The sequence below is a fragment of the Cervus elaphus genome, chromosome 4 (assembly GCF_910594005.1).
Source record: "Cervus elaphus chromosome 4, mCerEla1.1, whole genome shotgun sequence".
Classification (NCBI taxonomy): domain Eukaryota; kingdom Metazoa; phylum Chordata; class Mammalia; order Artiodactyla; family Cervidae; genus Cervus; species Cervus elaphus.
Genome location: NC_057818.1, coordinates 57,855,924 through 58,980,003, shown reverse-complemented (window position 1 = coordinate 58,980,003; position 1,124,080 = coordinate 57,855,924). Strand labels below are relative to the sequence as shown.

General features: G+C 42.8%; 29 protein-coding genes, 1 long non-coding RNA gene, 12 other non-coding genes and 18 pseudogenes across 52 annotated transcripts; 25 read left to right on the top strand and 35 right to left on the bottom strand.

Moving 5' to 3' along the window:
• Positions 1 to 9,717: 9,717 nt before the first annotated feature.
• Positions 9,718 to 34,748, bottom strand: LOC122692812 (zinc finger protein 2 homolog). Its single transcript, XM_043900635.1, has 4 exons — positions 34,179 to 34,748; positions 27,692 to 27,890; positions 26,751 to 26,808; positions 9,718 to 10,719 (listed from the first exon to the last, which is right to left on the bottom strand). The coding sequence occupies exons 1-4, from the start codon at positions 34,746 to 34,748 to the stop codon at positions 9,951 to 9,953; spliced, it is 1,596 nt and encodes a 531-aa protein (XP_043756570.1). The 3' UTR covers positions 9,718 to 9,950.
• On the bottom strand, positions 10,972 to 16,672 carry LOC122691429 (putative protein ZNF720). Its single transcript, XM_043897985.1, has 4 exons — positions 16,528 to 16,672; positions 14,992 to 15,084; positions 11,666 to 11,965; positions 10,972 to 10,988 (listed from the first exon to the last, which is right to left on the bottom strand). Exons 1-4 carry the CDS (start codon positions 16,670 to 16,672, stop codon positions 10,972 to 10,974), a joined length of 555 nt encoding a protein of 184 aa, XP_043753920.1.
• A 4,554-nt stretch (positions 34,749 to 39,302) lies between the features above and the next one.
• Positions 39,303 to 39,375, top strand: TRNAG-UCC. The gene has a single exon. It is a non-coding gene; the product is annotated as a tRNA-Gly (tRNA).
• A 2,114-nt stretch (positions 39,376 to 41,489) lies between these two features.
• LOC122692443 (putative protein ZNF720) lies at positions 41,490 to 64,755 on the top strand. Of its 3 annotated transcripts, none has more exons than XR_006340656.1 (3): positions 41,490 to 41,538; positions 45,351 to 45,477; positions 64,674 to 64,755. XR_006340656.1 is itself a non-coding variant. In XM_043900007.1 (3 exons), exons 1-3 carry the CDS (start codon positions 45,333 to 45,335, stop codon positions 57,733 to 57,735), a joined length of 252 nt encoding a protein of 83 aa, XP_043755942.1. In that variant the 5' UTR covers positions 44,993 to 45,332; the 3' UTR covers positions 57,736 to 57,794. The 3 variants fall into 3 exon arrangements, 1 of the variants encoding a protein (XP_043755942.1); XM_043900007.1 differs by lacking the exons at positions 41,490 to 41,538; positions 64,674 to 64,755 and adding exons at positions 46,910 to 47,002; positions 57,722 to 57,794 and having other exon boundaries at positions 44,993 to 45,477; XR_006340657.1 differs by lacking the exons at positions 41,490 to 41,538; positions 45,351 to 45,477; positions 64,674 to 64,755 and adding exons at positions 46,764 to 47,002; positions 50,037 to 50,278.
• Positions 62,869 to 63,713, bottom strand: LOC122692425 (mediator of RNA polymerase II transcription subunit 4-like). Its single transcript, XM_043900001.1, has one exon. It carries the CDS (start codon positions 63,711 to 63,713, stop codon positions 62,904 to 62,906), a length of 810 nt encoding a protein of 269 aa, XP_043755936.1. The 3' UTR covers positions 62,869 to 62,903.
• A 4,500-nt stretch (positions 64,756 to 69,255) lies between the features above and the next one.
• On the top strand, positions 69,256 to 92,584 carry LOC122692811 (zinc finger protein 729-like). Its single transcript, XM_043900634.1, is given in 3 exon segments — positions 69,256 to 69,552; positions 69,637 to 70,843; positions 90,848 to 92,584. Coding segments are annotated over 3 exon segments (2,796 nt in total). The 3' UTR covers positions 92,140 to 92,584.
• LOC122691428 (zinc finger protein 736-like) lies at positions 84,875 to 90,712 on the top strand. Its single transcript, XM_043897984.1, has 4 exons — positions 84,875 to 85,076; positions 86,498 to 86,590; positions 89,621 to 89,998; positions 90,561 to 90,712. Exons 1-4 carry the CDS (start codon positions 84,932 to 84,934, stop codon positions 90,710 to 90,712), a joined length of 768 nt encoding a protein of 255 aa, XP_043753919.1. The 5' UTR covers positions 84,875 to 84,931.
• Positions 92,585 to 104,454: 11,870 nt separating the features above from the next.
• TRNAG-UCC lies at positions 104,455 to 104,527 on the top strand. Its single transcript has one exon. It is a non-coding gene; the product is annotated as a tRNA-Gly (tRNA).
• A 5,618-nt stretch (positions 104,528 to 110,145) lies between these two features.
• Positions 110,146 to 122,945, top strand: LOC122692442 (putative protein ZNF720). Its single transcript, XM_043900006.1, has 3 exons — positions 110,146 to 110,628; positions 112,061 to 112,153; positions 122,873 to 122,945. Exons 1-3 carry the CDS (start codon positions 110,484 to 110,486, stop codon positions 122,884 to 122,886), a joined length of 252 nt encoding a protein of 83 aa, XP_043755941.1. The 5' UTR covers positions 110,146 to 110,483; the 3' UTR covers positions 122,887 to 122,945.
• LOC122692449 lies at positions 122,884 to 157,734 on the top strand (annotated as a pseudogene).
• LOC122691427 lies at positions 126,828 to 136,110 on the top strand (annotated as a pseudogene).
• LOC122692424 (mediator of RNA polymerase II transcription subunit 4-like) lies at positions 128,020 to 128,864 on the bottom strand. Its single transcript, XM_043900000.1, has one exon. It carries the CDS (start codon positions 128,862 to 128,864, stop codon positions 128,055 to 128,057), a length of 810 nt encoding a protein of 269 aa, XP_043755935.1. The 3' UTR covers positions 128,020 to 128,054.
• An 11,871-nt stretch (positions 157,735 to 169,605) lies between the features above and the next one.
• Positions 169,606 to 169,678, top strand: TRNAG-UCC. The gene has a single exon. It is a non-coding gene; the product is annotated as a tRNA-Gly (tRNA).
• A 5,961-nt stretch (positions 169,679 to 175,639) lies between these two features.
• Positions 175,640 to 740,211, top strand: LOC122692415 (zinc finger protein 345-like). Its single transcript, XM_043899991.1, has 6 exons — positions 175,640 to 175,765; positions 177,198 to 177,290; positions 187,130 to 187,263; positions 191,125 to 191,251; positions 192,666 to 192,758; positions 736,682 to 740,211. Exons 3-6 carry the CDS (start codon positions 187,156 to 187,158, stop codon positions 738,856 to 738,858), a joined length of 2,505 nt encoding a protein of 834 aa, XP_043755926.1. The 5' UTR covers positions 175,640 to 175,765; positions 177,198 to 177,290; positions 187,130 to 187,155; the 3' UTR covers positions 738,859 to 740,211.
• LOC122692809 (zinc finger protein 501-like) lies at positions 179,866 to 198,447 on the top strand. The gene is given in 2 exon segments (XM_043900633.1): positions 179,866 to 181,373; positions 197,554 to 198,447. A coding segment is annotated over 1 exon segment (1,422 nt). The 3' UTR covers positions 181,288 to 181,373; positions 197,554 to 198,447.
• LOC122692420 (oocyte zinc finger protein XlCOF19-like) lies at positions 196,490 to 197,554 on the top strand. Its single transcript, XM_043899996.1, has one exon. It carries the CDS (start codon positions 196,526 to 196,528, stop codon positions 197,465 to 197,467), a length of 942 nt encoding a protein of 313 aa, XP_043755931.1. The 5' UTR covers positions 196,490 to 196,525; the 3' UTR covers positions 197,468 to 197,554.
• LOC122692452 lies at positions 216,217 to 216,755 on the top strand. The gene is made up of 2 exons (XR_006340662.1): positions 216,217 to 216,361; positions 216,612 to 216,755. It is a non-coding gene; the product is annotated as an uncharacterized LOC122692452 (long non-coding RNA).
• LOC122692444 (thymosin beta-4-like) lies at positions 216,500 to 783,504 on the bottom strand. The gene is made up of 2 exons (XM_043900008.1): positions 783,388 to 783,504; positions 216,500 to 217,095 (listed from the first exon to the last, which is right to left on the bottom strand). Exons 1-2 carry the CDS (start codon positions 783,424 to 783,426, stop codon positions 216,910 to 216,912), a joined length of 225 nt encoding a protein of 74 aa, XP_043755943.1. The 5' UTR covers positions 783,427 to 783,504; the 3' UTR covers positions 216,500 to 216,909.
• Positions 236,688 to 237,606, bottom strand: LOC122692429 (annotated as a pseudogene).
• LOC122691426 lies at positions 244,646 to 329,010 on the bottom strand (annotated as a pseudogene).
• On the top strand, positions 281,519 to 282,471 carry LOC122692435 (annotated as a pseudogene). Its single transcript, XR_006340651.1, has one exon. The product of XR_006340651.1 is annotated as a bax inhibitor 1-like (transcript).
• Positions 326,727 to 326,809, bottom strand: LOC122692970. Its single transcript, XR_006340777.1, has one exon.
• LOC122692982 lies at positions 326,881 to 327,022 on the bottom strand. The gene has a single exon (XR_006340789.1).
• LOC122691425 lies at positions 354,673 to 404,193 on the bottom strand (annotated as a pseudogene).
• On the top strand, positions 384,190 to 385,153 carry LOC122692433 (annotated as a pseudogene). The gene has a single exon (XR_006340649.1). The product of XR_006340649.1 is annotated as a bax inhibitor 1-like (transcript).
• On the bottom strand, positions 410,486 to 557,953 carry LOC122692418 (zinc finger protein 501-like). The gene is made up of 7 exons (XM_043899994.1): positions 557,415 to 557,953; positions 554,891 to 555,007; positions 422,158 to 422,291; positions 417,501 to 417,627; positions 415,968 to 416,064; positions 415,913 to 415,915; positions 410,486 to 411,609 (listed from the first exon to the last, which is right to left on the bottom strand). The coding sequence occupies exons 3-7, from the start codon at positions 422,263 to 422,265 to the stop codon at positions 410,511 to 410,513; spliced, it is 1,434 nt and encodes a 477-aa protein (XP_043755929.1). The 5' UTR covers positions 422,266 to 422,291; positions 554,891 to 555,007; positions 557,415 to 557,953; the 3' UTR covers positions 410,486 to 410,510.
• LOC122692426 lies at positions 443,936 to 444,765 on the bottom strand (annotated as a pseudogene).
• Positions 451,814 to 453,046, bottom strand: LOC122691424 (zinc finger protein 239-like). The gene is made up of 2 exons (XM_043897982.1): positions 451,984 to 453,046; positions 451,814 to 451,902 (listed from the first exon to the last, which is right to left on the bottom strand). The coding sequence occupies exons 1-2, from the start codon at positions 453,044 to 453,046 to the stop codon at positions 451,814 to 451,816; spliced, it is 1,152 nt and encodes a 383-aa protein (XP_043753917.1).
• Positions 483,146 to 484,109, top strand: LOC122692437 (annotated as a pseudogene). Its single transcript, XR_006340653.1, has one exon. The product of XR_006340653.1 is annotated as a bax inhibitor 1-like (transcript).
• LOC122691423 (zinc finger protein 736-like) lies at positions 498,568 to 513,263 on the bottom strand. Its single transcript, XM_043897981.1, has 6 exons — positions 513,183 to 513,263; positions 511,582 to 511,715; positions 507,635 to 507,761; positions 506,128 to 506,220; positions 502,376 to 503,098; positions 498,568 to 498,599 (listed from the first exon to the last, which is right to left on the bottom strand). Exons 2-6 carry the CDS (start codon positions 511,687 to 511,689, stop codon positions 498,568 to 498,570), a joined length of 1,083 nt encoding a protein of 360 aa, XP_043753916.1. The 5' UTR covers positions 511,690 to 511,715; positions 513,183 to 513,263.
• On the bottom strand, positions 516,423 to 581,866 carry LOC122692448 (zinc finger protein 107-like). Its single transcript, XM_043900012.1, is given in 6 exon segments — positions 516,423 to 517,505; positions 517,508 to 518,742; positions 541,542 to 544,070; positions 547,100 to 547,192; positions 548,614 to 548,740; positions 581,606 to 581,866. Coding segments are annotated over 6 exon segments (4,140 nt in total). The 5' UTR covers positions 581,714 to 581,866; the 3' UTR covers positions 516,423 to 517,457.
• Positions 518,990 to 527,019, bottom strand: LOC122691422 (zinc finger protein 267-like). Its single transcript, XM_043897980.1, has 4 exons — positions 526,988 to 527,019; positions 523,078 to 523,204; positions 521,553 to 521,645; positions 518,990 to 519,654 (listed from the first exon to the last, which is right to left on the bottom strand). Exons 1-4 carry the CDS (start codon positions 527,000 to 527,002, stop codon positions 518,990 to 518,992), a joined length of 900 nt encoding a protein of 299 aa, XP_043753915.1. The 5' UTR covers positions 527,003 to 527,019.
• Positions 529,167 to 529,239, bottom strand: TRNAG-UCC. Its single transcript has one exon. It is a non-coding gene; the product is annotated as a tRNA-Gly (tRNA).
• LOC122692416 (zinc finger protein 93-like) lies at positions 562,710 to 578,162 on the bottom strand. The gene is made up of 4 exons (XM_043899992.1): positions 578,115 to 578,162; positions 577,642 to 577,768; positions 574,710 to 574,792; positions 562,710 to 564,094 (listed from the first exon to the last, which is right to left on the bottom strand). The coding sequence occupies exons 1-4, from the start codon at positions 578,148 to 578,150 to the stop codon at positions 562,808 to 562,810; spliced, it is 1,533 nt and encodes a 510-aa protein (XP_043755927.1). The 5' UTR covers positions 578,151 to 578,162; the 3' UTR covers positions 562,710 to 562,807.
• On the top strand, positions 575,753 to 576,575 carry LOC122692421 (mediator of RNA polymerase II transcription subunit 4-like). The gene has a single exon (XM_043899998.1). The coding sequence runs from the start codon at positions 575,753 to 575,755 to the stop codon at positions 576,560 to 576,562; it is 810 nt and encodes a 269-aa protein (XP_043755933.1). The 3' UTR covers positions 576,563 to 576,575.
• LOC122692431 lies at positions 595,681 to 596,418 on the bottom strand (annotated as a pseudogene).
• Positions 638,495 to 639,383, top strand: LOC122692432 (annotated as a pseudogene). Its single transcript, XR_006340648.1, has one exon. The product of XR_006340648.1 is annotated as a bax inhibitor 1-like (transcript).
• On the bottom strand, positions 667,303 to 667,385 carry LOC122692964. Its single transcript, XR_006340771.1, has one exon.
• On the bottom strand, positions 667,461 to 667,602 carry LOC122692981. The gene has a single exon (XR_006340788.1).
• On the bottom strand, positions 680,424 to 1,025,081 carry LOC122691420 (putative protein ZNF720). Its single transcript, XM_043897979.1, has 7 exons — positions 1,024,609 to 1,025,081; positions 690,599 to 690,629; positions 690,361 to 690,494; positions 686,232 to 686,358; positions 684,696 to 684,788; positions 681,370 to 681,669; positions 680,424 to 680,437 (listed from the first exon to the last, which is right to left on the bottom strand). Exons 3-7 carry the CDS (start codon positions 690,466 to 690,468, stop codon positions 680,424 to 680,426), a joined length of 642 nt encoding a protein of 213 aa, XP_043753914.1. The 5' UTR covers positions 690,469 to 690,494; positions 690,599 to 690,629; positions 1,024,609 to 1,025,081.
• On the top strand, positions 703,051 to 718,087 carry LOC122691419 (zinc finger protein 93-like; the record flags this gene model as incomplete). The annotated part of the gene is given in 3 exon segments (XM_043897978.1): positions 703,051 to 703,168; positions 706,018 to 706,100; positions 716,717 to 718,087. Coding segments are annotated over 3 exon segments (1,572 nt in total), but the record flags the coding sequence as incomplete, so codon positions are not given.
• LOC122692423 lies at positions 703,729 to 705,057 on the bottom strand (annotated as a pseudogene).
• Positions 731,928 to 736,682, top strand: LOC122692440 (putative protein ZNF720). Its single transcript, XM_043900004.1, has 3 exons — positions 731,928 to 732,138; positions 733,560 to 733,652; positions 736,441 to 736,682. Exons 1-3 carry the CDS (start codon positions 731,994 to 731,996, stop codon positions 736,593 to 736,595), a joined length of 393 nt encoding a protein of 130 aa, XP_043755939.1. The 5' UTR covers positions 731,928 to 731,993; the 3' UTR covers positions 736,596 to 736,682.
• Positions 751,499 to 751,571, top strand: TRNAG-UCC. Its single transcript has one exon. It is a non-coding gene; the product is annotated as a tRNA-Gly (tRNA).
• LOC122692808 (zinc finger protein 239-like) lies at positions 808,171 to 809,151 on the bottom strand. The gene has a single exon (XM_043900632.1). The coding sequence runs from the start codon at positions 809,149 to 809,151 to the stop codon at positions 808,171 to 808,173; it is 981 nt and encodes a 326-aa protein (XP_043756567.1).
• Positions 841,180 to 842,133, top strand: LOC122692436 (annotated as a pseudogene). The gene has a single exon (XR_006340652.1). The product of XR_006340652.1 is annotated as a bax inhibitor 1-like (transcript).
• LOC122692807 lies at positions 851,079 to 852,711 on the bottom strand (annotated as a pseudogene).
• Positions 874,684 to 876,120, bottom strand: LOC122692806 (zinc finger protein 420-like). Its single transcript, XM_043900631.1, has one exon. The coding sequence runs from the start codon at positions 876,118 to 876,120 to the stop codon at positions 874,753 to 874,755; it is 1,368 nt and encodes a 455-aa protein (XP_043756566.1). The 3' UTR covers positions 874,684 to 874,752.
• On the bottom strand, positions 885,645 to 885,727 carry LOC122692967. Its single transcript, XR_006340774.1, has one exon.
• Positions 885,803 to 885,944, bottom strand: LOC122692979. The gene has a single exon (XR_006340786.1).
• On the bottom strand, positions 888,001 to 1,024,681 carry LOC122692441 (putative protein ZNF720). 2 transcript variants are annotated; one of them, XR_006340655.1, is made up of 7 exons: positions 1,024,543 to 1,024,681; positions 1,022,024 to 1,022,140; positions 978,705 to 978,838; positions 974,758 to 974,884; positions 973,251 to 973,343; positions 891,890 to 892,023; positions 888,001 to 888,028 (listed from the first exon to the last, which is right to left on the bottom strand). XR_006340655.1 is itself a non-coding variant. In XM_043900005.1 (6 exons), the coding sequence occupies exons 3-6, from the start codon at positions 978,810 to 978,812 to the stop codon at positions 892,010 to 892,012; spliced, it is 342 nt and encodes a 113-aa protein (XP_043755940.1). In that variant the 5' UTR covers positions 978,813 to 978,838; positions 1,022,024 to 1,022,140; positions 1,024,543 to 1,024,681; the 3' UTR covers positions 891,826 to 892,009. The 2 variants fall into 2 exon arrangements, 1 of the variants encoding a protein (XP_043755940.1); XM_043900005.1 differs by lacking the exon at positions 888,001 to 888,028 and having other exon boundaries at positions 891,826 to 892,023.
• LOC122692427 lies at positions 905,921 to 906,665 on the bottom strand (annotated as a pseudogene).
• Positions 950,260 to 951,223, top strand: LOC122692434 (annotated as a pseudogene). The gene has a single exon (XR_006340650.1). The product of XR_006340650.1 is annotated as a bax inhibitor 1-like (transcript).
• On the bottom strand, positions 983,546 to 1,048,999 carry LOC122692447 (zinc finger protein 721-like). Its single transcript, XM_043900010.1, is given in 6 exon segments — positions 983,546 to 984,628; positions 984,631 to 985,865; positions 1,008,673 to 1,011,201; positions 1,014,231 to 1,014,323; positions 1,015,745 to 1,015,871; positions 1,048,739 to 1,048,999. Coding segments are annotated over 6 exon segments (4,140 nt in total). The 5' UTR covers positions 1,048,847 to 1,048,999; the 3' UTR covers positions 983,546 to 984,580.
• TRNAG-UCC lies at positions 996,290 to 996,362 on the bottom strand. The gene has a single exon. It is a non-coding gene; the product is annotated as a tRNA-Gly (tRNA).
• LOC122692417 (zinc finger protein 93-like) lies at positions 1,029,837 to 1,045,295 on the bottom strand. Its single transcript, XM_043899993.1, has 4 exons — positions 1,045,248 to 1,045,295; positions 1,044,775 to 1,044,901; positions 1,041,843 to 1,041,925; positions 1,029,837 to 1,031,221 (listed from the first exon to the last, which is right to left on the bottom strand). The coding sequence occupies exons 1-4, from the start codon at positions 1,045,281 to 1,045,283 to the stop codon at positions 1,029,935 to 1,029,937; spliced, it is 1,533 nt and encodes a 510-aa protein (XP_043755928.1). The 5' UTR covers positions 1,045,284 to 1,045,295; the 3' UTR covers positions 1,029,837 to 1,029,934.
• Positions 1,042,886 to 1,043,695, top strand: LOC122692422 (mediator of RNA polymerase II transcription subunit 4-like). The gene has a single exon (XM_043899999.1). The coding sequence runs from the start codon at positions 1,042,886 to 1,042,888 to the stop codon at positions 1,043,693 to 1,043,695; it is 810 nt and encodes a 269-aa protein (XP_043755934.1).
• A 13,792-nt stretch (positions 1,049,000 to 1,062,791) lies between the features above and the next one.
• LOC122692430 lies at positions 1,062,792 to 1,063,536 on the bottom strand (annotated as a pseudogene).
• A 7,135-nt stretch (positions 1,063,537 to 1,070,671) lies between these two features.
• On the bottom strand, positions 1,070,672 to 1,120,639 carry LOC122692805 (zinc finger protein 420-like). The gene is given in 10 exon segments (XM_043900630.1): positions 1,070,672 to 1,070,822; positions 1,070,905 to 1,071,600; positions 1,111,081 to 1,111,178; positions 1,111,180 to 1,112,265; positions 1,112,422 to 1,112,885; positions 1,114,200 to 1,114,334; positions 1,114,983 to 1,115,123; positions 1,116,949 to 1,117,047; positions 1,118,052 to 1,118,178; positions 1,120,625 to 1,120,639. Coding segments are annotated over 10 exon segments (3,012 nt in total).
• LOC122692438 lies at positions 1,100,431 to 1,101,384 on the top strand (annotated as a pseudogene). Its single transcript, XR_006340654.1, has one exon. The product of XR_006340654.1 is annotated as a bax inhibitor 1-like (transcript).
• Positions 1,120,640 to 1,124,080: the final 3,441 nt, after the last annotated feature.

Sequence of the window (1,124,080 nt, the reverse complement as noted above, 5' to 3'; positions counted from 1 at the left end):
GCAGGCCAGATTCCCATAGTTCTCTAACATCACGTCCCTGTACAATTCCCGCTAACCGAGGTCCAGGCATTCCCCCTCCTCTTGCGTGAAATCTATGGTCACATCCTGGAATGTCGGCAGCCCCTGAAATATAAAGGACATGAGCCATGTGGACCTGGGAAGACTTCCTAATGTGACCCAAGATGAAACCAGCAAGAGAAATGGTTCTGATTTAGGAGAATGTCTGGTGTTACACAAGAATATAATTTTTATACTGCTGTATGTTCCACTGTATTTCTAACCCCAGGAAAAGAGAATGAGACATGATCCACAGACCACTATAGAAAGTATTCTGATCTGGAAGAGAAATTAGAAAACAATCACATCAACACTGACCTATCTATTTTTGAGAGTTGTACTCGTGTGACACAGGATAAACTGTCTATCAACGAAATCAAGTTAGTCACTCAGTCATGTCTGATTCTTTCTGACCCCATGGACTGTAGCATGCCAGGCTTCTCTGTCCATGGGATTTTTCAGGCAAGAATACTGCAGTGAGTTGCCATTTCCTTCTCCAGGGGAATCTTCCCCACCAAGGGATCAGACCCGCGTCTCCACATTGCAGGCAGATTCTTCACCATCTGAGCCACCAGGGAAGCCCCCTATCAAGGAACCAGGAAATATTTTTAAAAAGCATGATGCTCTGATCTAAGAGTTCTGGAGTGGGGCCAATGTGCTGCATTTTTAACAAGCTTATTTTAACTACTAAAGTTGAAAATTCTGATACATGAATGACCGTTGTATATAGCAAAGAGGTAGACCTCTAAGGTAAGAATTGATACTTAACTTTGAATTTTCAGTGTTTTACAAAATTGACAGGTCAGATAGAATAGTACCCATAGCAGTAATAATCCTTTGAACTATTTACTATATATTATATGTCTTTCTAAAAGTTTTTACAGGGTCTTGAATGCATCACATAAATAATAGAAAAAACAACATTGTTGTTCCACCGTTTTGCAAATATTTTAACAAACATTCATTAAATGACAGATCTTGAATTTGCTTCAGTTTATGTGAACTAAAATTTACCTAGTAAAACACAAATACACAGAGACAACACTAAAGAAAGTGTATATGAGTTTTTCTAGGGTCTTCCCTGGTACTCTGAGCTCCCAAGTCAGGGGGCTGGTTTCAGTCCCTTGTTAGAGAACTAGATCCCACACGCCACAGCTAAAGTTTGCCTGCTGCAACAAAGTCTCCCACATGGCTCCAAGATTCTGCAGGCTACGAACAAGACACAACTCAGCCAAACATAAATACGTGTATTTTTTAAAAAGAACTTTATATAACTGGGGAGAATACCAAAACAAGAAAAAAAAATATTTTAACATTTTCCTGCAATTGACATATATTACAATGAGACTGTATACTTACTAAGAGTATTAAGGAAAAGCTAACATTCACAAAACTAAGATCACGGCATCCGGTCCCATCACTTCATGGCAAATAGATGGGGAAAGAGTGGAAACAGTGGCTGACTTTATTTTGGGGGGCTCCAAAATCACTGCAGATGCTGACTGCAGCCACGAAATAAAAAGACGCTTATTCCTTGGAAGGAAAGTTATGACCAACCTAGGCAGCACATTAAAAAGCAGAAACATTACTCTGTCCACAAAGGTCCATCTAGTCAAGGTTATGGTTTTTCCAGTAGTCATGTACGGATGTGAGAGTTGGACTATAAAGAAAGCTGAGCACAGAAGAATTGATGCTTTTGAACTGTGGTGTTGAAGAAGACTCTTGAGAGTCCCTTGGACTGCAAGAGATGCAATCAGTCCATCCTCAAGGAAATCAGTCTGGATGTTAACTGGAAGGACTGATGTTCAAGCTGAAATGCCAATATTTTGGCCATCTCATGTGACAAACTGACTCATTTGAAAAGACCCTGATGCTGGGAAAGATTGAAGGCAGGAGGAAAAGGGGATGACAGAGGATGAGATGCTTAGATGGCATCACTGACTCAATGGACATGAGTTTGGGTAAACTCCAGGAGTTGGTGATGGACAGGGAGACCTGGAGTGCTGCGGTTCATGGGGTCGCAAAGAGTCAGACACGAACGAGCGACTGAACTGAACTGATTCATATTCAGTTCAGTTCAGTTCAGCTGAGTTCATTCATATTCATGTCAATAAAATCGATATTCATGTCAATAAAGTCAGTTCATGTTCAGTTCAGTTCAGTCATTCATATTCATATCAATAAAATCGAGATTATTTTTAATGAGTTAAAATATATACATCTACTTGTGGATGATATTCTTTGTATATTTTAAATACACTAGGGTGCAAACATATACAATGGTATAAGATAAATTAGAGCGCTTGGTTCTGAAACTTTAATTTCTTGAAAAACTGTATCATTTTGTTGAGCTGTATCTTAGAAATTCAACACAGGTGAAAACAGATTAGCACCAATAGGATTGTTACAAATATTCTGTAAAAAAATGTAAAAATGTGAGTAAGAAGACTATGTCTGTGATATGAGCGTGGAGTGTACTGGAAACATCACATTTGGGCTTGAGTGATGAAAACTCCCACTCCCAAAACCCAGTATCTATCATCAACACAGTGAGTGTTCATTGTCCAAAGCAAAGAGAAACCAAGAAGATGTGGAGTTTCTCCATTAAGTGTGAGGGTTTTCACCTGATCCTCATTCCATTTTTCCACAGCCTTGTTTAAAGACAGAGGGGGAAAAAAAATGAACTTTATAGCCTGATAATCTCAGAGAAATCACCAGAGCCAGTGGACATCATCTGTCATGGTGTAAATGGATCACAGGGAAGATGCACTATCAGAACCTGGGCATTTCGGAAAAATAAGGAAATTATAACTTGAACCTGACATAAAAAATATCAGTTTTATGCAAAATTCATTTCATATATACATCCTCTGTTTTGTATCCTAACAGTGTTGTCACGCGAGTGTATGTTCCTCGGTTCTTTGTCTCATCACAACGAAAATTTGGAGTGACGGACATTAAAGCCCCTTGGCGGGTCACAGCTCTCGGAGGACAGACCCTGTTATAGCTCTTAAATGAATCAGTGTTACAGCTCTATTTATTTAGATAATAGCCAGAAAATCCATCTTGTAGTTGTGAGGACATGTCGATCCCAAGACACAAAGAGAAGATCACCCGATCGCGCGGGAGAGAGAGAGAGACAAGGAGGAAGAGGGCTTTGGCTCCTCTTTTTATCTCTTTCTCTGCCCCTGGGCCTTTCTTATGTAAATCCGGCCTAGGCAGGCGCGTTGTTTGTTTTACCCGAGGTTCTCACTCCAGTCCCAGACCTTCCTTGTTCTATTTTCGCGGGCTTTCCCTTCCAGGTCTTTTAGCCACCGCCATTTTGGACTCTTTTTCCCTATTCTACCTACCTAACAACGAGTTTAACTAGTAAGTCTTAGCATTACAGAGGACAGTATCTCCTAGTTTTCTTTTTATTTCTGAGCATTTTCTGAAAAATTCTGGATCACTGAGTTTATTCAATATATAAGGGCATTTTCTAACTCCTAAAGAGCTGAAATTGCATCCACATGTAAACTCATCATGGCATTTCCCCTAGTTCCCTAAGATCCCAACACCGAACCACATCCCAATGGGAATCTCGGATACCAGTGCCTCTCCGTGTTTCTCTCTCACAAAGGGAATATATTCACCAGTTGAAAGTCGCTAATTCATAAGTTGAGAATTCGTCATGCTCCGTAGAAAGCCAGGATACAGACAAGGGAGACAAGATTCGGGGACCAAAGGGAGAAGTGGTCTAAAGAGCCAGGCTTCACTATGATAAGAAGAAAAGAAAAAATAAAGAAGTTGATAACAAACACCCAGGCAGAAAAGTTAGAAGCAGAGAACTAAAGGTGTGCAGGTTCTCAGTCCAGGCATTTCAGGAAGAAAAGCAGACACAGCCCCACACCCGGGACAGGACACGTACCTGAGAAGCTGCCATTTCCTCCTCTTCTTCCTCCTGCTCTGCGTCTTCTCTGGGGATGTTACGTCGCAAACTCACATCTGCATCTTGAGAAAATACCTTCAAAGGCATCCATGCAGCTGTTTAACCTGCAACTGCTGCAGGGAAAGAGAAGAAAAAGTTTTCCTGTTTCCCTCACCCTTTTCTGAGCTCCTTCTCGACTTTCTGTGTTCCCAATCTGTAGTGGGGAATCAAGACTAACCTGATACTGCTAATCGCATCCTGGTGCTCTACACTATTTGCAGATCGTCCGGGCTAGTTCTTCTTCCTTTTCGAGTTACAGAGAACAGTTCACGAGAGACAGTGGACCCTCCTTCTGTACTACCGGACCCACCCTAGGAGGGTTGAGAAAAAAATGTAAGAGGAAGACCCTCATTCAGAGCCCTGAGGGGAAACCTCACACCTGAGACCTCAGGAAGGGAGGGTTTAGGGAGGGAACTTCTAGAAACAAAGAAGGTCAACCTGATTCCCTGGGGAGGGGCTCTTTCTAGGATGGGTGTGGTGGTCCAGAGCCTGCCTGTACCCTTGGGGTCTGGGAGGGGAGAGGTGAGTGGTGGGAATCACCTGGGGGTCTTGGGTTCCTGCCAGGCTCTACTTGCAGAATTCTTCCCAAAGATCTCCCCTTTCCTTAGTTTTTTTTCACCTGCCTCTGCAGCCTGGGGACACAGGTTTTCACAAAATGATTTGCTTTGTGACCACCTCTCTGCAAGCTTGGCAGCTCCAACTTCAGAGACCAGGAGCCTGGAGGCATTTCCATCCCCGCTTTCTTGGAGAAGAAACCAGGGGAAGCAGGAGGCCTGGCGTGCTGCAGTCCAGGGCGAATGAGCACTTGAACTGAACTGAACTGAACTGAGCTGGACACGCTAGGTTCACAGTACCTATGGGCAGAGCCAAATGCCTCTGAAAATGATGCCCTAAATGCTATCTGATGACCAACCAAGAAAGTAATGATCCGTGTTGTCATAAGTTACATTAAACATGAATTAACACCTGAGAATGTTGTTGCTCTACTTCCTGTGTGTGTTTTCCTAGGTTTTATGAATCAACTGCTACAGTTCGTTGTCTCCTCCATTTAGAGAGCTCTATTTTCCCACATCTTTAAAGCATAATGAGCAAGGAAAAATTAAAGATAGAAGCATATTCATCTTTCTCATATTATATATTCTAAAAAATATTCAGTCTGCATTCACCAGTACCAACTTTGTAGAAGATTTATTTCACTGCAGATTTGAGAATAAAGTATAGACATTTCCCATATACCTGTTGTTCCCACATGTGGACAATCTCCCTACTTAGCTTTCCCCACCAGAGTGAGCATTTGTTACCACTGCTGAATCTACGTGGGCAATAAATAGATAAACCCTCTAGTTCAACCCTCTGTTCCTGTTTTAGGAATGTGCACTCCATACCTCTAGATAAATGTTTAATAACATGTGTCCATCGTGACAGTTTAACACAAATTATTTCATGGTCCTGAAAGTTCTCTAGACTTAGGATATGCATAGTCCCTCCTTTGAATCCTACAGTAATCATGGACCTTTTTAATCTCTTCTTTATTTCTTACTAGATTCCAAGGTGACTGAGTGGTAAGGAATCTGCCTGCTGATACAGGTCATCCAGGTGATGCGGGTTCGATCCGTAGGTCAGGAAGATCCCCTGGAGGAAGAGATGGCAACACACTCCAGTATCCTTTCCTAGGAAATCAATGGAGAGAGGTGAGCATGGCAGGCTACAGCCCCTGGGATCACAGATACTCAGACACAACTGAGCACATATAAGAACATTTACCTACACCAGAAAGTCTTATTGTAAAAATCCTACTTTTTGTAGCATTTTCAAATGGGCTTCTTTCACTTAGTAATGAAGGAGGAAACAGACAGAGCTGGACTCCGTCTTAGGCCAGGCTGTGAGCATTAGGCTAAAGGCATGGTCACCCTCCCAGTGGACTCTGAACTTTGTGCCCTGGTGTCTATAGAAATGGCATACCAATGGAAAATCAGATCCCACCCTGCCCCCCCATAAAAGAGCCTCAGGACTTGTACTTGGACTCTGTTGCCCAAAAGAATATGGTAATTATCTCTGTAATACAACAAAATGGTAATTTCCATTCTGTTTATTGGGATATGACCACAGGCCTGTTGATAAATATCCACTGTTTATTTAGTCCTGTGACACAAGAATCATGGGTTAACTTTGATCATATCTCTCTTTTACCTTGTCCAGACTAGTTTCAAGGAGTTGGGGAGGTGGGTTTCAGCAAGTACACTTAGGGTATATAAAGTTTTCACAACCACTGTTTGGGGACCTTGGATAAGAGACTCTGCCTTGGCCCCGCCAGTGTAATAAACTGCACTCCACTATCTGCATTGTCCTTCTGAGTCAGTTTGTTTCCCAGAACACATGGCTAAAACAGTAAAATGCATGGAATGATTGTCAATGTATTTTATGCCTTAAAGCTTAACATGCAAAAGCTTAAGAACTACCTCTGCGCCTATATTCCTGCTCAGTAAATAAGTTCATCAATACCATTTTTTAAATTCCATACATATCTGTTAAGACAATATTTGCACAAATATAGAGATCAGACATGGACACAGCAGGAGAAGAGGGGGACCAATTGAAAGGGTACCATTGACATATGTACACCACCATGGGTAAAACGTTGGAGAAGACTCTTGAGAGTCCCTTGGACTGCAGGGAGATCCAACCAGTCCATCCTAGAGGAAATCAGTCCTGATATTCTTTGGAAGGACTGATGTTGAAGCTGAAACTTCAATACTTTGGCAATCTGATGTGAAGAAGTGACTCATTTGAAGAGCCCCTGACGCTGGGACAGATTGAAAGGGGGAGAAGAAGGGGCCGACAGAGGATGGGGTGGTTGGATGGCATCACTGACTCAGTGGACATGAGTTTGAGCAAGCTCCAGGAGTTGGTGATGGACAGGGAGACCTGGCGTGCTGCACTCCATGGGGTCGCAGAGTCAGACACAAGTGAGCAACTGAACTGAACTGATGGTTAAAATAGGTAGCTGGTGGAAAGCTGCTGTTTACCACAGGGAGCTCAGCTTGGCGGTCTGTGCTGAGTAGAGGGGTGAAATGCAGACCACGGGAGGGAGGGCCAAGAGGGAGAAGATTTATGTATACTTACTGCTGATTGACGATGTCATACAGCACAAACCAGCAGAACATTGTAAAGCAATTATATTTCTATATATATATATATATATATATATATATATATATATATATATATATATATGTCTCAAAAGGAGAAAAAGCTAAACAGACTGGTCACCGGGTGGTGGAGAATCCATCTGACAGTGCAGGGGACAAGGGCCTCATCCCTGGTCCAGGAATACTCCACATTCTGTGGGGAGACTAAGCCTGTGCCCCACAGCTGCTGAGGCTGGGTGGGGCAGCTTGCTCTTTTCATGGGCAATAGGCAAAAGAAAGATGCTCACCAGTGATAAACAATAAGAAATACAGAGCAAAGCTACAGTGATGTATGACCTCATGCCAGTCAGAAGAACAATGAGCAAAAAGCCCACTAATAACATCATAAACGCTGAAGGGGCTTGGAGATCAGGGAACCTCCTACATGGCTGGAGGGAATGTAAGCTGGTGCAGTCACGTGGGTGTACCGTGTGGAAGTTCCTTAAAAAACATAACCTCCTGACATTTAAGGAAATGAATTCCATGAAAGTAGACAAAACAGATTAATCAACAAATTGACAAGTTTTATAGTTTTTAGTAAATCATCTGCAATTCTGAAATGACCAGTTTTGATCTAGCATTTCTAAATTCTCTAAGTTAAATGTGTAAGAATACACATACACTCACATATTCTGTCTTGGTTTTCTCACTGCTAACATGCTTACCTTCAGATATTTATATCTTGTATTCAATGTGTGTTATATAAATCATATTATGTATATATCTTCAGATATTTATATATTGCATTCAAAGTATGCCAAAGCCGTGAGAAAACAGTTCCTTTAAGCCTTACAAGACACATGTCCTAAGAATTATACAGGGTAAGATTTTATAAATATTGGTTCAGAATTTTCCCAACATGGCTTTTGATTATTCTTTTTGTGACTTTGTTAAACTTACATTTGCTTCAATGATCCCCTGAAAAGTTTTAGCTAACAGAAGAACAAAGGACAATTGCACCAGGTGAGTTTATCACTCCAGGTCCTCAGAGAATTCACAGCAAGCCTTGAGGGCCCCTGAGGAAGGACAAGGATAGAACCAAGCAGAGAAAATTCCAGTACTTGGGGTTCAGACCTGACCCTGGGTTAAGTACTGTGGGTCCCACAGGCTGAGTGTGGAGGGGTCCATTCAAACAAAGACCAGCAGGATGCTGGTGAGCTATGAGGGGATCACTGAAGGGGAGCCTGTGCAGTAGACCCTGGGGTTCAGCAAGACTGCTGGTCCCAAGGAAGGGGTCATCTAGGGCAGGTGCTCACAGGACTGGCTGCTGTGAGTTCAAGGACCTGCAGGCTGTCTGCTCCCCAGACAGACGCTGAGGCAGCAACTGCATCGAGCAGTTCAGGGGAGCTCTCAACAGTACTCTGTATGATCCTTCTTACTAGAACCACCACAATGTCCAAGTAGATAAAAATGGGAGTGGAGACACAACGTAGAAATGGTGGGAAACATATGAAGTTATGAGAGGTTTAACGGCAGTAAGGAACTAATTTCTACAGATGCCATCGCCCTCTGCTTCAAATAGTTTATCATTACGTTACCTTTCCTGCAACCTTAAATAGGTGGGAGAGGTTAATGCTGGTGGTGCATTAACCCTTCCTTCATTCCACATCAATTGTAACACTGAAAAACCATTGACTTTTATTAATTAAGATACATTAATTTTACACAGATGGAATAAAACCTTTTACAATTGTTTTTTGATCCTTGATTAAAATACACATTTCAAGCTTCTAAAAACTTTCCTGTTTCTCTGATGAAATGATCTGAGAATGTGATTGATATGGTTTACAAAATGGAGGCTAATTTAGTAAACATGGATGGACATTCATTATATTAATGACTTTTCCAGAAAGAGTTTTCTATACTTACATCAGACAGAAGAGAAGATGTCCTTCCTTCAAGCCTGCCAGATAAGATGCATGATTTCTCTATGTAGCTGTTATAAAAATACCTTCGATTTCCATGAACTATCCTTGTTTTGATTAAAAAGCAACTGACATAATTACTGAAAACTTAGAGCAAACTTCTGTCTTACTTTGAATTATTCCCTGAACACTTACATCATGGTGACCACTGAGGTGTTTGACATCAGTGAGAAATACCTCCATCCAGAGGTTTAGTGTGTATATAACATGACTATGTTCTTAATCATATAAATTGGAGAATAAATGTAAATGATTCCCACTTCATATAGAAGGGCTTTTCTTACCATTGGCCAACAACCATCAACAACATAAGTTCATATATACAATAGAAACAAATCACAAAATGTACTAATTTCAGAGTTGAATTACATTCGTTTTGGTTCCTTAATAATCTCAAATAACGTTAACATAAACAGGGATACATTAATAATAATTATACCTCTGCATATATCCACCCCTTCATCTTGTGATACATACTAACATATCAAGTTTGGATGTATTTTACTTATGGGATACTTGCTAGAGTGTTTCTGCTTAGAGTAAATATTCAACAAAAGTGGTACGAATGACATGCTTTCTAGTATGAATTCTCTAGTATTGAGTTACTTTTGATGTTTGATTAAGCAGTTTTCTACATTTTTTTATTTCATTCATGTAACTTTCCAAAGAAAACACTCGTTTTTTCAAAATTGTATATTTAGGACCAAGTTTTTTACTACTGATTCATTTCTAGGGTTTCTCTGCAGTATGAATTCTCTGATTGTGAGTGAGGTGATGGCTGTGATGAAATGCTTTGCCACATTCCTTGCATTTCTAACATTTCTCTGCAGTATGAACTCTCTGATGTCGAGAAAGACCTGTACTCTGGGAAAAGGCTTTGCCACAGTCTGTACATTTATAAGGTTTCTCCCCAGTATGGATTCGTTGATGCTGAGTAAGAAGTGAAAAATAGATAAAGGCTTTGCCACATTCTGTACATTTATAAGGTCTTTCCCCGGTATGGATTCGCTGATGTTGAGTTAAATTTGAACTCTGCTTAAAAGCCTTGCCACATGCTATACATTTATAAGGTCTCTCCCCAGTATGGATTCGTTGATGTCGAGTGAGAGAAGAATAACGGATAAAGGCTTTGCCACATGTGGTACATTTATGAGGTCTCTCCCCAGTATGGATTCGTTGATGTTGAGTTAAAGTTGAACTCTCCTTAAAACCCTTGCCACATGCTGTACATTTATAAGGTGTCTCCCCAGTATGAATTCGTTGATGTCGAGTAAGAAGCGAATAATTGATAAAGGCTTTGCCACAGTCTGTACATTTATATGGTCTCTCCCCAGTATGGATTCGCAGATGTGGAGTTAAAGCTGAACTTTGCTTAAAAGCCTTGCCACATGCTGTACATTTATAAGGTCTCTCCCCAGTATGGGTTCGCTGATGGTGAGTTAAAGCTGAAATCTGCTTAAACGCCTTGCTACATGCTGTACATTTATAAGGTCTCTCCCCAGTATGGATTCGCTGATGTTGAGTTAAAGTTGAACTCTTCTTAAAAGCCTTCCCACATGCTGTACACTTATAAGGTCTCTCCCTAGTATGAATTTGCTGATGTTGAGTAACACATGAACAGCAGATAAAGGCTTTGCCACATTCTGTACATTCGTATGGTTTTTCCCCAGCATGGATTCCCAGATGTTCAGTTAAATATGAACTCTGATTAAAGGTTTGGCCACATGCTATACATTTGAAATTTTTCCTTCCTGTATGAATTTTCCTATGTCTACTTAGATTTGGTGAGCTACTAAAGACTTTTCCACATGTATTACACTTGCAATGTTTCCGCTTAGTCTGAATATTCTGCTGTTGAATAACTTTTGAAGACTGGTTAAAAACCTTACCATAATCATAACAATTATAAGTCTTCTCTCCAACATCAATACGGTTATAAGTATTAATAGTAAGATATGAGCTTTGATAAAATATATCCCTACACTTATGATGTTCAGAATTCTTATCTGAAAGTTGATGTCCCTGTTCTTTCACGAGATATGAGACTTGATCAACATTATGCCCAGGTTCATTGCATGAAGAGCTTCTCATTCCATCATGCATACTCTTGTAATTATTGGGGGTAGAGCTCCTGCTTAAGGCATTACTCATTTTGTTACACTTGTAAAGTTGTTCCACACTAATTATACCTCCATATGTATTGAACAATGATGGCTGAGTAAGTAGTCTCCCATTATTATCACCATTACAGATTGTGGAACAAGGAGACAATAGCTCCTGGTTGAAGAACAAGAAACCCTTGTTAAAGGATCCCTCAAATTGATTGTATTGGGAACTTTTCCCCTCATGTTTAATTTTCTGGTTTCCAGACATGTTTGAATGTATATTTAATAGACAGCTATGCTCAGAGTATAGGTTTGAATGAGTATTTGCAGTAGAGACTAGATGACTTTCCAGATTTTCCACATTTACCTTCAGAGAACATGTATGTTTCAAAAGATGATGTGGATCTTTGCTGACAAATATACACTTATCTGCAAATGTTAATGATTGAAATTCGTCATCTGAAATTGGTTTTTCCTTATTTGATTCACATCCTTGATTTCTTTTGATGGGAATGTTTACTTTATGGGAAACAGAACCAACTTGGTTGTGTCCATCATAACATGCTCTCCGCTCTTTATATGCCCTCATAGATTCCCAGTCGTTGGTTAAATGTAAATTTGCAAGGTGAAATCTTTCATATATTCCTAGCTTTGCTGTTGGGAGTAAATCTTCTAAGCCTGGCTTTTGGGTCCTCAAACCCTGGGTGTCGTGAGAAGACACAGCTGAAAGATACCAAATGATAAGTTATTTTACTTACTATTCTTGGGGAATATAGTTTACAATTTACATAAAATTGGCATACACTTGGCTAGATTAAGCCTAAAACCGAGATAGAAGGAGTCAAGATGGCAGAGGATTCGGAAGACGTGGAGTTCATCCCTCTCCACAAAAGCATCAAGAATACATCTTGAAGTGGAAAACTTCTCACAGAGCCCTGAGGAACACGGGCAGAGGAACTTGGACACCTGAAAGGACAAGAAAGATCCCTGCTGAGCCAGGTAGGACAAGGGAGAGATGGAGGAAAGGGAAGAGGAAAAGAAGTAGCATGGGACCTTCAAAACCCTGGGGGGACCTGAAGAGAGGAGAGGTCTCCACATCCAGGGAAGCCCCTCACTGGGGGGAGTTCAGTTGGGACAGACGGGTAGCGCGTCCTCTGTGGGAAGAGAACACAGCCACGAGTGTGCAGGACAGAGTGAGACCTGTGCGCAGGGTACTGACCCCTGCCCTGCCCACCCAGCCTGAGAGGGTGTCCTCCACTGCAGACAAGGGCTGGGTGCTGGAACGCGGGGTTCGGAGAGCAGACCCAGGCAGAGGACTGCGGTTGGCCGAGAGGAGACATCCTGAGTGGACGGGAGGGAGGGAGGAGCTCTGCAAATGGGATGCTTGTGGAGGAAGCCTGAACCACCAGAGAAGCAGAGCGGTGCTGTTGAGTGATGCCTGAAGGGAAGAACCTCCTTGCAGCCTCTCTGCCCCTGTGCCTGTCCCTGCCTCTCCAGGCACTAGGAATGGCTCCACCTAGGTGGGTGATCTCACGACCCCCAAAGCTGCTTCCTCCTCCCCAGCTGCCTCTCCACCAGGGTAGACTCATGGGCTCCAGGGGCACCTTCAGAGCACAGGCCTGTGGGTGGTCCCAATGCACAGGTGGTGCTGAAACCACAGCTGAGCCCCAAGGCCCTGCCACTAAGCAAGAAGAGCTGAGACCTCTCCTTGCATCTGTACAAACCATGGTGTTCCACCCCACAACTGGCTTGGTAAACTCAGCCCCAAGAGAACATCTGGATGGAAATGAGTCTCTGGCAGTCAAGACCAGTCTGGCTTTAGCAACTGTAGACGTTGTAGGCATGCACATGAGGCATTTGGGCCAGGTCACAGTCTACATTGCCCCAATGGCACAACAGCGGGTCCAGCTCAACAATGAATGTACACCTGGGATATGACTACAGTGGATCTCTGCTGGTGACCTGGTGAAAACAACATCTGAGAGACACCAGGGTCAAGTGCCAGCATACCCATGGTTCAGGTGGTGCCAAGATCAATGCCAACACAGGGTGACAGGCGAGCTCGCACAGCACATGAAAGATGACACGCAGGGCACTCTCCGAGGAGAACATCCCCAGAGGAGCAACACTCAGCGGCTTCCCTCCCAGTGGGTCTGCTCCAGTCCCACTAGATCAGAAGCACCACAGATCAGAGCAGAGCTAATTTCAGATCTGGGGCCTCTGCTCCACCAATCAAGAAGCAGACCCCGCCACAGACAGTGACAGCCACAGAGGAAAGGCAAAGCGGCCCTCAATATCCGGGCAGACTCTGGTCACAATAGTAACAATCAAGCCCCTCTCAAGGGCATAAGGGCACAAGTCTCTGGACCACCTCACCCACCAGGGAGCAGACACCAGAGCAAGAGGAACTAGGATCTGCAGCCTGCAGAACAGAGACCACAAACACAGAACATTGGACAAGATGAGATGACAAAGGAGTATGGTGCAGAGGAGAAGTCAAGATAGAAACCTGCAGGAACAATGAAGTGAGGAGAAGTTGAGGAGTGTCATGATTAATTTTTGCTTGAAGTAATCAAATTTAGAAACAAATCGTTTTCACAAATGCTAATGCCTACTTATTATTTAACCCACTTACCACTCATGTTGTTATCGGAGCATGTTCTAATAGAGTCTAAAATAGTAAATGATATTGAGCTAGAACTAATCAGAAATAGATGGCATAAATGATAAAGTCCTGGGATGTTTCATAACAAACAAGATAGATTTAATAAGGTAAGAGTTCTTAACAAATCAAATGAGAAGTGAGACTTGAAAAATATGGTGAGAACACGGGGAACTCTACTCAATGCTCTGTGGTGGCCTCAATGGGAAGGAAATCTAATCAAGAAAGGAAATGTGTATGTGTATTACTTATTCTTTCTGTATAGCAAAACTAACATAACATTGTAAAATAGCATTTTGGAACAGAAAAATTTGTTCTTAAAGATGTCTCTATATAATCTATAAACTTAATAGTGGAGAACCATCAGAAAAAAGTACTGTGGGAAATGTTCCAAACTCCAATGTCAGTAATTTGTTTAAGAACTCTGTGAGTTAAATAAATATATTAAAGCATTTTAGCATTAATGAATTGGGACAAATATACTTAACACATTTAATGTTAGTTCATGTAAAAAAAGAGAATCTTTAACATAAAATTCAGATTTACATTTTCTCATTTTAGTGAGGTGTCTTATACAGTGAAGAATTTGAGTATGATATTTCTAAGGTCATATGTGTAGTTTCCAGTGGACTGGAAATTATATGGCAGAAAACAAAAAACATCTGGCCCCAGTATGCCTACAAGTTTGGCAATTTTTTCACAGCTCCACCCACACACTTCTGACTAGGGACAGAACCAGCACTTTTAAAAGGGCTTAATATAGTTACTCAGAAATATGCAGATTTCCTAAAACCTCCCCAAAATGGACGAGTTATCAGGTCATGCAGGTTGTTACAAGCCAAGACAAGTATTTTGGTTCTAACTGTAAATATGAAAATTAATCACTGGAGAAAAATACACAAATGATGAAAAGAATCAGGAATGGGTCAGGAGATGACGCTCTATGACAGTGACAGAAATAAACCTAGGCTAATCCAAAATCGTCTCCACTGAAGCAGATCTTCTCAAACCACACGACAAAGTATGACTTCCTCCCCAATGATTGTCCCTCTCACCTGACTCATCTGCTTCATCCATAGACACATACCTGGGTGTATGGCTATCTCCATTCTCCTTACATCCCAGGGATCCTTCATTTGCTCCAGAAATGTGACCAGGTCCGGCTTAGAGACCACAAGACCTGTTCATGCGAAAAAGGAATATGTGTTTTCTGAGATATTCATCAATTTCCAATTAAATATGTATTCAGGTAAGAGAGAAGTCAAGGTAGAAAGTTAAAATAGCATTAAGAAAAAGAATTTCACCAAATAGTTTATTGGAAGCATATTTAAAAGACAAATGCATCAAAATCAGATTCTGATATTATGCTCAAGTACTACTAAGGCAAAAGCAGGTAGTGGAATTCTGGTTTTAAGAGGAGAGTGGCACTATTTGATACCACAGAACTTACAGAATTACCAGGAACATACAGTGAAGTATATGCAGGTCAAGAAGCAACAGATGGAATTGTACACTGAACAGTTGACTGGTTGCAGATTGGGAAAGGGGTACATCAAGACTGTACATTGACACCCTGCTTATTTAATTTCTATGCAGAGTACATCATGCGAAATGCTGGCGGGGATGAATCACACCCTGGAATCAAGATTACCAGGAGAGATATCAACAACTTCAGATAGACAGATGACATCACACTAATGGCAGAAATAGAAGAGGAACGAAAAAGCCTCTTGATGGGGGTGAAAGAGGAGAGTGAAAAAGCTGGCTTAAAACTCAACATTCAGAAAACTAAGATCATGGCATCCAATCTCATCGCTTCATGGCAAATAGATAGGGGAAAAGTGGAAACAGTGACAGATTTAATTTTGGCAGGGGGCGGGGGCTCCAAAATTACTGCAGATGGTGACTGCAGCCATGAAATTAAAAGTTGCTTGCCCTTTGGAAGAAAAGCTATGACGAAGACAGCATATTAAAAACAGAGACATCACTTTGCCAACAAAGGTCCGTATAGTCAATGCTATGGTTTTTTCAATAGTCATGAACGGATGTGATATTTGGAACATAAAGAAGGCTGAGCACCAAAGAACTGATGTCTTTGAACTGTGGCGCTGGAGAAGACTCTTGAGAGTCCCTTGGTCAGCAAGGAGATCACACCAGTCCATCCTAAAGCAATCAACCCTGAATATTCATTGGAAGGACTGATGCTGAAGCTCCAATACTTCCAATACACCTGATGTGAAGAGCCAATTCATTGGAAAAGACCCTGATGCTGGGAAAGATTGAGTACAGGGGAAGGGAGTGGCAAAAGATGAGATGGTTGAATAGCATTATTGACTCAATGGATATGAATGTGAGCAAACTCTGGGAGTTAAAGAAGGCTAGGGAAGCCTGGCTTGCTGCGTTCCACAGGATCGCAAAGAGTTGGACATGACTTAGCTGCTGAAGAACAAGAAGGCAGGTTATATGAAAAAAGAAGGTTACTATACCCTGGAAAGTAGGGATCTTAACCTCTACTGGACAAAGCAGAAAATTCCAGGAGACATTCTAGAATGAATGAACCAAAACCCTGAGATTTTTGGAATTTGGGGGTTTTTGAGGGATTTTATAAGCCAGTGATCCTCACCCAAGCAGGCCAGATTCCCGTAGTTCTCTAACATCACGTCCCTGTACAATTCCCGCTGACCGAGGTCCAGGCATTCCCACTCCTCTTGCGTGAAATCTATGGTCACATCCTGGAATGTCAGCAGCCCCTGAAATACAAAGGACATGAGCCACGTGGACCTGGGAAGACTTCCTAATGTGACTCAAGATGAAACCAGCAAGAGAAATGGTTCTGGTTTAGGAGAATGTCTGGTGTTACACAAGAATATAATTTTTATTCTACCGTATTTTCCACTGTATTTCTAACTCCAGGAAAAGAGAATGAAATCTGATCCACAGACCACTATAGAAACTATTCTGATCTGGAAGAGAAATTATAAAACAATCACATCAACACTGACTTATCTATTTTTGAGAGTTGTACTCCTGTGACCCAGGATAAACTGTCTATCAAGGAAAGCATGTTAGTCACTCAGTCATGTCTGATTCTTTCCGACCCCATGGACTGTAGCATGCCAGGCTTCTCTGTCCATGTGATTTTTCAGGCAAGAATACTGCAGTGAGTTGCCATTTCCTTCTCCACGGGAATCTTCCCCACCAGGGGATCGGACCCGGGTCTCCCACATTGCAGGCAGATTCTTCACCATCTGAGTCACCAGGGAAGCCCCCTATCAAGGAAACAGGAAATATTTTTAAAAAGCATGCTCTGATCTAAGAGTTCTGGAGTGGGGCCAATGTGCCACATTTTTAACAAGCTTATTTTAACTAGTAATGTTGAAAATTCTGACACATGAATGACCGTTCTGAAAAGCAAAGAGGTTGACCAGTAAGGTAAGAATTTATACTTAACATTGAATTTTAAGTGTTTTACAAAATTGACAGGTCTGACAGAATAGTACCCATAGCAGCAATCATCCTTTCAACTATTTAGTATATACTATATGTCTTTCTAAAAGTTTTTACAGGGTCTTGAATGTACCACATAAATAATATAAAATCAACATTCTTGTTCCACCGTTTTGCAAATATTTTAACAAACATTCATTAAATGACAGATCTTGAATTTGCTTCAGTTTATCTGAACTAAAATTTACCTAGTAAAACACAATTACCCATGGACAACACTAAAAAAAGTGTATAGGAGTTTTTCTAGGGTCTTCCCTGGTACTCTGAGCTCCCAAGTCAGGGGGCTGGTTTCAGTCCCTTGTTAGAGAACTAGATGCCACATGCCACAGCTAAAGTTTGCCTGCTGCAACAAAGTCTCCCACATGGCTCCAAGATTCTGTACGCTACAACCAAGACACTACTCAGCCAAACATAAATACGTGTATTTTTTAAAAAGAACTTTATATAACTGGTGAGAATACCACAACAAGAAAATAAAAATAATTTTAACATTTTCATGCATGCAGACATATATTAAAATGAGACTATATACTTACAAAGAGTATTAAGGAGAAGCTAACATTCAGAAAACTAAGATGACAGCATCCAGTCCCATCACTTCATGGCAAATAGATGGGGAAAGAGTGGAAACAGTGGCTGACTTTATTTTGGGGGGCTCCAAAATCACTGCAGATGGTGACTGCAGCCACGAAATTAAAAGACGCTTACTCCTTGGAGGGAAAGTTATGACCAACCTAGACAGCATATTAAAATGCAGAAACATTACTTTGTCCACAAAGGTCCGTCTAGTCAAGGCTATGGATTTTCCAGTAGTCATGTATGGATGTGAGAGTTGGACTATAAAAAAAGCTGAGCAGAGAAGAATTGCTGCTTTTGAAATGTGGTGTTGGAGGACTCTTGAGAGTCCCTTGGACTGCAAGGAGATGCAATCAGTCCATCCTAAAGGAAATCAGTCTGGATGTTCATTGGAAGGATGGATGTTCAAGCTGAAACTCCAATATTTTGGCCATCTGATGCGAAAAACTGACTCATCTGAAAAGACCCTGATGTTGGGAAAGATTGAAGGCAGGAGGAGAAGGGGACGAGAGAGGATGAGATGGTTAGATGGCATCACTGACTCAATGGACATGAGTTTGGGTAAACTCCAGGAGTTGGTGATGGACAGGGAGACCTGGAGTGCTGCGGTTCATGGGGTCGCAAAGGGTCAGACAAGAATGAGCTGCTGAACTGAACTGATTCATGTACAGTTCAGTTCAGTTCAGCTGAATTCATTCATATTCATGTCAATAAAATCGATATTCATGTCAATAAAATCAGTTCATGTTCAGTTCAGTTCAGTCATTCATACTCATGTCAATAAAATCGAGATTATTATTATTATTATTGATGTTTAATTATTTTTGGCTGCACTGGGTCTTTGTTTTTGCCCTCAGACTTAGTTGCTCTATGGCATGTGGGATCTTCCCATACTAGGGATCAAACCTGTGTCCCAGGCATTGCAAAGCAGACTCTTAACCACTGAACCATGAGAGAAGCCCCGAGAGATTGTTTTTAATGGGTTAAAATATATATATCTACTTGTGGATGTGATTCTTTGTATATTTTAAATACACAAGGGTGCAAACATATACAATGGTATGAGATAAATTAGAGATCTTGGTTCTGAAATTTTAATTTCTTGAAAAACTGGATCATTTTGTTGAGCTATATCTTAGACATTCAACACAGGTGAAAACAGACTAGCACCAATAGGATTGTTTCAAATATTTTGATAAAAAAATGCAAAAATGTGAGTAAGACCATGTCTGTGATATTAGCGTGGAGTGTACTGGAAACATCACACTTGGGCTTGAGTGATGAAAACTCCCACTCCCAAAACCCAGTATCTATCTTTAACACAGTGAGTATTCATTTTCCAAATCAAAGAGAAACCAAGAAGATGTGGAGTGTCTCCATTAACTGTGAGAGTTTTCACATGTTCCTCATTCCATTTGTCCACAGCCTTGTTTAAAGACAGAGGGGGAAGAAATGAACTTTATAGCCTGATAATCTCAGAGAAATCACCAGAGCCAGTGGACATCATCTGTCATGGTGTAAATGGATCACACGGAAGATGCACTATCAGAACCTGGGCATTTCGGAAAAAATAAAGAAATTATAACTTGAACCTGACATAAAAAATATCAGTTTTATGCAAAATTCATTTCATATAAACTTCCTCTGTTTTGTATCCTAACAATGTTGTCACGCGAGTGTATGTTCCTGGGTTCTTTGTCTCGTCACAACGAAAATTTGGAGTGACGGACATTAAAGCCCCTTGGCGGGTCACAGCTCTCAGAGGACAGACCGTGTTATAGCTCTTAAATAAATCAGCGTTACAGCTCTATTTATTTAGATAATACCTGGAAAATCCATCTTTGAGTTGTGAGGACAGTTCGATCCAAAGACACGGAGAGAAGATCGCCCCATCACGCGGGGGGGAGAGAGAGAGAGAGAAGAAGGAAGAGGGCTTTGGCTCCTATTTTTATCTGTTTCTCTGCCCCTGGGTTTGTCTTATGTAAATCGGGCCTAGGCAGGCGCCTTGTTTGTTTTACCTGAGGTTCTCATTCCAGTCCTAGGACCTTCTTTTGTTCTATTTTCGCGGGCTTTCCCTTCCAGGTCTTTTAGCCACCGCCATTTTGGACTCTTTTTCTCTATTTTAACTACGTAACAATGTGTTTAACTACTAAGTCTTAGCGTTACAGAGGACAGTATCGCCTAGTTTTCTTTTTATTTCTGAGCATTTTGTGAAAAATTCTGGATCACTGAGTTTATTCAATATATAAGGGCATTTTATAACTCCTAAAGAGCTGAAATGGCATCCATATGTAAACTCATCATGGCATTTCCCCTAGTTCCCTAAGATCCCAACACCGAACCACATCCCAGTGCGAATCTCGGATACTAGTGCCTCTCACAAAGGGAATATATTCACTAGTTGAAAGTCGCTAATTCATGCTGAGAATTCATCATGCTCCGTAGAAAGCCAGGATACAGACAAGGGAGACAAGATTCTGGGACTCAAGGAAGAAGTGGTCTAAAGAGCCAGGCTTCACTATGATAAGAAGAAAAGGAAAAATAAAGAAGTTGATAACAGACACGCAGGCAGAAAAGTTAGAAGCAGAGAACTAAAGGTGTGCAGGTTCTCAGTCCAGGCATTTCAGGAAGAAAAGCAGACACAGCCCCAGACCCGGGACAGAACACGTACCTGAGAAGCTGCCATTTCCTCCTCTTCTTCCTCCTGCTCTGCGTCTTCTCTGGGGATGTTACATCCCAAACTCACATCTGCATCTTGAGAAAATGCATTCAAAGTCATCCATGCAGCTGTTTAACCTGCAACTGCTGTAGGGAAAGAGAAGAAAACGTTTTCCTGTTTCCCTCACCCTTTTCTGAGCTCCTTCTTGACATTCTGTATTCCCAATCTGTAGTGGGGAATCAAGACTAACCTGATAATGCTAATCACATCCTGGTGCTCTACACTATTTGCAGATCGTCCGGGCTAGTTCTTCTCCTTCGTTTTCGAGTTACAGAGAACAGTTCACGAGAGACAGTGGACCCTACTTCTGTACTACCTGACCCACCCTAGGAGGGTTGTGAAAGAAATGTAAGAGGAAGACCCGCATTCAGAGCCCTGAGGGGAAACCTCACACCTGAGACCTCAGGAAGGGAGGGTTTAGGGAGGGAACTTCTAGAAACAAAGAAGGTCAACCTGATTCCCTGGGGAGGGGCTCTTTCTAGGATGGGTGTGGCCGTCCACAGCCTGCCTGTCACCTTGGGGGCTGGGAGGGGAGAGGTGAGTGTTTGGTCAGAATCACCTGGGGGTCTTGGGTTCCTGCCAGGCTCTACTTGCAGAATTCTTCCCAAAGATCTCCCCTGTCCTTAGTTTTTTTTCACCCCCCTCTGCAGCCTGGGGACACAGGTTTTCACAAAATGATTTGCTTTGTGACCACCTCTCTGCAGGCGTGACAGCTCCAACTTCAGAGACCAAGAGCCTGGAGGCACTTCCATCCCCGCTTTCTTGGAGAAGAAACCAGGGGCAGCAGGAGGCCTGGCGTGCTGCAGTCCAGGGCGAATGAGCACTTGAACTGAACTGAACTGAGCAGGACACTCTAGGTTCACAGTGCGTATGGGACGAGTCAAATGCCTCTGAGAACGATGCCCTAAATGCTATCTGATGTCCAGCCAAGAAGTAATGATCGGTGTTGTCATAAGTTACATCACACAGGAGTTAACACCTGAGAATGTTGTTGCTCTACTTCCTGTGTGTGTTTTCCTAGGTTTTATGAATCAACTGCTACAGTTCGTTGTCTCCTCCATTTAGAGAGCTCTATTTTCCCACATCTTTAAAGCATAATGAGCAAGGAAAAATTAAAGATAGAAGCATATTCATCTTTCTCATATTATATATTCTAAAAAATATTCAGTCTGCATTCACCAGTACCAACTTTGTAGAAGATTTATTTCACTGCAGATTTGAGAATAAAGTATAGACATTTCCCATATACCTGTTGTTCCCACATGTGGACAATCTCCCTACTTAGCTTTCCCCACCAGAGTGAGCATTTGTTACCACTGCTGAATCTACGTGGGCAGTAAATAAATACACTCTCTAGTTTAACCCTCTGTTCCTGTTTTAGGAATGTGCACTCCATACCTCTAGATAAATGTTTAATAACATGTGTCCATCATGACAGTTTAACAAATTATTTCATGGTCCTGAAAGTTCTCTAGACTTAGGATATTCATAGTCCCTCCTTTGAAACCCACAGTAATCATGGACCTTTTAAATCTCTTCTATATTTCTTACTAGATTCCAAGGTGACTGAGTGGTAAGGAATCTGCCTGCCGATGCAGGACATCCAGGTGATGCAGGTTCAGTCCATGGGTCAGGAAGATCCCCTGGAGGAAGAGATGGCAACCCACTCCAGTATCCTTTCCTGGGAAATCAATGAAGAGAGGTGAGCCTGGCAGGCTACAGCCCCTGGGATCACAGATACTCAGACACAGCTGAGCACACATAAGAACATTTACCTACACCAAAAACTCATATTGTAAAAATCCTACTTTCTGTAGCATTTTCAAATGGGCTTCTGTCACTTGGTAATGAAGGAGGAAACAGAGAGAGCTGGACTCCGTCATAGGCCAGGCTGTGAGCATTAGGCTACACGCACGGTCACCCTCCCAGTGGACTCTGAACTTTGCGCCCCTACGTCTATAGAAATGGCTTACCAATGGAAAATCAGATCCCACCCCACCCCCCCATAAAACAGCCTCAAGACTTCTCCTTGGACTCTGTTGCCTAAAAGAATATGTTAATTATCTCTGTAACAAAACAAAGTGATGAATTCCATTCTGTTTATTGGGATATGACCACAGGCCTGTTGATAAATATCCACTGTTTATTTAGTCCTGTGACACAATAATCATGGGTTAACTTTGATCCTATCTCTCTTTTACCTTGTCTAGACTAGTTTCAAGGAATTTGGGGAGGTGGGTTTGAGCAAGTACACTTAGGGTATATAAAGTTTTCACAAACACTGTTTGGGGTCCTTGGATAAGAGGAGACTGTCCCTTGGCCCCACCGCTATAATAAACTACACTCCGCTATCTGCATTGTCCTTCTGAGTCAGTTTGTTTCCCAGAACACATGGCTACAACAGTAAAATGCATGCAATGATTGTCAATGCATTTTATGCCTTGAAAGCTTCACATGCAAAAGCGTAAGAACTATCTCTGTGCCTATATTCCTGCTCAGTAAATAAGTTCATCAATACCATTTTTTAAATGCCATACATATCTGTTAAGACAATATTTGTACAAATATAGAGATCAGACGTGGACACAGCAGGAGAAGAAGAGGGGGACAAATTGAAAGGGTACCACTGACATATATACACCACCATGAATAAAATGTTGGAGAAGACTCTTGAGAGTCCCTTGGACTGCAAGGAGATCCAACCAGTCCATCCGAAAGGAAATCAGTCCTGAATATTCATTGGAAGGAATGATGTTGAAGCTGAAACTTTTATATTTTGGCCACCTGATGTGAAGAACTGACTCATTTGAAGAGACACTGATGCTGGGAAAGGTTGAAGGGGGGAGGAGAAGGGTACAACAGAGGATGCGGTGTTTGGATGGCATCACTGACTCAATGGACATGAGTTTGAGCAAGGTCCAGGATTTGTTGATGGACAGGGAGACCTGGCATGAAGCAGTCCATGGGGTCACAAAGAGCCAGACACGACTGAGCAACTGAACTGAACTGATGGTGAAAATAGGTAGATGGTCGGAAGCTGCTGTTTACCACAGTGGGCTCAGCTTGGTGCTGTGTGCTGACCAGAGGGGTGAAATGGAGACCACGGGAAGGAGGTCGAAGAGGGAGTAGATTTATGTATAGTTATGGCTGATTGACGATTTCATACAGCACAAACCAGCACAGCATTGTAAAGCAATATATATTCCAATAAATAAATATGTGCAGACATATATATATATATATATATATATTATGTCTCAAAAGGGAAAAAAAGCTAAACCGATTGGTCACCGGTGGTGGAGAATCCATCTGACACTGCGGGGGACAAAAGCCTCATCCCTGGTCCAGGAATACTCCACATGCTGTGGGGAGACTAAGCCTGTGCCCCACAGCTGCTGAGGCTGGGCGGGGCAGCTTGCTCTTTTCCATGGGCAGGAAGCAAAAGAAATATGCTCACCACCCCTAAACAATAAGGAATGCAAAAGAAAGCTACAGGGATGTATCACCGCATGCAAGGCAGAATAACAATCCGCAAAAAGCCCACTAATAATATCACAAAAACTGAAGGGGTTTGGAGATCAGGGAACCTCCTACATGGCTGGAGGGAATGTAAGCTGGTGCAGTCACGTGGGTGTACCGTGTGGAAGTTCCTTAAAAAACATAACCTCCTGACATTTAAGGAAATGAATTCCATGAAAAGTAGACAAAACATATTAATCAACAAATTGACAAGCTTTACAGTTTTTAGTAAATCATCTGCAATTCTGAAATGACCAGTTTTGATCTAGCATTTCTAAATTCTCTAAGTTAAATGTGTAGGAATACACATACACTCACATATTCCTACTTGGTTTTCTCACTAACATGTATACCTTCAGATATTTATATCTTGTATTCAATGTGTGTTATATAAATCATATTATGTATATATCTTCAGATATTTATATATTGCATTCAAAGTATGCCAAAGCCATGAGAAAACAGTTCCTTTAAGCCTTACAAGACACATGTGCTAAGAATGATACAGGGTAAGATTTTATAAATCTTGGTTCAGAATTTTACCATCATGGCTTTTGACCATTCTTTTTGTGACTTTGTTAAACTTACATTTGCTTAAATGTGCCCCTGAAAAGTTTTAGCTAACAGAAGAACAAAGGACAATTGCAGCAGGTGAGTTTATCACTCCAGGTCCTCAGAGAACTCACAGCAAGCCTTGAGGGCCCCTGAGGAAGGTCAAGGCTCGAACCAGGCTGAGAAAATTCCAGTACTTGGGGTTCAAATCTGACTCTGGGTGAAGTGCTGTGGGTCCCACACGCTGAGTGTGGAGGGGTCCATTCAAACAAAGACCAGCAGGATGCTGGTGAGCTCTGAGGGTATCACTGAAGGGGGGCCTGTGCAGTAGACCCTGGGGTTCAGCAAGACTGCTGGTCCCAAGGAAGGGGTCATCTAGTGCAGGTGCTCACAGGACTGGCTGGTGTGAGTTCAAGGACCTGCAGGCTGTCTGCTCCCCAGACAGACGCTGAGGCAGCAACAGCATGGAGCAGTTCAGGGGAGCTCTCAACAGTACTCTGTATGATCCTTCTTACTAGAACCACCACGATGTCCAAGTAGATAAAAATCAAAGAGGACACACAACGTAGAAGTGGTGGGAAATATATGAAGTTATGAGAGGTTTAACGGCAGTAAGGAACTAATTTCTACAGATGCCATCCCCCTGTGCTACAAAGAGTTTATCATTAAGTTACCTTTCCTGCAACCTGAAATAGGTGGGAGAGGTTAATGCTGGTGGTGCATTAACCCTTCATTCATTCCACATCAATTGCAACACTGAAAAACCATTCCCTTTATTAATTAAGGTACATTAATTTTACACAGATGGAATAAAACCTTTTACATTTGTTGTTTGATCCTTGATTATAATACATATTACAAGCTTCTAAAAACTTTCCTGTTTCTCTGATGAAATATTCTGAGAATGTGATTTATATGGTTTACAAAATGGAGGGTAATTTAGTAAATATGGATGGACAGTAATTATATTAATATGATTTTTCCAGAAAGAGTTTTCTATACTTATATCAGATAGAAGAGAAGGTGTCCTTCCTTCAAGCCTGCCAGATAATATGCATGATTTCTCTATGTTGCTGTTATAAAAATACCAACGATTTTCATGAACTATCCTTCTTTTATGCTTCAAAAGCAAGTGACATAATTATTGAAAACTTAGAGCAAACTTCTGTCTTACTTTGAATTATTCCCTGAACACTTACATCATGGTGACCACAGAGGTGTTTGACATCAGTGAGAAATACCTCCATTCAGAGGTTTAGTGTGTATATAACATGACTGTGTTCTTAATCTTATAAATTGGAGAATAAATGTAAATAATTCCCACTTCATATAGAAGGGCTTCTCTTACCATTGGGCAACAACCGTCAAAAACATAAGTTCATATATACAGTAGAAACAAATCACAGCATGTAGTAATTTGAGAGTTGAATTACATTCGTTTTGGTTCCTTAATAATCTCAAATAACTTAACATAAACAAGGATACATTAATAATAATTATACCTCTGCAAATATCCACCCCTTCATCTTGTGATCCATACTAACATATCAATTTTGTATGTGTTTTACTTATGGAATACTTGCTACAGTGTTTCTGCTTCGAGTAATTCAACAAAAGTGGTACTAATGACATGCTTTCTAGTATGAATTCTATGGTATCGAGTTACTTTTGATGTTTGATTAAGCAGTTTTCTACATTTTTTTTATTTCATTCATGTATCTTTCCAAAGAAAACACTGGTTTTTTCAAAACTGTATATTTGGGACCAACTTTTTTTTATCACTGATTCATTTCTAGGGTTTCTCTGCAGTATGTCTTCTCTGACTGTGAGTGAGGTGATGGCTGTGATGAAATCCTTTGCCACATTCCTTACATTTCTAACATTTATCTGCAATATGATGCCTCTGATGTCAAGAAAGACCTGAACTCTGCAAAAAGCCTTTGCCAGAGTCTGTACATTTATAAGGTCTTTCCCCAGTATGAATTCGCTGATGTTGAGTTAAATTTGAACTCTGCTTAAAAGCCTTGCCACATGCTGTATATTTTTATTTATTTATTTATTTATTTTATTTTTTTAATAATCTTTTTTTTTTTATTAGTTGGAGGCTAATTACTTCACAACATTTCAGTGGGTTTTGTCATACATTGATATGAATCAGCCATAGAGTTACACGTATTCCCCATCCCGATCCCCTCTCCCACCTCCCTCTCCACCCGATTCCTCTGGGTCTTCCCAGTGCACCAGGCCCGAGCACTTGTCTCATGCATCCAACCTGGGCTGGTGATCTGTTTCACCATAGATAATATACATACTGTTCTTTCGAAACATCCCACCCTCCCCTTCTCCCACAGAGTTCAAAAGACTGTTCTGTACTTCTGTGTCTCTTTTTCTGTTTTGCATATAGGGTTATCGTTACCGTCTTTCTAAATTCCATATATATGTGTTAGTATGCTGTAATGTTCTTTATCTTTCTGGCTTACTTCACTCTGTATAATGGGCTCCAGTTTCATCCATCTCATTAGAACTGATTCAAATGAATTCTTTTTAACGGCTGAGTAATATTCCATGGTGTATATGTACCACAGCTTCCTTATCCATTCATCTGCTGATGGGCATCTACATTGCTTCCATGTCCTGGCTATTATAAACAGCCATGCTGTATATTTATAAGGTCTCTCCCCAGTATGGATTCGCTGATGTCGAGTAAGAAAAGAATAACGGATAAAGGCTTTGCCAGATGCTGTACATTTATAAGGTCTCTCCGCAGTATGGATTCGTTGATGTGGAGTAAGAAGTGAATAATTGATAAACGCTTTGCCACATTCTGTACATTTATAACGTCTCTCCCCAGTATGGATTCGCTGAGGTTCAGTTAAAGCTGAACGCTGCTTAAAAGCCTTGCCACATGCTGTACATTTATAAGGTCTCTCCCCAGAATGGATTCGTTCATGTCGAGTAAGAACTGAATAATTGATAAAGGCTTTGCCACATTCTGTACATTTATAAGGTCTCTCCCCTGTATGGATTCGGTGATGTTTAGTTAAACCTGAACGCTGCTTAAAAGCCTTGCCACATGCTGTACATTTATAAGGTCCCTCCCTAGTATGAATTTGCTGATGTTGAGTAACACATGAACAGCAGATAAAGACTTTGTCACATTCCGTACATTTGTATGGTTTCTCCCCAGCATGGATTCCCAGATGTTCAGTTAAATATGAACTCTGATTAAAGGTTTGGCCACATGCTGTACATTTGAAATCTTTCCTTCCTGTATGGATTTTCCTATGTCTACTTAGATTTGGTGAGTTTCTAAAGACTTTTCCACATGTATTACACTAGCAATGTTTCCACTTAGTCTGAATATTCTGCTGTTGAATAACTTTTGAAGACTGGTTAAAAGCTTTACCATAATCATAACAATTATAAGTCTTCTCTCCAATATCCATACTCTTATAAGTATTAATAGTAAGATTTGAGCTTTGATAAAACATATTCCTACACTTCTGATGTTTAGAATTGTTGTCTGAAAATTGATGTCCCTGTTGTTTCACGAGATATGAGTCTTGGTCAACATTATGCCCAGTTTCATTGCATGAAGAGCTTCTCATTCCATCATGTATACTCTTGTAATTATTGGGGGTAGAGCTCCTGCTTAAGGCATTACTCATTTTGTTACACTTGGAAAGTTGTTCCACACTAATTATACCTCCACATGTATTGAACAATGATGTTTGAATAAGGTGTCTCCCCTTATTATCAACATTACACATTTTGGAACAAGGAAAAAAGAGTTGTTGGTTGAAGAACAAGAAACCCTTGTCAAAGGATCCCTCAAATTGACTGTATTGGGAATTTTTCCCCTCATGTTTAAGTTTCCCCTCATGTTTAAGTTTCTGGTTTCCAGACATGTTTGAATGTATATTTAATAGACAGCTATGCTCAGAGTATAGGTTTGAATGAGTATTTGCAGTAGAGACTAGATGACTTTCCAGATTATCCACATGTCCCTTCAGAGAACATGTATGTTTCAAGAGATGATGTGGGTCATTGCTGACAAATATACACTTAACTGCAGATGTTGATGACTGAAATTGGTCATCTGAAATTTTTTTTCCTTATTTGATTCACATCCTTGATTTCTTTTGGCGGTAATGTTTACTTTATGGGAAACTGTACCAACTTGGTTGTGTCCATCATAACATGCTCTCCGCTCTTTATATGCCCTCATAGATTCCCAGTCCTTGGTTAAATGTAAACTTGCAAGGTGAAATCTTTCATATATTCCTAGCTTTGCTGTTGGGAGTAAATCTTCTAAGCCTGGCTTTTGGGTCTTCAAACCTTGGGTGTTGTGAGAAGACACAGCTGATTTTAAAAAAAGAAGAAGAAGAAGAAGACACAGCTGAAAGATACCAAATGATAAGTTATTCTACTTACTATTCTTGGGGAATATAGTTTACAATTTACATAAAATTGGCATACACTTGGCTAGATTAACCCTAAAACTGAGATAGAAGGAGTCAAGATGGCAGAGGATTCGGAAGACATGGAGTTCATCTCTCTCTACAAAAGCATCAAGAATACATTTTGAAGTGGAAAACTTCTCACAGAGCCCTGAGGAACACGGGCAGAGGAACTTGGACACCTGAAAGTACAAGAAAGAGTCCTGCTGAGCCAGGTAGGACAAGAGAGTGATGGAGGAAAGGGGAGAGGAAAAGAAGCCGATGGGACCTGCAAATCTCTGGGGGGATCTGAAGAGAGGAGAGGTCTCCACATCCAGGAAAGCCCCTCACTGGGGGGAGCTCAGTTCGGGCAGAAGGGGAGCCTTGTTCTCTGTGGGAAGAGAACTCGGCAACGAGTGTGCAGGACAGAGTGAGACCTGTACGCAGGGTACTGACCCCTGCCCTGCCCACCCAGCCTGAGAGGGTATCCTCCGCTGCAGACAAGGGCTGGGTGCTGGAACGTGGGGTTTGGAGAGCAGACCCAGGTAGAGGACTGCGGTTGGCCATAAGGAGACATCCTGAGTGGACGGGAGGGAGGGAAGAGCTCTGCAAATGGAATGCTTGTGGAGGAAGCCTGAACCACCAGAGAAGCAGAGCGGGGCTGTTGGGTCATGCCCGGGGTGGGGGAAGAACCTCCTTGCAGCCTCTCTTCCCCTGTGCCTGTCCCTGCCTCTCCAGGCACTAGGAATGGCTCCCACCTAGGTGGTGATCTCACGACCCCCACAGCTGCTTCCTCCTCCCCAGCTGCCTCCCCACCAGGGTAGACTCATGGGCCCCAGGGGCACCTTCAGAGCACACGCCTGTGGGTGGTCCCAATGCACAGGTGGTGCTGAAACCACAGCTGAGCGCCAAGGCCCTGCCATTACGCAAGAAAAGCTGAGACCTCTCCTTGCATCTGTACAAACCATGGTATTCCACCCCACAACTGGCTTGGTAAACTCAGCCCCAAGAGAACATCTGGATGGAAATGAGTCTCTGGCAGTCAAGACCAGTCTGGCTTTAGCAACTGTAGACGTTGTAGGCCCACACATGAGACATTTGGGTCAGGTCACAGTGTCCATTGCCCCCATAGCACCACAGCGAGTCCAGCTCCACAATGAATGTACACCTGGGATATGACTACAGTGGATCTCTGCTGGTGACCTGGTGAAAACAACATCTGAGAGACACCAGGGTCAAGTGCCAGCATACCCATGGTTCAGGTGGCGCCAAGATCAATGCCAACACAGGGTCACAGGCAAGCTCGCACAGCACATGAAAGATGACACGCAGAACACTCTCCGAGGAGAACATCCCCAGAGGAGCAACACTCAGTGGCTTCCCTCCCAGTGGGTGTGCTCCAGTCCCACTAGATCAGAAGCACCACAGATCAGAGCAGAGCTCATTTCAGATCTGGGGCCTCTGCTCCACCAATCAGGAGTGACACCACAGACAGTGACAACCACAGAGGAAAGGTGAAGCGGACTTCAAGATCCGGGCAGGCTCTGGTCACAATAGTAACAATCAACCCCCTCTCAAGGGCATAAGGGCACAAGTCTCTGGACCGCCTCACCCACCAGAGAGCAGACACCAGAGCAAAAGGAACTAGGATCTGCAGCCTGCAGAAGAGAGACCACAAACACAGAACATTGGACAAGATGAGATGACAAAGGAGTATGGTGCAGAGGAGAAGTCAAGATAGAAACCTAGAGGAACAACAAAGCGAGGAGCAGTTGAGCAGTGTAATGTTTATTTTTTGCTTTAAGTAATCAAATTTACGAACAAAACGTTTTCACAAATGCTAATGCCTACTAATTATTTAACCCACTTACCACTCATGTTGTCATCTGAGCATGTTCTAATAGAGTCTAAAATAGTAAATGCTATTGACCTAGAACTAATCAGAAATAGATGGCATAAACGATAAAATCCTGGGATATTTCATAACAAACAAGATAGATTTAATAAGGTAAGAGTTCTTAACAAATCAAATGAGAAGTGAGACTTGAAAAATATGGTGAGAACACAGAGAACTCTACTCAATGCTCTGTGGTGACCTCGATGGGATGAAAATCTAATCAAGAAGGGAAATGTGTATATGTATCACTTATTCTTTCTGTATAGCAAAGCTAACATAACACTGTAAAATAGCATTTTTGGAACAGAAAAATTTGTTCTTAAAGATTTCTCTATATAATCTATAAGCTTAATAGTGAAGAACAATCAGAAAAAAGCACTGTGGGAAATGTTCTAAACTCCCACGTCAATAATTTGTTTAAAAACTCTGTGAGTTAAATAAACATATTAAAGCATTTTAGCATTAATGAATTGGGACAAATTTACTTAACACATTTAATGTTAGTTCATATAAAAAAAGAGAACCTTTAACATAAAATTCAGATTTGCATTTTCTCATTTTAGTGAGGTGTCTTATGCAGTGAAGAAAGAATTTCAGTATGATATTTCTAAGGTCATATGTGTAGTTTCCAGTGGACTGGAAATTATATGGTAGTGTTATAGCCACACTTTCCGGGAAACAGACTCACTCAGAAGGACAATGCAGATAGTGGAGTGCAGTTTATTACGGCGGCGGGCCCAAGGCAGAGTCTCCTCTTAGCCAAGGACCCCGTCCAGCATTTGTGAAAATCTTTTATACCCCATGCGTACGTGTCCAAACCCACCACCTACCCCTTGTGTACGTGTCTAAACCCACCACCTACCCCATGTGTAAGTGTCCAAACAGTAAATAGTCAATAAGCCCGCAGTTACATTCCAACCAGTTAATAATCGATAAGCCTGTGATTACATCCTGATAGATACGAAAAAAGTTTATGACCTGTCCGGAGACAGGGGTGATTACGGTATGCTTCCTCTTAGGCAATGAGTAGCCTGGATGTGATCTTCAAGATTCCCCTGTCTGGAGGGGGTCTTATCCTTCCATTGTCGTCCCCACAGGCACTAAGCTGAGAGTTCAGAGTCCGCTGGAGAGGCAGCCGAGCACAGCCAGCACGGACAGGCCTGAGATGGAGTTCAGGCCCTATGAATTCCTTCTTCATTCCCCCCTCTTGATGCTCTTAGTTTCCATAAGGAGCATCACTCATTGAGATATATTGTACCTCAGCCCTCCTGTCACCCACATGAGAGAATGCTATCAACCTCTGGGTTACAAAGTTCACAAGACATTGTAGGAAGCAGGGCCCACAGAGCAGTATGATTAAGAGTACTATAACAACAGTTACAATGGTTTTCCACCAGTCTCCCTTTACCCAGGACAGAACTGAAGTCCAAAAGGGAATATTTTCATTAGACATGGCTTTCACTTGATTTTGCATATCCTTCAAGGTAGTAGATACATTTCCAGACAGGTCAGGGATGTACACACAACACTCGACTTTAATTACGGCACAAGTCCCTCCTTGGGCTGCTGTGAGTATGTCTAATGCCATCCTATTTTGAATTACTGCCTTCCTCATCTGAATTTGTTCTTCATTCAAAGCTTGAATGGCTTTTGTACTGTCTAAGAGGGCCTGTTTAGTGAAATTAGTTAAGGCCTCTACCTTAACCATGATATCTGTTGCTCCTACAGAGGGTACAAACAAGGCAGCAAGATAGTCATACCATTGGAACACAGATTGTGTCCTTCTTGCATGCGGATGAGGCAGGTTTACTGGAGGCTGGTGTAGGCCAGGCTTAATACTGCCATGGGCGAAAGCAAATCCTAATGTGCAACGCCCCACCCAGCCAACTGGTAACCATGGCCATAAGTTAAGCCCACAGAGCCACTGGGTCCCATTGGGGGCTACCCAGCGGATTCCAGGATTATATTTCCAGTAGGAACCGGGCCACTGAACAGACTGATTGGGGTGATAGGTAACTTCCAAGACTTGTTTACATTGTTCAGGGGGCAAATAACCCATATATTTTAATTCTTTTGGGTCTAGGGGGTGGTCTCCAAATCCAACTTTCTGTTCTTTTTGTTCCCAGCAAATAGTAGCAGGGGTAATCAACTGTCCTTTCTCAGGAGTCATCCAGAAATATTCATCCCAGGCCTGGTAGTATTGCTCAAGGTACCGGGAGGCCTGTCCCCCTTTTGTAAGAGAACCCTTCTCCTTTTTATTTTTCATATATGAGGTATAAGCCTTTGTTACTTCCATAAGGCTGGTGTTCATGTTAAATGTAACCCTATGTCCGTGGCCCATTGATGGCTTCTTTTTACACCAGGAGAGCAAAGAAAGGTTATGATTGGTGAGAGAGAGAAAAGTTCCTTTCTGTTGCTCTAAGAAGGAACACAGTGGTATAAACTCCCCATAATGGAGTGGCGATACCCACCAGGGGAGTCCGTCCATTACTGACAGGGGCATGGCCCCACATACCCAACAGTTGGAGGAGTTGTGGAAGTTCGCGTAAGAATGTGCCCACGAGATGAAGACGTTGTCCTGTGCAGGAACACTGGTCAGGTTCAGAATTGCGTTGATGAGGCCGAGCAGCAGGAGTCGTTTACCCAGCTCCATCCTGTAGAGGGCTCGTCCGGGATCTCGTTCTCTTCTTCCTCTTCAGAATGATCTTGGTTCCCCGTGGGTCGGTGGAGTCCTCCTGGGTGGTCCACTCAGCGTCTTCTGGGTCAGTGTTGTATGCCTTCTTCGCTCTGGTATGATGGATCCAAGGGGCAATGCCTGCAACTTTAACTGCGGTAGGAGTGGTTAAAACAACAGTATAAGGACATTTCCACCGGGGGGCTAGGGAGTCATGTTTCCAGTCTTTCACCCATACCTGGTCCCCTGGTATAAACTCATGCATTTGCTCCCCCAAGGGGAACGGTATTCTTTCTTGCACAAACTTAGTTACTTGATTAATTACCTTACCTAGTTGTTCCATCTGCTGTGATATGCCGTCTCCTCCTACCTGAAGTATATCAGTTGTTACCTGTCTTATTATGGGAGGAGGCCTCCCATACACAATTTCATAGGGAGAGTAGCCATGGGACCGTGGGGTCATCCTGAGTTTGAGCAAGGCCATGGGAAGTAAATCCACCCAGGAACAGTCAGTCTCTATAATCCACTTAGAAAATGTCTCCTTTAGTGTCCAGTTAGTTCGTTCTACCATTCCGGAGCTCTGAGGCCGGTAGGCAGTGTGTAACTTCCATTTTACATTCATGGCTTTACTTACTCGTTGTATCAGATCCGATATGAAGGCTGGCCCGTAATCTGATCCTATGCTGGTGGGGAATCCAAATTGAGGAACTATCTCCCTAAGCAGGCTCCGAGCCACTTCTGATGCTCTTTCAGTTCGGGTGGGGAAGGCCTCCACCCATCCCGAGAATGTACATACCAAGACCAACAGGTAACGAAAATGACGATATGGCTTCATCTCAGCGAAGGCCACTTCCAGATGTTCAAAAGGAAGGGTACCTTTTAATTGGAAGCCTGGGGGTTTTGGTCTGCACCCTGGAGCGGCATCAATCTGAGAGCAGGCGTTACAATTTTGGGATTCCATTCTACATAGAGAGGAGAGGCGAGGAACCAGAAAATACCTTCGGATCAAGTCCTCCAGTTTGTCATGTCCTAGGTGAGTCATACGATGAGCTTAGCTCACCAGAGAGGGGGCCATCCTTTCAGGCACTAGTAGCTTACCACCTGGCAGTTCCCACCATCCTTTCTCTGTTTTGGTGGCTCCCTCCGCTTCAGCTAGCTGGTTTTGAGCCTTGGTGTATGTCGGGGAGTCTAGGGCCAGCTCGGGTAGCTCAACTAGGACAAATGTCCTCATGGAGATTTCCCCAGATTCTTTCCTGTCCTCGGCTGCTCGCCTGGCGGTCTCATCAGCCAGCCTATTTCCTCGAGCCTGTGGGGTGTCTTCCTTCTGGTGCCCACGGCAGTGCATGACTGCTACCTCCGTGGGGCTCCAGACAGTGTCTAACAGAATCAGGATCTCTTCCTTATTCTTAATGTCCTTTCCATTGGCCGTTAGAAGGCCTCTCTCCCGGTATAGCGCCCCATGTACGTGGAGTGTAGCGAAAGCATACTGGGAGTCAGTGTAGACGTTCGCTCTCTTGCCCTTTGACAGCTGCAGTGCCCGGAATAAGGCCCATAACTCTGCTCGTTGGGCTGACCAGTGTTGTGGCAAGGGGCCGGCCTCTATAACAGTCCTCTCTGTAACTACAGCATAGCCTGAGAGTCGCTGTCCTAGCTTTACCAGGCTGGTGCCATCAGTATACAGAGTCCAGTCAGGATTTGAAATTGGCCTGTCTCAGAGGTCTGGACGGCTAGCATAGACCTCGTCTAAGACTTCCTTGCAATCGTGAGTGGGTCCTCCTTCTCCCACTGGGAGAAGCGTTGCCGGGCTTAAACCCTGGCAAGGTTCAATACGGAGGTTGGGGTTTTCACATAGCAGTCCCTGGTATTGAATAATCCGGGAATTTGACAGCCATTTGTGGGGGTCTCCTCGAAGGGGTGTTGACTTCATGTGGGACCTTTACGATCACGTCCTGGCCAAAAGTCAGCTTTGTGGCCTCACGTACCAGTAAGGCGACTGCGGCCACTGCCCGCAGACAGCCAGGCCAACCGGTGGCAACGTGACCAAGTCGCTTTGAAAGATAAGCTATTGGCCTGTCCCACGTTCCCAAGGTTTGAGTCAAAACCCCCATGGCTGTTTTATCTTTCTCAGTCACATACAAGGTGAATGGTTTGGTGAGGTCTGGGAATCCCAAGGCGGGGGCGGAGGTGGTTGCTAGCCTCAGCTCCTCAACGGCTTCCTGCTGTTTTTCAGTCCAGTTTACAGGATTTTCTTCAGGCCCTGTCAGGAGCTCAAATAAGGGCTGGGCTATTTGAGAGTACCTTGGAATCCAAATCCTGCAGAATCCAGTGGTCCCTAGGAACTCCCTGACTTGCCGCCGAGTCTTAGGCGTGGGGAGCCTCAGAATTACTTCCTTTCTAGATTGGTCCAGCAACCTTGTGCCTTCCCTTAAGACAAACCCCAAATACTTTACCTTCTCCTTGCAGATTTGTGCCTTTTTCCTGGACACTCGGTATCCCGCTTCTGCCAGCAATTGGAGGAGCGCTCGGGTCCCTTCCCAGCATTCTTCCCAGGTCTCAGCGGCCAGCAACAGGTCGTCCACATATTGCAGGAGCCAACATCCATACCTTTCAGGCTGGAAAGGTTCCAGGTCCGAGGCCAAGGCTTCTCCAAAGATGGCTGGCTCGTTTTTGAATCCTTGCGGGAGGCGAGTCCAGGTGAGCTGCTGCTTATTGCCTCCGATGGGGTCCTCCCATTCAAAGGCAAAGATGGGTTGTGATGCTAGGCGTATACAGAAAAAGGCATCTTTGAGGTCCAAACAAGTATAGATCCTTGTCTTAGGTGGGAGGAGACTAAGTAAGGTATAGGGGTTTGGGACGGTCGGGTGCAGAGTTACAGCGGCCTGATTGACCAATCTAGATCCTGCACAGGCCTATAGTCTTGTCCTCCTTCCTTTTTTACCAGCAAGATTGGTGTGTTCCAGGCTGATTGACATTCCACCAGGATGCCTGCCTGTTTTAGCCTGTTGATGTGAGGCAGAATCTCAGTTCGGGCTTCTATGGGTATTGGGTATTGACACTTTCTCACTGGGGTTGCGCCAGGTTTGAGTTCTATTATTACAGGGGCTTGGTGTCTAGCTAGCCCAGGGGGGTTATCTTCGGCCCAGACCTCAGGGAACAGCTGAGTCAGCCTTCTCTCCAACTCTGTTGCCTGGTCTTGTTTATCTCCAGGAGGCTCATGTAGCCTCCATTCGTCTTGAGGGGGCACAGAGAGGGAGAGTAAGTAGGTTGTTGTGCCCACCCGAAAAGTGGACCTCTCTTCAGGAGAGAAAGTCACTTGTGCTCCCAGTTTGGAGAGTAAGTCTCTCCCCAGCAGGGGTACTGGGCACTCAGGGATATAGAGGAACTCATGAGTCACTTGGTGACCCCCCATCTGACATTTTCTGGGCTGGCAAAACGACTTAACCATTTCTTCTCCTGAAACCCCAGTTACAGCAGCAGTCCTTTTAGACCGTGGCGCCACTGGTTTAGTTACCACAGACAATTCTGCCCCGGTGTCCACCATAAAGTCAATGTCTTGGTCCCCAATTTTTAAAGTTACCATGGGCTCTCAGGGACCTGATGTCTTTGAGCCCCGGCGTCCCTATTCAGTCTCTATGTTAGTGAGTTCTGCAACTGGGAGGGATTTATTTTCCCTTCTTCCTTCTGGGCACTCATTCTTCCAATGGCCAAACCCGCGGCATCGGGCACATTGATTTGGCTGTAATGGAGCCCGTGGCCTCCGTTGGGACCGGTTGGAGGGCTGTCCTGACCTCGAAGCTAGGGGGGTCTTCTTTGCTCTGGCGGTGGAAAAGTCTCCGGAAGACTTTCCAAGCGCAGCAGCCAACATTGCAAACCTCTCATCTGTTCTCCTCTGCTCGTCTTTATCCCTCTTCTCGTATTTCTTTTCTATTTCCGCGTCCCTATTCCGGAACACCTTGTCTGCTATCTCAATCAACTGAGAGCTAGACATGGATAGAACTCCCTCGGTCTTTTGAAGCTTTCGTTTTATGTCAGGAAATGCTTGCGAGATGAATGACGAATTTATAACAATCTGGGAGCCCGTAGCTTCTGGATCTATGGGTGTATAGAGTCTGTAGGCCTCACAAAGCCTCTCGTAAAATTCGGAGGGTGACTCGTTTCCCTTCTGAACTATTCCGGCCGGTTTAGACATGTCCATCGGCCTCCGGGCTCCCCTTCTAAGCCCTTGTATAATCGCTGTCCCGTATCTTTCTAATTGGATTTTTCCCTCCTCTGTATTATAGTCCCAGTTAGGTCTGTCAGTGGGGAAGGCTTGTTCTATCCACCTCTCTGGGTTAGCAGTGCCCTCAGGGACCATCTCCTGTAACCATTTCCTTGCCTCAGCGTTGATCCTGTATCTCTCTTCTGTACTGAAGAGGGATGATAGTAATTGCATTATATCGTCCCAGGTTGGTAGATGAGTGCGGAAAATAGTCTCCATTAGTCTAGTCATACGCTTGGGTTCCAACGAGTAAGAGGGGGTGTGTTTTTGCCAGTTCAGTATATCAGTTGATGAAAAGGGCTGATAGTAATAGGTTACAGGAGCTTGGTGATAATTACCATCCTCCCCTATCACTGGGGGTTGCTGAACTTCTCTGAAGGGCATCTGCAAGGGTATTTTTTCCTCTGGCTCTTTTGCAGAGCGGAGCCTTTGTTTAATTCCAGTGGTTCCTCCCCGTCGTCCGTGAGTACTTACTGGGAGTGGAGGGTAGAGTTTAGGGAAAGTAGGAGCAGCATCCGGGGTGGTAGAGTCCGGTGGGCTCATTGCCCCTCCAGTTGAGGTTGGAGCCTGCTGGGAGGGTGGCTCTACAACCTGTGGAGCTGTCAGGACCCCTGAGGAGTCCGGGAGGCTTACCGGTCCCTGGCTGCTTCCTCCGGTGGCCACGGTGTTACTAGCTGGCAGAACCATCATCCAATACGGAGGTCGGGGAAGCTCATCTCCTTCAGGGTCCTGTAAAATTTCCTTCTCATCCTTGGTTATCTTTTGAGCCATCAAGATTTTTCCTTCCCCGCCATGAGCATAAAAACGGGCCCATTTGGGGGGGTCTTGGGCTATTCCCAGCCAAGAGTCTATGTACGGGAACTGATCAGGGTGTCCGGGCTTTCCCGTAACTATAGCATAGACTGCCTTTATGAGATTTAAGTCCATAGTTCCCTCTGGTGGCCAGCCAACTCCCACTGAAGGCCATTCGACTTCACAAAGGGTACGCAGCCGGCCGGGTGTCATTTTCTTCCCATAGTCTCCATCGAATCCTTTCTTAAAATTCTTAATCATATTCTCCAATACAGTGGCCTTCCTCCCATTTTCTTACCTCTGGATTCCCACGTCCCAGGGCCTTCCTGAGAAGCCAATTTACCTGTCTCCACTGGCAGGGGAGATGATGGGTCACACAGCAGATGGGTACCTCCTGGGGGAGGGCAGAATACGAGCATGCAGAAATCAATATCCTCTTTGTAAAAAAAAGAAAAACCTGGGACTTCCCTGGTGGTTCAGTGGCTAAGACTCTGTGCTTCCAATGCAGGGGGCCCGGGTTCAAACCCTGGTCAGGGAACAAGATCCCATGTGCTGTAACTAAGACCTCATGCAGTCAAATAAATAAATAAATATATATTAAAAAAAAAGAAGAAAAAAAGAAAAACCTGTGGCGACAGCTCGGCACGTTCCCTAGGACGGCGTGGACACACCTCCTGACTGGCCTTCTTAAACCCTAAGTCCCTCTCTTCATCCCTGGCACGGCCGTCGGCCTCAGTGCCGAGCAGCTATTGTCACCAACCCAAACCAGTTTCCTATGCGGCTCCCTTCTGGTCCCTCCAGGGGGGTGATCAGGCCCCCTCTTCCACCCTGCTGGGTGGGCTCCTCCTCACCTGAGCGCTCAGTTCCCTGCTGCCGTTCACTACCTGCCAAAGCGAAGAAACCGGGCTTTGAAAGGCTGAATACTTCCAGAGGGGCGAGGCGCCTTCCCCCCTCTAGGAGATTCAAGCTACAAAGCCTCGGGGTGGCCTCAAATGAGACCTGTCTCCTCAAAGTGAGGAGTTTCCCGGCCAATGCACCAAATGTTATAGCCACGCTTTCAGGGAAACAGACTCACTCAGAAGGACAATGCAGATAGTGGAGTGCAGTTTATTACGGCGGCGGGCCCAAGGCAGAGTCTCCTCTTAGCCAAGGACCCCGTCCAGCGTTTGTGAAAATCTTTTATACCCCATGTGTACGTGTCCAAACCCACTACCCCAATTCCCTTGAGACTTACATAAACAAAGGAAGGGTAAATACAACTACAGTAACCCCATCATTCACGTGTTATGTGTTCAAACAGTCAATAATCAATAAGCCCGCAGTTACATTCCAAATAGTTAATAACCGATAAGCCTGTGCTTACATTGTGATAGATAGTGTCCGGAGGCAGGGGTGATTAGTGTCTGTTTTCTCTTCTTCAAGATTCCCCTGTCCAGAGGGGGGTCTTATCCTTCCATTATCATTCCCACAGGCGCTAAGCACAGAGTTCAGAGTCCACTGGAGAGGTGGCCACCCACGATCAGCACAGACAGGCCTGAGATGGACTCCAGGCCCTATGAATTCCTTCTTCAATTGGACTTTAAAGATGTGGGAAAATAGAGCTCTCTAAATGGAGCAGAGAATGAACTGTAGCAGTTGATTCATAAAACCTAGAAAAACACACACAGGAAGTAGAGCAACAACATTCTCAGGTGTTAATTCATGTGTGATGTAACTTATGACAACACCGATCATTATCAGATAGCATTTAGGGCATCGTTTTCAGAGGCATTTGGCTCAGCCCATACGCACTGTGAACCTAGCGTGTCCTGCTCAGTTCAGTTCAGTTCAGTCGCTCAGTCGCCCTGGACTGCAACACGCCAGGCCTCCTGCTGCCCCTGGTTTCTTTTCCAAGAAAGCGGGGATGGAAATGCTTCCAGGCTCCTGGTCTCTGAAGTTGGAGCTGCCACGCCTGCAGAGAGGTGGTCACAAAAAGCAAATCATTTTGTGAAAACCTGTGTCCCCAGGCTGCAGAGGCGGGTGAAAAAAAACTAAGGACAGGGGAGATCTTTGGGAAGAATTCTGCAAGTAGAGCCTGGCAGGAACCCAAGACCCCCAGGTGATTCTGACCAAACACTCACCTCTCCCCTCCCAGCCCCCAAGGGTACAGGCAGGCTGTGGACCACCACACCCATCCTAGAAAGAGCCCCTCCCCAGGGAATCAGGTTGACCTTCTTTGTTTCTAGAAGTTCCCTCCCTAAACCCTCCCTTCCTGAGGTCTCAGGTGTGAGGTTTCCCCTCAGGGCTCTGAATGCGGGTCTTCCTCTTATATTTCTTTCACAACCCTCCTAGGGTGGGTCAGCTAGCCCAGAAGTAGGGTCCACTGTCTCTCGTGAACTGTTCTCTGTAACTCGAAAAGGAAGGAGAAGAACTAGCCCGGACGATCTGCAAATAGGGTAGAGCACCAGGATGTGATTAGCATTATCAGGTTAGTCTTGATTCCCCACTACAGATTGGGAACACAGAAAGTCGAGAAGGAGCTCAGAAAAGGGTGAGGGAAACAGGAAAACTTCTTCTGTTTCCCTGCAGCAGTTGCAGGTTAAACAGCTGCATGGATGCCTTTGAAGGTATTTTCTCAAATGCAGATGTGAGTTTTCGATGTAGCATCCCCAGAGAAGACGCAGAGCAGGAGGAAGAAGAGGAGGAAATGGCAGCTTCTCAGGTACGTGTTCTGTCCCGGGTCTGGGGCTGTGTCTGCTTTTCTTCCTGAAATGCCTGGACTGAGAACCTGCAAACCTTTAGGTCTCTGCTTCTAACTTTTGTGCCTGGGTGTTTGTTATCAACTTCTTTATTTTTTCCTTTTCTTCTTATCATAGTGAAGCCTGGCTCTTTAGACCACTTCTCTCTTGAGTCGCAGAATCTTGTCTCCCTTGTCTGTATCCTGGCTTTCTATGGAGCATGATGAATTCTCAACATGAATTAGCGACTTTCAACGGGTCAATATATTCCCTTTGTGAGAAGCACTGGTATCCGAGATTCGCACTGGGATGTGGTTCGGTGTTGGGATCTTAGGGAACTAGGGGAAATGCCGTGATGAGTTTACATATGGATGCCATTTCAGCTTTTTAGGAGTTATAAAATGCCCTTATATATTGAATAAACTCAGTCATCCAGAATTTTTCAAAAAATGCTCATAAGTAAAAAGAAAACTAGGAGATACTGTCCTCTGTAATGCTAAGACTTAGTAGTGAAACACATTGTTAGGTAGTTAGAATAGGGAAAAAGAGTCCAAAATGGCAGTGGCTAAAAGACCTGGAAGGGGAAGCCCGCGAAAATAGAACAAAGGAAGGTCCGACGACTGGAATGAGAACCTCAGGTAAAACAAACAACGCGCCTGCCTAGGCCCGATTTACATAAGACAGACCCAGGGGCAGAGAAACAGGTAAAAAGAGGAGTCAAAGCCCTCTTCCTTCTTCTCTCTCTCTCTCTCCCCCGCGCGATGGGGCGATCTTCTCTTCGTGTCTTTGGATCGACCTGTCCTCACAACTCGAAGATGGATTTTCCGGGTATTATCTAAATAAATAGAGCTGTCACACTGATTTATTTAAGAGCTATAACACGGTCTGTCCTCTGAGAGCTGTGACCCGCCAAGGGGCTTTAATGTCCGTTACTCCAAATTTTCGTTGTGACGAGACAAAGAACCCAGGAACATACACTCGCGTGACAACATTGTTAGGATACAAAACAGAGGAAGTATATATGAAATGAATTTTGCATAAAACTGATATTTTTTATGTCACTTCAAGTTATAAATTCCTTATTTTTTCCGAAATGCCCAGGTTCTGATACTGCATCTGCCGTGCATTTAACCATGACAGATGATGTCCACTGGCTCTGGTGATTTCTCTGAGATTATCAGGCTATAGAGTTCGTTTTTCTTTCCCTCTGTCTTTAAACAAGGCTGTGGAAAAATGGAATGAGGAACATGTGAAAACCCTCACAGTTAATGGAGAAAGTCCACATCTTCTTGGTTTCTCTTTGCTTTGGAAAATGAACACTCACTGTGTTGATGATAGATACTGGGTTTTGGGAGTGGGAGTTTTCATCACTCAAGCCCAAGTGTGATGTTTCCAGTACACTCCACGCTCATATCACAGACAAAGTCTTACTCACATTTTTGCATTTTTTTATAAAAATATTTGCAACAATCTTATTGGTGCTAGTCTGTTTTCACCTGTGTTGAATGTCTAAGATACAGCTCAACAAAATGATCCAGTTTTTCAAGAAATTAAAGTTTCAGAACCAAGAGCTCTAATTTATCTCATACCATTGTATATGTCTGCACCCTTGTGTATTTAAAATATACAAAGAATATCATCCACAAGCAGATGTATATATTTTAACCCATTAAAAAGAATCTCGATTTTATTGACATGAGTAGGAATGGCTGAACTGAACATGAACTGATTTTATTGACATGAATATCGATTTTATTGACATGAATATGAACGAACTCTGCTGAACTGAACTGAACTGAACATGAATCAGTTCATTTCAGTCGCTCATTCGTGTCTGACTCTTTGCGACCCCATGAACCGCAGCACTCCAGGTCTCCCTGTCCATCACCAACTCCTAGACTTTACCCAAACTCATGTCCATTGAGTCAGTGATGCCATGTAACCATCTCATCCTCTGTCGTCCCCTTCTCCTCCTGCCTTCAATCTTTCCCAGCATCAGGGTCTTTTCAAATGAGTCAGTTTTTCACATCAGATGGCCAAAATATTGGAGTTTCAGCTTGAACATCCGTCCTTCCAATGAACATCCAGACTGATTTCCTTTAGGATGGACTGATTGCATCTCCTTGCAGTCCAAGGCACTCTCAAGAGTCCTCCAACACCACAGTTCAAAAGCATCAATTCTTCTCTGCTCAGCTTTTTTTATAGTCCAACTCTCACATCCATACATGACTACTGGAAAATTCATAGCCTTGACTAGACGGACCTTTGTGGACAAAGTAATGTTTCTGCTTTTTAATATGCTGCCTAGGTTGGTCATAACTTTCCTTCCAAGGAGTAAGCGTCTTTTAATTTCGTGGCTGCAGTCACCATCTGCAGTGATTTTGGAGCCCCCCCAAAATAAAGTCAGCCAATGTTTCCACTCTTTCCCCATCTATTTGCCATGAAGTGATGGGACTGGATGCCATCATCTTAGTTTTCTGAATGTTAGCTTCTCCTTAATACTCTTTGTAAGTATATAGTCTCATTTTAATATATATGTCTGTATGCATGAAAATGTTTCTCTTTTACTTGTTGTGGTATTCTCCCCAGTTATATAAAGTTCTTTTTAAAAAATACACATATTTATGTTTGCCTGAGTTTTGTCTTGGTTGTAGCCTACAGAATCTTGGAGCCATGTGGGAGACTTTGTTGCAGCAGGCAAACTTTAGATGTGGGTGTGGCATCTAGTTCTCTGACAAGGGACTGAACCCAGCCCCCTGACTTGGGAGCTCAGACTACCAGGGAAGACCCTAGAAAAACTCCTATATACTTTTTTTAGTGTTGTCCCTGGGTAATTGTGTTTTACTAGTTAAATTTTAGTTCAGATAAACTGAAGCAAATTCAAGATTTGTCATTTAATGAATGTTTGTTAAAATATTTGGAAAACGGTGGAACAACAATGTAGTTGATTTTATATTATTTATGTGATGCATTCAAGACCCTGTAAAAACTTTTAGAAAGACATATAGTATATACTAAATAGTTGAAAGGATGATTGCTGCTATGGGTACTATTCTATCAGACCTGTCAATTTTGTAAAACACTTAAAATTCAATGTTAAGTATAAATTCTTACCTTACTGGTCAACCTCTTTGCTTTTCAGAACGGTCATTCATGTGTCAGAATTTTCAACATTACTAGTTAAAATAAGCTTGTTAAAAATGTGGCACATTGGCCCCACTCCAGAACTCTTAGATCAGAGCATGCTTTTTAAAAATATTTCCTGTTTCCTTGATAGGGGGCTTCCCTGGTGACTCAGATGGTGAAGAATCAGCCTGCAATGTGGGAGACCCGGGTCCAATCCCCTGGTGGGGAAGATTCCCATGGAGAAGGAAATGGCAACTCACTGCAGTATTCTTGCCTGAAAAATCACATGGACAGAGAATCCTGGCATGCTACAGTCCATGGGGTCGGAAAGAATCAGACATGACTGAGTGACTAACATGGTTTTCTTGATAGACAGTTTATCCTGGGTCACAGGAGTACAAGTCTCAAAAATAGATAAGTCAGTGTTGATGCGATTGTTTTATAATTTCTCTTCCAGATCAGAATAGTTTCTGTAGTGGTCTGTGGATCATGTCTCATTCTCTTTTCCTGGAGTTAGAAATACAGTGGAAAATACGGCAGTATAAAAATTATATTCCTGTGTAACACCAGACATTCTCCTAAATCAGAACCATTTCTCTTGCTGGTTTCATCTTGGGTCACATTAGGAAGTCTTCCCAGGTCCACGTGGCTTATGTCCTTTGTATTTCAGGGGCTGCTGACATTCCAGGATGTGACCGTAGATTTCACTCAAGACGAGTGGGAATGCCTGGACCTCAGTCAGCGGGAATTGTACAGGGACGTGATGTTAGAGAACTACGGGAATCTGGCCTGCTTGGGTGAGGATCACTCGCTTATAAAATCCCTCAAAAACCCCAAAATTCCAAAAATCTCAGGGTTTTTGTTCATTCATTCTAGAATGTCTCCTGGAATTTTCTGCTTTGTCCAGTAGAGGTTAAGATTCCTACTTTCCAGGGGAAAGTAACCTTCTTTCTTGATATAACCTGCCTTCTTGTTCTTCAGTCGCTAAGTCATGTCCAACTCTTTGCGATCCTGTGGAATGCAGCAAGCCAGGCTTCCCTAGCCTTCTTTAACTCCCAGAGTTTGCTCACATTCATATCCATTGAGTCAATAATGCTATTCAACCATCTCATCTTCTGCCACTCCCTTCCCCTGTACTCAATCTTTCCCAGCATCAGGGTCTTTTCCAATGAATTGGCTCTTCGCATCAGGTGGCCGAAGTATTGGAGCTTCAGCATCAGTCCTTCCAATGAATATTCAGGGTTGATTTCTTTAGAATTGACTGGTGTGATCTCCTTGCTGACCAAGGGACTCTCAAGAGTCTTCTCCAGCACCACAGTTCGAAGGCATCAATTCTTTGATGCTCAGCCTTCTTTATGTTCCATATACCACATCCATACATGACTATTGAAAAAACCATACCTTTGACCTTTGTTGGCAAAGTGATGTCTCTGCTTTTAATATGCTGTCTTTGTCATAGCTTTTCTTCCAAAGGGCAAGCATCTTTTAATTTCATGGCTGCAGTCACCATCTGCAGTAATTTTGGAGCCCCCGCCCCATCCCAAAATTAAATCTGTCACTTTTCCCCTATCTATTTGCCATGACATGATGAGACTGGATGCCATGATCTTAGTTTTCTGAATGTTGAGTTTTAAGCCAGCTTCTTCACTCTCCTCTTTCACCCCCATCAAGAGGCTTTTTCGTTCCTCTTCAAGTTCTGCCATTAGAGTGATATCATGTGCGTGCCTGAGGTTGTTGATATCTCTCCTGGTAATCTTGATTCCAGGGTGTGATTCATCCAGCCCAGCATTTCACAAGATGTACTCTGCATAGAAATTAAATCAGCAGGGTGTCAATGTACGGTCTTGATGAACTCCTTTCCCAATCTGCAACCAGTCAACTGTTCCATGTACGATTCCATCTGTTGCTTCTTGACCTTTGTATACTTCATTTTAGCTTTACCATTTAGGTGGTAATTCTGTAAGTTCTGTTGTATCAAATAGTGCCACTCTCCTCTTAAAACCGGAATTCCACTAACTGCTTTTGCTTTAGTAGAACTTGAGCATAATATCAAAATCTGATTCTGATGCATTTGTCTTTTAAAGATGCTTCCAAAAAACTATTTGGTGAAATTCTTTTTCTTAATGCTATTTTAACTTTCTACCTTGACTTCTCTCTCACCTGAATACATATTGGATTGGAAATTGATGAATATCTCAGAAAACACATATTCCTTTTTCTGATGAACAGGTCTTGTGGTCTCTAAGCCGGGCCTGGTCAAGTTTCTGGAGCAAATGAAGGATCCCTGGGATGTAAGGAGAATGGAGACAGCCATACACCCAGGTATGTGTCTATGGATGAAGCAGATTAAGTCAGGTGAGAGGGACAAGCATTGGGGAGGAAGTCATATTTTGTCATGTGGTTTGAGAAGATCTGCTTCAGTGGAGATGATTTTGGATTAGCCTAGGTTTATTTCTGTCACTGTCATAGAGCATCATCTCCTGACCCATTCCTGATTCTTTTCATCATTTGTGTATTTTTCTCCAGTGATTAATTTTCATATTTACAGTTAGAACCAAAATACTTGTCTTGGCCTGGAACAACCTCTATGACCTGATAACTCGTCCATTTTGGGGCGGTTTTAGGAAATCTGCATATTTCTGAGTAACTATATTAAGCCCTTTTAAAAGTGCTGATTCTGTCCCTAGTCAGAAGTGTGTGGGTGGAGCTGTGAAAAAATTGCCAAACTTCTAGGAATACTGGGGACAGATGTTTTTTGAATTCTACCATATAATTTCCAGTCCACTGGAAACTATACATATGACCTTAGAAATATCATAGTCAAATTCTTTCTTCACTGCATAAGACACCTCATTAAAATGAGAGAATGCAAATCTGAATTTTAGGTTACGTCTTCTCTTTTTTTATATGAACTAACATTAAATGTGTTAAGTATATTTGTCCCAATTCATTAATGCTAAAATGCTTTAATATATTTATTTAACTCACAGAGTTTTTAAACAAATTACTGACACTGGAGTTTAGAACATTTCCCACAGTGCTTTTTTCTGATTGTTCTTCACTATTAAGCTTATAGATGATATAGAGAAATCCTTAAGAAGAAATTTTTCTGTTCCAAAAATGCTATTTTCCAATGTTATGTTAGTTTTGCTATACAGAAAGAATAAGTGATGCACATACACATTTCCTTTCTTGATTAGATTTCCTTCCCATCTAGGTCACCACAGAGCATTGAGTAGAGTTCCCTGTGTTCTCACCATATTTTTCAAGTCTCACTTCTCATTTGATTTGTTAAGAACTCTTAGCTTATTAAATCTATCTTGTTTTTTATGAAACATCCCAGGACTTTATCATTTATGCCATCTATTTCTGATTAGTTCTACCTCAATATCATTTACTATTTTAGACTCTATTAGAACATGCTCCGATAACAACATGAGTGGTAAGTGGGTTAAATAATTAGTAGGCATTAGCATTTGTGAAAACATTTTGTTTGTAAATTTGATTACTTAAAGCAAAAATTAACCATTACACTGCTCAACTTCTCCTCGCTTCCTTGTTCCTGCAGGTTTCTATCTTGACTTCTCCTCTGCACCATACTCCTCTGTCATCTCATCTTGTCCAATGTTCTGTGTTTGTGGTCTCTGTTCTGCAGGCTGCAGATCCTAGTTCCTCTTGCTATGGTGTCTGCTCCCTGGCGGGTGAGGTGGTCCTGAGACTTGTGCCCTTATGCCCTTGAGAGGGGCTTGATTGTTACTATTGTGACCAGAGCCTGCCCGGATCCTGAGGGCCGCTTCACCTTTCCTCTGTGGCTGTAACTGTTTGTGGAGGGGTCTGCTTCCTGATTGGTGGAGCAGAGGCCCCAGATCTGAAATGAGCTCTGCTCTGATCTGTGGTGCTGCTGATCTAGTGGAACTGGTGCACACCCCCTGGGAGGGAAGCCGCTGAGTGTTGCTCCTCTGGGGATGTTCTTCTCGGAGAGTGCTCTGCGTGTCATCTTTCATGTGCTGTGCGAGCTCTCGTGTGACCCTGTGTTGGCATTGATCTTGGCGCCACCTGAACCATGGGTATGCTGGCACTTGACCCTGGTGTCTCTTAGATGTTATTTTCACCAGGTCACCAGCAGAGATCCACTGTAGTCATATCCCAGGTGTACATTCATTGTGGAGCTGGACCCGCTGCGGTGCTATGGGGGCAATGTAGACTGTGACCTGGGCCAAATGCCTCATGTGTCTGCCTACAAAGTCTACAGTTGCTAAAGCCAGACTGGTCTTGATTGCCAGAGCCTCATTTCCATCCAGATGTTCTGTTGGGGCTGAGTTTACCAAGCCAGTTGTGGGGTGTAACACCATGGTTTGTACAGATGCAAGGAGAGGTCTCAGCTTTTCTTGCTTAGTGGCAGGGACTTGGGGCTCAGCTGTGGTTTCAGCACCACCTGTACATTGGGACCACCCACAGGCGTGTGCTCTGAAGGTGCCACTGGAGCCCATGAGACTACCATGGTGGGGAGGAGGATGGGGAGGAGGAAGCAGCTGTGGGGGTCATGAGATCACCCACATAGCTGCGAGCCATTTCTCGTGTCTGGAGAGGCAGGGACAGGCACAGGGGGAGAGAGGTTGCAAGGAGGTTCTTCCCTTCAGGCATCACTCAGCAGCCCCACTTTGCTTCTCTGGTGGTTCAGGCTTCCTCCACAAGCATCCCATTTGCAGAGCTCCTCCCTCCCTCCTGTCCACTCAGGATGTCTCCTTATGGCCAACCGTAGTCCTCTACCTGGGTCTGCTCTCCGAAACCCACGTTCCAGCACCCAGCCCTTGTCTGCATCGGAGGACACCCTCTCAGGCTGGGTGGGCAGGGCAAGGGTCAGTACCTTGCGTACAGGTCTCACTCTGTCCTGCACGCTGGTTGCCGTGTTCTCTTCCCACAGAGGACGAGGCTCCCCGTCTGTCCCAACTGAGCTCCCCCCAGTGAGGGTCTTCCCTGGATGTGGAGACCTCTCCTCTCTTCAGATCCCCCCAGGTTTTTGTGGGTCCCATCCTGCTTCTTTTCCTCTCCCCTTTCCTCCTTCTCTCTCTTGTCCTACCTGGCTCAGCAGGGATCTTTCTTGTCCTTTCAGCTGTCCAAGTTCCTCTGCCCGTGTTCCGCAGGGCTCTGTGAGAAGTTTTCCACTTCAAGATGTATTCTTGATGCTTTGGTGGAGAGAGATGAACTCCACGTCTTCCGAATCCTCTACCATCTTGACTCCTTCTATCTCGGTTTTAGGCTTAATCTAGCCAAGTGTATGCCAATTTTATGTAAATTGTAAACTATATTCCCCAAGAATAGTAAGTAGAATAACTTATTATTTGGTATCTTTCAGCTGTGTCTTCTCACGACACCCAGGGTTTGAGGACCCAAAAGCCAGGCTTAGAAGATTTACTCCCAACAGCAAAGCTAGGAATATATGAAAGATTTCACCTTGCAAATTTACATTTAACCAACGACTGGGAATCTATGAGGGCATATAAAGAGCGGAGAGCATGTTATGATGGACACAACCAAGTTGGTACAGTTTCCCATAAAGTAAACATTCCCATCAAAAGAAATCAAGGATGTGAATCAAATAAGGAAAAACCAATTTCATGTGACCACTTTCAGTCATCAACATCTGCAGATAACTGTATATTTGTCAGGAAAAATCCACATCATCTCTTGAAACATACATCTTCTCTGAAGGGAAATGAGGAAAATTTGGAAAGTCATCTAGTCTCTACTGCAAATACTCATTCAAACCTATACTTTGAGCATAGGTGTGTATTAAATATACATTCAAACATGTCTGGAAACCAGAAACTTAAACATGAGGGGGAAAATCCCCAATACAATCAATCTGAGGGATCCTTTAACAAGGGTTTATTGTTCTTCAACCAGCAACTATTTTCTCCTTGTTGCAAAATCTGTAATGTTGAAAATAATGGGAGAGACCTTATTCAACCGTCATTGTTCAATACATATGGAGGTATAATTAGTGTGGAACAACTTTACAAGTGTAACAAAATGAGGAATGCCTTAAGCAGGAGCTCTACCCCCAACAAATACAAGCGTATACCTGATAGAATGAGAAGCTCTTCATGCAATGAAACTGGGCATAATGTTGACCAAGACTCATATCTCATGAAACAACAGGGACATCAATTTTCAGACAACAATTCTAAACATCATAAGTGTAGGAATATATTTTATCAAAGCTCAAATCTTACTATTAATACTTATAAGAATATGGATGTTGGACAGAAGACTTATAATTGTTATGATTATGGTAAAGTTTTTAACCAGTCTCCAAAACTTATTCAACAGCAGAATATTCAGACTAAGTGGAAACATTGCAAGTGTAATACATGTGGAAAAGTCTTTAGTAACTCACCAAATCGAAGTAGACATAGGAAAATTCATACAGGAAGAAAATATTTCAAATGTTCAGCATGTGGGCAAACCTTTAATCAGAGTTCATATTTAACTGAACATCTGGGAATCCATGCTGGGAAGAAACTATACAAATGTACAGAATGTGAGAAAGTCTTTATCTGCTGTTCATGTGTTACTCAACATCAGCAAATTCACACTAGGGAGAGACCTTATAAATGTACAGACTGTGGCAAAGCCTTTATCCATTTTTCACTTCTTACTCGACATCAACGAATACATTCTGGGGAGAGACCTTATAAATGTACAGCATGTTGCAAAGCCTTTATCCGTTATTCACTTCTTACTCGACATCAACGAATCCATACTGGGGAGAGACCTTATAAATGTACAGCATGTGGCAAGGCTTTTAAGCACAGTTCAAGTTTAACTCAACATCAGCGAATCCATACTGGGGAGAGACCTTATAAATGTACAGCATGTGGCAAAGCCTTTATCCGTTATTCACTTCTTACTCGACATCAACGAATCCATACTGGGGAGAGACCTTATAAATGTACAGCATGTGGCAAGGCTTTTAAGCACAGTTCAAATTTAACTCAACATCAGCGAATCCATACTGGGGAGAGACCTTATAAATGTACAGCATGTGGCAAGGCTTTTAAGCACACTTCAAATTTAACTCAACATCAGCGAATCCATACTGGGGAAAGGCCTTATAAATGTACAGACTGTGGCAAATCCTTTTCCCACAATTCAGGTCTTTCTAGACATCAGAGAGTTCATACTGCAGAGAAATGTTAAAAATGTAAGGAATGTGGCTGAGAATTTCATCACAGCCATCACCTCACTCACAATCAGAGAATACATAGTGCAGAGAAACCCTAGAAATGAATCAGTGATAAAAAAAAAAAAAAAAATTTGGTCCTAAATATACAATTTTGAAAAAAACCAGTGTTTTCTTTGGAAAGGTACATGAATGAAATAGAAAAATGTAGAAAACTGCTTAATCAAACGTAACTCAGTACCAGAGAATTCATACTAGAAAGCATTTCATTAGTACCACTTTTGTTGAATTACTCGAAGCAGAAACACTGTAGCAAGTATTCCATAAGTAAAACACATACAAAATTGATATGTTAGTATGGATCACAAGATGAAGGCGTGGATATTTGCAGAGGTATAATTATTATTAATGTATCCTTGTTTATGTTAATGTTATTTGAGATTATTAAGGAACGAAAAGGAATGTATTTCAACTCTCAAATTACTACATGCTGTGATTTGTTTCTACTGTATATATGAACTTATGTTTTTGATGGTTGTTGCGCAATGGTAAGAGAAGCCCTTCTATATGAAGTGGGAATCATTTACATTTATTCTCCAATTTATAAGATTAAGAACACAGTCATGTTATATACACACTAAACCTCTGAATGGAGGTATTTGTCACTGATGTCAAACACCTCTGTGGTCACCATGATGTAAGTGATCAGGGAATAATTCAAAGTAAGACAGAAGTTTGCTCTAAGTTTTCAATAATTATGTTACTTGCTTTTTAAGCATAAAACAAGGATAGTTCATGAAAATCGAAGGTATTTTTATAACAGCAACATAGAGAAATCATGCATATTATCTGGCAGGGTTGAAGTAAAGACACCTCTTCTATCTGATGTAAGTATAGAAAACTCTGGAAAAGTCATATTAATATAATTAATGTCCATCCATGTTTACTAAATTAGCCTCCATTTTGTAAACCATATAAATCACATTATCAGATCATTTCATCAGAGAAACAGGACAGTTTTTAGAAGCTTGTAATGTGTATTTTAATCAAGGATCAAACAACAATTGTAAAAGGTTTTATTCCACCTGTGCAAAATTAATGTATCTTAATAAAAGTGAATGGTTTTTCAGTGTTACAATTGATGTGGAATGAATGAAGGGTTAACCCACCACCAGCATTAACGTCTCCCACCTATTTAAGGTTGCAGGAAAGGTAACGTAATAATAAACTATTTAAAGCACAGGGGGATGGCATCTGTAGAAATTAGTTCCTTACTACCATTAAACCTCTCATAACTTCATATATTTCCCACCATTTCTATGTTGTATCTCCACTCCCATTTTTATCTACTTGGACATCGTGGTGTTTCTAATAAGAAGGATCATACAGAGTACTGTTGAGAGCTCCCCTGAACTGCTCCATGCTGTTGCTGCCTCAGCGTCTGTCTGGGGAGCAGGCAGCCTACAGGTCCTTGAACTCACACCAGCCAGTCCTGTGAGCACCTGCACTAGATGACCCCTTCCTTGGGACCAGCAGTCTTGCTGAACCCCAGGGTCTATTGCACAGGCCCCCCTTCAGTGTTACCCTCAGAGCTCACCAGCATCCTGCTCGTCTTTGTTTGAATGGACCCATCTATACTCAGCGTGTGGGACCCACAGCACTTTACCCAGGGTCAGGTCTGAACCCCAAGTACTGGAAGTTTCTCTGCCTGGTTCTAGCCTGGACCTTCCTCAGGGGACCTCAAGGCTTGCTGTGAATTTTCTGAGGACCTAGAATCATAAACTCACCTGCTGCAATTGTCCTTTGTTCTTCTTTTAGCTAAAACTTTTCAGGGGCTCATTTAAGCAAATGTAAGTTTAACAAAGTCACAAAAAGAATAGTCAAAAGCCATGATGGTAAAATTCTGAACCAAGATTTATAAAATCTTACCCTGTATCATTCTTAGCACATGTGTCTTGTAAGGCTTAAAGGAACTGTTTTCTCATGGCTTTGGCATACTTTGAATGCAATATATAAATATCTGAAGATATATACATAATATGATTTATATAACACACATTGAATACAAGATATAAATATCTGAAGGTATACATGTTAGTGAGAAAACCAAGTAGGAATATGTGAGTGTATGTGTATTCCTACACATTTAACTTAGAGAATTTAGAAATGCTAGATCAAAACTGGTCCTTTCAGAATTGCAGAGGATTTACTAAAACCTCTAAAGCTTGTCAATTTGTTGATTAATATGTTTTGTCTACTTTTCATGGAATTCATTGCCTTAAATGTCAGGAGGTTATGTTTTTTAAGGAACTTCCACACGGTCCTCTCACGTGACTGCACCAGCTTACAATCCCTCCAGCCATGTAGGAGGTTCCCTGATCTCCAAACCCCTTCAGTGTTTGTGATATTGTTTGTGGGCTTTTTGCGCATTGTTATTCCGCCTTGCATGCGGTGATACATCCCTGTAGCTTCTTTTGCATTCCTTAGTGTTTAGGGGTGGTGAGCATATTTCTTTTGCCTCCTGCCCATGGAAAAGAGCAAGCTGCCCCGCCCAGCCTCAGCAGCTGTGGGGTACAGGCTTAGTCTCCCCACAGCATGTGGAGTATTCCTGGACCAGGGATCAGGCTTTTGTCCCCCGCAGTGTCAGATGGATTCTCCACCACCGGTGACCAATCTGTTTAGCTTTTTTCCCTTTTGAGACATATATATATATATATATACATATTTATTTATTGGAATATATATTGCTTTACAATGCTGTGCTGGTTTGTGCTGTATGAAATCGTCAATCAGCCATAACTATACATAAATCTACTCCCTCTTCGACCTCCTTCCCGTGGTCTCCATTTCACCCCTCTGGTCAGCACAGAGCGCCAAGCTGAGCTCCCTGTGGTAAACAGCAGCTTCCGACCATCTACCTATTTTCACCATCAGTTCAGTTCAGTTGCTCAGTCGTGTCTGGCTCTTTGTGACCCCATGGACTGCTGCATGCCAGGTCTCCCTGTCCATCAACAAATCCTGGACCTTGCTCAAACTCATGTCCATTGAGTCAGTGATGCCATCCAACCATCTCATCCTCTGTCGTCCCCTTCTCCTCCCCTCTTTAACCTTTCCCAACATCAGGGTCTCTTCCAATGAGTCAGTTCTTCACATCAGGTGGCCAAAATATAGAAGTTTCAGCTTCAACATCATTCCTTCCAATGAATATTCAGGACTGATTTCCTTTCGGATGGACTGGTTGGATCTCCTTGCAGTCCAAGGGACTCTCAAGAATCTTCTCCAACATTTTATTCATGGTGGTGTATATATGCCAGTGGTACCCTTTCAATTTGTCCCCCTCTTCTTCTCCTGCTGTGTCCACGTCTGATCTCTATATTTGTACAAATATTGTCTTAACAGATATGTATGGAACTTAAAAAATGGTATTGATAAACTTATTTACTGAGCAGGAATATAGGCGCAGAGATAGTTCTTAAGCTTTTGCATGTTAAGCTTTCAAGGCATAAAATACATTGACAATCATTCCATGCATTTTACTGTTGTAGCCGTGTGTTCTGGGAAACAAACTGACTCAGAAGGACAATGCAGATAGCGGAGTGTAGTTTATTACACCGATGGGGCCAAGGCACAGTCTCCTCTTAGCCAAGGACCCCAAACAGTGTTTGTGAAAACTTTATATACCCTAAGTGTACTTGCTCAAACCCACCTCCCCAACTCCTTGAACCTAGTCTGGACAAGGTAAAAGAGAGATATGATCAAAGTTAACCCATGATTCTTGTGTCACAGGACTAAAGGAACAGTGGATATTTATCAACAGGCCTGTGGTCATATCCCAATAAATAGAATGGAATTCACCACTTTGTTTTGTTACAGAGATAATTAACATATTCTTTTAGGCAACAGAGTCCAAGGAGAAGTCTTGAGGCTCTTTTATGGGGGGGCGGGGTGGGATCTGATTTTCCATTGGTATGCCATTTCTATAGACGCCAGGGTACAAAGTTCAGAGTCCACTTGGAGGGTGACCATGGGTGTAGCCTAATGCTCACTGCCTGGCCTAAGACGGAGTCCAGCTGTCTCTGTTTCCTCCTTCATTACCAAGTGAAAGAAGCCCATTTGAAAATGTTACAAAAAGTAGGATTTTTACAATATGACTTTTTGGTGTAGGTAAATGTTCTTATGTGTGCTTAGTTGTGTCTGAGTATCTGTGATCCCAGGGGCTGTAGCCTGCCAGGCTCACCTCTGTCCATACATTTCCCAGGAAAGGATACTGGAGTTGGTTGCCATCTTTTCCTCCAGGGGATCTTCCTGACCCAAGGATTGAACCCGCATCACCTGGATGTCCTGCATCGGCAGGCAGATTCCTTACCACTCAGTTACCTGGGAATCTAGTAAGAAATATAGAAGAGATTAAAAAAGTCCATGATTACTGTGGGTTTCAAAGGAGCGACTATGAATATCCTCAGTCTAGAGAACTTTCAGGACCATGAAATAATTTGTGTTAAACTGTCATGATGGACACATGTTATTAAAGATTTATCCAGAGGTATGGAGTACACATTTCTAAAAGAGGAACAAAGGGGTAAACTAGAGAGTGTATCTATTTACTGCCCACGTAGATTCAGCAGTGGTAGCAAATGCTCACTCTGGTGGGGAAAGCTAAGTAAGGAGATTGTCCACATGTGGGAACAAGAGGTATATGGGAAATGTCTATACTTTATTCTCAAATCTGCAGTGAAATAAATCTTCTACAAAGTTGGTACTGGTGAATGCAGACTGAATATTTTTTAGAATATATAATATGAGAAATATGAATATGCTTCTATCTTTAATTTTTCCTTGGTCATTATGCTTTAAAGATGTGGGAAAATAGAGCTCTCTAAATGGAGGAGACAACGAACTGTAGCAGTTGATTCATAAAACCTAGAAAAACACAGACAGGAAGTAGAGCAACAACATTCTCAGGTGTTAATTCATGTGTGATGTAACTTATGACAACACGGATCATTACTTCTTGGTTGGTCATCAGATAGCATTTAGGGCATCGTTTTCAGAGGCATTTGACTCCGCCCATACGCACTGTGAACCTAGCGTGTCCTGCTCAGTTCAGTTCAGCTCAGTTGCTCAGTCCCCGTGGACTGCAGCACGCCACGTCTCCTGCTGCCCCTGGTTTCTTCTCCAAGAAAGCGGGGATGGAAGTGCCTCCAGGCTCTTGGTCTCTGAAGTTGGAGGTGCCACGCCTGCAGAGAGGTGGTCACAAAGCAAATCATTTTGTGAAAACCTGTGTCCCCAGGCTGCAGAGGGGGGTGAAAAAAAACTAAGGACAGGGGAGATCTTTGGGAAGAATTCTGCAAGTAAAGCCTGGCAGGAACCCAAGACCCCCAGGTGATGCCCACCAAACACTCACCTCTCCCCTCCCAGCCCCCAAGGATACAGGCAGGCTGTGGATGACCACACCCATCCTAGAAAGAGCCCCTCCCCAGGGAATCAGGTTGACCTTCTTTGTTTCTAGAAGTTCCCTCCCTAAACCCTCCCTTCCTGAGGTCTCAGGTGTGAGGTTTTCCCTCAGGGCTCTGAATGCGGGTCTTCCTCTTACGTTTCTTTCACAACCCTCTTAGGGTGGGTCCGGTAGTACAGAAGGAGGGCCCACTGTTTCTCGTGAACTGTTCTCTGTAACTCGAAAAGGAAGGAGAAGAACTAGCCCCGAAGATCTGCAAATAGTGTAGAGCACCAGGATGTGATTAGCATTATCAGGTTAGTCTTGATTCCCCACTACAGATTGGGAACACAGAAAGTCGAGAAGGAGCTCAGAAAAGGGTGAGGGAAACAGGAAAACCTTTTCTTCTCTTTCCCTGCAGCAGTTGCAGGTTAAACAGCTGCATGGATGCCTTTGAAGGTATTTTCTCAAGATGCAGATGTGAGTTTGGGATGTAACATCCCCAGAGAAGACGCAGAGCAGGAGGAAGAAGAGGAGGAAATGGCAGCTTCTCAGGTACGAGTCCTGTCCCGGGTCTGGGGCTGTGTCTGCTTTTCTTCCTGAAATGCCTGGACTGAGAACCTGCACACCTTTAGTTCTCTGCTTCTAACTTTTCTGCCTGGGTGTTTGTTATCAACTTCTTTAGTTTTTCCTTTTCTTCTTATCATAGTGAAGCCTGGCTCTTTAGACCACTTCTTCCTTGTGTCCCAGAATCTTGTCTCTCTTGTGTGTATCCTGGCTTTCTACGGAGCATGATGAATTCTCAGCATGAATTAGCGACTTTCAACTGCTGAATATATTCCCTTTGTGAGAGAGAAGCACGGAGAGGCACTGGTATCCTAGATTCCCACTGGGATGTGGTTCGGTGTTGGGATCTTAGGGAACTAGGGGAAATGGCATGATGAGTTTACATGGGGATGCAATTTCAGCTCTTTAGGAGTTAGAAAATGCCCTTATATATTGAATAAACTCAGTGATCCAGAATTTTTCAGAAAATGCTCAGAAATAAAAAGAAAACTAGGAGATACTGTCCTCTGTAATGCTAAGACTTACTAGTTAAACACATTGTTAGGTAGTTAGAATAGGGAAAAAGAGTCCAAAATGGCAGTGGCTAAAAGACCTGGAAGGGAAAGCCTGAAAAAAACAGAACAAAGGTAGGTCAGAGGACCGGAGTGAGAATCTCAGGTAAAACAACGCGCCTGCCTAGGCCTAATTTACATTAGACAGACCCAGGGGCCGAGAAACAGATAAAAATAGGAGCCAAATCCTCTTCCTTCTTGTCTCCATCTCTCTCTCTCCCGCGCGATGGGGTGATCTCCTCGCGTCTTGGGATCGACATGTCCTCACAACTCAAAGATGGGTTTTCCGGGTATTATCTAAATAAATAGAGCTCTAACACTGATTTATTTAAGAGCTATAACACGGCCTGTCCTCTGAGAGCTGTGACCCGCCAAGGGGCGTTAATGTCCGTTACTCCAAATTTTCGTTGTGACGAGACAAAGAACCCAGGAACAGACACTCGCGTGACAACATTGTTAGGATACAAAACAGAGGAAGTATATATGAAATGAATTTTGCATAAAACTGATATTTTTTATGTTAGGTTCAAGTTAGAATTTCCTTGTTTTTTCTGACATGCCCAGGTTCTGATAGTGCATCTTCCGTGTGATCCATTTACACCATGACAGATGATCTCCACTGGCTCTGGTGATTTCTCTGAGATTATCAGGCTATAACGTTCATTTTGTTTCCCTCTGTCTTTAAACAAGGCTGTGGAAAAATGGAATGAGGAACATGTGAAAACCCTCACACTTAATGGAGAAACTCCACATCTTCTTGGTTTCTCTTTGCTTTGGAAAATGAACACTCACTGTGTTGATGATCGATACTGGGTTTGGGGAGTGAGAGTTTTCATCACTCAAGCCCAAGTGTGATGTTTCCAGTACACTCCTCGCTCATATCACAGACATAGTCTTCTTACTCACATTTTTGCATTTTTTTGTCAAAATATTTGCAAAGATCCTATTGGTGCTAATCTGTTTTCACCTGTGTTGAATTTCTAAGATACAGCTCAACAAAATGATACAGTTTTTCAAGAAATTAAAGTTTCAGAGCCAAGAGCTTTAATTTATCTCATACCATTGTATATGTTTGCCCCCTAGTGTATTTAAAATATACAAAGAATATCTTCCACAAGTAGATGTATATATTTTAACCCATTAAAAATAATGTCGATTTTATTGACATGAATAGGAATGACTGAACTGAACTGAACATGAACTCATTTTATTGACACGAATATCAATTTTATTGACATGAATATGAATGAACTCAGCTGAACTGAACTGAACTGTACATGAATCACTTCAGTTCCGTTGCTCATTCGTGTCTCACTCCTTGTGACCCCATGAACCGCAGCACTCCAGGTCTCCCTGTCCATCACCAACTCCTGGAGTGTATCCAAACTCATGTCCATTGAATCAATGATGCCATCTAACCATCTCATCCTCTGTCGTCCGCTTCTCCTCCTGCCTTCAATCTTTCCCAGCATCAGGGTCTTTTCAAATGAGTCAGTTTTGCGCATCAGATGGCCAAAATATTGGAGTTTCAGCTTGAACATCAGTCTTTCCAATGAACATCCAGACTGACTTCCTTTAGGATGGACTGGTTGGATCTCCTTGCAGTCCAAGGGACTCTCAAGAGTCTTCTGCAACACCACAGTTCAAAAGCATCAATTCTTTTATGCTCAGCTTTCTTTATAGTCCAACTCTCACATCCATACATGACTACTGGAAAAACCATATCCTTGACTAGACGGACCTTTGCGGACAGAGTAATGTTTCTGCTTTTTAATATGCTGCCTAGGTTGGTCATAACTTTCCTTGCAAGGAGTAAGCGTCTTTTAATTTCGTGGCTGCAGTCACCATCTGCAGGGATTTTGGAGCCCCCAAAAAGAAAGTCAGCCACTGTTTCCACTCTTTCCCCATCTATTTGCCATGAAGTGAGGGGACCAGGTGCTGTGATCTTAGTTTTCTGAATGTTAGCTTTTTCTTAATACTCTTAGTAAGTATACAGTCTCATTGTAATATGTCTGTATGCATGAAAATGTTAAAAGTATTTTTTTTTCTTGTTTTGGTATTCTCCCCAGTTATATAAAGTTCTTTAAAAAAAAAAAATACACGTATTTATGTTTGGCTGAGTTGTGTCTTGGTCGTAGCGTGCAGAATCTTGGAGCCATGTAGGGGACTTTGTTGCAGCAGCCAAACTTTAGCTGTGGTGTGTGGGATCTAGTTCTCTAACAAGGGACTGAACCCAGCCTCCTGACTTGGGAGCTCAGACTACCAGGGAAGACCCTAGAAAAACTCGCATACACTTTCTTTAGTGTTGACTCTGTGTATTTGTGTTTTACTAGTTAAATTTTAGTTCACATGAACTGAAGCAAATTCAAGATCTGTCATTTAATGAATGTTTGACAAAATATTTGCAAAACGGTGGAACAACAATTGTTGATTTTATATTATTTATGTGATGCATTCAAGAACCTGTAAAAACTTTTAGAAAGACATATAGTATATACTAAATACTTCAAAGGATTATTGCTGCTATCGGTAGTATTCTATCAGACCTCTCAATTTTGTAAAACACTTAAAATTCAAAGTTAAGTATTAATTCTTACCTTAGTGGTCTACTTCTTTGCTATTCAGAACGGTCATTCATGTATCAGAATTTTCAACATTACTAGTTAAAATAAGCTTGTTAAAAATGCGGCACATTGGCTCCACTACAGTACTCTTAGATCAGAGCATGCTTTTTTAAAATATTTCCTGTTTCCTTGATAGGGGGCTTCCCTGGTGGCTCAGATGGTGAAGAATCTGCCTGCAAAGTGGGAGACCCAGGCCCGATCCCTTGGTGGGGAAGATTCCCCTGGAGAAGGAAATGGCAACTCACTCCAGTATTCTTGCCTGAAAAATCGCATGGACAGAGAGTCCTGGCATGCTACAGTCCATGGGGTCGGAAAGAATCAGACATGACTGAGTGACTAACATGCTTTCCTTGATAGACAGTTTATCCTGGGTCACAGGAGTACAACTCTCAAAAATAGATGTCAGTGTTGATGTGATTCTTTTATAATTTCTCTTCCAGATCAGAATAGTTTCTATAGTGGTCTGTGGATCATATCTCATTCTCTTTTCCTGGAGTTAGAAATACAGTGGAAAATACGGTAGTATAAAAATTATATTCTTGTGTAACACCAGACATTCTCCTAAATCAAAACCGTTTCTCTTGCTGGTTTCATCTGGGTCACATTAGGAAGTCTTCCCTGGTCAACATGGCTCATGTCCTTTATATTTCAGGGGCTGCTGACATTCCAGGATGTGACCATAGATTTCACTCAAGAGGAGTGGGAATGCCTGGACCTCGGTCAGCGGGAATTGTACAGGGACGTGATGTCAGAGAACTACGGGAATCTGGCCTGCTTGGGTGAGGATCACTTGCTTCCAGAATCCCTTATGTATCCTCAGAGTTTTTGTTCATTCATTCTAGAATGTCTCCTGGAATTTTCTGCTTTGTCCAGTAGAGGTTAAGATCCCTACTTTCCAGAGGAAAGTAACCTTCTTTCTTGATGTAACCTGCCTCCTTGTTGTTCAGTTGCTAAGTGATGTCCAACTCTTTGCGGTCCCGTGGAATGCAGCAAGCCAGGCTTCCCTAGCCTTCTTTAACTCTCAGAGTTTGCTCAAATTCATATCCACTGAGTCAATACTGCTCTTCAACCATCTCATCTTCTGCCACTCCCTTCTCCTGCCCTCAATCTTTCCCAGAATCAGGGACTTTTCCAATGAATTGGCTCTTCGCATCAGGTTGCCAAAGTATTGGAGCTTCAGTACCAGTCCTTCCAATGAATATTCAGGGTTGATTTCTTTAGGATTGACTGGTGTGATCTCCTTGCTGACCAAGGGACTCTCAGGAGTCTTCTCCAGCACCTTAGTTCGAAGGCATCAATTCTTTGGTGCTCAGTCTTCTTCTTCTTCTTCTTCTTTTTTTTTTTTTTTTACAAACAAAAATAAGTTTATTTACAAAAAATACAATAATTACAAGGAGTATAAATTGAGATGATTTCTCCTCTTCCTGTGACAAAAAGTAATAGCCTTTACTTTCAGATGAGGGTTTCTGTTATATAATGCACACTCTGTGATCGGGTGCTCTTGTTTATGCTTTTCTAAATAACTTCAGGAAGCCTACTAATGATAGGTACGTGGGTCATTTCCCTCAAATCTTATTTCCAGTACTATGCACAAGTCCAACACAATTGGAACAGAACAAGGTAAGACAGCATTGAACTGAAAAAGCTTTACCCCAACAGTAAAGTGTGATTTTTCTTTAAGTATTAACCTAGTGGTTTAGAACTGAAACCTAATTTTCGGCTTTAATAAAAAAGTCCACTATGATTTTTAATGGGCAGAACAATTCTACAGCCAACATCACCTGGCTAGCTTTCCACATTGACCTAATAAGAAACAGATTTCTATAGTATTCAATTCTGTTTGCTTTTCATCTTATGGTTTCTAATCAGAGTCACTGGTGCTGCTTGAGGAGTCCGTTGACATAACCTCTACATCGTCCTCGTTTTCTTTGTTGTGCCCTGGAGGTTCCAACAGAAAGTCATGACTGTGGTTTGGTGGCAACCTATTTATCGCCATATCATTTGACTGCCAGGGATACTGTGGAGCAAGGACATCTGGCAGTCTGCCCGCTGCAAGTGCGTCCCCTGGGAGATGACCATTTACTCCATTAGTGGAAGGATTGTTCATCTGACCCAGTAATCCACTTCTCATCTCCAAATCTGTTGGGTCTGGTCTCCGTGGGTCCCCTGGGACCCAGGTCAGTGGGGCACACACAGCATTACTTGCACTAATCCTATGTGCATACTTAATCATTTCTTCAGAGGAAATAGCACCTTTTCTTGCTTTTTCTATTGACTTGAGTTTTTCTATTGCTTGGTAAACAGCTGTTGCCAGTATCTGTTCTGCTTCCTTTAGCTGTTTTTGTAGTTGCTGAATATCACTGTCTCTCTTTTCTACTTCTTTTTCTAAAACTTGCATTTCATGATGGGCTTTTCCCTGATTAAGTGCCAATTTCATTAGTTCCTGAAATTCCCCATCTCTGTGAATTAACAACTCCAGGACCTGGTTCTCCTCTCCAGACTGTAGCAACTTTTGGTTTCTTGAAATTGCCAGCATTTCTACAAGTTCTCTCGACCAGACCTCCAGATCTTCCAGCGCTGACAGCAGCCGCTCTCGCGTGCTGTTACCGCCGGCAGCTCCTAAGCCGCCGCCCGGCCGCTCCTCCGTCTCGCCACTCGCTGCCGCCGCCATGCTGCCCACAGACCAGCGTGCACGCAGCTCTGGTGCTCAGCCTTCTTTATGTTCCAAATATCACATCCATACATGACTATTGAAAAATCCATAGCTTTGACTATACAGACCTTTGTTGGCAAAGTGATGTCTGTGCTTTTTACTATGCTGTCTTTGTCATAGCTTTTCTTCCAAAGGGCAAGCATCTTTTATCTTTTTATTTTTTGGCAAGCATCTTTTAATGTCATGGCTGCAGTCACCATCTGCAGTAATTTTGGAGCCCACCCCCCTTCCCAAAACTAAATCTGTCACTGTTTCCACTTTTCACCTATCTATTTGCCGTGAAGTGATGAGACTGGATGCCATGATCTTAGTTTTCTGAATGTGGAGTTTTAAGCCAGCTTTTTCACTCTCCTCTTTCACCCCCATCAAGAGGCTTTTTAGTTCCTCTTCAAGTTCTGCCATTAGAGTGATATCATCTGTATATCTGACGTTGTTGATATCTCTCCTGGTAATCTTGATTCCAGGTTGTGAATCATCCAGCCCAGCATTTCACATGATGTTCTCTGCATAGAAATTAAATAAGCAGAGTGGCATTGTACAGCCTTGATGTACTCCTTTCCCATTCTGCCACCAGTCAACTGTTCCATGTACGATTCGAACTGTTGCTTCTTGACCTGCATATTCTTCATTCTAGGTTCGTGGTAATTCTGTAAGTTCTGTGGTATCAAATAGTGCCACTCGCCTCTTAAAACTGGAATTCCACTACCTGGTTTTGCCTTAGTAGTACTTGAGCATAATATCAGAATCTGATTCTGATGCATTTGTCTTATAAAGATGCTTCCAATAAATTATTTGGTGAAATCATTTTTTTAATGCTATTTTAGCTTTCTACCTTGACTTCTCTCTCACCTGAAATCATATTGGATTGGAAATTGATGAATATCTCAGAAAACACATATTCCTTTTTCTGATGAACAGGTCTTGTGGTCTCTAAGCCAGACCTGGTCACATTTCTGGAGCAAATGAAGGATCCCTGGGATGTAAGGAGAATGGAGACAGCCGTATACCCAGGTATGTATCTATGGATGAAGCAGATAATTCGGGTGAGAGGGACAAGCATTGTGGAGGAAGTCATACTTTGTCGTGTGGTTTGAGAAGATCTGCTTCAGTGGAGACGATTTTGGATTAGCCTAGGTTTATTTCTGTCACTGTCATAGAGCGTCATCTCCTGACCCATTCCTGATTCTTTTTATCACTTGTATATTTTTCTCCAGTGATTAATTTTCACATTCACAGTTAGAACCGAAATATTAATCTTTGCCTGGAACAACCTGCATGACCTGATAATTCGTCCATTTTGGGGAGGTTTTAGAAAATCTGTGCATATTTCTGAGTAACTATATTAAGCCCTTTTAAAAGTGCTGATTCTGTCTCTAGTCAGAAGGGTGTGGATGGAGCTGTGAAAAAATTGCCAAACTTGTAGGCATACTGGGGACAGATGTTTTTTGTTTTCTACCGTATAATTTCCAGTGCACTGGAAACTACACATATGCCCTTAGAAATTTCATAATCAGATTCTTTCTTCACTGCATTGTGACAGCCACGCTTTCTGGGAAACAAACTCACTCACAAGAACAATGCAGATAGTGGAGTGCAGTTTATTACACCAGCGGGCCCAAGGCAGAGTCTCCTCGTAGCCAAGGACCCTGACCAGCATTTGTCAAAATCTTTTATACCCCATGTGTTCATGTCCAAACCCACCACCCCAATCCCTTGATGCTTACAAAGAAAGGGTAAGTACAATCACAATAACCCCATCATTCACTTGTTATGTGTTCAAACAGTTAATCATCAATAAGCCCACGGTTACATTCCAACCAGTTAATAACCGGTAAGCCTGTGCTTACATTCTGATAGATAGTGTCCAGAGGCAGGGGTGATTATTGTCTGTCTTCTCTTAGGTGATGAGTAACCTGGATATGATCGTCAAGGTTTGCCTGTCCGGAGGGGGTCTTATCCTTCCATTGTCGTTCCCACAGGCACTAAGCAGAGAGTTCAGAGTCCACTGGAGAGGTGGCCGAGCACGATCAGCACAGACAGGCCTGAGATGGAGTCCAGGCCCTGTGAATTCCTTCTTCACATAAGACACCTCACTAAAATGAGAAAATGCAAATATGAATTTTATGTGAAAGTTTCTCTTTTCTTTATATGAACTAACATTAAATATGTTAAGTATATATGTGCCAATTCATTAATGCTAGAATGCTTTAATATATTTATTTAACTCACAGAGTTTTTAAAGAAATTATTGACGTGGGAGTTTATAACATGTCCCACAGTGCTTTTTTCTGATTGTTCATCACTATTAAACTTATAGATTATATAGAGAAATCTTTAAGAAGAAATTTTTCTGTTCCAATAATGCTATTTTACAATGTTATGTTAGTTTTGCTATACAGAAAGAATAAGTGATACATATACACATTTCCCTTCTTGATTAGATTTCCTTCCCATCTAGTTCACCACAGAGCATTGAGTAGAGTTCCCTGTGTTCTCACCATATTTTTCAAGTCTCACTTCTCATTTGATTTGTTAAGAACTCTTACCTTATTAAATCTATCTTTTTGTTATGAAACATCCCAGGACTTTATCGTTCATGCCATCTTTTTCTGATTAGTTCTAGCTCAATATCATTTACTATTTTAGACTCCATTAGAACATGCTCAGATAACAACATGAGTGGTAAGTGGGTTAAATAATAAGTAGGCATTAGCATTTGTGAAAACGTTTTGTTTGTTAATTTGATTACTTCAAGCAAAAATTAATCATTACACTCCTCAACTTCTCCTCGCTTCGTTGTTCCTGTAGGTTTCTATCTTGACTTCTCCTCTGCACCATGCTCCTCTGTCACCTCATCTTGTCCAATGTTCTGTGTTTGTGGTCTCTCTTCTGCAGGCTGCAGATCCTAGTTCCTCTTGCTCTGGTGTCTGCTCCCTGGTGGGTGAGGTGGTCCAGAGACTTGTGCCCTTATCCCCTTGAGAGGGGGTTGATTGTTACTATTGTGACCAGAGCCTGCCTGGATCTTGAAGTCCGCTTCACCTTTCCTCTGTGGCCGTCACTGTCTGTGGCGGGCTCTGTTTCCTGATTGGTGGAGCAGAGGCCCCAGATCTGAAATGAGCTCTGCTCTGATCTGTGGTGCTTCTGATCTGGTGGGACTGGAGCACACCCGCTGAGAGGGAAGCCACTGAGTGTTGCTCCTCTGGGGATGTTCTCCTTGGAGAGTGCTCTGCGTGTCATCTTTCATGTGCTGTGCCAGCTCTCCTGTGACCCTGTGTTGGCATTGATCTTGGCCCCACCTGAACCATGGGTATGTTGGCACTTGACCCTGGTGTCTCTCAGATGTTGTTTTCACCAGGTCACCAGCAGAGATCCACTGTAATCATATCCCAGGTGTACATTGATTGTGGAGCTGAACCTGCTGTGGTGCTATGGGGGCAAAGTAGACTGACCTGGCCCAAATGCCTCATGTGCATGCCTACAAAGTCTACAGTTGCTAAAGCCAGACTGGTTTTGACTGCCAGAGCCTCATTTCCATCCAGATGTTCTGTTGGGGTTGAGTTTACCAAGCCAATTGTGGGGTGTATTACCATGGTTTGTACAGATGCAAGAAGAGATCTCAGCTTTTCTTGCCTAATGGCAGGGCCTTGGCGCTCAGCTGTGGTTTCAGCATCACCTATACATTGGGACCACCCACAGGCGTGTGTTCTGAATGTGCCCCTGGAGCCCATGAGTCTACCCTGGTGGGGAGGTGGCTGGGGAGGAGGAAGCAGCTGTGGGGGTCGTGAGATCACCCGCCTAGCTGGGACCCATGCCTAGTGCCTGGAGAGTCCGGAACAGGCAGAGGGGCAGAGAGGCTGCAAAGAGGTTCTTTCCTTCGGGCACCACTCAACAGCGCCGCTCTGCTTCTCTGGTGGTTCAGGCTTCCTCCACAAGCATCCCATTTGCACAGCTCCTCCCTCCCTCCCATCCCCTCAGGATGTCTACTCACGGCAAACACAGTCCTCTACCTGGGTCTGCTCTCAGAACGCCACGTTCCAGCACCCAGCCCTTGTCTGCAGTGGAGGACACCCTCTCAGGCTGGGTGGGCAGGGCAGGGGACAGTACCCTGCGTACAGGTCTCACTCTGTCCTGCACGCTGGTTGCCGTGTTCTCTTCCCACAGAGAACGAGGCTCCCCTTGTGTCCCAACTGAGCTCCCACCAATGAGGGGCTTCCTTGGATGTGGAGACCTCTCCTCTCTTCAGATCCCCCCAGGGTTGTGCGGGTCCCATCCGGCTTCTTTTCCTCTTCCCTTTCCTCCATCTCTCCCTTGTCCTACCTGGCTCAGCAGGAATCTTTCTTGTCCTTTCAGGTGTCCAAGTTCCTCTGCCCGTGTTCCTCAGGGCTCTGTGAGAATTTTTCCACTTCAAGATGTATTCTTGATGCTTTGGTGGAGAGAGATGAACTCCACGTCTTCCGAATCCTCTGCCATCTTGACTCCTTCTATCTCGGTTTTAGGCTTAATCTAGCCAAGTGTATGCCAATTTTATGCAATTATGTAAATTGTAAACTATATTCCACAACAATAGTAAGTAGAATAACTTATTATTTGGTATCTTTCAGCTGTGTCTTCTCTCGACACCCAGGGTTTGAGGTCCCAAAAGCCAGGCTTAGAAGATTTACTCCCAACAGCAAAGCTAGGAATATATGAAAGATTTCACCTTGCAAATTTACATTTAACCAAAGGCTGGGAATATATGAGGGCATGTAAAGAGCCCAGAGCATGTTATGATGGACACAACCAAGTTGGTTCAGTTTCCCATAAAGTAAACATTACCGCCAAAAGAAATCAAGGATGTGAATCAAATAAGGAAAAACCAATTTCAGATGACCAGTTTCAGCCACCAACATCTGCAGATAAGTGGATATTTGTCAGCAAAGATCCACATCATCTCTTGAAACATACATGTTCTCTGAAGGGAAATGTAGAAAATCTGGAAAGTCATCTAGTCTCTACTGCAAATACTCATTCAAACCTATACTCTGAGCATAGGTGTCTATTAAATATACATTCAAGCATGTCTGGAAACCAGAAAGTTAAACATGAGGGGGAAAATTCCCAATACAATCAATTTGAGGGATCCTTTAACAAGGGTTTCTTGTTCTTCAACCAACAACTCTTTTCTCCTTGTTCCAAAATCTGGAATGTTGATAATAATGGGAGAGACCTTATTCAACCATCATTGTTCAATACATATGGACGTATAATTAGTGTGGAAGAACTTTCCAAGTGTAACAAAATGAGTAATGCCTTAAGCAGGAGCTCTACCCCCAATAATTACAAGAGTATACATGATGGAATGAGAAGCTCTTCATGCAATGAAACTGGCCATAATGTTGACCAAGACTCATATCTCCTGAAACAACAGGGACATCAATTTTCAGACAACAATTCTAAACATCATAAGTGTAGGAATATGTTTTGTCAAAGCTCAAATCTTACTATTAATACTTATAAGAGTATGGATATTGGAGAGAAGACCTATAATTGTTATGATTATGGTAAAGTTTTTAAGCAATCTTCAAAACTTATTCAACAGCAGATAATTCAGAGTAAGCGGAAACATCACAAGTGTAATACATGTGGAAAAGTCTTTAGTAACTCACCAAATCGAAGTAGAGATAGGAAAGTTCATACAGGAAGGAAACAATTCAAATGTACAGCATGTGGCCAAACCTTTAATCAGAGTTCATATTTAACTGAGCATCTGGGAATCCATGCTGGGGAGAAACCATACAAATGTACAGAATGTGGCAAAGTCTTTATCTGCTGTTCATGTGTTACACAACATCAGCAAATTCATACTGGGGAGAGACCTTATAAATGTACAGCATGTGGCAAGGCTTTTAAGGAGATTTCAACTTTAACTCAACATCAGCGAATCCATACTGGGGAGAGACCTTATAAATGTACAGCATGTGGCAAGGCTTTTAAGCAAAGTTCAGCTTTAACTGAACATCAGCGAATCCATACTGGGGAGAGACCTTATAAATGTGCATCATGTGGTAAGGCTTTTAAGCAAAGTTCAGCTTTAACTAAACATCAGCGAATCCATACTGGGGAGAGACCTTATAAATGTACAGCATGTGGCAAGGCTTTTAAGGGGAGTTCAACTTTAACTCAACATCAGAGAATCCATACTGGGGAGAGACTATATAAATGTACAGCATGTGGCAAGGCTTTTAAGCGGAGTTCAACTTTAACTCAACATCAGCGAATCCATACTGGGGAGAGACCTTATAAATGTACAGCATGTGGCAAGGCTTTTAAGCGGAGTTCAGCTTTAACTGAACATCACCGAATCCATACCGGGGAGAGACCTTATAAATGTACAGAATGTGGCAAAGCCTTTCTCCTTTATTCACTTCTTACTCGACATCAACGAATCCATACTGGGGAGAGACCTTATAAATGTACAGCATGTGGCAAAGCCTTTCTCCTTTATTCACTTCTTACTCGACATCAACGAATCCATACTGGGGAGAGACCTTATAAATGTACAGCATGTGGCAAAGCTTTTAACCGTTATTATTTTCTTACTCGACATCAGCGAATACATACTGGGGAGAGACCTTATGAATGTACAGCATGCGGCAAGGCTTTTAAGCAGAGTTCAGATTTAACTCAACATCAGCGAATCCATACGGGAGAAAGACCTTATAAATGTACAGAATGTGGCAAAGCCTTTATCCGTTATTCTTTTCTCACTCGACATCAACGAATCCATACTGGGGAGAGACCTTATAAATGTACAGCATGTGGCAAGGCTTTTAAGGAGATTTCAACTTTAACTGAACATCAGCGAATCCATACTGGGGAGAGGCCTTATAAATGTACAGCATGTGGCAAGGCTTTTAAGCAAAGTTCAACTTTAACTAAACATCAGCGAATCCATACTAGGGAGAGACCTTCTAAATGTACAGACTGTGGCAAAGCCTTTATCAATTATTCACTTCTTACTCAACATCAGCGAATCCATACTGGGGAGAGACCTTATAAATGTACAGCATGTGGCAAAGCCTTTTCCCAGAGTTCAGGTCTTTCTCGACATCAGAGAGTTCATGCTGCAGAGAAATTTTAGAAATATAAGGAATGTGGCAAAGGATTTCCTCACAGCCATCACCTCACTCACAATCAGAGAATTCATACTGCAGAGAAACCCTAGAAATGAATCAGTGACAAAAACATTGGTCCTAAATATACAATGTTGAAAAAACGAGTGTTTTCTTTGGAAAGATACATGAATGAAATAAAAAAAAGTAGAGAACTGCTTAATCAAACATCAAATGTAACTCAATACCAGAGAATTCATACTAGAAAGCATGTCATCAGTACCACTTTTGTTGAATTACTCTAAGCAGAAACACTGTAGCAAGTATTCCATAAGTAAAACACATACAAAATTGATATGTTAGTATGGATCGCAAGATGAAGGGGTGGATATTTGCAGAGGTATAATTATTATTAACGTATCCTTGCTTATGTTGACGTTATTTGAGATTATTAAGGAACCAAAACGAATGTAATTCAACTCTCAAATTACTACATGCTGTGATTTGTTTTTACTTTATATATAAACTTATGTTTTTGATGGTTGTTGCCCAATGGTAAGAGAAGCCCTTCTGTATTAAGTGGGAATCATTTACATTTATTCTCCAATTTATAAGATTAAGAACACAGTCGTGTTATATACACACTAAACCTCTGAATGGAGGTATTTGTCACTGATGTCAAACACCTCAGTGGTCACCATTATGTAAGTGTTCAGGGAATAATTCAAAGTAAGACAGAAGTTTGCTCTAAGTTTTCAATAATTATGTCACTTGCTCTCTAAGCATAAAAGAAGGATAGTTCATGAAAATTGAAGGTATTTTTATAACATCAACATAGAGAAATCATGCATATTATCTGGCAGGCTTGAAGGAAGGACACCTTCTCTTCTATCTGATGTAAGTATAGAAAACTCTTTCTGGAAAAGTCATATTAATATAATTAATATCCATCCATGTTTGGTAAATTAGCCTCCATTTTATAAACCATATAAATCACATTCTCAGATCATTTCATCAGAGAAACAGGACAGTTTTTAGAAGCTTGTAATGTGTATTTTAATCAAGGATCAAACAACAATTGTAAAAGGTTTTATTCTATCTGTGTAAAATTAATGTACCTTAATTAATAAAAGTGAATGGTTTCTCAGTGTTACAATTGATGTGGAATGAATGAAAGGTTAACGCACCACCAGCATTAACCTCTCCCACCTATTTAAGGTTGCAGGAAAGGTAACTTAATGATAAACTATTTGAAGCACAGGGGGATGGCATCTGTAGAAATTAGTTCCTTACTGCCGTTAAACCTCTCATAACTTCATATATTTCCCACCATTTCTACATTGTATCTCCTCTCCAATTTTTATCTACATGGACATCGTGGTGGTTCTAATAAGAAGGATCATACAGAGTACTGTTGAGAGCTCCCCTGAACTGCTCCATGCTGTTGCTGCCTCAGCATCTGTCTGGGGAGCAGGCAGCCTGCAGGTCTTGAACTCACACCAGCCAGTCCTGTGAGCACCTGCACTAGATGACCCCTTCCTTGGGACCAGCAGTCTTGCTGAACCCCAGGGTCTACTGCACAGGCCCCCCCTTCAGTGACACCCTCAGAGCTCCGTGAAATCATGCTCGTCTTTGTTTGAATGGACCCATCCACACTCAGCGTGTGGGGTCCAGAGCAGTTCACCCAGGGTCAGGTCTGAACCCCAAGTACTGGAATTTTCTCTGCCTGGTTCTAGCCTTGACCTTCCTCAGGGGACCTCAAGGCTTGCTGTGAGTTCTCTGAGGACCTAGAGTCATAAACTCACCTGCTGCAATTGTCCTTTGTTCTTCTTTTAGCTAAAACTTTTCAGGGGCTCATTTAAGCAAATGTAAGTTTAACAAAGTCACAAAAAGAATAATCAACAGCCATGATGGGAAAATTGTGAACCAAGATTTATAAAATCTTACCCTGTATCATTCTTAGCACATGTGTCTTGTAAGGCTTAAAGGACCTGTTTTCTCATGGCTTTCTCATACTTTGAATGCAATATATAAATATCTGAAGATATATACATAATATGATTTATATAACACACATTGATTACAGGATATAAATATCTGAAGGTATACATGTTAGCAGTGAGAAAACCAAGAAGGAATATGTGAGTGTATGTGTATTCTTACACATTTAACTTAGAGAATTTAGAAATGCCAGATCAAAACTGGTCATTTCAGAATTGCAGATGATTTACTAAAAACTATAAAACTTGTCAATTTGTTGATTAATCTGTTTTGTCTACTTTTCATGGAATTCATTTCCTTAAATGCCAGGAGGTTATGTTTTTTAAGGAACTTCAACACCATCCTCCCTCATGACTGCACCAGTTTACATTTCCTCCAGCAATGTAGGAGGTTCCCTGATCTCCAAGCCCCTTCAGAGTTTGTGATATTATTAGTGGGCTTTTTGCTCATTGTTATTCTGACTGGCATGTGGTGATACATCCCTGTACCTTTGTTCTGCATTTCTTATTGTTTAGCGGTGGTGAGCATCTTTCTTTTGCCTCCTGCCCATCGAAAAGAATAAGCTGCCCGCCCAGCCTCAGGAGCTGTGGGGCACAGGCTTAGTCTCCCCACAGCATGTGGAGTATTCCTGGACCAGGGATGAGGCCCTTGTCCCCTGCACTGTCAGATGGATTCTCCACCCCTGGGTGACCAGTCTGTTTAGCTTTTTTCCCTTTGGGACAAATATATATATATATATATATAATTTATTTATTTATTGGAATATAATTGCTTTAAATATTGTGCTATTTTTGCTGTATGAAGTCATCAGTCAGCTGTAAGTATACATAAGTGTTCTCCCTCTTGGCCCTCCCTCCCGTGGTCGCCGTTTCACCCCTCTCCTCAGCACAGAGCATCAAGCTAAACTCGCTGTGGTAAACAGCAGCTTCCCACCAGCTACCTATTTTAACCATCAGTTCAGTTCAGTTGCTCAGTCGTGTCTGGCTCTTTGAGACCCCATGGAGTGCTGCACGCCAGGTCTCCCTGTCCATCAACAAATCCTGGACCTTGCTCAAACTCATGTCCATTGAGTCAGTGATGCCATCCAACCACCTCATCCTCTGTCGTCCCCTTTTCCTCCCCCTTTCAATCTTTCCCAGCATCAGGGTCTCTTGAAATGAGTCAGTTCTTCACATCAGATGGCCAAAGTATTGAACTTTCAGCTTCAACATCACTCCTTCCAATGAATATCAGGACTGATTTCTTTAGGATGGACTGGTTGGATCTCCTTTTAGTCCATGGGACTCCCAAGAGTCTTCTCCAAAGTTTTATCCACGGTGGTGTATATATGTCAATGGTCCTTTCAATTGGTCCCCCTCTTCTCCTGCTGTGTCCATGTCTGATCTCTATATTTGTGCAAATATTGCCTTAACAGATATGTATGGAATTTAAAATATGGTATTGATGAACTTATTTACTGAGCAGGAATATAGGCGCAGAGGTAGTTCTTCAGCTTTTGCATTTTAAGCTTTCAAGGCATAAAATACATTGACAATCATTCCATGCATTTGACGGTTGTAGCCATGTGTTCTGGGAAACAAACTGACTCAGAAGGACAATGCAGATAGTGGAGTGCAGTTTATTACACCGGCGGGGCCAAGGCAGAGTCTCCTCTTAGCCAAGGACCCTGAACAGTTTTTGTGAAAACTGTATATACCCTCGTGAACTTGCTCAAACCCACCTCCCCAAATTCCTTGAAACTAGTCTGGACAAGGTAAAAGAGAGATACAATCAAAGTTAACCCATGATTCATGTGTCACAAGACTAAATGAACAGTGGATATTTATCAACAGGCCTGTGGTCATAGCCCGATAAACAGAATGGAATTCACTACTTTGTTCTGTTGCAGAGATAATTAACATATTCTTTTAGGCAACAGAGTCCAAGTACAAGTCCTGAGGCTCTTTTATGAGTGGGCGGGGTGGGATCTGATTTTCCATTGGTATGCCATTTCTACAGACACCGGGGCGCAAAGTTCAGAATCAAGTGGGAGGGTGACCGTGCGTGTAGCCTAATGCTCACAGCCTGGCCTAAGACGGAGTCCAGCTCTGTCTGTTTCCTCCTTCATTACTAAGTGAAAGAAGCCCATTTGAAAATGCTACAAAAAGTAGGATTTCTACAATATGACTTTTGGTGTAGGTAAATGTTCTTATGTGTGCTCAGTTTTGTCTGAGTATCTGTGATTCCAGGGGCTGTAGCCTGCCAGGCTCACCTCTGTCCATAGATTTCCCAGGAAAGGATACTGGAGTGGGTTGCCATCTCTTCTTCCAGGGGATCTTCCTGACCCAGGGGTTGAACCCGCATCACATGGATGTCCTGCATCTGCAGGCAGATTCCTCATCACTCAGTCACCTGGGAATCTAGTAAGAAATATAGAAGAGATTTAAAAGGTCCATGATTACTGTGGGTTTCAAAAGAGGGACTATGAATATCCTAAGTCTAGAGAACTTTTAGGACCATGAAATAATTTGTGTTAAACTGTCATGATGGACACATGTTATTAAACATTTATCTAGAGGTATGGAGTGCACATTCCTACAAGAGGAACAAAGGGGTAAACTAGAGAGTTGATCTCTTTACTGCCCATGTAGATTCATCAGTGGTAACAAATGCTCACTCTGGTGGGGAAAGCTAAGTAGGGAGATTGTCCACATGTGGGAACAAGAGGTATATGGGAAATGTCATACTTTATTCTCATTTCTGCTCTGAAACTAAATCTTGTACAAAGTTTGTACTGGTGAATGCAGACTGAATATTTTTTAGAATACATAATATGAGAAAGATCAATATGTTTCTATCTTTAATTTTTCCTTGGTCATTATACTTTAAAGATGTGGGAAAATAGAGCTCTCTAAATTTAAATTTAAGAAAAATTTAAAACAACTCCATTTTAGATACCATTACAATTCTGAGCGAGAACCCCTCCCGAGAAGAAGAGAAAAAAACTTCGTCAAACCAACCAATCAGAAGGAGACGAGTTACCCTCCACCCCTAGGTAATCGAGAAGGGCGGAAGAAGTCCCTCACCCCACCCCCATCCCACCAAGACTTCCTGCTTCCCCGGCTGCACAGTATACACTAGCCGATCCCCCTAAGTTTTCCTTCCCGCGCACCGTAGGAATTAGCCAATCCCCTTAAGCTTCCCTTCCCGCCATCCCTGCTAGACAGGATAAAAGAGACTCGCCGCTTTCTCTCGGGGCTCCTTCACCATTGTGTGAAGAGGGTCCCTGCTCCAGCTTGTAATACAGTTCTTCATTGCTTTTGCATCCATGCGCGGCTCCTGTCGTGTTTGGAGGAATTCTGCAATCCGGGTACAACATATGGAGGCTCGTCCGGGATCCCCCGAGCCCTTCAGGACCCGCGCTTCGGAGGACGAACGGCCGGTAAGCAATAACAGCAGGTGCATCTGTATCAAAGGGGGTCCAATCTGTATCTGTCTGTAGCTGGAAATCAAACCTAGGCGGACGCGCCGATAATGGTCTCCAGCAGTGGGCCGGAGGAGACGTCTTCCAGCTCCCACTCTGTAGTCCCGTATATATATATACCTGTGCGGGGACTACTCTGTACTTTCTTTCTCGGGATTGCGCGCTCTGTTATTTGTCTGGTGTGTTGTCTTGTTTGTTCATTGTGTGACTGACTGACGAGGGGACAGGCCCAAACTAGATGCTCTCCGCTTACCTTAATAACTGGATTCAGGGTCCAGAGTACTCAGGGGCCAGCTTGTCTGCCAATGGACCAGACCCAGCGGCCGCAAATGGGACCCTTTTGTCCCTGGTCTCCTCCTGACGCAGACAACTGGCCAGAGTGCCCCGACCGGTAAGGAACATGAGACTTCATTAACCTCTCTCCGCTTCCCTCTCTCTTTCCTCTCCTTAGCCATTCCTATCCTTCCCGTTTTTCTAGTCCCCCGGTCCTGGATGCAGGAATCTGGTCGAAGGGCCTCAGCTTGAGTTGAGGGTTGGAGACTGATCACCTCCTCTGGGCAGAGAACTCGAATTTTCTGATCTGGTTTCTGGCAGGGCCGAGTTCCAGTCCTCCCTTTTCTGGAAGCCCAGGGAAAAGTCCCGTAATGCCTGGGTGTCTGGAGGTGGCAGGAGACGTCTTAAGTCCACCCCTTTTGCCCCTCTTTCCCTCCTCCTCCTCCTTCTTCTTTCAACCTGGCTTTTTTTCCTCCTTTTAAAATCTTTGAAGACATCTGAAGTTTTGTGTCTCTGTAGAAGGTTTTCTGAGAGACTGTATTCTTGTATTTAAGGGAGTGTCTGATGAAGACTTCCAGGTTTATATGTGTGTTTTAACTCTGTTCTGTGTTGTGATTTGTGACAGCTATTTTGCTTTGTCTGACCAACATTTAGACCTGCCGCCATTTTGTTAAAACTTGGTTTTCTTTCCCTGTGCCTTGAGACCAGGGCTCTCAAGAACACTTATTTAGACCATCTGAGACTGAGAGAAAAAAAAAAAAAGAAAAAAAAGCCTTTTAAAATGTTATTTGTTTAAATTTTATATTGTAATATCTAATTTATGACCAAACTTAGAAAATGAAGATAGATCTTGCCCTGTGTCTGTCTAAATATGTTTTGGTATGTCTTTGTCTCTGAAAAATATTTTTAGGTTAATTTGTAAATGGCTTAAATTTTAAGCCAATTTAATTGGCTTAAAAAAGGGGGGGGGGGGTAAGCGCTTACAAATCTAATAATTCTAAATTAAACAATAAATTCCAGGTTCAGGTGAACTGAGAGATATTCAGTATTAAATACCTGATATTAATGTTTGTTTGTTGCCCTATCTAATACAGACATGTCTTAGAGTAATTAACATTAAGTGAAATATTTTCATTGTACCTAGGTTTAATATAAGTTAAATATTATACCTGTTACAAGTTTGTCGACAAAGAAATTACCTTGAGTAAAAAAAAAAAAACTTGTAAAAAATGTAAATGAGGTATGAGTTTGTATATAAACTCTATTAAAAAATAATTATTCCTTAAGAATATCTATTTAAAATAGTCTCTCCAGATTAGGGTAACTTGAATTTCTAAGGGTTGTGCTAAACTAAGTATTGAAAGTCTATTAAATAATTAGGTCATTGCCAAATGAAATAAGATTTTGAAACATTTACTACTAAACACTGATTTCCTTTTACAGAAAAACTAAAGAGATTTGGGACTATAAATGAATAATGTTTGATGCCATCCTAAAATGTTTTAAGAAAACAAGGGTTTTAAAAATTATCACTGGCATTTATGCTCACCAATCTATAAAATGCTAATATAAAAGTTAGCTCTTGGTTGCTAAAAGAAAGCAAGAAGTATGCTTTCAGTAAAAAAAAAAAAGTGTTAAAAAATACTAAAAAGAGTTATGCATGATCAGGATTTTCTAAAATTAGATTACAGTTAGTTAAATAAATAGATTTTGTTATAAATGACACAGTCATAAAAAACTGGTTAGAGCCAATTAGGTAAAGCTTTTAATTAATCTTTTCGATAAAACTTCCTGAATCGAATTCTTTTAAATTTCCCTTGACATCTAGCTAGCTTTGGGGTGTTTCAGAGGGCCCCTGAAACATCCCAAAGAGAGATATTAAACTGTTTATTTGGTTGGTTAAATTAAAAAAAAAAAAAAAAAGAGTTCACCTAGATTTGTTAGGCAAAATCTGTGATAAGCCTTTGGTGTGAGTTTCCCAGCCCTGTTTTATATTAAAAGTTCAGTCTGAGATCCTACAAGTGTTTCAGCAAAATAAAAAGTCTATGATCAATTCTGTTATGTGATATTAATGTAAAAGTTTGTTTCTGAAGCTTATCTCAGTAATCTATCTTTGGATGACGGTCAGATGCCTGATGACCTGCAAGCAGGACTGAAAAAAGACAATTTAAGAGACTGTCTCCAACCTGGATAAGAGGACTTTTTATCAGGTACTCTTAATTAGCTCATGCACAATAAAACTAAAGAGAAATTAACTCTTAGATTAATTCCCACTTCCAGAGGCCCCTACACTGGACTGGTCTATAGAAAAGACAGCTGACCTGATCTCACCTTAAAATGATGCTCAAACAGGAAATACTACAGTACACCAGGATGAAAAGACAACGACATCAGAGGTAGACAGTTTGTCCAAGATGCTGGACCTGATTCATATGATCGTTTATAGTGTTCTCTTGACTTCTTAGACCTTTGTGTATAAATCAAATGCTTTTCTATCATAGGCCTGATTCTATGCCAGTTTTAAAAATCAATCCAATTGTTGGGTTTGTGGCCAATCACCTGTATCTAGTTCTGGGTTACTTTGGTAAATTTCTCTACTACAAGACTCTAACTGGTTGACCCTGAAAAAATTAACTTGAAAAAATTATAGTCATATTCAGGTCACTGTGATATTACTAGATGAGATCCCCTCACCAGGCCAATTAATAATGCCTACTCTGACTCTGGCCATAAATTTGAGCCTTTTTCTATTCCTCAACCTCAATCAGAGCAAAAAAAAAAAAAAAAAAAAGGTTTTTAGCAAAAGAAAAAAATCTCCCACAATTATAAGATAAATTTATATAGATAACACCAGGCTATGGTAATTTAGGTTTAAAGTCTCCTCTGTGTTAAAAACAATTAAATCATACTAAAAATAATCAGTCTAGTAACACTAGAAAACTGGGCTGTGTGCCTTATAGATGGTGGTGCTAATGTATAATTTCTCTGAAAGATAAATGTTCGTGCAGAGTAGACTAAGTCAGATGACCTGAGATATACTGGGCTACATCTAATAGAAGCTCGTACATCTTACTCGTGACTTTGCTAGTACTGCTGGCTATGTTCTCTGTATTTCACCTGTTTTACAAAATTGCCATTTCTTACAGTGCCAAATGTGTGACTGAGGCCTCTGATAACATAATATATAGTTCCCTATGAGATCAATAATGATGGCAGTGTAACTCTAGATATGAGAAAAAAACAACAAGAGGGAATGTTTTCCTGGACCAAGAGGCTAGTAAGACAGGTGGTCCAGAGAATTTTAGATACTGTTTTATGGCCTTGTCCAGTAACAGCACATTGAGTGGCCAGTCAACAAAATCTTTGCCAAACCTGAGAATAGACATTCTCAGCACCATGGGATAAAATGGTCATGAAATGCCCCCCTCAAAGTCGTGGTCAAGTTTATGAACAAAAAGGGGCTCTGCCAACTGAAGATTGACACTTGCCATCTACAGCTACAGCGATTATATCATGGCCACTGCAACTGCTGACTTTCAACGGCCCTGAAAGGAGTTCAGGGTGAAGATCAAGAATGACACACTCGATGCTCTGGAAAAAACTGGCAGAACAGGCCTTCAGATAGTTAGATCTTTTCAAGAGAATTTATGAGTCCCAATTCTTGCATCTTCTCATACCTAGAGAAACACTGACATCATTAATGGTGCCATCTGCTTTGGCTATTAAAAAATTTTACAATTAAAAGTCAAAATAGAGTACTCAGCGATGGTTCAGACATCCTGGGAAATAACCAGGTGTTACTATGAGTGCAATTTCAGATTAGACATTGTATTGCTAAACACTTGAGTTTTCTGAGTCGTGTCAGGCTTAAATGCCACCATTCTCAAAACAATGTCTGCTAGAAGCTAGTAACTTCTACCTTACTTTTTATAAAACTAAGCAACTGGCCACCTGGCTAAAAGTCTCCCCGAAGTGCCAGGTCCAGACTGGGTTTCAGGCCTATTCTTCTAAAAAAAAAAAAAAAAAATATTTTGTCTATTAAAACTCCAGTTATCCCTTCTCCAGCTACTACTAACTGGGTATGTTACAACAAAATGGCAGACCAAGGGATTGAGATTTTAATCATACAAGGCTCAGGTCTAAGACTTGAGCCCCGTTTTGACAAATATCACAGTCATAGTTGCCCTGTTCCCTAAATTAAAACTGAGCAGGACTCTGTGGGGTGGCAACTCTGGAGTACAGATCTGCTGTACTGTAAAATATAGGCTTTATTCAGCCTCCTTCACCTTCCCTGAGTTCCAAAGGGTAGATTCAAACAATTGCTAATCAAGAAAGGAAAAAAATACAAAAACAGAGGGGAAACAATCAAATGGTGGTACAGCCTTGAGACGGGTCCTGGTTCCTACTCAAAGAAATATGTATAACAATGTCTTTGAGTTCTTCTACAGAACTGGAGCCCATCCAGGTGAAAGATGGTAACTTCAGACTAAACACAAGATTCCTAGAACACAGCTCTGTTGCTTGACCACCAGCCAATCATCCCAGTGGTGCCTCCTGTTTCTGGGGACCAGTGATGACCATCCTGTTAGGTCTCCTGTTTGGCCCCTGTCTATTTTATCTCTAAGAGGCGCCAACAGTTTCAAACTAAGTTGCAGTTATTATAAGAGTACAAGCTGGTTTCAGATATAAAACACCCCAACTTAGATCAGGTAGAGAGAGACTTCTGCTCTGCTAGGCAGGCCTACGCCCAGGCACAGCAGGAATAAATTACAGAAGAAAGAGACCTCCGCCCCAATTCCCAAAAAGCGTCTTGAGTATGAAGTCTCTCAAGAGAGAGTTATTAAGAAAAACACACTGCCTGTCCGTCCACCGTCCACCTGGAAGGGAAAGTCCGCGAAAATAGAACAAAGGAAGGTCCGACGACCAGAGTGAGAACCTCATGTAAAACAAACAACGCTCCTGCCTAGGCCCGATTTACATAACAGAGGCCCAGGGGCAGAGAAACATATAAAAAGAGGAGTCAAAGCCCTCTTCCTTCTTCTCTCTCTCTCCCCCCCCCCCCGCATGATGGGGCGATCTTCTCTTTGTGTCTTGGGAATCGACATGTCCTCACAACTCGAAGATGGATTTTCCGGCTATTATCTAAATAAATAGAGCTGTAACACTGATTTATTTAAGAGCTATAACACGGTCTGTCCTCCGAGAGCCGTGGCCCGCCAAGGGGCTTTAATGTCCGTCACTCCAAATTTTTGTTGTAACGAGACAAAGAACCGAAGAACCGACAGTCGCGTGACAACATTGTTAGGATACAAAACAGAGGAAGTATATATGAAATGAATTTTGCATAAAACTGATATTTTTTATGTTAGGTTCAAGTTAGAATTTCCTTGTTTTTTCTGACATGCCCAGGTTCTGATAGTGCATCTTCCGTGTGATCCATTTACACCATGACAGATGATGTCCACTGTCTCTGGTGATTTCTCTGAGATTATCAGGCTATAGAGTTCATTTTTTTCCCCTCTGTCTTTAGACAAGGCTGTGGAAAAATGGAATGAGGAACATGTGAAAACCCTCACAGTTAATGGAGAAACTCCACATCTTCTTGGTTTCTCTTTGCTTTGGAAAATGAACACTCACTGTGTTGATGATAGAAACTGGGTTTTGGGAGTGGGAGTTTTCATCACTCAAGCCCAAGTGTGATGTTTCCAGTACACTCCTCGCTCATATCATAGACATAGTCTTCCTACTCACATTTTTGCACTTTTTTTGTTTTTTGCCATCTATTTATTTATTTTTTTTATTATTAGTTGGAGGCTAATTACTTCACAACATTTCAGTGGGTTTTGTCATACATTGATATGAATCAGCCATAGATTTACACGTATTCCCCATCCCGATCCCCCCTCCCACCTCCCTCTCCACCCGATTCCTCTGGGTCTTCCCAGTGCACCAGGCCCGAGCACTTGTCTCATGCATCCCACCTGGGCTGGTCATCTGTTTCACCATAGATACATTTTTGCACTTCTTTATCAAAATATTTGCAACAATTCTATTGGTGCTAATCTGTTTTCACCTGTGTTGAATTTCTAAGATACAGCTCAACAAAACGATACAGTTTTTCAAGAAATAAAAGTTTCATAACCAAGAGCTCTAATTTATCTTATACCATTGTATATGTTTGCACCCTAGTGTATTTAAAATATACAAAGAATATCTTCCACAAGTAGATGTATATATTTTAACCCATTAAAAAGAATCTTGATTTCATTGACATGAATAGGAAAGCCTGAAGTGAACTGAACATGAACTGATTTTATTGACATGAATACTGATTTTATTGACATAAATATGAATGAACTCAGCTGAACTGAACTGAACATGAATCAGTTCAGTTCCGTCGCTCATTCGTGTCTGACTCTTTGCAACCCCATGAACCGCAGCATTCCAGGTCTCCCTGTACATCACCAACTCCTGGAGTTTACCCAAACTCATGTCCATTGAGTCAGTGATGCCATCTAACCATCTCATCCTCTGTCGTCCCCTTCTCCTCCCTTCAATCTTTCCCAGCATCAGGGTCTTTTCAAATGAGTCATTCGCATCAGATGGCCAAAATATTGGAGTTTCAGCTTGAACATCCGTCTTTCCAATGAACATCCAGACTGATTTCCTTGAGGATGGACTGATTGCATCTCCTTGCAGTCCAAGGGACTCTCAAGAGTCTTCTCCAACACTACAGTTCAAAACCATCAATTCTTCTGTGCTTAGCTTTCTTTATAGTCTAACTCTCACATCCATACATGACTAGTGGAAAAACCATAGCCTTGCCTAGATGGACCTTTGTGGACAGAGTAATGTTTCTGGTTCTTAGTGTGCTGTCTAGGTTGGTCATAACTTTCCTTCCAAGGAGTAAGCATCTTTTAATTTCGTGGCTGCAGTCACCATCTGCAGTGATTTTGGAGCCCCCAAAAAGAAAGTCAGCCACTGTTTCCACTCTTTCCCCATCTATTTGCCATGAAGTGATGGGGCTGGATGCTGTCATCTTAGTTTTCTGAATGTTAGCTTTTCTTTAATAGTGTTAGTAAGTATATAGTCAATTAAATATATGTCTCTTTGCATGAAAATGTTAAAAGTATTTTTTTTTCTTGTTTTGGTATTCTCCCCAGTTATATAAAGTTCTTTAAAAAAAATACACGTATTTATGTTTGGCTGAGTTGTGTCTTGGTTGTAGCCTACAGAATCTTGGAGCCATGTGGGAGACTTTGTTGCAGCAGGCAAACTTTAGCTGTGGGTGTGGCATCTAGTTCTCTGACAAGGGACTGAACCCAGCCCCCTGACTTGGGAGCTAAGACTACCAGGGAAGACCCTAGAAAAACTATACACTTTCTTTAGTGTTGTCTCTGTGTATTTGTGTTTTACTAGTTAAATTTTAGTTCACATAAACTGAAGCAAATTCAAGATCTGTCATTTAATGAATGTTTGACAAAATATTTGCAAAACGGTGGAACAATAATGTTTTTGATTTTATATTATCTATGTGATGCATTCAAGACCCTGTAAAAACTTTTAGAAAGGCATATAGTATATATTAAGTAGTTCAAAGGATTATTGATGCTATCGGTAGTATTCTATCAGACCTGTCAATTTTGTAAAACACTTAAAATTCAAAGTTAAGTGTAAATTCTTACCTTAGTGGTCTACCTCTTTGCTATTCAGAACGGTCATTCATGTATCAGAATTTTCAAGATTACTAGTTAAAATAAGCTTGTTAAAAATGCGGCACATTGGCCCCACTGCAGAACTCTTAGATCAGAGCATCATGCTTTTTAAAAATGTTTCCTGTTTCCTTGATGGGGGGCTTCCCTGGTAGCTCAGATGGTGAAGAATCTGCCTGCAATGTGGGAGACCCGGGTCTGATTCCTTGGTGGGGAAGATTCCCCTGGAGAAGGAAATGGCAACTCACTGCAGTATTCTTGCCTGAAAAATCCCATGGACAGAGAAGCCTGGCATGCTACAGTCCATGGGGTCAGAAAGAATCAGACATGACTGAGTGACTAACATGCTTTCCTTGATAGACAGTTAATCCTGTGCCACACGAGTTCAACTTTCAAAAATAGATAAGTCAGTGTTGATGGATTGTTTTATAATTTCTCTTCCATCAGAATAGTTTCTACAGTGGTCTGTAGATCATATCTCATTCCGTTCCCTGGGGTGAGAAATACAGTGGAAAATACGGCAGTATAAAAATTATATTCCTGTGTAACACCAGACATTCTCCTAAATCAGAACCATTTCTCTGGCTGGTTTCATCTTGGGTCACATTAGATAGTCTTCCCAGGTTCACGTGGTTCATGTCCTTTATATTTCAGGGGCTGCTGACATTCCAGGATGTGACCATAGATTTCACTCAAGAGGAGTGGGAATGCCTGGACCCCGGTCAGCGGGAATTGTACCGGGACGTGATGTTAGAGAACTACGGGAATCTGGCCTGCTTGGGTGAGGATAACTTGCTTCCAGAATCCCTTATATATTCTCAGGGTTTTGGTTCATTCATTCTAGAATGTCTCCTGGAATTTTCTGCTTTGTCCAGTAGAGGTTAAGATCCCTACTTTCCAGGGGAAAGTAACCTTCTTTCTTGATGTAACCTGTCTCCTTGTTGTTCAGTTGCTAAGTGATGTCCAACTCTTTGCGATCCCGTGGAATGCAGCAAGCCAGGCTTCCCTAGCCTTCTTTAACTCCCAGAGTTTGCTCACATTCATATCCACTGAGTCAATAATGCTATTCAACCATCTCATCTTCTGCCACTCCCTTCCCCTGTACTCAATCTTTCCCAGCATCAGGGTCTTTTCCAATGAATTGGCTCTCACAGTCAGGTTGCCAAAGTATTGGAGCTTCAGCATCAGTCCTTCCAATGAATATTCAGGGTTGATTTCTTTAAGATTGACTGGTGTGATCTCCTTGCTGACCAAGGGACTCTCAAGACTCTTCTCCAGCACCACAGTTCAAAGGCATCAATTCTTTGGTGCTCAGCCTACTTTATGTTCCAAATATCACATCCATACATGACTATTGAAAAAACCACAGCTTTGACTTTACGGTCCTTTGTTGGCAAAGTGATGTCTCTGCTTTTTAATATGCTGTCTTTGTCATAGCTTTTCTTCCAAAGGGCAAGCATCTTTTAATTTCATGGCTGCAGTCACCATCTGCAGTTATTTTGGAGGCCCCACCCCCTCCTAAAATTAAATCTGTCACTGTTTCCACTTTTCCCCTGTCTATTTGCCATGACATGATGAGACTGGATGCCATGATCTTAGTTTTCTGAATGTTGAGTTTTAAGCCAGCTTCTTCACTCTCCTCTTTCACCCCCATCAAGAGGCTTTTTCGTTCCTCTTCAAGTTCTGCCATTAGAGTGATATCATGTGCGTGCCTGAGGTTGTTGATATCTCTCCTGGTAATCTTGATTCCAGGTTGTGAATCATCCAGCCCAGCATTTCGCATGATGTACTCTGCATAGAAATTAAATAAGCAAGGTGGCAATGTACAGCCTTGATGTACTCCTTTCCCAATCTGCAACCAGTCAACTGTTCCATGTACGATTCTAATTGTTGCTTCTTGACCTGCATTCATTCTAGGTTCGTGGTAATTCTGTAAGTTCTGTGGTATCAAATAGTGCCACTCTCCTCTTAAAACTGGAATTCCACTACCTGGTTTTGCCTTAGTAGTACTTGAGCATAATATCAGAATCTGATTCTGATGCATTTGTCTTTTAAAGATGCTTCCAAAAAACTATTTGGTGAAATTCTTTTTCTTAATGCTATTTTAACTTTCTACCTTGACTTCTCTCTCACCTGAATACATATTGGATTGGAAATTGATGAATATCTCGGAAAACACATATTCCTTTTTCTGATGAACAGGTCTTGTGGTCTCTAAGCCGGACCTGGTCACGTTTCTGGAGGAAATGAAGGATCCCTGGGATGTAAGGAGAATGGAGACAGCCATACACCCAGGTATGTGTCTATGGATGAAGCAGATAAGTCAGGTGAGAGGGCCAAGCATTGGGGAGGAAATCAGACTTTGCCATGTGGTTTGAGAAGATCTGCTTCAGTGGAGATGATTTTGGATTAGCCTAGGTTTATTTCTGTCACCGTCATAGAGCGTCATCTCCTGACCCATTCCTGATTCTTTTCATCATTTGTGTATTTTTCTCCAGTGATTAATTTTCACATTCACAGTTAGAACCAAAATAATTGTCTTGGCCTGGAGCAACCTGCATGACCTGATAACTCGTCCATTTTGGGGGGTTTTTAGAAAATCTGCATATTTCTGAATAACTATATTAACCCCTTTTAAAAGTGAAGATTCTGTCCCAAATCAGAAGTGTGTGGGTGGAGCTGTGAAAAAATTGCCATACTTGTAGGAATACTGGGGACAGATGTTTTTTGTTTTCTACCATATAATTTCCAGTGCACTGGAAACTACACATATGACCTTAGAAATATCATACTCAAATTCTTGCTTCACTGTATAAGACACCTCACTAAAATCATAAAATGCAAATCTGAATTTTAAAAGTTTCTCTTTTTTTCATATGAACTAACATTAAAGGTGTTAAGTATATTTATCCCAATTCATTACTGCTAAAATGCTTTAATATATTTATTTAACTCGCAGAGTTTTTAAAGAAATTATTGACATGGGAGTTTAAAACATTTCCCACAGTGCTTTTTTCTGATTGTTATTCACTATCAAGCCTATAAATTATATAGAGAAATATTTAAGAAGAAATTTTTCTGTTCCAATAATGCTATTTTACAATGTTATGTTATGTTAGTTTTGCTATACAGAAAGAATAAGTGATGCATATACACATTTCCCTTCTTGATTAGATTTCCTTCCCATCTAGTTCACCACAGAGCATTGAGTAGAGTTCCCTGTGTTCTCACCATATTTTTCAAGTCTCACTTCTCATTTGATTTGTTAAGAACTCTTACCTTGTTAAATCTATCTTGTTTCTTATGAAACATCCCAGAACTTTATCGTTTATGCCATCTATTTCTGATTAGTTCTAGGTCAGTAGCATTTACTATTTTAGACTCTATTAGAACATGCTCAGATATCAACATGAGTGGTAAGTGGATTCAATAATTAGTAGGCATTAGCATTTGTGAAAATGTTTTGTCTGTAAATTTGATTACTTAAAGCAAACATTACTCATGACACTGCTCAACTGCTCCTCACTTTGTTGTTCCTGTAGGTTTCTATCTTGACTTCTCCTCTGCACCATGCTCCTTTGTCATCTCATCTTGTCCAATGTTCTGTGTTTGTGGTCTCTGTTCTGCAGGCTGCAGATCCTAGTTCCTCTTGCTCTGGTGTCTGCTCCCTGGTGGGTGAGGCGGTTCAGAGACTTGTGCCCTTATCCCCTTGAGAGGGGGTTGATTGTTACTATTGTGACCAGAGCCTGCCCGGATCCTGAGGGCCGCTTCGCCTTTCCTCTGTGGCTGTCACTGTCTGTGGCGGGCTCTGCTTCCTGATTGGTGGAGCAGAGGTCCAGATCTGAAATGAGCTCTGCTCTGATCTGTGGTGCTTCTGATCTAGTGGGACTGGAGCACACCCACTGGGAGGGAAGCCACTGAGTGTTGCTCCTCTGGGGATGTTCTCCTCGGAGAGTGCTCTGCGTGTCATCTTTCATGTGCTGTGCGACCTCTCGTGTGACCCTGTGTTGGCATTGATCTTGGCCCCACCTGAACCATGGGTATGTTGGCACTTCACCCTGGTGTCTCTCAGATGTTGTTTTCACCAGGTCACCAGCAGAGATCCACTGTAATCATATCCCAGGTGCACATTCATTGTGGAGCTGGACCCGCTGCGGTGCTATGGGGGCAATGTAGACTGTGACCTGGCCCAAATGCCTCATGTGCATGCCTACAAAGTCTACAGTGGCTAAATCCAGACTGGTCTTGACTGCCAGAGCCTCATTTCCATCCAGAAGTTCTGTTGGGGCTGAGTTTACCAAGCCAGTTATGGGATGTAAGACCGTGGTTTGTACAGATGCAAGGAGAGGTCTCAGCTTTTCTTGCTTAGTGCAGGGCCTTGGGGCTCAGCTGTGGTTTCAGTACCACCTGTACATTGGGACCACCCACAGGCCTGTGCCCTGAAGGTGCCCCTGGAGCCCATGAGTCTACCCTGGTAGGGAGGAGGCTGGGGAGGAGGAAGCAGCTGTGGGGGCCATGAGATCACCCACCTAGGTGGGAGACACCCCTAGTGCCTGGAGAGGCAGGGACAGGCACAGGGGCAGAGAGGCTGCAAGGAGGTTCTTCCCTTCGGGCATCACTCAACAGCGCCGCTCTGCTTCTCTGGTGGTTCAGGCTTCCTCCACAAGCATCCCATTTGCACAGCTCCTCCCTCCATCCCGTCCCCTCAGGATGTCTCATCACGGCCACCCGCAGTCATCTGCCTGGTTCTGCTCTCCAAACCCCACGTTCCAGCACCTAGCCCTTGTCTGCAGCGGAGGACACCCTCTCAGGCTGGGTGGGCAGGGCAGGGGACAGTACCCTGCGTACAGGTCTCACTCTGTCCTGCACGCTGGTTGCCGTGTTCTCTTCCCACAGAGGACGCGCTCCCGGTCTGTCCCAACTGAAGTCCCCCCAGTGAGGGGCTTCCCTGGATGTGGAGACCTCTCCTCTCTTCAGATCCCCCCAGGGTTTTGTGGGTCCCATCCGGCTTCTTTTCCTCTCCCCTTTCCTCCATCTCTCTCTTGTCCTACCTGGCTCAGCAGGGATCTTTCTTGTCCTTTCAGGTGTCCAAGTTCCTCTGCCCGTGTTCCTCAGGGCTCTGAGAATTTTTCCACTTCAAGATGTATTCTTGATGCTTTCGTGGAGAGAGATGAACTCCACGTCTTCCGAATCCTCTGCCATCTTGACTCCTTCTATCTCAGTTTTCAGCTTAATCTAGCCAAGTGTATGCCAGTTTTATGTAAATTGTAATCTATATTCCCCAAGAATAGTAAGTAGAATTAATAATTATTTGGTATCTTTCAGCTGTGTCTTCTCACGACACCCAGGGTTTGAGGACCCAAAAGCCAGGCTTAGAAGATTTACTCCCAACAGCAAAGCTAGGAATATATGAAAGATTTCACCTTGCAAATTTACATTTAACCAAAGACTGGGAATCTATGAGGGCATGTAAAGAGCGGAGAGCATGTTATGATGGACACAACCAAGTTGGTACAGTTTCCCATAAAGTAAACATTACCGCCAAAAGAAATCAAGGATGTGAATCAAATAAGGAAAAACCAATTTCAGATGACCAATTTCAGTCATCAACATCTGCAGATGAGTGTATATTTGTCAGCAAAGATCTACATCATCTCTTGAAACATACATGTCCTCTGAAGGGAAATATGGAAAATCTGGAAAGTCATCTAGTCTCTACTGCAAATACTCATTCCAACCTATACTCTGAGCATAGCTGTCTATTAAATATAGATTCAAACATGTCTGGAGACCAGAAACTTAAACATGAGGGGGGAAATTCTCAATACAATCAATTTGAGGGATCCTTTAACAAGGGTTTCTTGTTTTTCAACCAACAACTATTGTCTCCTTGTTCCAAAGTGTGGAATGTTGATTATAATGGAAGACACCTTATTCAACCGTCATTATTCAATACATATGGAGGTATAATTAGTGTGGAACAACTTTACAAGTGTAACAAAATGAGGAATGCCTTAAGCAGGAGCTCTACCCCGAATAATTACAAGAGTATACATGATGGAATGAGAAGCTCTTCATGCAATGAAACTGGCCATAATGTTGACCAAGACTCATATCTCCTGAAACAACAGGGACATCAATTTTCAGACAACAATTCTAAACATCATAAGTGTAGGAATATGTTTTGTCAAAGCTCAAATCTTACTATTAATACTTATAAGAGTATGGATATTGGAGAGAAGACTTATGATTGTTATGATTATAGTAAAGTTGTTAACCAGTCTTCAAAACTTATTCAACAGCAGAATATTCAGACTGAGCAGAAACATTGCAAGTGTAATACCTGTGGAAAAGTCTGTAGTAACTCACCAAATCGAAGCAGACATACGAAAATTCATTCAAGAAGGAAAGATTTGAGATGTACAGCATGTGGCAAAGCCTTTAATCAGAGTTCATATTTAACTGAACATCAGCGAATCCTTACTGGGGAGAAACCATACAAATGTACAGAATGTGGCAAAGCCTTTATCCATTATTCACTACTTACTCAACATCAACGAGTCCATACTGGGGAGAGACCTTATAAATGTACAGCATGTGGCAAGGCTTTTAAGCAGAGTTCAACTTTGACTCAACATCAACGAATCCATACTGGGGAGAGACCGTATAAATGTACAACATGTGGCAAGGCTTTTAAGGACATTTCAACTTTAACTCAACATCAGCGAATCCATACTGGGGAGAGACCTTATAAATGTAAAGCATGTGGCAAGGGTTTTAAGCAGCGTTCAGGTTTAACTGAACATTACCAAATCCATACTGGGGACAGACCTTATAAATGTACAGAATGTGGCAAAGCCTTTATCAGTTGTTCACTTCTTATGCGACATCAACGAATCCATACTGGGGAGAGACCTTATAAATGTACTGAATGTGGCAAAGCCTTTATGAATTATTCACATCTTACTCGACATGAACGAATCCATACTGGGAAGAGACCTTATAAATGTACAGCATGTGGCAAGGCTTTTAAGGAGATTTCAACTTTAACTCAACATCAGCGAATCCATACTGGGGAGAGACCTTATAAATGTACAGCATGTGGCAAGACTTTTAAGCAGCGTTCAGGTTTAACTGAACATCACCAAATCCATAGTGGGGAGAGACCATATAAATGTACAGCATGTGGCAAAGCCTTTATCAATTGTTCACTTCTTACGCGACATCAGCGAATCCATACTGGGGAGAGACCTTATAAATGTACAGAATGTGGCAAAGCCTTTATGTATTATTCACATCTTAATCGACATGAACGAATCCATACTGGGAAGAGACCTTATAAATGTACAGCATGTGGCAACGCTTTTAAGGAGATTTCAACCTTAACTCAACATCAGCGAATCCATACTGGGGAGAGACCTTATAAATGTAAAGCATGTGGCAAGGCTTTTAAGCAGCGTTCAGCTTTAACTGAACATCACCGAATCCATACTGGGGAGTGACCTTATAAATCTACAGCATGTGGCAAAGCCTTTATCAATTGTTCACTTCTTACGCGACATCAGCGAATCCATACTGGGGAGAGACCTTATAAATGTACAGCATGTGGCAAGGCTTTTAAGCAGAGTTCCAATTTAAGTCAACATCAGCGAATCCATATCGGGGAAAGACCTTATAAATGTACAGACTCTGGCAAATCCTTTTCCCAGAGTTCAGGTCTTTCTCTACATCAGAGAGATCATACTGCAGAGAAATGTTAGAAATGTAAGGAGTGTGGCAAAGCATTTCATCACAGTCATCACCTCACTCACAATCAAAGAATACATAGTGCAGAGAAACCCTAGAAATGAATCAGTGATAAAAAAAAAAGTTGGTCCCAAATATACAATTTTGAAAAAACGAGTGTTTTCTTTGGAAAGATACATGAGTGAAATTAAAAAAATGTAAAAAACTGCTTAATCAAACATCAAAAGTAACTCAATACCAGAAAATTCATCCTAGAAAGCATGTCATTAGTACCACTTTTCTTGAATTAGTCTCAGCAGAAACACTGTAGCAAGTATTCCATAAGTAAAACACATACAAATATGATATGTTAGTATGGATCACAAGATGAAGGGGTGGACATTTGCAGAGGTATAATTATTATTAATGTATCCTTGTCTATGTTAAGTTATTTCAGATTATTAAGGACCCAAAACGAATGTAATTCAACTCTCAAATTACTACATGCTGTGATTTGTTTCTACTCTATATATGAACTTCTGTTTGTGATGGTTGTTGCCCAATGGTAAGAGAAGCCCTTCTATATGAAGTGGGAATCATTTACATTTATTCTCCAATTTATAAGATTAAGAACACAGTCGTGTTATATACACACTAAACCTCTGAATGGAGGTATTTGTCACTGATGTCAAACACCTCAGTGGTCACCATTATGTAAGTGTTCAGGGAATAATTCAAAGTAAGACAGAAGTTTGTTCTAAGTTTTCAATAATTATGTCACTTGCTTTTTAAGCATAAAAGAAGGATAGTTCATGAAAATCTAAGGTATTTTTATAACATCAACATAGAGAAATCATGCATATTATCTGGCAGGCTTGAAGTAAGGACACCTTCTCTTCTATCTGATGTAAGTATAGAAAACTCTTTCTGGAAAAGTCATATTAATATAATGAATGTCCATCCATGTTTAGTAAATTAGCTTCCATTTTGTAAACCATATAAATCACATTCTCAGATCATTTCATCAGAGAAACAGGAAAGTTTTTAGAAGCTTGTAATGTGTATTTTAATCAAGGATCAAACAACAATTGAAAAAGGTTTTATTCCATCTGTGTAAAATTAATGTATCTTAATTAATAAAAGTCAATGGTTTTTCAGTGTTACATATGATGTGGAATGAATGAAGGGTTAACGCACCTCCAGCATTAACCTCTCCCACCTATTTAAGGTTGCAGGAAAGGTAACGTAATGATAAACTATTTGAAGCACAGGGGGATGGCATCTGTAGAAATTAGTTCCTTCCTGCCATTAAACCTCTCATAACTTCATATATTTCCCACCATTTCTATGTTGTATCTCCTCTCCAATTTTTATTGACTTGGACATCATGGTGGTTCTAATAAGAAGGATCATACAGAGTACTGTTGAGAGCTCCCCTGAACTGCTCCATGCTGTTGCTGCCTCAGCGTCTGTCTGGGGAGCAGGCAGCCTGCAGGTCCGTGAACTCACAGCAGCCAGTCCTGTGAGAACCTGCACTAGATGACCCCTTCCTCGGGACCAGCAGTCTTGCTGAACCCCAGGGTCTACTGCACAGCCCCCACCCCCTCCCCGCCTTCAGTGATCCCCTCTGAGCTCACCAGCATCCTGCTCGTCTTTGTTTGAATGGACCACTCCACACTCAGCCTGTGGCACCCACAGCACTTCACCCAGGGTCAGGTCTGAACCCCAAGTACTGGAATTTTCTCTGCCTGGTTCTAGCCTTGACCTTCCTCAGGGGCCCTCAAGGCTTGCTGTGCATTCTCTGAGGACTTAGAGTCATAAACTCACCTGGTGCAATTGTCCTTTGTTCTTCTGTTCGCTAAAACTTTTCAGGGGCTCATTTAAGCAAATGTAAGTTTAACAAAGTCACAGAAAGAATAGGCAAAAGCTATGATGGGAAAATTCGGAGCCAAGATTTCTAAAATCTTACCCTGTATAATTCTTAGCCACATGTGTGTTGTAAGGCTTAAAGGAACTGTTTTCTCATGGCTTTGGCATACTTTGAATGCAATATATAAATATCTGAAGATATATACATAATATGATTTATATAACACACATTGAATACAAGATATTAATATCTGAAGGTAAACATGTTAGTGAGAAGACCAAGAAGGAATATGTGAGTGTATGTGTATTCCTACACATTTAACTTAGAGAATTTAGAAATGCTAGATCAAAACTGGTCATTTCAGAATTGCAGATGATTTACTAAAAACTGTAAAGCTTGTCAATTTGTCGATTAATCTGTTTTGTCTACTTTTCATGGAATTCATTTCCTTAAATATCAGGAGGTTATGTTTTTTAAGGAACTTCCACACGGTCCTCCCACGTGACTGCACCAGCTTACATTCTCTCCAGCCATGTAGGAGGTTCACTGATCTCCAAGCCCCTTCAGCGTTTGTGATATTATTAATGGGCGTTTTGCTCATTGTTCTGACTGGCATGCGGTGATACATCCCTGTAGCTTTGTTCTGCATTTCTTATTGTTTAGCGGTGGTGAGCATCTTTCTTTTGCCTCCTGCCCATGGAAAAGAGCAAGCTGCCCCGCCCAGCCTCAGCAGCTGTGGGGCACAGGCTTAGTCTCCCCACAGCATGTGGAGTATTCCTGGACCAGGGATGAGGCCATTTCCCCCCCACAGTGTCAGATGGATTCTCCACCACCGGTGACCAGTCTGTTTAGCTTTTTTCCCCTTTTGAGACATATATATATATATATATATGACATATGTATATATATATATACACGCATTGGAATATAATTGCTTTACAATGTTGTGCTGATTTGTGCTGTATGAAATCATCATTCAGCCATAACTATACATAAATCTACTCCCTCTTCGACCTCCTTCCCGTGGTCTCCATTTCACCCCTCTGGTCAGCACAGAGCGCCAAGCTGAGCTCCCTGTGGTAAACAGCAGCTTCCGACCATCTACCTATTTTCACCATCAGTTCAGTTCAGTTGCTCAGTCGTGCCTGACTCTTTGTGACCCCATGGACTGCTGCATGCCAGGTCTCCCTGTCCATCAACAAATCCTGGACCTTGCTCAAACTCATGTCCATTGAGTCAGTGATGCCATCCAACCACCTCATCCTCTGTCGTCCCCTTCTCCTCCTCCCTTCAATCCTTCCCAGTGTCAACATCTCTTCAAATGAGTCAGTTCTTCACATCAGGTGGCCAAAATATAGAAGTTTCAGCTTCAACATCATTCCTTCCAATAGATATTCAGGACTGATTTCCTTTAGGATGGACCGGTTGGATCTCCTTGCAGTCCAAGGGACTCTCAAGAGTCTTCTCCAATGTTTTACCCATGGTGGTGTACATATGTCAATGGTACCCTTTCAATTGGTCCCCCTCTTCTTCTCCTGCTGTGTCCACGTCTGATCTCTATATTTGTACAAATATTGTCTTAACAGATATGTATGGAACTTAAAAAATGGTATTGATGAACTTATTTACTGAGCAGGAATACAGGCGCAGAGGTAGTTCTTAAGCTTTTGCATGTTAAGCATTCAAGACATAAAATACATTGACAATCATTCCATGCATTTGATTGTTGTAGCCATGTGTTCTGGGAAACAAACTGACTAAGAAGGACAATGCAGATAGTGGAGTGTAGTTTATTACACCGGCGGGGCCAAGGCAGAGTCTCCTCTTAGCCAGGGACCCCAAACAGTGTTTGTGAAAACTTTATATACCCTAAGTGTACTTGCTCAAACCCACCTCCCCAAATTCCTTGAAACTAGTCTGGACAAGGTAAAAGAGAGATACGATCAAAGTTAACCCATGATTCTTGTGCCACAGGACTAAATAAACAGTGGATATTTATCAACAGGCCTGTGGTCATATCCCAATAAACAGAATGGAATTCACCACTTTGTTCTGTTACAGAGATAATTAACATATTCTTTTAGGCAACAGAGTCCAAGTAGAAGTCTTGAGGCTCTTTTATCGGGGGGCCGGGGTGGAATCTGATTTTACATTGGTATGCCTTTTCCATATACACCGGGGTGCAAAGTTCAGAGTCCACTGGGAGGGTGACCGTGCGTGTAGCCTAATGCTCACAGCCTGGCCTAAGACGGAGTTCAGCTCTGTCTGTTTCCTCCTTCATTACCAAGTGAAAGAAGCCCATTTGAAAATGCTACAAAAGGTAGGATTTCTACAATATGACTTTTGGTGTAGGTAAATGTTCTCATGTGTGCTCAGTTGTGTCTGAGTATTTGTGATCCCAGGAGCTGTAGCTTGCCAGGCTCACCTCTGTCCATACATTTCCCAGGAAAGGATACTGGAGTGGGTTGCCATCTTTTCTTCCAGGGGATCTTCCTGACCCAAGGACTGAACCCGCATCACCTGGATGTCCTGCATCGGCAGGCAGATTCCTTACCACTCAGTCACCTGGGAATCTAGTAAGAAATATAGAAGAGATTTAAAAGGTCCATGATTACTGTGGGTTTCAAAGGAGGGACTATGAATATCCTAAGTCTAGAGAACTTTCTGGACCATGAAATAATTTGTGTTAAACTGTCATGCTGGACACATGTTATTAAACATTTATCTAGAGGTATGGAGTGCACATTCCTAAAAGAGGAACACAGGGGTAAACTAGAGAGTTTATCTATTTACTGCCCATGTGGATTCATCAGTGGTAACAAATGCTCACTCTGGTGGGGAAAGCTAAGTAGGGAGATTGTCCACATGTCGACATATATGGGAGGTATATGGGAAATGTCTAAACTTTATTCTCATTTCTGCTGTGAAACTAAATCTTCTACAAAGTTGGTACTGGTGAATGCAGACTGAATATTTTTTAGAATACATAATATGAGAAAGATGAATATGCTTCTATCTTTAATTTTTCCTTGCTCATTGTGTTATAGCCACGTTTTCTGGGAAACAGACTCACTCAGAAGGACAATGCAGATAGTGGAGTGCAGTTTATTACACCGGCGGGCCCAAGGCAGAGTCTCCTCTTAGCCAAGGACCCCGTCCAGCATTTGTGAAAATCTTTTATACCCCATGTGTACGTGTCCAAACCCACTACCCCAATTCCCTTGAGACTTACATAAACAAAGGAAGGGTAAATACAACTACAATAACCCCATCATTCGCGTGTTATGTGTTCAAACAGTCAATAATCAATAAGCCCACAGTTACATTCCAAATAGTTAATAACCGATAAGCCTGTGCTTACATTGTGATAGATAGTGTCCGGAGGCAGGGGTGATTAGCGTCTGTTTTCTCTTCTTCAAGATTCCCCTGCCCAGAGGGGGTCTTATCCTTCCATTATCATTCCCACAGGCGCTAAGCACAGAGTTCAGAGTCCACTGGAGAGGTGGCCACGCACGATCAGCACAGACAGGCCTGAGATGGAGTCCAGGCCCTATGAATTCCTTCTTCATTCCCCCCTCTTGATGCTCTTAGTTTCCATAACGAGCATCATTTATTGAGATATTGTACCTTAGCCCTCCTGTCACCCACATGAGAGAATGCTATCAACCTCTGGGTTACAAAATTCACAAGACATTGTAGGAAGCAGGGCCCACAGAGCAGTATGATTAAGATTACTATAACAACAGTTACAATGGTTTTCCACCAGTCTCCCTTTGCCCAGGAGAGAACTGAAGTCCAAAAGGGAATATTTTCATTAGACATGGCTTTCTCTTGATTTTGCCTATCCTTCAAGGCAGTAGATACATTTCCAGACAGGTCAGGGATATACACACAACATTCGATTTTAATTACGGCGCAAGTCCTTCCTTGGGCTGCTGTGAGTATGTCTAATGCCATCCTATTTTGAATTACTGCCTTCCTCATCTGAATTTGTTCTTCGTTCAAAGCTTGAATGGCTTTTGTACTGTCTAAGAGGGCCTGTTTAGTGAAATTAGTTAAGGCCTCTACCTTAACCATGATATCTGTTGTTCCTACAGAGGGTACAAACAAGGCAGCAAGATAGTCATACCATTGGAACACAGATCGTGTCCATCTTGCATGCAGATAAGGCAGGTTTACTGGAGGCTGGTGTAGGCCAGGCTTAATACTGCCATGGGCGAAAGCAAATCCTAATGTGCAATGCCCCACCCAGCCAACTGGTAACCATGGCCATAAGTTAAGCCCACAGAGCCACTGGGTCCCATTGGGGGCTACCCAGCGGATTCCAGGATTATATTTCCAGTCGGAACCGGGCCACTGAACAGACTGATTGGGGTGATAGGTAACTTCCAAGACTTGTTTACATTATTCAGGGGGCAAATAACCCATATATTTTAATTCTTTTGGGTCTAGGGGGTGGTCTCCAAATCCAACTTTCTGTTCTTTTTGTTCCCAGCAAATAGTAGCAGGGGTAATCAACTGTCCTTTCTCAGGAGTCATCCAGAAATATTCATCCCAGGCCTGGTAGTATTGCTCAAGGTACTGGGAGGCCTGTCCCCCTTTTGTAAGAGAACCCTTCTCCTTTTTATTTTTCATATATGAGGTATAAGCCTTTGTTACTTCCATAAGGCTGGTGTTCATGTTAAATGTAACCCTATGTCCGTGGCCCATTGATGGCTCCTTTTTACACCAGGAGAGCAAAGAAAGGTTATGATTGGTGAGAGAGAGAAAAGTTCCTTTCTGTTGCTCTAAGAAGGAACACAGTGGTATAAACTCCCCATAACGGAGTGGCGATACCCACCAGGGGAGTCCGTCCATTACTGACAGGGGCATGGCCCCACATACCCAACAGTTGGAGGAGTTGTGGAAGTTCGCGTAAGAATGTGCCCACGAGATGAAGACGTTGTCCTGTGCAGGAACACTGGTCAGGTTCAGAATTGCGTTGATGAGGCCGAGCAGCAGGAGTCGTTTACCCAGCTCCATCCTGTAGAAGGCTCGTCTGGGATCTCGTTCTCTTCTTCCTCTTCAGAATGATCTTGGTTCCCCGTGGGTCGGTGGGGTCCTCCTGGGTGGTCCACTCAGCGTCTTCCGGGTCAGTGTTGTATGCCTTCTTCGCTCTGGTGTGATGGATCCAAGGGGCAATGCCTGCAACTTTAACTGCGGTAGGAGTGGTTAAAACAACAGTATAAGGACCTTTCCACCGGGGGGCTAGGGAGTCATGTTTCCAGTCTTTCACCCATACCTGGTCCCCTGGTATAAACTCATGCATTTGCTCCCCCAAGGGGAACGGTATTCTTTCTTGCACAAACTTAGTTACTTGATTAATTACCTTACCTAGTTGTTCCATCTGCTGTGATATCCCGTCTCCTCCTACCTGAAGTATATCAGTTGTTACCTGTCTTATTATGGGAGGAGGCCTCCCATACACAATTTCATAGGGAGAGTAGCCATGGGACCGTGGGGTCATCCTGAGTTTGAGCAAGGCCATGGGAAGTAAATCCACCCAGGAACAGTCAGTCTCTATAATCCACTTAGAAAATGTCTCCTTTAGTGTCCAGTTAGTTCGTTCTACCATTCCGGAGCTCTGAGGCCGGTAGGCAGTGTGTAACTTCCATTTTACATTCATGGCTTTACTTACTCGTTGTATCAGATCCGATATGAAGGCTGGCCCGTAATCTGATCCTATGCTGGTGGGGAATCCAAATCGAGGAACTATCTCCCTAAGCAGGCTCCGAGCCACTTCTGATGCTCTTTCAGTTCGGGTGGGGAAGGCCTCCACCCATCCCGAGAATGTACATACCAAGACCAACAGGTAATGAAAATGACGATATGGCTTCATCTCAGCGAAGGCCACTTCCAGATGTTCAAAAGGAGGGGTACCTTTTAATTGGATGCCTGGGGGTTTTGGTCTGCACCCTGGAGCAGCGTTAATCTGAGAGCAGGCGTTACAATTTTGGGATTCCATTCTACATAGAGAGGAGAGGCGAGGAACCAGAAAATACCTTCGGATCAAGTCCTCCAGTTTGTCATGTCCTAGGTGAGTCATACGATGAGCTTGGCTCACCAGAGAGGGGGCCATCCTTTCAGGCACTAGTAGCTTACCACCTGGCAGTTCCCACCATCCTTTCTCTGTTTTGGTGGCTCCCTCCGCTTCAGCTAGCTGGTTTTGAGCCTTGGTGTATGTCGGGGAGTCTAGGGCCAGCTCGGGTAGCTCAGCTAGGACAAATGTCCTCATGGGGATTTCCCCGGATTCTTTCCTGTCCTCGGCTGCTCGCCGGGCGGTCTCATCAGCCAGCCTATTTCCTCAAGCCTGTGGGGTGTCTTCCTTCTGGTGCCCATGGCAGTGCATGACTGCTACCTCCGTGGGGCTCCAGACAGCGTCTAACAGAATCAAGATCTCTTCCTTATTCTTAATGTCCTTTCCATTGGCCGTTAGAAGGCCTCTCTCCCGGTATAGCGCCCCATGTACGTGGAGTGTAGCGAAAGGATACCGGGGGTCAGGGTAGACGTTCACTCTCTTGCCCTTTGACAGCTGCAGTGCCCGGACTAAGGCCCATGACTCTGCTCGTTGGGCTGACCAGTGTTGTGGCAAGGGGCCGGCCTCTATAACAGTCCTCTCTGTAACTACAGCATAGCCTGAGAGTCGCTGTCCTAGCTTTACCAGGCTGGTGCCATCAGTATACAGAGTCCAGTCAGGATTTGAAATTGGCCTGTCTCGGAGGTCTGGACGGCTAGCATAGACCTCCTCTAAGACTTCCTTGCAATCGTGAGTGGGTCCTCCTTCTCCCACTGGGAGAAGCGTTGCCGGGCTTAAACCCTGGCAAGGTTCAATACGGAGGTTGGGGTTTTCACATTGCAGTCCCTGGTATTGAATAATCCGGGAATTTGACAGCCATTTGTGGGGGTCTCCTCGAAGGGGTGTTGACTTCATGTGGGACCTTTACGATCACGTCCTGGCCAAAAGTCAGCTTTGTGGCCTCACGTACCAGTAAGGCGACTGCGGCCACTGCCCGCAGACAGCCAGGCCAACCGGTGGCAACGTGACCAAGTCGCTTTGAAAGATAAGCTATTGGCCTGTCCCACGTTCCCAAGGTTTGAGTCAAAACCCCCATGGCTGTTTTATCTTTCTCAGTCACATACAAGGTGAATGGTTTGGTGAGGTCTGGCAATCCCAAGGCGGGGGCGGAGGTGGTTGCTAGCCTCAGCTCCTCAAAGGCTTCCTGCTGTTTTTCAGTCCAGTTTACAGGATTTTCTTCAGGCCCTGTCAGGAGCTCAAATAAGGGCTGGGCTATTTGAGAGTACCTTGGAATCCAAATCCTGCAGAATCCAGTGGTCCCTAGGAACTCCCTGACTTGCCGCCGAGTCTTAGGCGTGGGGAGCCTCAGAATTACTTCCTTTCTAGATTGGTCCAGCAACCTTGTGCCTTCCCTTAAGACAAACCCCAAATACTTTACCTTCTCCTTGCAGATTTGTGCCTTTTTCCTGGACACTCGGTATCCCGCTTCTGCCAGCAATTGGAGGAGCGCTCGGGTCCCTTCCCAGCATTCTTCCCAGGTCTCAGCGGCCAGCAACAGGTCGTCCACATATTGCAGGAGCCAACATCCATACCTTTCAGGCTGGAAAGGTTCCAGGTCCGAGGCCAAGGCTTCTCCAAAGATGGCTGGCTCGTTTTTGAATCCTTGCGGGAGGCGAGTCCAGGTGAGCTGCTGCTTATTGCCTCCGATGGGGTCCTCCCATTCAAAGGCAAAGATGGGTTGTGATGCAGGTGCTAGGCGTATACAGAAAAAGGCATCTTTGAGGTCCAAACAAGTATAGATCCTTGTCTTAGGTGGGAGGAGACTAAGTAAGGTATAGGGGTTTGGGACGGTCGGGTGCAGAGTTACAGCGGCCTGATTGACCAATCTAGATCCTGCACAGGCCTATAGTCTTGTCCTCCTTCCTTTTTTACCAGCAAGATTGGTGTGTTCCAGGCTGATTGACATTCCACCAGGATGCCTGCCTGTTTTAGCCTGTTGATGTGAGGCAGAATCTCAGTTCGGGCTTCTATGGGTATTGGGTATTGACACTTTCTCACTGGGGTTGCGCCAGGTTTGAGTTCTATTATTACAGGGGCTTGGTGTCTAGCTAGCCCAGGGGGGTTATCTTCGGCCCAGACCTCAGGGAACAGCTGAGTCAGCCTTCTCTCCAACTCTGTTGCCTGGTCTTGTTTATCTCCAGGAGGCTCATGTAGCCTCCATTCGTCTTGAGGGGGCACAGAGAGGGAGAGTAAGTAGGTTGTTGTGCCCACCCGAAAAGTGGACCTCTCTTCAGGAGAGAAAGTCACTTGTGCTCCCAGTTTGGAGAGTAAGTCTCTCCCCAGCAGGGGTACTGGGCACTCAGGGATATAGAGGAACTCATGAGTCACTTGGTGACCCCCCATCTGACATTTTCTGGGCTGGCAAAACGACTTAACCATTTCTTCTCCTGAAACCCCAGTTACAGCAGCAGTCCTTTTAGACCGTGGCGCCACTGGTTTAGTTACCACAGACAATTCTGCCCCGGTGTCCACCATAAAGTCAATGTCTTGGTCCCCAATTTTTAAAGTTACCATGGGCTCTCAGGGACCTGATGTCTTTGAGCCCCGGCGTCCCTATTCAGTCTCTATGTTAGTGAGTTCTGCAACTGGGAGGGATTTATTTTCCCTTCTTCCTTCTGGGCACTCATTCTTCCAATGGCCAAACCCGCGGCATCGGGCACATTGATTTGGCTGTAATGGAGCCCGTGGCCTCCGTTGGGACCGGTTGGAGGGCTGTCCTGACCTCGAAGCTAGGGGGGTCTTCTTTGCTCTGGCGGTGGAAAAGTCTCCGGAAGACTTTCCAAGCGCAGCAGCCAACATTGCAAACCTCTCATCTGTTCTCCTCTGCTCGTCTTTATCCCTCTTCTCGTATTTCTTTTCTATTTCCGCGTCCCTATTCCGGAACACCTTGTCTGCTATCTCAATCAACTGAGAGCTAGACATGGATAGAACTCCCTCGGTCTTTTGAAGCTTTCGTTTTATGTCAGGAAATGCTTGCGAGATGAATGACGAATTTATAACAATCTGGGAGCCCGTAGCTTCTGGATCTATGGGTGTATAGAGTCTGTAGGCCTCACAAAGCCTCTCGTAAAATTCGGAGGGTGACTCGTTTCCCTTCTGAACTATTCCGGCCGGTTTAGACATGTCCATCGGCCTCCGGGCTCCCCTTCTAAGCCCTTGTATAATCGCTGTCCCGTATCTTTCTAATTGGATTTTTCCCTCCTCTGTATTATAGTCCCAGTTAGGTCTGTCAGTGGGGAAGGCTTGTTCTATCCACCTCTCTGGGTTAGCAGTGCCCTCAGGGACCATCTCCTGTAACCATTTCCTTGCCTCAGCGTTGATCCTGTATCTCTCTTCTGTACTGAAGAGGGATGATAGTAATTGCATTATATCGTCCCAGGTTGGTAGATGAGTGCGGAAAATAGTCTCCATTAGTCTAGTCATACGCTTGGGTTCCAACGAGTAAGAGGGGGTGTGTTTTTGCCAGTTCAGTATATCAGTTGATGAAAAGGGCTGATAGTAATAGGTTACAGGAGCTTGGTGATAATTACCATCCTCCCCTATCACTGGGGGTTGCTGAACTTCTCTGAAGGGCATCTGCAAGGGTATTTTTTCCTCTGGCTCTTTTGCAGAGCGGAGCCTTTGTTTAATTCCAGTGGTTCCTCCCCGTCGTCCGTGAGTACTTACTGGGAGTGGAGGGTAGAGTTTAGGGAAAGTAGGAGCAGCATCCGGGGTGGTAGAGTCCGGTGGGCTCATTGCCCCTCCAGTTGAGGTTGGAGCCTGCTGGGAGGGTGGCTCTACAACCTGTGGAGCTGTCAGGACCCCTGAGGAGTCCGGGAGGCTTACCGGTCCCTGGCTGCTTCCTCCGGTGGCCACGGTGTTACTAGCTGGCAGAACCATCATCCAATACGGAGGTCGGGGAAGCTCATCTCCTTCAGGGTCCTGTAAAATTTCCTTCTCATCCTTGGTTATCTTTTGAGCCATCAAGATTTTTCCTTCCCCGCCATGAGCATAAAAACGGGCCCATTTGGGGGGGTCTTGGGCTATTCCCAGCCAAGAGTCTATGTACGGGAACTGATCAGGGTGTCCGGGCTTTCCCGTAACTATAGCATAGACTGCCTTTATGAGATTTAAGTCCATAGTTCCCTCTGGTGGCCAGCCAACTCCCACTGAAGGCCATTCGACTTCACAAAGGGTACGCAGCCGGCCGGGTGTCATTTTCTTCCCATAGTCTCCATCGAATCCTTTCTTAAAATTCTTAATCATATTCTCCAATACAGTGGCCTTCCTCCCATTTTCTTACCTCTGGATTCCCACGTCCCAGGGCCTTCCTGAGAAGCCAATTTACCTGTCTCCACTGGCAGGGGAGATGATGGGTCACACAGCAGATGGGTACCTCCTGGGGGAGGGCAGAATACGAGCATGCAGAAATCAATATCCTCTTTGTAAAAAAAAGAAAAACCTGGGACTTCCCTGGTGGTTCAGTGGCTAAGACTCTGTGCTTCCAATGCAGGGGGCCCGGGTTCAAACCCTGGTCAGGGAACAAGATCCCATGTGCTGTAACTAAGACCTCATGCAGTCAAATAAATAAATAAATATATATTAAAAAAAAAGAAGAAAAAAAGAAAAACCTGTGGCGACAGCTCGGCACGTTCCCTAGGACGGCGTGGACACACCTCCTGACTGGCCTTCTTAAACCCTAAGTCCCTCTCTTCATCCCTGGCACGGCCGTCGGCCTCAGTGCCGAGCAGCTATTGTCACCAACCCAAACCAGTTTCCTATGCGGCTCCCTTCTGGTCCCTCCAGGGGGGTGATCAGGCCCCCTCTTCCACCCTGCTGGGTGGGCTCCTCCTCACCTGAGCGCTCAGTTCCCTGCTGCCGTTCACTACCTGCCAAAGCGAAGAAACCGGGCTTTGAAAGGCTGAATACTTCCAGAGGGGCGAGGCGCCTTCCCCCCTCTAGGAGATTCAAGCTACAAAGCCTCGGGGTGGCCTCAAATGAGACCTGTCTCCTCAAAGTGAGGAGTTTCCCGGCCAATGCACCAAATGTTATAGCCACGCTTTCAGGGAAACAGACTCACTCAGAAGGACAATGCAGATAGTGGAGTGCAGTTTATTACGGCGGCGGGCCCAAGGCAGAGTCTCCTCTTAGCCAAGGACCCCGTCCAGCGTTTGTGAAAATCTTTTATACCCCATGTGTACGTGTCCAAACCCACTACCCCAATTCCCTTGAGACTTACATAAACAAAGGAAGGGTAAATACAACTACAGTAACCCCATCATTCACGTGTTATGTGTTCAAACAGTCAATAATCAATAAGCCCGCAGTTACATTCCAAATAGTTAATAACCGATAAGCCTGTGCTTACATTGTGATAGATAGTGTCCGGAGGCAGGGGTGATTAGTGTCTGTTTTCTCTTCTTCAAGATTCCCCTGTCCAGAGGGGGGTCTTATCCTTCCATTATCATTCCCACAGGCGCTAAGCACAGAGTTCAGAGTCCACTGGAGAGGTGGCCACCCACGATCAGCACAGACAGGCCTGAGATGGACTCCAGGCCCTATGAATTCCTTCTTCAATTGGACTTTAAAGATGTGGGAAAATAGAGCTCTCTAAATGGAGCAGAGAATGAACTGTAGCAGTTGATTCATAAAACCTAGAAAAACACACACAGGAAGTAGAGCAACAACATTCTCAGGTGTTAATTCATGTGTGATGTAACTTATGACAACACCGATCATTATCAGATAGCATTTAGGGCATCGTTTTCAGAGGCATTTGGCTCAGCCCATACGCACTGTGAACCTAGCGTGTCCTGCTCAGTTCAGTTCAGTTCAGTCGCTCAGTCGCCCTGGACTGCAACACGCCAGGCCTCCTGCTGCCCCTGGTTTCTTTTCCAAGAAAGCGGGGATGGAAATGCTTCCAGGCTCCTGGTCTCTGAAGTTGGAGCTGCCACGCCTGCAGAGAGGTGGTCACAAAAAGCAAATCATTTTGTGAAAACCTGTGTCCCCAGGCTGCAGAGGCGGGTGAAAAAAAACTAAGGACAGGGGAGATCTTTGGGAAGAATTCTGCAAGTAGAGCCTGGCAGGAACCCAAGACCCCCAGGTGATTCTGACCAAACACTCACCTCTCCCCTCCCAGCCCCCAAGGGTACAGGCAGGCTGTGGACCACCACACCCATCCTAGAAAGAGCCCCTCCCCAGGGAATCAGGTTGACCTTCTTTGTTTCTAGAAGTTCCCTCCCTAAACCCTCCCTTCCTGAGGTCTCAGGTGTGAGGTTTCCCCTCAGGGCTCTGAATGCGGGTCTTCCTCTTATATTTCTTTCACAACCCTCCTAGGGTGGGTCAGCTAGCCCAGAAGTAGGGTCCACTGTCTCTCGTGAACTGTTCTCTGTAACTCGAAAAGGAAGGAGAAGAACTAGCCCGGACGATCTGCAAATAGGGTAGAGCACCAGGATGTGATTAGCATTATCAGGTTAGTCTTGATTCCCCACTACAGATTGGGAACACAGAAAGTCGAGAAGGAGCTCAGAAAAGGGTGAGGGAAACAGGAAAACTTCTTCTGTTTCCCTGCAGCAGTTGCAGGTTAAACAGCTGCATGGATGCCTTTGAAGGTATTTTCTCAAATGCAGATGTGAGTTTTCGATGTAGCATCCCCAGAGAAGACGCAGAGCAGGAGGAAGAAGAGGAGGAAATGGCAGCTTCTCAGGTACGTGTTCTGTCCCGGGTCTGGGGCTGTGTCTGCTTTTCTTCCTGAAATGCCTGGACTGAGAACCTGCAAACCTTTAGGTCTCTGCTTCTAACTTTTGTGCCTGGGTGTTTGTTATCAACTTCTTTATTTTTTCCTTTTCTTCTTATCATAGTGAAGCCTGGCTCTTTAGACCACTTCTCTCTTGAGTCGCAGAATCTTGTCTCCCTTGTCTGTATCCTGGCTTTCTATGGAGCATGATGAATTCTCAACATGAATTAGCGACTTTCAACGGGTCAATATATTCCCTTTGTGAGAAGCACTGGTATCCGAGATTCGCACTGGGATGTGGTTCGGTGTTGGGATCTTAGGGAACTAGGGGAAATGCCGTGATGAGTTTACATATGGATGCCATTTCAGCTTTTTAGGAGTTATAAAATGCCCTTATATATTGAATAAACTCAGTCATCCAGAATTTTTCAAAAAATGCTCATAAGTAAAAAGAAAACTAGGAGATACTGTCCTCTGTAATGCTAAGACTTAGTAGTGAAACACATTGTTAGGTAGTTAGAATAGGGAAAAAGAGTCCAAAATGGCAGTGGCTAAAAGACCTGGAAGGGGAAGCCCGCGAAAATAGAACAAAGGAAGGTCCGACGACTGGAATGAGAACCTCAGGTAAAACAAACAACGCGCCTGCCTAGGCCCGATTTACATAAGACAGACCCAGGGGCAGAGAAACAGGTAAAAAGAGGAGTCAAAGCCCTCTTCCTTCTTCTCTCTCTCTCTCTCCCCCGCGCGATGGGGCGATCTTCTCTTCGTGTCTTTGGATCGACCTGTCCTCACAACTCGAAGATGGATTTTCCGGGTATTATCTAAATAAATAGAGCTGTCACACTGATTTATTTAAGAGCTATAACACGGTCTGTCCTCTGAGAGCTGTGACCCGCCAAGGGGCTTTAATGTCCGTTACTCCAAATTTTCGTTGTGACGAGACAAAGAACCCAGGAACATACACTCGCGTGACAACATTGTTAGGATACAAAACAGAGGAAGTATATATGAAATGAATTTTGCATAAAACTGATATTTTTTATGTCACTTCAAGTTATAAATTCCTTATTTTTTCCGAAATGCCCAGGTTCTGATACTGCATCTGCCGTGCATTTAACCATGACAGATGATGTCCACTGGCTCTGGTGATTTCTCTGAGATTATCAGGCTATAGAGTTCGTTTTTCTTTCCCTCTGTCTTTAAACAAGGCTGTGGAAAAATGGAATGAGGAACATGTGAAAACCCTCACAGTTAATGGAGAAAGTCCACATCTTCTTGGTTTCTCTTTGCTTTGGAAAATGAACACTCACTGTGTTGATGATAGATACTGGGTTTTGGGAGTGGGAGTTTTCATCACTCAAGCCCAAGTGTGATGTTTCCAGTACACTCCACGCTCATATCACAGACAAAGTCTTACTCACATTTTTGCATTTTTTTATAAAAATATTTGCAACAATCTTATTGGTGCTAGTCTGTTTTCACCTGTGTTGAATGTCTAAGATACAGCTCAACAAAATGATCCAGTTTTTCAAGAAATTAAAGTTTCAGAACCAAGAGCTCTAATTTATCTCATACCATTGTATATGTCTGCACCCTTGTGTATTTAAAATATACAAAGAATATCATCCACAAGCAGATGTATATATTTTAACCCATTAAAAAGAATCTCGATTTTATTGACATGAGTAGGAATGGCTGAACTGAACATGAACTGATTTTATTGACATGAATATCGATTTTATTGACATGAATATGAACGAACTCTGCTGAACTGAACTGAACTGAACATGAATCAGTTCATTTCAGTCGCTCATTCGTGTCTGACTCTTTGCGACCCCATGAACCGCAGCACTCCAGGTCTCCCTGTCCATCACCAACTCCTAGACTTTACCCAAACTCATGTCCATTGAGTCAGTGATGCCATGTAACCATCTCATCCTCTGTCGTCCCCTTCTCCTCCTGCCTTCAATCTTTCCCAGCATCAGGGTCTTTTCAAATGAGTCAGTTTTTCACATCAGATGGCCAAAATATTGGAGTTTCAGCTTGAACATCCGTCCTTCCAATGAACATCCAGACTGATTTCCTTTAGGATGGACTGATTGCATCTCCTTGCAGTCCAAGGCACTCTCAAGAGTCCTCCAACACCACAGTTCAAAAGCATCAATTCTTCTCTGCTCAGCTTTTTTTATAGTCCAACTCTCACATCCATACATGACTACTGGAAAATTCATAGCCTTGACTAGACGGACCTTTGTGGACAAAGTAATGTTTCTGCTTTTTAATATGCTGCCTAGGTTGGTCATAACTTTCCTTCCAAGGAGTAAGCGTCTTTTAATTTCGTGGCTGCAGTCACCATCTGCAGTGATTTTGGAGCCCCCCAAAATAAAGTCAGCCAATGTTTCCACTCTTTCCCCATCTATTTGCCATGAAGTGATGGGACTGGATGCCATCATCTTAGTTTTCTGAATGTTAGCTTCTCCTTAATACTCTTTGTAAGTATATAGTCTCATTTTAATATATATGTCTGTATGCATGAAAATGTTTCTCTTTTACTTGTTGTGGTATTCTCCCCAGTTATATAAAGTTCTTTTTAAAAAATACACATATTTATGTTTGCCTGAGTTTTGTCTTGGTTGTAGCCTACAGAATCTTGGAGCCATGTGGGAGACTTTGTTGCAGCAGGCAAACTTTAGATGTGGGTGTGGCATCTAGTTCTCTGACAAGGGACTGAACCCAGCCCCCTGACTTGGGAGCTCAGACTACCAGGGAAGACCCTAGAAAAACTCCTATATACTTTTTTTAGTGTTGTCCCTGGGTAATTGTGTTTTACTAGTTAAATTTTAGTTCAGATAAACTGAAGCAAATTCAAGATTTGTCATTTAATGAATGTTTGTTAAAATATTTGGAAAACGGTGGAACAACAATGTAGTTGATTTTATATTATTTATGTGATGCATTCAAGACCCTGTAAAAACTTTTAGAAAGACATATAGTATATACTAAATAGTTGAAAGGATGATTGCTGCTATGGGTACTATTCTATCAGACCTGTCAATTTTGTAAAACACTTAAAATTCAATGTTAAGTATAAATTCTTACCTTACTGGTCAACCTCTTTGCTTTTCAGAACGGTCATTCATGTGTCAGAATTTTCAACATTACTAGTTAAAATAAGCTTGTTAAAAATGTGGCACATTGGCCCCACTCCAGAACTCTTAGATCAGAGCATGCTTTTTAAAAATATTTCCTGTTTCCTTGATAGGGGGCTTCCCTGGTGACTCAGATGGTGAAGAATCAGCCTGCAATGTGGGAGACCCGGGTCCAATCCCCTGGTGGGGAAGATTCCCATGGAGAAGGAAATGGCAACTCACTGCAGTATTCTTGCCTGAAAAATCACATGGACAGAGAATCCTGGCATGCTACAGTCCATGGGGTCGGAAAGAATCAGACATGACTGAGTGACTAACATGGTTTTCTTGATAGACAGTTTATCCTGGGTCACAGGAGTACAAGTCTCAAAAATAGATAAGTCAGTGTTGATGCGATTGTTTTATAATTTCTCTTCCAGATCAGAATAGTTTCTGTAGTGGTCTGTGGATCATGTCTCATTCTCTTTTCCTGGAGTTAGAAATACAGTGGAAAATACGGCAGTATAAAAATTATATTCCTGTGTAACACCAGACATTCTCCTAAATCAGAACCATTTCTCTTGCTGGTTTCATCTTGGGTCACATTAGGAAGTCTTCCCAGGTCCACGTGGCTTATGTCCTTTGTATTTCAGGGGCTGCTGACATTCCAGGATGTGACCGTAGATTTCACTCAAGACGAGTGGGAATGCCTGGACCTCAGTCAGCGGGAATTGTACAGGGACGTGATGTTAGAGAACTACGGGAATCTGGCCTGCTTGGGTGAGGATCACTCGCTTATAAAATCCCTCAAAAACCCCAAAATTCCAAAAATCTCAGGGTTTTTGTTCATTCATTCTAGAATGTCTCCTGGAATTTTCTGCTTTGTCCAGTAGAGGTTAAGATTCCTACTTTCCAGGGGAAAGTAACCTTCTTTCTTGATATAACCTGCCTTCTTGTTCTTCAGTCGCTAAGTCATGTCCAACTCTTTGCGATCCTGTGGAATGCAGCAAGCCAGGCTTCCCTAGCCTTCTTTAACTCCCAGAGTTTGCTCACATTCATATCCATTGAGTCAATAATGCTATTCAACCATCTCATCTTCTGCCACTCCCTTCCCCTGTACTCAATCTTTCCCAGCATCAGGGTCTTTTCCAATGAATTGGCTCTTCGCATCAGGTGGCCGAAGTATTGGAGCTTCAGCATCAGTCCTTCCAATGAATATTCAGGGTTGATTTCTTTAGAATTGACTGGTGTGATCTCCTTGCTGACCAAGGGACTCTCAAGAGTCTTCTCCAGCACCACAGTTCGAAGGCATCAATTCTTTGATGCTCAGCCTTCTTTATGTTCCATATACCACATCCATACATGACTATTGAAAAAACCATACCTTTGACCTTTGTTGGCAAAGTGATGTCTCTGCTTTTAATATGCTGTCTTTGTCATAGCTTTTCTTCCAAAGGGCAAGCATCTTTTAATTTCATGGCTGCAGTCACCATCTGCAGTAATTTTGGAGCCCCCGCCCCATCCCAAAATTAAATCTGTCACTTTTCCCCTATCTATTTGCCATGACATGATGAGACTGGATGCCATGATCTTAGTTTTCTGAATGTTGAGTTTTAAGCCAGCTTCTTCACTCTCCTCTTTCACCCCCATCAAGAGGCTTTTTCGTTCCTCTTCAAGTTCTGCCATTAGAGTGATATCATGTGCGTGCCTGAGGTTGTTGATATCTCTCCTGGTAATCTTGATTCCAGGGTGTGATTCATCCAGCCCAGCATTTCACAAGATGTACTCTGCATAGAAATTAAATCAGCAGGGTGTCAATGTACGGTCTTGATGAACTCCTTTCCCAATCTGCAACCAGTCAACTGTTCCATGTACGATTCCATCTGTTGCTTCTTGACCTTTGTATACTTCATTTTAGCTTTACCATTTAGGTGGTAATTCTGTAAGTTCTGTTGTATCAAATAGTGCCACTCTCCTCTTAAAACCGGAATTCCACTAACTGCTTTTGCTTTAGTAGAACTTGAGCATAATATCAAAATCTGATTCTGATGCATTTGTCTTTTAAAGATGCTTCCAAAAAACTATTTGGTGAAATTCTTTTTCTTAATGCTATTTTAACTTTCTACCTTGACTTCTCTCTCACCTGAATACATATTGGATTGGAAATTGATGAATATCTCAGAAAACACATATTCCTTTTTCTGATGAACAGGTCTTGTGGTCTCTAAGCCGGGCCTGGTCAAGTTTCTGGAGCAAATGAAGGATCCCTGGGATGTAAGGAGAATGGAGACAGCCATACACCCAGGTATGTGTCTATGGATGAAGCAGATTAAGTCAGGTGAGAGGGACAAGCATTGGGGAGGAAGTCATATTTTGTCATGTGGTTTGAGAAGATCTGCTTCAGTGGAGATGATTTTGGATTAGCCTAGGTTTATTTCTGTCACTGTCATAGAGCATCATCTCCTGACCCATTCCTGATTCTTTTCATCATTTGTGTATTTTTCTCCAGTGATTAATTTTCATATTTACAGTTAGAACCAAAATACTTGTCTTGGCCTGGAACAACCTCTATGACCTGATAACTCGTCCATTTTGGGGCGGTTTTAGGAAATCTGCATATTTCTGAGTAACTATATTAAGCCCTTTTAAAAGTGCTGATTCTGTCCCTAGTCAGAAGTGTGTGGGTGGAGCTGTGAAAAAATTGCCAAACTTCTAGGAATACTGGGGACAGATGTTTTTTGAATTCTACCATATAATTTCCAGTCCACTGGAAACTATACATATGACCTTAGAAATATCATAGTCAAATTCTTTCTTCACTGCATAAGACACCTCATTAAAATGAGAGAATGCAAATCTGAATTTTAGGTTACGTCTTCTCTTTTTTTATATGAACTAACATTAAATGTGTTAAGTATATTTGTCCCAATTCATTAATGCTAAAATGCTTTAATATATTTATTTAACTCACAGAGTTTTTAAACAAATTACTGACACTGGAGTTTAGAACATTTCCCACAGTGCTTTTTTCTGATTGTTCTTCACTATTAAGCTTATAGATGATATAGAGAAATCCTTAAGAAGAAATTTTTCTGTTCCAAAAATGCTATTTTCCAATGTTATGTTAGTTTTGCTATACAGAAAGAATAAGTGATGCACATACACATTTCCTTTCTTGATTAGATTTCCTTCCCATCTAGGTCACCACAGAGCATTGAGTAGAGTTCCCTGTGTTCTCACCATATTTTTCAAGTCTCACTTCTCATTTGATTTGTTAAGAACTCTTAGCTTATTAAATCTATCTTGTTTTTTATGAAACATCCCAGGACTTTATCATTTATGCCATCTATTTCTGATTAGTTCTACCTCAATATCATTTACTATTTTAGACTCTATTAGAACATGCTCCGATAACAACATGAGTGGTAAGTGGGTTAAATAATTAGTAGGCATTAGCATTTGTGAAAACATTTTGTTTGTAAATTTGATTACTTAAAGCAAAAATTAACCATTACACTGCTCAACTTCTCCTCGCTTCCTTGTTCCTGCAGGTTTCTATCTTGACTTCTCCTCTGCACCATACTCCTCTGTCATCTCATCTTGTCCAATGTTCTGTGTTTGTGGTCTCTGTTCTGCAGGCTGCAGATCCTAGTTCCTCTTGCTATGGTGTCTGCTCCCTGGCGGGTGAGGTGGTCCTGAGACTTGTGCCCTTATGCCCTTGAGAGGGGCTTGATTGTTACTATTGTGACCAGAGCCTGCCCGGATCCTGAGGGCCGCTTCACCTTTCCTCTGTGGCTGTAACTGTTTGTGGAGGGGTCTGCTTCCTGATTGGTGGAGCAGAGGCCCCAGATCTGAAATGAGCTCTGCTCTGATCTGTGGTGCTGCTGATCTAGTGGAACTGGTGCACACCCCCTGGGAGGGAAGCCGCTGAGTGTTGCTCCTCTGGGGATGTTCTTCTCGGAGAGTGCTCTGCGTGTCATCTTTCATGTGCTGTGCGAGCTCTCGTGTGACCCTGTGTTGGCATTGATCTTGGCGCCACCTGAACCATGGGTATGCTGGCACTTGACCCTGGTGTCTCTTAGATGTTATTTTCACCAGGTCACCAGCAGAGATCCACTGTAGTCATATCCCAGGTGTACATTCATTGTGGAGCTGGACCCGCTGCGGTGCTATGGGGGCAATGTAGACTGTGACCTGGGCCAAATGCCTCATGTGTCTGCCTACAAAGTCTACAGTTGCTAAAGCCAGACTGGTCTTGATTGCCAGAGCCTCATTTCCATCCAGATGTTCTGTTGGGGCTGAGTTTACCAAGCCAGTTGTGGGGTGTAACACCATGGTTTGTACAGATGCAAGGAGAGGTCTCAGCTTTTCTTGCTTAGTGGCAGGGACTTGGGGCTCAGCTGTGGTTTCAGCACCACCTGTACATTGGGACCACCCACAGGCGTGTGCTCTGAAGGTGCCACTGGAGCCCATGAGACTACCATGGTGGGGAGGAGGATGGGGAGGAGGAAGCAGCTGTGGGGGTCATGAGATCACCCACATAGCTGCGAGCCATTTCTCGTGTCTGGAGAGGCAGGGACAGGCACAGGGGGAGAGAGGTTGCAAGGAGGTTCTTCCCTTCAGGCATCACTCAGCAGCCCCACTTTGCTTCTCTGGTGGTTCAGGCTTCCTCCACAAGCATCCCATTTGCAGAGCTCCTCCCTCCCTCCTGTCCACTCAGGATGTCTCCTTATGGCCAACCGTAGTCCTCTACCTGGGTCTGCTCTCCGAAACCCACGTTCCAGCACCCAGCCCTTGTCTGCATCGGAGGACACCCTCTCAGGCTGGGTGGGCAGGGCAAGGGTCAGTACCTTGCGTACAGGTCTCACTCTGTCCTGCACGCTGGTTGCCGTGTTCTCTTCCCACAGAGGACGAGGCTCCCCGTCTGTCCCAACTGAGCTCCCCCCAGTGAGGGTCTTCCCTGGATGTGGAGACCTCTCCTCTCTTCAGATCCCCCCAGGTTTTTGTGGGTCCCATCCTGCTTCTTTTCCTCTCCCCTTTCCTCCTTCTCTCTCTTGTCCTACCTGGCTCAGCAGGGATCTTTCTTGTCCTTTCAGCTGTCCAAGTTCCTCTGCCCGTGTTCCGCAGGGCTCTGTGAGAAGTTTTCCACTTCAAGATGTATTCTTGATGCTTTGGTGGAGAGAGATGAACTCCACGTCTTCCGAATCCTCTACCATCTTGACTCCTTCTATCTCGGTTTTAGGCTTAATCTAGCCAAGTGTATGCCAATTTTATGTAAATTGTAAACTATATTCCCCAAGAATAGTAAGTAGAATAACTTATTATTTGGTATCTTTCAGCTGTGTCTTCTCACGACACCCAGGGTTTGAGGACCCAAAAGCCAGGCTTAGAAGATTTACTCCCAACAGCAAAGCTAGGAATATATGAAAGATTTCACCTTGCAAATTTACATTTAACCAACGACTGGGAATCTATGAGGGCATATAAAGAGCGGAGAGCATGTTATGATGGACACAACCAAGTTGGTACAGTTTCCCATAAAGTAAACATTCCCATCAAAAGAAATCAAGGATGTGAATCAAATAAGGAAAAACCAATTTCATGTGACCACTTTCAGTCATCAACATCTGCAGATAACTGTATATTTGTCAGGAAAAATCCACATCATCTCTTGAAACATACATCTTCTCTGAAGGGAAATGAGGAAAATTTGGAAAGTCATCTAGTCTCTACTGCAAATACTCATTCAAACCTATACTTTGAGCATAGGTGTGTATTAAATATACATTCAAACATGTCTGGAAACCAGAAACTTAAACATGAGGGGGAAAATCCCCAATACAATCAATCTGAGGGATCCTTTAACAAGGGTTTATTGTTCTTCAACCAGCAACTATTTTCTCCTTGTTGCAAAATCTGTAATGTTGAAAATAATGGGAGAGACCTTATTCAACCGTCATTGTTCAATACATATGGAGGTATAATTAGTGTGGAACAACTTTACAAGTGTAACAAAATGAAGAATGCCTTAAGCAGGAGCTCTACCCCCAACAAATACAAGCGTATACCTGATAGAATGAGAAGCTCTTCATGCAATGAAACTGGGCATAATGTTGACCAAGACTCATATCTCATGAAACAACAGGGACATCAATTTTCAGACAACAATTCTAAACATCATAAGTGTAGGAATATATTTTATCAAAGCTCAAATCTTACTATTAATACTTATAAGAATATGGATGTTGGACAGAAGACTTATAATTGTTATGATTATGGTAAAGTTTTTAACCAGTCTCCAAAACTTATTCAACAGCAGAATATTCAGACTAAGTGGAAACATTGCAAGTGTAATACATGTGGAAAAGTCTTTAGTAACTCACCAAATCGAAGTAGACATAGGAAAATTCATACAGGAAGAAAATATTTCAAATGTTCAGCATGTGGGCAAACCTTTAATCAGAGTTCATATTTAACTGAACATCTGGGAATCCATGCTGGGAAGAAACTATACAAATGTACAGAATGTGAGAAAGTCTTTATCTGCTGTTCATGTGTTACTCAACATCAGCAAATTCACACTAGGGAGAGACCTTATAAATGTACAGACTGTGGCAAAGCCTTTATCCATTTTTCACTTCTTACTCGACATCAACGAATACATTCTGGGGAGAGACCTTATAAATGTACAGCATGTTGCAAAGCCTTTATCCGTTATTCACTTCTTACTCGACATCAACGAATCCATACTGGGGAGAGACCTTATAAATGTACAGCATGTGGCAAGGCTTTTAAGCACAGTTCAAGTTTAACTCAACATCAGCGAATCCATACTGGGGAGAGACCTTATAAATGTACAGCATGTGGCAAAGCCTTTATCCGTTATTCACTTCTTACTCGACATCAACGAATCCATACTGGGGAGAGACCTTATAAATGTACAGCATGTGGCAAGGCTTTTAAGCACAGTTCAAATTTAACTCAACATCAGCGAATCCATACTGGGGAGAGACCTTATAAATGTACAGCATGTGGCAAGGCTTTTAAGCACACTTCAAATTTAACTCAACATCAGCGAATCCATACTGGGGAAAGGCCTTATAAATGTACAGACTGTGGCAAATCCTTTTCCCACAATTCAGGTCTTTCTAGACATCAGAGAGTTCATACTGCAGAGAAATGTTAAAAATGTAAGGAATGTGGCTGAGAATTTCATCACAGCCATCACCTCACTCACAATCAGAGAATACATAGTGCAGAGAAACCCTAGAAATGAATCAGTGATAAAAAAAAAAAAAAAAATTTGGTCCTAAATATACAATTTTGAAAAAAACCAGTGTTTTCTTTGGAAAGGTACATGAATGAAATAGAAAAATGTAGAAAACTGCTTAATCAAACGTAACTCAGTACCAGAGAATTCATACTAGAAAGCATTTCATTAGTACCACTTTTGTTGAATTACTCGAAGCAGAAACACTGTAGCAAGTATTCCATAAGTAAAACACATACAAAATTGATATGTTAGTATGGATCACAAGATGAAGGCGTGGATATTTGCAGAGGTATAATTATTATTAATGTATCCTTGTTTATGTTAATGTTATTTGAGATTATTAAGGAACGAAAAGGAATGTATTTCAACTCTCAAATTACTACATGCTGTGATTTGTTTCTACTGTATATATGAACTTATGTTTTTGATGGTTGTTGCGCAATGGTAAGAGAAGCCCTTCTATATGAAGTGGGAATCATTTACATTTATTCTCCAATTTATAAGATTAAGAACACAGTCATGTTATATACACACTAAACCTCTGAATGGAGGTATTTGTCACTGATGTCAAACACCTCTGTGGTCACCATGATGTAAGTGATCAGGGAATAATTCAAAGTAAGACAGAAGTTTGCTCTAAGTTTTCAATAATTATGTTACTTGCTTTTTAAGCATAAAACAAGGATAGTTCATGAAAATCGAAGGTATTTTTATAACAGCAACATAGAGAAATCATGCATATTATCTGGCAGGGTTGAAGTAAAGACACCTCTTCTATCTGATGTAAGTATAGAAAACTCTGGAAAAGTCATATTAATATAATTAATGTCCATCCATGTTTACTAAATTAGCCTCCATTTTGTAAACCATATAAATCACATTATCAGATCATTTCATCAGAGAAACAGGACAGTTTTTAGAAGCTTGTAATGTGTATTTTAATCAAGGATCAAACAACAATTGTAAAAGGTTTTATTCCACCTGTGCAAAATTAATGTATCTTAATAAAAGTGAATGGTTTTTCAGTGTTACAATTGATGTGGAATGAATGAAGGGTTAACCCACCACCAGCATTAACGTCTCCCACCTATTTAAGGTTGCAGGAAAGGTAACGTAATAATAAACTATTTAAAGCACAGGGGGATGGCATCTGTAGAAATTAGTTCCTTACTACCATTAAACCTCTCATAACTTCATATATTTCCCACCATTTCTATGTTGTATCTCCACTCCCATTTTTATCTACTTGGACATCGTGGTGTTTCTAATAAGAAGGATCATACAGAGTACTGTTGAGAGCTCCCCTGAACTGCTCCATGCTGTTGCTGCCTCAGCGTCTGTCTGGGGAGCAGGCAGCCTACAGGTCCTTGAACTCACACCAGCCAGTCCTGTGAGCACCTGCACTAGATGACCCCTTCCTTGGGACCAGCAGTCTTGCTGAACCCCAGGGTCTATTGCACAGGCCCCCCTTCAGTGTTACCCTCAGAGCTCACCAGCATCCTGCTCGTCTTTGTTTGAATGGACCCATCTATACTCAGCGTGTGGGACCCACAGCACTTTACCCAGGGTCAGGTCTGAACCCCAAGTACTGGAAGTTTCTCTGCCTGGTTCTAGCCTGGACCTTCCTCAGGGGACCTCAAGGCTTGCTGTGAATTTTCTGAGGACCTAGAATCATAAACTCACCTGCTGCAATTGTCCTTTGTTCTTCTTTTAGCTAAAACTTTTCAGGGGCTCATTTAAGCAAATGTAAGTTTAACAAAGTCACAAAAAGAATAGTCAAAAGCCATGATGGTAAAATTCTGAACCAAGATTTATAAAATCTTACCCTGTATCATTCTTAGCACATGTGTCTTGTAAGGCTTAAAGGAACTGTTTTCTCATGGCTTTGGCATACTTTGAATGCAATATATAAATATCTGAAGATATATACATAATATGATTTATATAACACACATTGAATACAAGATATAAATATCTGAAGGTATACATGTTAGTGAGAAAACCAAGTAGGAATATGTGAGTGTATGTGTATTCCTACACATTTAACTTAGAGAATTTAGAAATGCTAGATCAAAACTGGTCCTTTCAGAATTGCAGAGGATTTACTAAAACCTCTAAAGCTTGTCAATTTGTTGATTAATATGTTTTGTCTACTTTTCATGGAATTCATTGCCTTAAATGTCAGGAGGTTATGTTTTTTAAGGAACTTCCACACGGTCCTCTCACGTGACTGCACCAGCTTACAATCCCTCCAGCCATGTAGGAGGTTCCCTGATCTCCAAACCCCTTCAGTGTTTGTGATATTGTTTGTGGGCTTTTTGCGCATTGTTATTCCGCCTTGCATGCGGTGATACATCCCTGTAGCTTCTTTTGCATTCCTTAGTGTTTAGGGGTGGTGAGCATATTTCTTTTGCCTCCTGCCCATGGAAAAGAGCAAGCTGCCCCGCCCAGCCTCAGCAGCTGTGGGGTACAGGCTTAGTCTCCCCACAGCATGTGGAGTATTCCTGGACCAGGGATCAGGCTTTTGTCCCCCGCAGTGTCAGATGGATTCTCCACCACCGGTGACCAATCTGTTTAGCTTTTTTCCCTTTTGAGACATATATATATATATATATACATATTTATTTATTGGAATATATATTGCTTTACAATGCTGTGCTGGTTTGTGCTGTATGAAATCGTCAATCAGCCATAACTATACATAAATCTACTCCCTCTTCGACCTCCTTCCCGTGGTCTCCATTTCACCCCTCTGGTCAGCACAGAGCGCCAAGCTGAGCTCCCTGTGGTAAACAGCAGCTTCCGACCATCTACCTATTTTCACCATCAGTTCAGTTCAGTTGCTCAGTCGTGTCTGGCTCTTTGTGACCCCATGGACTGCTGCATGCCAGGTCTCCCTGTCCATCAACAAATCCTGGACCTTGCTCAAACTCATGTCCATTGAGTCAGTGATGCCATCCAACCATCTCATCCTCTGTCGTCCCCTTCTCCTCCCCTCTTTAACCTTTCCCAACATCAGGGTCTCTTCCAATGAGTCAGTTCTTCACATCAGGTGGCCAAAATATAGAAGTTTCAGCTTCAACATCATTCCTTCCAATGAATATTCAGGACTGATTTCCTTTCGGATGGACTGGTTGGATCTCCTTGCAGTCCAAGGGACTCTCAAGAATCTTCTCCAACATTTTATTCATGGTGGTGTATATATGCCAGTGGTACCCTTTCAATTTGTCCCCCTCTTCTTCTCCTGCTGTGTCCACGTCTGATCTCTATATTTGTACAAATATTGTCTTAACAGATATGTATGGAACTTAAAAAATGGTATTGATAAACTTATTTACTGAGCAGGAATATAGGCGCAGAGATAGTTCTTAAGCTTTTGCATGTTAAGCTTTCAAGGCATAAAATACATTGACAATCATTCCATGCATTTTACTGTTGTAGCCGTGTGTTCTGGGAAACAAACTGACTCAGAAGGACAATGCAGATAGCGGAGTGTAGTTTATTACACCGATGGGGCCAAGGCACAGTCTCCTCTTAGCCAAGGACCCCAAACAGTGTTTGTGAAAACTTTATATACCCTAAGTGTACTTGCTCAAACCCACCTCCCCAACTCCTTGAACCTAGTCTGGACAAGGTAAAAGAGAGATATGATCAAAGTTAACCCATGATTCTTGTGTCACAGGACTAAAGGAACAGTGGATATTTATCAACAGGCCTGTGGTCATATCCCAATAAATAGAATGGAATTCACCACTTTGTTTTGTTACAGAGATAATTAACATATTCTTTTAGGCAACAGAGTCCAAGGAGAAGTCTTGAGGCTCTTTTATGGGGGGGCGGGGTGGGATCTGATTTTCCATTGGTATGCCATTTCTATAGACGCCAGGGTACAAAGTTCAGAGTCCACTTGGAGGGTGACCATGGGTGTAGCCTAATGCTCACTGCCTGGCCTAAGACGGAGTCCAGCTGTCTCTGTTTCCTCCTTCATTACCAAGTGAAAGAAGCCCATTTGAAAATGTTACAAAAAGTAGGATTTTTACAATATGACTTTTTGGTGTAGGTAAATGTTCTTATGTGTGCTTAGTTGTGTCTGAGTATCTGTGATCCCAGGGGCTGTAGCCTGCCAGGCTCACCTCTGTCCATACATTTCCCAGGAAAGGATACTGGAGTTGGTTGCCATCTTTTCCTCCAGGGGATCTTCCTGACCCAAGGATTGAACCCGCATCACCTGGATGTCCTGCATCGGCAGGCAGATTCCTTACCACTCAGTTACCTGGGAATCTAGTAAGAAATATAGAAGAGATTTAAAAAGTCCATGATTACTGTGGGTTTCAAAGGAGCGACTATGAATATCCTCAGTCTAGAGAACTTTCAGGACCATGAAATAATTTGTGTTAAACTGTCATGATGGACACATGTTATTAAAGATTTATCCAGAGGTATGGAGTACACATTTCTAAAAGAGGAACAAAGGGGTAAACTAGAGAGTGTATCTATTTACTGCCCACGTAGATTCAGCAGTGGTAGCAAATGCTCACTCTGGTGGGGAAAGCTAAGTAAGGAGATTGTCCACATGTGGGAACAAGAGGTATATGGGAAATGTCTATACTTTATTCTCAAATCTGCAGTGAAATAAATCTTCTACAAAGTTGGTACTGGTGAATGCAGACTGAATATTTTTTAGAATATATAATATGAGAAATATGAATATGCTTCTATCTTTAATTTTTCCTTGGTCATTATGCTTTAAAGATGTGGGAAAATAGAGCTCTCTAAATGGAGGAGACAACGAACTGTAGCAGTTGATTCATAAAACCTAGAAAAACACAGACAGGAAGTAGAGCAACAACATTCTCAGGTGTTAATTCATGTGTGATGTAACTTATGACAACACGGATCATTACTTCTTGGTTGGTCATCAGATAGCATTTAGGGCATCGTTTTCAGAGGCATTTGACTCCGCCCATACGCACTGTGAACCTAGCGTGTCCTGCTCAGTTCAGTTCAGCTCAGTTGCTCAGTCCCCGTGGACTGCAGCACGCCACGTCTCCTGCTGCCCCTGGTTTCTTCTCCAAGAAAGCGGGGATGGAAGTGCCTCCAGGCTCTTGGTCTCTGAAGTTGGAGGTGCCACGCCTGCAGAGAGGTGGTCACAAAGCAAATCATTTTGTGAAAACCTGTGTCCCCAGGCTGCAGAGGGGGGTGAAAAAAAACTAAGGACAGGGGAGATCTTTGGGAAGAATTCTGCAAGTAAAGCCTGGCAGGAACCCAAGACCCCCAGGTGATGCCCACCAAACACTCACCTCTCCCCTCCCAGCCCCCAAGGATACAGGCAGGCTGTGGATGACCACACCCATCCTAGAAAGAGCCCCTCCCCAGGGAATCAGGTTGACCTTCTTTGTTTCTAGAAGTTCCCTCCCTAAACCCTCCCTTCCTGAGGTCTCAGGTGTGAGGTTTTCCCTCAGGGCTCTGAATGCGGGTCTTCCTCTTACGTTTCTTTCACAACCCTCTTAGGGTGGGTCCGGTAGTACAGAAGGAGGGCCCACTGTTTCTCGTGAACTGTTCTCTGTAACTCGAAAAGGAAGGAGAAGAACTAGCCCCGAAGATCTGCAAATAGTGTAGAGCACCAGGATGTGATTAGCATTATCAGGTTAGTCTTGATTCCCCACTACAGATTGGGAACACAGAAAGTCGAGAAGGAGCTCAGAAAAGGGTGAGGGAAACAGGAAAACCTTTTCTTCTCTTTCCCTGCAGCAGTTGCAGGTTAAACAGCTGCATGGATGCCTTTGAAGGTATTTTCTCAAGATGCAGATGTGAGTTTGGGATGTAACATCCCCAGAGAAGACGCAGAGCAGGAGGAAGAAGAGGAGGAAATGGCAGCTTCTCAGGTACGAGTCCTGTCCCGGGTCTGGGGCTGTGTCTGCTTTTCTTCCTGAAATGCCTGGACTGAGAACCTGCACACCTTTAGTTCTCTGCTTCTAACTTTTCTGCCTGGGTGTTTGTTATCAACTTCTTTAGTTTTTCCTTTTCTTCTTATCATAGTGAAGCCTGGCTCTTTAGACCACTTCTTCCTTGTGTCCCAGAATCTTGTCTCTCTTGTGTGTATCCTGGCTTTCTACGGAGCATGATGAATTCTCAGCATGAATTAGCGACTTTCAACTGCTGAATATATTCCCTTTGTGAGAGAGAAGCACGGAGAGGCACTGGTATCCTAGATTCCCACTGGGATGTGGTTCGGTGTTGGGATCTTAGGGAACTAGGGGAAATGGCATGATGAGTTTACATGGGGATGCAATTTCAGCTCTTTAGGAGTTAGAAAATGCCCTTATATATTGAATAAACTCAGTGATCCAGAATTTTTCAGAAAATGCTCAGAAATAAAAAGAAAACTAGGAGATACTGTCCTCTGTAATGCTAAGACTTACTAGTTAAACACATTGTTAGGTAGTTAGAATAGGGAAAAAGAGTCCAAAATGGCAGTGGCTAAAAGACCTGGAAGGGAAAGCCTGAAAAAAACAGAACAAAGGTAGGTCAGAGGACCGGAGTGAGAATCTCAGGTAAAACAACGCGCCTGCCTAGGCCTAATTTACATTAGACAGACCCAGGGGCCGAGAAACAGATAAAAATAGGAGCCAAATCCTCTTCCTTCTTGTCTCCATCTCTCTCTCTCCCGCGCGATGGGGTGATCTCCTCGCGTCTTGGGATCGACATGTCCTCACAACTCAAAGATGGGTTTTCCGGGTATTATCTAAATAAATAGAGCTCTAACACTGATTTATTTAAGAGCTATAACACGGCCTGTCCTCTGAGAGCTGTGACCCGCCAAGGGGCGTTAATGTCCGTTACTCCAAATTTTCGTTGTGACGAGACAAAGAACCCAGGAACAGACACTCGCGTGACAACATTGTTAGGATACAAAACAGAGGAAGTATATATGAAATGAATTTTGCATAAAACTGATATTTTTTATGTTAGGTTCAAGTTAGAATTTCCTTGTTTTTTCTGACATGCCCAGGTTCTGATAGTGCATCTTCCGTGTGATCCATTTACACCATGACAGATGATCTCCACTGGCTCTGGTGATTTCTCTGAGATTATCAGGCTATAACGTTCATTTTGTTTCCCTCTGTCTTTAAACAAGGCTGTGGAAAAATGGAATGAGGAACATGTGAAAACCCTCACACTTAATGGAGAAACTCCACATCTTCTTGGTTTCTCTTTGCTTTGGAAAATGAACACTCACTGTGTTGATGATCGATACTGGGTTTGGGGAGTGAGAGTTTTCATCACTCAAGCCCAAGTGTGATGTTTCCAGTACACTCCTCGCTCATATCACAGACATAGTCTTCTTACTCACATTTTTGCATTTTTTTGTCAAAATATTTGCAAAGATCCTATTGGTGCTAATCTGTTTTCACCTGTGTTGAATTTCTAAGATACAGCTCAACAAAATGATACAGTTTTTCAAGAAATTAAAGTTTCAGAGCCAAGAGCTTTAATTTATCTCATACCATTGTATATGTTTGCCCCCTAGTGTATTTAAAATATACAAAGAATATCTTCCACAAGTAGATGTATATATTTTAACCCATTAAAAATAATGTCGATTTTATTGACATGAATAGGAATGACTGAACTGAACTGAACATGAACTCATTTTATTGACACGAATATCAATTTTATTGACATGAATATGAATGAACTCAGCTGAACTGAACTGAACTGTACATGAATCACTTCAGTTCCGTTGCTCATTCGTGTCTCACTCCTTGTGACCCCATGAACCGCAGCACTCCAGGTCTCCCTGTCCATCACCAACTCCTGGAGTGTATCCAAACTCATGTCCATTGAATCAATGATGCCATCTAACCATCTCATCCTCTGTCGTCCGCTTCTCCTCCTGCCTTCAATCTTTCCCAGCATCAGGGTCTTTTCAAATGAGTCAGTTTTGCGCATCAGATGGCCAAAATATTGGAGTTTCAGCTTGAACATCAGTCTTTCCAATGAACATCCAGACTGACTTCCTTTAGGATGGACTGGTTGGATCTCCTTGCAGTCCAAGGGACTCTCAAGAGTCTTCTGCAACACCACAGTTCAAAAGCATCAATTCTTTTATGCTCAGCTTTCTTTATAGTCCAACTCTCACATCCATACATGACTACTGGAAAAACCATATCCTTGACTAGACGGACCTTTGCGGACAGAGTAATGTTTCTGCTTTTTAATATGCTGCCTAGGTTGGTCATAACTTTCCTTGCAAGGAGTAAGCGTCTTTTAATTTCGTGGCTGCAGTCACCATCTGCAGGGATTTTGGAGCCCCCAAAAAGAAAGTCAGCCACTGTTTCCACTCTTTCCCCATCTATTTGCCATGAAGTGAGGGGACCAGGTGCTGTGATCTTAGTTTTCTGAATGTTAGCTTTTTCTTAATACTCTTAGTAAGTATACAGTCTCATTGTAATATGTCTGTATGCATGAAAATGTTAAAAGTATTTTTTTTTCTTGTTTTGGTATTCTCCCCAGTTATATAAAGTTCTTTAAAAAAAAAAAATACACGTATTTATGTTTGGCTGAGTTGTGTCTTGGTCGTAGCGTGCAGAATCTTGGAGCCATGTAGGGGACTTTGTTGCAGCAGCCAAACTTTAGCTGTGGTGTGTGGGATCTAGTTCTCTAACAAGGGACTGAACCCAGCCTCCTGACTTGGGAGCTCAGACTACCAGGGAAGACCCTAGAAAAACTCGCATACACTTTCTTTAGTGTTGACTCTGTGTATTTGTGTTTTACTAGTTAAATTTTAGTTCACATGAACTGAAGCAAATTCAAGATCTGTCATTTAATGAATGTTTGACAAAATATTTGCAAAACGGTGGAACAACAATTGTTGATTTTATATTATTTATGTGATGCATTCAAGAACCTGTAAAAACTTTTAGAAAGACATATAGTATATACTAAATACTTCAAAGGATTATTGCTGCTATCGGTAGTATTCTATCAGACCTCTCAATTTTGTAAAACACTTAAAATTCAAAGTTAAGTATTAATTCTTACCTTAGTGGTCTACTTCTTTGCTATTCAGAACGGTCATTCATGTATCAGAATTTTCAACATTACTAGTTAAAATAAGCTTGTTAAAAATGCGGCACATTGGCTCCACTACAGTACTCTTAGATCAGAGCATGCTTTTTTAAAATATTTCCTGTTTCCTTGATAGGGGGCTTCCCTGGTGGCTCAGATGGTGAAGAATCTGCCTGCAAAGTGGGAGACCCAGGCCCGATCCCTTGGTGGGGAAGATTCCCCTGGAGAAGGAAATGGCAACTCACTCCAGTATTCTTGCCTGAAAAATCGCATGGACAGAGAGTCCTGGCATGCTACAGTCCATGGGGTCGGAAAGAATCAGACATGACTGAGTGACTAACATGCTTTCCTTGATAGACAGTTTATCCTGGGTCACAGGAGTACAACTCTCAAAAATAGATGTCAGTGTTGATGTGATTCTTTTATAATTTCTCTTCCAGATCAGAATAGTTTCTATAGTGGTCTGTGGATCATATCTCATTCTCTTTTCCTGGAGTTAGAAATACAGTGGAAAATACGGTAGTATAAAAATTATATTCTTGTGTAACACCAGACATTCTCCTAAATCAAAACCGTTTCTCTTGCTGGTTTCATCTGGGTCACATTAGGAAGTCTTCCCTGGTCAACATGGCTCATGTCCTTTATATTTCAGGGGCTGCTGACATTCCAGGATGTGACCATAGATTTCACTCAAGAGGAGTGGGAATGCCTGGACCTCGGTCAGCGGGAATTGTACAGGGACGTGATGTCAGAGAACTACGGGAATCTGGCCTGCTTGGGTGAGGATCACTTGCTTCCAGAATCCCTTATGTATCCTCAGAGTTTTTGTTCATTCATTCTAGAATGTCTCCTGGAATTTTCTGCTTTGTCCAGTAGAGGTTAAGATCCCTACTTTCCAGAGGAAAGTAACCTTCTTTCTTGATGTAACCTGCCTCCTTGTTGTTCAGTTGCTAAGTGATGTCCAACTCTTTGCGGTCCCGTGGAATGCAGCAAGCCAGGCTTCCCTAGCCTTCTTTAACTCTCAGAGTTTGCTCAAATTCATATCCACTGAGTCAATACTGCTCTTCAACCATCTCATCTTCTGCCACTCCCTTCTCCTGCCCTCAATCTTTCCCAGAATCAGGGACTTTTCCAATGAATTGGCTCTTCGCATCAGGTTGCCAAAGTATTGGAGCTTCAGTACCAGTCCTTCCAATGAATATTCAGGGTTGATTTCTTTAGGATTGACTGGTGTGATCTCCTTGCTGACCAAGGGACTCTCAGGAGTCTTCTCCAGCACCTTAGTTCGAAGGCATCAATTCTTTGGTGCTCAGTCTTCTTCTTCTTCTTCTTCTTTTTTTTTTTTTTTTACAAACAAAAATAAGTTTATTTACAAAAAATACAATAATTACAAGGAGTATAAATTGAGATGATTTCTCCTCTTCCTGTGACAAAAAGTAATAGCCTTTACTTTCAGATGAGGGTTTCTGTTATATAATGCACACTCTGTGATCGGGTGCTCTTGTTTATGCTTTTCTAAATAACTTCAGGAAGCCTACTAATGATAGGTACGTGGGTCATTTCCCTCAAATCTTATTTCCAGTACTATGCACAAGTCCAACACAATTGGAACAGAACAAGGTAAGACAGCATTGAACTGAAAAAGCTTTACCCCAACAGTAAAGTGTGATTTTTCTTTAAGTATTAACCTAGTGGTTTAGAACTGAAACCTAATTTTCGGCTTTAATAAAAAAGTCCACTATGATTTTTAATGGGCAGAACAATTCTACAGCCAACATCACCTGGCTAGCTTTCCACATTGACCTAATAAGAAACAGATTTCTATAGTATTCAATTCTGTTTGCTTTTCATCTTATGGTTTCTAATCAGAGTCACTGGTGCTGCTTGAGGAGTCCGTTGACATAACCTCTACATCGTCCTCGTTTTCTTTGTTGTGCCCTGGAGGTTCCAACAGAAAGTCATGACTGTGGTTTGGTGGCAACCTATTTATCGCCATATCATTTGACTGCCAGGGATACTGTGGAGCAAGGACATCTGGCAGTCTGCCCGCTGCAAGTGCGTCCCCTGGGAGATGACCATTTACTCCATTAGTGGAAGGATTGTTCATCTGACCCAGTAATCCACTTCTCATCTCCAAATCTGTTGGGTCTGGTCTCCGTGGGTCCCCTGGGACCCAGGTCAGTGGGGCACACACAGCATTACTTGCACTAATCCTATGTGCATACTTAATCATTTCTTCAGAGGAAATAGCACCTTTTCTTGCTTTTTCTATTGACTTGAGTTTTTCTATTGCTTGGTAAACAGCTGTTGCCAGTATCTGTTCTGCTTCCTTTAGCTGTTTTTGTAGTTGCTGAATATCACTGTCTCTCTTTTCTACTTCTTTTTCTAAAACTTGCATTTCATGATGGGCTTTTCCCTGATTAAGTGCCAATTTCATTAGTTCCTGAAATTCCCCATCTCTGTGAATTAACAACTCCAGGACCTGGTTCTCCTCTCCAGACTGTAGCAACTTTTGGTTTCTTGAAATTGCCAGCATTTCTACAAGTTCTCTCGACCAGACCTCCAGATCTTCCAGCGCTGACAGCAGCCGCTCTCGCGTGCTGTTACCGCCGGCAGCTCCTAAGCCGCCGCCCGGCCGCTCCTCCGTCTCGCCACTCGCTGCCGCCGCCATGCTGCCCACAGACCAGCGTGCACGCAGCTCTGGTGCTCAGCCTTCTTTATGTTCCAAATATCACATCCATACATGACTATTGAAAAATCCATAGCTTTGACTATACAGACCTTTGTTGGCAAAGTGATGTCTGTGCTTTTTACTATGCTGTCTTTGTCATAGCTTTTCTTCCAAAGGGCAAGCATCTTTTATCTTTTTATTTTTTGGCAAGCATCTTTTAATGTCATGGCTGCAGTCACCATCTGCAGTAATTTTGGAGCCCACCCCCCTTCCCAAAACTAAATCTGTCACTGTTTCCACTTTTCACCTATCTATTTGCCGTGAAGTGATGAGACTGGATGCCATGATCTTAGTTTTCTGAATGTGGAGTTTTAAGCCAGCTTTTTCACTCTCCTCTTTCACCCCCATCAAGAGGCTTTTTAGTTCCTCTTCAAGTTCTGCCATTAGAGTGATATCATCTGTATATCTGACGTTGTTGATATCTCTCCTGGTAATCTTGATTCCAGGTTGTGAATCATCCAGCCCAGCATTTCACATGATGTTCTCTGCATAGAAATTAAATAAGCAGAGTGGCATTGTACAGCCTTGATGTACTCCTTTCCCATTCTGCCACCAGTCAACTGTTCCATGTACGATTCGAACTGTTGCTTCTTGACCTGCATATTCTTCATTCTAGGTTCGTGGTAATTCTGTAAGTTCTGTGGTATCAAATAGTGCCACTCGCCTCTTAAAACTGGAATTCCACTACCTGGTTTTGCCTTAGTAGTACTTGAGCATAATATCAGAATCTGATTCTGATGCATTTGTCTTATAAAGATGCTTCCAATAAATTATTTGGTGAAATCATTTTTTTAATGCTATTTTAGCTTTCTACCTTGACTTCTCTCTCACCTGAAATCATATTGGATTGGAAATTGATGAATATCTCAGAAAACACATATTCCTTTTTCTGATGAACAGGTCTTGTGGTCTCTAAGCCAGACCTGGTCACATTTCTGGAGCAAATGAAGGATCCCTGGGATGTAAGGAGAATGGAGACAGCCGTATACCCAGGTATGTATCTATGGATGAAGCAGATAATTCGGGTGAGAGGGACAAGCATTGTGGAGGAAGTCATACTTTGTCGTGTGGTTTGAGAAGATCTGCTTCAGTGGAGACGATTTTGGATTAGCCTAGGTTTATTTCTGTCACTGTCATAGAGCGTCATCTCCTGACCCATTCCTGATTCTTTTTATCACTTGTATATTTTTCTCCAGTGATTAATTTTCACATTCACAGTTAGAACCGAAATATTAATCTTTGCCTGGAACAACCTGCATGACCTGATAATTCGTCCATTTTGGGGAGGTTTTAGAAAATCTGTGCATATTTCTGAGTAACTATATTAAGCCCTTTTAAAAGTGCTGATTCTGTCTCTAGTCAGAAGGGTGTGGATGGAGCTGTGAAAAAATTGCCAAACTTGTAGGCATACTGGGGACAGATGTTTTTTGTTTTCTACCGTATAATTTCCAGTGCACTGGAAACTACACATATGCCCTTAGAAATTTCATAATCAGATTCTTTCTTCACTGCATTGTGACAGCCACGCTTTCTGGGAAACAAACTCACTCACAAGAACAATGCAGATAGTGGAGTGCAGTTTATTACACCAGCGGGCCCAAGGCAGAGTCTCCTCGTAGCCAAGGACCCTGACCAGCATTTGTCAAAATCTTTTATACCCCATGTGTTCATGTCCAAACCCACCACCCCAATCCCTTGATGCTTACAAAGAAAGGGTAAGTACAATCACAATAACCCCATCATTCACTTGTTATGTGTTCAAACAGTTAATCATCAATAAGCCCACGGTTACATTCCAACCAGTTAATAACCGGTAAGCCTGTGCTTACATTCTGATAGATAGTGTCCAGAGGCAGGGGTGATTATTGTCTGTCTTCTCTTAGGTGATGAGTAACCTGGATATGATCGTCAAGGTTTGCCTGTCCGGAGGGGGTCTTATCCTTCCATTGTCGTTCCCACAGGCACTAAGCAGAGAGTTCAGAGTCCACTGGAGAGGTGGCCGAGCACGATCAGCACAGACAGGCCTGAGATGGAGTCCAGGCCCTGTGAATTCCTTCTTCACATAAGACACCTCACTAAAATGAGAAAATGCAAATATGAATTTTATGTGAAAGTTTCTCTTTTCTTTATATGAACTAACATTAAATATGTTAAGTATATATGTGCCAATTCATTAATGCTAGAATGCTTTAATATATTTATTTAACTCACAGAGTTTTTAAAGAAATTATTGACGTGGGAGTTTATAACATGTCCCACAGTGCTTTTTTCTGATTGTTCATCACTATTAAACTTATAGATTATATAGAGAAATCTTTAAGAAGAAATTTTTCTGTTCCAATAATGCTATTTTACAATGTTATGTTAGTTTTGCTATACAGAAAGAATAAGTGATACATATACACATTTCCCTTCTTGATTAGATTTCCTTCCCATCTAGTTCACCACAGAGCATTGAGTAGAGTTCCCTGTGTTCTCACCATATTTTTCAAGTCTCACTTCTCATTTGATTTGTTAAGAACTCTTACCTTATTAAATCTATCTTTTTGTTATGAAACATCCCAGGACTTTATCGTTCATGCCATCTTTTTCTGATTAGTTCTAGCTCAATATCATTTACTATTTTAGACTCCATTAGAACATGCTCAGATAACAACATGAGTGGTAAGTGGGTTAAATAATAAGTAGGCATTAGCATTTGTGAAAACGTTTTGTTTGTTAATTTGATTACTTCAAGCAAAAATTAATCATTACACTCCTCAACTTCTCCTCGCTTCGTTGTTCCTGTAGGTTTCTATCTTGACTTCTCCTCTGCACCATGCTCCTCTGTCACCTCATCTTGTCCAATGTTCTGTGTTTGTGGTCTCTCTTCTGCAGGCTGCAGATCCTAGTTCCTCTTGCTCTGGTGTCTGCTCCCTGGTGGGTGAGGTGGTCCAGAGACTTGTGCCCTTATCCCCTTGAGAGGGGGTTGATTGTTACTATTGTGACCAGAGCCTGCCTGGATCTTGAAGTCCGCTTCACCTTTCCTCTGTGGCCGTCACTGTCTGTGGCGGGCTCTGTTTCCTGATTGGTGGAGCAGAGGCCCCAGATCTGAAATGAGCTCTGCTCTGATCTGTGGTGCTTCTGATCTGGTGGGACTGGAGCACACCCGCTGAGAGGGAAGCCACTGAGTGTTGCTCCTCTGGGGATGTTCTCCTTGGAGAGTGCTCTGCGTGTCATCTTTCATGTGCTGTGCCAGCTCTCCTGTGACCCTGTGTTGGCATTGATCTTGGCCCCACCTGAACCATGGGTATGTTGGCACTTGACCCTGGTGTCTCTCAGATGTTGTTTTCACCAGGTCACCAGCAGAGATCCACTGTAATCATATCCCAGGTGTACATTGATTGTGGAGCTGAACCTGCTGTGGTGCTATGGGGGCAAAGTAGACTGACCTGGCCCAAATGCCTCATGTGCATGCCTACAAAGTCTACAGTTGCTAAAGCCAGACTGGTTTTGACTGCCAGAGCCTCATTTCCATCCAGATGTTCTGTTGGGGTTGAGTTTACCAAGCCAATTGTGGGGTGTATTACCATGGTTTGTACAGATGCAAGAAGAGATCTCAGCTTTTCTTGCCTAATGGCAGGGCCTTGGCGCTCAGCTGTGGTTTCAGCATCACCTATACATTGGGACCACCCACAGGCGTGTGTTCTGAATGTGCCCCTGGAGCCCATGAGTCTACCCTGGTGGGGAGGTGGCTGGGGAGGAGGAAGCAGCTGTGGGGGTCGTGAGATCACCCGCCTAGCTGGGACCCATGCCTAGTGCCTGGAGAGTCCGGAACAGGCAGAGGGGCAGAGAGGCTGCAAAGAGGTTCTTTCCTTCGGGCACCACTCAACAGCGCCGCTCTGCTTCTCTGGTGGTTCAGGCTTCCTCCACAAGCATCCCATTTGCACAGCTCCTCCCTCCCTCCCATCCCCTCAGGATGTCTACTCACGGCAAACACAGTCCTCTACCTGGGTCTGCTCTCAGAACGCCACGTTCCAGCACCCAGCCCTTGTCTGCAGTGGAGGACACCCTCTCAGGCTGGGTGGGCAGGGCAGGGGACAGTACCCTGCGTACAGGTCTCACTCTGTCCTGCACGCTGGTTGCCGTGTTCTCTTCCCACAGAGAACGAGGCTCCCCTTGTGTCCCAACTGAGCTCCCACCAATGAGGGGCTTCCTTGGATGTGGAGACCTCTCCTCTCTTCAGATCCCCCCAGGGTTGTGCGGGTCCCATCCGGCTTCTTTTCCTCTTCCCTTTCCTCCATCTCTCCCTTGTCCTACCTGGCTCAGCAGGAATCTTTCTTGTCCTTTCAGGTGTCCAAGTTCCTCTGCCCGTGTTCCTCAGGGCTCTGTGAGAATTTTTCCACTTCAAGATGTATTCTTGATGCTTTGGTGGAGAGAGATGAACTCCACGTCTTCCGAATCCTCTGCCATCTTGACTCCTTCTATCTCGGTTTTAGGCTTAATCTAGCCAAGTGTATGCCAATTTTATGCAATTATGTAAATTGTAAACTATATTCCACAACAATAGTAAGTAGAATAACTTATTATTTGGTATCTTTCAGCTGTGTCTTCTCTCGACACCCAGGGTTTGAGGTCCCAAAAGCCAGGCTTAGAAGATTTACTCCCAACAGCAAAGCTAGGAATATATGAAAGATTTCACCTTGCAAATTTACATTTAACCAAAGGCTGGGAATATATGAGGGCATGTAAAGAGCCCAGAGCATGTTATGATGGACACAACCAAGTTGGTTCAGTTTCCCATAAAGTAAACATTACCGCCAAAAGAAATCAAGGATGTGAATCAAATAAGGAAAAACCAATTTCAGATGACCAGTTTCAGCCACCAACATCTGCAGATAAGTGGATATTTGTCAGCAAAGATCCACATCATCTCTTGAAACATACATGTTCTCTGAAGGGAAATGTAGAAAATCTGGAAAGTCATCTAGTCTCTACTGCAAATACTCATTCAAACCTATACTCTGAGCATAGGTGTCTATTAAATATACATTCAAGCATGTCTGGAAACCAGAAAGTTAAACATGAGGGGGAAAATTCCCAATACAATCAATTTGAGGGATCCTTTAACAAGGGTTTCTTGTTCTTCAACCAACAACTCTTTTCTCCTTGTTCCAAAATCTGGAATGTTGATAATAATGGGAGAGACCTTATTCAACCATCATTGTTCAATACATATGGACGTATAATTAGTGTGGAAGAACTTTCCAAGTGTAACAAAATGAGTAATGCCTTAAGCAGGAGCTCTACCCCCAATAATTACAAGAGTATACATGATGGAATGAGAAGCTCTTCATGCAATGAAACTGGCCATAATGTTGACCAAGACTCATATCTCCTGAAACAACAGGGACATCAATTTTCAGACAACAATTCTAAACATCATAAGTGTAGGAATATGTTTTGTCAAAGCTCAAATCTTACTATTAATACTTATAAGAGTATGGATATTGGAGAGAAGACCTATAATTGTTATGATTATGGTAAAGTTTTTAAGCAATCTTCAAAACTTATTCAACAGCAGATAATTCAGAGTAAGCGGAAACATCACAAGTGTAATACATGTGGAAAAGTCTTTAGTAACTCACCAAATCGAAGTAGAGATAGGAAAGTTCATACAGGAAGGAAACAATTCAAATGTACAGCATGTGGCCAAACCTTTAATCAGAGTTCATATTTAACTGAGCATCTGGGAATCCATGCTGGGGAGAAACCATACAAATGTACAGAATGTGGCAAAGTCTTTATCTGCTGTTCATGTGTTACACAACATCAGCAAATTCATACTGGGGAGAGACCTTATAAATGTACAGCATGTGGCAAGGCTTTTAAGGAGATTTCAACTTTAACTCAACATCAGCGAATCCATACTGGGGAGAGACCTTATAAATGTACAGCATGTGGCAAGGCTTTTAAGCAAAGTTCAGCTTTAACTGAACATCAGCGAATCCATACTGGGGAGAGACCTTATAAATGTGCATCATGTGGTAAGGCTTTTAAGCAAAGTTCAGCTTTAACTAAACATCAGCGAATCCATACTGGGGAGAGACCTTATAAATGTACAGCATGTGGCAAGGCTTTTAAGGGGAGTTCAACTTTAACTCAACATCAGAGAATCCATACTGGGGAGAGACTATATAAATGTACAGCATGTGGCAAGGCTTTTAAGCGGAGTTCAACTTTAACTCAACATCAGCGAATCCATACTGGGGAGAGACCTTATAAATGTACAGCATGTGGCAAGGCTTTTAAGCGGAGTTCAGCTTTAACTGAACATCACCGAATCCATACCGGGGAGAGACCTTATAAATGTACAGAATGTGGCAAAGCCTTTCTCCTTTATTCACTTCTTACTCGACATCAACGAATCCATACTGGGGAGAGACCTTATAAATGTACAGCATGTGGCAAAGCCTTTCTCCTTTATTCACTTCTTACTCGACATCAACGAATCCATACTGGGGAGAGACCTTATAAATGTACAGCATGTGGCAAAGCTTTTAACCGTTATTATTTTCTTACTCGACATCAGCGAATACATACTGGGGAGAGACCTTATGAATGTACAGCATGCGGCAAGGCTTTTAAGCAGAGTTCAGATTTAACTCAACATCAGCGAATCCATACGGGAGAAAGACCTTATAAATGTACAGAATGTGGCAAAGCCTTTATCCGTTATTCTTTTCTCACTCGACATCAACGAATCCATACTGGGGAGAGACCTTATAAATGTACAGCATGTGGCAAGGCTTTTAAGGAGATTTCAACTTTAACTGAACATCAGCGAATCCATACTGGGGAGAGGCCTTATAAATGTACAGCATGTGGCAAGGCTTTTAAGCAAAGTTCAACTTTAACTAAACATCAGCGAATCCATACTAGGGAGAGACCTTCTAAATGTACAGACTGTGGCAAAGCCTTTATCAATTATTCACTTCTTACTCAACATCAGCGAATCCATACTGGGGAGAGACCTTATAAATGTACAGCATGTGGCAAAGCCTTTTCCCAGAGTTCAGGTCTTTCTCGACATCAGAGAGTTCATGCTGCAGAGAAATTTTAGAAATATAAGGAATGTGGCAAAGGATTTCCTCACAGCCATCACCTCACTCACAATCAGAGAATTCATACTGCAGAGAAACCCTAGAAATGAATCAGTGACAAAAACATTGGTCCTAAATATACAATGTTGAAAAAACGAGTGTTTTCTTTGGAAAGATACATGAATGAAATAAAAAAAAGTAGAGAACTGCTTAATCAAACATCAAATGTAACTCAATACCAGAGAATTCATACTAGAAAGCATGTCATCAGTACCACTTTTGTTGAATTACTCTAAGCAGAAACACTGTAGCAAGTATTCCATAAGTAAAACACATACAAAATTGATATGTTAGTATGGATCGCAAGATGAAGGGGTGGATATTTGCAGAGGTATAATTATTATTAACGTATCCTTGCTTATGTTGACGTTATTTGAGATTATTAAGGAACCAAAACGAATGTAATTCAACTCTCAAATTACTACATGCTGTGATTTGTTTTTACTTTATATATAAACTTATGTTTTTGATGGTTGTTGCCCAATGGTAAGAGAAGCCCTTCTGTATTAAGTGGGAATCATTTACATTTATTCTCCAATTTATAAGATTAAGAACACAGTCGTGTTATATACACACTAAACCTCTGAATGGAGGTATTTGTCACTGATGTCAAACACCTCAGTGGTCACCATTATGTAAGTGTTCAGGGAATAATTCAAAGTAAGACAGAAGTTTGCTCTAAGTTTTCAATAATTATGTCACTTGCTCTCTAAGCATAAAAGAAGGATAGTTCATGAAAATTGAAGGTATTTTTATAACATCAACATAGAGAAATCATGCATATTATCTGGCAGGCTTGAAGGAAGGACACCTTCTCTTCTATCTGATGTAAGTATAGAAAACTCTTTCTGGAAAAGTCATATTAATATAATTAATATCCATCCATGTTTGGTAAATTAGCCTCCATTTTATAAACCATATAAATCACATTCTCAGATCATTTCATCAGAGAAACAGGACAGTTTTTAGAAGCTTGTAATGTGTATTTTAATCAAGGATCAAACAACAATTGTAAAAGGTTTTATTCTATCTGTGTAAAATTAATGTACCTTAATTAATAAAAGTGAATGGTTTCTCAGTGTTACAATTGATGTGGAATGAATGAAAGGTTAACGCACCACCAGCATTAACCTCTCCCACCTATTTAAGGTTGCAGGAAAGGTAACTTAATGATAAACTATTTGAAGCACAGGGGGATGGCATCTGTAGAAATTAGTTCCTTACTGCCGTTAAACCTCTCATAACTTCATATATTTCCCACCATTTCTACATTGTATCTCCTCTCCAATTTTTATCTACATGGACATCGTGGTGGTTCTAATAAGAAGGATCATACAGAGTACTGTTGAGAGCTCCCCTGAACTGCTCCATGCTGTTGCTGCCTCAGCATCTGTCTGGGGAGCAGGCAGCCTGCAGGTCTTGAACTCACACCAGCCAGTCCTGTGAGCACCTGCACTAGATGACCCCTTCCTTGGGACCAGCAGTCTTGCTGAACCCCAGGGTCTACTGCACAGGCCCCCCCTTCAGTGACACCCTCAGAGCTCCGCGAAATCATGCTCGTCTTTGTTTGAATGGACCCATCCACACTCAGCGTGTGGGGTCCAGAGCAGTTCACCCAGGGTCAGGTCTGAACCCCAAGTACTGGAATTTTCTCTGCCTGGTTCTAGCCTTGACCTTCCTCAGGGGACCTCAAGGCTTGCTGTGAGTTCTCTGAGGACCTAGAGTCATAAACTCACCTGCTGCAATTGTCCTTTGTTCTTCTTTTAGCTAAAACTTTTCAGGGGCTCATTTAAGCAAATGTAAGTTTAACAAAGTCACAAAAAGAATAATCAACAGCCATGATGGGAAAATTGTGAACCAAGATTTATAAAATCTTACCCTGTATCATTCTTAGCACATGTGTCTTGTAAGGCTTAAAGGACCTGTTTTCTCATGGCTTTCTCATACTTTGAATGCAATATATAAATATCTGAAGATATATACATAATATGATTTATATAACACACATTGATTACAGGATATAAATATCTGAAGGTATACATGTTAGCAGTGAGAAAACCAAGAAGGAATATGTGAGTGTATGTGTATTCTTACACATTTAACTTAGAGAATTTAGAAATGCCAGATCAAAACTGGTCATTTCAGAATTGCAGATGATTTACTAAAAACTATAAAACTTGTCAATTTGTTGATTAATCTGTTTTGTCTACTTTTCATGGAATTCATTTCCTTAAATGCCAGGAGGTTATGTTTTTTAAGGAACTTCAACACCATCCTCCCTCATGACTGCACCAGTTTACATTTCCTCCAGCAATGTAGGAGGTTCCCTGATCTCCAAGCCCCTTCAGAGTTTGTGATATTATTAGTGGGCTTTTTGCTCATTGTTATTCTGACTGGCATGTGGTGATACATCCCTGTACCTTTGTTCTGCATTTCTTATTGTTTAGCGGTGGTGAGCATCTTTCTTTTGCCTCCTGCCCATCGAAAAGAATAAGCTGCCCGCCCAGCCTCAGGAGCTGTGGGGCACAGGCTTAGTCTCCCCACAGCATGTGGAGTATTCCTGGACCAGGGATGAGGCCCTTGTCCCCTGCACTGTCAGATGGATTCTCCACCCCTGGGTGACCAGTCTGTTTAGCTTTTTTCCCTTTGGGACAAATATATATATATATATATATAATTTATTTATTTATTGGAATATAATTGCTTTAAATATTGTGCTATTTTTGCTGTATGAAGTCATCAGTCAGCTGTAAGTATACATAAGTGTTCTCCCTCTTGGCCCTCCCTCCCGTGGTCGCCGTTTCACCCCTCTCCTCAGCACAGAGCATCAAGCTAAACTCGCTGTGGTAAACAGCAGCTTCCCACCAGCTACCTATTTTAACCATCAGTTCAGTTCAGTTGCTCAGTCGTGTCTGGCTCTTTGAGACCCCATGGAGTGCTGCACGCCAGGTCTCCCTGTCCATCAACAAATCCTGGACCTTGCTCAAACTCATGTCCATTGAGTCAGTGATGCCATCCAACCACCTCATCCTCTGTCGTCCCCTTTTCCTCCCCCTTTCAATCTTTCCCAGCATCAGGGTCTCTTGAAATGAGTCAGTTCTTCACATCAGATGGCCAAAGTATTGAACTTTCAGCTTCAACATCACTCCTTCCAATGAATATCAGGACTGATTTCTTTAGGATGGACTGGTTGGATCTCCTTTTAGTCCATGGGACTCCCAAGAGTCTTCTCCAAAGTTTTATCCACGGTGGTGTATATATGTCAATGGTCCTTTCAATTGGTCCCCCTCTTCTCCTGCTGTGTCCATGTCTGATCTCTATATTTGTGCAAATATTGTCTTAACAGATATGTATGGAATTTAAAATATGGTATTGATGAACTTATTTACTGAGCAGGAATATAGGCGCAGAGGTAGTTCTTCAGCTTTTGCATTTTAAGCTTTCAAGGCATAAAATACATTGACAATCATTCCATGCATTTGACGGTTGTAGCCATGTGTTCTGGGAAACAAACTGACTCAGAAGGACAATGCAGATAGTGGAGTGCAGTTTATTACACCGGCGGGGCCAAGGCAGAGTCTCCTCTTAGCCAAGGACCCTGAACAGTTTTTGTGAAAACTGTATATACCCTCGTGAACTTGCTCAAACCCACCTCCCCAAATTCCTTGAAACTAGTCTGGACAAGGTAAAAGAGAGATACAATCAAAGTTAACCCATGATTCATGTGTCACAAGACTAAATGAACAGTGGATATTTATCAACAGGCCTGTGGTCATAGCCCGATAAACAGAATGGAATTCACTACTTTGTTCTGTTGCAGAGATAATTAACATATTCTTTTAGGCAACAGAGTCCAAGTACAAGTCCTGAGGCTCTTTTATGAGTGGGCGGGGTGGGATCTGATTTTCCATTGGTATGCCATTTCTACAGACACCGGGGCGCAAAGTTCAGAATCAAGTGGGAGGGTGACCGTGCGTGTAGCCTAATGCTCACAGCCTGGCCTAAGACGGAGTCCAGCTCTGTCTGTTTCCTCCTTCATTACTAAGTGAAAGAAGCCCATTTGAAAATGCTACAAAAAGTAGGATTTCTACAATATGACTTTTGGTGTAGGTAAATGTTCTTATGTGTGCTCAGTTTTGTCTGAGTATCTGTGATTCCAGGGGCTGTAGCCTGCCAGGCTCACCTCTGTCCATAGATTTCCCAGGAAAGGATACTGGAGTGGGTTGCCATCTCTTCTTCCAGGGGATCTTCCTGACCCAGGGGTTGAACCCGCATCACATGGATGTCCTGCATCTGCAGGCAGATTCCTCATCACTCAGTCACCTGGGAATCTAGTAAGAAATATAGAAGAGATTTAAAAGGTCCATGATTACTGTGGGTTTCAAAAGAGGGACTATGAATATCCTAAGTCTAGAGAACTTTTAGGACCATGAAATAATTTGTGTTAAACTGTCATGATGGACACATGTTATTAAACATTTATCTAGAGGTATGGAGTGCACATTCCTACAAGAGGAACAAAGGGGTAAACTAGAGAGTTGATCTCTTTACTGCCCATGTAGATTCATCAGTGGTAACAAATGCTCACTCTGGTGGGGAAAGCTAAGTAGGGAGATTGTCCACATGTGGGAACAAGAGGTATATGGGAAATGTCATACTTTATTCTCATTTCTGCTCTGAAACTAAATCTTGTACAAAGTTTGTACTGGTGAATGCAGACTGAATATTTTTTAGAATACATAATATGAGAAAGATCAATATGTTTCTATCTTTAATTTTTCCTTGGTCATTATACTTTAAAGATGTGGGAAAATAGAGCTCTCTAAATTTAAATTTAAGAAAAATTTAAAACAACTCCATTTTAGATACCATTACAATTCTGAGCGAGAACCCCTCCCGAGAAGAAGAGAAAAAAACTTCGTCAAACCAACCAATCAGAAGGAGACGAGTTACCCTCCACCCCTAGGTAATCGAGAAGGGCGGAAGAAGTCCCTCACCCCACCCCCATCCCACCAAGACTTCCTGCTTCCCCGGCTGCACAGTATACACTAGCCGATCCCCCTAAGTTTTCCTTCCCGCGCACCGTAGGAATTAGCCAATCCCCTTAAGCTTCCCTTCCCGCCATCCCTGCTAGACAGGATAAAAGAGACTCGCCGCTTTCTCTCGGGGCTCCTTCACCATTGTGTGAAGAGGGTCCCTGCTCCAGCTTGTAATACAGTTCTTCATTGCTTTTGCATCCATGCGCGGCTCCTGTCGTGTTTGGAGGAATTCTGCAATCCGGGTACAACATATGGAGGCTCGTCCGGGATCCCCCGAGCCCTTCAGGACCCGCGCTTCGGAGGACGAACGGCCGGTAAGCAATAACAGCAGGTGCATCTGTATCAAAGGGGGTCCAATCTGTATCTGTCTGTAGCTGGAAATCAAACCTAGGCGGACGCGCCGATAATGGTCTCCAGCAGTGGGCCGGAGGAGACGTCTTCCAGCTCCCACTCTGTAGTCCCGTATATATATATACCTGTGCGGGGACTACTCTGTACTTTCTTTCTCGGGATTGCGCGCTCTGTTATTTGTCTGGTGTGTTGTCTTGTTTGTTCATTGTGTGACTGACTGACGAGGGGACAGGCCCAAACTAGATGCTCTCCGCTTACCTTAATAACTGGATTCAGGGTCCAGAGTACTCAGGGGCCAGCTTGTCTGCCAATGGACCAGACCCAGCGGCCGCAAATGGGACCCTTTTGTCCCTGGTCTCCTCCTGACGCAGACAACTGGCCAGAGTGCCCCGACCGGTAAGGAACATGAGACTTCATTAACCTCTCTCCGCTTCCCTCTCTCTTTCCTCTCCTTAGCCATTCCTATCCTTCCCGTTTTTCTAGTCCCCCGGTCCTGGATGCAGGAATCTGGTCGAAGGGCCTCAGCTTGAGTTGAGGGTTGGAGACTGATCACCTCCTCTGGGCAGAGAACTCGAATTTTCTGATCTGGTTTCTGGCAGGGCCGAGTTCCAGTCCTCCCTTTTCTGGAAGCCCAGGGAAAAGTCCCGTAATGCCTGGGTGTCTGGAGGTGGCAGGAGACGTCTTAAGTCCACCCCTTTTGCCCCTCTTTCCCTCCTCCTCCTCCTTCTTCTTTCAACCTGGCTTTTTTTCCTCCTTTTAAAATCTTTGAAGACATCTGAAGTTTTGTGTCTCTGTAGAAGGTTTTCTGAGAGACTGTATTCTTGTATTTAAGGGAGTGTCTGATGAAGACTTCCAGGTTTATATGTGTGTTTTAACTCTGTTCTGTGTTGTGATTTGTGACAGCTATTTTGCTTTGTCTGACCAACATTTAGACCTGCCGCCATTTTGTTAAAACTTGGTTTTCTTTCCCTGTGCCTTGAGACCAGGGCTCTCAAGAACACTTATTTAGACCATCTGAGACTGAGAGAAAAAAAAAAAAAGAAAAAAAAGCCTTTTAAAATGTTATTTGTTTAAATTTTATATTGTAATATCTAATTTATGACCAAACTTAGAAAATGAAGATAGATCTTGCCCTGTGTCTGTCTAAATATGTTTTGGTATGTCTTTGTCTCTGAAAAATATTTTTAGGTTAATTTGTAAATGGCTTAAATTTTAAGCCAATTTAATTGGCTTAAAAAAGGGGGGGGGGGTAAGCGCTTACAAATCTAATAATTCTAAATTAAACAATAAATTCCAGGTTCAGGTGAACTGAGAGATATTCAGTATTAAATACCTGATATTAATGTTTGTTTGTTGCCCTATCTAATACAGACATGTCTTAGAGTAATTAACATTAAGTGAAATATTTTCATTGTACCTAGGTTTAATATAAGTTAAATATTATACCTGTTACAAGTTTGTCGACAAAGAAATTACCTTGAGTAAAAAAAAAAAAAACTTGTAAAAAATGTAAATGAGGTATGAGTTTGTATATAAACTCTATTAAAAAATAATTATTCCTTAAGAATATCTATTTAAAATAGTCTCTCCAGATTAGGGTAACTTGAATTTCTAAGGGTTGTGCTAAACTAAGTATTGAAAGTCTATTAAATAATTAGGTCATTGCCAAATGAAATAAGATTTTGAAACATTTACTACTAAACACTGATTTCCTTTTACAGAAAAACTAAAGAGATTTGGGACTATAAATGAATAATGTTTGATGCCATCCTAAAATGTTTTAAGAAAACAAGGGTTTTAAAAATTATCACTGGCATTTATGCTCACCAATCTATAAAATGCTAATATAAAAGTTAGCTCTTGGTTGCTAAAAGAAAGCAAGAAGTATGCTTTCAGTAAAAAAAAAAAAGTGTTAAAAAATACTAAAAAGAGTTATGCATGATCAGGATTTTCTAAAATTAGATTACAGTTAGTTAAATAAATAGATTTTGTTATAAATGACACAGTCATAAAAAACTGGTTAGAGCCAATTAGGTAAAGCTTTTAATTAATCTTTTCGATAAAACTTCCTGAATCGAATTCTTTTAAATTTCCCTTGACATCTAGCTAGCTTTGGGGTGTTTCAGAGGGCCCCTGAAACATCCCAAAGAGAGATATTAAACTGTTTATTTGGTTGGTTAAATTAAAAAAAAAAAAAAAAAGAGTTCACCTAGATTTGTTAGGCAAAATCTGTGATAAGCCTTTGGTGTGAGTTTCCCAGCCCTGTTTTATATTAAAAGTTCAGTCTGAGATCCTACAAGTGTTTCAGCAAAATAAAAAGTCTATGATCAATTCTGTTATGTGATATTAATGTAAAAGTTTGTTTCTGAAGCTTATCTCAGTAATCTATCTTTGGATGACGGTCAGATGCCTGATGACCTGCAAGCAGGACTGAAAAAAGACAATTTAAGAGACTGTCTCCAACCTGGATAAGAGGACTTTTTATCAGGTACTCTTAATTAGCTCATGCACAATAAAACTAAAGAGAAATTAACTCTTAGATTAATTCCCACTTCCAGAGGCCCCTACACTGGACTGGTCTATAGAAAAGACAGCTGACCTGATCTCACCTTAAAATGATGCTCAAACAGGAAATACTACAGTACACCAGGATGAAAAGACAACGACATCAGAGGTAGACAGTTTGTCCAAGATGCTGGACCTGATTCATATGATCGTTTATAGTGTTCTCTTGACTTCTTAGACCTTTGTGTATAAATCAAATGCTTTTCTATCATAGGCCTGATTCTATGCCAGTTTTAAAAATCAATCCAATTGTTGGGTTTGTGGCCAATCACCTGTATCTAGTTCTGGGTTACTTTGGTAAATTTCTCTACTACAAGACTCTAACTGGTTGACCCTGAAAAAATTAACTTGAAAAAATTATAGTCATATTCAGGTCACTGTGATATTACTAGATGAGATCCCCTCACCAGGCCAATTAATAATGCCTACTCTGACTCTGGCCATAAATTTGAGCCTTTTTCTATTCCTCAACCTCAATCAGAGCAAAAAAAAAAAAAAAAAAAAGGTTTTTAGCAAAAGAAAAAAATCTCCCACAATTATAAGATAAATTTATATAGATAACACCAGGCTATGGTAATTTAGGTTTAAAGTCTCCTCTGTGTTAAAAACAATTAAATCATACTAAAAATAATCAGTCTAGTAACACTAGAAAACTGGGCTGTGTGCCTTATAGATGGTGGTGCTAATGTATAATTTCTCTGAAAGATAAATGTTCGTGCAGAGTAGACTAAGTCAGATGACCTGAGATATACTGGGCTACATCTAATAGAAGCTCGTACATCTTACTCGTGACTTTGCTAGTACTGCTGGCTATGTTCTCTGTATTTCACCTGTTTTACAAAATTGCCATTTCTTACAGTGCCAAATGTGTGACTGAGGCCTCTGATAACATAATATATAGTTCCCTATGAGATCAATAATGATGGCAGTGTAACTCTAGATATGAGAAAAAAACAACAAGAGGGAATGTTTTCCTGGACCAAGAGGCTAGTAAGACAGGTGGTCCAGAGAATTTTAGATACTGTTTTATGGCCTTGTCCAGTAACAGCACATTGAGTGGCCAGTCAACAAAATCTTTGCCAAACCTGAGAATAGACATTCTCAGCACCATGGGATAAAATGGTCATGAAATGCCCCCCTCAAAGTCGTGGTCAAGTTTATGAACAAAAAGGGGCTCTGCCAACTGAAGATTGACACTTGCCATCTACAGCTACAGCGATTATATCATGGCCACTGCAACTGCTGACTTTCAACGGCCCTGAAAGGAGTTCAGGGTGAAGATCAAGAATGACACACTCGATGCTCTGGAAAAAACTGGCAGAACAGGCCTTCAGATAGTTAGATCTTTTCAAGAGAATTTATGAGTCCCAATTCTTGCATCTTCTCATACCTAGAGAAACACTGACATCATTAATGGTGCCATCTGCTTTGGCTATTAAAAAATTTTACAATTAAAAGTCAAAATAGAGTACTCAGCGATGGTTCAGACATCCTGGGAAATAACCAGGTGTTACTATGAGTGCAATTTCAGATTAGACATTGTATTGCTAAACACTTGAGTTTTCTGAGTCGTGTCAGGCTTAAATGCCACCATTCTCAAAACAATGTCTGCTAGAAGCTAGTAACTTCTACCTTACTTTTTATAAAACTAAGCAACTGGCCACCTGGCTAAAAGTCTCCCCGAAGTGCCAGGTCCAGACTGGGTTTCAGGCCTATTCTTCTAAAAAAAAAAAAAAAAAATATTTTGTCTATTAAAACTCCAGTTATCCCTTCTCCAGCTACTACTAACTGGGTATGTTACAACAAAATGGCAGACCAAGGGATTGAGATTTTAATCATACAAGGCTCAGGTCTAAGACTTGAGCCCCGTTTTGACAAATATCACAGTCATAGTTGCCCTGTTCCCTAAATTAAAACTGAGCAGGACTCTGTGGGGTGGCAACTCTGGAGTACAGATCTGCTGTACTGTAAAATATAGGCTTTATTCAGCCTCCTTCACCTTCCCTGAGTTCCAAAGGGTAGATTCAAACAATTGCTAATCAAGAAAGGAAAAAAATACAAAAACAGAGGGGAAACAATCAAATGGTGGTACAGCCTTGAGACGGGTCCTGGTTCCTACTCAAAGAAATATGTATAACAATGTCTTTGAGTTCTTCTACAGAACTGGAGCCCATCCAGGTGAAAGATGGTAACTTCAGACTAAACACAAGATTCCTAGAACACAGCTCTGTTGCTTGACCACCAGCCAATCATCCCAGTGGTGCCTCCTGTTTCTGGGGACCAGTGATGACCATCCTGTTAGGTCTCCTGTTTGGCCCCTGTCTATTTTATCTCTAAGAGGCGCCAACAGTTTCAAACTAAGTTGCAGTTATTATAAGAGTACAAGCTGGTTTCAGATATAAAACACCCCAACTTAGATCAGGTAGAGAGAGACTTCTGCTCTGCTAGGCAGGCCTACGCCCAGGCACAGCAGGAATAAATTACAGAAGAAAGAGACCTCCGCCCCAATTCCCAAAAAGCGTCTTGAGTATGAAGTCTCTCAAGAGAGAGTTATTAAGAAAAACACACTGCCTGTCCGTCCACCGTCCACCTGGAAGGGAAAGTCCGCGAAAATAGAACAAAGGAAGGTCCGACGACCAGAGTGAGAACCTCATGTAAAACAAACAACGCTCCTGCCTAGGCCCGATTTACATAACAGAGGCCCAGGGGCAGAGAAACATATAAAAAGAGGAGTCAAAGCCCTCTTCCTTCTTCTCTCTCTCCCCCCCCCCCCCCGCATGATGGGGCGATCTTCTCTTTGTGTCTTGGGAATCGACATGTCCTCACAACTCGAAGATGGATTTTCCGGCTATTATCTAAATAAATAGAGCTGTAACACTGATTTATTTAAGAGCTATAACACGGTCTGTCCTCCGAGAGCCGTGGCCCGCCAAGGGGCTTTAATGTCCGTCACTCCAAATTTTTGTTGTAACGAGACAAAGAACCGAAGAACCGACAGTCGCGTGACAACATTGTTAGGATACAAAACAGAGGAAGTATATATGAAATGAATTTTGCATAAAACTGATATTTTTTATGTTAGGTTCAAGTTAGAATTTCCTTGTTTTTTCTGACATGCCCAGGTTCTGATAGTGCATCTTCCGTGTGATCCATTTACACCATGACAGATGATGTCCACTGTCTCTGGTGATTTCTCTGAGATTATCAGGCTATAGAGTTCATTTTTTTCCCCTCTGTCTTTAGACAAGGCTGTGGAAAAATGGAATGAGGAACATGTGAAAACCCTCACAGTTAATGGAGAAACTCCACATCTTCTTGGTTTCTCTTTGCTTTGGAAAATGAACACTCACTGTGTTGATGATAGAAACTGGGTTTTGGGAGTGGGAGTTTTCATCACTCAAGCCCAAGTGTGATGTTTCCAGTACACTCCTCGCTCATATCATAGACATAGTCTTCCTACTCACATTTTTGCACTTTTTTTGTTTTTTGCCATCTATTTATTTATTTTTTTTATTATTAGTTGGAGGCTAATTACTTCACAACATTTCAGTGGGTTTTGTCATACATTGATATGAATCAGCCATAGATTTACACGTATTCCCCATCCCGATCCCCCCTCCCACCTCCCTCTCCACCCGATTCCTCTGGGTCTTCCCAGTGCACCAGGCCCGAGCACTTGTCTCATGCATCCCACCTGGGCTGGTCATCTGTTTCACCATAGATACATTTTTGCACTTCTTTATCAAAATATTTGCAACAATTCTATTGGTGCTAATCTGTTTTCACCTGTGTTGAATTTCTAAGATACAGCTCAACAAAACGATACAGTTTTTCAAGAAATAAAAGTTTCATAACCAAGAGCTCTAATTTATCTTATACCATTGTATATGTTTGCACCCTAGTGTATTTAAAATATACAAAGAATATCTTCCACAAGTAGATGTATATATTTTAACCCATTAAAAAGAATCTTGATTTCATTGACATGAATAGGAAAGCCTGAAGTGAACTGAACATGAACTGATTTTATTGACATGAATACTGATTTTATTGACATAAATATGAATGAACTCAGCTGAACTGAACTGAACATGAATCAGTTCAGTTCCGTCGCTCATTCGTGTCTGACTCTTTGCAACCCCATGAACCGCAGCATTCCAGGTCTCCCTGTACATCACCAACTCCTGGAGTTTACCCAAACTCATGTCCATTGAGTCAGTGATGCCATCTAACCATCTCATCCTCTGTCGTCCCCTTCTCCTCCCTTCAATCTTTCCCAGCATCAGGGTCTTTTCAAATGAGTCATTCGCATCAGATGGCCAAAATATTGGAGTTTCAGCTTGAACATCCGTCTTTCCAATGAACATCCAGACTGATTTCCTTGAGGATGGACTGATTGCATCTCCTTGCAGTCCAAGGGACTCTCAAGAGTCTTCTCCAACACTACAGTTCAAAACCATCAATTCTTCTGTGCTTAGCTTTCTTTATAGTCTAACTCTCACATCCATACATGACTAGTGGAAAAACCATAGCCTTGCCTAGATGGACCTTTGTGGACAGAGTAATGTTTCTGGTTCTTAGTGTGCTGTCTAGGTTGGTCATAACTTTCCTTCCAAGGAGTAAGCATCTTTTAATTTCGTGGCTGCAGTCACCATCTGCAGTGATTTTGGAGCCCCCAAAAAGAAAGTCAGCCACTGTTTCCACTCTTTCCCCATCTATTTGCCATGAAGTGATGGGGCTGGATGCTGTCATCTTAGTTTTCTGAATGTTAGCTTTTCTTTAATAGTGTTAGTAAGTATATAGTCAATTAAATATATGTCTCTTTGCATGAAAATGTTAAAAGTATTTTTTTTTCTTGTTTTGGTATTCTCCCCAGTTATATAAAGTTCTTTAAAAAAAATACACGTATTTATGTTTGGCTGAGTTGTGTCTTGGTTGTAGCCTACAGAATCTTGGAGCCATGTGGGAGACTTTGTTGCAGCAGGCAAACTTTAGCTGTGGGTGTGGCATCTAGTTCTCTGACAAGGGACTGAACCCAGCCCCCTGACTTGGGAGCTAAGACTACCAGGGAAGACCCTAGAAAAACTATACACTTTCTTTAGTGTTGTCTCTGTGTATTTGTGTTTTACTAGTTAAATTTTAGTTCACATAAACTGAAGCAAATTCAAGATCTGTCATTTAATGAATGTTTGACAAAATATTTGCAAAACGGTGGAACAATAATGTTTTTGATTTTATATTATCTATGTGATGCATTCAAGACCCTGTAAAAACTTTTAGAAAGGCATATAGTATATATTAAGTAGTTCAAAGGATTATTGATGCTATCGGTAGTATTCTATCAGACCTGTCAATTTTGTAAAACACTTAAAATTCAAAGTTAAGTGTAAATTCTTACCTTAGTGGTCTACCTCTTTGCTATTCAGAACGGTCATTCATGTATCAGAATTTTCAAGATTACTAGTTAAAATAAGCTTGTTAAAAATGCGGCACATTGGCCCCACTGCAGAACTCTTAGATCAGAGCATCATGCTTTTTAAAAATGTTTCCTGTTTCCTTGATGGGGGGCTTCCCTGGTAGCTCAGATGGTGAAGAATCTGCCTGCAATGTGGGAGACCCGGGTCTGATTCCTTGGTGGGGAAGATTCCCCTGGAGAAGGAAATGGCAACTCACTGCAGTATTCTTGCCTGAAAAATCCCATGGACAGAGAAGCCTGGCATGCTACAGTCCATGGGGTCAGAAAGAATCAGACATGACTGAGTGACTAACATGCTTTCCTTGATAGACAGTTAATCCTGTGCCACACGAGTTCAACTTTCAAAAATAGATAAGTCAGTGTTGATGGATTGTTTTATAATTTCTCTTCCATCAGAATAGTTTCTACAGTGGTCTGTAGATCATATCTCATTCCGTTCCCTGGGGTGAGAAATACAGTGGAAAATACGGCAGTATAAAAATTATATTCCTGTGTAACACCAGACATTCTCCTAAATCAGAACCATTTCTCTGGCTGGTTTCATCTTGGGTCACATTAGATAGTCTTCCCAGGTTCACGTGGTTCATGTCCTTTATATTTCAGGGGCTGCTGACATTCCAGGATGTGACCATAGATTTCACTCAAGAGGAGTGGGAATGCCTGGACCCCGGTCAGCGGGAATTGTACCGGGACGTGATGTTAGAGAACTACGGGAATCTGGCCTGCTTGGGTGAGGATAACTTGCTTCCAGAATCCCTTATATATTCTCAGGGTTTTGGTTCATTCATTCTAGAATGTCTCCTGGAATTTTCTGCTTTGTCCAGTAGAGGTTAAGATCCCTACTTTCCAGGGGAAAGTAACCTTCTTTCTTGATGTAACCTGTCTCCTTGTTGTTCAGTTGCTAAGTGATGTCCAACTCTTTGCGATCCCGTGGAATGCAGCAAGCCAGGCTTCCCTAGCCTTCTTTAACTCCCAGAGTTTGCTCACATTCATATCCACTGAGTCAATAATGCTATTCAACCATCTCATCTTCTGCCACTCCCTTCCCCTGTACTCAATCTTTCCCAGCATCAGGGTCTTTTCCAATGAATTGGCTCTCACAGTCAGGTTGCCAAAGTATTGGAGCTTCAGCATCAGTCCTTCCAATGAATATTCAGGGTTGATTTCTTTAAGATTGACTGGTGTGATCTCCTTGCTGACCAAGGGACTCTCAAGACTCTTCTCCAGCACCACAGTTCAAAGGCATCAATTCTTTGGTGCTCAGCCTACTTTATGTTCCAAATATCACATCCATACATGACTATTGAAAAAACCACAGCTTTGACTTTACGGTCCTTTGTTGGCAAAGTGATGTCTCTGCTTTTTAATATGCTGTCTTTGTCATAGCTTTTCTTCCAAAGGGCAAGCATCTTTTAATTTCATGGCTGCAGTCACCATCTGCAGTTATTTTGGAGGCCCCACCCCCTCCTAAAATTAAATCTGTCACTGTTTCCACTTTTCCCCTGTCTATTTGCCATGACATGATGAGACTGGATGCCATGATCTTAGTTTTCTGAATGTTGAGTTTTAAGCCAGCTTCTTCACTCTCCTCTTTCACCCCCATCAAGAGGCTTTTTCGTTCCTCTTCAAGTTCTGCCATTAGAGTGATATCATGTGCGTGCCTGAGGTTGTTGATATCTCTCCTGGTAATCTTGATTCCAGGTTGTGAATCATCCAGCCCAGCATTTCGCATGATGTACTCTGCATAGAAATTAAATAAGCAAGGTGGCAATGTACAGCCTTGATGTACTCCTTTCCCAATCTGCAACCAGTCAACTGTTCCATGTACGATTCTAATTGTTGCTTCTTGACCTGCATTCATTCTAGGTTCGTGGTAATTCTGTAAGTTCTGTGGTATCAAATAGTGCCACTCTCCTCTTAAAACTGGAATTCCACTACCTGGTTTTGCCTTAGTAGTACTTGAGCATAATATCAGAATCTGATTCTGATGCATTTGTCTTTTAAAGATGCTTCCAAAAAACTATTTGGTGAAATTCTTTTTCTTAATGCTATTTTAACTTTCTACCTTGACTTCTCTCTCACCTGAATACATATTGGATTGGAAATTGATGAATATCTCGGAAAACACATATTCCTTTTTCTGATGAACAGGTCTTGTGGTCTCTAAGCCGGACCTGGTCACGTTTCTGGAGGAAATGAAGGATCCCTGGGATGTAAGGAGAATGGAGACAGCCATACACCCAGGTATGTGTCTATGGATGAAGCAGATAAGTCAGGTGAGAGGGCCAAGCATTGGGGAGGAAATCAGACTTTGCCATGTGGTTTGAGAAGATCTGCTTCAGTGGAGATGATTTTGGATTAGCCTAGGTTTATTTCTGTCACCGTCATAGAGCGTCATCTCCTGACCCATTCCTGATTCTTTTCATCATTTGTGTATTTTTCTCCAGTGATTAATTTTCACATTCACAGTTAGAACCAAAATAATTGTCTTGGCCTGGAGCAACCTGCATGACCTGATAACTCGTCCATTTTGGGGGGTTTTTAGAAAATCTGCATATTTCTGAATAACTATATTAACCCCTTTTAAAAGTGAAGATTCTGTCCCAAATCAGAAGTGTGTGGGTGGAGCTGTGAAAAAATTGCCATACTTGTAGGAATACTGGGGACAGATGTTTTTTGTTTTCTACCATATAATTTCCAGTGCACTGGAAACTACACATATGACCTTAGAAATATCATACTCAAATTCTTGCTTCACTGTATAAGACACCTCACTAAAATCATAAAATGCAAATCTGAATTTTAAAAGTTTCTCTTTTTTTCATATGAACTAACATTAAAGGTGTTAAGTATATTTATCCCAATTCATTACTGCTAAAATGCTTTAATATATTTATTTAACTCGCAGAGTTTTTAAAGAAATTATTGACATGGGAGTTTAAAACATTTCCCACAGTGCTTTTTTCTGATTGTTATTCACTATCAAGCCTATAAATTATATAGAGAAATATTTAAGAAGAAATTTTTCTGTTCCAATAATGCTATTTTACAATGTTATGTTATGTTAGTTTTGCTATACAGAAAGAATAAGTGATGCATATACACATTTCCCTTCTTGATTAGATTTCCTTCCCATCTAGTTCACCACAGAGCATTGAGTAGAGTTCCCTGTGTTCTCACCATATTTTTCAAGTCTCACTTCTCATTTGATTTGTTAAGAACTCTTACCTTGTTAAATCTATCTTGTTTCTTATGAAACATCCCAGAACTTTATCGTTTATGCCATCTATTTCTGATTAGTTCTAGGTCAGTAGCATTTACTATTTTAGACTCTATTAGAACATGCTCAGATATCAACATGAGTGGTAAGTGGATTCAATAATTAGTAGGCATTAGCATTTGTGAAAATGTTTTGTCTGTAAATTTGATTACTTAAAGCAAACATTACTCATGACACTGCTCAACTGCTCCTCACTTTGTTGTTCCTGTAGGTTTCTATCTTGACTTCTCCTCTGCACCATGCTCCTTTGTCATCTCATCTTGTCCAATGTTCTGTGTTTGTGGTCTCTGTTCTGCAGGCTGCAGATCCTAGTTCCTCTTGCTCTGGTGTCTGCTCCCTGGTGGGTGAGGCGGTTCAGAGACTTGTGCCCTTATCCCCTTGAGAGGGGGTTGATTGTTACTATTGTGACCAGAGCCTGCCCGGATCCTGAGGGCCGCTTCGCCTTTCCTCTGTGGCTGTCACTGTCTGTGGCGGGCTCTGCTTCCTGATTGGTGGAGCAGAGGTCCAGATCTGAAATGAGCTCTGCTCTGATCTGTGGTGCTTCTGATCTAGTGGGACTGGAGCACACCCACTGGGAGGGAAGCCACTGAGTGTTGCTCCTCTGGGGATGTTCTCCTCGGAGAGTGCTCTGCGTGTCATCTTTCATGTGCTGTGCGACCTCTCGTGTGACCCTGTGTTGGCATTGATCTTGGCCCCACCTGAACCATGGGTATGTTGGCACTTCACCCTGGTGTCTCTCAGATGTTGTTTTCACCAGGTCACCAGCAGAGATCCACTGTAATCATATCCCAGGTGCACATTCATTGTGGAGCTGGACCCGCTGCGGTGCTATGGGGGCAATGTAGACTGTGACCTGGCCCAAATGCCTCATGTGCATGCCTACAAAGTCTACAGTGGCTAAATCCAGACTGGTCTTGACTGCCAGAGCCTCATTTCCATCCAGAAGTTCTGTTGGGGCTGAGTTTACCAAGCCAGTTATGGGATGTAAGACCGTGGTTTGTACAGATGCAAGGAGAGGTCTCAGCTTTTCTTGCTTAGTGCAGGGCCTTGGGGCTCAGCTGTGGTTTCAGTACCACCTGTACATTGGGACCACCCACAGGCCTGTGCCCTGAAGGTGCCCCTGGAGCCCATGAGTCTACCCTGGTAGGGAGGAGGCTGGGGAGGAGGAAGCAGCTGTGGGGGCCATGAGATCACCCACCTAGGTGGGAGACACCCCTAGTGCCTGGAGAGGCAGGGACAGGCACAGGGGCAGAGAGGCTGCAAGGAGGTTCTTCCCTTCGGGCATCACTCAACAGCGCCGCTCTGCTTCTCTGGTGGTTCAGGCTTCCTCCACAAGCATCCCATTTGCACAGCTCCTCCCTCCATCCCGTCCCCTCAGGATGTCTCATCACGGCCACCCGCAGTCATCTGCCTGGTTCTGCTCTCCAAACCCCACGTTCCAGCACCTAGCCCTTGTCTGCAGCGGAGGACACCCTCTCAGGCTGGGTGGGCAGGGCAGGGGACAGTACCCTGCGTACAGGTCTCACTCTGTCCTGCACGCTGGTTGCCGTGTTCTCTTCCCACAGAGGACGCGCTCCCGGTCTGTCCCAACTGAAGTCCCCCCAGTGAGGGGCTTCCCTGGATGTGGAGACCTCTCCTCTCTTCAGATCCCCCCAGGGTTTTGTGGGTCCCATCCGGCTTCTTTTCCTCTCCCCTTTCCTCCATCTCTCTCTTGTCCTACCTGGCTCAGCAGGGATCTTTCTTGTCCTTTCAGGTGTCCAAGTTCCTCTGCCCGTGTTCCTCAGGGCTCTGAGAATTTTTCCACTTCAAGATGTATTCTTGATGCTTTCGTGGAGAGAGATGAACTCCACGTCTTCCGAATCCTCTGCCATCTTGACTCCTTCTATCTCAGTTTTCAGCTTAATCTAGCCAAGTGTATGCCAGTTTTATGTAAATTGTAATCTATATTCCCCAAGAATAGTAAGTAGAATTAATAATTATTTGGTATCTTTCAGCTGTGTCTTCTCACGACACCCAGGGTTTGAGGACCCAAAAGCCAGGCTTAGAAGATTTACTCCCAACAGCAAAGCTAGGAATATATGAAAGATTTCACCTTGCAAATTTACATTTAACCAAAGACTGGGAATCTATGAGGGCATGTAAAGAGCGGAGAGCATGTTATGATGGACACAACCAAGTTGGTACAGTTTCCCATAAAGTAAACATTACCGCCAAAAGAAATCAAGGATGTGAATCAAATAAGGAAAAACCAATTTCAGATGACCAATTTCAGTCATCAACATCTGCAGATGAGTGTATATTTGTCAGCAAAGATCTACATCATCTCTTGAAACATACATGTCCTCTGAAGGGAAATATGGAAAATCTGGAAAGTCATCTAGTCTCTACTGCAAATACTCATTCCAACCTATACTCTGAGCATAGCTGTCTATTAAATATAGATTCAAACATGTCTGGAGACCAGAAACTTAAACATGAGGGGGGAAATTCTCAATACAATCAATTTGAGGGATCCTTTAACAAGGGTTTCTTGTTTTTCAACCAACAACTATTGTCTCCTTGTTCCAAAGTGTGGAATGTTGATTATAATGGAAGACACCTTATTCAACCGTCATTATTCAATACATATGGAGGTATAATTAGTGTGGAACAACTTTACAAGTGTAACAAAATGAGGAATGCCTTAAGCAGGAGCTCTACCCCGAATAATTACAAGAGTATACATGATGGAATGAGAAGCTCTTCATGCAATGAAACTGGCCATAATGTTGACCAAGACTCATATCTCCTGAAACAACAGGGACATCAATTTTCAGACAACAATTCTAAACATCATAAGTGTAGGAATATGTTTTGTCAAAGCTCAAATCTTACTATTAATACTTATAAGAGTATGGATATTGGAGAGAAGACTTATGATTGTTATGATTATAGTAAAGTTGTTAACCAGTCTTCAAAACTTATTCAACAGCAGAATATTCAGACTGAGCAGAAACATTGCAAGTGTAATACCTGTGGAAAAGTCTGTAGTAACTCACCAAATCGAAGCAGACATACGAAAATTCATTCAAGAAGGAAAGATTTGAGATGTACAGCATGTGGCAAAGCCTTTAATCAGAGTTCATATTTAACTGAACATCAGCGAATCCTTACTGGGGAGAAACCATACAAATGTACAGAATGTGGCAAAGCCTTTATCCATTATTCACTACTTACTCAACATCAACGAGTCCATACTGGGGAGAGACCTTATAAATGTACAGCATGTGGCAAGGCTTTTAAGCAGAGTTCAACTTTGACTCAACATCAACGAATCCATACTGGGGAGAGACCGTATAAATGTACAACATGTGGCAAGGCTTTTAAGGACATTTCAACTTTAACTCAACATCAGCGAATCCATACTGGGGAGAGACCTTATAAATGTAAAGCATGTGGCAAGGGTTTTAAGCAGCGTTCAGGTTTAACTGAACATTACCAAATCCATACTGGGGACAGACCTTATAAATGTACAGAATGTGGCAAAGCCTTTATCAGTTGTTCACTTCTTATGCGACATCAACGAATCCATACTGGGGAGAGACCTTATAAATGTACTGAATGTGGCAAAGCCTTTATGAATTATTCACATCTTACTCGACATGAACGAATCCATACTGGGAAGAGACCTTATAAATGTACAGCATGTGGCAAGGCTTTTAAGGAGATTTCAACTTTAACTCAACATCAGCGAATCCATACTGGGGAGAGACCTTATAAATGTACAGCATGTGGCAAGACTTTTAAGCAGCGTTCAGGTTTAACTGAACATCACCAAATCCATAGTGGGGAGAGACCATATAAATGTACAGCATGTGGCAAAGCCTTTATCAGTTGTTCACTTCTTACGCGACATCAGCGAATCCATACTGGGGAGAGACCTTATAAATGTACAGAATGTGGCAAAGCCTTTATGTATTATTCACATCTTAATCGACATGAACGAATCCATACTGGGAAGAGACCTTATAAATGTACAGCATGTGGCAACGCTTTTAAGGAGATTTCAACCTTAACTCAACATCAGCGAATCCATACTGGGGAGAGACCTTATAAATGTAAAGCATGTGGCAAGGCTTTTAAGCAGCGTTCAGCTTTAACTGAACATCACCGAATCCATACTGGGGAGTGACCTTATAAATCTACAGCATGTGGCAAAGCCTTTATCAATTGTTCACTTCTTACGCGACATCAGCGAATCCATACTGGGGAGAGACCTTATAAATGTACAGCATGTGGCAAGGCTTTTAAGCAGAGTTCCAATTTAAGTCAACATCAGCGAATCCATATCGGGGAAAGACCTTATAAATGTACAGACTCTGGCAAATCCTTTTCCCAGAGTTCAGGTCTTTCTCTACATCAGAGAGATCATACTGCAGAGAAATGTTAGAAATGTAAGGAGTGTGGCAAAGCATTTCATCACAGTCATCACCTCACTCACAATCAAAGAATACATAGTGCAGAGAAACCCTAGAAATGAATCAGTGATAAAAAAAAAAGTTGGTCCCAAATATACAATTTTGAAAAAACGAGTGTTTTCTTTGGAAAGATACATGAGTGAAATTAAAAAAATGTAAAAAACTGCTTAATCAAACATCAAAAGTAACTCAATACCAGAAAATTCATCCTAGAAAGCATGTCATTAGTACCACTTTTCTTGAATTAGTCTCAGCAGAAACACTGTAGCAAGTATTCCATAAGTAAAACACATACAAATATGATATGTTAGTATGGATCACAAGATGAAGGGGTGGACATTTGCAGAGGTATAATTATTATTAATGTATCCTTGTCTATGTTAAGTTATTTCAGATTATTAAGGACCCAAAACGAATGTAATTCAACTCTCAAATTACTACATGCTGTGATTTGTTTCTACTCTATATATGAACTTCTGTTTGTGATGGTTGTTGCCCAATGGTAAGAGAAGCCCTTCTATATGAAGTGGGAATCATTTACATTTATTCTCCAATTTATAAGATTAAGAACACAGTCGTGTTATATACACACTAAACCTCTGAATGGAGGTATTTGTCACTGATGTCAAACACCTCAGTGGTCACCATTATGTAAGTGTTCAGGGAATAATTCAAAGTAAGACAGAAGTTTGTTCTAAGTTTTCAATAATTATGTCACTTGCTTTTTAAGCATAAAAGAAGGATAGTTCATGAAAATCTAAGGTATTTTTATAACATCAACATAGAGAAATCATGCATATTATCTGGCAGGCTTGAAGTAAGGACACCTTCTCTTCTATCTGATGTAAGTATAGAAAACTCTTTCTGGAAAAGTCATATTAATATAATGAATGTCCATCCATGTTTAGTAAATTAGCTTCCATTTTGTAAACCATATAAATCACATTCTCAGATCATTTCATCAGAGAAACAGGAAAGTTTTTAGAAGCTTGTAATGTGTATTTTAATCAAGGATCAAACAACAATTGAAAAAGGTTTTATTCCATCTGTGTAAAATTAATGTATCTTAATTAATAAAAGTCAATGGTTTTTCAGTGTTACATATGATGTGGAATGAATGAAGGGTTAACGCACCTCCAGCATTAACCTCTCCCACCTATTTAAGGTTGCAGGAAAGGTAACGTAATGATAAACTATTTGAAGCACAGGGGGATGGCATCTGTAGAAATTAGTTCCTTCCTGCCATTAAACCTCTCATAACTTCATATATTTCCCACCATTTCTATGTTGTATCTCCTCTCCAATTTTTATTGACTTGGACATCATGGTGGTTCTAATAAGAAGGATCATACAGAGTACTGTTGAGAGCTCCCCTGAACTGCTCCATGCTGTTGCTGCCTCAGCGTCTGTCTGGGGAGCAGGCAGCCTGCAGGTCCGTGAACTCACAGCAGCCAGTCCTGTGAGAACCTGCACTAGATGACCCCTTCCTCGGGACCAGCAGTCTTGCTGAACCCCAGGGTCTACTGCACAGCCCCCACCCCCTCCCCGCCTTCAGTGATCCCCTCTGAGCTCACCAGCATCCTGCTCGTCTTTGTTTGAATGGACCACTCCACACTCAGCCTGTGGCACCCACAGCACTTCACCCAGGGTCAGGTCTGAACCCCAAGTACTGGAATTTTCTCTGCCTGGTTCTAGCCTTGACCTTCCTCAGGGGCCCTCAAGGCTTGCTGTGCATTCTCTGAGGACTTAGAGTCATAAACTCACCTGGTGCAATTGTCCTTTGTTCTTCTGTTCGCTAAAACTTTTCAGGGGCTCATTTAAGCAAATGTAAGTTTAACAAAGTCACAGAAAGAATAGGCAAAAGCTATGATGGGAAAATTCGGAGCCAAGATTTCTAAAATCTTACCCTGTATAATTCTTAGCCACATGTGTGTTGTAAGGCTTAAAGGAACTGTTTTCTCATGGCTTTGGCATACTTTGAATGCAATATATAAATATCTGAAGATATATACATAATATGATTTATATAACACACATTGAATACAAGATATTAATATCTGAAGGTAAACATGTTAGTGAGAAGACCAAGAAGGAATATGTGAGTGTATGTGTATTCCTACACATTTAACTTAGAGAATTTAGAAATGCTAGATCAAAACTGGTCATTTCAGAATTGCAGATGATTTACTAAAAACTGTAAAGCTTGTCAATTTGTCGATTAATCTGTTTTGTCTACTTTTCATGGAATTCATTTCCTTAAATATCAGGAGGTTATGTTTTTTAAGGAACTTCCACACGGTCCTCCCACGTGACTGCACCAGCTTACATTCTCTCCAGCCATGTAGGAGGTTCACTGATCTCCAAGCCCCTTCAGCGTTTGTGATATTATTAATGGGCGTTTTGCTCATTGTTCTGACTGGCATGCGGTGATACATCCCTGTAGCTTTGTTCTGCATTTCTTATTGTTTAGCGGTGGTGAGCATCTTTCTTTTGCCTCCTGCCCATGGAAAAGAGCAAGCTGCCCCGCCCAGCCTCAGCAGCTGTGGGGCACAGGCTTAGTCTCCCCACAGCATGTGGAGTATTCCTGGACCAGGGATGAGGCCATTTCCCCCCCACAGTGTCAGATGGATTCTCCACCACCGGTGACCAGTCTGTTTAGCTTTTTTCCCCTTTTGAGACATATATATATATATATATATGACATATGTATATATATATATACACGCATTGGAATATAATTGCTTTACAATGTTGTGCTGATTTGTGCTGTATGAAATCATCATTCAGCCATAACTATACATAAATCTACTCCCTCTTCGACCTCCTTCCCGTGGTCTCCATTTCACCCCTCTGGTCAGCACAGAGCGCCAAGCTGAGCTCCCTGTGGTAAACAGCAGCTTCCGACCATCTACCTATTTTCACCATCAGTTCAGTTCAGTTGCTCAGTCGTGCCTGACTCTTTGTGACCCCATGGACTGCTGCATGCCAGGTCTCCCTGTCCATCAACAAATCCTGGACCTTGCTCAAACTCATGTCCATTGAGTCAGTGATGCCATCCAACCACCTCATCCTCTGTCGTCCCCTTCTCCTCCTCCCTTCAATCCTTCCCAGTGTCAACATCTCTTCAAATGAGTCAGTTCTTCACATCAGGTGGCCAAAATATAGAAGTTTCAGCTTCAACATCATTCCTTCCAATAGATATTCAGGACTGATTTCCTTTAGGATGGACCGGTTGGATCTCCTTGCAGTCCAAGGGACTCTCAAGAGTCTTCTCCAATGTTTTACCCATGGTGGTGTACATATGTCAATGGTACCCTTTCAATTGGTCCCCCTCTTCTTCTCCTGCTGTGTCCACGTCTGATCTCTATATTTGTACAAATATTGTCTTAACAGATATGTATGGAACTTAAAAAATGGTATTGATGAACTTATTTACTGAGCAGGAATACAGGCGCAGAGGTAGTTCTTAAGCTTTTGCATGTTAAGCATTCAAGACATAAAATACATTGACAATCATTCCATGCATTTGATTGTTGTAGCCATGTGTTCTGGGAAACAAACTGACTAAGAAGGACAATGCAGATAGTGGAGTGTAGTTTATTACACCGGCGGGGCCAAGGCAGAGTCTCCTCTTAGCCAGGGACCCCAAACAGTGTTTGTGAAAACTTTATATACCCTAAGTGTACTTGCTCAAACCCACCTCCCCAAATTCCTTGAAACTAGTCTGGACAAGGTAAAAGAGAGATACGATCAAAGTTAACCCATGATTCTTGTGCCACAGGACTAAATAAACAGTGGATATTTATCAACAGGCCTGTGGTCATATCCCAATAAACAGAATGGAATTCACCACTTTGTTCTGTTACAGAGATAATTAACATATTCTTTTAGGCAACAGAGTCCAAGTAGAAGTCTTGAGGCTCTTTTATCGGGGGGCCGGGGTGGAATCTGATTTTACATTGGTATGCCTTTTCCATATACACCGGGGTGCAAAGTTCAGAGTCCACTGGGAGGGTGACCGTGCGTGTAGCCTAATGCTCACAGCCTGGCCTAAGACGGAGTTCAGCTCTGTCTGTTTCCTCCTTCATTACCAAGTGAAAGAAGCCCATTTGAAAATGCTACAAAAGGTAGGATTTCTACAATATGACTTTTGGTGTAGGTAAATGTTCTCATGTGTGCTCAGTTGTGTCTGAGTATTTGTGATCCCAGGAGCTGTAGCTTGCCAGGCTCACCTCTGTCCATACATTTCCCAGGAAAGGATACTGGAGTGGGTTGCCATCTTTTCTTCCAGGGGATCTTCCTGACCCAAGGACTGAACCCGCATCACCTGGATGTCCTGCATCGGCAGGCAGATTCCTTACCACTCAGTCACCTGGGAATCTAGTAAGAAATATAGAAGAGATTTAAAAGGTCCATGATTACTGTGGGTTTCAAAGGAGGGACTATGAATATCCTAAGTCTAGAGAACTTTCTGGACCATGAAATAATTTGTGTTAAACTGTCATGCTGGACACATGTTATTAAACATTTATCTAGAGGTATGGAGTGCACATTCCTAAAAGAGGAACACAGGGGTAAACTAGAGAGTTTATCTATTTACTGCCCATGTGGATTCATCAGTGGTAACAAATGCTCACTCTGGTGGGGAAAGCTAAGTAGGGAGATTGTCCACATGTCGACATATATGGGAGGTATATGGGAAATGTCTAAACTTTATTCTCATTTCTGCTGTGAAACTAAATCTTCTACAAAGTTGGTACTGGTGAATGCAGACTGAATATTTTTTAGAATACATAATATGAGAAAGATGAATATGCTTCTATCTTTAATTTTTCCTTGCTCATTGTGTTATAGCCACGTTTTCTGGGAAACAGACTCACTCAGAAGGACAATGCAGATAGTGGAGTGCAGTTTATTACACCGGCGGGCCCAAGGCAGAGTCTCCTCTTAGCCAAGGACCCCGTCCAGCATTTGTGAAAATCTTTTATACCCCATGTGTACGTGTCCAAACCCACTACCCCAATTCCCTTGAGACTTACATAAACAAAGGAAGGGTAAATACAACTACAATAACCCCATCATTCGCGTGTTATGTGTTCAAACAGTCAATAATCAATAAGCCCACAGTTACATTCCAAATAGTTAATAACCGATAAGCCTGTGCTTACATTGTGATAGATAGTGTCCGGAGGCAGGGGTGATTAGCGTCTGTTTTCTCTTCTTCAAGATTCCCCTGCCCAGAGGGGGTCTTATCCTTCCATTATCATTCCCACAGGCGCTAAGCACAGAGTTCAGAGTCCACTGGAGAGGTGGCCACGCACGATCAGCACAGACAGGCCTGAGATGGAGTCCAGGCCCTATGAATTCCTTCTTCATTCCCCCCTCTTGATGCTCTTAGTTTCCATAACGAGCATCATTTATTGAGATATTGTACCTTAGCCCTCCTGTCACCCACATGAGAGAATGCTATCAACCTCTGGGTTACAAAATTCACAAGACATTGTAGGAAGCAGGGCCCACAGAGCAGTATGATTAAGATTACTATAACAACAGTTACAATGGTTTTCCACCAGTCTCCCTTTGCCCAGGAGAGAACTGAAGTCCAAAAGGGAATATTTTCATTAGACATGGCTTTCTCTTGATTTTGCCTATCCTTCAAGGCAGTAGATACATTTCCAGACAGGTCAGGGATATACACACAACATTCGATTTTAATTACGGCGCAAGTCCTTCCTTGGGCTGCTGTGAGTATGTCTAATGCCATCCTATTTTGAATTACTGCCTTCCTCATCTGAATTTGTTCTTCGTTCAAAGCTTGAATGGCTTTTGTACTGTCTAAGAGGGCCTGTTTAGTGAAATTAGTTAAGGCCTCTACCTTAACCATGATATCTGTTGTTCCTACAGAGGGTACAAACAAGGCAGCAAGATAGTCATACCATTGGAACACAGATCGTGTCCATCTTGCATGCAGATAAGGCAGGTTTACTGGAGGCTGGTGTAGGCCAGGCTTAATACTGCCATGGGCGAAAGCAAATCCTAATGTGCAATGCCCCACCCAGCCAACTGGTAACCATGGCCATAAGTTAAGCCCACAGAGCCACTGGGTCCCATTGGGGGCTACCCAGCGGATTCCAGGATTATATTTCCAGTCGGAACCGGGCCACTGAACAGACTGATTGGGGTGATAGGTAACTTCCAAGACTTGTTTACATTATTCAGGGGGCAAATAACCCATATATTTTAATTCTTTTGGGTCTAGGGGGTGGTCTCCAAATCCAACTTTCTGTTCTTTTTGTTCCCAGCAAATAGTAGCAGGGGTAATCAACTGTCCTTTCTCAGGAGTCATCCAGAAATATTCATCCCAGGCCTGGTAGTATTGCTCAAGGTACTGGGAGGCCTGTCCCCCTTTTGTAAGAGAACCCTTCTCCTTTTTATTTTTCATATATGAGGTATAAGCCTTTGTTACTTCCATAAGGCTGGTGTTCATGTTAAATGTAACCCTATGTCCGTGGCCCATTGATGGCTCCTTTTTACACCAGGAGAGCAAAGAAAGGTTATGATTGGTGAGAGAGAGAAAAGTTCCTTTCTGTTGCTCTAAGAAGGAACACAGTGGTATAAACTCCCCATAACGGAGTGGCGATACCCACCAGGGGAGTCCGTCCATTACTGACAGGGGCATGGCCCCACATACCCAACAGTTGGAGGAGTTGTGGAAGTTCGCGTAAGAATGTGCCCACGAGATGAAGACGTTGTCCTGTGCAGGAACACTGGTCAGGTTCAGAATTGCGTTGATGAGGCCGAGCAGCAGGAGTCGTTTACCCAGCTCCATCCTGTAGAAGGCTCGTCTGGGATCTCGTTCTCTTCTTCCTCTTCAGAATGATCTTGGTTCCCCGTGGGTCGGTGGGGTCCTCCTGGGTGGTCCACTCAGCGTCTTCCGGGTCAGTGTTGTATGCCTTCTTCGCTCTGGTGTGATGGATCCAAGGGGCAATGCCTGCAACTTTAACTGCGGTAGGAGTGGTTAAAACAACAGTATAAGGACCTTTCCACCGGGGGGCTAGGGAGTCATGTTTCCAGTCTTTCACCCATACCTGGTCCCCTGGTATAAACTCATGCATTTGCTCCCCCAAGGGGAACGGTATTCTTTCTTGCACAAACTTAGTTACTTGATTAATTACCTTACCTAGTTGTTCCATCTGCTGTGATATCCCGTCTCCTCCTACCTGAAGTATATCAGTTGTTACCTGTCTTATTATGGGAGGAGGCCTCCCATACACAATTTCATAGGGAGAGTAGCCATGGGACCGTGGGGTCATCCTGAGTTTGAGCAAGGCCATGGGAAGTAAATCCACCCAGGAACAGTCAGTCTCTATAATCCACTTAGAAAATGTCTCCTTTAGTGTCCAGTTAGTTCGTTCTACCATTCCGGAGCTCTGAGGCCGGTAGGCAGTGTGTAACTTCCATTTTACATTCATGGCTTTACTTACTCGTTGTATCAGATCCGATATGAAGGCTGGCCCGTAATCTGATCCTATGCTGGTGGGGAATCCAAATCGAGGAACTATCTCCCTAAGCAGGCTCCGAGCCACTTCTGATGCTCTTTCAGTTCGGGTGGGGAAGGCCTCCACCCATCCCGAGAATGTACATACCAAGACCAACAGGTAATGAAAATGACGATATGGCTTCATCTCAGCGAAGGCCACTTCCAGATGTTCAAAAGGAGGGGTACCTTTTAATTGGATGCCTGGGGGTTTTGGTCTGCACCCTGGAGCAGCGTTAATCTGAGAGCAGGCGTTACAATTTTGGGATTCCATTCTACATAGAGAGGAGAGGCGAGGAACCAGAAAATACCTTCGGATCAAGTCCTCCAGTTTGTCATGTCCTAGGTGAGTCATACGATGAGCTTGGCTCACCAGAGAGGGGGCCATCCTTTCAGGCACTAGTAGCTTACCACCTGGCAGTTCCCACCATCCTTTCTCTGTTTTGGTGGCTCCCTCCGCTTCAGCTAGCTGGTTTTGAGCCTTGGTGTATGTCGGGGAGTCTAGGGCCAGCTCGGGTAGCTCAGCTAGGACAAATGTCCTCATGGGGATTTCCCCGGATTCTTTCCTGTCCTCGGCTGCTCGCCGGGCGGTCTCATCAGCCAGCCTATTTCCTCAAGCCTGTGGGGTGTCTTCCTTCTGGTGCCCATGGCAGTGCATGACTGCTACCTCCGTGGGGCTCCAGACAGCGTCTAACAGAATCAAGATCTCTTCCTTATTCTTAATGTCCTTTCCATTGGCCGTTAGAAGGCCTCTCTCCCGGTATAGCGCCCCATGTACGTGGAGTGTAGCGAAAGGATACCGGGGGTCAGGGTAGACGTTCACTCTCTTGCCCTTTGACAGCTGCAGTGCCCGGACTAAGGCCCATGACTCTGCTCGTTGGGCTGACCAGTGTTGTGGCAAGGGGCCGGCCTCTATAACAGTCCTCTCTGTAACTACAGCATAGCCTGAGAGTCGCTGTCCTAGCTTTACCAGGCTGGTGCCATCAGTATACAGAGTCCAGTCAGGATTTGAAATTGGCCTGTCTCGGAGGTCTGGACGGCTAGCATAGACCTCCTCTAAGACTTCCTTGCAATCGTGAGTGGGTCCTCCTTCTCCCACTGGGAGAAGCGTTGCCGGGCTTAAACCCTGGCAAGGTTCAATACGGAGGTTGGGGTTTTCACATTGCAGTCCCTGGTATTGAATAATCCGGGAATTTGACAGCCATTTGTGGGGGTCTCCTCGAAGGGGTGTTGACTTCATGTGGGACCTTTACGATCACGTCCTGGCCAAAAGTCAGCTTTGTGGCCTCACGTACCAGTAAGGCGACTGCGGCCACTGCCCGCAGACAGCCAGGCCAACCGGTGGCAACGTGACCAAGTCGCTTTGAAAGATAAGCTATTGGCCTGTCCCACGTTCCCAAGGTTTGAGTCAAAACCCCCATGGCTGTTTTATCTTTCTCAGTCACATACAAGGTGAATGGTTTGGTGAGGTCTGGCAATCCCAAGGCGGGGGCGGAGGTGGTTGCTAGCCTCAGCTCCTCAACGGCTTCCTGCTGTTTTTCAGTCCAGTTTACAGGATTTTCTTCAGGCCCTGTCAGGAGCTCAAATAAGGGCTGGGCTATTTGAGAGTACCTTGGAATCCAAATCCTGCAGAATCCAGTGGTCCCTAGGAACTCCCTGACTTGCCGCCGAGTCTTAGGCGTGGGGAGCCTCAGAATTACTTCCTTTCTAGATTGGTCCAGCAACCTTGTGCCTTCCCTTAAGACAAACCCCAAATACTTTACCTTCTCCTTGCAGATTTGTGCCTTTTTCCTGGACACTCGGTATCCCGCTTCTGCCAGCAATTGGAGGAGCGCTCGGGTCCCTTCCCAGCATTCTTCCCAGGTCTCAGCGGCCAGCAACAGGTCGTCCACATATTGCAGGAGCCAACATCCATACCTTTCAGGCTGGAAAGGTTCCAGGTCCGAGGCCAAGGCTTCTCCAAAGATGGCTGGCTCGTTTTTGAATCCTTGCGGGAGGCGAGTCCAGGTGAGCTGCTGCTTATTGCCTCCGATGGGGTCCTCCCATTCAAAGGCAAAGATGGGTTGTGATGCAGGTGCTAGGCGTATACAGAAAAAGGCATCTTTGAGGTCCAAACAAGTATAGATCCTTGTCTTAGGTGGGAGGAGACTAAGTAAGGTATAGGGGTTTGGGACGGTCGGGTGCAGAGTTACAGCGGCCTGATTGACCAATCTAGATCCTGCACAGGCCTATAGTCTTGTCCTCCTTCCTTTTTTACCAGCAAGATTGGTGTGTTCCAGGCTGATTGACATTCCACCAGGATGCCTGCCTGTTTTAGCCTGTTGATGTGAGGCAGAATCTCAGTTCGGGCTTCTATGGGTATTGGGTATTGACACTTTCTCACTGGGGTTGCGCCAGGTTTGAGTTCTATTATTACAGGGGCTTGGTGTCTAGCTAGCCCAGGGGGGTTATCTTCGGCCCAGACCTCAGGGAACAGCTGAGTCAGCCTTCTCTCCAACTCTGTTGCCTGGTCTTGTTTATCTCCAGGAGGCTCATGTAGCCTCCATTCGTCTTGAGGGGGCACAGAGAGGGAGAGTAAGTAGGTTGTTGTGCCCACCCGAAAAGTGGACCTCTCTTCAGGAGAGAAAGTCACTTGTGCTCCCAGTTTGGAGAGTAAGTCTCTCCCCAGCAGGGGTACTGGGCACTCAGGGATATAGAGGAACTCATGAGTCACTTGGTGACCCCCCATCTGACATTTTCTGGGCTGGCAAAACGACTTAACCATTTCTTCTCCTGAAACCCCAGTTACAGCAGCAGTCCTTTTAGACCGTGGCGCCACTGGTTTAGTTACCACAGACAATTCTGCCCCGGTGTCCACCATAAAGTCAATGTCTTGGTCCCCAATTTTTAAAGTTACCATGGGCTCTCAGGGACCTGATGTCTTTGAGCCCCGGCGTCCCTATTCAGTCTCTATGTTAGTGAGTTCTGCAACTGGGAGGGATTTATTTTCCCTTCTTCCTTCTGGGCACTCATTCTTCCAATGGCCAAACCCGCGGCATCGGGCACATTGATTTGGCTGTAATGGAGCCCGTGGCCTCCGTTGGGACCGGTTGGAGGGCTGTCCTGACCTCGAAGCTAGGGGGGTCTTCTTTGCTCTGGCGGTGGAAAAGTCTCCGGAAGACTTTCCAAGCGCAGCAGCCAACATTGCAAACCTCTCATCTGTTCTCCTCTGCTCGTCTTTATCCCTCTTCTCGTATTTCTTTTCTATTTCCGCGTCCCTATTCCGGAACACCTTGTCTGCTATCTCAATCAACTGAGAGCTAGACATGGATAGAACTCCCTCGGTCTTTTGAAGCTTTCGTTTTATGTCAGGAAATGCTTGCGAGATGAATGACGAATTTATAACAATCTGGGAGCCCGTAGCTTCTGGATCTATGGGTGTATAGAGTCTGTAGGCCTCACAAAGCCTCTCGTAAAATTCGGAGGGTGACTCGTTTCCCTTCTGAACTATTCCGGCCGGTTTAGACATGTCCATCGGCCTCCGGGCTCCCCTTCTAAGCCCTTGTATAATCGCTGTCCCGTATCTTTCTAATTGGATTTTTCCCTCCTCTGTATTATAGTCCCAGTTAGGTCTGTCAGTGGGGAAGGCTTGTTCTATCCACCTCTCTGGGTTAGCAGTGCCCTCAGGGACCATCTCCTGTAACCATTTCCTTGCCTCAGCGTTGATCCTGTATCTCTCTTCTGTACTGAAGAGGGATGATAGTAATTGCATTATATCGTCCCAGGTTGGTAGATGAGTGCGGAAAATAGTCTCCATTAGTCTAGTCATACGCTTGGGTTCCAACGAGTAAGAGGGGGTGTGTTTTTGCCAGTTCAGTATATCAGTTGATGAAAAGGGCTGATAGTAATAGGTTACAGGAGCTTGGTGATAATTACCATCCTCCCCTATCACTGGGGGTTGCTGAACTTCTCTGAAGGGCATCTGCAAGGGTATTTTTTCCTCTGGCTCTTTTGCAGAGCGGAGCCTTTGTTTAATTCCAGTGGTTCCTCCCCGTCGTCCGTGAGTACTTACTGGGAGTGGAGGGTAGAGTTTAGGGAAAGTAGGAGCAGCATCCGGGGTGGTAGAGTCCGGTGGGCTCATTGCCCCTCCAGTTGAGGTTGGAGCCTGCTGGGAGGGTGGCTCTACAACCTGTGGAGCTGTCAGGACCCCTGAGGAGTCCGGGAGGCTTACCGGTCCCTGGCTGCTTCCTCCGGTGGCCACGGTGTTACTAGCTGGCAGAACCATCATCCAATACGGAGGTCGGGGAAGCTCATCTCCTTCAGGGTCCTGTAAAATTTCCTTCTCATCCTTGGTTATCTTTTGAGCCATCAAGATTTTTCCTTCCCCGCCATGAGCATAAAAACGGGCCCATTTGGGGGGGTCTTGGGCTATTCCCAGCCAAGAGTCTATGTACGGGAACTGATCAGGGTGTCCGGGCTTTCCCGTAACTATAGCATAGACTGCCTTTATGAGATTTAAGTCCATAGTTCCCTCTGGTGGCCAGCCAACTCCCACTGAAGGCCATTCGACTTCACAAAGGGTACGCAGCCGGCCGGGTGTCATTTTCTTCCCATAGTCTCCATCGAATCCTTTCTTAAAATTCTTAATCATATTCTCCAATACAGTGGCCTTCCTCCCATTTTCTTACCTCTGGATTCCCACGTCCCAGGGCCTTCCTGAGAAGCCAATTTACCTGTCTCCACTGGCAGGGGAGATGATGGGTCACACAGCAGATGGGTACCTCCTGGGGGAGGGCAGAATACGAGCATGCAGAAATCAATATCCTCTTTGTAAAAAAAAGAAAAACCTGGGACTTCCCTGGTGGTTCAGTGGCTAAGACTCTGTGCTTCCAATGCAGGGGGCCCGGGTTCAAACCCTGGTCAGGGAACAAGATCCCATGTGCTGTAACTAAGACCTCATGCAGTCAAATAAATAAATAAATATATATTAAAAAAAAAGAAGAAAAAAAGAAAAACCTGTGGCGACAGCTCGGCACGTTCCCTAGGACGGCGTGGACACACCTCCTGACTGGCCTTCTTAAACCCTAAGTCCCTCTCTTCATCCCTGGCACGGCCGTCGGCCTCAGTGCCGAGCAGCTATTGTCACCAACCCAAACCAGTTTCCTATGCGGCTCCCTTCTGGTCCCTCCAGGGGGGTGATCAGGCCCCCTCTTCCACCCTGCTGGGTGGGCTCCTCCTCACCTGAGCGCTCAGTTCCCTGCTGCCGTTCACTACCTGCCAAAGCGAAGAAACCGGGCTTTGAAAGGCTGAATACTTCCAGAGGGGCGAGGAGCCTTCCCCCCTCTAGGAGATTCAAGCTACAAAGCCTCGGGGTGGCCTCAAATGAGACCTGTCTCCTCAAAGTGAGGAGTTTCCCGGCCAATGCACCAAATGTTATAGCCACGCTTTCAGGGAAACAGACTCACTCAGAAGGACAATGCAGATAGTGGAGTGCAGTTTATTACGGCGGCGGGCCCAAGGCAGAGTCTCCTCTTAGCCAAGGACCCCGTCCAGCATTTATGAAAATCTTTTATACCCCATGTGTACGTGTCCAAACCCACTACCCCAATTCCCTTGAGACTTACATAAACAAAGGAAGGGTAAATACAACTACAGTAACCCCATCATTCACGTGTTATGTGTTCAAACAGTCAATAATCAATAAGCCCGCAGTTACATTCCAAATAGTTAATAACCGATAAGCCTGTGCTTACATTGTGATAGATAGTGTCCGGAGGCAGGGGTGATTAGTGTCTGTTTTCTCTTCTTCAAGATTCCCCTGCCCAGAGGGGGGGTCTTATCCTTCCATTATCATTCCCACAGGCGCTAAGCACAGAGTTCAGAGTCCACTGGAGAGGTGGCCACGCACGATCACCACAGACAGGCCTGAGATGGACTCCAGGCCCTATGAATTCCTTCTTCAATTGTACTTTAAAGATGTGGGAAAATAGAGCTCTCTAAATGGAGCAGAGAATGAACTGTAGCAGTTGATTCATAAAACCTAGAAAAACACAAACAGGAAGTAGAGCAACAACATTCTCAGGTGTTAATTCATGTGTGATGTAACTTATGACAACACCGATCATTACTTCCTTGGTTGGTCATCAGATAGCATTTAGGGCATCGTTTTCAGAGGCATTTGGCTCAGCCCATACGCACTGTGAACCTAGCGTGTCCTGCTCAGTTCAGTTCAGTTCAGTCGCTCAGTCGCCCTGGACTGCAACACGCCAGGCCTCCTGCTGCCCCTGGTTTCTTTTCCAAGAAAGCGGGGATGGAAATGCTTCCAGGCTCCTGGTCTCTGAAGTTGGAGCTGCCACGCCTGCAGAGAGGTGGTCACAAAAAGCAAATCATTTTGTGAAAACCTGTGTCCCCAGGCTGCAGAGGCGGGTGAAAAAAAACTAAGGACAGGGGAGATCTTTGGGAAGAATTCTGCAAGTAAAGCCTGGCAGGAACCCAAGACCCCCAGGTGATTCTGACCAAACACTCACCTCTCCCCTCCCAGCCCCCAAGGGTACAGGCAGGCTGTGGACCACCACACCCATCCTAGAAAGAGCCCCTCCCCAGGGAATCAGGTTGACCTTCTTTGTTTCTAGAAGTTCCCTCCCTAAACCCTCCCTTCCTGAGGTCTCAGGTGTGAGGTTTCCCCTCAGGGCTCTGAATGCGGGTCTTCCTCTTACATTTCTTTCACAACCCTCCTAGGGTGGGTCAGCTAGCCCAGAAGTAGGGTCCACTGTCTCTCGTGAACTGTTCTCTGTAACTCGAAAAGGAAGGAGAAGAACTAGCCCGGACGATCTGCAAATAGGGTAGAGCACCAGGATGTGATTAGCATTATCAGGTTAGTCTTGATTCCCCACTACAGATTGGGAACACAGAAAGTCGAAAAGGAGCTCAGAAAAGGGTGAGGGAAACAGGAAAACTTCTTCTGTTTCCCTGCAGCAGTTGCAGGTTAAACAGCTGCATGGATGCCTTTGAAGGTATTTTCTCAAGATGCAGATGTGAGTTTGGGATGTAACATCCCCAGAGAAGACGCAGAGCAGGAGGAAGAAGAGGAGGAAATGGCAGCTTCTCAGGTACGTGTCCTGTCCCGGGTCTGGGGCTGTGTCTGCTTTTCTTCCTGAAATGCCTGGACTGAGAACCTGCACACCTTTAGTTCTCTGCTTCTAACTTTTCTGCCTGGGTGTTTGTTATCAACTTCTATTTTTTCCTTTTCTTCTTATCATAGTGAAGCCTGGCTCTTTAGACCACTTCTTCCTTGAGTCCCAGAATCTTGTCTGTCTTTTCTGTATCCTGGCTTTCTATGGAGCATGATGAATTCTCAACATGAATTAGCGACTTTCAACTGGTGAATATATTCCCTTTGTGAGAGGCACTAGTATCCGAGATTCGCACTGGGATGTGGTTCGGTGTTGGGATCTTAGGGAACTAGGGGAAATGCCATAATGAGTTTACATATGGATGCCATTTCAGCTTTTTAGGAGTTAGAAAATGCCCTTATATATTGAATAAACTCAGTGATCCAGAATTTTTCAGAAAATGCTCAGAAATAAAAAGAAAACTAGGAGATACTGTCCTCTGTAATGCTAAGACTTAGTAGTTAAACACATTGTTAGGTAGTTAGAATAGGGAAAAAGAGTCCAAAATGGCAGTGGCTAAAAGACCTGGAAGGGGAAGCCCGCGAAAATAGAACAAAGGAAGGTCCGAGGACTGGAATGAAAACCTCAGGTAAAACAAACAACGCGCCTGCCTAGGCCCGATTTACATAAGACAGACCCAGGGGCAGAGAAACAGATAAAAACAGGAGCCAAAGCCCTCTTCCTTCTCTCTCTCTCTCTCTCCCGCGCGATGGGGCGATCTTCTCTTCGTGTCTTTGGATAGACCTGTCCTCACAACTCGAAGATGGATTTTCCGGCTATTATCTAAATGAATAGAGCTGTCACACTGATTTATTTAAGAGCTATAACACGGTCTGTCCTCTGAGAGCTGTGACCCGCCAAGGGGCTTTAATGTCCGTTACTCCAAATTTTCGTTGTGACGAGACAAAGAACCCAGGAACATACACTCGCGTGACAACATTGTTAGGATACAAAACAGAGGAAGTATATATGAAATGAATTTTGCATAAAACTGATATTTTTTATGTCACTTCAAGTTATAAATTCCTTATTTTTTCCGAAATGCCCAGGTTCTGATAGTGCATCTGCCGTGCATTCACACCATGACAGATGATGTCCACTGGCTCTGGTGATTTCTCTGAGATTATCAGGCTATAGAGTTCGTTTTTCTTTCCCTCTGTCTTTAAACAAGGCTGTGGAAAAATGGAATGAGGAACATGTGAAAACCCTCACAGTTAATGGAGAAAGTCCACATCTTCTTGGTTTCTCTTTGCTTTGGAAAATGAACACTCACTGTGTTGATGATAGATACTGGGTTTTGGGAGTGGGAGTTTTCATCACTCAAGCCCAAGTGTGATGTTTCCAGTACACTCCACGCTCATATCACAGACAAAGTCTTACTCACATTTTTGCATTTTTTTATAAAACTATTTGCAAGAATCCTATTGGTGCTAGTCTGTTTTCACCTGTGTTGAATGTCTAAGATACAGCTCAACAAAATGATCCAGTTTTTCAAGAAATTAAAGTTTCAGAACCAAGAGCTCTAATTTATCTCATACCATTGTATATGTCTGCACCCTTGTGTATTTAAAATATACAAAGAATATCATCCACAAGCAGATGTATATATTTTAACCCATTAAAAAGAATCTCGATTAACTGAACATGAACTGATTTTATTGACATGAATATCGATTTTATTGACATGAATATGAATGAACTCTGCTGAACTGAACTGAACTGAACATGAATCAGTTCATTTCAGTCGCTCATTCGTGTCTGACTCTTTGCGACCCCATGAACCGCAGCACTCCAGGTCTCCCTGTCCATCACCAACTCCTGGACTTTACCCAAACTCATGTCCATTGAGTCAGTGATGCCATCTAACCATCTCATCCTCTGTCGTCCCCTTCTCCTCCTGCCTTCAATCTTTCCCAGCATCAGGGTCTTTTCAGATGAGTCAGTTTTTCACATCAGATGGCCAAAATATTGGAGTTTCAGCTTGAACATCCGTCCTTCCAATGAACATCCAGACTGATTTCCTTTAGGATGGACTGATTGCATCTCCTTGCAGTCCAAGGGACTCTCAAGAGTCCTCCAACACCACATTTCAAAAGCAGCAATTCTTCTCTGCTCAGCTTTTTTTATAGTCCAACTCTCACATCCATACATGACTACTGGAAAATTCATAGCCTTGACTAGACGGACCTTTGTGGACAAAGTAATGTTTCTGCTTTTTAATATGCTGCCTAGGTTGGTCATAACTTTCCTTGCAAGGAGTAAGCATCTTTTAATTTCGTGGCTGCAGTCACCATCTGCAGTGATTTTGGAGCCCCCCAAAAAAAGTCAGCCAGTGTTTCCACTCTTTCCCCATCTATTTGCCATGAAGTGATGGGACCGGATGCCATCATCTTAGTTTTCTGAATGTTAGCTTCTCCTTAATACTCTTTGTAAGTATATAGTCTCATTTTAATATATATGTCTGTATGCATGAAAATGTTTCTCTTTTTCTTGTTTTGGTATTCTCCCCAGTTATATAAAGTTCTTTTTAAAAAATACACGTATTTATGTTTGCCTGAGTTTTGTCTTGGTTGTAGCCTACAGAATCTTGGAGCCATGTGGGAGACTTTGTTGCAGCAGGCAAACTTTAGCTGTGGGTGTGGCATCTAGTTCTCTGACAAGGGACTGAACCCAGCCTCCTGACTTGGGAGCTAAGACCACCAGGGAAGACCCTAGAAAAACTCCTATACACTTTTTTTAGTGATGTCCATGGGTAATTGTGTTTTACTAGTTAAATTTTAGTTCAGATAAACTGAAGCAAATTCAAGATCTGTCATTTAATGAATGTTTGTTAAAATATTTGCAAACCGGTGGAACAACAATGTAGTTGATTTTATATTATTTATGTGATGCATTCAAGACCCTGTAAAAACTTTTAGAAAGACATATAGTATATACTATAGTTGAAAGGATGATTGCTGCTATGGGTACTATTCTGTCAGACCTGTCAATTTTGTAAAACACTTAAAATTCAATGTTAAGTATAAGTTCTTACCTTACTGGTCAACCTCTTTGCTTTTCAGAACGGTCATTCATGTGTCAGAATTTTCAACATTACTAGTTAAAATAAGCTTGTTAAAAATGTGGCACATTGGCCCCACTCCAGAACTCTTAGATCAGAGCATGCTTTTTAAAAATATTTCCTGTTTCCTTGATAGGGGGCTTCCCTGGTGACTCAGATGGTGAAGAATCTGCCTGCAATGTGGGAGACCCGGGTCCGATCCCCTGGTGGGGAAGATTCCCATGGAGAAGGAAATGGCAACTCACTCCAGTATTCTTGCCTGAAAAATCACATGGACAGAGAAGCCTGGCATGCTACAGTCCATGGGGTCGGAAAGAATCAGACATGACTGAGTTACTAACATGCTTTTCTTGATAGACAGTTTATCCTGGGTCACAGGAGTACAACTCTCAAAAATAGATAAGTCAGTGTTGATGGGATTGTTTTATAATTTCTCTTCCAGATCAGAATAGTTTCTATAGTGGTCTGTGGATCATATCTCATTCTCTTTTCCTGGGGTTAGAAATACTGTGGAAAATACGGCAGTATAAAAATTATATTCCTGTGTAACACCAGACATTCTCCTAAATCAAAACCATTTCTCTTGCTGGTTTCATCTTGGGTCACATTAGGAAGTCTTCCCAGGTCCACGTGGCTCATGTCCTTTATATTTCAGGGGCTGCTGACATTCCAGGATGTGACCATAGATTTCACTCAAGAGGAGTGGGAATGCCTGGACCTCGGTCAGCGGGAATTGTACAGGGACGTGATGTTAGAGAACTATGGGAATCTGGCCTGCTTGGGTGAGGATCACTCGCTTATACAATCCCTCAAAAACCCCAAAATTCCAAAAATCTCAGGGTTTTGGTTCATTCAGTCTAGAATGTCTCCTGGAATTTTCTGCTTTGTCCAGTAGAGGTTAAGATTCCTACTTTCTAGGGGAAAGTAACCTTCTTTCTTGATATAACCTGCCTTCTTGTTCTTCAGTCGCTAAGTCATGTCCAACTCTTTGCGATCCCATGGAATGCAGCAAGCCAGGCTTCCCTAGCCTTCTTTAACTCCCAGAGTTTGCTCACATTCATATCCACTGAGTCAATAATGCTATTCAACCATCTCATCTTCTGCCACTCCCTTCCCCTGTACTCAATCTTTCCCAGCATCAGGGTCTTTTCCAATGAATTGGCTCTTCGCATCAGGTGGCCGAAGTATTGGAGCTTCAGCATCAGTCCTTCCAATGAATATTCAGGGTTGATTTCTTTAGAATTGACTGGTGTGATCTCCTTGCTGACCAAGGGACTCTCAAGAGTCTTCTCCAGCACCACAGTTCGAAGGCATCAATTCTTTGATGCTCAGCCTTCTTTATGTTCCAAATACCACATCCATACATGACTATTGAAAAAACCATACCTTTGACCTTTGTTGGCAAAGTGATGTCTCTGCTTTTAATATGCTGTCTTTCTCATAGCTTTTCTTCCAAAAGGCAAGCATCTTTTAATTTCATGGCTGCAGTCACCATCTGCAGTAATTTTGGAGCCCCCGCCCCATTCCAAAATTAAATCTGTCACTTTTCCCCTATCTATTTGCCATGAAGTGATGAGACTGGATGCCATGATCTTAGTTTTCTGAATGTTGAGTTTTAAGCCAGCTTTTTCACTCTCCTCTTTCACCCCCATCAAGAGGCTTTTTCGTTCCTCTTCAAGTTCTGCCATTAGAGTGATATCATGTGTCTATCTGACGTTGTTGATATCTCTCCTGGTAATCTTGATTCCAGGGTGTGATTCATCCAGCCCAGCATTTCACAAGATGTACTCTGCATAGAAATTAAATAAGCAGGGTGTCAATGTACGGTCTTGATGTACTCCTTTCCCAATCTGCAACCAGTAAACTGTTCCATGTACGATTCCATCTGTTGCTTCTTGACCTTTGTATACTTCATTTTAGCTTTACCATTTAGGTGGTAATTCTGTAAGTTCTGTGGTATCAAATAGTGCCACTCTCCTCTTAAAACCGGAATTCCACTACCTGCTTTTGCCTTAGTAGTACTTGAGCATAATATCAGAATCTGATTCTGATGCATTTGTCTTTTAAAGATGCTTCCAATAAACTATTTGGTGAAATTCTTTTTCTTAATGCTATTTTAACTTTCTACCTTGACTTCTCTCTCACCTGAATACATATTGGATTGGAAATTGATGAATATCTCAGAAAACACATATTCCTTTTTCTGATGAACAGGTCTAGTGGTCTCTAAGCCGGGCCTGGTCAAGTTTCTGGAGGAAATGAAGGATCCCTGGGATGTAAGGAGAATGGAGACAGCCATACACCCAGGTATGTGTCTATGGATGAAGCAGATAAGTCAGGTGAGACGAACAAGCATTGGGGAGGAAGTCATATTTTGTCGTGTGGTTTGAGAAGATCTGCTTCAGTGGAGATGATTTTGGATTAGCCTAGGTTTATTTCTGTCACTGTCATAGAGCATCATCTCCTGACCCATTCCTGATTCTTTTCATCATTTGTGTATTTTTCTCCAGTGATTAATTTTCATATTTACAGTTAGAACCAAAATACTTGTCTTGGCCTGGAACAACCTCTATGACCTGATAACTCGTCCATTTTGGGGCGGTTTTAGGAAATCTGCATATTTCTGAGTAACTATATTAAGCCCTTTTAAAAGTGCTGATTCTGTCCCTAGTCAGAAGTGTGTGGGTGGAGCTGTGAAAAAATTGCCAAACTTCTAGGAATACTGGGGACAGATGTTTTTTGAATTCTACCATATAATTTCCAGTCTACTGGAAACTACACATATGACCTTAGAAATTTCATAGTCAAATTCTTTCTTCACTGCATAAGACACCTCATTGAAATGAGAGAATGCAAATCTGAATTTTATGTTAAAGATTCTCTTTTTTTATATGAGCTAACATTAAGTGTGTTAAGTATATTTGTCCCAATTCATTAATGCTAAAATGCTTTAATATATTTATTTAACTCACAGAGTTCTTAAACAAATTACTGACATTGGAGTTTAGAACATTTCCCACAGTGCTTTTTTCTGATTGTTCTTCACTATTAAGCTTATAGATTATATAGAGAAATCTTTAAGAAGAAATTTTTCTGTTCCAATAATGCTATTTTCCAATGTTATGTTAGTTTTGCTATACAGAAAGAATAAGTGATACACATACACATTTCCTTTCTTGATTAGATTTCCTTCCCATCTAGGTCACCACAGAGCATTGAGTAGAGTTCCCTGTGTTCTCACCATATTTTTCAAGTCTCACTTCTCATTTGATTTGTTAAGAACTCTTAGCTTATTAAATCTATCTTGTTTTTTATGAAACATCCCAGGACTTTATCATTTATGCCATCTATTTCTGATTAGTTCTAGGTCAATATCATTTACTATTTTAGACTCTATTAGAACATGCTCCGATAACAACATGAGTGGTAAGTGGGTTAAATAATAAGTAGGCATTAGCATTTGTGAAAATGTTTTGTCTGTAAATTTGATTACTTCAAGCAAAAATTACTCATGACACTGCTCAACTGCTCCTCGCTTCATTGTTCCTGCAGGTTTCTATCTTGACTTCTCCTCTGCACCATACTCCTCTGTCATCTCATCTTGTCCAATGTTCTGTGTTTGTGGTCTCTGTTCTGCAGGCTGCAGATCCTAGTTCCTCTTGCTCTGGTGTCTGCTCCCTGGTGGGTGAGGTGGTCCAGAGACTTGTGCCCTTATGCCCTTGAGAGGGGGTTGATTGTTACTATTGTGACCAGAGCCTGCCCGGATCCTGAGGGCCCCTTCGCCTTTCCTCTGTGGCTGTCACTGTCTGTGGGGGGTCTGCTTCCTGATTAGTGGAGCAGAGGCCCCAGGTCTGAAATGAGCTCTGCTCTGATCTGTGGTGCTTCTGATCTAGTGGGACTGGAGCACACCCACTGGGAGGGAAGCCACTGAGTGTTGCTCCTCTGAGGATGTTCTGCTCGGAGAGTGCTCTGCATGTCATCTTTCATGTGCTGTGCGAGCTCTCGTGTGACCCTGTGTTGGCATTGATCTTGGCCCCACCTGAACCATGGGTATTCTCCACGTCTTCCGAATCCTCTGCCATCTTAACTCCTTCTATCTCGGTCTTAGGCTTAATCTAGCCAAGTGTATGCCAATTTTAAGTAAATTGTAAACTCTATTCCCCAAGAATAGTAAGTAGAATTACTTATTATTTGGTATCTTTCAGCTGTGTCTTCTCACGACACCCAGGGTTTGAGGACCCAAAATCCAGGCTTAGAAGATTTACTCCCAACGGCAAAGCTAGGAATATATGAAAGATTTCACCTTAGAAATTTACATTTAACCAAGGACTGGGAATCTATGAGGGCATATAAAGAGCGGAGAGCATGTTATGATGGACACAACCAAGTTGGTACAGTTTCCCATAAAGTAAACATTTCCGCCAAAAGAAATCAAGGATGTGAATCAAATAAGGAAAAACCAATTTCAGATGACGAATTTCAGTCATCAACATTTGAAGTTAAGCGTATATTTGTCAGCAAAGATCCTCATCATCTCTTGAAACATACATGTTCTCTGAAGGGAAATGTGGAAAATCTGGAAGGTCATCTAGTCTCTACTGCAAATGCTCATTCAAACCTATACTCTGAGCATAGCTGTCTATTAAATATACATTCAAACATGTCTGGAAACCAGAAACTTAAACATGAGGGGGGAAATTCCCAATACAATCAATTTGAGGGATCCTTTAACAAGGATTTCTTGTTCTTCAACCAGGAACTACTGTCTCCTTGTTCCAAAATCTGTAATGGTGATAATAATGGGAGAGACCTTACTCAGCCATCATTGTTCAATACATATAGAGGTATAATTAGTGTTGAACAACTTTACAAGTGTAACAAAATGAGTAATGCCTTAAGCAGGAGCTCTACCCCCAATAATTACAAGAGTATGCATGATGGAATGAGAAGCTCTTCATGCAATGAAACTGGGCATAGTGTTGACCAAGTTTCATATCTCGTGAAAGAACAGGGACATCAATTTTCAGATGAGAATTCTGAACATAATAAGTGTAGGGATATATTTTATCAAAGCTCAAATCTTACTATTGATACTTATAAGAGTATTGATGTTGGAGAGAAGACTTATAATTGTTATGATTATGGTAAAGTTTTTAACCAGTCTTCAAAACTTATTCAGCAGCAGAATATTCAGAGTAAGCAGAAACACTGCAAGTGTAATACATGTGGAAAAGTCTTTAGTAACTCACCAAATCTAAGTAGACATAGGAAAATTCATACAGGAAGGAAAGATTTCAAATGTTCAACATGTGGCCAAACCTTTAATCAGAGTTCATATTTAACTGAACATCTGCGAATCCATACTGGGCAGAAACCATACGAATGTACAGAATGTGGCAAAGGCTTTAACTGCTGTTCATGTGTTACTCAACATCAGCAAATTCATACCAGGGAGAGAGCTTATAAATGTACAGCATGTGGGAAGGCTTTTAAGAAGAGTTCAACTTTAACTCAACATCAGCGAATCCATACTGGGGAGAGACCTTATAAATGTACAGCATGTGGCAAGGCGTTTAACCAGATTTCAAGTTTAACTCTACATCAGCGAACCCATACTGGGGAGAGACCTTATAAATGTACAGCATGTGGCAAGGCTTTTAAGCAAAGTTCAGCTTTAACTCCACATCTGCGAATCCATACTGGTGAGAGACCATATAAATGTACAGCATGTGGCAAAGCCTTTATCAATTATTCACTTCTTACTCAACATCAATGAATCCATACTGGGGAGACACCTTATAAATGTGCAGAATGTGGCAAAGCCTTTATCAATTATTCACTTCTTACTCGCCATCAACAAATTCATACTGGGGAGACACCTTATAAATGTACAGCATGTGGCAAGGCTTTTAACCAGAGTTCAACTTTAACTCAACATCAACGAATCCATACTGGGGAGAGACCTCATAAATGTACAGCATGTGGCAAAGCCTTTATCCGTTATTCTTTTCTCACTCGACATCAACGAATCCATAGTGGGGAGAGACCTTATAAATGTACAGCATGTGGCAAGGCTTTTAAGCAGAGTTCAAATTTAACTCAACATCAGCGAATCCATACCGGGGAAAGACCTTATAAATGTACAGAATGTGGCAAAGCCTTTAACCATTATTCATTTCTTATTCAACATCAACGAATCCATACTGGGGAGAGACCTTATAAATGTACGGACTGTGGCAAAGCCTTTTCCCAGAGTTCAGGTCTTTCTCGACATCAGAGAGTTCATGCTGCAGAGAAATGTTAGAAATGTAAGGAATGTGGCAAAGGATTTCCTCACAGCCATCACCTCACTCACAATCAGAGAATTCATACTGCAGAGAAACCCTAGAAATGAATCGGTGATTAAAAAAAAAAAAAAGTTTGTCCTCAATATACAGTTTTGAAAAAATGAGTGTTTTCTTTGGAAAGATACATGAATGAAATAGAAAAATGTAGAAAACTGCTTAATCAAACATCAAATGTAACTCAATACCAGAGAATTCATCCTAGAAAGCATGTCATTAGTACCACTTTTGTTGAATTACTCTCAGCAGAAACACTGTAGCAAGTATTCCATAAGTAAAACACATACAAAATTGATATGTTAGTATGGATCACAAGATGAAGGGGTGGATATTTGCAGAGGTATAATTATTATTAATGTATCCCTGTTTATGTTAACGTTATTTGAGATTATTAAGGAACCAAAACGAATGTAATTCAATTCTGAAATTACTACATTTTGTGATTTGTTTCTATTGTATATATGAACTTACGTTGTTGATGGTTGTTGCCAAATGGTAAGAGAAGCCCTTCTATATTAAGTGGGAATCATTTACATTTATTCTCCAATTTATAAGATTAAGAACATAGTCATGTTATATACACACTAAAGCTCTGAATGGAGGTATTTCTCACTGATGTCAAACACCTCTGTGGTCACCATAATGTAACTGTTCAGGAAAGATTTCAAAGTAAGACAGAAGTTTGCTCTAAGTTTTCAATAATTATGTCAGTTGCTTTTTAATCATAAAACAAAGATAGTTCATGAAAATCTAAGGTATTTTGATAACAGCAATATAGAGAAATCATGCATATTATCTGGCAGGCTTGAAGTAGGGACACCTTCTCTTCTATCTGATGTAAGTACAGAAAACTCTTTCTGGAAAAGTCATATTAATATAATTAATGTCCATCCATGTTTACTAAATTAGCCTCCATTTTGTAAATCATATACATTACATTCTCAGATCATTTCATCAAAGAAACAGGACAGTTTTTAGAAGCTTGTAATATGTATTTTAATCAAGGATCAAAAAACAATTGTAAAAGGTTTTATTCCATCTGTGTAAAATTAATGTATGTTAATTAATAAAAGTGAATGGTTTTTCAGTGTTACAATTGATGTGGAATGAATGAAGAATTAATGCACCACCAGCATTAACCTCTCCCACCTATTTCAGGTTGCAGGAAAGGTAACCTAATGATAAAGTATTTGAAGGACAGGGGGATGACATCTGTAGAAATTAGTTCCTTACTGCCGTTAAACCTCTCATAACTTCATATATTTCCCACCATTTCTATGTTGTATCTCCACTCCCATTTTTATCTACTTGGACATCGTGCTGGTTCTAATAAGAAGGATCATACAGAGTGCTGTTGAGTGCTTCCCTGAACTGCTCGATGCAGTTGCTGCCTCAGCGTCTGTCTGGGGAGCAGACAGCCTGAAGGTCCTTGAACTCACACCAACCAGTCCTGTGAGCACCTGTACTAGATGACCCCTTCTTTCGGACCAACAGTCTTGCTGAACCCCAGGGTCTACTGCACAGGCCCCCCCTTCAGTGATACACTCAGACCTCACCAGAATGCTGCTCGTCTTTCTTTGAATGGACCCCTCCACACTCAGCCTGTGGGACCCACCAGCACTTCACCCAGGGTCAGGTCTGAACCCCAAGTACTGGAATTTTCTCTGCCTGGTTCTAGCCTTGACCTTCCTCAGGGGCCCTCAAGGCTTGCTGTGAATTCTCTGAGGACCTAGAGTCATAAACTCACCTGGTGCAATTGTCCTTTGTTCTTCTGTTCGCTAAAACTTTTCAGGGGCTCATTTAAGCAAATGGAAGTTTAACAAAGTCACAAAAAGAATAATCAAAAGCCATGATGCAAAAATTCTTAACCAAGATGTATAAAATCTTACCCTGTATAAATCTTAGCACATGTGTCTTGTAAGGCTTAAAGGAACTGTTTTCTCATGGCTTTGGCATACTTTGAATGCAATATATAAATATCTGAAGATATATACATAATATAATTTATATAACACACATTGAATACAAGATATAAATATCTGAAAATATACATGTTAGCAATGAGAAAACCAAGAAGGAATATGTGAGTGTATGTGTATTCTTACACATTTAACTTAGAGAATTTAGAAATGCTAGATCAAAACTGGTCATATCTGAATTGTAGTTGATTTACTAAAAACTATAAAACTTGTCAATTTGTTGATTAATCTGTTTTGTCTACTTTTCATGGAATTCATTTCCTTAAATGTCAGTCGGTTATGTTTTTAAGGAACTTCCACATGGTCTATCCACGTGACTGCCACAGCTTATATTCCCTCCAGCCATGTAGGAGGTTCCTTTATCTCCAAACCCCTTCAGCGTTTATGATATTATTAGTGGGCTTTTTGCTCATTGTTCTTCTGACTGGCATGAGGTCATACATCACTGTAGCTTTGTTCTGCGTTTCTTATTGTTTATCGCTGGTGAGCATCTTTCTTTTGCCTCTTGCCCATGGAAAAGAGCAAGCTGCCCCACCCAGCCTCAGCAGCTGTGGGGCACAGGGTTAGTCTCCCCACAGCATGTGGAGTATTCCTGGACCGGGGATGAGGCCCTTGTCTCCTGCACTGTCAGATGGATTCTCTACCACCGGGTGACGAGTCTGTTCAGCTTTTTTTTCCCTTTTGAGACATATATATATTTTATTTATTGGAATATAATTGCTTTACAATATTGTGTTAGTTTGTGTTGTATGACATCGTCAATCAGCCGTAGGTATACATAAATCTCCCTCTTGCCCCTCCCTCCCGTGGTCTTCGTTTCACCCCTCTACTCAGCACAGACCACCAAGCTGAGCTCCCTGCGGCAAACAGCAGCTTCCCACCAGCTACCTATTTTAACCATCGGTTCAGTTTAGTTGCTCAGTCGTGTCTGACTCTGCGACCCCATGGAGTGCAGCACGCCAGGTGTCCCTCTCCATCACCAACTCCTGGAGCTTGCTCAAACTGATGTCCATTGAGTCAGTGATGCCATCCAACCACCTCATCCTCTGTCGGCCCCTTCTCTTCCCACTTTCAATCTTTCCCAGCGTCAGGGACTCTTCAAATGAGTCACTTCTTCACATCAGATGGCAAAAGTATTGAGGTTTCAGCTTCAACATCAGTCCTTCCAAAGAATATCAGGACTGATTTCCTCTAGGATGGACTGGTTGGATCTCCCTGCAGTCCAAGGGACTCTCAAGAGTCTTCTCCAACGTTTTACCCATGGTGGTGTACATATGTCAATGGTACCCTTTCAATTGGTCCCCCTCTTCTTCTCCTGCTGTGTCCACGTCTGATCTCTATATTTGTGCAAATATTGTCTTAACAGATATGTACAGAATTTCAAAAATGGTATTGATGAACTTATTTACTGAGCAGGAATATAGGCGCAGATGTAGTTCTTAAGCTTTTGCATGTTAAGCTTTCAAGGCATAAAATTCATTGACAATCATTCCACGCATTTTACTGTTCTAGCCATGCGTTCTGGGAAACAAACTGACTCAGAAGGACAATGCAGATATTGGAGTGCAGTTTATTACACCGCCGGGGCCAAGGCAGAGTCTCCTCTTAGCAAGGACCCCGAACAATTTTTGAGAAAACTTTATATACTCTAAGTGTACTTGCTCAAACCCACCTCCCCAACTCCTTGAAACTAGTCTGGACAAGGTGAAAGAGAGATAGGATCAAAGTTAACCCATGATTCATGTGTCACAGGACTGAATAAACAGTGGATATTTATCAACAGGCCTGTGGTCATATCCCAATAAACAGAATGGAATTTATCACTTTGTTCTGTTACAGAGATGATTAACATATTCTTTTAGGCAACAGAGTCCAAGTACAAGTCCTGAGGCTCTTTCATGGGGGAGCAGGAGGGGGGATCTGATTTTCCATTGGTATGCCATTTCTACAGACACCAGGGCACAAGGTTCATAGTCCACTGGGAGGATGACCATGCCTTTAGCCTAATGCTCACAACCTGGTCTAAGATGGAGTCCAGCTCTGTCTGTTTCCTCCTTCATTACTAAGTGAAAGAAACCCATTTGAAAATGCTACAAAAAGTAGGATTTTTACAATAAGACTTTCTGGTGTAGGTAAATGTTCCTAAGTGTGCTCAGTTGTGTCTGAGTATCTGTGATCCCAGGGGCTGTAGCCTGCCATGCTCACCTCTCTCCATTGATTTCCCAGGAAAGGATACTGGAGTGGGTTGCCATCTCTTCCTCCAGGGGATCTTCCTGACCCACAGATCGAACCCGCATCACCTCGATGACCTGTATCAGCAGGCAGATTCCTTACCACTCAGTCACCTGGGAATCTAGTAAGAAATATAGAAGAGATTAAAAAGGTCAATGATTACTGTGGGATTCAAAGGAGGAACTATGAATATCCTAAGTCTAGAGAACTTTCAGGACCATGAAATAATTTGTGTTCAACTGTCATGATGGACACACGTTATTAAACATTTATCTAGAGGTATGGAGTGCACATTCCTAAAACAGGAACAGAGGGTTAAACTAGAGAGTGTATCTATTTACTGCCCACGTAGATTCATCAGTGGTAACAAATGCTCACTCTGGTGGGGAAAGCTAAGTAGGGAGATTGTCCACATGTGGGAACAACAGGTATATGGGAAATGTCTATACTATATTCTCAAATCTGCAGTGAAATAAATCTTTTACAAAGTTGGTACTGGTGAATGCAGACTGAATATTTTTTAGAATATATAATATGAGAAAGATGAATATGCATCTATCTTTAATTTTTCCTTGGTCATTATGCTTTAAAGATGTGGGAAAATAGAGCTCTCTAAATGAAGCAGACAACGACCTGTAGCAGTTGATTCATAAAACCTAGGAAAACACACAGGAAGTAAACCAACAACATTCTCAGGTGTTTATTCATGTTTAATGTAACGTATGACAACACCGATCATTACTTCCTTGGTTGGTCATCAGATAGCATTTAGGGCATTGTTTTCAGAGGCATTAGACTCCGCCCATATGCACTGTGAACCTAGTGTGTTCAGCTCAGTTCAGTTCAGTTCAGTTCAGGTGCTCAGTCGCCCTGGACTGCAGCTCGCCAGGCCTCCTGCTGCCCCTGGTTTCTTCTCCAAGAAAGCGGGGATGGAAGTGCCTCCAGGCTCTTGGTCTCTGAAGTTGGAGGTGCGACACCTGCAGAGAGGTGGTCAGATAGCAAATCATTTTGTGAAAACCTGTGTCCCCAGGCTGCAGAGGCGGGTGAACAAAACTAAGGACAGGGGAGACCTTTGGGAAGAATTCTGCAAGTAAAGCCTGGCAGGAACCCAAGACCCCCAGGTGATTCCCACCAAACACTCACCTCTCCCCTCCCAGCCCCCAAGGGTACAGGCAGGCTCTGGACCACCACACCCATCCTAGAAAGAGCCCCTCCCCAGGGAATCAAGTTGACCTTCTTTGCTTCTAGAAGTTCCCTCCCTAAACCCTCCCTTCCTGAGGTCTTAGGTGTGAGCTTTCCCCTCAGGGCTCTGAATGCGGGTCTTCCTCTTACATTTCTTTCACAACCCTCCTAGGGTGGGTCCGGTAGTACAGAAGGAGGGCCCACTGTCTCTCGAGAACTGTTCTCTGTAACTCGAAAAGGAAGGAGAAGAACTAGCCCAGACGATCTGCAAATAGTGTAGAGCACCAGGATGTGATTAGCATTATCAGGTTAGTCTTGATTCCCCACTACAGATTGGGAACACAGAAAGTCGAGGAGATCAGAAAAGGGTGAGGGAAACAGGAAAACTTTTTCTTCTCTTTCCCTGCAGCAGTTGCAGGTTAAACAGCTGCATGGATGCCTTTGAAGGTATTTTCTCAAGATGCAGATGTGAGTTTGCGACGTAACATCCCCAGAGAAGACGCAGAGCAGGAGGAAGAAGAGGAGGAAATGGCAGCTTCTCAGGTACGAGTCCTGTCCCGGGTCTGGGGCTGTGTCTGCTTTTCTTCCTGAAATGCCTGGACTGAGAACCTGCACACCTTTAGTTCTCTGCTTCTAACTTTTCTGCCTGCGTGTCTGTTATCAACTTCTTTATTTTTTCCTTTTCTTCTTATCATAGTGAAGCCTGGCTCTTTAGACCACTTCTTCCTTGAGTCCCAGAATCTTGTCTCTCTTGTGTGTATCCTGGCTTTCTACGGAGCATGGTGAATTCTCAGCATGAATTAGCGACTTTCAACTGCTGAATATATTCCCTTTGTGAGAGGCACTAGTATCCGAGATTCGCACTGGGATGTGGTTCGGTGTTGGGATCTTAGGGAACTAGGGGAAATGCCATGATGAGTTTACATATGGATGCCATTTCAGCTTTTTAGGAGTTAGAGAATGCCCTTATATATTGAATAAACTCAGTGATCCAGAATTTTTCACAAAATGCTCAGAAATAAAAAGAAAACTAGGAGATACTGTCCTCTGTAATGCTAAGACTTAGTAGTTAAACACATTGTTAGGTAGTTAGAATAGGGAAAAAGAGTCCAAAATGGCAGTGGCTAAAAGACCTGGAAGGGGAAGCCCGCGAAAATAGAACAAAGGAAGGTCCTAGGACTGGAGTGAGAACCTCAGGTAAAAGAAAAAAAGCGCCTGCCTAGGCCCGATTTACATAAGACAGACCCAGGGGCAGAGAAACAGATAAAAACAGGAGCCAAAGCCCTCTTCCTTCTTCTCTCTCTCTCTCTCCCCCCCGCGTGATGGGGCGATCTTCTCTCCGTGTCTTGGGATCGACATGTCCTCACAACTCAAAGATGGATTTTCCAGCTATTATCTAAATAAATAGAGCTGTAACACTGATTTATTTAAGAGCTATAACACGGTCTGTCCTCTGAGAGCCGTGACCCACCAAGGGGCTTTAATGTCCGTAACTCCAAATTTTTGTTGTGACGAGACAAAGAACCCAGGAACATACACTTGCGTGACAACATTGTAAGGATACAAAACAGAGTAAGTATATATGAAATGAATTTTGCATAACACTGATATTTTTTATGTCAGGTTCAAGCTATAAATTCCTTATTTTTTCCGAAATGCCCAGGTTCTGATAGTGCATCTTCCCTGTGATCCATTTACACCATGACAGATGATGTCCACTGGCTCTGGTGATTTCTCTGAGATTATCAGGCTATAGAGTTCATTTTTTTTCCCCCTCTGTCTTTAGACAAGGCTGTGGACAAATGGAATGAGGAACATGTGAAAACCCTCAGTTAATGGAGACACTCCACATCTTCTTGGTTTCTCTTTGCTTCGGAAAATGAACACTCACTCACTGTGTTAAGGATAGATACTGGGTTTTGGGAGTGGGAGTTTTCATCACTCAAGCCCAAGTGTGATGTTTCCAGTACACTCCACGCTCATATCACAGACAAAGTCTTACTCACATCTTTGAATTTTTTTTTTTTTTTTGAATTTTTTTATCAAAATATTTGCAACAATCTTATTGGTGCTAGTCTGTTTTCACCTGTGTTGAATGTCTAAGATACAGCTCTATAAAATGATACAGTTTTTCAAGAAATTAAAGTTTCAGAACCAAGAGCTCTAATTTATCATATTCCATTGTATATGTTTGCACCCTAGTGTATTTAAAATATACAAAGAATATCATCCACAAGTAGATGTATATATTTTAACCCATTAAAAAGAATCTCAATTTTATTGACATGAATATGAATGACTGAGCTGAACTGAACTGAACTTATTTTATTGACATGAATATCGATTTTATTGACATGAATATGAATGAACTCTGCTGAACTGAACTGAACTGAACATGAATCAGTTCAGTTCAGTCCAGTCGCTCATTCGTGTCTGACTCTTTGCGACCCCATGAACCGCAGCACTCCAGGTCTCCCTGTACATCACCAACTCCTGGAGTTTACCCAAACTCATGTCCATTGAGTCAGTGATGCCATCTAAGCATCTCATCCTTTGTCGTCCCCTTCTCCTGCCTTCAATCTTTCCCAACATCAGGGTCTTTTCAAATGAGTCAGTTTTTCGCATCGGATGGCCAAAATATTGGAGTTTCAGCTTGAACATCAGTCCTTCCAATGAACTTCCAGACTGATTTCCTTTAGGATGGACTGATTGCATCTCCTTGCAGTCCAAGGGACTCTCAAGAGTCTTCTCCAACACCACAGTTCAAAAGCATCAATTCTTCTGTGCTCAGCTTTCTTTATAGCCCAACTCTCACATCCATACATGACTATTGGAAAAACCATAGCCTTGACTAGACGGACTTTTGTGGACAGAATAATGTTTCTTCTTTTTAATATGCTGTCTAGGTTGGTCATAACTTTCCTTCCAAGGAGTAAGCATCTTTTAATTTCGTGGCTGCAGTCACCATCTACAGTGATTTTGAAGCCACCAAAAATAAAGTCAGCCAGTGTTTCCACTCTTTCCCCATCTATTTGCTATGAAGTGATGGGACCAGATGCCGTCATCTTAGTTTTCTAATGTTAGCTTTTCCTTAATACTCTTAGACAGTATGTAGTCTCATTTTAATATATGTCTGTATGCAGGAAAATGTTAAAATTATTTTTTTCCCTTGTTTTGGTATTCTCCCCAGTTATATAAAGTTCTTCTTAAAAAAATACACGTATTTATGTTTGACTGAGTTGTGTCTTGGTTGTAGCCTGCAGAATCTTGAAGCCATGTGGGAGACTTTGTTGCAGCAGGCAAACTTTAGCTGTGGTGTGTGGCATCTTGTTCTCTAACAAGGGACTGAACCCAGCCCCCTGACTTGGGAGCTAAGACTACCAGGGAAGACCCTAGAAAAACTCCTATACACTTTCTTTAATGTTGTCTCTGTGTATTTGTGTTTTACCAGTTAAATTTTAGTTCACATAAACTGAAGCAAAATTCAAGATCTGTCATTTAATGAATGTTTGACAAAATATTTGCAAAACGGTGGAACAACAATGTTGTTGATTTTATATTATTTATGTGATGCATTCAAGACCCTGTAAAAACTTTTAGAAAGACATATAGTATATACTAAATAGTTGAAAGGATTATTGCTGCTATGGGTACTATTGTATCAGACCTGTCAGTTTTGTGAAACACTTAAAATTCAATGTTAAGTATCAATTCTTACCTTAGCGGTCTATGTCTTTGCTATTCAGAACGGTCATTCATGTATCAGAATTTTCAATATTACTAGTTAAAATAAGCTTGTTAAAAATGTGGCACATTGGCCCCACTCCAGAATTCTTAGATCAGAGCATCATGCTTTTAAAAAATATTTCCTGTTTCCTTGATAAGGGGCTTCCCTGGTGGCTCAGATGGTGAAGAATCTGCCTGCAGTGTGGGAGCCCCGGGTCCGATTCCTTGGTGGGGAAGATTCCCCTGGAGAAGGAAATGGCAACTCACTGCAGTATTCTTGCCTGAAAAAATCCCATGGACAGAGAAGCCTGGCATGCTACAGTCCATGGGGTCGGAAAGAATCAGACATGACTGAGTGACTAACATGCTTTCCTTGATAGACAGTTTATCCTGGGTCACAGGAGTACAACTCTCAAAAATAGATAAGTGAGTGTTGATGTGATTCTTTTATAATTTTTCTTCCAGATCAGAATAGTTTTTATAGTGGTCTGTGGATCATGTCTCATTCTCTTTTCCTGGGGTTATAAATACTGTGGAACATACAGCAGTATAAAAATTATATTCTTGTGTAACACCAGACATTCTCCTAAATCAAAACGATTTCTCTTGCTGGTTTCATCTTGGGTCACATTAGGAAGTCTTCCCAGGTCCACGTGGCTCATGTCCTTTATATTTCAGGGGCTGCTGACATTCCAGGATGTGACCATAGATTTCACTCAAGAGGAGTGGGAATACCTGGACCCCGGTCAGCGGGAATTGTACAGGGACGTGATGTTAGAGAACTACGGGAATCTGGCCTGCTTGGGTGAGGATCACTTGCTTCCAGAATCTCTTATGTATCCTCAGGGTTTTGGTTCCTTCATTCTACAATGTTTCCTGGAATTTTCTGCTTTGTCCAGTAGAGGTTAAGATCCCTACTTTCTAGGGGAAAGTAACCTTCTTTCTTGATGTAATCTGCCTCCTTGTTGTTCAGTCGCTAAGTCATGTTCAACTCTTTGCGATCCCGTGGAATGCAGCAAGCCAGGCTTCCCTAGCCTTCTTTAACTCCCAGAGTTTGCTCACATTCATATCCACTGAGTCAATAATGCTATTCAACCATCTCATCTTCTGCCATTCCCTCTCCTGCCCTCAATCTTTCCCAGCATCAGGGTCTTTTCCAATGAATTGGCTCTTCGCATCAGGTGGCCGAAGTATTGGAGCTTCAGCATCAGTCCTTCCAATGAATATTCAGGGTTGATTTCTTTAGGATTGACTGGTGTGATCTCCTTGCTGACCAAGGGACTCTCAAGAGTCTTCTCCAGCACCACAGTTCAAAGGCATCAATTCTTTGATGCTCAGCCTTCTTTATGTTCCAAATATCACATCCATACATGACTATTGAAAAAACCATACCTTTGACCTTTGTTGGCAAAGTGATGTCTCTGCTTTTTAATATGCTGTCCTTGTCATAGCTTTTCTTCCAAAGGGCAAGCATGTTTTAATTTTATGGCTGCAGTCACCATCTGCAGTAATTTTGGAGCCCACCCCTCTCCCAAAATTAAATTTGTCACTGTTTTCACTTTTCCCCTATCTATTTGCCATGAAGTGATGAGACTGGATGCCATGATCTTAGTTTTCTGAATGTTGAGTTTTAAGCCAGCTTTTTCACTCTCCTCTTTCACCCCCATCAAGAGCCTTTTTAGTTCCTCTTCAATTTGTGCCATTAGAGTGATATCATCTGTATATCTTAGGTTGTTGATATCTCTCCTGGTAATCTTGATTCCAGGTTGTGATTCATCCAGCCCAGCATTTCGCATGATGTACTCTGCATAGAAATTAAATAAGAAGGGTGGCCATGTACACCCTTGATGTACTCCTTTCCCAATCTGCAACTAGTCAACTGTTCCATGTACAATTCTAACTGTTGCTTCTTGACCTGCATATTCTTCATTCTAGGTTGGTGGTAATTCTGTAAGTTCTGTGGTATCAAATAGTGCCACTCTCCTCTTAAAACCAGAACTCCACTACCTGCTTTTGCCTTAGTAGTACTTGAGCATAATATCAGAATCTGATTTTGATGCATTTGTCTTTTAAAGATGCTTCCAATAAACTATTTGGTGAAATCATTTTTTTTATGCTATTTTAACTTTCTACCTTGTCTTCTCTCTCACCTGAATACATATTGGATTGGAAATTGATGAATTTCTCAGAAAACACACATTCCTTTTTCTGATGAACAGGTCTTGTGGTCTCTAAGCCGGACCTGGTCAAGTTTCTGGAGCAAATGAAGGATCCCTGGGATGTAAGGAGAATGGAGACAGCCATACACCCAGGTATGTGTCTATGGATGAAGCAGATAAGTCAGGTGAGAGGGACAAGCATTGGGGAGGAAGTCATACTTTGTCGTGTGGTTTGAGAAAATCTGCTTCAGTGGAGATGATTTTGGATTAGCCTAGGTTTATTTCTGTCACTGTCATAGAGCGTCATCTCCTGACCCATTCCTGATTCTTTTTATCATTTGTGTATTTTTCTCTAGTGATTAATTTTCATACTTGCACTTAGAACCAAAATTCTTGTCTTGGCCTGGAACAACCTGCATGACCTGATAACTCGTCCATTTTGGGGAGGTTGTAGAAAATCTGCATGTTTCTGAGTAACTATATTAAGCCCTTTTAAAAGTGCTGATTCTGTCCCTAGTCAGAAGTGTGTGGGTGGAGCTATGAAAAAACTGCCAAACTTCTAGGAATACTGGGGACAGATGTTTTTTGTTTTCTACCATATAATTTCCAGTGCACTGGAAACTACACATATGACCTTAGAAATAACATACTCAATTTCTTTCTTCACTGCATAAGACACCTCACTAAAATGAGAAAATGCAAATCTGAATTTTATGTTAAAGTTTCTCTTTTTTTATGTGAACTAACATTAAATGTGTTAAGTATATTTGTCCCAATTCATTAATGCTAAAATGCTTTAATATATTTATTTAACTCACAGAGTTTTTAAAGAGATTATTGACATGGGAGTTTAGAACATTTCCCACAGTGGTTTTTTCTGATTGTTCTCCACTATTAAGCTTATAGATTATATAGAGAAATCTTTAAGAAGAAATTTTTCTGTTCCAAAAATGCTATTTTACAATGTTATGTGAGGTTTGCTATACAGAAAGAATAAGTGATACATATACACATTTCCCTTCTTGAGGAGATTTCCTTCCCATCTAGGTCACCACAGAGCATTGAGTAGAGTTCCCTGTGTTCTCACCATATTTTTCAAGTCTCACTTCTCATGTGATTTGTTAAGAACTTTTACCTTATTAAATCTATCTTGTTTGTTGTGAAACATCCCAGGACTTTATCGTTTCTGCCATCTATTTCTGATTAGTTCTAGGTCAAAATCATTTACTATTTTAGACTCTATTAGAACATGCTCAGATAACATGAGTGGTAAGTGGGTTAAATAATTAGTAGGCATTAGCATTTGTGAAAACATTTTGTTTGTAAATTTGATTACTTAAAGCAAAAATTAACCATTACACTGCTCAACTTTTCCTCGCTTCCTTGTTCCTGCAGGTTTCTATCTTGACTTCTCCTCTGCACCATACTCCTCTATCATCTCATCTTGTCCAATGTTCTGTGTTTGTGGTCTCTGTTCTGCAGGCTGCAGATCCTAGTTCCTCTTGCTATGGTGTTTGCTCCCTGGCGGGTGAGGTGGTCCTGAGACTTGTGCCCTTATGCCCTTGAGAGGGGGTTGATTGTTACTATTGTGACCAGAGCCTGCCCGGATCCTGAGGGCCCCTTCGCCTTTCCTCTGTGGCTGTCACTGTCTGTGGAGGGGTCTGCTTCCTGATTTGTGGAGCAGAGACCCCAGATCTGAAATGAGCTCTGCTCTGATCTGTGGTGCTGCTGATCTAGTGGAACTGGTGCACACCCCCTGGGAGGGAATCCACTGAGTGTTGCTCCTCTGGGGATGTTCTCCTCAGAGAGTGCTCTGCATGTCATCTTTCATGTGCTGTGCGAGCTCTCGTGTGACCCTATGTAGGCATTGATCTTGGCCGCACCTCAACCATAGGTATGCTGGCACTTGACCCTGGTGTCTCTTAGATGTTATTTTCACCAGGTCACCAGCAGAGATCCACTGTAGTCATATCCCAGGTGTACATTCATTGTGGAGCTGGACCCACTGTGGTGCTATGGGGGCAATGTAGACTGTGACCTGGCCCAAATGCCTCATGTGTGTGCCTACAAAGTCTACAGTTACTACAGCCAGACTGGTCTTGATTGCCAGAGCCTCATTTCCATCCAGATGTTCTGTTGGGGCTGAGTTTACCAAGCCAGTTGTGGGGTGTAACACCATGGTTTGTATAGATGCAAGGAGAGGTCTCAGCTTTTCTTGCTTAGTGGCAGGGACTTGGGGCTCAGCTGTGGTTTCAGCACCACCTGTACATTGGGACCACCCACAGGCGTGTGCTGTGAACATTCCCCTGGAGCCCATGAGACTACCATGGTGGGGAGGAGGATGGGGAGGAGGAAGCAGCTGTGGAGGTCATGAGATCACCCACATAGCTGCGAGCCATTCCTCATGTCTGGAGAGGCAGGGACAGGCACAGGGGCAGAGAGGTTGCAAGGAGGTTCTTCCCTTCGGGCATCACTCAGCAGCCCCGCTTTGCTTCTCTGGTGGTTCAGGCTTCCTCCACAAGCATCCCATTTGCAGAGCTCCTCCCTCCCTCCCGTCCACTCAGGATGTCTCCTTATGGCCAACTGTAGTCCTCTACCTGGGTCTGCTCTCTGAAACCCACGTTCCAGCACCCAGCCCTTGTCTGCATCGGAGGACACCCTCTCAGGCTGGGTGGGCAGGGCAAGGGTCAGTACCCTGCGTACAGGTCTCACTCTGTCCTGCACGCTGGTTGCCGTGTTCTCTTCCCACAGAGGACGAGGCTCCCCGTCTGTCCCAACTGAGCTCCCCCCAGTGAGGGTCTTCCCTGGATGTGGAGACCTCTCCTCTCTTCAGATCCCCCCAGGGTTGTGCGGGTCCCATCCGGCTTCTTTTCCTCTCCCCTTTCCTCCATCTCTCTCTTGTCCTACCTGGCTCAGCAGGGATCTTTCTTGTCCTTTCAGGTGTCCAAGTTCCTCTGCCCGTGTTCCTCAGGGCTCTGTGAGAATTTTTCCACTTCAAGATGTATTCTTGATGCTTTGGTGGAGAGAGATGAACTCCACGTCTTCCGAATCCTCTACCATCTTGACTCCTTCTATCTCGGTTTTAGGCTTAATCTAGCCAAGTGTATGCCAATTTTAAGTAAATTGTAAACTATATTCCCCAAGAATAGTAAGTAAAATAACTTATCATTTGGTATCTTTCAGCTGTGTCTTCTCACGACACCCAGGGTTTGAGGACCCAAAAGCCAGGCTTAGAAGATTTACTCCCAACAGCAAAGCTAGGAATATATGAAAGATTTCACCTTGCAAATTTACATTTAACCAACGACTGGGAATCTATGAGGGCATATAAAGAGCGGAGAGCATGTTATGATGGACACAACCAAGTTGGTTCTGTTTCCCATAAAGTAAACATTCCCATCAAAAGAAATCAAGGATGTGAATCAAATAAGGAAAAACCAATTTCAGGTGACCACTTTCAGTCATCAACATCTGCAGATAAGTGGATATTTGTCAGGAAAAATCCACATCATCTCTTGAAACATACATGTCCTCTGAAGGGAAATGTAGAAAATCTGGAACGTCATCTAGTCTCTACTGCAAATACTCATTCAAACCTATACTCTGAGCATAGGTGTCTATTAAATATACATTCAAACATGTCTGGAAACGAGAAAGTTAAAAATGAGGGGGAAAATCCCCAATACAATCAATTTGAGGGATCCTTTAACAAGGGTTTCTTGTTCTTCAACCAGCAACTATTTTCTCCTTGTTGCAAAATCTGTAATGTTGAAAATAATGGGAGAGACCTTATTCAACCATCATTATTCAATACATATGGAGGTATAATTAGTGCGGAACAACTTTCCAAGTGTAACAAAATGAGGAATGCTGTAAGCAGGAGCTCTACCCCCAACAAATACAAGAGTATACCTGATAGAATGAGAAGCTCTTCATGCAATGAAACTGGGCATAATGTTGACCAAGACTCATATCTCATGAAACAACAGGGACATCAATTTTCAGACAACAATTCTAAACATCATAAGTGTAGGAATATATTTTATCAAAGCTCAAATCTTACTATTAATACTTATAAGAATATGGATGTTGGAGAGAAGACTTATAATTGTTATGATTATGGTAAAGTTTTTAACCAGTCTCCAAAACTTATTCAACAGCAGAATATTCAGACTAAGCAGAAACATTGCAAGTGTAATACATGTGGAAAAGTCTTTAGTAACTCACCAAATCTAAGTAGACATAGGAAAATTCATACAGGAAGAAAATATTTCAAATGTATAGCATGTGGCCAAACCTTTAATCAGAGTTCATATTTAACTGAACATCTGGGAATCCATGCTGGGAAGAAACTATACAAATGTACAGAATGTGAGAAAGTCTTTATCTGCTGTTCATGTGTTACTCAACATCAGCAAATTCACACTAGGGAGAGACCTTATAAATGTACAGACTGTGGCAAAGCCTTTATCCATTTTTCACTTCTTACTCGACATCAACGAATACATTCTGGGGAGACACCTTATAAATGTACAGCATGTTGCAAAGCCTTTATCCGTTATTCACTTCTTACTCGACATCAACGAATCCATACTGGGGAGAGACCTTATAAATGTACAGCATGTGGCAAGGCTTTTAAGCACAGTTCAAATTTAACTCAACATCACCGAATCCATACTGGGGAGAGACCTTATAAATGTACAGCATGTGGCAAGGCTTTTAAGCACACTTCAAATTTAACTCAACATCAGCGAATCCATACCGGGGAAAGGCCTTATAAATGTACAGACTGTGGCAAATCCTTTTCCCACAAATCAGGTCTTTCTCGACATCAGAGAGTTCATACTGCAGAGAAATGTTAGAAATGTAAGGAATGTGGCCGAGAATTTCATCACAGCCATCACCTCACTCACAATCAGAGAATACATACTGCAGAGAAACCCTAGAAATGAATCAGTGATAAAAAAAAAATTTGGTCCTAAATATACAATTTTGAAAAAAACCAGAGTTTTCTTTGGAAAGGTACATGAATGAAATAGAAAAATGTAGAAAACTGCTTAATCAAACGTAACTCAGTACCAGAGAATTCATACTAGAAAGCATTTCATTAGTACCACTTTTGTTGAATTACTCAAAGCAGAAACACTGTAGCAAGTATTCCATAAGTAAAACACATACAAAATTGATATGTTAGTATGGATCACAAGATGAAGGGGTGGATATTTGCAGAGGTATAATTATTATTAATGTATCCTTGTTTATGTTAATGTTATTTGAGATTATTAAGGAACGAAAAGGAATGTATTTCAACTCTCAAATTACTACATGCTGTGATTTGTTTCTACTGTATATATGAACTTATGTTTTTGATGGTTGTTGCGCAATGGTAAGAGAAGCCCTTCTATATGAAGTGGGAATCATTTACATTTATTCTCCAATTTATAAGATTAAGAACACAGTCATGTTATATACACACTAAACCTCTGAATGGAGGTATTTGTCACTGATGTCAAACACCTCTGTGGTCACCATGATGTAAGTGATCAGGGAATAATTCAAAGTAAGACAGAAGTTTGCTCTAAGTTTTCAATAATTATGTCAGTTGCTTTTTAAGCATAAAACAAGGATAGTTCATGAAAATCTAAGGTATTTTTATAACAGCAACATAGAGAAATCATGCATATTATCTGGCAGGGTTGAAGTAAAGACACCTCTTCTATCTGATGTAAGTGTAGAAAACTCTGGAAAAGTCATATTAATATAATTAATGTCCATCCATGTTTACTAAATTAGCCTCCATTTTGTAAACCATATCAATCACATTCTCAGATCATTTCATCAAAGAAACAGGACAGTTTTTAGAAGCTTGTAATATGTATTTTAATCAAGGATCAAACAACAATTGTAAAAGGTTTTGTTCCACCTGTGCAAAATTAATGTATCTTAATATAAGTGAATGGTTTTTCAGTGTGGCAATTGATGTGGAATGAATGAAGGGTTAACGCACCACCAGCATTAACGTCTCCCACCTATTTAAGGTTGCAGGAAAGGTAACGTAATGATAAACTATTTGAAGCACAGGGGGATGACATCTGTAGAAATTAGTTCCTTACTGCCATTAAACCTCTCATAACTTCATATGTTTCCCACCATTTCTACGTTGTATCTCCTCTTTCATTTTTATCTACTTGGACATCGTGGTGGTTCTAATAAGAAGGATCATACAGAGTACTGTTGAGAGCTCCCCTGAACTGCTCCATGCTGTTGCTGCCTCAGCATCTGTCTGGGGAGCAGGCAGCCTGCAGGTCCTTGAACTCACACCAGCCAGTCCTGTGAGCACCTGCCCTAGATGACCCCTGCCTTGGGACCAGCAGTCTTGGTGAACCCCAGGGTCTACTGCACAGGCTCCCCTTCAGTGATACCCTCAGAGCTCACCAGAATCTTGCTCGACTTTCTTTGAATGGACCCCTCCACACTCAGCCTGTGGGACCCACAGCACTTCACCCAGGGTCAGGTCTGAACCTCAAGTACTGGAAGTTTCTCTGCCTGGTTCTAGCCTTGACCTTCCTCAGGGGCCCTCAAGGCTTGCTGTGAATTCTCTGAGGACCTAGAGTCATAAACTCACCTGCTGCAATTGTCGTTTGTTGTCCTGTTAGTTAAAACTTTTCAGGGGCTCATTTAAGCAAATGTAAGTTTAACAAAGTCACAAAAAGAATAATCAACAGCCATGATGGGAAAATTCTGAACCAAGATTTATAAAATCTTACCCTGTATCATTCTTAGCACATGTGTCTTGTAAGGCTTAAAGGAGCTGTTTTCTCATGGCTTTCACATACTTTGAATGCAATATATAAATATCTGAAGATATATACATAATATGATTTATATAACACATTAAATACAAGATATAAATATCTGAAGTAAACATGTTAGCAGTGAGAAACCCAAGAAAGAATATGTCAGTGTATGTGTACTCTTACATGTTTAACTTAGAGAATTTAAAAATGCTAGGTCAAAGCTGGTCATTTCAGAATTGCAGATGATTTATTAGAAACTATAAAACTTGTCAATTTGTTGATTAATCTACTTTTCATGGAATTCATTTCCTTAAATGTCAGTCGGTTATGTTTTTTAAGGAACTTCCACACTGTCCACCCAGGTGACTGCACCAGCTTACATTCCCTCCAGCAATGTAGGAGGTTCCCTGATCTCCAAGCCCCTTCAGCGTTTATGATATTCTTAGTGGGCTTTTTGCTCATTGTTCTTCTGGCTGGCATGCCTTGATACATCCCTGTAGCTTTGTTCTGCATTTCTTATTCTTTAGCGGTGGTGAGCATCTTTCTTTTGCCTCCTTCCCATGGAAAAGAGCAAGCTGCCCCGCCCAGCCTCAGCAGCTGTGGGGCACAGGCTTAGTCTCCCCACAGCATGTGGAGTATTCCTGGACCAGGCATGAAGCCCTTGTCCCTTGCAGTCTCAGATGGATTCTCCACCACCGGGTGACCAGTCTGTTTAGCTTTTTTTCCTTTTGAGACATATATATATATTTATTTATTTATTGGAATATAATTGCTTTACAATGTTGTGCTAGTTTGTGCTGTATGATATCATCAATCAGCCGGAAGTATACGTAAATCTTCTCCCTCTTGGCCCTCCCTCCCGTGGTCTCCGTTTCACCCCTCTCCTCAGCACAGAGCACCAAGCTGCGCTCCCTGTGGTAAACAGCAGCTTCCCACCAGCTACCTATTTTAATCATCAGTTCAGTTCAGTTGCTCAGTCGTGTCTGACTCTTTCCGACCCCATGGATTGCTGCAGGCCAGGTCTCCCTGTCCATTACCAACTCCTGGAGCTTGCTCAAGCTCATGTCCATTGAGTCAGTGATGCCATCTAACCACCTCATCGTCTGTCGGCCACTTCTCCTCCCCCTTTCAATCTGTCCCAGCGTCAGGGGCTCTTCAAATGAGTCACTTCTTCACATCAGATTGCCAAAGTATTGAAGTTTCAGCTTCAACATCAGTCCTTCCAATGAATATCAAGACTGATTTCCTTTCGGATGGACTGGTTGGATCTCCCTGCAGTCCAAGGGACTCTCAGGAGTCTTCTCCAACGTTTTACCCATGGTGGTGTATATATGTCAGTTGTACCCTTTCAATTGGTCCCCCTCTTCTTCTCCTGCTGTGTCCATGTCTGATCTCTATATTTGTGCAAATATTGCCTTAACAGATATGTATGGAATTTAAAATATGGTATTGATGAACTTATTTACTGAGCAGGAATATAGGCACAGAGGTAGTTCTTAAGCTTTTGCATGTTAAGCTTTCAAGGCATAAAATACATTCCGTACATTTTATGGCTGTAGCCATGTGTTCTGGAAAACAAACTGACTCAGAAGGACAATGCAGTGCAGTGGAGTGCAGTTTATTATACCGGTGGGGCCAAGGCAGAGTCTCCTCTTAGCCAAGGACCCCGAACAGTTTTTGTGAAAACTTTATATACCCTAAGTGTACTTGCTCAAACCCACCTCCCCAAATTCCTTGAAACTAGTCTGGAGAAGGTAAAAGAGAGATAGGATCAAAGTTAACCCATGATTCATGTGTCACAGGACTGAATAAACAGTGGATATTTATCAACAGTCCTGTGGTCATATCCCAATAAACAGAATGGAATTTACCACTTTCTTCTGTTACAGAGATAATTAACATATTGTTTTAGGCAACAGAGTCCTAGTACAAGTACTGAGGCTTTTGGGGCGGGGGGGTGGGGGTGGGGCGGGGTGGGATCTGATTTTCCTTTGGTGTGCCATTTCTACAGACACCGGGGCGCAAAGTAAAGAGTCCACTGGGAGGGTGACCGTGCGTGTAGCCTAATGCTCACAGCCTGGCCTAAGACAGAGTCCAGCTCTCTCTGTTTCCTCCTTCATTACTAAGTGAAAGAAGCCCATTTGAAAATGCTACAAAAAGTAGGATATTTACAATATGGCTTTTTGGTGTAGGTAAATGTTCATATGTGCTCAGTTGTGTCTGAGTATCTGTGATCCCAGGGGCTGTAGCCTGCCAGGCTCACCTCTGTCCATAGATTTCCCAGGAAAGGATACTGGAGTGGGTTGCCATCTCTTCCTCCAGGGGATATTCGTGACCCAAGGGTTGAACCTGCATCACCTGGATGTCCTGCATCGGCAGGGAGATTCCTTACCACTCAGTCACCTGGGAATCTAGTAAGAAATATAGAAGAGATTGAAAAGGTCCATGATTACTGTGGGTTTCGAAGGAGGGACTATGAATATCCTCAGTCTAGAGAACTTTCCAGACCATGAAATAATTTGTGTTAAACTGTCATGATGGACACATGTTACTAAACATTTATCTAGAGGTATGGAGTGCACATTCCTAAAAGAGGAACACAGGGGTAAACTAGAGAGTTGATCTATTTACTGCCCATGTAGATTCATCAGTGGTAACAAATGCTCACTCTGGTGGGGAAAGCTAAGTAGGGAGATTGTCCACATGTGGGAACAAGAGGTATATGGGAAATGTCTATACTTTATTCTGAATTCTACTGTGAAATAAATCTTCTACAAACTTGGTATTGGTGAATGCAGACTGAATATTTTTTAGAATATATAATATGAGAAAGATGAATATGCTTCTATCTTTAATTTTTCCTTGGTCATTATGCTTTAAAGATGTGGGAAAATAGAGCTCTCTAAATGGAGCAGACAACGAACTGGAGCAGTTGATTCATAAAACCTAGAAAAACACACACAGGAAGTAGAGCAGCAACATTCTCAGGTGTTAAATCATGTTTAATGCAACTTATCAGAACACCGAACATTACTTCCTTGGTTGGTCATCAGATAGCATTCAGGGCATCATTTTCAGTGGCGTTTGGCTCCGCCCAAACGCACTGTGAACCTAGCGGGTCCTGCTCACTTCAGTTCGGTTCAGTCGCTCAGTCGCCCTGGACTGCATCTCGCCAGGCCTCCTGCTGCCCCTGGTTTCCTCTCCAAGAAATTGGGGATGGAAATGCCTCCAGGCTCCTGGTCTCTGAAATTGCAGGTGCCACGCCTGCAGAGAGGTGGTCACAAAGCAAATCATTTCGTGAAAACCTGTGTCCCCAGGCTGCAGAGGGGGGTGAACAAAACTAAGGACAGGGGAGACCTTTGGGAAGAATTCTGCAAGTAAAGCCTGGCAGGAACCCAAGACCCCCAGGTGATTCCCACCACTCACTCACCTCTCCCCTCCCAGACCCCAAGGGTACAGGCAGGCTCTGGACCACCACACCCATCCTAGAAAGAGCCCCTCCCCAGGGAATCAGGTTGACCTTCTTTGCTTCTAGAAGTTCCCTCCCTAAACCCTCCCTTCCTGAGGTCTCAGGTGTGAGGTTTCCCCTCAGGGCTCTGAATGGGGGTCTTCCTCTTACGTTTCTTTCACAACCTTCCTAGGGTGGGTAAGGTAGTAGAGAAGCAGGGTCCACTGTCTCTCGTGAACTGTTCTCTGTAACTTGAAAAGGAAGGAGAAGAACTAGCCCAGACGATCTGCAAATAGTGTAGAGCACCAGGATGTGATTAGCATTATCAGGTTAGTCTTGATTCCCCATTACAGATTGGGAACACAGAAAGTCGAGAAGGAGCTCAGAAAAGGGTGAGGGAAACAGGAAAACTTTTTCTTCTCTTTCCCTGCAGCAGTTGCAGGTTAAAGAGCTGCATGGATGTCTTTGAAGGTATTTTCTCAAGATGCAGATGTGAGTTTGTGACGTAACATCCCCAGAGAAGACGCAGAGCAGGAGGAAGGAGGAAATGTCAGCTTCTCAGGTACGTGTCCTATCCCGGGTGTGGGGCTGTGTCTGCTTTTCTTCCTGAAATGCCTGGACTGAGAACTTGCAAACCTTTAGTTCTCTGCTTCTAACTTTTCTGCCTGGGTGTTTGTTATCAAGTTCTTTATTTTTTTCCTTTTCTTCTTATCTTAGTGAAGCCTGGCTCTTTAGACCACTTCTCCCTTGTGTCCCAGAATCTTGTCTCCCTTGTCTGTATCCTGGCTTTCTATGGAGCATGATGAATTCTCAACATGAATTAGCGACTTTCAACTGGTGAATATATTCCCTTTGTGAGAGAGAAACACGGAGAGACACTGGTATCCGAGATTCCTATTGGGATGTGGTTCGGTGTTGGGATCTTAGGGAACTAGGGGAAATGCCATGATGAGTTTACATGGGGATGCAATTTCAGCTCTTTAGGAGTTAGAAAATGCCCTTATATATTGAATAAGCTCAGTGATCGAGAATTTTTCAGAAAATGCTCAGAAATAAAAAGAAAACTAAGAGATACTGTCCTCTGTAATGCTAAGACTTACTAGTTAAAACACAATGTTAGGTAGTTAGAGTAGGGAAAAAGAGTCTAAAATGGAGGTGGCTAAAAGACCTGGAAGGGAAAGCCCGCGAAAATAGAACAAAGGAAGGTCTGAGGACTGGAGTGAGAACCTCAGGTAAAGCAAACAATTTTTTTTCTTTGTTTACATAAGATTTACATAAGACAGACCCGGGGCAGAGAAACAGATAAAAAGAGGAGCCAAAGGCCTCTTCCTTCTTCCCTTTGTCTCTCTCTCCCGAGCTATGGGGTTATCATTTTTTGAAACATACACGTTCTCTGAAGGTGAATGTGGAAAATCTGGAAAGTCATCCAGTCTCTACTGCAAATACTCATTCAAACCACTCTGAACACAGGCTTCAGTTACACATACATTCAAGCACGTCTGAAAACCAGAAATTTAAAAATGATGGGGAAAACTCACAATATAATCAATTTGAGGGGTCTGTGAGCAAGGGGTCATTATTCTTCCACCAACAGACAGTTTCTCTCTGTTCCAAAGTGTGTAATGTTGATAATAATGGGAAAGTGTTAATCCCACCATCATTGTTCAATACACATCATGATATGGTTAATATGGAACAACTTCTCACATGTAACAACACGAATCAGGCCTTAAGTAAGAGCTCTACCCCCAATAATTACAAGAATATTTACGATGGAGTGAGAAGCTATTCATGCAATGAAACTGGATCTAAAATTGAACAAGACTCTAACCCTATGAAACATCAGGGACCTCAATCTTCAGACAAGGATTCTAAAAATAGTACATGTAGGAATATCTTTTATCAAGCATCAGGTCTTCCACTAAAGAAGAGTACACATACAGGAGAGAAGACTTATAATTGTGAATATAGTGATAGTTCTAATCAGTCTTCAAATCTTACTCAACAGCAGAATATTCAGGATCCGCAGAAAAGTTACAAGTGTAAGAAATGTGAGAAAGCCTTTACTAACTCATCCAGTCTAAGTAGACACAGGAAAATTCATTCAAGATGGAAACCTTTTATAGGTACATATAAATGTAAAAAGTGTGGCAAAGCCTTTAATCAGAAGTCAAATCTTACTCAGCACCAGAGAATTCATACTGGAGAGAATGAATAAATTCTCTTATAAATGTAATCCTTATAAATGTAAGGATTGTGGCAAAGAATTTAACCAGTGCTCAGGTCTCACTTACCATCAGAAAATTCATACTGGAGACAAGCCTTATAAATGTAAGGATTGTGGCAAAGCATTTAGACAGCACTCATGTCTTACTAAACAGCAAGTAATCCATACTGGAGAGAAATCTTATAAATGTAAAGAATGTAGAAAAGCCTTCAGTCACTACTCAACTCTTACTAAACACCAGCGAATTCATACTGGAGAGAAGCCTTATAAATGTAAGGATTGTGGCAAAGAATTTAACCAGTGCTCAGGTCCTACTTACCATCAGAGAATTCATACTGGAGAGAAACCTTATAAATGTACAGAATGTGGGAAATCCTTTAGTCAGAACTCAACTCTTACTCAACGCCAGTGAATTCATACTGGGGAGAGGCCTTATAAATGTAAGGATTGTGGCAAAGACTTTAGCAAGCACTCAGGTCTTACTTACCATCAGAGAATTCATACTGCAGAGAAACCTTATAAATGTAAAGAATGCGGAAAAGCCTTCAGTCACCACTCAAGTCTTATTCAACACCAGCGAATTCATAACGGAGAGAAACCTTACAAATGTAAAGAATGTGGAAAGCCTTTATCAAGAACTCACATCTTACTCAACATCAGAGAATTCATACTGGAAGAAAAACCTTATAAATGTAAGGAAAGTGGCAAAGGCTTTAACCAGAGCTCTCACCTTACTAAACATCAGAAAGCACGTACTGGAGAGAAACTCTAGTAATAAAATAAGTGATGGAAGAGGTTTGTCCTAAACATACACTTCAGAAAATACAGGACGGTTTATTTAAGAAAGATAAGAAATGACATAAAACAATGTAGAAAAGTATTTAAAGAAAGTTAAATCTAAATAAATACCAGATATTGCACACTAGAAAAAGTGAAAGTTGCTCAGTTGTGTCCAACTCTGCAACCCCAGGGACTGTGTCCATGGAATTCTCCAGGCCAGAATACTGGAGTGGGAGGTGGATTCTTTACCAACTGAGCTTTCAGGGAAGCCTGCACACTAGAAAGCATTTCATCAATCCTGTTTTTTGAAGTTCTCTTCAGGAGAAGTATTGTAGATAGTAATCCATAGTTAAAACATAGAAAATTGATATGTTAGTATGGGTCACAAGATGAAGGGTTGGTATTTAGAAATGTACAAATATTAGCAATATATCTTTGCTTATATTGACACGATTTGTGATTATTTGAAAACCAAGATATGCTATTGAACTCTCAAATTACTCCATGCTGCTATGCTTCATTTTTAGTGTGTATGCAAAGTTACATTTTTGATGATTGCTACTCAAAGATGAGAGAAGGCCATCTATCCTAGAGAGAAGTCATTTATATTTATTCTCCATTAGGAGATTAAGGACACAGTGATGTAGCATGTACACTGAACATTTAAATGGAGGTGTTAGTCATTCTTGTCAAACATCCCTATAGGTCACCATGAAGTAAGTGTCCAGGGAGTAATTCCACATATTAAAGTAAGATGCACATTTTCAATAGTTATGTCACTTGCATTTTAAGGAAAATACACTGACAGTTCACTGAACTCTTGATGTAGCTTTATAATATCAACAGATGTCATGAATATTAGTTGACATGTTTCAAATAAAGATACCTCTGATACCCTAGAAATGTATGGAAACCCTTCTCAGAAAAGTCATGTAATTAGTGTACATCTTGTTTCATTTGTAAATGATTAGCCTCCATTTTGTAACCGTAGAAATCACAGTTCTGAGATCATTGTATCAGAGGAATGAATATCGTTGTTTATGCTTGTAATCTGTATTTAATCAGTTACACAGTGGATTGGAAAAGGTTTTATTCTTTCTATGTGTGATAGTACATGTTAATAAAACTGATGGTTTCTTGTGATAAAGCCGGAATGTAATGAATGAAGTGTCAACCTACCGATTTAAGGTTGCAGGGAAGAATACCTAACAATAAACTCTTTGTTAGCACAGAGGGATGATATCTGTAACAATTAGTTTCCTTACTGCCTTTACGCCTCAAATAATTGGATATTTCCCATCATTTCTCCTTTGTACTTTCCCCTCCTCTCTGTAACTGCTGGGACATTGTGATGGTTCCAATAAGGATTATACAGAGTACTGTTGAGTGCTCCCCTGACCTGCTCCATGCTGTTGCTGCCTCAGCATCTGTCTGGGGAGCAGCATCTGCAGGTCCTTGAACTCACACCAGCCAGTCCTGTGAGCACCTGCTCTAGACAACCACCCACCTTGTGATCAGCAGTCTTGCTGAACCCCAGGTTCTACTTCACAGGCTCCCCACTTCAATGCCACCCTCACAGTGCTCACCAGATTCCTGCTCCCCTTGGTTTGAATAGACCCATCCACACTCAGCCTGGGGAGCCCACAGCACTTCACCCAGGGTGTCTTATAAAGGCCTGAACACCAAGTACTGGAACTTTCTCTGCTTGGTCCTAACCTTGACCTAAGAAATTCCTGCCCTAAACCCTCCCCTTCTGAGAGGTCTCAGCTGTGCTGAGTGTGAGGGCTGAAGCTCAGGGCTCCTGAGTGTGGGTCTTGGGGGAGAAGCATCAGAACAAACAGAATTTGCTAAAGACTCATTTCATGGCCCCACTTCAGACCTGCAGATTCATAACTTCTTAGGGTGGGGACCTGACCTCGAGGGGCTCATATTCACTGAAGTGGTTCAGAAAGAATCTTTTAAGTGGTTTCAACCTGGTTTGCTATCAATATCACATGACCAGTGTTAAGGGATAGCCTCCCCGGTGCCCTCCCCACAGAGTGCTCTCGGTCCTGTGGGAGCATCAGTGTGGTGTGTAGGAAGTGCTCCAGGGGATTCTAAGGGGAGGCCCGGGATAAGGACGCGGCTCCTGGTGCATTTGTGAGAGCTGAGGCCCGGTTTCAGTCCAAGAAGAGGCCGCAGGGTTGGTCTAGCTGGATTTGGACCGGGAAGTCAACTCACATCATCTGTGTGAGCAGAGGGTTAGGAGCTCTCTATGGGGAGAGAACAATCAAGAAATTAGTTCACAGACTGGTCTCCAGGTAGGAAGTGATTGTTCCTGAATCTCTCCTGAGACAGAGGACAGGAGAGGTGAGTCTTTTCAGCTTTTCAAGGTCCTTCTGTCTGTAGTGGTGAAGTAGTTGCAGGTTTAAGAGCTGTGCGGATGCCTTTGAAGGTATTTTCTCACGATGCAGAGATACGTTCGCTGCATAACATCCCCAGAGAAGACGCAGAGCAGGAGGAAGAAGAGGAGGAGATGGCAGCTTCTCAGGTACATGTCCTGTCCTGGGTCTGGGGCTGTGTCTGCTTTTCCTCCTGAAATGCCTGGACTGAGGGAACCTGCAAACCTTTAGTTCTCGGCTTCTAAGTTTTCTGCCTGGGGCGTTTGTTATCAACTTCTTATTTTTTCCTTTTCTTACCATAGTGAGGACCGGCTCTTTAGACCACTTCTCCCTTGTGTCCCAGAACCTTGTCTCCCTTGTCTGTAGGGAGCATGATGAATTCTGGCTTTCTATAGAGCATGATGAATTCTCAACCTGAATTAGTGACTTTCAACTAGTGAGAATATTCCCTTTGTGAGAAATAAACATGGGGAGGCATAGGTTCTGAGATTCCCATTGGCATGTGGTTCAGTCTTGGGATCTTAGAGAAGTAGGGGAAATTAGTGATGAATTTACTTGTATACGCAACTTCAGACATTTAGAACAGGATTAAGAAATTGTCCTTTATGAACAGAATTACTGCAGTGGTCCAGAGTTCCACAGGAAGTTTGGGGGAAAGAAGGAGAAAAGTATGAGAGAGTGTTCTCCACATTGGCAGGAAGGACTCACTCTTAAGTGTAGCCTTAGGATACAGAACATGGAAGTTATGTAAGAAGAGAATTTTGCATAAAACTGGTATTTTTCAGGATTCAGATCACTGCTAACATTTATACCATTACACCTCACGTTTTCTGGTTCAGGTGCTTCTGTGATACTGCAACTGGGATGTTCTTGCTTTCTGTCATTAAAATGGATTTTTGAAAGATTTAGTGAGGGATGTGTATAAGCTGACAAAATTAATGTAGCAAACCACACCTTCTTAGTTCTGTTTGCTTTGGAAAATGAACACTCACCTGTGTTTAGTAAGGTTCTTGCTTTTGGGGAATGGAGGTTTTCATCACTCAAGCCCAGGTCTGATCATTTCCGTTAATAATATACTCTGTGCTCATTTTCCAGACAGAAATCTTATCACATCTTTGTGTTTTCTACAATATTTACAAGAATGTTATTACTTATGTATGTTTAACTGTTAAATCTAAAATATGATTCAACACACATGATAGAGGTTTTCAAAGGAATAAAAGATTCAGAACCAAGAGCTCTAATTTATTTTATGTCTTTGTGTTCTTGCACTGTAATGTATTTGTAAAATATAGATTATTGCCACAAATAAATTATAAGATTTAAGCACAGAAATCTACTCCTGATTTTATAAACATGAATAATTTTTCTCCCAAATAGTGTATGGTTGTGTGCATGAAAATGTTAACAGTATATGACATTTTTTCTGTTTTTGATATTTTTGCCAGTTACCTCAACTGGTAAAACATCCATTAGAGTGGTCTCTGTGTTCAGTTCAGTCGCTCAGTCAGGTCTCTGTGTTGACTTAATTCTTTTTACATAAAATTGAGCTCAGATCCATTGAAGTAAATCCCAAGCTCTACCATTTTCTGAATATTTGATCAAATATTCCAAACCATTTTGAAGAGCAATATTTTTGATATAAAATTATTTATATGGCTCATTCAAGGTTAAAAAAATAAAACACTGTTAGAAAGTTCTATAGTTCAAAAATAGGCAAAAAGATTGTTTTCTCTGCTTACTAATCTATTAAACCTGTAAAATCTGTAAAGTGCATAATGTTCAATAATAACTATGAATTCTTATCTGGCTCTTTTCAGTTCAGTTCAGTTGCTCAGTTGTGTCCGACTCTCTGCAACCCCATGGACTGCAGCACATCTGACAATCACCAACTCCCGGAGCTTACTCAACCATATGTCCGCTGAGTCAGTGATGCCATCTAACCATCTCATCCTCTGTCATCCCCTTCTCCTCCCGCCTTCAACCTTTCCCAGCATCAGGGTCTTTTCAAATGAGTCCGTTCTTCACATCAGGTGGCCAAGGTATTGGAGTTTCAGCTTCAGCATCAATCCTTCCAATGAATATTCAGGACTGATCTCCTTTAGGATGGACTGGTTGGATGTCCTGGGGACTCCCAAGAGTCTTCTCCAACACCACCGTTCAAAAGCATCAATTCTTTGGCACTCAGCTTTCTTTATAGTCCAACTCTCACATCCATATATGACTGCTAGAAAAAACATAGCTTTGACTAGACAGACCTTTGCTGACAAAGTAATGTCTCTGCTTTTTTATATGCTGTCTAAGTTGGTCATAGTTTTTCTTCCAAGGAGCAAGCGTTTTAATTTCATGGCTGCAGTCACCATCTGCAGTGATTTTGGAGCCCAAAACAATAAAGTCTCTCACTGTTTCCATTGTTCCCCCATCTATTCGCCATGACATGATGAGACTGGATTCCATGGCTATCGGCCATGGCTCTTTGACCTCCGTGCTATTCACAATGGCCATTTATCAACCAGACATTTAGTTAAAACTAAGCTTGTTCAAGATGAAAAACTGTGGCCCCACCCTAGAATTCTTGACTCACAATGTGCTTTTAAAAAAAATTCCTGCTTTGACTGATATTTATCCTGTGGAACACAAGGAAAATCCTCAAAAGTAAATATGCCTCTGTTGATCACATTTAATAGTTTTTCTCCCAGATGAATGAATGAATCGTAGTCTCTCAGTCATGTCCCACTCTTCGTGACCCCATGGACTATATAGCCTGCCAGGTTCCTCTCTCCATAAGATTCTCCAGGCAAGAATACTGGAGTGGGTTGCCATTTCCTTCTCCAGGGATCTTCCCAACCCAGGGATCGAATCCAGGTCACCCGCATTGTAGACAGATTCTTTACCGTCTGAGCCAGCAGGGAAGTCAAAGTGGCTTTGTGGATCATATGTCATCCTGTTTTCTTCAGGTTAGAAATATGGTAGCACATATTGCTATCTAAAAAAGTATATTATTGCATAACATCAGACACTCTTCTCATTGAAAAACTAGTTCTCTGAACTGGCTGTTTTCATCTTGGGTCACATAAGGAAGTCTTCCCACAGTCACATGGCATACATACTTTGCATTTCAGGGATGGCTGACATTCCAGGGTCTGGCCATAGACTTCACTCAAGAGTGAGAGAGTCAGTTCCAAAAGAAAAAAAAAAAGAGAGAGAGTCAGTTCCTAGGTAGGTTGATAAGAAGTCTGGGGTTCCCCAAGGAGAGAGGGGTCTGGAATTCTCAAGGAAGAGGAAAGGACAGACTTTTTTGTTTACATTCCTTAGGCTTCATCAATTACATAACTCAGTTTAAACTGTACTAGGGATTATACAACAACACTGTATCCTGCTTGAGGACAGTTTCTCTTTCCTGAAAAGCCTTCTGGCTAATCCTGTTATCTTAAAGTGTAAATTATGGGAGTGGGTCTAGTAAGATCTTTACAACCTCCAGACATTCTTTTGATTCTTTGTGATGACTAATTAAAAGGTATTTAACTCCCTTGCCAACACTAGTGAGTGGGCACTCTTTCTGCCCCCTTCTGATGTCTATTTCAGACGCTTTCTCTACCTCTTTTATACTTTAATAAAACTCTATCACACAAAAGCTCTGAGTGATCAAGCCTCATCTCTGGCCCCAGATAGAATTCTTCTTCGGAGGCCAAGAAGCCCGGCATCTCTGTAGTTCAGCAACAACCTTTCAAGAGGAGCGGGAATGCCTGGACCTCGGTCAGTGGAAATTGTCCAGGGATGTGATGTTACAGAACTACTGGAACCTGGCCTGCTTGGGTGAGGATAGCTTCCTTCCAGAATCCCTTATCTACCCTCAGGGTTTGGGTTCCTTCACTTGTAGAATGTCTCCTGGAGTCTCCTGCATCCTACGATCTCTGCTACTGAGGAATAAATGGGAGTTTGTGAGTACAGACAGAAAGCTTCATGATGATTCACATGATTCTAACCTTCTTCTTTCTTGAGTGCTCTGCCTCCTTCGCTCTAGACTAGTGGTCACTCTAACTTTACTGGTATAAAGTCATGCTGCCCTCCTCATAAAGACAGAGGTCCACCCTTATTTTTGGCTGAGTGTTATTCTGATAGAGACCGCAGGATCTGGGTTTTAGCTATTGCCTACTACTGTAAAGGTGCTTTCTATAAAGCTTTTTGGGAAGTCACATTCTAGACTCTTTACACATTCTACAATGCCTTCCTCTCTCACGAGACCGCAATGTTGTTCAGTCACTGAGTCGTTTCCGACTCTTTGTGACCCCATGGACTGCAGCACGTCAGGCCTCCCTGTCCATCACCAACTCCCAGAGCTTGTTCAAACTCATGTCCATTGAGTTGATGATGCCAACTAACCATCTCATCCTCTGTCGCCCCCTTCTTCTCCTGCCTTCAATCTTTCCCAGCATCAGGGTCTTTTCCAATGAGTTGGCTCTTAGCATCAGGTGGCCAAAGTACTGGAGTTTCAGCTTCAGCATCAGTCCTTCCAATGAATATTCAGCACTGATTTCCTTTAGGATGGACTGGTTTGATCTCCTGGCTATTCGAGGGACTCTCAAGAGTCTTCTCCAACACCACAGTTCAAAAGCATCAGTTCTTCGGCACTCAGCCTTCTTTATGGTCCAAACCTCACATCCATACATGACTACTGGAAAAACCATAGCTTTGACTAGACACCACTTTGTTGGCAAAGTGATGTGTCTGCTTTTTAGCATGCTGTCTAGGTTTGTCACAGCTTTTCTTCCAAGGAGCAAGCATCTTTTAATTTCATGGCTGCAGTCACCCAGTTCAGTGATTTTGGAGTCCAAGGAAATAAAGTCTCTCACTGTTACCATTGTTTCCCCTTTCCTTTGACATGAAGAGATGGGACTGGATGCCATGATCTTAGTTTTTTGAATTTTGAGTATTAAGCCAGCTTTTTCACTCTCCTCTTTCACTTTCATTGAGAGGCTCCTTAGTTCCTCTTTGCTTTCTGCCTTAAGGGTGGTGTCATCTGCATATCTGAGGTTATTGATATTTTTCCTGGCAATCTTGATTCCAGCTTGAGCCTCATCCAACCCAGCATTTTGCATAATGTTATCCGCATATAAGTTAAATAAGCAGGTGACAATATACAGCCTTGATGTACTCCTTTCCCAATTTGGAACCAGTTCATTGTTCCATGTTCAGTTCTAACTGTTTCTTCTTGACCTGCATGCCAGTTCCTCAGTAAGCAGATCAGGTGGTCTGGTATTCCCATCTCTTTCAGAATTTTCCACAGTTTGTTGTGATCCACACAAAGCCTTTAGCATAATCAATGAAGCAGAAGTAGATATTTTCTGGAATTCTCTTGCTTTTTCTATGATCCAACGGATGTTGGCAATTTCATCTCTGACTCATCTGCCTTTTCTAAATCCAGCTTGTACATCTGGACATTCTCAGTTCACATACTGTTGAAGCCTAGCTTGAAGGATTTTGAGCATTACCTTTCTGGCAAGTAAAATGAGTGCAACTGTGCAGAAGTTTGAACATTCTTTGGCACTGATCTTCTTTGGGATTGGAGTGAAAGCTGATCTTTTCCAACCTGTGGCCACTGCTGTGTTTTCCAAATTTGCTGGCATACTGCGTGCAGCAGTTTCACAGCATCATCTTTTAGAATTTGCAATAGCTCGGCTGGAAATCCGTCATCTCCAATAGCTCTGTTTATAGTGATGCTTCCTAAGACCCACTTGACTTCTCACTCCAGGATTTCTGACTCTAGGTGAGTGATCACACCATCAGCTTATCTGATGTGACAAGATCTTTTTAGTTTAGTTCATCTGTGTATTTTCACCACCTCTCCTTAATAGTCAAGTCCAACTCTTTGTGACCCCATGGACTACACAGTCTGTCGAATTCTCGAGGCCAGAATACTGGAGTGGGTAGCCCTTCCTTCTCCAGGGAACCTTCCCAACCCAGGGTTCGAACCTAGGTCTCCCACATTGCAGGAGGATTCTGTACCCGCTGAGCCACTGGGGACGCCCAGTATAGTTCATCTCTGTATCCTTGCCACTTGTCCTCATTATCTTCTGCTTTTGTTAGGGCCATACTGTTTCTGTCCTTTATTATGCCCATCTTTGCATGAAGTGTTCCCTTGATATCTCTCTTTCTCTTTTTTTATTTTTTGGTTAATTTTTATTTTCTATTGGAGTAGAGTTGATTTCTTTTGTGTTTGTTTTACGTTTACAAGAACATTATTCAGTTATACACAGATGTATATCTCCTCTGTTCTTTTTTGTGGTCTTTTCCCATATAGGTTGTTCCAGTGTATCTGGCCACTTCCCTGTGCTATGTGGTAGGTCCACTGGCATTATCTATATGATAAAAAGTAGTGTGTTTTTGTTAATAGCAATCTCTAAATGTCTCCCTGCCACTACATTTTTTTAAAAAGTTGTAAGTTGGGTTTCTACGTCTGTGAGTCTGTTTCTGTTGATAGTTAATTTGTATAAATTTATAGATGCCCCCTCTAAGTGATACTTCTTCTTTCATCTCTGACTTCACTGAGTATGATAAGTTCTCAGTCCATCCATGCTCCTGAAAATGTCATTCATTCATTCTTTTGGAGTGTATTCCAGTGTTTAGATGGACATGAGACTCTTCATTTCTCTATAGATGGAACTTTGGTTGATGCTCTGTCTTAGATATTGTTAATAGTGCTGCCCTGAAAATAGAGGTGCAACTATCATTTTAAATCATGATTTTCTCTGGGTCTAAGGCAAGGGGTGGGCTTGCCAGATCGTGTGGTATGTCTATATTTAGTGTTTTAAGGAATTTCCACACTCCTATCCTAGTGGCTTCACCCACTCAATTACACTCCCACCCACAATGTAGGAGGATTCTCCATGACCCTTGCCCTCAGCAACAATTAACCTTTGAAGACCTTTTGGAAGATGGATGTTCTGTGGGGTATGAGGTGATACCTCACTGCAGTTTTGATTAGCACTTCTCTAAATATGATCCTGAGCATCTTTTCATGTGTTTTATGGCCATCTGGATGCCTTCCTTGGAGAAATATCCATTTAGATCTTTGTCGGTTTTTCTATTGGACTGATAGGGTTTTTTTATGCAGCTTTATTATGAGCTGCGTGAGCAGTTTGCATGTTGGAAGATGAATTCATTATTTTAAACATCTGTTGCAAACATTTATTTTCCCATTCTGAGGGTTGTCTTTTTCTTTCTTTTAGGATTGCCCTTGCAGTGCAAAAGCTTTTTAGGTGATGAAGTGCCTTTTTAAAGTTTTGTTTTAGTTTTAATTATTCTTGTTATGCCCGATGTCTGAATCCCCGAGCGGGAAGAGAGAAGGCTTCCAAGACAATGCAACTCTCAAAAAAGGGAAGTTTATTGCTGGCTTGAGTCAGGGCTTACTGCTGCAACCAACGCAGTGGTGCAGGGTCAGAAAGCGCTGAGCCCAAGCTGTTACCCAATTTATAAGGCGTGCATAAGCCGTTGGTAGCTGGCTTAAGTGGATTGGTTACATGTTTGCAAAGTAATCTTATTGGCTCAAACCTTCGCGGGCTTTTTTCAAACTTGGGCATTCTCAGGCTTTTCAGCTTTCCCCTGATAGGTTCCCTTTTTCTTGCTAGGCACATGTTGATTGGCTGGCTCCAGGTGGCCTGATAATCATGTTACCTGGAAAACCAGGCCTACTGCTAATCTAGGCTGCCTGTCATGGCGCAGCCTCACAGTTACCGCTGATAAATCTACATGGGCAGTAAATAGATAAACTCTCTAGTTTACCCCTGTGTTCCTCTTCTAGGAATGTGCACTCCATACCTCTAGATAAGTGGTTAATAACATGTGTCCATCGTGACAGTTTAACAGAAATTATTTCATGGTCCAGAAAGTTCTCTAGACTTAGGTATTCATAGTCCCTCCTTTGAAATCCATGGTAATCATGGACCTTTTCAATCTCTTCTATATTTCTTACTAGATTCCCAGGTGACTGAGTGGTAAGGAATCTGCCTGCCGATGCAGGACATCCACGTGATGTGGGTTCGATCCTTGGGTCAGGAAGATCCCCTGGAAGAAGAGATGGCAACCCACTCCAGTATCCTTTCCTGGGAAATCTATGGACAGAGGTGAGCCTGGCAGGCTACAGCCCCTGGGATCACAAATACTCAGACACAACTGAGCACACATAAGTACATTTACCTACACCAAAAAGTCATATTGTAAAAATCCTACTTTTTCTAGCATTTTCTTTTTTTTTTTTTTTCCAGGTTTTAAAACTTTTTATTTGCATATTAAAAGAATTGTGCATTCCAATAATTAAAATCATTTGAACAACAACAACAAAAAATGGCACTCTGATTAAACTTTATTTTACAGCCCGCAGAACACCTTGGACCAGCTTTTTACTCTAGAATTCACTGTCGTCCCGCCCAGCTTCCTCCTTCACCAACATGCAAGTTCTTTTCCTTCCCTGCCAGCCACATAGACAGATGGGAGAGGCAGGCGCGGCCTACGTTGTCAGTAGTTCTCCATTCTTTGATGTGAAAAGGGGTAGCACAGTCATTTAAACTCGATCCAACCTCTTTGCATTTTACAAAGTTAAACAGATAAAAGAAGTAAAATAAGAAGGCAATGCTTGTGGAATGTACAGTGCACACTGGCGGCGCACGCTTCATTACCACTCGCCTGCTTGCTTCTCCTGTTCAATCGTTTCTTTCCAAGGCAGTGGGTTTTTCTCTTGCGTTTCCATTTTCTTCAATTTCGACTTATCGAACTTCTCAATCTCCGCCATATCGGGCTTGTTAGACATTGTTGCAGAGGGCAGGGAGCGAGCTGCGAGCGAGTGAAGTCTGGTCTGCGCTGTGGCCGCTGCCGAGTCTAGCATTTTCAAATGGGCTTCTTTCACTTAGTAATGAAAGAGGAAACAGACAGAGCTGAACTCCGTCTTAGGCCAGGCTGTGAGCATTAGGCTACACGCATGGTCACCCTCCCAGTGGACTCTGAACTTTGCGACCGGGTGTCTATAGAAATGGCATACCAATGGAAAATCAGATCCCACCCGCCCCCCACCCCCCCATAAAAGAGCCTCAATACTTCTACTTGGACTCTATTGCCTAAAAGAATATGTTAATCATCTCTGTAACAGAACAAAGTGATAAATTCCATTCTGTTTACTGGGATATGACCACAGGCCTGTTGATAAATATCCACTGTTTATTTAGTCCTGTATGCCTTGAAAGCTTAACATGCAAAAGCTTAAGAACTACCTCTGTGCCTATATTCCTGCTGAGTAAATAAGTTCATCAATACCATTTTTTAAATTCCATACATATCTGTTAAGGCAATACTTGCACAAATATAGAGATCAGACGTGGTCACAGCAGGAGAAGAAGAGGGGGACCAATTGAAAGGGTACCATTGACATATGTACACCACCATGGGTAAAACGTTGGAGAAGACTCTTGAGAGTCCCTTGGACTGCAAGCAGATCCAAAGAGATAAAGGAAATCAGTCCTGATATTCATTGGAAGGACTGATGTTGAAGCTGAAATTTCAATACTTTGACCATCTGATGTGAAGAACTGACTCATTTGAAGAGACCCTGACGCTGGGACAGATTGAAAGGGGGAGGGGATGGGGACGACAGAGGATGAGGTGGTTGGATGGCATCATTGACTCAGTGGACATGAGTTTGAGCAAGCTCCAGGAGTTGGTGATGGACAGGGAGACCTGGCGTGCAGCACTCCATGGGGTCTCAAAGAGTCAGACACGACTGAGCAAGTGAACTGAATTGACGGTGAAAATAGGTAGCTGGTGGGAAGCTGCTGTTTACCACAGGGAGCTCAGCTTGGTGCTCTGTGCTGAGCAGAGGGGCGAAACGGAGACCACGGGAGGGAGGGCCAAGAGGGAGAAGATTTATGTATACTTACGGCTGATTGACAATGTCATACAGCACAAACTAGCACAACATTGTAAAGCAATTATATTCCAATAAGTAAATATATATCTATATGTCTCAAAAGGAAAAAATGCTAAACATACTGGTCACCCGGTGGTGGAGAATCCATCTCACACTGCAGGGGACAAGGGCTTCATCCCTGGTGCAGGAATACTCCACATGCTGTCAGGAGACTAAGCCTGTGCCCCAGAGCTGCTGAGGCTGGGTGGGGCAGCTTGCTCTTTTCGATGGGCAGGAGGCAAAAGAAAGATGCTCACCAGTGATAAACAATAAGAAATACAGAGCAAAGCTACAGGGATGTATCACTGCATGCCAGTCAGAAGAACAATGAGCAAAAAGCCCACTAATAATATAATAAACGCTGAAGGGGCTTGGAGATCAGGGAACCTCCTACATGGCTGGAGGGAATGTAAGCTGGTGCAGTCACGTGGCTGGACTGTGTGGAAGTTCCTTAAAAAACATAACCTCCTGACATTTAAGGAAATGAATTCTATGAAAAGTAGACAAAACAGATTAATCAACAAATTGACAAGTTTTATAGTTTTTAGTAAATCATCTGCAATTCTGAAATGACCAGTTTTGATCTAGCATTTCTAAATTCTCTAAGTTAAATATGTAAGAATACACATACACTCACATATTCCTTCTTGGTTTTCTCATTGCTAACATGTATACCTTCAGATATTTATATCTTGTATTCAATGTGTGTTATATAAATCATATTATGTATATATCTTCAGATATTTATATATTGCATTCAAAGTATGCCAAAGCCATGAGAAAACAGTTCCTTTAGCCTTACAAGACACATGTGCTAAGAATGATACAGGGTAAGATTTTATAAATCTTGGTTCACAATTTTCCCGTTATAGCTTTTGATTATTCTTTTTGTGACTTTGTTAAACTTACATTTGCTTAAATGTGCCCCTGAAAAGTTTTAGCTAACAGAAGAACAAAGGACAATTGCAGCAGATGAGTTTATGACTTTAGGTCCTCAGAGAATTCACAGCAAGCCTTGAGGGCCCCTGAGGAAGGTCAAGGCTAGAACCAGGCCGAGAAAATTCCAGTACTTGGGGTTCAGACCTGACCCTGGGTGAAGTGCTGTGTGTGGCACAGGCTGAGTGTAGAGGGGTCCATTCAAAGAAAGACGAGCAGGATTCTCATGAGGTCTGAGTGTATCACTGAAGGGGGGCCTGTGCAGTAGACCCTGGGGTTCAGCATGACTGCTGGTCCCAAGGAAGGTGGTCATTAGTGCAGGTGCTCACAGGACTGGCTGCTGTGAGTTCAAGGACCTGCAGGCTGCCTGCTCCCCAGACAGACGCTGAGGCAGCAACAGCATGGAGCAGTTCAGGGGAGCTCTCAACAGTACTCTGTATGATCCTTCTTATTAAAACCACCATGATGTCCAAGTAGATAAAAATCAAAGAGGAGATATAACGTAGATATGGTGGGAAATATATGAAGTTATGAGAGGTTTAATGGCAGGAAGGAACTAATTTCTACAGATGTCATCCCCCTGTGCTTCAAATAGTTTATCATTACGTTACCTTTCCTGCAACCTTAAATAGGTGGGAGAGGTTAATGCTGGTGGTGCGTTAACCCTTCATTCATTCCACATCAATTGTAACACTGAAAAACCATTCACTTTTATTCATTAAGATACATTAATTTTACACAGATGGAATAAAACCTTTTCCAATTGTTGTTTGATCCTTGATTAAAATACACATTACAAGCTTCTAAAAACTTTCCTGTTTCTCTGATGAAATGATCTGAGAATGTGATTTATATGGTTTATAAAATGGAGGCTAATTTACTAAACATGGATGGGCATTCATTATATTAATATGACTTTTCCAGAAAGAGTTTTCTATACTTACATCAGATAGAAGAGAAGGTGTCCTTACTTCAAGCCTGCCAGATAATATGCATGATTTCTCTATGTTGCTGTTATAAAAATACCTTAGATTTTCATGAACAATCCTTCTTTTTTGCTTAAAAAGCAAGTGACATAATTATTGAAAACTTAGAGCAAACTTCTGTCTTACTTTGAATTATTCCCTGAACACTTACATCATGGTGACCACAGAGGTGTTTGACATCAGTGAGAAATACCTCCATTCAGAGGTTTAGTGTGTATATAACATGACTGTGTTCTTCATCTTATAAATTGGAGAATAAATGTAAGTGATTCCCACTTCATATAGAAGGGCTTCTCTTACCATTGGGCAACAACCATCAAAAACATAAGTTCATATATACAGTAGAAACAAATCACTGCTGCTCTGGAGCCATTCCCCTCGGAGAGTGTTCTGTGCGTCAGCTCCATGCCTTGTGCAAGCTCCTATAGACCCTGGTTGGCACTGCCCTTGGCCCCACCTCAACCATGGGCATGCTGGCACATGGCCCTGGTGTCTCTCAGATGTTGTTTTCACCAGGTCACCAGCATAGATCCAAGTCAGGGCCCAGGATTGCATTCATGGAGCTGGACCTGCTGTGGTGCCATGCGGGCAGCTCAGACTCTGGCTTGGTCCAGCTCCCTCAAGTACAAGCTCACAGAGTCTACAGTTGCTCAAGCTACACCTTTCAGGACTGTTGGAGTCCTTATTGTCTAATCAGGCTTTCTGTAGGTGCTGAGTTGACAAAGCCACTCGTGGGGGTATAAAATCGTGGCCTGTGCAGCTGTGAGATTTCACTTTTTCTTCCTTAGATGCACGACCCTGGGGCTCAGTTGTGCTTTCTGCCCCTCTGTGCGCTTGGGCCCCCCACAGGCGCCTGTTCCTAGGGCTACCCTGGAGCACAGGAGTCCAGCCTGGTGGGGAGGGTCATGGGGGAGGAGGTGGCAGCTGGGGTCGTGAGATCACCCCACCCGGTGGGAGTGCCTGCTAGTGCCTGGCCAGGAGGGGCTGGCATAGGAGGAGAGGGGCTGCAGTGGTGGTTCTTCCCTGCGGGCCTCACTCGACGACGCTGCTCTGCGCTTTGGTGGTTCAGGCTTCCTCCCCAAGCATCCTGTTTGCAGAGCTCCTTCCTCCCTCCCGTCCCTTCAGGTGTCTCCTCACAGCCAACAGCAGTCCTCTGCCTGGGTCTGCTCTCCAAACCCCACATTTGAGGACCCAGCCCTTGTGTGCAATGGTGGACACCCTCTCAGGCTTGGGGGAGCAGGGCTGGGGTCAGTACCACCTGCGGAGGTCTCACTCTGTCCTGCCTGCCTCTGACTGGTGCTGCCTTCTCTTCCCATCAGAGAATGAGGCTCCCTTCCATCCCGGTGAGCTCCCCTCTAGGGCTGCAGGTCCCGCCCCACTTCCTCTCCTCTTCCCTTTCCTTCATTTTCTTTGGTCCCACCTGACTAACAGAATCTTCCTTGTCCTTTTAGGTGTCCATGGTCCTCTGCTGGTGTTCAGTAGGAACTCTGTGAGAATTATTCCATTTGTAGACGTATTCTTGATGCATTCGTGTAGAAAGATGAATTTCATGTCTTCCGAATCCTCTGTCATCTTGACTTCTTCCTTCTCTGTTTCATTCTTAATCTAGCTAAGGGTGTATCAGTTTTTTGTAAATTGAAAACCATATTCACTGAGAATAGTAAGTAGAAGAACTTGTTATTTGCCCTTTCAGCTGCATCTTCTCTGCACACCCAGTGTGTGATGCCAAGAAATCCAGGCTTCAAAGATTTACGTCCAATAGAAAATCAAAAATTATATGAAATATTTCACCTTGTAAATTTACCTTTAATGAAAGACTGGGAACATACGAGGGGATGTGAAGGGCAGAGAGGATGTTATGATGGACATAACCAAACTGGAACAGTTTCTCATAATGTAAACATTACTGCCAAGAGAAATCAAGGATGTGAATCAAATGTAGGAAAGTTCTTAATCAGTAATCAAATCTAAATAAGTATTAGAGAATGTGCACTAGAAAGCATTTCATCAGTTGCTCTTCTCTGCTTTCACTCTAAAGGAGAATCACCGTATATGAACTTATGTTTCTGATGGTTGATGCCTCAAAGATAAGAGAAGCCCTTGTGTATTAGGAGGGCATGATTTATATTTATTCTTCATTAGAAGATTTAGGACACAGTAATGCAAAATGTACAGTGAACATCTAAATGGAGGCGTTCTGTCATTGAAGTCAAACATCCCTGGAGGTCACCATGACGTCAGTGATCAGGGAATGATTCTCTGTGTTAAAGTAACACAGGTTTTTTCCAAGTTTTCACTAGTTATGTCACTTGTTTTTTGAAGATGAAACAATGACAGTTCACTGAAATCTTGGTATATCTTTATAGTATCACTGAAATCTTGATGTATCTCAATAATATCAACAGAAATATATCAACAATAACAGTTCACTGAAATCTCAATTTATCTTTGTAATATCTTTATAATATCAACAGAATATTAGTTGACATGGCTGAAATAATGACATCTTCTCTGATACCCTAGAAAAGTACTGGACACCCTTCCTGGAAAAGTCATGTGATTAATGTAGGTTCCTGTTTATGAAACAATTAGCCTCCATTCTGTACACCATAGAAATACTTTTCTCAGATCATTATATCAAAGGAATGAATATCTTTCTCTATGCTTATAATTGATTATCTTGATCAAGGATCCCACAGTGAACTGTAAAATGTTTTATGTCGATTGTATGTGCTATTAATATATGTTAATTAATAAACTGAGTGGTTTTTAGTGTTACAGTTGATGTGGAATGAAGTGTTAACCCACCACCAACTTTAACCTCTCCCACCTTGTTTAAGGTTGCAGGGAAGAAATGGAGCATAACCTATTTGCTAGCACAGACGGATGGCATCTATAGAAATTAGTTTCCTTTCTGGCCTTAATCCTCACATAATGTCACATATTTTCCATAATTTCTACAGTGTACCTTCCCCACCCCCCTCTGTAACTGCTGGGATGTTGTGATGGTTCTAATAAGGATCATACAGAGTACTGTTGAGAGCTCCCCTGAACTGCTCCATGCTGTTGCTGCCTCAGCGTCTGTCTGGGGAGCAGGCAGCCTGCAGGTCCTTGAACTCATACCAGCCAGTCCTGTGAGCACCTGCACTAGACGACCCCCTTCCTTGAGATCAGCAGTCTTGCTGAACCCCAGGGCTTACTTCACAGGCCTCCCTTCAATGAGCTCACCAGAATCCTGCTCCTCTGGTTTGAATGGACCCATCCACACTCAGCCTGGGGAGCCCAGAGCACTTCACCCAGGGTCACTTAGAAAGGCCTGAATCCCCAGTACTGCAGCTTTCTCTGCCTGGTTCTCGCCTTGACCTCCCTCAGGGGGCCCTCAAGGCTTGTAGTTAATTCACTCAAGACCTTGAGTAATAAACTCATCTCTATCAATTTCCATTGTGCTTTTATGTTGAACTGAGACTCTCCATTCTTGCTGGAGGTTCCTTTTAACAAATGTAAATTTAAGAAAGTCACAAAAATATAATTAAAGCCATATTTATCAAAATCTGGAATCATTTATACAATTTTATGCTATATATTTCTTTGCACATGTTCTGTGTCTCAACTTATGGAACACAGTATTTCATGGCTTTGACCTACACTGAATGCAAAATGTAAATATATGAAGGTGTATTTTAAGAGTGTGAAACCTAAGAAGAAAAGCAGTGTGGGTATATGTGTTTATACACATGTCTTTTGCAGCGTTCAGAAATGTTAAATCAAAACTGGTCATTTCATAACTTTTGATGAGTTACTAACTAAAAGCCTTAGAATCATAAAGTAAATCTAATTTGTTTACTTTTCGTTGAATTCATTTCTCTCATATTTCATGAATCCTTGTTTTGAGATTCTTTCCATCCAGATCCTGTTTTGCTTGCTGGCCTGTTAATTATGAAAAATTTATTTTGTGGGGTTTTTTTTTTTTTTTTTAGTTCAAAATTTATGAACTAAATTATGAACTTTACTTATCTGCTCAAGGATTTTAAGAATAGCTTTTATTAAATTTCATGGGGGTCAGAAATTAGTTTCAAGATGAGATTAATTTCCCTATGAGCATATTAATTTGATTTTGTTTAATACGTTCCATTCCTTCCTTCTTAATTTGAGAGGAGCACTAAGAGAATCTTTTTTTTTCTGATTGTTTCTTTCATTTCTTATAATTGACTTCATCAGGGTTAAACAGTTTATTGTGACAATTGATCAGGAGAAAATCTGGAAACTTCATAAGTGATCGTGTTGCTTAGGCAATTATAAGAAGTGAACAAACACAGTGAAGCTGATGGGTACATTACAGAGTATCTGTAATTAAAAGAAAAATACTTCAGGGGCTTCCCTGGAGACTCAGGGGTAAAGAATCTGCCTACTAAGACAAAGAGTTGGACATGACTAAGGAACTGAACAACAAAAACAAGGCAGAAGACACAGGTTCGATCCCTGATCTGGGAAGATCCCTCACCAGTTCAGTTCAGTCGCTCACTTGTGTCTGACTGTTTGTGACCCCATGAACCTCAGCACGCCAGGCCTCCCTGTCCATCACCAACTCCTGGAATCCACCCAAACCCATGTCCATCGAGTTGGTGATGCCATCCAACCATCTCATCCTCTGTCGTCCCCTTCTCCTCCTGCCTTCAATCTTTCCCAGCATCAGGGTCTTTTCAAATCAGCCAGCTCTCCACATCAGGTGGCCAAAGTATTGGAGTTTCATCTTCAGCATCAGTCCTTCCAATGAATACCCAGGACTATCTCCTTTAGGATGGACTGGTTGGACCTCCTTGCAGTCCAAGGGACTCTCAAGAGTCTTCTCCAACACCACAGTTCAAAAGCATCAATTCTTTGGCGCTCAGCTTTCTTTATAGTCCAAATCTCACATCCATACATGACCACCGGAAAAGCCATAGCCTTGACTAGATGGACCTTTGCTGACAAAGTAATGTCTCTGCTTTTTAATATGCTATCTAGGTTGGTCATAACTTGCCTTCTAAGGAGTAAGCATCTTTTAATTTCATGGCTGCAGTCACCATCTGCAGTGATTTTGGAGCCCAGAAAAATAAAGTCAACCACTGTTTTCACTGTTTCCCCATCTGTTTGCCATGAAGTGATGGGACCAGATGCCATGATCTTAGTTTTCTGAATGTTGAGCTTTAAGCAAACTTTTTCACTCTCCTCTTTCACTTTCATCAAGAGGCTCTTTAGTTTTCTTCATTTTCTGCCATAATGGTGGTGTCATCTGCATGTCTGAGGTTATTGATATTTCTCCCAGCAATCTTGATTCCAGCTTGTGCTTCATCCCGCCCAGCATTTCTCATGATGTACTCTGCATATAAGTTAAATAAGCAGGGTGACAATGTACAGCCTTGACGTACTCCTTTTCCTATTTGGAACCAAGAACCCGTGGCCAGAGCCCACGTGCTGCAACTCCTGAGCCCACACACCTGGGACCCCTGCTCCCCAACAAGAGATGCCACCGCAATGAGAAGCCCACAACCGCAGCTAGAGAGTAGCCCTACCTCACTGCAGCTCGAGAAAAGACCACACAGCAATGCAGACCTGGCACAGCAAAAGATAAATAAATACAATGAGTTTTAAAAAAGAAAAAGAATTCAATAGATCGAGGCTGTAATCTGAAGTAAGAGATAGAAAATACACAGGATGAAGAATTCCTCGTGTGGAGAGAGGGTACCTGCTGTCTTGTTGCACAACTGAGACCCTAAATTTAGGAGAAAAATCTACGTGTTTTATTGCTGAGTTATCTCCAGTTTTTGTATTTTCCTTGTAGGTATTTTTGCTACACCAGTCACAGTCTCGATCCTTCCTTGTCTGTGTTATGACTACAGAGCTCTTGGTGTTCTCACGTACGTGTGTCATCCATGCAGGACTCGATCGAAATTTATGAGTGCTTTTGAATTTTTCTCATGCATTGAGAAATTAATGTTAACTGAAGAAATTGATGCCACTTAGGAGATTTGAATGAAAATTTCTGATCACTTAAGTGAGATAAAAGGGGAAAAACATAAAGTTGTAGAGGTTTCATTCAGGCAGTTATAACTGACCAAGATATGCAAGAACACGCTTTTTCTAAAATTTTTATTTATTTATTTATTTTTGGCTGTGCTGGGTCTTCTTTGCTGCCCAGGCTTTTCTGTGGTTGCTGCACGCAGGGGCTCCTCTCTAGTTGCGAAGAGGGGAGCTACTCTTCCTTGAAGTGTGTGGGCTTCTCATTGCAGTGGCTTCTCTTGTTGCGGAGCACAGGCTCTAGGGCACACAGGCTTCAGTAGTTGCAGCTCCTGGGCTCAGTAGTTGTGGCTCCCGGGCCCTAGAGCACAGAATCAATAGTTACGGTGCAGGGGTTTAGTTGCTCCAAGGTATGTGGGATCTTCTTGGATCAGGGATTGAACCTGTGTCTCCTGCATTGGCACAAGGATTTTTTTACCCACTGAACCACCAAGGAAGCCCCAGATGCTGTGTGTGATGCTGCTTTTCCTTAGTGAGGAACACACAACCCATTGAGAGCTCACATGAGAGCTCTCTGGAAATGCATGGCGGAAACTGCAAGGAAGCTCTCTTTGATCCCTCCAAAGTCTTAGGCTGCTGGTGGAGGGGGGGTGTGTTCTGATGAACAGATGACAGAGATGAGAATGTGGCAAATACAGTAGGTTTCTGAGAATCTGGGAAATCAAATTCTGTCCTCCTGAGTTAGGAGAGTTTCTGGGTAGCACAGAGGACTAACACCACTAGACAGAGGTTATTATACTTTCCCAGACTTAGATCTGGGAAAAAGGGAAACAGTGGCAGACTTTATTTTCTTGGGCTCCAAGATCACTGCATACGGTTACTGCAGCCATGAAATTAAAAGACGCTTGCTCCTTGGGAGAAAAGCTATGACAGTTCCTTTTAGTCGCTCAGTCGTGTCTGACCCTTTGTGACCCCATGGACTGCAGCATACCACGTTTCCATGTCCATCACCAACACCTGGAGCTTGCTCAAACTCATGTCCATCGAGTCAGTGATGACATCCAACCCTCTTATCCTCTGTTGTCCCCTTCTCTTCCCACCTTCAATCTTTCCCAGCATAAGGGTCTATTCCAACGAGTCAGTTCTTTAAATCAGGTGGCCAAAGTATTGGAGTTTCAGCTTCAGCATCAGTCCTTCCAATGAACATTCAGGACTGATTTCCTTTAGGACTGACTGGTTTGATCTCCTTGCAGTCCAAGGGACTCTCAAGAGTCTTCTCCAACACCACAGTTCAAAAGCAATAATTCTTTGGCACTCAGCTTTCCTTATGGTCCAACTCTCGCATCCATACATGACTACTGGAAAAACCACAGCTTTGACTAGACGGACCTTTGTTGGCAAAGTAATGTCTTTGCTTTTTAATATGCTGTCTAGATTGGTCATAGTTTTTCTTCCAAGGAGCAAGTGTCTTTTAATTTTATGACTGCAGTCAGCATTTGCAGTGATTTTGAAGTCCAAGAAAATAGTCTGTCACTGTTTCCATTGCTTCCCTATCTATTTGCCATGAAGTGATGGCACTGGATGCCATGATCTTAGTTTTTTCATTGTTGAGTTTTAAGCCAGCTTTTTCACTCTCCTCTTTCACTTTCATCAAGAGGCTCTTCAGTTCCTTTTCACTTTCTGCCATAAGAGTGGTATCATCTGCATATCTGAGGCTATTGTTATTTCTCCCAGTAATCATGATTCCAGCTTGTGCTTCATCCAGCCCTGCATTTTGCATGATGTATTCCGCATGTAAATTAAGTAGACAGGGTGACAATATACAGCCTTAAGGTCCTCCTTTCCCAATTTGGAACCAGTCCGTTTTTCCATGTCCAGTTCTAACTGTTGCCTCTTGACCTGCATATAGATTTCTCAGGAAGCAGGTAAAGTGGTCTGGTATTCCCATCTCGTTAAGAATTTTCCACAGTTTGTTGGGATCCACACAGTCAAAACAAACATAGCATATTAAAAAGTGGAGGCATCACTTTGTCAACAAAGGTCTATGTAGTCAAAACTATGGTTTTTCCAGTAGTCATATACGGATGTGAGTTGGACTATAAAGAAGGCTGAGTGCCGAAGAATTGATGCTTTCAAACTGTGGTGCTAGAGAAGACCCTTGAGAGTCCCTTGGACTGCAAAGAGATCAAATCAGTCAGTCCTAAAGGAAATCAACCCTGAATATTCATTGAAAGGACTGATGATGAAGCTGAAACTCCAATACTTTGGCTACTTGATGCAAAGAGTAGACTCACTGGAAACGACCCTGATGTTGGAAAAGATTGAAGGCAGGAGGAGAAGGGGATGACAGAGAATGAGATGGTTGGATGGCATCATGGACTCGATGGACAGGAGTTTGAGCAAGCTCCAGGCGTTGATGATAGACAGGGAAGCGTGGTATGCTGCAGTCCATGGGATCGCAAAGAGTTGGACACGACTGAGCAACTGAACAAGACAGCATCTGTTAAAACTTACTATTGGGGGTACTTTTAGAGGGAGAAATTTATAAATTTCCATCTTTCTGTGGATATTTTTCTATTTAGATTTTCTGTAATTACTTGGGAATGGGTTCATATTGGTAAAATATATTTTAGTGGAAAACATCCTTATCACCACCCAAAATTGAAAATTAATTGGCATTGAGGTGGACAAATATATGCAATAATTTTTAACATAAAAATTTCTGTCAAAAAAAAAAATTCTGTCATCATGGTCTTCCTTTTAATTATAGGGCTTAGAAATCCTCAGGCACTTTGGTTCTATTTCTCTGATCATACTTAAGTGATGCTGAAGCTCAGGGATCAGGAAAGAACTCACTGTTGGGTAGAAAAATTTCTCAGAGGAACAGAGAAGTCAGCACAATACAAGAGTTTCATTGCCAGGCTCTCAGCTGTCAACTCAGCATTTCCTGCTCATTCCATATGAGAACCTGTCTGCCTCCCCAGATCGCATAAAAGAAAAAGCCTCTCAGGGCACTGCAGTGGTCTCTTTGGGAATAACAAGTTGATTGTAGTTTTTTTAGGGGGAGGGTAATTAACAGTTTTTAGAAAGTTAATTACAAGTTTTACACAAGTATGCTTTTGTTCCATGAGCCTACCTTCTCATTGCAGCTAAAAGTGAAAAGATAATCGCAATTCTGAGGGAAGGGGAGGTCACAGAATCACAAATGCATATCTAGGGGTGTGACAGCCTTCATCTAACACAGGTGCTGATATTCAAACCAGCACACCTCCTCCCAGAGTGTACTGGCAACAGAAAGGAGTCAGATACCGATTTTCTATTTCAATCTGAGAGGAAGAGTCTACAGACAAGGAGTATCAGGGCTAAGTGGTTATTTCAGAAAAAAAGAAATTCTTTAGCATTCAAATCTAGTCCATTGCCAAAGCCACACAGAAGGAAAGAAGGATTCTGACTCTTGAGCTGGACTAGTAAAGAGAGGCCAGGACTAGAGATCCAACAGCCATCCATGACCGCTCTGAACTTATAATTTAATGTAATCCACAATGACTTTGATTCCTGGCATTGACTGCGAGTGACAATGCAGCTTAGACTTTTAATTTTCTTAAGAACCGTAGGGTTTTCCCTTTTATTTGTTTATTTTTGGTTGCACTGAGTCTTCATTGCTGCGTGGGCTTTCTCTAGTTGGGGTGAGCCGGGGCTACTCCTTGCTGTGGTGTCCAGGCTTCTCATTGCAGTGGCTTCTCTTGCTGCAGATCACAGATTCCAGGCGCTCAGCCTTCAGTATCTGCAGCATGTGGGTTCAGTAGTTTGGTGTGCCGCTCTAGAGAGCAGGCTCAAAAGTGCCGGCGCACAGGCTTAGCTGCTCGAGGACGTGTGGAACCTTCCTGGACCAAGGATGGACCCCGTGTCCCCGCACCGGCAGGTGGATTCTTATCCACTGTGGCACCAGGGGAGTCCTTAAGAACTGTAGTTTTGAGCTCAGTCTGAAGTTCCGCCTCGTTTACTGAAACCATAGATTAAATTCAGGGTTATTGCAGGTGTGCGTGCCTATGACACCTTCTGCTTCTAGTAATGAGTAAGATGAATCTACAAGTCACTGAGTCCTGTGCAGAAATGGTGAACCCAGATGACAGTTCCTGGTATAAAATTATTTGCTTTATCTCTGAGTATACGAAGTGCTTGATGGAGACAGTAATTGTTACCTCCTGAAAATGTCTTTGATCTGTTAAGTTGATGAGACTGTTTTCCCTATTGAAGAAAAGGAATCGGCACATAAGAAAAGTGTACATTTATAATAATGAGTTTCAGATAGCCCCAGTCAGGCTCAAATATACCATGATGCTTTCACTCATCTAAAAATATTCTACTATCAATTGTTGTTGTTGTTTAGTTGTAAGTCATGTCCAACTCTTTGTGACCCCATGGACTATAGCCCACCAGCTTCCTCTGTCATTGGGATTTCCCAGGCAAGAATACTGGAGTGGGTTGCCGTTTCTTTCTCCAGGGGATCTTCCTGACCTGGGGATTGAACCCATGTCTCCTGCGTTGGCAGGAAGTTTCTTTACCACTGAGCCACCAGGGAAGCCCAAAATATAATGACACATTACCAAGAGAGCTCAATATCTATTTAAACTATTGCGAGAACAGAGCTACCTGGATTTGTCAGATATCACAGTGATTAAATGTGCTAGATTTGTTACCAGCCAAGTCAGGTTTAAGTCCTTTCTTGCCTGTGGTGGTTTAGTTGCTAAGTCATTCCAGGTTTCCCTGCCCTGTTTCATCTCCCTGAATTTGCTCAAACTCATGTCCATTGAGTCAGTGATGCCATCCAACCATCTCATCCTCTGTCACCTCCTTTTCCTCCTGCCCTCAATCTTTCCCAACATCAGGCTCTTTTCCAGTTACTTAGCTCTTCACCTCAGGTGGCCAAAGTATTGGAGCTTCAGCCTCAGCATCCGTCCTTCCAATGACTATTCAGGGTTCAGTTCCTTTAAGATTGACTGATTTGATCTCCTTGCTGCCCAAGGGACTCTTATGAGTCTTCTACAGCACACAGTTTGAAAGCATCAATTCTTTGACCCTCAGCCTTCTTCAGGGTCCAACTTTCACATGCATACATGATTACTGGAAGAACCATAGCTTTGACTATAGGGACCTTTGTCAGCAAACTGATGTCTCCACTTTTTAGTATGCTGTCTAGACCTTCATAGCAGTGGTTCACTCATTTATAAGAGCTCTTTTTTTTTTTTCAGATTTTTTTCTGCTTTTATTTTATTCATTTTAAGTTAATTTTTTATTTGAGTATGTCGGGGCAGTCTCAGCGTGGGTTGGAAAAGAATTTCCAGACACAGAGTATTTCAGAAGGGGATGCATTTATTAAGAGCAGGGAGCAGAAGTAATGAAGGTGCTACAAATGCAGCTGGCTGGAGGGAGACTGTGCTTTTCGTGGGTTAGCAGCTGATTTTTACAGCCTCAAGACAAAGAAAATTCCTGCTGGAAGGCTAGCACTAGGTTATTGGATAGGGCACTATAGTGGCTACCAGGATGGGCATTTTTGCCTAATTTGGTGTTAAGTCTGCTGGTGATGATGGAAGGGGGTGGGGGCAGAGCTTTTGGCAATGGTTACAAAGGGGTTTTTCCAGCAGTCACATACGGATGTGAGGGTTAGACTGTAAAGAAGGCTTGAGTGCCGAAGAATTGATGCTTTCGAACTCCGGGGCTAGAGAAGACTCTTGAGAGTCCCTTAACAGCAAGGAGATCAAACCAGTCAAGCCTAAAGGAAGTCAACCCTGAATATTCATTGGAAGGACTGATTCTGAAGCTGAAGCTCCAATATTTGGCCACCTGATGTGAACAGCCAATTCACTGGCCCTGATGCTGGAAAAGATTGAGGGTAGGAGGAGAAGGGGACAACAGAGAATGAGATGGTTGGATGGCATCACCAACTCACTGGATATGAGTTGAGCAAACTCTGGGAGATACCGAAGGACAGGGAAAGCTGGTGTGCTGCAGTCCATGGAGTCACAAAGAGTCAGACACAACTGAGCGACTGAACAACAATGACCAAGGGGCTCAGACAGTTCCAGAGATGACCTTGTTTCTGGGCTCCATGTCTGAGGCCTTGGGGCAAGACTCTACAGAGCATAGTTGATTTATAACGATGCATTCGTTTCTGCAGTACAGCAAAGTGAATCAGTATACGTATACATTTATCCACTCTCTTTTAGATTCTTTTCCCGTATAGATCATCCCAGAGTACTGAGTAGACTTTCTGTGCTGTGTGGGAGGTCTTGTCAGTTGTCTATTTTACATATAGCTGTGTGTATATGGGGCTTTCCTGGTGGCTCATATGGTAAGGAATGGGTCAGGAAGATCCCCTGGAGAAGGGCATGGCAACCCACTCCAGAATTCTTGCTTGGAGAATTCCATGGATAGAGGAGCCTGGCGGAGTGCAGTCCATGGGGTCACAAAGAGTCAGACATGACTGACAACTAACACTTTCACTACTTCAGCGTATATATGTCTATCCCAATTTTCCAATTTATCCCTCCCCAACTTCCCCCTCAGTAATTATGTTTGTTTTCTACATCTGTGATTCAATTTTTATTTCATATATAGGTTAATTTGTACATTTTTTTTTTAGATTCCACATATAAGTGATATCTTATGATATATATAAGAGCTCTTTAAAATTTGTATATTAAAATCTCGGAAATCTCTTAGTAAAATAAAAACAGGAAGGTAATATATCTCTGTGGAAATGAATAATAAGTGGACAACATTAAATTTCACTTGGTGTAACACATGTGGCCCATGCCTCATTTTTCTATGCAGGAAACTCTAGCTCAGAAGGCAAATATCCTTCACAGAGAACTGGAAGAATGGCCACCAGAGATTTTGCAATAGAATTGATCTTCTTATCCCAGAATGTATTTGGAATCCTGGGAAATTTCTCTCTTCTTTACCATTATCTCTTCCTTCACTTTGCTGGTGCAGGCTAAGATCCACAGATCTGATCGTTGAGTATCTGCTTATAGCCCACTCCTTGGTCATGCTCTCTACAGGAACCCCAAGGACAATGGAAGTGTTTGGGTGGAAATATTTTCTCAATGATTCTGAATGCAAAATTGTTTACTACATCCACAGAGAGGCCAGGGGAGTGTCCGTTGGTAGCACCTGCCTCTTGAGTGTCTGCCAGGCCATCACCATCAGTCCCAGGAACTCCACGTGGGAACAGCTTAAAATGAAAGCTCCCAAGTACACTGGATCTGCTATTTTCCTCTGCTGGGTTGTGCACATGCTGATAAATATTCTATTTACTAGGTATGTGAAAGATCATTGGAGTAACAGAAACATCACAAAGAAGAAAGATTTGGGATTGTGTTATGGTGTGATTCATAATAGAATCAAAGTTTTACTGAGTGTAGGATGGTTTTTACTTCCTGCTGTTTCATGTCTGATGCTCACAATCTGGTTCAGAGGCTCCATGGTTTTCATCTTGTACAGGTACAAGCAAAGGGTACAATATATTCATAGGGCCAGCATCTCTTCAAGATCCTCCCCCGAATCTAGAGCTACCTAGAGCATCCTGGTCCTGGTGAGCATCTTTGTGTCTTTGTACAGTGTCTCCTCCATGTTTCACATTTGTTTGGCTCTTTTTAACAATCCCAGCTGGTGGCTGGTGACTTCTGCTGCACCCATTACTGCATACTTCCCAACTGTAAGCCCCTACATTCTCATGAGTCATGGTTGCAGAGTACCCAGGCTCTCCTTTTCTTGGATAAAGATGAAATAATCACCTAATCTTATGTTGTTCAGTCACTAAGTTGTGTCCAACTCTTTGCGACCCCATGGACTGCACCACACCAGGCTCCCCTGTCCTTTACTATCCCCAGGAGTTTGCCCAAATTCATGTCCATTGAATTGGTGATGATATCTAACCATGTCATCCTCTGCCACCACCTTCTCCTCCTGCCCTCAATCTTTCCCAGCATCAGGGTCTTTTCCAATGAGTCAGCTCTTTATATCAGGTGGCCAAAGTATTGGAGCTTCAGCTTCAGCATCAGTCCTTCCAGTGAATATTCAGGGTTGATTTCCTCTAGGATTGACTGGTTTGATCTCCTTGCTGTCCAAGGGACTGTTAAGAGTCCTCTCTAAAAACCCACTGCAATGTTGTGACGTAATTAGCCTCCAACTAATAAAAATAAATGAAAAAAAAAAAAAAAAGGAAAAAAAAAAAGAGTCCTCTCTAGCACCACAGTTTGAAAGCACCAGTTCTTCAGCACTCAGCCTTCTTTATGGTCCAACTCTCACATCCATACATGACTACTGGAAAAACCAGAGCCTTGACTAGATGGACGTTTGTTGGCAAAGTAATGTCTCTGCTTTTTAATATGCTGTCTAGGTTGGTCATAGCTTTTCTTCCATGGAGCAAATGTCTTTTAATTTTGTGGCTGCAGTCACCATCCACAGTGGTTTTTGAGCCCAAGAAAGTAAAGTCTGTCTCTTGCTAGGGTTCAAAAGGGGGTCATAGTGTATAGTTTAACAATGGTCCATTTTGGTGACCTGACAAATGGGATGAAGTCACAGTGACCAAATTGCTCTCATGGGCATCCTGTTCTTTTCTTTTTTTTTTTAATTTTATTAATCTCCTTTATTTTTGTAATGAACACAATAACGAACTGTCATAGCTTGCTACATTACAGAGTCTAGTAAATGGAAGACAGGCAGACAGGCAGACCGAGATCTCTTCCTGTGTCAATCACAGAGCCGGTGCGTGCCAGTGAAGCAGGAACTGTGCGTCAAACCACCACTGAACCCCAAATCTGGTCACTCAAAAAAGCAGCACCGACAGATGCAGAACTCCCAGTGGGCCTCTCTGACAAGCCTCTTTCTGGCCAGGTATGCCTTCCAGAACCCAGGGCCCAAATCAGTTAAGGCTTGCTCAGATTTCTGAGTTTTCCAGAAGACATTCTAAATATTTACAGTTTTATGGTTTCAAGTAGTTATTCAGTCAGAAAAAGGTCCAAAGTTTATTTGATCATAAAGTTTCCCTGCAAGAGCCTTCCAGTTTTTTAGGTAAAATGAAGCACAGAGTTTATTTGATCATTAAAGTTCCCTGCAAAAGCTTTCCAGTTTTAGTTAAAATGAAGGACAACCACATCAGGAAAAGCTTTTTGAAAACCCTAAGAGACTGCAGCAAACAGCTAACACCGAGAATACAGTTTCTACATGAAAACTCATGGGGAGGGAGCCCCTGGTTGGGAAGGTGAACCAGAAGGGGAGAGGGGGGCTGATCCGATGGGGTGCCCAGGGGTCCGGAGGGCAGGGGCCAGAGGGCGTGCTCCCTGCCTGGAGGCGCAGCTGAAGAATGCCTAAGACACAACGTGGTGAGTCCTGGAGTCCTGTCACTCAGCATGGTCAGCGACTGTAAGCGAACATGAACTCTCTCCACGCATCCGTTCCAGTTCCCAGCTCTGCAAACGCAGCAGCAACAGAGAAGAGGAGGGGATCTTCTCTGGGTGTTCACTACATCTTCACAGCAGAGACTCAGCAGCCTTCCAAAAGGGGGAGGCTCCTTTGACACACCCGGCAACACCTAGCAAATGTTATTATTATTGATCTCCGTAGAGTTAGGAGCATCGAAAAAAAGAAATTCTGCTTCAAGTTGCAGGTGTGCAATCTTGAGAAGTACTTTAAAAGAAAAAAAAAAAAAGTGCCTGAAAAAATTCCAATTCTACCTCAAAGGAGGAAGGAAAGCCATCCCAGGCCAGCAGCTCCTGGTGAGGGACCCGATGGGAGGGCTGCCCTGGGCACCTTCATGCCCCCAGCCAAGGGCCACCAGGAAGTCCTCCTGTGGGGGATACAGCACCCTGCTCCTGAAGAATGCCCCTGGCGCACTGCCTCCAGTGAGGTCACCTGGTGGACCAGGCCGGAGCGGGTGCCAGAAGCCTTTGGTATCAGCCTCCACTGGGCCTTTCTCCAGGCCCAACTCCTCTGCCCACCCAGCACCTAGTTGTGAGAGGTTGTGGGTACACCATGGGTACCCAGAACTGTCTGACCTGGCGGGAGGAGGGACATGAAGACAGAAGATGCCTCTGGCTTGAGGGGGGAGGGGGATGTCACCTTTGACCTTAAACTCATGCAGTCGAGGTTGTGTAAGGGATACAGAAATGTTTCAGTTCATGGAAAGTGAAAGTGAAAAAAGTGTTAGTCGCTCAGTCGTGTCCCACTCTCTGTGACCCCATGGACCGTAGCCCGCCAGGCTCCTCTGTCCATGGGATTCTCCAGGCAAGAGTACTGGAGTGGGCTGCCATGCCCTTGGCCAGGGGATGTTCCCAACCCAGGCACCGAACCCAGGTCTCCCGCATTGCAGGCGGATTCTTTCCCATTTGAGCCACCAAGCCCCACTCCATGGAAGCAGACCCCAAATCAGAGGCCTTCAGATTCCTGATCTGGTTAGTGGGCAGCATCATACTTCAACTTGTGATTTCAGTTTGATTAGACTGTTATTAGGCAGCGTACACATTTGCTAAGGGGAAAAAATCCTAGAGCAAATGTTAAAAAAGATGAAGTACCAGAAAAATTTCAAAGACATCAATCAGTTCATTGACACGGTCCCAAGAGAAACTTCATCAAAAAGCTTCAAGTCAAAGATAATTCCACTGACGACAAACTTAAACCAAAAACGGAATCATGATTTTTCTGAATTTTGGATAATCTTCAAATTTCTCATGGTACCACTTGTGATGTTGCTGAGCCCTGATGAACAGGACACAGAAGGTGAACACAGCGAAAGCCCAGCCCTGAATGGACCAGCTGGCGAGGGCGTAGCCACACCACTCCACGACTTCTCTAAAGTAGTTGGCCGCAGATATGTATTCAAACAAGCCCCCTCTTGGTATTTTATAGCCAGTCTCCCCTGGTTTCCTGAGGTTCTTTAGGACATGATCTGAATGGATGTTAATTAGCATGCCTGTCAACCACAAGCCGGAACCTGTTAGAAACCGGGGGTCTCTGAGCCAGTCGTCCGCGTACACTGCGTACTGACTCAGATACCTGCTCTGCAGGTAGCCGTTATAGGTGCAGAAGATGAACGCCAACAGGAAGGCATACAGCGGCGTGGGCTTCCCTCCGTTGCGCATAGTGGACCAGGAACATGGCCAGGAGGATGCAGTTAGGCCAGCGGTTGAGGCGCTCGGCCGGCGCGCCCGCGCCCGCGCACGCGAGGAGCGGCAGGGCCAGCGAGGGCAGCTCCTGCACCGCCCAGGCGGCCCGCGCCGGCAGCCCGAAGGCGGAGCCGGGCGACGCGTAGCGCCCGTAGGGCGAGCCCCGCAGCTTCAGCAGCACATAGCGCACGACGCCCAGGGCGCATTCCAGGTAGGCGAGCGCGTCCAGCAGGAACCGCTCGGCCAGCTCCATGGTGGGGGACGGCAGGCGTGCTCCATGGCCCGGCGGCTGCGTCGGGCCACATATAGGGCGGCGGCGGCTGCGGGCGGGGTGCTGTGGGGGGCGGGAGGCGCGGTTGCCTGAGGCCGGCGCCCGCTGTCAGAGCCCTGGGGGGGCCCGTGCGGGCGGCCCCGGAGCCACGCGCCACCCCCATCCTGTTCTTTTCTTAAGGTGATATCCTGTTTTTTCCTGCTGATGTCCTGTTTTACCAGTTTATTAAGACTTGCCAGTTTCTCAAGACTACGTGATCCCCGGACCATGAGACCCCTTTGACTCCCTAGTAACAAGACCCCAGCTGCAGGCTAAAGATACCCTAAGGCCCCCTCCCTTCGGGACGCAATTCCCCATCGACAAGGTATAAGAAGGGATGGCTGTAAAGGGAGAACACTGGCTTCTCTCGAAAGGCAGCCCCTTCTCTCTTCCTGCAATAAAGCTTTCTCTGCCGGATTGCCCAGTTCACTCTCCTTCTCTCCGCGCTAGTCTGTCATCACCGTTTCCGCTTTCTCCCCATCAATTTGCTGTGAAGTGATGGGAGTGTGTGTCATGATCTTAGTTTTTTGAATGTTGAGTTTAAAGTAAGTAAAAAAAAAAAAAAGGAAAAATATCGTATATCAACACATGTATGTGGAGTCTAGAAAAAAGGTGTAGATGATCCTATTTTCAAAGTAGAAGCAGACACAAAGACATAGAGAAGAAATGTATGGACACCCAGGAGGGAAAGGGGGTGAGGGGGATGAATTGGGAGATGGGGATTGACACCTATACACTCTTGATGCTATGTATAAAATGGATAACTGATGAGAACGTGCTCTATAGCACGGAGTACTCAATGCTCTGTGCTGACCTGAGTCAGAACGAAGCCCAAAACGGAGCGGGTATATGTATGTGTATGACTGATTTATTTTTCTGTGCAGTAGAAACTAACACAACTTTATAAAGCAACTATGCTCTAGTAAAACTTAATTTAAAAAATTTCAGTGTTATCCAAGGATTAGCAGAGGTGGGGCTATGAATATTCTGTGTCTAGAGGATTTTCTGGACAGTGAAAACGATTTGTGGAAAACTTTTATTTTTTTAACAGTTAATTTTTTAATTCAAAGAGTTTGAATTCTAAAAGAACAGTCAATAAAATGGGTGCCAGGTGTCTCAAGAAATATTCAGTCCCTTGAGCTCCGTGTGCCATTAAACTTGGAAGTATTGACAGGTACACTGAGACGGGTCTTTGGTTTCCATATTATTAAGTATGGATACTATAAAATTCTTAGAGGAAAACATAGGCAGAACATTATTTGACATAAATCTCAGCAACATCTTTTTCAATCCATCTACTAAGATGGAAGTAGAAGCAAAAACAAACAAGTTAGACCAAACTTAACTCAAAAGTTTTTGCACAGCAAAGGAAACCACAAATAAAAAGCCCACAGAATGGGAGAAAATATTTGTGACTGACAAGGAATTAGTCTCCAAAATTTACAAATAGTTCATGTAACTGAATATCCAAAAAACAAACAATACAATCAAAAAATGGGCAGAAGACCTAAACAGACATTTCTCCAAAGAAGACATACAGATGGCCAAGAGGCACATGAAAAGATGCTCAACATCACTAATTATTGCATGCATGCATGCTAAGTCACTTCAGTCATGTCTGACTCTGTGTGACCCCATGGACTGCAGCCCACCAGACTCCCCTGTCCACGGGATTCTCCAGGCAAGAATACTGGAGTGGGTTGCCATTTCCTTCTCCATTGTCTGAAAGGTAACCAAAGGTAATTAAGCCCAGAAGCAAGCTGAGAAAAAAGAAAAAAACAAACCATTAAAAAACCAGAACTACTTCAATTACTCCTTTTTGAGCTAGTACTCCCATGCTGGTTCCAAGGGTGGGGAGAATTCCCTGACAGCCAAATGTACATCTTTGTTACAGATAAAGTTAGTTTTAACTCTTGGAGACTCTCACCCCCTTTTCACTAGATGATCACTAATTATTAGAGAAATGCAAATCGAAACTGCAGTGAGATATCACCTTACAACAGAATGCCCATCATCAAAAAAGTCTACAAATAATAGTGCTAAAGAGGGTCTGGAGAAAAGAGAACCCTCCTTGGTGGGAACATCACTGTTAGAAAGAATGTACACTGGTACAGTCAAAGCGGAGAACAGTATGGAGTTTCCTTTAAAAAAAAAAAGTAAACAAAAATAAATGGAAAACTTATCAAGTTTGATTATTAATAAATTCAAAGCTTATAAATAATGGATACATGTCATTATATGTTTCTCGAGTGTCACAAACTGTACAACCCTGAAAGTGAACTATAAAGTAAACTATGGACCCTAAATACTTATGATGTCACTATAGATTCATCAGTAGTAACAGAAGTACCCCTATGGTGGAGGAGGATAATAAAGAAGGAGGTAATATGTATATGGGAATAAGAAGCATATGAAAATTTCTGTACCTTTCTCTGAATTTTGCTGTGAAACTAAACCTTCTCTAAAAAAAATCTTTAAACTTTAAAAAATACACTGTTATTGGGGCATGCACACTTGATAGGATCTTTTTAAAAAGATTTAATGCTCTCAAATAATATTTAAAGAATGGATATGTTTCCCTTGTTTTATTTTTACCTCAATTAATGCACTTTATAGATGTGATAAAATATCAGGTAAAGAGTAGGGACAGAACAAACTATAGCCACATAATTCTTTTATTTTTTTAAATATTTGTTTGATTGATTGAGTCAGGTCCTAGTTGTGGGAGCATGGGCTTAGTTGCCCTGTGGCATGTGGGATCCTAGTTCCCTGACCAGGGATGAAACCCACGTCCTCTGCTTTGCAAGGCAGATTCTTAACCGTTCACCCACCAGGGAAATCCCCCAAACAATTCTTAAAATATAGAAACACACATACAATAGGGCAGCAACACCAAAAAAACTCTCATCTTCAAATTCAGTTACAATGTGCCTTATCACTTAATACTGATCACTACTTCCTTTGTGTATTATCAAATACACATTTAAGGCATCATGTCCAAAGGCTTTGGTCCCTTCCCATTTTAATCCATCCTCCATGACTGCCTTTGGTTCATTTTCAGAGAAAGCTGTGATGTAAATACCTTGGCGTCCCCGGGTCTCTGAAGATGGAGGCCCCCTCACCTACAGATAGGTGGTCACAATGCAAATCATTTTGGGAATGCCTGTGGCCCCAGGGGTCTTCCCAGGTGGCTCTGTGGTAAAGAATCCGCCTGCCATGCAGGAGACCCAGGAGACGCGGGATCGATCCCTGGGTCAGGAAGATCCCCTGAAGGGAATGACAACCCACGCCAGTATTCCTGCTGGGAAACCCCAAGGGCAGAGGAGCCTGGAGGGCTATAGCCCACGGGGTCACGGAAGAGCGGACACGGCTGAGCTCCTGAGCACGGAAGCACGTGGCCCCGAGGAGGGGAGGGGGAGACAGGACCCGGGACTCGGGGTAACTTTGGAAGATCTGGGAGAGCAAGCCTCACCCCGCCAAGGGCATCATGTGACTTTGTCCTCCACTCGCCTCCGCCTCCCCTTCCGCAAGCGCAGCTCGAGGCCACGGAGGGCCGCCCCCAGGAGGAGCCCCTCCCGGGCATCAGGCGGGCCGAGCCGGCGTTCTCAGAGGTTCCAGCCCCGCGCCCTCACCGGCTCAGGGCTCCCAGGGGTGCTGTGTGCGATGGCTCCGGCTCAGAGCCACGGAAGACGGGTGTTACAGGAGCCGCGTCAGCACCCACAGGGGCTCGTTCAACGTGCCGGCTCACGGCTTCCCCTCAAACCGGCCAACTCACAACTTAGACTGGGGAGGCTTTGTATCCACTTTAAGGCTGCAGAGAACATCTTCAGGGAAGCGGTTCTCATCTGGGGGCCCAGGAGGCCCCTCCTCGCAACCTCCGGCCCCTGCTCCCGGGGGAGCAGCCGCGCCGCTCCTCTTCCTCCAGGCGAGGCCCGGGCTGAACGCGGGGCTTCGGCGCGTCTGCGAGGGCTCAGCGCCAGCTTCAGGCCCGGAGGGGCGGCGGGGTCTGCTGGGCCGGGGTCGGGAGGCGGACGCCGGTGCCGCTCACCGGTCCCGTGCTAGCGGAATCCGGGGAGCGAACACGTGTGGACACAAAGGAGGGCTTGACGGCGCGTCTCCGGGAGGAGCTGATCGTCCTCAATCTCTCCTGAGACAAGGCCAGGAGAGGTGGGCCTTCTCGGCTTTTCAAGCTCCTCCTGCCTGTGGGCGTGTGGGGAGCAGGCGAAGGCGCCCTGCTGACGCCTTGGAAGGTGTAATCTCAGGACGCTGAGATGATTCTTCCCCAGGACCTGAGGAGAAAACGACCCAGGGCAGGAGGAAAAGAGGAGGAAATGGCCGCTTCTCGGGTAAACGTCTGTCCTGGCTCAGAGGCTGTGTCTGCTTTTCCTCCTGAAATGCCCTGCATTAACAGTTTATAAACCATTCATTCTCTACTTGTGATGTTGCCTGTTGAGGTGGTTTTCAACTGCTAAATTTTTCCCTTTTTATTCTGATGATGGCCAATATCAGAGCTTTAGAATGTTTCTCCCTCATGTCCCAGAGCCTTTTCTCAGGTGTGTCTCTGCATCAAGGCTGCCTGGAGAACTTGAAGCATCTTCACCGAGAATTAATGACTTTCCTTGTGGCTAAGAATGCTCCTGCCAACGCAGGGGACACGGGTTCCATGCCCCGGCCATTAAGATCCCATGGGCCGCGGAGCAGCTAAGCCCGGGCCCACAAGTACTGAGCCTGCGCTCTGGAGCCCTGGAGCTGCAACTGCTGAAGTGTGTGCCCTGGAGCCCGCGCTGCACAAGGAGAGAAGCCCCCGCAGTGAGAAGCCCGTGCACCACACCTAGAGAAAAGCCCGCAGAGCAACAGAGACCCAGCTTAGCCGGAAATAAATGAATGAATAAATCAAAATAGAAGGACCTGGGATTTAGGAGGATGGCTGGCTATAAAGGCTGCTAGGGAAGACCTATGAGGAATTTACATTTGCTTATGAATTTGCAGGCTGTTATCTAGCACGTGTGCTTATGTGAATAACTGGTGTCAAAGCAAGGCACGTGCAGGCCACCAGTCTACACAAATGATGCTAAGGCAGCAATATTATGGTCAGTGTAAGTAACTCTCACCAATACTCCTATGCAATCCATATTGTAACCATCATAATGTCCCAGTAGTTAAAAACGAGGAAATGATGCACTGTACCATTTATGGAAAATACGATCTCAAGTTATTTGAGGGTTATGGCCAGTAGAAAAAGAGGAGTTACTATGAGATGTCATTCTGCGTGCATCCTAAGTCACTTCAGACATGTCCAACTCTTTGTGGCCACATGGACTGTAGCCTGCCAGACTTCTCTGTCCATGGGATTCTCCAGGCAAGAATACTGGAATGGGTTGCCCTGCCCTCCTCCAGGGGATCTTCCAGACCCAGGGATCGAACCAGCATCTCTTATGTCTCTTGCATTGGCAGACAAATTCTTTACCACTAGCACTACCTGGGAAGCCCCATGAGATGTCATCTTACTGTGTTACAGATACTTTCTACTCACCATCAGTTAGTGATGACTTAAAAAAAAACCCAGGGGGATGCTAATGCTTGTATCAATGTTAACATTGGTGGTGGGATACATGTGTGCATGCTCAGTTGTGTCTGACTCTTTGCAACCCCATGGACTGGAGCTCACCATCCTCCTCTGTCAATGGGATTTCCCATGGCAAAAATATTGGAGTGGGTTGCCATTTCCTTCTCCAGGGGATCTTCCTGACCCAGGGATCAAACCTACATCTCCTGTGTCTCCTGCATTGGCAGACAGGTTCTTTACCACTGAACCACCTGGAAGCTTGTTACTGATAAGAACACTTCATCAATTATATATAAAGTTTAATATATGAAAAGCCGTTCACTTTTATTAATTAACTTATAGTAAGTTCACACATAATCTAAATAAAACTTTCCAAAGTTTATAATCTTTGATCAAAATACAGATTACAAGCATTTGGACACATTCTTGTTCTTCTGATACAATGGTCAGAGAAATGTGATATTTATGGTTTACAAAACAGAGCCATAATTTAGTAAATAAGGATTAATTACATTAATTACATGACATTTCAGGAAAAGATTACATAGATTTTTCTTGGGTATCTGTGAAGATTTCCTGATTGCTACCATGTCAACTAAAATTCATGACTTCTAGTTATTGCTGTTATAAACATACGTCAAGATTTCAGTGAACTGCCATCTTTATATCCATAAAAAACCATTGGCACACCTATTTAAAATTTAGACTCTCTTACTTTAATACAAAGAATTATTCTCTGAACACTTACCTAATGGTGACATAGAGGGATGTTTTAAACAATGACAGTCATCACCTTCATTTAGACTTCCACTATACATTTCACATTACAAGATCCTTAATAGTCCATAGAAAAGTAGATAAAAATTATTTCCACCTAATATAGAAGGGTCTTGTTTAACTTTGAGGCAGCAAAGACCAAGAATATTAGTTTTTAAAAAAGCATATTAGTTCACATACATACTAGAAACAAAGGTCTAGCCTGTAGTAATTTGAAAGTTGAGTTATATTAAATTTTATTTTCACATAATGTCAATATGAACAAGGATACAATGATAATAATTATATTGTCCAACATCTCTCACCTTGATCCTATGGTCCAAGTAACAAATAATTTTTCTAAGTGTTTTAACTATGGATTATTTTCTGTAATATCCTGATTTAAAGTAATACCAGAAAAGGGTTATTGACTGAATGCTATCTTTGATGAACTCTCTGATATTTATTTAGACCTGAGTTTTTAAATTCGTTTTGTACATTTCTCACAGCATTAATTAAACGTTCTTCCCAGGATGAACCCTCTGGCATTTTCTGATGTGTATGCTTAGGACAAACCTGTTTCATCACTTATTACGTTTGTAGGGTCTGTCTCCAGCACACGCTCTCTGATGCTGAGTGAGCTGACGGTTCACTTCAAGGCTCTGTCACATTATTTATATTTGTAAGACTACTTGGCAGTATGAATTATTTTATGGCAAGTAAGGTTTGAGTGTCAGTTAAAAGCTTTGCCTCATTCTTTACATTTGTATGGGTTCTCCCCAGTATGAATTCGCCTATGTTTATTAAGGTTTGAACTCTGATTAAAGGCTTTGCCACATTCTGTACATTTGTATAATTTCTTCCCAGTATGAATTCTCTGATGATGGATAAGGTTTGAGTGCTGATTAAAGGCTTTGTTACTTTCTGTACATTTATAAGGCTTCTCCCCAGCATGAATTCTCTGATGTCGATTAAGGTTTGAGCAATTGCTAAAAGCTTTGCCACATTGTTTACATTTGTATGGTTTCTCCCCAGTATGGATTCGCTGATGTCGATTAAGATTTGAGCAATTGCTAAAAGCTTTGCCACATTGTTTACACTTGTATGGTTTCTCCCCAGTATGGATTCGCTGATGTTGAGTAAGTGCCGTACTTTGGTTAAAAGCTTTCCCACAATTCTGACATTTATATGGCTTCTCCCCAGTATGGATTCGCTGATGTCGAGTAAGTGCCCTACTTTGGTTAAAAGCTTTCCCACAATTCTGACATTTATATGGTTTCTCCCCAGTATGGATTCGCTGATGTCGAGTAAGTGCCGTACTTTGGTTGAAAGCTTTCCCACAATTCGGACATTTATATGGTTTTTCCCCAGTGTGGATTCGCCTATGTTGATTAAGGTTTGAATTCCGAGTAAAGGCTTTGCCACATTCTGTACATTTGTAAGTCTTCTCTGCAGTATGAGTTCTGAGATGTCGAGTAAGGTTTGAGGGCTTGCTAAAGGTTTTGCCACATTCTGTGCATTGGTTAGGTTTCCCTCCAGTATGGGTTTTCCTGTGTCCGTTTAGATTTGATAATTGAGGAAAGACTTTCCCACATTTATTCCACTTGCAGTGTTCCCCCTTAGCATGAATACTCGGATGTTGAGTAAGTTGTGATGACTGGTTAGAAACTTGACCACATTCACTAAATTTGTAATTATTTTCTTCAGTGTGGATATTCCTATCTGTAATAAGATTTGAGCTTTGATAAAAGACATTTCTACATTCATCCCTTTCATCATGGTTCTCTGAACACTGAGTTCTCTGATGATTCATGAGACCTGAGTCTTGGTCAAAGTGATTCCCAGGTTCAAGGCATGGGTAGATTCTGGCTCCATCATATATACTGTTGTAATAACTGAAGATGGAGTTCTCGCTTAAGGCCTCACTCGTTGGATTACACATGGAAGGTTGTTCCGCATTATCTGTACTATGATACCCATTGAATGACGGCGGCCAGATAAAGACTCTCTCATTATTATCGACGTAACAGATATTGGAATAGGAAGAAAATGTTTGTTGGTGGAAAAGTAATGAGCCCTCACTAAAGGATCTCTCAACTTGATCATAGTGAGATTTTCTTCCTTCATTTTCAAATCTCTGGCTTTCAGACATGCATGACTGACTGTTTAATTCAAACCTGTATTCATGCTGGTTTGAGTGATTATTTGTAGCATAGACTAGATGACTTTCCATGTTTTCAAAATTTCACATCAGAGAATAGGAGTTTTTTTTTTTTAATCATATGGGTCCTTGCTTACAAAAACATATTTTTCTGCCGAACTTATTGACTTCAAATGGGATTTTTCCCAATTTGACACATATCCTCAATTTCTTTTGGCAATCATGTTTTCATCATGGATAATTGTCCCGATTTGGTTACATCTAAAACAACATCTTTTTGCCCTTCACAGGCCCCCTTACTTTCCCAGTCTTTCATTAAGTACAGATTTCCAAGCTGAGAGCTCTCAGAACTTCCCAGCACCTCACACATGAATCTCCTATGCACGGCTTCTTTGGGAACAAACCCTGGGTGTCATGAGAAGATATCACTGAAAGATAACAAATAAACGAGATCCCACTTAGTATTTTGAGCGAATATGCTTTACAGTTGTATGCAATACTGACAAACCCTTAGCTAGATTAATAAGAGGTGAGATGCAAGTATGATCAGAAGTAAAAAACAACGGCCCTGTACATGTTACATAGAACAAAAAGTAATTCTATCAGGTTACGATGAATGATACTATACCGAAGAGTTGAATACCTCAAAGAAAGATTCAATTCTTAGAAACACAGAACACCTTAGATGTTAGCATGAGTGAATTAAAAAATTATAACACAACTAAAACTATTAATAAAGAGTAAAAAAGTAATTTAAAAAATCCCTGGAGTAGATGAATTAACTGGAAAGTTTCAGCAACCTTTCAAGAAAAATAAATATCAATTCTCCATAGTGGATCACCATGTACACACTACTATATTTAAAATGGATAGCCAACAAGTTCCTACTGTACGGCAGAGGGAACTCTGCTCAATGTCATGTGGCAGCCTGGATGGGAGGGGAATCTGGGGGAGAAAGGACACATGTACATGGATGGCTGAGTCACTCTGCTGCCCATAACATTGTTCATTGGTTATACTCCAGTACAAAATAAAAGAACAGTAAAAAATATTTCTGTGAGTTAATAGATATATTAAATGGTTTTAGCATTGATGAGTTGGGGTAAATGCACTTAAAATGTCTAAAATTTGCTTATAGGAAGTAAAAATTGGGAGGTAGAAATTGGGGATTACATTTTATGATCTCAGGGACTGAGTCTGAACTTCGGAGAGCCATGTTTGAAGTTTCCATTGGAAACTGGAAAGCAGGAAGCATGTATCTGTTCCCAGTATTTCTGGAATTTTGTCAACCAATCCCAGCATCTCTACAACTCTCCTCACACGTTTTTGACTTGAGGCAGAGTCAGGAATTTGGAAAGGCCTTAAGGCAGACTTTGTCAGAACTGTGAGCAGCTTTTCCTAGGTCCCCCAAAGCAGCGAGAGTATGCAGGTCCCCAGAGACCAGGAGGAAGGTTTTGGCTCTCAGTGAAAGTGAGGGAAAAACCACTGGAGCTGAAGAAGAACACACAGAGGTTAAAGAGCAGGAGAACGGGGAAGGTCATGTCCCTCTTTGACAGAAATAAACCCAGGCTTCTCATTCTAGTGAAGCAGGCCTCCCCAAACCACCTGAATAAGTCTGGCTTCCTCTGTGGTCTTTGGACCCCTCACCTGTGTCATCTGCTTCATTCATTCACACCTAGCGCTGGGATTCTTCCTTTACTCCAAAGGGACCTGCTCGTTATAAAAATGAACACAATTAGGACTTTGGGTTTAACATATGCACTCTAGTATGTACAAAAACAACCAACAAGGATCTGCTGCGTAGCCCAGGGAACTATTCTCAACATTTGTAATAACCCATAAGGGAAAAGTGTCTGACTTGACTAATGAAAGCCTCTCCTTACAAAACTCAGTATCTCTCCTGAACACAGCTGAGTGCTCATATTTCAGAGCCAATGAGCAGCAAAGAGACACGAGGAGGAAATGGAGTTTCCACCTTAACTGTGTTGGATTGTGCACCCCCCTCACTACGTCTTTCCAAGATTTTATTAAAGATAAACAGAAAAAAATGGAACTTCATGGTGTGAGAATCTAGCAGAAAACACCCGAATCGGTGACCATCAGGTGTAATGGGATAAACTGGTGTCAGGTGAGAGAAACACTCGAGAAGACACATGGTCTCTGCTCAGGTACTTTCGGCAAAATTAAGGAAATCTCAATGTATCTTGAGAAAATTTCAGTTGTATGCATTTTTACTCCAAAAATACCTCCCCTGTTCTGTATCCCTAATAGCACATTTAAACAATAGACCTTTCTTACCAGTGTAGAGAATAGTCAGATTTTTTTCAAAAATCTCTAAGGAATTCTAGACTGTGAGGAAAGCTGAGTGCCGAAAAATTGATGCTTTTGAACTACGATGTTGGAGGAGACTCTTAAGAGTCCCTTGGACTGCAAGGAGATCCAACCAGTCCATCCTGAAGGAGATCAGTCCTGGGTGTTCATTGGAAGGACTGATGCTGAAGCTGAAACTCCAGTACTTTGGCCACCTCATGCGAAGAGTTGACTCATTGGAAAAGACCCTGATGCTGGGAGGGATTGGGGGCAGGAGGAGAAGGGGATGACAGAGGATGAGATGGCTGGATGGCGTCACCGACTCGATGCGCATGAGTTTGAGTAAACTCCAAGAGTTGGTGATGGACAGGGAGGCCTGGCGTGCTGCGATTCACGGGGTCGCAAAGAGTCGGACACGACTGAGCGACTGAACTGTTCAGTTCAGTGTAGTCACTCAGTCCTGTCCGACTCTTTGCGACCCCATCCCATCCCAAGGGGAATTCTGCATATCAATGTGTTCCCTTGTTGATCTTTCCAAAAGGGAATATTTTGAAAAACTGAAAGCTGTTAATTCCCGCTGGGAATGCTTCATGCCCTGTAGGGAGCCTGGAGGCAGAAAAGGAGAAGAGGCCCATGCACAGAGAAGAGCCTGACTGTGACTCATAAAATAAAAGAAAAAATAGGATTTAATAGTTGAAAACCACCTCGCCAGGCAAGAATATCAGAAAAAGAGAATTAAAGATGTGTAAGTTTTCAATCCAGGGCATTTAAGGAGGAAACAGCAGACACAGCCTCTCACCTGGATCAGGACATTCCCCTGAGAAGCTGCCATTCCCTCCTCTTCTTCCTCCTGCCCTGGGTCGTTTTCGCATCACGACTGTGGAGGAATCACCTCAGCATCGTGAGATTACACCTCCAGAGGTGCCAGCAGAGCTCCTTCGCCTGCTCCCAACACCCCCACAGGCAGAAGGACCTTGAAAAGCGAGAAAGGCCGACCTCTCCTGTCCTTCGTCTCAGGAGAGATGCAGGACAATCAGCTCCTCCGTGGAGACCAATCTATCAAATTGTTGTTGCTGTCGTCTACTCTTCTTTCTTCATATAAATTCCCCCAAATTGTGCTCACACGGGTGTGTGGGCTGCACTGACTTGCCCCTTTAAAGCCCACGCAGAGCAGAACTTGCTGCCTCTCCGCGGACTGACGCCGGGCCTCAGGTCTCACAAATGGACCAGGGGCCGCGTCCTTAACCCGGGCCCCCCCTTAGAGTCCCCTGGAGCACTTCCTACACACCACACTGGTGCTCCCACAGGACTAATAGAGAACTCTGGGGAGGGCACCGGGGAGGTCATTTACTAACACTGGTCACGTGACCCTGATGGGAAACAGATGGAAACCACTTAGCCAATGGTTCAGATTCTTTATGAACCATTTCAGTGAATATGAACCCCTCGAGGTCAGGTCCCCACTCTAAGAAGTTACGAATCTGCAGGTCTGAAGTGGGGCCATGAAATGAGTCTTCAGCAAGTTCCCTGTCTGTTCTGATGCTTCTCCCCCAAGACCCACACTCAGGAGCCCTGAGCTTCAGTCCTCACACTCTGCACAGCTGAGACCTCTCAGGAGGGGAGGGTTTAGGGTGGGAATTTCTGAGGGAGGTCAAGGCTAGAACCAGGCAGAGAAAGCTGCAATACTTGGGGCTCAGGCCTTTCTAAGTGACCCTGGGTGAAGCGCTGTGGTTCCCCAGGCTGAGTGTGGATGGGTCCATTCAAACCAGAGGAGCAGGATTCTGGTGATCTCTGAGGGTGTCACTGAAGGGGGGCCTGTGAAGTAGGCCCTGGGGTTCAGCAAGACTGCTGGTCTCAAGGAAGGGGTCACCTAGAGCAGGTGCTCACAGGACTGGCTGGTGTGAGTTCAAGGACCTGCAGGTTGCCTGCTCCCCAGACAGACGCTGAGGCAGCAACAGCATGGAGCAGTTCAGGGGAGCTCTCAACAGTACTCTGTATGATCCTTCTTATTAGAACCGTCACCATGCCCCAGCAGTTACGGGGGCGCAGGGGAAGGTACATGTAGAAATGATGGAAAATATATCATCACATTATTTGAGGGTTAAGGGTAGTAAGGTAACTAATTGTTACAGATGCTATCCTCTGTGCTACCTAATAGTTTATTATTACAATCTCTCCCCCGTAACCCTAAAGAAGGTGGGAGAGGTTAATGTTGGCGGTGGGTTAACACTTCATTCATTACACATCAACTTTATTGGCAGAAACCATTCAATTTTAATTAACATATATGAATATCACACATAGTCATAATAAAACCTTTTACAATCCACTGCATGACCTTAATTAAAATACAGATTTACAAACATAGACAACAATATTCATTTCTCTGATACAATGATCTGAGAATTGTGACTTCTGTGGTTACAAAATAGAGGCTAATCATTTAATAAACAGATGTAACTAGCTACATGACTCTTCTGGGAAGCCTTTCACATACTTTTCTAGGGTTATCAGAGATGACGTTATCGCAAACATGTAAACTAATATTCTTGACTTCGGTTGATATGATAAAGATACATCAAGATTCCAGTGAACTGTCATTGTCTTATCCTTAATAAGCAAATGACATAACTATTGAAAATTTAGAACAATCCTTTGTCTTACTTTGATGCATGGAATTAATTCCAATACATTCTTTGATATTTATTTAGATTTGATTAAATACTTTGCTACTTTTTTTTTTAACATCATTCACTTGTCTTTCTGGTATAAATCCTCTCTTGTTTTCTAAACTACATTTGGGATGAACCTCTTTCATCACTTATTACATTACTAGAGTTTCTCTCCAGAGTGTACACTGCATATGCATTAAATAAGCAGGGTGATGATATACAGCCTTGACATTCTCCTTTCCCAATTTGGAACCAGTCTGTTGTTCCATGTCCAGTTCTAACTGTTGCTTCTTGACCTGCATACAGGTTTCTCAGGGGGCAGCTAAGGTGGTCTGGTATTCTCATCTGTTTAAGAATTTTCCACAGTTTGTTGTGATCCACAGAGTCAAATGCTTTAGTGTAGTCAATAAAGCAGAAGTGGATGTTTTTCTGGAATTCCCTTTTTCTATGATCCAATGAATGTTGGCAATTTAATCTGCATTGTCCAAATCCAGCTGTACATCTGGAAGTTCTCAGTTCATGTACAGTTGAAGGCTGGCTTGAAGGATTTTGAGCATTACCTTGGTAGCATGTGAAATGAGTGCTATTGTGCAGTAGTTTGAACACTCTTTAGCTTTGCCCTTCTTTGGGACTGGAATGAAAACTGATCTTTTCCAGTCCTGTGGCCACTGCTGAGTTTTCCAAATTTGCTGGCATACCTAGTGAAGCACTTTCAGAGCATCATCTTTTAGGATTTAAAATAGCTCAGCTGGAATTCCATCACCTCCACTAGCCTTGTTGGTAGTAATTCTAAGGCCCAGTTGACTTCACACTCCAGGATGTCTGGCTCTAGGTGAGTGACATCATTGTGGTTATCTGGGTCATTAAGACCTTTTTTGTACAGTTCTTCTGTGTATTCCTGCCACCTCTTCTTAGTCTCCTCTGCTTCTGTTAGGTCCATACAATTTCTGTCCTTTATTGAGCCCATCTTTGCATGAAATGTTCCCTTGGTATCTCTGATTTTCTTGAAGAGATGTCTAGTCTTTCCCATTCTATTGTTTTCTTCTATTTTTTTGCATTGATCACTGAGGAAGGCTTTCTTATCTCTCCTTGCTGTTCTTTGGAACTCTGCATTCAAATGGGAATATCTTTCCTTTTCTCCTTTGCCTTTTGCTTCTCTTCTCTTCTCAGCTATTTGTAAGGCCTCCTCAGACAGCCATTTGGCCTTTTTGCATTCTTTTTTGGGAGGATGGTCTTGATCCCTGTCTCCTGTACAGTGTCACGAACCTCCGTCCATAGTTCCTCAGGCACTCTGTCTGTCAGATCTAACCCCTTGAATCTACTGTCACTTCCACTGTATAATCATGTTGTTGTTCAGTCGCTCAGCTGTGTCTGACTTTGCAGTCCCATGGACTGCACCACACCAGGCTTCCCTGTCCATCACCAACTCTGGAGCTTGCTCAAACATGTCCATTGAGTTGGCGATGCTATCCCTTATCTTGTTCTCTTTCGTCCCCTTCTCCTCCTGCCCTCAATCTTTCCCAGCATCAGGGTCTTTCCCAATGAGTCAGCTCTTTGCATCAGGTGGCCAAAGTATTGGAGTTTCAGCTTCAGCATCAGTACTTCCAGTGAGAATTAGGACTGATTTCCTTTAGGATGGACTGGTTGGATGTCCTTGCAGTCCAAGGGACTCTCAAGAGTCTTCTCCAACACCACAGTTCAAAAGCATCAATTCTTCGGCGCTCAGCTTTCTTTATAGTCTAACTCTCACATCCATACATGACCACTGGAAAAACCAAAGCTTTGACTAGACAGACCTTTGTTAGCAAAGTAATGTCTCTGCTTTTTTTTTCTTCTGCTTTTTAATATGTTGTCTAGGTTGGTCATAACTTTTCTCTCACAGAGCAAGTGTCTTTTAATTTCATGGCTGCAGTCACCATCTGCAGTGATTTTGGAGCCCCCCAAAATTAGTTTTGTTTTTATTTCATTACTCTAAGAGGTGGATCCAAAAAGAGTTGCGGTTTATATCAAAGCATGTTCTGTCTGTCCTACTTATATTCTCCTCAAGAGGTTGAGATCATCAGCCCTCTTTTGAGCTCTTTCATCAGTTTGGAGTTTCTTTTTCTGTCTGGAGTTAGGGAGTGTGGTAATTTCATTCTTTTCATTTGAGAAATCTCTTCACTGTCCTACAGTCTGGCTGTTAACAATTGACATTGCCAGCATCAGTGTAGGAGCGGTCCCTTCTCTCTACAACCCTTTCCAGCATTTATTGGTTTTACTTTTATTTCATTTTATTTTTTTGTTTGTTCATTGGTTTTATACTTTTTGCCAATGTCCATTCTGACCTGTGTGAGTTTTGATTGGCATTTCTCTTAAGAGTTCGCCATGTTGAAATATTTTCATATGATTTTTTAAAAACCGGTGTGAGTAAAACTGACCTCTGGAGATTGTCCACTTGACCGACTGCCCTGTTTTAAATTCTTTTTTTTAGGATCTACCCGAGGACATTTGTTGGGAATGGGTGTTTTTCTCCTCACAGCCCCCGTAGGCCTGGGGAATATGAAGTGCCCATGAGCAGAGGTTTTTCAGTCGTTACCAAAAGTGGCCACAAGGCGGCAGCATTTCTTCACGCGCCACTGTTCCGGGTTTCGTTTGTTTTTAGTGTTTATTTTCTGCTGGAGTAGAGTTGATTTCCGATGTGTTTGTTTTAAGTGTACGGGAACTTGGTTTAGTTGCACATGAACGTACCTCTGTTCTCTTTCGGGTTCTTTCCCTATATTGGTTCTCTCGGTGTGTTCAGTAGACTTCCCCGTGCTGTTCCGTTATTTTGGATTATCTATCTGATAATAAGCAGTGAGTGTGTTAATCCCAACCTCTTAATGTCTTCCTTCCCCTACCTTTAAAAAAAGTAATCATAAGTGAGTTTTCTGAGTCTGCTTCTGTTTAAAAATTAGTTCATTTTAATGAACTTATAGATTCCACCTGTAAGTGATGTATTTCTTTCCTTCTCTGACTGACTTCACTCAATGTAACAAAGCTCTCGGTCCATCCATGGTGCTGCCAGCGGCGTTTTTCGTTCTGTTGATGGCTGAGTGTGTTCAGTGTACAAATGAACCTTTTACTTTTCATTTCTCTATTGATGGATATTTTGGTTGATGCTGCTTTGGATATTGCCAATAATGCTGCCCTGAAGAGAGGGCTGCGAGTATCATTTTAAATTAATATTCTTTCCGGATCTAACCCAAGGAGGGGGCTTGCCGGAACATGTACTAAGTCTATAGTTAGTGTTTTAAGGAATGTCCATACTGTTTTCCTCCGTGGCTGCACCCGCCGATTTCCCTCCCCTCCCACAGTGTAGGAGGATTCCCTGTTCCCCTCACCCTCGGCAGCACCTAATATTTGTAAATTGTTTGGATGTCAGCTATGCTGAGGGGTGTGAGGTGATACCATGGCGCAGTTTTGATTTGCATTTCGCCAGTTAGTTAGTGACGTCGAGCATCTTTCCAGGTGTTCTGTGGCCGCCAGGATGCCTTCTTTGGACAAAGGCCCATTTAGATCTTTGGCCCATTTTTCTAATGGGATTTTTTTTTTTTTTTTTAATTGAGCTGCATGAGCTGTTTGTATGTTTTGGAGATAAATTCCTTGTTTCTAAATTCATTTCCAAACATTTTTTTTTTTCCCATTCCAAGGGTTTCTTTTTTAGTTTGGTTTACAGTTTCCCTTGCAGTGCAAAAGCTTTTGAGGTTGGAGACTCTTTTGTTGAGTTTTGTTTAATTTTTCATTATTCTAAAAGTAGATCGAAAAGGGTTTGCTGTGGTTTATGTCAAAGCGTGTTTTCTCTATAATTTCCTCAAGAGGTTTAGAGTAATTGTCCCTCCATTAAGCTCTTTAATTGATTTGGAGTTACTTTTTCTGTATGAGGATAGGGAATGTCACAATTTCATTCACTGTTATCTCACTCGTTGTTATCTTGTTATCTTCTCCTCTGTACCGACTCTTTTTTTTTTTTTTTTTTTTTTGTACCGACTCTTAACAATTTAACTTGGTAGCGTCCGTGCAGGAGAATTCCCTTCTCTCCAAAACCTTCCAGCATTTATTGTTTGTGAACTTTTTGACAAAGGTCATTTTGACCCGTGTGAGGCAACACCTCGGGGTTTTGGTTTGCGCTTTGGTAAGACTGCAGGATGTGGAGGCTTTGCGTGTGATTAAAAAAAAAAAAGTGTGAGTAAAACTAACCTACTGAGATTGGCTTCTTGACCGTCTGCCCTCTTTTGACTTCTTTTTCCAGGACCCATCCGAGGACACTTATTGAGGACAGGTGTTTTTTCGTTAAATTCCTGCAGGCCTGGTAAAGAATGAAGTGCCCTTCCGCACAGGTTTCTCAGTTGCTGTTGCCAGACGTGGCCACAAGGCGGCAGCATTTCCTCGTGCTTCACTTTTTTTTTTTTTTAATTTAGTGTTTGTTTTCTGTTGGAATACAGATTTCTGGAATCTGGAATATTTCTGTTCGAATTCCTGTTGTGCTTGTTTTAGGTTTACAAGAACTTGATTCAGTTATACGTAGATGTATATCTATTCTCTTCTTTTTAGGGTTTTTTTTTTCCCCATATATGTTATTTCAGGGCTTTCATTATGCTTCCGTGCTATTCAGTAGGGTTTTTTTTTTTTTTTTTGGATTATCTGTCTGATAATAAGTAGTAGATATATGTAAATTCCAGCCTCTTAATGTCTCCCTGCCCCTACGTTTTTTGAAATAATCATAGGTGGGTTTTATTAGTCTGAGTCTATTTCTTTTTATAAATCTGTTGACTTGAAAGAATTTATAGATTCCACCTGTAAGTGATATAATATTTCCCTTTCCCTCTCTGACTTCTCTCAGTAGGATAAATCTCTTGGTCCATCTATGCCATTAATGACATTTTGTTGTTGTGTTTCTTTCTGATGGCTGAGTGTATTCCAGTGTCTAGATGGATCAGTTACTCTTCATTTCTCTCTATTGATGGACATTTTGGTTGAAGTGCTGTCTTGGAATTGGTGAATAGTGCTGCCATGAAAACAGAGGAGAAAGTATCACTTTAAATTATGATTTTATCCAGATCTAAGGGAAGGAGTGGGCTTGCCTCATCAAGTGGTAACTATACTTAGTGCTTTAAGGAATCTCCATACTGTTTTTCTTAGTGGCCGCACCCTCTCATTTCCATCCCCGCCCACAGTACAGGAGGAGTCCCTGCTCCCCTTGTCCTCGGAAGCACTGAATCTTTATAGATCTTTTAGAGGATGGTCATTCTGAGGGGGTGAGCTGATACCTCGTTGCAGTTTGATTGGCATTTCTCTAACAGTGATGCTGAGCATCTTTTCACGGGCTTTATGGCCATCTCGATGCCTTCTTTGAAGATACATCCATTTAGATCTTCGGCCCATTTTTTCTCTTGGGTTGACTGTTTTTTGATATTGAGCTGCAGGACCTGTTTGCATGTTTTGGAGATGAATATGTTGCTTTTAAATGCGGTTGCATTTCCCCCCTGATGTTCAGGGTTTTCTTTTTCTTTCAGTTTGAGTTTCCGTTGCTATGCAAAAGCTTTTGAAGTTAATGAAGTCCCTTTTGTTGAGCTTTAGTTTCCATTATTTTAAGAGTGGATCCAAAAAGAATTTGCTGCGATTGTGTCAAACCGTGTTCTGCCTATATTTTCCTTAAGAGGGTTAGAGTAATCTTCCCTCAATTTAGAACTTTAATCGATTTGAAATGTCTTTTTCTGTAATTGGTTAGGGACTGTCGGTTTCATCATTTTTCACTTGTTTAAGGAACCTTCACCCTGTCCTCCATGCTGGTTGTTAGCACTTTGCCAGCATCAGTGTAGAAAGATTCCCTTTTCTCCACAACTGCTCCAGCATTTATTGTTTGTACACTCTTTGACAAAGGCCATTTAACCAATGTGAGGAGATACTTCCTTGTAGTTTTGATTTGGGTTTCTACAAGATTTCATGATGTGAAGGGCGTTCATGTGATTTTTTTTTTTTAAACAGTGTGAGTAAAACTGACCTCTCAAGGTTGGCCTCTGGACCATCTGCTCTGTTTTAAATTCTTTCCCCAGGACCTACGAGGGCATGAGTTGAGGACAGGTGTTTTTTCCTTACATTCAAGCAGGCCTGACGAATATTAAGTGCCCATCAGCGCAGGTTTTTCAGTTGCTCTTACCAAAAGCGGCCGCAAGGTGGCAGCATTTCTTCATGCCCACCAGCGCCTTAGGGCAAGTCCTGTTCTGGGGTGTTAATTAGAATGGATACACCCAAGGCTGTTTCTCCTTACTTCTCCCTGATGAGCCTTTATCCCCGGACAGATCTCAACGACTGCCACACCCCTTTGCAGAAGGAGCTGTCCTCTGTCAGTGGGGTGACCCTAAGGAAGGAGGCTGGAGGTGGGAACCCCACCACCAGGAGACACGGAGCCCAGGGCACTTTGCAAAGCTCTTCCAGCCCAGAGACCCCACCATCCTTCGGGGGCACCAGGGTTGGTTCTGCTGCAGGAGGGTCCCCTGGATCTGGAGACTGTGGGCTCATGCAGACGGGAACAGGCGGTCCCGGTCCACGGGGTGGGGGGCTGTTTTCCTGGCACACGCTCCCCAGCGCCCTCAGCCCCAGGACAGCCCAGCCCGGGGTCCCAGCCTGCTCAGACTCCAGGGTGTGACACCAGCCCAGGTCCCCAAGGCCTGAGGGGAACAGAGTCAGCAGTTCTTTTCTCTTTTTTAAAAAATGGTTTTTTTTGAATTGTAGTTTACAGGTGCGTTACCTTGTGGTGGCTTGTACGGCAACTTGATTCATTTATTCAAGGACGTACATATATTCTTTATTGGTTTCTTTTCCCACAGAGGTTATTACAGAGTGTTGAGAGGGTTTCTTGTGCTCTGTGGTGGGTCCTTGTGAATTATTTTAGAAGTATAAATAGTACTGTGTTTGTTATTATCAACCTGCTAATTTCTTCCTGCCCCCCATATTTCACTTTGAGGAACCATAAGTTTATTTTCTAAGTCTGTGATGCTGTTTCTGTTTTGTAAAGAAGTTCACTTGTATCCATGTTTAGATTCCACCTGGAAGTGGCTTTGCTTCTCGCCTCTGGCCCCTGGTGGTCTGGCGGGGAGCACGCTTGGTTCTCATCCGGGCTCCCCTCATTCAATTCAGGCTGCTGGCTACACTTAGGACAGGAGCTCCGATTTTCCCTTGTGACCCTACTGGTGCTGCGGCTCTGCTATTTCTTTCTCTGCCTGATTTACACAGCGGTTGTTTCTTGCATTACCAAACATATGAGCCTCTGATGAAACAATGACATATAATTCCTTAGGCGCTCAATGATGGTAATGGCTTAACTTTACATTTGGGAAGAAGCTCCAAGTGGGAATATTTTCATAGACCACAGAGGCTGGAGAGACAGGTGGTCCAGCAGCTCTTGGCTACTGCGTTATGGCCTCGTCCAGTGACGTTGCACTGAGTGCCCTGTCAGCGGGATCTCTGCCAGGCCTGGGAACAAACATTCCTAGCACCATGGCTCAAACCGGATGTGAAATGCCACCAAAACTGTGGTCAGACTTATGGCCATGAAGGGGCCATGCTGACAGGAAGCTGGCACCTGCTGTCTGCTCCTGCGAAGATTAAATCAGGAGCCACTGCCATTGTTGACCTTCAGCAATCCCTGAAAGGCTTGGAGAGGGGAGATCAGGAACGAGGCATCTGTGCTCTGGGAAAACTGGCAGAACAAGCCTTCAGATAGTTAGATGTTTTCAGGTAAAGATTTTCATGAGCCCAGATTCCTGCCTCTTCTCATGCCTAGAGAAGCACTAAAATTAGTAACTGTGACAACTGCTCTGGGTTTTGTGATTTATTTGTGTTCTAATAATACCACATCAGAGGTTAAACTCTATTTAGATAAATCTAGACAACTGGCTACCAGGCTAAAGGTCTCCTTGAAGTGCTAGGTCTAGACTGGAATTCAAGCTTACTCTCCTGGGGGGGAAAAAAAATGAGAGATCTACTTTGCTTATTAATGTTCAGGTTTTCACTCCTCCAACTACTTCGACTGAGTCTCTCACACCTCCCTTAGTCACTCTGGGCTAATACAAACGACGTCAAAGTATGTGAGACCACAGCAGAAGGCTCCATTCCCTTGGAGAGGGTAGCACAAGTGCTGACTCTGTCTAGATCAAAATTGCTAAACAGCATAACCTGGCTCTCACTCCTGCTTGGGCCCTTGGTCACAGTAATTCTTTTGCTGATCTTTGGCTCCTGCCTTTCTAAATCTCCTTGTTAAATTTGCCTCTTTCAGATTACTACAGTTTCACATCAAGATAGTGGTGATGCAGAGATTCCAGCCAATTCTCAGAACAGATCCTGTGGGAATAACAACAGAAGTCACCCTGGGGTCCCTTGATGAGACAGGGCGAGAGCTCTGTGACCCCAGCTAGGTGGGGTCTACAGTCCCATGCCAGCCTGAAGAAGCTACAGAAGAGAGACCTCCGCCTTCATCTTCCCAATAAACAATTTTTTGGTTCGTGTCTCTCAGAGGGACTTAAGGTAGAAGACAGAGGGCCCCCAGGCTGGACAGCTGGTCTGTCGAGTGGAGTAAGTTGAAGCTTTGTTCTCACCCAGACACTCCAAGGACAGAGCTAGCGGCAGAAGCTGAGCCCTGCTGGGGTAAAGAGATAAAATGCCCAGTCCTGAGGACAAGGAAAGCTTCCCTCTCGGCACACGTGCAGGAGGGCTACTTGGGGCTGAGAGAAGCATGTGGCCCCATCCCACAGGAAGTGTGGACACACACCACAGGCCTGTGTGGGGGATCACCATGAGGAAAAGGCTGTACATGCGTGCTGGGGAGGGTCCAGGGAAGAGTGGGTGTGGAAAAGAAACAAGGTAAGAGGCCAAAGGCAAACAGGAGCCCAGGCGGACGTCCAGGGCGGGGAAGTAGCACCGAGTGCTGGCACGGCAGGCACGGTGCTGACGAGCGCAAAGGCCTCAGTGAGGACCGGCGGCAGGCTTCAGGCCAGAGTCGGGCCTCAGAGCCAGTCGGGCCTTGTGAGAACCAGGGTAGAGCCACATGAGAACCGGAATCTTACCTCAGTGAGGACCGGCGGCAGGCTTCAGGCCAGAGTCGGGCCTCAGAGCCAGTGGGCCTTGTGAGAACCAGGGTAGAGCCGTGTGAGAACCGGAATCTTACCTCAGTGAGGACCGGCGGCAGGCTTCAGACCAGAGTCGGGCCTCAGAGCCAGTCAGGCCTTGTGAGAACCAGGGTAGAGCCGTGTGAGAACCGGAATCTTACCTCAGTGAGGACCGGCGGCAGGCTTCAGGCCAGAGTCGGGCCTCAGAGCCAGTCGGGCCTAGTGAGAACCAGGGTAGAGCCACATGAGAACCGGAATCAGTGAGGACCTGATTCCGAAACCAGTGAGGGGAGGGGCGGGGTCCCTGGGGAGGAGAGGGGAGGCAGGGCCTCCGGGGAGAAGCAGGGTGGGGTGGGGTCCTGCCAAGGTGGGGCCTCCGGGGAGGGGGCTGTGAGGTGGGGCCTTAGTGATTTGGGTCTTAGGCTCTTGTCCACTACCTTTCAGAGAACAGTTGTTGAGAGTAAGGTTCTTTTTCTTTAAGTAGGCCCCAGGCTTGGTGAGGGCCTTCCCAGTGGCTCCGCAGTAAAGAATCTGCCTGAGATGTAGAAAACTCAGGAGACGTCACTGGTTGGATGCCTGGGTCAGGAAGATACCTCAAGGGGGGCATGGAAACCCATTCCAGAATTCCTACCTGGAGAATCCAACGGACAGAGACTGGCGGGCCACAGTCCACAGCGTCACAAAGAATCAGACACGACTGAAATCAACTGAGCGCACACGCAGGCTTGGTGGATGTTAACTGCCCCCAGATTTTCCAAGTCGTTTTTACCAGGGTCAGGCCTAACTTGTACCAGAGTCAGGATTAAGCCAGAACCACAGTCAGGCCTGCGGGTGGACCACGGTCAGGCCCAAGTGTGGACCAGAGTCAGGCCTCAGTGTGGACCAGGGTCGGGCCCGCCTGTGGACCAGGGTCGGGCTTTAGCATGGTCCACAGTGAGCCCTTAGTGTGGCAGGACCAAAATCAGGCCTTAGTGTGAATCAGAGTGAGGCCTTAGCATGGTCTAGAGTCAGGCCAAAGTCAGTACCAGAGTCTGGCCTTATACTGGACCAGAGTCTGCCTGAGTGTGGACCAGAGTCAGGCCTGAGTGTGGAACCCAGTCTACCTGATGCATGACTGTTACCCACTTAGGTCTGGCTCTGGTCCAGACCTAGACCTGACTCTGGTCGACACTCAGTACAGACTCGGGTCCACACTAAGGCCTGACTCTAGTTCGCACCAAGTCTGGTCAATGCCAAGGCCTGTCTGTTCTACACTAAGGCCTGAATCTGCTACTCACTAAGGCCCGTACATCATAAATCACTTCAACCTCAAATAAGTTATAATTAGAGCTGGCATGAGCTTAGTCAGAAACTGACAGAAAATTTCAAAGCTATTATCCAGCAATAAAAAATAAATTAAAAACGCTTATATGTGTATGAATTTTCATTGATTGGGCTCCCATGCCTGGGGAGAGATCTGGAGAAAAACTAATATTTTAGAAGACAGCCACACCCCAGCGATATCGGCAGCTCTAGGTTCAATAACCAAGACGGTGAAGCAACCGACGTTCAGAAGGAGAGATGACAGAGAGAAAAGACGCAGTACAGACACACAAGGCGATGTTATTCTACCACAACATGCGATGAAATAATGCCTTTTCCAGCCGTGGTGACAGAAAACGTACGATCGTGATCTCGGGGAGACCGCCGTGAGCGGGCCTGGAGAGAGATCTCGGCTCCCTGCCCGGAGTTGAACCAGGGCGCCCTGGATGAAAAGCAGGCCTGCCACCCACGAGACCGCCGGTGGCCAGAGTGTAGAAGCAAAGTGACCTTTGGTCATTCCCTGGTTTGAACCCAAGAATATTTTAAGGAGGCAAGAGGTGTAAATGTGTATAGAAGTCCATTGTTATCGACACAGCATAACATCTGGGAGAGCGTACAGAAACACAGGGTGTTTAAGACAGGAGCGGCGCAGACATGCAGAACCAAGAGAAGTGTGTGTGTGTCCTGAGGAGGAGCCAGGGGGAGACGATGTAAGTCCCTCATTCAGGACCGTCCTTCTGGGTCTTCGGTTACCTTTGGCCGATCACCTTGTCTCTTTTTGCACACCTGACTGGTCCCTGCACCCTCCCCACGACGTGGGCACAACATTTGCTAAGACTGATCCCCCCACAGAGGCCTGTGGGTGCATGTCCACACTTATTATGAGATGGGGCCCCCTCCCTTTTCGGCCATAAAGGCGCCTTCCTGCCCTTGTACAGGGCAGTCTTCTTTGACCTCAGGAGTGGGCCCCTTATCTCTTCACTCCAGCAGACTTCAGCTTCTGCCACTAGATTTGTCCTTGGAGTGTGTGAGTGAGAACAAAGCTGCCATTTCACTCCACTTGACAAACACCAGCTGTCCAGCCCACAGGCCCCTCTATCTCCTACGTCAAATCCCACTGAGAGACATGAACCCCAAAAATCTTTATTGGGAGGCTGAAGGGCGAAGGTCTGTCTTCTGTAGCTTCTCCAGGCTGGCGTGGGGCTCGTAGACCTTACCTAGCTGGGGGCACGGAGCTCTCACCCTGTCTCATTCAGGGGCCCAGGGTGACTTCTGTTGTTAATCCCACAGGGTCTGTTCCGAGGAGTAGCTGGAACCATTATCTTGATGGGAAACCATCATAATCTGAAAGAGACAAACACAACAAGTGGATTTAAAAAGCCAGGGGCCAGAGATATGTGATAAATTATCACAAATTATTGTGAGCAGGAGCTATAGCAGGAGTAAGAACCAGGTTACATTTCTTAGCAATTTTGATCCTGGTTCAGATAGAGTCACACTGGTGATACCCTCTCCAAAGGCATGGAGCCTTCGGCGGTGGTCTCACATGCTTTTATGTCTTTGTATTAGCCCAGAGTGACTGATGTAGGTGTGACAGACTCAGTTTCAAGTAGTTGGAGGAGTGAAAACCTGAACATTCATATAAAAAATCAATCACAATTTTTCCCCAGTTGAAGAAGCTGGAATCCCAGTTTAGACCTGGCACTTCAAGGAGACCTGTAGCCTGGTAGCCAGTTGTCTAGTTTTATCTAAGTAGGTTCTAACCTTTGATTCACATATTGATTCACATATTAATCAGAGCAGTTGTCACTGTTACTGACTTTAGTGCTCCTCTAGGTATGAGAAGAGACAAAATCTGGGCTCATGAAAATCTTTGCCTGAGAGTATCTAACTATCTGAAGGCCTGTTCTGCCAGCTTTTCCCAGAGCACAGATGCCTCGTTCCTGATCTCCCCCCTCAATACCTTTCAGGGCGTGTTGCAGGGCAGATGCTGCAGCAGGTCCGGATCTAATCCTAGCAGAGGCAGATGGCAAGTGCTCGTTTTCAGTTGGCATGGCCCATTTGTGGCCATAAATTTGACCATGGTTTTGGGGGCATATCACGTCCATTTTGTCCCATGGTGCTAGGAATGCTCATTCTTAGGTCTGGCAAAGATTCTGCTGACAGGCCACTAACCCAAGAAACAGGAGCCAATAGACCCTGGATCGCCTGTCTCACCTGCCTCTATGGTCCATGAAAACGTCCCCTCTTGTTGCTTCTTCCCACACCTAGAGTTCCACCATCACCCTCACTGATCTCATATCATCATTTTATCAGCCGCTCAGTCATGCATTCAGTAATGCAAGAAACAATTGTGGAAAGCAGGCAGAAAGGCAAATAATATAGCTAGCAGTATTAGTAGGATCATAAGTAAGAATTTGAGAACCTGTTTTAAGTATAGTCAATATGCAACTTGGATGAAATGGACAAATTCTTAGAAAAGTATAACTTTCCAAAACTGAACCAGGAAGAAATAGAAGATCTTAACAGAACCATCACAAGCAAGGAAATTGAAACTGTAATCAGAAATCTTCCAGCAAACAAAAGCCCAGGACCAGATGGCTTCACAGCTGAATTCTACCAAAAATTTAGAGAAGAGCTAACATCTGTCTTACTCAAACTCTTCCAGAAAATTGCAGAAGAAGGTAAACTTCCAAACTCATTCTATGAGGCTGCCATCACCATAATTCCAAAACCAGACAAAGATGCCACAAAAAAAGAAAACTACAGGCCAATATCACTGATGAACATAGATGCAAAAATCGTTAACAAAATTCTAGCAAACAGAATCCAACAACATATTAAAAAAAATCATACACCACGACCAAGTGGGCTTTATCCCAGGAATGCAAGGATTCTTTAATATCCGCAAATCAACCAATGTAATACACCACATTAACAAATTGAAAGATAAAAACCATATGATTATCTCAATAGATGCAGAGAAAACCTTTGACAAAATTCAACACCCATTTAAGATTAAAACTCTCCAGAAAGCAGGCATAGAAGGAAGATACCTCAACATAATAAAAGCTATATATGACAAACCCACAGCAAGCATCACCCTCAATGGTGAAAAATTGAAAACATTCCCCCTGAAATCAGGAACAAGACAAGGGTGTCCACTCTCACCACTATTATTCAACATAGTTTTGGAAGTTTTGGCCACAGCAATCAGAGCAGAAAAAGAAGTAAAAGGAATCCAGATAGGAAAAGAAGAAGTGAAACTCTCACTGTTTGCAGATGACATGATCCTCTACATAGAAAACCCTAAAGACTCTTCTAGAAAATTACTAGAGCTAATCAATGAATATAGTAAAGTGGCAGGATATAAAATTAACACACAGAAATCCCTTGCATTCCTATATACTAACAGTGAAAAAACAGAAAGAGAAATTAAGGAAACAATACCATTCACCATTGCAACAAAAAGAATAAAATACTTAGGAGTATATCTACCTAAAGAAACAAAAGACCTATACATAGAAAACTATAAAACACTGATGAAAGAAATCAAAGAGGACACAAACAGATGGAGAAACATACCATGTTCATGGATTGGAAGAATCAATATTGTCAAAATGGCTATTCTACCCAAAGCAATCTATAGATTCAGTGCAATCCCTATCAAGCTACCAACGGTATTTTTCACAGAACTAGAACAAATAATTTCACAATTTGTATGGAAATACAAAAAACCTCAAATAGCCAAAGTAATCTTGAGAAAGAAGAAGGGAACTGGAGGAATCAACCTGCCTGACCTCAGACTCTACTAGAAAGCCACAGTCATCAAGACAGTATGGTACTGGCACAAAGACAGAAATATAGATCAATGGAACAGAATAGAAATCCCAGAGATAAATCCACGAACCTATGGACACCTTATCTTCGACAAAGGAGGCAAGGATATACAATGGAAAAAAGACAACCTCTTTAACAAGTGGTGCTGGGAAAACTGGTCAACCACTTGTAAAAGAATGAAACTAGAACACTTTCTAACACCATACACAAAAATAAACTCAAAATGGATTAAAGATCTAAATGTAAGACCAGAAACTATAAAACTCCTAGAGGAGAACATAGGCAAAACACTCTCCGACATAAATCACAGCAAGATCCTCTATGACCCACCTCCCAGAATATTGGAAATAAAAGCAAAAATAAATAAATGGGACCTAATGAAACTTAAAAGCTTTTGCACAACAGAGGAAACTATAAGTAAGGTGAAAAGACAGCCCTCAGATTGGGAGAAAATAATAGCAAATGAAGCAACAGAAAAAGGATTAATCTCAAACATATACAAGCAACTCCTGCAGCTCAATTCCAGAAAAATAAATGACCCAATAAAAAAATGGGCCAAAGAACTAAACAGACATTTCTCCAAAGAAGACATACAGATGGCTAACAAACACATGAAAAGATGCTCAACATCACTCATTATAAGAGAAATGCAAATCAAAACCACAGTGAGGTACCATTACATGCCAGTCAGGATGGCTGCTATCCAAAAGTCTACAAGCAATAAATGCTGGAGAGGGTGTGGAGAAAAGGGAACCCTCTTACCCTGTTGGTGGGAATGCAAACTAGTACAGCCACTATGGAAAACAGTGTGGAGATTTCTTAAAAAACTGGAAATAGAACTGCCATATGACCCAGCAATCCCACTTCTGGGCATACACACTGAGGAAACCAGATCTGAAAGAGACACGTACAGCCCAATGTTCATCACAGCACTGTTTATAATAGCCAGGACATGGAAGCAACCTAGATGCCCATCAGCAGATGAATGGATAAGGAAGCTGTGGTACATATACACCATGGAATATTACTCAGCCGTTAAAAAGAATTCATTTGAATCAGTTCTAATGAGATGGATGAAACTGGAGCCCATTATACAGAGTGAAGTAAGCCAGAAAGATAAAGAACATTACAGCATACTAACACATATATATGGAATTTAGAAAGATGGTAATGATAACCCTATATGCAAAACAGAAAAAGAGACACAGAAGTACAGAACAGACTTTTGGACTCTGTGGGAGAAGGTGAGGGTGGGATGTTTCGAAAGAACAGCATGTATATTATCTATAGTGAAACAGATCACCAGCCCAGGTGGGATGCATGAGACAAGTACTCGGGCCTGGTGCACTGGGAAGACCCAGAGGAATCGGGTGGAGAGGGAGGTGGGAGGGGGGATCGGGATTGGGAATACATGTAAATCCATGGCTGATTCATGTCAATGTATGACAAAACCCACTGCAATGTTGTGAAGTAATTAGCCTCCAACTAATTAAAAAAAAAAAAGTATAGTCAATATGTCCCAGGTCCTCTGACTTCATTTGTTAAGTAATTGTAGCCTGGTGTTAATCTCCTGGCTATAGATCATGGAGATTTTAACTTGTATCCAAAGATTGATTACTGAGATAAGTTTTAGAAATGAACTTAGAGAGCCCCTTAATAATTCAGGTAACTCTCATTAGCATTATAACATAAAAGCAAGGAACTATGTCATAAGAGTTTCTTAGTAAACATAGACCTTAATTAACAAAACTAGAATTTAATATTTAGTGAATCATATTTTCTTTCTAAAATTGCCTCCATTTTCATTAAACTAGGCCAAGACTAATTTGTTTTAAAAATAAGTTTGGTGTGCTGACCACACAGCTTCTTCTATACTGACTCTGCTGTAATTCCTCAGGAGTCTGAGACTAAATTCCCCAAAGGCCTCTCAAGGCCAAGAATTTATTAATTTGTTCTACTTTTCCCCATTTATAAATGACTGACTAGAGAATAGAATTATCATTACTTTTTTACAACAAAAATATTTCCAGTCTTTATATTCTTCTCTCACTGACAGCACATATCCGACTTGCTATACACACTCAAACATTTTCCTTGTCACTTTAGTAGATTTGAGTCCATAAATTTTAACCTTAAAAAATTAACCCCTAGTGAAAACCAAGATGAAAGCAACTGTGAACTATTTGTTGCATTGGCAGTCTCTTATTAGCAAACTCAAGAACATATTCTAGAAACTCTAAAAACATGTATTTTTCCAAAGTACAGTTTTTCTCAATGTAATACAAGGCACATGTCTAATAGATATACATCTATGTATAACTGACTCAAGTTCCTGAAAACCAAAAACAAACAACATCGGAAATCACGTCTACTCCAATAGAATATAAAAATTTAAATAACCAAAGTAATAAAAAGAGTGGGGCATGAAGAAATGTTGCCACCTTGTGGCCCCTTTGGGTAGCAACAACTTAAAACCTGTGAAGATGGGGACGTATTATTCTTGAGGCCTTCAGGGATGCAAGGAATAAACACCTGTTGTCAACAAATGACCTTAGGTAGATCCTGGAAAAAGAATTCAAAACCTGGCAATTGGTCAAGAAGCCAACCTTGGGAGGTAAGTTTTACTCAAATTCTTCCAAAATAATCACATGAAAAGATTTCAGTATCACTAAAACTTACAGAAATTCAAATCAAAAGTACAATGAGGAATCACCTCACTCCGATCAGAATGGCCATTGGCAAAAAGTCTACAAACAGTAAATGCTGGAGAGGGTGTGGGGAAATGGGAACCCTCCTACACTGATGCTGGCAAGGTAACCTGTTAACCGTCAGTATGGATGACAAGGTGGAGGTTCTTCAAACAAGTGAAAAGATGATGAAATCACTACACTGCTTAACCCATGCAGAAAAACATACGCCAAATCAATTAAAGATCTAAATGGAGGGATGGATACTATAAAGCTTTTGAGGAAAATATACAGAACATGCTTTGATATAAATTGCAGCCAGTTCTTTTTGGATTCATTCTTAGAATAATAAAATAAACTAAACAAATGGGACCTCATCAACCTTAAAAGCATTTGAGCAGCAATGTAAACCATAAATGAAAGAAAAAGACAATCCTCAGAATGGGTGAAAAAAAAGTGTTTGCAAATGGAGATACAAGGAATTCATCTCCAAAACATGCAAACACTCCATGCAGCTCAATTTAAGAAGAAAGAGAAAAGAAAAATGGGCCAAAGATCTAAATGGGCATTTCTCCAAAGAAGGCATCCAGAGAAGGCATCTAGGTGGCCATAAAGTACGTGAAAAGATGCTCAGCGTCCCTAATCATTAGAAAAATGCAAATCAGAAGTTCAGTGAGGTATCACTTCTCACCAGTCAACATGGCCCCCTCAAAAATTCGACAATAAATGCTGGAGGGGGTGTGGAGAGAAGGGAACCCTCCTTCCCTGTGGGTAGAAATGTAAATCAGTGCATCCACTCTGGAGGGGCTTTCAGACACTCCACAACAAAGTACCACGTGACCCAGCCATCCCACGCCTGGGCATGGATCCTGGGAAAACCAAAATTTCAAAACATACTGCACACCAACCATCATGGCATCACTGGATACAATCACCAAGATACAAAAGAAACCTAAGTGTAGAAGACAGATGAATGGTTAAAGAAGATGGGGTTCAGATACTGTGGCATTACCCAGCCAAAAAAGATGAAAGAATGCCACTTCCAGTCACAGGAAAGAACTAGAGATGTCACACTAGGTGAAGTAATTGAGACAAAGTATCACATGTTATCACTTCTAGGTGGAATCCAAACATGGAAACAAATGAACTTCTTTACAAAACAATAACAGCTTCATACACTTAGTAAAGAAACTTATGGTTACCAAAAATGAAAGGCGGGGTACAGGGAGAAATATATGTTGAGAATAACATATACACACTGGAAATAATCCATAAGGACCCACTGTAGATCACAAGGAACCCTACTTTGACTCTATAAATAACCTATATGAGAAAAAGAACCCAAAAAGAACACATATACATCTATATATAAATGAATAATGTTGCTTTACACATTAAAAAAAACACAACAATGCAAGTCATCTATATACTCAAGTTCAAAATAAACATTAAAAAGAACAGCAGAGAAAGAAAGACAAAAGAACTGCTGGCTCTGTTCCCCTCAGGCCTTGGGGACCTGGGCTGGGTCACATCCCTCGGGCCTGAGCAGGCTGGGTCCCCAGGCGGGACTGTCCTGGGGCTGAGGGCGCTGGGGAGGATATGCCAGCCAATGAGCCCCCCACCCCGATGGACATGGGCTTCCTGTTCCCCTCTGCATGAGTCCACAGTCTCCAGATCCAGGGGACCCTCCTGCAGCAGAACTAAATCTAGTGCCCCCAAAGGATGGTGGGTTCTCTGGGCTGGAAGAGCTTTGCAAAGTCCCCTGGGCCCCGTGTCACCTGGTGGCGGGGTTCCCACCTCCAGCCTCCTTCCTTAGGGTCACCCCACTGAGAGGACAGCTCTCTCTGCAGAGCGGTGTTGCAATCATTGGGATCGCCTGGGGGATGAAGCGTAAGGGGGAAGAAGTAAGGAGACACAAGCCTTAGGGCTTCCCGGGTGGCGCTAGCGGTAAAGAATCCACCAGCCAATGCAGGAAACATAAGAGAAGCGGGTTCAACCCCTGGGTCGGGAAGATCCCAACAAGTAATTCATCTGCAAAACAAGCAAACAGCACATGCAGCTCAATAAAAAAGAAAAAAAAGAAAACACAACAGAAATGGACCAAAGATCTAAATGGATGTTTTTTTCAAAGAAAGTATCCAGGTGGCCAAAAGGCACATGAAAAGGTGCTCAGCATCACTAATGACTGGAGAAATGCAAATCAAAACGATGATGAGGTATGAGCTAAAATCACTGAGATTGGCTATCCTCCAAAAGATCTACAAAGATTAAACTCTGCTCAGAGCCTGGGGAAAAGGAATCCTTCTACCCTGGAGGCAGGGTGGGTGCGGCCAAGAAGAAAAACATGGAGATTCCTTAAAACGCTAAACAGGGAGTTACTAACACCCTGGAAGCCAACTCCTTGCCTTAGATCCGGAAAAAATAAAAAATTTAAATGATATGTGCGTGTACCCTTATTTTTAGGACAGCACTATTGACTATATTGAAGACAGTATCAAACAAAATGTCCATCAATAGAGAAATGAAAGTAACTCGTCCATCTAGACAGTGGAATACATTCAACCAGCAATAGAAAGAGAAAGTGGCATTGGCAAAAGCGTGCATGGGCTGCGGGGACATAAGGAAAAAACACCTGTCCTCAACTTGTGCCCTTGGGTGGGTCCGCGGAAAAGAAGAAAACCGGGCAGGTTGTCAATAGGCCAGTCTTGAGAGGTCGGTTTTAATCACAGTTTTCTTTTTTAAAAAAAATCACATGGAAACCTTTCAACATGAAGTAATTTTAGAGAAATTCAAATCAAAATTACAACTAAATATGAGCTAACCCCAGCCAGAATGGCTTGTGTCAAAAACTCTACAAACAGTAAATGGTGGAGAGGTTTCGGAGGAAAAGAAATTCTCCCACAATGATGCTGGCAATGTCAGCTGTTAACAGCCAGAGCAGAGGACAACGCGGAGGTTCCTTAAGTGAAAAGTGAATGAAACTACGTCTCTCCCTAACCTCATGCAGAAAAGAAACTCCAAATCTATTAAAGAACTAAATGGAGCGATGGATACTCTAAACTTCTTGTGGAAAATATAGGCAAAACAGGTTTTGAAGTAAATCACAGCAAGTTCTTGGTTTTGCTCTTAGAATAACAAAAAAACCCCCGAAAGACAAAAAACCTCAACAAAAGTAACCTCATTAACCTCACAAGCTTTCGCACAGCAAGGATCAACCTAAGTGAAAGAAAAAGATAACATTTAAATTGGGGGAAATGGTTACAATCGATTTTAAAAACGACTTGCTGCTGCTGCTAAGTCGCTTCTGTCGTGTTCGACTCTGTGCGACCCCACAGACGGCAGCCCACCAGGCTCCTCTGTCCCTGGGATTCTCCAGGCAAGAACACTGGAGTGGATTGCCATTTCCTTCTCCGTAAAAACAAGGTATTCATCTCCAAAAACATGCAAACAGTTCATTCAGCTCAATATCAAAAGACAATCAATAGAAATACAGGCCAAAGATCTAAATAGACCTGTGTCTTCAGATGGCATCCAGATGGCCATAGAATATATGAAAGATGCTCAGCATCACTGTTAGAGAAACGCCCATCAAAACTGCAACGTGGCATCAACGCACAGCCCTCAGAATGGCCATCTTCCAAAAGATCTACAAAGATTAAATGATGCGGAAGGAGAGGCAAACAGGAAATCTTCCTACACTGTGGGCGGGGATGTAAATGGGTGGGGGCATCAATGAAAGAAAGCAGTATGAAGATGCCTGAAACACACTAATCCTAGTTATTGCACAATCGGGCAAGCCCACCCATTGCCTTAGGTCCGGAGAAAACCATAATTTAAAACGATACTTGCAACCCTATTTTCAAGGCGGCAATATTGACAATATTTAATAGAGAGCTTCCCCAGTGGCTCAGCTGGTAAAGAATCTGCCTGCAATGCGGGAGACCTGGATTCGATCCCTGGGTTGGGGAGATCCCCTGGAGGAGGGCGTGGCAACCCCCTCCGGTATTCTTGCCTGGAGAATCCCCCAAAACAGCAGAGCCTGGCGGGCTACAGGCCATGGGGTCGCAGAGAGTCAGACACGACTGAGCGACTAAGCCCAGCACAATAAAGAGCGTCAGTCGAAATGTCCATCAATAGAGAAATAAAGTCACTGACCCATCTACACACGGGAATCACTCAGCTGTCAAAAAAAAGCGAAAAAATATCATTGTCAGCAGCATGGACGGACCGAGATTTATCATACTCAGTGAAGTCGGTCAGGAAGGGAAAGAAATACATCACTTACAGGTGGAATCTATAAATTCATACGAATGAAAGAATTCATTAAGAGAAACAGACTCTCAGACTTAGAAAACCAACATGATTATTTAAAAAAACAAAACAAAACAGAGAGGCAGACACTAAGAGGTTGGGATTAACACGTACCTACAACGTATTATCAGATAATCCAAAAGGACCTCCTGAATAACACAGAGATGTCTACCAAACACCCTGAAAGAACCGACCTGGGACAAACCAGAAAAAGAATAGATACAGTTCTCTGTGTAACTGAATCAAGTTCCTGCAAACCCGAAACAAACACAACAACGGAAATCCACTCTACTCCAAGAGAAAATAAATATTAATTTAGCCAACAAAACAAAGCCGCGGGACATGAAGGTGTGCTGCCGCCTTGTGGCCGCTTTTGGTAACAACAGCGGGGAAACTGCAGGCGGCCCTTAACATTCACAGGACCGAGCGGCTGCAGGAAGGGACGCCTCTCCCCGACTGACGTCCTCGCTGGGTTGGGGGGAAAATTCAGAACACGGCCAATGATCACAGGGCCGATCTCAAAAGACCAGCTTTACTCACACTGTTTTTAAAAATATCGCATGAAAAGCTTTCAGCTTCGTGAAATATTACAGAACTGTAAATTAAAAAAAAAAATACAAGGAGATATCAGGTCAAACGGTCAGAACGGCCTTTGCCAAAAAAGCCTTAAAAGCGATAACGGCTGGAGAGGTTGTGGAGAAAAGGGCGCCTCCTACGCTGAGGCTGGGACTGGAAGTTGTTAACAGCCACGATCGAGGACGGGGTGGAGGGTCCTTCAACTTGTGAAAACTGAAGGAATTTACACCTCTCCCTAACTGCTTACAGATGAAGGAACTTCAAATCGACTAAAGAGTTTTATATGTAGGGACGATTCCTCTAAATCTCTTGAGGAAAATATATGCAGAACACACATTGACATAAATCACAGCAAGTTCTTTTTGGATCTACACTCAGAATTGTTTTAAAACAAAAAAAAATTTTTTTTTTTCCAGTGGGTTTTGTCATACATTGATATGAATCAGCCATGGATTTACATGTATTCCCAATCCCGATCCCCCCTCCCATCTCCCTCTCCACCCGATTCCTCTGGGTCTTCCCAGTGCACCAGGCCCGAGCACTTGTCTCATGCATCCCACCTGGGCTGGTGATCTGTTTCACCATAGAGAGTATACATGCTGTTCTTTTGAAATATCCCACCCTCACATTCTCCCACAAAGTTCAAAAGTCTGTTCTGTATTTCTGTGTCTCTTTTTCTGTTTTGCGTATAGGGTTATCGTTATCACCTTTCTAAATTCCATATATATGTGTTAGTATGCTGTAATGTTCTTTATCTTTCTGGCTTACTTCACTCTGTTTAATGGGCTCCAGCTTCATCCATCTCATTAGGACTGGTTCAAATGAATTCTTTTTAATGGCTGAGTAATATTCCATGGTGTATATGTACCACAGCTTCCTTATCCATTCATCTGCTGATGGGCATCTAGGTTGCTTCCACGTCCTGGCTATTATAAACAGTGCTGTGATGAACATTGGGGTGCACGTGTCTCTTTCAGATCTGGTTTCCTCAGTGTGTATGCCCAGAAGTGGGATTGCTGGGTCATATGGCAGTTCTATTTCCAGTTTTTTAAGGAATCTCCACACTGTTTTCCATAGCGGCTGTACTAGTTTGCATTCCCACCAACAGTGTAAGAGGGTTCCCTTTTCCCCACACCCTCTCCAGCATTTATTGCTTGTAGACTTTTGGATAGCAGCCATCCTGACTGGCATGTAATGGTACCTCATTGTGGTTTTGATTTGCATTTCTCTAATAATGAGTGATGTTGAGCATCTTTTCATGTGTTTGTTAGCCATCTGTATGTCTTCTTTGGAGAAATGTCTGTTTAGTTCTTTGGCCCATTTTTTAATTGGGTCATTTATTTTTCTGGAATTGAGCTGCAGGAGTTGCTTGTATATTTTTGAGATTAATCCTTTTTCTGTTGCTTCATTTGCTATTATTTTCTCCCAATCTGAGGGCTGTCTTTTCACCTTGCTTATAGTTTCCTTTGTAGTGCAAAAGCTTTTAAGTTTCATTAGGTCCCATTTGTTTAGTTTTGCTTTTATTTCCAATATTCTGGGAGGTGGGTCATAGAGGATCTTGCTGTGATTTATGTCGGAGAGTGTTTTGCTTATGTTCTCCTCTAGGAGTTTTATAGTTTCTGGTCTTACATTTAGATCTTTAATCCATTTTGAGTTTATTTTTGTGTATGGTGTTAGAAAGTGTTCTAGTTTCATTCTTTTACAAGTGGTTGACCAGTTTTCCCAGCACCACTTGTTAAAGAGGTTGTCTTTTTTCCATTGTATATCTTTGCCTCCTTTGTCAAAGATAAGGTGTCCATAGGTTCGTGGATTTATCTCTGGGATTTCTATTCTGTTCCATTGATCTATATTTCTGTCTTTGTGCCAGTACCATACTGTCTTGATGACTGTGGCTTTGTAGTAGATTTTTGGTAGAATTCAGCTGTGAAGCCATCTGGTCCTGGGCTTTTGTTTGCTGGAAGATTTTTGATGACAGTTTCGATTTCCTTGCTTGTGATGGGTCTGTTAAGATCTTCTATTTCTTCCTGGTTCAGTTTTGGAAAGTTATACTTTCCTAAGAATTTGTCCATTTCATCCAAGTTGTCCATTTTATTGGCATAGAGCTGCTGGTAGTAGTCTCTTATGATCCTTTGTATTTCAGTGTTGTCTGTTGTGATCTCTCCATTTTCATTTCTAATTTTGTTAATTTGGTTTTTCTCTCTTTGTTTCTTAATGAGTCTTGCTAATGGTTTGTCAATTTTGTTTATTTTTTCAAAAAACCAGCTTTTAGCTTTGTTGATTTTTGCTATGGTCTCTTTAGTTTCTTTTGCATTTATTTCTGCCCTGATTTTTAAGATTTCTTTCCTTCTGCTAACTCTGGGGTTCTTCATTTCTTCCTTCTCTAATTGCTTTAGGTGTAGAGTTAGGTTATTTATTTGGTTTTTTTCTTGTTTCTTGATGTAAGCCTGTAATGCTATGAACCTTCCCCTTAGCACTGCTTTTACAGTGTCCCATAGGTTTTGGGTTGTTGTGTTTTCATTTTCATTCATTTCTATACATATTTTGATTTCTTTTTTGATTTCTTCTATGATTTGTTGGTTATTCAGAAGCGTGTTATTTAGCCTCCAGGTGTTTGAAGTTTTAACAATTTTTTTCCTGTAATTGAGATCTAATCTTACTGCACTGTGGTCAGAAAAGATGACTGGAATGATTTCAATTTTTTTGAATTTTCCAAGACCAGATTTATGGCCCAGGATGTGATCTATTCTGGAGAATGTTCCGTGTGCACTTGAGAAAAAGGTGAAGTTGATTGTTTTGGGGTGAAATGTCCTATAGATATCAATTAGGTCTAGCTGGTCCATTGTGTCATTTAAGGTTTGTGTTTCCTTGTTAATTTTCTGTTTAGTTGATCTATCCATAGTTGTGAGTGGGGTATTAAAGTCTCCCACTATTATTGTGTTACTATTAATTTCCTCTTTCATACTTGTTAGCGTTTGCCGTACATATTGCGGTGCTCCTATGTTGGGTGCATATATATTTATAATTGTTATATCTTCTTCTTGGATTGATCCTTTGATCATTATGTAGTGTCCTTCTTTGTCTCTTTTCACATCCTTTATTTGAAAGTCTATTTTATCTGATATGAGTATTGCGACTCCTGCTTTCTTTTGGTCTCCGTTTGCATGAAATATTTTTTTCCAGCCCTTCACTTTTAGTCTGTATGTGTCTCTTGTTTTGAGGTGGGTCTCTTGTAGACAGCATATATAGGGGTCTTGTTTTTGTATCCATTCAGCCAATCTTTGTCTTTTGGTTGGGGCATTCAACCCATTTACATTTAGGGTAATTATTGATAGGTGTGGTCCCGTTGCCATTTACTTTGTTGTTTTGGGTTCACGTTTATAAAACCTTTCTGTATTTCCTGTCTAGAGAAGATCCTTTAGCATTTGTTGAAGAGCTGGTTTGGTGGTGCTGAATTCTCTCAGCTTTTGCTTATCTGTAAAGCTTTTGAATTCTCCTTCATATCTGAATGAGATCCTTGCTGGATACAGTAATCTAGGTTGTAGGTTATTCTCTTTCATTACTTTCAGTACGTCCTGCCATTCCCTTCTGGCCTGGAGGGTTTCTATTGATAGATCAGCTGTTATCCTTATGGGAATCCCTTTGTGTGTTATTTGTTGTTTTTCCCTTGCTGCTTTTAATATTTGTTCTTTGTGTTTGATCTTTGTTAATTTGATTAATATGTGTCTTGGGGTGTTTCGCCTTGGGTTTATCCTGTTTGGGACTCTCTGGGTTTCTTGGATTTGGGTGGCTATTTCCTTCCCCATTTTAGGGAAGTTTTCAGCTATTATCTCCTCGAGTATTTTCTCATGGCCTTTCTTTTTGTCTTCTTCTTCTGGAACTCCTATGATTCGAATGTTGGGGTGTTTCACAGTGTCCCAGAGGTCCCTGAGGTTGTCCTCATTTCTTTTGATCCTTTTTTCTTTTTTCCTCTCTGCTTCATTTATTTCCACCATTTTATCTTCTACCTCACTTATCCTATTTTCTGCCTCCGTTATTCTACTCTTGGTTCCCTCCAAAGTGTTTTTGATCTCATTCATTGCATTATTCATTTTTAATTGACTCTTTTTTATTTCTTCTAGGTCTTTATTAAACAGTTCTTGAATCTTTTCAATCTTTGTTTCCAGGCTATTTATCTGTAACTCCATTTTGTTTTCAAGATTTTGGATCATTTTTATTATCATTATTCTAAATTCTTTTTCAGGTAGATTCCCTATCTCCTCCTCTTTTGTTTGACTTGGTGGGCATTTTTCATGTTCCTTTACCTGTTGGGTATTTCTTTGCCTTTTCATCTTGTTTAGATTGCTGTATCTGGAGTGGGCTTTCTGTATTCTGGAGGTCTGTGGTTCCTTTTTATTGTGGAGGATTAACCCAGTGGGTGGGGTTAGACGATTGGCTTGTCAAGGTTTCCTGGTTAGGGGAGCTTGCGTCAGTGTTCTGGTGCGTGGAACTTGATTTCTTCTCTTTGGAGAGCAATGGAGTGCCCAGTAATGAGTTTTGAGATGGGTCTATGTGTTAGGTGTGTCCTTGGGCAGCCTGTATGTTGATGTTCAGGGCTATGTTCCTGCGTTGCTGGAGAATTTGCGTGGTATGTCTTGCTCTAAAACTTATTGGCTCTTGGGTGGTGGTTGGTTTCAGTGTAGGTATGGAGGCTTTTGGACGGTCACTTATTACTTAAAGTTCCATGTAGTCAGGAGTTTTCTGGTGTTCTCAGGTTTTGGGCTTAAGTCTCCTGCCTCTGGATTTCAGTTTTATTCTTCCTGTAGTCTCAGGACTTCTCCAACTATACAGCCCTGATAAGAAAACTTCTAGGTTAATGGCTAAAAGATTCTCCCCCGTTAGGGACACCCAGAGAGGTTCACAGAGTTACATGAAGAAGAGGAGAGGGAGGAGGGAGATAGAGATGAACAGGAGGAGAAAAAGGGGGACTCAAGTGGAGAGAGACAGATCTACGCAGCTGTCTGTTCCCAGAGTGTTCTCCGTAGCCCAGTCACCTACAAGGATTCACAGAATTGGATTGGGAAGAGAAGGGGAAAGGAGGAAATAGAGGTGTTTTGAGGTAGAAGACAGAGAGTCAAGATTGGGAGAGAATAATCTTCGGTTTAAAAATAGGGCTTCTCTTCTTCTTTTTTTTTTTTTTTTGTAAGTGTATTGAAAATGAAAATTAAGGAGTAGTAGAGGAGTACTAGAGGACTTTAAAAGAAATAAGAGAAAAAGAAAAATAGAAAATAGAAGAGAAAAAGGAAAGAAAAAAAATAAAGAAAGAAAAAAAAAATTTTTTTTCCCCCCTAATTAAAAAATCGTAAAAGTCTGTGGAAATGAAAGTTAAGGAGTAATGGGGGAGTAATAGGGGATTTTAAAGGAAAATAAAAGAGAAGAAAGAAAAAAGAAAAAAAATAAAAAAAGAAAAAAATAAAAAAAAAGAGAAAAAAGTAAAATTATATCTAGGAGTTTCTCTGGAGCTGTTGCGGTCAGTGTGGGTTCGGCTCAGTTTCAGATAGTTCCTCGTTCCAGCTTACGCTTCTCGATACCTACAGGCCACTCCGGTGTAGTCGGTGTTTCCTAGAGGGATTTTAATCTGTTGCACCAGTCCCTTCTGAAGCGGTTCCCTTTGTTTATTTGGCTTCTGTTTGCCGGTCTCTTCAGAGCCTCATTTCCGCCCTGACACAGGCGGGCGGAGGTGGACTCTTATTCAGGTAGCTAGTTCCTGCTCTGCGGGGCAGGGAGGGGCTGGCGCTGCAGGGAGGGGCTGGCTAACCCTAACCCTAATTGGATCTACACTCAGAATTGTTTTTAAAAAATTGTTTAAAATTGTTTTAAATTGTTTTAAAAAAATTGTTCAAAATAAAACTAAATTTTAAAAAAGTCACCTCATTAACCTAAAAAGGTTTTGCACAGGAAGGGCAATCCTAGAGGAAAGAAAAAGACAACCCTCAGAATGGGAAAATAAGTGTTTGCAACCGAAGTTAGAAACAAGGAATTCATCTCCAAAGATGCAAACTGCTGACACAGCTCAAGATAAAAACAAACAAACAAACAAACAAAAACCCCAGTCAACCCAGCAGGAAAACAGGCAAAGACCTAAACGGACGTTTTTCCAAAGAAGGCATCCAGATGGCAATAGAGTGCATGGAAAGATGCTCAGGATCACTCTTACAGAAATGTCAACTGAAACCTCAACGAGGTATCAGCTCACCCCCTCAGACAGCCATCCCCCCAAAGACCTACAGGTTAAATGCTGCGGAGGGCGAGGGGAACAGGGACTCCTCCTGCACTGTGGGCGGGGAGGGAAATGCGGGGGGGGGGGGGGGGGGGCGGCCTCAAAAGAAAACAGTATGGCGATTCCTTAGAACACTACATGAAGACTTAACACATGATCCGGCAAGCCCACTCCCGGTCTTAGATTGGGAGAAAATCAAAACTGAAAATGATGGTTGCACCCCTATTTTCAGGGCAGCGTTACTGACAATCTCCAAGACAGAACATAAATGAAATTGTCCACCAATAGAGAAATAACGAGGAACTTGCCCATCAAAACTCAACCATCGAAACGAATGAAAACAAGTCAGCTTAGGAGCATGGATTGACCGAGAGATTTACCAAACTGAGTGAAGCCGGTCAGAGAGGGAAAGCGAAGGATCACATACACAGAGAATCTATAAATTCCTCAAGTGAACTAATTCATAAACTGAGACAGACTCAGAGACATAGAAACACGAGTTTACGATTTTTTTTTTAAAGTTTGGGGAAGGGAAACATTAAGAGATGGGGGTTTACAGATACACACTACTTATTTTCAGATAGATAATCGAAATGGACCTACTGAATAGCACAGGAAGTCTACTGAACACACTCAAAGAACCTAAATGGGAAAAGACCCCGAAAAATAATAGAATAGATGTACCTCTGTGTATAACTGAATCAAGTTCCTGTCAACCTAAAACAAACACAACAGAAATCAACTCTACTTCAATAGAAAATAAAAGTTAACCATAATAAATGAATAGATAATTGTGACGCATGAGGAAATGCTGCCGCCTTGTGGCCGCTTTTGGTACAGCAACGGAAAATCCTGGGCTGACGGCACTTCACATTCACCAGACTCAGGGGCTGGAAGGAAGAAACTCCTGCCTGAAGAAACGTCCTAGGTGCGTCGGGGAAAAAGAGGCAAGCCAGGGCAAAAGATCACGAGGCCGATCCAAAGCTCAGTTTTACTCACACTGTTATTAAAAATGTCACATGAAAAGTTTTCAATTTTGTGAAATGTTACAGAAATGTAAATCAAAGCTGCAAATCAAAAGTGTAAAAGGAGAAACGGAAAGATATACCCATTTGGATGCAGAGTTCCAAAGAATAGCAAGGAGAGATAAGAAAGCCTTCCTCAGTTATCAGTGCAAAGAAATAGAGGAAAACAATTGAATGGGAAAGACTAGAAATCGCTTCAAGGAAATTAGAGATACCAAAAGAATATTTCATGCAGAAATGGGCACAATAAAGGACAGAAATGGTATGGATCTAACAGATGCAGAAGATATTAAGAGGAGGTGGCAAGAATATACAGAAGAACTATACAAGAAAGATCTTAATGACCAAGATAAGCACGATGGTGTGATCACTCACCTAGAGCCAGACGTCCTGGAATGCAAAGTTAAGTGGGCCTTAAGAAGCATCACTATGAACAAACTAGTGGAGGTGATGGAATTCCAGCTGAGCTATTTCAAATCCTAAAAGATGATGCTGTTAAAGTCCTGCACTCAATATGCAGGGAAATTTGGAAAACTCAGCAGTGGCCACAGGACTGGAAAAGGTCAGTTTTCATTCCAATCTGAAAGAAAGGCAATGTCAAAGAATGCTCAGACCACCACACAATTGCACTCATCTCACACTGGGCTTCCCTGGTGGCTCAGAGGTTAAAGTGTCTGCCCGCAATGCGGGAGACCTGGGTTCGACCCCTGGGTAGGGAAGATCCTCTGGAGAAGGAAATGGCAACCCACTCCAGTATTCTTGCCTGGAGAATCCCATGGACGGAGGAGCCTCGTAGGCTACAGTCCACGGGGTCACAAAGAGTTGTACACAACTGAGCGACTTCACTTTCACTTTCTTTCACACACCAATAAAGTCACAGAGAATCCTCCTACATTGTGGGTGGGAATGTAATTGAGTGGGTGCAGCCACAAGGAAAAGAGTGTGGAAATTCCTTAAAACACTAAATATAGACATACCACACGATCTGGCAAGCCCACCCTTTGCCTTAGACCCAGAGAAAATCATGATTTAAAATGATAGCTGCACCTCTATTTTCAGGGCAGCACTACTGACAATATCTAAGACAGAGCATCAACCAAAGTTCCATCTATAGAGAAATGAAGAGTCTTGTGTCCATCTAAACGCTGGAATACACTCCAAAAGAATGAATGAATGACATTTTCAGGAGCATGGATGAACTGAGAACTTATCATACTCAGTGAAGTCAGAGATGAAAGAAGAAGTATCACTTAGGGGGGCATCTATAAATTTATACAAATTAACTATAAACAGAAACAGACTCACAGACTTAGAAATGCAACTTACCGAAGCACATCCGGTCTTAGTAGAGCCGTGTGGGCTCCTGAGAGGCGGGTTAGAAGAGCAGAGGCTGTGTCCCACAGACAGTAGCATCATGGATATATTTAATCGGAAGATCAACTTTGATGCACTCTTTAAATTTTCCCACATAACCCCCTCGACACAGCAGCACCTGAAGAAGGTTTATGCCAGTTTTGCCCTCTGTATGTTTGTGGCGGCTGCGGGGGCCTATGTCCATGTGGTCACCCATTTCACTCAGGCTGGCCTGCTGTCTGCCTTGGGCTCTTTGGGGTTGATGATTTGGCTGATGGCAACACCTCACAGCCATGAAACTGAGCAAAAAAGACTGGGACTTCTGGCTGGATCTGCTTTCCTTACAGGAGTTGCCTGGGCCCTGCTCTGGCCTTGTGCATCGCCATCAACCCCAGCATCCTTCCCGCTGCCTCCATGGGCACAGCAATGATATTCACCTGCTTTACCCTGAGTGCACTCTATGCCAGGCGCCGTAGCTACCTCTTTCTAGGAGGTATCTTGATGTCGGCCATGAGCCTGATGCCCTTGTCTTCCCTGGGGAACCTTTTCTTCGGATCTGTTTGGCTTTTCCAGGCAAACCTGTATTTGGGGCTGGTGGTCATGTGTGGCTTTGTCCTTTTTGATACTCAACTCACTATTGAAAAGGCTGAAAATGGAGATAAAGATTATATCTGGCACTGCGTTGACCTCTTCCTAGATTTCGTAACTCTCTTCAGAAAGCTCATGATGATCCTGGCTATGAGTGAGAAGGATAAGAAGAAGAAGAAGTGAAGCAGCCATTCAGCCTTCCCCAGTTTGACTTCCTCTCCCTCAGCCCCTCATTTCCTCTTTGCACACATTACAGGTGGCGTGTTCTGTGATAATGAAAAGCATCAGAAAAGCTTTTGTACTTTGTGGTTTTCTCTATTTTGAATTTTTTGATCCAAAAAACTGATTAGAATATAGTCTGGAGTTTGGCTTCGTTAAAAAAAAAAAAAAAAGAAAGAAAGAAATTTAAAAAAAAGAAATAAATAAAAAAAAAAAAAGAAGAAATCCAACTTATGACTTTTTAAAAAAATGTAGTGGCAGGGAGACATTTAGAGGTTGCAATTAACAAAAACACACTACTTTTTTTTTTTTTTTTTTTTAACACACTACTTTTTATCATATAGATAATGCCAGTGGACCTACCACATAGCACAGGGAAGTCGCTGGATACACTGGAAGAACCTATATGGGAAAAGACCCCAAAAAAGAACAGAGGAGATATACATCTGTGTATAACCGAATCACGTTCTTGTAAACTTAAAACAAACACAACAGAAATCAACTCTACTCCAATAGAAAATAAAAATTAACCAAAAAATAAAAAAAGAGAAAGAGAGATATCAAGGGAACACCTCATGCAAAGATGGGCACAATAAAGGACAGAAACAGTATGGACCTAACAGAAGCAGAAGATAATGAGGAGAAGTGGCGAGGATACAGAGATGAACTATACTGGGCTTCCCCTGTGGCTCAGCGGGTAAAGAATCCTCCTGCAATGTGGGAGACCTAGGTTCGAACCCTGGGTTGGGAAGGTTCCCTGGAGAAGGAAAGGCTACCCACTCCAGTATTCTGGCCTCGAGAATTCGACAGACTGTATAGTCCACGGGGTCACAAAGAGTTGGACATGACTATTAAGGAGAGGTGGTGAAAATACACAGATGAACTAAACTAAAAAGATCTTGTCACATCAGATAAGAGGATGGTGTGATCACTCACCTAGAGTCAGAAATCCTGGAGTGAGAAGTCAAGTGGGTCTCAGGAAGCATCACTATAAACAGAGCTATTGGAGATGACGGAATTCCAGCCGAGCTATTTCAAATCCTAAAAGATGATGCTGTGACAGTGCTGCACGCAGTATGCCAGCAAATTTGGAAAACACAGCAGTGGCCACAGGTCGGGAAAGATCAGCTTTCACTCCAATCCCAAAGAAGATCAGTGCCAAAGAATGTTCAAACTTCTGCACAATGGCACTCATTTTACTTGCCAGCAAGGTAATGCTCAAAATCCTTCAAGCTAGGCTGCAACAGTATGTGAACTGAGAATGTCCAGATGTACAAGCTGGATTTAGAAAAGGCAGATGAGTCAGAGATGAAATTGCCAACATCCGTTGGATCACAGAAAAAGAAAGAGAATTCCAGAAAACATCTACTTCTGCTTCATTGATTATGCTAAAGGCTTTGTGTGGATCACAACAAACTGTGGAAAATTCTGAAAGAGATGGGAATACCAGACCACCTGCTCTGCTTCCTGAGAAACTGGTATGCAGGTCAAGAAGAAACAGTTAGAACTGAACATGGAACAATGAACTGGTTCCAAATTGGGGAAGGAGTACATCAAGGCTGTATATTGTCACCTGCTTATTTAACTTATATGCGGATAACATTATGCAAAATGCTGGGTTGGATGAGGCTCAAGCTGGAATCAAGATTGCCAGGAAAAATATCAATAACCTCAGATATGCAGATGACACCACCCTTATGGCGGAAAGCAAAGAGGAACTAAGGAGCCTCTCAATGAAAGTGAAAGAGGAGAGTGAAAAAGCTGGCTTAATACTCAAAATTCAAAAAACTAAGATCATGGCATCCAGTCCCATCTCTTCATGACAAAGAAAAGGGGAAACAATGGTAACAGTGAGAGACTTTATTTCCTTGGACTCCAAAATCACTGAAGGGGTGACTGTAGCCATGAAATTAAAAGATGCTTGCTCCTTGGAAGAAAAGCTGTGACAAACCTAGTCAGAATGTTAAAAAGCAGAGACATCACTTTGCCAACAAAGGTCTGTCTAGTCAAAGCTATGGTTTTTCGAGTAGTCATGTGTGGATGTGAGATTTGGACCATAAAGAAGGCTGAACGCTGGAGAACTGATGCTTTTAAACTGTGCTGTTGGAGAAGACTCTTGGGAGTCCCTCAAACAGCCAGGAGATCAAACCAGTCCATCCTAAAGGTAATCAGTGCTGAATATTCATTGGAAGGACTGATGCTGAAGCTGAAACTCCAGTACTTTGGCCACCTGATGCTAAGAGCCAACTCATTGGAAAAGACCCTGATGCTGGGAAAGATTGAGGGCAGGAGGAGAAGCGGGCGACAGAGGATGAGATGGTTAGTGGGCATCATCAACTCAATGGACATGAGTTTGAGCAAGCTCTGGGAGTTGGTGATGGACAGGGAGGCCTGACGTGCTGCAGTCCATGGGGTCACAAAGAGTCGGACACGACTGAGCGACTGAACAACATTGCGGTCTCGTGAGAGAGGAAGGCATTGTAGAATGTGTAAAGAGTCTAGAATGTAACTTCTCTAAAAGCTTTATAGAAAGCACCTTTACTGTAGTAGGCAATAGTTAAAACCCAGATCCTGAGATCTCCATCAGAATAACACTCAGCCAAAAATAAGAGTGGACCTCTGTCTTTATGAGGAGGGCAGCGTGACTTTATACCAGTAAAGTTAGAGAGTGACCACTAGTCTAGAGCGAAGGAGGCAGAGAACTCAAGAAAGAAGAACGTTAGAATCAAGTGAATCATCATGGAGCTTTTTGTCTGTACTCACAAACTCCCATTTATTCCTCAATAGCAGAGATCGTGGGATGCAGGAGCCTCCAGGAGACATTCTACAAGTGAAGGACCCCAAACCCTGAGGGTAGATAAGGGATTCTGGGAGGAAGCTATCCTCACCCAAGCAGGCCAGGTTCCAGTAGTTCTGTAACATCACATCCCTGGACAATTTCCACTGACCGAGGTCCAGGCATTCCCGCTCCTCTTGAAAGGTTGTTGCTGAACCACAGAAGATGCCAGGATTCTTGGCCTCCGAAGAAGAATTCTATCTGGGGCCAGAGATGAGGCTTGATCACTCAGAGCTTTTGTGTAATAGAGTTTTATTAAAGTATAAAAGAGGTAGAGAAAGCGTCTGAAATAGACATCAGAAGGGGGCAGAAAGAGTGCCCACTCGCTGGTGTTGGCAAGGAAGTTATATACCTTTTAATTAGTCATCACAATGAATCAAAAGAATGTCTGGAGGTTGTAAAGGTCTTACTAGACCCACTCCCATAATTTACATTTTAAGATAACAGGATTAGCCAGAAGGTTTTTCAGGAAAGAGAAACTGTCCTCAAGCAGGATACAGTGTTGTTGTATAATCCCTAGTACAGTTTAAACTGAGTTATGTAATTGATGAAGACTAAGGAATGTAGACAAAAAAGTTTGTCCTTTCCTCTTCCTTGAGAATTCCAGACCCCTCTCTCCTTGGGGACCCTCGGACTTCTTATCAACGTGCCTGGGAACTGACTCTCTCTTTTTGTTTTCTTTCTTTTTTTTTTTTTGGAACTGACTCTCTCACTCTTGAGTGAAGTCTATGGCCAGACCCTGGAATGTCAGCCGTCCCAGAAATACAAAGTACATATGCCATGTGACTGTGGGAAGACTTCCTTATGTGACCCAAGATGAAAACAGCAAGTTCAGAGAACTAGTTTTTCAATGAGAAGAGTGTCTGATGTTATACAATAATATACTTTTTTATATAGCAATATGCGCTACCATATTTCTAACCTGAAGAAAACAGGATGACATATGATCCACAAAGCCGCTTTGACTTCCCTACTGGCTCAGACCGTAAAGAATCTGTCCACAATGCAGGTGACCTGGATTTGATCCCTGGGTTGGGAAGATCCCTGGAGAAGGAAATGGCAACCCACTCCAGTATTCTTGCCTGGAGAATCTTATGGAGAGAGGAACCTGGCAGGCTATATAGTCCATGGGGTCACGAAGAGTGGGACATGACTGAGAGACTATGATTTATTCATTCATCTGGGAGAAAAACTATTAAATGTGATCAACAGAGGCATATTTATTTTTGAGGATTTTCCTTGTGTTCCACAGGATAAATATCAATCAAAGCAGGAATTTTTTTAAAAGCACACTGTGATTCAAGAATTCTAGGGTGGCGCCACAGTTTTTCATTTTGAACAAGCTTAGTTTTAACTAAATGTCTGGTTGATAAATGGCCATTGTGAATAGCACGGAGGTCAAAGAGCCATGGCCGATAGCCATGGAATCCAGTCTCATCACTTCATGGCGAATAGATGGGGGAACAATGGATACAGTGAGAGAATTTATTGTTTTGGGCTCCAAAATCACTGCAGATGGTGACTGCAGCCATGAAATTAAAACGCTTACTCCTTGGAAGAAAAACTATGACCAACTTAGACAGCATATAAAAAAGCAGAGACATTACTTTGTCAGCAGAGGTCTGTCTAGTCAAAGCTATGCTTTTTCTAGTAGTCATATATGGATGTGAGAGTTGGACTATAAAGAAAGCTGAGTGCCAAAGAATTGATGCTTTTGAACGGTGGTGTTGGAGAAGACTCTTGGGAGTCCCTTGGACCGCAAGGACATCCAACCAGTCCATCCTAAAGGAGATCAGTCCTGAATATTCATTGGAAGGATTGATGCTGAAGCTGAAACTCCAATACCTTGGCCACCTGATGTGAAGAACGGACTCATTTGAAAAGACCCTGATGCTGGGAAAGGTTGAAGGCGGGAGGAGAAGGGGATGAGAGAGGATGAGATGGTTAGATGGCATCACTGACTCAACGGACATATGGTTGAGTAAGCTCCGGGAGTTGGTGATTGTAAGGTGTGCTGCAGTCCATGGGGTTGCAGAGAGTCGGACACAACTGAGCAACTGAACTGAACTGAAAAGAGCCAGGTAAGAATTCATAGTTATTATTGAACATTATGCACTTTACAGATTTTACAGGTTTAATAGATTAGTAAGCAGAGAAATCAATCTTTTTGCCTATTTTTGAACTATAGAACTTTCTAACAGTTTTTTAACTGAACTGAACACAGAGACCACTCTAATGGATGTTTTACCAGTTGAGGTAACTGGCAAAAATATCAAAAACAGAAAAAATGTCATATACTGTTAACATTTTCATGCACACAACCATACACTATTTGGGAGAAAAATTATTCATGTTTATAAAATCAGGAGTAGATTTCTGTGCTTAAATCTTATAATTTATTTGTGGCAATAATCTATATTTTACAAATACATTACAGTGCAAAAACACAATGACATAAAATAAATTAGAGCTCTTGGTTCTGAATCTTTTATTCCTTTGAAAATCTCTATCATGTGTGTTGAATCATATTTTAGATTTAACAGTTAAACATACATAAGTAATAACATTCTTGTAAATATTGTAGAAAACACAAAGATGTGATAAGAATTCTGTCTGGAAAATGAGTGCAGAGTATATTATTAACGGAAATGATCAGACCTGGGCTTGAGTGATGAAAACCTCCATTCCCCAAATGCAAGAACCTTACTAAACACAGGTGAGTGTTCATTTTCCAAAGGAAACAGAACTAAGAAGGCGTGGTTTGCCACACTAATTTTGTCAGCTTATACACATCCCTCACTAAACCTTTCAAAAATCCTTTTTAGAGACAGAAAGCAGGAACAGCACAGTTGCAAAATCACAGAAGCACCTGAACCAGAAAGCGTGAGGGGTGATGGGCTAGATGCTAGCAGTGATCTGAATCCTGAAAAATACCAGTTTTATGCAAAATTCTCTTCTTAGCTTACTTCCATGTTCTGTATCCTAAGGCTACACTTAAGAGTGAGTCCTTCCTGCCAACATGGAGAAGGGTCTCTCATACTTTTCTCCTTCTTTTCCCCAAACTTCCTGTGGAACTCTAGACCACTGGGGTAATTCTGTTCATAAGGACAATTTCTTAATCCTGTTCTAAATGTCTGGAGTTGCGTATACATGTAAATTCATCACTAATTTCCCCTACTTCTCTAAGATCCCAAGACTGAACCACATGCCAATGGGAATCTCAGAACCTATGCCTCCCCATGTTTATTTCTCACAAAGGGAATATTTTCACTAGTTGAAAGTCACTAATTCAGGTTGAGAATTCATCATGCTCTATAGAAAGCCAGAGTTCATCATGCTCCCTACAGACAAGGGAGACAAGGTTCTGGGACACAAGGGAGAAGTGGTCTAAAGAGCCGGTCCTCACTATGGTAAGAAAAGGAAAAACTAAGAAGTTGATAACAAACGCCCCAGGCAGAAAAATTAGAAGCCGAGAACTAAAGGTTTGCAGGTTCCCTCAGTCTAGGCATTTCAGCAGGAAAAGCAGACACAGCCCCAGACCCAGGACAGGACATGTACCTGAGAAGCTGCCATCTCCTCCTCTTCTTCCTCCTGCTCTGCGTCTTCTCTGGGGATGTTATGCAGCGAACGTATCTCTGCATCTTGAGAAAATACCTTCAAAGGCATCCGCACAGCTCTTAAACCTGCAACTACTTCACCACTACAGACAGAAGGACCTTGAAAAGCTAAAAAGACTCACCTCTCCTGTCCTCTGTCTCTGGAGAGATTCAGGAACAATCACTTCCTACCTGGAGACCAGTCTGTGAACTAATTTCTTGATTGTTCTCTCCCCGTAGAGAGCTCCTAACCCTCTGCTCACACAGATGATGTGAGTTGACTTCCTGGTCCAAATCCAGCTAGACCAACCCTGCGGCCTCTCCGCGGACTGACGCCGGGCTTCAGGTCTCACAAATGCACCAGGAGCCGCGTCCTTAACCCGGGCCTCCCCTTAGAATCCCCTGGAGCACATCCTACACACCATACTGATGCTCCCACAGGACCCAGAGAACTCTGTGGGGAGGGCACCGGGGAGGCTATCCCTTAACACTGGTCATGTGATCTTGATAGGAAACCAGGTTGAAACCACTTAAAGGAATCTTTCTGAACCATTTCAGTGAATACGAACCCCTCGAGGTCAGGTCCCCACCCTAAGAAGTTATGAATCTGCAGGTCTGACGTGGGGCCATGAAATGAGTCTTTAGCAAATTCTGTTTGTTCTGATGCTTCTCCCCCAAGACCCACACTCAGGAGCCCTGAGCTTCAGCCCTCACTCTCAGCACAGCTGAGACCTCTCAGGAGGGGAGGGTTTAGGGTGGGAATTTCTGAGGGAGGTCAGGCTAGAACCAGGCAGAGAAAGCTCCAGTACTTGGGGTTCAGGCCTTTATAAGAGACCCTGGGTGAAGTGCTGTGGGCTCCCCAGGCTGAGTGTGGATGGGTCTATTCAAACCAAGGGGAGCAGAAATCTGGTGAGCACTGTGAGGGTGTCATTGAAGGGGTGGGCACCTGTGAAGTAGAACCTAGGGTTCAGCAAGGCTGCTGATCACAAGGTGGGTGGTTGTCTAGAGCAGGTGCTCACAGGACTGGCTGGTGTGAGTTCAAGGACCTGCAGGCTGCCTGCTCCCCAGACAGACGCTGAGGCAGCAACAGCATGGAGCAGTTCAGGGGAGCTCTCAACAATACTCTGTATGATCCTTATTGGAACCATTACAATGTCCCAGCAGTTACAGAGGGGGGAAAGTACAATGCAGAAATGATGGGAAATATCCCAATATTTGAGGCATAAAGGCAGTAAGGAAACTAATTGTTACAGATATCATCCCTCTGTGCTAACAAAGAGTTTATTGTTAGGTATTCTTCCCTGCGACCTTAAATCAGTAGGTTGACACTTCATTCATTACATTCCGGCTTTATCACAAGAAACCATCAGTTTTATTAACATGTACTATCACACATAGAAAGAATAAAACTTTTTCCAATCCACTGTGTAACTGATTAAATACAGATTACAAGCATAAACAACGATATTCACTCCTCTGATACAATGATCTCAGAACTGTGATTTCTACAGTTACAAAATGGAGGCTAATCATTTACGAATGAAACAAGATGTACACTAATTACATGACTTTTCTGAGAAGGGTTTCCATACATTTCTAGCGTATCAGAGGTATCTTTATTTGAAACATGTCAACTAATATTCATGACATCTCTTGATATTATAAAGATACATCAAGAGTTCAGTGAACTGTCATTGTATTTTCCTTAAAATGCAAGTGACTTAACTATTGAAAATGTGCATCTTACTTTAATATGTGGAATTACTCCCTGAACACTTACTTCATGGTGACCTATAGGGATGTTTGACAAGAATGATTAACACCTCCATTTATTTATTTATTTATTTATTTTTTAAATTAATTAATTTATTTTTTCAGTGGGTTTTGTCATACATTGACATGAATCAGCAATAGATTTACACGTATTCCCCATCCCGATCCCCCCTCCCACCTCCCTCTCCACCCGATTCCTCTGGGTCTTCCCAGTGCACCAGGCCCGAGCACTTGTCTCATGCATCCCACCTGGGCTGGTGACCTGTTTCACCATAGATAATATACATGCTGTTCTTTCGCAATATCCCACCCTCACCTTCTCCCACAGAGTTCAAAAGTCTGTTCTGTACTTCTGTGTCTCTTTTTCTGTTTTGCATATAGGGTTGTCGTTACCATCTTTCTAAATTCCATATATATGTGTTAGTATGCTGTAATGTTCTTTATCTTTCTGGCTTACTTCACTCTGCATAATGGGCTCCAGTTTCATCCATCTCATTAGAACTGGTTCAAATGAATTCTTTTTAACGGCTGAGTAATATTCCATGGTGCATATGTACCACGGCTTCTTTATCCATTCATCTGCTGATGGGCATCTAGGTTGCTTCCATGTCCTGGCTATTATAAACAGTGCTGCGATGAACATTGGGGTGCACATGTCTCTTTCAGATCTGGTTTCCTCAGTGTGTATGCCCAGGAGTGGTATTGCTGGGTCATATGGCAGTTCTATTTCCCGTTTTTTAAGAAATCTCCACACTGTTCTCCGTAGCGGCTGTACTAGTTTGCATTCCCACCAACAGTAACACCTCCATTTAAATGTTCAGTGTACATGCTACATCACTGTGTCCTTAATCTCCTAATGGAGAATAAATATAAATGATTTCTCTCTAGGATAGAAGGCCTTGTCTCATCTTTGAGTAGCAATCATCAAAAACATAACTTTGCATACACACTAAAAAGGAAGCATAGCAGCATGGAGTCACTTGAGAGTTCAATAACATATCTTGGTTTTCAAATAATCACAAATCGTGTGAATATAAACAAAGATATATTGCTAATAATTGTACATTTCTAAATACCAACCCTTCATCTTGTGATCCATACTAACATATCAATTTTCTATGCTTTAACTATGGATTACTGTCTACAATACTTCTCCTGAAGAGAACTTCAAAAAAAAAGGATTGATGAAATGTTTTCTAGTGTGCAGGCTTCCCTGAAAGCTCAGTTGGTAAAGAATCCACCTCCCACTCCAGTATTCTGGCCTGGAGAATTCCATGGACACAGTCCCTGGGGTTGCAGAGTTGGACACAACTGAGCAACTTTCACTTTTTCTAGTGTGTAATATCTGGTATTTATTTAGATTTAACTTTCATTAAATACTTTCCTACATTGTTTTATGTCATTTCTTATCTTTCTTAAATAAACGGTCCTGTATTTTCTGAAGTGTATGTTTAGGACAAACCTCTTCCATCACTTATTTTATTACTAGAGTTTCTCTCCAGTATGTGTTTTCTGATGTTCGGTAAGGTGAGAGCTCTGATTAAAGCCTTTGCCACTTTCCTTACAGTTATAAGGTTTTTCTTTCAGTATGAATTCTCTGATGTCGAGTAAGATGTGAGTTCTTGATAAAGGCTTTTCCACATTCTTTACATTTGTAAGGTTTCTTTCCAGTATGAATTCGCTGGTGTTGAAAAAGACTTGAGTAGTGACCGAAGGCTTTTCCGCATTCTTTACATTTATAAGGTTTCTCTCCAGTGTGAATTATCTGGTGGCAAGTAAGACCTGAGTGCTTCCTAAAGTCTTTGCCACAATCCTTACATTTATAAGGCCTCTCCCCAGTATGAATTCGCTGGTGTTCAGTAAGAGTTGAGTAGTGACTGAAAGCTTTTCCGCATTCTTTACGTTTATAAGATTTCTCTCCAGTATGGATTACTTGGTGTTTAGTAAGACATGACTGCTGTCTAAATGCTTTGCCACAATCCTTACATTTATAAGGCTTCTCTCCAGTATGAATTCTCTGATGGTAAGTGAGACCTGAGCACTGGTTAAATTCTTTGCCACAATCCTTACATTTATAAGGCTTCTCTCCAGTATGAATTCGCTGGTGTTTAGTAAGAGTTGAGTAGTAACTGAAGGCTTTTCCGCATTCTTTACATTTATAAGATTTCTCTCCAGTATGGATTACTTGATGTTTAGTAAGACATGAGTGCTGTCTAAATGCTTTGCCACAATCCTTACATTTATAAGGCTTCTCTCCAGTATGGATTACTTGATGTTTAGTAAGACTTGAGTGCTGTCTAAATGCTTTGCCACAATCCTTACATTTATAAGACTTCTCTCCAGTATGAATTCTCTGATGGTAAGTGAGACCTGAGCACTGCTTAAATTCTTTGCCACAATCCTTACATTTATAAGGCTTCTCTCCAGTATGAATTCTATGGTGTTGAGTAAGGTTTGACTTCTTATTAAAGGCTTTGCCACACTTCATACATTTGTGTGATTTCTGCTGCATATGAATTACCTGATATTGAGTAGGACATGAGCTACAAGGAAACACTTTGCCACATTCTTTACATTTGCTTGGTTTCTCCCTGGCATGAACTTGCTGATGCAGACTGAAATGTGAACACCTAAAAATGGCTTTGCCACTTTCCTTAGCCTTGTAAGGTTTCTGCTCTGTATGGATTCGCTGATGTTGAGTAAGCTTTGAGTTCTGATTAAAGGCTTTGCCACACTTTGTACATTTATAATGCTTCTCCCCAGTATGAATTCGCTGATGTTGACTAAGATTTGAGCAAGACATAAATGCTTTTCCACATTCCTTACATTCATAAGGTTTCTTGCCAGTGTGGATTTGCCGATCTTGACTAAGCTTTGAATTCTGATTAGAAGCATTGCCACACACTGTACCTTTGAAAGTTTTCCATCCTGAATGAATTTTCCTGTGTCTACTTAGACTGGCTGAGTTAGTAAAGGCTTTCTCACATTTCTTACACTTGTAACTTTTCTGCGGATCCTGAATATTCTGCTGTTGAGTAAGATTTGAAGACTGATTAGAAATATCACTATATTCACAATTATAAGTCTTCTCTCCTGTATGTGTACTTTTCTGTAGTGGAAGACCTGATGTTTGATAAAAGATATTCCTACATGTACAATTTTTAGAATCCTTGTCTGAAGATTGAGGTCCCTGATGTTTCATAGGGTTAGAGTCTTGTTCAGTTTTAGACCCAGTTTCATTGCATGAATAGCTTCTCAATCCATCGTAAATATTCTTGTAATTATTGGGGGTAGAGCTCTTGCTTAAGGCCTGATTCATGTTATTACATGTGAGAAGTTGTTCCATATTAACCATATCATGATGTGTATTGAACAATGATGGTGGGATTAACTCTTTTCCATTATTATCAACATTACACATTTTGGAACAGAGAGAAACTGTCTGTTGGTGGAAGAATAATGACCCCTTGCTCACAGATCCCTCAAATTGATTATATTGTGAGTTTTCCCCATCATTTTTAAATTTCTGGTTTTCAGACGTGCTTGAATGTGTGTGTAATTGAAGCCTGTGTTCAGAGTGGTTTGAATGAGTATTTGCAGTAGAGACTGGATGACTTTCCAGATTTTCCACATTTCCCTTCAGAGAACGTGTATGTTTCAAAAAATGATTTAAGCCTTTGCTTGAAAAGATACACATCTCTGCAGATGTTGTTAACTGAAATGGGTGTTTTCCCCAATTTGACTCACATTGCTCATTTCTTTTGGCAGTAATGTCTGCATTATGTGAAACTGTCTCAGTTCCTTTATGTCCGTATACACATCTTCTAGGTCTTTTACAAAGCCCTGTATAATCCTGGTCTTTCATTAAATGTTCATTTCCAAGATGAGCTCTTTCATGTGTTTCTAGGTTTGCCTTTTGGATTAAATTTTCTAACCTTGGATTCTTTGACATCAAAGCACGGGTGTTGTGAGAAGACACAGCTGAAAGATACCAAATAAAAGTTTATCAAAGTGAAAGATATCAAATCTACTATTCTCAGTGAATATCCTTAAAGATGTAGAGAAAATAGAGACACAAGAATCAAGATGCAAGAGGATTAGGCAGACTTGGAGTTCATCTCTCTCCACAAATGCATCAAGCATACATCAGAAATGGAACAACTCTCACAGAGGCCCCTCTGAACACTAGCAGAGGACCTACAACACCTAAAAGGACAAGAAAGATTCCCACTTAGCTAGTTAGGACCAAAGAAAGAAGGAAGAGGAGAGGAAGCGGGATGGGACCTGCAACCCTCGGGGGGATCGGAAGAGAGGAGGTCTCCATGTCTGGAGAAGCCTCTCACTGGGGGAGCTCAGTTGGGACAGAAGGGGAGCCTCGTTCTCTGTGGGAAGAGAACATGGCAACGGTCTGTGGCAGCAGGACAGAGTGAGACCTACACACGGGGTACTGACCCCTGCCCTGTCCACCCAGCCTGAGAGGGTGTCCACTGCTGCAGACAAGGGCTGGGTGCTGGAACGTGGGGTGTGGAGAGCAGACCCAGGCAGAAGACTGCTGTTGGCTGTGAGGAGACATCCTGACGGGACGGGAGGGAGGGAGGAGCTCTGCAAATGGGATGCTTGTGGAGGAAGCCTGAACCACCATAGAGCAGAGCAGCGTTGTTGAGGGATGTCCGAAGGGAAGAACCCCACCACGCCTCTCTCCCCATGTGCTGGCCCCTTGTCCCTGGCAGTAGGAAGGGCTGCCACCCGGGTGGGCTCTATTGAGGCCCAGCCATGGCCTCCCCCATGCCCCTCCTCTACAATCAGCAGACTCCTATGCTCTGGGGCAGCCTCTGGAGCAGACACCTGTGGGTGGGCCACATGCTCAGATGGAGCTGAAAGCACAGCTGAGCCCCAGGGTTAAGAATGAAAAGCTGAAGTCTCTCCTTGCAGCTGCACTAACCATGCTTTTACACAGGCAACTGGCTGTGTCAACTCAGTCCCTATAGAGCATCTGAAGGACAACCAGGGATCCCCCAGTCATGGAGGTGTAGCTTTAGCAGCTGTAGACTTTGTGGGGATGTACGTGGGGAGGTGGGGCCAGGCCACAGTCTGAGCTGCCCCATAGCACCACAGTGGATCCAGCTCCATGAAAGCAATTCTGGGCCCTGATTTCACTGGATCTATGCTGGTGACTTGGTGAAAACAACATCTGAGAGACACCAGGGCTGTGTGCCGAGATACCCACGGTTGAGGTGGGGCCAAGTGCAGTGCCGACCAGGGTCTCTTGAGACTCACACAACGCGTGAGCACACCCCAAGGGGAACATCCCCAGAGCAGCAATCCTCAGGGGCTTCTCTCCCAGACGGTGTGCTCCAATCCCACCTGCCTCCACCACAGATCAGAATCACAGTGAAGAAGCAGATCTGGGGGCTCTGTTCCACCAACCAGGAAGCAGACCCACCACAGACAGGACGGTGACAGCCACAGATCCACGGGGAAGCCCCCCTCAATATCCAGGGCAGGCTCGGGTCACAGTAACAGCAATCAAAGCCCAGATCGAGGGGAGAAGGGCACAAGCCTGTGGACCAACCTCACCCCACAGGGGGAAGACAACAGAGCAAGAGGAGCTAGGATCCTGCAGCCTGCAGAACAGACCACAAACCCAGAAAATGTGACAAAATGAGAGGACAGAGAAGTACGGTGTAGAGGAAGGAGCAAGACAAAAAGCTACAAGAACCACTAAATTAAGAGGAGACAGCAGTCTAATGATTACTTTCTGACTTAAGTCATCTTAAATGGAGATGCCACTAGGTGCCTTCTAACTCTTTAACCCACTTCTTATTTTAGCGTGTCCTATTAGATGTCTCGGAGAAGGCAATGGCGCCCCACTCCAGTACTCTTGCCTGGAAAATCCCATGGACGGAGGAGCCTAGTAGGCTGCAGTCCATGGGGCCGCTAAGGGTTGGACGCGACTGAGCAACCTCACTTTCACTTTTCACTTTCATGCATTGGAGAAGGAAATGACAACCCACTCCACTGTTCTTGCCTGGAGAATCCCAGGGACGGGGGAGCCTGGTGGGCTTCTGTCTATGGGGTCGCACAGAGTCGGACCCGACTGAAGCGACTTAGCAGCAGCAGCAGCAGTAGCATTAGATGTTCCAACCTAAACATCATAAATGATACTGACGTAGGTCTAATCAGAAAGTGAGGACACATAGGACAAAGTCTGGGGAAGCTCATAACAAGATTAATTAATAAAGAAGTAGTTCTTGAGAAATTAAATAAGAAATGAGACTTTAAAAATATGGTGGGAACACAGGAGACACTACCAATGCTCTGTGGAGATCTAATTGGGAAGGAAATCTAAAAGAGTAGGTATATACAAAAACCGATTCTCTTTGCTGTACAACATTGTAAACCAGTTATACTCCAATGAGAATGTTTTTTAAAGATTATATTATCTAAAATTGTAATAGTTTGAAACCATTAAAAAATATAGTGGAAAATGTTTTAAGCTCTTATGCCAATTTATTTGAAAATTCTTTGAGCTAATTGAATATATTTAAGTCTTTTAGCATTGAGGAATTGCACCAAATACACTTAACATTTCATATGACTTCATATGAAGAAAACAAACTTTGAAGTAACACTGAGATTTGCATTCTTTCTCTTTAGGGAGGTTTTGGTTTATGCAGTGAAGAAATTACTTAAATTTAAAATGTATAAGATCATATTTGTAGCTTCCAGTGTTTTAGAAATTATAAGTCAGAAAAAAACCCTCTGTCCACAGTATTCCTACAACTTTGGCAGTATGTCTACGATTCCACTCACATACTACCATCTAGCGGTAGAAACAAACTTGAATAGCGGCGTCTTAGAGTTATTCAGAAATGTGCACAGTTTTCCTAGGGCCCCCAGGAAATGCAATAGTAACTGATTCATGCAGGTTGTCACAGGCCAGGAGGAGATTTTCAGTTCTCACTGTGATTGAGAAAAGTAATCACTGGAGGTGAATTCAGGAATGACTTCAGAGACAGAATGGGGCAGGTGATATCCACCCATGACAGCAGCAGAAAGAAACCCAGGCTTCTCTAAAATCATTTCCACTGAAGCAGATCTTCCCAAACCACATGACAGAGGATGACTTCCTCACTGATCCTTGGACCTGTCATTGAGTCATCGGCTCCATCCCTTCACACCTACCTGTGTACATGGCTGGCATCTCCAGTCTCCTTACATCCCAGGGATTCTTCATTTGCTCCAGAAAGGTGATCAGGTCTGACTTAGAGACCACAAGACCTGCTATCAGGAAAAGGGGTGTTTGTTTTGCTAGAGATTCATCAGTTTCCACTCTAATATGTATTCAGGTGAGAAGAGAAGGCACGTGTGCTAAGTCGCTCCAGTCATGTCTGACTCTTTGCCACCCTGTGGACTATAACCCACCAGGCTCCTCTGTCCATGGGATTCTCCAGGCAAGAATACTGGAGTGGGTTGCCATGTCTTCCTCCAAGAGATCTTCTCAACCCAGAGATCGAACCTACTTCTTTTACGTCTCCTGCATTGGCAGGCAGGTTCTTTACCACTGGTGCCACCTGGGAAGCCCAGAGGAGGCATGGTAGAATATTAATACAGCCTGGAAATAAAGTATTTGGGGACATCATTTCCTAGGCTGTATTAACATTCTCTGGTGGCTCAGCTGGTAACGAAGCCACCTGCAATGTGGGAGACCTGCGTTTCATGCCTGGGTTGAGAAGATCCTCTGGAGAAGGGAGTGGCTACCACTCCAGTATTCTGGCCTGGAGAATTCCATGAACTATTCCATGGGGTCGTAAAGAGTCGGACACAACTGTAATCTTGCTCATTATATTAACACTCTAGAGAAGGCATGGTTGAATGTTAATATAGCCTAGAAAATTACATCCCCAAACACTTTATCGAAAGCACTTTTATAACACTAACAAATACATAAAGAAAAGACCTTGCGATTCTAGTCAAGTACTACTAAGGCCAAAGTAAGTAAGTAGTAGAAATCTGATTTGAAAAGGAGAGTGCCACCCTCTTATACCACAGAACCTGGAGAATTACCACTAACCTAGAAGAAGGAGGCAGATCACATCAAGGAAAAGTCAGAATCTTAATGAATCATCATGAAGTCTTCTTTCTCAACTCAGAAATACCCATTTTCCCATAGAAAGCAGGGATCTAAAACTATTGTAAGAAGCAGAAGATTCCAGGAGACATTCTAGAAATACAGGAACCAAAACCCAGTGGGTAGATAAGGGATTCTGGAAAGAAGTTATCCTCACCCAAGGAGGCCAGGTTCCTGTAGTTCTCTAACATCATGTCCCTATACAATTCCCGCTGACCGAGGTCCAGGCATTCCCACTCCTCTTGAGTGAAGTCTATGGCCACATCCTGGCACGTCAGCCGTCCCTGAAATACAAAGTACAGATGCCATGGGGCCGTGGGAAGACTTCCTAATGTGACCCAAGATGAAACCAGCAAGAGAAATGGTTTTGATTTAGGAGAGTGGCTTGTATTATAAAATAATATAATTTTTACACAGTAATATTTTCTACCACATTTTTAACCCCAAGAAAAGAGGATGAGATATGATCATCAACCACTACAGAAATTCTTCTGATTTGGAAGAGAAATTACAAAATAATCAGATCAACATTGACATATTTATTTTTGAGTGTTGTACTCATTTGACAGAGGATAAACTATCAGAAGAAACAGGAAATATTTTTAAAAAGCACTTCCTGATCCAAATGTTCTGGAGTGGGCGCAGTATGTCACATTTTTAACAAGCTTATTTGAACTAGTAATGTTGAAAATTCTGCTCCATGAGTGACAATGTTTGAACATCAATGAAGCAGAATAGTAAGGAAAGAATTCATGTTTAACTTTGAACTTTAAGTGCTTTACAGATTTTACAGGTCTGATACGACAGTAACCTCAGTGACAAGAATCATCTTAATGATCTGGTATATACTATATGTCTTTCTGACAGTTTTTCAGAGTCTTGAATGTATAACAGAAATAATTTAAAATCAATAATGTTGCTGTTGCATCTTTTGGCAAATATTTTAACAAACATTCTTTAAATGACAGCTTAACTTTTACTTCAGTTTCTGACTCTATACTTTAATAAAACAGAGACAAATGCACAGAGCTAACTCTAATGAAAGTTTATAGAAATTCCTGTATTTGTAAATAATACTAAAAACAAGAAAAGTGTTAGTCACTCAGTTGTGTCCTACTCTTTGCAACCCCAGGGCCTGTAGCCTGCCAGGCTTCTCTGTCCATGGGATTCTCAAGGCACGAATACTGGAGTGGGTAGCTATTCCCTGCTTCAGGGAATCTTCAAAAAAGAAAAAGAGAAAAATCAATCAAATGATGTTAACATGTTCATTCATACAGACATACACTAAAATGGGATACTTAGTAATAGAGAAAAATTGTCATGTCAATAAAATCAGGATAATTTTTAACTGATTGAAAGTGTACATAAATATTTGAGGATGATATTATTTTAATTTTTTTAAAATAGACTAGGGTGCAGACATATACAATGATAAAAAATTAGAGAGCTCTGGTTCTGAATCTTTTAATGTCCTGCAAAATCTGTATCATTTAAAGGGGACATTAAAGCCCCTTGGCGGGTCACAGCTCTCGGAGGACAGACCGTGTTATAGCTCTCAGGTCTCGAACAGACCGTGTTATAGCTCTTAAATAAACCAGTGTTACAGCTCTATGTATTTAGATAATAGCAGGAAAATCCATCTTTGAGGCATGAGGGCACGTTGATCCAAAGACGCGAAGAGATCACTCCATCGCGCGGGAGAGAGAGGGAGCAAAGAGGGGAGAAGAGGGCTTTGGCTCTTCTTTTTATGTTTCTCCGTCCCTGGGCCTGCCTTATGTAAATTGGGCTTAGGCAGGAGCGTTGTTTGTTTTACCTGAGGTTCTCACTCTGGCCCTCGGACCTTCCTTTGTTCTATTTTCGCGGGCTTTCCCTTCCAGGTCTTTTAGCCACTGCCATTTTGGACTCTTTTTCCCTATTCTAACTACCTAACAGGCATATCCATCATTTTTTCTTTCCAAGACCCTTGTTCAAGACAGGGAAAAAAAAAAATGAATTTCATAGCGTGGAAATCTCACAGAAGCACCTGAACCAGTGAACATCAGAGGTCATAGGGTACATGGAAAAATGCATTATCACTGACGGGTATTTTGGCAATATTAGGAAAACCATGATCTCAATCTATCAAGAAAAATGTCAGTTTTCTGCAAATTCCACCTCCTATATACCTCCCATGATCTCTAGCTTAATAGTCCATTTTTTATTACATATTTCTTATTGGTATAGAGGTTTGTCTATGCTACTTTAACTTCTGACAAATTCTGGAATGCTGAGTTCATTCTACTAACAAGGACATTTTCTTACTCCTGTTCTTCCTGTTCTAAAGAGCTGAATTGCATTCACATGTAAATTCATCATGGCATTTCCCCAACTTCCCTAAGATCCCAACACCGAACCACATCCCAGTGGGAATCTCAGATACCAGTGCCTCCCCATGTTCATCTCTCACAAAGTGAATGTATTCAACATTGAAAATCACTATTTCATGCTGAGAATTCATCATGCTTTATAGCCGGGATACAGACAATGGAGAAAAGGCTTTGGGACATCAGGGAGACGCAACCTGAAGAGCTGGTTTTCACTATTAAAAAAAAAAAAAAAGGAAAAATAAGGTGATAAGAAGCATCCTAAGCAGAAAAATTAGCAGCAGAGAACTAAAGGTTTGCAGATTCTCAGTCCAAGCATTTCAGGAAGAAAAGCAGACCCAGCCCCAGACTTATGACAGGACACATACCTGAGAAGCTGCCATTTCCTCCTTTTCTTCCTTCTGCTCTGGGTCTTCTCTGGGGATGTTACATCCCAAACTCACATCTGCATCTTGAGAAAATACCTTCAAAGGCATCCATGCAGCTGTTTAACCTGCAACTGCTGCAGGGAAACAGAAGAAAAAGTTTTCCTGTTTCCCTCACCCTTTTCTGAGCTCCTTTTCGACTTTCTGTGTTCCCAATCTGTAGTGGGGAATCAAGACTAACCTGATAATGCTAATCACATCCTGGTGCTCTACACTATTTGCAGATCGTCCGGGCTAGTTCTTCTCCTTCCTTTTCGAGTTACAGAGAACAGCTCACGAGAGACAATGGACCCTGCTTCTGGGCTAGCTGACCCAGCCTATGAGGGTTGTGAAAAAAATGCCAGAGGAAGACCCGCATTCAGAGCCCTGAGGGGAAACCTCACACCTGAGACCTCAGGAAGAGAGGATTTAGAGAGGGAACTTCTAGAAACAAAGAAGGTCAACCTGATTCCCTGGGGAGGGGCTCTTTCTAGGGTTAGTGTGGTGGTCCACGGCCTGCCTGTGCCCTTGGGGGCTGGGAGGGGAGAGGTGAGTGAGTGGTGGGAATCACCTGGGGGGTCTTGGGTTCCTGCCAGGCTTTACTTGCAGAATTCTTCCCAAAGATCTCCCGCGGCCTTAGTTTTGTTCACCCCCTCTGCAGCCTGGGGACACAGGTTTTCACAAAATGATTTGTTTTGTGACCACCTCTCTGCAGGCGTGGCACCTCCAACTTCAGAGACCAGGAGCCTGGAGGCATTTCCATCCCTGCTTTCTTGGAAAAGAAACTGTTGCAGGAAGGGGGACCCCTTCCAGGGCCCGAAACTGGGCTCTTGTCTAACACTCGGAAATGAATTGCCCGAGGAGACACATGTGCTGACAAAGCAAGAGATTTTATTTGGAAAGGGCACCCGGGGGGAGAGCAGAAGGGTAAGGGAACCCAGGAGATCTGCTCTGCCACGTGGCTCGCAGTCTTGGGTTTTATGGTGATGGGATTAGTTTCCGGGGGGGTCTTTGGCCAATCATTCTAATTCAGAGTCTTTCCTGGTGGCCCACGCATCGCTCAGCCAAGATGGACGCTAGCAAGAGGGATTTTGGGAAGTGGATGGAAGTGAACAGACACGCGGTGTCTCCTTTTGACCTTTCCCCCACTCTTCCGGCTGCTGGTGATTTATTATTTCCGTATTCCTTATCAGGATCTCCTGTCATAAAACAACTCATGCAAATGGTTACTATGGTGCCTGGCCAGGGTGAGCGGTTTCAACCAGTGTGCTTCCACTAACAGCTCCCCACTGAGGGACTTCATACTCAAGATGCTTCTTGGGAATTGGGGCGGAGGTCTCTTTCTTCTCTAACTTCTTCCTGCTGTGCCTGGGCATAGGCTTGCCTAGCAGAGCAGAAGTCTCTCTCTACCTGATCTAAGTTGGGGTGTTCCACATCTGAAACCAGCTTTCACCCTTGTAATAACATCAATTTAGTTTGAAACTGTTGGCACCTCTCAGAGAAGAAATAGACAGGGGCCAAACAGGAGACCTAACAGGATGGTCATCGCTGGTCCCCAGAAACAGGAGGCAACATCTGGGGTGAGGGCTGCAGGGTTTGTGACTTTTTTTTTTTTTTTTTGATTGGCTGGTGGTGAAGCAACAGAGCTGAGCTCCAGGAATCTTGTGTTTAGTCTGAAGTTACCATCCTCCACCTGGGTGGGGACTCCAGTTCTGTAGAAGAACTCAAAGACATTGTTATGCATATTTTTTTGAGTAGGAGCCAGGACTCTGTCTCAAGGCTGTACCACCATTCGATTATTTCTCCTCTGTTTCTGTATTCCCTCCCTTCCCTGATTAGCAATCATTTGAATCCACCCTTTGGAACTCAGGGAAGGTCAAGGAGGCTGAATGAAGCCTATATCCTACAGATGAGAAATGGAGAACACACAGCAGATCTGTACTCCAGAGTCGCCACCCCACAGAGTCCTGCTCAGTTTTAATTTAGGGAACACGGCAACTATGACTGTGATAACTTCCTGTCAAAATGGGGCACAGGACTGCCTCAGCTTGGAGAAGAGACACTGAATTGGAAATATTCCTGAGTTTCAAGTCCTAGATCTGAGCCTTGTATGATTAAAATCTCAATCCCTTGGTCTGCCATTTTGTTGTAACAGACCCAATTAGTAGTAGCTGGAGGAGGGATAACTGGAATTTTAATAGACAAAATAAATCCCTTTTATTTTTTTTTTTTTAGAAGAATAGGCCTGAAACTCAGTCTGGACCTGACACTTCGGGGAGACTTTTAGCCAGATGGCCAGTTGCCTAATTTTATAAAAAGTAAGGTATAAGTTACTAGCTTCCAGCAGACATTGTTTTGAGAATGCTGGCATCTAAGCCTGACATGACTCAGAAAACTCAAGTGTTTAGCAATACAATGTCTAATCTGAAATTACACCCATAGTAACACCTGGTTATTTCCCAGGATGTCTGAAACATATCTGTTGGGGTCCTTTAACGGACCGGAACCTGGTGGCATGGAGACGACGATAAGAAAGTAAAAGAGAGAAAAAGACCAGGGGACCTAAGCTCTGATGGAGCAAAGGTGCTTTAATGATTTTTCTATGAGTATATATAGGCTGCAGTACAAGAAACTTCTTTCAGGAATGATAGAGATCAGAAAACCAAATGTACAGCAACCGTTATCAAGGGAACAAGGGGTAATGTTAGTCACAAGGTCAGGAGACAATCCATCTCTCAAGAAAGGGGAAGGAGACTAAGCTGTTTTGTCCTAAGGAGAATGTTTACTAAAGGAGAGTCATGCTTGCCTCACACAATGACCTCAGTCCCTGGGAGCAGTGTGCTGTTCCGCTTGAAGAGGGACAAAGGACTCATGAGAGACATCATGTAGGAATCCTCCCATCAAACATTCCCTGACAATTCCCCCTTATTTATTTATAATATTTGTAAGAAGAGTTCTGACCATCAGAATTTGTTTAGTTTTGACAATCTTTGCATGAAGGCAATGGTAGACAACAAATATAATTTTTAAGACAATCACCAAAATTATGGTTCTAGATCTAATGTTATGAGTAAGACTTTGAAACCATCTACATGGGTCTAACCCAGATATTTGATCAGCTAATTGTTTAGCTAAAGTTTCCATATCAATGGAAGAGGGCAGATTATTAGAAAAGGCTTCAAATATTTTTTTTGTAATAATTGTACATTCAGAGAGGCATTATCATGTATGTTTTGTAAATGAAACTTGATTTGTTCTCAGTTGTAGGCACTATTATTAAAATGAACAGGAGTAATAAAAAATTGAGTAGAATTTTAGTCACATTTTAGCATCACCTGTTTTTGTACATTTGTTAATTGATCTCTAACCCATTCAATGGCTGTTTTTAGTTTTTGTATTTCTTCTTGAATTTTTTCATCTATCTGAGCCTGAGTGGCCCATATAGTATGGGCATCTTTAGTCCAATTTTGAATAAAATTATATGTCTGAATAGAGGTTTGTAAAGCAACACCAGTGACAGCAGCAGTGGTGCAAATGGCTATTAATCCCAAAATACTAAAAATCAGCCATCCAATGAATCATTTAGATTGCCGGAGCAATTTAGTAAGCAACTGGGAAGCAAGTCCAGCCATGGGACTTTCTTTCCAGGGCTGTTGGAGATTTATTGGTAACCACAGACTACGTCGAGATTGAAGAATTAAAAGAGAATCATATCTTAAGGAAATAGAGGAGTTAAGACAAGTATATAATCTGTAATTTATGCAAGTTACAGAACATATAGTCTTATTGAATTGTAAGTTTTTTATAGCTGTAACAAAAGGAAATGGAACACAGGCTTGTATAAAATATGATTGATTATAGCAAAAGAAATAATTGTTATAGCTATGATTGGTCCCTGTGGAATGTCTGGTCTAAGTCTCAAGTTCTTCGGTGTTTGTAGCAAGTTTTTAGATGTCTCATTGTTTAGGCCCAATCTGTTTATCAAAGATGATTCGAGGACAAGGTGGGGGCCATTCTATCATCAAGCTAGCCAAGAAGTCTTCTGTCATGGTAATGTTTTATTGTAGTATTAGTAACCTTCTATGTTACTTGAGTAATATAATCATATATAGTATTGTTAATATCATCTGAGCAGTTCAATAACCACATACTATGGGGTCTCCTATTGACAATTGTATGATTAGCTATAAACATTAATTTTTTTGGTTTGGCCTGACATTTGTCTCAATGAACAGGAATATATTTAAAGTTCTTATTAGTAAACCCTTGGCGTGTTGTTCTTTGTTCTTTTTCTAATTTTTTTTCTAAAGTTTTAGTAGTATAAACATGGTTCACTGACAAAGAAAGGGCAGTGAATAATCTAAGTAGTGTCCAAAAATCTTTTTTTGGAGGCAGGAGGAAAGCCCAAGTTTGTCGACTAACGTTTATACATAATTTTGCTGGGCCCATACATAAAGGAAGGACTTCATAACCTAGAACGATATTAATTAGTTTTTCTTTTTTTTTTTCAGGATGAGAGGGCCCCTCCAGTTCTAAAGGAGGGGGCATATGTGTTGACTCATTAGTGGATGTGATTGGTTTTATATCTGTCTATTTTACAACCTGTAATAAAAAAAGGGGGTTAGGTATATAAGCCCAGTAAGTGTGATCAATCAGGTCAGCCTGAGCGGGGGAAGCAAAAGCAAGTAAAGCAAGCATAGCGAAGAAAAATATTTTTAGGATTCTGAGGCATTCCCTGTTGAGAAATCAGGTTTTTAGTTTAATCAGTAAGGGTTTTTATCTGCCCCCAAGTAGGGAGATCATAAGGTCGATGACGGCGAGTGTGGCGTTTTTTGGAAATTTTTAATGTCGCCATGGCTTATATTGGAATTTTTTCTTCTTGGGTTTTTTGCTGTTTCATCTCTAGTCTGAATGTTGGGGGCCCCCCTTAGGTTGAATCTTCTGAAGAGGAAGTCATGTGAGCTCGTTGGATCCATCTGGAGAAATAGAGGCTGCCGGAGCCTGCCGGCAAACGAACTGGTCAAGAACGCAATTACCAGAGTACCTAGGAAAAAGAAGACTCAGAAAGAAGACTCAGAAAGAGAAAGATGGGGTTGAGAGGGACGGAGTCCGCTTGCGTCTGACTCCGCCAACTTTATTGAAGAATACCACGCCGATATATACGCTAACAGGAGTTACTAAGAATAGATCGAGGGTTTGCATACGTGCAGAGCTACAGATGTTTTAAATTCCCACACTCAAGATCAGCAAAGCGTTAATTACCCTAGCGCCCAACACGATTAAGATCATTAGAACATTAGATAGAAAACAGGCTTCATCAATAGAACATTAGATGGAAAACAGGTTTCGAGCATGATGAGCTTATCAGCACCAGAAAAACAGGCAAAAAGGTCACCGGTGTGTTTTTTCCCTGAAGGAGACAAGTGCCAGTCTATACTTTAACAAGAAGGGGTGGCAGGACAAAGAGAGACCTTTTGATCTCTCTTAGGGCCGTAAGGGGCCTGTACATTCAGGCCGGCTCCCTGCAAGAAGCATATCTTTTTCTTGTAAGATTAGTTTTTTAGATTTTTATTAATTAGTTAACCTGTCTTGATATCAAATGGGCAAAGGAAAGGAGGTGTCCTATAATGTTTTAAAACCTTTTTTTTTGTTTGTTTGTTTTTTGTTTTTGTCAAAACATCTCTTTGTGGTAAGTTTAAAAACTTTAAAACAAATAAGGCTATATTAACAATAGTTATAAAAAGAGAGGAAAGCGATAGTGATGAAAACATTTTTAGGAAATATTTCAGTCTAAAAGAAAAAAATCATTCAGAAATCTGTTTGGGACTGGTATTTGGCTGTGGTTTGTGTTATTTGGGGCAGAGGATTAGGAGTAACCATTTAAATATTTTTTCTTAAGTGAAATTATTGAAAAGGTGATGTAGAACAACTTGGCAAATGAAATGTTGCTCACATCTAAATATATTTGACCTTGTCTTTGAAAAAGAAATGTAGCTTAGCAACTGTTGAATCTCACTGTTCAGTGTGTTAAAGAGGATGACTACACTTTGAAGACAGACCTGAAAAGAAGGCAAACATTCTACATTTTTTATATTTTTAGGAACAAATAATCTATTCAGGAAATGGTGTCTTTTTTTTTTTTTTTTTATGTCATTTTCGCCTTGCTTTAAGAATCTTACACATTGGGAACAGAAATAGTCACACCAACAATAGTTATAGGCTTAAAGACTACACTACACCGGAATCTAGCAAAGTTTGCTCTGGACAAGGAAGACAAAAGTGTTCATGTGTATTTTCTCTTATTTAATTTTTTATTTGCAGTTACAGTGTGTAATGTGTTTGTCTAATCATGTCTTGTGTTTGTGGACTATAAGGAAGGTCTGCAATTGTTTAATAGAGAATGAATGTAAAAATTGTTTGAACTGTTTAGAAATATAGGCAGAGTCATTGTCTGTTTTTATAGAATTAGGTGTTTTTATTATCGTGAAGTAAGTTGATAGGTGGGTTATAACATGTTGTGTAGTCTTACCTTAGAGAGGTGTTGTCCCTAGAAAAGAAGAATTTGTATTGATCAAGACATGTAAGAAGGAAGAGGAAGAAAGTTTAGGACAATGAGTTACATCAATTTGCCATAAAATTTTCTTTCATTTGTCATAAGCCTTTTTAAAATTTTAGCACCTAATATCTTTAAAAGTTAAAAGGCCAAAACAAAGTATGATAGCATAATAAACAAATGTAATGTTTATTTCAAATAAACATACCATACTTTGTGGTTTTCATTCTGATCCACCCAAGCATTTTAACTGTATTTTTAAATATATTTGCAGTCTGAATGTATCTGCTGACCAAAGTTAATTTTGTTAAATATTGTTTTCTCAGAATTTTTCTCTTGTATCTAATTTGGTTTAATTTGGAGAAAGAACATTTGCTGTAGCTAGAACGACAATGAAAAACTAGTCTAGTAAAGCTTATGTAAATACCACTTTATTTTATAATAAATGTTTTAACAATTAAAAAAATATTTTTGTATTCATTATTTTATTTGCCATTTCTTATATCTTTCTATTAAAAGCATATATTTTACTTTTCTATAGCAACCATGAAATGTCTTGTATGTTAGCATTTTATAGGCCATTGAACATATTTTTCAAATCATATTATATATATACATATACATTTTTATATAAATATATATTTATATTTATTAACAGCTCAAAATCTTTTCAGCTCTTTTGCAAGAAAAACCCCTTTTAAGAGTAAACCAATGTTCAGCAATTAATGCTTTAAAATCTTACTTCATTTGGAAATGACCCAGCCATTCAACAAACTTCTACTACTTAGTTCAGCACAACTCTAGAAACCTAAGTCACTCTAATCTCAAGAGATGGCTCTAGATTATAGATAATAGATCATTTTATCAAAAATATAATTATTTCTAAGAGCTTATTAAAAGCTTTTATCTCATTTATATATTTGTATATATATATATATATATATATATATATATATATATATAAAGAGTTACCTTTTTGTTGACAAACTTAGTTTACCTTAAACCAAGGCATAATAAAAGTATTATATAATGTTGATGACTCAAGACATGTCTCAACTAGATTAACAAATAATTATATTTAAATCACATTGACATTTAAATAAACATTATACCCAACATTGAACACCCTTTAGTTCATGTAAAGCTGAATCCAAATAGAGCTCATTAATTCCACACTATCCAAAAACAAAGACATACATTGAGACATAGATAATTTTAGATACATAGACATAGTTCTCCGTTTGAAATTTAAAATATCTTTTTGTTTTATTTATTTATTTTGAGCTCCACCAATTTGTTAATGGCTGGAGTCCTAGATAGAGTGGGCTGTGTATCCCAAGGACATGATAAGAGTTAACTTAAGGTTTTTTCTTAGGCCTATTTTTGTTTCTCAGGCAGAATGGAGCTCAAAAAAAAAAAAAATATTTTAACAAGTTAACCTTTTCCTAACTGCACGTGCAAGAAGAACCGGTTTTGCAATTTCAAAAAAGATTTTATTTTCATCAGTTTTTTCCAGAGTCTAAAGAATATCATAGCCATTCAGTGTCAAAAATATCATTTTTCTTTTTTGTAGCTATAGTATATTATTAATGATATATGTATGAGGGAATTGTTGTCACATAGGAAGTAAAGCCTTGGCTACAAAATTTTGACAAATACTAGGACTGTTATGGAGACGGCAATGGCACCCTATTTCAGTACTCTTGTCTGGAGAATCCCAGGGATGGGGGAACCTGGGGTTTATGTGACATCTATGGGGTCGCATGGAGTAGGACATGACCGAAGTGACTTAGCAGCAGCAGTAGCAGGACTTTTAAGCATACCTTGAGGTAACATAGTCTACTGAAATCTTTTATGAGGCCCGATATGATTAGGATAAGGGAGAGAGAAAGTGAATCTCTCCCGGTCTAAAGGGTGTAAAGGTATATTTAAAAAGCAATCTTGTGAATCAGTAATAATAATGTGTCAATTTTGAGGAATAGTAATAGGTGATGGGATCTCTGGTTGCAATGTACCCATAGGTTTCATAAAAGAATTAACTTTTTTAAACTCTGTTAAGAGACACCATTTGTTATGTTTCTTTTTTATAACAGAAATAGAGTTCTAAAAAGAGCAAGATTCTTCAATATGTTTCCATTTTAATTGTGTGTTTATAAGTTCTTTACTAGCTTGTACTTTTTCTTTTGTAAGGGGCCATTGCTTTGTCCAAATAGGCTCATAATTTTTCTTAGTTATTTTAATAATTGTTTTGTTTGTTAAATGAGCAGTGGCCCCTAGGAAAAATGTGGAATGTATATCTGAGTTTGTCATTGTATAAGTAAGTCTCTTCCTATTAGATTAAAGAGTACATTTATCACATAAGGTTTTAATGTTGCAGGTTGGCCTTCTGGTCCCTCACATGAGTCTATTTGAACACTTGGATAAACTTTTTGTACTTTAGTTTGAGACATTTTTGCAATTTGGCAAGAGACCTTTTGTACAGGCCAGGACTTGGGCCATAAATGTTTGGAAATAATAGTAATATCAGATCCAGTGTCGAGGAGACCAGAAAATCTTTTACCATTAATTTTGATATTTATATTTGATCGTGCATACTCAGATACTAATAATGTCCACAAAGATTGTTTTTGATCTGTACTGTCAAACCCATCTGTCCGTACATTATTAGAGGAATTAATAGAAATGTAAGATAAAAGAAGTAATTGAGCAATTTTGTCCCCCTTTTTGAATTGGCATAGAATCTGAGATGACATCAGAATTTGAATCTCTCTTTTATAATCTGAATCAATTATTCTAGGGTGAACAGTAATTCCTTTAGAAGACAGACTAGATCGGCCAAGCAAAAGACCAAAAGTTTGTGGGGGCAAGGGGTCTAAAAAGCCCGGTAGGCACTCTAGCAGGGACTGTTTGAGGTAAAGGAAAAAATCATTTAGGGCTGGTATATCGACGGCAGCACTGCCGGATGTTGAGGGTTTGAGGGAAAAGATAGAATCTGCTCCTGTTTGGAGTTTCCTGGAATATGTTTTCCATCAATATCAAATTTAAACTTTTGGCCCAGTGCATTCTTCTACGGCAGCGAGGGCAAATTTTTTGGTATTTTATTAGCCTTTTTAGGGCAGTCCCTTTTTAAATGATTTTTATCTCTCCAATTAAAGCATCCTTCATTTCTCTTTTTAAAGGTAGTAGCCATTGCCTCAATCAGCATTTGCATCTTTTGAGTTTTTGATCCTAGATTGTGATAAGCTTTTAAATAATCAATAATAATTTTAGTCTCACAAATTGTAGCTATAGCTCTGACATTTCTGATTTGCATTCTCATAAGCAAGTAATTTCTCTAGCTGTTTTTTTGGTTTCTTCTCCGATTACAGTACGGGAAATAGCAGCTTCTAATCTAGTTTAAAAATTAGCATAACTTTTCATTAGGTTCCAACAAAGGAGAGACTTTTGGAGTTGCGACTGTTGGCAGAGGAGAAGCATTTGGAGCAGCCGGGGCAGGGCTAGTAAGAAAATTTTGAGATATTTTGTATTGTTTTAATTGGGCCTTTTGTAAAGTTTAATCATTTAATTTATATTTATGTAATAAGTGTTCTGTCTGTTGTTGAATATTGGAAGGTCTAGAATGTACCTTGAAATGGCAGAATTATAGCTTTAATAAGAGCCCATAGGGGCTAGAGATCAATTGGAATATTTTTTCCTTGTTTGGCTGCTCATTTAAGAGTTGCTTTGACCTGGAGCCAAATTTCTAAATTAAAACTGCATTTATCAGGAAACTAAGGATTATGTTCAACTACTGTTTGAAGGCAAGCCTCTATTCATTGCCGTGAAGCCAGAAGTCCCTGAAATTTAAACAAATGGTGAAGTAAAGTAGAAAAATAATGGGGCTGGCCAGCCATTTAACCCATGCCTTAGTACTTACCGACCTCAATAGGTCCCTGAGTCATTCCGCCCGCTATGCCACGTATACCAGTGTCCCTGTTCGTTGGCACCATTTGTTGCGGTCCTTTAATGGACCGGAACCTGGTGGTACAGAGTCGACGATAAGAAAGTAAAAGAAAGAAAGAGAGAGAGAGAAAAAAAAAGACCTGGGGACCTAAGCTCTGATGGAGCAAAGGTGCTTTAATGATTTTTCTATGAGTATATATAGGCTGCAGTACAAGAAACTTCTTTCGGGAATGATAGAGATCAGAAAACCAAATGTACAGCAACCGTTATCAAGGGAACAAGGGGTAATGTTAGTCACGAGGTCAGGAGACAATCCATATCTCAAGAAAGGGGAAGGGGACTAAGCTGTTTTGTCCTAAGGAGAATGTTTACTAAAGGGGACTCATGATTGCCTCACACAATGACCTCAGTCCCTGGGAGCAGCGTGCTGTTCCGCTTGAAGAGGGACAAAGGACTCATGAGAGACATCATGTAGGAATCCTCCCGTCAAACATTCCCTGACACATATCTACTCTATTTTGACTATTAATTGTAAAATTTTCTTTAATAGTCAAAGCAGATGTCACCATTAATGATGTCAGTGTTTCTCTAGGTATGAGAAGGTGCAAGAATTGGGACTCATAAAATCTCCTGAAAAGATCTAACTATCTGAAGGCTGTTCTGTCAGTTTTTTCCAGAGCACAGAGTGCCTCATTCCTGATTTTCACCTTGAACTCCTTTCAGGGCCGTTGAAAGTCAGCAGTTGCAGTGGCCATGATTTAATCTCTGTAGATGTAGATGGCAAGTGTCAATCTTCAGTTGGCAGAGCCCCTTTTTGCTCATAAACTTGACCATGATTTGCAAGGGCGCATTTCATGACCATTTTATCTCATGGTGCTGAGAATGTCCATTCTCAGGTTTGGCAACGATTTTGTTGACAGGCCACTCAATGTGCTGTTACTGGACTAGGCCATTAAACAGTATCCAAATTCTCTGGACCACCTGTCTTACTAGCCTCTTGCTCCAGGAAAACATTCCCTCTTGTTGCTTTTTCTCATATCTAGAGTTACACTGTTATCATCATCTATCCCATAGGGAACTATATATAATTTTATCAAAGGCCTCAGTCACACATTTGGCAGTGTAAGAAACAGCAATTTTGTAAAACAGGTGAAATACAAAGAACATAGCCAGCAGTATTAGTAAGTCACAAGTAAGACTTAAGTTAAGAGCTTCCATTAGATGTAGCCCAGTATATCCCAGGTCATCTGACTTAGTCTATTCTGTATGAATCTTTATCTTTCAGGGAAATTATACATTGGCACCACCATCTATAAGGCACATAGCCCAGTTGTCTAGTGTTATTAGACTGATTATCTTTAGTATGATTTAATTGTTTTCAACACAGAGGAGACTTTAAACCTAAATTACCATAGCCTAGTGTTATCTATATAAGTCTATCTGATAATTGTGGGAGATTTCTTATTCCTTTGCTGAAACTTTTAATATCATGAATGCTGAAGGGGCTTGGAGATCAGGGAACCTCCTACATGGTGGGAGGGAATGTAAGCTGGTGCAGTCACGTGGGTGGACCGAGTGGAAGTTCCTTAAAAAACATAACCTCCTGACATTTAAGGAAATGAATTCCGTGAAAAGTAGACAAAACAGATTAATCAAAGAATTGACAAGTTTTATAGATTTTAGTAAATCATCTGCAATTCTGAAATGACCAGTTTTGATCTAGCATTTCTAAATTATCTAAGTTAAATGTGTAAGAATACACATATGCTCACATATTCCTTCTTGGTTTTCTCACTGCTAACATGGATACCTTCAGATATTTATATCTTGTATTCAATGTGTGTTATATAAATTATATTATGTATATATCTTCAGATATTTATATATTGCATTCAAAGTATGCCAAAGCCATGAGAAAACGGTTCCTTTAAGCCTTACAAGACACATGTGCTAAGAATGATACTGGGTAAGATTTTATAAATCTTGGCTCAGAATTTTCCCATCATGGCTTTTGACTATTCTTTTTGTGACTTTGTTAAACTTCCATTTGCTTAAATGAGCCCCTGAAAAGTTTTAGCTAACAGAAGAACAAAGGACAATTGCAGCAGGTGAGTTTATGACTCTGAGTTTAGGTCCTCAGAAAATTCACAGCAAGCCTTGAGGTCCCCTGAGGAAGGTCAAGGCTAGAACCAGGCAGAGAAACTTCCAGTACGTGTTCAGACCTGACCCTGGGTGAAGTGCTGTGGGTCCCACAGGCTGAGTGTGGAGGGGTCCATTCAAAGAAAGACGAGCAGGGTTCTGATGAGCTCTGAGGGTAACACTGAAGGGGGGCCTGTGCAGTAGACCCTGGGTTTCAGCTAGACTGCTGGTCCCAAGGAAGGGGTCATCTAGTGCAGGTGCTCACAGGACTGGCTGGTGTGAGTTCAAGGACCTGCAGGCTGCCTGCTCCCCAGACAGACACTGAGGCAGCAACAGCATGGAGCAGTTCAGGGGAGCTCTCAACAGTACTCTGTATGATCCTTCTTATTAGTACCACCACGATGGCCAAGTAGATAAAAATGGGAGTGGAGACACAACGTAGCAATGGTGGGAAATATATGAAGTTATGAGAGGTTTAATGGCAGTAAGAAACTAATTTCTACAGATGCCATCCCCCTGTGCTACAAATCATTACGTTACCTTTCCTGCAAGCTTAAATAGGTGGGAGAGGTTAATGCTGGTGGTGCGTTAACCCTTCATCCATTCCACATCAATTGTAACACTGAAAAACCATTCACTTTTATTCATTAAGATACATTAATTTTACACAGATGGAATAAAACCTTTTCCAATTGTTGTTTGATCCTTGATTAAAATACACATTACAAGCTTCTAAAAACTTTCCTGTTTCTCTGATGAAATGATTTGAGAATGTGATTTATATGGTTTACAAAATGGAGGCTAATTTAGTAAACATGGATGGACATTCGTTATATTAATATGACTTTTCCAGAAAGAGTGTTCTATACTTACATCAGCTAGAAGAGAAGGTGTCCTTACTTCAAGCCTGCCAGATAATATGCATGATTTCTCTATGTTGCTGTTATCAAAATACCTTCGATTTTCATCAACTATCCTTCTTTTATGCTTAAAAAGCAAGTGACATAATTATTGAAAACTTAGAGCAAACTTCTGTCTTACTTTGAATTATTCCCTGAACACTTACATCATGGTGACCACAGAGGTGTTTGACATCAGTGACAAATACATCCATTCAGAGGTTTAGTGTGTATATAACATGACTGTGTTCTTAATCTTATAAATTGGAGAATAAATGCAAATGATTCCCACTTAATATAGAAGGGCTTCTCATACCATTGGGCAACAACCATCAAAAACATAAGTTCATATATACAGTAGAAACAAATCACAGCATGTAGTAATTTGAGAGTTGAATTACATTCGTTTTGGTTCCTTAATAATCTCAAATAACGTTAACATAAACAAGGATACATTAATAATAATTATACCTCTGCAAATGTCCACCCCCTCAACTTGTGATCAATACTAACGTTATCAATTTTGTATGTGTTTTACTTAGGTAATACTTGCTACAGTGTTTCTGCTTAGAATAATTCAACAAAAGTGGTATGAATGACATGCTTTCTAGTATGAATTCTCTGGTATTGAGTTACTTTTGATGTCTGATTAAGCAGTTTTCTACATTTTTTTTAATTCATGTATCTTTCCAAAGAAAACACTCGTTTTTTCAAAATTGTATATTTAGGACCAAATTTTTTATCACTGATTCATTTCTAGGGTTTCTCTGTAGTATGAATTCTCTGACTGTGAGTGAGGTGATGACTGTGAGGAAATCCTTTGCCACATTCCTTACATTTCTAACATTTCTCTGCAGCATGAACTCTCTGATGTCGAGAAAGACTTGAACTCTGGGAAAAGGCTTTGCCACATGCTGTACATTTATAAGGTCTCTCCCCAGTATGGATTCGCTGATGTTGAGTTAAAGTTGAACTCCGCTTAAAAGCCTTGCCACATGCTGTACATTTATATAGTCTCTCCCCAGTATGGATTCTCTGATGTTGAGTTAAAGTTGAACTCCGCCTAAAAGCCTTGCCACATTCTGTACATTTATAAGGTGTCTCCCCAGTATGGATTCGCTGATGTTTATTTAAAGCTGAACGCTGATTAAAAGCCTTGCCACACGCTGTACATTTATAAGGTGTCTCCCCAGTATGGATTCGCTGATGTTGAGTAAGAACTGAAAAACTGATAAAGGCTTTGTCACATTCTGTACATTTAAAAGGTCTCTCCCCAGTATGGATTCGGTGATGTTCAGTTAAACCTGAACTTTGCTTAAAAGCCTTGTCACATGCTGTACATTTATAAGGTCTCTCCCCAGTATGGATTCGCTGATGTTGAGTTAAAGTTGAACTCTGCTTAAAAGCCTTGCCACATGCTGTACATTTATAAGGTCTCTCCCCAGTATGGATTCGCTGATGTTGAGTTAAAGTTGAAATCTCCTTAAAAGCCATGCCACACGCTGTACATTTACAAGGTCTCTCCCCAGTATGTATTCGCTGATGTTGAGTAAGAAAAGAATAACGGATAAAGGCTTTGCCACATGCTGTACATTTATAAGGTCTTTCCCCGGTATGGATTCGCTGATGTTGAGTTAAAGTTGAACGCTGCTTAAAAGCCTTGCTACATGCTGTACATTCATAAGGTCTCTCCCCAGTATGGATTCGCTGATGTCGAGTAAGAAATGAATAATTGATAAAGGCTTTGCCACAGTGTGTACATTTATAAGGTCTCTCCCCACTATGGATTCGCTGATGTTGAATTAAAGTTGAACTCTGCTTAAAAGCCTTGCCACACGCTGTACATTTATAAGATCTCTCCCTAGTATGAATTTGCTGATGTTGAGTAACACATGAAGAGCAGATAAAGACTTTGTCACATTCTGTACATTTGTATGGTTTCTCCCCAGCATGGATTCCCAGATTTTCAGTTAAATATGAACTCTGATTAAAGGCTTTGCCACATGCTGTACATTTGAAATGCTTCCATCCTGTATGAACTTTCCTATGTCTACTTCGATTTGGTGAGTTACTAAAGACTTTTCCACATGTATTACACTTGCAGTGTTTCCGCTTACTCTGAATTATCTGCTGTTGAATAAGTTGTGAAGACTGGTTAACAACTTTACCATAATCATAACAATTATAGGTCTTCTCTCCAATATCCATACTCTTGTAAGTTTTAATAGTAAGATTTGAGCTTTGATAAAATATATTCCTACATTTCTGATGTCTAGAATTGTTGTCTGAAAATTGATGTCCCTGTTGTTTCACGAGATATGAGTCTTGGTCAGCATTATGCCCAGTTCCATTGCATGAAGAGCTTCTCATTCCATCATGTATACTCTTGTAATTATTGGGGGTAGAGCTCCTGCTTAAGGCATTCCTCATTTTGTTACACTTGGAAAGTTGTTCCACACTAATTATACCTCCATATGTATTGAACAATGATGGTTGAATAAGGTCTCTCCCATTATTATCATCATTACAGATTGTGGAACAAGGAGAAAAGAGTTGTTGGTTGAAGAACAAGAAACCCTTGTTAAAAGACCCCTCAAATTGATTGTATTGGGAATTTTCGCCCTCATCTTTAAGTTTCTGGTTTCCAGACATAGTTGAATGTATATTTAATAGACAGCTATGCTCAGAGTATAGGTTTGAATGAGTATTTGCAGTAGAGACTAGATGACTTTCCAGATTTTCCATATTTCCCTTGAGAGAACATGTATGTTTCAACAGACGATGTGGATCTTTGCTGACAAATATACACCTAACTGCAGATGTTGATGACTGAAATTGGTCATCTGAAGTTGGCTTTTCCTTATTTGATTTACATCCTTGATTTCTTTTGGCGGTAATAGTTACTTTAAGGGAAACTGAACCAACTTGGTTGTGTCCATCATAACATGCTCTCCGTTCTTTATATGCCCTCATAGATTCGCAGTCTTTGGTTAAATGTAAATTTCTAAGGTGAAAGCTTTCATATATTCCTAGGTTTGCTGTTGGGAGTAAATCTTCTAAGCCTGGCTTTTGGGTCCTCAAACCCTGGGTGTCGAGAGAAGACACAGCTGAAAGATACCAAATAATAACTTATTCTACTTACTATTGTTGGGGAATAGAGTTTACAATTTACATAAAATTGGCATACACTTGGCTAGATTAAGCCTAAAACCGAGATAGAAGGAGTCAAGATGGCAGAGGATTCAGAAGAGGTGGAGTTCATCTCTCTCCACAAAAGCATCAAGAATACATCTTGAAGTGGAAAACTTCTCACAGAGCCCTGCGGAACACGGGCAGAGGAACTTGGACACCTGAAAGGACAAGAAAGATCCCTGCTGAGCCAGGTAGGACAAGAGAGAGATGGAGGAAAGGGAAGAGGAAAAGAAGCAGGATGGGACCCACAAAAACCTGGGGGGATCTGAAGAGAGGAGAGGTCTCCACATCCAGGGAAGCCCCTCACTGGGGGGAGCTCAGTTGGGACACAAGGGGAGCCTCGTTCTTTGTGGGAAGAGAACACGGCAACCAGCGTGCAGGACAGAGTGAGACCTGTACGCAGGGTACCGACCCCTGCCATGCCCACCCAGCCTGAGAGGGTGTCCTTCACTGCAGACAAAGGCTGGGTGCTGGAACGTGGGGTTCGGAGAGCAGAACCAGGCAGACAACTGTGGTTGGCCGTGAGGAGACATCCTGAGGGAGCGGGAGGGAGGGAAGAGCTCTGCAAATGGGATGCTTGTGGAGGAAGCCTGAACCGCCAGAGAAGCAGAGCGGTGCTGTTGAGTGATGCCTGAATGGATGAACTTCCTTTCAGCCTCTCTGCCCCTCTGTCTGTTCCTGATTCTCCAGGCACTAGGAATGGCTCCCACCTAGGTGGGTGATCTCACGACCCCCACAGCTGTTTCCTCCTCCCAGCTGCCTCCCCACCAGGGTAGACTCATGGGCTCCACGGGCACATTCAGAACACACGCCTGTGGGTGGTCCCAATGTACAGGTGGTGCTGAAACCACAGCTGAGCCCCAAGGCCCTGCCACTAAGCCAGAAAAGCTGAGATCTCTCCTTGCATCTGTACAAACCATGGTGTTCCACCCCACAACTGGCTTGGTAAACTCAGCCCCAACAGAACATCTGGATGGAAATGAGGCTCTGGTAGTCAAGACCAGTCTGGCTTTAGCAACTGTAGACGTTGTAGGCCCACACATGAGGCATTTGGGCCAGGTCACAGTCTACATTGCCCCCAAAGCACCGCAGCGGGTCCAGCTCCACAATGAATGTACACCTGGGATATGACTCCAGTGGATCTCTGCTGGTGACCTGGTGAAAACAACATCTGAGAGACACCAGGGTCAAGTGCAAGCATATCCATGGTTCAGGTGGGGCCAAGATCAATGCCAACACAGGGTCACACGAGAGCTCGCACAGCGCGTGAGAGATGACACGCAGAGCACTCTCCAAGGAGAACATCCCCAGAGGAGCAACACTCAGAGGCTTCCCTCCCAGTGGGTGTGCTCCAGTCACACTAGATCAGAAGCACCACAGATCAGAGCAGAGCTCATTTCAGATCTGGGGCCTCTGCTCCACCAATCAGGAAGCAGACCCCGCCACAGACACTGATATCCACAGAGGAAAGGCGAAGCAGCTCTCAAGGTCCAGGCAGGTTCTGGTCACAATAGTAACAATCAACCCCCTCGCAAGGGCATAAGGGCACAAGTCTCTGGACTGGCTTACCCACCATGGGGCAGACACCAGAGCAAGAGGAATTAGAATCTGCAGCCTGCAGAACAGAGACCACAAACACAGAACATTGGACAAGATGAGATGACAAAGGAGTATGGTGCAGAGAAGTCAAGATAGAAACCTAAAGGAACAATGAAGCGAGGAGCAGTTGAGCAGTGTAATGAGTAACTCCTGGGATGTTTCACAACAAATAAGATAGATTTAATAAGGTAAGAGTTCTTAACAAATCAAATGAGAAGTGAGACTTGAAAAATATGGTGAGAACACAGGGAGCTCTACTCAATGCTCTGTGGTGACCTAGATGGGAAGGAAATCTCCTCAAGAAGGGAAATGTGTATATGTACCTCTTATTCTTTCTGTATAGCAAACCTCACATAACATTGTAAAATAGCATTATTGGAACAGAAAAATTTCTTCTTAAAGATTTCTCTATATAATCTATAAGCTTAATAGTGAAGAACAATCAGAAAAAAGCACTGTGGGAAATGTTCTAAACTCCCACGTCAATAATTTCTTTAAAAACTCTGTAAGTTAAATAAATATATTAAAGCATTTTAGCATTAATGAATTGGGACAAACATACTTAACACATTTAATGTTAGTTCATATAAAAAAAGAGAAGCTGTAACATAAAATTCAGACTTGCATTTTCTCATTTTAGTGAGGTGTCTTATGTGAAGAAGGAATTCATAGGGTCTGGACTCCAACTCAGGCCTGTCTGTGCTGATCGTGCTCGGCCACCTCTCTAGTGGACTCTGAACTCTCTGCTTAGTGCCTGTGGAAAGATAAGACCCCCTCCAGACAGGGGAACCTTGAAGATCATATCCAGGTTACTCATCACGTAAGAGAAAACAGACACTAATCACCCCTGCCTCTGGACAGTATCTATCAGAATGTAAGCAGAGGCTTTTCGGTTATTAACTGGTTGGAATGTAACCGTGGGCTTATTGATTATTAACTGTTTGAACATATAACACGTGAATGATGGGGTCATTGTGATTGTATTTACCCTTCCTTTGTAAGCATCAAGGGATTGGGGTGGTGGGTTTGGACACGTACACATGGGGTATAAAAGATTTTCACAAATGATGGTCGGGGCCCATGGCTAAGAGGAGACTCTGCCTTGGGCCCGCCGGTGTAATAAACTGCGCTCCACTATCTGCATTGTCCTTCTGAGTGAGTTTGTTTCCCTGAAAGCGTGGCTGTAACATTTGGTGCATTGGCCGGGAAACTGCTCACTTTGAGGAGACAGGTCTCATTTGAGGCCACCCCGAGGCTTTGTAGCTTGAATCTCCTAGAGGGGGGAAGGCGCCTCGCCCCTCTGGAAGGATCCTGCTTTTCAACACCTGGACCTTTCACGTCAGCAGGTAGTGGACAGCAGCAGGGCAACTGAGCGCTCAGGTGAGGAGGAACCCACCCAGCAGGGTGGAAGAGGGGGCCTGATCAGCCCCCTGGGAGGGACCAGAAGGAGCGGGGACCCACAGGAGCCTGGAATAGGCAGGCGGCGATTGCTTGGTACAAAGGTTAAGGAGCGTGCTAGGGTTTAGGAAGGAAATTTGTAATGGTCATTTTGGAGGTGTGTCCACGCCGTCTCGGGGAAAATTATTACCCAGCGATCGCCAGGGGATTTTTAGGATAGGAAACTGGTCCTTGTATGCTCGTATTCTGCCCTCCCCCAGGAGGTGTCCTGTCTGCTGTGGAATTCTTGACCCCCTCGGAATTGTTAGGCTAGAAGGAGGGGGATACAGAAGTGAGTATGAATTGGCTTTTCCGGAGATGGCCTGGGTCATGGGATATTTAACCCATCTGTGTTTTCATTTGCACCTGATCAAGCCCACCAAGGCAGAATGGACTTTAAGGGAGAAACAGTCTTGGACCATGTGATGTTCTGGTTCAGCTATGCTGACCGGCAGGTGAAGACATGCCGATCCCCCTTGTCCCTCTGGGGTCTGGCAGGTAAGGCTCTTCTCACCCCAATTAGGAAGGAGGCAGAATGGCAATTTAAGTGTCACTGAGTGGAAATATGAGAAGTACATAGGGTACTGAGAACTTCGTAGACAGAACGAAAAGGAAAAGTCCAAGAAGGTCTGAGAAGGTAAGCAAGATGGGGGGAAGTGAATCTAAGGCAACTGTATTGGAGTGACAATTTTAAAGAAGGGATTAGGAGGAGACTATGGGGTGAAGATGAAGCCTAACTGCCTCCACATACTCTGTGAGGTCAAATGGACCCCTATGGGAGCAGGACGGCCACCAGAGAACACCGTGAACTTAAAAATAGTGAAAGCAATCTACACAGTAGTCACAGGAGAGCCAGGACACCTGGATCAATATCCATCTATTGACTCATGGCTAGGGTTAGCTTGAGACCCTCCTACTTGGACAAGGTTCTGTATCCAGAAGGGAAAGGGAATAATATGAAGGGCACAAAAATTGACTGATGATAAAAAAGGAAATTCTACAGGACTTGGACGGGGATGACCTGACCCCTCCCCCATGCTGGATAATGAAACGCCTGCCTCGCAGTGCTTCACCAGGACCGGAGGCCGCCTTAATGCACGATCCAGGGCCAGGTGAAGTTTCTGCAACAGCCGCTGCTCCTCCGCCAGCTTTCCCGGAGTTCGTAGAGCCGCCGTTTGGGCAGGCTGCGATCCGGGTGACAGAAGGCTCTGGTCAACACTTCCAGGATCCGGCTCCAACCGAACCGCCCAAGTTATACCCGCCTCTCCCGGTGACTACTGACAAGAGGGGGAGGGAGACGTTGGAATTAAGCAGAGACTGCGCTCTGGCAGAGAGCTGGAGGGAAGGAAAGAGAACAGACAAGAGACTTATAGTGCAAGCTGCTGCTCTGGGAAAGTCTATCTTGGGCCCTCCAGAAAACCTCATCTGCCCCAGGGACAGGCCAGTCCTTCAGCCAGTCCCAAGGGACGCCCTGGGCCCGTTACAGCCAAACCAGTGTGCCCAGTGCCGAGCTTTTGGCCACTGGAAGAATGAATACCCTAAGGCAAGGAAGGAAGAGGAAGCTCCCGCAGTTGTGGGGCTTGCTGACTTGGAAATTAACTAGGGCTGCTAGGGCTCAGAGATATCAGGTCCCTGAGAGACCAGGGTGACCTTAAAAGTGGGGGACCAAAACATTGACTTCATGGTGGATACAGGAGCAAAACTGTCGGTAGTAACAAAACCTGTGGCACCTCTGTCCAAAAAGACTACCACTGTAACTGGGGTATCGGGAGAAGAGATGAGTAAACCTTTTTGCCAGCCCAGAAAATGTCAGATGGGGGGGGGGGGGGGGTGGTGGTGGGTACCAAGTGATTCATTAATTCCTCTACATTCCTGAGTGCCTAGTACCCCTGTTGGGAAGAGACTTGCTCTCCAAACTGGAAGCACAAGTGACTTTCTCCCCTGAGGAGAGGCCCACTTTCTGGACAGACTCTATGACTTATTTGCCCTCTCTCTCAATACCAACCCAAGATGAGTGGAGGTTGCATGAGCCTCTGAAAGCAGAACCGGGTGGGCCAGAAGAGCATGAGGGAGCTAACTCAATTATTCCCTGAGGTCTTCGTGGAAGACAACCCCCCCGCCCCCCAGGCTGGCTAAACATCACGCCCCAGTGATAATGGAACTCAAACCAGGCACCATCCCGGTTAGAGAGCGCCAGTACCCACTATGGATGGAGGCCTGAACCGGCATATTGCCCCACATCAATAGATTGAAACAAGCAGGCATTCTACTAGAGTGCCAGTCGGCTTGGAATACGCCAATCCTGCCAGTCAACAGGGAAGGAGGACAGGACTATAGGCCTGTACATGATCTCAGGCTAGTCAACCAGGCTACTGTGACTTTACACCCCACTGTTCCAAACCCCTATACCTTTCTTAGCCTCCTCCCACCAAGGACTAAAGTTTACACTTGCCTAGATCTCAAGGATGCCTTCTTCTGCATATGCCTCGCCCCAGCGTCACAGCCCATCTTTGCCTTTGAATGGGAAGATCCAGTCGGGAGCACCAAACAACAGCTCATCTGGACTCCCCCACAAGGGGTTAAAAACTTCCCAGCCATCTTTCGGGAAGCCTTGGCTTCTGACCTGGACTTATTCCATCCGGAAGAGTATGGATGTTGGCTCCTACAATACAGGGATGACCTGCTGCTGGCTGCCGAGACCGAGGGAAAATGCTGGAAAGGGACAAAAGCACTGCTCCAGCTGTTGATGGAAGCAGGTTACCCGGTGTCGAAGAAGAAGGCACAGATTTACAAAGAGGAGGTAAGGTATCTGGGGTTTGTTTTAAAGAAGGGCTCAAGGTTCCAGACCCTAATTGGGTCCTATATACTGATGGCACTAGCCTGATAAAACAAGGACAATGGCTGTCAGGTTAGCCAAAGCGGAAGGGGCCATCAAGACTGAAAAGGGATGGTGGGAATTGCCAAGTGGCAAATTATTGGTACTGGAGGAGCTGACACACAGTCTGGTAAGCCAGACACACCAAGCAATCCACCTAGGCCATGCTGCCTGCTCACAGGTGAATGCTGCCTCTCGGGGATTCAGACAAAATCCTCCGGGTATTCAGCTGAAAGGCACACTGCCCCTTGAACACCTGCGAGTGGACTTCACTGAAATGAAACCTCACCGACACTACCATTATCCGCTGGTCATGGTATGTAAGTTCCCGAGATGGACAAAAGCTTTTCCTACCTGGACTGAAAGAACATCAGAAGTAGCCCGGTGCCTGCTTAGGGAAATGGTTCCCAGATTTGGATTTCCTACCAGCATTGGATCAGGCAATGGCCCGGCCTTTGTAGCTGATTTTGTACAACAAGTAAGCAAAATTTTAAACATCAAATGGAAACTGCACACTGCATATAGGCCAAGAGTTCTGAGATGGTGGAATGAGCCAACCAGACACTTAGAGAGACTGTCCAAGTGGATCAGAGAGACTGACTGCTCCTGAGTGGACTTGCTTCCGTCGGCTCTGCTCAGACTCAGGATGACCCCACAGTCCCAAGGCTATTCTCCATACGAAATTGTGTATGGGAGGCCTCCTTCCATAATAAAACAGGTGTCAACAAATTTGCCTCAGGTAAGGGGGGATAGGATTTCACAGCAGATGGAACTGGGTAAGGTAATAAATCGGGTAACTAAGTTTGTACAAGAAAGGGTGCCGTTCCCCCTTGGGGAACAGATTCATGAGTTTACACTTGGTGACCAAGTATGGGTCAAAGATTGGAAACATGATTTGCTAGCCCCTTGGTGAAAGGGTCCTTATGTTATTCTAACTACCCCTACTGCAGTTAAAGTTGCAGGTATTGTCCCTTGATCCATCACACGAGGGTGAAGAGAGCATACCACGCAGACCCAGAAAACGCTGAGTGGACTGCACAGAGGGACCCCACTGACCCTTGAGAGACTAAGACCATCCTTTAGAAGAAGGAAAAGAAGATCCCGGATGAGCCCCTTCCGGATGAAGCCGCACAATCAACTCCTGCTGCTTGGCCTCATCAACGTGATTTTGAATTTAACTTCTGTCTCAACTCAGGACAATGTTTACACCTCATGGGCACATTCCTACTCCGATTTCCAGAACACCTACAACTTCTGGGTATGTAGGACTATGCCTCTGTCTGTGAAGGATGGACTTCCTTGGTGGGTGTCACCGCACCACTAGGCAGATTTTAAACCACTCTGCTCTTTTCTGGGATGACAAAGAGACTTTCCGCTCTCTTGTCAATCATAACCTCTCCTTGCTCTCTTGGTGTAAGAGCTACAGTCAGTAGACACGGGTCATGGGGTTACATTTGATAAAAATGCCAGTGTAGCAAAAGCCTAGCCTACAACAAGCCCCAGTAAATCTACCTTATTTACATGCTAGGTGGACAAGATCTGTTGCAATGGTATGAGTATATTGCTGCCTTTTTCGTACCCTCTGTAGGGAGAACAAATATATTATGATTAAAGTACAGGCCTTGACTAATTTCACAAGCAGGCCCTCCTAGATAGAACAGAAGCCATCCAAGCCTTAAATGAAGAGCAAGTCTAAATGAGAAAAGCAGTAATTCATAATAAAATGGCTTTGCACATACTCACAGCTGCTCAAGGAGGGACCTGTGCTATAATTAAGGTTGAATGTTGTGTACACATTCCTGACTTACCTGACAATGTATCGACTACTTTAGATGTCATGAAAAACTAGGTAAAAGCAATGTGAAATGAGAACATTCCTTTCTGGACTTCGGTCCTATCTTGGGTGACGAGCGATTGGTGGAAAACTATATTTACCACTGTCATAGTTGCTTTGATATGTCATTCTCCCTAATTGGCAGCTGGAGAGCCAGGGTGCAATATATCCCTATGAATGATGCTCATAATATGAGTTAAGAGCATCAAGAGGGGGGAAATGAAGAAGGAATTCATAGGACCTGGACTCCATCTCAGGCCTGTCTGTGCTGATCGTGCTCGGCCACCTCTCCAGTGGGCTCTGAACTCTCTGCTTAGTGCCTGTGGGAACGACAATGGAAGGATAAGACCCTCTCTGGACAGGGGAACGTTGAAGATCATATCCAGGTTCCTCATCACCTAAGAGAAAACAGACACTAATCACACCTGCCTTCGGACACTATCTATCAGAATGAAAGCACAGGCTTATCAGTTATTAACTGGTTGGAATGTAACCGTGGGCTTATTGATGATTAACTGTTTGAACACATAACACGTGAACGATGGGATTATTGTGATTGTATTTACCTTTCCTTTGTAAGCATCAAGGGGTTGGGGTGGTGGGTTTGGACACGTACACATGGGGTATAAAAGATCTTCACAAATGCTGGTCGGGGCCCTTGGCTAAGAGGAGACTCTGCCTTGGGCCCACCGGTGTAATAAACTGCACTCCACTATCTGCATTGTCCTTCTGAGTGAGTTTGTTTACCGGAAAGCGTGACTATAACAATGCAGTGAAGAAAGAATTTGATTATGAAATTTCCCTTTTTTTTTTTTTTTTCAGACTCAGTGCGTTCTTAGAACACGATCCATCACCTAATTCCCAGAACTCAGATTGAGCAGTGGTCGCGTCATCATCAACCAGGGCTCGAAGAGCGGTAGGGGCCACCCTACACCCAAACCTTAGCCTAACTGCCTCCCCCTAACCTCCCAGCCCCCGAGTCCCTGGCCCCATTTCGCCTGACACGTTTTCATAATCCTCTCAGGCTCCGGGCTGGCAGCGCCGCCAGTCACGGGGCCCAATCATATAAGGAAAATGCTGCGGCCTCATCCGGGGCTGCATCGTGGACCTGGGGGCGCCCTGTTCCCTACGCCACTCGCTAAACCCAGACCTGCAAACCTCCCGGCCCTGCTTCGCGCACCCGGACCTCCCGGGCGAGTCCAGATGCCTCGGCCTCCCCCACCGGGCTGTTCTGATTATGAAATTTCTAAGGTCATATGTGTAGTTTCCAGTGGACTGGAAATTATATGGTAGAAAACAAAAAACATCTGTCCCCAGTATTCTTACACGTTTGGCAATTTTTTCACAGCTCCACCCACACACTTCTGACTAGAGACAGAATCAGCACTTTTAAAGGGCTTAATATAGTTAATCAGAAATATGCACAGATTTTCTAAAACCTCCCCAAAATGGACGAGTTATCAGGTCATGCAGGTTGCTCCAGGCCAAGACAAATATTTTGGTTCTAACTGCGAATGTGAAAATTAATCACTGGAGAAAAAATACACAAATGATAAAAAGAATCAGGAATGGGTCAGGAGATGACGCTCTATGACTGTGACAGAAATAAACCTAGGCTAATCCAAAATCGTCTCCACTGAAGCAGATCTTCTCAATCCACACGACAAAGTATGACTTCCTTCACAATGCTTGTCCCTCTCACCCGAGTTATCTGCTTCATCCATAGACACATACCTGGGTATACGGCTGTCTCCATTCTCCTTACATCCCAGGGATCCTTCATTTGCTCCAGAAACGTGACCAGGTCCGGCTTAGAGACCACAAGACCTGTTCATCAGAAAAAGGAATATGTGTTTTCTCAGATATTCATCAATTTCCAATCCAATATGTGTTCAGGTGAGAGAGAAGTCAAGGTAGAAAGTTAAAATAGCATTAAAAAAATGATTTCACCAAATACCTTATTGGAAGCATCTTTAAAAGACAAATGCATCAAAATCAGATTCTGATATTATGCTCAAGTACTACTAAGGCAAAAGCAGGTAGTGGAATTCTGGATTTAAGAGGAGAGTGGCACTATTTTATAACACAGAACTTACAGAATTATCATGAACCTAGAATGAAGAATATGCATGTCAAGAAGCAACAGTTAGAATCGAACATGGAACAGTTGACTGGTGGCAGATTGGGAAAGGAGTACATCAAGGCTGTACATGGCCACCCTGCTTGTTTAATTTCTATGCAGAGTACATCATGCAAAATGCTGTGCTGGATGAATCACAACCTGGAATCAAGATTACCAGGAGAGATATCAACAACCTCAGATAGACAGATGATATCACTCTAATGGCAGAAATTGAAGAGGAACTAAAAAGGCTCTTGATGGGCATGAAAGAGGAGAGTGAAAAAGCTGGCTTAAAACTCAACATTCAGAAAACTAAGATCATGGCATCCAGTCTCATCACTTCATGGCAAAGAGACAGGGGAAAAGTGGAAACAATGACAGCTTTAGTTTTGGGAGGTGGGGTGGGCTTCAAAATTACTGCAGATGGTGACTGCAGCCATGAAATTAAAAGATGCTTGCCCTTTGGTAGAAAACCTATGACAAAGACAGCATATTAAAAAGCAGAGACATCACTTTGCCAACAAAGGTCAAAGCTATGGATTTTTCAACAGTCGTGTATGGATGTGATATTTGGAACATGAAGAGCCAATTCATTGGAAAAGACCCTGATGCTGGGAAAGATTGAGGGCAGGAGAAGGGAGTGGTAGAAGATGAGATGGTTGAAGAGCAGTATTGACTCAGTGGATATGAATGTGAGCAATCTCTGGGAGTTAAAGAAGGCTAGGGAAGCCTGGCTTGCTGCATTCCACGGGATCGCAAAGAGTTGGACATGACTTAGCGGACTGAACAACAAGGAGACAGGTTACATCAAGAAAGGTTACCTTCCCCTGGAAAGTAGGGATCTTAACCTCTACTGGACAAAGCAGAAAATTCCAGGAGACATTCTAAAATGAATGAACCAAAACCCTGAGGATACATAAGGGATTCTGGAAGCAAGTGATCCTCACCCAAGCAGGCCAGATTCCCGTAGTTCTCTAACATCACGTCCCTGTACAATTCCCGCTGACCGAGGTCCAGGCATTCCCACTCCTCTTGAGTGAAATCTATGGTCACATCCTGGAATGTCAGCAGCCCCTGAAATATAAAGGACATGAGCCACGTGGACCTGGGAAGACTTCCTTATGTGACCCAAGGTGAAACCAGCAAGAAAAATGGTTTTGATTTAGGAGAATGTCTGGTGTTACACAAGAATATAATTTTTATACTGCTCTATTTTCCACAATATTTATAACCACAGGAAAAGAGAATGAGACATGATCCACAGACCACTATAGAAACTATTCTGATCTGGAAGAAAAATTATAAAAGAATCACATCAACACTGACCTATCTATTTTTGAGAGTTGTACTCGTGTGACACAGGATAAACTGTCTATCAACGAAATCATGTTAGTCACTCAGTCATGTCTGATTCTTTCCGACCCCATGGACTGTAGCATGCCAGGTTTCTCTGTCCATGGGATTTTTCAGGCAAGAATACTGCAGTGAGTTGCCATTTCCTTCTCCAGGGGACTCTTCCCCACCAAGGGACTGGACCCGGGTCTCCCACATTGCAGGCAGATTCTTCACCATCTGAGCCACCAGGGAAGCCCTCTATCAAGGAACCGGGAAATATTTTTAAAAAGCATGACGCTCTGATCTAAGAGTTCTGGAGTGGGGCCAATGTGCCGCATTTTTAACAAGCTTATTTTAACTAGTAAAGTTGAAAATTCTGATACATGAATGACCGTTCTGTAAAGCAAAGAGGTAGACCACTAAGGTAAGAATTGATACTTAACTTTGAATTTTAAGTGTTTTACAAAATTGACAGGTCTGATACAATAGTACCCATAGCAGCAGTAATCCTTTGAACTATTTAGTATATACTATATGTCTTTCTAAAAGTTTTTACAGGGTCTTGAATGCATCACATAAATAATAGAAAATCAACAACATTGATGTTCCACCGTTTTGCAAATATTTCGACAAACATTCATTAAATGACAGATCTTGAATTTGCTTCAGTTTATGTGAACTAAAATTTAACTAGTAAAACACAAATGCACAGAGACAACACTAAAGAAAGTGCATAGGAGTTTTTCTAGGGTCTTCCCTGGTACTCTGAGCTCCCAAGTCAGGGGGCTGGTTTCAGTCCCTTGTTAGAGAACTAGATCCCACACGCCACAACTAAAGTAGGCCTGCTGCAACAAAGTCTCCCACATGGCTCCAAGATTCTGCAGGCTACAACCAAGACACAACTCAGCCAAACATAAATACGTGTATTTTTTTTTTTTAAAGAACTTTATATAACTGGGGAGAATACCAAAACAAGAAAAAAAAATATTTTAACGTTTTCCTGTAATTGACATATATTACAATGAGACTGTATACTTACTAAGAGTATTAAGGAAAAGCTAACATTCACAAAACTAAGATCACGGCATCCGGTCCCATCACTTCATGGCAAATAGAAGGGGAAAGAGTGGAAACAGTGGCTGACTTTATTTTTGGGGGCTCCAAAATCACTGCAGATGCTGACTGCATCCACGAAATAAAAAGACGCTTACTCCTTGGAAGGAAAGTTATGACTAACCTACAGAGCACATTGAAAAGCAGAAACATGACTCTGTCCACAAAGGTCCGTCTAGTCAAGGCTATGGTTTTTCCAGTAGTCATGTACGGATGTGAGAGTTGGACTATAAAGAAAGCTGAGCACATTAGAATTGATGCTTTTGACCTGTGGTGTTGGAGAAGACTATTGAGAGTCCCTTGGACTGCAAGGAGATGCAATCAGTCCATCCTCAAGGAAATCAGTCTGGAAGTTCATTGGAAGGACTGATGTTCAAGCTGAAACGCCAATATTTTGGCCATCTGATGTGAAAAACTGACTCATTTGAAAAGACCCTGATGCTGGGAAAGATTGAAGGCAGGAGGAGAAGGGGACGACAGAGGATGAGATGGTTAGATGGCATCACTGATTCAATGGACATGAGTTTGGGTAAACTCCAGGAGTTGGTGATGGACAGGGAGACCTGGAGTGCTGCAGTTCATGGGGACCCAAAGAGTCAGACACGAATGAGCGACTGAACTGAACTCATTCATGTTCAGTTCAGTTCAGCTGAGTTCATTCATATTCATGTCAATAAAATCAATATTCATGTCAATAAAATCAGTTCATATTCAGTTCAGTTCAGTCATTCATATTCATATCAATAAAATCGAGATTATTGTTAATGGGTTAAAATATATACATCTACTTGTGGATGATATTCTTTGTATATTTTAAATACACTAGGGCATGAGACAAGTGCTCCGGCCTGGTGCACTGGGAAGACCCAGAGGAATCGGGTGGAGAGGGAGGTGGGAGGGGGGATCGGGATTGGGAATACATGTAAATCCATGGCTGATTCATATCAATGTATGACAAAACCCACTGGAAAAAAAAAACTATAGTCCACCTAGAGGGATGGGATGGGGGAGGGGGAAGCTTCAGAGGCTTGGGATATATGTAGACATGTCTGATATATGTTGTACAGCCGAACTTAACATTGTAAAGCAATTATACTCCAATAAAAAAAATACTTTAAAAAAAAATAAATAAATACACTAGGGTGTAAACATATACAATGGTATAAGATAAATTAGAGCTCTTGGTTCTGAAACTTTTATTTCTTGAAAAACTGTATCATTTTGTTGAGCTGTATGTTAGAAATTCAACACAGGTGAAAACAGATTAGCACCAATAGGATTGTTACAAATATTCTGTAAAAAAATGTAAAAATGTGAGTAAGAAGACTATGTCTGTGGTATGAGCGTGGAGTGTACTGGAAACATCACACTTGGGCTTGAGTGATGAAAACTCCCACTCCTAAAACCCAGTATCTATCATCAACACAGTGAGTGTTCATTCTCCAAAGCAAAGAGAAACCAAGAAGATGTGGAGTTTCTCCATTAAGTGTGAGGATTTTCACCTGATCCTCATTCCATTTTTCCACAGCCTTGTTTAAAGACAGAGGGGGAAAAAAAATGAACTTTATAGCCTGATAATCTCAGAGAAATCACCAGAGCCAGTGGACATCATCTGTCATGGTGTAAATGGATCACACAGAAGATGTTCTATCAGAACCTGGGCATTTCGGAAAAATAAGGAAATTATAACTTGAACCCAACATAAAAAATATCAGTTTTATGCAAAATTCATTTCATATATGCTTCCTCTGTTTTGTATCCTAACAGTGTTGTCACGCGCGAGTGTGTGTTCCTTGGTTCTTTGTCTCATCACAACAAAAATTTGGTGTGACGGACATGAAAGCCCCTTGGCGGGTCACAGCTCTCAGAGGACAGACCCTGTTATAGCTCTTAAATAAATCAGTGTTACAGCTCTATTTATTTAGATAATAGCCAGAAAATCCATCTTGTAGTTGTGAGGACGTGTCGATCCCAAGACACAAGAGAAGATCGCCCCATCGCGCGGGAGAGAGAGAGAGAGAGAACAAGGAAGAGGGCTTTGGCTCCTCTTTTTATCGGTTCCTCTACCCCAGTGCCTCTCTTATGTAAATCGGGCCTCGGCAGGCGCGTTGTTTGTTTTACATGAGGTTCTCACTCCAGTCCCAGGACCTTTCCTTGTTCTATTTTCGCGGGCTTTCCCTTCCAGGTCTTTTAGCCACCGCCATTTTGGACTCTTTTTCCCTATTCTAACTACCTAACAATGTGTTTAACTAGTAAGTCTTAGCATTACAGAGGACAGTATCTCCTAGTTTTCTTTTTATTTCTGAGCTTTTTCTGAAAAATTCTGGATCACTGAGTTTATTCAATATATAAGCGCATTTTCTAACTCCTAAAGAGCTGAAATTGCATCCCCATGTAAACTCATCATGCCATTTCCCCTAGTTCCCTAAGATCCCAACACCGAACCACTTCCCAGTGGGAATCTCGGATACCAGTGCCTCTCCGTGTTTCTCTCTCACAAAGGGAATATATTCACCCGTTGAAAGTCGCTAATTCATAAGTTGAGAATTCATCATGCTCCGTAGAAAGCCAGGATACAGACAAGGGAGACAAGATTCTGGGACTCAAGGAAGAAGTGGTCTAAAGAGCCAGGCTTCACTATGATAAGAAGAAAAGAAAAAATAAAGAAGTTGATAACAAACACCCAGGCACAAAAGTTAGAAGCAGAGAACTAAAGGTTTGCAGGTTCTCAGTCCAGGCATTTCAGGAAGAAAAGCAGACACAGCCCCAGACCCGGGACAGGACTCGTACCTGAGAAGCTGCCATTTCCTCCTCTTCTTCCTCCTGCTCTGCGTCTTCTCTGGGGATGTTACATCCCAAACTCACATCTGCATCTTGAGAAAATACCTTCAAAGGCATCCATGCAGCTGTTTAACCTGCAACTGCTGCAGGGAAAGAGAAGAAAAAGTTTTCCTGTTTCCCTCACCCTTTTCTGAGCTCCTTCTCGACTTTCTGTGTTCCCAATCTGTAGTGGGGAATCAAGACTAACCTGATAATGCTAATCACATCCTGGTGCTCTACACTATTTGCAGATCGTCCGGGCTAGTTCTCCTTCGTTTTCGAGTCACAGAGAACACTTCACGAGAGACAGTAGACCCTACTTCTGGATTACCTGACCCACCCTAGGAGGGTTGTGAAAGAAACGTAAGAGGAAGACCCGCATTCAGAGCCCTGAGGGGAAACCTCACACCTGAGACCTCAGGAAGGGAGGGTTTAGGGAGGGAACTTCTAGAAGCAAAGAAGGTCAACCTGATTCCCTAGGGAGGGGCTCTTTCTAGGATGGGTGTGGTCATCCACAGCCTGCCTGTAACCTTGGGGGCTGGGAGGGGAGAGGTGAGTGTTTGGTGGGAATCACCTGGGGGTCTTGGGTTCCTGCCAGGCTTGACTTGCAGAATTCTTCCCAAATATCTCCCCTGTCCTTAGTTTTTTTCACCCACCTCTGCAGCCTGGGGACACAGGTTTTCACAAAATGATTTGCTTTAGGACCACCTCTCTGCAGGCGTGGCACCTCCAACTTCAGAGACCAGGAGCCTGGAGGCATTTCCATCCTCGCTTTCTTGGAGAAGAAACCAGGGGCAGCAGGAGGCCTGGCGTGCTGCAGTCCAGGGCGACTGAGCACCTGAACTGAACTGAACTGAACTGAGCTGGACACGCTAGGTTCACAGTGCGTATGGGCAGAGCCAAATGCCTCTGAAAATGATGCCCTAAATGCTATCTGATGACCGACCAAGAAGTAATGATCCGTGTTGTCATAAGTTACATCACACAGGAGTTAACACCTGAGAATGTTGTTGCTCTACTTCCTGTCTGTGTTTTCCTAGGTTTTATGAATCAACTGCTACAGTTCGTTGTCTCCTCCATTTAGAGAGCTCTATTTTCCCACATCTTTAAAGCATAATGACCAAGGAAAAATTAAAGATAGAAACATATTCATCTTTCTCATATTATATATTCTAAAAAATATTCAGTCTGCATTCACCAGTACCAACTTTGTAGAAGATTTATTTCACTGCAGATTTGAGAATAAAGTATAGACATTTCCCATGTGGACAATCTTGTTCCCACATGTGGACAATCTCCCTACTTAGCTTTCCCCACCAGAGTGAGCATTTGTTACCACTGCTGAATCTACGTGGGCAATAAATAGATAAACTCTCTAGTTTAACCCTCTTTTCCTGTAGGAATGTGTACTCCATACCTCTAGATAAATGTTTAATAACATGTGTCCATCATGACAGTTTAACACAAATTATTTCATGGTCCTGAAAGTTCTCTAGACTTAGGATATTCATAGTCCCTCCTTTGAAACCCACAGAAATCATGGACCTTTTCAATCTCTTCTATATTTCTTACTAGATTCCCAGGTGACTGAGTGGTAAGGCATCTGCCTGCTGATACAGGTCATCCAGGTGATGCGGGTTCGATCCGTAGGTCTGGAAGATCCCCTGGAGGAAGAGATGGCAACCCACTCCAGTATCCTTTCCTGGGAAATCAATGGACAGAGGTGAGCATGGCAGGCTACAGCCCCTGGGATCACAGATACTCAGACACAAGTGAGCACACATAAGAACATTTACCTACACCAGAAAGTCTTATTGTAAAAATCCTACTTTTTGTATCATTTTCAAATGGGCTTCTTTCACTTAGTAATGAAGGAGGAAACAGACAGAGCTGGACTCCATCTTAGACCAGACTGTGAGCATTAGGCTAAAGGCATGGTCACCCTCCCAGTGGACTCTGAACTTTGTGCCCTGGTGTCTATAGAAATGGCATACCAATGGAAAATCAGATCCCACCCCGGCCCCCCATAAAAGAGCCTCAGGAGTTATACTTGGACTCTGTTGCCCAAAAGAATATGGTAATTATCTCTGTAATACAACAAAATGGTAAATCCCATTCTGTTTATTGGGATATGACCACAGGCCTGTTGATAAATATCCACTGCTTACTTAGTCCTGTGACACAAGAATCATGGGTTAACTTTGATCGTATCTCTCTTTTACCTTGTCCAGACTAGTTTCAAGGAGTTGGGGAGGTGGGTTTGAGCAAGTACACTTAGGGTATATAAAGTTTTCACAAAAACTGTTCAGGGTCCTTGGATAAGAGGAGACTCTGCCTTGGCCCCGCCCGTGTGATAAACTGCACTCCACTATCTGCATTGTCCTTCTGAGTCAGTTTGTTTCCCAGAACACAGGGCTACAACAGTAAAATGCATGGAATGATTGTCAATGTATTTTATGCCTTAAAGCTTAACATGCAAAAGCTTAAGAACTACCTCTGCGCCTATATTCCTGCTCAGTAAATAAGTTCATCAATACCATTTTTGAAATTCTGTACATATCTGTTAAGACAATATTTGCACAAATATAGAGATCAGACGTGGACACAGCAGGAGAAGAAGAGGGGGACCAATTGAAAGGGTACCATTGACATATGTACACCAGCATGGGTAAAACGTTGGAGAAGACTCTTGAGAGTCCCTTGGACTGCAGGGTGATCCAACCAGTCCATCCTAGAGGAAATCAGTCCTGATATTCTATGGAAGGACTGATGTTGAAGCTGAAACTTCAATACGTTGGCCATCTGATGTGAAGAAGTGACTCATTTGAAGAGCCCCTGACGCTGGGAAAAATTGAAAGGGGAAGGAGAAGGGGCCGACAGAGGATGAGGTGGTTGGATGGCATCACTAACTCAGTGGACATGAGTTTGAGCAAGCTCCAGGAGTTGGTGATGGACAGAGAGACCTGGCGTGCAGCACTCCATGGGGTCTCAAAGAGTCAGACACGACTGAGCAACTGAACTGAACTGATGGTTAAAATAGGTAGCTGGTGGGAAGCTGCTGTTTACCACAGCGAGTTTAGCTTGGTGGTCTGTGCTGAGCAGAGGGGTGAAACTGAGACCACGGGAGGGAGGGCCAAGAGGGAGAAGATTTATGCATACTTACGGCTGATTGACGATGTCATATAGCTCAAACTAGCACAACATTGTAAAGCAATTATATTCCAACAGATAAATAAATAAATAAATAAATAAATAAATGTCTCAAAAGGAAAAAAAAGCTAAACAGACTGGTCACCCAGTGTTGGAGAATCCATCTGACAGTGCAGGGGACAAGGGCCTCATCCCTGGTCCAGGAATACTCCACATGCTGTGGGGAGACTAAGCCTGTGCCCCACAGCTGCTGAGGCTGGGTGGGGCAGCTTAATCTTTTCAATGGGCAGGAGGCAAAAGAAAGATGCTCACCACCACTAAACAATAATAAATGCAGAACAAAGGTACAGGGATATATCACCGCATGCCAGTCAGAATAACAATGAGCAAAAAGCCCACTAGTAATATCGCAAACGCTGAAGGGGCTTGGAGATCAGGGAACCTCCTACATGGCTGCAGGGAATGTAAACTGGTGCAGTCATGAGGGAGGACGGTGTTGAAGTTCCTTAAAAAACATAACCTCCTGGCATTTAAGGAAATGAATTCCATGAAAAGTAGACAAAACAGATTAATTGACAAACTGACAAGTTTTATAGTTTGTAGTAAATCGTCTGCAATTCTGAAATGACCAGTTTTGATCTGGCATTTCTAAATTCTCTAAGTTAAATGTGTAAGAATACACATACACTCACATATTCCTTCTTGGTTTTCTCACTGCTAACACGTATACCTTCAGATATTTATATCCTGTAATCAATGTGTGTTATATAAATCATATTATGTATATATCTTCAGATATTTCTATATTGCATTCAAAGTATGAGAAAGCCATGAGAAAACAGTTCCTTTAAGCCTTACAAGACACATGTGCTAAGAATGATACAGGGTAAGATTTTATAAATCTTGGTTCAGAATTTTCCCATCATGGCTGTTGATTATTCTCTTTGTGACTTTGTTAAACTTACATTTGCTTAAATGAGCCCCTGAAAAGTTTTAGCTAAAAGAAGAACAAAGGACAATTGCAGCAGGTGAGTTTATGACTCTAGGTCCTCAGAGAACTCACAGCAAGCCTTGAGGTCCCCTGAGGAAGGTCAAGGCTAGAACCAGGCAGAGAAATTTCCAGTACTTGGGGCTCAGACCTGACCCTGGGTGAACTGCTCTGGACCCCGCACGCTGAGTGTGGATGGGTCCATTCAAACAAAGACGAGCATGATTTCGCGGAGCTCTGAGGGTGTCACTGAAGGGGGGCCTGTGCAGTAGACCCTGGGTTTCAGCTAGACTGCTGGTCCCAAGGAAGGGGTCATCTAGTGCAGGTGCTCACAGGACTGGCTGGTGTGAGTTCAAGGTGCAGGGGTTTAGTTGCTCCGAGGCATGTGGGATCTTCCTAGATCAGGGATCGAACCTGTGTCTCCTGCATTGGCACAAGGATTTTTTACCCACTGAGGCACCAAGGAAGCCCCAGATGCTGTGTGTGATGCTGCTTTTCCTTAGTGAGGAACACACAACCCATTGAGAGCTCACATGAGACCTCTCTGGAAATGCATGGCGGAAACTGCAAGGAAGCTCTCTTTGATCCCCCCAAAGTCTTAGGCTGCTAGTGGAGGGGGGGAGTGTTCTGATGAACAGATGACAGAGATGAGAATGTGGCAAATACAGTAGGTTTCTGAGAATCCGGGAAATCAAATTCTGTCCTCCTGAGTTAGGAGAGTTTCTGGGTAGCGCAAAGGACTAACACTACTAGACAGAGGTTATTTTCCCAGACTTAGATCTGGGAAAAAGGGAAACAGTGACAGACTTTATTTTCTTGGGCTCCAAAATCACTGCAGACGGTTACTGCAGCCATGAAATTAAAAGACGCTTGCTCCTTGGGAGAAAAGCTATGACAGTTCATTTTAGTGGCTCAGTCGTGTCTGACTCTTTGTGACCCCATGGACTGCAGCATACCACGTTTCCATGTCCATCACCAATACTTGGAGCTTGCTCAAACTCATGTCCATCGAGTCAATAATGCCATCCAAGCCTCTCATCCTCTGTCGTCCCCTTCTCCTCCCACCTTCAATCTTTCCCAGCATCAGGGTCTTTTCCAATGAGTCAGTTCTTCACATCAGGTGACCAGAGTATTGGACTGTTGCCTCTTGACCTGCATATAGATTTCTCAGGAGGCAGGTAAAGTGGTCTGGTATTCCCATCTCTTTAAGAATTTTCCACAGTTTGTTTGGATCCACACAGTCAAAACAAACAGCATATTAAAAAGTGGAGGCATCACTTTGTCAACAAAGGTCTGTGTAGTCAAAGCTATGGTTTTTCCAGTAGTCATATACGGATATGAGTTGGACTATAAAGAAGGCTGAGTGCCGAAGAATTGATGCTTTCAAACTGTGGTGCTAGAGAAGACTCTTGAGAGTCCCTTGGACTGCAAAGAGATCAAATCAGTCAGTCCTAAAGGAAATCAACCCTGAATATTCATTGAAAGGACTGATGATGAAGCTGAAGCTCCAATACTTTGGCTACTTGATGCAAAGAGTCAACTCACTGGAAAAGACCCTGATGCTGGGAAAGATTGAAGGCAGGAGAAGGGGATGACAGAGGATGAGATGGTTGGATGGCATCACTGACTCGATGGACATGAGTTTGAGCAAGCTCCAGGCATTGATGATAGACAGGGAAGCGTGGTGTGCTGCAGTCCATGGGATCGCAAAGAGTCAGACACGACTGAGCAACTGAACAAGACAGCATCTGTTAAAACTTACTATTGGGGGTACTTTTAGAGGGAGAAATTTATAAATTTCCATCTTTCTGTAGATATTTGTCTATTTAGATTTTCTGTAACTATTTGGGAATGGGTCTGTATTGGTAAAATATATTTTAGTGGAAAACATCTTTATCACCACCCAGACTTGCAAATTAATTGACATTGAGATGGACAAATATATACAATAAATTTTAACATAAAAATTTCTGTCATCATGGTCTTCCTTTTAATTATAGGGCTTAGAAATCCTCAGGCACTTTGGTTCTATTTCTCTGATCATACTTAAGTGATGCTGAAGCTCAGGGATCAGGAAAGAACCCACTGTTGGGTAGAAAAATTTCTCAGAGGAACAGAGAAGTCAGCACAATACAAGAGTTTCATTGCCAGGCTCTCAGCTGTCAGCTCAGCATTTCCTGCTCATTCCATATGAGAACCTGTCTGCCTGCCCAGATCGCATAAAAGAAAAAGCCCCTCAGGACACTGCAGTGGTCTCTTTGGGAATAACAAGTTGATTGTAGTTTTTTGGGGGGAGGGTAATTAACAGTTTTTAGAAAGCTAATTACAAGTTTTACACAAGTATGCTTTTGTTCCATGAGCCTACCTTCTCATTGCAGCTAAAAGTGAAAAGATAATCGCAATTCTGAGGGAAGGGGAGGTCACGGAATCACAAATGCATATCTAGGGGTGTGACAGCCTTCATCTAACACAGGTGCTGATTTTCAAACCAGCACACCTCCTCCCCCAGTGTAATGCAACAGAAAGGAGTCAGATACCGATTTTCTTTTTTTTTTTTTTTTTGTTTTTGGCCATTACATCCCACTAACAGGCTGCGTTACAAGAAAAAAGGGAAAGGTGTGTGTATGTGTGTGTGATAGTTAATGGTAATTTACACCTGGTACCCTGAGCAAATTTCATTTGTAACATGGGCGGGAATTCTGAGCTTGAATCTGGGATCTTTCGAAGTGTGCCAGAACTTACTGGGAAAGAGTAAATCATGCAAATTCCTCGTCAGTTAAGTTGGCTAGAAATCACGGAAGGAAGGAAGGAAGAAAGGAAGAAGTGAAGGATAGCTCAAGAGCAACTATTTTGAGACAGGAAGCTGCATCTATCTTCAAACCAAAGACAACTGGTAAATCTGTGCCAGTTTGAGAAGCAGCAACTTCAGATACCTGAATTTTGACTGTGCCTCTCACTCCTGATCCGTGAGGGGTAAACCTCTCACTGCCATCCACAACTGTCTTCCCCTTCTTTCTAGAAGGCTCCCTCTGTTCAGACCAGGTTCCCTTCCAGTCCTGAAAGAGGACTGCACACCCACCTGCCACAGTCTGTCCCCCAGGAGGAAGGCAGGTTGTTCCACCTCTCGAATTATTCTCAGGTGCACCTTGCCATTCCCAGGTACAAAAGCCCTCACACTATTGCTTAGCCCATAAGAACCTTGTATTTGCTGATTCTTCTTTGCACCCTGGTCTCTGTCACCTTGTTATTGTTTATTCTGGACTCCAAACTGCTGGGGGAACCACTGCTGTTTAATTTTCCCTTATGGAGGAGGTGTTCAAAGCAAGAGTTTAACAACCAGACTTCAAAACCAGTTCAAGTTTTGCAGCGCTGTTGGCTGAGATCAGGGGAGCCAGCACTACCTAAGACCTAACCTGCAGCTTCAATTAACTCTGGACATTTTTATTTTTCATACTCTGTTCTCAAATACAATGCTTATCTTCTTTTTAAAATCTCTGCAAATCTGATTTCTAGCTCAGTTCCTACCACCATCCCCTGCTTATGGCTTGGAATTTTCAATTCACTCAGAAAGGGAGAGATTTTTGCTGGGGAATCCTGTATCAGGCGCTCAGTGAAAGCCCTCACTATCTTTTGAGTGGAAAAGCAAGGTGTTCCCCAGCATCTTTGAAGAAGGCATTTTAAATATCTCCTTTGGTTTGCTTGCCCCTCTTGACTTTATTCCACCCATAGGGTGCCCAGGGCTGCTGTCTCTCCCTGGAGCAAAGGCTTTCTAGCTTAATAGCTGTCTGCTCCCTCATCTCAGAATCAACCTGTCCCGCTTCCTGATACCCAGCTCCACAGCACAAACGCAAGCTCCCCACCCCGCAGGTGACCTCTGGAGGCACCGGGTGACCTCTGGAAGCAAGAGACCCCAGCAGAACCCAGGGTGAAGCTCCCTCCTCCTTTGCCCTCCCAAAGCCCGCCTCAGATGGGCTTCAATCCTGCTGCCTTCAAGTCCCCTAGGAAGGGCTTCAGGTATTTTTCCACCGCACTTAAACATTCCGTGACCCTCCATCAAGTTGTTTTGGCCCCAGCTCTGCTCCTGGAAGCCACACTCACTGTACTCATCCTCCCAGAACGGAACTGCCCACTCCACAGCCAACTGCCCACTCGACAGCCCACAGGGCCCCAGGGTTGGACTTCAAGGGCTTTGGTTCTTTCTCAGACACGATTTATTAATTTTTTTTTTTTTTTTGAAAAGGCAGTGAGGCTAAAGATGGGGAACTGTAAACTTCTGCTTGCTCTCACCGGGTCTCCTCTCTAGCTGATAGCACAGAAAAGAACCTCTCCCCGCCCCTCCTCCCCCCAGGCTAAAGCCAGGGTGTGAGTCTCCGCTTAGCAAGGGTGTGCCCCTAGTTTGAACTCATTTGACCCGGTTAAGGAGCCAGAAAATAAGAATCATCAGCCAGTTCCGCGCTCCCCTCCCTGCCCACCCTCCACCACCCTCACGGGCGGCTTGGACAGCTGTGAAATGTCGGTGCAAAGGGCAGAAAAAGCCAGGGCAGGGGGAGCTCCGCACCTCTGGGTGATGTTAGCAATAAGAAAAATCTAGAAGTGTGATGGGAGGTGGGGGTTCCAGGCTGGATCTCTGGAAGTGAGGCATGGGGATGGGGGTGGGCAGCGTGGAGGCCTCGGCGGGAACCAGGCGGCGGGCCGGGGTGCGCGGCGAGGCCACCCACCTCTTCATGTAGCTGCTCAGGCTGTAGAGCTGCCCGTCGAGGCGCACGAACCCGTCTCCGAAGACGTTGAAGCCCCCGCGCGCGGCGGCGGGCTCCGCGGGCGCGGGCACCACGAGCTGGTCGCCGCGCAGCTGGAACGCGCCGGGCTGCAGCCGCAGCAGCTGGCCCAGGGGCAGCAGGGCCAGCTCGCAGTCGCACGTCCACAGGCTGCGCAGCTCCCCCGACGAGATGGACGTCAGGCTCGGCCTGGCCGCGGGCGCGCTCTCCAGCCCCGCCATGGCCGGGCTTCGCTGTTGATGGCCCGCGGGGAGGCGCCGGCGCCCCGACTCGGTCCGCCCGGGACCCCTGGACGCCGCTCAGGTCCCCACCGGCGAGGAGCGCAAAGCTGCGGCCACCGCGCGGAGACCCGATTTTCTATTTCACTCTGAGAGGAAGAGTCTATAGACAAGAAGTATCAGGGGTAAGTGGTTATTTCACAAAAAAAAGGAAATTCTTGAGGTTCCAAATCTAGTCCATTGCCAAAGCCACACAGAAGGAAAGAAGGATTCTGACTCTTGAGCTGGACTAGTAAAGAGAGGCCAGGACTATAGATCCAACAACAATCCATGACCACTCTGAATTTATAATTTAGTGTAATCCACAATGACTTTGATTCCTGGCATCGACTGCGAGTGACAATGCAGCTTAGACTTTTAATTTTCTTAAGAACCGTAGGGTTTTTTCTTTAATTGTTTGTTTTTGGTTGCACTGAGTCTTCATTGCTGCGTAGGCTTTCTCTAGTTGGGGTGAGCGGGGGCGACTCCTTGCTGTGGTGCCCAGGCTTCTCATTGCAGTGGCTTCTCTTGCTGCAGATCACAGATTCTAGGCGCTCAGCCTTCAGTATCTGCAGCATGTGGGTTCAGTAGTTTGGGGTATGCCGCTCTAGAGAGCAGGCTCAAAAGTGCTGGCGCACAGGCTTAGCTGCTCGAGGACGTGTGGAATCTTCCCGGACCAAGGATGGACCCCGTGTCCCCGCACCAGCAGGTGGATTCTTATCCACTGTGGCACCAGAGGAGTCCTTAAGAACAGTAGTTTTGAACTCAGTCTGAAGTTCCGCCTCATTTACGAAACCATAGATTAAATTTTCCGGGTTATTGCAGGTGTGCGTGCCTATGACACGTTCTGCTTCTAGTAATGAGTAAGATGAATCTACAAGTCACTGAGTCCTGTGCAGAAATGGTGAACCGAGATGACAGTTCCTGGTATAAAATTGTTTGCTTTATCTCTGAGTATACCAAGTGCTTGATGGAGACAGTAATTGTTACCTCCTGAAAATGTCTTTGATCTGTTAAATTGATGAGACTGTTTTCCCTATTGAAGAAAAGGAATCAGCACATAAGAAAAGTGTACATTTATAATAATGAGTTTCAGATAGCCCCAGTCAGGCTCAAATACACCATGATGCTTTCACTCATCTAAAAATATTCTACTATCAATTGTTGTTGTTGTTTAGTTGTAAGTCATGTCTGACTCTTTGTGACCCCATTGACTAGAGCCCACCAGCTTCCTCTGTTATGGGATTTCCCAGGCAAGAATACTGGAGTGGATTGCCGTTTCTTTCTCCAGAGGATCTTCCTGACCTGGGGATTGAACCCATGTCTCCTGCGTTGGCAGGAAGTTTCTTTACCACTGAGCCACCAGGGACGCCCAAAATATAATGACACATTACCAAGAGAGCTCAATATCTATTTAAACTATTGAGAGAACAGAGCTACCTGGATTTGTCAGATATCACAGTGATTAATTGTGCTAGATTTGTTGCCAGCCAAGTCAGGTTTAAGTCCTTTCTTGCCTGTGGTGGTTTAGTTGCTAAGTCATTCCAGGTTTCCCTGCCCTGTTTCATCTCCCTGAGTTTGCTCAAACTCATGTCCATTGAGTCAGTGATGCCATCCAACCATCTCATCCTCTGTCACCTCCTTTTCCTCCTGCCCTCAATCTTTCCCAACATCAGGCTCTTTTCCAGTTACTTAGCTCTTCCCCTCAGGTGGCCAAAGTATTGGAGCTTCAGCCTCAGCATCAGTCCTTCCAATGACTATTCAGGGCTGAGTTCCTTTAGGATTGACTGATTTGATCTCCTTGCTGCCCAAGGGACTCTTATGAGTCTTCTACAGCACACAGTTTGAAAGCATCAATTCTTTGACCCTCAGCCTTCTTCAGGGTCCAACCTTCACATCCATACATGGTTACTGGAAAAACCATAGCTTTGACTATAGGGACCTTTGTCAGCAAACTGATGTCTCCACTTTTTAGTATGCTGTCTAGACCTTCATAGCAGTGGTTCACTCATTTATAAGAGCTCTTTTTTTTTTCAGATTTTTTTCTGCTTTTATTTTATTCATTTTAAGTTAATTTTTTATTTGAGTATGTCGGGGCAGTCTCAGCGTGGGTTGGAAAAGAATTTCCAGACACAGAGTATTTCAGAAGGGGATGCATTTATTAAGAGCAGGGAGCAGAAGTAATGAAGGGGCTACAAATGCAGCTGGCTGGAGGGAGACTGTGCTTTTCGTGGGTTAGCAGCTGATTTTTACAGCCTCAAGACAAAGAAAATTCCTGCTGGAAGGCTAGCACTAGGTTATTGGATAGGGCACTATAGTGGCTACCAGGATGGGCATTTTTGCCTAATTTGGTGTTAAGTCTGCTTGTGATGATGGAAGGGGGTGGGGGCAGAGCTTTTGGCAATGGTTACAAAGGGGTTTTTCCAGCAGTCACATACAGATGTGAGGGTTAGACTGTAAAGAAGGCTTGAGTGCCGAAAAATTGATGCTTTCGAACTCCGGGGCTAGAGAAGACTCTTGAGAGTCCCTTAACAGCAAGGAGATCAAACCAGTCAAGCCTAAAGGAAGTCAACCCTGAATATTCATTGGAAGGACTGATTCTGAAGCTGAAGCTCCAATACTTTGGCCACCTGATGTGAACAGCCAATTCACTGGCCCTGATGCTGGAAAAGATTGAGGGTAGGAGGAGAAGGGGACAACAGAGAATGAGATGGTTGGATGGCATCACCAACTCACTGGATATGAGTTGAGCAAACTCTGGGAGATACCGAAGGACAGGGAAAGCTGGTGTGCTGCAGTCCATGGAGTCGCAAAGAGTCAGACACAACTGAGCGACTGAACAACAATGACCAAGGGGCTCAGACAGTTCCAGAGATGACCTTGTTTCTGGGCTCCATGTCTGAGGCCTTGGGGCAAGACTCTACAGAGCATAGTTGATTTATAATGATGCATTCGTTTCTGCAGTACAGCAAAGTGAATCAGTATACGTATACATGTATCCACTCTCTTTTAGATTCTTTTCCTGTATAGATCATCCCAGAGTACTGAGTAGACTTTCCTGTGCTGTGTGGGAGGTCTTGTCAGTTGTCTATTTTATATATAGCTGTGTGTATATGGGGCTTTCCTGGTGGCTCATATGGTAAGGAATGGGTCAGGAAGATCCCCTGGAGAAGGGCATGGCAACCCACTCCAGAATTCTTGCCTGGAGAATTCCATGGATAGAGGAGCCTGGCGGAGTGCAGTCCATGGGGTCACAAAGAGTCAGACATGACTGACAACTAACACTTTCACTACTTCAGCGTGTATATGTCTATCCCAATTTTCCAATTTATCCCTCCCCAACTTCCCCCTCAGTAATTATGTTTGTTTTCTACATCTGTGGTTCAATTTTTATTTCATATATAGGTTCATTTGTACAATTTTTTTTTTTAGATTCCACATATAAGTGATATCTTATGATATATATATAAGAGCTCTTTAAAATTTGTATATTAAAATCTCGGAAATCTCTTAGTAAAATAAAATCAAGAAAGTAATATATCTCTGTGGAAATGAATAATAAGTGGACAAGATTAAATTTCACTTGGTATAACACATGTGGCCCATGCCTCATTTTTCTATGCAGGAAACTCTAGCTCAGAAGGCAAATATTCTTCACAGAGAACTGGAAGAATGGCCATCAGAGATTTTGCAATAGAATTGATCTTCATATCCCAGAATGTATTTGGAATCCTGGGAAATTTCTGTCTTCTTTACCATTATCTCTTCCTTCACTTTGCTGGGTGCAGGCTAAGATCCACAGATCTGATCGTTGAGTATCTGCTTATAGCCCACTCCTTGGTCATGCTCTCTACAGGAACCCCAAGGACAATGGAAGTGTTTGGGTGGAAATATTTTCTCAATGATACTGAATGCAAAATTGTTTACTACACCAAAGAGAGGCCAGGGAGTGTCCGTTGGTAGCACCTGCCTCTTGAGTGTCTGCCAGGCCATCACCATCAGTCCCAGGAACTCCACGTGGGAACAGCTTAAAATGAAAGCTCCCAAGTACACTGGATCTGCTGTTTTCCTCTGCTGGGTTGTGCCATGCTGATAAATATTCTATTTACTAGGTATGTGAAAGATCATTGGAGTAACAGAAACATCACAAGGAAGAAAGATTTGGGATTGTGTTATGGTGTGATTCATAATAGAATCAAAGTTTTACTGAGTGTAGGATGGTTTTTACTTCCTGCTGTGTCATGTCTGGTCTCACGATCTGGTTCAGAGGCTCCATGGTTTTCATCTTGTACAGGCCCAAGCAAAGGGTGCAATATATGCATAGGGCCAGCATCTCTTCAAGATCCTCCCCTGAATCTAGAGCTACCTAGAGCATCCGGTCCTGGTGAGCATCTTTGTGTCTTTGTACAGTGTCTCCTCCATGTTTCACATTTGTTTGGCTCTTTTTAACAATCCCAGCTGGTGGCTGGTGGCTGGTGGCTGGTGACTTCTGCTGCACCCATTACTGCATACTTCCCAACTGTAAGCCCCTACATTCTCATGAGTCATGGTTGCAGAGTACCCAGGCTCTCCTTTTCTTGGATAAAGATGAAATAATCACCTAATCTTATGTTGTTCAGTCACTAAGTTGTGTCCAACTCTTTGCGACCCCATGGACTGCACCACACCAGGCTCCCCTCTCCTTTACTGTCCCCAGGAGTTTGCTCAAATTCTTGTCCATTGAATCAGTGATGATATCTAACCATTTCATCCTCTGCCACCGCCTTCTCCTCCTGCCCTCAATCTTTCCCATCATCAGGGTCTTTTCCAATGAGTCAGCTCTTTATATCAGGTGGCCAAAGTATTGGAGCTTCAGCTTCAGCATCAGTCCTTCCAGTGAATATTCAGGGTTGATTTCCTCTAGGATTGACTGGTTTGATCTCTTTGCTGTCCAAGGGACTGTTAAGAGTCCTCTCTAGCACCACAGTTGGAAAGCATCAGTTCTTCAGCACTCAGCCTTCTTTATGGTCCAACTCTCATATCCATACATGACTACTGGAAAAACCATAGCCTTGACTAGACGGATGTTTGTTGGCAAAGTAATGTCTCTGCTTTTTAATATGCTGTCTAGGTTGGTCATGGCTTTTCTTCCACCGAGCAAGCGTCTTTTAATTTTGTGGCTGCAGTCACCATCCACAGTGGTTTTTGAGCCCAAGAAAGTAAAGTCTGTCTCTTGCTAGTGTTCAAAGGGTGCTTATAAGTGTATAGTTTTAATAGTCCATTTTGGTGACCTGACAAACAGGATGAAGTCACAGTGACCAAATTGCCCTCATGGGCATCCTGTTCTTTTCTTAAGGTGAGATCCTGTTTTTTCCTGCTGATGTCCTGTTTTATCAGTTTATCAAGACTTGCCAGTTTCTCAAGACTACGTGACCCCCAGACCATGAGACCCCTTTGACTCCCTAGTAACAAGACCCCAGCTGCAGGATAAAGATACACTAAGGCCCCCTCCCTTCGGGATGCAATTCCCCATCGACAAGGTATAAGAAGGGATGGCTGTAAAGGGAGAACACTGGCTTCTCTCGAAAGGCAGCCACTTCTCTCTTCCTGCAATAAAGCTTTCTCTGCCGGATTGCCCAGTTCACTCTCCTCTCCGCGCTAGTCTGTCATCACCGTTTCTGCTTTTCCCCCATAAATTTGCTGTGAAGTGATGGGAATGTGTGTCATAATCTTGGTTTTTTGAATGTTGAGTTTAAAGAAAGTCAAAAAAAAAAAAAAAAAGAAAAATATCGTATATCAACACATGTATGTGGAGTCTAGAAAAAAGGTGTAGATGATCCTATTTTCAAAGTAGAAGCAGACACAAAGACATAGAGAAGAAATGTATGGATACCAAGGGGGGAAACGGGGTGAGGGGGATGAACTGGGAGATTGGCATTGACACCTATACACCCTTGATGCTATGTATAAAATGGATAACTGATGAGAACGTGCTCTATAGCACAGAGTACTCATTGCTCAGTGCTGACCTGAGTCAGAAAGAAGCCCAAAAGGGAGTGGGTGTATGTATATGTATGACTGATTTATTTTTCTGTGCAGTAGAGACTAACACAACTTTATAAAGCAACTATACTCTAGTGAAAATTAACTTAAAAAATTTCAGTGTTATCCAAGGATTGGCAGAGGTGGGGCTATGAATATTCTGTGTCTAGAGGATTTTCTGGACAGTGAAAACGATTTGTGGAAAGCTTTTTTTTTTTTAACAGTTAATTTTTTAATTCAAAGAATTTGAATTCTAAAAGAACAGTCAATAAAATGGGTACCGGATGTCTCAAGAAATATTCAGTCCCTTGAGCTCCGTGTGCCATTGAACTTGGAAGTATTGACAGGTACACTGAGACGGTCTTTGGTTTCCATATTATTAAGTCTGGATACTATAAAATTCTCAGAGGAAAACATAGGCAGAATATTATTTGACATAAATCTCAGCAACATCTTTTTCAATCCATCTACTACAGTAATGGAAGTAAAAGCAAAAACAAACAAATTAGACCAAATTTAACTCAAAAGTTTTTGCACAGCAAAGGAAACCACAAATAAAACAAAAAGCCCACAGAATGGGAGAAAATATTTGTGAGTGACAAGGAATTAGTCTCCAAAATTTACAAATAGTTCATGTAACTGAATATCCAAAAAACAAACAATACAATCAAAAAATGGGCAGAAGACCTAAACAGACACTTCTCCAAAGAAGACATACAGATGGCCAAGAGGCACATGAAAAGATGCTGAACATCACTAATTATTGCATGCATGCATGCTAAGTCACTTCAGTCGTGTCTGACTCTGTGTGACCCCATGGACTGCAGCCCACCAGACTCCCCTGTCCACGGGATTCTCCAGGCAAGAATACTGGAGTGGGTTGCCATTTCCTTCTCCATTGTCTGAAAGGTAACCAAAGGTAATTAAACCCAGAAGCAAGCTGAGAAGAAAGAAAAAAACAAACCCTAAAAAAACCAGAACTACTTCAATTACTCCTTTTTGAGCTAGTATTCCCATGCTGGTTCCAAGGGTGGGGAGAATTCCCTGACAGCCAAATGTACATCTTTGTTACAGATAAAGTTAGTTTTAACTCTTGGAGACTCTCACCCCCTTTTCACTAGATGATCACTAATTATTAGAGAAATGCAAATTGAAACTGCAGTGAGATATCACCTTACAACAGAATGCCCATCATCAAAAAAGTCTAGTACTAAAGAGGTCTGGAGAAAAGAGAACCCTCCTTGGTGGGAACATCACTGGTAGAAAGAATGTACACTGGTACAGCCAAAGTGGAGAACAGTATGGAGTTTCCTTTAAAAAAAAAAAAAAAAAGTAAACAAAAATAAATGGAAAGCTTATCCAGTTTGATTATTAATAAATTCAAAGCTTATAAATAATGGATACATGTCATTATATGTTTCTCCAGTGTCACAAACTGTACAACCCTGAAAGTGAACTATAAGGTAAACTATGGGCCTTAAATACTTATGATGTCACTATAGATTCATCAGTGGTAACAGAAGTACCCCTATGGTGGAGGAGGATGATAAAGAAGGAGGTTATATGTATGTGGGAATCAGAAGCATATGGAAATTTCTGTACCTTTCTCTGAATTTTGCTGTGAAACTAAACCTTCTCTAAAAAAAACCTTTAAACTTTAAAAAATACATTGTTATTGGGGCATGCACACTTGATAGGATCTTTTTAAAAAGATTTAATGCTCTCAAATAATATTTAGAGAATGGATATGTTTCCCTTGTTTTATTTTTACCTCATTAATGCACTTTATAGATGTGATAAAATATCAGGTAAAGAGTAGGGAGAGAACAAACTACAGCCACATAATTCTTTTATTTTTTAAATATTTATTTATTTGATTGAGTCAGGTCCTAGTTGTGGGAGCATGGGCTTAGTTGCCCTGTGGCATGTGGGATCCTAGTTCCCTGACCAGGAATGAAACCCACCTCCTCTGCATTGCAAGGCAGATTCTTAACCGTTGGCCCACCAGAGAAATCCCCCAAACAATTCTTAAAATGTAGAAACACACATACAATAAGGCAGCAACACCAAAAAAAACTCTCATCTTCAAATTCAATTACAATGTGCCTTATCACTTAATATTGATCACTACTTCCTTTGTGTATTATCAAATACACATTTACAGCATCATGTCCAAAGGCTTTGGTCCCTTCCCATTTTAATCCATCCTCCATGACTGCCTTTGGTTCATTTTCAGAGAAAGCTGTGATGTAAATACCTTGGCGTCCCCGGGTCTCTGAAGATGGAGGCCCCCTCACCTATGGATAGGTGGTCACAACGCAAATCATTTTGGGAATGCCTGTGGCCCCAGGGGTCTTCCCAGGTGGCTCAGTGGTAAAGAATCCAACTGCCATGCAGGAGACCCAGGAGACGCGGGATCGATCCCTGGGTCAGGAAGATCCCCTGAAGGGAATGACAACCCACGCCAGTATTCCTGCTGGGAAACCCCAAGGCCAGAGGAGCCTGGAGGGCTCTCGCCCACGGGGTCGCAGAAGAGCGGGACACGGCTGAGCTCCTGAGCACGGAAGCACGTGGCCCCAGGGAGGGGAGGGGGAGACAGGGCCCGGGACTCGGGGTAACTTTGGAAGATCTGGGAGAGCAAGCCTCACCGCGCCAAGGGCATCATGTGACTTTGTCCTCCACTCGCCTCCGCCTCCCCTTCCGCAAGCGCAGCTCGAGGCCACGGAGGGCCGCCCCCAGGAGGAGCCCCTCCCGGGCATCAGGCGGGCCGAGCCGGCGTTCTCAGAGGTTCCAGCCCCGCGCCCTCACCGGCTCAGGGCTCCCAGGGGTGCTGTGTGCGATGGCTCCGGCTCAGAGCCACGGAAGACGGGTGTTACAGGAGCCGCGTCAGCACCCACAGGGGCTCGTTCAACGTGCCGGCTCACGGCTTCCCCTCAAACCGGCCAACTCACAACTTCTTAGACTGGGGAGGCTTTGTATCCACGTTAAGGCTGCAGAGAACATCTTCAGGGAAGCGGTTCTCATCTGGGGGCCCAGGAGGCCCCTCCTCGCAAACTCCGGCCCCTGGTCCCTGGGGAGCAGCCGCGCCGCTCGTCTTCCGGCTCCCGGCGAGGCCCGGGCTGAATGCGGGGCTTCGGCGCATCTGCGAGGGCTCAGCGCCAGCTTCAGGCCCGGAGGGGCGGCGGGGTCTGCTGGGCCGGGGTCGGGAGGCGGACGCCGGTGCCGCTCACCGGTCCCGTGCTGGCGGAATCCGGGGAGCGAACACGTGTGGACACAAAGGAGGGCTTGACGGCGCGTCTCCGGGAGGAGCTGATCGTCCTCAATCTCTCCTGAGACAAGGCCAGGAGAGGTGGGCCTTCTCGGCTTTTCAAGCTCCTCCTGCCTGTGGGCGTGTGGGGAGCAGGCGAAGGCGCCCTGCTGACGCCTTGGAAGGTGTAATCTCAGGACGCTGAGATGATTCTTCCCCAGGACCTGAGGAGAAAACGACCCAGGGCAGGAGGAAAAGAGGAGGAAATGGCCGCTTCTCGGGTAAATGTCTGTCCTGGCTCAGAGGCTGTGTCTGCTTTTCCTCCTGAAATGCCCTGCATTAACAGTTTATAAACCTTTCATTCTCTACTTGTGATGTTGCCTATTGAGGTGGTTTTCAACTGCTAAATTTTTCCCTTTTTATTCTGATGATGGTCAAGATCAGAGCTTTAGAATGTTTCTCCCTCATGTCCCAGAGCCTTTTCTCAGGTGTGTCTCTGCATCAAGGCTGCCTGGAGAACTTGAAGCATCCTCACCGAGAATTAATGACTTTCCTTGTGGCTAAGAATGCTCCTGCCAACGCAGGGGACACGGGTTCCATGCCCGGCCATTAAGATCCCACGGGCCGCGGAGCAGCTAAGCCCGGGCCTAGAAGTACTGAGCCTGCGCTCTGGAGCCCTGGAGCTGCAACTGCTGAAGTGTGCACCCTGGAGCCCGCGCTGCACAAGGAGAGAAGCCCCCGCAGTGAGAAGCCCGTGCACCACACCGAGAGAAAAGCCCGCAGAGCAACAGAGACCCAGCGTAGCCGGAAATAAATGAATGAGCAAATCAAAATAGAAGGACCTGGGATTTAGGAGGACGGCTGGTTATAAAGGCTGCTAGGGAAGACCTATGAGGAATTTACATTTGCTTATGGATTTGCAGGCTGTTATCTAGCACGTGTGCTTATGTGAATAACTGGTGTCAAAGCAAGGCACGTGCAGGCCACCCGTCTACACAAATGATGCTAAGGCAGCAATATTATGGTCAGTGTAAGTAACTCTCGTCAATACTCCTATGCAATCCATATTGTAACCATCATAATGTCCCAGTAGTTAAAAACGAGGAAATGATGCACTGTACCATTTATGGAAAATATGATCTCAAGTTATTTGAGGGTCATGGCCAGTAGAAAAAGAGGAGTTACTATGAGATGTCATTCTACGTACATCCTAAGTCACTTCAGACGTGTCCAACTCCTTGTGACCCCATGGACTGTAGCCTGCCAGACTTCTCTGTCCGTGGGATTCTCCAGCAAGAATACTGGAATGGGTTGCCCTGCCCTTCTCCAGGGGATCTTCCAGACCCAGGGATCGAACCAGTGTCTCTTATGTCTCTGGCATTTGCAGACAAATTCTTTACCACTAGCATTACCTGGGAAGCCCCATGAGATGTCATCCTACTGTGTTACAGATACTTTCTACTCACCATCAGTTAGTGACGACTTAAAAAAAACCCAGGGGGATGCTAATGCTTGTATCAATGTTAACATTGGTAGTGGAATACATGTGTGCATGCTCAGTTGTGTCTGACTCTTTGCAACCCCATGGACTGGAGCTCACCATCCTCCTCTGTCAATGGGATTTCCCATGGCAAAAATATTGGAGTGGGTTGTCATATCCTTCTCCAGGGGATCTTCCTGACCCAGGGATCAAACCTACATCTCCTGTGTCTCTTGCATTGGCAGGCAGGTTCTTTGCCACTGAACCACCTGGAAGCTTGTTGCTGATAAGAACACTTCATCAATTATACATCAAGTTTAATATATGAAAAGCCGTTCACTTTTATTAATTAACTTATAGTAAGTTCACACATAATCTAAATAAAACTTTCCAAAGTTTATAATCTTTGATCAAAATACAGATTACAAGCATTTGGAAACATTCTTGTTCTTCTGATACAATGGTCAGAGAAATGTGATATTTATGGTTTACAAAACAGAGAGCAATTATTTAGTAAACAAGGATGTACATTCATTACATGACCTTTCAGGAAAAGGTTACATAGATTTTTCTTGGGTATCTGTGAAGATTTCCTGATTGCTACGATGTCAACTAAAATTCATGACTTCTAGTTATTGCAGTTATAAACATGCGTCAAGATTTCAGTGAACTGCCATCTTTATATCCATAAAAAACCATTGGCACACCTATTTAAAATTTAGACTCTCTTACTTTAATACAAAGAATTATTCTCTGAACACTTACCTAATGGTGACATAGAGGGATGTTTTAAACAATGACAGTCATCACCTTCATTTAGACTTCCACTATACATTTCACATTACAAGATCCTTAACAGTCCATAGAAAAGTAGATAAAAATTGTTTCCACCTAATATAGAAGGGTCTTGTTTAACTTTGAGGCAGCAAAGACCAAGAATATTAGTTTTTAAAAAAGCATATTAGTTCACATACATACTAGAAACAAAGGTCTAACCTGTAGTAATTTGAAAGTTGAGTTATATTAAATTTTATTTTCACATAATGTCAATATGAACAAGGATACAATGATAATAATTATATTGTCCAACATCTCTCACCTTGATCCTATGGTTCAAGTAACAAATAATTTTTCTAAGTGTTTTAACTATGGATTATTTTGTATAATATCCTGATTTAAAGTAATTCCAGAAAAGGGTTATTGACTGAATGCTCTCTTTGATGAATTCTCTGATATTTATTTAGACCTGAGTTTTAAAATTCGTTTTGTACATTTCTCACAGCATTAAACGTTCTTCCCAGGATGAACCCTCTGGCATTTTCTGATGTGTATGCTTAGGACAAACCTCTTTCATCACTTATTACATTTGTAGGGTCTCTCTCCAGCACATGCTCTCTGATGCTGAGTGAGCTGATGGTTCACTTCAAGGCTCTGTCACATTATTTATATTTGTAAGATTACTTGGCACTATGAATTATTTTACAGCAAGTAAGGTTTGAGTGTCAGTTAAAAGCTTTGCCTCATTCTTTACATTTGTATGGTTTCTCCCCAGTATGAATTCGCCTGTGTTTATTAAGGTTTGAACTCTGATTAAAGGCTTTGCCACATTCTGTACATTTATAAGGCTTCTGTCCTGTATGAATTTGCTGATGTTGAATAACATGTGAATGCCTGATAAAGGCTGTGCCACATTCTGTACATTTGTATAATTTTCCCAGTATGAATTCTCTGATGATGGATAAGGTTTGAGTGCTGATTAAAGGCTTTGTTACATTGTGTACATTTATAAGGCTTCTCCCTAGTATGAATTCTCTGATGTTGATTAAGATTTGAGGAAGTGATAAAAGCTTTGCCACATTCTTTACACTTGTATGGTTTCTCCCCAGTATGGATTTGCTGATGTCGAGTAAGTGCCATACTTTGGTTAAAAGCTTTCCCACAATTCTGACATTTATATGGCTTCTCCCCAGTATGGATTCGCTGATGTCGAGTAAGTGCCATACTTTGGTTAAAGGCTTTCCCACAATTCTGACATTTATATGGTTTTTCCCCAGTATGGATTCGCCTATGTTGATTAAGGTTTGAATTCCAAGTAAAGGCTTTGCCACATTCTGTACATTTGTAAGTCTTCTCTGCAGTATGAGTTCTGAAATGTCGAGTAAGGTTTGAGGGCTTGCTAAAGGTTTTGCCACATTCTGTGCATTGGTTAGGTTTCCCTCCAGTATGGGTTTTCCTGTGTCCGTTTAGATTTGATAATTGAGGAAAGACTTTCCCACATTTATTCCACTTGCAGTGTTCCCCCTTAGCATGAATACTCGGATGTTGAGTAAGTTGTGATGACTGGTTAGAAACTTGACCACATTCACTAAATTTGTAATTGTTTTCTTCAGTGTGGATATTCCTATCTGTAATAAGATTTGGGCTTTGATAAAAGACATTTCTACATTCATCCCTTTCATCGTGGTTCTCTGAACAGTGAGTTTTCTGATGATTCATGAGACCTGAGTCTTGGTCAAAGTGATTCCCAGGTTCTAGGCATGGGTAGATTCTGGCTCCATCATATATACTGTTGTAATAACTGAAGATGGAGTTCTCGCTTAAGGCCTCACTCGTTGGATTACACATGGAAGGTTGTTCCGCATTATCTGTACTATGATACCTATTGAATGACGGAGGCCAGATAAAGATTCTCTCATTATTATCGACATTACAGATATCGGAATAGGGAGAAAATGTTTGTTGGTGGAAAAATAATGAGCCCTCACTAAAGGATCTCTCAACTTGATCATAGTGAGATTTTCTTCCTTCATTTTCAAATCTCTGGCTTTCAGACATGTATGACTGACTGTTTAACTCAAACCTATGTTCCTACTGGCTTGAGTGATTATTTCTAGCATACACTAGATGACTTTCCATGTTTTCAAAATTTCACACCAGAGAATATGTTTTTTTTTTTTTTAAATCATATGGGTCCTTGCTTACAAAAACATATTTTTCTGCTGAACTTATTGACTTCAAATGGGATTTTTCCCAATTTGACACATATCCTCAATTTCTTTTGGCAATCATGTTTTCATCATGGATAATTGTCCATCAGTGACCATCAGGTATAATGGGATAAACTGGTGTCAGGTGAGAGAAACACTCGAGAAGACACATGGTCTCTGCTCAGGTACTTTCGGCAAAATTAAGGAAATCTCAATGTATCTTGAGAAAATTTCAGTTTTATACATTTTTACTCCAAAAATACCTCCCCTGTTCTGTATCCCTAATAACACATTTAAACAATAGACCTTTCTTACCAATGTAGAGAATAGTCAGGTTTTTTTCAAAAGTCTCTAAGGAATTCTAGACTGTGAGGAAAGCTGAGCGCCGAAAACTTGATGCTTTTGAACTGTGGTGTTGGAGAAGACTCTTGAGAGTCCCTTGGACTGCAAGGAGATCCAACCAGTCCATCCTGAAGGAGATCAGTCCTGGGTGTTCATTGGAAGGACTGATGCTGAAGCTGAAACTCCAGTACTTTGGCCACCTCATGCGAAGAGTTGACTCATTGGAAAAGACCCTGATGCTGGGAGGGATTGGGGGCAGGAGGAGAAGGGGACGACAGAGGATGAGATGGCTGGATGGCGTCACCGACTCAATGGGCATGAGTTTGAGTAAACTCCGGGAATTTGTGATGGACAGGGAGGCCAGGCATGCTGCGATTCACGGGGTCGCAAAGAGTCGGACACGACTGAGCAACGGAACTGTTCAGTTCAGTGTAGTCACTCAGTCCTGTTCGACTCTTTGCGACCTCCCCCCATCCCAAGGGGAATTCTGCATACCAATGCGTTCCCTTGTTGATCTTTCCAAAAGGGAATATTTCGAAAAACTGAAAGCTGTTAATTCCCTCTGGGAATGCTTCATGGCCTGTAGGGAGCCTGGAGGCAGAAAAGGAGAAGAGGCCCAGGCAGAGAGAAGAGCCAGATTGTGACTCATAAAATAAAAGAAAAAATAGGATTTAATAGTTGAAAACCACCTCGCCAGGCAAGAATATCAGAAAAAGAGAATTAAAGATGTGTAAGTTTTCAATCCAGGGCATTTAAGGAGGAAAAAGCAGACACAGCCTCTCACCTGGATCAGGACATTCCCCTGAGAAGCTGCTATTCCTTCTTATTCTTCCTTCTGCCCTGGGTCGTTTTCACATCACGACTGTGGAGGAATCACCTCAGCATCGTGAGATTACACCTCCAGAGGTGCCAGCAGAGCTCCTTCGCCTGCTCCCAACACCCCCACAGGCAGAAGGACCTTGAAAAGCGAGAAAGGCCGACCTCTCCTGTCCTTCGTCTCAGGAGAGATGCAGGACAATCAGCTCCTCCGTGGAGACCAATCTATCAAATTGTTGTTGTTGTCGTCTACTCTTCTTTCTTCATATAAATTCCCCCAAATTCTGCTCACACGGGTGTGTGGGCTGCACTGACTTGCCCCTTTAAAGCCGACGCAGAGCAGAACTTGCTGCCTCTTCGCGGACTGACGCAGGGCCTCAGGTCTCACAAATGCACCAGGGGCCGCGTCCTTAACCCGGGCCCCCCTTAGAGTCCCTTGGAGCACTTCCTACACACCACACTGATGCTCCCACGAGACCAGAGAACTCTGTGGGGAGGGCGCCGGGGAGGTCATGGCCTAACACTGGTCACGTGACCCTGATGGGAAACAGATGGAAATCACTTGGCAAATGGTTCAGATTCTTTATGAACCATTTCAGTGAATATGAACCCCTCGAGGTCAGGTCCCCACTCTAAGAAGTTACGAATCTGCAGGTCTGAAGTGGGGCCATGAAATGAGTCTTCAGCAAGTTCCCTGTTTGTTCTGATGCTTCTCCCCCAAGACCCACACTCAGGAGCCCTGAGCTTCAGCCCTCACCCTCAGCACAGCTGAGACCTCTCAGGAGGGGAGGGTTTAGGGTGGGAGTTTCTGAGGGAGGTCAGGCTAGAACCGGGCAGAGAAAGCTGCAATACTTGGGGCTCAGGCCTTTCTAAGTGACCCTGGGTGAGGTGCTGTGGTTCCCCAGGCTGAGTGTGGATGGGTCCATTCAAACCAGAGGAGCAGGATTCTGGTGAGCTCTGAGGGTGTCACTGAAGGGGGGCCTGTGAAGTAGGCCCTGGGGTTCAGCAAGACTGCTGATCTCCAGGAAGGGGGTCATCTAGTGCAGGTGCTCACAGGACTGGCTGGTGTGAGTTCAAGGACCTGCAGGCTGCCTGCTCCCCAGACAGACGCTGAGGCAGCAACAGCATGGAGCAGTTCAGGGGGCTCTCAACAGTACTCTGTATGATCCTTCTTATTAGAGCCGTCACCATGGCCCAGCAGTTACGGGGGCGCAGGGGAAGGTACATGTAGAAATGATGGAAAATATATTATCACATTATTTGAGGGTTAAGGGTAGTGAGGTAACTAATTGTTACAGATGCTATCCTCTGTGCTACCTAATAGTTTATTATTACAATCTCTCCCCCGTAACCTTAAGGAAGGTGGGAGAGGTTAATGTTGGTGGTGGATTAACACTTCATTCATTACACATCAACTTTATCACCAAAAACCATTCGATTTTATTAATGAACATATATGAATATCACACATAGTCATAATAAAACCTTTTACAATTCACTGCGTGACCTTAATTAAAATACAGATTTACAAACATAGACAACAATATTCATTTCTCTGAGACAATGATCTGAGAATTGTGACTTCTGTGGTTACAAAATAGAGGCTAATCATTTAATAAACAAGATGTAACTAGCTACATGACTCTTCTGGGAAGCCTTTCACATACTTTTCTAGGGTTATCAGAGATGCTGTTATCGCAAACATGTCAACTAATATTCATGACTTCGGTTGATATGATAAAGATACGTCCAATTCCAGTGAACTGTCATTGTCTTATCCTTAATAAGCAAATGACATAACTATTGAAAATTTAGAACAATCCTTTGTCTTACTTTGATACATGGAATTAATTCCAATACATTCTTTGATATTTATTTAGATTTGGTTAAATACTTTGGTACTTTTTTTTTTTTAACATCATTCACTTGTTTTTCTTGTATAAACCCTTTCCTGTTTTCTAAACTATATTTGGGACGAACCTCTTTCTTTTTTTTTTTTTATTTTTAATTTTTTATTAGTTGGAGGCTAATTACTTCACAACATTTCAGTGGGTTTTGTCATACATTGATATGAATCAGCCATAGATTTACACGTATTCCCCATCCCGATTCCCCCTCCCACCTCCCTCTCCACCCGATTCCTCTGGGTCTTCCCAGTGCACCAGGCCCGAGCACTTGTCTCATGCATCCCACCTGGGCTAAACCTCTTTCATCACTTATTACATTACTAGAGTTTCTCTCCAGAGTATACACTGCATATGCATTAAATAAGCAGGGTGATGATATACAGCCTTGACATTCTCCTTTCCCAATTTGGAACCAGTCTGTTGTTCCATGTCCAGTTCTAACTGTTGCTTCTTGACCTGCATACAGGTTTCTCAGGGGGCAGCTAAGGTGGTCTGGTATTCTCATCTGTTTAAGAATTTTCCACAGTTTGTTGTGATCCACACAGTCAAACGCTTTAGTGTGGTCAATAAAGCAGAAGTGGATGTTTCTCTGGAATTCCCTTTTTCTATGACCCAGTGAATGTTGGCAATTTAATCTGCATTTTCCAAATCTGGCTTGTACATCTGAAAGTTCTCAGTTCACATACAGTTGAAGGCTGGCTTGAAGGATTTTGAGCGTTACCTTGGTAGCACGTGAAATGAGTGCTATTGTGCAGTAGTTTGAACACTCTTTAGCTTTGCCCTTCTTTGGGACTGGAATGAAAACTGACCTTTTCCAGTCCTGTGGCCACTGCTGAGTTTTCCAAATTTGCTGGCATACCTAGTGAAGCACTTTCATAGCATCATCTTTTAGGATTTAAAATAGCTCAGCTGGAATTCCATCACCTCCACTAACCTTGTTGGTAGTAATTCTTTCTAAGGCCCAGTTGACTTCACACTCCAGGATGTCTGGCTCTAGGTGAGTGACATCATTGTGGTTATCTGGGTCATTAAGACCTTTTTTGTACAGTTCTTCTGTGTGTTCTTGCCACCTCTTCTTAGTCTCTTCTGCTTCTGTTAGGTCCATACCATTTTCGTCCTTTATTGAGCCCATCTTTACATGAAATGTTCCCTTGGTATCTCTGATTTTCTTGAAGAGATCTCTAGTCTTTCCCATTCTATTGTTTTCTTCTATTTTTTTTTACATTGATCACTGAGGAAGGCTTTCTTATGTCTCCTTGCTGTTCTTTGGAACTCTGCATTCAAATGGGAATATCTTTCCTTTCCTCCTTTGCCTTTTGCTTCTCTTCTTTTCTCAGCTATTTGTAAGGCCTCCTCAGACAGCCATTTGGCCTTTTTGCATTCTTTTTTGGGGGGATGATCTTGATCCCTGTCTCCTGTACAGTGTCACGAACCTCCGTCCATAGTTCCTCAGGCACTCTGTCTGTCAGATCTAACCCCTTGAATCTACTGTCACTTCCACTGTATAATCATGTTGTTGTTCAGTCGCTCAGCCGTGTCTGACTTTGCAGTCCCATGGACTGCACCACCCCAGGCTTCCCTGTCCATCACCAACTCTGGAGCTTGCTCAAACATGTCCATTGAGTTGGTGATGCTATCCCTTATCTTGTTCTCTTTTGTCCCCTTCTCGTCCCGCCCTCAATCTTTCCCAGCATCAGGGTCTTTTCCAATGAGTCAGCTCTTTGCATCAGGTGGAGTTTCAGTTTCAGCATCAGTACTTCCAGTGAGAATTTAGGACTGATTTCCTTTAGGATGGACTGATTGGATGTCCTTGCAGTCCAAGGGACTCTCAAGAGTCTTCTCCAATACCACAGTTCAAAAGCATCAGTTCTTCAGTGCTCAGCCTTGTTTATGGTCCAAATCTCACATCCATACATGACTACTGGAAAAACCATAGCTTTGACTAGACAGACCTTTGTTGGCAAAGTGATGTCTCTGCTTTTTAACATGCTCTCTAGGTTTGTCACAGCTTTACTTCCAAGGAGCAAGCATCTTTTAATTTAATTTATATTCTCCTCAAGACGTTGAGATCATCAGCCCTCTTTTGAGCTCTTTCATCAGTTTGGAGTTTCTTTTTCTGTCTGGAGTTAGGGAGTGTGGTAATTTCATTCTTTTCACTTGAGAAACCTCTTCACTGTCCTACAGTCTGGCTGTTAACAATTAACATTGCCAGCATCAGTGTAGGAGTGGTCCCTTCTCTCTACAACACTTTCCAGCATTTATTGGTTTTATTTTTATTTTATTTTATTTTATTGTTTGTTCATTGGTTTTAGGCTTTTTGCCAATGTCCATTCTGACCTGTGTGTGTTTTGATTGGCATTTCTCTTAAGATTTCGCCATGTTTAAATATTTTCATATGATTTTTAAAAAACCGGTGTGAGTAAAAGTGACCTCTGGAGATTGTCCACTTGACTGACTGCCCTGTTTTAAATTCTTTTTTTTAGGATCTACCAGAGGACATTTGTTGGGAATGGGTGTTTTTCTCCTCACAGCCCCGTAGGCCTGGGGAATATGAAGTGCCCATGAGCAGAGGTTTTTCAGTCGTTACCAAAAGTGGCCACAAGGCGGCAGCATTTCTTCACGCGCCACTGTTCCGGGTTTCGTTTGTTTTTAGTGTTTCTTTTCTGCTGGAGTAGAGTTGATTTCCGATGTGTTTGTTTTAAGTGTACGGGAACTTGGTTTAGTTGCACATGAACGTATCTCTGTTCTCTTTCGGGTTCTTTCCCTATATTGGTTCTCTCGGTGTGTTCAGTAGACTTCCCCGTGCTGTTCCGTTATTTTGGATTATCTATCTGATAATAAGCAGTGAGTGTGTTAATCCCAACCTCTTAATGTCTTCCTTCCCCTACCTTTAAAAAAAGTAATCATAAGTGAGTTTTCTAAGTCTGAGTCTGCTTCTGTTTATAAATTAGTTCATTTTAATGAACTTATAGATTCCACCTGTAAGGGATGTATTTCTTTCCTTCTCTGACTGACTTCACTCAATATAACAAAGCTCTCGGTCCATCCATGGTGCTGCCAGCGGCGTTTTTTCGTTCTGTTGAAGGCTGAGTGTGTTCAGTGTACAAATGAACCTTTTACTTTTCATTTCTCTATTGATGGATATTTTGGTTGATGCTGCTTTGGATATTGCCAATAGTGCTGCCCTGAAGAGAGGGCTGCGAGTGTCATTTAATATTAATATTCTTTCCGGATTTAACCCAAGGAGGGGGCTTGCCGGATCATGTACTAACTCGATAGTTAGTGTTTTAAGGGATGTTCATACTGCTTTCCTCCGTGGCTGCACCCGCCGATTTCCCTCCCCTCCCACAGTGTAGGAGGATTCCCTGTTCCCCTCACCCTCGGCAGCACCTAATATTTGTAGATCGTTTGGATGTCAGCTATGCTGATGGGTGTGAGGTGATACCATGGCGCAGTTTTGATTTGCATTTCTCCAATAGTTAGTGACGTTGAGCATCTTTCCATGTGCTCTGTGGCCTCCAGGATGCCTTCTTTGGACAAAGGCCCATTTAGATCTTTGGCCCATTATTCTAATGGGTTTTTTTTTTTTTTTGGATTGAGCTGCGTGAGCTGTTTCCATGTTTTGGAGATAAATTCCTTGTTTCTAAATTCAGTTCCAAACATTTTTTTTTCCCATTCCAAGGGTTTCTTTTTTAGTTTGGTTTACGGTTTCCCTTGCAGTGCAAAAGCTTTTGAGGTTGGAGACTCTTTTGTTGAGTTTTGTTTAATTTTTCATTATTCTAAAAGTAGATCCAAAAGAGTTTGCTGTGGTTTATGTCAAAGCGTGTTTTCTCTATAATTTCCTCAAGAGGTTTAGAGCAATTGTCCCTCCATTAAGCTCTTTAATTGATTTGGAGTTACTTTTTCTGTATGAGGATAGGGAATGTCACAGTTTCATTCACTGTTATCTTATTTGTTGTTATCTTGTTACCCTCTCCTCTGTGCCGACTCTTAACAATTTAACTTGGTAGCATCCGTGCAGGAGAATTCCCTTCTCTCCAAAACCTTCCAGCATTTATTGTTTGTGAACTTTTTGACAAAGGTCATTTTGACCCATGTGAGGCAACACCTCGGAGTTTTGATTTGCGTTTTGGTAAGACTGCAGGGTGTGGAGGCTTTGCGTGTGATTAAAAAAAAAAGTGTGAGTAAAACTAACCTGTTGAGATTGGCTTCTTGACCGTCTGCCCTCTTTTGACTTCTTTTTCCAGGACGCATCCGAGGACATTTATTGAGGACAGGTGTTTTTTCGTTAAATTCCTGCAGGCCTGGTAAATAATGAAGTGCCCTTCCGCACAGGTTTCTCAGTTGCTGTTGCCAGATGTGGCCACAAGGGGGCAGCATTTCCTCATGCTCCACTTTTTTTTTTTTTTTAAAGTTGGTGTTTGTTTTCTGTTGGAATACAGATTTCTGGAATCTGGAATATTTCTGTTGGAATTCCTGTTGTGCTTGTTTTAGGTTTACAAGAACTTGATTCAGTTATACGTAGATGTATATCTATTCTCTTCTTTTTAGGGTTTTTTTTTTTTTTTCCCCATATAGGTTCTTTCAGTGCTTTCCGTAAGATTCCGTGCTCTTCAGTAGGGTTTTTTTTTTTTTTTAATCTGTCTGATAATAAGTAGTAGATATATGTTAATTCCAGCGTATGAATGTCTCCCTGCCCCTACGTTTTTTGAAATAATCATAGGTGGGTTTTAATAGTCTGAGTCTATTTCTGTTTATAAATCTGTTCGCTTGAAAGAATTTATAGATTCCACCTGTAAGTGATATAATATCTCCCTTTCCCTCTCTGACTTCTCTTAGTAGGATAAATCTCTTGGTCCATCCATGCCATTAATGGCATTTTGTTGTGTTTCTTTCTGATGGCTGAGTGTATTCCAGTGTCTAGATGGATCAGTTACTCTTCATTTCTCTCTATTGATGGACATTTTGGCTGAAGTGCTGTCTTGGAACTGGTGAATAGTGCTGCCATGAAAACAGAGGAGAAAGTATCACTTTAAATTATGATTTTATCCAGATCTAGGGGAAGGAGTGGGCTTGCCTCATCAAGTGGTAACTATATTTAGTGCTTTAAGGAATCTCCATACTGTTTTTCTTAGTGGCCGCACCCTCTCATTTCCATCCCCGCCCACAGTACAGGAGGAGTCCCTGCTCCCCTTGTCCTCGGAAGCACTGAATCTTTGTAGATCTTTTAGAGGATGGTCATTCTGAGGGGGTGAGCTGATACCTCGTTGCAGTTTGATTGGCATTTCTCTAACAGTGATGCTGAGCATCTTTTCACGGGCTTTATGGCCATCTCGATGCCTTCTTTGAAGATACATCCATTCAGATCTTTGGCCCATTTTTTCTCTTGGGTTGACTGTTTTTTGATATTGAGCTGCAGGACCTGTTTGCATGTTTTGGAGATGAATATGTTGCTTTTAAATTCGGTTGCATTTTCTCCCTGATGTTTAGGGTTTTCTTTTTCTTTCATTTTGAGTTTCCCTTGCTATGCAAAAGCTTTTGAAGTTAATGAAGTCCCTTTTGTTGAGCTTTAGTTTTCATTATTTTAAGAGTGGATCCAAAAAGAATTTGCTGCGATTTGTGTCAAACCGTGTTCTGCCTATATTTTGCTTAAGAGGGTTAGAGTAATCGTCCCTCAATTTAGAACTTTAATTGATTTGAAATGTCTTTTTCTGTAATTGGTTAGGGACTGTCGGTTTCATCATTTTTCACTTGTTTAAGGAACCTTCACCCTGTCCTCCACACTGGTTGTTAGCACTTTGCCAGCATCAGTGTAGAAAGATTCCCTTTTCTCCACAACTGCTCCAGCATTTACTGTTTGTAGACTCTTTGACAAAGGCCATTTAACCAATGTGAGGAGATACTTCCTTGTAGTTTTGATTTGGGTTTCTACAAGATTTCATGATGTGAAGGGCGTTCATGTGATTTTTTTTTTAAACAGTGTGAGTAAAACTGACCTCTCAAGGTTGGCCTCTGGACCATCTGCTCTGTTTTAAATTCTTTTCCCAGGACCTACGAGGGCATGAGTTGAGGACAGGTGTTTTTTCCCTTACATTCGAGCAGGCCTGATGAATATTAAGTGCCCATCAGCGCAGGTTTTTCAGTTGCTGTTACCAAAAGCGGCCACAAGGTGGCAGCATTTCTTGATGCCCACCAGCGCCTTAGGGCAAGTCCTGTTCTGGGTTGTTAATTAGAATGGATACACCCACGGCTGTGTCTCCTTACTTCTCCCTGATGAGCCTTTATCCCTGGACAGATCTCAACGATTGCCACACCCCTCTGTAGAAGGAGCTGTCCTCTGTCAGTGGGGTGACCCTAAGGAAGGAGGCTGGAGGTGGGAACCCCGCCACCAGGAGACACGGAGCCCAGGGCACTTTGCAAAGCTCTTCCAGCCCAGAGACCCCACCATCCTTTGGGGGCACCAGGGTTGGTCCTGCTGCAGGAGGGTCCCCTGGATCTGGAGACTGTGGGCTCATGCAGACGGGAACAGGCGGTCCAGGTCCATGGGGTGGGGGGCTGTTTGCCTGGCACACGCTCCCCAGCGCCCTCAGCCCCAGGACAGCCCAGCCCGGGGTCCCAGCCTGCTCAGACTCCAGGGTGTGACACCAGCCCAGGTCCCCAAGGCCTGAGGGGAACAGAGTCAGCAGTTCTTTTCTCTTTTTTAAAAAATGTGTTTTTTTGAATTGTAGTTTACAGGGGTTATCTTGTGGTGGCTTGAACGGCAACTTGATTCATTTATTCATGGACGTACATATATTCTTTATTGGTTTCTTTTCCCACAGAGGTTATTACAGAGTGTTGAGAGGGTTTCTTGTGCTTTGTGGTGGGTCCTTGTGAATTATTTTAGAAGTATAAATAGTACTGTGTTTGTTATTATCAACCTGCTAATTTCTTCCTGCCCCGCACATTTCACTTTGAGGAACCATAAGTTTATTTTCTAAGTCTGTGATGCTGTTTCTGTTTTGTAAAGAAGTTCACTTGTATCCATGTTTAGATTCCACCTGGAAGTGGCTTTGCTTCTCGCCTCTGGCCCCTGGCGGTCTGGCGGGGAGCACGCTTGGTTCTCATCCGGGCTCCCCACATTCAATTCAGGCTGCTGGCTACACTTAGGACAGGAGCTCCGATTTTCCCTTGTGACCCTACTGGTGCTGTGGCTGTGCTATTTCTTTCTCTGCCTGATTTACACAGCGGTTGTTTCTTGCATTAGCAAACATATGAGCCTCTGATGAAACAATGACATATAATTCCTCACAAGCTCAATGATGGTAATGGCTTAACTTTAAATTTGGGAAGAAGCTCCAAGTGGGAATATTTTCATGGACCACAGAGGCTGGAGAAACAGGTAGTCCAGCGGCTCTTGGCTACTGCGTTATGGCCTCGTCCAGTAACGTTGCACTGAGCGCCCTGTCAGCGGAATCTCTGCCAGGCCTGGGAACGAACATTCCTAGCACCATGGCTCAAACCGGATGTGAAATGCCACCAAAACCGTGGTCAGACTTACGGCCATGAAGGGGCCATGCTGACAGGAAGCTGGCACCTGCTGTCTGCTCCTGCGAAGATTAAATCAGGAGCCACTGCCATTGTTGACCTTCAACACTCCCTGAAAGGCGTTGAGGGGCGAGATCAGGAATGAGGCCTCTGTGCTCTGGGAAAACTGGCAGAACAAGCCTTCAGATAGTTAGATGTTTTCAGGTAAAGATTTTCATGAGCCCAGATTCCTGCCTCTTCTCATGCCTAGAGAAGCACTAAAATCAGTAACTGTGACAACTGCTCTGGGTTTTGTGATTTATTTGTGTTCTAATAATACCACATCAGAGGTTAAACTCTATTTAGATAAATCTAGACAACTGGCTACCAGGCTAAAGGTCTCCTTGAAGTGCTAGGTCTAGACTGGAATTCAAGCTTACTCTCCTGGGGGGGAAAAAAATGAGAGATCTACTTTGCTTATTAATGTTCAAGTTTTCACTCCTCCAACTACTTCGACTGAGTCTGTCACACCTCCCTTAGTCACTCTGGCCTGATACAAACGACGTCAAAGTATGTGAGACCACAGCAGAAGGCTCCATTCCCTTGGAGAGGGTAGCACAAGTGCTGACTCTGTCTAGATCAAAATTGCTAAAAAGCATAACCTGGCTCTCACTCCTGCTTGGGCCCTTGGTCACAGTAATTCTTTTGCTGATCTTTGGCCCCTGCCTTTCTAAATCTCCTTGTTAAATTTGCCTCTTTCAGGTTACTATAGTTTCACATCAAGATAATGGTGATGCAGAGATTCCAGCCAATTCTCAGAACAGATTCTGTGGGAATAACAACAGAAGTCACCCTGGGGTCCCTTAATGAGACAGGGCGAGAGCTCTGTGACCCCAGCTAGGTGGGGTCTACAGTCCCATGCCAGCCTGAAGAAGCTACAGAAGAGAGACCTCCACCTCATCTTCCCAATAAACATTTTTTTGGTTCGTGTGTCTCAGAGGGATTTAAGGTAGAAGACGAGGGCCCCCAGGCTGGAAAGCTGGTCTGTCGAGTGGAGTAAAGTTGAAGCTTTGTTCTCACCCAGACACTCCAAGGACAGACCTAGCGGCAGAAGCTGAGCCCTGCTGGGGTAAAGAGATAAAATGCCCAGTCCTGAGGACAGGGAAAGCTTCCCTCTCGGCCACGTGCAGGAGGGCTACTTGGGGCTGAGAGAAGCATGTGGCCCCATCCCACAGGAAGTGTGGACACGCACCACAGGCCCGTGTGGGGGATCACCGTGAGGAAAAGGCTGTACATGCGTGCTGGGGAGGGTCCAGGGAAGAGTGGGTGTGGAAAAGAAACAAGGTAAGAGGCCACAGGCAAACAGGAGCCCAGGCGGACGTCCAGGGCGGGGAAGTAGCACCGAGTGCTGGCACGGCAGGCACGGTGCTGACGAGCGCAAAGGCCTCAGTGAGGACCGGCGGCAGGCTTCAGGCCAGAGTCGGGCCTCAGAGCCAGTCGGGCCTTGTGAGAACCAGGGTAGAGCCGTATGAGAACCGGAATCTTACCTTAGTGAGGACCGGCGGCAGGCTTCAGGCCAGGGTCGGGCCTCAGAGCCAGTGGGCCTTGTGAGAACCAGGGTAGAGCCGTGTGAGAACCGGAATCTTACCTTAGTGAGGACCGGCGGCAGGCTTCAGACCAGAGTCGGGCCTCAGAACCAGTCGGGCCTTGTGAGAACCAGGGTAGAGCCGTGTGAGAACCGGAATCTTACCTTAGTGAGGACCGGCGGCAGGCTTCAGACCAGAGTCGGGCCTCAGAACCAGTCGGGCCTTGTGAGAACCAGGGTAGAGCCACATGAGAACCAGAATCAGTGAGGACCTGATTCCGAAACCAGTGAGGGGAGGGGCGGGGTCCCTGGGGAGGAGAGGGGAGGCAGGGCCTCCGGGGAGAAGCAGGGTGGGGTGGGGTCCTGCCAAGGTGGGGCCTCCGGGGAGGGGGCTGTGAGGTGGGGCCTTAGTGATTTGGGTCTTAGGCTCTTGTCCACTACCTTTCAGAGAACAGTTGTTGAGAGTAAGGTTCTTTTTCTTTAAGTAGGCCCCAGGCTTGGTGAGGGCCTTCCCAGTGGCTCCGCAGTAAAGAATCTGCCTGAGATGTAGAAAACTCAGGAGACGTCACTGGTTGGATGCCTGGGTCAGGAAGATACCTCGAGGGGGGCATGGAAACCCATTCCAGAATTCCTACCTGGAGAATCCAACGGACAGAGACTGGCGGGCCACAGTCCACAGCGTCACAAAGAATCAGACACGACTGAAATCAACTGAGCGCACACGCAGGCTTGGTGGATGTTAACTGCCCCCAGATTTTCCAAGTCGTTTTTACCAGGGTCAGGCCTAACTTGTACCAGAGTCAGGATTAAGCCAGAACCACAGTCAGGCCTGCGGGTGGACCACGGTCAGGCCCAAGTGTGGACCAGAGTCAGGCCTCAGTGTGGACCAGGGTCGGGCCTGCCTGTGGACCAGGGTCGGGCTTTAGCATGGTCCACAGTGAGCCCTTAGTGTGGCAGGTCCAAAATCAGGCCTTAGTGTGAATCAGAGTGAGGCCTTAGCATGGTCTAGAGTCAGGCCAAAGTCAGTACCAGAGTCTGGCCTTATACTGGACCAGAGTCTGCCTGAGTGTGGACCAGAGTCAGGCCTGAGTGTGGAACCCAGTCTACCTGATGCATGACTGTTACCCACTTAGGTCTGGCTCTGGTCCAGACCTAGACCTGACTCTGGTCGACACTCAGTACAGACTCGGGTCCACACTAAGGCCTGACTCTAGTTCGCACCAAGTCTGGTCAATGCTAAGGCCTGTCTGTTCCACACTAAGGCCTGAATCTGCTACTCACTAAGGCCCGTACATCATAAATCAGTTCAACCTCAAATAAGTTATAATTAGAGCTGGCATGAGCTTAGTCAGAAACTGACAGAAAATTTCAAAGCTATTATCCAGCAATAAAAAATAAATTAAAAACTCATATCTGTGTATGAATTTTCATTGATTGGGCTCCCATGCCTGGGGAGAGATCTGGAGAAAAACTAATATTTTAGAAGACAGCCACACCCCAGTGATATCGGCAGCTCTAGGTTCAATAACCAAGACGGTGAAGCAACCGACGTTCAGAAGGAGAGATGACAGAGAGAAAAGACGCAGTACAGACACACAAGGCGATGTTATTCTACCACAACATGTGATGAAATAATGCCTTTTCCAGCCGTGGTGACAGAAAACGTACGATCATGATCTCGTGGAGACCGCCGTGAGCGGGCCTGGAGAGAGATCTCGGCTCCCTGCCCGGAGTTGAACCAGGGCGCCCTGGATGAAAAGCAGGCCTGCCACCCATGAGACCGCCGGTGGCCAGAGTGTAGAAGCAAAGTGACCTTTGGTCGTTCCCTGGTTTGAACCCAAGAATATTTTAAGGAGGGAAGAGGTGTAAATACGTATAGAAGTCCATTGTTATCGACACAGCATAACATCTGGGAGAGCGTAGAGAAACACAGGGTGTTTAAGACAGGCGCGGTGTAGACATGCAGAACCAAGAGAAGTGTGTGTGTCCTGAGGAGGAGCCCAGGGGGAGATGATGTAAGTCCCTCATTCAGGACCATCCTTCTGGGTCTTCGGTTACCTTTGGCCAATCACCTTGTCTCTTTTTGCACACCTGACTGGTCCCTGCACCCTCCCCATGACGTGGGCACAACATTTGCTAAGATTTATCCCCCCCCAGAGGCCTTTAGGTACATGTCCACATTTATATGAGATGCGGCCCCCTCCCTTTTCGGCCATAAAGGCGCCTTCCTGCCCTTGTACAGGGCAGTCTTCTTTGACCTCAGGAGTGGGCCCCTTATCTCTTCACTCCAGCAGACTTCAGCTTCTGCCACTAGGTTTGTCCTTGGAGTGTGTGAGTGAGAACAAAGCTGCCATTTCACTCCACTTGACAAACACCAGCTGTCCAGCCCAGAGGCCCCTCTATCTCCTACGTCAAATCCCGCTGAGAGACATGAACCCCAAAAATCTTTATTGGGAGGCTGAAGGGCGAAGGTCTGTCTTCTGTAGCTTCTCCAGGCTGGCGTGGGGCTCGTAGACCTTACCTAGCTGGGGGCATGGAGCTCTCACCCTGTCTCATTCAGGGGCCCCAGGGTGACTTCTGTTGTTAATCCCACAGGATCTGTTCCGAGGAGTAGCTGGAACCATTATCTTGATGGGAAACCATCATAATCTGAAAGAGACAAACACAACAAGTGGATTTAAAAAGCCAGGGGCCAGAGATCTGTGATAAATTATCACAAATTATTGTGAGCAGGGGCTACAGCAGGAGTAAGAACCAGGTTACATTTCTTAGCAATTTTGATCCTGGTTCAGATAGAGTCACACTGGTGCTATCCTCTCCAAAGGAATGGAGCCTTCTGCGGTGGTCTCACATGATTTTATGTCTTTGTATTAGCCCAGAGTGACTGATGTAGGTGTGACAGACTCAGTTTCAAGTAGTTGGAGGAGTGAAAACCTGAACATTCATATAAAAAATCAATCACAATTTTTCCCCAGTTGAAGAAGCTGGAATCCCAGTTTAGACCTGGCACTTCAAGGAGACCTGTAGCCTGGTAGCCAGTTGTCTAGTTTTATCTAAGTAGGTTCTAACCTTTGATTCACATATTGATTCACATATTAATCAGAGCAGTTGTCACTGTTACTGACTTTAGTGCTCCTCTAGGTATGAGAAGAGACAAAATCTGGGCTCATGAAAATCTTTGCCTGAGAGTATCTAACTATCTGAAGGCCTGTTCTGCCAGCTTTTCCCAGAGCACAGATGCCTCGTTCCTGATCTCCCCTCTCAATACCTTTCAGGGCGTGTTGCAGGGCAGATGCTGCAGCAGGTCCGGATCTAATCCTAGCAGAGGCAGATGGCAAGTGCTCGTTTTCAGTTGGCATGGCCCATTTGTGGCCATAAATTTGACCATGGTTTTGGGGGCATATCACGTCCATTTTGTCCCATGGTGCTAGGAATGCTCATTCTTAGGTCTGGCAAAGATTCTGCTGACAGGCCACTAACCCAAGAAACAGGAGCCAATAGACCCTGGATCGCCTGTCTCACCTGCCTCTATGGTCCATGAAAACGTCCCCTCTTGTTGCTTCTTCCCACACCTAGAGTTTCACCATCACCCTCACTGATCTCATATCATCATTTTATCAGCCGCTCAGTCACGCATTCAGTAATGCAAGAAACAATTGTGGAAAGCAGGCAGAAAGGCAAATAATATAGCTAGCAGTATTAGTAGGATCATAAGTAAGAATTTGAGAACCTGTTTTAAGTATAGTCAATATGCAACTTGGATGAAATGGACAAATTCTTAGAAAAGTATAACTTTCCAAAACTGAACCAGGAAGAAATAGAAGATCTTAACAGAACCATCACAAGCAAGGAAATTGAAACTGTAATCAGAAATCTTCCAGCAAACAAAAGCCCAGGACCAGATGGCTTCACAGCTGAATTCTACCAAAAATTTAGAGAAGAGCTAACATCTGTCTTACTCAAACTCTTCCAGAAAATTGCAGAAGAAGGTAAACTTCCAAACTCATTCTATGAGGCCGCCATCACCATAATTCCAAAACCAGACAAAGATGCCACAAAAAAAGGAAACTACAGGCCAATATCACTGATGAACATAGATGCAAAAATCGTTAACAAAATTCTAGCAAACAGAATCCAACAACATATTAAAAAAATCATACACCACGACCAAGTGGGCTTTATCCCAGGAATGCAAGGATTCTTTAATATCCGCAAATCAACCAATGTAATACACCACATTAACAAATTGAAAGATAAAAACCATATGATTATCTCAATAGATGCAGAGAAAGCCTTTGACAAAATTCAACACCCATTTATGATTAAAACTCTCCAGAAAGCAGGCATAGAAGGAAGATACCTCAACATAATAAAAGCTATATATGACAAACCCACAGCAAGCATCACCCTCAATGGTGAAAAATTGAAAACATTCCCCCTGAAATCAGGAACAAGACAAGGGTGTCCACTCTCACCACTATTATTCAACATAGTTTTGGAAGTTTTGGCCACAGCAATCAGAGCAGAAAAAGAAGTAAAAGGAATCCAGATAGGAAAAGAAGAAGTGAAACTCTCACTGTTTGCAGATGACATGATCCTCTACATAGAAAACCCTAAAGACTCTTCTAGAAAATTACTAGAGCTAATCAATGAATATAGTAAAGTGGCAGGATATAAAATTAACACACAGAAATCCCTTGCATTCCTATATACTAACAGTGAAAAAACAGAAAGAGAAATTAAGGAAACAATACCATTCACCATTGCAACAAAAAGAATAAAATACTTAGGAGTATATCTACCTAAAGAAACAAAAGACCTATACATAGAAAACTATAAAACACTGATGAAAGAAATCAAAGAGGACACAAACAGATGGAGAAACATACCATGTTCATGGATTGGAAGAATCAATATTGTCAAAATGGCTATTCTACCCAAAGCAATCTATAGATTCAGTGCAATCCCTATCAAGCTACCAACGGTATTTTTCACAGAACTAGAACAAATAATTTCACAATTTGTATGGAAATACAAAAAACCTCAAATAGCCAAAGTAATCTTGAGAAAGAAGAAGGGAACTGGAGGAATCAACCTGCCTGACCTCAGACTCTACTAGAAAGCCACAGTCATCAAGACAGTATGGTACTGGCACAAAGACAGAAATATAGATCAATGGAACAGAATAGAAATCCCAGAGATAAATCCACGAACCTATGGACACCTTATCTTCGACAAAGGAGGCAAGGATATACAATGGAAAAAAGACAACCTCTTTAACAAGTGGTGCTGGGAAAACTGGTCAACCACTTGTAAAAGAATGAAACTAGAACACTTTCTAACACCATACACAAAAATAAACTCAAAATGGATTAAAGATCTAAATGTAAGACCAGAAACTATAAAACTCCTAGAGGAGAACATAGGCAAAACACTCTCCGACATAAATCACAGCAAGATCCTCTATGACCCACCTCCCAGAATATTGGAAATAAAAGCAAAAATAAATAAATGGGACCTAATGAAACTTAAAAGCTTTTGCACAACAGAGGAAACTATAAGCAAGGTGAAAAGACAGCCCTCAGATTGGGAGAAAATAATAGCAAATGAAGCAACAGAAAAAGGATTAATCTCAAAAATATACAAGCAACTCCTGCAGCTCAATTCCAGAAAAATAAATGACCCAATCAAAAAATGGGCCAAAGAACTAAACAGACATTTCTCCAAAGAAGACATACAGATGGCTAACAAACACATGAAAAGATGCTCAACATCACTCATTATAAGAGAAATGCAAATCAAAACCACAGTGAGGTACCATTACATGCCAGTCAGGATGGCTGCTATCCAAAAGTCTACAAGCAATAAATGCTGGAGAGGGTGTGGAGAAAAGGGAACCCTCTTACCCTGTTGGTGGGAATGCAAACTAGTACAGCCACTATGGAAAACAGTGTGGAGATTTCTTAAAAAACTGGAAATAGAACTGCCATATGACCCAGCAATCCCACTTCTGGGCATACACACTGAGGAAACCAGATCTGAAAGAGACACGTGCAGCCCAATGTTCATCACAGCACTGTTTATAATAGCCAGGACATGGAAGCAACCTAGATGCCCATCAGCAGATGAATGGATAAGGAAGCTGTGGTACATATACACCATGGAATATTACTCAGCCGTTAAAAAGAATTCATTTGAATCAGTTCTAATGAGATGGATGAAACTGGAGCCCATTATACAGAGTGAAGTAAGCCAGAAAGATAAAGAGCATTACAGCATACTAACACATATATATGGAATTTAGAAAGATGGTAATGATAACCCTATATGCAAAACAGAAAAAGAGACACAGAAGTACAGAACAGACTTTTGAACTCTGTGGGAGAAGGTGAGGGTGGGATGTTTCGAAAGAACAGCATGTATATTATCTATAGTGAAACAGATCACCAGCCCAGGTGGGATGCATGAGACAAGTACTCGGGCCTGGTGCACTGGGAAGACCCAGAGGAATCGGGTGGAGAGGGAGGTGGGAGGGGGGATCGGGATGGGGAATACATGAATACATCCATGGCTGATTCATGTCAATGTATGACAAAACCCAATGCAATGTTGTGAAGTAATTAGCCTCCAACTAATTAAAAAAAAAAAAGTATAGTCAATATGTCCCAGGTCCTCTGACTTCATTTGTTAAGTAATTGTAGCCTGGTGTTAATCTCCTGGCTATAGATCATGGAGATTTTAACTTGTATCCAAAGATTGATTACTGAGATAAGTTTTAGAAATGAACTTAGAGAGCCCCTTAATAATTCAGGTAACTCTCATTAGCATTATAACATAAAAGCAAGGAACTATGTCATAAGAGTTTCTTAGTAAACATAGACCTTAATTAACAAAACTAGAATTTAATATTTAGTGAATCATATTTTCTTTCTAAAATTGCCTCCATTTTCATTAAACTAGGCCAAGACTAATTTGTTTTAAAAATAAGTTTGGTGTGCTGACCACACAGCTTCTTCTATACTGACTCTGCTGTAATTCCTCAGGAGTCTGAGACTAAATTCCCCAAAGGCCTCTCAAGGCCAAGAATTTATTAATTTGTTCTACTTTTCCCCATTTATAAATGACTGACTAGAGAATAGAATTATCATTACTTTTTTACAACAAAAATATTTACAGTCTTTATATTCTTCTCTCACTGACAGCACATATCCGACTTGCTATACACACTCAAACATTTTCCTTGTCACTTTAGTAGATTTGAGTCCATAAATTTTAACCTTAAAAAATTAACCCCTAGTGAAAACCAAGATGAAAGCAACTGTGAACTATTTGTTGCATTGGCAGTCTCTGATTAGCAAACTCAAGAACATATTCTAGAAACTCTAAAAACATGTATTTTTCCAAAGTACAGTTTTTCTCAATGTAATACAAGGCACATGTCTAATAGATATACATCTATGTATAACTGACTCAAGTTCCTGAAAACCAAAAACAAACAACATCGGAAATCACGTCTACTCCAATAGAATATAAAAATTTAAATAACCAAAGTAATAAAAAGAGTGGGGCATGAAGAAATGTTGCCACCTTGTGGCCCCTTTGGGTAGCAACAACTTAAAACCTGTGAAGATGGGGAGGTATTATTCTTGAGGCCTTCAGGGATGCAAGGAATAAACACCTGTTGTCAACAAATGACCTTAGGTAGATCCTGGAAAAAGAATTCAAAACCTGGCAATTGGTCAAGAAGCCAACCTTGGGAGGTAAGTTTTACTCAAATTCTTCCAAAATAATCACATGAAAAGATTTCAGTATCACTAAAACTTACAGAAATTCAAATCAAAAGTACAATGAGGAATCACCTCACTCCGATCAGAATGGCCATTGGCAAAAAGTCTACAAACAGTAAATGCTGGAGAGGGTGTGGGGAAATGGGAACCCTCCTACACTGATGCTGGCAAGGTAAGCTGTTAACCGTCACTATGGATGACAAGGTGGAGGTTCTTCAAACAAGTGAAAAGATGATGAAATCACTACACTGCTTAACCCATGCAGAAAAACATACGCCAAATCAATTAAAGATCTAAATGGAGGGATGGATACTATAAAGCTTTTGAGGAAAATATACAGAACATGCTTTGATATAAATTGCAGCCAGTTCTTTTTGGATTCATTCTTAGAATAATAAAATAAACTAAACAAATGGGACCTCACCAACCTTAAAAGCATTTGAGCAGCAATGTAAACCATAAATGAAAGAAAAAGACAATCCTCAGAATGGGTGAAAAAAAAATGTTTGCAAATGGAGATACAAGGAATTCATCTCCAAAACATGCAAACACTCCATGCAGCTCAATTTAAGAAGAAAGAGAAAAGAAAAATGGGCCAAAGATCTAAATGGGCATTTCTCCAAAGAAGGCATCCAGAGAAGGCATCTAGGTGGCCATAAAGTACGTGAAAAGATGCTCAGCGTCCCTAATCATTAGAAAAATGCAAATCAGAAGTTCAGTGAGGTATCACTTCTCACCAGTCAACATGGCCCCCTCAAAAATTCGACAATAAATGCTGGAGGGGGTGTGGAGAGAAGGGAACCCTCCTTCCCTGTGGGTAGAAATGTAAATCAGTGCATCCACTCTGGAGGGGCTTTCAGACACTCAACAACAAAGTACCACGTGACCCAGCCATCCCACGCCTGGGCATGGATCCTGGGAAAACCAAAATTTCAAAACATACTGCACACCAACCATCATGGCATCACTGGATACAATCACCAAGATACAAAAGAAACCTAAGTGTAGAAGACAGATGAATGGTTAAAGAAGATGGGGTTCAGATACTGTGGCATTACCCAGCCAAAAAAGATGAAAGAATGCCACTTCCAGTCACAGGAAAGAACTAGAGATGTCACACTAGGTGAAGTAATTGAGACAAAGTATCACATGTTATCACTTCTAGGTGGAATCCAAACATGGAAACAAATGAACTTCTTTACAAAACAATAACAGCTTCATACACTTAGTAAAGAAACTTATGGTTACCAAAAATGAAAGGCGGGGTGCAAGGAGAAATATATGTTGAGAATAACATATACACACTGGAAATAATCCATAAGGACCCACTGTAGATCACAAGGAACACTACTTTGACTCTATAAATAACCTAGATGAGAAAAAGAACCCAAAAAGAACACATATACATCTATATATAAATGAATAATGTTGCTTTACACATTAAAAAAAACACAACAATTCAAGTCATCTATATACTCAAGTTCAAAATAAACATTAAAAAGAACAGCAGAGAAAGAAAGACAAAAGAACTGCTGGCTCTGTTCCCCTCAGGCCTTGGGGACCTGGGCTGGGTCACATCCCTCGGGCCTGAGCAGGCTGGGTCCCCAGGCGGGACTGTCCTGGGGCTGAGGGCGCTGGGGAGGATATGCCAGCCAATGAGCCCCCCACCCCGATGGACATGGGCTTCCTGTTCCCCTCTGCATGAGTCCACAGTCTCCAGATCCAGGGGACCCTCCTGCAGCAGAACTAAATCTAGTCCCCCCAAAGGATGGTGGGGTCTCTGGGCTGGAAGAGCTTTGCAAAGTCCCCTGGGCCCCGTGTCACCTGGTGGCGGGGTTCCCACCTCCAGCCTCCTTCCTTAGGGTCACCCCACTGAGAGGACAGCTCTCTCTGCAGAGCGGTGTTGCAATCATTGGGATCGCCTGGGGGATGAAGCGTAAGGGGGAAGAAGTAAGGAGACACAAGCCTTAGGGCTTCCCGGGTGGCGCTAGCGGTAAAGAATCCACCAGCCAATGCAGGAGACATAAGAGAAGCAGGTTCAACCCCTGGGTCGGGAAGATCCCAACAAGTAATTCATCTGCAAAACAAGCAAACAGCACATGCAGCTCAATAAAAAAGAAAAAAAAGAAAACACAACAGAAATGGACCAAAGATCTAAATGGATGTTTTTTTCAAAGAAGGTATCCAGGTGGCCAAAAGGCACATGAAAAGGTGCTCAGCATCACTAATGATTGGAGAAATGCAAATCAAAACGATGATGAGGTATGAGCTAAAATCACTGAGATTGGCTATCCTCCAAAAGATCTACAAAGATTAAACTCTGCTCAGAGCCTGGGGAAAAGGAATCCTTCTACCCTGGAGGCAGGGTGGGTGCGGCCAAGAAGAAAAACATGGAGATTCCTTAAAATGCTAAACAGGGAGTTACTAACACCCTGGAAGCCAACTCCTTGCCTTAGATCCGGAAAAAATAAAAAATTTAAATGATATGTGCGTGTACCCTTATTTTTAGGACAGCACTATTGACTATATTGAAGACAGTATCAAACAAAATGTCCATCAATAGAGAAATGAAAGTAACTCGTCCATCTAGACAGTGGAATACATTCAACCAGCAATAGAAAGAGAAAGTGGCATTGGCAAAAGCGTGCATGGGCTGAGGGGACATAAGGAAAAAACACCTGTCCTCAACTTGTGCCCTTGGGTGGGTCCGCGGAAAAGAAGAAAACCGGGCAGGTTGTCAATAGGCCAGTCTTGAGAGGTCAGTTTTAATCACAGTTTTCTTTTTTAAAAAAAAATCACATGGAAACCTTTCAACATGAAGTAATTTTAGAGAAATTCAAATCAAAATTACAACTAAATATGAGCTAACCCCAGCCAGAATGGCTTGTGTCAAAAACTCTACAAACAGTAAATGGTGGAGAGGTTTCGGAGGAAAAGAAATTCTCCCACAATGATGCTGGCAATGTCAGCTGTTAACAGCCAGAGCAGAGGACAACGCGGAGGTTCCTTAAGTGAAAAGTGAATGAAACTACGTCTCTCCCTAACCTCATGCAGAAAAGAAACTCCAAATCTATTAAAGAACTAAATGGAGCGATGGATACTCTAAACTTCTTGTGGAAAATATAGGCAAAACAGGTTTTGAAGTAAATCACAGCAAGTTCTTGGTTTTGCTCTTAGAATAACAAAAAAACCCCGAAAGACAAAAAACCTCAACAAAAGTAACCTCATTAACCTCAAAAGCTTTCGCACAGCAAGGATCAACCTAAGTGAAAGAAAAAGATAACATTTAAATTGGGGGAAATGGTTACAATCGATTTTAAAAACGACTTGCTGCTGCTGCTAAGTCGCTTCTGTCGTGTTCGACTCTGTGCGACCCCACAGACGGCAGCCCACCAGGCTCCTCTGTCCCTGGGATTCTCCAGGCAAGAACACTGGAGTGGGCTGCCATTTCCTTCTCCGTAAAAACAAGGTATTCATCTCCAAAAACATGCAAACAGTTCATTCAGCTCAATATCAAAAGACAATCAATAGAAATACAGGCCAAAGATCTAAATAGACCTGTGTCTTCAGATGGCATCCAGATGGCCATAGAGTATATGAAAGATGCTCAGCATCACTGTTAGAGAAACGCCCATCAAAACTGCAACGTGGCATCAACGCACAGCCCTCAGAATGGCCATCTTCCAAAAGATCTACAAAGATCAAATGATGCGGAAGGCGAGGCAAACAGGAAATCTTCCTACACTGTGGGCGGGGATGTAAATGGGTGGGGGCATCAATGAAAGAAAGCAGTATGAAGATGCCTGAAACACACTAATCCTAGTTATTGCACAATCGGGCAAGCCCACCCATTGCCTTAGGTCTGGAGAAAACCATAATTTAAAATGATACTTGCAACCCTATTTTCAAGGCGGCAATATTGACAATATTTAATAGAGAGCTTCCCCAGTGGCTCAGCTGGTAAAGAATCTGCCTGCAATGCGGGAGACCTGGATTCGATCCCTGGGTTGGGGAGATCCCCTGGAGGAGGGCGTGGCAACCGCCTCCGGTATTCTTGCCTGGAGAATCCCCCCAAAACAGCAGAGCCTGGCGGGCTACAGGCCATGGGGTCGCAGAGAGTCAGACACGACTGAGCGACTAAGCCCAGCACAATAAAGAGCGTCAGTCGAAATGTCCATCAATAGAGAAATAAAGTCACTGACCCATCTACACACGGGAATCACTCAGCTGTCAAAAAAAAAGCGAAAAAATATCATTGTCAGCAGCATGGATGGACCGAGATTTATCATACTCAGTGAAGTCGGTCAGGAAGGGAAAGAAATACATCACTTACAGGTGGAATCTATAAATTCATACGAATGAAAGAATTCATTAAGAGAAACAGACTCTCAGACTTAGAAAACCAACATGATTATTTAAAAAAACAAAACAAAACAGGGAGGGAGACACTAAGAGGTTGGGATTAACACGTACCTGCAACGTATTATCAGATAATCCAAAAGGACCTCCTGAATAACACAGAGATGTCTACCAAACACCCTGAAAGAACCGACCTGGGACAAACCAGAAAAAGAACAGATACAGTTCTCTGTGTAACTGAATCAAGTTCCTGCAAACCCGAAACAAACACAACAACGGAAATCCACTCTACTCCAAGAGAAAATAAATATTAATTTAGCCAACAAAACAAAGCCGCGGGACATGAAGGTGTGCTGCCGCCTTGTGGCCGCTTTTGGTAACAACAGCGGGGAAACTGCAGGCGGCCCTTAACATTCACAGGACCGAGCGGCTGCAGGAAGGGACGCCTCTCCCCGACTGACGTCCTCGCTGGGTTGGGGGGGAAATTCAGAACAGGGCCATGATCACAAGGACGATCTCAAAAGACCAGCTTTACTCACACTGTTTTTAAAAATATCTCATGAAAAGCTTTCAGCTTCGTGAAATATTACAGAAATGTAAATTAAAAAAAAAATACAAGGAGATATCAGGTCAAACGGTCAGAACGGCCTTTGTCAAAAAGCCTTAAAAGCGATAACGGCTGGAGAGGTTGTGGAGAAAAGGGCGCCTCCTACGCTGAGGCTGGGACTGGAAGTTGTTAACAGCCACGATCGAGGACGGGGTGGAGGGTCCTTCAACTTGTGAAAACTGAAGGAATTTACACCTCTCCCTAACCGCTTACAGATGAAGGAACTTCAAATCGATTAAAGAGTTTTATATGTAGGGACGATTCCTCTAAATCTCTTGAGGAAAATATATGCAGAACACACTTTGACATAAATCACAGCAAGTTCTTTTTGGATCTACACTCAGAATTGTTCAAAATAAAACTAAATTTAAAAAAAGGCACCTCATTAACCTAAAAAGGTTTTGCACAGGAAGGGCAGCCGTAAGGAAAGAAAAAGACAACCCTCAGAATGGGAAAATAAGTGTTTGCAACCGAAGTTAGAAACAAGGAATTCATCTCCAAAGATGCAAACTGCTGACACAGCTCAAGATAAAAAAACAAACAAACAAACAAAAAAACCCCAGTCAACCCAGCAGGAAAACAGGCAAAGACCTAAACGGACGTTTTTCCAAAGAAGGCATCCAGATGGCAATAGAGTGCATGGAAAGATGCTCAGGATCACTCTTACAGAAATGTCAACTGAAACCTCAACGAGGTATCAGCTCACCCCCTCAGACAGCCATCCCCCCAAAGACCTACAGGTTAAATGCTGCGGAGGGCGAGGGGAACAGGGACTCCTCCTGCACTGTGGGCGGGGAGGGAAATGGGGGGGCGGGCAGCCTCAAAAGAAAACAGTATGGCGATTCCTTAGAACACTACACAAAGACTTAACACATGATCCGGCAAGCCCACTCCCGGTCTTAGATTGGGAGAAAATCAAAACTGAAAATGATGGTTGCACCCCTATTTTCAGGGCAGCGTTACTGACAATCTCCAAGACAGAACATAAATGAAATTGTCCACCAATAGAGAAATATCGAGGAACTTGCCCATCAAAACTCAACCATCGAAACGAATAAAAACAAGTCAGCTTAGGAGCATGGATTGACCGAGAGATTTACCAAACTGAGTGAAGCCGGTCAGAGAGGGAAAGCGAAGGATCACATACACAGAGAATCTATAAATTCCTCAAGTGAACTAATTCATAAACTGAGACAGACTCAGAGACATAGAAACACGAGTTTACGATTTTTTTTTTAAAGTTTGGGGAAGGGAAACATTAAGAGATGGGGGTTTACAGATACACACTACTTATTTTCAGATAGATAATCGAAATGGACCTACTGAATAGCACAGGAAGTCTACTGAACACACTCAAAGAACCTAAATGGGAAAAGACCCCGAAAAATAATAGAATAGATGTACCTCTGTGTATAACTGAATCAAGTGCCTGTCAACCTAAAACAAACACAACAGAAATCAACTCTACTTCAATAGAAAATAAAAGTTAACCATAATAAATGAATAGATAATTGTGACGCATGAGGAAATGCTGCCGCCTTGTGGCCGCTTTTGGTACAGCAACGGAAAATCCTGGGCTGACGGCACTTCACATTCACCAGACTCAGGGGCTGGAAGGAAGAAACTCCTGCCTGAAGAAACGTCCTAGGTGCGTCGGGGAAAAAGAGGCAAGCCAGGGCAAAAGATCACGAGGCCGATCCAAAGCTCAGTTTTACTCACACTGTTATTAAAAATGTCACATGAAAAGTTTTCAATTTTGTGAAATGTTACAGAAATGTAAATCAAAGCTGCAAATCAAAAGTGTAAAAGGAGAAACGGAAAGATATACCCATTTGGATGCAGAGTTCCAAAGAATAGCAAGGAGAGATAAGAAAGCCTTCCTCAGTTATCAGTGCAAAGAAATAGAGGAAAACAATTGAATGGGAAAGACTAGAAATCGCTTCAAGGAAATTAGAGATACCAAAAGAATATTTCATGCAGAAATGGGCACAATAAAGGACAGAAATGGTATGGATCTAACAGATGCAGAAGATATTAAGAGGAGGTGGCAAGAATATACAGAAGAACTATACAAGAAAGATCTTAATGACCAAGATAAGCACGATGGTGTGATCACTCACCTAGAGCCAGACGTCCTGGAATGCAAAGTTAAGTGGGCCTTAAGAAGCATCACTATGAACAAACTAGTGGAGGTGATGGAATTCCAGCTGACCTATTTCAAATCCTAAAAGATGATGCTGTTAAAGTCCTGCACTCAATATGCAGGGAAATTTGGAAAACTCAGCAGTGGCCACAGGACTGGAAAAGGTCAGTTTTCATTCCAATCTGAAAGAAAGGCAATGTCAAAGAATGCTCAGACTACAGCACAATTGCACTCATCTCACACTGGGCTTCCCTGGTGGCTCAGAGGTTAAAGTGTCTGCCTGCAATGCGGGAGACCTGGGTTCGACCCCTGGGTAGGGAAGATCCTCTGGAGAAGGAAATGGCAACCCACTCCAGTATTCTTGCCTGGAGAATCCCATGGACGGAGGAGCCTGGTAGGCTACAGTCCACGGGGTCACAAAGAGTTGTACACAACTGAGCAACTTCACTTTCACTTTCTTTCACACACCAATAAAGTCACAGAGAATCCTCCTACATTGTGGGTGGGAATGTAATTGAGTGGGTGCAGCCACAAGGAAAAGAGTGTGGAAATTCCTTAAAACACTAAATATAGACATACCACACGATCTGGCAAGCCCACCCTTTGCCTTAGACCCAGAGAAAATCATGATTTAAAATGATAGCTGCACCTCTATTTTCAGGGCAGCACTACTGACAATATCTAAGACAGAGCATCAACCAAAGTTCCATCTATAGAGAAATGAAGAGTCTTGTGTCCATCTAAACGCTGGAATACACTCCAAAAGAATGAATGAATGACATTTTCAGGAGCATGGATGAACTGAGAACTTATCATACTCAGTGAAATCAGAGATGAAAGAAGAAGTATCACTTAGGGGGGCATCTATAAATTTATACAAATTAACTATAAACAGAAACAGACTCACAGACTTAGAAACGCAACTTACCGAAGCACATCCGGTCTTAGTAGAGCCGTGTGGGCTCCTGAGAGGCGGGTTAGAAGAGCGGAGGCTGTGTCCCACAGACAGTAGCATCATGGATATATTTAATCGGAAGATCAACTTTGATGCACTCTTTAAATTTTCCCACATAACCCCCTCGACACAGCAGCACCTGAAGAAGGTTTATGCCAGTTTTGCCCTCTGTATGTTTGTGGCGGCTGCGGGGGCCTATGTCCATGTGGTGACCCATTTCACTCAGGCTGGCCTGCTGTCTGCCTTGGGCTCTTTGGGGTTGATGATTTGGCTGATGGCAACACCTCACAGCCATGAAACTGAGCAAAAAAGACTGGGACTTCTGGCTGGATCTGCTTTCCTTACAGGAGTTGCCTGGGCCCTGCTCTGGCCTTGTGCATCGCCATCAACCCCAGCATCCTTCCCGCTGCCTCCATGGGCACAGCAATGATATTCACCTGCTTTACCCTGAGTGCACTCTATGCCAGGCGCCGTAGCTACCTCTTTCTAGGAGGTATCTTGATGTCGGCCATGAGCCTGATGCTCTTGTCTTCCCTGGGGAACCTTTTCTTCGGATCTGTTTGGCTTTTCCAGGCAAACCTGTATTTGGGGCTGGTGGTCATGTGTGGCTTTGTCCTTTTTGATACTCAACTCACTATTGAAAAGGCTGAAAATGGAGATAAAGATTATATCTGGCACTGCGTTGACCTCTTCCTAGATTTCGTAACTCTCTTCAGAAAGCTCATGATGATCCTGGCTATGAGTGAGAAGGATAAGAAGAAGAAGAAGTGAAGCAGCCATTCAGCCTTCCCCAGTTTGACTTCCTCTCCCTCAGCCCCTCATTTCCTCTTTGCACACATTACAGGTGGCGTGTTCTGTGATAATGAAAAGCATCAGAAAAGCTTTTGTACTTTGTGGTTTTCTCTATTTTGAATTTTTTGATCCAAAAAACTGATTAGAATATAGTCTGGAGTTTGGCTTCGTTAAAAAAAAAAAAAAGAAAGAAAGAAATTTAAAAAAAAGAAATAAATAAAAAAAAAAAAGAAGAAATCCAACTTATGACTTTTTAAAAAAATGTAGTGGCAGGGAGACATTTAGAGGTTGCAATTAACAAAAACACACTACTTTTTTTTTTTTTTTTAATACACTACTTTTTATCATATAGATAATGCCAGTGGACCTACCACATAGCACAGGGAAGTCGCTGGATACACTGGAAGAACCTATATAGGAAAAGACCCCAAAAAAGAACAGAGGAGATATACATCTGTGTATAACCAAATCACGTTCTTGTAAACTTAAAACAAACACAACAGAAATCAACTCTACTCCAATAGAAAATAAAAATTAACCAAAAAATAAAAAAAGAGAAAGAGAGATATCAAGGGAACACCTCATGCAAAGATGGGCACAATAAAGGACAGAAACAGTATGGACCTAACAGAAGCAGAAGATAATGAGGAGAAGTGGCGAGGATACAGAGATGAACTATACTGGGCTTCCCCTGTGGCTCAGCGGGTAAAGAATCCTCCTGCAATGTGGGAGACCTAGGTTCGAACCCTGGGTTGGGAAGGTTCCCTGGAGAAGGAAAGGCTACCCACTCCAGTATTCTGGCCTCGAGAATTCGACAGACTGTATAGTCCACGGGGTCACAAAGAGTTGGACATGACTATTAAGGAGAGGTGGTGAAAATACACAGATGAACTAAACTAAAAAGATCTTGTCACATCAGATAAGAGGATGGTGTGATCACTCACCTAGAGTCAGAAATCCTGGAGTGAGAAGTCAAGTGGGTCTCAGGAAGCATCACTATAAACAGAGCTATTGGAGATGACGGAATTCCAGCCGAGCTATTTCAAATCCTAAAAGATGATGCTGTGACAGTGCTGCACGCAGTATGCCAGCAAATTTGGAAAACACAGCAGTGGCCACAGGTCGGGAAAGATCAGCTTTCACTCCAATCCCAAAGAAGATCAGTGCCAAAGAATGTTCAAACTTCTGCACAATGGCACTCATTTTACTTGCCAGCAAGGTAATGCAAGGTAATGCTTCAAGCTAGGCTGCAACAGTATGTGAACTGAGAATGTCCAGATGTACAAGCTGGATTTAGAAAAGGCAGATGAGTCAGAGATGAAATTGCCAACATCCGTTGGATCACAGAAAAAGAAAGAGAATTCCAGAAAACATCTACTTCTGCTTCATTGATTATGCTAAAGGCTTTGTGTGGATCACAACAAACTGTGGAAAATTCTGAAAGAGATGGGAATACCAGACCACCTGATCTGCTTCCTGAGAAACTGGTATGCAGGTCAAGAAGAAACAGTTAGAACTGAACATGGAACAATGAACTGGTTCCAAATTGGGAAAGGAGTACATCAAGGCTGTATATTGTCACCTGCTTATTTAACTTATATGCGGATAACATTATGCAAAATGCTGGGTTGGATGAAGCTCAAGCTGGAATCAAGATTGCCAGGAAAAATATCAATAACCTCAGATATGCAGATGACACCACCCTAAGGCAGAAAGCAAAGAGGAACTAAGGAGCCTCTCAATGAAAGTGAAAGAGGCGAGTGAAAAAGCTGGCTTAATACTCAAAATTCAAAAAACTAAGATCATGGCATCCAGTCCCATCTCTTCATGACAAAGAAAAGGGGAAACAATGGTAACAGTGAGAGACTTTATTTCCTTGGACTCCAAAATCACTGAAGGGGTGACTGTAGCCATGAAATTAAAAGATGCTTGCTCCTTGGAAGAAAAGCTGTGACAAACCTAGACAGAATGTTAAAAAGCAGAGACATCACTTTGCCAACAAAGGTCTGTCTAGTCAAAGCTATGGTTTTTCGAGTAGTCATGTGTGGATGTGAGATTTGGACCATAAAGAAGGCTGAACGCTGGAGAACTGATGCTTTTAAACTGTGCTGTTGGAGAAGACTCTTGGGAGTCCCTCAAACAGCCAGGAGATCAAACCAGTCCATCCTAAAGGTAATCAGTGCTGAATATTCATTGGAAGGACTGATGCTGAAGCTGAAACTCCAGTACTTTGGCCACCTGATGCTAAGAGCCAACTCATTGGAAAAGACCCTGATGCTGGGAAAGATTGAGGGCAGGAGGAGAAGCGGGCGACAGAGGATGAGATGGTTAGTGGGCATCATCAACTCAATGGACATGAGTTTGAGCAAGCTCTGGGAGTTGGTGATGGACAGGGAGGCCTGACGTGCTGCAGTCCATGGGGTCACAAAGAGTCGGACACGACTGAGCGACTGAACAACATTGCGGTCTCGTGAGAGAGGAAGGCATTGTAGAATGTGTAAAGAGTCTAGAATGTAACTTCTCTAAAAGCTTTATAGAAAGCACCTTTACTGTAGTAGGCAATAGTTAAAACCCAGATCCTGAGATCTCCATCAGAATAACACTCAGCCAAAAATAAGAGTGGACCTCTGTCTTTATGAGGAGGGCAGCGTGACTTTATACCAGTAAAGTTAGAGAGTGACCACTAGTCTAGAGCGAAGGAGGCAGAGAACTCAAGAAAGAAGAACGTTAGAATCAAGTGAATCATCATGGAGCTTTTTGTCTGTACTCACAAACTCCCATTTATTCCTCAATAGCAGAGATCGTGGGATGCAGGAGCCTCCAGGAGACATTCTACAAGTGAAGGACCCCAAACCCTGAGGGTAGATAAGGGATTCTGGGAGGAAGCTATCCTCACCCAAGCAGGCCAGGTTCCAGTAGTTCTGTAACATCACATCCCTGGACAATTTCCACTGACCGAGGTCCAGGCATTCCCGCTCCTCTTGAAAGGTTGTTGCTGAACCACAGAAGATGCCAGGATTCTTGGCCTCCGAAGAAGAATTCTATCTGGGGCCAGAGATGAGGCTTGATCACTCAGAGCTTTTGTGTAATAGAGTTTTATTAAAGTATAAAAGAGGTAGAGAAAGCGTCTGAAATAGACATCAGAAGGGGGCAGAAAGAGTGCCCACTCGCTGGTGTTGGCAAGGAAGTTATATACCTTTTAATTAGTCATCACAATGAATCAAAAGAATGTCTGGAGGTTGTAAAGGTCTTACTAGACCCACTCCCATAATTTACATTTTAAGATAACAGGATTAGCCAGAAGGTTTTTCAGGAAAGAGAAACTGTCCTCAAGCAGGATACAGTGTTGTTGTATAATCCCTAGTACAGTTTAAACTGAGTTATGTAATTGATGAAGACTAAGGAATGTAGACAAAAAAGTTTGTCCTTTCCTCTTCCTTGAGAATTCCAGACCCCTCTCTCCTTGGGGACCCTCGGACTTCTTATCAACGTGCCTGGGAACTGACTCTCTCTTTTTGTTTTCTTTCTTTTTTTTTTTTTGGAACTGACTCTCTCACTCTTGAGTGAAGTCTATGGCCAGACCCTGGAATGTCAGCCGTCCCAGAAATACAAAGTACATATGCCATGTGACTGTGGGAAGACTTCCTTATGTGACCCAAGATGAAAACAGCAAGTTCAGAGAACTAGTTTTTCAATGAGAAGAGTGTCTGATGTTATACAATAATATACTTTTTTATATAGCAATATGCGCTACCATATTTCTAACCTGAAGAAAACAGGATGACATATGATCCACAAAGCCGCTTTGACTTCCCTACTGGCTCAGACCGTAAAGAATCTGTCCACAATGCGGGTGACCTGGATTTGATCCCTGGGTTGGGAAGATCCCTGGAGAAGGAAATGGCAACCCACTCCAGTATTCTTGCCTGGAGAATCTTATGGAGAGAGGAACCTGGCAGGCTATATAGTCCATGGGGTCACGAAGAGTGGGACATGACTGAGAGACTATGATTTATTCATTCATCTGGGAGAAAAACTATTAAATGTGATCAACAGAGGCATATTTATTTTTGAGGATTTTCCTTGTGTTCCACAGGATAAATATCAATCAAAGCAGGAATTTTTTTAAAAGCACACTGTGATTCAAGAATTCTAGGGTGGCGCCACAGTTTTTCATGTTGAACAAGCTTAGTTTTAACTAAATGTCTGGTTGATAAATGGCCATTGTGAATAGCACGGAGGTCAAAGAGCCATGGCCGATAGCCATGGAATCCAGTCTCATCACTTCATGGCGAATAGATGGGGGAACAATGGATACAGTGAGAGAATTTATTGTTTTGGGCTCCAAAATCACTGCAGATGGTGACTGCAGCCATGAAATTAAAACGCTTACTCCTTGGAAGAAAAACTATGACCAACTTAGACAGCATATAAAAAAGCAGAGACATTACTTTGTCAGCAGAGGTCTGTCTAGTCAAAGCTATGTTTTTTCTAGCAGTCATATATGGATGTGAGAGTTGGACTATAAAGAAAGCTGAGTGCCAAAGAATTGATGCTTTTGAACTGTGGTGTTGGAGAAGACTCTTGGGAGTCCCTTGGACTGCAAGGACATCCAACCAGTCCATCCTAAAGGAGATCAGTCCTGAATAATCATTGGAAGGATTGATGCTGAAGCTGAAACTCCAATACCTTGGCCACCTGATGTGAAGAACTGACTCATTTGAAAAGACCCTGATGCTGGGAAAGGTTGAAGGCGGGAGGAGAAGGGGATGACAGAGGATGAGATGGTTAGATGGCATCACTGACTCAACGGACATATGGTTGAGTAAGCTCCGGGAGTTGGTGATTGTAAGGTGTGCTGCAGTCCATGGGGTTGCAGAGAGTCGGACACAACTGAGCAACTGAACTGAACTGAAATGAGCCAGATAAGAATTCATAGTTATTATTGAACTTTATGCACTTTACAGATTTTACAGGTTTAATAGATTAGTAAGCAGAGAAAACAATCTTTTTGCCTATTTTTGAACTATAGAACTTTCTAACAGTTTTTTAATTTTTTTAACCTTGAATGAGCCATATAAATAATTTTAGATAAAAAATATTGCTCTTCAAAATCGTTTGGAATATTTGATCAAATATTCAGAAAATGGTAGAGCTTGGGATTTACTTCAATGGATTTGAGCTCAATTTTATGTAAAAAGAATTAAGTCAACACAGAGACCTGACTGAGCGACTGAACTGAACTGAACACAGAGACCACTCTAATGGATGTTTTACCAGTTGAGGTAACTGGCAAAAATATCAAAAACAGAAAAAATGTCATATACTGTTAACATTTTCATGCACACAACCATACACTATTTGGGAGAAAAATTATTCATGTTTATAAAATCAGGAGTAGATTTCTGTGCTTAAATCTTATAATTTATTTGTGGCAATAATCTATATTTTACAAATACATTACAGTGCAAAAACACAATGACATAAAATAAATTAGAGCTCTTGGTTCTGAATCTTTTATTCCTTTGAAAATCTCTATCATTTGTGTTGAATCATATTTTAGATTTAACAGTTAAACATACATAAGTAATAACATTCTTGTAAATATTGTAGAAAACACAAAGATGTGATAAGAATTCTGTCTGGAAAATGAGTGCAGAGCATATTATTAACGGAAATGATCAGACCTGGGCTTGAATGATGAAAACCTCCATTCCCCAAATGCAAGAACCTTACTAAACACAGGTGAGTGTTCATTTTCCAAAGCAAACAGAACTAAGAAGGCGTGGTTTGCCACACTAATTTTGTCTTCTTATACACATCCCTCACTAAACCTTTCAAAAATCCTTTTTAAAGACAGAAAGCAGGAACAGCACAGTTGCAAAATCACAGAAGCACCTGAACCAGAAAGTGTGAGGGGTGATGGGCTAGATGCTAGCAGTGATCTGAATCCTGAAAAATACCAGTTTTATGCAAAATTCTCTTCTTATCTAACTTCCATGTTCTGTATCCTAAGGCTACACTTAAGAGTGAGTCCTTCCTGCCAACATGGAGAAGGGTCTCTCATACTTTTCTCCTTCTTTTCCCCAAACTTCCTGTGGAACTCTGGACCACTGGGGTAATTCTGTTCATAAGGACAATTTCTTAATCCTGTTCTAAATGTCTGGAGTTGCGTATACATGTAAAGTCATCACTAATTTCCCCTACTTCTCTAAGATCCCAAGACTGAACCACATGCCAATGGGAATCTCAGAACCTATGCCTCCCCATGTTTATTTCTCACAACCGGAATATTTTCACTAGTTGAAAGTCACTAATTCAGGTTGAGAATTCATCATGCTCTATAGAAAGCCAGAATTCATCATGCTCCCTACAGACAAGGGAGACAAGGTTCTGGGACACAAGGGAGAAGTGGTCTAAAGAGCCGGTCCTCACTATGGTAAGAAAAGGAAAAACTAAGAAGTTGATAACAAACGCCCCAGGCAGAAAAATTAGAAGCCGAGAACTAAAGGTTTGCAGGTTCCCTCAGTCTAGGCATTTCAGGAGGAAAAGCAGACACAGCCCCAGACCCGGGACAGGACATGTACCTGAGAAGCTGCCGTCTCCTCCTCTTCTTCCTCCTGCTCTGCGTCTTCTCTGGGGATGTTATGCAGCGAACGTATCTCTGCATCTTGAGAAAATACCTTCAAAGGCACCCGCACAGCTCTTTAACCTGCAACTACTTCACCACTACAGACAGAAGGACCTTGAAAAGCTAAAAAGACTCACCTCTCCTGTCCTCTGTCTCCGGAGAGATTCAGGAACAATCACTTCCTACCTGGAGACCAGTCTGTGAACTAATTTCTTGATTGTTCTCTCCCCATAGAGAGCTCCTAACCCTCTGCTCACACAGATGATGTGAGTTGACTTCCTGGTCCAAATCCAGCTAGACCAACTCTGCGGCCTCTCCGCGGACTGACGCCGGGCTTCAGGTCTCACAAATGCACCAGGAGCCGCGTCCTTAACCCGGGCCTCCCCTTAGAATCCCCTGGAGCACATCCTACACACCACACTGATGCTCCCACAGGACCCAGAGAACTCTGTGGGGAGGGCACCGGGGAGGCTATCCCTTAACACTGGTCATGTGATCTTGATAGGAAACCAGGTTGAAACCACTTAAAGGAATCTTTCTGAACCATTTCAGTGAATACGAACCCCTCGAGGTCAGGTCCCCACCCTAAGAAGTTATGAATCTGCAGGTCTGACGTGGGGCCATGAAATGAGTCTTTAGCAAATTCTGTTTGTTCTGATGCTTCTCCCCCAAGACCCACACTCAGGAGCCCTGAGCTTCAGCCCTCACTCTCAGCACAGCTGAGACCTCTCAGGAGGGGAGGGTTTAGGGTGGGAATTTCTGAGGGAGGTCAGGCTAGAACCAGGCAGACAAAGCTCCAGTACTTGGTGTTCAGGCCTTTATAAGAGACCCTGGGTGAAGTGCTGTGGGCTCCCCAGGCTGAGTGTGGATGGGTCTATTCAAACCAAGGGGAGCAGGAATCTGGTGAGCGCTGTGAGGGTGTCATTGAAGGGGTGGGCACCTGTGAAGTAGAACCTAGGGTTCAGCAAGGCTGCTGATCACAAGGTGGGTGGTTGTCTAGAGCAGGTGCTCACAGGACTGGCTGGTGTGAGTTCAAGGACCTGCAGGCTGCCTGCTCCCCAGACAGACACTGAGGCAGCAACAGCATGGAGCAGTTCAGGGTAGCTCTCAACAATACTCTGTATGATCCTTATTGGAACCATTACAATGTCCCAGCAGTTACAGAGGGGGGAAAGTACAATGCAGAAATGATGGGAAATATCCCAATATTTGAGGCATAAAGGCAGTAAGGAAACTAATTGTTACAGATATCATCCCTCTGTGCTAACAAAGAGTTTATTGTTAGGTATTCTTCCCTGCGACCTTAAATCAGTAGGTTGACACTTCATTCATTACATTCCGGCTTTATCACAAGAAACCATCAGTTTAATTAACATGTACTATCACACATAGAAAGAATAAAACTTTTTCCAATCCACTGTGTAACTGATTAAATACAGATTACAAGCATAAACAACGATATTCACTCCTCTGATACAATGATCTCAGAACTGTGATTTCTACAGTTACAAAATGGAGGCTAATCATTTACGAATGAAACAAGATGTACACTAATTACATGACTTTTCTGAGAAGGGTTTCCATACATTTCTAGCGTATCAGAGGTATCTTTATTTGAAACATGTCAACTAATATTCATGACATCTCTTGATATTATGAAGATACATCAAGAGTTCAGTGAACTGTCATTGTATTTTCCTTAAAATGCAAGTGACATAACTATTGAAAATGTGCATCTTACTTTAATATGTGGAATTACTCCCTGAACACTTACTTCATGGTGACCTATAGGGATGTTTGACAAGAATGATTAACACCTCCATTTATTTATTTATTTTTAAAAATTAATTATTTTTTCAGTGGGTTTTGTCATACATTGACATGAATCAGCAATAGATTTACACGTATTCCCCATCCCGATCCCCCCTCCCCCCTCCCTCTCCACCCGATTCCTCTGGGTCTTCCCAGTGCACCAGGCCCGAGCACTTGTCTCATGCATCCCACCTGGGCTGGTGACCTGTTTCACTATAGATAATATACATGCTGTTCTTTCGCAATATCCCACCCTCACCTTCTCCCACAGAGTTCAAAAGTCTGTTCTGTACTTCTGTGTCTCTTTTTCTGTTTTGCATATAGGGTTGTCGTTACCATCTTTCTAAATTCCATATATATGTGTTAGTATGCTGTAATGTTCTTTATCTTTCTGGCTTACTTCACTCTGTATAATGGGCTCCAGTTTCATCCATCTCATTAGAACTGGTTCAAATGAATTCTTTTTAATGGCTGAGTAATATTCCATGGTGCATATGTACCACGGCTTCTTTATCCATTCATCTGCTGATGGGCATCTAGGTTGCTTCCATGTCCTGGCTATTATAAACAGTGCTGCGATGAACATTGGGGTGCACATGTCTCTTTCAGATCTGGTTTCCTCAGTGTGTATGCCCAGGAGTGGTATTGCTGGGTCATATGGCAGTTCTATTTCCCGTTTTTTAAGAAATCTCCACACTGTTCTCCGTAGCGGCTGTTCTAGTTTGCATTCCCCCCAACAGCAACACCTCCATTTAAATGTTCAGTGTACATGCTACATCACTGTGTCCTTAATCTCCTAATGGAGAATAAATATAAATGATTTCTCTCTAGGATAGAAGGCCTTGTCTCATCTTTGAGTAGCAATCATCAAAAACATAACTTTGCATACACACTAAAAAGGAAGCATAGCAGCATGGAGTAACTTGAGAGTTCAATAACATATCTTGGTTTTCAAATAATTACAAATCGTGTGAATATAAACAAAGATACATTGCTAATAATTGTACATTTCTAAATACCAACCCGTCATCTTGTGATCCATACTAACATATCAATTTTCTATGCTTTAACTATGGATTACTGTCTACAATACTTCTCCGGAAGAGAACTTCAAAAAAAAGGATTGATGAAATGCTTTCTAGTGTGCAGGCTTCCCTGAAAGCTCAGTTGGTAAAGAATCCACCTCCCACTCCAGTATTCTGGCCTGGAGAATTCCATGGACACAGTCCCTGGGGTTGCAGAGTTGGACACAACTGAGCAAATTTCACTTTTTCTAGTGTGCAATATCTGGTATTTATTTAGATTTAACTTTCATTAAATACTTTCCTACATTGTTTTATGTCATTTCTTATCTTTCTTAAATAAACGGTCCTGTATTTTCTGAAGTGTATGTTTAGGACAAACCTCATCCATCACTTATTTTATTACTAGAGTTTCTCTCCAGTATGTGTTTTCTGATGTTTGGTAAGGTGAGAGCTCTGATTAAAGCCTTTGCCACTTTCCTTACAGTTATAAGGTTTTTCTTTCAGTATGAATTCTCTGATGTCGAGTAAGATGTGAGTTCTTGATAAAGGCTTTTCCACATTCTTTACATTTGTAAGGTTTCTTTCCAGTATGAATTCGCTGGTGTTGAAAAAGACTTGAGTAGTGACCAAAGGCTTTTCCGCATTCTTTACATTTATAAGGTTTCTCTCCAGTGTGAATTATCTGGTGGCAAGTAAGACCTGAGTGCTTCCTAAAGTCTTTGCCACAATCCTTACATTTATAAGGCCTCTCCCCAGTATGAATTCGCTGGTGTTCAGTAAGAGTTGAGTAGTGACTGAAAGCTTTTCCGCATTCTTTACATTTATAAGATTTCTCTCCAGTATGGATTACTTGGTGTTTAGTAAGACATGACTGCTGTCTAAATGCTTTGCCACAATCCTTACATTTATAAGGCTTCTCTCCAGTATGAATTCTCTGATGGTAAGTGAGACCTGAGCACTGGTTAAATTCTTTGCCACAATCCTTACATTTATAAGGCTTCTCTCCAGTATGAATTCGCTGGTGTTTAGTAAGAGTTGAGTAGTAACTGAAGGCTTTTCCGCATTCTTTACATTTATAAGATTTCTCTCCAGTATGGATTACTTGATGTTTAGTAAGACATGAGTGCTGTCTAAATGCTTTGCCACAATCCTTACATTTATAAGACTTCTCTCCAGTATGAATTTTCTGATGGTAAGTGAGACCTGAGCACTGCTTAAATTCTTTGCCACAATCCTTACATTTATAAGGCTTCTCTCCAGTATGAATTCTATGGTGTTGAGTAAGGTTTGACTTCTTATTAAAGGCTTTGCCACACTTCATACATTTGTGTGATTTCTGCTGCATATGAATTACCTGATATTGAGTAGGACATGAGCTACAAGGAAACACTTTGCCACATTCTTTACATTTGCTTGGTTTCTCCCTGGCATGAACTTGCTGATGCAGACTGAAATGTGAACACCTAAAAATGGCTTTGCCACTTTCCTTAGCCTTGTAAGGTTTCTGCTCTGTATGGATTCGCTGATGATGAGTAAGCTTTGAGTTCTGATTAAAGGCTTTGCCACACTTTGTACATTTATAATGCTTCTCCCCAGTATGAATTCGCTGATGTTGACTAAGATTTGAGCAAGACATAAAGGCTTTTCCACATTCCTTACATTCATAAGGTTTCTTGCCAGTGTGGATTTGCCGATCTTGACTAAGCTTTGAATTCTGATTAGAAGCATTGCCACACTCTGTACCTTTGAAAGGTTTCCATCCTGAATGAATTTTCCTGTGTCTACTTAGACTGGATGAGTTAGTAAAGGCTTTCTCACATTTCTTACACTTGTAACTTTTCTGCGGATCCTGAATATTCTGCTGTTGAGTAAGATTTGAAGACTGATTAGAAATATCACTATATTCACAATTATAAGTCTTCTCTCCTGTATGTGTACTTTTCTGTAGTGGAAGACCTGATGTTTGATAAAAGATATTACTACATGTACAATTTTTAGAATCCTTGTCTGAAGATTGAGGTCCCTGATGTTTCATAGGGTTAGAGTCTTGTTCAGTTTTAGACCCAGTTTCATTGCATGAATAGCTTCTCAATCCATCGTAAATATTCTTGTAATTATTGGGGGTAGAGCTCTTGCTTAAGGCCTGATTCGTGTTATTACATGTGAGAAGTTGTTCCATATTAACCATATCATGATGCGTATTGAACAATGATGGTGGGATTAACTCTTTTCCATTATTATCAACATTACACATTTTGGAACAGAGAGAAACTGTCTGTTGGTGGAAGAATAATGACCCCTTGCTCACAGATCCCTCAAATTGATTATATTGTGAGTTTTCCCCATCATTTTTAAATTTCTGGTTTTCAGACGTGCTTGAATGTGTGTGTAATTGAAGCCTGTGTTCAGAGTGGTTTGAATGAGTATTTGCAGTAGAGACTGGATGACTTTCCAGATTTTCCACATTCACCTTCAGAGAACGTGTATGTTTCAAAAAATGATTTAAGCCTTTGCTTGAAAAGATACACATCTCTGCAGATGTTGTTAACTGAAATGGGTGTTTTCCCCAATTTGACTCACATTGCTCATTTCTTTTGGCAGTAATGTCTGCATTATGTGAAACTGTCTCAGTTCCTTTATGTCCGTATACACATCTTCTAGGCCTTTTACAAAGCCCTGTATAATCCTGGTCTTTCATTAAATGTTCATTTCCAAGATGAGCTCTTTCATGTGTTTCTAGGTTTGCCTTTTGGATTAAATTTTCTAACCTTGGATTCTTTGACATCAAAGCACGGGTGTTGTGAGAAGACACAGCTGAAAGATACCAAATAAAAGTTTATCAAAGTGAAAGATATCAAATCTACTATTCTCAGTGAATATCCTTAAAGATGTAGAGAAAATAGAGACACAAGAATCAAGATGCAAGAGGATTAGGCAGACTTGGAGTTCATCTCTCTCCACAAATGCATCAAGCATACATCAGAAATGGAACAACTCTCACAGAGGCCCCTCTGAACACTAGCAGAGGACCTACAACACCTAAAACGACAAGAAAGATTCCCACTTAGCTAGTTAGGACCAAAGAAAGAAGGAAGAGGAGAGGAAGCGGGATGGGACCTGCAACCCTCGGGGGGATCGGAAGAGAGGAGGTCTCCATGTCTGGAGAAGCCTCTCACTGGGGGAGCTCAGTTGGGACAGAAGGGGAGCCTCGTTCTCTGTGGGAAGAGAACATGGCAACGGTCTGTGGCAGCAGGACAGAGTGAGACCTACACACGGGGTATTGACCCCTGCCCTGTCCACCCAGCCTGAGGGTGTCCACTGCTGCAGACAAGGGCTGGGTGCTGGAACGTGGGGTGTGGAGAGCAGACCCAGGCAGAAGACTGCTGTTGGCTGTGAGGAGATATCCTGACGGGACGGGAGGGAGGGAGGAGCTCTGCAAATGGGATGCTTGTGGAGGAAGCCTGCACCACCATAGAGCAGAGCAGCGTTGTTGAGTGATGTCCGAAGGGAAGAACCCCACTGCAGCCTCTCTCCCCATGTGCTGGCCCCTTGTCCCTGGCAGTAGGAAGGGCTGCCACCCGGGTGGGCTCTATTGAGGCCCAGCCATGGCCTCCCCCATGCCCCTCCTCTACAATCAGCAGACTCCTATGCTCTGGGGCAGCCTCTGGAGCAGACACCTGTGGGTGGGCCACATGCTCAGATGGAGATGAAAGCACAGCTGAGCCCCAGGGTTAAGAATGAAAAGCTGAAGTCTCTCCTTGCAGCTGCACTAACCATGCTTTTACACAGGCAACTGGCTGTGTCAACTCAGTCCCTATAGAGCATCTGAAGGACAACCAGGGATCCCCCAGTCATGGAGGTGTAGCTTTAGCAGCTGTAGACTTTGTGGGGATGTACGTGGGGAGGTGGGGCCAGGCCACAGTCTGAGCTGCCCCATAGCACCACAGTGGATCCAGCTCCATGAAAGCAATTCTGGGCCCTGATTTCACTGGATCTATGCTGGTGACTTGGTGAAAACAACATCTGAGAGACACCAGGGCCGTGTGCCGAGATACCCACGGTTGAGGTGGGGCCAAGTGCAGTGCCGACCAGGGTCACTTGAGACTCACACAACGCGTGAGCACACCCCAAGGGGAACATCCCCAGAGCAGCAATCCTCAGGGGCTTCTCTCCCAGACGGTGTGCTCCAATCCCACCTGCCTCCACCACAGATCAGAATCACAGTGAAGAAACAGATCTGGGGGCTCTGTTCCACCAACCAGGAAGCAGACCCACCACAGACAGGACGGTGACAGCCACAGATCCACGGGGAAGCCCCCCTCAATATCCAGGGCAGGCTCGGGTCACAGTAACAGCAATCAAAGCCCAGATCAAGGGGAGAAGGGCACAAGCCTGTGGACCAACCTCACCCCACAGGGGGAAGACAACAGAGCAAGAGGAGCTAGGATCCTGCAGCCTGCAGAACAGACCACAAACCCAGAAAATGTGACAAAATGAGAGGACAGAGAAGTATGGTGTAGAGGAAGGAGCAAGACAAAAAGCTACAAGAACCACTAAATGAAGAGGAGACAGCAGTCTAATGATTACTTTCTGACTTAAGTCATCTTAAATGGAGATGCCACTAGGTGCCTTCTAACTCTTTAACCCACTTCTTATTTTAGCGTGTCCTATTAGATGTCTCGGAGAAGGCAATGGCGCCCCACTCCAGTACTCTTGCCTGGAAAATCCCATGGACGGAGGAGCCTAGTAGGCTGCAGTCCATGGGGCCGCTAAGGGTTGGACGCGACTGAGCAACCTCACTTTCACTTTTCACTTTCATGCATTGGAGAAGGAAATGGCAACCCACTCCACTGTTCTTGCCTGGAGAATCCCAGGGACGGGGGAGCCTGGTGGGCTTCTGTCTATGGGGTCGCACAGAGTCGGACCCGACTGAAGCGACTTAGCAGCAGCAGCAGCAGTAGCATTAGATGTTCCAACCTAAACATCATAAATGATACTGACGTAGGTCTAATCAGAAAGTGAGGACACATAGGACAAAGTCTGGGGAAGCTCATAACAAGATTAATTAATAAAGAAGTAGTTCTTGAGAAATTAAATAAGAAATGAGACTTTAAAAATATGGTGGGAACACAGGAGACACTACCAATGCTCTGTGGAGATCTAATTGGGAAGGAAATCTAAAAGAGTAGGTATATACAAAAACCGATTCTCTTTGCTGTACAACATTGTAAACCAGTTATACTCCAATGAGAATGTTTTTTAAAGATTATATTATCTAAAATTGTAATAGTTTGAAACCATTAACAAATATAGTGGAAAATGTTTTAAGCTCTTATGCCAATTTATTTGAAAATTCTTTGAGCTAATTGAATATATTTAAGTCTTTTAGCATTGAGGAATTGCACCAAATACACTTAACATTTCATATGAGTTCATATGAAGAAAACAGAAACTTTGAAGTAACACTGAGATTTGCATTCTTTCTCTTAGGGAGGTTTTGGTTTATGCAGTGAAGAAATTACTTAAATTTAAAATGTATAAGATCATATTTGTAGCTTCCAGTGTTTTAGAAATTATAAGTCAGAAAAAAACCCTCTGTCCACAGTATTCCTACAACTTTGGCAGTATGTCTACGATTCCACTCACATACTACCATCTAGTGGTAGAAACAAACTTGAATAGCGGCGTCTTAGAGTTATTCAGAAATGTGCACAGTTTTCCTAGGGCCCCCAGGAAATGCAATAGTAACTGATTCATGCAGGTTGTCACAGGCCAAGAGGAGATTTTCAGTTCTCACTGTGATTGAGAAAAGTAATCACTGGAGATGAATTCAGGAATGACTTCAGAGACAGAATGGGGCAGGTGATATCCGCCCATGACAGCAGCAGAAAGAAACCCAGGCTTCTCTAAAATCATTTCCACTGAAGCAGATCTTCCCAAACCACATGACAGAGGATGACTTCCTCACTGATCCTTGGACCTGTCATTGAGTCATCGGCTCCATCCCTTCACACCTACCTGTGTACATGGCTGGCATCTCCAGTCTCCTTACATCCCAGGGATTCTTCATTTGCTCCAGAAAGGTGATCAGGTCTGGCTTAGAGACCACAAGACCTGCTATCAGGAAAAGGGGTGTTTGTTTTGCTAGAGATTCATCAGTTTCCACTCTAATATGTATTCAGGTGAGAAGAGAAGGCACGTGTGCTAAGTCGCTCCAGTCATGTCTGACTCTTTGCCACCCTGTGGACTATAACCCACCAGGCTCCTCTGTCCATGGGATTCTCCAGGCAAGAATACTGGAGTGGGTTGCCATGTCCTCCTCCAAGAGATCTTCTCAACCCAGAGATCGAACCTACTTCTTTTACGTCTCCTGCATTGGCAGGCAGGTTCTTTACCACTGGTGCCACCTGGGAAGCCCAGAGGAGGCATGGTAGAATATTAATACAGCCTGGAAATAAAGTATTTGGGGACATCATTTCCTAGGCTGTATTAACATTCTCTGGTGGCTCAGCTGGTAACGAAGCCACCTGCAATGTGGGAGACCTGCGTTTCATGCCTGGGTTGGGAAGATCCTCTGGAGAAGGGAGTGGCTACCACTCCAGTATTCTGGCCTGGAGAATTCCATGGACTATTCCATGGGGTCGTAAAGAGTCGGACACAACTGTAATCTTGCTCATTATATTAACACTCTAGAGAAGGCATGGTTGAATGTTAATATAGCCTAGAAAATTATATCCCCAAACACTTTATCGAAAGCACTTTTATAACACTAACAAATACATAAAGAAAAGACCTTGCGATTCTAGTCAAGTACTACTAAGGCCAAAGTAAGTAAGTAGTAGAAATCTGATTTGAAAAGGAGAGTGCCACCCTCTTATACCACAGAACCTGGAGAATTACCACTAACCTAGAAGAAGGAGGCAGATCACATCAAGGAAAAGTCAGAATCTTAATGAATCATCATGAAGTCTTCTTTCTCAACTCAGAAATACCCATTTTCCCATAGAAAGCAGGGATCTAAAACTATTGTAAGAAGCAGAAGATTCCAGGAGACATTCTAGAAATACAGGAGCCAAAACCCAGTGGGTAGATAAGGGATTCTGGAAAGAAGTTATCCTCACCCAAGGAGGCCAGGTTCCTGTAGTTCTCTAACATCACGTCCCTATACAATTCCCGCTGACCGAGGTCCAGGCATTCCCACTCCTCTTGAGTGAAGTCTATGGTCACATCCTGGAACGTCAGCCGTCCCTGAAATACAAAGTACAGATGCCATGGGGCCGTGGGAAGACTTCCTAATGTGACCCAAGATGAAACCAGCAAGAGAAATGGTTTTGATTTAGGAGAGTGGCTTGTATTATAAAATAATATAATTTTTACACAGTAATATTTTCTACCACATTTTTAACCCCAAGAAAAGAGGATGAGATATGATCATCAACCACTACAGAAATTCTTCTGATTTGGAAGAGAAATTACAAAATAATCAGATCAACATTGACATATTTATTTTTGAGTGTTGTACTCATTTGACAGAGGATAAACTGTCTATCAGAAGAAACAGGAAATATTTTTAAAAAGCACTTCCTGATCCAAATGTTCTGGAGTGGGCGCAGTATGTCACATTTTTAACAAGCTTATTTGAACTAGTAATGTTGAAAATTCTGCTCCATGAGTGACAATGTTTGAACATCAATGAAGCAGAATAGTAAGGAAAGAATTCATGTTTAACTTTGAACTTTAAGTGCTTTACAGATTTTACAGGTCTGATACGACAGTAACCTCAGTGACAAGAATCATCTTAATGATCTGGTATATACTATATGTCTTTCTGACAGTTTTTCAGAGTCTTGAATGTATAACAGAAATAATTTAAAATCAATAATGTTGCTGTTGCATCTTTTGGCAAATATTTTAACAAACATTCTTTAAATGACAGCTTAACTTTTACTTCAGTTTATGACTCTAGACTTTAATAAAACAGAGACAAATGCACAGAGCTAACTCTAATGAAAGTTTATAGAAATTCCTGTATTTGTAAATAATACTAAAAACAAGAAAAGTGTTAGTCACTCAGTTGTGTCCTACTCTTTGCAACCCCAGGGCCTGTAGCCTGCCAGGCTTCTCTGTCCATGGGATTCTCAAGGCACGAATACTGGAGTGGGTAGCTATTCCCTGCTTCAGGGAATCTTCAAAAAAGAAAAAGAGAAAAATCAATCAAATGATGTTAACATGTTCATTCATACAGACATACACTAAAATGGGATACTTATTAATAGTAAATAGAGAAAAATTGTCATGTCAATAAAATCAGGATAATTTTTAACTGATTGAAAGTGTACATAAATATTTGAGGATGATATTATTTTAATTTTTTTAAAATAGACTAGGGTGCAGACATATACAATGATAAAAAATTAGAGAGCTCTGGTTCTGAATCTTTTAATGTCCTGCAAAATCTGTATCATTTAAAGGGGACATTAAAGCCCCTTGGCGGGTCACAGCTCTCGGAGGACAGACCGTGTTATAGCTCTCAGGTCTCGAACAGACCGTGTTATAGCTCTTAAATAAACCAGTGTTACAGCTCTATTTATTTAGATAATAGCAGGAAAATCCATCTTTGAGGCATGAGGGCACGTTGATCCAAAGACGCGAAGAGATCACTCCATCGCGCGGGAGAGAGAGGGAGCAAAGAGGGGAGAAGAGGGCTTTGGCTCTTCTTTTTATGTTTCTCCGTCCCTGGGCCTGCCTTATGTAAATTGGGCTTAGGCAGGAGCGTTGTTTGTTTTACCTGACGTTCTCACTCTGGCCCTCGGACCTTCCTTTGTTCTATTTTCGCGGGCTTTCCCTTCCAGGTCTTTTAGCCACTGCCATTTTGGACTCTTTTTCCCTATTCTAACTACCTAACAGGCATATCCATCATTTTTTCTTTCCAAGACCCTTGTTCAAGACAGGGAAAAAAAAAATGAATTTCATAGCGTGGAAATCTCACAGAAGCACCTGAACCAGTGAACATCAGAGGTCATAGGGTACATGGAAAAATGCATTATCACTGACGGGTATTTTGGCAATATTAGGAAAACCATGATCTCAATCTATCAAGAAAAATGTCCGTTTTCTGCAAATTCCACCTCCTATATACCTCCCATGATCTGTAGCTTAATAGTCCATTTTTTATTACATATTTCTTATCAGTATAGAGGTTTGTCTATGCTACTTTAACTTCTGACAAATTCTGGAATGCTGAATTCATTCTACTAACAAGGACATTTTCTTACTCCTGTTCTTCCTGTTCTAAAGAGCTGAATTGCATTCACATGTAAATTCATCATGGCATTTCCCCAACTTCCCTAAGATCCCAACACCGAACCACATCCCAATGGGAATCTCAGATACCAGTGCCTCCCCATGTTCATCTCTCACAAAGTGAATGTATTCAACATTGAAAATCACTATTTCATGCTGAGAATTCATCATGCTTTATAGCCGGGATACAGACAATGGAGAAAAGGCTTTGGGACATCAGGGAGACGCAACCTGAAGAGCTGGTTTTCACTATTAAAAAAAAAAAAAAAAAAAGGAAAAATAAGGTGATAACAAGCATCCTAAGCAGAAAAACTAGCAGCAGAGAACTAAAGGTTTGCAGATTCTCAGTCCAAGCATTTCAGGAAGAAAAGCAGACCCAGCCCCAGACTTATGACAGGACACATACCTGAGAAGCTGCCATTTCCTCCTCTTCTTCCTCCTGCTCTGCGTCTTCTCTGGGGATGTTACATCCCAAACTCACATCTGCATCTTGAGAAAATACCTTCAAAGGCATCCATGCAGCTGTTTAACCTGCAACTGCTGCAGGGAAAGAGAAGAAAAAGTTTTCCTGTTTCCCTCACCCTTTTCTGAGCTCCTTTTCGACTTTCTGTGGTCCCAATCTGTAGTGGGGAATCAAGACTAACCTGAAAATGCTAATCACATCCTGGTGCTCTACACTATTTGCAGATTGTCCGGGCTAGTTCTTCTCCTTCCTTTTCGAGTTACAGCGAACAGTTCACGAGAGACAATGGACCCTGCTTCTGGGCTACCTGACCCAGCCTATGAGGGTTGTGAAAAAAATGCCAGAGGAAGACCCGCATTCAGAGCCCTGAGGGGAAACCTCACACCTGAGACCTCAGGAAGAGAGGATTTAGAGAGGGAACTTCTAGAAACAAAGAAGGTCAACCTGATTCCCTGGGGAGGGGCTCTTTCTAGGGTTAGTGTGGTGGTCCACGGCCTGCCTGTGCCCTTGGGGGTTGGGAAGGGAAAGGTGAGTGAGTGGTGGGAATCACCTGGGGGGTCTTGGGTTCCTGCCAGGCTTTACTTGCAGAATTCTTCCCAAAGATCTCCCGCGGCCTTAGTTTTGTTCACCCCCTCTGCAGCCTGGGGACACAGGTTTTCACAAAATGATTTGTTTTGTGACCACCTCTCTGCAGGCGTGGCACCTCCAACTTCAGAGACCAGGAGCCTGGAGGCATTTCCATCCCTGCTTTCTTGGAAAAGAAACTGTTGCAGGAAGGGAGACCCCTTCCAGGGCCCGAAACTGGGCTCTTGTCTAACACTCGGAAATGAATTGCCCGAGGAGACACATGTGCTGACAAAGCAAGAGATTTTATTTGGAAAGGGCACCCGGGGGGAGAGCAGAAGGGTAAGGGAACCCAGGAGATCTGCTCTGCCACGTGGCTCGCAGTCTTGGGTTTTATGGTGATGGGATTAGTTTCCAGGGGGGGGGTCTTTGGCCAATCATTCTAATTCAGAGTCTTTCCTGGTGGCCCACGCATCGCTCAGCCAAGATGGACGCTAGCAAGAGGGATTTTGGGAAGTGGATGGAAGTGAACAGACACGCGGTGTCTCCTTTTGACCTTTCCCCCACTCTTCCGGCTGCTGGTGGTTTATTATTTCCGTATTCCTTATCAGGATCTCCTGTCATAAAACAACTCATGCAAATGGTTACTATGGTGCCTGGCCAGGGTGAGCGGTTTCAACCAGTGTTCTTCCCCTAACAGCTCCCCACTGAGAGACTTCATACTCAAGATGCTTCTTGGGAATTGGGGCGGAGGTCTCTTTCTTCTCTAACTTCTTCCTGCTGTGCCTGGGCGTAGGCTTGCCTAGCAGAGCAGAAGTCTCTCTCTACCTAATCTAAGTTGGGGTGTTCCACACCTGAAACCAGCTTTCACCCTTGTAATAACAGCAATTTAGTTTGAAACTGTTGGCACCTCTCAGAGAAGAAATAGACAGGGGCCAAACAGGAGACCTAACAGGATGGTCATCGCTGGTCCCCAGAAACAGGAGGCAACATTTGGGGTGAGGGCTGCAGGGTTTGTGACTTTTTTTTTTTTTTTTGATTGGCTGGTGGTGAAGCAACAGAGCTGAGCTCCAGGAATCTTGTGTTTAGTCTGAAGTTACCATCCTCCACCTGGGTGGGGACTCCAGTTCTGTAGAAGAACTCAAAGACATTGTTATGCATATTTTTTTGAGTAGGAGACGGGACTCTGTCTCAAGGCTGTACCACCATTCGATTATTTCTCCTCTGTTTCTGTATTCCCTCCCTTCCCTGATTAGCAATCATTTGAATCCACCCTTTGGAACTCAGGGAAGGTCAAGGAGGCTGAATGAAGCCTATATCCTACGGATGAGAAATGGAGAACACACAGCAGATCTGCACTCCAGAGTCGCCACCCCACAGAGTCCTGCTCAGTTTTAATTTAGGGAACACGGCAACTATGACTGTGATAACTTCCTGTCAAAATGGGGCACAGGACTGCCTCAGCTTGGAGAAGAGACACTGAATTGGAAGTATTCCTGAGTTCCAAGTCCTAGATCTGAGCCTTGTATGATTAAAATCTCAATCCCTTGGTCTGCCATTTTGTTGTAACAGACCCAATTAGTAGTAGCTGGAGGAGGGATAACTGGAATTTTAATAGACAAAATAAATCTCTTTTATTTTTTTTTTTAGAAGAATAGGCCTGAAACTCAGTCTGGACCTGACACTTCGGGGAGACTTTTAGCCAGATGGCCAGTTGCCTAATTTTATAAAAAGTAAGGTATAAGTTACTAGCTTCCAGCAGACATTGTTTTGAGAATGCTGGCATCTAAGCCTGACATGACTCAGAAAACTCAAGTGTTTAGCAATACAATGTCTAATCTGAAATTACACCCATAGTAACACCTGGTTATTTCCCAGGATGTCTGAAACATATCTGTTGGGGTCCTTTAACGGACCGGAACCTGGTGGTATGGAGACGACGATAAGAAAGTAAAAGAGAGAAAAAGACCAGGGGACCTAAGCTCTGATGGAGCAAAGGTGCTTTAATGATTTTTCTATGAGTATATATAGGCTGCAGTACAAGAAACTTCTTTCAGGAATGATAGAGATCAGAAAACCAAATGTACAGCAACCGTTATCAAGGGAACAAGGGGTAATGTTAGTCACGAGGTCAGGAGACAATCCATCTCTCAAGAAAGGGGAAGGAGACTAAGCTGTTTTGTCCTAAGGAGAATGTTTACTAAAGGAGACTCATGCTTGCCTCACACAATGACCTCAGTCCCTGGGAGCAGCGTGCTGTTCCACTTGAAGAGGGACAAAGGACTCATGAGAGACATCATGTAGGAATCCTCCCGTCAAACATTCCCTGACACATATCTACTCTATTTTGACTATTACTTGTAAAATTTTCTTTAATAGTCAAAGCAGATGTCACCATTAATGATGTCAGTGTTTCTCTAGGTATGAGAAGGTGCAAGAATTGGGACTCATAAAATCTCCTGAAAAGATCTAACTATCTGAAGGCTGTTCTGTCAGTTTTTTCCAGAGCACAGAGTGCCTCATTCCTGATTTTTACCTTGAACTTCTTTCAGGGCCGTTGAAAGTCAGCAGTTGCAGTGGCCATAATCTCTGTAGATGTAGATGGCAAGTGTCAATCTTCAGTTGGCAGAGCCCCTTTTTGCTCATAAACTTGACCATGATTTGCAGGGGGGCATTTCATGACCACTTTATCTCATGGTGCTGAGAATGTCCATTCTCAGGTTTGGCAACGATTTTGTTGACAGGCCACTCAATGTGCTGTTACTGGACTAGGCCATTAAACAGTATCCAAATTCTCTGGACCACCTGTCTTACTAGCCTCTTGCTCCAGGAAAACATTCCCTCTTGTTGCTTTTTCTCATATCTAGAGTTACACTGTTATCATCATCTATGTCATAGGGAACTATATATAATTTTATCAAAGGCCTCAGTCACACATTTGGCAGCGTAGGAAACAGCAATATTGTAAAACAGGTGAAATACAAAGAACATAGCCAGCAGTATTAGTAAAGTCACAAGTAAGACTTAAGTTAAGAGCTTCCATTAGATGTAGCCCAGTATATCCCAGGTCATCTGACTTAGTCTATTCTGTATGAATCTTTATCTTTCAGGGAAATTATACATTGGCACCACCATCTATAAGGCACATAGCCCAGTTTTCTAGTGTTATTAGACTGATTATCTTTAGTATGATTTAATTGTTTTCAACACAGAGGAGACTTTAAACCTAAATTACCATAGCCTAGTGTTATCTATATAAGTCTATCTCATAATTGTGGGAGAATTCTTATTCCCTTGCTGAAACTTCTAATATCATGAACGCTGAAGGGGCTTGGAGATCAGGGAACCTCCTACATGGCGGGAGGGAATGTAAGCTGGTGCAGTCACGTGGGTGGACCGTGTGGAAGTTCCTTAAAAAACATAACCTCCTGACATTTAAGGAAATGAATTCCATGAAAAGTAGACAAAACAGATTAATTGACAAACTGACAAGTTTTATAGATTTTAGTAAATCATCTGCAATTCTGAAATGACCAGTTTTGATCTAGCATTTCTAAATTATCTAAGCTAAATGTGTAAGAATACACATATGCTCACATATTCCTTTTTGGTTTTCTCACTGCTAACATGGATACCTTCAGATATTTATATCTTGTATTCAATGTGTGTTATATAAATTATATTATGTATATATCTTCAGATATTTATATATTGCATTCAAAGTATGCCAAAGCCATGAGAAAACAGTTCCTTCAGCCTTACAAGACACATGTGCTGAGAATGATACAGGGTAAGATTTTATAAATCTTGGCTCAGAATTTTCCCATCATGGTTTTGATTATTCTTTTTGTGTCTTTGTTAAATTAACATTTGCTTAAATGAGCCCCTGAAAAGTTTTAGCTAACAGAAGAACACAGGACAATTGCAGAAGGTGAGTTTATGACTCTGAGTTTAGGTCCTCAGAAAATTCACAGCAAGCCTTGAGGGCCCCTGAGGAAGGTCAAGGCTAGAACCAGGCAGAGAAACTTCCAGTACTTGGAGTTCAGACCTGACCCTGGGTGAAGTGCTGTGGGTCCCACAGGCTGAGTGTGGAGGGGTCCATTCAAAGAAAGATGAGCAAGATTCTGATGAGCTCTGAGGGTAACACTGAAGGGGGGCCTGTGCAGTAGACCCTGGGGTTCAGCAAGACTGCTGGTCCCAAGGAAGGGGTCATCTAGTGCAGGTGCTCACAGGACTGGCTGCTGTGAGTTCACGGACCTGCAGGCTGCCTGCTCCCCAGACAGACGCTGAGGCAGCAACAGCATGGAGCAGTTCAGGGAAGCTCTCAACAGTACTCTGTATGATCCTTCTTATTAGAACCACCACGATATCCAAGTAGATAAAAATGGGAGAGGAGATACAACGTAGAAATAGTGGGAAATATATGAAGTTATGAGAGGTTTAACGGCAGTAAGGAACTAATTTCTACAGATGCCATCCCCCTGTGCTACAAATAGTTTATCGTTACATTACCTTTCCTGCAACCTTAAATAGGTGGGAGAGGTTAATGCTGGTGGTGCGTTAATCCTTCATTCATTCCACATCAATTGTAACACTGAAAAACCATTCACTTTTATTAAGTAAGATACATTAATTTTACACAGATGGAATCAAACCTTTTACAATTGTTGTTTGATCCTCGATTAAAATACACATTACAAGCTTCTAAAAACTTTCCTGTTTCTCTGATGAAATGATTTGAGAATGTGATTGATATGGTTTACAAAATGGAGGCTAATTTAGTAAACATGGATGGACATTCATTATATTAATATGACTTTTCCAGAAAGAGTTTTCTATACTTACATCAGCTAGAAGAGGTGTCCTTCCTTCAAGCCTGCCAGATAATATGCATGATTTCTCTATGTTGCTGTTATCAAAATACCTTCGATTTTCATGAACTATCCTTCTTTTATGCTTAAAAAGCAAGTGACATAATTATTGAAAACTTAGAGCAAACTTCTGTCTTACTTTGAATTATTCTCTGAACACTTACATCATGGTGACCACAGAGGTGTTTGACATCAGTGAGAAATACCTCCATTCAGAGGTTTAGTGTGTATATAACACGACCGTGTTCTTAATCTTATAAATTGGAGAATAAATGCAAATAATTCCCACTTAATATAGAAGGGCTTTTCATACCATTGGGCAACATCCATCAAAAACATAAGTTCATATATACAGTAGTAACAAATCACAGCATGTAGTAATTTGAGAGTTGAATTACATTCGTTTTGGTTCCTTAATAATCTCAAATAACGTGAACATAAACAAGGATACATTAATAATAATTATACCTCTGCAAATATCCACCCCCTCATCTTGTGATCCATACTAACGTATCAATTTTGTACGTGTTTTACTTAGGTAATACTTGCTACAGTGTTTCTGCTTAGAATAATTCAAGAAAAGTGGTATGAATGACATGCTTTCTAGTATGAATTCTCTGGTATTGAGTTACTTTTGATGTTTGATTAAGCACTTTTCTACATTTTTTTAATTTAATTCATGTATCTTTCCAAAGAAAACACTCGTTTTTTCAAAATTGTATATTTAGGACCAAAGTTTTTATCACTGATTCATTTCTAGGGTTTCTCTGCAGTATGAATTCTCTGACTGTGAGTGAGGTGATGACTGTGAGGAAATCCTTTGCCACATTCCTTACATTTCTAACATTTCTCTGCAGCATGAACTCTCTGATGTCGAGAAAGACTTGAACTCTGGGAAAAGGCTTTGCCACAGTCTGTACATTTATAAGGTTTCTCCCCAGTATGGATTCGCTGATGTTTATTTAAAGCTGAATGCTGCTTAAAAGCCTTGCCACACGCTGTACATTTATAAGGTCTCTCCCCAGTATGGATTCGCTGATGTTGAGTAAGAACTGAAAAATTGATAAAGGCTTTGTCACATTCTGTACATTTAAAAGGTCTCTCCCCAGAATGGATTCGCTGATGTTCAGTTAAACCTGAACTTTGCTTAAAAGCCTTGTCACATGCTGTACATTTATAAGGTCTCTCCCCAGTATGGATTCGCTGATGTTCAGTTAAAGTTGAACTCTGCTTAAAAGCCTTGCCACATGCTGTACATTTATAAGGTCTCTCCCCAGTATGGATTCGCTGATGTTGAGTTAAAGCTGAAATCTCCTTAAAAGCCATGCCACACGCTGTACACTTATAAGGTCTCTCCCCAGTATGGATTCGCTGATGTTGAGTAAGAAAATAATAACGGATAAAGGCTTTGCCACATTCTGTACATTTATAAGGTCTTTCCCCGGTATAGATTCGCTGATGTTGAGTTAAAGTTGAACTCTGCTTAAAAGCCTTGCCACATGCTGTACATTCATAAGGTCTCTCCCCAGTATGGATTCGCTGATGTCGAGTAAGAAAATAATAACGGATAAAGACTTTGCCACATGCTGTACATTTATAAGGTCTCTCCCCGGTATGGATTCGCTGATGTTCAGTTAAACCTGAACGCTGCTTAAAAGCCTTGCCACATGCTGAACATTTATAAGGTCTCTCCCCAGTATGGATTCTCTGATGTCGAGTTAAAGTTGAAATCTGATTAAAAGCCTTGCCACATGCTGTACACTTATAAGGTCTCTCCCCAGTATGGATTCGTTCATGTCGAGTAAGAAATGAATAATTGATAAAGGCTTTGCCACAGTGTGTACATTTATAAGGTCTCTCCCCAGTGTGGATTCGCTGATGTTGAATTAAAGTTGAACTCTGCTTAAAAGCCTTGCCACATGCTGTACATTTATAAGGTCTCTCCCCAGTATGGATTTGCTGATGTTCAGTTAAAGCTGAACTTTGCTTAAAAGCCTTGCCACATGATGCACATTTATAAGATCTCTCCCTAGTATGAATTTGCTGATGTTGAGTAACACATGAAGAGCAGATAAAGACTTTGTCACATTCTGTACATTTGTATGGTTTCTCCCCAGCATGGATTCCCAGATTTTCAGTTAAATATGAACTCTGATTAAAGGCTTTGCCACATGCTGTACATTTGAAATGCTTCCCTCCTGTATGAACTTTCCTATGTCTACTTCGATTTGGTGAGTTACTAAAGACTTTTCCACATGTATTACACGTGCAGTGTTTCTGCTTACTCTGAATTATCTGCTGTTGAATAAGTTGTGAAGACTGGTTAACAACTTTACCATAATCATAACAATTATAGGTCTTCTCTCCAATATCCATACTCTTGTAAGTTTTAATAGTAAGATTTGAGCTTTGATAAAATATATTCCTACATTTCTGATGTCTAGAATTGTTGTCTGAAAATTGATGTCCCTGTTGTTTCACGAGATATGAGTCTTGGTCAGCATTATGCCCAGTTCCATTGCATGAAGAGCTTCTCATTCCATCATGTATACTCTTGTCATTATTGGGGGTAGAGCTCCTGCTTAAGGCATTCCTCATTTTGTTACACTTGGAAAGTTGTTCCACACTAATTATACCTCCATATGTATTGAACAATGATGGTTGAATAAGGTCTCTCCCATTATTATCATCATTACAGATTGTGGAACAAGGAGAAAAGAGTTGTTGGTTGAAGAACAAGAAACCCTTGTTAAAAGACCCCTCAAATTGATTGTATTGGGAATTTTCGCCCTCATCTTTAAGTTTCTGGTTTCCAGACATGGTTGAATGTATATTTAATAGACAGCTATGCTCAGAGTATAGGTTTGAATGAGTATTTGCAGTAGAGACTAGATGACTTTCCAGATTTTCCACATTTCCCTTGAGAGAACATGTATGTTTCAACAGACGATGTGGATCTTTGCTGACAAATATACACCTAACTGCAGATGTTGATGACTGAAATTGGTCGTCTGAAGTTGGCTTTTCCTTATTTGATTTACATCCTTGATTTCTTTTGGCGGTAATAGTTACTTTAAGGGAAACTGAACCAACTTGGTTGTGTCCATCATAACATGCTCTCCGCTCTTTATATGCCCTCATAGATTCGCAGTCTTTGGTTAAATGTAAATTTCTAAGGTGAAAGCTTTCATATATTCCTAGGTTTGCTGTTGGGAGTAAATCTTCTAAGCCTGGCTTTTGGGTCCTCAAACCCTGGGTGTCGTGAGAAGACACAGCTGAAAGATACCAAATAATAAGTTATTCTACTTACTATTGTTGGGGAATAGAGTTTACAAATTACATAAAATTGGCATACACTTGGCTAGATTAAGCCTAAATCCGAGATAGAAGGAGTCAAGATGGCAGAGGATTCAGAAGATGTGGAGTTCATCTCTCTCCACAAAAGCATCAAGAATACATCTTGAAGTGGAAAACTTCTCACAGAGCCCTGAGGAACACGGGCAGAGGAACTTGGACACCTGAAAGGACAAGAAAGATCCCTGCTGAGCCAGGTAGGACAAGAGAGAGATGGAGGAAAGGGAAGAGGAAAAGAAGCCGGATGGGACCCACAAAACCCTGGGGGGATCTGAAGAGAGGAGAGGTCTCCACATCCAGGGAAGCCCCTCACTGGGGGGAGCTCAGTTGGGACAGACGGGGAGCCTCGTTCTTTGTGGGAAGAGAACACGGCAACCAGCGTGCAGGACAGAGTGAGACCTGTACGCAGGGTACTGACCCCTGCCCTGCCCACCCAGCCGGAGAGGGTGTCCTTCGCTGCAGACAAAGGCTGGGTGCTGGAACGTGGGGTTCGGAGAGCAGAACCAGGCAGACGACTGTGGTTGGCCATGAGGAGACATCCTGAGGGGACGGGAGGGAGGGAGGAGCTCTGCAAATGGGATGCTTGTGGAGGAAGCCTAAACCGCCAGAGAAGCAGAGCGGTGCTGTTGAGTGATGCCTGAAGGGATGAACCTCCTTTCAGCCTCTCTGCCCCTCTGCCTGTTCCTGATTCTCCAGGCACTAGGCATGGCTCCCACCTAGGTGGGTGATCTCACGACCCCCACAGCTGCTTCCTCCTCCCCAGCCTCCTCCCCACCAGGGTAGACTCATGGGCTCCACGGGCACCTTCAGAACACACGCCTGTGGGTCGTCCCAATGTACAGGTGGTGCTGAAACCACAGCTGAGCCCCAAGGCCCTGCACTAAGCAAGAAAAGCTGAGATCTCTCCTTGCATCTGTATAAACTATGGTGTTCCACCCCACAACTGGCTTGGTAAACTCAGCCCTAACAGAACATCTGGATGGAAATGAGGCTCTGGCAGTCAAGACCAGTCTGGCTTTAGCAACTGTAGACGCTGTAGGCCCACACATGAGGCATTTGGGCCAGGTCACAGTCTACATTGCCCCCAAAGCACCGCAGCGGGCCCAGCTCCACAATGAATGTACACCTGGGATATGACTACAGTGGATCTCTGCTGGTGACCTGGTGAAAACAACATCTGAGAGATACCAGGGTCAAGTGCCAGCATATCCATGGTTCAGGTGAGGCCAAGATCAATGCCAACACAGGGTCACACGGGAGCTCGCACAGCGCGTGAGAGATGACACGCAGAGCACTCTCTGAGGAGAACATCCCCAGAGGAGCAACACTCAGTGGCTTCCCTCCCAGTGGGTGTGCTCCAGTCCCACTAGATCAGAAGCACCACAGATCAGAGCAGAGCTAATTTCAGATCTGGGGCCTCTGCTCCACCAATCAGGAAGCAGACCCCGCCACAGACAGTGACAGCCACAGAGGAAAGGCAAAGCGGCCCTCAAGATCCGGGCAGACTCTGGTCACAATAGTAACAATCAACCCCCTCTCAAGGGGATAAGGGCACAAGTCTCTGGACCACCTCACCCACCAAGGAGCAGACACCAGAGCAAGAGGAATTAGAATCTGCAGCCTACAGAACAGAGACCACAGACACAGAACATTGGACATGTGAGATGACAAAGCAGTATGGTGTAGAGGAGAAATTTAGATAGAAAGCTACAGGAACAAGAAGCAAGGAGCAGTTGATCAGTGTAATGATTAATTCTTGCTTGAAGTAATCAAATTTACAAACAAAACGTTTTCACAAATGCTAATGCCTACTTATTATTTAACCCACTTACCACTCATGTTGTTATCGGAGCATGTTCTAATAGAGTCTAAAATACTAAATGATATTGAGCTAGAACTAATCAGAAATAGATGGCTTAAATGATAAAGTTCTGGGATGTTTCATAACAAACAAGATAGATTTAATAAGGTAAGAGTTCTTAACAAATCAAATGAGAAGTGAGACTTGAAAAATATGGTGAGAACACAGGGAACTCTACTCAATGCTCTGTGGTGACCTAGATGGGAAGGAAATCTAATCAAGAAAGGAAATGTGTATGTATATCACTTATTCTCTCTGTATAGGGAAACTAACATAACAGTGTAAAATAGCATTTTGGAACAGAAAAATTTGTTCTTAAAGATGTCTCTATATAATCTATAAACTTAATAGTGGAGAATAATCAGAAAAAAGCACTGTGGGAAATGTTTGAAACTCCAATGTCAGTAATTTGTTTAAGAACTCTGTGAGTTAAATAAATATATTAAAGCATTTTAGCATTAATGAATTGGGACAAATATACTTAACACATTTAATGTTAGTTCATATAAAAAAAGAGAATCTTTAACATAAAATTCAGATTTACATTTTCTCAATTTAGTGAGGTGTCTTATACAGTGAAGAAAGAATTTGAGTATGATATTTCTAAGGTCATATGTGTAGTTTCTAGTGGACTGGAAATTATATGGCAGAAAATAAAAAACATCTCTCCCCAGTATGCCTACAAGTTTGGCAATTTTTTCACAGCTCCACCCACACACTTCTGAGTAGGGACAGAATCAGCACTTTTAAAAGGGCTTAATATAGTTACTCAGAAATATGCAGATTTCCTAAAACCTCCCCAAAATGGACGAGTTATCAGGTCATGCAGGTTGTTCCAGGCCAAGACAAGTATTTTGGTTCTAACTGTAAATGTGAAAATTAATCACTGGAGAAAAATACACAAATGATGAAAAGAATCAGGAATGGGTCAGGAGATGATGCTCTATGACAGTGACAGAAATAAACCTAGCCTAATCCAAAATCATCTCCACTGAAGCAGATCTTCTCAAACCACACGACAAAGTACTTCCTCCCCAATGCTTGTCCCTCTCACCTGACTTATCTGCTTCATCCATAGGCACATACCTGGGTGTATGGCTGTCTCCATTCTCCTTACATCCCAGGCATCCTTCATTTGCTCCAGAAACGTGACCAGCTCCGGCTTAGAGACCACAAGACCTGTTCATCCGAAAATGGAATATGTGTTTTCTCAGATATTCATCAATTTCCAATTAAATATGTATTCAGGTGAGAGAGAAGTCAAGGTAGAAAGTTAAAATAGCATTAAGAAAAAGAATTTCACCAAATAGTTTATTGGAAGCATCTTTAAAAGACAAATGCATCAAAATCAGATTCTGATATTATGCTCAAGTACGACTAAGGCAAAAGCAGGTAGTGGAATTCCGGTTTTAAGAGGAGAGTGGCACTATTTGATACCACAGAACTTACAGAATTACCACAAACATACAGTGAAGTATATGCAGGTCAAGAAGGAACAGATGGAATCATACATTGAACAGTTGACTGGATGCAGGTTGGGAAAGGAGTACATCAAGACTGTACATTGACACCCTGCTTATTTAATTTCTATGCAGAGTACATCATGCCAAATGCTGGGCTGGATGAATCACAACCTGGAATCAAGATTACCAGGAGAGATATCAACAACCTCACATAGACAGATGATATCACTCTAATGGCAAAAATGGAAGAGGAACTAAAAAGGCTCTTGATGGGGGTGAAAGAGGAGAGGGAAAAAGCTGGCTTAAAACTCAACATTCAGAAAACTAAGATCATGGCATCCAGTCTCATCACTTCATGGCAAATAGATAGGGGAAAAGTGGAAACAGTGACAGATTTAATTTTGGGGGCGGGGGCTCCAAAATTACTGCAGATGGTGACTGCAGCCATGAAATTAAAAGATGCTTGCCCTTTGGAAGAAAAGCTATGACAAAGACAGCATATTAAAAGCAGAGACATCACTTTGCCAACAAAGGTCCGTATAGTCAATGCTATGGTTTTTCAATAGTCATGTACGGATGTGATATTTGGAACATAAAGAAGGCTGAGCACCAAAGAATTGATGTTTTTGAACTGTGGTGCTGGAGAAGACTCTTGAGAGTCCCTTGGTCAGCAAGGAGATCACACCAGTCAATCCTAAAGGAATCAACCCTGAATATTCTTTGGAAGGACTGATGCTGAAGCTCCAATACTTCAGACACCTGATGCGAAGAGCCAATTCATTGGAAAAGACCCTGATGCTGGGAAAGATTGAGTACAGGGGAAGGGAGTGGCAGAAGATGAGATGGTTGAATAGCATTATTGACTCAATGGATATGAATGTGAGCAAACTCTGGGAGTTAAAGAAGGCTAGGGAAGCCTGGCTTGCTGCATTCCACAGGATCGCAAAGAGTTGGACATGACTTAGCGACTGAAGAACAAGAAGGCAGGTTATATCAAAAAAGAATGTTACGATACCCTGGAAAGTAGGGATCTTAACCTCTACTGGACAAAGCAGAAAATTCCAGGAGACATTCTAGAATGAATGAACCAAAACCCTGAGATTTTTGGAATTTTGGGGTTTTTGAGGGATTGTGTAAGCGAGTGATCCTCACCCAAGCAGGCCAGATTCCCGTAGTTCTCTAACATCACGTCCCTGTACAATTCCCTCTGAGCGAGGTCCAGGCATTCCCACTCCTCTTGAGTGAAATCTACGGTCACATCCTGGAATGTCAGCAGCCCCTGAAATACAAAGGACATTAGCCACGTGGACCTGGGAAGACTTCCTAATGTGACCCAAGATGAAACCAGCAAGAGAAATGGTTCTGGTTTAGGAGAATGTCTGGTGTTACACAGGAATATAATTTTTATTCTACCGTATTTTACACTGTATTTCTAACTCCAGGAAAAGAGAATGAAATCTGATCCACAGACCACTATAGAAACTATTCTGATCTGGAAGAGAAATTATAAAACAATCACATCAACACTGACTTATCTATTTTTGAGAGTTGTACTCCTGTGACCCAGGATAAACTGTCTATCAAGGAAAGCATGTTAGTCACTCAGTCATGTCTGATTCTTTCCGACCCCATGGACTGTAGCATGCCAGGCTTCTCTGTCCATGGGATTTTTCAGGCAAGAATACTGCAGTGAATTGCCATTTCCTTCTCCACGGGAATCTTCCCCAACAGGGGATCGGACCCGGGTCTCCCACATTGCAGGCAGATTCTTCACCATCTGAGTTACCAGGGAAGCCCCCTATCAAGGAAACAGGAAATATTTTTAAAAAGCATGCTCTGATCTAAGAGTTCTGGAGTGGGGCCAATGTGCCACATTTTTAACAAGCTTATTTTGACTAGTAATATTGAAAATTCTGATACATGAATGACCGTTCTGAATAGCAAAGAGGTTGACGAGTAAGGTAAGAATTTATACTTAACACTGAATTTTAAGTGTTTTACAAAATTGACAGGTCTGATAGAATAGTACCCATAGCAGCAATCATCCTTTCAACTATTTAGTATATACTATATGTCTTTCTAAAAGTTTTTACAGGGTCTTGAATGCACCACATAAATAATAGAAAATCAACAACATTGTTGTTCCACCGTTTTGCAAATATTTTAACAAACATTCATTAAATGACAGATCTTGAATTTACTTCAGTTTATCTGAACTAAAATTTAACTAGTAAAACAGAATTACCCAGGGAAAACACTAAAAAAAGTGTATAGGAGTTTTTCTAGGGTCTTTCCTGGTAGTCTTAGCGCACAAGTCAGGGGGCTGGGTTCAGTCCCTTGTTAGAGAACTAGATCCCACATGCCACAGCTAAAGTTTGCCTGCTGCAACAAAGTCTCCCACATGCCTCCAAGATTCTGTAGGCTACAACCAAGACAGAACTCAGCCAAACATAAATATGTGCATTTTTTAAAAAGAACTTTATATAACTGGTGAGAATACCACAACAAGAAAAAAAAATAATTTTAACATTTTCATGCATACAGACATATATTAAAATGAGACTATATACTTACAAAGAGTATTGAGAAGTTAACATTCAGAAAACTAAGATCACAGCATCCAGTCCCATCACTTCATGGCAAATAGAAGGGGAAAGAGTGGAAACACTGGCTGACTTTATTTCGGGGGGCTCCAAAATCACTGCAGATGGTGACTGCAGCCACGAAATTAAAAGACGCTTACTCCTTGGAAGGAAAGTTATGACCAACCTAGACAGCATATTAAAAAGCAGAAACATTACTTTGTCCACAAAGGTCCGTCTAGTCAAGGCTATGGATTTTCCAGTAGTCATGTATGGATGTGAGAGTTGCACTATAAAAAAAGCTGAGCAGAGAATTGCTGCTTTTGAACTGTGGTGTTGGAGAAGACTCTTGAGAGTCCCTTGGACTGCAAGGAGATGCAATCAGTCCATCCTAAAGAAAATCAGTCTGGATGTTCATTGGAAGGACTGATGTTCAAGCTGAAACTCCAATATTTTGGCCATCTGATGCAAAAAACTGACTCATTTGAAAAGACCCTGATGTTGGGAAAGATTGAAGGCAGGAGAAGGGGACGACAGAGGATGAGATGGTTAGATGGCATCACTGATTCAATGGACATGAGTTTGGGTAAAGTCCAGGAGTTGGTGATGGACAGGGAGACCTGGAGTGCTGCGGTTCAGGGGGTCGCAAAGAGTGAGACACGAATGAGCGACTGAACTGAACTGATTCATGTTCAGTTCAGTTCAGTTCAGCTGAGTTCATTCATATTCATGTCAATAAAATTGATATTCATGTCAATAAAATCAGTTCATATTCAATTCAGTTCAGTTCAGTCATTCATACTCATGTCAATACAATCGAGATTATTATTATTATTATTGGTGTTTAATTATTTTTGGCTGCACTGGGTCTTTGTTTTTGCCCTCAGACTTAGTTGCTCCATGGCATGTGGGATCTTCCCATACCAGGGATCGAACCTGTTTCCCAGGCACTGCAAGGCAGACTCTTAACCACTGGACCAAGAGGGAAGCCCCGAGAGATTATTTTTAATGGGTTAAAATATATACATCTACTTGTGGATGTGATTCTTTGTATATTTTAAATACACTAGGGTGCAAACATATACAATGGTATGAGATAAATTAGAGCTCTTGGTTCTGAAATTTTAATTTCTTGAAAAACTGGATCATTTTGTTGAGCTGTATCTCAGAAATTCAACACAGGTGAAAACAGACTAGCACCAATAGGATTGTTGCAAATATTTTGATAAAAAAATGCAAAAATGTGAGTAAGACCATGTCTGTGATATTAGCGTGGAGTGTACTGGAAATGAAGAAGGAATTCATAGGGCCTGGACTCCATCTCAGGCCTGTCTGTGCTGATCGTGCGCGGCCACCTCTCCAGTGGACTCTGAACTCTGTGCTTAGCGCCTGTGGGAATGACAATGGAAGGATAAGACCCCCCTCTGGGCTGGGGAATCTTAAAGAAGAGAAAACAGACACTAATCACCCCTGCCTCCGGACACTATCTATCAGAATGTAAGCACAGGCTTATCGGTTATTAACTATTTGGAATGTAACTGCGGGCTTATTGATTATTGACTGTTTGAACACATAACACGTGAATGATGGGGTTATTGTGGTTGTATTTACTCTTCCTTTGTTTATGTAAGTCTCAAGGGAATTGGGATAGTGGGTTTGGACACATACACATGGGGTATAAAAGATTTTCACAAATGCTGGATGGGGTCCTTGGCTAAGAGGAGACTCTGCCTTGGGCCCACCGGTGTAATAAACTGCACTTCACTATCTGCATTGTCCTTCTGAGTGAGTCTGCTTCCCGGAAAGCGTGGCTATAACAGAAACATCACACTTGGGCTTGAGTGATGAAAACTCCCACTCCCAAAACCCAGTATCTATCACCAACACAGTGAGTGTTCATTGTCCAAAGCAAAGAGAAACCAAGAAGATGTGGAGTTTCTCCATTAACTGTGAGGGTTTTCACATGTTCCTCATTCCATTTTTCCACAGCCTTGTTTAAAGACAGAGGGGGGAAAAATCAACTTTATAGCCTGATAATCTCAGAGAAATCACCAGAGCCAGTGGACATCATCTGTCATGGTGTAAATGGATCACACGGAAGATGCACTATCAGAACCTGGGCATTTCGGAAAAAATAAGGAATTTATAACTTGAACCTGACATAAAAAATATCAGTTTTATGCAAAATTCATTTCATATATACTTCCTGTTTTGTATCCTAGCAATGTTGTCACGCGAGTGTATGTTCCTCGGTTCTTTGTCTCGTCACAACGAAAATTTGGAGTGACGGACATTAAAGCCCCTTGGCGGGCCACGGTTCTCGGAGGACAGACCGTGTTATAGCTCTTAAATAAATCAGTATTACAGCTCTATTTATTTAGATAATACCCGAAAAATCCATCTTCGAGTTATGAGGACAGTTCGATCCAAAGACACGAAGAGAAGATCGCCCCATCGCGCGGGGGAGAGAGAGAGAAGAAGGAACAGGGCCTTGGCTCCAGTTTTTATCTGTTTCTCTGCCCCTGGGTTTGTCTTATGTAAATCGGGCCTAGGCAGGCGCGTTGTTTGTTTTACCTGAGGTTCTCACTCCAGTCCTAGGACCTTCCCTTGTTCTATTTTCGCGGGCTTTCCCTTCCAGGTCTTTTAGCCACCGCCATTTTGGACTCTTTTTCTCTATTTTAACTACGTAACAATGTGTTTAACTACTAAGTCTTAGCATTACAGAGGACAGTATCGCCTAGTTTTCTTTTATTTCTGAGCATTTTCTGAAAAATTCTGGATCACTGAGTTTATTCAATATATAAGGGCATTTTCTAACTCATAAAGAGCTGAAATGGCATCCATATGTAAACTCATCAGAGCATTTCCCCTAGTTCCCTAAGATCCCAACACCAAACCACATCCCAGTGCAAATCTCGGATACTAGTGCCTCTCACAAAGGGAATATATTCACCAGTTGAAAGTCGCTAATTCATGCTGAGAATTCATCATGCTCCGTAGAAAGCCAGGATACAGACAAGGGAGACAAGATTCTGGGACTCAAGGAAGAAGTGGTCTAAAGAGCCAGGCTTCACTATGATAAGAAGAAAAGGAAAAAATAAAGAAGTTGATAACAAACACCCAGGCAGAAAAGTTAGAAGCAGAGAACTAAAGGTGTGCAGGTTCTCAGTCCAGGCATTTCAGGAAGAAAAGCAGACACAGCCCCAGACCCGGGACAGGACTCGTACCTGAGAAGCTGCCATTTCCTCCTCTTCTTCCTCCTGCTCTGCGTCTTCTCTGGGGATATTACGTCGCAAACTCACATCTGCATCTTGAGAAAATACCTTCAAAGGCATCCATGCAGCTGTTTAACCTGCAACTGCTGCAGGGAAAGAGAAGAAAAAGTTTTCCTGTTTCCCTCACCCTTTTCTGAGCTCCTTCTCGACTTTCTGTGTTCCCAATCTTTAGTGGGGAATCAAGACTAACCTGATAATGCTAATCACATCCTGGTGCTCTACACTATTTTCAGATCGTCTGGGCTAGTTCTTCTCCTTCCTTTTCGAGTTACAGAGAACAGTTCACGAGAGACAGTGGGCCCTCCTTCTGTACTACCTGACCCACCCTAGGAGGGTTGTGAAAGAAATGTAAGTGGAAGACCCCCATTCAGAGCCCTGAGGGGAAACCTCACACCTGAGACCTCAGGAAGGGAGGGTTTAGGGAGGGAACTTCTAGAAACAAAGAAGGTCAACCAGATTCCCTGGGGAGGGGCTCTTTCTAGGATGGGTGTGGTGGTCCACAGCCTGCCTGTATCCTTGGGGGCTGGGAGGGGAGAGGTGAGTGTTTGGTGGGAATCACCTGGGGGTCTTGGGTTCCTGCCAGACTTGACTTGCAGAATTCTTCCCAAAGGTCTCCCCTGTCCTTAGTTTTTTTTCACCCCCCTCTGCAGCCTGGGGACACAGGTTTTCACAAAATGATTTGCTTTGTGACCACCTCTCTACAGGCGTGGCAGCTCCAACTTCAGAGACCAAGAGCCTGGAGGCACTTCCATCCCCGCTTTCTTGGAGAAGAAACCAGGGGCAGCAGGAGACGTGGCGTGCTGCAGTCCACGGGGACTGAGCGACTGAGCTGAACTGAACTGAGCAGGACACGCTAGGTTCACAGTGCGTATGGGCAGAGCCAAATGCCTCTGAAAATGATGCCCTAAATGCTATCTGATGACCAACCAAGAAGTAATGATCCATGTTGTCATAAGTTACATCACACATGAATTAAGACCTGAGAATGTTGTTGCTCTACTTCCTGTCTGTGTTTTCCTAGGTTTTATGAATCAACTGCTACAGTTCGTTGTCTCCTCCATTTAGAGAGCTCTATTTTCCCACATCTTTAAAGCATAATGACCAAGGAAAAATTAAAGATAGAAGCATATTGATATTTCTCATATTATATATTCTAAAAAATATTCAGTCTGCATTCACCAGTACCAACTTTGTAGAAGATTTATTTCACTGCAGATTTGAGAATAAAGTATAGACATTTCCCATATACCTCTTGTTCCCACATGTGGACAATCTCCTTACTTAGCTTTCCCCACCAGAGTGAGCATTTGTTACCACTGATGAATCTACGTGGGCAATAAATAGATAAACTCTCTAGTTTACCCCTTTGTTCCTCTTTTAGAAATGTGTACTCCATACCTCTAGATAAATCTTTAATAACATGTGTCCATCATGACAGTTCAACACAAATTATTTCATGGTCCTGAAAGTTCTCTAGACTTAGGATATTCACAGTCGCTCCTTTGAAACCCACAGTAATCATGGACCTTTTTAATCTCTTCTATATTTCTTACTAGATTCCCAGGTAACTGAGTGGTAAGGAATCTGCCTGCCGATGCAGGACATCCAGGTGATGCGGGTTCAATCCTTGGGTCAGGAAGATCCCCTGGAGGAAAAGATGGCAACCCACTCCAGTATCCTTTCCTGGGAAATGTATGGACAGAGGTGAGCCTGGCAGGCTACAGCCCCTGGGATCACAGATACTCAGACACAACTGAGCACACATAAGAACATTTACCTACACCAAAAAGTCATATTGTAAAAATCCTACTTTTTGTAACATTTTCAAATGGGCTTCTTTCACTTGGTAATGAAGGAGGAAACAGAGACAGCTGGACTCCATCTTAGGCCAGGCAGTGAGCATTAGGCTACACGCATGGTCACCCTCCCAGTGGACTCTGAACTTTGTGCCCTGGCGTCTATAGAAATGGCATACCAATGGAAAATCAGATCCCACCCCGGCCCCCCCATAAAAGAGCCTCAAGACTTCTCCTTGGACTCGGTTGCCTAAAAGAATATGTTAATTATCTCTGTACCAAAACAAAGTGGTGAATTCCATTCTATTTATTGGGATATGACCACAGGCCTGTTGATAAATATCCACTGTTTATTTAGTCCTGTGACACAAGAATCATGGGTTAACTTTGATCGTATCTCTCTTTTACCTTGTCTAGACTAGTTTCAAGGAATTTGGGGAGGTGGGTTTGAGCAAGTACACTTAGGGTATATAAAGTTTTCACAAAAACTGTTCAGGGTCCTTGGCTAAGAGGAGACTGTGTCTTGGCCCCATCGGTGTAATAAACTACACTCCGCTATCTGCATTGTACTTCTGAGTCAGTTTGTTTCCCAGAACACATGGCTACAACAGTAAAATGCATGGAATGATTGTCAATGTATTTTATGCCTTGAAAGCTTAACATGCAAAAGCTTAAGAACTATCTCTGCGCCTATATTCCTGCTCAGTAAATAAGTTCATCAATACCATTTTTTAAGTGCCATACATATCTGTTAAGACAATATTTGTACAAATATAGAGATCAGACGTGGACACAGCAGGAGAAGAAGAGGGGGACAAATTGAAAGGGTACCACTGACATGTATACACCACCATGAATAAAATGTTGGAGAAGACTCTTGAGAGTCCCTTGGACTGCAAGGAGATGCAACCAGTCCATCCTAAAGGAAATCAGTCCTGAATATTCATTGGAAGGAATGATGTTGAAGCTGAAACTTCTGTATTTTGGCCACCTGATGTGAAGAACTGACTCATTTGAAGAGACCCTGATGCTGGGAAAGGTTAAAGGGGGGAGGAGAAGGGGACGACAGAGGATGCGGTGGTTGGATGGCATCACTGACTCAATGGACATGAGTTTGAGCAAGGTCCAGGATTTGTTGATGGACAGGGAGACCTGGCATGAAGCAGTCCATGGGGTCACAAAGAGCCAGACACGAGTGAGCAACTGAACTGAACTGATGGTGAAAATAGGTAGATGGTCGGAAGCTGCTGTTTACCACAGTGGGCTCAGCTTGGTGCTCTGTGCTGACCAGAGGGGTGAAATGGAGACCACGGGAAGGAGGTCGAAGAGGGAGTAGATTTATGTATAGTTATGGCTGATTGATGATTTCATACAGCACAAACCAGCACAGCATTGTAAAGCAATATATATTCCAATAAATAAATATGTGTGTGTGTGTGTGTATATATATATATATATATATGTATATATATATATACATATATATATGTCTCAAAAGGGAAAAAAGCTAAACAGATTGGTCACCGGTGGTGGAGAATCCATCTGACACTGCGGGGGACAAAAGCCTCATCCCTGGTCCAGGAATACTCCACATGCTGTGGGGAGACTAAGCCTGTGCCCCACAGCTGCTGAGGCTGGGCGGGGCAGCTTGCTCTTTTCCATGGGCAGGAAGCCAAAGAAATATGCTCACCACCCCTAAACAATAAGGAATGCAAAAGAAGCTACAGGGATGTATCACCGCATGCAAGGCAGAAAAACAATGCGCAAAAAGCCCACAAATAATATCACAAACACTGAAGGGGTTTGGAGATCAGGGAACCTCCTACATGGCTGGAGGGATTGTAAGCTGGTGCAGTCACGTGGGTGGACCGTGTGGAAGTTCCTTAAAAAACATAACCTCCTGACATTTAAGGCAATGAATTCCATGAAAAGTAGACAAAACATATTAATCAACAAATTGACAAGCTTTAGAGGTTTTAGTAAATCCTCTGCAATTCTGAAAGGATCAGTTTTGATCTAGCATTTCTAAATTCTCTAAGTTAAATGTGGAGGAATACACATACACTCACATATTCCTACTTGGTTTTCTCACTAACATGTATACCTTCAGATATTTATATCTTGTATTCAATGTGTGTTATATAAATCATATTATGTATATATCTTCAGATATTTATATATTGCATTCAAAGTATGCCAAAGCCATGAGAAAACAGTTCCTTTAAGCCTTACAAGACACATGTGCTAAGAATGATACAGGGTAAGATTTTAGAAATCTTGGCTCAGAATTTTACCATCATGGCTTTTGACTATTCTTTTTGTGACTTTGTTAAACTTACATTTGCTTAAATGCGCCCCTGAAAAGTTTTAGCTAAAAGAAGAACAAAGGACAATTGCAGAAGGTGAGCTTATGACTCTAGGTCCTCAGAATATTCACAGCAAGCCTTGAGGGCCCCTGAGGAAGGTCAAGGCTAGAACCAGGCAGAGAAAATTCCAGTACTTGGAGTTCAGACCTGACCCTGGGTGAAGTGTTGTGGGTCCCACAGGCTGAGTGTAGATGGGTCCATTCAAACAAAGACGAGCAGGATGCTGGTGAGCTCTGAGGGGATCACTGAAGGGGGGCCTGTGCAGTAGACCCTGGGGTTCAGCAAGACTGCTGGTCCCAAGGAAGGGGTCATCTAGTGCAGGTGCTCACAGGACTGGCTGGTGTGAGTTCAAGGACCTGCAGGCTGCCTGCTCCCCAGACAGACGCTGAGGCAGCAACAGCATGGAGCAGTTCAGGGGAGCTCTCAACAGTACTCTGTATGATCCTTCTTACTAGAACCACCACGATGTCTAAGTAGATAAAAATCAAAGAGGAGACACAACGTAGAAATGGTGGGAAATATATGAAGTTATGAGAGGTTTAATGGCAGTAAGGAACTAATTTCTACAGATGCCATCCCCCTGTGCTACAAATAGTTTATCATTACGTTACCTTTCCTGCAACCTTAAATAGGTGGGAGAGGTTAATGCTGGTGGTGCGTTAATCCTTCATTCATTCCACATCAATTGTAACACTGAAAAACCATTCACTTTTACTAATTAAGGTATATTAATTTTACACAGATGGAATCAAACCTTTTACAATTGTTGTTTGATCCTTCATTAAAATACAGATTACAAGCTTCTAAAAACTTTTCTGTTTCTCTGATGAAATGATCGGAGAATGTGATTGATATGGTTTACAAAATGGAGGCTAATTTAGTAAACATGGATGGACATTCATTATATTAATATGACTTTTCCAGAAAGAGTTTTCTATACTTACATCAGCTAGAAGAGAAGGTGTCCTTCCTTCAAGCCTGCCAGATAATATGCATGATTTCTCTATGTTGCTCTTATCAAAATACCTTAGATTTTCATGAACTATCCTTGTTTTCTGCTTTAAAAGCAGCTGACATAATTATTGAAAACTTAGAGCAAACTTCTATCTTACTTTGAATTATTCCCTGAACACTTACATCATGGTGACCACAGAGGTGTTTGACATCAGTGAGAAATACCTCCATTCAGAGGTTTAGTGTGTATATAACATGACTGTGTTCTTCATCTTATAAATTGGAGAATAAATGTAAATGATTCCCACTTCATATAGAAGGGCTTCTCTTACCATTGGGCAACAACCATCAAAAACATAAGTTCATATATACAGTAGAAACAAATCACTGCTACTCTGGGGCCGTTCCCCTCAGGGAGTGTTCTTTGCGTCACCTCCATGCCTTGTGCAAGCTCCTATAGACCCTGGTTGGCACTGCCCTTGGCCCCACCTCAACCATGGGCACGCTGGCACATGGCCCTGGTGTCTCTCAGATGTTGTTTTCACCAGGTCACCAGCATAGATCCACTGAAGTCAGGGCCCAGGGTTGCATTCATGGAGCTGGACCTGCTGTGGTGCTGTGGGGGCAGCTCCGACTCTGGCTTGGTCCAGCTCCCTCAAGTACAAGCTCACAGAGTCTACAGTTGCTCAAGCTACACCTTTCAGGACTGTGGGAGTCCTTATTGTCTAATCAGGCTTTCTGTAGGTGCTGAGTTGACAAAGCCACTCGTGGGGTATAAAATCATGGTCTGTGCAGCTGTGAGATTTCACTTTTTCTTCCTTAGATGCACGACCCTGGGGCTCAGCTGTGCTTTCCGCCCCTCTGTGCGCTTGGGTCCCCCACAGGCGCCTGTTCCTGGGGTTACCCTGGAGCACAGGAGTCCACCCTGGAGGGGAGGGTCATGGGGGAGGAGGTGGCAGCTGGGGTCATGAGATCACCCCACCCGGTGGGAGTGCCTGCTAGTGCCTGGCCAGGAGGGGCTGGCATAGGAGGAGAGGGGCTGCAGTGGTGGTTCTTCCCTGCGGGCCTCACTCGACGACGCTGCTCTGCGCTTTGGTGGTTCAGGCTTCCTCCCCAAGCATCCTGTTTGCAGAGCTCCTCCCTCCCTCCCGTCCCTTCAGGTGTCTCCTCACAGCCAACAGCAGTCCTCTGCCTGGGTCTGCTCTCCAAACCCCACATTTGAGGACCCAGCCCTTGTGTGCAATGGTGGACACCCTCTCAGGCTTGGGGGAGCAGGGCTGGGGTCAGGACCACCTGCGGAGGTCTCACTCTGTCCTGCCTGCCTCTGACTGGTGCTGCCTTCTCTTCCCATCAGAGAATGAGGCTCCCTTCCGTCCCGGTGAGCTCCCCTCTAGGGCTGCAGGTCCCGCCCCACTTCCTCTCCTCTTCCCTTTCCTTCATTTTCTTTGGTCCCACCTGACTAACAGAATCTTCCTTGTCCTTTTAGGTGTCCATGGTCCTCTGCTGGTGTTCAGTAGGAACTCTGTGAGAATTATTCCATTTCTAGACGTATTCTTGATGCATTCGTGTAGAAAGATGAATTCCATGTAATCCGAATCTTGACTTCTTCCTTCTCTGTTTCATTCTTAATCTAGCTAAGGGTGTATCAGTTTTATGTAAATTGTAAACTATATTCACTGAGAATAGTAAGTAGAAGAACTTGTTATTTGCCCTTTCAGCTGCATCTTCTCTACACACCCAGTGTGTGATGCCAAGAAATCCAGGCTTCAAAGATTTACGTCCAATAGAAAATCAAAAATTATATGAAATATTTCACCTTGTAAATTTACCTTTAATGAAAAACTGGGAACATACGAGGGCATGTGAAGGGCAGAGAGGATGTTATGATGGACATAACCAAACTGGCACAGTTTCTCATAATGTAAACATTACTGCCAAGAGAAATCAAGGATGTGAATCAAATGTAGGAAAGTTCTTAATCAGTAATCAAATCTAAATAAGTATTAGAGAATGTGCACTAGAAAGCATTTCATCAGTTGCTCTTCTCTGCATTCACTCTAAAGGAGAATCACTGTATATGAACTTATGTTTTTGATGGTTGATGCCTCAAAGATAAGAGAAGCCCTTGTGTATTAGGTGGGCATGATTTATATTTATTCTTCATTAGAAGATTTAGGACACAGTAATGCAAAATGTACAGTGAACATCTAAATGGAGGCGTTCTGTCATTGAAGTCAAACATCCCTGGAGGTCACCATGACGTCAGTGATCAGGGAATGATTCTGTGTGTTAAAGTAAGACAGGTTTTTTCCAAGTTTTCACTAGTTATGTCACTTGTTTTTTAAGGATGAAACAATGACAGTTCACTGAAATCTTGGTATATCTTTATAGTATCACTGAAATCTTGATGTATCTTTATGATATCAACAGTTCACTGAAATCTTGATATATCTTTGTAATATCTTTATAATATCAACAGAATATTAGTTGACATGGCTGAAATAATGTCATCTTCTCTGATACCCTAGAAAAGTACTGGACACCCTTCCTGGAAAAGTCATGTGATTAATGTAGGTTCCTGTTTATGAAACAATTAGCCTCCGTTCTGTACACCATAGAAATACTTTTCTCAGATCATTATATCAAAGGAATGAATATCTTTCTCTATGCTTGTAATTCATTATTTTGATCAAGGATCCCACAGTGAACTGTAAAAGGTTTTATGTCAATTGTATGTGCTATTAATATATGTTAATTAATAAAACTGAGTGGTTTTTAGTGTTACAGTTGATGTGGAATGAAGTGTTAACCCACCACCAACTTTAACCTCTCCTACCTTGTTTAAGGTTGCAGGGAAGAAATGGAGCATAAACTATTTGCTAGCACAGAGGGATGGCATCTATAGAAATTAGTTTCCTTTCTGGCCTTAATCCTCAAATAATGTCACATATTTTCCATAATTTCTACAGTGTACCTTCCCCACCCCCCTCTGTAACTGCTGGGATGTTGTGATGGCTCTAATAAGAAGGATCATACAGAGTACTGTTGAGAGCTCCCCTGAACTGCTCCATGCTGTTGCTGCCTCAGCGTCTGTCTGGGGAGCAGGCAGCCTGCAGGTCCTTGAACTCATACCAGCCAGTTCTGTGAGCACCTACACTAGATGACCACCTTCCTTGAGATCAGCAGTCTTGCTGAACCCCAGGGCTTACTTACTTCACAGGCCTCCCTTCAATGAGGTCACCAGAATCCTGCTCCTCTGGTTTGAATGGACCCATCCACACTCAGCCTGGGGAGCCCAGAGCACTTCACCCAGGGTCACTTAGAAAGGCCTGAACCCAAGTACTGCAGCTTTCTCTGCCTGGTTCTCGCCTTGACCTCCCTCAGGGGGCCCTCAAGTCTTGCTGTTAATTCACTCAAGACCTTGAGTAATAAACTCATCTGTATCAATTTCCATTGTGCTTTTTTGTTGAACTGAGACTCTCCATTCTTGCTGGAGGTTCCTTTTAACAAATGTAAATTTAAGAAAGTCACAAAAATATGATTAAAGCCATATTTATCAAAATCTGGAATCATTTATACAATTTTATGCTATATATTTCTTTGCACATGTTCTGTGTCTCAGCTTATGGAACACAGTATTTCATGGCTTTGACCTACACTGAATGCAAAATGTAAATATATGAAGATGTATTTTAAGAGTGTGAAACCTAAGAAGAAAAGCAGTGTGGGTATATGTGTTTATACACATGTCATTTGCAGCGTTCAGAAATGTTAAATCAAAACTGGTCATTTCATAACTTTTGATGAGCTACTAACTAAAAGCCTTAGAATCATAAAGTAAATCTAATTTGTTTACTTTTCATTGAATTCATTTCTCTCATATTTCATGAATCCTTGTTTTGAGATTCTTTCCATGCAGATCCTGTTTTGCTTGCTGGCCTGTTAGTTCAAAATTTATGAACTTTACTTATCTGCTCAAGGATTTTAAGAATAGCTTTTATTAAATTTCATGGAGGTCAGAAATTAGTTTCAAGATGAGATTAATTTCCCTATGAGCATATTAATTTGATTTTGTTTAATACATTCCATTCCTTCCTTCTTAATTTGAGAGGAGCACTAAGAGAATCTTTTTTTTTCTGATTGTTTCTTTCATTTCTTATAATTGACTTCATCAGGGTTAAACAGTTTATTGTGACAATTGATCAGGAGAAAATCTGGAAACTTCATAAGTGATCATGTTGCTTAGGCAATTATAAGAAGTGAACAAACACAGTGAAGCTGATGGGTACATTATAGAGTATCTGTAATTAAAAGAAAAATACTTCAGGGGCTTCCCTGGAGACTCAGTGGTAAAGAATCTTCCTACTAAGGAAAAGAGTTGGACATGACTGAGCAACTGAACAACAAAAACAAGGCAGAAGACACAGGTTCGACCCCTGATCTGGGAAGATCCCTCACCAGTTCAGTTCAGTCGCTCATTTGTGTCTGACTATTTGCAACCCCATGAACCTCAGCACGCCAGGCCTCCCTGTCCATCACCAACTCCTGGAGTCCACCCAAACCCATGTCCATCGAGTTGGTGATGCCATCCAACCATCTCATCCTCTGTCGTCCCCTTCTCCTCCTGCCTTCAATCTTTCCCAGGATCAGGGTCTTTTCAAATGAGTCAGCTCTTCACATCAGGTGGCCAAAGTATTGGAGTTTCAGCTTCAGCATCAGTCCTTCCAATGAACACCCAGGACTGATCTCCTTTAGCATGGACTGGTTGGGTCTCCTTGCAGTCCAAGGGACTCTCAAGAGTCTTCTCCAACACCACAGTTCAAAAGCATCAATTCTTTGGTGCTCAGCTTTCTTTATAGTCCAAATCTCACATCCATACATGACCACTGGAAAAGCCATAGCCTTGACTAGATGGACCTTTGTTGACAAAGTAATGTCTCTGCTTTTTAAGATGCTGTCTAGGTTGGTCATAACTTGCCTTCTAAGGAGTAAGCATCTTTTAAGTTCATGGCTGCAATCACCATCTGCAGTGATTTTGGAGACCAGAAAAATAAAGTCAGCCACTGTTTTCACTGTTTCCCCATCTGTTTGCCATGAAGTGATGGGACTAGATGCCATGATCTTAGTTTTCTGAATGTTGAGCTTTAAGCCAACTTTTTCACTCTCCTCTTTCACTTTCATCAAGAGGCTCTTTAGTTTCCTTCATTTTCTGCCATAATGGTGGTGTCATCTGCATGTCTGAGGTTATTGATATTTCTGCCAGCAATCTTGATTCCAGCTTGTGCTTCATCCCGCCCAGCATTTCTCATGATGTACTCTGCATATAAGTTAAATAAGCAGGGTGACAATATACAGCCTTGACGTACTCCTTTTCCTATTTGGAACCAAGAACCTGTGGCCAGAGCCCACGTGCTGCAACTCCTGAGCCCACACACCTGGGACCCCTGCTCCCCAACAAGAGACGCCACCGCAATGAGAAGCCCACAACCGCAGCTAGAGAGTAGCCCCACCTCACTGCAGCTCGAGAAAAGACCACACAGCAACGCAGACCTGGCACAGCCAAAGATAAATAAATACAATGAGTTTTAAAAAGAAAAAGAATTCAATAGATTGAGGCTGTAATCTGAAGTAAGAGATAGAATATACACAGGATGAAGAATTCCTCGTGTGGAGAGAGGGTACCTGCTGTCTTGTTGCACAACTGAGACCCTAAATTTAGGAGAAAAATCTACCTGTTTTATTGCTGAGTTATCTCCAGTTTTTGTATTTTCCTTGTAGGTATTTTTGCTACACCAGTCACAGTCTCGATCCTTCCTTGTCTGTGTTATGACTACAGAGCTCTTGGTGTTCTCACGTACGTGCGTCATCCGTGCAGGAATCGATCGGATTTTATGAGTGCTTTCGAATTTTTCTCATGCATTGAGAAATTAATTTTAACTGAAGAAATTGATGCCACTTGGAGATTTGAATGAAAATTTCTGATCACTTAAGTGAGATAAAAGGGGAAAAACATCAAGTTGTAGAGGTTTCATTCAGGCAGTTATAACTGACCAAGATATGCAAGAACATGCTTTTTCCAAAATTTTTATTTATTTATTTATTTTTGGCTGTGCTGGGTCTTCGTTGCTGCCCAGGCTTTTCTGTGGTTGCGGCATGCAGGGGCTCCTCTCTAGTTGCAAAGAGGCGAGCTACTCTTCCTTGAAGTGTGTGGGCTTCTCACTGCAGTGGCTTCTCTTGTTGCGGAGCACAGGCTCTAGGGCACGCAGGCTTCAGTAGTTGCAGCTCCTGGGCTCAGTAGTTGTGGCTCCTGGGCCCTAGAGCACAGAATCAATAGTTACGGTGCAGGGGTTTAGTTGCTCCAAGGTATGTGGGATCTTCTTGGATCAGGGATTGAACCTGTGTCTCCTGCATTGGCACAAGGATTTTTTTACCCACTGAACCACCAAGGAAGCTCCAGATGCTGTGTGTGATGCTGCTTTTCCTTAGTGAGGAACACACAACCCATTGAGAGCTCACATGAGAGCTCTCTGGAAATGCATGGCGGAAACTGCAAGGAAGCTCTCTTTGATCCCTCCAAAGTCTTAGGCTGCTGGTGGAGGGGGGGTGTGTTCTGATGAACAGATGACAGAGATGAGAATGTGGCAAATACAGTAGGTTTCTGAGAATCTGGGAAATCAAATTCTGTCCTCCTGAGTGAGGAGAGTTTCTGCGTAGCACAGAGGACTAACACCACTAGACAGAGGTTATTATACTTTCCCAGACTTAGATCTGGGAAAAAGGGAAACAGTGGCAGACTTTATTTTCTTGGGCTCCAAGATCACTGCAGACGGTTACTGCAGCCATGAAATTAAAAGACGCTTGCTCCTTGGGAGAAAAGCTATGACAGTTCATTTTAGTGGCTCAGTCGTGTCTGACCCTTTGTGACCCCATGGACTGCAGCACACCACGTTTCCATGTCCATCACCAACTCCTGGAGCTTGCTCAAACTCATGTCCATCGAGTCAGTGATGACATCCAACTCTCTTATCCTCTGTCGTCCCCTTCTCCTCCCACCTTCAATCTTTCCCAGCATAAGGGTCTATTCCAACGAGTCAGTTCTTTAAATCAGGTGGCCAAAGTATTGGAGTTTCAGCTTCAGCATCAGTCCTTCCAATGAACATTCAGGACTGATTTCCTTTAGGACTGACTGGTTTGATCTCCTTGCAGTCCAAGGGACTCTCAAGAGTCTTCTCCAACACCACAGTTCAAAAGCAATAATTCTTTGGCACTCAGCTTTCCTTATGGTCCAACTCTCGCATCCATACATGACTACTGGAAAAACCATAGCTTTGACTAGATGGACCTTTGTTGGCAAAGTAATGTCTCTGCTTTTTAATATGTTGTCTAGATTGGTCATAGTTTTTCTTCCAAGGAGCAAGCGTCTTTTAATTTTATGACTGCAGTCAGCATTTGCAGTGATTTTGAAGTCCAAGAAAATAAAGTCTGTCACTGTTTCCATTGCTTCCCCATCTATTTGCCATGAAGTGATGCAACTGGATGCCATGATATTAGTTTTTTCATTGTTGAGTTTTAAGCCAGCTTTTTCACTCTCCTCTTTCACTTTCATCAAGAGGCTCTTCAGTTCCTTTTCGCTCTCTGCCATAAGAGTGGTATCATCTGCATATCTGAGGCTATTGTTATTTCTCCCAGCAATCATGATTCCAGCTTGTGCTTCATCCAGCCCTGCATTTTGCATGATGTATTCCGCATGTAAATTAAGTAGACAGGGTGACAATATACAGCCTTAAGGTCCTCCTTTCCCAATTTGGAACCAGTCCGTTTTTCCATGTCCAATTCTAACTGTTGCCTTTTGACCTGCATATAGATTTCTCAGGAGGCAGGTAAAGTGGTCTGGTATTCCCATCTCGTTAAGAATTTTCCACAGTTTGTTGGGATCCACACAGTCAAAACAAACATAGCATATTAAAAAGTGGAGGCATCACTTTGTCAACAAAGGTCTATGTAGTCAAAACTATGGTTTTTCCAGTAGTCATATACGGATGTGAGTTGGACTATAAAGAAGGCTGAGTGCCGAAGAATTGATGCTTTCAAACTGTGGTGCTAGAGAAGACCCTTGAGAGTCCCTTGGACTGCAAAGAGATCAAATCAGTCAGTCCTAAAGGAAATCAACCCTGAATATTCATTGAAAGGACTGATGATGAAGCTGAAGCTCCAATACTTTGGCTACTTGATGCAAAGAGTCGACTCACTGGAAACGACCCTGATGTTGGAAAAGATTGAAGGCAGGAGGAGAAGGGGATGACAGAGAATGAGATGGTTGGATGGCATCACGGACTCGATGGACAGGAGTTTGAGCAAGCTCCAGGCGTTGATGATAGACAGGGAAGCGTGGTATGCTGCAGTCCATGGGATCGCAAAGAGTTGGACACGACTGAGCAACTGAACAAGACAGCATCTGTTAAAACTTACTATTGGGGGTACTTTTAGAGGGAGAAATTTATAAGTTTCCATCTTTCTGTGGATATTTTTCTATTTAGATTTTCTGTAACTACTTGGGAATGGGTTCATATTGGTAAAATATATTTTAGTGGAAAACATCCTTATCACCACCCAAAATTGAAAATTAATTGGCATTGAGGTGGACAAATATATGTAATAATTTTTAACATAAAAATTTCTGTCAAAAAAAAAAATTCTGTCATCATGGTCTTCCTTTTAATTATAGGGCTTAGAAATCCTCAGGCACTTTGGTTCTATTTCTCTGATCATACTTAAGTGATGCTGAAGCTCAGGGATCAGGAAAGAACTCACTGTTGGGTAGAAAAATTTCTCAGAGGAACAGAGAAGTCAGCACAATACAAGAGTTTCATTGCCAGGCTCTCAGCTGTCAACTCAGCATTTCCTGCTCATTCCATATGAGAACCTGTCTGCCTCCCCAGATCGCATAAAAGAAAAAGCCTCTCAGGGCACTGCAGTGGTCTCTTTGGGAATAACAAGTTGATTGTAGTCTTTTAGGGGGAGGGTAATTAACAGTTTTTAGAAAGTTAATTACAAGTTTTACACAAGTATGCTTTTGTTCCATGAGCCTACCTTCTCATTGCAGCTAAAAGTGAAAAGATAATCGCAATTCTGAGGGAAGGGGAGGTCACAGAATCACAAATGCATATCTAGGGGTGTGACAGCCTTCATCTAACACAGGTGCTGATATTCAAACCAGCACACCTCCTCCCAGAGTGTACTGGCAACAGAAAGGAGTCAGATACCGATTTTCTATTTCAATCTGAGAGGAAGAGTCTACAGACAAGGAGTATCAGGGCTAAGTGGTTATTTCAGAAAAAAAGAAATCCTTTAGGATTCAAATCTAGTCCATTGCCAAAGCCACACAGAAGGAAAGAAGGATTCTGACTCTTGAGCTGGACTAGTAAAGAGAGGCCAGGACTAGAGATCCAACAGCCATCCATGACCGCTCTGAACTTATAATTTAATGTAATCCACAATGACTTTGATTCCTGGCATTGACTGCGAGTGACAATGCAGCTTAGACTTTTAATTTTCTTAAGAACCATAGGGTTTTCTCTTTTATTTGTTTATTTTTGGTTGCACTGAGTCTTCATTGCTGCGTGAGCTTTCTCTAGTTGGGGTGAGTGGTGGCTACTCCTTGCTGTGGTGCCCAGGCTTCTCATTGCAGTGGCTTCTCTTGCTGCAGATCACAGATTCCAGGCGCTCAGCCTTCAGTATCTGCAGCATGTGGGTTCAGTAGTTTGGTGTGCCGCTCTAGAGAGCAGGCTCAAAAGTGCCGGCGCACAGGCTTAGCTGCTCGAGGACGTGTGGAACCTTCCTGGACCAAGGATGGACCCCGTGTCCCCGCACCGGCAGGTGGATTCTTATCCACTGTGGCACCAGGGGAGTCCTTAAGAACTGTAGTTTTGAGCTCAGTCTGAAGTTCCGCCTCGTTTACTGAAACCATAGATTAAATTCAGGGTTATTGCAGGTGTGCGTGCCTATGACACCTTCTGCTTCTAGTAATGAGTAAGATGAATCTACAAGTCACTGAGTCCTGTGCAGAAATGGTGAACCCAGATGACAGTTCCTGGTATAAAATTGTTTGCTTTATCTCTGAGTATACGAAGTGCTTGATGGAGACAGTAATTGTTACGTCCTGAAAATGTCTTTGATCTGTTAAGTTGATGAGACTGTTTTCCCTATTGAAGAAAAGGAATCGGCACATAAGAAAAGTGTACATTTATAATAATGAGTTTCAGATAGCCCCAGTCAGGCTCAAATATACCATGATGCTTTCACTCATCTAAAAATATTCTACTATCAATTGTTGTTGTTTAGTTGTAAGTCATGTCCGACTCTTTGTGACCCCATGGACTATAGCCCACCAGCTTCCTCTGTCATTGGGATTTCCCAGGCAAGAATACTGGAGTGGGTTGCCGTTTCTTTCTCCAGGGGATCTTCCTGACCTGGGGATTGAACCCATGTCTCCTGCGTTGGCAGGAAGTTTCTTTACCACTGAGCCACCAGGGAAGCCCAAAATATAATGACACATTACCAAGAGAGCTCAATATCTATTTAAACTATTGAGAGGACAGAGCTACCTGGATTTGTCAGATATCACAGTGATTAAATGTGCTAGATTTGTTACCAGCCAAGTCAGGTTTAAGTCCTTTCTTGCCTGTGGTGGTTTAGTTGCTAAGTCATTCCAGGTTTCCCTGCCCTGTTTCATCTCCCTGAATTTGCTCAAACTCATGTCCATTGAGTCAGTGATGCCATCCAACCATCTCATCCTCTGTCACCTCCTTTTCCTCCTGCCCTCAATCTTTCCCAACATCAGGCTCTTTTCCAGTTACTTAGCTCTTCACCTCAGGTGGCCAAAGTATTGGAGCTTCAGCCTCAGCATCCGTCCTTCCAATGACTATTCAGGGTTCAGTTCCTTTAAGATTGACTGATTTGATCTCCTTGCTGCCCAAGGGACTCTTATGAGTCTTCTACAGCACACAGTTTGAAAGCATCAATTCTTTGACCCTCAGCCTTCTTCAGGGTCCAACTTTCACATCCATACATGATTACTGGAAGAACCATAGCTTTGACTATAGGGACCTTTGTCAGCAAACTGATGTCTCCACTTTTCAGTATGCTGTCTAGACCTTCATAGCAGTGGTTCACTCATTTATAAGAGCTCTTTTTTTTTCAGATTTTTTTCTGCTTTTATTTTATTCATTTTAAGTTAATTTTTTATTTGAGTATGTCGGGGCAGTCTCAGCGTGGGTTGGAAAAGAATTTCCAGACACAGAGTATTTCAGAAGGGGATGCATTTATTAAGAGCAGGGAGCAGAAGTAATGAAGGTGCTACAAATGCAGCTGGCTGGAGGGAGACTGTGCTTTTCGTGGGTTAGCAGCTGATTTTTACAGCCTCAAGACAAAGAAAATTCCTGCTGGAAGGCTAGCACTAGGTTATTGGATAGGGCACTATAGTGGCTACCAGGATGGGCATTTTTGCCTAATTTGGTGTTAAGTCTGCTGGTGATGATGGAAGGGGGTGGGGGCAGAGCTTTTGGCAATGGTTACAAAGGGGTTTTTCCAGCAGTCACATACGGATGTGAGGGTTAGACTGTAAAGAAGGCTTGAGTGCCGAAGAATTGATGCTTTCGAACTCCGGGGCTAGAGAAGACTCTTGAGAGTCCCTTAACAGCAAGGAGATCAAACCAGTCAAGCCTAAAGGAAGTCAACCCTGAATATTCATTGGAAGGACTGATTCTGAAGCTGAAGCTCCAATATTTGGCCACCTGATGTGAACAGCCAATTCACTGGCCCTGATGCTGGAAAAGATTGAGGGTAGGAGGAGAAGGGGGCAACAGAAAATGAGATGGTTGGATGGCATCACCAACTCACTGGATATGAGTTGAACAAACTCTGGGAGATACCGAAGGACAGGGAAAGCTGGTGTGCTGCAGTCCATGGAGTCACAAAGAGTCAGACACAACTGAGTGACTGAACAACAATGACCAAGGGGCTCAGACAGTTCCAGAGATGACCTTGTTTCTGGGCTCCATGCCTGAGGCCTTGGGGCAAGACTGTACAGAGCATAGTTGATTTATAACGATGCATTCGTTTCTGCAGTACAGCAAAGTGAGTCAGCATACGTATACATGTATCCACTCTCTTTTAGATTCTTTTCCCGTATAGATCATCCCAGAGTACTGAGTAGACTTTCCTATGCTGTGTGGGAAGTCTTGTCAGTTGTCTATTTTACATATAGCTGTGTGTATATGGGGCTTTCCTGGTGGCTCATATGCTAAGGAATGGGTCAGGAAGATCCCCTGGAGAAGGGCATGGCAACCCACTCCAGAATTCTTGCTTGGAGAATTCCATGGATAGAGGAGCCTGGCGGAGTGCAGTCCATGGGGTCACAAAGAGTCAGACATGACTGACAACTAACACTTTCACTACTTCAGCGTATATATGTCTATCCCAATTTTCCAATTTATCCCTCCCCAACTTCCCCCTCAGTAATTATGTTTGTTTTCTACATCTGTGATTCAATTTTTATTTCATATATAGGTTCAATTGTACAATTTTTTTTTAGATTCCACATATAAGTGATATCTTATGATATATATAAGAGCTCTTTAAAATTTGTATATTAAAATCTCGGAAATCTCTTAGTAAAATAAAAACAAGAAGGTAATATATCTCTGTGGAAATGAATAATAAGTGGGCAACATTAAATTTCACCTGGTGTAACACATGTGGCCCATGCCTCATTTTTCTATGCAGGAAACTTTAGCTCAGAAGGCAAATATCCTTCACAGAGAACTGGAAGAATGGCCACCAGAGATTTTGCAATAGAATTGATCTTCTTATCCCAGAATGTATTTGGAATCCTGGGAAATTTCTCTCTTCTTTACCATTATCTCTTCCTTCACTTTGCTGGTGCAGGCTAAGATCCATAGATCTGATCGTTGAGTATCTGCTTATAGCCCACTCCTTGGTCATGCTCTCTACAGGAACCCTAAGGACAATGAAAGTGTTTGGGTGGAAATATTTTCTCAATGATACTGAATGCAAAATTGCTTACTACATCCACAGAGAGGCCAGGGGAGTGTCCGTTGGTAGCACCTGCCTCTTGAGTGTCTGCCAGGCCATCACCATCAGTCCCAGGAACTCCAGGTGGGGACAGCTTAAAATGAAAGCTCCCAAGTACACTGGATCTGCTATTTTCCTCTGCTGGGTTGTGCACATGCTGATAAATATTCTATTTACTAGGTATGTGAAAGATCATTGGAGTAACAGAAACATCACAAAGAAGAAAGATTTGGGATTGTGTTACCATGTGATTCATAATAGAATCAAAGTTTTACTGAGTGTAGGATGGTTTTTACTTCCTGCTGTTTCATGTCTGATGCTCACAATCTGGTTCAGAGGCTCCATGGTTTTCATCTTGTACAGGTACAAGCAAAGGGTGCAATATATTCATAGGGCTAGCATCTCTTCAAGATCCTCCCCCGAATCTAGAGCTACCTAGAGCATCCTGGTCCTGGTGAGCATCTTTGTGTCTTTGTACAGTGTCTCCTCCATGTTTCACATTTGTTTGGCTCTTTTTAACAATCCCAGCTGGTGGCTGGTGACTTCTGCTGCACCCATTACTGCATACTTCCCAACTGTAAGCCCCTACATTCTCATGAGTCATGGTTGCAGAGTACCCAGGCTCTCCTTTTCTTGGAAAAAGATGAAATAATCACCTAATCTTATGTTGTTCAGTCACTAAGTTGTGTCCAACTCTTTGCAACCCCATGGACTGCAGCACACCAGGCTCCCCTGTCCTTTACTATCCCCAGGAGTTTGCCCAAATTCATGTCCATTGAATCGGTGATGATATCTAACCATGTCATCCTCTGCCACCGCCTTCTCCTCCTGCCCTCAATCTTTCCCAGCATCAGGGTCTTTTCCAATGAGTCAGCTCTTTATATCAGGTGGCCAAAGTATTGGAGCTTCAGCTTCAGCATCAGTCCTTCCAGTGAATATTCAGGGTTGATTTCCTCTAGGATTGACTGGTTTGATCTCCTTGCTGTCCAAGGGACTGTTAAGAGTCCTCTCTAAAAACCCACTGCAATGTTGTGGAGTAATTAGCCTCCAACTAATAAATGAAAAAAAAAAAAAAGGAAAAAAAAAAAGAGTCCTCTCTAGCACCACAGTTTGAAAGCACCAGTTCTTCAACACTCAGCCTTCTTTATGGTCCAACTCTCATATCCATACATGACTACTGGGAAAACCAGAGCCTTGACTAGATGGACGTTTGTTGGCAAAGTAATGTCTCTGCTTTTTAATATGCTGTCTAGGTTGGTCATAGCTTTTCTTCCATGGAGCAAATGTCTTTTAATTTTGTGGCTGCAGTCACCATCCACAGTGGTTTTTGAGCCCAAGAAAGTAAAGTCTGTCTCTTGCTAGGGTTCAAAAGGGGCTCATAGTGTATAGTTTAACAATGGTCCATTTTGGTGACCTGACAAATGGGATGAAGTCACAGTGACCAAATTGCTCTCATGGGCATCCTGTTCTTTTCTTTTTTTTTTAATTTTATTAATCTCCTTTATTTTTGTAATGAACACAATAACGAACTGTCATAGCTTGCTACATTACAGAGTCTAGTAAATGGAAGACAGGCAGACAGGCAGACCGAGATCTCTTCCTGTGTCAATCACAGAGCCGGTGCGTGCCAGTGAAGCAGGAACTGTGCGTCAAACCACCACTGAACCCCAAATCTGGTCACTCAAAAAAGCAGCACCGACAGATGCAGAACTCCCAGTGGGCCTCTCTGACAAGCCTCTTTCTGGCCAGGTATGCCTTCCAGAACCCAGGGCCCAAATCAGTTAAGGCTTGCTCAGATTTCTGAGTTTTCCAGAAGACATTCTAAATATTTACAGTTTTATGGTTTCAAGTAGTTATTCAGTCAGAAAAAGGTCCAAAGTTTATTTGATCATAAAGTTTCCCTGCAAGAGCCTTCCAGTTTTTTAGGTAAAATGAAGCACAGAGTTTATTTGATCATTAAAGTTCCCTGCAAAAGCTTTCCAGTTTTAGTTAAAATGAAGGACAACCACATCAGGAAAAGCTTTTTGAAAACCCTAAGAGACTGCAGCAAACAGCTAACACCGAGAATACAGTTTCTACATGAAAACTCATGGGGAGGGAGCCCCTGGTTGGGAAGGTGAACCAGAAGGGGAGAGGGGGGCTGATCCGATGGGGTGCCCAGGGGTCCGGAGGGCAGGGGCCAGAGGGCGTGCTCCCTGCCTGGAGGCGCAGCTGAAGAATGCCTAAGACACAACGTGGTGAGTCCTGGAGTCCCGTCACTCAGCATGGTCAGCGACTGTAAGCGAACATGAACTCTCTCCACGCATCCGTTCCAGTTCCCAGCTCTGCAAACGCAGCAGCAACAGAGAAGAGGAGGGGATCTTCTCTGGGTGTTCACTACATCTTCACAGCAGAGACTCAGCAGCCTTCCAAAAGAGGGAGGCTACTTTGACACACCCGGCAACACCTAGCAAATGTTATTATTATTGATCTCCGTAGAGTTAGGAGCATCAAAAAAAAAGAAATTCTGCTTCAAGTTGCAGGTGTGCAATCTTGAGAAGTACTTTAAAAGAAAAAAAAAAGTGCCTGAAAAAATTCCAATTCTACCTCAAAGGAGGAAGGAAAGCCATCCCAGGCCAGCAGCTCCTGGTGAGGGACCCGATGGGAGGGCTGCCCTGGGCACCTTCATGCCCCCAGCCGAGGGCCACCAGGAAGTCCTCCTGTGGGGGATACAGCACCCTGCTCCTGAAGAATGCCCCTGGCGCACTGCCTCCAGTGAGGTCACCTGGTGGACCAGGCCGGAGCGGGTGCCAGAAGCCTTTGGTATCAGCCTCCACTGGGCCTTTCTCCAGGCCCAACTCCTCTGGCCACCCAGCACCTAGTTGTGAGAGGTTGTGGGTACACCGTGGGTACCCAGAACTGTCTGACCTGGCGGGAGGAGGGACATGAAGACAGAAGATGCCTCTGGCTTGAGGGGGGAAGGGGATGTCACCTTTGACCTTAAACTCATGCAGTCGAGGTTGTGTAAGGGATACAGAAATGTTTCAGTTCATGGAAAGTGAAAGTGAAAAAAGTGTTAGTCGCTCAGTCGTGTCCCACTCTCTGTGACCCCATGGACCATAGCCCGCCAGGCTCCTCTGTCCATGGGATTCTCCAGGCAAGAGTACTGGAGTGGGCTGCCATGCCCTTGGCCAGGGGATGTTCCCAACCCAGGCACCGAACCCAGGTCTCCCGCATTGCAGGCGGATTCTTTCCCATTTGAGCCACCAAGCCCCACTCCATGGAAGCAGACCCCAAATCAGAGGCCTTCAGATTCCTGATCTGGTTAGTGGGCAGCATCATACTTCAACTTGTGATTTCAGTTTGATTAGACTGTTATTAGGCAGCGTACACATTTGCTAAGGGAAAAAAATCCTAGAGCAAATGTTAAAAAAGATGAAGTACCAGAAAAATTTCAAAGACATCAATCAGTTCATTGACATGGTCCCAAAAGAAACTTCATCAAAAAGCTTCAAGTCAAAGATAATTCCACTGACGACAAACTTAAACCAAAAACGCAATCATGATTTTTCTGAATTTTGGATAATCTTCAAATTTCTCATGGTACCACTTGTGATGTTGCTGAGCCCTGATGAACAGGACACAGAAGGTGAACACAGCGAAAGCCCAGCCCTGAATGGACCAGCTGGCGAGGGCGTAGCCACACCACTCCACGACTTCTCTAAAGTAGTTGGCCACAGATATGTATTCAAACAAGCCCCCTCTTGGTATTTTATAGCCAGTCTCCCCTGGTTTCCTGAGGTTCTTTAGGACATGATCTGAATGGATGTTAATTAGCATGCCTGTCAACCACAAGGCGGAACCTGTTAGAAACCGGGGGTCTCTGAGCCAGTCGTCCGCGTACACTGCGTACTGACTCAGATACCTGCTCTGCAGGTAGCCGTTGTAGGTGCAGAAGATGAACGCCAACAGGAAGGCATACAGCGGCGTGGGCTTCCCTCCGTTGCGCATAGTGGACCAGGAACATGGCCAGGAGGATGCAGCTGGGCCAGCGGTTGAGGCGCTCGGCCGGCGCGCCCGCGCCCGCGCACGCGAGGAGCGGCAGGGCCAGCGAGGGCAGCTCCTGCACCGCCCAGGCGGCCCGCGCCGGCAGCCCGAAGGCGGAGCCGGGCGACGCGTAGCGCCCGTAGGGCGAGCCCCGCAGCTTCAGCAGCACATAGCGCACGACGCCCAGGGCGCATTCCAGGTAGGCGAGCGCGTCCAGCAGGAACCGCTCGGCCAGCTCCATGGTGGGGGACGGCAGGCGTGCTCCATGGCCCGGCGGCTGCGTCGGGCCACATATAGGGCGGCGGCGGCTGCGGGCGGGGTGCTGTGGGGGGCGGGAGGCGCGGTTGCCTGAGGCCGGCGCCCGCTGTCAGAGCCCTGGGGGGGCCCGTGCGGGCGGCCCCGGAGCCACGCGCCACCCCCATCCTGTTCTTTTCTTAAGGTGATATCCTGTTTTTTCCTGCTGATGTCCTGTTTTACCAGTTTATTAAGACTTGCCAGTTTCTCAAGACTACGTGATCCCCGGACCATGAGACCCCTTTGACTCCCTAGTAACAAGACCCCACCAGCTGCTGGCTAAAGATACCCTAAGGCCCCCTCCCTTCGGGACGCAATTCCCCATCGACAAGGTATAAGAAGGGATGGCTGTAAAGGGAGAACACTGGCTTCTCTCGAAAGGCAGCCCCTTCTCTCTTCCTGCAATAAAGCTTTCTCTGCCGGATTGCCCAGTTCACTCTCCTTCTCTCCGCGCTAGTCTGTCATCACCGTTTCCGCTTTCTCCCCATCAATTTGCTGTGAAGTGATGGGAGTGTGTGTCATGATCTTAGTTTTTTGAATGTTGAGTTTAAAGTAAGTTAAAAAAAAAAAAAGAAAAATATCGTATATCAACACATGTATGTGGAGTCTAGAAAAAAGGTGTAGATGATCCTATTTTCAAAGTAGAAGCAGACACAAAGACATAGAGAAGAAATGTATGGACACCCAGGAGGGAAAGGGGGTGAGGGGGATGAATTGGGAGATTGGGATTGACACGTATACACCCTTGATGCTATGTATAAAATAGATAACTGATGAGAACGTGCTCTATAGCACGGAGTACTCAATGCTCTGTGCTGACCTGAGTCAGAACGAAGCCCAAAACGGAGCGGGTATATGTATGTGTATGACTGATTTATTTTTCTGTGCAGTAGAGACTAACACAACTTTATAAAGCAACTATACTCTAGTAAAACTTAATTTAAAAAATTTCAGTGTTATCCAAGGATTAGCAGAGGTGGGGCTATGAATATTCTGTGTCTAGAGGATTTTCTGGACAGTGAAAACGATTTGTGGAAAACTTTTATTTTTTTAACAGTTAATTTTTTAATTCAAAGAATTTGAATTCTAAAAGAACAGTCAATAAAATGGGTGCCAGGTGTCTCAAGAAATATTCAGTCCCTTGAGCTCCGTGTGCCATTAAACTTGGAAGTATTGACAGGTACACTGAGACGGGTCTTTGGTTTCCATATTATTAAGTCTGGATACTATAAAATTCTTAGAGGAAAACATAGGCAGAACATTATTTGACATAAATCTCAGCAACATCTTTTTCAATCCATCTACTACAGTAATGGAAGTAGAAGCAAAAACAAACAAGTTAGACCAAACTTAACTCAAAAGTTTTTGCACAGCAAAGGAAACCACAAATGAAAAGCCCACAGAATGGGAGAAAATATTTGTGACTGACAAGGAATTAGTCTCCAAAATTTACAAATAGTTCATGTAACTGAATATCCAAAAAACAAACAATACAATCAAAAAAATGGGCAGAAGACCTAAACAGACATTTCTCCAAAGAAGACATACAGATGGCCAAGAGGCACCTGAAAAGATGCTCAGCATCACTAATTATTGCATGCATGCATGCTAAGTCACTTCAGTCGTGTCTGACTCTGTGTGACCCCATGGACTGCAGCCCACCAGACTCCCCTGTCCACGGGATTCTCCAGGCAAGAATACTGGAGTGGGTTGCCATTTCCTTCTCCATTGTCTGAAAGGTAACCAAAGGTAATTAAACCCAGAAGCAAGCTGAGAAAAAAGAAAAAAAACAAAGCCTAAAAAACCAGAACTACTTCAATTACTCCTTTTTGAGCTAGTACTCCCATGCTGGTTCCAAGGGCGGGGAGAATTCCCTGACAGCCAAGTGTACGTCTTTGTTACAGATAAAGTTAGTTTTAACTCTCGGAGACTCTCACCCCCTTTTCACTAGATGATCACTAATTATTAGAGAAATGCAAATTGAAACTGCAGTGAGATATCACCTTACAACAGAATGCCCATCATCAAAAAAGTCTACTGCTAAAGAGGGTCTGGAGAAAAGAGAACCCTCCTTGGTGGGAACATCACTGGTAGAAAGAATGTACACTGGTACAGTCAAAGTGGAGAACAGTATGGAGTTTCCTTTAAAAAAAAAAAGTAAACAAAAATAAATGGAAAGCTTATCAAGTTTGATTATTAATAAATTCAAAGCTTATAAATAATGGATACATGTCACTATATGTTTCTCCAGTGTCACAAACTGTACAACCCTGAAAGTGAACTATAAAGTAAACTATGGACCCTAAATACTTATGATGTCACTATAGATTCATCAGTGGTAACAGAAGTACCCCTATGGTGGAGGAGGATAATAAAGAAGGAGGTAATATGTATATGGGAATAAGAAGCATATGAAAATTTCTGTACCTTTCTCTGAATTTTGCTGTGAAACTAAACCTTCTCTAAAAAAAATCTTTAAACTTTAAAAAATACATTGTTATTGGGGCATGCACACTTGATAGGATCTTTTTAAAAAGATTTAATGCTCTCAAATAATATTTAAAGAATGGATATGTTTCCCTTGTTTTATTTTTACCTCAATTAATGCACTTTATAGATGTGATAAAATATCAGGTAAAGAGTAGGGACAGAACAAACTATAGCCACATAATTCTTTTATTTTTTTAAATATTTATTTATTTGATTGAGTCAGGTCCTAGTTGTGGGAGCATGGGCTTAGTTGCCCTGTGGCATGTGGGATCCTAGTTCCCTGACCAGGGATGAAACCCACGTCCTCTGCTTTGCAAGGCAGATTCTTAACCGTTCGCCCACCAGGGAAATCCCCCCAAAAATTCTTAAAATATAGAAACACACATACAATAGGGCAGCAACACCAAAAAAACTCTCATCTTCAAATTCAGTTACAATGTGCCTTATCACTTAATACTGATCACTATTTCCTTTGTGTATTATCAAATACACATTTACGGCATCATGTCCAAAGGCTTTGGTCCCTTCCCATTTTAATCCATCCTCCATGACTGCCTTTGGTTCATTTTCAGAGAAAGCTGTGATGTAAATACCTTGGCGTCCCCGGGTCTCTGAAGATGGAGGCCCCCTCACCTACGGATAGGTGGTCACAATGCAAATCATTTTGGGAATGCCTGTGGCCCCAGGGGTCTTCCCAGGTGGCTCAGTGGCAAAGAATCCGCCTGCCATGTAGGAGACCCAGGAGACGCGGGATCGATCCCTGGGTCAGGAAGATGCCCTGAAGGGAATGACAACCCACGCCAGTATTCCTGCTGGGAAACCCCAAGGGCAGAGGAGCCTGGAGGGCTCTCGCCCACGGGGTCGCAGAAGAGCGGGACACGGCTGAGTTCCTGAGCACGGAAGCACGTGGCCCCGAGGAGGGGAGGGGGAGACAGGACCCAGGACTCGGGGTAACTTTGGAAGATCTGGGAGAGCAAGCCTCACCCCGCCAAGGGCATCATGTGACTTTGTCCTCCACTCGCCTCCGCCTCCCCTTCAGCAAGTGCAGCTCGAGGCCACGGAGGGCCGCCCCCAGGAGGAGCCCCTCCCGGGCATCAGGCGGGCCGAGCCGGCGTTCTCAGAGGTTCCATCCCCGCGCCCTCACCGGCTCAGGGCTCCCAGGGGTGCTGTGTGCGATGGCTCCGGCTCAGAGCCACGGAAGACGGGTGTTACAGGAGCCGCGTCAGCACCCACAGGGGCTCGTTCAACGTGTCGGCTCACGGCTTCCCCTCAAACCGGCCAACTCACAACTTCTTAGACTGGGGAGGCTTTGTATCCACTTTAAGGCTGCAGAGAACATCTTCAGGGAAGCGGTTCTCATCTGGGGGCCCAGGAGGCCCCTCCTCGCAAACTCCGGCCCCTGCTCCCGGGGGAGCAGCCGCGCCGCTCGTCTTCCGGCTCCCGGCGAGGCCCGGGCTGAATGCGGGGCTTCGGCGCATCTGCGAGGGCTCAGCGCCAGCTTCAGGCCCGGAGGGGCGGCGGGGTCTGCTGGGCCGGGGTCGGGAGGCGGACGCCGGTGCCGCTCACCGGTCCCGTGCTGGCGGAATCCGGGGAGCGAACACGTGTGGACACAAAGGAGGGCTTGACGGCGCGTCTCCGGGAGGAGCTGATCGTCCTCAATCTCTCCTGAGACGAGGACAGGAGAGGTGGGCCTTCTCGGCTTTTCAAGCTCCTCCTGCCTGTGGGCGTGTGGGGAGCAGGCGAAGGCGCCCTGCTGACGCCTTGGAAGGTGTAATCTCAGGACGCTGAGGGGATTCTTCCCCAGGACCTGAGGAGAAAACGACCCAGGGCAGGAGGAAAAGAGGAGGAAATGGCCGCTTCTCGCGTAAACGTCTGTCCTGGCTCAGAGGCTACGTCTGCTTTTCCTCCTGAAAGGCCCTGCATTAACAGTTTATAAACCTTTCATTCTCTACTTCTGATGTTGCCTATTGAGGTGGTTTTCAACTGCTAAATTTTTCCCTTTTTATTCTGATGATGGTCAAGATCAGAGCTTTAGAATGTTTCTCCCTCATGTCCCAGAGCCTTTTCTCAGGTGCCTCTCTGCATCAAGGCTGCCTGGAGAACTTGAAGCATCTTCACCGAGAATTAACGACTTTCCTTGTGGCTAAGAATGCTCCTGCCAACGCAGGGGACACGGGTTCCATGCCCGGCCATTAAGATCCCACGGGCCGTGGAGCAGCTAAGCCCGGGCCCAGAAGTACTGAGCCTGCGCTCTGGAGCCCTGGAGCTGGAACTGCTGAAGTGTGCGCCCTGGAGCCCGCGCTGCACAAGAGAGAAGCCCCCGCAGTGAGAAGCCCGTGCACCACACCGAGAGAAAAGCCCGCAGAGCAACAGAGACCCAGCGTAGCCGGAAATAAATGAATGAATAAATCAAAATAGAAGGACCTGGGATTTAGGAGGACGGCTGGTTATAAAGGCTGCTAGGGAAGACCTATGAGGAATTTACATTTGCTTATGAATTTGCAGGCTGTTATCTAGCACGTGTGCTTATGTGCATAACTGGTGTCAAAGCAAGGCACGTGCAGGCCACCAGTCTACACAAATGATGCTAAGGCAGCAATATTATGGTCAGTGTAAGTAACTCTCACCAATACTCCTATGCAATCCATATTGTAACCATCATAATGTCCCAGTAGTTAAAAACAAGGAAATGATGCACTGTACCATTTATGGAAAATATGATCTCAAGTTATTTGAGGGTTATGGCCAGTAGAAAAAGAGGAGTTACTATGAGATGTCATTCTGTGTGCATCCTAAGTCACTTCAGACATGTCCAACTCTTTGTGGCCACATGGACTGTAGCCTGCCAGACTTCTCTGTCCATGGGATTCTCCAGGCAAGAATACTGGAATGGGTTGCCCTGCCCTCCTCCAGGGGATCTTCCAGACCCAGGGATCGAACCAGTGTCTCTTATGTCTCTGGCATTGGCAGACAAATTCTTTACCACTAGCACTACCTGGGAAGCCCCATGAAATGTCATCTTACTGTGTTACAGATACTTTCTATTCACCATCAGTTAGTGATGACTTTAAAAAAAAACCCAGGGGGATGCTAATGCTTGTATCAATGTTAACATTGGTGGTGGAATACATGTGTGCATGCTCAGTTGTGTCTGACTCTTTGCAACCCCATGGACTGGAGCCCACCATCCTCCTCTGTCAATGGGATTTCCCATGGCAAAAATATTGGAGTGGGTTGCCATTTCCTTCTCCAGGGGATCTTCCTGACCCAGGGATCAAACCTACATCTCCTGTGTCTCCTGCATTGGCAGACAGGTTCTTTACCACTGAACCACCTGGAAGCTTGTTACTGATAAGAACACTTCATCAATTATATATAAAGTTTAATATATGAAAAGCCGTTCACTTTTATTAATTAACTTATAGTAAGTTCACACATAATCTAAATAAAACTTTCCAAAGTTTATAATCTTTGATCAAAATACAGATTACAAGCATTTGGACACATTCTTGTTCTTCTGATACAATGGTCAGAGAAATGTGATATTTATGGTTTACAAAACAGAGAGAGCCATAATTTAGTAAATAAGGATTAATTACATTAATTACATGACATTTCAGGAAAAGGTTACATAGATTTTTCTTGGGTATCTGTGAAGATTTCCTGATTGCTACCATGTCAACTAAAATTCATGACTTCTAGTTATTGCTGTTATAAACATACGTCAAGATTTCAGTGAACTGCCATCTTTATATCCATAAAAAACCATTGGCACACCTATTTAAAATTTAGACTCTCTTACTTTAATACAAAGAATTATTCTCTGAACACTTACCTAATGGTGACATAGAGGGATGTTTTAAACAATGACAGTCATCACCTTCATTTAGACTTCCACTATACATTTCACATTACAAGATCCTTAATAGTCCATAGAAAAGTAGATAAAAATTGTTTCCACCTAATATAGAAGGGTCTTGTTTCACTTTGAGGCAGCAAAGACCAAGAATATTCGTTTTTAAAAAAGCATATTAGTTCATATACATACTAGAAACAAAGGTCTAGCCTGTAGTAATTTGAAAGTTGAGTTATATTACATTTTATTTTCACATAATGTCAATATGAAGAAGGATACAATGATAATAATTATATTGTCCAACATCTCTCACCTTGATCCTATGGTCCAAGTAACAAATAATTTTTCTAAGTGTTTTAACTATGGATTATTTTCTATAATATCCTGATTTAAAGTAGTACCAGAAAAGGGTTATTGACTGAATGCTATCTTTGATGAACTCTCTGATATTTATTTAGACCTGAGTTTTTAAATTCGTTTTGTACATTTCTCACAGCATTAAACGTTCTTCCCAGGATGAACCCTCTGGCATTTTCTGATGTGTATGCTTAGGACAAACCTGTTTCATCACTTATTATGTTTGTAGGGTCTGTCTCCAGCACACACTCTCTGATGCTGAGTGAGCTGACGGTTCACTTCAAGGCTCTGTCACATTATTTATATTTGTAAGACTACTTGGCAGTATGAATTATTTTATGGCAAGTAAGGTTTGAGTGTCAGTTAAAAGCTTTGCCTCATTCTTTACATTTGTATGGGTTCTCCCCAGTATGAATTCGCCTATGTTTATTAAGGTTTGAACTCTGATTAAAGGCTTTGCCACATTCTGTACATTTGTATAATTTCTTCCCAGTATGAATTCTCTCATGATGGGTAAGGTTTGAGTGCTGATTAAAGGCTTTGTTACTTTCTGTACATTTATAAGGCTTCTCCCCAGTATGAATTCTCTGATGTCGATTAAGGTTTGAGCAATTGCTAAAAGCTTTGCCACATTGTTTACACTTGTATGGTTTCTCCCCAGTATGGATTCGCTGATGTTGAGTAAGTGCCGTACTTTGGTTAAAAGCTTTCCCACAATTCTGACATTTATATGGCTTCTCCCCAGTATGGATTCGCTGATGTCGAGTAAGTGCCATACTTTGGTTAAAAGCTTTCCCACAATTCTGACATTTATATGGTTTTTCCCCAGTGTGGATTCGCCTATGTTGATTAAGGTTTGAATTCCGAGTAAAGGCTTTGCCACATTCTGTACATTTGTAAGTCTTCTCTGCAGTATGAGTTCTGAGATGTCGAGTAAGGTTTGAGGGCTTGCTAAAGGTTTTGCCACATTCTGTGCATTGGTTAGGTTTCCCTCCAGTATGGGTTTTCCTGTGTCCGTTTAGATTTGATAATTGAGGAAAGACTTTCCCACATTTATTCCACTTGCAGTGTTCCCCCTTAGCATGAATACTCGGATGTTGAGTAAGTTGTGATGACTGGTTAGAAACTTGACCACATTCACTAAATTTGTAATGATTTTCTTCAGTATGGATATTCCTATCTGTAATAAGATTTGAGCTTTGATAAAAGACATTTCTACATTCATCCCCTTCATCATGGTTCTCTGAACACTGAGTTCTCTGATGATTCATGAGACCTGAGTTTTGGTCAAAGTGATTCCCAGGTTCAAGGCATGGGTAGATTCTGGCTCCATCATATATACTGTTGTAATAACTGAAGATGGAGTTCTCGCTTAAGGCCTCACTCGTTGGATTATACATGGAAGGTTGTTCCGCATTATCTGTACTATGATACCCATTGAATGACGGCGGCCAGATAAAGACTCTCTCATTATTATCGACGTAACAGATATTGGAATAGGAAGAAAATGTTTGTTGGTGGAAAAGTAATGAGCCCTCACTAAAGGATCTCTCAACTTGATCATAGTGAGATTTTCTTCCTTCATTTTCAAATCTCTGGCTTTCAGACATGCATGACTGACTGTTTAATTCAAACCTATATTCATGCTGGTTTGAGTGATTATTTGTAGCATAGACTAGATGACTTTCCATGTTTTCAAAATTTCACATCAGAGAATATGAGTTTTTTTTTAAATCATATGTGTCCTTGCTTACAAAAACATAGTTTTCTGCCAAACTTATTGACTTCAAATGGGATTTTTCCCAATTTGACACATATCCTCAATTTCTTTTGGCAATCATGTTTTCATCATGGATAATTGTCCCGATTTGGTTACATCTAAAACAACATCTTTTTGCCCTTCACAGGCCCCCTTACTCTCCCAGTCTTTCATTAAGTACAGATTTCCAAGCTGAGAGCTCTCAGAACCTCCCAGCACCTCACACATGAATCTCCTATGCACGGCTTCTTTGGGAACAAACCCTGGGTATCATGAGAAGATATCACTGAAAGATAACAAATAACCGAGATCCCACTTAGTATTTTGAGTGAATATGCTTTACAGTTGTATGCAATACTGACAAACCCTTAGCTAGATTAATAAGAGGTGAGATGCAAGTATGATCAGAAGTAAAAACAACGGCCCTGTACATGTTACATAGAACAAAAAGTAATTCTATCAGGTTACAATGAATGATACTATACCGAAGAGTTGAATACCTCCAGATTCACTTCTTAGAAACACAGAACACCTTAGATGTTAGCATGAGTGAATTAAAAAAATTATAACACAACTAAAACTATTAATAAAGAGTAAAAATGTAATTTAAAAAATCCCTGGAGTAGATGAATTAACTGGAAAATTTCAGCAACCTTTCAAGAAAAATAAATATCAATTCTCCATAAAGGATCACCATGTACACACTACTATATTTAAAATGGATAGCCAAGAAGTTCCTACTGTACGGCAGAGGGAACTCTGCTCAATGTCATGTGGCAGCCTGGATGGCAGGGGAATCTGGGGGAGAAAGGACACATGTACATGGATGGCTGAGTCACTCTGCTGCCCACAACATTGTTCATTGGTTATACTCCAGTACAAAATAAAAGAACAGTAAAAAATATTTCTGTGAATTAATAGATATATTAAATGGTTTTAGCATTGATGAGTTGGGGTAAATGCACTTAAAATGTCTAAAATTTGCTCATAGGAAGTAAAAATTGGGAGGTAGAAATTGAGGATTACATTTTATGATCTCAGGGACTGAGTCTGAACTTCGGAGAGCCATGTTTGAAGTTTCCATTGGAAACTGGAAAGCAGGAAGCATATATCTGTTCCCAGTATTTCTGGAATTTTGTCAACCAATCCCAGCATCTCCACAACTCTCCTCACACGTTTCTGACTTGAGGCAGAGTCAGGAATTTGGAAAGGCCTTAAGGCAGACTTTGTCAGAACTGTGAGCAGCTTTTCCTAGGTCCCCCAAAGCAGCGAGAGTATGCAGGTCCCCAGAGACCAGGAGGAAGGTTTTGGCTCTCAGTGAAAGTGAGGGAAAAACCACTGGAGCTGAAGAAGAACACACAGAGGTTTAAGAGCAGGAGAACGGGGAAGGTCATGTCCCTCTTTGACAGAAATAAACCCAGGCTTCTCATTCTAGTGAAGCAGGCCTCCCCAAACCACCTGAAAAAGTCTGGCTTCCTCTGTGATCTTTGGACCCCTCACCTGTGTCATCTGCTTCATTCATTCACACCTAGCGCTGGGATTCTTCCTTTACTCCAAAGGGACCTGCTCATTAGAAAAATGAATATAATTAGGACTTTGGGTTTAACATATGCACTCTAGTATGTACAAAAACAACCAACAAGGATCTGCTGCGTAGCCCAGGGAACTATTCTCAACATTTGTAATAACCCATAAGGGAAAAGTGTCTGACTTGACTAATGAAAGCCTCTCCTTACAAAACTCAGTATCTCTCCTGAACAGAGCTGAGTGCTCATATTTCAGAGCCAACGAGCAGCAAAGAGACACGAGGAGGAAATGGAGTTTCCACCTTAACTGTGTCGGATTGTGCACCCCACTCACTACGTCTTTCCAAGATTTTATTAAAGATAAACAGAAAAAAATGGAACTTCATGGTGTGAGAATCTAGCAGAAAACACCCGAATCGGTGACCATCAGGTGTAATGGGATAAACTGGTGTCAGGTGAGAGAAACACTCGAGAAGACACATGGTCTCTGCTCAGGTACTTTCGGCAAAATTAAGGAAATCTCAATGTATCTTGAGAAAATTTCAGTTTTATACATTTTTACTCCAAAAATACCTCCCCTGTTCTGTATCCCCAAAAGCACATTTAAACAATAGACCTTTCTTACCAATGTAGAGAATAGTCAGATTTTTTTCAAAAGTCTCTAAGGCATTCTAGACTGTGAGGAAAGCTGAGCACCAAAAAATTGATGCTTTTGAACTGTGGTGTTGGAGAAGACTCTTGAGAGTCCCTTGGACTGCAAGGAGATCCAACCAGTCCATCCTGAAGGAGATCAGTCCTGGGTGTTCATTGGAAGGACTGATGCTGAAGCTGAAACTCCAATACTTTGGCCACCTCATGCGAAGAGTTGACTCATTGGAAAAGACCCTGATGCTGGGAGAGATTGGGGGCAGGAGGAGAAGGGGATGACAGAGGATGAAATGGCTGGATGGCGTCACCGACTCGATGGGCGTGAGTTTGAGTAAACTCCGAGAGTTGGCCATGGACAGGGAGGCCTGGCGTGCTGCGATTCACGGGGTTGCAAAGAGTCGGACAGGACTGAGCGACTGAACTGTTCAGTTCAGTGTAGTCACTCAGTCCTGTCTGACTCTTTGCGACCCCACCCCATCCCAATGGGAATTCTGCATATCAATGCGTTCCCTTGTTGATCTTTCCAAAAGGGAATATTTTGAAAAACTGAAAGCTGTTAATTCCCACGGGGAATGCTTCATGCCCTGTAGGGAGCCTGGAGGCAGAAAAGGAGAAGAGGCCCAAGCAGAGAGAAGAGCCAGATTGTGACTCATAAAATAAAAGAAAAAATAGGATTTAATAGTTGAAAACCACCTCGCCAGGCAAGAATATCAGAAAAAGAGAATTAAAGATGTGTAAGTTTTCAATCCAGGGCATTTAAGGAGGAAAAAGCAGACACAGCCTCTCACCTGGATCAGGACATTCCCCTGAGAAGCTGCCATTCCCTCCTCTTCTTCCTCCTGCCCTGGGTCGTTTTCACATCACGACTGTGGAGGAATCACCTCAGCATCGTGAGATTACACCTCCAGAGGTGCCAGCAGAGCTCCTTCGCCTGCTCCCAACACCCCCACAGGCAGAAGGACCTTGAAAAGCGAGAAAGGCCGACCTCTCCTGTCCTTCGTCTCAGGAGAGATGCAGGACAATCAGCTCCTCCATGGAGACCAATCTATCAAATTGTTATTGCTGTCGTCTACTCTTCTTTCTTCATATAAATTCCCCCAAATTGTGCTAACACGGGTGTATGGGCTGCACTGACTTGTCCCTTTAAAGCCCACGCAGAGCAGAACTTGCTGCCTCTCCGTGGACTGACGCTGGGCCTCAGGTCTCACAAATGGACCAGGAGCCGCATCCTTAACCTGGGCCCCCCTTAGAGTCCCCTGGAGCACTTCCTACACACCACACTGGTGCTCCCACGGGACCAGAGAACTCTGTGGGGAGGGCGCCGGGGAGGTCATTTCCTAACACTGGTCATGTGACCCTGATGGGAAACAGATGGAAACCACTTAGCCAATGGTTCAGATTCTTTCTGAACCATTTCAGTGAATATGAACCCCTCGAGGTCAGGTCCCCACTCTAAGAAGTTACGAATCTGCAGGTCTGAAGTGGGGCCATGAAATGAGTCTTCAGCAAGTTCCTTGTTTGTTCTGATGCTTCTCCCCCAAGACCCACACTCAGGAGCCCTGAGCTTCAGCCCTCACTCTCAGCACAGCTGAGACCTCTCAGAAGGGGAGGGTTTAGGGTGGGAGTTTCTGAGGGAGGTCAGGCTAGAACCAGGCAGAGAAAGCTCCAGTACTTGGGGTTCAGGCCTTTCTAAGTGACCCTGGGTGAAGTGCTGTGGTTCCCCAGGCTGAGTGTGGATGGGTCCATTCAAACCAGAGGAGCAGGATTCTGGTGAGCTCTGAGGGTGTCACCGAAGGGGGGCCTGTGAAGTAGGCCCTGGGGTTCAGCAAGACTGCTGGTCTCAAGGAAGGGGTCACCTAGAGCAGGTGCTCACAGGACTGGCTGGTGTGAGTTCAAGGACCTGCAGGCTGCCTGCTCCCCAGACAGACGCTGAGGCAGCAACAGCATGGAGCAGTTCAGGGGAGCTCTCAACAGTACTCTGTACGATCCTTCTTATTGGAGCCATCACAACATCCCAGCAGTTACGGGGGCGCAGGGGAAGGTACATGTAGAAATGATGGAAAATATATTATCACATTATTTGAGGGTTAAGGGTAGGGAGGTAACTAATTGTTACAGATGGTATCCTCTGTGCTACCTAATAGTTTATTGTTACAATCTCTCCCCCATAACCCTAAAGAAGGTGGGAGAGGTTAATGTTGGCGGTGGGTTAACACTTCATTCATTACACATCAACTTTATCGCCAGAAACCATTCAATTTTAATTAACATATATGAATATCACACATAGTCATAATAAAACCTTTTACAATCCACTGCGTGACCTTAATTAAAATACAGATTTACAAACATAGACAACAATATTCATTTCTCTGAGACAATGATCTGAGAATTGTGACTTCTGTGGTTACAAAATAGAGGCTAATCATTTAATAAACAAGGTGTAAGTAGCTACATGACTCTTCTGGGAAGCCTTTCACATACTTTTCTAGGGTTATCAGAGATCTTGTTATCGCAAACATGTCAACTAATATTCATGACTTTGGTTGACATGGTAAAGACACATCAAGATTCCAGTGAACTGTCATTGTCTTATGCTTAATAAGCAAATGACATAACTATTGAAAATTTACAACAATCCTTTGTCTTACTTTGATACATGGAATTAATTCCAATACATTCCTTGATATTTATTTAGATTGGATTAAATATTTTGCTACTTTTTTTTTTAAACATCATTCACCTGTCTTTCTTGTATAAACCCTCTCCTGTTTTCTAAACTACATTTGGGACAAACCTCTTTCATCACTTATTACATTATTAGAGTTTCTCTCCTGAGTGTACACTGCATATGCATTAAATAAGCAGGGTGATGATATACAGCCTTGACATTCTCCTTTCCCAATTTGGAACCAGTCTGTTGTTCCATGTCTGGTTCTAACTGTTGCTTCTTGACCTGCATACAGGTTTCTCAGGGGGCAGCTAAGGTGGTCTGGTATTCTCATCTGTTTAAGAACTTTCCACAGTTTGTTGTGATCCACACAGTCAAACGCTTTAGTGTAGTCAATAAAGCAGAAGTGGATGTTTTTCTGGAACTCCCTTTTTCTATGATCCAATGAATGTTGGCAATTTAATCTGCATTTTCCAAATCCAGCTGTACATCTGAAAGTTCTCAGTTCACGTACAGTTGAAGGCTGGCTTGAAGGATTTTGAGCATTACCTTGGTAGCATGTGAAATGAGTGCTATTGTGCAGTAGTTTGAACATTCTTTGGCATTGCCCTTCTTTGGGACTGGAATGAAAACTGATCTTTTCCAGTCCTGTGGCACTGCTGAGTTTTCCAAATTTGCTGGCATACCTAGTGAAGCACTTTCACAGCATCATCTTTTAGGATTTAAAATAGCTCAGCTGGAATTCCATCACCTCCACTAGCCTTGTTGGTAGTAATTCTTTCTAAGGAAGGCCCAGTTGACTTCACACTCCAGGATGTCTGGGTCTAGGTGAGTCACACCATTGTGGTTATCTAGGTCATTAAGACCTTTTTTTGTACAGTTCTTGTGTGTATTCTTGCCACCTCTTCTTAGTCTCTTCTGCTTCTGTTAGGTCCCTACCATTTCTGTCCTTTATTGAGCCCATCTTTGCATGAAATGTTCCCTTGGTATCTCTGATTTTCTTGAAGAGATCTCTAGTCTTTCCCATTCTATTGTTTTCTTCTATTTTTTTTGCATTGATCACTGAGGAAGGCTTTCTTATCTCTCCTTGCTGTTCTTTGGAACTCTGCATTCAAATAGGAATATCTTTCCTTTCCTCCTTTGCCTTTTGCTTCTCTTCTCTTCTCAGCTATTTGTAAGGCCTCCTCAGACAGCCATTTTGCCTTTCTGCATTCTTTTTTGGGGGATGGTCTTGATCCCTGTCTCCTGTACAGTGTCACGAACCTCCGTCCATAGTTCCTCAGGCACTCTGTCTGTCAGATCTAACCCCTTGAATCTACTGTCACTTCCACTGTGTAATTGTCACGCGAGTGTATGTTCCTCGGCTCTTTGTCTCGTCACAACAAAAATTTGGAGTGACAGACATTAAAGCCCCTTGGCGGGTCACAGCTCTCGGAGGACAGACCATGTTATAGCTCTCAGGTCTCGAATGGACCGTGTTATAGCTCTTAAATAAACCAGTGTTACAGCTCAGTGTTACAGCTCTATTTATTTAGATAATAGCAGGAAAATCCATCTTTGAGGCATGAGGGCACGTTGATCCAAAGACTCGAAGAGACAGTTGCCCCATCACGTGGGGGAGAGGGAGGGAGCAAAAAAATGGCAGAAGAGGGCTTTGGCTCCTTTTTTATATGTTTCTCTGTCCCTGGGCCTGCCTTATGTAAATTGGGCTTAGGCAGGTGCGTTGTTTGTTTTACCTGAGGTTCTCACTATGGTCCTCGGACCTTCCTTTGTTCTATTTTCGTGGGCTTTCCCTTCCAGATATTTTAGCCACCGCTATTTTGGACTCTTTTTCCCTCTTCTAACTACCTAACATAATCATGTTGTTGTTCAGTCGCTCAGCCGTGTCTGACTTTGCAGTCCCATGCACTGCACCACACCAGGCTTCCCTGTCCATCACCAACTCTGGAGCTTGCTCAAACATGTCCATTGAGTTGGTGATGCTACCCCTTATCTTGTTCTCTTTCATCCCCTTCTCGTCCCGTCCTCAATCTTTCCCAGCATCAGGGTCTTTTCCAATGAGTCAGCTCTTTGCATCAGGTGGCCAAAGTATTGGAGTTTCAGTTTGAGCATCAGTACTTCCAGTGAGAATTTAGGACTGATTTCCTTTAGGATGGACTGGTTGGATGTCCTTGCAGTCCAAGGGACTCTCAAGAGTCTTCTCCAACACCACAGTTCAAAAGCACCAATTCTTCAGCGCTCAGCTTTCTTTATAGTCTAACTCTCACATCCATACATGACCACTGGAAAAACCAAAGCTTTGACTAGACAGACCTTTGTTAGCAAAGTAATGTCTCTGCTTTTTTTTTTTTTTCCTGCTTTTTAATATGTTGTCTAGGTTGGTCATAACTTTTCTCTCACAGAGCAAGTGTCTTTTAATTTCATGGCTGCAGTCACCATCTGCAGTGATTTTGGAGCCCCCCAAAATTAGTTTTGTTTTTATTTCATTACTCTAAGAGGTGGATGCAAAAAGAGTTGCAGTTTATATCAAAGCATGTTCTGTCTGTCCTACTTATATTCTCCTCTAGAGGTTGAGATTATCAGCCCTCTTTTGAGCTCTTTCATCAGTTTGAAGTTTCTTTTTCTGTCTGGAGTTAGGGAGTCATTCTTTTCATTTGAGAAACCTCTTCACTGTCCTACAGTCTGGCTGTTAACAATTGACATTGCCAGCATCAGTGTAGGAGCGGTCCCTTCTCTCTACAACCCTTTCCAGCATTTATTGGTTTTACTTTTATTTCATTTTATTTTTTTGTTTGTTCATTGGTTTTATACTTTTTGCCAGTGTCCATTCTGACCTGTGTGAGTTTTGATTGGCATTTCTCTTAAGAGTTCGCCATGTTTAAATATTTTCATATGATTTTTTAAAAACCGGTGTGAGTAAAACTGACCTCTGGAGATTGTCCACTTGACCGACTGCCCTGTTTTAAATTCTTTTTTTTAGGATCTACCCGAGGACATTTGTTGGGAATGGGTGTTTTTCTCCTCACAGCTCCGTAGGCCTGGGGAATATGAAGTGCCCATGAGCAGAGGTTTTTCAGTCGTTACCAAAAGTGGCCACAAGGCGGCAGCATTTCTTCAGGCGCCACTGTTCCGGGTTTCGTTTGTTTTTAGTGTTTCTTTTCTGCTGGAGTAGAGTTGATTTCCTAAGTGTTTGTTTTAAGTGTACGGGAGCTTGGTTTAGTTGTACGTGAACGTATCTCTGTTCTCTTTCGGGTTCTTTCCCTATATTGGTTCTCTCGGTGTGTTCAGTAGACTTCCCTGTGCTGTTCCGTTATTTTGGATTATCTATCTGATGATAAGCAGTGAGTGTGTTAATCCCAACTTCCTAATGTCGTCCTTTCCCCTACCTTTAAAAAAAGTAATCATAAGTGAGTTTTCTAAGTCTGTGAGTCTGTTTCTGTTTATAAATTAGTTCATTTTAATGAACTTATAGATTCCACCTGTAAGTGATGTATTTCTTTCTTTCTCCGACTGACTTCACTCAATGTAACAAAGCTCTCGGTCCATCCATGGTGCTGCCAGCGGCGTTTTTCGTTCTGTTGAAGGCTGAGTGTGTTCAGTGTACAAATGAACCTTTTACTTTTCATTTCTCTATTGATGGATATTTTGGTTGATGCTGTTTTGGGTATTGTCAATAGTGCTTCCCTGCAGAGAGGGCTGCGAGTGTCATTTTAAATTAATATTCTTTCCGGATCTAACCCAAGGAGGGGGCTTGCTGGATCATGTACTAAGTCTATAGTTAGTGTTTTAAGGAATGTCCATACTGCTTTCCTCCGTGGCTGCACCCGCCGATTTCCCTCCCCTCCCACAGTGTAGGAGGATTCCCTGTTCCCCTCACCCTCTGCAGCACTTAATATTTGTAGATCGTTTGGATGTCAGCTATGCTGAGGCGTGTGAGGTGATACCATGGCGCAGTTTTGATTTGCATTTCTCCAATAGTTAGTGACGTTGAGCATCTTCCCATGTGCTCTGTGGCCGCCAGGATGCCTTCTTTGGACAAAGGCCCATTTAGATCTTTGGCCCATTTTTCTAACGGGATTTTTTTTTTTTTTTAATTGAGCTGCATGAGCTGTTTGCATGTTTTGGAGATAAATTCCTTGTTTCTAAACATTTTTTTTCTTCCCCCATTCCAAGGGTTTCTTTTTTAGTTTGGTTTATGGTTTCCCTTGCAGTGCAAAAGCTTTTGAGGTTGGAGACTCTTTTGTTGAGTTTTGTTTAATTTTTCATTATTCTAAAAGTAGATCGAAAAGGGTTTGCTGTGGTTTGCTGTGGTTTATGTCAAAGCGTGTTTTCTCTATAATTTCCTCAAGAGGTTTAGAGTAATTGTCCCTCCATTAAGCTCTTTAATTGATTTGGAGTTACTTTTTCTGTATGAGGATAGGGAATGTCACAATTTCATTCACTGTTATCTTATTTGTTGTTGTTACCCTCTCCTCTGTACCGACTCTTAACAATTTAACTTGGTAGTATCCGAGCAGGAGAATTCCCTTCTCTCCAAAACCGTCCAGCATTTATTGTTTGTGAACTTTTTGACAAAGGTCATTTTGACCCGTGTGAGGCAACACCGCGGGGTTTTGGTTTGCGTTTTGGTAAGACTGCAGGATGTGGAGGCTTTGCGTGTGATTAAAAAAAAGTTTGAGTAAAACTAACCTGTTGAGATTGGCTTCTTGACCGTCTGCCCTCTTTTGACTTCTTTTTCCAGGACCCATCCGAGGCCACTTATTGAGGACAGGTGTTTTTTCGTTAAATTCCTGCAGGCCTGGTAAATAATGAAGTGCCCTTCCGCACAGGTTTCTCAGTTGCTGTTGCCAGACGTGGCCACAAGGCGGCAGCATTTCCTCATGCTCCACCTTTTTTTTTTTTTTTTTTAAGTTGGTGTTTGTTTTCTGATGGAATACAGATTTCTGGAATCTGGAATATTTCTGTTGGAATTCCTGTTGTGCTTGTTTTAGGTTTACAAGAACTTGATTCAGTTATACGTAGATGTATATCTATTCTCTTTTTAGGTTTTTTTTTTTCCCATATAGGTTCTTTCAGGGCTTTCAGTACGCTTCCGTGCTGTTCAGTAGGGTTTTGTTTTTTTGGATTATCTGTCTGATAATAAGTAGTAGATATATGTTAATTCCAGCCTCTTAATGTCTCCCTGCCCCTACGTTTTTTGAAATAATCATAGGTGGGTTTTAATAGCCTGAGTCTATTTCTGTTTATAAATCTGTTCACTTGAAAGAATTTACAGATTCCACCTGTAAGTGATATAATATTTCCCTTTCCCTCTCTGACTTCTCTCAGTAGGATAAACCTCTTGGTTCATCCATGCCATTAATGGCATTTTGTTTTTGTGTTTCTTTCTGATGGCTGAGAGTATTCCAGTGTCTAGATAGATCAGTTACTCTTCATTTCTCTCTATTGATGGACATTTTGGCTGAAGTGCTGCCTTGGAATTGGTGAATAGTGCTGCCATGAAAACAGAGGAGAAAGTATCACTTTAAATTATGATTTTATCCAGATCTAAGGGAAGGAGTGGGCTTGCCTCATCAAGTGGTAACTATATCTAGTGCTTTAAGGAATCTCCATACTGTTTTTCTTAGTGGCCGCACCCTCTCATTTCCATCCCTGCCCACAGTACAGGAGGAGTCCCTGCTCCCCTTGCCCTCGGAAGCACTGAATCTTTGTAGATCTTTTAGAGGATGGTCATTCTGAGGGCTGAGCTGATACCTCGTTGCAGTTTGATTGGCATTTCTCTAACAGTGATGCTGAGCATCTTTTCACAGGCTTTATGGCCATCTCGATGCCTTCTTTGAAGATACATCCATTTCGATCTTTGGCCCATTTTTTCTCTTGGGTTGACTTTTTTTTGATATTGAGCTGTTTGCATGTTTTGGAGATGAATATGTTGCTTTTAAATTCGGTTGCATTTCCCCCCTGATGTTCAGGGTTTTCTTTTTCTTTCATTTTGAGTTTCCATTGCTATGCAAAAGCTTTTGAAGCTAATGAAGTCCCTTTTGTTGAGTTTTAGTTGTCATTATTTTAAGAGTGGATCCAAAAAGAATTTGCTGTGATTTGTGTCAAACCGTGTTCTGCCTATATTTTCCTTAAGAGGGTTAGAGTAATCGTCCCTCAATTTAGAACTTTAATCGATTTGAAATGTCTTTTTCTGTAATTGGTTAGGGACTGTCGGTTTCATCATTTTTCACTTGTTTAAGGAAACTTCACCCTGTCCTCCACACTGGTTGTTAGCACTTTGCCAGCATCAGTGTAGAAAGGTTCCCTTTTCTCCACAACTGCTCCAGCATTTACTGTTTGTAGACTTTTTGACAAAGGCCATTTAACCAATGTGAGGAGATACTTTCTTGTAGTTTTGATTTGGGTTTCTACAAGATTTCATGATGTGAAGGGCGTTCATGTGATTTTTTTTTTTTAAAACAGTGTGAGTAAAACTGACCTCTCAAGGTTGGCCTCTGGACCATCTGTTCTGTTTTAAATTCTTTCCCCAGGACCTACGAGGGCAAGAGTTGAGGACAGGTGTTTTTTCTTTAGGTTCGAGCAGGCCTGATGAATATTAAGTGCCCATCAGCGTAGGTTTTTCAGTTGCTGTTACCAAAAGCGGCCACAAGGTGGCGGCATTTCTTCATGCCCACCAGCGCCTTAGGGCAAGTCCTGTTCTGGGGTGTTAATTAGAATGGATACACCCACGGCTGTGTCTCCTTACTTCTCCCTGATGAGCCTTTATCCCCGGACAGATCTCAACGACTGCCACACCCCTCTGCAGAAGGAGCTGTCCTCTGTCAGTGGGGTGACCCTAAGGAAGGAGGCTGGAGGTGGGAACCCCACCACCAGGAGACACAGAGGCCCAGGGGACTTTGAAAAGCTCTTCCAGCCCAGAGACCCCACCATCCTTCGGGGGCACCAGGGTTGGTTCTGCTGCAGGAGGGTCCCCTGGATCTGGAGACTGTGGGCTCTTGCAGATGGAAACAGGCGGTCCAGGTCCATGGGGTGGGGGGCTGTTTGCCTGGCACACGCTCCCCAGCGCCCTCAGCCCCAGGACAGCCCAGCCCAGGGACCCAGCCTGCTCAGACTCCAGGGGTGTGACACCAGCCCAGGTCCCCAAGGCCTGAGGGGAACAGAGTCAGCAGTTCTTTTCTCTTTTTTAAAAAATGTGTTTTTTTGAATTGTAGTTTACAGGTGCGTTACCTTGTGGTGGCTTGTACGGCAACTGGATTCATTTATTCATGGACGTACATATATTCTTTATTGGTTTCTTTTCCCACAGAGGTTATTACAGAGTGTTGAGAGGGTTTCTTGTGCTCTGTGGTGGGTCCTTGTGGATTATTTTAGAAGTATAAATAGTACTGTGTTTGTTATTATCAACCTGCTAATTTCTTCCTGCCCCGCATATTTCACTTTGAGGAACCATAAGTTTATTTTCTAAGTCTGTGATGCTGTTTCTGTTTTGTAAAGAAGTTCACTTGTATCCATGTTTAGATTCCACCTGGAAGTGGCTTTGCTTCTCGCCTCTGGCCCCTGGTGGTCTGGCGGGGAGCACGCTTGGTTCTCATCCGGGCTCCCCTCATTCAATTCAGGCTGCTGGCTACACTTAGGACAGGAGCTCCGATTTTCCCTTGTGACCCTACTGGTACTGTGGCTGTGCTATTTCTTTCTCTGCCTGATTTACACAGCGGTTGTTTCTTGCATTACCCAACATATGAGCCTCTGATGAAACAATGACATATAATTCCTTAGGCGCTCAATGATGGTAATGGCTTAACTTTACATTTGGGAAGAAGCTCCAAGTGGGAATATTTTCATGGACCACAGAGGCTGGAGAGACAGGTGGTCCAGCAGCTCTTGGCTACTGCGTTATGGCCTCGTCCAGTGATGTTGCACTGAGCGCCCTGTCAGCGGGATCTCTGCCAGGCCTGGGAACAAACATTCCTAGCACCATGGCTCAAACCGGATGTGAAATGCCACCAAAACTGTGGTCAGACTTACGGCCATGAAGGGGCCATGCTGACAGGAAGCTGGCACCTGCTGTCTGCTCCTGCGAAGATTAAATCAGGAGCCACTGCCATTGTTGACCTTCAACACTCCCTGAAAGGCTTTGAAGGGGGAGATCAGGAATGAGGCATCTGTGCTCTGGGAAAACTGGCAGATCAAGCCTTCAGATAGTTAGATGTTTTCAGGTAAAGATTTTCATGAGCCCAGATTCCTGCCTCTTCTCATGCCTAGAGAAGCACTAAAATCAGTAACTTTGACAACTGCTCTGGGTTTTGTGATTATTTTGTGTTCTAATAATACCACATCAGAGGTTAAACTCTATTTAGATAAATCTAGACAACTGGCTACCAGGCTAAAGGTCTCCTTGAAGTGCTAGGTCTAGACTGGAATTCAAGCTTACTCTCCTGGGGGGGAAAAAAAATGAGAGATCTACTTTGCTTATTAATGTTCAAGTTTTCACTCCTCCAACTACTTCGACTGAGTCTGTCACACCTCCCTTAGTCACTCTGGGCTGATACAAACGACGTCAGAGTATGTGAGACCACAGCAGAAGGCTCCATTCCCTTGGAGAGGGTAGCACAAGTGCTGACTCTGTCTAGATCAAAATTGCTAAAAAGCATAACCTGGCTCTTACTCCTGCTTGGGCCCTTGGTCACAGTAATTCTTTTACTGATGTTTGGCCCCTGCCTTTCTAAATCTCCTTGTTAAATTTGTCTCTTTCAGATTACTACAGTTTCACATCAAGATAACGGTAATGCAGAGATTCCAGCCAATTCTCAGAACAGATCCTGCGGGAGTAACAGAAGTCACCCTGGGGTCCCTTAATGAGACAGGGCGAGAGCTCTGTGACCCCAGCTAGGTGGGGTCTACAGTCCCATGCCAGCCTGAAGAAGCTACAGAAGAGAGACCTCCACCTTCATCTTCCCAATAAACATTTTTTTGGTTCGTGTCTCTCAGAGGGATTTAAGGTAGAAGACAGAGGACCCCAGGCTGGAAAGCTGGTCTGTCGAGTGGAGTAAAGTTGAAGCTTTGTTCTCACCCAGACACTCCAAGGACAGAGCTAGCGGCAGAAGCTGAGCCCTGCTGGGGTAAAGAGATAAAATGCCCAGTCCTGAGGACAAGGAAAGCTTCCCTCTCGGCACACGTGCAGGAGGGCTACTTGGGGCTGAGAGAAGCATGTGGCCCCATCCCACAGGAAGTGTGGACACGCACCACAGGCCCGTGTGGGGGATCACCGTGAGGAAAAGGCTGCACATGCATGCTGGGGAGGGTCCAGGGAAGAGTGGGTGTGGAAAAGAAACAAGGTAAGAGGCCAAAGGCAAACAGGAGCCCAGGCGGACGTCCAGGGCGGTGAAGTAGCACCGAGTGCTGGCACGGCAGGCACGGTGCTGACGAGCGCAAAGGCCTCAGTGAGGACCGGCGGCAGGCTTCAGGCCAGGGTCGGGCCTCAGAGCCAGTCGGGCCTTGTGAGAACCAGGGTAGAGCCGTATGAGAACCGGAATCAGTGAGGACCTGATTCCGAAACCAGTGAGGGGAGGGCCGGGGTCCCTGGGGAGGAGAGGGGAGGCAGGGCCTCCGGGGAGAAGCAGGGTGGGGTGGGGTCCTGCCAAGGTGGGGCCTCCGGGGAGGGGGGTGCGAGGTGGGGCCTTAGTGATTTGGGTCTTAGGCTCTTGTCCACTACCTTTCAGAGAACAGTTGTTGAGAGTAAGGTTCTTTTTCTTTAAGTAGGCCCCAGGCTTGGTGAGGGCCTTCCCAGTGGCTCCGCAGTAAAGAATCTGCCTGAGATGTAGAAAACTCAGGAGACGTCACTGGTTGGATGCCTGGGTCAGGAAGATACCTCGAGGGGGGCATGGAAACCCATTCCAGAATTCCTACCTGGAGAATCCAACGGACAGAGACTGGTGGGCCACAGTCCACAGCGTCACAAAGAATCAGACACGACTAAAATCAACTGAGCGCACACGCAGGCTTGGTGGATGTTAACTGCCCCCAGATTTTCCAAGTCGTTTTTACCAGGGTCAGGCCTAACTTGTACCAGAGTCAGGATTAAGCCAGAACCACAGTCAGGCCTGCGGGTGGACCACGGTCAGGCCCAAGTGTGGACCAGAGTCAGGCCTCAGTGTGGACCAGGGTCGGGCCCGCCTGTGGACCAGGGTCGGGCTTTAGCATGGTCCACAGTGAGCCCTTAGTGTGGCAGGACCAAAATCAGGCCTTAGTGTGAATCAGAGTGAGGCCTTAGCATGGTCTAGAGTCAGGCCAAAGTCAGTACCAGAGGCTGGCCTTATGCTGGACCAGAGTCTGCCTGAGTGTGGACCAGAGTCAGGCCTGAGTGTGGAACCCAGTCTACCTGATGCATGACTGTTACCCACTTAGGTCTGGCTCTGGTCCAGACCTAGACCTGACTCTGGTCGACACTCAGTACAGACTCGGGTCCACACTAAGGCCTGACTCTAGTTCGCACCAAGTCTGGTCAATGCTAAGGCCTGTCTGTTCCACACTAAGGCCTGAATCTGCTACTCACTAAGGCCCGTACATCATAAATCAGTTCAACCTCAAATAAGTTATAATTAGAGCTGGCATGAGCTTAGTCAGAAACTGACAGAAAATTTCAAAGCTATTATCCAGCAATAAAAAATAAATTAAAAACTCTTATATGTGTATGAATTTTCATTGATTGGGCTCCCATGCCTGGGGAGAGATCTGGAGAAAAACTAATATTTTAGAAGACAGCCACACCCCAGCGATATCGGCAGCTCTAGGTTCAATAACCAAGACGGTGAAGCAACCGACGTTCAGAAGGAGAGATGACAGAGAGAAAAGACGCAGTACAGACACACAAGGCGATGTTATTCTACCACAACATGCGATGAAATAACGCCTTTTCCAGCCGTGGTGACAGAAAACGTATGATCGTGATCTCGGGGAGACCGCCGTGAGCGGGCCTGGAGAGAGATCTCGGCTCCCTGCCCGGAGTTGAACCAGGGCACCCTGGATGAAAAGCAGGCCTGCCACCCATGAGACCGCCGGTGGCCAGAGTGTAGAAGCAAAGTGACCTTTGGTCGTTCCCTGGTTTGAACCCAAGAATATTTTAAGGAGGGAAGAGGTGTAAATACGTATAGAAGTCCATTGTTATCGACACAGCATAACATCTGGGAGAGCGTAGAGAAACACAGGGTGTTTAAGACAGAAGCGGCGCAGACATGCAGAACCAAGAGAAGTGTGTGTGTCCTGAGGAGGAGCCAGGGGGAGGCGATGTAAGTCCCTCATTCAGGACCGTCCTTCTGGGTCTTCGGTTACCTTTGGCCGATCACCTTGTCTCTTTTTTCACACCTGACTGGTCCCTGCACCCTCCCCACGACGTGGGCACAACATTTGCTAAGACTGATCCCCCCACAGAGGCCTGTGGGTGCATGTCCACACTTATTATGAGATGGGGCCCCCTTCCTTTTCGGCCATCAAGGAGCCTTCCTGCCCTTGTACAGGGCAGTCTTCTTTGACCTCAGGAGTGGGCCCCTTATCTCTTCACTCCAGCAGACTTCAGCTTCTGCCACTAGGTTTGTCCTTGGAGTGTGTGAGTGAGAACAAAGCTGCCATTTCACTCCACTTGACAAACACCAGCTGTCCAGCCCACAGGCCCCTCTGTCTCCTACCTCAAATCCCACTGAGAGACATGAACCCCAAAAATCTTTATTGGGAGGCTGAAGGGCGAAGGTCTGTCTTCTGTAGCTTCTCCAGGCTGGCGTGGGGCTCGTAGACCTTACCTAGCTGGGGGCATGGAGCTCTCACCCTGTCTCATTCAGGGGCCCCAGGGTGACTTCTGTTGTTAATCCCACAGGGTCTGTTCCGAGGAGTAGCTCGAACCATTATCTTGATGGGAAACTATCGTAATCTGAAAGAGACAAACACAACAAGTGGATTTAAAAAGCCAGGGGCCAGAGATATGTGATAAATTATCACAAATTATTGTGAGCAGGAGCTATAGCAGGAGTAAGAACCAGGTTACATTTCTTAGCAATTTTGATCCTGGTTCAGATAGAGTCACACTGGTGATACCCTCTCCAAAGGCATGGAGCCTTCTGCAGTGGTCTCACATGCTTTTATGTCTTTGTATTAGCCCAGAGTGACTGATGTAGGTGTGACAGACTCAGTTTCAAGTAGTTGGAGGAGTGAAAACCTGAACATTCATATAAAAAATCAATCACAATTTTTCCCCAGTTGAAGAAGCTGGAATCCCAGTTTAGACCTGGCACTTCAAGGAGACCTGTAGCCTGGTAGCCAGTTGTCTAGTTTTATCTAAGTAGGTTCTAACCTTTGATTCACATATTGATTCACATATTAATCAGAGCAGTTGTCACTGTTATTGACTTTAGTGCTCCTCTAGGTATGAGAAGAGACAAAATCTGGGCTCATGAAAATCTTTGCCTGAGAGTATATAACTATCTGAAGGCCTGTTCTGCCAGCTTTTCCCAGAGCACAGATGCCTCGTTCCTGATCTCCCCCCTCAATACCTTTCAGGGCGTGTTGCAGGGCAGATGCTGCAGCAGGTCTGGATCTAATCCTAGCAGAGGCAGATGGCAAGTGCTCATTTTCAGTTGGCATGGCCCATTTGTGGCCATAAATTTGACCATGGTTTTGGGGGCATATCACGTCCATTTTGTCCCATGGTGCTAGGAATGCTCATTCTTAGGTCTGGCAAAGATTCTGCTGACAGGCCACTAACCCAAGAAACAGGAGCCAATAGACCCTGGATCGCCTGTCTCACCTGCCTGTATGGTCCATGAAAACGTCCCCTCTTGTTGCTTCTACCCACACCTAGAGTTTCACCATCACCCTCACTGATCTCATATCATCATTTTATCAGCCGCTCAGTCACGCATTCAGTAATGCAAGAAACAATTGTGGAAAGCAGGCAGAAAGGCAAATAATATAGCTAGCAGTATTAGTAGGATCATAAGTAAGAATTTGAGAACCTGTTTTAAGTATAGTCAATATGCAACTTGGATGAAATGGACAAATTCTTAGAAAAGTATAACTTTCCAAAACTGAACCAGGAAGAAATAGAAGATCTTAACAGAACCATCACAAGCAAGGAAATTGAAACTGTAATCAGAAATCTTCCAGCAAACAAAAGCCCAGGACCAGATGGCTTCACAGCTGAATTCTACCAAAAATTTAGAGAAGAGCTAACATCTGTCTTACTCAAACTCTTCCAGAAAATTGCAGAAGAAGGTAAACTTCCAAACTCATTCTATGAGGCCACCATCACCATAATTCCAAAACCAGACAAAGATGCCACAAAAAAAGGAAACTACAGGCCAATATCACTGATGAACATAGATGCAAAAATCATTAACAAAATTCTAGCAAACAGAATCCAACAACATATTAAAAAAATCATACACCATGACCAAGTGGGCTTTATCCCAGGAATGCAAGGATTCTTTAATATCCGCAAATCAACCAATGTAATACACCACATGAACAAATTGAAAGATAAAAACCATATGATTATCTCAATAGATGCAGAGAAAGCCTTTGACAAAATTCAACACCCATTTATGATTAAAACTCTCCAGAAAGCAGGCATAGAAGGAACATACCTCAACATAATAAAAGCTATATATGACAAACCCACAGCAAGCATCACCCTCAATGGTGAAAAATTGAAAACATTCCCCCTGAAATCAGGAACAAGACAAGGGTGTCCACTCTCACCACTATTATTCAACATAGTTTTGGAAGTTTTGGCCACAGCAATCAGAGCAGAAAAAGAAGTAAAAGGAATCCAGATAGGAAAAGAAGAAGTGAAACTCTCACTGTTTGCAGATGACATGATCCTCTACATAGAAAACCCTAAAGACTCTTCTAGAAAATTACTAGAGCTAATCAACGAATATAGTAAAGTGGCAGGATATAAAATTAACACACAGAAATCCCTTGCATTCCTATATACTAACAGTGAAAAAACAGAAAGAGAAATTAAGGAAACAATACCATTCACCATTGCAACAAAAAGAATAAAATACTTAGGAGTATATCTACCTAAAGAAACAAAAGACCTATACATAGAAAACTATAAAACACTGATGAAAGAAATCAAAGAGGACACAAACAGATGGAGAAACATACCATGTTCATGGATTGGAAGAATCAATATTGTCAAAATGGCCATTCTACCCAAAGCAATCTATAGATTCAGTGCAATCCCTATCAAGCTACCAACGGTATTTTTCACAGAACTAGAACAAATAATTTCACAATTTGTATGGAAATACAAAAAACCTCAAATAGCCAAAGTAATCTTGAGAAAGAAGAAGGGAACTGGAGGAATCAACCTGCCTGACCTCAGACTCTACTACAAAGCCACAGTCATCAAGACAGTATGGTACTGGCACAAAGACAGAAATATAGATCAATGGAACAGAATAGAAATCCCAGAGATAAATCCACGAACCTATGGACACCTTATCTTCGACAAAGGAGGCAAGGATATACAATGGAAAAAAGACAACCTCTTTAACAAGTGGTGCTGGGAAAACTGGTCAATCACTTGTAAAAGAATGAAACTAGAACACTTTCTAACACCATACACAAAAATAAACTCAAAATGGATTAAAGATCTAAATGTAAGACCAGAAACTATAAAACTCCTAGAGGAGAACATAGGCAAAACACTCTCCGACATAAATCACAGCAAGATCCTCTATGACCCACCTCCCAGAATATTGGAAATAAAAGCAAAAATAAATAAATGGGACCTAATGAAACTTAAAAGCTTTTGCACAACAGAGGAAACTATAAGCAAGGTGAAAAGACAGCCCTCAGATTGGGAGAAAATAATAGCAAATGAAGCAACAGAAAAAGGATTAATCTCAAACATATACAAGCAACTCCTGCAGCTCAATTCCAGAAAAATAAATGACCCAATTAAAAAATGGGCCAAAGAACTAAACAGACATTTCTCCAAAGAAGACATACAGATGGCTAACAAACACATGAAAAGATGCTCAACATCACTCATTATAAGAGAAATGCAAATCAAAACCACAGTGAGGTACCATTACATGCCAGTCAGGATGGCTGCTATCCAAAAGTCTACAAGCAATAAATGCTGGAGAGGGTGTGGAGAAAAGGGAACCCTCTTACCCTATTGGTGGGAATGCAAACTAGTACAGCCACTATGGAAAACAGTGTGGAGATTTCTTAAAAAACTGGAAATAGAACTGCCATATGACCCAGCAATCCCACTTCTGGGCATACACACTGAGGAAACCAGATCTGAAAGAGACACATGCACCCCAATGTTCATCACAGCACTGTTTATAATAGCCAGGACATGGAAGCAACCTAGATGCCCATCAGCAGATGAATGGATAAGGAAGCTGTGGTACATATACACCATGGAATATTACTCAGCCGTTAAAAAGAATTCATTTGAATCAGTTCTAATGAGATGGATGAAACTGGAGCCCATTATACAGAGTGAAGTAAGCCAGAAAGATAAAGAACATTACAGCATACTAACACATATATATGGAATTTAGAAAGATGGTAATGATAACCCTATATGCAAAACAGAAAAAGAGACACAGAAGTACAGAACAGAATTTTGAACTCTGTGGGAGAAGGTGAGGGTGGGATGTTTCGAAAGAACAGCATGTATATTATCTATAGTGAAACAGATCACCAGCCCAGGTGGGATGCATGAGACAAGTGCTCGGGCCTGGTGCACTGGGAAGACCCAGAGGAATCGGGTGGAGAGGGAGGTGGGAGGGGGGATCGGGATGGGGAATACATGTAACTCCATGGCTGATTCATGTCAATGTATGACAAAACCCACTGCAATGTTGTGAAGTAATTAGCCTCCAACTAATTAAAAAAAAAAAAAAAAAAGTATAGTCAATATGTCCCAGGTCCTCTGACTTCATTTGTTAAGTAATTGTAGCCTGGTGTTAATCTCCTGGCTATAGATCATGGAGATTTTAACTTGTATCCAAAGATTGATTACTGAGATAAGTTTTAGAAATGAACTTAGAGAGCCCCTTAATAATTCAGGTAACTCTCATTAGCACTATAACATAAAAGCAAGGAACTATGTCATAAGAGTTTCTTAGTAAACATAGACCTTAATTAACAAAACTAGAATTTAATATTTGGTGAATCATATTTTCTTTCTAAAATTGCCTCCATTTTCATTAAACTAGGCCAAGACTAATTTGTTTTAAAAATAAGTTTGGTGTGCTGACCACACAGCTTCTTCTATACTGACTCTGCTGTAATTCCTCAGGAGTCTGAGACTAAATTCCCCAAAGGCCTCTCAAGGCCAAGAATTTATTAATTTGTTCTACTTTTCCCCATTTATAAATGACTGACTAGAGAATAGAATTATCATTACTTTTTTACAACAAAAATATTTCCAGTCTTTATATTCTTCTCTCACTGACAGCACATATCCGACTTGCTATACACACTCAAACATTTTCCTTGTCACTTTAGTAGATTTGAGTCCATAAATTTTAACCTTAAAAAATTAACCCCTAGTGAAAACCAAGATGAAAGCAACTGTGAACTATTTGTTGCATTGGCAGTCTCTGATTAGCAAACTCAAGAACATATTCTAGAAACTCTAAAAACATGTATTTTTCCAAAGTACAGTTTTTCTCAATGTAATACAAGGCACATGTCTAATAGATATACATCTATGTATAACTGACTCAAGTTCCTGAAAACCAAAAACAAACAACATCGGAAATCACGTCTACTCCAATAGAATATAAAAATTTAAATAACCAAAGTAATAAAAAGAGTGGGGCATGAAGAAATGTTGCCACCTTGTGGCCCCTTTGGGTAGCAACAACTTAAAACCTGTGAAGATGGGGACGTATTATTCTTGAGGCCTTCAGGGATGCAAGGAATAAACACCTGTTGTCAACAAATGACCTTAGGTAGATCCTGGAAAAAGAATTCAAAACCTGGCAATTGGTCAAGAAGCCAATCTTGGGAGGTAAGTTTTACTCAAATTCTTCCAAAATAATCACATGAAAAGATTTCAGTATCACTAAAACTTACAGAAATTCAAATCAAAAGTACAATGAGGAATCACCTCACTCCGATCAGAATGGCCATTGGCAAAAAGTCTACAAACAGTAAATGCTGGAGAGGGTGTGGGGAAATGGGAACCCTCCTACACTGATGCTGGCAAGGTAAGCTGTTAACCGTCAGTATGGATAACAAGGTGGAGGTTCTTCAAACAAGTGAAAAGATGATGAAATCACTACACTGCTTAACCCATGCAGAAAAACATACGCCAAATCAATTAAAGATCTAAATGGAGGGATGGATACTATAAAGCTTTTGAGGAAAATATACAGAACATGCTTTGATATAAATTGCAGCCAGTTCTTTTTGGATTCATTCTTAGAATAATAAAATAAACTAAACAAATGGGACCTCACCAACCTTAAAAGCATTTGAGCAGCAATGTAAACCATAAATGAAAGAAAAAGACAATCCTCAGAATGGGTGAAAAAAAAATGTTTGCAAATGGAGATACAAGGAATTCATCTCCAAAACATGCAAACACTCCATGCAGCTCAATTTAAGAAGAAAGAGAAAAGAAAAATGGGCCAAAGATCTAAATGGGCATTTCTCCAAAGAAGGCATCCAGAGAAGGCATCTAGGTGGCCATAAAGTACGTGAAAAGATGCTCAGCGTCCCTAATCATTAGAAAAATGCAAATCAGAAGTTCAGTGAGGTATCACTTCTCACCAGTCAACATGGCCCCCTCAAAAATTCGACAATAAATGCTGGAGGGGGTGTGGAGAGAAGGGAACCCTCCTTCCCTGTGGGTAGAAATGTAAATCAGTGCATCCACTCTGGAGGGGCTTTCAGACACTCAACAACAAAGTACCACGTGACCCAGCCATCCCACGCCTGGGCATGGATCCTGGGAAAACCAAAATTTCAAAACATACTGCACACCAACCATCATGGCATCACTGGATACAATCACCAAGATACAAAAGAAACCTAAGTGTAGAAGACAGATGAATGGTTAAAGAAGATGGGGTTCAGATACTGTGGCATTACCCAGCCAAAAAAGATGAAAGAATGCCACTTCCAGTCACAGGAAAGAACTAGAGATGTCACACTAGGTGAAGTAATTGAGACAAAGTATCACATGTTATCACTTCTAGGTGGAATCCAAACATGGAAACAAATGAACTTCTTTACAAAACAATAACAGCTTCATACACTTAGTAAAGAAACTTATGGTTACCAAAAATGAAAGGCGGGGTGCAAGGAGAAATATATGTTGAGAATAACATATACACACTGGAAATAATCCATAAGGACCCACTGTAGATCACAAGGAACACTACTTTGACTCTATAAATAACCTAGATGAGAAAAAGAACCCAAAAAGAACACATATACATCTATATATAAATGAATAATGTTGCTTTACACATTAAAAAAAACACAACAATTCAAGTCATCTATATACTCAAGTTCAAAATAAACATTAAAAAGAACAGCAGAGAAAGAAAGACAAAAGAACTGCTGGCTCTGTTCCCCTCAGGCCTTGGGGACCTGGGCTGGGTCACATCCCTCGGGCCTGAGCAGGCTGGGTCCCCAGGCGGGACTGTCCTGGGGCTGAGGGCGCTGGGGAGGATATGCCAGCCAATGAGCCCCCCACCCCGATGGACATGGGCTTCCTGTTCCCCTCTGCATGAGTCCACAGTCTCCAGATCCAGGGGACCCTCCTGCAGCAGAACTAAATCTAGTCCCCCCAAAGGATGGTGGGGTCTCTGGGCTGGAAGAGCTTTGCAAAGTCCCCTGGGCCCCGTGTCACTTGGTGGCGGGGTTCCCACCTCCAGCCTCCTTCCTTAGGGTCACCCCACTGAGAGGACAGCTCTCTCTGCAGAGCGGTGTTGCAATCATTGGGATCCCCTGGGGGATGAAGCGTAAGGGGGAAAAAGTAAGGAGACACAAGCCTTAGGGCTTCCCGGGTGGCGCTAGCGGTAAAGAATCCACCAGCCAATGCAGGAGACAAAAGAGAAGCGGGTTCAACCCCTGGGTCGGGAAGATCCCAACAAGTAATTCATCTGCAAAACAAGCAAACAGCACATGCAGCTCAATAAAAAAGAAAAAAAAGAAAACACAACAGAAATGGACCAAAGATCTAAATGGATGTTTTTTTCAAAGAAGGTATCCAGGTGGCCAAAAGGCACATGAAAAGGTGCTCAGCATCACTAATGATTGGAGAAATGCAAATCAAAACGATGATGAGGTATGAGCTAAAATCACTGAGATTGGCTATCCTCCAAAAGATCTACAAAGATTAAACTCTGCTCAGAGCCTGGGGAAAAGGAATCCTTCTACCCTGGAGGCAGGGTGGGTGCGGCCAAGAAGAAAAACATGGAGATTCCTTAAAATGCTAAACAGGGAGTTACTAACACCCTGGAAGCCAACTCCTTGCCTTAGATCCGGAAAAAATAAAAAATTTAAATGATATGTGCGTGTACCCTTATTTTTAGGACAGCACTATTGACTATATTGAAGACAGTATCAAACAAAATGTCCATCAATAGAGAAATGAAAGTAACTCGTCCATCTAGACAGTGGAATACATTCAACCAGCAATAGAAAGAGAAAGTGGCATTGGCAAAAGCGTGCATGGGCTGAGGGGACATAAGGAAAAAACACCTGTCCTCAACTTGTGCCCTTGGGTGGGTCCGCGGAAAAGAAGAAAACCGGGCAGGTTGTCAATAGGCCAGTCTTGAGAGGTCAGTTTTAATCACAGTTTTCTTTTTTAAAAAAAAATCACATGGAAACCTTTCAACATGAAGTAATTTTAGAGAAATTCAAATCAAAATTACAACTAAATATGAGCTAACCCCAGCCAGAATGGCTTGTGTCAAAAACTCTACAAACAGTAAATGGTGGAGAGGTTTCGGAGGAAAAGAAATTCTCCCACAATGATGCTGGCAATGTCAGCTGTTAACAGCCAGAGCAGAGGACAACGCGGAGGTTCCTTAAGTGAAAAGTGAATGAAACTACGTCTCTCCCTAACCTCATGCAGAAAAGAAACTCCAAATCTATTAAAGAACTAAATGGAGCAATGGATACTCTAAACTTCTTGTGGAAAATATAGGCAAAACAGGTTTTGAAGTAAATCACAGCAAGTTCTTGGTTTTGCTCTTAGAATAACAAAAAAACCCCGAAAGACAAAAAACCTCAACAAAAGTAACCTCATTAACCTCAAAAGCTTTCGCACAGCAAGGATCAACCTAAGTGAAAGAAAAAGATAACATTTAAATTGGGGGAAATGGTTACAATCGATTTTAAAAACGACTTGCTGCTGCTGCTAAGTCGCTTCTGTCGTGTTCGACTCTGTGCGACCCCACAGACGGCAGCCCACCAGGCTCCTCTGTCCCTGGGATTCTCCAGGCAAGAACACTGGAGTGGGCTGCCATTTCCTTCTCCGTAAAAACAAGGTATTCATCTCCAAAAACATGCAAACAGTTCATTCAGCTCAATATCAAAAGACAATCAATAGAAATACAGGCCAAAGATCTAAATAGACCTGTGTCTTCAGATGGCATCCAGATGGCCATAGAGTATATGAAAGATGCTCAGCATCACTGTTAGAGAAACGCCCATCAAAACTGCAACGTGGCATCAACGCACAGCCCTCAGAATGGCCATCTTCCAAAAGAACTACAAAGATCAAATGATGCGGAAGGCGAGGCAAACAGGAAATCTTCCTACACTGTGGGCGGGGATGTAAATGGGTGGGGGCATCAATGAAAGAAAGCAGTATGAAGATGCCTGAAACACACTAATCCTAGTTATTGCACAATCGGGCAAGCCCACCCATTGCCTTAGGTCTGGAGAAAACCATAATTTAAAATGATACTTGCAACCCTATTTTCAAGGCGGCAATATTGACAATATTTAATAGAGAGCTTCCCCAGTGGCTCAGCTGGTAAAGAATCTGCCTGCAATGCGGGAGACCTGGATTCGATCCCTGGGTTGGGGAGATCCCCTGGAGGAGGGCGTGGCAACCCCCTCCGGTATTCTTGCCTGGAGAATCCCCCCAAAACAGCAGAGCCCGGCGGGCTACAGGCCATGGGGTCGCAGAGAGTCAGACACGACTGAGCGACTAAGCCCAGCACAATAAAGAGCGTCAGTCGAAATGTCCATCAATAGAGAAATAAAGTCACTGACCCATCTACACACGGGAATCACTCAGCTGTCAAAAAAAAAGCGAAAAAATATCATTGTCAGCAGCATGGATGGACCGAGATTTATCATACTCAGTGAAGTCGGTCAGGAAGGGAAAGAAATACATCACTTACAGGTGGAATCTATAAATTCATACGAATGAAAGAATTCATTAAGAGAAACAGACTCTCAGACTTAGAAAACCAACATGATTATTTAAAAAAACAAAACAAAACAGGGAGGGAGACACTAAGAGGTTGGGATTAACACGTACCTGCAACGTATTATCAGATAATCCAAAAGGACCTCCTGAATAACACAGAGATGTCTACCAAACACCCTGAAAGAACCGACCTGGGACAAACCAGAAAAAGAATAGATACAGTTCTCTGTGTAACTGAATCAAGTTCCTGCAAACCCGAAACAAACACAACAACGGAAATCCACTCTACTCCAAGAGAAAATAAAAATTTAGCCAACAAAACAAAGCCGCGGGACATGAAGGTGTGCTGCCGCCTTGTGGCCGCTTTTGGTAACAACAGCGGGGAAACTGCAGGCGGCCCTTAACATTCACAGGACCGAGCGGCTGCAGGAAGGGACGCCTCTCCCCGACTGACGTCCTCGCTGGGTTGGGGGGTGAAATTCAGAACAGGGCCATGATCACAGGGCCGATCTCAAAAGACCAGCTTTACTCACACTGTTTTTAAAAATATCGCATGAAAAGCTTTCAGCTTCGTGAAATATTACAGAAATGTAAATTAAAAAAAAATACAAGGAGATATCAGGTCAAACGGTCAGAACGGCCTTTGTCAAAAAGCCTTAAAAGCGATAACGGCTGGAGAGGTTGTGGAGAAAAGGGCGCCTCCTACGCTGAGGCTGGGACTGGAAGTTGTTAACAGCCACGATCGAGGACGGGGTGGAGGGTCCTTCAACTTGTGAAAACTGAAGGAATTTACACCTCTCCCTAACCGCTTACAGATGACGGAACTTCAAATCGATTAAAGAGTTTTATATGTAGGGACGATTCCTCTAAATCTCTTGAGGAAAATATATGCAGAACACACATTGACATAAATCACAGCAAGTTCTTTTTGGATCTACACTCCGAATTGTTCAAAATAAAACTAAATTTTAAAAAAGGCACCTCATTAACCTAAAAAGGTTTTGCACAGGAAGGGCAGCCATAAGGAAAGAAAAAGACAACCCTCAGAATGGGAAAATAAGTGTTTGCAACCGAAGTTAGAAACAAGGAATTCATCTCCAAAGATGCAAACTGCTGACACAGCTCAAGATAAAAAAAAAAAACAAACAAACAAAAAAACCCAGTCAACCCAGCAGGAAAACAGGCAAAGACCTAAACGGACGTTTTTCCAAAGAAGGCATCCAGATGGCAATAGAGTGCATGGAAAGATGCTCAGGATCACTCTTACAGAAATGTCAACTGAAACCTCAACGAGGTATCAGCTCACCCCCTCAGACAGCTATCCCCCCAAAGACCTACAGGTTAAATGCTGCGGAGGGCGAGGGGAACAGGGACTCCTCCTGCACTGTGGGCGGGGAGGGAAATGGGGGGGCGGGCAGCCTCAAAAGAAAACAGTATGGCGATTCCTTAGAACACTACACAAAGACTTAACACATGATCCGGCAAGCCCACTCCCGGTCTTAGATTGGGAGAAAATCAAAACTGAAAATGATGGTTGCACCCCTATTTTCAGGGCAGCGTTACTGACAATCTCCAAGACAGAACATAAATGAAATTGTCCACCAATAGAGAAATAACGAGGAACTTGCCCATCAAAACTCAACCATCGAAACGAATGAAAACAAGTCAGCTTAGGAGCATGGATTGACCGAGAGATTTACCAAACTGAGTGAAGCCGGTCAGAGAGGGAAAGCGAAGGATCACATACACGGAGAATCTATAAATTCCTCAAGTGAACTAATTCATAAACTGAGACAGACTCAGAGACATAGAAACGCGAGTTTACGATTTTTTTTTTAAAGTTTGGGGAAGGGAAACATTAAGAGATTGGGGTTTACAGATACACACTACTTATTTTCAGATAGATAATCGAAATGGACCTACTGAATAGCACAGGAAGTCTACTGAATATACTCAAAGAACCTATATGGGAAAAGACCCCGAAAAATAATAGAAAAGATGTACTTCTATGTATAACTGAATCAAGTTCCTGTCAACCTAAAACAAACACAACAGAAATCAACTCTACTTCAATAGAAAGTAAAAGTTAACCATAATAAATGAATAGATAATTGTGACGCATGAGGAAATGCTGCCGCCTTGTGGCCGCTTTTGGTACAGCAACGGAAAATCCTGGGCTGACGGCACTTCACATTCACCAGACTCAGGGGCTGGAAGGAAGAAACTCCTGCCTGAAGAAACGTCCTAGGTGCGTCGGGGAAAAAGAGGCAAGCCAGGGCAAAAGATCACGAGGCCGATCCAAAGCTCAGTTTTACTCACACTGTTATTAAAAATGTCACATGAAAAGTTTTCAACTTTGTGAAATGTTACAGAAATGTAAATCAAAGCTGCAAATCAAAAGTGTAAAAGGAGAAACGGAAAGATATACCCATTTGGATGCAGAGTTCCAAAGAATAGCAAGGAGAGATAAGAAAGCCTTCCTCAGTTATCAGTGCAAAGAAATAGAGGAAAACAATTGAATGGGAAAGACTAGAAATCGCTTCAAGGAAATTAGAGATACCAAAAGAATATTTCATGCAGAAATGGGCACAATAAAGGACAGAAATGGTATGGATCTAACAGATGCAGAAGATATTAAGAGGAGGTGGCAAGAATATACAGAAGAACTATACAAGAAAGATCTTAATGACCAAGATAAGCACGATGGTGTGATCACTCACCTAGAGCCAGACGTCCTGGAATGCAAAGTTAAGTGGGCCTTAAGAAGCATCACTATGAACAAACTAGTGGAGGTGATGGAATTCCAGCTGACCTATTTCAAATCCTAAAAGATGATGCTGTTAAAGTCCTGCACTCAATATGCAGGGAAATTTGGAAAACTCAGCAGTGGCCACAGGACTGGAAAAGGTCAGTTTTCATTCCAATCTGAAAGAAAGGCAATGTCAAAGAATGCTCAGACTACAGCACAATTGCACTCATCTCACACTGGGCTTCCCTGGTGGCTCAGAGGTTAAAGTGTCTGCCTGCAATGCGGGAGACCTGGGTTCGACCCCTGGGTAGGGAAGATCCTCTGGAGAAGGAAATGGCAACCCACTCCAGTATTCTTGCCTGGAGAATCCCATGGACGGAGGAGCCTGGTAGGCTACAGTCCACGGGGTCACAAAGAGTTGTACACAACTGAGCGACTTCACTTTCACTTTCTTTCACACACCAATAAAGTCACAGAGAATCCTCCTACATTGTGGGTGGGAATGTAATTGAGTGGGTGCAGCCACAAGGAAAAGAGTGTGGAAATTCCTTAAAACACTAAATATAGACATACCACACGATCTGGCAAGCCCACCCTTTGCCTTAGACCCAGAGAAAATCATGATTTAAAATGATAGCTGCACCTCTATTTTCAGGGCAGCACTACTGACAATATCTAAGACAGAGCATCAACCAAAGTTCCATCTATAGAGAAATGAAGAGTCTTGTGTCCATCTAAACACTGGAATACACTCCAAAAGAATGAATGAATGACATTTTCAGGAGCATGGATGAACTGAGAACTTATCATACTCAGTGAAGTCAGAGATGAAAGAAGAAGTATCACTTAGGGGGGCATCTATAAATTTATACAAATTAACTATAAACAGAAACAGACTCACAGACTTAGAAACGCAACTTACCGAAGCACATCCGGTCTTAGTAGAGCCGTGTGGGCTCCTGAGAGGCGGGTTAGAAGAGCGGAGGCTGTGTCCCACAGACAGTAGCATCATGGATATATTTAATCGGAAGATCAACTTTGATGCACTCTTTAAATTTTCCCACATAACCCCCTCGACACAGCAGCACCTGAAGAAGGTTTATGCCAGTTTTGCCCTCTGTATGTTTGTGGCAGCTGCGGGGGCCTATGTCCATGTGGTCACCCATTTCACTCAGGCTGGCCTGCTGTCTGCCTTGGGCTCTTTGGGGTTGATGATTTGGCTGATGGCAACACCTCACAGCCATGAAACTGAGCAAAAAAGACTGGGACTTCTGGCTGGATCTGCTTTCCTTACAGGAGTTGCCTGGGCCCTGCTCTGGCCTTGTGCATCGCCATCAACCCCAGCATCCTTCCCGCTGCCTCCATGGGCACAGCAATGATATTCACCTGCTTTACCCTGAGTGCACTCTATGCCAGGCGCCGTAGCTACCTCTTTCTAGGAGGTATCTTGATGTCGGCCATGAGCCTGATGCCCTTGTCTTCCCTGGGGAACCTTTTCTTCGGATCTGTTTGGCTTTTCCAGGCAAACCTGTATTTGGGGCTGGTGGTCATGTGTGGCTTTGTCCTTTTTGATACTCAACTCACTATTGAAAAGGCTGAAAATGGAGATAAAGATTATATCTGGCACTGCGTTGACCTCTTCCTAGATTTCGTAACTCTCTTCAGAAAGCTCATGATGATCCTGGCTATGAGTGAGAAGGATAAGAAGAAGAAGAAGTGAAGCAGCCATTCAGCCTTCCCCAGTTTGACTTCCTCTCCCTCAGCCCCTCATTTCCTCTTTGCACACATTACAGGTGGCGTGTTCTGTGATAATGAAAAGCATCAGAAAAGCTTTTGTACTTTGTGGTTTTCTCTATTTTGAATTTTTTGATCCAAAAAACTGATTAGAATATAGTCTGGAGTTTGGCTTCGTTAAAAAAAAAAAAAGAAAGAAAGAAATTTAAAAAAAAGAAATAAATAAAAAAAAAAAGAAGAAATGCAACTTACGACTTTTTAAAAAAATGTAGTGGCAGGGAGACATTTAGAGGTTGCGATTAACAAAAACACACTACTTTTTATCATATAGATAATGCCAGTGGACCTACCACATAGCACAGGGAAGTCGCTGGATACACTGGAAGAACCTATATGGGAAAAGACCCCAAAAAAGAACAGAGGAGATATACATCTGTGTATAACCGAATCACGTTCTTGTAAACTTAAAACAAACACAACAGAAATCAACTCTACTCCAATAGAAAATAAAAATTAACCAGAAAATAAAAAAAGAGAAAGAGAGATATCAAGGGAACATGCAAAGATGGGCACAATAAAGGACAGAAACAGTATGGACCTAACAGAAGCAGAAGATAATGAGGAGAAGTGGCGAGGATACAGAGATGAACTATACTGGGCTTCCCCTGTGGCTCAGCGGGTAAAGAATCCTCCTGCAATGTGGGAGACCTAGGTTCGAACCCTGGGTTGGGAAGGTTCCCTGGAGAAGGAAAGGCTACCCACTCCAGTATTCTGGCCTCGAGAATTCAACAGACTGTATAGTCCACGGGGTCACAAAGAGTTGGACATGACTATTAAGGAGAGGTGGTGAAAATACACAGATGAACTAAACTGAAAAGATCTTGTCACATCAGATAAGAGGATGGTGTGATCACTCACCTAGAGTCAGAAATCCTGGAGTGAGAAGTCAAGTGGGTCTCAGGAAGCATCACTATAAACAGAGCTATTGGAGATGACGGAATTCCAGCCGAGCTATTTCAAATCCTAAAAGATGATGCTGAGACAGTGCTGCACGCAGTATGCCAGCAGATTTGGAAAACACAGCAGTGGCCACAGGTCGGAAAAGATCAGCTTTCACTCCAATCCCAAAGAAGATCAGTGCCAAAGAATGTTCAAACTTCTGCACAATGGCACTCATTTTACTTGCCAGCAAGGTAATGCTCAAAATCCTTCAAGCTAGGCTGCAACAGTATGTGAACTGAGAATGTCCAGATGTACAAGCTGGATTTAGAAAAGGCAGATGAGTCAGAGATGAAATTGCCAACATCCGTTGGATCACAGAAAAAGAAAGAGAATTCCAGAAAACATCTACTTCTGCTTCATTGATTATGCTAAAGGTTTTGTGTGGATCACAACAAACTGTGGAAAATTCTGAAAGAGATGGGAATACCAGACCACCTGCTCTGCTTCCTGAGAAACTGGTATGCAGGTCAAGAAGAAACAGTTAGAACTGAACATGGAACAATGAACTGGTTCCAAATTGGGAAAGGAGTACATCAAAGCTGTATATTGTCACCTGCTTATTTAACTTATATGCGGATAACATTATGCAAAATGCTGGGTTGGATGAGGCTCAAGCTGGAATCAAGATTGCCAGGAAAAATATCAATAACCTCAGATACGCAGATGACACCACCCTAAGGCAGAAAGCAAAGAGGAACTAAGGAGCCTCTCAATGAAAGTGAAAGAGGAGAGTGAAAAAGCTGGCTTAATACTCAAAATTCAAAAAACTAAGATCATGGCATCCAGTCCCATCTCTTCATGACAAAGAAAAGGGGAAACAATGGTAACAGTGAGAGACTTTATTTCCTTGGACTCCAAAATCACTGAAGGGGTGACTGTAGCCATGAAATTAAAAGATGCTTGCTCCTTGGAAGAAAAGCTGTGACAAACCTAGACAGCATGTTAAAAAGCAGAGACATCACTTTGCCAACAAAGGTCTGTCTAGTCAGAGCTATGGTTTTTCGAGTAGTCATGTGTGGATGTGAGATTTGGACCATAAAGAAGGCTGAACGCTGGAGAACTGATGCTTTTAAACTGTGCTGTTGGAGAAGACTCTTGGGAGTCCCTCAAACAGCCAGGAGATCAAACCAGTCCATCCTAAAGGAAATCAGTGCTGAATATTCATTGGAAGGACTGATGCTGAAGCTGAAACTCCAGTACTTTGGCCACCTGATGCTAAGAGCCAACTCATTGGAAAAGACCCTGATGCTGGGAAAGATTGAGGGCAGGAGGAGAAGCAGGCGACAGAGGATGAGATGGTTAGTGGGCATCATCAACTCAATGGACATGAGTTTGAGCAAGCTCTGGGAGTTGGTGATGGACAGGGAGGCCTGACGTGCTGCAGTCCATGGGGTCACAAAGAGTCGGAAACGACTCAGTGACTGAACAACATTGCGGTCTCGTGAGAGAGGAAGGCATTGTAGAATGTGTAAAAAGTCTAGAATGTAACTTCTCTAAAAGCTTTATAGAAAGCACCTTTACTGTAGTAGGCAATAGTTAAAACCCAGATCCTGAGATCTCCATCAGAATAACACTCAGCCAAAAATAAGAGTGGACCTCTGTCTTTATGAGGAGGGCAGCATGACTTTATACCAGTAAAGTTAGACAGTGACCACTAGTCTAGAGCGAAGGAGGCAGAGAACTCAAGAAAGAAGAAGGTTAGAATCATGTGAATCATCATGGAGCTTTTTGTCTGTACTCACAAACTCCCATTTATTCCTCAATAGCAGAGATCGTGGGATGCAGGAGCCTCCAGGAGACATTCTACAAGTGAAGGACCCCAAACCCTGAGGGTAGATAAGGGATTCTGGGAGGAAGCTATCCTCACCCAAGCAGGCCAGGTTCCAGTAGTTCTGTAACATCACATCCCTGGACAATTTCCACTGACCGAGGTCCAGGCATTCCCGCTCCTCTTGAAAGGTTGTTGCTGAACCACAGAAGATGCCAGGATTCTTGGCCTCCGAAGAAGAATTCTATCTGGGGCCAGAGATGAGGCTTGATCACTCAGAGCTTTTGTGTAATAGAGTTTTATTAAAGTATAAAAGAGGTAGAGAAAGCGTCTGAAATAGACATCAGAAGGGGGCAGAAAGAGTGCCCACTCGCTGGTGTTGGCAAGGAAGTTATATACCTTTTAATTAGTCATCACAATGAATCAAAAGAATGTCTGGAGGTTGTAAAGGTCTTACTAGACCCACTCCCATAATTTACATTTTAAGATAACAGGATTAGCCAGAAGGTTTTTCAGGAAAGAGAAACTGTCCTCAAGCAGGATACAGTGTTGTTGTATAATCCCTAGTACAGTTTAAACTGAGTTATGTAATTGATGAAGACTAAGGAATGTAGACAAAAAAGTTTGTCCTTTCCTCTTCCTTGAGAATTCCAGACCCCTCTCTCCTTGGGGACCCTCGGACTTCTTATCAACCTGCCTGGGAACTGACTCTCTCTTTTTCTTTTCTTTCTTTTTTTTTTTTTTTTGGAACTGACTCTCTCACTCTTGAGTGAAGTCTATGGCCAGACCCTGGAATGTCAGCCGTCCCAGAAATACAAAGTACATATGCCATGTGACTGTGGGAAGACTTCCTTATGTGACCCAAGATGAAAACAGCAAGTTCAGAGAACTAGTTTTTCAATGAGAAGAGTGTCTGATGTTATACAATAATATACTTTTTTATATAGCAATATGCGCTACCATATTTCTAACCTGAAGAAAACAGGATGACATATGATCCACAAAGCCACTTTGACTTCCCTACTGGCTCAGACGGTAAAGAATCTGTCCACAATGCGGGTGACCTGGATTCGATCCCTCGGTTGGGAAGATCCCTGGAGAAGGAAATGGCAACCCACTCCAGTATTCTTGCCTGGAGAATCTTATGGAGAGAGGAACCTGGCAGGCTATATAGTCCATGGGGTCACAAAGAGTGGGACATGACTGAGAGACTATGATTCATTCATTCATCTGGGAGAAAAACTATTAAATGTGATCAACAGAGGCATATTTATTTTTGAGGATTTTCCTTGTGTTCCACAGGATAAATATCAATCAAAGCAGGAATTTTTTTAAAAGCACATTGTGAGTCAAGAATTCTAGGGTGGGGCCACAGTTTTTCATCTTGAACAAGCTTAGTTTTAACTAAATGTCTGGTTGATAAATGGCCATTGTGAATAGCTCGGAGGTCAAAGAGCCATGGCCGATAGCCATGGAATCCAGTCTCATCACTTCATGGCGAATAGATGGGGGAACAATGGAAACAGTGAGAGACTTTATTGTTTTGGGCTCCAAAATCACTGCAAATGGTGACTGCAGCCATGAAATTAAAACGCTTACTCCTTGGAAGAAAAACTATGACCAACTTAGACAGCATATAAAAAAGCAGAGACATTACTTTGTCAGCAGAGGTCTGTCTAGTCAAAGCTATGTTTTTTCTAGCAGTCATATATGGATGTGAGAGTTGGACTATAAAGAAAGCTGAGTGCCAAAGAATTGATGCTTTTGAACGGTGGTGTTGGAGAAGACTCTTGGGAGTCCCCAGGACATCCAACCAGTCCATCCTAAAGGAGATCAGTCCTGAATATTCATTGGAAGGATTGATGCTGAAGCTGAAACTCCAATACCTTGGCCACCTGATGTGAAGAACGGACTCATTTGAAAAGACCCTGATGCTGGGAAAGGTTGAAGGCGGGAGGAGAAGGGGATGACAGAGGATGAGATGGTTAGATGGCATCACTGACTCAACGGACGTATGGTTGAGTAAGCTCCGGGAGTTGGTGATTGTAAGGTGTGCTGCAGTCCATGAGGTTGCAGAGAGTCGGACACAACTGAGCAACTGAACTGAACTGAAAAGAGCCAGGTAAGAATTCATAGTTATTATTGAACTTTATGCACTTTACAGATTTTACAGGTTTAATAGATTAGTAAGCAGAGAAAACAATCTTTTTGCCTATTTTTGAACTATAGAACTTTCTAACAGTTTTTTATTTTTTTAACCTTGAATGAGCCATATAAATAATTTTAGATAAAAAATATTGCTCTTCAAAATGGTTTGGAATATTTGATCAAATATTCAGAAAATGGTAGAGCTTGGGATTTACTTCAATGGATCTGAGCTCAATTTTATGTAAAAAGAATTAAGTCAACACAGAGACCTGACTGAGCGACTGAACTGAACTGAACACAGAGACCACTCTAATGGATGTTTTACCAGTTGAGGTAACTGGCAAAAATATCAAAAACAGAAAAAATGTCATATACTGTTAACATTTTCATGCACACAACCATACACTATTTGGGAGAAAAATTATTCATGTTTATAAAATCAGGAGTAGATTTCTGTGCTTAAATCTTATAATTTATTTGTGGCAATAATCTATATTTTTAAAATACATTACAGTGCAAGAACACAAAGACATAAAATAAATTAGAGCTCTTGGTTCTGAATCTTTTATTCCTTTGAAAATCTCTATCATGTGTGTTGAATCATATTTTAGATTTAACAGTTAAACATACATAAGTAATAACATTCTTGTAAATATTGTAGAAAACACAAAGATGTGATAAGATTTCTGTCTGGAAAATGAGCACAGAGTATATTATTAACGGAAATGATCAGACCTGGGCTTGAGTGATGAAAACCTCCATTCCCCAAAAGCAAGAACCTTACTAAACACAGGTGAGTGTTCATTTTCCAAAGCAAACAGAACTAAGAAGGTGTGGTTTGCTACATTAATTTTGTCAGCTTATACACATCCCTCACTAAATCTTTCAAAAATCCATTTTAATGACAGAAAGCAAGAACATCCCAGTTGCAGTATCACAGAAGCACCTGAACCAGAAAACGTGAGGTGTAATGGGATAAATGTTAGCAGTGATCTGAATCCTGAAAATACCAGTTTTATGCAAAATTCTCTTCTTACATAACTTCCATGTTCTGTATCCTAAGGCTACACTTAAGAGTGAGTCCTTCCTGCCAATGTGGAGAACACTCTCTCATACTTTTCTCCTTCTTTCCCCCAAACTTCCTGTGGAACTCTGGACCACTGCAGTAATTCTGTTCATAAAGGACAATTTCTTAATCCTGTTCTAAATGTCTGAAGTTGCATATACATGTAAATTCATCACTAATTTCCCCTACTTCTCTAAGATCCCAAGACTGAACCACATGCCAATGGGAATCTCAGAACCTATGCCTCCCCATGTTTATTTCTCACAAAGGGAATATTCTCACTAGTTGAAAGTCACTAATTCAGGTTGAGAATTCATCATGCTCTATAGAAAGCCAGAATTCATCATGCTCCCTACAGACAAGGGAGACAAGGTTCTGGGACACAAGGGAGAAGTGGTCTAAAGAGCCGGTCCTCACTATGGTAAGAAAAGGAAAAAATAAGAAGTTGATAACAAACGCCCCAGGCAGAAAACTTAGAAGCCGAGAACTAAAGGTTTGCAGGTTCCCTCAGTCCAGGCATTTCAGGAGGAAAAGCAGACACAGACCCAGACCCAGGACAGGACATGTACCTGAGAAGCTGCCATCTCCTCCTCTTCTTCCTCCTGCTCTGCGTCTTCTCTGGGGATGTTATGCAGCGAACGTATCTCTGCATCTTGAGAAAATACCTTCAAAGGCATCCGCACAGCTCTTAAACCTGCAACTACTTCACCACTACAGACAGAAGGACCTTGAAAAGCTGAAAAGACTCACCTCTCCTGTCCTCTGTCTCAGGAGAGATTCAGGAACAATCACTTCCTACCTGGAGACCAGTCTGTGAACTAATTTCTTGATTGTTCTCTCCCCATAGAGAACTCCTAACCCTCTGCTCACACAGATGATGTGAGTTGACTTCCCGGTCCAAATCCAGCTAGACCAACCCTGCGGCCTCTTCTTGGACTGAAAGCGGGCCTCAGCTCTCACAAATGCACCAGGAGCCGCGTCCTTATCCCGGGCCTCCCCTTAGAATCCCCTGGAGCACTTCCTACACACCACACTGATGCTCCCACAGGACCGAGAGCACTCTGTGGGGAGGGCACCGGGGAGGCTATCCCTTAACACTGGTCATGTGATATTGATAGCAAACCAGGTTGAAACCACTTAAAAGATTCTTTCTGAACCACTTCAGTGAATATGAGCCCCTCGAGGTCAGGTCCCCACCCTAAGAAGTTATGAATCTGCAGGTCTGAAGTGGGGCCATGAAATGAGTCTTTAGCAAATTCTGTTTGTTCTGATGCTTCTCCCCCAAGACCCACACTCAGGAGCCCTGAGCTTCAGCCCTCACACTCAGCACAGCTGAGACCTCTCAGAAGGGGAGGGTTTAGGGCAGGAATTTCTTAGGTCAAGGTTAGGACCAAGCAGAGAAAGTTCCAGTACTTGGTGTTCAGGCCTTTATAAGACACCCTGGGTGAAGTGCTGTGGGCTCCCCAGGCTGAGTGTGGATGGGTCTATTCAAACCAAGGGGAGCAGGAATCTGGTGAGCACTGTGAGGGTGGCATTGAAGTGGGGAGCCTGTGAAGTAGAACCTGGGGTTCAGCAAGACTGCTGATCACAAGGTGGGTGGTTGTCTAGAGCAGGTGCTCACAGGACTGGCTGGTGTGAGTTCAAGGACCTGCAGATGCTGCTCCCCAGACAGATGCTGAGGCAGCAACAGCATGGAGCAGTTCAGGGGAGCACTCAACAGTACTCTGTATAATCCTTATTGGAACCATCACAATGTCCCAGCAGTTACAGAGAGGAGGGGAAAGTACAAAGGAGAAATGATGGGAAATATCCAATTATTTGAGGCGTAAAGGCAGTAAGGAAACTAATTGTTACAGATATCATCCCTCTGTGCTAACAAAGAGTTTATTGTTAGGTATTCTTCCCTGCAACCTTAAATCGGTAGGTTGACACTTCATTCATTACATTCCGGCTTTATCACAAGAAACCATCAGTTTTATTAACATGTACTATCACACATAGAAAGAATAAAACCTTTTCCAATCCACTGTGTAACTGATTAAATACAGATTACAAGCATAAACAACGATATTCATTCCTCTGATACAATGATCTCAGAACTGTGATTTCTACGGTTACAAAATGGAGGCTAATCATTTACAAATGAAACAAGATGTACACTAATTACATGACTTTTCTGAGAAGGGTTTCCATACATTTCTAGGGTATCAGAGGTATCTTTATTTGAAACATGTCAACTAATATTCATGACATCTGTTGATATTATAAAGCTACATCAAGAGTTCAGTGAACTGTCAGTGTATTTTCCTTAAAATGCAAGTGACATAACTATTGAAAATGTGCATCTTACTTTAATATGTGGAATTACTCCCTGGACACTTACTTCATGGTGACCTATAGGGATGTTTGACAAGAATGACTAACACCTCCATTTAAATGTTCAGTGTACATGCTACATCACTGTGTCCTTAATCTCCTAATGGAGAATAAATATAAATGACTTCTCTCTAGGATAGATGGCCTTCTCTCATCTTTGAGTAGCAATCATCAAAAATGTAACTTTGCATACACACTAAAAATGAAGCATAGCAGCATGGAGTAATTTGAGAGTTCAATAGCATATCTTGGTTTTCAAATAATCACAAATCGTGTCAATATAAGCAAAGATATATTGCTAATATTTGTACATTTCTAAATACCAACCCTTCATCTTGTGATCCATACTAACATATCAATTTTCTATGTTTTAACTATGGATTACTATCTACAATACTTCTCCTGAAGAGAACTTCAAAAAACAGGATTGATGAAATGCTTTCTAGTGTGCAGGCTTCCCTGAAAGCTCAGTTGGTAAAGAATCCACCTCCCACTCCAGTATTCTGGCCTGGAGAATTCCATGGACACAGTCCCTGGGGTTGCAGAGTTGGACACAACTGAGCAACTTTCACTTTTTCTAGTGTGCAATATCTGGTATTTATTTAGATTTAACTTTCTTTAAATACTTTTCTACATTGTTTTATGTCATTTCTTATCTTTCTTAAATAAACCGTCCTGTATTTTCTGAAGTGTATGTTTAGGACAAACCTCTTCCATCACTTATTTTATTACTAGAGTTTCTCTCCAGTACGTGCTTTCTGATGTTTAGTAAGGTGAGAGCTCTGGTTAAAGCCTTTGCCACTTTCCTTACATTTATAAGGTTTTTCTTCCAGTATGAATTCTCTGATGTTGAGTAAGATGTGAGTTCTTGATAAAGGCTTTCCACATTTTTTACATTTGTAAGGTTTCTCTCCGTTATGAATTCGCTGGTGTTGAATAAGACTTGAGTGGTGACCGAAGGCTTTTCCGCATTCTTTACATTTATAAGGTTTCTCTGCAGTATGAATTCTCTGATGGTAAGTAAGACCTGAGTGCTTCCTAAAGTCTTTGCCACAATCCTTACATTTATAAGGCCTCTCCCCAGTATGAATTCACTGGCGTTGAGTAAGAGTTGAGTTCTGACTAAAGGATTTCCCACATTCTGTACATTTATAAGGTTTCTCTCCAGTATGAATTCTCTGATGGTAAGTAGGAGCTGAGCACTGGTTAAATTCTTTGCCACAATCCTTACATTTATAAGGCTTCTCTCCAGTATGAATTCGCTGGTGTTTAGTAAGAGTTGAGTAGTGACTGAAGGCTTTTCTGCATTCTTTACATTTATAAGATTTCTCTCCAGTATGGATTACTTGCTGTTTAGTAAGACATGAGTGCTGTCTAAATGCTTTGCCACAATCCTTACATTTATAAGGCTTGTCTCCAGTATGAATTTTCTGATGGTAAGTGAGACCTGAGCACTGGTTAAATTCTTTGCCACAATCCTTACATTTATAAGGATTACATTTATAAGAGAATTTATTCATTCTCTCCAGTATGAATTCTCTGGTGCTGAGTAAGATTTGACTTCTGATTAAAGGCTTTGCCACACTTTGTACATTTATATGTACCTATAAAAGGTTTCCATCTTGAATGAATTTTCCTGTGTCTACTTAGACTGGATGAGTTAGTAAAGGCTTTCTCACATTTCTTACACTTGTAACTTTTCTGCGGATCCTGAATATTCTGCTGTTGAGTAAGATTTGAAGACTGATTAGAACTATCACTATATTCACAATTATAAGTCTTCTCTCCTGTATGTGTACTCTTCTTTAGTGGAAGACCTGATGCTTGATAAAAGATATTCCTACATGTACTATTTTTAGAATCCTTGTCTGAAGATTGAGGTCCCTGATGTTTCATAGGGTTAGAGTCTTGTTCAATTTTAGATCCAGTTTCATTGCATGAATAGCTTCTCACTCCATCGTAAATATTCTTGTAATTATTGGGGGTAGAGCTCTTGCTTAAGGCCTGATTCGTGTTATTACATGTGAGAAGTTGTTCCATATTAACCATATCATGATGAGTATTGAACAATGATGGTGGGATTAACTCTTTTCCATTATTATCAACATTACACATTTTGGAACAGAGAGAAATTGTCAGTTGGTGGAAGAATAATGACCCCTTGCTCACAGATCCCTCAAATTGATTATATTGTGAGTTTTCCCCATCATTTTTAAATTTCTGGTTTTCAGACGTGCTTGAATGTATGTGTAATTGAAGCCTGTGTTCAGAGTGGTTTGAATGAGTATTTGCAGTAGAGACTGGATGACTTTCCAGATTTTCCACATTCACCTTCAGAGAACGTGTATGTTTCAAAAAATGATAACCCCATAGCTCGGGAGAGAGAGACGAAGGGAAGAAGGAAGAGGCCTTTGGCTCCTCTTTTTATCTGTTTCTCTGCCCCTGGGTCTGTCTTATGTAAATCTTATGTAAACAAAGAAAAAAAATTGTTTGTTTTACCTGAGGTTCTCACTCCAGTCCTCAGACCTTCCTTTGTTCTATTTTCGCGGGCTTTCCCTTCCAGGTCTTTTAGCCACCTCCATTTTGGACTCTTTTTCCCTGCTCTAACTACCTAACATTGTGTTTTAACTAGTAAGTCTTAGCATTACAGAGGACAGTATCTCTTAGTTTTCTTTTTATTTCTGAGCATTTTCTGAAAAATTCTCGATCACTGAGCTTATTCAATATATAAGGGCATTTTCTAACTCCTAAAGAGCTGAAATTGCATCCCCATGTAAACTCATCATGGCATTTCCCTTAGTTCCCTAAGATCCCAACACCGAACCACATCCCAATAGGAATCTCGGATACCAGTGTCTCTCCGTGTTTCTCTCTCACAAAGGGAATATATTCACCAGTTGAAAGTCGCTAATTCATGTTGAGAATTCATCATGCTCCATAGAAAGCCAGGATACAGACAAGGGAGACAAGATTCTGGGACACAAGGGAGAAGTGGTCTAAAGAGCCAGGCTTCACTAAGATAAGAAGAAAAGGAAAAAAATAAAGAACTTGATAACAAACACGCAGGCAGAAAAGTTAGAAGCAGAGAACTAAAGGTCTGCAAGTTCTCAGTCCAGGCATTTCAGGAAGAAAAGCAGACACAGCCCCACACCCGGGACAGGACACGTACCTGAGAAGCTGACATTTCCTCCTTCCTCCTGCTCTGCGTCTTCTCTGGGGATGTTACGTCACAAACTCACATCTGCATCTTGAGAAAATACCTTCAAAGACATCCATGCAGCTCTTTAACCTGCAACTGCTGCAGGGAAAGAGAAGAAAAAGTTTTCCTGTTTCCCTCACCCTTTTCTGAGCTCCTTCTCGACTTTCTGTGTTCCCAATCTGTAGTGGGGAATCAAGACTAACCTGATAATGCTAATCACATCCTGGTGCTCTACACTATTTGCAGATTGTCTGGGCTAGTTCTTCTCCTTCCTTTTCAAGTTACAGAGAACAGTTCACGAGAGACAGTGGACCCTGCTTCTCTACTACCTGACCCACCCTAGGAAGGTTGTGAAAGAAACGTAAGAGGAAGACCCCCATTCAGAGCCCTGAGGGGAAACCTCACACCTGAGACCTCAGGAAGGGAGGGTTTAGGGAGGGAACTTCCAGAAGCAAAGAAGGTCAACCTGATTCCCTGGGGAGGGGCTCTTTCTAGGATGGGTGTGGTGGTCCAGAGCCTGCCTGTACCCTTGGGGGCTGGGAGGGGAGAGGTGAGTGAGTGGTGGGAATCACCTGGGGGTCTTGGGTTCCTGCCAGGCTTTACTTGCAGAATTCTTCCCAAAGGTCTCCCCTGTCCTTAGCTTTTTTCACCCCCCTCTGCAGCCTGGGGACACAGGTTTTCACGAAATGATTTGCTTTGTGACCACCTCTCTGCAGGCGTGGCACCTGCAACTTCAGAGACCAGGAGCCTGGAGGCATTTCCATCCCCAATTTCTTGGAGAGAAAACCAGGGGCAGCAGGAGGCCTGGCGAGATGCAGTCCAGGGCGACTGAGCGACTGACCTGAACTGAAGTGAGCAGGACACGCTAGGTTCACAGTGCGTTTGGGCGGAGCCAAACGCCACTGAAAATGATGCCCTGAATGCTATCTGATGACCAACCAAGGAAGTAATGTTCGGTGTTCTGATAAGTTGCATTAAACATGATTTAACACCTGAGAATGTTGCTGCTCTACTTCCTGTGTGTGTTTTTCTAGGTTTTATGAATCAACTGCTCCAGTTCATTGTCTCCTCCATTTAGAGAGCTCTATTTTCCCACATCTTTAAAGCATAATGACCAAGGAAAAATTAAAGATAGAAGCATATTCATCTTTCTCATATTATATATTCTAAAAAATATTCAGTCTGCATTCACCAATACCAAGTTTGTAGAAGATTTATTTCACAGTAGAATTCAGAATAAAGTATAGACATTTCCCATATACCTCTTGTTCCCACATGTGGACAATCTCCCTACTTAGCTTTCCCCACCAGAGTGAGCATTTGTTACCACTGATGAATCTACATGGGCAGTAAATAGATCAACTCTCTAGTCTACCCCTGTGTTCCTCTTTTAGGAATGTGCACTCCATACCTCTAGATAAATGTTTAGTAACATGTGTCAATCATGACAGTTTAACACAAATTATTTCATGGTCTGGAAAGTTCTCTAGACTGAGGATATTCATAGTCCCTCCTTCAAAACCCACAGTAATCATGGACCTTTTCAATCTCTTCTATATTTCTTACTAGATTCCCAGGTGACTGAGTGGTAAGGAATCTCCCTGCCGATGCAGGACATCCAGGTGATGCAGGTTCAACCCTTGGGTCACGAATATCCCCTGGAGGAAGAGATGGCAACCCACTCCAGTATCCTTTCCTGGGAAATCTATGGACAGATGTGAGCCTGGCAGGCTACAGCCCCTGGGATCACAGATACTCAGACACAACTGAGCACATATGAACATTTACCTACACCAAAAAGCCATATTGTAAAAATCCTACTTTTTGTAGCATTTTCAAATGGGCTTCTTTCACTTAGTAATGAAGGAGGAAACAGAGAGAGCTGGACTCTGTCTTAGGCCAGGCTGTGAGCATTAGGCTACACGCACAGTCACCCTCCCAGTGGACTCTTTACTTTGCGCCCCGGTGTCTGTAGGAATGGCACACCAAAGGAAAATCAGATCCCACCCCGCCCCACCCCCCACCCCCGCCCCAAAAGCCTCAGTACTTGTACTAGGACTCTGTTGCCTAAAACAATATGTTAATTATCTCTGTAACAGAAGAAAGTGGTAAATTCCATTCTGTTTATTGGGATATGACCACACGACTGTTGATAAATATCCACTGTTTATTTAGTCATGTGACACATGAATCATGGGTTAACTTTGATCCTATCTCTCTTTTACCTTCTCCAGACTAGTTTCAAGGAATTTGGGGAGCTGGGTTTGAGCAAGTACACTTAGGGTATATAAAGTTTTCACAAAAACTGTTCGGGGTCCTTGGCTAAGAGGAGACTCTGCCTTGGCCCCACCGGTATAATAAACTGCACTCCACTGCACTGCATTGTCCTTCTGAGTCAGTTTGTTTTCCAGAACACATGGCTACAGCCATAAAATGTATGGAATGTATTTTATGCCTTGAAAGCTTAACATGCAAAAGCTTAAGAACTACCTCTGCGCCTATATTCCTGCTCAGTAAATAAGTTCATCAATACCATATTTTAAATTCCATACATATCTGTTAAGGCAATATTTGCACAAATATAGAGATCAGACATGGACACAGCAGGAGAAGAAGAGGGGGACCAATTGAAAGGGTACAACTGACATATATACACCACCATGAGGAAAACGTTGGAGAAGACTCCTGAGAGTCCCTTGGACTGCAGGGAGATCCAACCAGTCCATCCGAAAGGAAATCAGTCTTGATATTCATTGGAAGGAGTGATGTTGAAGCTGAAACTTCAATACTTTGGCAATCTGATGTGAAGAACTGACTCATTTGAAGAGAGCTTGACGCTGGGACAGATTGAAAGGGGGAGGAGAAGGGGCCGACAGACGATGAGGTGGTTGGATGGCATCACTGACTCAATGGACATCAGTTTGAGCAAGCTCCAGGAGTTGGTAATGGACAGGGAGACCTGGCGTGCAGCACTCCATGGGGTCGGAAAGAGTCAGACACGACTGAGCAACTGAACTGAACTGATGATTAAAATAGGTAGCTGGTGGGAAGCTGCTGTTTACCACAGGGAGCGCAGCTTGGTGCTCTGTGCTGAGGAGAGGGGTGAAACGGAGACCACGGGAGGGAGGGCCAAGAGGGAGAAGATTTACGTATACTTCCGGCTGATTGATGATATCATACAGCACAAACTAGCACAACATTGTAAAGCAATTATATTCCAATAAATAAATAAATATATATATATGTCTCAAAAGGAAAAAAAGCTAAACAGACTGGTCACCCGGTGGTGGAGAATCCATCTGAGACTGCAAGGGACAAGGGCTTCATGCCTGGTCCAGGAATACTCCACATGCTGTGGGGAGACTAAGCCTGTGCCCCACAGCTGCTGAGGCTGGGCGGGGCAGCTTGCTCTTTTCCATGGGAAGGAGGCAAAAGAAAGATGCTCACCACCGCTAAAGAATAAGAAATGCAGAACAAAGCTACAGGGATGTATCAAGGCATGCCAGCCAGAAGAACAATGAGCAAAAAGCCCACTAATAATATCATAAACGCTGAAGGGGCTTGGAGATCAGGGAACCTCCTACATTGCTGGAGGGAATGTAAGCTGGTGCAGTCACCTGGGTGGACAGTGTGGAAGTTCCTTAAAAAACATAACCGACTGACATTTAAGGAAATGAATTCCATGAAAAGTAGATTAATCAACAAATTGACAAGTTTTATAGTTTCTAATAAATCATCTGCAATTCTGAAATGACCAGCTTTGACCTAGCATTTTTAAATTCTCTAAGTTAAACATGTAAGAATACACATACACTGACATATTCTTTCTTGGGTTTCTCATTGCTAACATGTTTACTTCAGATATTTATATCTTGTATTTAATGTGTTATATAAATCATATTATGTATATATCTTCAGATATTTATATATTGCATTCAAAGTATGTGAAAGCCATGAGAAAACAGCTCCTTTAAGCCTTACAAGACACATGTGCTAAGAATGATACAGGGTAAGATTTTATAAATCTTGGTTCAGAATTTTCCCATCATGGCTGTTGATTATTCTTTTTGTGACTTTGTTAAACTTACATTTGCTTAAATGAGCCCCTGAAAAGTTTTAACTAACAGGAGAACAAAGGACAATTGCAGCAGGTGAGTTTATGACTATAGGTCCTCAGAGAATTCACAGCAAGCCTTGAGGGCCCCTGAGGAAGGTCAAGGCTAGAACCAGGCAGAGAAACTTCCAGTACTTGAGGTTCAGACCTGACCCTGGGTGATGTGCTGTGGGTCCCACAGGCTGAGTGTGGAGGGGTCCATTCAAAGAAAGTCGAGCAAGATTCTGGTGAGCTCTGAGGGTATCACTGAAGGGGAGCCTGTGCAGTAGACCCTGGGGTTCAGCAAGACTGCTGGTCCCAAGGAAGGGGTCATCTAGGGCAGGTGCTCACAGGACTGGCTGGTGTGAGTTCAAGGACCTGCAGGCTGCCTGCTCCCCAGACAGATGCTGAGGCAGTAACAGCATGGAGCAGTTCAGGGGAGCTCTCAACAGTACTCTGTATGATCCTTCTTATTAGAACCACCACGATGTCCAAGTAGATAAAAATGAAAGAGGAGATACAACGTAGAAATGGTGGGAAATATATGAAGTTATGAGAGGTTTAATGGCAGTAAGGAACTAATTTCTACAGATGTCATCCCCCTGTGCTTCAAATAGTTTATCATTAGGTTACTTTTCCTGCAACCTTAAATAGGTGGGAGAGGTTAATGCTGGTGGTGCGTTAACCCTTCATTCATTCCACATCAATTGCCACACTGAAAAACCATTCACTTTTATTAAGATACATTAATTTTGCACAGGTGGAACAAAACCTTTTACAATTGTTGTTTGATCCTTGATTAAAATACACATTACAAGCTTCTAAAAACTGTCCTGTTTCTTTGATGAAATGATCTGAGAATGTGATTGATATGGTTTACAAAATGGAGGCTAATTTACTAAACATGGATGGACATTAATTATATTAATATGACTTTTCCAGAATTTTCTACACTTACATCAGATAGAAGAGGTGTCTTTACTTCAACCCTGCCAGATAATATGCATGATTTCTCTATGTTGCTGTTATAAAAATACCTTAGATTTTCATGAACTATCCTTGTTTTATGCTTAAAAAGCAACTGACATAATTATTGAAAACTTAGAGCAAACTTCTGTCTTACTTTATTCCCTGATCACTTACATCATGGTGACCACTGAGGTGTTTGACATCAGTGAGAAATACCTCCATTCAGAGGTTTAGTGTGTATATAACATGACTGTGTTCTTAATCTTATAAATTGGAGAATAAATGTAAATGATTCCCACTTCATATAGAAGGGCTTCTCTTACCATTGCGCAACAACCATCAAAAACAGAAGTTCATATATACAGTAGAAACAAATCACAGCATGTAGTAATTTGAGAGTTGAAATACATTCCTTTTCGTTCCTTAATAATCTCAAATAACATTAACATAAACAAGGATACATTAATAATAATTATACCTCTGCAAATATCCACCCCTTCATCTTGTGATCCATACTAACATATCAATTTTGTATGTGTTTTACTTATGGAATACTTGCTACAGTGTTTCTGCTTTGAGTAATTCAACAAAAGTGGTACTAATGAAATGCTTTCTAGTATGAATTGTCTGGTACTGAGTTACGTTTGATTAAGCAGTTTTCTACATTTTTCTATTTCATTCATGTACCTTTCCAAAGAAAACTCTGGTTTTTTTCAAAATTGTATATTTAGGACCAAATTTTTTTTTTTATCACTGATTCATTTCTAGGGTTTCTCTGCAGTATGTATTCTCTGATTGTGAGTGAGGTGATGGCTGTGATGAAATTCTCGGCCACATTCCTTACATTTCTAACATTTCTCTGCAGTATGAACTCTCTGATGTCGAGAAAGACCTGAATTGTGGGAAAAGGATTTGCCACAGTCTGTACATTTATAAGGCCTTTCCCCGGTATGGATTCGCTGATGTTGAGTTAAATTTGAAGTGTGCTTAAAAGCCTTGCCACATGCTGTACATTTATAAGGTCTCTCCCCAGTATGGATTCGGTGATGTTGAGTTAAATTTGAACTGTGCTTAAAAGCCTTGCCACAGTCTGTACATTTATAAGGTCTCTCCCCAGTATGGATTCGTTGATGTCGAGTAAGAAGTGAATAACGGATAAAGGCTTTGCAACATGCTGTACATTTATAAGGTCTCTCCCCAGAATGGATTCGTTGATGTCGAGTAAGAAGTGAAAAATGGATAAAGGCTTTGCCACAGTCTGTACATTTATAAGGTCTCTCCCTAGTGTGAATTTGCTGATGTTGAGTAACACATGAACAGCAGATAAAGACTTTCTCACATTCTGTACATTTGTATAGTTTCTTCCCAGCATGGATTCCCAGATGTTCAGTTAAATAGGAACTCTGATTAAAGGTTTGGCCACATGCTATACATTTGAAATATTTTCTTCCTGTATGAATTTTCCCATGTCTACTTCGATTTGGTGAGTTACTAAAGACTTTTCCACATGTATTACACTTGCAATGTTTCCACTTAGTCTGAATATTCTGCTGTTGAATAAGTTTTGGAGACTGGTTAAAAACTTTACCATAATCATAACAATTATAAGTCTTCTCTCCAACATCCATATTCTTATAAGTATTAATAGTAAGATTTGAGCTTTGATAAAATATATTCCTACACTTATGATGTTTAGAATTGTTGTCTGAAAATTGATGTCCCTGTTGTTTCATGAGATATGAGTCTTGGTCAACATTATGCCCTGTTTCATTGCATGAAGAGCTTCTCATTCTATCAGGTATACGCTTGTATTTGTTGGGGGTAGAGCTCCTGCTTACAGCATTCCTCATTTTGTTACACTTGGAAAGTTGTTCCGCACTAATTATACCTCCATATGTATTGACCAATGATGGTTGAATAAGGTCTCTCCCATTATTTTCAACATTACAGATTTTGCAACAAGGAGAAAATAGTTGCTGGTTGAAGAACAAGAAACCCTTGTTAAAGGATCCCTCAAATTGATTGTATTTGGGATTTTCCCCCTCATTTTTAACTTTCTCGTTTCCAGACATGTTTGAATGTATATTTAATAGACACCTATGCTCAGAGTATAGGTTTGAATGAGTATTTGCAGTAGAGACTAGATGACTTTCCAAATTTTCCTCATTTCCCTTCAGAGAACATGTATGTTTCAAGAGATGATGTGGATTTTTCCTGACAAATATCCACTTATCTGCACATGTTGATGACTGAAAGTGGTCACCTGAAATTGGTTTTTCCTTATTTGATTCACATCCTTGATTTCTTTTGATGGGAATGTTTACTTTATGGGAAACAGAACCAACTTGGTTGTGTCCATCATAACATGCTCTCCGCTCTTTATATGCCCTCATAGATTCCCAGTCGTTGGTTAAATGTAAATTTGCAAGGTGAAATCTTTCATATATTCCTAGCTTTGCTGTTGGGAGTAAATCTTCTAAGCCTGGCTTTTGGGTCCTCAAACCCTGGGTGTCGTGAGAAGACACAGCTGAAAGATACCAAATGATAAGTTATTTTACTTACTATTCTTGGGGAATATAGTTTACAATTTACATAAAATTGGCATACACTTGGCTAGATTAAGCCTAAAACCGAGATAGAAGGAGTCAAGATGGTAGAGGATTCGGAAGACGTGGAGTTCATCTCTCTCCACCAAAGCATCAAGAATACATCTTGAAGTGGAAAAATTCTCACAGAGCCCTGAGGAACACGGGCAGAGGAACTTGGACACCTGAAAGGACAAGAAAGATCCCTGCTGAGCCAGGTAGGACAAGAGAGAGATGGAGGAAAGGGGAGAGGAAAAGAAGCCGGATGGGACCCGCACAACCCTGGGGGGATCTGAAGAGAGGAGAGGTCTCCACATCCAGGGAAGACCCTCACTGGGGGAAGCTCAGTTGGGACAGACAGGGGAGCCTCGTCCTCTGTGGGAAGAGAACACGGCAACCAGCGTGCAGGACAGAGTGAGACCTGTACGCAGGGTACTGACCCTTGCCCTGCCCACCCAGCCTGAGAGGGTGTCCTCCGATGCAGACAAGGGCTGGGTGCTGGAACGTGGGTTTCGGAGAGCAGACCCAGGTAGAGGACTACAGTTGGCCATAAGGAGACATCCTGAGTGGACGGGAGGGAGGGAGGAGCTCTGCAAATGGGATGCTTGCGGAGGAAGCCTGAACCACCAGAGAAGCAAAGCGGGGCTGCTGAGTGATGCCCGAAGGGAAGAACCTCCTTGCAACCTCTCTGCCCCTGTGCCTGTCCCTGCCTCTCCAGACATGAGGAATGGCTCGCAGCTAGGTGGGTGATCTCATGACCTCCACAGCTGCTTCCTCCTCCCCATCCTCCTCCCCACCATGGTAGTCTCATGGGCTCCAGGGAAATGTTCAGGGCACAGGCCTGTGGGTGGTCCCAATGTACAGGTGGTACTGAAACCACAGCTGAGCCCCAAGGCCCTGCCACTAAGCAAGAAAAGCTGAGACCTCTCCTTGCATCTATACAAACCATGGTGTTACACCCCACAACTGGCTTGGTAAACTCAGTCCAACAGAACATCTGGATGGAAATGAGGCTCTGGCAATCAAGACCAGTCTGGCTTTAGCAACTGTAGACTTTGTAGGCACACACATGAGGCATTTGGGCCAGGTCACAGTCTACATTGCCCCCATAGCACCACAGTGGGTCCAGCTCCACAATGAATGTACACCTGGGATATGACTACAGTGGATCTCTGCTGGTGACCTGGTGAAAATAATATCTAAGAGACACCAGGGTCAAGTGCCAGCATACCTATGGTTGAGGTGCGGCCAAGATCAATGCCTACATAGGGTCACACGAGAGCTCGCACAGCACATGAAAGATGACATGCAGAGCACTCTCTGAGGAGAACATCCCCAGAGGAGCAACACTCAGTGGCTTCCCTCCCAGGGGGTGTGCACCAGTTCCACTAGATCAGCAGCACCACAGATCAGAGCAGAGCTCATTTCAGATCTGGACCTCTGCTCCACCAATCAGGAAGCAGAGCCCGCCACAGACAGTGACAGCCACAGAGGAAAGGCGAAGGGGCCCTCAGGATCCGGGCAGGCTCTGATCACAATAGTAACAATCAACCCCCTCTCAAGGGCATAAGGGCACAAGTCTCAGGACCACCTCACCCGCCAGGGAGCAAACACCATAGCAAGAGGAACTAGGATCTGCAGCCTGCAGAACAGAGACCACAAACACAGAACATTGGACAAGATGAGATGATAGAGGAGTATGGTGCAGAGGAGAAGTCAAGATAGAAACCTGCAGGAACAAGGAAGCGAGGAGAAGTTGAGCAGTGTAATGGTTAATTTTTGCTTTAAGTAATCAAATTTACAAACAAAATGTTTTCACAAATGCTAATGCCTACTAATTATTTAACCCACTTACCACTCATGTTATCTGAGCATGTTCTAATAGAGTCTAAAATAGTAAATGCTACTGACCTAGAACTAATCAGAAATAGATAGCAGAAACGATAAAGTCCTGGGATGTTTCACAACAAACAAGATAGATTTAATAAGGTAAAAGTTCTTAACAAATCACATGAGAAGTGAGACTTGAAAAATATGGTGAGAACACAGGGAACTCTACTCAATGCTCTGTGGTGACCTAGATGGGAAGGAAATCTCCTCAAGAAGGGAAATGTGTATATGTATCACTTATTCTTTCTGTATAGCAAACCTCACATAACATTGTAAAATAGCATTTTTGGAACAGAAAAATTTCTTCTTAAAGATTTCTCTATATAATCTATAAGCTTAATAGTGGAGAACAATCAGAAAAAACCACTGTGGGAAATGTTCTAAACTCCCATGTCAATAATCTCTTTAAAAACTCTGTGAGTTAAATAAATATATTAAAGCATTTTAGCATTAATGAATTGGGACAAATATACTTAACACATTTAATGTTAGTTCACATAAAAAAAGAGAAACTTTAACATAAAATTCAGATTTGCATTTTCTCATTTTAGTGAGGTGTCTTATGCAGTGAAGAAAGAAATTGAGTATGTTATTTCTAAGGTCATATGTGTAGTTTCCAGTGCACTGGAAATTATATGGTAGAAAACAAAAAACCTCTGTCCCCAGTATTCCTAGAAGTTTGGCAGTTTTTTCATAGCTCCACCCACACACTTCTGACTAGGGACAGAATCAGCACTTTTAAAAGGGCTTAATATAGTTACTCAGAAACATGCAGATTTTCTACAACCTCCCCAAAATGGACGAATTATCAGGTCATGCAGGTTGTTCCAGGCCAAGACAAGAATTTTGGTTCTAAGTGCAAGTATGAAAATTAATCACTAGAGAAAAATACACAAATGATAAAAAGAATCAGGAATGGGTCAGGAGATGACGCTCTATGACAGTGACAGAAATAAACCTAGGCTAATCCAAAATCGTCTCCACTGAAGCAGATTTTCTCAAACCACACGACAAAGTATGACTTCCTCCACAATGCTTGTCCCTCTCACCTGACTTATCTGCTTCATCCAAAGACACATACCTGGGTGTATGGCTGTCTCCATTCTCCTTACATCCCAGGGATCCTTCATTTGCTCCAGAAACTTGACCAGGTCCGGCTTAGAGACCACAAGACCTGTTCATCAGAAAAAGGAATGTGTGTTTTCTGAGATATTCATCAATTTCCAATCCAATATGTATTCAGGTGAGAGAGAAGACAAGGTAGAAAGTTAAAATAGCATAAAAAAAATGATTTCACCAAATAGTTTATTGGAAGCATCTTTAAAAGACAAATGCATCAAAATCAGATTCTGATATTATGCTCAAGTACTACTAAGGCAAAAGCAGGTAGTGGAGTTCTGGTTTTAAGAGGAGAGTGGCACTATTTGATACCACAGAACTTACAGAATTACCACCAACCTAGAATGAAGAATATGCAGGTCAAGAAGCAACAGTTAGAATTGTACATGGAACAGTTGACTAGTTGCAGATTGGGAAAGGAGTACATCAAGGCTGTACATGGCCACCCTGCTTATTTAATTTCTATGCAGAGTACATCATGCGAAATGCTGGGCTGGATGAATCACAACCTGGAATCAAGATTACCAGGAGAGATATCAACAACCTAAGATATACAGATGATATCACTCTAATGGCACAAATTGAAGAGGAACTAAAAAGGCTCTTGATGGGGGTGAAAGAGGAGAGTGAAAAAGCTGGCTTAAAACTCAACATTCAGAAAACTAAGATCATGGCATCCAGTCTCATCACTTCATGGCAAATAGATAGGGGAAAAGTGAAAACAGTGACAAATTTAATTTTGGGAGAGGGGTGGGCTCCAAAATTACTGCAGATGGTGACTGCAGCCATAAAATTAAAACATGCTTGCCCTTTGGAAGAAAAGCTATGACAAAGACAGCATATTAAAAAGCAGAGACATCACTTTGCCAACAAAGGTCAAAGGTATGGTTTTTTCAATAGTCATGTATGGATGTGATATTTGGAACATAAAGAAGGCTGAGCATCAAAGAATTGATGCCTTCGAACTGTGGTGCTGGAGAAGACTCTTGAGAGTCCCTTGGACAGCAAGGTGATCACACCAGTCCATCCTAAAGAAATCAACCCTGAATATTCATTGGAAGGACTGATGCTGAAGCTCCAATACTTCGGCCACCTGATGCGAAGAGCCAATTCATTGGAAAAGACCCTGATGCTGGGAAAGATTGAGGGCAGGAGAGGGAATGGCAGAAGATGAGATGGTTGAATAGCATTATTGACTCAGTGGATATGAATGTGAGCAAACTTTGGGAGTTAAAGAAGGCTAGGGAAGCCTGGCTTGCTGCATTCCACGGGACCGCAAAGAGTTGGACATCACTTAGCGACTGAACAACAAGGAGACAGGTTACATCAAGAAAGAAGGTTACTTTCCCCTGGAAAGTAGGGATCTTAACCTCTACTGGACAAAGCAGAAAATTCCAGGAAACATTGTAGAATGAAGGAACCAAAACCCTGAGGATACATAAGAGATTCTGGAAGCAAGTGATCCTCACCCAAGCAGGCCAGATTCCCGTAGTTCTCTAACATCACGTCCCTGTACAATTCCCGCTGACCGGGGTCCAGGCATTCCCACTCCTCTTGAGTGAAATCTATGGTCACATCCTGGAATGTCAGCAGCCCCTGAAATATAAAGGACATGAGCCACGTGGACCTGGGAAGACTTCCTAATGTGACCCAAGATGAAACCAGCAAGAGAAATCATTTTGATTTAGGAGAATGTCTGGTGTTACACAGGAATATAATTTTTATACTGCTGTATGTTCCACAGTATTTATAACCCCAGGAAAAGAGAATGAGACATGATCCACAGACCACTATAAAAACTATTCTGATCTGGAAGAAAAATTATAAAAGAATCACATCAACACTCACTTATCTATTTTTGAGAGTTGTACTCCTGTGACCCAGGATAAACTGTCTATCAAGGAAAGCATGTTAGTCACTCAGTCATGTCTGATTCTTTCAGACCCCATGGAGTGTAGCATGCCAGGCTTCTCTGTCCATGGGATTTTTCAGGCAAGAATACTGCAGTGAGTTGCCATTTCCTTCTCCAGGGGAATCTTCCCCACCAAGGGATTGGACCCGGGGCTCCCACACTGCAGGCAGATTCTTCACCATCTGAGCCACCAGGGAAGCCCCTTATCAAGGAAACAGGAAATATTTTTTAAAAGCATGATGCTCTGATCTAAGAATTCTGGAGTGGGGCCAATGTGCCACATTTTTAACAAGCTTATTTTAACTAGTAATATTGAAAATTCTGATACATGAATGACCGTTTTGAATAGCAAAGACATAGACCGCTAAGGTAAGAATTGATACTTAACATTGAATTTTAAGTGTTTCACAAAACTGACAGGTCTGATACAATAGTACCCATAGCAGCAATAATCCTTTCAACTATTTAGTATATACTATATGTCTTTCTAAAAGTTTTTACAGGGTCTTGAATGCATCACATAAATAATATAAAATCAACAACATTGTTGTTCCACCGTTTTGCAAATATTTTGTCAAACATTCATTAAATGACAGATCTTGAATTTTGCTTCAGTTTATGTGAACTAAAATTTAACTGGTAAAACACAAATACACAGAGACAACATTAAAGAAAGTGTATAGGAGTTTTTCTAGGGTCTTCCCTGGTAGTCTTAGCTCCCAAGTCAGGGGGCTGGGTTCAGTCCCTTGTTAGAGAACTAGATGCCACACCCACAGCTAAAGTTTGCCTGCTGCAACAAAGTCTCCCACATGGCTTCAAGATTCTGCAGGCTACAACCAAGACACAACTCAGTCAAACATAAATACGTGTATTTTTTTAAGAAGAACTTTATATAACTGGGGAGAATACCAAAACAAGGGAAAAAAATAATTTTAACATTTTCCTGCATACAGACATATATTAAAATGAGACTACATACTGTCTAAGAGTATTAAGGAAAAGCTAACATTAGAAAACTAAGATGACGGCATCTGGTCCCATCACTTCATAGCAAATAGATGGGGAAAGAGTGGAAACACTGGCTGACTTTATTTTTGGTGGCTTCAAAATCACTGTAGATGGTGACTGCAGCCACGAAATTAAAAGACGCTTACTCCTTGGAAGGAAAGTTATGACCAACCTAGACAGCATATTAAAAAGAAGAAACATTATTCTGTCCACAAAAGTCCGTCTAGTCAAGGCTATGGTTTTTCCAATAGTCATGTATGGATGTGAGAGTTGGGCTATAAAGAAGGCTGAGCACAGAAGAATTGATGCTTTTGAACTGTGGTGTTGGAGAAGACTCTTGAGAGTCCCTTGGACTGCAAGGAGATGCAATCAGTCCATCCTAAAGGAAATCAGTCTGGAAGTTCATTGGAAGGACTGATGTTCAAGCTGAAACTCCAATATTTTGGCCATCCGATGCGAAAAACTGACTCATTTGAAAAGACCCTGATGTTGGGAAAGATTGAAGGCAGGAGAAGGGGACGACAAAGGATGAGATGGTTAGATGGCATCACTGACTCAATGGACATGAGTTTGGGTAAACTCCAGGAGTTGGTGATGTACAGGGAGACCTGGAGTGCTGCGGTTCATGGGGTCGCAAAGAGTCAGACACGAATGAGCGACTGGACTGAACTGAACTGATTCATGTTCAGTTCAGTTCAGTTCAGCAGAGTTCATTCATATTCATGTCAATAAAATCGATATTCATGTCAATAAAATAAGTTCAGTTCAGTTCAGCTCAGTCATTCATATTCATGTCAATAAAATTGAGATTCTTTTTAATGGGTTAAAATATATACATCTACTTGTGGATGATATTCTTTGTATATTTTAAATACACTAGGGTGCAAACATATACAATGGTATATGATAAATTAGAGCTCTTGGTTCTGAAACTTTAATTTCTTGAAAAACTGGATCATTTTATTGAGCTGTATCTTAGACATTCAACACAGGTGAAAACACATTAGCACCAATAAGATTGTTGCAAATATTTTGATAAAAAAATTCAAAGATGTGAGTAAGACTTTGTCTCTGATATGAGCGTGGAGTGTACTGGAAACATCACACTTGGGCTTGAGTGATGAAAACTCCCACTCCCAAAACCCAGTATCTATCCTTAACACAGTGAGTGAGTGTTCATTTTCCGAAGCAAAGAGAAACCAAGAAGATGTGGAGTGTCTCCATTAACTGAGGGTTTTCACATGTTCCTCATTCCCTTGTCTAAAGACAGAGGGGGAAAAAAAATGAACTCTATAGCCTGATAATCTCAGAGAAATCACCAGAGCCAGTGGACATCATCTGTCATGGTGTAAATGGATCACAGGGAAGATGCACTATCAGAACCTGGGCATTTCGGAAAAAAATAAGGAATTTATAGCTTGAACCTGACATAAAAAATATCAGTGTTATGCAAAATTCATTTCATATATACTTACTCTGTTTTGTATCCTTACAATGTTGTCACGCAAGTGTATGTTCCTCGGTTCTTTGTCTCGTCACAACAAAAATTTGGAGTTACGGACATTAAAGCCCCTTGGTGGGTCATGGCTCTCGGAGGACAGACCCTGTTATAGCTCTTAAATAAATCAGTGTTACAGCTCTATTTATTTAGATAATACCCGGAAAATCCATCTTTGAGTTGTGAGGACATGTCGATCCCAAGACACAAAAAGAAGATCGCCCCATCGAGTGGGAGAGAGAGAGAGAAGGAAGAGGGCTTTGGCTCCTGTTTTTATCTGTTTCTCTGCCCCTGGGCCTGTCTTATGTAAATCGGGCCTAGGCAGGCGCGTTTTTTCTTTTACCTGAGGTTCTCACTCCAGTCCCTAGGACCATCCTTTGTTCTATTTTCGCGGGCTTCCCCTTCCAGGTCTTTTAGCCACCTCCATTTTGGACTCTTTTTCCCTATTCTAACTACCTAACAATGTGTTTAACTACTAAGTCTTAGCATTACAGAGGACAGTATCTCCTAGTTTTCTTTTTATTTCTGAGCATTTTGTGAAAAATTCTGGATCACTGAGTTTATTCAATATATAAGGGCATTCTCTAACTCCTAAAAAGCTGAAATTGCATCCCCATGTAAACTCATCATGGCATTTCCCCTAGTTCCCTAAGATCCCAACACCGAACCACATCCCAGTGCAAATCTTGGATACCAGTGCCTCTCACAAAGGGAATATATTCAGCAGTTGAAAGTCGCTAATTCATGCTGAGAATTCATCATGCTCCGTAGAAAGCCAGGATACACACAAGAGAGACAAGATTCTGGGACTCAAGGAAGAAGTGGTCTAAAGAGCCAGGCTTCACTATGATAAGAAGAAAAGGAAAAAATAAAGAAGTTGATAACAGACACGCAGGCAGAAAAGTTAGAAGCAGAGAACTAAAGGTGTGCAGGTTCTCAGTCCAGGCATTTCAGGAAGAAAAGCAGACACAGCCCCACACCCGGGACAGGACACGTACCTGAGAAGCTGCCATTTCCTCCTCTTCTTCCTCCTGCTCTGCGTCTTCTCTGGGGATGTTACGTCGCAAACTCACATCTGCATCTTGAGAAAATACCTTCAAAGGCATCCATGCAGCTGTTTAACCTGCAACTGCTGCAGGGAAAGAGAAGAAAAAGTTTTCCTGTTTCCCTCACCCTTTTCTGATCTCCTCGACTTTCTGTGTTCCCAATCTGTAGTGGGGAATCAAGACTAACCTGATAATGCTAATCACATCCTGGTGCTCTACACTATTTGCAGATCGTCTGGGCTAGTTCTTCTCCTTCCTTTTCGAGTTACAGAGAACAGTTCTCGAGAGACAGTGGGCCCTCCTTCTGTACTACCGGACCCACCCTAGGAGGGTTGTGAAAGAAATGTAAGAGGAAGACCCGCATTCAGAGCCCTGAGGGGAAAGCTCACACCTGAGACCTCAGGAAGGGAGGGTTTAGGGAGGGAACTTCTAGAAACAAAGAAGGTCAACCTGATTCCCTGGGGAGGGGCTCTTTCTAGGATGGGTGTGGTGGTCCAGAGCCTGCCTGTACCCTTGGGGGCTGGGAGGGGAGAGGTGAGTGTTTGGTGGGAATCACCTGGGAGTCTTGGGTTCCTGCCAGGCTTTACTTGCAGAATTCTTCCCAAAGGTCTCCCCTGTCCTTAGTTTTGTTCACCCCCCTCTGCAGCCTGGGGACACAGGTTTTCACAAAATGATTCGCTTTCTGACCACCTCTCTGCAGGTGTCTCACCTCCAACTTCAGAGACCAAGAGCCTGGAGGCACTTCCATCCCCGCTTTCTTGGAGAAGAAACCAGGGGCAGCAGGAGGCCTGGCGAGCTGCAGTCCAGGGCGACTGAGCACCTGGACTGAACTGAACTGAACTGAGCTGGACACACTAGGTTCACAGTGCATATGGGCGGAGTCTAATGCCTCTGAAAACAATGCCCTAAATGCTATCTGATGACCAACCAAGGAAGTAATGATCGGTGTTGTCATACGTTACATTAAACATGAATAAACACCTGAAAATGTTGTTGGTTTACTTCCTGTGTGTTTTCCTAGGTTTTATGAATCAACTGCTACAGGTCGTTGTCTGCTTCATTTAGAGAGCTCTATTTTCCCACATCTTTAAAGCATAATGACCAAGGAAAAATTAAAGATAGATGCATATTCATCTTTCTCATATTATATATTCTAAAAAATATTCAGTCTGCATTCACCAGTACCAACTTTGTAAAAGATTTATTTCACTGCAGATTTGAGAATATAGTATAGACATTTCCCATATACCTGTTGTTCCCACATGTGGACAATCTCCCTACTTAGCTTTCCCCACCAGAGTGAGCATTTGTTACCACTGCTGAATCTACGTGGGCAGTAAATAGATAAACTCTCTAGTTTAACCCTCTGTTCCTGTTTTAGGAATGTGCACTCCATACCTCTAGATAAATGTTTAATAACGTGTGTCCATCATGACAGTTGAACACAAATTATTTCATGGTCCTGAAAGTTCTCTAGACTTAGGATATTCATAGTCCCTCCTTTGAATCCCACAGTAATCATGGACCTTTTCAATCTCTTCTATATTTCTTACTAGATTCCCAGGTGACTGAGTGGTAAGGAATCTGCCTGCTGATACAGGTCATCGAGGTGATGTGGGTTCGATCTCTGGGTCTGGAAGATCCCCTGGAGGAAGAGATGGCAACCCACTCCAGTATCCTTTCCTGGGAAATGTATGGACAGAGGTGAGCATGGCAGGCTACAGCCCCTAGGATCACAGATACTCAGACACAACTGAGCACACAAATGAACATTTACCTACACCAGAAAGTCTTATTGTAAAAATCCTACTTTTTGTATCATTTTCAAATGGGCTTCTTTCACTTAGTAATGAAGGAGGAAACAGACAGAGCTGGACTCCATCTTAGACCAGGTTGTGAGCATTAGGCTAAAGGCATGGTCATCCTCCCAGTGGACTATGAACCTTGTGCCCTGGTGTCTGTAGAAATGGCATACCAATGGAAAATCAGATCCCCCCTCCTGCTCCCCCATGAAAGAGCCTCAGGACTTGTACTTGGACTCTGTTGCCTAAAAGAATATGTTAATCATCTCTGTAACAGAACAAAGTGGTAAATTCCATTCTGTTTATTGGGATATGACCACAGGCCTGTTGATAAATATCCACTGTTTATTCAGTCCTGTGACACATGAATCATGGGTTAACTTTGATCCTATCTCTCTTTCACCTTGTCCAGACTAGTTTCAAGGAGTTGGGGAGGTGGGTTTGAGCAAGTACACTTAGAGTATATAAAGTTTTCTCAAAAATTGTTCGGGGTCCTTGCTAAGAGGAGACTCTGCCTTGGCCCCGGCGGTGTAATAAACTGCACTCCAATATCTGCATTGTCCTTCTGAGTCAGTTTGTTTCCCAGAACGCATGGCTAGAACAGTAAAATGTGTGGAATGATTGTCAATGAATTTTATGCCTTGAAAGCTTAACATGCAAAAGCTTAAGAACTACATCTGCGCCTATATTCCTGCTCAGTAAATAAGTTCATCAATACCATTTTTGAAATTCTGTACATATCTGTTAAGACAATATTTGCACAAATATAGAGATCAGACGTGGACACAGCAGGAGAAGAAGAGGGGGACCAATTGAAAGGGTACCACTGACATATATACACCACCATGAATAAAATGTTGGAGAAGACTCTTGAGAGTCCCTTGGACTGCAGGGAGATCCAACCAGTCCATCCTAGAGGAAATCAGTCCTGATATTCATTGGAAGGACTGATGTTGAAGCTGAAACCTCAATACTTTTGCCATCTGATGTGAAGAAGTGACTCATTTGAAGAGCCCCTGACGCTGGGAAAGATTGAAAGTGGGAAGAGAAGGGGCCGACAGAGGATGAGGTGGTTGGATGGCATCACTGACTCAATGGACATTAGTTTGAGCAAGCTCCAGGAGTTGGTGATGGAGAGGGACACCTGGCGTGCTGCACTCCATGGGGTCGCAGAGTCAGACACGACTGAGCAACTAAACTGAACTGATGGTTAAAATAGGTAGCTGGTGGGAAGCTGCTGTTTGCCACAGGGAGCTCAGCTTGGTGGTCTGTGCTGAGTAGAGGGGTGAAACGAAGACCACGGGAGGGAGGGGCAAGAGGGAGATTTATGTATACTTACGGCTGATTGACGATGTCATACAACACAAACTAACACAATATTGTAAAGCAATTATATTCCAATAAATATATATATATATGTCTCAAAAGGGAAAAAAAAGCTGAACAGACTCGTCACCCGGTGGTAGAGAATCCATCTGACAGTGCAGGAGACAAGGGCCTCATCCCCGGTCCAGGAATACTCCACATGCTGTGGGGAGACTAACCCTGTGCCCCACAGCTGCTGAGGCTGGGTGGGGCAGCTTGCTCTTTTCCATGGGCAGGAGGCAAAAGAAAGATGCTCACAACCGCTAAAGAATAAGAAATGCAGAACAAAGCTACAGTGATGTATGACCTCATGCCAGTCAGAAGAACAATGAGCAAAAAGCCCACTAATAATATCATAAACGATGAAGGGGTTTGGAGATAAAGGAACCTCCGACATGGCTGGAGGGAATATAAGCTGTGGCAGTCACGTGGGTAGACCATGTGGAAGTTCCTTAAAAACATAACCGACTGACATTTAAGGAAATGAATTCCATGAAAAGTAGACAAAACAGATTAATCAACAAATTGACAAGTTTTATAGTTTTTAGTAAATCAACTGCAATTCAGATATGACCAGTTTTGATCTAGCATTTCTAAATTCTCTAAGTTAAATGTGTAAGAATACACATACACTCACATATTCCTTCTTGGTTTTCTCATTGCTAACATGTGTATTTTCAGATATTTATATCTTGTATTCAATGTGTGTTATATAAATTATATTATGTATATATCTTCAGATATTTATATACTGCATTCAAAGTATGCCAAAGCCATGAGAAAACAGTTCCTTTAAGCCTTACAAGACACATGTGCTAAGATTTATACAGGGTCAGATTTTATACATCTTGGTTTAGAATTTTCGCATCATGGCTTTTGATTATTCTTTTTGTGACTTTGTTAAACTTCCATTTGCTTAAATGTGCCCCTGAAAAGTTTTAGCTAACAGAAGAACAAAGGACAATTGCACCAGGTGAGTTTATGACTCTAGGTCCTCAGAGAATTCACAGCAAGCCTTGAGGGCCCCTGAGGAAGGTCAAGGCTAGAACCAGGCAGAGAAAATTCCAGTACTTGGGGTTCAGACGTGACCCTGGGTGAAGTGCTGTGGGCCCCACAGGCTGAGTGTGGAGGGGTCCATTCAAAGAAAGACAAGCAGCATTCTGGTGAGGTCTGAGTGTATCACTGAAGGGGGGGCCTGTGCAGTAGACCCTGGGGTTCAGCAAGACTGTTGGTCCGAAGGAAGGGGTCATCTAGTACAGGTGCTCACAGGACTGGTTGGTGTGAGTTCAAGGACCTGCAGGCTGTCTGCTCCCCAGACAGACGCTGAGGCAGCAACTGCATCGAGCAGTTCAGGGGAGCATTCAACAGCACTCTGTATGATCCTTCTTATTAGAACCACCACGATGTCCAAGTAGATAAAAATGGGAGTGGAGATACAACATAGAAATGGTGGGAAATATATGAAGTTATGAGAGATTTAACGGCAGTAAGGAACTAATTTCTACAGATGTCATCCCCCTGTCCTTCAAATACTTTATCATTAGGTTACCTTTCCTGCAACCTGAAATAGGTGGGAGAGGTTAATGCTGGTGGTGCATTAATTCTTCATTCATTCCACATCAATTGTAACACTGAAAAACCATTCACTTTTATTAATTAACATACATTAATTTTACACAGATGGAATAAAACCTTTTACAATTGTTTTTTGATCCTTGATTAAAATACATATTACAAGCTTCTAAAAACTTTCCTGTTTCTCTGATGAAAGGATCTGAGAATGTAATGTATATGATTTACAAAATGGAGGCTAATTTAGTAAACATGGATGGACATTAATTATATTAATATGACTTTTCCAGAAAGAGTTTTCTGTACTTACATCAGATAGAAGAGAAGGTGTCCCTACTTCAAGCCTGCCAGATAATATGCATGATTTCTCTATATTGCTGTTATCAAAATACCTTAGATTTTCATGAACTATCTTTGTTTTATGATTAAAAAGCAACTGACATAATTATTGAAAACTTAGAGCAAACTTCTGTCTTACTTTGAATTCTTTCCTGAACAGTTACATCATGGTGACCACTGAGGTGTTTGACATCAGTGAGAAATACCTCCATTCAGAGCTTTAGTGTGTATATAACATGACTATGTTCTTAATCTTATAAATTGGAGAATAAATGTAAATGATTCCCACTTAATATAGAAGGGCTTCTCTTACCATTTGGCAACAACCATCAACAACGTAAGTTCATATATACAATAGAAACAAATCACAAAATGTAGTAATTTCAGAATTGAATTACATTCGTTTTGGTTCCTTAATAATCTCAAATAACGTTAACATAAACAGGGATACATTAATAATAATTATACCTCTGCAAATATCCACCCCTTCATCTTGTGATCCATACTAACATATCAATTTTGTATGTGTTTTACTTATGGAATACTTGCTACAGTGTTTCTGCTGAGAGTAATTCAACAAAAGTGGTACTAATGACATGCTTTCTAGGATGAATTCTCTGGTATTGAGTTACATTTGATGTTTGATTAAGCAGTTTTCTACATTTTTCTATTTCATTCATGTATCTTTCCAAAGAAAACACTCATTTTTTCAAAACTGTATATTGAGGACAAACTTTTTTTTTTTTTTAATCACCGATTCATTTCTAGGCTTTCTCGGCAGTATGAATTCTCTGATTGTGAGTGAGGTGATGGCTGTGAGGAAATCCTTTGCCACATTCCTTACATTTCTAACATTTCTCTGCAGCATGAACTCTCTGATGTCGAGAAAGACCTGAACTCTGGGAAAAGGCTTTGCCACAGTCCGTACATTTATAAGGTCTCTCCCCAGTATGGATTCGTTGATGTTGAGTAAGAAATGAATAATGGTTAAAGGCTTTGCCACATTCTGTACATTTATAAGGTCTTTCCCCGGTATGGATTCGCTGATGTTGAGTTAAATTTGAACTCTGCTTAAAAGCCTTGCCACATGCTGTACATTTATAAGGTCTCTCCCCACTATGGATTCGTTGATGTCGAGTGAGAAAAGAATAACGGATAAAGGCTTTGCCACATGCTGTACATTTATGAGGTCTCTCCCCAGTATGGATTCGTTGATGTTGAGTTAAAGTTGAACTCTGGTTAAAAGCCTTGCCACATGCTGCACATTTATAAGGTGTCTCCCCAGTATGAATTTGTTGATGTCGAGTAAGAAGTGAATAATTGATAAAGGCTTTGCCACATTCTGCACATTTATAAGGTGTCTCCCCAGTATGGATTCGTTGATGTTGAGTAAGAAGTGAATAATTGATAAAGGCTTTGCCACATGCTGTACATTTATATGGTCTCTCCCCAGTATGGATTCGCAGATGTGGAGTTAAAGCTGAACTTTGCTTAAAAGCCTTGCCACATGCTGTACATTTATAAGGTCTCTCCCCAGTATGGGTTCGCTGATGTTGAGTTAAACTTGAAATCTGGTTAAACGCCTTGCCACATGCTGTACATTTATAAGGTCTCTCCCCAGTATGGATTCGCTGATGTTGAGTTAAAGTTGAACTCTTCTTAAAAGCCTTCCCACATGCTGTACATTTATAAGTTCTCTCCCTGGTATGAATTTGCTGATGTTGAGTAACACATGAACAGCAGTTAAAGCCTTTGCCACATTCTGTACATTCGTATGGTTTCTGCCCAGTATGGATTCGCAGATGTTCAGTTAAATATGAACTCTGATTAAAGGTTTGGCCACATGTTGAACATTTGAAATCTTTCCTTCCTGTATGAATTTTCCTATGTCTACTTAGATTTGGTGAGTTACTAAAGACTTTTCCACATGTATTACACTTGCAGTGTTTCTGCTTACTCTGAATATTCTGCTGTTGAATAAGTTTTGAAGACTGGTTAAAAACTTTACCATAATCATAACAATTATAAGTCTTCTCTCCAACATCAATACTCTTATAAGTATTAATAGTAAGATTTGAGCTTTGATAAAATATATCCCTACACTTATTATGTTCAGAATTCTCATCTGAAAATTGATGTCCCTGTTCTTTCACTATATATGAAACTTGGTCAACATTATGCCCAGTTTCATTGCATGAAGAGCTTCTCATTCCATCATGCATACTCTTGTAATTATTGGGGGTAGAGCTCCTGCTTAAGGCATTACTCATTTTGTTACACTTCTAAAGTTGTTCAACACTAATTATACCTCTATATGTATTGAACAATGATGGCTGAGTAAGGTCTCTCCCATTATTATCACCATTACAGATTTTGGAACAAGGAGACAGTAGTTCCTGGTTGAAGAACAAGAAATCCTTGTTAAAGGATCCCTCAAATTGATTGTATTGGGAATTTCCCCCCTCATGTTTAAGTTTCTGGTTTCCAGACATGTTTGAATGTATATTTAATAGACAGCTATGCTCAGAGTATAGGTTTGAATGAGCATTTGCAGTAGAGACTAGATGACCTTCCAGATTTTCCACATTTCCCTTCAGAGAACATGTATGTTTCAAGAGATGATGAGGATCTTTGCTGACAAATATACGCTTAACTTCAAATGTTGATGACTGAAATTCATCATCTGAAATTGGTTTTTCCTTATTTGATTCACATCCTTGATTTCTTTTGGCGGAAATGTTTACTTTATGGGAAACTGTACCAACTTGGTTGTGTCCATCATAACATGCTCTCCGCTCTTTATATGCCCTCATAGATTCCCAGTCCTTGGTTAAATGTAAATTTCTAAGGTGAAATCTTTCATATATTCCTAGCTTTGCCGTTGGGAGTAAATCTTCTAAGCCTGGCTTTTGGGTCCTCAAACCCTGGGTGTCGTGAGAAGACACAGCTGAAAGATACCAAATAATAAGTAATTCTACTTACTATTCTTGGGGAATAGAGTTTACAATTTACTTAAAATTGGCATACACTTGGCTAGATTAAGCCTAAGACCGAGATAGAAGGAGTTAAGATGGCAGAGGATTCGGAAGACGTGGAGAATACCCATGGTTCAGGTGGGGCCAAGATCAATGCCAACACAGGGTCACACGAGAGCTCGCACAGCACATGAAAGATGACATGCAGAGCACTCTCCGAGCAGAACATCCTCAGAGGAGCAACACTCAGTGGCTTCCCTCCCAGTGGGTGTGCTCCAGTCCCACTAGATCAGAAGCACCACAGATCAGAGCAGAGCTCATTTCAGATCTGGGGTCTCTGCTCCACTAATCAGGAAGCAGACCCCCCACAGACAGTGACAGCCACAGAGGAAAGGCGAAGGGGCCCTCAGGATCCGGGCAGGCTCTGGTCAGAATAGTAACAATCAACCCCCTCTCAAGGGCATAAGGGCACAAGTCTCTGGACCACCTCACCCACCAGGGAGCAGACACCAGAGCAAGAGGAACTAGGATCTGCAGCCTGCAGAAGAGAGACCACAAACACAGAACATTGGACAACATGAGATGACAGAGGAGTATGGTGCAGAGGAGAAGTCAAGATAGAAACCTACAGGAACAATGAAGCGAGGAGCAGTTGAGCAGTGTCATGAGTAATTTTTGCTTGAAGTAATCAAATTTACAGACAAAACATTTTCACAAATGCTAATGCCTACTTATTATTTAACCCACTTACCACTCATGTTGTTATCGGAGCATGTTCTAATAGAGTCTAAAATAGTAAATGATATTGACCTAGAACTAATCAGAAATAGACGGCATAAATGATAAAGTCCTGGGATGTTTCATAAAAAACAAGATAGATTTAATAAGCTAAGAGTTCTTAACAAATCAAATGAGAAGTGAGACTTGAAAAATATGGTGAGAACACAGGGAACTCTACTCAATGCTCTGTGGTGACCTAGATGGGAAGGAAATCTAATCAAGAAAGGAAATGTGTATGTGTATCACTTATTCTTTCTGTATAGCAAAACTAACATAACATTGGAAAATAGCATTTTTGGAACAGAAAAATTTCTTCTTAAAGATTTCTCTATATAATCTATAAGCTTAATAGTGAAGAACAATCAGAAAAAAGCACTGTGGGAAATGTTCTAAACTCCCACGTCAATAATTTCTTTAAAAAGTCTGTGAGTTAAATAAATATATTAAAGCATTTTAGCATTAATGAATTGGGACAAATATACTTAACACATTTAATGTTAGTTCATATAAAAAAAGAGAATCTTTAACATAAAATTCAGATTTGCATTCTCTCATTTCAATGAGGTGTCTTATGCAGTGAAGAAAGAATTTGACTATGAAATTTCTAAGGTCATATGTGTAGTTTCCAGTAGACTGGAAATTATATGGTAGAATTCAAAAAACATCTGTCCCCAGTATTCCTACAAGTTTGGCAATTTTTTCACAGCTCCACCCACACACTTCTGAGTAGGGACAGAATCAGCACTTTTAAAAGGGCTTAATATAGTTACTCAGAAATATGCAGATTTTCTAAAACCGCCCCAAAATGGATGAGTTATCAGGTCATAGAGGTTGTTCCAGGCCAAGACAAGTATTTTGGTTCTAACTGTAAATATGAAAATTAATCACTGGAGAAAAATACACAAATGATGAAAAGAATCAGGAATGGGTCAGGAGATGACGCTCTATGACAGTGACAGAAATAAACCTAGGCTAATCCAAAATCATCTCCACTGAAGCAGATCTTCTCAAACCACACGACAAAATATGACTTCCTCCCCAATGCTTGTTCGTCTCACCTGACTTATCTGCTTCATCCATAGACACATACCTGGGTGTATGGCTGTCTCCATTCTCCTTACATCCCAGGGATCCTTCATTTGCTCCAGAAACGTGACCAGGCCCGGCTTAGAGACCACTAGACCTGTTCATCAGAAAAAGGAATATGTGTTTTCTGAGATATTCATCAATTTCCAATCCAATATGTATTCAGGTGAGAGAGAAGTCAAGGTAGAAAGTTAAAATAGCATTAAGAAAAAGAATTTCACCAAATAGTTTTTTGGAAGCATCTTTAAAAGACAAATGCATCAGAATCAGATTCTGATATTATGCTCAAGTACTACTAAGGCAAAAGCAGTTAGTGGAATTCCGGTTTTAAGAGGAGAGTGGCACTATTTGATACCACAGAACTTACAGAATTACCACCTAAATGGTAAACCTAAAATGAAGTATACAAAGGTCAAGAAGCAACAGATGGAATCGTACATGGAACAGTTGACTGGTTGCAGATTGGGAAAGGAGTACATCAAGACCGTACATTGACACCCTGCTTATTTAATTTCTATGCAGAGTACATCTTGTGAAATGCTGGGCTGGATGAATCACACCCTGGAATCAAGATTACCAGGAGAGATATCAACAACCTCAGATAGACACATGATATCACTCTAATGGCAGAACTTGAAGAGGAACTAAAAAGCCTCTTGATGGGGGTGAAAGAGGAGAGTGAAAAAGCTGGCTTAAAACTCAACATTCAGAAAACTAAGATCATGGCATCCAGTCTCATCACTTCATGGCAAATAGATAGGGGAAAAGTGACAGATTTAATTTTGGGATGGGGCGGGGGCTCCAAAATTACTGCAGATGGTGACTGCAGCCATGAAATTAAAAGATGCTTGCCTTTTGGAAGAAAAGCTATGAGAAAGACAGCATATTAAAAGCAGAGACATCACTTTGCCAACAAAGGTCAAAGGTATGGTTTTTTCAATAGTCATGTATGGATGTGGTATTTGGAACATAAAGAAGGCTGAGCATCAAAGAATTGATGCCTTCGAACTGTGGTGCTGGAGAAGACTCTTGAGAGTCCCTTGGTCAGCAAGGAGATCACACCAGTCAATTCTAAAGAAATCAACCCTGAATATTCATTGGAAGGACTGATGCTGAAGCTCCAATACTTCGGCCACCTGATGCGAAGAGCCAATTCATTGGAAAAGACCCTGATGCTGGGAAAGATTGAGTACAGGGGAAGGGAGTGGCAGAAGATGAGATGATTGAATAGCATTATTGACTCAGTGGATATGAATGTGAGCAAACTCTGGGAGTTAAAGAAGGCTAGGGAAGCCTGGCTTACTGCATTCCACAGGATCGCAAAGAGTTGGACATGACTTAGCGACTGAAGAACAAGAAGGCAGGTTATATCAAGAAAGAAGGTTACTTTCCCCTAGAAAGTAGGAATCTTAACCTCTACTGGACAAAGCAGAAAATTCCAGGAGACATTCTAGAATGAATGAACCAAAACCCTGAGATTTTTGGAATTTTGGGGTTTTTGAGGGATTGTATAAGCGAGTGATCCTCACCCAAGCAGGCCAGATTCCCGTAGTTCTCTAACATCACGTCCCTGTACAATTCCCGCTGACCGAGGTCCAGGCATTCCCACTCCTCTTGAGTGAAATCTATGGTCACATCCTGGAATGTCAGCAGCCCCTGAAATATAAAGGACATGAGCCACGTGGACCTGGGAAGACTTCCTAATGTGACCCAAGATGAAACCAGCAAGAGAAATGGTTTTGATTTAGGAGAATGTCTGGTGTTACACAGGAATATAATTTTTATACTGCTGTATTTTCCACAGTATTTCTAACCCCAGGAAAAGAGAATGAGATATGATCCACAGACCACTATAGAAACTATTCTGATCTGGAAGAGAAATTATAAAACAATCCCATCAACACTGACTTATCTATTTTTGAGAGTTGTACTCCTGTGACCCAGGATAAACTGTCCATCAAGAAAAGCATGTTAGTCACTCAGTCATGTCTGATTCTTTCCGACCCCATGGACTGTAGCATGCCAGGCTTCTCTGTCCATGTGATTTTTCAGGCAAGAATACTGCAGTGAGTTGCCATTTCCTTCTCCATGGGAATCTTCCCCACCAGGGGATCGGACCCGGGTCTCCCACATTGCAGGCTGATTCTTCACCATCTGAGCTACCAGGGAAGCCCCCTATCAAGGAAACAGGAAATATTTTTAAAAAGCATGCTCTGATCTAAGAGTTCTGGAGTGGGGCCAATGTGCCACATTTTTAACAAGCTTATTTTAACTAGTAATGTTCAAAATTCTGACACATGAATGACCGTTCTGAAAAGCAAAGAGGTTGACCAGTAAGGTAAGAACTTATACTTAACATTGAATTTTAAGTGTTTTACGAAATTGACAGGTCTGACAGAATAGTACCCATAGCAGCAATCATCCTTTCAACTATTTAGTATATACTATATGTCTTTCTAAAAGTTTTTACAGGGTCTTGAATGCATCACATAAATAATATAAAATCAACTACATTGTTGTTCCACCGTTTTGCAAATATTTTAACAAACATTCATTAAATGACAGATCTTGAATTTGCTTCAGTTTATCTGAACTAAAATTTAACTAGTAAAACACAATTACCCATGGACAACACTAAAGAAAGTGTATATGAGTTTTTCTAGGGTCTTCCCTGGTGGTCTTAGCTCCCAAGTCAGGAGGCTGGGTTCAGTCCCTTGTCAGAGAACTAGATGCCACACCCACAGCTAAAGTTTGCCTGCTGCAACAAAGTCTCCCACATGGCTCCAAGATTCTGTAGGCTACAACCAAGACAAAACTCAGGCAAACATAAATACGTGTATTTTTTAAGAAGAACTTTATATAACTGGGGAGAATACCAAAACAAGAAAAAGAGAAACATTTTCATGCATACAGACATATATATTAAAATGAGACTATATACTTACAAAGAGTATTAAGGAGAAGCTAACATTCAGAAAACTAAGATGATGGCATCCGGTCCCATCACTTCATGGCAAATAGATGGGGAAAGAGTGGAAACACTGGCTGACTTTTTTTGGGGGGCTCCAAAATCACTGCAGATGGTGACTGCAGCCACGAAATTAAAAGATGCTTACTCCTTGCAAGGAAAGTTATGACCAACCTAGGCAGCATATTAAAAAGCAGAAACATTACTTTGTCCACAAAGGTCCGTCTAGTCAAGGCTATGAATTTTCCAGTAGTCATGTATGGATGTGAGAGTTGGACTATAAAAAAAGCTGAGCAGAGAAGAATTGCTGCTTTTGAAATGTGGTGTTGGAGGACTCTTGAGAGTCCCTTGGACTGCAAGGAGATGCAATCAGTCCATCCTAAAGGAAATCAGTCTGGATGTTCATTGGAAGGAAGGATGTTCAAGCTGAAACTCCAATATTTTGGCCATCTGATGTGAAAAACTGACTCATCTGAAAAGACCCTGATGCTGGGAAAGATTGAAGGGAGGAGGAGAAGGGGACGACAGAGGATGAGATGGTTAGATGGCATCACTGACTCAATGGACATGAGTTTGGGTAAAGTCCAGGAGTTGGTGATGGACAGGGAGACCTGGAGTGCTGCGGTTCATGGGGTCGCAAAGAGTCAGACACTAATGAGCGACTGAAATGAACTGATTCATGTTCAGTTCAGTTCAGTTCAGCAGAGTTCATTCATATTCATGTCAATAAAATCGATATTCATGTCAATAAAATCAGTTCATGTTCAGTTAATCGAGATTCTTTTTAATGGGTTAAAATATATACATCTGCTTGTGGATGATATTCTTTGTATATTTTAAATACACAAGGGTGCAGACATATACAATAGTATGAGATAAATTAGAGCTCTTGGTTCTGAAACTTTAATTTCTTGAAAAACTGGATCATTTTATTGAGCTGTATCTTAGACATTCAACACAGGTGAAAACAGACTAGCACCAATAGGATTCTTGCAAATATTTTTATAAAAAAATGCAAAAATGTGAGTAAGACTTTGTCTGTGATATGAGCGTGGAGTGTACTGGAAACATCACACTTGGGCTTGAGTGATGAAAACTCCCACTCCCAAAACCCAGTATCTATCATCAACACAGTGAGTGTTCATTTTCCAAAGCAAAGAGAAACCAAGAAGATGTGGAGTTTCTCCATTAACTGTGAGGGTTTTCACATGTTCCTCATTCCATTTTTCCACAGCCTTGTTTAAAGACAGAGGGAAAGAAAAACGAACTCTATAGCCTGATAATCTCAGAGAAATCACCAGAGCCAGTGGACATCATCTGTCATGGTGTAAATGCACGGCAGATGCACTATCAGAACCTGGGCATTTCGGAAAAAATAAGGAATTTATAACTTGAAGTGACATAAAAAATATCAGTGTTATGCAAAATTCATTTCATATATACTTCCTCTGTTTTGTATCCTAACAATGTTGTCACGCGAGTGTATGTTCCTGGGTTCTTTGTCTCATCACAACGAAAATTTGGAGTTACGGACATTAAAGCCCCTTGGCGGGTCACAGCTCTCGGAGGACAGACCATGTTATAGCTCTTAAATAAATCAGTGTTACAGCTCTATTCATTTAGATAATAGCCGGAAAATCCATCTTCGAGTTGTGAGGACAGGTCGATCCAAAGACACGAAGAGAAGATCGCCCCATCGCGCGGGAGAGAGAGAGAGAGAGAAAAGGAAGAGGGCTTTGGCTCCTGTTTTTATCTGTTTCTCTGCCCCTGGGCCTGTCTTATGTAAATCGGGCCTAGGCAGGCGGGTTGTTTGTTTTACCTGAGGTTTTCATTCCAGTCCTCGGACCTTCCTTTGTTCTATTTTCGCGGGCTTCCCCTTCCAGGTCTTTTAGCCACTGCCATTTTGGACTCTTTTTCCCTATTCTAACTACCTAACAATGTGTTTCACTACTAAGTCTTAGCATTACAGAGGACAGTATCTCCTAGTTTTCTTTTTATTTCTGAGCATTTTCTGAAAAATTCTGGATCACTGAGTTTATTCAATATATAAGGGCATTTTCTAACTCCTAAAGAGCTGAAATTGCATCCATATGTAAACTCATTATGGCATTTCCCCTAGTTCCCTAAGATCCCAACACCGAACCACATCCCAGTGCGAATCTCGGATACTAGTGCCTCTCACAAAGGGAATATATTCACCAGTTGAAAGTCGCTAATTCATGTTGAGAATTCATCATGCTCCATAGAAAGCCAGGATACAGACAAGACAGACAAGATTCTGGGACTCAAGGAAGAAGTGGTCTAAAGAGCCAGGCTTCACTATGATAAGAAGAAAAGGAAAAAATAGAAGTTGATAACAAACACCCAGGCAGAAAAGTTAGAAGCAGAGAACTAAAGGTGTGCAGGTTCTCAGTCCAGGCATTTCAGGAAGAAAAGCAGACACAGCCCCACACCCGGGACAGGACACGTACCTGAGAAGCTGCCATTTCCTCCTCTTCTTCCTCCTGCTCTGCGTCTTCTCTGGGGATGTTACATCGAAAACTCACATCTGCACTTGAGAAAATACCTTCAAAGGCATCCATGCAGCTGTTTAACCTGCAACTGCTGCAGGGAAACAGAAGAAGTTTTCCTGTTTCCCTCACCCTTTTCTGAGCTCCTTTCGACTTTCAGTGTTCCCAATCTGTAGTGGGGAATCAAGACTAACCTGATAATGCTAATCACATCCTGGTGCTCTACACTATTTGCAGATCGTCCGGGCTAGTTCTTCTCCTTCGTTTTCGAGTTACAGAGAACAGTTCACGAGAGACAGTGGACCCTACTTCTGGACTAACTGACCCACCCTAGGAGGGCTGTGAAAGAAATGTAAGAGGAAGACCCGCATTCAGAGCCCTGAGGGGAAAGCTCACACCTGAGACCTCAGGAAGGGAGGGTTTAGGGAGGGAACTTCTAGAAACAAAGAAGGTCAACCTGATTCCCTGGGGAGGGGCTCTTTCTAGGATGGGTGTGGTGGTCCGTAGCCTGCCTGTACCCTTGGGGGCTGAGAGGGGAGAGGTGAGTGTTTGGTCAGAATCACCTGGGGGTCTTGGGTTCCTGCCAGGCTCTACTTGCAGAATTCTTCCCAAAGATCTCCCCTGTCCTTAGTTTTTTTTCACCCGCCTCTGCAGCCTGGGGACACAGGTTTTCACAAAATGATTTGCTTTTTGTGACCACCTCTCTGCAGGCGTGGCAGCTCCAACTTCAGAGACCAGGAGCCTGGAAGCATTTCCATCCCCGCTTTCTTGGAAAAGAAACCAGGGGCAGTAGGAGGCCTGGCATGTTGCAGTCCAGGGCGACTGAGCGACTGAACTGAACTGAACTGAGCAGGACACGCTAGGTTCACAGTGAGTATGGGCTGAGCCAAATGCCTCTGAAAACGATGCCCTAAATGCTATCTGATGACCAACCAAGGAAGTAATGATCGATGTTGTCATAAGTTACATCACACATGAATTAGCACCTGAGAATGTTGTTGCTCTACTTCCTGTGTGTGTTTTTCTAGGTTTTATGAATCAACTGCTACAGTTCATTCTCTGCTCCATTTAGAGAGCTCTATTTTCCCACATCTTTAAAGTACAATTGAAGAAGGAATTCATAGGGCCTGGACTCCATCTCAGGCCTGTCTGTGCTGATCGTGCGTGGCCACCTCTCCAGTGGACTCTGAACTCTGTGCTTAGCGCCTGTGGGAATGATAATGGAAGGATAAGACCCCCCTCTGGACAGGGGAATCTTGAAGAAGAGAAAACAGACGCTAATCACCCCTGCCTCCGGACACTATCTATCACAATGTAAGCACAGGCTTATCGGTTATTAACTATTTGGAATGTAACTGCGGGCTTATTGATTATTGACTGTTTGAACACATAACACGTGAATGATGGGGTTACTGTAGTTGTATTTACCCTTCCTTTGTTTATGTAAGTCTCAAGGGAATTGGGGTAGTGGGTTTGGACACGTACACATGGGGTATAAAAGATTTTCACAAATGCTGGACGGGGTCCTTGGCTAAGAGGAGACTCTGCCTTGGGCCCGCCGCCGTAATAAACTGCACTCCACTATCTGCATTGTCCTTCTGAGTGAGTCTGTTTCCCTGAAAGCGTGGCTATAACATTTGGTGCATTGGCCGGGAAACTCCTCACTTTGAGGAGACAGGTCTCATTTGAGGCCACCCCGAGGCTTTGTAGCTTGAATCTCCTAGAGGGGGGAAGGCGCCTCGCCCCTCTGGAAGTATTCAGCCTTTCAAAGCCCGGTTTCTTCGCTTTGGCAGGTAGTGAATGGCAGCAGGGAACTGAGCGCTCAGGTGAGGATGAGCCCACCCAGCAGGGTGGAAGAGGGGGCCTGATCACCCCCCTGGAGGGACCAGAAGGGAGCCGCATAGGAAACTGGTTTGGGTTGGTGACAATAGCTGCTCGGCACTCAGGCCGACGGCCGTGCCAGGGATGAAGAGAGGGACTTAGGGTTTAAGAAGGCCAGTCAGGAGGTGTGTCCACGCCGTCCTAGGGAACGTGCCGAGCTGTCGCCACAGGTTTTTCTTTTTCTTTTCTTTTTTTTTTAATATATATTTATTTATTTATTTGACTGCATGAGGTCTTAGTTACAGCACATGGGATCTTGTTCCCTGACCAGGGTTTGAACCCGGGCCCCCTGCATTGGAAGCACAGAGTCTTAGCCACTGAACCACCAGGGAAGTCCCAGGTTTTTCTTTTTTTTACAAAGAGGATATTGATTTCTGCATGCTCGTATTCTGCCCTCCCCCAGGAGGTACCCATCTGCTGTGTGACCCATCATCTCCCCTGCCAGTGGAGACAGGTAAATTGGCTTCTCGGGAAGGCCCTGGGACGTGGGAATCCAGAGGTAAGAAAATGGGAGGAAGGCCACTGTATTGGAGAATATGATTAAGAATTTTAAGAAAGGATTCGATGGAGACTATGGGAAGAAAATGACACCCGGCCGGCTGCGTACCCTTTGTGAAGTCGAATGGCCTTCAGTGGGAGTTGGCTGGCCACCAGAGGGAACTATGGACTTAAATCTCATAAAGGCAGTCTATGCTATAGTTACGGGAAAGCCCGGACACCCTGATCAGTTCCCGTACATAGACTCTTGGCTGGGAATAGCCCAAGACCCCCCCAAATGGGCCCGTTTTTATGCTCATGGCGGGGAAGGAAAAATCTTGATGGCTCAAAAGATAACCAAGGATGAGAAGGAAATTTTACAGGACCCTGAAGGAGATGAGCTTCCCCGACCGCCGTATTGGATGATGGTTCTGCCAGCTAGTAACACCGTGGCCACCGGAGGAAGCAGCCAGGGACCGGTAAGCCTCCCGGACTCCTCAGGGGTCCCGACAGCTCCACAGGTTGTAGAGCCACCCTCCCAGCAGGCTCCAACCTCAACTGGAGGGGCAATGAGCCCACCGGACTCTACCACCCCGGATGCTGTTCCTACTTTCCCTAAACTCTACCCTCCACTCCCGGTAAGTACTCCCGGACGACGGGGAGGAACCACTGGAATTAAACAAAGGCTCCGCTCTGCAAAAGAGCCAGAGGAAAAAATACCCTTGCAGATGCCCTTCAGAGAAGTTCAGCAACCCCCAGTGATAGGGGAGGATGGTAATTATCACCAAGCTCCTGTAACCTATTACTATCAGCCCTTTTCATCAACTGATATACTGAACTGGCAAAAACACACCCCCTCTTACTCGTTGGAACCCAAGCGTATGACTAGACTAATGGAGACTATTTTCCGCACTCATCTACCAACCTGGGACGATATAATGCAATTACTATCATCCCTCTTCAGTACAGAAGAGAGATACAGGATCAACGCTGAGGCAAGGAAATGGTTACAGGAGATGGTCCCTGAGGGCACTGCTAACCCAGAGAGGTGGATAGAACAAGCCTTCCCCATTGACAGACCTAACTGGGACTATAATACAGAGGAGGGAAAAATCCAATTAGAAAGATACGGGACAGCGATTATACAAGGGCTTAGAAGGGGAGCCCGGAGGCCGATGGACATGTCTAAACCGGCCGGAATAGTTCAGAAGGGAAACGAGTCACCCTCCGAATTTTACGAGAGGCTTTGTGAGGCCTACAGACTCTATACACCCATAGATCCAGAAGCTACGGGCTCCCAGATTGTTATAAATTCGTCATTCATCTCGCAAGCATTTCCTGACATAAAACGAAAGCTTCAAAAGACCAAGGGAGTTCTATCCATGTCTAGCTCTCAGTTGATTGAGATAGCAGACAAGGTGTTCCGGAATAGGGACACGGAAATAGAAAAGAAATACGAGAAGAGGGATAAAGACGAGCAGAGGAGAACAGATGAGAGGTTTGCAATGTTGGCTGCTGCGCTTGGAAAGTCTTCCGGAGACTTTTCCACCACCAGAGCAAAGAAGACCCCCCTAGCTTCGAGGTCAGGACAGCCCTCCAACCGGTCCCAACGGAGGCCACGGGCTCCATTACAGCCAAATCAATGTGCCCGATGCCGCGGGTTTGGTCATTGGAAGAATGAGTGCCCAGAAGGAAGAAGGGAAAATAAATCCCTCCCAGTTGCAGAACTCACTAACATAGAGACTGAATAGGGACGCCGGGGCTCAAAGACATCAGGTCCCTGAGAGCCCATGGTAACTTTAAAAATTGGGGACCAAGACATTGACTTTATGGTGGACACCGGGGCAGAATTGTCTGTGGTAACTAAACCAGTGGCGCCACGGTCTAAAAGGACTGCTGCTGTAACTGGGGTTTCGGGAGAAGAAATGGTTAAGTCATTTTGCCAGCCCAGAAAATGTCAGATGGGGGGTCACCAAGTGACTCATGAGTTCCTCTATATCCACGAGTGCCCAGTACCCCTGCTGGGGAGAGACTTACTCTCCAAACTGGGAGCACAAGTGACTTTCTCTCCTGAAGAGAGGTCCACTTTTCGGGTGGGCACAACAACCTACTTACTCTCCCTCTCTGTGCCCCCTCAAGACGAATGGAGGCTACATGAGCCTCCTGGAGATAATCAAGACCAGGCAACAGAGTTGGAGAGAAGGCTGACTCAGCTGTTCCCTGAGGTCTGGGCCGAAGATAACCCCCCTGGGCTAGCTAGACACCAAGCCCCTGTAATAATAGAACTCAAACCTGGTGCAACCCCAGTGAGAAAGTGTCAATACCCAATACCCATAGAAGCCCGAACTGAGATTCTGCCTCACATCAACAGGCTAAAACAGGCAGGCATCCTGGTGGAATGTCAATCAGCCTGGAACACACCAATCTTGCTGGTAAAAAAGGAAGGAGGACAAGACTATAGGCCTGTGCAGGATCTAGATTGGTCAATCAGGCCGCTGTAACTCTGCACCCGACCGTCCCAAACCCCTATACCTTACTTAGTCTCCTCCCACCTAAGACAAGGATCTATACTTGTTTGGACCTCAAAGATGCCTTTTTCTGTATACGCCTAGCACCTGCATCACAACCCATCTTTGCCTTTGAATGGGAGGACCCCATCGGAGGCAATAAGCAGCAGCTCACCTGGACTCGCCTCCCGCAAGGATTCAAAAACGAGCCAGCCATCTTTGGAGAAGCCTTGGCCTCGGACCTGGAACCTTTCCAGCCTGAAAGGTATGGATGTTGGCTCCTGCAATATGTGGACGACCTGTTGCTGGCCGCTGAGACCTGGGAAGAATGCTGGGAAGGGACCTGAGCGCTCCTCCAATTGCTGGCAGAAGCGGGATACCGAGTGTCCAGGAAAAAGGCACAAATCTGCAAGGAGGAGGTAAAGTATTTGGGGTTTGTCTTAAGGGAAGGCACAAGGTTGCTGGACCAATCTAGAAAGGAAGTAATTCTGAGGCTCCCCACGCCTAAGACTCGGCGGCAAGTCAGGGAGTTCCTAGGGACCACTGGATTCTGCAGGATTTGGATTCCAAGGTACTCTCAAATAGCCCAGCCCTTATTTGAGCTCCTGACAGGGCCTGAAGAAAATCCTGTAAACTGGACTGAAAAACAGCAGGAAGCCGTTGAGGAGCTGAGGCTAGCAACCACCTCCACCCCCGCCTTGGGATTGCCAGACCTCACCAAACCATTCACCTTGTATGTGACTGAGAAAGATAAAACAGCCATGGGGGTTTTGACTCAAACCTTGGGAACGTGGGACAGGCCAATAGCTTATCTTTCAAAGCGACTTGATCATGTTGCCACCGGTTGGCCTGGCTGTCTGCGGGCAGTGGCCGCAGTCGCCTTACTGGTACGTGAGGCCACAAAGCTGACTTTTGGCCAGGACGTGATCGTAAAGGTCCCACATGAAGTCAACACCCCTTCGAGGAGACCCCCACAAATGGCTGTCAAATTCCCGGATTATTCAATACCAGGGACTGCAATGTGAAAACCCCAACCTCCGTATTGAACCTTGCCAGGGTTTAAGCCCGGCAACGCTTCTCCCAGTGGGAGAAGGAGGACCCACTCACGATTGCAAGGAAGTCTTAGAGGAGGTCTATGCTAGCTGTCCAGACCTCCGAGACAGGCCAATTTCAAATCCTGACTGGACTCTGTATACTGATGGCACCAGCCTGGTAAAGCTAGGACAGCGACTCTCAGGCTATGCTGTAGTTACAGAGAGGACTGTTATAGAGGCCGGCCCCTTGCCACAACACTGGTCAGCCCAACGAGCAGAGTCATGGGCCTTAGTCCGGGCACTGCAGCTGTCAAAGGGCAAGAGAGTGAACGTCTACCCTGACCCCCGGTATGCTTTCGCTACACTCCACGTACATGGGGCGCTATACCGGGAGAGAGGCCTTCTAACGGCCAATGGAAAGGACATTAAGAATAAGGAAGAGATCCTGATTCTGTTAGACACTGTCTGGAGCCCCACGGAGGTAGCAGTCATGCACTGCCATGGGCACCAGAAGGAAGACACCCCACAGGCTTGAGGAAATAGGCTGGCTGATGAGACCGCCCGGCGAGCAGCCGAGGACAGGAAAGAATCCGGGGAAATCCCCATGAGGACATTTGTCCTAGCTGAGCTACCCGAGCTGGCCCTAGACTCCCCGACATACACCAAGGCTCAAAACCAGCTAGCTGAAGCGGAGGGAGCCACCAAAACAGAGAAAGGATGGTGGGAACTGCCAGGTGGTAAGCTACTAGTGCCTGAAAGGATGGCCCCCTCTCTGGTGAGCCAAGCTCATCGTATGACTCACCTAGGACATGACAAACTGGAGGACTTGATCCGAAGGTATTTTCTGGTTCCTCGCCTCTCCTCTCTATGTAGAATGGAATCCCAAAATTGTAACGCCTGCTCTCAGATTAACGCTGCTCCAGGGTGTAGACCAAAACCCCCAGGCTTCCAATTAAAAGGTACCCCTCCTTTTGAACATCTGGAAGTGGCCTTCGCTGAGATGAAGCCATATCGTCATTTTCATTACCTGTTGGTCTTGGTATGTACATTCTCGGGATGGGTGGAGGCCTTCCCCACCCGAACTGAAAGAGCATCAGAAGTGGCTCGGAGCCTGCTTAGGGAGATAGTTCCTCGATTTGGATTCCCCACCAGCATAGGATCAGATAACGGGCCAGCCTTCATATCGGATCTGATACGAGTAAGTAAAGCCATGAATGTAAAATGGAAGTTATACACTGCCTACCGGCCTCAGAGCTCCGGAATGGTAGAACGAACTAACTGGACACTAAAGGAGACATTTTCTAAGTGGATTATAGAGACTGACTGTTCCTGGGTGGATTTACTTCCCATGGCCTTGCTCAAACTCAGGATGACCCCACAGTCCCATGGCTACTCTCCCTATGAAATTGTGTATGGGAAGCCTCCTCCCATAATAAGACAGGTAACAACTGATATACTTCAGGTAGGAGGAGACGGGATATCACAGCAGATGGAACAACTAGGTAAGGTAATTAATCAAGTAACTAAGTTTGTGCAAGAAAGAATACCGTTCCCCTTGGGGGAGCAAATGCATGAGTTTATACCAGGGGACCAGGTATGGGTGAAAGACTGGAAATATGACTCCCTAGCCCCCCGGTGGAAAGGTCCTTATACTGTTGTTTTAACCACTCCTACCGCAGTTAAAGTTGCAGGCATTGCCCCTTGGATCCATCACACCAGAGCGAAGAAGGCATACAACACTGACCCGGAAGACGCTGAGTGGACCACCCAGGAGGACCCCACCGACCCACGGGGAACCAAGATCATTCTGAAGAGGAAGAAGAGAACGAGATCCCGGACGAGCCCTCTACAGGATGGAGCTGGGTAAACGACTCCTGCTGCTCGGCCTCATCAACGCAATTCTGAACCTGACCAGTGTTCCTGCACAGGACAACGTCTTCATCTCGTGGGCACATTCTTATGCGAACTTCCACAACTCCTCCAACTGTTGGGTATGTGGGGCCATGCCCCTGTCAGTAATGGACAGACTCCCCTGGTGGGTATCGCCACTCCATTATGGGGAGTTTATACCACTGTGTTCCTTCTTAGAGCAACAGAAAGGAACTTTTCTCTCTCTCACCAATCATAACCTTTCTTTGCTCTCCTGGTGTAAAAAGAAGCCATCAATGGGCCACGGACATAGGGTTACATTTAACATGAACACCAGCCTTATGGAAGTAACAAAGGCTTATACCTCATATATGAAAAATAAAAAGGAGAAGGGTTCTCTTACAAAAGGGGGACAGGCCTCCCGGTACCTTGAGCAATACTACCAGGCCTGGGATGAATATTTCTGGATGACTCCTGAGAAAGGACAGTTGATTACCCCTGCTACTATTTGCTGGGAACAAAAAGAACAGAAAGTTGGATTTGGAGACCACCCCCTAGACCCAAAAGAATTAAAATATATGGGTTATTTGCCCCCTGAACAATGTAAACAAGTCTTGGAAGTTACCTATCACCCCAATCAGTCTGTTCAGTGGCCCGGTTCCGACTGGAAATATAATCCTGGAATCCGCTGGGTAGCCCCCAATGGGACCCAGTGTCTCTGTGGGCTTAACTTATGGCCATGGTTACCAGTTGGCTGGGTGGGGCATTGCACATTAGGATTTGCTTTCGCCCATGGCAGTATTAAGCCTGGCCTACACCAGCCTCCAGTAAACCTGCCTTATTTGCATGCAAGACGGACACGATCTGTGTTCCAATGGTATGACTATCTTGCTGCCTTGTTTGTACCCTCTGTAGGAACAACAGATATCATGGTTAAGGTAGAGGCCTTAACTAATTTCACTAAACAGGCCCTCTTAGACAGTACAAAAGCCATTCAAGCTTTGAACGAAGAACAAATTCAGATGAGGAAGGCAGTAATTCAAAATAGGATGGCATTAGACATACTCACAGCAGCCCAAGGAAGGACTTGCGCCGTAATTAAAATCGAATGTTGTGTGTATATCCCTGACCTGTCTGGAAATGTATCTACTGCCTTGAAGGATATGCAAAATCAAGAGAAAGCCATGTCTAATGAAAATATTCCCTTTTGGACTTCAGTTCTGTCCTGGGCAAAGGGAGACTGGTGGAAAACCATTGTAACTGTTGTTATAGTAATCTTAATCATACTGCTCTGTGGGCCCTGCTTCCTACAATGTCTTGTGAATTTTGTAACCCAGAGGTTGATAGCATTCTCTCATGTGGGTGACAGGAGGGCGAAGGTACAATATCTCAATAAATGATGCTCGTTATGGAAACTAAGAGCATCAAGAGGGGGGAATGAAGAAGGAATTCATAGGGCCTGGACTCCATCTCAGGCCTGTCTGTGCTGATCGTGCGTGGCCACCTCTCCAGTGGACTCTGAACTCTGTGCTTAGCGCCTGTGGGAATGATAATGGAAGGATAAGACCCCCTCTGGGCAGGGGAATCTTGAAGAAGAGAAAACAGACGCTAATCACCCCTGCCTCCGGACCCTATCTATCAGAATGTAAGCACAGGCTTATCGGTTATTAACAATTTGGAATGTAACTGCGGGCTTATTGATTATTGACTGTTTGAACACATAACACGTGAATGATGGGGTTATTGTAGTTGTATTTACCCTTCCTTTGTTTATGTAAGTCTCAAGGGAATTGGGGTAGTGGGTTTGGACACGTACACATGGGGTATAAAAGATTTTCATAAATGCTGGACGGGGTCCTTGGCTAAGAGGAGACTCTGCCTTGGGCCCGCCGGTGTAAAAAACTGCACTCCACTATCTGCATTGTCCTTCTGAGTGAGTCTGTTTCCCAGAAAACGTGGCTATAACACAATGAACAAGGAAAAATTAAAGATAGAAGCATATTCATCTTTCTCATATTATATATTCTAAAAAATATTCAGTCTGCATTCACCAGTACCAACTTTGTAGAATATTTAGTTTCACAGCAGAAATGAGAATAAAGTTTAGACATTTCCCATATACCTCCCATATATGTCGACATGTGGACAATCTCCCTACTTAGCTTTCCCCACCAGAGTGAGCATTTGTTACCACTGATGAATCCACATGGGCAGTAAATAGATAAACTCTCTAGTTTACCCCTGTGTTCCTCTTTTAGGAATGTGCACTCCATACCTCTAGATAAATGTTTAATAACATGTGTCCAGCATGACAGTTTAACACAAATTATTTCATGTTCCTGAAAGTTCTCTAGACTTAGGATATTCATAGCCCCTCCTTTGAAACCCACAGTAATCATGGACCTTTTAAATCTCTTCTATATTTCTTACTAGATTCCCAGGTGACTGAGTGGTAAGGAATCTGCCTGCCGATGCAGGACATCCAGGTGATGCGGGTTCAGTCCTTGGGTCAGGAAGATCCCCTGGAAGAAAAGATGGCAACCCACTCCAGTATCCTTTCCTGGGAAATGTATGGACAGAGGTGAGCCTGGCAAGCTACAGCTCCTGGGATCACAAATACTCAGACACAACTGAGCACACATAAGAACATTTACCTACACCAAAAGTCATATTGTAGAAATCCTACCTTTTGTAGCATTTTCAAATGGGCTTCTTTCACTTGGTAATGAAGGAGGAAACAGACAGAGCTGAACTCCGTCTTAGGCCAGGCTGTGAGCATTAGGCTACACGCACGGTCACCCTCCCAGTGGACTCTGAACTTTGCGCCCCGGTGTATATGGAAATGGCATACCAATGTAAAATCAGATTCCACCCCGGCCCCCCGATAAAAGAGCCTCAAGACTTCTACTTGGACTCTGTTGCCTAAAAGAATATGTTAATTATCTCTGTAACAGAACAAAGTGGTGAATTCCATTCTGTTTATTGGGATATGACCACAGGCCTGTTGATAAATATCCACTGTTTATTTAGTCCTGTGGCACAAGAATCATGGGTTAACTTTGATCGTATCTCTCTTTTACCTTGTCCAGACTAGTTTCAAGGAATTGGGGAGGTGGGTTTGAGCAAGTACACTTAGGGTATATAAAGTTTTCACAAAAACTGTTTGGGGTCCCTGGCTAAGAGGAGACTCTGCCTTGGCCCCGCCGGTGTAATAAACTACACTCCGCTATCTGCATTGTCCTTCTTAGTCAGTTTGTTTCCCAGAACACATGGCTACAACAATCAAATGCATGGAATGATTGTCAATGTATTTTATGTCTTGAATGCTTAACATGCAAAAGCTTAAGAACTACCTCTGCGCCTGTATTCCTGCTCAGTAAATAAGTTCATCAATACCATTTTTTAAGTTCCATACATATCTGTTAAGACAATATTTGTACAAATATAGAGATCAGACGTGGACACAGCAGGAGAAGAAGAGGGGGACCAATTGAAAGGGTACCATTGACATATGTACACCACCATGGGTAAAACATTGGAGAAGACTCTTGAGAGTCCCTTGGACTGCAAGGAGATCCAACCGGTCCATCCTAAAGGAAATCAGTCCTGAATATCTATTGGAAGGAATGATGTTGAAGCTGAAACTTCTATATTTTGGCCACCTGATGTGAAGAACTGACTCATTTGAAGAGATGTTGACACTGGGAAGGATTGAAGGGAGGAGGAGAAGGGGACGACAGAGGATGAGGTGGTTGGATGGCATCACTGACTCAATGGACATGAGTTTGAGCAAGGTCCAGGATTTGTTGATGGACAGGGAGACCTGGCATGCAGCAGTCCATGGGGTCACAAAGAGTCAGGCACGACTGAGCAACTGAACTGAACTGATGGTGAAAATAGGTAGATGGTCGGAAGCTGCTGTTTACCACAGGGAGCTCAGCTTGGCGCTCTGTGCTGACCAGAGGGGTGACATGGAGACCACGGGAAGGAGGTCGAAGAGGGAGTAGATTTATGTATAGTTATGGCTGAATGATGATTTCATACAGCACAAATCAGCACAACATTGTAAAGCAATTATATTCCAATGCATATATATATATATATATATATATATATATATATATATATGTCTCAAAAGGGGAAAAAAGCTAAACAGACTGGTCACCGGTGGTGGAGAATCCATCTGACACTGTGGGGGGGAAATGGCCTCATCCCTGGTCCAGGAATACTCCACATGCTGTGGGGAGACTAAGCCTGTGCCCCACAGCTGCTGAGGCTGGGCGGGGCAGCTTGCTCTTTTCCATGGGCAGGAGGCAAAAGAAAGATGCTCACCACCGCTAAACAATAAGAAATGCAGAACAAAGCTACAGGGATGTATCACCGCATGCCAGTCAGAACAATGAGCAAAACGCCCATTAATAATATCATAAACGCTGAAGGGGCTTGGAGATCAGTGAACCTCCTACATGGCTGGAGGGAATGTAAGCTGGTGCAGTCACGTGGGAGGACCGTGTGGAAGTTCCTTAAAAAACATAACCTCCTGATATTTAAGGAAATGAATTCCATGAAAAGTAGACAAAACAGATTAATCGACAAATTGACAAGCTTTACAGTTTTTAGTAAATCATCTGCAATTCTGAAATGACCAGTTTTGATCTAAGATTTCTAAATTCTCTAAGTTAAATGTGTAGGAATACACATACACTCACATATTCCTTCTTGGTCTTCTCACTAACATGTTTACCTTCAGATATTAATATCTTGTATTCAATGTGTTATATAAATCATATTATGTATATATCTTCAGATATTTATATATTGCATTCAAAGTATGCCAAAGCCATGAGAAAACAGTTCCTTTAAGCCTTACAACACACATGTGGCTAAGAATTATACAGGGTAAGATTTTAGAAATCTTGGCTCCGAATTTTCCCATCATAGCTTTTGCCTATTCTTTCTGTGACTTTGTTAAACTTACATTTGCTTAAATGAGCCCCTGAAAAGTTTTAGCGAACAGAAGAACAAAGGACAATTGCACCAGGTGAGTTTATGACTCTAAGTCCTCAGAGAATTCACAGCAAGCCTTGAGGGCCCCTGAGGAAGGTCAAGGCTAGAACCAGGCAGAGAAAATTCCAGTACTTGGGGTTCAGACCTGACCCTGGGTGAAGTGCTGTGGGTGCCACAGGCTGAGTGTGGAGTGGTCCATTCAAACAAAGACGAGCAGGATGCTGGTGAGCTCAGAGGGGATCACTGAAGGCGGGGAGGGTGGGGGGGGGGGGGCTGTGCAGTAGACCCTGGGGTTCAGCAAGACTGCTGGTCCCAAGGAAGGGGTCATCTAGTGCAGGTTCTCACAGGACTGGCTGCTGTGAGTTCACGGACCTGCAGGCTGCCTGCTCCCCAGACAGACGCTGAGGCAGCAACAGCATGGAGCAGTTCAGGGGAGCTCTCAACAGTACTCTGTATGATCCTTCTTATTAGAACCACCATGATGTCCAAGTCAATAAAAATCGGAGAGGAGATACAACATAGAAATGGTGGGAAATATATGAAGTTATGAGAGGTTTAATGTCAGTAAGGAACTAATTTCTACAGATGCCATCCCCCTGTGCTTCAAATAGTTTATCATTACGTTACCTTTCCTGCAACCTTAAATAGGTGGGAGAGGTTAATGCTGGAGGTGCGTTAACCCTTCATTCATTCCACATCATATGTAACATTGAAAAACCATTGACTTTTATTAATTAAGATACATTAATTTTACACAGATGGAATAAAACCTTTTTCAATTGTTGTTTGATCCTTGATTAAAATACACATTACAAGCTTCTAAAAACTGTCCTGTATCTCTGATGAAATGATCTGAGAATGTGATTTATATGGTTTACAAAATGGAGGCTAATTTACTAAACATGGATGGACATTCATTATATTAATATGACTTTTCCAGAAAGAGTTTTCTATACTTACATCAGATAGAAGAGAAGGTGTCCTTACTTCAAGCCTGCCAGATAATATGCATGATTTCTCTATGTTGATGTTATAAAAATACCTTAGATTTTCATGAACTATCCTTCTTTTATGCTTAAAAAGCAAGTGACATAATTATTGAAAACTTAGAACAAACTTCTGTCTTACTTTGAATTATTCCCTGAACACTTACATAATGGTGACCACTGAGGTGTTTGACATCAGTGAGAAATACCTCCATTCAGAGGTTTAGTGTGTATATAACACGACTGTGTTCTTAATCTTATAAATTGGAGAATAAATGTAAATGATTCCCACTTAATATTGAAGGGCTTCTCTTACCATTGGGCAACAACCATCAAAAACAGAAGTTCATATATAGAGTAGAAACAAATCACAGCATGTAGTAATTTGAGAGTTGAATTACATTCGTTTTGGGTCCTTAATAATCTGAAATAACTTAACATAGACAAGGATACATTAATAATAATTATACCTCTGCAAATGTCCACCCCTTCATCTTGTGATCCATACTAACATATCATATTTGTATGTGTTTTACTTATGGAATACTTGCTACAGTGTTTCTGCTGAGACTAATTCAAGAAAAGTGGTACTAATGACATGCTTTCTAGGATGAATTTTCTGGTATTGAGTTACTTTTGATGTTTGATTAAGCAGTTTTTTACATTTTTTTTTATTTCACTCATGTATCTTTCCAAAGAAAACACTCGTTTTTTCAAAATTGTATATTTGGGACCAACTTTTTTTTTTTATCACTGATTCATTTCTAGGGTTTCTCTGCACTATGTATTCTTTGATTGTGAGTGAGGTGATGACTGTGATGAAATGCTTTGCCACATTCCTTACATTTCTAACATTTCTCTGCAGTATGATCTCTCTGATGTCCAGAAAGACCTGAACTCTGGGAAAAGGATTTGCCAGAGTCTGTACATTTATAAGGTCTTTCCCCGATATGGATTCGCTGATGTTGACTTAAATTGGAACTCTGCTTAAAAGCCTTGCCACATGCTGTACATTTATAAGGTCTCTCCCCAGTATGGATTCTCTGATGTCGCGTAAGAAGTGAACAATTGATAAAGGCTTTGCCACATGCTGTACATTTATAAGGTCACTCCCCAGTATGGATTCGGTGATGTTCAGTTAAAGCTGAACGCTGCTTAAAAGCCTTGCCACATGCTTTACATTTATAAGGTCTCTCCCCAGTATGGATTCGCTGATGTTGAGTTAAGGTTGAAATCTCCTTAAAAGCGTTGCCACATGCTGTACATTTATAAGGTCTCTTCCCAGTATGGATTCGTTCATGTCGATTAAGATGTGAATAATACATAAAGGCTTTGCCACATTCTGTACATTTATAAGGTCTCTCCCCAGTATGGATTCGTTGATGTCGCGTAAGAAGTGAACAATTGATAAAGGCTTTGCCACATGCTGTACATTTATATGGTCTCTCCCCACTATGGATTTGGTGATGTTCAGTTAAACCTGAACGCTGCTTAAAAGTCTTGCCACATGCTGTACATTTATAAGGTCTCTCCCCAGTATGGATTCGCTGATGTTGAGTTAAAGTTGAAATCTCCTTAAAAGCCTTGCCACATGCTGTACATTTATAAGGTCTCTTCCCAGTATGGATTCGTTCATGTCGAGTAAGATGTGAATAATTCATAAAGGCTTTGCCACATTCAGTACATTTATAAGGTCTCTCCCCAGTATGGATTCGTTGATGTCGCATAAGAAGTGAACAACTGATAAAGGCTTTGCCACATTCTGTACATTTATAAGGTCTGTCCCCAGTATGGATTTGGTAATGTTCAGTTAAACCTGAACGCTGCTTAAAACCCTTGCCACATGCTTTACATTTATAAGGTCTCTCCCCAGTATGGATTCGCTGATGTTGAGTTAAAGTTGAAATCTCCTTAAAAGCCTTGCCACATGTTGTACATTTATACGGTCTCTCCCCAGTATGGATTCGTTGATGTTGAGTCAAAGTTGAACTCTGCTTAAAAGCCTTGCCACATGCTGTACATTTATAAGGTCTCTCCCCAGTATGGACTCGTTGATGTTGAGTAAGTAGTGAATAATGGATAAAGGCTTTGCCACATTCTGTACATTTGTATGGTTTCTCCCCAGTAAGGATTCGCTGATGTTCAGTTAAATATGAACTCTGATTAAAGGCTTTGCCACATGCTGTACATCTCAAATCTTTCCTTCTTGAATGAATTTTCGTATGTCTGCTTCGATTTGGTGAGTTACTACAGACTTTTCCACAGGTATTACACTTGCAATGTTTCTGCTCAGTCTGAATATTCTGCTGTTGAATAAGTTTTGAAGACTGGTTAACAACTTTACTATAATCATAACAATCATAAGTCTTCTCTCCAATATCCATACTCTTATAAGTATTAATAGTAAGATTTGAGTTTTGATGAAATATATTCCTACACTTATTATGTTCAGAATTGTTGTCTGAAAATTGATGTCCCTGTTGTTTCAGGAGATATGAGTCTTGGTCAACATTATGGCCAGTTTCATTGCATGAAGAGCTTCTCATTCCATCATGTATACTCTTGTAATTATTGGGGGTAGAGCTCCTGCTTAAGGCATTCCTCATTTTGTTACACTTGTAAAGTTGTTCCACACTAATTATACCTCCATATGTATTGAATAATGACGGTTGAATAAGGTGTCTTCCATTATAATCAACATTCCACACTTTGGAACAAGGAGACAATAGTTGTTGGTTGAAAAACAAGAAACCCTTGTTAAAGGATCCCTCAAATTGATTGTATTGAGAATTTCCCCCCTCATTTTTAAGTTTCTGGTCTCCAGACATGTTTGAATCTATATTTAATAGACAGCTATGCTCAGAGTATAGGTTGGAATGAGTATTTGCAGTAGAGACTAGATGACTTTCCAGATTTTCCATATTTCCCTTCAGAGGACATGTATGTTTCAAGAGGTGACGTGGATCTTTGCTGACAAATATACACTCATCTGCAGATGTTGATGACTGAAATTGGTCATCTGAAATTGGTTTTTCCTTATTTGATTCACATCCTTGATTTCTTTTGGCGGTAATGTTTACTTTATGGGAAACTGTACCAACTTGGTTGTGTCCATCATAACATGCTCTCCGCTCTTTACATGCCCTCATAGATTCCCAGTCTTTGGTTAAATGTAAATTTCCAAGGTGAAATCTTTCATATATTCCTAGCTTTGCAGTTAGGAGTAAATCTTCTAAGCCTGGTTTTTGGGTCCTCAAACCCTGGGTGTCGTGAGAAGACACAGCTGAAAGATACCAAATAATTATTAATTCTACTTACTATTCTTGGGGAATATAGATTACAATTTACATAAAACTGGCATACACTTGGCTAGATTAAGCTGAAAACTGAGATAGAAGGAGTCAAGATGGCAGAGGATTCGGAAGACGTGGAGTTCATCTCTCTCCACGAAAGCATCAAGAATACATCTTGAAGTGGAAAAATTCTCAGAGCCCTGAGGAACACGGGCAGAGGAACTTGGACACCTGAAAGGACAAGAAAGATTCCTGCTGAGCCAGGTAGGACAAGGGAGAGATGGAGGAAAGGGAAGAGGAAAAGAAGCCGGATGGGACCCGCAAAACCCTGGGGGGATCTGAAGAGAGGAGAGGTCTCCACATCCAGGGAAGCCCCTCACTGGGGGGAGTTCACTTGGGACAGACGGGGAGCGCGTCCTCTGTGGGAAGAGAACACGGCAACCAGCGTGCAGGACAGAGTGAGACCTGTAAGCAGGGTAATGTCCCCTGCCCTGCCCACCCAGCCTGAGAGGGTGTCCTCCGCTGCAGACAAGGGCTGGGTGCTGGAACGTGGGGTTTGGAGAGCAGAACCAGGCAGATGACTGCGGGTGGCCGTGATGAGACATCCTGAGGGGACGGGATGGAGGGAGGAGCTGTGCAAATGGGATGCTTGTGGAGGAAGCGTGAACCACCAGAGAAGCAGAGCGGCGCTGTTGAGTGATGCCCGAAGGGAAGAAGCTCCTTGCAGCCTCTCTGCCCCTGTGCCTGTCCCTGCCTCTCCAGGCACTAGGGATGTCTCCCACCTAGGTGGGTGATCTCATGACCCCCACAGCTGCTTCCTCCTCCCCAGCCTCCTCCCTACCAGGGTAGACTCACGGGCTCCAGGGGCACCTTCAGGGCACACGCCTGTGAGTGGTCCCAATGTACAGGTGGTGCTGAAACCACAGCTGAGCCCCAAGGCCCTGCACTAAGCAAGAAGAGCTGAGATCTCTCCTTGCATCTGTACAAACCACGGTCTTACATCCCATAACTGGCTTGGTAAACTCAGCCCCAACAGAACATCTAGATGGAAATGAGGCTCTGGCAGTCAAGACCAGTCTGGATTTAGCCACTGTAGACTTTGTAGGCATGCACATGAGGCATTTGGGCCAGGTCACAGTCTACATTGCCCCCATAGCACCGCAGCGGGTCGAGCTCCACAATGAATGTACACCTGGGATATGACTACAGTGGATCTCTGCTGGTGACCTGGTGAAAACAACATCTGAGAGACACCAGGGTGAAGTGCCAACATACCCATGGTTCAGGTGAGGCCAAGATCAATGCCAACACAGGGTCACAGGAGAGCTGGCACAGCACATGAAAGATGACACGCAGAGCACTCTCCGAGGAGAACATCCCCAGAGGAGCAACACTCAGTGGCTTCCCTCCCAGTGGGTGTGCTCCAGTCCCACTAGATCAGAAGCACCACAGATCAGAGCAGAGCTCATTTCAGATCTGGACCTCTGCTCCACCAATCAGGAAGCAGAGCCCGCCACAGACAGTGACAGCCACAGAGGAAAGGCGAAGCGGCCCTCAGGATCCGGGCAGGCTCTGGTCACAATAGTAACAATCAACCCCCTCTCAAGGGGATAAGGGCACAAGTCTCTGAACCGCCTCACCCACCAGGGAGCAGACACCAGAGCAAGAGGAACTAGGATCTGCAGCCTGCAGAACAGAGACCACAAACACAGAACATTGGACAAGATGAGATGACAGAGGAGCATGGTGCAGAGGAGAAGTCAAGATAGAAACCTACAGGAACAACAAAGCGAGGAGCAGTTGAGCAGTGTCATGAGTAATGTTTGCTTTAAGTAATTAAATTTACAAACAAAACGTTTTCACAAATGATAATGCCTACTAATTATTGAATCCACTTACCACTCATGTTGATATCTGAGCATGTTCTAATAGAGTCTAAAATAGTAAATGCTACTGACCTAGAACTAATCAGAAATAGATGGCATAAATGATAAAGTTCTGGGATGTTTCATAAGAAACAAGATAGATTTAACAAGGTAAGAGTTCTTAACAAATCAAATGAGAAGTGAGACTTGAAAAATATGGGGAGAACACAGGGAACTCTACTCAATGCTCTGTGGTGAACTAGATGGGAAGGAAATCTAATCAAGAAGGGAAATGTGTATATGCATCACTTATTCTTTCTGTATAGCAAAACTAACATAACATAACATTGTAAAATAGCATTATTGGAACAGAAAAATTTCTTCTTAAATATTTCTCTATATAATTTATAGGCTTGATAGTGAATAACAATCAGAAAAAAGCACTGTGGGAAATGTTTTAAACTCCCATGTCAATAATTTCTTTAAAAACTCTGCGAGTTAAATAAATATATTACAGCATTTTAGCAGTAATGAATTGGGATAAATATACTTAACACCTTTAATGTTAGTTCATATAAAAAAAGAGAAACTTTTAAAATTCAGATTTGCATTTTATGATTTTAGTGAGGTGTCTTATACAGTGAAGCAAGAATTTGAGTATGATATTTCTAAGGTCATAGGTGTAGTTTCCAGTGCACTGGAAATTATATGGTAGAAAACAAAAAACATCTGTCCCCAGTATTCCTACAAGTTTGGCAATTTTTTCACAGCTCCACCCACACACTTCTGATTTGGGACAGAATCTTCACTTTTAAAAGGGCTTAATATAGTTATTCAGAAATATGCAGATTTTCTAAAAACCCCCCAAAATGGACGAGTTATCAGGTCATGCAGGTTGCTCCAGGCCAAGACAATTATTTTGGTTCTAACTGTGAATGTGAAAATTAATCACTGGAGAAAAATACACAAATGATGAAAAGAATCAGGAATGGGTCAGGAGATGACGCTCTATGACGGTGACAGAAATAAACCTAGGCTAATCCAAAATCATCTCCACTGAAGCAGATCTTCTCAAACCACATGGCAAAGTCTGATTTCCTCCCCAATGCTTGGCCCTCTCACCTGACTTATCTGCTTCATCCATAGACACATACCTGGGTGTATGGCTGTCTCCATTCTCCTTACATCCCAGGGATCCTTCATTTCCTCCAGAAACGTGACCAGGTCCGGCTTAGAGACCACAAGACCTGTTCATCAGAAAAAGGAATATGTGTTTTCTGAGATATTCATCAATTTCCAATCCAATATGTATTCAGGTGAGAGAGAAGTCAAGGTAGAAAGTTAAAATAGCATTAAGAAAAAGAATTTCACCAAATAGTTTTTTGGAAGCATCTTTAAAAGACAAATGCATCAAAATCAGATTCTGATATTATGCTCAAGTACTACTAAGGCAAAACCAGGTAGTGGAATTCCAGTTTTAAGAGGAGAGTGGCACTATTTGATACCACAGAACTTACAGAATTACCACGAACCTAGAATGAATGCAGGTCAAGAAGCAACAATTAGAATCGTACATGGAACAGTTGACTGGTTGCAGATTGGGAAAGGAGCACATCAAGGCTGTACATGGCCACCTTGCTTATTTAATTTCTATGCAGAGTACATCATGTGAAATGCTGGGCTGGATGATTCACAACCTGGAATCAAGATTACCAGGAGAGATATCAACAACGTCAGATAGACAGATGATATCACTCTAATGGCAGAACTTGAAGAGGAACTAAAAAGGCTCTTGATGGGGGTGAAAGAGGAGAGTGAAAAAGCTGGCTTAAAACTCCACATTCAGAAAACTAAGATCATGGCATCCAGTCTCATCATGTCATGGCAAATAGACAGGGGAAAAGTGGAAACAGTGACAGATTGAATTTTAGGAGGGGGTGGGGCCTCCAAAATAACTGCAGATGGTGACTGCAGCCATGAAATTAAAAGATGCTTGCCCTTTGGAAGAAAAGCTATGACAAAGACAGCATATTAAAAAGCAGAGACATCACTTTGCCAACAAAGGACCGTAAAGTCAAAGCTGTGGTTTTTTCAATAGTCACGTATGGATGTGATATTTGGAACATAAAGTAGGCTGAGCACCAAAGAATTGATGCCTTTGAACTGTGGTGCTGGAGAAGAGTCTTGAGAGTCCCTTGGTCAGCAAGGAGATCACACCAGTCAATCTTAAAGAAATCAACCCTGAATATTCATTGGAAGGACTGATGCTGAAGCTCCAATACTTTGGCAACCTGACTGTGAGAGCCAATTCATTGGAAAAGACCCTGATGCTGGGAAAGATCGAGGGCAGGGGAAGGGAGTGGCAGAAGATGAGATGGTTGAATAGCATTATAGACTCAGTGGATATGAATGTGAGCAAACTCTGGGAGTTAAAGAAGGCTAGGGAAGCCTGGCTTGCTGCATTCCACGGGATCGCAAAGAGTTGGACATCACTTAGCGACTGAACAACAAGGAGACAGGTTACATCAAGAAAGAAGGTTACTTTCCCCTGGAAAGTAGGGATCTTAACCTCTACTGGACAAAGCACAAAATTACAGGAGACATTCTAGAATGAATGAACCAAAACCCTGAGAATATATAAGGGATTCTGGAAGCAAGTTATCCTCACCCAAGCAGGCCAGATTCCCGTAGTTCTCTAACATCACGTCCCGGTACAATTCCCGCTGACCGGGGTCCAGGCATTCCCACTCCTCTTGAGTGAAATCTATGGTCACATCCTGGAATGTCAGCAGCCCCTGAAATATAAAGGACATGAACCACGTGAACCTGGGAAGACTATCTAATGTGACCCAAGATGAAACCAGCCAGAGAAATGGTTTTGATGTAGGAGAATGTCTGGTGTTACACAAGAATCTAATTTTTATACTGCCGTATTTTCCACTGTATTTCTCACCCCAGGGAAGGGAATGAGATATGATCTACAGACCACTGTAGAAACTATTCTGATGGAAGAGAAATTATAAAACAATCCATCAACACTGACTTATCTATTTCTGAAAGTTGAACTCGTGTGGCACAGGATTAACTGTCTATCAAGGAAAGCATGTTAGTCACTCAGTCATGTCTGATTCTTTCCAACCCCATGGACTGTAGCATGCCAGGCTTCTCTGTCCATGCGATTTTTCAGGCAAGAATACTGCAGTGAGTTGCCATTTCCTTCTCCAGGGGAATCTTCCCCACCAAGGAATCGGACCCGGGTCTCCCACATTGCAGGCAGATTCTTCACCATCTGAGCTACCAGGGAAGCCCCCCATCAAGGAAACAGGAAACATTTTTAAAAAGCATGATGCTCTGATCTAAGAGTTCTGCAGTGGGGCCAATGTGCCGCATTTTTAACAATCTTATTTTAACTGGTAATCTTGAAAATTCTGATACATGAATGACCGTTCTGAATAGCAAAGAGGTAGACCACTAAGGTAAGAATTTACACTTAACTTTGAATTTTAAGTGTTTTACAAAATTGACAGGTCTGATAGAATACTACCGATAGCATCAATAATCCTTTGAACTACTTAATATATACTATATGCCTTTCTAAAAGTTTTTACAGGGTCTTGAATGCATCACATAGATAATATAAAATCAAAAACATTATTGTTCCACCGTTTTGCAAATATTTTGTCAAACATTCATTAAATGACAGATGTTGAATTTGCTTCAGTTTATGTGAACTAAAATTTAACTAGTAAAACACAAATACACAGAGACAACACTAAAGAAAGTGTATAGTTTTTCTAGGGTCTTCCCTGGTAGTCTTAGCTCCCAAGTCAGGGGGCTGGGTTCAGTCCCTTGTTAGAGAACTAGATGCCACACCCACAGCTAAAGTTTGCCTGCTGCAACAAAGTCTCCCACATGGCTCCAAGATTCTGTAGGCTACAGCCAAGACACAACTCAGCCAAACATAAATACGTGTATTTTTTTTAAAAGAACTTTATATAACTGGGAAGAATACCAAAACAAGAAAAAAAAAAATATGTAACATTTTCATGCAAAGAGACATATATTTAATTGACTATATACTTACTAACACTATTAAAGAAAAGCTAACATTCAGAAAACTAAGATGACAGCATCCGGCCCCATCACTTCATGGCAAATAGATGGGGAAAGAGTGGAAACAGTGGCTGACTTTCTTTTTGGGGGCTCCAAAATCCCTGCAGATGGTGACTGCAGCCACGAAATTAAGATGCTTACTCCTTGGAAGGAAAGTTATGACCAACCTAGACAGCACACTAAGAACCAGAAACATTACTCTGTCCACAAAGGTCCATCTAGGCAAGGCTATGGTTTTTCCACTAGTCATGTATGGATGTGAGAGTTAGACTATAAAGAAAGCTAAGCACAGAAGAATTGATGGTTTTGAACTGTAGTGTTGGAGAAGACTCTTGAGAGTCCCTTGGACTGCAAGGAGATGCAATCAGTCCATCCTCAAGGAAATCAGTCTGGATGTTCATTGGAAGGACGGATGTTCAAGCTGAAACTCCAATATTTTGGCCATCTGATGCGAATGACTCATTTGAAAAGACCCTGATGCTGGGAAAGATTGAAGGGAGGAGGAGAAGGGGACGACAGAGGATGAGATGGTTAGATGGCATCACTGACTCAATGGACATGAGTTTGGGTAAACTCCAGGAGTTGGTGATGTACAGGGAGACCTGGAATGCTGCGGTTCATGGGGTCGCAAAGAGTCAGACACGAATGAGCGACGGAACTGAACTGATTCATGTTCAGTTCAGTTCAGCTGAGTTCATTCATATTTATGTCAGTAAAATCAATATTCATGTCAATAAAATCAGTTCATGTTCAGTTCACTTCAGGCTTTCCTATTCATGTCAATGAAATCAAGATTCTTTTTAATGGGTTAAAATATATACATCTACTTGTGGATGATATTCTTTGTATATTTTAAATACACTAGGGTGCAAACATATACAATGGTATAAGATAAATTAGAGCTCTTGGTTATGAAACTTTTATTTCTTGAAAAACTGTATCGTTTTGTTGAGCTGTATCTTAGAAATTCAACACAGGTGAAAACAGATTAGCACCAATAGAATTGTTGCAAATATTTTGATAAAGAAGTGCAAAAATGTATCTATGGTGAAACAGATGACCAGCCCAGGTGGGATGCATGAGACAAGTGCTCGGGCCTGGTGCACTGGGAAGACCCAGAGGAATCGGGTGGAGAGGGAGGTGGGAGGGGGGATCGGGATGGGGAATACGTGTAAATCTATGGCTGATTCATATCAATGTATGACAAAACCCACTGAAATGTTGTGAAGTAATTAGCCTCCAACTAATAATAAAATAAATAAATAAATAGATGGCAAAAAACAAAAAAAGTGCAAAAATGTGAATAGGAAGACTATGTCTATGATATGAGCGAGGAGTGTACTGGAAACATCACACTTGGGCTTGAGTGATGAAAACTCCCACTCCCAAAACCCAGTTTCTATCATCAACACAGTGAGTGTTCATTTTCCAAAGCAAAGAGAAACCAAGATGTGGAGTTTCTCCATTAACTGTGAGGGTTTTCACATGTTCCTCATTCCATTTTTCCACAGCCTTGTCTAAAGACAGAGGGGAAAAAAATGAACTCTATAGCCTGATAATCTCAGAGAAATCACCAGAGCCAGTGGAGATCATATGTCATGGTGTAAATGGATCACACGGAAGATGCACTATCAGAACCTGGGCATGTCAGAAAAAACAAGGAAATTCTAACTTGAACCTAACATAAAAAATATCAGTTTTATGCAAAATTCATTTCATATATACTTACTCTGTTTTGTATCCTAACAATGTTGTCACGCGACTGTCGGTTCTTCGGTTCTTTGTCTCGTCACAACAAAAATTTGGAGTGACGGACATTAAAGCCCCTTGGCGGGCCACGGCTCTCGGAGGACAGACCGTGTTATAGCTCTTAAATAAATCAGTGTTACAGCTCTATTTATTTAGATAATAGCCGGAAAATCCATCTTCGAGTTGTGAGGACATGTCGATTCCCAAGACACAAAGAGAAGATCGCCCCATCATGCGGGGGGGAGAGAGAGAGAAGAAGGAAGAGGGCTTTGACTCCTCTTTTTATATGTTTCTCTGCCCCTGGGCCTCTGTTATGTAAATCGGGCCTAGGCAGGAGCGTTGTTTGTTTTACATGAGGTTCTCACTCTGGTCGTTGGACCTTCCTTTGTTCTATTTTCACGGACTTTCCCTTCCAGGTGGACGGTGGACGGACAGGCAGTGTGTTTTTCTTATTAACTCTCTCTTGAGAGACTTCATACTCAAGATGCTTTTTGGGAATTGGGGCGGAGGTCTCTTTCTTCTGTAATTTATTCCTGCTGTGCCTGGGCGTAGGCCTGCCTAGCAGAGCAGAAGTCTCTCTCTACCTGATCTAAGTTGGGGTGTTTTATATCTGAAACCAGCTTGTAGTCTTATAATAACAGGAACTTAGTTTGAAACTGTTGGCGCCTCTCAGAGATAAAATAGACAGGGGCCAAACAGGAGACCTAACAGGATGGTCATCACTGGTCCCCAGAAACAGGGGGCACCGCTGGGATGATTGGCTGGTGGTCAAGCAACAGAGCTGTGTTCTAGGAATCTTGTGTTTAGTCTGAAGTTACCATCTTTCACCTGGATGGGCTCCAGTTCTGTAGAAGAACTCAAAGACATTGTTATACATATTTCTTTGAGTAGGAACCAGGACCCGTCTCAAGGCTGTACCACCATTTGATTGTTTCCCCTCTGTTTTTGTATTTTTTTCCTTTCTTGATTAGCAATTGTTTGAATCTACCCTTTGGAACTCAGGGAAGGTGAAGGAGGCTGAATAAAGCCTATATTTTACAGTACAGCAGATCTGTACTCCAGAGTTGCCACCCCACAGAGTCCTGCTCAGTTTTAATTTAGGGAACAGGGCAACTATGACTGTGATATTTGTCAAAACGGGGCTCAAGTCTTAGACCTGAGCCTTGTATGATTAAAATCTCAATCCCTTGGTCTGCCATTTTGTTGTAACATACCCAGTTAGTAGTAGCTGGAGAAGGGATAACTGGAGTTTTAATAGACAAAATATTTTTTTTTTTTTTTTTTTTAGAAGAATAGGCCTGAAACCCAGTCTGGACCTGGCACTTTGGGGAGACTTTTAGCCAGGTGGCCAGTTGCTTAGTTTTATAAAAAGTAAGGTAGAAGTTACTAGCTTCTAGCAGACATTGTTTTGAGAATGGTGGCATTAAAGCCTGACACGACTCAGAAAACTCAAGTGTTTAGCAATACAATGTCTAATCTGAAATTGCACTCATAGTAACACCTGGTTATTTCCCAGGATGTCTGAACCATCGCTGAGTACTCTATTTTGACTTTTAATTGTAAAATTTTTTAATAGCCAAAGCAGATGGCACCATTAATGATGTCAGTGTTTCTCTAGGTATGAGAAGATGCAAGAATTGGGACTCATAAATTCTCTTGAAAAGATCTAACTATCTGAAGGCCTGTTCTGACAGTTTTTTCCAGAGCATCGAGTGTCTCATTCTTGATCTTCACCCTGAACTCCTTTCAGGGCCGTTGAAAGTCAGCAGTTGCAGTGGCCATGATATAATCGCTGTAGCTGTAGATGGCAAGTGTCAATCTTCAGTTGGCAGAGCCCCTTTTTGTTCATAAACTTGACCACGACTTTGAGGGGGGCATTTCATGACCATTTTATCCCATGGTGCTGAGAATGTCTATTCTCAGGTTTGGCAAAGATTTTGTTGACTGGCCACTCAATGTGCTGTTACTGGACTAGGCCATAAAACAGTATCTAAAATTCTCTGGACCACCTGTCTTACTAGCCTCTTGGTCCAGGAAAACATTCCCTCTTGTTGTTTTTTTCTCATATCTAGAGTTACACTGCCATCATTATTGATCTCATAGGGAACTATATATTATGTTATCAGAGGCCTCAGTCACACATTTGGCACTGTAAGAAATGGCAATTTTGTAAAACAGGTGAAATACAGAGAACATCGCCAGCAGTACTAGCAAAGTCACGAGTAAGATGTACGAGCTTCTATTAGATGTAGCCCAGTATATCTCAGGTCATCTGACTTAGTCTACTCTGCACGAACATTTATCTTTCAGAGAAATTATACATTAGCACCACCATCTATAAGGCACACAGCCCAGTTTTCTAGTGTTACTAGACTGATTATTTTTAGTATGATTTAATTGTTTTTAACACAGAGGAGACTTTAAACCTAAATTACCATAGCCTGGTGTTATCTATATAAATTTATCTTATAATTGTGGGAGATTTTTTTCTTTTGCTAAAAACCTTTTTTTTTTTTTTTTTTGCTCTGATTGAGCTTCAGGAATAGAAAAAGGCTCAAATTTATGGCCAGAGTCAGAGTAGGCATTATTAATTGGCCTGGTGAGGGGATCTCATCTAGTAATATCACAGTGACCTGAATATGACTATAATTTTTTCAAGTTAATTTTTTCAGGGTCAACCAGTTAGAGTCTTGTAGTAGAGAAATTTACCAAAGTAACCCAGAACTAGATACAGGTGATTGGCCACAAACCCAACAATTGGATTGATTTTTAAAACTGGCATAGAATCAGGCCTATGATAGAAAAGCATTTGATTTATACACAAAGGTCTAAGAAGTCAAGAGAACACTATAAACGATCATATGAATCAGGTCCAGCATCTTGGACAAACTGTCTACCTCTGATGTCGTTGTCTTTTCATTCTGGTGTACTGTAGTATTTCCTGTTTGAGCATCATTTTAAGGTGAGATCAGGTCAGCTGTCTTTTCTATAGACCAGTCCAGTGTAGGGGCCTCTGGAAATGGGAATTAATCTAAGAGTTAATTTCTCTTTAGTTTTATTGTGCATGAGCTAATTAAGAGTACCTGATAAAAAGTCCTCTTATCCAGGTTGGAGACAGTCTCTTAAATTGTCTTTTTTCAGTCCTGCTTGCAGGTCATCAGGCATCTGATCGTCATCCAAAGATAGATTACTGAGATAAGCTTCAGAAACAAACTTTTACATTAATATCACATAACAGAATTGATCATAGACTTTTTATTTTGCTGAAACACTTGTAGGATCTCAGACTGAACTTTTAATATAAAACAGGGCTGGGAAACTCACACCAAAGGCTTATCACAGATTTTGCCTAACAAATCTAGGTGAACTCTTTTTTTTTTTTTTTTAATTTAACCAACCAAATAAACAGTTTAATATCTCTCTTTGGGATGTTTCAGGGGCCCTCTGAAACACCCCAAAGCTAGCTAGATGTCAAGGGAAATTTAAAAGAATTCGATTCAGGAAGTTTTATCGAAAAGATTAATTAAAAGCTTTACCTAATTGGCTCTAACCAGTTTTTTATGACTGTGTCATTTATAACAAAATCTATTTATTTAACTAATTGTAATCTAATTTTAGAAAATCTTGATCATGCATAACTCTTTTTAGTATTTTTTAACACTTTTTTTTTTTACTGAAAGCATACTTCTTGCTTTCTTTTAGCAACCAAGAGCTAACTTTTATATTAGCATTTTATAGATTGGTGAGCATAAATGCCAGTGATAATTTTTAAAACCCTTGTTTTCTTAAAACATTTTAGGATGGCATCAAACATTATTCATTTATAGTCCCAAATCTCTTTAGTTTTTCTGTAAAAGGAAATCAGTGTTTAGTAGTAAATGTTTCAAAATCTTATTTCATTTGGCAATGACCTAATTATTTAATAGACTTTCAATACTTAGTTTAGCACAACCCTTAGAAATTCAAGTTACCCTAATCTGGAGAGACTATTTTAAATAGATATTCTTAAGGAATAATTATTTTTAATAGAGTTTATATACAAACTCATACCTCATTTACATTTTTTACAAGTTTTTTTTTTTTTACTCAAGGTAATTTCTTTGTCGACAAACTTGTAACAGGTATAATATTTAACTTATATTAAACCTAGGTACAATGAAAATATTTCACTTAATGTTAATTACTCTAAGACATGTCTGTATTAGATAGGGCAACAAACAAACAAACATTAATATCAGGTATTTAATACTGAATATCTCTCAGTTCACCTGAACCTGGAATTTATTGTTTAATTTAGAATTATTAGATTTGTAAGCGCTTACCCCCCCCTTTTTTAAGCCAATTAAATTGGCTTAAAATTTAAGCCATTTACAAATTAACCTAAAAATATTTTTCAGAGACAAAGACATACCAAAACATATTTAGACAGACACAGGGCAAGATCTATCTTCATTTTCTAAGTTTGGTCATAAATTAGATATTACAATATAAAATTTAAACAAATAACATTTTAAAAGGCTTTTTTTTCTTTTTTTTTTTTTTTCTCTCAGTCTCAGATGGTCTAAATAAGTGTTCTTGAGAGCCCTGGTCTCAAGGCACAGGGAAAGAAAATCAAGTTTTAACAAAATGGCGGCAGGTCTAAATGTTGGTCAGACAAAGCAAAATAGCTGTCACAAATCACAACACAGAACAGAGTTAAAACACACATATAAACCTGGAAGTCTTCATCAGACACTCCCTTAAATACAAGAATACAGTCTCTCAGAAAACCTTCTACAGAGACACAAAACTTCAGATGTCTTCAAAGATTTTAAAAGGAGGAAAAAAAGCCAGGTTGAAAGAAGAAGGAGGAGGAGGCGGGAAAGAGGGGCAAAAGGGGTGGACTTAAGACGTCTCCTGCCACCTCCAGACACCCAGGCATTACGGGACTTTTCCCTGGGCTTCCAGAAAAGGGAGGACTGGAACTCGGCCCTGCCAGAAACCAGATCAGAAAATTCGAGTTCTCTGCCCAGAGGAGGTGATCAGTCTCCAACCCTCAACTCAAGCTGAGGCCCTTCGACCAGATTCCTGCATCCAGGACCGGGGGACTAGAAAAACGGGAAGGATAGGAATGGCTAAGGAGAGGAAAGAGAGAGGGAAGGGGAGAGAGGTCAATAAAGTCTCATGTTCCTTACCGGTCGGGGCACTCTGGCCAGTTGTCTGCGTCAGGAGGAGACCAGGGACAAAAGGGTCCCATTTGCGGCCGCTGGGTCTGGTCCATTGGCAGACAAGCTGGCCCCTGAGTACTCTGGACCCTGAATCCGGTTATTAAGGTAAGCGGAGAGCATCTAGATTGGGCCTGTCCCCTCGTCAGTCAGTCACACAATGAACAAACAAGACAACACACCAGACAAATAACAGAGCGCGCAATCCCGAGAAAGAAAGTACAGAGTAGTCCCCGCACAGGTATATATATATACGGGACTACAGAGTGGGAGCTGGAAGACGTCTCCTCCGGCCCACTGCTGGAGACCACTATCGGCGCGTCCGCCTAGGTTTAATTTCCAGCTATAGACAGATACAGATTGGGCCCCCTTTGATACAGATGCACCTGCTGTTATTGCTTACCGGCCGTTCGTCCTCCGAAGCGCGGGTCCTGAAGGGCTCGGGGGATCCCGGACGAGACCCCATATATTGTACCCGGATTGCGGAATTCCTCCAAACACGACAGGAGCCGCGCATGGATGCAAAAGCAGTGAGGAACTGTATTACAAGCTGGAGCAGGGACCCTCTTCACACAATGGTGAAGGAGCCCCGAGAGAAAGTGGCGAGTCTCTTTTATCCTGTCTAGCAGGGACGGCGGGAAGGGAAGCTTAAGGGGATTGGCTAATTCCTACGGTGCGCGGGAAGGAAAACTTAGGGGGATCGGCTAGTGTATACTGTGCAGCCGGGGAAGCAGGAAGTCTTGGTGGGATGGGGGTGGGGTGAGGGACTTCTCCCGCCCTTCTCGATTGCCTAGGGGTGGAGGGTAACTCGTCTCCTTCAGATTGGTTGGTTTGACGAAGTTTTTTTCTCTTCTTCTCGGGAGGGGTTCTCGCTCAGAATTGTAATGGTATCTAAAATGGAGTTGTTTTAAATTTTTCTTTCACTTGTCTGCTCCATTTAGAGAGCTCTATTTTCCCACATCTTTAAAGTATAATGACCAAGGAAAAATTAAAGATAGAAACATATTGATCTTTCTCATATTATGTATTCTAAAAAATATTCAGTCTGCATTCACCAGTACAAACTTTGTACAAGATTTAGTTTCAGAGCAGAAATGAGAATAAAGTATGACATTTCCCATATACCTCTTGTTCCCACATGTGGACAATCTCCCTACTTAGCCTTCCCCACCAGAGTGAGCATTTGTTACCACTGATGAATCTACATGGGCAGTAAAGAGATCAACTCTCTAGTTTACCCCTTTGTTCCTCTTGTAGGAATGTGCACTCCATACCTCTAGATAAATGTTTAATAACATGTGTCCATCATGACAGTTTAACACAAATTATTTCATGGTCCTAAAATTCTCTAGACTTAGGATATTCATAGTCCCTCTTTTGAAACCCACAGGAATCATGGACCTTTTAAATCTCTTCTATATTTCTTACTAGATTCCCAGGTGACTGAGTGATGAGGAATCTGCCTGCAGATGCAGGACATCCATGTGATGCGGGTTCAACCCCTGGGTCAGGAAGATCCCCTGGAAGAAGAGATGGCAACCCACTCCAGTATCCTTTCCTGGGAAATCTATGGACAGAGGTGAGCCTGGCAGGCTACAGCCCCTGGAATCACAGATACTCAGACACAACTGAGCACACATAAGAACATTTACCTACACCAAAAGTCATATTGTAGAAATCCTACTTTTTGTAGCATTTTCAAATGGGCTTCTTTCACTTAGTAATGAAGGAGGAAACAGACAGAGCTGGACTCCGTCTTAGGCCAGGCTGTGAGCATTAGGCTACACGCAGGGTCACCCTCCCACTTGATTCTGAACTTTGCGCCCCGGTGTCTGTAGAAATGGCATACCAATGGAAAATCAGATCCCACCCCGCCCACTCATAAAAGAGCCTCAGGACTTGTACTTGGACTCTGTTGCCTAAAAGAATATGTTAATTATCTCTGTAACAGAACAAAGTAGTGAATTCCATTCTGTTTATCGGGCTATGACCACAGGCCTGTTGATAAATATCCACTGTTCATTTAGTCTTGTGACACATGAATCATGGGTTAACTTTGATCGTATCTCTCTTTTACCTTGTCCAGACTAGTTTCAAGGAATTTGGGGAGGTGGGTTTGAGCAAGTTCACGAGGGTATATACAGTTTTCACAAAAACTGTTCAGGGTCCTTGGCTAAGAGGAGACTGTGCCTTGGCCCCGCCGGTGTAATAAACTGCACTCCACTATCTGCATTGTCCTTCTGAGTCAGTTTGTTTCCCAGAACACATGGCTACAACCATCAAATGCATGGAATGATTGTCAATGTATTTTATGCCTTGAAAGCTTAACATGCAAAAGCTTAAGAACTACCTCTGCGCCTATATTCCTGCTCAGTAAATAAGCTCATCAATACCATATTTTAAATTCCATACATATCTGTTAAGACAATATTTGCACAAATATAGAGATCAGACATGGACACAGCAGGAGAAGAGGGGGACCAATTGAAAGGACCATTGACATATATACACCACCGTGGATAAAACTTTGGAGAAGACTCTTGGGAGTCCCATGGACTAAAAGGAGATCCAACCAGTGCATCCTAAAGAAATCAGTCCTGATATTCATTGGAAGGAGTGATGTTGAAGCTGAAAGTTCGATACTTTGGCCATCTGATGTGAAGAACTGACTCATTTGAAGAGACCCTGATGCTGGGAAAGATTGAAAGGGGGAGGAAAAGGGGACGACAGAGGATGAGGTGGTTGGATGGCATCACTGACTCAATGGACATGAGTTTGAGCAAGCTCCAGGAGTTGGTGATGGGCAGGGAGACCTGGCGTGCAGCACTCCATGGGGTCTCAAAGAGTCAGACACGACTGAGCAAGTGAACTGAACTGGTGGTTAAAATAGGTAGCTGGTGGGAAGCTGCTGTTTACCATAGCGAGTTTAGCTTGATGCTCTGTGCTGAGGAGAGGGGTGAAACGGAGACCACGGGAGGGAGGGCCAAGAGGGAGAACACTTATGTATACTTACAGCTGACTGATGACTTCATACAGCAAAAATAGCACAATATTGTAAAGCAATTATATTCCAATAAATAAATAAATTATATATATATATATATTTGTCCCAAAGGGGAAAAAGCTAAACAGACTGGTCACCCAGGGGTGGAGAATCCATCTGACACTGCAGGGGACAAGGGCCTCATCCCTGGGCCAGGAATACTCCACATGCTGTGGGGAGACTAAGCCTGTGCCCCACAGCTGCTGAGGCTGGGCGGGGCAGCTTATTCTTTTCGATGGGCAGGAGGCAAAAGAAAGATGCTCACCACCGCTAAACAATAAGAAATGCAGAACAAAGGTACAGGGATGTATCACCACATGCCAGTCAGAATAACAATGAGCAAAAAGCCCACTAATAATATCACAAACGCTGAAGGGGCTTGGAGATCAGGGAACCTCCTACATGGCTGGAGGGAATGTAAACTGGTGCAGTCATGAGGGAGGATGGTGTTGAAGTTCCTTAAAAAACATAACCTCCTGGCATTTAAGGAAATGAATTCCATGAAAAGTAGACAAAACAGATTAATCGACAAATTGACAAGTTTTATAGTTTTTAGTAAATCATCTGCAATTCTGAAATGACCAGTTTTGATCTGGCATTTCTAAATTCTCTAAGTTAAATGTGTAAGAATACACATACACTCACATATTCCTTCTTGGTTTTCTCACTGCTAACATGTATACCTTCAGATATTTATATCCTGTAATCAATGTGTGTTATATAAATCATATTATGTATATATCTTCAGATATTTATATATTGCATTCAAAGTATGAGAAAGCCATGAGAAAACAGTTCCTTTAAGCCTTACAAGACACATGTGCTAAGAATGATACAGGGTAAGATTTTATAAATCTTGGTTCAGAATTTTCCCATCATGGCTGTTGATTATTCTTTTTGTGACTTTGTTAAACTTACATTTGCTTAAATGAGCCCCTGAAAAGTTTTAGCTAAAAGAAGAACAAAGGACAATTGCAGCAGGTGAGTTTATGACTCTAGGTCCTCAGAGAACTCACAGCAAGCCTTGAGGTCCCCTGAGGAAGGTCAAGGCTAGAACCAGGCAGAGAAAATTCCAGTACTTGGGGTTCAGACCTGACCCTGGGTGAACTGCTCTGGACCCCACACGCTGAGTGTGGATGGGTCCATTCAAACAAAGACGAGCATGATTTTGCGGAGCTCTGAGGGTGTCACTGAAGGGGGGGCCTGTGCAGTAGACCCTGGGGTTCAGCAAGACTGCTGGTCCCAAGGAAGGGGTCATCTAGTGCAGGTGCTCACAGGACTGGCTGGTGTGAGTTCAAGGACCTGCAGGCTGCCTGCTCCCCAGACAGATGCTGAGGCAGCAACAGCATGGAGCAGTTCAGGGGAGCTCTCAACAGTACTCTGTATGATCCTTCTTATTAGAACCACCACGATGTCCATGTAGATAAAAATTGGAGAGGAGATACAATGTAGAAATGGTGGGAAATATATGAAGTTATGAGAGGTTTAATGGCAGTAAGGAACTAATTTCTACAGATGCCATCCCCCTGTGCTTCAAATAGTTTATCACTAAGTTACCTTTCCTGCAACCTTAAATAGGTGGGAGAGGTTAATGCTGGTGGTGCGTTAACCTTTCATTCATTCCACATCAATTGTAACACTGAAAAACCATTCACTTTTATTAATTAAGGTACATTAATTTTACAGATAGAATAAAACCTTTTACAATTGTTGTTTGATCCTTGATTAAAATACACATTACAAGCTTCTAAAAACTGTCCTGTTTCTCTGATGAAATGATCTGAGAATGTGATTTATATGGTTTATAAAATGGAGGCTAATTTACCAAACATGGATGGATATTAATTATATTAATATGACTTTTCCAGAAAGAGTTTTCTATACTTACATCAGATAGAAGAGAAGGTGTCCTTCCTTCAAGCCTGCCAGATAATATGCATGATTTCTCTATGTTGATGTTATAAAAATACCTTCAATTTTCATGAACTATCCTTTTATGCTTAGAGAGCAAGTGACATAATTATTGAAAACTTAGAGCAAACTTCTGTCTTACTTTGAATTATTCCCTGAACACTTACATCATGGTGACCACAGAGGTGTTTGACATCAGTGACAAATACCTCCATTCAGAGCTTCAGTGTGTATATAACACGACTCTGTTCTAAATCTTATAAATTGGAGAATAAATGTAAATGATTCCCACTTAATACAGAAGGGCTTCTCTTACCATTGGGCAACAACCATAAAAAACATAAGTTTATATATAAAGTAGAAACAAATCACAGCATGTAGTAATTTGAGAGTTGAATTACATTCGTTTTGGTTCCTTAATAATCTCAAATAACGTCAACATAAGCAAGGATACATTAATAATAATTATACCTCTGCAAATATCCACCCCTTCATCTTGCGATCCATACTAACATATCAATTTTGTATGTGTTTTACTTATGGAATACTTGCTACAGTGTTTCTGCTTAGAGTAATTCAACAAAAGTGGTACTGATGACATGCTTTCTAGTATGAATTCTCTGGTATTGAGTTACATTTGATGTTTGATTAAGCAGTTCTCTACTTTTTTTTATTTCATTCATGTATCTTTCCAAAGAAAACACTCGTTTTTTCAACATTGTATATTTAGGACCAATGTTTTTGTCACTGATTCATTTCTAGGGTTTCTCTGCAGTATGAATTCTCTGATTGTGAGTGAGGTGATGGCTGTGAGGAAATCCTTTGCCACATTCCTTACATTTCTAAAATTTCTCTGCAGCATGAACTCTCTGATGTCGAGAAAGACCTGAACTCTGGGAAAAGGCTTTGCCACATGCTGTACATTTATAAGGTCTCTCCCCAGTATGGATTCGCTGATGTTGAGTAAGAAGTGAATAATTGATAAAGGCTTTGCCACAGTCTGTACATTTAGAAGGTCTCTCCCTAGTATGGATTCGCTGATGTTTAGTTAAAGTTGAACTTTGCTTAAAAGCCTTGCCACATGCTGTACATTTATAAGGCCTCTCCCCAGTATGGATTCGCTGATGTTCAGTTAAAGTTGAAATCTCCTTAAAAGCCTTGCCACATGCTGTACATTTATAAGGTCTCTCCCCAGTATGGATTCGTTGATGTCGAGTGAGAAAAGAATAACGGATAAAGGCTTTGCCACATTCTGTACATTTATAAGGTCTTTCTCCCGTATGGATTCGCTGATGTTGAGTTAAATCTGAACTCTGCTTAAAAGCCTTGCCGCATGCTGTACATTCATAAGGTCTCTCCCCAGTATGTATTCGCTGATGTCGAGTAAGAAAATAATAACGGTTAAAAGCTTTGCCACATGCTGTACATTTATAAGGTCTCTCCCCAGTATGGATTCGCTGATGTCGAGTAAGAAGTGAATAAAGGAGAAAGGCTTTGCCACATGCTGTACATTTATAAGGTCTCTCCCCAGTATGGATTCGTTGATGTCGAGTAAGAAGTGAATAAAGGAGAAAGGCTTTGCCACATTCTGTACATTTATAAGGTCTCTCCCCAGTATGGATTCGGTGATGTTCAGTTAAAGCTGAACTCCGCTTAAAAGCCTTGCCACATGCTGTACATTTATAAGGTCTCTCCCCAGTATGGATTCGCTGATGTTGAGTTAAAGTTGAACTCCGCTTAAAAGCCTTGCCACATGCTGTACATTTATATAGTCTCTCCCCAGTATGGATTCTCTGATGTTGAGTTAAAGTTGAACTCCGCTTAAAAGCCTTGCCACATGCTGTACATTTATAAGGTCTCTCCCCAGTATGGATTCGCTGATGTTTAGTTAAAGCTGAACTTTGCTTAAAAGCCTTACCACATGATGCACATTTATAAGGTCTCTCCCCAGTATGGATTCGCTGATGTTCAGTTAAAGCTGAACTTTGCTTAAAAGCCTTGCCACATGCTGTACATTTATAAGGTCTCTCCCCAGTATGGATTCGCTGATGTTGAGTTAAAGTTGAAATCTCCTTAAAAGCCTTGCCACATGCTGTACATTTATAAGGTCTCTCCCCAGTATGAATTTGCTGATGTTGTGTAACACATGAACAGCAGATAAAGACTTTGCCACATTCTGTACATTTGTATGGTTTCTCCCCAGCATGGATTCCCAGATGCTCAGTTAAATATGAACTCTGATTAAAGGTTTGGCCACATGCTGTACATTTGAATTGTTTCCTTCCTGTATGAACTTTCCTATCTCTACTTCGATTTGGTGAGTTACTAAAGACTTTTCCACATGTATTACACTTGTGATGTTTCCGCTTACTCTGAATTATCTGCTGTTGAATAAGTTTTGAAGATTGCTTAAAAACTTTACCATAATCATAACAATTATAAGTCTTCTCTCCAATATCCATACTCTTATAAGTATTAATAGTAAGATTTGAGCTTTGACAAAACATATTCCTACACTTATGATGTTTAGAATTGTTGTCTGAAAATTGATGTCCCTGTTGTTTCAGGAGATATGAGTCTTGGTCAACATTATGGCCAGTTTCATTGCATGAAGAGCTTCTCATTCCATCATGTATACTCTTGTAATTATTGGGGGTAGAGCTCCTGCTTAAGGCATTACTCATTTTGTTACACTTGGAAAGTTCTTCCACACTAATTATACGTCCATATGTATTGAACAATGATGGTTGAATAAGGTCTCTCCCATTATTATCAACATTCCAGATTTTGGAACAAGGAGAAAAGAGTTGTTGGTTGAAGAACAAGAAACCCTTGTTAAAGGATCCCTCAAATTGATTGTATTGGGAATTTTCCCCCTCATGTTTAACTTTCTGGTTTCCAGACATGCTTGAATGTATATTTAATAGACACCTATGCTCAGAGTATAGGTTTGAATGAGTATTTGCAGTAGAGACTAGATGACTTTCCAGATTTTCTACATTTCCCTTCAGAGAACATGTATGTTTCAAGAGATGATGTGGATCTTTGCTGACAAATATACACTCATCTGCAGATGTTGGTGGCTGAAACTGGTCATCTGAAATTGGTTTTTCCTTATTTGATTCACATCCTTGATTTCTTTTGGCGGTAATGTTTACTTTATGGGAAACTGAACCAACTTGGTTGTGTCCATCATAACATGCTCTGGGCTCTTTACATGCCCTCATATATTCCCAGTCTTTGGTTAAATGTAAATTTGCAAGGTGAAATCTTTCATATATTCCTAGCTTTGCTGTTGGGAGTAAATCTTCTAAGCCTGGCTTTTGGGACCTCAAACCCTGGGTGTCGTGGGAAGACACAGCTGAAAGATATCAAATAATAAGTTATTCTACTTACTATTGTTGTGGAATATAGTTTACAATTTACATAATTGCATAAAATTAGCATACACTTGGCTAGATTAAGCCTAAAACCGAGATAGAAGGAGTCAAGATGGCAGAGGATTCGGAAAACGTGGAGTTCATCTCTCTCCACCAAAGCATCAAGAATACATCTTGAAGTGGAAAAATTCTCACAGAGCCCTGAGGAACACGGGCAGAGGAACTTGGACACCTGAAAGGACAAGAAAGATTCCTGCTGAGCCAGGTAGGACAAGAGAGAGATGGAGGAAAGGGAAGAGGAAAAGAAGCAGGATGGGACACGCACAACCCTGGGGGGATCTGAAGAGAGGAGAGGTCTCCACATCCAAGGAAGCCCCTCATTGGTGGGAGCTCAGTTGGGACACAAGGGGAGCCTCGTTCTCTGTGGGAAGAGAACACGGCAACCAGCGTGCAGGACAGAGTGAGACCTGTACGCAGGGTACTGTCCCCTGCCCTGCCCACCCAGCCTGAGAGGGTGTCCTCCACTGCAGACAAGGGCTGGGTGCTGGAACGTGGCGCTCTGAGAGCAGACCCAGGTAGAGGACTGTGTTTGCTGTGAGTAGACATCCTGAGAGGATGGGAGGGAGGGAGGAGCTCTGCAAATGGGATGCTTGTGGAGGAAGCCTGAACCACCAGAGAAGCAGAGCGGCGCTGTTGAGTGATGCCCGAAGGAAAGAACCTCTTTGCAGCCTCTCTGCCCCTCTGCCTGTTCCGGACTCTCCAGGCGCTAGGCATGGGTCCCAGCTAGGCGGGTGATCTCACGACCCCCACAGCTGCTTCCTCCTCCCCAGCCACCTCCCCACCAGGGTAGACTCATGGGCTCCAGGGGCACATTCAGAACACACGCCTGTGGGTGGTCCCAATGTATAGGTGATGCTGAAACCACAGCTGAGCACCAAGGCCCTGCCATTAGGCAAGAAAAGCTGAGATCTCTTCTTGCATCTGTACAAACCATGGTAATACACCCCACAATTGGCTTGGTAAACTCAACCCCAACAGAACATCTGGATGGAAATGAGGCTCTGGCAGTCAAAACCAGTCTGGCTTTAGCAACTGTAGACGCTGTAGGCATGCACATGAGGCATTTGGGCCAGGTCACAGTCTACATTGCCCCCATAGCACCATAGCAGGTTCAGCTCCACAATGAATGTACACCTGGGATATGATTACAGTGGATCTCTGCTGGTGACCTGGTGAAAACAACATCTGAGAGACACCAGGGTCAAGTGCCAACATACCCATGGTTCAGGTGGGGCCAAGATCAATGCCAACACAGGGTCACAGGAGAGCTGGCACAGCACATGAAAGATGACACGCAGAGCACTCTCCAAGGAGAACATCCCCAGAGGAGCAACACTCAGTGGCTTCCCTCTCAGCGGGTGTGCTCCAGTCCCACCAGATCAGAAGCACCACAGATCAGAGCAGAGCTCATTTCAGATCTGGGGCCTCTGCTCCACCAATCAGGAAACAGACCCCGCCACAGACAGTGACAGCCACAGAGGAAAGGCGAAGCAGACTTCAAGATCCAGGCAGGCTCTGGTCACAACAGTAACAATCAACTCCCTCTCAAGGGGATAAGGGCACAAGTCTCAGGACCACTTCACCCACCAGGGAGCAGACACCAGAGCAAGAGGAACTAGGATCTGCAGCCTGCAGAACAGAGACCACAAACACAGAACATTGGACAAGATGAGGTGACAGAGGAGCATGGTGCAGAGGAGAAGTCAAGATAGAAACCTACAGGAACAACGAAGCGAGGAGAAGTTGAGGAGTGTAATGATTAATTTTTGATGAAGTAATCAAATTAACAAACAAAACATTTTCACAAATGCTAATGCCTACTTATTATTTAACCCACTTACCACTCATGTTGTTATCTGAGCATGTTCTAATGGAGTCTAAAATAGTAAATGATATTGAGCTAGAACTAATCAGAAAAAGATGGCATGAACGATAAAGTCCTGGGATGTTTCATAACAAAAAGATAGATTTAATAAGGTAAGAGTTCTTAACAAATCAAATGAGAAGTGAGACTTGAAAAATATGGTGAGAACACAGGGAACTCTACTCAATGCTCTGTGGCGACCTAGATGGGAAGGAAATCTAATCAAGAAGGGAAATGTGTATATGTATCACTTATTCTTTCTGTATAGCAAAACTAACATAACATTGTAAAATAGCATTATTGGAACAGAAAAATTTCTTCTTAAAGATTTCTCTATATAATCTATAAGTTTAATAGTGATGAACAATCAGAAAAAAGCACTGTGGGACATGTTATAAACTCCCACGTCAATAATTTCTTTAAAAAGTCTGTGAGTTAAATAAATATATTAAAGCATTCTAGCATTAATGAATTGGGACATATATACTTAACATATTTAATGTTAGTTCATATAAAAAAAAGAGAAACTTTCACATAAAATTCATATTTGCATTTTCTCATTTTAGTGAGGTGTCTTATGTGAAGAAGGAATTCATAGGGCCTGGACTCCAACTCAGGCCTGTCTGTGCTGATCGTGCTCGGCCACCTCTCCAGTGGACTCTGAACTCTCTGCTTAGTGCCTGTGGGAACGACAATGGAAGGATAAGACCCCCTCCGGACAGGGGAACCTTGACAATCATATCCAGGTTACTCATCACCTAAGAGAAAACAGACAATAATCACCCCTGCCTCTGGACACTAGCTATCAGAATGTAAGCACAGGCTTATCGGTTATTAACTGGTTGGAATGTAACCGTGGGCTTATTGATGATTAACTGTTTGAACACATAACACGTGAATGATGGGATTATTGTGATTGTATTTACCCTTCCTTTGTAAGCATCAAGGGATTGGGGTGGTGGGTTTGGACACGTACACATGCGGTATAAAAGATTTTCACAAATGCTGGTCGGGGTCCTTGGCTAAGAGGAGACTCTGCCTTGGGCCCGCCGGTGTAATAAACTGCACTCCACTATCTGCATTGTCCTTGTGAGTGAGTTTGTTTCCCTGAAAGCGTGGCTATAACATTTGGTGCATTGGGCGGGAAGCTCCTCACTTTGAGGAGACAGGTCTCATTTGATGCCACCCCGAGGCTTTGTAGCTTGAATCTCCTAGAGGGGGGAAGGCGCCTCGCCCCTCTGGAAGGATTCTGCTTTTCAACACCCGGACCTTTCACGTCATCAGGTAGTGGACAGCAGCAGGGCAACTGGGCGCTCAGGTGAGGAGGAGCCCACCCAGCAGGGTGGAAGAGGGGGCCTGACAACCCCTGGGAGGGACTAGAAAGAGCGGGGACCCACAGCAGCCTGGAATAGGCAGGCGGCGATTGCTTGGTACACAGGTTGACGAGCGTGCTAGGGTTAGGAAGGAAATTTGTAATGGTCATTTAGGAGGTGTGTCCACGCCGTCTCGGGGAAAATTATTACCAAGTGATCGCCAGGGGATTTTTAGGATAGGAAACTGGTCCTTGTATGCTCGTATTCTGCCCTCCCCCAGGAGGTGTCCTGTCTGCTGTTGAATTCTTGACCCCCTCGGAATTGTTAGGCTAGAAGGAGGGGGATACAGAAGTGAGTATGAATTGGCTTTTCTGGAGATGCCCTGGATCATGGGATATTCAACCCATCTGTGTTTTCATTCGCACCTGATCAAGCCCACCAAGGCAGAATGGACTTTAAGGGAGAAACAGTCTTGGACCATGTGATGTTCTGGTTCAGCTATGCTGACCGGCAGGGGAAGACACGCCGATCCCCCTTCTCCCTCTGGGGTCTGGCAGGTAAGGCTCTTCTCACTCCAATTAGAAAGGAGGCAAAATGGCAATTTAAGTGTCACTGAGTGGAAATGTGAGAGGTACATAGGGTACTGAGAACTTCGGAGACAGAATGAAAAGGAAAAGTCCAAGAAGGTCTGAGAAGGTAAGCAAGATGGGGGGAAGTGAATCTAAGGCAACTGCATTGGAGTGACAATTTTAAAGAAGGGATTGGGAGGAGACTATGGGGTGAAGATGAAGCCTAACTGCCTCCACATACTCTGTGAGGTCGAATGGCCCCCTATGGGAGCAGGATGGCCACCAGAGAATACCGTGAACTTAAAAATAGTGAAAGCAATCTACACAGTAGTCACAGGAGAACCAGGACACCTGGATCAATATCCATCTATTGACTCATGGCTAGGGTTAGCTTGAGACCCTCCTACTCAGACAAGGTTCTGTATCCAGAAGGGAAAGGGAAAAATATGAAGGGCACAAAATTTGACTGATGATAAAAAAGGAAATTCTACAGGATTTAGACAGGGATGACCTGACCCCTCCCCCATGCTGGATAATGAAACGCCTGCCTCCCAGTGCTCCACCAGAACCTGAGGCCGCCTTAATGCCCGATCCAGGGCCAGGTGAAGTTTCTGCAACAGCCGCTGCTCCTCCGCCAGCTTTCCCGGAGTTCGTAGAGCCGCTGTTTGGGCAGGCTCTGATCCCGGTGACAGAAGCCTCTGGCCAACACTTCCAGGTTCCGGCTCTACCTGAACCGCCCAAGCTATACCCGCCTCTCCCGGGGAGTACTGACAAGAGAGGGAGGGAGACGTTGGAATTAAGCAGAGACCACGCTCTGCCAGAGAGCTGGAGGGAACGAAAGAGAACAGACAAGAGACTTACAGTGCAAGCTGCTGCTCTGGCAAAGTCTGTCTCGGGCCCTCCAGAAAACCTCATCTGCCCCAGGGACAGGACAGTCCTTCAGCCAGTCCCAAGGGATGCCCTGGGCCCATTACAGCCAAACCAGTGTGCCCAGTGCCGAGCTTTTGGCCACTGGAAGAATGAATGCCCTAAGGCAAGGAAGGAGAGGAAGGTCCCACAGTTGTGGGGCTTGCTGACTTGGAAATTAACTAGGGCTGCCAGGGCTCAGAGATATCAGGTCCCTGAGAGCCCATGGTGACCTTAAGAGTGGGGGACCAAAATATTGACTTCAGGGTGGATACAGGAGCAGAACTGTCGGTAGTAACAAAACCTGTGGCACCTCTGTCCAAAAAGACTACGGCTGTAACTGGGGTATCGGGAGAAGAGATGAGTAAACCGTTTTGCCAGCCCAGAAAATGTCAGATTGTGGGGGGGGGGGGGAGTGGGCACCAAGTGATTCCTGAATTCCTCTACATTCCTGAGTGCCTAGTACCCCTGTTGGGAAGAGACTTGCTCTCCAAACTAGGAGCACAAGTGACTTTCTCCCCTGAGGAGAGGCCCACCTTCTGGACGGACTCTATGACTTATTTGCCCTCTCTCTCAATACCAACCCAAGATGAGTGGAGGTTCCATGAGCGTCTGAAGGCAGAACCGGGTGGGCCAGAAGAGGATGAGGGAGCTAACTCAATTATTCCCTGAGGTCTTCGTGGAAGACAACCCCCTCCCCCCCGCCCCCTAGGCTGGCTAAACATCACGCCCCAGTGATAATGGAACTCAAACCAGGCACCATCCCGGTTAGACAGTGCCAGTACCCAGTATGGATGGAGGCCTGAACCGGCATATTGCCCCACATCAATAGATTGAAACAAGCAGGCATTCTACTAGAGTGCCAGTCAGCTTGGAATACGCCAATCCTGCCAGTCAACAGGGAAGGAGGACAGGACTATAGGCCTGTACAAGATCTCAGGCTAGTCAACCAGGCTACTGTGACTTTACACCCCACTGTTCCAAACCCGTATACCTTACTTAGCCTCCTCCCACCGAGGACTAAAGTTTACACTTGCCTAGATCTCAAGGATGCCTTCTTCTGCATACGCCTCGCCCCCGCGTCACAGCCCATCTTTGCCTTTGAATGGGAAGATCCAGTCGGGAGCACCAAACAACAGCTCATCTGGACTCCCCCACAAGGGGTTAAAAACTTCCCAGCCATCTTTCGGGAAGCCTTGGCTTCTGACCTGGACTCATTCCATCCGGAAGAGTATGGATGTCGGCTCTTACAATATGGGGATGACCTGCTGCTGGCTGCTGAGACCAAGGAAAAATGTTGGGAAGGGACAAATGCACTGCTCCAGCTGTTGATGGAAGCAGGTTACCCGGTGTCAAAGAAGAAGGCACAGATCTACAAAGAGTAGGTGAGGTATCTGGGGTTTGTTTTAAAGAAGTGCTCAAGGTTCCAGACCCTAATTTGGTCCTATATACTGATGGCACTAGCCTGATAAAACAAGGACAATGGCTCTCAGGTTAGCCAAAGTGGAAAGGGCCATCAAGACTGAAAAGTGATGGTGGGAATTGCCAAGTGGCAAATTATTGGTACTGGAGGAGCTGGCACACAGTCTGGTAAGCCAGACACACCAGGCGATCCACCTAGGCCATGCTGCCTGCTCACAGGTGAATGCTGCCTCTCCGGGATTCAGACAAAATCCTCCGGGTATTCAGCAGAAAGGCACACTGACCCTTGAACACCTGGGAGTGGACTTCACTGAAATGAAACCTCACCGACACTACCATTATCTCCTGGTCATGGTATGTACATTCCCGAGATGGGTAAAAGCTTTTCCTACCTAGACTGAAAGAACATCGGAAGTAGCCTGGTGCCTGCTTAGGGAAATAGTTCCCAGATTTGGATTTCCTACCAGCATTGGATCAGGCAATGGCCTGGCTTTTGTAGCTGATTTAGTACAACAAGTAAGCAAAACTTTAAACATCAAATGGAAACTGCACACTGCATATAGGCCCAGAGTTCTGAGATGGTGGAATGAGCCAACCGGACACTTAAAGACTCTCCAAGTGGATCAGAGAGACTGACTGCTCCTGAGTGTACTTGCTTCCGACGGCTCTGCTCAGACTCAGGATGACCCCACAGTCCCAAGGCTATTCTCCACACGAAATTGTGTATGGGAGGCCTCCTCCCATAATAAAACAGGTGTCAACAAATTTGCCTCAGGTAAGGCGGGATAGGATTTCACAGCAGATGGAACTCGGTAAGGTAATAAATTGAGTAACTAAGTTTGTACAAGAAAGGGTGCCGTTCCCCCTTGGGGAACAGATTCATGAGTTTACACTTGGTGACCAAGTATGGGTCAAAGATTGGAAACATGATTTGCTAGCCCCTTGGTGAAAGGGCCCTTATGTTATTCTAACTACCCCTACTGCAGTTAAAGTTGCAGGTATTGTCCCTTGATCCATCATACGAGGGTGAAGAGAGCATACCACGCATACCCAGAAAACGCTGAGTGGACAGCATAGAGGGACCCCACTGACCCTCGAGAGACTAAGACCATCCTTAAGAAGAAGGAAAAGAAGATTCTGGACGAGCCCCTTCAGGATGAAGCAGCACAATCAACTCCTGCTGCTTGGCCTCATCAACGTGATTTTGAATTTAACTTCTCTCTCAACTCAGGACAACGTTTGCACCTCATGGGCACATTCCTACACGGACTTCCAGAACACCTACAACTTCTGGGTATGTAGGACTATGCCTCTCTCTGTGAAGGATGGACTTCCTTGGTGGGTGTCACCGTGCCGCCAGGCAGATTTTAAACCACTCTGCTCTTTTCTGGGATGACAAAAAGACTTTCCTCTCTCTTGTCAATCATTACCTCTCCTTGCTCTCTTGCTGTGAGACCTACAGTCAATAGACTCGGGTCATGGGGTTACATTTGATAAAAATGCCAGTGTAGCAAAAGCCTAGCCTACAACAAGCCCCAGTAAATCTACCTTATTTACATGCTAGGTGGACACGATCTGTGTTTCAGTGGTATGAGTATATTGCTGCCTTTTTCGTACCCTCTGTAGGGACAACAAATATATTATGATTAAAGTAGAGGCCTTGACTAATTTCACAAACAGGCCCTCCTAGATAGAACAGAAGCCATCCAAGCCTTAAATGAAGAGCAAGTCTAAATGAGAAAAGCAGTAATTCATAATAAAATGGCTTTGGACATACTCACAGCTGCTCAAGGAGAGACCTGTGCTATAATTAAGGTTGAATGTTGTGTATACATTCCTGACTTATCTGACAATGTATCAACTACTTTAGATGACATGAAAAACCAGGTAAAAGCAATGTCAAATGAGAGCATTCCTTTCTGGACTTCGGTCCTATCTTGGGTGAAGAGCGATTGGTGGAAAACTATATTTACCACTGTTAAAGTTGCCTTGATACTTCTGCTTTGTGGACCCTGAATTTTGCAATGTATTATGAACTTTATAACCCAAAGGTTGATGTCATTCTCCCTAATTGGCAGTTGGAGAGCCAGGCTGCAATATGTCCCTATGAATGATGCTCATAATATGAGTTAAGAGCATCAAGAGGGGGGAATGAAGAAGGAATTCATAGGGCCTGGCCTCCATCTCAGGCCTCTCTGTGCTGATCGTGCTCAGCCACCTCTCCAGTGGACCCTGAAGTCTCTGCTTAGTGCCTGTGGAAATGACAATGGAAGGATAAAACCCCCTCTGGACAGGGGAACCTTGAAGATCATATCCAGGCTACTCATCACCTAAGAGAAAACAGACAATAATCACCCCTGCCTCTGGACACTATCTATCAGAATGTAAGCCCAGGCTTATCGGTTATTAACTGGTTGGAATGCAACCGTGGGCATATTGATGATTAACTGTTTGAACACATAACACGTGAATGATGGGGTTATTGTGATTGTATTTACCCTTTCTTTGTAAGCATCAAGGGATTGGGGTGGTGGGTTTGGACATGAACACATGGGGTATAAAAGATTTTCACAAATGCTGGTCGGGGCCCTTGGCTAAGAGGAGACTCTGCCTTGGGCCCGCTGGTGTAATAAACTGCACTCCACTATCTGCATTGTCCTTCTGAGTGAGTTTGTTTCCCGGAAAGCGTGGCTGTCACAATGCAGTGAAGAAAGAATTTGATTATGAAATTTCTAAGGTCATATGTGTAGTTTCCAGTGCACTGGAAATTATATGGTAGAAAACAAAAAACATCTGTCCCCAGTATTCCTACAAGTTTGGCAATTTTTTCACAGCTCCACCCACACACTTCTGACTAGGGACAGAATCAGCACTTTTAAAAGGGGTTAATATAGTTACTCAGAAATATGCACAGATTTTCTAAAACCTCCCCAAAATGGACGAATTATCAGGTCATGCAGGTTGTTCCAGGCCAAGACAAATATTTTGGTTCTAACTGTGAATGTGAAAATTAATCACTGGAGAAAAATATACAAATGATGAAAAGAATCAGGAATGGGTCAGGAGATGACGCTCTATGACGGTGACAGAAATAAACCTAGCCTAATCCAAAATCATCTCAACTGAAGCAGATCTTCTCAAACCACACGACAAAGTATGACTTCTTCCCCAGTGCTTGGCCCTCTCACCTGACTTATCTGCTTCATCCATAGACACATACCTGGGTATACGGCTGTCTCCATTCTCCTTACATCCCAGGGATCCTTCATTTGCTCCAGAAATGTGACCAGGTCTGGCTTAGAGACCACAAGACCTGTTCATCAGAAAAAGGAATATGTGTTTTCTGAGATATTCATCAATTTCCAATCCAATATGTATTCAGGTGAGAGAGAAGTCAAGGTAGAAAGTTAAAATAGCATTAAAAAAATGATTTCACCAAATAATGTATTGGAAGCATCTTTGAAAGACAAATGCATCAGAATCAGATTCTGATATTATGTTCAAGTACTACTAAGGCAAAAGCAGGTAGTGGAATTCCAGTTTTAAGAGGAGAGTGGCACTATTTGATACCACAGAACTTACAGAATTATCATGAACCTAGAATGAAGTATATGCAGGTCAAGAAGCAACAGTTAGAACTGTACATGGAACAGTTGACTGGTTGCAGATTGGGAAAGGAGCACATCAAGGCTGTACATGGCCACCCTGCTTATTTAATTTCTATGCAGAGTACATCATGTGAAATGCTGGGCTGGATGAATCACAACCTAGAATCAAGATTACCAGGAGAGATATCAACAACCTCAGATATACAGATGATATCACTCTAATGGCAGAACTTGAAGAGGAACTAAAAAGGCTCTTGATGGGGGTGAAAGAGGAGAGTGAAAAAGCTGGCTTAAAACTCAACATTCAGAAAACTAAGATCATGGCATCCAGTCTCATCACTTCACGGCAAATAGATAGGTGAAAAGTGGAAACAGTGACAGATTTAGTTTTGGGAGGGGGGGTGGGCTCCAAAATTACTGCAGATGGTGACTGCAGCCATGACGTTAAAAGATGCTTGCCAAAAAATAAAAAGATAAAAGATGCTTGCCCTTTGGAAGAAAAGCTATGACAAAGACAGCATAGTAAAAAGCACAGACATCACTTTGCCAACAAAGGTCTGTATAGTCAAAGCTATGGATTTTTCAATAGTCATGTATGGATGTGATATTTGGAACATAAAGAAGGCTGAGCACCAGAGCTGCGTGCACGCTGGTCTGTGGGCAGCATGGCGGCGGCAGCGAGTGGCAAGACGGAGGAGCGGCCGGGCGGCGGCTTAGGAGCTGCCGGCGGTAACAGCACGCGAGAGCGGCTGCTGTCAGCGCTGGAAGATCTGGAGGTCTGGTCGAGAGAACTTGTAGAAATGCTGGCAATTTCAAGAAACCAAAAGTTGCTACAGTCTGGAGAGGAGAACCAGGTCCTGGAGTTGTTAATTCACAGAGATGGGGAATTTCAGGAACTAATGAAATTGGCACTTAATCAGGGAAAAGCCCATCATGAAATGCAAGTTTTAGAAAAAGAAGTAGAAAAGAGAGACAGTGATATTCAGCAACTACAAAAACAGCTAAAGGAAGCAGAACAGATACTGGCAACAGCTGTTTACCAAGCAATAGAAAAACTCAAGTCAATAGAAAAAGCAAGAAAAGGTGCTATTTCCTCTGAAGAAATGATTAAGTATGCACATAGGATTAGTGCAAGTAATGCTGTGTGTGCCCCACTGACCTGGGTCCCAGGGGACCCACGGAGACCATACCCAACTGATTTGGAGATGAGAAGTGGATTACTGGGTCAGATGAACAATCCTTCCACTAATGGAGTAAATGGTCATCTCCCAGGGGATGCACTTGCAGCGGGCAGACTGCCAGATGTCCTTGCTCCACAGTATCCCAGGCAGTCAAACGACATGGCGATAAATAGGTTGCCACCAAACCACAGTCATGACTTTCTGTTGGAACCTCCAGGGCACAACAAAGAAAACGAGGCCGATGTAGAGGTTATGTCAACGGACTCCTCAAGCAGCACCAGTGACTCTGATTAGAAACCATAAGATGAAAAGCAAACAGAATTGAATACTATAGAAATCTGTTTCTTATTAGGTCAATGTGGAAAGCTAGCCAGGTGATGTTGGCTGTAGAATTGTTCTGCCCATTAAAAATCATAGTGGACTTTTTTTTTAAAGCCGAAAATTAGGTTTCAGTTCTAAACCACTAGGTTAATACTTAAAGAAAAATCACACTTTACTGTTGGGGTAAAGCTTTTTCAGTTCAATGCTGTCTTACCTTGTTCTGTTCCAATTGTGTTGGACTTGTGCATAGTACTGGAAATAAGATTTGAGGGAAATGACCCACGTACCTATCATTAGTAGGCTTCCTGCAGTTATTTAGAAAAGCATAAACAAGAGCAGCCGATCACAGAGTGTGCATTATATAACAGAAACCCTCATCTGAAAGTAAAGGCTATTACTTTTTGTCACAAGAAGAGGAGAAATCATCTCAATTTATACTCTTTGTAATTATTGTATTTTTTGTAAATAAACTTATTTTTGTTTGTAAAAAAAAAAAAAGAAGAAGAAGAAGAAGAAGACTGAGCACCAAAGAATTGATGCCTTCGAAGTATGGTGCTGGAGAAGACTCCTGAGAGTCCCTTGGTCAGCAAGGAGATCACACCAGTCAATCCTAAAGAAATCAACCCTGAATATTCATTGGAAGCACTGGTGCTGAAGCTCCAATACTTTGGCAACCTGATGCGAAGAGCCAATTCATTGGAAAAGTCCCTGATGCTGGGAAAGATTGAGGGCAGGAGAAGGGAGTGGCAGAAGATGAGATGGTTGAAGAGCAGTATTGACTCAGTGGATATGAATTTGAGCAAACTTTGGGAGTTAAAGAAGGCTAGGGAAGCCTGGCTTGCTGCATTCCACGGGATCGCAAAGAGTTGGACATCACTTAGCAACTGAACAACAAGGAGACAGGTTACATCAAGAAAGAAGGTTACTTTCCCCTGGAAAGTAGGGATCTTAACCTCTACTGGACAAAGCAGAAAATTCCAGGAGACATTCTAGAATGAATGAACCAAAACCCTGAGGATACATAAGGGATTATGGAAGCAAGTGATCCTCACCCAAGCAGGCCAGATTCCCGTAGTTCTCTAACATCACGTCCCTGTACAATTCCCGCTGACCGAGGTCCAGGCATTCCCACTCCTCTTGAGTGAAATCTATGGTCACATCCTGGAATGTCAGCAGCCCCTGAAATATAAAGGACATGAGCCACGTGGACCTGGGAAGACTTCCTAATGTGACCCAAGATGAAACCAGCAAGAGAAATGGTTTTGATGTAGGAGAATGTCTGGTGTTACACAAGAATATAATTTTTATACTACCGTATTTTCCACTGTATTTCTAACCCCAGGAAAAGAGAATGAGATATGATCCACAGACCACTATAGAAACTATTCTGATCTGGAAGAAAAATTATAAAAGAATCACATCAACACTGACATCTATTTTTGAGAGTTGTACTCCTGTGACCCAGGATAAACTGTCTATCAAGGAAAGCATGTTAGTCACTCAGTCATGTCTGATTCTTTCCGACCCCATGGACTGTAGCATGCCAGGCTTCTCTGTCCATGGGATTTTTCAGGCAAGAATACTGGAGTGAGTTGCCATTTCCTTCTCCAGGGGAATCTTCCCCACCAAGGGATCGGGCCCGGGTCTCCCACATTGCAGGCAGATTCTTCACCATCTGAGCCACCAGGGAAGCCCCCTATCAAGGAAACAGGAAATATTTTAAAAAAGCATGCTCTGATCTAAGAGTACTGGAGTGGAGCCAATGTGCCGCATTTTTAACAAGCTTATTTTAACTAGTAATATTGAAAATTCTGATACATGAATGACCGTTCTGAATAGCAAAGAAGTAGACCCCTAAGGTAAGAATTAATACTTAACTTTGAATTTTAAGTATTTTACAAAATTGACAGGTCTGATAGAATACTACCGATAGCAGCAATAATCCTTTGAAGTATTTAGTATATACTATATGTCTTTCTAAAAGTTTTTACAGGGTCTTGAATGCATCACATAAATAATATAAAATCAACAATTCTTGTTCCACCGTTTTGCAAATATTTTGTCAAACATTCATTAAATGACAGATCTTGAATTTGCTTCAGTTCATGTGAACTAAAATTTAACTAGTAAAACACAAATACACAGAGTCAACACTAAAGAAAGTGTATACGAGTTTTTCTAGGGTCTTCCCTGGTAGTCTGAGCTCCCAAGTCAGGAGGCTGGGTTCAGTCCCTTGTTAGAGAACTAGATGCCACACACCACAGCTAAAGTTTGGCTGCTGCAACAAAGTCCCCCACATGGCTCCAAGATTCTGCAGGCTACGACCAAGACACAACTCAGCCAAACATAAATACGTGTATTTTTTTTTTAAAGAACTTTATATAACTGGGGAGAATACCAAAACAAGAAAAAAAAATACTTTTAACATTTTCATGCATACAGACATATTACAATGAGACTGTATACTTACTAAGAGTATTAAGAAAAAGCTAACATTCAGAAAACTAAGATCACAGCATCCGGTCCCCTCACTTCATGGCAAATAGATGGGGAAAGAGTGGAAACAGTGGCTGACTTTCTTTTTGGGGGCTCCAAAATCCCTGCAGATGGTGACTGCAGCCACGAAATTAAAAGATGCTTACTCCTTGCAAGGAAAGTTATGACCAACCTAGGCAGCATATTAAAAAGCAGAAACATTACTCTGTCCACAAAGGTCCGTCTAGTCAAGGATATGGTTTTTCCAGTAGTCATGTATGGATGTGAGAGTTGGACTATAAAGAAAGCTGAGCATAAAAGAATTGATGCTTTTGAACTGTGGTGTTGCAGAAGACTCTTGAGAGTCCCTTGGACTGCAAGGAGATCCAACCAGTCCATCCTAAAGGAAATCAGTCTGGATGTTCATTGGAAAGACGGATGTTCAAGCTGAAACTCCAATATTTTGGCCATCTGATGCGCAAAACTGACTCATTTGAAAAGACCCTGATGTTGGGAAAGATTGAAGGCAGGAGGAGAAGGGGACGACAGAGGATGAGATGGTTAGATGGCATCATTGATTCAATGGACATGAGTTTGGATACACTCCAGGAGTTGGTGATGGACAGGGAGACCTGGAGTGCTGCGGTTCATGGGGTCACAAGGAGTGAGACACGAATGAGCAACGGAACTGAAGTGATTCATGTACAGTTCAGTTCAGTTCAGCTGAGTTCATTCATATTCATGTCAATAAAATTGATATTCATGTCAATAAAATGAGTTCATGTTCAGTTCAGTTCAGTCATTCCTATTCATGTCAATAAAATCGACATTATTTTTAATGGGTTAAAATATATACATCTACTTGTGGAAGGTATTCTTTGTATATTTTAAATACACTAGGGGGCAAACATATACAATGGTATGAGATAAATTAAAGCGCTTGGCTCTGAAACTTTAATTTCTTGAAAAACTGGATCATTTTGTTGAGCTGTATCTTAGAAATTCAACACAGGTGAAAACAGATTAGCACCAATAGGATCTTTGCAAATATTTTGACAAAAAAATGCAAAAATGTGAGTAAGAAGACTATGTCTGTGATATGAGCGAGGAGTGTACTGGAAACATCACACTTGGGCTTGAGTGATGAAAACTCTCACTCCCCAAACCCAGTATCGATCATCAACACAGTGAGTGTTCATTTTCCAAAGCAAAGAGAAACCAAGAAGATGTGGAGTTTCTCCATTAAGTGTGAGGGTTTTCACATGTCCCTCATTCCATTTTTCCACAGCCTTGTTTAAAGACAGAGGGAAACAAAATGAACGTTATAGCCTGATAATCTCAGAGAAATCACCAGAGCCAGTGGAGATCATATGTCATGGTGTAAATGGATCACACGGAAGATGCACTATCAGAACCTGGGCATGTCAGAAAAAACAAGGAAATTCTAACTTGAACCTAACATAAAAAATATCAGTTTTATGCAAAATTCATTTCATATATACTTCCTCTGTTTTGTATCCTAACAATGTTGTCACGCGAGTGTCTGTTCCTGGGTTCTTTGTCTCGTCACAACGAAAATTTGGAGTGATGGACATTAACGCCCCTTGGCGGGTCACGGCTCTCAGAGGACAGGCCGTGTTATAGCTCTTAAATAAATCAGTGTTAGAGCTCTATTTATTTAGATAATACCCGGAAAACCCATCTTTGAGTTGTGAGGACATGTCGATCCCAAGACGCGAGGAGATCACCCCATCGCGCGGGAGAGAGAGAGATGGAGACAAGAAGGAAGAGGATTTGGCTCCTCTTTTTATCTGTTTCTCTGCCCCTGGGTCTGTCTAATGTAAATTAGGCCTAGGCAGGCGCGTTGTTTTACCTGAGATTCTCACTCCGGTCCTCTGACCTACCTTTGTTCTGTTTTTTCGGGCTTTCCCTTCCAGGTCTTTTAGCCACCGCCATTTTGGACTCTTTTTCCCTATTCTAACTACCTAACAATGTGTTTAACTAGTAAGTCTTAGCATTACAGAGGACAGTATCTCCTAGTTTTCTTTTTATTTCTGAGCATTTTCTGAAAAATTCTGGGTCACTGAGTTTATTCAATATATAAGGGCATTTTCTAACTCCTAAAGAGCTGAAATTGCATCCCCATGTAAACTCATCATGGCATTTCCCCTAGTTCCCTAAGATCCCAACACCGAACCACATCCCAATGGGAATCTCGGATACCAGTGCCTCTCCGTGCTTCTCTCTCACAAAGGGAATATATTCACCAGTTGAAAGTCACTAATTCATGCTGAGAATTCATCATGCTCCATAGAAAGGCAGGATACACACAAGAGAGACAAGATTCTGGGACACAAGGGAGAAGTGGTCTAAAGAGCCAGGCTTCACTATGATAAGAAGAAAAGGAAAAAATAAAGAAGTTGATAACAAACACCCAGGCAGAAAAGTTAGAAGCAGAGAACTAAAGGTGTGCAGGTTCTCAGTCCAGGCATTTCAGGAAGAAAAGCAGACACAACCCCAGACCCGGGACAGGACACGTACCTGAGAAGCTGCCATTTCCTCCTCTTCTTCCTCCTGCTCTGCGTCTTCTCTGGGGATGTTACGTCGAAAACTCACATCTGCATCTTGAGAAAATACCTTCAAAGGCATCCATGCAGCTGTTTAACCTGCAACTGCTGCAGGGAAAGAGAAGAAAAAGTTTTCCTGTTTCCCTCATCCTTTTCTGAGCTCCTTTCGACTTTCTGTGTTCCCAGTCTGTAGTGGGGAATCAAGACTAACCTGATAATGCTAATCACATCCTGGTGCTCTACACTATTTGCAGATCAGCCCGGCTAGTTCTTCTCCTTCCTTTTCAAGTTACAGAGAACAGTTCACGAGAGACAGTGGGCCCTCCTTCTGGGCAACCTGACCCAGCCTTGAGGGTTTTGAAAGAAACATAAGAGGAAGACCCGCATTCAGAGCCCTGAGGGGAAACCTCACACCTGAGACCTCAGGAAGGGAGGGTTTAGGGAGGGAACTTCTAGAAACAAAAAAGGTCAATCTGATTCCCTGGGGAGGGGCTTTTTCTAGGATGGGTGTGGTGGTCCACAGCCTTCCTGTACCCTTGGGGGCTGGGAGGGGAGAGGTGAGCGTTTGGTGGGAATCACCTGGGGGTCTTGGGTTCCTGCCAGGCTTTACTTGCAGAATTCCTCCCAAAGATTTCCCCTGTCCTTAGTTTTTTTCACCCCCCTCTGCAGCCTGGGGACACAGGTTTTCACAAAATGCTTTGCTTTGTGACCACCTCTCTGCAGGCGTGGCACCTCCAACTTCAGAGACCAGGAGCCTGGAGGCATCTCCATCCCCGCTTTCTTGGAAAAGAAACCAGGGGCAGCAGGAGGCCTGGCGTGCTGCAGTCCAGGGCGACTGAGCACCTGAACTGAACTGAACTGAACCGAGCTGGACACGCTAGGTTCACAGTGCGTATGGGTGGAGCCAGATGCCTCTGAAAATGATGCCCTAAATGCTTCTGATGACCAACCAAGGAAGAAATGATCGGTGTTGTCATAAGTTACATCACACAGGAGTTAACACCTGAGAATGTTGTTGCTCTACTTCCTGTGTGTGTTTTTCTAGGTTTTGTGAATCAACTGCTACAGTTCGTTGTCTGCCCCATTCAGAGCTCTATTTTCCCACATCTTTAAAGTATAATGACCAAGGAAAAAATAAAGATAGAAGCATAGTCATCTTTCTCATATTATGTATTCTAAAAAATATTCAATCTGCATTCACCAGTACCAACTTTGTAAATGATTTAGTTTCACAGCAGAATTGAGAATAAAGTATAGACATTTCCCATATACCTCTTGTTCCCACATGTGGACAATCTCCCTACTTAGCTTTCCCCACCAGAGTGAGCATTTGTTACCACTGATGAATCTACATGGGCAGTAAAGAGATAAACTCTCTAGTTTAACCCTGTGTTCCTTTTAGGAATGTGCACTACATACCTCTAGATAAATGTTTAATAACATGTGTCCATCATGACAGTTTAACACAAATTATTTCATGGTCCTGAAAGTTCTCTAGACTTATGATGTTCATAGTCCCTCCTTTGAAACCCACAGTAATCATGAACCTTTTTAATCTCTTTTATATTTCTTACTAGATTCCCAGGTGACTGAGTGATAAGGAATCTGCCTGCAGATGCAGGACATCCAGGTGATGCGGGTTCAGTCCTTGGGTGAAGAAGATCCCCTGGAGGAAGAGATGGCAACCCACTCCAGTATCCTTTCCTGGGAAATGTATGGACAGAGGTGAGCCTGGCAGGCTACAGCCCCTGGGATCACAGATACTCAGACACAACTGAGCACACATAAGACCATTTACCTACACCAAAAGTCATATTGTAGAAATCCTACTTTTTGTAGCATTTTCAAATGGGCTTCTTTCACTTAGTAATGAAGGAGGAAACAGACAGAGCTGGACTCCGTCTTAGGCCAGGCTGTGAGCATCAGTCTACATGCACGGTCACTCTCCCAGTGGACTCTGAACTTTGCGCCCCGGTGTATATGGAAATGGCATACCAATGGAAAATCAGATCCCACCCCGCCCACTCATAAAAGAGCCTCAGGACTTGTATTAGGACTCTGTTGCCTAAAAGAATATGTTAATTATCTCTGTAACAGAACAAAGTGGTGAATTCCATTCTGTTTATCGGGATATGACCACAGGCCTGTTGATAAATATCCACTGTTTATTTAGTCCTGTGACACAAGAATCACGGGTTAACTTTGATCGTATCTCTCTTTTACCTTGTCCAGACTAGTTTCAAGGAATTTGGGGAGGTGGGTTTGAGCAAGTACACTTAGGGTATATAAAGTTTTCACAAAAACTGTTCAGGGTCCTTGCTAAGAGGAGACTTTGCCTTGGACCCGCCAGTGTAATAAACTGCACTCCACTATCTACATTGTCCTTCTGAGTCAGTTTGCTTCCCAGAACACATGGCTACAACCGTCAAATGCATGGAATGATTGTCAATGTATTTTATGCCTTGAAAGCTTAACATGGAAAAGCTTAAGAACTACCTCTGCGCCTATATTCGTGCTCAGTAAATAAGGTCATCAATACCATTTTTTAAATTCCAAACATATCTGTTAAGACAATATTTGCACAAATATAGAGATCAGATGTGGACACAGCAGGAGAAGAAGAGGGGGACCAATTGAAAGGGTACCATTGACGTATATACACCACCAAGGGTAAAACGTTGGAGAAGACTCTTGAGAGTCCCTTGGACTGCAAGGAGATCCAACCGGTCCATCCTAAAGGAAATCAGTCCTGATATTCATTGGAAGAAGTGATGTTGAAGCTGAAAGTTCAATACTTTGGCCATCTGATGTGAAGAACTGACTCATTTGAAGAGACCCTGACGCTGGGACAGATTGAAAAGGGGAGGAGAACAGGACGACAGAGGATGAGGTGGTTGGATGGCATCACTGACTCAATGGACATGAGCTTGAGCAAGCTCCAGGAGCTGGTGATGGACAGGGAGACCTGGCCTGCAGCACTCCATGGGGTCGCAGAGTCAGAAATGACTGAGCAACTGAACTGAACTGATGGTTAAAATAGGTAGCTGGTGGGAAGCTGCTGTTTACCACAGGGAACTCAGCGTGGTGCTCTGTGCTGAGGAGAGGGGTGAAACGGAGACCACGGGAGGGAGGGCCAAGAGGGAGAAGATTTATGTATACTTACGGCTGATTGACGATGTCATACAGCACAAACTAGCACAACATTGTAAATCAATTATATTCCAATAAATATATATATATATATATATATATATATATATATATATATATATATATATATGTCTCAAAAGGAAAAAAATCTAAACAGACTGGTCACCCGGTGGTGGAGAATCCATCTGACAGTGCAGGGGACAAGGGCCTCATCCCTGGGCCAGGAATATTCCACATGCTGTGGGGAGACTAAGCCTGTGCCCCACAGCTGCTGAGGCTGGGCGGGGCAGCTTATTCTTTTCCATGGGCAGGAGGCAAAAGAAAGATGCTCACCACCGCTAAACAATAAGAAATGCAGAACAAAGGTACAGGGATGTATCACCGCATGCCAGTGAGAAGAACAACCCGCAAAAAGCCCACTAATAATATCACAAACGCTGAAGGGGCTTGGAGATCAGGGAACCTCCTACATGTCTGGAGGGAATGTAAGCTGGTGCAGTCACGTGGGAGGACCGTGTTGAAGTTCCTTAAAAAACATAACCTCTTGACATTTAAGGAAATGAATTCCATGAAAAGTAGACAAAACAGATTAATCAACAAATTGACAAGTTTTATAGTGTTTAGTCAATCATCTGCAATTCTGAAATGACCAGTTTTGATCTGGCATTTCTAAATTCTCTAAGTTAAATGTGTAAGAATACACATACGCTCACATATTCCTTCTTGGTCTTCTCACTACTAACATGCTTACCTTCAGATATTTATATCTTGTATTCAATGTGTGTTATATAAATCATATTATGTATATATCATCAGATATTTATATATTGCTTTCAAAGTACGCCAAAGCCATGAGAAAACAGCTCCTTTAAGCCTTACAAGACACATGTGCTAAGAATGATACAGGGTAAGATTTTATAAATCTTGGTTCAGAATTTTCCCATCATGGCTGTTGATTATTCTTTTTGTGACTTTGTTAAACTTACATTTGCTTAAATGAGCCCCTGAAAAGTTTTAACTAACAGGAGAACAAAGACAATTGCAGTAGGTGAGTTTATGACTCTAGGTCCTCAGAGAATTCACAGAAAGCCTTGAGGGCCCCTGAGGAAGGTCAAGGCTAGAACCAGGCAGAGAAAATTCCAGTACTTGGGGTTCAGACCTGACCCTGGGTGAAGTGCTGTGGGTCCCACAGGCTGAGTGTGGATGGGTCCATTCAAAGAAAGACGAGCAGGATTCTGGTGAGCTCTGAGGGTGTCACTGAAGGGGGGCCTGTGCAGTAGACCCTGGGGTTCAGCAAGACTGCTGGTCCCAAGGCAGGGCTCATCTAGTGCAGGTGCTCACAGGACTGGTTGGTGTGAGTTCAAGGTGCAGGGGTTTAGTTGCTCCGAGGCATGTGGGATCTTCATGGATCAGGGATCGAACCTGTGTCTCCTGCACTGGCACAAGGATTTTTTACCCACTGAGGCACCAAGGAAGCCCCAGATGCTGTGTGTGATGCTGCTTTTCCTTAGTGAGGAACACACAACCCATTGAGAGCTCACATGAGAGCTCTCTGGAAATGCATGGCGGAAACTGCAAGGAAGCTCTCTTTGATCCCTCCAAAGTCTTAGGCTGCTAGTGGAGGGGGGGTGTGTTCTGATGAACAGATGACAGAGATGAGAATGTGGCAAATACAGTAGGTTTCTGAGAATCCGGGAAATCAAATTCTGTCCTCCTGAGTTAGGAGAGTTTCTGGGTAGTGCAAAGGACTAACACTACTAGACAGAGGTTATTATACTTTCCCAGACTTAGATCTGGGAAAAATGGAAACAGTGACAGACTTTATTTTCTTGGGCTCCAATATCACTGCAGACGGTTACTGCAGCCATGAAATTAAAAGACGCTTGCTCCTTGGGAGAAAAGCTATGACAGTTCATTTTAGTGGCTCAGTCGTGTCTGACTCTTTGTGACCCCATGGACTGCAGCATACCACGTTTCCATGTCCATCACCAATACTTGGAGCTTGCTCAAACTCATGTCCATTGAGTCAGTGATGCCATCCAACCCTCTCATCCTCTGTCGTCCCCTTCTCCCACCTTCAATCTTTCCCAGCATCAGGGTCTTTTCCAATGAGTCAGTTCTTCACATCAGGTGACCAGAGTATTGGACCGTTGCCTCTTGACCTGCATATAGATTTCTCAGGAGGCAGGTAAAGTGGTCTGGTATTCCCATCTCGTTAAGAATTTTCCACAGTTTGTTGGGATCCACAGAGTCAAAACAAACATAGCATATTAAAAAGTGGAGGCATCACTTTGTCAACAAAGTTCTGTGTAGTCAAAGCTATGGTTTTTCCAGTAGTCATATACGGATATGAGTTGGACTATAAAGAAGGCTGAGTGCCGAAGAATTGATGCTTTCAAACTGTGGTGCTAGAGAAGACCCTTGAGAGTCCCTTGGACTGCAAAGAGATCAAATCAGTCAGTCCTAAAGGAAATCAACCCTGAATATTCATTGAAAGGACTGATGATGAAGCTGAAGCTCCAATACTTTGTCTACTTGATGCAAAGAGTCGACTCACTGGAAACGACCCTGATGTTGGAAAAGACTGAAGGCAGGAGGAGAAGGGGATGACAGAGGATGAGATGGTTGGATGGCATCACTGACTCGATGGACATGAGTTTGAGCAAGCTCCAGGCGTTGATGATAGACAGGGAAGCGTGGTGTGCTGCAGTCCATGGGATCGCAAAGAGTCAGAGACGACTGAGCAACTGAACAAGACAGCATCTGTTAAAAGTTACTATTGGGGGTACTTTTAGAGGGAGAAATTTATAAATTTCCATCTTTCTGTAGATATTTGTCTATTTAGATTTTCTGTAACTACTTGGGAATGGGTCTGTATTGGTAAGATATATTTTAGTGGAAAACATCTTTATCACCACCCAGACTTGCAAATTAATTGGCATTGAGGTGGACAAATATATACAATAAATTTTAACATAAAAATTTCTGTCATCATGGTCTTCCTTTTAATTATAGGGCTTAGTAATCCTCAAGCACTTTGGTTCTAGTTCTCTGATCATACTTAAGTGATGCTGAAGCTCAGGGATCAGGAAAGAACCCACTGTTGGGTAGAAAAATTTCTCAGAGGAACAGAGAAGTCAGCACAATACAAGAGTTTCATTGCCAGGCTCTCAGCTGTCAGCTCAGCATCCTGCTCATTCCATATGAGAACCTGTCTGCCTCCCCAGATCGCATAAAAGAAAAAGCCCCTCAGGGCACTGCAGTGGTCTCTTTGGGAATAACAAGTTGATTGTAGTTTTTTTGGGGGGAGGATAATTAAGTTTTTAGAAAGTTAATTACAAGTTTTATTCAAGTATGCTTTTGTTCCATGAGCCTACCTTCTCCTTGCAGCTAAACAGGCAAAGATAATCGCAATTCTGAGGGAAGGGGAGGTCACGGAATCACAAATGCATATCTAGGGGTGTGACAGCCTTCATCTAACACAGGTGCTGATTTTCAAACCAGCACACCTCCTCCTACAGTGTAATGGCAACAGAAAGGAGTCAGATACTGATTTTCTATTTCAATCTGAGAGGAAGAGTCTATAGACAAGAAGTATCAGGGGTAAGTGGTTATTCCACAAAAAAGGAAATTCTTGAGGGTCTAAATCTAGTCCATTGCCAAAGCCACACAGAAGGAAAGAAGGATTCTGACTGTTGAGCTGGACTAGTAAAGAAAGGCCAGGACTAGAGATCCAACAGCAATCCATGACTGCTCTGAATTTATAATTTAGTGTAATCCACAGTGACTTTGATTCCTGGCATTGACTGCGAGTGACAATGCAGCTTAGACTTTTAATTTTCTTAAGAACTGTAGGGTTTTTCTTTTATTTGTTTATTTTTGGTTGCACTGAGTCTTCATTGCTGCGTGGGCTTTCTCTAGTTGGGGTGAGTGGGGGCTACTCCTTGCTGTGGTGCCCAGGCTTCTCATTGCAGTGGCTTCTCTTGCTGCCGATCACAGATTCTAGGCGCTCAGCCTTCAGTATCTGCAGCATGTGGGTTCAGTAGTTTGGTGTGCCGCTCTAGAGAGCAGGCTCAAAAGTGCCGGTGCACAGGCTTAGCTGCTCGAGGACGTGTGGAATCTTCCTGGACCAAGGATGGACCCCGTGTCCCCGCACCAGCAGGTGGATTCTTATCCACTGTGGCACCAGAAGAGTCCTTAAGAACTGTAGTTTTGAGCTCAGTCTGAAGTTCCACCTCGTTTACTGAAAGCATAGATTAAATTCAGGGTTATTGCAGGTGTGCGTGCCTATGACACCTTCTGCTTCTAGTAATGAGTAAGATGAATCTACAAGTCACTGAGTCCTGTGCAGAAATGGTGAACCCAGATGACAGTTCCTGGTACAAAATTGTTTGCTTTATCTCTGAGTATACGAAGTGCTTGATGGGGACAGTAATTGTTACGTCCTGAAAATGTCTTTGATCTGTTAAATTGATGAGACTGTTTTCCCTATTGAAGAAAAGGAATCGGCACATAAGAAAAGTGTACATTTATAATAATGAGTTTCAGATAGCCCCAGTCAGGCTCAAATATACCATGATGCTTTCACTCATCTAAAAATATTCTACTATCAATTGTTGTTGTTGTTTAGTTGTAAGTCATGTCCGACTCTTTGTGACCCCATGGACTATAGCCCACCAGCTTCCTCTGTCATTGGGATTTCCCAGGCAAGAATACTGGAGTGGGTTGCCGTTTCTTTCTCCAGGGGATCTTCCTGACCTGGGGATTGAACCCATGTCTCCTGCGTTGGCAGGAAGTTTCTTTACCACTGAGCCACCAGGGAAGCCCAAAATATAATGACACATTACCAAGAGAGCTCAATATCTATTTAAACTATTGAGAGAACAGAGCTACCTGGATTTGTCAGATATCACAGTGATTAAATGTGCTAGATTTGTTACCAGCCAAGTCAGGTTTAAGTCCTTTCTTGCCTGTGGTGGTTTAGTTGCTAAGTCATTCCAGGTTTCCCTGCCCTGTTTCATCTCCCTGAATTTGCTCAAACTCATGTCCATTGAGTCAGTGATGAATCCAACCATCTCATCCTCTGTCACCTCCTTTTCCTCCTGCCCTCAATCTTTCCCAACATCAGGGTCTTTTCCAGTTACTTAGCTCTTCACCTCAGGTGGCCAAAGTATTGGAGCTTCAGCCTCAGCATCAGTCCTTCCAATGACTATTCAGGGCTGAGTTCCTTTAGGATTGACTGATTTGATCTCCTTGCTGCCCAAGGGACTCTTATGAGTCTTCTACAGCACACAGTTTGAAAGCATCAATTCTTTGACCCTCAGCCTTCTTCAGGGTCCAACCTTCACATCCATACATGGTTACTGGAAAAACCATAGCTTTGACTATAGGGACCTTTGTCAGCAAACTGATGTCTCCACTTTTTAGTATGCTGTCTAGACCTATGAAGGTTCACTCATTTATAAGAGCTCTCTTTTTTTCAGATTTTTTTTTCTGCTTTTATTTTATTCATTTTAAGTTAATTTTTTATTTGAGTATGTCAGGGCAGTCTCAGCGTGGGTTGGAAAAGAATTTCCAGACACAGAGTATTTCAGAAGGGGATGCATTTATTAAGAGCAGGGAGCAGAGGTAATGAAGGTGCTACAAATGCAGCTGGCTGGAGGGAGACTGTGCTTTTCATGGGTTAGCAGCTGATTTTTACAGCCTCAAGACAAAGAAAATTCCTGCTGGAAGGCTAGCACTAGGTTATTGGATAGGGCACTATGGTGGCTACCAGGATGGGCATTTTTGCCTAATTTGGGGTTAAGTCTGCTGGTGATGATGGAAGGGGGTGGGGGCAGAACTTTTGGCAATGGTTACAAAGGGGTTTTTCCAGCAGTCACATACGGATGTGAGGGTTAGACTGTAAAGAAGGCTTGAGTGCCGAAGAATTGATGCTTTCGAACTCCGGGGCTAGAGAAGACTCTTGAGAGTCCCTTAACAGCAAGGAGATCAAACCAGTCAAGCCTAAAGGAAGTCAACCCTGAATATTCATTGGAAGGACTGATTCTGAAGCTGAAGCTCCAATATTTGGCCACCTGATGTGAACAGCCAATTCACTGGCCCTGATGCTGGAAAAGATTGAGGGTAGGAGGAGAAGGGGACAACAGAGAATGAGATGGTTGGATGGCATCACCAACTCACTGGATATGAGTTGAACAAACTCTGGGAGATACCGAAGGACAGGGAAAGCTGGTGTGCTGCAGTCCATGGAGTGGCAAAGAGTCAGACACAACTGAGCGACTGAACAACAATGACCAAGGGGCTCAGACAGTTCCAGAGATGACCTTGTTTCTGGGCTCCATGTCTGAGGCCTTGGGGCAAGACTCTACAGAGCATAGTTGATTTATAATGATACATTTGTTTCTGCAGTACAGCAAAGTGAATCAGTATACGTATACATTTATCCACTCTCTTTTAGATTCTTTTCCTGTATAGATCATCACAGAGTACTGAGTAGACTTTCCTGTGCTGTGTGGGAAGTCTTGTCAGTTGTCTATTTTACATATAGCTGTGTGTATATGAGGCTTTCCTGGTGGCTCATATGGTAAGGAATGGGTCAGGAAGATCCCCTGGAGAAGGGCATGGCAACCCACTCCAGAATTCTTGCCTGGAGAATTCCATGGATAGAGGAGCCTGGCAGAGTGCAGTCCATGGGGTCACAAAGAGTCAGACATGACTGACAACTAACACTTTCACTACTTCAGCATGTATATGTCTATCCCAATTTTCCAATTTATCCCTCCCCAACTTCTCCCTCAGTAATTATGTTTGTTTTCTACATCTGTGATTCAATTTTTATTTCATATATAGGTTCAATTGTACAATTTTTTTTTAGATTCCACATATAAGTGATATCTTATGATATATATAACAGCTCTTTAAAATTTGTATATTAAAATCTCGGAAATCTCTTAGTAAAATAAAAACAAGAAGGTAATATATCTCTGTGGAAATGAATAATAAGTGGGCAACATTAAATTTCACCTGGTGTAACACATGTGGCCCATGCCTCATTTTTCTATGCAGGAAACTTTAGCTCAGAAGGCAAATATCCTTCACAGAGAACTGGAAGAATGGCCACCAGAGATTTTGCAATAGAATTGATCTTCTTATCCCAGAATGTATTTGGAATCCTGGGAAATTTCTGTCTTCTTTACCATTATCTCTTCCTTCACTTTGCTGGTGCAGGCTAAGATCCATAGATCTGATCGTTGAGTATCTGCTTATAGCCCACTCCTTGGTCATGCTCTCTACAGGAACCCTAAGGACAATGAAAGTGTTTGGGTGGAAATATTTTCTCAATGATACTGAATGCAAAATTGCTTACTACATCCACAGAGAGGCCAGGGGAGTGTCCGTTGGTAGCACCTGCCTCTTGAATGTCTGCCAGGCCATCACCATCAGTCCCAGGAACTCCAGGTGGGGACAGCTTAAAATGAAAGCTCCCAAGTACACTGGATCTGCTATTTTCCTCTGCTGGGTTGTGCACATGCTGATAAATATTCTATTTACTAGGTATGTGAAAGATCATTGGAGTAACAGAAACATCACAAAGAAGAAAGATTTGGGATTGTGTTATCATGTGATTCATAATAGAATCAAAGTTTTACTGAGTGTAGGATGGTTTTTACTTCCTGCTGTTTCATGTCTGATGCTCACAATCTGGTTCAGAGGCTCCATGGTTTTCATCTTGTACAGGTACAAGCAAAGGGTGCAATATATTCATAGGGCTAGCATCTCTTCAAGATCCTCCCCCGAATCTAGAGCTACCTAGAGCATCCTGGTCCTGGTGAGCATGTTTGTGTCTTTGTACAGTGTCTCCTCCATGTTTCACATTTGTTTGGCTCTTTTTAACAATCCCAGCTGGTGGCTGGTGACTTCTGCTGCACCCATTACTGCATACTTCCCAACTGTAAGCCCCTACATTCTCATGAGTCATGGTTGCAGAGTATCCAGGCTCTCCTTTTCTTGGATAAAGATGAAATAATCACCTAATCTTATGTTGTTCAGTCACTAAGTTGTGTCCAACTCTTTGCAACCCCATGGACTGCAGCACACCAGGCTCCCCTGTCCTTTACTATCCCCAGGAGTTTGCCCAAATTCATGTCCATTGAATCGGTGATGATATCTAACCATGTCATCCTCTGCCACCGCCTTCTCCTCCTGCCCTCAATCTTTCCCAGCATCAGGGTCTTTTCCAATGAGTCAGCTCTTTATATCAGGTGGCCAAAGTATTGGAGCTTCAGCTTCAGCATCAGTCCTTCCAGTGAATATTCAGGGTTGATTTCCTCTAGGATTGACTGGTTTGATCTCCTTGCTGTCCAAGGGACTGTTAAGAGTCCTCTCTAAAAACCCACTGCAATGTTGTGGAGTAATTAGCCTCCAACTAATAAATGAAAAAAAAAAAAGGAAAAAAAAAAAGAGTCCTCTCTAGCACCACAGTTTGAAAGCACCAGTTCTTCAACACTCAGCCTTCTTTATGGTCCAACTCTCATATCCATACATGACTACTGGGAAAACCAGAGCCTTGACTAGATGGACGTTTGTTGGCAAAGTAATGTCTCTGCTTTTTAATATGCTGTCTAGGTTGGTCATAGCTTTTCTTCCATGGAGCAAATGTCTTTTAATTTTGTGGCTGCAGTCACCATCCACAGTGGTTTTTGAGCCCAAGAAAGTAAAGTCTGTCTCTTGCTAGGGTTCAAAAGGGGCTCATAGTGTATAGTTTAACAATGGTCCATTTTGGTGACCTGACAAATGGGATGAAGTCACAGTGACCAAATTGCTCTCATGGGCATCCTGTTCTTTTCTTTTTTTTTTTAATTTTATTAATCTCCTTTATTTTTGTAATGAACACAATAACGAACTGTCATAGCTTGCTACATTACAGAGTCTAGTAAATGGAAGACAGGCAGACAGGCAGACCGAGATCTCTTCCTGTGTCAATCACAGAGCCGGTGCGTGCCAGTGAAGCAGGAACTGTGCGTCAAACCACCACTGAACCCCAAATCTGGTCACTCAAAAAAGCAGCACCGACAGATGCAGAACTCCCAGTGGGCCTCTCTGACAAGCCTCTTTCTGGCCAGGTATGCCTTCCAGAACCCAGGGCCCAAATCAGTTAAGGCTTGCTCAGATTTCTGAGTTTTCCAGAAGACATTCTAAATATTTACAGTTTTATGGTTTCAAGTAGTTATTCAGTCAGAAAAAGGTCCAAAGTTTATTTGATCATAAAGTTTCCCTGCAAGAGCCTTCCAGTTTTTTAGGTAAAATGAAGCACAGAGTTTATTTGATCATTAAAGTTCCCTGCAAAAGCTTTCCAGTTTTAGTTAAAATGAAGGACAACCACATCAGGAAAAGCTTTTTGAAAACCCTAAGAGACTGCAGCAAACAGCTAACACCGAGAATACAGTTTCTACATGAAAACTCATGGGGAGGGAGCCCCTGGTTGGGAAGGTGAACCAGAAGGGGAGAGGGGGGCTGATCCAATGGGGTACCCAGGGGTCCGGAGGGCAGGGGCCAGAGGGCGTGCTCCCTGCCTGGAGGCGCAGCTGAAGAATGCCTAAGACACAACGTGGTGAGTCCTGGAGTCCCGTCACTCAGCATGGTCAGCGACTGTAAGCGAACATGAACTCTCTCCACGCATCCGTTCCAGTTCCCAGCTCTGTAAATGCAGCAGCAACAGAGAAGAGGAGGGGATCTTCTCTGGGTGTTCACTACATCTTCACAGCAGAGACTCAGCAGCCTTCCAAAAGAGGGAGGCTACTTTGACACACCCGGCAACACCTAGCAAATGTTATTATTATTGATCTCCGTAGAGTTAGGAGCATCAAAAAAAAAAGAAATTCTGCTTCAAGTTGCAGGTGTGCAATCTTGAGAAGTACTTTAAAAGAAAAAAAAAAGTGCCTGAAAAAATTCCAATTCTACCTCAAAGGAGGAAGGAAAGCCATCCCAGGCCAGCAGCTCCTGGTGAGGGACCCGATGGGAGGGCTGCCCTGGGCACCTTCATGCCCCCAGCCGAGGGCCACCAGGAAGTCCTCCTGTGGGGGATACAGCACCCTGCTCCTGAAGAATGCCCCTGGCGCACTGCCTCCAGTGAGGTCACCTGGTGGACCAGGCCGGAGCGGGTGCCAGAAGCCTTTGGTATCAGCCTCCACTGGGCCTTTCTCCAGGCCCAACTCCTCTGGCCACCCAGAACCTAGTTGTGAGAGGTTGTGGGTACACCGTGGGTACCCAGAACTGTCTGACCTGGCGGGAGGAGGGACATGAAGACAGAAGATGCCTCTGGCTTGAGGGGGGAGGGGGATGTCACCTTTGACCTTAAACTCATGCAGTCGAGGTTGTGTAAGGGATACAGAAATGTTTCAGTTCATGGAAAGTGAAAGTGAAAAAAGTGTTAGTCGCTCAGTCGTGTCCCACTCTCTGTGACCCCATGGACCATAGCCCGCCAGGCTCCTCTGTCCATGGGATTCTCCAGGCAAGAGTACTGGAGTGGGCTGCCATGCCCTTGGCCAGGGGATGTTCCCAACCCAGGCACCGAACCCAGGTCTCCCACATTGCAGGCGGATTCTTTCCCATTTGAGCCACCAAGCCCCACTCCATGGAAGCAGACCCCAAATCAGAGGCCTTCAGATTCCTGATCTGGTTAGTGGGCAGCATCATACTTCAACTTGTGATTTCAGTTTGATTAGACTGTTATTAGGCAGCGTACACATTTGCTAAGGGAAAAAAATCCTAGAGCAAATGTTAAAAAAGATGAAGTACCAGAAAAATTTCAAAGACATCAATCAGTTCATTGACACGGTCCCAAAAGAAACTTCATCAAAAAGCTTCAAGTCAAAGATAATTCCACTGACGACAAACTTAAACCAAAAACGCAATCATGATTTTTCTGAATTTTGGATAATCTTCAAATTTCTCATGGTACCACTTGTGATGTTGCTGAGCCCTGATGAACAGGACACAGAAGGTGAACACAGCGAAAGCCCAGCCCTGAATGGACCAGCTGGCGAGGGCGTAGCCACACCACTCCACGACTTCTCTAAAGTAGTTGGCCGCAGATATGTATTCAAACAAGCCCCCTCTCGGTCTTTTATAGCCAGTCTCCCCTGGTTTCCTGAGGTTCTTTAGGGCATGATCTGAATGGATGTTAATTAGCATGCCTGTCAACCACAAGGCGGAACCTGTTAGAAACCGGGGGTCTCTGAGCCAGTCGTCCGCGTACACTGCGTACTGACTCAGATACCTGCTCTGCAGGTAGCCGTTGTAGGTGCAGAAGATGAACGCCAACAGGAAGGCATACAGCGGCGTGGGCTTCCCTCCGTTGCGCATAGTGGACCAGGAACATGGCCAGGAGGATGCAGCTGGGCCAGCGGTTGAGGCGCTCGGCCGGCGCGCCCGCGCCCGCGCACGCGAGGAGCGGCAGGGCCAGCGAGGGCAGCTCCTGCACCGCCCAGGCGGCCCGCGCCGGCAGCCCGAAGGCGGAGCCGGGCGACGCGTAGCGCCCGTAGGGCGAGCCCCGCAGCTTCAGCAGCACACGACGCCGAGGGCGCATTCCAGGCAGGCGAGCGCGTCCAGCAGGAACCGCTCGGCCAGCTCCATGGTGGGGGACGGCAGGCGTGCTCCATGGCCCGGCGGCTGCGTCGGGCCACATATAGGGCGGCGGCGGCTGCGGGCGGGGTGCTGTGGGGGGCGGGAGGCGCGGTTGCCTGAGGCCGGCGCCCGCTGTCAGAGCCCTGGGGGGGCCCGTGCGGGCGGCCCCGGAGCCACGCGCCACCCCCATCCTGTTCTTTTCTTAAGGTGAGATCTTGTTTTTTCCTGCTGATGTCCTGTTTTACCAGTTTATTAAGACTTGCCAGTTTCTCAAGACTACGTGATCCCCGGACCATGAGACCCCTTTGACTCCCTAGTAACAAGACCCCACCAGCTGCTGGCTAAAGATACCCTAAGGCCCCCTCCCTTCGGGACGCAATTTCCCATCGACAAGGTATAAGAAGGGATGGATGTAAAGGGAGAACACTGGCTTCTCTCGAAAGGCAGCCCCTTCTCTCTTCCTGCAATAAAGCTTTCTCTGCCGGATTGCCCAGTTCACTCTCCTTCTCTCCGCGCTAGTCTGTCATCACCGTTTCCGCTTTCTCCCCATCAATTTGCTGTGAAGTGATGGGAGTATGTGTCATGATCTTAGTTTTTTGAATGTTGAGTTTAAAGTAAGTAAAAAAAAAAAAAAGGAAAAATATCGTATATCAACACATGTATGTGGAGTCTAGAAAAAAGGTGTAGATGATCCTATTTTCAAAGTAGAAGCAGACACAAAGACATAGAGAAGAAATGTATGGACACCCAGGAGGGAAAGGGGGTGAGCGGGATGAATTGGGAGATGGGGATTGACACGTATACACCCTTGATGCTATGTATAAAATGGATAACTGATGAGAACGTGCTCTATAGCACGGAGTACTCAATGCTCTGTGCTGACCTGAGTCAGAACGAAGCCCAAAACGGAGCGGGTATATGTATGTGTATGACTGATTTATTTTTCTGTGCAGTAGAAACTAACACAACTTTATAAAGCAACTATGCTCTAGTAAAACTTAATTTAAAAAATTTCAGTGTTATCCAAGGATTAGCAGAGGTGGGGCTATGAATATTCTGTGTCTAGAGGATTTTCTGGACAGTGAAAACGATTTGTGGAAAACTTTTATTTTTTTAACAGTTAATTTTTTAATTCAAAGAATTTGAATTCTAAAAGAACAGTCAATAAAATGGGTGCCAGGTGTCTCAAGAAATATTCAGTCCCTTGAGCTCCGTGTGCCATTAAACTTGGAAGTATTGACAGGTACACTGAGACGGGTCTTTGGTTTCCATATTATTAAGTCTGGATACTATAAAATTCTTAGAGGAAAACATAGGCAGAACATTATTTGACATAAATCTCAGCAACATCTTTTTCAATCCATCTACTACAGTAATGGAAGTAGAAGCAAAAACAAACAAGTTAGACCAAACTTAACTCAAAAGTTTTTGCACAGCAAAGGAAACCACAAATAAAAAGCCCACAGAATGGGAGAAAATATTTGTGACTGACAAGGAATTAGTCTCCAAAATTTACAAATAGTTCATGTAACTGAATATCCAAAAAACAAACAATACAATCAAAAAATGGGCAGAAGACCTAAACAGACATTTCTCCAAAGAAGACATACAGATGGCCAAGAGGCACATGAAAAGATGCTCAACATCACTAATTATTGCATGCATGCATGCTAAGTCACTTCAGTCATGTCTGACTCTGTGTGACCCCATGGACTGCAGCCCACCAGACTCCCCTGTCCACGGGATTCTCCAGGCAAGAATACTGGAGTGGGTTGCCATTTCCTTCTCCATTGTCTGAAAGGTAACCAAAGGTAATTAAACCCAGAAGCAAGCTGAGAAAAAAGAAAAAAACAAACCCTAAAAAAACCAGAACTACTTCAATTACTCCTTTTTGAGCTAGTACTCCCATGCTGGTTCCAAGGGTGGGGAGAATTATCTGAAAGCCAAATGTACATCTTTGTTGTAGATAAAGTTAGTTTTAACTCTTGGAGACTCTCACCCCCTTTTCACTAGATGATCACTAATTATTAGAGAAATGCAAATCGAAACTGCAGTGAGATATCACCTTACAACAGAATGCCCATCATCAAAAAAGTCTACAAATAATAGTGCTAAAGAGGGTCTGGAGAAAAGAGAACCCTCCTTGGTGGGAACATCACTGTTAGAAAGAATGTACACTGGTACAGTCAAAGTGGAGAACAGTATGGAGTTTCCTTTAAAAAAAAAAAGTAAACAAAAATAAATGGAAAACTTATCAAGTTTGATTATTAATAAATTCAAAGCTTATAAATAATGGATACATGTCACTATATGTTTCTCGAGTGTCACAAACTGTACAACCCTGAAAGTGAACTATAAAGTAAACTATGGACCCTAAATACTTATGATGTCACTATAGATTCATCAGTAGTAACAGAAGTACCCCTATGGTGGAGGAGGATAATAAAGAAGGAGGTAATATGTATATGGGAATAAGAAGCATATGAAAATTTCTGTACCTTTCTCTGAATTTTGCCGTGAAACTAAACCTTCTCTAAAAAAAATCTTTAAACTTTAAAAAATACACTGTTATTGGGGCATGCACACTTGATAGGATCTTTTTAAAAAGATTTAATGCTCTCAAATAATATTTAAAGAATGGATATGTTTCCCCTGTTTTATTTTTACCTCAATTAATGCACTTTATAGATGTGATAAAATATCAGGTAAAGAGTAGGGACAGAACAAACTATAGCCACATAATTCTTTTATTTTTTTAAATATTTATTTATTTGATTGAGTCAGGTCCTAGTTGTGGGAGCATGGGCTTAGTTGCCCTGTGGCATGTGGGATCCTAGTTCCCTGACCAGGGATGAAACCCACGTCCTCTGCTTTGCAAGGCAGATTCTTAACCGTTCGCCCACCAGGGAAATCCCCCAAACAATTCTTAAAATATAGAAACACACATACAATAGGGCAGCAACACCAAAAAAACTCTCATCCTCAAATTCACTTACAATGTGCCTTATCACTTAACACTGATCACTACTTCCTTTGTGTATTATCAAATACACATTTACGGCATCATGTCCAAAGGCTTTGGTCCCTTCCCATTTTAATCCATCCTCCATGACTGCCTTTGGTTCATTTTCAGAGAAAGCTGTGATGTAAATACCTTGGCGTCCCCGGGTCTCTGAAGATGGAGGCCCCCTCACCTATGGATAGGTGGTCACAATGCAAATCATTTTGGGAATGCCTGTGGCCCCAGGGGTCTTCCCAGGTGGCTCTGTGGTAAAGAATCCGCCTGCCATGCAGGAGACCCAGGAGACGCGGGATCGATCCCTGGGTCAGGAAGATCCCCTGAAGGGAATGACAACCCACGCCAGTATTCCTGCTGGGAAACCCCAAGGGCAGAGGAGCCTGGAGGGCTCTCGCCCACGGGCTCGCAGAAGAGCGGGACACGGCTGAGCTCCTGAGCACGGAAGCACGTGGCCCCGAGGAGGGGAGGGGGAGACAGGACCCGGGACTCGGGGTAACTTTGGAAGATCTGGGAGAGCAAGCCTCACCCCGCCAAGGGCATCATGTGACTTTGTCCTCCACTCGCCTCCGCCTCCCCTTCCCCAAGCGCAGCTCGAGGCCACGGAGGGCCGCCCCCAGGAGGAGCCCCTCCCGGGCATCAGGCGGGCCGAGCCGGCGTTCTCAGAGGTTCCAGCCCCGCGCCCTCACCGGCTCAGGGCTCCCAGGGGTGCTGTGTGCGATGGCTCCGGCTCAGAGCCACGGAAGACGGTGTTACAGGAGCCGCGTCAGCACCCACAGGGGCTCGTTCAACGTGCCGGCTCACGGCTTCCCCTCAAACCGGCCAACTCACAACTTCTTAGACTGGGGAGGCTTTGTATCCACTTTAAGGCTGCAGAGAACATCTTCAGGGAAGCGGTTCTCATCTGGGGGCCCAGGAGGCCCCTCCTCGCAAACTCCGGCCCCTGCTCCCGGGGGAGCAGCCGCGCCGCTCGTCTTCCGGCTCCAGGCGAGGCCCGGGCTGAACGCGGGGCTTCGGCGCGTCTGCGGGGGCTCAGCGCCAGCTTCAGGCCCGGAGGGGCGGCGGGGTCTGCTGGGCCGGGGTCGGGAGGCGGACGCCGGTGCCGCTCACCGGTCCCGTGCTGGCGGAATCCAGGGAGCGAACACGTGTGGACACAAAGGAGGGCTTGACGGCGCGTCTCCGGGAGGAGCTGATCGTCCTCAATCTCTCCTGAGACAAGGCCAGGAGAGGTGGGCCTTCTCGGCTTTTCAAGCTCCTCCTGCCTGTGGGCGTGTGGGGAGCAGGCGAAGGCGCCCTGCTGACGCCTTGGAAGGTGTAATCTCAGGACGCTGAGTGATTCTTCCCCAGGACCTGAGGAGAAAACGACCCAGGGCAGGAGGAAAAGAGGAGGAAATGGCCGCTTCTCGGGTAAACGTCTGTCCTGGCTCAGAGGCTACGTCTGCTTTTCCTCCTGAAATGCCCTGCATTAACAGTTTATAAACCTTTCATTCTCTATTTCCGATGTTGCCTATTGAGGTGGTTTTCAACAGCTAAATTTTTCCCTTTTTATTCTGATGATGGTCAAGATCAGAGCTTTAGAATGTTTCTCCCTCATGTCCCAGAGCCTTTTCTCAGGTGCCTCGCTGCATCAAGGCTGCCTGGAGAACTTGAAGCATCTTCACCGAGAATTAATGACTTTCCTTGTGGCTAAGAATCCTCCTGCCAACGCAGGGGACACGGGTTCCATGCCCCGGCCATTAAGATCCCATGGGCCGTGGAGCAGCTAAGCCCGTGCCCACAAGTACTGAGCCTGCGCTCTGGAGCCCTGGAGCTGCAACTGCTGAAGTGTGCGCCCTGGAGCCCGCGCTGCACAACGAGAGAAGCCCCCGCAGTGAGAAGCCCGTGCACCACACCGAGAGAAAAGCCCGCAGAGCAGCAGAGACCCAGCGTAGCAGGAAATAAATGAATGAATAAATCAAAATAGAAGGACCTGGGATTTAGGAGGACGGCTGGTTATAAAGGCTGCTAGGGAAGACCTATGAGGAATTTACATTTGCTTATGGATTTGCAGGCTGTTATCTAGCACGTGTGCTTATGTGAATAACTGGTGTCAAAGCAAGGCACGTGCAGGCCACCCGTCTACACAAATGATGCTAAGGCAGCAATATTATGGTCAGTGTAAGTAACTCTCGTCAATACTCCTATGCAATCCATATTGTAACCATCATAATGTCCCAGTAGTTAAAAACGAGGAAATGATGCACTGTACCATTTATGGAAAATATGATCTCAAGTTATTTGAGGGTCATGGCCAGTAGAAAAAGAGGAGTTACTATGAGATGTCATTCTACGTACATCCTAAGTCACTTCAGACGTGTCCAACTCCTTGTGACCCCATGGACTGTAGCCTGCCAGACTTCTCTGTCCGTGGGATTCTCCAGCAAGAATACTGGAATGGGTTGCCCTGCCCTTCTCCAGGGGATCTTCCAGACCCAGGGATCGAACCAGTGTCTCTTATGTCTCTGGCATTTGCAGACAAATTCTTTACCACTAGCATTACCTGGGAAGCCCCATGAGATGTCATCCTACTGTGTTACAGATACTTTCTACTCACCATCAGTTAGTGACGACTTAAAAAAAACCCAGGGGGATGCTAATGCTTGTATCAATGTTAACATTGGTAGTGGAATACATGTGTGCATGCTCAGTTGTGTCTGACTCTTTGCAACCCCATGGACTGGAGCTCACCATCCTCCTCTGTCAATGGGATTTCCCATGGCAAAAATATTGGAGTGGGTTGTCATATCCTTCTCCAGGGGATCTTCCTGACCCAGGGATCAAACCTACATCTCCTGTGTCTCTTGCATTGGCAGGCAGGTTCTTTGCCACTGAACCACCTGGAAGCTTGTTGCTGATAAGAACACTTCATCAATTATACATCAAGTTTAATATATGAAAAGCCGTTCACTTTTATTAATTAACTTATAGTAAGTTCACACATAATCTAAATAAAAGTTTCCAAAGTTTATAATCTTTGATCAAAATACAGATTACAAGCATTTGGAAACATTCTTGTTCTTCTGATACAATGGTCAGAGAAATGTGATATTTATGGTTTACAAAACAGAGAGCAATTATTTAGTAAACAAGGATGTACATTCATTACATGACCTTTCAGGAAAAGGTTACATAGATTTTTCTTGGGTATCTGTGAAGATTTCCTGATTGCTACCATGTCAACTAAAATTCATGACTTCTAGTTATTGCAGTTATAAACATGCGTCAAGATTTCAGTGAACTGCCATCTTTATATCCATAAAAAACCATTGGCACACCTATTTAAAATTTAGACTCTCTTACTTTAATACAAAGAATTATTCTCTGAACACTTACCTAATGGTGACATAGAGGGATGTTTTAAACAATGACAGTCATCACCTTCATTTAGACTTCCACTATACATTTCACATTACAAGATCCTTAACAGTCCATAGAAAAGTAGATAAAAATTGTTTCCACCTAATATAGAAGGGTCTTGTTTAACTTTGAGGCAGCAAAGACCAAGAATATTAGTTTTTAAAAAAGCATATTAGTTCACATACATACTAGAAACAAAGGTCTAGCCTGTAGTAATTTGAAAGTTGAGTTATATTAAATTTTATTTTCACATAATGTCAATATGAACAAGGATACAATGATAATAATTATATTGTCCAACATCTCTCACCTTGATCCTATGGTTCAAGTAACAAATAATTTTTCTAAGTGTTTTAACTATGGATTATTTTGTATAATATCCTGATTTAAAGAAATTCCAGAAAAGGGTTATTGACTGAATGCTCTCTTTGATGAATTCTCTGATATTTATTTAGACCTGAGTTTTTAAATTCGTTTTGTACATTTCTCACAGCATTAAACGTTCTTCCCAGGATGAACCCTCTGGCATTTTCTGATGTGTATGCTTAGGACAAACCTCTTTCATCACTTATTACATTTGTAGGGTCTCTCTCCAGCACACGCTCTCTGATGCTGAGTGAGCTGACGGTTCACTTCAAGGCTCTGTCACATTATTTATATTTGTAAGATTACTTGGCACTATGAATTATTTTACAGCAAGTAAGGTTTGAGTGTCAGTTAAAAGCTTTGCCTCATTCTTTACATTTGTATGGTTTCTCCCCAGTATGAATTCGCCTGTGTTTATTAAGGTTTGAACTCTGATTAAAGGCTTTGCCACATTCTGTACATTTATAAGGCTTCTGTCCTGTATGAATTTGCTGATGTTGAATAACATGTGAATGCCTGATAAAGGCTGTGCCACATTCTGTACATTTGTATAATTTTCCCAGTATGAATTCTCTGATGATGGATAAGGTTTGAGTGCTGATTAAAGGCTTTGTTACATTGTGTACATTTATAAGGCTTCTCCCTAGTATGAATTCTCTGATGTTGATTAAGATTTGAGGAAGTGATAAAAGCTTTGCCACATTCTTTACACTTGTATGGTTTCTCCCCAGTATGGATTTGCTGATGTCGAGTAAGTGCCATACTTTGGTTAAAAGCTTTCCCACAATTCTGACATTTATATGGCTTCTCCCCAGTATGGATTCACTGATGTCGAGTAAGTGCCATACTTTGGTTAAAAGCTTTCCCACAATTCTGACATTTATATGGCTTCTCCCCAGTATGGATTCGCTGATGTCGAGTAAGTGCCATACTTTGGTTAAAGGCTTTCCCACAATTCTGACATTTATATGGTTTTTCCCCAGTATGGATTCGCCTATGTTGATTAAGGTTTGAATTCCAAGTAAAGGCTTTGCCACATTCTGTACATTTGTAAGTCTTCTCTGCAGTATGAGTTCTGAAATGTCGAGTAAGGTTTGAGGGCTTGCTAAAGGTTTTGCCACATTCTGTGCATTGGTTAGGTTTCCCTCCAGTATGGGTTTTCCTGTGTCCGTTTAGATTTGATAATTGAGGAAAGACTTTCCCACATTTATTCCACTTGCAGTGTTCCCCCTTAGCATGAATACTCGGATGTTGAGTAAGTTGTGATGACTGGTTAGAAACTTGACCACATTCACTAAATTTGTAATTGTTTTCTTCAGTGTGGATATTCCTATCTGTAATAAGATTTGGGCTTTGATAAAAGACATTTCTACATTCATCCCTTTCATCGTGGTTCTCTGAACAGTGAGTTTTCTGATGATTCATGAGACCTGAGTCTTGGTCAAAGTGATTCCCAGGTTCTAGGCATGGGTAGATTCTGGCTCCATCATATATACTGTTGTAATAACTGAAGATGGAGTTCTCGCTTAAGGCCTCACTCGTTGGATTACACATGGAAGGTTGTTCCGCATTATCTGTACTATGATACCTATTGAATGACGGAGGCCAGATAAAGATTCTCTCATTATTATCGACATTACAGATATCGGAATAGGGAGAAAATGTTTGTTGGTGGAAAAATAATGAGCCCTCACTAAAGGATCTCTCAACTTGATCATAGTGAGATTTTCTTCCTTCATTTTCAAATCTCTGGCTTTCAGACATGTATGACTGACTGTTTAACTCAAACCTATGTTCCTACTGGCTTGAGTGATTATTTCTAGCATACACTAGATGACTTTCCATGTTTTCAAAATTTCACACCAGAGAATATGTTTTTTTTTTTTTTAAATCATATGGGTCCTTGCTTACAAAAACATATTTTTCTGCTGAACTTATTGACTTCAAATGGGATTTTTCCCAATTTGACACATATCCTCAATTTCTTTTGGCAATCATGTTTTCATCATGGATAATTGTCCATCAGTGACCATCAGGTATAATGGAATAAACTGGTGTCAGGTGAGAGAAACACTCGAGAAGACACATGGTCTCTGCTCAGGTAGTTTCGGCAAAATTAGGGAAATCTCAATAATCTTGAGAAAATTTCAGTTTTATGCATTTTTACTCCAAAAATACCTCCCCTGTTCTGTATCCCTAATAACACATTTAAACAATAGACCTTTCTTACCAATGTAGAGAATAGTCAGGTTTTTTTCAAAAGTCTCTAAGGAATTCTAGACTGTGAGGAAAGCTGAGCGCCGAAAACTTGATGCTTTTGAACTGTGGTGTTGGAGAAGACTCTTGAGAGTCCCTTGGACTGCAAGGAGATCCAACCAGTCCATCCTGAAGGAGATCAGTCCTGGGTGTTCATTGGAAGGACTGATGCTGAAGCTGAAACTCCAGTACTTTGGCCACCTCATGCGAAGAGTTGACTCATTGGAAAAGACCCTGATGCTGGGAGGGATTGGGGGCAGGAGGAGAAGGGGACGACAGAGGATGAGATGGCTGGATGGCGTCACCGACTCAATGGGCATGAGTTTGAGTAAACTCCGGGAATTCGTGATGGACAGGGAGGCCAGGCATGCTGCGATTCACGGGGTCGCAAAGAGTCGGACACGACTGAGCAACGGAACTGTTCAGTTCAGTGTAGTCACTCAGTCCTGTTCGACTCTTTGCGACCTCCCCCCATCCCAAGGGGAATTCTGCATACCAATGCGTTCCCTTGTTGATCTTTCCAAAAGGGAATATTTTGAAAAACTGAAAGCTGTTAATTCCCGCTGGGAATGCTTCATGCCCTGTAGGGAGCCTGGAGGCAGAAAAGGAGAAGAGGCCCAGGCAGAGAGAAGAGCCAGATTGTGACTCATAAAATAAAAGAAAAAATAGGATTTAATAGTTGAAAACCACCTCGCCAGGCAAGAATATCAGAAAAAGAGAATTAAAGATGTGTAAGTTTTCAATCCAGGGCATTTAAGGAGGAAAAAGCAGACACAGCCTCTCACCTGGATCAGGACATTCCCCTGAGAAGCTGCTATTCCTTCTTATTCTTCCTTCTGCCCTGGGTCGTTTTCACATCACGACTGTGGAGGAATCACCTCAGCATCGTGAGATTCCACCTCCAGAGGTGCCAGCAGAGCTCCTTCGCCTGCTCCCAACACCCCCACAGGCAGAAGGACCTTGAAAAGCGAGAAAGGCCGACCTCTCCTGTCCTTCGTCTCAGGAGAGATGCAGGAAAATCAGCTCCTCCGTGGAGACCAATCTATCAAATTGTTGTTGTTGTCGTCTACTCTTCTTTCTTCATATAAATTCCCCCAAATTCTGCTCACACGGGTGTGTGGGCTGCACTGACTTGCCCCTTTAAAGCCGACGCAGAGCAGAACTTGCTGCCTCTTCTCGGACTGACGCAGGGCCTCAGGTCTCACAAATGCACCAGGGGCCGCGTCCTTAACCCGGGCCCCCCTTAGAGTCCCTTGGAGCACTTCCTACACACCACACTGATGCTCCCACGAGACCAGAGAACTCTGTGGGGAGGGCGCCGGGGAGGTCATGTCCTAACACTGGTCACGTGACCCTGATGGGAAACAGATGGAAATCACTTGGCAAATGGTTCAGATTCTTTATGAACCATGTCAGTGAATATGAACCCCTCGAGGTCAGGTCCCCACTCTAAGAAGTTACGAATCTGCAGGTCTGAAGTGGGGCCATGAAATGAGTCTTCAGCAAGTTCCCTGTTTGTTCTGATGCTTCTCCCCCAAGACCCACACTCAGGAGCCCTGAGCTTCAGCCCTCACCCTCAGCACAGCTGAGACCTCTCAGGAGGGGAGGGTTTAGGGTGGGAGTTTCTGAGGGAGGTCAGGCTAGAACCGGGCAGAGAAAGCTGCAATACTTGGGGCTCAGGCCTTTCTAAGTGACCCTGGGTGAAGTGCTGTGGTTCCCCAGGCTGAGTGTGGATGGGTCCATTCAAACCAGAGGAGCAGGATTCTGGTGAGCTCTGAGGGTGTCACTGAAGGGGGGCCTGTGAAGTAGGCCCTGGGGTTCAGCAAGACTGCTGATCTCCAGGAAGGGGGTCATCTAGTGCAGGTGCTCATAGGACTGGCTGGTGTGAGTTCAAGGACCTGCAGGCTGCCTGCTCCCCAGACAGACGCTGAGGCAGCAACAGCATGGAGCAGTTCAGGGGGCTCTCAACAGTACTCTGTATGATCCTTCTTATTAGAGCCGTCACCATGGCCCAGCAGTTACGGGGGCGCAGGGGAAGGTACATGTAGAAATGATGGAAAATATATTATCACATTATTTGAGGGTTAAGGGTAGTGAGGTAACTAATTGTTACAGATGCTATCCTCTGTGCTACCTAATAGTTTATTATTACAATCTCTCCCCCGTAACCTTAAGGAAGGTGGGAGAGGTTAATGTTGGTGGTGGATTAACACTTCATTCATTACACATCAACTTTATCACCAAAAACCATTCAATTTTATTAATGAACATATATGAATATCACACATAGTCATAATAAAACCTTTTACAATTCACTGCGTGACCTTAATTAAAATACAGATTTACAAACATAGACAACAATATTCATTTCTCTGATACAATGATCTGAGAATTGTGACTTCTGTGGTTACAAAATAGAGGCTAATCATTTAATAAACAAGATGTAACTAGCTACATGACTCTTCTGGGAAGCCTTTCACATACTTTTCTAGGGTTATCAGAGATGCTGTTATCGCAAACATGTAAACTAATATTCATGACTTCGGTTGATATGATAAAGATACGTCCAATTCCAGTGAACTGTCATTGTCTTATCCTTAATAAGCAAATGACATAACTATTGAAAATTTAGAACAATCCTTTGTCTTACTTTGATACATGGAATTAATTCCAATACATTCTTTGATATTTATTTAGATTTGGTTAAATACTTTGGTACTTTTTTTTTTTAACATCATTCACTTGTTTTTCTTATATAAACCCTTTCCTGTTTTCTAAACTACATTTGGGACGAACCTCTTTCTTTTTTTTTTTTTTTTTTTTTTTTAATTTTTAATTTTTTATTAGTTGGAGGCTAATTACTTCACAACATTTCAGTGGGTTTTGTCATACATTGATATGAATCAGCCATAGATTTACACGTATTCCCCATCCCGATTCCCCCTCCCACCTCCCTCTCCACCCGATTCCTCTGGGTCTTCCCAGTGCACCAGGCCCGAGCACTTGTCTCATGCATCCCACCTGGGCTAAACCTCTTTCATCACTTATTACATTACTAGAGTTTCTCTCCAGAGTATACACTGCATATGCATTAAATAAGCAGGGTGATGATATACAGCCTTGACATTCTCCTTTCCCAATTTGGAACCAGTCTGTTGTTCCATGTCCAGTTCTAACTGTTGCTTCTTGACCTGCATACAGGTTTCTCAGGGGGCAGCTAAGGTGGTCTGGTATTCTCATCTGTTTAAGAATTTTCCACAGTTTGTTGTGATCCACACAGTCAAACGCTTTAGTGTGGTCAATAAAGCAGAAGTGGATGTTTCTCTGGAATTCCCTTTTTCTATGACCCAGTGAATGTTGGCAATTTAATCTGCATTTTCCAAATCTGGCTTGTACATCTGGAAGTTCTCAGTTCACATACAGTTGAAGGCTGGCTTGAAGGATTTTGAGCGTTACCTTGGTAGCACGTGAAATGAGTGCTATTGTGCAGTAGTTTGAACACTCTTTAGCTTTGCCCTTCTTTGGGACTGGAATGAAAACTGACCTTTTCCAGTCCTGTGGCCACTGCTGAGTTTTCCAAATTTGCTGGCATACCTAGTGAAGCACTTTCATAGCATCATCTTTTAGGATTTAAAATAGCTCAGCTGGAATTCCATCACCTCCACTAACCTTGTTGGTAGTAATTCTTTCTAAGGCCCAGTTGACTTCACACTCCAGGATGTCTGGCTCTAGGTGAGTGACATCATTGTGGTTATCTGGGTCATTAAGACCTTTTTTGTACAGTTCTTCTGTGTGTTCTTGCCACCTCTTCTTAGTCTCTTCTGCTTCTGTTAGGTCCATACCATTTTTGTCCTTTATTGAGCCCATCTTTACATGAAATGTTCCCTTGGTATCTCTGATTTTCTTGAAGAGATCTCTAGTCTTTCCCATTCTATTGTTTTCTTCTATTTTTTTTTACATTGATCACTGAGGAAGGCTTTCTTATGTCTCCTTGCTGTTCTTTGGAACTCTGCATTCAAATGGGAATATCTTTCCTTTTCTCCTTTGCCTTTTGCTTCTCTTCTTTTCTCAGCTATTTGTAAGGCCTCCTCAGACAGCCATTTGGCCTTTTTGCATTCTTTTTTGGGGGGATGGTCTTGATCCCTGTCTCCTGTACAGTGTCACGAGCCTCCGTCCATAGTTCCTCAGGCACTCTGTCTGTCAGATCTAACCCCTTGAATCTACTGTCACTTCCACTGTATAATCATGTTGTTGTTCAGTCGCTCAGCCGTGTCTGACTTTGCAGTCCCATGGACTGCACCACACCAGGCTTCCCTGTCCATCACCAACTCTGGAGCTTGCTCAAACATGTCCATTGAGTTGGTGATGCTATCCCTTATCTTGTTCTCTTTTGTCCCCTTCTCGTCCCGCCCTCAATCTTTCCCAGCATCAGGGTCTTTTCCAATGAGTCAGCTCTTTGCATCAGGTGGAGTTTCAGTTTCAGCATCAGTACTTCCAGTGAGAATTTAGGACTGATTTCCTTTAGGATGGACTGATTGGATGTCCTTGCAGTCCAAGGGACTCTCAAGAGTCTTCTCCAATACCACAGTTCAAAAGCATCAGTTCTTCAGTGCTCAGCCTTGTTTATGGTCCAAATCTCACATCCATACATGACTACTGGAAAAACCATAGCTTTGACTAGACAGACCTTTGTTGGCAAAGTGATGTCTCTGCTTTTTAACATGCTCTCTAGGTTTGTCACAGCTTTACTTCCAAGGAGCAAGCATCTTTTAATTTAATTTATATTCTCCTCAAGACGTTGAGATCATCAGCCCTCTTTTGAGCTCTTTCATCAGTTTGGAGTTTCTTTTTCTGTCTGAAGTTAGGGAGTGTGGTAATTTCATTCTTTTCACTTGAGAAACCTCTTCACTGTCCTACAGTCTGGCTGTTAACAATTAACATTGCCCCCATCAGTGTAGGAGTGGTCCCTTCTCTCTACAACACTTTCCAGCATTTATTGGTTTTATTTTTATTTTATTTTATTTTATTGTTTGTTCATTGGTTTTATACTTTTTGCCAATGTCCATTCTGACCTGTGTGTGTTTTGATTGGCATTTCTCTTAAGATTTCGCCATGTTGAAATATTTTCATATGATTTTTAAAAAACCGGTGTGAGTAAAACTGACCTCTGGAGATTGTCCACTTGACTGACTGCCCTGTTTTAAATTCTTTTTTTTAGGATCTACCCGAGGACATTTGTTGGGAATGGGTGTTTTTCTCCTCACAGCCCCGTAGGCCTGGGGAATATGAAGTGCCCATGAGCACAGGTTTTTTCCTCGTTACCAAAAGTGGCCACAAGGCGGCAGCATTTCTTCACGCGCCACTGTTCCGGGTTTCGTTTGTTTTTAGTGTTTCTTTTCTGCTGGAGTAGAGTTGATTTCCGATGTGTTTGTTTTAAGTGTACGGGAGCTTGGTTTAGTTGTACATGAACGTATCTCTGTTCTCTTTCGGGTTCTTTCCCTATATTGGTTCTCTCGGTGTGTTCAGTAGACTTCCCCGTGCTGTTCCGTTATTTTGGATTATCTATCTGATAATAAGCAGTGAGTGTGTTAATCCCAACCTCTTAATGTCTTCCTTCCCCTACCTTTAAAAAAAGTAATCATAAGTGAGTTTTCTGAGTCTGCTTCTGTTTATAAATTAGTTCATTTTAATGAACTTATAGATTCCACCTGTAAGGGATGTATTTCTTTCCTTCTCTGACTGACTTCACTCAATATAACAAAGCTCTCGGTCCATCCATGGTGCTGCCAGCGGCGTTTTTTCGTTCTGTTGAAGGCTGAGTGTGTTCAGTGTACAAATGAACCTTTTACTTTTCATTTCTCTATTGATGGATATTTTGGTTGATGCTGCTTTGGATATTGCCAATAGTGCTGCCCTGAAGAGAGGGCTGCGAGTGTCATTTAATATTAATATTCTTTCCGGATTTAACCCAAGGAGGGGGCTTGCCGGATCATGTACTAAGTCTATAGTTAGTGTTTTAAGGGATGTTCATACTGCTTTCCTCCGTGGCTGCACCCGCCGATTTCCCTCCCCTCCCACAGTGTAGGAGGATTCCCTGTTCCCCTCACCCTCGGCAGCACCTAATATTTGTAGATCGTTTGGATGTCAGCTATGCTGATGGGTGTGAGGTGATACCATGGCGCAGTTTTGATTTGCATTTCTCCAATAGTGACGTTGAGCATCTTTCCATGTGCTCTGTGGCCTCCAGGATGCCTTCTTTGGACAAAGGCCCATTTAGATCTTTGGCCCATTATTCTAATGGGTTTTTTTTTTTTTTGGATTGAGCTGCATGAGCTGTTTGCATGTTTTGGAGATAAATTCCTTGTTTCTAAATTCAGTTCCAAACATTTTTTTTTCCCATTCCAAGGGTTTCTTTTTTAGTTTGGTTTACGGTTTCCCTTGCAGTGCAAAAGCTTTTGAGGTTGGAGACTCTTTTGTTGAGTTTTGTTTAATTTTTCATTATTCTAAAAGTAGATCCAAAAGAGTTTGCTGTGGTTTATGTCAAAGCGTGTTTTCTCTATAATTTCCTCAAGAGGTTTAGAGCAATTGTCCCTCCATTAAGCTCTTTAATTGATTTGGAGTTACTTTTTCTGTATGAGGATAGGGAATGTCACAGTTTCATTCACTGTTATCTTATTTGTTGTTATCTTGTTACCCTCTCCTCTGTGCCGACTCTTAACAATTTAACTTGGTAGCATCCGTGCAGGAGAATTCCCTTCTCTCCAAAACCTTCCAGCATTTATTGTTTGTGAACTTTTTGACAAAGGTCATTTTGACCCATGTGAGGCAACACCTCGGAGTTTTGGTTTGCGTTTTGGTAAGACTGCAGGATGTGGAGGCTTTGCGTGTGATTAAAAAAAAAAGTGTGAGTAAAACTAACCTGTTGAGATTGGCTTCTTGACCGTCTGCCCTCTTTTGACTTCTTTTTCCAGGACGCATCCGAGGACATTTATTGAGGACAGGTGTTTTTTCGTTAAATTCCTGCAGGCCTGGTAAATAATGAAGTGCCCTTCCGCACAGGTTTCTCAGTTGCTGTTGCCAGACGTGGCCACAAGGGGGCAGCATTTCCTCATGCTCCACTTTTTTTTTTTTTTTAAAGTTGGTGTTTGTTTTCTGTTGGAATACAGATTTCTGGAATCTGGAATATTTCTGTTGGAATTCCTGTTGTGCTTGTTTTAGGTTTACAAGAACTTGATTCAGTTATACGTAGATGTATATCTATTCTCTTCTTTTTAGGGTTTTTTTTTTTTTTTCCCATATAGGTTCTTTCAGTGCTTTCCGTAAGATTCCGTGCTCTTCAGTAGGGTTTTTTTTTTTTTTTTAATCTGTCTGATAATAAGTAGTAGATATATGTTAATTCCAGCGTATGAATGTCTCCCTGCCCCTACGTTTTTTGAAATAATCATAGGTGGGTTTTAATAGTCTGAGTCTATTTCTGTTTATAAATCTGTTCGCTTGAAAGAATTTATAGATTCCACCTGTAAGTGATATAATATCTCCCTTTCCCTCTCTGACTTCTCTTAGTAGGATAAATCTCTTGGTCCATCCATGCCATTAATGGCATTTTGTTGTTGTGTTTCTTTCTGATGGCTGAGTGTATTCCAGTGTCTAGATGGATCAGTTACTCTTCATTTCTCTCTATTGATGGACATTTTGGCTGAAGTGCTGTCTTGGAACTGGTGAATAGTGCTGCCATGAAAACAGAGGAGAAAGTATCACTTTAAATTATGATTTTATCCAGATCTAGGGGAAGGAGTGGGCTTGCCTCATCAAGTGGTAACTATATTTAGTGCTTTAAGGAATCTCCATACTGTTTTTCTTAGTGGCCGCACCCTCTCATTTCCATCCCCGCCCACAGTACAGGAGGAGTCCCTGCTCCCCTTGCCCTCAGAAGCACTGAATCTTTGTAGATCTTTTAGAGGATGGTCATTCTGAGGGGGTGAGCTGATACCTCGTTGCAGTTTGATTGGCATTTCTCTAACAGTGATGCTGAGCATCTTTTCACGGGCTTTATGGCCATCTCGATGCCTTCTTTGAAGATACATCCATTCAGATCTTTGGCCCATTTTTTCTCTTGGGTTGACTGTTTTTTGATATTGAGCTGCAGGACCTGTTTGCATGTTTTGGAGATGAATATGTTGCTTTTAAATTCGGTTGCATTTTCTCCCTGATGTTTAGGGTTTTCTTTTTCTTTCATTTTGAGTTTCCCTTGCTATGCAAAAGCTTTTGAAGTTAATGAAGTCCCTTTTGTTGAGCTTTAGTTTTCATTATTTTAAGAGTGGATCCAAAAAGAATTTGCTGCGATTTGTGTCAAACCGTGTTCTGCCTATATTTTGCTTAAGAGGGTTAGAGTAATCGTCCCTCAATTTAGAACTTTAATTGATTTGAAATGTCTTTTTCTGTAATTGGTTAGGGACTGTCGGTTTCATCATTTTTCACTTGTTTAAGGAACCTTCACCCTGTCCTCCACACTGGTTGTTAGCACTTTGCCAGCATCAGTGTAGAAAGATTCCCTTTTCTCCACAACTGCTCCAGCATTTACTGTTTGTAGACTCTTTGACAAAGGCCATTTAACCAATGTGAGGAGATACTTCCTTGTAGTTTTGATTTGGGTTTCTACAAGATTTCATGATGTGAAGGGCGTTCATGTGATATTTTTTTTTAAACAGTGTGAGTAAAACTGACCTCTCAAGGTTGGCCTCTGGACCATCTGCTCTGTTTTAAATTCTTTTCCCAGGACCTACGAGGGCATGGGTTGAGGACAGGTGTTTTTTCCCTTACATTCGAGCAGGCCTGATGAATATTAAGTGCCCATCAGCGTAGGTTTTTCAGTTGCTGTTACCAAAAGCGGCCACAAGGTGGCGGCATTTCTTCATGCCCACCAGCGCCTTAGGGCAAGTCCTGTTCTGGGTTGTTAATTAGAATGGATACACCCATGGCTGTGTCTCCTTACTTCTCCCTGATGAGCCTTTATCCCTGGACAGATCTCAACGATTGCCACACCCCTCTGCAGAAGGAGCTGTCCTCTGTCAGTGGGGTGACCCTAAGGAAGGAGGCTGGAGGTGGGAACCCCGCCACCAGGAGACACGGAGCCCAGGGCACTTTGCAAAGCTCTTCCAGCCCAGAGACCCCACCATCCTTTGGGGGCACCAGGGTTGGTCCTGCTGCAGGAGGGTCCCCTGGATCTGGAGACTGTGGGCTCATGCAGACGGGAACAGGCGGTCCCGGTCCATGGGGTGGGGGGCTGTTTGCCTGGCACACGCTCCCCAGCGCCCTCAGCCCCAGGACAGCCCAGCCCGGGGTCCCAGCCTGCTCAGACTCCAGGCCTGTGACACCAGCCCAGGTCCCCAAGGCCTGAGGGGAACAGAGTCAGCAGTTCTTTTCTCTTTTTTAAAAAATGTGTTTTTTTGAATTGTAGTTTACAGGGGTTATCTTGTGGTGGCTTGAACGGCAACTTGATTCATTTATTCATGGACGTACATATATTCTTTATTGGTTTCTTTTCCCACAGAGGTTATTACAGAGTGTTGAGAGGGTTTCTTGTGCTTTGTGGTGGGTCCTTGTGAATTATTTTAGAAGTATAAATAGTACTGTGTTTGTTATTATCAACCTGCTAATTTCTTCCTGCCCCGCACATTTCACTTTGAGGAACCATAAGTTTATTTTCTAAGTCTGTGATGCTGTTTCTGTTTTGTAAAGAAGTTCACTTGTATCCATGTTTAGATTCCACCTGGAAGTGGCTTTGCTTCTCGCCTCTGGCCCCTGGTGGTCTGGCGGGGAGCACGCTTGGTTCTCAGCCGGGCTGCCCACATTCAATTCAGGCTGCTGGCTACACTTAGGACAGGAGCTCCGATTTCCCCTTGTGACCCTACTGGTGCTGTGGCTCTGCTATTTCTTTCTCTGCCTGATTTACACAGCGGTTGTTTCTTGCATTAGCAAACATATGAGCCTCTGATGAAACAATGACATATAATTCCTCACAAGCTCAATGATGGTAATGGCTTAACTTTAAATTTGGGAAGAAGCTCCAAGTGGGAATATTTTCATGGACCACAGAGGCTGGAGAAACAGGTAGTCCAGCGGCTCTTGGCTACTGCGTTATGGCCTCGTCCAGTAACGTTGCACTGAGCGCCCTGTCAGTGGAATCTCTGCCAGGCCTGGGAACAAACATTCCTAGCACCATGGCTCAAACCGGATGTGAAATGCCACCAAAACCGTGGTCAGACTTACGGCCATGAAGGGGCCATGCTGACAGGAAGCTGGCACCTGCTGTCTGCTCCTACGAAGATTAAATCAGGAGCCACTGCCATTGTTGACCTTCAACAATCCCTGAAAGGCGTTGAGGGGCGAGATCAGGAATGAGGCATCTGTGCTCTGGGAAAACTGGCAGAACAAGCCTTCAGATAGTTAGATGTTTTCAGGTAAAGATTTTCATGAGCCCAGATTCCTGCCTCTTCTCATGCCTAGAGAAGCACTAAAATCAGTTAACTGTGACAACTGCTCTGGGTTTTGTGATTTTTGTGTTCTAATAATACCACATCAGAGGTTAAACTCTATTTAGGTAAATCTAGACAACTGGCTACCAGGCTAAAGGTCTCCTTGAAGTGCTAGATCTAGACTGGAATTCAAGCTTACTCTCCTGGGGGGGGGGGGGGGGAATGAGAGATCTACTTTGCTTATTAATGATCAAGTTTTCACTCCTCCAACTACTTCGACTGAGTCTGTCACACCTCCCTTAGTCACTCTGGGCTAATACAAACGACGTCAGAGTATGTGAGACCACAGCAGAAGGCTCCATTCCCTTGGAGAGGGTAGCACAAGTGCTGACTCTGTCTAGATCAAAATTGCTAAAAAGCATAACCTGGCTCTTACTCCTGCTTGGGCCCTTGGTCACAGTAATTCTTTTGCTGATCTTTGGCCCCTGCCTTTCTAAATCTCCTTGTTAAATTTGCCTCTTTCAGATTACTACAGTTTCACATCAAGATAGTGGTGATGCAGAGATTTCAGCCAATTCTCAGAACAGATCCTGCGGGAATAACAGAAGTCACCCTGGGGTCCCTTAATGAGACAGGGCGAGACCTCTGTGACCCCAGCTAGGTGGGGTCTACAGTCCCATGCCAGCCTGAAGAAGCTACAGAAGAGAGACCTCCGCCTTCATCTTCCCAATAAACAATTTTTTGGTTCGTGTCTCTCAGAGGGATTTAAGGTAGAAGACAGAGGGCCCCCAGGCTGGAAAGCTGGTCTGTCGAGTGGAGTAAAGTTGAAGCTTTGTTCTCACCCAGACACTCCAAGGACAGACCTAGCGGCAGAAGCTGAGCCCTGCTGGGGTAAAGAGATAAAATGCCCAGTCCTGAGGACAGGGAAAGCTTCCCTCTCGGCACACGTGCAGGAGGGCTACTTGGGGCTGAGAGAAGCATGTGGCCCCATCCCACAGGAAGTGTGGACACGCACCACAGGCCCGTGTGGGGGATCACCGTGAGGAAAAGGCTGTACATGCGTGCTGGGGAGGGTCCAGGGAAGAGTGGGTGTGGAAAAGAAACAAGGTAAGAGGCCACAGGCAAACAGGAGCCCAGGCGGACGTCCAGGGCGGGGAAGTAGCACCGAGTGCTGGCACGGCAGGCACGGTGCTGACGAGCGCAAAGGCCTCAGGGAGGACCGGCGGCAGGCTTCAGGCCAGAGTCGGGCCTCAGAGCCAGTCAGGCCTTGTGAGAACCAGGGTAGAGCCGTATGAGAACCGGAATCTTACCTTAGTGAGGACCGGCGGCAGGCTTCAGGCCAGAGTCGGGCCTCAGAGCCAGTCGGGCCTTGTGAGAACCAGGGTAGAGCCGTGTGAGAACCGGAATCTTACCTCAGTGAGGACCGGCGGCAGGCTTCAGGCCAGAGTCGGGCCTCAGAGCCAGTCGGGCCTTGTGAGAACCAGGGTAAAGCCACATGAGAACCGGAATCAGTGAGGACCTGATTCCGAAACCAGTGAGGGGAGGGCCGGGGTCCCTGGGGAGGAGAGGGGAGGCAGGGCCTCCGGGGAGAAGCAGGGTGGGGCGGGGTCCTGCCAAGGTGGGGCCTCCGGGGAGGGGCTGTGAGGTGGGGCCTTAGTGATTTGGGTCTTAGGCTCTTGTCCACTACCTTTCAGAGAACAGTTGTTGAGAGTAAGGTTCTTTTTCTTTAAGTAGGTCCCCAGGCTTGGTGAGGGCCTTCCCAGTGGCTCCGCAGTAAAGAATCTGCCTGAGATGCAGAAAACTCAGGAGACGTCACTGGTTGGATACGTGGGTCAGGAAGATACCTCGAGGGGGGCATGGAAACCCATTCCAGAATTCCTACCTGGAGAATACAATGGACAGAGACTGGCGGGCCACAATCCACAGCGTCACAAAGAATCAGACACGACTGAAATCAACTGAGCGCACACGCAGGCTTGGTGGATGTTAACTGCCCCCAGATTTTCACAGTTGTTTTTACCAGGGTCAGGCCTAACTTGTACCAGAGTCAGGATTAAGCCAGAACCACAGTCAGGCCTGCGGGTGGACCAGGGTCAGGCCCGAGCGTGGACCAGAGTCAGGCCTCAGTGTGGACCAGGGCCGGGCCCACGTGTGGACCAGGGTCGGGCTTTAGCATGGTCCACAGTGAGCCCTTAGTGTGGCAGGTCCAAAATCAGGCCTTAGTGTGAATCAGAATGAGGCCTTAGCATGGTCTAGAGTCAGGCCAAAGTCAGTACCAGAGGCGGGCCTTATGCTGGACCAGAGTCTGCCTGAGTGTGGACCAGAGTCAGGCCTGAGTGTGGAACCCAGTCTACCTGATGCATGACTGTTACCCACTTAGGTCTGGCTCTGGTCCAGACCTAGACCTGACTCTGGTCGACACTCAGTACAGACTCAGGTCCACACTAAGGCCTGACTCTAGTTCGCACCAAGTCTGGTCAATGCTAAGGCCTGTCTGTTCCACACTAAGGCCTGAATCTGCTACTCACTAAGGCCCGTACATCATAAATCAGTTCAACCTCAAATAAGTTATAATTAGAGCTGGCATGAGTTTAGTCAGAAACTGACAGAAAATTTCAAAGCTATTATCCAGCAATAAAAAATAAATTAAAAACTCTTATATGTGTATGAATTTTCATTGATTGGGCTCCCATGCCTGGGGAGAGATCTGGAGAAAAACTAATATTTTAGAAGACAGCCACACCCCAGCGATATCGGCAGCTCTAGGTTCAATAACCAAGACGGTGAAGCAACTGACGTTCAGAAGGAGAGATGACAGAGAGAAAAGACGCAGTACAGACACACAAGGCGATATTATTCTACCACAACATGCGATGAAATAATGCCTTTTCCAGCCGTGGTGACAGAAAACGTACGATCATGATCTCGGGGAGACCGCCGTGAGCGGGCCTGGAGAGAGATCTCGGCTCCCTGCCCGGAGTTGAACCAGGGCGCCCTGGATGAAAAGCAGGCCTGCCACCCATGAGACCGCCGGTGGCCAGAGTGTAGAAGCAAAGTGACCTTTGGTCGTTCCCTGGTTTGAACCCAAGAATATTTTAAGGAGGGAAGAGGTGTAAATACGTATAGAAGTCCATTGTTATCGACACAGCATAACATCTGGGAGAGCGTAGAGAAACACAGGGTGTTTAAGACAGAAGCGGCGCAGACATGCAGAACCAAGAGAAGTGTGTGTGTCCTGAGGAGGAGCCAGGGGGAGGCGATGTAAGTCCCTCATTCAGGACCGTCCTTCTGGGTCTTCGGTTACCTTTGGCCGATCACCTTGTCTCTTTTTTCACACCTGACTGGTCCCTGCACCCTCCCCACGACGTGGGCACAACATTTGCTAAGACTGATCCCCCCACAGAGGCCTGTGGGTGCATGTCCACACTTATTATGAGATGGGGCCCCCTTCCTTTTCGGCCATCAAGGAGCCTTCCTGCCCTTGTACAGGGCAGTCTTCTTTGACCTCAGGAGTGGGCCCCTTATCTCTTCACTCCAGCAGACTTCAGCTTCTGCCACTAGATTTGTCCTTGGAGTGTGTGAGTGAGAACAAAGCTGCCATTTCACTCCACTTGACAAACACCAGCTGTCCAGCCCACAGGCCCCTCTGTCTCCTACCTCAAATCCCACTGAGAGACATGAACCCCAAAAATCTTTATTGGGAGGCTGAAGGGCGAAGGTCTGTCTTCTGTAGCTTCTCCAGGCTGGCGTGGGGCTCGTAGACCTTACCTAGCTGGGGGCATGGAGCTCTCACCCTGTCTCATTCAGGGGCCCAGGGTGACTTCTGTTGTTAATCCCACAGGGTCTGTTCCGAGGAGTAGCTGGAACCATTATCTTGATGGGAAACTATCGTAATCTGAAAGAGACAAACACAACAAGTGGATTTAAAAAGCCAGGGGCCAGAGATATGTGATAAATTATCACAAATTATTGTGAGCAGGAGCTATAGCAGGAGTAAGAACCAGGTTACATTTCTTAGCAATTTTGATCCTGGTTCAGATAGAGTCACACTGGTGATACCCTCTCCAAAGGCATGGAGCCTTCTGCGGTGGTCTCACATGCTTTTATGTCTTTGTATTAGCCCAGAGTGACTGATGTAGGTGTGACAGACTCAGTTTCAAGTAGTTGGAGGAGTGAAAACCTGAACATTCATATAAAAAATCAATCACAATTTTTCCCCAGTTGAATAAGCTGGAATCCCAGTCTAGACCTGGCACTTCAAGAAGACCTGTAGCCTGGTAGCCAGTTGTCTAGTTTTATCTAAGTAGGTTCTAACCTTTGATTCACATATTGATTCACATATTAATCAGAGCAGTTGTCACTGTTACTGACTTTAGTGCTCCTCTAGGTATGAGAAGAGACAAAATCTGGGCTCATGAAAATCTTTGCCTGAGAGTATCTAACTATCTGAAGGCCTGTTCTGCCAGCTTTTCCCAGAGCACAGATGCCTCGTTCCTGATCTCCCCCCTCAATACCTTTCAGGGCGTGTTGCAGGGCAGATGCTGCAGCAGGTCCGGATCTAATCCTAGCAGAGGCAGATGGCAAGTGCTCGTTTTCAGTTGGCATGGCCCATTTGTGGCCATAAATTTGACCATGGTTTTGGGGGCATATCACGTCCATTTTGTCCCATGGTGCTAGGAATGCTCATTCTTAGGTCTGGCAAAGATTCTGCTGACAGGCCACTAACCCAAGAAACAGGAGCCAATAGACCCTGGATCGCCTGTCTCACCTGCCTCTATGGTCCATGAAAACGTCCCCTCTTGTTGCTTCTTCCCACACCTAGAGTTTCACCATCACCCTCACTGATCTCATATCATCATTTTATCAGCCGCTCAGTCACGCATTCAGTAATGCAAGAAACAATTGTGGAAAGCAGGCAGAAAGGCAAATAATATAGCTAGCAGTATTAGTAGGATCATAAGTAAGAATTTGAGAACCTGTTTTAAGTATAGTCAATATGCAACTTGGATGAAATGGACAAATTCTTAGAAAAGTATAACTTTCCAAAACTGAACCAGGAAGAAATAGAAGATCTTAACAGAACCATCACAAGCAAGGAAATTGAAACTGTAATCAGAAATCTTCCAGCAAACAAAAGCCCAGGACCAGATGGCTTCACAGCTGAATTCTACCAAAAATTTAGAGAAGAGCTAACATCTGTCTTACTCAAACTCTTCCAGAAAATTGCAGAAGAAGGTAAACTTCCAAACTCATTCTATGAGGCCACCATCACCATAATTCCAAAACCAGACAAAGATGCCACAAAAAAAGAAAACTACAGGCCAATATCACTGATGAACATAGATGCAAAAATCGTTAACAAAATTCTAGCAAACAGAATCCAACAACATATTAAAAAAATCATACACCACGACCAAGTGGGCTTTATCCCAGGAATGCAAGGATTCTTTAATATCCGCAAATCAACCAATGTAATACACCACATTAACAAATTGAAAGATAAAAACCATATGATTATCTCAATAGATGCAGAGAAAGCCTTTGACAAAATTCAACACCCATTTATGATTAAAACTCTCCAGAAAGCAGGCATAGAAGGAAGATACCTCAACATAATAAAAGCTTTATATGACAAACCCACAGCAAGCATCACCCTCAATGGTGAAAAATTGAAAACATTCCCCCTGAAATCAGGAACAAGACAAGGGTGTCCACTCTCACCACTATTATTCAACATAGTTTTGGAAGTTTTGGCCACAGCAATCAGAGCAGAAAAAGAAGTAAAAGGAATCCAGATAGGAAAAGAAGAAGTGAAACTCTCACTGTTTGCAGATGACATGATCCTCTACATAGAAAACCCTAAAGACTCTTCTAGAAAATTACTAGAGCTAATCAATGAATATAGTAAAGTGGCAGGATATAAAATTAACACACAGAAATCCCTTGCATTCCTATATACTAACAGTGAAAAAACAGAAAGAGAAATTAAGGAAACAATACCATTCACCATTGCAACAAAAAGAATAAAATACTTAGGAGTATATCTACCTAAAGAAACAAAAGACCTATACATAGAAAACTATAAAACACTGATGAAAGAAATCAAAGAGGACACAAACAGATGGAGAAACATACCATGTTCATGGATTGGAAGAATCAATATTGTCAAAATGGCTATTCTACCCAAAGCAATCTATAGATTCAGTGCAATCCCTATCAAGCTACCAACGGTATTTTTCACAGAACTAGAACAAATAATTTCACAATTTGTATGGAAATACAAAAAACCTCAAATAGCCAAAGTAATCTTGAGAAAGAAGAAGGGAACTGGAGGAATCAACCTGCCTGACCTCAGACTCTACTAGAAAGCCACAGTCATCAAGACAGTATGGTACTGGCACAAAGACAGAAATATAGATCAATGGAACAGAATAGAAATCCCAGAGATAAATCCACGAACCTATGGACACCTTATCTTCGACAAAGGAGGCAAGGATATACAATGGAAAAAAGACAACCTCTTTAACAAGTGGTGCTGGGAAAACTGGTCAACCACTTGTAAAAGAATGAAACTAGAACACTTTCTAACACCATACACAAAAATAAACTCAAAATGGATTAAAGATCTAAATGTAAGACCAGAAACTATAAAACTCCTAGAGGAGAACATAGGCAAAACACTCTCCGACATAAATCACAGCAAGATCCTCTATGACCCACCTCCCAGAATATTGGAAATAAAAGCAAAAATAAATAAATGGGACCTAATGAAACTTAAAAGCTTTTGCACAACAGAGGAAACTATAAGCAAGGTGAAAAGACAGCCCTCAGATTGGGAGAAAATAATAGCAAATGAAGAAACAGACAAAGGATTAATCTCAAAAATATACAAGCAACTCCTGCAGCTCAATTCCAGAAAAATAAATGACCCAATAAAAAAATGGGCCAAAGAACTAAACAGACATTTCTCCAAAGAAGACATACAGATGGCTAACAAACACATGAAAAGATGCTCAACATCACTCATTATAAGAGAAATGCAAATCAAAACCACAGTGAGGTACCATTACATGCCAGTCAGGATGGCTGCTATCCAAAAGTCTACAAGCAATAAATGCTGGAGAGGGTGTGGAGAAAAGGGAACCCTCTTACCCTGTTGGTGGGAATGCAAACTAGTACAGCCACTATGGAAAACAGTGTGGAGATTTCTTAAAAAACTGGAAATAGAACTGCCATATGACCCAGCAATCCCACTTCTGGGCATACACACTGAGGAAACCAGATCTGAAAGAGACACGTGCAGCCCAATGTTCATCACAGCACTGTTTATAATAGCCAGGACATGGAAGCAACCTAGATGCCCATCAGCAGATGAATGGATAAGGAAGCTGTGGTACATATACACCATGGAATATTACTCAGCCATTAAAAAGAATTCATTTGAACCAGTCCTAATGAGATGGATGAAGCTGGAGCCCATTATACAGAGTGAAGTAAGCCAGAAAGATAAAGAACATTACAGCATACTAACACATATATATGGAATTTAGAAAGATGGTAATGATAACCCTATATGCAAAACAGAAAAAGAGACACAGAAGTACAGAACAGACTTTTGAACTCTGTGGGAGAAGGTGAGGGTGGGATGTTTCGAAAGAACAGCATGTATATTATCTATAGTGAAACAGATCACCAGCCCAGGTGGGATGCATGAGACAAGTACTCGGGCCTGGTGCACTGGGAAGACCCAGAGGAATCGGGTGGAGAGGGAGGTGGGAGGGGGGATCGGGATGGGGAATACATGTAACTCCATGGCTGATTCATGTCAATGTATGACAAAACCCACTGCAATGTTGTGAAGTAATTAGCCTCCAACTAATTAAAAAAAAAAAAGTATAGTCAATATGTCCCAGGTCCTCTGACTTCATTTGTTAAGTAATTGTAGCCTGGTGTTAATCTCCTGGCTATAGATCATGGAGATTTTAACTTGTATCCAAAGATTGATTACTGAGATAAGTTTTAGAAATGAACTTAGAGAGCCCCTTAATAATTCAGGTAACTCTCATTAGCATTATAACATAAAAGCAAGGAACTATGTCATAAGAGTTTCTTAGTAAACATAGACCTTAATTAACAAAACTAGAATTTAATATTTAGTGAATCATATTTTCTTTCTAAAATTGCCTCCATTTTCATTAAACTAGGCCAAGACTAATTTGTTTTAAAAATAAGTTTGGTGTGCTGACCACACAGCTTCTTCTATACTGACTCTGCTGTAATTCCTCAGGAGTCTGAGACTAAATTCCCCAAAGGCCTCTCAAGGCCAAGAATTTATTAATTTGTTCTACTTTTCCCCATTTATAAATGACTGACTAGAGAATAGAATTATCATTACTTTTTTACAACAAAAATATTTCCAGTCTTTATATTCTTCTCTCACTGACAGCACATATCCGACTTGCTATACACACTCAAACATTTTCCTTGTCACTTTAGTAGATTTGAGTCCATAAATTTTAACCTTAAAAAATTAACCCCTAGTGAAAACCAAGATGAAAGCAACTGTGAACTATTTGTTGCATTGGCAGTCTCTGATTAGCAAACTCAAGAACATATTCTAGAAACTCTAAAAACATGTATTTTTCCAAAGTACAGTTTTTCTCAATGTAATACAAGGCACATGTCTAATAGATATACATCTATGTATAACTGACTCAAGTTCCTGAAAACCAAAAACAAACAACATCGGAAATCACGTCTACTCCAATAGAATATAAAAATTTAAATAACCAAAGTAATAAAAAGAGTGGGGCATGAAGAAATGTTGCCACCTTGTGGCCCCTTTGGGTAGCAACAACTTAAAACCTGTGAAGATGGGGACGTATTATTCTTGAGGCCTTCAGGGATGCAAGGAATAAACACCTGTTGTCAACAAATGACCTTAGGTAGATCCTGGAAAAAGAATTCAAAACCTGGCAATTGGTCAAGAAGCCAACCTTGGGAGGTAAGTTTTACTCAAATTCTTCCAAAATAATCACATGAAAAGATTTCAGTATCACTAAAACTTACAGAAATTCAAATCAAAAGTACAATGAGGAATCACCTCACTCCGATCAGAATGGCCATTGGCAAAAAGTCTACAAACAGTAAATGCTGGAGAGGGTGTGGGGAAATGGGAACCCTCCTACACTGATGCTGGCAAGGTAAGCTGTTAACCGTCAGTATGGATGACAAGGTGGAGGTTCTTCAAACAAGTGAAAAGATGATGAAATCACTACACTGCTTAACCCATGCAGAAAAACATACGCCAAATCAATTAAAGATCTAAATGGAGGGATGGATACTATAAAGCTTTTGAGGAAAATATACAGAACATGCTTTGATATAAATTGCAGCCAGTTCTTTTTGGATTCATTCTTAGAATAATAAAATAAACTAAACAAATGGGACCTCATCAACCTTAAAAGCATTTGAGCAGCAATGTAAACCATAAATGAAAGAAAAAGACAATCCTCAGAATGGGTGAAAAAAAAGTGTTTGCAAATGGAGATACAAGGAATTCATCTCCAAAACATGCAAACACTCCATGCAGCTCAATTTAAGAAGAAAGAGAAAAGAAAAATGGGCCAAAGATCTAAATGGGCATTTCTCCAAAGAAGGCATCCAGAGAAGGCATCTAGGTGGCCATAAAGTACGTGAAAAGATGCTCAGCGTCCCTAATCATTAGAAAAATGCAAATCAGAAGTTCAGTGAGGTATCACTTCTCACCAGTCAACATGGCCCCCTCAAAAATTCGACAATAAATGCTGGAGGGGGTGTGGAGAGAAGGGAACCCTCCTTCCCTGTGGGTAGAAATGTAAATCAGTGCATCCACTCTGGAGGGGCTTTCAGACACTCCACAACAAAGTACCACGTGACCCAGCCATCCCACGCCTGGGCATGGATCCTGGGAAAACCAAAATTTCAAAACATACTGCACACCAACCATCATGGCATCACTGGATACAATCACCAAGATACAAAAGAAACCTAAGTGTAGAAGACAGATGAATGGTTAAAGAAGATGGGGTTCAGATACTGTGGCATTACCCAGCCAAAAAAGATGAAAGAATGCCACTTCCAGTCACAGGAAAGAACTAGAGATGTCACACTAGGTGAAGTAATTGAGACAAAGTATCACATGTTATCACTTCTAGGTGGAATCCAAACATGGAAACAAATGAACTTCTTTACAAAACAATAACAGCTTCATACACTTAGTAAAGAAACTTATGGTTACCGAAAATGAAAGGCGGGGTGCAAGGAGAAATATATGTTGAGAATAACATATACACACTGGAAATAATCCATAAGGACCCACTGTAGATCACAAGGAACACTACTTTGACTCTATAAATAACCTATATGAGAAAAAGAACCCAAAAAGAACACATATACATCTATATATAAATGAATAATGTTGCTTTACACATTAAAAAAAACACAACAATGCAAGTCATCTATATACTCAAGTTCAAAATAAACATTAAAAAGAACAGCAGAGAAAGAAAGACAAAAGAACTGCTGGCTCTGTTCCCCTCAGGCCTTGGGGATCTGGGCTGGGTCACATCCCTCGGGCCTGAGCAGGCTGGGTCCCCAGGCGGGACTGTCCTGGGGCTGAGGGCGCTGGGGAGGATATGCCAGCCAGTGAGCCCCCCACCCCGATGGACATGGGCTTCCTGTTCCCCTCTGCATGAGTCCACAGTCTCCAGATCCAGGGGACCCTCCTGCAGCAGAACTAAATCTAGTCCCCCCAAAGGATGGTGGGTTCTCTGGGCTGGAAGAGCTTTGCAAAGTCCCCTGGGCCCCGTGTCACTTGGTGGCGGGGTTCCCACCTCCAGCCTCCTTCCTTAGGGTCACCCCACTGAGAGGACAGCTCTCTCTGCAGAGCGGTGTTGCAATCATTGGGATCGCCTGGGGGATGAAGCGTAAGGGGGAAGAAGTAAGGAGACACAAGCCTTAGGGCTTCCCGGGTGGCGCTAGTGGTAGAGAATCCACCAGCCAATGCAGGAGACATAAGAGAAGCGAGTTCAACCCCTGGGTTGGGAAGATCCCAACAAGTAATTCATCTGCAAAACAAGCAAACAGCACATGCAGCTCAATAAAAAGAAAAAAAAGAAAACACAACAGAAATGGACCAAAGATCTAAATGGATGTTTTTTTCAAAGAAAGTATCCAGGTGGCCAAAAGGCACATGAAAAGGTGCTCAGCATCACTAATGATTGGAGAAATGCAAATCAAAACGATGATGAGGTATGAGCTAAAATCACTGAGACTGGCTATCCTCCAAAAGATCTACAAAGATTAAACTCTGCTCAGAGCCTGGGGAAAAGGAATCCTTCTACCCTGGAGGCAGGGTGGGTGCGGCCAAGAAGAAAAACATGGAGATTCCTTAAAATGCTAAACAGGGAGTTACTAACACCCTGGAAGCCAACTCCTTGCCTTAGATCCGGAAAAAATAAAAAATTTAAATGATATGTGCGTGTACCCTTATTTTTAGGACAGCACTATTGACTATATTGAAGACAGTATCAAACAAAATGTCCATCAATAGAGAAATGAAAGTAACTCGTCCATCTAGACAGTGGAATACATTCAACCAGCAATAGAAAGAGAAAGTGGCATTGGCAAAAGCGTGCATGGGCTGAGGGGACATAAGGAAAAAACACCTGTCCTCAACTTGTGCCCTTGGGTGGGTCCGCGGAAAAGAAGAAAACCGGGCAGGTTGTCAATAGGCCAGTCTTGAGAGGTCGGTTTTAATCACAGTTTTCTGTTTTTAAAAAAAATCACATGGAAACCTTTCAACATGAAGTAATTTTAGAGAAATTCAAATCAAAATTACAACTAAATATGAGCTAACCCCAGCCAGAATGGCTTGTGTCAAAAACTCTACAAACAGTAAATGGTGGAGAGGTTTCGGAGGAAAAGAAATTCTCCCACAATGATGCTGGCAATGTCAGCTGTTAACAGCCAGAGCAGAGGACAACGCGGAGGTTCCTTAAGTGAAAAGTGAATGAAACTACGTCTCTCCCTAACCTCATGCAGAAAAGAAACTCCAAATCTATTAAAGAACTAAATGGAGCGATGGATACTCTAAACTTCTTGTGGAAAATATAGGCAAAACAGGTTTTGAAGTAAATCACAGCAAGTTCTTGGTTTTGCTCTTAGAATAACAAAAAAACCCCGAAAGACAAAAAACCTCAACAAAAGTAACCTCATTAACCTCAAAAGCTTTCGCACAGCAAGGATCAACCTAAGTGAAAGAAAAAGATAACATTTAAATTGGGGGAAATGGTTACAATCGATTTTAAAAACGACTTGCTGCTGCTGCTAAGTCGCTTCTGTCGTGTTCGACTCTGTGCGACCCCACAGACGGCAGCCCACCAGGCTCCTCTGTCCCTGGGATTCTCCAGGCAAGAACACTGGAGTGGATTGCCATTTCCTTCTCCGTAAAAACAAGGTATTCATCTCCAAAAACATGCAAACAGTTCATTCAGCTCAATATCAAAAGACAATCAATAGAAATACAGGCCAAAGATCTAAATAGACCTGTGTCTTCAGATGGCATCCAGATGGCCATAGAGTATATGAAAGATGCTCAGCATCACTGTTAGAGAAACGCCCATCAAAACTGCAACGTGGCATCAACGCACACCGCTCGGAATGGCCATCTTCCAAAAGATCTACAAAGATCAAATGATGCGGAAGGCGAGGGAAACAGGAAATCTTCCTACACTGTGGGCGGGGATGTAAATGGGTGGGGGCATCAATGAAAGAAAGCAGTATGAAGATGCCTGAAACACACTAATCCTAGTTATTGCACAATCGGGCAAGCCCACCCATTGCCTTAGGTCCGGAGAAAACCATAATTTAAAATGATACTTGCAACCCTATTTTCAAGGCGGCAATATTGACAATATTTAATAGAGAGCTTCCCCAGTGGCTCAGCTGGTAAAGAATCTGCCTGCAATGCGGGAGACCTGGATTCGATCCCTGGGTTGGGGAGATCCCCTGGAGGAGGGCGTGGCAACCCCCTCCGGTATTCTTGCCTGGAGAATCCCCCAAAACAGCAGAGCCTGGCGGGCTACAGGCCATGGGGTCGCAGAGAGTCAGACACGACTGAGCGACTAAGCCCAGCACAATAAAGAGCGTCAGTCGAAATGTCCATCAATAGAGAAATAAAGTCACTGACCCATCTACACACGGGAATCACTCAGCTGTCAAAAAAAAAGCGAAAAAATATCATTGTCAGCAGCCTGGATGGACCGAGATTTATCATACTCAGTGAAGTCGGTCAGGAAGGGAAAGAAATACATCACTTACAGGTGGAATCTATAAATTCATACGAATGAAAGAATTCATTAAGAGAAACAGACTCTCAGACTTAGAAAACCAACATGATTATTTAAAAAAACAAAACAAAACAGGGAGGGAGACACTAAGAGGTTGGGATTAACACGTACCTGCAACGTATTATCAGATAATCCAAAAGGACCTCCTGAATAACACAGAGATGTCTACCAAACACCCTGAAAGAACCGACCTGGGACAAACCAGAAAAAGAATAGATACAGTTCTCTGTGTAACTGAATCAAGTTCCTGCAAACCCGAAACAAACACAACAACGGAAATCCACTCTACTCCAAGAGAAAATAAATATTAATTTAGCCAACAAAACAAAGCCGCGGGACATGAAGGTGTGCTGCCGCCTTGTGGCCGCTTTTGGTAACAACAGCGGGGAAACTGCCGGCGGCCCTTAACATTCACAGGACCGAGCGGCTGCAGGAAGGGACGCCTCTCCCCGACTGACGTCCTCGCTGGGTTGGGGGGGAAATTCAGAACACGGCCAATGATCACAGGGCCGATCTCAAAAGACCAGCTTTACTCACACTGTTTTTAAAAATATCTCATGAAAAGCTTTCAGCTTCGTGAAATATTACAGAAATGTAAATTAAAAAAAAAAATACAAGGAGATATCAGGTCAAACGGTCAGAACGGCCTTTGCCAAAAAAGCCTTAAAAGCGATAACGGCTGGAGAGGTTGTGGAGAAAAGGGCGCCTCCTGCGCTGAGGCTGGGGCTGGAAGTTGTTAACAGCCACGATCGAGGACGGGGTGGAGGGTCCTTCAACTTGTGAAAACTGAAGGAATTTACACCTCTCCCTAACCGCTTACAGATGAAGGAACTTCAAATCGACTAAAGAGTTTTATATGTAGGGACGATTCCTCTAAATCTCTTGAGGAAAATATATGCAGAACACACATTGACATAAATCACAGCAAGTTCTTTTTGGATCTACACTCAGAATTGTTTTAAAACAAAAAAAAATTTTTTTTTTCCAGTGGGTTTTGTCATACATTGATATGAATCAGCCATGGATTTACATGTATTCCCAATCCCGATCCCCCCTCCCACCTCCCTCTCCACCCGATTCCTCTGGGTCTTCCCAGTGCACCAGCCCGGAGCACTTGTCTCATGCATCCCACCTGGGCTGGTGATCTGTTTCACCATAGATAGTATACATGCTGTTCTTTTGAAATATCCCACCCTCACATTCTCCCACAAAGTTCAAAAGTCTGTTCTGTATTTCTGTGTCTCTTTTTCTGTTTTGCGTATAGGGTTATCGTCTAAATTCCATATATATGTGTTAGTATGCTGTAATGTTCTTTATCTTTCTGGCTTACTTCACTCTGTATAATGGGCTCCAGCTTCATCCATCTCATTAGGACTGGTTCAAATGAATTCTTTTTAATGGCTGAGTAATATTCCATGGTGTATATGTACCACAGCTTCCTTATCCATTCATCTGCTGATGGGCATCTAGGTTGCTTCCATGTCCTGGCTATTATAAACAGTGCTGCGATGAACATTGGGGTGCACGTGTCTCTTTCAGATCTGGTTTCCTCAGTGTGTATGCCCAGAAGTGGGATTGCTGGGTCATATGGCAGTTCTATTTCCAGTTTTTTAAGAAATCTCCACACTGTTTTCCATAGTGGCTGTACTAGTTTGCATTCCCACCAACAGGGTAAGAGGGTTCCCTTTTCTCCACACCCTCTCCAGCATTTATTGCTTGTAGACTTTTGGATAGCAGCCATCCTGACTGGCATGTAATGGTACCTCATTGTGGTTTTGATTTGCATTTCTCTAATAATGAGTGATGTTGAGCATCTTTTCATGTGTTTGTTAGCCATCTGTATGTCTTCTTTGGAGAAATGTCTGTTTAGTTCTTTGGCCCATTTTTTAATTGGGTCATTTATTTTTCTGGAATTGAGCTGCAGGAGTTGCTTGTATATTTTTGAGATTAATCCTTTGTCTGTTTCTTCATTTGCTATTATTTTCTCCCAATCTGAGGGCTGTCTTTTCACCTTGCTTATAGTTTCCTTTGTAGTGCAAAAGCTTTTAAGTTTCATTAGGTCCCATTTGTTTAGTTTTGCTTTTATTTCCAATATTCTGGGAGGTGGGTCATAGAGGATCTTGCTGTGATTTATGTCGGAGAGTGTTTTGCCTATGTTCTCCTCTAGGAGTTTTATAGTTTCTGGTCTTACATTTAGATCTTTAATCCATTTTGAGTTTATTTTTGTGTATGGTGTTAGAAAGTGTTCTAGTTTCATTCTTTTACAAGTGGTTGACCAGTTTTCCCAGCACCACTTGTTAAAGAGGTTGTCTTTTTTCCATTGTATATCCTTGCCTCCTTTGTCGAAGATAAGGTGTCCATAGGTTCGTGGATTTATCTCTGGGATTTCTATTCTGTTCCATTGATCTATATTTCTGTCTTTGTGCCAGTACCATACTGTCTTGATGACTGTGGCTTTGTAGTAGATTTTTGGTAGAATTCAGCTGTGAAGCCATCTGGTCCTGGGCTTTTGTTTGCTGGAAGATTTTTGATGACAGTTTCGATTTCCTTGCTTGTGATGGGTCTGTTAAGATCTTCTATTTCTTCCTGGTTCAGTTTTGGAAAGTTATACTTTCCTAAGAATTTGTCCATTTCATCCAAGTTGTCCATTTTATTGGCATAGAGCTGCTGGTAGTAGTCTCTTATGATCCTTTGTATTTCAGTGTTGTCTTTTGTGATCTCTCCATTTTCATTTCTAATTTTGTTAATTTGGTTTTTCTCTCTTTGTTTCTTAATGAGTCTTGCTAATGGTTTGTCAATTTTGTTTATTTTTTCAAAAAACCAGCTTTTAGCTTTGTTGATTTTTGCTATGGTCTCTTTAGTTTCTTTTGCATTTATTTCTGCCCTGATTTTTAAGATTTCTTTCCTTCTGCTAACTCTGGGGTTCTTCATTTCTTCCTTCTCTAATTGCTTTAGGTGTAGAGTTAGGTTATTTATTTGGTTTTTTTCTTGTTTCTTGATGTAAGCCTGTAATGCTATGAACCTTCCCCTTAGCACTGCTTTTACAGTGTCCCATAGGTTTTGGGTTGTTGTGTTTTCATTTTCATTCATTTCTATACATATTTTGATTTCTTTTTTGATTTCTTCTATGATTTGTTGGTTATTCAGAAGCGTGTTATTTAGCCTCCATATGTTTGAAGTTTTAACAATTTTTTTCCTGTAATTGAGATCTAATCTTACTGCACTGTGGTCAGAAAAGATGACTGGAATGATTTCAATTTTTTTGAATTTTCCAAGACCAGATTTATGGCCCAGGATGTGATCTATTCTGGAGAAGGTTCCGTGTGCACTTGAGAAAAAGGTGAAGTTGATTGTTTTGGGGTGAAATGTCCTATAGATATCAATTAGGTCTAGCTGGTCCATTGTGTCATTTAAGGTTTGTGTTTCCTTGTTAATTTTCTGTTTAGTTGATCTATCCATAGTTGTGAGTGGGGTATTAAAGTCTCCCACTATTATTGTGTTACTATTAATTTCCTCTTTCATACTCGTTAGCGTTTGCCGTACATATTGCGGTGCTCCTATGTTGGGTGCATATATATTTATAATTGTTATATCTTCTTCTTGGATTGATCCTTTGATCATTATGTAGTGTCCTTCTTTGTCTCTTTTCACATCCTTTATTTGAAAGTCTATTTTATCTGATATGAGTATTGCGACTCCTGCTTTCTTTTGGTCTCCGTTTGCATGAAATATTTTTTTCCAGCCCTTCACTTTTAGTCTGTATGTGTCTCTTGTTTTGAGGTGGGTCTCTTGTAGACAGCATATATAGGGGTCTTGTTTTTGTATCCATTCAGCCAATCTTTGTCTTTTGGTTGGGGCATTCAACCCATTTACATTTAGGGTAATTATTGATAGGTGTGGTCCCGTTGCCATTTACTTTGTTGTTTTGGGTTCACGTTTATAAAACCTTTCTGTATTTCCTGTCTAGAGAAGATCCTTTAGCATTTGTTGAAGAGCTGGTTTGGTGGTGCTGAATTCTCTCAGCTTTTGCTTATCTGTAAAGCTTTTGAATTCTCCTTCATATCTGAATGAGATCCTTGCTGGATACAGTAATCTAGGTTGTAGGTTATTCTCTTTCATTACTTTCAGTACGTCCTGCCATTCCCTTCTGGCCTGGAGGGTGTCTATTGATAGATCAGCTGTTATCCTTATGGGAATCCCTTTGTGTGTTATTTGTTGTTTTTCCCTTGCTGCTTTTAATATTTGTTCTTTGTGTTTGATCTTTGTTAATTTGATTAATATGTGTCTTGGGGTGTTTCGCCTTGGGTTTATCCTGTTTGGGACTCTCTGGGTTTCTTGGATTTGGGTGGCTATTTCCTTCCCCATTTTAGGGAAGTTTTCAGCTATTATCTCCTCGAGTATTTTCTCATGGCCTTTCTTTTTGTCTTCTTCTTCTGGAACTCCTATGATTCGAATGTTGGGGTGTTTCACAGTGTCCCAGAGGTCCCTGAGGTTGTCCTCATTTCTTTTGATCCTTTTTTCTTTTTTCCTCTCTGCTTCATTTATTTCCACCATTTTATCTTCTACCTCACTTATCCTATTTTCTGCCTCCGTTATTCTACTCTTGGTTCCCTCCAAAGTGTTTTTGATCTCATTCATTGCATTATTCATTTTTAATTGACTCTTTTTTATTTCTTCTAGGTCTTTATTAAACAGTTCTTGAATCTTTTCAATCTTTGTTTCCAGGCTATTTATCTGTAACTCCATTTTGTTTTCAAGATTTTGGATCATTTTTATTATCATTATTCTAAATTCTTTTTCAGGTAGATTCCCTATCTCCTCCTCTTTTGTTTGACTTGGTGGGCATTTTTCATGTTCCTTTACCTGTTGGGTATTTCTTTGCCTTTTCATCTTGTTTAGATTGCTGTATCTAGAGTGGGCTTTCTGTATTCTGAAGGTCTGTGGTTCCTTTTTATTGTGGAGGATTAACCCAGTGGGTGGGGTTAGACGATTGGCTTGTCAAGATTTCCTGGTTAGGGGAGCTTGCGTCAGTGTTCTGGTGCGTGGAACTTGATTTCGTCTCTTTGGAGAGCAATGGAGTGCCCAGTAATGAGTTTTGCGATGGGTCTATGTGTTAGGTGTGACCTTGGGCAGCCTGTATGTTGATGTTCAGGGCTATGTTCCTGCGTTGCTGGAGAATTTGCGTGGTATGTCTTGCTCTAAAACTTATTGGCTCTTGGGTGGTGGTTGGTTTCAGTGTAGGTATGGAGGCTTTTGGACGGTCACTTATTACTTAAAGTTCCATGTAGTCAGGAGTTTTCTGGTGTTCTCAGGTTTTGGGCTTAAGTCTCCTGCCTCTGGATTTCAGTTTTATTCTTCCAGTAGTCTCAGGACTTCTCCAGCTATACAGCACTGATAATAAAACTTCTAGGTTAATGGCTAAAAGATTCTCCCCCGTTAGGGACACCCAGAGAGGTTCACAGAGTTACATGAAGAAGAGGAGAGGGAGGAGGGAGATAGAGATGAACAGGAGGAGAAAAAGGGGGACTCAAGAGGAGAGAGACAGATCTACGCAGCTGTCTGTTCCCAGAGTGTTCTCCGTAGCCCAGTCACCTACAAGGATTCACAGAATTGGATTGGGAAGAGAAGGGGAAAGGAGGAAATAGAGGTGTTCTGAGGTAGAAGACAGAGAGTCAAGATTGGGAGAGAATAATCTTCGGTTTAAAAATAGGGCTTCTCTTCTTCTTTTTTTTTTTTTTGTAAGGTTATAGTGTATTGAAAATGAAAATTAAGGAGTAGTAGAGGAGTACTAGAGGACTTTAAAAGAAATAAGAGAAAAAGAAAAATAGAAAATAGAAGAGAAAAAGGAAAGAAAAAAAAGAAAAAAAAAGAAAAAAAAATTTTTTTTTCCCCCCTAATTAAAAAATCGTAAAAGTCTGTGGAAATGAAAGTTAAGGAGTAATGGGGGAGTAATAGGGGATTTTAAAGGAAAATAAAAGAGAAGAAAGAAAAAAGAAAAAAAAGAAAAAAAGAAAAAAAATTAAAAAAAGAGAAAAAAGTAAAATTATATCTAGGAGTTTCTCTGGAGCTGTTGCGGTCAGTGTGGGTTCGGCTCAGTTTCAGATAGCTCCTCGTTCCAGCTTACGCTTCTCGATACCTACAGGCCACTCCGGTGTAGTCGGTGTTTCCTAGAGGGATTTTAATCTGTTGCACCAGTCCCTTCTGAAGCGGTTCCCTTTGTTTATTTGGCTTCTGTTTGCCGGTCTCTTCAGAGCCTCATTTCCGCCCTGACACAGGCGGGCGGAGGTGGACTCTTATTCAGGTAGCTAGTTCCTGCTCTGCGGGGCAGGGAGGGGCTGGCGCTGCAGGGAGGGGCTGGCTAACCCTAACCCTAATTGGATCTACACTCAGAATTGTTTTAAAAAAATTGTTTTAAATTGTTTTAAAAAAATTGTTCAAAATAAAACTAAATTTTAAAAAAGGCACCTCATTAACCTAAAAAGGTTTTGCACAGGAAGGGCAGCCATAAGGAAAGAAAAAGACAACCCTCAGAATGGGAAAATAAGTGTTTGCAACCGAAGTTAGAAACAAGGAATTCATCTCCAAAGATGCAAACTGCTGACACAGCTCAAGATAAAAAAACAAACAAACAAACAAACAAAAAAACCCCAGTCAACCCAGCAGGAAAACAGGCAAAGACCTAAACGGACGTTTTTCCAAAGAAGGCATCCAGATGGCAATAGAGTGCATGGAAAGATGCTCAGGATCACTCTTACAGAAATGTCAACTGAAACCTCAACGAGGTATCAGCTCACCCCCTCAGACAGCCATCCCCCCAAAGACCTACAGGTTAAATGCTGCGGAGGGCGAGGGGAACAGGGACTCCTCCTGCACTGTGGGCGGGGAGGGAAATGGGGGGGGGGGCAGCTTCAAAAGAAAACAGTATGGAATTCCTTAGAACACTACACGAAGACTTAACACATGATCCGGCAAGCCCACTCCCGGTCTTAGATTGGGAGAAAATCAAAACTGAAAATGATGGTTGCACCCCTATTTTCAGGGCAGCATTACTGACAATCTCCAAGACAGAACATAAATGAAATTGTCCACCAATAGAGAAATAACGAGGAACTTGCCCATCAAAACTCAACCATCGAAACGAATGAAAACAAGTCAGCTTAGGAGCATGGATTGACCGAGAGATTTACCAAACTGAGTGAAGCCAGTCAGAGAGGGAAAGCGAAGGATCACATACACGGAGAATCTATAAATTCCTCAAGTGAACTAATTCGTAAACTGAGACAGACTCAGAGACATAGAAACACGAGTTTACGATTTTTTTTTTAAAGTTTGGGGAAGGGAAACATTAAGAGATTGGGGTTTACAGATACACACTACTTATTTTCAGATAGATAATCGAAATGGACCTACTGAATAGCACAGGAAGTCTACTGAATATACTCAAAGAACCTATATGGGAAAAGACCCCGAAAAATAATAGAAAAGATGTACCTCTATGTATAACTGAATCAAGTTCCTGTCAACCTAAAACAAACACAACAGAAATCAACTCTACTTCAATAGAAAGTAAAAGTTAACCATAATAAATGAATAGATAATTGTGACGCATGAGGAAATGCTGCCGCCTTGTGGCCGCTTTTGGTACAGCAACGGAAAATCCTGGGCTGACGGCACTTCACTTTCACCAGACTCAGGGGCTGGAAGGAAGAAACTCCTGCCTGAAGAAACGTCCTAGGTGCGTCGGGGAAAAAGAGGCAAGCCAGGGCAAAAGATCACGAGGCCGATCCAAAGCTCAGTTTTACTCACACTGTTATTAAAAATGTCACATGAAAAGTTTTCAACTTTGTGAAATGTTACAGAAATGTAAATCAAAACTGCAAATCAAAAGTGTAAAAGGAGAAACGGAAAGATATACCCATTTGGATGCAGAGTTCCAAAGAATAGCAAGGAGAGATAAGAAAGCCTTCCTCAGTTATCAGTGCAAAGAAATAGAGGAAAACAATTGAATGGGAAAGACTAGAAATCGCTTCAAGGAAATTAGAGATACCAAAAGAATATTTCATGCAGAAATGGGCACAATAAAGGACAGAAATGGTATGGATCTAACAGATGCAGAAGATATTAAGAGGAGGTGGCAAGAATATACAGAAGAACTATACAAGAAAGATCTTAATGACCAAGATAACCATGATGGTGTGATCACTCACCTAGAGCCAGACGTCCTGGAATGCAAAGTTAAGTGGGCCTTAAGAAGCATCACTATGAACAAACTAGTGGAGGTGATGGAATTCCAGCTGACCTATTTCAAATCCTAAAAGATGATGCTGTTAAAGTCCTGCACTCAATATGCAGGGAAATTTGGAAAACTCAGCAGTGGCCACAGGACTGGAAAAGGTCAGTTTTCATTCCAATCTGAAAGAAAGGCAATGTCAAAGAATGCTCAGACTACAGCACAATTGCACTCATCTCACACTGGGCTTCCCTGGTGGCTCAGAGGTTAAAGTGTCTGCCTGCAATGCGGGAGACCTGGGTTCGACCCCTGGGTAGGGAAGATCCTCTGGAGAAGGAAATGGCAACCCACTCCAGTATTCTTGCCTGGAGAATCCCATGGACGGAGGAGCCTGGTAGGCTACAGTCCACGGGGTCACAAAGAGTTGTACACAACTGAGCGACTTCACTTTCACTTTCTTTCACACACCAATAAAGTCACAGAGAATCCTCCTACATTGTGGGTGGGAATGTAATTGAGTGAGTGCAGCCACAAGGAAAAGAGTGTGGAAATTCCTTAAAACACTAAATATAGACATACCACACGATCTGGCAAGCCCACCCTTTGCCTTAGACCCAGAGAAAATCATGATTTAAAATGATAGCTGCACCTCTATTTTCAGGGCAGCACTACTGACAATATCTAAGACAGAGCATCAACCAAAGTTCCATCTATAGAGAAATGAAGAGTCTTGTGTCCATCTAAACACTGGAATACACTCCAAAAGAATGAATGAATGACATTTTCAGGAGCATGGATGAACTGAGAACTTATCATACTCAGTGAAGTCAGAGATGAAAGAAGAAGTATCACTTAGGGGGGCATCTATAAATTTATACAAATTAACTATAAACAGAAACAGACTCACAGACTTAGAAACGCAACTTACCGAAGCACATCCGGTCTTAGTAGAGCCGTGTGGGCTCCTGAGAGGCGGGTTAGAAGAGCGGAAGCTGTGTCCCACAGACAGTAGCATCATGGATATATTTAATCGGAAGATCAACTTTGATGCACTCTTTAAATTTTCCCACATAACCCCCTCGACACAGCAGCACCTGAAGAAGGTTTATGCCAGTTTTGCCCTCTGTATGTTTGTGGCGGCTGCGGGGGCCTATGTCCATGTGGTCACCCATTTCACTCAGGCTGGCCTGCTGTCTGCCTTGGGCTCTTTGGGGTTGATGATTTGGCTGATGGCAACACCTCACAGCCATGAAACTGAGCAAAAAAGACTGGGACTTCTGGCTGGATCTGCTTTCCTTACAGGAGTTGCCTGGGCCCTGCTCTGGCCTTGTGCATCGCCATCAACCCCAGCATCCTTCCCGCTGCCTCCATGGGCACAGCAATGATATTCACCTGCTTTACCCTGAGTGCACTCTATGCCAGGCGCCGTAGCTACCTCTTTCAGGAGGTATCTTGATGTCGGCCATGAGCCTGATGCTCTTGTCTTCCCTGGGGAACCTTTTCTTCGGATCTGTTTGGCTTTTCCAGGCAAACCTGTATTTGGGGCTGGTGGTCATGTGTGGCTTTGTCCTTTTTGATACTCAACTCACTATTGAAAAGGCTGAAAATGGAGATAAAGATTATATCTGGCACTGCGTTGACCTCTTCCTAGATTTCGTAACTCTCTTCAGAAAGCTCATGATGATCCTGGCTATGAGTGAGAAGGATAAGAAGAAGAAGAAGTGAAGCAGCCATTCAGCCTTCCCCAGTTTGACTTCCTCTCCCTCAGCCCCTCATTTCCTCTTTGCACACATTACAGGTGGCGTGTTCTGTGATAATGAAAAGCGTCAGAAAAGCTTTTGTACTTTGTGGTTTTCTCTATTTTGAATTTTTTGATCCAAAAAACTGATTAGAATATAGTCTGGAGTTTGGCTTCGTTAAAAAAAAAAAAAGAAAGAAAGAAATTTTAAAAAAAGAAATAAATAAAAAAAAAAAGAAGAAATGCAACTTACGACTTTTTAAAAAAATGTAGTGACAGGGAGACATTTAGAGGTTGCGATTAACAAAAACACACTACTTTTTATCATATAGATAATGCCAGTGGACCTACCACATAGCACAGGGAAGTCGCTGGATACACTGGAAGAACCTATATGGGAAAAGACCCCAAAAAAGAACAGAGGAGATATACATCTGTGTATAACCGAACCACGTTCTTGTAAACTTAAAACAAACACAACAGAAATCAACTCTACTCCAATAGAAAATAAAAATTAACCAAAAAATAAAAAAAGAGAAAGAGAGATATCAAGGGAACACCTCATGCAAAGATGGGCACAATAAAGGACAAAAACAGTATGGACCTAACAGAAGCAGAAGATAATGAGGAGAAGTGGTGAGGATACAGAGATGAACTATACTGGGCTTCCCCTGTGGCTCAGCGGGTAAAGAATCCTCCTGCAATGTGGGAGACCTAGGTTCGAACCCTGGGTTGGGAAGGTTCCCTGGAGAAAGAAAGGCTACCCACTCCAGTATTCTGGCCTCGAGAATTCGACAGACTGTATAGTCCATGGGATCACAAAGAGTTGGACATGACTATTAAGGAGAGGTGGTGAAAATACACAGATGAACTAAACTAAAAAGATCTTGTCACATCAGATAAGAGGATGGTGTGATCACTCACCTAGAGTCAGAAATCCTGGAGTGAGAAGTCAAGTGGGTCTCAGGAAGCATCACTATAAACAAAGCTATTGGAGATGATGGATTTCCAGCCGAGCTATTTCAAATCCTAAAAGATGATGCTGTGACACTGCTGCACGCAGTATGCCAGCAGATTTGGAAAACACAGCAGTGGCCACAGGTCGGGAAAGATCAGCTTTCACTCCAATCCCAAAGAAGATCAGTGCCAAAGAATGTTCAAACTTCTGCACAATGGCACTCATTTTACTTGCCAGCAAGGTAATGCTCAAAATCCTTCAAGCTAGGCTGCAACAGTATGTGAACTGAGAATGTCCAGATGTACAAGCTGGATTTAGAAAAGGCAGGTGAGTCAGAGATGAAATTGCCAACATCCGTTGGATCACAGAAAAAGCAAGAGAATTCCAGAAAACATCTACTTCTGCTTCATTGATTATGCTAAAGGCTTTGTGTGGATCACAACAAACTGTGGAAAATTCCGAAAGAGATGGGAATACCAGACCACCTGCTCTGCTTCCTGAGAAACTGGTATGCAGGTCAAGAAGAAACAGTTAGAACTGAACATGGAACAATGAACTGGTTCCAAATTGGGAAAGGAGTACATCAAAGCTGTATATTGTCACCTGCTTATTTAACTTATATGCGGATAACATTATGCAATATGCTGGGTTGGATGAGGCTCAAGCTGGAATCAAGATTGCCAGGAAAAATATCAATAACCTCAGATATGCAGATGACACCACCCTAAGGCAGAAAGCAAAGAGGAACTAAGGAGCCTCTCAATGAAAGTGAAAGAGGAGAGTGAAAAAGCTGTCTTAATACTCAAAATTCAAAAAACTAAGATCATGGCATCCAGTCCCATCTCTTCATGACAAAGAAAAGGGGAAACAATGGTAACAGTGAGAGACTTTATTTCCTTGGACTCCAAAATCACTGAAGCGGTGACTGTAGCCATGAAATTAAAAGATGCTTGCTCCTTGGAAGAAAAGCTGTGACAAACCTAGGCAGCATGTTAAAAAGCAGAGACATCACTTTGCCAACAAAGGTCTGTCTAGTCAAAGCTACGGTTTTTCGAGTAGTCATGTGTGGATGTGAGATTTGGACCATAAAGAAGGCTGAACGCTGGAGAACTGATGCTTTTAAACTGTGCTGTTGGAGAAGACTCTTGGGAGTCCCTCAAACAGGCAGGAGATCAAACCAGTCCATCCTAAAGGTAATCAGTGCTGAATATTCATTGGAAGGACTGATGCTGAAGCTGAAACTCCAGTACTTTGGCCACCTGATGCTAAGAGCCAACTCATTGGAAAAGACCCTGATGCTGGGAAAGATTGAGGGCAGGAGGAGAAGCGGGCGACAGAGGATGAGATGGTTAGTGGGCATCATCAACTCAATGGACATGAGTTTGAGCAAGCTCTGGGAGTTGGTGATGGACAGGGAGGCCTGACGTGCTGCAGTCCATGGGGTCACAAAGAGTCGGACACGACTGAGCGACTGAACAACATTGCGGTCTCGTGAGAGAGGAAGGCATTGTAGAATGTGTAAAAAGTCTAGAATGTAACTTCTCTAAAAGCTTTATAGAAAGCACCTTTACTGTAGTAGGCAATAGTTAAAACCCAGATCCTGAGATCTCCATCAGAATAACACTCAGCCAAAAATAAGAGTGGACCTCTGTCTTTATGAGGAGGGCAGCATGACTTTATACCAGTAAAGTTAGAGAGTGACCACTAGTCTAGAGCGAAGGAGGCAGAGAACTCAAGAAAGAAGAACGTTAGAATCAAGTGAATCATGGAGCTTTCTGTCTGTACTCACAAACTCCCATTTATTCCTCAATAGCAGAGATCGTGGGATGCAGGAGCCTCCAGGAGACATTCTACAAGTGAAGGACCCCAAACCCTGAGGGTAGATAAGGGATTCTGGGAGGAAGCTATCCTCACCCAAGCAGGCCAGGTTCCAGTAGTTCTGTAACGTCACATCCCTGGACAATTTCTACTGACCGAGGTCCAGGCATTCCCGCTCCTCTTGAAAGGTTGTTGCTGAACCACAGAAGATGCCAGGATTCTTGGCCTCTGAAGAAGAATTCTATCTGGGGCCAGAGATGAGGCTTGATCACTCAGAGCTTTTGTGTAATAGAGTTTTATTAAAGTATGAAAGAGGTAGAGAAAGCGTCTGAAATAGACATCAGAAGGGGGCAGAAAGAGTGCCCACTCGCTGGTGTTGGCAAGGGAGTTAAATACCTTTTAATTAGTCATCACAATGAATCAAAAGAATGTCTGGAGGTTGTAAAGGTCTTACTAGACCCACTCCCATAATTTACATTTTAAGATAACAGGATTAGCCAGAAGGTTTTTCAGGAAAGAGAAATTGTCCTCAAGCAGGATACAGTGTTGTTGTATAATCCCTAGTACAGTTTAAACTGAGTTATGTAATTGATGAAGACTAAGGAATGTAGACAAAAAAGTTTGTCCTTTCCTCTTCCTTGAGAATTCCAGACCCCTCTCTCCTTGGGGACCCTCGGACTTCTTATCAACCTGCCTGGGAACTGACTCTCTCTTTTTGTTTTCTTTCTTTTTTTTTGGAACTGACTCTCTCACTCTTGAGTGAAGTCTATGGCCAGACCCTGGAATGTCAGCCGTCCCAGAAATACAAAGTACATATGCCATGTGACTGTGGGAAGACTTCCTTCTGTGACCCAAGATGGAAACAGCAAGTTCAGAGAACTAGTTTTTCAATGAAAAGAGTGTCTGATGTTATACAATAATATACTTTTTTATATAGCAATATGCGCTACCATATTTCTAACCTGAAGAAAACAGGATGACATATGATCCACAAAGCCACTTTGACTTCCCTACTGGCTCAGACGGTAAAGAATCTGTCCACAATGCGGGTGACGTGGATTCGATCCCGGGGTTGGGAAGATCCCTGGAGAAGGAAATGGCAACCCACTCCAGTATTCTTGCCTGGAGAATCTTATGGAGAGAGGAACCTGGCAGGCTATATAGTCCATGGGGTCACGAAGAGTGGGACATGACTGAGAGACTATGATTCATTCATTCATCTGGGAGAAAAACTATTAAATGTGATCAACAGAGGCATATATATTTTTGAGGATTTTCCTTGTGTTCCACAGGATAAATATCAATCAAAGCAGGAATTTTTTTAAAAGCACATTGTGAGTCAAGAATTCTAGGGTGGGGCCACAGTTTTTCATCTTGAACAAGCTTAGTTTTAACTAAATGTCTGGTTGATAAATGGCCATTGTGAATAGCACGGAGGTCAAAGAGCCATGGCCGATAGCCATGGAATCCAGTCTCATCACTTCATGGCGAATAGATGGGGGAACAATGGAAACAGTGAGAGACTTTATTGTTTTGGGCTCCAAAATCACTGCAGATGGTGACTGCAGCCATGAAATTAAAACGCTTGCTCCTTGGAAGAAAAACTATGACCAACTTAGACAGCATATAAAAAAGCAGAGACATTACTTTGTCAGCAAAGGTCTGTCTAGTCAAAGCTATGTTTTTTCTAGCAGTCATATATGGATGTGAGAGTTGGACTATAAAGAAAGCTGAGTGCCAAAGAATTGATGCTTTTGAACGGTGGTGTTGGAGAAGACTCTTGGGAGTCCCCAGGACATCCAACCAGTCCATCCTAAAGGAGATCAGTCCTGAATATTCATTGGAAGGATTGATGCTGAAGCTGAAACTCCAATACCTTGGCCACCTGATGTGAAGAACGGACTCATTTGAAAAGACCCTGATGCTGGGAAAGGTTGAAGGCGGGAGGAGAAGGGGATGACAGAGGATGAGATGGTTAGATGGCATCACTGACTCAACGGACGTATGGTTGAGTAAGCTCCGGGAGTTGGTGATTGTAAGGTGTGCTGCAGTCCATGGGGTTGCAGAGAGTCGGACACAACTGAGCAACTGAACTGAACTGAAAAGAGCCAGGTAAGAACTCATAGTTATTATTGAACTTTATGCACTTTACAGATTTTACAGGTTTAATAGATTAGTAAGCAGAGAAAACAATCTTTTTGCCTATTTTTGAACTATAGAACTTTCTAACAGTTTTTTATTTTTTTAACCTTGAATGAGCCATATAAATAATTTTAGATAAAAAATATTGCTCTTCAAAATGGTTTGGAATATTTGATCAAATATTCAGAAAATGGTAGAGCTTGGGATTTACTTCAATGGATCTGAGCTCAATTTTATGTAAAAAGAATTAAGTCAACACAGAGACCTGACTGAGCGACTGAACTGAACTGAACACAGAGACCACTCTAATGGATGTTTTACCAGTTGAGGTAACTGGCAAAAATATCAAAAACAGAAAAAATGTCATATACTGTTAACATTTTCATGCACACAACCATACACTATTTGGGAGAAAAATTATTCATGTTTATAAAATCAGGAGTAGATTTCTGTGCTTAAATCTTATAATTTATTTGTGGCAATAATCTATATTTTTAAAATACATTACAGTGCAAGAACACAAAGACATAAAATAAATTAGAGCTCTTGGTTCTGAATCTTTTATTCCTTTGAAAATCTCTATCATGTGTGTTGAATCATATTTTAGATTTAACAGTTAAACATACATAAGTAATAACATTCTTGTAAATATTGTAGAAAACACAAAGATGTGATAAGAATTCTGTCTGGAAAATGAGCACAGAGTATATTATTAACGGAAATGATCAGACCTGGGCTTGAGTGATGAAAACCTCCATTCCCCAAAAGCAAGAACCTTACTAAACACAGGTGAGTGTTCATTTTCCAAAGCAAACAGAACTAAGAAGGTGTGGTTTGCTACATTAATTTTGTCAGCTTATACACATCCCTCACTAAATCTTTCAAAAATCCATTTTAATGACAGAAAGCAAGAACATCCCAGTTGCAGTATCACAGAAGCACCTGAACCAGAAAACGTGAGGTGTAATGGGATAAATGTTAGCAGTGATCTGAATCCTGAAAAATACCAGTTTTATGCAAAATTCTCTTCTTACATAACTTCCATGTTCTGTATCCTAAGGCTACACTTAAGAGTGAGTCCTTCCTGCCAATGTGGAGAACACTCTCTCATACTTTTCTCCTTCTTTCCCCCAAACTTCCTGTGGAACTCTGGACCACTGGGGTAATTCTGTTCATAAAGGACAATTTCTTAATCCTGTTCTAAATGTCTGAAGTTGCGTATACAAGTAAATTCATCACTAATTTCCCCTACTTCTCTAAGATCCCAAGACTGAACCACATGCCAATGGGAATCTCCGAACCTATGCCTCCCCATGTTTATTTCTCACAAAGGGAATATTCTCACTAGTTGAAAGTCACTAATTCAGGTTGAGAATTCATCATGCTCTATAGAAAGCCAGAATTCATCATGCTCCCTACAGACAAGGGAGACAAGGTTCTGGGACACAAGGGAGAAGTGGCCTAAAGAGCCGGTCCTCACTATGGTAAGAAAAGGAAAAAATAAGAAGTTGATAACAAACGCCCCAGGCAGAAAACTTAGAAGCCGAGAACTAAAGGTTTGCAGGTTCCCTCAGTCCAGGCATTTCAGGAGGAAAAGCAGACACAGACCCAGACCCAGGACAGGACATGTACCTGAGAAGCTGCCATCTCCTCCTCTTCTTCCTCCTGCTCTGCGTCTTCTCTGGGGATGTTATGCAGCGAACGTATCTCTGCATCTTGAGAAAATACCTTCAAAGGCATCCGCACAGCTCTTTAACCTGCAACTACTTCACCACTACAGACAGAAGGACCTTGAAAAGCTGAAAAGACTCACCTCTCCTGTCCTCTGTCTCAGGAGAGATTCAGGAACAATCACTTCCTACCTGGAGACCAGTCTGTGAACTAATTTCTTGATTGTTCTCTCCCCATAGAGAGCTCCTAACCCTCTGCTCACACAGATGATGTGAGTTGACTTCCCGGTCCAAATCCAGCTAGACCAACCCTGCGGCCTCTTCTTGGACTGAAACCGGGCCTCAGCTCTCACAAATGCACCAGGAGCCGCGTCCTTATCCCGGGCCTCCCCTTAGAATCCCCTGGAGCACTTCCTACACACCACACTGATGCTCCCACAGGACCGAGAGCACTCTGTGGGGAGGGCACCGGGGAGGCTATCCCTTAACACTGGTCATGTGATATTGATAGCAAACCAGGTTGAAACCACTTAAAAGATTCTTTCTGAACCACTTCAGTGAATATGAGCCCCTCGAGGTCAGGTCCCCACCCTAAGAAGTTATGAATCTGCAGGTCTGAAGTGGGGCCATGAAATGAGTCTTTAGCAAATTCTGTTTGTTCTGATGCTTCTCCCCCAAGACCCACACTCAGGAGCCCTGAGCTTCAGCCCTCACACTCAGCACACCTGGAGACCTCTCAGGAGAGGACGGTTTAGGGCAGGAATTTCTTAGGTCAAGGTTAGGACCAAGCAGAGAAAGTTCCAGTACTTGGTGTTCAGGCCTTTATAAGACACCCTGGGTGAAGTGCTGTGGGCTCCCCAGGCTGAGTGTGGATGGGTCTATTCAAACCAAGGGGAGCAGGAATCTGGTGAGCACTGTGAGGGTGGCATTGAAGTGGGGAGCCTGTGAAGTAGAACCTGGGGTTCAGCAAGACTGCTGATCACAAGGTGGGTGGTTGTCTAGAGCAGGTGCTCACAGGACTGGCTGGCGTGAGTTCAAGGACCTGCAGATGCTGCTCCCCAGACAGATGCTGAGGCAGCAACAGCATGGAGCAGTTCAGGGGAGCACTCAACAGTACTCTGTATAATCCTTATTGGAACCATCACAATGTCCCAGCAGTTACAGAGAGGAGGGAAAGTACAAAGGAGAAATGATGGGAAATATCCAATTATTTGAGGCGTAAAGGCAGTAAGGAAACTAATTGTTACAGATATCATCCCTCTGTGCTAACAAAGAGTTTATTGTTAGGTATTCTTCCCTGCAACCTTAAATCGGTAGGTTGACACTTCATTCATTACATTCCGGCTTTATCACAAGAAACCATCAGTTTTATTAACATGTACTATCACACATAGAAAGAATAAAACCTTTTCCAATCCACTGTGTAACTGATTAAATACAGATTACAAGCATAAACAACGATATTCATTCCTCTGATACAATGATCTCAGAACTGTGATTTCTACGGTTACAAAATGGAGGCTAATCATTTACAAATGAAACAAGATGTACACTAATTACATGACTTTTCTGAGAAGGGTTTCCATACATTTCTAGGGTATCAGAGGTATCTTTATTTGAAACATGTCAACTAATATTCATGACATCTGTTGATATTATAAAGCTACATCAAGAGTTCAGTGAACTGTCAGTGTATTTTCCTTAAAATGCAAGTGACATAACTATTGAAAATGTGCATCTTACTTTAATATGTGGAATTACTCCCTGGACACTTACTTCATGGTGACCTATAGGGATGTTTGACAAGAATGACTAACACCTCCATTTAAATGTTCAGTGTACATGCTACATCACTGTGTCCTTAATCTCCTAATGGAGAATAAATATAAATGACTTCTTTCTAGGATAGATGGCCTTCTCTCATCTTTGAGTAGCAATCATCAAAAATGTAACTTTGCATACACACTAAAAATGAAGCATAGCAGCATGGAGTAATTTGAGAGTTCAATAACATATCTTGGTTTTCAAATAATCACAAATCGTGTCAATATAAGCAAAGATATATTGCTAATAATTGTACATTTCTAAATACCAACCCTTCATCTTGTGATCCATACTAACATATCAATTTTCTATGTTTTAACTATGGATTACTATCTACAATACTTCTCCTGAAGAGAACTTCAAAAAACAGGATTGATGAAATGCTTTCTAGTGTGCAGGCTTCCCTGAAAGCTCAGTTGGTAAAGAATCCACCTCCCACTCCAGTATTCTGGCCTGGAGAATTCCATGGACACAGTCCCTGGGGTTGCAGAGTTGGACACAACTGAGCAACTTTCACTTTTTCTAGTGTGCAATATCTGGTATTTATTTAGATTTAACTTTCTTTAAATACTTTTCTACATTGTTTTATGTCATTTCTTATCTTTCTTAAATAAACCGTCCTGTATTTTCTGAAGTGTATGTTTAGGACAAACCTCTTCCATCACTTATTTTATTACTAGAGTTTCTCTCCAGTATGTGCTTTCTGATGTTTAGTAAGGTGAGAGCTCTGGTTAAAGCCTTTGCCACTTTCCTTACATTTATAAGGTTTTTCTTCCAGTATGAATTCTCTGATGTTGAGTAAGATGTGAGTTCTTGATAAAGGCTTTCCACATTCTTTACATTTGTAAGGTTTCTCTCCGTTATGAATTCGCTGGTGTTGAATAAGACTTGAGTGGTGACCGAAGGCTTTTCCGCATTCTTTACATTTATAAGGTTTCTCTGCAGTATGAATTCTCTGATGGTAAGTAAGACCTGAGTGCTTGCTAAAGTCTTTGCCACAATCCTTACATTTATAAGTCCTCTCCCCAGTATGAATTCACTGGCGTTGAGTAAGAGTTGAGTTCTGACTAAAGGATTTCCCACATTCTGTACATTTATAAGGTTTCTCTCCAGTATGAATTCTCTGATGGTAAGTAGGACCTGAGCACTGGTTAAATTCTTTGCCACAATCCTTACATTTATAAGGCTTCTCTCCAGTATGAATTCGCTGGTGTTTAGTAAGAGTTGAGTAGTGACTGAAGGCTTTTCTACATTCTTTACATTTATAAGATTTCTCTCCAGTATGGATTACTTGCTGTTTAGTAAGACATGAGTGCTGTCTAAATGCTTTGCCACAATCCTTACATTTATAAGGCTTGTCTCCAGTATGAATTTTCTGATGGTAAGTGAGACCTGAGCACTGGTTAAATTCTTTGCCACAATCCTTACATTTATAAGGATTACATTTATAAGAGAATTTATTCATTCTCTCCAGTATGAATTCTCTGGTGCTGAGTAAGATTTGACTTCTGATTAAAGGCTTTGCCACACTTTGTACATTTATATGTACCTATAAAAGGTTTCCATCTTGAATGAATTTTCCTGTGTCTACTTAGACTGGATGAGTTAGTAAAGGCTTTCTCACATTTCTTACACTTGTAACTTTTCTGCGGATCCTGAATATTCTGCTGTTGAGTAAGATTTGAAGACTGATTAGAACTATCACTATATTCACAATTATAAGTCTTCTCTCCTATATGTGTACTCTTCTTTAGTGGAAGACCTGATGCTTGATAAAAGATATTCCTACATGTACTATTTTTAGAATCCTTGTCTGAAGATTGAGGTCCCTGATGTTTCATAGGGTTAGAGTCTTGTTCAATTTTAGATCCAGTTTCATTGCATGAATAGCTTCTCACTCCATCGTAAATATTCTTGTAATTATTGGGGGTAGAGCTCTTACTTAAGGCCTGATTCGTGTTGTTACATGTGAGAAGTTGTTCCATATTAACCATATCATGATGTGTATTGAACAATGATGGTGGGTTTAACACTTTCCCATTATTATCAACATTACACACTTTGGAACAGAGAGAAACTTTCTGTTGGTGGAAGAATAATGACCCCTTGCTCACAGATCCCTCAAATTGATTATATTGTGAGTTTTCCCCATCATTTTTAAATTTCTGGTTTTCAGACGTGCTTGAATGTGTGTGTAATTGAAGCCTGTCTTCAGAGTGGTTTGAATGAGTATTTGCAGTAGAGACTGGATGACTTTCCAGATTTTCCACATTCACCTTCAGAGAACGTGTATGTTTCAAAAAATGATAACCCCATAGCTCGGGAGAGAGAGACAAAGGGAAGAAGGAAGAAGCCTTTGGCTCCTCTTTTTATCTGTTTCTCTGCCCCTGGGTCTGTCTTATGTAAATCTTATGTAAACAAAGAAAAAAAGTTGTTTGTTTTACCTGAGGTTCTCACTCCAGTCCTCAGACCTTCCTTTGTTCTATTTTCGCGGGCTTTCCCTTCCAGGTCTTTTAGCCACCTCCATTTTGGACTCTTTTTCCCTGCTCTAACTACCTAATATTGTGTTTTAACTAGTAAGTCTTAGCATTACAGAGGACAGTATCTCTTAGTTTTCTTTTTATTTCTGAGCATTTTCTGAAAAATTCTCGATCACTGAGCTTATTCAATATATAAGGGCATTTTCTAACTCCTAAAGAGCTGAAATTGCATCCCCATGTAAACTCATCATGGCATTTCCCCTAGTTCCCTAAGATCCCAACACCGAACCACATCCCAATAGGAATCTCGGATACCAGTGTCTCTCCGTGTTTCTGTCTCACAAAGGGAATATATTCACCAGTTGAAAGTCGCTAATTCATGTTGAGAATTCATCATGCTCCATAGAAAGCCAGGATACAGACAAGGGAGACAAGATTCTGGGACTCAAGGAAGAAGTGGTCTAAAGAGCCAGGCTTCACTAAGATAAGAAGAAAAGGAAAAAAATAAAGAACTTGATAACAAACACGCAGGCAGAAAAGTTAGAAGCAGAGAACTAAAGGTTTGCAAGTTCTCAGTCCAGGCATTTCAGGAAGAAAAGCAGACACAGCCCCAGACCCGGGACAGAACACGTACCTGAGAAGCTGACATTTCCTCCTTCCTCCTGCTCTGCGTCTTCTCTGGGGATGTTACGTCACAAACTCACATCTGCATCTTGAGAAAATACCTTCAAAGACATCCATGCAGCTCTTTAACCTGCAACTGCTGCAGGGAAAGAGAAGAAAAAGTTTTCCTGTTTCCCTCACCCTTTTCTGAGCTCCTTCTCGACTTTCTGTGTTCCCAATCTGTAGTGGGGAATCAAGACTAACCTGATAATGCTAATCACATCCTGGTGCTCTACACTATTTGCAGATCGTCTGGGCTAGTTCTTCTCCTTCCTTTTCGAGTTACAGAGAACAGTTCACGAGAGACAGTGGACCCTGCTTCTCTACTACCTGACCCACCCTAGGAAGGTTGTGAAAGAAATGTAAGAGGAAGACCCGCATTCAGAGCCCTGAGGGGAAACCTCACACCTGAGACCTCAGGAAGGGAGGGTTTAGGGAGGGAACTTCTAGAAACAAAGAAGGTCAACCTGATTCCCTGGGGAGGGGCTCTTTCTAGGATGGGTGTGGTGGTCCAGAGCCTGCCTGTACCCTTGGGGGCTGGGAGGGGAGAGGTGAGTGAGTGGGGGGAATCACCTGGGGGTCTTGGGTTCCTGCCAGGCTTTACTTGCAGAATTCTTCCCAAAGGTCTCCCCTGTCCTTAGTTTTTTTCAGCCCCCTCTGCAGCCTGGGGACACAGGTTTTCACAAAATGATTTGCTTTCTGACCACCTCTCTGCAGGCGTGGCACCTGCAACTTCAGAGACCAGGAGCCTGGAGGCATTTCCATCCCCAATTTCTTGGAGAGGAAACCAGGGGCAGCAGGAGGCCTGGCGAGATGCAGTCCAGGGCGACTGAGCGACTGAACCGAACTGAAGTGAGCAGGACACGCTAGGTTCACAGTGCGTTTGGGCGGAGCCAAACGCCACTGAAAATGATGCCCTGAATGCTATCTGATGACCAACCAAGGAAGTAATGTTCGGTGTTCTGATAAGTTGCATTAAACATGATTTAACACCTGAGAATGTTGCTGCTCTACTTCCTGTGTGTGTTTTTCTAGGTTTTATGAATCAACTGCTCCAGTTCATTGTCTCCTCCATTTAGAGAGCTCTATTTTCCCACATCTTTAAAGCATAATGACCAAGGAAAAATTAAAGATAGAAGCATATTCATCTTTCTCATATTATATATTCTAAAAAATATTCAGTCTGCATTCACCAATACCAAGTTTGTAGAAGATTTATTTCACAGTAGAATTCAGAATAAAGTATAGACATTTCCCATATACCTCTTGTTCCCACATGTGGACAATCTCCCTACTTAGCTTTCCCCACCAGAGTGAGCATTTGTTACCACTGATGAATCTACATGGGCAGTAAATAGATCAACTCTCTAGTCTACCCCTGTGTTCCTCTTTTAGGAATGTGCACTCCATACCTCTAGATAAATGTTTAGTAACATGTGTCAATCATGACAGTTTAACACAAATTATTTCATGGTCTGGAAAGTTCTCTAGACTGAGGATATTCATAGTCCCTCCTTCGAAACCCACAGTAATCATGGACCTTTTCAATCTCTTCTATATTTCTTACTAGATTCCCAGGTGACTGAGTGGTAAGGAATCTGCCTGCCGATGCAGGACATCCAGGTGATGCAGGTTCAACCCTTGGGTCACGAATATCCCCTGGAGGAAGAGATGGCAACCCACTCCAGTATCCTTTCCTGGGAAATCTATGGACAGAGGTGAGCCTGGCAGGCTACAGCCCCTGGGATCACAGATACTCAGACACAACTGAGCACATATGAACATTTACCTACACCAAAAAGCCATATTGTAAAAATCCTACTTTCTGTAGCATTTTCAAATGGGCTTCTTTCACTTAGTAATGAAGGAGGAAACAGAGAGAGCTGGACTCTGTCTTAGGCCAGGCTGTGAGCATTAGGCTACACGCATGGTCACCCTCCCAGTGGACTCTTTACTTTGCGCCCCGGTGTCTGTAGAAATGGCACACCAAAGGAAAATCAGATCCCACCCCGCCCCACACCCCCCCCCCGCCCCCAAAGCCTCAGTACTTGTACTAGGACTCTGTTGCCTAAAACAATATGTTAATTATCTCTGTAACAGAAGAAAGTGGTAAATTCCATTCTGTTTATTGGGATATGACCACAGGACTGTTGATAAATATCCACTGTTTATTTAGTCATGTGACACATGAATCCTGGGTTAACTTTGATCGTATCTCTCTTTTACCTTCTCCAGACTAGTTTCAAGGAATTTGGAGAGCTGGGTTTGAGCAAGTACACTTAGGGTATATAAAGTTTTCACAAAAACTGTTCGGGGTCCTTGGCTAAGAGGAGACTCTGCCTTGGCCCCACCGGTATAATAAACTGCACTCCACTGCACTGCATTGTCCTTCTGAGTCAGTTTGTTTTCCAGAGCACATGGCTACAGCTATAAAATGTATGGAATGTATTTTATGCCTTGAAAGCTTAACATGCAAAAGCTTAAGAACTACCTCTGCGCCTATATTCCTGCTCAGTAAATAAGTTCATCAATACCATATTTTAAATTCCATACATATCTGTTAAGGCAATATTTGCACAAATATAGAGATCAGACATGGACACAGCAGGAGAAGAAGAGGGGGACCAATTGAAAGGGTACCACTGACATATATACACCACCATGAGGAAAACGTTGGAGAAGACTCTTGAGAGTCCCTTGGACTGCAAGGAGATCCAACCAGTCCATCCGAAAGGAAATCAGTCCTGATATTCATTGGAAGGACTGATGTTGAAGCTGAAACTTCAATACTTTGGCCATCTGATGTGAAGGACTGACTCATTTGAAGAGAGCTTGACGCTGGGACAGATTGAAAGGGGGAGGAGAAGGGGCCGACAGACGATGAGGTGGTTGGATGGCATCACTGACTCAATGGACATGAGTTTGATCAAGCTCCAGGAGTTGGTAATGGACAGGGAGACCTGGCGTGCAGCACTCCATGGGGTCGGAAAGAGTCAGAGACGACTGAGCAACTGAATTGAACTGATGATTAAAATAGGTAGCTGGTGGGAAGCTGCTGTTTACCACAGGGAGCGCAGCTTGGTGCTCTGTGCTGAGAAGAGGGGTGAAACGGAGACCACGGGAGGGAGGGCCAAGAGGGAGAAGATTTACGTATACTTCCGGCTGATTGATGATGTCATACAACACAAACTAACACAATATTGTAAAGCAATTATATTCCAATAAATAAATAAATATATATATGTCTCAAAAGGAAAAAAAGCTAAACAGACTGGTCACCCGGTGGTGGAGAATCCATCTGAGACTGCAAGGAACAAGGGCTTCATGCCTGGTCCAGGAATACTCCACATGCTGTGGGGAGACTAACCCTGTGCCCCACAGCTGCTGAGGCTGGGCGGGGCAGCTTGCTCTTTTCCATGGGAAGGAGGCAAAAGAAAGATGCTCACCACCGCTAAAGAATAAGAAATGCAGAACAAAGCTACAGGGATGTATCAAGGCATGCCAGCCAGAAGAACAATGAGCAAAAAGCTCACTAAGAATATCATAAACGCTGAAGGGGCTTGGAGATCAGGGAAGCTCCTACATTGCTGGAGGGAATGTAAGCTGGTGCAGTCACGTGGGAGGACCGTGTGGAAGTTCCTTAAAAAACATAACCGACTGACATTTAAGGAAATGAATTCCATGAAAAGTAGACAAAACAGATTAATCCACAAATTGACAAGTTTTATAGTTTCTAATAAATCATCTGCAATTCTGAAATGACCAGCTTTGATCTAGCATTTTTAAATTCTCTAAGTTAAACATGTAAGAATACACATACACTCACATATTCTTTCTTGGGTTTCTCACTGCTAACATGTTTATTTCAGATATTTATATCTTGTATTTAATGTGTTACATAAATCATATTATGTATATATCTTCAGATATTTATATATTGCATTCAAAGTATGTGAAAGCCATGAGAAAACAGCTCCTTTAAGCCTTACAAGACACATGTGCTAAGAATGATACAGGGTAAGATTTTATAAATCTTGGTTCAGAATTTTCCCATCATGGCTGTTGATTATTCTTTTTGTGACTTTGTTAAACTTACATTTGCTTAAATGAGCCCCTGAAAAGTTTTAACTAACAGGAGAACAAAGGACAATTGCAGCAGGTGAGTTTATGACTCTAGGTCCTCAGAGAATTCACAGCAAGCCTTGAGGGCCCCTGAGGAAGGTCAAGGCTAGAACCAGGCAGAGAAACTTCCAGTACTTGAGGTTCAGACCTAACCCTGGGTGAAGTGCTGTGGGTCCCACAGGCTGAGTGTGGAGGGGTCCATTCAAAGAAAGTCGAGCAGGATTCTGGTGAGCTCTGAGGGTATCACTGAAGGGGAGCCTGTGCAGTAGACCCTGGGGTTCAGCAAGACTGCTGGTCCCAAGGAAGGGGTCATCTAGGGCAGGTGCTCACAGGACTGGCTGGTGTGAGTTCAAGGACCTGCAGGCTGCCTGATCCCCAGACAGATGCTGAGGCAGCAACAGCATGGAGCAGTTCAGGGGAGCTCTCAACAGTACTCTGTATGATCCTTCTTATTAGAACCACCACGATGTCCAAGTAGATAAAAATGAAAGAGGAGATACAACATAGAAATGGTGGGAAACATATTAAGTTATGAGAGGTTTAATGGCAGGAAGGAACTAATTTCTACAGATGTCATCCCCCTGTGCTTCAAATAGTTTATCATTACGTTACCTTTCCTGCAACCTTAAATAGGTGGGAGAGGTTAATGCTGGTGGTGCGTTAACCCTTCATTCATTCCACATCAATTGCCACACTGAAAAACCATTCACTTTTATTAAGATACATTAATTTTGCACAGGTGGAACAAAACCTTTTCCAATTGTTGTTTGATCCTTGATTAAAATACACATTACAAGCTTCTAAAAACTGTCCTGTTTCTTTGATGAAATGATCTGAGAATGTGATTTATATGGTTTACAAAATGGAGGCTAATTTAGTAAACATGGATGGACATTAATTATATTAATATGACTTTTCCAGAGTTTTCTACACTTACATCAGAGAGAAGAGGTGTCTTTACTTCAACCCTGCCAGATAATATGCATGATTTCTCTATGTTGCTGTTATAAAAATACCTTAGATTTTCATGAACTATCCTTGTTTTATGCTTAAAAAGCAACTGACATAATTATTGAAAACTTAAAGCAAACTTCTGTCTTACTTTGAATTATTCCCTGATCACTTACATCATGGTGACCACAGAGGTGTTTGACATCAGTGACAAATACTTCCATTCAGAGGTTTAGTGTGTATATAACATGACTGTGTTCTTAATCTTATAAATTGGAGAATAAATGTAAATGATTCCCACTTCATATAGAAGGGCTTCTCTTACCATTGCGCAACAACCATCAAAAACATAAGTTCATATATACAGTAGAAACAAATCACAGCATGTAGTAATTTGAGAGTTGAAATACATTCCTTTTCGTTCCTTAATAATCTCAAATAACATTAACATAAACAAGGATACATTAATAATAATTATACCTCTGCAAATATCCACCCCTTCATCTTGTGATGCATACTAACATATCAATTTTGTATGTGTTTTACTTATGGAATACTTGCTACAGTGTTTCTGCTTCGAGTAATTCAACAAAAGTGGTACTAATGAAATGCTTTCTAGTATGAATTGTCTGGTACTGAGTTACGTTTGATTAAGCAGTTTTCTACATTTTTCTATTTCATTCATGTACCTTTCCAAAGAAAACTCTGGTTTTTTTCAAAATTGTATATTTAGGACCAAATTTTTTTTTTTATCACTGATTCATTTCTAGGCTTTCTCGGCAGTATGTATTCTCTGATTGTGAGTGAGGTGATGGCTGTGATGAAATTCTCGGCCACATTCCTTACATTTCTAACATTTCTCTGCAGTATGAACTCTCTGATGTCGAGAAAGACCTGAATTGTGGGAAAAGGATTTGCCACAGTCTGTACATTTATAAGGCCTTTCCCCGGTATGGATTCGCTGATGTTGAGTTAAATTTGAAGTGTGCTTAAAAGCCTTGCCACATGCTGTACATTTATAAGGTCTTTCCCCGGTATGGATTCGCTGATGTTGAGTTAAATTTGAACTGTGCTTAAAAGCCTTGCCACATGCTGTACATTTATAAGGTCTCTCCCCAGTATGGATTCGTTGATGTCGAGTAAGAAGTGAATAACGGATAAAGGCTTTGCAACATGCTGTACATTTATAAGGTGTCTCCCCAGAATGGATTCGTTGATGTCGAGTAAGAAGTGAAAAATGGATAAAGGCTTTGCCACAGTCTGTACATTTATAAGGTCTCTCCCTAGTGTGAATTTGCTGATGTTGAGTAACACATGAACAGCAGATAAAGACTTTCTCACATTCTGTACATTTGTATAGTTTCTTCCCAGCATGGATTCGCAGATGTTCAGTTAAATAGGAACTCTGATTGAAGGTTTGGCCACATGCTATACATTTGAAATATTTTCTTCCTGTATGAATTTTCCTATGTCTACTTCGATTTGGTGAGTTACTAAAGACTTTTCCACATGTATTACACTTGCAATGTTTCTGCTTAGTCTGAATATTCTGCTGTTGAATAAGTTTTGGAGACTGGTTAAAAACTTTACCATAATCATAACAATTATAAGTCTTCTCTCCAACATTCATATTCTTATAAGTATTAATAGTAAGATTTGAGCTTTGATAAAATATATTCCTACACTTATGATGTTTAGAATTGTTGTCTGAAAATTGATGTCCCTGTTGTTTCATGAGATATGAGTCTTGGTCAACATTATGCCCAGTTTCATTGCATGAAGAGCTTCTCATTCTATCAGGTATACTCTTGTATTTGTTGGGGGTAGAGCTCCTGCTTACGGCATTCCTCATTTTGTTACACTTGGAAAGTTGTTCAACACTAATTATACCTCCATATGTATTGACCAATGATGGTTGAATAAGGTCTCTCCCATTATTTTCAACATTACAGATTTTGCAACAAGGAGAAAATAGTTGCTGGTTGAAGAAGAATAAACCCTTGTTAAACGATCCCTCAAATTGATTGTATTGGGGATTTTCCCCCTCATTTTTAACTTTCTCATTTCCAGACATGTTTGAATGTATATTTAATAGACACCTATGCTCAGAGTATAGGTTTGAATGAGTATTTGCAGTAGAGACTAGATGACTTTCCAGATTTTCCTCATTTCCCTTCAGAGAACATGTATGTTTCAAGAGATGATGTGGATTTTTCCTGACAAATATCCACTTATCTGCAGATGTTGATGACTGAAAGTGGTCACCTGAAATTGGTTTTTCCTTATTTGATTCACATCCTTGATTTCTTTTGATGGGAATGTTTACTTTATGGGAAACAGAACCAACTTGGTTGTGTCCATCATAACATGCTCTCCGCTCTTTATATGCCCTCATAGATTCCCAGTCGTTGGTTAAATGTAAATTTGCAAGGTGAAATCTTTCATATATTCCTAGCTTTGCTGTTGGGAGTAAATCTTCTAAGCCTGGCTTTTGGGTCCTCAAACCCTGGGTGTCGTGAGAAGACACAGCTGAAAGATACCAAATGATAAGTTATTTTACTTACTATTCTTGGGGAATATAGTTTACAATTTACATAAAATTGGCATACACTTGGCTAGATTAAGCCTAAAACCGAGATAGAAGGAGTCAAGATGGCAGAGGATTCGGAAGACGTGGAGTTCATCCCTCTCCACAAAAGCATCAAGAATACATCTTGAAGTGGAAAACTTCTCACAGAGCCCTGAGGAACACGGGCAGAGGAACTTGGACACCTAAAAGGACAAGAAAGAGTCCTGCTGAGCCAGGTAGGACAAGGGAGAGATGGAGGAAAGGGAAGAGGAAAAGAAGCCGGATGGGACCTGCAAAACCCTGGGGGGATCTGAAGAGAGGAGAGGTCTCCACATCCAGGGAAGCCCCTCACTGAGGGGAGCTCAGTAGGGACAGAAGGGGAGCCTCGTTCTCTGTGGGAATAGAACACGGCAACCAGCGTGCAGGACAGAGTGAGACGTGCACGCAGGATATTGACCCCTGCCGTGCCCACCCAGACTGAGAGGGTGTCCTCCGCTGCAGACAAGGGCTGGGTGCTGGAACGCGGGGTTCGGAGAGCAGAACCAGGCAGAGGACTGCGGTTGGCCATGAGGAGACATCCTGAGTGGACGGGGGGGACGGAGGAGCTCTGCATATGGGATGCTTGTGGAAGAAGCCTGAACCCCTAGGAAAGCAGAGTGGCGTTGTTGAGTGATGCCTGAAGGGAAGAACCTCCTTGCAGCCTCTCTGCCCCTGTGCCTGTCCCTGCCTCTCCAGGCACTAGGAATGGCTCCCACCTAGGTGGGTGATCTCACGACCCCGACAGCTGCTTCCTCCTCCCCAGCCACCTCCCCACCAGGGTAGGCTCATGGGCTCCAGGGGCGCCTTCAGAGCACACACCTGTGGGTGGTCCCAATGTACAGGTGGTGCTGAAACCACAGCTGAACCCCAAGGCCCTGCCACTAAGCAAGAAGAGCTGAGATCTCTCCTTGCAACTGTACAAACCATGGTGTTCCACCCCACAACTGGTTTGGTAAACTCAGCCCCAACAGAACATCTGGATGGAAATGAGGCTCTGGCAATCAAGACCAGTCTGGCTTTAGCAACTGTAGACGTTGTAGGCATGCACATGAGGCATTTGGGCCAGGTCACAGTCTACATTGCCCCCATAGCACCGCAGCGGGTCCAGCTCCACAATGAATATACACCTGGGATATAACCACAGATGATCTCTGCTGGTGACCTGGTGAAAACAACATCTGAGAGACACCAGGGTCAAGTGCCAGCATACCCATGGTTCAGGTGGGGCCAAGATCAATGGCAACACAGGGTCACACGAGAGGTCGCACAGCACATGAAAGATGACTCGCAGAGCACTCTCCGAGGAGAACATCCCCAGAGGAGCAACACTCAGTGGCTTCCCTCCCAGTGGGTGTGCTCCAGTCCCACTAGATCAGAAGCACCACAGACCAGAGCAGAGCTAATTTCAGATCTGTGGCCTTTGATCCACCAATCAGGAAACAGTCCCCACACGGACAGTAACAGCCACAGAGGAAAGGCGAAGCGGCCCTCAGGATCCGGTCAGGCTCTGGTCACAATAGTAACAATCAACCCCCTCTCAAGGGCATAAGGGCACAAGTCTCTGGACCACCTCACCCACCAGGGAGCAGACACCAGAGCAAGAGGAACTAGGATCTGCAGCCTGCAGAAGAGAGACCACAAACACAGAACATTGGACAAGATGAGATGACAGAGGAGTATGGTGCAGAGAAGAAGTCAAGATAGAAACCTGCAGGAACAATGAAGCGAGTAGCAGTTGAGCAGTGTAATGAGTAATTTTTGCTTTAAGTAATCAAATTTACAAACAAAACGTTTTCACAAATGCTAATGCCTACTTATTATTTAACCCACTTACCACTCATGTTGTTATCTGAGCATGTTCTAATAGAATCTAAAATAGTAAATGCTATTGACCTTGAACTAATCAGAAATAGATGGCATAAACGATGAAGTCCTGGGATGGTTCATAACAAACAAGATAGATTTAATAAGGTAAGAATTCTTAACAATCAAATGAGAAGTGAGACTTGAAAAATATGGTGAGAACACAGGGAACTGTACTCAATGCTCTGTGGTGACCTAGATGGGAAGGAAATCTCCTCAAGAAGGGAAATGTGTATATGCATCACTTATCTTTCTGTATAGCAAAAGTAACATAACATTGTAAAATAGCATTATTGGAACAGAAAAATTTGTTCTTAAAGATTTCTCTATATAATCTATAAGTTTAATAGTGAAGAAAAATCAGAAAAAAAGCACTGTGGGAAATGTTCTAAACTCCCATGTCAATAATTTGTTTAAAAACTCTGTGAGTTAAATAAATATATTAAAGCATTTTAGCATTAATGAACTGGGACAAATATACTTAACACATTTAATGTTAGTTCATATAAAAAAAGAGAAACTGTAACATAAAATTCAGATTTGCATTTTCTCATTTTAGTGAGGTGTCTTATGTGAAGAAGTACTTCATAGGGTCTGTACTCCATCTCAGGCCTGTCTGTGCTGATCGTGCTTGGCCACCTCTCCAGTGGACTCTGAACTCTCTGCTTAGTGCCTGTGGGAACGACAATGGAAGGATAAGACCCGCTCTGGACAGGGGAACCTTGAAGATCATATCCAGGTTCCTCATCACCTAAGAGAAAACAGACATTAATCACCCCTGCTTCCGGATACTATCTATCAGAATGTAAGCACAGGTTAACGGTTATTAACTGGTTGGTATGCAACCGTGGGCTTATTGACTATTAACTATTTGAACACAGAACATGTGAATGATGGGGTTATTGTGATTGTATTTACCCTTCCTTTGTAAGCATCAAGGGATTGGGGTGGTGGGTTTGGACACGTCCACATGGGGTATAAAAGATTTTCACAAATGCTGGTCAGGGCCCTTGGCTAAGAGGAGACTCTGCCTTGGGCCCGCCGGTGTAATAAACTGCACTCCACTATCTGCATTGTCCTTCTGAGTGAGTCTGTTTCCCTGAAAGCGTGGCTATCACATTTGGTGCATTGGCCGTGAAGCTCCTCACTTTGAGGAGACAGGTCTCATTTGAGGCCACCCGGAGGCTTGGTGGCTTGAATCACCTAGAGGGGGAAAGGCGCCTCGCCCCTCCGGAAGGATTCTCCTTTTCAACGCCCGGACCTTTCACGTCAGCAGGTAGTGGACGGCAGCAGGGGAACTGAGCGCTCAGGTGAGGAGGAACCCACCCAGCAGGGTGGAAGAGGGGGCCTGATCACCCCTCTGGAGGGACTAGAAGGAGTGGGGACCCACAGGAGCCTAGAATAGGCAGGCGGCGATTGCTTGGTACACAGGTTGACGAGCAGGCTAGGGTTTAGGAAGGAAATTTGTGATGGTCATTTAGGAGGTGTGTCCATGCCGTCTCGGGGAAAATTATTACCAAGCGATCGCCAGGGGTTAGGATAGGAAACTGGTCCTTGTATGCTCATATTCTGCCCTCCCCCAGGAGGTATCCTGTCTGCTGTGAAATTCTTGACCCTCTCGGAATTGTTAGGCTAGAAGGAGGGTGATACAGAAGTGAGTATGAATTGGCTTTTCCGGAGATGGCCTGGGTCATGGGATATTTAACCCATCTGTGTTTTCATTCGCACCTGATCAAGCCCACCAAGGCAGAATGGACTTTAAGGGAGAAACAGTCTTGGACTGTGTGATGTTCTGGTTCACCTGTGCTGACCGGCAGGTGAAGACACGCCGATCCCCCTTCTCCCTCTGGGGTCTGGCAGGTAAGGCTCTCCTCACCCCAATTAAGAAGGAGGCAGAATGGCAATTTAAGTGTCACTGAGTGGAAATATGAGAAGTACATAGGGTACTGAGAAGTTCATAGACAGAACGAAAATGAAAAGTCCAAGAAGGTCTGAGAAGGTAAGCAAGATGGGGGGAAGTGAATCTAAGGTAACTGTATTGGAGTGAAAATTTTAAAGGGATTAGGAGGAGACTATGGGGTGAAGATGAAGCCTAACTGCCTCCACATACTCTGTGAGGTCGAATGGCCCCCTATGGGAGCAGGATGGCCACCAGAGAATAATACCGTGAACTTAAAAATAGTGGAAGCAATCTACACAGTAGTCACAGGAGAGCCAGGACACCTGGATCAATATTCATCTATTGACTCATGGCTAGGGTTAGCTTGAGACCCTCCTACTTGGACAAGGTTCTGTATCCAGAAGGGAAAGGGAAAAATATGAAGGGCACAAAAATTGACTGATGATAAAAAAGGAAATTCTACAGGATTTGGACGGGGATGACCTGACCCCTCCCCCATGCTGGATAATGACACGCTTGCCTCGCAGTGCTTCACCAGGACCGGAGGCCGCCTTAATGCCCGATCCAGGGCCAGGTGAAGTTTCTGCAACAGCCGCTGCTCCTCAGCCAGCTTTCCCAGAGTCGTAGAGCCGCCGTTTGGGCAGGATCCGATCCCGGTGACAGAAGCGTCTGGCAAACACTTCCAGGATCCGGCTCCAACCGAACCGACCAAGCCATACCCGCCTCTACCGGGTGGTACTGACAAGAGGGGGAGGGAGACATTGGAATTAAGCAGAGACCGCGCTCTTCCAGAGAGTTGGAGGGAAAGAAAGAGAACAGACAAGAGACTTACAGTGCAAGCTGCTGCTCTGGGAAAGCCTATCTCGGGCCCTCCAGAAAACCTCATCTGCCCCAGGGACAGGACAGTCCTTCAGCCAGTCCCAAGGGAGGCCCTGGGCCCGTTACAGCCAAACCAGTGTGCCCGGTGCCGAGGTTTTGGCCACTGGAAGAATGAATACCCTAAGGCAAGGAAGGAGAGGAAGGTCCCACAGTTGTGGGGCTTGCTGACTTGGAAATTAACTAGGGCTGCCAGGGCTCAGAGATATCAGGTCCCTGAGAGCCCATGGTGACCTTAAGAGTGGGGGACCAAAACATTGACTTCATGGTGGATACAGGAGCAGAACTGTCAGTAGTAACAAAACCTGTGGCACCTCTGTCCCAAAAGACTACCGCTGTTACTGGGGTATTGGAAGAAGAGATGATTAAACAATTTTGCCAGCCCAGAAAATGTCAGATGGGGGGGGGGGGGGGGGCAAAAAGTGGTTCATGAATTCCTCTACATTCCTGAGTGCCTAGTACCCCTTTTGGGAAGAGACTTGCTCTCCAAACTAGGAGCACAAGTGACTTTCTCCCCTGAGGAGAGGCCCACCTTCTGGACAGACTCTATGACTTATTTGCCCTCTCTCAATACCAACCCAAGATGAGAGGAGGTTGCATGAGCCTCTGAAGGCAGAACCGGGTGGGCCAGAAGAGCATGAGGGAGCTAACTCAATTATTCCCTGAGGTCTGGGCGGAAGACAACCCCCCCTCCCCCCAGGCTGGCTAAACATCACGCCTCAGTGATAATGGAACTCAAACCAGGCACCATGCTGGTTAGAGAGCGCCAGTACCCGCTATGGATGGAGGCCTGAACCGGCATATTGCCCCACATCAATAGATTGAAACAAGCAGGCATTCTACTAGAGTGCCAGTCAGCTTGGAATACGCCAATCCTGCCAGTCAAAAGGGAAGGAGGACAGGACTATAGGCCTGTACAAGATCTCAGGCTAGTCAACCAGGCTACTGTGACTTTACACCCCACTGTTCCAAACCCCTATACCTTACTTAGCCTCCTCGCACCGAGGACTAAAGTTTATACTTGTCTAGATCTCAAGGATGCTTTCTTCTGCATATGCCTCGACCCAGCGTCACAGCCCATCTTTGTCTTTGAATGGGAAGATCCAGTCGGGAGCACCAAACAACAGCTCATCTGGACTCCCCCAAAAGGGGTTAAAAACTTCCCAGCCATCTTTCGGGAAGCCTTGGCTTCTGACCTGGACTCATTCCATCCGGAAGAGTATGGATGTTGGCCCTACAGTACAGGGATGACCTGCTGCTGGCGGCCTGAGACCAAGGAAAAATGCTGGAAAGGGACAAAAGCACTGCTCCAGCTGTTGATGGAAGCAGGTTACCCGGTGTCAAAGAAGAAGGCACAGATCTACAAAGAGGAGGTAAGGTATCTGGGGTTTGTTTTAAAGAAGCGCTCAAGGTTCCAGACCCTAATTGGGTCCTATATACTGATGGCACTAGCCTGACAAAACAAGGACAATGGCTGTCAGGTTAGCCAAAGCGGAAGGGCCATCAAGACTGAAAAGGGATGGTGGGAATTGCCAAGTGGTAAATTATTGGTACTGGAGGAGCTGACACACAGTCTGGTAAGCCAGATACACCAGGCGATCCACCTAGGCCATGCTGCTTGCTCACAAGTGAATGCTGCCTCTCGGGGATTCAGACAAAATCCTCCGGGTATTCAGCTGAAAGGCACACTGCCCCTTGAACACCTGGGAATGGACTTCATTGAAATGAAACCTCACCGACACTACCATTATCTGCTAGTCATGGTATGTACGTTCCCGAGATAGACAAAAGCTTTTCCTACCTGGACTGAAAGAACATCAGAAGTAGCCCGGTGCCTGCTTAGGGAAATGGTTCCCAGATTTGGATTTCCTACCAGCATTGGGTCAGGCAATGGCCCGGCCTTTGTAGCTGATTTAGTACAACAAGTAAGCAAAACTTTAAACATCAAATGGAAACTGCACACTGCATATAGGCCCAGAGTTCTGAGATGGTGGAATGAGCCAACTGGACACTTAGACTCTCCAAGTGGATCAGAGAGACTAACTGCTCCTGGGTGGACTTGCTTCCGATGGCTCTGCTCAGACTCAGGATGACCCCACAGTCCCAAGGCTATTCTCCACACGAAATTGTGTATGGGAGGCCTCCTCCCATAATAATACAGGTGTCAACAAATTTGCCTCAGGTAAGGCGGGATAGGATTTCACAGCAGATGGAACTGGGTAAGGTAATAAATTGGGTAACTAAGTTTGTACAAGAAAGGGTGCCGTTCCCCCTTGGGGAACAGATTCATGAGTTTACACTTGGTGACCAAGTATGGGTCAAAGATTGGAAACATGATTTGCTAGCCCCTTGGTGAAAGGGCCCTTATGTTATTCTAACTACCCCTACTGCAGTTAAAGTTGCAGGTATTGTCCCTTGATCCATCATACGAGGGTGAAGAGAGCATACCACGCATACCCAGAAAACACTGAGTGGACTGCACAGAGGGACCCCACTGACCCTCGAGAGACTAAGACCATCCTTAAGAAGAAGGAAAAGATCCCGGATGAGCCCCTTCAGGATGAAGCCGCACAATCAACTCCTGCTGTTTGGCCTCATCAACGTGATTTTGAATGTAACTTCTGTCTCAACTCAGGACAATGTTTACACCTCATGGGCACATTCCTAAAAGGACTTCCAGAACACCTACAACTTCTGGGTATGTAGGACTATGCCTCTGTCTGTGAAGGATGGACTTCCTTGGTGGGTGTCACCGCGCCGCCAGGCAGATTTTAAACCACTCTGCTCTTTTCTGGGATGACAAAGAGACTTTCCTCTCTCTTGTCAATCATTACCTCTCCTTGCTCTCTTGGTGTAAGACCTACAGTCAATAGACTCGGGTCATGGGGTTACATTTGATAAAAATGCCAGTGTAGCAAAAGCCTAGCCTACAACAAGCCCCAGTAAATCTACCTTATTTACATGCTAGATGGACAAGATCTGTTGCAATGGTATGAGTATATTGCTGCCTTTTTCGTACCCTCTGTAGGGACAACAAATATATTATGATTAAAGTAGAGGCCTTGACTAATTTCACAAACAGGCCCTCCTAGGTAGAACAGAAGCCATCCAAGCCTTAAATGAAGAGCAAGTCTAAATGAGAAAAGCAGTAATTCATAATAAAATGGCTTTGGACATACTCACAGCTGCTCAAGGAGGGGCCTGTGCTATAATTAAGGTTGAATATTGTGTATACATTCCTGACTTATCTGACAATGTATCGACTACTTTAGATGTCATGAAAAACCACGTAAAAGCAATGTCAAATGAGAACATTCCTTTATGGACTTCGGTCCTATCTTGGGTGAAGAGTGATTGGTGGAAAACTATATTTACCATTGTTATAGTTGCTTTGATAGTTCTGCTTTGTGGACCCTGAATTTTACAATGTATTATGAACTTTGTAATCCAAAGGTTGATGTCATTCTCCCTAATTTGCAGCTGGAGAGCCAGGGTGCAATATATCCCTATGAATGATGCTCATAATATGAGTTAAGAGCATAAAGAGGGGGGAAATGAAGAAGGAATTCATAGGGCCTGGACTCCATCTCAGGCCTGTCTGTGCTGATCGTGCTCGGCCACCTCTCCAGTGGACTCTGAACTCTCTGCTTAGTGCCTGTGGGAACGACAATGGAAGGATAAGACCCTCTCTGGACAGGGGAACCTTGAAGATCATATCCAGGTTCCTCATCACCTAAGAGAAAACAGACACTAATCACACCTGCCTTCGGACACTATCAGAATGAAAGCACAGGCTTATCGGTTATTAACTGGTTGGAATGTAACCGTGGGCTTATTGATTATTAACTGTTTGAACACATAATATGTGAATGATGGGGTTATTGTGATTTTATTTACCCTTCATTTGAAAGCATCAAGGGATTGGGCTGGTGGGTTTGGACACGTACACATGGGGTATAAAAGATCTTCACAAATGCTGGTCGGGGCCCTTGGCTAAGAGGAGACTCTGCCTTGGGCCCACCGGTGTAATAAACTGCACTCCACTATCTGCATTGTCCTTCTGAGTGAGTTTGTTTCCCGGAAAGCGTGGCTATAACAATGCAGTGAAGAAAGAATTTGATTATGAAATTTCTTTTTTTTTCCTTTTTTTCGGTCTCAGTGCGTTCTCAGAACACGCTCCATCACCTAGTTCCCAGAACTCAGATTGCGCAGTGGTCACGTCATCATTGACCAGGGCTCGCAGGGTGGCAGGGGCCACCCTAACCACACCCAAACCTCAGCCTAACTGCCTCCCCCTAACCTCCCAGCCCCCGAGTCCCTGGCCCCATTTCGCCTGACACGTTTTCATAATCCTCTCAGGCTCCGGGCTGGCAGCGCCGCCAGTCACAGGGCCCAATCATATAAGGAAAATACTGCAGCCTCATCCGGGGCTGCATCGTGGACCTGGGGGCGCCCTGTCCCCTACGCCACTCGCTAAACCCAGACCTGCAAACCTCCCGGCCCTGCTTCGCGCACCCGGACCTCCCGGGCGAGTCCAGACGCCTCGGCCTCCCCCCCCCCCTGGGCTGTTCTGATTATGAAATTTCTAAGGTCATATGTGTAGTTTCCAGTGCACTGGAAATTATATGGTAGAAAACAAAAAACATCTGTCCCCAGTATGCCTACAAGTTTGGCAATTTTTTCACAGCTCCACCCACACACTTCTAACTAGAGACAGAATCAGCACTTTTAAAAGGGCTTAATATAGTTACTCAGAAATATGCACAGATTTTCTAAAACCTCCCCAAAATGGACGAGTTATCAGGTCATGCAGGTTGCTCCAGGCCAAGACAAATATTTTGGTTCTAACTGTGAATGTGAAAATTAATCACTGGAGAAAAAATACACAAATGATAAAAAGAATCAGGAATGGGTCAGGAGATGATGATCTATGATTGTGACAGAAATAAACCTAGGCTAATCCAAAATCGTCTCCACTGAAGCAGATCTTCTCAAACCACACGACAAAGTCTGATTTCCTTCACAATGCTTGTTCCTCTCACCCGAGTTTTCTGCTTCAAGCATAGACACATACCTGGGTATATGGCTGTCTCCATTCTCCTTGCATCCCAGGGATCCTTCATTTGCTCCAGAAACATGACCAGGTCTGGCTTAGAGACCACAAGACCTGTTCATCAGAAAAAGGAATATGTGTTTTCTGAGATATTCATCAATTTCCAATGGAATTTGTGTTCAGGTGAGAGAGAAGTCAAGGTAGATAGTTAAAAAAGCATTAAAAAAATGATTTCACCAAATAGTTTATTGGAAGCATCTTTAAAAGACAAATGCATCAAAATCAGATTCTGATATTATGCTCAAGTACTACTAAGGCAAAAGAAGGTAGTGGAATTCTGGTTTGAAGAGGAGAGTGGCACTATTTGATACCACAGAACTCACAGAATTATCATGAACCTAGAATGAAGAATATGCATGTCAAGAAGCAACAGTTAGAATCATACATGGAACAGTTGACTGGTGGCAGATTGGGAAAGGAGTACATCAAGGCTGTACATGGCCACCCTGCTTATTTAATTTCTATGCAGAGTACATCATGCGAAATGCTGGGCTGGATGAATCACAACCTGGAATCAAGATTACCAGGAGAGATATCAACAACTTCAGATAGACAGATGATATCACTCTAATGGCAGAAATAGAAGAGGAACTAACAAGGCTCTTGATGGGGGTGAAAGAGGAGAGTGAAAAGCTGGCTTAAAACTGAACAGTCAGAAAACTAAGATCATGGCATCCAGTCTCATCACTTCATGGCAAATAGATAGGGGAAAAGTGGAAACAGTGACAGATTTAATTTTGGCAGGGGGCGGGGGCTCCAAAATTACTGCAGATGGTGACTGCAACCATGAAATTAAAAGATGCTTGCCCTTTGGAAGAAAAGCTATGACAAAGACAGCATATTAAAAAGCAGAGACATCACTTTGCCAACAAAGGTCAAAGCTATGGATTTTTCAACAGTCACGTATGGATGTGATATTTGGAACATAAAGTAGGCTGAGCACCAAAGAATTGATGCCTTCGAACTGTGGTGCTAAAGAAGACTCTTGAGAGTCCCTTGGTCAGCAAGGAGATCACACCAGTCAATCCTAAAGAAATCAACCCTGAATATTCATTGGAAGGACTGGTGCTGAAGCTCCAATACTTCGGCCTCCTGATGAGAAGAGCCAATTCATTGGAAAAGACCCTGATGCTGGGAAAGATTGAGGGCAGGAGAAGGGAGTGGCAGAAGATGAGATGGTTCAATAGCATTATTGACTCAGTGGATATGAATGTGAGCACACTCTGGGAGTTAAAGAAGGCTAGGGAAGCCTGGCTTGCTGCATTCCACGGGACCGCAAAGAGTTGGACATGACTTAAAGACTGAACAACAAGGAGGCAGATTACATCAAGAAAGGTTACTTTCCCCTAGAAAGTAGGGATCTTAACCTCTACTGGACAAAGCAGAAAATTCCAGGAGACGTTCTAGAATGAATGAAACAAAACCCTGAGGATACATAAGAGATTCTGGAAGCAAGTGATCCTCAGCAAAGCAGGCCAGATTCCCATAGTTCTCTAACATCACGTCCCTGTACAATTCCCGCTAACCGAGGTCCAGGCATTCCCCCTCCTCTTGCGTGAAATCTATGGTCACATCCTGGAATGCCGGCAGCCCCTGAAATATAAAGGACATGAGCCATGTGGACCTGGGAAGACTTCCTAATGTGACCCAAGATGAAACCAGCAAGAGAAATGGTTCTGATTTAGAAGAATGTCTGGTGTTACACAAGAATATAATTTTTATACTACTGTATGTTCCACTGTATTTATAACCCCAGGAAAAGAGAATGAGACATGATCCACAGACCACTATAGAAAGTATTCTGATCTGGAAGAGAAATTAGAAAACAATCACATCAACACTGACCTATCTATTTTTGAGAGTTGTACTCGTGTGACACAGGATAAACTGTCTATCAACGAAATCAAGTTAGTCACTCAGTCATGTCTGATTCTTTCTGACCCCATGGACTGTAGCATGCCAGGCTTCTCTGTCCATGGGATTTTTCAGGCAAGAATACTGCAGTGAGTTGCCATTTCCTTCTCCAGGGGAATCTTCCCCACCAAGGGATCAGACCCGCGTCTCCACATTGCAGGCAGATTCTTCACCATCTGAGTCACCAGGGAAGCCCCGTATCAAGGAACCAGGAAATATTTTTAAAAAGCATGATGCTCTGATCTAAGAGTTCTGGAGTGGGGCCAATGTGCCGCATTTTTAACAAGCTTATTTTAACTACTAAAGTTGAAAATTCTGATACATGAATGACCGTTGTATATAGCAAAGAGGTACACCTCTAAGGTAAGAATTGATACTTAACTTTGAATTTTCAGTGTTTTACAAAATTGACAGGTCAGATAGAATAGTACCCATAGCAGTAATAATCCTTTGAACTATTTACTATATATTATATGTCTTTCTAAAAGTTTTTACAGGGTCTTGAATGCATCACATAAATAATAGAAAAAACAACATTGTTGTTCCACCGTTTTGCAAATATTTTAACAAACATTCATTAAATGACAGATCTTGAATTTGCTTCAGTTTATGTGAACTAAAATTTACCTAGTAAAACACAAATACACAGAGACAACACTAAAGAAAGTGTATAGGAGTTTTTCTAGGGTCTTCCCTGGTAGTCTGAGCTCCCAAGTCAGGAGGCTGGTTTCAGTCCCTTGTTAGAGAACTAGATCCCACAGGCCACAGCTAAAGTTTGCCTTTTGCAACAAAGTCTCCCACATGGCTCCAAGATTCTGCAGGCTACGAACAAGACACAACTCAGCCAAACATAAATACGTGTATTTTTTAAAAAGAACTTTATATAACTGGGGAGAATACCAAAACAAGAAAAAAAAATATTTTAACATTTTCCTGCAATTGACATATATTACAATGAGACTGTATACTTACTAAGAGTATTAAGGAAAAGCTAACATTCACAAAACTAAGATCACGGCATCCGGTCCCATCACTTCATGGCAAATAGATGGGGAAAGAGTGGAAACAGTGGCTGACTTTATTTTGGGGGGCTCCAAAATCACTGCAGATGCTGACTGCAGCCACGAAATAAAAAGACGCTTATTCCTTGGAAGGAAAGTTATGACCAACCTAGGCAGCACATTAAAAAGCAGAAACATTACTCTGTCCACAAAGGTTCATCTAGTCAAGGTTATGGTTTTTCCAGTAGTCATGTACGGATGTGAGAGTTGGACTATAAAGAAAGCTGAGCACAGAAGAATTGATGCTTTTGAACTGTGGTGTTGAAGAAGACTCTTCAGAGTCCCTTGGACTGCAAGAGATGCAATCAGTCCATCCTCAAGGAAATCAGTCTGGATGTTAACTGGGAGGACTGATGTTCAAGCTGAAATGCCAATATTTTGGCCATCTCATGTGACAAACTGACTCATTTGAAAAGACCCTGATGCTGGGAAAGATTGAAGGCAGGAGGAAAAGGGGATGACAGAGGATGAGATGCTTAGATGGCATCACTGACTCAATGGACATGAGTTTGGGTAAACTCCAGGAGTTGGTGATGGACAGGGAGACCTGGAGTGCTGCGGTTCATGGGGTCGCAAAGAGTCAGACACGAACGAGCGACTGAACTGAACTGATTCATATTCAGTTCAGTTCAGTTCAGCTGAGTTCATTCATATTCATGTCAATAAAATCGATATTCATGTCAATAAAGTCAGTTCATGTTCAGTTCAGTTCAGTCATTCATATTCATATCAATAAAATCGAGATTATTTTTAATGAGTTAAAATATATACATCTACTTGTGGATGATATTCTTTGTATATTTTAAATACACTAGGGTGCAAACATATACAATGGTATAAGATAAATTAGAGCGCTTGGTTCTGAAACTTTAATTTCTTGAAAAACTGTATCATTTTGTTGAGCTGTATCTTAGAAATTCAACACAGGTGAAAACAGATTAGCACCAATAGGATTGTTACAAATATTCTGTAAAAAAATGTAAAAATGTGAGTAAGAAGACTATGTCTGTGATATGAGCGTGGAGTGTACTGGAAACATCACATTTGGGCTTGAGTGATGAAAACTCTCACTCCCAAAACCCAGTATCATCAACACAGTGAGTGTTCATTGTCCAAAGCAAAGAGAAACCAAGAAGATGTGGAGTTTCTCCATTAAGTGTGAGGGTTTTCACCTGATCCTCATTCCATTTTTCCACAGCCTTGTTTAAAGACAGAGGGGGAAAAAAAATGAACTTTATAGCCTGATAATCTCAGAGAAATCACCAGAGCCAGTGGACATCATCTGTCATGGTGTAAATGGATCACAGGGAAGATGCACTATCAGAACCTGGGCATTTCGGAAAAATAAGGAAATTCTAACTTGAACCTAACATAAAAAATATCAGTTTTATGCAAAATTCATTTCATATATACATCCTCTGTTTTGTATCCTAACAGTATTGTCACGCGAGTGTATGTTCCTGGGTTCTTTGTCTCGTCACAACGAAAATTTGGAGTGACGGACATTAAAGCCCCTTGGCGGGTCACAGCTCTCAGAGGACAGACCGTGTTATAGCTCTTAAATAAATCAGTGTTACAGCTCTATTTATTTAGATAATAGCCAGAAAATCCATCTTGTAGTTGTGAGGACACGTCGATCCCAAGACACAAAGAGAAGATCACCCGATCGCGCGGGAGAGAGAGAGAGACAAGGAGGAAGAGGGCTTTGGCTCCTCTTTTTATCTCTTTCTCTGCCCCTGGGCCTTTCTTATGTAAATCCGGCCTAGGCAGGCGCGTTGTTTGTTTTACTCGAGGTTCTCACTCCAGTCCCAGACCTTCCTTGTTCTATTTTCGCGGGCTTTCCCTTCCAGGTCTTTTAGCCACCGCCATTTTGGACTCTTTTTCCCTATTCTACCTACCTAACAACGAGTTTAACTAGTAAGTCTTAGCATTACAGAGGACAGTATCTCCTAGTTTTCTTTTTATTTCTGAGCATTTTCTGAAAAATTCTGGATCACTGAGTTTATTCAATATATAAGGGCATTTTCTAACTCCTAAAGAGCTGAAATTGCATCCCCATGTAAACTCATCATGGCATTTCCCCTAGTTCCCTAAGATCCCAACACCGAACCACATCCCAATGGGAATCTCGGATACCAGTGCCTCTTCGTGTTTCTCTCTCACAAAGGGAATATATTCACCAGTTGAAAGTCGCTAATTCATAAGTTGAGAATTCGTCATGCTCCGTAGAAAGCCAGGATACAGACAAGGGAGACAAGATTCGGGGACCAAAGGGAGAAGTGGTCTAAAGAGCCAGGCTTCACTATGATAAGAAGAAAAGAAAAAATAAAGAAGTTGATAACAAACACCCAGGCAGAAAAGTTAGAAGCAGAGAACTAAAGGTGTGCAGGTTCTCAGTCCAGGCATTTCAGGAAGAAAAGCAGACACAGCCCCAGACCCGGGACAGGACTCGTACCTGAGAAGCTGCCATTTCCTCCTCTTCTTCCTCCTGCTCTGCGTCTTCTCTGGGGATGTTACGTCACAAACTCACATCTGCATCTTGAGAAAATACCTTCAAAGGCATCCATGCAGCTGTTTAACCTGCAACTGCTGCAGAGAAAGAGAAGAAAAAGTTTTCCTGTTTCCCTCACCCTTTTCTGAGCTCCTTCTCAACTTTCTGTGTTCCCAATCTGTAGTGGGGAATCAAGACTAACCTGATAATGCTAATCACATCCTGGTGCTCTACACTATTTGCAGATCGTCCGGGCTAGTTCTTCTTCCTTTTCGAGTTACAGAGAACAGTTCACGAGAGACAGTGGACCCTACTTCTGTACTACCGGACCCACCCTAGGAGGGTTGAGAAAAAAATGTAAGAGGAAGACCCTCATTCAGAGCCCTGAGGGGAAACCTCACACCTGAGACGTCAGGAAGGGAGGGTTTAGGGAGGGAACTTCTAGAAACAAAGAAGGTCAACCTGATTCCCTGGGGAGGGGCTCTTTCTAGGATGGGTGTGGCCGTCCACAGCCTGCCTGTACCCTTGGGGTCTGGGAGGGGAGAGGTGAGTGGTGGGAATCACCTGGGGGTCTTGGGTTCCTGCCAGGCTCTACTTGCAGAATTCTTCCCAAAGATCTCCCCTTTCCTTAGTTTTTTTTCACCTGCCTCTGCAGCCTGGGGACACAGGTTTTCACAAAATGATTTGCTTTGTGACCACCTCTCTGCAAGCTTGGCAGCTCCAACTTCAGAGACCAGGAGCCTGGAGGCACTTCCATCCCCGCTTTCTTGGAGAAGAAACCAGGGGAAGCAGGAGGCCTGGCGTGCTGCAGCCCAGGGCGAATGAGCACTTGAACTGAACTGAACTGAACTGAGCTGGACACGCTAGGTTCACAGTACCTATGGGCAGAGCCAAATGCCTCTGAAAATGATGCCCTAAATGCTATCTAATGACCAACCAAGGAAGTAATGATCCGTGTTGTCATAAGTTACATTAAACATGAATTAACACCTGAGAATGTTGTTGCTCTACTTCCTGTGTGTGTTTTCCTAGGTTTTATGAATCAACTGCTACAGTTCGTTGTCTCCTGCATTTAGAGAGCTCTATTTTCCCACATCTTTAAAGCATAATGAGCAAGGAAAAATTAAAGATAGAAGCATATTCATCTTTCTCATATTATATATTCTAAAAAATATTCAGTCTGCATTCACCAGTACCAACTTTGTAGAAGATTTATTTCACTGAAGATTTGAGAATAAAGTATAGACATTTCCCATATACCTGTTGTTCCCACATGTGGACAATCTCCCTACTTAGCTTTCCCCACCAGACTGAGCATTTGTTACCACTGCTGAATCTACGTGGGCAATAAATAGATAAACCCTCTAGTTCAACCCTCTGTTCCTGTTTTAGGAATGTGCACTCCATACCTCTAGATAAATGTTTAATAACATGTGTCCATCATGACAGTTTAACACAAATTATTTCATGGTCCTGAAAGTTCTCTAGACTTAGGATATGCATAGTCCCTCCTTTGAATCCTACAGTAATCATGGACCTTTTTAATCTCTTCTATATTTCTTACTAGATTCCAAGGTGACTGAGTGGTAAGGAATCTGCCTGCTGATACAGGTCATCCAGGTGATGCGGGTTCGATCCGTAGGTCAGGAAGATCCCCTGGAGGAAGAGATGGCAACCCACTCCAGTATCCTTTCCTAGGAAATCAATGGAGAGAGGTGAGCATGGCAGGCTACAGCCCCTGGGATCACAGATACTCAGACACAACTGAGCACATATAAGAACATTTACCTACACCAGAAAGTCTTATTGTAAAAATCCTACTTTTTGTAGCATTTTCAAATGGGCTTCTTTCACTTAGTAATGAAGGAGGAAACAGACAGAGCTGGACTCCGTCTTAGGCCAGGCTGTGATCATTAGGCTAAAGGCATGGTCACCCTCCCAGTGGACTCTGAACTTTGTGCCCTGGTGTCTATAGAAATGGCATACCAATGGAAAATCAGATCCCACCCTGCCCCCCCATAAAAGAGCCTCAGGACTTGTACTTGGACTCTGTTGCCCAAAAGAATATGGTAATTATCTCTGTAATACAACAAAATGGTAATTTCCATTCTGTTTATTGGGATATGACCACAGGCCTGTTGATAAATATCCACTGTTTATTTAGTCCTGTGACACAAGAATCATGGGTTAACTTTGATCATATCTCTCTTTTACCTTGTCCAGACTAGTTTCAAGGAGTTGGGGAGGTGGGTTTCAGCAAGTACACTTAGGGTATATAAAGTTTTCACAACCACTGTTTGGGGACCTTGGATAAGAGACTCTGCCTTGGCCCCGCCAGTGTAATAAACTGCACTCCACTATCTGCATTGTCCTTCTGAGTCAGTTTGTTTCCCAGAACACATGGCTACAACAGTAAAATGCATGGAATGATTGTCAATGTATTTTATGCCTTAAAGCTTAACATGCAAAAGCTTAAGAACTACCTCTGCACCTATATTCCTGCTCAGTAAATAAGTTCATCAATACCATTTTTTAAATTCCATACATATCTGTTAAGACAATATTTGCACAAATATAGAGATCAGACATGGACACAGCAGGAGAAGAGGGGGACCAATTGAAAGGGTACCATTGACATATGTACACCACCATGGGTAAAACGTTGGAGAAGACTCTTGAGAGTCCCTTGGACTGCAGGGAGATCCAACCAGTCCATCCTAGAGGAAATCAGTCCTGATATTCTTTGGAAGGACTGATGTTGAAGCTGAAACTTCAATACTTTGGCCATCTGATGTGAAGAAGTGACTCATTTGAAGAGCCCCTGACGCTGGGACAGATTGAAAGGGGGAGAAGAAGGGGCCGACAGAGGATGGGGTGGTTGGATGGCATCACTGACTCAGTGGACATGAGTTTGAGCAAGCTCCAGGAGTTGGTGATGGACAGGGAGACCTGGCGTGCAGCACTCCATGGGGTCGCAGAGTCAGACACAAGTGAGCAACTGAACTGAACTGATGGTTAAAATAGGTAGCTGGTGGAAAGCTGCTGTTTACCACAGGGAGCTCAGCTTGGCGGTCTGTGCTGGGTAGAGGGGTGAAATGCAGACCACGGGAGGGAGGGCCAAGAGGGAGAAGATTTATGTATACTTACTGCTGATTGACGATGTCATACATCACAAACCAGCAGAACATTGTAAAGCAATTATATTCCAATAAGTAAATATATATATATATGTCTCAAAATGAAAAAAAGCTAAACAGACTGGTCACCGGGTGGTGGAGAATCCATCTGACAGTGCAGGGGACAAGGGCCTCATCCCTGGTCCAGGAATACTCCACATTCTGTGGGGAGACTAAGCCTGTGCCCCACAGCTGCTGAGGCTGGGTGGGGCAGCTTGCTCTTTTCATGGGCAAGAGGCAAAAGAAAGATGCTCACCAGTGATAAACAATAAGAAATACAGAGCAAAGCTACAGTGATGTATGACCTCATGCCAGTCAGAAGAACAATGAGCAAAAAGCCCACTAATAACATCATAAACGCTGAAGGGGCTTGGAGATCAGGGAACCTCCTACATGGCTGGAGGGAATGTAAGCTTGTGCAGTCACGTGGGTGGACCGTGTGGAAGTTCCTTAAAAAACATAACCTCCTGACATTTAAGGAAATGAATTCCATGAAAAGTAGACAAAACAGATTAATCAACAAATTGACAAGTTTTATAGTTTTTAGTAAATCATCTGCAATTCTGAAATGACCAGTTTTGATCTAGCATTTCTAAATTCTCTAAGTTAAATGTGTAAGAATACACATACACTCACATATTCTGTCTTGGTTTTCTCACTGCTAACATGCTTACCTTCAGATATTTATATCTTGTATTCAATGTGAGTTATATAAATCATATTGTGTATATATCTTCAGATATTTATATATTGCATTCAAAGTATGCCAAAGCCGTGAGAAAACAGTTCCTTTAAGCCTTACAAGACACATGTCCTAAGAATTATACAGGGTAAGATTTTATAAATCTTGGTTCAGAATTTTCCCAACATGGCTTTTGATTATTCTTTTTGTGACTTTGTTAAACTTACATTTGCTTCAATGAGCCCCTGAAAAGTTTTAGCTAACAGAAGAACAAAGGACAATTGCAGCAGGTGAGTTTATCACTCCAGGTCCTCAGAGAATTCACAGCAAGCCTTGAGGGCCCCTGAGGAAGGACAAGGATAGAACCAAGCAGAGAAAATTCCAGTACTTGGGGTTCAGACGTGACCCTGGGTGAAGTACTGTGGGTCCCACAGGCTGAGTGTGGAGGGGTCCATTCAAACAAAGACCAGCAGGATGCTGGTGAGCTCTGAGGGGATCACTGAAGGGGAGCCTGTGCAGTAGACCCTGGGGTTCAGCAAGACTGCTGGTCCCAAGGAAGGGGTCATCTAGGGCAGGTGCTCACAGGACTGGCTGCTGTGAGTTCAAGGACCTGCAGGCTGTCTGCTCCCCAGACAGACGCTGAGGCAGCAACTGCATCGAGCAGTTCAGGGGAGCTCTCAACAGTACTCTGTATGATCATTCTTACTAGAACCACCACAATGTCCAAGTAGATAAAAATGGAAGTGGAGACACAACGTAGAAATGGTGGGAAACATATGAAGTTATGAGAGGTTTAACGGCAGTAAGGAACTAATTTCTACAGATGCCATCGCCCTCTGCTTCAAATAGTTTATCATTACGTTACCTTTCCTGCAACCTTAAATAGGTGGGAGAGGTTAATGCTGGTGGTGCATTAACCCTTCCTTCATTCCACATCAATTGTAACACTGAAAAACCATTCACTTTTATTAATTAAGATACATTAATTTTACACAGATGGAATAAAACCTTTTACAATTGTTTTTTGATCCTTGATTAAAATACACATTTCAAGCTTCTAAAAACTTTCCTGTTTCTCTGATGAAATGATCTGAGAATGTGATTGATATGGTTTACAAAATGGAGGCTAATTTAGTAAACATGGATGGACATTCATTATATTAATGAATTTTCCAGAAAGAGTTTTCTATACTTACATCAGACAGAAGAGAAGATGTCCTTCCTTCAAGCCTGCCAGATAATATGCATGATTTCTCTATGTAGCTGTTATAAAAATACCTTCGATTTTCATGAACTATCCTTGTTTTGATTAAAAAGCAACTGACATAATTACTGAAAACTTAGAGCAAACTTCTGTCTTACTTTGAATTATTCCCTGAACACTTACATCATGGTGACCACTGAGGTGTTTGACATCAGTGAGAAATACCTCCATCCAGAGGTTTAGTGTGTATATAACATGACTATGTTCTTAATCTTATAAATTGGAGAATAAATGTAAATGATTCCCACTCCATATAGAAGGGCTTTTCTTACCATTGGCCAACAACCATCAACAACATAAGTTCATATATACAATAGAAACAAATCACAAAATGTACTAATTTCAGAGTTGAATTACATTCGTTTTGGTTCCTTAATAATCTCAAATAACGTTAACATAAACAGGGATACATTAATAATAATTATACCTCTGCATATATCCACCCCTTCATCTTGTGATACATACTAACATATCAAGTTTGGATGTATTTTACTTATGGGATACTTGCTAGAGTGTTTCTGCTTAGAGTAAATATTCAACAAAAGTGGTACGAATGACATGCTTTCTAGTATGAATTCTCTAGTATTGAGTTACTTTTGATGTTTGATTAAGCAGTTTTCTACATTTTTTTATTTCATTCATGTAACTTTCCAAAGAAAACACTCATTTTTTCAAAATTGTATATTTAGGACCAAGTTTTTTACTACTGATTCATTTCTAGGGTTTCTCTGCAGTATGAATTCTCTGATTGTGAGTGAGGTGATGGCTGTGATGAAATGCTTTGCCACATTCCTTGCATTTCTAACATTTCTCTGCAGTATGAACTCTCTGATGTCGAGAAAGACCTGTACTCTGGGAAAAGGCTTTGCCACAGTCTGTACATTTATAAGGTTTCTCCCCAGTATGGATTCGTTGATGCTGAGTAAGAAGTGAAAAATAGATAAAGGCTTTGCCACATTCTGTACATTTATAAGGTCTTTCCCCGGTATGGATTCGCTGATGTTGAGTTAAATTTGAACTCTGCTTAAAAGCCTTGCCACATGCTATACATTTATAAGGTCTCTCCCCAGTATGGATTCATTGATGTCGAGTGAGAGAAGAATAACGGATAAAGGCTTTGCCACATGTGGTACATTTATGAGGTCTCTCCCCAGTATGGATTCGTTGATGTTGAGTTAAAGTTGAACTCTCCTTAAAACCCTTGCCACATGCTGTACATTTATAAGGTGTCTCCCCAGTATGAATTCGTTGATGTCGAGTAAGAAGCGAATAATTGATAAAGGCTTTGCCACAGTCTGTACATTTATATGGTCTCTCCCCAGTATGGATTCGCTGATGTGGAGTTAAAGCTGAACTTTGCTTAAAAGCCTTACCACATGATGCACATTTATAAGGTCTCTCCCCAGTATGGGTTCGCTGATGGTGAGTTAAAGCTGAAATCTGCTTAAACGCCTTGCCACATGCTGTACATTTATAAGGTCTCTCCCCAGTATGGATTCGCTGATGTTGAGTTAAAGTTGAACTCTTCTTAAAAGCCTTCCCACATGCTGTACACTTATAAGGTCTCTCCCTAGTATGAATTTGCTGATGTTGAGTAACACATGAACAGCAGATAAAGGCTTTGCCACATTCTGTACATTCATATGGTTTTTCCCCAGCATGGATTCCCAGATGTTCAGTTAAATATGAACTCTGATTAAAGGTTTGGCCACATGCTATACATTTGAAATTTTTCCTTCCTGTATGAATTTTCCTATGTCTACTTAGATTTGGTGAGCTACTAAAGACTTTTCCACATGTGTTACACTTGCAATGTTTCTGCTTAGTCTGAATATTCTGCTGTTGAATAACTTTTGAAGACTGGTTAAAAACCTTACCATAATCATAACAATTATAAGTCTTCTCTCCAACATCAATACGGTTATAAGTATTAATAGTAAGATATGAGCTTTGATAAAATATATCCCTACACTTATTATGTTCAGAATTCTTATCTGAAAGTTGATGTCCCTGTTCTTTCACGAGATATGAGACTTGATCAACATTATGCCCAGGTTCATTGCATGAAGAGCTTCTCATTCCATCATGCATACTCTTGTAATTATTGGGGGTAGAGCTCCTGCTTAAGGCATTACTCATTTTGTTACACTTGTAAAGTTGTTCCACACTGATTATACCTCCATATGTATTGAACAATGATGGCTGAGTAAGTAGTCTCCCATTATTATCACCATTACAGATTGTGGAACAAGGAGACAATAGCTCCTGGTTGAAGAACAAGAAACCCTTGTTAAAGGATCCCTCAAATTGATTGTATTGGGAACTTTTCCCCTCATGTTTAATTTTCTGGTTTCCAGACATGTTTGAATGTATATTTAATAGACACCTATGCTCAGAGTATAGGTTTGAATGAGTATTTGCAGTAGAGACTAGATGACTTTCCAGATTTTCCACATTTCCCTTCAGAGAACATGTATGTTTCAAGAGATGATGTGGATCTTTGCTGACAAATATACACTTATCTGCAAATGTTAATGATTGAAATTCGTCATCTGCAATTGGTTTTTCCTTATTTAATTCACATCCTTGATTTCTTTTGATGGGAATGTTTACTTTATGGGAAACAGAACCAACTTGGTTGTGTCCATCATAACATGCTCTCCGCTCTTTATATGCCCTCATAGATTCCCAGTCGTTGGTTAAATGTAAATTTGCAAGGTGAAATCTTTCATATATTCCTAGCTTTGCTGTTGGGAGTAAATCTTCTAAGCCTGGCTTTTGGGTCCTCAAACCCTGGGTGTCGTGAGAAGACACAGCTGAAAGATACCAAATGATAAGTTATTTTACTTACTATTCTTGGGGAATATAGTTTACAACTTACATAAAATTGGCATACACTTGGCTAGATTAAGCCTAAAACCGAGATAGAAGGAGTCAAGATGGCAGAGGATTCGGAAGACGTGGAGTTCATCCCTCTCCACAAAAGCATCAAGAATACATCTTGAAGTGGAAAACTTCTCACAGAGCCCTGAGGAACACGGGCAGAGGAACTTGGACACCTGAAAGGACAAGAAAGAGTCCTGCTGAGCCAGGTAGGACAAGGGAGAGATGGAGGAAAGGGAAGAGGAAAAGAAGTAGCATGGGACCTTCAAAACCCTGGGGGGACCTGAAGAGAGGAGAGGTCTCCACATCCAGGGAAGCCCCTCACTGGGGGGAGTTCAGTTGGGACAGACGGGGAGCGCGTCCTCTGTGGGAAGAGAACACGGCAACCAGCGTGCAGGACAGAGTGAGACCTGTAAGCAGGGTAATGTCCCCTGCCCTGCCCACCCAGCCTGAGAGGGTGTCCTCCACTGCAGACAAGGGCTGGGTGCTGGAACGCGGGGTTCGGAGAGCAGACCCAGGCAGAGGACTGCGGTTGGCCGAGAGGAGACATCCTGAGTGGACGGGAGGGAGGGAGGAGCTTTGCAAATGGGATGCTTGTGGAGGAAGCCTGAACCACCAGAGAAGCAGAGCGGTGCTGTTGAGTGATGCCTGAAGGGAAGAACCTCCTTGCAGCCTCTCTGCCCCTGTGCCTGTCCCTGCCTCTCCAGGCACTAGGAATGGCTCCACCTAGGTGGGTGATCTCACGACCCCCAAAGCTGCTTCCTCCTCCCCAGCTGCCTCTCCACCAGGGTAGACTCATGGGCTCCAGGGGCACCTTCAGAGCACACGCCTGTGGGTGGTCCCAATGCACAGGTGGTGCTGAAACCACAGCTGAGCCCCAAGGCCCTGCCACTAAGCAAGAAGAGCTGAGACCTCTCCTTGCATCTGTACAAACCATGGTGTTCCACCCCACAACTGGCTTGGTAAACTCAGCCCCAACAGAACATCTGGATGGAAATGAGTCTCTGGCAGTCAAGACCAGTCTGGCTTTAGCAACTGTAGACGTTGTAGGCATGCACATGAGGCATTTGGGCCAGGTCACAGTCTACATTGCCCCAATGGCACAACAGCAGGTCCAGCTCAACAATGAATGTACACCTGGGATATGACTACAGTGGATCTCTGCTGGTGACCTGGTGAAAACAACATCTGAGAGACACCAGGGTCAAGTGCCAGCATACCCATGGTTCAGGTGGTGCCAAGATCAATGCGAACACAGGGTGACAGGCGAGCTCGCACAGCACATGAAAGATGACACGCAGGGCACTCTCCGAGGAGAACATCCCCAGAGGAGCAACACTCAGTGGCTTCCCTCCCAGTGGGTGTGCTCCAGTCCCACTAGATCAGAAGCACCACAGACCAGAGCAGAGCTAATTTCAGATCTGGGGCCTCTGCTCCACCAATCAAGAAGTAGACCCCGCCACAGACAGTGACAGCCACAGAGGAAAGGCAAAGCGGCCCTCAATATCCGGGCAGACTCTGGTCACAATAGTAACAATCAAGCCTCTCTCAAGGGCATAAGGGCACAAGTCTCTGGACCACCTCACCCACCAGGGAGCAGACACCAGAGCAAGAGGAACTAGGATCTGCAGCCTGCAGAAGAGAGACCACAAACACAGAGCATTGGACAAGATGAGATGACAAAGGAGTATGGTGCAGAGGAGAAGTCAAGATAGAAACCTGCAGGAACAATGAAGTGAGGAGAAGTTGAGGAGTGTCATGATTAATTTTTGCTTGAAGTAATCAAATTTACAAACAAATCGTTTTCACAAATGCTAATGCCTACTTATTATTTAACCCACTTACCACTCATGTTGTTATTGGAGCATGTTCTAATAGAGTCTAAAATAGTAAATGATATTGAGCTAGAACTAATCAGAAATAGATGGCATAAATGATAAAGTCCTGGGATGTTTCATAACAAACAAGATAGATTTAATAAGCTAAGAGTTCTTAACAAATCAAATGAGAAGTGAGACTTGAAAAATATGGTGAGAACACAGGGAACTCTACTCAATGCTCTGTGGTGACCTCAATGGGAAGGAAATCTAATCAAGAAAGGAAATGTGTATGTGTATTACTTATTCTTTCTGTATAGCAAAACTAACATAACATTGTAAAATAGCATTTTGGAACAGAAAAATTTGTTCTTAAAGATGTCTCTATATAATCTATAAACTTAATAGTGGAGAACCATCAGAAAAAAGTACTGTGGGAAATGTTCCAAACTCCAATGTCAGTAATTTGTTTAAGAACTCTGTGAGTTAAATAAATATATTAAAGCATTTTAGCATTAATGAATTGGGACAAATATACTTAACACATTTAATGTTAGTTCATGTAAAAAAAGAGAATCTTTAACATAAAATTCAGATTTATATTTTCTCATTTTAGTGAGGTGTCTTATACAGTGAAGAATTTGAGTATGATATTTCTAAGGTCATATGTGTAGTTTCCAGTGGACTGGAAATTATATGGTAGAAAACAAAAAACATCTGGCCCCAGTATGCCTACAAGTTTGGCAATTTTTTCACAGCTCCACCCACACACTTCTGACTAGGGACAGAACCAGCACTTTTAAAAGGGCTTAATATAGTTACTCAGAAATATGCAGATTTCCTAAAACCTCCCCAAAATGGACGAGTTATCAGGTCATGCAGGTTGTTACAAGCCAAGACAAGTATTTTGGTTCTAACTGTAAATATGAAAATTAATCACTGGAGAAAAATACACAAATGATGAAAAGAATCAGGAATGGGTCAGGAGATGACGCTCTATGACAGTGACAGAAATAAACCTAGGCTAATCCAAAATCATCTCCACTGAAGCAGATCTTCTCAAACCACACGACAAAGTATGACTTCCTCCCCAATGATTGTCCCTCTAACCTGACTCATCTGCTTCATCCATAGACACATACCTGGGTGTATGGCTATCTCCATTCTCCTTACATCCCAGGGATCCTTCATTTGCTCCAGAAATGTGACCAGGTCCGGCTTAGAGACCACAAGACCTGTTCATGCGAAAAAGGAATATGTGTTTTCTGAGATATTCATGAATTTCCAATTAAATATGTATTCAGGTAAGAGAGAAGTCAAGGTAGAAAGTTAAAATAGCATTAAGAAAAAGAATTTCACCAAATAGTTTATTGGAAGCATATTTAAAAGACAAATGCATCAAAATCAGATTCTGATATTATGCTCAAGTACTACTAAGGCAAAAGCAGGTAGTGGAATTCTGGTTTTAAGAGGAGAGTGGCACTATTTGATACCACAGAACTTACAGAATTACCAGGAACATACAGTGAAGTATATGCAGGTCAAGAAGCAACAGATGGAATTGTACACTGAACAGTTGACTGGTTGCAGATTGGGAAAGGGGTACATCAAAACTGTACATTGACACCCTGCTTATTTAATTTCTATGCAGAGTACATCATGCGAAATGCTGGCGTGGATGAATCACACCCTGGAATCAAGATTACCAGGAGAGATATCAACAACCTCAGATAGACAGATGACATCACACTAATGGCAGAAATAGAAGAGGAACGAAAAAGCCTCTTGATGGGGGTGAAAGAGGAGAGTGAAAAAGCTGGCTTAAAACTCAACATTCAGAAAACTAAGATCATGGCATCCAATCTCATCGCTTCATGGCAAATAGATAGGGGAAAAGTGGAAACAGTGACAGATTTAATTTTGGCAGGGGGCGGGGGCTCCAAAATTACTGCAGATGGTGACTGCAGCCATGAAATTAAAAGATGCTTGCCCTTTGGAAGAAAAGCTATGACGAAGACAGCATATTAAAAACAGAGACATCACTTTGCCAACAAAGGTCCGTATAGTCAATGCTATGGTTTTTTCAATAGTCATGTACGGATGTGATATTTGGAACATAAAGAAGGCTGAGCACCAAAGAACTGATGTCTTTGAACTGTGGCGCTGGAGAAGACTCTTGAGAGTCCCTTGGTCAGCAAGGAGATCACACCAGTCCATCCTAAAGCAATCAACCCTGAATATTCATTGGAAGGACTGGTGCTGAAGCTCCAATACTTCCAATACACCTGATGTGAAGAGCCAATTCATTGGAAAAGACCCTGATGCTGGGAAAGATTGAGTACAGGGGAAGGGAGTGGCAAAAGATGAGATGGTTGAATAGCATTATTGACTCAATGGATATGAATGTGAGCAAACTCTGGGAGTTAAAGAAGGCTAGGGAAGCCTGGCTTGCTGCGTTCCACAGGATCGCAAAGAGTTGGACATGACTTAGCTGCTGAAGAACAAGAAGGCAGGTTATATGAAAAAAGAAGGTTACTATACCCTGGAAAGTAGGGATCTTAACCTCTACTGGACAAAGCAGAAAATTCCAGGAGACATTCTAGAATGAATGAACCAAAACCCTGAGATTTTTGGAATTTGGGGGTTTTTGAGGGATTTTATAAGCCAGTGATCCTCACCCAAGCAGGCCAGATTCCCGTAGTTCTCTAACATCACGTCCCTGTACAATTCCCGCTGACCGAGGTCCAGGCATTCCCACTCCTCTTGCGTGAAATCTATGGTCACATCCTGGAATGTCAGCAGCCCCTGAAATACAAAGGACATGAGCCACGTGGACCTGGGAAGACTTCCTAATGTGACTCAAGATGAAACCAGCAAGAGAAATGGTTCTGGTTTAGGAGAATGTCTGGTGTTACACAAGAATATAATTTTTATTCTACCGTATTTTCCACTGTATTTCTAACTCCAGGAAAAGAGAATGAAATCTGATCCACAGACCACTGTAGAAACTATTCTGATCTGGAAGAGAAATTATAAAACAATCACATCAACACTGACTTATCTATTTTTGAGAGTTGTACTCCTGTGACCCAGGATAAACTGTCTATCAAGGAAAGCATGTTAGTCACTCAGTCATGTCTGATTCTTTCCGACCCCATGGACTGTAGCAGGCCAGGCTTCTCTGTCCATGGGATTTTTCAGGCAAGAATACTGCAGTGAGTTGCCATTTCCTTCTCCACGGGAATCTTCCCCACCAGGGGATCGGACCCGGGTCTCCCACATTGCAGGCAGATTCTTCACCATCTGAGTCACCAGGGAAGCCCCCTATCAAGGAAACAGGAAATATTTTTAAAAAGCATGCTCTAATCTAAGAATTCTGGCATGGGGCCAATGTGTCGCATTTTTAACAAGCTTATTTTAACTAGTAATGTTGAAAATTCTGACACATGAATGACCGTTCTGAATAGCAAAGAGGTTGACCAGTAAGGTAAGAATTTATACTTAACATTGAATTTTAAGTGTTTTACAAAATTGACAGGTCTGACAGAATAGTACCCATAGCAGCAATCATCCTTTCAACTATTTAGTATATACTATATGTCTTTCTAAGAGTTTTTACAGGGTCTTGAATGCACCACATAAATAATATAAAATCAACATTCTTGTTCCACCGTTTTGCAAATATTTTAACAAACATTCATTAAATGACAGATCTTGAATTTGCTTCAGTTTATCTGAACTAAAATTTAACTAGTAAAACACAATTACCCATGGACAACACTAAAAAAAGTGTATAGGAGTTTTTCTAGGGTCTTCCCTGGTACTCTGAGCTCCCAAGTCAGGGGGCTGGGTTCAGTCCCTTGTCAGAGAACTAGATGCCACATGCCACAGCTAAAGTTTGCCTGCTGCAACAAAGTCTCCCACATGGCTCCAAGATTCTGTACGCTACAACCAAGACACTACTCAGCCAAACATAAATACGTGTATTTTTTAAAAAGAACTTTATATAACTGGTGAGAATACCACAACAAGAAAATAAAAATAATTTTAACATTTTCATGCATGCAGACATATATTAAAATGAGACTATATACTTACAAAGAGTATTAAGGAGAAGCTAACATTCAGAAAACTAAGATGACAGCATCCAGTCCCATCACTTCATGGCAAATAGATGGGGAAAGAGTGGAAACAGTGGCTGACTTTATTTTGGGGGGCTCCAAAATCACTGCAGATGGTGACTGCAGCCACGAAATTAAAAGACGCTTACTCCTTGGAGGGAAAGTTATGACCAACCTAGACAGCATATTAAAATGCAGAAACATTACTTTGTCCACAAAGGTCCGTGTAGTCAAGGCTATGGATTTTCCAGTAGTCATGTATGGATGTGAGAGTTGGACTATAAAAAAAGCTGAGCAGAGAAGAATTGCTGCTTTTGAAATGTGGTGTTGGAGGAGTCTTGAGAGTCCCTTGGACTGCAAGGAGATGCAATCAGTCCATCCTAAAGGAAATCAGTCTGGATGTTCATTGGAAGGACGGATGTTCAAGCTGAAACCAATATTTTGGCCATCTGATGCGAAAAACTGACTCATCTGAAAAGACCCTGATGTTGGGAAAGATTGAAGGCAGGAGGAGAAGGGGACGACAGAGGATGAGATGGTTAGATGGCATCACTGACTCAATGGACATGAGTTTGGGTAAACTCCAGGAGTTGGTGATGGACAGGGAGACCTGGAGTGCTGCGGTTCATGGGGTCGCAAAGACTCAGACAAGAATGAGCTGCTGAACTGAACTGATTCATGTACAGTTCAGTTCAGTTCAGCTGAATTCATTCATATTCATGTCAATAAAATCGATATTCATGTCAATAAAATCAGTTCATGTTCAGTTCAGTTCAGTCATTCATACTCATGTCAATAAAATCGAGATTATTATTATTATTATTGATGTTTAATTATTTTTGGCTGCACTGGGTCTTTGTTTTTGCCCTCAGACTTAGTTGCTCTATGGCATGTGGGATCTTCCCATACTAGGGATCAAACCTGTGTCCCAGGCATTGCAAGGCAGACTCTTAACCACTGAACCATGAGAGAAGCCCCGAGAGATTGTTTTTAATGGGTTAAAATATATACATCTACTTGTGGATGTGATTCTTTGTATATTTTAAATACACAAGGGTGCAAACATATACAATGGTATAAGATAAATTAGAGATCTTGGTTCTGAAATTTTAATTTCTTGAAAAATTGGATCATTTTGTTGAGCTATATCTTAGACATTCAACACAGGTGAAAACAGACTAGCACCAATAGGATTGTTTCAAATATTTTGATAAAAAAATGCAAAAATGTGAGTAAGACCATGTCTGTGATATTAGCGTGGAGTGTACTGGAAACATCACACTTGGGCTTGAGTGATGAAAACTCCCACTCCCAAAACCCAGTATCTATCTTTAACACAGTGAGTATTCATTTTCCAAATCAAAGAGAAACCAAGAAGATGTGGAGTGTCTCCATTAACTGTGAGGGTTTTCACATGTTCCTCATTCCATTTGTCCACAGCCTTGTTTAAAGACAGAGGGGGAAGAAATGAACTTTATAGCCTGATAATCTCAGAGAAATCCCCAGAGCCAGTGGACATCATCTGTCATGGTGTAAATGGATCACAGGGAAGATGCACTATCAGAACCTGGGCATTTCGGAAAAAATAAAGAAATTATAACTTGAACCTGACATAAAAAATATCAGTTTTATGCAAAATTCATTTCATATAAACTTCCTCTGTTTTGTATCCTAACAATGTTGTCACGCGAGTGTATGTTCCTCGGTTGTTTGTCTCGTCACAACGAAAATTTGGAGTGACGGACATTAAAGCCCCTTGGCGGGTCACAGCTCTCAGAGGACAGACCGTGTTATAGCTCTTAAATAAATCAGCGTTACAGCTCTATTTATTTAGATAATACCTGGAAAATCCATCTTTGAGTTGTGAGGACAGTTCGATCCAAAGACACGGAGAGAAGATCGCCCCATCACGCGGAGGGGAGAGAGAGAGAGAGAAGAAGGAAGAGGGCTTTGGCTCCTATTTTTATCTGTTTCTCTGCCCCTGGGTTTGTCTTATGTAAATCGGGCCTAGGCAGGCGCCTTGTTTCTTTTACCTGAGGTTCTCATTCCAGTCCTAGGACCTTCTTTTGTTCTATTTTCGCGGGCTTTCCCTTCCAGGTCTTTTAGCCACCGCCATTTTGGACTCTTTTTCTCTATTTTAACTACGTAACAATGTGTTTAACTACTAAGTCTTAGCATTACAGAGGACAGTATCGCCTAGTTTTCTTTTTATTTCTGAGCATTTTGTGAAAAATTCTGGATCACTGAGTTTATTCAATATATAAGGGCATTTTATAACTCCTAAAGAGCTGAAATGGCATCCATATGTAAACTCATCATGGCATTTCCCCTAGTTCCCTAAGATCCCAACACCGAACCACATCCCAGTGCGAATCTCGGATACTAGTGCCTCTCACAAAGGGAATATATTCACTAGTTGAAAGTCGCTAATTCATGCTGAGAATTCATCATGCTCCGTAGAAAGCCAGGATACAGACAAGGGAGACAAGATTCTGGGACTCAAGGAAGAAGTGGTCTAAAGAGCCAGGCTTCACTATGATAAGAAGAAAAGGAAAAATAAAGAAGTTGATAACAAACACCCAGGCAGAAAAGTTAGAAGCAGAGAACTAAAGGTGTGCAGGTTCTCAGTCCAGGCATTTCAGGAAGAAAAGCAGACACAGCCCCAGACCCGGGACAGAACACGTACCTGAGAAGCTGCCATTTCCTCCTCTTCTTCCTCCTGCTCTGCGTCTTCTCTGGGGATGTTACATCCCAAACTCACATCTGCATCTTGAGAAAATACATTCAAAGTCATCCATGCAGCTGTTTAACCTGCAACTGCTGCAGGGAAAGAGAAGAAAACGTTTTCCTGTTTCCCTCACCCTTTTCTGAGCTCCTTCTTGACATTCTGTATTCCCAATCTGTAGTGGGGAATCAAGACTAACCTGATAATGCTAATCACATCCTGGTGCTCTACACTATTTGCAGATCGTCCGGGCTAGTTCTTCTCCTTCCTTTTCGAGTTACAGAGAACAGTTCACGAGAGACAGTGGACCCTACTTCTGTACTACCTGACCCACCCTAGGAGGGTTGTGAAAGAAATGTAAGAGGAAGACCCGCATTCAGAGCCCTGAGGGGAAACCTCACACCTGAGACCTCAGGAAGGGAGGGTTTAGGGAGGGAACTTCTAGAAACAAAGAAGGTCAACCTGATTCCCTGGGGAGGGGCTCTTTCTAGGATGGGTGTGGTGGTCCACAGCCTGCCTGTACCCTTGGGGGCTGGGAGGGGAGAGGTGAGTGTTTGGTCAGAATCACCTGGGGGTCTTGGGTTCCTGCCAGGCTCTACTTGCAGAATTCTTCCCAAAGATCTCCCCTGTCCTTAGTTTTTTTTCACCCCCCTCTGCAGCCTGAGGACACAGGTTTTCACAAAAAGATTTGCTTTGTGACCACCTCTCTGCAGGCGTGACAGCTCCAACTTCAGAGACCAAGAGCCAGGAGGCACTTCCATCCCCGCTTTCTTGGAGAAGAAACCAGGGGCAGCAGGAGGCCTGGCGTGCTGCAGTCCAGGGCGAATGAGCACCTGAACTGAACTGAACTGAGCAGGACACGCTAGGTTCACAGTGCGTATGGGACGAGTCAAATGCCTCTGAGAACGATGCCCTAAATGCTATCTGATGTCCAGCCAAGAAGTAATGATCGGTGTTGTCATAAGTTACATCACACGGGAGTTAACACCTGAGAATGTTGTTGCTCTACTTCCTGTGTGTGTTTTCCTAGGTTTTATGAATCAACTGCTACAGTTCGTTGTCTGCTCCATTTAGAGAGCTCTATTTTCCCACATCTTTAAAGCATAATGACCAAGGAAAAATTAAAGATAGAAGCATATTCATCTTTCTCATATTATATATTCTAAAAAATATTCAGTCTGCATTCACCAGTACCAACTTTGTAGAAGATTTATTTCACTGCAGATTTGAGAATAAAGTATAGACATTTCCCATATACCTGTTGTTCCCACATGTGGACAATCTCCCTACTTAGCTTTCCCCACCAGAGTGAGCATTTGTTACCACTGCTGAATCTACGTGGGCAGTAAATAGATACACTCTCTAGTTTAACCCTCTGTTCCTGTTTTAGGAATGTGCACTCCATACCTCTAGATAAATGTTTAATAACTTGTGTCCATCATGACAGTTTAACACAAATTATTTCATGGTCCTGAAAGTTCTCTAGACTTAGGATATTCATAGTCGCTCCTTTGAAACCCACAGTAATCATGGACCTTTTAAATCTCTTCTATATTTCTTACTAGATTCCAAGGTGACTGAGTGGTAAGGAATCTGCCTGCCGATGCAGGACATCCAGGTGATGCAGGTTCAGTCCATGGGTCAGGAAGATCCCCTGGAGGAAGAGATGGCAACCCACTCCAGTATCCTTTCCTGGGAAATCAATGAAGAGAGGTGAGCCTGGCAGGCTACAGCCCCTGGGATCACAGATACTCAGACACAGCTGAGCACACATAAGAACATTTACCTACACCAAAAACTCATATTGTAAAAATCCTACTTTCTGTAGCATTTTCAAATGGGCTTCTGTCACTTGGTAATGAAGGAGGAAACAGAGAGAGCTGGACTCCGTCATAGGCCAGGCTGTGAGCATTAGGCTACACGCACGGTCACCCTCCCAGTGGACTCTGAACTTTGCGCCCCTACGTCTATAGAAATGGCTTACCAATGGAAAATCAGATCCCACCCCACCCCCCCATAAAACAGCCTCAAGACTTCTCCTTGGACTCTGTTGCCTAAAAGAATATGTTAATTATCTCTGTAACAAAACAAAGTGGTGAATTCCATTCTCTTTATTGGGATATGACCACAGGCCTGTTGATAAATATCCACTGTTTATTTAGTCCTGTGACACAAGAATCATGGGTTAACTTTGATCCTATCTCTCTTTTACCTTGTCCAGACTAGTTTCAAGGAATTTGGGGAGGTGGGTTTGAGCAAGTACACTTAGGGTATATAAAGTTTTCACAAACACTGTTTCGGGTCCTTGGATAAGAGGAGACTGTCCCTTGGCCCCACCGCTATAATAAACTACACTCCGCTATCTGCATTGTCCTTCTGAGTCAGTTTGTTTCCCAGAACACATGGCTACAACAGTAAAATGCATGGAATGATTGTCAATGCATTTTATGCCTTGAAAGCTTCACATGCAAAAGCTTAAGAACTATCTCTGTGCCTATATTCCTGCTCAGTAAATAAGTTCATCAATACCATTTTTTAAATGCCATACATATCTGTTAAGACAATATTTGTACAAATATAGAGATCAGACGTGGACACAGCAGGAGAAGAAGAGGGGGACAAATTGAAAGGGTACCACTGACATATATATACCACCATGAATAAAATGTTGGAGAAGACTCTTGAGAGTCCCTTGGACTGCAAGGAGATCCAACCAGTCCATCCTAAAGGAAATCAGTCCTGAATATTCATTGGAAGGAATGATGTTGAAGCTGAAACTTCTATATTTTGGCCACCTGATGTGAAGAACTGACTCATTTGAAGAGACACTGATGCTGGGAAAGGTTGAAGGGGGGAGGAGAAGGGTACAACAGAGGATGCGGTGGTTGGATGGCATCACTGACTCAATGGACATGAGTTTGAGCAAGGTCTAGGATTTGTTGATGGACAGGGAGACCTGGCATGAAGCAGTCCATGGGGTCACAAAGAGCCAGACACGACTGAGCAACTGAACTGAACTGATGGTGAAAATAGGTAGATGGTCGGAAGCTGCTGTTTACCACAGTGGGCTCAGCTTGGTGCTGTGTGCTGACCAGAGGGGTGAAATGGAGACCACGGGAATGAGGTCGAAGAGGGAGTAGATTTATGTATAGTTATGGGTGATTGACGATTTCATACAGCACAAACCAGCACAGCATTGTAAAGCAATATATATTCCAATAAATAAATATGTATATATATATATATATATTATGTCTCAAAAGGGAAAAAAAGCTAAACCGATTGGTCACCGGTGGTGGAGAATCCATCTGACACTGCGGGGGACAAAAGCCTCATCCCTGGTCCAGGAATACTCCACATGCTGTGGGGAGACTAAGCCTGTGCCCCACAGCTGCTGAGGCTGGGCGGGGCAGCTTGCTCTTTTCCATGGGCAGGAAGCAAAAGAAATATGCTCACCACCCCTAAACAATAAGGAATGCAAAAGAAAGCTACAGGGATGTATCACCGCATGCAAGGCAGAATAACAATCCCCAAAAAGCCCACTAATAATATCACAAAAACTGAAGGGGTTTGGAGATCAGGGAACCTCCTACATGGCTGGAGGGAATGTAAGCTGGTGCAGTCACGTGGGAGGACCGTGTGGAAGTTCCTTAAAAAACATAACCTCCTGACATTTAAGGAAATGAATTCCATGAAAAGTAGACAAAACATATTAATCAACAAATTGACAAGCTTTACAGTTTTTAGTAAATCATCTGCAATTCTGAAATGACCAGTTTTGATCTAGCATTTCTAAATTCTCTAAGTTAAATGTGTAGGAATACACATACACTCACATATTCCTACTTGGTTTTCTCACTAACATGTATACCTTCAGATATTTATATCTTGTATTCAATGTGTGTTATATAAATCATATTATGTATATATCTTCAGATATTTATATATTGCCTTTAAAGTATGCCAAAGCCATGAGAAAACAGTTCCTTTAAGCCTTACAAGACACATGTGCTAAGAATGATACAGGGTAAGATTTTATAAATCTTGGTTCAGAATTTTACCATCATGGCTTTTGACCATTCTTTTTGTGACTTTGTTAAACTTACATTTGCTTAAATGAGCCCCTGAAAAGTTTTAGCTAAAAGAAGAACAAAGGACAATTGCAGCAGGTGAGTTTATCACTCCAGGTCCTCAGAGAACTCACAGCAAGCCTTGAGGGCCCCTGAGGAAGGTCAAGGCTCGAACCAGGCTGAGAAAATTCCAGTACTTGGGGTTCAAACCTGACTCTGGGTGAAGTGCTGTGGGTCCCACACGCTGAGTGTAGATGGGTTCCTTGGGACCAGCAGTCTTGCTGAAACCCAGGGTCTGCTGCAGAGGCCCCCCTTCAGTGTTACCCTCAGAGCTCACCAGCATCCTGCTCGTCTTTGTTTGAATGGACCCATCTATACTCAGCGTGTGGGACCCACAGCACTTTACCCAGGGTCAGGTCTGAACCCCAAGTACTGGAAGTTTCTCTGCCTGGTTCTAGCCTTGACCTTCTTCAGGGGCCCTCAAGGCTTGCTGTGAATTTTCTGAGGACCTAGAATCATAAACTCACCTGCTGCAATTGTCCTTTGTTCTTCTTTTAGCTAAAACTTTTCAGGGGCTCATTTAAGCAAATGTAAGTTTAACAAAGTCACAAAAAGAATGGTCAAAAGCCATGATGGTAAAATTCTGAACCAAGATTTCTAAAATCTTACCCTGTATCATTCTTAGCACATGTGTCTTGTAAGGCTTAAAGGAACTGTTTTCTCATGGCTTTGGCATACTTTGAATGCAATATATAAATATCTGAAGATATATACATAATATGATTTATATAACACACATTGAATACAAGATATAAATATCTGAAGGTATACATGTTAGTGAGAAAACCAAGTAGGAATATGTGAGTGTATGTGTATTCCTACACATTTAACTTAGAGAATTTAGAAATGCTAGATCAAAACTGGTCCTTTCAGAATTGCAGAGGATTTACTAAAACCTCTAAAGCTTGTCAATTTGTTGATTAATATGTTTTGTCTACTTTTCGTGGAATTCATTTCCTTAAATGTCAGGAGGTTATGTTTTTTAAGGAACTTCCACACGGTCCTCTCAAGTGACTGCACCAGCTTACAATCCCTCCAGCCATGTAGGAGGTTCCCTGATCTCCAAACCCCTTCAGTGTTTGTGATATTGTTTGTGGGCTTTTTGCGCATTGTTATTCCGCCTTGCATGCGGTGATACATCCCTGTAGCTTCTTTTGCATTCCTTATTGTTTAGGGGTGGTGAGCATATTTCTTTTGCCTCCTGCCCATGGAAAAGGGCAAGCTGCCCCGCCCAGCCTCAGCAGCTGTAGGGTACAGGCTTAGTCTCCCCACAGCATGTGGAGTATTCCTGGACCAGGGATCAGGCTTTTGTCCCCCGCAGTGTCAGATGGATTCTCCACCACCGGTGACCAATCGGTTTAACTTTTTTCCCTTTTGAGACATATATATGTATATATATATACATATTTATTTATTGGAATATATATTGCTTTACAATGCTGTGCTGGTTTGTGCTGTATGAAATCGTCAATCACCCATAACTATACATAAATCTACTCCCTCTTCGACCTCCTTCCCGTGGTCTCCATTTCACCCCTCTGGTCAGCACACAGCACCAAGCTGAGCCCACTGTGGTAAACAGCAGCTTCCGACCATCTACCTATTTTCACCATCAGTTCAGTTCAGTTGCTCAGTCGTGTCTGGCTCTTTGTGACCCCATGGACTGCTTCATGCCAGGTCTCCCTGTCCATCAACAAATCCTAGACCTTGCTCAAACTCATGTCCATTGAGTCAGTGATGCCATCCAACCATCTCATCCTCTGTCGTCCCCTTCTTCTCCCCTCTTTAACCTTTCCCAACATCAGGGTCTCTTCCAATGAGTCAGTTCTTCACATCAGGTGGCCAAAATATAGAAGTTTCAGCTTCAACATCATTCCTTCCAATGAATATTCAGGACTGATTTACTTTCGGATGGACTGGTTGGATCTCCTTGCAGTCCAAGGGACTCTCAAGAGTCTTCTCCAACATTTTATTCATGGTGGTGTATATATGCCAGTGGTACCCTTTCAATTTGTCCCCCTCTTCTTCTCCTGCTGTGTCCACGTCTGATCTCTATATTTGTACAAATATTGTGTTAACAGATATGTATGGAACTTAAAAAATGGTATTGATGAACTTATTTACTGAGCAGGAATATAGGCGCAGAGATAGTTCTTAAGCTTTTGCATGTTAAGCTTTCAAGGCATAAAATACATTGACAATCATTCCATGCATTTTACTGTTGTAGCCATGTGTTCTGGGAAACAAACTGACTCAGAAGGACAATGCAGATAGCGGAGTGTAGTTTATTACACCAATGGGGCCAAGGCACAGTCTCCTCTTAGCCAAGGACCCCAAACAGTGTTTGTGAAAACTTTATATACCCTAAGTGTACTTGCTCAAACCCACCTCCCCAACTCCTTGAACCTAGTCTGGACAAGGTAAAAGAGAGATATGATCAAAGTTAACCCATGATTCTTGTGTCACAGGACTAAAGAACAGTGGATATTTATCAACAGGCCTGTGGTCATATCCCAATAAATAGAATGGAATTCACCACTTTGTTTTGTTACAGAGATAATTAACATATTCTTTTAGGCAACAGAGTCCAAGGAGAAGTCTTGAGGCTCTTTTATGGGGGGGCGGGGTGGGATCTGATTTTCCATTGGTATGCCATTTCTATAGACGCCAGGGCACAAAGTTCAGAGTCCACTGGGAGGGTGACCATGGGTGTAGCCTAATGCTCACTGCCTGGCCTAAGACGGAGTCCAGCTGTCTCTGTTTCCTCCTTCATTACCAAGTGAAAGAAGCCCATTTGAAAATGTTACAAAAAGTAGGATTTTTACAATATGACTTTTTGGTGTAGGTAAATGTTCTTATGTGTGCTTAGTTGTGTCTGAGTATCTGTGATCCCAGGGGCTGTAGCCTGCCAGGCTCACCTCTGTCCATACATTTCCCAGGAAAGGATACTGGAGTGGGTTGCCATCTTTTCCTCCAGGGGATCTTCCTGACCCAAGGATTGAACCCGCATCACCTGGATGTCCTGCATCGGCAGGCAGATTCCTTACCACTCAGTTACCTGGGAATCTAGTAAGAAATATAGAAGAGATTAAAAAAGTCCATGATTACTGTGGGTTTCAAAGGAGCGACTATGAATATCCTAAGTCTAGAGAACTTTCCAGACCATGAAATAATTTGTGTTAAACTGTCATGATGGACACATGTTATTAAAGATTTATCCAGAGGTATGGAGTACACATTTCTAAAAGAGGAACAAAGGGGTAAACTAGAGAGTGTATCTATTTACTTCCCATGTAGATTCATCAGTGGTAACAAATCCTCACTCTGGTGGGGAAAGCTAAGTAAGGAGATTGTCCACATGTGGGAACAAGAGGTATATGGGAAATGTCTATACTTTATTCTCAAATCTGCAGTGAAATAAATCTTCTACAAAGTTGGTACTGGTGAATGCAGACTGAATATTTTTTAGAATATATAATATGAGAAAGATGAATATGCTTCTATCTTTAATTTTTCCTTGGTCATTATGCTTTAAAGATGTGGGAAAATAGAGCTCTCTAAATGGAGGAGACAACGAACTGTAGCAGTTGATTCATAAAACCTAGAAAAACACAGACAGGAAGTAGAGCAACAACATTCTCAGGTGTTAATTCATGTGTGATGTAACTTATGACAACACGGAATATTACTTCTTGGTTGGTCATCAGATAGCATTTAGGGCATCGTTTTCAGAGGCATTTGACTCCGCCCATACGCACTGTGAACCTAGCGTGTCCTGCTCAGTTCAGTTCAGCTCAGTCGCTCAGTCCCCGTGGACTGCAGCACGCCACATCTCCTGCTGCCCCTGGTTTCTTCTCCAAGAAAGCGGGGATGGAAGTGCCTCCAGGCTCTTGGTCTCTGAAGTTGGAGGTGCCACGCCTGCAGAGAGGTGGTCACAAAGCAAATCATTTTGTGAAAACCTGTGTCCCCAGGCTGCAGAGGGGGGTGAAAAAAAACTAAGGACAGGGGAGACCTTTGGGAAGAATTCTGCAAGTCAAGCCTGGCAGGAACCCAAGACCCCCAGGTGATGCCCACCAAACACTCACCTCTCCCCTCCCAGCCCCCAAGGATACAGGCAGGCTGTGGATGACCACACCCATCCTAGAAAGAGCCCCTCCCCAGGGAATCAGGTTGACCTTCTTTGTTTCTAGAAGTTCCCTCCCTAAACCCTCCCTTCCTGAGGTCTCAGGTGTGAGGTTTTCCCTCAGGGCTCTGAATGCGGGTCTTCCTCTTACATTTCTTTCACAACCCTCCTAGGGTGGGTCCGGTAGTACAGAAGGAGGGCCCACTGTCTCTCGTGAACTATTCTCTGTAACTCGAAAAGGAAAGAGAAGAACTAGCCCAGACGATCTGCAAATAGTGTAGAGCACCAGGATGTGATTAGCATTATCAGGTTAGTCTTGATTCCCCACTACAGAATGGGAACACAGAAAGTCGAGAAGGATCTCAGAAAAGGGTGAGGGAAACAGGAAAACCTTTTCTTCTCTTTCCCTGCAGCAGTTGCAGGTTAAACAGCTGCATGGATGCCTTTGAAGGTATTTTCTCAAGATGCAGATGTGAGTTTGTGACGTAACATCCCCAGAGAAGACGCAGAGCAGGAGGAAGAAGAGGAGGAAATGGCAGCTTCTCAGGTACGTGTCCTGTCCCGGGTCTGGGGCTGTGTCTGCTTTTCTTCCTGAAATGCCTGGACTGAGAACCTGCACACCTTTAGTTCTCTGCTTCTAACTTTTCTGCCTAGGTGTTTGTTATCAACTTCTTTAGTTTTTCCTTTTCTTGTTATCATAGTGAAGCCTGGCTCTTTAGGCCACTTCTTCCTTGTGTCCCAGAATCTTGTCTCCCTTGTCTGTATCCTGGCTTTCTACGGAGCATGATGAATTCTCAGCATGAATTAGCGACTTTCAACTGCTGAATATATTCCCTTTGTGAGAGAGAAGCACGGAGAGGCACTGGTATCCGAGATTCCCATTGGGATGTGGTTCGGTGTTGGGATCTTAGGGAACTAGGGGAAATGCCATGATGAGTTTACATGGGGATGCAATTTCAGCTCTTTAGGAGTTAGAAAATGCCCTTATATATTGAATAAACTCAGTGATCCAGAATTTTTCAGAAAATGCTCAGAAATAAAAAGAAAACTAGGAGATACTGTCCTCTGTAATGCTAAGGCTTACTAGTTAAACACATTGTTAGGTAGTTAGAATAGGGAAAAAGAGTCCAAAATGGCAGTGGCTAAAAGACCTGGAAGGGAAAGCCCGAAAAAAACAGAACAAAGGTAGGTCAGAGGACCGGAGTGAGAATCTCAGGTAAAACAACGCGCCTGCCTAGGCCTAATTTACATTAGACAGACCCAGGGGCAGAGAAACAGATAAAAAGAGGAGCCAAATCCTCTTCCTTCTTGTCTCCATCTCTCTCTCTCCCGCGCGATGGGGTGATCTCCTCGCGTCTTGGGATCGACATGTCCTCACAACTCAAAGATGGGGTTTCCGGGTATTATCTAAATAAATAGAGCTCTAACACTGATTTATTTAAGAGCTATAACACGGCCTGTCCTCTGAGAGCCGTGACCCGCCAAGGGGCGTTAATGTCCATCACTCCAAATTTTCGTTGTGACGAGACAAAGAACCCAGGAACAGACACTCGCGTGACAACATTGTTAGGATACAAAACAGAGGAAGTATATATGAAATGAATTTTGCATAAAACTGATATTTTTTATGTTAGGTTCAAGTTAGAATTTCCTTGTTTTTTCTGACATGCCCAGGTTCTGATAGTGCATCTTCCGTGTGATCCATTTACACCATGACAGATGATCTCCACTGGCTCTGGTGATTTCTCTGAGATTATCAGGCTATAACGTTCATTTTGTTTCCCTCTGTCTTTAAACAAGGCTGTGGAACAATGGAATGAGGAACATGTGAAAACCCTCACACTTAATGGAGAAACTCCACATCTTCTTGGTTTCTCTTTGCTTTGGAAAATGAACACTCACTGTGTTGATGATCGATACTGGGTTTGGGGAGTGAGAGTTTTCATCACTCAAGCCCAAGTGTGATGTTTCCAGTACACTCCTCGCTCATATCACAGACATAGTCTTCTTACTCACATTTTTGCATTTTTTTGTCAAAATATTTGCAAAGATCCTATTGGTGCTAATCTGTTTTCACCTGTGTTGAATTTCTAAGATACAGCTCAACAAAATGATCCAGTTTTTCAAGAAATTAAAGTTTCAGAACCAAGCGCTTTAATTTATCTCATACCATTGTATATGTTTGCCCCCTAGTGTATTTAAAATATACAAAGAATATCTTCCACAAGTAGATGTATATATTTTAACCCATTAAAAATAATGTCGATTTTATTGACATGAATAGGAATGACTGAACTGAACTGAACATGAACTCATTTTATTGACACGAATATCAATTTTATTGACATGAATATGAATGAACTCAGCTGAACTGAACTGAACTGTACATGAATCACTTCAGTTCCGTTGCTCATTCGTGTCTCACTCCTTGTGACCCCGTGAACCGCAGCACTCCAGGTCTCCCTGTCCATCACCAACTCCTGGAGTGTATCCAAACTCATGTCCATTGAATCAATGATGCCATCTAACCATCTCATCCTCTGTCGTCCGCTTCTCCTCCTGCCTTCAATCTTTCCCAGCATCAGGGTCTTTTCAAATGAGTCAGTTTTGCGCATCAGATGGCCAAAATATTGTAGTTTCAGCTTGAACATCAGTCTTTCCAATGAACATCCAGACTGACTTCCTTTAGGATGGACTGGTTGGATCTCCTTGCAGTCCAAGGGACTCTCAAGAGTCTTCTGCAACACCACAGTTCAAAAGCATCAATTCTTTTATGCTCAGCTTTCTTTATAGTCCAACTCTCACATCCATACATGACTACTGGAAAAACCATATCCTTGACTAGACGGACCTTTGTGGACAGAGTAATGTTTCTGCTTTTTAATATGCTGCCTAGGTTGGTCATAACTTTCCTTGCAAGGAGTAAGCGTCTTTTAATTTTGTGGCTGCAGTCACCATCTGCAGGGATTTTGGAGCCCCCAAAAAGAAAGTCAGCCACTGTTTCCACTCTTTCCCCATCTATTTGCCATGAAGTGAGGGGACCGGATGCTGTGATCTTAGTTTTCTGAATGTTAGCTTTTTCTTAATACTCTTAGTAAGTATACAGTCTCATTGTAATATGTCTGTATGCATGAAAATGTTAAAAGTATTTTTTTTTCTTGTTTTGGTATTCTCCCCAGTTATATAAAGTTCTTTAAAAAAAAAAAAAATACACGTATTTATGTTTGGCTGAGTTGTGTCTTGGTCGTAGCGTGCAGAATCTTGGAGCCATGTAGGGGACTTTGTTGCAGCAGCCAAACTTTAGCTGTGGTGTGTGGGATCTAGTTCTCTAACAAGGGACTGAACCCAGCCTCCTGACTTGGGAGCTCAGACTACCAGGGAAGACCCTAGAAAAACTCGCATACACTTTCTTTAGTGTTGACTCTGTGTATTTGTGTTTTACTAGTTAAATTTTAGTTCACATGAACTGAAGCAAATTCAAGATCTGTCATTTAATGAATGTTTGACAAAATATTTGCAAAACGGTGGAACAACAATTGTTGATTTTATATTATTTATGTGATGCATTCAAGAACCTGTAAAAACTTTTAGAAAGACATATAGTATATACTAAATACTTCAAAGGATTATTGCTGCTATCGGTAGTATTCTATCAGACCTCTCAATTTTGTAAAACACTTAAAATTCAAAGTTAAGTATTAATTCTTACCTTAGTGGTCTACTTCTTTGCTATTCAGAACGGTCATTCATGTGTCAGAATTTTCAACATTACTAGTTAAAATAAGCTTGTTAAAAATGCGGCACATTGGCTCCACTACAGTACTCTTAGATCAGAGCATGCTTTTTTAAAATATTTCCTGTTTCCTTGATAGGGGGCTTCCCTGGTGGCTCAGATGGTGAAGAATCTGCCTGCAATGTGGGAGACCCAGGCCCGATCCCTTGGTGGGGAAGATTCCCCTGGAGAAGGAAATGGCAACTCACTCCAGTATTCTTGCCTGAAAAATCGCATGGACAGAGAATCCTGGCATGCTACAGTCCATGGGGTCGGAAAGAATCAGACATGACTGAGTGACTAACATGCTTTCCTTGATAGACAGTTTATCCTGGGTCACAGGAGTACAACTCTCAAAAATAGATGTCAGTGTTGATGTGATTCTTTTATAATTTCTCTTCCAGATCAGAATAGTTTCTATAGTGGTCTGTGGATCATATCTCATTCTCTTTTCCTGGGGTTAGAAATACAGTGGAAAATACAGTAGTATAAAAATTATATTCTTGTGTAACACCAGACATTCTCCTAAATCAAAACCATTTCTCTTGCTGGTTTCATCTTGGGTCACATTAGGAAGTCTTCCCTGGTCAACATGGCTCATGTCCTTTGTATTTCAGGGGCTGCTGACATTCCAGGATGTGACCATAGATTTCACGCAAGAGGAGTGGGAATGCCTGGACCTCGGTCAGCGGGAATTGTACAGGGACGTGATGTTAGAGAACTACGGGAATCTGGCCTGCTTGGGTGAGGATCACTTGCTTCCAGAATCCCTTATGTATCCTCAAAGTTTTGGTTCATTCATTCTAGAATGTCTCCTGTAATTTTGTGCTTTGTCCAGTAGAGGTTAAGATCCCTACTTTCCAGAGGAAAGTAACCTTCTTTCTTGATGTAACCTGCCTCCTTGTTGTTCAGTTGCTAAGTGATGTCCAACTCTTTGCGGTCCCGTGGAATGCAGCAAGCCAGGCTTCCCTAGCCTTCTTTAACTCCCAAAGTTTGCTCAAATTCATATCCACTGAGTCAATACTGCTCTTCAACCATCTCATCTTCTGCCACTCCCTTCTCCTGCCCTCAATCTTTCCCAGCATCAGGGACTTTTCCAATGAATTGGCTCTTCGCATCAGGTTGCCAAAGTATTGGAGCTTCAGCACCAGTCCTTCCAATGAATATTCAGGGTTGATTTCTTTAGGATTGACTGGTGTGATCTCCTTGCTGACCAAGGGACTCTCAGGAGTCTTCTCCAGCACCATAGTTCGAAGGCATCAATTCTTTGGTGCTCACTCTTCTTCTTCTTCTTCTTTTTTTTTTTTTTTTACAAACAAAAATAAGTTTATTTACAAAAAATACAATAATTACAAAGAGTATAAATTGAGATGATTTCTCCTCTTCCTGTGACAAAAAGTAATAGCCTTTACTTTCAGATGAGGGTTTCTGTTATATAATGCACACTCTGTGATCGGCTGCTCTTGTTTATGCTTTTCTAAATAACTGCAGGAAGCCTACTAATGATAGGTACGTGGGTCATTTCCCTCAAATCTTATTTCCAGTACTATGCACAAGTCCAACACAATTGGAACAGAACAAGGTAAGACAGCATTGAACTGAAAAAGCTTTACCCCAACAGTAAAGTGTGATTTTTCTTCAAGTATTAACCTAGTGGTTTAGAACTGAAACCTAATTTTCGGCTTTAAAAAAAAAGTCCACTATGATTTTTAATGGGCAGAACAATTCTACAGCCAACATCACCTGGCTAGCTTTCCACATTGACCTAATAAGAAACAGATTTCTATAGTATTCAATTCTGTTTGCTTTTCATCTTATGGTTTCTAATCAGAGTCACTGGTGCTGCTTGAGGAGTCCGTTGACATAACCTCTACATCGTCCTCGTTTTCTTTGTTGTGCCCTGGAGGTTCCAACAGAAAGTCATGACTGTGGTTTGGTGGCAACCTATTTATCGCCATATCATTTGACTGCCAGGGATACTGTGGAGCAAGGACATCTGGCAGTCTGCCCGCTGCAAGTGCGTCCCCTGGGAGATGACCATTTACTCCATTAGTGGAAGGATTGTTCATCTGACCCAGTAATCCACTTCTCATCTCCAAATCTGTTGGGTATGGTCTCCGTGGGTCCCCTGGGACCCAGGTCAGTGGGGCACACACAGCATTACTTGCACTAATCCTATGTGCATACTTAATCATTTCTTCAGAGGAAATAGCACCTTTTCTTGCTTTTTCTATTGACTTGAGTTTTTCTATTGCTTGGTAAACAGCTGTTGCCAGTATCTGTTCTGCTTCCTTTAGCTGTTATTGTAGTTGCTGAATATCACTGTCTCTCTTTTCTACTTCTTTTTCTAAAACTTGCATTTCATGATGGGCTTTTCCCTGATTAAGTGCCAATTTCATTAGTTCCTGAAATTCCCCATCTCTGTGAATTAACAACTCCAGGACCTGGTTCTCCTCTCCAGACTGTAGCAACTTTTGGTTTCTTGAAATTGCCAGCATTTCTACAAGTTCTCTCGACCAGACCTTCAGATCTTCCAGCGCTGACAGCAGCCGCTCTCGCGTGCTGTTACCGCCGGCAGCTCCTAAGCCGCCGCCCGGCCGCTCCTCCGTCTCGCCACTCGCTGCCGCCGCCATGCTGCCCACAGACCAGCGTGCACGCAGCTCTGGTGCTCAGCCTTCTTTATGTTCCAAATATCACATCCATACATGACTATTGAAAAATCCATAGCTTTGACTATACAGACCTTTGTTGGCAAAGTGATGTCTGTGCTTTTTACTATGCTGTCTTTGTCATAGCTTTTCTTCCAAAGGGCAAGCATCTTTTATCTTTTTATTTTTTGGCAAGCATCTTTTAATGTCATGGCTGCAGTCACCATCTGCAGTAATTTTGGAGCCCACCCCCCTTCCCAAAACTAAATCTGTCACTGTTTCCACTTTTCACCTATCTATTTGCCGTGAAGTGATGAGACTGGATGCCATGATCTTAGTTTTCTGAATGTTGAGTTTTAAGCCAGCTTTTTCACTCTCCTCTTTCACCCCCATCAAGAGCCTTTTTAGTTCCTCTTCAAGTTCTGCCATTAGAGTGATATCATCTGTATATCTGAGGTTGTTGATATCTCTCCTGGTAATCTTGATTCCAGGTTGTGATTTATCCAGCCCAGCATTTCACATGATGTACTCTGCATAGAAATTAAATAAGCAGGGTGGCCATGTACAGCCTTGATGTGCTCCTTTCCCAATCTGCAACCAGTCAACTGTTCCATGTACAATTCTAACTGTTGCTTCTTGACCTGCATATACTTCATTCTAGGTTCATGATAATTCTGTAAGTTCTGTGGTATCAAATAGTGCCACTCTCCTCTTAAAACCGGAATTCCACTACCTGCTTTTGCCTTAGTAGTACTTGAGCATAATATCAGAATCTGATTCTGATGCATTTGTCTTTCAAAGATGCTTCCAATACATTATTTGGTGAAATCATTTTTTTAATGCTATTTTAACTTTCTACCTTGACTTCTCTCTCACCTGAATACATATTGGATTGGAAATTGATGAATATCTCAGAAAACACATATTCCTTTTTCTGATGAACAGGTCTTGTGGTCTCTAAGCCAGACCTGGTCACATTTCTGGAGCAAATGAAGGATCCCTGGGATGTAAGGAGAATGGAGACAGCCGTATACCCAGGTATGTGTCTATGGATGAAGCAGATAAGTCAGGTGAGAGGGCCAAGCATTGGGGAAGAAGTCATACTTTGTCGTGTGGTTTGAGAAGATCTGCTTCAGTGGAGATGATTTTGGATTAGGCTAGGTTTATTTCTGTCACCGTCATAGAGCGTCATCTCCTGACCCATTCCTGATTCTTTTCATCATTTGTATATTTTTCTCCAGTGATTAATTTTCACATTCACAGTTAGAACCAAAATATTTGTCTTGGCCTGGAACAACCTGCATGACCTGATAATTCGTCCATTTTGGGGAGGTTTTAGAAAATCTGTGCATATTTCTGAGTAACTATATTAACCCCTTTTAAAAGTGCTGATTCTGTCCCTAGTCAGAAGTGTGTGGGTGGAGCTGTGAAAAAATTGCCAAACTTGTAGGAATACTGGGGACAGATGTTTTTTGTTTTCTACCATATAATTTCCAGTACACTGGAAACTACACATATGACCTTAGAAATTTCATAATCAAATTCTTTCTTCACTGCATTGTGACAGCCACGCTTTCCGGGAAACAAACTCACTCAGAAGGACAATGCAGATAGTGGAGTGCAGTTTATTACACCAGCGGGCCCAAGGCAGAGTCTCCTCTTAGCCAAGGGCCCCGACCAGCATTTGTGAAAATCTTTTATACCCCATGTGTTCATGTCCAAACCCACCACCCCAATCCCTTGATGCTTACAAAGAAAGGGTTAATACAATCACAATAACCCCATCATTCACGTGTTATGTGTTCAAACAGTTAATCATCAATATGCCCACGGTTGCATTCCAACCAGTTAATAACCGATAAGCCTGGGCTTACATTCTGATAGATAGTGTCCAGAGGCAGGGGTTATTATTGTCTGTTTTCTCTTAGGTGATGAGTAACCTGGATATGATCTTCAAGGTTCCCCTGTCCAGAGGGGGTTTTATCCTTCCATTGTCATTCCCACAGGCACTAAGCAGAGACTTCAGGGTCCACTGGAGAGGTGGCCGAGCACGATCAGCACAGAGAGGCCTGAGATGGAGCCCAGGCCCTATGAATTCCTTCTTCATTCCCCCCTCTTGATGCTCTTAACTCATATTATGAGCATCATTCATAGGGACATATTGCAGCCTGGCTCTCCAACTGCCAATTAGGGAGAATGACATCAACCTTTGGGTTATAAAGTTCATAATACATTGCAAAATTCAGGGTCCACAAAGCAGAAGTATCAAGGCAACTTTAACAGTGGTAAATATAGTTTTCCACCAATCGCTCTTCACCCAAGATAGGACCGAAGTCCAGAAAGGAATGCTGTCATTTGACATTGCTTTTACCTGGTTTTTCATGTCATCTAAAGTAGTTGATACATTGTCAGATAAGTCAGGAATGTATACACAACATTCAACCTTAATTATAGCACAGGTCTCTCCTTGAGCAGCTGTGAGTATGTCCAAAGCCATTTTATTATGAATTACTGCTTTTCTCATTTAGACTTGCTCTTCATTTAAGGCTTGAATGGCTTCTGTTCTATCTAGGAGGGCCTGTTTGTGAAATTAGTCAAGGCCTCTACTTTAATCATAATATATTTGTTGTCCCTACAGAGGGTACGAAAAAGGCAGCAATATACTTATACCACTGAAACACAGATCGTGTCCACCTAGCATGTAAATAAGGTAGATTTACTGGGGCTTGTTGTGGGTTAGGCTTTTGCTACACTGGCATTTTTATCAAATGTAACCCCATGACCCGAGTCTATTGACTGTAGGTCTCACAGCAAGAGAGCAAGGAGAGGTAATGATTGACAAGAGAGAGGAAAGTCTTTTTGTCATCCCAGAAAAGAGCAGAGTGGTTTAAAATCTGCCTGGCGGCACGGTGACACCCACCAAGGAAGTCCATCCTTCACAGAGAGAGGCATAGTCCTACATACCCAGAAGTTGTAGGTGTTCTGGAAGTCCGTGTAGGAATGTGCCCATGAGGTGTAAACGTTGTCCTGAGTTGAGAGAGAAGTTAAATTCAAAATCACGTTGATGAGGCCAAGCAGCAGGAGTTGATTGTGCGGCTTCATCCTGAAGGGGCTCGTCCAGAATCTCCTTTTCCTTCTTCTTAAGGATGGTCTTAGTCTCTCGAGGGTCAGTGGGGTCCCTCTATGCTGTCCACTCAGCATTTTCTGGGTATGCGTGGTATGCTCTCTTCACCCTCGTATGATGGATCAAGGGACAATACCTGCAACTTTAACTGCAGTAGGGGTAGTTAGAATAACATAAGGGCCCTTTCACCAAGGGGCTAGCAAATCATGTTTCCAATCTTTGACCCATACTTGGTCACCAAGTGTAAACTCATGAATCTGTTCCCCAAGGGGGAACGGCACCCTTTCTTGTACAAACTTAGTTACTCAATTTATTACCTTACCGAGTTCCATCTGCTGTGAAATCCTATCCCGCCTTACCTGAGGCAAATTTGTTGACACCTGTTTTATTATGGGAGGAGGCCTCCCATACACAATTTCGTGTGGAGAATAGCCTTGGGACTGTGGGGTCATCCTGAGTCTGAGCAGAGCCGTCGGAAGCAAGTACACTCAGGAGCAGTCAGTCTCTCTGATCCACTTGGAGAGTCTTTAAGTGTCCGGTTGGCTCATTCCACCATCTCAGAACTCTGGGCCTATATGCAGTGTGCAGTTTCCATTTGATGTTTAAAGTTTTGCTTACTTGTTGTACTAAATCAGCTACAAGAGCCAGGCCATTGCCTGATCCAATGCTGGTAGGAAATCCAAATCTGGGAACTATTTCCCTAAGCAGGCACCAGGCTACTTCCGATGTTCTTTCAGTCTAGGTAGGAAAAGCTTTTACCCATCTCGGGAACGTACATACCATGACCAGGAGATAATGGTAGTGTCGGTGAGGTTTCATTTCAGTGAAGTCCACTCCCAGGTGTTCAAGGGGCAGTGTGCCTTTCAGCTGAATACCCGGAGGATTTTGTCTGAATCCCGGAGAGGCAGCATTCACCTGTGAGCAGGCAGCATGGCCTAGGTGGATCGCCTGGTGTGTCTGGCTTACCAGACTGTGTGCCAGCTCCTCCAGTACCAATAATTTGCCACTTGGCAATTCCCACCATCACTTTTCAGTCTTGATGGCCCTTTCCACTTTGGCTAACCTGACAGCCATTGTCCTTGTTCTTTCAGGTTAGTGCCATCAGTATATAGGACCCAATTAGGGTCTGGAACCTTGAGCCCTTCTTTAAAACAAACCCCAGATACCTCACCTACTCTTTGTAGATCTGTGCCTTCTTCTTTGACACCGGGTAACCTGCTTCCATCAACAGCTGGAGCAGTGCATTTGTCCCTTCCCAACATTTTTCCTTGGTCTCAGCAGCCAGCAGCAGGTCATCCCCATATTGTAAGAGCCGACATCCATACTCTTCCGGATGGAATGAGTCCAGGTCAGAAGCCAAGGCTTCCCGAAAGATGGCTGGGAAGTTTTTAACCCCTTGTGGGGGAGTCCAGATGAGCTGTTGTTTGGTGCTCCCGACTGGATCTTCCCATTCAAAGGCAAAGATGGGCTGTGACGCGGGGGCGAGGCGTATGCAGAAGAAGGCATCCTTGAGATCTAGGCAAGTGTAAACTTTAGTCCTCGGTGGGAGGAGGCTAAGTAAGGTATAGGGGTTTGGAACAGTGGGGTGTAAAGTCACAGTAGCCTGGTTGACTAGCCTGAGATCTTGTACAGGCCTATAGTCCTGTCCTCCTTCCCTGTTGACTGGCAGGATTGGCGTATTCCAAGCCGACTGGCACTCTAGTAGAATGCCTGCTTGTTTCAATCTATTGATGTGGGGCAATATGCCGGTTCAGGCCTCCATCCATACTGGGTACTGGCACTGTCTAACCGGGATGGTGCCTGGTTTGAGTTCCATTATCACTGGGGCGTGATGTTTAGCCAGCCTAGGGGGCGGGGGGGGGGGGGTTGTCTTCCACGCAGACCTCAGGGAATAATTGAGTTAGCTCCCTCATGCTCTTCTGGCCCACCCGGTTCTGCCTTCAGACGCTCATGGAACCTCCACTCATCTTGGGTTGGTATTGAGAGAGAGGGCAAATAAGTCATAGAGTCCGTCCAGAAGGTGGGCCTCTCCTCAGGGGAGAAAGTCACTTGTGCTCCTAGTTTGGAGAGCAAGTCTCTTCCCAACAGGGGTACTAGGCACTCAGGAATGTAGAAGAATTCAGGAATCACTTGGTGCCCACTCCCCCCCCCCCCCCCAATCTGACATTTTCTGGGCTGGCAAAACGGTTTACTCATCTCTTCTCCCGATACCCCAGTTACAGCCGTAGTCTTTTTGGACAGAGGTGCCACAGGTTTTGTTACTACCGACAGTTCTGCTCCTGTATCCACCCTGAAGTCAATATTTTGGTCCCCCACTCTTAAGGTCACCATGGGCTCTCAGGGACCTGATATCTCTGAGCCCTGGCAGCCCTAGTTAATTTCCAAGTCAGCAAGCCCCACAACTGTGGGACCTTCCTCTCCTTCCTTGCCTTAGGGCATTCATTCTTCCAGTGGCCAAAAGCTCGGCACTGGGCACACTGGTTTGGCTGTAATGGGCCCAGGGCATCCCTTGGGACTGGCTGAAGGACTGTCCTGTCCCTGGGGCAGATGAGGTTTTCTGGAGGGCCCGAGACAGACTTTGCCAGAGCAGCAGCTTGCACTGTAAGTCTCTTGTCTGTTCTCTTTCGTTCCCTCCAGCTCTCTGGCAGAGCGCGGTCTCTGCTTAATTCCAACGTCTCCCTCCCTCTCTTGTCAGTACTCCCCGGGAGAGGCGGGTATAGCTTGGGCGGTTCAGGTAGAGCCGGAACCTGGAAGTGTTGGCCAGAGGCTTCTGTCACCGGGATCAGAGCCTGCCCAAACAGCGGCTCTACGAACTCCGGGAAAGCTGGCAGAGGAGCAGCGGCTGTTGCAGAAACTTCACCTGGCCCTGGATCGGGCATTAAGGCGGCCTCAGGTTCTGGTGGAGCACTGGGAGGCAGGCGTTTCATTATCCAGCATGGGGGAGGGGTCAGGTCATCCCTGTCTAAATCGTGTAGAATTTCCTTTTTTATCATCAGTCAAATTTTGTGCCCTTCATATTTTTCCCTTTCCCTTCTGGATACAGAACCTTGTCCGAGTAGGAGGGTCTCAAGCTAACCCTAGCCATGAGTCAATAGATGGATATTGATCCAGGTGTCCTGGTTCTCCTGTGACTACTGTGTAGATTGCTTTCACTATTTTTAAGTTCACGGTATTATTCTCTGGTGGCCATCCTGCTCCCATAGGGGGCCATTCGACCTCACAGAGTATGTGGAGGCAGTTAGGCTTCATCTTCACCCCATACTCTCCTCCCAATCCCTTCTTTAAAATTGTCACTCCAATGCAGTTGCCTTAGATTCACTTCCCCCCATCTTGCTTACCTTCTCAGACCTTCTTGGACTTTTCCTTTTCATTCTGTCTCCGAAGTTCTCAGTACCCTATGTACCTCTCACATTTCCACTCAGTGACACTTAAATTGCCATTCTGCCTCCTTTCTAATTGGGGTGAGAAGAGCCTTACCTGCCAGACCCCAGAGGGAGAAGGGGGATCGGCGTGTCTTCCCCTGCCGGTCAGCATAGCTGAACCAGAACATCACATGGTCCAAGACTGTTTCTCCCTTAAAGTCCATTCTGCCTTGGTGGGCTTGATCAGGTGCGAATGAAAACACAGATGGGTTGAATATCCCATGATCCAGGGCATCTCCAGAAAAGCCAATTCATACTCACTTCTGTATCCCCCTCCTTCTAGCCTAACAATTCCGAGGGGGTCAAGAATTCCACAGCAGACAGGACACCTCCTGGGGGAGGGCAGAATACGAGCATACAAGGACCAGTTTCCTATCCTAAAAATCCCCTGGCGATCACTTGGTAATAATTTTCCCCGAGACGGCGTGGACACACCTCCTAAATGACCATTACAAATTTCCTTCCTAACCCTAGCACGCTCGTCAACCTGTGTACCAAGCAATCGCCGCCTGCCTATTCCAGGCTGCTGTGGGTTCCCGCTCTTTCTAGTCCCTCCCAGGGGTTGTCAGGCCCCCTCTTCCACCCTGCTGGGTGGGCTCCTCCTCACCTGAGCGCCCAGTTGCCCTGCTGCTGTCCACTACCTGATGACGTGAAAGGTCCGGGTGTTGAAAAGCAGAATCCTTCCAGAGGGGCGAGGCGCCTTCCCACCTCTAGGAGATTCAAGCTACAAAGCCTCGGTGTGGCATCAAATGAGACCTGTCTCCTCAAAGTGAGGAGCTTCCCGCCCAATGCACCAAATGTTATAGCCACGCTTTCAGGGAAACAAACTCACTCACAAGGACAATGCAGATAGTGGAGTGCAGTTTATTACACCGGCGGGCCCAAGGCAGAGTCTCCTCTTAGCCAAGGGCGCCGACCAGCATTTGTGAAAATCTTTTATACCGCATGTGTATGTGTCCAAACCCACCACCCCAATCCCTTGATGCTTACAAAGGAAGGGTAAATACAATCACAATAATCCCATCATTCACGTGTTTTGTGTTCAAACAGTTAATCATCAATAAGCCCACGGTTACATTCCAACCAGTTAATAACCGATAAGCCTGTGCTTACATTCTGATAATAGTTTCCAGAGGCAGGGGTGATTATTGTCTGTTTTCTCTTAGGTGATGGGTAACCTGGATATGATCGTCAAGGTTTCCCTGTCCGGAGGGGGTCTTATCCTTCCATTGTCATTCCCACTGGCACTAAGCAGAGAGTTCAGAGTCCACTGGAGAGGTGGCCGAGCACGATCAGCACAGACAGGCCTGAGATGGAGTCCAGGCCCTATGAATTCCTTCTTCACATAAGACACCTCACTAAAATGAGAAAATGCAAATATGAATTTTATGTGAAAGTTTCTCTTTTCTTTATATGAACTAACATTAAATATGTTAAGTATATATGTCCCAATTCATTAATGCTAGAATGCTTTAATATGTTTATTTAACTCACAGAGTTTTTAAAGAAATTATTGACGTGGGAGTTTATAACATGTCCCACAGTGCTTTTTTCTGATTGTTCATCACTATTAAACTTATAGATTATATAGAGAAATCTTTAAGAAGAAATTTTTCTGTTCCAATAATGCTATTTTACAATGTTATATTAGTTTTGCTATACAGAAAGAATAAGTGATACATATACACATTTCCCTTCTTGATTAGATTTCCTTCCCATCTAGTTCACCACAGAGCATTGAGTAGAGTTCCCTGTGTTCTCACCATATTTTTCAAGTCTCACTTCTCATTTGATTTGTTAAGAACTCTTACCTTATTAAATCTATCTTTTTGTTATGAAACATCCCAGGACTTTATCGTTCATGCCATCTTTTTCTGATTAGTTCTAGCTCAATATCATTTACTATTTTAGACTCCATTAGAACATGCTCAGATAACAACATGAGTGGTAAGTGGGTTAAATAATAAGTAGGCATTAGCATTTGTGAAAACGTTTTGTTTGTTAATTTGATTACTTCAAGCAAAAATTAATCATTACACTCCTCAACTTCTCCTCGCTTCGTTGTTCCTGTAGGTTTCTATCTTGACTTCTCCTCTGCACCATGCTCCTCTGTCACCTCATCTTGTCCAATGTTCTGTGTTTGTGGTCTCTGTTCTGCAGGCTGCAGATCCTAGTTCCTCTTGCTCTGGTGTCTGCTCCCTGGTGGGTGAGGTGGTCCAGAGACTTGTGCCCTTATCCCCTTGAGAGGGGGTTGATTGTTACTATTGTGACCAGAGCCTGCCTGGATCTTGAAGTCCGCTTCACCTTTCCTCTGTGGCCGTCACTGTCTGTGGCGGGCTCTGTTTCCTGATTGGTGGAGCAGAGGCCCCAGATCTGAAATGAGCTCTGCTCTGATCTGTGGTGCTTCTGATCTGGTGGGACTGGAGCACACCCGCTGAGAGGGAAGCCACTGAGTGTTGCTCCTCTGGGGATGTTCTCCTCGGAGAGTGCTCTGCGTGTCATCTTTCATGTGCTGTGCGACCTCTCGTGTGACCCTGTGTTGGCATTGATCTTGGCCTCACCTGAACCATGGGTATGTTGGCACTTCACCCTGGTGTCTCTCAGATGTTGTTTTCACCAGGTCACCAGCAGAGATCCACTGTAATCATATCCCAGGTGTACATTCATTGTGGAGCTGAACCTGCTATGGTGCTATGGGGGCAAAGTAGACTGTGACCTGGCCCAAATGCCTCATGTGTGGGCCTACAACGTCTACAGTTACTAAAGCCAGACTGGTCTTGACTGCCAGAGCTTCATTTCCATCCAGATGTTCTGTTGGGGCTGAGTTTACCAAGCCAATTGTGGGGTGTATTACCATGGTTTGTACAGATGCAAGAAGAGATCTCAGCTTTTCTTGCCTAATGGCAGGGCCTTGGCGCTCAGCTGTGGTTTCAGCATCACCTATACATTGGGACCACCCACAGGCGTGTGTTCTGAATGTGCCCCTGGAGCCCATGAGTCTACCCTGGTGGGGAGGTGGCTGGGGAGGAGGAAGCAGCTGTGGGGGTCGTGAGATCACCCACCTAGCTGGGACCCATGCCTAGCGCCTGGAGAGTCCGGAACAGGCAGAGGGGCAGAGAGGCTGCAAAGAGGTTCTTTCCTTCGGGCATCACTCAACAGCGCCGCTCTGCTTCTCTGGCGGTTCAGGCTTCCTCCACAAGCATCCCATTTGCAGAGCTCCTCCCTCCCTCCCATCCCCTCAGGATGTCTACTCACGGCAAACACATTCCTCTACCTGGGTCTGCTCTCAGAACGCCACGTTAAAGCACCCAGCCCTTGTCTGCAGTGGAGGACACCCTCTCAGGCTGGGTGGCCACGGCAGGGATCAGTACCCTGCTTACAGGTCTCACTCTGTCCTGCACGCTGGTTGCCGTGTTCTCTTCCCACAGAGAATGAGGCTCCCCTTGTGTCCCAACTGAGCTCCCACCAATGAGGGGCTTCCTTGGATGTGGAGACCTCTCCTCTTCAGATCCCCCCAGGGTTGTGCGGGTCCCATCCGGCTTCTTTTCCTCTTCCCTTTCCTCCATCTCTCCCTTGTCCTACCTGGCTCAGCAGGAATCTTTCTTGTCCTTTCAGGTGTCCAAGTTCCTCTGCCCGTGTTCCTCAGGGCTCTGTGAGAATTTTTCCACTTCAAGATGTATTCTTGATGCTTTGGTGGAGAGAGATGAACTCCACGTTTTCCGAATCCTCTGCCATCTTGACTCCTTCTATCTCGGTTTTAGGCTTAATCTAGCCAAGTGTATGCTAATTTTATGCAATTATGTAAATTGTAAACTATATTCCACAACAATAGTAAGTAAAATAACTTATTATTTGATATCTTTCAGCTGTGTCTTCTCACGACACCCAGGGTTTGAGGTCCCAAAAGCCAGGCTTAGAAGATTTACTCCCAACAGCAAAGCTAGGAATATATGAAAGATTTCACCTTGGAAATTTACATTTAACCAAAGACTGGGAATATATGAGGGCATGTAAAGAGCCCAGAGCATGTTATGATGGACACAACCAAGTTGGTTCAGTTTCCCATAAAGTAAACATTACTGCCAAAAGAAATCAAGGATGTGAATCAAATAAGGAAAAACCAATTTCAGATGACCAGTTTCAGCCACCAACATCTGCAGATAAGTGGATATTTGTCAGCAAAGATCCACATCATCTCTTGAAACATACATGTTCTCTGAAGGGAAATGTAGAAAATCTGGAAAGTCATCTAGTCTCTACTGCAAATACTCATTCAAACCTATACTCTGAGCATAGCTGTCTATTAAATATACATTCAAACATGTCTGGAAACCAGAAAGTTAAACATGAGGGGGGAAATTCCCAATACAATCAATTTGAGGGATCCTTTAACAAGGGTTTCTTGTTCTTCAACCAACAACTCTTTTCTCCTTGTTCCACAATCTGGAATGTTGATAATAATGGGAGAGACCTTATTCAACCATCATTGTTCAATACATATGGACGTATAATTAGTGTTGAACAACTTTACAAGTGTAACAAAGTGAGTAATGCCTTAAGCAGGAGCTCTACCCCCAATAATTACAAGAGTATACATGATGGAATGAGAAGCTCTTCATGCAATGAAACTGGCCATAATGTTGACCAAGACTCATATCTCCTGAAACAACAGGGACATCAATTTTCAGACAACAATTCTAAACATCATAAGTGTAGGAATATGTTTTGTCAAAGCTCAAATCTTACTATTAATACTTATAAGAGTATGGATATTGGAGAGGAGACTTATAATTGTTATGATTATGGTAAAGTTGCTAACCAGTCTTCAAAACTTATTCAACAGCAGATAATTCAGAGTAAGCGGAAACATCACAAGTGCAATACATGTGGAAAAGTCTTTAGTAACTCACCAAATCGAAGTAGAGATAGGAAAGTTCATACAGGAAGGAAACAATTCAAATGTACAGCATGTGGCCAAACCTTTAATCAGAGTTCATATTTAACTGAACATCTGGGAATCCATGCTGGGGAGAAACCATACAAATGTACAGAATGTGACAAAGTCTTTATCTGCTGTTCATGTGTTACACAACATCAGCAAATTCATACTGGGGAGAGACCTTATAAATGTACAGCATGTGGCAAGGCTTTTAAGGAGATTTCAACTTTAACTCAACATCAGCGATTCCATACTGGGGAGAGACCTTATAAATGTACAGCATGTGGCAAGGCTTTTAAGCAAAGTTCAGCTTTAACTGAACATCAGCGAATCCATACTGGGGAGAGACCTTATAAATGTGCATCATGTGGTAAGGCTTTTAAGCAAAGTTCAGCTTTAACTAAACATCAGCGAATCCATACTGGGGAGAGACCTTATAAATGTACAGCATGTGGCAAGGCTTTTAAGCGGAGTTCAACTTTAACTCAACATCAGAGAATCCATACTGGGGAGAGACTATATAAATGTACAGCATGTGGCAAGGCTTTTAAGCGGAGTTCAACTTTAACTCAACATCAGCGAATCCATACTGGGGAGAGACCTTATAAATGTACAGCATGTGGCAAGGCTTTTAAGCGGAGTTCAGCTTTAACTGAACATCACCGAATCCATACTGGGGAGAGACCTTATAAATGTACAGAATGTGGCAAAGCCTTTCTCCTTTATTCACTTCTTACTCGACATCAACGAATCCATACTGGGGAGAGACCTTATAAATGTACAGCATGTGGCAAAGCCTTTCTCCTTTATTCACTTCTTACTCGACATCAACGAATCCATACTGGGGAGAGACCTTATAAATGTACAGCATGTGGCAAAGCTTTTAACCGTTATTATTTTCTTACTCGACATCAGCGAATACATACTGGGGAGAGACCTTATGAATGTACAGCATGCGGCAAGGCTTTTAAGCAGAGTTCAGATTTAACTCAACATCAGCGAATCCATACGGGAGAAAGACCTTATAAATGTACAGAATGTGGCAAAGCCTTTATCCGTTATTATTTTCTTACTCGACATCTGAGAATCCATACTGGGGAGAGACCTTATAAATGTACAGCATGTGGCAAGGCTTTTAAGGAGATTTCAACTTTAACTCAACATCAGCGAATCCATACTGGGGAGAGGCCTTATAAATGTACAGCATGTGGCAAGGCTTTTAAGCAAAGTTCAACTTTAACTAAACATCAGCGAATCCATACTAGGGAGAGACCTTCTAAATGTACAGACTGTGGCAAAGCCTTTATCAATTATTCACTTCTTACTCAACATCAACGAATCCATACTGGGGAGAGACCTTATAAATGTACAGCATGTGGCAAAGCCTTTTCCCAGAGTTCAGGTCTTTCTCGACATCAGAGAGTTCATGCTGCAGAGAAATTTTAGAAATGTAAGGATTGTGGCACAGGATTTCCTCACAGCCATCACATCACTCACAATCAGAGAATTCATACTGCAGAGAAACCCTAGAAATGAATCAGTGACAAAAACATTGGTCCTAAATGTACAATGTTGAAAAAACGAGTGTTTTCTTTGGAAAGATACATGAATGAAATAAAAAAAAGTAGAGAACCGCTTAATCAAACATCAAAAGTAACTCAATACCAGAGAATTCATCCTAGAAAGCATGTCATTAGTACCACTTTTGTTGAATTACTCTAAGCAGAAACACTGTAGCAAGTATTCCATAAGTAAAACACATACAAAATTGATATGTTAGTATGGATCGCAAGATGAAGGGGTGGATATTTGCAGAGGTATAATTATTATTAATGTATCCTTGCTTATGTTGACGTTATTTGAGATTATTAAGGAACCAAAACGAATGTAATTCAACTCTCAAATTACTACATGCTGTGATTTGTTTCTACTGTATATATAAACTTATGTTTTTGATGGTTGTTGCCTAATGGTAAGAGAAGCCCTTCTGTATTAAGTGGGAATCATTTACATTTATTCTCCAATTTATAAGATTTAGAACAGAGTCGTGTTATATACACACTGAACCTCTGAATGGAGGTATTTGTCACTGATGTCAAACACCTCTGTGGTCACCATGATGTAAGTGTTCAGGGAATAATTCAAAGTAAGACAGAAGTTTGCTCTAAGTTTTCAATAATTATGTCACTTGCTCTCTAAGCATAAAAGAAGGATAGTTCATGAATATCTAAGGTATTTTGATAACAGCAACGTAGAGAAATCATGCATATTATCTGGCAGGCTTGAAGTAAGGACACCTTCTCTTCTATCTGATGTAAGTATAGAAAACTCTTTCTGGAAAAGTCATATTAATATAATTAATATCCATCCATGTTTGGTAAATTAGCCTCCATTTTATAAACCATATAATCACATTCTCAGATCATTTCATCAGAGAAACAGGAAAGTTTTTAGAAGCTTGTAATGTGTATTTTAATCAAGGATCAAACAACAATTGTAAAAGGTTTTATTCTATCTGTGTAAAATTAATCTACTTTAATTAATAAAAGCGAATGGTTTTTCAGTGTTACAATTGATGTGGAATGAATGAAGGGTTAACGCACCTCCAGCATTAGCCTCTCCCACCTATTTAAGGTTGCAGGAAAGGTAACTTAATGATAAACTATTTGAAGCACAGGGCGATGGCATCTGTAGAAATTAGTTCCTTACTGCCATTAAACCTCTCATAACTTCATATATTTCCCACCATTTCTACATTGTATCTCCTCTCCGATTTTTATCTACATGGACATCGTGGTGGTTCTAATAAGAAGGATCATACAGAGTACTGTTGAGAGCTCCCCTGAACTGCTCCATGCTGTTGCTGCCTCAGCTTCTGCCTGGGGAGCAGGCAGCCTGCAGGTCCTTGAACTCACACCAGCCAGTCCTGTGAGCACCTGCACTAGATGACCCCTTCCTTGGGACCAGCAGTCTTGCTGAACCCCAGGGTCTACTGTACAGGCCCCCCTTCAGTGACACCCTCAGAGCTCACCGAAATCATGCTCGTCTTTGTTTGAAAGGACCCCTCCACACTCAGAGTGTGGGGTCCAGAGCAGTTCACCCAGGGTCAGGTCTGAACCCCAAGTACTGGAATTTTCTCTGCCTGGTTCTAGCCTTGACCTTCCTCAGGGGACCTCAAGGCTTGCTGTGAGTTCTCTGAGGACCTAGAGTCATAAACTCACCTGCTGCAATTGTCCTTTGTTCTTCTTTTAGCTAAAACTTTTCAGGGGCTCATTTAAGCAAATGTAAGTCTAACAAAGTCACAAAAAGAATAATCAACAGCCATGATGGGAAAATTCTGAACCAAGATTTCTAAAATCTTACCCTGTATCATTCTTAGCACATGTGTCTTGTAAGGCTTAAAGGACCTGTTTTCTCATGGCTTTCTCATACTTTGAATGCAATATATAAATATCTGAAGATATATACATAATATGATTTATATAACACACATTGATTACAGGATATAAATATCTGAAGGTATACATGTTAGCAGTGAGAAAATCAAGAAGGAATATGTGAGTGTATGTGTATTCTTACACATTTAACTTAGAGAATTTAGAAATGCCAGATCAAAACTGGTCATTTCAGAATTGCAGATGATTTACTACAAACTATAAAACTTGTCAATTTGTCAATTAATCTGTTTTGTCTATTTTTCATGGAATTCATTTCCTTAAATGCCAGGAGGTTATGTTTTTTAAGGAACTTCAACACCGTCCTCCCTCATGACTGCACCAGTTTACATTCCCTTACAAACCCCTTCAGCGTTTATATTATTAGTGGGCTTTTTGCTCATTGTTATTCTGACTGGCATGTGGTGATACATCCCTGTACCTTTGTTCTGCATTTCTTATTGTTTAGCGGTGGTGAGCATCTTTCTTTTGCCTCCTGCCCATCGAAAAGAATAAGCTGCCCCGCCCAGCCTCAGCAGCTGTGGGGCACAGGCTTAGTCTCCCCACAGCATGTGGAGTATTCCTGGACCAGGGATGAGGCCCTTGTCCCCTGCAGTGTCAGATGGATTCTCCACCCCTGGGTGACCAGTCTGTTTAGCTTTTTTCCCTTTGGGACAAGTATATATATAATTTATTTATTTATTGGAATATAATTGCTTTACAATATTGTGCTATTTTTGCTGTATGAAGTCATCAGTCAGCTGTAAGTATACATAAGTGTTCTCCCTCTTGGCCCTCCCTCCCGTGGTCGCCGTTTCACCCCTCTCCTCAGCACAGAGCATCAATCTAAACTAGCTGTGGTAAACAGCAGCTTCCCACCAGCTACCTATTTTAACCACCAGTTCAGTTCACTTGCTCAGTCGTGTCTGACTCTTTGAGACCCCATGGAGTGCTGCACGCCAGGTCTCCCTGTCCATCAACAAATCCTGGACCTTGCTCAAACTCATGTCCATTGAGTCAGTGATGCCATCCAACCACCTCATCCTCTGTCGTCCCCTTTTCCTCCCCCTTTCAATCTTTCCCAGTGTCAGGGTCTCTTCAAATGAGTCAGTTCTTCACATCAGATGGCCAAAATATAGAAGTTTCAGCTTCAACATCACTCCTTCCAATGAATATCAGGACTGATTTCTTTAGGATGGACTGGTTGGATCTCCTTTTAGTCCATGGGACTCCCAAGAGTCTTCTCCAAAGTTTTATCCACGGTGGTGTATATATGTCAATGGTCCTTTCAATTGGTCCCCCTCTTCTCCTGCTGTGTCCATGTCTGATCTCTATATTTGTGCAAATATTGTCTTAACAGATATGTATGGCATTTAAAATATGGTATTGATGAGCTTATTTACTGAGCAGGAATATAGGCGCAGAGGTAGTTCTTAAGCTTTTGCATTTTAAGCTTTCAAGGCATAAAATACATTGACAATCATTCCATGCATTTGATGGTTGTAGCCATGTGTTCTGGGAAACAAACTGACTCAGAAGGACAATGCAGATAGTGGAGTGCAGTTTATTACACCGGCGGGGCCAAGGCAGAGTCTCCTCTGAGCCAAGGACCCTGAACAGTTTTTGTGAAAACTGTATATACCCTGGTGAACTTGCTCAAACCCACCTCCCCAAATTCCTTGAAACTAGTCTGGACAAGGTAAAAGAGAGATACGATCCAAGTTAACCCATGATTCATGTGTCACAAGACTAAATGAACAGTGGATATTTATCAACAGGCCTGTGGTCATAGCCCGATAAACAGAATGGAATTCACTACTTTGTTCTGTTACAGAGATAATTAACATATTCTTTTAGGCAACAGAGTCCAAGTACAAGTCCTGAGGCTCTTTTATGAGTGGGCGGGGTGGGATCTGATTTTCCATTGGTATGCCATTTCTACAGACACCGGGGCGGAAAGTTCAGAATCAAGTGGGAGGGTGACCGTGCGTGTAGCCTAATGCTCACAGCCTGGCCTAAGTCGGAGTCCAGCTCTGTCTGTTTCCTCTTTCATTACTAAGTGAAAGAAGCCCATTTGAAAATGCTACAAAAAGTAGGATTTTTACAATATGACTTTTGGTGTAGGTAAATGTTCATATGTGTGCTCAGTTGTGTCTGAGTATTTGTGATTCCAGGGGCTGTAGCCTGCCAGGCTCACCTCTGTCCATAGATTTCCCAGGAAAGGATACTGGAGTGGGTTGCCATCTTTTCTTCCAGGGGATCTTCCTGACCCAGGGGTTGAACCCGCATCACATGGATGTCCTGCATCTGCAGGCAGATTCCTTACCACTCAGTCACCTAGGAATCTAGTAAGAAATATAGAAGAGATTAAAAAGGTCCATGATTCCTGTGGGTTTCAAAAGAGGGACTATGAATATCCCAAGTCTAGAGAACTTTCAGGACCATGAAATAATTTGTGTTAAACTGTCATGCTGGACACATGTTATTAAACATTTATCTAGAGGTATGGAGTGCACATTCCTACACGAGGAACAAAGGGGTAAGCTAGGGAGTTTATCTCTTTACTGCCCATGTAGATTCATCAGTGGTAACAAATGCTCACTCTGGTGGGGAAAGTTAAGTAGGGAGATTGTCCACATGTGGGAACAAGAGGTATATGGGAAATGTCTATACTTTATTCTCAATTCTGCTCTGAAACTAAATCTTGTACAAAGTTTGTACTGGTGAATGCAGACTGAATATTTTTTAGAATACATAATATGAGAAAGATCAATATGTTTCTATCTTTAATTTTTCCTTGGTCATTATACTTTAAAGATGTGGGAAAATAGAGCTCTCTAAATGGAGCAGACAGGTGAAAGAAAAATTTAAAACAACTCCATTTTAGATACCATTACAATTCTGAGCGAGAACCCCTCCCGAGAAGAAGAGAAAAAAACTTCGTCAAACCAACCAATCAGAAGGAGACGAGTTACCCTCCACCCCTAGGCAATCGAGAAGGGCGGGAGAAGTCCCTCACCCCACCCCCATCCCACCAAGACTTCCTGCTTCCCCGGCTGCACAGTATACACTAGCCGATCCCCCTAAGTTTTCCTTCCCGCGCACCGTAGGAATTAGCCAATTCCCTTAAGCTTCCCTTCCCGCCGTCCCTGCTAGACAGGATAAAAGAGACTCGCCGCTTTCTCTCGGGGCTCCTTCACCATTGTGTGAAGAGGGTCCCTGCTCCAGCTTGTAATACAGTTCCTCACTGCTTTTGCATCCATGCGCGGCTCCTGTCGTGTTTGGAGGAATTCCGCAATCCGGGTACAATATATGGGGTCTCGTCCGGGATCCCCCGAGCCCTTCAGGACCCGCGCTTCGGAGGACGAACAGCCGGTAAGCAATAACAGCAGGTGCATCTGTATCAAAGGGGGCCCAATCTGTATCTGTCTATAGCTGGAAATTAAACCTAGGCGGACGCGCCGATAGTGGTCTCCAGCAGTGGGCCGGAGGAGACGTCTTCCAGCTCCCACTCTGTAGTCCCGTATATATATATACCTGTGCGGGGACTACTCTGTACTTTCTTTCTCGGGATTGCGCGCTCTGTTATTTGTCTGGTGTGTTGTCTTGTTTGTTCATTGTGTGACTGACTGACGAGGGGACAGGCCCAATCTAGATGCTCTCCGCTTACCTTAATAACCGGATTCAGGGTCCAGAGTACTCAGGGGCCAGCTTGTCTGCCAATGGACCAGACCCAGCGGCCGCAAATGGGACCCTTTTGTCCCTGGTCTCCTCCTGACGCAGACAACTGGCCAGAGTGCCCCGACCGGTAAGGAACATGAGACTTTATTGACCTCTCTCCCCTTCCCTCTCTCTTTCCTCTCCTTAGCCATTCCTATCCTTCCCGTTTTTCTAGTCCCCTGGTCCTGGATGCAGGAATCTGGTCGAAGGGCCTCAGCTTGAGTTGAGGGTTGGAGACTGATCACCTCCTCTGGGCAGAGAACTCGAATTTTCTGATCTGGTTTCTGGCAGGGCCGAGTTCCAGTCCTCCCTTTTCTGGAAGCCCAGGGAAAAGTCCCGTAATGCCTGGGTGTCTGGAGGTGGCAGGAGACGTCTTAAGTCCACCCCTTTTGCCCCTCTTTCCCACCTCCTCCTCCTTCTTCTTTCAACCTGGCTTTTTTTCCTCCTTTTAAAATCTTTGAAGACATCTGAAGTTTTGTGTCTCTGTAGAAGGTTTTCTGAGAGACTGTATTCTTGTATTTAAGGGAGTGTCTGATGAAGACTTCCAGGTTTATATGTGTGTTTTAACTCTGTTCTGTGTTGTGATTTGTGACAGCTATTTTGCTTTGTCTGACCAACATTTAGACCTGCCGCCATTTTGTTAAAACTTGATTTTCTTTCCCTGTGCCTTGAGACCAGGGCTCTCAAGAACACTTATTTAGACCATCTGAGACTGAGAGAAAAAAAAAAAAGAAAAAAAGCCTTTAAAAATGTTATTTGTTTAAATTTTATATTGTAATATCTAATTTATGACCAAACTTAGAAAATGAAGATAGATCTTGCCCTGTGTCTGTCTAAATATGTTTTGGTATGTCTGTCTCTGAAAAATATTTTTAGGTTAATTTGTAAATGGCTTAAATTTTAAGCCAATTTAATTGGCTTAAAAAAGGGGGGGGGGGTAAGCGCTTACAAATCTAATAATTCTAAATTAAACAATAAATTCCAGGTTCAGGTGAACTGAGAGATATTCAGTATTAAATACCTGATATTAATGTTTGTTTGTTTGTTGCCCTATCTAATACAGACATGTCTTAGAGTAATTAACATTAAGTGAAATATTTTCATTGTACCTAGGTTTAATATAAGTTAAATATTATACCTGTTACAAGTTTGTCGACAAAGAAATTACCTTGAGTAAAAAAAAAAAACTTGTAAAAAATGTAAATGAGGTATGAGTTTGTATATAAACTCTATTAAAAATAATTATTCTTTAAGAATATCTATTTAAAATAGTCTCTCCAGATTAGGGTAACTTGAATTTCTAAGGGTTGTGCTAAACTAAGTATTGAAAGTCTATTAAATAATTAGGTCATTGCCAAATGAAATAAGATTTTGAAACATTTACTACTAAACACTGATTTCCTTTTACAGAAAAACTAAAGAGATTTGGGACTATAAATGAATAATGTTTGATGCCATCCTAAAATGTTTTAAGAAAACAAGGGTTTTAAAAATTATCACTGGCATTTATGCTCACCAATCTATAAAATGCTAATATAAAAGTTAGCTCTTGGTTGCTAAAAGAAAGCAAGAAGTATGCTTTCAGTAAAAAAAAAAAAGTGTTAAAAAATACTAAAAAGAGTTATGCATGATCAGGATTTTCTAAAATTAGATTACAATTAGTTAAATAAATAGATTTTGTCATAAATGACACAGTCATAAAAAACTGGTTAGAGCCAATTAGGTAAAGCTTTTAATTAATCTTTTCGATAAAACTTCCTGAATCGAATTCTTTTAAATTTCCCTTGACATCTAGCTAGCTTTGGGATGTTTAAGAGGGCCCCTGAAACATCCCAAAGAGAGATATTAAACTGTTTATTTGGTTGGTTAAATTAAAAAAAAAAAAAAAAAAGAGTTCACCTAGATTTGTTAGGCAAAATCTGTGATAAGCCTTTGGTGTGAGTTTCCCAGCCCTGTTTTATATTAAAAGTTCAGTCTGAGATCCTACAAGTGTTTCAGCAAAATAAAAAGTCTATGATCAATTCTGTTATGTGATATTAATGTAAAAGTTTGTTTCTGAAGCTTATCTCAGTAATCTATCTTTGGATGACGATCAGATGCCTGATGACCTGCAAGCAGGACTGAAAAAAGACAATTTAAGAGACTGTCTCCAACCTGGATAAGAGGACTTTTTATCAGGTACTCTTAATTAGCTCATGCACAATAAAACTAAAGAGAAATTAACTCTTAGATTAATTCCCACTTCCAGAGGCCCCTACACTGGATTGGTCTATAGAAAAGACAGCTGACCTGATCTCACCTTAAAATGATGCTCAAACAGGAAATACTATAGTACACCAGGATGAAAAGACAACGACATCAGAGGTAGACAGTTTGTCCAAGATGCTGGACCTGATTCATATGATCGTTTATAGTGTTCTCTTGACTTCTTAGACCTTTGTGTATAAATCAAATGCTTTTCTATCATAGGCCTGATTCTATGCCAGTTTTAAAAATCAATCCAATTGTTGGGTTTGTGGCCAATCACCTGTATCTAGTTCTGGGTTACTTTGGTAAATTTCTCTACTACAAGACTCTAACTGGTTGGCCCTGAAAAAATTAACTTGAAAAAATTATAGTCATATTCAGGTCACTGTGATATTACTAGATGAGATCCCCTCACCAGGCCAATTAATAATGCCTACTCTGACTCTGGCCATAAATTTGAGCCTTTTTCTATTCCTCAAGCTCAATCAGAGCAAAAAAAAAAAAAGGTTTTTAGCAAAAGAAAAAAATCTCCCACAATTATAAGATAAATTTATATAGATAACACCAGGCGATGGTAATTTAGGTTTAAAGTCTCCTCTGTGTTAAAAACAATTAAATCATACTAAAAATAATCAGTATAGTAACACTAGAAAACTGGGCTGTGTGCCTTATAGATGGTGGTGCTAATGTATAATTTCTCTGAAAGATAAATGTTCGTGCAGAGTAGACTAAGTCAGATGACCTGAGATATACTGGGCTACATCTAATAGAAGCTTATACATCTTACTCGTGACTTTGCTAGTACTGCTGGCTATGTTCTCTGTATTTCACCTGTTTTACAAAATTGCCATTTCTTACAGTGCCAAATGTGTGACTGAGGCCTCTGATAACATAATATATAGTTCCCTATGAGATCAATAATGATGGCAGTGTAACTCTAGATATGAGAAAAAAACAAGAGGGAATGTTTTCCTGGACCAAGAGGCTAGTAAGACAGGTGGTCCAGAGAATTTTAGATACTGTTTTATGGCCTAGTCCAGTAACAGCACATTGAGTGGCCAGTCAACAAAATCTTTGCCAAACCTGAGAATAGACATTCTCAGCACCATGGGATAAAATGGTCATGAAATGCCCCCCTCAAAGTCGTGGTCAAGTTTATGAACAAAAAGGGGCTCTGCCAACTGAAGATTGACACTTGCCATCTACATCTACAGCGATTATATCATGGCCACTGCAACTGCTGACTTTCAACGGCCCTGAAAGGAGTTCAGGGTGAAGATCAAGAATGAGACACTCGATGCTCTGGAAAAAACTGTCAGAACAGGCCTTCAGATAGTTAGATCTTTTCAAGAGAATTTATGAGTCCCAATTCTTGCATCTTCTCATACCTAGAGAAACACTGACATCATTAATGGTGCCATCTGCTTTGGCTATTAAAAAATTTTACAATTAAAACTCAAAATAGAGTACTCAGCGATGGTTCAGACATCCTGGGAAATAATCAGGTGTTACTATGAGTGCAATTTCAGATTAGACATTGTATTGCTAAACACTTGAGTTTTCTGAGTCGTGTCAGGCTTTAATGCCACCATTCTCAAAACAATGTCTGCTAGAAGCTAGTAACTTCTACCTTACTTTTTATAAAACTAAGCAACTGGCCACCTGGCTAAAAGTCTCCCCGAAGTGCCAGGTCCAGACTGGGTTTCAGGCCTATTCTTCTAAAAAAAAAAAAAAAATATTTTGTCTATTAAAACTCCAGTTATCCCTTCTCCAGCTACTACTAACTGGGTATGTTACAACAAAATGGCAGACCAAGGGATTGAGATTTTAATCATACAAGGCTCAGGTCTAAGACTTGAGCCCCGTTTTGACAAATATCACAGTCATAGTTGCCCTGTTCCCTAAATTAAAACTGAGCAGGACTCTGTGGGGTGGCAACTCTGGAGTACAGATCTGCTGTACTGTAAAATATAGGCTTTATTCAGCCTCCTTCACCTTCCCTGAGTTCCAAAGGGTAGATTCAAACAATTGCTAATCAAGAAAGGAAAAAAAATACAAAAACAGAGGGGAAACAGTCAAATGGTGGTACAGCCTTGAGACGGGTCCTGGTTCCTACTCAAAGAAATATGTATAACAATGTCTTTGAGTTCTTCTACAGAACTGGAGCCCATCCAGGTGAAAGATGGTAACTTCAGACTAAACACAAGATTCCTAGAACACAGCTCTGTTGCTTGACCACCAGCCAATCATCCCAGCGGTGCCTCCTGTTTCTGGGGACCAGTGATGACCATCCTGTTAGGTCTCCTGTTTGGCCCCTGTCTATTTTATCTCTGAGAGGCACCAACAGTTTCAAACTAAGTTCCTGTTATTATAAGACTACAAGCTGGTTTCAGATATAAAACACCCCAACTTAGATCAGGTAGAGAGAGACTTCTGCTCTGCTAGGCAGGCCTACGCCCAGGCACAGCAGGAATAAATTACAGAAGAAAGAGACCTCCGCCCCAATTCCCAAAAAGCATCTTGAGTATGAAGTCTCTCAAGAGAGAGTTAATAAGAAAAACACACTGCCTGTCCGTCCACCGTCCACCTGGAAGGGAAAGTCCGCGAAAATAGAACAAAGGAAGGTCCGACGACCAGAGTGAGAACCTCATGTAAAACAAACAACGCTCCTGCCTAGGCCCGATTTACATAACAGAGGCCCAGGGTCAGAGAAACATATAAAAAGAGGAGTCAAAGCCCTCTTCCTTCTTCTCTCTCTCTCCCCCCCGCATGATGGGGCGATCTTCTCTTTGTGTCTTGGGAATCGACATGTCCTCACAACTCGAAGATGGATTTTCCGGCTATTATCTAAATAAATAGAGCTGTAACACTGATTTATTTAAGAGCTATAACACGGTCTGTCCTCCGAGAGCCGTGGCCCGCCAAGGGGCTTTAATGTCCGTCACTCCAAATTTTTGTTGTGACGAGACAAAGAACCGAAGAACCGACAGTCGCGTGACAACATTGTTAGGATACAAAACAGAGTAAGTATATATGAAATGAATTTTGCATAAAACTGATATTTTTTATGTTAGGTTCAAGTTATAATTTCCTTGTTTTTTCTGACATGCCCAGGTTCTGATAGTGCATCTTCCGTGTGATCCATTTACACCATAACAGATGATGTCCACTGGCTCTGGTGATTTCTCTGAGATTATCAGGCTATAGAGTTCATTTTTTTCCCCTCTGTCTTTAGACAAGGCTGTGGAAAAATGGAATGAGGAACATGTGAAAACCCTCACAGTTAATGGAGAAACTCCACATCTTGGTTTCTCTTTGCTTTGGAAAATGAACACTCACTGTGTTGATGATAGAAACTGGGTTTTGGGAGTGGGAGTTTTCATCACTCAAGCCCAAGTGTGATGTTTCCAGTACACTCCTCGCTCATATCATAGACATAGTCTTCCTATTCACATTTTTGCACTTTTTTTTTTTTTTTGCCATCTATTTATTCTTTTTTTTTTATTATTAGTTGTAGGCTAATTATTTCACAACATTTCAGTGGGTTTTGTCATACATTGATATGAATCAGCCATAGATTTACACGTATTCCCCATCCCGATCCCCCCTCCCACCTCCCTCTCCACCCGATTCCTCTGGGTCTTCCCAGTGCACCAGGCCCGAGCACTTGTCTCATGCATCCCACCTGGGCTGGTCATCTGTTTCACCATAGATACATTTTTGCACTTCTTTATCAAAATATTTGCAACAATTCTATTGGTGCTAATCTGTTTTCACCTGTGTTGAATTTCTTAGATACAGCTCAACAAAACGATACAGTTTTTCAAGAAATAAAAGTTTCATAACCAAGAATTTATCTTATACCATTGTATATGTTTGCACCCTACTGTATTTAAAATATACAAAGAATATCATCCACAAGTAGATGTATATATTTTAACCCATTAAAAAGAATCTTGATTTCATTGACATGAATAGGAAAGCCTGAAGTGAACTGAACATGAACTGATTTTATTGACATGAATATCGATTTTATTGACATAAATATGAATGAACTCAGCTGAACTGAACTGAACATGAATCAGTTCAGTTCCGTCGCTCATTCGTGTCTGACTCTTTGCGACCCCATGAACCGCAGCATTCCAGGTCTCCCTGTACATCACCAACTCCTGGAGTTTACCCAAACTCATGTCCATTGAGTCAGTGATGCCATCTAACCATCTCATCCTCTGTTGTCCCCTTCTCCTCCTCCCTTCAATCTTTCCCAGCATCAGGGTCTTTTCGCATCAGATGGCCAAAATATTGGAGTTTCAGCTTGAACATCCGTCCTTCCAATGAACATCCAGACTGATTTCCTTTAGGATGGACTGATTGCATCTCCTTGCAGTCCAAGGCACTCTCAAGAGTCTTCTCCAACACTACAGTTCAAAACCATCAATTCTTCTATGCTTAGCTTTCTTTATAGTCTAACTCTCACATCCATACATGACTAGTGGAAAAACCATAGCCTTGCCTGGATGGACCTTTGTGGACAGAGTAGTTTCTGGTTCTTAATGTGCTGTCTAGGTTGGTCATAACTTTCCCTCCAAGGAGTAAGCGTCTTTTAATTTCGTGGCTGCAGTCACCATCTGCAGTGATTTTGGAGCCCCCAAAAAGAAAGTCAGCCACTGTTTCCACTCTTTCCCCATCTATTTGCCATGAAGTGATGGGACCGGATGCTGTCATCTTAGTTTTCTGAATGTTAGCTTTTCTTTAATAGTGTTAGTAAGTATATAGTCAATTAAATATATGTCTCTTTGCATGAAAATGTTAAATATTTTTTTTTCTTGTTTTGGTATTCTCCCCAGTTATATAAATTTCTTTAAAAAAAAAAATACACGTATTTATGTTTGGCTGAGTTGTGTCTTGGTTGTAGCCTACAGAATCTTGGAGCCATGTGGGAGACTTTGTTGCAGCAGGCAAACTTTAGCTGTGGGTGTGGCATCTAGTTCTCTAACAAGGGACTGAACCCAGCCCCCTGACTTGGGAGCTAAGACTACCAGGGAAGACCCTAGAAAAACTATACACTTTCTTTAGTGTTGTCTCTGTGTATTTGTGTTTTACTAGTTAAATTTTAGTTCACATAAACTGAAGCAAATTCAACATCTGTCATTTAATGAATGTTTGACAAAATATTTGCAAAACGGTGGAACAATAATGTTTTTGATTTTATATTATTTATGTGATGCATTCAAGACCCTGTAAAAACTTTTAGAAAGGCATATAATATATATTAAGTAGTTCAAAGGATTATTGATGCTATCGGTAGTATTCTATCAGACCTGTCAATTTTGTAAAACACTTAAAATTCAAAGTTAAGTGTAAATTCTTACCTTAGTGGTCTACCTCTTTGCTATTCAGAACAGTCATTCATGTATCAGAATTTTCAAGATTACTAGTTAAAATAAGCTTGTTAAAAATGCGGCACATTGGCCCCACTGCAGAACTCTTAGATCAGAGCATCATGCTTTTTAAAAATGTTTCCTGTTTCCTTGATGGGGGGCTTCCCTGGTAGCTCAGATGGTGAAGAATATGCCTGCAATGTGGGAGACCCGGGTCCGATCACCTGGTGGGGAAGATTCCCCTGGAGAAGGAAATGGCAACTCACCGAAGTATTCTTGCCTGAAAAATCGAATGGACAGAGAAGCCTGGCATGCTACAGTCCATGGGGTCGGAAAGGATCAGACATGACTGAGTGACTAACATGCTTTCCTTGATAGACAGTTAATCCTGTGCCACACGAGTTCAACTTTCAGAAATAGATAAGTCAGTGTTGATGGATTGTTTTATAATTTCTCTTCCATCAGAATAGTTTCTACAGTGGTCTGTAGATCATATCTCATTCCCTTCCCTGGGGTGAGAAATACAGTGGAAAATACGGCAGTATAAAAATTAGATTCTTGTGTAACACTAGACATTCTCCTACATCAAAACCATTTCTCTGGCTGGTTTCATCTTGGGTCACATTAGATAGTCTTCCCAGGTTCACGTGGTTCATGTCCTTTATATTTCAGGGGCTGCTGACATTCCAGGATGTGACCATAGATTTCACTCAAGAGGAGTGGGAATGCCTGGACCCCGGTCAGCGGGAATTGTACCGGGACGTGATGTTAGAGAACTACGGGAATCTGGCCTGCTTGGGTGAGGATAACTTGCTTCCAGAATCCCTTATATATTCTCAGGGTTTTGGTTCATTCATTCTAGAATGTCTCCTGTAATTTTGTGCTTTGTCCAGTAGAGGTTAAGATCCCTACTTTCCAGGGGAAAGTAACCTTCTTTCTTGATGTAACCTGTCTCCTTGTTGTTCAGTCGCTAAGTGATGTCCAACTCTTTGCGATCCCGTGGAATGCAGCAAGCCAGGCTTCCCTAGCCTTCTTTAACTCCCAGAGTTTGCTCTAATTCATATCCACTGAGTCAATACTGCTCTTCAACCATCTCATCTTCTGCCACTCACTTCCCCTGCCCTCGATCTTTCCCAGCATCAGGGTCTTTTCCAATGAATTGGCTCTCACAGTCAGGTTGCCAAAGTATTGGAGCTTCAGCATCAGTCCTTCCAATGAATATTCAGGGTTGATTTCTTTAATATTGACTGGTGTGATCTCCTTGCTGACCAAGGGACTCTCAAGACTCTTCTCCAGCACCACAGTTCAAAGGCATCAATTCTTTGGTGCTCAGCCTATTTTATGTTCCAAATATCACATCCATACGTGACTATTGAAAAAACCACAGCTTTGACTTTACGGTCCTTTGTTGGCAAAGTGATGTCTCTGCTTTTTAATATGCTGTCTTTGTCATAGCTTTTCTTCCAAAGGGCAAGCATCTTTTAATTTCATGGCTGCAGTCACCATCTGCAGTTATTTTGGAGGCCCCACCCCCTCCTAAAATTCAATCTGTCACTGTTTCCACTTTTCCCCTGTCTATTTGCCATGACATGATGAGACTGGATGCCATGATCTTAGTTTTCTGAATGTGGAGTTTTAAGCCAGCTTTTTCACTCTCCTCTTTCACCCCCATCAAGAGCCTTTTTAGTTCCTCTTCAAGTTCTGCCATTAGAGTGATATCATCTGTCTATCTGACGTTGTTGATATCTCTCCTGGTAATCTTGATTCCAGGTTGTGAATCATCCAGCCCAGCATTTCACATGATGTACTCTGCATAGAAATTAAATAAGCAAGGTGGCCATGTACAGCCTTGATGTACTCCTTTCCCAATCTGCAACCAGTCAACTGTTCCATGTACGATTCTAATTGTTGCTTCTTGACCTGCATTCATTCTAGGTTCGTGGTAATTCTGTAAGTTCTGTGGTATCAAATAGTGCCACTCTCCTCTTAAAACTGGAATTCCACTACCTGGTTTTGCCTTAGTAGTACTTGAGCATAATATCAGAATCTGATTTTGATGCATTTGTCTTTTAAAGATGCTTCCAAAAAACTATTTGGTGAAATTCTTTTTCTTAATGCTATTTTAACTTTCTACCTTGACTTCTCTCTCACCTGAATACATATTGGATTGGAAATTGATGAATATCTCAGAAAACACATATTCCTTTTTCTGATGAACAGGTCTTGTGGTCTCTAAGCCGGACCTGGTCACGTTTCTGGAGGAAATGATGGATCCCTGGGATGTAAGGAGAATGGAGACAGCCATACACCCAGGTATGTGTCTATGGATGAAGCAGATAAGTCAGGTGAGAGGGCCAAGCATTGGGGAGGAAATCAGACTTTGCCATGTGGTTTGAGAAGATCTGCTTCAGTGGAGATGATTTTGGATTAGCCTAGGTTTATTTCTGTCACCGTCATAGAGCGTCATCTCCTGACCCATTCCTGATTCTTTTCATCATTTGTGTATTTTTCTCCAGTGATTAATTTTCACATTCACAGTTAGAACCAAAATAATTGTCTTGGCCTGGAGCAACCTGCATGACCTGATAACTCGTCCATTTTGGGGGGTTTTTAGAAAATCTGCATATTTCTGAATAACTATATTAAGCCCTTTTAAAAGTGAAGATTCTGTCCCAAATCAGAAGTGTGTGGGTGGAGCTGTGAAAAAATTGCCAAACTTGTAGGAATACTGGGGACAGATGTTTTTTGTTTTCTACCATATAATTTCCAGTGCACTGGAAACTACACCTATGACCTTAGAAATATCATACTCAAATTCTTGCTTCACTGTATAAGACACCTCACTAAAATCATAAAATGCAAATCTGAATTTTAAAAGTTTCTCTTTTTTTATATGAACTAACATTAAAGGTGTTAAGTATATTTATCCCAATTCATTACTGCTAAAATGCTTTAATATATTTATTTAACTCGCAGAGTTTTTAAAGAAATTATTGACATGGGAGTTTAAAACATTTCCCACAGTGCTTTTTTCTGATTGTTATTCACTATCAAGCCTATAAATTATATAGAGAAATATTTAAGAAGAAATTTTTCTGTTCCAATAATGCTATTTTACAATGTTATGTTATGTTAGTTTTGCTATACAGAAAGAATAAGTGATGCATATACACATTTCCCTTCTTGAGGAGATTTCCTTCCCATCTAGTTCACCACAGAGCATTGAGTAGAGTTCCCTGTGTTCTCCCCATATTTTTCAAGTCTCACTTCTCATTTGATTTGTTAAGAACTCTTACCTTGTTAAATCTATCTTGTTTCTTATGAAACATCCCAGAACTTTATCATTTATGCCATCTATTTCTGATTAGTTCTAGGTCAGTAGCATTTACTATTTTAGACTCTATTAGAACATGCTCAGATATCAACATGAGTGGTAAGTGGATTCAATAATTAGTAGGCATTATCATTTGTGAAAACGTTTTGTTTGTAAATTTAATTACTTAAAGCAAACATTACTCATGACACTGCTCAACTGCTCCTCGCTTTGTTGTTCCTGTAGGTTTCTATCTTGACTTCTCCTCTGCACCATGCTCCTCTGTCATCTCATCTTGTCCAATGTTCTGTGTTTGTGGTCTCTGTTCTGCAGGCTGCAGATCCTAGTTCCTCTTGCTCTGGTGTCTGCTCCCTGGTGGGTGAGGCGGTTCAGAGACTTGTGCCCTTATCCCCTTGAGAGGGGGTTGATTGTTACTATTGTGACCAGAGCCTGCCCGGATCCTGAGGGCCGCTTCGCCTTTCCTCTGTGGCTGTCACTGTCTGTGGCGGGCTCTGCTTCCTGATTGGTGGAGCAGAGGTCCAGATCTGAAATGAGCTCTGCTCTGATCTGTGGTGCTTCTGATCTAGTGGGACTGGAGCACACCCACTGGGAGGGAAGCCACTGAGTGTTGCTCCTCTGGGGATGTTCTCCTCGGAGAGTGCTCTGCGTGTCATCTTTCATGTGCTGTGCCAGCTCTCCTGTGACCCTGTGTTGGCATTGATCTTGGCCTCACCTGAACCATGGGTATGTTGGCACTTCACCCTGGTGTCTCTCAGATGTTGTTTTCACCAGGTCACCAGCAGAGATCCACTGTAGTCATATCCCAGGTGTACATTCATTGTGGAGCTGGACCCGCTGCGGTGCTATGGGGGCAATGTAGACTGTGACCTGGCCCAAATGCCTCATGTGCATGCCTACAAAGTCTACAGTGGCTAAATCCAGACTGGTCTTGACTGCCAGAGCCTCATTTCCATCTAGATGTTCTGTTGGGGCTGAGTTTACCAAGCCAGTTATGGGATGTAAGACCGTGGTTTGTACAGATGCAAGGAGAGATCTCAGCTCTTCTTGCTTAGTGCAGGGCCTTGGGGCTCAGCTGTGGTTTCAGCACCACCTGTACATTGGGACCACTCACAGGCGTGTGCCCTGAAGGTGCCCCTGGAGCCCGTGAGTCTACCCTGGTAGGGAGGAGGCTGGGGAGGAGGAAGCAGCTGTGGGGGTCATGAGATCACCCACCTAGGTGGGAGACATCCCTAGTGCCTGGAGAGGCAGGGACAGGCACAGGGGCAGAGAGGCTGCAAGGAGCTTCTTCCCTTCGGGCATCACTCAACAGCGCCGCTCTGCTTCTCTGGTGGTTCACGCTTCCTCCACAAGCATCCCATTTGCACAGCTCCTCCCTCCATCCCGTCCCCTCAGGATGTCTCATCACGGCCACCCGCAGTCATCTGCCTGGTTCTGCTCTCCAAACCCCACGTTCCAGCACCCAGCCCTTGTCTGCAGCGGAGGACACCCTCTCAGGCTGGGTGGGCAGGGCAGGGGACATTACCCTGCTTACAGGTCTCACTCTGTCCTGCACGCTGGTTGCCGTGTTCTCTTCCCACAGAGGACGCGCTCCCCGTCTGTCCCAAGTGAACTCCCCCCAGTGAGGGTCTTCCCTGGATGTGGAGACCTCTCCTCTCTTCAGATCCCCCCAGGGTTTTGCGGGTCCCATCCGGCTTCTTTTCCTCTTCCCTTTCCTCCATCTCTCCCTTGTCCTACCTGGCTCAGCAGGAATCTTTCTTGTCCTTTCAGGTGTCCAAGTTCCTCTGCCCGTGTTCCTCAGGGCTCTGAGAATTTTTCCACTTCAAGATGTATTCTTGATGCTTTCGTGGAGAGAGATGAACTCCACGTCTTCCGAATCCTCTGCCATCTTGACTCCTTCTATCTCAGTTTTCAGCTTAATCTAGCCAAGTGTATGCCAGTTTTATGTAAATTGTAATCTATATTCCCCAAGAATAGTAAGTAGAATTAATAATTATTTGGTATCTTTCAGCTGTGTCTTCTCACGACACCCAGGGTTTGAGGACCCAAAAACCAGGCTTAGAAGATTTACTCCTAACTGCAAAGCTAGGAATATATGAAAGATTTCACCTTGGAAATTTACATTTAACCAAAGACTGGGAATCTATGAGGGCATGTAAAGAGCGGAGAGCATGTTATGATGGACACAACCAAGTTGGTACAGTTTCCCATAAAGTAAACATTACCGCCAAAAGAAATCAAGGATGTGAATCAAATAAGGAAAAACCAATTTCAGATGACCAATTTCAGTCATCAACATCTGCAGATGAGTGTATATTTGTCAGCAAAGATCCACGTCACCTCTTGAAACATACATGTCCTCTGAAGGGAAATATGGAAAATCTGGAAAGTCATCTAGTCTCTACTGCAAATACTCATTCCAACCTATACTCTGAGCATAGCTGTCTATTAAATATAGATTCAAACATGTCTGGAGACCAGAAACTTAAAAATGAGGGGGGAAATTCTCAATACAATCAATTTGAGGGATCCTTTAACAAGGGTTTCTTGTTCTTCAACCAACAACTATTGTCTCCTTGTTCCAAAGTGTGGAATGTTGATTATAATGGAAGACACCTTATTCAACCGTCATTATTCAATACATATGGAGGTATAATTAGTGTGGAACAACTTTCCAAGTGTAACAAAATGAGTAATGCCTTAAGCAGGAGCTCTACCCCCAATAATTACAAGAGTATACATGATGGAATGAGAAGCTCTTCATGCAATGAAACTGGCCATAATGTTGACCAAGACTCATATCTCCTGAAACAACAGGGACATCAATTTTCAGACAACAATTCTGAACATAATAAGTGTAGGAATATATTTCATCAAAACTCAAATCTTACTATTAATACTTATAAGAGTATGGATATTGGAGAGAAGACTTATGATTGTTGTGATTATAGTAAAGTTGTTAACCAATCTTCAAAACTTATTCAACAGCAGAATATTCAGACTGAGCAGAAACATTGCAAGTGTAATACCTGTGGAAAAGTCTGTAGTAACTCACCAAATCGAAGCAGACATACGAAAATTCATTCAAGAAGGAAAGATTTGAGATGTACAGCATGTGGCAAAGCCTTTAATCAGAGTTCATATTTAACTGAACATCAGCGAATCCTTACTGGGGAGAAACCATACAAATGTACAGAATGTGGCAAAGCCTTTATCCATTATTCACTACTTACTCAACATCAACGAGTCCATACTGGGGAGAGACCTTATAAATGTACAGCATGTGGCAAGGCTTTTAAGCAGAGTTCAACTTTGACTCAACATCAACGAATCCATACTGGGGAGAGACCGTATAAATGTACAACATGTGGCAAGGCTTTTAAGGAGATTTCAACTTTAACTCAACATCAGCGAATCCATACTGGGGAGAGACCTTATAAATGTAAAGCATGTGGCAAGGGTTTTAAGCAGCGTTCAGGTTTAACTGAACATTACCAAATCCATACTGGGGACAGACCTTATAAATGTACAGAATGTGGCAAAGCCTTTATCAGTTGTTCACTTCTTATGCGACATCAACGAATCCATACTGGGGAGAGACCTTATAAATGTACTGAATGTGGCAAAGCCTTTATGAATTATTCACATCTTACTCGACATGAACGAATCCATACTGGGAAGAGACCTTATAAATGTACAGCATGTGGCAAGGCTTTTAAGGAGATTTCAACTTTAACTCAACATCAGCGAATCCATACTGGGGAGAGACCTTATAAATGTACAGCATGTGGCAAGACTTTTAAGCAGCGTTCAGGTTTAACTGAACATCACCAAATCCATAGTGGGGAGAGACCATATAAATGTACAGCATGTGGCAAAGCCTTTATCAATTGTTCACTTCTTACGCGACATCAACGAATCCATACTGGGGAGAGACCTTATAAATGTACAGAATGTGGCAAAGCCTTTATGTATTATTCACATCTTAATCGACATGAACGAATCCATACTGGGAAGAGACCTTATAAATGTACAGCATGTGGCAACGCTTTTAAGGAGATTTCAACCTTAACTCAACATCAGCGAATCCATACTGGGGAGAGACCTTATAAATGTAAAGCATGTGGCAAGGCTTTTAAGCAGCGTTCAGCTTTAACTGAACATCACCGAATCCATACTGGGGAGTGACCTTATAAATGTACAGCATGTGGCAAAGCCTTTATCAATTGTTCACTTCTTACGCGACATCAGAGAATCCATACTGGGGAGAGACCTTATAAATGTACAGCATGTGGCAAGGCTTTTAAGCAGAGTTCCAATTTAAGTCAACATCAGCGAATCCATATCGGGGAAAGACCTTATAAATGTACAGACTCTGGCAAATCCTTTTCCCAGAGTTCAGGTCTTTCTGGACATCAGAGAGATCATACTGCAGAGAAATGTTAGAAATGTAAGGAATGTGGCAAAGCATTTCATCACAGTCATCACCTCACTCACAATCAAAGAATACATAGTGCAGAGAAACCCTAGAAATGAATCAGTGATAAAAAAAAAAAGTTGGTCCCAAATATACAATTTTGAAAAAACGAGTGTTTTCTTTGGAAAGATACATGAGTGAAATAAAAAAAAATGTAAAAAACTGCTTAATCAAACATCAAAAGTAACTCAATACCAGAAAATTCATCCTAGAAAGCATGTCATTAGTACCACTTTTCTTGAATTAGTCTCAGCAGAAACACTGTAGCAAGTATTCCATAAGTAAAACACATACAAATATGATATGTTAGTATGGATCACAAGATGAAGGGGTGGACATTTGCAGAGGTATAATTATTATTAATGTATCCTTGTCTATGTTAAGTTATTTCAGATTATTAAGGACCCAAAACGAATGTAATTCAACTCTCAAATTACTACATGCTGTGATTTGTTTCTACTCTATATATGAACTTCTGTTTTTGATGGTTGTTGCCCAATGGTAAGAGAAGCCCTTCAATATTAAGTGGGAATCATTGACATTTATTCTCCAATTTATAAGATTAAGAACACAGTCGTGTTATATACACACTAAACCTCTGAATGGAGGTATTTGTCACTGATGTCAAACACCTCAGTGGTCACCATGATGTAAGTGTTCAGGGAATAATTCAAAGTAAGACAGAAGTTTGTTCTAAGTTTTCAATAATTATGTCACTTGCTTTTTAAGCATAAAAGAAGGATAGTTCATGAAAATCTAAGGTATTTTTATAACAGCAACATAGAGAAATCATGCATATTATCTGGCAGGCTTGAAGTAAGGACACCTTCTCTTCTATCTGATGTAAGTATAGAAAACTCTTTCTGGAAAAGTCATATTAATATAATGAATGTCCATCCATGTTTAGTAAATTAGCCTCCATTTTGTAAACCATATAAATCACATTCTCAGATCATTTCATCAGAGAAACAGGACAGTTTTTAGAAGCTTGTAATGTGTATTTTAATCAAGGATCAAACAACAATTGAAAAAGGTTTTATTCCATCTGTGTAAAATTAATGTATCTTAATAAAAGTCAATGGTTTTTCAATGTTACATATGATGTGGAATGAATGAAGGGTTAACGCACCTCCAGCATTAACCTCTCCCACCTATTTAAGGTTGCAGGAAAGGTAACGTAATGATAAACTATTTGAAGCACAGGGGGATGGCATCTGTAGAAATTAGTTCCTTACTGACATTAAACCTCTCATAACTTCATATATTTCCCACCATTTCTATGTTGTATCTCCTCTCCGATTTTTATTGACTTGGACATCATGGTGGTTCTAATAAGAAGGATCATACAGAGTACTGTTGAGAGCTCCCCTGAACTGCTCCATGCTGTTGCTGCCTCAGCGTCTGTCTGGGGAGCAGGCAGCCTGCAGGTCCGTGAACTCACAGCAGCCAGTCCTGTGAGAACCTGCACTAGATGACCCCTTCCTCGGGACCAGCAGTCTTGCTGAACCCCAGGGTCTACTGCACAGCCCCCCCCCCCCCCACCCTCCCCGCCTTCAGTGATCCCCTCTGAGCTCACCAGCATCCTGCTCGTCTTTGTTTGAATGGACCACTCCACACTCAGCCTGTGGCACCCACAGCACTTCACCCAGGGTCAGGTCTGAACCCCAAGTACTGGAATTTTCTCTGCCTGGTTCTAGCCTTGACCTTCCTCAGGGGCCCTCAAGGCTTGCTGTGAATTCTCTGAGGACCTAGAGTCATAAACTCACCTGGTGCAATTGTCCTTTGTTCTTCTGTTCGCTAAAACTTTTCAGGGGCTCATTTAAGCAAATGTAAGTTTAACAAAGTCACAGAAAGAATAGGCAAAAGCTATGATGGGAAAATTCGGAGCCAAGATTTCTAAAATCTTACCCTGTATAATTCTTAGCCACATGTGTGTTGTAAGGCTTAAAGGAACTGTTTTCTCATGGCTTTGGCATACTTTGAATGCAATATATAAATATCTGAAGATATATACATAATATGATTTATATAACACATTGAATACAAGATATTAATATCTGAAGGTAAACATGTTAGTGAGAAGACCAAGAAGGAATATGTGAGTGTATGTGTATTCCTACACATTTAACTTAGAGAATTTAGAAATCTTAGATCAAAACTGGTCATTTCAGAATTGCAGATGAATTACTAAAAACTGTAAAGCTTGTCAATTTGTCGATTAATCTGTTTTGTCTACTTTTCATGGAATTCATTTCCTTAAATATCAGGAGGTTATGTTTTTTAAGGAACTTCCACACGGTCCTCCCACGTGACTGCACCAGCTTACATTCTCTCCAGCCATGTAGGAGGTTCACTGATCTCCAAGCCCCTTCAGCGTTTATGATATTATTAATGGGCGTTTTGCTCATTGTTCTGACTGGCATGCGGTGATACATCCCTGTAGCTTTGTTCTGCATTTCTTATTGTTTAGCGGTGGTGAGCATCTTTCTTTTGCCTCCTGCCCATGGAAAAGAGCAAGCTGCCCCGCCCAGCCTCAGCAGCTGTGGGGTACAGGCTTAGTCTCCCCACAGCATGTGGAGTATTCCTGGACCAGGGATGAGGCCATTTCCCCCCCACAGTGTCAGATGGATTCTCCACCACCGGTGACCAGTCTGTTTAGCTTTTTTCCCCTTTTGAGACATATATATATATATATATATATATATATATGCATTGGAATATAATTGCTTTACAATGTTGTGCTGATTTGTGCTGTGTGAAATCATCATTCAGCCATAACTATACATAAATCTACTCCCTCTTCGACCTCCTTCCCGTGGTCTCCATGTCACCCCTCTGGTCAGCACAGAGCGCCAAGCTGAGCTCCCTGTGGTAAACAGCAGCTTCCGACCATCTACCTATTTTCACCATCAGTTCAGTTCAGTTGCTCAGTCGTGCCTGACTCTTTGTGACCCCATGGACTGCTGCATGCCAGGTCTCCCTGTCCATCAACAAATCCTGGACCTTGCTCAAACTCATGTCCATTGAGTCAGTGATGCCATCCAACCACCTCATCCTCTGTTGTCCCCTTCTCCTCCTCCCTTCAATCCTTCCCAGTGTCAACATCTCTTCAAATGAGTCAGTTCTTCACATCAGGTGGCCAAAATATAGAAGTTTCAGCTTCAACATCATTCCTTCCAATAGATATTCAGGACTGATTTCCTTTAGGATGGACCGGTTGGATCTCCTTGCAGTCCAAGGGACTCTCAAGAGTCTTCTCCAATGTTTTACCCATGGTGGTGTACATATGTCAATGGTACCCTTTCAATTGGTCCCCCTCTTCTTCTCCTGCTGTGTCCACGTCTGATCTCTATATTTGTACAAATATTGTCTTAACAGATATGTATGGAACTTAAAAAATGGTATTGATGAACTTATTTACTGAGCAGGAATACAGGCGCAGAGGTAGTTCTTAAGCTTTTGCATGTTAAGCATTCAAGACATAAAATACATTGACAATCATTCCATGCATTTGATTGTTGTAGCCATGTGTTCTGGGAAACAAACTGACTAAGAAGGACAATGCAGATAGCGGAGTGTAGTTTATTACACCGGCGGGGCCAAGGCAGAGTCTCCTCTTAGCCAGGGACCCCAAACAGTTTTTGTGAAAACTTTATATACCCTAAGTGTACTTGCTCAAACCCACCTCCCCAATTCCTTGAAACTAGTCTGGACAAGGTAAAAGAGAGATACGATCAAAGTTAACCCATGATTCTTGTGCCACAGGACTAAATAAACAGTGGATATTTATCAACAGGCCTGTGGTCATATCCCAATAAACAGAATGGAATTCACCACTTTGTTCTGTTACAGAGATAATTAACATATTCTTTTAGGCAACAGAGTCCAAGTAGAAGTCTTGAGGCTCTTTTATCGGGGGGCCGGGGTGGAATCTGATTTTACATTGGTATGCCATTTCCATATACACCGGGGCGCAAAGTTCAGAGTCCACTGGGAGGGTGACCGTGCGTGTAGCCTAATGCTCACAGCCTGGCCTAAGACGGAGTTCAGCTCTGTCTGTTTCCTCCTTCATTACCAAGTGAAAGAAGCCCATTTGAAAATGCTACAAAAGGTAGGATTTCTACAATATGACTTTTGGTGTAGGTAAATGTTCTTATGTGTGCTCAGTTGTGTCTGAGTATTTGTGATCCCAGGAGCTGTAGCTTGCCAGGCTCACCTCTGTCCATACATTTCCCAGGAAAGGATACTGGAGTGGGTTGCCATCTTTTCTTCCAGGGGATCTTCCTGACCCAAGGACTGAACCCGCATCACCTGGATGTCCTGCATCGGCAGGCAGATTCCTTACCACTCAGTCACCTGGGAATCTAGTAAGAAATATAGAAGAGATTTAAAAGGTCCATGATTACTGTGGGTTTCAAAGGAGGGGCTATGAATATCCTAAGTCTAGAGAACTTTCAGGAACATGAAATAATTTGTGTTAAACTGTCATGCTGGACACATGTTATTAAACATTTATCTAGAGGTATGGAGTGCACATTCCTAAAAGAGGAACACAGGGGTAAACTAGAGAGTTTATCTATTTACTGCCCATGTGGATTCATCAGTGGTAACAAATGCTCACTCTGGTGGGGAAAGCTAAGTAGGGAGATTGTCCACATGTCGACATATATGGGAGGTATATGGGAAATGTCTAAACTTTATTCTCATTTCTGCTGTGAAACTAAATCTTCTACAAAGTTGGTACTGGTGAATGCAGACTGAATATTTTTTAGAATATATAATATGAGAAAGATGAATATGCTTCTATCTTTAATTTTTCCTTGTTCATTGTGTTATAGCCACGTTTTCTGGGAAACAGACTCACTCAGAAGGACAATGCAGATAGTGGAGTGCAGTTTTTTACACCGGCGGGCCCAAGGCAGAGTCTCCTCTTAGCCAAGGACCCCGTCCAGCATTTATGAAAATCTTTTATACCCCATGTGTACGTGTCCAAACCCACTACCCCAATTCCCTTGAGACTTACATAAACAAAGGAAGGGTAAATACAACTACAATAACCCCATCATTCACGTGTTATGTGTTCAAACAGTCAATAATCAATAAGCCCGCAGTTACATTCCAAATTGTTAATAACCGATAAGCCTGTGCTTACATTCTGATAGATAGGGTCTGGAGGCAGGGGTGATTAGCGTCTGTTTTCTCTTCTTCAAGATTCCCCTGCCCAGAGGGGGTCTTATCCTTCCATTATCATTCCCACAGGCGCTAAGCACAGAGTTCAGAGTCCACTGGAGAGGTGGCCACGCACGATCAGCACAGACAGGCCTGAGATGGAGTCCAGGCCCTATGAATTCCTTCTTCATTCCCCCCTCTTGATGCTCTTAGTTTCCATAACGAGCATCATTTATTGAGATATTGTACCTTAGCCGTCCTGTCACCCACATGAGAGAATGCTATCAACCTCTGGGTTACAAAATTCACAAGACATTGTAGGAAGCAGGGCCCACAGAGCAGTATGATTAAGAGTACTATAACAACAGTTACAATGGTTTTCCACCAGTCTCCCTTTGCCCAGGACAGAACTGAAGTCCAAAAGGGAATATTTTCATTAGACATGGCTTTCTCTTGATTTTGCATATCCTTCAAGGCAGTAGATACATTTCCAGACAGGTCAGGGATATACACACAACATTCGATTTTAATTACGGCGCAAGTCCTTCCTTGGGCTGCTGTGAGTATGTCTAATGCCATCCTATTTTGAATTACTGCCTTCCTCATCTGAATTTGTTCTTCGTTCAAAGCTTGAATGGCTTTTGTACTGTCTAAGAGGGCCTGTTTAGTGAAATTAGTTAAGGCCTCTACCTTAACCATGATATCTGTTGTTCCTACAGAGGGTACAAACAAGGCAGCAAGATAGTCATACCATTGGAACACAGATCGTGTCCATCTTGCATGCAAATAAGGCAGGTTTACTGGAGGCTGGTGTAGGCCAGGCTTAATACTGCCATGGGCGAAAGCAAATCCTAATGTGCAATGCCCCACCCAGCCAACTGGTAACCATGGCCATAAGTTAAGCCCACAGAGCCACTGGGTCCCATTGGGGGCTACCCAGCGGATTCCAGGATTATATTTCCAGTCGGAACCGGGCCACTGAACAGACTGATTGGGGTGATAGGTAACTTCCAAGACTTGTTTACATTGTTCAGGGGGCAAATAACCCATATATTTTAATTCTTTTGGGTCTAGGGGGTGGTCTCCAAATCCAACTTTCTGTTCTTTTTGTTCCCAGCAAATAGTAGCAGGGGTAATCAACTGTCCTTTCTCAGGAGTCATCCAGAAATATTCATCCCAGGCCTGGTAGTATTGCTCAAGGTACCGGGAGGCCTGTCCCCCTTTTGTAAGAGAACCCTTCTCCTTTTTATTTTTCATATATGAGGTATAAGCCTTTGTTACTTCCATAAGGCTGGTGTTCATGTTAAATGTAACCCTATGTCCGTGGCCCATTGATGGCTTCTTTTTACACCAGGAGAGCAAAGAAAGGTTATGATTGGTGAGAGAGAGAAAAGTTCCTTTCTGTTGCTCTAAGAAGGAACACAGTGGTATAAACTCCCCATAATGGAGTGGCGATACCCACCAGGGGAGTCTGTCCATTACTGACAGGGGCATGGCCCCACATACCCAACAGTTGGAGGAGTTGTGGAAGTTCGCGTAGGAATGTGCCCACGAGATGAAGACGTTGTCCTGTGCAGGAACACTGGTCAGGTTCAGAATTGCGTTGATGAGGCCGAGCAGCAGGAGTCGTTTACCCAGCTCCATCCTGTAGAGGGCTCGTCCGGGATCTCGTTCTCTTCTTCCTCTTCAGAATGATCTTGGTTCCCCGTGGGTCGGTGGGGTCCTCCTGGGTGGTCCACTCAGCGTCTTCCGGGTCAGTGTTGTATGCCTTCTTCGCTCTGGTGTGATGGATCCAAGGGGCAATGCCTGCAACTTTAACTGCGGTAGGAGTGGTTAAAACAACAGTATAAGGACCTTTCCACCGGGGGGCTAGGGAGTCATGTTTCCAGTCTTTCACCCATACCTGGTCCCCTGGTATAAACTCATGCATTTGCTCCCCCAAGGGGAACGGTATTCTTTCTTGCACAAACTTAGTTACTTGATTAATTACCTTACCTAGTTGTTCCATCTGCTGTGATATCCCGTCTCCTCCTACCTGAAGTATATCAGTTGTTACCTGTCTTATTATGGGAGGAGGCCTCCCATACACAATTTCATAGGGAGAGTAGCCATGGGACTGTGGGGTCATCCTGAGTTTGAGCAAGGCCATGGGAAGTAAATCCACCCAGGAACAGTCAGTCTCTATAATCCACTTAGAAAATGTCTCCTTTAGTGTCCAGTTAGTTCGTTCTACCATTCCGGAGCTCTGAGGCCGGTAGGCAGTGTGTAACTTCCATTTTACATTCATGGCTTTACTTACTTGTATCAGATCCGATATGAAGGCTGGCCTGTTATCTGATCCTATGCTGGTGGGGAATCCAAATCGAGGAACTATCTCCCTAAGCAGGCTCCGAGCCACTTCTGATGCTCTTTCAGTTCGGGTGGGGAAGGCCTCCACCCATCCCGAGAATGTACATACCAAGACCAACAGGTAATGAAAATGACGATATGGCTTCATCTCAGCGAAGGCCACTTTCAGATGTTCAAAAGGAGGGGTACCTTTTAATTGGAAGCCTGGGGGTTTTGGTCTGCACCCTGGAGCAGCGTTAATCTGAGAGCAGGCGTTACAATTTTGGGATTCCATTCTACATAGAGAGGAGAGGCGAGGAACCAGAAAATACCTTCGGATCAAGTCCTCCAGTTTGTCATGTCCTAGGTGAGTCATACGATGAGCTTGGCTCACCAGAGAGGGGGCCATCCTTTCAGGCACTAGTAGCTTACCACCTGGCAGTTCCCACCATCCTTTCTCTGTTTTGGTGGCTCCCTCCGCTTCAGCTAGCTGGTTTTGAGCCTTGGTGTATGTTGGGGAGTCTAGGGCCAGCTCGGGGAGCTCAGCTAGGACAAATGTCCTCATGGGGATTTCCCCGGATTCTTTCCTGTCCTCGGCTGCTCGCCTGGCGGTCTCATCAGCCAGCCTATTTCCTCAAGCCTGTGGGGTGTCTTCCTTCTGGTGCCCATGGCAGTGCATGACTGCTACCTCCGTGGGGCTCCAGACAGTGTCTAACAGAATCAGGATCTCTTCCTTATTCTTAATGTCCTTTCCATTGGCCGTTAGAAGGCCTCTCTCCCGGTATAGCGCCCCATGTACGTGGAGTGTAGCGAAAGCATACCGGGGGTCAGGGTAGACGTTCACTCTCTTGCCCTTTGACAGCTGCAGTGCCCGGACTAAGGCCCATGACTCTGCTGGTTGGGCTGACCAGTGTTGTGGCAAGGGGCCGGCCTCTATAACAGTCCTCTCTGTAACTACAGCATAGCCTGACAGTCGCTGTCCTAGCTTTACCAGGCTGGTGCCATCAGTATACAGAGTCCAGTCAGGATTTGAAATTGGCCTGTCTCGGAGGTCTGGACGGCTAGCATAGACCTCGTCTAAGACTTCCTTGCAATTGTGAGTGGGTCCTCCTTCTCCCACTGGGAGAAGCGTTGCCGGGCTTAAACCCTGGCAAGGTTCAATACGGAGGTTGGGGTTTTCACATAGCAGTCCCTGGTATTGAATAATCCGGGAATTTGACAGCCATTTGTGGGGGTCTCCTCGAAGGGGTGTTGACTTCTGTGGGACCTTTACGATCACGTCCTGGCCAAAAGTCAGCTTTGTGGCCTCACGTACCAGTAAGGCGACTGCGGCCACTGCCCGCAGACAGCCAGGCCAACCGGTGGCAACATGACCAAGTCGCTTTGAAAGATAAGCTATTGGCCTGTCCCACGTTCCCAAGGTTTGAGTCAAAACCCCCATGGCTGTTTTATCTTTCTCAGTCACATACAAGGTGAATGGTTTGGTGAGGTCTGGCAATCCCAAGGCGGGGGCGGAGGTGGTTGCTAGCCTCAGCTCCTCAAAGGCTTCCTGCTGTTTTTCAGTCCAGTTTACAGGATTTTCTTCAGGCCCTGTCAGGAGCTCAAATAAGGGCTGGGCTATTTGAGAGTACCTTGGAATCCAAATCCTGCAGAATCCAGTGGTCCCTAGGAACTCCTTGACTTGCCGCCGAGTCTTAGGCGTGGGGAGCCTCAGAATTACTTCCTTTCTAGATTGGTCCAGCAACCTTGTGCCTTCCCTTAAGACAAACCCCAAATACTTTACCTCCTCCTTGCAGATTTGTGCCTTTTTCCTGGACACTCGGTATCCCGCTTCTGCCAGCAATTGGAGGAGCGCTCGGGTCCCTTCCCAGTATTCTTCCCAGGTCTCAGCGGCCAGCAACAGGTCGTCCACATATTGCAGGAGCCAACATCCATGCCTTTCAGGCTGGAAAGGTTCCAGGTCCGAGGCCAAGGCTTCTCCAAAGATGGCTGGCTCGTTTTTGAATCCTTGCGGGAGGCGAGTCCAGGTGAGCTGCTGCTTATTGCCTCCGATGGGGTCCTCCCATTCAAAGGCAAAGATGGGTTGTGATGCAGGTGCTAGGCGTATACAGAAAAAGGCATCTTTGAGGTCCAAACAAGTATAGATCCTTGTCTTAGGTGGGAGGAGACTAAGTAAGGTATAGGGGTTTGGGACGGTCGGGTGCAGAGTTACAGCGGCCTGATTGACCAATCTAGATCCTGCACAGGCCTATAGTCTTGTCCTCCTTCCTTTTTTACCAGCAAGATTGGTGTGTTCCAGGCTGATTGACATTCCACCAGGATGCCTGCCTGTTTTAGCCTGTTGATGTGAGGCAGAATCTCAATTCGGGCTTCTATGGGTATTGGGTATTGACACTTTCTCACTGGGGTTGCGCCAGGTTTGAGTTCTATTATTACAGGGGCTTGGTGTCTAGCTAGCCCAGGGGGGTTATCTTCGGCCCAGACCTCAGGGAACAGCTGAGTCAGCCTTCTCTCCAACTCTGTTGCCTGGTCTTGTTTATCTCCAGGAGGCTCATGTAGCCTCCATTCGTCTTGAGGGGGCACAGAGAGGGAGAGTAAGTAGGTTGTTGTGCCCACCCGAAAAGTGGACCTCTCTTCAGGAGAGAAAGTCACTTGTGCTCCCAGTTTGGAGAGTAAGTCTCTCCCCAGCAGGGGTACTGGGCACTCATGGATATAGAGGAACTCATGAGTCACTTGGTGACCCCCATCTGACATTTTCTGGGCTGGCAAAACGACTTAACCATTTCTTCTCCCGAAACCCCAGTTACAGCAGCAGTCCTTTTAGACCGTGGCGCCACTGGTTTAGTTACCACAGACAATTCTGCCCCGGTGTCCACCATAAAGTCAATGTCTTGGTCCCCAATTTTTAAAGTTACCATGGGCTCTCAGGGACCTGATGTCTTTGAGCCCCGGCGTCCCTATTCAGTCTCTATGTTAGTGAGTTCTGCAACTGGGAGGGATTTATTTTCCCTTCTTCCTTCTGGGCACTCATTCTTCCAATGACCAAACCCGCGGCATCGGGCTCATTGATTTGGCTGTAATGGAGCCCGTGGCCTCCGTTGGGACCGGTTGGAGGGCTGTCCTGACCTCGAAGCTAGGGGGGTCTTCTTTGCTCTGGTGGTGGAAAAGTCTCCGGAAGACTTTCCAAGCGTAGCAGCCAACATTGCAAACCTCTCATCTGTTCTCCTCTGCTCGTCTTTATACCTCTTCTCGTATTTCTTTTCTATTTCCGTGTCCCTATTCAGGAACACCTTGTCTGCTATCTCAATCAACTGAGAGCTAGACATGGATAGAACTCCCTCGGTCTTTTGAAGCTTTCGTTTTATGTCAGGAAATGCTTGCGAGATGAATGACGAATTTATAACAATCTGGGAGCCCGTAGCTTCTGGATCTATGGGTGTATAGAGTCTGTAGGCCTCACAAAGCCTCTCGTAAAATTTGGAGGGTGACTCGTTTCCCTTCTGAACTATTCCGGCCGGTTTAGACATGTCCATCGGCCTCCGGGCTCCCCTTCTAAGCCCTTGTATAATCGCTGTCCCGTATCTTTCTAATTGGATTTTTCCCTCCTCTGTATTATAGTCCCAGTTAGGTCTGTCAGTGGGGAAGGCTTGTTCTATCCACCTCTCTGGGTTAGCAGTGCCCTCAGGGACCATCTCCTGTAACCATTTCCTTGCCTCAGCGTTGATCCTGTATCTCTCTTCTGTACTGAAGAGGGATGATAGTAATTGCATTATATCGTCCCAGGTTGGTAGATGAGTGCGGAAAATAGTCTCCATTAGTCTAGTCATACGCTTGGGTTCCAACGAGTAAGAGGGGGTGTGTTTTTGCCAGTTCAGTATATCAGTTGATGAAAAGGGCTGATAGTAATAGGTTACAGGAGCTTGGTGATAATTACCATCCTCCCCTATCACTGGGGGTTGCTGAACTTCTCTGAAGGGCATCTGCAAGGGTATTTTTTCCTCTGGCTCTTTTGCAGAGCGGAGCCTTTGTTTAATTCCAGTGGTTCCTCCCCGTCGTCCGGGAGTACTTACCGGGAGTGGAGGGTAGAGTTTAGGGAAAGTAGGAGCAGCATCCGGGGTGGTAGAGTCCGGTGGGCTCATTGCCCCTCCAGTTGAGGTTGGAGCCTGCTGGGAGGGTGGCTCTACAACCTGTGGAGCTGTCGGGACCCCTGAGGAGTCCGGGAGGCTTACCGGTCCCTGGCTGCTTCCTCCGGTGGCCACGGTGTTACTAGCTGGCAGAACCATCATCCAATACGGCGGTCGGGGAAGCTCATCTCCTTCAGGGTCCTGTAAAATTTCCTTCTCATCTTTGGTTATCTTTTGAGCCATCAAGATTTTTCCTTCCCCGCCATGAGCATAAAAACGGGCCCATTTGGGGGGGGTCTTGGGCTATTCCCAGCCAAGAGTCTATGTACGGGAACTGATCAGGGTGTCCGGGCTTTCCCGTAACTCTAGCATAGACTGCCTTTATGAGATTTAAGTCCATAGTTCCCTCTGGTGGCCAGCCAACTCCCACTGAAGGCCATTCGACTTCACAAAGGGTACGCAGCCGGCCGGGTGTCATTTTCTTCCCATAGTCTCCATCGAATCCTTTCTTAAAATTCTTAATCATATTCTCCAATACAGTGGCCTTCCTCCCATTTTCTTACCTCTGGATTCCCACGTCCCAGGGCCTTCCTGAGAAGCCAATTTACCTGTCTCCACTGGCAGGGGAGATGATGGGTCACACAGCAGATGGGTACCTCCTGGGGGAGGGCAGAATACGAGCATGCAGAAATCAATATCCTCTTTGTAAAAAAAAGAAAAACCTGGGACTTCCCTGGTGGTTCAGTGGCTAAGACTCTGTGCTTCCAATGCAGGGGGCCCGGGTTCAAACCCTGGTCAGGGAACAAGATCCCATGTGCTATAACTAAGACCTCATGCAGTCAAATAAATAAATAAATATATATTTAAAAAAAAAGAAAAGAAAAAGAAAAACCTGTGGCGACAGCTCGGCACGTTCCCTAGGGCGGCGTGGACACACCTCCTGACTGGCCTTCTTGAACCCTAAGTCCCTCTCTTCATCCCTGGCACGGCCGTCGGCCTGAGTGCCGAGCAGCTATTGTCACCAACCAAAACCAGTTTCCTATGCGGCTCCCTTCTGGTCCCTCCAGGGGGGTGATCAGGCCCCCTCTTCCACCCTGCTGGGTGGGCTCCTCCTCACCTGAGCGCTCAGTTCCCTGCTGCTGCTGTTCACTACCTGCCAAAGCGAAGAAACCGGGCTTTGAAAGGCTGAATACTTCCAGAGGGGCGAGGCGCCTTCCCCCCTCTAGGAGATTCAAGCTACAAAGCCTCGGGGTGGCATCAAATGAGACTGGTCTCCTCAAAGTGAGGAGCTTCCCGCCCAATGCACCAAATGTTATAGCCACGCTTTCAGGGAAACAAACTCACTCACAAGGACAATGCAGATAGTGGAGTGCAGTTTATTACACCGGCGGGCCCAAGGCAGAGTCTCCTCTTAGCCAAGGACCCCGTCCAGCATTTATGAAAATCTTTTATACCCCATGTGTACGTGTCCAAACCCACTACCCCAATTCCCTTGAGACTTACATAAACAAAGGAAGGGTAAATACAACTACAGTAACCCCATCATTCACGTGTTATGTGTTCAAACAGTCAATAATCAATAAGCCCGCAGTTACATTCCAAATAGTTAATAACCGATAAGCCTGTGCTTACATTGTGATAGATAGTGTCCAGAGGCAGGGGTGATTAGTGTCTGTTTTCTCTTCTTCAAGATTCCCCTGCCCAGAGGGGGGTCTTATCCTTCCATTGTCATTCCCACAGGCGCTAAGCACAGAGTTCAGAGTCCACTGGAGAGGTGGCCACGCACGATCAGCACAGACAGGCCTGAGATGGACTCCAGGCCCTATGAATTCCTTCTTCAATTGTACTTTAAAGATGTGGGAAAATAGAGCTCTCTAAATGGAGCAGAGAATGAACTGTAGCAGTTGATTCATAAAACCTAGGAAAACACACACAGGAAGTAGAGCAACAACATTCTCAGGTGTTAATTCATGTGTGATGTAACTTATGACAACACCGATCATTACTTCCTTGGTTGGTCATCAGATAGCATTTAGGGCATCGTTTTCAGAGGCATTTGGCTCAGCCCATACGCACTGTGAACCTAGCGTGTCCTGCTCAGTTCAGTTCAGTTCAGTCGCTCAGTCGCCCTGGACTGCAACACGCCAGGCCTCCTGCTGCCCCTGGTTTCTTTTCCAAGAAAGCGGGGATGGAAATGCTTCCAGGCTCCTGGTCTCTGAAGTTGGAGCTGCCACGCCTGCAGAGAGGTGGTCACAAAAAGCAAATCATTTTGTGAAAACCTGTGTCCCCAGGCTGCAGAGGCGGGTGAAAAAAAACTAAGGACAGGGGAGATCTTTGGGAAGAATTCTGCAAGTAGAGCCTGGCAGGAACCCAAGACCCCCAGGTGATTCTGACCAAACACTCACCTCTCCCCTCCCAGCCCCCAAGGGTACAGGCAGGCTGTGGACCACCACACCCATCCTAGAAAGAGCCCCTCCCCAGGGAATCAGGTTGACCTTCTTTGTTTCTAGAAGTTCCCTCCCTAAACCCTCCCTTCCTGAGGTCTCAGGTGTGAGGTTTCCCCTCAGGGCTCTGAATGCGGGTCTTCCTCTTACATTTCTTTCACAGCCCTCCTAGGGTGGGTCAGCTAGTCCAGAAGTAGGGTCCACTGTCTCTCGTGAACTGTTCTCTGTAACTCGAAAACGAAGGAGAAGAACTAGCCCGGACGATCTGCAAATAGGGTAGAGCACCAGGATGTGATTAGCATTATCAGGTTAGTCTTGATTCCCCACTACAGATTGGGAACACAGAAAGTCGAAAGGAGCTCAGAAAAGGGTGAGGGAAACAGGAAAACTTCTTCTGTTTCCCTGCAGCAGTTGCAGGTTAAACAGCTGCATGGATGCCTTTGAAGGTATTTTCTCAAATGCAGATGTGAGTTTTCGATGTAACATCCCCAGAGAAGACGCAGAGCAGGAGGAAGAAGAGGAGGAAATGGCAGCTTCTCAGGTACGTGTCCTGTCCTGGGTCTGGGGCTGTGTCTGCTTTTCTTCCTGAAATGCCTGGACTGAGAACCTGCAAACCTTTAGGTCTCTGCTTCTAACTTTTGTGCCTGGGTGTTTGTTATCAACTTCTTTATTTTTTCCTTTTCTTCTTATCATAGTGAAGCCTGGCTCTTTAGACCACTTCTCTCTTGAGTCGCAGAATCTTGTCTCCCTTGTCTGTATCCTGGCTTTCTATGGAGCATGATGAATTCTCAACATGAATTAGCGACTTTCAACGGGTCTATATATTCCCTTTGTGAGAAGCACTGGTATCCGAGATTCGCACTGGGATGTGGTTCGGTGTTGGGATCTTAGGGAACTAGGGGAAATGCCGTGATGAGTTTACATATGGATGCAATTTCAGCTCTTTAGGAGTTATAAAATGCCCTTATATATTGAATAAACTCAGTGATCCAGAATTTTTCAAAAAATGCTCATAAGTAAAAAGAAAACTAGGAGATACTGTCCTCTGTAATGCTAAGACTTAGTAGTGAAACACATTGTTAGGTAGTTAGAATAGGGAAAAAGAGTCCAAAATGGCAGTGGCTAAAAGAACTGGAAGGGAAAGCCCGCGAAAATAGAACAAAGGAAGGTCCGACGACTGGAATGAGAACCTCAGGTAAAACAAACAACGCGCCTGCCTAGGCCCGATTTACATAAGACAGACCCAGGGGCAGAGAAACAGGTAAAAAGAGGAGTCAAAGCCCTCTTCCTTCTTCTCTCTCTCTCTCTCCCCCGCGCGATGGGGCGATCTTCTCTTCGTGTCTTTGGATCGACCTGTCCTCACAACTCGAAGATGGATTTTCCGGGTATTATCTAAATAAATAGAGCTGTCACACTGATTTATTTAAGAGCTATAACACGGTCTGTCCTCTGAGAGCTGTGACCCGCCAAGGGGCTTTAATGTCCGTCACTCCAAATTTTCGTTGTGACGAGACAAAGAACCCAGGAACATACACTCGCGTGACAACATTGTTAGGATACAAAACAGAGGAAGTTTATATGCAATGAATTTTGCATAAAACTGATATTTTTTATGTCACTTCAAGTTATAAATTCCTTATTTTTTCCGAAATGCCCAGGTTCTGATACTGCATCTGCCGTGCATTTAACCATGACAGATGATGTCCACTGGCTCTGGTGATTTCTCTGAGATTATCAGGCTATAGAGTTCGTTTTTCTTTCCCTCTGTCTTTAAACAAGGCTGTGGAAAAATGGAATGAGGAACATGTGAAAACCCTCACACTTAATGGAGAAACTCCACATCTTCTTGGTTTCTCTTTGCTTTGGAAAATGAACACTCACTGTGTTGATGATCGATACTGGGTTTTGGGAGTGGGAGTTTTCATCACTCAAGCCCAAGTGTGATGTTTCCAGTACACTCCACGCTCATATCACAGACAAAGTCTTACTCACATTTTTGCATTTTTTTATAAAAATATTTGCAACAATCTTATTGGTGCTAGTCTGTTTTCACCTGTGTTGAATGTCTAAGATACAGCTCAACAAAATGATCCAGTTTTTCAAGAAATTAAAGTTTCAGAACCAAGAGCTCTAATTTATCTCATACCATTGTATATGTCTGCACCCTTGTGTATTTAAAATATACAAAGAATATCATCCACAAGCAGATGTATATATTTTAACCCATTAAAAAGAATCTCGATTAACTGAACATGAACTGATTTTATTGACATGAATATCGATTTTATTGACATGAATATGAATGAACTCAGCTGAACTGAACTGAACTGAACATGAATCAGTTCATTTCAGTCGCTCATTCGTGTCTGACTCTTTGCGACCCCATGAACCGCAGCACTCCAGGTCTCCCTGTCCATCACCAACTCCTAGACTTTACCCAAACTCATGTCCATTGAGTCAGTGATGCCATGTAACCATCTCATCCTCTGTCGTCCCCTTCTCCTCCTGCCTTCAATCTTTCCCAGCATCAGGGTCTTTTCAAATGAGTCAGTTTTTCACATCAGATGGCCAAAATATTGGAGTTTCAGCTTGAACATCCGTCCTTCCAATGAACATCCAGACTGATTTCCTTGAGGATGGACTGATTGCATCTCCTTGCAGTCCAAGGGACTCTCAAGAGTCCTCCAACACCACAGTTCAAAAGCATCAATTTTCTCTGCTCAGCTTTTTTTATAGTCCAACTCTCACATCCATACACGACTACTGGAAAATTCATAGCCTTGACTAGACGGACCTTTGTGGACAAAGTAATGTTTCTGCTTTTTAATATGCTGTCTAGGTTGGTCATAACTTTCCTTCCAAGGAGTAAGCGTCTTTTAATTTCGTGGCTGCAGTCACCATCTGCAGTGATTTTGGAGCCCCCCAAAATAAAGTCAGCCACTGTTTCCACTCTTTCCCCATCTATTTGCCATGAAGTGATGGGACTGGATGCCATCATCTTAGTTTTCTGAATGTTAACTTCTCCTTAATACTCTTTGTAAGTATATAGTCTCATTTTAATATATATGTCTGTATGCATGAAAATGTTTCTCTTTTACTTGTTTTGGTATTCTCCCCAGTTATATAAAGTTCTTTTTAAAAAATACACATATTTATGTTTGCCTGAGTTTTGTCTTGGTTGTAGCCTACAGAATCTTGGAGCCATGTGGGAGACTTTGTTGCAGCAGGCAAACTTTAGCTGTGGGTGTGGCATCTAGTTCTCTGACAAGGGACTGAACCCAGCCCCCTGACTTGGGAGCTCAGACTACCAGGGAAGACCCTAGAAAAACTCCTATACACTTTTTTTAGTGTTGTCCCTGGGTAATTGTGTTTTACTAGTTAAATTTTAGTTCAGATAAACTGAAGCAAATTCAAGATTTGTCATTTAATGAATGTTTGTTAAAATATTTGCAAAACGGTGGAACAACAATGTAGTTGATTTTATATTATTTATGTGATGCATTCAAGACCCTGTAAAAACTTTTAGAAAGACATATAGTATATACTAAATAGTTGAAAGGATGATTGCTGCTATGGGTACTATTCTATCAGACCTGTCAATTTTGTAAAACACTTAAAATTCAATGTTAAGTATAAATTCTTACCTTACTGGTCAACCTCTTTGCTTTTCAGAACGGTCATTCATGTGTCAGAATTTTCAACATTACTAGTTAAAATAAGCTTGTTAAAAATGTGGCACATTGGCCCCACTCCAGAACTCTTAGATCAGAGCATGCTTTTTAAAAATATTTCCTGTTTCCTTGATAGGGGGCTTCCCTGGTGACTCAGATGGTGAAGAATCAGCCTGCAATGTGGGAGACCCGGGTCCAATCCCCTGGTGGGGAAGATTCCCATGGAGAAGGAAATGGCAACTCACTGCAGTATTCTTGCCTGAAAAATCACATGGACAGAGAAGCCTGGCATGCTACAGTCCATGGGGTCGGAAAGAATCAGACATGACTGAGTGACTAACATGGTTTTCTTGATAGACAGTTTATCCTGGGTCACAGGAGTACAAGTCTCAAAAATAGATAAGTCAGTGTTGATGCGATTGTTTTATAATTTCTCTTCCAGATCAGAATAGTTTCTGTAGTGGTCTGTGGATCATGTCTCATTCTCTTTTCCTGGAGTTAGAAATACAGTGGAAAATACGGCAGTATAAAAATTATATTCCTGTGTAACACCAGACATTCTCCTAAATCAGAACCATTTCTCTTACTGGTTTCATCTTGGGTCACATTAGGAAGTCTTCCCAGGTCCACGTGGCTTATGTCCTTTGTATTTCAGGGGCTGCTGACATTCCAGGATGTGACCGTAGATTTCACTCAAGAGGAGTGGGAATGCCTGGACCTCGGTCAGCGGGAATTGTACAGGGACGTGATGTTAGAGAACTACGGGAATCTGGCCTGCTTGGGTGAGGATCACTCGCTTATACAATCCCTCAAAAACCCCAAAATTCCAAAAATCTCAGGGTTTTGGTTCATTCATTCTAGAATGTCTCCTGGAATTTTCTGCTTTGTCCAGTAGAGGTTAAGATTCCTACTTTCCAGGGGAAAGTAACCTTCTTTCTTGATATAACCTGCCTTCTTGTTCTTCAGTCGCTAAGTCATGTCCAACTCTTTGCGATCCTGTGGAACGCAGGAAGCCAGGCTTCCCTAGCCTTCTTTAACTCCCAGAGTTTGCTCACATTCATATCCATTGAGTCAATAATGCTATTCAACCATCTCATCTTCTGCCACTCCCTTCCCCTGTACTCAATCTTTCCCAGCATCAGGGTCTTTTCCAATGAATTGGCTCTTCGCATCAGGTGGCCGAAGTATTGGAGCTTCAGCATCAGTCCTTCCAATGAATATTCAGGTTTGATTTCTTTAGGATGGACTGGTGTGATCTTCTTGCTGACCAAGGGACTCTCAAGAGTCTTCTCCAGCACCACAGTTCGAAGGCATCAATTCTTTGATGCTCAGCCTTCTTTATGTTCCAAATATCACATCCATACATGACTATTGAAAAAACCATACCTTTGACCTCTGTTGGCAAAGTGATGTCTCTGCTTTTAATATGCTGTCTTTGTCATAGCTTTTCTTCCAAAGGGCAAGCATCTTTTAATTTCATGGCTGCAGTCACCATCTGCAGTAATTTTGGAGCCCCCGCCCCATCCCAAAATTAAATCTGTCACTTTTCCCCTATCTATTTGCCATGAAGTGATGAGACTGGATGCCATGATCTTAGTTTTCTGAATGTTGAGTTTTAAGCCAGCTTCTTCACTCTCCTCTTTCACCCCCATCAAGAGGCTTTTTCGTTCCTCTTCAATTTCTGCCATTAGAGTGATATCATGTGTGTGCCTGAGGTTGTTGATATCTCTCCTGGTAATCTTGATTCCAGGGTGTGATTCATCCAGCCCAGCATTTCGCATGATGTACTCTGCATAGAAATTAAATCAGCAGGGTGTCAATGTACGGTCTTGATGAACTCCTTTCCCAATCTGCAACCAGTCAACTGTTCCATGTACGATTCCATCTGTTGCTTCTTGACCTTTGTATACTTCATTTTAGGTTTACCATTTAGGTGGTAATTCTGTAAGTTCTGTTGTATCAAATAGTGCCACTCTCCTCTTCAAACCGGAATTCCACTAACTGCTTTTGCCTTAGTAGAACTTGAGCATAATATCAGAATCTGATTCTGATGCATTTGTCTTTTAAAGATGCTTCCAAAAAACTATTTGGTGAAATTCTTTTTCTTAATGCTATTTTAACTTTCTACCTTGACTTCTCTCTCACCTGAATACATATTGGATTGGAAATTGATGAATATCTCAGAAAACACATATTCCTTTTTCTGATGAACAGGTCTTGTGGTCTCTAAGCCGGGCCTGGTCAAGTTTCTGGAGCAAATGAAGGATCCCTGGGATGTAAGGAGAATGGAGACAGCCATACACCCAGGTATGTGTCTATGGATGAAACAGATAAGTCAGGTGAGAGGGACAAGCATTGGGGAGGAAGTCATATTTTGTCATGTGGTTTGAGAAGATCTGCTTCAGTGGAGATGATTTTGGATTAGCCTAGGTTTATTTCTGTCACTGTCATAGAGCGTCATCTCCTGACCCATTCCTGATTCTTTTCATCATTTGTGTATTTTTCTCCAGTGATTAATTTTCATATTTACAGTTAGGACCAAAATACTTGTCTTGGCCTGGAACAACCTCTATGACCTGATAACTCGTCCATTTTGGGGCGATTTTAGGAAATCTGCATATTTCTGAGTAACTATATTAAGCCCTTTTAAAAGTGCTGATTCTGTCCCTAGTCAGAAGTGTGTGGGTGGAGCTGTGAAAAAATTGCCAAACTTCTAGGAATACTGGGGACAGATGTTTTTTGAATTCTACCATATAATTTCCAGTCCACTGGAAACTACACATATGACCTTAGAAATATCATAGTCAAATTCTTTCTTCACTGCATAAGACACCTCATTAAAATGAGAGAATGCAAATCTGAATTTTAGGTTACGTCTTCTCTTTTTTTATATGAACTAACATTAAATGTGTTAAGTATATTTGTCCCAATTCATTAATGCTAAAATGCTTTAATATATTTATTTAACTCACAGAGTTTTTAAACAAATTACTGACACTGGAGTTTAGAACATTTCCCACAGTGCTTTTTTCTGATTGTTCTTCACTATTAAGCTTATAGATGATATAGAGAAATCCTTAAGAAGAAATTTTTCTGTTCCAAAAATGCTATTTTCCAATGTTATGTTAGTTTTGCTATACAGAAAGAATAAGTGATACACATACACATTTCCTTTCTTGATTAGATTTCCTTCCCATCTAGGTCACCACAGAGCATTGAGTAGAGTTCCCTGTGTTCTCACCATATTTTTCAAGTCTCACTTCTCATTTGATTTGTTAAGAACTCTTAGCTTATTAAATCTATCTTGTTTTTTATGAAACATCCCAGGACTTTATCATTTATGCCATCTATTTCTGATTAGTTCTAGCTCAATATCATTACTCTATTAGAACATGCTCCGATAACAACATGAGTGGTAAGTGGGTTAAATAATAAGTAGGCATTAGCATTTGTGAAAATGTTTTGTCTGTAAATTTGATTATTCAAGCAAAAATTACTCATGACACTGCTCAACTGCTCCTCGCTTCATTGTTCCTGTAGGTTTCTATCTTGACTTCTCCTCTGCACCATACTCCTCTGTCATCTCATGTTGTCCAATGTTCTGTGTTTGTGGTCTCTGTTCTGCAGGCTGCAGATCCTAGTTCCTCTTGCTCTGGTGTCTGCTCCCTGGTGGGTGAGGTGGTCCAGAGACTTGTGCCCTTATGCCCTTGAGAGGGGGTTGATTGTTACTATTGTGACCAGAGCCTGCCCGGATCCTGAGGGCCGCTTCACCTTTCCTCTGTGGCTGTCACTGTTTGTGGAGGGGTCTGCTTCCTGATTGGTGGAGCAGAGGCCCCAGATCTGAAATGAGCTCTGCTCTGATCTGTGGTGCTGCTGATCTAGTGGAACTGGTGCACACCCCCTGGGAGGGAAGCCGCTGAGTGTTGCTCCTCTGGGGATGTTCTTCTCGGAGAGTGCTCTGCGTGTCATCTTTCATGTGCTGTGCGAGCTCTCGTGTGACCCTATGTAGGCATTGATCTTGGCCGCACCTCAACCATAGGTATGCTGGCACTTGACCCTGGTGTCTCTTAGATGTTATTTTTACCAGGTCACCAGCAGAGATCCACTGTAGTCATATCCCAGGTGTACATTCATTGTGGAGCTGGACCCGCTGCGGTGCTATGGGGGCAATGTAGACTGTGACCTGGGCCAAATGCTTCATGTGTCTGCCTACAAAGTCTACAGTTGCTAAAGCCAGACTGGTCTTGATTGCCAGAGCCTCATTTCCATCCAGATGTTCTGTTGGGGCTGAGTTTACCAAGCCAGTTGTGGGGTGTAACACCATGGTTTGTACAGATGCAAGGAGAGGTCTCAGCTTTTCTTGCTTAGTGGCAGGGACTTGGGGCTCAGCTGTGGTTTCAGTACCACCTGTACATTGGGACCACCCACAGGCGTGTGCTCTGAAGGTGCCACTGGAGCCCATGAGACTACCATGGTGGGGAGGAGGATGGGGAGGAGGAAGCAGCTGTGGGGGTCATGAGATCACCCACATAGCTGCGAGCCATTTCTCGTGTCTGGAGAGGCAGGGACAGGCACAGGGGGAGAGAGGTTGCAAGGAGGTTCTTCCCTTCGGGCATCACTCAGCAGCCCCACTTTGCTTCTCTGGTGGTTCAGGCTTCCTCCACAAGCATCCCATTTGCAGAGCTCCTCCCTCCCTCCTGTCCACTCAGGATGTCTCCTTATGGCCAACCGTAGTCCTCTACCTAGGTCTGCTCTCCGAAACCCACGTTCCAGCACCCAGCCCTTGTCTGCATCAGAGGACACCCTCTCAGGCTGGGTGGGCAGGGCAAGGGTCAGTACCCTGCGTACAGGTCTCACTCTGTCCTGCACGCTGGTTGCCGTGTTCTCTTCCCACAGAGGACGAGGCTCCCCGTCTGTCCCAACTGAGCTCCCCCCAGTGAGGGTCTTCCCTGGATGTGGAGACCTCTCCTCTCTTCAGATCCCCCCAGGTTTTTGTGGGTCCCATCCTGCTTCTTTTCCTCTCCCCTTTCCTCCTTCTCTCTCTTGTCCTACCTGGCTCAGCAGGGATCTTTCTTGTCCTTTCAGGTGTCCAAGTTCCTCTGCCCGTGTTCCGCAGGGCTCTGTGAGAAGTTTTCCACTTCAAGATGTATTCTTGATGCTTTTGTGGAGAGAGATGAACTCCACGTCTTCCGAATCCTCTACCATCTTGACTCCTTCTATCTCGGTTTTAGGCTTAATCTAGCCAAGTGTATGCCAATTTTATGTAAATTGTAAACTATATTCCCCAAGAATAGTAAGTAGAATAACTTATTATTTGGTATCTTTCAGCTGTGTCTTCTCACGACACCCAGGGTTTGAGGACCCAAAAGCCAGGCTTAGAAGATTTACTCCCAACAGCAAAGCTAGGAATATATGAAAGATTTCACCTTGCAAATTTACATTTAACCAACGACTGGGAATCTATGAGGGCATATAAAGAGCGGAGAGCATGTTATGATGGACACAACCAAGTTGGTACAGTTTCCCATAAAGTAAACATTCCCATCAAAAGAAATCAAGGATGTGAATCAAATAAGGAAAAACCAATTTCAGGTGACCACTTTCAGTCATCAACATCTGCAGATAACTGTATATTTGTCAGGAAAAATCCACATCATCTCTTGAAACATACATCTTCTCTGAAGGGAAATGAGGAAAATTTGGAAAGTCATCTAGTCTCTACTGCAAATACTCATTCAAACCTATACTTTGAGCATAGGTGTGTATTAAATATACATTCAAACATGTCTGGAAACCAGAAACTTAAACATGAGGGGGAAAATCCCCAATACAATCAATCTGAGGGATCCTTTAACAAGGATTTATTGTTCTTCAACCAGCAACTATTTTCTCCTTGTTGCAAAATCTGTAATGTTGAAAATAATGGGAGAGACCTTATTCAACCATCATTGGTCAATACATATGGAGGTATAATTAGTGTGGAACAACTTTACAAGTGTAACAAAATGAGGAATGCCTTAATCAGGAGCTCTACCGCCAACAAATACAAGCGTATACCTGATAGAATGAGAAGCTCTTCATGCAATGAAACTGGGCATAATGTTGACCAAGACTCATATCTCATGAAACAACAGGGACATCAATTTTCAGACAACAATTCTAAACATCATAAGTGTAGGAATATATTTTATCAAAGCTCAAATCTTACTATTAATACTTATAAGAATATGGATGTTGGAGAGAAGACTTATAATTGTTATGATTATGGTAAAGTTTTTAACCAGTCTCCAAAACTTATTCAACAGCAGAATATTCAGACTAAGTGGAAACATTGCAAGTGTAATACATGTGGAAAAGTCTTTAGTAACTCACCAAATCGAAGTAGACATAGGAAAATTCATACAGGAAGAAAATATTTCAAATGTTCAGCATGTGGGCAAACCTTTAATCAGAGTTCATATTTAACTGAACATCTGGGAATCCATGCTGGGAAGAAACTATACAAATGTACAGAATGTGAGAAAGTCTTTATCTGCTGTTCATGTGTTACTCAACATCAGCAAATTCACACTAGGGAGAGACCTTATAAATGTACAGACTGTGGCAAAGCCTTTATCCATTTTTCACTTCTTACTCGACATCAACGAATCCATACTGGGAAGAGACCTTATAAATGTACAGCATGTGGCAAGGCTTTTAAGCACAGTTCAAGTTTAACTCAACATCAGCGAATCCATACTGGGGAGAGACCTTATAAATGTACAGCATGTGGCAAAGCCTTTATCCGTTATTCACTTCTTACTCGACATCAACGAATCCATACTGGGGAGAGACCTTATAAATGTATAGCATGTGGCAAGGCTTTTAAGCACAGTTCAAATTTAACTCAACATCAGCGAATCCATACTGGGGAGAGACCTTATAAATGTACAGCATGTGGCAAGGCTTTTAAGCACACTTCAAATTTAACTCAACATCAGCGAATCCATACCGGGGAAAGGCCTTATAAATGTACAGACTGTGGCAAATCCTTTTCCCACAATTCAGGTCTTTCTAGACATCAGAGAGTTCATACTGCAGAGAAATGTTAGAAATGTAAGGAATGTGGCTGAGAATTTCATCACAGCCATCACCTCACTCACAATCAGAGAATACATACTGCAGAGAAACCCTAGAAATGAATCAGTGATAAAAAAAAAAAAAAATTTGGTCCTAAATATACAATTTTGAAAAAAACCAGTGTTTTCTTTGGAAAGGTACATGAATGAAATAGAAAAATGTAGAAAACTGCTTAATCAAACGTAACTCAGTACCAGAGAATTCATACTAGAAAGCATTTCATTAGTACCACTTTTGTTGAATTACTCGAAGCAGAAACACTGTAGCAAGTATTCCATAAGTAAAACACATACAAAATTGATATGTTAGTATGGATCACAAGATGAAGGGGTGGATATTTGCAGAGGTATAATTATTATTAATGTATCCTTGTTTATGTTAATGTTATTTGAGATTATTAAGGAACGAAAAGGAATGTATTTCAACTCTCAAATTACTACATGCTGTGATTTGTTTCTACTGTATATATGAACTTATGTTTTTGACAGTTGTTGCGCAATGGTAAGAGAAGCCCTTCTATATGAAGTGGGAATCATTTACATTTATTCTCCAATTTATAAGATTAAGAACACAGTCATGTTATATACACACTAAACCTCTGAATGGAGGTATTTCTCACTGATGTCAAACACCTCTGTGGTCACCATGATGTAAGTGATCAGGGAATAATTCAAAGTAAGACAGAAGTTTGCTCTAAGTTTTCAATAATTATGTCAGTTGCTTTTTAAGCATAAAACAAGGATAGTTCATGAAAATCGAAGGTATTTTTATAACAGCTACATAGAGAAATCATGCATATTATCTGGCAGGGTTGAAGTAAAGACACCTCTTCTATCTGATGTAAGTGTAGAAAACTCTGGAAAAGTCATATTAATATAATTAATGTCCATCCATGTTTACTAAATTAGCCTCCATTTTGTAAACCATATCAATCACATTCTCAGATCATTTCATCAAAGAAACAGGACAGTTTTTAGAAGCTTGTAATGTGTATTTTAATCAAGGATCAAACAACAATTGTAAAAGGTTTTGTTCCACCTGTGCAAAATTAATGTATCTTAATAAAAGTGAATGGTTTTTCAGTGTGGCAATTGATGTGGAATGAATGAAGGGTTAACGCACCACCAGCATTAACCTCTCCCACCTATTTAAGGTTGCAGGAAAGGTAACGTAATGATAAACTATTTGAAGCACAGGGGGATGAAATCTGTAGAAATTAGTTCCTTACTGCCATTAAACCTCTCATAACTTCATATTGTTTCCCACTATTTCTACGTTGTATCTCCTCTTTCATTTTTATCTACTTGGACATCGTGGTGGTTCTAATAAGAAGGATCATACAGAGTACTGTTGAGAGCTCCCCTGAACTGCTCGATGCAGTTGCTGCCTCAGCGTCTGTCTGGGGAGCAGGCAACCTGCAGGTCCTTGAACTCACACCAGCCAGTCCTGTGAGCACCTGCCCTAGATGACCCCTTCCTTGGGACCAGCAGTCTTGCTGAACCCCAGGGTCTACTGCACAGGCTCCCCTTCAGTGATACCCTCAGAGCTCACCAGAATCTTGCTCGACTTTCTTTGAATGGACCCCTCCACACTCAGCCTGTGGGACCCACAGCACTTCACCCAGGGTTAGGTCTGAACCTCAAGTACTGGAAGTTTCTCTGCCTGGTTCTAGCCTTGACCTTCCTCAGGGGCCCTCAAGGCTTGCTGTGAATTCTCTGAGGACCTAGAGTCATAAACTCACCTGCTGCAATTGTCCTTTGTTCTCCTGTTAGTTAAAACTTTTCAGGGGCTCATTTAAGCAAATGTAAGTTTAACAAAGTCACAAAAAGAATAATCAACAGCCATGATGGGAAAATTCTGAACCAAGATTTATAAAATCTTACCCTGTATCATTCTTAGCACATGTGTCTTGTAAGGCTTAAAGGAACTGTTTTCTCATGGCTTTGCCATACTTTGAATGCAATATATAAATATCTGAAGATATATACATAATATGATTTATATAACACATTAAATACAAGATATAAATATCTGAAGTAAACATGTTAGCAGTGAGAAACCCAAGAAAGAATATGTCAGTGTATGTGTACTCTTACATGTTTAACTTAGAGAATTTAAAAATGCTAGGTCAAAGCTGGTCATTTCAGAATTGCAGATGATTTATTAGAAACTATAAAACTTGTCAATTTGTTGATTAATCTACTTTTCATGGAATTCATTTCCTTAAATGTTAGTCGGTTATGTTTTTTAAGGAACTTCCACACGGTCCACCCAGGTGACTGCACCAGCTTACATTCCCTCCAGCAATGTAGGAGGTTCCCTGATCTTCAAGCCCCTTCAGCGTTTATGATATTCTTAGTGGGCTTTTGGCTCATTGTTCTTCTGGCTGGCATGTCTTGATACATCCCTGTAGCTTTGTTCTGCATTTCTTATTCTTTAGCGGTGGTGAGCATCTTTCTTTTGCCTCCTTCCCATGGAAAACAGCAAGCTGCCCCGCCCAGCCTCAGCAGCTGTGGGGCACAGGCTTAGTCTCCCCACAGCATGTGGAGTATTCCTGGACCAGGCATGAAGCCCTTGTTCCTTGCAGTCTCAGATGGATTCTCCACCACCGGGTGACCAGTCTGTTTAGCTTTTTTTCCTTTTGAGACATATACATATATTTATTTATTTATTGGAATATAATTGCTTTACAATGTTGTGCTAGTTTGTGCTGTATGATATCATCAATCAGCCGGAAGTATACGTAAATCTTCTCCCTCTTGGCCCTCCCTCCTGTGGTCTCCGTTTCACCCCTCTCCTCAGCACAGAGCACCAAGCTGAGCTCCCTGTGGTAAACAGCAGCTTCCCACCAGCTACCTATTTTAATCATCAGTTCAGTTCAGTTGCTCAGTCGTGTCTGACTCTTTCCGACCCCATGGAGTGCTGCACGCCAGGTCTCCCTGTCCATTACCAACTCCTGGAGCTTGCTCAAACTCATGTCCACTGAGTCAGTGATGCCATCCAACCACCTCATCGTCTGTCGGCCCCTTCTCCTCCCCCTTTCAATCTGTCCCAGCGTCAAGCTCTCTTCAAATGAGTCAGTTCTTCACATCAGATTGCCAAAGTATTGAAGTTTCAGCTTCAACATCAGTCCTTCCAATGAATATCAGGACTGATTTCCTTTCGGATGGACTGGTTGGATCTCCCTGCAGTCCAAGGGACTCTCAGGAGTCTTCTCCAACGTTTTCCTCATGGTGGTGTATATATGTCAGTTGTACCCTTTCAATTGGTCCCCCTCTTCTTCTCCTGCTGTGTCCATGTCTGATCTCTATATTTGTGCAAATATTGCCTTAACAGATATGTATGGAATTTAAAATATGGTACTGATGAACTTATTTACTGAGCAGGAATATAGGCGCAGATGTAGTTCTTAAGCTTTTGCATGTTAAGCTTTCAAGGCATAAAATACATTCCATACATTTTATGGCTGTAGCCATGTGTTCTGGAAAACAAACTGACTCAGAAGGACAATGCAGTGCAGTGGAGTGCAGTTTATTATACCGGTGGGGCCAAGGCAGAGTCTCCTCTTAGCCAAGGACCCCGAACAGTTTTTGTGAAAACTTTATATACCCTAAGTGTACTTGCTCAAACCCAGCTCCCCAAATTCCTTGAAACTAGTCTGGAGAAGGTAAAAGAGAGATAGGATCAAAGTTAACCCATGATTCATGTGTCACATGACTAAATAAACAGTGGATATTTATCAACAGTCCTGTGGTCATATCCCAATAAACAGAATGGAATTCACCACTTTCTTCTGTTACAGAGATAATTAACATATTGTTTTAGACAACAGAGTCCTAGTACAAGTACTGAGGCTTTTAGGGCGGGGGGGGGTGGGGCGGGGGGGGCGGGGTAGGATCTGATTTTCCTTTGGTGTGCCATTTCTACAGACACCGGGGCGCAAAGTAAAGAGTCCACTGGGAGGGTGACCGTGCGTGTAGCCTAATGCTCACAGCCTGGCCTAAGACAGAGTCCAGCTCTCTCTGTTTCCTCCTTCATTACTAAGTGAAAGAAGCCCATTTGAAAATGCTACAAAAAGTAGGATTTTTACAATATGGCTTTTTGGTGTAGGTAAATGTTCATATGTGCTCAGTTGTGTCTGAGTATCTGTGATCCCAGGGGCTGTAGCCTGCCAGGCTCACATCTGTCCATAGATTTCCCAGGAAAGGATACTGAAGTGGGTTGCCATCTCTTCCTCCAGGGGATATTCGTGACCCAAGGGTTGAACCTGCATCACCTGGATGACCTGTATCAGCAGGCAGATTCCTTACCACTCAGTCACCTGGGAATCTAGTAAGAAATATAGAAGAGATTGAAAAGGTCCATGATTACTGTGGGTTTCGAAGGAGGGACTATGAATATCCTCAGTCTAGAGAACTTTCCAGACCATGAAATAATTTGTGTTAAACTGTCATGATTGACACATGTTACTAAACATTTATCTAGAGGTATGGAGTGCACATTCCTAAAAGAGGAACACAGGGGTAGACTAGAGAGTTTATCTATTTACTGCCCATGTAGATTCATCAGTGGTAACAAATGCTCACTCTGGTGGGGAAAGCTAAGTAGGGAGATTGTCCACATGTGGGAACAAGAGGTATATGGGAAATGTCTATACTTTATTCTGAATTCTACTGTGAAATAAATCTTCTACAAACTTGGTATTGGTGAATGCAGGCTGAATATTTTTTAGAATATATAATATGAGAAAGATGAATATGCTTCTATCTTTAATTTTTCCTTGGTCATTATGCTTTAAAGATGTGGGAAAATAGAGCTCTCTAAATGGAGGAGACAATGAACTGGAGCAGTTGATTCATAAAACCTAGAAAAACACACACAGGAAGTAGAGCAGCAACATTCTCAGGTGTTAAATCATGTGTAATGCAACTTATCAGAACACCGAACATTACTTCCTTGGTTGGTCATCAGATAGCATTCAGGGCATCATTTTCAGTGGCGTTTGGCTCCGCCCAAACGCACTGTGAACCTAGCGTGTCCTGCTCACTTCAGTTGGGTTCAGTCGCTCAGTCGCCCTGGACTGCATCTCGCCAGGCCTCCTGCTGCCCCTGGTTTCCTCTCCAAGAAATTGGGGATGGAAATGCCTCCAGGCTCCTGGTCTCTGAAGTTGCAGGTGCCACGCCTGCAGAGAGGTGGTCACAAAGCAAATCATTTCGTGAAAACCTGTGTCCCCAGGCTGCAGAGGGGGGTGAAAAAAACTAAGGACAGGGGAGACCTTTGGGAAGAATTCTGCAAGTAAAGCCTGGCAGGAACCCAAGACCCCCAGGTGATTCCCACCAAACACTCACCTCTCCCCTCCCAGCCCCCAAGGGTACAGGCAGGCTGTGGACCACCACACCCATCCTAGAAAGAGCCCCTCCCCAGGGAATCAGGTTGACCTTCTTTGCTTCTAGAAGTTCCCTCCCTAAACCCTCCCTTCCTGAGGTCTCAGGTGTGAGGTTTCCCCTCAGGGCTCTGAATGGGGGTCTTCCTCTTACGTTTCTTTCACAACCTTCCTAGGGTGGGTCAGGTAGTAGAGAAGCAGGGTCCACTGTCTCTCGTGAACTGTTCTCTGTAACTTGAAAAGGAAGGAGAAGAACTAGCCCAGACGATCTGCAAATAGTGTAGAGCACCAGGATGTGATTAGCATTATCAGGTTAGTCTTGATTCCCCACTACAGATTGGGAACACAGAAAGTCGAGAAGGAGCTCAGAAAAGGGTGAGGGAAACAGGAAAACTTTTTCTTCTCTTTCCCTGCAGCAGTTGCAGGTTAAAGAGCTGCATGGATGTCTTTGAAGGTATTTTCTCAAGATGCAGATGTGAGTTTGTGACGTAACATCCCCAGAGAAGACGCAGAGCAGGAGGAAGGAGGAAATGTCAGCTTCTCAGGTACGTGTCCTGTCCCGGGTGTGGGGCTGTGTCTGCTTTTCTTCCTGAAATGCCTGGACTGAGAACTTGCAAACCTTTAGTTCTCTGCTTCTAACTTTTCTGCCTGCGTGTTTGTTATCAAGTTCTTTATTTTTTTCCTTTTCTTCTTATCTTAGTGAAGCCTGGCTCTTTAGACCACTTCTCCCTTGTGTCCCAGAATCTTGTCCCCTTGTCTGTATCCTGGCTTTCTATGGAGCATGATGAATTCTCAACATGAATTAGCGACTTTCAACTGGTGAATATATTCCCTTTGTGAGAGAGAAACACGGAGAGACACTGGTATCCGAGATTCCTATTGGGATGTGGTTCGGTGTTGGGATCTTAGGGAACTAGGGGAAATGCCATGATGAGTTTACATGGGGATGCAATTTCAGCTCTTTAGGAGTTAGAAAATGCCCTTATATATTGAATAAGCTCAGTGATCGAGAATTTTTCAGAAAATGCTCAGAAATAAAAAGAAAACTAAGAGATACTGTCCTCTGTAATGCTAAGACTTACTAGTTAAAACACAATGTTAGGTAGTTAGAGTAGGGAAAAAGAGTCCAAAATGGAGGTGGCTAAAAGACCTGGAAGGGAAAGCCCGCGAAAATAGAACAAAGGAAGGTCTGAGGACTGGAGTGAGAACCTCAGGTAAAACAAACAATTTTTTTTCTTTGTTTACATAAGATTTACATAAGACAGACCCAGGGGCAGAGAAACAGATAAAAAGAGGAGCCAAAGGCCTCTTCCTTCTTCCCTTTGTCTCTCTCTCCCGAGCTATGGGGTTATCATTTTTTGAAACATACACGTTCTCTGAAGGTGAATGTGGAAAATCTGGAAAGTCATCCAGTCTCTACTGCAAATACTCATTCAAACCACTCTGAACACAGGCTTCAATTACACATACATTCAAGCACGTCTGAAAACCAGAAATTTAAAAATGATGGGGAAAACTCACAATATAATCAATTTGAGGGATCTGTGAGCAAGGGGTCATTATTCTTCCACCAACAGACAGTTTCTCTCTGTTCCAAAGTGTGTAATGTTGATAATAATGGGAAAGTGTTAATCCCACCATCATTGTTCAATACACATCATGATATGGTTAATATGGAACAACTTCTCACATGTAACAACACGAATCAGGCCTTAAGTAAGAGCTCTACCCCCAATAATTACAAGAATATTTACGATGGAGTGAGAAGCTATTCATGCAATGAAACTGGATCTAAAATTGAACAAGACTCTAACCCTATGAAACATCAGGGACCTCAATCTTCAGACAAGGATTCTAAAAATAGTACATGTAGGAATATCTTTTATCAAGCATCAGGTCTTCCACTAAAGAAGAGTACACATACAGGAGAGAAGACTTATAATTGTGAATATAGTGATAGTTCTAATCAGTCTTCAAATCTTACTCAACAGCAGAATATTCAGGATCCGCAGAAAAGTTACAAGTGTAAGAAATGTGAGAAAGCCTTTACTAACTCATCCAGTCTAAGTAGACACAGGAAAATTCATTCAAGATGGAAACCTTTTATAGGTACATATAAATGTACAAAGTGTGGCAAAGCCTTTAATCAGAAGTCAAATCTTACTCAGCACCAGAGAATTCATACTGGAGAGAATGAATAAATTCTCTTATAAATGTAATCCTTATAAATGTAAGGATTGTGGCAAAGAATTTAACCAGTGCTCAGGTCTCACTTACCATCAGAAAATTCATACTGGAGACAAGCCTTATAAATGTAAGGATTGTGGCAAAGCATTTAGACAGCACTCATGTCTTACTAAACAGCAAGTAATCCATACTGGAGAGAAATCTTATAAATGTAAAGAATGTAGAAAAGCCTTCAGTCACTACTCAACTCTTACTAAACACCAGCGAATTCATACTGGAGAGAAGCCTTATAAATGTAAGGATTGTGGCAAAGAATTTAACCAGTGCTCAGGTCCTACTTACCATCAGCGAATTCATACTGGAGAGAAACCTTATAAATGTACAGAATGTGGGAAATCCTTTAGTCAGAACTCAACTCTTACTCAACGCCAGTGAATTCATACTGGGGAGAGGCCTTATAAATGTAAGGATTGTGGCAAAGACTTTAGCAAGCACTCAGGTCTTACTTACCATCAGAGAATTCATACTGCAGAGAAACCTTATAAATGTAAAGAATGCGGAAAAGCCTTCGGTCACCACTCAAGTCTTATTCAACACCAGCGAATTCATAACGGAGAGAAACCTTACAAATGTAAAGAATGTGGAAAGCCTTTATCAAGAACTCACATCTTACTCAACATCAGAGAATTCATACTGGAAGAAAAACCTTATAAATGTAAGGAAAGTGGCAAAGGCTTTAACCAGAGCTCTCACCTTACTAAACATCAGAAAGCACGTACTGGAGAGAAACTCTAGTAATAAAATAAGTGATGGAAGAGGTTTGTCCTAAACATACACTTCAGAAAATACAGGACGGTTTATTTAAGAAAGATAAGAAATGACATAAAACAATGTAGAAAAGTATTTAAAGAAAGTTAAATCTAAATAAATACCAGATATTGCACACTAGAAAAAGTGAAAGTTGCTCAGTTGTGTCCAACTCTGCAACCCCAGGGACTGTGTCCATGGAATTCTCCAGGCCAGAATACTGGAGTGGGAGGTGGATTCTTTACCAACTGAGCTTTCAGGGAAGCCTGCACACTAGAAAGCATTTCATCAATCCTGTTTTTTGAAGTTCTCTTCAGGAGAAGTATTGTAGATAGTAATCCATAGTTAAAACATAGAAAATTGATATGTTAGTATGGATCACAAGATGAAGGGTTGGTATTTAGAAATGTACAATTATTAGCAATATATCTTTGCTTATATTGACACAATTTGTGATTATTTGAAAACCAAGATATGTTATTGAACTCTCAAATTACTCCATGCTGCTATGCTTCATTTTTAGTGTGTGTGCAAAGTTACATTTTTGATGATTGCTACTCAAAGATGAGAGAAGGCCATCTATCCTAGAGAGAAGTCATTTATATTTATTCTCCATTAGGAGATTAAGGACACAGTGATGTAGCATGTACACTGAACATTTAAATGGAGGTGTTAGTCATTCTTGTCAAACATCCCTATAGGTCACCATGAAGTAAGTGTCCAGGGAGTAATTCCACATATTAAAGTAAGATGCACATTTTCAATAGTTATGTCACTTGCATTTTAAGGAAAATACACTGACAGTTCACTGAACTCTTGATGTAGCTTTATAATATCAACAGATGTCATGAATATTAGTTGACATGTTTCAAATAAAGATACCTCTGATACCCTAGAAATGTATGGAAACCCTTCTCAGAAAAGTCATGTAATTAGTGTACATCTTGTTTCATTTGTAAATGATTAGCCTCCATTTTGTAACCGTAGAAATCACAGTTCTGAGATCATTGTATCAGAGGAATGAATATCGTTGTTTATGCTTGTAATCTGTATTTAATCAGTTACACAGTGGATTGGAAAAGGTTTTATTCTTTCTATGTGTGATAGTACATGTTAATAAAACTGATGGTTTCTTGTGATAAAGCCGGAATGTAATGAATGAAGTGTCAACCTACCGATTTAAGGTTGCAGGGAAGAATACCTAACAATAAACTGTTAGCACAGAGGGATGATATCTGTAACAATTAGTTTCCTTACTGCCTTTACGCCTCAAATAATTGGATATTTCCCATCATTTCTCCATTGTACTTTCCCCCCTCTGTAACTGCTGGGACATTGTGATGGTTCCAATAAGGATTATACAGAGTACTGTTGAGTGCTCCCCTGAACTGCTCCATGCTGTTGCTGCCTCAGCATCTGTCTGGGGAGCAGCATCTGCAGGTCCTTGAACTCACACCAGCCAGTCCTGTGAGCACCTGCTCTAGACAACCACCCACCTTGTGATCAGCAGTCTTGCTGAACCCCAGGTTCTACTTCACAGGCTCCCCACTTCAATGCCACCCTCACAGTGCTCACCAGATTCCTGCTCCCCTTGGTTTGAATAGACCTATCCACACTCAGCCTGGGGAGCCCACAGCACTTCACCCAGGGTGTCTTATAAAGGCCTGAACACCAAGTACTGGAACTTTCTCTGCTTGGTCCTAACCTTGACCTAAGAAATTCCTGCCCTAAACCCTCCTCTCCTGAGAGGTCTCATCTGTGCTGAGAGTGAGGGCTGAAGCTCAGGGCTCCTGAGTGTGGGTCTTGGGGGAGAAGCATCAGAACAAACGGAATTGGCTAAAGACTCATTTCATGGCCCCACTTCAGACCTGCAGATTCATAACTTCTTAGGGTGGGGACCTGACCTCGAGGGGCTCATATTCACTGAAGTGGTTCAGAAAGAATCTTTTAAGTGGTTTCAACCTGGTTTGCTATCAATATCACATGACCAGTGTTAAGGGATAGCCTCCCCGGTGCCCTCCCCACAGAGTGCTCTCGGTCCTGTGGGAGCATCAGTGTGGTGTGTAGGAAGTGCTCCAGGGGATTCTAAGGGGAGGCCCGGGATAAGGACGCGGCTCCTGGTGCATTTGTGAGAGCTGAGGCCCGGTTTCAGTCCAAGAAGAGGCCGCAGGGTTGGTCTAGCTGGATTTGGACCGGGAAGTCAACTCACATCATCTGTGTGAGCAGAGGGTTAGGAGCTCTCTATGCGGAGAGAACAATCAAGAAATTAGTTCACATACTGGTCTCCAGGTAGGAAGTGATTGTTCCTGAATCTCTCCTGAGACAGAGGACAGGAGAGGTGAGTCTTTTCAGCTTTTCAAGGTCCTTCTGTCTGTAGTGGTGAAGTAGTTGCAGGTTTAAGAGCTGTGCGGATGCCTTTGAAGGTATTTTCTCAAGATGCAGAGATACGTTCGCTGCATAACATCCCCAGAGAAGACACAGAGCAGGAGGAAGAAGAGGAGGAGACGGCAGCTTCTCAGGTACATGTCCTGTGCTGGGTCTGGGTCTGTGTCTGCTTTTCCTGCTGAAATGCCTGGACTGAGGGAACCTGCAAACCTTTAGTTCTCGGCTTCTAATTTTTCTGCCTGGGGCGTTTGTTATCAACTTCTTATTTTTTCCTTTTCTTACCACAGTGAGGACCGGCTCTTTAGACCACTTCTCCCTTGTGTCCCAGAACCTTGTCTCCCTTGTCTGTAGGGAGCATGATGAATTCTGGCTTTCTATAGAGCATGATGAATTCTCAACCTGAATTAGTGACTTTCAACTAGTGAAAATATTCCCTTTGTGAGAAATAAACATGGGGAGGCATAGGTTCTGAGATTCCCATTGGCATGTGGTTCAGTCTTGGGATCTTAGAGAAGTAGGGGAAATTAGTGATGAATTTACTTGTATACGCAACTTCAGACATTTAGAACAGGATTAAGAAATTGTCCTTTATGAACAGAATTACTGCAGTGGTCCAGAGTTCCACAGGAAGTTTGGGGGAAAGAAGGAGAAAAGTATGAGAGAGTGTTCTCCACATTGGCAGGAAGGACTCACTCTTAAGTGTAGCCTTAGGATACAGAACATGGAAGTTATGTAAGAAGAGAATTTTGCATAAAACTGGTATTTTTCAGGATTCAGATCACTGCTAACATTTATCCCATTACACCTCAGGTTTTCTGGTTCAGGTGCTTCTGTGATACTGCAACTGGGATGTTCTTGCTTTCTGTCATTAAAATGGATTTTTGAAAGATTTAGTGAGGGATGTGTATAAGCTGACAAAATTAATGTAGCAAACCACACCTTCTTAGTTCTGTTTGCTTTGGAAAATGAACACTCACCTGTGTTTAGTAAGGTTCTTGCTTTTGGGGAATGGAGGTTTTCATCACTCAAGCCCAGGTCTGATCATTTCCGTTAATAATATACTCTGTGCTCATTTTCCAGACAGAAATCTTATCACATCTTTGTGTTTTCTACAATATTTACAAGAATGTTATTACTTATGTATGTTTAACTGTTAAATCTAAAATATGATTCAACACACATGATAGAGATTTTCAAAGGAATAAAAGATTCAGAACCAAGAGCTCTAATTTATTTTATGTCTTTGTGTTCTTGCACTGTAATGTATTTTAAAAATATAGATTATTGCCACAAATAAATTATAAGATTTAAGCACAGAAATCTACTCCTGATTTTATAAACATGAATAATTTTTCTCCCAAATAGTGTATGGTTGTGTGCATGAAAATGTTAACAGTATATGACATTTTTTCTGTTTTTGATATTTTTGCCAGTTACCTCAACTGGTAAAACATCCATTAGAGTGGTCTCTGTGTTCAGTTCAGTTCAGTCGCTCAGTCAGGTCTCTGTGTTGACTTAATTCTTTTTACATAAAATTGAGCTCAGATCCATTGAAGTAAATCCCAAGCTCTACCATTTTCTGAATATTTGATGAAATATTCCAAACCATTTTGAAGAGCAATATTTTTTATCTAAAATTATTTATATGGCTCATTCAAGGTTAAAAAAATAAAAAACTGTTAGAAAGTTCTATAGTTCAAAAATAGGCAAAAAGATTGTTTTCTCTGCTTACTAATCTATTAAACCTGTAAAATCTGTAAAGCGCATAAAGTTCAATAATAACTATGAGTTCTTACCTGGCTCTTTTCAGTTCAGTTCAGTTGCTCAGTTGTGTCCGACTCTCTGCAACCCCATGGACTGCAGCACACCTTACAATCACCAACTCCCGGAGCTTACTCAACCATACGTCCGTTGAGTCAGTGATGCCATCTAACCATCTCATCCTCTGTCATCCCCTTCTCCTCCCACCTTCAACCTTTCCCAGCATCAGGGTCTTTTCAAATGAGTCCGTTCTTCACATCAGGTGGCCAAGGTATTGGAGTTTCAGCTTCAGCATCAATCCTTCCAATGAATATTCAGGACTGATCTCCTTTAGGATGGACTGGTTGGATGTCCTGGGGACTCCCAAGAGTCTTCTCCAACACCACCGTTCAAAAGCATCAATTCTTTTGCACTCAGCTTTCTTTATAGTCCAACTCTCACATCCATATATGACTGCTAGAAAAAACATAGCTTTGACTAGACAGACCTTTGCTGACAAAGTAATGTCTCTGCTTTTTTATATGCTGTCTAAGTTGGTCATAGTTTTTCTTCCAAGGAGCAAGCGTTTTAATTTCATGGCTGCAGTCACCATCTGCAGTGATTTTGGAGCCCAAAACAATAAAGTCTCTCACTGTTTCCATTGTTCCCCCATCTATTCGCCATGAAGTGATGAGACTGGATTCCATGGCTATCGGCCATGGCTCTTTGACCTCCGTGCTATTCACAATGGCCATTTATCAACCAGACATTTAGTTAAAACTAAGCTTGTTCAAGATGAAAAACTGTGGCCCCACCCTAGAATTCTTGACTCACAATGTGCTTTTAAAAAAAATTCCTGCTTTGACTGATATTTATCCTGTGGAACACAAGGAAAATCCTCAAAAGTAAATATGCCTCTGTTGATCACATTTAATAATTTTTCTCCCAGATGAATGAATGAATCGTAGTCTCTCAGTCATGTCCCACTCTTTGTGACCCCATGGACTATATAGCCTGCCAGGTTCCTCTCTCCATAAGATTCTCCAGGCAAGAATACTGGAGTGGGTTGCCATTTCCTTCTCCAGGGATCTTCCCAACCTAGGGATCGAATCCAGGTCACCCGCATTGTAGACAGATTCTTTACCGTCTGAGCCAGCAGGGAAGTCCAAGTGGCTTTGTGGATCATATGTCATCCTGTTTTCTTCAGGTTAGAAATATGGTAGCACATATTGCTATCTAAAAAAGTATATTATTGCATAACATCAGACACTCTTCTCATTGAAAAACTAGTTCTCTGAACTTGCTGTTTTCATCTTGGGTCACATAAGGAAGTCTTCCCACAGTCACATGGCATTCATACTTTGCATTTCAGGGACGGCTGACATTCCAGGGTCTGGCCATAGACTTCACTCAAGAGTGAGAGAGTCAGTTCCAAAAGAAAAAAAAAAAGAGAGAGAGTCAGTTCCTAGGTAGGTTGATAAGAAGTCTGGGGTTCCCCAAGGAGAGAGGGGTCTGGAATTCTCAAGGAAGAGGAAAGGACAGACTTTTTTGTCTACATTCCTTAGTCTTCATCAATTACATAACTCAGTTTAAACTGTACTAGGGATTATACAACAACACTGTATCCTGCTTGAGGACAGTTTCTCTTTCCTGAAAAGCCTTCTGGCTAATCCTGTTATCTTAAAATGTAAATTATGGGAGTGGGTCTAGTAAGATCTTTACAACCTCCAGACATTCTTTTGATTCTTTGTGATGACTAATTAAAAGGTATTTAACTCCCTTGCCAACACTAGCGAGTGGGCACTCTTTCTGCCCCCTTCTGATGTCTATTTCAGACGCTTTCTCTACCTCTTTTATACTTTAATAAAACTCTATTACACAAAAGCTCTGAGTGATCAAGCCTCATCTCTGGCCCCAGATAGAATTCTTCTTCGGAGGCCAAGAAGCCCGGCATCTCTGTAGTTCAGCAACAACCTTTCAAGAGGAGCGGGAATGCCTGGACCTCGGTCAGTGGAAATTGTCCAGGGATGTGATGTTACAGAACTACTGGAACCTGGCCTGCTTGGGTGAGGATAGCTTCCTTCCAGAATCCCTTATCTACCCTCAGGGTTTGGGTTCCTTCACTTGTAGAATGTCTCCTGGAGTCTCCTGCATCCTACGATCTCTGCTACTGAGGAATAAATGGGAGTTTGTGAGTACAGACAGAAAGCTTCATGATGATTCACATGATTCTAACCTTCTTCTTTCTTGAATGCTCTGCCTCCTTCGCTCTAGACTAGTGGTCACTCTAACTTTACTGGTATAAAGTCATGCTGCCCTCCTCATAAAGACAGAGGTCCACCCTTATTTTTGGCTGAGTGTTATTCTGATAGAGACCGCAGGATCTGGGTTTTAGCTATTGCCTACTACTGTAAAGGTGCTTTCTATAAAGCTTTTTGGGAAGTCACATTCTAGACTCTTTACACATTCTACAATGCCTTCCTCTCTCACGAGACCGCAATGTTGTTCAGTCACTGAGTCGTTTCCGACTCTTTGTGACCCCATGGACTGCAGCACGTCAGGCCTCCCTGTCCATCACCAACTCCCAGAGCTTGCTCAAACTCATGTCCATTGAGTTGATGATGCCAACTAACCATCTCATCCTCTGTCGCCCCCTTCTTCTCCTGCCTTCAATCTTTCCCAGCATCAGGGTCTTTTCCAATGAGTTGGCTCTTAGCATCAGGTGGCCAAAGTACTGGAGTTTCAGCTTCAGCATCAGTCCTTCCAATGAATATTCAGCACTGATTTCCTTTAGGATGGACTGGTTTGATCTCCTGGCTATTCGAGGGACTCTCAAGAGTCTTCTCCAACACCACAGTTCAAAAGCATCAATTCTTCGGCACTCAGCCTTCTTTATGGTCCAAACCTCACATCCATACATGACTACTGGAAAAACCATAGCTTTGACTAGACACCATTTTGTTGGCAAAGTGATGTGTCTGCTTTTTAGCATGCTGTCTAGGTTTGTCACAGCTTTTCTTCCAAGGAGCAAGCATCTTTTAATTTCATGGCTGCAGTCACCCAGTTCAGTGATTTTGGAGTCCAAGGAAATAAAGTCTCTCACTGTTACCATTGTTTCCCCTTTCCTTTGACATGAAGAGATGGGACTGGATGCCATGATCTTAGTTTTTTGAATTTTGAGTATTAAGCCAGCTTTTTCACTCTCCTCTTTCACTTTCATTGAGAGGCTCCTTAGTTCCTCTTTGCTTTCTGCCTTAAGGGTGGTGTCATCTGCATATCTGAGGTTATTGATATTTTTCCTGGCAATCTTGATTCCAGCTTGAGCCTCATCCAACCCAGCATTTTGCATAATGTTATCCACATATAAGTTAAATAAGCAGGTGACAATATACAGCCTTGATGTACTCCTTTCCCAATTTGGAACCAGTTCATTGTTCCATGTTCAGTTCTAACTGTTTCTTCTTGACCTGCATGCCAGTTCCTCAGTAAGCAGATCAGGTGGTCTGGTATTCCCATCTCTTTCAGAATTTTCCACAGTTTGTTGTGATCCACACAAAGCCTTTAGCATAATCAATGAAGCAGAAGTAGATGTTTTCTGGAATTCTCTTGCTTTTTCTATGATCCAACGGATGTTGGCAATTTCATCTCTGACTCATCTGCCTTTTCTAAATCCAGCTTGTACATCTGGACATTCTCAGTTCACATACTGTTGAAGCCTAGCTTGAAGGATTTTGAGCATTACCTTTCTGGCAAGTAAAATGAGTGCAACTGTGCAGAAGTTTGAACATTCTTTGGCACTGATCTTCTTTGGGATTGGAGTGAAAGCTGATCTTTTCCGACCTGTGGCCACTGCTGTGTTTTCCAAATTTGCTGGCATACTGCGTGCAGCAGTTTCACAGCATCATCTTTTAGAATTTGCAATAGCTCGGCTGGAAATCCATCATCTCCAATAGCTCTGTTTATAGTGATGCTTCCTAAGACCCGCTTGACTTCTCACTCCAGGATTTCTGACTCTAGGTGAGTGATCACACCATCAGCTTATCTGATGTGACAAGATCTTTTTAGTTTAGTTCATCTGTGTATTTTCACCACCTCTCCTTAATAGTCAAGTCCAACTCTTTGTGACCCCATGGACTACACAGTCTGTCGAATTCTCGAGGCCAGAATACTGGAGTGGGTAGCCCTTCCTTCTCCAGGGAACCTTCCCAACCCAGGGTTCGAACCTAGGTCTCCCACATTGCAGGAGGATTCTGTACCCGCTGAGCCACTGGGGACGCCCAGTATAGTTCATCTCTGTATCCTTGCCACTTGTCCTCATTATCTTCTGCTTTTGTTAGGGCCATACTGTTTCTGTCCTTTATTGTGCCCATCTTTGCATGAGGTGTTCCCTTGATATCTCTCTTTCTCTTTTTTTATTTTTTGGTTAATTTTTATTTTCTATTGGAGTAGAGTTGACTTCTTTTGTGTTTGTTTTACGTTTACAAGAACATTATTCAGTTATACACAGATGTATATCTCCTCTGTTCTTTTTTGTGGTCTTTTCCCATATAGGTTGTTCCAGTGTATCTGGCCACTTCCCTGTGCTATGTGGTAGGTCCACTGGCATTATCTATATGATAAAAAGTAGTGTGTTTTTGTTAATAGCAATCTCTAAATGTCTCCCTGCCACTACATTTTTTTAAAAAGTTGTAAGTTGGGTTTCTACGTCTGTGAGTCTGTTTCTGTTGATAGTTAATTTGTATAAATTTATAGATTCCCCCTCTAAGTGATACTTCTTCTTTCATCTCTGACTTCACTGAGTATGATAAGTTCTCAGTCCATCCATGCTCCTGAAAATGTCATTCATTCATTCTTTTGGAGTGTATTCCAGTGTTTAGATGGACATGAGACTCTTCATTTCTCTATAGATGGAACTTTGGTTGATGCTCTGTCTTAGATATTGTTAATAGTGCTGCCCTGAAAATAGAGGTGCAACTATCATTTTAAATCATGATTTTCTCTGGGTCTAAGGCAAGGGGTGGGCTTGCCAGATCGTGTGGTATGTCTATATTTAGTGTTTTAAGGAATTTCCACACTCCTATCCTAGTGGCTTCACCCACTCAATTACACTCCCACCCACAATGTAGGAGGATTCTCCGTGACCCTTGCCCTCAGCAACAATTAACCTTTGAAGACCTTTTGGAAGATGGATGTTCTGTGGGGTATGAGGTGATACCTCACTGCAGTTTTGATTAGCACTTCTCTAAATATGATCCTGAGCATCTTTTCATGTGTTTTATGGCCATCTGGATGCCTTCCTTGGAGAAATATCCATTTAGATCTTTGTCGGTTTTTCTATTGGACTGATAGGGTTTTTTTATGCAGCTTTATTATGAGCTGCGTGAGCAGTTTGCATGTTGGAAGATGAATTCATTATTTTAAACATCTGTTGCAAACATTTATTTTCCCATTCTGAGGGTTGTCTTTTTCTTTCTTTTAGGATTGCCCTTGCAGTGCAAAAGCTTTTTAGGTGATGAAGTGCCTTTTTAAAGTTTTGTTTTAGTTTTAATTATTCTTGTTATGCCCGATGTCTGAATCCCCGAGCGGGAAGAGAGAAGGCTTCCAAGACAATGCAACTCGCAAAAAAGGGAAGTTTATTGCTGGCTTGAGTCAGGGCTTACTGCTGCAACCAACGCAGTGGTGCAGGGTCAGAAAGCGCTGAGCCCAAGCTGTTACCCAATTTATAAGGCGTGCATAAGCCGTTGGTAGCTGGCTTAAGTGGATTGGTTACATGTTTGCAAAGTAATCTTATTGGCTCAAACCTTCGCGGGCTTTTTTCAAACTTGGGCGTTCGCAGGCTTTTCAGCTTTCCCCTGATAGGTTCCCTTTTTCTTGCTAGGCACATGTTGATTGGCTGGCTCCAGGTGGCCTGATAATCATGTTACCCTGGAAAACCAGGCCTACTGCTAATCTAGGCTGCCTGTCATGGCGCAGCCTCACAGTTACCGCTGATAAATCTACATGGGCAGTAAATAGATAAACTCTCTAGTTTACCCCTGTGTTCCTCTTCTAGGAATGTGCACTCCATACCTCTAGATAAGTGGTTAATAACATGTGTCCATCGTGACAGTTTAACAGAAATTATTTCATGGTCCAGAAAGTTCTCTAGACTTAGGTATTCATAGTCCCTCCTTTGAAATCCATGGTAATCATGGACCTTTTCAATCTCTTCTATATTTCTTACTAGATTCCCAGGTGACTGAGTGGTAAGGAATCTGCCTGCCGATGCAGGACATCCACGTGATGTGGGTTCGATCCTTGGGTCAGGAAGATCCCCTGGAAGAAGAGATGGCAACCCACTCCAGTATCCTTTCCTGGGAAATCTATGGACAGAGGTGACCCTGGCAGGCTACAGCCCCTGGGATCACAAATACTCAGACACAACTGAGCACACATAAGTACATTTACCTACACCAAAAAGTCATATCGTAAAAATCCTACTTTTTCTAGCATTTTCTTTTTTTTTTTTTTCCAGGTTTTAAAACTTTTTATTTGCATATTAAAAGAATTGTGCATTCCAATAATTAAAATCATTTGAACAACAACAAAAAAAAATGGCACTCTGATTAAACTTTATTTTACAGCCCGCAGAACACCTTGGACCAGCTTTTTACTCTAGAATTCACTGTCGTCCCGCCCAGCTTCCTCCTTCACCAACATGCAAGTTCTTTTCCTTCCCTGCCAGCCACATAGACAGATGGGAGAGGCAGGCGTGGCCTACGTTGTCAGTAGTTCTCCATTCTTTGATGTGAAAAGGGGTAGCACAGTCATTTAAACTCGATCCAACCTCTTTGCATTTTACAAAGTTAAACAGATAAAAGAAGTAAAATAAGAAGGCAATGCTTGTGGAATGTACAGTGCACACTGGCGGCGCACGCTTCATTACCACTCGCCTGCTTGCTTCTCCTGTTCAATCGTTTCTTTCCAAGGCAGTGGGTTTTTCTCTTGCGTTTCCATTTTCTTCAATTTCGACTTATCGAATTTCTCAATCTCCACCATACCGGGCTTGTCAGACATTGTTGCAGAGGGCAGGGAGCGAGCTGCGAGCGAGTGAAGTCTGGTCTGCGCTGTGGCCGCTGCCGAGTCTAGCATTTTCAAATGGGCTTCTTTCACTTAGTAATGAAAGAGGAAACAGACAGAGCTGAACTCCGTCTTAGGCCAGGCTGTGAGCATTAGGCTACACGCATGGTCACCCTCCCAGTGGACTCTGAACTTTGCGACCGGGTGTCTATAGAAATGGCATACCAATGGAAAATCAGATCCCACCCGCCCCCCACCCCCCCATAAAAGAGCCTCAATACTTCTACTTGGACTCTGTTGCCTAAAAGAATATGTTAATCATCTCTGTAACAGAACAAAGTGATAAATTCCATTCTGTTTACTGGGATATGACCACAGGCCTGTTGATAAATATCCACTGTTTATTTAGTCCTGTATGCCTTGAAAGCTTAACATGCAAAAGCTTAAGAACTACCTCTGTGCCTATATTCCTGCTGAGTAAATAAGTTCATCAATACCATTTTTTAAATTCCATACATATCTGTTAAGGCAATATTTGCACAAATATAGAGATCAGACGTGGTCACAGCAGGAGAAGAAGAGGGGGACCAATTGAAAGGGTACCATTGACATATGTACACCACCATGGGTAAAACGTTGGAGAAGACTCTTGAGAGTCCCTTGGACTGCAAGCAGATCCAAAGAGATAAAGGAAATCAGTCCTGATATTCATTGGAAGGACTGATGTTGAAGCTGAAATTTCAATACTTTGACCATCTGATGTGAAGAACTGACTCATTTGAAGAGACCCTGACGCTGGGACAGATTGAAAGGGGGAGGGGATGGGGACGACAGAGGATGAGGTGGTTGGATGGCATCACTGACTCAATGGACATGAGTTTGATCAAGCTCCAGGAGTTGGTGATGGACAGGGAGACCTGGCATGCAGCACTCCATGGGGTCTCAAAGAGTCAGACACGACTGAGCAAGTGAACTGAATTGACGGTGAAAATAGGTAGCTGGTGGGAAGCTGCTGTTTACCACAGGGAGCTCAGCTTGGTGCTCTGTGCTGAGGAGAGGGGTGAAACGGAGACCACGGGAGGGAGGGCCAAGAGGGAGAAGATTTATGTATACTTACGGCTGATTGACAATGTCATACAGCACAAACTAGCACAACATTGTAAAGCAATTATATTCCAATAAGTAAATATATATCTATATGTCTCAAAAGGAAAAAATGCTAAACATACTGGTCACCCGGTGGTGGAGAATCCATCTCACACTGCAGGGGACAAGGGCTTCATCCCTGGTGCAGGAATACTCCACATGCTGTCAGGAGACTAAGCCTGTGCCCCAGAGCTGCTGAGGCTGGGTGGGGCAGCTTGCTCTTTTCGATGGGCAGGAGGCAAAAGAAAGATGCTCACCACCGCTAAACAATAAGAAATACAGAGCAAAGCTACAGGGATGTATCACCGCATGCCAGTCAGAAGAACAATGAGCAAAAAGCCCACTAATAATATAATAAACGCTGAAGGGGCTTGGAGATCAGGGAACCTCCTACATGGCTGGAGGGAATGTAAGCTGGTGCAGTCACGTGGCTGGACTGTGTGGAAGTTCCTTAAAAAACATAACCTCCTGACATTTAAGGAAATGAATTCTATGAAAAGTAGACAAAACAGATTAATCAACAAATTGACAAGTTTTATAGCTTTTAGTAAATCATCTGCAATTCTGAAATGACCAGTTTTGATCTAGCATTTCTAAATTCTCTAAGTTAAATATGTAAGAATACACATACACTCACATATTCCTTCTTGGTTTTCTCATTGCTAACATGTATACCTTCAGATATTTATATCTTGTATTCAATGTGTGTTATATAAATCATATTATGTATATATCTTCAGATATTTATATATTGCATTCAAAGTATGGCAAAGCCATGAGAAAACAGTTCCTTTAGCCTTACAAGACACATGTGCTAAGAATGATACAGGGTAAGATTTTATAAATCTTGGTTCACAATTTTCCCGTTATAGCTTTTGATTATTCTTTTTGTGACTTTGTTAAACTTACATTTGCTTAAATGTGCCCCTGAAAAGTTTTAGCTAACAGAAGAACAAAGGACAATTGCAGCAGATGAGTTTATGACTTTAGGTCCTCAGAGAATTCACAGTAAGCCTTGAGGGCCCCTGAGGAAGGTCAAGGCTAGAACCAGGCAGAGAAAATTCCAGTACTTGGGGTTCAGACCTGACCCTGGGTGAAGTGCTGTGTGCGGCACAGGCTGAGTGTAGAGGGGTCCATTCAAAGAAAGACGAGCAGGATTCTCATGAGGTCTGACTGTATCACTGAAGGGGGGCCCGTGCAGTAGACCCTGGGGTTCAGCATGACTGCTGGTCCCAAGGAAGGTGGTCATCTAGTGCAGCTGCTCACAGGACTGGCTGGTGTGAGTTCAAGGACCTGTAGGCTGTCTGCTCCCCAGACAGACGCTGAGGCAGCAACAGCATGGAGCAGTTCAGGGGAGCTCTCAACAGTACTCTGTATGATCCTTCTTATTAGAACCACCATGAAGTCCAAGTAGATAAAAATCAAAGAGGAGATACAACGTAGAAATGGTGGGAAATATATGAAGTTATGAGAGGTTTAATGGCAGGAAGGAACTAATTTCTACAGATGTCATCCCCCTGTGCTTCAAATAGTTTATCATTACGTTACCTTTCCTGCAACCTTAAATAGGTGGGAGAAGTTAATGCTGGTGGTGCGTTAACCCTTCATTCATTCCACATCAATTGTAACATTGAAAAACCATTCACTTTTATTAATTAAGATGCATTAATTTGACAGAGATGGAATAAAACCTTTTCCAATTGTTGTTTGATCCTTGATTAAAATACACACTACAAGCTTCTAAAAACTGTCCTGTTTCTCTGATGAAATGATCTGAGAATGTGATTTATATGGTTTACAAAATGGAGGCTAATTTACTAAACATGGATGGACATTCATTATATTAATATGACTTTTCCAGAAAGAGTTTTCTATACTTACATCAGATAGAAGAGAAGGTGTCCTTACTTCAAGCCTGCCAGATAATATGCATGATTTCTCTATGTTGCTGTTATCAAAATACCTTAGATTTTCATGAACTATCCTTCTTTTATGCTTAAAAAGCAAGTGACATAATTATTGAAAACTTAGAGCAAACTTCTGTCTTACTTTGAATTATTCCCTGAACACTTACATCATGGTGACCACAGAGGTGTTTGACATCAGTGAGAAATACCTCCATTCAGAGGTTTAGTGTGTATATAACATGACTGTGTTCTTAATCTTATAAATTGGAGAATAAATGTAAATGATTCCCACTTCATATAGAAGGGCTTCTCTTACCATTGGGCAACAACCATCAAAAACATAAGTTCATATATACAGTAGAAACAAATCACTGCTGCTCTGGGGCCATTCCCCTCGGAGAGTGTTCTGTGCGTCACCTCCATGCCTTGTGCAAGCTCCTATAGACCCTGGTTGGCACTGCCCTTGGCCCCACCTCAACCATGGGCATGCTGGCACATGGCCCTGGTGTCTCTCAGATGTTGTTTTCACCAGGTCACCAGCATAGATCCAAGTCAGGGCCAAGGATTGCATTCATGGACCTGGACCTGCTGTGGTGCCATGCGGGCAGCTCAGACTCTGGCTTGGTCCAGCTCCCTCAAGTACAAGCTCACAGAGTCTACAGTTGCTCAAGCTACACCTTTCAGGACTGTGGGAGTCCTTATTGTCTAATCAGGCTTTCTGTAGGTGCTGAGTTGACAAAGCCACTCGTGGGGGTATAAAATCGTGGCCTGTGCAGCTGTGAGATTTAACTTTTTCTTCCTTAGATGCACGACCCTGGGGCTCAGTTGTGCTTTCTGCCCCTCTGTGCGCTTGGGCCCCCCACAGGCGCCTGTTCCTAGGGCTACCCTGGAGCACAGGAGTCCACCCTGGTGGGGAGGGTCATGGGGGAGGAGGTGGCAGCTGGGGTCGTGAGAGCACCCCACCCGGTGGGAGTGCCTGCTAGTGCCTGGCCAGGAGGGGCTGGCATAGGAGGAGAGGGGCTGCAGTGGTGGTTCTTCCCTGCGGGCCTCACTCGACGACGCTGCTCTGCGCTTTGGTGGTTCAGGCTTCCTCCCCAAGCATTCCTGTTTGCAGAGCTCCTTCCTCCCTCCCATCCCTTCAGGTGTCTCCTCACAGCCAACAGCAGTCCTCTGCCTGGGTCTGCTCTCCAAACCCCACATTTGAGGACCCAGCCCTTGTGTGCAATGGTGGACACCCTCTCAGGCTTGGGGGAGCAGGGCTGGGGTCAGTACCAGCTGCGGAGGTCTCACTCCATCCTGCCTGCCTCTGACTGGTGCTGCCTTCTCTTCCCATCAGAGAATGAGGCTCCCTTCCATCCCGGTGAGCTCCCCTCTAGGGCTGCAGGTCCCGCCCCACTTCCTCTCCTCTTCCCTTTCCTTCATTTTCTTTGGTCCCACCTGACTAACAGAATCTTCCTTGTCCTTTTAGGTGTCCATGGTCCTCTGCTGGTGTTCAGTAGGAACTCTGTGAGAATTATTCCATTTGTAGACGTATTCTTGATGCATTCGTGTAGAAAGATGAATTCCATGTCTTCCGAATCCTCTGTCATCTTGACTTCTTCCTTCTCTGTTTCATTCTTAATCTAGCTAAGGGTGTATCAGTTTTTTGTAAATTGAAAACCATATTCACTGAGAATAGTAAGTAGAAGAACTTGTTATTTGCCCTTTCAGCTGCATCTTCTCTTCACACCCAGTGTGTGATGCCAAGAAATCCAGGCTTCAAAGATTTACGTCCAATAGAAAATCAAAAATTATATGAAATATTTCACCTTTTAAATTTACCTTTAATGAAAGACTGGGAACATACGAAGGCATGTGAAGGGCAGAGAGGATGTTATGATGGACATAACCAAACTGGAACAGTTTCTCATAATGTAAACATTACTGCCAAGAGAAATCAAGGATGTGAATCAAATGTAGGAAAGTTCTTAATCAGTAATCAAATCTAAATAAGTATTAGAGAATGTGCACTAGAAAGCATTTCATCAGTTGCTCTTCTCTGCTTTCACTCTAAAGGAGAATCACTGTATATGAACTTATGTTTTTGATGGTTGATGCCTCAAAGATAAGAGAAGCCCTTGTGTATTAGGAGGGCATGATTTATATTTATTCTTCATTAGAAGATTTAGGACACAGTAATGCAAAATGTACAGTGAACATCTAAATGGAGGCGTTCTGTCATTGAAGTCAAACATCCCTGGAGGTCACCATGACGTCAGTGATCAGGGAATGATTCTGTGTGTTAAAGTAACACAGGTTTTTTCCAAGTTTTCACTAGTTATGTCACTTATTTTTTAAAGATGAAACAATGACAGTTCACTGAAATCTTGGTATATCTTTATAGTATCACTGAAATCTTGATGTATCTTTATAATATCAACAGTTCACTGAAATCTTGATATATCTTTGTAATATCTTTATAATATCAACAGAATATTAGTTGACATGGCTGAAATAATGACATCTTCTCTGATACCCTAGAAAAGTACTGGACACCCTTCCTGGAAAAGTCATGTGATTAATGTAGGTTCCTGTTTATGAAACAATTAGCCTCCGTTCTGTATACCATAGAAATACTTTTCTCAGATCATTATATCAAAGGAATGAATATCTTTCTCTATGCTTGTAATTGATTATTTTGATCAAGGATCCCACAGTGAACCGTAAAAGGTTTTATGTCAATTGTATGTGCTATTAATATATGTTAATTAATAAAACTGAGTGGTTTTTAGTGTTACAGTTGATGTGGAATGAAGTGTTAACCCACCACCAACTTTAACCTCTCCCACCTTGTTTAAGGTTGCAGGGAAGAAATGGAGCATAAACTATTTGCTAGCACAGAGGGATGGCATCTATAGAAATTAGTTTCCTTTCTGGCCTTAATCCTCAAATAATGTCACATATTTTCCATAATTTCTACAGTGTACCTTCCCCACGCCCCTCTGTAACTGCTGGGATGTTGTGATGGCTCTAATAAGAAGGATCGTACAGAGTACTGTTGAGAGCTCCCCTGAACTGCTCCATGCTGTTGCTGCCTCAGCGTCTGTCTGGGGAGCAGGCAGCCTGCAGGTCCTTGAACTCACACCAGCCAGTTCTGTGAGCACCTGCACTAGATGACCACCTTCCTTGAGATCAGCAGTCTTGCTGAACCCCAGGGCTTACTTCACAGGCCTCCCTTCAATGAGCTCACCAGAATCCTGCTCCTTTGGTTTGAATGGACCCATCCACACTCAGCCTGAGGAGCCCAGAGCACTTCACCCAGTGTCACTTAGAAAGGCCTGAATCCCCAGTACTGCAGCTTTCTCTGCCTGGTTCTCGCCTTGACCTCCCTCAGGGGGCCCTCAAGGCTTGTAGTTAATTCACTCAAGACCTTGAGTAATAAACTCATCTCTATCAATTTCCATTGTGCTTTTATGTTGAACTGAGACTCTCCATTCTTGCTGGAGGTTCCTTTTAACAAATGTAAATTTAAGAAAGTCACAAAAATATAATTAAAGCCATATTTATCAAAATCTGGAATCATTTATACAATTTTATGCTATATATTTCTTTGCACATGTTCTGTGTCTCAACTTATGGAACACAGTATTTCATGGCTTTGACCTACACTGAATGCAAAATGTAAATATATGAAGGTGTATTTTAAGAGTGTGAAACCTAAGAAGAAAAGCAGTGTGGGTATATGTGTTTATACACATGTCTTTTGCAGCATTCAGAAATGTTAAATCAAAACTGGTCATTTCATAACTTTTGATGAGTTACTAACTAAAAGCCTTAGAATCATAAAGTAAATCTAATTTGTTTACTTTTTGTTGAATTCATTTCTCTCATATTTCATGAATCCTTGTTTTGAGATTCTTTCCATGCAGATCCTGTTTTGCTTGCTGGCCTGTTAATTATGAAAAATTTATTTTGTGGGGTTTTTTTTTTTTTTTTAGTTCAAAATTTATGAACTAAATTATGAACTTTACTTATCTGCTCAAGGATTTTAAGAATAGCTTTTATGAAATTTCATGGGGGTCAGAAATTAGTTTCAAGATGAGATTAATTTCCCTATGAGCATATTAATTTGATTTTGTTTAATACGTTCCATTCCTTCCTTCTTAATTTGAGAGGAGCACTAAGAGAATCTTTTTTTTTTCTGATTGTTTCTTTCATTTCTTATAATTGACTTCATCAGGGTTAAACAGTTTATTGTGACAATTGATCAGGAGAAAATCTGGAAACTTCATAAGTGATCGTGTTGCTTAGGCAATTATAAGAAGTGAACAAACACAGTGAAGCTGATGGGTACATTACAGAGTATCTGTAATTGAAAGAAAAATACTTCAGGGGCTTCCCTGGAGACTCAGGGGTAAAGAATCTGCCTACTAAGACAAAGAGTTGGACATGACTGAGCAACTGAACAACAAAAACAAGGCAGAAGACACAGGTTCGATCCCTGATCTGGGAAGATCCCTCACCAGTTCAGTTCAGTCGCTCACTTGTGTCCGACTGTTTGTGACCCCATGAACCTCAGCACGCCAGGCCTCCCTGTCCATCACCAGCTCCTGGAATCCACCCAAACCCATGTCCATCGAGTTGGTGATGCCATCCAACCATCTCATCCTCTGTCGTCCCCTTCTCCTCCTGCCTTCAATCTTTCCCAGCATCAGGGTCTTTTCAAATCAGCCAGCTCTCCGCATCAGGTGGCCAAAGTATTGGAGTTTCATCTTCAGCATCAGTCCTTCCAATGAATACCCAGGACTATCTCCTTTAGGATGGACTGGTTGGACCTCCTTGCAGTCCAAGGGACTCTCAAGAGTCTTCTCCAACACCACAGTTCAAAAGCATCAATTCTTTGGCGCTCAGCTTTCTTTATAGTCCAAATCTCACATCCATACATGACCACTGGAAAAGCCATAGCCTTGACTAGATGGACCTTTGTTGACAAAGTAATGTCTCTGCTTTTTAAGATGCTATCTAGGTTGGTCATAACTTGCCTTCTAAGGAGTAAGCATCTTTTAATTTCATGGCTGCACTCACCATCTGCAGTGATTTTGGAGCCCAGAAAAATAAAGTCAACCACTGTTTTCACTGTTTCCCCATCTGTTTGCCATGAAGTGATGGGACCAGATGCCATGATCTTAGTTTTCTGAATGTTGAGCTTTAAGCAAACTTTTTCACTCTCCTCTTTCACTTTCATCAAGAGGCTCTTTAGTTTTCTTCATTTTCTGCCATAATGGTGGTGTCATCTGCATGTCTGAGGTTATTGATATTTCTCCCAGCAATCTTGATTCCAGCTTGTGCTTCATCCCGCCCAGCATTTCTCATGATGTACTCTGCATATAAGTTAAATAAGCAGGGTGACAATGTACAGCCTTGACGTACTCCTTTTCCTATTTGGAACCAAGAACCTGTGGCCAGAGCCCACATGCTGCAACTCCTGAGCCCACACACCTGGGACCCCTGCTCCCCAACAAGAGATGCCACCGCAATCAGAAGCCCACAACCGCAGCTAGAGAGTAGCCCCACCTCACTGCAGCTCAAGAAAAGACCACACAGCAATGCAGACCTGGCACAGCCAAAGATAAATAAATACAATGAGTTTTAAAAAAAGAAAAAGAATTCAATAGATCGAGGCTGTAATCTGAAGTAAGAGATAGAAAATACACAGGATGAAGAATTCTTCGTGTGGAGAGAGGGTACCTGCTGTCTTGTTGCACAACTGAGACCCTAAATTTAGGAGAAAAATCTACATGTTTTATTGCTGAGTTATCTCCAGTTTTTGTGTTTTCCTTGTAAGTATTTTTGCTACACCATTCACAGTCTCGAGCCTTCCTTGTCTGTGTTACGACTACAGAGCTCTTGGTGTTCTCACGTACGTGTGTCATCCATGCAGGACTCGATCGGAATTTATGAGTGCTTTTGAATTTTTCTCATGCATTGAGAAATTAATGTTAACTGAAGAAATTGATGCCACTTAGGAGATTTGAATGAAAATTTCTGATCACTTAAGTGAGATAAAAGGGGAAAAACATCAAGTTGTAGAGGTTTCATTGAGGCAGTTATAACTGACCAAGATATGCAAGAACACGCTTTTTCCAAAATTTTTATTTATTTATTTATTTTTGGCTGTGCAGGGTCTTCGTTGCTGCCCAGTCTTTTCTGTGGTTGCTGCACGCAGGGGCTCCTCTCTAGTTGCGAAGAGGGGAGCTACTCTTCCTTGAAATGTGTGGGCTTCTCACTGCAGTGGCTTCTCTTGTTGCGGAGCACAGGCTCTAGGGCACGCAGGCTTCAGTAGTTGCAGCTCCTGGGCTCAGTAGTTGTGGCTCCTGGACCCTAGAGCACAGAATCTATAGTTACGGTGCAGGGGTTTAGTTGCTCCAAGGTATGTGGGATCTTCCTGGATCAGGGATCGAACCTGTGTCTCCTGCATTGGCACAAGGATTTTTTTACCCACTGAGCCACCAAGGAAGCCCCAGATGCTGTGTGTGATGCTGCTTTTCCTTAGTGAGGAACACACAACCCATTGAGAGCTCACATGAGAGCTCTCTGGAAATGCATGGCGGAAACTGCAAGGAAGCTCTCTTTGATCCCTCCAAAGCCTTAGGCTGCTAGTGGAGGAGGGGGGAGTGTTCTGATGAACAGATGACAGAGATGAGAATGTGGCAAATACAGTAGGTTTCTGAGAATCCGGGAAATCAAATTCTGTCCTCCTGAGTTAGGAGAGTTTCTGGGTAGCACAGAGGACTAACACCACTAGACAGAGGTTATTATACTTTCCCAGACTTAGATCTGGGAAAAAGGGAAACAGTGGCAGACTTTATTTTCTTGGGATCCAAGATCACTGCATACGGTTACTGCAGCCATGAAATTAAAAGACACTTGCTCCTTGGGAGAAAAGCTATGACAGTTCCTTTTAGTCGCTCAGTCGTGTCCGACTCTTTGTGACCCCATGGACTGCAGCATACCGCGTTTCCCTGTCCATCACCAACACCTGGAGCTTGCTCAAACTCATGTCCATCGAGTCAGTGATGCCATCCAACCCTCTTATCCTCTGTCGTCCCCTTCTCCTCCCACCTTCAATCTTTCCCAGCATCAGGATCTATTCCAACGAGTCAGTTCTTCGAATCAGGTGGCCAAAGTATTGGAGTTTCAGCTTCAGCATCAGTCCTTCCAATGAATATTCAGGACTGATCTCCTTTAGGACTGACTGGTTTGATCTCCTTGCAGTCCAAGGGACCCTCAAGAGTCTTCTCCAACACCACAGTTCAAAAGCAATAATTCTTTGGCACTCAGCTTTCCTTATGGTCCAACTCTCGCATCCATACATGACTACTGGAAAAACCACAGCTTTGACTAGACGGACCTTTGTTGGCAAAGTAATGTCTCTGCTTTTTAATATGCTGTCTAGATTGGTCATAGTTTTTCTTCCAAGGAGCAAGCCTCTTTTAATTTTATGACTGCAGTCAGCATTTGCAGTGATTTTGAAGTCCAAGAAAATAAAGTCTGTCACTGTTTCGATTGCTTCCCCATCTATTTGCCATGAAGTGATGGCACTGGATGCCATGATCTTAGTTTTTTCATTGTTGAGTTTTAAGCCAGCTTTTTCACTCTCCTCTTTTACTTTCATCAAGAGGCTCTTCAGTTCCTTTTCGCTCTCTGCCATAAGAGTGGTGTCATCTGCATATCTGAGGCTATTGTTATTTCTCCCAGCAATCATGATTCCAGCTTGTGCTTCATCCAGCCCTGCATTTTGCATGATGTATTCCGCATGTAAATTAAGTAGACAGGGAGACAATATACAGCCTTAAGGTCCTCCTTTCCCAATTTGGAACCAGTCCGTTTTTCCATGTCCAGTTCTAACTGTTGCCTCTTGACCTTCATATAGATTTCTCAGGAGGCAGGTAAAGTGGTCTGGTATTCCCATCTCGTTAAGAATTTTCCACAGTTTGTTGGGATCCACACAGTCAAAACAAACATAGCATATTAAAAGCGGAGGCATCACTTTGTCAACAAAGGTCTGTGTAGTCAAAGCTAGGGTTTTTCCAGTAGTCACATACGGATGTGAGTTGGACTATAAAGAAGGCTGAGTGCCGAAGAATTGATGCTTTCAAACTGTGGTGCTAGAGAAGACTCTTGAGAGTCCCTTGGACTGCAAAAAGATCAAATCAGTCCGTCCTAAAGGGAAACAACCCTGAATATTCATTGAAAGGACTGATGATGAAGCTGAAGCTCCAATACTTTGGCTACTTGATGCAAAGATTCGACTCACTGGAAAAGACCCTGATGCTGGAAAAGATTGAAGGCAGGAGGAGAAGGGGATGACAGAGAATGAGATGGTTGGATGGCATCACGGACTCGATGGACAGGAGTTTGAGCAAGCTCCAGGCGTTGATGATAGACAGGGAAGCGTGGTGTGCTGCAGTCCATGGGATCGCAAAGAGTCGGACACGACTGAGCAACTGAACAAGACAGCATCTGTTAAAACTTACTATTGGGGGTACTTTTAGAGGGAGAAATTTATAAATTTCCATCTTTCTGTAGATATTTGTCTATTTAGATTTTCTGTAACTACTTGGGGATGGGTCCATATTGGTAAAATATATTTTAGTGGGAAACATCTTTATCACCACCCAGACTTGCAAATTAATTGGCATTGAGGTGGACAAATATATACAATAATTTTTAACATAAAAATTTCTGTCAAAAAAAAATTCTGTCATCATGGTTTTCCTTTTATTTTCTTTTTTTTTTCTTTCTTTCTTTCTTTTTTTTTTTTTTTACTGGGATTTAACATTTTTTTTGAAATATCTTTTTCTCCCTAAAGTTACCCTCATTTTTATCAAGTACAACCAAATTAAGGCTAGTCTGCTTGCAAAATAGGTCTGTTTTCACTAATTTTGGTCTGATGATTTATATAACCATAACTGATCATAGACATTTTATTTTGCTGAAACACTTATTGGATCTAAGACTGAACTTTTAATATAAAACAGGGCTGGGAAACTCACACCAAAGGCTTATCATAGATTTTGCCTAACAAATCTAGGTGAACTCTTTTCTTTTTAAGGTCTCAAAAATTCCTTGAGATTTTTGTACCTGTTAGTGAGATAACCCTCTTAGCTCATTTGATAAACTTACTGGAAACCTAAGAGTTTCAAATTTCTGGAGGAGTCAGATAGAGAGAAAATATAATTGTTTTGTTTATAACGTGTAATTTTACCAAATTATTTTTATAACTAGTTTGAGAGGAAGGTTTTTCCTATTCCCGGAAAACACACGATTTAAACCTGTAATTTCTCAGATAGAAACCATAAAAATTATAAGCATATTCGCTGGTTCATTCAGTCCTTTGTTAACTTTTGTGAAGTCATCAGGTTTCTCATTAGAACACCAAGATGTATCAAAATGTTAAGAACTCCATATACTTTCTAGGATATCTGTATTAGTAATTTTTCATACATTATAACATGAGCAGATTTATTACTCATTTGCTAATCTTTTTCATGTAATTAAACCAACCAAATAAACAGTTTGATATCCCTCTTTGGGATGTTTCAGGGGCCCTCTGAAACACCCCAAAGTTAGCTAGATGTCAAAGGAACTTCAAAAGAATTCGATTTAGGAAGTTTTATCAAAAAGATCAATTAAAAGCTTTAGAACATTTGGTCAGATTTAGTCAATGTTGATGGGTGTATCATTTAGCTTGTTGATATGTCACAATGGGCGTAAATACCAAGGCTCAAGGTCTAGTGAAAGTCAGCTCAGCCATCTTGGACCTAATTAGCTCTAAGCAGTTTTCTTACAACCATGTCATTCCTAACAAAATCCACTTATCTAACTAATTGTAATCCAATTTTAGAAAATTCTGATCATGCATAACTCTTTTTAGTATTTTTTCATACTTTACTGAAAGCACACTTCCTGCTTTCCTTTAGCAATCAAGAGCTAACTTTTATTTTAGCATTTTATAGATTGGTGAGCATAAATACCAGTGATAATTTCTAAAACTCTTGCTTTCTTAAAACATTTTAGGATGACATCGAACATTATTCATTTATAGTCCCAAATCTCTTTAGTTTTTCTGTAAAAGGAAATCAGTGTTTAGTAGTAAATGTTTCAAAATCTTATTTCATTTGGAAATGACCTAATTATTTAATAGACTTCCAATACTTAGTTTAGCACAACCCTTAGAAATTCAAGTTACACCAATCTGGAGAGACCATTGTAGACATATATTCTTAAAGAATAATTATTCTTAATAGAGTTTATATACAAACTTATACCTCATTTACATTTTTTAGAAGTTTTTTCACTCGAGGTAATTTCCTTGTTGACAAACTTGTAATAGGTATAATATTTAACTTATATTAAACCTAGGTACAACGAAAATATTCTACTTGATGTTAATTACTCTAAGACATGTCTATATTAGATAGGTCAACAAACAAACATTAATATCAGGTATTTAGTAGTGAATATTTCCCAGTTCACCTAAACCTGGAATTTCTTGTTTAATTTAGAATTATTTGATTTGTATGTGCTTACCCCCTTTTTTAAGCCGATTAAATAGAGCTCATTTACAAATTAACCTAAAAAATATTTTCCAGAGACAAAGACATACTAAAACATATTTAGACAGACACAGTGCAAGATCTAGCTTCATTTTGTAAGCTTGGTCATGAATTAGATATTACAATATAAAATTTACTAGTTTATTTAAAAAGTTGAAATAAATAACATTTTTAAAGGCTTTTTTTTTTTTTCTCTCAGTCTCAGGAGTTAGAGATGGTCTAGATAAGTGTTCCTGAGAGCCGTGGTCTCACGGCACAGGAAAAGAAAATCAAGTTCTAACAAAATGGCGGCAGGTCTAAATGGTGGCCAGACAAAGCAAAATGGCTGTCACAAATCACAACACAGAACAGAGTGAAAACACACACATATAAACCTGGCAGTCCTCATCAGACACTCCCTTAAATACAAGAATACAGTCTCTCAGAAAACCTTCTATAGAGACACAAAACTTCAGATGTCTTCAAAGATTTCAAAAGGAGGAAAGGAAGCCAGGTTGAAAGAAGGAGGACAAGGAGGTGGGAAAGGGAGGCAAAAGGGGTGGCCTTACCGACGTCTCCTGCCACCTACAGACACCCAGGCGTTACAGGACTTTTCCCTAGGCTTCCAGAAAAGGGAGACCAGAGACAATGCCGGCACACACACAAACACAGAGAGCCGAAGACAAACACATGGACAGATAAATGTCGGCCGACGACACAGCGCTGGGTTTTCAGGCCCCCTGAATTCTCTTGCCTCCTAGTAGCAGATTCACCTTACCGAATGGCGTCCGCTGTTCACCAGATTCAGGATCAGGAGAGGAACTCCCCCTCCCACAGAGCCGGCAGCCTTCCAGCGCGCTCGCTGGCCTCGGTCTTGCACCAGCTGGAACGTCCAATCCGTTCCCCCTTTATAGAAAGCTTTCTCCTGCTGCAGATACCTTCCTGCTTCTCAGCAGGGCCTCGGATTTTACACTGGACTTTCCTGAACTGCCTGAGGACCGGTGCTATTATTTATCCTTCCCCTCTGTCCTGAAAGTGTTCTCCTTCCCCGGTCAAGGGATCCCGGACGAGCCCCCAAATGTTATGCCCGATGTCCGAATCCCCGAGTGGGAAGAGAGAAGGCTTCCAAAACAATGCAACTCGCAAAAAAGGGAAGTTTATTGCTGACTCGAGTCAGGGCTCACTGCAGCAACCAACGCAGTGGTGCAGGGTCAGAAAGCTGGTCTTCCTTTTAATTATAGGGCTTAGAAATCCTCAGGCACTTTGGTTCTATTTCTCTGATCATACTTAAGTGATGCTGAAGCTCAGGGATCAGGAAAGAACTCACTGTTGGGTAGAAAAATTTCTCAGAGGAACAGAGAAGTCAGCACAATACAAGAGTTTCATTGCCAGGCTCTCAGCTGTCAACTCAGCATTTCCTGTTCATTCCATATGAGAACCTGTCTGCCTCCCCAGATCGCATAAAAGAAAAAGCCTCTCAGGGCACTGCAGTGGTCTCTTTGGGAATAACAAGTTGATTGTAGTTTTTTTAGGGGGAGGGTAATTAACAGTTTTTAGAAAGTTAATTACAAGTTTTACACAAGTATGCTTTTGTTCCATGAGCCTACCTTCTCATTGCAGCTAAAAGTGAAAAGATAATCGCAATTCTGAGGGAAGGGGAGGTCACAGAATCACAAATGCATATCTAGGGGTGTGACAGCCTTCATCTAACACAGGTGCTGATATTCAAACCAGCACACCTCCTCCCAGAGTGTACTGGCAACAGAAAGGAGTCAGATACCGATTTTCTATTTCAATCTGAGAGGAAGAGTCTACAGACAAGGAGTATCAGGGCTAAGTGGTTATTTCAGAAAAAAAGAAATTCTTTAGGATTCAAATCTAGTCCATTGCCAAAGCCACACAGAAGGAAAGAAGGATTCTGACTCTTGAGCTGGACTAGTAAAGAGAGGCCAGGACTAGAGATCCAACAGCCATCCATGACCGCTCTGAACTTATAATTTAATGTAATCCACAATGACTTTGATTCCTGGCATTGACTGCGAGTGACAATGCAGCTTAGACTTTTAATTTTCTTAAGAACCGTAGGGTTTTCCCTTTTATTTGTTTATTTTTGGTTGCACTGAGTCTTCATTGCTGCGTGGGCTTTCTCTAGTTGGGGTGAGCCGGGGCTACTCCTTGCTGTGGTGCCCAGGCTTCTCATTGCAGTGGCTTCTCTTGCTGCAGATCACAGATTCCAGGCGCTCAGCCTTCAGTATCTGCAGCATGTGGGTTCAGTAGTTTGGTGTGCCGCTCTAGAGAGCAGGCTCAAAAGTGCCGGCGCACAGGCTTAGCTGCTCGAGGACGTGTGGAACCTTCCTGGACCAAGGATGGACCCCGTGTCCCCGCACCGGCAGGTGGATTCTTATCCACTGTGGCACCAGGGGAGTCCTTAAGAACTGTAGTTTTGAGCTCAGTCTGAAGTTCCGCCTCGTTTACTGAAACCATAGATTAAATTCAGGGTTATTGCAGGTGTGCGTGCCTATGACACCTTCTGCTTCTAGTAATGAGTAAGATGAATCTACAAGTCACTGAGTCCTGTGCAGAAATGGTGAACCCAGATGACAGTTCCTGGTATAAAATTGTTTGCTTTATCTCTGAGTATACGAAGTGCTTGATGGAGACAGTAATTGTTACGTCCTGAAAATGTCTTTGATCTGTTAAATTGATGAGACTGTTTTCCCTATTGAAGAAAAGGAATCGGCACATAAGAAAAGTGTACATTTATAATAATGAGTTTCAGATAGCCCCAGTCAGGCTCAAATACACCATGATGCTTTCACTCATCTAAAAATATTCTACTATCAATTGTTGTTGTTGTTTAGTTGTAAGTCATGTCCGACTCTTTGTGACCCCATGGACTATAGCCCACCAGCTTCCTCTGTCATTGGGATTTCCCAGGCAAGAATACTGGAGTGGGTTGCTGTTTCTTTCTCCAGGGGATCTTCCTGACCTGGGGATTGAACCCATGTCTCCTGCGTTGGCAGGAAGTTTCTTTACCACTGAGCCACCAGGGAAGCCCAAAATATAATGACACATTACCAAGAGAGCTCAATATCTATTTAAACTATTGAGAGAACAGAGCTACCTGGATTTGTCAGATATCACAGTGATTAAATGTGCTAGATTTGTTACCAGCCAAGTCAGGTTTAAGTCCTTTCTTGCCTGTGGTGGTTTAGTTGCTAAGTCATTCCAGGTTTCCCTGCCCTGTTTCATCTCCCTGAATTTGCTCAAACTCATGTCCATTGAGTCAGTGATGCCATCCAAACATCTCATCCTCTGTCACCTCCTTTTCCTCCTGCCCTCAATCTTTCCCAGCATCAGGCTCTTTTCCAGTTACTTAGCTCTTCACCTCAGGTGGCCAAAGTATTGGAGCTTCAGCCTCAGCATCAGTCCTTCCAATGACTATTCAGGGTTCAGTTCCTTTAAGATTGACTGATTTGATCTCCTTGCTGCCCAAGGGACTCTTATGAGTCTTCTACAGCACACAGTTTGAAAGCATCAATTCTTTGACCCTCAGCCTTCTTCAGGGTCCAACTTTCACATCCATACGTGATTACTGGAAGAACCATAGCTTTGACTATAGGGACCTTTGTCAGCAAACTGATTCTCCACTTTTTAGTATGCTGTCTAGACCTTCATAGCAGTGGTTCACTCATTTATAAGAGCTCTTTTTTTTTCAGATTTTTTTCTGCTTTTATTTTATTCATTTTAAGTTAATTTTTTATTTGAGTATGTCGGGGCAGTCTCAGCGTGGGTTGGAAAAGAATTTCCAGACACAGAGTATTTCAGAAGGGGATGCATTTATTAAGAGCAGGGAGCAGAAGTAATGAAGGTGCTACAAATGCAGCTGGCTGGAGGGAGACTGTGCTTTTCGTGGGTTAGCAGCTGATTTTTACAGCCTCAAGACAAAGAAAATTCCTGCTGGAAGGCTAGCACTAGGTTATTGGATAGGGCACTATAGTGGCTACCAGGATGGGCATTTTTGCCTAATTTGGTGTTAAGTCTGCTGGTGATGATGGAAGGGGGTGGGGGCAGAGCTTTTGGCAATGGTTACAAAGGGGTTTTTCCAGCAGTCACATACGGATGTGAGGGTTAGACTGTAAAGAAGGCTTGAGTGCCGAAGAATTGATGCTTTCGAACTCCGGGGCTAGAGAAGACTCTTGAGAGTCCCTTAACAGCAAGGAGATCAAACCAGTCAAGCCTAAAGGAAGTCAACCCTGAATATTCATTGGAAGGACTGATTCTGAAGCTGAAGCTCCAATATTTGGCCACCTGATGTGAACAGCCAATTCACTGGCCCTGATGCTGGAAAAGATTGAGGGTAGGAGGAGAAGGGGACAACAGAAAATGAGATGGTTGGATGGCATCACCAACTCACTGGATATGAGTTGAACAAACTCTGGGAGATACCGAAGGACAGGGAAAGCTGGTGTGCTGCAGTCCATGGAGTCACAAAGAGTCAGACACAACTGAGCGACTGAACAACAATGACCAAGGGGCTCAGACAGTTCCAGAGATGACCTTGTTTCTGGGCTCCATGCCTGAGGCCTTGGGGCAAGACTCTACAGAGCATAGTTGATTTATAATGATGCATTCGTTTCTGCAGTACAGCAAAGTGAGTCAGCATACGTATACATTTATCCACTCTCTTTTAGATTCTTTTCCCGTATAGATCATCCCAGAGTACTGAGTAGACTTTCTGTGCTGTGTGGGAGGTCTTGTCAGTTGTCTATTTTACATATAGCTGTGTGTATATGGGGCTTTCCTGGTGGCTCATATGGTAAGGAATGGGTCAGGAATATCCCCTGGAGAAGGGCATGGCAACCCACTCCAGAATTCTTGCTTGGAGAATTCCATGGATAGAGGAGCCTGGCGGCATGCAGTCCATGGGGTCACAAAGAGTCAGACATGACTGACAACTAACACTTTCACTACTTCAGCATATATATGTCTATCCCAATTTTCCAATTTATCCCTCCCCAACTTCTCCCTCAGTAATTATGTTTGTTTTCTACATTTGTGATTCAATTTTTATTTCATATATAGGTTCATTTGTACAATTATTTTTTAGATTCCACATATAAGTGATATCATATGATATATATAAGAGCTCTTTAAAATTTGTATATTAAAATCTTGGAAATCTCTTAGTAAAATGAAAACAAGAAGGTAATATATCTCTGTGGAAATGAATAATAAGTGGACAAGATTAAATTTCATTTGGTGTAACACATGTGGCCCATGCCTCATTTTTCTATGCAGGAAACTCTAGCTCAGAAGGCAAATATCCTTCACAGAGAACTGGAAGGATGGCCACCAGAGATTCTGCAATAGAATTGATCTTCTTATCCAAAAATGTATTTGGAACCCTGGGAAATTTCTCTCTTCTTTACCATTATCTCTTCCTTCACTTTGCTGGGTGCAGGCTAAGACCCACAGATCTGATCGCTGAGTAGACCAAATTTAACTCAAAAGTTTTTGCACAGCAAAGGAAACCACAAATAAAACAAAAAACCCACAGAATGGGAGAAAATATTTGTGAGTGACAAGGAATTAGTCTCCAAAATTTACAAATAGTTCATGTAACTGAATATCCAAAAAACAAACAATACAATCAAAAAATGGGCAGAAGACCTAAACAGACATTTCTCCAAAGAAGACATACAGATGGCCAAGAGGCACATGAAAAGATGCTCAACATCACTAATTATTGCATGCATGCATGCTAAGTCACTTCAGTCGTGTCTGACTCTGTGTGACCCCATGGACTGCAGCCCACCAGGCTCCCCTGTCCACGGGATTCTCCAGGCAAGAATACTGGAGTGGGTTGCCATTTCCTTCTCCATTGTCTGAAAGGTAACCAAAAGTAATTAAACCCAGAAGCAAGCTGAGAAAAAAGAAAAAAACAAACCCTAAAAAAAACAGAACTACTTCAATTACTCCTTTTTGAGCTAGTATTCCCATGCTGGTTCCAAGGGTGGGGAGAATTCCCTGACAGCCAAATGTACATCTTTGTTACAGATAAAGTTAGTTTTAATTCTTGGAGACTCTCACCCCCTTTTCACTAGGTGATCACTAATTATTAGAGAAACGCAAATTGAAACTGCAGTGAGATATCACCTTACAACAGAATGCCCATCATCAAAAAAGTCTAGTGCTAAAGAGGGTCTGGAGAAAAGAGAACCCTCCTTGGTGCGAATATCACTGGTAGAAAGAATGTACACTGGTACAGTCAAAGTGGAGAACAGTATGGAGTTTCCTTTTAAAAAAAAAAAAGTAAACAAAAAGAAATGGAAAGCTTATCAAGTTTGCTTATTAATAAATTCAAAGCTTATAAATAATGGATACATGTCATTATATGTTTCTCCAGTGTCACAAACTGTACAACCCTGAAAGTGAACTATAAGGTAAACTATGGGCCCTAAATACTTATGATGTCACTATAGATTCATCAGTGGTAACATAAGTACCCCTATGGTGGAGGAGGATGATAAAGAAGGAGGTTATATGTATGTGGGAATAAGAAGCATATGGAAATTTCTGTACCTTTCTCTGAATTTTGCTGTGAAACTAAACCTTCTCTAAAAAAAATCTTTAAACTTTAAAAAATACATTGTTATTGGGGCATGCACACTTGATAGGGTCTTTTTAAAAAGATTTAATGCTCTCAAATAATATTTAAAGAATGGACATGTTTCCCTTGTTTTATTTTTACCTCATTAATGCACTTTATAGATGTGATAAAATATCAGGTAAAGAGTAGGGAGAGAACAAAATACAGCCACATAATTCTTTTATTTTTTAAATATTTATTTATTTGATTGAGTCAGGTCCTAGTTGTGGGAGCATGGGCTTAGTTGCCCTGTGGCATGTGGGATCCTAGTTCCCTGACCAGGGATGAAACCCACCTCCTCTGCATTGCAAGGCAGATTCTTAACCGTTGGCCCACCAGAGAAATCCCCCAAACAATTCTTAAAATGTAGAAACACACATACAATAAGGCAGCAACACCAAAAAAACTCTCATCCTCAAATTCACTTACAATGTGCCTTATCACTTAATATTGATCACTACTTCCTTTGTGTATTATCAAATACACATTTAAGGCATCATGTCCAAAGGCTTTGGTCCCTTCACATTTTAATCCATCCTCCATGAATGCCTTTGGTTCATTTTCAGAGAAAGCTGTGATGTAAATACCTTGGCGTCCCCGGGTCTCTGAAGATGGAGGCCCCCTCACCTATGGATAGGTGGTCACAACGCAAATCATTTTGGGAATGCCTGTGGCCCCAGGGGTCTTCCCAGGTGGCTCAGTGGTAAAGAATCCGCCTGCCATGTAGGAGACCCAGGAGACGCGGGATCGATCCCTGGGTCAGGAAGATCCCCTGAAGGGAATGACAACCCACGCCAGTATTCCTGCTGGGAAACCCCAAGGGCAAAGGAGCCTGGAGGGCTCTCGCCCACGGGGTCGCAGAAGAGCGGGACACGGCTGAGCTCCTGAGCACGGAAGCACGTGGCCCCAGGGAGGGGAGGGGGAGACAGGACCCGGGACTCGGGGTGACTTTGGAAGATCTGGGAGAGCAAGCCTCACCCCGCCAAGGGCATCATGTGACTTTGTCCTCCACTCGCCTCCGCCTCCCCTTCCCCAAGCGCAGCTCGCAGCCACGGAGGGCCGCCCCCAGGAGGAGCCCCTCCCGGGCATCAGGCGGACGGAGCCGGCGTTCTCAGAGGTTCCAGCCCCGCGCCCTCACGGGCTCAGGGCTCCCAGGGGTGCTGTGTGCGATGGCTCCGGCTCAGAGCCACGGAAGACGGGTGTTACAGGAGCCGCGTCAGCACCCACAGGGGCTCGTTCAACGTGCCGGCTCACGGCTTCCCCTCAAACCGGCCAGCTCACTACTTAGACTGGGGAGGCTTTGTATCCACGTTAAGGCTGCAGAGAACATCTTCAGGGAAGCGGTTCTCATCTGGGGGCCCAGGAGGCCCCTCCTCGCAAACTCCGGCCCCTGGTCCCGGGGGAGCAGCCGCGCCGCTCGTCTTCCGGCTCCCGGCGAGGCCCGGGCTGAACGCGGGGCTTCGGCGCGTCTGCGAGGGCTCAGCGCCAGCTTCAGGCCCGGAGGGGCGGCGGGGTCTGCTGGGCCGGGGTCGCTGAGGGGATTCTTCCCCAGGACCTTGAGGAGAAAACGACCCAGGGCAGGAGGAAAAGAGGAGGAAATGGCCGCTTCTCGGGTAAAACGTCTGTCCTGGCTCAGAGGATGTGTCTGCTTTTCCTCCTGAAATGCCCTGCATTAACAGTTTATAAACCTTTCATTCTCTACTTCTGATGTTGCCTATTGAGGTGGTTTTCAACTGCTAAATTTTTCCCTTTTTATTCTGATGATGGTCAAGATCAGAGCTTTAGAATGTTTCTCCCTCATGTCCCAGAGCCTTTTCTCAGGTGTGTCTCTGCATCAAGGCTGCCTGGAGAACTTGAAGCATCCTCACCGAGAATTAACGACTTTCCTTGTGGCTAAGAATGCTCCTGCCAACGCAGGGGACACGGGTTCCATGCCCGGCCATTAAGATCCCATGGGCCGCGGAGCAGCTAAGCCCGGGCCCACAAGTACTGAGCCTGCGCTCTGGAGCCCTGGAGCTGCAACTGCTGAAGTGTGCGCCCTGGAGCCCGCGCTGCACAACGAGAGAAGCCCCCGCAGTGAGAAGCCCGTGCGCCACACCTAGAGAAAAGCCCGCAGAGCAACAGAGACCCAGCGTAGCCGGAAATAAATGAATGAGTAAATCAAAACAGAAGGACCTGGGATTTAGGAGGACGGCTGGTTATAAAGGCTGCTAGGGAAGACCTATGAGAAATTTACATTTGCTTATGGATTTGCAGGCTGTTATCTAGCACGTGTGCTTATGTGAATAACGTGTCAAAGGCACGTGCAGGCCACCAGTCTACACAAATGATGCTAAGGCAGTAATATTATGGTCAGTGTAAGTAACTCTCGTCAATACTCCTATGCAATCCATATTGTAACGATCATAATGTCCCAGTAGTTAAAAACGAGGAAATGATGCACTGTACCATTTATGGAAAATATGATCTCAAGTTATTTGAGGTTCATGGCCAGTGGAAAAAGAGGAGTTACTATGAGATGTCATTCTACATGCATCCTAAGTCACTTCAGACGTGTTCAACTCTTTGTGGCCGCATGGACTGTAGCCTGCCAGACTTCTCTGTCCATGGGATTCTCCAGGCAAGAATACTGGAATGGGTTGCCCTGCCCTCCTCCAGGGGATCTTCTAGACCCAGGGATCGAACCAGCATCTCTTATGTCTCTTGCATTGGCAGACAAATTCTTTACCACTAGCACTACCTGGGAAGCCCCATGAGATGTCATCCTACTGTGTTACAGATACTTTCTATTCACCATCAGTTAGTGACGACTTAAAAAAAAAAAAAACGAGGGGGATGCTAATGCTTGTATCAATGTTAACATTGGTGGTGGAATACATGTGTGCATGATCAGTTGTGTCTGACTCTTTGCAACCCCATGGACCTATCCTCCTCTGTCAATGGGATTTCCCATGGCAAAAATATTGGAGTGGGTTGCCGTGTCCTTCTCCAGGGGATCTTCCTGACCCAGGGATCAAACCTACGTCTCCTGTGTCTCCTGCATTGGCAGACAGGTTCTTTACCAGTGAACCACCTGGAAGCTTGTTGCTGATCAATTGCTTCATCAATTATACATCAAGTTTAATATATGAAAAGCCGTTCACTTTTATTAGTTAACATATAGTAAGTTCACACATAATCTAAATAAAACTTTCCAAAGTTTATAATCTTTGATCAAAATACAGATTACAAGCATTTGGAAACATTCTTGTTCTTCTGATACAATGGTCAGAGAAATGTGATATTTATGGTTTACAAAACAGAGAGAGCCATTATTTAGTAAACAAGGATGTACATTCATTACATGACCTTTCAGGAAAAGGTTACATATATTTTTCTTGGGTATCTGTGAAGATTTCCTGATTGCTACGATGTCAACTAAAATTCATGACTTCTAGCTATTGCAGTTATAAACATGCGTCAAGATTTCAGTGAACTGCCATCTTTATATCCATAAAAAACCATTGGCACACCTATTTAAAATTTAGACTCTCTTACTTTAATACAAAGAATTATTCTCTGAACACTTACCTAACGGTGACATAGAGGGATGTTTTAAACAATGACAGTCATCACCTTCATTTAGACTTCCACTATACATTTCACATTACAAGATCCTTAATAGTCCATAGAAAAGTAGATAAAAATTGTTTCCACCTAATATAGAAGGGTCTTGTTTCACTTTGAGGCAGCAAAGATCAAGAATATTAGTTTTTAAAAAAGCATATTAGTTCACATACACACTAGAAACAAAGGTCTAGCCTGTAGTAATTTGAAAGTTGAGTTATATTAAATTTTATTTTCACATAATGTCAATATGAACAAGGATACAATGATAATAATTATATTGTCCAACATCTGTCACCTTGATCCTATGGTCCAAGTAACAAATAACTTTTCTAAGTGTTTTAACTATGGATTATTTTCTATAATATCCTGATTTAAAGTAGTACCAGAAAAGGGTTATTGACTGAATGCTATCTTTGATGAACTCTCTGATATTTATTTAGACCTGAGTTTTTAAATTCATTTTGTACGTTTCTCACAGCATTAAACGTTCTTCCCAGGATGACCCCTCTGGCATTTTCTGATGTGCATGCTTAGGACAAACCTCTTTCATCACTTATTACATTTGTAGGGTCTCTCTCCAGCACACACTCTCTGATGTTGAGTGAGGTGGCGGTTCACTTCAAGGCTCTGCCACATTATTTATATTTGTAAGACTACTTGGCACTATGAATTATTTTATGGCAAGTAAGGTTTGAGTGTCAGTTAAAAGCTTTGCCTCATTCTTTACATTTGTATGGGTTCTCCCCAGTATGAATTCTCTGATGTCGATTAAGGTTTGAGCAATTGCTAAAAGCATTGCCACATTCTTTACACTTGTATGGTTTCTCCCCAGTATGGATTCGCTGATGTTGAGTAAGTGCCGTACTTTGGTTAAAGGCTTTCCCACAATTCTGACATTTATATGGTTTTTCCCCAGTGTGGATTCGCCTATGTTGATTAAGGTTTGAATTCCGAGTAAAGGCTTTGCCACATTCTGTACATTTGTAAGTCTTCTCTGCAGTATGAGTTCTGAGATGTCGAGTAAGGTTTGAGGGCTTGCTAAAGGTTTTGCCACATTCTGTGCATTGGTTAGGTTTCCCTCCAGTATGGGTTTTCCTGTGTCCGTTTAGATTTGATAATTGAGGAAAGACTTTCCCACATTTATTCCACTTGCAGTGTTCCCCCTTAGCGTGAATACTCGGATGTTGAGTAAGTTGTGATGACTGGTTAGAAACTTGACCACATTCACTAAATTTGTAATGATTTTCTTCAGTATGGATATTCCTATCTGTAATAAGATTTGGGCTTTGATAAAAGACATTTCTACATTCATCCCTTTCATCATGGTTCTCTGAACACTGAGTTCTCTGATGATTCATGAGACCTGAGTCTTGGTCAAAGTGATTCCCAGGTTCAAGGCATGGGTAGATTCTGGCTCCATCATATATACTGTTGTAATAACTGAAGATGGAGTTCTCGCTTAAGGCCTCACTCGTTGGATTACACATGGAAGGTTGTTCCGCATTATCTGTACTATGATACCCATTGAATGATGGCAGCCAGATAAAGACTCTCTCATTGTTATCGACGTAACAGATACTGGAATAGGAAGAAAATGTTTGTTGGTGGAAAAGTAATGAGCCCTCACTAAAGGATCTCTCAACTTGATCATAGTGAGATTTTCTTCCTTCATTTTCAAATCTCTGGCTTTCAGACATGCATGACTGACTGTTTAATTCAAACCTGTATTCATGCTGGTTTGAGTGATTATTTGTAGCATAGACTAGATGACTTTCCATGTTTTCAAAATTTCACATCAGAGAATAGGAGTTTTTTTTTTTAATCATATGGGTCCTTGCTTACAAAAACATATTTTTCTGCTGAACTTATTGACTTCAAATGGGATTTTTCCCAATTTGACACATATCCTCAATTTCTTTTGGCAATCATGTTTTCATCATGGATAATTGTCCCAATTTGGTTACATCTAAAACAACATCTTTTTGCCCTTCACAGGCCCCCTTACTCTCCCAGTCTTTCATTAAGTACAGATTTCCAAGCTGAGAGCTCTCAGAACTTCCCAGCACCTCACACATGAATCTCCTATGCACGGCTTCTTTGGGAACAAACCCTGGGTGTCATGAGAAGATATCACTGAAAGATAACAAATAAACAAGATCCCACTTAGTATTTTGAGCGAATATGCTTTACAGTTGTATGCAATACTGACAAACCCTTAGCTAGATTAATAAGAGGTGAGATGCAAGTATGATCAGAAGTAAAAAACAACGGCCCTGTACATGTTACATAGAACAAAAAGTAATTCTATCAGGTTACGATGAATGATACTATACCGAAGAGTTGAATACCTCAAAGAAAGATTCAATTCTTAGAAACACAGAACACCTTAGATGCTAGCATGAGTGAATTAAAAAATTATAACACAACTAAAACTATTAATAAAGAGTAAAAAAGTAATTTAAAAAATCCCTGGAGTAGATGAATTAACTGGAAAATTTCAGCAACCTTTCAAGAAAAATAAATATCAATTCTCCATAATGGATCACCATGTACACACTACTATATTTAAAATGGATAGCCAACAAGTTCCTACTGTACGGCAGAGGGAACTCTGCTCAATGTCATGTGGCAGCCTGGATGGCAGGGGAATCTGGGGGAGAAAGGACACATGTACATGGATGGCTGAGTCACTCTGCTGCCCACAACATTGTTCATCGGTTGTACTCCAGTACAAAATAAAAGAACAGTAAAAAATATTTCTGTGAATTAATAGATATATTAAATGGTTTTAGCATTGATGAGTTGGGGTAAATGCACTTAAAATGTCTAAAATTTGCTCATAGGAAGTAAAAATTGGGAGGTAGAAATTGGGGATTACATTTTATGATCTCAGGGACTGAGTCTGAACTTCGGAGAGCCATGTTTGAAGTTTCCATTGGAAACTGGAAAGCAGGAAGCATATATCTGTTCCCAGTATTTCTGGAATTTTGTCAACCAATCCCAGCATCTCCACAACTCTCCTCACACGTTTCTGACTTGAGGCAGAGTCAGGAATTTGGAAAGGCCTTAAGGCAGACTTTGTCAGAACTGTGAGCAGCTTTTCCTAGGTCCCCCAAAGCAGCGAGAGTATGCAGGTCCCCAGACACCAGGAGGAAGGTTGGCTCTCAGTGAAAGTGAGGGAAAAACCACTGGAGCTGAAGAAGAACACACAGAGGTTTAAGAGCAGAATGGGGAAGGTCATGTCCCTCTTTGACAGAAATAAACCCAGGCTTCTCATTCTAGTGAAGCAGGCCTCCCGAAACCACCTGAATAAGTCTGGCTTCCTCTGTGGTCTTTGGACCCCTCACCTGTGTCATCTGCTTCATTCATTCACACCTAGCGCTGGGATTCTTCCTTTACTCCAAAGGGACCTGCTCATTAGAAAAATGAATATAATTAGGACTTTGGGTTTAACATATACATTCTAGTATGTACAAAAACAACCAACAAGGATCTGCTGTGTAGCCCAGGGAACTATTCTCAACATTTGTAATAACCCATAAGGGAAAAGTGTCTGACTTGACTAATGAAAGCCTCTCCTTACAAAACTCGGTATCTCTCCTGAACACAGCTGAGTGCTCATATTTCAGAGCCAACGAGCAGCAAAGAGACACGAGGAGGAAATGGAGTTTCCACCTTAACTGTGTTGGATTGTGCACCCCCCTCACTACGTCTTTCCAAGATTTTATTAAAGATAAACAGAAAAAAATGGAACTTCATGGTGTGAGAATCTAGCAGAAAACACCCGAATCGGTGACCATCAGGTGTAATGGGATAAACTGGTGTCAGGTGAGAGAAACACTCGAGAAGACACATGGTCTCTGCTCAGGTACTTTCGGCAAAATTAAAGAAATCTCAATGTATCTTGAGAAAATTTCAGATGTATGCATTTTTACTCCAAAAATACCTCCCCTGTTCTCCCCTAATAGCACATTTAAACAATAGACCTTTCTTACCAATGTAGAGAATAGTCAGATTTTTTTCAAAAATCTCTAAGGAATTCTAGACTGTGAGGAAAGCTGAGCGCCCAAAAATTGATGCTTTTGAACTGTGGTGTTGGAGAAGACTCTTGAGAGTCCCTTGGACCGCAAGGAGATCCGACCAGTGCATCCTAAAGGAGGTCAGTCCTGGGTGTTCATTGGAAGGACTGATGCTGAAGCTGAAACTCCAGTACTTTGGCCACCTCATGCGAAGAGTTGACTCATTGGAAAAGACCCTGATGCTGGGAGGATTGGGGGCAGGAGGAGAAGGGGATGACAGAGGATGAGATGGCTGGATGGCGTCACCGACTCGATGGGCATGAGTTTGAGTAAACTCCAAGAGTTGGTGATGGACAGGGAGGCCAGGCGTGCTGCGATTCACGGGGTCGCAAAGAGTCGGACACGACTGAGCGACTGAACTGTTCAGTTCAGTGTAGTCACTCAGTCCTGTCCGACTGTTTGCGACCCCACCCCATTCCGAGAGGAATTCTGCATACCAATGCGTTCCCTTGTTGATCTTTCCAAAAGGGAATATTTTGAAAAACTGAAAGCTGTTAATTCCCGCTGGGAATGCTTCCTGCCCTGTAGGGAGCCTGGAGGCAGAAAAGAAGAAGAGGCCCATGCACAGAGAAGAGCCAGATTGTGACTCATAAAATAAAAGAAAAAATAGGATTTAATAGTTGAAAACCACCTCGCCAGGCAAGAATATCAGAAAAAGAGAATTAAAGATGTGTATATTTTCAATCCAGGGCATTTAAGGAGGAAACAGCAGACACAGCCTCTCACCTGGATCAGGACATTCCCCTGAGAAGCTGCTATTCCTTCTTATTCTTCCTCCTGCCCTGGGTCGTTTTCACATCACGACTGTGGAGGAATCACCTCAGCATCGTGAGATTACACCTCCAGAGGTGCCAGCAGAGCTCCTTCGCCTGCTCCCAACACCCCCACAGGCAGAAGGACCTTGAAAAGCGAGAAAGGCCGACCTCTCCTGTCCTTCGTCTCAGGAGAGATGCAGGACAGTCAGCTCCTCCGTGGAGACCAATCTATCAAATTGTTATTGCTGTCGTCTACTCTTCTTTCTTCATATAAATTCCCCCAAATTCTGCTCACACGGGTGTATGGGCTGCACTGACTTGCCCCTTTAAAGCCCACACAGAGCAGAACTTGCTGCCTCTCCGTGGACTGACGCTGGGCCTCAGGTCTCACAAATGGACCAGGGGCCGCGTCCTTAACCCGGGCCCCCCCTTAGAGTCCCCTGGAGCACTTCCTACACACCACACTGGTGCTCCCACAGGACCGAGAGAACTCTGTGGGGAGGGCGCCGGGGAGGTCATTTCCTAACACTGGTCACGTGACCCTGATGGGAAACAGATGGAAACCACTTGGCCAATGGTTCAGATTCTTTATGAACCATTTCAGTGAATATGAACCCCTCGAGGTCAGGTCCCCACCCTAAGAAGTTATGAATCTGCAGGTCTGAAGTGGGGCCATGAAATGAGTCTTCAGCAAGTTCCCTGTCTGTTCTGATGCTTCTCCCCCAAGACCCACACTCAGGAGCCCTGAGCTTCAGCCCTCACTCTCAGCACAGCTGAGACCTCTCAGGAGGGGAGGGTTTAGGGTGGGAGTTTCTGAGGGAGGTCAAGGCTAGAACCAGGCAGAGAAAGCTGCAGTACTTGGGGTTCAGGCCTTTCTAAGTGACCCTGGGTGAAGTGCTGTGGTTCCCCAGGCTGAGTGTGGATGGGTCCATTCAAACCAGAGGAGCAGGATTCTGGTGAGCTCTGAGGGTGTCACTGAAGGGGGGCCTGTGAAGTAGGCCCTGGGGTTCAGCAAGACTGCTGGTCTCAAGGAAGGGGGTCATCTAGTGCAGGTGCTCACAGGACTGGCTGGTGTGAGTTCAAGGACCTGCAGGCTGCCTGCTCCCCAGACAGACGCTGAGGCAGCAACAGCATGGAGCAGTTCAGGGGAGCTCTCAACAGTACTCTGTATGATCCTTCTTATTAGAACCGTCTCCATGCCCCAGCAGTTACGGGGGCGCAGGGGAAGGTACATGTAGAAATGATGGAAAATATATCATCACATTATTTGAGGGTTAAGGGTAGTAAGGTAACTAATTGTTACAGATGCTATCCTCTGTGCTACCTAATAGTTTATTATTACAATCTCTCCCCCGTAACCCTAAAGAAGGTGGGAGAGGTTAATGTTGGCGGTGGGTTAACACTTCATTCATTACACATCAACTTTATTGGCAGAAACCATTCAATTTTAATTAACATATATGAATATCACACATAGTCATAATAAAACCTTTTACAATCCACTGCATGACCTTAATTAAAATACAGATTTACAAACATAGACAACAATATTCATTTCTCTGATACAATGATCTGAGAATTGTGACTTCTGTGGTTACAAAATAGAGGCTAATCATTTAATAAACAGATGTAACTAGCTACATGACTCTTCTGGGAAGCCTTTCACATACTTTTCTAGGGTTATCAGAGATGACGTTATCGCAAACATGTAAACTAATATTCATGACTTCGGTTGATATGATAAAGATACATCAAGATTCCAGTGAACTATCATTGTCTTATCCTTAATAAGCAAATGACATAACTATTGAAAATTTAGAACAATCCTTTGTCTTACTTTGATACATGGAATTAATTCCAATACATTCTTTGATATTTATTTAGATTTGATTAAATACTTTGCTACTTTTTTTTTTTTAACATCATTCACTTGTCTTTCTTGTATAAACCCTCTCCTGTTTTCTAAACTACATTTGGCATAAACCTCTTTCATCACTTATTACATTACTAGAGTTTCTCTCCAGAGTGTACACTGCATATGCATTAAATAAGCAGGGTGATGATATACAGCCTTGACATTCTCCTTTCCCAATTTGGAACCAGTCTGTTGTTCCATGTCCGGTTCTAACTGTTGCTTCTTGACCTGCATACAGGTTTCTCAGGGGGCAGCTAAGGTGGTCTGGTATTCTCATCTGTTTAAGAATTTTCCACAGTTTGTTGTGATCCACAGAGTCAAATGCTTTAGTGTAGTCAATAAAGCAGAAGTGGATGTTTTTCTGGAATTCCCTTTTTCTATGATCCAACGAATGTTGGCAATTTAATCTGCATTTTCCAAATCCAGCTGTACATCTGGAAGTTCTCAGTTCATGTACAGTTGAAGGCTGGCTTGAAGGATTTTGAGCATTACCTTGGTAGCATGTGAAATGAGTGCTATTGTGCAGTAGTTTGAACATTCTTCGGCATTGCCCTTCTTTGGGACTGGAATGAAAACTGACCTTTTCCAGTCCTGTGGCCACTGCTGAGTTTTCCAAATTTGCTGGCATACCTAGTGAAGCACTTTCAGAGCATCATCTTTTAGGATTTAAAATAGCTCAGCTGGAATTCCATCACCTCCACTAGCCTTGTTGGTAGTAATTCTAAGGCCCAGTTGACTTCACACTCCAGGATGTCTGGCTCTAGGTGAGTGACATCACTGTGGTTATCTGGGTCATTAAGACCTTTTTTGTACAGTTCTGTGTATTCTTGCCACCTCTTCTTAGTCTCTTCTGCTTCCGTTAGGTCCATACAATTTCTGTCCTTTATTGAGCCCATCTTTGCATGAAATGTTCCCTTGGTATCTCTGATTTTCTTGAAGAGATCTCTAGTCTTTCCCATTCTATTGTTTTCTTCTATTTTTTTGCATTGATCACTGAGGAAGGCTTTCTGATCTCTCCTTGCTGTTCTTTGGAACTCTGCATTCAAATGGGAATATCTTTCCTTTTCTCCTTTGCCTTTTGCTTCTCTTCTTTTCTCAGCTATTTGTAAGGCCTCCTCAGACAGCCATTTTGCCTTTTTGCATTCTTTTTTGGGGGATGGTCTTGATCCCTGTCTCCTGTACAGTGTCACGAGCCTCCGTCAATAGTTCCTCAGGCACTCTGTCTGTCAGATCTAACCCCTTGAATCTACTGTCACTTCCACTGTATAATCATGTTGTTGTTCAGTCGCTCAGCCGTGTCTGACTTTGCAGTCCCATGGACTGCACCACACCAGGCTTCCCTGTCCATCACCAACTCTGGAGCTTGCTCAAACATGTCCATTGAGTTGGTGATGCTATCCCTTATCTTGTTCTCTTTCGTCCCCTTTTCCTCCCGCCCTCAATCTTTCCCAGCATCAGGGTCTTTTCCAATGAGTCAGCTCTTTGCATCAGGTGGCCAAAGTATTGGAGTTTCAGCTTCAGCATCAGTACTTCCAGTGAGAATTTAGGACTGATTTCCTTTAGGATGGACTGGTTGGATGTCCTTGCAGTCCAAGGGACTCTCAAGAGCCTTCTCCAACACCACAGTTCGAAAGCACCAATTCTTCGGCGCTCAGCTTTCTTTATAGTCTAACTCTCACATCCATACATGACCACTGGAAAAACCAAAGCTTTGACTAGACAGACCTTTGTTAGCAAAGTAATGTCTCTTTTTTTTTCTTCTGCTTTTTAATATGTTGTCTAGGTTGGTCATAACTTTTCTCTCACAGAGCAAGTGTCTTTTAATTTCATGGCTGCAGTCACCATCTGCAGTGATTTTGGAGCCCCCCAAAATTAGTTTTGTTTTTATTTCATTACTCTAAGAGGTGGATCCAAAAAGAGTTGCAGTTTATATCAAAGCATGTTCTGTCTGTCCTACCTATATTCTCCTCAAGAGGTTGAGATCATCAGCCCTCTTTTGAGCTCTTTCATCAGTTTGAAGTTTCTTTTTCTGTCTGGAGTTAGGGAGTGTGGTAATTTCATTCTTTTCACTTGAGAAACCTCTTCACTGTCCTACAGTCTGGCTGTTAACAATTGACATTGCCAGCATCAGTGTAGGAGCGGTCCCGTCTCTCTACAACCCTTTCCAGCATTTATTGGTTTTACTTTTATTTCATTTTATTTTTTTGTTTGTTCATTGGTTTTATACTTTTTGCCAATGTCCATTCTGACCTGTGTGAGTTTTGATTGGCATTTCTCTTAAGAGTTCGCCATGTTGAAATATTTTCATATGATTTTTTAAAAACCGGTGTGAGTAAAACTGACCTCTGGAGATTGTCCACTTGACCGACTGCCCTGTTTTAAATTCTTTTTTTTAGGATCTACCCGAGGACATTTGTTGGGAATAGGTGTTTTTTTTTCTCACCGTCCCGTAGGCCTGGGGAATATGAAGTGCCCATGAGCAGAGGTTTTTCAGTCGTTACCAAAAGTGGCCACAAGGCGGCAGCATTTCTTCACGCGCCACTGTTCCGGGTTTCGTTTGTTTTTAGTGTTTCTTTTCTGCTGGAGTAGAGTTGATTTCCGATGTGTTTGTTTTAAGTGTACGGGAACTTGGTTTAGTTGCACATGAACGTATCTCTATTCTCTTTCGGGTTCTTTCCCTATATTGGTTCTCTCGGTGTGTTCAGTAGACTTCCCTGTGCTGTTCCGTTATTTTGGATTATCTATCTGATAATAAGCAGTGAGTGTGTTAATCCCAACCTCTTAAAGTCTTCCTTCCCCTACCTTTAAAAAAAGTAACCATAAGTGAGTTTTCTGAGTCTGCTTCTGTTTAAAAATTAGTTCATTTTAATGAACTTATAGATTCCACCTGTAAGTGATGTATTTCTTTCCTTCTCTGACTGACTTCACTCAATGTAACAAAGCTCTCGGTCCATCCATGGTGCTGCCAGCGGCGTTTTTTCGTTCTGTTGAAGGCTGAGTGTGTTCAGTGTACAAATGAACCTTTTACTTTTCATTTCTCTATTGATGGATATTTTGGTTGATGCTGCTTTGGATATTGCCAATAATGCTGCCCTGAAGAGAGGGCTGCGAGTATCATTTTAAATTAATATTCTTTCCGGATCTAACCCAAGGAGGGGGCTTGCTGGATCATGTACTAAGTCTATAGTTAGTGTTTTAAGGAATGTCCATACTGCTTTCCTCCGTGGCTGCACCCGCCGATTTCCCTCCCCTCCCACAGTGTAGGAGGATTCCCTGTTCCCCTCACCCTCTGCAGCACTTAATATTTGTAGATCGTTTGGATGTCAGCTATGCTGAGGCGTGTGAGGTGATACCATGGCGCAGTTTTGATTTGCATTTCTCCAATAGTTAGTGACGTTGAGCATCTTCCCATGTGCTCTGTGGCCGCCAGGATGCCTTCTTTGGACAAAGGCCCATTTAGATCTTTGGCCCATTTTTCTAACGGGATTTTTTTTTTTTTTTAATTGAGCTGCATGAGCTGTTTGCATGTTTTGGAGATAAATTCCTTGTTTCTAAACATTTTTTTTCTTCCCCCATTCCAAGGGTTTCTTTTTTAGTTTGGTTTATGGTTTCCCTTGCAGTGCAAAAGCTTTTGAGGTTGGAGACTCTTTTGTTGAGTTTTGTTTAATTTTTCATTATTCTAAAAGTAGATCGAAAAGGGTTTGCTGTGGTTTGCTGTGGTTTATGTCAAAGCGTGTTTTCTCTATAATTTCCTCAAGAGGTTTAGAGTAATTGTCCCTCCATTAAGCTCTTTAATTGATTTGGAGTTACTTTTTCTGTATGAGGATAGGGAATGTCACAATTTCATTCACTGTTATCTTATTTGTTGTTGTTACCCTCTCCTCTGTACCGACTCTTAACAATTTAACTTGGTAGTATCCGAGCAGGAGAATTCCCTTCTCTCCAAAACCTTCCAGCATTTATTGTTTGTGAACTTTTTGATAAAGGTCATTTTGACCCGTGTGAGGCAACACCGCGGGGTTTTGGTTTGCGTTTTGGTAAGACTGCAGGATGTGGAGGCTTTGCGTGTGATTAAAAAAAAGTTTGAGTAAAACTAACCTGTTGAGATTGGCTTCTTGACCGTCTGCCCTCTTTTGACTTCTTTTTCCAGGACCCATCCGAGGCCACTTATTGAGGACAGGTGTTTTTTCGTTAAATTCCTGCAGGCCTGGTAAATAATGAAGTGCCCTTCCGCACAGGTTTCTCAGTTGCTGTTGCCAGACGTGGCCACAAGGCGGCAGCATTTCCTCATGCTCCACCATTTTTTTTTTTTTTTTTTAAGTTGGTGTTTGTTTTCTGATGGAATACAGATTTCTGGAATCTGGAATATTTCTGTTGGAATTCCTGTTGTGCTTGTTTTAGGTTTACAAGAACTTGATTCAGTTATACGTAGATGTATATCTATTCTCTTTTTAGGTTTTTTTTTTTTTTTTCCCATATAGGTTCTTTCAGGGCTTTCAGTACGCTTCCGTGCTGTTCAGTAGGGTTTTGTTTTTTTGGATTATCTGTCTGATAATAAGTAGTAGATATATGTTAATTCCAGCGTATGAATGTCTCCCTGCCCCTACGTTTTTTGAAATAATCATAGGTGGGTTTTAATAGCCTGAGTCTATTTCTGTTTATAAATCTGTTCACTTGAAAGAATTTACAGATTCCACCTGTAAGTGATATAATATTTCCCTTTCCCTCTCTGACTTCTCTCAGTAGGATAAATCTCTTGGTCCATCCATGCCATTAATGGCATTTTGTTTTTGTGTTTCTTTCTGATGGCTGAGAGTATTCCAGTGTCTAGATAGATCAGTTACTCTTCATTTCTCTCTATTGATGGACATTTTGGCTGAAGTGCTGTCTTGGAATTGGTGAATAGTGCTGCCATGAAAACAGAGGAGAAAGTATCACTTTAAATTATGATTTTATCCAGATCTAAGGGAAGGAGTGGGCTTGCCTCATCAAGTGGTAACTATATCTAGTGCTTTAAGGAATCTCCGTACTGTTTTTCTTAGTGGGCGCACCCTCTCATTTCCATCCCCGCCCACAGTACAGGAGGAGTCCCTGCTCCCCTTGCCCTCGGAAGCACTGAATCTTTGTAGATCTTTTAGAGGATGGTCATTCTGAGGGCTGAGCTGATACCTCGTTGCAGTTTGATTGGCATTTCTCTAACAGTGATGCTGAGCATCTTTTCACAGGCTTTATGGCCATCTCGATGCCTTCTTTGAAGATACATCCATTTCGATCTTTGGCCCATTTTTTCTCTTGGGTTGACTTTTTTTTTATATTGAGCTGTTTGCATGTTTTGGAGATGAATATGTTGCTTTTAAATTCGGTTGCATTTCCCCCCTGATGTTCAGGGTTTTCTTTTTCTTTCATTTTGAGTTTCCATTGCTATGCAAAAGCTTTTGAAGCTAATGAAGTCCCTTTTGTTGAGTTTTAGTTGTCATTATTTTAAGAGTGGATCCAAAAAGAATTTGCTGCGATTTGTGTCAAACCGTGTTCTGCCTATATTTTCCTTAAGAGGGTTAGAGTAATCGTCCCTCAATTTAGAACTTTAATCGATTTGAAATGTCTTTTTCTGTAATTGGTTAGGGACTGTCGGTTTCATCATTTTTCACTTGTTTAAGGAACCCTGTCCTCCACACTGGTTGTTAGCACTTTGCCAGCATCAATGTAGAAAGGTTCCCTTTTCTCCACAACTGCTCCAGCATTTACTGTTTGTAGACTTTTTGACAAAGGCCATTTAACCAATGTGAGGAGATACTTCCTTGTAGTTTTGATTTGGGTTTCTACAAGATTTCATGATGTGAAGGGCGTTCATGTGATTTTTTTTTTTTTTAAACAGTGTGAGTAAAACTGACCTCTCAAGGTTGGCCTCTGGACCATCTGCTCTGTTTTAAATTCTTTCCCCAGGACCTACGAGGGCAAGAGTTGAGGACAGGTGTTTTTTCTTTACGTTCGAGCAGGCCTGATGAATATTAAGTGCCCATCCCCGCAGGTTTTTCAGTTGCTGTTACCAAAAGCGGCCACAAGGTGGCAGCATTTCTTCATGCCCACCAGCGCCTTAGGGCAAGTCCTGTTCTGGGGTGTTAATTAGAATGGATACACCCGAGGCTGTGTCTCCTTACTTCTCCCTGATGAGCCTTTATCCCCGGACAGATCTCAACGACTGCCACACCCCTCTGCAGAAGGAGCTGTCCTCTGTCAGTGGGGTGACCCTAAGGAAGGAGGCTGGAGGTGGGAACCCCACCACCAGGAGACACAGAGGCCCAGGGGACTTTGCAAAGCTCTTCCAGCCCAGAGACCCCACCATCCTTCGGGGGCACCAGGGTTGGTTCTGCTGCAGGAGGGTCCCCTGGATCTGGAGACTGTGGGCTCATGCAGACGGGAACAGGCGGTCCCGGTCCACGGGGTGGGGGGCTGTTTGCCTGGCACACGCTCCCCAGCGCCCTCAGCCCCAGGACAGCCCAGCCCGGGGTCCCAGCCTGCTCAGACTCCAGGGTGTGACACCAGCCCAGGTCCCCAAGACCTGAGGGGAACAGAGTCAGCAGTTCTTTTCTCTTTTTTAAAAAATGGTTTTTTTTGAATTGTAGTTTACAGGTGCGTTACCTTGTGGTGGCTTGTACGGCAACTTGATTCATTTATTCAAGGACGTACATATATTCTTTATTGGTTTCTTTTCCCACAGAGGTTATTACAGAGTGTTGAGAGGGTTTCTTGTGCTCTGTGGTGGGTCCTTGTGAATTATTTTAGAAGTATAAATAGTACTGTGTTTGTTATTATCAACCTGCTAATTTCTTCCTGCCCCCCATATTTCACTTTGAGGAACCATAAGTTTATTTTCTAAGTCTGTGATGCTGTTTCTGTTTTGTAAAGAAGTTCACTTGTATCCATGTTTAGATTCCACCTGGAAGTGGCTTTGCTTCTCGCCTCTGGCCCCTGGTGGTCTGGCGGGGAGCACACTTGGTTCTCATCCGGGCTCCCCTCATTCAATTCAGGCTGCTGGCTACACTTAGGACAGGAGCTCCGATTTTCCCTTGTGACCCTACTGGTGCTGCGGCTCTGCTATTTCTTTCTCTGCCTGATTTACACAGCGGTTGTTTCTTGCATTACCAAACATATGAGCCTCTGATGAAACAATGACATATAATTCCTTAGGCGCTCAATGATGGTAATGGCTTAACTTTACATTTGGGAAGAAGCTCCAAGTGGGAATATTTTCATAGACCACAGAGGCTGGAGAGACAGGTGGTCCAGCAGCTCTTGGCTACTGCGTTATGGCCTCGTCCAGTGATGTTGCACTGAGCGCCCTGTCAGCGGGATCTCTGCCAGGCCTGGGAACAAACATTCCTAGCACCATGGCTCAAACCAGATGTGAAATGCCACCAAAACTGTGGTCAGACTTATGGCCATGAAGGGGCCATGCTGACAGGAAGCTGGCACCTGCTGTCTGCTCCTGCGAAGATTAAATCAGGAGCCACTGCCATTGTTGACCTTCAGCAATCCCTGAAAGGCTTGGAGAGGGGAGATCAGGAACGAGGCATCTGTGCTCTGGGAAAACTGGCAGAACAAGCCTTCAGATAGTTAGATGTTTTCAGGTAAAGATTTTCATGAGCCCAGATTCCTGCCTCTTCTCATGCCTAGAGAAGCACTAAAATTAGTAACTGTGACAACTGCTCTGGGTTTTGTGATTTATTTGTGTTCTAATAATACCACATCAGAGGTTAAACTCTATTTAGATAAATCTAGACAACTGGCTACCAGGCTAAAGGTCTCCTTGAAGTGCTAGGTCTAGACTGGAATTCAAGCTTACTCTCCTGGGGGGGAAAAAAAATGAGAGATCTACTTTGCTTATTAATGTTCAAGTTTTCACTCCTCCAACTACTTCGACTGAGTCTCTCACACCTCCCTTAGTCACTCTGGGCTAATACAAACGACGTCAAAGTATGTGAGACCACAGCAGAAGGCTCCATTCCCTTGGAGAGGGTAGCACAAGTGCTGACTCTGTCTAGATCAAAATTGCTAAAAAGCATAACCTGGCTCTCACTCCTGCTTGGGCCCTTGGTCACAGTAATTCTTTTGCTGATCTTTGGCTCCTGCCTTTCTAAATCTCCTTGTTAAATTTGCCTCTTTCAGATTACTACAGTTTCACATCAAGATAGTGGTGATGCAGAGATTCCAGCCAATTCTCAGAACAGATCCTGTGGAAATAACAACAGAAGTCACCCTGGGGTCCCTTGATGAGACAGGGCGAGAGCTCTGTGACCCCAGCTAGGTGGGGTCTACAGTCCCATGCCAGCCTGAAGAAGCTACAGAAGAGAGACCTCCGCCTTCATCTTCCCAATAAACAATTTTTTGGTTCGTGTCTCTCAGAGGGACTTAAGGTAGAAGACAGAGGGCCCCCAGGCTGGACAGCTGGTCTGTCGAGTGGAGTAAGTTGAAGCTTTGTTCTCACCCAGACACTCCAAGGACAGAGCTAGCGGCAGAAGCTGAGCCCTGCTGGGGTAAAGAGATAAAATGCCCAGTCCTGAGGACAAGGAAAGCTTCCCTCTCGGCACACGTGCAGGAGGGCTACTTGGGGCTGAGAGAAGCATGTGGCCCCATCCCACAGGAAGTGTGGACACGCACCACAGGCCTGTGTGGGGGATCACTGTGAGGAAAAGGCTGTACATGCGTGCTGGGGAGGGTCCAGGGAAGAGTGGGTGTGGAAAAGAAACAAGGTAAGAGGCCAAAGGCAAACAGGAGCCCAGGCGGACGTCCAGGGCGGGGAAGTAGCACCGAGTGCTGGCACGGCAGGCACGGTGCTGACGAGCGCAAAGGCCTCAGTGAGGACTGGCGGCAGGCTTCAGGCCAGGGTCGGGCCTCGGAACCAGTCGGGCCTTGTGAGAACCAGGGTAGAGCCGTATGAGAACCGGAATCTTACCTCAGTGAGGACCGGCGGCAGGCTTCAGGCCAGAGTCGGGCCTCAGAGCCAGTCAGGCCTTGTGAGAACCAGGGTAGAGCCACATGAGAACCGGAATCTTACCTCAGTGAGGACCGGCGGCAGGCTTCAGGCCAGAGTCGGGCCTCAGAACCAGTCAGGCCTTGTGAGAACCAGGGTAGAGCCATATGAGAACCGGAATCTTACCTCAGTGAGGACCGGCGGCAGGCTTCAGGCCACAGTCGGGCCTCAGAGCCAGTGGGCCTTGTGAGAACCAGGGTAGAGCCGTATGAGAACCGGAATCAGTGAGGACCTGATTCCGAAACCAGTGAGGGGAGGGCCGGGGTCCCTGGGGAGGAGAGGGGAGGCAGGGCCTCCGGGGAGAAGCAGGGTGGGGTGGGGTCCTGCCAAGGTGGGGCCTCCGGGGAGGGGGCTGTGAGGTGGGGCCTTAGTGATTTGGGTCTTAGGCTCTTGTCCACTACCTTTCAGAGAACAGTTGTTGAGAGTAAGGTTCTTTTTCTTTAAGTAGGCCCCAGGCTTGGTGAGGGCCTTCCCAGTGGCTCCGCAGTAAAGAATCTGCCTGAGATGCAGAAAACTCAGGAGACGTCACTGGTTGGATGCCTGGGTCAGGAAGATACCTCGAGGGGGGCATGGAAACCCATTCCAGAATTCCTACCTGGAGAATCCAATGGACAGAGACTGGCGGGCCACAATCCACAGCGTCACAAAGAATCAGACACGACTGAAATCAACTGAGCGCACACGCAGGCTTGGTGGATGTTAACTGCCCCCAGATTTTCCAAGTCGTTTTTACCAGGGTCAGGCCTAACTTGTACCAGAGTCAGGATTAAGCCAGAACCACAGTCAGGCCTGCGGGTGGACCAGGGTCAGGCCCGAGCGTGGACCAGAGTCAGGCCTCAGTGTGGACCAGGGTCGGGCTTTAGCATGGTCCACAGTGAGCCCTTAGTGTGGCAGGTCCAAAATCAGGCCTTAGTGTGAATCAGAGTGAGGCCTTAGCATGGTCTAGAGTCAGGCCAAAGTCAGTACCAGAGTCTGGCCTTATGCTGGACCAGAGTCTGCCTGAGTGTGGACCAGAGTCAGGCCTGAGTGTGGAACCCAGTCTACCTGATGCATGACTGTTACCCACTTAGGTCTGGCTCTGGTCCAGACCTAGACCTGACTCTGGTCGACACTCAGTACAGACTCGGGTCCACACTAAGGCCTGACTCTAGTTCGCACCAAGTCTGGTCAATGTTAAGGCCTGTCTGTTCCACACTAAGGCCTGAATCTGCTACTCACTAAGGCCCGTACATCATAAATCAGTTCAACCTCAAATAAGTTATAATTAGAGCTGGCATGAGCTTAGTCAGAAACTGACAGAAAATTTCAAAGCTATTATCCAGCAATAAAAAATAAATTAAAAACTCTTACATGTGTATGAATTTTCATTGATTGGGCTCCCATGCCTGGGGAGAGATCTGGAGAAAAACTAATATTTTAGAAGACAGCCACACCCCAGCGATATCGGCAGCTCTAGTTTCAATAACCAAGACGGTGAAGCAACCGACGTTCAGAAGGAGAGATGACAGAGGGAAAAGATGCAGTACAGACACACAAGGCGATGTTATTCTACCACAACATGCGATGAAATAACGCCTTTTCCAGCCGTGGTGACAGAAAACGTATGATCGTGATCTCGGGGAGACCGCCGTGAGCGGGCCTGGAGAGAGATCTCGGCTCCCTGCCCGGAGTTGAACCAGGGCGCCCTGGATGAAAAGCAGGCCTGCCACCCACGAGACCGCCGGTGGCCAGAGTGTAGAAGCAAAGTGACCTTTGGTCGTTCCCTGGTTTGAACCCAAGAATATTTTAAGGAGGGAAGAGGTGTAAATATGTATAGAAGTCCATTGTTATCGACACAGCATAACATCTGGGAGAGTGTAGAGAAACACAGGGTGTTTAAGACAGGAGCGGCGCAGACATACAGAACCAAGAGAAGTGTGTGTGTCCTGAGGAGGAGCCAGGGGGAGGCGATGTAAGTCCCTCATTCAGGACCGTCCTTCTGGGTCTTCGGTTACCTTTGGCCGATCACCTTGTCTCTTTTTTCACACCTGACTGGTCCCTGCACCCTCCCCACGACGTGGGCACAACATTTGCTAAGACTGATCCCCCCACAGAGGCCTGTGGGTGCATGTCCACATTTATTATGAGATGGGGCCCCCTTCCTTTTCGGCCATCAAGGAGCCTTCCTGCCCTTGTACAGGGCAGTCTTCTTTGACCTCAGGAGTGGGCCCCTTATCTCTTCACTCCAGCAGACTTCAGCTTCTGCCACTAGGTTTGTCCTTGGAGTGTGTGAGTGAGAACAAAGCTGCCATTTCACTCCACTTGACAAACACCAGCTGTCCAGCCCAGAGGCCCCTCTATCACCTACATCAAATCCCCCCGAGAGATATGAACCCAAAAATCTTTATTGGGAGGCTGAAGGGCGAAGGTCTGTCTTCTGTAGCTTCTCCAGGCTGGCGTGGGGCTCGTAGACCTTACCTAGCTGGGGGCATGGAGCTCTCACCCTGTCTCATTCAGGGCCCAGGGTGACTTCTGTTGTTAATCCCACAGGGTCTGTTCGAAGGAGTAGCTGGAAAGATTATCTTGATGGGAAACCATCATAATCTGAAAGAGACAAACACAACAAGTGGATTTAAAAAGCCAGGGGCCAGAGATCTGTGATAAATTATCACAAATTATTGTGAGCAGGGGCTACAGCAGGAGTAAGAACCAGGTTACATTTCTTAGCAATTTTGATCCTGGTTCAGATAGAGTCACACTGGTGCTATCCTCTCCAAAGGAATGGAGCCTTCTGCGGTGGTCTCACATGCTTTTATGTCTTTGTATTAGCCCAGAGTGACTGATGTAGGTGTGACAGACTCAGTTTCAAGTAGTTGGAGGAGTGAAAACCTGAACATTCATATAAAAAATCAATCACAATTTTTCCCCAGTTGAAGAAGCTGGAATCCCAGTTTAGACCTGGCACTTCAAGGAGACCTGTAGCCTGGTAGCCAGTTGTCTAGTTTTATCTAAGTAGGTTCTAACCTTTGATTCACATATTGATTCACATATTAATCAGAGCAGTTGTCACTGTTACTGACTTTAGTGCTCCTCTAGGTATGAGAAGAGACAAAATCTGGGCTCATGAAAATCTTTGCCTGAGAGTATATAACTATCTGAAGGCCTGTTCTACCAGCTTTTCCCAGAGCACAGATGCCTCGTTCCTGATCTCCGCCCTCAATGCCTTTCAGGGCGTGTTGCAGGGCAGATGCTGCAGCAGGTCCGGATCTAATCCTAGCAGAGGCAGATGGCAAGTGCTCGTTTTCAGTTGGCATGGCCCATTTGTGGCCATAAATTTGACCATGGTTTTGGGGGCATATCACGTCCATTTTGTCCCATGGTGCTAGGAATGCTCATTCTTAGGTCTGGCAAAGATTCTGCTGACAGGCCACTAACCCAAGAAACAGGAGCCAATAGACCCTGGATCGCCTGTCTTACCCGCCTCTATGGTCCATGAAAACATCCCCTCTTGTTGCTTCTTCCCACATCTAGAGTTTCACCATCACCCTCACTGATCTCATATCATCATTTTATCAGCTGCTCAGTCACACATTCAGTAATGCAAGAAACAATTGTGGAAAGCAGGCAGAAAGGCAAATAATATAGCTAGCAGTATTAGTAGGATCATAAGTAAGAATTTGAGAACCTGTTTTAAGTATAGTCAATATGCAACTTGGATGAAATGGACAAATTCTTAGAAAAGTATAACTTTCCAAAACTGAACCAGGAAGAAACAGAAGATCTTAACAGAACCATCACAAGCAAGGAAATTGAAACTGTAATCAGAAATCTTCCAGCAAGCAAAAGCCCAGGACCAGATGGCTTCACAGCTGAATTCTACCAAAAATTTAGAGAAGAGCTAACATCTATCTTACTCAAACTCTTCCAGAAAATTGCAGAAGAAGGTAAACTTCCAAACTCATTCTATGAGGCCACCATCACCCTAATTCCAAAACCAGACAAAGATGCCACAAAAAAACAAAACTACAGGCCAATATCACTGATGAACATAGATGCAAAAATCGTTAACAAAATTCTAGCAAACAGAATCCAACAACATATTAAAAAAATCATACACCACGACCAAGTGGGCTTTATCCCAGGGATGCAAGGATTCTTTAATATCCACAAATCAACCAATGTAATACACCACATTAACAAATTGAAAGATAAAAACCATATGATTATCTCAATAGATGCAGAGAAAGCCTTTGACAAAATTCAACACCCATTTATGATTAAAACTCTCCAGAAAGCAGGCATAGAAGGAAGATACCTCAACATAATAAAAGCTTTATATGACAAACCCACAGCAAGCATCACCCTCAATGGTGAAAAATTGAAAACATTCCCCCTGAAATCAGGAACAAGACAAGGGTGTCCACTCTCACCACTATTATTCAACATAGTTTTGGAAGTTTTGGCCACAGCAATCAGAGCAGAAAAAGAAGCAAAAGGAATCCAGATAGGAAAAGAAGAAGTGAAACTCTCACTGTTTGCAGATGACATGATCCTCTACATAGAAAACCCTAAAGACTCTACCAGAAAATTACTAGAACTAATCAATGAATATAGTAAAGTTGCAGGATATAAAATTAACACACAGAAATCCCTTGCATTCCTATATACTAACAATGAAAAAACAGAAAGAGAAATTAAGGAAACAATACCATTCACCATTGCAACAAAAAGAATAAAATACTTAGGAGTATATCTACCTAAAGAAACAAAAGACCTATACATAGAAAACTATAAAACACTGATGAAAGAAATCAAAGAGGACACAAACAGATGGAGAAATATACCGTGTTCATGGATTGGAAGAATCAATATTGTCAAAATGGCTATTCTACCCAAAGCAATCTATAGATTCAATGCAATCCCTATCAAGCTACCAACGGTATTTTTCACAGAACTAGACCAAAGAATTTCACAATTTGTATGGAAATACAAAAAACCTCGAATAGCCAAAGCAATCTTGAGAAAGAAGAATGGAACTGGAGGAATCAACCTGCCTGACTTCAGACTCTACTACAAAGCCACAGTCATCACGACAGTGTGGTACTGGCACAAAGACAGAAATATAGACCAATGGAACAGAATAGAAAGCCCAGAGATAAATCCACGAACCTATGGACATCTTATCTTCGACAAAGGAGGCAAGGATATACAACGGAAAAAAAGACAACCTCTTTAACAAGTGGTGCTGGGAAAACTGGTCAACCACTTGTAAAAGAATGAAACTAGAACACTTTCTAACACCATACACAAAAATAAACTCAGAATGGATTAAAGATCTAAATGTAAGACCAGAAACTATAAAACTCCTAGAGGAGAACATAGGTAAAACACTCTCCGACATAAATCACAGCAAGATCCTCTATGACCCACCTCCCAGAATATTGGAAATAAAAGCAAAAATAAACAAATGGGACCTAATGAAACTTAAAAGCTTTTGCACAACAAAGGAAACTATAAGTAAGGTGAAAAGACAGCCCTCAGATTGGGAGAAAATAATAGCAAATGAAGCAACAGAAAAAGGATTAACCTCAAAAATATACAAGCAACTCCTGCAGCTCAACTCCAGAAAAATAAATGACCCAATAAAAAAAATGGGCCAAAGAGCTAAACAGACATTTCTCCAAAGAAGACGTACAGATGGCTAACAAACACATGAAAAGATGTTCAACATCACTCATTATCAGAGAAATGCAAATCAAAACCACAGTGAGGTACCATTACAGGCCAGTCAGGATGGCTGCTATCCAAAAGTCTACAAGCAATAAATGCTGGAGAGGGTGTGGAGAAAAGGGAACCCTCTTACCCTGTTGGTGGGAATGCAAACTAGTACAGCCACTATGGAAAACAGTGTGGAGATTTCTTAAAAAACTGGAAATAGAACTGCCATATGACCCAGCAATCCCACTTCTGGGCATACACACTGAGGAAACCAGATCTGAAAGAGACACGTGCACCCCAATGTTCATCACAGCACTGTTTATAATAGCCAGGACATGGAAGCAACCTAGATGCCCATCAGCAAACGAATGGATAAGGAAACTGTGGTACATATACACCATGGAATATTACTCAGCCGTTAAAAAGAATTCATTTGAACCAGTTCTAATGAGATGGACGAAACTGGAGCCCATTATACAGAGTGAAGCAAGCCAGAAAGATAAAGAACATTACAGCATACTAACACATATATATGGAATTTAGAAAGATGGTAATGATAACCCTATATGCAAAACAGAAAAAGAGACACAGAAGTACAGAACAGACTTTTGAACTCTGTGGGAGAAGGTGAAGGTGGGATGTTTTGAAAGAACAGCATGTATATTATCTATAGTGAAACAGATCACCAGCCCAGGTGGGATGCATGAGACAAGTACTCGGGCCTGGTGCACTGGGAAGACCCAGAGGAATCGGGTGGAGAGGGAGGTGGGAGAGGGGGATCGGGATGGGGAATACATGTAACTCCATGGCTGATTCATGTCAATGTATGACAAAACCCACTGCAATGTTGTGAAGTAATTAGCCTCCAACTAATAAAAAAAAAAAAAAAGTATAGTCAACATGTCCCAGGTCCTCTGACTTCGTTTGTTAAATAATTGTAGCCTGGTGTTAATCTCCTGGCTATAGATCATGGAGATTTTAACTTGAATCCAAAGATTGATTACTGAGATAAGTTTTAGAAATGAACTTAGAGAGCCCCTTAATAATTCAGGTAACTCTCATTAGCATTATAACATAAAAGCAAGGAACTATGTCATAAGAGTTTCTTAGTAAACATAGACCTTAATTAACAAAACTAGAATTTAATATTTAGTGAAACATATGTTCTTTCTAAAATTGCCTCCATTTTCATTAAACTAGGCCAAGACTAATTTGTTTTAAAAATAAGTTTGGTGTCCTGACCACACAGCTTCTTCTATACTGACTCTGCTGTAATTCCTCAGGAGTCTGAGACTAAATTCCCAAAAGGCCTCTCAAGGCCAAGAATTTATTAATTTGTTCTACTTTTCCCCATTTATAAATGACTGACTAGAGAATAGAATTATCATTACTTTTTTACAACAAAAATATTTACAGTCTTTATATTCTTCTCTCACTGACAGCACATATCCGACTTGCTATACACACTCAAACATTTTCCTTGTCACTTTAGTAGATTTGAGTCCATAAATTTTAACCTTAAAAAATTAACCCCTAGTGAAAACCAAGATGAAAGCAACTGTGAACTATTTGTTGCATTGGCAGTCTCTGATTAGCAAACTCAAGAACATATTCTAGAAACTCTAAAAACATGTATTTTTCCAAAGTACAGTTTTTCTCAATGTAATACAAGGCACATGTCTAATAGATATACATCTATGTATAATTGACTCAAGTTCCTGAAAACCAAAAACAAACAACATCGGAAATCACGTCTACTCCAATAGAATATAAAAATTTAAATAACCAAAGTAATAAAAAGAGTGGGGCATGAAGAAATGTTGCCACCTTGTGGCCCCTTTGGGTAGCAACAACTTAAAACCTGTGAAGATGGGGACGTGTTATTCCCGAGGCCTTCAGGGATGCAAGGAATAAACACCTGTTGTCAACAAATGACCTTAGGTAGATTCTGGAAAAAGAATTCAAAATCTGGCAATTGGTCAAGAAGCCAACCTTGGGAGGTAAGTTTTACTCAAATTCTTCCAAAATAATCACATGAAAAGATTTCAGTATCACTAAAACTTACAGAAATTCAAATCAAAAGTACAATGAGGAATCACCTCACTCCGATCAGAATGGCCATTGGCAAAAAGTCTACAAACAGTAAATGCTGGAGAGGGTGTGGGGAAACGGGAACCCTCCTACACTGATGCTGGCAAGGTAAGCTGTTAACCGTCACTATGGATGACAAGGTGGAGGTTCTTCAAACAAGTGAAAAGATGATGAAATCACTACACTGCTTAACCCCATGCAGAAAAACATACGCCAAATCAATTAAAGATCTAAATGGAGGGATGGATACTATAAAGCTTTTGAGGAAAATATACAGAACATGCTTTGATATAAATTGCAGCCAGTTCTTTTTGGATTCATTCTTAGAATAATAAAATAAACTAAACAAATGGGACCTCATCAACCTTAAAAGCATTTGAGCAGCAATGTAAACCATAAATGAAAGAAAAAGACAATCCTCAGAATGGGTGAAAAAAAAGTGTTTGCAAATGGAGATACAAGGAATTCATCTCCAAAACATGCAAACACTCCATGCAGCTCAATTTAAGAAAAAAGAGAAAAGAAAAATGGGCCAAAGATCTAAATGGGCATTTCTCCAAAGAAGGCATCCAGAGAAGGCATCTAGGTGGCCATAAAGTACGTGAAAAGATGCTCAGCGTCCCTAATCATTAGAAAAATGCAAATCAGAAGTTCAGTGAGGTATCACTTCTCACCAGTCAACATGGCCCCCTCAAAAATTCGACAATAAATGCTGGAGGGGGTGTGGAGAGAAGGGAACCCTCCTTCCCTGTGAGTAGAAATGTAAATCAGTGCATCCACTCTGGAGGGGCTTTCAGACACTCAACAACAAAGTACCACGTGACCCAGCCATCCCACGCCTGGGCATGGATCCTGGGAAAACCAAAATTTCAAAACATACTGCACACCAACCATCATGGCATCACTGGATACAACCACCAAGATACAAAAGAAACCTAAGTGTAGAAGACAGATGAATGGTTAAAGAAGATGGTGTTCAGATACTGTGGCATTACCCAGCCAAAAAAGATGAAAGAATGCCACTTCCAGTCACAGGAAAGAACTAGAGATGTCACACTAGGTGAAATAATTGAGACAAAGTATCACATATTATCACTTCTAGGTGGAATCCAAACATGGAAACAAATGAACTTCTTTACAAAACAATAACAGCTTCATACACTTAGTAAAGAAACTTACGGTTACCAAAAATGAAAGGCGGGGTACAGGGAGAAATACATGTTGAGAATAACATATACACACTGGAAATAATCCATAAGGACCCACTGTAGATCACAAGGAACCCTACTTTGACTCTATAAATAACCTATATGAGAAAAAGAACCCAAAAAGAACACATATACATCTATATATAAATGAATAATGTTGCTTTACACATTAAAAAAAACACAACAATGCAAGTCATCTATATACTCAAGTTCAAAATAAACATTAAAAAGAACAGCAGAGAAAGAAAGACAAAAGAACTGCTGGCTCTGTTCCCCTCAGGCCTTGGGGATCTGGGCTGGGTCACATCCCTCGGGCCTGAGCAGGCTGGGTCCCCAGGCGGGACTGTCCTGGGGCTGAGGGCGCTGGGGAGGATATGCCAGCCAATGAGCCCCCCACCCCGATGGACATGGGCTTCCTGTTCCCCTCTGCCTGAGTCCACAGTCTCCAGATCCAGGGGACCCTCCTGCAGCAGAACTAAATCTAGTCCCCCCAAAGGATGGTGGGGTCTCTCGTCTGGAAGAGCTTTGCAAAGTCCCCTGGGCCCCGTGTCACCTGGTGGCGGGGTTCCCACCTCCAGCCTCCTTCCTTAGGGTCACCCCACTGAGAGGACAGCTCCCTCTGCAGAGGGGTGTTGCAATCATTGGGATCGCCTGGGGGATGAAGCGTAAGGGGGAAGAAGTAAGGAGACACAAGCCTTAGGGCTTCCCGGGTGGCGCTAGCAGTAAAGAATCCACCAGCCAATGCAGGAGACATAAGAGAAGCAGGTTCAACCCCTGGGTTGGGAAGATCCCTGGGATGCATTCTCATTGACAACCCAGAAAGGGGACTTGCCCTAAGGCTCTGGTTGCCCAGGTAACCAGAGCGGGCACGGGGAAATGCTGCCACCTTGTGGTCATTCCCTGTAACAGCCCCTTGAAAACCGGTGCTGATGCTCTTACTAAGTCCTGTGGGGCTCTAAATGACACCCGCCCTAAAGAAATCTTCCGGGGTAAATCACACGAACAGAACTCAAACAGGGCTGACTTTCAAGAAGCCACTTCCCAGAGGTTAACTGTACTTCCCCGTAGAAAGTAAAAAGCCCATGGAAGGATACTCAACATCAGTAATTATTAAAGAAATGCAAATGGAAACTTCCATGAGCCATCACCGCACACGGCTCCGAACGGCCTCAAAAGCTCTTCAAAACTTACGTGCTGCGGAGGGCGAGGGGAACAGGGAACCCTCCTACACCGTGGGCAGGGCTGTAAACGGGTGGGTGCAGCCACAAAGGAAAATATTTGGAGGTCCCTTAAAACATGAAATAGAGAGTTACCACATTTTTCAGCAATAGCACTCCTTGCTTTCATCTGGAAAAAAATCTAATTCAAAAGAATATATACATTTCTATTTTCAGGGCAGCACTATTCACAATAACCAAGTCAGAGCATTAACCAAAATATCCATCGACAAAAAATGAAGACCAACTGGCCCATCTATATGGTGGAATACACTCAGAAAATAAAAATACCAGGGGCAGCAGCATGGATGTACCAAGAGATGATCACACTGAGGTATCAGACCAAGGACAAACATCCTAAAATATTACTTACAGGTGGAAGCCAGAAATTCATGCAAATGAAATAACTTGCAAATAGAAACAGACCCAGAGTTAAAAAACCAGCTCATTGTTGGTTTATTTTTTTTTAAGCTGAGGAGGAATACACCAAGGGATTAAAATGTACAGTTTGGTTCGGTTCAGTCACTCAGTCATGCCCGACTCTTTGTGACCCCATGAACGGCAGCACTCCAGGCCTCCCTGTCCATCACCAACTCCCGGAGTTTACTCAAACCCATGTCCATTGAGTCAGTGATGCCATCCAACCATCTCATCCTCTGTCGTCCCCTTCTCCTCCTGCCCTCAATCTTTCCCAGCATCAGGGTCTTTTCAAATGAGTCAGCTCTTCTCATCAGGTGGCCAAAGTACTGGAGTTTCAGCTTCAGCATCAGTCCTTTCAATGAAGACCCAGGACTGATCTCCTTTAGCATGGACTGGTTGGATCTCCTTGCACTCCAAGGGACCCTCAAGCGTCTTCTCCAACACCACAGTTCAAAAGCACCAATTCTTCGGCGCTCAGCTTTCTTTATAGTCCAGCTCTCACATGCACACATTACTACACAGCAAACAGGTAATCTAAACGAACCACCTGAAAAGCACTGGAAGTTGAAGGAACGCTGTGATAACCTTCATGGGAAAAGATCCCAGAAAAGAACAGCTGTACATCTATTTATAACTGAATCAAGTTTCTGTAAACCCACAGCAAACACGTCAGAAATCACCTCTATTAGGAAAAAAAAAGAAATTACCAAAAAAAAGTGGAGGATGAAAAATGCTGCCGCCTTGTGGCTGCTTGGGTAACAACAACTGAAAAACCTGCGCTGATGGGCACTTCATATTCACCAGTCCTTCAAGGATGTTAAGTAAAAAACACCTATTCTCAACAAATGTCCTGGTGTAGGTCCTGGAAAAAGAATTCAAAATAGGGCAGATGGTCAAGAGGCCAAAGTAACTTGTTAATAGCCAGGCCAGAGGACAGGGAGGAGGGTCCTTAAACAAGAAAAAAAGAATGAAATTACAACACTCCCTAACCATTTAAAGAAAAACTCCAAATTAATTAAAGAACTAATTGAAGGGACAGTTAATTCCTGCCATTCGAGGAAAGCATAGGAAAAACAGGTGTTAGTATAAATCACAGCAAATTCCCTCTGGATCCACCTCTTAGGATAATGAAAAATAGAAATAAGAAAAACTCAGCAAAGAACCTCATTAACCTTAAAAAGCACTTGCACAGCAAGGGAAACCATAGTGAAAGAAAATGACAACCCTCAGAGTGGAAAAAAAGTTTGCAAACAAATATATCAACAAGTAATTCATCTGCAAAACAAGCAAACAGCACATGCAGCTCAATAAAAAAGAAAAAAAGAAAAAAAAAAACACAACAGAAATGGACCAAAGATCTAAATGGATTTTTTTTCAAAGAATGTACCCAGGTGGCCAAAAGGCACATAAAAAGATGCTCAGTATCACTAATGACTGGAGAAATGCAAATCAAAACGATGATGAGGTATCAGCTAAAATCACTGAGACTGGCTATCCTCCAAAAGATCTGCAAAGATTAAACTCTGCTCAGAGCCTGGGGAAAAAGAATCCTTCTACCCTGGAGGCAGGGTGGGTGCGGCCAAGAAGAAAAACATGGAGATTCCTTAAAACACTAAACATGGAGTTACTAACACCCTGGAAGCCAACTCCTTGCCTTAGATCCGGAAAAAATAAAAAATTTAAATGATATGTGCGTGTACCCTTATTTTTAGGACAGCACTATTGACTATATTGAAGACAGAGTATCAAACAAAATGTCCATCAATAGAGAAATGAAAGTAACTCGTCCATCTAGACAGTGGAATCCATTCAACCAGCAATAGAAGGAGAAAGTGGCATCGGCAAAAGCGTGGATGGGCCGAGGGGACATAAGGAAAAAACACCTGTCCTCAACTTGTGCCCTTGGGTGGGTCCGGGGAAAAGAACAAAACCGGGCAGATGGTCAAGAGGCCAATCCTGAGAGGTCGGTTTTAATCACAGTTCTCTTTTTTTAAAAAAATCACATGGAAACCTTTCAACATGAAGTAATTTTAGAGAAATTCAAATCAAAACTACAACTAAATATGAGCTAACCCCAGCCAGAATGGCTTGTGTCAAAAACTCTACAAACAGTAAATGGTGGAGAGGTTTCGGAGGAAAAGAAATTCTCCCACATTGATGCTGGCAATGTCAGCTGTTAACAGCCAGAGCAGAGGACAACGTGGAGGTTCCTTAAGTGAAAAGTGAATGAAACTACGTCTCTCCCTAACATCATGCAGAAAAGAAACTCCAAATCGATTAAAGAACTAAATGGAGCGATGGATACTCTAAACTTCTTGAGGAAAATATAGGCAAAACAGGTTTTGAAGTAAATCACAGCAAGTTCTTGGTTTTGCTCTTAGGATAACAAAAAAACCCAAACAACAAAAAACCTCAACAAAAGTAACCGCATTAACCTCAAAAGCTTTTGCACAGCAAGGACCAACCTAAGTGGAAGAAAAAGATTAACACCTAAATTGGGGGAAATGGTTACAATCGATTTTAAAAACGACTTGCTGCTGCTGCTAAGTCGCTTCTGTCGTGTTTGACTCTGTGCGACCCCACAGACGGCAGCCCACCAGGCTCCTCTGTCCCTGGGATTCTCCAGGCAAGAACACTGGAGTGGGCTGCCATTTCCTTCTCCGTAAAAACAAGGTATTCATCTCCAAAAACATGCAAACAGTCATTCAGCTCAATATAAAAAACCAAGCAATAGAAAAACAGGCCAAATATCTAAATAGACCTTTGTCTTCAGATGGCATCCAGATGGCCATAGAGTATATGAAAGATGCTCAGCATCACTGTTAGAGGAACGCCCATCAAAACTGCAACGTGGGGGTGGGGGCGGTGGGAAAGAAAAAAAACAAAAAACAAAAAACTGCAACGTGGCATCAACGCACACCCCTCAGAATGGCCATCTTCCAAAAGATCTACAAAGATTAAATGATGCGGAAGGCGAGGCAAACAGGAAAACTTCCTACACTGTGGGCGGGGATGTAAATGGTGGGGGCGTCAATGAAAGAAAGCAGTATGAAGATGCCTGAAACACACTAAACGTAGTTATTGCACAATCGGGCAAGCCCACCAATTGCCTTAGGTCCGGAGAAAACCATAATTTAAAATGATATTTGCAACCCTATTTTCAAGGCGGCAATATTGACAATATTTAATAGAGAGCTTCCCCAGTGGCTCAGCTGGTAAAGAATCTGCCTGCAATGCGGGAGACCTGGATTCGATCCCAGGGTTGGGGAGATCCCCTGGAGGAGGGCGTGGCAACCCCCTCCGGTATTCTTGCCTGGAGAATCCCCCAAAACAGCAGAGCCTGGCGGGCTACAGGCCATGGGGTCGCAGAGAGTCAGACACGACTGAGCGACTAAGCCCAGCACAATAAAAAGCGTCAGTCAAAATGTCCATCAATAGAGAAATAAAGTCACTGACCCATCTACACACGGGAATCACTCAGCCGTCAAAAAAAGCGCGAAAAAATATCATTGTCAGCAGCATGGATGGACCGAGATTTATCATACTCAGTGAAGTCAGTCAGGAAGGGAAAGAAATACATCACTTACAGGTGGAATCTATAAATTCATACGAATGAAAGAATTTATAAAGAGAAACAGACTCTCAGACTTAGAAAAGCAACATGATTATTTAAAAAACAAAACAAAACAGGTACAGAGAGGGAGACACTAAGAGGTTGGGATTAACACATACCTACAACGTTATTATCAGATAGATAATCCAAAAGGACCTCCTGAATAACACAGAGATGTCTACCAAACACCCTGAAAGAACCGACCTGGGACAAACCAGAAAAAGAACAGATACAGTTCTCTGTGTAACTGAATCAAGTTCCTGCAAATCCGAAACAAACACAACAACGGAAATCCACTCTACTCCAAGAGAAAATAAATATTAATTTAGCCAACAAAACAAAGCCGCGGGACATGAAGGTGTGCTGCCGCCTTGTGGCCGCTTTTGGTAACAACAGCGGGGAAACTGCAGGCGGCCCTTAACATTCACAGGACCGAGCGGCTGCAGGAAGGGACGCCTCTCCCCGACTGACGTCCTCGCTGGGTTGGGGGGGAAATTCAGAACAGGGCCAATGATCACAGGGCCGATCTCAAAAGACCAGCTTTACTCACACTGTTTTTAAAAATATCGCATGAAAAGCTTTCAGCTTCGTGAAATATTACAGAAATGTAAATTTAAAAAAAAATACAAGGAGATATCAGGTCAAACGGTCAGAACGGCCTTTGCCAAAAAGCCTTAAAAGCGATAACGGCCGGAGAGGTTGTGGAGAAAAGGGCGCCTCCTACGCTGAGGCTGGGGCTGGAAGTTGTTAACAGCCACGATCGAGGACGGGGTGGAGGGTCCTTCAACTTGTGAAAACTGAAGGAATTTACACCTCTCCCTAACCGCTTACAGATGACGGAACTTCAGATCGATTAAAGAGTTTTATATGTAGGGACGATTCCTCTAAATCTCTTGAGGAAAATATATGCAGAACACACATTGACATAAATCACAGCAAGTTCTTTTTGGATCTACACTCAGAATTGTTCAAAATAATACTAAATTTAAAAAAAGGCACCTCATTAACCTAAAAAGCTTTTGCACAGGAAGGGCAGCCGTAAGGAAAGAAAAAGACAACCCTCAGAATGGGAAAATAAGTGTTTGCAACCGAAGTTAGAAACAAGGAATTCATCTCCAAAGATGCAAACTGCTGACACAGCTCAAGATAAAAAAAAAAAAAAACAAACAAACCCAGTCAACCCAGCAGGAAAACAGGCAAAGACCTAAACGGACGTTTTTCCAAAGAAGGCATCCAGATGGCAATAGAGTGCATGGAAAGATGCTCAGGATCACTCTTACAGAAATGTCAACTGAAACCTCAACGAGGTATCAGCTCACCCCCTCAGACAGCTATCCCCCCAAAGACCTACAGGTTAAATGCTGCGGAGGGCGAGGGGAACAGGGACTCCTCCTGCACTGTGGGCGGGGAGGGAAATGGGGGGGCGGGCAGCCTCAAAAGAAAACAGTATGGCGATTCCTTAGAACACTACACGAAGACTTAACACATGATCCGGCAAGCCCACTCCCGGTCTTAGGTTGGGAGAAAATCAAAACTGAAAATGATGGTTGCACCCCTATTTTCAGGGCAGCGTTACTGACAATCTCCAAGACAGAACATAAATGAAATTGTCCACCAATAGAGAAATATCGAGGAACTTGCCCATCAAAACTCAACCATCGAAACGAATGAAAACAAGTCAGCTTAGGAGCATGGATTGACCGAGAGATTTACCAAACTGAGTGAAGCCGGTCAGAGAGGGAAAGCGAAGGATCACATACACGGAGAATCTATAAATTCCTCAAGTGAACTAATTCGTAAACTGAGACAGACTCAGAGACATAGAAAGACGAGTTTACGATTTTTATTTTAAAGTTTGGGGAAGGGAAACATTAAGAGATTGGGGTTTACAGATACACACTACTTATTTTCAGATAGATAATCGAAATGGACCTACTGAATAGCACAGGAAGTCTACTGAATATACTCAAAGAACCTATATGGGAAAAGACCCCGAAAAATAATAGAAAAGATGTACCTCTATGTATAACTGAATCAAGTTCCTGTCAACCTAAAACAAACACAACAGAAATCAACTCTACTTCAATAGAAAATAAAAGTTAACCATAATAAATGAATAGATAATTGTGACGCATGAGGAAATGCTGCCGCCTTGTGGCCGCTTTTGGTACAGCAACGGAAAATCCTGGGCTGACGGCACTTCACATTCACCAGACTCAGGGGCTGGAAGGAAGAAACTCCTGCCTGAAGAAACGTCCTAGGTGCGTCGGGGAAAAAGAGGCAAGCCAGGGCAAAAGATCACGAGGCCGATCCAAAGCTCAGTTTTACTCACACTGTTATTAAAAATGTCACATGAAAAGTTTTCAACTTTGTGAAATGTTACAGAAATGTAAATCAAAACTGCAAATCAAAAGTGTAAAAGGAGAAACGGAAAGATATACCCATTTGGATGCAGAGTTCCAAAGAATAGCAAGGAGAGATAAGAAAGCCTTCCTCAGTTATCAGTGCAAAGAAATAGAAGAAAACAATTGAATGGGAAAGACTAGAAATCGCTTCAAGGAAATTAGAGATACCAAAAGAATATTTCATGCAGAAATGGGCACAATAAAGGACAGAAATGGTATGGATCTAACAGATGCAGAAGATATTAAGAGGAGGTGGCAAGAATATACAGAAGAACTATACAAGAAAGATCTTAATGACCAAGATAAGCACGATGGTGTGATCACTCACCTAGAGCCAGACGTCCTGGAATGCAAAGTTAAGTGGGCCTTAAGAAGCATCACTATGAACAAACTAGTGGAGGTGATGGAATTCCAGCTGACCTATTTCAAATCCTAAAAGATGATGCTGTTAAAGTCCTGCACTCAATATGCAGGGAAATTTGGAAAACTCAGCAGGGGCCACAGGACTGGAAAAGGTCAGTTTTCATTCCAATCTGAAAGAAAGGCAATGGCAAAGAATGCTCAGACTACAGCACAATTGCACTCATCTCACACTGGGCTTCCCTGGTGGCTCAGAGGTTAAAGTGTCTGCCCGCAATGCGGGAGACCTGGGTTCGACCCCTGGGTAGGGAAGATCCTCTGGAGAAGGAAATGGCAACCCACTCCAGTATTGCCTGGAGAATCCCATGGATGGAGGAGCCTGGTAGGCTACAGTCCACGGGGTCCCAAAGAGTTGTACACAACTGAGCGACTTCACTTTCACTTTCTTTCACACACCAATAAAGTCACAGAGAATCCTCCTACATTGTGGGTGGGAATGTAATTGAGTGGGTGCAGCCACAAGGAAAAGAGTGTGGAAATTCCTTAAAACACTAAATATAGACATACCACACGATCTGGCAAGCCCACCCTTTGCCCTAGACCCAGAGAAAATCATGATTTAAAATGATAGCTGCACCTCTATTTTCAGGGCAGCACTACTGACAATATCTAAGACAGAGCATCAACCAAAGTTCCATCTATAGAGAAATGAAGAGTCTTGTGTCCATCTAAACGCTGGAATACACTCCAAAAGAATGAATGAATGACATTTTCAGGAGCATGGATGAACTGAGAACTTATCATACTCAGTGAAGTCAGAGATGAAAGAAGAAGTATCACTTAGAGGGGGCATCTATAAATTTATACAAATTAACTATAAACAGAAACAGACTCACAGACTTAGAAACGCAACTTACCGAAGCACATCCGGTCTTAGTAGAGCCGTGTGGGCTCCTGAGAGGCGGGTTAGAAGAGCGGAGGCTGTGTCCCACAGACAGTAGCATCATGGGTATATTTAATCGGAAGATCAACTTTGATGCACTCTTTAAATTTTCCCACATAACCCCCTCGACACAGCAGCACCTGAAGAAGGTTTATGCCAGTTTTGCCCTCTGTATGTTTGTGGCGGCTGCGGGGGCCTATGTCCATGTGGTCACCCATTTCACTCAGGCTGGCCTGCTGTCTGCCTTGGGCTCTTTGGGGTTGATGATTTGGCTGATGGCAACACCTCACAGCCATGAAACTGAGCAAAAAAGACTGGGACTTCTGGCTGGATCTGCTTTCCTTACAGGAGTTGCCTGGGCCCTGCTCTGGCCTTGTGCATCGCCATCAACCCCAGCATCCTTCCCGCTGCCTCCATGGGCACAGCAATGATATTCACCTGCTTTACCCTGAGTGCACTCTATGCCAGGCGCCGTAGCTACCTCTTTCTAGGAGGTATCTTGATGTCGGCCATGAGCCTGATGCCCTTGTCTTCCCTGGGGAACCTTTTCTTCGGATCTGTTTGGCTTTTCCAGGCAAACCTGTATTTGGGGCTGGTGGTCATGTGTGGCTTTGTCCTTTTTGATACTCAACTCACTATTGAAAAGGCTGAAAATGGAGATAAAGATTATATCTGGCACTGCGTTGACCTCTTCCTAGATTTCGTAACTCTCTTCAGAAAGCTCATGATGATCCTGGCTATGAGTGAGAAGGATAAGAAGAAGAAGAAGTGAAGCAGCCATTCAGCCTTCCCCAGTTTGACTTCCTCTCCCTCAGCCCCTCATTTCCTCTTTGCACACATTACAGGTGGCGTGTTCTGTGATAATGAAAAGCATCAGAAAAGCTTTTGTACTTTGTGGTTTTCTCTATTTTGAATTTTTTGATCCAAAAAACTGATTAGAATATAGTCTGGAGTTTGGCTTCGTTAAAAAAAAAAAAAAAGAAAGAAAGAAATTTAAAAAAAAGAAATAAATAAAAAAAAAAAGAAGAAATGCAACTTACGACTTTTAAAAAAAATGTAGTGGCAGGGAGACATTTAGAGGTTGCGATTAACAAAAACACACTACTTTTTATCATATAGATAATGCCAGTGGACCTACCACATAGCACAGGGAAGTCGCTGGATACACTGGAAGAACCTATATGGGAAAAGACCCCAAAAAAGAACAGAGGAGATATACATCTGTGTATAACCGAACCACGTTCTTGTAAACTTAAAACAAACACAACAGAAATCAACTCTACTCCAATAGAAAATAAAAATTAACCAAAAAATAAAAAAAGAGAAAGAGAGATATCAAGGGAACACCTCATGCAAAGATGGGCACAATAAAGGACAAAAACAGTATGGACCTAACAGAAGCAGAAGATAATGAGGAGAAGTGGTGAGGATACAGAGATGAACTATACTGGGCTTCCCCTGTGGCTCAGCGGGTAAAGAATCCTCCTGCAATGTGGGAGACCTAGGTTCGAACCCTGGGTTGGGAAGGTTCCCTGGAGAAAGAAAGGCTACCCACTCCAGTATTCTGGCCTCGAGAATTCGACAGACTGTATAGTCCATGGGATCACAAAGAGTTGGACATGACTATTAAGGAGAGGTGGTGAAAATACACAGATGAACTAAACTAAAAAGATCTTGTCACATCAGATAAGAGGATGGTGTGATCACTCACCTAGAGTCAGAAATCCTGGAGTGAGAAGTCAAGTGGGTCTCAGGAAGCATCACTATAAACAAAGCTATTGGAGATGATGGATTTCCAGCCGAGCTATTTCAAATCCTAAAAGATGATGCTGTGACACTGCTGCACGCAGTATGCCAGCAAATTTGGAAAACACAGCAGTGGCCACAGGTCGGGAAAGATCAGCTTTCACTCCAATCCCAAAGAAGATCAGTGCCAAAGAATGTTCAAACTTCTGCACAATTGCACTCATTTTACTTGCCAGCAAGGTAATGCTCAAAATCCTTCAAGCTAGGCTGCAACAGTATGTGAACTGAGAATGTCCAGATGTACAAGCTGGATTTAGAAAAGGCAGATGAGTCAGAGATGAAATTGCCAACATCCGTTGGATCACAGAAAAAGCAAGAGAATTCCAGAAAACATCTACTTCTGCTTCATTGATTATGCTAAAGGCTTTGTGTGGATCACAACAAACTGTGGAAAATTCTGAAAGAGATGGGAATACCAGACCACCTGCTCTGCTTCCTGAGAAACTGGTATGCAGGTCAAGAAGAAACAGTTAGAACTGAACATGGAACAATGAACTGGTTCCAAATTGGGAAAGGAGTACATCAAAGCTGTATATTGTCACCTGCTTATTTAACTTATATGCGGATAACATTATGCAAAATGCTGGGTTGGATGAGGCTCAAGCTGGAATCAAGATTGCCAGGAAAAATATCAATAACCTCAGATATGCAGATGACACCACCCTAAGGCAGAAAGCAAAGAGGAACTAAGGAGCCTCTCAATGAAAGTGAAAGAGGAGAGTGAAAAAGCTGTCTTAATACTCAAAATTCAAAAAACTAAGATCATGGCATCCAGTCCCATCTCTTCATGACAAAGAAAAGGGGAAACAATGGTAACAGTGAGAGACTTTATTTCCTTGGACTCCAAAATCACTGAAGCGGTGACTGTAGCCATGAAATTAAAAGATGCTTGCTCCTTGGAAGAAAAGCTGTGACAAACCTAGGCAGCATGTTAAAAAGCAGAGACATCACTTTGCCAACAAAGGTCTGTCTAGTCAAAGCTATGGTTTTTCGAGTAGTCATGTGTGGATGTGAGATTTGGACCATAAAGAAGGCTGAACGCTGGAGAACTGATGCTTTTAAACTGTGCTGTTGGAGAAGACTCTTGGGAGTCCCTCAAACAGCCAGGAGATCAAACCAGTCCATCCTAAAGGAAATCAGTGCTGAATATTCATTGGAAGGACTGATGCTGAAGCTGAAACTCCAGTACTTTGGCCACCTGATGCTAAGAGCCAACTCATTGGAAAAGACCCTGATGCTGGGAAAGATTGAGGGTAGGAGGAGAAGCGGGCGACAGAGGATGAGATGGTTAGTGGGCATCATCAACTCAATGGACATGAGTTTGAGCAAGCTCTGGGAGTTGGTGATGGACAGGGAGGCCTGACGTGTTGCAGTCCATGGGGTCACAGAGTCGGACACGACTGAGCGACTGAACAACATTGCGGTCTTGTGAGAGAGGAAGGCATTGTAGAATGTGTAAAGAGTCTAGAATGTAACTTCTCTAAAAGCTTTATAGAAAGCACCTTTACTGTAGTAGGCAATAGTTAAAACCCAGATCCTGAGATCTCCATCAGAATAACACTCAGCCAAAAATAAGAGTGGACTTCTGTCTTTATGAGGAGGGCAGCATGACTTTATACCAGTAAAGTTAGACAGTGACCACTAGTCTAGAGTGAAGGAGGCAGAGAACTCAAGAAAGAAGAAGGTTAGAATCATGTGAATCATCATGGAGCTTATTGTCTGTACTCACAAACTCCCATTTATTCCTCAATAGCAGAGATCGTGGGATGCAGGAGCCTCCAGGAGACATTCTACAAGTGAAGGACCCCAAACCCTGAGGGTAGATAAGGGATTCTGGAAGGAAGCTATCCTCACCCAAGCAGGCCAGGTTCCAGTAGTTCTGTAACATCACATCCCTGGACAATTTCCACTGACCGAGGTCCAGGCATTCCCGCTCCTCTTGAAAGGTTGTTGCTGAACCACAGACGATGCCAGGATTCTTGGCCTCCGAAGAAGAATTCTATCTGGGGCCAGAGATGAGGCTTGATCACTCAGAGCTTTTGTGTAATAGAGTTTTATTAAAGTAAAAAAGAGGTAGAGAAAGCGTCTGAAATAGACATCAGAAGGGGGCAGAAAGAGTGCCCACTCGCTGGTGTTGGCAAGGAAGTTATATACCTTTTAATTAGTCATCACAATGAATCAAAAGAATGTCTGGAGGTTGTAAAGATCTTACTAGACCCACTCCCATAATTTACATTTTAAGATAACAGGATTAGCCAGAAGGTTTTTCAGGAAAGAGAAACTGTCCTCAAGCAGGATACAGTGTTGTTGTATAATCCCTAGTACAGTTTAAACTGAGTTATGTAATTGATGAAGACTAAGGAATGTAGACAAAAAAGTTTGCCCTTTCCTCTTCCTTGAGAATTCCAGACCCCTCTCTCCTTGGGGACCCTCGGACTTCTTATCAACCTGCCTGGGAACTGACTCTCTCTTTTTGTTTTCTTTCTTTTTTTTTTTTTTTTTGGAACTGACTCTCTCACTCTTGAGTGAAGTCTATGGCCAGACCCTGGAATGTCAGCCGTCCCAGAAATACAAAGTACATATGCCATGTGACTGTGGGAAGACTTCCTTCTGTGACCCAAGATGGAAACAGCAAGTTCAGAGAACTAGTTTTTCAATGAGAAGAGTGTCTGATGTTATACAATAATATACTTTTTTATATAGCAATATGCACTACCATATTTCTAACCTGAAGAAAACAGGATGACATATGATCCACAAAGCCACTTTGACTTCCCTACTGGCTCAGACGGTAAAGAATCTGTCCACAATGCGGGTGACCTGGATTCGATCCCTGGGTTGGGAAGATCCCTGGAGAAGGAAATGGCAACCCACTCCAGTATTCTTGCCTGGAGAATCTTATGGAGAGAGGAACCTGGCAGGCTATATAGTCCATGGGGTCACGAAGAGTGGGACATGACTGAGAGACTATGATTCATTCATTCATCTGGGAGAAAAACTATTAAATGTGATCAACAGAGGCATGTTTATTTTTGAGGATTTTCCTTGTGTTCCACAGGATAAATATCAATCAAAGCAGGAATTTTTTTAAAAGCACATTGTGAGTCAAGAATTCTAGGGTGGGGCCACAGTTTTTCATCTTGAACAAGCTTAGTTTTAACTAAATGTCTCGTTGATAAATGGCCGTTGTGAATAGCACGGAGGTCAAAGAGCCATGGCCGATAGCCATGGAATCCAGTCTCATCACTTTATGGCGAATAAATGGGGGAACAATGGAAACAGTGAGAGACTTTATTGTTTTGGGCTCCAAAATCACTGCAAATGGTGACTGCAGCCATGAAATTAAAACGCTTACTCCTTGGAAGAAAAACTATGACCAACTTAGACAGCATATAAAAAAGCAGAGACATTACTTTGTCAGCAGAGGTCTGTATAGTCAAAGCTATGCTTTTTCTAGTAGTCATATATGGATGTGAGAGTTGGACTATAAAGAAAGCTGAGTGCCAAAGAATTGATGCTTTTGAACTGTGGTGTTGGAGAAGACTCTTGGGAGTCCCTTGGACTGCAAGGACATCCAACCAGTCCATCCTAAAGGAGATCAGTCCTGAATATTCATTGGAAGGATTGATGCTGAAGCTGAAACTCCAATACCTTGGCCACCTGATGTGAAGAACTGACTCATTTGAAAAGACCCTGATGCTGGGAAAGGTTGAAGGCGAGAGGAGAAGGGGATGACAGAGGATGAGATGGTTAGATGGCATCACTGACTCAACGGACATATGGTTGAGTAAGCTCCGGGAGTTGGTGATTGTAAGGTGTGCTGCAGTCCATGGGGTTGCAGAGAGTCGGACACAACTGAGCAACTGAACTGAACTGAAAAGAGCCAGGTAAGAATTCATAGTTATTATTGAACTTTATGCGCTTTACAGATTTTACAGGTTTAATAGATTAGTAAGCAGAGAAATCAATCTTTTTGCCTATTTTTGAACTATAGAACTTTCTAACGTTTTTTAATTTTTTTAACCTTGAATGAGCCATATAAATAATTTTATATCAAAAATATTGCTCTTCAAAATCGTTTGGAATATTTGATCAAATATTCAGAAAATGGTAGAGCTTGGGATTTACTTCAATGGATTGGAGCTCAATTTTATGTAAAAAGAATTAAGTCAACACAGAGACCTGACTGAGCGACTGAACTGAACTGAACACAGAGACCACTCTAATGGATGTTTTACCAGTTGAGGTAACTGGCAAAAATATCAAAAACAGAAAAAATGTCATATACTGTTAACATTTTCATGCACACAACCATACACTATTTGGGAGAAAAATTATTCATGTTTATAAAATCAGGAGTAGATTTCTGTGCTTAAATCTTATAATTTATTTGTGGCAATAATCTATATTTTACAAATACATTACAGTGCAAAAACACAATGACATAAAATAAATTAGAGCTCTTGGTTCTGAATCTTTTATTCCTTTGAAAATCTCTATCATTTGTGTTGAATCATATTTTAGATTTAACAGTTAAACATACATAAGTAATAACATTCTTGTAAATATTGTAGAAAACACAAAGATGTGATAAGAATTCTGTCTGGAAAATGAGTGCAGAGTATATTATTAACGGAAATGATCAGACCTGGGCTTGAGTGATGAAAACCTCCATTCCCCAAATGCAAGAACCTTACTAAACACAGGTGAGTGTTCCTTTTCCAAAGGAAACAGAACTAAGAAGGCGTGGTTTGCCACACTAATTTTGTCAGCTTATACACATCCCTCACTAAACCTTTCAAAAATCCTTTTTAGAGACAGAAAGCAGGAACAGCACAGTTGCAAAATCACAGAAGCACCTGAACCAGAAAGCGTGAGGGATGATGGGCTAGATGCTAGCAGTGATCTGAATCCTGAAAAATACCAGTTTTATGCAAAATTCTCTTCTTATCTAACTTCCATGTTCTCTATCCTAAGGCTACACTTAAGAGTGAGTCCTTCCTGCCAACATGGAGAAGGGTCTCTCATACTTTTCTCCTTCTTTTCCCCAAACTTCCTGTGGAACTCTGGACCACTGGGGTAATTCTGTTCATAAAGGACAATTTCTTAATCCTGTTCTAAATGTCTGGAGTTGCGTATACATGTAAATTCATCACTAATTTCCCCTACTTCTCTAAGATCCCAAGACTGAACCACATGCCAATGGGAATCTCAGAACCTATGCCTCCCCATGTTTATTTCTCACAAAGGGAATATTTTCACTAGTTGAAAGTCGCTAATTCAGGTTGAGAATTCATCATGCTCTATAGAAAGCCAGAATTCATGATGCTCCCTACAGACAAGGGAGACAAGGTTCTGGGACACAACGGAGAAGTGGTCTAAAGAGCCGGTCCTCACTATGGTAAGAAAAGGAAAAACTAAGAAGTTGATAACAAATGCCCCAGGCAGAAAAATTAGAAGCCGAGAACTAAAGGTTTGCAGGTTCCCTCAGTCTAGGCATTTCAGCAGGAAAAGCAGACACAGCCCCAGACCCGGGACAGGACATGTACCTGAGAAGCTGCCGTCTCCTCCTCTTCTTCCTCCTGCTCTGCGTCTTCTCTGGGGATGTTATGCAGCGAACGTATCTCTGCATCTTGAGAAAATACCTTCAAAGGCATCCGCACAGCTCTTTAACCTGCAACTACTTCACCACTACAGACAGAAGGACCTTGAAAAGCTAAAAAGACTCACCTCTCCTGTCCTCTGTCTCCGGAGAGATTCAGGAACAATCACTTCCTACCTGGAGACCAGTCTGTGAACTAATTTCTTGATTGTTCTCTCCCCATAGAGAGCTCCTAACCCTCTGCTCACACAGATGATGTGAGTTGACTTCCTGGTCCAAATCCAGCTAGACCAACCCTGCGGCCTCTCCGCGGACTGACGCCGGGCCTCAGGTCTCACAAATGCACCAGGAGCCGCGTCCTTAGCCCGGGCCTCCCCTTAGAATCCCCTGGCGCACTTCCTACACACCACACTGATGCTCCCACAGGACCGAGAGCACTCTGTGGGGAGGGCACCGGGGAGGCTATCCCTTAACACTGGTCATGTGATCTTGATAGCAAACCAGGTTGAAACCACTTAAAGGAATCTTTCTGAACCATTTCAGTGAATATGAACCCCTCAAGGTCAGGTCCCCACCCTAAGAAGTTATGAATCTGCAGGTCTGACGTGGGGCCATGAAATGAGTCTTTAGCAAATTCCGTTTGTTCTGATGCTTCTCCCCCAAGACCCACACTCAGGAGCCCTGAGCTTCAGCCCTCACTCTCAGCACAGCTGAGACCTCTCAGGAGGGGAGGGTTTAGGGTGGGAATTTCTGAGGGAGGTCAGGCTAGAACCAGGCAGAGAAAGCTGCAGTACGTGGGGTTCAGGCCTTTATAAGAGACCCTGGGTGCAGTGCTGTGGGTTCCCCAGGCTGAGTGTGGATGGGTCTATTCAAACCAAGGGGAGCAGGAATCTGGTGAGCACTGTGAGGGTGTCATTGAAGGGGAGAGCCGGTGAAGTAGAACCTGGGGTTCAGCAAGACTGCTGATCACAAGGTGGGTGGTTGTCTAGAGCAGGTGCTCACAGGACTGGCTGGCGTGAGTTCAACGACCTGCAGGCTGCCTGCTCCCCAGACAGACGCTGAGGCAGCAACAGCATGGAGCAGTTCAGGGTAGCTCTCAACAATACTCTGTATGATCCTTATTGGAACCATTACAATGTCCCAGCAGTTACAGAGGGGGGAAAGTACAATGGAGAAATGATGGGAAATATTCAAATATTTGAGGCATAAAGGCAGTAAGGAAACTAATTGTTACAGATATCATCCCTCTGTGCTAACAAAGAGTTTATTGTTAGGTATTCTTCCCTGCGACCTTAAATCAGTAGGTTGACACTTCATTCATTACATACCGGCTTTATCACAAGAAACCATCAGTTTTATTAACATGTACTATCACACATAGAAAGAATAAAACCTTTTCCAATCCACTGTGTAACTGATTAAATACAGATTACAAGCATAAACAACGATATTCACTCCTCTGATACAATGATCTCAGAACTGTGATTTCTACAGTTACAAAATGGAGGCTAATCATTTACGAATGAAACAAGATGTACACTAATTACATGACTTTTCTGAGAAGGGTTTCCATACATTTCTAGGGTATCAGAGGTATCTTTATTTGAAACATGTCAACTAATATTCATGACATCTGTTGATATTATAAAGATACATCAAGAGTTCAGTGAACTGTCATTGTATTTTCCTTAAAATGCAAGTGACATAACTATTGAAAATGTGCATCTTACTTTAATATGTGAAATTACTCCCTGAACACTTACTTCATGGTGATCTATAGCGATGTTTGACAAGAATGATTAACACCTCCATTTAAATGTTCAGTGTACATGCTACATCACTGTGTCCTTAATCCCCTAATGGAGAATAAATATAAATGATTTCTCTCTAGAAGGCCTTGTCTCATCTTTGAGTAGCAATCATCAAAAACATAACTTTGCATACACACTAAAAAGGAAGCATAGCAGCATGGAGTCACTTGAGAGTTCAATAACATATCTTGGTTTTCAAATAATCACAAATCGTGTGAATATAAACAAAGATATATTGCTAATAATTGTACATTTCTAAATACCAACCCGTCATCTTGTGATCCATACTAACATATCAATTTTCTATGCTTTAACTATGGATTACTGTCTACAATACTTCTCCGGAAGAGAACTTCAAAAAAAAGGATTGATGAAATGCTTTCTAGTGTGCAGGCTTCCCTGAAAGCTCAGTTGGTAAAGAATCCACCTCCCACCCCAGTATTCTGGCCTGGAGAATTCCATGGACACAGTCCCTGGGGTTGCAGAGTTGGACACAACTGAGCAAATTTCACTTTTTCTAGTGTGCAATATCTGGTATTTATTTAGATTTAACTTTCATTAAATACTTTCCTACATTGTTTTATGTCATTTCTTATCTTTCTTAAATAAACGGTCCTGTATTTTCTGAAGTGTATGTTTAGGACAAACCTCTTCCATCACTTATTTTATTACTAGAGTTTCTCTCCAGTACGTGTTTTCTGATGTTTGGTAAGGTGAGAGCTCTGATTAAAGCCTTTGCCACTTTCCTTACAGTTATAAGGTTTCTCTTTCAGTATGAATTCTCTGATGTCGAGTAAGATGTGAGTTCTTGATAAAGGCTTTTCCACATTCTTTACATTTGTAAGGTTTCTTTCCAGTATGAATTCGCTGGTGTTGAAAAAGACTTGAGTAGTGACCGAAGGCTTTTCCGCATTCTTTACATTTATAAGGTTTCTCTCCAGTGTGAATTATCTGGTGGCAAGTAAGACCTGAGTGCTTCCTAAAGTCTTTGCCACAATCCTTACATTTATAAGGCCTCTCCCCAGTATGAATTCGCTGGTGTTCAGTAAGAGTTGAGTAGTGACTGAAGGCTTTTCCGCATTCTTTACATTTATAAGATTTCTCTCCAGTATGGATTACTTGGTGTTTAGTAAGACATGACTGCTGTCTAAATGCTTTGCCACAATCCTTACATTTATAAGGCTTCTCTCCAGTATGAATTCTCTGATGGTAAGTGAGACCTGAGCACTGGTTAAATTCTTTGCCACAATCCTTACATTTATAAGGCTTCTCTCCAGTATGAATTCGCTGGTGTTTAGTAAGAGTTGAGTAGTAACTGAAGGCTTTTCCGCATTCTTTACATTTATAAGATTTCTCTCCAGTATGGATTACTTGATGTTTATTAAGACATGAGTGCTGTCTAAATGCTTTGCCACAATCCTTACATTTATAAGGCTTCTCTCCAGTATGAATTCTCTGATGGTAAGTGAGACCTGAGCACTGCTTAAATTCTTTGCCGCAATCTTTACATTTATAAGGCTTCTCTCCAGTATGAATTCTATGGTGTTGAGTAAGGTTTGACTTCTTATTAAAGGCTTTGCCACACTTCATACATTTGTGTGATTTCTGCTGCATATGAATTACCTGATATTGAGTAGGACATGAGCTACAAGGAAACACTTTGCCACATTCTTTACATTTGCTTGGTTTCTCCCTGGCATGAACTTGCTGATGCAGACTGAAATGTGAACACCTAAAAATGGCTTTGCCACTTTCCTTAGCCTTGTAAGGTTTCTGCTCTGTATGGATTCGCTGATGATGAGTAAGCTTTGAGTTCTGATTAAAGGCTTTGCCACACTTTGTACATTTATAATGCTTCTCCCCAGTATGAATTCGCTGATGTTGACTAAGATTTGAGCAAGACATAAAGGCTTTTCCACATTCCTTACATTCATAAAGTTTCTTGCCAGTGTGGATTTGCCAATCTTGACTAAGCTTTGAATTCTGATTAGAAGCATTGCCACACTCTGTACCTTTGAAAGGTTTCCATCCTGAATGAATTTTCCTGTGTCTACTTAGACTGGCTGAGTTAGTAAAGGCTTTCTCACATTTCTTACACTTGTAACTTTTCTGCGGATCCTGAATATTCTGCTGTTGAGTAAGATTTGAAGACTGATTAGAAATATCACTATATTCACAATTATAAGTCTTCTCTCCTGTATGTGTACTTTTCTGTAGTGCAAGACCTGATGTTTGATAAAAGATATTACTACATGTACAATTTTTAGAATCCTTGTCTGAAGATTGAGGTCCCCGATGTTTCATAGGGTTAGAGTCTTGTTCAGTTTTAGACCCAGTTTCATTGCATGAATAGATTCTCAATCCATCGTAAATATTCTTGTAATTATTGGGGGTAGAGCTCTTGCTTAAGGCCTGATTCGTGTTATTACATGTGAGAAGTTGTTCCATATTAACCATATCATGATGCGTATTGAACAATGATGGTGGGATTAACTCTTTTCCATTATTATCAACATTACACATTTTGGAACAGAGAGAAACTGTCTGTTGGTGGAAGAATAATGACCCCTTGCTCACAGATCCCTCAAGTTGATTATATTGTGAGTTTTCCCCATCATTTTTAAATTTCTGGTTTTCAGACGTGCTTGAATGTGTGTGTAATTGAAGCCTGTGTTCAGAGTGGTTTGAATGAGTATTTGCAGTAGAGACTGGATGGCTTTCCAGATTTTCCACATTTCCCTTCAGAGAACGTGTATGTTTCAAAAAATGATTTAAGCCTTTGCTTGAAAAGATACACATCTCTGCAGATGTTGTTAACTGAAATGGGTGTTTTCCCCAATTTGACTCACATTGCTCATTTCTTTTGGCAGTAATGTCTGCATTATGTGAAACTGTCTCAGTTCCTTTATGTCCGTATACACATCTTCTAGGCCTTTTACAAAGCCCTGTATAATCCTGGTCTTTCATTAAATGTTCATTTCCAAGATGAGCTCTTTCATGTGTTTCTAGGTTTGCCTTTTGGATTAAATTTTCTAACCTTGGATTCTTTGACATCAAAGCACGGGTGTTGTGAGAAGACACAGCTGAAAGATACCAAATAAAAGTTTATCAAAGTGAAAGATATCAAATCTACTATTCTCAGTGAATATCCTTAAAGATGTAGAGAAAATAGAGACACAAGAATCAAGATGCAAGAGGATTAGGCAGACTTGGAGTTCATCTCTCTCCACAAATGCATCAAGCATACATCAGAAATGGAACAACTCTCACAGAGGCCCCTCTGAACACTAGCAGAGGACCTACAACACCTAAAACGACAAGAAAGATTCCCACTTAGCTAGTTAGGACCAAAGAAAGAAGGAAGAGGAGAGGAAGCGGGATGGGACCTGCAACCCTCGGGGGGATCGGAAGAGAGGAGGTCTCCATGTCTGGAGAAGCCTCTCACTGGGGGAGCTCAGTTGGGACAGAAGGGGAGCCTCATTCTCTGTGGGAAGAGAACATGGCAACGGTCTGTGGCAGCAGGACAGAGTGAGACCTACACACGGGGTACTGACCCCTGCCCTGTCCACCCAGCCTGAGGGTGTCCACTGCTGCAGACAAGGGCTGGGTGCTGGAACGTGGGGTGTGGAGAGCAGACCCAGGCAGAAGACTGCTGTTGGCTGTGAGGAGATATCCTGACGGGACGGGAGGGAGGGAGGAGCTCTGCAAATGGGATGCTTGTGGAGGAAGCCTGCACCACCATAGAGCAGAGCAGCGTTGTTGAGTGATGTCCGAAGGGAAGAACCCCACTGCAGCCTCTCTCCCCATGTGCTGGCCCCTTGTCCCTGGCAGTAGGAAGGGCTGCCACCCGGGTGGGTTCTATTGAGGCCCAGCCATGGCCTCCCCCATGCCCCTCCTCTACAATCAGCAGACTCCTATGCTCTGGGGCAGCCTCTGGAGCAGACACCTGTGGGTGGGCCACATGCTCAGATGGAGCTGAAAGCACAGCTGAGCCCCAGGGTTAAGAATGAAAAGCTGAAGTGTCTCCTTGCAGCTGCACTAACCATGCTTTTACACAGGCAACTGGCTGTGTCAACTCAGTCCCTATAGAGCATCTGAAGGACAACCAGGGATCCCCCAGTCATGGAGGTGTAGCTTTAGCAGCTGTAGACTTTGTGGGGATGTACGTGGGGAGGTGGGGCCAGGCCACAGTCTGAGCTGCCCCATAGCACCACAGTGGATCCAGCTCCATGAAAGCAATTCTGGGCCCTGATTTCACTGGATCTATGCTGGTGACTTGGTGAAAACAACATCTGAGAGACACCAGGGCCGTGTGCCGAGATACCCACCGTTGAGGTGGGGCCAAGTGCAGTGCCGACCAGGGTCACTTGAGACTCACACAACGTGTGAGCACAACCCGAGGGGAACATCCCCAGAGCAGCAATCCTCAGGGGCTTCTCTCCCAGACGGTGTGCTCCAATCCCACCTGCCTCCACCACAGATCAGAATCACAGTGAAGAAACAGATCTGGGGGCTCTGTTCCACCAACCAGGAAGCAGACCCACCACAGACAGGACGGTGACAGCCACAGATCCACGGGGAAGCCCCCCTCAATATCCAGGGCAGGCTCGGGTCACAGTAACAGCAATCAAAGCCCAGATCAAGGGGAGAAGGGCACAAGCCTGTGGACCAACCTCACCCCACAGGGGGAAGACAACAGAGCAAGAGGAGCTAGGATCCTGCAGCCTGCAGAACAGACCACAAACCCAGAAAATGTGACAAAATGAGAGGACAGAGAAGTATGGTGTAGAGGAAGGAACAAGACAAAAAGCTACAAGAACCACTAAATGAAGAGGAGACAGCAGTCTAATGATTACTTTCTGACTTAAGTCATCTTAAATGGAGATGCCACTAGGTGCCTTCTAACTCTTTAACCCACTTCTTATTTTAGCGTGTCCTATTAGATGTCTCGGAGAAGGCAATGGCGCCCCACTCCAGTACTCTTGCCTGGAAAATCCCATGGACGGAGGAGCCTAGTAGGCTGCAGTCCATGGGGTCGCTAAGGGTTGGACGCGACTGAGCAACCTCACTTTCACTTTTCACTTTCATGCATTGGAGAAGGAAATGGCAACCCACTCCACTGTTCTTGCCTGGAGAATCCCAGGGACGGGGGAGCCTGGTGGGCTTCTGTCTATGGGGTCGCACAGAGTCAGACACGACTGAAGCGACTTAGCAGCAGCAGCAGCAGTAGCATTAGATGTTTCAACCTAAACATCATAAATGATACTGACGTAGGTCTAATCAGAAAGTGAGGACACATAGGACAAAGTCTGGGGAAGCTGATAACAAGATTATTTAATAAAGAAGTAGTTCTTGAGAAATTAAATAAGAAATGAGACTTTTACAATATGGTGGGAACACAGGGGAAACTATCAATGCTCTGTGGAGATCTAGCTGGGAAGGAAATCTAAAAGAGTAGGTATATACTAAAACCGATTCTCTTTGCTGTACAACATTGTAAACCAGCTATACTCCAATGAGAATGTTTTTTAAAGATTATATTATCTAAAATTGTAATAGTTTGAAACCATTAAAAAATATAGTGGAAAATGTTTTAAGCTCTTATGCCAATTTATTTGAAAATTCTTTGAGCTAATTGAATATATTTAAGTCTTTTAGCATTGAGGAATTGCACCAAATACACTTAACCTTTCATATGAGTTCATATGAAGAAAACAGAAACTTTGAAGTAACACTGAGATTTGCATTCTTTCTCTTTAGGGAGGTTTTGGTTTATGCAGTGAAGAAATTACTTAAATTTAAAATGTATAAGATCATATTTGTAGCTTCCAGTGTTTTAGAAATTATAAGTCAGAAAAAAAACCCTCTGTCCACAGTATTCCTACAACTTTGGCAGTATGTCTACGATTCCACTCACATACTACCATCTAGTGGTAGAAACAAACTTGAATAGAGGCGTCTTAGAGTTATTCAGAAATGTGCACAGTTTTCCTAGGGCCCCCAGGAAATGCAATAGTAACTGATTCATGCAGGTTGTCACAGGCCAAGAGGAGATTTTCAGTTCTCACTGTGATTGAGAAAAGTAATCACTGGAGGTGAATTCAGGAATGACTTCAGAGACAGAATGGGGCAGGTGATATCCGCCCATGACAGCAGCAGAAAGAAACCCAGGCTTCTCTAAAATCATTTCCACTGAAGCAGATCTTCCCAAACCGCATGACAGAGGATGACTTCCTCACTGATCCTTGGACCTGTCATTGAGTCATCGGCTCCATCCCTTCACACCTACCTGTGTACATGGCTGGCATCTCCAGTCTCCTTACATCCCAGGGATTCTTCATTTGCTCCAGAAAGGTGATCAGGTCTGGCTTAGAGACCACAAGACCTGCTATCAGGAAAAGGGGTGTTTGTTTTGCTAGAGATTCATCAGTTTCCACTCTAATATGTATTCAGGTGAGAAGAGAAGGCACGTGTGCTAAGTCGCTCCAGTCATGTCTGACTCTTTGCCACCCTGTGGACTATAACCCACCAGGCTCCTCTGTCCATGGGATTCTCCAGGCAAGAATACTGGAGTGGGTTGCCATGTCTTCCTCCAAGAGATCTTCTCAACCCAGAGATCGAACCTACTTCTTTTACGTCTCCTGCATTGGCAGGCAGGTTCTTTACCACTGGTGCCACCTGGGAAGCCCACAGGAGGCATGGTAGAATATTAATACAGCCTGGAAATAAAGTATTTGGGGACATCATTTCCTAGGCTGTATTAACATTCTCTGGTGGCTCAGCTGGTAACGAAGCCACCTGCAATGTGGGAGACCTGCGTTTCATGCCTGGGTTGAGAAGATCCTCTGGAGAAGAGAGTGGCTACCACTCCAGTATTCTGGCCTGGAGAATTCCATGAACTATTCCATGGGGTCGTAAAAAGTCGGACACAACTGTAATCTTGCTCATTATATTAACACTCTAGAGAAGGCATGGTTGAATGTTAATATAGCCTAGAAAATTACATCCCCAAACACTTTATCGAAAGCACTTTTATAACACTAACAAATACATAAAGAAAAGACCTTGCGATTCTAGTCAAGTCCTACTAAGGCCAAAGTAAGTAAGTAGTAGAAATCTGATTTGAAAAGGAGAGTGCCACCCTCTTATACCACAGAACCTGGAGAATTACCACTAACCTAGAAGAAGGAGGCAGATCACATCAAGGAAAAGTCAGAATCTTAATGAATCATCATGAAGTCTTCTTTCTCAACTCAGAAATACCCATTTTCCCATAGAAAGCAGGGATCTAAAACTATTGTAAGAAGCAGAAGATTCCAGGAGACATTCTAGAAATACAGGAGCCAAAACCCAGTGGGTAGATAAGTGATTCTGGAAAGAAGTTATCCTCACCCAAGGAGGCCAGGTTCCTGTAGTTCTCTAACATCACGTCCCTATACAATTCCCGCTGACCGAGGTCCAGGCATTCCCACTCCTCTTGAGTGAAGTCTATGGCCACATCCTGGAATGTCAGCCGTCCCTGAAATACAAAGTACAGATGCCATGGGGCCGTGGGAAGACTTCCTAATGTGACCCAAGATGAAACCAGCAAGAGAAATGGTTTTGATTTAGGAGAGTGGCTTGTATTATAAAATAATATAATTTTTACACAGTAATATTTTCTACCACATTTTTAACCCCAAGAAAAGAGGATGAGATATGATCATCAACCACTACAGAAATTCTTCTGATTTGGAAGAGAAATTACAAAATAATCAGATCAACATTGACATATTTATTTTTGAGTGTTGTACTCATTTGACAGAGGATAAACTGTCTATCAGAAGAAACAGGAAATATTTTTAAAAAGCACTTCCTGATCCAAATGTTCTGGAGTGGGCGCAGTATGTCACATTTTTAACAAGCTTATTTGAACTAGTAATGTTGAAAATTCTGCTCCATGAGTGACAATGTTTGAACATCAATGAAGCAGAATAGTAAGGAAAGAATTCATGTTTAACTTTGAACTTTAAGTGCTTTACAGATTTTACAGGTCTGATACGACAGTAACCTCAGTGACAAGAATCATCTTAATGATCTGGTATATACTATATGTCTTTCTGACAGTTTTTCAGAGTCTTGAATGTATAACAGAAATAATTTAAAATCAATAATGTTGCTGTTGCATCTTTTGGCAAATATTTTAACAAACATTCTTTAAATGACAGCTTAACTTTTACTTCAGTTTATGACTCTATACTTTAATAAAACAGAGACAAATGCACAGAGCTAACTCTAATGAAAGTTTATAGAAATTCCTGTATTTGTAAATAATACTAAAAACAAGAAAAGTGTTAGTCACTCAGTTGTGTCCTACTCTTTGCAACCCCAGGGCCTGTAGCCTGCCAGGCTTCTCTGTCCATGGGATTCTCAAGGCACGAATACTGGAGTGGGTAGCTATTCCCTGCTTCAGGGAATCTTCAAAAAAGAAAAAGAGAAAAATCAATCAAATGATGTTAACATGTTCATTCATACAGACATACACTAAAATGGGATACTTATTAATAGTAATAGAGAAAAATTGTCATGTCAATAAAATCAGGATAATTTTTAACTGATTGAAAGTGTACATAAATATTTGAGGATGATATTATTTTAATTTTTTTAAAATAGACTAGGGTGCAGACATATACAATGATAAAAAATTAGAGAGCTCTGGTTCTGAATCTTTTAATGTCCTGCAAAATCTGTATCATTTAAAGGGGACATTAAAGCCCCTTGGCGGGTCACAGCTCTCGGAGGACAGACCGTGTTATAGCTCTTAAATAAACCAGTGTTACAGCTCTATTTATTTAGATAATAGCAGGAAAATCCATCTTTGAGGCATGAGGGCACTTTGATCCAAAGACGCAAAGAGATCACTCCATCGCGCGGGAGAGAGAGGGAGCAAAGAGGGGAGAAGAGGGCTTTGGCTCTTCTTTTTATGTTTCTCCGTCCCTGGGCCTGCCTTATGTAAATTGGGCTTAGGCAGGAGCGTTGTTTGTTTTACCTGACGTTCTCACTCTGGCCCTCGGACATTCCTTTGTTCTATTTTCGCGGGCTTTCCCTTCCAGGTCTTTTAGCCACTGCCATTTTGGACTCTTTTTCCCTATTCTAACTACCTAACAGGCATATCCATCATTTTTTCTTTCCAAGACCCTTGTTCAAGACAGGGGAAAAAAAAAATGAATTTCATAGCGTGGAAATCTCACAGAAGCACCTGAACCAGTGAACACCAGAGGTCATAGGGTACATGGCAAAATGCATTATCACTGACGGGTATTTTGGCAATATTAGGAAAACCATGATCTCAATCTATCAAGAAAAATGTCAGTTTTCTGCAAATTCCACCTCCTATATACCTCCCATGATCTCTAGCGTAATAGTCCATTTTTTATTACATATTTCTTATTGGTATAGAGGTTTGTCTATGCTACTTTAACTTCTGACAAATTCTGGAATGCTGAATTCATTCTACTAACAAGGACATTTTCTTACTCCTGTTCTTCCTGTTCTAAAGAGCTGAATCGCATTCACATGTATATTCATCATGGCATTTCCCCAACTTCCCTAAGATCCCAACACCGAACCACATCCCAATGGGAATCTCAGATACCAGTGCCTCCCCATGTTCATCTCTCACAAAGTGAATGTATTCAACATTGAAAATCACTATTTCATGCTGAGAATTCATCATGCTTTATAGCCGGGATACAGACAATGGAGAAAAGGCTTTGGGACATCAGGGAGACGCAACCTGAAGAGCTGGTTTTCACTATTAAAAAAAAAAAAGGAAAAATAAGGTGATAACAAGCATCCTAAGCAGAAACATTAGCAGCAGAGAACTAAAGGTTTGCAGATTCTCAGTCCAAGCATTTCAGGAAGAAAAGCAGACCCAGCCCCAGACTTATGACAGGACACATACCTGAGAAGCTGCCATTTCCTCCTCTTCTTCCTTCTGCTCTGGGTCTTCTCTGGGGATGTTACATCCCAAACTCACATCTGCATCTTGAGAAAATACCTTCAAAGGCATCCATGCAGCTGTTTAACCTGCAACTGCTGCAGGGAAACAGAAGAAAAAGTTTTCCTCTTTCCCTCACCCTTTTCTGAGCTCCTTTTCGACTTTCTGTGGTCCCAATCTGTAGTGGGGAATCAAGACTAACCTGATAATGCTAATCACATCCTGGTGCTCTACACTATTTGCAGATCGTCCGGGCTAGTTCTTCTCCTTCCTTTTCGAGTTACAGAGAACAGCTCATGAGAGACAATGGACCCTGCTTCTGGGCTAGCTGACCCAGCCTATGAGGGTTGTGAAAAAAATGCCAGAGGAAGACCCGCATTCAGAGCCCTGAGGGGAAACCTCACACCTGAGACCTCAGGAAGAGAGGATTTAGAGAGGGAACTTCTAGAAACAAAGAAGGTCAACCTGATTCCCTGGGGAGGGGCTCTTTCTAGGGTTAGTGTGGTGGTCCACAGCCTGCCTGTGCCCTTGGGGGTTGGGAAGGGAAAGGTGAGTGAGTGGTGGGAATCACCTGGGGGGTCTTGGGTTCCTGCCAGGCTTTACTTGCAGAATTCTTCCCAAAGATCTCCCGCGGCCTTAGTTTTGTTCACCCCCTCTGCAGCCTGGGGACACAGGTTTTCACAAAATGATTTGTTTTGTGACCACCTCTCTGCAGGCGTGGCACCTCCAACTTCAGAGACCAGGAGCCTGGAGGCATTTCCATCCCCGCTTTCTTGGAAAAGAAACTGTTGCAGGAAGGGGGACCCCTTCCAGGGCCCGAAACTGGGCTCTTGTCTAACACTCGGAAATGAATTGCCCGAGGAGACACATGTGCTGACAAAGCAAGAGATTTTATTTGGAAAGGGCACCCGGGGGGAGAGCAGAAGGGTAAGGGAACCCAGGAGATCTGCTCTGCCACGTGGCTCGCAGTCTTGGGTTTTATGGTGATGGGATTAGTTTCCGGGGGGGTCTTTGGCCAATCATTCTAATTCAGAGTCTTTCCTGGTGGCCCACGCATCGCTCAGCCAAGATGGACGCTAGCAAGAGGGATTTTGGGAAGTGGATGGAAGTGAACAGACACGCGGTGTCTCCTTTTGACCTTTCCCCCACTCTTCCGGCTGCTGGTGGTTTATTATTTCCGTATTCCTTATCAGGATCTCCTGTCATAAAACAACTCATGCAAATGGTTACTATGGTGCCTGGCCAGGGTGAGCGGTTTCAACCAGTGTTCTTCCCCTAACAGCTCCCCACTGAGAGACTTCATACTCAAGATGCTTCTTGGGAATTGGGGCGGAGGTCTCTTTCTTCTCTAACTTCTTCCTGCTGTGCCTGGGCATAGGCTTGCCTAGCAGAGCAGAAGTCTCTCTCTACCTGATCTAAGTTGGGGTGTTCCACATCTGAAACCAGCTTTCACCCTTGTAATAACATCAATTTAGTTTGAAACTGTTGGCACCTCTCAGAGAAGAAATAGACAGGGGCCAAACAGGAGACCTAACAGGATGGTCATCGCTGGTCCCCAGAAACAGGAGGCAACATCTGGGGTGAGGGCTGCAGGGTTTGTGACTTTTTTTTTTTTTTTTTTTGATTGGCTGGTGGTGAAGCAACAGAGCTGAGCTCCAGGAATCTTGTGTTTAGTCTGAAGTTACCATCCTCCACCTGGGTGGGGTCTCCAGTTCTGTAGGACTCAAAGACATTGTTATGCATATTTTTTTGAGTAGGAGCCAGGACTCTGTCTCAAGGCTGTACCACCATTCGATTATTTCTCCTCTGTTTCTGTATTCCCTCCCTTCCCTGATTAGCAATCATTTGAATCCACCCTTTGGTACTCAGGGAAGGTCAAGGAGGCTGAATGAAGCCTATATCCTACGGATGAGAAATGGAGAACACACAGCAGATCTGCACTCCAGAGTCGCCACCCCACAGAGTCCTGTTCAGTTTTAATTTAGGGAACAGGGCAACTATGACTGTAATAACTTCCTGTCCAAATGGGGCACAGGACTGCCTCAGCTTGGAGAAGAGACACTGAATTGGAAGTATTCCTGAGTTCCAAGTCCTAGATCTGAGCCTTGTATGATTAAACTCTCAATCCCTTGGTCTGCCATTTTGTTGTAACAGACCCAATTAGTAGTAGCTGGAGGAGGGATAACTGGAATTTTAATAGACAAAATAAATCTCTCTCTCTTTTTTCTTTTAGAAGAATAGGCCTGAAACTCAGTCTGGACCTGACACTTCGGGGAGACTTTTAGCCAGATGGCCAGTTGCCTAATTTTATAAAAAGTAAGGTATAAGTTACTAGCTTCCAGCAGACATTGTTTTGAGAATGGTGGCATCTAAGCCTGACATGACTCAGAAAACTCAAGTGTTTAGCAATACAATGTCTAATCTGAAATTACACCCATAGTAACACCTGGTTATTTCCCAGGATGTCTGAAACATATCTGTTGGGGTCCTTTAATGGACCGGAACCTGGTGGTACGGAGACAACGATAAGAAAGTAAAAGAGAGAAAGAGAGAGAGAGAGAGAAAAAGACCAGGAGACCTAAGCTCTGATGGAGCAAACGTGCTTTAATGACTTTTCTATGAGTATATATAGGCTGCAGTACAAGAAACTTCTTTCAGGAATGATAGAGATCAGAAAACCAAATATACAGCAACTGTTATCAAGGGAACAAGGGGTAATGTTAGTCACGAGGTCAGGAGACAATCCATCTCTCAAGAAAGGGGAAGGAGACTAAGCTGTTTTGTCCTAAGGAGAATGTTTACTAAAGGAGACTCATGCTTGCCTCACACAATGACCTCAGTCCCTGAGAGCAGTGTGCTGTTCCGCTTGAAGAGGGACAAAGGACTCATGAGAGACATCATGTAGGAATCCTCCCGTCAAACATTCCCTGACAATTCCCCCTTATTTATTTATAATATTTGTAAGAAGAGTTCTGACCATCAGAATTTGTTTAGTTTTGACAATCTTTGCATGAAGGCAACGGTAGACAACAAATATAATTGTTAAGACAATCACCAAAATTATGGTTCTAGATCTAATGTTATGAGTAAGACTTTGAAACCATCTACGTGGGTCTAACCCAGATATTTGATCAGCTAATTGTTTAGCTAAAGTTTCCATATCAATGGAAGAGGGCAGATTATTAGAAAAGGCTTCAAATATTTTTTTTTGTAATAATTGTACACTCAGAGAGGCATTATCATGTATGTTTTGTAAATGAAACTTGATTTGTTCTCAGTTGTAGGCACTATTATTAAAATGAACAGGAGTAATAAAAAATTGAGTAGAATTTTAGTCACATTTTAGCATCACCTGTTTTTGTACATCTGTTAATTGATCTCTAACCCATTCGATGGCTGTTTTTAGTTTTTGTATTTCTTCTTGAAGTTTTTCATCTATCTGAGCCTGAGTGGCCCATATAGTATGGGCATCTTTAGTCCAATTTTGAATAAAATTATGTGTCTGAATAGAGGTTTGTAAAGCAACACCAGTGACAGCAGCAGTGGTGCAAATGGCTATTAATCCCAAAATACTAAAAATCAGCCATCCAATGAATCATTTAGATCACCGGAGCAATTTAGTAAGCAACTGGGAAGCAAGTCCAGCCATGGGACTTTCTTTCCAGGGCTGTTGGAGATTTATTGGTAACCACAGACTACGTCGAGATCGAAGAATTAAAAGAGAATTATATCTTAAGGAAATAGAGGAGTTAAGACAAGTATATAATCTGTAATTTATGCAAGTTACAAAACATATAGTCTTATTGAATTGTAAGTTTTTTATAGCTATAACAAAAGGAATTGGAACACAGGCTTGTATAAAATATGATTGATTATAGCAAAAGAAATAATTGTTATAGCTATGATTGGTCCCTGTGGAATGTCTGGTCTAAGTCTCAAGTTCTTCGGTGTTTGTAGCAAGTTTTTAGGTGTCTCATTGTTTAGGTCCAATCTGTTTATCAAAGATGATTTGAGGACGAGGTGGGGGCCATTCTATCATCAAGCTAGCCAAGAAGTCTTCTGTCATGGTAATGTTTTTATTGTAGTATTAGTAACCTTCTATGTTACTTGAGTAATATAATCATATATAGTATTGTTAATATCATCTGAGCAGTTCAATAACCACATACTAAGGGGTCTCCTATTGACAATTGTATGATTAGCTATAAACATTAATTTTTTTGGTTTGGCCTGACATTTGTCTCAATGAACAGGAATATATTTAAAGTTCTTATTAGTAAACCCTTGGCATGTTGTTCTTTGTTCTTTTTCTAATTTTTTTTCTAAAGTTTTAGTAGTATAAACATGGTTCACTGACAAAGAAAGGGCAGTGAATAATCTAAGTAGTGTCCAAAAATCTTGTTTTGGAGGCAGGAGGAAAGCCCAAGTTTGTCGACTAACGTTTATACATAATTTTGCTGGGCCCATACATAAAGGAAGGACTTCATAACCTAGAACGATATTAATTAGTTTTTCTTTTTTTTTCAGGATGAGAGGGCCCCTCCAGTTCTAAAGGAGGGGGCATATGTGTTGACTCATTAGTGGATGTGATTGGTTTTATATCTGTCTATTTTACAACCTGTAATAAAAAAAGGGGGTTAGGTATATAAGCCCAGTAAGTGTGATCAATCAGGTCAGCCTGAGCGGGGGAAGCAAAAGCAAGCAAAGCAAGCACAGCGAAGAAAAATATTTTTAGGATTCTGAGGCATTCCCTGTTGAGAAATCAGGTTTTTAGTTTAATCAGTAAGGGTTTTTATCTGCCCCCAAGTAGGGAGATCATAAGGTCGATGACGTCGAGTGTGGCGTTTTTTGGAAATTTTTAATGTCGCCATGGCTTATATTGGAATTTTTTCTTCTTGGGTTTTTTGCTGTTTCATCTCTAGTCTGAATGTTGGGGGGGCCCCCCTTAGGTTGAATCTTCTGAAGAGGAAGTCATGTGAGCTCGTTGGATCCATCTGGAGAAATAGAGGCTGCCGGAGCCTGCCGGCAAACGAACTGGTCAAGAACGCAATTACCAGAGTACCTAGGAAAAATAAGATTCAGAAAGAGAAAGATGGGGTTGAGAGGGACGGAGTCCGCTTGCGTCTGACTCCGCCAACTTTATTGAAGAATACCACGCCGATATATACGCTAACAGGAGTTACTAAGAATAGATCGAGGGTTTGCATACGTGCAGAGCTACAGATGTTTTAAATTCCCACACTCAAGATCAGCAAAGCGTTAATTACCCTAGCGCCCAACACGATTAAGATCATTAGAACATTAGATAGAAAACAGGCTTCATCAATAGAACATTAGATGGAAAACAGGTTTCGAGCATGATGAGCTTATCAGCACCAGAAAAACAGGCAAAAAGGTCACCGGTGTGTTTTTTCCCTGAAGGAGACATAATGCCAGTCTATACTTTAACAAGAAGGGGTGGCAGGACAAAGAGAGACCTTTTGATCTCTCTTGGGGCCGTAAGGGGCCTGTACATTCAGGCCGGCTCCCTGCAAGAAGCATATCTTTTTCTTGTAAGATTAGTTTTTTAGATTTTTATTAATTAGTTAACCTGTCTTGATATCAAATGGGCAAAGGAAAGGAGGTGTCCTATAATGTTTTAAAACCTTTTTTTTTGTTTGTTTGTTTGTTTTTTGTTTTTGTCAAAACATCTCTTTGTGGTAAGTTTAAAAACTTTAAAACAAATAAGGCTATATTAACAATAGTTATAAAAAGAGAGGAAAGCGATAGTGATGAAAACATTTTTAGGAAATATTTCAGTCTAAAAGAAAAAAATCATTCAGAAATCTGTTTGGGACTGGTATTTGGCTGTGGTTTGTGTTATTTGGGGCAGAGGATTAGGAGTAACCATTTAAATATTTTTTCTTAAGTGAAATTATTGAAAAGGTGATGTAAAACAACTTGACAAATGAAATGTTGCTCACATCTAAATATATTTGACCTTGTCTTTGAAAAAGAAATGTAGCTTAGCAACTGTTGAATCTCACTGTTCAGTGTGTTAAAGAGGATGACTACACTTTGAAGACAGACCTGAAAAGAAGGCAAACATTCTACATTTTTTATATTTTTAGGAACAAATAATCTATTCAGGAAATGGTGTCTTTTTTTTTTTTTTTTTATGTCATTTTCGCCTTGCTTTAAGAATCTTACACATTGGGAACAGAAATAGTCACACCAACAATAGTTATAGGCTTAAAGACTACACTACACCGGAATCTAGCAAAGTTTGCTCTGGACAAGGAAGACAAAAGTGTTCTTGTGTATTTTCTCTTATTTAATTTTTTATTTGCAGTTACAGTGTGTAATGTGTTTGTCTAATCATGTCTTGTGTTTGTGGACTATAAGGAACGTCTGCAATTGTTTAATAGAGAATGAATGTAAAAATTGTTTGAACTGTTTAGAAATATAGGCAGAGTCATTGTCTGTTTTTATAGAATTAGGTGTTTTTATTATCGTGAAGTAAGTTGATAGGTGGGTTATAACATGTTGTGTAGTCTTACCTTAGAGAGGTGTTGCCCCTAGAAAAGAATTTGTATTGATCAAGACATGTAAGAAGGAAGAGGAAGAAAGTTTAGGACAATGAGTTACATCAATTTGCCATAAAATTTTCTTTCATTTGTCACAAGCCTTTTTAAAATTTTAGCACCTAATATCTTTAAAAGTTAAAAGGCCAAAACAAAGTATGATAGCATAATAAACAAATGTAATGTTTATTTCAAATAAACATACCATACTTTGTGGTTTTCATTGTGATCCACCCAAGCATTTTAACTGTATTTTCAAATATATTTGCAGTCTGAATGTATCTGCTGACGAAAGTTAATTTTGTTAAATATTGTTTTCTCAGAATTTTTCTCTTGTATCTAATTTGGTTTAATTTGGAGAAAGAACATTTGCTGTAGCTAGAACGACAATGAAAAACTAGTCTAGTAAAGCTTATGTAAATACCACTTTATTTTGTAATAAATGTTTTAACAATTAAAAAAATATTTTTGTATTCATTATTTTATTTGCCATTTCTTATATCTTTCTATTAAAAGCATATATTTTACTTTTCTATAGCAACCATGAAATGTCTTGTATGTTAGCATTTTATAGGCCATTGAACATATTTTTCAAATCATATTATATATATACATATACATTTTCATATAAATATATATTTATATTTATTAACAGCTCAAAATCTTTTCAGCTCTTTTGCAAGAAAAACCCCTTTTAAGAGTAAACCAATGTTCAGCAATTAATGCTTTAAAATCTTACTTCATCTGGAAATGACCCAGCCATTCAACAAACTTCTACTACTTAGTTCAGCACAACTCTAGAAACCTAAGTCACTCTAATCTCAAGAGATGGCTCTAGATTATAGATAATAGATCATTTTATCAAAAATATAATTATTTCTAAGAGCTTATCTAAAAGCTTTTATCTCATTTATATATTTGTGTGTATATATATATATATATATAAAGAGTTACCTTTTTGTTGACAAACTTAGTTTACCTTAAACCAAGGCATAATAAAAGTATTATATAATGTTGATGACTCAAGACATGTCTCAACTAGATTAACAAATAATTATATTTAAATCACATTGACATTTAAATAAACATTATACCCAACATTGAACACCCTTTAGTTCATGTAAAGCTGAATCCAAATAGAGCTCATGAATTCCACACTATCCAAAAACAAAGACATACATTGAGACATAGATAATTTTAGATACATAGACATAGTTCTCCGTTTGAAATTTAAAATATCTTTTTGTTTTATTTATTTATTTTGAGCTCCACCAATTTGTTAATGGCTGGAGTCCTAGATAGAGTGGGCTGTGTATCCCAAGGACATGATAAGAGTTAACTTAAGGTTTTTTCTTAGGCCTATTTTTGTATCTCAGGCAGAACTGGAGCTCAAAAAAAAAAAAAAAAAAAAAAAAAAATTTTAACAAGTTAACCTTTTCCTAACTGCACGTGCAAGAAGAACCGGTTTTGCAATTTCAAAAATTTTATTTTCATCAGTTTTTTCCAGAGTCTAAAGAATATCATAGCCATTCAGTGTCAAAAATATCATTTCTCTTTTCTGTAGCTGTAGTATATTATTAATGATACATGTATGAGGGAATTGTTGTCACATAGGAAGTAAAGCCTTGGCTACAAAATTTTGACAAATACTAGGACTGTTATGGAGACGGCAATGGCATCTTATTTCAGTACTCTTGTCTGGAGAATCCCAGGGACGGGGGAGCCTGGCAGGCTGACATCTATGGGATCGCATGGAGTAGGACACGACTGAAGTGACTTAGCAGCAGCAGTACCAGGACTTTTAAGCATACCTTGAGGTAACATAGTCTACTGAAATCTTTTATGAGGCCCGATATGATTAGGATAAGGGAGAGAGAAAGTGAATCTCTCCCGGTCTAAAGGGTGTAAAGGTATATTTAAAAAGCAATCTTGTGAATCAGTAATAATAATGTGTCAATTTTGAGGAATAGTAATAGCTGATGGGATCTCTGGTTGCAATGTACCCATAGGTTTCATAAAAGAATTAACTTTTTTAAACTCTGTTAAGAGACACCATTTGTTATGTTTCTTTTTTATAACAGAAATAGAGTTCTAAAAAGAGCAAGATTCTTCAATATGTTTCCATTTTAATTGTGTGTTTATAAGTTCTTTACTAGCTTGTACTTTTTCTTTTGTAAGGGGCCATTGCTTTGTCCAAATAGGCTCATAATTTTTCTTAGTTATTTTAATAATTGTTTTGTTTGTTAAATGAGCAGTGGCCCCTAGGAAAAATGTGGAATGTATATCTGAGTTTGTCATTGTATAAGTAAGTCTCTTCCTATTAGATTAAAGAGTACATTTATCACATAAGGTTTTAATGTTGCAGGTTGGCCTTCTGGTCCCTCACATGAGTCTATTTGAACACTTGGATAAACTTTTTGTACTTTAGTTTGAGACATTTTTGCAATTTGGCAAGAGACCTTTTGTACAGGCCAGGACTTGGGCCATAAATGTTTGGAAATAATAGTAATATCAGATCCAGTGTCGAGGAGACCAGAAAATCTTTTACCATTAATTTTGATATTTATATTTGATCGTGCATACTCAGATACTAATAATGTCCACAAAGATTGTTTTTGATCTGTGCTGTCAAACCCATCTGTCCGTACATTATTAGAGGAATTAATAGAAATGTAAGATAAAAGAAGTAATTGAGCAATTTTGTCCCCCTTTTTGAATTGGCATAGAATCTGAGATGACATCAGAATTTGAATCTCTCTTTTATAATCTGAATCAATTATTCTAGGGTGAACAGTAATTCCTTTAGAAGACAGACTAGATCGGCCAAGCAAAAGACCAAAAGTTTGTGGGGGCAAGGGGTCTAAAAAGTCCAGTAGGCACTCTAGCAGGGACTGTTTGAGGTAAAGGAAAAAATCATTTAGGGCTGGTATATCGACGGCAGCACTGCCGGATGTTGAGGGTTTGAGGGAAAAGATAGAATCTGCTCCTGTTTGGAGTTTCCTGGAATATGTTTTCCATCAATATCAAATTTAAACTTTTGGCCCAGTGCATTCTTCTACGGCAGCGAGGGCAAATTTTTTGGTATTTTATTAGCCTTTTTAGGGCAGTCCCTTTTTAAATGATTTTTATCTCTCCAATTAAAGCATCCTTCATTTCTCTTTTTAAAGGTAGTAGCCATTGCCTCAATCAGCATTTGCATCTTTTGAGTTTTTGATCCTAGATTGTGATAAGCTTTTAAATAATCAATAATAATTTTAGTCTCACAAATTGTAGCTATAGCTCTGACATTTCTGATTTGCATTCTCATAAGCAAGTAATTTCTCTAGCTGTTTTTTGGTTTCTTCTCCGATTACAGTACGGGAAATAGCAGCTTCTAATCTAGTTTAAAAATTAGCATAACTTTTCATTAGGTTCCAACAAAGGAGAGACTTTTGGAGTTGCGACTGTTGGCAGAGGAGAAGCATTTGGAGCAGCCGGGGCAGGGCTAGTAAGAAAATTTTGAGATATTTTGTATTGTTTTAATTGGGCCTTTTGTAAAGTTTAATCATTTAATTTATATTTATGTAATAAGTGTTCTGTCTGTTGTTGAATATTGGAAGGTCTAGAATGTACCTTGAAATGGCAGAATTATAGCTTTAATAAGAGCCCATAGGGGCGAGAGATCAATTGGAATATTTTTTCCTTGTTTGGCTGCTCATTTAAGAGTTGCTTTGACCTGGAGCCAAATTTCTAAATTAAAACTGCATTTATCAGGAAACTAAGGATTATGTTCAACTACTGTTTGAAGGCAAGCCTCTATTCATTGCCGTGAAGCCAGAAGTCCCTGAAATTTAAACAAATGGTGAAGTAAAGTAGAAAAATAATGGGGCTGGCCAGCCATTTAACCCATGCCTTAGTACTTACCGACCTCAATAGGTCCCTGAGTCATTCCGCCCGCTATGCCACGTATACCAGTGTCCCTGTTCGTTGGCACCATTTGTTGCGGTCCTTTAATGGACCGGAACCTGGTGGTACAGAGTCGACGATAAGAAAGTAAAAGAAAGAAAGAGAGAGAAAAAAAAAGACCCGGGGACCTAAGCTCTGATGGAGTAAAGGTGCTTTAATGATTTTTCTATGAGTATATATAGGCTGCAGTACAAGAAACTTCTTTCGGGAATGATAGAGATCAGAAAACCAAATGTACAGCAACCGTTATCAAGGGAACAAGGGGTAATGTTAGTCACGAGGTCAGGAGACAATCCATATCTCAAGAAAGGGGAAGGGGACTAAGCTGTTTTGTCCTAAGGAGAATGTTTACTAAAGGGGACTCATGATTGCCTCACACAATGACCTCAGTCCCTGGGAGCAGCGTGCTGTTCCGCTTGAAGAGGGACAAAGGACTCATGAGAGACATCATGTAGGAATCCTCCCGTCAAACATTCCCTGACACATATCTACTCTATTTTGACTATTAATTGTAAAATTTTCTTTAATAGTCAAAGCAGATGTCACCATTAATGATGTCAGTGTTTCTCTAGGTATGAGAAGGTGCAAGAATTGGGACTCATAAAATCTCCTGAAAAGATCTAACTATCTGAAGGCTGTTCTGTCAGTTTTTTCCAGAGCACAGAGTGCCTCATTCCTGATTTTCACCTTGAACTCCTTTCAGGGCCGTTGAAAGTCAGCAGTTGCAGTGGCCATGATTTAATCTCTGTAGATGTAGATGGCAAGTGTCAATCTTCAGTTGGCAGAGCCCCTTTTTGCTCATAAACTTGACCATGATTTGCAAGGGCGCATTTCATGACCATTTTATCTCATGGTGCTGAGAATGTCCATTCTCAGGTTTGGCAACGATTTTGTTGACAGGCCACTCAATGTGCTGTTACTGGACTAGGCCATTAAACAGTATCCAAATTCTCTGGACCACCTGTCTTACTAGCCTCTTGCTCCAGGAAAACATTCCCTCTTGTTGCTTTTTCTCATATCTAGAGTTACACTGTTATCATCATCTATCCCATAGGGAACTATATATAATTTTATCAAAGGCCTCAGTCACACATTTGGCAGTGTAAGAAACAGCAATTTTGTAAAACAGGTGAAATACAAAGAACATAGCCAGCAGTATTAGTAAGTCACAAGTAAGACTTAAGTTAAGAGCTTCCATTAGATGTAGCCCAGTATATCCCAGGTCATCTGACTTAGTCTATTCTGTATGAATCTTTATCTTTCAGGGAAATTATACATTGGCACCACCATCTATAAGGCACATAGCCCAGTTGTCTAGTGTTATTAGACTGATTATCTTTAGTATGATTTAATTGTTTTCAACACAGAGGAGACTTTAAACCTAAATTACCATAGCCTAGTGTTATCTATATAAGTCTATCTGATAATTGTGGGAGATTTCTTATTCCTTTGCTGAAACTTTTAATATCATGAATGCTGAAGGGGCTTGGAGATCAGGGAACCTCCTACATGGTGGGAGGGAATGTAAGCTGGTGCAGTCACGTGGGTGGACCGAGTGGAAGTTCCTTAAAAAACATAACCTCCTGACATTTAAGGAAATGAATTCCGTGAAAAGTAGACAAAACAGATTAATCAAAGAATTGACAAGTTTTATAGATTTTAGTAAATCATCTGCAATTCTGAAATGACCAGTTTTGATCTAGCATTTCTAAATTATCTAAGTTAAATGTGTAAGAATACACATATGCTCACATATTCCTTCTTGGTTTTCTCACTGCTAACATGGATACCTTCAGATATTTATATCTTGTATTCAATGTGTGTTATATAAATTATATTATGTATATATCTTCAGATATTTATATATTGCATTCAAAGTATGCCAAAGCCATGAGAAAACGGTTCCTTTAAGCCTTACAAGACACATGTGCTAAGAATGATACTGGGTAAGATTTTATAAATCTTGGCTCAGAATTTTCCCATCATGGCTTTTGACTATTCTTTTTGTGACTTTGTTAAACTTCCATTTGCTTAAATGAGCCCCTGAAAAGTTTTAGCTAACAGAAGAACAAAGGACAATTGCAGCAGGTGAGTTTATGACTCTGAGTTTAGGTCCTCAGAAAATTCACAGCAAGCCTTGAGGTCCCCTGAGGAAGGTCAAGGCTAGAACCAGGCAGAGAAACTTCCAGTACGTGTTCAGACCTGACCTTGGGTGAAGTGCTGTGGGTCCCACAGGCTGAGTGTGGAGGGGTCCATTCAAAGAAAGACGAGCAGGGTTCTGATGAGCTCTGAGGGTAACACTGAAGGGGGGCCTGTGCAGTAGACCCTGGGTTTCAGCAAGACTGCTGGTCCCAAGGAAGGGGTCATCTAGTGCAGGTGCTCACAGGACTGGCTGGTGTGAGCTCAAGGACCTGCAGGCTGCCTGCTCCCCAGACAGACACTGAGGCAGCAACAGCATGGAGCAGTTCAGGGGAGCTCTCAACAGTACTCTGTATGATCCTTCTTATTAGTACCACCACGATGGCCAAGTAGATAAAAATGGGAGTGGAGACACAACGTAGCAATGGTGGGAAATATATGAAGTTATGAGAGGTTTAATGGCAGTAAGAAACTAATTTCTACAGATGCCATCCCCCTGTGCTACAAATCATTACGTTACCTTTCCTGCAAGCTTAAATAGGTGGGAGAGGTTAATGCTGGTGGTGCGTTAACCCTTCATCCATTCCACATCAATTGTAACACTGAAAAACCATTCACTTTTATTCATTAAGATACATTAATTTTACACAGATGGAATAAAACCTTTTCCAATTGTTGTTTGATCCTTGATTAAAATACACATTACAAGCTTCTAAAAACTTTCCTGTTTCTCTGATGAAATGATTTGAGAATGTGATTTATATGGTTTACAAAATGGAGGCTAATTTAGTAAACATGGATGGACATTCGTTATATTAATATGACTTTTCCAGAAAGAGTGTTCTATACTTACATCAGCTAGAAGAGAAGGTGTCCTTACTTCAAGCCTGCCAGATAATATGCATGATTTCTCTATGTTGCTGTTATCAAAATACCTTCGATTTTCATGAACTATCCTTCTTTTATGCTTAAAAAGCAAGTGACATAATTATTGAAAACTTAGAGCAAACTTCTGTCTTACTTTGAATTATTCCCTGAACACTTACATCATGGTGACCACAGAGGTGTTTGACATCAGTGACAAATACATCCATTCAGAGGTTTAGTGTGTATATAACATGACTGTGTTCTTAATCTTATAAATTGGAGAATAAATGCAAATGATTCCCACTTAATATAGAAGGGCTTCTCATACCATTGGGCAACAACCATCAAAAACATAAGTTCATATATACAGTAGAAACAAATCACAGCATGTAGTAATTTGAGAGTTGAATTACATTCGTTTTGGTTCCTTAATAATCTCAAATAACGTTAACATAAACAAGGATACATTAATAATAATTATACCTCTGCAAATGTCCACCCCCTCAACTTGTGATCAATACTAACGTTATCAATTTTGTATGTGTTTTACTTAGGTAATACTTGCTACAGTGTTTCTGCTTAGAATAATTCAACAAAAGTGGTATGAATGACATGCTTTCTAGTATGAATTCTCTGGTATTGAGTTACTTTTGATGTCTGATTAAGCAGTTTTCTACATTTTTTTTAATTCATGTATCTTTCCAAAGAAAACACTCGTTTTTTCAAAATTGTATATTTAGGACCAAATTTTTTATCACTGATTCATTTCTAGGGTTTCTCTGTAGTATGAATTCTCTGACTGTGAGTGAGGTGATGACTGTGAGGAAATCCTTTGCCACATTCCTTACATTTCTAACATTTCTCTGCAGCATGAACTCTCTGATGTCGAGAAAGACTTGAACTCTGGGAAAAGGCTTTGCCACATGCTGTACATTTATAAGGTCTCTCCCCAGTATGGATTCGCTGATGTTGAGTTAAAGTTGAACTCCGCTTAAAAGCCTTGCCACATGCTGTACATTTATATAGTCTCTCCCCAGTATGGATTCTCTGATGTTGAGTTAAAGTTGAACTCCGCCTAAAAGCCTTGCCACATTCTGTACATTTATAAGGTGTCTCCCCAGTATGGATTCGCTGATGTTTATTTAAAGCTGAACGCTGATTAAAAGCCTTGCCACACGCTGTACATTTATAAGGTGTCTCCCCAGTATGGATTCGCTGATGTTGAGTAAGAACTGAAAAACTGATAAAGGCTTTGTCACATTCTGTACATTTAAAAGGTCTCTCCCCAGTATGGATTCGGTGATGTTCAGTTAAACCTGAACTTTGCTTAAAAGCCTTGTCACATGCTGTACATTTATAAGGTCTCTCCCCAGTATGGATTCGCTGATGTTGAGTTAAAGTTGAACTCTGCTTAAAAGCCTTGCCACATGCTGTACATTTATAAGGTCTCTCCCCAGTATGGATTCGCTGATGTTGAGTTAAAGTTGAAATCTCCTTAAAAGCCATGCCACACGCTGTACATTTACAAGGTCTCTCCCCAGTATGTATTCGCTGATGTTGAGTAAGAAAAGAATAACGGATAAAGGCTTTGCCACATGCTGTACATTTATAAGGTCTTTCCCCGGTATGGATTCGCTGATGTTGAGTTAAAGTTGAACGCTGCTTAAAAGCCTTGCTACATGCTGTACATTCATAAGGTCTCTCCCCAGTATGGATTCGCTGATGTCGAGTAAGAAATGAATAATTGATAAAGGCTTTGCCACAGTGTGTACATTTATAAGGTCTCTCCCCACTATGGATTCGCTGATGTTGAATTAAAGTTGAACTCTGCTTAAAAGCCTTGCCACACGCTGTACATTTATAAGATCTCTCCCTAGTATGAATTTGCTGATGTTGAGTAACACATGAAGAGCAGATAAAGACTTTGTCACATTCTGTACATTTGTATGGTTTCTCCCCAGCATGGATTTCCAGATTTTCAGTTAAATATGAACTCTGATTAAAGGCTTTGCCACATGCTGTACATTTGAAATGCTTCCATCCTGTATGAACTTTCCTATGTCTACTTCGATTTGGTGAGTTACTAAAGACTTTTCCACATGTATTACACTTGCAGTGTTTCCGCTTACTCTGAATTATCTGCTGTTGAATAAGTTGTGAAGACTGGTTAACAACTTTACCATAATCATAACAATTATAGGTCTTCTCTCCAATATCCATACTCTTGTAAGTTTTAATAGTAAGATTTGAGCTTTGATAAAATATATTCCTACATTTCTGACGTCTAGAATTGTTGTCTGAAAATTGATGTCCCTGTTGTTTCACGAGATATGAGTCTTGGTCAGCATTATGCCCAGTTCCATTGCATGAAGAGCTTCTCATTCCATCATGTATACTCTTGTAATTATTGGGGGTAGAGCTCCTGCTTAAGGCATTCCTCATTTTGTTACACTTGGAAAGTTGTTCCACACTAATTATACCTCCATATGTATTGAACAATGATGGTTGAATAAGGTCTCTCCCATTATTATCATCATTACAGATTGTGGAACAAGGACAAAATAGTTGTTGGTTGAAGAACAAGAAACCCTTGTTAAAAGACCCCTCAAATTGATTGTATTGGGAATTTTCGCCCTCATCTTTAAGTTTCTGGTTTCCAGACATGGTTGAATGTATATTTAATAGACAGCTATGCTCAGAGTATAGGTTTGAATGAGTATTTGCAGTAGAGACTAGATGACTTTCCAGATTATCCACATTTCCCTTGAGAGAACATGTATGTTTCAACAGACGATGTGGATCTTTGCTGACAAATATACACCTAACTGCAGATGTTGATGACTGAAATTGGTCATCTGAAGTTGGCTTTTCCTTATTTGATTTACATCCTTGATTTCTTTTGGCGGTAATAGTTACTTTAAGGGAAACTGAACCAACTTGGTTGTGTCCATCATAACATGCTCTCCGCTCTTTATATGCCCTCATAGATTCGCAGTCTTTGGTTAAATGTAAATTTCTAAGGTGAAAGCTTTCATATATTCCTAGGTTTGCTGTTGGGAGTAAATCTTCTAAGCCTGGCTTTTGGGTCCTCAAACCCTGGGTGTCGAGAGAAGACACAGCTGAAAGATACCAAATAATAAGTTATTCTACTTACTATTGTTGGGGAATAGAGTTTACAATTTACATAAAATTGGCATACACTTGGCTAGATTAAGCCTAAAACCGAGATAGAAGGAGTCAAGATGGCAGAGGATTCAGAAGAGGTGGAGTTCATCTCTCTCCACAAAAGCATCAAGAATACATCTTGAAGTGGAAAACTTCTCACAGAGCCCTGCGGAACACGGGCAGAGGAACTTGGACACCTGAAAGGACAAGAAAGATCCCTGCTGAGCCAGGTAGGACAAGAGAGAGATGGAGGAAAGGGAAGAGGAAAAGAAGCAGGATGGGACCCACAAAAACCTGGGGGGATCTGAAGAGAGGAGAGGTCTCCACATCCAGGGAAGCCCCTCACTGGGGGGAGCTCAGTTGGGACACAAGGGGAGCCTCGTTCTTTGTGGGAAGAGAACACGGCAACCAGCGTGCAGGACAGAGTGAGACCTGTACGCAGGGTACCGACCCCTGCCGTGCCCACCCAGCCTGAGAGGGTGTCCTTCACTGCAGACAAAGGCTGGGTGCTGGAACGTGGGGTTCGGAGAGCAGAACCAGGCAGACAACTGTGGTTGGCCGTGAGGAGACATCCTGAGGGAGCGGGAGGGAGGGAAGAGCTCTGCAAATGGGATGCTTGTGGAGGAAGCCTGAACCGCCAGAGAAGCAGAGCGGTGCTGTTGAGTGATGCCTGAATGGATGAACTTCCTTTCAGCCTCTCTGCCCCTCTGTCTGTTCCTGATTCTCCAGGCACTAGGAATGGCTCCCACCTAGGTGGGTGATCTCACGACCCCCACAGCTGTTTCCTCCTCCCAGCTGCCTCCCCACCAGGGTAGACTCATGGGCTCCACGGGCACATTCAGAACACACGCCTGTGGGTGGTCCCAATGTACAGGTGGTGCTGAAACCACAGCTGAGCCCCAAGGCCCTGCCACTAAGCCAGAAAAGCTGAGATCTCTCCTTGCATCTGTACAAACCATGGTGTTCCACCCCACAACTGGCTTGGTAAACTCAGCCCCAACAGAACATCTGGATGGAAATGAGGCTCTGGTAGTCAAGACCAGTCTGGCTTTAGCAACTGTAGACGTTGTAGGCCCACACATGAGGCATTTGGGCCAGGTCACAGTCTACATTGCCCCCAAAGCACCGCAGCGGGTCCAGCTCCACAATGAATGTACACCTGGGATATGACTCCAGTGGATCTCTGCTGGTGACCTGGTGAAAACAACATCTGAGAGACACCAGGGTCAAGTGCAAGCATATCCATGGTTCAGGTGGGGCCAAGATCAATGCCAACACAGGGTCACACGAGAGCTCGCACAGCGCGTGAGAGATGACACGCAGAGCACTCTCCAAGGAGAACATCCCCAGAGGAGCAACACTCAGAGGCTTCCCTCCCAGTGGGTGTGCTCCAGTCACACTAGATCAGAAGCACCACAGATCAGAGCAGAGCTCATTTCAGATCTGGGGCCTCTGCTCCACCAATCAGGAAGCAGACCCCGCCACAGACACTGATATCCACAGAGGAAAGGCGAAGCAGCTCTCAAGGTCCAGGCAGGTTCTGGTCACAATAGTAACAATCAACCCCCTCGCAAGGGCATAAGGGCACAAGTCTCTGGACTGGCTTACCCACCATGGGGCAGACACCAGAGCAAGAGGAATTAGAATCTGCAGCCTGCAGAACAGAGACCACAAACACAGAACATTGGACAAGATGAGATGACGAAGGAGTATGGTGCAGAGAAGTCAAGATAGAAACCTACAGGAACAATGAAGCGAGGAGCAGTTGAGCAGTGTAATGAGTAACTCCTGGGATGTTTCACAACAAATAAGATAGATTTAATAAGGTAAGAGTTCTTAACAAATCAAATGAGAAGTGAGACTTGAAAAATATGGTGAGAACACAGGGAGCTCTACTCAATGCTCTGTGGTGACCTAGATGGGAAGGAAATCTCCTCAAGAAGGGAAATGTGTATATGTACCTCTTATTCTTTCTGTATAGCAAACCTCACATAACATTGTAAAATAGCATTATTGGAACAGAAAAATTTCCTCTTAAAGATTTCTCTATATAATCTATAAGCTTAATAGTGAAGAACAATCAGAAAAAAGCACTGTGGGAAATGTTCTAAACTCCCACGTCAATAATTTCTTTAAAAACTCTGTAAGTTAAATAAATATATTAAAGCATTTTAGCATTAATGAATTGGGACAAACATACTTAACACATTTAATGTTAGTTCATATAAAAAAAGAGAAGCTGTAACATAAAATTCAGATTTGCATTTTCTCATTTTAGTGAGGTGTCTTATGTGAAGAAGGAATTCATAGGGCCTGGACTCCAACTCAGGCCTGTCTGTGCTGATCGTGCTCGGCCACCTCTCTAGTGGACCCTGAACTCTCTGCTTAGTGCCTGTGGAAAGATAAGACCCCCTCCGGACAGGGGAACCTTGACGATCATATCCAGGATACTCATCACGTAAGAGAAAACAGACACTAATCACACCTGCCTCTGGACACTATCTATCAGAATGTAAGCACAGGCTTATCGGTTATTAACTGGTTGGAATGTAACCGTGGGCTTATTGATTATTAACTGTTTGAACACATAACACGTGAATGATGGGGTTATTGTGATTGTATTTACCCTTCCTTTGAAAGCATCAAGGGATTGGGGTGGTGGGTTTGGACACGTACACATGGGGTATAAAAGATCTTCACAAATGCTGGTCGGCGCCCTTGGCTAAGAGGAGACTCTGCCTTGGGCCCGCCGGTGTAATAAACTGCACTCCACTATCTGCATTGTCCTTCTGAGTGAGTTTGTTTCCCTGAAAGCGTGGCTATCACATTTGGTGCCTTGGCCGGGAGGCTTCTCAATTTGAGGAGACAGGTCTCATTTGAGGCCACCCCGAGGCTTTGTAGCTTGAATCTCCTAGAGGGGGGAAGGCGCCTCGCCCCTCTGGAAGGATCCTGCTTTTCAACACCCGGACCTTTCACGTCAGCAGGTAGTGGACTGCAGCAGGGGAAGTGAGCGCTCAGGTGAGGAGGAACCCACCCAGCAGGGTGGAAAAGGGGGCCTGACAGCCCCCTGGGAGGGACCAGAAGGAGCGGGGACCCACAGGAGCCTGGAATAGGCAGGCGGCGATTGCTTGGAACACAGGCTGACGAGCGTGCTAGGGTTTAGAAAGGAAATTTGTGATGGTCTTTTAGGAGGTGTGTCCACGCCGTCTTGGGGAAAATTATTACCACGTGATCGCCAGGGGATTTTTAGGATAGGAAACTGGTCCTTGTATGCTGGTATTCTGCCCTCCCCCAGGAGGTGTCCTGTCTGCTGTTGAATTCTTGACCCCCTCTGAATTGTTAGGCTAGAAGGAGGGGGAGACAGAAGTGAGTATGATTTGGCTTTTCCGGAGATGCCCTGGGTCATGGGATATTCAACCCATCTGTGTTTTCATTCGCACCTGATCAAGCCCACCAAGGCAGAATGGACTTTAAGGGAGAAACAGTCTTGGACCATGTGATGTTCTGGTTCAGCTATGCTGACTGGCAGGGGAAGACACGCCGATCCCCCTTCTCCCTCTGGGGTCTGGCAGGTAAGGCTCTTCTCACCCCAATTAGGAAGGAGGCAGAATGGCAATTTAAGTGTCACTGCGTGGAAATATGACAAGTACATAGGGTACTGAGAACTTCGTAGACAGAACGAAAAGGAAAAGTCCAAGAAGGTCTGAGAAGGTAAGCAAGATGGGGGGAAGTGAATGTAAGGCAACTGTATTGGAGTGACAATTTTAAAGAAGGGATTGGGAGGAGACTATGGGGTGAAGATGAAGCCTAACTGCCTCCACATACTCTGTGAGGTCAAATGGACCCCTATGGGAGCAGGGTGGCCACCAGAGAACACCGTGAACTTAAAAATAGTGGAAGCAATCTACACAGTAGTCACAGGAGAACCAGGACACCTGGATCAATATCCATCTATTGACTCATGGCTAGTGTTAGCTTGAGACCCTCCTACTTGGACAAGATTCTGTATCCAGAAGGGAAAGGGAATAATATGAAGGGCACAAAAATTGACTGATGATAAAAAAGGAAATTCTACAGGATTTGGACAGGGATGACCTGACCCCTCCCCCATGCTGGATAATGAAACGCCTGCCTCCCAGTGCTTCACCAGGACCGGAGGCCGCCTTAATGCCCGACCCAGGGCCAGGTGAAGTTTCTGCAACAGCCGCTGCTCCTCCGCCAGCTTTCCCGGAGTTCGTAGAGCCGCCGTTTGGGCAGGCTGCGATCCCGGTGACAGAAGCCTCTGGTCAACACTTCCAGGATCCGGCTCCAACCGAACCGCCCAAGCTATACCCGCCTCTCCCGGTGAGTACTGACAAGAGGGGGAGGGAGACGTTGGAATTAAGCAGAGACTGCGCTCTGGCAGAGAGCTGGAGGGAACGAAAGAGAACAGACAAGAGACTTACAGTGCAAGCTGCTGCTCTGGGAAAGTCTATCTCGGGCCCTCCAGAAAACCTCATCTGCCCCAGGGACAGGACAGTCCTTCAGCCAGTCCCAAGGGATGCCCTGGGCCCGTTACAGCCAAACCAGTGTGCCCGGTGCCGAGGTTTTGGCCACTGGAAGAATGAATGCCCTAAGGCAAGGAAGGAAGAGGAAGCTCCCGCAGTTGTGGGGCTTGCTGACTTGGAAATTAACTCGGGCTGCTAGGGCTCAGAGATATCAGGTCCCTGAGAGCCCATGGTGACCTTAAAAGTGGGGGACCAAAACATTGACTTCATGGTGGATACAGGAGCAGAACTGTCGGTAGTAACAAAACCTGTGGCACCTCTGTCCAAAAAGACTACCGCTGTAACTGGGGTATCGGGAGAAGAGATGAGTAAACCGTTTTGCCAGCCCAGAAAATGTCAGATGGGGGGGGGGGGGGGGTGGGTACCAAGTGATTCATGAATTCCTCTACATTCCTGAGTGCCTAGTACCCCTGTTGGGAAGAGACTTGCTCTCCAAACTGGAAGAACAAGTGACTTTCTCCCCTGAGGAGAGGCCCACTTTCTGGACAGACTCTATGACTTATTTGCCCTCTCTCTCAATACCAACCCAAGATGAGTGGAGGTTGCATGAACCTCTGAAGGCAGAACCGGGTGGGCCAGAAGAGCATGAGGGAGCTAACTCAATTATTCCCTGAGGTCTGCGTGGAAGACAACCCCCCCGCCCCCCAGGCTGGCTAAACATCACGCCCCAGTGATAATGGAACTCAAACCAGGCACCATCCCGGTTAGAGAGCGCCAGTACCCACTGTGGATGGAGGCCTGAACCGGCATATTGCCCCACATCAATAGATTGAAACAAGCAGGCATTCTACTAGAGTGCCAGTCGGCTTGGAATACGCCAGTCCTGCCAGTCAACAGGGAAGGAGGACAGGACTATAGGCCTGTACATGATCTCAGGCTAGTCAACCAGGCTACTGTGACTTTACACCCCACTGTTCCAAACCCCTATACCTTACTTAGCCTCCTCCCACCGAGGACTAAAGTTTACACTTGCCTAGATCTCAAGGATGCCTTCTTCTGCATACGCCTCGCCCCAGCGTCACAGCCCATCTTTGCCTTTGAATGGGAAGATCCTGTCGGGAGCACCAAACAACAGCTCATCTGGACTCCCCCACAAGGGGTTAAAAACTTCCCAGCCATCTTTCGGGAAGCCCTGGCTTCTGACCTGGACTCATTCCATCCGGAAGAGTATGGATGTTGGCTCCTACAATACAGGGATGACCTGCTGCTGGCTGCCGAGACCGAGGGAAAATGCTGGAAAGGGACAAAAGCACTGCTCCAGCTGTTGATGGAAGCAGGTTACCCGGTGTCGAAGAAGAAGGCACAGATTTACAAAGAGGAGGTAAGGTATCTGGGGTTTGTTTTAAAGAAGGGCTCAAGGTTCCAGACCCTAATTGGGTCCTATATACTGATGGCACTAGCCTGATAAAACAAGGACAATGGCTGTCAGGTTAGCCAAAGCGGAAGGGGCCATCAAGACTGAAAAGGGATGGTGGGAATTGCCAAGTGGCAAATTATTGGTACTGGAGGAGCTGACACACAGTCTGGTAAGCCAGACACACCAAGCGATCCACCTAGGCCATGCTGCCTGCTCACAGGTGAATGCTGCCTCTCGGGGATTCAGACAAAATCCTCCGGGTATTCAGCTGAAAGGCACACTGCCCCTTGAACACCTGCGAGTGGACTTCACTGAAATGAAACCTCACCGACACTACCATTATCCGCTGGTCATGGTATGTACGTTCCCGAGATGGACAAAAGCTTTTCCTACCTGGACTGAAAGAACATCAGAAGTAGCCCGGTGACTGCTTAGGGAAATGGTTCCCAGATTTGGATTTCCTACCAGCATTGGATCAGGCAATGGCCCGGCCTTTGTAGCTGATTTAGTACAAGTAAGCAAAATTTTAAACATCAAATGGAAACTGCACACTGCATATAGGCCCAGAGTTCTGAGATGGTGGAATGAGCCAACCGGACACTTAGAGAGACTGTCCAAGTGGATCAGAGAGACTGACTGCTCCTGGCTGGACTTGCTTCCGTCGGCTCTGCTCAGACTCAGGATGACCCCACAGTCCCAAGGCTATTCTCCATACGAAATTGTGTATGGGAGGCCTCCTCCCATAATAAAACAGGTGTCAACAAATTTGCCTCAGGTAAGGGGGGATGGGATTTCACAGCAGATGGAACTGGGTAAGGTAATAAATAGGGTAACTAAGTTTGTACAAGAAAGGGTGCCGTTCCCCCTTGGGGAACAGATTCATGAGTTTACACTTGGTGACCAAGTATGGGTCAAAGATTGGAAACATGATTTGCTAGCCCCTTGGTGAAAGGGTCCTTATGTTATTCTAACTACCCCTACTGCAGTTAAAGTTGCACGTATTGTCCCTTGATCCATCACACGAGGGTGAAGAGAGCATACCACGCAGACCCAGAAAACGCTGAGTGGACTGCACAGAGGGACCCCACTGACCCTTGAGAGACTAAGACCATCCTTTAGAAGAAGGAAAAGAAGATCCCGGATGAAGCCGCACAATCAACTCCTGCTGCTTGGCCTCATCAACGTGATTTTGAATTTAACTTCTGTCTCAACTCAGGACAATGTTTACACCTCATGGGCACATTCCTACTCGGACTTCCAGAACACCTACAACTTCTGGGTATGTAGGACTATGACTCTGTCTGTGAAGGATGGACTTCCTTGGTGGGTGTCACCGCGCCACCAGGCAGATTTTAAACCACTCTGCTCTTTTCTGGGATGACAAAGAGACTTTCCTCTCTCTTGTCAATCATAACCTCTCCTTGCTCTCTTGGTGTAAGAGCTACAGTCAGTAGACGCGGGTCATGGGGTTACATTTGATAAAAATGCCAGTGTAGCAAAAGCCTAGCCTACAACAAGCCCCAGTAAATCTACCTTATTTACATGCTAGGTGGACAAGATCTGTTGCAATGGTATGAGTATATTGTTGCCTTTTTCGTACCCTCTGTAGGGAGAACAAATATATTATGATTCAAGTAGAGGCCTTGACTAATTTCACAAGCAGGCCCTCCTAGATAGAACAGAAGCCATCCAAGCCTTAAATGAAGAGCAAATCTAAATGAGAAAGGCAGTAATTCATAATAAAATGGCTTTGGACATACTCACAGCTGCTCAAGGAGGGACCTGTGCTATAATTAAGGTTGAATGTTGTGTACACATTCCTGACTTATCTGACAATGTATCGACTACTTTAGATGTCATGAAAAACTAGGTAAAAGCAATGTCAAATGAGAACATTCCTTTCTGGACTTCGGTCCTATCTTGGGTGACGAGCGATTGGTGGAAAACTATATTTACCACTGTCATAGTTGCTTTGATATGTCATTCTCCCTAATTGGCAGCTGGAGAGCCAGGGTGCAATATGTCCCTATGAATAATGCTCATAATATGAGTTAAGAGCATCAAGAGGGGGGAAATGAAGAAGGAATTCATAGGGCCTGGACTCCATCTCAGGCCTGTCTGTGCTGATCGTGCTCGGCCACCTCTCCAGTGGGCTCTGAACTCTCTGCTTAGTGCCTGTGGGAACGACAATGGAAGGATAAGACCCTCTCCGGACAGGGGAACATTGAAGATCATATCCAGGTTCCTCATCACCTAAGAGAAAACAGACACTAATCACCCCTGCCTCCAGACACTATCTATCAGAATGAAAGCACAGGCTTATCGGTTATTAACTTGTTGGAATGTAACCGTGGGCTTATTGATGATTAACTGTTTGAACACATAACACGTGAATGATGGGGTTATTGTGATTGTATTTACCTTTCCTTTGTAAGCATCAAGGGATTGGGGTGGTGGGTTTCGACACGTACACATGGGGTATAAAAGATTTCCACAAATGCTGGTCGGGGCCCTTGGCTAAGAGGAGACTCTGCCTTGGGCCCGCCGGTGTAATAAACTGCACTCCACTGTCTGCATTGTCCTTCTGAGTGAGTTTGTTTACCGGAAAGCGTGACTATAACAATGCAGTGAAGAAAGAATTTGATTATGAAATTTCCTTTTTTTTTTTTTTTTTTCGGTCTCAGTGTGTTCTTAGAACACGCTCCATCACCTAGTTCCCAGAACTCAGATTGAGCAGTGGTCACGTCAACATCGACCAGGGCTCGAAGAGTGGTAGGGGCCACCCTAACCACACCCAAACCTTAGCCTAACTGCCTCCCCCTAACCTCCCAGCCCCCGAGTCCCTGGCCCCATTTCGCCTGACACGTTTTCATAATCCTCTCAGGCTCCGGGCTGGCGGCGCCGCCAGTCACGGGGCCCAATCATATAAGGAAAATACTGCGGCCTCATCCGGGGCTGCATCGTGGACCTGGGGGCGCCCTGTCCCCTACGCCACTCGCTAAACCCAGACCTGCAAACCTCCCGGCCCTGCTTCGCGCACCCGGACCTCCCGGGCGAGTCCAGACGCCTCGGCCTCCCCTCCCTGGGCTGTTCTGATTATGAAATTTCTAAGGTCATATGTGTAGTTTCCAGTGCACTGGAAATTATATGGTAGAAAACAAAAAACATCTGTCCGCAGTATTCTTACACGTTTGGCAATTTTTTCACAGCTCCACCCACACTCTTCTGACTAGAGACAGAATCAGCACTTTTAAAGGGCTTAATATAGTTACTCAGAAATATGCACAGATTTTCTAAAACCTCCCCAAAATGGACGAGTTATCAGGTCATGCAGGTTGCTCCAGGCCAAGACAAATATTTTGGTTCTAACTGCGAATGTGAAAATTAATCACTGGAGAAAAAATACACAAATGATAAAAAGAATCAGGAATGGGTCAGGAGATGACGCTCTATGATTGTGACAGAAATAAACCTAGGCTAATCCAAAATCGTCTCCACTGAAGCAGATCTTCTCAAACCACACGACAAAGTCTGATTTCCTCCACAATGCTTGTCCCTCTCACCCGAGTTATCTGCTTCATCCATAGACACATACCTGGGTATACGGCTGTCTCCATTCTCCTTACATCCCAGGGATCCTTCATTTGCTCCAGAAACGTGACCACGTCCGGCTTAGAGACCACAAGACCTGTTCATCAGAAAAAGGAATATGTGTTTTCTGAGATATTCATCAATTTCCAATCCAATATGTATTCAGGTGAGAGAGAAGTCAAGGTAGAAAGTTAAAATAGCATTAAAAAAATGATTTCACCAAATACCTTATTGGAAGCATCTTTAAAAGACAAATGCATCAAAATCAGATTCTGATATTATGCTCAAGTACTACTAAGGCAAAAGCAGGTAGTGGAATTCTGGTTTTAAGAGGAGAGTGGCACTATTTTATAACACAGAACTTACAGAATTATCATGAACCTAGAATGAAGAATATGCATGTCAAGAAGCAACAGTTAGAATCGAACATGGAACAGTTGACTAGTGGCAGATTGGGAAAGGAGTACATCAAGGCTGTACATGGTCACCCTGCTTGTTTAATTTCTATGCAGAGTACATCATGCAAAATGCTGTGCTGGATGAATCACAACCTGGAATCAAGATTACCAGGAGAGATATCAACAACCTCAGATATACAGATGATATCACTCTAATGGCAGAAATTGAAGAGGAACTAAAAAGGCTCTTGATGGGGGTGAGAGAGGAGAGTGAAAAAGCTGGCTTAAAACTCCACATTCAGAAAACTAAGATCATGGCATCCAGTCTCATCATTTCATGGAAAATAGACAGGGGAAAAGTGGAAACAGTGACAGCTTTAGTTTTGGGAGGTGGGGTGGGCTTCAAAATTACTGCAGATGGTGACTGCAGCCATGAAATTAAAAGATGCTTGCCCTTTGGAAGAAAAGCTATGACAAAGACAGCATATTAAAAAGCAGAGACATCACTTTGCCAACAAAGGTCAAAGCTATGGATTTTTCAACAGTCGTGTATGGATGTGATATTTGGAAAATGAAGAGCCAATTCATTGGAAAAGACCCTGATGCTGGGAAAGATTGAGGGCAGGAGAATAGAGTGGCAGAAGATGAGATGGTTGAAGAGCAGTATTGACTCAGTGGATATGAATGTGAGCAATCTCTGGGAGTTAAAGAAGGCTAGGGAAGCCTGGCTTGCTGCATTCCATGGGATCGCAAAGAGTTGGACATGACTTAGCGACTGAACAACAAGGAGACAGGTTACATCAAGAAAGAAGGTTACCTTCCCCTGGGAAGTAGGGATCTTAACCTCTACTGGACAAAGCAGAAAATTCCAGGAGACATTCTAAAATGAATGAACCAAAACCCTGAGGATACATAAGGGATTCTGGAAGCAAGTGATCCTCACCCAAGCAGGCCAGATTCCCGTAGTTCTCTAACATCACGTCCCTGTACAATTCCCGCTGACCGAGGTCCAGGCATTCCCACTCCTCTTGCGTGAAATCTATGGTCACATCCTGGAATGTCAGCAGCCCCTGAAATATAAAGGACATGAGCCACGTGGACCTGGGAAGACTTCCTAATGTGACCCAAGATGAAACCAGCAAGAGAAATCGTTTTGATTTAGGAGAATGTCTGGTGTTACACAAGAATATAATTTTTTTTTCAAGAATATAATTTTTATACTGCTATATTTTCCACAGTATTTATAACCCCAGGAAAAGAGAATGAGACATGATCCACAGACCACTATAGAAACTATTCTGATCTGGAAGAGAAATTATAAAACAATCACATCAACACTGACCTATCTATTTTTGAGAGTTGTACTCGTGTGACACAGGATAAACTGTCTATCAACGAAATCATGTTAGTCACTCAGTCATGTCTGATTCTTTCCGACCCCATGGACTGTAGCATGCCAGGCTTCTCTGTCCATGGGATTTTTCAGGCAAGAATACTGGAGTGAGTTGCCATTTCCTTCTCCAGGGGACTCTTCCCCACCAAGGGACTGGACCCGGGTCTCCCACATTGCAGGCAGATTCTTCACCATCTGAGCCACCAGGGAAGCCCTCTATCAAGGAACCGGGAAATATTTTTAAAAAGCATGATGCTCTGATCTAAGAGTTCTGGAGTGGGGCCAATGTGCCGCATTTTTAACAAGCTTATTTTAACTAGTAAAGTTGAAAATTCTGATACATGAATGACCGTTGTGTATAGCAAAGAGGTAGACCACTAAGGTAAGAATTGATACTTAACTTTGAATTTTAAGTGTTTTACAAAATTGACAGGTCAGATAGAATAGTACCCATAGCAGCAATAATCCTTTGAACTATTTAGTATATACTATATGTCTTTCTAAAAGTTTTTACAGGGTCTTGAATGCATCACATAAATAATAGAAAAAACAACATTGTTCTTCCACCGTTTTGCAAATATTTTGACAAACATTCATTAAATGACAGATCTTGAATTTGCTTCAGTTTATGTGAACTAAAATTTAACTGGTAAAACACAAATACACAGAGACAACACTAAAGAAAGTGTATAGGAGTTTTTCTAGGGTCTTCCCTGGTAGTCTGAGCTCCCAAGTCAGGAGGCTGGTTTCAGTCCCTTGTTAGAGAACTAGATCCCACACGCCACAACTAAAGTTTGCCTGCTGCAACAAAGTCTCCCACATGGCTCGAAGATTCTGCAGGCTACGACCAAGACACAATTCAGCCAAACATAAATACGTGTATTTTTTTTTTTTAAAGAACTTTATATAACTGGGGAGAATACCAAAACAAGAAAAAAAAATATTTTAACATTTTCCTGCAATTGACATATATTACAATGAGACTGTATACTTATTAAGAGTATTAAGGAAAAGCTAACATTCACAAAACTAAGATCACGCATCCGGTCCCATCACTTCATGGCAAATAGAAGGGGAAAGAGTGGAAACAGTGGCTGACTTATTTTTCGGGGCTCCAAAATCACTGCAGATGCTGACTGCAGCCACGAAATAAAAAGACGCTTACTCCTTGCAAGGAAAGTTATGACTAACCTACACAGCACATTAAAAAGCAGAAACATTACTCTGTCCACAAAGGTCCGTCTAGTCAAGGTTATGGTTTTTCCAGTAGTCATGTACGGATGTGAGAGTTGGACTATAAAGAAAGCTGAGCACATTAGAATTGATGCTTTTGAACTGTGGTGTTGGAGAAGACTCTTGAGAGTCCCTTGGACTGCAAGGAGATGCAATCAGTCCATCCTCAAGGAAATCAGTCTGGATGTTAACTGGAAGGACTGATGTTCAAGCTGAAACGCAAATATTTTGGCCATCTGATGTGAAAAACTGACTCATTTGAAAAGACCCTGATGCTGGGAAAGATTGAAGGCAGGAGGAGAAGGGGACGACAGAGGATGAGATGGTTAGATGGCATCACTGACTCAATGGACATGAGTTTGGGTAAACTCCAAGAGTTGGTGATGGACAGGGAGACCTGGAGTGCTGCGGTTCATGGGGACCCAAAGAGTCAGACACGAATGAGCGACTGAAATGAACTGATTCATGTTCAGTTCAGTTCAGTTCAGCAGAGTTCATTCATATTCATGTCAGTAAAACTGATATTCATGTCTATAAAATCAGTTCATGTTCAGTTCAGTTCAGTCATTCATATTCATATCAATAAAATCGAGATTATTGTTAATGGGTTAAAATATATACATCTACTTGTGGATGATATTCTTTGTATATTTTAAATACACTAGGGTGCAAACATATACAATGGTATAAGATAAATTAGAGCTCTTGGTTCTGAAACTTTAATTTCTTGACAAACTGTATCATTTTGTTGAGCTGTATGTTAGAAATTCAACACAGGTGAAAACAGATTAGCACCAATAGGATTGTTACAAATATTCTGTAAAAAAATGTAAAAATGTGAGTAAGAAGACTATGTCTGTGATATGAGCGTGGAGTGTACTGGAAATATCACACTTGGGCTTGAGTGATGAAAACTCCCACCCCCAAAACCCAGTATCTATCATCAACACAGTGAGTGTTCATTCTCCAAAGCAAAGAGAAACCAAGAAGATGTGGAGTTTCTCCATTAAGTGTGAGGGTTTTCACCTGATCCTCATTCCATTTTTCCACAGCCTTGTTTAAAGACAGAGGGGGAGAAAAATGAACTTTATAGCCTGATAATCTCAGAGAAATCACCAGAGCCAGTGGACATCATCTGTCATGGTGTAAATGGATCACACGGAAGATGTTCTATCAGAACCTGGGCATTGCGGAAAAATAAGGAAATTATAACTTGAACCCAACATAAAAAATATCACTTTTATGCAAAATTCATTTCATATATACTTCCTCTGTTTTGTATCCTAACAGTGTTGTCACGCGAGTGTGTGTTCCTTGGTTCTTTGTCTCATCACAACAAAAATTTGGAGTGACGGACATGAAAGCCCCTTGGCGGGTCACAGCTCTCAGAGGACAGACCCTGTTATAGCTCTTAAATAAACCAGTGTTACAGCTCTATTTATTTAGATAATAGCCAGAAAATCCATCTTGTAGTTGTGAGGACATGTCGATCCCAAGACAGAAGAGAAGATCGCCCCATCGCGCGGGAGAGAGAGAGAGAAGAAGGAAGAGGGCTTTGGCTTCTCTTTTTATCTGTTTCTCTGCCCCAGTGCCTCTCTTATGTAAATCGGGCCTAGGCAGGCGCATTGTTTGTTTTACATGAGGTTCTCCCTCCAGTCCCAGGACCTTCCTTGTTCTATTTTCGCGGGCTTTCCCTTCCAGGTCTTTTAGCCACCGCCATTTTGGACTCTTTTTCCCTATTCTAACTACCTAACAATGAGTTTAACTAGTAAGTCTTAGCATTACAGAGGACAGTATCTCCTAGTTTTCTTTTTATTTCTGAGCATTTTCTGAAAAATTCTGGATCACTGAGTTTATTCAATATATAAGGGCATTTTCTAACTCCTAAAGAGCTGAAATTGCATCCCCATGTAAACTCATCATGGCATTTCCCCTAGTTCCCTAAGATCCCAACACCGAACCACTTCCCAGTGGGAATCTCGGATACCAGTGCCTCTCTGTGCTTCTCTCTCACAAAGGGAATATATTCACCCGTTGAAAGTCGCTAATTCATAAGTTGAGAATTCATCATGCTCCGTAGAAAGCCAGGATACAGACGAGGGAGACAAGATTCTGGGACTCAAGGGAGAAGTGGTCTAAAGAGCCAGGCTTCACTATGATAAGAAGAAAAGAAAAAATAAAGAAGTTGATAACAAACACCCAGGCACAAAAGTTAGAAGCAGAAAAATAAGGTTTGCAGGTTCTCAGTCCAGGCATTTCAGGATGAAAAGCAGACACAGCCCCAGACCCGGGACAGGACACGTACCTGAGAAGCTGCCATTTCCTCCTCTTCTTCCTCCTGCTCTGCGTCTTCTCTGGGGATGTTACGTCGCAAACTCACATCTGCATCTTGAGAAAATACCTTCAAAGGCATCCATGCAGCTGTTTAACCTGCAACTGCTGCAGGGAAAGAGAAGAAAAACTTTTCCTGTTTCCCTCACCCTTTTCTGAGCTCCTTCTCGACTTTCTGTGTTCCCAATCTGTAGTGGGGAATCAAGACTAACCTGATAATGCTAATCACATCCTGGTGCTCTACACTATTTGCAGATCGTCTGGGCTAGTTCTTCCTTTTCGAGTTACAGAGAACACTTCACGAGAGACAGTGGGCCCTCCTTCTGTACTACCGGACCCACCCTAGGAGGGTTGTGAAAGAAACGTAAGAGGAAGACCCGCATTCAGAACCCTGAGGGGAAACCTCACATCTGAGACCTCAGGAAGGGAGGGTTTAGGGAGGGAACTTCTAGAAACAAAGAAGGTCAACCTGATTCCCTAGGGAGGGGCTCTTTCTAGGATGGGTGTGGTCATCCACAGCCTGCCTGTACCCTTGGGGGCTGGGAGGGGAGAGGTGAGTGTTTGGTGGGAATCACCAGGGGGTCTTGGGTTCCTGCCAGGCTTTACTTGCTGAATTCTTCCCTGTCCTTAGTTTTGTTCACCCCCCTCTGCAGCCTGGGGACACAGGTTTTCACAAAATGATTTGCTTTGTGACCACCTCTCTGCAGGCGTGGCACCTCCAACTTCAGAGACCAAGAGCCTGGAGGCATTTCCATCCTCGCTTTCTTGGAGAAGAAACCAGGGGCAGCAGGAGGCCTGGCGTGCTGCAGTCCAGGGCGACTGAGCACCTGAACTGAACTGAACTGAACCGAGCTGGACACACTAGGTTCACAGTGCGTATGGGCGGAGCCAAATGCCTCTGAAAACGATGCCCTAAATGCTATCTGATGACCAACCAAGGAAGTAATGATCGGTGTTGTCATAAGTCACATCACACATGAATTAACACCTGAGAATGCTGTTGCTTTACTTCCTGTGTGTTTTCCTAGGTTTTATGAATCAACTGCTACAGTTCGTTGTCTGCTCCATTTAGAGAGCTCTATTTTCCCACATCTTTAAAGCATAATGACCAAGGAAAAATTAAAGATAGAAGCATAGTCATCTTTCTCATATTATATATTCTAAAAAATATTCAGTCTACATTCACCAGTACCAACTTTGTAGAAGATTTATTTCACTGCAGATTTGAGAATAAAGTATAGACATTTCCCATGTGGACAATCTTGTTCCCACATGTGGACAATCTCCCTACTTAGCTTTCCCCACCAGAGTGAGCATTTGTTACCACTGCTGAATCTACGTGGGCAATAAATAGATAAACTCTCTAGTTTAACCCTCTGTTCCTGTTTTAGGAATGTGCACTTGGGCTCCATACCTCTAGATAAATGTTTAATAACATGTGTCCATCATGACAGTTTAACACAAATTATTTCATGGTCCTGAAAGTTCTCTAGACTTAGGATATTCATAGTCCCTCCTTTGAAATCCACAGTAATCATGGACCTTTTCAATCTCTTCTATATATCTTACTAGATTCCCAGGTGACTGAGTGGTAAGGAATCTGCCTGCTGATATAGGTCATCCAGGTGATGCGGGTTCGATCCATAGGTCAGGAATATCCCCTGGAGGAAGAGATGGCAACCCACTCCAGTATCCTTTCCTGGGAAATCAATGGAGAGAGGTGAGCATGGCAGGCTACAGCCCCTGGGATCACAGATACTCAGACACAACTGAGCACACAAATGAACATTTACCTACACCAGAAAGTCTTATTGTAAAAATCCTACTTTTTGTAGCATTTTCAAATGGGCTTCTTTCACTTAGTAATGAAGGAGGAAACAGACAGAGCTGGACTCTGTCTTAGACCAGGCTGTGAGCATTAGGCTAAAGGCATGGTCACCCTCCCAGTGGACTCTGAACTTTGTGCCCTGGTGTCTATAGAAATGGCATACCAATGGAAAATCAGATCCCACCCCGGCCCCCCATAAAAGAGCCTCAGGAGTTATACTTGGACTCTGTTGCCCAAAAGAATATGGTAATTATCTCTGTAATACAACAAAATGGTAAATCCCATTCTGTTTATTGGGATATGACCACAGGCCTGTTGATAAATATCCACTGTTTATTCAGTCCTGTGACACAAGAATCATGGGTTAACTTTGATCGTATCTCTCTTTTACCTTGTCCAGACTAGTTTCAAGGAGTTGGGGAGGTGGGTTTGAGCAAGTACACTTAGGGTATATAAAGTTTTCACAAAAACTGTTCAGGGTCCTTGGATAAAAGGAGACTCTGCCTTGGCCCCGCCAGTGTGATAAACTGCACTCCACTATCTGCATTGTCCTTCTGAGTCAGTTTGTTTCCCAGAACACAGGGCTACAACAGTAAAATGCATGGAATGATTGTCAATGTATTTTATGCCTTAAAGCTTAACATGCAAAAGCTTAAGAACTACCTCTGCGCCTATATTCCTGCTCAGTAAATAAGTTCATCAATACCATTTTTGAAATTCTGTACATATCTGTTAAGACAATATTTGCACAAATATAGAGATCAGACGTGGACACAGCAGGAGAAGAAGAGGGGGACCAATTGAAAGGGTACCATTGACATATGTACACCACCATGGGTAAAACGTTGGAGAAGACTCTTGAGAGTCCCTTGGACTGCAGGGAGATCCAACCAGTCCATCCTAGAGGAAATCACTCCTGATATTCAAGGAAGGACTGATGTTGAAGCTGAAACTTCAATACGTTGGCCATCTGATGTGAAGAAGTGACTCATTTGAAGAGCCCCTGACGCTGGGAAAAATTGAAAGGGGGAGGAGAAGGGGCCGACAGAAGATGAGGTGGTTGGATGGCATCACTGACTCAGTGGACATGAGTTTGAGCAAGCTCCAGGAGTTGGTGATGGACAGAGAGACCTGGCGTGCAGCACTCCATGGGGTCTCAAAGAGTCAGACACGACTGAGCAACTGAACTGAACTGATGGTTAAAATAGGTAGCTGGTGGGAAGCTGCTGTTTACCACAGCGAGTTTAGCTTGGTGGTCTGTGCTGAGCAGAGGGATGAAACTGAGACCACGGGAGGGAGGGCCAAGAGGGAGAAGATTTATGCATACTTATGGCTGATTGACGATGTCATATAGCTCAAACTAGCACAACATTGTAAAGCAATTATATTTCAATGAATAAATATATATATATATGTCTCAAAAGGAAAAAAAAGCTAAACAGACTGGTCACCCAGGGGTGGAGAATCCATCTGACAGTGCAGGGGACAAGGGCCTCATCCCTGGTCCAGGAATACTCCACATGCTGTGGGGAGACTAAGCCTGTGCCCCACAGCTGCTGAGGCTGGGCGGGGCAGCTTGCTCTTTTCAATGGGCAGGAGGCAAAAGAAAGATGCTCACCACCGCTAAACAATAAGAAATGCAGAACAAAGGTACAGGGATATATCACCGCATGCCAGTCAGAATAACAATGAGCAAAAAGCCCAGTAATAATATCACAAACGCTGAAGGGGCTTGGAGATCAGGGAACCTCCTACATGGCTGCAGGGAATGTAAACTGGTGCAGTCATGAGGGAGGACGGTGTTGAAGTTCCTTAAAAAACATAACCTCCTGGCATTTAAGGAAATGAATTCCATGAAAAGTAGACAAAACAGATTAATTGACAAATTGACAAGTTTTATTGTTTGTAGTAAATCATCTGCAATTCTGAAATGACCAGTTTTGATCTGGCATTTCTAAATTCTCTAAGTTAAATGTGTAAGAATACACATACGCTCACATATTCCTTCTTGGTTTTCTCACTGCTAACATGTATACCTTCAGATATTTATATCCTGTAATCAATGTGTGTTATATAATTCATATTATGTATATATCTTCAGATATTTATATATTGCATTCAAAGTATGCCAAAGCCATGAGAAAACAGTTCCTTTAAGCCTTACAAGACACATGTGCTAAGAATGATACAGGGTAAGATTTTATAAATCTTGGTTCAGAATTTTCCCATCATGGCTGTTGATTATTCTTTTTGTGACTTTGTTAAACTTCCATTTGCTTAAATGAGCCCCTGAAAAGTTTTAGCTAAAAGAAGAACAAAGGACAATTGCAGCAGGTGAGTTTATGACTCTAGGTCCTCAGAGAACTCACAGCAAGCCTTGAGGTCCCCTGAGGAAGGTCAAGGCTAGAACCAGGCAGAGAAAATTCCAGTACTTGGGGTTCAGACCTGACCCTGGGTGAACTGCTCTGGACCCCACACGCTGAGTGTGGATGGGTCCATTCAAACAAAGACGAGCATGATTTCGCGGAGCTCTGAGGGTGTCACTGAAGGGGGGCCTGTGCAGTAGACCCTGGGTTTCAGCTAGACTGCTGGTCCCAAGGAAGGGGTCATCTAGTGCAGGTGCTCACAGGACTGGCTGGTGTGAGTTCAAGGTACAGGGGTTTAGTTGCTCCGAGGCATGTGGGATCTTCCTAGATCAGGGATCGAACCTGTGTCTCCTGCATTGGCACAAGGATTTTTTACCCACTGAGGCACCAAGGAAGCCCCAGATGCTGTGTGTGATGCTGTTTTTCTTAGTGAGGAACACACAACCCATTGAGAGCTCCCATGAGAGCTCTCTGGAAATGCATGGCGGAAACTGCAAGGAAGCTCTCTTTGATCCCCCCAAAGTCTTAGGCTGCTGGTGGAGGGGGGGTGTGTTCTGATGAACAGATGACAGAGATGAGAATGTGGCAAATACAGTAGGTTTCTGAGAATCCGGGAAATCAAATTCTGTCCTCCTGAGTGAGGAGAGTTTCTGGGTAGCACAAAGGACTAACACTACTAGACAGAGGTTATTATACTTTCCCAGACTTAGATCTGGGAAAAATGGAAACAGTGACAGACTTTATTTTCATGGGCTCCAAAATCACTGCAGACGGTTACTGCAGCCATGAAATTAAAGACACTTGCTCCTTGGGAGAAAAGCTATGACAGTTCATTTTAGTGGCTCAGTAGTGTCTGACTCTTTGTGACCCCATGGACTGCAGCATACCACGTTTCCATGTCCATCACCAACTCTTGGAGCTTGCTCAAACTCATGTCCATTGAGTCAGTGATGCCATCCAACCCTCTCATCCTCTGTCGTCCCCTTCTCCTCCCACCTTCAATCTTTCCCAGCATCAGGGTCTTTTCCAATGAGTCAGTTCTTCACATCAGGTGACCAGAGTATTGGACTGTTGCCTCTTGACCTGCATATAGATTTCTCAGGAGGCAGGTAAAGTGGTCTGGTATTCCCATCTCGTTAAGAATTTTCCACAGTTTGTTGGGATCCACAGAGTCAAAACAAACATAGCATATTAAAAAGTGGAGGCATCACTTTGTCAACAAAGTTCTGTGTAGTCAAAGCTATGGTTTTTCCAGTAGTCATATACGGATATGAGTTGGACTATAAAGAAGGCTGAGTGCCGAAGAATTGATGCTTTCAAACTGTCGTGCTAGAGAAGACCCTTGAGAGTCCCTTGGACTGCAAAGAGATCAAATCAGTCAGTCCTAAAGGAAATCAACCCTGAATATTCATTGAAAGGACTGATGATGAAGCTGAAGCTCCAATACTTTGTCTACTTGATGCAAAGAGTCGACTCACTGGAAACGACCCTGATGTTGGAAAAGATTGAAGGCAGGAGGAGAAGGGGATGACAGAGGATGAGATGGTTGGATGGCATCACTGACTTGATGGACATGAGTTTGAGCAAGCTCCAGGCATTGATGATAGACAGGGAAGCGTGGTGTGCTGCAGTCCATGGGATCGCAAAGACACGACTGAGCAACTGAACAAGACAGCATCTGTTAAAACTTACTATTGGGGGTACTTTTAGAGGGAGAAATTTATAAATTTCCATCTTTCTGTAGATATTTGTCTATTTAGATTTTCTGTAACTATTTGGGAATGGGTCTGTATTGGTAAAATATATTTTAGTGGAAAACATCTTTATCACCACCCAGACTTGCAAATTAATTGACATTGAGGTGGACAAATATATACAATAAATTTTAAGATAAAAATTTCTGTCATCATGGTCTTCCTTTTAATTATAGGGCTTAGAAATCCTCAGGCACTTTGGTTCTATTTCTCTGATCATACTTAAGTGATGCTGAAGCTCAGGGATCAGGAAAGAACTCACTGTTGGGTAGAAAAATTTCTCAGAGGAACAGAGAAGTCAGCACAATACAAGAGTTTCATTGCCAGGCTCTCAGCTGTCAGCTCAGCATTTCCTGCTCATTCCATATGAGAACCTGTCTGCCTCCCCAGATTGCATAAAAGAAAAAGCCCCTCAGGACACTGCAGTGGTCTCTTTGGGAATAACAAGTTGATTGTAGTTTTTTGGGGGGAGGGTAATTAACAGTTTTTAGAAAGCTAATTACAAGTTTTACACAAGTATGCTTTTGTTCCATGAGCCTACCTTCTCATTGCAGCTAAAAGTGAAAAGATAATCGCAATTCTGAGGGAAGGGGAGGTCACGGAATCACAAATGCATATCTAGGGGTGTGACAGCCTTCATCTAACACAGGTGCCGATTTTCAAACCAGCACACCTTCTCCCCCAGTGTAATGCAACAGAAAGGAGTCAGATACCGATTTTCTATTTCAATCTGAGAGGAAGAGTCTATAGACAAGAAGTATCAGGGGTAAGTGGTTATTTCACAAAAAAAGGAAATTCTTGAGGTTCCAAATCTAGTCCATTGCCAAAGCCACACAGAAGGAAAGAAGGATTCTGACTCTTGAGCTGGACTAGTAAAGAGAGGCCAGGACTAGAGATCCAACAGCAATCCATGACCGCTCTGAATTTATAATTTAATGTAATCCACAATGACTTTGATTGCTGGCATCGACTGCGAGTGACAATGCAGCTTAGACTTTTAATTTTCTTAAGAACCGTAGGGTTTTTTCTTTAATTGTTTATTTTTGGTTGCACTGAGTCTTCATTGCTGCGTAGGCTTTCTCTAGTTGGGGTGAGCCGGGGCTACTCCTTGCTGTGGTGCCCAGGCTTCTCATTGCAGTGGCTTCTCTTGCTGCAGATCACAGATTCTAGGCACTCAGCCTTCAGTATCTGCAGCATGTGGGTTCAGTAGTTTGGGGTGTGCCGCTCTAGAGAGCAGGCTCAAAAGTGCTGGCGCACAGGCTTAGCTGCTCGAGGACGTGTGGAATCTTCCCGGACCAAGGATGGACCCCGTGTCCCCGCACCAGCAGGTGGATTCTTATCCACTGTGGCACCAGAGGAGTCCTTAAGAACAGTAGTTTTGAACTCAGTCTGAAGTTCCGCCTCGTTTACGAAACCATAGATTAAATTTTCCGGGTTATTGCAGGTGTGCGTGCCTATGACACGTTCTGCTTCTAGTAATGAGTAAGATGAATCTACAAGTCACTGAGTCCTGTGCAGAAATGGTGAACCCAGATGACAGTTCCTGGTATAAAATTGTTTGCTTTATCTCTGAGTATACGAAGTGCTTGATGGAGACAGTAATTGTTACGTCCTGAAAATGTCTTTGATCTGTTAAATTGATGAGACTGTTTTGCCTATTGAAGAAAAGGAATCGGCACATAAGAAAAGTGTACATTTATAATAATGAGTTTCAGATAGCCCCAGTCAGGCTCAAATATACCATGATGCTTTCACTCATCTAAAAATATTCTACTATCAATTGTTGTTGTTGTTTAGTTGTAAGTCATGTCTGACTCTTTGTGACCCCGTGGACTATAGCCCACCAGCTTCCTCTGTCATTGGCATTTCCCAGGCAAGAATACTGGAGTGGGTTGCCGTTTCTTTCTCCAGGGGATCTTCCTGACCTGGGGATTGAACCCATGTCTCCTGCGTTGGCAGGAAGTTTCTTTACCACTGAGCCACCAGGGAAGCCCAAAATATAATGACACATTACCAAGAGAGCTCAATATCTATTTAAACTATTGAGAGAACAGAGCTACCTGGATTTGTCAGATATCACAGTGATTAAATGTGCTAGATTTGTTACCAGCCAAGTCAGGTTTAAGTCCTTTCTTGCCTGTGGTGGTTTAGTTGCTAAGTCATTCCAGGTTTCCCTGCCCTGTTTCATCTCCCTGAATTTGCTCAAACTCATGTCCATTGAGTCAGTGATGCCATCCAACCATCTCATCCTCTGTCACCTCCTTTTCCTCCTGCCCTCAATCTTTCCCAACATCAGGCTCTTTTCCAGTTACTTAGCTCTTCACCTCAGGTGGCCAAAGTATTGGAGCTTCAGCCTCAGCATCCGTCCTTCCAATGACTATTCAGGGTTCAGTTCCTTTAAGATTGACTGATTTGATCTCCTTGCTGCCCAAGGGACTCTTATGAGTCTTCTACAGCACACAGTTTGAAAGCATCAATTCTTTGACCCTCAGCCTTCTTCAGGGTCCAACTTTCACATCCATACATGATTACTGGAAGAACCATAGCTTTGACTATAGGGACCTTTGTCAGCAAACTGATGTCTCCACTTTTTAGTATGCTGTCTAGACCTTCATAGCAGTGGTTCACTCATTTATAAGAGCTCTTTTTTTTTTTAGATTTTGTTTTCAGCTTTTATTTTATTCATTTTAAGTTAATTTTTTATTTGAGTATGTCGGGGCAGTCTCAGCGTGGGTTGGAAAAGAATTTCCAGACACAGAGTATTTCAGAAGGGGATGCATTTATTAAGAGCAGGGAGCAGAAGTAATGAAGGTGCTACAAATGCAGCTGGCTGGAGGGAGACTGTGCTTTTCGTGGGTTAGCAGCTGATTTTTACAGCCTCAAGACAAAGAAAATTCCTGCTGGAAGGCTAGCACTAGGTTATTGGATAGGGCACTATAGTGGCTACCAGGATGGGCATTTTTGCCTAATTTGGTGTTAAGTCTGCTGGTGATGATGGAAGGGGGTGGGGGCAGAGCTTTTGGCAATGGTTACAAAGGGGTTTTTCCAGCAGTCACATACGGATGTGAGGGTTAGACTGTAAAGAAGGCTTGAGTGCCGAAGAATTGATGCTTTCGAACTCCGGGGCTAGAGAAGACTCTTGAGAGTCCCTTAACAGCAAGGAGATCAAACCAGTCAAGCCTAAAGGAAGTCAACCCTGAATATTCATTGGAAGGACTGATTCTGAAGCTGAAGCTCCAATATTTGGCCACCTGATGTGAACAGCCAATTCACTGGCCCTGATGCTAGAAAAGATTGAGGGTAGGAGGAGAAGGGGACAACAGAAAATGAGATGGTTGGATGGCATCACCAACTCACTGGATATGAGTTGAACAAACTCTGGGAGATACCGAAGGACAGGGAAAGCTGGTGTGCTGCAGTCCATGGAATCACAAAGAGTCAGACACAACTGAGCGACTGAACAACAATGACCAAGGGGCTCAGACAGTTCCAGAGATGACCTTGTTTCTGGGCTCCATGTCTGAGGCCTTGGGGCAAGACTGTACAGAGCATAGTTGATTTATAATGATGCATTCATTTCTGCAGTACAGCAAAGTGAATCAGTATACGTATACATTTATCCACTCTGTTTTAGATTCTTTTCCTGTATAGATCATCCCAGAGTACTGAGTAGACTTTCTGTGCTGTGTGGGAAGTCTTGTCAGTTGTCTATTTTACATATAGCTGTGTGTATATGGGGCTTTCCTGGTGGCTCATATGGTAAGGAATGGGTCAGGAAGATCCCCTGGAGAAGGGCATGGCAACCCACTCCAGAATTCTTGCCTGGAGAATTCCATGGATAGAGGAGCCTGGCGGAGTGCAGTCCATGGGGTCACAAAGAGTCAGACATGACTGACAACTAACACTTTCACTACTTCAGCGTATATATGTCTATCCCAATTTTCCAATTTATCCCTCCCCAACTTCCCCCTCAGTAATTATGTTTGTTTTCTACATCTGTGATTCAATTTTTATTTCATATATAGGTTAATTTGTACATTTTTTTTTTAGATTCCACATATAAGTGATATCTTATGATATATATAAGAGCTCTTTAAAATTTGTATATTAAAATCTCGGAAATCTCTTAGTAAAATAAAAACAAGAAGGTAATATATCTCTGTGGAAATGAATAATAAGTGGACAACATTAAATTTCACTTGGTGTAACACATGTGGCCCATGCCTCATTTTTCTATGCAGGAAACTCTAGCTCAGAAGGCAAATATCCTTCACAGAGAACTGGAAGAATGGCCACCAGAGATTTTGCAATAGAATTGATCTTCTTATCCCAGAATGTATTTGGAATCCTGGGAAATTTCTCTCTTCTTTACCATTATCTCTTCCTTCACTTTGCTGGTGCAGGCTAAGATCCACAGATCTGATCGTTGAGTATCTGCTTATAGCCCACTCCTTGGTCATGCTCTCTACAGGAACCCCAAGGACAATGGAAGTGTTTGGGTGGAAATATTTTCTCAATGATTCTGAATGCAAAATTGTTTACTACATCCACAGAGAGGCCAGGGGAGTGTCCGTTGGTAGCACCTGCCTCTTGAGTGTCTGCCAGGCCATCACCATCAGTCCCAGGAACTCCAGGTGGGGACGGCTTAAAATGAAAGCTCCCAAGTACACTGGATCTGCTATTTTCCTCTGCTGGGTTGTGCACATGCTGATAAATATTCTATTTACTAGGTATGTGAAAGATCATTGGAGTAACAGAAACATCACAAAGAAGAAAGATTTGGGATTGTGTTATGGTGTGATTCATAATAGAATCAAAGTTTTACTGAGTGTAGGATGGTTTTTACTTCCTGCTGTTTCATGTCTGATGCTCACAATCTGGTTCAGAGGCTCCATGGTTTTCATCTTGTACAGGTACAAGCAAAGGGTACAATATATTCATAGGGCCAGCATCTCTTCAAGATCCTCCCCCGAATCTAGAGCTACCTAGAGCATCCTGGTCCTGGTGAGCATCTTTGTGTCTTTGTACAGTGTCTCCTCCATGTTTCACATTTGTTTGGCTCTTTTTAACAATCCCAGCTGGTGGCTGGTGACTTCTGCTGCACCCATTACTGCATACCTCCCAACTGTAAGCCCCTACATTCTCATGAGTCATGGTTGCAGAGTACCCAGGCTCTCCTTTTCTTGGATAAAGATGAAATAATCACCTAATCTTATGTTGTTCAGTCACTAAGTTGTGTCCAACTCTTTGCAACCCCATGGACTGCAGCACACCAGGCTCCCCTGTCCTTTACTATCCCCAGGAGTTTGCCCAAATTCATGTCCATTGAATTGGTGATGATATCTAACCATGTTATCCTCTGCCACCGCCTTCTCCTCCTGCCCTCAATCTTTCCCAGCATCAGGGTCTTTTCCAATGAGTCAGCTCTTTATATCAGGTGGCCAAAGTATTGGAGCTTCAGCTTCAGCATCAGTCCTTCCAGTGAATATTCAGGGTTGATTTCCTCTAGGATTGACTGGTTTGATCTCCTTGCTGTCCAAGGGACTGTTAAGAGTCCTCTCTAAAAACCCACTGCAATGTTGTGACGTAATTAGCCTCCAACTAATAAAAATAAATGAAAAAAAAAAAAAAAGAGTCCTCTCTAGCACCACAGTTTGAAAGCACCAGTTCTTCAGCACTCAGCCTTCTTTATGGTCCAACTCTCACATCCATACATGACTACTGGAAAAACCAGAGCCTTGACTAGATGGACGTTTGTTGGCAAAGTAATGTCTCTGCTTTTTAATATGCTGTCTAGGTTTTCTTCCATGGAGCAAATGTCTTTTAATTTTGTGGCTGCAGTCACCATCCACAGTGGTTTTTGAGCCCAAGAAAGTAAAGTCTGTCTCTTGCTAGGGTTCAAAAGGGGCTCATAGTGTATAGTTTAACAATGGTCCATTTTGGTGACCTGACAAATGGGATGAAGTCACAGTGACCAAATTGCTCTCATGGGCATCCTGTTCTTTTCTTTTTTTTTTTAATTTTATTAATCTCCTTTATTTTTGTAATGAACACAATAACGAACTGTCATAGCTTGCTACATTACAGAGTCTAGTAAATGGAAGACAGGCAGACAGGCAGACCGAGATCTCTTCCTGTGTCAATCACAGAGCCGGTGCGTGCCAGTGAAGCAGGAACTGTGCGTCAAACCACCACTGAACCCCAAATCTGGTCACTCAAAAAAGCAGCACCGACAGATGCAGAACTCCCAGTGGGCCTCTCTGACAAGCCTCTTTCTGGCCAGGTATGCCTTCCAGAACCCAGGGCCCAAATCAGTTAAGGCTTGCTCAGATTTCTGAGTTTTCCAGAAGACATTCTAAATATTTACAGTTTTATGGTTTCAAGTAGTTATTCAGTCAGAAAAAGGTCCAAAGTTTATTTGATCATAAAGTTTCCCTGCAAGAGCCTTCCAGTTTTTTAGGTAAAATGAAGCACAGAGTTTATTTGATCATTAAAGTTCCCTGCAAAAGCTTTCCAGTTTTAGTTAAAATGAAGGACAACCACATCAGGAAAAGCTTTTTGAAAACCCTAAGAGACTGCAGCAAACAGCTAACACCGAGAATACAGTTTCTACATGAAAACTCATGGGGAGGGAGCCCCTGGTTGGGAAGGTGAACCAGAAGGGGAGAGGGGGGCTGATCCAATGGGGTGCCCAGGGGTCCGGAGGGCAGGGGCCAGAGGGCGTGCTCCCTGCCTGGAGGCGCAGCTGAAGAATGCCTAAGACACAACGTGGTGAGTCCTGGAGTCCCGTCACTCAGCATGGTCAGCGACTGTAAGCGAACATGAACTCTCTCCACGCATCCGTTCCAGTTCCCAGCTCTGCAAACGCAGCAGCAACAGAGAAGAGGAGGGGATCTTCTCTGGGTGTTCACTACATCTTCACAGCAGAGACTCAGCAGCCTTCCAAAAGAGGGAGGCTACTTTGACACACCCGGCAACACCTAGCAAATGTTATTATTATTGATCTCCGTAGAGTTAGGAGCATCAAAAAAAAAAGAAATTCTGCTTCAAGTTGCAGGTGTGCAATCTTGAGAAGTACTTTAAAAGAAAAAAAAAAGTGCCTGAAAAAATTCCAATTCTACCTCAAAGGAGGAAGGAAAGCCATCCCAGGCCAGCAGCTCCTGGTGAGGGACCCGATGGGAGGGCTGCCCTGGGCACCTTCATGCCCCCAGCCGAGGGCCACCAGGAAGTCCTCCTGTGGGGGATACAGCACCCTGCTCCTGAAGAATGCCCCTGGCGCACTGCCTCCAGTGAGGTCACCTGGTGGACCAGGCCGTAGCGGGTGCCAGAAGCCTTTGGTATCAGCCTCCACTGGGCCTTTCTCCAGGCCCAACTCCTCTGGCCACCCAGAACCTAGTTGTGAGAGGTTGTGGGTACACCGTGGGTACCCAGAACTGTCTGACCTGGCAGGAGGAGGGACATGAAGACAGAAGATGCCTCTGGCTTGAGGGGGGAAGGGGATGTCACCTTTGACCTTAAACTCATGCAGTCGAGGTTGTGTAAGGGATACAGAAATGTTTCAGTTCATGGAAAGTGAAAGTGAAAAAAGTGTTAGTCGCTCAGTCGTGTCCCACTCTCTGTGACCCCATGGACCATAGCCCGCCAGGCTCCTCTGTCCATGGGATTCTCCAGGCAAGAGTACTGGAGTGGGCTGCCATGCCCTTGGCCAGGGGATGTTCCCAACCCAGGCACCGAACCCAGGTCTCCCGCATTGCAGGCGGATTCTTTCCCATTTGAGCCACCAAGCCCCACTCCATGGAAGCAGACCCCAAATCAGAGGCGTTCAGATTCCTGATCTGGTTAGTGGGCAGCATCATACTTCAACTTGTGATTTCAGTTTGATTAGACTGTTATTAGGCAGCGTACACATTTGCTAAGGGAAAAAAATCCTAGAGCAAATGTTAAAAAAGATGAAGTACCAGAAAAATTTCAAAGACATCAATCAGTTCATTGACACGGTCCCAAAAGAAACTTCATCAAAAAGCTTCAAGTCAAAGATAATTCCACTGACGACAAACTTAAACCAAAAACGCAATCATGATTTTTCTGAATTTTGGATAATCTTCAAATTTCTCATGGTACCACTTGTGATGTTGCTGAGCCCTGATGAACAGGACACAGAAGGTGAACACAGCGAAAGCCCAGCCCTGAATGAACCAGCTGGCGAGGGCGTAGCCACACCACTCCACGACTTCTCTAAAGTAGTTGGCCACAGATATGTATTCAAACAAGCCCCCTCTTGGTATTTTATAGCCAGTCTCCCCTGGTTTCCTGAGGTTCTTTAGGACATGATCTGAATGGATGTTAATTAGCATGCCTGTCAACCACAAGGCGGAACCTGTTAGAAACCGGGGGTCTCTGAGCCAGTCGTCCGCGTACACTGCGTACTGACTCAGATACCTGCTCTGCAGGTAGCCGTTGTAGGTGCAGAAGATGAACGCCAACAGGAAGTCATACAGCGGCGTGGGCTTCCCTCCGTTGCGCATAGTGGACCAGGAACATGGCCAGGAGGATGCAGCTGGGCCAGCGGTTGAGGCGCTCGGCCGGCGCGCCCGCGCCCGCGCACGCGAGGAGCGGCAGGGCCAGCGAGGGCAGCTCCTGCACCGCCCAGGCGGCCCGCGCCGGCAGCCCGAAGGCGGAGCCGGGCGACGCGTAGCGCCCGTAGGGCGAGCCCCGCAGCTTCAGCAGCACATAGCGCACGACGCCGAGGGCGCATTCCAGGCAGGCGAGCGCGTCCAGCAGGAACCGCTCGGCCAGCTCCATGGTGGGGGACGGCAGGCGTGCTCCATGGCCCGGCGGCTGCGTCGGGCCACATATAGGGCGGCGGCGGCTGCGGGCGGGGTGCTGTGGGGGGCGGGAGGCGCGGTTGCCTGAGGCCGGCGCCCGCTGTCAGAGCCCTGGGGGGGCCCGTGCGGGCGGCCCCGGAGCCACGCGCCACCCCCATCCTGTTCTTTTCTTAAGGTGATATCCTGTTTTTTCCTGCTGATGTCCTGTTTTACCAGTTTATTAAGACTTGCCAGTTTCTCAAGACTACGTGATCCCCGGACCATGAGACCCCTTTGACTCCCTAGTAACAAGACCCCAGCTGCAGGCTAAAGATACCCTAAGGCCCCCTCCCTTCGGGACGCAATTCCCCATCGACAAGGTATAAGAAGGGATGGCTGTAAAGGGAGAACACTGGCTTCTCTCGAAAGGCAGCCCCTTCTCTCTTCCTGCAATAAAGCTTTCTCTGCCGGATTGCCCAGTTCACTCTCCTCTCGGCGCTAGTCTGTCATCACCGTTTCCGCTTTCTCCCCATCAATTTGCTGTGAAGTGATGGGAGTGTGTGTCATGATCTTAGTTTTTTGAATGTTGAGTTTAAAGTAAGTTAAAAAAAAAAAAAAGAAAAATATCGTATATCAACACATGTATGTGGAGTCTAGAAAAAAGGTGTAGATGATCCTATTTTCAAAGTAGAAGCAGACACAAAGACATAGAGAAGAAATGTATGGACACCCAGGAGGGAAAGGGGGTGAGCGGGATGAATTGGGAGATGGGGATTGACACGTATACACCCTTGATGCTATGTATAAAATGGATAACTGATGAGAACGTGCTCTATAGCACAGAGTACTCAATGCTCAGTGCTGACCTGAGTCAGAAAGAAGCCCAAAACGGAGCGGGTATATGTATGTGTATGACTGATTTATTTTTCTGTGCAGTAGAAACTAACACAACTTTATAAAGCAACTATACTCTAGTAAAACTTAATTTAAAAAATTTCAGTGTTATCCAAGGATTAGCAGAGGTGGGGCTATGAATATTCTGTGTCTAGAGGATTTTCTGGACAGTGAAAACGATTTGTGGAAAACTTTTATTTTTTTAACAGTTAATTTTTTAATTCAAAGAATTTGAATTCTAAAAGAACAGTCAATAAAATGGGTGCCAGGTGTCTCAAGAAATATTCAGTCCCTTGAGCTCCGTGTGCCATTAAACTTGGAAGTATTGACAGGTACACTGAGACGGGTCTTTGGTTTCCATATTATTAAGTCTGGATACTATAAAATTCTTAGAGGAAAACATAGGCAGAACATTATTTGACATAAATCTCAGCAACATCTTTTTCAATCCATCTACTACAGTAATGGAAGTAGAAGCAAAAACAAACAAGTTAGACCAAACTTAACTCAAAAGTTTTTGCACAGCAAAGGAAACCACAAATAAAAAGCCCACAGAATGGGAGAAAATATTTGTGACTGACAAGGAATTAGTCTCCAAAATTTACAAATAGTTCATGTAACTGAATATCCAAAAAACAAACAATACAATCAAAAAATGGGCAGAAGACCTAAACAGACATTTCTCCAAAGAAGACATACAGATGGCCAAGAGGCACATGAAAAGATGCTCAACATCACTAATTATTGCATGCATGCATGCTAAGTCACTTCAGTCATGTCTGACTCTGTGTGACCCCATGGACTGCAGCCCACCAGACTCCCCTGTCCACGGGATTCTCCAGGCAAGAATACTGGAGTGGGTTGCCATTTCCTTCTCCATTGTCTGAAAGGTAACCAAAGGTAATTAAACCCAGAAGCAAGCTGAGAAAAAAGAAAAAAACAAACCCTAAAAAAACCAGAACTACTTCAATTACTCCTTTTTGAGCTAGTACTCCCATGCTGGTTCCAAGGGTGGGGAGAATTATCTGAAAGCCAAATGTACATCTTTGTTGTAGATAAAGTTAGTTTTAACTCTTGGAGACTCTCACCCCCTTTTCACTAGATGATCACTAATTATTAGAGAAATGCAAATCGAAACTGCAGTGAGATATCACCTTACAACAGAATGCCCATCATCAAAAAAGTCTACAAATAATAGTGCTAAAGAGGGTCTGGAGAAAAGAGAACCCTCCTTGGTGGGAACATCACTGTTAGAAAGAATGTACACTGGTACAGTCAAAGTGGAGAACAGTATGGAGTTTCCTTTAAAAAAAAAAAGTAAACAAAAATAAATGGAAAACTTATCAAGTTTGATTATTAATAAATTCAAAGCTTATAAATAATGGATACATGTCACTATATGTTTCTCGAGTGTCACAAACTGTACAACCCTGAAAGTGAACTATAAAGTAAACTATGGACCCTAAATACTTATGATGTCACTATAGATTCATCAGTAGTAACAGAAGTACCCCTATGGTGGAGGAGGATAATAAAGAAGGAGGTAATATGTATATGGGAATAAGAAGCATATGAAAATTTCTGTACCTTTCTCTGAATTTTGCCGTGAAACTAAACCTTCTCTAAAAAAAATCTTTAAACTTTAAAAAATACACTGTTATTGGGGCATGCACACTTGATAGGATCTTTTTAAAAAGATTTAATGCTCTCAAATAATATTTAAAGAATGGATATGTTTCCCTTGTTTTATTTTTACCTCAATTAATGCACTTTATAGATGTGATAAAATATCAGGTAAAGAGTAGGGACAGAACAAACTATAGCCACATAATTCTTTTATTTTTTTAAATATTTATTTATTTGATTGAGTCAGGTCCTAGTTGTGGGAGCATGGGCTTAGTTGCCCTGTGGCATGTGGGATCCTAGTTCCCTGACCAGGGATGAAACCCACGTCCTCTGCTTTGCAAGGCAGATTCTTAACCGTTCGCCCACCAGGGAAATCCCCCAAACAATTCTTAAAATATAGAAACACACATACAATAGGGCAGCAACACCAAAAAAACTCTCATCCTCAAATTCACTTACAATGTGCCTTATCACTTAATACTGATCACTACTTCCTTTGTGTATTATCAAATACACATTTACGGCATCATGTCCAAAGGCTTTGGTCCCTTCCCATTTTAATCCATCCTCCATGACTGCCTTTGGTTCATTTTCAGAGAAAGCTGTGATGTAAATACCTTGGCGTCCACGGGTCTCTGAAGATGGAGGCCCCCTCACCTATGGATAGGTGGTCACAATGCAAATCATTTTGGGAATGCCTGTGGCCCCAGGGGTCTTCCCAGGTGGCTCTGTGGTAAAGAATCCGCCTGCCATGCAGGAGACCCAGGAGACGCGGGATCGATCCCTGGGTCAGGAAGATCCCCTGAAGGGAATGACAACCCACGCCAGTATTCCTGCTGGGAAACCCCAAGGCCAGAGGAGCCTGGAGGGCTCTCGCCCACGGGCTCGCAGAAGAGCGGGACACGGCTGAGCTCCTGAGCACGGAAGCACGTGGCCCCAGGGAGGGGAGGGGGAGACAGGACCCGGGACTCGGGGTAACTTTGGAAGATCTGGGAGAGCAAGCCTCACCGCGCCAAGGGCATCATGTGACTTTGTCCTCCACTCGCCTCCGCCTCCCCTTCCCCAAGCGCAGCTCGCAGCCACGGAGGGCCGCCCACAGAAGGAGCCCCTCCCGGGCATCAGGCGGACGGAGCCGGCGTTCTCAGAGGTTCCAGCCCCGCGCCCTCACCGGCTCAGGGCTCCCAGGGGTGCTGTGTGCGATGGCTCCGGCTCAGAGCCACGGAAGACGGGTGTTACAGGAGCCGCGTCAGCACCCACAGGGGCTCGTTCAACGTGCCGGCTCACGGCTTCCCCTCAAACCGGCCAGCTCACAACTTCTTAGACTGGGGAGGCTTTGTATCCACGTTAAGGCTGCAGAGAACATCTTCAGGGAAGCGATTCTCATCTGGGGGCCCAGGAGGCCCCTCCTCGCAAACTCCGGCCCCTGCTCCCGGGGGAGCAGCCGCAACGCTCGTCTTCCGGGTCCCGGCGAGGCCCGGGCTGAACGCGGAGCTTCGGCGCGTCTGCGAGGGCTCAGCGCCAGCTTCAGGCCCGGAGGGGCGGCGGGGTCTGCTGGGCCGGGGTCGGGAGGCGGACGCCGGTGCCGCTCACCGGTCCCGTGCTGGCGGAATCCGGGGAGCGAACACGTGTGGACACAAAGGAGGGCTTGACGGCGCGTCTCCGGGAGGAGCTGATCGTCCTCAGTCTCTCCTGAGACAAGGCCAGGAGAGGTGGGCCTTCTCGGCTTTTCAAGCTCCTGCCTGTGGGCGTGTGGGGAGCAGGCGAAGGCGCCCTGCTAACGCCTTGGAAGGTGTAATCTCAGGACGCTGAGATGATTCTTCCCCAGGACCTGTGGAGAAAACGACCCAGGGCAGGAGGAAAAGAGGAGGAAATGGCCGCTTCTCGGGTAAACGTCTGTCCTGGCTCAGAGGCTGTGTCTGCTTTTCCTCCTGAAATGCCCTGCATTAACAGTTTATAAACCTTTCATTCTCTACTTCTGATGTTGCCAATGAGGTGGTTTTCAACTGCTAAATTTTTCCCTTTTTATTCTGATGATGGTCAAGATCAGAGCTTTAGAATGTTTCTCCCTCATGTCCCAGAGCCTTTTCTCAGGTGTGTCTCTGCATCAAGGCTGCCTGGAGAACTTGAAGCATCCTCACCGAGAATTAATGACTTTCCTTGTGGCTAAGAATGCTCCTGCCAACGCAGGGGACACGGGTTCCATGCCCCGGCCATTAAGATCCCATGGGCCGCGGAGCAGCTAAGCCCGGGCCCACAAGTACTGAGCCTGCGCTCTGGAGCCCTGGAGCTGGAACTGCTGAAGTGTGTGCCCTGGAGCCCGCGCTGCACAAGAGAGAAGCCCCCGCAGTGAGAAGCCCGTGCACCACACCGAGAGAAAAGCCCGCAGAGCAACAGAGACCCAGCGTAGCCGGAAATAAATGAATGAATAAATCAAAATAGAAGGACCTGGGATTTAGGAGGACGGCTGGTTATAAAGGCTGCTAGGGAAGACCTATGAGGAATTTACATTTGCTTATGAATTTGCAGGCTGTTATCTAGCACGTGTGCTTATGTGCATAACTGGTGTCAAAGCAAGGCACGTGCAGGCCACCAGTCTACACAAATGATGCTAAGGCAGCAATATTATGGTCAGTGTAAGTAACTCTCACCAATACTCCTATGCAATCCATATTGTAACCATCATAATGTCCCAGTAGTTAAAAACGAGGAAATGATGCACTGTACCATTTATGGAAAATATGATCTCAAGTTATTTGAGGGTTATGGCCAGTAGAAAAAGAGGAGTTACTATGAGATGTCATTCTGCGTGCATCCTAAGTCACTTCAGACATGTCCAACTCTTTGTGGCCACATGGACTGTAGCCTGCCAGACTTCTCTGTCCATGGGATTCTCCAGGCAAGAATACTGGAATGGGTTGCCCTGCCCTCCTCCAGGGGATCTTCCAGACCCAGGGATCGAACCAGCATCTCTTATGTCTCTGGCATTGGCAGACAAATTCTTTACCACTAGCACTACCTGGGAAGCCCCATGAGATGTCATCTTACTGTGTTACAGATACTTTGTATTCACCATCAGTTAGTGATGACTTCAAAAAAAACCCAGGGGGATGCTAATGCTTGTATCAATGTTAACATTGGTGGTGGGATACATGTGTGCATGCTCAGTTGTGTCTGACTCTTTGCAACCCCATGGACTGGAGCTCACCATCCTCCTCTGTCAATGGGATTTCCCATGGCAAAAATATTGGAGTGGGTTGCCATTTCCTTCTCCAGGGGATCTTCCTGACCCAGGGATCAAACCTACATCTCCTGTGTCTCCTGCATTGGCAGACAGGTTCTTTACCACTGAACCACCTGGAAGCTTGTTACTGATAAGAACACTTCATCAATTATATATAAAGTTTAATATATGAAAAGCCGTTCACTTTTATTAATTAACTTATAGTAAGTTCACACATAATCTAAATAAAACTTTCCAAAGTTTATAATCTTTGATCAAAATACAGATTACAAGCATTTGGACACATTCTTGTTCTTCTGATACAATGGTCAGAGAAATGTGATATTTATGGTTTACAAAACAGAGAGAGCCGTAATTTAGTAAATAAGGATTAATTACATTAATTACATGACATTTCAGGAAAAGGTTACATAGATTTTTCTTGGGTATCTGTGAAGATTTCCTGATTGCTACCATGTCAACTAAAATTCATGACTTCTAGTTATTGCTGTTATAAACATACATCAAGATTTCAGTGAACTGCCATCTTTTTATATCCATAAAAAACCATTGGCACACCTATTTAAAATTTAGACTCTCTTACTTTAATACAAAGAATTATTCTCTGAACACTTACCTAATGGTGACACAGAGGGATGTTTTAAACCATAACAGTCATCACCTTCATTTAGACTTCCACTATACGTTTCACATTACAAGATCCTTAATAGTCCATAGAAAAGTAGATAAAAATTGTTTCCACCTAATATAGAAGGGTCTTGTTTAACTTTGAGGCAGCAAAGACCAAGAATATTCGTTTTTAAAAAAGCATATTAGTTCACATACATACTAGAAACAAAGGTCTAGCCTGTAGTAATTTGAAAGTTGAGTTATATTAAATTTTATTTTCACATAATGTCAATATGAACAAGGATACAATGATAATAATTATATTGTCCAACATCTCTCACCTTGATCCTATGGTCCAAGTAACAAATAATTTTCCTAAGTGTTTTAACTATGGATTATTTTCTGTAATATCCTGATTTAAAGTAATACCAGAAAAGGGTTATTGACTGAATGCTATCTTTGATGAACTCTCTGATATTTATTTAGACCTGAGTTTTTAAATTCGTTTTGTACATTTCTCACAGCATTAAACGTTCTTCCCAGGATGAACCCTCTGGCATTTTCTGATGTGTATGCTTAGGACAAACCTGTTTCATCACTTATTACGTTTGTAGGGTCTGTCTCCAGCACACACTCTCTGATGCTGAGTGAGCTGACGGTTCACTTCAAGGCTCTGTCACATTATTTATATTTGTAAGACTACTTGGCAGTATGAATTATTTTATGGCAAGTAAGGTTTGAGTGTCAGTTAAAAGCTTTGCCTCATTCTTTACATTTGTATGGGTTCTCCCCAGTATGAATTCGCCTATGTTTATTAAGGTTTGAACTCTGATTAAAGGCTTTGCCACATTCTGTACATTTGTATAATTTCTTCCCAGTATGAATTCTCTGATGAAGGATAAGGTTTGAGCGCTGATTAAAGGCTTTGTTACTTTCTGTACATTTATAAGGCTTCTCCCCAGTATGAATTCTCTGATGTCGATTAAGATTTGAGCAATTGCTAAAAGCTTTGCCACATTGTTTACACTTGTATGGTTTCTCCCCAGTATGGATTCACTGATGTTGAGTAAGTGCCGTACTTTGGTTAAAAGCTTTCCCACAATTCTGACATTTATATGGCTTCTCCCCAGTATGGATTCGCTGATGTCGAGTAAGTGCCCTACTTTGGTTAAAAGCTTTCCCACAATTCTGACATTTATATGGTTTCTCCCCAGTATGGATTCGCTGATGTCGAGTAAGTGCCGTACTTTGGTTGAAAGCTTTCCCACAATTCTGACATTTATATGGTTTTTCCCGAGTGTGGATTCGCCTATGTTGATTAAGGTTTGAACTCCGAGTAAAGGCTTTGCCACATTCTGTACACTTGTAAGTCTTCTCTGCAGTATGAGTTCTGAGATGTCGAGTAAGGTTTGAGGGCTTGCTAAAGGTTTTGCCACATTCCGTGCATTGGTTAGGTTTCCCTCCAGTATGGGTTTTCCTGTGTCCATTTAGATTTGATAATTGAGGAAAGACTTTCCCACATTTATTCCACTTGCAGTGTTCCCCCTTAGCATGAATACTCGGATGTTGAGTAAGTTGTGATGACTGGTTAGAAACTTGACCACATTCACTAAATTTGTAATGATTTTCTTCAGTATGGATATTCCTATCTGTAATAAGATTTGAGCTTTGATAAAAGACATTTCTACATTCATCCCTTTCATCATGGTTCTCTGAACACTGAGTTCTCTGATGATTCATGAGACCTGAGTCTTGGTCAAAGTGATTCCCAGGTTCAAGGCATGGGTAGATTCTGGCTCCATCATATATACTGTTGTAATAACTGAAGATGGAGCTCTCGCTTAAGGCCTCACTCGTTGGATTACACATGGAAGGTTGTTCCGCATTATCTGTACTATGATACCCATTGAATGACGGCGGCCAGATAAAGACTCTCTCATTATTATCGACGTAACAGATATTGGAATAGGAAGAAAATGTTTGTTGGTGGAAAAGTAATGAGCCCTCACTAAAGGATCTCTCAACTTGATCATAGTGAGATTTTCTTCCTTCATTTTCAAATCTCTGGCTTTCAGACATGTATGACTGACTGTTTAATTCAAACCTATATTCATGCTGGTTTGAGTGATTATTTGTAGCATAGACTAGATGACTTTCCATGTTTTCAAAATTTCACATCAGAGAATATGAGTTTTTTTTTAAATCATATGTGTCCTTGCTTACAAAAACATAGTTTTCTGCCGAACTTATTGACTTCAAATGGGATTTTTCCCAATTTGACACATATCCTCAATTTCTTTTGGCAATCATGTTTTCATCATGGATAATTGTCCCGATTTGGTTACATCTAAAACAACATCTTTTTGCCCTTCACAGGCCCCCTTACTTTCCCAGTCTTTCATTAAGTACAGATTTCCAAGCTGAGAGCTCTCAGAACTTCCCAGCACCTCACACATGAATCTCCTATGCACGGCTTCTTTGGGAACAAACCCTGGGTGTCATGAGAAGATATCACTGAAAGATAACAAATAAACGAGATCCCACTTAGTATTTTGAGTGAATATGCTTTACAGTGTATGCAATACTGACAAACCCTTAGCTAGATTAATAAGAGGTGAGATGCGAGTATGATCAGAAGTAAAAACAATGGCCCTGTACATGTTACATAGAACAAAAAGTAATTCTATCAGGTTACGATGAATGATACTATACCGAAGAGTTGAATACCTCAAAGAAAGATTCAATTCTTAGAAACACAGAACACCTTAGATGTTAGCATGAGTGAATTAAAAAATTATAACACAACTAAAACTATTAATAAAGAGTAAAAAAGTAATTTAAAAAATCCCTGGAGTAGATGAATTAACTGGAAAGTTTCAGCAACCTTTCAAGAAAAATAAATATCAATTCTCCATAGTGGATCACCATGTACACACTACTATATTTAAAATGGATAGACAACAAGTTCCTACTGTACGGCAGAGGGAACTCTGCTCAATGTCATGTGGCAGCCTGGATGGGAGGGGAATCTGGGGGAGAAAGGACACATGTACATGGATGGCTGAGTCACTCTGCTGCCCATAACATTGTTCATTGGTTATACTCCAGTACAAAATAAAAGAACAGTAAAAAATATTTCTGTGAGTTAATAGATATATTAAATGGTTTTAGCATTGATGAGTTGGGGTAAATGCACTTAAAATGTCTAAAATTTGCTTATAGGAAGTAAAAATTGGGAGGTAGAAATTGGGGATTACATTTTATGATCTCAGGGACTGAGTCTGAACTTCGGAGAGCCATGTTTGAAGTTTCCATTGGAAACTGGAAAGCAGGAAGCATGTATCTGTTCCCAGTATTTCTGGAATTTTGTCAACCAATCCCAGCATCTCTACAACTCGCCTCACACGTTTTTGACTTGAGGCAGAGTCAGGAATTTGGAAAGGCCTTAAGGCAGACTTTGTCAGAACTGTGAGCAGCTTTTCCTAGGTCCCCCAAAGCAGCGAGAGTATGCAGGTCCCCAGACACCAGGAGGAAGGTTTTGGCTCTCAGTGAAAGTGAGGGAAAAACCACTGGAGCTGAAGAAGAACACACAGAGGTTAAAGAGCAGGAGAACGGGGAAGGTCATGTCCCTCTTTGACAGAAATAAACCCAGGCTTCTCATTCTAGTGAAGCAGGCCTCCCCAAACCACCTGAATAAGTCTGGCTTCCTCTGTGGTCTTTGGACCCCTCACCTGTGTCATCTGCTTCATTCATTCACACCTAGCACTGGGATTCTTCCTTTACTCCAAAGGGACCTGCTCGTTATAAAAATGAACACAATTAGGACTTTGGGTTTAACATATGCACTCTAGTATGTACAAAAACAACCAACAAGGATCTGCTGCGTAGCCCAGGGAACTATTCTCAACATTTGTAATAACCCATAAGGGAACAGTGTCTGACTTGACTAATGAAAGCCTCTCCTTACAAAACTCAGTATCTCTCCTGAACACAGCTGAGTGCTCATATTTCAGAGCCAACGAGCAGCAAAGAGACACGAGGAGGAAATGGAGTTTCCACCTTAACTGTGTTGGATTGTGCACCCCACTCACTACGTCTTTCCAAGATTTTATTAAAGATAAACAGAAAAAAATGGAACTTCATGGTGTGAGAATCTAGCAGAAAACACCCGAATCGGTGACCATCAGGTGTAATGGGATAAACTGGTGTCAGGTGAGAGAAACACTCGAGAAGACACATGGTCTCTGCTCAGGTACTTTCGGCAAAATTAAGGAAATCTCAATGTATCTTGAGAAAATTTCAGTTTTATACATTTTTACTCCAAAAATACCTCCCCTGTTCTGTATCCCTAAAAGCACATTTAAACAATAGACCTTTCTTACCAATGTAGAGAATAGTCAGATTTTTTTCAAAAGTCTCTAAGGCATTCTAGACTGTGAGGAAAGCTGAGCACCAAAAAATTGATGCTTTTGAACTGTGGTGTTGGAGAAGACTCTTGAGAGATTGTGACTCATAAAATAAAAGAAAAAATAGGATTTAATAGTTGAAAACCACCTCGCCAGGCAAGAATATCAGAAAAAGAGAATTAAAGATGTGCAAGTTTTCAATCCAGGGCATTTAAGGAGGAAAAAGCAGACACAGCCTCTCACCTGGATCAGGACATTCCCCTGAGAAGCTGCTATTCCTTCTTATTCTTCCTCCTGCCCTGGGTCGTTTTCACATCACGACTGTGGAGGAATCACCTCAGCATCGTGAGATTACACCTCCAGAGGTGCCAGCAGAGCTCCTTCGCCTGCTCCCAACACCCCCACAGGCAGAAGGACCTTGAAAAGCGAGAAAGGCCGACCTCTCCTGTCCTTCGTCTCAGGAGAGATGCAGGACAATCAGCTCCTCCATGGAGACCAATCTATCAAATTGTTGTTGCTGTCGTCTACTCTTCTTTCTTCATATAAATTCCCCCAAATTGTGCTCACACGGGTGTGTGGGCTGCACTGACTTGTCCCTTTAAAGCCCACGCAGAGCAGAACTTGCTGCCTCTTCGCGGATGAAGCCGGGCCTCAGGTCTCACAAATGGACCAGGAGCCGCATCCTTAACCCGGGCCCCCCTTAGAATCCCCTGGAGCACTTCCTACACACCACACTGGTGCTCCCACGGGACCAGAGAACTCTGTGGGGAGGGCGCCGGGGAGGTCATTTCCTAACACTGGTCATGTGACCCTGATGGGAAACAGATGGAAACCACTTAGCCAATGCTTCAGATTCTTTCTGAACCATTTCAGTGAATATGAACCCCTCGAGGTCAGGTCCCCACTCTAAGAAGTTACGAATCTGCAGGTCTGAAGTGGGGCCATGAAATGAGTCTTCAGCAAGTTCCTTGTTTGTTCTGATGCTTCTCCCCCAAGACCCACACTCAGGAGCCCTGAGCTTCAGCCCTCACCCTCAGCACAGCTGAGACCTCTCAGGAGGGGAGGGTTTAGGGTGGGAGTTTCTGAGTGAGGTCAGGCTAGAACCAGGCAGAGAAAGCTGCAGTACTTGGGGTTCAGGCCTTTCTAAGTGACCCTGGGTGAAGTGCTGTGGCTCCCCAGGCTGAGTGTGGATGGGTCCATTCAAACCAGAGGAGCAGGATTCTGGTGAGCTCTGAGGGTGTCACCGAAGGGGGGCCTGTGAAGTAGGCCCTGGGGTTCAGCAAGACTGCTGGTCTCAAGGAAGGGGTCACCTAGAGCAGGTGCTCACAGGACTGGCTGGTGTGAGTTCAAGGACCTGCAGGCTGCCTGCTCCCCAGACAGACGCTGAGGCAGCAACAGCATGGAGCAGTTCAGGGGAGCTCTCAAAAGTACTCTGTATGATCCTTCTTATTAGAGCCATCACCATGGCCCAGCAGTTACGGGGGCGCAGGGGAAGGTACATGTAGAAATGATGGAAAATATATTATCACATTATTTGAGGGTTAAGGGTAGTGAGGTAACTAATTGTTACAGATGGTATCCTCTGTGCTACCTAGTAGTTTATTGTTACAATCTCTCCCCCGTAACCCTAAAGAAGGTGGGAGAGGTTAATGTTGGCGGTGGGTTAACACTTCATTCATTACACATCAACTTTATCGCCAGAAACCATTCAATTTTAATTAACATATATGAATATCACACATAGTCATAATAAAACCTTTTACAATCCACTGCGTGACCTTAATTAAAATACAGATTTACAAACATAGACAACAATATTCATTTCTCTGAGACAATGATCTGACAATTGTGACTTCTGTGGTTACAAAATAGAGGCTAATCATTTAATAAACAAGGTGTAAGTAGCTACATGACTCTTCTGGGAAGCCTTTCACATACTTTTCTAGGGTTATCAGAGATCTTGTTATCGCAAACATGTCAACTAATATTCATGACTTTGGTTGACATGGTAAAGATACATCAAGATTCCAGTGAACTGTCACTGTCTTATGCTTAATAAGCAAATGACATAACTATTGAAAATTTACAACAATCCTTTGTCTTACTTTGATACATGGAATTAATTCCAATACATTCCTTGATATTTATTTAGATTTGATTAAATATTTTGCTACTTTTTTTTTTTAACATCATTCACCTGTCTTTCTTGTATAAACCCTCTCCTGTTTTCTAAACTACATTTGGGACAAACCTCTTTCATCACTTATTACATTATTAGAGTTTCTCTCCTGAGTGTACACTGCATATGCATTAAATAAGCAGGGTGATGATATACAGCCTTGACATTCTCCTTTCCCAATTTGGAACCAGTCTGTTGTTCCATGTCTGGTTCTAACTGTTGCTTCTTGACCTGCATACAGGTTTCTCAGGGGGCAGCTAAGGTGGTCTGGTATTCTCATCTGTTTAAGAACTTTCCACAGTTTGTTGTGATCCACACAGTCAAACGCTTTAGTGTAGTCAATAAAGCAGAAGTGGATGTTTTTCTGGAACTCCCTTTTTCTATGATCCAATGAATGTTGGCAATTTAATCTGCATTTTCCAAATCCAGCTGTACATCTGGAAGTTCTCAGTTCACGTACAGTTGAAGGCTGGCTTGAAGGATTTTGAGCATTACCTTGGTAGCATGTGAAATGAGTGCTATTGTGCAGTAGTTTGAACACTCTTTGGCATTGCCCTTCTTTGGGACTGGAATGAAAACTGATCTTTTCCAGTCCTGTGGCACTGCTGAGTTTTCCAAATTTGCTGGCATACCTAGTGAAGCACTTTCACAGCATCATCTTTTAGGATTTAAAATAGCTCAGCTGGAATTCCATCACCTCCACTAGCCTTGTTGGTAGTAATTCTTTCTAAGGAAGGCCCAGTTGACTTCACACTCCAGGATGTCTGGGTCTAGGTGAGTCACACCATTGTGGTTATCTAGGTCATTAAGACCTTTTTTTGTACAGTTCTTGTGTGTATTCTTGCCACCTCTTCTTAGCCTCTTCTGCTTCTGTTAGGTCCCTACCATTTCTGTCCTTTATTGAGCCCATCTTTGCATGAAATGTTCCCTTGGTATCTCTGATTTTCTTGAAGAGATCTCTAGTCTTTCCCATTCTATTGTTTTCTTCTATTTTTTTTGCATTGATCACTGAGGAAGGCTTTCTTATCTCTCCTTGCTGTTCTTTGGAACTCTGCATTCAAATAGGAATATCTTTCCTTTCCTCCTTTGCCTTTTGCTTCTCTTCTCTTCTCAGCTATTTGTAAGGCCTCCTCAGACAGCCATTTTGCCTTTTTGCATTCTTTTTTGGGGGATGGTCTTGATCCCTGTCTCCTGTACAGTGTCACGAACCTCCGTCCATAGTTCCTCAGGCACTCTGTCTGTCAGATCTAACCCCTTGAATCTACTGTCACTTCCACTGTGTAATTGTCACGCGAGTGTATGTTCCTCGGCTCTTTGTCTCGTCACAACAAAAATTTGGAGTGACAGACATTAAAGCCCCTTGGCGGGTCACAGCTCTCGGAGGACAGACCGTGTTATAGCTCTCAGGTCTCGAACGGACCGTGTTATAGCTCTTAAATAAACCAGTGTTACAGCTCAGTGTTACAGCTCTATTTATTTAGATAATAGCAGGAAAATCCATCTTTGAGGCATGAGGGCACGTTGATCCAAAGACGCGAAGAGACAGTTGCCCCATCACGCGGGGGAGAGGGAGGGAGCAAAAAAAGGGCAGAAGAGGGCTTTGGCTCCTTTTTTAAATGTTTCTCTGTCCCTGGGCCTGCCTTATGTAAATTGGGCTTAGGCAGGTGCGTTGTTTGTTTTACCTGAGGTTCTCACTATGGTCCTCGGACCTTCCTTTGTTCTATTTTCGTGGGCTTTCCCTTCCAGATATTTTAGCCACCGCTATTTTGGACTCTTTTTCCCTCTTCTAACTACCTAACATAATCATGTTGTTGTTCAGTCGCTCAGCCGTGTCTGACTTTGCAGTCCCATGGACTGCACCACACCAGGCTTCCCTGTCCATCACCAACTCTGGAGCTTGCTCAAACATGTCCATTGAGTTGGTGATGCTACCCCTTATCTTGTTCTCTTTCATCCCCTTCTCGTCCCGTCCTCAATCTTTCCCAGCATCAGGGTCTTTTCCAATGAGTCAGCTCTTTGCATCAGGTGGCCAAAGTATTGGAGTTTCAGTTTGAGCATCAGTACTTCCAGTGAGAATTTAGGACTGATTTCCTTTAGGATGGACTGGTTGGATGTCCTTGCAGTCCAAGGGACTCTCAAGAGTCTTCTCCAACACCACAGTTCAAAAGCATCAATTCTTCAGCGCTCAGCTTTCTTTATAGTCTAACTCTCACATCCATACATGACCACTGGAAAAACCAAAGCTTTGACTAGACAGACCTTTGTTAGCAAAGTAATGTCTCTGCTTTTTTTTTTTTTTCCTGCTTTTTAATATGTTGTCTAGGTTGGTCATAACTTTTCTCTCACAGAGCAAGTGTCTTTTAATTTCATGGCTGCAGTCACCATCTGCAGTGATTTTGGAGCCCCCCAAAATTAGTTTTGTTTTTATTTCATTACTCTAAGAGGTGGATGCAAAAAGAGTTGCAGTTTATATCAAAGCATGTTCTGTCTGTCCTACTTATATTCTCCTCTAGAGGTTGAGATTATCAGCCCTCTTTTGAGCTCTTTCATCAGGTGAAGTTTCTTTTTCTGTCTGGAGTTAGGGAGTCATTCTTTTCATTTGAGAAACCTCTTCACTGTCCTACAGTCTGGCTGTTAACAATTGACATTGCCCCCATCAGTGTAGGAGCGGTCCCGTCTCTCTACAACCCTTTCCAGCGTTTATTGGTTTTATTTTTATTTCATTTTATTTTTTTGTTTGTTTATTGTTTTTAGACTTTTTGCCAGTGTCCATTCTGACCTGTGTGAGTTTTGATTGGCATTTCTCTTAAGAGTTCGCCATGTTTAAATATTTTCATATGATTTTTTAAAAACCGGTGTGAGTAAAACTGACCTCTGGAGATTGTCCACTTGACCGACTGCCCTGTTTTAAATTCTTTTTTTCAGGATCTACCCGAGGACATTTGTTGGGAATGGGTGTTTTTTTCCTCACAGCCCCGTAGGCCTGGGGAATATGAAGTGCCCATGAGCACAGGTTTTTCAGTCGTTACCAAAAGTGGCCACAAGGCGGCAGCATTTCTTCACGCGCCACTGTTCCGGGTTTCGTTTGTTTTTAGTGTTTCTTTTCTGCTGGAGTAGAGTTGATTTCCGATGTGTTTGTTTTAAGTGTACGGGAGCTTGGTTTAGTTGCACATGAACGTATCTCTGTTCTCTTTCGGGTTCTTTCCCTATATTGGTTCTCTCGGTGTGTTCAGTAGACTTCCCTGTGCTGTTCCGTTATTTTGGATTATCTATCTGATGATAAGCAGTGAGTGTGTTAATCCCAACTTCCTAATGTCGTCCTTTCCCCTACCTTTAAAAAAAGTAATCATAAGTGAGTTTTCTAAGTCTGTGAGTCTGTTTCTGTTTATAAATTAGTTCATTTTAATGAACTTATAGATTCCACCTGTAAGGGATGTATTTCTTTCCTTCTCTGACTGACTTCACTCAATGTAACAAAGCTCTCGGTCCATCCATGGTGCTGCCAGCGGCGTTTTTTCGTTCTGTTGAAGGCTGAGTGTGTTCAGTGTACAAATGAACCTTTTACTTTTCATTTCTCTATTGATGGATATTTTGGTTGATGCTGTTTTGGATATTGTCAATAGTGCTTCCCTGCAGAGGGCTGCGAGTGTCATTTTAAATTAATATTCTTTCCGGATCTAACCCAAGGAGGGGGCTTGCTGGATCATGTACTAAGTCTATAGTTACTGTTTTAAGGAATGTCCATACTGCTTTCCTCCGTGGCTGTACCCGCCGATTTCCCTCCCCTTCCACAGTGTAGGAGGATTCCCTGATCCCCTCACCCTCGGCAGCACTTAATATTTGTAGATCGTTTGGATGTCAGCTATGCTGAAGGGTGTGAGGTGATACCATGGCGCAGTTTTGATTTGCATTTCTCCAATAGTTAGTGACGTTGAGCATCTTTCCATGTGCTCTGTGGCCACCAGGATGCCTTCTTTGGACAAAGGCCCATTTAGATCTTTGGCCCATTTTTCTAACGGGATTTCTTTTTCTTTTTTAATTGAGCTGCATGAGCTGTTTGCATGTTTTGGAGATAAATTCCTTGTTTCTAACTTCAGTTCCAAACATTTTTTTTTTCCCCCATTCCAAGGGTTTCTTTTTTAGTTTAGTTTATGGTTTCCCTTGCAGTGCAAAAGCTTTTGAGGTTGGAGACTCTTTTGTTGAGTTTTGTTTAATTTTTCATTATTCTAAAAGTAGATCGAAAAGGGTTTGCTGTGGTTTATGTCAAAGCGTGTTTTCTCTATAATTTCCTCAAGAGGTTTAGAGTAATTGTCCCTCCATTAAGCTCTTTAATTGATTTGGAGTTACTTTTTCTGTATGAGGATAGGGAATGTCACAATTTCATTCACTGTTATCTTATTTGTTGTTGTTACCCTCTCCTCTGTACCGACTCTTAACAATTTAACTTGGTAGTATCCGAGCAGGAGAATCCCCTTTTCTCCAAAACCTTCCAGCATTTATTGTTTGTGAACTTTTTGACAAAGGTCATTTTGACCCGTGTGAGGCAACACCGCGGGGTTTTGGTTTGCGTTTTGGTAAGACTGCAGGGTGTGGAGGCTTTGCGTGTGATTAAAAAAAAAAGTGTGAGTAAAACTAACCTGTTGAGATTGGCTTCTTGACCGTCTGCCCTCTTTTGACTTCTTTTTCCAGGACCCATCCGAGGCCACTTATTGAGGACAGGTGTTTTTTTCGTTAAATTCCTGCAGGCCTGGTAAAGAATGAAGTGCCCTTCCGCACAGGTTTCTCAGTTGCTGTTGCCAGACGTGGCCACAAGGCGGCAGCATTTCCTCATGCTCCACCATTTTTTTTTTTTTTTTTTAAGTTGGTGTTTGTTTTCTGATGGAATACAGATTTCTGGAATCTGGAATATTTCTGTTGGAATTCCTGTTGTGCTTGTTTTAGGTTTACAAGAACTTGATTCAGTTATACGTAGATGTATATCTATTCTCTTTTTAGGTTTTTTTTTTTCCCATATAGGTTCTTTCAGGGCTTTCAGTACGCTTCCGTGCTGTTCAGTAGGGTTTTGTTTTTTTGGATTATCTGTCTGATAATAAGTAGTAGATATATGTTAATTCCAGCCTCTTAATGTCTCCCTGCCCCTACGTTTTTTGAAATAATCATAGGTGGGTTTTAATAGCCTGAGTCTATTTCTGTTTATAAATCTGTTCACTTGAAAGAATTTACAGATTCCACCTGTAAGTGATATAATATTTCCCTTTCCCTCTCTGACTTCTCTCAGTAGGATAAATCTCTTGGTCCATCCATGCCATTAATGGCATTTTGTTTTTGTGTTTCTTTCTGATGGCTGAGAGTATTCCAGTGTCTAGATAGATCAGTTACTCTTCATTTCTCTCTATTGATGGACATTTTGGCTGAAGTGCTGTCTTGGAATTGGTGAATAGTGCTGCCATGAAAACAGAGGAGAAAGTATCACTTTAAATTATGATTTTATCCAGATCTAAGGGAAGGAGTGGGCTTGCCTCATCAAGTGGTAACTATATCTAGTGCTTTAAGGAATCTCCATACTGTTTTTCTTAGTGGGCGCACCCTCTCATTTCCATCCCCGCCCACAGTACAGGAGGAGTCCCTGCTCCCCTTGCCCTCGGAAGCACTGAATCTTTGTAGATCTTTTAGAGGATGGTCATTCTGAGGGCTGAGCTGATACCTCGTTGCAGTTTGATTGGCATTTCTCTAACAGTGATGCTGAGCATCTTTTCACAGGCTTTATGGCCATCTCGATGCCTTCTTTGAAGATACATCCATTTTGATCTTTGGCCCATTTTTTCTCTTGGGTTGACTTTTTTTTTATATTGAGCTGTTTGCATGTTTTGGAGATGAATATGTTGCTTTTAAATTCGGTTGCATTTCCCCCCTGATGTTCAGGGTTTTCTTTTTCTTTCATTTTGAGTTTCCATTGCTATGCAAAAGCTTTTGAAGCTAATGAAGTCCCTTTTGTTGAGTTTTAGTTGTCATTATTTTAAGGGTGGATCCAAAAAGAATTTGCTGCGATTTGTGTCAAACCGTGTTCTGCCTATATTTTCCTTAAGAGGGTTAGAGTAATCGTCCCTCAATTTAGAACTTTAATCGATTTGAAATGTCTTTTTCTGTAATTGGTTAGGGACTGTCGGTTTCATCATTTTTCACTTGTTTAAGGAACCCTGTCCTCCACACTGGTTGTTAGCACTTTGCCAGCATCAATGTAGAAAGGTTCCCTTTTCTCCACAACTGCTCCAGCATTTACTGTTTGTAGACTTTTTGACAAAGGCCATTTAACCAATGTGAGGAGATACTTCCTTGTAGTTTTGATTTGGGTTTCTACAAGATTTCATGATGTGAAGGGCGTTCATGTGATTTTTTTTTTTTTTTTTAAACAGTGTGACTAAAACTGACCTCTCAAGGTTGGCCTCTGGACCATCTGTTCTGTTTTAAATTCTTTCCCCAGGACCTACGAGGGCAAGAGTTGAGGACAGGTGTTTTTTCTTTACGTTCGAGCAGGCCTGATGAATATTAAGTGCCCATCCCCGCAGGTTTTTCAGTTGCTGTTACCAAAAGCGGCCACAAGGTGGCAGCATTTCTTCATGCCCACCAGCGCCTTAGGGCAAGTCCTGTTCTGGGTTGTTAATTAGAATGGATACACCCGAGGCTGTGTCTCCTTACTTCTCCCTGATGAGCCTTTATCCCCGGACAGATCTCAACGACTGCCACACCCCTCTGCAGAAGGAGCTGTCCTCTGTCAGTGGGGTGACCCTAAGGAAGGAGGCTGGAGGTGGGAACCCCACCACCAGGAGACACAGAGGCCCAGGGGACTTTGCAAAGCTCTTCCAGCCCAGAGACCCCACCATCCTTTGGGGGCACCAGGGTTGGTTCTGCTGCAGGAGGGTCCCTTGGATCTGGAGACAGTGGGCTCATGCAGGCGGGAACAGGCGGTCCAGGTCCATGGCGTGGGGTGCTGTTTTCCTGGCACACGCTCCCCAGCGCCCTCAGCCCCAGGACAGCCCAGCCCGGGGTCCCAGCCTGCTCAGACTCCAGGGTGTGACACCAGCCCAGGTCCCCAAGGCCTGAGGGGAACAGAGTCAGCAGTTCTTTTCTCTTAAAAAAAAATTTTTTTTTGAATTGTAGTTTACAGGTGCGTTACCTTGTGGTGGCTTGTACGGCAACTTGATTCATTTATTCAAGGACGTACATATATTCTTTATTGGTTTCTTTTCCCACAGAGGTTATTACAGAGTGTTGAGAGGGTTTCTTGTGCTCTGTGGTGGGTCCTTGTGGATTATTTTAGAAGTATAAATAGTAGTGTGTTTGTTATTATCAACCTGCTAATTTCTTCCTGCCCCGCACATTTCATTTTGAGGAACCATAAGTTTATTTTCTAAGTCTGTGATGCTGTTTCTGTTTTGTAAAGAAGTTCACTTGTATCCATGTTTAGATTCCACCTGGAAGTGGCTTTGCTTCTCGCCTCTGGCCCCTGGTGGTCTGGCCGGGAGCACGCTTGGTTCTCAGCCGGGCTCCCCACATTCAATTCAGGCTGCTGGCTACACTTAGGACAGGAGCTCCGATTTTCCCTTGTGACCCTACTGGTGCTGCGGCTCTGCTATTTCTTTCTCTGCCTGATTTTCACAGCGGTTGTTTCTTGCATTACCCAACATATGAGCCTCTGATGAAACAATGACATATAATTCCTCACAAGCTCAATGATGGTAATGGCTTAACTTTAAATTTGGGAAGAAGCTCCAAGTGGGAATATTTTCATAGACCACAGAGGCTGGAGAGACAGGTGGTCCAGCGGCTCTTGGCTACTGCATTATGGCCTCGTCCAGTGACTTTGCACTGAGTGCCCTGTCAGCGGGATCTCTGCCAGACCTGGGAACAAACATTCCTAGCACCATGGCTCAAACCGGATGTGAAATGCCATCAAAACCGTGGTCAGACTTACGGCCATGAAGGGGCCATGCTGACAGGAAGCTGGCACCTGCTGTCTGCTCCTGCGAAGATTAAATCAGGAGCCACTGCCATTGTTGACCTTCAACACTCCCTGAAAGGCGTTGAGGGGCGAGATCAGGAATGAGGCATCTGTGCTCTGGGAAAACTGGCAGAACAAGCCTTCAGATAGTTAGATGTTTTCAGGTAAAGATTTTCATGAGCCCAGATTCCTGCCTCTTCTCATGCCTAGAGAAGCACTAAAATCAGTAACTCTGACAACTGCTCTGGGTTTTGTGATTATTTTGTGTTCTAATAATACCACATCAGAGGTTAAACTCTATTTAGATAAATCTAGACAACTGGCTACCAGGCTAAAGGTCTCCTTGAAGTGCTAGATCTAGACTGGAATTCAAGCTTACTCTCCTGGGGAAAAAAAAAAATGAGAGATCTACTTTGCTCATTAATGTTCAAGTTTTCACTCCTCCAACTACTTCGACTGAGTCTGTCACACCTCCCTTAGTCACTCTGGGCTGATACAAACGACGTCAGAGTATGTGAGACCACAGCAGAAGGCTCCATTCCCTTGGAGAGGGTAGCACAAGTGCTGACTCTGTCTAGATCAAAATTGCTAAAAAGCATAACCTGGCTCTCACTCCTGCTTGGGCCCTTGGTCACAGTAATTCTTTTGCTGATCTTTGGCCCCTGCCTTTCTAAATCTCCTTGTTAAATTTGCCTCTTTCAGATTACTACAGTTTCACGTCAAGATGGTGGTGATGCAGAGATTCCAGCCAATTCTCAGAACAGATCCTGCGGGAATAACAGAAGTCACCCTGGGGTCCCTTAAGGAGACAGGGCGAGAGCTCTGTGACCCCAGCTAGGTGGGGTCTACAGTCCCATGCCAGCCTGAAGAAGCTACAGAAGACAGACCGCCGCCTTCATCTTCCCAATAAACAATTTTTTGGTTCGTGTCTCTCAGAGGGATTTAAGGTAGAAGACAGAGGGCCCCCAGGCTGGAAAGCTGGTCTGTCGAGTGGAGTAAAGTTGAAGCTTTGTTCTCACCCAGACACTCCAAGGACAGAGCTAGCGGCAGAAGCTGAGCCCTGCTGGGGTAAAGAGATAAAATGCCCAGTCCTGAGGACAAGGAAAGCTTCCCTCTCGGCCACGTGCAGGAGGGCTACTTGGGGCTGAGAGAAGCATGTGGCCCCATCCCACAGGAAGTGTGGACACGCACCACAGGCCCGTGTGGGGGATCACCGTGAGGAAAAGGCTGCACATGCATGCTGGGGAGGGTCCAGGGAAGAGTGGGTGTGGAAAAGAAACAAGGTAAGAGGCCAAAGGCAAACAGGAGCCCAGGCGGACGTCCAGGGCGGGGAAGTAGCACCGAGTGCTGGCACGGCAGGCACGGTGCTGACGAGCGCAAAGGCCTCAGTGAGGACCGGCGGCAGGCTTCAGGCCAGAGTCGGGCCTCAGAGCCAGTCAGGCCTTGTGAGAACCAGGGTAGAGCCACATGAGAACCGGAATCTTACCTCAGTGAGGACCGGCGGCAGGCTTCAGGCCAGGGTCGGGCCTCAGAGCCAGTGGGCCTTGTGAGAACCAGGGTAGAGCCGTATGAGAACCGGAATCAGTGAGGACCTGATTCCGAAACCAGTGAGGGGAGGGCCGGGGTCCCTGGGGAGGAGAGGGGAGGCAGGGCCTCCGGGGAGAAGCAGGGTGGGGCGGGGTCCTGCCAAGGTGGGGCCTCCGGGGAGGGGGCTGTGAGGTGGGGCCTTAGTGATTTGGGTCTTAGGCTCTTGTCCACTACCTTTCAGAGAACAGTTGTTGAGAGTAAGGTTCTTTTTCTTTAAGTAGGCCCCAGGCTTGGTGAGGGCCTTCCCAGTGGCTCCGCAGTAAAGAATCTGCCTGAGATGTAGGAAACTCAGGAGACGTCACTGGTTGGATGCCTGGGTCAGGAAGATACCTCGAGGGGGGCATGGAAACCCATTCCAGAATTCCTACCTGGAGAATCCAACGGACAGAGACTGGCGGGCCACAGTCCACAGCGTCACAAAGAATCAGACACGACTGAAATCAACTGAGCGCACACGCAGGCTTGGTGGATGTTTTCCCCCCAGATTTTCCAAGTTGTTTTTACCAGGGTCAGGCCTAACTTGTACCAGAGTCAGGATTAAGCCAGAACCACAGTCAGGCCTGCGGGTGGACCACGGTCAGGCCCAAGTGTGGACCAGAGTCAGGCCTCAGTGTGGACCAGGGTCGGGCTTTAGCATGGTCCACAGTGAGCCCTTAGTGTGGCAGGTCCAAAATCAGGCCTTAGTGTGAATCAGAGTGAGGCCTTAGCATGGTCTAGAGTCAGGCCAAAGTCAGTACCAGAGTCTGGCCTCATGCTGGACCAGAGTCTGCCTGAGTGTGGACCAGAGTCAGGCCTGAGTGTGGAACCCAGTCTACCTGATGCATGACTGTTACCCACTTAGGTCTGGCTCTGGTCCAGACCTAGACCTGACTCTGGTCCACGCTAAGGGCAGACTCTGGTCGACACTCAGTACAGACTCGGGTCCACACTAAGGCCTGACTCTAGTTCGCACCAAGTCTGGTCAATGCTAAGGCCTGTCTGTTCCACACTAAGGCCTGAATCTGCTACTCACTAAGGCCCGTACATCATAAATCAGTTCAACCTCAAATAAGTTATAATTAGAGCTGGCATGAGCTTAGTCAGAAACTGACAGAAAATTTCAAAGCTATTATCCAGCAATAAAAAATAAATTAAAAACTCTTATATGTGTATGAATTTTCATTGATTGGGCTCCCATGCCTGGGGAGAGATCTGGAGAAAAACTAATATTTTAGAAGACAGCCACACCCCAGCGATATCGGCAGCTCTAGGTTCAATAACCAAGACGGTGAAGCAACCGACGTTCAGAAGGAGAGATGACAGAGAGAAAAGACGCAGTTCAGACACACAAGGCGATATTATTCTACCACAACATGCGATGAAATAACGCCTTTTCCAGCCGTGGTGACAGAAAACGTATGATCGTGATCTCGGGGAGACCGCCGTGAGCGGGCCTGGAGAGAGATGTCGGCTCCCTGCCCGGAGTTGAACCAGGGCGCCCTGGATGAAAAGCAGGCCTGCCACCCACGAGACCGCCGGTGGCCAAAGTGTAGAAGCAAAGTGACCTTTGGTCGTTCCCTGGTTTGAACCCAAGAATATTTTAAGGAGGGAAGAGGTGTAAATACGTATAGAAGTCCGTTGTTATCGACACAGCATAACATCTGGGAGAGCGTAGAGAAACACAGGGTGTTTAAGACAGGAGCGGCGCAGACATACAGAACCAAGAGAAGTGTGTGTGTGTCCTGAGGAGGAGCCAGGGGGAGGCGATGTAAGTCCCTCATTCAGGACCGTCCTTCTGGGTCTTCGGTTACCTTTGGCCGATCACCTTGTCTCTTTTTTCACACCTGACTGGTCCCTGCACCCTCCCCACGACGTGGGCACAACATTTGCTAAGACTGATCCCCCCACAGAGGCCTGTGGGTGCATGTCCACACTTATTATGAGATGGGGCCCCCTTCCTTTTCGGCCATAAAGGAGCCTTCCTGCCCTTGTACAGGGCAGTCTTCTTTGACCTCAGGAGTGGGCCCCTTATCTCTTCACTCCAGCAGACTTCAGCTTCTGCCACTAGATTTGTCCTTGGAGTGTGTGAGTGAGAACAAAGCTGCCATTTCACTCCACTTGACAAACACCAGCTGTCCAGCCCACAGGCCCCTCTATCTCCTACGTCAAATCCCACTGAGAGACATGAACCCCAAAAATCTTTATTGGGAGGCTGAAGGGCGAAGGTCTGTCTTCTGTAGCTTCTCCAGGCTGGCGTGGGGCTCGTAGACCTTACCTAGCTGGGGGCATGGAGCTCTCACCCTGTCTCATTCAGGGGCCCAGGGTGACTTCTGTTGTTAATCCCACAGGGTCTGTTCCGAGGAGTAGCTGGAACCATTATCTTGATGGGAAACTATCGTAATCTGAAAGAGACAAACACAACAAGTGGATTTAAAAAGCCAGGGGCCAGAGATATGTGATAAATTATCACAAATTATTGTGAGCAGGAGCTATAGCAGGAGTAAGAACCAGGTTACATTTCTTAGCAATTTTGATCCTGGTTCAGATAGAGTCACACTGGTGATACCCTCTCCAAAGGCATGGAGCCTTCTGCGGTGGTCTCACATGCTTTTATGTCTTTGTATTAGCCCAGAGTGACTGATGTAGGTGTGACAGACTCAGTTTCAAGTAGTTGGAGGAGTGAAAACCTGAACATTAATATAAAAAATCAATCACAATTTTTCCCCAGTTGAAGAAGCTGGAATCCCAGTTTAGACCTGGCACTTCAAGAAGACCTGTAGCCTGGTAGCCAGTTGTCTAGTTTTATCTAAGTAGGTTCTAACCTTTGATTCACATATTGATTCACATATTAATCAGAGCAGTTGTCACTGTTACTGACTTTAGTGCTCCTCTAGGTATGAGAAGAGACAAAATCTGGGCTCATGAAAATCTTTGCCTGAGAGTATCTAACTATCTGAAGGCCTGTTCTGCCAGCTTTTCCCAGAGCACAGATGCCTCGTTCCTGATCTCCCCCCTCAATACCTTTCAGGGCGTGTTGCAGGGCAGATGCTGCAGCAGGTCCGGATCTAATCCTAGCAGAGGCAGATGGCAAGTGCTCGTTTTCAGTTGGCATGGCCCATTTGTGGCCATAAATTTGACCATGGTTTTGGGGGCATATCACGTCCATTTTGTCCCATGGTGCTAGGAATGCTCATTCTTAGGTCTGGCAAAGATTCTGCTGACAGGCCACTAACCCAAGAAACAGGAGCCAATAGACCCTGGATCGCCTGTCTCACCTGCCTCTATGGTCCATGAAAACGTCCCCTCTTGTTGCTTCTTCCCACACCTAGAGTTTCACCATCACCCTCACTGATCTCATATCATCATTTTATCAGCCGCTCAGTCACGCATTCAGTAATGCAAGAAACAATTGTGGAAAGCAGGCAGAAAGGCAAATAATATAGCTAGCAGTATTAGTAGGATCATAAGTAAGAATTTGAGAACCTGTTTTAAGTATAGTCAATATGCAACTTGGATGAAATGGACAAATTCTTAGAAAAGTATAACTTTCCAAAACTGAACCAGGAAGAAATAGAAGATCTTAACAGAACCATCACAAGCAAGGAAATTGAAACTGTAATCAGAAATCTTCCAGCAAACAAAAGCCCAGGACCAGATGGCTTCACAGCTGAATTCTACCAAAAATTTAGAGAAGAGCTAACATCTGTCTTACTCAAACTCTTCCAGAAAATTGCAGAAGAAGGTAAACTTCCAAACTCATTCTATGAGGCCACCATCACCATAATTCCAAAACCAGACAAAGATGCCACAAAAAAAGAAAACTACAGGCCAATATCACTGATGAACATAGATGCAAAAATCGTTAACAAAATTCTAGCAAACAGAATCCAACAACATATTAAAAAAATCATACACCACGACCAAGTGGGCTTTATCCCAGGAATGCAAGGATTCTTTAATATCCGCAAATCAACCAATGTAATACACCACATTAACAAATTGAAAGATAAAAACCATATGATTATCTCAATAGATGCAGAGAAAGCCTTTGACAAAATTCAACACCCATTTATGATTAAAACTCTCCAGAAAGCAGGCATAGAAGGAAGATACCTCAACATAATAAAAGCTTTATATGACAAACCCACAGCAAGCATCACCCTCAATGGTGAAAAATTGAAAACATTCCCCCTGAAATCAGGAACAAGACAAGGGTGTCCACTCTCACCACTATTATTCAACATAGTTTTGGAAGTTTTGGCCACAGCAATCAGAGCAGAAAAAGAAGTAAAAGGAATCCAGATAGGAAAAGAAGAAGTGAAACTCTCACTGTTTGCAGATGACATGATCCTCTACATAGAAAACCCTAAAGACTCTTCTAGAAAATTACTAGAGCTAATCAATGAATATAGTAAAGTGGCAGGATATAAAATTAACACACAGAAATCCCTTGCATTCCTATATACTAACAGTGAAAAAACAGAAAGAGAAATTAAGGAAACAATACCATTCACCATTGCAACAAAAAGAATAAAATACTTAGGAGTATATCTACCTAAAGAAACAAAAGACCTATACATAGAAAACTATAAAACACTGATGAAAGAAATCAAAGAGGACACAAACAGATGGAGAAACATACCATGTTCATGGATTGGAAGAATCAATATTGTCAAAATGGCTATTCTACCCAAAGCAATCTATAGATTCAGTGCAATCCCTATCAAGCTACCAACGGTATTTTTCACAGAACTAGAACAAATAATTTCACAATTTGTATGGAAATACAAAAAACCTCAAATAGCCAAAGTAATCTTGAGAAAGAAGAAGGGAACTGGAGGAATCAACCTGCCTGACCTCAGACTCTACTAGAAAGCCACAGTCATCAAGACAGTATGGTACTGGCACAAAGACAGAAATATAGATCAATGGAACAGAATAGAAATCCCAGAGATAAATCCACGAACCTATGGACACCTTATCTTCGACAAAGGAGGCAAGGATATACAATGGAAAAAAGACAACCTCTTTAACAAGTGGTGCTGGGAAAACTGGTCAACCACTTGTAAAAGAATGAAACTAGAACACTTTCTAACACCATACACAAAAATAAACTCAAAATGGATTAAAGATCTAAATGTAAGACCAGAAACTATAAAACTCCTAGAGGAGAACATAGGCAAAACACTCTCCGACATAAATCACAGCAAGATCCTCTATGACCCACCTCCCAGAATATTGGAAATAAAAGCAAAAATAAATAAATGGGACCTAATGAAACTTAAAAGCTTTTGCACAACAGAGGAAACTATAAGCAAGGTGAAAAGACAGCCCTCAGATTGGGAGAAAATAATAGCAAATGAAGCAACAGAAAAAGGATTAATCTCAAAAATATACAAGCAACTCCTGCAGCTCAATTCCAGAAAAATAAATGACCCAATAAAAAAATGGGCCAAAGAACTAAACAGACATTTCTCCAAAGAAGACATACAGATGGCTAACAAACACATGAAAAGATGCTCAACATCACTCATTATAAGAGAAATGCAAATCAAAACCACAATGAGGTACCATTACATGCCAGTCAGGATGGCTGCTATCCAAAAGTCTACAAGCAATAAATGCTGGAGAGGGTGTGGAGAAAAGGGAACCCTCTTACCCTGTTGGTGGGAATGCAAACTAGTACAGCCGCTATGGAAAACAGTGTGGAGATTTCTTAAAAAACTGGAAATAGAACTGCCATATGACCCAGCAATCCCACTTCTGGGCATACACACTGAGGAAACCAGATCTGAAAGAGACACGTGCAGCCCAATGTTCATCACAGCACTGTTTATAATAGCCAGGACATGGAAGCAACCTAGATGCCCATCAGCAGATGAATGGATAAGGAAGCTGTGGTACATATACACCATGGAATATTACTCAGCCATTAAAAAGAATTCATTTGAACCAGTCCTAATGAGATGGATGAAGCTGGAGCCCATTATACAGAGTGAAGTAAGCCAGAAAGATAAAGAACATTACAGCATACTAACACATATATATGGAATTTAGAAAGATGGTAATGATAACCCTATATGCAAAACAGAAAAAGAGACACAGAAGTACAGAACAGACTTTTGAACTCTGTGGGAGAAGGTGAGGGTGGGATGTTTCGAAAGAACAGCATGTATATTATCTATAGTGAAACAGATCACCAGCCCAGGTGGGATGCATGAGACAAGTACTCGGGCCTGGTGCACTGGGAAGACCCAGAGGAATCGGGTGGAGAGGGAGGTGGGAGGGGGGATCGGGATGGGGAATACATGTAACTCCATGGCTGATTCATGTCAATGTATGACAAAACCCACTGCAATGTTGTGAAGTAATTAGCCTCCAACTAATTAAAAAAAAAAAAGTATAGTCAATATGTCCCAGGTCCTCTGACTTCATTTGTTAAGTAATTGTAGCCTGGTGTTAATCTCCTGGCTATAGATCATGGAGATTTTAACTTGTATCCAAAGATTGATTACTGAGATAAGTTTTAGAAATGAACTTAGAGAGCCCCTTAATAATTCAGGTAACTCTCATTAGCATTATAACATAAAAGCAAGGAACTATGTCATAAGAGTTTCTTAGTAAACATAGACCTTAATTAACAAAACTAGAATTTAATATTTAGTGAATCATATTTTCTTTCTAAAATTGCCTCCATTTTCATTAAACTAGGCCAAGACTAATTTGTTTTAAAAATAAGTTTGGTGTGCTGACCACACAGCTTCTTCTATACTGACTCTGATGTAATTCCTCAGGAGTCTGAGACTAAATTCCCAAAAGGCCTCTCAAGGCCAAGAATTTATTAATTTGTTCTACTTTTCCCCATTTATAAATGACTGACTAGAGAATAGAATTATCATTACTTTTTTACAACAAAAATATTTCCAGTCTTTATATTCTTCTCTCACTGACAGCACATATCCGACTTGCTATATACACTCAAACATTTTCCTTGTCACTTTAGTAGATTTGAGTCCATAAATTTTAACCTTAAAAAATTAACCCCTAGTGAAAACCAAGATGAAAGCAACTGTGAACTATTTGTTGCATTGGCAGTCTCTGATTAGCAAACTCAAGAACATATTCTAGAAACTCTAAAAACATGTATTTTTCCAAAGTACAGTTTTTCTCAATGTAATACAAGGCACATGTCTAATAGATATACATCTATGTATAACTGACTCAAGTTCCTGAAAACCAAAAACAAACAACATCGGAAATCACGTCTACTCCAATAGAATATAAAAATTTAAATAACCAAAGTAATAAAAAGAGTGGGGCATGAAGAAATGTTGCCACCTTGTGGCCCCTTTGGGTAGCAACAACTTAAAACCTGTGAAGATGGGGACGTATTATTCTTGAGGCCTTCAGGGATGCAAGGAATAAACACCTGTTGTCAACAAATGACCTTAGGTAGATCCTGGAAAAAGAATTCAAAACCTGGCAATTGGTCAAGAAGCCAACCTTGGGAGGTAAGTTTTACTCAAATTCTTCCAAAATAATCACATGAAAAGATTTCAGTATCACTAAAACTTACAGAAATTCAAATCAAAAGTACAATGAGGAATCACCTCACTCCGATCAGAATGGCCATTGGCAAAAAGTCTACAAACAGTAAATGCTGGAGAGGGTGTGGGGAAATGGGAACCCTCCTACACTGATGCTGGCAAGGTAAGCTGTTAACCGTCACTATGGATGACAAGGTGGAGGTTCTTCAAACAAGTGAAAAGATGATGAAATCACTACACTGCTTAACCCATGCAGAAAAACATACGCCAAATCAATTAAAGATCTAAATGGAGGGATGGATACTATAAAGCTTTTGAGGAAAATATACAGAACATGCTTTGATATAAATTGCAGCCAGTTCTTTTTGGATTCATTCTTAGAATAATAAAATAAACTAAACAAATGGGACCTCATCAACCTTAAAAGCATTTGAGCAGCAATGTAAACCATAAATGAAAGAAAAAGACAATCCTCAGAATGGGTGAAAAAAAAGTGTTTGCAAATGGAGATACAAGGAATTCATCTCCAAAACATGCAAACACTCCATGCAGCTCAATTTAAGAAGAAAGAGAAAAGAAAAATGGGCCAAAGATCTAAATGGGCATTTCTCCAAAGAAGGCATCCAGAGAAGGCATCTAGGTGGCCATAAAGTACGTGAAAAGATGCTCAGCGTCCCTAATCATTAGAAAAATGCAAATCAGAAGTTCAGTGAGGTATCACTTCTCACCAGTCAACATGGCCCCCTCAAAAATTCGACAATAAATGCTGGAGGGGGTGTGGAGAGAAGGGAACCCTCCTTCCCTGTGGGTAGAAATGTAAATCAGTGCATCCACTCTGGAGGGGCTTTCAGACACTCCACAACAAAGTACCACGTGACCCAGCCATCCCACGCCTGGGCATGGATCCTGGGAAAACCAAAATTTCAAAACATACTGCACACCAACCATCATGGCATCACTGGATACAATCACCAAGATACAAAAGAAACCTAAGTGTAGAAGACAGATGAATGGTTAAAGAAGATGGGGTTCAGATACTGTGGCATTACCCAGCCAAAAAAGATGAAAGAATGCCACTTCCAGTCACAGGAAAGAACTAGAGATGTCACACTAGGTGAAGTAATTGAGACAAAGTATCACATGTTATCACTTCTAGGTGGAATCCAAACATGGAAACAAATGAACTTCTTTACAAAACAATAACAGCTTCATACACTTAGTAAAGAAACTTATGGTTACCGAAAATGAAAGGCGGGGTGCAAGGAGAAATATATGTTGAGAATAACATATACACACTGGAAATAATCCATAAGGACCCACTGTAGATCACAAGGAACACTACTTTGACTCTATAAATAACCTATATGAGAAAAAGAACCCAAAAAGAACACATATACATCTATATATAAATGAATAATGTTGCTTTACACATTAAAAAAAACACAACAATGCAAGTCATCTATATACTCAAGTTCAAAATAAACATTAAAAAGAACAGCAGAGAAAGAAAGACAAAAGAACTGCTGGCTCTGTTCCCCTCAGGCCTTGGGGATCTGGGCTGGGTCACATCCCTCGGGCCTGAGCAGGCTGGGTCCCCAGGCGGGACTGTCCTGGGGCTGAGGGCGCTGGGGAGGATATGCCAGCCAGTGAGCCCCCCACCCCGATGGACATGGGCTTCCTGTTCCCCTCTGCATGAGTCCACAGTCTCCAGATCCAGGGGACCCTCCTGCAGCAGAACTAAATCTAGTCCCCCCAAAGGATGGTGGGTTCTCTGGGCTGGAAGAGCTTTGCAAAGTCCCCTGGGCCCCGTGTCACTTGGTGGCGGGGTTCCCACCTCCAGCCTCCTTCCTTAGGGTCACCCCACTGAGAGGACAGCTCTCTCTGCAGAGCGGTGTTGCAATCATTGGGATCGCCTGGGGGATGAAGCGTAAGGGGGAAGAAGTAAGGAGACACAAGCCTTAGGGCTTCCCGGGTGGCGCTAGTGGTAGAGAATCCACCAGCCAATGCAGGAGACATAAGAGAAGCGAGTTCAACCCCTGGGTTGGGAAGATCCCAACAAGTAATTCATCTGCAAAACAAGCAAACAGCACATGCAGCTCAATAAAAAGAAAAAAAAGAAAACACAACAGAAATGGACCAAAGATCTAAATGGATGTTTTTTTCAAAGAAAGTATCCAGGTGGCCAAAAGGCACATGAAAAGGTGCTCAGCATCACTAATGATTGGAGAAATGCAAATCAAAACGATGATGAGGTATGAGCTAAAATCACTGAGACTGGCTATCCTCCAAAAGATCTACAAAGATTAAACTCTGCTCAGAGCCTGGGGAAAAGGAATCCTTCTACCCTGGAGGCAGGGTGGGTGCGGCCAAGAAGAAAAACATGGAGATTCCTTAAAATGCTAAACAGGGAGTTACTAACACCCTGGAAGCCAACTCCTTGCCTTAGATCCGGAAAAAATAAAAAATTTAAATGATATGTGCGTGTACCCTTATTTTTAGGACAGCACTATTGACTATATTGAAGACAGTATCAAACAAAATGTCCATCAATAGAGAAATGAAAGTAACTCGTCCATCTAGACAGTGGAATACATTCAACCAGCAATAGAAAGAGAAAGTGGCATTGGCAAAAGCGTGCATGGGCTGAGGGGACATAAGGAAAAAACACCTGTCCTCAACTTGTGCCCTTGGGTGGGTCCGCGGAAAAGAAGAAAACCGGGCAGGTTGTCAATAGGCCAGTCTTGAGAGGTCGGTTTTAATCACAGTTTTCTTTTTTTAAAAAAAATCACATGGAAACCTTTCAACATGAAGTAATTTTAGAGAAATTCAAATCAAAATTACAACTAAATATGAGCTAACCCCAGCCAGAATGGCTTGTGTCAAAAACTCTACAAACAGTAAATGGTGGAGAGGTTTCGGAGGAAAAGAAATTCTCCCACAATGATGCTGGCAATGTCAGCTGTTAACAGCCAGAGCAGAGGACAACGCGGAGGTTCCTTAAGTGAAAAGTGAATGAAACTACGTCTCTCCCTAACCTCATGCAGAAAAGAAACTCCAAATCTATTAAAGAACTAAATGGAGCGATGGATACTCTAAACTTCTTGTGGAAAATATAGGCAAAACAGGTTTTGAAGTAAATCACAGCAAGTTCTTGGTTTTGCTCTTAGAATAACAAAAAAACCCCGAAAGACAAAAAACCTCAACAAAAGTAACCTCATTAACCTCAAAAGCTTTCGCACAGCAAGGATCAACCTAAGTGAAAGAAAAAGATAACATTTAAATTGGGGGAAATGGTTACAATCGATTTTAAAAACGACTTGCTGCTGCTGCTAAGTCGCTTCTGTCGTGTTCGACTCTGTGCGACCCCACAGACGGCAGCCCACCAGGCTCCTCTGTCCCTGGGATTCTCCAGGCAAGAACACTGGAGTGGATTGCCATTTCCTTCTCCGTAAAAACAAGGTATTCATCTCCAAAAACATGCAAACAGTTCATTCAGCTCAATATCAAAAGACAATCAATAGAAATACAGGCCAAAGATCTAAATAGACCTGTGTCTTCAGATGGCATCCAGATGGCCATAGAGTATATGAAAGATGCTCAGCATCACTGTTAGAGAAACGCCCATCAAAACTGCAACGTGGCATCAACGCACACCGCTCGGAATGGCCATCTTCCAAAAGATCTACAAAGATCAAATGATGCGGAAGGCGAGGGAAACAGGAAATCTTCCTACACTGTGGGCGGGGATGTAAATGGGTGGGGGCATCAATGAAAGAAAGCAGTATGAAGATGCCTGAAACACACTAATCCTAGTTATTGCACAATCGGGCAAGCCCACCCATTGGCTTAGGTCCGGAGAAAACCATAATTTAAAATGATATTTGCAACCCTATTTTCAAGGCGGCAATATTGACAATATTTAATAGAGAGCTTCCCCAGTGGCTCAGCTGGTAAAGAATCTGCCTGCAATGCGGGAGACCTGGATTCGATCCCTGGGTTGGGGAGATCCCCTGGAGGAGGGCGTGGCAACCCCCTCCGGTATTCTTGCCTGGAGAATCCCCCAAAACAGCAGAGCCTGGCGGGCTACAGGCCATGGGGTCGCAGAGAGTCAGACACGACTGAGCGACTAAGCCCAGCACAATAAAGAGCGTCAGTCGAAATGTCCATCAATAGAGAAATAAAGTCACTGACCCATCTACACACGGGAATCACTCAGCTGTCAAAAAAAAAGCGAAAAAATATCATTGTCAGCAGCCTGGATGGACCGAGATTTATCATACTCAGTGAAGTCGGTCAGGAAGGGAAAGAAATACATCACTTACAGGTGGAATCTATAAATTCATACGAATGAAAGAATTCATTAAGAGAAACAGACTCTCAGACTTAGAAAACCAACATGATTATTTAAAAAAACAAAACAAAACAGGGAGGGAGACACTAAGAGGTTGGGATTAACACGTACCTACAACGTATTATCAGATAATCCAAAAGGACCTCCTGAATAACACAGAGATGTCTACCAAACACCCTGAAAGAACCGACCTGGGACAAACCAGAAAAAGAATAGATACAGTTCTCTGTGTAACTGAATCAAGTTCCTGCAAACCCGAAACAAACACAACAACGGAAATCCACTCTACTCCAAGAGAAAATAAATATTAATTTAGCCAACAAAACAAAGCCGCGGGACATGAAGGTGTGCTGCCGCCTTGTGGCCGCTTTTGGTAACAACAGCGGGGAAACTGCAGGCGGCCCTTAACATTCACAGGACCGAGCGGCTGCAGGAAGGGACGCCTCTCCCCGACTGACGTCCTCGCTGGGTTGGGGGGGAAATTCAGAACAGGGCCATGATCACAGGGCCGATCTCAAAAGACCAGCTTTACTCACACTGTTTTTAAAAATATCGCATGAAAAGCTTTCAGCTTCGTGAAATATTACAGAAATGTAAATTAAAAAAAAAATACAAGGAGATATCAGGTCAAACGGTCAGAACGGCCTTTGTCAAAAAGCCTTAAAAGCGATAACGGCTGGAGAGGTTGGGGAGAAAAGGGCGCCTCCTACGCTGAGGCTGGGACTGGAAGTTGTTAACAGCCACGATCGAGGACGGGGTGGAGGGTCCTTCAACTTGTGAAAACTGAAGGAATTTACACCTCTCCCTAACCGCTTACAGATGAAGGAACTTCAAATCGACTAAAGAGTTTTATATGTAGGGACGATTCCTCTAAATCTCTTGAGGAAAATATATGCAGAACACACATTGACATAAATCACAGCAAGTTCTTTTTGGATCTACACTCAGAATTGTTTTAAAACAAAAAAAATTTTTTTTTTTCCAGTGGGTTTTGTCATACATTGATATGAATGAGCCATGGATTTACATGTATTCCCAATCCCGATCCCCCCTCCCACCTCCCTCTCCACCCGATTCCTCTGGGTCTTCCCAGTGCACCAGCCCGAGCACTTGTCTCATGCATCCCACCTGGGCTGGTGATCTGTTTCACCATAGATAGTATACATGCTGTTCTTTTGAAATATCCCACCCTCACATTCTCCCACAAAGTTCAAAAGTCTGTTCTGTATTTCTGTGTCTCTTTTTCTGTTTTGCGTATAGGGTTATCGTTATCACCTTTCTAAATTCCATATATATGTGTTAGTATGCTGTAATGTTCTTTATCTTTCTGGCTTACTTCACTCTGTATAATGGGCTCCAGCTTCATCCATCTCATTAGGACTGGTTCAAATGAATTCTTTTTAATGGCTGAGTAATATTCCATGGTGTATATGTACCACAGCTTCCTTATCCATTCATCTGCTGATGGGCATCTAGGTTGCTTCCATGTCCTGGCTATTATAAACAGTGCTGTGATGAACATTGGGGTGCACATGTCTCTTTCAGATCTGGTTTCCTCAGTGTGTATGCCCAGAAGTGGGATTGCTGGGTCATATGGCAGTTCTATTTCCAGTTTTTTAAGAAATCTCCACACTGTTTTCCATAGCGGCTGTACTAGTTTGCATTCCCACCAACAGGGTAAGAGGGTTCCCTTTTCTCCACACCCTCTCCAGCATTTATTGCTTGTAGACTTTTGGATAGCAGCCATCCTGACTGGCGTGTAATGGTACCTCATTGTGGTTTTGATTTGCATTTCTCTAATAATGAGTGATGTTGAGCATCTTTTCATGTGTTTGTTAGCCATCTGTATGTCTTCTTTGGAGAAATGTCTGTTTAGTTCTTTGGCCCATTTTTTTATTGGGTCATTTATTTTTCTGGAATTGAGCTGCAGGAGTTGCTTGTATATTTTTGAGATTAATCCTTTTTCTGTTGCTTCATTTGCTATTATTTTCTCCCAATCTGAGGGCTGTCTTTTCACCTTGCTTATAGTTTCCTTTGTAGTGCAAAAGCTTTTAAGTTTCATTAGGTCCCATTTATTTAGTTTTGCTTTTATTTCCAATATTCTGGGAGGTGGGTCATAGAGGATCTTGCTGTGATTTATGTCGGAGAGTGTTTTGCTTATGTTCTCCTCTAGGAGTTTTATAGTTTCTGGTCTTACATTTAGATCTTTAATCCATTTTGAGTTTATTTTTGTGTATGGTGTTAGAAAGTGTTCTAGTTTCATTCTTTTACAAGTGGTTGACCAGTTTTCCCAGCACCACTTGTTAAAGAGGTTGTCTTTTTTCCATTGTATATCTTTGCCTCCTTTGTCAAAGATAAGGTGTCCATAGGTTCGTGGATTTATCTCTGGGATTTCTATTCTGTTCCATTGATCTATATTTCTGTCTTTGTGCCAGTACCATACTGTCTTGATGACTGTGGCTTTGTAGTAGATTTTTGGTAGAATTCAGCTGTGAAGCCATCTGGTCCTGGGCTTTTGTTTGCTGGAAGATTTTTGATGACAGTTTCGATTTCCTTGCTTGTGATGGGTCTGTTAAGATCTTCTATTTCTTCCTGGTTCAGTTTTGGAAAGTTATACTTTCCTAAGAATTTGTCCATTTCATCCAAGTTGTCCATTTTATTGGCATAGAGCTGCTGGTAGTAGTCTCTTATGATCCTTTGTATTTCAGTGTTGTCTGTTGTGATCTCTCCATTTTCATTTCTAATTTTGTTAATTTGGTTTTTCTCTCTTTGTTTCTTAATGAGTCTTGCTAATGGTTTGTCAATTTTGTTTATTTTTTCAAAAAACCAGCTTTTAGCTTTGTTGATTTTTGCTATGGTCTCTTTAGTTTCTTTTGCATTTATTTCTGCCCTGATTTTTAAGATTTCTTTCCTTCTGCTAACTCTGGGGTTCTTCATTTCTTCCTTCTCTAATTGCTTTAGGTGTAGAGTTAGGTTATTTATTTGGTTTTTTTCTTGTTTCTTGATGTAAGCCTGTAATGCTATGAACCTTCCCCTTAGCACTGCTTTTACAGTGTCCCATAGGTTTTGGGTTGTTGTGTTTTCATTTTCATTCATTTCTATACATATTTTGATTTCTTTTTTGATTTCTTCTATGATTTGTTGGTTATTCAGAAGCGTGTTATTTAGCCTCCATATGTTTGAAGTTTTAACAATTTTTTTCCTGTAATTGAGATCTAATCTTACTGCACTGTGGTCAGAAAAGATGACTGGAATGATTTCAATTTTTTTGAATTTTCCAAGACCAGATTTATGGCCCAGGATGTGATCTATTCTGGAGAAGGTTCCGTGTGCACTTGAGAAAAAGGTGAAGTTGATTGTTTTGGGGTGAAATGTCCTATAGATATCAATTAGGTCTAGCTGGTCCATTGTGTCATTTAAGGTTTGTGTTTCCTTGTTAATTTTCTGTTTAGTTGATCTATCCATAGTTGTGAGTGGGGTATTAAAGTCTCCCACTATTATTGTGTTACTATTAATTTCCTCTTTCATACTCGTTAGCGTTTGCCGTACATATTGCGGTGCTCCTATGTTGGGTGCATATATATTTATAATTGTTATATCTTCTTCTTGGATTGATCCTTTGATCATTATGTAGTGTCCTTCTTTGTCTCTTTTCACATCCTTTATTTGAAAGTCTATTTTATCTGATATGAGTATTGCGACTCCTGCTTTCTTTTGGTCTCCGTTTGCATGAAATATTTTTTTCCAGCCCTTCACTTTTAGTCTGTATGTGTCTCTTGTTTTGAGGTGGGTCTCTTGTAGACAGCATATATAGGGGTCTTGTTTTTGTATCCATTCAGCCAGTCTTTGTCTTTTGGTTGGGGCATTCAACCCATTTACATTTAGGGTAATTATTGATAGGTGTGGTCCTGTTGCCATTTACTTTGTTGTTTTGGGTTCACATTTATAAAACCTTTCTATATTTCCTGTCTAGAGAAGATCCTTTAGCATTTGTTGAAGAGCTGGTTTGGTGGTGCTGAATTCTCTCAGCTTTTGCTTATCTGTAAAGCTTTTGAATTCTCCTTCATATCTGAATGAGATCCTTGCTGGATACAGTAATCTAGGTTGTAGGTTATTCTCTTTCATTACTTTCAGTACGTCCTGCCATTCCCTTCTGGCCTGGAGGGTGTCTATTGATAGATCAGCTGTTATCCTTATGGGAATCCCTTTGTGTGTTATTTGTTGTTTTTCCCTTGCTGCTTTTAATATTTGTTCTTTGTGTTTGATCTTTGTTAATTTGATTAATATGTGTCTTGGGGTGTTTCGCCTTGGGTTTATCCTGTTTGGGACTCTCTGGGTTTCTTGGATTTGGGTGGCTATTTCCTTCCCCATTTTAGGGAAGTTTTCAGCTATTATCTCCTCGAGTATTTTCTCATGGCCTTTCTTTTTGTCTTCTTCTTCTGGAACTCCTATGATTCGAATGTTGGGGCGTTTCACAGTGTCCCAGAGGTCCCTGAGGTTGTCCTCATTTCTTTTGATCCTTTTTTCTTTTTTCCTCTCTGCTTCATTTATTTCCACCATTTTATCTTCTACCTCACTTATCCTATTTTCTGCCTCCGTTATTCTACTCTTGGTTCCCTCCAAAGTGTTTTTGATCTCATTCATTGCATTATTCATTTTTAATTGACTCTTTTTTATTTCTTCTAGGTCTTTATTAAACAGTTCTTGAATCTTTTCAATCTTTGTTTCCAGGCTATTTATCTGTAACTCCATTTTGTTTTCAAGATTTTGGATCATTTTTATTATCATTATTCTAAATTCTTTTTCAGGTAGATTCCCTATCTCCTCCTCTTTTGTTTGACTTGGTGGGCATTTTTCATGTTCCTTTACCTGTTGGGTATTTCTTTGCCTTTTCATCTTGTTTAGATTGCTGTATCTGGAGTGGGCTTTCTGTATTCTGGAGGTCTGTGGTTCCTTTTTATTGTGGAGGATTAACCCAGTGGGTGGGGTTAGACGATTGGCTTGTCAAGATTTCCTGGTTAGGGGAGCTTGCGTCAGTGTTCTGGTGCGTGGAACTTGATTTCGTCTCTTTGGAGAGCAATGGAGTGCCCAGTAATGAGTTTTGAGATGGGTCTATGTGTTAGGTGTGTCCTTGGGCAGCCTGTATGTTGATATTCAGGGCTATGTTCCTGCGTTGCTGGAGAATTTGCGTGGTATGTCTTGCTCTAAAACTTATTGGCTCTTGGGTGGTGGTTGGTTTCAGTGTAGGTATGGAGGCTTTTGGACGGTCACTTATTACTTAAAGTTCCATGTAGTCAGGAGTTTTCTGGTGTTCTCAGGTTTTGGGCTTAAGTCTCCTGCCTCTGGATTTCAGTTTTATTCTTCCTGTAGTCTCAGGACTTCTCCAACTATACAGCCCTGATAAGAAAACTTCTAGGTTAATGGCTAAAAGATTCTCCCCCGTTAGGGACACCCAGAGAGGTTCACAGAGTTACATGAAGAAGAGGAGAGGGAGGAGGGAGATAGAGATGAACAGGAGGAGAAAAAGGGGGACTCAAGAGGAGAGAGACAGATCTACGCAGGTGTCTGTTCCCAGAGTGTTCTCCGTAGCCCAGTCACCTACAAGGATTCACAGAATTGGATTGGGAAGAGAAGGGGGAAGGAGGAAATAGAGGTGTTCTGAGGTAGAAGACAGAGAGTCAAGATTGGGAGAGAATAATCTTCGGTTTAAAAATAGGGCTTCTCTTCTTCTTTTTTTTTTTTTTTGTAAGGTTATAGTGTATTGAAAATGAAAATTAAGGAGTAGTAGAGGAGTACTAGAGGACTTTAAAAGAAATAAGAGAAAAAGAAAAATAGAAAATAGAAGAGAAAAAGGAAAGAAAAAAAAGAAAGAAAGAAAAAAAAAATTTTTTTTCCCCCCTAATTAAAAAATCGTAAAAGTCTGTGGAAATGAAAGTTAAGGAGTAATGGGGGAGTAATAGGGGATTTTAAAGGAAAATAAAAGAGAAGAAAGAAAAAAGAAAAAAAAGAAAAAAAGAAAAAAAATTAAAAAAAAGAGAAAAAAGTAAAATTATATCTAGGAGTTTCTCTGGAGCTGTTGCGGTCAGTGTGGGTTCGGCTCAGTTTCAGATAGTTCCTCGTTCCAGCTTACGCTTCTCGATACCTACAGGCCACTCCGGTGTAGTCGGTGTTTCCTAGAGGGATTTTAATCTGTTGCACCAGTCCCTTCTGAAGCGGTTCCCTTTGTTTATTTGGCTTCTGTTTGCCGGTCTCTTCAGAGCCTCATTTCCGCCCTGACACAGGCGGGCGGAGGTGGACTCTTATTCAGGTAGCTAGTTCCTGCTCTGCGGGGCAGGGAGGGGCTGGCGCTGCAGGGAGGGGCTGGCTAACCCTAACCCTAATTGGATCTACACTCAGAATTGTTTTAAAAAAATTGTTTAAAATTGTTTTAAAAAAATTGTTCAAAATAAAACTAAATTTTAAAAAAGTCACCTCATTAACCTAAAAAGGTTTTGCACAGGAAGGGCAGCCATAAGGAAAGAAAAAGACAACCCTCAGAATGGGAAAATAAGTGTTTGCAACCGAAGTTAGAAACAAGGAATTCATCTCCAAAGATGCAAACTGCTGACACAGCTCAAGATAAAAACAAACAAACAAACAAAAAAAAACCCCAGTCAACCCAGCAGGAAAACAGGCAAAGACCTAAACGGACGTTTTTCCAAAGAAGGCATCCAGATGGCAATAGAGTGCATGGAAAGATGCTCAGGATCACTCTTACAGAAATGTCAACTGAAACCTCAATGAGGTATCAGCTCACCCCCTCAGACAGCTATCCCCCCAAAGACCTACAGGTTAAATGCTGCGGAGGGCGAGGGGAACAGGGACTCCTCCTGCACTGTGGGCGGGGAGGGAAATGCGGGGGGGGGGGGGGGCGGCCTCAAAAGAAAACAGTATGGCGATTCCTTAGAACACTACACGAAGACTTAACACATGATCCGGCAAGCCCACTCCCGGTCTTAGATTGGGAGAAAATCAAAACTGAAAATGATGGTTGCACCCCTATTTTCAGGGCAGCGTTACTGACAATCTCCAAGACAGAACATAAATGAAATTGTCCACCAATAGAGAAATAACGAGGAACTTGCCCATCAAAACTCAACCATCGAAACGAATGAAAACAAGTCAGCTTAGGAGCATGGATTGACCGAGAGATTTACCAAACTGAGTGAAGCCGGTCAGAGAGGGAAAGCGAAGGATCACATACACGGAGAATCTATAAATTCCTCAAGTGAACTAATTCATAAACTGAGACAGACTCAGAGACATAGAAACGCGAGTTTACGATTTTTTTTTTAAAGTTTGGGGAAGGGAAACATTAAGAGATTGGGGTTTACAGATACACACTACTTATTTTCAGATAGATAATCGAAATGGACCTACTGAATAGCACAGGAAGTCTACTGAATATACTCAAAGAACCTATATGGGAAAAGACCCCGAAAAATAATAGAAAAGATGTACTTCTATGTATAACTGAATCAAGTTCCTGTCAACCTAAAACAAACACAACAGAAATCAACTCTACTTCAATAGAAAGTAAAAGTTAACCATAATAAATGAATAGATAATTGTGACGCATGAGGAAATGCTGCCGCCTTGTGGCCGCTTTTGGTACAGCAACGGAAAATCCTGGGCTGACGGCACTTCACATTCACCAGACTCAGGGGCTGGAAGGAAGAAACTCCTGCCTGAAGAAACGTCCTAGGTGCGTCGGGGAAAAAGAGGCAAGCCAGGGCAAAAGATCACGAGGCCGATCCAAAGCTCAGTTTTACTCACACTGTTATTAAAAATGTCACATGAAAAGTTTTCAACTTTGTGAAATGTTACAGAAATGTAAATCAAAGCTGCAAATCAAAAGTGTAAAAGGAGAAACGGAAAGATATACCCATTTGGATGCAGAGTTCCAAAGAATAGCAAGGAGAGATAAGAAAGCCTTCCTCAGTTATCAGTGCAAAGAAATAGAGGAAAACAATTGAATGGGAAAGACTAGAAATCGCTTCAAGGAAATTAGAGATACCAAAAGAATATTTCATGCAGAAATGGGCACAATAAAGGACAGAAATGGTATGGATCTAACAGATGCAGAAGATATTAAGAGGAGGTGGCAAGAATATACAGAAGAACTATACAAGAAAGATCTTAATGACCAAGATAAGCACGATGGTGTGATCACTCACCTAGAGCCAGACGTCCTGGAATGCAAAGTTAAGTGGGCCTTAAGAAGCATCACTATGAACAAACTAGTGGAGGTGATGGAATTCCAGCTGACCTATTTCAAATCCTAAAAGATGATGCTGTTAAAGTCCTGCACTCAATATGCAGGGAAATTTGGAAAACTCAGCAGTGGCCACAGGACTGGAAAAGGTCAGTTTTCATTCCAATCTGAAAGAAAGGCAATGTCAAAGAATGCTCAGACTACAGCACAATTGCACTCATCTCACACTGGGCTTCCCTGGTGTCTCAGAGGTTAAAGTGTCTGCCTGCAATGCGGGAGACCTGGGTTCGACCCCTGGGTAGGGAAGATCCTCTGGAGAAGGAAATGGCAACCCACTCCAGTATTCTTGCCTGGAGAATCCCATGGACGGAGGAGCCTGGTAGGCTACAGTCCACGGGGTCACAAAGAGTTGTACACAACTGAGCGACTTCACTTTCACTTTCTTTCACACACCAATAAAGTCACAGAGAATCCTCCTACATTGTGGGTGGGAATGTAATTGAGTGGGTGCAGCCACAAGGAAAAGAGTGTGGAAATTCCTTAAAACACTAAATATAGACATACCACACGATCTGGCAAGCCCACCCTTTGCCCTAGACCCAGAGAAAATCATGATTTAAAATGATAGCTGCACCTCTATTTTCAGGGCAGCACTACTGACAATATCTAAGACAGAGCATCAACCAAAGTTCCATCTATAGAGAAATGAAGAGTCTTGTGTCCATCTAAACACTGGAATACACTCCAAAAGAATGAATGAATGACATTTTCAGGAGCATGGATGAACTGAGAACTTATCATACTCAGTGAAGTCAGAGATGAAAGAAGAAGTATCACTTAGGGGGGCATCTATAAATTTATACAAATTAACTATAAACAGAAACAGACTCACAGACTTAGAAACGCAACTTACCGAAGCACATCCGGTCTTAGTAGAGCCGTGTGGGCTCCTGAGAGGCGGGTTAGAAGAGCGGAGGCTGTGTCCCACAGACAGTAGCATCATGGATATATTTAATCGGAAGATCAACTTTGATGCACTCTTTAAATTTTCCCACATAACCCCCTCGACACAGCAGCACCTGAAGAAGGTTTATGCCAGTTTTGCCCTCTGTATGTTTGTGGCAGCTGCGGGGGCCTATGTCCATGTGGTCACCCATTTCACTCAGGCTGGCCTGCTGTCTGCCTTGGGCTCTTTGGGGTTGATGATTTGGCTGATGGCAACACCTCACAGCCATGAAACTGAGCAAAAAAGACTGGGACTTCTGGCTGGATCTGCTTTCCTTACAGGAGTTGCCTGGGCCCTGCTCTGGCCTTGTGCATCGCCATCAACCCCAGCATCCTTCCCGCTGCCTCCATGGGCACAGCAATGATATTCACCTGCTTTACCCTGAGTGCACTCTATGCCAGGCGCCGTAGCTACCTCTTTCTAGGAGGTATCTTGATGTCGGCCATGAGCCTGATGCTCTTGTCTTCCCTGGGGAACCTTTTCTTCGGATCTGTTTGGCTTTTCCAGGCAAACCTGTATTTGGGGCTGGTGGTCATGTGTGGCTTTGTCCTTTTTGATACTCAACTCACTATTGAAAAGGCTGAAAATGGAGATAAAGATTATATCTGGCACTGCGTTGACCTCTTCCTAGATTTCGTAACTCTCTTCAGAAAGCTCATGATGATCCTGGCTATGAGTGAGAAGGATAAGAAGAAGAAGAAGTGAAGCAGCCATTCAGCCTTCCCCAGTTTGACTTCCTGTCCCTCAGCCCCTCATTTCCTCTTTGCACACATTACAGGTGGCGTGTTCTGTGATAATGAAAAGCATCAGAAAAGCTTTTGTACTTTGTGGTTTTCTCTATTTTGAATTTTTTGATCCAAAAAACTGATTAGAATATAGTCTGGAGTTTGGCTTCGTTAAAAAAAAAAAAAGAAAGAAAGAAATTTAAAAAAAAGAAATAAATAAAAAAAAAAAGAAGAAATGCAACTTACGACTTTTTAAAAAAATGTAGTGGCAGGGAGACATTTAGAGGTTGCGATTAACAAAAACACACTACTTTTTATCATATAGATAATGCCAGTGGACCTACCACATAGCACAGGGAAGTCGCTGGATACACTGGAAGAACCTATATGGGAAAAGACCCCAAAAAAGAACAGAGGAGATATACATCTGTGTATAACCGAATCACGTTCTTGTAAACTTAAAACAAACACAACAGAAATCAACTCTACTCCAATAGAAAATAAAAATTAACCAGAAAATAAAAAAAGAGAAAGAGAGATATCAAGGGAACATGCAAAGATGGGCACAATAAAGGACAGAAACAGTATGGACCTAACAGAAGCAGAAGATAATGAGGAGAAGTGGCGAGGATACAGAGATGAACTATACTGGGCTTCCCCTGTGGCTCAGCGGGTAAAGAATCCTCCTGCAATGTGGGAGACCTAGGTTCGAACCCTGGGTTGGGAAGGTTCCCTGGAGAAGGAAAGGCTACCCACTCCAGTATTCTGGCCTCGAGAATTCAACAGACTGTATAGTCCACGGGGTCACAAAGAGTTGGACATGACTATTAAGGAGAGGTGGTGAAAATACACAGATGAACTAAACTGAAAAGATCTTGTCACATCAGATAAGAGGATGGTGTGATCACTCACCTAGAGTCAGAAATCCTGGAGTGAGAAGTCAAGTGGGTCTCAGGAAGCATCACTATAAACAGAGCTATTGGAGATGACGGAATTCCAGCCGAGCTATTTCAAATCCTAAAAGATGATGCTGAGACAGTGCTGCACGCAGTATGCCAGCAGATTTGGAAAACACAGCAGTGGCCACAGGTCGGAAAAGATCAGCTTTCACTCCAATCCCAAAGAAGATCAGTGCCAAAGAATGTTCAAACTTCTGCACAATGGCACTCATTTTACTTGCCAGCAAGGTAATGCTCAAAATCCTTCAAGCTAGGCTGCAACAGTATGTGAACTGAGAATGTCCAGATGTACAAGCTGGATTTAGAAAAGGCAGATGAGTCAGAGATGAAATTGCCAACATCCGTTGGATCACAGAAAAAGAAAGAGAATTCCAGAAAACATCTACTTCTGCTTCATTGATTATGCTAAAGGTTTTGTGTGGATCACAACAAACTGTGGAAAATTCTGAAAGAGATGGGAATACCAGACCACCTGCTCTGCTTCCTGAGAAACTGGTATGCAGGTCAAGAAGAAACAGTTAGAACTGAACATGGAACAATGAACTGGTTCCAAATTGGGAAAGGAGTACATCAAAGCTGTATATTGTCACCTGCTTATTTAACTTATATGCGGATAACATTATGCAAAATGCTGGGTTGGATGAGGCTCAAGCTGGAATCAAGATTGCCAGGAAAAATATCAATAACCTCAGATACGCAGATGACACCACCCTAAGGCAGAAAGCAAAGAGGAACTAAGGAGCCTCTCAATGAAAGTGAAAGAGGAGAGTGAAAAAGCTGGCTTAATACTCAAAATTCAAAAAACTAAGATCATGGCATCCAGTCCCATCTCTTCATGACAAAGAAAAGGGGAAACAATGGTAACAGTGAGAGACTTTATTTCCTTGGACTCCAAAATCACTGAAGGGGTGACTGTAGCCATGAAATTAAAAGATGCTTGCTCCTTGGAAGAAAAGCTGTGACAAACCTAGACAGCATGTTAAAAAGCAGAGACATCACTTTGCCAACAAAGGTCTGTCTAGTCAGAGCTATGGTTTTTCGAGTAGTCATGTGTGGATGTGAGATTTGGACCATAAAGAAGGCTGAACGCTGGAGAACTGATGCTTTTAAACTGTGCTGTTGGAGAAGACTCTTGGGAGTCCCTCAAACAGCCAGGAGATCAAACCAGTCCATCCTAAAGGAAATCAGTGCTGAATATTCATTGGAAGGACTGATGCTGAAGCTGAAACTCCAGTACTTTGGCCACCTGATGCTAAGAGCCAACTCATTGGAAAAGACCCTGATGCTGGGAAAGATTGAGGGCAGGAGGAGAAGCAGGCGACAGAGGATGAGATGGTTAGTGGGCATCATCAACTCAATGGACATGAGTTTGAGCAAGCTCTGGGAGTTGGTGATGGACAGGGAGGCCTGACGTGCTGCAGTCCATGGGGTCACAAAGAGTCGGAAACGACTCAGTGACTGAACAACATTGCGGTCTCGTGAGAGAGGAAGGCATTGTAGAATGTGTAAAAAGTCTAGAATGTAACTTCTCTAAAAGCTTTATAGAAAGCACCTTTACTGTAGTAGGCAATAGTTAAAACCCAGATCCTGAGATCTCCATCAGAATAACACTCAGCCAAAAATAAGAGTGGACCTCTGTCTTTATGAGGAGGGCAGCATGACTTTATACCAGTAAAGTTAGACAGTGACCACTAGTCTAGAGCGAAGGAGGCAGAGAACTCAAGAAAGAAGAAGGTTAGAATCATGTGAATCATCATGGAGCTTTTTGTCTGTACTCACAAACTCCCATTTATTCCTCAATAGCAGAGATCGTGGGATGCAGGAGCCTCCAGGAGACATTCTACAAGTGAAGGACCCCAAACCCTGAGGGTAGATAAGGGATTCTGGGAGGAAGCTATCCTCACCCAAGCAGGCCAGGTTCCAGTAGTTCTGTAACATCACATCCCTGGACAATTTCCACTGACCGAGGTCCAGGCATTCCCGCTCCTCTTGAAAGGTTGTTGCTGAACCACAGAAGATGCCAGGATTCTTGGCCTCCGAAGAAGAATTCTATCTGGGGCCAGAGATGAGGCTTGATCACTCAGAGCTTTTGTGTAATAGAGTTTTATTAAAGTATAAAAGAGGTAGAGAAAGCGTCTGAAATAGACATCAGAAGGGGGCAGAAAGAGTGCCCACTCGCTGGTGTTGGCAAGGAAGTTATATACCTTTTAATTAGTCATCACAATGAATCAAAAGAATGTCTGGAGGTTGTAAAGGTCTTACTAGACCCACTCCCATAATTTACATTTTAAGATAACAGGATTAGCCAGAAGGTTTTTCAGGAAAGAGAAACTGTCCTCAAGCAGGATACAGTGTTGTTGTATAATCCCTAGTACAGTTTAAACTGAGTTATGTAATTGATGAAGACTAAGGAATGTAGACAAAAAAGTTTGTCCTTTCCTCTTCCTTGAGAATTCCAGACCCCTCTCTCCTTGGGGACCCTCGGACTTCTTATCAACCTGCCTGGGAACTGACTCTCTCTTTTTCTTTTCTTTCTTTTTTTTTTTTTTTTTTTTTTTTGGAACTGACTCTCTCACTCTTGAGTGAAGTCTATGGCCAGACCCTGGAATGTCAGCCGTCCCAGAAATACAAAGTACATATGCCATGTGACTGTGGGAAGACTTCCTTATGTGACCCAAGATGAAAACAGCAAGTTCAGAGAACTAGTTTTTCAATGAGAAGAGTGTCTGATGTTATACAATAATATACTTTTTTATATAGCAATATGCGCTACCATATTTCTAACCTGAAGAAAACAGGATGACATATGATCCACAAAGCCACTTTGACTTCCCTACTGGCTCAGACGGTAAAGAATCTGTCCACAATGCGGGTGACCTGGATTCGATCCCTCGGTTGGGAAGATCCCTGGAGAAGGAAATGGCAACCCACTCCAGTATTCTTGCCTGGAGAATCTTATGGAGAGAGGAACCTGGCAGGCTATATAGTCCATGGGGTCACAAAGAGTGGGACATGACTGAGAGACTATGATTCATTCATTCATCTGGGAGAAAAACTATTAAATGTGATCAACAGAGGCATATTTATTTTTGAGGATTTTCCTTGTGTTCCACAGGATAAATATCAATCAAAGCAGGAATTTTTTTAAAAGCACATTGTGAGTCAAGAATTCTAGGGTGGGGCCACAGTTTTTCATCTTGAACAAGCTTAGTTTTAACTAAATGTCTGGTTGATAAATGGCCATTGTGAATAGCTCGGAGGTCAAAGAGCCATGGCCGATAGCCATGGAATCCAGTCTCATCACTTCATGGCGAATAGATGGGGGAACAATGGAAACAGTGAGAGACTTTATTGTTTTGGGCTCCAAAATCACTGCAAATGGTGACTGCAGCCATGAAATTAAAACGCTTACTCCTTGGAAGAAAAAACTATGACCAACTTAGACAGCATATAAAAAAGCAGAGACATTACTTTGTCAGCAGAGGTCTGTCTAGTCAAAGCTATGTTTTTTCTAGCAGTCATATATGGATGTGAGAGTTGGACTATAAAGAAAGCTGAGTGCCAAAGAATTGATGCTTTTGAACGGTGGTGTTGGAGAAGACTCTTGGGAGTCCCCAGGACATCCAACCAGTCCATCCTAAAGGAGATCAGTCCTGAATATTCATTGGAAGGATTGATGCTGAAGCTGAAACTCCAATACCTTGGCCACCTGATGTGAAGAACGGACTCATTTGAAAAGACCCTGATGCTGGGAAAGGTTGAAGGCGGGAGGAGAAGGGGATGACAGAGGATGAGATGGTTAGATGGCATCACTGACTCAACGGACGTATGGTTGAGTAAGCTCCGGGAGTTGGTGATTGTAAGGTGTGCTGCAGTCCATGAGGTGGCAGAGAGTCGGACACAACTGAGCAACTGAACTGAACTGAAAAGAGCCAGGTAAGAATTCATAGTTATTATTGAACTTTATGCACTTTACAGATTTTACAGGTTTAATAGATTAGTAAGCAGAGAAAACAATCTTTTTGCCTATTTTTGAACTATAGAACTTTCTAACAGTTTTTTATTTTTTTAACCTTGAATGAGCCATATAAATAATTTTAGATAAAAAATATTGCTCTTCAAAATGGTTTGGAATATTTGATCAAATATTCAGAAAATGGTAGAGCTTGGGATTTACTTCAATGGATCTGAGCTCAATTTTATGTAAAAAGAATTAAGTCAACACAGAGACCTGACTGAGCGACTGAACTGAACTGAACACAGAGACCACTCTAATGGATGTTTTACCAGTTGAGGTAACTGGCAAAAATATCAAAAACAGAAAAAATGTCATATACTGTTAACATTTTCATGCACACAACCATACACTATTTGGGAGAAAAATTATTCATGTTTATAAAATCAGGAGTAGATTTCTGTGCTTAAATCTTATAATTTATTTGTGGCAATAATCTATATTTTTAAAATACATTACAGTGCAAGAACACAAAGACATAAAATAAATTAGAGCTCTTGGTTCTGAATCTTTTATTCCTTTGAAAATCTCTATCATGTGTGTTGAATCATATTTTAGATTTAACAGTTAAACATACATAAGTAATAACATTCTTGTAAATATTGTAGAAAACACAAAGATGTGATAAGATTTCTGTCTGGAAAATGAGCACAGAGTATATTATTAACGGAAATGATCAGACCTGGGCTTGAGTGATGAAAACCTCCATTCCCCAAAAGCAAGAACCTTACTAAACACAGGTGAGTGTTCATTTTCCAAAGCAAACAGAACTAAGAAGGTGTGGTTTGCTACATTAATTTTGTCAGCTTATACACATCCCTCACTAAATCTTTCAAAAATCCATTTTAATGACAGAAAGCAAGAACATCCCAGTTGCAGTATCACAGAAGCACCTGAACCAGAAAACGTGAGGTGTAATGGGATAAATGTTAGCAGTGATCTGAATCCTGAAAATACCAGTTTTATGCAAAATTCTCTTCTTACATAACTTCCATGTTCTGTATCCTAAGGCTACACTTAAGAGTGAGTCCTTCCTGCCAATGTGGAGAACACTCTCTCATACTTTTCTCCTTCTTTCCCCCAAACTTCCTGTGGAACTCTGGACCACTGCAGTAATTCTGTTCATAAAGGACAATTTCTTAATCCTGTTCTAAATGTCTGAAGTTGCATATACATGTAAATTCATCACTAATTTCCCCTACTTCTCTAAGATCCCAAGACTGAACCACATGCCAATGGGAATCTCAGAACCTATGCCTCCCCATGTTTATTTCTCACAAAGGGAATATTCTCACTAGTTGAAAGTCACTAATTCAGGTTGAGAATTCATCATGCTCTATAGAAAGCCAGAATTCATCATGCTCCCTACAGACAAGGGAGACAAGGTTCTGGGACACAAGGGAGAAGTGGTCTAAAGAGCCGGTCCTCACTATGGTAAGAAAAGGAAAAAATAAGAAGTTGATAACAAACGCCCCAGGCAGAAAACTTAGAAGCCGAGAACTAAAGGTTTGCAGGTTCCCTCAGTCCAGGCATTTCAGGAGGAAAAGCAGACACAGACCCAGACCCAGGACAGGACATGTACCTGAGAAGCTGCCATCTCCTCCTCTTCTTCCTCCTGCTCTGCGTCTTCTCTGGGGATGTTATGCAGCGAACGTATCTCTGCATCTTGAGAAAATACCTTCAAAGGCATCCGCACAGCTCTTAAACCTGCAACTACTTCACCACTACAGACAGAAGGACCTTGAAAAGCTGAAAAGACTCACCTCTCCTGTCCTCTGTCTCAGGAGAGATTCAGGAACAATCACTTCCTACCTGGAGACCAGTCTGTGAACTAATTTCTTGATTGTTCTCTCCCCATAGAGAACTCCTAACCCTCTGCTCACACAGATGATGTGAGTTGACTTCCCGGTCCAAATCCAGCTAGACCAACCCTGCGGCCTCTTCTTGGACTGAAAGCGGGCCTCAGCTCTCACAAATGCACCAGGAGCCGCGTCCTTATCCCGGGCCTCCCCTTAGAATCCCCTGGAGCACTTCCTACACACCACACTGATGCTCCCACAGGACCGAGAGCACTCTGTGGGGAGGGCACCGGGGAGGCTATCCCTTAACACTGGTCATGTGATATTGATAGCAAACCAGGTTGAAACCACTTAAAAGATTCTTTCTGAACCACTTCAGTGAATATGAGCCCCTCGAGGTCAGGTCCCCACCCTAAGAAGTTATGAATCTGCAGGTCTGAAGTGGGGCCATGAAATGAGTCTTTAGCAAATTCTGTTTGTTCTGATGCTTCTCCCCCAAGACCCACACTCAGGAGCCCTGAGCTTCAGCCCTCACACTCAGCACAGCTGAGACCTCTCAGAAGGGGAGGGTTTAGGGCAGGAATTTCTTAGGTCAAGGTTAGGACCAAGCAGAGAAAGTTCCAGTACTTGGTGTTCAGGCCTTTATAAGACACCCTGGGTGAAGTGCTGTGGGCTCCCCAGGCTGAGTGTGGATGGGTCTATTCAAACCAAGGGGAGCAGGAATCTGGTGAGCACTGTGAGGGTGGCATTGAAGTGGGGAGCCTGTGAAGTAGAACCTGGGGTTCAGCAAGACTGCTGATCACAAGGTGGGTGGTTGTCTAGAGCAGGTGCTCACAGGACTGGCTGGTGTGAGTTCAAGGACCTGCAGATGCTGCTCCCCAGACAGATGCTGAGGCAGCAACAGCATGGAGCAGTTCAGGGGAGCACTCAACAGTACTCTGTATAATCCTTATTGGAACCATCACAATGTCCCAGCAGTTACAGAGAGGAGGGGAAAGTACAAAGGAGAAATGATGGGAAATATCCAATTATTTGAGGCGTAAAGGCAGTAAGGAAACTAATTGTTACAGATATCATCCCTCTGTGCTAACAAAGAGTTTATTGTTAGGTATTCTTCCCTGCAACCTTAAATCGGTAGGTTGACACTTCATTCATTACATTCCGGCTTTATCACAAGAAACCATCAGTTTTATTAACATGTACTATCACACATAGAAAGAATAAAACCTTTTCCAATCCACTGTGTAACTGATTAAATACAGATTACAAGCATAAACAACGATATTCATTCCTCTGATACAATGATCTCAGAACTGTGATTTCTACGGTTACAAAATGGAGGCTAATCATTTACAAATGAAACAAGATGTACACTAATTACATGACTTTTCTGAGAAGGGTTTCCATACATTTCTAGGGTATCAGAGGTATCTTTATTTGAAACATGTCAACTAATATTCATGACATCTGTTGATATTATAAAGCTACATCAAGAGTTCAGTGAACTGTCAGTGTATTTTCCTTAAAATGCAAGTGACATAACTATTGAAAATGTGCATCTTACTTTAATATGTGGAATTACTCCCTGGACACTTACTTCATGGTGACCTATAGGGATGTTTGACAAGAATGACTAACACCTCCATTTAAATGTTCAGTGTACATGCTACATCACTGTGTCCTTAATCTCCTAATGGAGAATAAATATAAATGACTTCTCTCTAGGATAGATGGCCTTCTCTCATCTTTGAGTAGCAATCATCAAAAATGTAACTTTGCATACACACTAAAAATGAAGCATAGCAGCATGGAGTAATTTGAGAGTTCAATAGCATATCTTGGTTTTCAAATAATCACAAATCGTGTCAATATAAGCAAAGATATATTGCTAATATTTGTACATTTCTAAATACCAACCCTTCATCTTGTGATCCATACTAACATATCAATTTTCTATGTTTTAACTATGGATTACTATCTACAATACTTCTCCTGAAGAGAACTTCAAAAAACAGGATTGATGAAATGCTTTCTAGTGTGCAGGCTTCCCTGAAAGCTCAGTTGGTAAAGAATCCACCTCCCACTCCAGTATTCTGGCCTGGAGAATTCCATGGACACAGTCCCTGGGGTTGCAGAGTTGGACACAACTGAGCAACTTTCACTTTTTCTAGTGTGCAATATCTGGTATTTATTTAGATTTAACTTTCTTTAAATACTTTTCTACATTGTTTTATGTCATTTCTTATCTTTCTTAAATAAACCGTCCTGTATTTTCTGAAGTGTATGTTTAGGACAAACCTCTTCCATCACTTATTTTATTACTAGAGTTTCTCTCCAGTACGTGCTTTCTGATGTTTAGTAAGGTGAGAGCTCTGGTTAAAGCCTTTGCCACTTTCCTTACATTTATAAGGTTTTTCTTCCAGTATGAATTCTCTGATGTTGAGTAAGATGTGAGTTCTTGATAAAGGCTTTCCACATTTTTTACATTTGTAAGGTTTCTCTCCGTTATGAATTCGCTGGTGTTGAATAAGACTTGAGTGGTGACCGAAGGCTTTTCCGCATTCTTTACATTTATAAGGTTTCTCTGCAGTATGAATTCTCTGATGGTAAGTAAGACCTGAGTGCTTGCTAAAGTCTTTGCCACAATCCTTACATTTATAAGGCCTCTCCCCAGTATGAATTCACTGGCGTTGAGTAAGAGTTGAGTTCTGACTAAAGGATTTCCCACATTCTGTACATTTATAAGGTTTCTCTCCAGTATGAATTCTCTGATGGTAAGTAGGACCTGAGCACTGGTTAAATTCTTTGCCACAATCCTTACATTTATAAGGCTTCTCTCCAGTATGAATTCGCTGGTGTTTAGTAAGAGTTGAGTAGTGACTGAAGGCTTTTCTGCATTCTTTACATTTATAAGATTTCTCTCCAGTATGGATTACTTGCTGTTTAGTAAGACATGAGTGCTGTCTAAATGCTTTGCCACAATCCTTACATTTATAAGGCTTGTCTCCAGTATGAATTTTCTGATGGTAAGTGAGACCTGAGCACTGGTTAAATTCTTTGCCACAATCCTTACATTTATAAGGATTACATTTATAAGAGAATTTATTCATTCTCTCCAGTATGAATTCTCTGGTGCTGAGTAAGATTTGACTTCTGATTAAAGGCTTTGCCACACTTTGTACATTTATATGTACCTATAAAAGGTTTCCATCTTGAATGAATTTTCCTGTGTCTACTTAGACTGGATGAGTTAGTAAAGGCTTTCTCACATTTCTTACACTTGTAACTTTTCTGCGGATCCTGAATATTCTGCTGTTGAGTAAGATTTGAAGACTGATTAGAACTATCACTATATTCACAATTATAAGTCTTCTCTCCTGTATGTGTACTCTTCTTTAGTGGAAGACCTGATGCTTGATAAAAGATATTCCTACATGTACTATTTTTAGAATCCTTGTCTGAAGATTGAGGTCCCTGATGTTTCATAGGGTTAGAGTCTTGTTCAATTTTAGATCCAGTTTCATTGCATGAATAGCTTCTCACTCCATCGTAAATATTCTTGTAATTATTGGGGGTAGAGCTCTTGCTTAAGGCCTGATTCGTGTTATTACATGTGAGAAGTTGTTCCATATTAACCATATCATGATGAGTATTGAACAATGATGGTGGGATTAACTCTTTTCCATTATTATCAACATTACACATTTTGGAACAGAGAGAAATTGTCAGTTGGTGGAAGAATAATGACCCCTTGCTCACAGATCCCTCAAATTGATTATATTGTGAGTTTTCCCCATCATTTTTAAATTTCTGGTTTTCAGACGTGCTTGAATGTATGTGTAATTGAAGCCTGTGTTCAGAGTGGTTTGAATGAGTATTTGCAGTAGAGACTGGATGACTTTCCAGATTTTCCACATTCACCTTCAGAGAACGTGTATGTTTCAAAAAATGATAACCCCATAGCTCGGGAGAGAGAGACGAAGGGAAGAAGGAAGAGGCCTTTGGCTCCTCTTTTTATCTGTTTCTCTGCCCCTGGGTCTGTCTTATGTAAATCTTATGTAAACAAAGAAAAAAAATTGTTTGTTTTACCTGAGGTTCTCACTCCAGTCCTCAGACCTTCCTTTGTTCTATTTTCGCGGGCTTTCCCTTCCAGGTCTTTTAGCCACCTCCATTTTGGACTCTTTTTCCCTGCTCTAACTACCTAACATTGTGTTTTAACTAGTAAGTCTTAGCATTACAGAGGACAGTATCTCTTAGTTTTCTTTTTATTTCTGAGCATTTTCTGAAAAATTCTCGATCACTGAGCTTATTCAATATATAAGGGCATTTTCTAACTCCTAAAGAGCTGAAATTGCATCCCCATGTAAACTCATCATGGCATTTCCCTTAGTTCCCTAAGATCCCAACACCGAACCACATCCCAATAGGAATCTCGGATACCAGTGTCTCTCCGTGTTTCTCTCTCACAAAGGGAATATATTCACCAGTTGAAAGTCGCTAATTCATGTTGAGAATTCATCATGCTCCATAGAAAGCCAGGATACAGACAAGGGAGACAAGATTCTGGGACACAAGGGAGAAGTGGTCTAAAGAGCCAGGCTTCACTAAGATAAGAAGAAAAGGAAAAAAATAAAGAACTTGATAACAAACACGCAGGCAGAAAAGTTAGAAGCAGAGAACTAAAGGTCTGCAAGTTCTCAGTCCAGGCATTTCAGGAAGAAAAGCAGACACAGCCCCACACCCGGGACAGGACACGTACCTGAGAAGCTGACATTTCCTCCTTCCTCCTGCTCTGCGTCTTCTCTGGGGATGTTACGTCACAAACTCACATCTGCATCTTGAGAAAATACCTTCAAAGACATCCATGCAGCTCTTTAACCTGCAACTGCTGCAGGGAAAGAGAAGAAAAAGTTTTCCTGTTTCCCTCACCCTTTTCTGAGCTCCTTCTCGACTTTCTGTGTTCCCAATCTGTAGTGGGGAATCAAGACTAACCTGATAATGCTAATCACATCCTGGTGCTCTACACTATTTGCAGATTGTCTGGGCTAGTTCTTCTCCTTCCTTTTCAAGTTACAGAGAACAGTTCACGAGAGACAGTGGACCCTGCTTCTCTACTACCTGACCCACCCTAGGAAGGTTGTGAAAGAAACGTAAGAGGAAGACCCCCATTCAGAGCCCTGAGGGGAAACCTCACACCTGAGACCTCAGGAAGGGAGGGTTTAGGGAGGGAACTTCCAGAAGCAAAGAAGGTCAACCTGATTCCCTGGGGAGGGGCTCTTTCTAGGATGGGTGTGGTGGTCCAGAGCCTGCCTGTACCCTTGGGGGCTGGGAGGGGAGAGGTGAGTGAGTGGTGGGAATCACCTGGGGGTCTTGGGTTCCTGCCAGGCTTTACTTGCAGAATTCTTCCCAAAGGTCTCCCCTGTCCTTAGCTTTTTTCACCCCCCTCTGCAGCCTGGGGACACAGGTTTTCACGAAATGATTTGCTTTGTGACCACCTCTCTGCAGGCGTGGCACCTGCAACTTCAGAGACCAGGAGCCTGGAGGCATTTCCATCCCCAATTTCTTGGAGAGAAAACCAGGGGCAGCAGGAGGCCTGGCGAGATGCAGTCCAGGGCGACTGAGCGACTGACCTGAACTGAAGTGAGCAGGACACGCTAGGTTCACAGTGCGTTTGGGCGGAGCCAAACGCCACTGAAAATGATGCCCTGAATGCTATCTGATGACCAACCAAGGAAGTAATGTTCGGTGTTCTGATAAGTTGCATTAAACATGATTTAACACCTGAGAATGTTGCTGCTCTACTTCCTGTGTGTGTTTTTCTAGGTTTTATGAATCAACTGCTCCAGTTCATTGTCTCCTCCATTTAGAGAGCTCTATTTTCCCACATCTTTAAAGCATAATGACCAAGGAAAAATTAAAGATAGAAGCATATTCATCTTTCTCATATTATATATTCTAAAAAATATTCAGTCTGCATTCACCAATACCAAGTTTGTAGAAGATTTATTTCACAGTAGAATTCAGAATAAAGTATAGACATTTCCCATATACCTCTTGTTCCCACATGTGGACAATCTCCCTACTTAGCTTTCCCCACCAGAGTGAGCATTTGTTACCACTGATGAATCTACATGGGCAGTAAATAGATCAACTCTCTAGTCTACCCCTGTGTTCCTCTTTTAGGAATGTGCACTCCATACCTCTAGATAAATGTTTAGTAACATGTGTCAATCATGACAGTTTAACACAAATTATTTCATGGTCTGGAAAGTTCTCTAGACTGAGGATATTCATAGTCCCTCCTTCAAAACCCACAGTAATCATGGACCTTTTCAATCTCTTCTATATTTCTTACTAGATTCCCAGGTGACTGAGTGGTAAGGAATCTCCCTGCCGATGCAGGACATCCAGGTGATGCAGGTTCAACCCTTGGGTCACGAATATCCCCTGGAGGAAGAGATGGCAACCCACTCCAGTATCCTTTCCTGGGAAATCTATGGACAGATGTGAGCCTGGCAGGCTACAGCCCCTGGGATCACAGATACTCAGACACAACTGAGCACATATGAACATTTACCTACACCAAAAAGCCATATTGTAAAAATCCTACTTTTTGTAGCATTTTCAAATGGGCTTCTTTCACTTAGTAATGAAGGAGGAAACAGAGAGAGCTGGACTCTGTCTTAGGCCAGGCTGTGAGCATTAGGCTACACGCACGGTCACCCTCCCAGTGGACTCTTTACTTTGCGCCCCGGTGTCTGTAGGAATGGCACACCAAAGGAAAATCAGATCCCACCCCGCCCCACCCCCCACCCCCGCCCCAAAAGCCTCAGTACTTGTACTAGGACTCTGTTGCCTAAAACAATATGTTAATTATCTCTGTAACAGAAGAAAGTGGTAAATTCCATTCTGTTTATTGGGATATGACCACAGGACTGTTGATAAATATCCACTGTTTATTTAGTCATGTGACACATGAATCATGGGTTAACTTTGATCCTATCTCTCTTTTACCTTCTCCAGACTAGTTTCAAGGAATTTGGGGAGCTGGGTTTGAGCAAGTACACTTAGGGTATATAAAGTTTTCACAAAAACTGTTCGGGGTCCTTGGCTAAGAGGAGACTCTGCCTTGGCCCCACCGGTATAATAAACTGCACTCCACTGCACTGCATTGTCCTTCTGAGTCAGTTTGTTTTCCAGAACACATGGCTACAGCCATAAAATGTATGGAATGTATTTTATGCCTTGAAAGCTTAACATGCAAAAGCTTAAGAACTACCTCTGCGCCTATATTCCTGCTCAGTAAATAAGTTCATCAATACCATATTTTAAATTCCATACATATCTGTTAAGGCAATATTTGCACAAATATAGAGATCAGACATGGACACAGCAGGAGAAGAAGAGGGGGACCAATTGAAAGGGTACAACTGACATATATACACCACCATGAGGAAAACGTTGGAGAAGACTCCTGAGAGTCCCTTGGACTGCAGGGAGATCCAACCAGTCCATCCGAAAGGAAATCAGTCTTGATATTCATTGGAAGGAGTGATGTTGAAGCTGAAACTTCAATACTTTGGCAATCTGATGTGAAGAACTGACTCATTTGAAGAGAGCTTGACGCTGGGACAGATTGAAAGGGGGAGGAGAAGGGGCCGACAGACGATGAGGTGGTTGGATGGCATCACTGACTCAATGGACATCAGTTTGAGCAAGCTCCAGGAGTTGGTAATGGACAGGGAGACCTGGCGTGCAGCACTCCATGGGGTCGGAAAGAGTCAGACACGACTGAGCAACTGAACTGAACTGATGATTAAAATAGGTAGCTGGTGGGAAGCTGCTGTTTACCACAGGGAGCGCAGCTTGGTGCTCTGTGCTGAGGAGAGGGGTGAAACGGAGACCACGGGAGGGAGGGCCAAGAGGGAGAAGATTTACGTATACTTCCGGCTGATTGATGATATCATACAGCACAAACTAGCACAACATTGTAAAGCAATTATATTCCAATAAATAAATAAATATATATATATGTCTCAAAAGGAAAAAAAGCTAAACAGACTGGTCACCCGGTGGTGGAGAATCCATCTGAGACTGCAAGGGACAAGGGCTTCATGCCTGGTCCAGGAATACTCCACATGCTGTGGGGAGACTAAGCCTGTGCCCCACAGCTGCTGAGGCTGGGCGGGGCAGCTTGCTCTTTTCCATGGGAAGGAGGCAAAAGAAAGATGCTCACCACCGCTAAAGAATAAGAAATGCAGAACAAAGCTACAGGGATGTATCAAGGCATGCCAGCCAGAAGAACAATGAGCAAAAAGCCCACGAATAATATCATAAACGCTGAAGGGGCTTGGAGATCAGGGAACCTCCTACATTGCTGGAGGGAATGTAAGCTGGTGCAGTCACCTGGGTGGACAGTGTGGAAGTTCCTTAAAAAACATAACCGACTGACATTTAAGGAAATGAATTCCATGAAAAGTAGATTAATCAACAAATTGACAAGTTTTATAGTTTCTAATAAATCATCTGCAATTCTGAAATGACCAGCTTTGACCTAGCATTTTTAAATTCTCTAAGTTAAACATGTAAGAATACACATACACTGACATATTCTTTCTTGGGTTTCTCATTGCTAACATGTTTACTTCAGATATTTATATCTTGTATTTAATGTGTTATATAAATCATATTATGTATATATCTTCAGATATTTATATATTGCTTTCAAAGTATGTGAAAGCCATGAGAAAACAGCTCCTTTAAGCCTTACAAGACACATGTGCTAAGAATGATACAGGGTAAGATTTTATAAATCTTGGTTCAGAATTTTCCCATCATGGCTGTTGATTATTCTTTTTGTGACTTTGTTAAACTTACATTTGCTTAAATGAGCCCCTGAAAAGTTTTAACTAACAGGAGAACAAAGGACAATTGCAGCAGGTGAGTTTATGACTATAGGTCCTCAGAGAATTCACAGCAAGCCTTGAGGGCCCCTGAGGAAGGTCAAGGCTAGAACCAGGCAGAGAAACTTCCAGTACTTGAGGTTCAGACCTGACCCTGGGTGATGTGCTGTGGGTCCCACAGGCTGAGTGTGGAGGGGTCCATTCAAAGAAAGTCGAGCAAGATTCTGGTGAGCTCTGAGGGTATCACTGAAGGGGAGCCTGTGCAGTAGACCCTGGGGTTCAGCAAGACTGCTGGTCCCAAGGAAGGGGTCATCTAGGGCAGGTGCTCACAGGACTGGCTGGTGTGAGTTCAAGGACCTGCAGGCTGCCTGCTCCCCAGACAGATGCTGAGGCAGTAACAGCATGGAGCAGTTCAGGGGAGCTCTCAACAGTACTCTGTATGATCCTTCTTATTAGAACCACCACGATGTCCAAGTAGATAAAAATGAAAGAGGAGATACAACGTAGAAATGGTGGGAAACATATGAAGTTATGAGAGGTTTAATGGCAGTAAGGAACTAATTTCTACAGATGTCATCCCCCTGTGCTTCAAATAGTTTATCATTAGGTTACTTTTCCTGCAACCTTAAATAGGTGGGAGAGGTTAATGCTGGTGGTGCGTTAACCCTTCATTCATTCCACATCAATTGCCGCACTGAAAAACCATTCACTTTTATTAAGATACATTAATTTTGCACAGGTGGAACAAAACCTTTTACAATTGTTGTTTGATCCTTGATTAAAATACACATTACAAGCTTCTAAAAACTGTCCTGTTTCTTTGATGAAATGATCTGAGAATGTGATTGATATGGTTTACAAAATGGAGGCTAATTTACTAAACATGGATGGACATTAATTATATTAATATGACTTTTCCAGAATTTTCTACACTTACATCAGATAGAAGAGGTGTCTTTACTTCAACCCTGCCAGATAATATGCATGATTTCTCTATGTTGCTGTTATAAAAATACCTTAGATTTTCATGAACTATCCTTGTTTTATGCTTAAAAAGCAACTGACATAATTATTGAAAACTTAGAGCAAACTTCTGTCTTACTTTATTCCCTGATCACTTACATCATGGTGACCACTGAGGTGTTTGACATCAGTGAGAAATACCTCCATTCAGAGGTTTAGTGTGTATATAACATGACTGTGTTCTTAATCTTATAAATTGGAGAATAAATGTAAATGATTCCCACTTCATATAGAAGGGCTTCTCTTACCATTGCGCAACAACCATCAAAAACAGAAGTTCATATATACAGTAGAAACAAATCACAGCATGTAGTAATTTGAGAGTTGAAATACATTCCTTTTCGTTCCTTAATAATCTCAAATAACATTAACATAAACAAGGATACATTAATAATAATTATACCTCTGCAAATATCCACCCCTTCATCTTGTGATCCATACTAACATATCAATTTTGTATGTGTTTTACTTATGGAATACTTGCTACAGTGTTTCTGCTTTGAGTAATTCAACAAAAGTGGTACTAATGAAATGCTTTCTAGTATGAATTGTCTGGTACTGAGTTACGTTTGATTAAGCAGTTTTCTACATTTTTCTATTTCATTCATGTACCTTTCCAAAGAAAACTCTGGTTTTTTTCAAAATTGTATATTTAGGACCAAATTTTTTTTTTTATCACTGATTCATTTCTAGGGTTTCTCTGCAGTATGTATTCTCTGATTGTGAGTGAGGTGATGGCTGTGATGAAATTCTCGGCCACATTCCTTACATTTCTAACATTTCTCTGCAGTATGAACTCTCTGATGTCGAGAAAGACCTGAATTGTGGGAAAAGGATTTGCCACAGTCTGTACATTTATAAGGCCTTTCCCCGGTATGGATTCGCTGATGTTGAGTTAAATTTGAAGTGTGCTTAAAAGCCTTGCCACATGCTGTACATTTATAAGGTCTCTCCCCAGTATGGATTCGGTGATGTTGAGTTAAATTTGAACTGTGCTTAAAAGCCTTGCCACAGTCTGTACATTTATAAGGTCTCTCCCCAGTATGGATTCGTTGATGTCGAGTAAGAAGTGAATAACGGATAAAGGCTTTGCAACATGCTGTACATTTATAAGGTCTCTCCCCAGAATGGATTCGTTGATGTCGAGTAAGAAGTGAAAAATGGATAAAGGCTTTGCCACAGTCTGTACATTTATAAGGTCTCTCCCTAGTGTGAATTTGCTGATGTTGAGTAACACATGAACAGCAGATAAAGACTTTCTCACATTCTGTACATTTGTATAGTTTCTTCCCAGCATGGATTCCCAGATGTTCAGTTAAATAGGAACTCTGATTAAAGGTTTGGCCACATGCTATACATTTGAAATATTTTCTTCCTGTATGAATTTTCCCATGTCTACTTCGATTTGGTGAGTTACTAAAGACTTTTCCACATGTATTACACTTGCAATGTTTCCACTTAGTCTGAATATTCTGCTGTTGAATAAGTTTTGGAGACTGGTTAAAAACTTTACCATAATCATAACAATTATAAGTCTTCTCTCCAACATCCATATTCTTATAAGTATTAATAGTAAGATTTGAGCTTTGATAAAATATATTCCTACACTTATGATGTTTAGAATTGTTGTCTGAAAATTGATGTCCCTGTTGTTTCATGAGATATGAGTCTTGGTCAACATTATGCCCTGTTTCATTGCATGAAGAGCTTCTCATTCTATCAGGTATACGCTTGTATTTGTTGGGGGTAGAGCTCCTGCTTACAGCATTCCTCATTTTGTTACACTTGGAAAGTTGTTCCGCACTAATTATACCTCCATATGTATTGACCAATGATGGTTGAATAAGGTCTCTCCCATTATTTTCAACATTACAGATTTTGCAACAAGGAGAAAATAGTTGCTGGTTGAAGAACAAGAAACCCTTGTTAAAGGATCCCTCAAATTGATTGTATTTGGGATTTTCCCCTTCATTTTTAACTTTCTCGTTTCCAGACATGTTTGAATGTATATTTAATAGACACCTATGCTCAGAGTATAGGTTTGAATGAGTATTTGCAGTAGAGACTAGATGACTTTCCAAATTTTCCTCATTTCCCTTCAGAGAACATGTATGTTTCAAGAGATGATGTGGATTTTTCCTGACAAATATCCACTTATCTGCACATGTTGATGACTGAAAGTGGTCACCTGAAATTGGTTTTTCCTTATTTGATTCACATCCTTGATTTCTTTTGATGGGAATGTTTACTTTATGGGAAACAGAACCAACTTGGTTGTGTCCATCATAACATGCTCTCCGCTCTTTATATGCCCTCATAGATTCCCAGTCGTTGGTTAAATGTAAATTTGCAAGGTGAAATCTTTCATATATTCCTAGCTTTGCTGTTGGGAGTAAATCTTCTAAGCCTGGCTTTTGGGTCCTCAAACCCTGGGTGTCGTGAGAAGACACAGCTGAAAGATACCAAATGATAAGTTATTTTACTTACTATTCTTGGGGAATATAGTTTACAATTTACATAAAATTGGCATACACTTGGCTAGATTAAGCCTAAAACCGAGATAGAAGGAGTCAAGATGGCAGAGGATTCGGAAGACGTGGAGTTCATCTCTCTCCACCAAAGCATCAAGAATACATCTTGAAGTGGAAAAATTCTCACAGAGCCCTGAGGAACACGGGCAGAGGAACTTGGACACCTGAAAGGACAAGAAAGATCCCTGCTGAGCCAGGTAGGACAAGAGAGAGATGGAGGAAAGGGGAGAGGAAAAGAAGCCGGATGGGACCCGCACAACCCTGGGGGGATCTGAAGAGAGGAGAGGTCTCCACATCCAGGGAAGACCCTCACTGGGGGAAGCTCAGTTGGGACAGACAGGGGAGCCTCGTCCTCTGTGGGAAGAGAACACGGCAACCAGCGTGCAGGACAGAGTGAGACCTGTACGCAGGGTACTGACCCTTGCCCTGCCCACCCAGCCTGAGAGGGTGTCCTCCGATGCAGACAAGGGCTGGGTGCTGGAACGTGGGTTTCGGAGAGCAGACCCAGGTAGAGGACTACAGTTGGCCATAAGGAGACATCCTGAGTGGACGGGAGGGAGGGAGGAGCTCTGCAAATGGGATGCTTGCGGAGGAAGCCTGAACCACCAGAGAAGCAAAGCGGGGCTGCTGAGTGATGCCCGAAGGGAAGAACCTCCTTGCAACCTCTCTGCCCCTGTGCCTGTCCCTGCCTCTCCAGACATGAGGAATGGCTCGCAGCTAGGTGGGTGATCTCATGACCTCCACAGCTGCTTCCTCCTCCCCATCCTCCTCCCCACCATGGTAGTCTCATGGGCTCCAGGGGAATGTTCAGGGCACAGGCCTGTGGGTGGTCCCAATGTACAGGTGGTACTGAAACCACAGCTGAGCCCCAAGGCCCTGCCACTAAGCAAGAAAAGCTGAGACCTCTCCTTGCATCTATACAAACCATGGTGTTACACCCCACAACTGGCTTGGTAAACTCAGTCCAACAGAACATCTGGATGGAAATGAGGCTCTGGCAATCAAGACCAGTCTGGCTTTAGCAACTGTAGACTTTGTAGGCACACACATGAGGCATTTGGGCCAGGTCACAGTCTACATTGCCCCCATAGCACCACAGTGGGTCCAGCTCCACAATGAATGTACACCTGGGATATGACTACAGTGGATCTCTGCTGGTGACCTGGTGAAAATAATATCTAAGAGACACCAGGGTCAAGTGCCAGCATACCTATGGTTGAGGTGCGGCCAAGATCAATGCCTACATAGGGTCACACGAGAGCTCGCACAGCACATGAAAGATGACATGCAGAGCACTCTCTGAGGAGAACATCCCCAGAGGAGCAACACTCAGTGGCTTCCCTCCCAGGGGGTGTGCACCAGTTCCACTAGATCAGCAGCACCACAGATCAGAGCAGAGCTCATTTCAGATCTGGACCTCTGCTCCACCAATCAGGAAGCAGAGCCCGCCACAGACAGTGACAGCCACAGAGGAAAGGCGAAGGGGCCCTCAGGATCCGGGCAGGCTCTGATCACAATAGTAACAATCAACCCCCTCTCAAGGGCATAAGGGCACAAGTCTCAGGACCACCTCACCCGCCAGGGAGCAAACACCATAGCAAGAGGAACTAGGATCTGCAGCCTGCAGAACAGAGACCACAAACACAGAACATTGGACAAGATGAGATGATAGAGGAGTATGGTGCAGAGGAGAAGTCAAGATAGAAACCTGCAGGAACAAGGAAGCGAGGAGAAGTTGAGCAGTGTAATGGTTAATTTTTGCTTTAAGTAATCAAATTTACAAACAAAATGTTTTCACAAATGCTAATGCCTACTAATTATTTAACCCACTTACCACTCATGTTATCTGAGCATGTTCTAATAGAGTCTAAAATAGTAAATGCTACTGACCTAGAACTAATCAGAAATAGATAGCAGAAACGATAAAGTCCTGGGATGTTTCACAACAAACAAGATAGATTTAATAAGGTAAAAGTTCTTAACAAATCACATGAGAAGTGAGACTTGAAAAATATGGTGAGAACACAGGGAACTCTACTCAATGCTCTGTGGTGACCTAGATGGGAAGGAAATCTCCTCAAGAAGGGAAATGTGTATATGTATCACTTATTCTTTCTGTATAGCAAACCTCACATAACATTGTAAAATAGCATTTTTGGAACAGAAAAATTTCTTCTTAAAGATTTCTCTATATAATCTATAAGCTTAATAGTGGAGAACAATCAGAAAAAACCACTGTGGGAAATGTTCTAAACTCCCATGTCAATAATCTCTTTAAAAACTCTGTGAGTTAAATAAATATATTAAAGCATTTTAGCATTAATGAATTGGGACAAATATACTTAACACATTTAATGTTAGTTCACATAAAAAAAGAGAAACTTTAACATAAAATTCAGATTTGCATTTTCTCATTTTAGTGAGGTGTCTTATGCAGTGAAGAAAGAAATTGAGTATGTTATTTCTAAGGTCATATGTGTAGTTTCCAGTGCACTGGAAATTATATGGTAGAAAACAAAAAACCTCTGTCCCCAGTATTCCTAGAAGTTTGGCAGTTTTTTCATAGCTCCACCCACACACTTCTGACTAGGGACAGAATCAGCACTTTTAAAAGGGCTTAATATAGTTACTCAGAAACATGCAGATTTCCTACAACCTCCCCAAAATGGACGAATTATCAGGTCATGCAGGTTGTTCCAGGCCAAGACAAGAATTTTGGTTCTAAGTGCAAGTATGAAAATTAATCACTAGAGAAAAATACACAAATGATAAAAAGAATCAGGAATGGGTCAGGAGATGACGCTCTATGACAGTGACAGAAATAAACCTAGGCTAATCCAAAATCGTCTCCACTGAAGCAGATTTTCTCAAACCACACGACAAAGTATGACTTCCTCCACAATGCTTGTCCCTCTCACCTGACTTATCTGCTTCATCCAAAGACACATACCTGGGTGTATGGCTGTCTCCATTCTCCTTACATCCCAGGGATCCTTCATTTGCTCCAGAAACTTGACCAGGTCCGGCTTAGAGACCACAAGACCTGTTCATCAGAAAAAGGAATGTGTGTTTTCTGAGATATTCATCAATTTCCAATCCAATATGTATTCAGGTGAGAGAGAAGACAAGGTAGAAAGTTAAAATAGCATAAAAAAAATGATTTCACCAAATAGTTTATTGGAAGCATCTTTAAAAGACAAATGCATCAAAATCAGATTCTGATATTATGCTCAAGTACTACTAAGGCAAAAGCAGGTAGTGGAGTTCTGGTTTTAAGAGGAGAGTGGCACTATTTGATACCACAGAACTTACAGAATTACCACCAACCTAGAATGAAGAATATGCAGGTCAAGAAGCAACAGTTAGAATTGTACATGGAACAGTTGACTAGTTGCAGATTGGGAAAGGAGTACATCAAGGCTGTACATGGCCACCCTGCTTATTTAATTTCTATGCAGAGTACATCATGCGAAATGCTGGGCTGGATGAATCACAACCTGGAATCAAGATTACCAGGAGAGATATCAACAACCTAAGATATACAGATGATATCACTCTAATGGCACAAATTGAAGAGGAACTAAAAAGGCTCTTGATGGGGGTGAAAGAGGAGAGTGAAAAAGCTGGCTTAAAACTCAACATTCAGAAAACTAAGATCATGGCATCCAGTCTCATCACTTCATGGCAAATAGATAGGGGAAAAGTGAAAACAGTGACAAATTTAATTTTGGGAGAGGGGTGGGCTCCAAAATTACTGCAGATGGTGACTGCAGCCATAAAATTAAAACATGCTTGCCCTTTGGAAGAAAAGCTATGACAAAGACAGCATATTAAAAAGCAGAGACATCACTTTGCCAACAAAGGTCAAAGGTATGGTTTTTTCAATAGTCATGTATGGATGTGATATTTGGAACATAAAGAAGGCTGAGCATCAAAGAATTGATGCCTTCGAACTGTGGTGCTGGAGAAGACTCTTGAGAGTCCCTTGGACAGCAAGGTGATCACACCAGTCCATCCTAAAGAAATCAACCCTGAATATTCATTGGAAGGACTGATGCTGAAGCTCCAATACTTCGGCCACCTGATGCGAAGAGCCAATTCATTGGAAAAGACCCTGATGCTGGGAAAGATTGAGGGCAGGAGAGGGAATGGCAGAAGATGAGATGGTTGAATAGCATTATTGACTCAGTGGATATGAATGTGAGCAAACTTTGGGAGTTAAAGAAGGCTAGGGAAGCCTGGCTTGCTGCATTCCACGGGACCGCAAAGAGTTGGACATCACTTAGCGACTGAACAACAAGGAGACAGGTTACATCAAGAAAGAAGGTTACTTTCCCCTGGAAAGTAGGGATCTTAACCTCTACTGGACAAAGCAGAAAATTCCAGGAAACATTGTAGAATGAAGGAACCAAAACCCTGAGGATACATAAGGGATTATGGAAGCAAGTGATCCTCACCCAAGCAGGCCAGATTCCCGTAGTTCTCTAACATCACGTCCCTGTACAATTCCCGCTGACCGGGGTCCAGGCATTCCCACTCCTCTTGAGTGAAATCTATGGTCACATCCTGGAATGTCAGCAGCCCCTGAAATATAAAGGACATGAGCCACGTGGACCTGGGAAGACTTCCTAATGTGACCCAAGATGAAACCAGCAAGAGAAATCATTTTGATTTAGGAGAATGTCTGGTGTTACACAGGAATATAATTTTTATACTGCTGTATGTTCCACAGTATTTATAACCCCAGGAAAAGAGAATGAGACATGATCCACAGACCACTATAAAAACTATTCTGATCTGGAAGAAAAATTATAAAAGAATCACATCAACACTCACTTATCTATTTTTGAGAGTTGTACTCCTGTGACCCAGGATAAACTGTCTATCAAGGAAAGCATGTTAGTCACTCAGTCATGTCTGATTCTTTCAGACCCCATGGAGTGTAGCATGCCAGGCTTCTCTGTCCATGGGATTTTTCAGGCAAGAATACTGCAGTGAGTTGCCATTTCCTTCTCCAGGGGAATCTTCCCCACCAAGGGATTGGACCCGGGGCTCCCACACTGCAGGCAGATTCTTCACCATCTGAGCCACCAGGGAAGCCCCTTATCAAGGAAACAGGAAATATTTTTTAAAAGCATGATGCTCTGATCTAAGAATTCTGGAGTGGGGCCAATGTGCCACATTTTTAACAAGCTTATTTTAACTAGTAATATTGAAAATTCTGATACATGAATGACCGTTTTGAATAGCAAAGACATAGACCGCTAAGGTAAGAATTGATACTTAACATTGAATTTTAAGTGTTTCACAAAACTGACAGGTCTGATACAATAGTACCCATAGCAGCAATAATCCTTTCAACTATTTAGTATATACTATATGTCTTTCTAAAAGTTTTTACAGGGTCTTGAATGCATCACATAAATAATATAAAATCAACAACATTGTTGTTCCACCGTTTTGCAAATATTTTGTCAAACATTCATTAAATGACAGATCTTGAATTTTGCTTCAGTTTATGTGAACTAAAATTTAACTGGTAAAACACAAATACACAGAGACAACATTAAAGAAAGTGTATAGGAGTTTTTCTAGGGTCTTCCCTGGTAGTCTTAGCTCCCAAGTCAGGGGGCTGGGTTCAGTCCCTTGTTAGAGAACTAGATGCCACACCCACAGCTAAAGTTTGCCTGCTGCAACAAAGTCTCCCACATGGCTTCAAGATTCTGCAGGCTACAACCAAGACACAACTCAGTCAAACATAAATACGTGTATTTTTTTAAGAAGAACTTTATATAACTGGGGAGAATACCAAAACAAGGGAAAAAAATAATTTTAACATTTTCCTGCATACAGACATATATTAAAATGAGACTACATACTGTCTAAGAGTATTAAGGAAAAGCTAACATTAGAAAACTAAGATGACGGCATCTGGTCCCATCACTTCATAGCAAATAGATGGGGAAAGAGTGGAAACACTGGCTGACTTTATTTTTGGTGGCTTCAAAATCACTGTAGATGGTGACTGCAGCCACGAAATTAAAAGATGCTTACTCCTTGGAAGGAAAGTTATGACCAACCTAGACAGCATATTAAAAAGAAGAAACATTATTCTGTCCACAAAAGTCCGTCTAGTCAAGGCTATGGTTTTTCCAATAGTCATGTATGGATGTGAGAGTTGGGCTATAAAGAAGGCTGAGCACAGAAGAATTGATGCTTTTGAACTGTGGTGTTGGAGAAGACTCTTGAGAGTCCCTTGGACTGCAAGGAGATGCAATCAGTCCATCCTAAAGGAAATCAGTCTGGAAGTTCATTGGAAGGACTGATGTTCAAGCTGAAACTCCAATATTTTGGCCATCCGATGCGAAAAACTGACTCATTTGAAAAGACCCTGATGTTGGGAAAGATTGAAGGCAGGAGAAGGGGACGACAAAGGATGAGATGGTTAGATGGCATCACTGACTCAATGGACATGAGTTTGGGTAAACTCCAGGAGTTGGTGATGTACAGGGAGACCTGGAGTGCTGCGGTTCATGGGGTCGCAAAGAGTCAGACACGAATGAGCGACTGGACTGAACTGAACTGATTCATGTTCAGTTCAGTTCAGTTCAGCAGAGTTCATTCATATTCATGTCAATAAAATCGATATTCATGTCAATAAAATAAGTTCAGTTCAGTTCAGCTCAGTCATTCATATTCATGTCAATAAAATTGAGATTCTTTTTAATGGGTTAAAATATATACATCTACTTGTGGATGATATTCTTTGTATATTTTAAATACACTAGGGTGCAAACATATACAATGGTATATGATAAATTAGAGCTCTTGGTTCTGAAACTTTAATTTCTTGAAAAACTGTATCATTTTATAGAGCTGTATCTTAGACATTCAACACAGGTGAAAACACATTAGCACCAATAAGATTGTTGCAAATATTTTGATAAAAAAATTCAAAGATGTGAGTAAGACTTTGTCTCTGATATGAGCGTGGAGTGTACTGGAAACATCACACTTGGGCTTGAGTGATGAAAACTCCCACTCCCAAAACCCAGTATCTATCCTTAACACAGTGAGTGAGTGTTCATTTTCCGAAGCAAAGAGAAACCAAGAAGATGTGGAGTGTCTCCATTAACTGAGGGTTTTCACATGTTCCTCATTCCCTTGTCTAAAGACAGAGGGGGAAAAAAAATGAACTCTATAGCCTGATAATCTCAGAGAAATCACCAGAGCCAGTGGACATCATCTGTCATGGTGTAAATGGATCACAGGGAAGATGCACTATCAGAACCTGGGCATTTCGGAAAAAAATAAGGAATTTATAGCTTGAACCTGACATAAAAAATATCAGTGTTATGCAAAATTCATTTCATATATACTTACTCTGTTTTGTATCCTTACAATGTTGTCACGCAAGTGTATGTTCCTCGGTTCTTTGTCTCGTCACAACAAAAATTTGGAGTTACGGACATTAAAGCCCCTTGGTGGGTCACGGCTCTCGGAGGACAGACCCTGTTATAGCTCTTAAATAAATCAGTGTTACAGCTCTATTTATTTAGATAATACCCGGAAAATCCATCTTTGAGTTGTGAGGACATGTCGATCCCAAGACACAAAAAGAAGATCGCCCCATCGAGTGGGAGAGAGAGAGAGAAGGAAGAGGGCTTTGGCTCCTGTTTTTATCTGTTTCTCTGCCCCTGGGCCTGTCTTATGTAAATCGGGCCTAGGCAGGCGCGTTTTTTCTTTTACCTGAGGTTCTCACTCCAGTCCCTAGGACCATCCTTTGTTCTATTTTCGCGGGCTTCCCCTTCCAGGTCTTTTAGCCACTGCCATTTTGGACTCTTTTTCCCTATTCTAACTACCTAACAATGTGTTTAACTACTAAGTCTTAGCATTACAGAGGACAGTATCTCCTAGTTTTCTTTTTATTTCTGAGCATTTTGTGAAAAATTCTGGATCACTGAGTTTATTCAATATATAAGGGCATTCTCTAACTCCTAAAAAGCTGAAATTGCATCCCCATGTAAACTCATCATGGCATTTCCCCTAGTTCCCTAAGATCCCAACACCGAACCACATCCCAGTGCAAATCTTGGATACCAGTGCCTCTCACAAAGGGAATATATTCAGCAGTTGAAAGTCGCTAATTCATGCTGAGAATTCATCATGCTCCGTAGAAAGCCAGGATACACACAAGAGAGACAAGATTCTGGGACTCAAGGAAGAAGTGGTCTAAAGAGCCAGGCTTCACTATGATAAGAAGAAAAGGAAAAAATAAAGAAGTTGATAACAGACACGCAGGCAGAAAAGTTAGAAGCAGAGAACTAAAGGTGTGCAGGTTCTCAGTCCAGGCATTTCAGGAAGAAAAGCAGACACAGCCCCACACCCGGGACAGGACACGTACCTGAGAAGCTGCCATTTCCTCCTCTTCTTCCTCCTGCTCTGCGTCTTCTCTGGGGATGTTACGTCGCAAACTCACATCTGCATCTTGAGAAAATACCTTCAAAGGCATCCATGCAGCTGTTTAACCTGCAACTGCTGCAGGGAAAGAGAAGAAAAAGTTTTCCTGTTTCCCTCACCCTTTTCTGATCTCCTCGACTTTCTGTGTTCCCAATCTGTAGTGGGGAATCAAGACTAACCTGATAATGCTAATCACATCCTGGTGCTCTACACTATTTGCAGATCGTCTGGGCTAGTTCTTCTCCTTCCTTTTCGAGTTACAGAGAACAGTTCTCGAGAGACAGTGGGCCCTCCTTCTGTACTACCGGACCCACCCTAGGAGGGTTGTGAAAGAAATGTAAGAGGAAGACCCGCATTCAGAGCCCTGAGGGGAAAGCTCACACCTGAGACCTCAGGAAGGGAGGGTTTAGGGAGGGAACTTCTAGAAACAAAGAAGGTCAACCTGATTCCCTGGGGAGGGGCTCTTTCTAGGATGGGTGTGGTGGTCCAGAGCCTGCCTGTACCCTTGGGGGCTGGGAGGGGAGAGGTGAGTGTTTGGTGGGAATCACCTGGGAGTCTTGGGTTCCTGCCAGGCTTTACTTGCAGAATTCTTCCCAAAGGTCTCCCCTGTCCTTAGTTTTGTTCACCCCCCTCTGCAGCCTGGGGACACAGCTTTTCACAAAATGATTAGCTTTCTGACCACCTCTCTGCAGGTGTCTCACCTCCAACTTCAGAGACCAAGAGCCTGGAGGCACTTCCATCCCCGCTTTCTTGGAGAAGAAACCAGGGGCAGCAGGAGGCCTGGCGAGCTGCAGTCCAGGGCGACTGAGCACCTGGACTGAACTGAACTGAACTGAGCTGGACACACTAGGTTCACAGTGCATATGGGCGGAGTCTAATGCCTCTGAAAACAATGCCCTAAATGCTATCTGATGACCAACCAAGGAAGTAATGATCGGTGTTGTCATACGTTACATTAAACATGAATAAACACCTGAAAATGTTGTTGGTTTACTTCCTGTGTGTTTTCCTAGGTTTTATGAATCAACTGCTACAGGTCGTTGTCTGCTTCATTTAGAGAGCTCTATTTTCCCACATCTTTAAAGCATAATGACCAAGGAAAAATTAAAGATAGATGCATATTCATCTTTCTCATATTATATATTCTAAAAAATATTCAGTCTGCATTCACCAGTACCAACTTTGTAAAAGATTTATTTCACTGCAGATTTGAGAATATAGTATAGACATTTCCCATATACCTGTTGTTCCCACATGTGGACAATCTCCCTACTTAGCTTTCCCCACCAGAGTGAGCATTTGTTACCACTGCTGAATCTACGTGGGCAGTAAATAGATAAACTCTCTAGTTTAACCCTCTGTTCCTGTTTTAGGAATGTGCACTCCATACCTCTAGATAAATGTTTAATAACGTGTGTCCATCATGACAGTTGAACACAAATTATTTCATGGTCCTGAAAGTTCTCTAGACTTAGGATATTCATAGTCCCTCCTTTGAATCCCACAGTAATCATGGACCTTTTCAATCTCTTCTATATTTCTTACTAGATTCCCAGGTGACTGAGTGGTAAGGAATCTGCCTGCTGATACAGGTCATCGAGGTGATGTGGGTTCGATCTCTGGGTCTGGAAGATCCCCTGGAGGAAGAGATGGCAACCCACTCCAGTATCCTTTCCTGGGAAATGTATGGACAGAGGTGAGCATGGCAGGCTACAGCCCCTAGGATCACAGATACTCAGACACAACTGAGCACACAAATGAACATTTACCTACACCAGAAAGTCTTATTGTAAAAATCCTACTTTTTGTATCATTTTCAAATGGGCTTCTTTCACTTAGTAATGAAGGAGGAAACAGACAGAGCTGGACTCCATCTTAGACCAGGTTGTGAGCATTAGGCTAAAGGCATGGTCATCCTCCCAGTGGACTATGAACCTTGTGCCCTGGTGTCTGTAGAAATGGCATACCAATGGAAAATCAGATCCCCCCTCCTGCTCCCCCATGAAAGAGCCTCAGGACTTGTACTTGGACTCTGTTGCCTAAAAGAATATGTTAATCATCTCTGTAACAGAACAAAGTGGTAAATTCCATTCTGTTTATTGGGATATGACCACAGGCCTGTTGATAAATATCCACTGTTTATTCAGTCCTGTGACACATGAATCATGGGTTAACTTTGATCCTATCTCTCTTTCACCTTGTCCAGACTAGTTTCAAGGAGTTGGGGAGGTGGGTTTGAGCAAGTACACTTAGAGTATATAAAGTTTTCTCAAAAATTGTTCGGGGTCCTTGCTAAGAGGAGACTCTGCCTTGGCCCCGGCGGTGTAATAAACTGCACTCCAATATCTGCATTGTCCTTCTGAGTCAGTTTGTTTCCCAGAACGCATGGCTAGAACAGTAAAATGCGTGGAATGATTGTCAATGAATTTTATGCCTTGAAAGCTTAACATGCAAAAGCTTAAGAACTACATCTGCGCCTATATTCCTGCTCAGTAAATAAGTTCATCAATACCATTTTTGAAATTCTGTACATATCTGTTAAGACAATATTTGCACAAATATAGAGATCAGACGTGGACACAGCAGGAGAAGAAGAGGGGGACCAATTGAAAGGGTACCACTGACATATATACACCACCATGAATAAAATGTTGGAGAAGACTCTTGAGAGTCCCTTGGACTGCAGGGAGATCCAACCAGTCCATCCTAGAGGAAATCAGTCCTGATATTCATTGGAAGGACTGATGTTGAAGCTGAAACCTCAATACTTTTGCCATCTGATGTGAAGAAGTGACTCATTTGAAGAGCCCCTGACGCTGGGAAAGATTGAAAGTGGGAAGAGAAGGGGCCGACAGAGGATGAGGTGGTTGGATGGCATCACTGACTCAATGGACATCAGTTTGAGCAAGCTCCAGGAGTTGGTGATGGAGAGGGACACCTGGCGTGCTGCACTCCATGGGGTCGCAGAGTCAGACACGACTGAGCAACTAAACTGAACCGATGGTTAAAATAGGTAGCTGGTGGGAAGCTGCTGTTTGCCACAGGGAGCTCAGCTTGGTGGTCTGTGCTGAGTAGAGGGGTGAAACGAAGACCACGGGAGGGAGGGGCAAGAGGGAGATTTATGTATACTTACGGCTGATTGACGATGTCATACAACACAAACTAACACAATATTGTAAAGCAATTATATTCCAATAAATATATATATATATGTCTCAAAAGGGAAAAAAAAGCTGAACAGACTCGTCACCCGGTGGTAGAGAATCCATCTGACAGTGCAGGAGACAAGGGCCTCATCCCCGGTCCAGGAATACTCCACATGCTGTGGGGAGACTAACCCTGTGCCCCACAGCTGCTGAGGCTGGGTGGGGCAGCTTGCTCTTTTCCATGGGCAGGAGGCAAAAGAAAGATGCTCACAACCGCTAAAGAATAAGAAATGCAGAACAAAGCTACAGTGATGTATGACCTCATGCCAGTCAGAAGAACAATGAGCAAAAAGCCCACTAATAATATCATAAACGATGAAGGGGTTTGGAGATAAAGGAACCTCCGACATGGCTGGAGGGAATATAAGCTGTGGCAGTCACGTGGGTAGACCATGTGGAAGTTCCTTAAAAACATAACCGACTGACATTTAAGGAAATGAATTCCATGAAAAGTAGACAAAACAGATTAATCAACAAATTGACAAGTTTTATAGTTTTTAGTAAATCAACTGCAATTCAGATATGACCAGTTTTGATCTAGCATTTCTAAATTCTCTAAGTTAAATGTGTAAGAATACACATACACTCACATATTCCTTCTTGGTTTTCTCATTGCTAACATGTGTATTTTCAGATATTTATATCTTGTATTCAATGTGTGTTATATAAATTATATTATGTATATATCTTCAGATATTTATATACTGCATTCAAAGTATGCCAAAGCCATGAGAAAACAGTTCCTTTAAGCCTTACAAGACACATGTGCTAAGATTTATACAGGGTCAGATTTTATACATCTTGGTTTAGAATTTTCGCATCATGGCTTTTGATTATTCTTTTTGTGACTTTGTTAAACTTCCATTTGCTTAAATGTGCCCCTGAAAAGTTTTAGCTAACAGAAGAACAAAGGACAATTGCACCAGGTGAGTTTATGACTCTAGGTCCTCAGAGAATTCACAGCAAGCCTTGAGGGCCCCTGAGGAAGGTCAAGGCTAGAACCAGGCAGAGAAAATTCCAGTACTTGGGGTTCAGACGTGACCCTGGGTGAAGTGTTGTGGGCCCCACAGGCTGAGTGTGGAGGGGTCCATTCAAAGAAAGACAAGCAGCATTCTGGTGAGGTCTGAGTGTATCACTGAAGGGGGGGCCTGTGCAGTAGACGCTGGGGTTCAGCAAGACTGTTGGTCCGAAGGAAGGGGTCATCTAGTACAGGTGCTCACAGGACTGGTTGGTGTGAGTTCAAGGACCTGCAGGCTGTCTGCTCCCCAGACAGACGCTGAGGCAGCAACTGCATCGAGCAGTTCAGGGGAGCATTCAACAGCACTCTGTATGATCCTTCTTATTAGAACCACCACGATGTCCAAGTAGATAAAAATGGGAGTGGAGATACAACATAGAAATGGTGGGAAATATATGAAGTTATGAGAGATTTAACGGCAGTAAGGAACTAATTTCTACAGATGTCATCCCCCTGTCCTTCAAATACTTTATCATTAGGTTACCTTTCCTGCAACCTGAAATAGGTGGGAGAGGTTAATGCTGGTGGTGCATTAATTCTTCATTCATTCCACATCAATTGTAACACTGAAAAACCATTCACTTTTATTAATTAACATACATTAATTTTACACAGATGGAATAAAACCTTTTACAATTGTTTTTTGATCCTTGATTAAAATACATATTACAAGCTTCTAAAAACTTTCCTGTTTCTCTGATGAAAGGATCTGAGAATGTAATGTATATGATTTACAAAATGGAGGCTAATTTAGTAAACATGGATGGACATTAATTATATTAATATGACTTTTCCAGAAAGAGTTTTCTGTACTTACATCAGATAGAAGAGAAGGTGTCCCTACTTCAAGCCTGCCAGATAATATGCATGATTTCTCTATATTGCTGTTATCAAAATACCTTAGATTTTCATGAACTATCTTTGTTTTATGATTAAAAAGCAACTGACATAATTATTGAAAACTTAGAGCAAACTTCTGTCTTACTTTGAATTCTTTCCTGAACAGTTACATCATGGTGACCACTGAGGTGTTTGACATCAGTGAGAAATACCTCCATTCAGAGCTTTAGTGTGTATATAACATGACTATGTTCTTAATCTTATAAATTGGAGAATAAATGTAAATGATTCCCACTTAATATAGAAGGGCTTCTCTTACCATTTGGCAACAACCATCAACAACGTAAGTTCATATATACAATAGAAACAAATCACAAAATGTAGTAATTTCAGAATTGAATTACATTCGTTTTGGTTCCTTAATAATCTCAAATAACGTTAACATAAACAGGGATACATTAATAATAATTATACCTCTGCAAATATCCACCCCTTCATCTTGTGATCCATACTAACATATCAATTTTGTATGTGTTTTACTTATGGAATACTTGCTACAGTGTTTCTGCTGAGAGTAATTCAACAAAAGTGGTACTAATGACATGCTTTCTAGGATGAATTCTCTGGTATTGAGTTACATTTGATGTTTGATTAAGCAGTTTTCTACATTTTTCTATTTCATTCATGTATCTTTCCAAAGAAAACACTCATTTTTTCAAAACTGTATATTGAGGACAAACTTTTTTTTTTTTTTAATCACCGATTCATTTCTAGGCTTTCTCGGCAGTATGAATTCTCTGATTGTGAGTGAGGTGATGGCTGTGAGGAAATCCTTTGCCACATTCCTTACATTTCTAACATTTCTCTGCAGCATGAACTCTCTGATGTCGAGAAAGACCTGAACTCTGGGAAAAGGCTTTGCCACAGTCCGTACATTTATAAGGTCTCTCCCCAGTATGGATTCGTTGATGTTGAGTAAGAAATGAATAATGGTTAAAGGCTTTGCCACATTCTGTACATTTATAAGGTCTTTCCCCGGTATGGATTCGCTGATGTTGAGTTAAATTTGAACTCTGCTTAAAAGCCTTGCCACATGCTGTACATTTATAAGGTCTCTCCCCACTATGGATTCGTTGATGTCGAGTGAGAAAAGAATAACGGATAAAGGCTTTGCCACATGCTGTACATTTATGAGGTCTCTCCCCAGTATGGATTCGTTGATGTTGAGTTAAAGTTGAACTCTGGTTAAAAGCCTTGCCACATGCTGCACATTTATAAGGTGTCTCCCCAGTATGAATTTGTTGATGTCGAGTAAGAAGTGAATAATTGATAAAGGCTTTGCCACATTCTGCACATTTATAAGGTGTCTCCCCAGTATGGATTCGTTGATGTTGAGTAAGAAGTGAATAATTGATAAAGGCTTTGCCACATGCTGTACATTTATATGGTCTCTCCCCAGTATGGATTCGCAGATGTGGAGTTAAAGCTGAACTTTGCTTAAAAGCCTTGCCACATGCTGTACATTTATAAGGTCTCTCCCCAGTATGGGTTCGCTGATGTTGAGTTAAACTTGAAATCTGGTTAAACGCCTTGCCACATGCTGTACATTTATAAGGTCTCTCCCCAGTATGGATTCGCTGATGTTGAGTTAAAGTTGAACTCTTCTTAAAAGCCTTCCCACATGCTGTACATTTATAAGTTCTCTCCCTGGTATGAATTTGCTGATGTTGAGTAACACATGAACAGCAGTTAAAGCCTTTGCCACATTCTGTACATTCGTATGGTTTCTGCCCAGTATGGATTCGCAGATGTTCAGTTAAATATGAACTCTGATTAAAGGTTTGGCCACATGTTGAACATTTGAAATCTTTCCTTCCTGTATGAATTTTCCTATGTCTACTTAGATTTGGTGAGTTACTAAAGACTTTTCCACATGTATTACACTTGCAGTGTTTCTGCTTACTCTGAATATTCTGCTGTTGAATAAGTTTTGAAGACTGGTTAAAAACTTTACCATAATCATAACAATTATAAGTCTTCTCTCCAACATCAATACTCTTATAAGTATTAATAGTAAGATTTGAGCTTTGATAAAATATATCCCTACACTTATTATGTTCAGAATTCTCATCTGAAAATTGATGTCCCTGTTCTTTCACTATATATGAAACTTGGTCAACATTATGCCCAGTTTCATTGCATGAAGAGCTTCTCATTCCATCATGCATACTCTTGTAATTATTGGGGGTAGAGCTCCTGCTTAAGGCATTACTCATTTTGTTACACTTGTAAAGTTGTTCAACACTAATTATACCTCTATATGTATTGAACAATGATGGCTGAGTAAGGTCTCTCCCATTATTATCACCATTACAGATTTTGGAACAAGGAGACAGTAGTTTCTGGTTGAAGAACAAGAAATCCTTGTTAAAGGATCCCTCAAATTGATTGTATTGGGAATTTCCCCCCTCATGTTTAAGTTTCTGGTTTCCAGACATGTTTGAATGTATATTTAATAGACAGCTATGCTCAGAGTATAGGTTTGAATGAGCATTTGCAGTAGAGACTAGATGACCTTCCAGATTTTCCACATTTCCCTTCAGAGAACATGTATGTTTCAAGAGATGATGAGGATCTTTGCTGACAAATATACGCTTAACTTCAAATGTTGATGACTGAAATTCATCATCTGAAATTGGTTTTTCCTTATTTGATTCACATCCTTGATTTCTTTTGGCGGAAATGTTTACTTTATGGGAAACTGTACCAACTTGGTTGTGTCCATCATAACATGCTCTCCGCTCTTTATATGCCCTCATAGATTCCCAGTCCTTGGTTAAATGTAAATTTCTAAGGTGAAATCTTTCATATATTCCTAGCTTTGCCGTTGGGAGTAAATCTTCTAAGCCTGGCTTTTGGGTCCTCAAACCCTGGGTGTCGTGAGAAGACACAGCTGAAAGATACCAAATAATAAGTAATTCTACTTACTATTCTTGGGGAATAGAGTTTACAATTTACTTAAAATTGGCATACACTTGGCTAGATTAAGCCTAAGACCGAGATAGAAGGAGTTAAGATGGCAGAGGATTCGGAAGACGTGGAGAATACCCATGGTTCAGGTGGGGCCAAGATCAATGCCAACACAGGGTCACACGAGAGCTCGCACAGCACATGAAAGATGACATGCAGAGCACTCTCCGAGCAGAACATCCTCAGAGGAGCAACACTCAGTGGCTTCCCTCCCAGTGGGTGTGCTCCAGTCCCACTAGATCAGAAGCACCACAGATCAGAGCAGAGCTCATTTCAGATCTGGGGTCTCTGCTCCACTAATCAGGAAGCAGACCCCCCACAGACAGTGACAGCCACAGAGGAAAGGCGAAGGGGCCCTCAGGATCCGGGCAGGCTCTGGTCAGAATAGTAACAATCAACCCCCTCTCAAGGGCATAAGGGCACAAGTCTCTGGACCACCTCACCCACCAGGGAGCAGACACCAGAGCAAGAGGAACTAGGATCTGCAGCCTGCAGAACAGAGACCACAAACACAGAACATTGGACAACATGAGATGACAGAGGAGTATGGTGCAGAGGAGAAGTCAAGATAGAAACCTACAGGAACAATGAAGCGAGGAGCAGTTGAGCAGTGTCATGAGTAATTTTTGCTTGAAGTAATCAAATTTACAGACAAAACATTTTCACAAATGCTAATGCCTACTTATTATTTAACCCACTTACCACTCATGTTGTTATCGGAGCATGTTCTAATAGAGTCTAAAATAGTAAATGATATTGACCTAGAACTAATCAGAAATAGATGGCATAAATGATAAAGTCCTGGGATGTTTCATAAAAAACAAGATAGATTTAATAAGCTAAGAGTTCTTAACAAATCAAATGAGAAGTGAGACTTGAAAAATATGGTGAGAACACAGGGAACTCTACTCAATGCTCTGTGGTGACCTAGATGGGAAGGAAATCTAATCAAGAAAGGAAATGTGTATGTGTATCACTTATTCTTTCTGTATAGCAAAACTAACATAACATTGGAAAATAGCATTTTTGGAACAGAAAAATTTCTTCTTAAAGATTTCTCTATATAATCTATAAGCTTAATAGTGAAGAACAATCAGAAAAAAGCACTGTGGGAAATGTTCTAAACTCCAATGTCAGTAATTTGTTTAAGAACTCTGTGAGTTAAATAAATATATTAAAGCATTTTAGCATTAATGAATTGGGACAAATATACTTAACACATTTAATGTTAGTTCATATAAAAAAAGAGAATCTTTAACATAAAATTCAGATTTGCATTCTCTCATTTCAATGAGGTGTCTTATGCAGTGAAGAAAGAATTTGACTATGAAATTTCTAAGGTCATATGTGTAGTTTCCAGTAGACTGGAAATTATATGGTAGAATTCAAAAAACATCTGTCCCCAGTATTCCTACAAGTTTGGCAATTTTTTCACAGCTCCACCCACACACTTCTGAGTAGGGACAGAATCAGCACTTTTAAAAGGGCTTAATATAGTTACTCAGAAATATGCAGATTTTCTAAAACCGCCCCAAAATGGATGAGTTATCAGGTCATAGAGGTTGTTCCAGGCCAAGACAAGTATTTTGGTTCTAACTGTAAATATGAAAATTAATCACTGGAGAAAAATACACAAATGATGAAAAGAATCAGGAATGGGTCAGGAGATGACGCTCTATGACAGTGACAGAAATAAACCTAGGCTAATCCAAAATCATCTCCACTGAAGCAGATCTTCTCAAACCACACGACAAAATATGACTTCCTCCCCAATGCTTGTTCGTCTCACCTGACTTATCTGCTTCATCCATAGACACATACCTGGGTGTATGGCTGTCTCCATTCTCCTTACATCCCAGGGATCCTTCATTTGCTCCAGAAACGTGACCAGGCCCGGCTTAGAGACCACTAGACCTGTTCATCAGAAAAAGGAATATGTGTTTTCTGAGATATTCATCAATTTCCAATCCAATATGTATTCAGGTGAGAGAGAAGTCAAGGTAGAAAGTTAAAATAGCATTAAGAAAAAGAATTTCACCAAATAGTTTTTTGGAAGCATCTTTAAAAGACAAATGCATCAGAATCAGATTCTGATATTATGCTCAAGTACTACTAAGGCAAAAGCAGTTAGTGGAATTCCGGTTTTAAGAGGAGAGTGGCACTATTTGATACCACAGAACTTACAGAATTACCACCTAAATGGTAAACCTAAAATGAAGTATACAAAGGTCAAGAAGCAACAGATGGAATCGTACATGGAACAGTTGACTGGTTGCAGATTGGGAAAGGAGTACATCAAGACCGTACATTGACACCCTGCTTATTTAATTTCTATGCAGAGTACATCTTGTGAAATGCTGGGCTGGATGAATCACACCCTGGAATCAAGATTACCAGGAGAGATATCAACAACCTCAGATAGACACATGATATCACTCTAATGGCAGAACTTGAAGAGGAACTAAAAAGCCTCTTGATGGGGGTGAAAGAGGAGAGTGAAAAAGCTGGCTTAAAACTCAACATTCAGAAAACTAAGATCATGGCATCCAGTCTCATCACTTCATGGCAAATAGATAGGGGAAAAGTGACAGATTTAATTTTGGGATGGGGCGGGGGCTCCAAAATTACTGCAGATGGTGACTGCAGCCATGAAATTAAAAGATGCTTGCCTTTTGGAAGAAAAGCTATGAGAAAGACAGCATATTAAAAGCAGAGACATCACTTTGCCAACAAAGGTCAAAGGTATGGTTTTTTCAATAGTCATGTATGGATGTGGTATTTGGAACATAAAGAAGGCTGAGCATCAAAGAATTGATGCCTTTGAACTGTGGTGCTGGAGAAGACTCTTGAGAGTCCCTTGGTCAGCAAGGAGATCACACCAGTCAATTCTAAAGAAATCAACCCTGAATATTCATTGGAAGGACTGATGCTGAAGCTCCAATACTTCGGCCACCTGATGCGAAGAGCCAATTCATTGGAAAAGACCCTGATGCTGGGAAAGATTGAGTACAGGGGAAGGGAGTGGCAGAAGATGAGATGATTGAATAGCATTATTGACTCAGTGGATATGAATGTGAGCAAACTCTGGGAGTTAAAGAAGGCTAGGGAAGCCTGGCTTGCTGCATTCCACAGGATCGCAAAGAGTTGGACATGACTTAGCGACTGAAGAACAAGAAGGCAGGTTATATCAAGAAAGAAGGTTACTTTCCCCTAGAAAGTAGGAATCTTAACCTCTACTGGACAAAGCAGAAAATTCCAGGAGACATTCTAGAATGAATGAACCAAAACCCTGAGATTTTTGGAATTTTGGGGTTTTTGAGGGATTGTATAAGCGAGTGATCCTCACCCAAGCAGGCCAGATTCCCGTAGTTCTCTAACATCACGTCCCTGTACAATTCCCGCTGACCGAGGTCCAGGCATTCCCACTCCTCTTGAGTGAAATCTATGGTCACATCCTGGAATGTCAGCAGCCCCTGAAATATAAAGGACATGAGCCACGTGGACCTGGGAAGACTTCCTAATGTGACCCAAGATGAAACCAGCAAGAGAAATGGTTTTGATTTAGGAGAATGTCTGGTGTTACACAGGAATATAATTTTTATACTGCTGTATTTTCCACAGTATTTCTAACCCCAGGAAAAGAGAATGAGATATGATCCACAGACCACTATAGAAACTATTCTGATCTGGAAGAGAAATTATAAAACAATCCCATCAACACTGACTTATCTATTTTTGAGAGTTGTACTCCTGTGACCCAGGATAAACTGTCCATCAAGAAAAGCATGTTAGTCACTCAGTCATGTCTGATTCTTTCCGACCCCATGGACTGTAGCATGCCAGGCTTCTCTGTCCATGTGATTTTTCAGGCAAGAATACTGCAGTGAGTTGCCATTTCCTTCTCCATGGGAATCTTCCCCACCAGGGGATCGGACCCGGGTCTCCCACATTGCAGGCTGATTCTTCACCATCTGAGCTACCAGGGAAGCCCCCTATCAAGGAAACAGGAAATATTTTTAAAAAGCATGCTCTGATCTAAGAGTTCTGGAGTGGGGCCAATGTGCCACATTTTTAACAAGCTTATTTTAACTAGTAATGTTCAAAATTCTGACACATGAATGACCGTTCTGAAAAGCAAAGAGGTTGACCAGTAAGGTAAGAACTTATACTTAACATTGAATTTTAAGTGTTTTACGAAATTGACAGGTCTGACAGAATAGTACCCATAGCAGCAATCATCCTTTCAACTATTTAGTATATACTATATGTCTTTCTAAAAGTTTTTACAGGGTCTTGAATGCATCACATAAATAATATAAAATCAACTACATTGTTGTTCCACCGTTTTGCAAATATTTTAACAAACATTCATTAAATGACAGATCTTGAATTTGCTTCAGTTTATCTGAACTAAAATTTAACTAGTAAAACACAATTACCCATGGACAACACTAAAGAAAGTGTATATGAGTTTTTCTAGGGTCTTCCCTGGTGGTCTTAGCTCCCAAGTCAGGAGGCTGGGTTCAGTCCCTTGTCAGAGAACTAGATGCCACACCCACAGCTAAAGTTTGCCTGCTGCAACAAAGTCTCCCACATGGCTCCAAGATTCTGTAGGCTACAACCAAGACAAAACTCAGGCAAACATAAATACGTGTATTTTTTAAGAAGAACTTTATATAACTGGGGAGAATACCAAAACAAGAAAAAGAGAAACATTTTCATGCATACAGACATATATATTAAAATGAGACTATATACTTACAAAGAGTATTAAGGAGAAGCTAACATTCAGAAAACTAAGATGATGGCATCCGGTCCCATCACTTCATGGCAAATAGATGGGGAAAGAGTGGAAACACTGGCTGACTTTTTTTGGGGGGCTCCAAAATCACTGCAGATGGTGACTGCAGCCACGAAATTAAAAGATGCTTACTCCTTGCAAGGAAAGTTATGACCAACCTAGGCAGCATATTAAAAAGCAGAAACATTACTTTGTCCACAAAGGTCCGTCTAGTCAAGGCTATGAATTTTCCAGTAGTCATGTATGGATGTGAGAGTTGGACTATAAAAAAAGCTGAGCAGAGAAGAATTGCTGCTTTTGAAATGTGGTGTTGGAGGACTCTTGAGAGTCCCTTGGACTGCAAGGAGATGCAATCAGTCCATCCTAAAGGAAATCAGTCTGGATGTTCATTGGAAGGAAGGATGTTCAAGCTGAAACTCCAATATTTTGGCCATCTGATGTGAAAAACTGACTCATCTGAAAAGACCCTGATGCTGGGAAAGATTGAAGGGAGGAGGAGAAGGGGACGACAGAGGATGAGATGGTTAGATGGCATCACTGACTCAATGGACATGAGTTTGGGTAAAGTCCAGGAGTTGGTGATGGACAGGGAGACCTGGAGTGCTGCGGTTCATGGGGTCGCAAAGAGTCAGACACTAATGAGCGACTGAAATGAACTGATTCATGTTCAGTTCAGTTCAGTTCAGCAGAGTTCATTCATATTCATGTCAATAAAATCGATATTCATGTCAATAAAATCAGTTCATGTTCAGTTAATCGAGATTCTTTTTAATGGGTTAAAATATATACATCTGCTTGTGGATGATATTCTTTGTATATTTTAAATACACAAGGGTGCAGACATATACAATAGTATGAGATAAATTAGAGCTCTTGGTTCTGAAACTTTAATTTCTTGAAAAACTGGATCATTTTATTGAGCTGTATCTTAGACATTCAACACAGGTGAAAACAGACTAGCACCAATAGGATTCTTGCAAATATTTTTATAAAAAAATGCAAAAATGTGAGTAAGACTTTGTCTGTGATATGAGCGTGGAGTGTACTGGAAACATCACACTTGGGCTTGAGTGATGAAAACTCCCACTCCCAAAACCCAGTATCTATCATCAACACAGTGAGTGTTCATTTTCCAAAGCAAAGAGAAACCAAGAAGATGTGGAGTTTCTCCATTAACTGTGAGGGTTTTCACATGTTCCTCATTCCATTTTTCCACAGCCTTGTTTAAAGACAGAGGGAAAGAAAAACGAACTCTATAGCCTGATAATCTCAGAGAAATCACCAGAGCCAGTGGACATCATCTGTCATGGTGTAAATGCACGGCAGATGCACTATCAGAACCTGGGCATTTCGGAAAAAATAAGGAATTTATAACTTGAAGTGACATAAAAAATATCAGTGTTATGCAAAATTCATTTCATATATACTTCCTCTGTTTTGTATCCTAACAATGTTGTCACGCGAGTGTATGTTCCTGGGTTCTTTGTCTCATCACAACGAAAATTTGGAGTTACGGACATTAAAGCCCCTTGGCGGGTCACAGCTCTCGGAGGACAGACCATGTTATAGCTCTTAAATAAATCAGTGTTACAGCTCTATTCATTTAGATAATAGCCGGAAAATCCATCTTCGAGTTGTGAGGACAGGTCGATCCAAAGACACGAAGAGAAGATCGCCCCATCGCGCGGGAGAGAGAGAGAGAGAGAAAAGGAAGAGGGCTTTGGCTCCTGTTTTTATCTGTTTCTCTGCCCCTGGGCCTGTCTTATGTAAATCGGGCCTAGGCAGGCGGGTTGTTTGTTTTACCTGAGGTTTTCATTCCAGTCCTCGGACCTTCCTTTGTTCTATTTTCGCGGGCTTCCCCTTCCAGGTCTTTTAGCCACTGCCATTTTGGACTCTTTTTCCCTATTCTAACTACCTAACAATGTGTTTCACTACTAAGTCTTAGCATTACAGAGGACAGTATCTCCTAGTTTTCTTTTTATTTCTGAGCATTTTCTGAAAAATTCTGGATCACTGAGTTTATTCAATATATAAGGGCATTTTCTAACTCCTAAAGAGCTGAAATTGCATCCATATGTAAACTCATTATGGCATTTCCCCTAGTTCCCTAAGATCCCAACACCGAACCACATCCCAGTGCGAATCTCGGATACTAGTGCCTCTCACAAAGGGAATATATTCACCAGTTGAAAGTCGCTAATTCATGTTGAGAATTCATCATGCTCCATAGAAAGCCAGGATACAGACAAGACAGACAAGATTCTGGGACTCAAGGAAGAAGTGGTCTAAAGAGCCAGGCTTCACTATGATAAGAAGAAAAGGAAAAAATAGAAGTTGATAACAAACACCCAGGCAGAAAAGTTAGAAGCAGAGAACTAAAGGTGTGCAGGTTCTCAGTCCAGGCATTTCAGGAAGAAAAGCAGACACAGCCCCACACCCGGGACAGGACACGTACCTGAGAAGCTGCCATTTCCTCCTCTTCTTCCTCCTGCTCTGCGTCTTCTCTGGGGATGTTACATCGAAAACTCACATCTGCATTTGAGAAAATACCTTCAAAGGCATCCATGCAGCTGTTTAACCTGCAACTGCTGCAGGGAAACAGAAGAAGTTTTCCTGTTTCCCTCACCCTTTTCTGAGCTCCTTTCGACTTTCAGTGTTCCCAATCTGTAGTGGGGAATCAAGACTAACCTGATAATGCTAATCACATCCTGGTGCTCTACACTATTTGCAGATCGTCCGGGCTAGTTCTTCTCCTTCGTTTTCGAGTTACAGAGAACAGTTCACGAGAGACAGTGGACCCTACTTCTGGACTAACTGACCCACCCTAGGAGGGCTGTGAAAGAAATGTAAGAGGAAGACCCGCATTCAGAGCCCTGAGGGGAAAGCTCACACCTGAGACCTCAGGAAGGGAGGGTTTAGGGAGGGAACTTCTAGAAACAAAGAAGGTCAACCTGATTCCCTGGGGAGGGGCTCTTTCTAGGATGGGTGTGGTGGTCCGTAGCCTGCCTGTACCCTTGGGGGCTGAGAGGGGAGAGGTGAGTGTTTGGTCAGAATCACCTGGGGGTCTTGGGTTCCTGCCAGGCTCTACTTGCAGAATTCTTCCCAAAGATCTCCCCTGTCCTTAGTTTTTTTTCACCCGCCTCTGCAGCCTGGGGACACAGGTTTTCACAAAATGATTTGCTTTTTGTGACCACCTCTCTGCAGGCGTGGCAGCTCCAACTTCAGAGACCAGGAGCCTGGAAGCATTTCCATCCCCGCTTTCTTGGAAAAGAAACCAGGGGCAGTAGGAGGCCTGGCATGTTGCAGTCCAGGGCGACTGAGCGACTGAACTGAACTGAACTGAGCAGGACACGCTAGGTTCACAGTGAGTATGGGCTGAGCCAAATGCCTCTGAAAACGATGCCCTAAATGCTATCTGATGACCAACCAAGGAAGTAATGATCGATGTTGTCATAAGTTACATCACACATGAATTAACACCTGAGAATGTTGTTGCTCTACTTCCTGTGTGTGTTTTTCTAGGTTTTATGAATCAACTGCTACAGTTCATTCTCTGCTCCATTTAGAGAGCTCTATTTTCCCACATCTTTAAAGTACAATTGAAGAAGGAATTCATAGGGCCTGGACTCCATCTCAGGCCTGTCTGTGCTGATCGTGCGTGGCCACCTCTCCAGTGGACTCTGAACTCTGTGCTTAGCGCCTGTGGGAATGATAATGGAAGGATAAGACCCCCCTCTGGACAGGGGAATCTTGAAGAAGAGAAAACAGACGCTAATCACCCCTGCCTCCGGACACTATCTATCACAATGTAAGCACAGGCTTATCGGTTATTAACTATTTGGAATGTAACTGCGGGCTTATTGATTATTGACTGTTTGAACACATAACACGTGAATGATGGGGTTACTGTAGTTGTATTTACCCTTCCTTTGTTTATGTAAGTCTCAAGGGAATTGGGGTAGTGGGTTTGGACACGTACACATGGGGTATAAAAGATTTTCACAAATGCTGGACGGGGTCCTTGGCTAAGAGGAGACTCTGCCTTGGGCCCGCCGCCGTAATAAACTGCACTCCACTATCTGCATTGTCCTTCTGAGTGAGTCTGTTTCCCTGAAAGCGTGGCTATAACATTTGGTGCATTGGCCGGGAAACTCCTCACTTTGAGGAGACAGGTCTCATTTGAGGCCACCCCGAGGCTTTGTAGCTTGAATCTCCTAGAGGGGGGAAGGCGCCTCGCCCCTCTGGAAGTATTCAGCCTTTCAAAGCCCGGTTTCTTCGCTTTGGCAGGTAGTGAACGGCAGCAGGGAACTGAGCGCTCAGGTGAGGATGAGCCCACCCAGCAGGGTGGAAGAGGGGGCCTGATCACCCCCCTGGAGGGACCAGAAGGGAGCCGCATAGGAAACTGGTTTGGGTTGGTGACAATAGCTGCTCGGCACTCAGGCCGACGGCCGTGCCAGGGATGAAGAGAGGGACTTAGGGTTTAAGAAGGCCAGTCAGGAGGTGTGTCCACGCCGTCCTAGGGAACGTGCCGAGCTGTCGCCACAGGTTTTTCTTTTTCTTTTCTTTTTTTTTTAATATATATTTATTTATTTATTTGACTGCATGAGGTCTTAGTTACAGCACATGGGATCTTGTTCCCTGACCAGGGTTTGAACCCGGGCCCCCTGCATTGGAAGCACAGAGTCTTAGCCACTGAACCACCAGGGAAGTCCCAGGTTTTTCTTTTTTTTACAAAGAGGATATTGATTTCTGCATGCTCGTATTCTGCCCTCCCCCAGGAGGTACCCATCTGCTGTGTGACCCATCATCTCCCCTGCCAGTGGAGACAGGTAAATTGGCTTCTCGGGAAGGCCCTGGGACGTGGGAATCCAGAGGTAAGAAAATGGGAGGAAGGCCACTGTATTGGAGAATATGATTAAGAATTTTAAGAAAGGATTCGATGGAGACTATGGGAAGAAAATGACACCCGGCCGGCTGCGTACCCTTTGTGAAGTCGAATGGCCTTCAGTGGGAGTTGGCTGGCCACCAGAGGGAACTATGGACTTAAATCTCATAAAGGCAGTCTATGCTATAGTTACGGGAAAGCCCGGACACCCTGATCAGTTCCCGTACATAGACTCTTGGCTGGGAATAGCCCAAGACCCCCCCAAATGGGCCCGTTTTTATGCTCATGGCGGGGAAGGAAAAATCTTGATGGCTCAAAAGATAACCAAGGATGAGAAGGAAATTTTACAGGACCCTGAAGGAGATGAGCTTCCCCGACCGCCGTATTGGATGATGGTTCTGCCAGCTAGTAACACCGTGGCCACCGGAGGAAGCAGCCAGGGACCGGTAAGCCTCCCGGACTCCTCAGGGGTCCCGACAGCTCCACAGGTTGTAGAGCCACCCTCCCAGCAGGCTCCAACCTCAACTGGAGGGGCAATGAGCCCACCGGACTCTACCACCCCGGATGCTGTTCCTACTTTCCCTAAACTCTACCCTCCACTCCCGGTAAGTACTCCCGGACGACGGGGAGGAACCACTGGAATTAAACAAAGGCTCCGCTCTGCAAAAGAGCCAGAGGAAAAAATACCCTTGCAGATGCCCTTCAGAGAAGTTCAGCAACCCCCAGTGATAGGGGAGGATGGTAATTATCACCAAGCTCCTGTAACCTATTACTATCAGCCCTTTTCATCAACTGATATACTGAACTGGCAAAAACACACCCCCTCTTACTCGTTGGAACCCAAGCGTATGACTAGACTAATGGAGACTATTTTCCGCACTCATCTACCAACCTGGGACGATATAATGCAATTACTATCATCCCTCTTCAGTACAGAAGAGAGATACAGGATCAACGCTGAGGCAAGGAAATGGTTACAGGAGATGGTCCCTGAGGGCACTGCTAACCCAGAGAGGTGGATAGAACAAGCCTTCCCCATTGACAGACCTAACTGGGACTATAATACAGAGGAGGGAAAAATCCAATTAGAAAGATACGGGACAGCGATTATACAAGGGCTTAGAAGGGGAGCCCGGAGGCCGATGGACATGTCTAAACCGGCCGGAATAGTTCAGAAGGGAAACGAGTCACCCTCCGAATTTTACGAGAGGCTTTGTGAGGCCTACAGACTCTATACACCCATAGATCCAGAAGCTACGGGCTCCCAGATTGTTATAAATTCGTCATTCATCTCGCAAGCATTTCCTGACATAAAACGAAAGCTTCAAAAGACCAAGGGAGTTCTATCCATGTCTAGCTCTCAGTTGATTGAGATAGCAGACAAGGTGTTCCGGAATAGGGACACGGAAATAGAAAAGAAATACGAGAAGAGGGATAAAGACGAGCAGAGGAGAACAGATGAGAGGTTTGCAATGTTGGCTGCTGCGCTTGGAAAGTCTTCCGGAGACTTTTCCACCACCAGAGCAAAGAAGACCCCCCTAGCTTCGAGGTCAGGACAGCCCTCCAACCGGTCCCAACGGAGGCCACGGGCTCCATTACAGCCAAATCAATGTGCCCGATGCCGCGGGTTTGGTCATTGGAAGAATGAGTGCCCAGAAGGAAGAAGGGAAAATAAATCCCTCCCAGTTGCAGAACTCACTAACATAGAGACTGAATAGGGACGCCGGGGCTCAAAGACATCAGGTCCCTGAGAGCCCATGGTAACTTTAAAAATTGGGGACCAAGACATTGACTTTATGGTGGACACCGGGGCAGAATTGTCTGTGGTAACTAAACCAGTGGCGCCACGGTCTAAAAGGACTGCTGCTGTAACTGGGGTTTCGGGAGAAGAAATGGTTAAGTCATTTTGCCAGCCCAGAAAATGTCAGATGGGGGGTCACCAAGTGACTCATGAGTTCCTCTATATCCACGAGTGCCCAGTACCCCTGCTGGGGAGAGACTTACTCTCCAAACTGGGAGCACAAGTGACTTTCTCTCCTGAAGAGAGGTCCACTTTTCGGGTGGGCACAACAACCTACTTACTCTCCCTCTCTGTGCCCCCTCAAGACGAATGGAGGCTACATGAGCCTCCTGGAGATAATCAAGACCAGGCAACAGAGTTGGAGAGAAGGCTGACTCAGCTGTTCCCTGAGGTCTGGGCCGAAGATAACCCCCCTGGGCTAGCTAGACACCAAGCCCCTGTAATAATAGAACTCAAACCTGGTGCAACCCCAGTGAGAAAGTGTCAATACCCAATACCCATAGAAGCCCGAACTGAGATTCTGCCTCACATCAACAGGCTAAAACAGGCAGGCATCCTGGTGGAATGTCAATCAGCCTGGAACACACCAATCTTGCTGGTAAAAAAGGAAGGAGGACAAGACTATAGGCCTGTGCAGGATCTAGATTGGTCAATCAGGCCGCTGTAACTCTGCACCCGACCGTCCCAAACCCCTATACCTTACTTAGTCTCCTCCCACCTAAGACAAGGATCTATACTTGTTTGGACCTCAAAGATGCCTTTTTCTGTATACGCCTAGCACCTGCATCACAACCCATCTTTGCCTTTGAATGGGAGGACCCCATCGGAGGCAATAAGCAGCAGCTCACCTGGACTCGCCTCCCGCAAGGATTCAAAAACGAGCCAGCCATCTTTGGAGAAGCCTTGGCCTCGGACCTGGAACCTTTCCAGCCTGAAAGGTATGGATGTTGGCTCCTGCAATATGTGGACGACCTGTTGCTGGCCGCTGAGACCTGGGAAGAATGCTGGGAAGGGACCTGAGCGCTCCTCCAATTGCTGGCAGAAGCGGGATACCGAGTGTCCAGGAAAAAGGCACAAATCTGCAAGGAGGAGGTAAAGTATTTGGGGTTTGTCTTAAGGGAAGGCACAAGGTTGCTGGACCAATCTAGAAAGGAAGTAATTCTGAGGCTCCCCACGCCTAAGACTCGGCGGCAAGTCAGGGAGTTCCTAGGGACCACTGGATTCTGCAGGATTTGGATTCCAAGGTACTCTCAAATAGCCCAGCCCTTATTTGAGCTCCTGACAGGGCCTGAAGAAAATCCTGTAAACTGGACTGAAAAACAGCAGGAAGCCGTTGAGGAGCTGAGGCTAGCAACCACCTCCACCCCCGCCTTGGGATTGCCAGACCTCACCAAACCATTCACCTTGTATGTGACTGAGAAAGATAAAACAGCCATGGGGGTTTTGACTCAAACCTTGGGAACGTGGGACAGGCCAATAGCTTATCTTTCAAAGCGACTTGATCATGTTGCCACCGGTTGGCCTGGCTGTCTGCGGGCAGTGGCCGCAGTCGCCTTACTGGTACGTGAGGCCACAAAGCTGACTTTTGGCCAGGACGTGATCGTAAAGGTCCCACATGAAGTCAACACCCCTTCGAGGAGACCCCCACAAATGGCTGTCAAATTCCCGGATTATTCAATACCAGGGACTGCAATGTGAAAACCCCAACCTCCGTATTGAACCTTGCCAGGGTTTAAGCCCGGCAACGCTTCTCCCAGTGGGAGAAGGAGGACCCACTCACGATTGCAAGGAAGTCTTAGAGGAGGTCTATGCTAGCTGTCCAGACCTCCGAGACAGGCCAATTTCAAATCCTGACTGGACTCTGTATACTGATGGCACCAGCCTGGTAAAGCTAGGACAGCGACTCTCAGGCTATGCTGTAGTTACAGAGAGGACTGTTATAGAGGCCGGCCCCTTGCCACAACACTGGTCAGCCCAACGAGCAGAGTCATGGGCCTTAGTCCGGGCACTGCAGCTGTCAAAGGGCAAGAGAGTGAACGTCTACCCTGACCCCCGGTATGCTTTCGCTACACTCCACGTACATGGGGCGCTATACCGGGAGAGAGGCCTTCTAACGGCCAATGGAAAGGACATTAAGAATAAGGAAGAGATCCTGATTCTGTTAGACACTGTCTGGAGCCCCACGGAGGTAGCAGTCATGCACTGCCATGGGCACCAGAAGGAAGACACCCCACAGGCTTGAGGAAATAGGCTGGCTGATGAGACCGCCCGGCGAGCAGCCGAGGACAGGAAAGAATCCGGGGAAATCCCCATGAGGACATTTGTCCTAGCTGAGCTACCCGAGCTGGCCCTAGACTCCCCGACATACACCAAGGCTCAAAACCAGCTAGCTGAAGCGGAGGGAGCCACCAAAACAGAGAAAGGATGGTGGGAACTGCCAGGTGGTAAGCTACTAGTGCCTGAAAGGATGGCCCCCTCTCTGGTGAGCCAAGCTCATCGTATGACTCACCTAGGACATGACAAACTGGAGGACTTGATCCGAAGGTATTTTCTGGTTCCTCGCCTCTCCTCTCTATGTAGAATGGAATCCCAAAATTGTAACGCCTGCTCTCAGATTAACGCTGCTCCAGGGTGTAGACCAAAACCCCCAGGCTTCCAATTAAAAGGTACCCCTCCTTTTGAACATCTGGAAGTGGCCTTCGCTGAGATGAAGCCATATCGTCATTTTCATTACCTGTTGGTCTTGGTATGTACATTCTCGGGATGGGTGGAGGCCTTCCCCACCCGAACTGAAAGAGCATCAGAAGTGGCTCGGAGCCTGCTTAGGGAGATAGTTCCTCGATTTGGATTCCCCACCAGCATAGGATCAGATAACGGGCCAGCCTTCATATCGGATCTGATACGAGTAAGTAAAGCCATGAATGTAAAATGGAAGTTATACACTGCCTACCGGCCTCAGAGCTCCGGAATGGTAGAACGAACTAACTGGACACTAAAGGAGACATTTTCTAAGTGGATTATAGAGACTGACTGTTCCTGGGTGGATTTACTTCCCATGGCCTTGCTCAAACTCAGGATGACCCCACAGTCCCATGGCTACTCTCCCTATGAAATTGTGTATGGGAAGCCTCCTCCCATAATAAGACAGGTAACAACTGATATACTTCAGGTAGGAGGAGACGGGATATCACAGCAGATGGAACAACTAGGTAAGGTAATTAATCAAGTAACTAAGTTTGTGCAAGAAAGAATACCGTTCCCCTTGGGGGAGCAAATGCATGAGTTTATACCAGGGGACCAGGTATGGGTGAAAGACTGGAAACATGACTCCCTAGCCCCCCGGTGGAAAGGTCCTTATACTGTTGTTTTAACCACTCCTACCGCAGTTAAAGTTGCAGGCATTGCCCCTTGGATCCATCATACCAAAGCGAAGAAGGCATACAACACTGACCCTGAAGACGCTGAGTGGACCACCCAGGAGGACCCCACCGACCCACGGGGAACCAAGATCATTCTGAAGAGGAAGAAGAGAACGAGATCCCGGACGAGCCCTCTACAGGATGGAGCTGGGTAAACGACTCCTGCTGCTCGGCCTCATCAACGCAATTCTGAACCTGACCAGTGTTCCTGCACAGGACAACGTCTTCATCTCGTGGGCACATTCTTATGCGAACTTCCACAACTCCTCCAACTGTTGGGTATGTGGGGCCATGCCCCTGTCAGTAATGGACAGACTCCCCTGGTGGGTATCGCCACTCCATTATGGGGAGTTTATACCACTGTGTTCCTTCTTAGAGCAACAGAAAGGAACTTTTCTCTCTCTCACCAATCATAACCTTTCTTTGCTCTCCTGGTGTAAAAAGAAGCCATCAATGGGCCACGGACATAGGGTTACATTTAACATGAACACCAGCCTTATGGAAGTAACAAAGGCTTATACCTCATATATGAAAAATAAAAAGGAGAAGGGTTCTCTTACAAAAGGGGGACAGGCCTCCCGGTACCTTGAGCAATACTACCAGGCCTGGGATGAATATTTCTGGATGACTCCTGAGAAAGGACAGTTGATTACCCCTGCTACTATTTGCTGGGAACAAAAAGAACAGAAAGTTGGATTTGGAGACCACCCCCTAGACCCAAAAGAATTAAAATATATGGGTTATTTGCCCCCTGAACAATGTAAACAAGTCTTGGAAGTTACCTATCACCCCAATCAGTCTGTTCAGTGGCCCGGTTCCGACTGGAAATATAATCCTGGAATCCGCTGGGTAGCCCCCAATGGGACCCAGTGTCTCTGTGGGCTTAACTTATGGCCATGGTTACCAGTTGGCTGGGTGGGGCATTGCACATTAGGATTTGCTTTCGCCCATGGCAGTATTAAGCCTGGCCTACACCAGCCTCCAGTAAACCTGCCTTATTTGCATGCAAGATGGACACGATCTGTGTTCCAATGGTATGACTATCTTGCTGCCTTGTTTGTACCCTCTGTAGGAACAACAGATATCATGGTTAAGGTAGAGGCCTTAACTAATTTCACTAAACAGGCCCTCTTAGACAGTACAAAAGCCATTCAAGCTTTGAACGAAGAACAAATTCAGATGAGGAAGGCAGTAATTCAAAATAGGATGGCATTAGACATACTCACAGCAGCCCAAGGAAGGACTTGCGCCGTAATTAAAATCGAATGTTGTGTGTATATCCCTGACCTGTCTGGAAATGTATCTACTGCCTTGAAGGATATGCAAAATCAAGAGAAAGCCATGTCTAATGAAAATATTCCCTTTTGGACTTCAGTTCTGTCCTGGGCAAAGGGAGACTGGTGGAAAACCATTGTAACTGTTGTTATAGTAATCTTAATCATACTGCTCTGTGGGCCCTGCTTCCTACAATGTCTTGTGAATTTTGTAACCCAGAGGTTGATAGCATTCTCTCATGTGGGTGACAGGAGGGCGAAGGTACAATATCTCAATAAATGATGCTCGTTATGGAAACTAAGAGCATCAAGAGGGGGGAATGAAGAAGGAATTCATAGGGCCTGGACTCCATCTCAGGCCTGTCTGTGCTGATCGTGCGTGGCCACCTCTCCAGTGGACTCTGAACTCTGTGCTTAGCGCCTGTGGGAATGATAATGGAAGGATAAGACCCCCTCTGGGCAGGGGAATCTTGAAGAAGAGAAAACAGACGCTAATCACCCCTGCCTCCGGACCCTATCTATCAGAATGTAAGCACAGGCTTATCGGTTATTAACAATTTGGAATGTAACTGCGGGCTTATTGATTATTGACTGTTTGAACACATAACACGTGAATGATGGGGTTATTGTAGTTGTATTTACCCTTCCTTTGTTTATGTAAGTCTCAAGGGAATTGGGGTAGTGGGTTTGGACACGTACACATGGGGTATAAAAGATTTTCATAAATGCTGGACGGGGTCCTTGGCTAAGAGGAGACTCTGCCTTGGGCCCGCCGGTGTAAAAAACTGCACTCCACTATCTGCATTGTCCTTCTGAGTGAGTCTGTTTCCCAGAAAACGTGGCTATAACACAATGAACAAGGAAAAATTAAAGATAGAAGCATATTCATCTTTCTCATATTATATATTCTAAAAAATATTCAGTCTGCATTCACCAGTACCAACTTTGTAGAATATTTAGTTTCACAGCAGAAATGAGAATAAAGTTTAGACATTTCCCATATACCTCCCATATATGTCGACATGTGGACAATCTCCCTACTTAGCTTTCCCCACCAGAGTGAGCATTTGTTACCACTGATGAATCCACATGGGCAGTAAATAGATAAACTCTCTAGTTTACCCCTGTGTTCCTCTTTTAGGAATGTGCACTCCATACCTCTAGATAAATGTTTAATAACATGTGTCCAGCATGACAGTTTAACACAAATTATTTCATGTTCCTGAAAGTTCTCTAGACTTAGGATATTCATAGCCCCTCCTTTGAAACCCACAGTAATCATGGACCTTTTAAATCTCTTCTATATTTCTTACTAGATTCCCAGGTGACTGAGTGGTAAGGAATCTGCCTGCCGATGCAGGACATCCAGGTGATGCGGGTTCAGTCCTTGGGTCAGGAAGATCCCCTGGAAGAAAAGATGGCAACCCACTCCAGTATCCTTTCCTGGGAAATGTATGGACAGAGGTGAGCCTGGCAAGCTACAGCTCCTGGGATCACAAATACTCAGACACAACTGAGCACACATAAGAACATTTACCTACACCAAAAGTCATATTGTAGAAATCCTACCTTTTGTAGCATTTTCAAATGGGCTTCTTTCACTTGGTAATGAAGGAGGAAACAGACAGAGCTGAACTCCGTCTTAGGCCAGGCTGTGAGCATTAGGCTACACGCACGGTCACCCTCCCAGTGGACTCTGAACTTTGCGCCCCGGTGTATATGGAAATGGCATACCAATGTAAAATCAGATTCCACCCCGGCCCCCCGATAAAAGAGCCTCAAGACTTCTACTTGGACTCTGTTGCCTAAAAGAATATGTTAATTATCTCTGTAACAGAACAAAGTGGTGAATTCCATTCTGTTTATTGGGATATGACCACAGGCCTGTTGATAAATATCCACTGTTTATTTAGTCCTGTGGCACAAGAATCATGGGTTAACTTTGATCGTATCTCTCTTTTACCTTGTCCAGACTAGTTTCAAGGAATTGGGGAGGTGGGTTTGAGCAAGTACACTTAGGGTATATAAAGTTTTCACAAAAACTGTTTGGGGTCCCTGGCTAAGAGGAGACTCTGCCTTGGCCCCGCCGGTGTAATAAACTACACTCCGCTATCTGCATTGTCCTTCTTAGTCAGTTTGTTTCCCAGAACACATGGCTACAACAATCAAATGCATGGAATGATTGTCAATGTATTTTATGTCTTGAATGCTTAACATGCAAAAGCTTAAGAACTACCTCTGCGCCTGTATTCCTGCTCAGTAAATAAGTTCATCAATACCATTTTTTAAGTTCCATACATATCTGTTAAGACAATATTTGTACAAATATAGAGATCAGACGTGGACACAGCAGGAGAAGAAGAGGGGGACCAATTGAAAGGGTACCATTGACATATGTACACCACCATGGGTAAAACATTGGAGAAGACTCTTGAGAGTCCCTTGGACTGCAAGGAGATCCAACCGGTCCATCCTAAAGGAAATCAGTCCTGAATATCTATTGGAAGGAATGATGTTGAAGCTGAAACTTCTATATTTTGGCCACCTGATGTGAAGAACTGACTCATTTGAAGAGATGTTGACACTGGGAAGGATTGAAGGGAGGAGGAGAAGGGGACGACAGAGGATGAGGTGGTTGGATGGCATCACTGACTCAATGGACATGAGTTTGAGCAAGGTCCAGGATTTGTTGATGGACAGGGAGACCTGGCATGCAGCAGTCCATGGGGTCACAAAGAGTCAGGCACGACTGAGCAACTGAACTGAACTGATGGTGAAAATAGGTAGATGGTCGGAAGCTGCTGTTTACCACAGGGAGCTCAGCTTGGCGCTCTGTGCTGACCAGAGGGGTGACATGGAGACCACGGGAAGGAGGTCGAAGAGGGAGTAGATTTATGTATAGTTATGGCTGAATGATGATTTCATACAGCACAAATCAGCACAACATTGTAAAGCAATTATATTCCAATGCATATATATATATATATATATATATATATATATATATATATATATATATGTCTCAAAAGGGGAAAAAAGCTAAACAGACTGGTCACCGGTGGTGGAGAATCCATCTGACACTGTGGGGGGGAAATGGCCTCATCCCTGGTCCAGGAATACTCCACATGCTGTGGGGAGACTAAGCCTGTGCCCCACAGCTGCTGAGGCTGGGCGGGGCAGCTTGCTCTTTTCCATGGGCAGGAGGCAAAAGAAAGATGCTCACCACCGCTAAACAATAAGAAATGCAGAACAAAGCTACAGGGATGTATCACCGCATGCCAGTCAGAACAATGAGCAAAACGCCCATTAATAATATCATAAACGCTGAAGGGGCTTGGAGATCAGTGAACCTCCTACATGGCTGGAGAGAATGTAAGCTGGTGCAGTCACGTGGGAGGACCGTGTGGAAGTTCCTTAAAAAACATAACCTCCTGATATTTAAGGAAATGAATTCCATGAAAAGTAGACAAAACAGATTAATCGACAAATTGACAAGCTTTACAGTTTTTAGTAAATCATCTGCAATTCTGAAATGACCAGTTTTGATCTAAGATTTCTAAATTCTCTAAGTTAAATGTGTAGGAATACACATACACTCACATATTCCTTCTTGGTCTTCTCACTAACATGTTTACCTTCAGATATTAATATCTTGTATTCAATGTGTTATATAAATCATATTATGTATATATCTTCAGATATTTATATATTGCATTCAAAGTATGCCAAAGCCATGAGAAAACAGTTCCTTTAAGCCTTACAACACACATGTGGCTAAGAATTATACAGGGTAAGATTTTAGAAATCTTGGCTCCGAATTTTCCCATCATAGCTTTTGCCTATTCTTTCTGTGACTTTGTTAAACTTACATTTGCTTAAATGAGCCCCTGAAAAGTTTTAGCGAACAGAAGAACAAAGGACAATTGCACCAGGTGAGTTTATGACTCTAAGTCCTCAGAGAATTCACAGCAAGCCTTGAGGGCCCCTGAGGAAGGTCAAGGCTAGAACCAGGCAGAGAAAATTCCAGTACTTGGGGTTCAGACCTGACCCTGGGTGAAGTGCTGTGGGTGCCACAGGCTGAGTGTGGAGTGGTCCATTCAAACAAAGACGAGCAGGATGCTGGTGAGCTCAGAGGGGATCACTGAAGGCGGGGAGGGTGGGGGGGGGGGGGCTGTGCAGTAGACCCTGGGGTTCAGCAAGACTGCTGGTCCCAAGGAAGGGGTCATCTAGTGCAGGTTCTCACAGGACTGGCTGCTGTGAGTTCACGGACCTGCAGGCTGCCTGCTCCCCAGACAGACGCTGAGGCAGCAACAGCATGGAGCAGTTCAGGGGAGCTCTCAACAGTACTCTGTATGATCCTTCTTATTAGAACCACCACGATGTCCAAGTCAATAAAAATCGGAGAGGAGATACAACATAGAAATGGTGGGAAATATATGAAGTTATGAGAGGTTTAATGTCAGTAAGGAACTAATTTCTACAGATGCCATCCCCCTGTGCTTCAAATAGTTTATCATTACGTTACCTTTCCTGCAACCTTAAATAGGTGGGAGAGGTTAATGCTGGAGGTGCGTTAACCCTTCATTCATTCCACATCATATGTAACATTGAAAAACCATTGACTTTTATTAATTAAGATACATTAATTTTACACAGATGGAATAAAACCTTTTTCAATTGTTGTTTGATCCTTGATTAAAATACACATTACAAGCTTCTAAAAACTGTCCTGTTTCTCTGATGAAATGATCTGAGAATGTGATTTATATGGTTTACAAAATGGAGGCTAATTTACTAAACATGGATGGACATTCATTATATTAATATGACTTTTCCAGAAAGAGTTTTCTATACTTACATCAGATAGAAGAGAAGGTGTCCTTACTTCAAGCCTGCCAGATAATATGCATGATTTCTCTATGTTGATGTTATAAAAATACCTTAGATTTTCATGAACTATCCTTCTTTTATGCTTAAAAAGCAAGTGACATAATTATTGAAAACTTAGAACAAACTTCTGTCTTACTTTGAATTATTCCCTGAACACTTACATAATGGTGACCACTGAGGTGTTTGACATCAGTGAGAAATACCTCCATTCAGAGGTTTAGTGTGTATATAACACGACTGTGTTCTTAATCTTATAAATTGGAGAATAAATGTAAATGATTCCCACTTAATATTGAAGGGCTTCTCTTACCATTGGGCAACAACCATCAAAAACAGAAGTTCATATATAGAGTAGAAACAAATCACAGCATGTAGTAATTTGAGAGTTGAATTACATTCGTTTTGGGTCCTTAATAATCTGAAATAACTTAACATAGACAAGGATACATTAATAATAATTATACCTCTGCAAATGTCCACCCCTTCATCTTGTGATCCATACTAACATATCATATTTGTATGTGTTTTACTTATGGAATACTTGCTACAGTGTTTCTGCTGAGACTAATTCAAGAAAAGTGGTACTAATGACATGCTTTCTAGGATGAATTTTCTGGTATTGAGTTACTTTTGATGTTTGATTAAGCAGTTTTTTACATTTTTTTTTATTTCACTCATGTATCTTTCCAAAGAAAACACTCGTTTTTTCAAAATTGTATATTTGGGACCAACTTTTTTTTTTTATCACTGATTCATTTCTAGGGTTTCTCTGCACTATGTATTCTTTGATTGTGAGTGAGGTGATGACTGTGATGAAATGCTTTGCCACATTCCTTACATTTCTAACATTTCTCTGCAGTATGATCTCTCTGATGTCCAGAAAGACCTGAACTCTGGGAAAAGGATTTGCCAGAGTCTGTACATTTATAAGGTCTTTCCCCGATATGGATTCGCTGATGTTGACTTAAATTGGAACTCTGCTTAAAAGCCTTGCCACATGCTGTACATTTATAAGGTCTCTCCCCAGTATGGATTCTCTGATGTCGCGTAAGAAGTGAACAATTGATAAAGGCTTTGCCACATGCTGTACATTTATAAGGTCACTCCCCAGTATGGATTCGGTGATGTTCAGTTAAAGCTGAACGCTGCTTAAAAGCCTTGCCACATGCTTTACATTTATAAGGTCTCTCCCCAGTATGGATTCGCTGATGTTGAGTTAAGGTTGAAATCTCCTTAAAAGCGTTGCCACATGCTGTACATTTATAAGGTCTCTTCCCAGTATGGATTCGTTCATGTCGATTAAGATGTGAATAATACATAAAGGCTTTGCCACATTCTGTACATTTATAAGGTCTCTCCCCAGTATGGATTCGTTGATGTCGCGTAAGAAGTGAACAATTGATAAAGGCTTTGCCACATGCTGTACATTTATATGGTCTCTCCCCACTATGGATTTGGTGATGTTCAGTTAAACCTGAACGCTGCTTAAAAGTCTTGCCACATGCTGTACATTTATAAGGTCTCTCCCCAGTATGGATTCGCTGATGTTGAGTTAAAGTTGAAATCTCCTTAAAAGCCTTGCCACATGCTGTACATTTATAAGGTCTCTTCCCAGTATGGATTCGTTCATGTCGAGTAAGATGTGAATAATTCATAAAGGCTTTGCCACATTCAGTACATTTATAAGGTCTCTCCCCAGTATGGATTCGTTGATGTCGCATAAGAAGTGAACAACTGATAAAGGCTTTGCCACATTCTGTACATTTATAAGGTCTGTCCCCAGTATGGATTTGGTAATGTTCAGTTAAACCTGAACGCTGCTTAAAACCCTTGCCACATGCTTTACATTTATAAGGTCTCTCCCCAGTATGGATTCGCTGATGTTGAGTTAAAGTTGAAATCTCCTTAAAAGCCTTGCCACATGTTGTACATTTATACGGTCTCTCCCCAGTATGGATTCGTTGATGTTGAGTCAAAGTTGAACTCTGCTTAAAAGCCTTGCCACATGCTGTACATTTATAAGGTCTCTCCCCAGTATGGACTCGTTGATGTTGAGTAAGTAGTGAATAATGGATAAAGGCTTTGCCACATTCTGTACATTTGTATGGTTTCTCCCCAGTAAGGATTCGCTGATGTTCAGTTAAATATGAACTCTGATTAAAGGCTTTGCCACATGCTGTACATCTCAAATCTTTCCTTCTTGAATGAATTTTCGTATGTCTGCTTCGATTTGGTGAGTTACTACAGACTTTTCCACAGGTATTACACTTGCAATGTTTCTGCTCAGTCTGAATATTCTGCTGTTGAATAAGTTTTGAAGACTGGTTAAAAACTTTACTATAATCATAACAATCATAAGTCTTCTCTCCAATATCCATACTCTTATAAGTATTAATAGTAAGATTTGAGTTTTGATGAAATATATTCCTACACTTATTATGTTCAGAATTGTTGTCTGAAAATTGATGTCCCTGTTGTTTCAGGAGATATGAGTCTTGGTCAACATTATGGCCAGTTTCATTGCATGAAGAGCTTCTCATTCCATCATGTATACTCTTGTAATTATTGGGGGTAGAGCTCCTGCTTAAGGCATTCCTCATTTTGTTACACTTGTAAAGTTGTTCCACACTAATTATACCTCCATATGTATTGAATAATGACGGTTGAATAAGGTGTCTTCCATTATAATCAACATTCCACACTTTGGAACAAGGAGACAATAGTTGTTGGTTGAAAAACAAGAAACCCTTGTTAAAGGATCCCTCAAATTGATTGTATTGAGAATTTCCCCCCTCATTTTTAAGTTTCTGGTCTCCAGACATGTTTGAATCTATATTTAATAGACAGCTATGCTCAGAGTATAGGTTGGAATGAGTATTTGCAGTAGAGACTAGATGACTTTCCAGATTTTCCATATTTCCCTTCAGAGGACATGTATGTTTCAAGAGGTGACGTGGATCTTTGCTGACAAATATACACTCATCTGCAGATGTTGATGACTGAAGTTGGTCATCTGAAATTGGTTTTTCCTTATTTGATTCACATCCTTGATTTCTTTTGGCGGTAATGTTTACTTTATGGGAAACTGTACCAACTTGGTTGTGTCCATCATAACATGCTCTCCGCTCTTTACATGCCCTCATAGATTCCCAGTCTTTGGTTAAATGTAAATTTCCAAGGTGAAATCTTTCATATATTCCTAGCTTTGCAGTTAGGAGTAAATCTTCTAAGCCTGGTTTTTGGGTCCTCAAACCCTGGGTGTCGTGAGAAGACACAGCTGAAAGATACCAAATAATTATTAATTCTACTTACTATTCTTGGGGAATATAGATTACAATTTACATAAAACTGGCATACACTTGGCTAGATTAAGCTGAAAACTGAGATAGAAGGAGTCAAGATGGCAGAGGATTCGGAAGACGTGGAGTTCATCTCTCTCCACGAAAGCATCAAGAATACATCTTGAAGTGGAAAAATTCTCAGAGCCCTGAGGAACACGGGCAGAGGAACTTGGACACCTGAAAGGACAAGAAAGATTCCTGCTGAGCCAGGTAGGACAAGGGAGAGATGGAGGAAAGGGAAGAGGAAAAGAAGCCGGATGGGACCCGCAAAACCCTGGGGGGATCTGAAGAGAGGAGAGGTCTCCACATCCAGGGAAGCCCCTCACTGGGGGGAGTTCACTTGGGACAGACGGGGAGCGCGTCCTCTGTGGGAAGAGAACACGGCAACCAGCGTGCAGGACAGAGTGAGACCTGTAAGCAGGGTAATGTCCCCTGCCCTGCCCACCCAGCCTGAGAGGGTGTCCTCCGCTGCAGACAAGGGCTGGGTGCTGGAACGTGGGGTTTGGAGAGCAGAACCAGGCAGATGACTGCGGGTGGCCGTGATGAGACATCCTGAGGGGACGGGATGGAGGGAGGAGCTGTGCAAATGGGATGCTTGTGGAGGAAGCGTGAACCACCAGAGAAGCAGAGCGGCGCTGTTGAGTGATGCCCGAAGGGAAGAAGCTCCTTGCAGCCTCTCTGCCCCTGTGCCTGTCCCTGCCTCTCCAGGCACTAGGGATGTCTCCCACCTAGGTGGGTGATCTCATGACCCCCACAGCTGCTTCCTCCTCCCCAGCCTCCTCCCTACCAGGGTAGACTCACGGGCTCCAGGGGCACCTTCAGGGCACACGCCTGTGAGTGGTCCCAATGTACAGGTGGTGCTGAAACCACAGCTGAGCCCCAAGGCCCTGCACTAAGCAAGAAGAGCTGAGATCTCTCCTTGCATCTGTACAAACCACGGTCTTACATCCCATAACTGGCTTGGTAAACTCAGCCCCAACAGAACATCTAGATGGAAATGAGGCTCTGGCAGTCAAGACCAGTCTGGATTTAGCCACTGTAGACTTTGTAGGCATGCACATGAGGCATTTGGGCCAGGTCACAGTCTACATTGCCCCCATAGCACCGCAGCGGGTCGAGCTCCACAATGAATGTACACCTGGGATATGACTACAGTGGATCTCTGCTGGTGACCTGGTGAAAACAACATCTGAGAGACACCAGGGTGAAGTGCCAACATACCCATGGTTCAGGTGAGGCCAAGATCAATGCCAACACAGGGTCACAGGAGAGCTGGCACAGCACATGAAAGATGACACGCAGAGCACTCTCCGAGGAGAACATCCCCAGAGGAGCAACACTCAGTGGCTTCCCTCCCACTGGGTGTGCTCCAGTCCCACTAGATCAGAAGCACCACAGATCAGAGCAGAGCTCATTTCAGATCTGGACCTCTGCTCCACCAATCAGGAAGCAGAGCCCGCCACAGACAGTGACAGCCACAGAGGAAAGGCGAAGCGGCCCTCAGGATCCGGGCAGGCTCTGGTCACAATAGTAACAATCAACCCCCTCTCAAGGGGATAAGGGCACAAGTCTCTGAACCGCCTCACCCACCAGGGAGCAGACACCAGAGCAAGAGGAACTAGGATCTGCAGCCTGCAGAACAGAGACCACAAACACAGAACATTGGACAAGATGAGATGACAGAGGAGCATGGTGCAGAGGAGAAGTCAAGATAGAAACCTACAGGAACAACAAAGCGAGGAGCAGTTGAGCAGTGTCATGAGTAATGTTTGCTTTAAGTAATTAAATTTACAAACAAAACGTTTTCACAAATGATAATGCCTACTAATTATTGAATCCACTTACCACTCATGTTGATATCTGAGCATGTTCTAATAGAGTCTAAAATAGTAAATGCTACTGACCTAGAACTAATCAGAAATAGATGGCATAAATGATAAAGTTCTGGGATGTTTCATAAGAAACAAGATAGATTTAACAAGGTAAGAGTTCTTAACAAATCAAATGAGAAGTGAGACTTGAAAAATATGGGGAGAACACAGGGAACTCTACTCAATGCTCTGTGGTGAACTAGATGGGAAGGAAATCTAATCAAGAAGGGAAATGTGTATATGCATCACTTATTCTTTCTGTATAGCAAAACTAACATAACATAACATTGTAAAATAGCATTATTGGAACAGAAAAATTTCTTCTTAAATATTTCTCTATATAATTTATAGGCTTGATAGTGAATAACAATCAGAAAAAAGCACTGTGGGAAATGTTTTAAACTCCCATGTCAATAATTTCTTTAAAAACTCTGCGAGTTAAATAAATATATTACAGCATTTTAGCAGTAATGAATTGGGATAAATATACTTAACACCTTTAATGTTAGTTCATATAAAAAAAGAAAAACTTTTAAAATTCAGATTTGCATTTTATGATTTTAGTGAGGTGTCTTATACAGTGAAGCAAGAATTTGAGTATGATATTTCTAAGGTCATAGGTGTAGTTTCCAGTGCACTGGAAATTATATGGTAGAAAACAAAAAACATCTGTCCCCAGTATTCCTACAAGTTTGGCAATTTTTTCACAGCTCCACCCACACACTTCTGATTTGGGACAGAATCTTCACTTTTAAAAGGGCTTAATATAGTTATTCAGAAATATGCAGATTTTCTAAAAACCCCCCAAAATGGACGAGTTATCAGGTCATGCAGGTTGCTCCAGGCCAAGACAATTATTTTGGTTCTAACTGTGAATGTGAAAATTAATCACTGGAGAAAAATACACAAATGATGAAAAGAATCAGGAATGGGTCAGGAGATGACGCTCTATGACGGTGACAGAAATAAACCTAGGCTAATCCAAAATCATCTCCACTGAAGCAGATCTTCTCAAACCACATGGCAAAGTCTGATTTCCTCCCCAATGCTTGGCCCTCTCACCTGACTTATCTGCTTCATCCATAGACACATACCTGGGTGTATGGCTGTCTCCATTCTCCTTACATCCCAGGGATCCTTCATTTCCTCCAGAAACGTGACCAGGTCCGGCTTAGAGACCACAAGACCTGTTCATCAGAAAAAGGAATATGTGTTTTCTGAGATATTCATCAATTTCCAATCCAATATGTATTCAGGTGAGAGAGAAGTCAAGGTAGAAAGTTAAAATAGCATTAAGAAAAAGAATTTCACCAAATAGTTTTTTGGAAGCATCTTTAAAAGACAAATGCATCAAAATCAGATTCTGATATTATGCTCAAGTACTACTAAGGCAAAACCAGGTAGTGGAATTCCAGTTTTAAGAGGAGAGTGGCACTATTTGATACCACAGAACTTACAGAATTACCACGAACCTAGAATGAATGCAGGTCAAGAAGCAACAATTAGAATCGTACATGGAACAGTTGACTGGTTGCAGATTGGGAAAGGAGCACATCAAGGCTGTACATGGCCACCTTGCTTATTTAATTTCTATGCAGAGTACATCATGTGAAATGCTGGGCTGGATGATTCACAACCTGGAATCAAGATTACCAGGAGAGATATCAACAACGTCAGATAGACAGATGATATCACTCTAATGGCAGAACTTGAAGAGGAACTAAAAAGGCTCTTGATGGGGGTGAAAGAGGAGAGTGAAAAAGCTGGCTTAAAACTCCACATTCAGAAAACTAAGATCATGGCATCCAGTCTCATCATGTCATGGCAAATAGACAGGGGAAAAGTGGAAACAGTGACAGATTGAATTTTAGGAGGGGGTGGGGCCTCCAAAATAACTGCAGATGGTGACTGCAGCCATGAAATTAAAAGATGCTTGCCCTTTGGAAGAAAAGCTATGACAAAGACAGCATATTAAAAAGCAGAGACATCACTTTGCCAACAAAGGACCGTAAAGTCAAAGCTGTGGTTTTTTCAATAGTCACGTATGGATGTGATATTTGGAACATAAAGTAGGCTGAGCACCAAAGAATTGATGCCTTTGAACTGTGGTGCTGGAGAAGAGTCTTGAGAGTCCCTTGGTCAGCAAGGAGATCACACCAGTCAATCTTAAAGAAATCAACCCTGAATATTCATTGGAAGGACTGATGCTGAAGCTCCAATACTTTGGCAACCTGACTGTGAGAGCCAATTCATTGGAAAAGACCCTGATGCTGGGAAAGATCGAGGGCAGGGGAAGGGAGTGGCAGAAGATGAGATGGTTGAATAGCATTATAGACTCAGTGGATATGAATGTGAGCAAACTCTGGGAGTTAAAGAAGGCTAGGGAAGCCTGGCTTGCTGCATTCCACGGGATCGCAAAGAGTTGGACATCACTTAGCGACTGAACAACAAGGAGACAGGTTACATCAAGAAAGAAGGTTACTTTCCCCTGGAAAGTAGGGATCTTAACCTCTACTGGACAAAGCACAAAATTACAGGAGACATTCTAGAATGAATGAACCAAAACCCTGAGAATATATAAGGGATTCTGGAAGCAAGTTATCCTCACCCAAGCAGGCCAGATTCCCGTAGTTCTCTAACATCACGTCCCGGTACAATTCCCGCTGACCGGGGTCCAGGCATTCCCACTCCTCTTGAGTGAAATCTATGGTCACATCCTGGAATGTCAGCAGCCCCTGAAATATAAAGGACATGAACCACGTGAACCTGGGAAGACTATCTAATGTGACCCAAGATGAAACCAGCCAGAGAAATGGTTTTGATGTAGGAGAATGTCTGGTGTTACACAAGAATCTAATTTTTATACTGCCGTATTTTCCACTGTATTTCTCACCCCAGGGAAGGGAATGAGATATGATCTACAGACCACTGTAGAAACTATTCTGATGGAAGAGAAATTATAAAACAATCCATCAACACTGACTTATCTATTTCTGAAAGTTGAACTCGTGTGGCACAGGATTAACTGTCTATCAAGGAAAGCATGTTAGTCACTCAGTCATGTCTGATTCTTTCCAACCCCATGGACTGTAGCATGCCAGGCTTCTCTGTCCATGCGATTTTTCAGGCAAGAATACTGCAGTGAGTTGCCATTTCCTTCTCCAGGGGAATCTTCCCCACCAAGGAATCGGACCCGGGTCTCCCACATTGCAGGCAGATTCTTCACCATCTGAGCTACCAGGGAAGCCCCCCATCAAGGAAACAGGAAACATTTTTAAAAAGCATGATGCTCTGATCTAAGAGTTCTGCAGTGGGGCCAATGTGCCGCATTTTTAACAATCTTATTTTAACTGGTAATCTTGAAAATTCTGATACATGAATGACCGTTCTGAATAGCAAAGAGGTAGACCACTAAGGTAAGAATTTACACTTAACTTTGAATTTTAAGTGTTTTACAAAATTGACAGGTCTGATAGAATACTACCGATAGCATCAATAATCCTTTGAACTACTTAATATATACTATATGCCTTTCTAAAAGTTTTTACAGGGTCTTGAATGCATCACATAGATAATATAAAATCAAAAACATTATTGTTCCACCGTTTTGCAAATATTTTGTCAAACATTCATTAAATGACAGATGTTGAATTTGCTTCAGTTTATGTGAACTAAAATTTAACTAGTAAAACACAAATACACAGAGACAACACTAAAGAAAGTGTATAGTTTTTCTAGGGTCTTCCCTGGTAGTCTTAGCTCCCAAGTCAGGGGGCTGGGTTCAGTCCCTTGTTAGAGAACTAGATGCCACACCCACAGCTAAAGTTTGCCTGCTGCAACAAAGTCTCCCACATGGCTCCAAGATTCTGTAGGCTACAGCCAAGACACAACTCAGCCAAACATAAATACGTGTATTTTTTTTAAAAGAACTTTATATAACTGGGAAGAATACCAAAACAAGAAAAAAAAAAATATGTAACATTTTCATGCAAAGAGACATATATTTAATTGACTATATACTTACTAACACTATTAAAGAAAAGCTAACATTCAGAAAACTAAGATGACAGCATCCGGCCCCATCACTTCATGGCAAATAGATGGGGAAAGAGTGGAAACAGTGGCTGACTTTCTTTTTGGGGGCTCCAAAATCCCTGCAGATGGTGACTGCAGCCACGAAATTAAGATGCTTACTCCTTGGAAGGAAAGTTATGACCAACCTAGACAGCACACTAAGAACCAGAAACATTACTCTGTCCACAAAGGTCCATCTAGGCAAGGCTATGGTTTTTCCACTAGTCATGTATGGATGTGAGAGTTAGACTATAAAGAAAGCTAAGCACAGAAGAATTGATGGTTTTGAACTGTAGTGTTGGAGAAGACTCTTGAGAGTCCCTTGGACTGCAAGGAGATGCAATCAGTCCATCCTCAAGGAAATCAGTCTGGATGTTCATTGGAAGGACGGATGTTCAAGCTGAAACTCCAATATTTTGGCCATCTGATGCGAATGACTCATTTGAAAAGACCCTGATGCTGGGAAAGATTGAAGGGAGGAGGAGAAGGGGACGACAGAGGATGAGATGGTTAGATGGCATCACTGACTCAATGGACATGAGTTTGGGTAAACTCCAGGAGTTGGTGATGTACAGGGAGACCTGGAATGCTGCGGTTCATGGGGTCGCAAAGAGTCAGACACGAATGAGCGACGGAACTGAACTGATTCATGTTCAGTTCAGTTCAGCTGAGTTCATTCATATTTATGTCAGTAAAATCAATATTCATGTCAATAAAATCAGTTCATGTTCAGTTCACTTCAGGCTTTCCTATTCATGTCAATGAAATCAAGATTCTTTTTAATGGGTTAAAATATATACATCTACTTGTGGATGATATTCTTTGTATATTTTAAATACACTAGGGTGCAAACATATACAATGGTATAAGATAAATTAGAGCTCTTGGTTATGAAACTTTTATTTCTTGAAAAACTGTATCGTTTTGTTGAGCTGTATCTTAGAAATTCAACACAGGTGAAAACAGATTAGCACCAATAGAATTGTTGCAAATATTTTGATAAAGAAGTGCAAAAATGTATCTATGGTGAAACAGATGACCAGCCCAGGTGGGATGCATGAGACAAGTGCTCGGGCCTGGTGCACTGGGAAGACCCAGAGGAATCGGGTGGAGAGGGAGGTGGGAGGGGGGATCGGGATGGGGAATACGTGTAAATCTATGGCTGATTCATATCAATGTATGACAAAACCCACTGAAATGTTGTGAAGTAATTAGCCTCCAACTAATAATAAAATAAATAAATAAATAGATGGCAAAAAACAAAAAAAGTGCAAAAATGTGAATAGGAAGACTATGTCTATGATATGAGCGAGGAGTGTACTGGAAACATCACACTTGGGCTTGAGTGATGAAAACTCCCACTCCCAAAACCCAGTTTCTATCATCAACACAGTGAGTGTTCATTTTCCAAAGCAAAGAGAAACCAAGATGTGGAGTTTCTCCATTAACTGTGAGGGTTTTCACATGTTCCTCATTCCATTTTTCCACAGCCTTGTCTAAAGACAGAGGGGAAAAAAATGAACTCTATAGCCTGATAATCTCAGAGAAATCACCAGAGCCAGTGGAGATCATATGTCATGGTGTAAATGGATCACACGGAAGATGCACTATCAGAACCTGGGCATGTCAGAAAAAACAAGGAAATTCTAACTTGAACCTAACATAAAAAATATCAGTTTTATGCAAAATTCATTTCATATATACTTACTCTGTTTTGTATCCTAACAATGTTGTCACGCGACTGTCGGTTCTTCGGTTCTTTGTCTCGTCACAACAAAAATTTGGAGTGACGGACATTAAAGCCCCTTGGCGGGCCACGGCTCTCGGAGGACAGACCGTGTTATAGCTCTTAAATAAATCAGTGTTACAGCTCTATTTATTTAGATAATAGCCGGAAAATCCATCTTCGAGTTGTGAGGACATGTCGATTCCCAAGACACAAAGAGAAGATCGCCCCATCATGCGGGGGGGAGAGAGAGAGAAGAAGGAAGAGGGCTTTGACTCCTCTTTTTATATGTTTCTCTGCCCCTGGGCCTCTGTTATGTAAATCGGGCCTAGGCAGGAGCGTTGTTTGTTTTACATGAGGTTCTCACTCTGGTCGTCGGACCTTCCTTTGTTCTATTTTCACGGACTTTCCCTTCCAGGTGGACGGTGGACGGACAGGCAGTGTGTTTTTCTTATTAACTCTCTCTTGAGAGACTTCATACTCAAGATGCTTTTTGGGAATTGGGGCGGAGGTCTCTTTCTTCTGTAATTTATTCCTGCTGTGCCTGGGCGTAGGCCTGCCTAGCAGAGCAGAAGTCTCTCTCTACCTGATCTAAGTTGGGGTGTTTTATATCTGAAACCAGCTTGTAGTCTTATAATAACAGGAACTTAGTTTGAAACTGTTGGCGCCTCTCAGAGATAAAATAGACAGGGGCCAAACAGGAGACCTAACAGGATGGTCATCACTGGTCCCCAGAAACAGGGGGCACCGCTGGGATGATTGGCTGGTGGTCAAGCAACAGAGCTGTGTTCTAGGAATCTTGTGTTTAGTCTGAAGTTACCATCTTTCACCTGGATGGGCTCCAGTTCTGTAGAAGAACTCAAAGACATTGTTATACATATTTCTTTGAGTAGGAACCAGGACCCGTCTCAAGGCTGTACCACCATTTGATTGTTTCCCCTCTGTTTTTGTATTTTTTTCCTTTCTTGATTAGCAATTGTTTGAATCTACCCTTTGGAACTCAGGGAAGGTGAAGGAGGCTGAATAAAGCCTATATTTTACAGTACAGCAGATCTGTACTCCAGAGTTGCCACCCCACAGAGTCCTGCTCAGTTTTAATTTAGGGAACAGGGCAACTATGACTGTGATATTTGTCAAAACGGGGCTCAAGTCTTAGACCTGAGCCTTGTATGATTAAAATCTCAATCCCTTGGTCTGCCATTTTGTTGTAACATACCCAGTTAGTAGTAGCTGGAGAAGGGATAACTGGAGTTTTAATAGACAAAATATTTTTTTTTTTTTTTTTTTTTTAGAAGAATAGGCCTGAAACCCAGTCTGGACCTGGCACTTTGGGGAGACTTTTAGCCAGGTGGCCAGTTGCTTAGTTTTATAAAAAGTAAGGTAGAAGTTACTAGCTTCTAGCAGACATTGTTTTGAGAATGGTGGCATTAAAGCCTGACACGACTCAGAAAACTCAAGTGTTTAGCAATACAATGTCTAATCTGAAATTGCACTCATAGTAACACCTGGTTATTTCCCAGGATGTCTGAACCATCGCTGAGTACTCTATTTTGACTTTTAATTGTAAAATTTTTTAATAGCCAAAGCAGATGGCACCATTAATGATGTCAGTGTTTCTCTAGGTATGAGAAGATGCAAGAATTGGGACTCATAAATTCTCTTGAAAAGATCTAACTATCTGAAGGCCTGTTCTGACAGTTTTTTCCAGAGCATCGAGTGTCTCATTCTTGATCTTCACCCTGAACTCCTTTCAGGGCCGTTGAAAGTCAGCAGTTGCAGTGGCCATGATATAATCGCTGTAGCTGTAGATGGCAAGTGTCAATCTTCAGTTGGCAGAGCCCCTTTTTGTTCATAAACTTGACCACGACTTTGAGGGGGGCATTTCATGACCATTTTATCCCATGGTGCTGAGAATGTCTATTCTCAGGTTTGGCAAAGATTTTGTTGACTGGCCACTCAATGTGCTGTTACTGGACTAGGCCATAAAACAGTATCTAAAATTCTCTGGACCACCTGTCTTACTAGCCTCTTGGTCCAGGAAAACATTCCCTCTTGTTGTTTTTTTCTCATATCTAGAGTTACACTGCCATCATTATTGATCTCATAGGGAACTATATATTATGTTATCAGAGGCCTCAGTCACACATTTGGCACTGTAAGAAATGGCAATTTTGTAAAACAGGTGAAATACAGAGAACATCGCCAGCAGTACTAGCAAAGTCACGAGTAAGATGTACGAGCTTCTATTAGATGTAGCCCAGTATATCTCAGGTCATCTGACTTAGTCTACTCTGCACGAACATTTATCTTTCAGAGAAATTATACATTAGCACCACCATCTATAAGGCACACAGCCCAGTTTTCTAGTGTTACTAGACTGATTATTTTTAGTATGATTTAATTGTTTTTAACACAGAGGAGACTTTAAACCTAAATTACCATAGCCTGGTGTTATCTATATAAATTTATCTTATAATTGTGGGAGATTTTTTTCTTTTGCTAAAAACCTTTTTTTTTTTTTTTTTTGCTCTGATTGAGCTTCAGGAATAGAAAAAGGCTCAAATTTATGGCCAGAGTCAGAGTAGGCATTATTAATTGGCCTGGTGAGGGGATCTCATCTAGTAATATCACAGTGACCTGAATATGACTATAATTTTTTCAAGTTAATTTTTTCAGGGTCAACCAGTTAGAGTCTTGTAGTAGAGAAATTTACCAAAGTAACCCAGAACTAGATACAGGTGATTGGCCACAAACCCAACAATTGGATTGATTTTTAAAACTGGCATAGAATCAGGCCTATGATAGAAAAGCATTTGATTTATACACAAAGGTCTAAGAAGTCAAGAGAACACTATAAACGATCATATGAATCAGGTCCAGCATCTTGGACAAACTGTCTACCTCTGATGTCGTTGTCTTTTCATTCTGGTGTACTGTAGTATTTCCTGTTTGAGCATCATTTTAAGGTGAGATCAGGTCAGCTGTCTTTTCTATAGACCAGTCCAGTGTAGGGGCCTCTGGAAATGGGAATTAATCTAAGAGTTAATTTCTCTTTAGTTTTATTGTGCATGAGCTAATTAAGAGTACCTGATAAAAAGTCCTCTTATCCAGGTTGGAGACAGTCTCTTAAATTGTCTTTTTTCAGTCCTGCTTGCAGGTCATCAGGCATCTGATCGTCATCCAAAGATAGATTACTGAGATAAGCTTCAGAAACAAACTTTTACATTAATATCACATAACAGAATTGATCATAGACTTTTTATTTTGCTGAAACACTTGTAGGATCTCAGACTGAACTTTTAATATAAAACAGGGCTGGGAAACTCACACCAAAGGCTTATCACAGATTTTGCCTAACAAATCTAGGTGAACTCTTTTTTTTTTTTTTTTAATTTAACCAACCAAATAAACAGTTTAATATCTCTCTTTGGGATGTTTCAGGGGCCCTCTGAAACACCCCAAAGCTAGCTAGATGTCAAGGGAAATTTAAAAGAATTCGATTCAGGAAGTTTTATCGAAAAGATTAATTAAAAGCTTTACCTAATTGGCTCTAACCAGTTTTTTATGACTGTGTCATTTATAACAAAATCTATTTATTTAACTAATTGTAATCTAATTTTAGAAAATCTTGATCATGCATAACTCTTTTTAGTATTTTTTAACACTTTTTTTTTTTACTGAAAGCATACTTCTTGCTTTCTTTTAGCAACCAAGAGCTAACTTTTATATTAGCATTTTATAGATTGGTGAGCATAAATGCCAGTGATAATTTTTAAAACCCTTGTTTTCTTAAAACATTTTAGGATGGCATCAAACATTATTCATTTATAGTCCCAAATCTCTTTAGTTTTTCTGTAAAAGGAAATCAGTGTTTAGTAGTAAATGTTTCAAAATCTTATTTCATTTGGCAATGACCTAATTATTTAATAGACTTTCAATACTTAGTTTAGCACAACCCTTAGAAATTCAAGTTACCCTAATCTGGAGAGACTATTTTAAATAGATATTCTTAAGGAATAATTATTTTTAATAGAGTTTATATACAAACTCATACCTCATTTACATTTTTTACAAGTTTTTTTTTTTTTACTCAAGGTAATTTCTTTGTCGACAAACTTGTAACAGGTATAATATTTAACTTATATTAAACCTAGGTACAATGAAAATATTTCACTTAATGTTAATTACTCTAAGACATGTCTGTATTAGATAGGGCAACAAACAAACAAACATTAATATCAGGTATTTAATACTGAATATCTCTCAGTTCACCTGAACCTGGAATTTATTGTTTAATTTAGAATTATTAGATTTGTAAGCGCTTACCCCCCCCTTTTTTAAGCCAATTAAATTGGCTTAAAATTTAAGCCATTTACAAATTAACCTAAAAATATTTTTCAGAGACAAAGACATACCAAAACATATTTAGACAGACACAGGGCAAGATCTATCTTCATTTTCTAAGTTTGGTCATAAATTAGATATTACAATATAAAATTTAAACAAATAACATTTTAAAAGGCTTTTTTTTCTTTTTTTTTTCTCTCAGTCTCAGATGGTCTAAATAAGTGTTCTTGAGAGCCCTGGTCTCAAGGCACAGGGAAAGAAAATCAAGTTTTAACAAAATGGCGGCAGGTCTAAATGTTGGTCAGACAAAGCAAAATAGCTGTCACAAATCACAACACAGAACAGAGTTAAAACACACATATAAACCTGGAAGTCTTCATCAGACACTCCCTTAAATACAAGAATACAGTCTCTCAGAAAACCTTCTACAGAGACACAAAACTTCAGATGTCTTCAAAGATTTTAAAAGGAGGAAAAAAAGCCAGGTTGAAAGAAGAAGGAGGAGGAGGCGGGAAAGAGGGGCAAAAGGGGTGGACTTAAGACGTCTCCTGCCACCTCCAGACACCCAGGCATTACGGGACTTTTCCCTGGGCTTCCAGAAAAGGGAGGACTGGAACTCGGCCCTGCCAGAAACCAGATCAGAAAATTCGAGTTCTCTGCCCAGAGGAGGTGATCAGTCTCCAACCCTCAACTCAAGCTGAGGCCCTTCGACCAGATTCCTGCATCCAGGACCGGGGGACTAGAAAAACGGGAAGGATAGGAATGGCTAAGGAGAGGAAAGAGAGAGGGAAGGGGAGAGAGGTCAATAAAGTCTCATGTTCCTTACCGGTCGGGGCACTCTGGCCAGTTGTCTGCGTCAGGAGGAGACCAGGGACAAAAGGGTCCCATTTGCGGCCGCTGGGTCTGGTCCATTGGCAGACAAGCTGGCCCCTGAGTACTCTGGACCCTGAATCCGGTTATTAAGGTAAGCGGAGAGCATCTAGATTGGGCCTGTCCCCTCGTCAGTCAGTCACACAATGAACAAACAAGACAACACACCAGACAAATAACAGAGCGCGCAATCCCGAGAAAGAAAGTACAGAGTAGTCCCCGCACAGGTATATATATATACGGGACTACAGAGTGGGAGCTGGAAGACGTCTCCTCCGGCCCACTGCTGGAGACCACTATCGGCGCGTCCGCCTAGGTTTAATTTCCAGCTATAGACAGATACAGATTGGGCCCCCTTTGATACAGATGCACCTGCTGTTATTGCTTACCGGCCGTTCGTCCTCCGAAGCGCGGGTCCTGAAGGGCTCGGGGGATCCCGGACGAGACCCCATATATTGTACCCGGATTGCGGAATTCCTCCAAACACGACAGGAGCCGCGCATGGATGCAAAAGCAGTGAGGAACTGTATTACAAGCTGGAGCAGGGACCCTCTTCACACAATGGTGAAGGAGCCCCGAGAGAAAGTGGCGAGTCTCTTTTATCCTGTCTAGCAGGGACGGCGGGAAGGGAAGCTTAAGGGGATTGGCTAATTCCTACGGTGCGCGGGAAGGAAAACTTAGGGGGATCGGCTAGTGTATACTGTGCAGCCGGGGAAGCAGGAAGTCTTGGTGGGATGGGGGTGGGGTGAGGGACTTCTCCCGCCCTTCTCGATTGCCTAGGGGTGGAGGGTAACTCGTCTCCTTCAGATTGGTTGGTTTGACGAAGTTTTTTTCTCTTCTTCTCGGGAGGGGTTCTCGCTCAGAATTGTAATGGTATCTAAAATGGAGTTGTTTTAAATTTTTCTTTCACTTGTCTGCTCCATTTAGAGAGCTCTATTTTCCCACATCTTTAAAGTATAATGACCAAGGAAAAATTAAAGATAGAAACATATTGATCTTTCTCATATTATGTATTCTAAAAAATATTCAGTCTGCATTCACCAGTACAAACTTTGTACAAGATTTAGTTTCAGAGCAGAAATGAGAATAAAGTATGACATTTCCCATATACCTCTTGTTCCCACATGTGGACAATCTCCCTACTTAGCCTTCCCCACCAGAGTGAGCATTTGTTACCACTGATGAATCTACATGGGCAGTAAAGAGATCAACTCTCTAGTTTACCCCTTTGTTCCTCTTGTAGGAATGTGCACTCCATACCTCTAGATAAATGTTTAATAACATGTGTCCATCATGACAGTTTAACACAAATTATTTCATGGTCCTAAAATTCTCTAGACTTAGGATATTCATAGTCCCTCTTTTGAAACCCACAGGAATCATGGACCTTTTAAATCTCTTCTATATTTCTTACTAGATTCCCAGGTGACTGAGTGATGAGGAATCTGCCTGCAGATGCAGGACATCCATGTGATGCGGGTTCAACCCCTGGGTCAGGAAGATCCCCTGGAAGAAGAGATGGCAACCCACTCCAGTATCCTTTCCTGGGAAATCTATGGACAGAGGTGAGCCTGGCAGGCTACAGCCCCTGGAATCACAGATACTCAGACACAACTGAGCACACATAAGAACATTTACCTACACCAAAAGTCATATTGTAGAAATCCTACTTTTTGTAGCATTTTCAAATGGGCTTCTTTCACTTAGTAATGAAGGAGGAAACAGACAGAGCTGGACTCCGTCTTAGGCCAGGCTGTGAGCATTAGGCTACACGCAGGGTCACCCTCCCACTTGATTCTGAACTTTGCGCCCCGGTGTCTGTAGAAATGGCATACCAATGGAAAATCAGATCCCACCCCGCCCACTCATAAAAGAGCCTCAGGACTTGTACTTGGACTCTGTTGCATAAAAGAATATGTTAATTATCTCTGTAACAGAACAAAGTAGTGAATTCCATTCTGTTTATCGGGCTATGACCACAGGCCTGTTGATAAATATCCACTGTTCATTTAGTCTTGTGACACATGAATCATGGGTTAACTTTGATCGTATCTCTCTTTTACCTTGTCCAGACTAGTTTCAAGGAATTTGGGGAGGTGGGTTTGAGCAAGTTCACGAGGGTATATACAGTTTTCACAAAAACTGTTCAGGGTCCTTGGCTAAGAGGAGACTGTGCCTTGGCCCCGCCGGTGTAATAAACTGCACTCCACTATCTGCATTGTCCTTCTGAGTCAGTTTGTTTCCCAGAACACATGGCTACAACCATCAAATGCATGGAATGATTGTCAATGTATTTTATGCCTTGAAAGCTTAACATGCAAAAGCTTAAGAACTACCTCTGCGCCTATATTCCTGCTCAGTAAATAAGCTCATCAATACCATATTTTAAATTCCATACATATCTGTTAAGACAATATTTGCACAAATATAGAGATCAGACATGGACACAGCAGGAGAAGAGGGGGACCAATTGAAAGGACCATTGACATATATACACCACCGTGGATAAAACTTTGGAGAAGACTCTTGGGAGTCCCATGGACTAAAAGGAGATCCAACCAGTGCATCCTAAAGAAATCAGTCCTGATATTCATTGGAAGGAGTGATGTTGAAGCTGAAAGTTCGATACTTTGGCCATCTGATGTGAAGAACTGACTCATTTGAAGAGACCCTGATGCTGGGAAAGATTGAAAGGGGGAGGAAAAGGGGACGACAGAGGATGAGGTGGTTGGATGGCATCACTGACTCAATGGACATGAGTTTGAGCAAGCTCCAGGAGTTGGTGATGGGCAGGGAGACCTGGCGTGCAGCACTCCATGGGGTCTCAAAGAGTCAGACACGACTGAGCAAGTGAACTGAACTGGTGGTTAAAATAGGTAGCTGGTGGGAAGCTGCTGTTTACCACAGCGAGTTTAGCTTGATGCTCTGTGCTGAGGAGAGGGGTGAAACGGCGACCACGGGAGGGAGGGCCAAGAGGGAGAACACTTATGTATACTTACAGCTGACTGATGACTTCATACAGCAAAAATAGCACAATATTGTAAAGCAATTATATTCCAATAAATAAATAAATTATATATATATATATATTTGTCCCAAAGGGGAAAAAGCTAAACAGACTGGTCACCCAGGGGTGGAGAATCCATCTGACACTGCAGGGGACAAGGGCCTCATCCCTGGGCCAGGAATACTCCACATGCTGTGGGGAGACTAAGCCTGTGCCCCACAGCTGCTGAGGCTGGGCGGGGCAGCTTATTCTTTTCGATGGGCAGGAGGCAAAAGAAAGATGCTCACCACCGCTAAACAATAAGAAATGCAGAACAAAGGTACAGGGATGTATCACCACATGCCAGTCAGAATAACAATGAGCAAAAAGCCCACTAATAATATCACAAACGCTGAAGGGGCTTGGAGATCAGGGAACCTCCTACATGGCTGGAGGGAATGTAAACTGGTGCAGTCATGAGGGAGGATGGTGTTGAAGTTCCTTAAAAAACATAACCTCCTGGCATTTAAGGAAATGAATTCCATGAAAAGTAGACAAAACAGATTAATCGACAAATTGACAAGTTTTATAGTTTTTAGTAAATCATCTGCAATTCTGAAATGACCAGTTTTGATCTGGCATTTCTAAATTCTCTAAGTTAAATGTGTAAGAATACACATACACTCACATATTCCTTCTTGGTTTTCTCACTGCTAACATGTATACCTTCAGATATTTATATCCTGTAATCAATGTTGTTATATAAATCATATTATGTATATATCTTCAGATATTTATATATTGCATTCAAAGTATGAGAAAGCCATGAGAAAACAGTTCCTTTAAGCCTTACAAGACACATGTGCTAAGAATGATACAGGGTAAGATTTTATAAATCTTGGTTCAGAATTTTCCCATCATGGCTGTTGATTATTCTTTTTGTGACTTTGTTAAACTTACATTTGCTTAAATGAGCCCCTGAAAAGTTTTAGCTAAAAGAAGAACAAAGGACAATTGCAGCAGGTGAGTTTATGACTCTAGGTCCTCAGAGAACTCACAGCAAGCCTTGAGGTCCCCTGAGGAAGGTCAAGGCTAGAACCAGGCAGAGAAAATTCCAGTACTTGGGGTTCAGACCTGACCCTGGGTGAACTGCTCTGGACCCCACACGCTGAGTGTGGATGGGTCCATTCAAACAAAGACGAGCATGATTTTGCGGAGCTCTGAGGGTGTCACTGAAGGGGGGGCCTGTGCAGTAGACCCTGGGGTTCAGCAAGACTGCTGGTCCCAAGGAAGGGGTCATCTAGTGCAGGTGCTCACAGGACTGGCTGGTGTGAGTTCAAGGACCTGCAGGCTGCCTGCTCCCCAGACAGATGCTGAGGCAGCAACAGCATGGAGCAGTTCAGGGGAGCTCTCAACAGTACTCTGTATGATCCTTCTTATTAGAACCACCACGATGTCCATGTAGATAAAAATTGGAGAGGAGATACAATGTAGAAATGGTGGGAAATATATGAAGTTATGAGAGGTTTAATGGCAGTAAGGAACTAATTTCTACAGATGCCATCCCCCTGTGCTTCAAATAGTTTATCATTAAGTTACCTTTCCTGCAACCTTAAATAGGTGGGAGAGGTTAATGCTGGTGGTGCGTTAACCTTTCATTCATTCCACATCAATTGTAACACTGAAAAACCATTCACTTTTATTAATTAAGGTACATTAATTTTACAGATAGAATAAAACCTTTTACAATTGTTGTTTGATCCTTGATTAAAATACACATTACAAGCTTCTAAAAACTGTCCTGTTTCTCTGATGAAATGATCTGAGAATGTGATTTATATGGTTTATAAAATGGAGGCTAATTTACCAAACATGGATGGATATTAATTATATTAATATGACTTTTCCAGAAAGAGTTTTCTATACTTACATCAGATAGAAGAGAAGGTGTCCTTCCTTCAAGCCTGCCAGATAATATGCATGATTTCTCTATGTTGATGTTATAAAAATACCTTCAATTTTCATGAACTATCCTTTTATGCTTAGAGAGCAAGTGACATAATTATTGAAAACTTAGAGCAAACTTCTGTCTTACTTTGAATTATTCCCTGAACACTTACATCATGGTGACCACAGAGGTGTTTGACATCAGTGACAAATACCTCCATTCAGAGCTTCAGTGTGTATATAACACGACTCTGTTCTAAATCTTATAAATTGGAGAATAAATGTAAATGATTCCCACTTAATACAGAAGGGCTTCTCTTACCATTGGGCAACAACCATAAAAAACATAAGTTTATATATAAAGTAGAAACAAATCACAGCATGTAGTAATTTGAGAGTTGAATTACATTCGTTTTGGTTCCTTAATAATCTCAAATAACGTCAACATAAGCAAGGATACATTAATAATAATTATACCTCTGCAAATATCCACCCCTTCATCTTGCGATCCATACTAACATATCAATTTTGTATGTGTTTTACTTATGGAATACTTGCTACAGTGTTTCTGCTTAGAGTAATTCAACAAAAGTGGTACTGATGACATGCTTTCTAGTATGAATTCTCTGGTATTGAGTTACATTTGATGTTTGATTAAGCAGTTCTCTACTTTTTTTTATTTCATTCATGTATCTTTCCAAAGAAAACACTCGTTTTTTCAACATTGTATATTTAGGACCAATGTTTTTGTCACTGATTCATTTCTAGGGTTTCTCTGCAGTATGAATTCTCTGATTGTGAGTGAGGTGATGGCTGTGAGGAAATCCTTTGCCACATTCCTTACATTTCTAAAATTTCTCTGCAGCATGAACTCTCTGATGTCGAGAAAGACCTGAACTCTGGGAAAAGGCTTTGCCACATGCTGTACATTTATAAGGTCTCTCCCCAGTATGGATTCGCTGATGTTGAGTAAGAAGTGAATAATTGATAAAGGCTTTGCCACAGTCTGTACATTTAGAAGGTCTCTCCCTAGTATGGATTCGCTGATGTTTAGTTAAAGTTGAACTTTGCTTAAAAGCCTTGCCACATGCTGTACATTTATAAGGCCTCTCCCCAGTATGGATTCGCTGATGTTCAGTTAAAGTTGAAATCTCCTTAAAAGCCTTGCCACATGCTGTACATTTATAAGGTCTCTCCCCAGTATGGATTCGTTGATGTCGAGTGAGAAAAGAATAACGGATAAAGGCTTTGCCACATTCTGTACATTTATAAGGTCTTTCTCCCGTATGGATTCGCTGATGTTGAGTTAAATCTGAACTCTGCTTAAAAGCCTTGCCGCATGCTGTACATTCATAAGGTCTCTCCCCAGTATGTATTCGCTGATGTCGAGTAAGAAAATAATAACGGTTAAAAGCTTTGCCACATGCTGTACATTTATAAGGTCTCTCCCCAGTATGGATTCGTTGATGTCGAGTAAGAAGTGAATAAAGGAGAAAGGCTTTGCCACATGCTGTACATTTATAAGGTCTCTCCCCAGTATGGATTCGTTGATGTCGAGTAAGAAGTGAATAAAGGAGAAAGGCTTTGCCACATTCTGTACATTTATAAGGTCTCTCCCCAGTATGGATTCGGTGATGTTCAGTTAAAGCTGAACTCCGCTTAAAAGCCTTGCCACATGCTGTACATTTATAAGGTCTCTCCCCAGTATGGATTCGCTGATGTTGAGTTAAAGTTGAACTCCGCTTAAAAGCCTTGCCACATGCTGTACATTTATATAGTCTCTCCCCAGTATGGATTCTCTGATGTTGAGTTAAAGTTGAACTCCGCTTAAAAGCCTTGCCACATGCTGTACATTTATAAGGTCTCTCCCCAGTATGGATTCGCTGATGTTTAGTTAAAGCTGAACTTTGCTTAAAAGCCTTACCACATGATGCACATTTATAAGGTCTCTCCCCAGTATGGATTCGCTGATGTTCAGTTAAAGCTGAACTTTGCTTAAAAGCCTTGCCACATGCTGTACATTTATAAGGTCTCTCCCCAGTATGGATTCGCTGATGTTGAGTTAAAGTTGAAATCTCCTTAAAAGCCTTGCCACATGCTGTACATTTATAAGGTCTCTCCCCAGTATGAATTTGCTGATGTTGTGTAACACATGAACAGCAGATAAAGACTTTGCCACATTCTGTACATTTGTATGGTTTCTCCCCAGCATGGATTCCCAGATGCTCAGTTAAATATGAACTCTGATTAAAGGTTTGGCCACATGCTGTACATTTGAATTGTTTCCTTCCTGTATGAACTTTCCTATCTCTACTTCGATTTGGTGAGTTACTAAAGACTTTTCCACATGTATTACACTTGTGATGTTTCCGCTTACTCTGAATTATCTGCTGTTGAATAAGTTTTGAAGATTGCTTAAAAACTTTACCATAATCATAACAATTATAAGTCTTCTCTCCAATATCCATACTCTTATAAGTATTAATAGTAAGATTTGAGCTTTGACAAAACATATTCCTACACTTATGATGTTTAGAATTGTTGTCTGAAAATTGATGTCCCTGTTGTTTCAGGAGATATGAGTCTTGGTCAACATTATGGCCAGTTTCATTGCATGAAGAGCTTCTCATTCCATCATGTATACTCTTGTAATTATTGGGGGTAGAGCTCCTGCTTAAGGCATTACTCATTTTGTTACACTTGGAAAGTTCTTCCACACTAATTATACGTCCATATGTATTGAACAATGATGGTTGAATAAGGTCTCTCCCATTATTATCAACATTCCAGATTTTGGAACAAGGAGAAAAGAGTTGTTGGTTGAAGAACAAGAAACCCTTGTTAAAGGATCCCTCAAATTGATTGTATTGGGAATTTTCCCCCTCATGTTTAACTTTCTGGTTTCCAGACATGCTTGAATGTATATTTAATAGACACCTATGCTCAGAGTATAGGTTTGAATGAGTATTTGCAGTAGAGACTAGATGACTTTCCAGATTTTCTACATTTCCCTTCAGAGAACATGTATGTTTCAAGAGATGATGTGGATCTTTGCTGACAAATATACACTCATCTGCAGATGTTGGTGGCTGAAACTGGTCATCTGAAATTGGTTTTTCCTTATTTGATTCACATCCTTGATTTCTTTTGGCGGTAATGTTTACTTTATGGGAAACAGAACCAACTTGGTTGTGTCCATCATAACATGCTCTGGGCTCTTTACATGCCCTCATATATTCCCAGTCTTTGGTTAAATGTAAATTTGCAAGGTGAAATCTTTCATATATTCCTAGCTTTGCTGTTGGGAGTAAATCTTCTAAGCCTGGCTTTTGGGACCTCAAACCCTGGGTGTCGTGGGAAGACACAGCTGAAAGATATCAAATAATAAGTTATTCTACTTACTATTGTTGTGGAATATAGTTTACAATTTACATAATTGCATAAAATTAGCATACACTTGGCTAGATTAAGCCTAAAACCGAGATAGAAGGAGTCAAGATGGCAGAGGATTCGGAAAACGTGGAGTTCATCTCTCTCCACCAAAGCATCAAGAATACATCTTGAAGTGGAAAAATTCTCACAGAGCCCTGAGGAACACGGGCAGAGGAACTTGGACACCTGAAAGGACAAGAAAGATTCCTGCTGAGCCAGGTAGGACAAGAGAGAGATGGAGGAAAGGGAAGAGGAAAAGAAGCAGGATGGGACACGCACAACCCTGGGGGGATCTGAAGAGAGGAGAGGTCTCCACATCCAAGGAAGCCCCTCATTGGTGGGAGCTCAGTTGGGACACAAGGGGAGCCTCGTTCTCTGTGGGAAGAGAACACGGCAACCAGCGTGCAGGACAGAGTGAGACCTGTACGCAGGGTACTGTCCCCTGCCCTGCCCACCCAGCCTGAGAGGGTGTCCTCCACTGCAGACAAGGGCTGGGTGCTGGAACGTGGCGCTCTGAGAGCAGACCCAGGTAGAGGACTGTGTTTGCTGTGAGTAGACATCCTGAGGGGATGGGAGGGAGGGAGGAGCTCTGCAAATGGGATGCTTGTGGAGGAAGCCTGAACCACCAGAGAAGCAGAGCGGCGCTGTTGAGTGATGCCCGAAGGAAAGAACCTCTTTGCAGCCTCTCTGCCCCTCTGCCTGTTCCGGACTCTCCAGGCGCTAGGCATGGGTCCCAGCTAGGCGGGTGATCTCACGACCCCCACAGCTGCTTCCTCCTCCCCAGCCACCTCCCCACCAGGGTAGACTCATGGGCTCCAGGGGCACATTCAGAACACACGCCTGTGGGTGGTCCCAATGTATAGGTGATGCTGAAACCACAGCTGAGCACCAAGGCCCTGCCATTAGGCAAGAAAAGCTGAGATCTCTTCTTGCATCTGTACAAACCATGGTAATACACCCCACAATTGGCTTGGTAAACTCAACCCCAACAGAACATCTGGATGGAAATGAGGCTCTGGCAGTCAAAACCAGTCTGGCTTTAGCAACTGTAGACGCTGTAGGCATGCACATGAGGCATTTGGGCCAGGTCACAGTCTACATTGCCCCCATAGCACCATAGCAGGTTCAGCTCCACAATGAATGTACACCTGGGATATGATTACAGTGGATCTCTGCTGGTGACCTGGTGAAAACAACATCTGAGAGACACCAGGGTCAAGTGCCAACATACCCATGGTTCAGGTGGGGCCAAGATCAATGCCAACACAGGGTCACAGGAGAGCTGGCACAGCACATGAAAGATGACACGCAGAGCACTCTCCAAGGAGAACATCCCCAGAGGAGCAACACTCAGTGGCTTCCCTCTCAGCGGGTGTGCTCCAGTCCCACCAGATCAGAAGCACCACAGATCAGAGCAGAGCTCATTTCAGATCTGGGGCCTCTGCTCCACCAATCAGGAAACAGACCCCGCCACAGACAGTGACAGCCACAGAGGAAAGGCGAAGCAGACTTCAAGATCCAGGCAGGCTCTGGTCACAACAGTAACAATCAACTCCCTCTCAAGGGGATAAGGGCACAAGTCTCAGGACCACTTCACCCACCAGGGAGCAGACACCAGAGCAAGAGGAACTAGGATCTGCAGCCTGCAGAACAGAGACCACAAACACAGAACATTGGACAAGATGAGGTGACAGAGGAGCATGGTGCAGAGGAGAAGTCAAGATAGAAACCTACAGGAACAACGAAGCGAGGAGAAGTTGAGGAGTGTAATGATTAATTTTTGATGAAGTAATCAAATTAACAAACAAAACATTTTCACAAATGCTAATGCCTACTTATTATTTAACCCACTTACCACTCATGTTGTTATCTGAGCATGTTCTAATGGAGTCTAAAATAGTAAATGATATTGAGCTAGAACTAATCAGAAAAAGATGGCATGAACGATAAAGTCCTGGGATGTTTCATAACAAAAAGATAGATTTAATAAGGTAAGAGTTCTTAACAAATCAAATGAGAAGTGAGACTTGAAAAATATGGTGAGAACACAGGGAACTCTACTCAATGCTCTGTGGCGACCTAGATGGGAAGGAAATCTAATCAAGAAGGGAAATGTGTATATGTATCACTTATTCTTTCTGTATAGCAAAACTAACATAACATTGTAAAATAGCATTATTGGAACAGAAAAATTTCTTCTTAAAGATTTCTCTATATAATCTATAAGTTTAATAGTGATGAACAATCAGAAAAAAGCACTGTGGGACATGTTATAAACTCCCACGTCAATAATTTCTTTAAAAAGTCTGTGAGTTAAATAAATATATTAAAGCATTCTAGCATTAATGAATTGGGACATATATACTTAACATATTTAATGTTAGTTCATATAAAAAAAAGAGAAACTTTCACATAAAATTCATATTTGCATTTTCTCATTTTAGTGAGGTGTCTTATGTGAAGAAGGAATTCATAGGGCCTGGACTCCAACTCAGGCCTGTCTGTGCTGATCGTGCTCGGCCACCTCTCCAGTGGACTCTGAACTCTCTGCTTAGTGCCTGTGGGAACGACAATGGAAGGATAAGACCCCCTCCGGACAGGGGAACCTTGACAATCATATCCAGGTTACTCATCACCTAAGAGAAAACAGACAATAATCACCCCTGCCTCTGGACACTAGCTATCAGAATGTAAGCACAGGCTTATCGGTTATTAACTGGTTGGAATGTAACCGTGGGCTTATTGATGATTAACTGTTTGAACACATAACACGTGAATGATGGGATTATTGTGATTGTATTTACCCTTCCTTTGTAAGCATCAAGGGATTGGGGTGGTGGGTTTGGACACGTACACATGCGGTATAAAAGATTTTCACAAATGCTGGTCGGGGTCCTTGGCTAAGAGGAGACTCTGCCTTGGGCCCGCCGGTGTAATAAACTGCACTCCACTATCTGCATTGTCCTTGTGAGTGAGTTTGTTTCCCTGAAAGCGTGGCTATAACATTTGGTGCATTGGGCGGGAAGCTCCTCACTTTGAGGAGACAGGTCTCATTTGATGCCACCCCGAGGCTTTGTAGCTTGAATCTCCTAGAGGGGGGAAGGCGCCTCGCCCCTCTGGAAGGATTCTGCTTTTCAACACCCGGACCTTTCACGTCATCAGGTAGTGGACAGCAGCAGGGCAACTGGGCGCTCAGGTGAGGAGGAGCCCACCCAGCAGGGTGGAAGAGGGGGCCTGACAACCCCTGGGAGGGACTAGAAAGAGCGGGGACCCACAGCAGCCTGGAATAGGCAGGCGGCGATTGCTTGGTACACAGGTTGACGAGCGTGCTAGGGTTAGGAAGGAAATTTGTAATGGTCATTTAGGAGGTGTGTCCACGCCGTCTCGGGGAAAATTATTACCAAGTGATCGCCAGGGGATTTTTAGGATAGGAAACTGGTCCTTGTATGCTCGTATTCTGCCCTCCCCCAGGAGGTGTCCTGTCTGCTGTTGAATTCTTGACCCCCTCGGAATTGTTAGGCTAGAAGGAGGGGGATACAGAAGTGAGTATGAATTGGCTTTTCTGGAGATGCCCTGGATCATGGGATATTCAACCCATCTGTGTTTTCATTCGCACCTGATCAAGCCCACCAAGGCAGAATGGACTTTAAGGGAGAAACAGTCTTGGACCATGTGATGTTCTGGTTCAGCTATGCTGACCGGCAGGGGAAGACACGCCGATCCCCCTTCTCCCTCTGGGGTCTGGCAGGTAAGGCTCTTCTCACTCCAATTAGAAAGGAGGCAAAATGGCAATTTAAGTGTCACTGAGTGGAAATGTGAGAGGTACATAGGGTACTGAGAACTTCGGAGACAGAATGAAAAGGAAAAGTCCAAGAAGGTCTGAGAAGGTAAGCAAGATGGGGGGAAGTGAATCTAAGGCAACTGCATTGGAGTGACAATTTTAAAGAAGGGATTGGGAGGAGACTATGGGGTGAAGATGAAGCCTAACTGCCTCCACATACTCTGTGAGGTCGAATGGCCCCCTATGGGAGCAGGATGGCCACCAGAGAATACCGTGAACTTAAAAATAGTGAAAGCAATCTACACAGTAGTCACAGGAGAACCAGGACACCTGGATCAATATCCATCTATTGACTCATGGCTAGGGTTAGCTTGAGACCCTCCTACTCAGACAAGGTTCTGTATCCAGAAGGGAAAGGGAAAAATATGAAGGGCACAAAATTTGACTGATGATAAAAAAGGAAATTCTACACGATTTAGACAGGGATGACCTGACCCCTCCCCCATGCTGGATAATGAAACGCCTGCCTCCCAGTGCTCCACCAGAACCTGAGGCCGCCTTAATGCCCGATCCAGGGCCAGGTGAAGTTTCTGCAACAGCCGCTGCTCCTCCGCCAGCTTTCCCGGAGTTCGTAGAGCCGCTGTTTGGGCAGGCTCTGATCCCGGTGACAGAAGCCTCTGGCCAACACTTCCAGGTTCCGGCTCTACCTGAACCGCCCAAGCTATACCCGCCTCTCCCGGGGAGTACTGACAAGAGAGGGAGGGAGACGTTGGAATTAAGCAGAGACCACGCTCTGCCAGAGAGCTGGAGGGAACGAAAGAGAACAGACAAGAGACTTACAGTGCAAGCTGCTGCTCTGGCAAAGTCTGTCTCGGGCCCTCCAGAAAACCTCATCTGCCCCAGGGACAGGACAGTCCTTCAGCCAGTCCCAAGGGATGCCCTGGGCCCATTACAGCCAAACCAGTGTGCCCAGTGCCGAGCTTTTGGCCACTGGAAGAATGAATGCCCTAAGGCAAGGAAGGAGAGGAAGGTCCCACAGTTGTGGGGCTTGCTGACTTGGAAATTAACTAGGGCTGCCAGGGCTCAGAGATATCAGGTCCCTGAGAGCCCATGGTGACCTTAAGAGTGGGGGACCAAAATATTGACTTCAGGGTGGATACAGGAGCAGAACTGTCGGTAGTAACAAAACCTGTGGCACCTCTGTCCAAAAAGACTACGGCTGTAACTGGGGTATCGGGAGAAGAGATGAGTAAACCGTTTTGCCAGCCCAGAAAATGTCAGATTGTGGGGGGGGGGGGGGGGGGGAGTGGGCACCAAGTGATTCCTGAATTCCTCTACATTCCTGAGTGCCTAGTACCCCTGTTGGGAAGAGACTTGCTCTCCAAACTAGGAGCACAAGTGACTTTCTCCCCTGAGGAGAGGCCCACCTTCTGGACGGACTCTATGACTTATTTGCCCTCTCTCTCAATACCAACCCAAGATGAGTGGAGGTTCCATGAGCGTCTGAAGGCAGAACCGGGTGGGCCAGAAGAGGATGAGGGAGCTAACTCAATTATTCCCTGAGGTCTTCGTGGAAGACAACCCCCTCCCCCCCGCCCCCTAGGCTGGCTAAACATCACGCCCCAGTGATAATGGAACTCAAACCAGGCACCATCCCGGTTAGACAGTGCCAGTACCCAGTATGGATGGAGGCCTGAACCGGCATATTGCCCCACATCAATAGATTGAAACAAGCAGGCATTCTACTAGAGTGCCAGTCAGCTTGGAATACGCCAATCCTGCCAGTCAACAGGGAAGGAGGACAGGACTATAGGCCTGTACAAGATCTCAGGCTAGTCAACCAGGCTACTGTGACTTTACACCCCACTGTTCCAAACCCGTATACCTTACTTAGCCTCCTCCCACCGAGGACTAAAGTTTACACTTGCCTAGATCTCAAGGATGCCTTCTTCTGCATACGCCTCGCCCCCGCGTCACAGCCCATCTTTGCCTTTGAATGGGAAGATCCAGTCGGGAGCACCAAACAACAGCTCATCTGGACTCCCCCACAAGGGGTTAAAAACTTCCCAGCCATCTTTCGGGAAGCCTTGGCTTCTGACCTGGACTCATTCCATCCGGAAGAGTATGGATGTCGGCTCTTACAATATGGGGATGACCTGCTGCTGGCTGCTGAGACCAAGGAAAAATGTTGGGAAGGGACAAATGCACTGCTCCAGCTGTTGATGGAAGCAGGTTACCCGGTGTCAAAGAAGAAGGCACAGATCTACAAAGAGTAGGTGAGGTATCTGGGGTTTGTTTTAAAGAAGTGCTCAAGGTTCCAGACCCTAATTTGGTCCTATATACTGATGGCACTAGCCTGATAAAACAAGGACAATGGCTCTCAGGTTAGCCAAAGTGGAAAGGGCCATCAAGACTGAAAAGTGATGGTGGGAATTGCCAAGTGGCAAATTATTGGTACTGGAGGAGCTGGCACACAGTCTGGTAAGCCAGACACACCAGGCGATCCACCTAGGCCATGCTGCCTGCTCACAGGTGAATGCTGCCTCTCCGGGATTCAGACAAAATCCTCCGGGTATTCAGCAGAAAGGCACACTGACCCTTGAACACCTGGGAGTGGACTTCACTGAAATGAAACCTCACCGACACTACCATTATCTCCTGGTCATGGTATGTACATTCCCGAGATGGGTAAAAGCTTTTCCTACCTAGACTGAAAGAACATCGGAAGTAGCCTGGTGCCTGCTTAGGGAAATAGTTCCCAGATTTGGATTTCCTACCAGCATTGGATCAGGCAATGGCCTGGCTTTTGTAGCTGATTTAGTACAACAAGTAAGCAAAACTTTAAACATCAAATGGAAACTGCACACTGCATATAGGCCCAGAGTTCTGAGATGGTGGAATGAGCCAACCGGACACTTAAAGACTCTCCAAGTGGATCAGAGAGACTGACTGCTCCTGAGTGTACTTGCTTCCGACGGCTCTGCTCAGACTCAGGATGACCCCACAGTCCCAAGGCTATTCTCCACACGAAATTGTGTATGGGAGGCCTCCTCCCATAATAAAACAGGTGTCAACAAATTTGCCTCAGGTAAGGCGGGATAGGATTTCACAGCAGATGGAACTCGGTAAGGTAATAAATTGAGTAACTAAGTTTGTACAAGAAAGGGTGCCGTTCCCCCTTGGGGAACAGATTCATGAGTTTACACTTGGTGACCAAGTATGGGTCAAAGATTGGAAACATGATTTGCTAGCCCCTTGGTGAAAGGGCCCTTATGTTATTCTAACTACCCCTACTGCAGTTAAAGTTGCAGGTATTGTCCCTTGATCCATCATACGAGGGTGAAGAGAGCATACCACGCATACCCAGAAAACGCTGAGTGGACAGCATAGAGGGACCCCACTGACCCTCGAGAGACTAAGACCATCCTTAAGAAGAAGGAAAAGAAGATTCTGGACGAGCCCCTTCAGGATGAAGCAGCACAATCAACTCCTGCTGCTTGGCCTCATCAACGTGATTTTGAATTTAACTTCTCTCTCAACTCAGGACAACGTTTGCACCTCATGGGCACATTCCTACACGGACTTCCAGAACACCTACAACTTCTGGGTATGTAGGACTATGCCTCTCTCTGTGAAGGATGGACTTCCTTGGTGGGTGTCACCGTGCCGCCAGGCAGATTTTAAACCACTCTGCTCTTTTCTGGGATGACAAAAAGACTTTCCTCTCTCTTGTCAATCATTACCTCTCCTTGCTCTCTTGCTGTGAGACCTACAGTCAATAGACTCGGGTCATGGGGTTACATTTGATAAAAATGCCAGTGTAGCAAAAGCCTAGCCTACAACAAGCCCCAGTAAATCTACCTTATTTACATGCTAGGTGGACACGATCTGTGTTTCAGTGGTATGAGTATATTGCTGCCTTTTTCGTACCCTCTGTAGGGACAACAAATATATTATGATTAAAGTAGAGGCCTTGACTAATTTCACAAACAGGCCCTCCTAGATAGAACAGAAGCCATCCAAGCCTTAAATGAAGAGCAAGTCTAAATGAGAAAAGCAGTAATTCATAATAAAATGGCTTTGGACATACTCACAGCTGCTCAAGGAGAGACCTGTGCTATAATTAAGGTTGAATGTTGTGTATACATTCCTGACTTATCTGACAATGTATCAACTACTTTAGATGACATGAAAAACCAGGTAAAAGCAATGTCAAATGAGAGCATTCCTTTCTGGACTTCGGTCCTATCTTGGGTGAAGAGCGATTGGTGGAAAACTATATTTACCACTGTTAAAGTTGCCTTGATACTTCTGCTTTGTGGACCCTGAATTTTGCAATGTATTATGAACTTTATAACCCAAAGGTTGATGTCATTCTCCCTAATTGGCAGTTGGAGAGCCAGGCTGCAATATGTCCCTATGAATGATGCTCATAATATGAGTTAAGAGCATCAAGAGGGGGGAATGAAGAAGGAATTCATAGGGCCTGGCCTCCATCTCAGGCCTCTCTGTGCTGATCGTGCTCAGCCACCTCTCCAGTGGACCCTGAAGTCTCTGCTTAGTGCCTGTGGAAATGACAATGGAAGGATAAAACCCCCTCTGGACAGGGGAACCTTGAAGATCATATCCAGGCTACTCATCACCTAAGAGAAAACAGACAATAATCACCCCTGCCTCTGGACACTATCTATCAGAATGTAAGCCCAGGCTTATCGGTTATTAACTGGTTGGAATGCAACCGTGGGCATATTGATGATTAACTGTTTGAACACATAACACGTGAATGATGGGGTTATTGTGATTGTATTTACCCTTTCTTTGTAAGCATCAAGGGATTGGGGTGGTGGGTTTGGACATGAACACATGGGGTATAAAAGATTTTCACAAATGCTGGTCGGGGCCCTTGGCTAAGAGGAGACTCTGCCTTGGGCCCGCTGGTGTAATAAACTGCACTCCACTATCTGCATTGTCCTTCTGAGTGAGTTTGTTTCCCGGAAAGCGTGGCTGTCACAATGCAGTGAAGAAAGAATTTGATTATGAAATTTCTAAGGTCATATGTGTAGTTTCCAGTGCACTGGAAATTATATGGTAGAAAACAAAAAACATCTGTCCCCAGTATTCCTACAAGTTTGGCAATTTTTTCACAGCTCCACCCACACACTTCTGACTAGGGACAGAATCAGCACTTTTAAAAGGGGTTAATATAGTTACTCAGAAATATGCACAGATTTTCTAAAACCTCCCCAAAATGGACGAATTATCAGGTCATGCAGGTTGTTCCAGGCCAAGACAAATATTTTGGTTCTAACTGTGAATGTGAAAATTAATCACTGGAGAAAAATATACAAATGATGAAAAGAATCAGGAATGGGTCAGGAGATGACGCTCTATGACGGTGACAGAAATAAACCTAGCCTAATCCAAAATCATCTCAACTGAAGCAGATCTTCTCAAACCACACGACAAAGTATGACTTCTTCCCCAGTGCTTGGCCCTCTCACCTGACTTATCTGCTTCATCCATAGACACATACCTGGGTATACGGCTGTCTCCATTCTCCTTACATCCCAGGGATCCTTCATTTGCTCCAGAAATGTGACCAGGTCTGGCTTAGAGACCACAAGACCTGTTCATCAGAAAAAGGAATATGTGTTTTCTGAGATATTCATCAATTTCCAATCCAATATGTATTCAGGTGAGAGAGAAGTCAAGGTAGAAAGTTAAAATAGCATTAAAAAAATGATTTCACCAAATAATGTATTGGAAGCATCTTTGAAAGACAAATGCATCAGAATCAGATTCTGATATTATGCTCAAGTACTACTAAGGCAAAAGCAGGTAGTGGAATTCCAGTTTTAAGAGGAGAGTGGCACTATTTGATACCACAGAACTTACAGAATTATCATGAACCTAGAATGAAGTATATGCAGGTCAAGAAGCAACAGTTAGAACTGTACATGGAACAGTTGACTGGTTGCAGATTGGGAAAGGAGCACATCAAGGCTGTACATGGCCACCCTGCTTATTTAATTTCTATGCAGAGTACATCATGTGAAATGCTGGGCTGGATGAATCACAACCTAGAATCAAGATTACCAGGAGAGATATCAACAACCTCAGATATACAGATGATATCACTCTAATGGCAGAACTTGAAGAGGAACTAAAAAGGCTCTTGATGGGGGTGAAAGAGGAGAGTGAAAAAGCTGGCTTAAAACTCAACATTCAGAAAACTAAGATCATGGCATCCAGTCTCATCACTTCACGGCAAATAGATAGGTGAAAAGTGGAAACAGTGACAGATTTAGTTTTGGGAGGGGGGGTGGGCTCCAAAATTACTGCAGATGGTGACTGCAGCCATGACGTTAAAAGATGCTTGCCAAAAAATAAAAAGATAAAAGATGCTTGCCCTTTGGAAGAAAAGCTATGACAAAGACAGCATAGTAAAAAGCACAGACATCACTTTGCCAACAAAGGTCTGTATAGTCAAAGCTATGGATTTTTCAATAGTCATGTATGGATGTGATATTTGGAACATAAAGAAGGCTGAGCACCAGAGCTGCGTGCACGCTGGTCTGTGGGCAGCATGGCGGCGGCAGCGAGTGGCAAGACGGAGGAGCGGCCGGGCGGCGGCTTAGGAGCTGCCGGCGGTAACAGCACGCGAGAGCGGCTGCTGTCAGCGCTGGAAGATCTGGAGGTCTGGTCGAGAGAACTTGTAGAAATGCTGGCAATTTCAAGAAACCAAAAGTTGCTACAGTCTGGAGAGGAGAACCAGGTCCTGGAGTTGTTAATTCACAGAGATGGGGAATTTCAGGAACTAATGAAATTGGCACTTAATCAGGGAAAAGCCCATCATGAAATGCAAGTTTTAGAAAAAGAAGTAGAAAAGAGAGACAGTGATATTCAGCAACTACAAAAACAGCTAAAGGAAGCAGAACAGATACTGGCAACAGCTGTTTACCAAGCAATAGAAAAACTCAAGTCAATAGAAAAAGCAAGAAAAGGTGCTATTTCCTCTGAAGAAATGATTAAGTATGCACATAGGATTAGTGCAAGTAATGCTGTGTGTGCCCCACTGACCTGGGTCCCAGGGGACCCACGGAGACCATACCCAACTGATTTGGAGATGAGAAGTGGATTACTGGGTCAGATGAACAATCCTTCCACTAATGGAGTAAATGGTCATCTCCCAGGGGATGCACTTGCAGCGGGCAGACTGCCAGATGTCCTTGCTCCACAGTATCCCAGGCAGTCAAACGACATGGCGATAAATAGGTTGCCACCAAACCACAGTCATGACTTTCTGTTGGAACCTCCAGGGCACAACAAAGAAAACGAGGCCGATGTAGAGGTTATGTCAACGGACTCCTCAAGCAGCACCAGTGACTCTGATTAGAAACCATAAGATGAAAAGCAAACAGAATTGAATACTATAGAAATCTGTTTCTTATTAGGTCAATGTGGAAAGCTAGCCAGGTGATGTTGGCTGTAGAATTGTTCTGCCCATTAAAAATCATAGTGGACTTTTTTTTTAAAGCCGAAAATTAGGTTTCAGTTCTAAACCACTAGGTTAATACTTAAAGAAAAATCACACTTTACTGTTGGGGTAAAGCTTTTTCAGTTCAATGCTGTCTTACCTTGTTCTGTTCCAATTGTGTTGGACTTGTGCATAGTACTGGAAATAAGATTTGAGGGAAATGACCCACGTACCTATCATTAGTAGGCTTCCTGCAGTTATTTAGAAAAGCATAAACAAGAGCAGCCGATCACAGAGTGTGCATTATATAACAGAAACCCTCATCTGAAAGTAAAGGCTATTACTTTTTGTCACAAGAAGAGGAGAAATCATCTCAATTTATACTCTTTGTAATTATTGTATTTTTTGTAAATAAACTTATTTTTGTTTGTAAAAAAAAAAAAAGAAGAAGAAGAAGAAGAAGACTGAGCACCAAAGAATTGATGCCTTCGAAGTATGGTGCTGGAGAAGACTCCTGAGAGTCCCTTGGTCAGCAAGGAGATCACACCAGTCAATCCTAAAGAAATCAACCCTGAATATTCATTGGAAGCACTGGTGCTGAAGCTCCAATACTTTGGCAACCTGATGCGAAGAGCCAATTCATTGGAAAAGTCCCTGATGCTGGGAAAGATTGAGGGCAGGAGAAGGGAGTGGCAGAAGATGAGATGGTTGAAGAGCAGTATTGACTCAGTGGATATGAATTTGAGCAAACTTTGGGAGTTAAAGAAGGCTAGGGAAGCCTGGCTTGCTGCATTCCACGGGATCGCAAAGAGTTGGACATCACTTAGCAACTGAACAACAAGGAGACAGGTTACATCAAGAAAGAAGGTTACTTTCCCCTGGAAAGTAGGGATCTTAACCTCTACTGGACAAAGCAGAAAATTCCAGGAGACATTCTAGAATGAATGAACCAAAACCCTGAGGATACATAAGGGATTATGGAAGCAAGTGATCCTCACCCAAGCAGGCCAGATTCCCGTAGTTCTCTAACATCACGTCCCTGTACAATTCCCGCTGACCGAGGTCCAGGCATTCCCACTCCTCTTGAGTGAAATCTATGGTCACATCCTGGAATGTCAGCAGCCCCTGAAATATAAAGGACATGAGCCACGTGGACCTGGGAAGACTTCCTAATGTGACCCAAGATGAAACCAGCAAGAGAAATGGTTTTGATGTAGGAGAATGTCTGGTGTTACACAAGAATATAATTTTTATACTACCGTATTTTCCACTGTATTTCTAACCCCAGGAAAAGAGAATGAGATATGATCCACAGACCACTATAGAAACTATTCTGATCTGGAAGAAAAATTATAAAAGAATCACATCAACACTGACATCTATTTTTGAGAGTTGTACTCCTGTGACCCAGGATAAACTGTCTATCAAGGAAAGCATGTTAGTCACTCAGTCATGTCTGATTCTTTCCGACCCCATGGACTGTAGCATGCCAGGCTTCTCTGTCCATGGGATTTTTCAGGCAAGAATACTGGAGTGAGTTGCCATTTCCTTCTCCAGGGGAATCTTCCCCACCAAGGGATCGGGCCCGGGTCTCCCACATTGCAGGCAGATTCTTCACCATCTGAGCCACCAGGGAAGCCCCCTATCAAGGAAACAGGAAATATTTTAAAAAAGCATGCTCTGATCTAAGAGTACTGGAGTGGAGCCAATGTGCCGCATTTTTAACAAGCTTATTTTAACTAGTAATATTGAAAATTCTGATACATGAATGACCGTTCTGAATAGCAAAGAAGTAGACCCCTAAGGTAAGAATTAATACTTAACTTTGAATTTTAAGTATTTTACAAAATTGACAGGTCTGATAGAATACTACCGATAGCAGCAATAATCCTTTGAAGTATTTAGTATATACTATATGTCTTTCTAAAAGTTTTTACAGGGTCTTGAATGCATCACATAAATAATATAAAATCAACAATTCTTGTTCCACCGTTTTGCAAATATTTTGTCAAACATTCATTAAATGACAGATCTTGAATTTGCTTCAGTTCATGTGAACTAAAATTTAACTAGTAAAACACAAATACACAGAGTCAACACTAAAGAAAGTGTATATGAGTTTTTCTAGGGTCTTCCCTGGTAGTCTGAGCTCCCAAGTCAGGAGGCTGGGTTCAGTCCCTTGTTAGAGAACTAGATGCCACACACCACAGCTAAAGTTTGGCTGCTGCAACAAAGTCCCCCACATGGCTCCAAGATTCTGCAGGCTACGACCAAGACACAACTCAGCCAAACATAAATACGTGTATTTTTTTTTTAAAGAACTTTATATAACTGGGGAGAATACCAAAACAAGAAAAAAAAATACTTTTAACATTTTCATGCATACAGACATATTACAATGAGACTGTATACTTACTAAGAGTATTAAGAAAAAGCTAACATTCAGAAAACTAAGATCACAGCATCCGGTCCCCTCACTTCATGGCAAATAGATGGGGAAAGAGTGGAAACAGTGGCTGACTTTCTTTTTGGGGGCTCCAAAATCCCTGCAGATGGTGACTGCAGCCACGAAATTAAAAGATGCTTACTCCTTGCAAGGAAAGTTATGACCAACCTAGGCAGCATATTAAAAAGCAGAAACATTACTCTGTCCACAAAGGTCCGTCTAGTCAAGGATATGGTTTTTCCAGTAGTCATGTATGGATGTGAGAGTTGGACTATAAAGAAAGCTGAGCATAAAAGAATTGATGCTTTTGAACTGTGGTGTTGCAGAAGACTCTTGAGAGTCCCTTGGACTGCAAGGAGATCCAACCAGTCCATCCTAAAGGAAATCAGTCTGGATGTTCATTGGAAAGACGGATGTTCAAGCTGAAACTCCAATATTTTGGCCATCTGATGCGCAAAACTGACTCATTTGAAAAGACCCTGATGTTGGGAAAGATTGAAGGCAGGAGGAGAAGGGGACGACAGAGGATGAGATGGTTAGATGGCATCATTGATTCAATGGACATGAGTTTGGATACACTCCAGGAGTTGGTGATGGACAGGGAGACCTGGAGTGCTGCGGTTCATGGGGTCACAAGGAGTGAGACACGAATGAGCAACGGAACTGAAGTGATTCATGTACAGTTCAGTTCAGTTCAGCTGAGTTCATTCATATTCATGTCAATAAAATTGATATTCATGTCAATAAAATGAGTTCATGTTCAGTTCAGTTCAGTCATTCCTATTCATGTCAATAAAATCGACATTATTTTTAATGGGTTAAAATATATACATCTACTTGTGGAAGGTATTCTTTGTATATTTTAAATACACTAGGGGGCAAACATATACAATGGTATGAGATAAATTAAAGCGCTTGGCTCTGAAACTTTAATTTCTTGAAAAACTGGATCATTTTGTTGAGCTGTATCTTAGAAATTCAACACAGGTGAAAACAGATTAGCACCAATAGGATCTTTGCAAATATTTTGACAAAAAAATGCAAAAATGTGAGTAAGAAGACTATGTCTGTGATATGAGCGAGGAGTGTACTGGAAACATCACACTTGGGCTTGAGTGATGAAAACTCTCACTCCCCAAACCCAGTATCGATCATCAACACAGTGAGTGTTCATTTTCCAAAGCAAAGAGAAACCAAGAAGATGTGGAGTTTCTCCATTAAGTGTGAGGGTTTTCACATGTCCCTCATTCCATTTTTCCACAGCCTTGTTTAAAGACAGAGGGAAACAAAATGAACGTTATAGCCTGATAATCTCAGAGAAATCACCAGAGCCAGTGGAGATCATATGTCATGGTGTAAATGGATCACACGGAAGATGCACTATCAGAACCTGGGCATGTCAGAAAAAACAAGGAAATTCTAACTTGAACCTAACATAAAAAATATCAGTTTTATGCAAAATTCATTTCATATATACTTCCTCTGTTTTGTATCCTAACAATGTTGTCACGCGAGTGTCTGTTCCTGGGTTCTTTGTCTCGTCACAACGAAAATTTGGAGTGATGGACATTAACGCCCCTTGGCGGGTCACGGCTCTCAGAGGACAGGCCGTGTTATAGCTCTTAAATAAATCAGTGTTAGAGCTCTATTTATTTAGATAATACCCGGAAAACCCATCTTTGAGTTGTGAGGACATGTCGATCCCAAGACGCGAGGAGATCACCCCATCGCGCGGGAGAGAGAGAGATGGAGACAAGAAGGAAGAGGATTTGGCTCCTCTTTTTATCTGTTTCTCTGCCCCTGGGTCTGTCTAATGTAAATTAGGCCTAGGCAGGCGCGTTGTTTTACCTGAGATTCTCACTCCGGTCCTCTGACCTACCTTTGTTCTGTTTTTTCGGGCTTTCCCTTCCAGGTCTTTTAGCCACCGCCATTTTGGACTCTTTTTCCCTATTCTAACTACCTAACAATGTGTTTAACTAGTAAGTCTTAGCATTACAGAGGACAGTATCTCCTAGTTTTCTTTTTATTTCTGAGCATTTTCTGAAAAATTCTGGGTCACTGAGTTTATTCAATATATAAGGGCATTTTCTAACTCCTAAAGAGCTGAAATTGCATCCCCATGTAAACTCATCATGGCATTTCCCCTAGTTCCCTAAGATCCCAACACCGAACCACATCCCAATGGGAATCTCGGATACCAGTGCCTCTCCGTGCTTCTCTCTCACAAAGGGAATATATTCACCAGTTGAAAGTCACTAATTCATGCTGAGAATTCATCATGCTCCATAGAAAGGCAGGATACACACAAGAGAGACAAGATTCTGGGACACAAGGGAGAAGTGGTCTAAAGAGCCAGGCTTCACTATGATAAGAAGAAAAGGAAAAAATAAAGAAGTTGATAACAAACACCCAGGCAGAAAAGTTAGAAGCAGAGAACTAAAGGTGTGCAGGTTCTCAGTCCAGGCATTTCAGGAAGAAAAGCAGACACAACCCCAGACCCGGGACAGGACACGTACCTGAGAAGCTGCCATTTCCTCCTCTTCTTCCTCCTGCTCTGCGTCTTCTCTGGGGATGTTACGTCGAAAACTCACATCTGCATCTTGAGAAAATACCTTCAAAGGCATCCATGCAGCTGTTTAACCTGCAACTGCTGCAGGGAAAGAGAAGAAAAAGTTTTCCTGTTTCCCTCATCCTTTTCTGAGCTCCTTTCGACTTTCTGTGTTCCCAGTCTGTAGTGGGGAATCAAGACTAACCTGATAATGCTAATCACATCCTGGTGCTCTACACTATTTGCAGATCAGCCCGGCTAGTTCTTCTCCTTCCTTTTCAAGTTACAGAGAACAGTTCACGAGAGACAGTGGGCCCTCCTTCTGGGCAACCTGACCCAGCCTTGAGGGTTTTGAAAGAAACATAAGAGGAAGACCCGCATTCAGAGCCCTGAGGGGAAACCTCACACCTGAGACCTCAGGAAGGGAGGGTTTAGGGAGGGAACTTCTAGAAACAAAAAAGGTCAATCTGATTCCCTGGGGAGGGGCTTTTTCTAGGATGGGTGTGGTGGTCCACAGCCTTCCTGTACCCTTGGGGGCTGGGAGGGGAGAGGTGAGCGTTTGGTGGGAATCACCTGGGGGTCTTGGGTTCCTGCCAGGCTTTACTTGCAGAATTCCTCCCAAAGATTTCCCCTGTCCTTAGTTTTTTTCACCCCCCTCTGCAGCCTGGGGACACAGGTTTTCACAAAATGCTTTGCTTTGTGACCACCTCTCTGCAGGCGTGGCACCTCCAACTTCAGAGACCAGGAGCCTGGAGGCATCTCCATCCCCGCTTTCTTGGAAAAGAAACCAGGGGCAGCAGGAGGCCTGGCGTGCTGCAGTCCAGGGCGACTGAGCACCTGAACTGAACTGAACTGAACCGAGCTGGACACGCTAGGTTCACAGTGCGTATGGGTGGAGCCAGATGCCTCTGAAAATGATGCCCTAAATGCTTCTGATGACCAACCAAGGAAGAAATGATCGGTGTTGTCATAAGTTACATCACACAGGAGTTAACACCTGAGAATGTTGTTGCTCTACTTCCTGTGTGTGTTTTTCTAGGTTTTGTGAATCAACTGCTACAGTTCGTTGTCTGCCCCATTCAGAGCTCTATTTTCCCACATCTTTAAAGTATAATGACCAAGGAAAAAATAAAGATAGAAGCATAGTCATCTTTCTCATATTATGTATTCTAAAAAATATTCAATCTGCATTCACCAGTACCAACTTTGTAAATGATTTAGTTTCACAGCAGAATTGAGAATAAAGTATAGACATTTCCCATATACCTCTTGTTCCCACATGTGGACAATCTCCCTACTTAGCTTTCCCCACCAGAGTGAGCATTTGTTACCACTGATGAATCTACATGGGCAGTAAAGAGATAAACTCTCTAGTTTAACCCTGTGTTCCTTTTAGGAATGTGCACTACATACCTCTAGATAAATGTTTAATAACATGTGTCCATCATGACAGTTTAACACAAATTATTTCATGGTCCTGAAAGTTCTCTAGACTTATGATGTTCATAGTCCCTCCTTTGAAACCCACAGTAATCATGAACCTTTTTAATCTCTTTTATATTTCTTACTAGATTCCCAGGTGACTGAGTGATAAGGAATCTGCCTGCAGATGCAGGACATCCAGGTGATGCGGGTTCAGTCCTTGGGTGAAGAAGATCCCCTGGAGGAAGAGATGGCAACCCACTCCAGTATCCTTTCCTGGGAAATGTATGGACAGAGGTGAGCCTGGCAGGCTACAGCCCCTGGGATCACAGATACTCAGACACAACTGAGCACACATAAGACCATTTACCTACACCAAAAGTCATATTGTAGAAATCCTACTTTTTGTAGCATTTTCAAATGGGCTTCTTTCACTTAGTAATGAAGGAGGAAACAGACAGAGCTGGACTCCGTCTTAGGCCAGGCTGTGAGCATCAGTCTACATGCACGGTCACTCTCCCAGTGGACTCTGAACTTTGCGCCCCGGTGTATATGGAAATGGCATACCAATGGAAAATCAGATCCCACCCCGCCCACTCATAAAAGAGCCTCAGGACTTGTATTAGGACTCTGTTGCCTAAAAGAATATGTTAATTATCTCTGTAACAGAACAAAGTGGTGAATTCCATTCTGTTTATCGGGATATGACCACAGGCCTGTTGATAAATATCCACTGTTTATTTAGTCCTGTGACACAAGAATCACGGGTTAACTTTGATCGTATCTCTCTTTTACCTTGTCCAGACTAGTTTCAAGGAATTTGGGGAGGTGGGTTTGAGCAAGTACACTTAGGGTATATAAAGTTTTCACAAAAACTGTTCAGGGTCCTTGCTAAGAGGAGACTTTGCCTTGGACCCGCCAGTGTAATAAACTGCACTCCACTATCTACATTGTCCTTCTGAGTCAGTTTGCTTCCCAGAACACATGGCTACAACCGTCAAATGCATGGAATGATTGTCAATGTATTTTATGCCTTGAAAGCTTAACATGGAAAAGCTTAAGAACTACCTCTGCGCCTATATTCGTGCTCAGTAAATAAGGTCATCAATACCATTTTTTAAATTCCAAACATATCTGTTAAGACAATATTTGCACAAATATAGAGATCAGATGTGGACACAGCAGGAGAAGAAGAGGGGGACCAATTGAAAGGGTACCATTGACGTATATACACCACCAAGGGTAAAACGTTGGAGAAGACTCTTGAGAGTCCCTTGGACTGCAAGGAGATCCAACCGGTCCATCCTAAAGGAAATCAGTCCTGATATTCATTGGAAGAAGTGATGTTGAAGCTGAAAGTTCAATACTTTGGCCATCTGATGTGAAGAACTGACTCATTTGAAGAGACCCTGACGCTGGGACAGATTGAAAAGGGGAGGAGAACAGGACGACAGAGGATGAGGTGGTTGGATGGCATCACTGACTCAATGGACATGAGCTTGAGCAAGCTCCAGGAGCTGGTGATGGACAGGGAGACCTGGCCTGCAGCACTCCATGGGGTCGCAGAGTCAGAAACGACTGAGCAACTGAACTGAACTGATGGTTAAAATAGGTAGCTGGTGGGAAGCTGCTGTTTACCACAGGGAACTCAGCGTGGTGCTCTGTGCTGAGGAGAGGGGTGAAACGGAGACCACGGGAGGGAGGGCCAAGAGGGAGAAGATTTATGTATACTTACGGCTGATTGACGATGTCATACAGCACAAACTAGCACAACATTGTAAATCAATTATATTCCAATAAATATATATATATATATATATATATATATGTCTCAAAAGGAAAAAAATCTAAACAGACTGGTCACCCGGTGGTGGAGAATCCATCTGACAGTGCAGGGGACAAGGGCCTCATCCCTGGGCCAGGAATATTCCACATGCTGTGGGGAGACTAAGCCTGTGCCCCACAGCTGCTGAGGCTGGGCGGGGCAGCTTATTCTTTTCCATGGGCAGGAGGCAAAAGAAAGATGCTCACCACCGCTAAACAATAAGAAATGCAGAACAAAGGTACAGGGATGTATCACCGCATGCCAGTGAGAAGAACAACCCGCAAAAAGCCCACTAATAATATCACAAACGCTGAAGGGGCTTGGAGATCAGGGAACCTCCTACATGGCTGGAGGGAATGTAAGCTGGTGCAGTCACGTGGGAGGACCGTGTTGAAGTTCCTTAAAAAACATAACCTCTTGACATTTAAGGAAATGAATTCCATGAAAAGTAGACAAAACAGATTAATCAACAAATTGACAAGTTTTATAGTGTTTAGTCAATCATCTGCAATTCTGAAATGACCAGTTTTGATCTGGCATTTCTAAATTCTCTAAGTTAAATGTGTAAGAATACACATACGCTCACATATTCCTTCTTGGTCTTCTCACTACTAACATGCTTACCTTCAGATATTTATATCTTGTATTCAATGTGTGTTATATAAATCATATTATGTATATATCATCAGATATTTATATATTGCTTTCAAAGTACGCCAAAGCCATGAGAAAACAGCTCCTTTAAGCCTTACAAGACACATGTGCTAAGAATGATACAGGGTAAGATTTTATAAATCTTGGTTCAGAATTTTCCCATCATGGCTGTTGATTATTCTTTTTGTGACTTTGTTAAACTTACATTTGCTTAAATGAGCCCCTGAAAAGTTTTAACTAACAGGAGAACAAAGACAATTGCAGTAGGTGAGTTTATGACTCTAGGTCCTCAGAGAATTCACAGAAAGCCTTGAGGGCCCCTGAGGAAGGTCAAGGCTAGAACCAGGCAGAGAAAATTCCAGTACTTGGGGTTCAGACCTGACCCTGGGTGAAGTGCTGTGGGTCCCACAGGCTGAGTGTGGATGGGTCCATTCAAAGAAAGACGAGCAGGATTCTGGTGAGCTCTGAGGGTGTCACTGAAGGGGGGCCTGTGCAGTAGACCCTGGGGTTCAGCAAGACTGCTGGTCCCAAGGCAGGGCTCATCTAGTGCAGGTGCTCACAGGACTGGTTGGTGTGAGTTCAAGGTGCAGGGGTTTAGTTGCTCCGAGGCATGTGGGATCTTCATGGATCAGGGATCGAACCTGTGTCTCCTGCACTGGCACAAGGATTTTTTACCCACTGAGGCACCAAGGAAGCCCCAGATGCTGTGTGTGATGCTGCTTTTCCTTAGTGAGGAACACACAACCCATTGAGAGCTCACATGAGAGCTCTCTGGAAATGCATGGCGGAAACTGCAAGGAAGCTCTCTTTGATCCCTCCAAAGTCTTAGGCTGCTAGTGGAGGTGGGGTGTGTTCTGATGAACAGATGACAGAGATGAGAATGTGGCAAATACAGTAGGTTTCTGAGAATCCGGGAAATCAAATTCTGTCCTCCTGAGTTAGGAGAGTTTCTGGGTAGTGCAAAGGACTAACACTACTAGACAGAGGTTATTATACTTTCCCAGACTTAGATCTGGGAAAAATGGAAACAGTGACAGACTTTATTTTCTTGGGCTCCAATATCACTGCAGACGGTTACTGCAGCCATGAAATTAAAAGACGCTTGCTCCTTGGGAGAAAAGCTATGACAGTTCATTTTAGTGGCTCAGTCGTGTCTGACTCTTTGTGACCCCATGGACTGCAGCATACCACGTTTCCATGTCCATCACCAATACTTGGAGCTTGCTCAAACTCATGTCCATTGAGTCAGTGATGCCATCCAACCCTCTCATCCTCTGTCGTCCCCTTCTCCCACCTTCAATCTTTCCCAGCATCAGGGTCTTTTCCAATGAGTCAGTTCTTCACATCAGGTGACCAGAGTATTGGACCGTTGCCTCTTGACCTGCATATAGATTTCTCAGGAAGCAGGTAAAGTGGTCTGGTGTCCCCATCTCTTTAAGAATTTTCCACAGTTTGTTGGGATCCACACAGTCAAAACAAACATAGCATATTAAAAAGTGGAGGCATCACTTTGTCAACAAAGTTCTGTGTAGTCAAAGCTATGGTTTTTCCAGTAGTCATATACGGATATGAGTTGGACTATAAAGAAGGCTGAGTGCCGAAGAATTGATGCTTTCAAACTGTGGTGCTAGAGAAGACTCTTGAGAGTCCCTTGGACTGCAAAGAGATCAAATCAGTCAGTCCTAAAGGAAATCAACCCTGAATATTCATTGAAAGGACTGATGATGAAGCTGAAGCTCCAATACTTTGGCTACTTGATGCAAAGAGTCAACTCACTGGAAAAGGCCCTGATGCTGGGAAAGATTGAAGGCAGGAGGAGAAGGGGATGACAGAGGATGAGATGGTTGGATGGCATCACTGACTCGATGGACATGAGTTTGAGCAAGCTCCAGGCGTTGATGATAGACAGGGAAGCGTGGTGTGCTGCAGTCCATGGGATCGCAAAGAGTCAGAGACGACTGAGCAACTGAACAAGACAGCATCTGTTAAAAGTTACTATTGGGGGTACTTTTAGAGGGAGAAATTTATAAATTTCCATCTTTCTGTAGATATTTGTCTATTTAGATTTTCTGTAACTACTTGGGAATGGGTCTGTATTGGTAAGATATATTTTAGTGGAAAACATCTTTATCACCACCCAGACTTGCAAATTAATTGGCATTGAGGTGGACAAATATATACAATAAATTTTAACATAAAAATTTCTGTCATCATGGTCTTCCTTTTAATTATAGGGCTTAGTAATCCTCAAGCACTTTGGTTCTAGTTCTCTGATCATACTTAAGTGATGCTGAAGCTCAGGGATCAGGAAAGAACCCACTGTTGGGTAGAAAAATTTCTCAGAGGAACAGAGAAGTCAGCACAATACAAGAGTTTCATTGCCAGGCTCTCAGCTGTCAGCTCAGCATCCTGCTCATTCCATATGAGAACCTGTCTGCCTCCCCAGATCGCATAAAAGAAAAAGCCCCTCAGGGCACTGCAGTGGTCTCTTTGGGAATAACAAGTTGATTGTAGTTTTTTTGGGGGGAGGATAATTAAGTTTTTAGAAAGTTAATTACAAGTTTTATTCAAGTATGCTTTTGTTCCATGAGCCTACCTTCTCCTTGCAGCTAAACAGGCAAAGATAATCGCAATTCTGAGGGAAGGGGAGGTCACGGAATCACAAATGCATATCTAGGGGTGTGACAGCCTTCATCTAACACAGGTGCTGATTTTCAAACCAGCACACCTCCTCCTACAGTGTAATGGCAACAGAAAGGAGTCAGATACTGATTTTCTATTTCAATCTGAGAGGAAGAGTCTATAGACAAGAAGTATCAGGGGTAAGTGGTTATTCCACAAAAAAGGAAATTCTTGAGGGTCTAAATCTAGTCCATTGCCAAAGCCACACAGAAGGAAAGAAGGATTCTGACTGTTGAGCTGGACTAGTAAAGAGAGGCCAGGACTAGAGATCCAACAGCAATCCATGACTGCTCTGAATTTATAATTTAGTGTAATCCACAGTGACTTTGATTCCTGGCATTGACTGCGAGTGACAATGCAGCTTAGACTTTTAATTTTCTTAAGAACTGTAGGGTTTTTCTTTTATTTGTTTATTTTTGGTTGCACTGAGTCTTCATTGCTGCGTGGGCTTTCTCTAGTTGGGGTGAGTGGGGGCTACTCCTTGCTGTGGTGCCCAGGCTTCTCATTGCAGTGGCTTCTCTTGCTGCCGATCACAGATTCTAGGCGCTCAGCCTTCAGTATCTGCAGCATGTGGGTTCAGTAGTTTGGTGTGCCGCTCTAGAGAGCAGGCTCAAAAGTGCCGGTGCACAGGCTTAGCTGCTCGAGGACGTGTGGAATCTTCCTGGACCAAGGATGGACCCCGTGTCCCCGCACCAGCAGGTGGATTCTTATCCACTGTGGCACCAGAAGAGTCCTTAAGAACTGTAGTTTTGAGCTCAGTCTGAAGTTCCACCTCGTTTACTGAAAGCATAGATTAAATTCAGGGTTATTGCAGGTGTGCGTGCCTATGACACCTTCTGCTTCTAGTAATGAGTAAGATGAATCTACAAGTCACTGAGTCCTGTGCAGAAATGGTGAACCCAGATGACAGTTCCTGGTACAAAATTGTTTGCTTTATCTCTGAGTATACGAAGTGCTTGATGGGGACAGTAATTGTTACGTCCTGAAAATGTCTTTGATCTGTTAAATTGATGAGACTGTTTTCCCTATTGAAGAAAAGGAATCGGCACATAAGAAAAGTGTACATTTATAATAATGAGTTTCAGATAGCCCCAGTCAGGCTCAAATATACCATGATGCTTTCACTCATCTAAAAATATTCTACTATCAATTGTTGTTGTTGTTTAGTTGTAAGTCATGTCCGACTCTTTGTGACCCCATGGACTATAGCCCACCAGCTTCCTCTGTCATTGGGATTTCCCAGGCAAGAATACTGGAGTGGGTTGCCGTTTCTTTCTCCAGGGGATCTTCCTGACCTGGGGATTGAACCCATGTCTCCTGCGTTGGCAGGAAGTTTCTTTACCACTGAGCCACCAGGGAAGCCCAAAATATAATGACACATTACCAAGAGAGCTCAATATCTATTTAAACTATTGAGAGAACAGAGCTACCTGGATTTGTCAGATATCACAGTGATTAAATGTGCTAGATTTGTTACCAGCCAAGTCAGGTTTAAGTCCTTTCTTGCCTGTGGTGGTTTAGTTGCTAAGTCATTCCAGGTTTCCCTGCCCTGTTTCATCTCCCTGAATTTGCTCAAACTCATGTCCATTGAGTCAGTGATGAATCCAACCATCTCATCCTCTGTCACCTCCTTTTCCTCCTGCCCTCAATCTTTCCCAACATCAGGGTCTTTTCCAGTTACTTAGCTCTTCACCTCAGGTGGCCAAAGTATTGGAGCTTCAGCCTCAGCATCAGTCCTTCCAATGACTATTCAGGGCTGAGTTCCTTTAGGATTGACTGATTTGATCTCCTTGCTGCCCAAGGGACTCTTATGAGTCTTCTACAGCACACAGTTTGAAAGCATCAATTCTTTGACCCTCAGCCTTCTTCAGGGTCCAACCTTCACATCCATACATGGTTACTGGAAAAACCATAGCTTTGACTATAGGGACCTTTGTCAGCAAACTGATGTCTCCACTTTTTAGTATGCTGTCTAGACCTATGAAGGTTCACTCATTTATAAGAGCTCTCTTTTTTTCAGATTTTTTTTTCTGCTTTTATTTTATTCATTTTAAGTTAATTTTTTATTTGAGTATGTCAGGGCAGTCTCAGCGTGGGTTGGAAAAGAATTTCCAGACACAGAGTATTTCAGAAGGGGATGCATTTATTAAGAGCAGGGAGCAGAGGTAATGAAGGTGCTACAAATGCAGCTGGCTGGAGGGAGACTGTGCTTTTCATGGGTTAGCAGCTGATTTTTACAGCCTCAAGACAAAGAAAATTCCTGCTGGAAGGCTAGCACTAGGTTATTGGATAGGGCACTATGGTGGCTACCAGGATGGGCATTTTTGCCTAATTTGGGGTTAAGTCTGCTGGTGATGATGGAAGGGGGTGGGGGCAGAACTTTTGGCAATGGTTACAAAGGGGTTTTTCCAGCAGTCACATACGGATGTGAGGGTTAGACTGTAAAGAAGGCTTGAGTGCCGAAGAATTGATGCTTTCGAACTCCGGGGCTAGAGAAGACTCTTGAGAGTCCCTTAACAGCAAGGAGATCAAACCAGTCAAGCCTAAAGGAAGTCAACCCTGAATATTCATTGGAAGGACTGATTCTGAAGCTGAAGCTCCAATATTTGGCCACCTGATGTGAACAGCCAATTCACTGGCCCTGATGCTGGAAAAGATTGAGGGTAGGAGGAGAAGGGGACAACAGAGAATGAGATGGTTGGATGGCATCACCAACTCACTGGATATGAGTTGAACAAACTCTGGGAGATACCGAAGGACAGGGAAAGCTGGTGTGCTGCAGTCCATGGAGTCGCAAAGAGTCAGACACAACTGAGCGACTGAACAACAATGACCAAGGGGCTCAGACAGTTCCAGAGATGACCTTGTTTCTGGGCTCCATGTCTGAGGCCTTGGGGCAAGACTCTACAGAGCATAGTTGATTTATAATGATACATTTGTTTCTGCAGTACAGCAAAGTGAATCAGTATACGTATACATTTATCCACTCTCTTTTAGATTCTTTTCCTGTATAGATCATCACAGAGTACTGAGTAGACTTTCCTGTGCTGTGTGGGAAGTCTTGTCAGTTGTCTATTTTACATATAGCTGTGTGTATATGAGGCTTTCCTGGTGGCTCATATGGTAAGGAATGGGTCAGGAAGATCCCCTGGAGAAGGGCATGGCAACCCACTCCAGAATTCTTGCCTGGAGAATTCCATGGATAGAGGAGCCTGGCAGAGTGCAGTCCATGGGGTCACAAAGAGTCAGACATGACTGACAACTAACACTTTCACTACTTCAGCATGTATATGTCTATCCCAATTTTCCAATTTATCCCTCCCCAACTTCTCCCTCAGTAATTATGTTTGTTTTCTACATCTGTGATTCAATTTTTATTTCATATATAGGTTCAATTGTACAATTTTTTTTTAGATTCCACATATAAGTGATATCTTATGATATATATAACAGCTCTTTAAAATTTGTATATTAAAATCTCGGAAATCTCTTAGTAAAATAAAAACAAGAAGGTAATATATCTCTGTGGAAATGAATAATAAGTGGGCAACATTAAATTTCACCTGGTGTAACACATGTGGCCCATGCCTCATTTTTCTATGCAGGAAACTTTAGCTCAGAAGGCAAATATCCTTCACAGAGAACTGGAAGAATGGCCACCAGAGATTTTGCAATAGAATTGATCTTCTTATCCCAGAATGTATTTGGAATCCTGGGAAATTTCTGTCTTCTTTACCATTATCTCTTCCTTCACTTTGCTGGTGCAGGCTAAGATCCATAGATCTGATCGTTGAGTATCTGCTTATAGCCCACTCCTTGGTCATGCTCTCTACAGGAACCCTAAGGACAATGAAAGTGTTTGGGTGGAAATATTTTCTCAATGATACTGAATGCAAAATTGCTTACTACATCCACAGAGAGGCCAGGGGAGTGTCCGTTGGTAGCACCTGCCTCTTGAATGTCTGCCAGGCCATCACCATCAGTCCCAGGAACTCCAGGTGGGGACGGCTTAAAATGAAAGCTCCCAAGTACACTGGATCTGCTATTTTCCTCTGCTGGGTTGTGCACATGCTGATAAATATTCTATTTACTAGGTATGTGAAAGATCATTGGAGTAACAGAAACATCACAAAGAAGAAAGATTTGGGATTGTGTTATCATGTGATTCATAATAGAATCAAAGTTTTACTGAGTGTAGGATGGTTTTTACTTCCTGCTGTTTCATGTCTGATGCTCACAATCTGGTTCAGAGGCTCCATGGTTTTCATCTTGTACAGGTACAAGCAAAGGGTGCAATATATTCATAGGGCTAGCATCTCTTCAAGATCCTCCCCCGAATCTAGAGCTACCTAGAGCATCCTGGTCCTGGTGAGCATGTTTGTGTCTTTGTACAGTGTCTCCTCCATGTTTCACATTTGTTTGGCTCTTTTTAACAATCCCAGCTGGTGGCTGGTGACTTCTGCTGCACCCATTACTGCATACTTCCCAACTGTAAGCCCCTACATTCTCATGAGTCATGGTTGCAGAGTATCCAGGCTCTCCTTTTCTTGGATAAAGATGAAATAATCACCTAATCTTATGTTGTTCAGTCACTAAGTTGTGTCCAACTCTTTGCAACCCCATGGACTGCAGCACACCAGGCTCCCCTGTCCTTTACTATCCCCAGGAGTTTGCCCAAATTCATGTCCATTGAATCGGTGATGATATCTAACCATGTCATCCTCTGCCACCGCCTTCTCCTCCTGCCCTCAATCTTTCCCAGCATCAGGGTCTTTTCCAATGAGTCAGCTCTTTATATCAGGTGGCCAAAGTATTGGAGCTTCAGCTTCAGCATCAGTCCTTCCAGTGAATATTCAGGGTTGATTTCCTCTAGGATTGACTGGTTTGATCTCCTTGCTGTCCAAGGGACTGTTAAGAGTCCTCTCTAAAAACCCACTGCAATGTTGTGGAGTAATTAGCCTCCAACTAATAAATGAAAAAAAAAAAAAGGAAAAAAAAAAAGAGTCCTCTCTAGCACCACAGTTTGAAAGCACCAGTTCTTCAACACTCAGCCTTCTTTATGGTCCAACTCTCATATCCATACATGACTACTGGGAAAACCAGAGCCTTGACTAGATGGACGTTTGTTGGCAAAGTAATGTCTCTGCTTTTTAATATGCTGTCTAGGTTGGTCATAGCTTTTCTTCCATGGAGCAAATGTCTTTTAATTTTGTGGCTGCAGTCACCATCCACAGTGGTTTTTGAGCCCAAGAAAGTAAAGTCTGTCTCTTGCTAGGGTTCAAAAGGGGCTCATAGTGTATAGTTTAACAATGGTCCATTTTGGTGACCTGACAAATGGGATGAAGTCACAGTGACCAAATTGCTCTCATGGGCATCCTGTTCTTTTCTTTTTTTTTTTAATTTTATTAATCTCCTTTATTTTTGTAATGAACACAATAACGAACTGTCATAGCTTGCTACATTACAGAGTCTAGTAAATGGAAGACAGGCAGACAGGCAGACCGAGATCTCTTCCTGTGTCAATCACAGAGCCGGTGCGTGCCAGTGAAGCAGGAACTGTGCGTCAAACCACCACTGAACCCCAAATCTGGTCACTCAAAAAAGCAGCACCGACAGATGCAGAACTCCCAGTGGGCCTCTCTGACAAGCCTCTTTCTGGCCAGGTATGCCTTCCAGAACCCAGGGCCCAAATCAGTTAAGGCTTGCTCAGATTTCTGAGTTTTCCAGAAGACATTCTAAATATTTACAGTTTTATGGTTTCAAGTAGTTATTCAGTCAGAAAAAGGTCCAAAGTTTATTTGATCATAAAGTTTCCCTGCAAGAGCCTTCCAGTTTTTTAGGTAAAATGAAGCACAGAGTTTATTTGATCATTAAAGTTCCCTGCAAAAGCTTTCCAGTTTTAGTTAAAATGAAGGACAACCACATCAGGAAAAGCTTTTTGAAAACCCTAAGAGACTGCAGCAAACAGCTAACACCGAGAATACAGTTTCTACATGAAAACTCATGGGGAGGGAGCCCCTGGTTGGGAAGGTGAACCAGAAGGGGAGAGGGGGGCTGATCCAATGGGGTACCCAGGGGTCCGGAGGGCAGGGGCCAGAGGGCGTGCTCCCTGCCTGGAGGCGCAGCTGAAGAATGCCTAAGACACAACGTGGTGAGTCCTGGAGTCCCGTCACTCAGCATGGTCAGCGACTGTAAGCGAACATGAACTCTCTCCACGCATCCGTTCCAGTTCCCAGCTCTGTAAATGCAGCAGCAACAGAGAAGAGGAGGGGATCTTCTCTGGGTGTTCACTACATCTTCACAGCAGAGACTCAGCAGCCTTCCAAAAGAGGGAGGCTACTTTGACACACCCGGCAACACCTAGCAAATGTTATTATTATTGATCTCCGTAGAGTTAGGAGCATCAAAAAAAAAAGAAATTCTGCTTCAAGTTGCAGGTGTGCAATCTTGAGAAGTACTTTAAAAGAAAAAAAAAAAGTGCCTGAAAAAATTCCAATTCTACCTCAAAGGAGGAAGGAAAGCCATCCCAGGCCAGCAGCTCCTGGTGAGGGACCCGATGGGAGGGCTGCCCTGGGCACCTTCATGCCCCCAGCCGAGGGCCACCAGGAAGTCCTCCTGTGGGGGATACAGCACCCTGCTCCTGAAGAATGCCCCTGGCGCACTGCCTCCAGTGAGGTCACCTGGTGGACCAGGCCGGAGCGGGTGCCAGAAGCCTTTGGTATCAGCCTCCACTGGGCCTTTCTCCAGGCCCAACTCCTCTGGCCACCCAGAACCTAGTTGTGAGAGGTTGTGGGTACACCGTGGGTACCCAGAACTGTCTGACCTGGCGGGAGGAGGGACATGAAGACAGAAGATGCCTCTGGCTTGAGGGGGGAGGGGGATGTCACCTTTGACCTTAAACTCATGCAGTGGAGGTTGTGTAAGGGATACAGAAATGTTTCAGTTCATGGAAAGTGAAAGTGAAAAAAGTGTTAGTCGCTCAGTCGTGTCCCACTCTCTGTGACCCCATGGACCATAGCCCGCCAGGCTCCTCTGTCCATGGGATTCTCCAGGCAAGAGTACTGGAGTGGGCTGCCATGCCCTTGGCCAGGGGATGTTCCCAACCCAGGCACCGAACCCAGGTCTCCCACATTGCAGGCGGATTCTTTCCCATTTGAGCCACCAAGCCCCACTCCATGGAAGCAGACCCCAAATCAGAGGCCTTCAGATTCCTGATCTGGTTAGTGGGCAGCATCATACTTCAACTTGTGATTTCAGTTTGATTAGACTGTTATTAGGCAGCGTACACATTTGCTAAGGGAAAAAAATCCTAGAGCAAATGTTAAAAAAGATGAAGTACCAGAAAAATTTCAAAGACATCAATCAGTTCATTGACACGGTCCCAAAAGAAACTTCATCAAAAAGCTTCAAGTCAAAGATAATTCCACTGACGACAAACTTAAACCAAAAACGCAATCATGATTTTTCTGAATTTTGGATAATCTTCAAATTTCTCATGGTACCACTTGTGATGTTGCTGAGCCCTGATGAACAGGACACAGAAGGTGAACACAGCGAAAGCCCAGCCCTGAATGGACCAGCTGGCGAGGGCGTAGCCACACCACTCCACGACTTCTCTAAAGTAGTTGGCCGCAGATATGTATTCAAACAAGCCCCCTCTCGGTCTTTTATAGCCAGTCTCCCCTGGTTTCCTGAGGTTCTTTAGGGCATGATCTGAATGGATGTTAATTAGCATGCCTGTCAACCACAAGGCGGAACCTGTTAGAAACCGGGGGTCTCTGAGCCAGTCGTCCGCGTACACTGCGTACTGACTCAGATACCTGCTCTGCAGGTAGCCGTTGTAGGTGCAGAAGATGAACGCCAACAGGAAGGCATACAGCGGCGTGGGCTTCCCTCCGTTGCGCATAGTGGACCAGGAACATGGCCAGGAGGATGCAGCTGGGCCAGCGGTTGAGGCGCTCGGCCGGCGCGCCCGCGCCCGCGCACGCGAGGAGCGGCAGGGCCAGCGAGGGCAGCTCCTGCACCGCCCAGGCGGCCCGCGCCGGCAGCCCGAAGGCGGAGCCGGGCGACGCGTAGCGCCCGTAGGGCGAGCCCCGCAGCTTCAGCAGCACATAGCGCACGACGCCCAGGGCGCATTCCAGGCAGGCGAGCGCGTCCAGCAGGAACCGCTCGGCCAGCTCCATGGTGGGGGACGGCAGGCGTGCTCCATGGCCCGGCGGCTGCGTCGGGCCACATATAGGGCGGCGGCGGCTGCGGGCGGGGTGCTGTGGGGGGCGGGAGGCGCGGTTGCCTGAGGCCGGCGCCCGCTGTCAGAGCCCTGGGGGGGCCCGTGCGGGCGGCCCCGGAGCCACGCGCCACCCCCATCCTGTTCTTTTCTTAAGGTGAGATCTTGTTTTTTCCTGCTGATGTCCTGTTTTACCAGTTTATTAAGACTTGCCAGTTTCTCAAGACTACGTGATCCCCGGACCATGAGACCCCTTTGACTCCCTAGTAACAAGACCCCACCAGCTGCTGGCTAAAGATACCCTAAGGCCCCCTCCCTTCGGGACGCAATTTCCCATCGACAAGGTATAAGAAGGGATGGCTGTAAAGGGAGAACACTGGCTTCTCTCGAAAGGCAGCCCCTTCTCTCTTCCTGCAATAAAGCTTTCTCTGCCGGATTGCCCAGTTCACTCTCCTTCTCACCGCGCTAGTCTGTCATCACCGTTTCCGCTTTCTCCCCATCAATTTGCTGTGAAGTGATGGGAGTATGTGTCATGATCTTAGTTTTTTGAATGTTGAGTTTAAAGTAAGTAAAAAAAAAAAAAAGGAAAAATATCGTATATCAACACATGTATGTGGAGTCTAGAAAAAAGGTGTAGATGATCCTATTTTCAAAGTAGAAGCAGACACAAAGACATAGAGAAGAAATGTATGGACACCCAGGAGGGAAAGGGGGTGAGCGGGATGAATTGGGAGATGGGGATTGACACGTATACACCCTTGATGCTATGTATAAAATGGATAACTGATGAGAACGTGCTCTATAGCACGGAGTACTCAATGCTCTGTGCTGACCTGAGTCAGAACGAAGCCCAAAACGGAGCGGGTATATGTATGTGTATGACTGATTTATTTTTCTGTGCAGTAGAAACTAACACAACTTTATAAAGCAACTATGCTCTAGTAAAACTTAATTTAAAAAATTTCAGTGTTATCCAAGGATTAGCAGAGGTGGGGCTATGAATATTCTGTGTCTAGAGGATTTTCTGGACAGTGAAAACGATTTGTGGAAAACTTTTATTTTTTTAACAGTTAATTTTTTAATTCAAAGAATTTGAATTCTAAAAGAACAGTCAATAAAATGGGTGCCAGGTGTCTCAAGAAATATTCAGTCCCTTGAGCTCCGTGTGCCATTAAACTTGGAAGTATTGACAGGTACACTGAGACGGGTCTTTGGTTTCCATATTATTAAGTCTGGATACTATAAAATTCTTAGAGGAAAACATAGGCAGAACATTATTTGACATAAATCTCAGCAACATCTTTTTCAATCCATCTACTACAGTAATGGAAGTAGAAGCAAAAACAAACAAGTTAGACCAAACTTAACTCAAAAGTTTTTGCACAGCAAAGGAAACCACAAATAAAAAGCCCACAGAATGGGAGAAAATATTTGTGACTGACAAGGAATTAGTCTCCAAAATTTACAAATAGTTCATGTAACTGAATATCCAAAAAACAAACAATACAATCAAAAAATGGGCAGAAGACCTAAACAGACATTTCTCCAAAGAAGACATACAGATGGCCAAGAGGCACATGAAAAGATGCTCAACATCACTAATTATTGCATGCATGCATGCTAAGTCACTTCAGTCATGTCTGACTCTGTGTGACCCCATGGACTGCAGCCCACCAGACTCCCCTGTCCACGGGATTCTCCAGGCAAGAATACTGGAGTGGGTTGCCATTTCCTTCTCCATTGTCTGAAAGGTAACCAAAGGTAATTAAACCCAGAAGCAAGCTGAGAAAAAAGAAAAAAACAAACCCTAAAAAAACCAGAACTACTTCAATTACTCCTTTTTGAGCTAGTACTCCCATGCTGGTTCCAAGGGTGGGGAGAATTATCTGAAAGCCAAATGTACATCTTTGTTGTAGATAAAGTTAGTTTTAACTCTTGGAGACTCTCACCCCCTTTTCACTAGATGATCACTAATTATTAGAGAAATGCAAATCGAAACTGCAGTGAGATATCACCTTACAACAGAATGCCCATCATCAAAAAAGTCTACAAATAATAGTGCTAAAGAGGGTCTGGAGAAAAGAGAACCCTCCTTGGTGGGAACATCACTGTTAGAAAGAATGTACACTGGTACAGTCAAAGTGGAGAACAGTATGGAGTTTCCTTTAAAAAAAAAAAGTAAACAAAAATAAATGGAAAACTTATCAAGTTTGATTATTAATAAATTCAAAGCTTATAAATAATGGATACATGTCACTATATGTTTCTCGAGTGTCACAAACTGTACAACCCTGAAAGTGAACTATAAAGTAAACTATGGACCCTAAATACTTATGATGTCACTATAGATTCATCAGTAGTAACAGAAGTACCCCTATGGTGGAGGAGGATAATAAAGAAGGAGGTAATATGTATATGGGAATAAGAAGCATATGAAAATTTCTGTACCTTTCTCTGAATTTTGCCGTGAAACTAAACCTTCTCTAAAAAAAATCTTTAAACTTTAAAAAATACACTGTTATTGGGGCATGCACACTTGATAGGATCTTTTTAAAAAGATTTAATGCTCTCAAATAATATTTAAAGAATGGATATGTTTCCCCTGTTTTATTTTTACCTCAATTAATGCACTTTATAGATGTGATAAAATATCAGGTAAAGAGTAGGGACAGAACAAACTATAGCCACATAATTCTTTTATTTTTTTAAATATTTATTTATTTGATTGAGTCAGGTCCTAGTTGTGGGAGCATGGGCTTAGTTGCCCTGTGGCATGTGGGATCCTAGTTCCCTGACCAGGGATGAAACCCACGTCCTCTGCTTTGCAAGGCAGATTCTTAACCGTTCGCCCACCAGGGAAATCCCCCAAACAATTCTTAAAATATAGAAACACACATACAATAGGGCAGCAACACCAAAAAAACTCTCATCCTCAAATTCACTTACAATGTGCCTTATCACTTAACACTGATCACTACTTCCTTTGTGTATTATCAAATACACATTTACGGCATCATGTCCAAAGGCTTTGGTCCCTTCCCATTTTAATCCATCCTCCATGACTGCCTTTGGTTCATTTTCAGAGAAAGCTGTGATGTAAATACCTTGGCGTCCCCGGGTCTCTGAAGATGGAGGCCCCCTCACCTATGGATAGGTGGTCACAATGCAAATCATTTTGGGAATGCCTGTGGCCCCAGGGGTCTTCCCAGGTGGCTCTGTGGTAAAGAATCCGCCTGCCATGCAGGAGACCCAGGAGACGCGGGATCGATCCCTGGGTCAGGAAGATCCCCTGAAGGGAATGACAACCCACGCCAGTATTCCTGCTGGGAAACCCCAAGGGCAGAGGAGCCTGGAGGGCTCTCGCCCACGGGCTCGCAGAAGAGCGGGACACGGCTGAGCTCCTGAACACGGAAGCACGTGGCCCCAGGGAGGGGAGGGGGAGACAGGACCCGGGACTCGGGGTAACTTTGGAAGATCTGGGAGAGCAAGCCTCACCCCGCCAAGGGCGTCATGTGACTTTGTCCTCCACTCGCCTCCGCCTCCCCTTCCCCAAGCGCAGCTCGAGGCCACGGAGGGCCGCCCCCAGGAGGAGCCCCTCCCGGGCATCAGGCGGGCCGAGCCGGCGTTCTCAGAGGTTCCAGCCCCGCGCCCTCACCGGCTCAGGGCTCCCAGGGGTGCTGTGTGCGATGGCTCCGGCTCAGAGCCACGGAAGACGGGTGTTACAGGAGCCGCGTCAGCACCCACAGGGGCTCGTTCAACGTGCCGGCTCACGGCTTCCCCTCAAACCGGCCAACTCACAACTTCTTAGACTGGGGAGGCTTTGTATCCACTTTAAGGCTGCAGAGAACATCTTCAGGGAAGCGGTTCTCATCTGGGGGCCCAGGAGGCCCCTCCTCGCAAACTCCGGCCCCTGCTCCCAGGGGAGCAGCCGCGCCGCTCGTCTTCCGGGTCCCGGCGAGGCCCGGGCTGAATGCGGGGCTTCGGCGCATCTGCGAGGGCTCAGCGCCAGCTTCAGGCCCGGAGGGGCGGCGGGGTCTGCTGGGCCGGGGTCGGGAGGCGGACGCCGGTGCCGCTCACCGGTCCCGTGCTGGCGGAATCCAGGGAGCGAACACGTGTGGACACAAAGGAGGGCTTGACGGCGCGTCTCCGGGAGGAGCTGATCGTCCTCAATCTCTCCTGAGACAAGGCCAGGAGAGGTGGGCCTTCTCGGCTTTTCAAGCTCCTCCTGCCTGTGGGCGTGTGGGGAGCAGGCGAAGGCGCCCTGCTGACGCCTTGGAAGGTGTAATCTCAGGACGCTGAGTGATTCTTCCCCAGGACCTGAGGAGAAAACGACCCAGGGCTGGAGGAAAAGAGGAGGAAATGGCCGCTTCTCGGGTAAACGTCTGTCCTGGCTCAGAGGCTACGTCTGCTTTTCCGCCTGAAATGCCCTGCATTAACAGTTTATAAACCTTTCATTCTCTATTTCCGATGTTGCCTATTGAGGTGGTTTTCAACAGCTAAATTTTTCCCTTTTTATTCTGATGATGGTCAAGATCAGAGCTTTAGAATGTTTCTCCCTCATGTCCCAGAGCCTTTTCTCAGGTGCCTCGCTGCATCAAGGCTGCCTGGAGAACTTGAAGCATCTTCACCGAGAATTAATGACTTTCCTTGTGGCTAAGAATCCTCCTGCCAACGCAGGGGACACGGGTTCCATGCCCCGGCCATTAAGATCCCATGGGCCGCGGAGCAGCTAAGCCCGGGCCCACAAGTACTGAGCCTGCGCTCTGGAGCCCTGGAGCTGCAACTGCTGAAGTGTGCGCCCTGGAGCCCGCGCTGCACAAGGAGAGAAGCCCCCGCAGTGAGAAGCCCGTGCACCACACCTAGAGAAAAGCCCGCAGAGCAGCAGAGACCCAGCGTAGCAGGAAATAAATGAATGAATAAATCAAAATAGAAGGACCTGGGATTTAGGAGGACGGCTGGTTATAAAGGCTGCTAGGGAAGACCTATGAGGAATTTACATTTGCTTATGGATTTGCAGGCTGTTATCTAGCACGTGTGCTTATGTGAATAACTGGTGTCAAAGCAAGGCACGTGCAGGCCACCCGTCTACACAAATGATGCTAAGGCAGCAATATTATGGTCAGTGTAAGTAACTCTCGTCAATACTCCTATGCAATCCATATTGTAACCATCATAATGTCCCAGTAGTTAAAAACGAGGAAATGATGCACTGTACCATTTATGGAAAATATGATCTCAAGTTATTTGAGGGTCATGGCCAGTAGAAAAAGAGGAGTTACTATGAGATGTCATTCTACGTACATCCTAAGTCACTTCAGACGTGTCCAACTCCTTGTGACCCCATGGACTGTAGCCTGCCAGACTTCTCTGTCCGTGGGATTCTCCAGCAAGAATACTGGAATGGGTTGCCCTGCCCTTCTCCAGGGGATCTTCCAGACCCAGGGATCGAACCAGTGTCTCTTATGTCTCTGGCATTTGCAGACAAATTCTTTACCACTAGCATTACCTGGGAAGCCCCATGAGATGTCATCCTACTGTGTTACAGATACTTTCTACTCACCATCAGTTAGTGACGACTTAAAAAAAACCCAGGGGGATGCTAATGCTTGTATCAATGTTAACATTGGTAGTGGAATACATGTGTGCATGCTCAGTTGTGTCTGACTCTTTGCAACCCCATGGACTGGAGCTCACCATCCTCCTCTGTCAATGGGATTTCCCATGGCAAAAATATTGGAGTGGGTTGTCATATCCTTCTCCAGGGGATCTTCCTGACCCAGGGATCAAACCTACATCTCCTGTGTCTCTTGCATTGGCAGACAGGTTCTTTGCCACTGAACCACCTGGAAGCTTGTTGCTGATAAGAACACTTCATCAATTATACATCAAGTTTAATATATGAAAAGCCGTTCACTTTTATTAATTAACTTATAGTAAGTTCACACATAATCTAAATAAAAGTTTCCAAAGTTTATAATCTTTGATCAAAATACAGATTACAAGCATTTGGAAACATTCTTGTTCTTCTGATACAATGGTCAGAGAAATGTGATATTTATGGTTTACAAAACAGAGAGCAATTATTTAGTAAACAAGGATGTACATTCATTACATGACCTTTCAGGAAAAGGTTACATAGATTTTTCTTGGGTATCTGTGAAGATTTCCTGATTGCTACCATGTCAACTAAAATTCATGACTTCTAGTTATTGCAGTTATAAACATGCGTCAAGATTTCAGTGAACTGCCATCTTTATATCCATAAAAAACCATTGGCACACCTATTTAAAATTTAGACTCTCTTACTTTAATACAAAGAATTATTCTCTGAACACTTACCTAATGGTGACATAGAGGGATGTTTTAAACAATGACAGTCATCACCTTCATTTAGACTTCCACTATACATTTCACATTACAAGATCCTTAACAGTCCATAGAAAAGTAGATAAAAATTGTTTCCACCTAATATAGAAGGGTCTTGTTTAACTTTGAGGCAGCAAAGACCAAGAATATTAGTTTTTAAAAAAGCATATTAGTTCACATACATACTAGAAACAAAGGTCTAGCCTGTAGTAATTTGAAAGTTGAGTTATATTAAATTTTATTTTCACATAATGTCAATATGAACAAGGATACAATGATAATAATTATATTGTCCAACATCTCTCACCTTGATCCTATGGTTCAAGTAACAAATAATTTTTCTAAGTGTTTTAACTATGGATTATTTTGTATAATATCCTGATTTAAAGAAATTCCAGAAAAGGGTTATTGACTGAATGCTCTCTTTGATGAATTCTCTGATATTTATTTAGACCTGAGTTTTTAAATTCGTTTTGTACATTTCTCACAGCATTAAACGTTCTTCCCAGGATGAACCCTCTGGCATTTTCTGATGTGTATGCTTAGGACAAACCTCTTTCATCACTTATTACATTTGTAGGGTCTCTCTCCAGCACACGCTCTCTGATGCTGAGTGAGCTGACGGTTCACTTCAAGGCTCTGTCACATTATTTATATTTGTAAGATTACTTGGCACTATGAATTATTTTACAGCAAGTAAGGTTTGAGTGTCAGTTAAAAGCTTTGCCTCATTCTTTACATTTGTATGGTTTCTCCCCAGTATGAATTCGCCTGTGTTTATTAAGGTTTGAACTCTGATTAAAGGCTTTGCCACATTCTGTACATTTATAAGGCTTCTGTCCTGTATGAATTTGCTGATGTTGAATAACATGTGAATGCCTGATAAAGGCTGTGCCACATTCTGTACATTTGTATAATTTTCCCAGTATGAATTCTCTGATGATGGATAAGGTTTGAGTGCTGATTAAAGGCTTTGTTACATTGTGTACATTTATAAGGCTTCTCCCTAGTATGAATTCTCTGATGTTGATTAAGATTTGAGGAAGTGATAAAAGCTTTGCCACATTCTTTACACTTGTATGGTTTCTCCCCAGTATGGATTTGCTGATGTCGAGTAAGTGCCATACTTTGGTTAAAAGCTTTCCCACAATTCTGACATTTATATGGCTTCTCCCCAGTATGGATTCACTGATGTCGAGTAAGTGCCATACTTTGGTTAAAAGCTTTCCCACAATTCTGACATTTATATGGCTTCTCCCCAGTATGGATTCGCTGATGTCGAGTAAGTGCCATACTTTGGTTAAAGGCTTTCCCACAATTCTGACATTTATATGGTTTTTCCCCAGTATGGATTCGCCTATGTTGATTAAGGTTTGAATTCCAAGTAAAGGCTTTGCCACATTCTGTACATTTGTAAGTCTTCTCTGCAGTATGAGTTCTGAAATGTCGAGTAAGGTTTGAGGGCTTGCTAAAGGTTTTGCCACATTCTGTGCATTGGTTAGGTTTCCCTCCAGTATGGGTTTTCCTGTGTCCGTTTAGATTTGATAATTGAGGAAAGACTTTCCCACATTTATTCCACTTGCAGTGTTCCCCCTTAGCATGAATACTCGGATGTTGAGTAAGTTGTGATGACTGGTTAGAAACTTGACCACATTCACTAAATTTGTAATTGTTTTCTTCAGTGTGGATATTCCTATCTGTAATAAGATTTGGGCTTTGATAAAAGACATTTCTACATTCATCCCTTTCATCGTGGTTCTCTGAACAGTGAGTTTTCTGATGATTCATGAGACCTGAGTCTTGGTCAAAGTGATTCCCAGGTTCTAGGCATGGGTAGATTCTGGCTCCATCATATATACTGTTGTAATAACTGAAGATGGAGTTCTCGCTTAAGGCCTCACTCGTTGGATTACACATGGAAGGTTGTTCCGCATTATCTGTACTATGATACCTATTGAATGACGGAGGCCAGATAAAGATTCTCTCATTATTATCGACATTACAGATATCGGAATAGGGAGAAAATGTTTGTTGGTGGAAAAATAATGAGCCCTCACTAAAGGATCTCTCAACTTGATCATAGTGAGATTTTCTTCCTTCATTTTCAAATCTCTGGCTTTCAGACATGTATGACTGACTGTTTAACTCAAACCTATGTTCCTACTGGCTTGAGTGATTATTTCTAGCATACACTAGATGACTTTCCATGTTTTCAAAATTTCACACCAGAGAATATGTTTTTTTTTTTTTTAAATCATATGGGTCCTTGCTTACAAAAACATATTTTTCTGCTGAACTTATTGACTTCAAATGGGATTTTTCCCAATTTGACACATATCCTCAATTTCTTTTGGCAATCATGTTTTCATCATGGATAATTGTCCATCAGTGACCATCAGGTATAATGGGATAAACTGGTGTCAGGTGAGAGAAACACTCAAGAAGACACATGGTCTCTGCTCAGGTAGTTTCGGCAAAATTAGGGAAATCTCAATAATCTTGAGAAAATTTCAGTTTTATGCATTTTTACTCCAAAAATACCTCCCCTGTTCTGTATCCCTAATAACACATTTAAACAATAGACCTTTCTTACCAGTGTAGAGAATAGTCAGGTTTTTTTCAAAAGTCTCTAAGGAATTCTAGACTGTGAGGAAAGCTGAGCGCCGAAAACTTGATGCTTTTGAACTGTGGTGTTGGAGAAGACTCTTGAGAGTCCCTTGGACTGCAAGGAGATCCAACCAGTCCATCCTGAAGGAGATCAGTCCTGGGTGTTCATTGGAAGGACTGATGCTGAAGCTGAAACTCCAGTACTTTGGCCACCTCATGCGAAGAGTTGACTCATTGGAAAAGACCCTGATGCTGGGAGGGATTGGGGGCAGGAGGAGAAGGGGACGACAGAGGATGAGATGGCTGGATGGCGTCACCGACTCAATGGGCATGAGTTTGAGTAAACTCCGGGAATTCGTGATGGACAGGGAGGCCAGGCATGCTGCGATTCACGGGGTCGCAAAGAGTCGGACACGACTGAGCAACGGAACTGTTCAGTTCAGTGTAGTCACTCAGTCCTGTTCGACTCTTTGCGACCTCCCCCCATCCCAAGGGGAATTCTGCATACCAATGCGTTCCCTTGTTGATCTTTCCAAAAGGGAATATTTTGAAAAACTGAAAGCTGTTAATTCCCGCTGGGAATGCTTCATGCCCTGTAGGGAGCCTGGAGGCAGAAAAGGAGAAGAGGCCCAGGCAGAGAGAAGAGCCAGATTGTGACTCATAAAATAAAAGAAAAAATAGGATTTAATAGTTGAAAACCACCTCGCCAGGCAAGAATATCAGAAAAAGAGAATTAAAGATGTGTAAGTTTTCAATCCAGGGCATTTAAGGAGGAAAAAGCAGACACAGCCTCTCACCTGGATCAGGACATTCCCCTGAGAAGCTGCTATTCCTTCTTATTCTTCCTTCTGCCCTGGGTCGTTTTCACATCACGACTGTGGAGGAATCACCTCAGCATCGTGAGATTCCACCTCCAGAGGTGCCAGCAGAGCTCCTTCGCCTGCTCCCAACACCCCCACAGGCAGAAGGACCTTGAAAAGCGAGAAAGGCCGACCTCTCCTGTCCTTCGTCTCAGGAGAGATGCAGGAAAATCAGCTCCTCCGTGGAGACCAATCTATCAAATTGTTGTTGTTGTCGTCTACTCTTCTTTCTTCATATAAATTCCCCCAAATTCTGCTCACACGGGTGTGTGGGCTGCACTGACTTGCCCCTTTAAAGCCGACGCAGAGCAGAACTTGCTGCCTCTTCTCGGACTGACGCAGGGCCTCAGGTCTCACAAATGCACCAGGGGCCGCGTCCTTAACCCGGGCCCCCCTTAGAGTCCCTTGGAGCACTTCCTACACACCACACTGATGCTCCCACGAGACCAGAGAACTCTGTGGGGAGGGCGCCGGGGAGGTCATGTCCTAACACTGGTCACGTGACCCTGATGGGAAACAGATGGAAATCACTTGGCAAATGGTTCAGATTCTTTATGAACCATGTCAGTGAATATGAACCCCTCGAGGTCAGGTCCCCACTCTAAGAAGTTACGAATCTGCAGGTCTGAAGTGGGGCCATGAAATGAGTCTTCAGCAAGTTCCCTGTTTGTTCTGATGCTTCTCCCCCAAGACCCACACTCAGGAGCCCTGAGCTTCAGCCCTCACCCTCAGCACAGCTGAGACCTCTCAGGAGGGGAGGGTTTAGGGTGGGAGTTTCTGAGGGAGGTCAGGCTAGAACCGGGCAGAGAAAGCTGCAATACTTGGGGCTCAGGCCTTTCTAAGTGACCCTGGGTGAAGTGCTGTGGTTCCCCAGGCTGAGTGTGGATGGGTCCATTCAAACCAGAGGAGCAGGATTCTGGTGAGCTCTGAGGGTGTCACTGAAGGGGGGCCTGTGAAGTAGGCCCTGGGGTTCAGCAAGACTGCTGATCTCCAGGAAGGGGGTCATCTAGTGCAGGTGCTCACAGGACTGGCTGGTGTGAGTTCAAGGACCTGCAGGCTGCCTGCTCCCCAGACAGACGCTGAGGCAGCAACAGCATGGAGCAGTTCAGGGGGCTCTCAACAGTACTCTGTATGATCCTTCTTATTAGAGCCGTCACCATGGCCCAGCAGTTACGGGGGCGCAGGGGAAGGTACATGTAGAAATGATGGAAAATATATTATCACATTATTTGAGGGTTAAGGGTAGTGAGGTAACTAATTGTTACAGATGCTATCCTCTGTGCTACCTAATAGTTTATTATTACAATCTCTCCCCCGTAACCTTAAGGAAGGTGGGAGAGGTTAATGTTGGTGGTGGATTAACACTTCATTCATTACACATCAACTTTATCACCAAAAACCATTCAATTTTATTAATGAACATATATGAATATCACACATAGTCATAATAAAACCTTTTACAATTCACTGCGTGACCTTAATTAAAATACAGATTTACAAACATAGACAACAATATTCATTTCTCTGATACAATGATCTGAGAATTGTGACTTCTGTGGTTACAAAATAGAGGCTAATCATTTAATAAACAAGATGTAACTAGCTACATGACTCTTCTGGGAAGCCTTTCACATACTTTTCTAGGGTTATCAGAGATGCTGTTATCGCAAACATGTAAACTAATATTCATGACTTCGGTTGATATGATAAAGATACGTCCAATTCCAGTGAACTGTCATTGTCTTATCCTTAATAAGCAAATGACATAACTATTGAAAATTTAGAACAATCCTTTGTCTTACTTTGATACATGGAATTAATTCCAATACATTCTTTGATATTTATTTAGATTTGGTTAAATACTTTGGTACTTTTTTTTTTTAACATCATTCACTTGTTTTTCTTATATAAACCCTTTCCTGTTTTCTAAACTACATTTGGGACGAACCTCTTTCTTTTTTTTTTTTTTTTTTTTTTAATTTTTAATTTTTTATTAGTTGGAGGCTAATTACTTCACAACATTTCAGTGGGTTTTGTCATACATTGATATGAATCAGCCATAGATTTACACGTATTCCCCATCCCGATTCCCCCTCCCACCTCCCTCTCCACCCGATTCCTCTGGGTCTTCCCAGTGCACCAGGCCCGAGCACTTGTCTCATGCATCCCACCTGGGCTAAACCTCTTTCATCACTTATTACATTACTAGAGTTTCTCTCCAGAGTATACACTGCATATGCATTAAATAAGCAGGGTGATGATATACAGCCTTGACATTCTCCTTTCCCAATTTGGAACCAGTCTGTTGTTCCATGTCCAGTTCTAACTGTTGCTTCTTGACCTGCATACAGGTTTCTCAGGGGGCAGCTAAGGTGGTCTGGTATTCTCATCTGTTTAAGAATTTTCCACAGTTTGTTGTGATCCACACAGTCAAACGCTTTAGTGTGGTCAATAAAGCAGAAGTGGATGTTTCTCTGGAATTCCCTTTTTCTATGACCCAGTGAATGTTGGCAATTTAATCTGCATTTTCCAAATCTGGCTTGTACATCTGGAAGTTCTCAGTTCACATACAGTTGAAGGCTGGCTTGAAGGATTTTGAGCGTTACCTTGGTAGCACGTGAAATGAGTGCTATTGTGCAGTAGTTTGAACACTCTTTAGCTTTGCCCTTCTTTGGGACTGGAATGAAAACTGACCTTTTCCAGTCCTGTGGCCACTGCTGAGTTTTCCAAATTTGCTGGCATACCTAGTGAAGCACTTTCATAGCATCATCTTTTAGGATTTAAAATAGCTCAGCTGGAATTCCATCACCTCCACTAACCTTGTTGGTAGTAATTCTTTCTAAGGCCCAGTTGACTTCACACTCCAGGATGTCTGGCTCTAGGTGAGTGACATCATTGTGGTTATCTGGGTCATTAAGACCTTTTTTGTACAGTTCTTCTGTGTGTTCTTGCCACCTCTTCTTAGTCTCTTCTGCTTCTGTTAGGTCCATACCATTTTTGTCCTTTATTGAGCCCATCTTTACATGAAATGTTCCCTTGGTATCTCTGATTTTCTTGAAGAGATCTCTAGTCTTTCCCATTCTATTGTTTTCTTCTATTTTTTTTTACATTGATCACTGAGGAAGGCTTTCTTATGTCTCCTTGCTGTTCTTTGGAACTCTGCATTCAAATGGGAATATCTTTCCTTTTCTCCTTTGCCTTTTGCTTCTCTTCTTTTCTCAGCTATTTGTAAGGCCTCCTCAGACAGCCATTTGGCCTTTTTGCATTCTTTTTTGGGGGGATGGTCTTGATCCCTGTCTCCTGTACAGTGTCACGAGCCTCCGTCCATAGTTCCTCAGGCACTCTGTCTGTCAGATCTAACCCCTTGAATCTACTGTCACTTCCACTGTATAATCATGTTGTTGTTCAGTCGCTCAGCCGTGTCTGACTTTGCAGTCCCATGGACTGCACCACACCAGGCTTCCCTGTCCATCACCAACTCTGGAGCTTGCTCAAACATGTCCATTGAGTTGGTGATGCTATCCCTTATCTTGTTCTCTTTTGTCCCCTTCTCGTCCCGCCCTCAATCTTTCCCAGCATCAGGGTCTTTTCCAATGAGTCAGCTCTTTGCATCAGGTGGAGTTTCAGTTTCAGCATCAGTACTTCCAGTGAGAATTTAGGACTGATTTCCTTTAGGATGGACTGATTGGATGTCCTTGCAGTCCAAGGGACTCTCAAGAGTCTTCTCCAATACCACAGTTCAAAAGCATCAGTTCTTCAGTGCTCAGCCTTGTTTATGGTCCAAATCTCACATCCATACATGACTACTGGAAAAACCATAGCTTTGACTAGACAGACCTTTGTTGGCAAAGTGATGTCTCTGCTTTTTAACATGCTCTCTAGGTTTGTCACAGCTTTACTTCCAAGGAGCAAGCATCTTTTAATTTAATTTATATTCTCCTCAAGACGTTGAGATCATCAGCCCTCTTTTGAGCTCTTTCATCAGTTTGGAGTTTCTTTTTCTGTCTGGAGTTAGGGAGTGTGGTAATTTCATTCTTTTCACTTGAGAAACCTCTTCACTGTCCTACAGTCTGGCTGTTAACAATTAACATTGCCCCCATCAGTGTAGGAGTGGTCCCTTCTCTCTACAACACTTTCCAGCATTTATTGGTTTTATTTTTATTTTATTTTATTTTATTGTTTGTTCATTGGTTTTAAGCTTTTTGCCAATGTCCATTCTGACCTGTGTGTGTTTTGATTGGCATTTCTCTTAAGATTTCGCCATGTTGAAATATTTTCATATGATTTTTAAAAAACCGGTGTGAGTAAAACTGACCTCTGGAGATTGTCCACTTGACTGACTGCCCTGTTTTAAATTCTTTTTTTTAGGATCTACCCGAGGACATTTGTTGGGAATGGGTGTTTTTCTCCTCACAGCCCCGTAGGCCTGGGGAATATGAAGTGCCCATGAGCACAGGTTTTTTCCTCGTTACCAAAAGTGGCCACAAGGCGGCAGCATTTCTTCACGCGCCACTGTTCCGGGTTTCGTTTGTTTTTAGTGTTTCTTTTCTGCTGGAGTAGAGTTGATTTCCGATGTGTTTGTTTTAAGTGTACGGGAGCTTGGTTTAGTTGTACATGAACGTATCTCTGTTCTCTTTCGGGTTCTTTCCCTATATTGGTTCTCTCGGTGTGTTCAGTAGACTTCCCCGTGCTGTTCCGTTATTTTGGATTATCTATCTGATAATAAGCAGTGAGTGTGTTAATCCCAACCTCTTAATGTCTTCCTTCCCCTACCTTTAAAAAAAGTAATCATAAGTGAGTTTTCTGAGTCTGCTTCTGTTTATAAATTAGTTCATTTTAATGAACTTATAGATTCCACCTGTAAGGGATGTATTTCTTTCCTTCTCTGACTGACTTCACTCAATATAACAAAGCTCTCGGTCCATCCATGGTGCTGCCAGCGGCGTTTTTTCGTTCTGTTGAAGGCTGAGTGTGTTCAGTGTACAAATGAACCTTTTACTTTTCATTTCTCTATTGATGGATATTTTGGTTGATGCTGCTTTGGATATTGCCAATAGTGCTGCCCTGAAGAGAGGGCTGCGAGTGTCATTTAATATTAATATTCTTTCCGGATTTAACCCAAGGAGGGGGCTTGCCGGATCATGTACTAAGTCTATAGTTAGTGTTTTAAGGGATGTTCATACTGCTTTCCTCCGTGGCTGCACCCGCCGATTTCCCTCCCCTCCCACAGTGTAGGAGGATTCCCTGTTCCCCTCACCCTCGGCAGCACCTAATATTTGTAGATCGTTTGGATGTCAGCTATGCTGATGGGTGTGAGGTGATACCATGGCGCAGTTTTGATTTGCATTTCTCCAATAGTGACGTTGAGCATCTTTCCATGTGCTCTGTGGCCTCCAGGATGCCTTCTTTGGACAAAGGCCCATTTAGATCTTTGGCCCATTATTCTAATGGGTTTTTTTTTTTTTTGGATTGAGCTGCATGAGCTGTTTGCATGTTTTGGAGATAAATTCCTTGTTTCTAAATTCAGTTCCAAACATTTTTTTTTCCCATTCCAAGGGTTTCTTTTTTAGTTTGGTTTACGGTTTCCCTTGCAGTGCAAAAGCTTTTGAGGTTGGAGACTCTTTTGTTGAGTTTTGTTTAATTTTTCATTATTCTAAAAGTAGATCCAAAAGAGTTTGCTGTGGTTTATGTCAAAGCGTGTTTTCTCTATAATTTCCTCAAGAGGTTTAGAGCAATTGTCCCTCCATTAAGCTCTTTAATTGATTTGGAGTTACTTTTTCTGTATGAGGATAGGGAATGTCACAGTTTCATTCACTGTTATCTTATTTGTTGTTATCTTGTTACCCTCTCCTCTGTGCCGACTCTTAACAATTTAACTTGGTAGCATCCGTGCAGGAGAATTCCCTTCTCTCCAAAACCTTCCAGCATTTATTGTTTGTGAACTTTTTGACAAAGGTCATTTTGACCCATGTGAGGCAACACCTCGGAGTTTTGGTTTGCGTTTTGGTAAGACTGCAGGATGTGGAGGCTTTGCGTGTGATTAAAAAAAAAAGTGTGAGTAAAACTAACCTGTTGAGATTGGCTTCTTGACCGTCTGCCCTCTTTTGACTTCTTTTTCCAGGACGCATCCGAGGACATTTATTGAGGACAGGTGTTTTTTCGTTAAATTCCTGCAGGCCTGGTAAATAATGAAGTGCCCTTCCGCACAGGTTTCTCAGTTGCTGTTGCCAGACGTGGCCACAAGGGGGCAGCATTTCCTCATGCTCCACTTTTTTTTTTTTTTTAAAGTTGGTGTTTGTTTTCTGTTGGAATACAGATTTCTGGAATCTGGAATATTTCTGTTGGAATTCCTGTTGTGCTTGTTTTAGGTTTACAAGAACTTGATTCAGTTATACGTAGATGTATATCTATTCTCTTCTTTTTAGGGTTTTTTTTTTTTTTCCCATATAGGTTCTTTCAGTGCTTTCCGTAAGATTCCGTGCTCTTCAGTAGGGTTTTTTTTTTTTTTTAATCTGTCTGATAATAAGTAGTAGATATATGTTAATTCCAGCGTATGAATGTCTCCCTGCCCCTACGTTTTTTGAAATAATCATAGGTGGGTTTTAATAGTCTGAGTCTATTTCTGTTTATAAATCTGTTCGCTTGAAAGAATTTATAGATTCCACCTGTAAGTGATATAATATCTCCCTTTCCCTCTCTGACTTCTCTTAGTAGGATAAATCTCTTGGTCCATCCATGCCATTAATGGCATTTTGTTGTTGTGTTTCTTTCTGATGGCTGAGTGTATTCCAGTGTCTAGATGGATCAGTTACTCTTCATTTCTCTCTATTGATGGACATTTTGGCTGAAGTGCTGTCTTGGAACTGGTGAATAGTGCTGCCATGAAAACAGAGGAGAAAGTATCACTTTAAATTATGATTTTATCCAGATCTAGGGGAAGGAGTGGGCTTGCCTCATCAAGTGGTAACTATATTTAGTGCTTTAAGGAATCTCCATACTGTTTTTCTTAGTGGCCGCACCCTCTCATTTCCATCCCCGCCCACAGTACAGGAGGAGTCCCTGCTCCCCTTGCCCTCAGAAGCACTGAATCTTTGTAGATCTTTTAGAGGATGGTCATTCTGAGGGGGTGAGCTGATACCTCGTTGCAGTTTGATTGGCATTTCTCTAACAGTGATGCTGAGCATCTTTTCACGGGCTTTATGGCCATCTCGATGCCTTCTTTGAAGATACATCCATTCAGATCTTTGGCCCATTTTTTCTCTTGGGTTGACTGTTTTTTGATATTGAGCTGCAGGACCTGTTTGCATGTTTTGGAGATGAATATGTTGCTTTTAAATTCGGTTGCATTTTCTCCCTGATGTTTAGGGTTTTCTTTTTCTTTCATTTTGAGTTTCCCTTGCTATGCAAAAGCTTTTGAAGTTAATGAAGTCCCTTTTGTTGAGCTTTAGTTTTCATTATTTTAAGAGTGGATCCAAAAAGAATTTGCTGCGATTTGTGTCAAACCGTGTTCTGCCTATATTTTGCTTAAGAGGGTTAGAGTAATCGTCCCTCAATTTAGAACTTTAATTGATTTGAAATGTCTTTTTCTGTAATTGGTTAGGGACTGTCGGTTTCATCATTTTTCACTTGTTTAAGGAACCTTCACCCTGTCCTCCACACTGGTTGTTAGCACTTTGCCAGCATCAGTGTAGAAAGATTCCCTTTTCTCCACAACTGCTCCAGCATTTACTGTTTGTAGACTCTTTGACAAAGGCCATTTAACCAATGTGAGGAGATACTTCCTTGTAGTTTTGATTTGGGTTTCTACAAGATTTCATGATGTGAAGGGCGTTCATGTGATATTTTTTTTTAAACAGTGTGAGTAAAACTGACCTCTCAAGGTTGGCCTCTGGACCATCTGCTCTGTTTTAAATTCTTTTCCCAGGACCTACGAGGGCATGGGTTGAGGACAGGTGTTTTTTCCCTTACATTCGAGCAGGCCTGATGAATATTAAGTGCCCATCAGCGTAGGTTTTTCAGTTGCTGTTACCAAAAGCGGCCACAAGGTGGCGGCATTTCTTCATGCCCACCAGCGCCTTAGGGCAAGTCCTGTTCTGGGTTGTTAATTAGAATGGATACACCCATGGCTGTGTCTCCTTACTTCTCCCTGATGAGCCTTTATCCCTGGACAGATCTCAACGATTGCCACACCCCTCTGCAGAAGGAGCTGTCCTCTGTCAGTGGGGTGACCCTAAGGAAGGAGGCTGGAGGTGGGAACCCCGCCACCAGGAGACACGGAGCCCAGGGCACTTTGCAAAGCTCTTCCAGCCCAGAGACCCCACCATCCTTTGGGGGCACCAGGGTTGGTCCTGCTGCAGGAGGGTCCCCTGGATCTGGAGACTGTGGGCTCATGCAGACGGGAACAGGCGGTCCCGGTCCATGGGGTGGGGGGCTGTTTGCCTGGCACACGCTCCCCAGCGCCCTCAGCCCCAGGACAGCCCAGCCCGGGGTCCCAGCCTGCTCAGACTCCAGGCCTGTGACACCAGCCCAGGTCCCCAAGGCCTGAGGGGAACAGAGTCAGCAGTTCTTTTCTCTTTTTTAAAAAATGTGTTTTTTTGAATTGTAGTTTACAGGGGTTATCTTGTGGTGGCTTGAACGGCAACTTGATTCATTTATTCATGGACGTACATATATTCTTTATTGGTTTCTTTTCCCACAGAGGTTATTACAGAGTGTTGAGAGGGTTTCTTGTGCTTTGTGGTGGGTCCTTGTGAATTATTTTAGAAGTATAAATAGTACTGTGTTTGTTATTATCAACCTGCTAATTTCTTCCTGCCCCGCACATTTCACTTTGAGGAACCATAAGTTTATTTTCTAAGTCTGTGATGCTGTTTCTGTTTTGTAAAGAAGTTCACTTGTATCCATGTTTAGATTCCACCTGGAAGTGGCTTTGCTTCTCGCCTCTGGCCCCTGGCGGTCTGGCGGGGAGCACGCTTGGTTCTCATCCGGGCTCCCCACATTCAATTCAGGCTGCTGGCTACACTTAGGACAGGAGCTCCGATTTCCCCTTGTGACCCTACTGGTGCTGTGGCTCTGCTATTTCTTTCTCTGCCTGATTTACACAGCGGTTGTTTCTTGCATTAGCAAACATATGAGCCTCTGATGAAACAATGACATATAATTCCTCACAAGCTCAATGATGGTAATGGCTTAACTTTAAATTTGGGAAGAAGCTCCAAGTGGGAATATTTTCATGGACCACAGAGGCTGGAGAAACAGGTAGTCCAGCGGCTCTTGGCTACTGCGTTATGGCCTCGTCCAGTAACGTTGCACTGAGCGCCCTGTCAGTGGAATCTCTGCCAGGCCTGGGAACAAACATTCCTAGCACCATGGCTCAAACCGGATGTGAAATGCCACCAAAACCGTGGTCAGACTTACGGCCATGAAGGGGCCATGCTGACAGGAAGCTGGCACCTGCTGTCTGCTCCTGCGAAGATTAAATCAGGAGCCACTGCCATTGTTGACCTTCAACAATCCCTGAAAGGCGTTGAGGGGCGAGATCAGGAATGAGGCATCTGTGCTCTGGGAAAACTGGCAGAACAAGCCTTCAGATAGTTAGATGTTTTCAGGTAAAGATTTTCATGAGCCCAGATTCCTGCCTCTTCTCATGCCTAGAGAAGCACTAAAATCAGTTAACTGTGACAACTGCTCTGGGTTTTGTGATTTTTGTGTTCTAATAATACCACATCAGAGGTTAAACTCTATTTAGGTAAATCTAGACAACTGGCTACCAGGCTAAAGGTCTCCTTGAAGTGCTAGATCTAGACTGGAATTCAAGCTTACTCTCCTGGGGGGGGGGGGAATGAGAGATCTACTTTGCTTATTAATGATCAAGTTTTCACTCCTCCAACTACTTCGACTGAGTCTGTCACACCTCCCTTAGTCACTCTGGGCTAATACAAACGACGTCAGAGTATGTGAGACCACAGCAGAAGGCTCCATTCCCTTGGAGAGGGTAGCACAAGTGCTGACTCTGTCTAGATCAAAATTGCTAAAAAGCATAACCTGGCTCTTACTCCTGCTTGGGCCCTTGGTCACAGTAATTCTTTTGCTGATCTTTGGCCCCTGCCTTTCTAAATCTCCTTGTTAAATTTGCCTCTTTCAGATTACTACAGTTTCACATCAAGATAGTGGTGATGCAGAGATTTCAGCCAATTCTCAGAACAGATCCTGCGGGAATAACAGAAGTCACCCTGGGGTCCCTTAATGAGACAGGGCGAGACCTCTGTGACCCCAGCTAGGTGGGGTCTACAGTCCCATGCCAGCCTGAAGAAGCTACAGAAGAGAGACCTCCGCCTTCATCTTCCCAATAAACAATTTTTTGGTTCGTGTCTCTCAGAGGGATTTAAGGTAGAAGACAGAGGGCCCCCAGGCTGGAAAGCTGGTCTGTCGAGTGGAGTAAAGTTGAAGCTTTGTTCTCACCCAGACACTCCAAGGACAGACCTAGCGGCAGAAGCTGAGCCCTGCTGGGGTAAAGAGATAAAATGCCCAGTCCTGAGGACAGGGAAAGCTTCCCTCTCGGCACACGTGCAGGAGGGCTACTTGGGGCTGAGAGAAGCATGTGGCCCCATCCCACAGGAAGTGTGGACACGCACCACAGGCCTGTGTGGGGGATCACCGTGAGGAAAAGGCTGCACATGCATGCTGGGGAGGGTCCAGGGAAGAGTGGGTGTGGAAAAGAAACAAGGTAAGAGGCCACAGGCAAACAGGAGCCCAGGCGGACGCCCAGGGCGGGGAAGTAGCACCGAGTGCTGGCACGGCAGGCACGGTGCTGACGAGCGCAAAGGCCTCAGTGAGGACCGGCGGCAGGCTTCAGGCCAGAGTCGGGCCTCAGAGCCAGTCGGGCCTTGTGAGAACCAGGGTAGAGCCGTGTGAGAACCGGGATCTTACCTCAGTGAGGACCGGCGGCAGGCTTCAGGCCAGAGTCGGGCCTCAGAGCCAGTGGGCCTTGTGAGAACCAGGGTAGAGCCGTGTGAGAACCGGAATCTTACCTCAGTGAGGACCGGCGGCAGGCTTCAGGCCAGAGTCGGGCCTCAGAGCCAGTCGGGCCTTGTGAGAACCAGGGTAGAGCCGTGTGAGAACCGGAATCTTACCTCAGTGAGGACCGGCGGCAGGCTTCAGACCAGAGTCGGGCCTCAGAGCCAGTCGGGCCTTGTGAGAACCAGGGTAGAGCCGTATGAGAACCGGAATCTTACCTCAGTGAGGACCGGCGGCAGGCTTCAGGCCAGAGTCGGGCCTCAGAGCCAGTCGGGCCTTGTGAGAACCAGGGTAGAGCCGTGTGAGAACCGGAATCTTACCTCAGTGAGGACCGGCGGCAGGCTTCAGGCCAGAGTCGGGCCTCAGAGCCAGTCGGGCCTTGTGAGAACCAGGGTAGAGCCACATGAGAACCGGAATCTGTGAGGACCTGATTCCGAAACCAGTGAGGGGAGGGCCGGGGTCCCTGGGGAGGAGAGGGGAGGCAGGGCCTCCGGGGAGAAGCAGGGTGGGGTGGGGTCCTGCCAAGGTGGGGCCTCCGGGGAGGGGGCTGTGAGGTGGGGCCTTAGTGATTTGGGTCTTAGGCTCTTGTCCACTACCTTTCAGAGAACAGTTGTTGACAGTAAGGTTCTTTTTCTTTAAGTAGGCCCCAGGCTTGGTGAGGGCCTTCCCAGTGGCTCCGCAGTAAAGAATCTGCCTGAGATGTAGAAAACTCAGGAGACGTCACTGGTTGGATGCCTGGGTCAGGAAGATACCTCGAGGGGGGCATGGAAACCCATTCCAGAATTCCTACCTGGAGAATCCAACGGACAGAAACTGGCGGGCCACAGTCCACAGCGTCACAAAGAATCAGACACGACTGAAATCAACTGAGCGCACACGCAGGCTTGGTGGATGTTAACTGCCCCCAGATTTTCACAGTTGTTTTTACCAGGGTCAGGCCTAACTTGTACCAGAGTCAGGATTAAGCCAGAACCACAGTCAGGCCCGAGCGTGGACCAGGGTCAGGCCTCAGTGTGGACCAGAGTCAGGCCTCAGTGTGGACCAGGGCCGGGCCCACGTGTGGACCAGGGTCGGGCTTTAGCATGGTCCACAGTGAGCCCTTAGTGTGGCAGGTCCAAAATCAGGCCTTAGTGTGAATCAGAGTGAGGCCTTAGCATGGTCTAGAGTCAGGCCAAAGTCAGTACCAGAGGCTGGCCTTATGCTGGACCAGAGTCTGCCTGAGTGTGGACCAGAGTCAGGCCTGAGTGTGGAACCCAGTCTACCTGATGCATGACTGTTACCCACTTAGGTCTGGCTCTGGTCCAGACCTAGACCTGACTCTGGTCGACACTCAGTACAGACTCAGGTCCACACTAAGGCCTGACTCTAGTTCGCACCAAGTCTGGTCAATGCTAAGGCCTGTCTGTTCCACACTAAGGCCTGAATCTGCTACTCACTAAGGCCCGTACATCATAAATCAGTTCAACCTCAAATAAGTTATAATTAGAGCTGGCATGAGCCTAGTCAGAAACGGACAGAAAATTTCAAAGCTATTATCCAGCAATAAAAAATAAATTAAAAACTCATATCTGTGTATGAATTTTCATTGATTGGGCTCCCATGCCTGGGGAGAGATCTGGAGAAAAACTAATATTTTAGAAGACAGCCACACCCCAGTGATATCGGCAGCTCTAGGTTCAATAACCAAGATGGTGAAGCAAGCGACGTTTAGAAGGAGAGATGACAGAGAGAAAAGACGCAGTACAGACACACAAGGCGATGTTATTCTACCACAACATGCGATGAAATAACGCCTTTTCCAGCCGTGGTGACAGAAAACGTACGATCATGATCTCGGGGAGACCGCCGTGAGCGGGCCTGGAGAGAGATCTCGGCTCCCTGCCCGGAGTTGAACCAGGGCGCCCTGGATGAAAAGCAGGCCTGCCACCCACGAGACCGCTGGTGGCCAGAGTGTAGAAGCAAAGTGACCTTTGGTCGTTCCCTGGTTTGAACCCAAGAATATTTTAAGGAGGGAAGAGGTGTAAATATGTATAGAAGTCCATTGTTATCGACACAGCATAACATCTGGGAGAGCGTAGAGAAACACAGGGTGTTTAAGACAGAAGCGGTGCAGACATACAGAACCAAGAGAAGTGTGTGTGTCCTGAGGAGGAGCCAGGGGGAGGCGATGTAAGTCCCTCATTCAGGACCATCCTTCTGGGTCTTCGGTTACCTTTGGCCAATCACCTTGTCTCTTTTTGCACACCTGACTGGTCCCTGCACCCTCCCCATGACGTGGGCACAACATTTGCTAAGATTTATCCCCCCCCAGAGGCCTTTAGGTACATGTCCACATTTATTATGAGATGCGGCCCCCTCCCTTTTCGGCCATAAAGGCGCCTTCCTGCCCTTGTACAGGGCAGTCTTCTTTGACCTCAGGAGTGGGCCCCTTATCTCTTCACTCCAGCAGACTTCAGCTTCTGCCACTAGATTTGTCCTTGGAGTGTGTGAGTGAGAACAAAGCTGCCATTTCACTCCACTTGACAAACACCAGCTGTCCAGCCCACAGGCCCCTCTATCTCCTACCTCAAATCCCACTGAGAGACATGAACCCCAAAAATCTTTATTGGGAGGCTGAAGGGCGAAGGTCTGTCTTCTGTAGCTTCTCCAGGCTGGCGTGGGGCTCGTAGACCTTACCTAGCTGGGGGCATGGAGCTCTCACCCTGTCTCATTCAGGGGCCCAGGGTGACTTCTGTTGTTAATCCCACAGGGTCTGTTCGAAGGAGTAGCTGGAAAGATTATCTTGATGGGAAACCATCATAATCTGAAAGAGACAAACACAACAAGTGGATTTAAAAAGCCAGGGGCCAGAGATCTGTGATAAATTATCACAAATTATTGTGAGCAGGGGCTACAGCAGGAGTAAGAACCAGGTTACATTTCTTAGCAATTTTGATCCTGGTTCAGATAGAGTCACACTGGTGCTATCCTCTCCAAAGGAATGGAGCCTTCTGCGGTGGTCTCACATGCTTTTATGTCTTTGTATTAGCCCAGAGTGACTGATGTAGGTGTGACAGACTCAGTTTCAAGTAGTTGGAGGAGTGAAAACCTGAACATTCATACAAAAAATCAATCACAATTTTTCCCCAGTTGAAGAAGCTGGAATCCCAGTTTAGACCTGGCACTTCAAGGAGACCTGTAGCCTGGTAGCCAGTTGTCTAGTTTTATCTAAGTAGGTTCTAACCTTTGATTCACATATTGATTCACATATTAATCAGAGCAGTTGTCACTGTTACTGACTTTAGTGCTCCTCTAGGTATGAGAAGAGACAAAATCTGGGCTCATGAAAATCTTTGCCTGAGAGTATCTAACTATCTGAAGGCCTGTTCTGCCAGCTTTTCCCAGAGCACAGATGCCTCGTTCCTGATCTCCGCCCTCAATGCCTTTCAGGGCGTGTTGCAGGGCAGATGCTGCAGCAGGTCCGGATCTAATCCTAGCAGAGGCAGATGGCAAGTGCTCGTTTTCAGTTGGCATGGCCCATTTGTGGCCATAAATTTGACCATGGTTTTGGGGGCATATCACGTCCATTTTGTCCCATGGTGCTAGGAATGCTCATTCTTAGGTCTGGCAAAGATTCTGCTGACAGGCCACTAACCCAAGAAACAGGAGCCAATAGACCCTGGATCGCCTGTCTTACCCGCCTCTATGGTCCATGAAAACGTTCCCTCTTGTTGCTTCTTCCCACATCTAGAGTTTCACCATCACCCTCACTGATCTCATATCATCATTTTATCAGCCGCTCAGTCACACATTCAGTAATGCAAGAAACAATTGTGGAAAGCAGGCAGAAAGGCAAATAATATAGCTAGCAGTATTAGTAGGATCATAAGTAAGAATTTGAGAACCTGTTTTAAGTATAGTCAATATGCAACTTGGATGAAATGGACAAATTCTTAGAAAAGTATAACTTTCCAAAACTGAACCAGGAAGAAACAGAAGATCTTAACAGAACCATCACAAGCAAGGAAATTGAAACTGTAATCAGAAATCTTCCAGCAAGCAAAAGCCCAGGACCAGATGGCTTCACAGCTGAATTCTACCAAAAATTTAGAGAAGAGCTAACATCTATCTTACTCAAACTCTTCCAGAAAATTGCAGAAGAAGGTAAACTTCCAAACTCATTCTATGAGGCCACCATCACCCTAATTCCAAAACCAGACAAAGATGCCACAAAAAAACAAAACTACAGGCCAATATCACTGATGAACATAGATGCAAAAATCCTTAACAAAATTCTAGCAAACAGAATCCAACAACATATTAAAAAAATCATACACCACGACCAAGTGGGCTTTATCCCAGGGATGCAAGGATTCTTTAATATCCACAAATCAACCAATGTAATACACCACATTAACAAATTGAAAGATAAAAACCATATGATTATCTCAATAGATGCAGAGAAAGCCTTTGACAAAATTCAACACCCATTTATGATTAAAACTCTCCAGAAAGCAGGCATAGAAGGAAGATACCTCAACATAATAAAAGCTTTATATGACAAACCCACAGCAAGAATCACCCTCAATGGTGAAAAATTGAAAACATTCCCCCTGAAATCAGGAACAAGACAAGGGTGTCCACTCTCACCACTATTATTCAACATAGTTTTGGAAGTTTTGGCCACAGCAATCAGAGCAGAAAAAGAAGCAAAAGGAATCCAGATAGGAAAAGAAGAAGTGAAACTCTCACTGTTTGCAGATGACATGATCCTCTACATAGAAAACCCTAAAGACTCTACCAGAAAATTACTAGAACTAATCAATGAATATAGTAAAGTTGCAGGATATAAAATTAACACACAGAAATCCCTTGCATTCCTATATACTAACAATGAAAAAACAGAAAGAGAAATTAAGGAAACAATACCATTCACCATTGCAACAAAAAGAATAAAATACTTAGGAGTATATCTACCTAAAGAAACAAAAGACCTATACATAGAAAACTATAAAACACTGATGAAAGAAATCAAAGAGGACACAAACAGATGGAGAAATATACCATGTTCATGGATTGGAAGAATCAATATTGTCAAAATGGCTATTCTACCCAAAGCAATCTATAGATTCAATGCAATCCCTATCAAGCTACCAACGGTATTTTTCACAGAACTAGACCAAAGAATTTCACAATTTGTATGGAAATACAAAAAACCTCGAATAGCCAAAGCAATCTTGAGAAAGAAGAATGGAACTGGAGGAATCAACCTGCCTGACTTCAGACTCTACTACAAAGCCACAGTCATCAAGACAGTGTGGTACTGGCACAAAGACAGAAATATAGACCAATGGAACAGAATAGAAAGCCCAGAGATAAATCCACGAACCTATGGACATCTTATCTTCGACAAAGGAGGCAAGGATATACAACGGAAAAAAAGACAACCTCTTTAACAAGTGGTGCTGGGAAAACTGGTCAACCACTTGTAAGAGAATGAAACTAGAACACTTTCTAACACCATACACAAAAATAAACTCAGAATGGATTAAAGATCTAAATGTAAGACCAGAAACTATAAAACTCCTAGAGGAGAACATAGGTAAAACACTCTCCGACATAAATCACAGCAAGATCCTCTATGACCCACCTCCCAGAATATTGGAAATAAAAGCAAAAATAAACAAATGGGACCTAATGAAACTTAAAAGCTTTTGCACAACAAAGGAAACTATAAGTAAGGTGAAAAGACAGCCCTCAGATTGGGAGAAAATAATAGCAAATGAAGCAACAGAAAAAGGATTAACCTCAAAAATATACAAGCAACTCCTGCAGCTCAATTCCAGAAAAATAAATGACCCAATAAAAAAAATGGGCCAAAGAGCTAAACAGACATTTCTCCAAAGAAGACGTACAGATGGCTAACAAACACATGAAAAGATGCTCAACATCACTCATTATCAGAGAAATGCAAATCAAAACCACAGTGAGGTACCATTACAGGCCAGTCAGGATGGCTGCTATCCAAAAGTCTACAAGCAATAAATGCTGGAGAGGGTGTGGAGAAAAGGGAACCCTCTTACCCTGTTGGTGGGAATGCAAACTAGTACAGCCACTATGGAAAACAGTGTGGAGATTTCTTAAAAAACTGGAAATAGAACTGCCATATGACCCAGCAATCCCACTTTTGGGCATACACACTGAGGAAACCAGATCTGAAAGAGACACGTGCACCCCAATGTTCATCACAGCACTGTTTATAATAGCCAGGACATGGAAGCAACCTAGATGCCCATCAGCAAACGAATGGATAAGGAAACTGTGGTACATATACACCATGGAATATTACTCAGCCGTTAAAAAGAATTCATTTGAACCAGTTCTAATGAGATGGACGAAACTGGAGCCCATTATACAGAGTGAAGTAAGCCAGAAAGATAAAGAACATTACAGCATACTAACACATATATATGGAATTTAGAAAGATGGTAATGATAACCCTATATGCAAAACAGAAAAAGAGACACAGAAGTACAGAACAGACTTTTGAACTCTGTGGGAGAAGGTGAAGGTGGGATGTTTTGAAAGAACAGCATGTATATTATCTATAGTGAAACAGATCACCAGCCCAGGTGGGATGCATGAGACAAGTACTCGGGCCTGGTGCACTGGGAAGACCCAGAGGAATCGGGTGGAGAGGGAGGTGGGAGAGGGGGATCGGGATGGGGAATACATGTAACTCCATGGCTGATTCATGTCAATGTATGACAAAACCCACTGCAATGTTGTGAAGTACTTAGCCTCCAACTAATAAAACAAAAAAATAAGTATAGTCAACATGTCCCAGGTCCTCTGACTTCGTTTGTTAAATAATTGTAGCCTGGTGTTAATCTCCTGGCTATAGATCATGGAGATTTTAACTTGAATCCAAAGATTGATTACTGAGATAAGTTTTAGAAATGAACTTAGAGAGCCCCTTAATAATTCAGGTAACTCTCATTAGCATTATAACATAAAAGCAAGGAACTATGTCATAAGAGTTTCTTAGTAAACATAGACCTTAATTAACAAAACTAGAATTTAATATTTAGTGAAACATATGTTCTTTCTAAAATTGCCTCCATTTTCATTAAACTAGGCCAAGACTAATTTGTTTTAAAAATAAGTTTGGTGTCCTGACCACACAGCTTCTTCTATACTGACTCTGCTGTAATTCCTCAGGAGTCTGAGACTAAATTCCCAAAAGGCCTCTCAAGGCCAAGAATTTATTAATTTGTTCTACTTTTCCCCATTTATAAATGACTGACTAGAGAATAGAATTATCATTACTTTTTTACAACAAAAATATTTCCAGTCTTTATATTCTTCTCTCACTGACAGCACATATCCGACTTGCTATACACACTCAAACATTTTCCTTGTCACTTTAGTAGATTTGAGTCCATAAATTTTAACCTTAAAAAATTAACCCCTAGTGAAAACCAAGATGAAAGCAACTGTGAACTATTTGTTGCATTGGCAGTCTCTGATTAGCAAACTCAAGAACATATTCTAGAAACTCTAAAAACATGTATTTTTCCAAAGTACAGTTTTTCTCAATGTAATACAAGGCACATGTCTAATAGATATACATCTATGTATAACTGACTCAAGTTCCTGAAAACCAAAAACAAACAACATCGGAAATCACGTCTACTCCAATAGAATATAAAAATTTAAATAACCAAAGTAATAAAAAGAGTGGGGCATGAAGAAATGTTGCCACCTTGTGGCCCCTTTGGGTAGCAACAACTTAAAACCTGTGAAGATGGGGACGTATTATTCTTGAGGCCTTCAGGGATGCAAGGAATAAACACCTGTTGTCAACAAATGACCTTAGGTAGATCCTGGAAAAAGAATTCAAAACCTGGCAATTGGTCAAGAAGCCAACCTTGGGAGGTAAGTTTTACTCAAATTCTTCCAAAATAATCACATGAAAAGATTTCAGTATCACTAAAACTTACAGAAATTCAAATCAAAAGTACAATGAGGAATCACCTCACTCCGATCAGAATGGCCATTGGCAAAAAGTCTACAAACAGTAAATGCTGGAGAGGGTGTGGGGAAATGGGAACCCTCCTACACTGATGCTGGCAAGGTAAGCTGTTAACCGTCAGTATGGATGACAAGGTGGAGGTTCTTCAAACAAGTGAAAAGATGATGAAATCACTACACTGCTTAACCCATGCAGAAAAACATACGCCAAATCAATTAAAGATCTAAATGGAGGGATGGATACTATAAAGCTTTTGAGGAAAATATACAGAACATGCTTTGATATAAATTGCAGCCAGTTCTTTTTGGATTCATTCTTAGAATAATAAAATAAACTAAACAAATGGGACCTCACCAACCTTAAAAGCATTTGAGCAGCAATGTAAACCATAAATGAAAGAAAAAGACAATCCTCAGAATGGGTGAAAAAAAAATGTTTGCAAATGGAGATACAAGGAATTCATCTCCAAAACATGCAAACACTCCATGCAGCTCAATTTAAGAAGAAAGAGAAAAGAAAAATGGGCCAAAGATCTAAATGGGCATTTCTCCAAAGAAGGCATCCAGAGAAGGCATCTAGGTGGCCATAAAGTACGTGAAAAGATGCTCAGCGTCCCTAATCATTAGAAAAATGCAAATCAGAAGTTCAGTGAGGTATCACTTCTCACCAGTCAACATGGCCCCCTCAAAAATTTGACAATAAATGCTGGAGGGGGTGTGGAGAGAAGGGAACCCTCCTTCCCTGTGGGTAGAAATGTAAATCAGTGCATCCACTCTGGAGGGGCTTTCAGACACTCCACAACAAAGTACCACGTGACCCAGCCATCCCACGCCTGGGCATGGATCCTGGGAAAACCAAAATTTCAAAACATACTGCACACCAACCATCATGGCATCACTGGATACAATCACCAAGATACAAAAGAAACCTAAGTGTAGAAGACAGATGAATGGTTAAAGAAGATGGGGTTCAGATACTGTGGCATTACCCAGCCAAAAAAGATGAAAGAATGCCACTTCCAGTCACAGGAAAGAACTAGAGATGTCACACTAGGTGAAGTAATTGAGACAAAGTATCACATGTTATCACTTCTAGGTGGAATCCAAACATGGAAACAAATGAACTTCTTTACAAAACAATAACAGCTTCATACACTTAGTAAAGAAACTTATGGTTACCAAAAATGAAAGGCGGGGTGCAAGGAGAAATATATGTTGAGAATAACATATACACACTGGAAATAATCCATAAGGACCCACTGTAGATCACAAGGAACACTACTTTGACTCTATAAATAACCTATATGAGAAAAAGAACCCAAAAAGAACACATATACATCTATATATAAATGAATAATGTTGCTTTACACATTAAAAAAAACACAACAATTCAAGTCATCTATATACTCAAGTTCAAAATAAACATTAAAAAGAACAGCAGAGAAAGAAAGACAAAAGAACTGCTGGCTCTGTTCCCCTCAGGCCTTGGGGATCTGGGCTGGGTCACATCCCTCGGGCCTGAGCAGGCTGGGTCCCCAGGCGGGACTGTCCTGGGGCTGAGGGCGCTGGGGAGGATATGCCAGCCAGTGAGCCCCCCACCCCGATGGACATGGGCTTCCTGTTCCCCTCTGCCTGAGTCCACAGTCTCCAGATCCAGGGGACCCTCCTGCAGCAGAACTAAATCTAGTGCCCCCAAAGGATGGTGGGGTCTCTGGGCTGGAAGAGCTTTGCAAAGTCCCCTGGGCCCCGTGTCTCCTGGTGGCGGGGTTCCCACCTCCAGCCTCCTTCCTTAGGGTCACCCCACTGAGAGGACAGCTCTCTCTGCAGAGCGGTGTTGCAATCATTGGGATCCCCTGGGGGATGAAGCGTAAGGGGGAAGAAGTAAGGAGACACAAGCCTTAGGGCTTCCTGGGTGGCGCTAGCGGTAAAGAATCCACCAGCCAATGCAGGAGACAAAAGAGAAGCGGGTTCAACCCCTGGGTTGGGAAGATCCCAACAAGTAATTCATCTGCAAAACAAGCAAACAGCACATGCAGCTCAATAAAAAAGAAAAAAAAGAAAACACAACAGAAATGGACCAAAGATCTAAATGGATGTTTTTTTCAAAGAAGGTATCCAGGTGGCCAAAAGGCACATGAAAAGGTGCTCAGCATCACTAATGATTGGAGAAATGCAAATCAAAACGATGATGAGGTATGAGCTAAAATCACTGAGATTGGCTATCCTCCAAAAGATCTACAAAGATTAAACTCTGCTCAGAGCCTGGGGAAAAGGAATCCTTCTACCCTGGAGGCAGGGTGGGTGCGGCCAAGAAGAAAAACATGGAGATTCCTTAAAATGCTAAACAGGGAGTTACTAACACCCTGGAAGCCAACTCCTTGCCTTAGATCCGGAAAAAATAAAAAATTTAAATGATATGTGCGTGTACCCTTATTTTTAGGACAGCACTATTGACTATATTGAAGACAGTATCAAACAAAATGTCCATCAATAGAGAAATGAAAGTAACTCGTCCATCTAGACAGTGGAATACATTCAACCAGCAATAGAAAGAGAAAGTGGCATTGGCAAAAGCGTGCATGGGCTGCGGGGACATAAGGAAAAAACACCTGTCCTCAACTTGTGCCCTTGGGTGGGTCCGCGGAAAAGAAGAAAACCGGGCAGGTTGTCAATAGGCCAGTCTTGAGAGGTCAGTTTTAATCACAGTTTTCTTTTTTAAAAAAAAATCACATGGAAACCTTTCAACATGAAGTAATTTTAGAGAAATTCAAATCAAAATTACAACTAAATATGAGCTAACCCCAGCCAGAATGGCTTGTGTCAAAAACTCTACAAACAGTAAATGGTGGAGAGGTTTCGGAGGAAAAGAAATTCTCCCACAATGATGCTGGCAATGTCAGCTGTTAACAGCCAGAGCAGAGGACAACGCGGAGGTTCCTTAAGTGAAAAGTGAATGAAACTACGTCTCTCCCTAACCTCATGCAGAAAAGAAACTCCAAATCTATTAAAGAACTAAATGGAGCGATGGATACTCTAAACTTCTTGTGGAAAATATAGGCAAAACAGGTTTTGAAGTAAATCACAGCAAGTTCTTGGTTTTGCTCTTAGAATAACAAAAAAACCCCGAAAGACAAAAAACCTCAACAAAAGTAACCTCATTAACCTCAAAAGCTTTCGCACAGCAAGGATCAACCTAAGTGAAAGAAAAAGATAACATTTAAATTGGGGGAAATGGTTACAATCGATTTTAAAAACGACTTGCTGCTGCTGCTAAGTCGCTTCTGTCGTGTTCGACTCTGTGCGACCCCACAGACGGCAGCCCACCAGGCTCCTCTGTCCCTGGGATTCTCCAGGCAAGAACACTGGAGTGGGCTGCCATTTCCTTCTCCGTAAAAACAAGGTATTCATCTCCAAAAACATGCAAACAGTTCATTCAGCTCAATATCAAAAGACAATCAATAGAAATACAGGCCAAAGATCTAAATAGACCTGTGTCTTCAGATGGCATCCAGATGGCCATAGAGTATATGAAAGATGCTCAGCATCACTGTTAGAGAAACGCCCATCAAAACTGCAACGTGGCATCAACGCACACCCCTCAGAATGGCCATCTTCCAAAAGATCTACAAAGATCAAATGATGCGGAAGGCGAGGCAAACAGGAAATCTTCCTACACTGTGGGCGGGGATGTAAATGGGTGGGGGCATCAATGAAAGAAAGCAGTATGAAGATGCCTGAAACACACTAATCCTAGTTATTGCACAATCGGGCAAGCCCACCCATTGCCTTAGGTCTGGAGAAAACCATAATTTAAAATGATACTTGCAACCCTATTTTCAAGGCGGCAATATTGACAATATTTAATAGAGAGCTTCCCCAGTGGCTCAGCTGGTAAAGAATCTGCCTGCAATGCGGGAGACCTGGATTCGATCCCTGGGTTGGGGAGATCCCCTGGAGGAGGGCGTGGCAACCCCCTCCGGTATTCTTGCCTGGAGAATCCCCCCAAAACAGCAGAGCCCGGCGGGCTACAGGCCATGGGGTCGCAGAGAGTCAGACACGACTGAGCGACTAAGCCCAGCACAATAAAGAGCGTCAGTCGAAATGTCCATCAATAGAGAAATAAAGTCACTGACCCATCTACACACGGGAATCACTCAGCTGTCAAAAAAAAAAGCGAAAAAATATCATTGTCAGCAGCATGGATGGACCGAGATTTATCATACTCAGTGAAGTCGGTCAGGAAGGGAAAGAAATACATCACTTACAGGTGGAATCTATAAATTCATACGAATGAAAGAATTCATTAAGAGAAACAGACTCTCAGACTTAGAAAACCAACATGATTATTTAAAAAAACAAAACAAAACAGGGAGGGAGACACTAAGAGGTTGGGATTAACACGTACCTGCAACGTATTATCAGATAATCCAAAAGGACCTCCTGAATAACACAGAGATGTCTACCAAACACCCTGAAAGAACCGACCTGGGACAAACCAGAAAAAGAACAGATACAGTTCTCTGTGTAACTGAATCAAGTTCCTGCAAACCCGAAACAAACACAACAACGGAAATCCACTCTACTCCAAGAGAAAATAAATACTAATTTAGCCGACAAAACAAAGCCGCGGGACATGAAGGTGTGCTGCCGCCTTGTGGCCGCTTTTGGTAACAACAGCGGGGAAACTGCAGGCGGCGCTTAACATTCACAGGACCGAGCGGCTGCAGGAAGGGACGCCTCTCCCCGACTGACGTCCTCGCTGGGTTGGGGGGGAAATTCAGAACAGGGCCATGATCACAAGGACGATCTCAAAAGACCAGCTTTACTCACACTGTTTTTAAAAATATCGCATGAAAAGCTTTCAGCTTCGTGAAATATTACAGAAATGTAAATTAAAAAAAAAATACAAGGAGATATCAGGTCAAACGGTCAGAACGGCCTTTGCCAAAAAGCCTTAAAAGCGATAACGGCTGGAGAGGTTGTGGAGAAAAGGGCGCCTCCTACGCTGAGGCTGGGGCTGGAAGTTGTTAACAGCCACGATCGAGGACGGGGTGGAGGGTCCTTCAACTTGTGAAAACTGAAGGAATTTACACCTCTCCCTAACCGCTTACGGATGAAGGAACTTCAAATCGATTAAAGAGTTTTATATGTAGGGACGATTCCTCTAAATCTCTTGAGGAAAATATATGCAGAACACACATTGACATAAATCACAGCAAGTTCTTTTTGGATCTACACTCAGAATTGTTCAAAATAAAACTAAATTTAAAAAAAGGCACCTCATTAACCTAAAAAGCTTTTGCACAGGAAGGGCAGCCGTAAGGAAAGAAAAAGACAACCCTCAGAATGGGAAAATAAGTGTTTGCAACCGAAGTTAGAAACAAGGAATTCATCTCCAAAGATGCAAACTGCTGACACAGCTCAAGATAAAACAAACAAACAAACAAACAAAAAAACCCCAGTCAACCCAGCAGGAAAACAGGCAAAGACCTAAACGGACGTTTTTCCAAAGAAGGCATCCAGATGGCAATAGAGTGCATGGAAAGATGCTCAGGATCACTCTTACAGAAATGTCAACTGAAACCTCAACGAGGTATCAGCTCACCCCCTCAGACAGCTATCCCCCCAAAGACCTACAGGTTAAATGCTGCGGAGGGCGAGGGGAACAGGGACTCCTCCTGCACTGTGGGCGGGGAGGGAAATGGGGGGGCGGGCAGCCTCAAAAGAAAACAGTATGGCGATTCCTTAGAACACTACACGAAGACTTAACACATGATCCGGCAAGCCCACTCCCGGTCTTAGATTGGGAGAAAATCAAAACTGAAAATGATGGTTGCACCCCTATTTTCAGGGCAGCGTTACTGACAATCTCCAAGACAGAACATAAATGAAATTGTCCACCAATAGAGAAATAACGAGGAACTTGCCCATCAAAACTCAACCATCGAAACGAATGAAAACAAGTCAGCTTAGGAGCATGGATTGACCGAGAGATTTACCAAACTGAGTGAAGCCGGTCAGAGAGGGAAAGCGAAGGATCACATACACAGAGAATCTATAAATTCCTCAAGTGAACTAATTCATAAACTGAGACAGACTCAGAGACATAGAAACACGAGTTTACGATTTTTTTTTTAAAGTTTGGGGAAGGGAAACATTAAGAGATGGGGGTTTACAGATACACACTACTTATTTTCAGATAGATAATTGAAATGGACCTACTGAATAATAGCACAGGAAGTCTACTGAACACACTCAAAGAACCTAAATGGGAAAAGACCCCGAAAAATAATAGAAAAGATGTACTTCTATGTATAACTGAATCAAGTTCCTGTCAACCTAAAACAAACACAACAGAAATCAACTCTACTTCAATAGAAAATAAAAGTTAACCATAATAAATGAATAGATAATTGTGACGCATGGGGAAATGCTCCTGCCTTGTGGCCCCTTTTGGTACAGCAACGGAAAATCCTGGGCTGACGGCACTTCACATTCACCAGACTCAGGGGCTGGAAGGAAGAAACTCCTGCCTGAAGAAACGTCCTAGGTGCGTCGGGGAAAAAGAGGCAAGCCAGGGCAAAAGATCACGAGGCCGATCCAAAGCTCAGTTTTACTCACACTGTTATTAAAAATGTCACATGAAAAGTTTTCAATTTTGTGAAATGTTACAGAAATGTAAATCAAAGCTGCAAATCAAAAGTGTAAAAGGAGAAACGGAAAGATATACCCATTTGGATGCAGAGTTCCAAAGAATAGCAAGGAGAGATAAGAAAGCCTTCCTCAGTTATCAGTGCAAAGAAATAGAGGAAAACAATTGAATGGGAAAGACTAGAAATCGCTTCAAGGAAATTAGAGATACCAAAAGAATATTTCATGCAGAAATGGGCACAATAAAGGACAGAAATGGTATGGATCTAACAGATGCAGAAGATATTAAGAGGAGGTGGCAAGAATATACAGAAGAACTATACAAGAAAGATCTTAATGACCAAGATAAGCACGATGGTGTGATCACTCACCTAGAGCCAGACGTCCTGGAATGCAAAGTTAAGTGGGCCTTAAGAAGCATCACTATGAACAAACTAGTGGAGGTGATGGAATTCCAGCTGACCTATTTCAAATCCTAAAAGATGATGCTGTTAAAGTCCTGCACTCAATATGCAGGGAAATTTGGAAAATTCAGCAGTGGCCACAGGACTGGAAAAGGTCAGTTTTCATTCCAATCTGAAAGAAAGGCAATGTCAAAGAATGCTCAGACCACCACACAATTGCACTCATCTCACACTGGGCTTCCCTGGTGGCTCAGAGGTTAAAGTGTCTGCCCGCAATGCGGGAGACCTGGGTTCGACCCCTGGGTAGGGAAGATCCTCTGGAGAAGGAAATGGCAACCCACTCCAGTATTCTTGCCTGGAGAATCCCATGGACGGAGGAGCCTGGTAGGCTACAGTCCACGGGGTCACAAAGAGTTGTACACAACTGAGCGACTTCACTTTCACTTTCTTTCACACACCAATAAAGTCACAGAGAATCCTCCTACATTGTGGGTGGGAATGTAATTGAGTGGGTGCAGCCACAAGGAAAAGAGTGTGGAAATTCCTTAAAACACTAAATATAGACATACCACACGATCTGGCAAGCCCACCCTTTGCCCTAGACCCAGAGAAAATCATGATTTAAAATGATAGCTGCACCTCTATTTTCAGGGCAGCACTACTGACAATATCTAAGACAGAGCATCAACCAAAGTTCCATCTATAGAGAAATGAAGAGTCTTGTGTCCATCTAAACACTGGAATACACTCCAAAAGAATGAATGAATGACATTTTCAGGAGCATGGATGAACTGAGAACTTATCATACTCAGTGAAGTCAGAGATGAAAGAAGAAGTATCACTTAGAGGGGGCATCTATAAATTTATACAAATTAACTATAAACAGAAACAGACTCACAGACTTAGAAACGCAACTTACCGAAGCACATCCGGTCTTAGTAGAGCCGTGTGGGCTCCTGAGAGGCGGGTTAGAAGAGCGGAGGCTGTGTCCCACAGACAGTAGCATCATGGGTATATTTAATCGGAAGATCAACTTTGATGCACTCTTTAAATTTTCCCACATAACCCCCTCGACACAGCAGCACCTGAAGAAGGTTTATGCCAGTTTTGCCCTCTGTATGTTTGTGGCGGCTGCGGGGGCCTATGTCCATGTGGTCACCCATTTCACTCAGGCTGGCCTGCTGTCTGCCTTGGGCTCTTTGGGGTTGATGATTTGGCTGATGGCAACACCTCACAGCCATGAAACTGAGCAAAAAAGACTGGGACTTCTGGCTGGATCTGCTTTCCTTACAGGAGTTGCCTGGGCCCTGCTCTGGCCTTGTGCATCGCCATCAACCCCAGCATCCTTCCCGCTGCCTCCATGGGCACAGCAATGATATTCACCTGCTTTACCCTGAGTGCACTCTATGCCAGGCGCCGTAGCTACCTCTTTCTAGGAGGTATCTTGATGTCGGCCATGAGCCTGATGCTTTTGTCTTCCCTGGGGAACCTTTTCTTCGGATCTGTTTGGCTTTTCCAGGCAAACCTGTATTTGGGGCTGGTGGTCATGTGTGGCTTTGTCCTTTTTGATACTCAACTCACTATTGAAAAGGCTGAAAATGGAGATAAAGATTATATCTGGCACTGCGTTGACCTCTTCCTAGATTTCGTAACTCTCTTCAGAAAGCTCATGATGATCCTGGCTATGAGTGAGAAGGATAAGAAGAAGAAGAAGTGAAGCAGCCATTCAGCCTTCCCCAGTTTGACTTTCTCTCCCTCAGCCCCTCATTTCCTCTTTGCACACATTACAGGTGGCGTGTTCTGTGATAATGAAAAGCATTAGAAAAGCTTTTGTACTTTGTGGTTTTCTCTATTTTGAATTTTTTGATCCAAAAAACTGATTAGAATATAGTCTGGAGTTTGGCTTTGTTAAAAAAAAAAAAAGAAAGAAAGAAATTTTAAAAAAAGAAATAAATAAAAAAAAAAAGGAAGAAATGCAACTTACGACTTTTTAAAAAAATGTAGTGGCAGGGAGACATTTAGAGGTTGCGATTAACAAAAACACACTACTTTTTATCATATAGATAATGCCAGTGGACCTACCACATAGCACAGGGAAGTCGCTGGATACACTGGAAGAACCTATATGGGAAAAGACCCCAAAAAAGAACAGAGGAGATATACATCTGTGTATAACCGAACCACGTTCTTGTAAACTTAAAACAAACACAACAGAAATCAACTCTACTCCAATAGAAAATAAAAATTAACCAAAAAATAAAAAAAGAGAAAGAGAGATATCAAGGGAACACCTCATGCAAAGATGGGCACAATAAAGGACAAAAACAGTATGGACCTAACAGAAGCAGAAGATAATGAGGAGAAGTGGTGAGGATACAGAGATGAACTATACTGGGCTTCCCCTGTGGCTCAGCGGGTAAAGAATCCTCCTGCAATGTGGGAGACCTAGGTTCGAACCCTGGGTTGGGAAGGTTCCCTGGAGAAAGAAAGGCTACCCACTCCAGTATTCTGGCCTCGAGAATTCGACAGACTGTATAGTCCATGGGATCACAAAGAGTTGGACATGACTATTAAGGAGAGGTGGTGAAAATACACAGATGAACTAAACTAAAAAGATCTTGTCACATCAGATAAGAGGATGGTGTGATCACTCACCTAGAGTCAGAAATCCTGGAGTGAGAAGTCAAGTGGGTCTCAGGAAGCATCACTATAAACAAAGCTATTGGAGATGATGGATTTCCAGCCGAGCTATTTCAAATCCTAAAAGATGATGCTGTGACACTGCTGCACGCAGTATGCCAGCAGATTTGGAAAACACAGCAGTGGCCACAGGTCGGGAAAGATCAGCTTTCACTCCAATCCCAAAGAAGATCAGTGCCAAAGAATGTTCAAACTTCTGCACAATGGCACTCATTTTACTTGCCAGCAAGGTAATGCTCAAAATCCTTCAAGCTAGGCTGCAACAGTATGTGAACTGAGAATGTCCAGATGTACAAGCTGGATTTAGAAAAGGCAGGTGAGTCAGAGATGAAATTGCCAACATCCGTTGGATCACAGAAAAAGCAAGAGAATTCCAGAAAACATCTACTTCTGCTTCATTGATTATGCTAAAGGCTTTGTGTGGATCACAACAAACTGTGGAAAATTCTGAAAGAGATGGGAATACCAGACCACCTGCTCTGCTTCCTGAGAAACTGGTATGCAGGTCAAGAAGAAACAGTTAGAACTGAACATGGAACAATGAACTGGTTCCAAATTGGGAAAGGAGTACATCAAAGCTGTATATTGTCACCTGCTTATTTAACTTATATGCGGATAACATTATGCAATATGCTGGGTTGGATGAGGCTCAAGCTGGAATCAAGATTGCCAGGAAAAATATCAATAACCTCAGATATGCAGATGACACCACCCTAAGGCAGAAAGCAAAGAGGAACTAAGGAGCCTCTCAATGAAAGTGAAAGAGGAGAGTGAAAAAGCTGTCTTAATACTCAAAATTCAAAAAACTAAGATCATGGCATCCAGTCCCATCTCTTCATGACAAAGAAAAGGGGAAACAATGGTAACACTGAGAGACTTTATTTCCTTGGACTCCAAAATCACTGAAGCGGTGACTGTAGCCATGAAATTAAAAGATGCTTGCTCCTTGGAAGAAAAGCTGTGACAAACCTAGGCAGCATGTTAAAAAGCAGAGACATCACTTTGCCAACAAAGGTCTGTCTAGTCAAAGCTACGGTTTTTCGAGTAGTCATGTGTGGATGTGAGATTTGGACCATAAAGAAGGCTGAACGCTGGAGAACTGATGCTTTTAAACTGTGCTGTTGGAGAAGACTCTTGGGAGTCCCTCAAACAGGCAGGAGATCAAACCAGTCCATCCTAAAGGTAATCAGTGCTGAATATTCATTGGAAGGACTGATGCTGAAGCTGAAACTCCAGTACTGTGGCCACCTGATGATAAGAGCCAACTCATTGGAAAAGACCCTGATGCTGGGAAAGATTGAGGGCAGGAGGAGAAGCGGGCGACAGAGGATGAGATGGTTAGTGGGCATCATCAACTCAATGGACATGAGTTTGAGCAAGCTCTGGGAGTTGGTGATGGACAGGGAGGCCTGACGTGCTGCAGTCCATGGGGTCACAAAGAGTCGGACACGACTGAGCGACTGAACAACATTGCGGTCTCGTGAGAGAGGAAGGCATTGTAGAATGTGTAAAAAGTCTAGAATGTAACTTCTCTAAAAGCTTTATAGAAAGCACCTTTACTGTAGTAGGCAATAGTTAAAACCCAGATCCTGAGATCTCCATCAGAATAACACTCAGCCAAAAATAAGAGTGGACCTCTGTCTTTATGAGGAGGGCAGCATGACTTTATACCAGTAAAGTTAGAGAGTGACCACTAGTCTAGAGCGAAGGAGGCAGAGAACTCAAGAAAGAAGAACGTTAGAATCAAGTGAATCATCATGGAGCTTTCTGTCTGTACTCACAAACTCCCATTTATTCCTCAATAGCAGAGATCGTGGGATGCAGGAGCCTCCAGGAGACATTCTACAAGTGAAGGACCCCAAACCCTGAGGGTAGATAAGGGATTCTGGGAGGAAGCTATCCTCACCCAAGCAGGCCAGGTTCCAGTAGTTCTGTAACGTCACATCCCTGGACAATTTCTACTGACCGAGGTCCAGGCATTCCCGCTCCTCTTGAAAGGTTGTTGCTGAACCACAGAAGATGCCAGGATTCTTGGCCTCCGAAGAAGAATTCTATCTGGGGCCAGAGATGAGGCTTGATCACTCAGAGCTTTTGTGTAATAGAGTTTTATTAAAGTATGAAAGAGGTAGAGAAAGCGTCTGAAATAGACATCAGAAGGGGGCAGAAAGAGTGCCCACTCGCTGGTGTTGGCAAGGAAGTTATATACCTTTTAATTAGTCATCACAATGAATCAAAAGAATGTCTGGAGGTTGTAAAGGTCTTACTAGACCCACTCCCATAATTTACATTTTAAGATAACAGGATTAGCCAGAAGGTTTTTCAGGAAAGAGAAACTGTCCTCAAGCAGGATACAGTGTTGTTGTATAATCCCTAGTACAGTTTAAACTGAGTTATGTAATTGATGAAGACTAAGGAATGTAGACAAAAAAGTTTGTCCTTTCCTCTTCCTTGAGAATTCCAGACCCCTCTCTCCTTGGGGACCCTCGGACTTCTTATCAACCTGCCTGGGAACTGACTCTCTCTTTTTGTTTTCTTTCTTTTTTTTTGGAACTGACTCTCTCACTCTTGAGTGAAGTCTATGGCCAGACCCTGGAATGTCAGCCGTCCCAGAAATACAAAGTACATATGCCATGTGACTGTGGGAAGACTTCCTTCTGTGACCCAAGATGGAAACAGCAAGTTCAGAGAACTAGTTTTTCAATGAAAAGAGTGTCTGATGTTATACAATAATATACTTTTTTATATAGCAATATGCGCTACCATATTTCTAACCTGAAGAAAACAGGATGACATATGATCCACAAAGCCACTTTGACTTCCCTACTGGCTCAGACGGTAAAGAATCTGTCCACAATGCGGGTGACGTGGATTCGATCCCGGGGTTGGGAAGATCCCTGGAGAAGGAAATGGCAACCCACTCCAGTATTCTTGCCTGGAGAATCTTATGGAGAGAGGAACCTGGCAGGCTATATAGTCCATGGGGTCACGAAGAGTGGGACATGACTGAGAGACTATGATTCATTCATTCATCTGGGAGAAAAACTATTAAATGTGATCAACAGAGGCATATATATTTTTGAGGATTTTCCTTGTGTTCCACAGGATAAATATCAATCAAAGCAGGAATTTTTTTAAAAGCACATTGTGAGTCAAGAATTCTAGGGTGGGGCCACAGTTTTTCATCTTGAACAAGCTTAGTTTTAACTAAATGTCTGGTTGATAAATGGCCATTGTGAATAGCACGGAGGTCAAAGAGCCATGGCCGATAGCCATGGAATCCAGTCTCATCACTTCATGGCGAATAGATGGGGGAACAATGGAAACAGTGAGAGACTTTATTGTTTTGGGCTCCAAAATCACTGCAAATGGTGACTGCAGCCATGAAATTAAAACGCTTACTCCTTGGAAGAAAAACTATAACCAACTTAGACAGCATATAAAAAAGCAGAGACATTACTTTGTCAGCAGAGGTCTGTCTAGTCAAAGCTGTGCTTTTTCTAGTAGTCATATATGGATGTGAGAGTTGGACTATAAAGAAAGCTGAGTGCCAAAGAATTGATGCTTTTGAACTGTGGTGTTGGAGAAGACTCTTGGGAGTCCCTTGGACTGCAAGGACATCCAACCAGTCCATCCTAAAGGAGATCAGTCCTGAATATTCATTGGAAGGATTGATGCTGAAGCTGAAACTCCAATACCTTGGCCACCTGATGTGAAGAACGGACTCATTTGAAAAGACCCTGATGCTGGGAAAGGTTGAAGGCGGGAGGAGAAGGGGATGACAGAGGATGAGATGGTTAGATGGCATCACTGACTCAATGGACGTATGGTTGAGTAAGCTCCGGGAGTTGGTGATTGTAAGGTGTGCTGCAGTCCATGGGGTTGCAGAGAGTCGGACACAACTGAGCAACTGAACTGAACTGAAATGAGCCAGGTAAGAATTCATAGTTATTATTGAACTTTATGTGCTTTACAGATTTTACAGGTTTAATAGATTAGTAAGCAGAGAAATCAATCTTTTTGCCTATTTTTGAACTATAGAACTTTCTAACGTTTTTTTAATTTTTTTAACCTTGAATGAGCCATATAAATAATTTTAGATAAAAAATATTGCTCTTCAAAATGGTTTGGAATATTTGATCAAATATTCAGAAAATGGTAGAGCTTGGGATTTACTTCAATGGATCTGAGCTCAATTTTATGTAAAAAGAATTAAGTCAACACAGAGACCTGACTGAGCGACTGAACTGAACTGAACACAGAGACCACTCTAATGGATGTTTTACCAGTTGAGGTAACTGGCAAAAATATCAAAAACAGAAAAAATATCATATACTGTTAACATTTTCATGCACACAACCATACACTATTTGGGAGAAAAATTATTCATGTTTGTGAAATCAGGAGTAGATTTCTGTGCTTAAATCTTATAATTTATTTGTGGCAATAATCTATATTTTACAAATACATTACAGTGCAAAAACACAATGACATAAAATAAATTAGAGCTCTTGGTTCTGAATCTTTTATTCCTTTGAAAATCTCTATCATTTGTGTTGAATCATATTTTAGATTTAAGGGTTAAACATACATAAGTAATAACATTCTTGTAAATATTGTAGAAAACACAAAGATGTGATAAGAATTCTGTCTGGAAAATGAGTGCAGAGCATATTATTAACGGAAATGATCAGACCTGGGCTTGAGTGATGAAAACCTCCATTCCCCAAATGCAAGAACCTTACTAAACACAGGTGAGTGTTCATTTTCCAAAGCAAACAGAACTAAGAAGGCGTGGTTTGCCACACTAATTTTGTCTTCTTATACACATCCCTCACTAAACCTTTCAAAAATCCTTTTTAAAGACAGAAAGCAGGAACAGCACAGTTGCAAAATCACAGAAGCACCTGAACCAGAAAGTGTGAGGGGTGATGGGCTAGATGCTAGCAGTGATCTGAATCCTGAAAAATACCAGTTTTATGCAAAATTCTCTTCTTATCTAACTTCCATGTTCTGTATCCTAAGGCTACACTTAAGAGTGAGTCCTTCCTGCCAACATGGAGAAGGGTCTCTCATACTTTTCTCCTTCTTTTCCCCAAACTTCCTGTGGAACTCTGGACCACTGGGGTAATTCTGTTCATAAGGACAATTTCTTAATCCTGTTCTAAATGTCTGGAGTTGCGTATACATGTAAATTCATCACTAATTTCCCCTACTTCTCTAAGATCCCAAGACTGAACCACATGCCAATGGGAATCTCAGAACCTATGCCTCCCCATGTTTATTTCTCACAACCGGAATATTTTCACTAGTTGAAAGTCACTAATTCAGGTTGAGAATTCATCATGCTCTATAGAAAGCCAGAATTCATCATGCTCCCTACAGACAAGGGAGACAAGGTTCTGGGACACAAGGGAGAAGTGGTCTAAAGAGCCGGTCCTCACTATGGTAAGAAAAGGAAAAACTAAGAAGTTGATAACAAACGCCCCAGGCAGAAAAATTAGAAGCCGAGAACTAAAGGTTTGCAGGTTCCCTCAGTCTAGGCATTTCAGCAGGAAAAGCAGACACAGCCCCAGACCCAGGACAGGACATGTACCTGAGAAGCTGCCGTTTCCTCCTCTTCTGCCTCCTGCTCTGCATCTTCTCTGGGGATGTTATGCAGCGAACGTATCTCTGCATCTTGAGAAAATACCTTCAAAGGCATCCGCACAGCTCTTTAACCTGCAACTACTTCACCACTACAGACAGAAGGACCTTGAAAAGCTAAAAAGACTCACCTCTCCTGTCCTCTGTCTCCGGAGAGATTCAGGAACAATCACTTCCTACCTGGAGACCAGTCTGTGAACTAATTTCTTGATTGTTCTCTCCCCATAGAGAGCTCCTAACCCTCTGCTCACACAGATGATGTGAGTTGACTTCCTGGTCCAAATCCAGCTAGACCAACCCTGCGGCCTCTCCGCGGACTGTCGCCGGGCCTCAGGTCTCACAAATGCACCAGGAGCTGCGTCCTTATCCCGGGGCTCCCCTTAGGATCCCCTGGAGCACATCCTACACACCACACTGATGCTCCCACAGGACCGAGAGCACTCTGTGGGGAGGGCACCGGGGAGGCTATCCCTTAACACTGGTCATGTGATCTTGATAGGAAACCAGGTTGAAACCACTTAAAGGAATCTTTCTGAACCATTTCAGTGAATATGAACCCCTCGAGGTCAGGTCCCCACCCTAAGAAGTTATGAATCTGCAGGTCTGACGTGGGGCCATGAAATGAGTCTTTAGCCAATTCCGTTTGTTCTGATGCTTCTCCCCCAAGACCCACACTCAGGAGCCCTGAGCTTCAGCCCTCACTCTCAGCACAGCTGAGACCTCTCAGGAGGGGAGGGTTTAGGGTGGGAATTTCTGAGGGAGGTCAGGCTAGAACCAGGCAGAGAAAGCTCCAGTACTTGGGGTTCAGGCCTTTATAAGAGACCCTGGGTGAAGTGCTGTGGGCTCCCCAGGCTGAGTGTGGATGGGTCTATTCAAACCAAGGGGAGCAGGAATCTGGTGAGCACTGTGAGGGTGTCATTGAAGGGGAGGGCACCTGTGAAGTAGAACCCGGGGTTCAGCAAGACTGCTGATCACAAGGTGGGTGGTTGTCTAGAGCAGGTACTCACAGGACTGGCTGGTGTGAGTTCAAGGACCTGCAGGCTGCCTGCTCCCCAGACAGACGCTGAGGCAGCAACAGCATGGAGCAGTTCAGGGGAGCTCTCAACAATACTCTGTATGATCCTTATTGGAACCATTACAATGTCCCAGCAGTTACAGAGGGGGGAAAGTACAATGCAGAAATGATGGGAAATATCCAATTATTTGAGGCATAAAGGCAGTAAGGAAACTAATTGTTACAGATATCATCCCTCTGTGCTAACAAAGAGTTTATTGTTAGGTATTCTTCCCTGCGACCTTAAATCAGTAGGTTGACACTTCATTCATTACATTCCGGCTTTATCACAAGAAACCATCAGTTTTATTAACATGTACTATCACACATAGAAAGAATAAAACCTTTTCCAATCCACTGTGTAACTGATTAAATACAGATTACAAGCATAAACAATGATATTCACTCCTCTGATACAATGACTTCAGAACTGTGATTTCTACAGTTACAAAATGGAGGCTAATCATTTACGAATGAAACAAGATGTACAGTAATTACATGACTTTTCTGAGAAGGGTTTCCATACATTTCTAGCGTATCAGAGCTATCTTTATTTGAAACATGTCAACTAATATTCATGACATCTGTTGATATTATAAAGATACATCAAGAGTTCAGTGAACTGTCATTGTATTTTCCTTAAAATGCAAGTGACATAACTATTGAAAATGTGCATCTTACTTTAATATGTGGAATTACTCCCTGAACACTTACTTCATGGTGACCTATAGCGATGTTTGACAAGAATGATTAACACCTCCATTTATTTATTTATTTATTTATTAAAATTAATTAATTTATTTTTTCAGTGGGTTTTGTCATACATTGACATGAATCAGCAATAGATTTACACGTATTCCCCATCCCGATCCACCCTCCCCCCTCCCTCTCCACCCGATTCCTCTGGGTCTTCCCAGTGTACCAGGTTCGAGCACTTGTCTCATGCATCCCACCTGGGCTGGTGACCTGTTTCACCATAGATAATATACATGCTGTTCTTTCGCAATATCCCACCCTCACCTTCTCCCACAGAGTTCAAAAGTCTGTTCTGTACTTCTGTGTCTCTTTTTCTGTTTTGCATATAGGGTTGTCGTTACCATCTTTCTAAATTCCATATATATGTGTTAGTATGCTGTAATGTTCTTTATCTTTCTGGCTTACTTCACTCTGTATAATGGGCTCCAGCTTCATCGATCTCATTAGAACTGGTTCAAATGAATTCTTTTTAACGGCTGAGTAATATTCCATGGTGCATATGTACCACGGCTTCTTTATCCATTCATCTGCTGATGGGCATCTAGGATGCTTCCATGTCCTGGCTATTATAAACAGTGCTGCGATGAACATTGGGGTGCACATGTCTCTTTCAGATCTGGTTTCCTCAGTGTGTATGCCCAGGAGTGGTATTGCTGGGTCATATGGCAGTTCTATTTCCAGTTTTTTAAGAAATCTCCACACTGTTCTCCGTAGCGGCTGTACTAGTTTGCATTCCCACCAACAGTAACACCTCCATTTAAATGTTCAGTGTACATGCTACATCACTGTGTCCTTAATCTCCTAATGGAGAATAAATATAAATGATTTCTCTCTAGGATAGAAGGCCTTGTCTCATCTTTGAGTAGCAATCATCAAAAACATAACTTTGCATACACACTAAAAAGGAAGCATAGCAGCATGGAGTAACTTGAGAGTTCAATAACATATCTTGGTTTTCAAATAATCACAAATCGTGTGAATATAAACAAAGATATATTGCTAATAATTGTACATTTCTAAATACCAACCCGTCATCTTGTGATTCATACTAACATATCAATTTTCTATGCTTTAACTATGGATTACTGTCTACAATACTTCTCCGGAAGAGAACTTCAAAAAAAAGGATTGATGAAATGCTTTCTAGTGTGCAGGCTTCCCTGAAAGCTCAGTTGGTAAAGAATCCACCTCCCACTCCAGTATTCTGGCCTGGAGAATTCCATGGACACAGTCCCTGGGGTTGCAGAGTTGGACACAACTGAGCAAATTTCACTTTTTCTAGTGTGCAATATCTGGTATTTATTTAGATTTAACTTTCATTAAATACTTTCCTACATTGTTTTATGTCATTTCTTATCTTTCTTAAATAAACGGTCCTGTATTTTCTGAAGTCTATGTTTAGGACAAACCTCTTCCATCACTTATTTTATTACTAGAGTTTCTCTCCAGTATGTGTTTTCTGATGTTTGGTAAGGTGAGAGCTCTGATTAAAGCCTTTGCCACTTTCCTTACAGTTATAAGGTTTCTCTTTCAGTATGAATTCTCTGATGTCGAGTAAGATGTGAGTTCTTGATAAAGGCTTTTCCACATTCTTTACATTTGTAAGGTTTCTTTCCAGTATGAATTCGCTGGTGTTGAAAAAGACTTGAGTAGTGACCGAAGGCTTTTCCGCATTCTTTACATTTATAAGGTTTCTCTCCAGTGTGAATTATCTGGTGGCAAGTAAGACCTGAGTGCTTCCTAAAGTCTTTGCCACAATCCTTACATTTATAAGGCCTCTCCCCAGTATGAATTCGCTGGTGTTCAGTAAGAGTTGAGTAGTGACTGAAAGCTTTTCCGCAATCTTTACATTTATAAGATTTCTCTCCAGTATGGATTACTTGGTGTTTAGTAAGACATGACTGCTGTCTAAATGCTTTGCCACAATCCTTACATTTATAAGGCTTCTCTCCAGTATGAATTCTCTGATGGTAAGTGAGACCTGAGCACTGGTTAAATTCTTTGCCACAATCCTTACATTTATAAGGCTTCTCTCCAGTATGAATTCGCTGGTGTTTAGTAAGAGTTGAGTAGTAACTGAAGGCTTTTCCGCATTCTTTACATTTATAAGATTTCTCTCCAGTATGGATTACTTGATGTTTAGTAAGACATGAGTGCTGTCTAAATGCTTTGCCACAATCCTTACATTTATAAGGCTTCTCTCCAGTATGAATTCTCTGATGGTAAGTGAGACCTGAGCACTGGTTAAATTCTTTGCCACAATCCTTACATTTATAAGGCTTCTCTCCAGTATGAATTCGCTGGTGTTTAGTAAGAGTTGAGTAGTAACTGAAGGCTTTTCCACATTCTTTACATTTATAAGATTTCTCTCCAGTATGGATTACTTGATGTTTAGTAAGACTTGAGTGCTGTCTAAATGCTTTGCCACAATCCTTACATTTATAAGGCTTCTCTCCAGTATGAATTTTCCGATGGTAAGTGAGACCTGAGCACTGCTTAAATTCTTTGGCACAATCCTTACATTTATAAGGCTTCTCTCCAGTATGAATTCTATGGTGTTGAGTAAGGTTTGACTTCTTATTAAAGGCTTTGCCACACTTCATACATTTGTGTGATTTCTGCTGCATATGAATTACCTGATATTGAGTAGGACATGAGCTACAAGGAAACACTTTGCCACATTCTTTACATTTGCTTGGTTTCTCCCTGGCATGAACTTGCTGATGCAGACTGAAATGTGAACACCTAAAAATGGCTTTGCCACTTTCCTTAGCCTTGTAAGGTTTCTGCTCTGTATGGATTCGCTGATGATGAGTAAGCTTTGAGTTCTGATTAAAGGCTTTGCCACACTTTGTACATTTATAATGCTTCTCCCCAGTATGAATTCGCTGATGTTGACTAAGATTTGAGCAAGACATAAAGGCTTTTCCACATTCCTTACATTCATAAGGTTTCTTGCCAGTGTGGATTTGCCGATCTTGACTAAGCTTTGAATTCTGATTAGAAGCATTGCCACACTCTGTACCTTTGAAAGGTTTCCATCCTGAATGAATTTTCCTGTGTCTACTTAGACTGGCTGAGTTAGTAAAGGCTTTCTCACATTTCTTACACTTGTAACTTTTCTGCGGATCCTGAATATTCTGCTGTTGAGTAAGATTTGAAGACTGATTAGAAATATCACTATATTCACAATTATAAGTCTTCTCTCCTGTATGTGTACTTTTCTGTAGTGGAAGACCTGATGTTTGATAAAAGATATTACTACATGTACAATTTTTAGAATCCTTGTCTGAAGATTGAGGTCCCTGATGTTTCATAGGGTTAGAGCCTTGTTCAGTTTTAGACCCAGTTTCATTGCATGAATAGCTTCTCAATCCATCGTAAATATTCTTGTAATTATTGGGGGTAGAGCTCTTGCTTAAGGCCTGATTCGTGTTATTACATGTGAGAAGTTGTTCCATATTAACCATATCATGATGCGTATTGAACAATGATGGTGGGATTAACTCTTTTCCATTATTATCAACATTACACATTTTGGAACAGAGAGAAACTGTCTGTTGGTGGAAGAATAATGACCCCTTGCTCACAGATCCCTCAAATTGATTATATTGTGAGTTTTCCCCATCATTTTTAAATTTCTGGTTTTCAGACGTGCTTGAATGTGTGTGTAATTGAAGCCTGTGTTCAGAGTGGTTTGAATGAGTATTTGCAGTAGAGACTGGATGACTTTCCAGATTTTCCACATTTCCCTTCAGAGAACGTGTATGTTTCAAAAAATGATTTAAGCCTTTGCTTGAAAAGATACACATCTCTGCAGATGTTGTTAACTGAAATGGGTGTTTTCCCCAATTTGACTCACATTGCTCATTTCTTTTGGCAGTAATGTCTGCATTATGTGAAACTGTCTCAGTTCCTTTATGTCCGTATACACATCTTCTAGGCCTTTTACAAAGCCCTGTATAATCCTGGTCTTTCATTAAATGTTCATTTCCAAGATGAGCTCTTTCATGTGTTTCTAGGTTTGCCTTTTGGATTAAATTTTCTAACCTTGGATTCTTTGACATCAAAGCACGGGTGTTGTGAGAAGACACAGCTGAAAGATACCAAATAAAAGTTTATCAAAGTGAAAGATATCAAATCTACTATTCTCAGTGAATATCCTTAAAGATGTAGAGAAAATAGAGACACAAGAATCAAGATGCAAGAGGATTAGGCAGACTTGGAGTTCATCTCTCTCCACAAATGCATCAAGCATACATCAGAAATGGAACAACTCTCACAGAGGCCCCTCTGAACACTAGCAGAGGACCTACAACACCTAAAACGACAAGAAAGATTCCCACTTAGCTAGTTAGGACCAAAGAAAGAAGGAAGAGGAGAGGAAGCGGGATGGGACCTGCAACCCTTGGGGGGATCGGAAGAGAGGAGGTCTCCATGTCTGGAGAAGCCTCTCACTGGGGGAGCTCAGTTGGGACAGAAGGGGAGCCTCATTCTCTGTGGGAAGAGAACATGGCAACGGTCTGTGGCAGCAGGACAGAGTGAGACCTACACACGGGGTACTGACCCCTGCCCTGTCCACCCAGCCTGAGGGTGTCCACTGCTGCAGACAAGGGCTGGGTGCTGGAACGTGGGGTGTGGAGAGCAGACCCAGGCAGAAGACTGCTGTTGGCTGTGAGGAGATATCCTGACGGGACGGGAGGGAGGGAGGAGCTCTGCAAATGGGATGCTTGTGGAGGAAGCCTGCACCACCATAGAGCAGAGCAGCGTTGTTGAGTGATGTCCGAAGGGAAGAACCCCACTGCAGCCTCTCTCCCCATGTGCTGGCCCCTTGTCCCTGGCAGTAGGAAGGGCTGCCACCCGGGTGGGCTCTATTGAGGCCCAGCCATGGCCTCCCCCATGCCCCTCCTCTACAATCAGCAGACTCCTATGCTCTGGGGCAGCCTCTGGAGCAGACACCTGTGGGTGGGCCACATGCTCAGATGGAGCTGAAAGCACAGCTGAGCCCCAGGGTTAAGAATGAAAAGCTGAAGTGTCTCCTTGCAGCTGCACTAACCATGCTTTTACACAGGCAACTGGCTGTGTCAACTCAGTCCCTATAGAGCATCTGAAGGACAACCAGGGATCCCCCAGTCATGGAGGTGTAGCTTTAGCAGCTGTAGACTTTGTGGGGATGTACGTGGGGAGGTGGGGCCAGGCCAGTCTGAGCTGCCCCATAGCACCACAGTGGATCCAGCTCCATGAAAGCAATTCTGGGCCCTGATTTCACTGGATCTATGCTGGTGACTTGGTGAAAACAACATCTGAGAGACACCAGGGCCGTGTGCCGAGATACCCACGGTTGAGGTGGGGCCAAGTGCAGTGCCGACCAGGGTCACTTGAGACTCACACAACGCGTGAGCACACCCCAAGGGGAACATCCCCAGAGCAGCAATCCTCAGGGGCTTCTCTCCCAGACGGTGTGCTCCAATCCCACCTGCCTCCACCACAGATCAGAATCACAGTGAAGAAACAGATCTGGGGGCTCTGTTCCACCAACCAGGAAGCAGACCCACCACAGACAGGACGGTGACAGCCACAGATCCACGGGGAAGCCCCCCTCAATATCCAGGGCAGGCTCGGGTCACAGTAACAGCAATCAAAGCCCAGATCAAGGGGAGAAGGGCACAAGCCTGTGGACCAACCTCACCCCACAGGGGGAAGACAACAGAGCAAGAGGAGCTAGGATCCTGCAGCCTGCAGAACAGACCACAAACCCAGAAAATGTGACAAAATGAGAGGACAGAGAAGTATGGTGTAGAGGAAGGAGCAAGACAAAAAGCTACAAGAACCACTAAATGAAGAGGAGACAGCAGTCTAATGATTACTTTCTGACTTAAGTCATCTTAAATGGAGATGCCACTAGGTGCCTTCTAACTCTTTAACCCACTTCTTATTTTAGCGTGTCCTATTAGATGTCTCGGAGAAGGCAATGGCGCCCCACTCCAGTACTCTTGCCTGGAAAATCCCATGGACGGAGGAGCCTAGTAGGCTGCAGTCCATGGGGCCGCTAAGGGTTGGACGCGACTGAGCAACCTCACTTTCACTTTTCACTTTCATGCATTGGAGAAGGAAATGGCAACCCACTCCACTGTTCTTGCCTGGAGAATCCCAGGGATGGGGGAGCCTGGTGGGCTTCTGTCTATGGGGTCGCACAGAGTCGGACCCGACTGAAGCGACTTAGCAGCAGCAGCAGCAGTAGCATTAGATGTTCCAACCTAAACATCATAAATGATACTGACGTAGGTCTAATCAGAAAGTGAGGACACATAGGACAAAGTCTGGGGAAGCTCATAACAAGATTAATTAATAAAGAAGTAGTTCTTGAGAAATTAAATAAGAAATGAGACTTTAAAAATATGGTGGGAACACAGGAGACACTACCAATGCTCTGTGGAGATCTAATTGGGAAGGAAATCTAAAAGAGTAGGTATATACAAAAACCGATTCTCTTTGCTGTACAACATTGTAAACCAGTTATACTCCAATGAGAATGTTTTTTAAAGATTATATTATCTAAAATTGTAATAGTTTGAAACCATTAACAAATATAGTGGAAAATGTTTTAAGCTCTTATGCCAATTTATTTGAAAATTCTTTGAGCTAATTGAATATATTTAAGCCTTTTAGCATTGAGGAATTGCAGCAAATACACTTAACCTTTCATATATGAGTTCATATGAAGAAAACAGAAACTTTGAAGTAACACTGAGATTTGCATTCTTTCTCTTTAGGGAGGTTTTGGTTTATGCAGTGAAGAAATTACTTAAATTTAAAATGTATAAGATCATATTTGTAGCTTCCAGTGTTTTAGAAATTATAAGTCAGAAAAAAACCCTCTGTCCACAGTATTCCTACAACTTTGGCAGTATGTCTACGATTCCACTCACATACTACCATCTAGTGGTAGAAACAAACTTGAATAGCGGCGTCTTAGAGTTATTCAGAAATGTGCACAGTTTTCCTAGGGCCCCCAGGAAATGCAATAGTAACTGATTCATGCAGGTTGTCACAGGCCAAGAGGAGATTTTCAGTTCTCACTGTGATTGAGAAAAGTAATCACTGGAGGTGAATTCAGGAATGACTTCAGAGACAGAATGGGGCAGGTGATATCCGCCCATGACAGCAGCAGAAAGAAACCCAGGCTTCTCTAAAATCATTTCCACTGAAGCAGATCTTCCCAAACCACATGACAGAGGATGACTTCCTCACTGATCCTTGGACCTGTCATTGAGTCATCGGCTCCATCCCTTCACACCTACCTGTGTACATGGCTGGCATCTCCAGTCTCCTTACATCCCAGGGATTCTTCATTTGCTCCAGAAAGGTGATCAGGTCTGACTTAGAGACCACAAGACCTGCTATCAGGAAAAGGGGTGTTTGTTTTGCTAGAGATTCATCAGTTTCCACTCTAATATGTATTCAGGTGAGAAGAGAAGGCACGTGTGCTAAGTCGCTCCAGTCATGTCTGACTCTTTGCCACCCTGTGGACTATAACCCACCAGGCTCCTCTGTCCATGGGATTCTCCAGGCAAGAATACTGGAGTGGGTTGCCATGTCCTCCTCCAGGAGATCTTCTCAACCCAGAGATCGAACCTACTTCTTTTACGTCTCCTGCATTGGCAGGCAGGTTCTTTACCACTGGTGCCACCTGGGAAGCCCAGAGGAGGCATGGTAGAATATTAATACAGCCTGGAAATAAAGTATTTGGGGACATCATTTCCTAGGCTGTATTAACATTCTCTGGTGGCTCAGCTGGTAACGAAGCCACCTGCAATGTGGGAGACCTGCGTTTCATGCCTGGGTTGAGAAGATCCTCTGGAGAAGGGAGTGGCTACCACTCCAGTATTCTGGCCTGGAGAATTCCATGAACTATTCCATGGGGTCGTAAAGAGTCGGACACAACTGTAATCTTGCTCATTATATTAACACTCTAGAGAAGGCATGGTTGAATGTTAATATAGCCTAGAAAATTACATCCCCAAACACTTTATCGAAAGCACTTTTATAACACTAACAAATACATAAAGAAAAGACCTTGCGATTCTAGTCAAGTACTACTAAGGCCAAAGTAAGTAAGTAGTAGAAATCTGATTTGAAAAGGAGAGTGCCACCCTCTTATACCACAGAACCTGGAGAATTACCACTAACCTAGAAGAAGGAGGCAGATCACATCAAGGAAAAGTCAGAATCTTAATGAATCATCATGAAGTCTTCTTTCTCAACTCAGAAATACCCATTTTCCCATAGAAAGCAGGGATCTAAAACTATTGTAAGAAGCAGAAGATTCCAGGAGACATTCTAGAAATACAGGAACCAAAACCCAGTGGGTAGATAAGGGATTCTGGAAAGAAGTTATCCTCACCCAAGGAGGCCAGGTTCCTGTAGTTCTCTAACATCACGTCCCTATACAATTCCCGCTGACCGAGGTCCAGGCATTCCCACTCCTCTTGAGTGAAGTCTATGGCCACATCCTGGAACGTCAGCCGTCCCTGAAATACAAAGTACAGATGCCATGGGGCCGTGGGAAGACTTCCTAATGTGACCCAAGATGAAACCAGCAAGAGAAATGGTTTTGATTTAGGAGAGTGGCTTGTATTATAAAATAATATAATTTTTACACAGTAATATTTTCTACCACATTTTTAACCCCAAGAAAAGAGGATGAGATATGATCATCAACCACTACAGAAATTCTTCTGATTTGGAAGAGAAATTACAAAATAATCAGATCAACATTGACATATTTATTTTTGAGTGTTGTACTCATTTGACAGAGGATAAACTGTCTATCAGAAGAAACAGGAAATATTTTTAAAATGTTCTGGAGTGGGCGCAGTATGTCACATTTTTAACAAGCTTATTTGAACTAGTAATGTTGAAAATTCTGCTCCATGAGTGACAATGTTTGAACATCAATGAAGCAGAATAGTAAGGAAAGAATTCATGTTTAACTTTGAACTTTAAGTGCTTTACAGATTTTACAGGTCTGATACGACAGTAACCTCAGTGACAAGAATCATCTCAATGATCTGGTATATACTATATGTCTTTCTGACAGTTTTTCAGAGTCTTGAATGTATAACAGAAATAATTTAAAATCAATAATGTTGCTGTTGCATCTTTTGGCAAATATTTTAACAAACATTCTTTAAATGACAGCTTAACTTTTACTTCAGTTTCTGACTCTATACTTTAATAAAACAGAGACAAATGCACAGAGCTAACTCTAATGAAAGTTTATAGAATTTCCTGTATTTGTAAATAATACTAAAAACAAGAAAAGTGTTAGTCACTCAGTTGTGTCCTACTCTTTGCAACCCCAGGGCCTGTAGCCTGCCAGGCTTCTCTGTCCATGGGATTCTCAAGGCACGAATACTGGAGTGGGTAGCTATTCCCTGCTTCAGGGAATCTTCAAAAAAGAAAAAGAGAAAAATCAATCAAATGATGTTAACATGTTCATTCATACAGACATACACTAAAATGGGATACTTATTAATAGTAATAGAGAAAAATTGTCATGTCAATAAAATCAGGATAATTTTTAACTGATTGAAAGTGTACATAAATATTTGAGGATGATATTATTTTAATTTTTTTAAAATAGACTAGGGTGCAGACATATACAATGATAAAAAATTAGAGAGCTCTGGTTCTGAATCTTTTAATGTCCTGCAAAGTCTGTATCATTTAAAGGGGACATTAAAGCCCCTTGGTGGGTCACAGCTCTCGGAGGACAGACCGTGTTATAGCTCTTAAATAAACCAGTGTTACAGCTCTATTTATTTAGATAATAGCAGGAAAATCCATCTTTGAGGCATGAGGGCACTTTGATCCAAAGACGCAAAGAGATCACTCCATCGCGCGGGAGAGAGAGGGAGCAAAGAGGGGAGAAGAGGGCTTTGGCTCTTCTTTTTATATGTTTCTGTGTCCCTGGGCCTGCCTTATGTAAATTGGGCTTAGGCAGGAGCGTTGTTTGTTTTACCTGACGTTCTCACTCTGGCCCTCGGACCTTCCTTTGTTCTATTTTCGCGGGCTTTCCCTTCCAGGTCTTTTAGCCACTGCCATTTTGGACTCTTTTTCCCTATTCTAACTACCTAACAGGCATATCCATCATTTTTTCTTTCCAAGACCCTTGTTCAAGACAGGGAAAAAAAAAAATGAATTTCATAGCGTGGAAATCTCACAGAAGCACCTGAACCAGTGAACATCAGAGGTCATAGGGTACATGGAAAAATGCATTATCACTGATGGGTATTTTGGCAATATTAGGAAAACCATGATCTCAATCTATCAAGAAAAATGTCCGTTTTCTGCAAATTCCACCTCCTATATACCTCCCATGATCTGTAGCTTAATAGTCCATTTTTTATTACATATTTCTTATCAGTATAGAGGTTTGTCTATGCTACTTTAACTTCTGACAAATTCTGGAATGCTGAATTCATTCTACTAACAAGGACATTTTCTTACTCCTGTTCTTCCTGTTCTAAAGAGCTGAATTGAAAAAAAAAAAAAAAAAAGAGCTGAATTGCATTCACATGTAAATTCATCATGGCATTTCCCCAACTTCCCTAAGATCCCAACACCGAACCACATCCCAATGGGAATCTCAGATACCAGTGCCTCCCCATGTTTATCTCTCACAAAGTGAATGTATTCAACATTGAAAATCACTATTTCATGCTGAGAATTCATCATGCTTTATAGCCGGGATACAGACAATGGAGAAAAGGCTTTGGGACATCAGGGAGACGCAACCTGAAGAGCTGGTTTTCACTATTAAAAAAAAAAAAAAAAAAAAAGGAAAAATAAGGTGATAACAAGCATCCTAAGCAGAAAAATTAGCAGCAGAGAACTAAAGGTTTGCAGATTCTCAGTCCAAGCATTTCAGGAAGAAAAGCAGACCCAGCCCCAGACTTATGACAGGACACATACCTGAGAAGCTGCCATTTCCTCCTTTTCTTCCTTCTGCTCTGGGTCTTCTCTGGGGATGTTACATCCCAAACTCACATCTGCATCTTGAGAAAATACCTTCAAAGGCATCCATGCAGCTGTTTAACCTGCAACTGCTGCAGGGAAACAGAAGAAAAAGTTTTCCTGTTTCCCTCACCCTTTTCTGAGCTCCTTTTCTACTTTCTGTGGTCCCAATCTGTAGTGGGGAATCAAGACTAACCTGATAATGCTAATCACATCCTGGTGCTCTACACTATTTGCAGATCGTCCGGGCTAGTTCTTCTCCTTCCTTTTCGAGTTACAGAGAACAGCTCACGAGAGACAATGGACCCTGCTTCTGGGCTAGCTGACCCAGCCTATGAGGGTTGTGAAAAAAATGCCAGAGGAAGACCCGCATTCAGAGCCCTGAGGGGAAACCTCACACCTGAGACCTCAGGAAGAGAGGATTTAGAGAGGGAACTTCTAGAAACAAAGAAGGTCAACCTGATTCCCTGGGGAGGGGCTCTTTCTAGGGTTAGTGTGGTGGTCCACAGCCTGCCTGTGCCCTTGGGGGTTGGGAGGGGAAAGGTGAGTGAGTGGTGGGAATCACCTGGGGGGTCTTGGGTTCCTGCCAGGCTTTACTTGCAGAATTCTTCCCAAAGATCTCCCCTGTCCTTAGTTTTGTTCACCCCCCTCTGCAGCCTGGGGACACAGGTTTTCACAAAATGATTTGTTTTGTGACCACCTCTCTGCAGGCGTGGCAACTCCAACTTCAGAGACCAGGAGCCTGGAGGCATGTCCATCCCCGCTTTCTTGGAAAAGAAACTGTTGCAGGAAGGGGGACCCCTTCCAGGGCCCGAAACTGGGCTCTTGTCTAACACTCGGAAATGAATTGCCCGAGGAGACACATGTGCTGACAAAGCAAGAGATTTTATTTGGAAAGGGCACCCGGGGGGAGAGCAGAAGGGTAAGGGAACCCAGGAGATCTGCTCTGCCACGTGGCTCGCAGTCTTGGGTTTTATGGTGATGGGATTAGTTTCCAGGGGGGGTCTTTGGCCAATCATTCTAATTCAGAGTCTTTCCTGGTGGCCCACGCATCGCTCAGCCAAGATGGACGCTAGCAAGAGGGATTTTGGGAAGTGGATGGAAGTGAACGGACACGCGGTATCTCCTTTTGACCTTTCCCCCACTCTTCCAGCTGCTGGTGGTTTATTATTTCTGTATTCCTTATCAGGATCTCCTGTCATAAAACAACTCATGCAAATGGTTACTATGGTGCCTGGCCAGGGTGAGCGGTTTCAACCAGTGTGCTTGCCCTAACAGCTCCCCCCTGAGAGACTTCATACTCAAGATGCTTCTTGGGAATTGGGGCGGAGGTCTCTTTCTTCCGTAACTTCTTCCTGCTGTGCCTGGGCGTAGGCTTGCCTAGCAGAGCAGAAGTCTCTCTCTACCTGATCTAAGTTGGGGTGTTCCACATCTGAAACCAGCTTTCACCCTTGTAATAACAGCAATTTAGTTTGAAATTGTTGGCACCTCTCAGAGAAGAAATAGACAGGGGCCAAACAGGAGACCTAACAGGATGGTCATCGCTGGTCCCCAGAAACAGGAGGCAACATCTGGGGTGAGGGCTGCAGGGTTTGTGACTTTTTTTTTTTTTTTGATTGGCTGGTGGTGAAGCAACAGAGCTGAGCTCCAGGAATCTTGTGTTTAGTCTGAAGTTACCATCCTCCACCTGGGTGGGGGCTCCAGTTCTGTAGGACTCAAAGACATTGTTATGCATATTTTTTTGAGTAGGAGCCAGGACTCTGTCTCAAGGCTGTACCACCATTCGATTATTTCTCCTCTGTTTCTGTATTCCCTCCCTTCCCTGATTAGCAATCATTTGAATCCACCCTTTGGTACTCAGGGAAGGTCAAGGAGGCTGAATGAAGCCTATATCCTACGGATGAGAAATGGAGAACACACAGCAGATCTGCACTCCAGAGTCGCCACCCCACAGAGTCCTGCTCAGTTTTAATTTAGGGAACAGGGCAACTATGACTGTGATAACTTCCTGTCCAAATGGGGCACAGGACTGCCTCAGCTTGGAGAAGAGACACTGAATTGGAAGTATTCCTGAGTTCCAAGTCCTAGATCTGAGCCTTGTATGATTAAAATCTCAATCCCTTGGTCTGCCATTTTGTTGTAACAGACCCAATTAGTAGTAGCTGGAGGAGGGATAACTGGAATTTTAATAGACAAAATAAATCTCTCTCTCTTTTTTCTTTTAGAAGAATAGGCCTGAAACTCAGTCTGGACCTGACACTTCGGGGAGACTTTTAGCCAGATGGCCAGTTGCCTAATTTTATAAAAAGTAAGGTATAAGTTACTAGCTTCCAGCAGACATTGTTTTGAGAATGGTGGCATCTAAGCCTGACATGACTCAGAAAACTCAAGTGTTTAGCAATACAATGTCTAATCTGAAATTACACCCATAGTAACACCTGGTTATTTCCCAGGATGTCTGAAACATATCTGTTGGGGTCCTTTAATGGACCGGAACCTGGTGGTACGGAGACAACGATAAGAAAGTAAAAGAGAGAAAGAGAGAGAGAGAGAGAGAAAAAGACCAGGAGACCTAAGCTCTGATGGAGCAAAGGTGCTTTAATGACTTTTCTATGAGTATATATAGGCTGCAGTACAAGAAACTTCTTTCGGGAATGATAGAGATCAGAAAACCAAATATACAGCAACCGTTATCAAGGGAACAAGGGGTAATGTTAGTCACGAGGTCAGGAGACAATCCATCTCTCAAGAAAGGGGAAGGAGACTAAGCTGTTTTGTCCTAAGGAGAATGTTTACTAAAGGAGACTCATGCTTGCCTCACACAATGACCTCAGTCCCTGAGAGCAGTGTGCTGTTCCGCTTGAAGAGGGACAAAGGACTCATGAGAGACATCATGTAGGAATCCTCCCGTCAAACATTCCCTGACAATTCCCCCTTATTTATTTATAATATTTGTAAGAAGAGTTCTGACCATCAGAATTTGTTTAGTTTTGACAATCTTTGCATGAAGGCAACGGTAGACAACAAATATAATTGTTAAGACAATCACCAAAATTATGGTTCTAGATCTAATGTTATGAGTAAGACTTTGAAACCATCTACGTGGGTCTAACCCAGATATTTGATCAGCTAATTGTTTAGCTAAAGTTCCCATATCAATGGAAGAGGGCAGATTATTAGAAAAGGCTTCAAATATTTTTTTTTGTAATAATTGTACACTCAGAGAGGCATTATCATGTATGTTTTGTAAATGAAACTTGATTTGTTCTCAGTTGTAGGCACTATTATTAAAATGAACAGGAGGAATAAAAAATTGAGTAGAATTTTAGTCACATTTTAGCATCACCTGTTTTTGTACATCTGTTAATTGATCTCTAACCCATTCGATGGCTGTTTTTAGTTTTTGTATTTCTT

What these genes read in the sequence shown, in the direction of transcription:
- LOC122691429 (XM_043897985.1), bottom strand. Translation starts at nt 16,672, where the DNA reads ATGTCCTTTGTATTTCAGGGGCTGCTGACATTCCAGGATGTGACCATA. An exon ending in CGGGAATCTGGCCTGCTTGG is followed by an intron (nt 15,085 to 16,527) that starts GTGAGGATCACT and finishes TCGCATGAACAG; the next exon opens with GTCTTGTGGTCTCTAAGCCG. An exon ending in GGAGATAGCCATACACCCAG is followed by an intron (nt 11,966 to 14,991) that starts GTATGTGTCTAT and finishes GGTATCTTTCAG; the next exon opens with CTGTGTCTTCTCACGACACC.
- LOC122692812 (XM_043900635.1), bottom strand. Translation starts at nt 34,748, where the DNA reads ATGGAATCCCAAAATTGTAACGCCTGCTCTCAGATTGATGCCGCTCCA. An exon ending in TGGGGAGAGACCTTATAAAT is followed by an intron (nt 26,809 to 27,691) that starts GTACAGCATGTG and finishes AATATACAGCAT; the next exon opens with GTGGCAAGGCTTTTAAGCAG. An exon ending in CATCAGCGAATTCATACTGG is followed by an intron (nt 10,720 to 26,750) that starts GGAAAGACCTTA and finishes AATTCATACTAG; the next exon opens with GGAGAGACCTTATAAGTGTA.
- LOC122692443 (XM_043900007.1), top strand. Translation starts at nt 45,333, where the DNA reads ATGTCCTTTGTATTTCAGGGGCTGCTGACATTCCAGGATGTGACCGTA. An exon ending in CGGGAATCTGGCCTGCTTGG is followed by an intron (nt 45,478 to 46,909) that starts GTGAGGATCACT and finishes TCTGATGAACAG; the next exon opens with GTCTTGTGGTCTCTAAGCCG.
- LOC122692425 (XM_043900001.1), bottom strand. Translation starts at nt 63,713, where the DNA reads ATGGCGGCGGCAGCGAGTGGCGAGACGGAGGAGCGGCCGGGCGGCGGC.
- LOC122691428 (XM_043897984.1), top strand. Translation starts at nt 84,932, where the DNA reads ATGTCCTTTATATTTCAGGGGCTGCTGACATTCCAGGATGTGACCATA. An exon ending in CGGGAATCTGGCCTGCTTGG is followed by an intron (nt 85,077 to 86,497) that starts GTGAGGATAACT and finishes TCTGATGAACAG; the next exon opens with GTCTTGTGGTCTCTAAGCCG. An exon ending in GGAGACAGCCATACACCCAG is followed by an intron (nt 86,591 to 89,620) that starts GTATGTGTCTAT and finishes GGTATCTTTCAG; the next exon opens with CTGTGTCTTCTCACGACACC.
- LOC122692442 (XM_043900006.1), top strand. Translation starts at nt 110,484, where the DNA reads ATGTCCTTTGTATTTCAGGGGCTGCTGACATTCCAGGATGTGACCGTA. An exon ending in CGGGAATCTGGCCTGCTTGG is followed by an intron (nt 110,629 to 112,060) that starts GTGAGGATCACT and finishes TCTGATGAACAG; the next exon opens with GTCTTGTGGTCTCTAAGCCG.
- LOC122692424 (XM_043900000.1), bottom strand. Translation starts at nt 128,864, where the DNA reads ATGGCGGCGGCAGCGAGTGGCGAGACGGAGGAGCGGCCGGGCGGCGGC.
- LOC122692415 (XM_043899991.1), top strand. Translation starts at nt 187,156, where the DNA reads ATGCCTTTGAAGGTATTTTCTCAAGATGCAGATGTGAGTTTGCGACGT. An exon ending in CGGGAATCTGGCCTGCTTGG is followed by an intron (nt 191,252 to 192,665) that starts GTGAGGATCACT and finishes TCTGATGAACAG; the next exon opens with GTCTTGTGGTCTCTAAGCCG. An exon ending in GGAGACAGCCATACACCCAG is followed by an intron (nt 192,759 to 736,681) that starts GTATGTGTCTAT and finishes GGTATCTTTCAG; the next exon opens with CTGTGTCTTCTCACGACACC.
- LOC122692420 (XM_043899996.1), top strand. Translation starts at nt 196,526, where the DNA reads ATGAGAAGCTCTTCATGCAATGAAACTGGGCATAATGTTGACCAAGAC.
- LOC122692418 (XM_043899994.1), bottom strand. Translation starts at nt 422,265, where the DNA reads ATGCCTTTGAAGGTATTTTCTCAAGATGCAGATGTGAGTTTGCGACGT. An exon ending in AGGAAATGGCAGCTTCTCAG is followed by an intron (nt 417,628 to 422,157) that starts GTACGAGTCCTG and finishes TTTGTATTTCAG; the next exon opens with GGGCTGCTGACATTCCAGGA. An exon ending in CGGGAATCTGGCCTGCTTGG is followed by an intron (nt 416,065 to 417,500) that starts GTGAGGATCACT and finishes TCGGATGAACAG; the next exon opens with GTCTTGTGGTCTCTAAGCCG.
- LOC122691424 (XM_043897982.1), bottom strand. Translation starts at nt 453,046, where the DNA reads ATGTCTGAAAGCCAGAGATTTGAAAATGAAGGAAGAAAATCTCACTAT. An exon ending in GCCTTATAAATGTACAGAAA is followed by an intron (nt 451,903 to 451,983) that starts GTAACAAAGCCT and finishes ACAAATGTACAG; the next exon opens with AATGTGGCAAAGCCTTTAAT.
- LOC122691423 (XM_043897981.1), bottom strand. Translation starts at nt 511,689, where the DNA reads ATGCCTTTGAAGGTATTTTCTCAAGATGCAGATGTGAGTTTGCGACGT. An exon ending in CGGGAATCTGGCCTGCTTGG is followed by an intron (nt 506,221 to 507,634) that starts GTGAGGATCACT and finishes TCTGATGAACAG; the next exon opens with GTCTTGTGGTCTCTAAGCCG. An exon ending in TACCCCCAACAAATACAAGC is followed by an intron (nt 498,600 to 502,375) that starts GTATACCTGATA and finishes CCCTCTCCTCAG; the next exon opens with CACAGAGCACCAAGCTGCGC.
- LOC122691422 (XM_043897980.1), bottom strand. An exon ending in CGGGAATCTGGCCTGCTTGG is followed by an intron (nt 521,646 to 523,077) that starts GTGAGGATCACT and finishes TCTGATGAACAG; the next exon opens with GTCTAGTGGTCTCTAAGCCG. An exon ending in GGAGACAGCCATACACCCAG is followed by an intron (nt 519,655 to 521,552) that starts GTATGTGTCTAT and finishes GGTATCTTTCAG; the next exon opens with CTGTGTCTTCTCACGACACC.
- LOC122692421 (XM_043899998.1), top strand. Translation starts at nt 575,753, where the DNA reads ATGGCGGCGGCAGCGAGTGGCAAGACGGAGGAGCGGCCGGGCGGCGGC.
- LOC122692416 (XM_043899992.1), bottom strand. Translation starts at nt 578,150, where the DNA reads ATGGACAGAGAAGCCTGGCATGCTACAGTCCATGGG. An exon ending in CGGGAATCTGGCCTGCTTGG is followed by an intron (nt 574,793 to 577,641) that starts GTGAGGATCACT and finishes TCTGATGAACAG; the next exon opens with GTCTTGTGGTCTCTAAGCCA. An exon ending in TAAGGAGAATGGAGACAGCC is followed by an intron (nt 564,095 to 574,709) that starts GTATACCCAGGT and finishes ACACAACATCAG; the next exon opens with CAAATTCATACTGGGGAGAG.
- LOC122691420 (XM_043897979.1), bottom strand. Translation starts at nt 690,468, where the DNA reads ATGACTTTGAATGTATTTTCTCAAGATGCAGATGTGAGTTTGGGATGT. An exon ending in CGGGAATCTGGCCTGCTTGG is followed by an intron (nt 684,789 to 686,231) that starts GTGAGGATCACT and finishes TCGCATGAACAG; the next exon opens with GTCTTGTGGTCTCTAAGCCG. An exon ending in GGAGATAGCCATACACCCAG is followed by an intron (nt 681,670 to 684,695) that starts GTATGTGTCTAT and finishes GGTATCTTTCAG; the next exon opens with CTGTGTCTTCTCACGACACC.
- LOC122692440 (XM_043900004.1), top strand. Translation starts at nt 731,994, where the DNA reads ATGTCCTTTATATTTCAGGGGCTGCTGACATTCCAGGATGTGACCATA. An exon ending in CGGGAATCTGGCCTGCTTGG is followed by an intron (nt 732,139 to 733,559) that starts GTGAGGATAACT and finishes TCTGATGAACAG; the next exon opens with GTCTTGTGGTCTCTAAGCCG. An exon ending in GGAGACAGCCATACACCCAG is followed by an intron (nt 733,653 to 736,440) that starts GTATGTGTCTAT and finishes TTGTCCTTTCAG; the next exon opens with GTGTCCAAGTTCCTCTGCCC.
- LOC122692444 (XM_043900008.1), bottom strand. Translation starts at nt 783,426, where the DNA reads ATGAAGCGTGCGCCGCCAGTGTGCACTGTACATTCCACA. An exon ending in TGTGCACTGTACATTCCACA is followed by an intron (nt 217,096 to 783,387) that starts AGCATTGCCTTC and finishes GCAGCGGCCACA; the next exon opens with GCGCAGACCAGACTTCACTC.
- LOC122692808 (XM_043900632.1), bottom strand. Translation starts at nt 809,151, where the DNA reads ATGTCTGAAAGCCAGAGATTTGAAAATGAAGGAAGAAAATCTCACTAT.
- LOC122692806 (XM_043900631.1), bottom strand. Translation starts at nt 876,120, where the DNA reads ATGGATATTGGAGAGAAGACCTATAATTGTTATGATTATGGTAAAGTT.
- LOC122692441 (XM_043900005.1), bottom strand. Translation starts at nt 978,812, where the DNA reads ATGCCTTTGAAGGTATTTTCTCAAGATGCAGATGTGAGTTTGCGACGT. An exon ending in AGGAAATGGCAGCTTCTCAG is followed by an intron (nt 974,885 to 978,704) that starts GTACGTGTCCTG and finishes TTTATATTTCAG; the next exon opens with GGGCTGCTGACATTCCAGGA. An exon ending in CGGGAATCTGGCCTGCTTGG is followed by an intron (nt 973,344 to 974,757) that starts GTGAGGATCACT and finishes TCTGATGAACAG; the next exon opens with GTCTTGTGGTCTCTAAGCCG.
- LOC122692422 (XM_043899999.1), top strand. Translation starts at nt 1,042,886, where the DNA reads ATGGCGGCGGCAGCGAGTGGCAAGACGGAGGAGCGGCCGGGCGGCGGC.
- LOC122692417 (XM_043899993.1), bottom strand. Translation starts at nt 1,045,283, where the DNA reads ATGGACAGAGAAGCCTGGCATGCTACAGTCCATGGG. An exon ending in GGCATGCTACAGTCCATGGG is followed by an intron (nt 1,044,902 to 1,045,247) that starts GTCGGAAAGAAT and finishes TTTATATTTCAG; the next exon opens with GGGCTGCTGACATTCCAGGA. An exon ending in CGGGAATCTGGCCTGCTTGG is followed by an intron (nt 1,041,926 to 1,044,774) that starts GTGAGGATCACT and finishes TCTGATGAACAG; the next exon opens with GTCTTGTGGTCTCTAAGCCA.